This window comes from Ambystoma mexicanum, chromosome 8 (genome assembly GCF_040938575.1).
Source record: "Ambystoma mexicanum isolate Mex_15411 chromosome 8, UKY_AmexF1_1, whole genome shotgun sequence".
In the NCBI taxonomy this organism is placed as follows: domain Eukaryota; kingdom Metazoa; phylum Chordata; class Amphibia; order Caudata; family Ambystomatidae; genus Ambystoma; species Ambystoma mexicanum.
Window position 1 is genome coordinate 1617393953 of NC_090929.1, and position 1149925 is coordinate 1618543877.

Below are 1149925 nucleotides of genomic sequence, written 5' to 3' on the forward strand. Positions count from 1 at the left end.
GCATCTGCAAACCTCATGTCAGCTTTGATAAGCATAGAGTTTTGTAGCTGGCATATCTCCATCAGCATTGAAATGCTGGGCATGCGAATGCCCAATCATGATGCGCTGGAAGCAGGGGGCCTCTGTCTATCCCAAGTTGACGCTCATCAGAAACTCTCGGGGGATCCCATTGGGCCAGTCTACCACTGCAAACAGGTGATTGGGTGTTGGTCTTATAACAGCTTCGGCCAGGCTCTGCATTGCCTCAAAGTCATTTATACGTGTACCTGTGTTTTCTAATAACTTTGGCACTTGGCCACTTATCGGTTTACTTTTCTGGTAACCATGTATTACTAAGCTACCGCCCATCAACTGAAGTAAGGGAAGAACAATCTATGGCATATCAACTCACTAATTGAAGGCTAGATAAGATAGAATAATACCAAAGAACGACCACAGAGTGATCAGGATGGAAGGTTAAGACTGATAGGTCAATAACACCTGGCCTACCTAGTAAACACAGGCAGCAATGGATCACCGACAGGCAATAGGAAGGGAGCGGGTGATTGTAAAAATACAGCACCAATACCAGAGTGGGGGACAATGCACGCCTCAACCTGGTATACAAAGGTCAGGAATAACACAGCTGGGAACTCGCCACGCCATCCCCCCCTAACAATGAGATGGACAGAGAGAAAGAATATGCCTACTCCATAGGACTACAAGATACATAGAACAAGAATTATAAGGACTAAGCGACATATAACCCACTAATCCAAAAGCTCAAATTTCTGCATACTTAACTCACACAAAAATCCACACAACCACCTTCTTGCAGGGCAAACCACACGCACTTCACCACCCTGCAACAACAAACAACACATAACTCATACCAACAGCAAACAAGGACTCACATCGATCCGATATATCCACACCCAAGCTCAGGGCACAGTGAAAACCGAACTGAAGCTGCCAACAGGACATCACCTTTCTTACTTTCCTACTACCTGTTCACCTGAGTAACCCCCCCTCCCTTCTTGTTTGCAGATCTGCCTGAGCGCCTGGGGACCAATTCCGTTGGTGACGGTGCACGGGACCAATACCTTTAACATGAACATTAACATTACTAACAGTACCTGCAGTATAACCCTTATAGCATAATAACAAATGTCCAGGGCGCGCTTATTCTTTGTGGCTTACAAGGCTGCAGGTTTATTACATGCACACATCAATCAAACTATATTCAGTTCTTCTTCCTGATTGTCCACACTGCAAAATCATTACATTATTACTCCTTGGTTCAAAATATTATATTTGCAATAAAAAAACATTTCGCCTTATGCGGCGACTAGCCAACTAAATCAACATTTTCTTACTTCCCCCTCGAAGCAATCGTCTCCATATTTTTATTAGGCCCAAGCCCCCCCAACCGAAAGTCTCATCGGTCTGCCTGTCCTAGCAGGAGATCCTGGGCTGGAGGAGTGCCGTTCCTGGCGGGGAAGCTGAGCTTTGTTCCTTTATTAAAGCCCCCTCACGGCTGTGCCCCAGACGGAGGCTGACCACGGGAGCGGCGGAAACCCCTCCTGACATTAACCAAGCTCACTTCATAGTCTTCAGTCCAACTGGTTGCTTGCATATCGCCACGCCATGCCACAGAAGGGTCCAGGCCATTCTTTGGTTCCCCCATGGTGCTCCCCATCACAACGCCATCAACTTGGTAGTTAAGTCCCTAAGAAAAGATCCATGCCCTTCTCAGAAAGGTGCCCCCATCTCCTTCATAATACCCAGGTGTCTGTAAATTAATCAGCCCATGACGTATCTGCGTGAAACCCATTCCCTTGCAAAACTTCACCATCGATTTATTCTGTTATTTTGGGGATTTTTTAACTGCCTGGTGTGAATCCACTCCTTTCCATACCATTTGCTGTATTATTTCCGACCACAAAATCTCTGTCCCCAGAAGGCGGACCGCAAGCTTCTGGAAAGTTCAGATCATGTCTCTTAATAGCATACCCCTCCCTATGCTGGTTAGGTCGTTGCCCCCTAGGTGTACTATCAGGACTTGCGGTTTGCCGTGCATCTGTAACAAAGCCTTCAGATGCTCCTCCAGTTGTGCCCATTTCATACATGGTTTCCCCCACCGCTGGACCTTGAATGCTCGTGCCGTGATTTTCTCCCTCTGGTCTCTCCAATTCGCTCGGGCCCTCATCACAAACAAGTGGCCAACCACGCAAACTGATCTTCTGTTCCTCCTCTGTCCTGTGAAGGGAGGCACAATATTCAAACCTTGTTCAGCCTCACATACCTCTTATGACAATCTGACATCCAACCTCCCACTTGCTTAATCCACTCTGGACAGATGCCCACTCCTGCCGCTGACGTGGCAGCCCGATCCTAAAGGAGTGTGTGCCGAAGACCCCCTCTCAGATGCCTATTTCTCAGATTGCTAGATCCATCACCCCTTTAAACTGAAACCTGCTCAGCACTGAGCCATCCATGTGTAATAAGAGGGGAGCACCACTGATTCTGGGGGGTGTCCTCGCCAAGTACTGCCTTAATCGGCACACTGGGCAACACAGGCCGTCCTTGATGCAGTGCAGGGTTATTGACCCCCCTTTGCCCTCCTGGTCTATTTTTGATCTCCATAGTTGCAGTTGCACTGTTCCCGCTGAAACTGCTACGTCTTCCATTCCCATGAAGCCTATTCCTCCCCCTTTTTTGTTGCATGGTACCAGTTCGCTAACCCTGAGGGCCCTCAAGAATGCCAGGCCAAAGGTCGTCCCAAACATGATGGCTTCAAAGTTGTCCTTGCGCACCCTCTCCATCGCCCTGGGCATATCCTGTAGTTTCCCCAAATCTATGGAACGCCTGGCATCCTCTTTCCTTCCCATTTGTCTGGCCCATCCTTTCTTTGACATCCTCACATAATGCTCTTTCGTGGGGTCTTGCCCTCCCGCCAGCTTGTGGTAAAGTGAAATCGCAGCCAGGTGATATGATGTCCATACTCGGGACTTGTGGCTTTGCCATTGCCCATCCAATGAATGACCTTACTGGTGTAGCAGCCTGTTTCCCTGCCAGTGCTCACTTGAAGCTCACAAACGAGTCCCAGCAGGTCTTGTATCTTTTTGTTGTGCTTTGCGCTAGGGCTTTGTCGATGAGGGGGGTCAAATCTTAACAATTGCTTCCCACAGTTGCTCTTTGAATGGGCTCGTCCACTTGTTGGCTTCTGGCATTGTCTCCCTGAATTTTGGCCACTGTAAATGCTATGTTGTTCATCCCGAAGACGTTCCTGGCGCGCACCTCTGTGTTTAACCTGAGGATGCTCGCTGTTAATTCTCTGAGTAAGCGCAGCACCCTAACCCCACTTATGTGTTCTCTATGACTTGAACTACCACTTAGTTGTCTGACCATAACATCACCCTTTTGTTCCTGAACTGGTCCTCCCACAAGTGAAAGGCTACACCCCCACTGTGCCATTCCTCTGGCCACGTGCCAGCACACCATTCACTCCTCAATATTGCCCGAAAGCCATGCCTGACAGATGCATCTTATGCTGTCGGTGCTTGCCCTCGGCTCCCTCCACATGAGCATGCGGTTAAACTTGTCTAAAAACATGTCCCACATCTTTAAATCCAACTTTGTTGTGCTGCAGTCCTGCTGTCTTTGGGAGCAATATTCCTTGCAAAAACCTTCTCAGTGGGTATTACATTGCCAGTAAAATTCAGTTTTCCCTCTGGGGACTGCAGCTCTCTCAGCATAGCCTTGTTCCCCCCTCGAAAGCGGCCTATTGTCCTCTTTAAATCTGCCACCTTCTCCGGAGGCAGTCTGGTCATTCCTTCCACTGTATCTATCTCTATCCCCAGGAACGTTCACCTGCTGAGGGGACCCACAGTCTTCCCTCGTACTAGAGGCACTCCCAGCTCGTCAGCCAACTGTTCCATCAAAGCCTCGCACTCGCCTGTTCCCGCTGACCACTGAAAAGAAAGTCATCAAGATAGTGTATGACTCTCCCTTCCTGAGCCCTCTGCTTTAGTGCCCATTCGAGGATCTTGTTACATTTCTCGAACAGCACGCAAGATATCGAGCAACCCATTGGCAGGCATTTATCATAATAGTACATGCCCTCAAATTTGAAGCCCAATAAATTGTAACTGTTCTGATTCTCCAGGTGCGAAAGACAGGTGGTGGATGAGGCAGAACTACCCATGTTCATTTTTGGGAACCACCCCCAGTGGTGAAACCATTAGATTCACCATGGGAGGGGAGTGAAATGGGCCAGCTACTCTACCCAGGGCCAATTCCTTGCCAATGTTTTCTCTCACAACCTCAGGTTGTGTTCCTGCTGACTCGAGGTTATCAGCCTACATGCTCCCTTTGGGGCCTGAGTATGGTAACTTAAAGACTCTGGAAAACCCTTCCCAAATTTTCATGGCGTCTGCTATCTTGTTGTAAAAATGTAGCAATGGGAGTATTTTGTAAAATTTTATCGGGGAAGGAAGGGTCCCGAGCGTGTTGACCGTGGCCGGCTGAAGGGCGCTTGGGTGACTCTTTGGATTTTGTTCCCGGTGCCTTCTTTCTGCTCCCGCAAGAGGAAGTGCTGTGTGATCCTGTGCACTTGGTGCAGGTGTGTTTAAATCTACATACCCTACCAAATAGGCAGGACCCCTGCTCAAATTTCCAGCACGTCGCCTGCTCCCTCTGTTAAAAGCTGGACCTGTTATTCCACGAGTAGTGACCACAAAAGGAGCCCAGTCTACTGTCATTAGACCACCACCTCTCCTTCTGGCGAAAGGGATTCTCATTCTGTGTCCTGCCCCCAGACTCTTTAGCGGCCACCATGTTTTATATGAAACCTGTAAAATCTACATTGTCACAGGCCATCGCGAGCCAAATCGGCATTTTTAACCTTAACCTCTGTTGTATTTGAGCTAAGCTTCGCCGCCCTAAGTTAAATATGCGTTATGTATATACTGCTTATATGCCCAGAAAGCGCTTGTGTCGCTTGGGTATTTTTCCATTATGATGGAAGCAAGCATCTGGAACCGAGCAAGTCAGCTATCAATGGTTTCCTCCATCCTTACTCTGTCTCTCTCTTTCTTTTCTTTATCCTTTTCTGACATCTGTTTTCTGTCTAACCCAGTCTGTTCTAGCTCCAACTCTGTGAAAATATCTACAAACTCCTTTTGCCACATCCTTTCCTTAATGTGGAGTGGTAGGTGCCAAACCAGCGCCTTATCTTTGCCCCTTAATGGAGCAAACCCAGGCATGCCCCCCCCATATGCAGTGCCACTAAATTCCCCACCACGCTGAGATTGGTTGGTGGCTAGACCTGGTTGTGGTGCCAGTAGGAAACGTCCAAAAAGTCAGATAAAAAAGACTGACTGGGAGATTTGGATGAATTCCGGCCGTTCGAAAATTCAACCAACTTCCCCATTCGGTGGCAAGGGCTGCGGGGGCTGTGGGGGTGTCCCCCGCACCCTTATTCACTATATTGTGAGTGGAGGTTGCGGGGGTGTCCCCCCTGACCCACTAGCAGTCCCAGAAAAAGTAAAATAAAATAAAAAAATAAAAAAACTTAAAGGACCCTGTCGCACTGGTTCCCATTACAGAAGTCAAAGGGAACAGGCATCACAGGGACACAGCAAGTCGGCCGCACACAGCATAATTTGCCGTCGCAAGGTAAGAGGGGGGTGGGGGCTAGGACAAAGGCTGAAATGTTCAGGGACGAGAAGACCGAAAGTTATTTTTGGAAAATAACTTTCGGTCTTCTCTCCCTCGAACATTTCAGCCGTGGAATTCTAACCCCGATCCGCGGCAGTAGGCTCAGGACCTCGAACTGACCAGGTGTATTACCTGGTTGGCTAACTGGTGTGGTACTGTCCCTCGGGTTTACCTTGTTTTTAGCTGTAAGTACTGTTTTAGCTGCAAGTACTGGTGTATTGCCTTGCTGGTTATCTGGCGGGGAGATGTCACCCAAGTTTACCCTGTTATTAAATGCATTAACATTTCCACACAGTAGCTGACCATTGCTACCCCACCCCATGCCTGCAAGCATTGTGGCTGCATGCGTGATGGACTCACTGCTGCTTGGCCTAGGAGTTTCCCTCTCAGGCACTCCCGTGCTGGCTGCAGGTCCCTTTTTTCCTCCTCTGCTTTCAGTCCCTACTGTATTTGGAACAGCTTCGCTTCTTCTGTTTGCGGGTTCTGTTTGTTGCCTCATGCCATTGCTGTTAAAGTCTTTCTCCCTTTGGCCACAGGCTCCTCCACCCCCAGAGAAATCAGTTCCTCTAACGCTCGTTCCTCCTTTGACGTTGGAAATAGGAGGGGAAATTGCGCTCCGCTCCTTGAAGTCCCTGCTGTCTCGCCCTTCATTCTATGAAGCTTGCTGAGGACATGCCTTGATGCTGCTGCCCTTGCCATCTGCAGGATCCGTTCCAGTTCTTTTTTAGCCTCCTCGCCTGCTTGTGCTGGCTCTGTCCCTTGAGCATCCATCTTGTTTGAGTGCTGTTGCACTTTCCCAGTTCCTTCATTTAAACAAGGTGCTTCACTAGGCCCCCAGGTCAAAAGTACGTGAATGACGCACTGAACGCACTTGATGGAGGCAGGCACTGCTGCTATATGCTTCTAGGATATACCGATCACTAGACGAGTGGTTTACCCAGCTAGGTAACGGGCGCCCAACTAAAGCACCTCACGGCCCCCAGCCATTGCTCCCAGTGCAACTCCTGTACCAATCCGCCTCCACTCGGCCCCAGATCCACTTGCCTGGGTCACTTTCTTTGCTCGAACCTGAGTAGTTGCAAACCGGAGCCAAATATCCCCTTACAACTGCTGATGGCAGTCCTGCTCGTCAGGTCTGCGCTGGACCGAGGGAGGGGTGTGCGGTTTCAGGCACACTGTCCACCTCACAGCCCGCTCGACTGCTTCCTCCCCTTATTTTCCCTTGGGACTTGGATCACTTTGCCCGTCCTTCAGAGAACGCGCTTGGGTCCCAGTGCACAACGACTCTGCCCTCCTTGCTTCTCGACAGCCGAAAAAGCAGAAAAGATGGTCCTGCAGTGGCAGGACACCTTTATATAATTGTAGAGGGGCAGGCCCCCTATTGGCTGCCTTCTCCTCTTCCAGCTGCAGACCCCCACTCCAATTTCTGGGGCCTTAGTCATTTTTCGCTGGCTTTCACCCTTTCCTTTGTTAGACTCACGGGCCCCGGCCCAAGTTACACCTATGCCTACGCTAGGGTCGGCTCCACCTCCCGTGCTGTCACCGCCATTAACTCCTTCATGGTTGCTTGGCCTGTGCTTGTAAGGCTGTCTCTCAAGATGGTGGATTAAGCAGACAGTTCTTTTTACAGTACAAATAGCATTGTGTGAGCAAGCATTAATGAGAGCAATAATACTGGCTAAGTCTTTATAGTGAAAAGCTTTTGTGTGCTGAGAAAATTGTCCATGTCCACATTGGAAAACACTGAACTCTAGGGTCTACCACTTTATGCAGTCCCCATTGTTGGCAATGAGGAGACGCACAGTCCAATGAAGGGAAACACGGTATTATTCAACCAGGCTGGGGCATAAATTCTGAGCATTAGACCTGCATGTTTGCTAGGGTGCATGCACAAATGGAACATGCCAGAGGCAGGCAGTACACCCAGTTTTTCTTTAGGGAATTACACAGTTTGGACAACCTGCTCTTGAGGAGGCCATTGATTTTCTCGACCATCCCATTCACTTGCAGGTGGTAAATTGAGCACATTTTGTGTTTTATCCCTAACATTGACGTGACTTCTTTGAATAGTTAATTAAAGAAATTTGTTCTGCTATCTGATTGTATGACCTCACATACTGCCCTCTGGGGGAAGACCTCTCTAACTAAGAACTTTGCAGAGCACTTGGCATCAGGGTGGGCACAGGACCCTGCTTCCACCCATCGAGAAAAGGGACACACCACACATAATTAAGTATCATGCTCCGTTACACCTTTTTGCCATGTCTGCATAATCAATGTGCATCTCAAGTCAAGGACCCACAGGCTGGGGTAAAGTGCCCTGCAACGTTCTTTGAGTCATGCCGGTGCTGAACACTTGACACGTGGTACACTGGACCACCATCTTGTTAAGATATACTTGTAGGTTTGTAATGAACCAATCTTCCTGGAGATCGGCTGTAATGTGGTGTTACAAACTGTGGCCTGGAAAGTGTAGCTGTTTGAATGCTATGTATTATAATTCCACTGACATGACAACTTTCCCTGTTGTGTTGTGACTCTATAACAGATCAGTGGGCGATTGGCTACAACCGGGTTTAAGCCATAGCTATTGTTCTGCTGCTGGTGCTCTGCTTTGTAGCTCTTTCACTTGTGCTATGGGTAGCCATTGTAAGCATCTGTTTTATTTGTTTCTCCTTTACTTGTTATAATGCATTCTGTTCTCATGGGGACCGGGAGATGCGCTGCTCCTTTTGCTGTCGCATCTGCGGCTGCGTTGCCCAGTTATCTCATCAGTGTTCTGTGTGTGTGCTTGACATTTTACTATCGCCACTACAGAGGATTCTGCAAGGGCCTCAATCAATTTGTTTAGCAATTCTGCGTGTTGGTCCGGAGACCCATCAGCTCTCCTAAATCCTTTTGCTACGTGAAGTGCTTCAATCAGTGCTATGAGTTCTGCCGCTTGTGCAGAATAGTGCATGGGCAGGCATTTTTTAATCAGTGTTTCATATTCTCCTTCTTCCATTCTCACCACTGCAGCCCCTACATGTTTTTCACCTGTTTCTTGGTCAATGGATGCTGACCCATCAACTGAGAACACTTCCCCCTCCTCTAAGGCATATTCTCTGGCCTTTGGAATGTCATCCCCTCTCCCTCGTATGTTGCACAGTCATGCTCTTGCATGTCTTGGACAGTGCATGGTTCTGTAAGGAACGTGGCAGTTTTACTGTCTTGTACCTTACCACATGAATGTTGGGGCTGGACAGAATCATTTTGTACACTGATGTTGTGTGTGTGGTTAGGGTGGATTTTGATCACTCCAGTATAGCACACAGAGAATGATAAACATACAGAGTGACAGAGCACCCCCTTGACAATTGTAGAGCTTTTCTCAATAGCACAGGCTGTTGCTGCAAGGGCCTGTTTGCATACAAATTGACCTTGCATTACTGAATCAAGGGTGCCACTGTAATAGGCAAGTGGCTTGTGTCCCATTGAACTTTTCTGTGTCGATACTGCTGTCATGAGAGTGCCATTGGAGTGTGAAAATAGATATAATTCTTGATCATAGTCAGGTGTGGCTAGTACTGGCGCTGTCAAAATTAATCCTTTTAGGTCATTGAAAGTTGTCATTATTTCTGCTGTCCATGTGATATGTGTGTTTTCTCTCTGTGCTTGTTTCAGCCCTTGCAGGAGAGGCTTTGTGTATGAGGCATAATCCAGGATACATGCTGTACAGTAATTGCCGAGTCCCAGAAACCTCTGCATTTCTTTCACTATGTTTGGTTTGGCAGTGGCACATACTGTTGCCACCCTGTCAGGGATAATTAGTATTGAAGTTTTTTCTTATCCACATTGTACCCTTCTTGTGCTAGGAGCTGGAGTAGGACAATGGAATCTCTTTGGCAGCTTTCTTCATTCTCACTGCAGAACAGTAGGTTGTCTAAGTACTGGATGATCATGCTCGGACTTGAATATTGCCAAGGTCTTCGTGCAACATTCTATTGAATATGCTGGGACTTTCACAATACCCCTGGGGCAAGCAATGGTGTTCATACCTGCTCCCCCCCAGGGTAAAGGCTGTGATGTATTGTAACTCAGGGTCGAGGGGCACTGAGAAAAAGGGTTTTTTCAAATCCACCACAGTAAAGTGAGTGGCATGTTTTGGGATGCTGCACACAATGGAGGCAGGACTTGGGACAAGAGGAAACTCTTTCTGGACAATGCCGTTGAGGGGGCGAAGGTCCTGGATCATCCTCTAACTCCCCCCTGGTGCTTCCCTTATGGGGTACACAGCTGTGTTGCAGGGGGAAATGGAGGGGACAATTATACCTTGCTCTAAGAGTGCTCGCAGTGTTTTTTGAATCCCTTCCTCTGCCTGGACAGGAGGTTTTGCTTCACTCTGGGCAGTATAGCTCCTGGTTTGAGTGTTATCTTAACAGGGGTTACTACCTTTAACAATCTTACTCATGGGGGTTCGTAGTCCACAGGTGGGGCGCGACTTGCTGCATGTCTGCCTCATAAAAGTGTGGTGGTCCACTGACGACATCCATGAGGGGGCTTGATACTTTTCTGTATTATACCGTAATATCACAAGGAATACTGACTTCTAAGACAATATCCATGTCATTGTTGTTGTCCGCGAACAACTCTTCGTCAGTCAATTCACGCAATGGTATATTGGGATCAATGCACAACACTGTGCGCCACTCGCATCCATGAATGTCAGTACCAAGTATAACAATTTGTTTAGCAGACACTTGCACCCCCTCTAAGTCTAGGGACAGGATGGTACCAGTAGCAATTTCAGGTGTGGCTATGGGATGCGAGACAAAATCTGAGGGCACTCTCCATTCCTTTCTAGTCAGTTCAGGTACTGGGTTCACAGGCATCCCTCTCACCTTTATTTCATTGGTCATGGCATGGATTAACAATATTGCTGTAAGGGAACACATACCAGGGTGGAGCAGACAATCCATCTTTCAGTGAATGATTTGGTCATATTTAACTTGCTGAGCAAACCTCTTCCCAGTAGATTGATGGGGGAACTTTCATAATACAGTAGGGGTGCACACACTACCTTCCCTCCAATCTTAACATTCAAATCCTCTGTGTAAGTAACCGTCAACACAGCCCCAGAGAATCCTTGCGTATCGAGAGTTTGGCCAGATAACAGGAATTCACCTTCGCAGATGCATGAATTTTCTGCCCCGAGTCCACCCTAAAGATGAACTGCTTGGTTCCTATCTCTGCCCCTACCATCGGTTCTTCTTCTGGATTCAAGGTAGTCGATAGTACTGGACACGCAAGTGCTCTCTGTGGGTTGTCCTAGTCTGGATAGGTTTCTTTCCCTGGGCATGAAAAGGGATCCCCCTCGAGTACACAGGCCCCCTGGTATGACACTGGTGCACCGTTTGGGGCGGTGGCAAAAGAGTAATTGTTCCTCATTACTTATTGGGTGGGACGGTTAGTACTGGGGCCAGGCATCTGGGGAGGTAATTTGGGGTAGGGTAGGGGTATATCATATGCCCCATGTGGTGGCCCTTGTGGGCTTCCAGAGTGGGGGTTCCCATAGTGCTGTTGGGTGTAATAGGGTTGGTTATATTGGTAGTGTCCTCCCTGCTGCTGCAGCATTCCCACGAGAAATGCCCCCACCTCCCGCATGACCAACACTGCCCTTGTTTCACTCCTCTGGGGCCTTCTCCACCCCATCCTCCTCCCCTCTGTTCCTGGGACCCACCTCATCCTCTTGCTGGTCTTCCTTGCCACTGTGGTCCCGTGTATTGTTGGTCTCCTCACCACTGTTCTTGCCCGTTGTCTGCCCAGACTGCTGCCATTCTCTCCTGTGTGGCTACAGAGACACCCCCTTCTTTTCCCATCTGTTCTGGGGTGGTGCTGCCGCCACAGCCACTTCTTTCACTAATTTTGTTTGTAGGAGTTTTGCTTCCTCTGCTAACCTCCTTTGAATCATTTATTTTTCTCTCTGCTTGATCCTCATACAATGATGCACTATTATGTTTGGAATCTCAGGCCAACCTTTTGCCTCTATCCCAGCTATTTTATCCAGGGCCTTTTGTGCTTCTTATGGGAGTCCCCGCTTTATGATGAAATAAAATAGGGATGTTGACTGATCCCACGCGGTGCCCATCTCTGCCCTCCACATCTCTTGGTCCCAAAGAATTAACTGCATAGCATCTTCCTCATCTCCCATAGTGCATTGCATTATGAAATGTAAGTTGGGAGTATCAGGGAAGGCCCTCGCAGTGCATCCCACACCCGTGCCCGAAAATTGTTAAATGATGCCCCATCATGGGTGTCATTACTTATGGTCACTCCCGGGTACCCTGCTTTCACCCACATCGATTCTGCTTGAGCACACACTGCGGACACTAATAGGCTTTTGATATCTCTTATGGTGAGGGGCACCCCTGCCGTGTTTTTCTCAAAGGCATATATCCATTTTCCCGCACCCGCTGTAAGTGGGGGGAGGGATTTAAGGAGGTTGTTTTTATCCATTTGCGCCCATGGAACATAATGAAGCCTCCCTGCTCCTTTGAAGATTAGGGGCATCTGTAATTTTTATTTAACCTTCCCACCTTTTACTCCAGTTTCCTTCTTTCTTGCTAAGGCCTATCTAGTGAGCCTATCTCTTAACCTCCCTTCCCACATTCCTTCCACACTAGGTGTGGTTAACTGTACCTATTGGATTCCTCCCACTTCACCCTCTTCCTCATCATCAAAGTCACTCCAATACTCTTTGTCCCTTACTGACCCCACGTTCTCATATCCCAAACTATCTGTTTCCCCCTCTCTTTCTACATGCACAGCCTGTATGGGAACAGTATCCATCCTGAAGAGGAAGTCTCCCGATTTCCATTCATCTTCTGGCGGGGGAGGAGGGGTACTCAGCGGTCGTGGTCTACTTTTTGGCCCACTCACTGCATCACATGCCGCTCGTAACCGAGCCAGCTCGGTACAGGTAGAAGTCAATGCTACCCCAATGTCTCTAGCACTCATTCCCGGGTGAGTGGGGGTTATGATTAGTGGATCATACAGCGGGAGCAGTGCTGTACTCGCAGTTGCTTGAGCAGTTCCCTCGGACAAGTTGGATTTGAGTATCCCTCTGCTGGTCGTGTTAACAACGGGTACCTTTTCTTTGGTTCCCCTTCCCCTTTTTTGCTTTCTCCTACATTGCCACCACCGCCGGTTACGTTTTTGGATGCGGTTTCCCTTTTTCTGTGATGGGCGTTTCTTCAAACATCCACCACAGATCTAATATCTCCCTTCTGTTTGGCATTTGTCCTCCCTTCTACTTAGCAGTCAAATATGTGGACATATGGTCTAGTGTTCCCTTATTGAAGGACCCATCCTCTGGCCATGAGTTTGGTAGCTCCTCCCCTTTTGTCTCCATCACCTGCTGTCCATATTTTTTTATTTTGTCACTGTATAGGTGTAGGTGTGAACAGATATGGGGCATCTATCCCCATGACTTACCTCTTTTTGTAGACAGTTGATCGCAATATATTTTCCCACTGCTTTCCTCTCCCTTACCCCGCAAGATCCTGATTCATCTGGACATTTAACACTTACAATGACAGTCGATGGTTTAAATGCCAGACATGTGTTAAATACTGTCTTTCGTATGGTTAAACAAAAATGAATACAAACATTTTTAACCACAAAACAAAGACACACATAAAAAAAACATATACTTTAAAACCCCTTTGCCCTCAGAGCATTCTCATTGCTCACCTATTCACTTCTCATTGACACCACACCTACCCCTCCTGGGCCTCCTCCATACATATATATAAAGAAAACACTGAAAATAACAAGCTAAAACAATAATCTAAAATAACAACCACTACTTATTACTGAGCCCTCTAATTATACGGGGCTCCTACTTTTTTCTCTATATTTATTCTGTGCACTGGTTGGGATAGTGCAATTTGGCAGCCACCTCTGCCCCCTTTCGGGAGTAGGTTCCCGTTTATTCCTCTTTTATATTCTCCTCATTACTTAATTAAAGAAAGAAAAAATTATAATAAATGGCCATAAAAATCTCCACTTCAAATAATCAACCCGTTCATTCACTTTCAATCACTGCATGTTCCCTTCAACCACACTGCTCTATATCCACAAAACCCACAGTTTGAATTTCCTTGCAATCTATACTTGCGCGTCTGCTCGCGGTTAATCCACAACATGTCTGGGCCTCTCCCTAGGGCTGCACCCGGCTCCAATGAGCAGCAGGGTATTTGCAGAGCCAGAACCCACAAGAACCGCTTCTGCTGCGTACGCGTGTTATGGGACTGGTTACCTGTAGGTGGGCATGGCCTTTCCGGAGAGGCCCTGGATCTTGCCGCAAGTACAGGGGGTAAGGAATCACATCACAGGGGTCACCAAATGAATAGTTGTACCTCCTGAATGAACATTCCAACAAGTAAAACACCCCGCTAGGGAATAATGCAAGTAGATAGTTAAGTTGCTAATCCCATAGGAAGAGCACTTTTTGGGCGGCTTAAAACTTCGCTCCCCCTGGACGAATCCTCACCAAACTTTGCAAAAAAAGTATATGGCCCACTCTGAATTTTTGCAAAGTTTGGTGAGGTTTGGTCCAGGGGGGGCAAAGTTATAGGGGGGTCCCAAAATTTCTTTTTTCCCATAGACTGATTGGGGTAAAAACCTTTTGCACGCCTACAGTCCAAACCGCTGGACGGATTTTCACCAAATTTGCAGCAGGAGCAGCGGCTTGGTCCAGAAAGCGAGCTCATGTAAATTTGGTGGAAATCCGTCCAGCTGTTTTTTTTAAACGACGAAAAAGTAGGTCACAAATCAGTGATGCACCTCCCTGTTCGCTCCGCGGACAGGACACCGATTGGCTAATCGGCTTGCGTCATGTCCGCGGACATGGGACGTGTTCGCTGATTGGTTGGGATGAAGAGTGAGGTGCGTCGGATTGTTTCGATGCACCCGCCATCTTGGATCCATGTTTGGTGTCCGCGGACATCACGGTAAAAACAAATTAAAAAACACAACATTGCACTTGTCAAACTTATCAAATAATCTCTGGGGAGGTGAGGGGTGATGAGGATGGGAAGCAAAAGACAGGTGTTTTTTTGTCACGAAAGTCACATAGTACATTTGGAGGTGTTCCACAATATGTGCCTAAAGTACAGGCGAATGAGATTGCATTTTGGCATTCAAGGGATGGGGATGTATAATTATGGAATTGTGGACTTGTAACCATAGATTGTTGCTTCTGCAGTCTGCAACCCCAACCTTACCTTGTGGTATTACAGAGTAATACTACATTCCAAATGCCCGTTCCTCTATATTGTTTATATTGGTTGCCCAATATTTATTAATATTAAAAAGAAGCAATTTCAGGTTATTTTACACTCTTAATTAAAACGCTTGATGTTTATAAATTGATGTGTTGGTGCTACACCCAGAGCGCGGCAAATAAAGGGCTATTCATGTCTGTGTTAAAACATAATTAAAATAATAATGGAGACAGACTGGCTCCCCCTAGAGCCTGGCACCTCAAGCAGCCACCTGCAGTGCCTGATGCACGCGGATCAGAATAACAGTTCTAATGGATGCAGTGAGGCAAGTTGTTGCAAAGTAAGAATGTATTTTGACTCTGGGTGAAGGTCACCAGCTTTTAATTTTTGCTTGCGAGCTAAGGAAGCCCACGCATCGGACACACAGTATAAGGTTCAGTTGCTTTTTGACCTTGAGGGAAAGGGACCATTCTGAAAGGAATTGAATGAAATGAGGTTTGTAATAATGAAGATATGATAAGGTTATGCATTCCAAAAGTAGGCTAAGGAACATGTAAATTCAGTTTATGAAGAATTGTTGGTGCGAACGCAGTGTGCGTTACAGTCTGAGTTACGCCCAGAGAATGGAAATGGTGAATATAATGCAAGTTTGATTTTCGACGATTGTATAACTGAACGAGCATTAAGTTATTATTATCTGAACATTGTTTCTGGGTTACATTGTATTTGTTTGTTCTGTGTGGAATATTGCAATGAAACGCAAGTACAACCTTTGTGTGTAGTGGTCTTTCTAACAGCATCGAGGTGCATGTAGACCACCACTTGTTTCCCCCAGGTTCAACGCTAATATTTCATTAAAATGTCATGTATGACCATCTCGAATTGTGTACCACTTTCCACGTTGTTTTCTCTCTGTTGAGATTGTTTCATGTCTGTGCTAATCGTTAGTTTAAACTCTATGCCGAATTAATAAGTCAATAGATAAATTGTAATAAAGATCAGCTATTGAGACATATTTCTGTTATGTTTTCGAAACAGGTACATTCTGCCATTCTGCGATTGTCATAGATTCCAGATGTCAACTGATGGTTTTTTTAACGGGCAGCTGAACATAGTTGTGAACTCCTGGATCACAGGGACTCTTTTTGGGATGATCGCCAAGAGCCGATATGCCCTTACCCTGTACTAGCAATTAGGAGCAACATAACATCCTTTAAGGTGGTCTAGCCCCAAGTTGATGCAGAAGCACTGGAATTCACTGTGCGACCCAAGCGCTTTTACCGAAAACGAACACCTTGTGTATGCAAAAAGAACAATGCGTGCCTCACGATAAACATTTTGGATCGCGAGCGAAGAAACAAATTTGCAATTTGATTGATTGATCATGGCAATAGTCGGATGTTCTCGAGCATTTATTGTGAAATTAAAGTACTTTACAAATTGCACAGTGTTGTTGTTTACTTTTAAAGTACGATTTAATATTCCGAATTGTGACGAGGTGTGTTGTGAGTCGATGTGTGTTGATTTTCGGGTTCTGCATCACGTAGGTAATTATGGGCGCGTTTGGCTACGCTGACTAGGAACGTCATCGAGAAAGGTGGAGAATATCACTGGGTTTGGTGATGTGAGGCTCAGGGTCAGGGCATATGATTTAGTGATGTCAGGGCAGTTTACCTTAGGCCGATGCAGCATTGGTTAAGATTAGCACAAGATGGCCGCGCCCTCCTGCCAGATTTTGCAAGTTTATAAAAGAGGAAAAGTCAGGTAAGGTGCATTGGAAATGTTTGTGGGATAGATCCACTTATGTATAAAAATTCATGCCCGAACCCTCGGGACAATAATATTTTCTGAGCATTGCATTTGTCAAACTTATCAAATAATCTCTGGGGAGGTGAGGGGTGATGAGGATGGGATGGGATATTTCTGACCTGATTTCGAATGAGTTTACAAAGTTTGGTGGGATTTTGTGCACAGGGGCAAAATTAGAGGGGGGCGCTAAAATAATGTAAAGGCTTATAAATGAGGTGTCATTTGATGAATCTACACTTCTTTTGGCAAACTGATAATAGATCTACATATACATGTTTTTGCAAAGTTTGGTGGGATTCTGTCAAGAGGGAGCAAAATGAGTGGGGGCGGGGGTCCCAAAATAATGTAGGGGCTTATAAATGTGGTGCCATCTGGAAATGTACACAAAGGTTTGCAAAAAAGATTATAGATCTAGATATAAATGTTTTCGTAAAGTCTGAATGGATTTTATGAAGTGGGGGTAGCTTATATGACGATTGTATGTGCATTTATTTTACACTTTTGAAAAAATAAAACGTGAGTGGCTTTCCAGCAAACCTGCGTACAGCGCATTGGTAAGGATCTACAAGCATGGTTTTACAAATGTGGCAGTGTTTTATTAATTGACAAGTGTCATAATGTAGTTAAAAAAATAGCGGTATAGCTTTAGTGACTGAGGGGTAGCCTGTGGCCATGGGCAGTGGCCAGAATGTCCGGGTCATGGAATAAGGTCATGATCCGGACAATCTGGCTACTGGCCATGACCAGAAGGGACAAACAAAAGGATTAAAGTGGCCATGTCCACCTGGGACTGGTTCTGTGGTAAAGTTATTCGAAATTAGGATAGATTTGAAAGGGAAGAAATATGTGCTTGTGGTAATATGGTCATAGGGTTTTCTTTTTGCCTTCTGCAGGCTGTCATGGAAAGCGAAGAGGGGCCCTGTATGGAACCCCTGCCTTCCCTTTCCATGATGGCCATCTTGGAAAAGGATTTTCCTTCCTAAACCGGGATGCCACAGGCATCCCGGTGTAGGACGAACAATTCTCTTGTTTAGTACCACGGGTTCCCGCTTTCGGAACCTAGGATGCTAATGGCCTTCATCCCCCATTTCAGGGGCTGGAATGGGGGGATAATAGTTCAGAGACTTCGTTATCCACCCTCGCTTTGCTTGGGCTGCTGGGCCGGTATCCACCGTTCCAGTCCCTGGAATGGAGGATGAACGCCCCAATATTCCCATTAGTATAACACAAAATGCAAATGGAAATTTTGGAAAATCTTATTGAGTCTATGTACTTTACTGAGAAATATAAAGTAGATGGAGTATATGCGGTTTTTTTAGTTCTATTTTTTTAACTGGGAAAGGCGGTTCGTAAAGGAACAATTATTTTATTTTTGGATGGATTTTTTTTGGCAGGAGAGCTTAGAACGAAAGTTGGGGAGGGAAATGAGGGAAGAGGCACCAAACACTAATATGGAGGGGCAAGTGGACAAGGGAAAATGTTGCGCGTGTGTTATTTCTAAGGTTGTTCTCAGTGTTTCTCATGCTCCTTGATTACATCCCTCCTCTTGGGGAGGAGGGATGGGCTTAGCGGATGCCATTTTAAGATAAATAGCAGTTTTGCTAAAATTATGTACTGTGTACTAGATTGTTAATGGACGAGTAGGAATAGGTGTTGGAGCTGTGCAAGGGAAATTTTGAAAGTTCCTAGATCAGTAGAAAATGCAGTTCCAAAGTGTCCGCAAAGCACAGATCTTATTGTGAAGTGTGTACGGGTTCTCGGACACGTCATCATAGTGCGCACCAGCATATGGTCATGTGGCACTCTCCGGAAGGTCTGCAAAGAAGTCAGATGTTCGTAGACATTATGGTTAAGTTGCACTACTTAAAAGCTATGAAATTCAGTGAAAAAACTTTGTTAAGGGACGTTATGGTTAAGTTGCGCTACTAAAAACCTATGGAATTCAGTGAAAAAACGTTGTTAAAGGGACGTTATGGTTCCAAGTAAAACCGATAACCCAATGAAATTTGCCAGTTATGGTAAGCTAAGCAACCATAACTCGCGCCACCACCGTGCACTGCTAAGAATAACACCCATGACATCAAAGATGACATCACAGATATGATTGATGACATCACTGATGACATCACATGTGCATTTAATTTTCATAGGAAGTCCCTACAAGGGGTTGTGAATGTAATGTTGGCAAAAAAGTGGCAGGGGTCATCTGGAGATGTGTGATGAACTACATACTTGATTATGCAATGTATTGCTCCAAAGAACATTCCATTGCAGTGTTGTTTCTAGAACAGGAACCTACTCATATATAAACATAGGCATTGGCTGCAGCATACACTATAGAGATGTAATATTTCTAATTTTCCCATGTTGGATAGTAAAACGGTGAATGCTTCTTGCATACTGTGAAACATATACTAAGTGCTACTACACACAAAACATTAAGAGACCACAACGTATATAAATATGGGGCTTATACAGGGAGAGTAAAGTAAGTAAACAAGAGGCAGTATCATGAGCCACTGTGTATAACCAACATGATTAACTTTATGCATAGAAGTGATTGCTACGTTTCAGGCCTGCTTCTTCCCCTATGTAAGTGCATCATAATATGCGACTGAATTCTAAGGAAAGTACTGTAAGAACACGTGAGAATAGCAACATCTACAAATGTAATACCTTTTGAATTTTAAGTTTTTGACTGTCCGTGAATGAACTCGCCTGGCCTAGATATGTCTGTGAACAAAAAAAGAAGGGGCTAGACATGTGATGTCATCAGTGATGTCATCAATCATATCTGTGATGTCATCTTTGATGTCATGGGTGTTACTCTTAGCAGTGCACGGTGGTGGCGTGAGTTATGGTTGCTTAGCTTACCATAACTGGCGAATTTCAGGGGTTTTTCAGTTTTACTTGGAACCAAAACATCCCTTTAACAAAGTTTTTTCACTGAATTTCATAGGTTTTTAGTAGCGCAACTTAACCATAACGTCCCCTTAACAATGTTTTTTCACTGAATATGTATATATATATATATACATATTCAGTGAAAAAACGTAGTTAAAGGGCCGTTATAGTTACTTTGCACTAATAATAACCTATCCATATTATGCTTACAAGTAAAACCGAAAACCCCCAGAAATGTGCCAGTTATGGTAAGCTAAGCAACCATAACTCATGCCACCACTGTGCACTGCCACGCATAGATATTTCTTCCTACAGGGGGACGCCTGTGGCGTCCTGCTGTAGGAAGGTAGGATTTTCCTTCCTACAGCGTGAAATCCTTTTCCAAGATGGCCACTATGGAAAGAGAAGGCGGGGCTCCTTACAGAGCCCCTCTTCCCTTTCCATGGCAGCCTGCAGAACCATAGGACCATATTACCATGAGCACTTTTATTTTCCCTTTCAAACCTATTCTACCTTCGAATAACTTTACCACATAGCCGGTCCGAGGTGGACAGGGCCACTTTAACACAATGTTTCATCCCTCCCGGTCATGGCCAGCAGCCAGATTGTCCGTGTCATGACCTTATGCCATGACCCGGACATTCTGGCCACTGCCCATGGCCACAGGCTATACCTCAGCCACCAAAGTTGTATCACTGTTTTTTGTACCTACACTTGTCAAAAAATAAAACACGGGCACATTTGCAAAACCATGCTTTAATGTCCTTGCCAATGCTCTTACACGAGTTTGCTTGAAATCCGCCCATGTTTTATTTTTTCAAAAGTGTCAAAATGTATGTACATACATAACTTAGCCTCTACTTGACAAAATCCATTCAGTCTTTACACAAACATTGAAGGTTGGGTCTATAATCTTTCTCAAAACTTGTCCACATTCGTCAAACGGCACCAAACGTTAGAAAAACATTTATATCTCGATCTAAAATCTTTTTGCAAACTTTTGTGTAGATTTGTCAAATAGCACCACATTTATAAGCCTTTACATTATTTTGGGACCCCCCTCTAATTTTGCCCCCTCTTAACAAAATCCCACCAAGCTTTGCAAAACCATTTATATCTAGATCCAAAATCGTTTTCCCCAACTGTTGTGCAGATTCGTCAAACGGCACCATATTTATAAACCTTTACAATATTTTGGGACCCCCCCTCTACTTTTGCCCCCTCTTGACAGAATCCCACAAACCTTTGCAAAATCATACAGAATTAGGTCTAGAGTAAAATTACATGCAGTTTCATTGAGTGGCGCCGAAGTTATAAGCCATCCAAAAACTGCTTTTCACCAACCCTGTAATGCAGAAATGGGCACAGATGTCCTAGGACATCTGAAGTGTCCGCAAACACCACAGAACTGCACCAGGACATCTGGAGTGTTTGCAGGCTTTCAGGGATCAAAACCACCCGTTCATTGGCTTCTTATGGCCATATCCCATCCCAACTTCATCCTCTCCACCCCTCTGAGATTTTTTGAGTTTTACAAGTGCAATTTTGCGTGGTTTTTTTCGCTGCGATGTCCGTGGACACCGGCAAAAGTCAGTGAATCCAACATGGCGGGCGTTTCAGGGCAACTGACGCATTTCATGTTTTTCTCCATCCAATCAGCAGGCGTCGCCCTATTGGACGATCAGATGACAGTCCGCGGACCGAACAGGGAAATGGGTCAGCGGAGCAGAGGCAGATATCACAATTTTTTTTAACTTACGTTTAGCCCGTTTTAAAGAAAACTACTGGATGGAATAACATGAAATTTACAAAAGCACACTTTCGGGACCAAGCTGTCGCTCCTGCCGCATTTATGGTGTAAATCCGTCCAGAGGTTTGGGCTGTAGGTGTGAGGAAAATGTTTTCCCATTATGTCTATGTGGAAATAAAAATATTTTGGGACCCCCTGTAGGGTTGCACCCCTTCACGAAACTCACCAACCATGGCAGAATAATTCAGAGCTGGCCATATACTTTTTTTTGCAAAGTTTGGTGAGGATTCGTGCAGGGGGAACGAAGTTATAAGCCGCCTAAAAAGTGCTCTTCCTATGGGTTTAGCAACTTAACCATAACTACTGTGCCGCTACCGCAGGCATAGTAATATATGCTAGCAAAGAACTCTGCTGCCCGAGAGTGCTCTGCCAAAAATTACACGAGTAGCACATTAAAAAAGGCAAACACATCATCAGTGACAACATTACATAAGGTAAAAAATGACATCGCTGGTTGGTGGGAACATTGAGCTCAGCCTGCTCCATAGGGGATGCCAGGCAGTAATTGGCTATTGCTTCCCAGTTGATCTTGGTGTACGTGGGTCGGCTGGGCTCATCCTCACGGTGAAGGCCGAGTCCCTCATAAGAAACATTCTATCTAAGCTAAGCTAAACAACAGGAACTAGTAATTCATTGGAAGGGGCAAGCACCTAAACATCATATGAACCGGAGCCCTAACAGAAATCTCCCCAGGGGTTTGATCTATCGTCTACCTTCCCTGGCATCATGACACGAAAAGACATGTGTTGCTGTTGTAATGATATACAGCTGTGCAGGATTTAGGTCTGTGATGGGTGATCTGCAGTGGTCAGGATCAGAGGGCCAGAGATTTGTTGGTATGTGAAGAGGTAGGGGGTCAGGGCAAAGGAGTGTGATGGGCTATGGCCTGGTAGGGTGGGGCCCAGGGGTACACTGGCAGTTTAGTGGAGACGGATGAACAAAGTGCTGGGGCCTGGTATTGTCTCACGCTCTTTGCAGAGCGCATTCTTGGAAACGATACTAGTTATTTGAAACATTTGAGAAGACAGGGAAAGGATGGACTTCCGTGGCAACAAGACTCATGTGGAGCTGGCCTGGTGTGCTAATGACTTAGCACCTGCTCCTGTCCTCGCAATAAGGGCCCACGCACAGCATGGGTGTGGTCGCATTGGTGACATTCGCCACTGTTCTCCTTTGGGACGACTGTCCGCTGGATGGGTTTTGGGCGGACTGCGTTGTGCGCATGTGCATGGGTGTCCTATCCACACCGTCGCCACTTCTCTACTGAATAATAGTGCCCTGCACGGCGCCTACCATTTTGGGAGATGCTGGCTATTTATAGGGTATAGCAGGTGGGATGTTTATCTGTATAGCTACCTGTAGGACGTGGGTGGACACCCCAACCTAATTAATGTTTCATCGCATATGCTGCACATTGGTGATGTTACCCAGACACAGAGGAACAGATACACATGCTTGTACTTGCAGTATGCACAAACGTCCGCTCCCACACGCATTGATAGGTGGTGGACAACATGCGGACATGCAGAGCCTGCTGGCATCGTACGGAAGCCTTCATTGTCATTGTGGATAGGACGGACAGCTGCGGTGTCCATAGAACACCTACCTTTTTCTTAATTGCGGTCATCGCAACAAGGACTGTGTGCTGCTGAGTCAGAACGCCATTTCAGGAACAAAAGAATACCACCCAAACACTCAGCAACATTCTCATTATTAACGTTTACTGATACACATTCCTACAACCCATTTGCCAAGGGAAGGGGTAGCAGAAGTGGATACTTACTGTGGGGAAAAAGGGAGTTGCACAACTTGTGTGTCAGACAAGGAAGACATTGCTGTATCACCATAATGTCTCCCGTGACATGGTTTTTGAGGCGATGGCGAGCTCCGACATGGGGAAGGAGTACATATGCAGGTGTGCCAGAGCTGTTTCATTTTTTCCAAATTATTCTTTCCTTTCCTATTCCCGTATGCTGTTGTGGAAGGGTTGCCGCTTGTACTGCCTTGCTTTCCTTTGCAATATGTTCTCTTACCGAAAAGAGAATGTGTTTGGTGTACACGCAGCAATATACAGTACATAATTTACGGTTCACACTACTGTGCGTACCAATGGGGTTACTATAAAAAGTAATTGCGTCATGAGGGAAATTCTTTTCCTGCCACTCCACGGTGCTTGCCATTGCTGCGTTACAAAAAGACATGTTATACTTATGTACTATTGCATACTGCAGCACCTGTGCAGTTATTAGACAAAGTTTAGTGTCCTTACTACATTGTAGTGACGTTCTGCTCTTAGCAGTTTCCAGTCGTTACTCTGGCCATTCGTTCTTTGTTTCCCTTTGCAGTAGTGGTGCGGTAAGATTGTGGAGTGCAGGCGTAACTTCTGTTCTTGATGCATTCCCTTATGGTGTACTCTGTATGACTTTCTCCTATTTGCTTCATAAGTACACAATTTGCAAACCTACTCTATTTTCCCTTGCCATTCTTGCACATGGTGCTGTTTGTATATGTTCTTTGCGTTTGGTGATTGGTACCACTATGTAAGAGAGCAGCTGCCTTTCTTCAGCAGGTTGGATGCCACACAATCTACCCAAAAAGACGCATAGTCTGCGACTGCTGTCTGCATTCACATGCTTCCAGCAGTTTCACTATGTTGCACAGTTCTTCTTTACAACCTAAGGGTGTCCTGCTAAAAACCAATTCAATTCACTGTCAAAAAATGTTGTTAAAGGGACGTTATGGTTAAGTTGAACTAGTAAAAACCTATGCAATTCAATGGACAAACGTTGTTACAGGGACGTTATGGTTACAGGTAAAACTGAAACCCCCCAGAAATTAACCAGTTATGGTAAGCTAAGCAACCATAATTCACGCCACTACCGTACACTGCTATGACTCACACCCATGGCATCAAAATGATATCACAAATGACATCACAAATGCCACTGATGACATCACATGTCTGGCTCCTTTTTTTGCCAGTGAAAATATATATATATATATGTGCGTGTGTGTGTGTGTATGTGCGTAATTAATTCAATCTCTTCAAGGCCTAATTTGCAATAATTTTCCTTAAGCTGTTTAGTCTGTAAATGTTGACTGTACTGTGTTGTCTAGTCAAATGCCAATAAAAAAAATTCAAAACCAGAAAGGTTTAGTTCTTTTAAAGATTCTATCATTGTGGTTTTATAATTATATATTTTCAATTATTGTACACTGCTTGCAATACTTACAACTTCTGAATTTTACTTTGATCTCCATGTAGTGACAGCATTAATGGGGATAGTGGCTATTCCTTTTCCTATGAATTTAAAGAACACTTTTACTTTACACACTAGTGTTCCTTGTGATCCCCATACTCGTATCTGTGAAGATAAGATAAAGACTCACCTGGAAGCTGTGTGTTTGCAGATCTTCTTTGTTGCATGGCGCTCTGTATTTTCTCATAGGGCTTACAATTATTCCCATCAGTCTCATACCAAGGGCCTTAATCCATGTGGGCATATGCACCAGTTCACTGAGGCCAAGGATGAACACCTGTGTAATTACATGGAAACCAAACTACAGCCATTCAACATCACCTCTCCCCTCTTCTTTGTTCCAAAGAAAGGGGTGTGTGTGCGTACCTGTAAAGATTACTAAACTATAAATGCTATCACCATCAAAAACACGTACCCTCTGTCCCATATCTTATCAATAATAGAGCAAGTCAGAACAGCGACTATGAACACCAAACTGGACCTTTGGGGGGCCATGCCATCTGGTTTGGGTAAAGTCAACAGATGAATGAAAGATGCCTTTCCATACACGTTATGGTGTATACACATATACTGTCAAGCCAACTGCAGGTACCTTGGGCTAGTTGGAAGGAGGGCTGGGGCAGGTTGAAGGAATTTCTGCATCTGCCGACAGTTACTTCAGTTGCCCTTTCACCAGCAGTTTTACATCCACTCTCTCCTGAGTCCGAGACCGCCCGACTGTGCTACGTCCAGCTTTATGACAGATTTTCCAACTTCAAGGGTAACGTTGACACGCAGTCCTCTTTCCATTACAGTTGTGCATGTGGAGTTGCATAAGTGGGTGGGGAAGTAAGGTAGGGAGCAGGGTAATTATATAGACTGATATGAGAGGTGAGAGGCAGCATTTGTGTGGATGAAGGGTGACAGCAAAGGTTGAGGGCAATAGGCAGAGACCAGGTGTGATAAGGAGTGGATTGCAGAAAAGGAAGGCATGGGCGATTCTGCACGCCCCCAATTACAGTGCAAATTATAGGATAATGGAGGGCGAATGACACCACAGGCATCCTTCATGCCATGTCTCCGCACGTGGGAGGCATTTGGCAACACAGCACACCACATCAAGTATTACACTGTCAAACAGAATTGCAGCATGCTGGCTTCGATGGCTGGAAGGAATATCTTCTACCAGCAAAATAACTTGGCAGAGAAATAGCCAACATTCTAAATCTGTTCCTGTCCAATTTTCAGTTTTAGACCAGCCATAAAAAGCAAACCGTGAAAAGTGATGTGGCACTACTGCCTACATCCATTAGAATGCCCCCCACTTCTTCCCTATGACTCACAATTGGAGTAAAGCATCCTACTTCATCAATCTATTTAAGAACTTGTGTTCCCACCCCGCAAGTTGTCTTCCATTCTACAATTCCTGCTTACTCCTCCTCACCTTCAGGCATTCTCTTCTTCCATCTCTGCTAATGACTTTGCCCGTACTTCTCTAAAATTGAAACGATTTTCAAGACCCTCCTCTTCAACCACTACCTCCCTGACTCTTACTTCCACCCACCACCCACCTCGCACCTCCTCCCTATTCTCCTTCTGTCTACTTCTCCCCTTAAATTGACACATCTCGTAAGATCTGCCAACTCTTTCTGCGCCCCTGCTGATCAGTCTGCCCCGCATGTAGTCAAGGGGCTTGCACAAATCACTTGCTTCTTGACCTCCTCCCTCTTCAATCACTTGATTTCCTCAGCTCTTCCCAGCCTCCTTCAAGGCAGAAGTCCATCCTGAATAAGCCCGCTCCTGACCCCTACAACTCTACCAATTACAGACATTTGTCTCCTTCCCAGCTATTCCAAAATCCTTGAACGTCTCATTTTTGACTGAATTTTTACTTCACTGGGCACCAACAACTCGCGCAACCCTCTACAATAAGGGTTTCACAGCTGTCACTCCGGAGAATCGCCCCTAACCCATATGTATAATTTTGACCTCTGCACACCACAGCAAACTTCATTGTATACTGGGTGGCCTCCGACCTCTCCCATCAGCCTTTCACAATCTTGTAGGATGCTGACACTTCTTTTCCAACCTCCCATGATGTTGGCATCCCCCAGGTCTCTTTTGTTGGCTCACCTCCCACTTTCACCAACTGATATCATCTTTTGTGGTCTCCTAGTAACGGTCTGCAGTTGATACACAAATATTTTTCTGCTCCATTACTTTCACATCTGACCTATCTGCTCCTATAACAGTCTGCCTCTCTGCGATCCAACACTGGATGCCACCTCACTGTCTTCTGCTTAATTCTTCTAAAACGGAAGTGCTTGCCCTTCCTGCACCCATGCCCCTCTTCTACTTACCTCACCCATCTCTTTTCACTTAACTTACTCTTGAGGTCCTTAGCAACCTCATCCTTCATCACGTAATTATTTGTACTCCTTCTGTGTCAGAACAACATCAAACAACTCTACACTTCCCCCACCTACAATTCTACCCAAACCTTAATTATCACACCAGTACTCCAACACTTTGGCTACTGTACCAGCTTCCTCCATGGACTCATACTCTTGTCTTCTCCGCTCATAGTTCTCAGCTTTGCCACCAGTATTTTTGTTTTGCATTTGCAAGGCATTTATCCAACCGGTAAATTATGTTTTAAAGTGCCCACAGGGCAACAGGCAGGGAGCATCGGGGTAATTATATATAACACTGTAAGATAGAGATGGACATACTAGGCCTTGTGAGCATTCAGAACGTGCAAGTGCAGAGAGAGAGAGAGAAGGGGTGGGGGAGTAGGTGGCGTAAGTGCTAGTTGTATCAAGTGGGAAGTGCTAGGAGTGAGCAGTTGTAAGTGCATAGGTGAAGCGGACATCCACCAATAAATAGGTAAGTGCAGGCCTGTGGTGGTACAGGCCAGTGGGTACCAAAGGCAAAGCGCTGGGAGGGGTGGGATCTGTCTGCGATTGGGTTTGGGAGGCCAGGACCCAGGAGGACACATGAGAGCACTGGTCACCAATCTCAGCAGCTTTAATGTTTAGCAGAGGAGGGAGGAAGGGAAGGAGGAAGTGAAAAGGAAAGTCTTAATGAGCTTCTGGAATTTGAGTAGATCTGGCTCAAGACAAAAAGGAAGGGGCTGGCAATTCCATAGGAGGGAGCCAACTGGGGATGTAGATCGGCCACCAGCTCGCTGTTTAGTGAAGAGTTTAACACACAGAGAGTTGGTGCCGTAGGAATGTAAAAATCTGGAGGGAGAGTATTTAATGAGAGCAAGTTGCACCTAGCATGGTACCCGGCCCCAGACAGCTTTATGGTTGGTGCGGAGGGATTTGAATTTGATCTTTGCAGCAAACGGGAGCCAGTGGAGAGTTTTTAGTGCTGGAAAGATATGGCCCCTGTGTGTGAGGCCAACGATAAGTCTTGCAGCCCTATTCTGGATTAGCTGGAGGGGTCGTAGAGAGGAAGTGGGCAGATTAAGGAAGAGGTTATTGCAGTAGTCTAGCCTTGAGAGAAACAGAGCTCTAGAGACATTGAGCTTCTGGGGGAAGTGAGGAAAGGAAGAATTCCTTTCAGGAGGTGGAGTTGAAAGTGGGACTTCTTGGTAAGGTCCTGAATGTGAGGGATGAAGGAGAGAGAGGAGTCCAAGATGACTCAAAGATTTCTGGCCGTAGATGAAGGAGAAAGGGAGATCCCATGGAGGAAGGCCAGAGTGAGGGAGAGAAAGAGGGAGCAGGAGTCCCAATAGGGAGGATCTCAGTCTTGCTGACGTTGGGGCAGAAGTCATTGGAAGTGCACCAGGACTGGATGGCAGATAGACAGTCAGGAATGATAGATGAAGTGAGAAGAGGATCAGAGGGAGGTTTGAAGAAGAGTTGTGTGTCGTCTGCATATCAATGGAGGTTTGGGGAGAAGGTGGAAATGAGGTGTGCAAGTGTGGCAAGATAGTTGTTAAAGAGCCAAGGAGAAAGATTGGAGCCCTGGGGGACACCGCAAGTGGAGATAGAGTTGGGGGAGGAGCAAGAGCCCAGAATGACCTTGGACGTGCGGTCACTGAGGAAGGAGGTCATCCAGTCCAGTGCCCGCACCGAGATACCTAGGGTATCGTGGAGCCGTTTTATGAGGATGGAGTGGTTGACCATATCAAATGCAGAGGAGAGATCAAGTAGAATGAGAACAGCTGGAGGTCAGATATGGCCAAAACAAGAAGGAGCAGAGGCAGATATCACAATTTTTTTTAACTTACGTTTAGCCCGTTTTAAAGAAAACTACTGGATGGAATTACATGAAATTTACAAAAGCACACTTTCGGGACCAAGCTGTCGCTCCTGCCGCATTTATGGTGTAAATCCGTCCAGAGGTTTGGGCTGTAGGTGTGAGGAAAATGTTTTCCCATTACGTCTATGTGGAAATAAAAATATTTTGGGACCCCCTGTAGGGTTGCACCCCTTCACGAAACTCACCAACCATGGCAGAATAATTCAGAGCTGGCCATATACTTTTTTTTGCAAAGTTTGGTGAGGATTCGTGCAGGGGGAGCGAAGTTATAAGCCACCTAAAAAGTGCTCTTCCTATGGGTTTAGCAACTTAACCATAACTACTGTGCCGCTACCGCAGGCATAGTAATATATGCTAGCAAACAACTCTGCTGCCGTTGAGTGCTCTGCCAAAAATTACACGAGTAGCACATTAAAAAAGGCAAACACATCATCAGTGACAACATTACATAAGGTAAAAAATGACATCGCTGGTTGGTTGGAACATTGAGCTCAGCCTGCTCCATAGGGGATGCCAGGCAGTAATTGGCTACTGCTTCCCAGTTGATCTTGGTGTACGTGGGTCGGCTGGGCTCATCCTCATGGTGAAGGCCGAGTCCCTCATAAGAAACATTCTATCTAAGCTAAGCTAAACAACAGGAACTAGTAATTAATTGGAAGGGGCAAGCACCTGAACATCATATGAATGGGAGCCCTAACAGAAATCTCCCCAGGGGTTTGATCTATCGTCTACCTTCCCTGGCATCATGACACGAAAAGACATGTGTTGCTGTTGTAATGATATACAGCTGTGCAGGATTTAGGTCTGTGATGGGTGATCTGCAGTAGTCAGGATCAGAGGGCCAGAGATTTGTTGGTATGTGAAGAGGTAGGGGGTCAGGGCAAAGGAGTGTGATGGGCTATGGCCTGGTAGGGTGGGGCCCAGGGGTACACTGGCAGTTTAGTGGAGACGGATGAACAAAGTGCTGGGGCCTGGTATTGTCTCACGCTCTTTGCAGAGCGCATTCTTGGAAACGATACTAGTTATTTGAAACATTTGAGAAGACAGGGAAAGGATGGACTTCCGTGGCAACAAGACTCATGTGGAGCTGGCCTGGTGTGCTAATGACTTAGCACCTGCTCCTGTCCTCGCAATAAGGGCCCACGCACAGCATGGGTGTGGTCGCATTGGTGACATTCGCCACTGTTCTCCTTTGGGACGACTGTCCGCTGGATGGGTTTTGGGCGGACTGCGTTGTGCGCATGTGCATGGGTGTCCTATCCACACCGTCGCCACTTCTCTACTGAATAATAGTGCCCTGCACGGCGCCTACCATTTTGGGAGATGCTGGCTATTTATAGGGTATAGCAGGTGGGATGTTTATCTGTATAGCTACCTGTAGGACGTGGGTGGACACCCCAACCTAAATGTTTCATCGCATATGCTGCACATTGGTGATGTTACCCAGACACAGAGGAACAGATGCACATGCTTGTACTTGCAGTATGCACAAACGTCCGCTCCCACACGCATTGATAGGTGGTGGACAACATGCGGACATGCAGAGCCTGCTGGCATCGTACGGAAGCCTTCATTGTCATTGTGGATAGGACGGACAGCTGCGGTGTCCATAGAACACCTACCTTTTTCTTAATTGCGGTCATCGCAACAAGGACTGTGTGCTGCTGAGTCAGAACGCCATTTCAGGAACAAAAGAATACCACCCAAACACTCAGCAACATTCTCATTATTAACGTTTACTGATACACATTCCTACAACCCATTTGCCAAGGGAAGGGGTAGCAGAAGTGGATACTTACTGTGGGGAAAAAGGGAGTTGCACAACTTGTGTGTCAGACAAGGAAGACATTGCTGTATCACCATAATGTCTCCCGTGACATGGTTTTTGAGGCGATGGCGAGCTCCGACATGGGGAAGGAGTACATATGCAGGTGTGCCAGAGCTGTTTCATTTTTTCCAAATTATTCTTTCCTTTCCTATTCCCGTATGCTGTTGTGGAAGGGTTGCCGCTTGTACTGCCTTGCTTTCCTTTGCAATATGTTCTCTTACCGAAAAGAGAATGTGTTTGGTGTACACGCAGCAATATACAGTACATAATTTACGGTTCACACTACTGTGCGTACCAATGGGGTTACTATAAAAAGTAATTGCGTCATGAGGGAAATTCTTTTCCTGCCACTCCACGGTGCTTGCCATTGCTGCGTTACAAAAATACATGTTATACTTATGTACTATTGCATACTGCAGCACCTGTGCAGTTATTAGACAAAGTTTAGTGTCCTTACTACATTGTAGTGACGTTCTGCTCTTAGCAGTTTCCAGTCGTTACTCTGGCCATTCGTTCTTTGTTCCCCTTTGCAGTAGTGGTGCGGTAAGATTGTTGAGTGCAGGCGTAACTTCTGTTCTTGATGCATTCCCTTATGGTGTACTCTGTATGACTTTCTCCTATTTGCTTCATAAGTACACAATTTGCAAACCTACTGTATTTTCCCTTGCCATTCTTGCACATGGTGCTGTTTGTATATGTTCTTTGCGTTTGGTGATTGGTACCACTATGTAAGAGAGCAGCTGCCTTTCTTCAGCAGGTTGGATGCAACACAATCTACCCAAAAAGACGCATAGTCTGCGACTGCTGTCTGCATTCACATGCTTCCAGCAGTTTCACTATGTTGCACAGTTCTTCTTTACAACCTAAGGGTGTCCTGCTAAAAACCAATTCAATTCACTGTCAAAAAATGTTGTTAAATGGACGTTATGGTTAAGTTGAACTAGTAAAAACCTATGCAATTCAATGGACAAACGTTGTTACAGGGACGTTATGGTTACAGGTAAAACTGAAACCCCCCAGAAATTAACCAGTTATGGTAAGCTAAGCAACCATAATTCACGCCACTACCGTACACTGCTATGACTCACACCCATGGCATCAAAATGATATCACAAATGACATCACAAATGCCACTGATGACATCACATGTCTGGCTCCTTTTTTTGCCAGTGAAAATATATATATATATGTGCGTGTGTGTGTGTGTATGTGCGTAATTAATTCAATCTCTTCAAGGCCTAATTTGCAATAATTTTCCTTAAGCTGTTTAGTCTGTAAATGTTGACTGTACTGTGTTGTCTAGTCAAATGCCAATAAAAAAAATTCAAAACCAGAAAGGTTTAGTTCTTTTAAAGATTCTATCATTGTGGTTTTATAATTATATATTTTCAATTATTGTACACTGCTTGCAATACTTACAACTTCTGAATTTTACTTTGATCTCCATGTAGTGACAGCATTAATGGGGATAGTGGCTATTCCTTTACCTATGAATTTAAAGAACACTTTTACTTTACACACTAGTGTTCCTTGTGATCCCCATACTCGTATCTGTGAAGATAAGATAAAGACTCACCTGGAAGCTGTGTGTTTGCAGATCTTCTTTGTTGCATGGCGCTCTGTATTTTCTCATAGGGCTTACAATTATTCCCATCAGTCTCATACCAAGGGCCTTAATCCATGTGGGCATATGCACCAGTTCACTGAGGCCAAGGATGAACACCTGTGTAATTACATGGAAACCAAACTACAGCCATTCAACATCACCTCTCCCCTCTTCTTTGTTCCAAAGAAAGGGGTGTGTGCGCGTACCTGTAAAGATTACTAAACTATAAATGCTATCACCATCAAAAACACGTACCCTCTGTCCCATATCTTATCAATAATAGAGCAAGTCAGAACAGCGACTATGAACACCAAACTGGACCTTTGGGGGGCCATGCCATCTGGTTTGGGTAAAGTCAACAGATGAATGAAAGATGCCTTTCCATACACGTTATGGTGTATACACATATACTGTCAAGCCAACTACAGGTACCTTGGGCTAGTTGGAAGGAGGGCTGGGGCAGGTTGAAGGAATTTCTGCATCTGCCGACAGTTACTTCAGTTGCCCTTTCACCAGCAGTTTTACATCCACTCTCTCCTGAGTCCGAGACCGCCCGACTGTGCTACGTCCAGCTTTATGACAGATTTTCCAACTTCAAGGGTAACGTTGACACGCAGTCCTCTTTCCATTACAGTTGTGCATGTGGAGTTGCATAAGTGGGTGGGGAAGTAAGGTAGGGAGCAGGGTAATTATATAGACTGATATGAGAGGTGAGAGGCAGCATTTGTGTGGATGAAGGGTGACAGCAAAGGTTGAGGGCAATAGGCAGAGACCAGGTGTGATAAGGAGTGGATTGCAGAAAAGGAAGGCATGGGCGATTCTGCACGCCCCCAATTACAGTGCAAATTATAGGATAATGGAGGGCGAATGACACCACAGGCATCCTTCATGCCATGTCTCCGCACGTGGGAGGCATTTGGCAACACAGCACACCACATCAAGTATTACACTGTCAAACAGAATTGCAGCATGCTGGCTTCGATGGCTGGAAGGCATATCTTCTACCAGCAAAATAACTTGGCAGAGAAATAGCCAACATTCTAAATCTGTTCCTGTCCAATTTTCAGTTTTAGACCAGCCATAAAAAGCAAACCGTGAAAAGTGATGTGGCACTACTGCCTACATCCATTAGAATGCCCCCCACTTCTTCCCTATGACTCACAATTGGAGTAAAGCATCCTACTTCATCAATCTATTTAAGAACTTGTGTTCCCACCCCGCAAGTTGTCTTCCATTCTACAATTCCTGCTTACTCCTCCTCACCTTCAGGCATTCTCTTCTTCCATCTCTGCTAATGACTTTGCCCGTACTTCTCTAAAAGTGAAACGATTTTCAAGACCCTCCTCTTCAACCACTACCTCCCTGACTCTTACTTCCACCCACCACCCACCTCTCACCTCCTCCCTATTCTCCTTCATGTCTACTTCTCCCCTTAAATTGACACATCTCGTAAGATCTGCCAACTCTTTCTGCGCCCCTGCTGATCAGTCTGCCCCGCATGTAGTCAAGGGGCTTGCACAAATCACTTGCTTCTTGACCTCCTCCCTCTTCAATCACTTGATTTCCTCAGCTCTTCCCAGCCTCCTTCAAGGCAGAAGTCCATCCTGAATAAGCCCGCTCCTGACCCCTACAACTCTACCAATTACAGACATTTGTCTCCTTCCCAGCTATTCCAAAATCCTTGAACGTCTCATTTTTGACTGAATTTTTACTTCACTGGGCACCAACAACTCGTGCAACCCTCTACAATAAGGGATTCACAGCTGTCACTCCGGAGAATCGCCCCTAACCCATATGTATAATTTTGACCTCTGCACACCACAGCAAACTTCATTGTATACTGGGTGGCCTCCGACCTCTCCCATCAGCCTTTCACAATCTTGTAGGATGCTGACACTTCTTTTCCAACCTCCCATGATGTTGGCGTCCCCCAGGTCTCTTTTGTTGGCTCACCTCCCACTTTCACCAACTGATATCATCTTTTGTGGTCTCCTAGTAACGGTCTGCAGTTGATACACAAATATTTTTCTGCTCCATTACTTTCACATCTGACCTATCTGCTCCTATAACAGTCTGCCTCTCTGCGATCCAACACTGGATGCCACCTCACTGTCTTCTGCTTAATTCTTCTAAAACGGAAGTGCTTGCCCTTCCTGCACCCATGCCCCTCTTCTACTTACCTCACCCATCTCTTTTCACTTAACTTACTCTTGAGGTCCTTAGCAACCTCATCCTTCATCACGTAATTATTTGTACTCCTTCTGTGTCAGAACAACATCAAACAACTCTACACTTCCCCCACCTACAATTCTACCCACACCTTAATTATCACACCAGTACTCCAACACTTTGGCTACTGTACCAGCTTCCTCCATGGACTCACACTCTTGTCTTCTCTGCTCATAGTTCTCAGCTTTGCCACCAGTATTTTTGTTTTGCATTTGCAAGGCATTTATACAACAGGTAAATTATGTTTTAAAGTGCCCACAGGGCAACAGGCAGGGAGCATCGGGGTAATTATATATAACACTGTAAGATAGAGATGGACATACCAGGCCTTGTGAGCATTCAGAACGTGCAAGTGCAGAGAGAGAGAGAGAAGGGGTGGGGGAGTAGGTGGCGTAAGTGCTAGTTGTATCAAGTGGGAAGTGCTAGGAGTGAGCAGTTGTAAGTGCATAGGTGAAGCGGACATCCACCAATAAATAGGTAAGTGCAGGCCTGTGGTGGTACAGGCCAGTGGGTACCAAAGGCAAAGCGCTGGGAGGGGTGGGATCTGTCTGCGATTGGGTTTGGGAGGCCAGGACCCAGGAGGACACATGAGAGCACTGGTCACCAATCTCAGCAGCTTTAATGTTTAGCAGAGGAGGGAGGAAGGGAAGGAGGAAGTGAAAAGGAAAGTCTTAATGAGCTTCTGGAATTTGAGTAGATCTGGCTCAAGACAAAGAGGAAGGGGCTGGCAATTCCATAGGAGGGAGCCTGCTGGGGATGTAGATCGGCCACCGGCTCGCTGTTTAGTGAAGAGTTTAACACACAGAGAGTTGGTGCCGTAGGAATGTAAAAATCTGGAGGGAGAGTATTTAATGAGAGCAAGTTGCACCTAGCATGGTACCCGGCCCCAGACAGCTTTATGGTTGGTGCGGAGGGATTTGAATTTGATCTTTGCAGCAACCGGGAGCCAGTGGAGAGTTTTTAGTGCTGGAAAGATATGGCCCCTGTGTGTGAGGCCAACGATAAGTCTTGCAGCCCTATTCTGGATTAGCTGGAGGGGTCGTAGAGAGGAAGAGGGCAGATTAAGGAAGAGGTTATTGCAGTAGTCTAGCCTTGAGAGAAACAGAGCTCTAGAGACATTGAGCTTCTGGGGGAAGTGAGGAAAGGAAGAATTCCTTTCAGGAGGTGGAGTTGAAAGTGGGACTTCTTGGCAAGGTCCTGAATGTGAGGGATGAAGGAGAGAGAGGAGTCCAAGATGACTCAAAGATTTCTGGCCGTAGATGAAGGAGAAAGGGAGATCCCATGGAGGAAGGCCAGAGTGTGGGAGAGAAAGAGGGAGCAGGAGTCCCAATAGGAAGGATCTCAGTCTTGCTGACGTTGGGGCAGAAGTCATTGGAAGTGCACCAGGACTGGATGGCAGATAGACAGTCAGGAATGATAGATGAAGTGAGAAGAGGATCAGAGGGAGGTTTGAACAAGAGTTGTGTGTCGTCTGCATATCAATGGAGGTTTGGGGAGAAGGTGGAAATGAGGTGTGCAAGTGTGGCAAGATAGTTGTTAAAGAGCCAAGGAGAAAGATTGGAGCCCTGGGGGACACCGCAAGTGGAGATAGAGGTGGGGGAGGAGCAAGAGCCCAGAATGACCTGGGACGGGCGGTCACTGAGGAAGGAGGTCATCCAGTCCAGTGCCCGCACCGAGATACCTAGGGTATCGTGGAGCCGTTTTATGAGGATGGAGTGGTTGACCATATCAAATGCAGAGGAGAGATCGAGTAGAATGAGAACAGCTGGAGAGTTGGACCCTCAACAATCTTAACCCCCTCTTCTCCTACCTCAAAACATTGCTTCCATTTAAATTGTCTCACCATGAAAAACTGGCCCCTCTTTAATTTCCTACTGCTTGGATCCAAATCCCTGCATCAGCTTGCGGCCCCTACCTTGTAAACAGTATCCACCAGTACTCTCCTTTTTGCACCCTCCACTCCATCATGTCTCCGTCCTGAGCCCCCCTCGTGCTTCCTCTCACATCTGTTTGTTTCCCCTAATCGCCCCACTCCACTACAACTCCTTTCCTCTCCATGTCCATACTGCTACTGCTTTCAATTCATCCATATCTACACTCAAACTCCACCTCCTTAATTCGAAGGAGCTCCCACTAATTACTCCCTACTTTCTCCCCCTCCCTGAATATTTAATTCCTAACTCATCTCTGCATCCTCCCTGTAAATAACAAACCACCTCTGACCGCTATCTTTTAGCTATTTCCCCAGCCCCTGGTTTCTGTACCAATTAATCCTCAGCACCCGCCAGCATAGTTAATCCCCCACTATTGGAAGGCACTTTTGCCAGCTTTTAACTTTTGTTAAGCATTTCGGGGGAAACGACACGTTACCCTCAGTAAGTAAATAAATGAATACATAGAAGACATACAAAATAAAATAAATTGAAAAATAAAATCAGTATAGTGAAATTTGGTCAAAGCACTTACTCCTGTATTTCTAACTAACCAGCAGCAGGAAAGTCAGGTTAAACTGTCAATATTTGGGGAACAGCCAGCCCTCATGCCTTATGCTGAAAGCACCCCTAATCACCAATGCGAACACCCATTCGGGTGGTCTACCCACGTTGTGCCCTGTATGTGATGCCTGCACTCTAAACCAGCCCCACTTGCACCTCCATCTCGTTCAAAAAGTGGTGCTTATGCACAATTCAAATCACACAAAAATAAAGACACATCACTGTCCTGAGGTAAAACCATTTTTTATTGATAAATAGAAGGGAAAGGGGGAACCAGAATGGAAAGGACTGACACATTTATCAAGACATGATTAGGAACATATTTGTATTTTTATTACAAAACACTGGTTGGTTAACAGGACTCGATCCATCAATGAGGTGCACGATACTAGTGCACACACTTATTTCTGAACAAGGTATCGGAGTAAAGGACCCACTTGACTGGAGCGGGGAAGCAGCTTCATTTGCTACCAAAACAGCTTGACATGGGTGGAAAATAAGAATACAGAGAAGACTGTTAAATAAATAGGTGGCATAAGAGCACCAGACAATGCTCTCTTATTCTCCCTAAATCTTCACACATTCCATGTCTACCGGGTGGAGGAGACGGGTGGTACCAGGGAAGTGCTGAATGTGGCTGTCTGCTACTACCGCATACTCGGATTGATCAGAAAGTATACATATGAAGCGACAGTCTGAAAATACCACAAGACCCATTGGGTGTGCCTATTTGCCTCCCTAATGTCGCGTTTGCAGGTCCCTCTTAGTCTTTGGTTTGTCTCATTGACGCTCAGCACCTCTTCACACTTAACATTTGTATTTCACCTGGGCATTGCCCTGGTGACTAATTCAGGGTACAGGTCAGTGTCCTGAGTTGTCTTTGTGCCTCCCAAACGCTCTCAAACACAGACAAGGCTCTGAGTTCCTGTAACTTATGCCAGCTGGTGGGCACCTGTCGGATGGGCAAGAAAGCAAGGCGAGACACTTGTGGAGCAACAACCCAACCGCCATAGAAGAAGGGCCGTCCAGGCCTGCCCTTGGTAAACCAAAGAGCGTGTCTCTAAGTCGCCTTCTGAATTCTAAATCGTTCGACTCCCAGAGTTCTCTTATGAAAATAAGATGACAGCACTTGCAAGCTTCAATCTCAGGCTCCTTTCTTCCCCATTGCTCAGTAAGTTATACTCCGTTTCATGTTTTTCTATGCTGTATTTTTTAACCCATCTCTTTAAATATGTGCTAATAATAAGAGTGCATTTTTCCCTGTACATTCTCATTAGAGGGACTCTGTAAGTAAGGGCATTCCAAATGTGAAGCCCTGGCAAAGAGATGCTCCTTTTCAGCCGAGCAGGCACAATCTCTTACTCTCTCTTTTTATCATTCTGCTGCGGCTCCCTTGGTTTGTGGGGTCCCTAGGGGTCTGCCCTCTCCCCCATTTTGTTCACCGTCTAAATTCAGTTACTTGCTAGACTCATTCAATCCCACGGCTCCTTTTGCTATTCTTATGCAGACGAAACTCAGATTGTTGTTCGGCAAGATCTTTCAAAGCCTGAGACCACTTGTTGCCTCCGGTTTTGTCTGACATCTGTGGGGAATTGGATGACAATTGGCTGAAGCTGAATGGGGAAAAGACTGAGGTGCTGTTCCTCCCTCGGCTGTTCCTTTTTGGACCCCTTATTGTTGCCCCCCACCCCCTGCTTGGACCTTTCCCGCCCCCTGCCTCTGTAGTAAAGTATCTTGGCTATAAGATCTTGGCCTCCTCGTCGGCTGAGCCTCAAATTAGTGTGGTATGCCAATCCGGCTATCACAGGCTTAAGATTCTCCAGAAAGTCCTCCCATACTTATCGGGCTGCATGCGTGCTTCTCTGGTCTTTGGAACTATGGGTTACTGCAACTCTCTTTTTAGCACAGCCACTTTACTTGATCCATCATTTGCAGGTTTTGCAGAACCTGGAGGTTAGAGTTGCTACTCATTCCTCTTTCAGGTGTTCTGCTTCTCCTCTATTGCGCTCACTTCACTGGCTCCCGGTTCTCAGCCGCATTCACTTCAAGTCGTTATGTATTGTCCATCGCGCTTTCTATGGGACCGGTGCATTACAGCTCCAATGTAAGTTCCGCACATAAATTCCTGCCCGTGTTCTCTGTCCCCAAGCTGCCCTTTTCATCGAGGTTCCCCGTTTTAGTCGTTCACGTATGGGAGGACGTGCCTTTTCAGTGGCTGCAGCCACCTTATGGAATCGGCTAGCACGTTCGCTTCGAGACTTTGAGGATCACTTCCTCTTCCGCCATTTTTAAAGAAATGCATCTGTTTTAGATTAGGGTTTTCTGTTCTGCTTGGGTTTATTGTAGTGCCAAGATGCCTTGATTGGTGGATGTTTTGCGCTTTACAATTAAGCTTAACATTACATGCTGCACCTTAGCCAGACCTGACTGATGAAGCCCAGAAAGACAGCATAATGCATTTAGGGTGGCTGTTATTTCCCTTGTTCAGAGGAGAATTGACTAGCATGTCAATGCAGGACTGTCTCATGGGTAGGAATGGACGGATAGGCAAAGTGATATTCCTCCTTTGGGCAAGGGAGGCACACTGAGCTCAGATGTGATTGTAGACCGACTGACTGGGCACCTTCTCAAAGAACAGGTTATTTGGTTTTCTTTGCTCTCAGTAAAGGGACTTGCACTTTGTTGGCAAACAAGTACATTTGCAGGAACATCGTTTATGGAAGACTATGGGCCTCATTCCGAGTATGGCAGTAAGGGATAGCGGCCACCGGTAACGAGACCGGTGGCGGTGATCCCTTACCGCCATACTCCGAGTTCCCTTTGCGCCCTCGCCCTTAACGCCTGCTTTGAGCAGGTGTTAAAGTCGAGGGCGCAAAGGGGCCTCCAAGCCAATAACGGTGACCGTAATGAACGGTCACCGTTATTTGCATCTTCCCCATTCCCATTGAGCCCTATGGGGGCTCATTTGGGAATGGGGAAGAGCCTTGGTGAATGGGAAATTACCGCCCCGCCAACCTTGGAATGGGGCGGTAATTCCGCCATCCACCAAGGCGCTGCCGTTCCGGGTACGGCGCCAACCAAGGCGTTAATAGCGCCATTGGTTAGCGCCGTACTCGGAATGAGGCCCCATGTTAAAGTTTGCATATGTGTTATGTCAAACTTCAATTACATGAATGGCTTACAAAACAGGGGACGCGTGCTTTATGAAGACACCAGGAACTTGGAGCTTAGTGGACAGCAATTAGAGCTATTGGGCTCATCATGAGTTCCCTGGTATCCTTCCGGAAATTCTGGCAGGATATCGAGGAACTACTGTACCGTCTCTGTTGCCCGAAATCTCGGCATTACCGGGATATTCTGGGTGACAGAGACGACGGTAACTCCCCATCCTATGGAGTCCAAAAGGACTCCATGGGATGGGTTTGCCGGAATTACCGGCAACGGTATTACCAGTGCCCGTAATTCAGGCAATTCTTTGCCGGTAGGAGCCTGAACATGTGTTTGCCGACCCATAATGAGCCCCTATGTGTCTGTTTCACATGTACATTTTGTTGGGCCACATATTAATTATTGAGGAGAAATTAGTTAACTTAATTAAATGGCATAAATCTCACTTAATGTTAAAGACAAAGTAGTGGGAGAAAGTACATTTATGAAGGACCAGCAAGGCCCCTCTCACAGGCCGGCCTTTACCACTGTCCCATTGCAGATAGTCCCAGCCCAGGTGCAAAGGTCGCGTGGCTCACCTTGCTTTGCTACGTCGTTTAGGAACTTCAGCAGACCTCTACGGAGGCACTGTGCCAGGGGGAAGGAGAGGGAAACCTGTATTGTCCAGCGAGCCAGAGTGAGCCACTTCCGGCCCCCTTCAGTGGCACTACCAGTGCAGACTAAAAGAAAACGTTATCACCTCAGTCTTACGCCCTTTTTCAAAAGTAACCAAAATAACTAAATACTTTTAAGAGTACATCTTGCAGCATGCACAGGGACGAGGGTACAGAGGTAATGATAGAAGTAGCCAATGAGATAACGCCCCATGTTGACGATTAATTCAACTGTTCTGTGGAGCGCAACCCTCTGCAGGAATAGATTTAGCCTCAACTGAGGAGTATTGTTTGATACCTTCCACTGGTCTCCAAAATGGCCGACTGAGGTTCCTCACCAGGAATGAGGCGTTTGCGACTGTAGGGGCTGGCAGCTAAATCCCAGTGTCTAAGATGGTGGCCGACTTGCACGCTTCAGTTTGGGAACAGCAGATGCTGCAGAGAAAGATGGAGATTGATGCACACAACAGTCCTCCAAGTGGGGGAATGAAAAGGCCACCAGGCTTATCAGGCCCACTTGGTGGTGGTCACTATAGCAGGCTACCATGGCAACACAGAAAAGGACAGGAGGGCATCATATTTTCAGTTATTCCAAATAAAAGGTATCAACCCTTCCTTTGGTGTCCTTGTAAAAGTGGGATAGCACAGCATCAAACATTTCATCGCACAACATTTATTTTACAACGCGACTTTAAAAGTTGCAAAAAAAGGACCCATAAAAATATTCGGATCCCTATTCACAATATTAAACATGATCAAATATAGCAAAGACGCATGGAGGCAGCCACACATCGATAGGGGTCGCTTCCCCTGAGATGCAGCGGGTGCCGTGGCCTGGATCCAGCACTGCCACCATTTACAAGAGCTCAGCAGAGGATGCCCACATACCGGGCATGGCTTTTCTTCCACACCACCACAAGCAGGTACATATATGTAACGCCTCCCATCTCTTCCTCAGCGCCAGCATCTTGCTGAAATGTGGGGTGATGGAAAGTGTGCTTACAGGGAGCAGATGACTGGAGAGGAGTACACCATTTCCTTATCTCCTTTCTAATTTCTGCAATTAATTTGTTAACACATTGTAAGCCATTCCAGGCAATCTGATGCCTATCCAATGCACTATGGGAAGTGTAGTCCTTCCATCAAAGGACAATAAATACATTGGGGGTCATTACAAGTGGGGCAGTAAGGGGTTAACGGCGCCGGTAAAGGTGCCGGTGCCGTCAACCCCTTACTGCCTCGTTACGAGTCTGCTTGCGGGAACCCGCTAAGGACGCCTGGTTTTACCAGGCGCCCTTAGCGGGTCCCGCGAGCAGACCAGGGTGCTAACAAGGGGCCAGTTATTAACGGGCCCCTCGTTAACGGGCCAGTTATTAACGGGCCCCTCGTTAACACCCGCCCCATTCCCATTCGAGCCCTATTGGGGCTCGAATGGGAATGTGGATGTACCGGGTCCGGGTTCCTTGAATGAGGAATTACCAGGCCCTCCTAGGTTGGAATGGCCCAGTAATTCCTCATTTAAGGAACCCGGTACCCGGTAAGGGGGTAGCCATGCCGCTATTAGCGGCATGGTTACCTCCTACCGTGTAATGACTCCCATTGTCTTCACCAAGTACTTAGTGCTTGATCAGTCATTTCATAGTGAAGTGATTTATGTCTGCTTAATGCTGGACTCCTCTCGCTTCTAAGCACTGGACTGGGGTTCGAAGCAACGTTGTACTGCACCCTCCTGTTCCCAAGGTTAGTACATGCCCCCAAGCTATCCCCCTTAAGATAAAAGGAGAACTAATATTGTATTATATTAAAAAGCAAAGCAAGGAAGTAGAATACAAACAAACTACCATTAGTGTTGATTGTTTATTGTAATACCCCCGTGCACTCCCAACCCCCATCCGCGGTAAAACGATAGAGGATGCTTTTATGCACGTACTTCTGAGTTCTGCTGCCATTAAGAACGACCAAATTCTTAAAGTTTGATTATATCTTTGATTAAATTAGTATTTGAGGATTTCCTTGATGTTAGCTCTGAGAGTCTGGTTACAGTGTTATGCAGAGCCAGCCTCTGATACCAAAAGAGTATACAGCTCCCCAGAAATATCCAACTATACAGGGTTATGTGTTAGGCGGGAGCAGAGGGCACAGTGCCCGACTAGGACATTCGATGGAGTTGGCAAATCTTGGCCAGTTAGATGACTTCTGATGGAGAGAGAGAGGGAGCACAGCCCTCCCACCTCTCCGCAGGGGCCCCTCACTGGCTCCTTACCAAACACAGGGTTCAATTCAAAGCTCTTTGGATAATTCACCAAGCCTTTCATAATGATGGAACGGGCTTCCAGAGATAAACCTCACCTTGGCTTCCACTTTCCCCACTTTTTCAGTAAGAATTGCAGGGTTGGTGGACCGTTTGCAGATCAGGGGCACTTTCTCTGGAGCTCCTTGCCACCTGGTGCCCACCAGAGCCCCAAAGTCTGTAGTTAATTCTTCAAGATGCTAAAGTCCAACCTCTTCACGGGCATGCAATTCTGACTGCAATGACAGACATGTTTGAAGAAAGGGCATTTGTGCCTAAAACAAATGGAAAAAGACTGACTTTCGCCAATGGAAAGATAGCAAATTGTCCTGAGAAATTAAGCATATCAAAGCTGCTTGCTTTAAGGAAGCAACATTCCTGCATGCCAGTGCTTGCTGGTTCTAGAGACGCAGCCTGCTCCTCACTGAGGAGGCCCAATCAGGCCGAAATATATCCAGAGACGGAACCTGCTCCTCACTGATGAGGCCCAACGAGGCCGAAACATGGCTGGAGACGCAACCTGCTCCTCACTGATGAGGCCCAACAAGGCTGAAACATGTCTGGAGACGCAACCTGCTCCTCACTGATGAGGCCCAACAAGGCTGAAACATGTCTGGGGATGCTTGTGGTCTTGTGCAGAAGAGATATGACCTAGCAGTTCGGACTGGACTGCCTCTGTTGGGGTGGGACCAAGCCTGATTTGCATATGGTCTTTCCCCTTCTGTAATAGCTTGGCAGGCAAAGAACGATGGTCTGGAGGGTTGCCCAGAGAAATGCCAGAGGTTGAGATTAATACTAAATCTTCCAGCCATCACACCTTTTGTTTTGTTTTGCTATTGCCAGTGCCCAGAAAACACCCCAGACATGTTTCCATAAATGGGCACACCGAAACCCACCATCTGACAGATTTTTTCAATCGCACCTTTATAGTCAGGAAAGCCGTAATTTCCTCACTCATATAATGACTCACCTGGAGCCAACACCTCCCACAATCATGTCAACATTTCCGTTAAACCTCGGCATGACCGGTCCTCGCAGGATGACACATAGCACATCATTCAACTCACAGGCACACCCGCCCACACACATCATCCATTTTAGAATGGAGGACGTCAGATTTCAAGTGGTTCAAGTGATCTCAAAATGGAGGACACATTTCTGGTCCTTGTCACAAACCGACAGCTCTCAGTTGGTCTTCCGCTCCCATCGACATCCCGAGCCACCTGGACCTCGGTGTCCAAAAGCTAAAACCAGAACAGTTGACAATGGACGCCGTCATGTGCATAGAAAGTGCCACCACCCTATACCCTTGTACCTTTTACACCAGTCTCCTGCATCCTAATCCAGCAGGTGAAGTCCCAACTGCACCTGACCATCACAGAACGTGCAATACTGGGTGCAGAGTTAGGATTCTGCAAGGAGCTCCTCAAAGGCCTGTGAAAGGAACTGGTTGCCTGCTTGCACAGGAAGCGTGCCCCATGTCTGTCGCGAGGAAGCTGCACTCGACCGCTGCATGGAACACCCACAACAATGCCCCCCTGATGAATCAAGGTTAAAAACTCCTTCCACCTGCAGCCCCAACTCCTTCACACTACACATCCCTCAAACCTCTCAAGCCAGCGACTGGAAGGGGGCCCTGATCACATCTCGTGCCCACAGCTTGGAATTAGGTTTTAATGGAGCAACGATTGAAGCCCTTGGGGCACAGCTCAAGGATCATTGGCCCCCTCCAACAGCAAACCTCAAAGTGCAATACCTGAGGTGTGGACATGCACCCTAGCTCTGAATGTACATTAACCTCTTAGCCGGCAAGACGCTGCTTGGGACACAGCGCTTCCCTCCACTTCCGCCTCCTGCAGCAGCAGCTAGACACCCAGATTCTCTGACAACACTAAGTATGTTGCTGTCCCAGTAGGAACTGAGCTCTGAGCAAAGTCCCAGAACAAACCTATACGCTTATCACTGATTGATATCACTTTTGATGAAAATGGGGACACTCGGTTGCAGTGGACAAAGACCTAAACTTCACTGCACTGTGGACTGTGGTAATCCCAAAATATCTTCGAAACGAGAAAACATCCCCCCGTACCCCCGTGCAGCTGACTGTGTTGTAAGAAGTGTAGGATTTGGAGCCTCCTCTGTCTCCCTTGCATTCTGTGGAGGCAGAGGGGCTCATAGGCTCAAATACATGATGTCATTCTAATTGACATGACCTGATGAATTCCAAAAGAAGGAAACATGTTGGTAGGTGCTTGGAGAAAAAACTGCAGCTTCTTTCAACAAAGGTTTGAGGAGCGCAGGGTACCCGGGTAGCCAATTAGAAATCTGCAGAGAAGGGGCACTATATGGTGGGCTTTATGTTTAGGCTGAGGCAGTGAGAACCCAGCGCTATTTCCATAATCAGTAGCATGTCTCACCAGGAACCCCGCTATTAGAGGTAAACTGGTGGCTCTCCACCCGTGGTTCATTGGCAGGAATACAATGTGCTTTTGTAGATATCTCAGAGCAGAGATGCAGCTCACCACCGGACCCCCCTACCTGTTCGTGCCCCCCAAGATAATGCAATGACCCGCTCAAAGTTTATCTCGAGTTGGTAAGGTTTCTCTGATGCACATATCCCTCAGTCCTACACAACCAGTGACAACGGTATCCAGATTTCTCCAACATATGTATTACTTTCAGCTCAGCTGGAACAGGAAAAAACAGTGGTTTTGGCCAAGGGTCACATAGAACCGGATGTTTGACGTACACAGACTTTATAATGTCAATGTTTCAACACAAGTGTGTTTATATACACAACTTTCAACACTGAAAGAACATCAAAAGGTGTCTCGGGCCCCTTAAGCGGCAAGACCTGCTGTTAATACCCCCTGTATATTTCCATAATACCCCCATGCCCCTATGTAGCATGTTAATCAAATTTCTCCCGTATGGAATTCAGTCTGTATGTATTCCAAGGACCTTTTCTGCAGCAGTACTTGGATTCTTCTCATCTCTGTACACGGTAGGGAATACCCGCGTCGGAATCAAGCACCCTATTCATTTCAACGATGAAATGTTGAGTTTGGGAACTTTAAAAAACACATTTCATGGACTCCTTCGTAGCAGTAAGATTTTCGACACATTTTTTCATTTGTATGTCCCTTAAAAAAATAAATACAGAAATGTCTAGCACTTTTTTCGCGTCTTCCATCATGAGTGCTTCTCTGTAGACAGAGAAGATGGGATCCCCAAGGTGAGAAATGGAAGCTGTAACCAGGCTGGTTGAAAGGGATGCTCTCTCAAAATCCACTTGACAGGTCCAACATTTCATCTGAGCAGGGCATATCAAGAGGGTGTTTTCTGTTTTCCTTTCCACTTCATCGGACCAGTGTTCAACCGCACATTGTGTCCACCTTTGGTCCATGGGAAAACCATCCTTTTTCAGTCTCTCAGTCCCACAGAGGTGTGCTTCCTTCTTTAACTGGTCCCTTTCCGCTCCCATTCCTGTAAGGAAATCAAAATCAGATATTGGATTAAGGCAAGGAAACAATACATCTCAATGCAGCGATTTACATGGTCATGTAATATTAGGCTATGCTAGAAGGCGCTCCACGGCAACGATTTACATGGTCATGTAATATTAGGCTATGCTAGAAGGCGCTCCACGGCAACGATTTGCATGGTCATGTAATATTAGGCTATGCTAGAAGGAGCTCCACGGCAACGATTTGCATGATCATGTAATAATAGGCTATGCTAGAAGGCGCTCCACTATAATGATTTGCATGGTCATGTAATATTAGGCTATGCTAGAAGGCGCTCCACGGCAACGATTTGCATGGTCATGTAATATTAGGCTATGCTAGAAGGAGCTCCACGGCAACGATTTGCATGATCATGTAATAATAGGCTCTGCTAGGAGGCGCTCCACTGCAATGATTTCAAGGTCTTGTAATATTAGGCTATGCTAGAAGGTGCTCCACTGCAATGATTTGGTTGGTCCTGTAATATTAGGCTATGCTAGAAGGCGCTCCACTGCAACGATTTACATGGTCATGAAATATTAGGCTATGCTAGAAGGCGCTCCACTGCAACGATTTACATGGTCATGATATATTAGGCTATGCTAGAAGGCGCTCCACTGCATCGATTTGCATGGTCCTGTAATATTAGGCTATGCTAGAAGGCGCTCCACTGCAACGATTTACATGGTCATGTAATTTTAGGCTATGCTAGAAGGCGCTCCGCTGCAACGATTTGCATGGTCATGTAATATTAGGCTATGCTAGAAGGCGCTCCACGGCAACGATTTGCATGGTCATGTAATATTAGGCTATGCTAGAAGGAGCTCCACGGCAACGATTTGCATGATCATGTAATAATAGGCTATGCTAAAAGGCGCTCCACTATAATGATTTGCATGGTCATGTAATATTAGGCTATGTAAGGAGGCGCTTCACTGTAACGATTTACATGATCATGTTATATTAGGCTCTGCTAGGAGGCGCTCCACTGCAATGATTTCAAGGTCTTGTAATATTAGGCTATGCTAGAAGGTGCTCCACTGCAATGATTTGGTTGGTCCTGTAATATTAGGCTATGCTAGAAGGCGCTCCACTGCAACGATTTACATGGTCATGAAATATTAGGCTATGCTAGAAGGCGCTCCACTGCATTGATTTGCATGGTCCTGTAATATTAGGCTATGCTAGAAAGCGCTCCACTGCAACGATTTACATGGTCATGTAATTTTAGGCTATGCTAGAAGGCGCTCCACTGCAACGATTTGCATGGTCATGTAATATTAGGCTATGCTAGAAGGCGCTCCACTGCAACGATTTACATGGTCCTGTAATATTAGGCTATGCTAGAAGGCGCTCCACTGCATTGTTTTGCATGGTCCTGCAATATTAGGCTATGCTAGAAGGCGCTGCACTGCAACAATTTACATTGTCCTGTAATATTAGACTATGCTAGAAGGCGCTCCACTGCAACTATTTACATGGCCATGTGATTTTAGGCTATGCTAGAAGGCGCTCCACTGCAACGATTTGCATGGTCATGTAATTTTAGGCTATGCTAGAAGGCGCTCCACTGCAACGATTTGCATGGTCATGTAATATTAGGCTATGCTAGGAGGCGCTCCACTGCAACGATTTACATAGCCATGTAATTTTAGGCTATGCTAGAAGGCGCTCCACTGCAGCGATTTGCATGGTCATGTAATATTAGGCTATGCTAGAAGGTGTCCACTGCAACGATTTACATGGTCATGCAATTTTAGGCTATGCTAGAAGGCGCTCCACTGCAGCGATTTGCATGGTCATGCAATATTAGGCTATGCTAGAAGGCGCTCCACTGCAACGATTTACATGGTCATGTAATTTTAGGCTATGCTAGAAGGCGCTCCACTGCAGCGATTTGCATGGTCATGTAATATTAGGCTATGCTAGAAGGCGCCCCACTGCAACGATTTACATGGCCATGTAATTTTAGGCTATGCTAGAAGGCGCTCCACTGCAGCGATTTGCATGGTCATGTAATATTAGGCTATGCTAGAAGGCACTCCACTGCAGCGATTTGCATGGTCCTGTAATATTAGGCTATGCTAGAAGGCGCTCCACTGCAACGATTTACATGGTCATGTAATTTTAGGCTATGCTAGAAGGCGCTCCATTGCAGCGATTTGCATGGTCATGTAATATTAGGCTATGCTAGAAGGTGCTCCACTGCAACGATTTACATGGTCATGTAATTTTAGGCTATGCTAGAAGACGCTCCACTGCAGCGATTTGCATGGTCCTGTAATATTAGGCTATGCTAGAAGGCGCTCCACTGCAACAATTTACATGGTCCTGTAATATTAGGCTATGCTAGAAGGCGCTCCACTGCAGCGATTTGAATGGGGATTTTGCATTAGTCTCTGCAAGAAGATGCACAGTGTGGGCCAAATTAGCGCAAATAAAATAGAGCCATTAGCTGCTTCAGAGTCAAAACTATGGGCATAGGATGAGAAGATATGAAAGAGATAGGGTGCAAGAGGGACTCTCAGCCTGTAGGTGTTATTTGGCCCACTGTCCACCCCTTACAAACCTATTGCCACGCTAAGGCCTACGTGCATTTCCTCAGCCTACCTGCACATTCCCGCCCAAAACACACGCACTGGGATCACTTCAAACTCACTCACTCACTCACTCTAATGTGTGAAATATCGCCATATTGACCCAAATATGCAGTACATACCCAGTGATTACTAGAAAACGAACACAAATAGCTGCAAGTTGCAGGTTGCAGACCCAAAGCACCAGCGATGGACTAGACGTCCACTTTACTATGTATTTTTCTCATGTTCTAACTTGCAGAGTTAATCTTCAAGTACTTAATGGGCATGTAGGGCCCAAGGAAGCAATGATGGTGACAGGCTGCAAGTGGGTTTGTGGAGTCAATGCTTTAGAGATCATAATACTTTACAGTGGCTGCCTTCTGTTTGTTTTTTGGTAGCGGGTATTTGGCTTGAGCCAACAACTTGCCCCTCCAACTGCTTGTTATTAAGTGGTCGCCAGAGCCTTTAAACCGTTTGACTTGTCAAACTGATGGACCAATTAGTGATCAGTAGGCACCAAAATCTACAAGGTGAGTAGGGGGCTAGGGTGGGATGGTGTGGCGGGAATGCATGGTGCGGAGTAGGGAGGTAGGTTGGGGCGGGGCAGAGGGAGTCAGGGGCGGCAATGCATAATGGAATGTATGCTTGTAAGTTAGAGGGTTGGAATGTATTGCGGTATTCTTGCAATGTGGAGGTGGGGCTGGGGTGGCGGCCAGGGGTAACTAGTAGGGGAATGGAGTCAGGGGAGGTGCCGCACAGGGCGTAGTATGTGGCAGAATATGGGTGGAGCAATGGGGGGGTCGGAAAGGCGGATTCGATGGGGGACCCCCACCAGAAAGGGAGGAACCCAGGAGGGTATTGGGGGACAGGCAGGGCTGGACTGGGAACCAAAAGGGGCCCTGGAAATTATTTTCAAAGTGGCCCCATATTTCGCCGAAGGAGCGAGCATAGCACGTGAGCCCAACCCTTTTATGAGGGAATTGTGAGTATCCCCCAAAAAGATGTTCGATACAATTAGTCCAAATTAGTGCATTTAAACCATGTTTAAATCATATATGGATTAACAAAAATTCATGTTTTAAATAAGTTCATGATCTTGCAAATGTCTGTCTTGGGTTGATTAAGTTATGTATGAAGAACCACTGCCCTCTTAGACAAAGACAATTTCCTGCAGAAAAGGTTTGCATTTGGGCTAATTTGCATACCCACAATGCATTTGATCCACACTCATTCCACACTCAATCGGTGTGAAGAAAAGGCAGAGGGTCATGGCTGCACCTTCTACAAATTAAAAGAAAGTTAACCATATAAAAAATAAAAGAAACAACTTGCAAAAGAAAAATTCTGAGAGGTCAATTAACTGTGACACGTTTGACTTGCTGTAATCTTGACCCGGACAGGCTAAACAGCATTAAATATTTTAAAAATGAGTTTGGAAAAAATATATGAATTGAATACTGACTTCATATCTGGTCGGCTTGAACTCTGCATTAGTATTTTGTTATTGGTTTTATATAGTTTGAAACTAGCTAGGCAGCAACAGAGTGCGGTGACAGGGAAGTTACAGGTTGTACTAGCTTGTGAATCCCACACTAGGGGGTCGGCATATAACCAGGGTATTCAGTCCCGTCCTGGAAAGGCCTCAGTATGGTGTTCCAGTAGGCCAGGTGCCGGGCGTAGCAAGAGAAGGCCTGTCTCCTGGTTTAATCTCGATTCGTGCAATGGTCTAGCATTACACCTGAGTCGCGACTCGCAAGTAGGCAATGGTTGCCTTATGTGTCATGCGGGCAGTTTTGATATGTGTCCAGGATGGTTGCGAAGTCTACTGTGTGCTTTATGCATGCTGTGAACACAGCCCATATGCCTGAGTGGTACACCCCTCCCATGTCTCATTGGTACACTGTTTGACCACTTGAGTTCACTGAATACGTCTACACTTGTCTAAGTGTTAGGGAGAATTCTCGTAAATGTGCTCATTCCCTTCATGTTAGAGACCTTCAGCAACTTTGCTGGATTTTGAGGACTTGATTTTTTTACCTAGAAAGTGTGTGAGCCTTTTTTTCCCACTCTTTCATGTGTTTTGATGTGTGTTTTACATTTGTGTTCTTTGATTATGGCGTTTTAGATAACTCCATGGGCATCATCTTTTGATGTGTGTTACACAGCACCTTCAGTGCAGTGACACAGGGATGTCTTTTAGACTTCCCAAAGGTTTAAGTACCTTCTCTGGGATAAACTACTGTTTCCCGGAGAATGTAAAGTGAAATTGACTTTACTAGTCTTTTCCAACTTCCTAGACCCAGCACACATCATCTTACAATGGAGTGCTGGAGGGGTTACATAGTACTCCCTGTGTCAAAACACTCATGTAGCAGTCAAATGCTACCCTTTCCTGTTGAAAAGGCTGGTGGCAGTGGTTTTTCCCGACCGCGAACACCGGTAGCTAAAAATCACAGGAGCCATGTTTTTCAAGATGGCGCCTTAAGCCCCTTTGTTTAAACAGGTCCCGGTCTTCTTTTTTCGCCATTTCTTTTTGGAAAGGTCCTTCTAGTGTTTGTATCTGAGCGCCAAACCAGGTTTGGTCCCTTTGTTCGTGTGACTTTGGCGGGCTTCAGGACTGAAGTCCCGCCCTTGGCGTCTGAGTTTCTGGGGTGGGCAGGAAGTGAGGGAGGTGCCCGAAACTCCCTGTGCTTAGTCTCCTAGGAGACCCAAATGCACTCTGGCATGATTGGCTGGCTGACTGTCCAGAAAGGACAGCCACCCTGCTGGGTGAGTGACAGCTATGCTGGAATGAAAGGGAGAAAACTGTTTAAAAGGCGAGTCTCGTCGACTGGAAGGCAGAGTCGACCACTGGACTGAAAGAACCGAAGACGAGCTGGAAGAGGACGGCTGCTGAAACCACTGGACCGTCGGTTTTCCCGGTGAAGCCCTGTTGCAGGTCCGAATTGCCAAACTCCATTCGACAGAGAAGCTCCTTCAAGGACGGCTTCTTCCTTTGAGTTGGTGGGACAAATCAACTAGTAATACACCTGGATACCATTCTCAAGGCTGGTTAGCTTTAACCAGGGAGAGGGACACCAGTTTGTGTTCTTGAATCTACAGCTACTCGAACTGAAGTGACTCCATTTTGTTTGCTTTCTTCAACGATCCCGTGCAGTGCAGGAGTCCCCCGACGTCCTCCCTCTTGTCCCCACGACTGAGGCTCAGGAACAGCGAGATCTGCAGGAACTGCCAGGAACCACGACTTCAGCAACATTTGTTTTCTTCATACAAAGGTACTGTGCCAACCCAATTGAGAGAACGCCACTCTCGCGGTGAAAGTTCGTGAAACTTTCCCAACTCGCAGGCCTAATCAGCCTGTGACCCCACAAATGATTCTTTTTCACCTAAACTACTTCTGAGAACTTTTACAAAGACTTTACCGTTTGATACCAGAACTGCTCTTTCCTATCCAGAACACTAGCCCATTGACGGCCTATTGACTTGAATTGAACTATTCTGGTGACCTGAAACTATTTGCACTGCCTAGAAAGTATATGTAATCTATTCAACTTACATTTGTCCTTTTTGCTCACTGCTAAGTAACTGAACTGCCATTTGGCTCCTTTTTCAGGGGAGCTCAAACTGTCTCATAAACCTAGAGTTTTGTATTGAAGTGTATTGGTATATAATATTAAGTTGTCTTCTTCTAGTGAAATGTTTTATAAATGATTGTGTAATAAATTAATAAGTGTTTTACCAAGAAACCTTGAGTATAAGTGTCTACTTGAACCACTGTGATTGAAAGTCCTCTGTGTAACTACTTGTACTGCTCACATTCACTCTTGAGATAAGCCTGGCTGCTCAGCTCACTACCAACAAACTGTGTGGTACAGACTGATACCAAAGGTTGGCCTTGCTTACACATGTAGTCCTAATTGTGTGTGGTGGTCCCAGAGGGTACTGCATGCAATTCTGTCTAACAACAAGTTTTGCATTCTATAACCGAGAGTGTTATGTTACATCTGCGTGGTACACATACTACACAGCCGTGGCTTTGCACACAGCAGTGTATATTCGAGTGGTACACATTGGACAAGACTGGAGGACCCCCACTGTGTGAGCCATACTCATGCATTGAACTAACTTATACAGCGCATAGCACGAATATGCGCTCAACAAAACCTGCACATGCATCTGTGCTCCCCAAACAGTGCATTGCTGCAGAGCATGCAGTGTGCACCACTACATTATACAGCGCATAGCATGAATGTGCGCTCAACACAACCTGCACATGCATCTGAGCTCCCCAAACAGTGCATTGCTGCAGAGTATGCAGTGTGCACCACTATATTATACAGAGCATAGCATGACTATGCGCTCAACAAAACCTGCGCATGCATCTGAGCTCCCCAAACAGTGCATTGTTGCAGAGCATGCAATGTGTACCATGTGCATACACTGACATGTGTCTTCATGTCTGAGTGAAGGAGTATGCGTGCCATTTAACACAGGCTGCATACGTGAATGGGACACTCGTTACAAGGAACCAGGCCATGTGCTGCTTGTGCTATCATGCCATGACATGCCATGAACAGGGGCCCAGCTGAAAGTTGTGATGCGTGCTTCCTGGAGTTATATGGATATGCTTTGTCATGAGACCACATCACACACCCAGCTCAATATACTGTTGCTTAGTCATGCTGAGGTTTTCTACTAAGCAGAAGGATTGGCCTATGTTAATGCAACATAACATCCCCAGTTCTAGGGACGTTGAGGTTACAATGCAAATCCTAAAAAGGATAATGATTTGTTATTTAAATGGCGCTTTCGTAGAAACCGAAGTTGGTACTCGTTTATGGACTTCAGAAAGATGAATGGCTGAGTTGACCTTGCAGGGATTTGAACCTGCGACCTGCAGATCGCACATAGATCACAGCAGCAAGCTCTCAACCCGCTGAGCTATCTTAACGGTAAAAATAACCCAGAATTCAGCAACTCGTACTCTCCAAGGGCAGTGCTTATGGCCGCGTTCATCACTTTATGTGCAGAGCCCTTGATGATGTCATTGAACAATTTGTTGATGTAATTGGAACTAATGTAAGCGCAGATATTTGACTTTCTTTTGTGATGAATTGTGGGACTTTTTTGGCTCGCATTGTAACATTCATGTCTGGCGAAATTAAGGTTTTCTGCCAATATACAGTTCAATAACCGCTTCATATACATATACACCCTTCAAGGTTTGGAAAGTAAGGATTCAAATGTGAGTCCAACCCGCAGGTAATGACTAGTCCTCCATTTACAGTATGCGCTATTTTGTACTGATCTTCACTGTTGCTTGGCACTGTTGCATACTGATTTGCAAGGTTCATTTGCACTGTTCCAGCCCTATTTGAATTATCAAACAAAATAATAAAACAATGGCTGCTGTGATTTTAAAAGTGCTGCTCTTTGTGTTTTTTACCGTCTTGTGCGGGAGGCAGTGTGCAATGCAGCTCAGTGTGATGACGAAGAGGGCCGCTTTATTGACTTTATTACCTCCTCTCCTGAACTCACCAGTAGCCAATTCAGGGGGTGGGGGGGTATACGGCAGCCAAGCTGCACTGGTGTAAAGATATACAACAACACGTGACACTTGACATAGTTTACTGTCTAGTAAAATGGAGAGGTGCGGGAAACCGGTGCGGTGCTCACATGTCTCTCGTGATGAACGACCTGATCGTTGTCAGAGCCTTGCAAGCTACAAGGGGAATGAAACACTTGGCCCATGCGGCAGAAGAGGAGACATGGGCTCTGTCAACTACGCTTACCTTGATCACGCCATAGCGAAGAAGGCCCCTCACTGCGGCCTACGCTGCCCTGGCAGTGCACACCAAACACTTCTTCGCCCAGCCCGCACTGCCAGCCTGCCCTGCACCTGACCTGTGCTGCTGCGCAATGTGTGTGCAGGGGCAGGCAGGGCATGTGCGGTTTCGGTTCCCGTGCTAAGGAGGCAGCCGAGGCCCTCATGCGCAGGCGCGCAGCCTAGCTTCCCAGCCCAACCCTGGAAAGAAAAAAATGCGCAGGCTGCGCCAGGCGCCAGCGTGGCGTCAGTGGTAGCAGCCGGCACTGCAGGCAGCCAATTCACACAAATCACCCAGGCGGATTCAGGCGCCAAAGAGGCCCTGCAGGCCAGAGGCCTACCGGGGGATGTCCCGGTGTCCCGGTGGGGCAGTCCAGCCCTGGGGACAGGTAAAGGGGAAGAAGCGGCGGTGGAGCCGGGATTGGTTTTTGGGAGGGAGCTGAGCAGTTGCATATGTAGACCACCCGGGGACAAGAAACGTGCAAATTCTCCCAGGGAATAATAGGGGGCAAGCAGTTGTGGTCGAGCAAAAGACCCGATTATATGAAACAAAATGTCAGAGAAAGAAATACCATTTTGTAAAACCTGCCCCTGGTTCAAGGAAACACATCTCACTTCCTGCCTGTACACACCCACGCTGCGGGTGTGCACGCATTAGGAGCCTGTGTGGCCATTATATCTGCTACAATAATGTTGCAAGCTCCCAGAGCACTGGGGACGTCAGACCTCGTCCACTGCCTTTGCTAATCCTACCTGCAGTTTCCTCGACCAAACACTACAGTCAAAAAGTTATTTTAGGTGTTATTGAACGGTTAATTCAAAGAACACATTTAACCTTCTGAGGCGAGCGTGGAAGCTGTACGAAAGCAGCCTTTAAAAATGCCTTTAAAATGTTTAAAATGCTAAAGAAAAAAGTTCGTTTTTGTTAAAGGAATATCTTTCTCCTGCTGTGATGAAGAATAGGACACATCTCCCCCGACCCCCCTGCCCTCCAACCGGAAATCCCCGCTGCGTCAAGCAGTGGGTGTTACTCTCTGCAAATCCTCCCAGGTGGCGGCCAATTTAAAGCATGATGGCTGTATCAGGGTTTGAATGTTGTTTTGGGTCCTGTCCAGGGCTGGTCATGGGGCCGGCTCTCGCCGGATCCGAGATCCGGCACCAGATGTGGAGCCGGATCTCGGGATCCGGCCAGAGTCAGCCGCCACAAACCCCTGCTCTGCGCTGGGAGAAAAAAAAAAGCGCAAGCAAACTGTAACTTCCTCTGGTGACCCCATGCAAGAGGTCACAAGAGGAAGTTACAGTCCTCAGCAATGTTTGTCGGATACATGGATCCGGATTATTTATTTATGCAATGTTTGTCGGATAACTGTATCCGACAAACATTTCATTAATAAATAAATATACAGGTATCCGACAAACAGTGCATACATAAATACCCCTATTAACATCACACAGGATGCAGCCACCCAACTGCTTTCGGAGGGGAGCTGCAGGCACTGTGCCAGGTGAGGTTCAAGTAAAGGAAAACGTTACTTATGGCGAACAGAAATCACTGTGTTTGTATAGTACCCAAGGGGAAGTTTTTTTTAATAAAATGAAATGCAAATTGTGCATTGTAAAGAATATTTACTCAGCAACACTGGTTAAAACTATCATCAACATAATGAAGTAACTCATCACCAGTGCCATGGAGGGGGTTTAAAGTGGAATTGATATATAGTTTGGAAAAGAAGCAGCATGAAAGTGTGCCGTTTTAAACTATTATTTTGGACATTTCCTTTGATCGGAGGTCAACTGCGAGCTCTGCCCCCATTAACCCACCTCCTCGGGCTCGGCCCCCGCCCCAAACTCCGCCCCCACCCTGGCCCTTGTGGGATCCCCCACCGATTTTTTTCCATTTCCACCACTGATCCTGTCCCCCAAACCCTGACATAAGCTAACCTATACAGAGCATGCATTGATATGATATGATAGTTTATTTATATAGCGCCTATACACAATGTGTTTCAAAGTGCTTCAAGGCAAGGAATGGAACAAGGGAAAATACGACGACATTCTTATAAGGCCAGGAACAGTAAGGATGTGAAATTAACTATCGTACTCAGCCTGACGACATTTCAGATAGTGCAAGAGCTAAGACATAGATAAGGAAGGGAGGGGGAGAGTGGGAAGGAAATGGAAACAGACAGGTAACTACCATACTAGGCCTGACGACATTTCTGGTAGAGCTGGAGAAAAACAAAAGGTGAGGGAGAGGGGTGCAGAAAGGGAGGGGAGGAACAAAACAAGCGACTATCATACTAGGCCTGACGACATTTCAGATAGTGCTGGAGGCGTGGTGGGGAGGAAAAAAACAGTAATGGCAGGGTGGAGGAAACAGACGAGGTTGCTATCATATTAGGTCCAGGGACAATTCTGATAGAGTAAGTGCATGGAAGAAAGTAAGGGGAGGAGATAGGAAAAGGGAGAAGGGAAAGGAGGAGCGAAAAGTGAGTAAGCAGTCAAAAAGAGTGGAGAAGCAAGAGTGGAGAGCGAATACAATTGCAGAAGTCATTAGTAACACATAATGTTGCAAGCCAGGATACAAGATGAAGATGGGAACAGCATGATTCAGGGCCTCCATGAGTACAAGATGCAAAGGAAGTCCAGCATGAGAGTTGAGAAAGAGTGATGCACCGTGAATGAATGAAGTCCATAAAAGTCAAATCCAGCATTGGCCACAAGATAGTGATGGTGAAGGAAGGCACCAGGTGGGCGGGGCTTGCTAAGTGGTGAAAAAGAGCAGCAGGCAGGAAGGTACCAGTTGGGCGGGGCTTAGGCCAGGTGACCTAGATCCACTTGCACCTGCTCCCCATCTGCAAAGGAAAAGAAGCTGGAGGGCTCCTTAAGTAGGGAAACAGAGCGGGAAGCAGGAAGGCACCAGGTGGGCGGAGCTTGCTAAGTGGTGAAAAAGAGCGGCAAGCAGGAAGGCACCAATTGGGCGAGGCTTGCTAAGTGGTGAAAAAGAGCGGCAGGCAGGAAGGCACCGGGTGGGCGGGGCTTAGGCCAGGTGACCTAGATCCACTTGCACCTGCTCCCCATCTGCAAAGGAAAAGAAGCTGGAGGGCTCCTTAAGTAGGGAAACAGAGCGGCAAGTAGGAAGGCACCAGGTGGGCATGGCTTGCTAAGTGGTGAAAAAGAGCAGCAAGCAGGAAGGCACCAGGTGGGCGGGGCTTGCAAGTGGTGAAAAAGAGCGGCAGGCAGGAAGGCACCAGGTGGGTGGGGCTTAGGCCAGGTGACCTAGATCCACTTGCACCTGCTCCCCATCTGCATTGAAGCAGACTGAAATGTAAACGTCCCTGTCAACAAAAGATCCCGCTTTTTATGAATGAGCATTGTTGGGCTCACCTACTCGATAGCCCATGAGCATAGGTGCTTGATTTTCTTTTCTGATCCCTTTTCTTAAAAAGCATTCTAAGACACCCCCCTTTCTCACAGAATCATCATTTTTAGTTATGACTCATAACATGGCACGTGTGAGGCACCAGTGCTTCCAAGAGTGTAGATAGAGGGTACATGGAATAGAAGTGGGAACACCCAGCCTGGGGCTGTCCTTTCACCCACCCCCTAACTGCCCATGGCCATAGTAATACCTATGGCCGCTCCCATCCATTCTCTGCCTCACCATGCCTGCAGAGGTTGGGTGGGGGCGGGGGGTCTTCCTTCAATGCGTTACTGCACGATCCTCATCAGGCCTGGTCATGTCTCTGACGCGGTGCTCATCTCGGACACCTCATCTTTCTGATTGCCAGAGCTCCACAGTGCAACCAGTCATTCCCAGTGTCAGCAAGGATCCTGAAAAGCACATCCCCCAACACGGGGGTGGGTGGGAGTATGGGACGGCCGAGTTTATCTCACCTATGAAACAGGTGTCCAGCAGTTTGGGTCCCAGCCCTTACCCTGTCTGCAACCTTTGCTTCCCCAGAAGGTCTGCAACGCTCACCAGTCCTATCCAGGATAGTCAATATTGAGGGATCATGCTAGTCGTAGTCCGCATCATCGGGTGAGCCGTAGACTGCAGAGCCCTGCCTTTCTGCTAGACGCCCCTTGGCATATGATGGAATTCTTGGGGCATCTGAGGTTGTGCATGCATACCTGCCTACATTTTCTAAAGAAAAACCCAGAGGATGACATCATCATTGCCCCACCCCTTTTCCCCAAGACTCCGCCCACCTGCACCATACCTCAATGTGATTGGCTACTATCGGTCTGTTGTAGCCAATCACATCGAGGAGTGGGCAGAGTTACTAGAAGGGCCAGAAATCCAGCAGACTCCACGCTTTACCCTGGAGACCCGGGGAAGAGCGTAAAAACCCAGAGTCTCAGGGATAAACCCGGAGACTAGGCAGGTATGTGTGCATGGCATATGACATCAGCACCTGCAAGTCTAATCCTAACATATGGTTACTATGCCAGACATATGATGGAGTAATTGGGGTCTCTGAGGGGGCATTAGACATATGATAGCCGTACTGTCACTCGCAAGGCCATAACTTACATGTGTTGACTATGCCAAACATATGATGGCATTATTGGGACAGTTGGTGCTACACTTGACCTATGCTGGCAACTGCTGGACATGTTGGGCTATGCCCTGCACATGGTGACTACACAAGGCATAGCATGGCATTATTGTGGCATTTGAGGCTACGCTTAGCATAGGATGGCAACATGGCTGTACCTTGCATATGTTATATTGATAGGTTTTTGCTACAGCCTGTCTTCGGGAATGAGGGGGGCATGTTTTGCCTCAGTCCTGTCTTACATAATGATTTTGCACACGCCAGCACGAAGCCAACCTGCGAAGCTCCCGGCATTGCACACTTCAGAAATTAACTGAAAATCCTGTTCTTCGGGAAACACCTGATCCCTGAGCACTTAATAATAATAATAATTATTATTATTATCATTATTAATATTATGGTATTTATTGAGCACAGACCTAGCTTCGAGAAGCAACGTTGCACTTTACAGAGGTATACAACAGTACAAATATGCAATGGAGTGCTTTTCAGTGGTAACAACAGAACTGATATACAGCAGGGGTAGGATACAGAGGGGGACAGAGAAGGGGTACAGCTGTACCAGGTGGCTGGGAGGAGAGGGGTGACGTAATGGCCTAGGTGTTGTGTAGGAGAGACTCCTTGAAGAGGTGGGTCTTGAGTTATTTTCCGAATTGTAGGAGCGTGGGGGCGGGTCTGATGCTGATGGACAGGAGGTTCCATAGTCTTGGGGCGTAGGCAGGGAAGGCTTGGTTTCTGGTCCATTCCTTTTTGCAGCAGCGGATTTCAAGTCTGCACATATCCTAGCTTCTGGTGGTGCGCTGTCCACCGGAGATGCTGAGTTTCTCCGAGGTAGCTGGGTGACTTGAGGGCGACTGCCTTATAGATGATGCAGCAAGACCTGAAGGTGATTTGTGCGTGTAGTGGGAGCCAGTGAAGGTCGATGAGGAGCGGGATGATGTGGTCGTATCTGCGTAGACCTTTGATGAGATGTGAGGCCACCTGTATGACACTTCTCAGGGGCACAAGGAAGGATAACGGGAGGCCTTCGAGGAGTGCATTGCCCCCATCCAGGTGGGATAGAACCAGTGCTTGAACGGTGGATCTAAAGCTGTCCGGGGGTAGGAAGGGCTTGACCTTCTGCTGGAGGGAGAGCTGATCCCAAGCTGTCTGAGTTTTTTTAGCTCCAGTATCTGCGAGCACGGACGTGTGCACTTTTTACACACTCCTATCCATCCCCAAGATGCTCAATGCCTTGACGTCTACCACTCTAAAAATGCAGTGCCTTAAGGCCATCGTCCATTGCCAGTAAGACAGCTTGGCACTTGCTTCAGATATCTACGGGCAAGATAAAGGCAAAGGCTTGCATTTTGATATGGCCAACTTAGCCATTCATCGTTTTGAAGTAGATAAATGGGATATCATTATAGTGGATAATAATAACAACTTGCATTACAACATCGAGAAGCAAGAGGCACCGAGCATGAAGTGCTTTCAAACACGTTCTATTTATAGTCTTTTCCACTGTGAGTATTTCGGTGGCATGCTACATGTATGTGAACCTGTAGTAAATGAAGTCTTGATGCAGACTATTTCATACACGTGATGACTATTTCCCACTCTTTCTAGAGGGATTGGGAAGACATTTTCGGGACATTAAGTGGCATGTTTCATTGCCACCTCATTTGTACTCTTCATCACAGGACTTAGGTAATGAGAGACCTCCCCCGACAGAGGCACCTACAGTCAACCTTTAACACGAAATGAAAAGGTCAGAGGTACACAGTTAGTACCTCATCTATTTTTTTATCAATGTATAAAGGACTGGTTAGAGCACCTGTGCCGATACACACTAAATGACTCTTCAAAAGGTTCAAAACAAAGCAGCACCTGGAGGCCCACTTTTTACAAGTACAGCAGACCTGCATAGGGTGCTGGGCTATAGATGTTGGATGAATAACTAGCAAAGCTGAACAGGGGTTTCTGCCAAGGACTGGATCAGAAAGCAAGCCTGCTGATCAAGAAACTTGCTACGATGACTCTGAATCCTTTTGACCGTTACCACCGGCCCATCACAGTGCTGATCCCGTGAAACCAACTCGGCTGTGGCAAGATAGCACAGATTTAGAAGCCCCCCAAACTGCGACTAGACTCTCAACCAGAGAAATTGAACTAAGGAGGCTCAGCCTTCGTATCCAACAACGCCTCTGACAGATCAGAACTGTCAGCAAGATAAGATACAGAGAGCCTCGTTCTGTTCTCACAGGACATGGTTGGGGGGGGGGGTTCAAGGACTGTTCCAATAATGTAGTTTGTCACTGTGGAATCGGGTCTCAACATTTACTCTCTCCACCCCTCTGACTCCTCTCAGAGTTTGCGTTCATTGTTCCAGGGAGACACATCCAAGACACATCCACATCGCGCCTTGAAACACTTGTCTATAGGCGCGTTATAAACTTTGTGGGGGGACATGACATCTAAATGAAAGTGGCCCCTGCCAAATGAGTGGGACAAAATGGTGTGCCCTAAAAGGTGGGGGGACAAACACCCCTGTCCCCCCCCCTAAAATTACGCCCATGATCTCATATCACGTGACTCCTCCCTGTTTCAGAGCACTGCTATCGAGACACCTCACTGAGCAGAGGCACAGCTAAACAGAGCTCGAGCTGCTGCCGATCAAAGGATATAAGAATGTTTTCACGGATATAATGTAAAGGAGTTTGGTTTTCAAATTAGAGGTAATTGAAACAAATATCGTATTAAATAGACACCTTTTTGTGGATCAGAAACGTTAGTATCAGCGTTGCAGCGTTTATAACACAATCCACCTTTTTTTAAATGCATAGAGCTCTTTTCACTCCGCAACGTATTTCTAGATGTGCTTCTCTATAACCTGAAACTTGTTGGTCCAGCAACTACAATGGAGCCTCCTTTAAACACATGATCTACGAATTTAATTGTGTTCCCTATTTTTGGTCTCTGGTATGACCTATATTGCACAATATATTGAAATGCTGTGCAGCTCTAACATTGGAAAATATTGTAATTCTGTCGAAGTCATCAGACCTTCCCTTTACTAATTCACCACATTTATATAATGTATTTATTGTTCTGGTGTTCCAGGTTATTACTAAACATTGGAAAGACGCACACACCCTTAACATCAATGAATAGTGGAATGTATTGTCTTCGACTCATAGAATTGAACTCTGTATTGCTAGTCGAGCTCATCAACACCACAAATTCGAATTAAAGTGGGCTCCATTCATTGAATTTCTCAATTACAACCCCCCGATTGTTGGAATTCAACACTTTGATGGCAATTCAAATGTTAAGAACTTGTACAGAATAATAACAATATTTTAGTTCTATGATTTTTACCCCCTCTCCGCAGGTTTCTGTAATGTTTTTGTCACATCTTTTTATGTTGTTTATCAGATTATTGAAGTAAGTTAATTAATTGCTGTTATTCAACGAGTTTATACTTTGTCTAACATTAGGCCTTTTATTTAACATACATTGGAAGTTCTAGGCCCGAGATTAAAACTGTGTAGAACAGTGAGATTTTGTAGGCTGTTCAAACTGGAGGTGGGCGAGACATGACATCATTTTTTCATTGAGTTTTTAAGCCTGATAGATAAAAGACAACTCTTCTTTGCTCAGAATAATGGCATGGGAGTTCAGTCTCTCTTCGGCACGAATAGAAGTTTTCAAGTATATTTTTAGCTGTGTAAACTTGGAGGACGAACAGAATGAAGCATAACTTGGTATTAGGTATGAACATTGTTCTGATTCCAGTAGGTGGAATCTGGAGCTGGGGGTTTCTTTTGTCTGATCTATGGATACACTTTTTAAACAGTATACATTGTAATAATCTGTACATTGTCCACAAGGCTTTCTGGGCCTGGGTCCAAAATACCTTCAGCTATCCCTCCGCAAATACCTCCCCTCTTGAGCTCTTCGCTCCTCTACCTCTAACTCCCTCAGGGTCAGTCGTTTTTTAAAGAAACGAGCGGGGGGTGGATATCTGTCTTCGGCTGGGGCCTCCCTCTGGAACAGCCTCCCTGCCACTCTAAAATTTGAGGAGAACCATCTCCGGGTCTGGAAGCACCTCAAGACCTTCCTCTTTGCTTCAGCCTTTGCCCCTCTTCTCCCCTGTGTACCTATCCACCCTCTGTACTCCAGGTCCAGGTACCTGCTCACCCTGCCACCCTTTCTGCACTGCCTCTGGGCCACCCCTTGCACTGGGGTCTGTTTCTGTATCCATACAGTCCCCCACTCCCCCATTTTCTTCTTTCATGCACTTATCAGACTTACCCAGCTCTGCTGCCGTAATCACAGCACTTGCCACTTATTGGCTGCACTACCCCTGTTTATTGCTCCATTATATATTTATTTGTTTGTATTATTATTTATCTGTCCCTCCTCTGCTCCGCACATTCCACTCTCCCCCTTCCATGCACATTTCCCCTTTCCCTTTCCCATGCAGTTGCACGTTCTCAATGTCACTGGGCCTAGTAAGATCGTCGTTTTGTTTCTCCCCTGTTCCCCTTCCTTGCCTTGTCGCGCTCTGAAACACTTGTGTACGAGCGCGATACAAATAAAATATCATATCATATCATACAATGAATGTTATCTTGTTTTGTACTTGTGATTGTATAAAGGTTACATTTTTAACCATAAATACTAATAAAAATAATAGACACCTTTATGTACATTGTATCAATAGGAGTGGCCCACCGAGAGATGGTTTTCATTCAATTGTCAACAAATACTTTATGTGTGCCTTCACCTGTAAATAGCCTCTCCCCTAGTCATTCCCCCTCCCCTGACGATGATCTACCATTTACCCCTTCCTCTACTTGTACAACACTCCACCGCTATCCAGCTGTGTTTGCACCATACACATCACATACATACAAACACAACCTCAGGTCATAATTTGGATGAAGAAATCCTTGTTTATTTACATAAATGAAAGATGGAATTATGGTATTATAAGGATAATACAGTATGAATGAATGAAAGGTAGGACTTCCAGGAGCACTATAAATCAGATTGTCCGAGGCGAGTATTATTAGAAACATCCTCTTGTCATTTTCTGTTTTTCCAACTGGGATTGTAGGCACCTCCGTCTGTGCATGATCCCTGGGTCTTACTGCATGCAGCCCTAATCTGGGCATATCTTTAGCAGGAAGTTTCTTTCATCTGATACTTTGTTCTTTTGTTTAGTTGGAAGCTATATTTTCATTTGTTTATGTATTCTATTTTTTATTTATCCTAGGCTTCACCAGAGAGTTCCTATTTTTGATTTTATCTACAAGGTATTATTAAGTAGAGCCTACCCATGTGGGCCTCAAGTTCCGTTCCCTCATTCAATCTTTTAGTGATTTTGCAACTCCTTGTACTGCCCCAGTGCTTGGGATTATGGCTATCTCTTCCCAAAGTGAAGCTATGAACACCCACAGAACATGGGCCGCTTGCTGATTTTCATACCATTCCATTTTAGGCAGTTATATGGGATTTTGGTTTTACTCCAATGATGTGCTCCTTTCTGTTTATTGTTTTTAATTATGGGAATATTTTTGATGTTGATAAATTGCAATACATTTCTTTGGTAACATTATCTTTAAGAACATAATAGTGATTGATATGATATCGCATTTATAATGCGCCTGTACACAAGTGTTTCTAGGCGCGACTAGACAAGGGAGGGAAGACAGAGGGAGTACAAGACAAAAAATCCTACTAGGCCTTGTGTCATTCAAATAGCGCAAGCGCAGGGAAGGGGGGAGGATGGAGAAGTGCGGACAAAGGAGAAAACCAAGAGTGCAGCCAGCGGGTGGCAAGTGTGGGTACTCATAAGTGCAGCCAGCGGGTGGCAGATAAGTGCAAGGGAGGGGACTTTAGGGTTACAGATACAGACCACAAGTGCAGGGGAATGTGTAATGTATAAAGTATTTTTTATATTGTTATTGAGGAGCCCACTAATGATGTCATACAAAATGGACAAGGAGAATAAATGTTAGTCCGCTGTCTATGTTTGGTAAATCATGATTACGCTCGTCGGGGTGAAATGCGTCAGTGCACCAGACGTTGCGATGGCTTGCTAGCTCAGTTGTAATCTTAAAACACAGGAACATTAATTCTCTGCGTTATCCACAGCAGTATGGAGTGCAGAGCTCGTTTTCATTCCTGCAACCGTAAGGGCATCTGGGCTACAAATGTGAGTTTACTTGATATTGTAGAGCACCTACTGCCAATAATATGGCCCTAAGCATTGTGGGGTGAATGGCCCTTTGGCAGACTGTAGTCTGAACAAACGTGAAAATAAAATAGTATGCCATTGCATGTGAACAGAATGTAGGCAACTATTTAATTACTAGCTGAGATGACTAGTTTAAAGACATTATAATAGCCATACAATGTAGAATGTATGGGCACAGAGTGGACCGCTATGTCAATTGTTTTTTTACTATGTTTTGACGGTTGCCTTCAAGGTACGTCATTCTTTGTTGCTTGTATAGTGCTCTATGCCACAAAAAGGCCCTCTCAAATGACTAAGTTCAGGGAGGGAATCTTTCAAGTTGAAAGCCAACAACATGAACACCAGTGTGCCCAGAGATTAGCACTGAGGGGGTTCCCTCGCCATCCAACAAGCCAAAGTGGAGAGAATGGGCATGCAACGGAAGTGAGCGTGCTCCAAAACAGACTCAACGGGTAAGACAAGTAGTGATCTGCGAAACGCATACACCTGGGACCCCTTTCCATGAAACCATTTGGGGAGGGTGGTGTATCAGAAATGAGAATTTGCTGTGCTCGCAGCTCCCTGAAAAACGAGCAATTTTTTCAATACTGCTTACCATCTCAATTTGCTGATGCGTGTGTTTGTGCAAAACGTTTAAGGACACAAGCACTGTCTTCGGTTCATGAGTGTGCCATTGTGGGCCTTGCTATGTTGAAACCAAGTTCAATAAACCAGGCAAGGATAGTACCCTCTACTTAGTCTCTTAGGTCAGCTGGCTTACCTACTTACTTAAGCCTCCTGAGCTACACCACCCCCAAGCCCAGCAGAAGCGGTGCAAGAAACATGAAATCAGATCATGCCAGCCCAGCAGGCAGAAAACAACATTGAATTCAAGGAGCAGGGGTGGATAGCTTCTATCCCCCTGGGGGGAGAGCATGTTTTCATTTGAAGTGTAGTGAAATGGTATGGTGGAAGGTGGACAGGACTGGGATAAGGACGAGGGAAGGAATGTTGGGGTAATGGACATTGTCTCACAACTCACGATTCCCACACCTCGTTCGCATGTTTTCATGTACATTTTTCCACTCAGTGATGTGAGTATTTTTTTGTGCTAAGATTTTGTCCAGTTTTATTTCTTGTTATTTTTCTCACCATGTTCTCAGTTTTATAACCTATACCTTGTGAGGTGGACACCCAAGGGAACAGGATCTTATTTTAGGCATCCATGAGGTTCAGTCTTATGTGTCGTTTATGAATCAAGGTTTTCTTGTCCGATCTAGAACCAATATAAGGCACAGGTGCAGCCACACAAACTGTTGGCGCAAACTCAATAGGTATCCCATCTGGATGATAACATTTTAATTACATCCCCGTGGGTCTTATTTGGACAATTCAAACGTAGGTAAAATGCTGCATTCTGGTGTGGGAGTCAATGTAGGGTGACCAGATTTAAACAGTATAAAACAGGGACAGGGCAACTAACATAAAAGTAGGACTAACTCTTGACAGTGGCTGTCAAGGCACTACACTTCAGTAGCGGTTGGAGGAGAAGGAGGTTTAATTGTTACTGGTGGAATAAACACATATTATAATTACTTTATCACAAACTACCACTACCTTAATTTGTAAAATGCAGCATTTCTTCTGTGTGAGATTGTGCATTCCCGCCTGCCAGCCATGAAGACCTATTACCAAAAACGGAGACCACTGCAGTTTCCAATGGAAACATATTCTTGAGAAAGGGGGGCCGAGCAGCCAATTCCAAGACAGTCCCGGCAAAACTGGGATGTCTAGTCACCCTCGCCATTGCCACCCTCACAACCTAGGAGCAGGAGCTCCACGCCCAGGCATAGCCACTGCAGGAGCAGGGGGCACCTTTCCTGCAGGCCGCTCGACCGGCGCCGAATTTCCCCACCAGCGCTCTGGCCTGAGCGCCTACACCCGCGAAATCACACCACGAGCGCCGGAGCCTCTACAAATGAAGCTACGCCGACGCATGGAGGAGGAAGCAGGCTGCCGTGCCTGAAACAGTGAGAATCGCTATCTTTGTACCTGTCCTCCACTCAGGTACATTAGGACTCACCACATTCAAAGATGGCCGCCCGCCCCTTTGTTATTAACCAAGGAGCCTAACCAGGCCCACATCAGCCACTTGCTGCAGCTGATTGGCTGCCTCCTTCCTTTAGCGCTCTGATTGGTAGCCGGCTGGCGTAGCCGGCCCACTCCATCCAAGGCTCATGACTGCAAGGCCATTTCCTGTTTCTTGCCTGTTGCTTGCCGGAGCTGCCGTCTGCCAGTCCCCCTGGCCCACACAGGCAGGCAAGCTCTACAGTGAAAGTGCAATGCGACATTGCTCGAGGCTACATGGTAAGCGACATACCAGCATTCTTTTTGGCACCCTCTTGATCCCATAGCCTAACGCCATCCCACGTGCTAACTGTACACCAGAAGGTCCGCAACGTTCAGTGCCCCTGGTGCAATGAGCGTATTAGTAGTGCACCCTGCGCACGTTCAGTTGCCCTACACACGGTCACCATTCATGTGCTCCTCCCAGAGGCACGACCACGTAGCTGTTAGCAGATGCTCTCACGTGACTCTCTATCTATGAACTTGGCCCCAACGCCCCACCTGCTCACCCCAGCGCCGCTCGCTGCACCTAACTGCATAGCTGTCTGAGTGACGTACTAATGACTTGAAAGCTAATCTAACAAATCTGATTGCTTATAATATATTTATTATTACTGCCACGGAACGATATTGCTCTGTCCTTGTATCTTGATCCATCCGGCATGCCCAGTCTGTTTCACCTAACTCCCTATCTACCTGCCAACCTGTGAGCACTAGAACTGTTCCTTAATGCCAGTGACCTGTATACTGCACTTGTGCCATATGCCCGCTTTTAGACCAAGTTGGATTGTTACTGCCTATTTGCATACTGCATCCGTGTTGCCCTGCTCTAACTTGAATTGCACGCGATTGAACTGCATTTTACCCTGTTTCCAGCGGCCACATTATTGATTTGCGCCCTGCCCTGAACTGAATTGCTTGTGATTGTCTTGCGTTTTGCCCTGCTATGAACGGCCATGTTACAGAATTGCCATATCACTGAACTGCATTATCCCCTGGTCTGATCTGCCATTTCACTGTACTGCAGTATCCCTGTGCCCTAACTGCCACACCACTGATTTGCATTATCCCCTGCTTTATTACTGCACTGCAGTACCCCCGTGATCGGATCTGCCTTGCGCTCTGAATTTAGCCATTATTGCACCTCTGAACTCCACTGACTTATAGTTGGACATTTAGACTGTCACCCTACCCTATCAGACCTGTCTATCTCCTAGATAGCATCCACACTGCTATTCCCACTCTGCTCACATAACGCCAGCGCTGACTTGCAGTAAATGCTAACTGTATTACTTATCTTCTGTGCGATGGCCACGCTTGCATCCTCGGATATTCCCACTCAGGATACCGACTCACGAGTCTCCCCCTTTCAGCTATGGACCAGTCCTCCTAATGATTCCTACATAGCAACCCATTATTCAGTCCCTTCTTGCCCAAGGTATCATCGCAGGTCAGGACTAACAACCCTTGCCTCCCGGCCTTGCCCTACCACCGAAAGAAACAACAAACTTTGCGCTAGACTCTCTAAACTATATGAGCCGCCCCGAAGACTCCTCTCTGATTCCAAATACGAATCCAAAGGTTACCATACTAGAAAACCCATCGCCCTAAACCACCTGAATGCCCCACCTCCCACCAAAGGCCCCACCATTCCCAGAACCAAGTCCAAACCAATCTCTTATACAAACATCTCGGTAAAAACGGATGAACACTCCTACAAAGGAGCTCTCCTTAATACAAGATCACTGGTCGCACATGCCCTTGATATAGCAGACCTAATCATTAAAGACAAATTAGATTTCATTGCTCTAACTGAAACCTGGCTACACAACGCAGCAGGCCTGTCTCTAATGTTGGCCATCCCAGATGGCTATACCATATCCAGGCAGGACCGGCTGGGCAACAGTGGCGGCGGCATCGCCATCATTTCCAAAGAAAGTCTAGCTCTCAGACTAGCCCCGACTCAAACCCTGCAATCATGCGAATCCCTCACTGCCAAACTCCCTATAAATAACACCCAATCCCTCACCATCCACCTGGTCTATAGACCACCTGGTCCGCTCGGGACATTCGAGGAAGTTTTGCATAGCCTAGTATCTAACAATGCGAAAACTACCTCACAACTACTGCTATTAGGTGACTTCAACCTAGTGTTTAATGATCCAGCAGACATGCATGCCTCCACCATAGCCAATACTATCTCATCACTCGGACTCTCACAAAAAGTCAACCTACCCACTCACCTGAAGGGAAGAACCCTAGACTGGGTTGCTGATGCTAACTGCTCAGCTGTCATCTCCTCTACCACACCACTACCTTGGACTGACCACTCCCTGGTCTCATTTAACCTACTGACCTCCAGACCACCCATCACAACTGTGTCACTGGCACCACCCTGCCTCACAAGAAACAGGAAAAATATAACAGAAGAAAGAATCATCCCAGCCATCCTTCCAACGCTAAACACATTGCCAGACAATCTAGATCCCAACACATTAGTTCACGAATACAACAAAATTATGTTAAATACCATGGACAAAATTGCCCCGCTCAAACTTCGCACCAGCAAGCCCAAAACCTGTTTAAATAAATGGTACACACCTGAACTTAAAGCCCTCCGCCTAAAAAAGAGAAAATGTGAATCTGCTTGGAAATTATGCCCTTCCAGTGAAAACAAAGCTATACTAGATACGATTTCTCGTCAATACAAAGCTGAAATCTGTTTAGCTAAACGGAACTCCTACAACAACCGCATTGCCAATTCCAATTCAAGCATGAAGGAGCTCTTTTCCATATTGAAGGAACTTGAGTCACCCATTGCCACACCCGACAACTGCACCAAGGACCAGACTTGGTGCACAGACATCCAACAGGCTTTAGCAATTAAAATAAACACCCTACAAAACAAAATTCGACTAAAAAAAGACTCCTTAAACCTCACCAACCCTCCCACACCTCCGCCCAATGCTTTATCAAGCAAACATACCAATTCATTCTCCTTCTCTAAAACTACCACCCTGGAGGTCGAGAAAATCATACTTTCTCTCAAACCCTCAAACTGCAAAGGCGACATCTGCCCTGCACACATAATCAAGGACGCAGCCAGAGACCTATCGCCCTTCATTTCCAAACTTATAAACGCATCCTTCTCCTCAGGTAGCATCCCCTCTAACCTAAAACAATCCTGGGTGCTCCCCCTCCTTAAAAAGCAGACGCTTGATCCTCTCATCCCCACTAACTACCGCCCTATCACCATAGTACCCTTTCTACTGAACATTTTGGACAAAGTGGCCTACGTCCAGATCCAAAAATACCTAGAACTACACAAATTACTAGGCTCCAGACAATCAGGTTTCTGCCCATTACACGGCACGGAAACAGCCCTCATTGACTTGAAGACCCAAATTGATGATCTGAGGGACAAGGGTAAGACAGCACTCCTCCTCCTACTTGACCTCTCCGCGGCATTCGACCTTGTCGACCACAAGGTCCTCTGCAGACACCTGGACTCAGCCGCTCATTTCTCCCCAGAAGCCATCAGATGGATTGAATCCTTTCTGAGCGAGAGAACAATGAGAGTCTTCTCCCCATCAGCAGCAGCAGACCCCTCTCCTATTACTTGCGGAGTCCCGCAGGGCTCATGCGTCTCCCCCACATTATACAACATCTTCACCAAACCTCTGTTCGACGATCTGGATCATCTGGGTGTCACCTACACCAACTACGCAGATCACACTCAGATTCTCCTCCCACTTTCAGGGGATCACAGTAAGGACAGAGAGCTGGTGAATAGGGTGTATCTCATCATTCAGGCATGGATGGCATCTCATGGCCTATGCCTGAATGATGACAAGACAGAGCTCATCATCCTGGGTACCCCCGCTAATATCAATAAACTAGGCCTTGAATATGCCGAATTCAACATAGACGGCAACATTATCAAAGTAACCAGGGAGGTAAAAACTACCTGGATGCCACTATGTCATTCACTAAACAGGTCAACTCACTAGCATCGACTACTGCGTATACCTGCAAATTAATAAGAGCGGGCAGACCATTCCTATCCATTGATCGCTGTATGATCCTGGCAAGAGCACTCATACTCTCCAGGCTCGATTATTGTAATGCCCTATATAGCGGTGCCAACATAGCCATTACCCATAGGCTCCAAATCCTACAAAAAAATGCCTTGAGAGCGGCCCTCGGCATTAATAAAAGAGAACACATCTCCACTACCAGACGCCAACACAAATGGCTCTACACCGACAACAAAATCAAACTAAAGTTGGCCTACCTAACCCATAAAGCCCTCAACAATGCTGGCCCTAGTTATCTGATGGATAAAGTAAAGAGAAAGTCATCCATCAGACAAACAAGAACTATCAATTCCAACTGTCTGATAATTCCCAGATTCAAACTCTCCACCATTGGAGGTAACAGCTTCCCTGTGAAAGCTGCCACATTTTGGAATTCTCTGCCACACAACCTGAGAGCCGATCAACCCTATTTGCACTTTAGAAGGAATCTCATCAGTCGTTTGAGCTCCAACCACACCCGTATTTAATTGCACATTTTACAACTCTGCATAGATACTGACACTTTCTGCTTGAGGCCTTTGTTCTCGCCACAAACAGCCCCTGTACATATCTGTATATTTCACTCCTTTGTATAGATATTGATATTGTTATGTGTGAAGATTTGTATATTCCTCATTCCTGTAATCCTTAATGGCATATCTCTATAATTTTATCTCAACTGTATATTTCTGTAACATTTCAAGCCTCACATATTCTGTCTGCCTGCGCCCTGCTGCCCCTGGGTATGGTGCGCCATATAAATAAATAAACAAACAAACAAACCCTAGTCAATGGTCATTATTGTCAGTGCTTTAAGTGGGCCGGGGTCAGCCGGGGTCGGGTCCCGGCAGTGTCCAAAAAGTGGGGCTGAGCAGGGGCCCTGCTGGGGCCCCCCGGTCCCATCATAACATTGGTGGGACACATTATCCCGCCGCGGCCGCAACGGGAGATGCGCCCACATTAAGTCAGGCATGCTGCCAGAAGTGCCAGCCAGCCACAGCGATTCTGTGACTGGCTGGCACTTCTGTCAGTCACTGTAAATTCCTCTGGTGACCCCTTGTACCAGGAGGAAGTTACTGTCCCTTTGTTTCCCCAGGTCGCTGAGGCATCTTTAACCCTCGGCGAACCTGGGGGTTCCAAAACATATTTAGAGGTTTATAAAAGATCGTTTGAAAAGTACACAATTCAAGCCATCTTTTATAAAGCTTTGCTGATGGACAAAAGATGCCTCAGACTTTGTCCGTCGGCAAAACTTTATAAAAGATCGATTGATTTGTGTATTTTTCAAGCCATCTTTTACAAACATAAAAATGTTAAAAAAAGATGGCTTGAAAAGTACGCAAACTATAAGGTATGCACACAAATATATAAATGTTATATATTTGTGTGCGTACCTTGCTATGGTTTGTGTAGTTTCTAGGCAACATCCATCCCACAAGCCACGCCCCCAAACGAGCCCCCCCCCTCGATTTCTTACCCAATTTATAGCCCTGATTATTGTGCATTTTTTCTGGAGTGCCTGAGGCTCTGATCGAATCCTGTTTTGGAATAGGCGGTTTTAAAATAAACGGAGCTATGTCACAGCAAATGGCTATCTTGCCGGGGACAGCTTTGAATCAGAGAAACACTGAACATGAGCTGTGGAAGCCTGCTTATGAGTGCACGTTTCAGCTGCCTTGCATTTTCCCTCTCTCCCCATAAAGCTAACACACCCTCCTCTCGTTCAGATGCACCAGAGCGCCCGGAGACCATGCAACTGACAGCCGTGCACAGTATACATCCCAGTAACATGACATAACATTTCTGGTATTTGAGATACCGATACTGAGCAATATTATGGTGCGCAAACATGCCAGTCACACACTGGAACTTGTGGTTCTAACCAGGGACGTCATTTAGGGGTCACCAGAGGTCGCAACTGCGACCTCTGAGGTCTCCCTTGCGACCTCTAAAAAAACAAATGTAAAACTTTTTTTTTTTGTTTTGCCCTTCAAGCTCCTGGGCTGTGGCCAGCACCATGGGACTCTTTACTTCTGGGATGGCTGCCTTTCTTGTTCAGGCCCCTTAAAAATAAATAAGAACAGGAGTGCCACAAGTCTAACAATTTAAGCACTGACCCTAAATAAGAAAGAATAGGAATACCAAATAATGTGTCTTCCTGGAATTCTAAACAATAATTGCTAGACTCAGTAAAGTTTTATTTCAGGCACACTACAGGGGGTGAGTCACTGATTTAGTCTGTTCTTAAACGCTTCAACTCAGCCTTTCATCCTTCTGAGGTCGATACATGAGTACCAACACAGGTTGTGTGATATTGGGTGTATATTTTTTCTATATAAAGCGCATAAGCATAAGTGCTATATAATAACACATCATTATCATTTGGCCTTGGACATCTGCTTGCATTCACAGTAATTTGGTAATATGGACCTATACACACTGATATTAACGATACATAAGCGATCCATTCTTGTATGAAATGTACATCACATTATAGTGATATCGTAACCTTATTTTTCGTAGTGTACAATGCTATGTGATGCCACTTCCTGTTTTGTCAATGGGTGAAAGGTCGTGTTCCATCACTACCCGCGCTATCACCTCGGGTGGGGGTCAAATGACATCACTTCCTGTGATGTCATCAGGGGGTCAAGGGTCGTGTGATGTCACTTCTACTACCCCTGGCATTTTGGTGAAATGACGTCCCTGGTTCTAACCCAGCACTGGCTACGTTAATCTGCACAACACGCATCCCTCATGCGTGCATCTAGCAAGGATTTTGAACCTGAATTAAATCCTGTCTAAACAGATTAGCAAATCATCTCTTTGCCTATTTTGAATGTTCACGGTGTTTGGATTGCTTTGAGAATATTTTGAACAACGTAGTGCCATTTCAAATATGACCACTAGATGCCGCTAGCGGATTGTAATTGGTCTCTCTCAAGCACGGGCTAAAATGGGAGATGCGCAATGGTTTTAGGAAGGCTTCCTAAAATACTAAGCACCATGGGGCAGAGTATCAAAACGTCGCCCTGCGGCAAACGAATCACCCACATGCATTTAGCACAGATTGTGCTACATAGATAATAGGAAAGGGAGAAAACAGACGTAGCACAAGCCGCATTATCTACAAATGTGTCCAGCAGGGCAAACATTAACCAGACTGTTCTTTACTATGTTTGAGGTGGAAACTGTGGCTATGCGAGTGTCCAGTGGGGCACCCCCCCTCTGACACCCGTGCAACCTTCAATCTTTAAAGGCAACATCTCCGAATAATGGAATATGTGGGTAGTGTTGGTGAGAGGGTGCCTTCCTTAGCTAAAGGCTTGACTTCTCAAAGAGGCAGAAATAATCACAGACATCAAGCAATGCTTGGATCTCTAGTTAGTGCCTTTCTTTGAAGTTAATGAAGCTTCAGGCCTCATTAACACTAAGCAACCTCGCAGGTATGCACAGTGTGGCACAGTGTGGCATTCCTGTCACTTGGCACCTCACTGACATGATCGACTGGCACTGGGCAGAGAGCTTGCTGGAGAGAGAGAGCGGCTGGGAGATAATTGCTGGAACAAAGGCCTGTATACTATAAAATGCTGTGAAAGAGCCCCAGCGCGAGCCATGACTGAGTCCCCCACCGCAGTCCCCCACAGATGGCACTGCCACCCACCATCAGGGCTAAAAAATTGGCCATTCGCAGAACAAAAAGAGCGCACTCCAATGCGCATACTGGCGTTGTCACCAACTAACACAAAGGGCTATTGTGATCTTCCATGAGTTGAGACTCTCTGAAAACGTGGTTAGCACCCCGAAACCAACCCAGCAACTCTGAGCCGGCTGAATTCAATTCTGTGCCCCAGCGCTGCATTCTTCACACATCCACACCTGCGCCGGAATGCACTATCTACGTGTACCCCAGGTGCAGAGCTTGATACCACCAAGATCTCAAAATCATTCGAGACCCCCCCGCCCCCTAGCATGCTTTGATGTCTAGAACACCCTATTTGACCCAACTGGTCCCCGTGTACTTGTCAGTCTGGAAGCTGTGAACTGTCTTGTAACCGTTACGCCCCGATACCCTCGGGTCCGGTGCGTATTATAAATAAATAATCAAACAAACAAACAAACCTTCCTCGCCAGTGCCCCCCTGATCCAAGAGGCCGCAGCGCCAAAGCTCAAGTGTGCAATCATCGCCCCATTAATGACCCCACTGCTGCTGCTCCACGAATCCTAGCAAACGATTGCCCCATCCCTGGTCTCCAGGTGCAGAAGAGATCCCTGGATCACTGGGCAGGTCTCGGATCCCTTTCAGCGACAGAAGCTCTTCAATGACTCCCAGCCCGGCTACAAACTCTGAAGGGGGGCACCACGAGGGGCCTTGACACCACTTGCCCCCTCAGGGCCCTTTCACCCAGTAGACCACAGAATGTACTTCCCCCACACAGAGGACTTCATGGCTATCAACATGGGCGTAGTTTTAATGGGCGTCTGGGCCCCCCAACCTTTGTGGCACACCACGTTGTCACCCTCCTTTGGCCGGGACACTTTTCCTTTAGATGACTGGACCCCGCCCCCGCCACATTTTCATCAAAGTAACTCCACTGGGTGTCAAAGAACATGCCCTCATATGTAGCTCTTCTTTCCTCTGCAACCAAACTCGACAGGTGAAACTGGCTCTTTCCATCCTCACTCAGAAAGATCAGCTCTGGACTGTGCCGGAGGTTGAGCTTTGGGGACCCTCCGGTTCACAATTTTGAGGCCTACACCCTCAAAAACACTCAGTTTCTGATTCAAGGCACCCCACTACATTTCAAACTAACTACAGAGACCTCCAAGCCATTGCAGACTGCCCTGTGCATGTCAAAGAAAGGGTCAAAGTGGGGTTTCTGCTAGGGGGCGCTGTTTACCCAAATCATGCATCTCTCCCCCCTTGAGTTGGCCATCAGTCCTATGACCCCCCTCCTGCTCCTGAAGCAAAACCTTTGAGACTACCAGTCACCTTTGATATAGCACTGTCATATCTACCTCGAGTTTATATGTAAGTTTATATTTTAGGGGCAATGAATAAAACAAGTAGCTGGTAAGATAGCTCAGTGGGTTAAGCTCTCACTTCTGCGATCTACGTGTTAGCTGCAGGTAGCAGGTTCAAATCCTGACAAGAGCTTTCATACATAATGTGTACCAATTTCGATTGGATAATCGTATATTTGGATAAAAGCGCTATATAAACGTATTATTATAACTAAATGCAGTAATTAGGTCGGACTCTTTCCACATGAAGCTGCTTAGGTGGTGGGGGTGTTCCCCCTTTTACTTCTCGCAGGGCTCATGTATGTGTGTGCTGTGCTCCCAGAAAGAACATTCTGCACAAGCCTCATATTTCACAAAAACAAGCATCACGCCTCATATTTGCCCTAAAATGGCCAGAGCACATCACACTAGCGCGGAAGACTCTGTTCTGGCTGCTTAGCAGGCAGCCAGAAGAGAGTGCACGACACTCTGCCTGATCCATAAAGTCTTGACTGGGCAGGCACCCGTCCCACCAAACCCACTGGCCTCCCCAAACCTGCTGGGTACCCACCGGCACAGACGCAGACACTCGGGTGGCAGATCCCCTCGCCATCATAGCTCTGCCACAATCCTGCCACTGAGAAGCAGGCCAGCTGCAGCGCTGGAGATCACAGACACCCCTCCTGCTCTGATCTCAATCTACTCTTCCCAGACCCTGAATGGGAACGCTCATCACGTTTCAGTCCTCAAATCTTACCCTCCCCATTAGGATGGCATGAGGCGTGTACACTAAATAAATAAATAAGTAAGTAAGTAAATAAATAGATAGATAGATAAATAAATAAATAAATAAATTAAATCAAATAGCACAATAGCAACAGAGGCCGATATACAGAGAGGGTGAGAGATAGGTATAGAAAGACGGGGAAATAGGCGTGCATAGAGGAAGGAAGATGAAGAGTGCGGTAAACAGGATAATAGACAGGGCATGCATCCAGAAAGAGCAATGAAAATAGAGGTGGCCAAACAGTTCGGGTTGGGCTGCCCCTTTAGGGTTGGGACCAAGCCTGATTGGCATATGGTTATCTCCCCTTTCTGTAATGGCTTGGCAGGCTGAAGAACGATGGTCTGAAGGGTTGCCCAGAGCAATGCCAGAGGTTAAGATTAATTCCAAACCTTCCAGCCATCACCGCTTTTGTTTTTATAGAGGTAGACAGACAGGTGATGACTAATAGGAAAAGAGACCGGGGTGCACACGGAATGGTAGACAGATGTAGACAGACGGTAAATAGAAATGCATACAGAAGGTTGAAGAGAAAGGCAGAGAGACAGTTGTAGACAGACAGATAAGTAGGCACGGATGCACAGAGAAAGACAGATGAAGAGAGGGGTAAAGAGACACATACAGAGAGACGGGTAAATAGGCTGAGGTGCACAGAAAAAGACAGATGAAGACAGAGGTAGAGAGACAGGTAAATCGGCAGGGATGCACAGAGAAAGACAGATGAAGAGAGGGGTAGAGACAGATGTGGATAGACAGTTAAATAGACAGGGAAGCACAGAGAAAGACAGATGCAGAGAAAGGTAGACAGACAGGAAAATAGGCAGGGATGCACAGAGAAAGACAGATGAAGAGAGAGGTAGAGAGACAGATGTAGAGAGACAGGTAAATAGACAGGGGTGCACAAAGAAAGACAGATAAAGAGAGAGGTAGAGAGACAGATACAGAGAGACGGGCACATAAGCAGGGATGCTCAAAGAAAGACAGAGGAAGACAGAGGTAGAGAGACAGTTGTAGACAGACAGGCAAATAGACAGGGGTGCACAAAGAAAGTCGAATGAAGAGAGAGGTAGAGAGACAGATGTAGAGAGACAGGTAAATAGACAGGGATGCACAGAGAAAGGAGGATGAGGAGAGAAGTAGAAAGACAGTTGTAGACAGACAGGTAAATAGGCTGGGATGCACAGAGAAAGACAGATGAAGAGAGAGGTAAAAAGACAGATTTAGAGAGACATGTAAATAAGCAGGGATGCAAAGCGAAAGACAGATGGAGAGGTAGAGAGACAGTTGTAGACAGACAGGTAAATAGGCAGGGATGCACAGCGAAAGACAGATGGAGATGTAGAGACAGATGTAGAGAGACAGGTAAATAGGCAGGGATGCACAGAGAAAGACAGATGAAGAGAGAGGTAGAGAGACAGTTGTAGACAGACAGGTAAATAGGCAGAGATGCACAGAGAAAGACAGATGGAGAGGTAGAGAGACAGTTGTAGATAGACAGGCAAATAGACAGAGATGCACAGAGAAAGACAGATGAAGAGAGGGGTAGATAGACAGATGTAGAGAGACAGGTGAATAGACAGGGGTGCACAAAGAAAGACGGATGAAGGGAGAGGTAGAGAGACAGCTGTAGACAGGCAGGTATATAGGCAGGGATGCACAGAGAAAGACAGATGAAGAGATGGTAAGGAGACAGATACAGAGAGACGGGTAAATAGGCTGGGGTGCACAGAGAAAGACAGATGAAGACAGAGGTAGAGAGACAGCTGTAGAGAGACAGGTAAATAGGCAGGGATGAACAGAGAAGGACAGATGAAGAGAGGGGTAGAGACAGATGTGGATAGACAGGTAAATAGACAGGGAAGCACAGAGAAGACAGATGCAGAGAAAAGTAGACAGACAGGAAAATAGGCAGGGATGCACAGAGAAAGACAGATGAAGAGAGAGGTAGAGAGACAGATGTAGAGAGACAGGTAACTAGACAGGGGTGCACAAAGAAAGACAGATGAAGAGAGGGGTAGAGACAGGTGTGGATAGACAGGTAAATAGACAGGGAAGCACATAGAAAGACAGATGCAGAGAAAGGTAGACAAACAGGAAAATAGGCAGGGATGCACAGAGAAAGACAGATGAAGAGAGAGGTAGAGAGACAGATGTAGAGAGACAGGTAAATAGACACGGGTGCACAAAGAAAGTCAGATGAAGAGAGGGGTAGAGACAGATGTGGATAGACAGGTAAATAGACTGGGAAGCACAGAGAAAGACAGAGGAAGAGAGGGGTAGAGACAGATGTGGATAGACAGGTAAATAGACAGGGAAGCACAGAGGAAGAGAGGGCTAGAGACAGATGTGGATAGACAGGTAAATAGAGAGGGAAGCACAGAGAAAGACAGATGCAGAGAAAGGTAGACAGACAGGAAAATAGACAGGGATGCACAGAGAAAGACAGATGAAGAGAGAGGTAGAGATACAGATGTAGAGAGACAGGTAAATAGACAGGGGTGCACAAAGAAAGACAGATGAAGAGAAAGGTAGAGAGACAGATGTAGAGAGACAGGTAAATAGACAGGGATGCACAGAGAAAGACAGATGAAGAGAGAGGTAGAGAGACAGATGTAGAGAGACAGGTAAATAGACAGGGGTGCACAGAGAAAGACAGATGAAGAGAGGGGTAGAGAGATAGATGTCGACAGACAGGTAAATAGGCAGGGATGGACAGAGGAAGAGAAAGGTAGAGAGACAGATACAGAGAGAAGGGCACATAAGCAGGGATGCTCAAAGAAAGACAGATGAAGACAGAGGTGGAGAGACAGATGTAGAGAGACAGGTAAATAGACAGGAATGCACAGAGAAAGGAGGATGAGGAGAGAAGTAGAAAGACAGTTGTAGACAGACAGGTAAATAGGCAGGGATGCACAGAGACAGACAGACGGCGAGGTAGAGAGAGAGTTATAGACAGACAGGCAAATAGACTGGGATACACAGAGAAAGAGAGAGCTAGAGAGACAAATGTAGAGAGACAGGCAAATAGACAGGGGTGCACAAAGAAAGACGAATGAAGAGAGAGGTAGAGACAGATGTAGAGAGACAGGTAAATAGACAGGAATGCACAGAGAAAGGAGATTGAGGAGAGAAGTAGAAAGACAGTTGTAGAGAGACAGGTAAATAGGCAGGGATGCACAGAGAAAGACAGATGGAGAGGTGGAGAGACAGATGTAGAGAGACAGGTAAATAGGCAGGGGTGCACAGAGAAAGACAGATGAAGAGAGAGGTAGAGAGACAGTTGTAGATAGACAGGCAAATAGACAGGGATGCACAGAGAAAGACAGAGGAAGAGAGAGCTAGAGAGACATATGCAGAGAGGCAGGTAAATAGGCCGGGATGCTCGAAGAAAGATAGATGAAGAGAGGGGTAGAGAGACAGGCAAATAGGCAGGGATGCACAGAGAAAGACAAATGGAGAGGTAGAGGGACAGTTGTAGAGAGACAGGTAAATAGGCAGAGATGCACAGAGCAGACAGATGAAGACAGAGGTAGTGAGACAGACGTAGAGATACAGGTAAATAGCCAGAGATGCACAGAGCAGACAGATGAAGACAGAGGTAGAGAGACAGCTGTAGAGAGACAGGTAAATAGGCAGAGATGCACAGAGAAAGACACATGGAGAGGTAGAGAGACAGTTGTAGAGAGACAGGTAAATAGGTAGAGATGCACAGAGCAGACAGATGAAGACAGAGGTAGTGAGACAGATGTAGAGAGACAGGTAAATAGCCAGAGATGCACAGAGCAGACAGATGAAGACAGAGATAATGAGACAGATGTAGAGAGAAAGGTAAATAGACAGGGGTGCACAGAGAAAGACACATGGAGAGGTAGAGAGACAGTTGTAGAGAGAAAGGTAAATAGACAGGGGTGCACAGAGAAAGACACATGGAGAGGTAGAGAGACAGTTGTAGAGAGACAGGTAAATAGGCAGGGGTGTACAGAGAAAGACAGAGGAAGAGAGAGGTAAAGAGACAGATACAGAGAGACGGGTAAATAGGCAGGTGTGCACAGAGAAAGACAGATGACGAGAGAGGTAGAGAGACTGTTGTAGAGACAGCGGGGACATACAGATGAAGACATATTGCAGAATTTCGTACATCATTTGAGTAATTGTTATGAATGTAAAATGAAAGGTGAAGCTGTTCCTAGCGTGTGCTGACTGTAAACCAAATACAAATGCATAAGGAGTAACACGGGGAACCACTGAGCCCTGTGGTTCAGGGGAAGCTTCGTTGGCGCGTTCCAGTGTCGCCATCGATTAAATATAGGTTTCAGTGGCGATTTAACGTTCTGGAATGTTCCTCAGAAGACCCTGCAGGGGGATGTTCCTTCCTGTAGAAGCACCTCACTGGATGTCAGTGCACATTCTGAGAGTCTCATTGGTTGATAGCCCCTTAGGTACCTGTTTGGACACAGTCCGCTTTCAAATATCCTCATTGGCTGACTTCCATTCCAGCGGTCCTATTGGACGAGAGTCACGCGCTAGCAACTTCCTTGGATGATAGTTCATGTTCCACCTATCTACCGCAGGACAGTCCTTATTTCAACATTCCCATTGGCTGACACAGGCTGCATTCTTGTAATTTCATTTGGGTCGGTTATCTGTGCTCGCGACTGGGCCTTACCTTGGCTTTCTGCATCACAGTCCCCTTTCCTGCTGCCATGATGGACATTGGACGGGTCTTTAAGGCGGTTGCCGAGTTCACGGGAGAGGAGTCGGAAAGGTGAGTAGGACTGCCGGAGCTCTTCACCTGCTGGCACACAATCACCAAAGAGGGACAGAGAACAGAAGTTTCAGATATTAGCCAATCAAAACTTCCCATGAAATAGCCATGTTGCTCTCCTTTCAGAATCCTAACCATGTGGCCTCAACAACAGGAAGAAAGAACGCCATCATCGTAAATCCTATGCTATAGTAGTACTGCACTCATGGGTTATTGCTGCACACTACTGCTGATTCAATCCGTACACACTGACGCGGAGTCGATACATGCAGACTAATGCAGCATCATTAACCCATTCACACTACCGCTGAGTGAATCAATGTACACTGATGCAGAGTCGATACATGCACACGAATGCAGAATTATCAATCTATTCCCACTACCAATGAGTGAATCAATGTACACTGATGCAGAGTCAATCAATGCACACGAATGCAGAATTATCAGTCTATTCCCACTACCAATAAGTGAATCAATGTACACTGATGCAGAGCCAATAAATGCACTAATGCAGAATTGTCAGTCTATTCACACTACCACTGAGTGAATCAATGCACGCTGATGCAGAGTCGATACATGCACACGAATGCAGAATTGTCAGTCTATTCACACTACCACTGAGTGAATCAATGCACAGGGATGCAGAGTCGATAAATGCACTAATGCAGAATTGTCAGTCTATTCACACTACCACTGAGTGAATCAATGCACACTAAAGCTGAGCCAATCAAGTCAATCAATGCACACCAATGCTAAGTCAATACATGCACACTAATGCAGAGTCATCAATCTATTCCCACTACCACTGAGTGAATCAATGCACACTATGGCTGGGACAATCAAGTCAATCAATGCACACCGATGCTAAGTCAATAAATGGACCCTAGTGCAGAATCGTCAATCTATTCACACTATGGCTGAGCCAATCAAGTCAATCAATGCACACCGATGCTAAGTCAATAAATGCACACTAATGCAGAGTCATCAATCTATTCCCACTACCACTGAGTGAATCAATGCACACTATGGCTGGGACAATCAAGTCAATCAATGCACACCGATGCTAAGTCAATAAGTGGACCCTAGTGCAGAATCGTCAATCTATTCACACTATGGCTGAGCCAATCAAGTCAATCAATGCACACTTATGCTAAGTCAATACATGCACACTAATGCAGAGTCATCAATCTATTCCCATTACCACTGAGTGAATCAATGCACACTAAAGCTGAGCCAATCAAGTCAATCAATGCACACCAATGCTAAGTCAATACATGCACACTAATGCAGAGTCATCAAACTATTCCCACTACCACTGAGTGAATCAATGCACACTATGGCTGGGACAATCAAGTCAATCAATGCACACCGATGCTAAGTCAATAAATGGACCCTAGTGCAGAATCGTCAATCTATTCACACTATGGCTGAGCCAATCAAGTCAATCAATGCACACCGATGCTTAGTCAATAAATGCACACTAATGCAGAGTCAACAATCTATTTCCACTACCACTGAGGGAATCAATGCACACTATGGCTGGGACAATCAAGTCAATCAATGCACATCGATGCTAAGTCAATAAATGGACCCTGGTGCAAAATCGTCAATCTATTCACACTATGGCTGAGCCAATCAAGTCAATCAATGCACACCGATGCTAAGTCAATAAATGCACACTAATGCAGAGTCATCAATCTATTCCTACTACCACTGAGTGAATCAATGCACACTATGGCAGGGACAATCAAGTCAATCAATGCACACCGATGCTAAGTCAATAAGTGGACCCTAGTGCAGAATCGTCAATCTATTCACACTATGGCTGAGCCAATCAAGTCAATCAATGCACACCCATGCTAAGTCAATAAATGCACACTAATGCAGAGTCATCAATCTATTTGCACTACCACTGAGTGAATCAATGCACACTATGGCTGGGACAATCAAGTCAATCAATGCACATCGATGCTAAATCAATAAATGGACCCTAGTGCAGAGTCATCAATCTATTTCCACTACCACTGAGTGAATCAATGCACACTACGGCTGAGCCAATCAAGTCAATCAATGCACACCCATGCTAAGTCAATAAATGGACCCTGGTGCAGAGCCATCAATCTATTTGCACTACCACTGAGTGAATCAATGCACACTACGGCTGAGTCAATCAAGTCAATCAATGCACATCGATGCTAAGACAAAAAATACAGCTGATTTCAATAGAGGCACACTGAGTCAATCAATTCACATGACAGTAGACTCAGTCAATGCACACTACAGCTGAGTCAATGAATGCCGAGTAATATTGGGCCAATCAATGCATCAGACATCTGGTCCAATCAATGCACATTACAGCTGATTAATCCATGCACACTGCGACTGATTCAATCGATGCACAATAATACTTAGTCAACTAATTCGGTAGTATGCAATTAACTAATGCATACTACTACTGACTCAATAAATCAATGCACACTACAGTAGATGCAATCAATGCACAATACAGAGAAGTAATTCAATGCACACTACAGATGGGCCAGTCAAGTCAATCCATACACCCCAATTCTGTGCCAATAAATGCAAACCACAGCTGAGGCAATCAATGCACACTACGGCTGACTCAATCGAGGCACACTGAGTCAATCGATTCACACGACTATAGACACAATCAATGCACACTACGGCTGAGTCAATTGACCAATGCACACTAAAGCTCAGTCAATAAATGCACAGTAATATTAAGCTAGACAATACACACCAAAGTAGATTCAAACAATGCACGTTCTAGGTGATTCAATCAAAGCATATAACAGCAGAGTCATTGAATGCACACTACAGATGAGCCAGTCATGTCAATCAATACACACCAATTCTGTGCCAATAAAGGCATACCACAGCTGAGGAAATCAATGCACACCACAGCTGATTCAATCGAAGCACACAGAGTTAATCAATACACACAACAGAAGACTCAGTCAATGAACACTGCAGCTGAATCAATGAATGCACAGTATCATTGAGCCAATCAATGCACCTAGCAGCTGATTCAATCAATGCACAAATCAGATAACGTCATCAATACACACTACAACCGATTCAACCAATGCACACTACAGTTGTTTCCATCAAAGCACAATGCAGTTGAGTCAATCAAGGAAGGATGGTCAGAAAAATGTGCCCTTTAGCGGAGCCGCCTATCATTTGAATTCTCGGAAAGCAACCCCATTCACTTGAGGCGGGCACTTTTGATGCTGATGTAATGCTCTTGAAAACATCTGTGTACCTGGGAAACATGGAATGTAAGTTGGGTTGTGTCCACTTACAGTAGGACTGGTTCCTTCCAGAGCGATGGAGTCCACTGCCGTGCCGAGGGTGACCGGGCCGGACTCAGCCTTCCGCAGGTTCTCCTTCACCTCCATCATGCTCAGCTCCAGGTCCACTCGCCGGCACTCCTTGATCTTGCTCTCCTCGTCGATCTCCCTGAGCTTCTCTTCCAGAGAGCACAGGATCTCCTTCTCTGGAAGAGAAGAACGAGGAATCCCATCACTGTGCTGGCCACATAGTGCTGGGGTCCGCTATGCATAACGGTGGCCATGCTATCTGCGACAAACAGTCATATTGCAAGCGCCGCCACCACCCACCCACCGACAAAAGCGAGATCCCACTGGGACAGGTACAGCTTCCACAAAGCTACTTAACAACTGTAACAATCAATAAACAAGAGTACGTCTAAACTCCCAACCAAGCTGCTGATCAAATGTATTGGACTTTCTGGACGACAAGAAGGACAAGAACATACTTAGGCAAGGATCTGCAGACTGCAGCTCTCCAGATGTTTTGGGCTATGACTCGCAAGACCTCACCATTGGTTATGCCCGCTAGGGCTGATGGGAGTTGTAGTGATTCCTTGGAAAAGGTGAACACTGTCCCATCCAGTGGGCTCTGGCACGGTTTTCTGTGGCACATCAGAGGTTATACATACGCACTGTAATGCGAATTGTTGTCAGCGCTGAGCCACATCTGTTTTTAGGGTGGGTAAGAAATCCATGTCGCAGTAAGAGGGAATAATGACAGACATCATGTATAGTCCCGGTGCCCAGTTCTAGTTTTTGTTCGATTGAGTACTCCTGGCATCGCTGGTGCCTTTACACATGCAAGGTTTAACACCGCCATTGCTCCCAGTGAAGCGAGCATGACAGGGCCAAGCAGGGGCTCAGGGTATAACCCCGATGCACCCTAACACCCAGAGACGGATTACATTTCTGTGTTTGTGAGACAGATTCCTAAAGGAAGACAAAACTTTGGAAAAAGGAGACTGGCAGTGCGGGCAGAGGCATCATCAGGGGGCAGGGGAGTTCAAGGTTGGAGAGGAGAGAAGGGTCAGACCAGGAGAGGGGAGTAGTTAGAGGGTCGAAGAGAGGGATGCCTGTTGAGATGGGAGCATCCAAGGTGAGCCCGGTGGAGTGGGTTTGGGCCAGAGGGAAGAATTGTGAGGGAAATGAGTCCCAGAGGCTGCAAAAGAGTACAGTGGCCAAATCCAGAGAGTCAAGCTGGATGTTAAAGTCCCAGAGAAAGAGAAGTTTGGGGGAGGAGTCAAGGAGAGAGGGGTGTCAAAAGCAGTGATGGAGCTGGCCTTGGACCGCATCTCAGTGAGCACAAGGATGTAAAGGTCAAGACTTCAAGGAGGAGAACAATGTCAGACAGCGGAGTGAGAATTGAGGGTAGCAAAGTGACGCTGGTTGCCCCCTTTAAACATTTTCAGAGGAGGGGTACAGGGGCGGGATGCCACCACCAGCGGGAAAAGGGGAAAGGGAGATGGTGGGGTGACAGGAGAGTGGGGAAGTTAAAAAGAGACAGAAGACAAGAAGCAGAAGGTTGGGCTGAGAACCCTGGGCCATGATAGTGCCATTACAATAGACATTGATGATGCACCTGGATGATGTGAGGTGTGCCAAGACCACTCCCCATCTGGTACCACCATAAATAGGTGAGGAAGCAAAAGAGGAGAGGACAGAAACCATCTGGGGAGTCTATGGGTCAGGAGAAGGAACGCCAAAGAGAAAGTCAGTGATAGTCTGTCTGGAGGAAGCATTGACATAAGTGTAGGCCATGGGTGGACCAGGGCTGGAGATCAGGAGAGCCTTCTTAAATGCCTTCCTTCCTGACTATGAGAGAGAGGGAGGATAGGTGATGTAGAAGCAGTTAGAATAGATAGGGGAAATGGAGAGCACCATGGGGATGAAAGGGGAGGGGGATCAAGTGGGTAATCAGGAGAGGAAGAGGGTCAGAAATCACAGAGCAGGACAGAACTCATCAGGGGGCCTATTAGTTATGAGATACAAAACAGTCATAGGCCCCCAGAGGGGCAAAATAGGGACTCCACATTTAAAACTCATTTAGCACCTTAAAATGCTCACATTCTAAAATCATTTGGTACAGAAAAATGCCTGAAATCAAAAATCATTTAGCACACTAACATGCCTAAATTCAAAAATCATGTGGTACAGAAAAATGCCCCAGAGCCAGAGGGTAACATAACACGGTGAGATGAGGAGCTACAAGAACTGGGAGGTATAGTGAGATTACGAAAGCTTAGATTGCAGCTGTGGGGTAGACCAAGACTTCTAGAGAGAAATTGCAGTCTAGATAGAATCCATGTGGCCGGGAAAAGGAGGAGAAAGTGGCGTCAAGTTTTGGCTTTCTGGTACATAAACGCAATGCGGGACATGGAAGATGATAGGAGGCAATGCTCACCATGTAGTCAAATGTGCCATAGTGCCCCACGAATCATCGGTGAAGAACAGCATGGAGGCAGGATAGGCGACGTGTGGACCGGCAGTTACGGCACTTTATGCCGGGCAGGCCAGACAGGGGCCTTTGGGCAGGGGGCCGGCTTTCGCCTGCCGGCTCCTGGTATGCCAAGAAAGATGCAGCAGCAGCCAATCACAATCGTGCTATTGGGGGCGTCATGGCAATGCTCAAAAGAAAAAGAGTGCGGCCATCTTCAAACAGGAAACCACAATGAAATTCAATGAACGTGGAAGAAGCGCCCATGTGCTTTTTCTATTTCCAGGCATGAAATGCAAGAATGCCCAGGATAAACCTTGCGGTCGTCTGCCAGGATGCTGCTAGTATTATAAACACATTCAGTGCGCGTTCAGCGCGTTTCAGGCCAGATGTGTTTCCTGCACGATTAACACTCAGCAGGCCTCTGAAATCAGTGATGTTGCAGTTAAGGGGAGAGTGAGGGCAGCCAGCAACCACCACCCACAATGAGAGCAGGAGGAATAGGTGACCTTTGGATGACTTTTATGTAAACAAGCACAGATATGATCATTGTACTGGTTAGGTAGAGGTTCCAGAGACCAGAATCCACATGCGTAGGTCCTCAGAGGTTGTGCTTCTAATCAAAACTAGGGAGTTTTGCACGTCACTAGGTGACACTGCACTCACTGCTATCAGACTTGTATGCAGTTCCCATCTGGAGTTGGTTCTGGAGTGCGATGAAGACCACAGCAATGCGCTGCCAGATTGCCCTTGTACCAGACATCCCAGCCTGGCCATGGTCTTTCAATGCACGCATGCTTTGATGCAGAATCCACATCACCACCTGAATAAAGGCCCCTCACAACCTCCCTCATGCCCCCACCATAATTAAATGCCTAAACCCAACCCCCCCCATATATATTTGCAAGGAAATGTGTTAACAAATTGTGAAGAAATGGCTGGATTGGGGTGAGAATGATAGGAACAATATCTGTCTCGTATTCCATTATTTGCCTGCACCATGGACCTCACATGCACTGTGTCCTCACCTCAAAGAGGGCCTACAAGAACTCAAATATGAGGGTGGATGGGGAAGTGGAGATACCGCACCATTTTCTCCACCTGGTACCCCAGCCCTCCGGCACAACCACCCAATGGTGAGACTTGCTGCCACCTCCACTGATATCCAGGAATATGAAATACTGGGGACGCCCTCCTGCTTATGCTTGAAGTTGGCATTATTGGTAGAACGCCTGGAAATGCAAGTTTCTACAATCAAAGTAAAATATTAGAGAGCAATCCAATCCTCTTTACTATTCATTGCAGGCATAATTGTGTACACTCTCAAGGCATTGCTTTCTCCCAATGGCTCATATGATGCAGGAAAATGGACGCTGGTGGATTAATTCAACCCTTAAGGTAATGCCGCTTTGGAACGTTTTCACCTGTGGCAACCGAGGCAGTCGGCACATGATCCCACTGACCCCTCCACCTGCACTGATGAAGCAAGGGCCCAGTTGATCCAATGCTGCTACTCCAGAATTCTATGAAGGCAGATTCTTTGCAAATCAGTCCTGCCCTACAACAGAAGCGTGAGAGCGAGGCCACTCCCACAAGCTCACAGAAACACATGCGGACAAGCAGGAAGCTGCATTTCAACACCTGGACGTGGCTGAAGAGCATGCAACCACCAAACACAGCCATGGAAGAAACAGGATGGGTGTTCCAGTGACAAGGTGTCTTGTGTCACCACTGAGCCGCCTGCTACTAACATGATGCTTTGACGACTGTTGAGCATCCCCACCTCATGGCCAGTGAAGGGTATTGAGTCATCCAAGTGTGGACATCTGAACCATTTTTCTAAGTTATGCTGCTCTGGCACCGTCAGTGCACCACCACGAGCCCACTAATCCCCCCACCAGACAACATGGCAGATGGTGTCACGGCCTCCAGATGAACCAGGAGACTTTGATAAGGAAAAATAAATGTTTCTGATCTCAGCCTGACAAGTGCTTATTTTAGGCACCCATGTCTCTGCATTCGCTAACACTGGGGCGTCAGTCAATGTGATGAGCCACTACCAATTTGCTGCTCTAAAGTACAAATCCATGTTGGTACCCACTAAAATTAGAATATATGCATGCAGAAGGGACATGCCCACACCTCTCCTTCAAATGTTCCGCAAAAACATTCAACCTGAGAATGTCAACAATGCAAGCAAGAAGACATCGCATGACACACCCACATTAGCTGCAACAAGGCTGAGGATCTCAAACTTATCCACCTTGCATGCAGCATTTAGAAACATCAGCTTGCTGACCTGCTTTGAGAAGTTGATAATCCCTACAAGAGCATCAGCTGTTTGAAGAGCAACCAGATGCTCTTAAACAACACAGAATCCGATTCCTCCTGTGCTCTGAAGTGGAGAACGTAATTTCGAAGTCGGAAAAGGTGGACATTAATGAGAGTTCAGGGGACAACTTGATGGGTATCACCTATTGTGGTGGACTGGAACAACCGGACCAACTGCGCATCTGTGTTGACATGCAGCTCCCAAATACCACAGTAAAGCGTGAGGGTTATTTGACACGGACACTCGACAACCTCAATACAGACTTTCAAGGAGCACGGTAATTTTCTAAATTGGACTCCCGTACTGGCTATCATCAGATTCCACTGCCTAAAAACGTGAGATATATCACTACTTATTCGAAAACCTAACGGCATGCCTAGGTACAAGCACCTTAACTTTGGCCTGTTGGCCCCAGAAGTCCTCCAGGACATGATTAGGGGAGTGATTGCCAGAATTCAAGGGACCATCAATGCATGTCAGGATTTTCCTGTCTTTGCTCAAACCCCAGCAGAGCACCAACGCTGCCTGAGGAAGGTTCTCCAACACTGCGGAGATGAAGTTCTCACCTTAAACAAGAAAAAGTGTGAGTTTGATAAAGCCAAACTCGAGTTCTTTGTAAATGATATAAAGGAGGGCATCTCGGATAATCCATGCAAGGTTGACAACATCAAATCTGCCCGGCCACCTTCACAGAACAGAATTAGAAGCCTCCTGGGCATGGTTATTTATTGTGGCTGGTTTATCCCCAATCCGGCCACCATCACTGAACCACTCAGAAGATTGAGCAGATGGTCCGAACCATGGGTGTGGGAAGAACCTCAGAAAGAAGCCTTCCAGGCCATGAAGGGCTCATCAGCCACAGAAGCGACCAACACGCTCAATTGAGGCAAGACAGAACTTATGGTTGTCGGTTCAGTAGGCACCCTGTCCAAATTGGACCCTGAGTATAAACACTTCCTGTTGGGGGACGTAGAAATCATCATTCTCCCCAAGGTTAAAATGTTAGGAGTTGCTCTAGACCAGGTTTTGGATATGAAACCGTATGCAGGTTGTACCGTTGCCTCAGCAACTTATTATATTAAACTACTAGCCCACCTGAGACCATATATCTCTCATGATAATGCAGAAGCAATTGTGCAAGCAATAATAGGCGCAAAGATTGATTATTGTTGTAGTCTTATGGCAGGAGCCAGCAAAGCTTATATCAATGGGCTTCAAGTTGTTCAAAATGGTGCTGTGAGAGTGGTTTCAGGTCTCACCGCGCTCGCCCACGTAACAGAGTCACACCGCACCCTTCATTGGCTTCCTGTGGAGGCACGTATCGCCTTCAGGTTACTGGCAATTACATTCAAGTGCTGAATGGGTACAATGCCGACCTATCTACAAGACCGTATTAAGGAAAAACCCAACTATAGAAACTTGAGATGTAGCAATCAAAATCTCTTATTTTTGCCTTGATGCAAGACTAAGAAAGTGCAGGGAGGAGCCTTCCTTAGCATAGCCCCCTAATTACAGAACCCATTACCTGCTACATTGAGAAACCACTGGTCCTTGTGTTTGTTTGAAAGAGAGCTAAAAACCTGGCTGTTTCGATAAGTAATCAATCTCTTGTCCTTTTCCTGCTCCTCTCTGCCTGGTGAGACTCTGGTCTCCCCTTTTTTGTCCGGTCTTTATGTGTTTCATGTCATGTTCCTGTCTTGTCCGCGCCCTCACACCTAAGGGTTTATGGTTGCGCATTATAAATAAACTAAAGTAAAAAAAGTAAAAGTAAAGTAAAAAGTATTTCAACCTGTTGTGAGGCATTGAATTGTTAGTCGATTGCTCGCCCCCATGGGCTGGGTGCAGTGCTGACGCAAATGTCCCTGATGGAGGAAGTCGTCCCTGTCGTACACACAAGCAGGGCGCGGTTGGCATGTCGCCATGTATGCTAAAGCAAAGTGGCCCCCTTTGAGGTCAGCCCTGCTGCAGAAGCATTCACTATGTTGTAAAAGGGACCACATTGACAAACCACCTCCCTCGGCTATGCCAGAGTTTCCAAGTTGTTGCACATTAACCAAGAAGCAGCGTTTTAGTCAACAGCACCTTTACATTCCATGGTTTGTTGTTTCCAATTTTCTACACACCAAGTATGGCCATACAAGTCCAACCATTGAACGTCCTTTTAGGCTAAAAGGTCAGGGTTGGCAAAGAAGGCTTCTGATAAAATGAGTCTGGCTCTGGCAATTCAGCCAAACTCAGTGTATTTAGAGTAAAAGTCCCAGTGCACTGCAATGGGGGCAAGCAGAATGACCAAATACAGAAATTCCACATGGGTCAAATCTGCTATTGTAAGCGGCAGTGGTGCCTTCACTTACATTTTTTGTTATATGGGTTTCCATGCCTACAATTGTGTGGGTGGGAATTAAAGGTGTTGTTCCAAAATACGGCCGGTTTTAATGTCCCAATACAACGCACAAGGCAGTTCTGTGCTTGTGTGCTGTACGTTGTCTTAAGCTTTTGGGCACCACTTTAATAACCCCAGTGCTCATTTTAGTTGTTCTGGACCTCACACACTTCAGAACGCTTTCACTGTCCAGAACATGCATGAACGAATGCATTTTACAGAAGAAGTCCCCGAAAACCGGTTACATGTGATTTTATCGAATTAAAAAAGAACAACTTTTTTAACTAAACATTTTTACTGAAAAAATACGGATTTATTTGGGGGTTTCCCCCCAAGCCTCCTGTTTCTCTACATTTATACTCCGACCCCGACAACCTCACCACCCGTTTTAAACCCTTACCCCAATCCATATACAATTTAAAAAATGCGGTATGTTTTTCAGCCAGACGTTTTAGATAAACGTTTTATTCGTTATTTTTAATTTGTTGAAATCACTGCATAACAAAAAGCCTCATCAAAATTTCAAAAAAAGATGACTAATTTTATTTTATTCCCCCCCCCCCCCCCAAAAGTACATATTTTCTGCCGCTACGGAATGCAGAAGTGTGTTATGAATATAATAACATCCAACTTCAGTTGTTCACGGCCCTCGGAACCCTTCCCTCAAAATAATCTTTAGCTGCAATTCCCTCTGAAAGCCACTTGGTGGCAGTGCCGAACCATGTACCCATGCAGGCTCAGCAGGAAAAATCGAACTTTCCTAAATATTCTGCACCAGCTCCAATTATTTAGCCAAACAGCATATGATTAGTTTACTGTGTTGGAGAGGGAACGATTTGCTAATCATGACTCGGTTGGTTTTGTTTTATTTTGTCACAAATTTGCTAAATATATGTCGAAAACAGAGTCCCCCATCAGATAGTTTAAACCTGATGAAAGTTCCTCCAATTTTGATTTCCACCCTGTTTGGAGGAAGTAACAATTATAAAGTTCCCACATTTGCTTTCAAGGTTTGTTCCTCTGGTGAAGTGAAGCACAAGCAGGAAGAGTCACAGAAGCTTCGATGGAAACGGATACATGGGTGGGGATACAATAAATGATTAGAGGGACGATATCAAAAAGAGAGCTGCTTTGCCAGGTGCCTCTTCCCTAGAGTCACCCAGCCTTTCCTGACAGCGGCGCGACCAGCGGAATAACACACCTGGGAGGGGGCGGGGAGGGTTTGCTTTTTATGGTGAAGAGAAGTTTCACCGGAGACCTCCCTGAGGTGGGGAGCGGCCTGGTATTTGGAGACATACGTCGCCATGCGGTGTGTCCTGCAGGAATGGTGCCATCACATGGAGGGCGCATTGTCACCACGGTGGGTCTCATGGGGTTGGTAGGTTTTATGGTTGTGACAGGCCGTGTAAGGGACCGGAGGACCATGGCTGCAGAGTCTACAGCCGTTTTTTTAAATTTACTTTAGAAAAATAACTATTACGATGTTTGTATACACTGCAACTAATGTATTGTTTAATAGCTCTACCAACCAGCCAATGGCATGCTCACAACATTAAACATTGCCTTGGTGCTCACAGAAGGAACAGTTTGTTGCATTTATTAAGAGTATGAATCTTTACCGGAAGGAAGGACGTTTTTAGAATCAATTGGGTGCATTGTCGGCAAAAGAATCTATTGAAAAGGGATATTTTTTAAATGTACTAACATTGTACACTGTCTCTTTTCCAAACTTTAAGATGTCTATTTCTAGTGATCATTTCAAGCATGTATTGAAGTCATAATAAGAAGACATTACATTTGTCTTACAAAGCACATTATCACAATCGAGAATAATCATATAAATGATTTTACGATGGAATATTATCATCCAAGATGAACAGTCTAGTACACTCCTTTTGTGCTCATTCAGAATTACCCTAGAGAAAAGCAAAGCGGAAAACAGAATCAATGAGGATTCTTGGCTGCTTTACTTAAAGCAAAGCAATTTGGGGCATACGAATAACGAGACCTATTTATCTATAATATACTTGAATTAGTAAGTACATAATGCTTGAGCTTGGTGATCATTTAATTTTTCACAACACTCTTCGTAACATTATAGTGTTTATAAACATGAACAATATAACACGTGAACATTTGTGGGAGGATATAACATCAGACAGACTGATCAACAATTACAAAGACATTGCCTGGATCGCTATTCAGTGCCGTCTGCTGGTGCGGGTCTTCACCCACACCAGAGGACTCAACTGCTAGAATAATTTCTCTAGAGGTTGCACAGCAGGTGAGACTGAGTACCACCTCTTGTGGGACTGCACCTGCGCCAGAGACCGGAATAAGAGCTTGGCCACGAAGCTGGGGAGCCTGCTCCTACAATGGAGACCAGCAATGAAGGATTTGTTATCAGGGCCCCATGCACATGGAGACATCCAGGCCTGCTGGTGAACCTGGTGCTGCGTTATAGATGTGCTTCCTTTTCCAGGAACCGTGCTGTGGTCAGGGACGTCATTTCACCAAAATGCCAGGGGTAACGGAAGTGACATCCCATGATCCTTGATCACAGGAAGTGATGTCATTTGACCCCACTCCGAAGTGATATCACAGGAAGTGATGGAACACGACCTTTAACCCCTTGACAAAACAGGAAGTGGCATCACATAGCATTGTTGCTAAGCACACTACGAATAATATGGTTACAATATGACTATGATGTGATATACATTTCATACAAAAATGGATTGCCATATGTATCATTAAGATCAGTGTGTATAGGCCCACATTAACAAATTACTGTGAATGTAAGCAGATGTCCATGGCCAAATGATAATGATGTGCTATTATATTGCACTTACCCTTAAGCGCTTTATATAGAAGAAATATACATACAATATCACGCAACCTGTGTTGGTACTCATTTATCGACCTCAGAAGGATGACAGGCTGAGTTGAGCTATTTAGGAACAGACTAAATCAGTGACTCACCCCGTGAAGTGTGCCTGAAATAAAGCTTTAATGAGTCTAGCAATTATTGTGTAGAATTCCAGAAAGAATAATTATCGGGTATTCCCATTCTTTCTTATTAAGGGGCACTGCTGAAAGTGTTAGACTTGTGGAACCCCTATTCTTAATTTTGTAAAAACATTTTTTTAAGAGTCCTGAACAAGAAAGCCGGCCACTCCAGAAGCAAAGAGCCACATGGGGTAGCAGGGGAGACTACAGGGGAAGCAAGGGAGGCCTCAGGGGTCGCAGTTGCATCCGCTGGCGTCCCCTAAATGATGTCCCTGTCTGGGGTGGGGAAGAACACATCAGCCGAACCGTGTCGAAGAATGATCCTGAGAGAGTACACAATCATCGATGGTGCAGAGGACGAAAGTGACGACGAGGAGTGAGTAAATATACACTTTCTGACTAACCTGACCTTTTCCATTCAAAGGCAAAAAGGTCAAAAGCATAGCCTGTGCACTTTTTTATCTTGATGGTTCTTGAGGCTGGTGAATAAAGTGGAAGCTTGAGAAGTGACAGTCAATCGTATCTGAACTGAAGCGTGCCACCCAGTTGGGGTCCACGGCCCTGAGTCTCGTTTCAGGAGATGTTTCTTCTTCCCAAACTGGGTGCCTTGCAGAATTTCAGACTAGGAAGCTCCGAGGGGGGAACACCCGAGTGCAGCGAGGGCGGTTAACGAGGGCTCCGGGCCGTTACCCCTGTTTTAGCCCTTGGCACGGGGGCTTAACGCCACATTAAGCTCTGATTATATGCAAACATAATGAAAATGACTGCAGGAATTATTGTAAGCATTCCATAACAATCAGGTGTGCAACTAATTAGTGCTCTACCGCCATACCAGCAATAATGGAGGTGGAGTTTCAAAATGTACTGCATGCCATATTTCAATAAATCCACCCCCGCCCCCTGAAACCTACATTTCAGAGGGGGGGTGCGAACCCTTCAAATGTTGGGTGAGATGCGAACTTCACAAGTGGTCAGGGAGGGGCAAACTTTTTTGTGTGGGGGCATCTAACTTCTTTATGCATTCTAATGAGACTATTCTAGTGCAGCTTCAATGTTACAAGCAGTTAATGCTCTCCTTTAAGTCTGAAAGCATCAATTTATGGACTGCTGTGAGAATAAGCGGTCTCCTGTCCCCTCTCTACCCTTCCAATCACTTCCCTGGCATGCAAGTACTAAACCCACATCAAGATTTCAATTTACTATAAAAGTATGCATTTCAATGCAGGTGCTAACAGAGAAATGCTTTATGTAAGTAATTGCTGGGCCTTTGTTAACAGCAAAACACAGGTGCTGTTTAACATCTGTGTCCTGCTCTGTCCGGCAACGGCACTGTACGTTAGAGCCAGGTCCTGTCAACATAGTCCAATATTTAAGGGGCGGCGGGTGGGTGGGAGTTCTGATGCCCAGTCAGCGCAATGGTGTTGCGCCACCTCTTGTGTTGAATCCCTTGGTTACTTATTGGTAATCTTCATTACTCATAGCCCCATTCTTCCTCGTCCCAGTACTTGTGTATGAGGAACTTTGCCACATACACAAGTACTGGGATGAGTTAGAGCGACATGGAGGTAATCCTTGGCTTAGTTACCTGTAATCTTCATTACTCTTAGTCTCACTCTTCCTCATCTCAGTACTTACCTATGAGGCAAGGAGCCTCATACTTTAGCACTGGGACAAGGAAAAGGGATGTGGAGGTAATTCTGGGCCGAGAAGCTGATTTGGGGGTTGCGACATGGTGTGGGAGGTAGAGGGGATGTGTGGGGGTGGGATGGGTAATTACCTGGCTAGACTGGCATGTAGGTGCTGACAGTCTAGCCGTTTCTTACTGCGGCATTGTATATCTTTCTGTGATAAAATAACCATGATAAGTGTTATTGCTTCGACTGGCATTTTGGTGCAACCAGTCTAGGTATGTCTAAATGTGGCCTGCAAGCTTTACTGTAATATGTTAGTGCGTATCTAGGCTGGTCTATATTGTGCAGCCAGTTGGACATGTTTTTATTGTGGCATGGAATTTTTAATAGCAATGCATTATACTAATTAAAGCATTAAGGCCTCTGTGCACTGTTGGTGACTTGCATGTATCAGATTTTTGGAATGGTGTTACCATACAAAACAATTGCAAACGCTCTGGCCTTTTAGCCAATTCTTCACAGAAAGTGTGCTGTATAATGCATTAAAACACATATTTATATCTTTCTCCTAGTGCAGTGTGCAGCACCCCTGCAGCAGCACATGCGTGCGTACTGTGCAAGCGTGGTAATCTAGTCCGACCCAGAGTGTGGCATGACCCGTGATTTGTTGCCGAATTTGGGGGGCCCTCAGCATGGCTCGCAGGGGCCCCCCCACATTTTGTACTACACCACTGTTGGCAATGAACAATTCTTTTGAGTAAGTTCGATAGATATGGGAGCAAAGATATTGGAAGAGAATTAACCAAACCAGAGCCATCGAAATTAGATTTCTTTAGCAATAGAATAACAGTAGCCGATTTAAAATCTGATAGGAAGCAACGTGAAGAGAGGGTGCCTGGAATGCCCATCCTCACCCCCATGAACACGACAGCCCAAAGAGTCAAAAGCGCACAAAGATACTCTCTATTCGGCCAGGCCCCAGAAGGACCAGTGACTGACATGCATGCAGAAAGATATTCTCTCAGAGAGCCATTCAAATCTTATCCAGCAAATGTCTTCATGAATACAGGTGCTTCAACGTTGGTTATAGACCCAAATGCCTCGATGGATGACGTTGACTAAAATGCAGAGAAACTACTGTGCTGACGTCATTAGTTACACCTCTAAATAGCCACGTTAGTCATGAAGCACACTTGCAACCATGCACAATTTTACACAGACAAACACTGATATACACAAAGAACATGCTTACACAGTTCTGTAGCTAGAGGACAGATACATATACATACTGTCAAAAGCTTTTATTATTTTTCTCATTAGCCAAATACAGAAAGGCTGAACGGAAGGCAACGAAGATATGAAGAGCAAGATTGCAGATGCTAATGGAAACTAACCCTATAGAACTACAGGATCCCATACGGAGCCTGACAGGACCAGAGAGGACTAACCTATAGGCAACATAGCACAATATAGATGTGTAGATAGATAACGTGGCTCACATGAGGCCACACGCCACAGGACGAGAGATGAGGGAAAGCAGAACCAGGCTGCACAGAACAAGAAGACCAGGGCTCACAGCCAAGGTCAGAGACACGCGGCACATTCCAAACCTAAAATGAGAAGGGGCCATCTTTAGAAAAACAGAATAAACCCTCATAAATTGCAGACCAGAAGAGCTCGATTTCATGGTCCTCAACCATGTGATGTGGTCGCACTAGACTATGGGTATTCACCCACAGTGGGAAGACACCAGTTCTCAGCACCACAGATGTGAAGTGAAACATTAACAAGTTAAGAACATTGCAACCTGGAGAGCACTCTCACAGGCAAAAGTGATACTGCTAATAGATACACTGGAAATACATAGCAATTCCCATCACCTTGAAGAGGTGCACGGAGGGCTGAGAACAGAACTGGATCCCAGGCCTGGGGAGACCAGTTCCAGCCAATCAGGGGACAGAAATCCAGGGGTGGATGGATGGCAGAGGGCAAGAGCCAATGGTAATCCTGCGACCCTGAAACAATGTCATAGATAGTTTCTTGGGAAGGGGCAGATCAGCCACCTGACATGGAAGGGCCAACCAATCAAGATCTATAGGGGCAGTCTATAGTATATACCACTTAGAACACCCAACCAAGAAATGGGATAGGTTTTTGGGGGAACGGCCCGTGTTGTGACGACACACTGCAACAAAACGGGTTTACACGAGTTTGGGAGCAGAGACTATGGAGAATTTTCAATGTCCCGTATGATTCCTGTCGGTTTTTGTAATAAACGACAGTTTAACTTGCCCTTGGCTGAGTCCTGCGTCTGTTCTGAGGGCAGGGTTGTTGGGCCCTGGGAGGTGAACGGGTTGACTCGTAGTAACCCCCAGACCGATGGCATACCAGACCTCACCAACAAACGAAATTGAGATAAATGAAATAAAATCACAAGATGTGGTAACTCACAAAAGAAAACCAAATTTAGGCAAGTGATTCACCAAGTGGCCACACATTTCTATAACATATTTTTATATGGGCGAGTCAAGGACACTGAACAAAGGTGGCCCACTGTAGAAAGGATCACCCACAAAGCCTTGACACGTCTCCCAGTCGCTGGCATTTTTGGCCACCATGGACACCATTAGGTCGCTGTATTTCGTCTTCAAAAGGACTGTGATAAGATTGTCCAGCGGCACCCATGTGCACCAAGAAGGCACTCTCTCAAAAATTAAAAACCCCTGGAAAAAAACCAAGCACGATATAGAAGGCCTCCCTATGGAAGACCTGTGGACTTTTGAGAATGCTTTTGCTGAGAGGTAAACAGTATGGAAGGAGACCCCACTTAGACCAGCAGTACCCCACTAGTCAGAACCAGATGACATCTCGGTACTGCAGAGGCACTGCTAGGGTCAGAGCCTGGGAACAAACTCTCGGCAACTTTGTTCCATCCCTGCTGGAAACAGGCAGAAATGATGGCACTCTGAGGGGCTTTGCTAAGGGCTGGGCAAGATCCCAATTATTACGGACATCATGCAAGAATATACTGTTTTAGTTTTAATGTTGTTAGCATAATTGATGGTTCAAGGGTGGAAGGTTCTGAGTTAATCATAACCACTGGTATTGCCCCGCGCTTAGTGCTGCACACATCAGTCAGCAATGTTGTTTTATGATTGACTCGTCTACTTATTACCCACCCTTATTTGAGTCAGAAGGACATACCTAGCCTCCCATGTTTTGTTTTTTGCATCTCGCACGCATACAGTGTCATGATGTTGACTTGTTGAAGGTGTGTTTACCAAAATGTATATTTACAAGACTATCTGGATTTTAAGTCAGGAGAACAGCTGGGAAGATCTTTTATAATACATCAATAACGCAGTGTTTCCTACCAGCAGTAACACTACTTCCAATATGGATATCCTGGCGGTCTTGTTTGATACTGTCTTATCCATCACATGGTTAGCATTCTGTCACGTGATGCTACTGAGACCCGGCCTCACTTTCCTTTTACTTCCTCAATTGCACAGGTTACGGCGGTAGTTCTCTCGCAGTTGGATTGCTCCACTGGAACCTACGCCTGTCTTTCTACCACAACACTGCATGATCTTCAGTGGACTCAGAACAAACAGACTGATCGAGGATAGCAGATGGGCAACGCGCTGGGCTTAGAAGAAAGACCACGCCGAGCAACAGAGGTTCGAATCCCGGATCCGCGCTTAGAAACCAAAGTCAGGTACGGTATTAGGCGCGTCAGGACAAAAAACAATTAAAATTAAATTAAATGCTGCCAGCCTCTTTTTTTTTGGGATGAAAACATGAGTTGGGCCTTGAGGTTTTGGATTCGCTGCTGCTAAAACAATGCATTGAGTTTAGATCCGCTGCCTGACCCACAATATGCATCCATGGGCAAGCGCCTCAGTACCTCACCAAAGCCCTACCACTCTACCAGCTATCCCAGCGCCTAAGGCCGGCTTCCCACAAACTGCTGGACTCCTAGCGCCCTCAATATGAACATTACAGTGGTAGGCCTAACCATCATCAAGGCTCCTCCCTCTGGAACTCCTTACCTCTGCTTCCTCATCTCAAAGCAGATGGTATGACATGTTAAACGGCTACCTGCCCCTCAGTAACCCCTGTTCCTAGACCTTCCTTTAAGCACTATTTTCTCCAACGCTATTTCCCTTCTCCTAATTTCCTTCAACATTGAACGCTCTGAAGCGATTGATTGCTAGGTGATGTTTTGTGCTAAATGAAAACCATAAATAAAAGTAAATAAATCCTTCTAATTCATGAGTTTGGACCAGATACAATGAGATACTCAGGACAATGGGCGTGCAACCTTCGGCTCAGTAGATGCTCTGAACTACGAACGCGCGTCAGCATCACACAGCATAGTCAATGGTGCAGCACCATGAGAGTTGTAGTTCAAAACACCTGACGAGCTACAGGCTGCAGACCAATGCAGAGACTTTTGAAGGTTCTATTTGTGTCTTCAAGGGGTTCTTCTCTAAAACCTGTGAAGGTGGCCAAGCGAACCTGAGAAAAAACCCACGATGAAGAGCTTCTCATTTTATCAGAGTTTATCAAAAACTCTAAATAAATCCAATAAAAAAGGAAAAAATATATGGGCCTCATTACGAGTTTGGGACCACAGAGATTTTTTGTGGATTTACCGCCGGCTGAATTACTGCATGGTAAATCCACTTATTTTTGGAGGTAACGTGCAGTATTTACCTCTAGAGCAAGGTGAAGGCGAATCCTCCACTTTTCCTCTGAAAATGGGCAGAAATACCGCCAGTGGTAAATCTGCCAACAATTATAATTTGGTGGTGCAGGAAACGCAGCGGAAACCAAATTACCACCACTCTTTTCCCCATTCCACCAACCTTGTAATGAGGCCCAATTTTCTTTGACACCTCGAAAGCCACATTGGGACCACCCGACCCCTGGAAGACTCACACTCAAAGCATCCAAAATGAATTTCAGCTTTTGGCAAGATTTGACACCCCACATGTTGTTCTTGATATGCCGGACAGATATCACTGGATACGTCTTTTCCCTGTTAGTCGTATCCACACTCTGCTTGTCACCAATTCTCATTACTGGGACTGCAGAATTGCATCTTTTCACCAGTTTTCTCCATAAGGAGATTATTGATAAGTGACCTTCAGGTACTTGCTAAAAAGAAGCAAATACATATGTTGGTGTCCGGAGCATCTCTGGTATCGGGCAGGTGAGTCTGTAGATCCCGTATATAGTCACCATTAGAATTCATAAAGGCAAATTAATTTGATACAGAAATCAAATAAAACAATTTCCACAATTTCTGCCACTTAAGATCTAATTGCTGCCCAGTTGTTACCTTTGCAGGCCGCCATGGCCTCCCTCAGCTCTCGCCGCTCCTTCCGAAGCAGGGCCAATCGCGACCGAAGCTCTTCTTTCTCCTTCTCCAGTACGTCCTTTTCCTCCGTGAGTCGCTTCACATCGAACTCCATGCGGTTCTTCCCCAGTTTATTCTCTATGGATACTGTGAAAAGTAACAGGAGAAAAACAAAAGCTTACTGAGCCCGCTCATCACATAGGGGCGTGTCCCTTAGAGGGGGCGGTGTCTTTCTCACTCTCTCTGAAAGGGAAAAGTCATAGATTTCTAAGGTTTCACCAATGAGAAGATACAGCTGATAATGCTCCCCCTTCATCAGAGAGACAATGGAGATTAAGTTTCAGTCTAGGACAGACCCTAGTAGAAATATCCCCAAACCATAATGCAAGACCAGCAAATACCCAAGGGAAGGCACGGCCAAAACTGCACATAGAAATAGGCTTGCGACAACATCAAGAGCAGGTGTGGTTTATTTAAATTCAAAAATAAAAAAAAAAGAACAAAAAAATCTGATTTACAGGGAACAGGGTACTTCTTAAAGACTACCAGCAAATAGCCAACAAGGAGACACTTTCAGGTTAACAAATAGGATACTACCCATGTGGGGACTACGTAATACAGTGGTGCCCCCAAAACGTGAGAATACTGGACATACTGTAAAGAAGACGAACTACAATGGGGGCCCCAAACTGGAGGAAACCAACATACGGTAAAGAAGCTGATCTACTTAGGGGCCACGGAAAATCTGGAAGATAAGATTTTAGATTGCAGGCCTGGGGAGGGAGGGGAAAGGGGAAGGGAGTCGGGGGCTAAAGGGGGAAAGAGGGGGGAATGTTTCTTTGTTTCCCTTGAAAATGGCAATAAAAACTACTTTAAAAAAATTAAAAAATTAAAAGTAGGATTACCAACCCAATATCAGTATGAGCTGACTCCAAAGAAAGAATTGACCAAGAGTGATGCAGAATACTCTTGGTAGTTGCCAAAATCAATATTTTCCAACTATTATTTCAAAGTGTCACTCACAGTAAATGATTACTCCAAATATGGTTGTGAATCATTCTTTCACTATAATTGTGACATGTTAGGGCCCCTGTCCTTTAATCGGAAACCACACCAGAGATTAGTGTCTCGAAGTTGGGTCATTGTTTGCACACGTGATGTCTGGGATAGGCCTCATTCCTGAATCCAGGCATGTCACTCAATGCTTCCAAGAGGGCATTGCTGGAGATGGGTTAGACTGCTGGTCCCTAAAGGTATATTACTTACCATATGATGTCCGCCCAACGCCAGCCTTAAACATAAACATTCAAGCATTACTATAGCCAATAAGCCATCGCTAATGATCGAACTCAATGTTGTCACCACATCATAGTTATTACTCGATAATTCTCTGACATGTTCCTCTGTTGCTGCCTTGATCATCCCGAGCAAGGGTCACCTGAGCCTTGATATCATCAAAGCTTGATTGATTCAATGGAGTTTACCCACACAATCCAGAATGCGTGATCCCAGGGTGGAATCACCTCCAGAATCCAGCATCCATTCTTGACCCTGGTCCAACCGGGAACCCGTAGGGCACCAGTCCTGAAGTGTGGGTCTTAAAGAACGAGGTATTCTGCATAGTTCACAGCGAATACCATCAAAAGGTCCCCACATCTTAATACATTTAATACAAATATCTGATTTTCATATAAAGCTTCATGCCAAATTCCTCCTGCTTGTAAGTCCCATCATACTTTGTGTTATTTTTAACCAAATTAATAGTACACAACATATTGATTGCAGAATGATGAAAGGCTGAGTCATTACTGCCAGGATTCCAACATGGTACTGTACGGCACATATCCAAGGCAAGCACTTACCTGTACAAGCTATCGTACTGAGAAAATTCAATGCTATATTCCAGTTTAAAAGTCCCAGAATTGCAGAGGGTTTGTATCGGAGGACAAGATTTCTCTGGGTTGGCTGGTACCTTCTGGAAAGGTCTCTCCTTGGCCACTTGAGCAATGGTGGCTCATGCAGGGGTCCACGGGCAGTTTCAGGCATGGGTGTACCAATGGAGTGGAGAAGAGGATTTTAAGTATTCTATTTGAACAATGAGCTCCTCTGTATGTATTTTGCTGGACCCCTGGAGCCAAAAAGCCTATTGTTGGAACAGAGGTCTAAACCCAACATAGCACACTCCCATAATACAGTGTACTGCAAATACAAGAGTGCCAGATCCTTGAGATCTGCAGTACACTTTTCATGGTTCGTTTTTGGGGGATGTGAAAAACCTGAGGATATCCTCACACCAATTCCCCTTGGATCCTCTTCTAAGGTGGCCAGGAAATGGCCATCGCTTTTGGATCCTGTCCCTGGGGATGGAGAAGCGAGGGAGGATCACCTAGGTGGAGGGTCCTTGGGGATTGGGAAGAGGGTATCCACAGGTGAGACATGGTACCACCCTTTCCCTTCTGAGAACCAACCTAACCCTCACCCGGCCTTTATCAGTTGTAAAACATCTTCCCTCATTTCCCCTCTTTCAACCCACTATAGTACTGGGACGAGGAAGAGGCCTTCAGAGTGTTGTAACAGTCAGGCATGTCCCAAGGCCTCCACTTATTGCGACAAGGCAGTTACAATTGGGAACTCACACCTGCAACCTGCCAAGTGTTTGCAGGTGCATAAAAAGGGAGGAGACCAGCAGCATTCAGACCAGCAGGGAATCCTATATGCGAGGAGGCAGCTGAGGTGGTTCCTGCAGGAGAGCCAGGACGCCAGCAGGCAACCTCAAGGAACTGTGGAGCCCAGGGCCAGGCAGGCCGCAAGTAGTCCACAGGTATGGGAGCCTTAATGGTCAGATGTTCGCAGCCAGAGCTGCGAACGCAGAAGAAAGAAACAAGGCAACCGTCAGCGTCCGTGGGTATAAAGCAGAGCTGCCGGTGGGAGCCGGAGAGAAATCGAAGTGGGAGCGGGCCTGCTATTGAAAGAATACATGCAGGCAGAGCCGAAATGGAAAGCACAGCTGCCCGGAGGAGATGCCAGGTGAGGGAAGAGGAAAAGCCACTTTGTTAATACTTGAAATGGAACTGCAGCACTTGGGAGTCCACCATGTTAATACTTAGACATTCTTGGGATTTAACCCAGAATCTGGGTGCTAGTCTGATGTATGTATCAGGGGGTGGAATTAGTATCAAATCAGTTGGTTTCAGTCTTCTTTCACCTGGAGGAATAGTCTTGACCCTACTGCTACAACTATCAACACCAATAGATCCTTTTGTGGCCACTGAGGGGTCTGATGCTCTGACACTTAGCTTTTAAAATTGTAGGGTCCCCCAATTTATATCAGTTGAGCCACATCCCACCTCTAACACCATGTGTGAAGACATTTTGAAGCAAAACACAGACAACAGATTCAAAGTTCAAACAGAATTGCTTTATTAACTCAAATGTCAGGATGGATGAAGGCCTAACTTTCCCTATACTAAGGTGGGATTTCTCTACCTGAAAGAAACTAAGGAAAGTAAAAAGCAATAGTGTCTAAAATAAAGTTAAGAGTTTCTTCCAGCTCCTATCTTACTTTTCAGTTCCCCTTCCCTACGTTCAAGAAAGTTCCACGAAAGTCTCAGGATTGCCTTTTCCAAATTCATGATAGTTCAACAAATCCTTGGGGTTCCCTCCCCCATATTCAAGACAGTTCCACAAAGCCTCAGGGTTCCCCTCCCCAAGTTCAAGACAGTTCCACAAAACCTCAGGATTCCCTTTCCCAAGTTCAAAAAAGCCACCCTATACGTATTCTCAATCTTTCAATGTTCAAAAACTGCTCCAAATCAACTTTAAACTCTGTTTTTTTTTTAACAGTTCAATCAGATTTCTTTTTCTTACTTCACTTAATCAACTTTTTTGGTTTTCACTTCTTTGGTTTCTAGGGGCAGTTGTCAGACCACACAGTCCACCCATTGAAGGTCACACAATCAGGCACCCTAGGTTTTCTAGCCCACACAGGTTCTTCTATATCTGTACCTGTGTGAAGGTTCACACTCACTTGGCTTCCCCTTGTCAGCCTCTTTGCTTTGCCACAGAGTGTCACATATCCTTCTCCATTCTTTCGTCCTGCCACACTGTATTTATGCAGTGGTTTTGTTGGCTTCACCACCTTGCTTTCGTGCTGTCTCGCAATCTTCCATACTTGCTTTCTTCTGTGTTTTAAACAGCTTATACTTTGCTTTCAAATATGCGTTCACATACACTTGGCATCAGGTCATAACTTTGCCAAAAGCTTTCCTTTAGTTTGGTATTCAATATCTGTGATCTTTTACTTTGCTGCCTGCAGGTTATACTATCCTTAACTGACTCTCAATCCATGGCTTTCGGTTTGCTTTATCATGCGCCTGCTTTTTCATTCATTCGGCATTAATTTTGCTTGTCCCACAGCCCCCAGGTGCGCACCCCAGCTCGAGTGGCTTTGGAGAACCCAGTTACTTTTTGCATCAGGTATATTGTGACTGGGAACTGGAGTGCATGCCTCGCCTTCGTCACTTTTTCACATGTTTACAAGTTCTATCTGACTGGAGGGTCATAAGAAAGGGAGACCTTTTTTCTTTTTGAAACATGGACTCCTATATAGCAAAGACACAATTTCAGAGGGCTTGGTGAAAACACAGTTGGTGGTCGCTAAACGTCACAAACAGATGGTATTAGAGATAGCCCATTCACATCTGACGGGGAGCTATTTCAGATAGTCCAAAACTCAGGAACAAATAACTAATACATTTTACTGGTCCGGGATCCATGCTGACATTAAAAATGTCATTCAGGCTTGCGAAATCTGCCAGAAGACTAGCACTGATATACCACCACCAGTTACCTTTAATCCACTACCAATAATTGAAATTCCATTCTCCCAGATTGGGATGGACACTGTTAGAGCCATTGAAACATCCAACTGGGAAATAAATCAATTCTGGTCATTGTATACTATGCTACATGATATCCCAAGGCCTTCCCCCCGAGAGCCAACACAACAAATTCTGAAACACCTACTCCCTTTCTTTTCCCAAGTAGGGTTCCCAAAGGAAATAATAACTGACCAGGGCTCTACTTTAATGAGTAGGCTTATGGGGGAAGTGAAACAACTGTTGAATATCGACACACTAAGAACATCAGTGTATCATCCCCAGACAGATGGCCTTGTAGAAAGATTTAATACAACCCTAAAAATGATACTGCAAATGTCAGTGGAACAGGATGGTAGGGACTGGGATCAAATGAATAAGTATAAGTTGACTTTCTTGAACTTGGTGAAGGGAACACTGAGGTTTTGTGGAACTGTCTTGAACTTGGGGAAGCAAACCTAAGGTTTTGTGTAACTGTCTTGAACTTGGGGATGGTGGTCAGGGGCAACGTGCTTGTCTTGGAAGCAAGACAACATGGAGCAACACAGGTTCAATCCCTGGTTCCGCACTTAGAACCCCCTGGGTATTAAGCACGTTATAAATAACCAATCATATCATATAATAACTCCAAGGATTTGTGGAACTATCCTGAACTTAGGAAAAGCAATCCCAAGATGTTTGTGGATATTTTTTGAACTTAGGAAAGGGGAGCTGAAAAGTACGCTAGGAGCTATAAGAACTCATAACTTTAGTTTGGACACTATTTCTTTTATTGCTGACATCCCTACCCATTGTTTTGCTTTAGTTGTGAGGGCACATATAGGTTTTGGTCACAGATGAAATTTTAAATTGAACTTTCTGACTCAGGCTTTCCCTGGTTTCTTTCAGGTAGGGATATCCCACCTTTGGTATAGGGCAAGTTAGGCTTTCAGCCCTCCTGATATTTGAGTTAATTAAGCAATTCTGTTTGAACTTTTAATCTGTTGTCTGTGTCTTGCTTCATGATGCCTTCACATGTGATGTAGGACTTCTCTCTCTGGCTTTGTCATGTGATCATTAATAGGGTTCACGACTGAGTAACACCACAGCAGGGGTGCCATCAATTTCTGAAGGCCTGGCACTGCAGAAACACCCTATAACGCTCCACCGGCTAAGGTTCTAGAACAGGGATCTGCAAAGTTTGGCTTTCCAAATGTTTTGGGCTACAACTCCCAAACCGTCCTAACACGCATAGTTAACAGTGAGGGATAATGTGGAGTCGCAGTCCGAAACATCTTGTAAGTCGCAGGTTCCAGTCCCGTTTCTAGCTTTTGGGATGCAGGATGTGCTGCCCAAATGTCTTTACATAGCTGATTTTTCCAAGTTAAGTTAAAGGGTATTGGTTAATTAGAAATAAGTACATTTGGTGCATCAGGGAGAAGCATTTCACACAATTAATCAAACCCATTAGTCCCATCAGAAAATACATTAGTCATGTTTTTGCGAAAGGGGTGGATAAAACAGAGCCCAGCTCCAGGCCCAGCTTAAACCTTTACAACATGGGAGTAAACACCCAATAAGCATTCCTATTTTTCTTGAGACCTCCATGTGATTTTAAAGGAGTGATCTTACAGGTAGGAGGTGATCCAGTGAAGAGCAGATTCGCAAAACCCAAGGTCCTGTTGAGTAAGGAGAAGCGAGGAGTGGACAACAGTGATGTAAGTGGCAGAGAGGTCCAATAGGATGACTATGGAAGATAGTTTGGAGTCGTGTGCGTATAAGAGAGAAACTCGGGGATGTGCATGAGTGCAGTTTCGGTGGAGTTCTAACTATGTAAGTCAGAGTGAAATGGATCACCAAAGCCATTATCCTCAAAGTACTTAGTGATCCATAAAAGACAAAACACTGAAGTACCTTCAAATAATTGGGTAGGAGGGGAATTTTGCAATGGTCGGTTGAGATGGTTAGGTCAGCAGAGTGTTTTTTCAAAAAGGGTAGAATAGTTGCAGACTTAAAGGAGGTGGGGAGAGAGTCCAGCGGAGAGAGAGAGAGGTTAAGGAGTTCAGACAGATAAGGGTAGGTTCCTGCTAAAGGCCTCATTACGCGTTTTGTGGTACAGTAAAAAAGCGTTGGTATTTCCATTGTAGCATTTTTTAGGTGGTAACAAAATTACCGCTGTTCTTTCCACAATGCCGAAAATAGAGTTTGGAGGAGAAGTGGAGGATTTACCTGCAGGATCGTGCTGGAGGTAAATCCTCCACTTTTCCTACAAAAATCAGGGGAATTACTGCTCATGGAAATTCAACCAAAATCCTCATGGCGTGCTATGGACTCCAAAAATGGGAATTTACACAACGCAACTGCCACTTGTAATCCTGTGGTAACCCCACGAGAGCAAGTGGCAGGAATAGTAAACAATATGATTTTGGCAGAATTATCACTGAATAACCGCCACTTTCGTAATGAGGCCCTAAGGCTTTGATCATTTAAGGAGTCGAAAGGAGTACAAGATGGGGGGGGGGGGGGGGCACTGTGAAGGATGGTGCTAATTTGGCAGGAGAGGTAGGGGAGAAGTAGTCGCGAGTAGAATGGGAACGGGGAGAGGTAGTGGACAGAAGGATGGTGGGGGAGGGAGAGAGAGCAAGGCTGTGGGTATCACACATTTTGGAGATTTGAGAGGAAAAGTAGTGAGCAGAAGACATTAGCAGAGAGGGAGGAGGCAATGAATATTGTTTTGGGAGGTGTGAGCAAAACTTGGAGGATACATGAAAGTTTGCAGAGGTGGTTTCAAAGGGGGGAAATTAGGTTTGTGAAGTAGAAGGATTTGGCAGAGTCCAGTGCAGAGTTGACTGCAGCAAGGGATTTTTGTAGACTAGCAATAGGGTGGTGTCTGTGATCCGCATCAACATTGACCTTGACCTTGCTTTCTCTGACTTTCACTATGCACTTTGTTTTCAGGAAAGCATTGCAAACTAAGCTCTCTAACTAGACTGTTTGCTATGTAGTTCCCTTGTAACCTTGGAACATACCCATTTCTTTGTTTGTTGGTTGAAACCTACCTTGTAAATGCTGTGTATCTGTATCCAAGTGAGCCTTCTGTAACAGAGCCATGATGCCAAAGTGCCGCTGCGTGCTTTATCAATGCAAATAAATGAATACATCGTAGGTCATGGTGCATTTTTGGTTTGAGGGTCTGGATCTCAGAGGTGATCCTGGAATGGGACCAGGAAGATGTGAACATGTGTGCAGGACAGTGTTGGTCAAAGCAAGTCATAAGTGCATAGTGAAAGTCAGAGAATGCAAAGGTCAATGGAAGAAGCATGAATAGGGGAGAGAGACAGAGAGTTCCGTGAAGAGGGGAGAAGTGTAGATGGTAGAAAGACCCAGATGTTAAAGTTGATGATGAATTGCTGAGGGGGTGAGGGGTCAATGGAGAGGTCAGAGGCAAAGAGAGAAGTTGAGAGAAAGACATGGTAAAGAGAGTTTCCAGCAGGGTGGTCAACAAGGAAGGAATTATGTGCAATGTACCTGGCTGTGGAGGGCTTGGGAAGGTTAAAATCCCCCAGCATAACAATAGAGATGTCGGTTAGGAAGTGACTGAAGGAGAAGCTTCAGCTCAGGGAAAAGTAATGAGAGGACCAGGGGGTCACAAGAGAGAGCCAGAACAGTGAAAGAAGTAGGAGGGATGATTTGAATAATGGCATATCAAAAGACCAGTCAAAAGCTGATGTCAGAGGGAGGTTGAGGTGCAGTGTTGAGGGCATTGTTGATATGGAATCCAAAACACCACCACCCTTCTGAACAAGTCCTGTGAGTGGGATATGGTAGAAAGTCCATTTGGAGAGCTGCTAGTGTAGCAGCGTCATGAGGGGAGATAAATGTTCTGTCATAGCAAGAAAAGTTGAGGGTGATAAGAGTCGAAATGGTCAGTGATGAAGGGAGACTTGTTAAGGAGCAAATTTGCATACCAGAGACCACATGAAAGAGTTTAGGACATGGGTGGGGGACAGGAGCGGATGTCGTGCGGAAGCATGGGGGATATATGAGGTTGGAGATCCTTGGAGAACCGGACATTGGGTTTATGGGGTTGAGGTGCAAGTATGGAGGAGGGAGATGGGGAGAGGCAGATTGAGGTATACATTAGACTGAGTTGTGGCTGGAGGCTGAGAAAGGAGGAGAGGAGAAGAGCGAGAGCAGGTCTAATGGATTGAAGTCAGGGTGCACTATGGATGGTCAAAGAAATAGGCACGTGAAAACAGGGCAAGAAGGGTGCAACCGCGGAAAGGAGGGCATTTGAGTGAGTGGAAAGGGAAGTGGGAAGGCTGGCTGGGAAGGAGCAAGTATAAGTTCTGAGTTCAGCTATAGCAAGGCAGTTAAAGGGCCCAAAATAGAGATGTCCCTTGCTTCATTGAAATAATGGCGGCTCCGCAGTGAATGGAGAGTCACAGAGTTGAAGGACCCCTATCAGTGGAAGCATGAGTCAGGCTAAGGGTGAGCACAGAAAAGTCCTGGCATGAGCAGGGGCCCTGGCCACAGGCCCTTTCCAGCCCAAGTCAGGAATTGCATGGGATACTCATCACCCTTAGCTGCAGACACCCAGGCTGGGTGCCCAGAGGAGACTAAATAACAAGGGAGGCAATGTCTTACAAGATCCTCTGGGGGGCAATCAGGGTGCTCAAGATGGTTCCACTCTTCCTAGCCCACCTGCAATAATGATACCAACCAGTGAATCAGACTCACCTGTGCTTGAGAACTTGCTCTTCTCAGTCTGGTCTTTGCTGGCCTGTGACAATTGTGGGCTGGCAGCAGCTGTTGTGACAATCTTCCTCTCAGGGCTGCACTGGGGAAAGGATATGTTCTGCTGCTGGGCTTGGATTTTGACCAGGGGCCGTGATGAATACCCTTCCGGACCAGCCTTCTGTGGAGGTCTCTGTGGAAGAGAGACAGATGTGTCAAGTTTGAGCTCAACAGTCGATCATGCAGAGGGATTGCTGTTGAGAGCACACCTTCAGAAATATGTTATCTTTCTATATCTAATGTAATAACAAATATTGCATTGTTCTAGACATACAGGTCCACAACTCCCAGAAGACATTTCATTTCTGGAAGACTCTCTTACAAAGAAAATTCCAATTTCATTATATTTGCCCCAGTAGCCACATGAATCCAGTCCTTTATTCTTCATAGCCCACTCATGTTTTGTGCACCCACACATCTTTTCTGTGTATCTAGCAATCTGTATTTTCATATTTTGCATATCTGTCTCTATTATGTATTTCTAACTATAGCCACCCATCAATTATGCACATTCACCCATGAATTCTGTTTGTCCACCTAATTAATGTGTCCAACCATTCAGAATATCCACCTGTCTCTTCTGTCTGTAACCCCCTTTTGTTTTATAGCCATCTGTCCACGTCTGATGTCCATCCACCTGCTTTGTGTATCACTCTATTTTATATATCATCCAATCTATTGTGTTTATCCACCTATGTTTAAATATAATCACTTGTCGATTTTGCATATTCATTGATTTGGTTTCTATATGCATCACAGTTTTCTATTTCCACCGGTCTATTCGGTGTACTTATTTCTACTGCACATTCAGCTATTTTATGTATACACCGGTCCATTCTGTTCCTTTACCTCCTCTACATATCCATCAGTCTACTCTATAGGACATACATTACTCATAATCGTATTTCTGATGATTGTATCTGCTTAGATTGACATGCTGTTCATATAGTCCGAGATCTAGTGGAGATCGCAGAGTATTGCATCTTTTATTCGAAGATCAAAAAAAGGGACGTCGACATGGGCGTGACTAACACTATCTCTAATGTGACGTGTAGTTGTACCCAAAATCCTTCATGCTTCGAGGTCCCACCGGTTGTTTTTGTTCTGCCGTGAGGGGCCTTACAGAGGCATGAGTGAGTACAGAAGAAAGTAGATGTAAGATGTCTATGTTCCTTCTACTTCAGGAGGGGAGGAAGGGTGGGCACATTTGAATATAAGCAGATACAAACATCATAAATACGATTAGGGTGAGTAATGTATGTCTTCTGATGTTTGTGAATCTGCTTAGATCACGTTCTGTGCATAGACTAGCGAGCAGTACCCAGAGATGGTGGTGGGATATGTGAAGGAACAGTAGCAAAGAGATGTCTTAGTACCGCTTGTCCCACCGGAGAATCAGACTTAGAGTGTGTGTCCAAGCAGTAGTTTTGTGTAAAGGTGTGTACAGAACTCCAGGTTGCTGCTTTGCAAATGGAATCTAGAGGAACATTTGCAATGAATGCTATGGTAGCCCCTGTGCCCCTAATAAGGTGAGCTCTAGGCGTGAAGGGTAGATCTCTCTTGGCAAGAGAGTAACATAGTGTGATTAATTAACAATCCATTTGGAAATAGCTGATTTAGAGACAGGGTCGCCTTCTCTACCAGCTGCCACAGAGACAAAGTATTGGTTTGTCTTTCTCAGTGGTTTAGTCTTTTCAAGGTTGTAAATTACTGCCCTCCTCATATCCAGTGTGTGGAGGCTTCTTTTTGCCAAGTTAGTGGGGTTTTGGAAGAAAGTGGGAAATTTGAGTGATTGATTCAAATGCAACTTTCAGATGAATTTAGGTGCAAAACGTGCGTGTGTGCACAAAACCACCTGGCCTTTGTGAATAGTTACAAATGGGTCCGGAACTCAGAGGGCCTCCAGTTCACTAGCCCTCCTTATCGAGGTGATGGCCACTAGGAAGGCAGTCTTATAGGTAAGGGCCTCACGGCTAGCCTTGTGTCTGGGTTCGAAAGGAGCTCTCATTAATCTTGTGAGGACAATATGCAAGTCCCATCCAGGAGTTGGGTTGGAAATAGAGAGGTGAAGTCTTTTAACCCCTTCCATAAAGGCCTTAATGGCAGGAATCTTCCACCATGAAACCTTGCTCTGGGATGTGGTATATGCAGAGAGTGCGGCCAGGTGGATGTTGAGGGAATTGAAAACAAGTCCTGAGTTTAATAGGCATGTTAGGTACAGGACAATATCTTTGGGGGAGCAGTCAATGGGATTGACGTTCTTTCCATTGCACCAGATAACAAAGCATTTCCACTTATTGGAATAACAATGCCTGGTTTTGGGTTTTCGTGCTTCCCTGAGTATGTCCATACATCGCTGAGGGAGTTGGAGGTGTCCAAACTCTATGGGCCTCATTACGACTTCGGCGGTAGCCGTGCCGGTAAAACCGGCACGGCTGCCGCCGGAGTCTTTTTTTTCCCTGGCACCCGGGAATGGGCAATTACCAGGTCATTAAGGCCCGCCGGACCCGGTAATTGCCCAGTCCCAGGCACCAGTAAAAAATGCTCCCCATTCCCATTTGAGCCCAGTAGGGCTCAATCGGAATGGGGAGGCCGGATGCATCCGACATGCTTTGAATGGTGCCGGTGCATCCGACATGCTCTGCTCGTGGTTGCCGGTCTGCCCGCCAGGTCAGACCTGGCGGGCGAAAAGGCACCCGCGAGCAGAACTCATAGTTTGCCAGTACGGTAAAAACGGTACCGCCAAGCTTAACGCTACCATTGTTACTGTACCGGCAAACTTGTAAATAGGCCCTATGACTTCAGGAGCCAAACTGCTAAATTGAGTGTCTTGGGGCACGGGTTCAACGTTTCCCCCGGTCTTCCGATAGCATGTAGTACGGGTATGGCAGTTTCCTGTGGGGGGAGACTGACATCCTTATGAGATGGGAGAACCATGGCTGCCAGCCCCACAAGGATGCCACCAGGATCATTGTGACTGGTTCCTGGCGCATCTTGTTCACTATCCTTTTGAAAAGGGGAATCAGGTGAAAAGCATAGGCAAATCACCCAGAGCATGTTATCCAGAGACCGTTCCCTTTGGAGCTCTTCTGTGGGTACCTGGGGGGGTAATCTGGCATTGGGCGTTCTCCAGAATCGCAAACAGGTCGATGTCTGGAAAACCCCACTCTACTAAGATGTTGAGTAGAATGTGCTCTTGCCAGTGCCACTTGTGCTCTAAGGGCAGGTCGAAGTCTCAGCTGAGCACGCCTGTCAGAAGATTGTGTTGCCCTGGAACATGTTGTGATAGAAGGAACATGTTGTGTGTGAGTGTCCATTTCCAGATGTTTTGGGATAGCATTGATAACCCTAGAGAATGAATGCTCCCCTGTTTGTTCTGGTAGTAAATAGCTGTAGAGGAACAGCACCCGCCCCCTCACCGCCTTCATACTGGAACAGCAGGAGAAGGGCTATATGTGGGACTCCGTGTATTATGCCCATACCTCATCGAGTGTATGAGAGAGGATATGCACTCAGACAGCCGCACCGAATGTACCCGTGCACTGAAGTTGTGGAAGGATGCCGTATGGAAGGATGTCAGCATGCACCATTGGACATCATGGAGCGCTGAGTGAGATTTCATGTGGACGGAGTGATATCATAAAGAAGATATATGCTCAAACAATGTGAAAATACTGAAGAGTGACGATGTAACTGAAGTGACAAGAGAAACATCTATGAAACAATACCGTAATCATGAACGCAAAAGAAGATAAAGTAACTTGCTAACCAATAAGTGTAAATATGCAGTAATGCAAGGTAGAAAAGATACATAGGGCCTCATTACGACCCAGGCGGTAAGGGGTTAATGACGCCGTAAAAGTTGGCGGCAACGTTAACCCCTTACCGCCTAATTACGAGGTCCCTTTGCGGGTCCCCACCTTAACGGCTGGTTTTACCAGCCGTTAAGGAAGGAACCCGCAAAGAGACTGCCGAGGTAATTACGGTACCGCAATTTGCGGTACCGTAATTACCACCTTCCCCATTCCCATTGAGCCCTATGGGGGCAAAAGCCATGGGGAAGGGCCAATGGTGAATGGGGAATTACCGCCCTGCCAACCTTGGAATGGGGCGGTAATTCCGCCATCCACCATGGCACAATCGGTAAAATACTGGCGTCAACCATTGCCCTAATAACGCCATGGTTAACGCCTGGAAGCTTTCTATAGAGGAATATATAACGTGGCGAGGGCGGCCATTGTTGGAAAATGGATATTCAATTCAACTACCTCAGAAGCCGATCAGGGTTGGAAAGTCAGGAGACGCTGGAAGAACAGCTTCATGTGCAAAACAAGGAGGAGCAGATGCTGGCTTAGAATCAAGGATGCTATTTGTAAGGAATAGCTGCAAAGTACAAAAGGAGGCAGACGGATGAGTCATGGAGATGGGACATCTTTCTTTAAGATTGGAAAAGAAGAAAACATCGCAAGAGCCAAGTATTGGACAATTAAAAGTGAATAAGGCTCATACAAGATGGAGTGAGTAACTCTCTAGAGGCCAAGAGGAGCAATGACACCTGCCATCATTGAATCAAATAGCAGTAAATAAGAGGTCGAAATTGACACATTTGCGATCTCTTCACATGTGACCCAGAAGTTGAAAACAAGGGCTATTCATTAAGCCTCGAATGAAGATCGTGATGTGCTTTCACTCCTTTAAATGTCCCAGAACAGTGAGCAGGCTACAAGGTCAGCTACAGACAGAAAACAGTGGCTCATGGCTGAACTGATAAGAGATGATGGACTAATTTGGAAAGTATGGAGTAATCTGATGTGATGCAAACACCTGGGTTTCGGTTTCCTTATGTACTGCTAGCCGAGTCGAAAAGTCCAAGGTTCGATGAAGATACTGACCAAACAGTGGGTCTATAGGGCAACCTGCTATACATTGTTACAGAGAACAATCAGCTGCCATTTTGATTGCTATAATTAGTATTATACGTATGTAGAGGTATTTCTTGGGTTGTTTTACAGATAAGAGACAGCCAATGAAGTACTAACCCGTATACCTTCTATAAGTAGATATGTTCCCCTAACCCAATCCCTCCCACTGATAGGTTTTATGGTTCGCCGCGTAGGATGATGTCATAGGTGATGCATATTGGGGTAGAAGATCCCTGAGTAATAAAGTGTGTGTGTGAGTGTGCAAGCATCAGTCTGATGTCTGCCAGATGACCCCGATTTATTAATTTGAGAATAAAGTAGTACTTTGCCATGTTCCTTGAGTCTGTCCGGTTGTTTTGGTCTGAGATCTTTATTCGTAATTCCGTCTAGCACAAGAGATGCTTTCAGGTGCTAGAGCACATGGCCATGGTGTTGTCTGTAAGGTTGAGAACTATTTTCCTCTGTATGTGAGCCTGGAAGGCTTTCAGTGCTTTGAACACCACAAGCAGATACAACAGATTGATGTGATTGGACGCAACTGATGGGGGCCATAGGCCGTGCACTGTTTTTTGAAGGAGGTGCGGTCCCCACCCCAACAGAGATGCGTCCGTGGTGAGAGTGGCCTCTACTGAGGGGGTGGTGAAGGCTTTTCCCAGCAGAAGGTTTTCCTTTGACCACCACTGCAGGGACTGAACGAGGGCTGTCGAGACAACCACTAGATCGTCCCACTGGCCGCTGGCCTGACACCATTGGCTCGAGAGGCATTCCTGCATGGGGTGCATGCGCAAACGAGCGTGAGGAACTATAAAGATTCAGGACGCCATCATCCCCAGCAGTTGCATGGCCTTGCTACATAATGAGGGTTCTGGAACAGCATGTTTTGAACCGTGTCATTGGAGGGGAACAGGAGCCGATCTTCCTGTCCAAATCAGGGCCCCCAGAAACTGTTTGACTTGGCTGGGGACCAGACTTTACTTCTTCTCGTTGATGGAGAATCCAAGATTGAATAGGCGCTCTACTGTCTTCTGGGTATTTCCCAGGAATGTTCCGTACGAGTCTCCGGTAATGAGCCAGTCGTCGAGGTAAGGGTACACAGGGATGGACTGCCTGTGCAAGTGAGCCGCTGCTATTGCTAGTACCTTTGTGAACACCCTCAGGGCTGAGGCAATGCCGAAGGGAAGAACCTTGAACTGATACTGCCTGTCCTATATCCTGAACTGGAGGTACTTTCTGTGCGCTGGCAACATTGAAATATGGAAGTATGCATCTTTCATGTCCAATGTGGCCATGTAATCCCCCTGTCGCAGCAACAGGATTATTTCTTGAAGAGTTGTCATCCTGAATTTCTGAAGTTTGACATACTTGTTTGCAGGACGCAGATCTAAAACAGGGTGCATAGTTAGATCCTTTTTGGGTACAAGGAAGTATATTGAATAAACACCTTTGTTTACCTGGAGATGAGGGACGACTTCGATGGTGCCCTTTTCTAGCAGGACCTGGCCCTCGTCCAACAGGATGCGTGGATGGTCCGATGACAGTCATCTGTTTCAGGGTGGATGGTAGTGAGATGGATGGAGGAATTTTATGCTGTACCCGTCGATGACAGTCTTGAGTACCCACTGATCTGATGTGATCCCCTCCCACACGTCGGTAAAAGATTTTAGATGTCCCCCGACTGGGAAAGTGTGGGAGGGGACCTGTACCACAAAGCCACTTGGAGGCAGAGGCCAGGGAGCCTCTGGAAGCGGAATCTGTGCCTCTGCCTTTTCCCCGACTAAATCCTTGTTGAAGGGACTGAAAACAACTTGGGAAGCCCTCTCCGGAGGTCGAGTTGGATCCCCCTGAACCATATGGTCCCTGGGAAGAGCAGGAGAAGGACTGCCCGTGAAAGGGTCGGCGGGTGTTGACCTTGCCCCACGGGACGAAGGGCTTGGCCGAGATTTGATTGAACTATTTTAAAATCTCATACTCTTTCTTGGCGGTCTCCAGAGCCTCATCAACTGCTTTTCCAAAAATGTTGTCTTCCTCCACCAGCTTGTTGATCAGGGAGGCTTGGGTCTCTGGTTTAAAGCCTGAATTTTTTTGCCAGGCATGGCGTTTGAGAAGAGTCTCCTGGGCAAGGACACAGCCTGCGGTTTCGGCAGAGTCCAAGGTATTGTTAAGAATATTCTGGGTGACTTGCCATCCTTCCGCAGCCACCGCCAAAATGTGGGTGCGAGCGGGTTCTGGGACTTCTTGGAGGCCCTTTTGGACGAGACCCCACTGAACGTCACAAATAGCTTGCTAGGAGCGTGGTATTATTGGCTAGTTTGGTGGAGAAGGCGGCAGCGGTTGTGACACGCTTGCCAAGGGTGTACCGTTTCTTGCAGTCCTTGCGGGGAGGGGATTCCGACAAGGACAGTGGTACCCCAACCCTCTTCCATGTAGTAGCGATGACTAGGGAGTCTGGGATGGCATGACCCCTGAGGTACAGCGGGTCCAAAGGTGCCAGGCAGAACTTTTTCTCCACACAGGGATTAACCGCACATATGAGAAATGGTGTGAACAATGAGGGGGTCAGACGCTTTTTGAATGAGTTCAACAAAGGGATGGCTTGGCTGACCGGGGTCTTTTCCTTAAGGATATTTTCTACAAAGTCTGAATCAGGGACGGCTTCTTGTGTGGTAATTTGGAAATGGTCAGCAGCCTTCTTTAGAAGGATATTGAACATCATCTGGCCATAAATAGGCAAGTCTCTGGCATGAGGAGAAGCAGGAGCGTCCAGAAATGTGTTTACTGGGTCAGAGTCATGAGGGGATGTGGTAGGCCATGTGCCCTGGTCATCTACATGGTTCCAATCAGGATCCTGATAAGTAGGATCTTGGTTGTGTGTACAAAATGTCTTGACTAGGTTCAGCTGGGTCATGTAGAAACACATCCACTTGGGGGGCCAGATGGGACACAACCAGGGATGAGAATTGAGCACCTGGGGAGTGGAGCCTCTGTGATTTACGAGGGACAGGATAGGGTCAACATCCCTATATCATTTCAAAATATAATCGAATTGGGTCGAGAAATAATGAACTCTGCCACTCTATTTGTGTCCCTTGTACATTCAGAGGAGTCTGAAGGATCAGGAGGCGGAAAGGGACGTGCAGGAGGGACTCTGTCCTGGTGCAGTGCTTCAGAGAGAGGAGTAGAGGCCGAAGAATAGTCCTGAGATGAAGGGGAGGCTTTCTTGGGGTCTGAAACGTGCAAAACAGTTTTGGAAAGCTTCTCCCAAAGCTATTGCAGCGTTTTCGATGAGTGGACCCATATGGGTGCATCTTTCAGCGCTACCGTGTCTTTCGATGACATCGTGGCTTTCGAAGCTACTGCGGAGGCCATATATTTAGTGGGCTAGCCCGCTACAGAAGAGGATTTACAGCCATGCGTAGGCTGTGAGGGCGTGTGCGAACAGGACGTCGAACTGCGAGGTTCAGAAAGCCCCACCAAGGACTTCGACGGGCCTGCAAGCACAGAAGCCTTCCTCAACGGCTCAGCCGAGGGAAGGCTAGGGATTGTGTGCTTTGTAGAAGGTGGTGCATGTGTGTCTGTCGCCAGGATGTGGCTTCCCCATGGCACTGCCGGCGGCATGCTTGTTGGGGCTGGGGATGGATACGGGGGAGCGCAAGGGCTCCACAGTAAGGTTGACGGCCTCCAAATCAGAGATGTGACTGCCATCAGATTTCTCGTTCGAGGTGACGGCGCTGGCGGGAGAGTGACTCTCAGCCTACATAGCATAGGCCACCCAGTGTTTCGTATGCCTGTCTTTCAGGGTCTTGGGCCAAAATAGCATACAGGCTTTACAGTTACGCTCATCGTGATCATGAGGGAGACACCGATTTCATCATTGATGGGTGTCTTTTCGGGGCAATTTGCCTTTGCAAGACAAGCAAAATTTAAAAGGCGTCCTCTCCATAGCAGAGAGAAACGGCAGCCAGACCAAAGGAAAGGAGCGGGAAGGGGTGAAGAAGAGACATTCTCAAGAGAAGACAGTATGAACAGGGACCCACTCTCCGTAACATAAAGGCCGGGCCGGAAGGCCAAGGCCACAAGGAAAACAGTTGCCAAGCAGTCACTGGATGGATGGTCGGCAGACAAGATCAGCCGTCAAACAGCTGTCAAGTAGTCATCGAAGGCAAGCAAACCACCGGAGAAATAGGAAACAGCAATATAAAACGCGTATGAGCTCTGCATTATTTTCACTAGATGCCGGACTATATGCACAGCATGTGATCTAAGCAGATTCACAAACATCATTGTGAATATTATTAACATATTATTATTATTATTATTATTATTATTATTATCATCAGAGATCTTTTTTCTAGCCTCCATATTTGTATAGTTGGTCCGTACGTTCATCTCATTCATCTACTCGCGTATACTTTTATGGCGTCAGTCCTAGGCTACATCCATTTATATCCATGTTCCTTTTATAGCGTACATCCTTACTATGTATCATCTTTATAGCCATTGAGGTACCTTTCCCATATCCAAAGCAAGCTGATCTTCTTGCCATCCTGCCTGTACGTCTACTATTCAGGCCTAGGTATTGATCCTTGTTATTCCTTTTTAAGCTATCTTACATAGACATCAGTCAATTTCCCAGTATATCATTGCTGTATGTAAACTAATCCTGCGTGTGTCTGCCTGTCCAAAATTCACCTACAATGGTACAGGCGTGCCAGGATTCAAGTAATGCTGCAGTCTGCTTACCCAATACATTGAAAGTCAGAAAATGATTTCTATACATGCAAGACAACCATGTTCATCTACAAAAGCCAACACCTTTTTAATAGTTATTCATTATTTGGACATTCTGTTTAAACATCTGCCTATTCTGTATAGTGTGGTGAACCAATGAAGAAAGTGTAAATGTTTTCATTTCTATTCCCTAGTAGTTTATTTGTTTTATTACATTTTGTCAGGATGGTGTTTTGGCTCATGCACAAAGTCTCATGTACACTTTGGGACTTCATCTCCCACAATGCAGTGGCTGAGTTTTCCTTTCTTCACAGTCTTTATGGGATGCTTCTGTACTTGGACTGCGTTTTGACAGTGTTTCTCACAAAGCAGGACCCAGACCCCTCTTCTCTCTAAGTCTATCTCAGACCCTTTGGTACTTGAGGTTTACTCCCCAGATTCCAGTGACTGAGATCAACTTCTCTAAAAGTCTTCATTCAATACTTTTGGACTTGAACTACAATTCTTAGCATCCTATACCTGAGCTCTCCCCCTCTCAACTGCTGCAATCTAGAGGGCTCAGAACCCCACCAACTGTTTTGTTTTTCAGGTTCAGACTGTTACTTGGGTCCAGCCAAATTATTACGTTATTTGAAGGGTCTTCACACGCCCTTCCTGTTAGCTTTGATGTCTCAGATGAATTATCAACAGAAGTAGTGAGGTGAACTTGACTGTTGTTCTTTGCCTCTGGATGATACCCAATGTTGGTTCCAGAATGTCATTATTCCAGCTGATTTTTGAAAGACTCACACTGATATCATACTCAGACTGATATCCTTATTTCATCCATCTGGGATATCTCTTTACCGGTTTTAACCTGGGTCTCTTCTTTTCAGATGGTCAGTCATTGTTGGAAGTTGGAAAGGCCTGCGCCCAGGACAACAGGATCAGGTGACAGGGCATTACCGGTCCACATCGTTGGAAGTTCTGGCCTTCTACCACTACGATCACGCACAATGCTGGCTATACATTCTCTCAGACCCATGCACACAAGGGATTCTCCCCAGGGACCCTTTACCAAAGCCCTACGGTTCCACCAGTTCTGGTATATGACGGTGTTTATTCTGAAGCCTGTATCCACCGGAGCTTCTTGTCTTCTATTTTGAAGGGATCAGGTTGTTCCTTTATCAAGCTTCTTTCATCGGCCTCATGAGGCTCCACCAAATCGGCCATACATATGAAGCCAGTCTGTGCACAACGCTGACTAATCTTGTGCTCTAACTTGATCCCTACATGAAATAATAGCAATCGTAGTAATGTGTCCTGGTAGGTTGAACAATACCAGGTGTCTTGCTATTCTGGGCATCAATGGCAGCTTTCCATGAGGAGAATGTGCATAGTTTCTTTGGTTCTTTTGTGAGGACATCCTATGGTGATAGGTCCCAGCTCTGCACTTGCCAAAACACCTCACTGGTTTCGACTGGGGAATACTGGCGTTGGTCTTTCTTCCCTGGGCAGAGAGTCTGCCATTTTCACAGTCCTTCGTTTCGCTTTTCTGGATCCCATAATTGACTTCTTTCCCAGTAATGCTTCCGACAGTCCTGTTTTTTTGGATAGAGATGTTTATGCCTGATCTGTGGGGTCACAGAAACAGGGATGGTGTTCTTCCTGGTATACCATCAAAATCTCCACTGCTTCTTCTAGAGTCAGGCAATGATGTCATCTTATCCACTTCTGAATATCTCGGGTTTTATGGAATTGCTCCGTAAAGATCCACTGCTAGGTCTGGACTCTATAGAAGAATAGCTAGTGAGTCGCCTTATGCGGACCAACCCTCAGGGCTCCGAATCTTTGCCTGTACGTCTCTTGGTCAAACCCCAACTGCTCCTGCGAGTGCTTCTTGATGTGTGGAGCTTACCACGTACGATTTGCAGCTTTCTATGCAGCTGAACATCTACCATTAGCGAACGGAGGAAAACACAGGGGTAACACGCTGGTCTTGGAAGCAAGACCACACAGAGCAACAGAGGTTCAAATCCCGGATCCACGCGTAGAAACCGAACTCAGGTACGGTTTTAGGCACGTTATAAAAAAACTATTAAATAAATGAATACCGGAGAAATATACTGTACCTGTTATTTCTTCTGGCCTGTATTCTACAAAGGTGCCCCTCTAAAGGTTTCTGAGAAATATATTGAGGTCGTCTCCTGGGTGAGAGTCTTGCAGCACTGAGGATGGGTTATTTGGATGAACTGTGGCTAAGGCAAAGAGATCTAGCTACCGGGATATAGCATCTTGATGTTGTCTTTCAGCTGTCAAATGCAGTTCCCTTTCTGACTATAGTGCTTCTCTGAAGGCTTGAATCCATGCTTCCTTTTGAGCCTGACTGGTAAAGATTTGGTGAAGCTGCAATGCACATACGCCGGGGTCTTCAAAGCCACACTGATGTTCAATCATTTGTTTCTTAAAAACAAATGTAAAGGGAGGCCAACCCTTAAGATGGTCTTCCTTGAAGGAGCCATCTTCACACATGCTTCACCTTTACTCCTCATCACTGGGTAGAATACATCTTGAGGTCCTGAGGAGCCCATTTACATAATGAACCACTGAAACATGTTTACAGAAACTGATGTCATTTCTATTTACGAGATTTTTATTAAGTCATTTTGTTTACATGTTATCAGGATGGCCCTCAGTTCATGGAGAAAATGCTTTGATGTCACTCAGAATATAGTGGACAGGCACAATAATCAATCTTTATTGTGTACGGTTTAACAGCAAACCTCTATAAATACAACACTTGTATGAAAACATCACCCAATATCAAATAAAGAACGCAGTGATGTAATACAATTTCCGCAGTTCAACACAATTCATCCTAGTTTTACAATTTTCTACTTTCTTTAAATATGTGTCCCCCTTTCATGAAATAATTAGTGTCCTCTGAATAAAACATTAAAAATAATATAAATATGACATAAAAAGGGAAAAACCCCATTCTCCTAACACAACCTACATTTCTTTAAAAATCTGACAGCAATTCTTAGCGAAACTTCCCCCCAGCGTGTTGAGCCACAGATTTTCCGTGTCAATCCAGTCGCATCAGTGTACACATTTCCCTAATATCGCTATTCTCTCTGATCGGAGGCCTGGGCAAAATAACGCAAGAAGTACCTGAATTTTACTTAACTCATAGGCCCTCATTACGACCCTGGCGGAAAGCGACTGACCGGACCGCCACAGCGTAAATAGCGTTTCCGCCATTGCACGAAGGAGCAAAGTGCGGCCCATTCCGACCCATCGGGCACGAGCACCACGCCATGGCGGAAGTGCAAAGTCCGCGATGGCGGAAATGACCCCAAAACGGCCCACACCACCGCCGTACGGCGCCCTAGGTGCAATACCGCCACCCATCTCAGCGGACACCGCAGTGAGCGCCAACCGGAAAGTACGGTGACCGTAAATATACGGAAACGGAAGTAAAAACATGGGCCCGGAACGGGAAACATCCCGCCGTACACCTATAAAACCACAAAATCCACACAACCACTAAAAACACTACCCTGAGACACACCCCAACCCGTCATCCACCCTAGCGAAACCGAGAAAAATGGGAAAAGTAGCGAAGAAAGCGTGCGACCGCAAGCGGCAGGTCCACTTCTCCCGTGAGGAACTCACCGTGCTAACAGAGACCCTCCAGGAGAATGCTGCCGTCGTCTTCTCCACGCAAATGACCAGGACGGCACTTGCGAACAAGAAGGCCATATGGGCTCTGGTGGCACAGCGGGTAAGTGCGGTGGGGACCGCACCCCGCAACCCACAGCAATGCAGAAAGCGATGGGACGACCTGCGGATACGCGTCCGTAGCATACTGTCTGCCAACCGCAACATTGCCACAGCCACCGGGGGAGGTCCTGAATCACCCATCAAGTTGACCCCCTGGGAAGAAATCTGTGCCTCCACCATTGGAATGGAGACCATAGAGGGAGTCGGAGGGATGGAGAAAGGAGTGCAGACATCCGAAGATTCAGGTAGGTGGGCCAAATAAAACAATGCTAAATCCACAATGTCCAATCATGTGAAGTACCATCTGTCCACATAGTGCAACAGAAACACATGTCCAGGAGAACGTCCACACACATCGGCCTGATAGCGCACTTTAAAACTCACAATAAATACATAAATAATTAAAAACCCCTAAAACACGCACTACACGTGCAGCAGGCACACCCTAACTGCAGGCTGCCAAACAACTGCACCCTCACTCCACACACAAATGAAAGCACCTCCAAGGCCCCGACTCAAATCACCCTCAGGTACCACCCCAATGCATGTGATACAATGCCATTCCAATTCCCACAGACCCATTATTAACCCTCGCCCTCCTTTACTCCACCACAGGGTCCGATCCAAACGACGAGCATCAGGACACCCCTACCAGCACACCTGCAAAGAGGGCCAAGACCAACGGCCAAAGACCCTCCACCTCAGCTGCACGCATCAAGACACGGCAGCAGCACAAATCAGGTGGCAGCACAGAGGAGGGAACATCAACAGGCACCCCAGCAGCCAGCATGCCCACAACACCACCACCACAGGTCCCCCCAACGGATGCCACAGAAGGCACTGCCTCTGGTGGCAGCAGCACCATAGGTGACACCCCATTGATGGCAGCATGCTCCGACACAGAAGACGGGGATGTCGAAGTCAGATCCATCCATGACCTGTCCCAATCCCCCTGTCTGTCCCATCCCGTACAACATGAGGATACCACGCAGGGGCACCCACAAGACGACGACTGGCCATCCCCCACAAGCCCTGTGGCAAGGCAACATGAGGTCACCAGCCCCTCTGTGACACCCCCGCAAATGGCCATGGCCCAGCAGAGGCAACAGTCCCTCGACCAGTTAATCGTGCAACAGCAGCAACTGGCCACGCTCCTCAAGGACCATGCCGATGAATGTGGGGGCACTAAGGCAGACATAGAAACATCAACTGAGACACTTAGGGCAGAAATGGAGAGGAGTACAGAGACACTAAGGGCACAAATGGAGAGTAGCACCGAGAGCCTGAGAGTCCAAATGGAGGGTAGCACCGAGAGCCTGAGAGTCCAAATGGAGAGTAGCACCGAGAGCCTGAGAGTCCAAATGGAGAGAAGCACCGAGAGCCTGAGGGGGGAACTGCATGCGACGTCCAAAGACGTATGTGCCGAACTTGCCGCAGTGCGCCGTGTGCTCACTGAGCTCTCACAAACCCTTAGGGACATGCATGGACGTGAGCAGGCAGAGACATCATCCGTTGCAAGTTCCGTCCAGGGCAGCCCCCAACGTAGATCCGGCAGGAACCTGCGCTCCACAGGCAGGGGTGCCCCTGATACCCGCAGAGGGGGCTTGCAATAGCGACTGCCCACTGACAATGAGCATCTTTGGACACTGGTGTTCGGGGGGGAGGTAGGAGGGTGGAGGGGGTGTTTTGGGCTCACTTGGGTGGCGGGTCGATAGGGTGTTCAACATGATATCACATATGCCATAAACAGTGCACGATCAACCAATGAGATGTGTGGACAATTATCTTTGTGTACTAGGCCATCATAGGCGTATAGTCCATATTGTGCATGTACCAGACACACACAGTGCCACGAGTACCGTGTCCATGTATCAGCCACCAGGCGTGAGTGCCAGAAGCATGCATCAATGAGATGCTGACGAATGTCACGGCCCTCCTGTGCCTCGCAGACTCCTTGAGGTGCTGCCACATCCCCACCCTCATCATGACCATCATCAGGTGCTTGCAGTTCTGCGTCAGGGGGCATGGGCACATTTCTACGTACGCACATGTTGTGGAGCATGACACATGCCATGACCATCTTTGCAACCTTCACATGGCGGTACAGGAGTGCCCCGCCAGACCTGCTGAGGCAGCGGAAACGAGTCTTCAGTAGGCCGAATGCCTGTTCAATGACTACACGGGTACGTGAGTGGGCATGGTTGTAGTCCTCCTCATGCTGGTCCCGTGGGTTCCGGACTGGTGTGAGGAGCCATCTCTTCAGTGGATATCCAGCATCACCTGTATGTGGACGATAAACGTATGATGTGGAATGCCATTGCTACGTACGCACACCCCCCCCCCCTTCCTGCCAGGTCATTGCCGAATCACATACCCCACATTATCATGCATGTAATGAGACTCACCGAGTAGCCAGGATCTGTTCCCTGCGTGTCGCTCCATGTAGCGTGGTATTGTAGAGTTCCTCAAGACCATAGAATCATGGGTTGATCCAGGGAATCGGGCACAACAATGTGTAATGATCCTGTTGGAGTCACACACCATTTGTACATTCAGGGAATGAAATTGTTTTCGGTTGCGGTACTGGGCCTCCATGGCATGTGGGACGACCAATTCCACATGGGTGCAGTCGATGGCACCAATGCAACCCGGTATGCCGGCAAGTGCATGGAATCCCACTTTTGTGTTGGTAATTTCCTGCTCCGAGCGTGGTAGAGAGATGTAGTCGTCTGCGTGCTGCAGGAGGGCATCGAGCACTTGCAATAGTGTCCGTGAGAACAGTGGCTGAGAAATGCCATGCAACTGTCCGACTGTGTGCTGGTAGGTGCCTGTGGCCAGGAAGTGGAGTACAGACACCACCTTCAGTAGGGGTGGGATGGCGGTTGGGCTATCTATCATGCTGACAAGGTCAGCCTGTGTCATGTCCACAATGGCGGTTATGGTGTCCCGGTCCAAACGGTAGAGGGTGTGGATCTGCTCATCAGTGAGGTTGAACGGATGTGCTCGGAGGCGTGGGATTGCGGGCTGCCTGCGTGGTGGTAGTGGCTGTGCTGGCGGCCCTTGCTGGCCCTGCCTTGGCCTCCTCCTCCTCCTGCGTCCCCTCCGTGCGGCCGGTTGTAGTTGGTGTTCGTCTTCTTCTTGGAGTTGGAGTACTTGCAGTGCTATCAGGTCCCCCAGGGCCAACATCGCGAGTCCTGCCGGTAGCATTTCGGAGTGGGTGTGGTTGTGGGAGGAGACTGGGTGTGCAATTTATGTGTCTTCAGGCTGTATGGCCTCCACCTGTGGTGATTCATTCCACCTGTGCAAGCTGCTCTCCCCTTTGGCCGAGCACGTCCCGCACACAACGCTGCAATTCGAGGAATGGCATCTTGCTATTGCAATCATGTATTTGTACCCGATGGCCGTGTAACATTGGTTGATATGTACATTCGGCTATGGTCCCATTGTTTCACATACAATCTTTGCAGTCGCGAACAGACTTGTGAAGGGTCAGTGGAACGTAGTACTCGAGTAACGGTGGGCCCTCATGCATCACTGTACCGAGTTGCAACGACGGGCGGGGCGTCCCATTTGTGAGTGAAGGCAGTTGCCATTTTCACACACAGCCGCACTAGATGGATTAATTTGTGATTTCAAACGGCCACAGATGCCTTTTCGACGTGATGTTGCAAATGAGGAATTCGAAGGGCGGCGCTTTCGGTTTTCAGCTAGCGGCGAGGAGATGCCCACAGGTCTGACTGCAAATATAACGTTCTATTGTTCAATGTCCTTGAGACAGGGGCCATGGCGAGGATGCAATGATTGATATGAATAGTTTGGGATGCGCAATAGCGACGTGGGCGATGTGGCCGGACGTTCCCAAATACATGTTACTTCACAACACTGGAATTACGGCCTGGGGCACAGTGGATTTTGCAGGCTGCATAACGCACAGACTCAATGGATATTTCTAATGTTATGTGAGTAAATATTCAGGCGTTTTTATACCGGGATGTGGGAATGATGAATGGATGCATGGGCAGATGATTTGATACAGAGTTTGCCATGTACAGGGCTTCTTGGAATCTGTCCGCCTCCCCTGCGCTATGTGATGCAGGGCTGCCATAGTGGGACCATCGTCTATCTGGCCTTGTTGAGCCCTCCCTGTCTCGACGCGCCTTCAGACACTTGTGTCCATGCACGTTACCAATCCCATCTGATGGATTCTGTTTTAACAGACGCATGCACAGGTACACTCGTTTGTGATGGTGTTTGCACCTCGATATAGATGGTTATGAGTCGCAAGTGGTTTTGGGGTGGTGATGATCCTTTGGAGTGGGCTAGCATGCATATGGCTGTGGATTTAGTGTGATCATTGGAGTGAGTTGTTGGAATGTAGTTCTGATGGCCATTCTGTTCTTTTTCTTTTCTTTTGGTTGACAGGTATCTCCTCCCCTTTTGCCACTGCCATCTGTATGCCACTCCTGCAGATGGCTTTTACTCCCGACACCTGCTGCTTCGTGTTAATCAGTGGAGCAGCATTACGATCTTATGGGACGATCGCCAATGGGCCACATGCCCTTACGCAGTACTAGTGGCTCGGAGCAACATTTCGGCCTTTCAGGTGGACTAGTGCCTCCCCATTGGGACGGCCCTGCGGTTCTGTGCGCTTCCATGTTGCCTTTTCGTACGTGAATGTGGCTCTGTGTACCATGATGGAACAGGGCGTCACACAAGTAGTAGCTGGTCATTTCTTGCGGATGCAGCCCACAATGGTGAAATGTGTTTTGGAGTTCATGGCCTAATGGCTGTATGGGCTTGGTGATTTTGTTGTGCATTAAATTTCTATTCTGATATGGGCCGTGTAGCGTTCTTCTTTGCGAGTGATGTGGCATATTCCTATTTGGGGAGCGATGTTTTGTGAGGAGACCTGCATTGGGTTCCAGCTTCGGAGTTTAGTTGCGTGGTACTGTGCTGGGCGCGTTTGCCTACGTAGCCCAGTGAGGTCAGGGATGGGGGCTGCCAATATGACTGTTTGAATGTTGTCATGCTCAGGGGCGGGGGATTGGGTTTTGTGTGATAGATGCCGGTCAGCCAGGTGGACTGGTGGAATGATGTGATTTTCGGAATATTGCTGGTCACAGGTGCCTGTGTTTGCGTGCGTTTCTTGGGGGGGGACTGTGGTCATGTCCATTGGAATGGCTTCTGTATTCGTGCCATCTGTGCCCTGCAGCTCCCATTGGCCCCTCTTGTGTATCTTTTGTTCGTTGGCATGCATGGCTGACTTGTGCATTTCACTGGTTGCATTGTGACTTCATTGCACCTACGGGGAGTTGTACTTTGTGGGCAGGGAGCGGTGTACAGGCACTCAGTGGGGCCGTTTACGGTTGATTCGCGATGCCGTACTTCTCACCATGGCGGAATGGTACTTTCCGCCGTGCTTGATGGCGTTAGGTACATGTCCGCTAGGGTCGGAATTCGCGTACCCTTGCGCCATGGTGGTATTTACGGTTTGGCATGGCGCGCGCGTACTTGGTGCAATTAGCGTTGGCGTTCACTACGGTGTCGCTAATGGCTTCGTACTTTGCGGTGACGGGTCATAGTCGCACCGAGCGCTATTCGATGGCGGTATTGCATTTCCGCCATCGTTTTTCGATTTCCGCCAGGGTCGTAATGAGGGCCATAGTTTTTGAGGGTCGCTTTGGTAGGAGTACAAACTCTGTACCTTTCTCAGTGTTTACGAGACACTTAGGTACTTTAACTACAATTCACAGTTTTCAGGACACTGACTAAACAATATGCAGCGCCAGGCCTAACTTGTGTAGTCCTATTTCATGTGCCTTATTTTCATACTTCTTTTTATACCACCTCTGGTTTTCCCCTGACTTGTAATGGTTTCCCTACTGCCCAGATAACAGTCAAGCCCTCCCAGTTTGCAGAGCTCTACTCATGGTGTCTCCAGCATCCCGTACTCCTCAGGCGACACTCCCTCCTCATTTCTCTGCAGTGTTCTGAGTGCAACAGCCAGGCCCCCGAACTCCTTCAGCAACCTAGGGTCTCCGGTTCAGTCTGTGTTACCTGGGTCCAGCTAAGCCAAAGTCAGAGGACCTCCTGTGCAGAGCGCTCTCTGGGCTCTTTCTCCTCCAGGAGCTACTGCCTGTGTCACTTTCTCAAAGTCTCCACTGCTCCTCCTCTCTGCTGTCTCGTGTCCCCGTTTCATACTTCTCATGACTTCTCCCCCTTGGCAGGTAGTACCAAGGCCTGTTCTCCACCAAGGCCTGTTCTCCCTGGTCTCATTAGCCCACTAGACCTTAGCCTCTGCTCACTCCCCAGCATTCTCAGTCTCTGACCCCTAGTCACATGGGCCAGGCAGGCGAGGAACCAAAAGCTCAAGCTTCCATCTTGGATTTCACTGCCATTGTTCTCTGGGGTTGTTTGGTCAGAGGTTACTTTTCTCTGTCCCCCTGGTTTACCAAGAGTAAACGACTGTTTTTTTGCTTCCATCAGGTCTTGCACGTAACGAGTAAGTGACTTAAGGTGTATTTGTGGCGCGATATGCAGACTCTTATAGAGGTGTGTGCGCAACACAGTGTAACTGTAGATACTGTATTCACAGTATACAAATGTGCAGATCTGCGCTTCAAGTCAAAGTCCAAACTGAGCCCTTGTGGCAGCTGTGACAGCGGGCTCTCAAACACCCACCTGGAAGGGTAGGGATGCGAGGGGACCACCCACCCAACCCATGAGAGAATCCGTAGAGAACCTGGGCAGCCAGCATCGAGTCAGGAGACTACCATCTTCAGAGCGCCTGACTTCAAGATGGCCGAACCACCATTTGATGTATCTTCCTGCTTAGCTGTGACGGCTGATGTTCTTTATGGATGATAGATCTTGAAAGGAGAAAGAGCTCACGCCTGACAGAAGGGGCCGATGGAAAGGGAGAGGAGGTGGTACTGTTTAGGAAGGACCAAATGACACCGGCAGGGATACAGACCCAGCAATCAGGACCTGCCATGCCTCATTTTACCAATAAACCACAGTGTAAAGGAGGGGGAGATGCCTCTTAGATCGGCATGAGTTGTGTTGGGAGACAGGATGGCATTCTTGCAGACAGAGCAGAATGTGAAAAGAAAGGAAAGCAAGAAGATATTAGAAGAGATTTGAGAACTATAACCTAGGAGGGAAGATGCAAGAGACATTTGAAGCCAAGACAACGAAACCCAGAGCCAAATATAGATACTGGAACTGCTCGATCAGTGGAGCCGTTAAAGATGGAGGCTAGCACTATGAACCAGGCTAACTGGAGACACTTATGTCCAGAGCTCAGGAACCGGTAGCAAACTTGCTTGAACATACAAAAAACTACACGGAAGCTAGAGTCCAGACTCTGGTCGAGCAGAAAGATTGATCTACCAATGAAGGTTTGCAAGGAAGGGTGGAGACCTGTGTAGAGGCTAAACAAATTCTACCCAGGAGTACCCATATGGGAGGATCCCTACACCTTATGAGCTGTGACCACCCTGAGGGCAGAGAAGTGAATGACTTGCCTAGATAAGCACAGGAGGCCGGCGCCTCATCCTTCAGGAGGACATCGCCTCATCCTTCAGGAGAAGGCCACTGGCAGGAAACTGTCACTTCATCCTTCGGATAATGATACTGGCACAAAGCTTTCAACTAATTCTAAGGTAAGATAAGGGCACTGTTGACCAAATGTTACCATAAGCCTGAATCATGACCACTGTGGACATCCTGAAAGAATTGTTTGGGGGCACTCCTCTCTCAGGTGCACCTTACTCCCATGGACACCCCACTCCAGTGGCTGGGTTTAGTAGAACATTTTTCTGGGAACCCTGCTTAAATTTCTTGGAAAAGGGACGGACTTTAGTCCTCTAGTCTAGGAATTCCCTCTTCGATTTTATAATTTCGCCTCATAACTTGCACGGTTTGCTTTGGATATTACTCCAAATGAGTTTCCCAAGGCCCTACAGGCAACCCTCTGATCCATACTTCTTGATACATTTGTAGAAATGGTGTGAACCCCTAAACTAGGGGTCCCCATAAATAAAGAAAACACAATCCCCTGCTACTTCCATTCATATAAGGGACCAATTCGCCCTTGATGACGGGGAGCCTGCACTCATAGTTGCCACACTTGAAAGCAAAGAACGTCCCCAGACATTTGAGGGGTGGCCAATAAACTTGATGTCTTCACATTAGCTCCTCCCGGTACGTGATGGAGCTGAACATCATTAATCCAGTGCAATGTACTTAGACAAATAAAACAAAAGTCTGCATAGCGAGTTACCATAATACCTCACACACAAACTCAAACATTCCCACAACTATGCCGCTTATTTTATCATGGGTTTGAAAAGACAGGACTCCAACTCGGATGCCTGGAAAAGCATTCACTGGCCTCCAATAGCAGAGAGGATTCTATTTAAAGGTCTGGTCCATAACAGCTTCTTAGACCAATATCTTCTGCGTCTATCTGAAAAATGTACCCCATTAGCCAGCTAAGGTAATCAAGGGAGATAATAGTAGCAGTTAGATAATATAAAGAGTGGTTAGGTGATTTTCTTGTTGTTGTTTTTATTCGACTGTTTTTACACATTTTGTATTTATAAATTGTAAGAAGTGTTTTTAACTTGTGTAAGAATTGCTTCATATGGATTTTAAGTGTATGATGTGTACGGTTTATGTAAACCATATGCACACAAAAAAGTAAATAATAGGAGTTAGGGGACTGGCTGTTTGGGCGCGCAAGAACTGGGGATCTACTTCCCTCCCACCCTCTGGGCCCTTTGAGTGAGCGCTTTCCAAAATCTTTCAATCAACTTAATGTATCCATATAGAATTATTTAAAATAATAAATGCCTGAAGCCCCACCAACACCCCAACACAAGCGCCTAGTGGCAATTTCATTTGCAGAGGTGCTACTTAAATGTACCACCTTGCTCACTCCACCAATGAGAGCTGGGTTAGAAAAAGGACACATCTCTCGGCCATTAGATCATCTGTTTGGAGATTTAACTGCTCACTTAAAGATTAAAATCACTGGCACCGGGTGCATAGCGTGCCAGTAGACTCGAATCAGCCATCTCTGGGACATCGCCCTATGCTTATTGGGCCAATAGCCATGCAGAGTGACAGCTTGACGTTTCCTTCCACACTCAAGGAGAATTTGAGTTCATCAACCCTTTCATACGTTTTTTAGGTACATCAAAGCCGAGAGTATGAATACATGCATTTCATGTGTCCCAGTCTTTGCTGGCCGTGATGTAAAACATGTTTTTGTCTCATGTAATTTAAATCATTCCTTCCCACTTGCCAGTGCTCTTTATCTGGCTGGCTGACGGTGGGGGTAATCTGGAAATGTAACAAAGAACCTAGGTCCTGGTGCCTAAGGTTATTACACTCTCACAATGATCCTCGAGTTACCTCTAGAGTTTAGCTATACAAAGTATGGGGTGAATTCTAGATTAGGCCACGGTATCGTGGAAGACGTGTACGGGGCGTGATCTAGATCAGGCCACGGTATCGTGGAAGACGTGTACCGGGTGTGTACTAGAAAAGGCCCCAGTATTGTGGAAGAAGTGCACAGGGTGTGTACTAGATCAGGCCACAGTATCATGAAAGACATGTACAGGGTGTGTATTAGATCAGGCCACGGTATCATGAAAGACATGTACAGGGTGTGTATTAGATCAGGCCACGGTATCGTGGAAGAAGTGGACGGGGTGTGTTCTAGATCAGGCCATGGTATCATGAAAGACATGTACAGGGTGTGTATTAGATCAGGCCACGGTATCGTGGAAGAAGTGGACGGGATGTGTTCTAGATCAGGCCATGGGATCGTGGACGATGTCTTTGGGGCGTGTACTAGATTAGGCCACGGTATCGTGGAAGACTTGTATGAGGCGTGCTCTAGACCAGGCCAAGGTATCGTGGAAGACGTGTACGGGGCATGTTCTGGATCAGGACACTGGTATCGTGGAAGGCGTGTATGGGGCGTGTTCTAGATCAGGCCATGGTATCGTGGAAGAAGACTAGGTGGTGAGCGCAGGCAGTGGGAATCCGTGACCAGATGAGGTGGTCCTTGCTCCCTTCTTGTGTTTATCGATTACTTGACCATGACTATTTTCCAATATACCAAAAATGCCAGAGTTGTAACCGTAATCTCTCTCATAACACCATTTCCCCGCGATTCTAGCCACCAATGCCTGGCACTGCTGATGCAGTCCCCAGCCTGCTGGGTGCGGCTTCGCCGGTGTGCTCCTGCCACCCACTGTATTACTGTTTCCTTTATACTTGCTGTGATCCAGCACGCCCACCGTGCTTTAATATGGCGCCAGTAGATGGGTATGGCTTAATGCTTTCTTACTGCCAGGGGTGTTGCTAGGTCTGGAAAAGATCCGGGGCTACGCTAATGTCCGGACTGTCGGGACTCGGGGCTAGCTAGCCTTTTGGTCGTAGCCCCTGATCTTTTATCCGTGGCTTCAACCAAAAGCCCCGGGCTATAGCCCTCTCAGCCTCCCCCAGCCCCTAGCAACGCCTCTGCTTCCCGTCTACTCTAATCTTAATGTCATGATTGTATCTGTTTTGCAATGGTGCATCTCGTAGCCATCTTGCATCCGAGTAACTTGACTAACTGTAACTAGCGCCTAGATGCCTCAGGGTTTTGTGCGCTGCTGTAAATGTAATAAATAAATGTGTATACACCCTTTTTATTGCTGTTATTTATTGCGTCTTTCTAATAGCACACAGAATAGATTGAGGACCGCTTTACTAGTCTGTGTTCACAAGTAAAAGAGCAGTACAATGTTTAGTGAAGAATAATAGAAAACATAACTAACCTGGCAAATTGGGTATCAGGTAATAATGTCCCCATACACAATGTCCCCGTACATAATGTCCCCGTACATAATGTCCCCATACACAATGTCCCCATACACAATGTCCCCATACATAATGTCCCCATACATAATGTCCCCGTACACAATGTCGCCAGACATAATGTCCTCGTACATAATGTCCCCGTACATAATGTCCCCGTACATAATGTCCCCATACACAATGTCCCCATACATAATGTCGCTGGGAAAATCCATTTGCGACATTATATATGGTGACATTATGTATGGGGATGGGTTGCAGGGATGTCTCCTGCTCCTCTTGTAAAAAAAAAAAAAAGAAAACAAATTTGGGGTTGCAGGGGTGTCCCCCTCATGTTCACTGTAATAATGTCTCTGCAGAAAACAGCGACTATTTTGTCAGGAGACATTTTTACGGGGACATTATTACATGGAACCACAAATTGGAACTACCACAGTCACCGCGCACAGTCAGCCATCATATGTGTGTCCTCCATGTGACCATCACAAAACACGAAAAGCAACACCAACCTCCCGCAAGCAATCTGTGTTTTGCCAATGCTGGTAGAACATCCCACGACCTATGGTTCGTGAAACTTACTAAACTTTGAAGAGTGTAAACGACATCCAAGACAATGGGCAGAATGACTGTTTATAAGGGTGTGCCAAGGTTTGACATCGAAGACGCATGCCGCACACTGCTGGCAAAGATTCAGATAGTCTGAGGAATCTTCTGCCAGTTAACAGTTTATGGTTTTTAGGGTGCTAAGAGAGTCGTAGTCCTTGGTTGCAAGTAAAATGTAATGTTGTACAAATGACTAATGCTCTGTTTGATCTCTGGAACAAATTATTAAAACTCTATATAAAAGCATTTTAAAAATAACATTAAAAAATACATTTCTGATTTTGCCTTTAGCCAAATGCCTTTATATGTACCTATTTAAAAGCAAACAAAATCCAAGTTTTGACACATTTTTATTGAACTAACTGAAGATGGCAGGTTCATAATAAGCATTCGAAGTCCCGGAGGCGACTTCATAGGATGGTGGTCACGCAATAAAGTAGCCATGAAGAAAATCATGGACAGAGCTGGGCACATGAAATGATAGGGCATGTATAACGCTCCTGCACACAAGTGTTTCTAGGCGCGACAAGTCAAAGAGGGGGAAACAGAGGGCGGACAAAACTACGATCTAGTAGGCTCTGTGTCATTCAGATCACGCAAGTGCGAGTAAGTGGAAGGGAGAACAGCGGGGGACTGCAGGTATCTCAAAAGTGCAGCAAGCGTGTGGCTCAGTGCAGGTATATCAAAAGTGCAGCAAGTGTGTGGCTCAGTGAAGGTAACTCAAAAGTGCAGCAAGCGTGTGGCACAGTGCAGGTATCTCAAAAGTGCAGCAAGTGTGTGGCTCAGTGCAGGTATCTCAAAAGTTCAGCAAGTGTGTGGCTCAGTGCAGGTATCTCAAAAGTGCAGCAAGTGTGTGGCTCAGTGCAGGTATCTCAAAAGTGCAGCAAGCGTGTAGCTCAGTGCAGGTATCTCAAAAGTGCAGCAAGCGTGTGGATCAGTGCAGGTATCTCAAAAGTGCAGCAAGCGTGTGGCTCAGTGCAGGTATCTCAAAAGTTCAGCAAGTGTGTGGCTCAGAGCAGGTATCTCAAAAGCGCAGCAAGCGTGTGCTCAGTGCAGGTAACTACAAAAGTGCAGCCAACGGGTGGCTCATAAGTGCAGAGAGAAGGGACTGTCGGGTTACAGATACAGACCTCAAGTGCTGGGGGAGCCGGAAGGCAGTGCAAAGTGCAACTGGACATGCAGGAGCCTGGCCCCAAGTTCAGAAGGTAGCCAGGTGACCAGTGCGTGGAGCAGTCGGGACATCAGTAGGGGACATCTTTTACAGAGGAAAATAAAAGATTCTCCCACTTTCAAATCCACTGGCTGCATTAAGGGCAAAGCAAGAAATGCAGTTCTGCATGGCCCCATTATCTGCAGGGCAATGCAACTGGGAAGAAGCAGACACATTCCCAACCAATGGGAAGCAGGTCATAGCACAAGTGTAGGGAGATGGCATTTCAAGCAGGGCCATGTAATTCATCCAATGCTCATTTCATTTACCATGTGACCACAATCTGATGAAGTCTCCCGGGCTTTCCGAGCCAATGCATCCACCATTGCATCAAAATATTTTGAGTTAGTCCCATAAAAGGTATCGTAACATCGAGTTTGTTTGATTTTAAAACTAGACTAACACAGTGTCAAACCATTTCTCTGCCAATGAAACGCCAAATCCTCAAAATTGGATTTCTTGACATACGGAATCAGATAACCTTGTGTTTTGTTCAGAAACACACATTATTTATTTATTTATTAGTAACATTTATAAAGCGTGCAGCAGCCCAAAGGCATCGTGGCAGTTTGACTCAAATGAGGGCATAAACTTTCATTGCTGTTTTTTTTAAAATTTTCACGGGTTTCACTAATGAAGGTATGAAGATCAAAAGAAACATGCACTTTTAATAGTTTATATTAACTGCGTTTTGCAGGTTTATAACTTGTGTTATTATAAAAATACAAAACAAAAATAAAATCGGCCCTACAACCGGCCACACCCAAAGACTTGACAAACTGTTTGGTTTTCCGGGTGTCCAGTCAAAGTTTGGAAACATTAGTTTCCAATGTCAAAAGTTCTGACACAAAAGTGTCGAAAAAAAGGGTTTCAAATTTATTTATTTAATATTAAAGGGTTTATTTTAATTAAGTATAGGTAAATAAGTGTTTAAAAATAAAAAAATTTAAAAAAATACAAAACTTTTTTTCAACACTTTTTTGTCGGAACTTTTGCCATTCGAAACGTTGACTGTCGAAACAGTCACTAGGAACCGTTTCCCGGATGAATACAAATATGACTGTTCTGTATATCCCTGTGCTTTACCACTTCGATTTTCACCATTGTATTTCACACTATTTTACTATTTTATTTCTTTGGTTTTCCTGATTTTTTATGTGCACCTTGAGAAGACAACCAATATTCCTTTTTTGGGTTCTGGTTTGGGCATTGGTGGCGGTGGGGAACTCTCCGGGCCTATCAGCACTTTACATCAATGTGTGCATTCATCAAGGTTGCCTTGTTATTTTTTACACAGCTAAAAAATACAATGACTAAAGTATTTTTCAAAAAAATGCTCCTTATGTTGAAAACATCTTTAGTTAAAAGATCCAAACTAGTTTGTCTCTAGATTTTTGGACGATCGGGCATCCTCCGCAATTATACACTGGGACACCGGAACGTGTGCCCCAAATTCTCTCTTTGTCCAGTGCCTTTATTTGTCATACTCAACCTTGCTTCAATCTTTCGCCCAGACCTTGGGCTGCCTCATTGCCATCTCTATGCCTCCTACCTCCCCAGATCTTGCCAATCTATTTTTATTTATTTAATTTAATTTCACCCAGCCCCGAGGGTATCACAACGTCAAGTTTTGTTTGTTTGTTTATTTATTTATAGAGCGCACCAAGCCCTCGGGCATCTGGGCGCTTGACTTGCAGGTTACATAATTACATACATTTGTATGACTTTTTACAGGCTATATACATACAGTTATATAGCATACCACAGGCTTGCATATTTACATATATACAAAATATGCAATCTAACTGTATGTATATAGCCTGTAAAAAGTCATACAAATATATGTAATTATGTAACCTGCAAGTGCAGTAGAGACAGTGGAGACAGACTAATAAGTAGCAGGCGGTGGTGGTGAGCGCTAGAACACTGTTGCTTATACTTGTCAAACAACCAGGTTTTTACTTGTCTTTTTAAAGTAGTGTAGGATTGTTTATTTCTGATGGGTGCTGGTAACGAGTTCCAGAGAGACAGAGCCAGGACACAAAAACCTGGCCCCTCCTCCATCCTAATAGCACCTTCTTAGTTGGGACGTTCCCCTAACTACAATACTGGCGCCTAAAGAGACTAGTCCCACCCACTTCATTGTACGTCTGCTATTTTCTGCTCCCTCCCGGCCTGTCCATAGAGCCCTGGCATGATCTCCTTGTCATGTGTTAGTTTGGCCACCACCACCCTGGTCAATGTGGTCTCACTCCCTTGTGATTGGCTGCTTAGCAGTCTGCATCCTCCATCTCGCCTGTAGTCCCTTATTTTTCTGGACTGGCTTCCTCTGGGCCCTCATTGGTTAAGTGGGTTTAACCACCTCCTATCACCCCTTGAGCGCCTTGGCTTTCCTCTCCCTCCTAGTTCTTTATCAGTGTGGTATCACTCCCTTGTGATTGACTGCTTATCAGTCTGTATCCTCCACCTTGCCTTTAGTCCCTTATGATTCTGGCCTGGCTTCCACTGGGCCCTCATTGATTGACTGGGTTTAGCTACCTCCCCTCGTCCCTTGTGCGCCTTGGCTTTCCTCTCCCTCCTAGTTCTTTGTCAGTGTGGTCTCACTCCCTTGTGATTGGCTGCTTATCAGTCTGTATCATCCCTCTTCCCTGTAGTCCCTGATTAGTTGGGGCCAGCTTCCCCTTGACCCTCACTGACAGAGTGGGTTTAGCCACCTCCTCCCTTCCTTGTGAGACTTGGCTCCCCTTTTCCCTCCCGGCCCTTTGTAGGCTTGGTTCATGGCAATGGACTGTGATTAAACTTTGACTGAGCCAAATCCAAGAATTTGTTCCAAGATGTTTGTAGTCTATTGATGTATATTTGTAGATCGCTTCACTGTGCACTGAACACTGAACCTGGTAGTCTTGGAACACTTGCAACATGTAGCATAAGCATGCTTGGCCAATGCATACACTAAACTAACCACGCGCATACCTGATCGGCGCTTTCCTGGGGTCGTGTGCACTGCTCAGACTCTTGATGCAGAAAGACCTCTTCGCTGGCACCGTCCACATCTCTCATACTGGGAAATCTTTCAAGATTGGCAGAACCTGATGCCGAACCTGATGCCTCCTTGCCTGCAAGGGTTGTGCTGTGGGTGTGCAGGAAGGATCTCACTGGAAGAAGTTCCAGGTACAGCTCTGCCTTGTCGTCCTCCGTCAGAGTTTCTGTGCACAGCTTTTCATCAGGAATCAGATCCTTAAAAAATAGATATTGTTGTGAAGGCATCAGAGAGTAAGAGGAAAACCGCAACATGGAATATGCGCTGTGGTGTGTCCCAAAGAAACCATGATGGAATATAGCGATAACCTCTGCATCTGGGGGGGGGGGGTAAGGCAAGTAACAGTCCAACAGAGCCCAAGTAGGGCCCTCTCAGCCCCTGAATGCAGGGCTTATCATTTTTATCAACCCAAAGGCTTTCATCCGGGGTGTTAAAATAGATCATTTTTTTTGTTAAACGAAATCACTGTCTCAATGAATGCGCGTGCACAATTTCTTTTTTTTTTTAAACTACAAAGATGGCTGACAGATAAAACAGTAAATGGAGTAAGTCCCTTTACTATTTTCATTGTGTCATTCAGTAAGGAGCGTGGGATGGAGACCAATGAAAGGAAGTGCAGGGCCAATATTGCAGTGCTGGGTATAGAGTGCAGTACTCACGTTAGGGCGTACTCAGGAATTTGCCACATTCACTACTGTACTGTGTGAGGTCACAGTACAGTATGTGAATTTGGCAAATGAGGAAGGGAACACTCAGGGGGAGGCACAGATTGCTGAGAGAATGCATGCAGTAACTGGCAGATTCTGCACATGTTCCTGCCCAGCTAATTGGCCAGACTCCCTCTGCTGGGAGCAAATGTTCAATTTAGCTCTGGGACATGATTTCACAGACTTCTCTAGAAAACAGCTGATCCCTATTTCCCCAGATAAATATGGAACGTGGATCACAGTTTTGGGATATTGAGTCTGAAAGGTCATTTTTTGGGGTAAAAAACAAATAGTCTAGACTCTTGGGAAGAAAGCAGCCTTTTTAACTAGAAATTCATGTTTTGAAACAGGATCATTTCCTCACCTCAGAAAATAATCTGTGGTATTGACAGAAAGTATATGCCGTTCGATTGGAAGGATTTGACCAAACTGCCAAATCGTCCTATGAGAGGAAGTTCAGTCCAAGGATGTAATCTTAGGTTCAGATGTTGCCTCTACCGCAGGATTTAAGAATAGGGCATGAAGCTGAAGCAGGGTGGAGGCCGGGAGGGCCAAGCACTCACACTCCATTCCCACAATTTTGCCTCCTCTCTCCTGGTGCGCTAGACTATTTCCCCGCTTCCTCGATGACATCCTCCAGCTCACCGCTCGAGGGAAAGCAAGCAGGGGATGCGCCACACAGTCACTGCATGTCGAGAGTTCTCCTTGTTTGAAATGCACTCTGGCATTTTCAAAAAACAATTCTTGTTATATTCTTTTGGCACTTAGGATCCAACACGTTCACTTATAAATACTGCTCTTGTCTAGATTATCCCTGATAGGTCCCCATTCGATTCAATGTCAAGACCGCAGGTTCGGATTATGCTTTCTTTCTTTACTTCAAACTTGAGCAGCATTATAACCATTACAGTATATCAAAGTAAATTCACCCAATAAAACTACATTTCCCAAGAAATAGTATTTTTTGTAGTCCATTTTTTGATATGATAATTTGGAACATGTGACATCCTTAACCAATCCTCTCACTGCTACTCCAATATCTTTCTCTCCATTCTCTTGTCCTTTCTCTTTCTTTGCTGCTCGGGCAGCAGTTACTTTGTTTTGAAATGTGTATGAGTGAATATATCTAACTGGAAATGTTTCGTTTCAGCACATGTGCTAGACCGGAGAGTGTATTTTCATATTGCTCGGCGCAGGGCATCTAGTCGGAGCACATCCGTGTGCCCGTTAGGTAATGTCCGCGATGGGCTTCGACAGGGGTCCAGTGACACAATTAACATCACTTGATGGGGTGCTCTCACGTAGACACAGGGGCACGACGGTAATCATCCGGCGCCAGACTGCGTCATTTACGTAGAGCAACCCGCCCCCTGGTGTCAGCGAGCATGAGGAACAGAGCGCTCGAATTACACAGACATAATTACACAGACAAATTCCACCGGGCACACGCGTAATAACGAGGCACAGTGAGGGGCTGGCAACAACGTTGTTAGCTGAATTTTCAAGCAGCACATCGAAACGGCACAGCACCACCTGGTGGTTGCAATACAATGGACACGAATAGTGTCGAGAGTTACATTCACCTGGAGTACAGGCAGGGAAGCCAGCAGCTATATTGTTGGAAAGTGCTGAGCACTATAGACGGGCACAGACCCAAGTGAAACTGCAACAGATCAAGAAAACCCAGACCTACATAAGCTGATTTTGGATGGGTACAGGCCCAAGAACCCTGTAGAGACCCACCAGTGTTAAAAATGCACAGCTCCAGCAAAGACTATGAGGAGCCCCATACTAGCAGAAAGTGGACAGTGTCCAACAAGGGGCAAGCAGTACAAAGAGTACTGGGCGTAGTATTGGGAGCATTGTCCCAGGGAAGGAGCTTAGTGGAGGACCTAATCATCTCCCAAGGAATGGAGGCCCTGGAGGAGAACCCCCAGAGAGATATCAGGAGGGGCAAGGGGGGAGAAAGAAAGCATGAAAGGCCTGCAGCAGCCAAACCCTCCCAGGCACACCACGCAGAAAGAGAGGTGGCGAGAAAAGAGTGAGGTCCCGGGTGAGGAGAGGCAAGGGATATACAGATAAGGAGTCCAATTCAGAAGACTTGGACGAGTAAGTGTGGGAAGAGACGTTTGAAGAAAACTCTGAGGAGCACGATATATCATCCCGAGCCCTCCTAATAAGCATAAGGCTGCCAAGAAAAGGAAAAGGCAAAGGGAGGAGGAATAGATGGGCAAGGTATTCGACCCAGACTCTCTCATCCATCCCAGGCCTGCGGAGCGGGAGCCCTCTGCCAAGATTGGCAATTGTAACGAGAGGAGGAATCGAAATCCTCTGTCAAAAGAGGCCAGGAGAAAGCTCTAGCCAGAATGCCCCAGGCCCCAAGTGCCAGAAGGTATGGCGGAAATGCCAGAAATCAATGAAAAGATGTTGCCCTTCATGGGAGGGTATGGCAGAGACATCAAGAAGGGCATAGATGGATCCTGGCGATCATGCCAGGATAAAGTCCTCGATGTCCTAGGCCCTCAATAAAAATCTGGCAGATGACGGAAGAGGCGAAACAGCCAGAACAGAAAGTGGATCCGGAGATCCTAGCTGGATGGGCATAGAGGGCAATATGCCTACTCTGCTATGCTAACAATGTCCTAACAACAGAAATATGTAGGTGTAGCCTGGTCAAAATAGACCCCAAAATGAGTGAACTGGCCACATCAGAATCAATGTCTAACAGTTAAGGCAACCTCTTTGGGGATGCCTTCATTAAAGAGATGGCGAAGTTCGCAAATAATTACGCCGCTGTAGACAAAGCCCAAGCATCATTGAAAAGAGTGTTTGGGCATAAGGATTTTGGAAGGGCTGGCAGAGGAAGGGGCCGCTTGGCCAGCTGCTATTCATCATACAGGTCCAACTACAATAGCAGGAATGACTGGAGAAATCAGGAAGAGCACAAACCCAAACCTTTCTTTCAGTCGAGAGGAAGGGGTAGAGGCAGAGGCTGTAGAGGCAGTAACAGAGGCCAGCAGGTAAACACGGATGATGCTAATCACAGAAGTACTGATTCAACCAGCAGAGACAGGGAACCCAGGGATAGGGGGAAGGACTGCACTATTCTTAGAAAGGTGGCAAGAGTTATCAGGAGATGCATGAGTAGAACAAACGGTCCAGGGCTTCCGACTAGAATTCTGGCAAGAACCAGTACAAGCAGAGTACGGAAGATCTATAATGTTCACCAAGGAAGACAAAGCTTTGTTAGACAAAGAGATAATAGATCTAGAGAGAAAGGGTGCTATCGCACGAGTGCACGACTCATCAATCAAGGTTATAAGCAATATGTTCTTAGTAAAGGGCAAAAAGAAACAGAGACCAGTGATAAACTTGAGAGGTTTCATCATATACAGGCATTTCAAGATGGAGGGAATCCATCTCTTGAGAGACGTGTTACAAGCCAGGGATTGGCTAGCGGAGATAGACCTCAAAGATGCCTACTTAATGATCCAAATCGCAAAGGAACATCAGATGTTCCTTCAATTCTGGTGGGGAAGTCAGACGTAGGAATTCACATGCCCCCCTTTCAGCCTAACATCAGCGCCTTGTGCCTTTATGAAACTGATGAGGACAGTGGTCAGGTCACCTGAGAGAACAGGGCATCAGGTTAATAGCATATTTAGATGACTTCTGTTTGATGGTGCAGGACAAAATAAGACTGGAACAAAAAGCAGAGGTAACAATCCAACTATTGCAGAATTTAGGATTTCTAATAAATTGGGAATAATCCAGATTTGAGCCAGCCCAATCATTAGAGTTCTTGGGTTTCGTGATAGACACGCGCAGTCGCGCTCCGCCTACCAATAGCAAAGGTGAATCTGATCAAGAAAGAGATCAGCTCAATACTAGGGAGGGAAGAGATATCACTCAGAGAACTAGCCAAATTGGTAGGGAGACTAGTTTCATCCTTTCAGGCGATCTTCCCGGGGCCACTACACTACAGGGCACTGCAGCGCCTGAAAATTCAACACCTGCGAAAAGTGTTATTGTACACACAAAAAGTACCCATCTCCACTGAGGCGAGAACAGAACTATGATGGTGGTTCAGACACATGGAGGCCTGGAATGGAAGAGCAATATTTGGCTCATACCCGGACCTCATCATAGAATCAGATGTCAGCCGTTGGTGCTGGGGAACCAGTTGCAGAGTGATGAAAACCAGGGGCAGGTGGTCAGGGATGGAGCTAGAGCTCCACATCAATTCTCTAGAGCTGATGGCGGGGTCCTTCGCAGTAAGGTGTTCAACCCAGGACAAGGTGAACTGTGGCATATTACTGAAAATGGACAACATCTCTGCAGTACGCTACATGAACAGGCTGGGCGGATGACGTCCAGGATGCTAGCAGAACTAGCAAAGGATTTCTGGTACATGTGCCTACAGAACAAGATCAGCATCACAGCAGAATAACCTCCCAGGTCTGCAGAACGAGGTGGCAGACTGGAATTCGAGACACCTGAGAGATGCCAGTGACTGGCAACTAGACAGAACAGTATTTCTAACCCTTATGGAGACGAGGGGACCATGCAAGACAGACCTATTTGCATCCAGGTTGAACGCTTAACTAACTTGTTTGATCAGCTGGAGAGCAGACCCAGCAGCAGAAGCAACAGACACATTTCTACAGAAGTGGGATCCGGAGAGAGAATACGCTTTTCCCACGTTCGCAATGATTCCGGGAATGGTAGCTCAGGTCAGGAGACAACATGAAACACACATTTTAGTGACGCCAGACTGGAGAAGTCAAGGGTGGTTCATGGACCTTCTCGAATTGTCAATCGACAAACCACTGTTACTTCCCCAATTCAGAGAGTTGATTCAGAATCCAGTGGGAGTGATTCATCTGCTGAGTCAGGAAGGCAACCTGACCGCAGGCGATTTCCTGGGAGCCTGGCAGAAGTCAGGACTTTCCGGAGACGCTGAGAAATTCATTGAGGAAGTTTGGGCACTAGGTACCTGGAAGGCCTACAAGTTTTCCCGGGCACGTTGGAATGGCTGGTGTGTGGAACGACACATACATCTCACTAGAGCAAATGTAATTCAGATAGTGAATTTTCTAGTGGCCATGGCAGCCCAAGGCAAAGCATACAGAAAAGTGAACACATGTAGATCAGCCATATCTGCCGGCCATCCCAAGATAGAGAATGTGGCGGTAGGTGAACACCCCCTTGTATGCAAACTCCTCAGAGGGGTAAGACCTTTGAAACCACCATTGCCCAGATGCTCAAAGACATGGGACGTTAATACGGTCCTGAATTTGTTTAATAACTGGCTAGGTAAAGAACACCTGACAAGGAATTCATTATCAGCCAAGCTCACTACACTGCTTTGCCTCATATCTTGTAAGGGAGTGTCTGATGTGAAATCACTCGAAGTGGACCGGAGGTCTTTTAGTCCATCGGGGGTCACATTTTACGTTAACAAGAGAACTAAGACAGGTATCAGAACTGTTACCTACTCGGCTTTCCCAGACCAACCCAACCTATGTGCGGTTCGGTGCTTGAAGGCTTATGAAGAGCTGACAGGTACCCTTAGGTCGGCAGGGGTAACGCAATTGTTTATCGCATTAAGGAAACCTGTCAAAGCTGTGGCAGAGGCAAATATAGCCAGATGGGTCAAAAGGTGTATGCTAAAGGCAGGCATTGACATTGGAACTTATGGGGCTCATTCAATTACAACGGCATCAAAAGCATATAACGCAGGGGCTAGGTTAGATGACATCTTAAAAGCAGCAGACTGATCAAAAGAGTCAACGTTCAAACAAACAAACAATTTTACATTAGACCGATAGATCAGATGTCTACGTTGGTGGTGAGTCAGCTTTGAACAAGCATAATCCGGGCCTCCGGTCTTGACATAGAATACTGATTTTCCATATTAACATTATAGAAATTCAAGATTCTATTAAAGACAAAGAGGCAAAGTATTATCCCAAACAGTCAATCGTTATGTGAGGTAATTGATATTTCGATGTAATGCATATGGAATAATACTGTCATGGAAAAATGTTGTATCGTAACGATTGCTCACCCTATCGTAGCTAGCCTCTGCTTTCTTTATTTGAATACTTAACAGGAACGGAATTGAAGGCAGCGTGATCCTGAGCCAAGCAGGAGGAAGCCACACTTAAGTTTCTGCAACTACCAGTTGTGTGGCATGACTTAATATTTGAGACGGACAAAGAAAGAGGAAGGACAAGAGAAAGGAGAGAAAGATATTGGAGTAGCAGTGAGAGGATTGGTTAAGGATGTCACATGTTCCAAGTCATCATATCAAAAAATGGACTACAAAAAAGACTTTCTTGGGAAATTTAGTTTTTATTGTGTGCCTTTTTTAAATATAATGTAATGGTTATTATGCTGCTCGAGTCTGAAGTAAGGAAAGAAAGCATAATCCTTTGCCTCCGTGTCTTTAATCGAATCTTGACTTTCTTTAACTTTAGTATGGAAAATCGGTATTTTTATGTATTACCCGCAACCATGGTGGAAAACTAACTCCTTCGGTGGTCTGCTTGTTAGCAAATCCAGGCAATCGTTTGACGAGGCGTGCACGACCCTGTGGGCAGATTTCATATGGTTTCAACAGCCAAATTCGAATAGTATTTTAACTGCAAATACCTGCAATTTTCTGATAGATTGGCTTTGCAGCCCCAGGTCGTGGACACTGAAGTGGTCCTGCAATTGGGTGCTATTCCTACCCTGAGTGCAAAGGACATGACCTCCCATTAAATTATCAATTTATGGTCCCATGTGATCAATTCATGTAAACAATATTTTTCTCAGTTATACGATATGAATCTTTGCCTTTCTGAATAATTTGTATTTCATAAATTTTTTTGCGCAATCATTTCTTTTGAATAATCACTTTTTAGCTGAATTGAAATACTTTGTGTCTGTTTTTTTTTGGTCTGTTGGATTTTTTTTTTTTCCTTTTTATAAAAACACATTTGTATTTCCTGTTGGGGTGAGACACCCATCCTCCAGCTTTATAAAGGTGCTTGAAAATTGACTTATGATTTAGGGAGAGGAATGTTTTTGAGAAAGATATATTTCAAGAATTATATTTTTTTCAAGCAACATTTGAGGCATTATTGGAAAGCAATTGTCACATGTTAGACCCATTTTTATAGCACATCATACAAACTGCACATGTCTTTCCTGAATCCATGAACATGTAGCGCTATCATCGCAACTCAATGGACCGCTTTTTATCAACTATGGACTGGTGACATCAGCAGGTCTGGATTCTGCATCAACACACTTAGCTACCTCACAAGTTAAATAGGGAACAGTACATGAAAGATACTAAATCTGAGCAAAACTCAACCAAGAACAATGAAAGCTGTAGCAGCCTGTTCTATGAGGTGGAGCCCACTTGCCTAGCTATTCGGTCCTGGACTGTCCTCGTGGCTGGGACCAGACATTTGTGCAAATTGTATATTTCACCTCTGTTTAGGTACAGTAAGCTAAAACATGATTGTAAATGCTCTCCTTTCCCCGGGAGTATAACCATTGCACAGAACAGGTTATTGGGCTGCGTTTGTTCTCGGTAGAGAGGCTCACATATTTTGGCAGGAGGATGAAAGATGTTGTTCACAGCAAATAATATGTACTCTAGAAAATTGAAATCCCAATGGCACAACCAGGGTTTGTGAGGTTTACACTGTTAACATTTAACGCTCACTTTGGTGGTGAGCCTTACTCGTCTCTGGTGAATCAGTGCAAATGTGCCATGTGCAATGGAGCGAGCGTGCCTGTGTACTTACCGCCTGGTCGTTCATTTCAACGTCGTCATACAGGTCCTCCTGCTGCTTCTTAGCTCTCGGCGTGTTTTCTATGTAGGTGTTTGGCTCTGAAAATTTCCTTTGCATTAAACTATTAAAAACAGAAGAGGGAACAACAAAAGAACTGAACAAGCAGCTGTGACTTCAGATTCTGAGAGGATCCTGAAATCAACAGACTCGTCCCCAAAGCGAAACCCCTTTCAACGCCCAGCTCACCCACAAACTCCACACCAGATCATGAAAGGGAAGGCCACTAGGCAATGGATAGAGAAGTTTAGCCAATGATTCTTAACCGCTGGGAAATCCGCCCTGCAGTTTTATAGTCCCTCATTTTGCATCTTGTCTTTGCGATTAGACAGGACCAACCAGATGCAAACCCGCCTTAGATCTCCTTGTGTGGGAGCAGTCCTGCATGAACTGTGAAGCCACATTACCACTGGGCGGAACACAAGCAACCACTCTGAAATGCCTCTGAATGTTGGCGCCTCATCAGTCAATTGCAGTTTGGGGGTTGTGGACATTTTACAAAAAGGGATTTGGCTTTCAATATCCCACCCTGAAAAAAGAAACGCCTCATATTTCACCAAGAGGTAAACAAACTTCTGATTTTGCAAAACCTGTGCACATTTTCTAATATTGCCAACTCGTGAACCTTTTAACTGTTCTTTCGTAAGTCGTGGGAGGCCAAGAGTGATCATATTGGAGATCTCTTGAAATGAATCCCTGTATTTCACTTCTCACCGCCCTTGTGATCCAAAGAATGTGGGTCAATGGATAGAACAATTATAATTATGCAGACAGGTACCAACTCAATGTTCAACCTACTAGAAGGACTGCTTGGCTGCGTAAACGATGCAGGATACCCGGTCAGCATCCACGTAGTCATAGGTGAATTCCTCCGGATCTGCCTTGGAACCCGTCTCCGATAGGAGGAGACCAAGCCAATGGCCCATCTCCTCGGAGGTCTTTGCCTGAGATCCAAACAAACAAGTGAGTACATCAGAAATAAACAGTTCAAACTTGGGCATTCCAAATATTCTCACTTTCAGCAAATCCCAAATCAGCTCAAGCAGTGGAAAGGCTAGACTGCACCTCCTGCTACAGAAGAGATCCCCACTAAAGGCACATGAACAGATCCCAAACCAGCTCAAGCAGTGGAATGGTTAGATTGCACCTCCTGCTGCAGAAGAGATCCTCACTAAAGGCACATGAACAGATCCCAAACCAGCTCAAGCAGTGGAACGGGTAGACCGCACCTCCTGCTGCAGAAGAGATCCCCACTAAAGGCACATGAACAGATCCCAAACCAGCTCAAGCAGTGGAACGGGTAGACCGCACCTCCTGCTGCAGAAGAGATCCCCACTAAAGGCACATGAACAGATCCCAAACCAGCTCAAGCAGTGGAATGGTTAGATTGCACCTCCTGCTGCAGAAGAGATCCCCACTAAAGGCACATGAACAGATCCCAAACCAGCTCAAGCAGTGGAACGTGTAGAACGCACCTCCTGCTGCAGAAGAGATCACTAAAGGCACATGAGCAGATCCCAAACCAGCTACAGCAGTGGAATGGTTAGATTGCACCTCCTGCTGCAAAATAGATCCCCGCTAAAGGCACATGAACAGATCCCAAACCAGCTCAAGCAGTGGAACGGGTAGACCGCACCTCCTGCTGCAGAAGAGATCCCCACTAAAGGCACATTAACAGATCCCAAACAAGCTCAAGCAGTGGAACGGATAGACCACACCTCCTGCTGCAAATGAGATCCCCACTAAAGTCACATCCACAGATCCCAATGCACCTCACGGAGTGGAAGGCACATGAACAGATCCCAAACCAGCTCAAGCAGTGGAACGGTTAGAATGCACCTCCTGCTGCAGAAGAGAACCCCACTAAAGGCACATGAACAGATCCCAAACCAGCTCAAGCAGTGGAACGGTTAGACTGCACCCCCTGCTGCAGAAGAGATCCCCACGAAAGGCACATGAACCAGCTCAAGCAGTGGAACAGTTAGACTGCACCTCCTGCTGCGGAAGAGACCCCCACTAAAGGCACATGAACAGATCCCAATGCACCTCACGGAGTGGAAGGCACATAAACAGATCCCAAACCAGCTCAAGAAGTGGAAGAGTTAGACTGCAACTCCTGCTGCAGAAGAGAACCCCACTAAAGGCACATGAACAGATCCCAAACCAGATCAAGCAGTGGAATGGTTAGACTGCACCTCCAGCTGCAGAAGACATCCCTACTAAGGCACGTCAACAGATCACAAACCAGCTCAAGCAGTGGAACGGTTAGACTGCACCCCCTGCTGCAGAAGAGATCCGCACTAAAGGCACATGAACAGATCCCAAACCAGGTCAAGCAGTGGAACGGTTAGACTGCACCCCCTGCTGCAGAAGAGATCCCCACTAAAGGCACATGAACAGATCCCAAACCAGCTCAAGCAGTGGGACAGCTAGACTGCACCTCCTGCTGCAGAAGAGAACTCCACTAAAGGCACATGAACAGATCCCAATGCAGCTCAAAGAGTGGAAGGCACATAAACAGATCCCAAACCAGCTCTAGCAGTGGAACGGTTAGACTGCACCTCCTGCTGCAGAAGAGAACCCCACGAAAGGCACATGAACAGATCCCAAACCAGCTCAAGCAGTGGAACAGTTAGACTGCACCTCGTGCTGCAGAAGAGAACCCCACTAAAGGCCCATGAACAGATCCCAAACCAGATCAAGCAGTGGAATGGTTAGACTGCACCTCCAGCTGCAGAAGAGATCCCCACTAAAGGCACGTAAACAGATCACAAACCAGCTCAAGCAGTGGAACTGCTAGACCGCACATCCTGCTGCAGAAGAGAACCCCACTAAAGGCACATGAACAGATCCCAATGCAGCTCAAATAGTGGAACTGTTAGATTGCACGTCCTGCTGCAGAAGAGATCCCCACTAAAGGCATATGAACAGACCCAAACCAGCTCAAGCAGTGGAACTGCTAGACCGCACCTCCTACTGCAGAAGAGATCCCCACTAAAGGCATATGAACAGATCCCAAACCAGCTCAAGCAGTGGAACGGTTAGACTGCACCCCCTTCTGCAGAAGAGATCCTCACTAAAGGCACACAAACAGATCCCAAACCAGCTCAAGCAGTGGAATGGTTAGACTGCACCCCTTGCTGCAGAAGAGATCCCCACTAAAGGAACTTCAACAGATCACAAACCAGCTCAAGCTTTCGAATGGTTAGACTGCACCCCCTGCTGCAGAAGAGATCCCCACAAAAGGCACATCAAAAGATCCCAAACCAGCTCAAGCAGTGGAACGGTTAGACCACAACTCCTGCTGCAGAAGAGATCCCCACTAAAGGCACATGAACAGATCACAAACAGATCACACACAGGTGTGAGTTTTTCCATTATGTTGGGGAGATGTTGGAGGGGCGCACACTTTTCCCACCGTAGTATGTAACCTTTATGTTGCACTGCTCTTATTTTGTACAGGTTTACTTTCATGAAGGTCAGCTCATGCCTGACACCCACAAGCCTCCAATCACCCCAACACTGGGTCACAGTGGGCAGAGGAGCAGCAAAGGCTACACTGCAATCCTGGCCCAATGCAAAGAGGTTATGCCAGCCTTTACCTTTCATTCTCTTTATTTATTTCAAGCGCCAAGAAATACATAAAATGAGAACGAGAAAAATAAAGAAAGAATAGAAAACAAAGAAAAGGAAAGGGTTGGAGATGGGGCGAAATAAAGACTAGGATACAAATCAAGATAGGAATAAAGGAAAGGCTGTGATCAGCTCAGGGTCCTGAGCTAAGTCTTCAGTGCAACCTCTATGTACACATTTGCTCTTGCATCATGCCTCCCAGGAGTGTGCACTACCTAAGGGAAAGCTTTGGACTGGAGACCACCAACGCCTTGCCCTATGCACCCTCGCTGCTGCTGAGCTGGCGTTCATCGCCTTGCCCTGTGCACCCTCGCTGCGGCTGAGCTGGCGTGCATCGCCTTGCCCTGTGCACCCTCGCTGCTGCTGAGCTGGCGTGCATCGCATTGCCCTGTGCACCCTTGCTGCTGCTGAGCTGGTGTGCAATGCCTTGCCCTGTGCACCCTCACTGCTGCTGAGCTGGCATGCATCGCATTGCCCTGTGCACCCTTGCTGCTGCTGAGCTGGTGTGCAATGCCTTGCCCTGTGCACCCTCACTGCTGCTGAGCTGGCGTACAACGGCTTGCCCTGTGCACCCTCGCTCCTGCTGAGCTGGCGTGCAACGCCTTGCCCTGTGCACCCTCGCTCCTGCTGAGCTGGCGTCCAACGCCCTGCCTGGCATGCAACGCCTTGCCCTGTGCACCCTCGCTCCTGCTGAGCTGGCATGCATCGCCTTGCCCTGTGCACCCTTGCTGCTGCTGATCTGGCGTGGAACGCTTTGCCCTGTGCACCCTCGCTGCTGCTGAGTTGGCGTGCATTGGCTTGCCCTGTGCACCCTCACTGCTGCTGAGCTGGTGTGCAACACCTTGCCCTGTGCACCCTCGCTGCTGCTGAGCTGGCATGCAACGCCTTGCCCTGTGCACCCTTGCTGCTGCTGAGCTGGCGTGTAACACCTTGCCCTCTGCTCCCTCACTGCTGCTGAGCTGGCATGCATTGCCTTGCCCTGTGCACCCTAGCTGCTGCTGAGCAGGTGTGCAACACCTTGCCCTGTGCACCCTCGCTGTTACTGAGCTGGTGTGCAATGCCTTGCCTTGTGCACCCTCACTCCTGCTGAGCTGGTGTGCAATTCCTTGCCCTGTGCACCCTCGCTGCCGCTGAGCTGGCGTGCAATGGCTTGCCCTGTGCACCCTCACTCCTGCTGAGCTGGCATGCAACTCTTTGCCCTGTGCATCCTCGCTGCTGCTGAGCTGGCATGCAACGCCTTGCCCTGTGCACCCTTGCTGCTGCTGAGCTGGCGTGCAATGTCTTGCCATGTATACCCTTGCTGCTGCTGAGCTGGTGTGCAATGCCTTGCCTTGTGCACCCTCGCTGCTGCTGAGCTGGCGTGCAACGCATTGCTCTGTGCACCCTCGCTGCTGCTGAGGTGGCGTACATTGGCTTGCCCTGTGCACCCTCGCTGCTGCTGAGCTGGCGTGCAACGCCTTGCACTGTGCAACCTCGCTGCTGCTGAGCTGGCATGCAACGCCTTGCACTGTGCACCCTCGCTGCCGCTGATCTGGCATGCCACGCCTTGACCTGTGCACCCTCGCTGCTGCTGAGCGACGTGCAACGCCTTGCCCTGTGCACCCTCGCTGCTGCTGAGCTGGCGTGCAATGGCTTGCCCTGTCTGGCGTGCAACGCTTTGCCCTGTGCACCCTCGCTCCTGCTGAGCTGGTGTGCATCGCCTTGCCCTGTACACCCTTGATGCAGCTGAGCTGGTGTGCAACTGCTTGCCCTGTGCACCCTCGTTGCTGCTGAGCTGGCGTGCAACGCCTTGCCCTGTGCACCCTCTCTCCTGCTGAGCTGGCATGCAACGCCTTGCCCTGTTTGGCGTGTAACGCTCTGACCTGTGCACCCTTGCTCCTGCTGAGCTGGCGTGCATCGCCTTGCCCTGTACACCCTTGATGCTGCTGAGCTGGCGTGCAACTGCTTGCCCTGTGCACCCTCGTTGCTGCTGAGCTGGCGTGCAACGCCTTGCCCTGTGCACCCTCTCTCCTGCTGAGCTGGCATGCAACGTCTTGCCCTGTTTGGCGTGTAACGCTCTGACCTGTGCACCCTTGCTCCTGCTGAGCTGGCGTGCATCGCCTTGCCCTGTACACCCTTGATGCTGCTGAGCTGGCGTGCAACACCTTGCCCTGTGCACCCTCGCTGCTGCTGAGATGGCGTGCAACGCCTTGCCCTGTCTGGCGTGCAATGCTTTGCCCTGTGCACCCTCGCTGCTGCTGAGGTGGCGTGCATTGGCTTGCCCTGTGCACCCTCGTTGCTGCTGAGCTGGTGTGCAACGCCTTGCCCTGTGCCCCACTCGCTCCTGCTGAGCTGGCGTGCAACGCCTTGCCCTGTCTGGCATGCAACGCATTGCTCTGTGCACCCTCGCTGCAGCTGAGGTGGCATGCAACGCCTTGCCCTATGAACCCTCGTCGCTGCTGAGCTGGCGTGCAACGCCTTGCCCTATGAACCCTCGTCGCTGCTGAGCTGGCGTACTGCGCCTTGCCCTGTGCACCCTTGCTGCTGCTGAGCTGGCATGCAACGCCTTGCCCTGTGCACCCTCGCTGCTGCTGAGCTGGCGTGCAACGCCTTGCCCTATGAACCCTCGTCGCTGCTGAGCTGGCGTGCAGCGCCTTGCCCTGTGCACCCTCGCTGCTGCTGAGCTGGTGTGCAACGCCTTGCCCTGTGCACCCTCGCTGCTGCTGAGCTGGCGTGCAACGCCTTGCCCTGTGCAACCTCGCTGTTACTGAGCTGGCGTGCAATGCCTTGCCCTGTGCACCCTCGCTCCTGCTGAGCTGGCGTGCAACGCCTTGCCCTGTCTGGCATGCAACACATTACTCTGTGCACCCTCGCTGCTGCTGAGGTGGCGTGCATTGGCTTGCCCTGTGCACCCTCGCTGCTGCTGAGCTGGCGTGCAACGCCTTGCACTGTGCAACCTCGCTGCTGCTGAGCTGGCATGCAACGCCTTGCCCTGTGCACCCTCGCTGCCGCTGATCTGGCGTGACACGCCTTGTCCTGTGCACCCTCACTGCTGCTGAGCTGGCATGCAATGCCTTGCCTTTGCACCCTTGTTGCTGCTGAGCTGGCGTGCAACACCTTGCCCTTTTCACCCTCGCTGCTGCTGAGCTGGCGTGCAACGCCTTGCCCTGTGCACCTTCGCTGCTGCTGAGCTGGCGTCCAACACCTTGCCCTGTGCACCCTCGCTGCTGCTGAGCTGGCGTGCAATGCCTTGCCCTGTGCACCCTTACACCTGCTCCATATTCACCATCGTTCCTGCTGAGCTGGCATGCAACGCGTTGCCCTGTGCACCCTTGCTGTTGCTGAGCTAGCGTGCAATGCCTTGCCCTTTGCACCCTCGCTGCTGCTGAGCTGGTGTGCAACGCCTTGCCCTGTGCACCCTCGTTCCTGCTGAGCTGGCGTGCCACGCCTTGCACTGTGCACCCTCGCTCCTGCTGAGCTGGCGTGCAACGCCTCGCCCTGACTGGCGTGCAATCCTTTGCCCTGTGCACCCTCGCTCCCACTGAGCTGGTGTGCAACGCCTTGCCCTGTCTGGCATGCAACGCTTTGCCCTGTTCACCCTTGCTCCTGCTGAGCTGGGGTGCATCGCCTTGCCCTGTACACCCTTGATGCTAATGAGATGGCGTGCAACGCCTTGCCCTGTGCACCCTTGCTGGTGCTGAGCTGGCGTGCAACGCCTTGCCCTGTGCACCCTCACTCCTGCTGAGCTGGCGTGCAACGCCTTGCCCTGTGCACCCTCGCTGCTGCTGAGCTGGCATGCAACGCCTTGACCTGTACACCCTTGATGCTGCTGAGCTGGCGTGCAGCGCCTTGCCCTGTGCACCCTCGCTGCTGCTGAGCTGGCGTGCAGCACCTTGCCCTGTCTGGCGTGCAACGCTTTGCCCGGTGCACCCTCGCTGCTGCTGAAGTGGCGTGAATTGGCTTGCCCTGTGCACACTTGCTGCTGCTGAGCTGGCGTGCAACGCCTTGCCCTGTGCACCCTCGCTGCTGCTGAGCTGGTAAGCAACGCCTTGCCCTGTGCACTCTCGCTTCTTCTGACCTGGCGTGCATCGCCTTGCCCTGTGCACCCTCGCTGCTGCTGAGCTGGCGTGCATAGCCTTACCCTGTGCACCCTCGCTGCTGCTGAGCTGGCGTACAACGCCTTGCCCTGTGCAACCTCGCTGCTGCTGAGCTGGCATGCATTGCCTTGCCCTGTGCACCCTCGCTGCTGCTGAGATGGCGTGCAACGCCTTGCCCTGTCTGGCGTGCAATGCTTTGCCCTGTGCACCCTCGCTGCTGCTGAGGTGGCGTGCATTGGCTTGCCCTGTGCACCCTCGTTGCTGCTGAGCTGGTGTGCAACGCCTTGCCCTGTGCCCCACTCGCTCCTGCTGAGCTGGCGTGCAACGCCTTGCCCTGTCTGGCATGCAACGCATTGCTCTGTGCACCCTCGCTGCTGCTGAGGTGGCATGCAACGCCTTGCCCTATGAACCCTCGTCGCTGCTGAGCTGGCGTGCAACGCCTTGCCCTATGAACCCTCGTCGCTGCTGAGCTGGCGTGCTGCGCCTTGCCCTGTGCACCCTTGCTGCTGCTGAGCTGGCATGCAACGCCTTGCCCTGTGCACCCTCGCTGCTGCTGAGCTGGCGTGCAACGCCTTGCCCTATGAACCCTCGTCGCTGCTGAGCTGGCGTGCAGCGCCTTGCCCTGTGCAACCTCGCTGTTACTGAGCTGGCGTGCAATGCCTTGCCCTGTGCACCCTCGCTCCTGCTGAGCTGGCGTGCAACGCCTTGCCCTGTCTGGCATGCAACACATTACTCTGTGCACCCTCGCTGCTGCTGAGGTGGCGTGCATTGGCTTGCCCTGTGCACCCTCGCTGCTGCTGAGCTGGCGTTCAACGCCTTGCACTGTGCAACCTCGCTGCTGCTGAGCTGGCATGCAACGCCTTGCCCTGTGCACCCTCGCTGCCGCTGATCTGGCGTGACACGCCTTGTCCTGTGCACCCTCACTGCTGCTGAGCTGGCATGCAATGCCTTGCCTTTGCACCCTTGTTGCTGCTGAGCTGGCGTGCAACACCTTGCCCTTTTCACCCTCGCTGCTGCTGAGCTGGCGTGCAACGCCTTGCCCTGTGCACCTTCGCTGCTGCTGAGCTGGCGTCCAACACCTTGCCCTGTGCACCCTCGCTGCTGCTGAGCTGGCGTGCAATGCCTTGCCCTGTGCACCCTTACACCTGCTCCATATTCACCATCGTTCCTGCTGAGCTGGCATGCAACGCGTTGCCCTGTGCACCCTTGCTGTTGCTGAGCTGGTGTGCAACGCCTTGCCCTGTGCACCCTCGTTCCTGCTGAGCTGGCGTGCCACGCCTTGCACTGTGCACCCTCGCTCCTGCTGAGCTGGCGTGCAACGCCTCGCCCTGACTGGCGTGCAATCCTTTGCCCTGTGCACCCTCGCTCCCACTGAGCTGGTGTGCAACGCCTTGCCCTGTCTGGCATGCAACGCTTTGCCCTGTTCACCCTTGCTCCTGCTGAGCTGGGGTGCATCGCCTTGCCCTGTACACCCTTGATGCTAATGAGATGGCGTGCAACGCCTTGCCCTGTGCACCCTTGCTGGTGCTGAGCTGGCGTGCAACGCCTTGCCCTGTGCACCCTCACTCCTGCTGAGCTGGCGTGCAACGCCTTGCCCTGTGCACCCTCGCTGCTGCTGAGCTAGCGTGCAATGCCTTGCCCTTTGCACCCTCGCTGCTGCTGAGCTGGTGTGCAACGCCTTGCCCTGTGCACCCTCGTTCCTGCTGAGCTGGCCTGCCACGCCTTGCACTGTGCACCCTCGCTCCTGCTGAGCTGGCGTGCAACGCCTCGCCCTGACTGGCGTGCAATCCTTTGCCCTGTGCACCCTCGCTCCCACTGAGCTGGTGTGCAACGCCTTGCCCTGTCTGGCATGCAACGCTTTGCCCTGTTCACCCTTGCTCCTGCTGAGCTGGGGTGCATCGCCTTGCCCTGTACACCCTTGATGCTAATGAGATGGCGTGCAACGCCTTGCCCTGTGCACCCTTGCTGGTGCTGAGCTGGCGTGCAACGCCTTGCCCTGTGCACCCTCACTCCTGCTGAGCTGGCGTGCAACGCCTTGCCCTGTGCACCCTCGCTGCTGCTGAGCTGGCATGCAACGCCTTGACCTGTACACCCTTGATGCTGCTGAGCTGGCGTGCAGCGCCTTGCCCTGTGCACCCTCGCTGCTGCTGAGCTGGCGTGCAGCACCTTGCCCTGTCTGGCGTGCAACGCTTTGCCCGGTGCACCCTCGCTGCTGCTGAAGTGGCGTGAATTGGCTTGCCCTGTGCACACTTGCTGCTGCTGAGCTGGCGTGCAACGCCTTGCCCTGTGCACCCTCGCTGCTGCTGAGCTGGTAAGCAACGCCTTGCCCTGTGCACTCTCGCTTCTTCTGACCTGGCGTGCATCGCCTTGCCCTGTGCACCCTCGCTGCTGCTGAGCTGGCGTGCATAGCCTTACCCTGTGCACCCTCGCTGCTGCTGAGCTGGCGTACAACGCCTTGCCCTGTGCAACCTCGCTGCTGCTGAGCTGGCATGCATCGCCTTGCCCTGTGCACCCTCGCTGCTGCTGAGCTGGCATGCAACGCCTTGCCCTGTGCACCCTCGCTGCTGCTGAGCTGGCATGCATCGCGTTGCCCTGTGCACCCTCGCTGCTGCTGAGCTGGCGTGCACCGCCTTGCCTTGTGCACCCTCGCTGCTGCTGAGCTGGCGTGCATCGTGTTGCCCTGTGCACCTTCGCTGCTGCTGAGCTGGCGTCCATCTCCTTGCCTCTGCACCCTTGCTGCTCCTGAGCTGGCGTGCATCGCCTTGCCCTGTGCACCCGTGCTGCTGCTGAGCTGGCATGAAATGCCTTGCCCTGTTTTCCCCTCGCTGCTGCTGAGCTGGCGTGCATCGCCTTGCCCTGTGCACCCTCGCTGCTGCTGAGCTGGCGTGCATCACCTTGCCCTGTGCACCGTCGCTGCTGCTGAGCTGTCGTCCATCTCCTTGCCCTGTGCACCCTTGCTGCTGCTGAGCTGGCGTGCATCGCCTTGCCCAGTGCACCCTCGCTGCTGCTGAGCTGGCGTGCAATGCCTTGCCCTGTTTTCTCCCTCGCTGCTGCTGAGCTGGCATGCAACGCCTTGCCTTTGCATCATTGCTGCCGCTGAGCTGGCCTGCAACGTCTTGCCCTGTGCACCCTCGCTGCTGCTGAGCTGGTGTGCAACGCCTTGCCTTTGCACCATCGCTGCTGCTGAGCTGGTGTGCAACGCCTTGCCCTGTGCAACCTCGCTGCTGCTGAGCTGGCATGCAACGCCTTGCCCTGTGCACCCTCGCTGCCGCTGAGCTGGCGTGCAACGCCTTGCCCTGTGCACCCTCTCTCTTGCTGAGCTGGCGTGCAATGCCTTGCCCTGTCTGGCGTGCAACGCTCTGCCCTGTGCACCCATGCTCCTGCTGCGCTGACGTGCATCGCCTTGCCCTGTACACCCTTGATGCTACTGAGGTGGCGTGCATTGGCTTGCCCTGTGCACCCACGCTGCGGCTGAGCTGGCGTGCAACGCCTTGCCCTGTGCACCCTCGCTGCTGCTGAGCTGGCATGCAACGCCTTGCCCTGTGCACCCACGCTACTGCTGATCTGGCGTCCCAAGCCTTGCCCTGTGCACCCTCGCTGCTGCTGAGCTGGCATGCAATGCCTTGCCCTGTGCACCGTCGCTGCTGCTGCGCTGGCATGCAACGCCTTGCCCTGTGCACCGTCGTCGCTGCTGAGCTGGCATGCAATGCCTTGCCCTGTGCACCCTCGCTCCTGCTGAGTTGGCATGCAATACCTTGCCCTGTGCATCCTCGCTGCTGCTGAGCTGGCATGCAACGCCTTTCCCTATGCACCCTTGCTGCTGCTGAGCTGGCGTGCAACGCCTTGCCCTGTGCACCCTTGCTGTTGCTGAGCTGGTGTGCAATGCCTTGCCCTGTGCACCCTCACTCCTGCTGAGCTGGAATGCAACGCCTTGGTCTGTGCACCCTCACTGCTGCTGAGCTGGCGTGCAACGGCTTGCCCTGTGCACCCTCGCTCCTGCTAAGCTGGCGTCCAACGCCTTGACCTGTCTGGCGTGCAACACCTTGCCCTGTGCACCCTCGCTGCTGCTGAGCTGGCATGCATCGCCTTGCCCTGTGCACCCTTGCTGCTGCTGAGCTGGCATGCAACGCTTTGCCCTGTGCACCCTCGCTGCTGCTGAGCTGGCATGCATCGCCTTGCCCTGTGCACCCTTGCTGCTGCTGAGCTGGCGTGTAACGCTTTGCCCTGTGCACCCTCACTGCTGCTGAGCTGACGTGCATTGGCTTGCCCTGTGCACCCTCGCTGCTGCTGAGCTGGTGTGCAACGCCTTGCCCTGTGCACCCTCGCTGCTACTGAGCTGGAATGTAACGCCTTGCCCTCTGCACCCTTGCTGCTGCTGAGCTGGCATGCAACACCTTGCCTGTGCACCCTCGCTGCTGCTGAGCTGGCATGCAATGCCTTGCCCTGTGCACCCTCGCTGCTGCTGAGCAGGTGTGCAACGCCTTGCCCTGTGCACCCTCGCTGTTACTGAGCTGGCGTGCAATGCCTTGCCCTGTGCACCCTCACTCCTGCTGAGCTGGTGTGCAACGCCTTGCCCTGCACACCCTCGCTGCCGCTGAGCTGGCGTGCAATGGCTTGCCCTGTGCACCCTCGCTCCTGCTGAGCTGGCATGCAACTCCTTGCCCTGTGCATCCTCGCTGCTGCTGAGCTGGCATGCAACGCCTTTCCCTGTGCACCCTTGATGCTGCTGAGCTGGCGTGCAACGCCTTGCCCTGTGCACCCTTGCTGCTGCTGAGCTGGTGTGCAATGCCTTGCCCTGTGCACCCTCGCTGCTGCTGAGCTGGCGTGCAACGCCTTGCCCTGTCTGGCATGCAACGCATTGCTCTGTGCACCCTCGCTGCTGCTGAGGTGGTGTGCATTGGCTTGCCCTGTGCACCCTCACTCCTGCTGAGCTGGTGTGCAACGCCTTGCCCTGCACACCCTCGCTGCCGCTGAGCTGGCATGCAACGCCTTTCCCTGTGCACCCTTGATGCTGCTGAGCTGGCGTGCAACGCCTTGCCCTGTGCACCCTCGCTGCTGCTGAGCTGGCGTGCAACGCCTTGCCCTGTGCACCCTTGCTGCTGCTGAGCTGGTGTGCAATGCCTTGCCCTGTGCACCCTCGCTGCTGCTGAGCTGGCGTGCAACGCCTTGCCCTGTCTGGCGTGCAACGCATTGCTCTGTGCACCCTCGCTGCTGCTGAGGTGGTGTGCATTGGCTTGTCCTGTGCACCCTCGCTGCTGCTGAGCTGGCGTGCAACGCCTTGCATTGTGCAACCTCGCTGCTGCTGAGCTGGCATGTAACGCCTTGCCCTGTGCACCCTTGCTGCCGCTGATCTGGCGTGCCACGCCTTGTCCTGTGCACCCTCGCTGCTGCTGAGCTGGCGTGCAACGCCTTGCCCTGTGCACCCTCACTGCTGCTGAGCTGGCGTGCAACGCCTTGCCCTGTGCACCCTTGCTGCTGCTGAGCTGGCGTGCAATGCCTTGCCCTGTGCACCCTCACTCCTGCTGAGCTGGCGTGCAACGCCTTGCCCTGTGCACCCTCGCTGCTGCTGAGCTGGCGTGCAATGGCTTGCCCTGTCTGGCGTGCAACGCTTTGCCCTGTGCACTCTCGCTCCTGCTGAGCTGGCGTGCATCGCCTTGCCTTGTACACCCTTGATGCTGCTGAGCTGGCATGCAACGCCTTGCCCTGTGCACCCTCTCTCCTGCTGAGCTGGCGTGCAATGGCTTGCCCTGTGCCCCTTCGTTGCTGCTGAGCTGGCGTGCAACAACTTGCCCTGTGCTCCCTCGCTGCTGCTGAGCTGGCATGCAATGCCTTGCCCTGTGCACCCTCGCTGCTGCTCAGCAGGTGTGCAACGCCTTGCCCTGTGCACCCTCGCTGCTGCTGAGCTGGCATGCAATGCCTTGCCCTGTGCACCCTCGCTGCTGCTGAGCTGGCATGCAACGCCTTGCCCTGTGCACCCTCGCTGCTGCTGAGCTTGCGTGCAGTGCCTTGCCCTGTGCACCCTCGTTGCTGCTGAGCTGGCGTGCAACGCCTTGCCCTGTACACCCTCGCTGTTACTGAGCTGGCGTGCAACGCCTTGCCCTGTGCACCATCGCTGCTGCTGAGCTGGTGTTCAATGGCTTGCCCTGTCTGGCGTGCAACGCTTTGCCCTGTGCACCCTTGCTCCTGCTGAGCTGGCGTGCATCGCCTTGCCCTGTACACCCTTTATGCTGCTGAGCTGGCGTGCAACTGCTTGTCCTGTGCACCCTCGCTGCTGCTGAGCTGGCATGCAACGCCTTGCCCTGTGCACCCTCTCTCCTGCTGAGCTGGCGTGCAATGCCTTGCCCTGTCTGGCGTGCAACGCTCTGACCTGTGCACCCTTGCTCCTGCTGAGCTGGCGTGCATCACCTTGCCCTGTACACCCTTGATGCTGATGAGCTGGCGTGCAACACCTTGCCCTGTGCACCCTCGCTGCTGCTGAGCTGGCGTGCAACGCCTTGCCCTGTCTGGCATGCAACGCTTTGCCCTGTGCACCCTCGCTGCTGCTGAGGTGGCATGCATTGGCTTGCCCTGTGCACCCTCGTTGCTGTTGAGCTGGCGTGCAATTCCTTGCCCTGTACACCCTCGCTGCTGCTGAGCTGGCCTGCAACGCCTTGTCCTGTGCACCCTCGCTGCTGCTGATCTGGCGTGCCATGCCTTGCCCTGTGCACACTCGCTGCTGCTGAGCTGGCGTGCAACGCCTTGCCCTGTGCACCCTCGTCGCTGCTGAGCTGGCGTGCAGTGCCTTGCCCTGTGCACCCTCGCTGCTGCTGAGCTGGCGTGCAACGCCTTGCCCTGTGCACCCTCGCTGCTGCTGAGCTGGCGTGCAATGCCTTGCCCTGTGCACCCTCGCTGTTACTGAGCTGGTGTGCAATGCCTTGCCCTGTGCACCCTCACTCCTGCTGAGCTGGCATGCAACGCCTTGCCCTGTGCACCCTCGCTGCTGCTGAGCTGGCGTGCAATGGCTTTCCCTGTGCACCCTCGCTCCTGCTGAGCTGGCATGCAACGCCTTGCCCTGTGCATCCTCGCTGCTGTTGAGCTGGCATGCAACGCCTTGCCCTGTGCACCCTTGCTGCTGCTGAGCTGGCGTGCAACGCCTTGCCCTGTGCACCCTTGCTGCTGCTGAGCTGGTGTGCAATGCCTTGCTCTGTGCTCCCTCGCTGCTGCTGAGCTGGTGTGCAACGCCTTGCCCTGTCTGGCATGCAACGCCTTGCCCTGTTCACCCTCGCTGCTGCTGAGCCGGCGTGCATCGCCTTGCCCTGTGCACCCTTGCTGCTACTGAGCTGGCGTGCAACGCTTTGCCCTGTGCACCCTCGCTGCTGCTGAGCTGGCATGCATTGGCTTGCCCTGTGCATTCTCGCTGCTGCTGAGCTGGCGTGCAATGCCTTGCCCTGTGCACCCTCGCTGCTGCTGAGCTGGCATGCAACGCCTTGCCCTGTGCACCATTGCTGCTGCTGAGCTGGCGTGCAACATCTTGCCTGTGCACCCTCGCTGCTGCTGAGCTGGCATGCAACACCTTGCCCTGACCTCCTCGCTGCTGCTGAGCTGCCATGTAACGCCTTGCCCTGTGCACCCTCGCTGCTGCTGAGCTGGCGTGCAACGCCTTGCCCTGTCTGGCGTGCAACGCATTGCTCTGTGCACCCTCGCTGCTGCTGAGGTGGTGTGCATTGGCTTGTCCTGTGCACCCTCGCTGCTGCTGAGCTGGCGTGCAACGCCTTGCATTGTGCAACCTCGCTGCTGCTGAGCTGGCATGTAACGCCTTGCCCTGTGCACCCTTGCTGCCGCTGATCTGGCGTGCATCGCCTTGCCCAGTGCACCCTCGCTGCTGCTGAGCTGGCGTGCAATGCCTTGCCCTGTTTTCTCCCTCGCTGCTGCTGAGCTGGCATGCAATGCCTTGCCTTTGCATCATTGCTGCCGCTGAGCTGGCCTGCAACGCCTTGCCCTGTGCACCCTCGCTGCTGCTGAGCTGGTGTGCAACGCCTTGCCTTTGCACCCTCGCTGCTGCTGAGCTGGTGTGCAACGCCTTGCCCTGTGCAACCTCGCTGCTGCTGAGCTGGCATGCAACGCCTTGCCCTGTGCACCCTCGCTGCCGCTGAGCTGGCGTGCAACGCCTTGCCCTGTGCACCCTCTCTCCTGCTGAGCTGGCGTGCAATGCCTTGCCCTGTCTGGCGTGCAACGCTCTGCCCTGTGCACCCATGCTCCTGCTGCGCTGACGTGCATCGCCTTGCCCTGTACACCCTTGATGCTACTGAGGTGGCGTGCATTGGCTTGCCCTGTGCACCCACGCTGCTGCTGAGCTGGCGTGCAACGCCTTGCCCTGTGCACCCTCGCTGCTGCTGAGCTGGCATGCAACGCCTTGCCCTGTGCACCCACGCTACTGCTGATCTGGCGTCCCACGCCTTGCCCTGTGCACCCTCGCTGCTGCTGAGCTGGCATGCAATGCCTTGCCCTGTGCACCGTCGCTGCTGCTGCGCTGGCATGCAACGCCTTGCCCTGTGCACCGTCGTCGCTGCTGAGCTGGCATGCAATGCCTTGCCCTGTGCACCCTCGCTCCTGCTAAGCTGGCATGCAATACCTTGCCCTGTGCATCCTCGCTGCTGCTGAGCTGGCATGCAACGCCTTTCCCTATGCACCCTTGCTGCTGCTGAGCTGGCGTGCAACGCCTTGCCCTGTGCACCCTTACTGTTGCTGAGCTGGTGTGCAATGCCTTGCCCTGTGCACCCTCACTCCTGCTGAGCTGGAATGCAACGCCTTGCCCTGTGCACCCTCACTGCTGCTGAGCTGGCGTGCAACGGCTTGCCCTGTGCACCCTTGCTCCTGCTGAGCTGGCGTCCAACGCCTTGACCTGTCTGGCGTGCAACACCTTGCCCTGTGCACCCTCGCTGCTGCTGAGCTGGCATGCATCGCCTTGCCCTGTGCACCCTTGCTGCTGCTGAGCTGGCATGCAACGCTTTGCCCTGTGCACCCTCGCTGCTGCTGAGCTGGCATGCATCGCCTTGCCCTGTGCACCCTTGCTGCTGCTGAGCTGGCGTGTAACGCTTTGCCCTGTGCACCCTCACTGCTGCTGAGCTGACGTGCATTGGCTTGCCCTGTGCACCCTCGCTGCTGCTGAGCTGGTGTGCAACGCCTTGCCCTGTGCACCCTCGCTGCTACTGAGCTGGAATGTAACGCCTTGCCCTGTGCACCCTTGCTGCTGCTGAGCTGGCATGCAACACCTTGCCTGTTCACCCTCGCTGCTGCTGAGCTGGCATGCAATGCCTTGCCCTGTGCACCCTCGCTGTTACTGAGCTGGCATGCAATGCCTTGCCCTGTGCACCCTCACTCCTGCTGAGCTGGTGTGCAACGCCTTGCCCTGCACACCCTCGCTGCCGCTGAGCTGGCGTGCAATGGCTTGCCCTGTGCACCCTCGCTCCTGCTGAGCTGGCATGCAACTCCTTGCCCTGTGCATCCTCGCTGCTGCTGAGCTGGCATGCAACGCCTTTCCCTGTGCACCCTTGATGCTGCTGAGCTGGCGTGCAACGCCTTGCCCTGTGCACCCTTGCTGCTGCTGAGCTGGTGTGCAATGCCTTGCCCTGTGCACCCTCGCTGCTGCTGAGCTGGCGTGCAACGCCTTGCCCTGTCTGGCGTGCAACGCATTGCTCTGTGCACCCTCGCTGCTGCTGAGGTGGTGTGCATTGGCTTGCCCTATGCACCCTCACTCCTGCTGAGCTGGTGTGCAATGCCTTGCCCTGCACACCCTCGCTGCTGCTGAGCTGGCATGCAACGCCTTTCCCTGTGCACCCTTGATGCTGCTGAGCTGGCGTGCAACGCCTTGCCCTGTGCACCCTCGCTGCTGCTGAGCTGGCGTGCAACGCCTTGCCCTGTGCACCCTTGCTGCTGCTGAGCTGGTGTGCAATGCCTTGCCCTGTGCACCCTCGCTGCTGCTGAGCTGGCGTGCAACGCCTTGCCCTGTCTGGCGTGCAACGCATTGCTCTGTGCACCCTCGCTGCTGCTGAGGTGGTGTGCATTGGCTTGTCCTGTGCACCCTCGCTGCTGCTGAGCTGGCGTGCAACGCCTTGCATTGTGCAACCTCGCTGCTGCTGAGCTGGCATGTAACGCCTTGCCCTGTGCACCCTTGCTGCCGCTGATCTGGCGTGCCACGCCTTGTCCTGTGCACCCTCGCTGCTGCTGAGCTGGCGTGCAACGCCTTGCCCTGTGCACCCTCACTGCTGCTGAGCTGGCGTGCAACGCCTTGCCCTGTGCACCCTTGCTGCTGCTGAGCTGGCGTGCAATGCCTTGCCCTGTGCACCCTCACTCCTGCTGAGCTGGCGTGCAACGCCTTGCCCTGTGCACCCTCGCTGCTGCTGAGCTGGCGTGCAATGGCTTGCCCTGTCTGGCGTGCAACGCTTTGCCCTGTGCACTCTCGCTCCTGCTGAGCTGGCGTGCATCGCCTTGCCTTGTATACCCTTGATGCTGCTGAGCTTGCATGCAACGCCTTGCCCTGTGCACCCTCTCTCCTGCTGAGCTGGCGTGCAATGGCTTGCCCTGTGCCCCTTCGTTGCTGCTGAGCTGGCGTGCAACACCTTGCCCTGTGCTCCCTCGCTGCTGCTGAGCTGGCATGCAATGCCTTGCCCTGTGCACCCTCGCTGCTGCTCAGCAGGTGTGCAACGCCTTGCCCTGTGCACCCTCGCTGCTGCTGAGCTGGCATGCAATGCCTTGCCCTGTGCACCCTCGCTGCTGCTGAGCTGGCATGCAACGCCTTGCCCTGTGCACACTCGCTGCTGCTGAGCTTGCGTGCAGTGCCTTGCCCTGTGCACCCTCGTTGCTGCTGAGCTGGCGTGCAACGCCTTGCCCTGTACACCCTCGCTGTTACTGAGCTGGCGTGCAACGCCTTGCCCTGTGCACCATCGCTGCTGCTGAGCTGGTGTTCAATGGCTTGCCCTGTCTGGCGTGCAACTCTTTGCCCTGTGCACCCTTGCTCCTGCTGAGCTGGCGTGCATCGCCTTGCCCTGTACACCCTTTATGCTGCTGAGCTGGCCTGCAACTGCTTGTCCTGTGCACCCTCGGTGCTGCTGATCTGGCATGCAACGCCTTGCCCTGTGCACCCTCTCTCCTGCTGAGCTGGCGTGCAACGCCTTGCCCTGTCTGGCGTGCAACGCTCTGACCTGTGCACCCTTGCTCCTGCTGAGCTGGCGTGCATCACCTTGCCCTGTACACCCTTGATGCTGATGAGCTGGCGTGCAACACCTTGCCCTGTGCACCCTCGCTGCTGCTGAGCTGGCGTGCAACGCCTTGCCCTGTCTGGCATGCAACGCTTTGCCCTGTGCACCCTCGCTGCTGCTGAGGTGGCGTGCATTGGCTTGCCCTGTGCACCCTCGTTGCTGTTGAGCTGGCGTGCAATTCCTTGCCCTGTACACCCTCGCTGCTGCTGAGCTGGCCTGCAACGCCTTGTCCTGTGCACCCTCGCTGCTGCTGATCTGGCGTGCCATGCCTTGCCCTGTGCACACTCGCTGCTGCTGAGCTGGCGTGCAACGCCTTGCCCTGTGCACCCTCGTCGCTGCTGAGCTGGCGTGCAGTGCCTTGCCCTGTGCACCCTCGCTGCTGCTGAGCTGGCGTGCAACGCCTTGCCCTGTGCACCCTCGCTGCTGCTGAGCTGGCGTGCAATGCCTTGCCCTGTGCACCCTCGCTGTTACTGAGCTGGTGTGCAATGCCTTGCCCTGTGCACCCTCACTCCTGCTGAGCTGGCATGCAACGCCTTGCCCTGTGCACCCTCGCTGCTGCTGAGCTGGCGTGCAATGGCTTTCCCTGTGCACCCTCGCTCCTGCTGAGCTGGCATGCAACGCCTTGCCCTGTGCATCCTCGCTGCTGTTGAGCTGGCATGCAACGCCTTGCCCTGTGCACCCTTGCTGCTGCTGAGCTGGTGTGCAACGCCTTGACCTGTGCACCCTTGCTGCTGCTGAGCTGGTGTGCAATGCCTTGCTCTGTGCTCCCTCGCTGCTGCTGAGCTGGTGTGCAATGTCTTGCCCTGTCTGGCATGCAACGCCTTGCCCTGTTCACCCTCGCTGCTGCTGAGCCGGCGTGCATCGCCTTGCCCTGTGCACCCTTGCTGCTACTGAGCTGGCGTGCAACGCTTTGCCCTGTGCACCCTCGCTGCTGCTGAGCTGGCATGCATTGGCTTGCCCTGTGCATTCTCGCTGCTGCTGAGCTGGCGTGCAATGCCTTGCCCTGTGCACCCTCGCTGCTGCTGAGCTGGCATGCAACGCCTTGCCCTGTGCACCATTGCTGCTGCTGAGCTGGCGTGCAACATCTTGCCTGTGCACCCTCGCTGCTGCTGAGCTGGCATGCAACACCTTGCCCTGACCTCCTCGCTGCTGCTGAGCTGCCATGTAACGCCTTGCCCTGTGCACCCTCGCTGCTGCTGAGCTGGCGTGCAACGCCTTGCCCTGTCTGGCGTGCAGCGCATTGCTCTGTGCACCCTCGCTGCTGCTGAGGTGGTGTGCATTGGCTTGTCCTGTGCACCCTCGCTGCTGCTGAGCTGGCGTGCAACGCCTTGCATTGTGCAACCTCGCTGCTGCTGAGCTGGCATGTAACGCCTTGCCCTGTGCACCCTTGCTGCCGCTGATCTGGCGTGCCACGCCTTGTCCTGTGCACCCTCGCTGCTGCTGAGCTGGCGTGCAACGCCTTGCCCTGTGCACCCTCACTGCTGCTGAGCTGGCGTGCAACGCCTTGCCCTGTGCACCCTTGCTGCTGCTGAGCTGGCGTGCAATGCCTTGCCCTGTGCACCCTCACTCCTGCTGAGCTGGCGTGCAACGCCTTTCCCTGTGCACCCTCGCTGCTGCTGAGCTGGCGTGCAATGGCTTGCCCTGTCTGGCGTGCAACGCTTTGCCCTTTGCACTCTCGCTCCTGCTGAGCTGGCGTGCATCGCCTTGCCTTGTACACCCTTGATGCTGCTGAGCTGGCATGCAATGCCTTGCCCTGTGCACCCTCTCTCCTGCTGAGCTGGCGTGCAATGGCTTGCCCTGTGCCCCTTCGTTGCTGCTGAGCTGGCGTGCAACACCTTGCCCTGTGCTCCCTCGCTGCTGCTGAGCTGGCATGCAATGCCTTGCCCTGTGCACCCTCGCTGCTGCTCAGCAGGTGTGCAACGCCTTGCCCTGTGCACCCTCGCTGCTGCTGAGCTGGCATGCAACGCCTTGCCCTGTGCACCCTCGCTGCTGCTGAGCTGGCATGCAATGCCTTGCCCTGTGCACCCTCGCTGCTGCTGAGCTGGCATGCAACGCCTTGCCCTGTGCACCCTCGCTGCTGCTGAGCTTGCGTGCAGTGCCTTGCCCTGTGCACCCTCGCTGCTGCTGAGCTGGCGTGCAACGCCTTGCCCTGTACACCCTCGCTGTTACTGAGCTGGCGTGCAACGCCTTGCCCTGTGCACCATCGCTGCTGCTGAGCTGGTGTTCAATGGCTTGCCCTGTCTGGCGTGCAACGCTTTGCCCTGTGCACCCTCGCTCCTGCTGAGCTGGCGTGCATCGCCTTGCCCTGTACACCCTTTATGCTGCTGAGCTGGCGTGCAACTGCTTGTCCTGTGCACCCTCGCTGCTGCTGAGCTGGCGTGCAACGCCTTGCCCTGTGCACCCTCTCTCCTGCTGAGCTGGCGTGCAACGCCTTGCCCTGTCTGGCGTGCAACGCTCTGACCTGTGCACCCCTGCTCCTGCTGAGCTGGCGTGCATCACCTTGCCCTGTACACCCTTGATGCTGATGAGCTGGCGTGCAACACCTTGCCCTGTGCACCCTCGCTGCTGCTGAGCTGGCGTGCAACGCCTTGCCCTGTCTGGCATGCAACGCTTTGCCCTGTGCACCCTCGCTGCTGCTGAGGTGGCGTGCATTGGCTTGCCCTGTGCACCCTTGTTGCTGTTGAGCTGGCGTGCAATTCCTTGCCCCGTGCACCCTCGCTGCTGCTGAGCTGGCCTGCAACGCCTTGCCCTGTGCACCATCGCTGCTGCTGAGCTGGTGTTCAATGGCTTGCCCTGTCTGGCGTGCAACGCTTTGCCCTGTGCACCCTCGCTCCTGCTGAGCTGGCGTGCATCGCCTTGCCCTGTACACCCTTTATGCTGCTGAGCTGGCGTGCAACTGCTTGTCCTGTGCACCCTCGCTGCTGCTGAGCTGGCGTGCAACGCCTTGCCCTGTGCACCCTCTCTCCTGCTGAGCTGGCGTGCAACGCCTTGCCCTGTCTGGCGTGCAACGCTCTGACCTGTGCACCCCTGCTCCTGCTGAGCTGGCGTGCATCACCTTGCCCTGTACACCCTTGATGCTGATGAGCTGGCGTGCAACACCTTGCCCTGTGCACCCTCGCTGCTGCTGAGCTGGCGTGCAACGCCTTGCCCTGTCTGGCATGCAACGCTTTGCCCTGTGCACCCTCGCTGCTGCTGAGGTGGCGTGCATTGGCTTGCCCTGTGCACCCTTGTTGCTGTTGAGCTGGCGTGCAATTCCTTGCCCCGTGCACCCTCGCTGCTGCTGAGCTGGCCTGCAACGCCTTGTCCTGTGCACCCTCGCTGCTGCTGATCTGGTGTGCCATGCCTTGCCCTGTGCACACTCGCTGCTGCTGAGCTGGCGTGCAACGCCATTGCCCTGTGCACCCTCGTCGCTGCTGAGCTGGCGTGCAGTGCCTTGCCCTGTGCACCCTCGCTGCTGCTGAGCTGGCGTGCAACGCCTTGCCCTGTGCACCCTCACTCCTGCTGAGCTGGCATGCAACGCCTTGCCCTGTGCACCCTCGCTGCTGCTGAGCTGGCGTGCAATGGCTTTCCCTGTGCACCCTCGCTCCTGCTGAGCTGGCATGCAACGCCTTGCCCTGTGCATCCTCGCTGCTGTTGAGCTGGCATGCAACGCCTTGCCCTGTGCACCCTTGCTGCTGCTGAGCTGGCGTGCAACGCCTTGCCCTGTGCACCCTTGCTGCTGCTGAGCTGGTGTGCAATGCCTTGCTCTGTGCTCCCTCGCTGCTGCTGAGCTGGTGTGCAACGCCTTGCCCTGTCTGGCATGCAACGCCTTGCCCTGTTCACCCTCGCTGCTGCTGAGCCGGCGTGCATCTCCTTGCCCTGTGCACCCTTGCCGCTACTGAGCTGGCGTGCAACGCTTTGCCCTGTGCACCCTCGCTGCTGCTGAGCTGGCATGCATTGGCTTGCCCTGTGCATTCTCGCTGCTGCTGAGCTGGCGTGCAATGCCTTGCCCTGTGCACCCTCGCTGCTGGTGAGCTGGCATGCAACGCCTTGCCCTGTGCACCATTGCTGCTGCTGAGCTGGCGTGCAACATCTTGCCTGTGCACCCTCGCTGCTGCTGAGCTGGCATGCAACACCTTGCCCTGTCCTCCTCGCTGCTGCTGAGCTGGCATGTAACGCCTTGCCCTGTGCACCCTCGCTGCTGCTGAGCTGACATGCAATGCCTTGCCCTGTGCACTCTTGCTGCTGATCTGGCGTGCCACGCCTTGCCCTGTGCACCCTCGCTGCTGCTGAGCTGGCATGCAATAGCTTGCCCTGTGCACCCTCGCTGCTGCTGAGCTGGCGTGCAAGGCTTTGCTAGGCTACTTGATTGTGACTAGCCATCAGTTGGACCCAATCTTGCTTAGATTCCATGCACGCCCTGGAAGAATGACAGTTGCTGCTTCGCTACTATTGCTACTGGTCTGTCCATAGGTGAGAGCAAAGAGATCACCTGCTTGTGTCTCTTTCAGAGCTCAGGCGTGAGAATCCAGGCAGCAGCAGAAGAAGTGGAGGCACTCCAAGATATTTGATACAGTCTAGCTGGAGGCCTCCACAAGGGATGTTGTACTACCCATCAGCTAATGTGCTCAGTTCTTGGCATGGTCTAATAGAGTTATTGCATTCCAGCTTCCTCTACCAGCACCCCCAGCACCTGTGAAGAAAAGAATCTCCCTGTTCTGCTTCAACAGAGGCACAAGAACGGTGCTTGCAACCCTGCTACTACTGTAACTACAAAAAAGGATCATATTTCTTTGGCCAAACGGACAGTGGGTAACATGGTAGCGCTCCTCAGAGCTTACACGCTTAAACCACTTTGCCTATTGGTAGACTCTGGAACTGAAGTCATCTTAAAGCCATCTACTTCTGCAGTCCAGCTATGTATTTTGTACGCCTAGTTTTCTATTCAGGAAAACGCAAGGGCAGAAAATGTAATATCCTGAACTCACCAAAAAACAAGCATTGACAATGCCAACAGTTTGGGCTTTTGTGTAGGCATGGGAAAGGCACTTGCCAGGCACAACCGCTGTGGTATTAACTACCCATTGTTGGTAGCCGGTGCAAAATGGTGCGAGTACCTGAGCATCTAATATCAGTGTGTGGCAAAAATGTTGGCTTTGACAATGCTTGTTTTAAACAGGACTTCAGTGACTTTGCCAATGCTTGTTTTTAACATGACTTCAGTGAAGGACACGTAGAGTGTTTATAAATCGAGTGGCTGAAGGCAGGCCTGGTAAGCCATTTTTATCACTCCAGTAGCGTGTTTGCAACTCCAATTAAGACATAACTCTCAGAACACTGCTTTGAGCAAACACTGGCAGGCACTTTGAGCTCCCTTTAATGAATCCTTACCATCTGCTTTTGCATTAAAAGAGTTCCCATGAGGAGGTGTTTTGGCAGACAGAAGCAGGAGTGGGTGGGAATGGCCATAGAGATTAGCATGGCTATGCGCAAGCAATTGGTGGGCACATAATGGTGTCCCTCCTCATCCGTGATTCCTCCCTATCAGTACTCCAATGCAATAGTTTTGGCTAAGAGGTGGCACACGTGCCAACTAATAGGTCAAACTCAAAACAACTCATAACTCTCCTACCTCTGCCAACTGAGCTATGAAACCATCGGATCTTCTGGTCACATAAACACAGAATCTTTGAGATGCAGTTATAGCAACAAATAAACCTGTGTTCTTCTTGCATCACCCAAGTTGGGTCAACCTTGGGCAGGGTCTCAAGACATCTCACCTCAAGGCCAGAAGCCCCCTGACTCCAGAACGTTCCGCTCCAGCGGCACAGAGTAAGTTTGATTAATAATGCCAAAGGGATCCAGGATCTGCTGTCACATTGGCAGGCTAGATCCTCTTCCTTTAACCCTATTTCTGGATTAGATTTAAACCTTCATATTTAAAATGTCCCCCTCCTGGTGACTAGTGGTACTGTGGAACTGTCCCAAGTGCTGGAAGGCCACTTGTGAGCAATGAGAAATACAAGTGCTCAGCATCTCAACATCACTTCAATAACAATTATCAGAGAACTCTCTTCCCTATCACCACACTTTGCAAGTGGTCGGGTAAAAAGCTAGTGTCCTAGTGGATCTGTGATATGATATGATAGTTTATTTATATAGCGCCTATACACAATGTGTTTCAAAGCGCTTCAAGGCAAGGGAGGGAACAAGGGAAAATACAATGACATTCTTACAGGCCATGAACAGTAAGGATGTGAAATTAACTATCGTACTCGGCCTGACGACATTTCAGATAGTGCAAGAGCTAAGCCATAGATAAGGAAGGGTGGGGGAGAGTGGGAAGGAAATGGAAACAGACAGGTGACGACCGTACTAGGCCTGACGACATTTCTGGTAGAGCCGGAGAAAACAAAAGGTGAGGGAGAGGGGTGCAGAAAGGGAGGGAGGAACAAAACAGGAGACTATCGTATTAGGCCTGACAACATTTCAGATAGTGCTGGGGGGTTGGGGTGGGGGGAGTGGTTGCAGTGAAGGGCATAGGGTCTTAACACTATTTTTATTTATTTGGTGTATGTATTGAGCGTGGACCTAGCTTGAAGCCGTGTAGCAATGTATAACAATGGGCTACTAGGAATACGGGTATGCAGGCACGTTACTATGCAACTCTACAAGTGGCAGGTTTTTCAGTCTGCTGAGCAACTTTCACAAGTCACGTTACCTCCAAAGTTGCCAGTTCCTCCCCGTTCTGTAGGATCCGGAAGGAGTAGAGATGCTCCGGGCTGGGTTCCGGGAGGACTTCGCAGCCGGACAGATCCACCGGCTGAGAGAGGCTCTTGCTGCGATTCTTGTCTTGGTAGAAATGCAGCTTACCGTTCTTTAGGCAGCACCAGCGGGACTTCCACTGACTGTTGATCAGCACGTTCAGATACGCTGCGATAAGACAGGAGCACAGGTTTGGCCATTGTCTCTGGCATACAATGGTGTGGTGTTCTGTTTACACTTACAATGTGTGAACGAAACATGCAGAGCTGGGTGTTCAACATTTATGCTGCAGAAACAAGATAATTTCAGTAATAATTATATCAAATCTTCCTGTAGCACTTCAGTCCAATTTCACACCACTATAAAGTGCCACAATGATCTGTATTGTTATTACCCAGCTCACTTTATGATCCTCTGAAGAATTAAGGGGTGAGATGGCCTAGCCAGGATTTGAATCTGTGACAGCAGAATGCACACAGATCTCTGACGTGAATGCTGAACCAACTCTAATGTGATAATTCAGGGTAATCAATTTAAGAACGTCAGCGATATACTGAAACACACATTATCAATCATACATGAAAATTACCTAGAAATTGACATTATTCTCCTACAAAATGACCATAGTCCCTCGACTTTGTTCCCTATACCAAAATGATTTGTTCATATCTGAATTCAATTCTCGGGGGCCTCCTGATGAAGGTCAAAGAAGTGAACCCCTTTGCCTGAAACATGTATATGTGACAGTCCTGGATCTAGGGGCACACTAATGAGACTCCCCTCTTGGATTATACAGAAACAATCTATTTCGTAGATTTTTTGAAACTTCAATTAGACTGTATCTTCAACCAGATTTCTCCCTCCTCGAAGCATGGTGGTAATAGCGTTCATTGCTATCAAATTTAATGGTACTCAATGTATCGATCTGAAAAGGATGAAGGGTGGAGTCGGCCAAGCCGGAATGCAATCCTGGTACTTGATTGTGATATGCCATTTATAACACGTCTATACACAAGTGTTTCAAGGCGTGACAAGACAAGGTAGGGAAGACAGACAGAGGACAAGACAAATGATCGCCTTGTGTCATTCAGATCATGCAAGTGCAACAGCACGAAGTGCAGGGGGGAAGGCAGAGGGGGAAGTGCCGGGGAGAGGAAGTGAAGACAGGGCAGCAGTTGCTCTGAGTAGGTGCAGCAAGGACAGCGCGGCTCTGGGTAAGTGCAAGGAGGAAGGGGACTGTAGATGTTATAGATACAGCCCAAATGTACGTGCAGTGGAGCCTGATCATGGAGGAGCCTGGTATCCAGTGAGGCTCTGAGGGTAGCCAGACAACCAGTCAGTGCAGCAGACAGAGCCAGCAGGGAGGAAGAGAAAGAAAGCAGAGGAGAAAAGGAATGTCCTGAGCTGCTTCCGCAACTTCAGGTGGTCCGGCTAAACTTTGAACGGGGCAGGGAAACCATTCCAGAGGGAGGCACCTGCGGAGGAGCGAGATCTACACCCCACTCTCTGCCTGGAGAAGCATCTGACCCTTAGAGAGTTGGCGGTAGCTGAGCGAAGGGCTTCAGAAGGAACGTATTTAGGAAGAGAGAGCTGAATGTAATGCGGGCCCGGTCCCAGAAAGCCTTGTGGACGATGCAGAGGGTCTTGAACTTGATCCTTGCAGCAACCGGGATCCAGGGCAGAGATTTCAGGGCTGGAGAGAAACGGTCCTTGGGCTTGAGGCCAAGGATAAGTTTTGCAGTCCTGTTCTGTATGAGTTGAAGAGGGCAGGGAGTAGAGGAAGGCAGATTGAGAAAGAGGCTGTTGCAGTAGTCCAGCCTAGATAGAATCAAGGCTCTGGAGACATTGAGCCTCTGGGGGAAAGTGAGAAAAGGAAGACTACGTCTGAGGAGGTGCAGCTGGTAGTGGACCCTCTTGGCAACGTCTGTGATATGAAGAGAAAAGGAGAGAGTGGAGGCGAAGATGACACCAAGGTTTTTTGCCTCACAGAAAGGCAAAGGAAGATAGCCCAGGGAGGGGGGCCAGAGTGAGAGATGGAAAGCGGGAGCCAGGGTCCAAATGAGAAGGAGCCAGGGTGAGAGGGTAGAGCACTCGGGAACACCACACATGGAGGGAGAGGTGGTGGAGAGAAAGGATGCAAGTTGGACCTGGGAGGTATGGTCCCGAAGGAAGGAGGTCAACCACTCCAGGGCCTGATCCATGATGGCCAGGTTCTCGCAGAGTCCATTGATCAGGATGGCGTGATTGACTGTGTCAAAAGCAGAGGAAAGGAGGCTGGAGTCAAGATTAGAGAGTAGAGCTTCACGGGTGTTCAGGAGAGCAGTTTCCATGCCTCTGGCTGCTTTGTAGCCAGACTGATGGTCGTAGAGGCAACCAACAGATCTGGTGTGGACAGTAAGCTGGAAGATGGTCATAATTTCCAGGAGTTTGCCCAGGAAAGGAGTGATAGAGATTGGGCGGTAGTTAGAGGGGCAGATATGATCGTCCGAAGACTTTTTAAGGAGGGGGTGTACAAGGGAGTGCTTGAGGAGAGAGGGGAAAGATCCATTGGTGAAAGAGTGATTGCAGAAATTGGCTAAGGCTGGGGCGAGGGTGTCGATGTGGTCCTTGATGGCTCTGGAGGAGCAGGTGAGGACCTCTTTGGATGATACTTTCATAGATCAGACTTGTCTAGAAACGTCATTTGGTGTTGTCAAAGACAGAGAGGAGATAGGAGAGGGCCTGGAGGCCAGAGTGGGCAGAGAGAGGTAGAGGGAGAGGATGAGGAGAGAGAGGACAGGATGTCATGAGTTTTAGCGGTGAAGTCCACTCTGGAAGTCATGCACAGATCCATGAAGCATGCACTTGCACTTAACTTACTGAAAAATACTGAGAGAAAGACGACTACGAACATGTACTACGGCAATCGCGTGTGCATTTAGAAACATTTCAGGCAATTACATGCGCACAGTGGTTAGACAGCATGAAATGGATATATATTTGTTAAAATGCATGTTATGGTAGTTGATTAGCTCTCGTTCTGTCCGCAGCATATCTAGGCGTGAGAATCTTACCTACGTAAAAGCATTAAATAAGAACCATAGATTTGCAAAGATGTGTTGTTTTTTTTCAAAAGAAACATTAAACAGTATTTATGTATCATTAGCACCCTGCAGGGGGACGCCAGTCAATCAGGAGGATCGGAAACACAGTGTAGACTGTATGGTACAAGCCCGCTTTACGAGCTGCCTGTGCAGCCAGAGACCCTTTCCATGCTCCCCCTTCACCAGAGCACACGTGTAGTTTTGTACACGGGTGCATATGGCTTTTTCAAAGAAAACAAAAAAGAGACATCCCGCTAGTGCTGCTGTCCCCTCAGTCCGTTTTCCATGTTCGTGACGTCAAAGTCATCAACATGGAAAATGGACTGATGCTTTCAGCAGCACTGTGCAGCGTGGTCGGGACCATGCAGCAAGTGTCCTTTTTGTTTTATTTAAAACAACATTCACACATTAGCACCCATGTAGGGAGCTACACGGGTGCTAATGGTGATATGCCCCGAGGTGGAGGCCCGACCCTGTAGGTAATGACCCGGCACCCTCGTCAATGGACCCACGCTGTGCTCAGGCCCTTAACTTGGGCGGCGGCCCGTTACCTACAGGGTTGGCCCGCCACCTCGGGGCATATTGCCTCAATATTTCAGAGATAATAAAAAACAGACACATGCTAGGATGGCCCACGTAATGCGAGCGAGCACTTCTCACTGATCCAGCAATGGTGTTAGTAACAATAATAAGAATAATTATGATTGCAACGTTAGTAGAGTGCAGAGCTCACCAACAAAGTGCTCTTATCTTATTGATCATAAAACAGCACTATAATTTACTGTATAGTGATTGTCACTTTTTGTATACCAATTACTTGTTGCACTTTCAAAACGCACTAGAAGAACACTAATAGCAATCATGATAACATTAAAGCACTTGTTGTGTAAAGCCACTGCTACCACAGTGCAGGTGGTGTGAATTGACTTGCAACCAGGTGCTATCATTAGCCAGGGAAGTTCTGTGTTAACAGGTTAGCATCCTTTTGGTAATTGACCTTTTATGAAACTGCAAAAAGGCGACCTTTATGACGTCGACTTTCTGTTTCTATATCATATAGTTTAAAACTCAACTCCAAAGGTTCATCCCCTTTTAAAGTAGTATTTTAAAATAAATGAAAACATGAATACTCCTCAATGCCTGCCCTGGCAACTCCCTAACTCCTCTTTTTTCCTTACTTGTGTGTATGCTAGCAGAACATTTTTCACTTTGACGCAGCCTCACTATGTTTCCCGCCCATTTCTTTTTTTACTATTGAATTTTGGACCAGAATTCTTTTTTGCCGGTCAACCTTTTGACTGATCAATCAATCAAAAACTTTATTTCAGGGAGAAATCCCTATAAAAGCATCACAAAAATATAAAATAACATTGCAGTTTTACATATAAGAACAATATGTAATTCATTATAAATACAAGGATATGATAAAAACACATTAAAATGATATAACCAATTCTTATAAGCAAAAGGTGGTGGCAGTCCTGTTTTATGGAGCGCAGGCACTGTTAAATCTGTCCTGGAAGATCTGGGCTATTTGCGAAGGCTACTTCTGGAGAAAGGTCTTTAGACTTCCAAATTCTCTGCCGGTATATATGATCAGGTTCGAGTTGAGACTCCAATCAATGCAATCGATAACTATGTGGAAAACCATCTCCCTGTATTGTAAAAGCATAATGGACTTTCCACCTGTACCCTTTAACATCACGAATAAAATAAATATTTAAATCATTGGAAGAAGCCATGCAATGATTTACCCGCAGAAAACAGCATTGAAAAAGTGACTCTAAAGAATAACCCTCTGAAAGTGAAGGGAAAATTGCAAGTGAATGACTGGCAGGATACTACAGAGCAAAGGCACAAATATAAATTGTGCAATAATATACCTTTCGTAAATAAAGAAACTAAAAATGTGCCATTGAAATATCAAAACAAATTCCCTTTGTCCCACTACCGAGACCGTCTCCTAAACTGCAGACTGAATATTCTTCCAACAGGAGAGGTCAGACTTATGAGAAAACAGATCCATCTGAAGGATGCAGGAGCCCGCCACTGTGGTCTAGATGATTACCCGGAGACTATAAAGCACCTAGTGAAACTATGCCCCACACTAACGGAGAACCGAGGAAAGTTGCTGGGGGAGTACCACTAGACCTACTCATCATTAACAGATGAAATGTGGTGGGAGGGGATATTGACAGCAGAGAAAATTGGTATAACAATTGCAGCCATGAAACTACTAGAAGAGGAATTGATGACGAAATAAGAAGAACATCAGGACTTTGTTGGGACTGACCTCCGTATTATGATGAAATTCTCTCTTGAGTATGAGATGGAATAATGTTAAAAGGTTTACAAATACGTTAACCAATAAAACATTTCAATATAAAAAAAAAAAGATTCTTAAAAAAATAAATGAGGCTAGATAGAAACACGAGATACGGATCGATTTTAAGCAGTCTCATATTAGAGAGACTCACAAAACGATGTTGACTTTTGAACCATTGAATTTGGAAATATAAATCCCTGTCAGTATTCACAATTATGGCTGAAAGCTGCACCCAGTTATCTGCAGTACACACATGAACTTAGAGAACTGTCTCAATTTAAGAAACCACAATGAATGATGACACCCTTCCTTTTTAAAGGTCGGTGACAATGGAGCAGTATGAGTTTTAAATGGTCATGACCACCCATCCTCATCATTTCCTTTCTTGCTCCTTGGTGAAAGATGAAAGGAGAATATTCTGCCTACTATACATGTTTTCTTGATTGAGTGCAAAAAGAGAAAAAACACTGCCAATCTGTGAGAGGTTAGGGACCTACAATTACCACGCATAGTAGTGCCATAAAAACAGAGGACAAAGAAAAATAAAGTGTACAAAAGAGAAATAGAATACAAAAGAGAAACAGAGTAGAAAAATATAAAAGGTAAGAGTACAAAAATGTAGGAAAGTATAGAAAATAAACACAAAAGAAGAACACAGAAGAGTCCAAGAGCATAAAAGTGAAAAGTACAAAAGAGTGGATTCCCATGGAAAAACATAAGAGTAAATGTAGAAAAAGAGCAGAAAAGTACAAAAGTTAAAAGTACAAAAAAGCAGGAACATATAAAAAAGAAACAGTACAAAGAAGAATACAGAAGAGTCTAAGAGCATAAAAGAGAAAATTACAAAAGAAAGAAAAGTTCCAAGAACAAATGCAAAAAAGTACAAAAGAGAAAAAGTGTAGAAAAGTACAAAAGAGAAACGTACAAAAAGAGTGGGAACACCTAAAAAAAGACACAGCACAAAGTAGAACACAGAAGAGTCTAAGAGCATAAAGTACAAAAGTGAAAAAGTGAGCATGGAACCAAATACAAGAGAAAAATCACAAGAAATTATCTTTAGAAATGCAGCAGTCCTAAAAAATGACCTTAAAACAATATTCCACGGACTTCAAGATGGCCGCCGGGGAGGGAGGACGTGTGTGAGCCGAGCTCCGTCTCCCCTCCTGCGCCGCTGCGCAGCCAACGAAACATGGTACTCCCGAGGTTTTAGCACGGGTATGAGCCCTTGAAGCTCCTGCAGAGAGAATGCCCCAGAACATTGCCCCAGGAGGCGATCTCGCCGCGACGTGGGAAGCCTCCCCCGCCGTCTTCAACAGGCGAAGTACCCGCCAAGGAGAAGCGACCAGGCCGGAGGGGAGACCTGTCCCTCCCCCCGACTCCCCCTCTGCCGGAGAGACTCTCGGGGCTGCGGCGCCGTCTTCTGAGCCGGGCCCGAGAGCAGCAACAACTCCGATCACGACCGGGGGGCGTCCGGTGGAGGAGAACAGGACCGCGACAACTCCTGCTCCGAGGCAGGGGAGCGATCCCTGGCCCCCTGGGAGCGTCATCGGATTGAGCCACACCCGCGAGCCGCATAAGTGGATCCACAGCGGGCGAACCCTGCAAGCACGTCTGCTCGGGTTGCGCCCCTCCGCCGCCCCCTCTGCCGGCCCATCAGTCGGTGCCGCCGGGGAAACGGATTGAGAGCGTGGGGAGCCGCCACCCCCTCTGCCTGCTTACCAGTCTGTGCCGCCGGAGAGGCGGATTGAGAGCGAAGGGGGCGCCTCCGCCTTGGGTGCCCTGAAGCGCCCCCCAGGAAGGCTATGGGTTTCGGGGCCCGCGACCACGACGTCTCCAGACCTCCCCGTCGGGTAATCGGCAGCGCTCCAGTCCAGCATCGGAGGCCGCCTGCAGAGGAGGTGCCGCGCCCTCCAAAACAGAGGGGTAAGATCTCAGCTGCCACAGCTTGCAGGAGGGCCCCCCCGGGGGGAAAAAGAACTTGTGAAGTCCCCGGCACCGTCCCGTGGACCTCATCTGCCGGGGGAGAGCGGCGAGGGACTTGATCTGGAGGTGGGACAGATCCGAATCTAAAGATCCTGGCGAGGGGGGACCTGAAACGCCACGAGGCTGCCCTCATACAGTAGAGTATCGCACAGGCCCAGATGTCAAGGCCAAGAGGAAAGCAGGGACAGTCGAACCCCTCATCTCAGTCTCAGAAGCAAGACCAGAGCCTGGTCCACCTCTGGGGGGGTCACAAAGGGAACCCAGATAAAGCAGGAGCGCACAAAGCATCAAGTGACACCCAGGTGGAAGCAACTCCCCACGGCGAGATGGCCACGAAGGAAAATCTAAAAACGTGGTTCGGGGAGTTCCAGCTGCAATTTCTGGACTCAATTAACTCGCACCTAGACGCTATGAAGAACGAATTTAAATCGGTACTCCAGGAATTAAAAACAGTATTCGCTGGCCTGGTTGAAAGAACAGACACCCTGGAGAAAGTCGTTCAGAACATGGAGGAGGAAACGCAACAGGTGGCAGAAACGCAGGAACAACTGGTCCGTCTAACGCATAATGTGGAGAACCAGTGCGAAGACTTGGAAAATAGATCGCGACGGTCTAACATCCGGATCAAGAACATGCCAGAGACGGTCGAGGACAAAGATCTTAAATCGGCGGTGCAGCAAGTTTTCCTGGATATCCTCGACTTGCAGGAGGAAGAAGAGATACCGATCGACCGAATACACAGGGTGGGCCCGAGGTGAACAATGACACAAGGAGACCACCCGAGGGACGTGCTGGTGGCTCTCACGAGGTACGCACAAAAGGAGCAGATCCTAAGAAAGGCCAGGGCAATGGACCATATCCGAATGAATGGAGAGGAGGTACCATTCTACCAGGATATTGCTCTGTCAACTCTCCTGAAAAGAAGAAACATGGCCCCTATTACAAAGGAACTCACTTTGCGTCAAATTAAATACAAGTGGACGTTCCCTTTTGGTCTATTATTCACATGGGATGGAGTGCAAACACGAATAATCACCAGAGAGGAAGGACAGACAATACTAAATCTACAAGATCAGGATGACGACTCCCCTCAAGCAAGTGGCAGGGCCCCCTCCGCAAGGAAGAGCAGGGGGGAATAGAAAAAGGGTAAACAGAAGGATGAGGTGCCCAAGTAAAAGGAAATGAAGATCAGCAGAGGGCTTCGAAACGTGGAGCATTAACAAGATTCAGCGGAGCACAAGGAGACTCGAAAATGACAGCAGAAACTGAGAGGCCGAAGTAACAGGTGTCGGGAGGGGGGAGTGAGGACCCGGGGGACACTGAAGTCATGTGGAAGGGTTTAGGACTCCCTTCAAGGTTATCCCGGGGAGTGTTGGAGGGTATGAGGCACACGGCGACACGCCTGAGCGATTATAGAGAATCATGCCATCCTCAGGGCAGTTGGAGGAGGGAGGGGGACACGCGCCAGTTGGGGGTTGCGCAGTTCTTAGGGGGGGAAGGGCGTTGGGGACAGGGGAAGACCGTGCATAACTCAAAAGCAGAGAATGGGAGAAGCGATGAGACAGGCCTTTTAATTCACAAAACCCAATGGGGATGAAGATCTTGACACACAATGTCAGAGGCATTAACTACCCAGTTAAATGTAAAAAAGTCGAACATTCTATCAAGCAGGGCGCTTATGACATAGTAATGCTTCAGGAGACACACATTAGGGACCAGGACAAGCAGAGAGTGTGCGTCTCAAGGGATTCAAGCAAATACTCCAGGCAAACGCATGGAATAAAACAGCAGGTGTCCTTATAGCGCTCAAAGACGCATTACACGCACAGGTAAAGACCGCATGGAGAGATAAACAGGGAAGGTGCCTGATAGTCACTCTAACAATCGAAGGTACGCCCCTTACATTGGCCACAGTCTACGCCCCAAACTCAGGTCAGGAGGGCTTCCTAGGAGATATCCTGAACAAAATAGAACAGCAGGCCACAGGGGACATTCTATTGGGGGGGGACCTCAACATGGCGTGGGACCCATCCCTGGATAGATCAGGACCTAGACAACGAGATCAGGGCACCCCGTCAAAAAACTTAAAACAGACGTTCATGCACCTAGGACTGGCAGATGCATGGCGGAACGGGACCCCCACACATAAAACCTTCTCTTATTATTCACACGTTCATAACACCACTTCGAGACTAGACTATCTATGGGTTTCAGTGGGGCTCCTAGGTAGGATAAAACAGATAGAGATTGAACCCATTACACTCTCAGACCATGGCCCCCTGTGGGCCGATTTTAACTGGTCAAAACACCATCACCGGTTATGGAATGGCGCCTTCCAGAAGATATAATTAGGGATCCGGTGTTGAGCCAGACGATAAGAGAACACCCACTAGAATACTTGGCCAACAATGATCTCCCCGGAACAAACAAAGGAACCCTGTGTAATGCCCATAAGGCGGTCATGAGGGGTCATTTTATAGCGCTTAAAGCACAGAAAGAGAAAGCGCATTGTCAATGGGAGAAAGAATTAGAAGGAAAAATAGGGGCTATACAGGCGGAACTGATTCAGACACCCACCAGGAAACTTATGCGCACAATGAGACACGTTCAGGGCCAGCTGGAAACACTCAGAACGGAAAAAGCAGAAAGGGCACTACTTTACACGAAACAGTGGTATTATGTGAAAGCAAACAAAGCTGACAAGCTGCTAGCGAGACAGCTGAGAGGAAAACAGCAGGCGCAGACAATACGAGCTCTAAAAGATGAGTCAGGCCAACTTAAAACACAGACAGTAGACATAGGAAGGATACTAGGTGGATTTTACCAGAAATTGTACTCCACTGACCACCCGAATGAGGGGCAGCAAGAAGCCTTCCTAGCTGGGGTCCACCTTCCCAGATTGACAGAAGAAGACAAACAAGCCTTAGACAGGGATATCTCCATAGAAGAAGTTTATGCAGCAATACAGTCCCTCCCGAATAACAAAGCCCCGGGCCCAGATGGGTACACAGCCATATACTACAAGACATACAAGGATATCATCGCCCCGATACTAACATCCCTGTATAACACATTTGGGGAGAAGGGAAACGTGACACAAACGATGAACGAAGCAAAAGTCCTGGTCTTTCATAAAAAAGGGAAAGAGGAACAACTTCCCACCGCCTATCGCCCGATAGCATTAATTAATCTGGATGCTAAATCGTACACTAAGATTCTGGCGACTAGGCTGGGACCAATCCTCCCCAGGCTAATTCACCAGGACCAGTCAGGATTTGTTTCAAATCGTCAGACACCCGATAATATTAGAAGGGTCCTTCACCTGATCGAGAAGATAGGCATTAAACAAACCCCAGCAGCATTGGTAGCCCTAGACGCTGGGAAAGCGTTCGACCGAGTAGAATGGTCCTACCTTTTTCGGGTCCTCCAGAAAATTGGAATGGGCAAAGGCTTTGTAGACAGGATCAGGGCCAACTACAACTCCCCGTCCATAAGGATAGCGGTGAATGGTAGGATTTCGGATAGGGTAAACCTAGAAAGAGGGATGAAGCAACGGTACCCGCTTTCCCCCCTACTTTACGCCTTTTATTAGGAACCACTTTTGGCGAGAATAAGGGACTTTCAGGAGGTGAAGGGTATCGAGATGGCGGGGCTGGCTCATAAAGCAGTAGCCTACGCTGACGATATGTTGGTGGCCATAGGGGACCCAGAGACGTCCCTTCCACATCTAATGGAAATCATAGAAAGCTTTGGAGAGATATCCGGGTTGAAAATAAATAGGCAGAAATCGGAGATATTGATTCTGGCCGGGATTAGAGAAATAATTGGTAAAGCCGCCACAGATTGCCAACTGAAAATTGCCAACACGGGCATCAGATATCACTCTCTCTAGGTATCATTCTCACAGAACACATAGACAAATTATATGCCCATAACTACCCACAGATCCTTGAAAAAGTCAAAAATGACCTGCTAAAATGGAACCCACTATCGACTTCCTGGTGGGGGAGAATCACGGCAGTGAAAATGACAATTCTCCCCAAGCTAATGTATTTGTTCCAGGCGCTTCCAATAAAACCCCCCCAGGCTTTTTTCAAAACACTCCAGAAGGTGGTATCTAAATTTGTCTGGCAGAACAAAACCCCTAGAATTTCAAATGCGGTATTGATAGCACACAGAAGGGAGGGGGATGCTCAATGCCACACTTCAAGAAATACTACAAAGCGGCCCAACTCTGGGTAGTAAGGGATTGGATTTCGGAACAGGGGGAGAAAATCTGGGAGGCGCAGGATAGGGCGGTGGCAACAACTTCCACCAGGCATCTGCTTTGGATCAATAAAAGATTCCGACACCCTAACATTAACATTAGTGAGATAATGAAGACGGTAATGGGGGTATGGGACGCCGCCACGAAAAATGAAACCCTGACCAAGGATCCCGCCCCGTTCATGCCAATGTTTGGAAATCCCGAGTTCCCCCCGGGTTTGGAAAAGGGATCCTATCGCAAGTGGGAAGAAGGGGGGTGCAGGATGGTGGGAAATATGCAGCATGACCGACAGATCAGGTCCTTCGAGAATTGCAAAGCACTTCTGAACCTAACAAAAAAAGATAGATATAAATACGAACAGTTACAGCACTGGCTGAGTACCCCACGCATAAAGGAAGCATTGACCAGGGAATTGACCCCCTTCGAGAATTATATAATGACGCACACTGGCTCCCGCAGGTTTGTCTCCATCACTTATGAATTTATAAATGCACTAAAAGAACCTACTGTATGGCAATATATGAAGAAATGGGAGAAAACCCTGAGTCTCAGTCTTTCTAAAGAGAGGTGGAAATACACATGGGGTCTAATACCAAAATTGACATGAGCCGTCCAAACGAGGGAAATGTGGGTGAAGATAATGGTGCAATGTCACTATACCCCAGAGAGACTGCACTCGATGTTTGCAAACTCCCCGAACACCTGCCGGCGTGATTGTGGTGGGAAAGGTGACTGGAGACATATCTGGTGGGACTGCCCGAAGATAAGCCCATACTGGGGAGACATCAAAAGCCAAATGCACGGGATGTTCCCGGGGTCAGAACACCTGGGAGAGGAAATATGGCTGGGGGGCTTTTGGGACCCAAAAGACAAAACGTTAACCACTTCTCAGAAGAGACAATTTATGGGCCTCCTAATAGGAGCTTGGTTGGAAATCGCAAGCAACTGGAAACGCAAATCCCCACCTCTGGCTGTAGACCGGACCCGGGGGGTATGGTCTCACTTGGCACTGGAACTAATAACTTATAACATTCAAGGGGTTCATGGGAGATTCAGAAATGACTGGGGAGGGGTACTGGAACTTCTTCAGAAAGACTACAAAGAACAATGGTGCCCACATAATATAAGGCTTCTGGACTTATTTACGTGAAGGAAGAAAAGAACTTCCCAGAGAAGATATACAGGGGCTGAGCTATGCACGATCGGGGGGTGGTGGGGTGAATGCGTGGGATGTTTTCTTTTCATATGTTCCTTTTTCATTTCTTTTAATGTTGCCACTGTAAAGTTTGTCTGTTGTCTGAGAAAACAAATAAAAACACCTTTAAAAAAATAAATAAAAACAATATTCCACAGCAAAGCCTCACCAAATCTATTTCTTTCTTTGTTGTTAGTTTTTACATAATGACAATTCACACGTGAATATGACTATGGGGTGATGGGGTTGGGGTTAAAGGAAAGTCTATGCAGAGGTGTTGCAAAGCAATCAGCAGAAAATTGATTTACGGGAAAGGAGGGGTGGATTTCAGATTTCAAAATGCCTTATATATTTCCACCTGAATGGCTGCTTGCTTAACGGTGCACCATACATGCTGTTACATTAAGTTGAAATATCAAGGGAGTGACCATGCAGTTCAGTTAAAAGGGCAAGTGGGAGGCGAAAGCTTTTAAGCTGCAAGGAGTGCACTAGGTGAGAGTAATTCCCATTGTTTCCTCCCCTGGTTACTTGCAGATCCATTGCTGACAACCCCCCCCTTCCCTGTTGGTACCTCCCTGATCCCTTGCTTCTCTGCTTCCCTCACTGTGTTCTTTCCCCTATGATTGTAAAGCACTCCGTTGCTTCCCGAAGCTAAGGCCATGCTCAATAAATAACCTAATAATAATCATAATGACTGTACATGGAGGGGTGTTAATATCAGACCTAGGAACTTGATTAATCTGTATGAAAAATGAAAGCAAATGCAGATGGAGAGATGCTCAGAGCCAAACACATCCAAATCAAAGACAAATCAATGAGCAAGCAAAGGCAGACCAATAAGGTAAAAAAGCAAAGCTGCTTGAGCCAATCCTCGTTGTCCAATGGGAATTCCACTGTGAGCCTTCCATTCCATCGTCTTTGGCCCTTCTCTGTTTTTTTTAAGAAAGTGACCAACCATATGCAACCTAATCTGGGCTCTACCACTGAATGGGGAGCACTGCACAAGCTGCTTAGGGCCAGTGCCTTCTGCAAATACAAACGTGTTGGTTTTGTTGCGCCTCATCTGGGAGTCCTTAAGCAAAACGAGTTTGGTACCAACTTCTAGGTGTACCCGTTCCACTCAGGGTGACTCATTGGAAAAATGAAAAAGACGGATGGGAGTGCTTGATTTAAGGCGTTGTAACACCTGGGAAGTCCACTGTGCTATAGCAGAAAGAGGACAACCAAGGACCAGTCAGCCATGAGCTCACGACTTTGAACCCTAATGGCAACCTTTTTCATCGCACAGTGCTTGGCCCTGGAAACACAGGCAACCCTAGACATCTGGTATTAGTAGGCTCCCTCAGTGACTGCTTGAGTCTGTAGACACAGCTATATTCACACCTACGTATATGAGCACATACCCGCCCAATTAGGGTGATTCTCTGAGCAAATCAATGTCCATTCTCTGCGTCTCATGGTATGAAAATGCCCTATGATGTGCTTGCCCACTTTTTATGTTACTGCTGGGAAGATGCAAATGTCAAAACTGATTTTTTATAAAAGGAAACTGTCACAATGTCCCCTGCCTAACCTTAAATGCAGAGTTGGGGTGGATCGGGGTTAGAATCCTGTGATGGAAATGTTCGAGGGAGAAAAGACCGAAGATTATTTTCCTGATTTTTTGGTCTTTTCTCCCCTGAACATTTCCGACTTGGCTCCTGCCCCCACCCACACCCCATCCACCCCCCCACCCCATCCCCCTACTTCGCTGTGTGCTGCCGACTCGCTGTGTCCCTGCAACGCCAGTTCCCTTTCTCTTCCGTGATCGTGAACCAGAGCTGCAGGGTCCTTTCCTTTTTAACATTTTTGTACTTTTCTTTTTGTGATCGGCTGCGGGGGACAACCCCACAGCCCCCGCTCACAATATAGTGTACAATCGTGCGGGGACACCCCCCAGGGCCCCTGCAGTCCTTAGCACCAAATGGGGGATTTGGTTCAACTTTTCAGCCGTTCAGAATTTTCCAACAGCCAAAATTCGTGACCTAGATGAAGGGTCAATATGATCATGTTCAGTATTTGGCTGGGTAGGAATAACTGGGCGTCACAGTGCAAAGGTTCTTTGTGGCGTGACCTAGATGAAGTGTCAATATGATCATGTTCAGATTTGACTGGGTAGGAATAACTGGTGTTATCAGCACCACGATGCAACGTTCTTTGTGGCGTGACCTAGATGAAGGGTCAATGTGATGATTTCAGTGTTTGGCTGGGTAGGAATAACAGGTGTTTTCAGTGCCACGATGCAACGTTCTTTGTGGCGTGACCTAAATGAAGGGTCAATGTAATCATGTTCAGTGTTTGGCTGGGTAGGAATAACTGGTGGAATCAGCGCCATGATGCAACGTTCTTTGTGGCGTGACCTAGATGAAGGGTCAATGTGATGATTTCAGTGTTTGGCTGGGTAGGAATAACAGGTGTCATCAGTGCCACGATGCAATGTTGTTTGTGGCGTGACCTAGATGAAGAGTCAATATGATCATGTTCAGTGTTTGGCTGGGTAGGAATAACTGCTTTTATCAGCGCCACGATGCAACATTCTTGGTGGCGTGACCTAGGTGAAGGGTCAATGTGATCATGTTCAGTTTTTGGCTGGGTAGGAATAACTGGTGTTATCAGTGGCACAATGCAACGTTCTTTGCGGCGTGACCTAGATGAAGGGTCAATATGATCATTTTCACTGTTTGGCTGGGTAGTAATAACTGCTTTTATCAGCACCATGATGCAACAGTCTTTGTGGCGTAACCAAGATGAAGGGTCAAGATGATCATGTTCAGTGTTTGGCTGGGTAGGAATAACTGGTGTTATCAACGCCACGATGCAACATTCTTTTTGGCGTGACCTAGATGAAGGGCCAATATGATCATGTTCGGTGTTTGGCTGGGTAGTAATAACTGCTTTTATCAGCTCCACGATGCAACGTTCTTTGTGGCATGACCTAGATGAAGGGTCAATATGATTATGTTCAGTGTTTGGCTGGGTAGGAATACCTGGTGTTATCAGCGCCACAATGCAACGTTCTTTGTGGCGTGAGCTAGATGAAGGGTCAATGTGATCATGTTCAGTGTTTGGCTGGGTAGGAATAACAGGTGTTATCAGCGCCACAATGCAACGTTCTTTGTGGCGTGACCGAGATGAAGGGTCAATGTGATCATGTTCAGTGTTTGGCTGGGTAGTAATAACTGCTTTTATCAGCGCCACAATGCAACATTCTTTGTGGCGTGACCTAGATGAAGGGTCAATATGATCATGTTCAGTGTTTGGCTGGGTAGGAGTAGCTGGTGTTATCAGCGGCACAATGCAACGTTCTTTGTGGCGTGACCTAGATGAAGGGTCAATATGATCATGTTCAGTGTTTGGCTGGGTAGGAATAACTGGTGGTATCAGCGCCAGGATGCAACGTTCTTTGTGGCGTGACTTAGATGAAGGGTCAATATGTTCATGTTCAGTGTTTGGCTGGGTAGGAATAACTGGTGGAATCAGCGCCACGATGCAACGTTCTTTGTGGCGTGACCTAGATGAAGGGTCAATGTGATGATTTCATTGTTTGGCTGGTTAGGAATAACTGGTGTTAGCGCCACAATGCAACGTTCTTTGTGGCGTGACGTAGATGAAGGGCCAATATGATCATGTTCGGTGTTTGACTGCTTTTATCAGTGCCACGATTCAACGTTCTTTGTGGCGTGACCTAAATGAAGGGTCAATATGATCATGTTCAGTATTTGGCATGTGGCGTGACCTAGATGAAGGGTCAATGTTATCATGTTCAGTGTTTGGCTGGGTAGAAATAACTGGTGTTATCAGTGCCACAATGCAACTTTCTTTGTGGCGTGACCTAGGTGAAGGGCCAATGTGATCATGTTCAGTGTTTGGCTGGGTAGGAATAACTGGTGTTATCAGTGCCACAATGCAACGTTCTTTGTGGCGTGACCTAGATGAAGGGTCAATAAGATCATGTTCAGTGTTTGGCTGGGTAGGAGTAACTGGTGTTATCAGCGGCACAATGCAACTTTCTTTGTGGCGTGACCTAGATGAAGGGTCAATATGATCATGTTCAGTGTTTGGCTGGATAGGAATAACTGGTGGTATCAGCGCCACGATGCAACGTTCTTTGTGGCGTGACTTAGATGAAGGGTCAATATGATCATGTTTACTGTTTGGCTGGGTAGTAATAACTGCTTTTATCAGCACCATGATGCAACAGTCTTTGTGGCGTAACCAAGATGAAAGGTCAAGATGATCATGTTCAATGTTTGGCTGCGTAGGAATAACTGGTGTTATCAACGCCACGATGCAACATTCTTTTTGGCGTGACCTAGATGAAGGGCCAATATGATCATGTTCGGTGTTTGGCTGGGTAGTAATAACTGCTTTTATCAGTGCCACGATTCAGCGTTCTTTGTGGCGTGACCTAAATGAAGGGTCAATATGATCATGTTCAGTATTTGGCATGTGGCGTGACCTAGATGAAGGGTCAATGTTATCATGTTCAGTGTTTGGCTGGGTAGAAACAACAGGTGTTATCAGTGCCACGATGCACCGTTGTTTGTGGCGTGACCTAGATGAAGGGTCAATATGATCATGCTCAGTGTTTGGCTGGGTAGTAATAACTGCTGTTATCAGTGCCACAATGCAACGTTCTTTGTGGCGTGACCTAGGTGAAGGGCCAATGAGATCATGTTCAGTGTTTGGCTGGGTAGGAATAACTGGTGTTATCAGTGCCACAATGCAACGTTCTTTGTGGCGTGACCTAGATGAAGGGTCAATATGATCATGTTCAGTGTTTGGCTGGGTAGGAGTAACTGGTGTTATCAGCGGCACAATGCAACTTTCTTTGTGTCGTGACCTAGATGAAGGGTCAATATGATCATGTTCAGTGTTTGGCTGGATAGGAATAACTGGTGGTATCAGCGCCACGATGCAACGTTCTTTGTGGCGTGACTTAGATGAAGGGTCAATATGATCATGTTCACTGTTTGGCTGGGTAGTAATAACTGCTTTTATCAGCACCATGATGCAACAGTCTTTGTGGCGGAACCAAGATGAAGCGTCAAGATGATCATGTTCAATGTTTGGCTGCGTGAGGAATAACTGGTGTTATCAACGCCACGATGCAACGTTCTTTTTGACATGACCTAGATGAAGGGCCAATATGATCATGTTCGGTGTTTGGCTGGGTAGTAATAACTGCTTTTATCAGTGCCACGATTCAGCGTTCTTTGTGGCGTGACCTAATTGAAGGGTCAATATGATCATGTTCAGTATTTGGCATGTGGCGTGACCTAGATGAAGGGTCAATGTTATCATGTTCAGTGTTTGGCTGGGTAGAAACAACAGGTGTTATCAGTGCCACGATGCACCGTTGTTTGTGGCGTGACCTAGATGAAGGGTCAATATGATCATGCTCAGTGTTTGGCTGCGTAGTAATAACTGCTGTTATCAGTGCCACAATGCAACGTTCTTTGTGGCGTGACCTAGGTGAAGGGCCAATGTGATCATGTTCAGTGTTTGGCTGGGTAGGAATAACCGGTGTTATCAGTGCCACAATGCAACGTTCTTTGTGGCGTGACCTAGATGAAGGGTCAATATGATCATGTTCAGTGTTTGGCTGGGTAGGAGTAACTGGTGTTATCAGCGGCACAATGCAACTTTCTTTGTGTCGTGACCTAGATGAAGGGTCAATATGATCATGTTCAGTGTTTGGCTGGATAGGAATAACTGGTGGTATCAGCGCCACGATGCAATGTTCTTTGTGGCGTGACTTAGATGAAGGGTCAATATGATCATGTTCACTGTTTGGCTGGGTAGTAATAACTGCTTTTATCAGCACCATGATGCAACAGTCTTTGTGGCGTAACCAAGATGAAGGGTCAAGATGATCATGTTCAATGTTTGGCTGCGTGAGGAATAACTGGTGTTATCAACACCATGATGCAACGTTCTTTTTGACATGACCTAGATGAAGGGCCAATATGATCATGTGTTTGGCTGGGTAGTAATAACTGCTTTTATCAGTGCCACGATTCAACGTTCTTTGTGGCGTGACCTAAATGAAGGGTCAATATGATCATGTTCAGTATTTGGCTGGGTAGGAATAACTGGTGTTATCAGCGCCACGATGCAACATTCTTTGTGGCATGACCTAGATGAAGGGTCAATATGATCATGTTCAGTATTTGGCATGTGGCCTGACCTAGATGAAAAGCCAATATGATCATGTTCAGTATTTGGCTGGGCAGGAATAACTGGTGTTATCAGCGCCATGATGCAACGTTCTTTGTGGCGTGAGCTAGATGAAGGGTAAATATGATCATGTTCAGTATTCGGCTGGGTAGGAATAACTGGTGTCATCGATGCAACGTTCTTTGTGGCATGACCGAGATGAAGAGTCAATATGATCATGTTCAGTATTCAGCTGGGTAGTAATAACTGGTGTTATCAGCGGCACAATGCAACGTTCTTTGTGGCGTAACCTAGATGAAAGGTCAATATGATCATGTTCAGTGTTTGGCTGGGTAGGAATAACTGGTGGTATCGGCGCCACGATGCAACGTTCTTTGTGGCGTGATTTAGATGAAGGGTCAATATGATCATGTTCAGTGTTTGGCTGGGTAGGAATACCTGGTGTTATCAGCGCCACGATGCAACGTTCTTTGTGGCGTGACCTAGATGAAGGGTCAATGTGATCATGTTCAGTGTTTGGCTGGGTAGGAATAACTGGTGGTATCAGCCCCATGATGCAACGTTCTTTGTGGCGTGACCTAGATGAAGGGTCAATGTGATCATGCTCAGTGTTTGGCTGGGTAGGAATAACAGGTGTTATCAGTGCCACGATGCAACGTTGTTTGTGGCGTGACCTAGATGAAGGGTCAATATGATCATGTTCAGTGTTTGGCTGGGTAGTAATAACTGCTTTTATCAGCGCCACGATGCAACAGTCTTTGTGGCGTAACCAAGATGAAGGGTCAAGATGATCATGTTCAGTGTTTGGCTGGGTAGGAATAACTGGTGTTATCAACGCCACGATGCAACGTTCTTTTTGGCGTGACCTAGATGAAGGGCCAATATGATCATGTTCGGTGTTTGGCTGGGTAGTAATAACTGCTTTTATCAGTGCCACGATTCAAAGTTCTTTGTGGCGTGACCTAAATGAAGGGTCAATATGATCATGTTCAGCATTTGGCTGGGTAGGAATAACTGGTGTTATCAGCGCCACAATGCAACATTCTTTGTGGCATGACCTAGATGAAGGGTCAATATGATCATGTTCAATATTTGGCTGGGCAGGAATAACTGCTGTAATCAGCGCGACAATGCAACGTTCTTTGTGGCATGACCCAGATGAAGGACCAATATGATCATGTTCAGTGTTTGGCTGGGTAGGAATAACTGGTGTTATCAGCGCCACGATGCAACGTTCTTTGTGGCGTGACCTAGATTAAGGGCCAATATGATCATGTTCAGAATTTGGCATGTGGCCTGACCTAGATGAAAGGCCAATATGATCATGTTCAGTATTTGGCTGGGCAGGAATAACTGGTGTTCTCAGCGCCACGATGCAATGTTCTTTGTGGCGTGAAATTAATGAAGGGCCAATATGATCATGTTCACTATTTGCCTGGGTAGGAATAACTGGTGTTATCAGCGCCATGATGCAACGTTCTTTGTGGCGTGAGCTAGATGAAGGGTAAATATGATCATGTTCAGTATTCGGCTGGGTAGGAATAACTGGTGTCATCAGCGCCACAATGCAACATTCTTTGTGGCATGACCTAGATGAAGAGTCAATATGATCATGTTCAGTATTCAGCTGGGTAGGAATAACTGGTGTTATCAGCGGCACAATGCAACGTTCTTTGTGGCGTGACTTAGATGAAGGGTCAATATGATCATGTTCAGTGTTTGGCTGGGTAGGAATACCTGGTGTTATCAGCGCCACGATGCAACATTCTTTGTGGCGTGACCTAGATGAAGGGTCAATGTGATTATGTTCATTGTTTGGCTGGGTAGGAATAACTGGTGGTATCAGCGCCATGATGCAACGTTCTTTGTTGCGTGACCTAGATGAAGGGTCAATATGATCATGTTCAGTGTTTGGCTGGGTAGTAATAATTGCTTTTATCAGCGCCACGATGCAACAGTCTTTGTGGCGTAACCAAGATGAAGGGTCAAGATGATCATGTTCAGTGTTTGGCTGGGTAGGAATAACTGGTGTTATCAACGCCACGATGCAACGTTCTTTTTGGCGTGACCTAGATGAAGGGCCAATATGATCATGTTCAGTGTTTGGCTGGGTAGTAATAACTGCTTTTATCAGTGCCACGATGCAATGTTCTTTGTGGTGTGACCTAGATGAAGGGCCAATATGATTATGTTCAGTGTTTGGCTGGGTAGGAATAACTGGTGTTATCAACGCCACGATGCAACGTTCTTTTTGGCGTGACCTAGATGAAGGGCCAATATGATCATGTTCGGTGTTTGGCTGGGTAGTAATAAATGCTTTTATCGGTGCCACGATTCTGCGTTCTTTGTGGCGTGACCTAAATGAAGGGTCAATATGATCATGTTCAATATTTGGCTGGGCAGGAATAACTGGTGTAATCAGCGCCACAATGCAACGTTCTTTGTGGCATGACCCAGATGAAGGACCAATATGATCATGTTCAGTGTTTGGCTGGGTAGTAATAACTGCTTTTATCAGTGCCACGATGCAATGTTCTTTGTGGTGTGACCTAGATGAAGGGCCAATATGATTATGTTCAGTGTTTGGCTGGGTAGGAATAACTGGTGTTATCAACGCCACGATGCAACGTTCTTTTTGGCGTGACCTAGATGAAGGGCCAATATGATCATGTTCGGTGTTTGGCTGGGTAGTAATAACTGCTTTTATCAGTGCCACGATTCAACGTTCTTTGTGGCGTGACCTAAATGAATGGTCAATATGATCATGTTCAGTATTTGGCTGGGGTGGAATAACTGGTATTATCAGCGCCACGATGCAACATTCTTTGTGGCATGACCTAGATGAAGTGTCAATATGATCATGTTCAATATTTGGCTGGGCAGGAATAACTGGTGTAATCAGCGCCACAATGCATCGTCCTTTGTGGCATGACCCAGATGAAGGACCAATATGATCATGTTCAGTGCTTGGCTGGGTAGGAATAACTGCTTTTATCAGTGCCACGATGCAATGTTCTTTGTGACGTGACCTAGATGAAGGGCCAATATGATTATGTTCAGTATTTGGCTGGGCAGGAATAACTGGTGTTATCAACGCCACGATGCAACGTTCTTTGTGGCGTGACCTAGATGAAGGGCCAATATGATCATGTTCAGTATTTGGCATGTGGCGTGACCTAGATGAAGGGTCAATGTGATCATGTTCAGTGTTTGGCTGGGTAGTAATAACTGGTGTTATCAGTGCCACAATGCAAAGTTCTTTGTGGCGTGACCTAGGTAAAGGGTCAATGTGATCATGTTCAGTGTTTGGCTGGGTAGGAATAACTGGTGTTATCAGTGCCACAATGCAACATTCTTTGTGGCGTGACCTAGATGAAGGGTCAATATGATCATGTTCAGTGTTTGGTTGGGTAGGAATAACTGGTGGTATCAGCGCCACGATGCAAGGTTCTTTGTGGCGTGACTTAGATGAAGGGTCAATATGATCATGTTCAGTGTTTGGCTGGGCACTAATAACTGCTTTTATCAGTGCCACGATGCAATGTTCTTTGTGGCGCGATATAGATGAAGGGTCAATATGATCATGTTCAGTGTTTGGCTGGGTAGGAAAAACTGGTGGAATCAGCACCATGATGCAACGTTCTTTGTGGTGTGACCTAGATGAACGGTCAATGTGATCATGTTCAGTGTTTGGCTGGGTAGGAATAACTGCTTTTATCAGCACCACGATGCAACTTTCTTGGTCGCGTGACCTAGGTGAAGGGTCAATGTGATCATGTTCAGTGTTTGGCTGGGTAGTAATAACTGCTTTTATCAGCACCACGATGCAACTTTCTTGGTCACGTGACCTAGGTGAAGGGTCAATGTGATCATGTTCAGTGTTTGGCTGGGTAGGAATACCTGATGTTATCAGCGCCACGATGCAACGTTCTTTGTGGCGTGACCTAGATGAAGGGTCAATGTGATCATGTTCAGTGTTTGGCTGGGTAGGAAAAACTGGTGGAATCAGCACCATGATGCAACGTTCTTTGTGGTGTGACCTAGATGAACGGTCAATGTGATCATGTTCAGTGTTTGGCTGGGTAGGAATAACTGCTTTTATCAGCACCACGATGCAACTTTCTTGGTCGCGTGACCTAGGTGAAGGGTCAATGTGATCATGTTCAGTGTTTGGCTGGGTAGTAATAACTGCTTTTATCAGCACCACGATGCAACTTTCTTGGTCACGTGACCTAGGTGAAGGGTCAATGTGATCATGTTCAGTGTTTGGCTGGGTAGGAATAACTGCTGTTATCAGTGGCACAACGCAACGTTCTTTGTGGCGTGACCTAGATGAGGGGTCAATATGATCATGTTCACTGTTTGGCTGGGTAGTAATAACTGCTTTTATCAGCACCACGATGCAACAGTCTTTGTGGCGTAACCAAGATGAAGGGTCAAAATGATCATGTTCAATGTTTGGCTGGGTAGAAATAATTGGTGTTATCAACGCCACGATCCAACGTTCTTTTTGGCGTGACCTAGATGAAGGGCCAATATGATCATGTTCGGTGGTTGGCTGGGTAGTAATAAATGCTTTTATCGGTGCCACGATTCTGCGTTCTTTGTGGCGTGACCTAAATGAAGGGTCAATATGATCATGTTCAATATTTGGCTGGGCAGGAATAACTGGTGTAATCAGCGCCACAATGCAACGTTCTTTGTGGCATGACCCAGATGAAGGACCAATATGATCATGTTCAGTGTTTGGCTGGGTAGTAATAACTGCTTTTATCAGTGCCACGATGCAATGTTCTTTGTGGTGTGACCTAGATGAAGGGCCAATATGATTATGTTCAGTATTTGGCTCGGCAGGAATAACTGGTGTTATCAGCGCCACGATGCAACGTTCTTTGTGGTGTGATCTAGATTAAGGGCCAATATGTTCATGTTCAGTATTTGGCATGTGGCGTGACCTAGATGAAGGGCCAATATGATCATGTTCAGTATTTGGCTGGGCAGGAATAACTGGTGTTCTCAGCGCCACGATGCAACGTTCTTTGTGGCGTGAACTAAATGAAGGGCCAATATGATCATGTTCAGTATTTGCCTGGGTAGGAATAACTGGTGTTATCAGCGCCATGATGCAACGTTCTTTGTGGCGTGAGCTAGATGAAGGGTAAATATGATCATGTTCAGTATTCGGCTGGGTAGGAATAACTGGTGTCATCAGCGCCACGATGCAACGTTCTTTGTGGTGTGACCTAGATGAAGAGTCAATATGATCATGTTCAGTATTCAGCTGGGTAGTAATAACTGGTGTTTCAGCGGCACAATGCAACGTTCTTTGTGGCGTGACCTAGATGAAGGGTCAATATGATCATGTTCAGTGTTTGGCTGGGTAGGAATAACTGATGGTATCAGCGCCAGGATGCAACGTTCTTTGTGGCGTGACTTAGATGAAGGGTCAATATGATCATGTTCAGTTTTTGGCTGGGTAGGAATAGCTAGTGTTATCAGCGCCACGATGCAAGGTTCTTTGTGGCGTGACCTAGATGAAGGGTCAATGTGATCATGTTCAGTGTTTGTCTGGGTAGGAATAACTGGTGGTATCAGCGCCATGATGCAATGTTCTTTGTGGCGTGACCTAGATGAAGGGTCAATGTGATCATGTTCAGTGTTTGGCTGGGTAGGAATAACAGGTGTTATCAGTGCCACGATGCAACGTTGTTTGTGGCGTGACCTAGATGAAGGCTCAATATGATCATGTTCAGTGTTTGGCTGGGTAGTAACTGCTTTTATCAGCGGCACGATGCAATGTTCTTGGTGGCGTGACCTAGGTGAAGGGTCAATGTGATCATGTTCAGTGTTTGGCTGGGTAGGAATAACTGGTGTTATCAGTGCCACAATGCAACATTCTTTGTGGCGTGACCTAGATGAAGGGTCAATATGATCATGCTCAGTGTTTGGCTGGGTAGGAATAACTGGTGTTATCAGTGCCACGATGCAACAGTCTTTGTGGCGTGACCAATATGAAGGGTCAAGATGATCATGTTCAGTGTTTGGCTGGGTAGGAATAACTGGTGTTATCAGCGCCACAATGCAACGTTCTTTGTGGCGTGACCTAGATGAAGGGTCAATGTGATCATGTTCAGTGTTTGGCTGGGTAGGAATAACAGGTGTTATCAGTGCCACGATGCAACGTTGTTTGTGGCGTGACCTAGATGAAGGCTCAATATGATCATGTTCAGTGTTTGGCTGGGTAGTAACTGCTTTTATCAGCGGCACGATGCAATGTTCTTGGTGGCGTGACCTAGGTGAAGGGTCAATGTGATCATGTTCAGTGTTTGGCTGGGTAGTAACAACTGCTTTTATCAGTGCCACGATTTAACGTTATTTGTGGCGTGACCTAAATGAAGGGTCAATATGATCATGTTCAGTATTTGGCTGGGTAGGAATAACTGGTGTTATCAGCACCACAATGCAACATTCTTTGTGGCATGACCTAGATGAAGGGTCAATATGATCATGTTCAATATTTGGCTGGGCAGGAATAACAGGTGTTATCAGCACCACAATGCAACGTTCTTTGTGGCATGACCCAGATGAAGGGCCAATATGATCATGTTAAGTGTTTGGCTGGGTAGTAATAACTGCTTTTATCAGTGACAAGATGCAATGTTCTTTGTGCCGTGACCTAGATGAAGGGCCAATATGATTATGTTCAGTGTTTGGCTGGGTAGTAATAGCTGCTTTTATCAGCACCATGATGCAACGTTCTTTGTGGCGTGAGCTAGATGAAGGGTCAATATGATCATGTTCAGAATTTGGCATGTGGCGTGACCTAGATGAGGGGCCAATATGATCATGTTCAGTATTTGGCTGGGCAGGAATAACTGGTGTTCTCAGCGCCACGAGGCAACGTTCTTTGTGGCGTGAACTAAATGAAGGGCCAATATAATCATGTTCAGTATTTGCCTGGGTAGGAATAACTGGTGTCATCAGCGCCACGATGCAACATACTTTGTGGCATGACCTAGATGAAGGGTCAATATGATCATGTTCAGTATTCAGCTGGGTAGTAATAACTGGTGTTATCAGTGCCACGATGCAACGCTCTTTGTGGCGTGACCTAGATGAAGGGCCAATATGATCATGTTCAGTTTTCGGGGGGGCAGGAATAACTGGTGTCATAAGTGCCACAATGCAATGTTCTTCGTGGTGTGACCTAGATGAAGGGTCAATATGATCATGTTCAATATTTGGCTGGGTAGTAATAACTGGTGTTATCAGCGCCATGATGCAACAGTCTTTGTGGCGTGACCAATATGAAGGGTCAAGATGATCATGTTCAGTGTTTGGCTGGGTAGGAATAACTGGTGTTATCAGCGCCACGATGCAACGTTCTTTGTGGCGTGACCTAGATGAAGGGTCAATATGATCATGTTCAGTGTTCGGCTGGGTAGGAATAACTGGTGTCATCAGCGCCACGATACAACGTTCTTTGTGGCGTGACCTAGATGAAGGATCAATATTATCATGTTCAGTATTCGGCTGGGTTGTAATAACTGGTGTCATCAGCGCCACGATGCAACGTTCTTTGTGTCGTGACCTGGATGAAGTGTCAATATGATCATGTTCAGTATTCGGCTGGGTAGGAATAACTGGTGTCATCAGCGCCACGATGCAACGTTCTTTGTGGCGTGACCTAGATGAAGGATCAATATGATCATGTTCAGTATTTAGCTGGCTAGTAATAATTGGTGTCATCAGCGCCACGATGCAACGTTCTTTGTGTCGTGACCTGGATGAAGGGCCAATATGATTATGTTCAGTGTTTGGCTGGGTAGGAATAACTGGTGTTATCAGCGCCATGATGCAACGTTCTTTGTGGCGTGAGCTAGATGAAGGGTAAATATGATCATGTTCAGTATTCGGCTGGGTAGGAATAACTGGTGTCATCAGCGCCACGATGCAACGTTCTTTGTGGCCTGACCTAGATGAAGAGTCAATATGATCATGTTCAGTATTCAGCTGGGTAGTAATAACTGGTGTTATCAGCGGCACAATGCAACGTTCTTTGTGGCGTGACCTAGATGAAGGGTCAATATGATCATGTTCAGTGTTTGGCTGGGTAGGAATAACTAGTGGTATTAGCGCCACGATGCAACGTTCTTTGTGGCGTGACTTAGATGAAGGGTCAATATGATCATGTTCAGTGTTTGTCTGGGTAGGAATAACTGGTGGTATCAGCGCCATGATGCAATGTTCTTTGTGGCGTGACCTAGATGAAGGATCAATATTATCATATTCAGCTGGCTAGTAATAACTGCTTTTATCAGTGCCAAGATGCAATGTTCTTTGTGTCGTGACCTAGATGAAGGGCCAATATGATTATGTTCAGTGTTTGGCTGGGTAGGAATAACTGGTGGTATCAGCGCCATGATGCAACGTTCTTTGTGGCGTGACCTAGATGAAGGGTCAATGTGATCATGTTCAGTGTTTGGCTGGGTAGGAATAACTGGTGGTATCAGCGCCACAATGCAACGTTCTTTGTGGCGTGACTTAGATGAAGGGTCAATATGATCATGTTCAGTGTTTGGCTGGGTAGGAATACCTGGTGTTATCAGCGCCACGATGCAACATTCGTTGTGGCGTGACCTAGATGAAGGGTCAATGTGATCATGTTCAGTGTTTGGCTGGGTAGGAATAACTGGTGGTACCAGCGCCATGATGCAACGTTCTTTGTGGCGTGACCTAGATGAAGGGTCAATGTGATCATGTTCACTGTTTGGCTTGGTAGGAATAACAGGTGTTATCAGTGCCACGATGCAACCTTGTTTGGGGCGTAACCTAGATGAAGGGTCAATATGATCATGTTCAGTGTTTGGCTGGGTAGTAATAAGTGCTTTTATCAGCACCACGATGCAACAGTCTTTGTGGCGTGACCAAGATGAAGGGTCAAGATGATCATGTTCAGTGTTTGGCTGGGTAGGAATAACTGGTGTTATCAGCGCCACAATGCAACGTTCTTTTTGGTGTTTGGCTGGGAAGTAATAACTGCTTTTATCAGTGCCACGATTTAACATTCTTTGTGGCGTGGCCTAAATGAAGGGTCAATATGATCATGTTCAGTATTTGGCTGGGTAGGAATAACTGGTGTTATCAGCACCACAATGCAACATTCTTTGTGGCATGACCTAGATGAAGGGTCAATATGATCATGTTCAATATTTGGCTGGGCAGGAATAACTGGTGTTATCAGCACCACAATGCAACGTTCTTTGTGGCATGACCCAGATGAAGGGTCAATATGATCATGTTCAATATTTGGCTGGGCAGGAATAACTGGTGTTATCAGCACCACAATGCACCGTTGTTTGTGGCGTGACCCAGATGAAGGGCCAATATGATCATGTTCAGTGTTTGACTGGGTAGTAATAACTGCTTTTATCAGTGCCAAGATGCAATGTTCTTTGTGTCGTGACCTAGATGAAGGGCCAATATGATTATGTTCAGTGTTTGGCTGGGTAGTAATAACTGCTTTTATCAGCGCCATGATGCAACGTTCTTTGTGGCGTGAGCTAGACGAAGGGTCAATATGATCATGTTCAGTATTTGGCTCGGTAGGAATAAGTGGTGTTATCAGCGCCACGATGGAACGTTCTTTGTGGTGTGACCTAGATGAATGGCCAATATGATCATGTTCAGTATTTGGCTGGGCAGGAATAACTGGTGTTATCAGCGCCACGATGCAACGTTCTTTGTGGCGTGACCTAGATTAAGGGCCAATATGATCATGTTCAGTATTTGGCATGTGGCGTGACCTAGATGAAGGGCCAATATGATCATGTTCAGTATTTGGCTGGGTAGGAATAACTGGTGTCATCAGCGCCACGATGCAACGTACTTTGTGGCATGACCTAGATGAAGGGTCAATATGATCATGTTCAGTATTCAGCTGGGTAGTAATAACTGGTGTAATCAGTGCCACAATGCAACGTTCTTTGTGGCGTGAGCTAGATGAAGGGTCAATATGATCATGTTCAGTATTCGGCTGGGTAGGAATAACTGGTGTCATCAGCGCCACGATGCAACATACTTTGTGGCATGACCTAGATGAAGGGTTAATATGATCATGTTCAGTATTTGCCTGGGTAGGAATAACTGGTGTTATCAGCGCCATGATGCAAGGTTCTTTGTGGCGTGAGCTAGATGAAGGGTCAATATGATCATGTTCAGTATTCGGCTGGGCAGGAATAACTGGTGTCATCAGTGACACAATGCATTGTTCTTCGTTGCGTGACCTAGATGAAGGGTCAATATGATCATGTCCAATATTTGGCTGGGTAGTAATAACTGGTGGTATCAGCGCCATGATGCTACGTTCTTCATGGCGTGAGCTAGATGAAGGTTCAATATGATCATGTTCAGTATTCGGCTGGGTAGGAATAACTGGTGTCATCAGCGCCACAATACAACGTTCTTTGTGGTGTGACCTAGATGAAGGATCAATATTATCATGTTCAGTATTCGGCTGGGTTGTAATAACTGGTGTCATCCGTGCCAGGATGCAACGTTCTTTGTGTCGTGTCCTGGATGAAGGGTCAATATGATCATGTTCAGTATTCGGCTGGGTAGGAATAACTGGTGTCATCAGCGCCATGATGCAACGTTCTTTGTGTCGTGACCTGGATGAAGGGTCAATATGATCATGTTCAGTATTCGGCTGGGTAGGAATAACTGGTGTCATCAGCGCCACGATGCAACATTCTTTGTGGCGTAACCTAGATGAAGGATCAATATCATGTTCCATATTTAGCTGGCTATTAATAACTGGTGTCATCAGCGCCACGATGCAACGTTCTTTGTGGCGTGACCTAGATTAAGGGCTAATATGATAATGTTCAGTATTTGGCATGTGGCGTGACCTAGATGAAGGGCCAATATGATCATGTTCAGTATTTGGCTGGGCAGGAATAACTGGTGTTCTCAGCGCCACGATGCAACGTTCTTTGTGGCGTGAGCTAGATGAAGGGTCAATATGATCATGTTCAGTATTCGGCTGGGTAGGAATAACTGGTGTCATCAGCGCCACGATGCAACGTACTTTGTGGCATGACCTAGATGAAGGGTCAATATGATCATGTTCAGTATTCAGCTGGGTAGTAATAACTGGTGTTATCAGTGCCACGATGCAACGTTCTTTGTGGCGTGACCTAGATGAAGGGCCAATATGATCATGTTCAGTTTTCGGCTGGGCAGGAATAACTGGTGTCATAAGTGCCACAATGCAATGTTCTTCGTGGCGTGACCTGGATGAAGGGTCAATATGATCATGTTCAATATTTGGCTGGGTAGGAATAACTGGTGTCATCAGCGCCACGATGCAACGTTCTTTGTGTCGTGACCTGGATGAAGGGTCAATATGATCATGTTCAGTATTCGGCTGGGTAGGAATAACTGGTGTCATCAGCGCCACGATGCAACGGTCTTTGTGGTGTGAGCTAGATGAAGGGTCAATATGATCATGTTCAGTATTCGGCTGGGTAGGAATAACTGGTGTCATCAGCGCCACGATGCAACGTTCTTTGTGTCGTGACCTGGATGAAGGGTCAATATGATCATGTTCAGTATTCGGCTGGGTAGGAATAACTGGTGTCATCAGTGCCACGATGCAACCTTCTTTGTGGCGTGACCTAGATGAAGGGTCACTATGATCATGTTCAGTGTTATTAGTGCAGTTACAGGTGTCTTTCATGTGACATCCTTGATCTGGCATATCATACAGTGAATAGGGTTGAAAATGGCTTACTCGCTGTCTCCAAGGGGCGCTCCGGACTGTCCGTGTTAGAGGATTTCTTGCGGCCCAGGTTCATCAGGTTGCTTAGCTTCAGACCGGAGGACCCTTTTTTCTTGACTGGTGGGAAAAAGGCAAAAAGTTAAATGCACCCATTAATGCGATTTTCAGACCAACTCCTACATTTGGTGAAGTTACATTATATACAATAACAAGCTGCATAGGGGCAGAATTCTGACTCATCCACCCCGTTAAAGCCCACACCCTCCTCTCTAGGTTTCAATAAATTGAGATGATGTCACCATGGCCACATTATAGGGGAGGGTTAATGAGTTTATATGCATTATTTCCCCACTGGGTGCCTTTGCCATGCCTACACTTCACTGGCCTAAGCGTTTGTTATTTTTCTTTAAATCATAGCAGACTTTTGTTGAGGGCTTCTCATAAACTATTGGAGTGCGCCAATACTTTGAGTGAGTATTAGCTGGGCATGCGTCATGAGAGATGCTCAGCTTAGCATTTCTGGGACGTCTGCGGTTAGTGGGTGAAGGCCATTGACCTGCCATTAAGATGGTTACGGTTTATAGTGATTGGATCAAATGCCAAAGCATCGAATGCCTTAGCATCTAAACAAAGGCAACGAAAAAAAAGCATCAAATGCATTTTTTTCTCCCATTTTTTTACCCCTTAAAGCCCATTATAATTAAAATAAAACCTTTACCTGTGAAAAAAATGTATTCAAAGTTTTTTTTTAATTGATGCATTTTTTCGATATTTTGGCATTCAATGCTTTGTATTTGATGCAATGACTGGATACCGCTGGTTACAGTCGACCAAGACATTAGGACTTTGATTGGGACAGGAAACTCATCAGTGGAAGGAGGACTTACGCCACTCACCTAGGAAGGACGCGACAGGAAGTTGACGCGACTGCTGAGCTGAATGGGAAGTGCTTCATCACGTAATGTCCGAAGCGTATGGAGATAAACAACAGAATACTGCAAGAATACAAGGGCGCTACACTCGGGCCTGTAACTATGTGCCCCGGGGGCATTACCTTATGCGGCAATGGCCTGCAGTCGAGGGGCTTATTGCCATAATCATTATTAATATAAAGGTATTTATTGAGCGTGGACCAAGCTCCGGGAAGCAACTGAGAGCTTTACAAGACATACGGGGAAGTACCCGGTGAGAGAAGCAGATCGCAGGGGATCGATAGAAGGGAGCGGGGAACTCACAGCGGGGGAGGGGAAGGGTGGACAATTTGGCAGCAATGGTTCCACAAGCAAAAGGGGAGGAAACAGGGGGGGAGACAGTGATGCTGTAAACGGCCCTATTCGTCTGTCGTAATGGGGGTCATTTCATTCCAGTACAATAGTGCTCTAGTGTTATAGACATCAGACCATTGACAGCTTCACTAAGACCACCCTGCTCCTTTCACTCCAAGTAATTAAATGTTGTCACTAGCACGCTTGGCTATCAACTCCTTTTGACTTTTTGTATCCAAGTTGGGGTTTTGCCCAAAGGACGCCTTTATGTGAATGGGTGCATTTTCAGGTTGCGTCGCCTAGCAACCATGCTTGTGGTTTAGTTTGGCTCCAGTGCAGGCAGATCTCCATCTAGCATGCACAAGTAATAATGTGGACCACCGACTTATGCAATCTCCGTTCTTTACCATCTTTCACTTCTGGCATCTCCGGGGGACCGTCGGTGCTGCTCCCGCTCTCAGAGGCTGCAGAGTATCTCTCCGACAGCTCGGCCTGGAAGAAAGATACCAAGAGAATAAAAAAAAACAGCAGGTACTCAATGGAGCAAATTTGCCAGAGAACCTCGGCATAGATCGCTGGATGCCAACCGGCCTCATGTCGTTTATTGCCATGCCACATAATATCCATTGTGCAATGCTGATCATCGTTCATTGGCTGAGCATGCAGGTTGGCCAATGCTGATCATCGTTCATTGGCTGGGCATGCAGGTTGGCCAATGCTGATCATCGTTCATTGGCTGAGCATGCAGGCTGGCCAATGCTGATCATCATTCATTGGCTGAGCATGCAGGCTGGCCAACGATGATCACAGAATTACAGGGAGCGGGATGTGGTTCCCCTGCAGGCCCTGGTAGTTATGTGCAAGGGAAGCAGGAAAGATGTTTTTCCGCTCAGTGCACCAGTATCATCCCTGGTGGCATGAGGTTCAAACAACAGACGGGGAGAGCGACCTGCACAATGTCAATGCCAACCATCAAAGAAACAAAATCTACAACTTTTTCCCGGCCATGTTTCGGCAGGGTTTTATTAATGTTAACAAATGTGCAATTCGTTAGTGATCCGCACGAGCACAGATTCCACAGAATCAGCTAAATGTGGTGGGATAAGGTACACACCCCCTCCACTAATTGCTCAGAACACTGGAATGCATGTTATAGTGGAAAGGTCTTCAACCTTTGGCTCTCCAGATGTTTTGGACTACTGCACCCTTTAGCCCTACCATGCATAGTGAATGGTGAGGGACCATGGGAGTCATAGTCCAAAAAGTCCTGGGTACCACAGGTTGCAGAGCCCTATAGTCTAGCGCAAGGGTCTGCAATCTGTTGGCCTCCAGATGTTTTGGACTACAGCACCCATTAGCCCTACCCAGAACATAGCGAGGGACCATGGGAGTCATAGTCCAAAAAATCCTGGGAGGCACAGGTTGCAGAGCCCTGTAGTCTAGCACAAGGGTCTGCAACCTCTGACCTCCAGATGTTTTAGACTACAAATCCCATGATCTCTCACAATTGATTATGCTTACTAGGACTGATGGGATCTGTAGGCTGAAACATCTGAAAAATCTGAAAATCTGGAAAGCCACAGGTTGCAGACCCATGTTCTAACTTTTATTTGCAAGGCGTGTGTAGGGTGCATTTATCCTCGGCATTCAGGAATTAAATACCTTTTCAGATGGCCACCCTCCTCAGGTCTAGTGTTTACACTTTTATTTTGCATAGTGGATACCATGATTAGTTTGTCTTCCTGGGTGTTCATACTGTCACATGAACAGTGTTAGTGGAAGCTCAGGTGCTACAACCAAAAGGCTAGCTAGCCCTGAGCCTTGACAGAGAAGCCCCAGATCTTTTCCAGACCTAGCAACACCCCTGTAAAGATACTTTTTGGGTATCTTTACATGATGATCCAGCTGTGCAATAAATATGATGTGCCAAGGGATTTATACATTACGAGAATACTAAAGTGTTGAAAAAATAGGTTTTCTTATTACTGCAACAACAAATGTTACATTATACACATAGAACGTGATGCAGTGCTCTGCAATCTTAATTAAATATGAATAGACTAAAAAAAAGATAAACTGTCAAGCGCTTCGCTGAACAGCGAGCTGGTGGCCAATCTCTTTCCTCGGCTGGCTCCCTCCTATGGAACAGCCTCCCCCTTCCTCTTCGTCTTGAGCCGGATCTCCTCAAATTCTGGAAGGTCCTGAAGGCCTTCCTTTTCACCTCCTCCTTCCCTCCCTCCCATCTCTGTTAAATCCCACAGTTGATGAGATTGGTGACCAGGGCCTTTATGTGTCCACCGGGGTCCTGGCCTCCCCCACCCAATCACCTTCAGCCTCTGCCTGCTCCCAGCACTTGCGCTTTACAAATGTATAATAAATGAATAAATAAAAATAAACATAACTGAGACTTACCATTCTCTGGTTATGGGAATAAATGAGAACTTGGTGGCATTGTTAGGCATGTAGGATTGCCGAGATGGTTTGTACAGAGTCTCTGATTGTAGTTTTAAGGTCGGTGTCTCTCTCTCTCTCTCTCTCTCTCTCTCTCTCTCTCTCTCTCTCTCTCTCTCTCTCTCTCTCTCTCTCTCTCTCTCTCTCTCTCTCTCTCTCTCTCTCTCTCTCTCTCTCTCTCTCTCTCTCTCTCTCTCTCTCTCTCTCTCTCTCTCTCTCTCTCTCTCTCTCTCTCTCTCTCTCTCTCTCTCTCTCTCTCTCTCTCTCTCTCTCTCTCTCTCTCTCTCTCTCTCTCTCTCTCTCTCTCTCTCTCTCTCTCTCTCTCTCTCTCTCTCTCTCTCTCTCTCTAGGTTATGGCAAGCAGAATGATTCAGAATGATTAGCAAAACAGTCTGATGACACACGAGAACAGTGAAAGTGGACAGGTATTCAAATAGTAGTGGTTGTAGTGTAGAAAAATTGTTTCTTGTTTCCATAAGGCAAAGTTCTGACCCACTAAATGTGCTGATCTGATTCCAGTCGATTCAGGCCTATGCAGAAGAACTTGCCCCTTTTGAAGCCATCATCCTGAATGAGTCCAGCATTTGCCCATTAATGAAACACCCGCACTGGGCATCACTACTGTGCCAGACTGATGGCCCATGCTCATGTTATCACTGATGTGTAAGGTACAGCCAAGACATTTTCCGTTTAAAACCTAGAATGAAATTTTAATTTTATTTTTTTCATTTTATTTTTTATTTATCAAAAACAGTTTGATTTTAACAAAAAAAACATAGATAACTTCTCCTTACAAAGCATAAACAATCTGTTTAAAATCCTTTCTTTACACACAGTCGTTTACTGTTTGCTTTATCATTGTCCTTCTCTTATCGCTATCAGCTTAAAGGCGTGTTGCAATATTTTTACCGTGGCAATTGACCAGGCAGTTTTTTCCCCGCTTATTAGGCATGGCCACCAAGTCTCTTCCTCACGAAGAGTAGAAGGTTCCAGGAGAGTTGCAAGATAAGATTGTCTAATGCCTTGTAATACTGGACATGAGTAGGTGTCGGACTGATTCCACTGCCTCCTCGCCTTTGCACAGCCTGCAGATGTTTGTTGAGCTTATACCTGTGATGTGTAAAATCTCGTTCGTCAGCAGTAGGTTTAACCTTGCTTTTTGAAGAGCTGTCTCATCGGTCTACTTGGAAATTTTTTGTAGATTGCCCCCGGATCGTTATATTTCTTTTGTAGGGATGGTAGATCGGACTTTTGTTCTTTCCAGCCTTCTCTTGTGTTGCGATCCAATCCTGTTCCTTTAATTTTCTTTTAACTTTGAGTGGATTTGACAGCAGATCTTCGTGAGAACAGGCAATGGATTTTAGTTGCTCTTTTTTTCCTGTTGCCCATGCTGTTAACATTTTAGAGCCACCTGTTTTGACTTCGTTGGCCATCAAGTTGTACAGGATTGGTGACTCTGGAAGAAGGATTCTTCTGTACAGGGACATGCTGTTATTGTCCACCGCTGTTTTTAAGGAGATCAGCCCCAAATCTTTCCTGATTGCTGATAAGGAGGTTGATTTGGGGACCGAGAATGAAATGTACTTTTCTAAAACATAAATCGTTGTAATTATTATAGGGAAAATTGTCAAGATCCTAGTTTTTTCCCACCAAACGCCCAGTAGCACAATGCCCAGTTCCTTGTACTGCCAGTCTCTCTGCTGTTTGCTGTTGCAAGTCAGTGAGCTCCCTGCCACGAGCCTCCTCAGCAACGCCAAACGGCGTGCTGATCGAAGGGACATGCTTTCTGGAAAGATTTTCAGTGCCTTTCATCAGTACCTTGCACAGAAGTTAGGGGCTTGCCACTTGGGCAGCATTGCACTGAGCTGTTGCATTGTAAGTAGTTTTCCTGCCATTTGAAAGTGCGCTTCCTCGCAGTACAGCGGCTGCAGTGCCGTCATTCAATGGATGTCTGGCAGACCACACAAAACAGGCAGAATGTAGAACTGAAAGCAAGGCCAGAAATGCGACATAGCTTAGAGTGGAATAGCCGGCACGATTCCTATGCAGGGCTATGGGAATGCAATGTTATGTTATGTTATCCATTTTGTACCACAAGAGTACAGTGCAGCTAACGCCAAAAGGCAGCCTGGCGCTACAAGATTTTCAGAACAACTGCACTAGCACAGCACCACTCTCAGAAAAACAAGGTATTTAATTTGAATGAATGTCGAAACTGCAAATGTGCGACAGTGGAGCGCAAGGCAATAGGTTGCAGTTTGGCAGCTGCCAAAAAAAGGAGCACCCATCAATTCTGACATACCGATATCTAGGCACGGAGATAAGCAATCTGTCCCTTGAACGGAGAGGACGGCAGGCTACATGGGGGCGGAACTTGTGCTGCAAATATTCAGGCCCCAAATCATGAAAAGCCTGAATGACTAGACACATGGATTTAAAATTCACTCGCTTGGCCACTGGAAACCAATGAAGAGCATGGAGGATCGGGGAAACATGGGCCATCTGCTGCAGAAACAAATGAACACCACATACAACCCGACCATGGAGGCAGCAAACGAAAGAACTGTGTTGCTGCAAGCACAAGAAACATTAACCCCACCCAGTGGTCGAAGTGTAGGTAAAGAAGTAGTGGAACTATGTTCCCTACTGGCCTGACACCGCTCCCCACAAAACCCCACCACCACGCTCCCTCCCACACCCAGTACAAACACCCGAACACATGCACCTGCTGTTTAAGAGAATGTTCAAGTTTCAACTTCATTCTACGTTTTAATTTTAAAACTAAACCATTCCGGAACAGTTCCTTTTTAAAAATAAAAGTATAGGAACAGTAAAACTTAATTTTAAAAAGTAGAGGAGCACAGCTCCCAACCGCTCCCGGCCACTTCGACCACTGACCCCAGCCATCCCCTCTAAAAACCAAGTGATGACGTGGTTCGGGGGTTTCTTGCACATGTAAGTTTGAAAAAATGAGCCCACATTGTGAATTTTAAAGCACATTTGGCCCTATATAGGAATTGAAAAGGCGATAAACATGCAAAAACGGACACATAACTTTTGTTAAAACGGAGAGATAATGTGGATTCAAGTAGGTCACTACTCAGTTCAAGGTGGTATCTTTATTCCAATCTGCATGAATGTACATACAAAGTTAGCAGCAGTTGCTTCACTGCTCTAACAAATCATAAAAGTCATGTATTAGTTCTTTCCATTTGTGTCTGGGGTTTATAACACAGGCTCCTTACCAATAAGGAGGAGCAGCAGGCTGTGATGGCTTGGTCAGCTCTCTGCGCTCCATCACCACTCTCTCTCTTGCTCTAAGTCTCGCAAGGATACAGGCGGACCCGCATCTCGCGATACTCCCTCTCCACATACCTCCTTTTGTTAAGCAGCTTGGTTCTAGACCATCACAAAGTTAGCAAACCTTGCAGGCCTCCTCTTCTCTAGTTGAGGCCGGCTCTCATTATCCTCCTTGCCCCTTGGTATCATCTCCACTTCGACGCCACTCTCTGACTGCACAGACTTTTCATCGTGCTGCAAGCCATCTTGATTTCTCACAAAGTCTGATGGTTCATTTGACTCTTTAACAGCTTCCATCGTGTTGGCGCCTACGGGGCATTCTCGTTCCCTTGCTCTTTCTCCCTCTCCAGGCACTTATTCTCGCCTGGCATAGTCTCAGAGATCACTGGGTTTCTTCTCAAACATGGCAATTCTCTCCATATTCCACTTAGGACCATCTTGGGTGCACACGTGGTTGGTACCTCTCTGCATCACTCTAACAGGTCTACTGTACGTGGACCATATTGCTTGATCCTTCTGTGGTAATCGAATTTAGCTAGATCATCTTTGTTATTAGTCTGTCCTTTGAACTGCATTATCCTCCCTCACTTTTGACAACCATGGAGGTACCAGAGTGGATGCTGCTCTTCTCCCCCTCAGCATATGGTAAGGAAGCACACTGATGATCCCATTGGGGGTCAGGCATTGGGCAGCTATGGCTTCTTTGGCTGTCTTGAATGGGTCCATTCCTGAATTGTGGCCAGTTGTAGTGCCCCTTTGATGAATCTATTGGTTCTCTCAACCAGTCCATTGGCTTGGGGATGATAGAGTGATGCTTTGATCTATTAAATGTTGTGATCCCTCATGAACGTCTCCATTTCACGGGAGACTAATTGAACTCTGTTGCCCATAACAATTTCTTTAGGCAAGCCTCCTTGTTGGAATATTGATGTGAGCACATCTATGAATGTGGTTGTTATGATGTCAGATACAAATTCGGCTTCTACCCATTTGAACAGATAGTCTATCCAAACTACCCTGTATCGGTGTTCGGGTGACATGCTTCAAGAGGACCAATGAAATCTAAGCCCAGCTTATGACACACCCCATACGGTATCTCAGTGGGGATCAATGGTGCTGGCCTAACCATTAGACGTTTGTCGCTATTTAAGCACTTGTGACATCTCTCCATCATGACATGTATCTGTTGGTCCATGCTGGGACACCAGTAGGACTCCCTCACTCGTCTTCTTGTCATGGTTCTCCCCAGGTGCCCCGAATGAGCTCTGACCATGATTATTTTTCTCATGCCAACAGGTGGAATGACTTGATTGCCACTTACTGATAGCCAGTCCGTTTCGGATATTTCATCAGCTACCATCCAGTATGGCCTCAAACCTTCTGAGATCATCCTTTCCTTGGGCCATCCCTTCCTGACCCATTCTGTGAGTTTCTCAAATCATCCACTGATGCTACAACACATTCTTCCTTCAGGAATGTGATCGCCACCTCTCTGGTAGGCGCGACATGCAGTCAGCTTGACCATTTTTCCACCGGGCAATATGTACGATTTTGTATGTGTAGTCCCGTAACTTGGCTGCGATGCAAGTCGAGGTGTGGATGTTTTCGTGCCACCACCTGGGATCAACATATGAATCAGTGGTTTGTGGTCAGTCACGAACTGAAATAGTCTACTGCCGGGCACATGCCAACATTTGCTTTTCCATTGTGGAATATTTCTTCTCTGCAGGTGACAGCGCTTTGGATGCAAATATCATCACGTTTTCCGTATCACCCTTCTTCTGGGTAAGGATTGCCCCCAAACTATAGGCACTGGCATCAGTCGTAATGATAGTTTTCCACACCAGGTTAAAGGGGTGAAGGCACGGAGCATGTACTCTTTCCCTTTTGACTTCCTCAAGCGCTCCGTTTTGCTCTTGACGCCAGTCGTACTCAGCCCCCTTTTTTAACAGTTCTCCTAATGGCTCAGTTGTTTCTGAAAATTTGGAAAGAAACTTCACATAATATATAGCCAGCCCAAGAAGGACCTTAACTCTTCTTTGCTGTATGGAGCCGGGGCTTTGACTTTGGCTTGCAATAGATTCTTCTTGGGACTGATCCCCTCTTTTGAAATCTTACATCCTAAATACTATACTTCTTTGGCCTTGATTACACATTTGTCATATCTCAGTCTCACATCCGCTTCTTGTAACTTGGAGAGTCATTTTCTCAGCACAAGGTTGTGGGTCTCCACGTCCTCCCACGTCCTATAATAAGCATATCATCTTGAAAAGTGAAACAAAGTGACTTCCTTAGGCTGCAGGTAAGTTCCATTTAGCTTTATTCACATCTTCTTAGATTACCTCAGATAAGCTTATCAGGAACAGTTTTATGGAACAGACACTGGCACCCATCACCCAGGCAGGGGCTCTCCAACTGCATGGGCTTGGAGCCCTCACCACAAACATTCTCTCATCCACACTATAACATTCGGCATTACATCATATGGCCCTGCCTACACTTACAAGTACATCACAACACATCTCCCTTTCTTCTAGAAACACCATACACACACGCACGTCCGTACAACATGTTACCAACACACACACAAAACACACGGTGCACCTTATTTAAAGAGATGCGCAACTTTGTAAGAATAACAATGGGAGGCACCCCCCTTCTCCTCTTCAACTCTGAATCCACAACGCGGACTGCGTCCCTCCCTCTCCAGTCTGGCTGTCATTTCAAGCGGCACACCTATACCATCTCAACATGCAATCACACCCCTATCACCTCAGGCCGGTGCGGATTTGCAGTCTGGCTGTCATTTCAAGCGGCACACCTATACCATCTCAACATGCAATCATACCCCTATCACCTCAGGCCGGTGCGGATTTGCACGGCCACTCGCTTTGTACGGCACGGCCACTCGTTTTGTACGGATTCAATTCCACTTACACTGGCGGAATGCATGACCCCCCTTTCTGCCCTTGTGGGAAACTCACATATTCCCAACCTCTTAACACTGGCGGAAGGCATAACACCCCTCTATCTACCTTGGTGGGAAACTCACAATCCCCAACCACTAAGCTCTGGTGGGAGTCATGACCCCCCCATCTACCTTGGTGGAAAAAATACAATTTCCAACCACTAACTATGACAGAGGCATGACCCCCTTATCTACCATGAGTGGGAAACATACAATTCCCAAAAACTCCTACTACGGGAGGCATGACCCCCCTTTTTACGCTTGAGGATACACTCTATTCCCAACCAACAACCAACACGGAAGGCATGACAACCCTATCTCTACTCAGGTTGATGTTCCCACACAACAACTACTCTATTTGTTTCTTCCGCTCACCACGCCAGTACTACAACATGGAGCTACTTAACATTCAACCCATACATCCTTGTTAAATGTTCTTTACCCCAGATGACAACTAACATTTTCTTTTTCTTTAAAACACATTGCTAAGAGTCCGTGGTTGTGCTCAACCTCTAGAACTGCAAAGCCTCAAAAACAATTGTTATTTCTAACTCAGTTCTCAATTTGACTGTCTCTTGGTACAAAATACCACTAGTGCACACATACTTCCTCCTCATTTCCCAAACAACCCACATGTGCCACACAGCCTACATATGCTGCACACAATTCTCTATCACAACACTTTATATGAACAGTATTCAACTTTACTTCATAATACCAGAGCTATCTCTAAATACTATTTTGCGTTGCTCGTACATATGACGCACACGGGAAAACGGGCGAGGACTCTCTAATGTGTTTTACTTCAACGCTGCGTGTCCACGTCCTGTAGGCTGGAAGCCATTGACTGCACAGCATAAAGAGGGAACAGAAGACACAAAAATCAAACTGTGTAGCCTACTTCAATATATCTCAGCTCCACGTCTTACTATTACCACTTGTCCAGCCAATGAGGAATGATCAGATGTGTATCTAAACTCAACATGTCTCTATCTCCAACCTTACTATTTACCTCTCAATGAAACAAAACCAAAACCTCTGGTCAGGTGTGGCCCGATCAGATGGCCCTCCAACATTCCGTTGATCACCTCATCCGTTTTGTTCTCACGCACAATGGGATCCGCTGCACGGTTTCATGAAAATCTGTTCCTCATTTCCTCGATAACATATGCAACTTCAGACCCTCACCGGATAGTACTACTTCTTCCTGGATGCCTCATCATGACAAAGCATGGCACTTCCACACCATAAGGTCCCTTTCTTTTTAGGAAATGGAACAACGCTTCCATTGAGATGCATCGCAGACCAACGGTCCCAATGATGCACAGAACGTGACCGTTGAGCCACGTCACTACAGCAGAGAAACTGCGTTCACCAACTCCCTCAGCAAACAGGTGATGTCATCACTTGCCTGCGAGACCTCTTTGCAGACGGGGCTCCGCTGAAGCTACACCCGCTCCACTTGCCCCATAAAGTCCTTCGATCCTTTGTGACTTGTCGTGCTCAGTCCATGTGTAAACTGAAGCCGAGCCAACCCTTGAAACAGCCGGCACCGACTCTGTGGGAGTTCTTCTCACCCCTTAATCTCACCAGCTCTCACTTGTTAGAGGCTATCCCTCACTTGGATCACATATATGCACAATAGCTGTCCATCTATAAAACTGCAGTTCCGCCTTTTTTCCGGAATACTATATGGTTAACCAACTCCCCTTTATTGGCCCCGGTTAACCGCTTGATGGAGCGTAACTCCCTTTACTCCATGCCACTTCTTTGCAAACCTCCCTCTGCCTTCTTCTTCTGGGGCTAGTACAGAGCTTCTTTATCTAGGGCCGCTTTAACTTTCTCTCTGTTTCCCCTGGGTGATGGGACTTCCTTGATAATGGGGGCAGTGGTTCCTTTTCTTCTTCTCTGCTCCCCTCGCTGCAGACTGGTCACTTATAACTTCAAACTTCTTGCACCCAGGTTCCTTTTAATCCCGGAAAGACTTCCTCGTCGCCAGTGAAACAAAGTGACTTCCTTAGGCTGCAGGTAAGTTCCATTAAGCTTTATTCACATCTTCTTAGGTTACATCATTTTAGCTTATCAGGATCAGTTACAAGGAACGGACACTGGCACCCCTCACCCAGGCAGGGGCTCTTCAACTGCCCAGGCTTAGAACCCTCACCACAAACATTCTCTCATCCACACCATAACATTCCACAGTACATCACATGCTTCTACCTACACTTCCAAGTGCATCACAACAAAAGGTTCACCATGCACTGGAACGATGTTCATCCATGTGTGTCTGGGATTTATAACACATGCTTCTTCCCAATAAGGAGGAGCGTCGGGCTGCGACTGCTGAGTCCGCTCTCTGTCCATCTCCAGAGCTAACATAAGGGAAGCTCTACAACAAATTCTTTACTTTCAAAGAGTGGGGGATGAGGAGAGATGGAAGGGAGCAGATGGGGTGCACGAGAGAACGAGCAAGAGGAGGGCAACCATACAATTGCCGGAAATCGTTTGAGGTATTTGTAGGCCAGTCCATCCCTAATGGTAAGGCGGGAAGTCCAGGATCTATTTACCTGAGAGTGAACTCAGGATCCTGTCTCAGTCATCAGCGACTGGAAAGCGTCAGACTGTCAGGAGGCTCACTTTGGGAGTTGCAGGAATCCAGTGCAGGAGTTGAGCGCATGGAACTGTACCCAGAGAGGCTGGCATGGATCCTGCTCTATGGATCTGAAGATATCACGGCGGGCGCATGGTTGGAGAAGACTTCCAGGATTACGAACAGTGCTACATCAAAATGCATGCAAAGTGTCAAAGGAAACAACCCTGCGTGCTAGAAGCTTAAGCCAGAAGACAGACATACAAAAATGCCTTATAAGATTCTTATAAGTAGCATATAGGAACTTGTGAAAAACTAGAGGGATTTTGAGAAAAATAATAATAACTTTATAAAAACTTAAATGACGCCCAAATACTTATTGAATTCTTATAACATCGTATGCTATGATATGATAGGTTATTTATAATGTGCTTAATACCCAGAGGTTTCTAAGCACGGACCTGGTGATCGAACTTGAGATGCTCCATGTCGTCTTGCTTCAAGGTGAGCGCGCTGCCCCTGAGCGATCCTCCTGAGACTAGTTTGAAGTAGGATTTATGTAAGATCTTCTAAGATTCTGATCAAATTCATATAAGGAAATCAATAAGAAATTATTGTATTGGGAGACATCGCAGGTGACGTGAATCAGCAAAATTCAAGTATTAGGGAAGGTAACTGCCAGGGAGGTTATGGGTGGTGTGAATCAGCGATAGTAAAGTGTTAGGGAAGTGTTAGGGAAGGGAACTGCCAGGGAGGGTATGAGTGGCGTGAGTCAGCAAAAGCCAAGTGTTAGGGAAGGGAACTGCCAGGGAGGGTATGAGTGGCGTGAGTCAGCAAAAGCCAAGTGTTAGGGAAGGGAACTGCCAGGGAGGGTATGGGTGGCGTGAATCAGCGATAGTAAAGTGTTAGGGAAGTGTTAGGGAAGGGAACTGCCAGGGAGGGTATGAGTGGCATCATGCACGCGCTTACGTGACGACGTCATGTGATAAACATCCCGGGTCATCAATTCCTCCTCTCCTCATTTAATCTTTTACAAAGTACACAAATACTTACCTTGGAACAGCCACAACAGTTACACTATCGTGATGTCCTTTTTTAGACACTGCCTTTGGCATATCTTTTTATTTTACTCAAGTGTGACGACGAGGACGGGGCACACGCATGCGCGTGATGACGTCACGCCACAGATTACAATATAAACACCTATGGTGTTCCAAATGGCGTCAGCTTCCCTTACGGACTCCGGTCTCCATTTGGCAGCGCTGTTGGTTTCCAGGCAAGATCTTCCCTACCTATTGGATTTTCTGATATTCACAGGAGTTCGCACTGTGTAGAACCCTCTCCCTACAGAGTATTTTTTTCACTCTTCCCCATGTTATGTTCCCCTAGTCTCATTGGCTATCTGCCGAACCCATTCAAAGTCATTTGCATGGTCAAGCTCTGGCTATCTTCCAAGATCTTCCAAGCTACCTTCCTCAACCACAAAATATTGGAACCACACTATGGTTAAGACGTTAAACCATTGTCCAGGAATACTGCTTTCAGTTGTAAGTCATTTTCTATATTAGCCCCCCCCCTTTTTCTTCCTCAACATGCATAGCATACTCACTTACTAGCTTCTTATACCCACTCCTCTTTTACAGACATGATTTTGTTGTCTAAACACGTCTAGAACGGACTCCGCGATTGACCGGGATCGCAGACTTACCATCTTTTCTCTTGAAGAAATTTTATTTAAAAACACAAGGTTAGAGCTATTTCTATTATTGGTCTCTTTGTAATTGACAGTTTCTATATTTGTCTTATGATCATAGAGTTGATTTTGTGCGCAGCACCATTTATAAAGTAATTCCAAGACATTGGCTTACAGCTTTACTCTAATCCAAGAATAATGGTACTTTACCAGCTGTTAGAATGTGTTCTACTCCCTGACTTTGTACCTCTAACTATGGATATCCAGCTTAAATAAATCTTATTCAAGTAGACTATATACTAATTGAAGTGTGTTGAAATGACTATTCCACAATGTTGTTGATGGAAACATCACTCTAATGTAAATTTTGTACATATCTTTCCCTAGAACTTTTGATTTGCCCCTGATGAAGAGTGTTGTACCACTCGAAACGTGTTGGGCCTTCCACAGTTTCAACATCAAGAATAAAATTGAATTTTGGCTCTTGTGACCTAATTTGATTGAATGTTTATTTCCTTAATATTTGACTTTTTTGAACTTTATTTGATACAAAGGATCCTATTGATACAATTAGAAACATTGTCTAAATAACAAACCAATTGTTGGTCTGGTTTTCCAGATATTAGAAAGTGTGCAGGGGACGCGAGTTCCCAAATTGGGAACTAACGTTGTTTCTTGGTAGCACGTGCCACCCCAGGCCACTCCCTGGACAAGCCACTGCAGAATAGATGTCCGTAGTTAACGGGATTGGCTGGTTTACTCATGATGTTCACAGGTGCACTCATGTAGAATGACAGGACATCATCATTTTGTAAATGAGATTAATTCTTTGTTGCACATGGAAGGTCCGTGAAATGTTTGAAACCTCAGGCCTGTAACTGAGGCCTCTGGGCCGTTACCACCCGCTCCAGCCGTTGGAATGGGTGCTTAACGCCATATATTAACAGTAAGAAAATATGAGTTCCTTTATTGGGGCAGAGTCAAGGGGGGTCAGCATAACAAGGTGCAAGGAGTAAAACTGAAATAATCATAATAATAATAATAGTTTACTTTTCATAGTGCCCCATGCCAGATTTCCACCCACTTGTTAGGCAGAAACCTGTGCAGTTCCCTTGGGGAACACTGCAAAAGATTTAAGACTACAGGTATAGCAGTAAACCCACTTGGTAGCAGTCTGCACCACCCAGATTTACCTGGTAGCTGTGGCTGAGCAGTCAGACTTCCCTCAAGAAGACTTAGGCAGTATGTAAAGTATACACAATATGTACCCAGGCACAATAGCACAAGCAAACACTGACCAGAGCTTGGTTTCAAAAGTATATAGTTATTTATTTATCAAACACACATAAGTTGAAATCACTCTAGCAAGATATAGTAAAAACACTTCAAACACAGTTATAATGAAAGCAGTTTCAACCCTTACTCCTATCTAGACAACTCTAGGTTAACACCACATAATTAAAACAGAGGTGAGCGCTTAACGTTAGATGACACTCTAGTAGGTTCAAGAAAGGGGTAAAAAGAGACAGAAATGGGTTAAACACACCACTCTAAGGTCCAGAACACTTGCAATAGGCTCAAAGAAGCACAAAGTCACAGGTGAGCAAAAGTCACTAGGCAGGGCCCACTCTTAGAGTAGCCGGAGCGAAAATGTGCCCAAGATCACACTGTTATTAGGGATTCAAAGTTTTGCAAAGAGTTAGAAAGAGTTTAGAGTGGCTTAGAAAGTTTAGCCAGGGTGTTCCAGGCACTCCCAGGTTCGAAAGCCGGGGGCTAAATCTACCCCGTACAGTCGGTGGCAAGGGAAGCCAGGCGGAACACGGTACCTTAAGCGGAAAGGATCCTCCAGCGGTGGCAGTTGTTCCAGGCAGTGGCAGCAAGGCTCGACGTCGGTCAGGGGAGAAGAAGTTCTCGCTGAAGAGCAGAAGAAGAGGGTCGTTGCACTGCCCGGGAAGAAACCAGCCGCGGAGTCCTCCGGTTAAAGGGTTGTACCGACTTTCGTGGTTGGGGTAAAAGTGGTGGGGTTCCGGTTGCCGGGGTGCTTGGCACTGGCAAGGCGGCCACGAGATACCTCGAGAAGCGAAAAGAAGGTGAAAACTGGTTGTCCCCACCAGTCAAGGGAAGGAGCCACTCCGTTAAGAGTTCTCCTCGGTCGTCGGGAAAAGTGGTGAGACGGTTCAGCAGGGCTCCACCGGGTGGTGTCGTCGAAGCAGGTCGGCTCAGCTCTTCCCTCGTCGGATTCTTGGTCCTGTGGCGACTTCTGAAGTTCCAGTCCCCAAAGCCCTGCTTTTATGCAGCAAACCCCCATTCACCCAGCCTAGCTGTCACTCAAACATGCTAAGTGGTGAGCCGGCCGGCTCACCACGTGGGCCAATCAGGACGGAGTGCGACTTGAGTTACCAAGGTAACTCAGTCCAGGGTGCCTAAATCCCCCTCCACCCCTCCTAAGTACCCCAGACAGAGTGGCACCACTTTGGAGGGCTTCTGTGGAGAAGCCCGCCAAAAGTGGAACAAAGGGCTCCACTTTGGGTCAGAGTTACAGAGGCGAACGCCAACGCCATTTTAGAATCAAGTTTTGGCAAAAAGTCCCAACCGGAGTTATAAGAATAAATATATAAACCGGCGGTATGTTTAAGGCTACCGTAAATAAATAATTAAATGTGTTAGCCTAAAACAATGGGAAATCCCATAGGGAAATATTCGCGGTCGAATATAAAAAGTAGTTTCCACTGCCACCAGCCAAAACTCGATCAGGGGGGACGGAGACGTGCCCCCTCGACTAACAGACCCTGGGGCAATCGAATTGCCCCAGCCAGTACGTCCACAATATGATGGTTTGTACTGGTTCTGTTCAGGATTCAAGACTAGCAAAGTCTTTGGTGACTTTACATGCCCTGGGAGACAGTAGTCAGTCCCAGGGTATGGAGTCTATGTTGGGGAGTCCCTAGGACACCCCTGGGTCACGGCACAGAGGGTGCTGTGTAACCCACATCACAAAAATACATGAGGCCCTATGGAGTAAAAGACCCCATAGCCCATTCAACACAAGGTTTAACCAAGAAAACACACTTCAACATGTCCAAGAGTGAGGGTAAAAGAGTCTCACTCTTGGCAGGAGAAAAAAAGAAACCCCAGAAATCCAGCAAAGCTGCTGGGGGACTCACTAGGTAGGGAAATTCAGCCTAAACAGAGAATTCTCCCTAACACCACTTCTAAGAGCTGTTTAACTCAATGTATTCATACTCCATTTATCAAAATCGCAAGGATGAAGGGCTAAGTCAGCTGGGCTGGGGTTCAAACTTGCGAAGTGCAGGCTGGCCCCATGTTGGAGGCGATTGCTTAACTTGTGAACTATCGCTCCATAGAGTGTTAGGAATGAATGGTGAAGCCCTTTAAATTCTTCTGAAATCAAAAATACATTTTAAATTATGCAATGACTAGAACCAGTGCCGTGTTTAAATGTTTTTTTTTGTCATCTGGATATGAACTCGGCACTGTTCAGGAGACTGTTCAAACCTTTGTAAAACGAACACTGACTTTAACACTTACTTTCGAATTACAGTGCCGCTGTGTGTCACTGCTATACTGGTTTCCTTCCGTGCCCCCGCTGGGCTGCTGGCTGCTGATCTCCTGGATTACCTGCATGCAAAGAAAACATACATTATTTAAATAACACCTTCATCAACCCTCCCCCATCTATAATAAAAAAAAGATGCATATATGCACTAGATCACCCAAGGTGAGTTGCCCTGGGTGCAATAGCTCCATCAGAAGTAGTGTGGTTACACATGCTCCAAAATGAAGAGAAATCCCAATTAGATCAAAGCCACATGAGATACAAAAAAGGTGGACTATACCGTGATAGGATAAATGTATGAGTGCCCCCCAACTGTGCCTTGCTTCCCCTGACTTGCCCTTTAGCCTGTCCAGAATAAGTCTGTCTTAGGTTTTACCTACCTAGAATAACCTTGAGTCAGTCAAAGTGTAACACTGGGTTTTTCTTTCCCTGGTCTGTTTTAGACAGACACAAATACAGTCATGGGTTTACACCTGCCTTTAAGTTCCTTATGGCTCCTGTAAAAAGTGTATAGGTTTTACTTACCTTGAGTATAACTATGTTATCCTAAAATAAGTTAGAGTGATTGCTTCCCTTAGTCTGTGAACTGAAAAGCAACTGTAATTGAATATTACACCCCAAGGTCCAACTCCCCTTGAATAGCTGTGTTTTCCTGAATCTGAGTTATAGGTTTATACTGTTCCCAGAACCTGTGTTTCACTAGATCAGATAAGTATGTTGTCCAGTTGACATCTATGTGATTTCCTGCTGAGCATCACGGTACAACTGATAGGGTCTACTACACTGGTATTACTGAAAGTAATCTAAAAGTAACTGTTTTGGTCTTTACTTCACTAGAACGCCTGTTAGGTGTTCCAAATAAGGTTATATGCTCTGGTCTGTGTACCTTCAAGCATAGTGTGGTTTTATATTGTGGTTATATATAATGTGATAGTACTTATTTCCCCTCAAGATTTACTGATTCTACAGCCCTCTCTCCCTCCTAGGAAAAGCCTGGCTGCTCTGTCTACGCTACCATAAACTCAGGTGGTACAGCCTTATACTAAGAGTGGAGTTTTGTACTGTCTCAGTTGAATGGTTTTACTAAGCCCTTTGTTGGCAGAAAAACTGTCCTAACACACCGTCAATTGCCTGCATGGGAAAATGTCGAAAAGCTAAAAACATGTGGCATGGGAAAAAAGTGAACAGGGTTCTAGATTTCATACAACACACACATTCCAAATTATTTTTCTGGTATTGCCCCGACCGAAGGGAGAACATTGTGAGAGGAGCCTTTTACTAAGCAAATGCTGATGGACCTACATGCTCCACAGTGAAACACTGGTGGGTGTAATGAACTCCAGGATTTTGTTAGCTTAATTTAAATGTAGCCCTGTGTATGCAGTAAGGGCAAGTAGATATTTCACGAGTATTTTCAACCTAATTCAACCCCTGGGGTACCTATAATTTTTGGTTGGAGCTGAAGTGAGATGGAGAGAAACACCTGGATCCTGACTGGTGAATTCATATAGAATTGTGTGTAGGTATATCCATATTATTATTATTATACAGACAGGGTGGTCGCTGCCCTTAAGGTTCAGGTGCTTCATGTGACAATGCCTCCAAGAACCTTTAATCAACATGCTCATGTCAAACTCTAAGCAATCGTGATTAATGTCAGGTGTGTAGACTTCACCGTAAGCCTTCCCACGTGCATTAACCCTCTGAGTGCGCTTAGGACATGACGTATTTTATGCATATATTTCTGTATACACACTAAACATAAGAAATAGCCACTTTGCACAATGCATCATATTTTTGCAGTTTGAGGCCCTACAGCAAACCAATTTATTAAATTCTATTTACCCCTTGTTTGATGAGATTGACCTTCTGAGCGCCAGCCCCCGCTGCCAAGGCGCCCTACTGACTGCAAAGCTATAAAACAAATCTTTTGCCTCTGGGTCCTTGTGACCTTGAGGTATGAGGAAATCATGAATCTTAGATCCAGCCACCATTTTAAGCAATATAAAATTCTAATCTAAATCCTTGGCTGAGCTACGTAAGGACTTTAAAGGGATTCAGGCCAAGTGCGAAGATCTGGATTCTCGTTGAAGGAGGAGCAATATCTGTATAATAGGGGTGCCTGAGAGCAATGTGCAGGGGAGGATGGAGTGGTGGAAGATCTGTTGGAGAAGTTTCTAGATGCTGTCACCATATTTCACGGTTGAGCATGAACATCGGTCACTAGCCCCCAAACTCAAGCAGGGGCTCTGCCCCGACCCATCATCACTTGCATCCTGAATTATCGGGAATAGGATCCGATTCCACTGTAAGCAAGAGAGAAGGGGGAGCTCCAATATGAGGCAGACTTTTCTGTCGCTATCCAAAATGAGCGCAAGTCATTTCAAGGTGTTAAGAAACTCTTGCGGGAGAGACGTGTCCAGTAAACTCTGCTGTTTCCCGGCATGACTGCGCTTCCAATACTGGGAGCAGACATTCTACTTCATGGTGCCTGAGGATGCGGTCAGATTCATCGAGAGGAATATCCCACTTGTAGAAAGCAGACTGAGTTACAGATGTTTTACGGGATAGCTTGGATGGCCGTTGTGAAGGCTCCAACATGGCTCCCAGAGAGAAAGGATTGTCCTGGTTGGGGGATGGATTAGCATGGGACTGAGATATGCTGCTGAGGGATTCGGTGCATGGGAGTGAGCGGCTCTATGTGGCAGATGGTGCCAGCCTAGATTATGCATGACTAATCCTTAGCTGTGTAGTAGCATTTGCGTGAGCGACATGTACATCAGTCCGTGCTGCACACTGAGCTCAAAATATCTGCGATGTGTAATAGCGTAGTTGGTCTCAATTCATAAGTTTGGCAAAGTCCTTGGGTAACGAGACAGATGCTGCTCAGTTGGTATATACTTGCAAGTAATGGTGTGACACGTTCTCCTTGCACTGCCCTCTAATTGCGAGACCGCAGTTAAAGGTTTTCCTTTAGGGTTGTTAGGTTTAAGGGATACATCACATGTGTTGGGGATGTGATGAGGGAGGGGGATGGTGGCGAGGGGTGCACTTGTTAAAACATGCGTAGTTGCCTACCAGATATGTAAGAAGTAGTTTTTGCTGTGAGCACGGTTGCATGGCAGGGTGTGATCTTTGGTTGGCAATGGGCGATGACAATCAACTGAATGGGACAAGGGGTACATTTATAAGTAGGAATATCAGGGGGCTCAAAAGCCCAATGAAAGCCAGGAAGCTGTTGGCATATGTTGAGCGCCACAAGATCCAAGTGCTGATGTTGCAAGAGACGCATACCAATACAGTGATACACAAAGCCTTTGCCAAAAAGTGGGGTTTACAGCAATACTATACTGATTACTAGACAAGTTCAAGGGGGGTATTAACCTCTATCCATAGAACAGTGCAGTTTTAGCTCATATCCTCCAAATGTGACCTAACTGGGAGATTTGTAATAGTGCATGGGGTGGCTCTCCTGATGATTAATGTATATGAGCCGAATATAGATTACCTTGACTTCTTCTGCCACATCTTTACACTTTGCAACGCGATACCTGACATTCCAGTAATGTGGGGGGAGAGATGAATACTATTCTGGACACGGGGCTGGATCACTCCAGCACGACAAGCAGGGAGCTAACTGGGGCAGCTCAGGCACTACGGGAGGGCATGGCGAATAGTCAATGGGTCGATGCCTGGGAGATATATACACGGGGGCGTGCAACTACACCTTTTACCCAACACAATGTCATTACGCATCCACTATTGGGTGGTATCAGACTTCCTGCTCACTCAAGTATTGGAGTGTGAAATGCATGCACGCACATTCTTCGATCATTCGACTAATATGCTTACTGTAGTATTGGGTAAGGGAGTCTTTGGCAGACCACCATGGCGATTCAAGCCGCTGGCCTTGCTTTACTCTGCCTTTGAAGCCAATATCCGGGAACACATCCATATCTTTTTCGAGGCAAACAAAGGAATAGTGGACTCAGCTGGGATTTTGTGGGAGCTTTTCTCCAATAGTACACAGCGCTGTATGCAGCACGTCGGGGTAAGACCAAGCATGAGAACCTGTCACTCTTGGGTGGGCTCCCTACATCTCAGCTTTTGCAGGAGTTGGCACAGAGGCTAGAAGAGAAGATGGAGTTGGAGGAGATACTAGCAGCCATTGATAAGTTGCTGACTGGCAAGGCTCTGGGAAGGGATGGACTGGGCACAGAATCCTATAAACGGTATAAATCGGAAGTCAGTCCTCATATGCTCTGGCTATGGTAAGAGTCATTGAGGAGTGGGGAGCTGCCAACGGCACTAAGGGAGGCGGTCATAATGCTCCTGCTGAAACCTGGGAAGCCGGTGGAAGAGAGGGGGTCCTATCGCCCTCTCCCGTTGATCAATGAAGATACAAAAATATATGCCAGGGTCCTTGCCATGAGACTGCTGCTGTTGATGCCCTTTCTGGTGATCCGGACCAATCAGGCTTTTTCCCAGGCAGTCAGTTCCACAGTGTTGAATTTGCTGAGGCTTTTGAATATTATGCCACAAGTGAACCCAAAGGCCCAGGTGCTGGCTGTGATGCTGGACCCCAAGAAAGCGTTTGACTCGGTGTCATGGAACTTCCTGTTCGATGTGATGAGTCACTATGGCTTTGGCTCATATATGATCTCATGTCTTCATATGCTCTACACATGGCCGATGGAAAGAGCCAGAGTCAGATGCAGGACATCCCACGTGTTTCAGTTGGGCAGGGTGTTGGGGGGATTATTCATTTTTATGCTTCACCCCCTCTCCTAGTGAGAACCCCAGTGCTGTTAGCTGGACCTTTGGGCCTTTTTTCTGAAATCCTGAATGAGTGGAGTCTTCTTCCACTCATTCGTTCTTCTGGGCTCTCTCTTTTGGAACTCTATTCTTTGCATTGTACCGGTACTATGGAGTCTGTCTGCTCCATAGATCTTAAAGACATCTGTATTTTACTATTGCAGCACACAGCTCCTTATGGGCAGTGCTGCTGGGGACCCTTGGGCCCTCCTTTCAGATTATTCTCCTTATCCTAGAGTAACTACAGTTCATAAGGATAGAGAGATACTTAGTATCTCTGCTAAAACTTTACAGTGTGAGAGATTGGCACACAGAACCTTATGTGAAGTGCCAAAGGGAACCCTAGTATTCCCCCTTCTCTCTACTCCTGTGACTTTTTAGTCACATAGACAATCTCCTAGTTATGGCTGGTGGCAATGGATGTGTTCTACCAACTATTGTGTGCTTTTTCTACCGCAGGCTATGTCCATAGCCCCGGAAGTGCACAATATGGGCACCCAAGTACCAACCTGGGGCCTCCCCCTTTTTTCGCCATTACTTGTGTGGTTGTTCTTTGCTAGCCCTTCTACCATTCTGGCAGGGGTAGGCGTGTGTGTATGTTTTGCCTTTGGCGGGAACCCTTGGGTGTCCCCGTCTAGGCTCCTGAGTGTCTGGGCAGGAAGGAAGTGGGGGAGGAGTTTTCCAACCCTCTATCCTTTGTCTGCTAGAGTGCCTGAATAGAACCAACTCCCACTGGGGATCTGGCTGTCCTGACTGGACAGCCAAACGCCCCTTTCTGTAAAATGCTGACAGAGATTGAAGAGGAGTGTGTGCTGGAACTGCATAAAAGGTGAGGCTCCTGGAGTGAAAAGCAAGTCGCCCACTGAAAGCTGAAGTAACAGAAGAAGAAGACGACCAGAGACGCCTGAAGACCCTTTGCAACACTGTGAAGCGACCACTGCTGTCCTGACCTCATTTCCTGTGCAACAGAGGAACTCTGAAGAGGATGACTCCTTCCCTTTGACTGGTGGGAATAACCAGTCCCAAGATGAACTTTGATTTGAACCATCTCCTGAGGTCCTCTGAGGTTCCAGAGCTGTGGAACCCCGAAACCACGAGACCTGTGCCCATTTCAAGTATCATTGTGTAAAGACCAAATCCGTCCAAGTATTTGCGCAGACCTCAGGGACACTCCAGAGAGCCAATCCAACTTGTCCAGACCCCCTCATCAGTGTGTGGGACTGCAGGAACCGAAGAAGATTGAATGGGTGAATTGCATCCTTTGTTGGTGCTGCAGAAAATGCTCCAAAACCGCAGTGACCAAAGAAGTTGAAGAAAGCCGTGCCAGAGGTCCTCCCTCGATACTGCTGCTGAGAGAGCCTGTCGTCCTGCCTTGCGTCATCAGACCAAGAAATCCGGAGGTCGGGTCCAGTGCTGCAACATCGCGGAGCATCCACCACAAACATTTCCTTCAAACCTAAGGTACTGTGGAGGAAAAGGTATTTGCTTACCTTATTCCAGAAAGTAGCTCCAGAGCGTTGGAGTGCACGTAGAGGTGTCCAGGGCAACCCCCTCTTACCTCCGGCTCAAGCCGCTGCTTGTGTCCCTTTAGCAAGCCCTTTAACATGGTCTCCCATGTTCGTTAAGTCTTCTTGCATCTTCTTTCCTAGAGACTAGAAAGTATCCACAGGAACATTTGACTTCTGCTGCTTTTCAAGACTTTAAGTCTCTCTGAACTGCCTTTTGGCTTGGGTTGGGTTCTGGACTTGAACAGACTTGCTGAAACTGCCTCTAGAGCATGATGCTCTGCTAGGATAACACTAACCAACTGTTTTCCTTCCCAAAAATCACTATCTTATATGTGTATGCTAACTAAATGCAATTACTGTATTACTTTGTGGGGGCGCGTTTTTACCGATAGTACTGTCAAACTCCTGTAACAATTGTATGCATTTAGCAACTACTAACTAAGAAGTGACCCTTCGAAAATATTGAAAAGTATACCTGTATGTGTTGGTTTATTGTGCTATGTATTTAACAGTGACTCTTGTTTAAAAATAATAAATCTATATTTTAATATAAATGTATGTGTAAGTGTTTCTTTGATGTGCATTGCTAACTGGGTTCAGTGTACTTACGTACAGCTGACATCTTCCTCTTAAGATAAGCCTGACTGCTCTGCCACTCTACCAAGGTCTCTGAGTAGTACAGACTGATACTAAGAGTTGGGGATCTACAAACACTGGGATAGCTTACTAAAGGTTTGCCTCCAAGTGGGGCTTTAGGAAAACTCCCCTAACAGAGGGGCACGCGGCGCGGTTGGCCACTATTTCCCCTTCTCTTTGCGCCTGTTGTTGAACCATTGATGGATCTGTTGAGGCATAGGCATGGGAGGAAGAGGTTGAGGTTGGGGGTGATGCCCGACATAGTGTTGCTATATGCGGATGATGTCCTGATGTACATGAGAGCTCTGGCAATTAACTTGCCTCTGATAATGGAGGACGTACTGCTGTTCGGTGAACACGTGGGGTTGCTGGTAAATTAGGCTAAATTTGAGGTTTTCTCGCTTACAGACATCACATCCCCCATTGGGATGGGGCTGGGCCTCAAATGGGCGGGACAGCAAATTAAATATCTGGGTATAATGGTGACCAGGGACAATGGGCAACTGTACGAGAGGAATGTGGGGACATATACAGGAGTACTGCTGCCCACATTGAATCAGTGGTCGACAATGCCCATATCGCTGATGGGCAAAGTTGCACTGCTTGAAATGATAGCTCTCCTGAAATTGCTCTAATATTTCCTGAATGTCCCCATAGTTCTACACAGAGCATTCTTCTAGCGGTTGAATCCAATAGTGACTCGCTTACTTTGGGATCCGGGAGGGGTGCACATGAAGGCGGTAGATATGGACAACCTACGGTATTCCTTGGGAGAACTACAGATGCCAGATTTTGAGGCCTACTATCTGGTGGTACATGTTAGCTTTGTAACATTTTGGGGAGCGGGCGAAGACTGCCATCCCCATGCTCGTATGAAAAGAAGAGCAGTGGCCCCAATGCAGCTGCAGTGAACGCTTGTAAGTAAAGGGTATACTGATTCGTGCCCATTTGACCCACTGGCGACTACATTACGTGTGTGGTGTTGGATTCTGGGGAGGATTGGTGTGGACCAGGCTTATCGTCGGCAGGTGCGTGTGTGGCGCCTTCTCAACATCAAACGGGCATTAGATAAGGCGTTGAGTGGAGGGTGTCAGACACGGGTTGGAGCAACTGGGGGACCTGTTTTGGGATGGCCAGTTCCTTACGGGGCAGGGGGTGGGCAGGGTCCAGTAAGGCTATTGCAGTACATTCGCAAGCGGGAAGCTTTCAGGGCAAAATAGTTCCCGTTTCATGTGGAACCAAACTCACACACATGTTTAGATTTCACATATGCCTTCCAGAAGTTCAGGAGGTTTATCACTATTTTCTATAACCTGGATCAGGCAGAGTCAAATGGCCTCCCAGAGAAGGCAGAGCTGGGCCAATGGCTTGAGAATAGAGATATCTGATCCAATGTGGCATACATTGTTCATGTTGACCAAGCAGGTTTCATACAACTCCAAGTTTAGGCTTATTCGGTTCAATAGTCTGCACAAATTACACTATGCCCCACTTATGCTGAGCAAATTTAGTGGAGGGGAACCTGTGGACTGTCCTCGATGCAAATCGGAAGAGGCGGACCACCTGCACATGTTTTCGCTATGTCCAAAACTGCAGGACTTCTGGTCAGGAGTATGCGCTCTACTAACCTCAATGGTGGGAATGGAGGCTCCTCTGGACCCCTCCTGCGCCTTACTGGGTTGCTACAGTAAAATGAGGGACTTGATGAGGAAGTTCTTGCATATGCATTTCTTGCTAGTCACCAGGTCAATACTGTTAAGACAGAAACTAGGGGCACCACCCACACTGGCAAACTAGATGGTGATGCTGGCAAACTGGATTTATTTAACATTTATAAAGCGCTCACACAGCCCACAGGCATCGAGGCGCTGTTACAGGAATTGTTTGTTTTTCTTAGTTGTGTAATTGTGTTGTTTCTTTTGTCTTAGTTACGTATTTGGATGGCGGCACTGACTTGGGCAAACAATAATGAGGAGGTTTATGCTTCCCTCCAGCCAGCACATCGATGCCTCAGGGATATCGGGTTGTACTACCAGGCATCTCTGTTTAAGCAATATGATGGGGCCTGGCGGAGTTGAGATGGAGTGACGGGCAGGAGTGGGTAAGAGCTGTCATGCCTGATTAGGTACTGTAATGGCACCTGTTGAGAGGCCTGGGATAAGACCTGTTGTACTGTCACCAACTGTTGTAACTGTGTATCCAGACTTGTTCAGGATGTATGGTAGCCAGTGTTTAAATAATGTTTAATTTACAAAATCTAATAAAAATGTATCATACTTTTTTTCAATGTATGATATATAATTCCTAAATTGGGGGTTGGCATGTATAATCTATGACCCCCCCCATCACACCAAAGTCACAGGGATCCACAGCAAAAGTAATCTTTTTTGCTTTTGGTGGAAAATAGAGATTTTGAATACCTGCTGCACACTGAGTGCAGCGATTCTTTGGATACTTTTCTGCCACCAGGCTGCACAGCACATCTCTGTGCCGGCTCCGTCCGACACCTCTATGTGCCCCATGCCAGATGTGACGTCGGGGCCAGTATATATTGAGGTGCCATGCCCCGTGACCTCAGTTCCACCCTTTTCCCCTAGCACTCCGACACTGAGGGACCGTAGAATCGATGGTGTACTCATTTTCCGCCAAGAGGGGCAGGTAGGGAGGGAGGTGAGGTGGGAGGACAATCCATCAGAAAGGACATTACTGAGAGGTAAGTAATTTGTTCTTCTAATGGACTGATTCCTCCCACAGATTTCTCATCTATGATAGACTCCCAAAGCAGTACGTAATCTGGAGGAGGGAGGAAGCAAGGACACCACCTAAACCAAAAAAAACTCTGAAAGGACTGTCCTACCAAAAAGGGGAACCTGGCCTGCAAAGGAATGCAAGCAGCAATGCTTAGCGAACGTGTGCAAAGACGCCCAAGCTGCTGCCTGGCAAATGTCCAGGAGGAGGGACTCCCCTCTACAACGCAGAGGTGGCAGCCATTGCTCTGGTAGAATGATCTCCAAGACCCTCAGGCACATCCTCACCAGCCAGATCGGAGCATTCTGAGATACAGATAATGATCCACCTTAACAGGGTCTGCGTGGTGACAGCCTTGCCAGCATGAGAATCAGAGTAACCGATGAAAAGCTGGTCATCTTTCCTAGCCTCTCTAGGACGAGAGATGTAGAACTTAAGAGTCCGTACAGAGTCTAGCCAATGAAATCGTTCCACTGCCTTGGAAGGGCAAGACGCAGGAAAAACACAGGAAGATGGATCTTCGGAGACAGATGGAAATCCAAGAACACTTTTGGCAGATAGGAAGGCCTTATTTTCAAAGTCACCTTCTCTTTGGAAAAAAACCAAATAGGAACGTAAAACAGACAAAGCCTGGAATTCACTCACCCATCTCACAGAAGCGATGGCAACCAGGAAAATCACTTTATGGGTGAGCAATCGAATAGAACAGGAGTTAAGCTGCTCAAACGGAGCACCGATAAGAAACGTTAAAACTAAATGTAAATGCCATGGCGGAACCACACACTGGCAGGGAGGAAACTGGTTAAAAACCCTGTAAGAACTGCATAACAGTGTGGATTGTGAATATATGAGCCCTGTTCTGGGGACCTCTTGAACAGCGAGGTAGCTGTGAGGGGTCAGAAATGCGAGATGGACACAAAGATATCGCTTTCTCAATGTTTGCCATTTATTAAAATAAAAAGGGGTGATAAAAATGCCTATCTTTCCCTATACTAATGAGAATAGCCTTACCTAGCAAACTAAAACTAAAGAAAGATGACCTAGTGTCTAAAAAGTTTCTGACCCTCACACTAATACGTACAATAAAAGGAATGTTTGTCTGTCTTTAGTTCACCAAAACAATACAAAAGTTCAAACTTATAGTTTTTAGAAAGTACTCCTTGTGACCAGGGTTGGGCTTCTGGATCAGGTCAGGAATACCCATGGAAAAGTTCTGATTCAACAAAGTTCTGTTCAGTTCAACACAAAATGCGTTTTCCATCCACTGCGTCCTTCCACTTGGCAAAATGAACGTCTCTTTCCCAAACACTTGTTCCAAAAGAATTGGTTTCCTCCACACAACGTCTTTCTTAGGACGCAAAGCAAATATTAGTATATCAAATTATTCTTCCAATGGAATACTTTTGTCAGGATAGGACAGCAAATGCCTTTGAAGATGGAACGGTTTGACAAAATGATAAATTTACCAACGTCTTTCCACAACACCTTTTTACCATCACCACATCTCTTCAAATCAACTGTTTCTTTCCTGGTCTACTTGCCTGCCAAGACTAACTACTAGTGGTCCCTTTTTTTAGTTTACTCTCCTGCCAGGAAGATAACTCTTACTACTACAGTTGGTCTCTCCCGTTAGTGGCAATATGGGTTACAAATTCCCCAAACCGGCGTCTCAGGAAAGGAGAATTGTGCCCTTGTTTCCCTTGTACGTCTTCTGGATAGCTTCTTGGTTGTTGGAAATGTGGGTTACAGGTTTCCCCAAGCAGATGTTTCATAAATGGAGAATTGTGCCATTTTTGCATTTAATTTTTACTTCTTCTAGGTAGTCTTCTGGCTGTTAGCAATGTGGGTTACAGATTTCCCCAAATTGTTGTTTCATAAAGGGAGAATTGTGCCCGTTTTGCCTTCTTATTCTACTTGCTCAGTTTTCAAAATAGTCTGAATATTGTAAATATTCCACTCAGTGTGCCCCGGGGTTACCTTCTATGACAGGCCAACTCACCTTCTCTGCTTGGCTTCTCCGTGTTGCTCCCTGCTGCTACACTGGACCCACGGTGGATCGGTAAGTTGCTTGACAGCTTTTCCATACCTGCCACCACCTGCACGGCCTCGGTCCTGTGCCCCGCCGTCCTCGTTGGCTCTCTGCATCACCTCCAGGGAACTCATGTTGGGTCGGGAGCATGCCTTCCATACAGATGGTCTTCTCTCCCTGCTGCAGACTCTGCTTCCTGCTGCACGTACTCTGCAAAACCACACGCCTTTTCTTCCTGTGTCGGCTTCTGATGGCGTTCGCACGGTGTCCGGTCATCATTTCGAATTCAAAAGGATCGAATGCAATACATTCGAATCAAAAAGACCGAAAAAAAAGACAATGTCTTTTTTACAATGTATTTTTTTTTGGTTTTGGTATAGGTAAAATGAGTGGTTTTTGCCTAAAAAAACAGGCGTTTGGGGGACCACCCCCCCAAAAAAATAAAAAAAAAGTGCATTCAATTTTTTTTCCCGTTACTTTTGTTTCGAAAGTATTGTATTTTGAAACTTTGCATTCAAATCTTTAACCCTAAACCCGTTCGCACTCCTGATGCAGCTCCAACCACTTCAGTGTCATCCCCGATGGCTTCTGCCTCTGGTACTCCTTTCCTGCTCCTTCTTATACACAGCTGTGGTCCATTTCCAAGTTTAAAAGTCCCACGTTGCCTTGCCTTTAAACAACTAGACTGCATATTCCCGTCCATGGCATCTTTGATCCTCGTTGACTCTTGGTCCATCTTCCTCGTCCCAGTACCACAGGCATTATGGATCTTGAGGTCCATAATGAGTTTAAGTCTTTTATGTCTATTCATTCCTATTTGATTGTTGAACTGGTGGTTATCAGAGTTAGCCGATTCTATATGTGTGGAGTGTGACTTAACATTAGGGCTAAGACTTCCACCCAAGACAAAGTCATGGCGATTAGAGGATGTCACATCTGATTCAGGAACTCCCAAATTGTTCAGCATATTCTGTCTAGGTTGCTTTTCACAGATGGCTCCTTGGGCTTCCTCAATAGAAGGCCTTGCGCAATGACAGCATGCCATCAGATATTTGGGAATGACAGGACACTCATCCTCACAAGAAGATGAATACAGCGTCTCTCCCAAAGGAGCCACCACTTCCCCTTGACAGCCATGTCCTCCCAAGTGACCCTTCCTCCTAATACTAGCCCCAGGGTCAGGATCAGGTAGTGGCTGCCTTCCCCTGGCCACATGGAAAGAGATCTTAGGCTGGAGTTCAGTGATGACTCTGCAGGATTCAACACATAACCCTTTACAGTGATTTCTGCAGGCCCGCCTGGGCCAAGGATGGCAGAAAAGTCTACACATGGGATAGAAGACAGGATAAAGGATCCAGTTCCCTCTCCCGGCACCAAATTGAAAATGTACGCCACCTACAGGCATACATGCATTTCATAGCAGGCCTCCTAGCTGCAAGGTAGTAAAGCCAAGGGGAAGCCCTGTCAACTGGGAAGACCCAAAATGGGTAAGTCAAACTTGAGAACAGAGGCGGTCTGGTCTTCCCATGTACACTGTTGGCACACTAGTAATTACAGTGTGAATATTTTCAAAAAGAGGGAGGCTGCAACCAAATTGGCCTCAACAAAAAGAAAGAACCGTATCCCAGCCCTGAGTGTTCCAATCAATGGACAGGAAGAGTGCCAAATTAAGTGGATAGCACAAACCTAGCACACATGTAGAAATAATTACAAACATGTTGAGACGGAAAAGCAGTTGGCTTAGTGGCTGCTGTTTATTAACTGCGTTTGTATAACACTTCTGACAAACAAGGAGTATCCATTTCTGACTGTTTGTGAATAACATTGTAGGCTCTAAACAAGTTCAACAAAGTTGTTCTAAATGTGCAGGTGACCATACATGGTCACAGTGGGTGCGTAAAGACCAATCCAAGTCAGCGTCTGGGCAATATTTCTTGATGGTGTAAGTGGACTGCAAAAAGGGGTGCTGGTCCAAAGACGTTTCGGCAGGCAGTAGGGGCTGCCTTCTTCTGGGCCTAAGGATGTGGCTCTGAACGAGGGTCTTATGTGTAGTTTCAAGCTTGCGGGCAAGGCGCTGGCATTGTGGGCATATATATTGCCCTGGTGAGGGAAAGGCTGTCTTGTGATTTAACCCGAGGAACCTAGAGGCGTATCAGGGCATTCCTGCTAAATGAACACCTGGACACCTGAGCCTTTCTGTGTCTGGCAGCAGAAGAACAATGCTGGGCTGGAAGGCATTGAGTTGTTTAAGGCATCTCCGAGTTACGGGATGCCTGAGTCAACCGGTTTTGCAGCTCTCGTTCGATAGAAGGTGGGCTCCAGCGGTGTGGAATGGACTCCTAGCTGCAAGGAGCACATTGAGGACGTCATCCGACAAGTCCCACTCTTTTCACCTTAGCCTCTCAGTAGCCAAGCATGAATATTCAGGCTGCTGAGGTTTGTGTGGAGGATCTGCCCCTTAGATTGGGTGAGCAAGTTCACTGTCCTCGGAAGGTGCCAGGGAGGATGGACATTTCCAGCAAGTCTAGATACCATGTTCCACTCTAGAGCAGCTAGGATCAACGTGGTTCCGAACAAGCGCAACCTCCTGAGAACCAGTGGAATGACAGGGATTGGCGGGAATGCAGAAAGTAGGTTGAATGTCCACTCGACCGTCAGTGCATTCCCCAGGGCTCTCTGATGAGCACAGAGACAAGGGTTGCACACTACCCCATTTGTTGAGGTAGTGCATGGACACTGTGTTGTCCGTCAGGATCAGCACAGTCTTGCATTTCACAGAGAGGAGTAAAGGGACCAGGGCCAGCCTGATCGCCCTCAGTTCCAGCAAGTTGATGTGTTCATGAGACACAGTGAGAGAACACCATCCACTCACCATTAAGTCCGAAAGGTGAGCACCCCAACCAGTCAGAGATGCATCCGTGACCACTGTCACCTGGGGCCAAGGTTGACGAAACAACAGTCCTTTCAGAAGGTGTCTCTCACAGCCCACCACGCAAGATCTTGACCCACCTGGTCCAAGTCTTGCAAGAGGTCCAACATGTGGTCCTGAAACTGCGATCACTGATGCAATCTCATGTGCCGCCTCGCCTCTAGCACCACTAGGATGCAGGTTGCCATTAGGCCCAGAAGGCACAGGAAAGCCAAGGACGGGACTTATTCCTTGGATTGCAGAACATGGACCATCCGAAAGATGTTCACCACTCACTCCACAGCAGGAAAGTCCTGCATGGTCGAGTGTCCATGACAGCTCCGATAAATCGGAGAGTGCTTAAATGGCAAGACCTGAGACATTTTGACATTTCAGGGAAAAGCCCAGGCTGTGCAATTGTGCGCTCGTGAAAAGAGAAGCCGACGCGTGAGATTAGGGAGTTGCTGCAAGTTGCAGGTGGGATTCGAATCCAGGGACCAATGCATAAGATTTACATTTTTCGTTCTACATTTGAAAAATCACAATGCTGTGATTTATGATCAAAATATATGACCTGTTTTGAGAAAGGCTCGGAATGAGCCGAAACACGTGTCAAAATTAAAAGGGCCTCCTACGGGAGACATTTGATATGGAATTGCAGTCAGTACATTATTTCAGTGGTTCAGATCATTTTGACAATAGATGTGGCGCAGTCAGTGTGAAATTCTAAGCAACCTGTGTGCATGCACGATGCAGATGCACCGACACTAGATCTAGAAAGTGAGCTCGGACAAGCAAGTCATATAGGTAGGGAAGGACATGAACCACCACCACTAGCAGCTTGGTGAAAACTCAGAGCCGAAAAAAGTCTCAATGGCAGGACTTTGAAGTGATGTTGGCCCACCACAACCCTCAGGTACTTCCTGTGCTTTCAATGAATTGGCATGTTGAAGTAGGCATCCTAAAGGTCCAGTGATACCAACCAGTCCTGCAGATCGAGGGCCTGCAGGTTTTGGGCTAGTGTAACCATCTTGAATTCGTCCTTGCACAGGATTAAGTTCAGCAGTTGCAGACCTAGAATGGGATGAAAACCCCCATCTTTCTTTGGCACAAGAAAGTGAATTGAGTACCACCCCTTTCCAGTTTAAATGTGCTCTTCGCAAGAAGCTGATGGACCTCCTCCAGGAGGAACGGGACCAGAGACAGGGGGTTTACCAGGGGCCCATGGTCAGGGGATGCTGGAGGAATGGGAGGCAATGACCCTGTTAGACTCCCTGTACGACCCAAGCTTTCGGAAGTGGTTCTGTACACTCCGGTTAGAATAGGGAAATACTCACCCAACCGGCAATGAATGGCATAGCCCATCCTTGCAACGCGGTGGGGATGGTGGCCAATGTTTCACCACCTCTCTGGGCTCCTCTTCCACGACCACGTGGGAAGCATCTGCCCTGCATTCTTCCCAGGGTGACTACAGGGAAAGACCATATGCAAACCAGGCTTGGTCCCACCCCAAAAGGGGAAGTCCAGAAGTCCAGCCTGAACTGCTTGGCCACATCCATCCTGCACGAAACCATGAGCATCCCCAAACATGTTTTGGCCTTGTAGGGCCTCATCAGTGATGAGTAGCTTAGGCCTCTGGGCCCAGCAGGCATGGGACCCACGTCTTGGCATACCCATCGGGGTGACTACAGAAAATCAGGTGATGGCTGGAAGGTTTAGAATTTTAGAATTAATCTTCACCTCTGGCATTGCTCTGGGCAAACCTCCAGACCATCGTTCTATGCCTGCCAAGCCATTACAAAAGGGGAAAGACCATATGCAAATCAGGCTTGGTCCAACCCCAAAACGTCCAGCCCAAACACTTGGTCACATCCCTTCTGCATGAGACCACAAGCATCCCCAAACATGTTTCGGCCTCCTTGGGCCTAATCAATGTGGAGTAGCTTGGGTCACTAGGCACAGCAGGCATCGGTCCCACATTCATCCTGGGTGAGACTGACAACGGCCCTTATGGGCAAAAGCAGGAAAGGAACGTAAACCCCTGAGACGGCAGCTATGCGGAGGGCTGTTGCACTGCAAGCCCTAAGGACTTAGCAAATTCTTAGACGACTGGACCTTCTCGAGGACGTCGTCAGCCTTAGCACCAAAAAGGTTCTGTCCATCGAAAAGCATGACCAATAGCCTTCTCTGGGCATCGGCCGCAAAGCCTGATGTCCTCAGCCAAGAATGGCATCTGACCACAATGCTCATGACCATAGACCTGCTGGTTGTAGCATTTGGCACACCACCGCCTTGCCATCGGAGACCACAGACAGGAAACCGTCCCTTATTTTACCTTCTACGATGTACTCAGCCTCATTGGCTACCACCGTCCAAAGGCCGAAGGAGAATTTCGCCATGGCGCAAGAGGCATTAACGGCTTGCAACGCAAGACTTGCTGATGTTAACACCTTTTGCCCCATGCATCAGACCTCATACTCGTCCTGCCCGGTGAAACGGACGATAAGGTAGACATCTTCAGGCAAGTCATAGCAGAATGAACCACCATGCTCGCAGTGGAAGCATGGGAGGAGAGGCCAGCTCCTCCCACACTTCCAGTATGGAAGCCTCCAATGCCACATTGAAAGGCAGGTGCATTTATTTCTTGGGGCTTCATCCAGAATGTCACAAAGTTCAAACTGAACCTTTGATCCGAAAGGAGCAAACAGCACCAGAGTACTGGCCAACGTGCCATCAAGCTCTGGAACATGGCCTGGGCTTTCCTGGGATGGGAGCTTGGAAAATGGTCATCTCTGGGGAGGTGTCAGTGGCTACTGGAGACCTGCAAGTTCTCTGCTAGTCCTAGCACATCCTCACCTTCCCTGTAAAATTCCTCTGGGAAATCCTTCACCTCCCTAGAACCCGTAGGTTGTAGTACAAAGGGGATATGGTCATCCTCCTCATCATAGATGTTGTACATCTTTCACATGACGGCATCTATAGGGCGTGGGACATTTTTCCACAGCGTCCCTGATGCTGATCGGCCCCAACAACTTCGACGATGAAGTCGGAGCCGGCGTTGATGCATCTGTGCCCAAAAGCGGGGCCTGTCAGCGCAGAGGGACCTTGGTTCCTTCCTGGTCCAAGCCCGAGCTGTTGAGAGTGTGGGAATGGTACATGCCAGTCGCAAACGATAAGGTGGGACTCATCTGTGCCACAGCCGAAACTGGCAGTGCCATTGCCTGCACCACAAGCACATTGGCTAAGATGTCCAACATCTTTAAGTGGAAGCTCCCCCATTCCTCCAGTGTGGAGGATTGGGTTGGAAAAAGGTTCCTTTGCCAGTCGCTCAAGTGAATCCCGGGAGTGGTGGCTCTTCTTCTTCAAAGAGGAAGAGGAGTGTTGGTGTGAGGACTCACTCTGAGAGCAGGACCTCCTCCGATGCTTTTTCTTCTTCTACTCCTTTTCCTTGCGTGGAGCTGCCTGTTTTTCAGAGTGACGATCCATGCTGCGCGACCTTGATCGAGAGCGTGGAGCCTCGCCTTTCGTCTTGTGGATGAATTTGAAGAGTTTTTCCACCTGCTCCTGAAGGACCTTCGGGTGCAGGACTGGCACGACCTGCACTCCTGGGTGCCTCCTATGCTGACCTCACCCATGCAATAGAGACAAATACGGTGCAGATCTGAGACCAACTTCTGCCACCCACCATCTGCACACGGCTTGAAGCCCACGGCCTTAGACAGAGTAGGCATGCCGTATGTTAAACATATGTAATTTCGTCGAGCGTGTTTTCCGATTAGCGAGCAGAGTGCACCGGGCGCGTAGAAGAGTCGGTCGGAGCCAACGTGGAGCCGTGCTGCACCCCCTGGCAGAATAGCTGCGCCGGGATATAGATGAGGAATCCGTGGGAGGAAAGAACCCATTAGAAGTAGTCATGCACCAGTCGCATGGAGGCGGGTTCCCTAACAAAACAAAAATAATTTAAAACAAGAAAACAATTATCAGCACTCCTGAAGGGAAACCTAGAGTGCTATTAATCTGTCACTCCTACGTTCGGGGGCAGACAGGACCTGTAATGGCCCGGCGGCAAGTGCTTATGGGCATTTCTAGCCCTGTTCACCCCTGAAAACACTGGTGGTAGCTTTGTAGCCATATGGCTAAGACGTCACAATATCCTTTCTGCCTGACCTGCTCGCACATGAAAGTGAATAGAAGAGGAAACAAATAGACCTGATGTGGTAACGAGGTAGGAAAGGTATCGCAGACTCATTTTCTTCATGGAGTAGAATTAAATGCTTGCATAAAATACACAAATAAACATTTTAGACATGCATTTGACCCGACTCCACATTTTCCTTCATTGTAGGGCAGAGAGGGGCATGGCACGGAATGTGAGTTTTCACTGCCACCACCCCCTCTGCCATGTTAATGCAACAGCAGAATCATATTTTCATGCTGTCGTAAATTCTATGGATTCCGATCAAATCAGGAGGCTTTTTACACCAGAAAAAAACAGGCGGATTCCATAGCAATCCATTGTAAACACTGCCTGCCATGCGTAAATGGCAGGTGGCGTTGACTCTATTTGAATTGAAAATTGCAAAAATCATTGGTAATGCCAATAGGTTGGGCTTTTGTGTAGGCATGGGACAGGCACTTGCCAGTCACTGCCATAGTGGTGTTAACTGGCCATTGATGGTAGCAGATGTAAAAAGTTGCAAGTACCTGGGCATCCAATACTTATACACAAGCCAAAATGGTTGGCTTTGCCAATGCTTGTTTATAACAGGACTTCCGTGAAGACCCACATAGTGCTTATAAATCGAATGGCTGAAGGCAGATCTGCTTTAGGCATATTTATTATGCCAGTAGTGCATTTACTTCTCCAATTAGGCCATTAACTCTCAGAAGGCTGAAACATGTCTGGGGTTGCTTGTGTTTCCATGCAGAGGGGACCTGGCCAGGCAGTTTGGGCAAGCCAGGCAGTTCGGACAAGCTGGTCCCATTGGTGGCAGTACCCGACTAATTTGCATATGGCTGAACGCCTTTTGCATTGGCGCAGACAGGCTAAAAAACAGTGGTGTGGAAGGTTGCCCAGAGCAGTGCCAGTGGTTCAGATGTATTCAAAACCTTTCACCTATCCCTTATCTGGTTATAGTTTGTCTCCCTGCACTTGCAAACAGGTCATATCTGTGCAATGCTTTTCATTTGCACTGCAAAGTGCAAAACAATGCAAGCATAATTGCCTGCAGCCTTCATTTTATGTTTGGGCTTTGAGGTGGTAGAGTCACCTAAAAGCCGAAACTGTTCCTTTAGATTACAGATATGGAGAAATGGCATATGAGCAGGGGCACACAGCTTGAAGGTGTTGTTTGGTTGTCTGCCCCTTCCTGCCCAAAACACGTCTTCATGGGAACTTTTTGAGCTCACTTTATTGAACCCATACCAACACACTTTGCATTCAAAGTGCCTGCCAATGTTTTTTCAAAGCATTCTTAGCCTTGTTGGGCCTCATCAGTGAGGTGCAGTTTGGTTCCCTATGGTGCATTGAGCAAGGGACCCACGTCTGGGCATACCCTCTCTCACACAGGGAGACAAACTATAACCCAAAAAGTGATGGCTGGAAGGTTTTGAATGAATCTGAACCACTGGCATTGCTCTGGGCAACCTTGCACTCCACTATTTTTTTTAGCCCGTCTGCGTCTGTAGTGGCTTGGCAGGTGAAGACCAGTGGTCTGGAGGGTTGCCCAGAGTAATTGCCAGAGATTTAAGATTAATTCTAGACCTTCCAGCCATCACCTCTTTTGTTTTGCTTTGTGACCCCGAGTGGGATGGGTATTCCCAGACGTTGGTCCTGTGCCTGCTGCGCCTAGAGAGCCAAGCTACTCCTCACTGATGAGGCCCAATGAGGCTGAAACATGTCTGGGGATGCTTGTGATCTCGTGCAGAAGGAATGTGACCTATCAGTTTGGGCTGGACTGCCTCCTGGGGGGTGGGACCATCACCTCTTTGTTTTGCTCTGGTTGCAAGTGTAAACATTTTCATTCCCCTCCATGTAATTTATGAGGATTTAAAAAATGTGCTTCTTAGTATTTGTTTTAATTTTAATTCCATTGGTTTGGCAATTCATAGTAAACGGCACATAGACACCGGTGGCATGTAATCATTTTAAAGGTGTGGTGGTTTAATTTATAATTTAATGCAGAGGTACAGTGATTCGACTCAAAGTTGTTGTTTTTTTTAAGTTAGAAAAGAGGCATGGGGCAGATTAATATGTAAAGGCAGATTTTCTGTAGCGCCTCTATTGAGGCTAGGAGCTAGATTGAAGGACGCTGTAAAGGGCACCTGGTTTCAGGTATGCTTGTGGTCGTCCTTTACTGATTTTCTGCATTTTTCTGAAAATCAAGATTTGAAAAGTCTACCGGCTAGCATCAAGAACACATAAAAACAGTTTTCTTTAAAAAAAAACTCATGTCCATTCACTTACACACACTTGCAAAAGAAAACGATATAGTCCTCAGATTTTGTGATTTCTGCTATCACTCTGCAACACCGTGAGGTACCACTTGCGACCTCACCATCTGGGAAGCCACTGAAGTCCTCAGTCCTGCAGCTTGACAAAGGCACCAGCTCTGCAGTTACTATCTCAGAAACCAGGCAACTTTGGCTCGGCTAAACCAGACCACACCGGCCTGTCGTGCTCGGTCCTCCCATGGGCTAGTCTAGAACTTCTGGGGAACAGCGATGCTGCTGGACGGAGGCGAGTGTCTGCTGGGAAACTCTGAAATGATCTCCCAAGATGTTGCAATATGAACGCTGTAAGGCACTGGAGAGGAATGTGTTGCCTGGGAACAGCTGATTGGGTCATGGGGGGCCGGCCTCCCAGGGGTCACGAGCTGCGCTCTGTGAGCAGGCACTGTTTCACTGGGAGAGTCCAACACAGTCTACACTTCGGTTATTTCAGTATTTCTGGGGAATTCCTGCACAATATGTTCCCACACATTGTTTTATTTGCATTTAATGTTTCTGAGTTTTATTAGCATTTCTCATTGCTGGCTGGAGGGCTGAAAGTGAAGGGTTCACAGGACACTGGTTAACAAGGAGACCCTATGTTTGTGCCGGGATCAATGGGGTCCGGCTTGTCCTCCTACTGGAGCCGGGAAGGCAGCGTCTGGTTGTCATTGTAATTGGTTATTTATAACGCGCTTACAACCCAGAGGTTTCTAAGCGCGGACCCGGGGATCGAACCTGTGTTGCTGCGCGTCGTCGAGCTATCCCCTCGAGACAAAGAATCAGGGTAATACTGAAAACGGAATGGACGAAAGGTCGTCTATGAGAAAGGACCCCAGAGAAGATCCCATCCTACTCAGGCATGGTGGTGCATCTGTACGTCGCGATAAAATAAAATATAAAAACTTCAGATATAAAGTGGCAAGTTTGCTTTATTGAATTATTAATGTTTTGGAGATGTGTGGTGCATCTTTCAACCATGGTTTTCCGCCTCACAAAGCCCATCCTTTCTCATCTTCCTGCCTTGCCCCTTGAGTGCTGACATATAGTGTGCGTGCGGCTGAGCGAAGAAAGACGAATCACCACACATGGCCAAGCTTGATGGACCAAGGATACAGTAGAGCATGACACTTGGAACCGTCCGATTTAAAATCAGTGCTTTTCAGGACTAGGGGACCTCTGGCCCCTTTTGAGAAATAAAGGCCAGTAATCGCAGAGGATAAAGGTCACAACACACAATTCGCCATCGCATCACTCTCTTCTCTTGGCCCCACTTCCTTCACAAGAAGGATCGAGATTTCCTCCAAGAGGAATTGATGCCACGTCATACGCTACCGTCAATTAGCTCCTGAATGAATGGGCGGCAACTATCGAAATCACAAGATCAACACGTCCTCCCAGATGAATCGACGCCACGTCATACGCTACAGTCAATCAGCTCCTGAATGAATGGGCGGCAACTATCGAAATCACAAGATCAACACGTCCTCCAAGATGAATCGACGCCACGTCATACGCTACCGTCAATCAGCTCCTGAATTAATGGGCAGCAACTATCGAAATCACAAGATCAACACGTCCTCCAAGATGAATCGACGCCATGTCATACGCTACCGTCAATCAGCTCCTGAATGAATGGGCAGCAACTATCGAAATCACAAGATCAACACGTCCTCCAAGATGAATTTACGCCACGTCATACGCTACCGTCAATCAGCTCCTGAATGAATGGGCAGCAACTATCGAAATCACAAGATCAACACGTCCTCCAAGATGAATTGACGCCACATCATACGTTACTGTCAATCAGCAACTATCGAAATCCTGGTGAAGTACAGACCAACCTCTAGCCTTCGTATGAAGCCAAAGTGCTTGAATCATTGGTAACTCAAAACGATCTCCAGAGGGACCGCCCGAACAGGTGACTTCCTAAAGCTAGCTAAAGAAACCACCCGAATTTTGTATTTATTTATTTTATTTACTCATAACGCGCTGGAATGTAGACCGTAGGCATAGAAGTGCAGAGACAGGACAAACAACGAAAACCAAAAAAGCAGGGATTAAGCAAACCAACTCAGCAGAGGGGTTCCATAGTTAGTATTTTGAAAAAGAAGGGTCTTAAACCTGTGTTTAAAGGACGATATTGTGCTGCATATTCTCAGGTTCGGGGCAGGGCATTCTGTAGCCGAAGAGCAGCTACAGAGAAACACCCATCCCGAGCATGTGATAACTTGGCTGCAGGTACTTCCATGTGTTGTTAGATCGTAGTGCTCGCCTAACTGGCAGCCATATTAGCTGTTTTGCCAGATACATTGGACTTTTCCCATAAATACACACATGAGTGATGCATGGTGTCCTGAATAGGATCCAAAGGATGATCCAGAAAGAAGACCGCCTCACTGGGGACCAAGGTCATGCTGGGACACTTATCAAATGCTGTAAGATTATGGTATCATATTGATGTGTCATGAAGAATTGAGTTTTGCGGGCACGCACCTGGATTGGTTTCATGGCATCTATCGTGAATCTACCTACATTCCCCTCTGAGAAGCCCCACTGTAACCTGCAAGATTCTACTGTCATGAGCACATGGCCGTCATACTGACATGAACAGTTCCTAAAACCACTTATGGTCAACATGCATTGACTGTCAGTTCGTGGATAACAGTGTTCATGAACATCAGGCATAGAGGTCACATGGCAACGGCTGACCGCTCTGCCAGGTAAATAGGGCTTTTAACTCAGAGGGGCACTGCAGTTCCCTATAGACAATGCAGCAAGGGCAAAGCCCCTGTTGGACACAGAAGGTCAACGGGTGGCAGAATAAAGGCAAAGCTGCAGCCATTCCTGCATGGCCTAGGACTCCACTTCCTGGTAAACTTCCCGATCTCATTATCTTGCTGTCGATCTTGGATCCCTTAGTCAGAGGATATTTAAACACCACCGATCCTGCTGCAACACTCTTCAATCTGGAAACCAGCAGGTCGCTCCCGGGGAGGCTTCATCTCAAGAATGAGGGATGCAAAACAGTCAGTTTATCGTTACGGCATTCAAAGGGTTAAATGATTAAATTATTGTTTTCTATATACCCTTTGCATTTGTTGTTTAATCGCTCTAATTACTAAATGCCTCTAATATGTAGAAACGAAGACCTTGGTTTTTCATATAATTAACTTTAATTACAAAGGCAGAGCATAGCCTTCATTCCATTTCAAGATGGCCACAATGCGGTCCTACGCGATAACGCCATCCCGTACAAATAGGTGATGACATCATTGCATGGACTGGTAAATGGGTGGCCATTTTGAATTGCCGATCTATAGCACGGGTCGGCATTTCAAGCTCCACGGAGTAACTGAATCCCACTGAGAGCCAAAACAAGGTAAGAAATGATCCATCCAAATAACATATCGAGAATTCCAGCCTTACTGTTCTTTGTAGTGCATCCCCTGTTCTATAGACAACCAAAATTAAAATACTTCTATAATATTTCCAGGGCTACCACTAAAACATGAAGAACATGTCGACAGTCAGCCTTCACGGTAACACCAACATAACCAAAAAGACTTATTGGTAATAAGGACAAAGAAACAAAATATGCACAAGAATCTACTAAGGGTGAGGTATATTTTCATTTGGAGGGATTTATGTTATAGAGCACAACTAATTGGTCTTTCGAGTTTCAGTAATTTAAATCTCTCAATATTTACTTTTCACTCATTGCTTTTTTAAATGTCCCTTTAGATGGCAATAATCTGATAATGTGAGAAAACCTCCTGATGACCCACTGGAACCACAATGGAGAAACACGTGCAGAGGTCACACATAGATGTTGATACTAATGTGATTAAGAGACCCAAAATTTGGAACAAAACACTTTATGAATAAAACCCACCAATGTAGCAAAATGAGTCTTGAATTAAATGGTTTCAAATCACCCTCATGATTGCAAGTGTTTTTTTCAATAACTTGCACGCTGGCGCATATTGGATGACCCTTTCAAGTGACACACACTGGGAGAAGAGCCTGAGCCTGGCACCCCTTGGCTGTACTCACCACTTGTTAAGGGGAACCAGTGATTGAGACCCCACACAAGACAGCAAGGGAGATTCTGATTCTATGCGTCAATGAGATTGTGGAGTCAGATTGGCGCTCTAGGGAACCTGTGATGCATGCCGCAGTGGGAGGAAGGAAACTGGTAAGGCAGTGGAAGGAGAGTTGATGTCTGGATCCGAATGGCTGGGAAGCTGTGGTGATGCTATTATGGCCTATGTGACGCTTGCCAGGAGGGAGAACGACTGGAAACACAAGAGGATGTGGGGAAAATCCCTAGAGGTGCTTAACAGTGTTCCTGTTTAACATGTAGTGGACCAGTGATTTGTGTGATAGAGAGAGAAACTCTGTGGTCTGGCATCCTGCCCTTCCCACCTCTTCCTTTCCTCTTGCGTGGTCTTATTTCTACATCCCTACCATTACTTCTGTGTCTTGTGTTGAGGACTTTGTCATAACAACACACTTATTTGGATGCAGGTGTTACTGGGGGTTGCGTGGGAATGTGACTGTTTTTATGTTACATTTCTCTCGTTAGCTCTGTTATGTCTTGTTCTGGACAAAACTAATCAAATACGTTTTTTTTAAAATGTTGATTCTAAAACCCCACTGTCTCGATATGAGAGTAAATTAAATATAACATACTGGCATAGGGGGGTCCCAGCAACCTCCGTGGTGTAGGGGCCCCATGACCATTGTGAGCGGGCCAGGAGGGTCCTTAGGCTGACTCTTAAAAAATGGACTTAACAGATGTGAGCCTCATGCCATCCCTGGCATTGGTGCCATATAATTCCTGTGGTTTCTTTATAACCACAATCTCACCCACACTCCCAGCCCAAATAGTTCTGGAGGAGCAGGTCAGCCGGAGCACAGCACACCACACAGTTGTGATTTCCCCTCCCAGACTTCGATCTCGTAGACCTAGATAGTTATTACAAAAAAAAGTGTCTGCATGTATAACGTGCCTGTTTGAAACTATTGTTTTCCAGAGCGCGTGTACTGTGTACAAGATTTGTAATGTGTACGCATACCAGTGTGTATGCAAGATGTGTAATGTGTGCGCATGTGTGGGTATGTTTGTGTGAGTGTGTGTCTGGCTGACTGTGTCTGTGGTTGCAAGTTCCAGTGAATATGACAAGTGCATGTGTTTGACTGGGCTTTGTTGGAGAGGTGGCGGTGGGAGGGGATGAACGTTATTTACCGTGATCCTTACTGGCATAGATTTTGGACACAGACGCATGAAAGTAATTTGCAAGGACCATTACTGGCATATAATTTGGCTGTAGATTCATGAAAGCAGTTTCCAGTGACCACAACAGGCGTTGGCTTTGGCGGCAGTTTTATGAAATTAATTTACAGTGACTATATTGGCATGGATTGTGGCCACAAAGTCTTGAGTTCTTTACTGTAGTGAGCATACTGGCAAAGGTTGTGGCCCCAGCTTCAAGGAAGTAATTTGCAGTAGCTACGACTGGCATAGATTGTGGCATGAGCTTTTTGAAAGTAATTTACAGTGGCAACGTTTGCATAAATTGTGGGTGGAGCTGTATGAAAGTGACTTGTGTTGGCAATGCCGCCATATGCTGTGGGCACAGGCACCATGCAAATGTTGTAAAGTGCTCCTATGCGTTGTTGGTGCAAAGGCATCTTCTGGTCATTTTCTTGATGCTCTAGAGAATTAATTGTAAATTGTATGGCTTTTTACATCATTTTTCTCAACCATTTTGCTATAAAATGCACAATTTCAAAGCAATATTGAATTCTTTTTGGGGGGGCCCGGGGTCATCCCAAAAAGCCCACTGCTCCATGTCCGGCCTTTTCTGTACGCCCGCTTTCTGGCACTCATTTATGGGAGATGTTCATACCCATCCACTAAACATTCTCAATGGCCCCCTCTGACCTTGAACCATTCACCATGTCAGCGGCCCCTTCTCCTAGTGCAGCACTTGGCATGCCACTGCAGTAGCATGATCACCATGCGCATTGCACATGCATGGTAGCCCAGGCTGGCCTGGGGTCTGTGTCGCAGGAAGTGCTTCTTCGAGGTGCTTTGTAGGGACCCTCCACCGGGCTTGCAGGGGACCCCACATGTTGTGCCACGCCACTGATGTCACACTCTATTTCCAGTGAAAAGCGTTTGTGGATTCCTTTTTCACACAAAAGTCTGGATTTGGAGGTCTGACTGCTTGTCTTCATCAGGAAATACGAGGGCTTATCTTTAAAAAATTGGGATATTTGTACATGATTTCTGCGGGCAAGAGGTGTGCATTAAACTACCTCTATTTTCTCTGGATCAACTGCAATTAGGGAGTTCTGGGAGCGGCACTCTAAGATCCAGGATTTTGAATCAATAATGAGTCTATAAAATCTTGCACTAACTACAGAGCACATACATGTGAAGTTGCAAAGACTTTGCAAATATTCACAGAAGGACAGAGCTTATATCCTTCAGATAGATTCATTTTAGACCATTCTGCAATGTGGAAAGAGTACATTTAAAACCAGAGAGTCAAGATGGAACTAAAACCACAAGTTGTCAAGAATTTGTTTTAACTTTGCCATCTTTGTTCTTGCAGCAGGAAGAGCCGGGCACTGCCATGCAGCGGGCTTTCTAAATCACACAAGACGTGTGTGCTATTGGGAACAATGGGCAGTGATGGCACTTGAGAGACGGGACATTCTTCAAGCTTGATCCATTGCCTGCTCTTCCCACCAGCATGGATTTGCCCACCAGTTCCTTGAAGTGATCTGGCGGGGAGGACATTGTGATGGTAGACCGCCTTTGTTGGTTCTTCTTACTGTGGCAAGTTTGTGGGAGAGTGAGGGATACATCTGATCTGTAGGTCCGCTCTTGGAACCCAGATCAATGAATGCTTTGTACGCCCCAGATCTAAGGAGGACCCACAGAGACCCAACTTCATAAAAAGGGTCTTCTTTATTCTCTCTGCAGCTTTTTGACGTCTAATAACATCATCCATGTCCAAAACCCATCTGGAGACTCTTGTTTCCAGAGGGTGGGACTTCATGTGCAGGAATGCAAGAAAGGGAGAGGAAGCGACGTTTCAAGCTAGGAGCTATAATACAGGGTCCTCACGTGTCAGACGTCGTTTGCGGGTCAGAACCCCGGAGAAGAAGGGATCCCAGCTGGACACTTTTTGTACCTTAGCCGGACACAATGTTTCTTAGGAGTACACTTGAGCGCCAAGAAGGACATTAAGAGAATGTGTGACATTAAGGGAATGTGGGCCATTCAGAGAGTGTGGCACATTAAGGGAATGTGGGCCATTCAGAGAGTGTGGGACATTAAGGGAATGTGGGCCATTCAGAAAGTGTGGGACATTAAGGGAATGTGGGCTTGCAATAAAAGCATGATAATCAAGATGATTCATGTTTCCCTTTGCTCAAAACAGAGGCTGTCTCCCCAGTATGTGGAGAGGCATTTATTTATTTATTTGTGTTCATCAGTCATGTAATTGGCTTTTAATGCATCGTACAGACACCAATAATCTTACTCCAATAAAAGATAAATAGCAGAGTGTGAGCCAACACATTCCTCGTTCATAATGCAAGGTTAATATAATTCAAAATCCCAGGTGAAATAGTAAAAGATAAACCTACCTAACAAGTAATAAATCCCAGGTGAAATAGCAAAAGATAAACCTACCCAACAAGAAATAAATCCCAGGTGAAATAGCAAAAGATAAACCTACCCAACAAGTAATAAATCCCAGGTGAAATAGCAAAAGATAAACCTACCTAACAAGTAATAAATCCCAGGTGAAATAGCAAAAGATAAACCTACCTAACAAGTAATAAATCCCAGGTGAAATAGCAAAAGATAAACCTACCTAACAAGTAATACGAGTACTGTAATTCAAGCTCAAGTAATACATTTTGGATTAGATGCCAGAGCTTCATAAAGTGATGGATGAAACCAATATCATTCCCATTCATGGAAAGGTCCCATATGCCACCAGCATCATCAGCAGTAGCTGGCACGATGCAAAGAGCAGAAGTACGTCTATGCCCAATATTAGCCAGGGAGGGGCATTCAAGCAACAGCTGTTTATTACTTTCTGGACGTTGGTCACCACAAAGCCTCCACAATCTGTCCAGCCTGGGGATGTCATTCCAGGCACCGGTAACTTCCAGCGCCATTGTTTGTTTATTTATTAATTTATTTTTTTCATTTATAAAGCACGCAAAACCCAAAGGCATCGAGGTGCTGGTACAGAGACCATTTTCAGGCAGACAATTAGCAGTTACAGTTACATGCAGCCAGTAATGACCTGGATGGACCTACCGTAGGCTCCCCAGTTGGGAAAAGAGCCATGTTTTGAGAGCTCTTTGGAAGACCTAGTAGGATTATTCATCCCTCAATGCGGGTGGAAGGGACTTCCATTGTTTAGCTGCAATGGACAGGAAACTGGACCCTCCCGCTTTTATGCGTCTGAATTTGGGTTGGACAAGATAGTGGGAATATGGCGTTCTAGTGGGCCTAGATGAGTGAGCCTTGGAGGTTTTATGAGAATGGTAAGGAGGGACAGACTTGGAGATGCACCTGTGCGTAATAGGGTTTTGAAGATGATCCGTTCTCGAATCGGGAGCCCGTGCACGGCTCTTCGTGCGGCTGATATGTGTTCCAGTTTTGGCATGTTGAGGGGCGCTTGAAGAGCATTGTTTTGGATGATCTGCAGTTTCCGGGGGTACCAGCAAAGAGAACACTGCAGTAGTCCAGCCTGGCGCGGATGACTGCACGTGCAATGGTTAGACAACTGTCCGTGGATGAGAAGAGTCTCGAGGTGTTTATCAGTTTAGTCGTGCAAAATGCCGAGGAGCAGATGGCGTTCACTTGGCGCATATTGGTATTCAATTTGAATTGAATAGATTCACAAACGGAATAATTACCCAGGTAAGCCTTGATCTACTGAGGCCCTGCCTTATTTGCATGTTAATATGTATTGTACACACAGGGTGCTGTTGTTATTAGTGGAAAGATCCATAGTGGACTGTTCCTTGCTATGGTCATGTAGCATTTGTCTTGTGGCCCATTTCATTCTCCGATAAGTTTGAAGATTGTTACTGCTCGGCCTCCGTCTTCTCCGATAAGTTTGAAGATTGTTACTGCTCGGCCTCCGTCTTTCCCAAACATCAGCACACGGACGCTACCCCTCATCAGTGATTTATGAGACGTTATGGCCTGCATAGTCATGCCTTGAATAGTGTTTAATGGGGCAGGCATGCATGCATTTCCAACCGCTTACTGCGTTTTGTTTCGGAGCTGCTTTTTATCCACGCATCTTTATTTAAAATCGATATATGTGTTGTGTGTTTGGGGTAGGGTATTGGGGGGTGGTGGCTGGCAGGGTGAGGTGGTGGGGTGGGATAGCTGGGGGTTTGGTGGGGCACCCCCATTAAAAAAGAATACTGTGAAAACAGGTTCAGTGAAAACACAGAAAACATTTCAAACAGCAGTTCAAACAACGGGCAATTAATATGGCATTTAAGCAGCAAATATCAAATTCAAGGTAGATACATTCAACCAGGGTGTTTCTTGGAAGTCGCAAGAGTGTTTCCACCAGTAGTAGAAGTGTAGCATAAAAAGTAGTGGAGCTGTGACCCCAGCAGAGGGCAGAGTAGGCAGGAAGGGAGCAACCTGCAACACATTTTTCAATGGTTGCAGCCATGCTGGTTGATACCCAACTGAGTTTAAACAGGTCTCATTTTAACTGCTATTAGGTGTTAAAGTGGAGGAGTATGACAAATGTAGAGGCACTAAACAGAAACAAATACAAGTAGCGGAACACTGTTCCCAACCATTCCCGCTCACGTCGACCACTGGCTTTCAGACAACTGCACTCAAGCAGTCCTAGTTCGTTTTTACATTTCATCGTCCAGATTTCTGCCCCGTAGGTGAGAAGGCAGATTACCTTGGCGATGTAGATCTTAATAATGGACACGATTGCATAACCTCTATATCTACAGGACTTGACCGGATAGCCCCCGTGTGCTGAGTCACTTCTAGCTGGACGTTTTACGTCTACGCTTACGTCTCTGGTTCCGGAAGCACCTCAAGACCGTCCTCTTTGCTTCTGCCTTCACTCCCCCTCTCACCCGCTGATCTGTTCTCTCTTGGCATGGTGCACCTGGCCACCCTCTGTCCTCCGGTCCCAGGTTCCTGCTCACCCGGCCACCCTCCAGCACTGCCTCCGGGACACCCCTTGCACTGGGGTCTGTATCTGTACCCATAGAGTCTTCCCCTTTCCCTTCCTGCACTTATCAGACCTACCCTGTCTGCTGCCTTAAACCCAGCACTTGCCACTTGCAGGCTGCACTACCACTGTTTGTTGCCTTTATTATTTATTTATTATTAATTATCTGTTTCTCCTTTGCTCCGCACGTTCCACTTCTCCCCCCTTCCATGCACTTTTCCCCTCCCCCCTCTCCCATGCACTTGCACATTCTCAATGTCACTGGGCCTATTAAGATCGCTGTTTTGTTCTCCCCTGCTCCCCTCCCTTGCCTTGTCGCGCTCTGAAACACTTGTGTACGAGCGCGATAGAAATAAAATATCAATTCAATCAATTCAATACGCCAGTTTCACTTGTTATCTACAAGATGCCAATGTATTTATATTCCAGTACCACCTCAACTTTTTTCTTCTTGATATACCAGCAGGATTTATTTTTTTTGATTACCACACCCAGGTCGACAAACCATTCTTCATGTCTTGCCGGTATTCATTTTCAGACCATTCATGCCTGCATATTTGCTTAGTAACAGAACTGATATCTTGCAAGCCCATGGCAGTACCATCCATAATTGTGATGCCATCAGCGTGGCCAAGTCACTGCAGTTTATGGTCTCCAGGTTTTGGTGGATTGGTGGCAGGATCTACCAGGGCGTTACCTAGGTCCTTGAACAGCATAGGGACCAGAATGCCGTCCTGCTTGAGGCCAGTATTTGTGGAGATCCAGCCGGTAACAGCACCACTACTATCCAATCTGGCTTTGACCCTGGCTGGAAAATTGCAATGACACCTGAATATTACATTCTAAAAAGAACATTGGGCCCAGCGCAGTGTGAATGGAGTTCACACAAACCTTACCATCATCATTGTGTGTTCTCTGCACTGGGTTCCTCCATTTAACACGTTCAATATTAATAAATAATTAATAATAATAATAATTTGGCATTTATATAGCGCTACGAACCCTCAGGCATCTGAGCGATGCTTATTATTACCCACGGTGTGTGGTGCTATTCAGTGTGTGCATTCTGAGTCATTATTTGTATACTAACCAAATATTCTTAACTGCACTGATAAATTCCTCGGCACTCATCTCACCGTGTGGGAGGGTGCGAAGCTCGCGTCTTAATATTTGTTTTCCTAGGACTTACCTCTCTACCATAGGGGTGCCTATGTCTTTTCCGTTGTAACCCAGCCACATTCATGCTAAAGGGGACAGATGTCCATGTGATGCGCAAGACCACTTCTTCCATATATGTTTCATAATAATCAGTACAGGTAGAGTCACTATCCAGGAGAGGGTGTCTATCATACCTAGGTGAGCTTACTTCCAAAGGACAGGTGTTAGCTGGGCTAATATAGTGGTTAGCTTTCTCCAGATGGTTCGTCGTCCAAGTAATACGGTTCTGGCTCGTATTAAGGCTAATCTGACCGCTTTCTGCCCGCCTATAATCAATGTCATCCAGCATCAGATATTGGAAATGACCCCGGGTGTTCCAAGGCAGTAGAGTGAGCAAGCTGTTAGGGTCGGGGCAGGATGCGGGGTTGCAAGATCTGAGGTTGCCAATCCCATTCATTAGCCACTGACATGTCTGGCTCTAATCCAGTCCCTATTCTCTTTCCATCTAGAGAAGTCGAGACTGGAGAAGTAGAGACTGCAAAGCAATCATGTTCAAAGGTCTTCTCCGGGGTAGATAAATGGCAGCTAGGGCCTCTCATTTGGGGCTCAATCCCAACACCCTAGGATATCCGGATCGGCAGATGCCTATATCTGTCTAAATTGACTCTACTCTGGAGTAGGTGTGAGGATGGAACAGTCCTATCCTAGTCTGCCTAATTCAACATCACAGAGCAATGCGTAACCAATAGCCTGTTGAGAGCTCAAATACACGAGTGAGGTAACGTAAGCCTCACCCTCCACAATGTCCACAATAGTAATGTCCTCAGAAGTAATATATCGCGATGGTACCACATTGTGAGTAAAATGAAAAACCCTTGTGCGATTAAGATAAAACCTGAGCTCAGGCAGAACGTGCTTTGTCTTTTATCTGCAGGCCCGCCAGAAGAGTGAGAAAAAGATAGCTGTGGATTCCTTTGGGTATCCGAGTTATGCGCTTCGCTGCTCAAATAATTCAAAGAGACGTGTTTGTTGGTTGAGGTTGACATTTTTAATAACTGCTTCTTCTTTGGGTTTGGTGGAACCTGTTGGAAAAGACAGTCAATGATGCTCTTTCAGACCATGCCGGTCCGGAAACAAGGGTGCTGATAAGTTTACCGGGACCGTTGGTTCTGGACCGGCATATTACAGGTCTGCCTTCCGGAGCCGCCGTGCCTGACAGGTCAGACCCGGCCGGGCACAGCAGCCATGGTAGGCAGACCCGTCACGGCAGCACTGGCGCCGTCAGCAACGGTGCCAGTGCTTCCGTGTCCCCACTCCCATAGAGTCCTACAAAAGCCGGTCAAGTGGCACAGCGAGTAGAGCGCTCGCTTTGACATCCGTGCAGAGCCTGCTAACCCAGGTTCGAATCCCGGCAGGGCCAAACTCAGCCTTTCATCCTTCCGAGGTCGATAAAAGAGCACCACACACCGTGGGTAACAATAAGTAGCGCTTAGATACCTGAGGGTTCTTAGCACTATATAAATGCTAAATTATTATTATTATTATTATTTGACTCTATGGGAATGGGGAACAACATTTTACCGGCGCCTGACTTTTCTGGCCGCTGGGGTTGTAATCTCCAGGTGGCACCGGGAAGTCAGGTGCCAGTAAATATTTATGGGTCTGGCGGCTACCCACCGGTAGCACCGGCATGGTTACCGCTGGACCCGTAATGAGTCCCAATCTCTTCTAATATTTGTGCATCGTCCAAGTTCATTATCAAAGTACCTTGTGACGCAGTATTTTATTTTTTAATGTTGTTTCTCTGGTGGCTTATGACAATAGCTATGACTATGGTTCCATGGTCCCTTTTTTCTGGATAGATCAGCACTAATGTTCTCTCCGCACAGCGTTTATCTTTATTACATTTAGTCCAGATCTGGAGGCCTTTCTTTTTACTTTTGGGTTTCTGTGGAATCACTTCCTATAAGCCTTTCATAGTAGTTATCATAGCAGAGTGCGTAGGATTGACATGTACATTCGCAATCAGATAACAATCCTAAGTATGTTTCCTTTTCGCCTTATTTTTAGATCTAGGCATGAATATGGAGATTACAGTTAGTATATATATATATATATATATATATTTCTTTTAATTATAGTATTTATAGAGCGCGGACCTACCTTCCCGAACCCACGGAGCGCTTTACAGAGGTATACAACAATACAGATACATAACATAGCGCTTTACAGAGGTATACAGCAGTACAGATGCATAACGGAGCGCTTTACAGAGGTATACAACAATACAGATACATAACAGAGCGCTTTACAGAGGTATACAACAGTACAGATGCATAACGGAGCGCTTTACAGACGTTTACAACAGTACAGATGCATAACTGAGTGCTTTGCAGAGGTAACAACAGTACAGGTGCATAACGGAGCGCTTTACAGAGGTATACAACAGTACAGCTGCATAACTGAGCGCTTTACAGAGGTATACAACAGTACAGATGCATAACGGAGCGCTTTGCAGAGGTAACAACAGAACAGATACATAACATAGCGCTTTACAGAGGTATACAGCAGTACAGATGCATAACGGAGCGCTTTACAGAGGTATACAACAATACAGATACATAACAGAGCGCTTTACAGAGGTATACAACAGTACAGATGCATAACGGAGCGCTTTACAGAGGTATACAACAGTACAGATGCATAACGGAGCGCTTTACAGAGGTTTACAACAGTACAGATGCATAACTGAGCGCTTTGCAGAGGTAACAACAGTACAGATGCATAACGGAGCGCTTTACAGAGGTATACAACAGTACAGCTGCATAACTGAGCGCTTTACAGAGGTATACAACAGTACAGATGCATAACGGAGGGCTTTGCAGAGGTAACAACAGAACAGATTTACAGCGGGGGTGGGACACAGAAGGGCGCAGAGGAGGGGTACAGCTGTACCGGGTGGCGGGGGGGGGAGAGAGGCAGATGGCGTCTAGCGAGTTAGGTGGCGCAAAGGGCGACATGATGTCCTAGGTGTAATCTAGTGTTGCCTTGGTGCACATGGTAGCATTGTCATGCATGGATCCCGCTTCCCGATCGGAATCCAGGCATGTCGCCTTTTCGACCAGCATGATGCTCGCATGGGAGCAGCCTTCAATTATGTTTTCAGTGTGGCTATCACTGTTTCTCTCATGTCTAGTGCTCATATTAGGAACAGCGTTTAAACTGTTCCCATTAACCGTTGGGGTTACATTGGAGGTTTCACGTGCTATGCTGGTGTCTAGGCGATCAGGATTGAGCTGCTTGCTGATTAAGATAAGGAGCCCAGAATGCAATTCAGTCATACGTTAAATCGTAGCACATTCTGTAATCAAGGTCGTTAGGAGAGAAACTAAGGCATCAGATTGAGAGTTAGAAGTACCCACTTACTGCATTGAAGCGGCAGGAGTGTATGGTTCATCCTGTGATAGCAAATAAATAGACCGAGAGTCCACAACATCCTCCATGACGGTAGAATCATGTCTAGAGAGTGGATGAGTACAAGGAAGAGAGAAACATTGACAAAAAAGGATTTCAGATGGTGGTGTGCGGACAAGAAGTAGGCTGCTCTTTAAAATCTCCATCTTGAAGGGTAATGCTTGAGCCGATCTGTGTTTATCCATGAGCAGACACCTTGCATACAGAGGCAGAGCACAGAACCTGCGGAAACGGAGAACTTTGCATAGATTTGTGGACTCTTGATTGGCGAGTTTCACCGGGCACAGGTATAAGGGGAACCCCAAGATTGTGCTTCTAGTTACCATGTGGACAACGTATGAGCAAGTTGGAATGCAACGCTTTAACGTGTAGTCATAAGGCAATTCCGATCAAATTGAATTGTTCTTTGGACATTCAATTTAAAGAAGCCCATACCTAGTTTTAATTGTTTGCCATTATACCATTATCCAGACGTGAAATCTGTGTTGCTTCCATCCGTGTGGTGATACACTTGTAAAACGCCATCAGGGATGAAAGAGTGCGGACAACAATGTACTTAGTGTTTTTCCTCTCGGTGTATATAGACGACTCATGTGACTATGTAAGAGAGCTCTGCCCCTTCCCTTGTTAAATGGAGCAGTCCATTAAAAGAACATATAGATGTAGATTGCTGGTGGGTCACAGCTCAATGTTAATAGAATGGGCACCGGTACGGATACAGCTATGTATGATATTAAGTTCATAGCCTTCAGCCTATCGACGTGTATATTGACCTTTTTAGAATTGAGTCTGCATCTCGAGAGCTTCACCAGTGTTTCGTGGTCAGCATGCGCAAGGAGGCCACGGTCACAATGTGAAATACCGATCGTTTCCTGAATCTGGGCAGGAGCTTTTCAGTGTGCAGACCCTACTCACTGGCACAGACCCCAGGAGGATCTTTTATTATCCGAAAAAGGGAAATATGTACTAATGGGGGTGCAGCAGGCCTTCCAGCATCTATTGTGCTGGAAGGCCTTCGGTGCTGCACACTCTCAGCTGGGGATGTGCACCTATATGTTGCGAGTGCAACTAGGCATTGCCCCAAGATCCATTGCCCTCAGATATTGCTTAACTATATATTGTCAGAAGTTGCTGAACTTCAGCAGGGGCTGCGACTTTTCTGATGTACTGGACTGTACAACTCCCGGTTCTGGTAATGATGTGCTTAAAATCGGTAGAGAGTTGCTTCATCGCCAGCATATTTTTTGATTTGTTTTTTGACAAGCATTTTTCAATAAAAAACTAATGGAAAAATGTTAGGGGTGGACGAGGTGGTAAGGGGACATAAGGGGTAGGGGTGGAGAATAGGGAGTATATAATAGCCGAATGGCCTGGGGGAAAATCCCCCCAAATATATAAAGAAAAAAAGTTGTCCAAAAACTCTCCAAAAAAACTGGGGACGAAACATAGAACCGCTTAAATCACACATGATACGTTCAACTACAGAGAGTAAAGCCATGCGCATGGATTCGTTAATCTATCAATTATACCAGGCTGGTTCTACAATAAGGTTCTACAATAAGGCCTCCAAAAGTGCCATTTTGGTCCAGTAAATCTGGGCCCATTGCAAGCGAGAGCCCAAAATTACACCTTTTCAGAGGAAAAAAAATTTCTTGCACAGCTGTGCCGTTATGCTATTTAATCCTACCACGCACAGGGGGTCTCTGGGCCTTCAACCGCCTGTTCTGCGGTTCGACATTGGTCCAATGAAGCGCCTTTTATTACTTGTAGCACCTGGAATAAACCCAGCAACCTGTGGGAAATGAGGACAGCTGTATTTTGTATTTACACAATGGTCAGATACTTTGTTTATCATGTCCATCTGATTATCACAGTGTGGTGCACCGGAAACTGCGATTCTCGCCTCAACAGGAAATCCATAGGTATCGAACAGCGAGCTGTCAGGAATGTCTTTATTAAATTAGACCACCTGAAGTTCTGGAAGCAGCTGAAGACCCTCCTTTTCTCCTCTACCTTCTCTCTCTCGCTCCCCTGCTGACCGACCTGTCTGCTGCCCCGACTGGTTGCTTGGTTCACTCAGTGTCCCACTGGGTACCAGGCTCCTCCAGGACCAGTCTTCCTCTGCACTGCCTTCTGGCCTACCGCAGGAGCTGTAACTGTAACCTCTATAGCCCCTCTGCCACCTTGCACTTACTCAGAGCCGTGCTGCCCTGGCACTTTCCCCTCTCCTCCCCCTGCACTTCTCGTTGTCGCACTTGCACGATCCGATAGCACAAGGCCCAGTAGGATTGTTTGTCTTGTCCTCCCTTTGTCTTCCCTCACTTGTCTTGCGGCTCCTAGAAACACTTGTGTACAGGCGTGTTATAAATGCCATATCATATCATATTATATGTTTTGCTACTCCGTCTGGGATGGGGAGATTGTCCTTAGTGACACCTGTGGCAAATATTCTGGGATTAACCCCACTAACGTTTCGTTATAAGTAGCAAAAGCCTCCACATTTTTTGCCCCAATCCCCCAACCAGGTCTCCAGCTGATTGATTTTTAATTTACAATTTATTAGAAATGTGTTTTTGGCTATTCAGCCTTAAGTGTTACAGAGAATAATAACAAAACAGAACAAATGAAAAACAACTCTAGAAAAAGTCAAAAAACAAATACAAAATACAATCTATGACATTAGGAAAAATAAGAGGGTCCAGGGATTTACCTAATAGCGGTGCAATTTCATCCTAGGAGTTAGGGAAGTGAAAATTATGTACAATAAAGAAGAAGAAGAGCGACCCAAGACGGCATGGCCAGAAGAAGTAAACCCCAGCCTTGCGACCAGCTTCTGCTCTTCAGAGACAATATCAGACCACGACAATCTCCAAACGGCAACCTCTGGGGATCTATGTGATTACTGCACCCAGTTTACTGTGACTCCCGAAAATGCGAACATTTTTTTATTTCTACCCCTTTTTCATCCCATAAACATGCGAGGGGAGAGGCCCGCCCTTCATCCATTACATACTGTACTCATCCCCCCACATATATATGGGGTGAAAAAGGGGTCCAAATTAATAAAAGTCTGCATTTTCCAGGGTTTGCAGTAAACGGGACACAGAAGTTGTATAATCCCATCCACGGGATGGGCAGAAGCAGTAAACCCCAATCTTGCGACCAGCTTCTGCTCTTCTGAGACAATATCAGACCATGACGATCTCCAAAGGGGATCCAATATCAGACCATGACAATCTCCAAAGGGGATCCACAGGATGGCCACAAGCAGGAAACCCAAATCTTGCGACCAGCTTCTGCTCTTCGTAGTCAATAGCAGACCATGACGATCTCCAAAGCGGATCCAAGGGATGGCCAGAAGCAGTAAACCCCAATCTTGTGAGCAGCTTCTTCTCTTTGGAGACAATATCAGAACATGACGCTCTCCAAAGGGGATCCACGGGATGGCCAGAAGCAGTAAACCCAAATCTTGCAAGCAGCTTCTGCTCTTCGGAGGCAATATCAGACCATGACGATCTCCAAAGGGGATCCACGGGATGTCCAGAAGCAGTAAACCCTAATCTGGCAACCAGCGTCTGCTCTTCTGAGACAATATCAGACCATAACGATCTCTAAAGGGGATCCACTGGATGGGAGGAAGCAGTAAACCCCAATCTTGTGACCAGCTTCTGCTCTTCAGGGACAATATCAGAACATGACGATCTCCAAAGGGGGTCCACGGGATGGCCGGAAGCAGTAAACCCCAATCTTGCGACCAGCTTCTGCTCTTCAGGGACAATATCAGAACATGACGATCTCCAAAGGGGGTCCACGAGAGAGCCGGAAGCAGTAAACCCCAATCTTGGAACCAGCTTCTGCTCTTCGGAGACAATATCAGAACATGACGATCTCCAAAGGGGATCCACAGGATGGCCAGAAGCAGTAAACCCCAATCTTGCGACGAGCTTCTTCTCTTCAGAGACAATATCAGACCATGACGATCTCCAAAGGGGATCATGGGATGGCCAGAAGCAGTAAAGCCCAATCTGGTGACCAGATTCTGCTCTTCGAAGACAATATCAGACCATGACGATCTCCAAAAGGGATCCACGTGATGGCCAGAAGCAGTAATCCCCAATTTTGCGACCAGCTTCTGCTCTTTGGAAACAATATCAGACGATGACAATCTCCTAAGGGGATACACAGGATGTCCAGAAGCAGTAAACCCCAATCTGGTGACCAGCTTCTGCTCTTCAGAAACAATATCAGACCATAACGATCTCTAAAGGGGATCCATGGGATGGCCAGAAGCAGTAAACCCCAATCTTCCAACCAGCTTCTGCTTTTCGGAGACAATATCAGACCATAAGGATCTCCAAAGGAGATCCACAGGATGGCCAGAAGCAGTAAACCCCAATCTTGCGACCAGCTTGTGCTCTTCGGAGACAATATCAGACCATGACGATCTCCAAAGGGGATCACGGGATGGCCAGAAGCAGTAAAGCCCAATCTGGCGACCAGCTTCTGCTCTTCAAAGACAATATCAGACCATGACGATCTCCAAAGGGGATCCACGGTATGGCCAGAAGCAGTAATCCCCGATTTCGCGACAAGCTTCTGCTTTTCAGAGACAATATCATATCATAATGATCTCCAAAGTGGATCCTGCCTGGGGTAGGTTTCTTGGGCTGCACCCCATTATGATACATTCTCCATCAGCAGGCAGGCACCATTCATTTATCTGGGTTCTTCATAGAATTTGTGGGTACATCAGTCCAGGACCCACTTTTTGCGCAGCCATGAAAGCGCTTTATCCGACGCTGTCCGTAACAGCACGGCCACCCGCGTTAATGAACGCTCGCTTTGCTCGGGCCCTTATATTGGGCGGTATAACATTACCGGCAGGGTCGGCCCACTGCCTCGGTTAATATTGCTTAAATAGGAGATGCTATGCTGAACCTACACTTTTAATCATGCATTCCAAATGAGGATTGTATGTGTCATATTTTAACATTTGTGAAAGAGGAATTTGGAAGATGTTTTAGAGCTTTTTGAAATTTTTGGACTTTTTTAATGCATTCTCTATATAGGTCAGGGTATCATTTTAGATTGTTTATGGTGCATGCCTGCATTCTCTGTATAGGTCAGGGTATCATTTTATATTGTTTATGGTGCATGCCTGCATTCTCTGTATAGGTCAGGGTATCATTTTATATTGTTTAGGGTGCATGCCTGCATTCTCTATATAGGTCAGGGTATCATTTTTATATTGTTTATGGTGCATGTCTGCATTCTCTGTATAGGTCAGGGTATCATTTTATATTGTTTATGGTGCATGCCTGCATTCTCTGTATAGGTCAGGGTATCATTTTATATTGTTTATGGTGCATGCCTGCATTCTCTATATAGGTCAGGGTATCATTTTATATTGTTTATGGTGCATGCCTGCATTCTCTATATAGGTCAGGGTATCATTTTATATTGTTTATGGTGCATGCCTGCATTATCTATATAGGTCAGGGTATCATTTTATATTGTTTATGGTGCATGCCTGCATTCTCTATATAGGTCAGGGTATCATTTTATATTGTTTATGGTGCATGCCTGCATTCTCTGTATAGGGTCAGGGTATCATTTTATATTGTTTATGGTGCATGCCTGCACTCTCTATATAGGTCAGGGTATCATTTTATATTGTTTATGGTGCATGCCTGCATTCTCTATATAGGTCAGGGTATCATTTTATATTGTTTATGGTGCATGCCTGCATTCTCTGTATAGGTCAGGGTATAATTTTATATTGTTTATGGTGCATGCCTGCATTCTCTGTATAGGTCAGGGTATCATTTTATATATGGTGCATGCCTGCACTCTCTATATAGGTCAGGGTATCATTTTATATTGTTTAGGGTGCATGCCTGCATTCTCTATATAGGTCAGGGTATCATTTTTATATTGTTTATGGTGCATGTCTGCATTCTCTGTATAGGTCAGGGTATCATTTTATATTGTTTATGGTGCATGCCTGCATTCTCTGTATAGGTCAGGGTATCATTTTATATTGTTTATGGTGCATGCCTGCATTCTCTATATAGGTCAGGGTATCATTTTATATTGTTTATGGTGCATGCCTGCATTCTCTATATAGGTCAGGGTATCATTTTATATTGTTTATGGTGCATGCCTGCATTCTCTGTATAGGTCAGGGTATCATATTATATTGTTTATGGTGCATGCCTGCATTCTCTGTATAGGTCAGGGTATCATTTTATATTGTTTATGGTGCATGCCTGCATTCTCTATATAGGTCAGGGTATCATTTTATATTGTTTATGGTGCATGCCTGCATTCTCTGTATAGGTCAGGGTATCATTTTATATTGTTTATGGTGCATGCCTGCATTCTCTGTATAGGTCAGGGTATCATTTTATATTGTTTATGGTGCATGCCTGCACTCTCTATATAGGTCAGGGTATCATTTTATATTGTTTATGGTGCATGCCTGCATTCTCTATATAGGTCAGGGTATCATTTTATATTGTTTATGGTGCATGCCTGCATTCTCTATATAGGTCAGGGTATTATTTTATATTGTTTATGGTGCAAGCCTGCATTCTCTGTATAGGTCAGGGTATCATTTTATATTGTTTATGGTGCATGCCTGCATTCTCCGTATAGGTCAGGGTATCATTTTATATTGTTTATGGTGCATGCCTGCATTCTCTCTATAGGTCAGGGTATCATTTCATATTGTTTATGGTGCATGCCTGCATTCTCTGTATAGGTCAGGGTATCATTTCATACTGTTTATGGTGCATGCCTGCATTCTCTGTATAGGTCAGGGTATCATTTTATATTGTTTATGGTGCATGCCTGCATTCTCTGTATAGGTCAGGGTATCATTTTATATTGTTTATGGTGCATGCCTGCACTCTCTGTATAGGTCAGGGTATCATTTTATATTGTTTATGGTGCATGCCTGCATTCTCTGTATAGGTCAGGGTATCATTTTATATTGTTTATGGTGCATGCCTGCATTCTCTGTATAGGTCAGGGTATCATTTTATATTGTTTATGGTGCATGCCTGCATTCTCTGTATAGGTCAGGGTATCATTTTATATTGTTTATGGTGCATGCCTGCATTCTCTATATAGGTCAGGGTATCATTTTATATTGTTTATGGTGCATACCGAATAAAATGTGTTTCTCGCTCTCTAAAAAAAAATAGCTGGGTCCCATTTTGTTTCATGATATTTCGCCCTTTTTTACATTTTTTTAAAAGAAATTCCTAACTTGGGGCAATTTATTTATTTACACAAAACCAATCCACTTTTATAATAATATAAAGTGCAAGCCTTTCAGAGCGGTCCCTCCCCAGCGGATCTCCCAAGATGATCAGAACACCTTGAAGTTGGCATACCCGATACATTGCAAGAGGGTGTTTCGCATGGAAACCAGTGCGAAGCATACATGGTGTTTGAATGGGGACACGGCCGGCCGGGCGAGCACTGGAAGAGGAGGAGTGGTAAGTGGGGAGTGCGGAGGGATGGGCCGGGAGGGGGGCAAGTAGACTGGGCAGCGGTGAGGGCAGAGTGAGTGGGCTGAGGGAGAGGGGACAGTGGCAGGAGTTCCATATGTGTACCCCGGAAGAGGAGAGTGGGGGTAAGTGAGGCGGAATGGACAGGGGTTCTGTGGTGTTCCCAGAAAAGCAGCAGGAGAAAGGGGAGGTTGGCAGGGGAAAGGGAGCGAACAACCATCCTTCTCACAACTCCCTTTGCGTGAAAGCCATTACGGTGGGGGTTGAGAAAGGATAATTTTTGCAATAAATAGACATAAAGGTCACACAAGCATCAGTGGCAGTGTCTGGTTTCGGTGCCAAGGTTGTGTAGGGCATCTCAAGAGCAGCTGGGGTGCTGAGCGACTGGATCTGAAAGGAGTCTCGGGGGGTGGGGGTTGACCACAGTCCAGCCTCATCACCTGCAGCCAGGGGTGTTGCTAGGTCTGGAAAACATCCGGGGCTATGTCAATGTTGGAACTCTCAGGACTCGGGGCTAGCTAGCCTTTTGGCTGTAGAACCTGAGCTTCTATCTGGGGCTACAACCAAAATACCCCAGACTATAGCCCCCTTAGCCCCCACTAGCAATGCCTCTGCCCGAAGTTCACCGACAAGCAGCCACCTCTGTGATGTAAAGACCCTGACCACGTATGTCACAGATAAAACGTGAAAGGACATTCCATCCCCTCGTGGCCATACAGTGGCTTTAAGAAGACAGAAGTTGACACATGAACTCATCTGGTTCCCACGGCAAGCAGATTGTCCTGTTATGTTACAGTTTATTCATATCGTGCTAGAGCCCCGTGGCATACAAGCACGTTATAAAGAGTCTGAGACAATTGGACACAACTCTAGCCCCATATCACAAGACAACTTCGCTTCTGGAATTCACAGTGACGGCAGCCACAACTGGAGGTCACTCCAAGTCCTCTGTACCACACGTCCGAAGAGTCACTCCAAGTCCTCTGTACCACACGTCCGAAGAGACGCACTGTGTAAGCGCCTGGCCACTATATCCTCTCACCTACGCAAGCCAAGTTAACCAAAAATATGCCCCCCCGCCCCCCCTGTCGCCCGCCAACTGACAGCATTTAAAATACCCATTTGTAAGGTCAACATTTGGGGGAATAGTTTAAAATCCATGGCAACTTCCGTCAGAAAGATTGAGAATTGTGGCAGTCTGTTCGCCAGGACCAGCAAATATCCTGCTCCATTAAATAACAATAGACCCAACGGGGGTCCAACCTCAGTGTGCGAAGGACCCCCGGTCCTAGACTCACCTTGTACCACTGCTCGGCCTGGTCCTTGCTCTGCATCCCCAGCACGATCACGTCGGTGTTGGTCGGGGTGATCTTCAGCTTATGCTCCTTCTTCCGCACCTGCTTCTCCTTGTGGACCACGCTGCAGCCCAGCAGGTTCACGTCCAGCTGCGGAGAGTGGTCCTTGGAGCTCTTGTAGCACTGGCAGAGAAGGGGTTAAAAGAGAGCAGATCAGTTGGTTTTTCACCCCCCCACCACTTAGATCATATAGGGGGTGGGCAGGTTCCCCATGCCACTGGGGCAATAGTTTCCACCCTTAGTTTTCCTTTTGCCAACTATTGATATCCGGGGGAACTGACATTAAGGGAAACCACAACTCCTACAATACGATACTTTTTTTTAATGAAAGCCCATGACATGGATTTAATGAGCATCCTTTATTAAACGGGAGAGGGCATTTCTAAAAGGATCAGGTTTTAAGGGCTTTTCTGAGCTTCAGGAGATATTTCCTTCCTGGGACCCCACCAGAGGCCCAGAATGAAGAGCATGTCACGTGTTCTCTGGTTTGACCATCTTGAGTTTGGAGGTAACCTTGGACGTCATCCTCCAAGGACATCTAAACAACAAAGGCAACCTTAGGCTCTACATTCACTGGCAGTGTGACCAAGTGAATACAGGTGACTAGTTGGCCAGTCCTACTTCTCTAGTCCTGGTAATGTATGTAACACACTGATGCATTCTGGGAGCTGCTGCATTCTTCATTAATTTCAACCCAACAAATTGGACTATCGCACCCGGGCACCAACGATTAGTAAAATGCACGCCCAGGACTGGCAATGACCTCCACCATGAAGTCCACCCACAACCTATTTTGTTGGAAAGACCTGGATGGGCAGTGTTCCCTTTGTTGTACCATGCTGTTCTATTACTATGCCCTGAAGGAAAACATGCATTCCACGTTGCACTCTGAGGGATGCCATGCTACCATCTCTACACATGCTGTTCTTTCCACACTTTTCTCCAGGGGAGGCCTTGCCAACCATGCCATCCTTTAATACTGAATCCTGGAGGAAACAGTGCAATCCCTTCAACACTCGACTCTTGAAGAAGCCATGCCATCCTACCACTACAGCACGCTGGAGAAAACCATGCAGTCCTTTAATACTGAATTCTGGGGGAAACGGTGCAGTGCCTTCAACACTACTCTCGAAGGAACCATGCCATCCTAACACTACTGAGGTCCAGAGAAAACCATGCCATGTTAACACTACGGCACGCTGAAGAAAACCATGCCACCCTTTAATACTGAATTCTGTAGGAAACGGTGCAGTGCCTTCAACACTACTCTTGAAGAAACCATGCCATCCTACCACTACAGCACGCTGGGGAAAACCATGCCACCCTTTAATACTGAATTCTGGAGGAAACAGTGCAATACCTTCAACACTCGACTCTTGAAGAAGCCATGCCATCCTACCACTACAGCACGCTGGGGAAAACCATGCCACCCTTTAATACTGAATTCTGGAGGAAACAGTGCAATCCCTTCAACACTCAACTCTTGAAGAAACCATGCCATCCTTACACTACTGCACGCTGGGGAAAACCATGCCACCCTTTAATACTGAATTCTTTAGGAAACAGTGCAATCCCTTCAACACTCAACTCTTGAGGAAACCATGCCATCCTTACACTACTGCACGCTGGGGAAAACCATGCCACCCTTTAATACTGAATTCTTTAGGAAACAGTGCAATCCCTTCAACACTCAACTCTTGAAGAAACCATGCCATCATTACACTACTGCATGCTGGGGAAAACCATGTGATCCTTTACTACTCCATTCTAGTGGAAACTATGCAGTCCCTTCAACACTACTCTTGAAGAAACCATACCACCCTACCACTGCGGCATGCTGGAGAAAACCATGCCATTCTTTAATACGGAATTCTGTAAGAAACCGTGCAATCCCTTTAACACTTGACTCTTGAAGAAACCATGTCATCCTTACACTACTGCACCCTGGATAGAACCATGCCATCCTTTAATACTCAATTCTGGAGGAAACTATACAGTGCCTTCAACACTACTCTCGAAGGAACCATGCCATCCTAACACTACTGTGTGCCAGGGAAAACCATGCATACTTTAATACAGAATTCTGGAGGAAAATATCCAGTCCCTTCAAGGCTACTCTTAGTCTTGAAGAAACCATGCCACCCTAACACTACTGCAACTGGTACTAAACCATGCCATCCTAACTATGCTGCAACCGGTACTAAACCATGCCATCTTTACACTATTGCACGTTGGAGAAAGCCATGCCACCCTTTAATACTGAATTCTGGGGGAAACGGTGCAATCCCTTTAAACCATGCCACCCTTTAATACTGAATTCTGGGGGAAACGGTGAAATCCCTTTAACACTTGACTCTTTAGGAAACCATGCCATCCTAACACTACTGCAGTTTGGAGGTAACCATGCCATCCTTTAATACTGAATTCTGCGGGAAACCAGGCAATCATTTTAACACTCTGCTCTTTGGAGAACCATGCCATCCTACCAGTACTGCACTCTGGGGGAAATTACAACACCGTTTAACACTATCACCCAGGATACCATGCACTACGCTCTTCTCTACACATAAGAAGCAATTCTGCACCCTCTTTCTGCACTCTACTCAGCAACAAGCTATGCAATACATGCTATATACCACTCAGGCAGGAAGAATGCAATCCTTTCTTAATCTACTCAGGAAGAAATGATATCATCCTACTGATGCACTGCTCTGGAGGAAATCATGGCAACCTGTAACGCTGTATTATCGAGGAACCTGCACGTTAATCAGGAAAAGACCAATACTCACTGGGATGGAAAACATGCCATCCATTACCACTATTCTGTAGGAAACCATGGAAGCCCTTGTACACTCTACACTGGAGGAATGCATTCTACAGTGTATTCAAGAGGAAACCAGCACTCCTTTCTACGTATTACTCAGGAAAACACTGTGCAATCCTATTAATACTCCCACTGGATGAAACCATTCCATCAGTTAACAGTATCCCGGAGGAAGGCATCAAATCCCTTGCACGCTCTACTCTGCGGGAAACCTACTGTTCAAGGTGGAAACAATTCATCCTACCATCAATCTCCTCTCTGGCGGAAACCTTGGCATCCTTTAACACTTCGGTCTGGAGGAAACCATACAAGCTTTTAACACTATCCCGGAGGAAAGCATGGAATCCCTTGCACGCTCTTCTCGTGGGCAAACCTGCAGTCTATTAAAGGTGGAAACCATTCATCCTACCATCACTCCCATCTCTTGAGGAACCCTTGGCATTCTTTAACACTTCAGTCTGGAGGAAACCATACCAGCTTTCAACACTATCCCGGAGGAAAGCATGGAATCCCTTGCACGCTCTACTCTGGGGGAAACCTTCAGTCTATTAAAGGTGGAAACCATTCATCCCACTATCACTCCCATCTCTGGAGGAAACGTTAGCATATTTTAAAACTTCAGTCTGGAGGAAACCATGGCAGCCTTTAACACGGTATTGTGCAGGAAACCAGGGAATACCTCCTACACTCTACTCTTTGGGGAATCGTACAATCCTTTTTATGGTGTATTCAAGAGGCGCCCCAGCCATCCTAGCAATATTGCACTCTCAAGGAAACCATGCCATCCGTTTGCACTTCATCATGAAGGAAACAATGCAATCACATGAACACTCTACTCTGGGAGGATACTATATAATTGTTTCAACAATACTCTGAAGGAATGAAGGCCATCCTTTCCATACATAGGAGCAAACCATTAAATCCTCCCTGCACACTACTCTGGAGGAAACCATACAATCGTTTCAACACTGCTCTCTAGTAGACCATGCACTCCACTTTACACTTAAGTCCTAGGTGAACCATGCCAGCTTTTCTGTGCTACACTCTAGATTAAATCATGCCCCTCTCTAGACGACTCCCTAGTGGAAACCGTGCAATCCTTTCAACAGTCTACTCAACCACACCATCATTTTTACTCTACTCTGCAAGGAGAGAATTTGTGACTCCAGTGGTTAGGAAATGTGCTTCAATTGAAAACTGCCACCACATTTCACCTGAAACATACTTTGTGCATGCGATTTTTTGAGCTAGCCCTATGCTGTCTTGAATGTGTCAAATATAAGTAGGGTACATATCTGAGGGTGGTTATCTTGATGGGTCTTTCTGTGGTTATCTTTACTTGTCTTTCTGTGTTTATCTTTACTTGTCGTTCTGTGGTCTTTACTCTACACTAGGTGTGGACTGGGAAGCAAAAAAGGCCTTGGAAATAATGTGGTCCCCTATTACACATTTTAAGCAAGCCCACCCTTTTTCCTATGAGAAAATGTGTAAATAAAAGAGGTTACTAGAGAAAAGCTGCCGAGGGTGCAGAACCCAACTGGGAAATCTCCAGAGTTCCCTACTGGCCCTACTGGCCAATCCACCCCATATCCACTGCAGAGCTCAACCAGCGATTGGTTAGGTCCGCAGCCTGGCTCCCCGCCACTCATTCTGGCTTCCTATCGCTGCATATGACTTTATCCACTGCAGAGCTCAACCAGAGATTGGTCTGGTCCTCCAGCCCGGCTCCCCGCCCCTCATTCTGGCTTCTTATCGCTGCATATGACTTTATCCACTGCAGTGCTCAACCAGAGATTGGCCTGGTCCTCCAGCCCGGCTCCCCGTCCCTGATTCTGTCTTCCTATCGTTGCATAGGACTTTATCCACTGCAGAGCTGAACCAGAGATTTGTCTGTTCCTCAGCCTGGCTCCCCGCCCCTCATTCTGGCTTCCTATCACTGCATAGGACTTTATCCACTGCAGAGCTCAACCAGCAATTGGTCTGGTCCTCCAGCCTGGCTCCCCGCCCCTAATTCTGGCTTCCTATCGCTGCATAGGATTTTATCCACTGCAGAGCTCAACCAGAGATTGGTCTGGTCCTCCAGCCCAGCACCCCGGCCCTCATTCTGGCTTCCTATCGCTGCATAAGACTTTATCCACTGCAGAGCACAACCAGAGATTGGTCTGGTCCTCAGCCCTGCTCCCCGGCCCTCATTCTGGCTTCCTATCACTGCATAGGACTTTATCCACTGCAGAGCTCAACCAGAGATTGGTCTGGTCCTCAGCCCTGCTCCCGGGCCCTCATTCTGGCTTCCTATCACTGCATAGGACTTTATCCACTGCAGAGCTCAACCAGAGATTGGTCTGGTCCTCAGCCCTGCTCCCGGGCCCTCATTCTGGCTTCCTATCACTGCATAGGACTTTATCCACTGCAGAGCTCAACCAGAGATTGGTCTGGTCCCGCTTGCAAGAGACACTTCTTTTTCTCCATCTTTTTTGTTCCATATTAAAGAGGGGAGAGCATAGCTGTGACTAGAGGAAAGGGCCATGTATGGAACACCATTAAGCGTTTTCAAGATAGTTTAAAAAAAAAAACATTTTCTATATGTTGAAAATCAAAGTCTTCTCGTAAAATAAGCATGCAATATTGGTGACTTTGGCACATGCAAAGATTACAGTTGTTGCATAATATACGTAACGGCTAGTACAGGTAGCGGTACACATGGCCCAGTTATAAGCATCTGCTGGGCCTCAATTCCTTGTACCACAAGTCACAATGAGAACAGCCACGAATATAACTTGTGCTAGAAGAAACAAGCATCTAGACCATCCAAACAGATATGACCAGGTAGACACACCCAGTCTGTGCTACTTTCCATCTGTGGCTGCCTCAATCATCTGGCAATATAAGCTGTAGACGCGGACACTGCCTACCAGGAGTCGCGTGTCCTTAATGACGCAGAGCTGCTTAGCCCACTGCCCCAGCCACTTCTTCCTCCAGAGAAAGGCGCAGATGTGGGCTTCTTTCATCAGCTCGATGCTGGCCTCCGTGGAGGGCCACTGGTGCTGGTGGGAAGAGGTCTTGCCCTTGCTGCTCTCCTCTTCATCGTAGGACTCATACGAGCTGCTGACCGGCTCTCCGTCCTCTGGAAGCAAGAGACATCTTGATTACATCAATAGACACCCAACCCATCACTAGAAAAAGGCTGAAAGTTTTCATTAAGGGAGTTGGACGTCATTGCTGACACTGACAAAGCCTAATTCTCTGGGTAAACGTCGACCACTGCTTTGGCCGTCAATTGTGTTCTCCCTTTAACTAGATACACGGCAGCCAAGATTGCCGGGATCTGTGAAATGCAGAGGTATGGTTGGCTGGTTTCTCTTTAAATTGCCTATTGCAAAAAAAGTACCCTTATAGCAACGTAACCATTTGAGCGAGTTTTCAAGGGCACATTTTAGAGCAGAATATTCATGTGCCTTTTGAGATTAAGTCCACCCTAATCAAGCTTTGCAACTCTTCCAGCTGTCTTGTAAATTAATCGTTTGCCTTTCCACCCTAATCAAGCTTTACAACTCTCCAACTTGTCCTGTAAATTAATCGCTTGCCTTTCCACCCTAAACAAGCTTTGCAACTCTTTCCCTGTCCTATAAATTAATCACTTGCCTTTCCACCCTAAACAAGCTTTGCAACTCTTCCACCTGTCCCGTATATTAATCACTCGCCTTTCCATCCTAATCAAGCTTTACAACACTTCCACCTGTCCTGTGAATGAATCACTCGCCTTTCCATCCTAATCAAGCTTTACAACACTTCCACCTGTCCTGTGAATGAATCACTTGCCTTTCCACCCTAATCAAGCTTTGCAACTCTTCCACCTGTCCTGTAAATTAATCACTTGCCTTTCCACCCTAATCAAGCTTTGCAACACTTCCACCTGTCCTGTGAATGAATCACTTGCCTTTCCACCCTAATCAAGCTTTGCAACTTTTCCACCTGTCCTGTAAATTAATCACTTGCCTTTCCACCCTAATCAAGCTTTGCAACACTTCCACCTGTCCTGTGAATGAATCACTTGCCTTTCCACCCTAATCAAGCTTTGCAACTTTTCCACCTGTCCTGTAAATTAATCACTTACTTATTTGTGTTCCATTTTCTTTTAGTTTTGTGGCAAATATCTATTTCCCTGATGTTTCCAAATTCCCTCTCTCTAAGTATCTAAAATCCCTTACCAGTGGCGTCTAAATTCCTCCCCACTCCCCTTCGCTTCAACCTCATTCTCATTACTTAACTATTTGTTTCCAATCTCACTATCCCTAAATGTTCCACTGTATCTGAACCCTCCTCTCAGTGTGCCCTACCCCTCTTCCTTTTACCCCACCCTCCATACACCTTTTAACACTCTCACTGTTAATTCTATGTGGAGTTACATCCGCTCCCTTGTCATCTGCACAAATCCCTAGGACGGGGCAGAATCATTGGTCGGTGGGTTTGATATGCCTCGCACCCGACCTCAATCTCAAACACAAAGGTACTAGGAGTCATGTTCTTGACCCGTTTAATAGACAGCAATTTGAAGTCAGTGTAGTAATCCTTTTCACTTTAGAGTTTTCTTTCTCCCTTGTCTATGCTTATTGTGAAATCTGGCAGGATCTGCCAGCACAAGAGGACAACATTTGGACAATAAAGGCAATATGGCGTCTTCCCATCATGCTACGACCCCTGTCAAATATTTCAGGTAATACAAAGAATGATTGAAATTAGTCATTGCCACAGAACTGGGGAACCATGAACACTTTGACAGCTGGCGTGACCCAATGCTGAATTATGGAATATTAAGCATTGGTTATTATGTAGCTTCTTGCCTCAAAGCCTGGCCCCGGGCCCATTGTTGTCGCCCACTCAGCGGAAAAGGCTATAGACTGAACTGTACCACATGGGACTATTCTGAGGTCTGCAAACTAGTAATGCATTGGAAATTTGATCACTGGTTGCTTACTGGGATGGTGTAGGCTGGGGTGTGGACTGGTATTGTACTGACTGGGACTGTCAGAACGGGCGTGCGCATTATGATAGCCAAAAAGTATGTGTGCCCGGATTTTGTCACATTTGGAACGTGTACTGGGATTGCCAAACTCTGTGTACAAAATTGCCAGTGCACTGCAATAATGAAAACCTGGGCTGTCACGAAACCCTCATTGATGCATCAATGGTACAGAAAACCCATAACAATGGCCTCATTATGCTGTGGGGTTGGGAACTTGGTATTAAAACTGGGACTGTACTAGAAGTGTGAAACTGAAGTGTACTGGGAAATCTGACAACAGAGCCAGTGTACTGGGAATATCAAACCTGAAGTCTGCTACGATACTCAATTTGGAAGCCCACTGGGACTGTCAGGCTGGTAGTCTACCGGGATTGCCAAACTACTGCTCTGGGATCAGGACACATGGCGAATTCCATCTGCTGGCGTTTGGGAGCTGTTTTTATGTATTCATTTATTTAAAAAACTATTTAAAGTGCAAACAAAGCGCAATTGCATTCGGGCGCCTTGCAGAATACAAGCATAAACAAAATGAGATAATGCAACATAACAAAATATAAAATTACAAAATCTATGAAATCACAGGGCACAAAGAATTCACCACATAAGAAAACTAACACGGCAATTAACACACAGAGTTCCCGAACCAAGTCTTCACTGCTTTTCTGAATTTCAAGTAATCAGCGATCTTACGTAAATTGGGTGGAAGGGCCATTGCAGCAGGAAACTGCGGAACCTGTAAAAGACCTTTTCATAGAAAATCCCCTTCTGAATTAAGGAACTTGTAAATGAAGGGAACCGCGAATGCGCAGACCTCTAGACTCCCCAAGATCTTCAGTTCGTCAGAGAATGCCTGAAAATAAATGGCTTTAAGCCCAAGGCACACTAATTTAAAAACAATCTTCGAATCTATTGATAACCAGTGTACATTCTTTAAAATGGGAGAGATATTATCAAACTTCCTGGCACCATGAATTAAGCGGGCAGCACCATGAAAGAAACGCTTTTAATGGAGCCAAGGAAGATTGGGCAAGACCACCTAGTATAGAATTACCAAAATCAATCTGAGTTCAAACCGAAGACTGCACCAACACCCAAAAGTGCATAACTGAAAGGAAAGATTTTACAGATCTCAGGGTAATATGTGCTGTTAAAGATAAACGGGGATCCAAAGTGAACTCCAATGATTTCACGACTGGGGAAAAAACAGCAGGAGTTTTCAGAAATATTAGCATTAACAAACCAACTAGAAAACGGCGATAGACGGGGAGCGTGCTGAAAAAAACCTCAATTTTAGGGAAGTTCAGTTTGAAAAACAAGTGGCCCTCCATGCTTTGGTGTCTACTAGGCACTCACGAATGCGCACCCTATCCCTGCAAGAAGACGATCTGAGATAACGTTGTGCATCGTCAGCTTAGTAATGCATTTCTAATGCATGTTTCAATGCCAATTTAACCAATCGTTCCATGCATATATTCAGAAGACGGGGCGAAAGAACTGCCCCCCCTCCCCAGAGGAACTCCATCAGGTAGTGAAAAGAGGCCAGAGCGGGCTTGACCCATAACTATTTTTTGTCGTCTTGCATTCAAGAGTGATTGGAAGCAGTGAATAATACGCCCCTTAATGCCTGTTCGATGGAATAAGATCTGAAGGTGAATTCCATCCTCAATAGTATCGAAAGCCGCAGATAAGTCGAGCAGCACTAATACACAGGAGCCACCATCATCTAAAACTTTATATACATCATCAAGGATGTGCCGGGTGGCTGTTTCTGTGCTACAACCAATTCGAAAACCAGATTGGCATGGAGCTACCAGATTTTGGTCATTTATCCGAACATTGAATTGATCAAAGATTACTCTTTCCAAAAACTTGCCCAGAAATGGCAAAGGAGTGACTGGCCGATGGTTGGACAGACATCCAATGTCTAGATTAAGTCTTTTTTATTTAGTAAAGGAGATCCATGACCTACTGTTAGGGAATCAGGAAAGCAGCCATAACCCGAGAGACAAATTGACAAATTGAAGGATAAAAGAAAATAGAAAATTATTCTCAACTTTTGATGGCGGACATGAATCACCTCTAAAAATAAGTGACTTTTGTATTTGGCATCAAAGCATCTGGTAAAGTAGAGGAGTCCCAAGTACCCCTGGGTGTAGGAGATGACACAATATTTTAGTCCTACAATTCTCAATACAACATGTGAAAAATGGCGAATGCCTCCATGCTTGTTGCATTCATGGATACTAGCACGGCATTCGATGGAGTTGAGCGCAATTTATCATGGAATGAATTACACAAGTGGGGCATACCGGTGATTCTGCTTAATATGATACAACAATCATACATGAATAATTGTGTAAACATTTGCTTGCTGTTTAACCTTCATATCGTAGATATGCCTGTGGTCATCAACGTAATGAATAATTTCCCACCTCAGATCGGCAGGATCCATGTCACATGAGTGGGGTACGCGGACGATATTGGGATAATGGACCGCACTATGGCGGGCCTTAGGTGGTCTCTTATTGCACTACTTGCATATTCATTTACTAATCATCTAGGAATTCCTTTAAAAAAACGAAAATTATGTATTTGCCATTAAGGACATCACATAGAGTAACTATTGAGAAATAAAAGGTACCCCTGACTAGCAAGCAGGGTCCATTAAATACTTGGCTGTGCAGCTCAGCAATGGAAAAACTGATGGCAGCACTTAGGAATATATCACTGCAAAAGCAGAGGTTAGATTCTCTTTTGTCAAAGGTTTTACGAGATGTACTGGGGGTTATTCATGAGATGGATTTGTAAGGTCTCCAACGCTGGTATAGTGCCAGCAATAAGGTGTGGTCTGGAAACTTGCTTTCAAATGAAATGAGAATGGCTTAATAAATTGGAAGGTAGACTATGGCCTTCTACTCTGGTCTGGCCTCCTGGCCTTCCTGTACAACACATTCACTTAGAACTCAGCCTTGCCCCCCTGCCGACCGCGCTGGAATTAAGGCGCAGAATTTTAAATATAAAAATGTATACTTTTTATGATGACACCATTCTGGGCCTGCTTGGTATGGTCATTCGAAATACGATTTATTTATTTATTTTGTTATTTATATAGCGCACCTAACCCTGGGGCATCTGGGCGCTTTTCCTAGATAGGAAGTTACAACATTTAACAAGGTTAAGTAAGAGTTATTCATTTTTCATTTACTAATACAACCTCAGTACTACACGTGAACGCTTGCCAAGAATTTAATGACCGAAAACGATGGCCTTTTCACTGGAGGTTGGATTTCATGCTTTTAAAGGTACAACATAAACGCAGAGACCTGCGATGGGACTTGTGCAACAATATCTCCTATATTTCGGGAAAGAAATGCTTAGTATAGTTTGCTACTCAAATTTTACCCTTGCTGCAACCTCAGACATATTTAATTAGGTTCCTTTGCAGCAAATTTCAAGATCTGCTCTGTTGCTTTGATTTAATCAACTCCTGTCATTGCCGTTGAGAGGGGGTTAGGCAGGGTCTTCCTAGGAAGACGAAGACCGGCAGGTACTGCAACTCCTCCTTTCTACTAGGAAGCGCTCGCCATCTTAACACATCGTCGTGGCATATCACTAGCGTATGATACATATTTGCAGAATTTCGCTTATAACTTCGATATCTACTGATATGTTTTGGTAATACCATGTGTTTGTGGTTATAAGTTATGTGTACATATAGGACCTGATCCACAGAGTGTTTCCAATGGGATTGCACCATTATAAAATGCTTCCATGAATCAGGCCCATAGTGTAGAAAGTTATTGTATTTAACTAAAATACCACTGGAAATTAAAAAAAAAAACTATTGACAATTGGATCAAAGGAGGCCGTTTTTTCATGCAATATAGCAGCGTGCAGGCCGTTTGGTTAGGAGATAACGTGGAAAGCCAGGAAGACTGCAAAGAGAAGAGAAACAAAAACTTGAAAAAGCAAGGACCCATGGAACAACAGGGTGTTTCAGGATGAGGGCAAGCAATGTAGCAAGGATGGACTGTGGTCTGGAGAGCGCAGAGGGTTCTACTCTAATATTGGCTGCTGATGCGACTCAGTGGCGTTGTGTGGCATCAGTCACTGGGAAGTGTTGGGTGCAGGGCTGTTGTCAAGGTCATAATGGCCCAAGCTGGATCAAGCTTGCCAGTAGGAGATGCTGAGCGCCAACGCACCCGAGCTCAGAGGCCTTATTGACTGGCTATGCAGTGCTTTGAGCGCTGAAAACAAACATCGTTGGGTAAACAATATTTTTTTCCAGCCACTATACAACACTTCACCCACGTAGTCTAGGACTAGAGTTTGTTTATATAATTGCACCAGTCCTAAAACATGTTGTGGAGGGTTTTAAGGAGGGGGGGGGGAATTCCTGTGCCCAGGGCTGTGCTGTGGGTGCATAATTATAATTGCTTTTTTATAACGTAATGAGCTTAATACTGGAGCCAGTTTTTAAGCACTACACCGGAAATTCGAACCTGTTTTGCTATGTGTTGTCTTGCTTCCAAGATAACCGTGTTGCCCCTGAGCTATCCTCCCGGCCAAATATCTAGGAGCGTGGAACATTAAATGTATATTGGGGATCGGCCACCAGGGGGCACATGTATGGGATTACTTTCCGTGTAGGCTCCGCGCAAGGGTCCCAAAAAGTGGATTGAGCCCCGACCACGAGACCCCCCCCGGCCACAACCTCGACGGAAATAAGCATTGGGAGTGCTCAGGACATACTGGGAGAAAACCCGGACTGAAACTGCGCTTTTTTCGTGGAGAAACCCCCTTTGCAAGATTGGGCGTGCAAAGGAAGGGCAGGCCTGCGAGATCCTGCCGCGCCCTCCTGCGACCGCAGAGCCGTGATACGCACGGAACCAGGGAGAATTCCGCGACGCACACCGCTCCCAGGGCCCACCGACAAGTACAGGCGCACGGGTATGCACTCCCCCACCCCCGTGTGCCGGGGACCCACAGGGGGCCCGATTGGGCATCGGGTGCACCCGTGGGAGGAATGCTGTGGAGCGGGCTCAGTTTACGCGGTCGCCGCTGTCTCTTCAGGTACGAGCGCGTGCCCCGGTCACTCTAGAAGGAGACGACCGGCTCCATCCGCTCGAAACTGTCCCGGCCCTTCACGTGTGGACTCTCCTCCCGCATCCCGAGTCACAACTTGGCTGGGGGGCTGCAGAGCACCTTGACCCCGGAGAGAATGAGCAAGCCAAGGCGCCTCCGGTCCTATTAAGGGCGCTAGAAGATCTTAAACAGGCCACAAAAGAGGGTTGGGCCCCTGTCAGTCAGGGCGTGTGCCCTCCTTGGAACCCACGCATACTCCTGAACTTACAAGATTCGGAGACGGTACCCCGGCACCCAGCCGGGGGTGCGCTGCGGAGGCCTCAGACTGATATCTCACTTCCTTGGGTACTGCCCTGGAGCCTCGTGCTGTCCTACACCATGGGTATCTCCCCAGTTGGATAAAGCAGGAAGATCCGAGGGGCAATTAATTACATAAGAGGGGCTATCTGTTATCGGAGCTTTTAATAACATCCCCCCATCACGCTTCGCCACTGGAGGACAAAGCCCATATACACAAGCGTATACTTCCCAATAGACCATTCTCGGGGGGCTATCTGTGTATAGCTGTGACTCACGCACCTCGCCACTGGGGTCCCGCCACCCATGTACCTTAAGGGCAAATTGGCGAAATATAGGTTTACACCAACCCACGAATCCCTGAGGCCACCCGCCGAGTCCAAGATGTCGACTGTAGGATCTGACGCTGCTGCTACCAAGGCAGATGTTGCTGACGTGCTTACCGAGATGAGAAGCATGAGAGCAGATATAGGCAGCAAAATCGATAAAATCACACAAAGAATGGACAAAATGGACGACAGGCTGGAACAAGTCGAGCCCAACCAAACCTCTCTGAACACGTTGGAGGCACAAATGGATCACCGCATTGCAGAAATAGAACACAGGGAAGAAGAAATACGCCTAAAGGTTGGCGATCTCGAAAACAGAGAGCGCCGTAACAACATTTGTGTGTTCGGCGTGCCCGAAAAGGAAGGCGAAACCAACCTTGACCTAAAACAGACCCAACACACCATTCTTAAGCTCCTATTTAGGGATGAATTAGTGGATGAACCCAAAATTGACTGCCTCCATAGGGCTGGAGGCAGACCAGGAGGCCCGAGATCAATACTGGCTTGTTTTCACAATTACGCGGACAGAGCTAGGATCCTAGAAAAGGCCAGACACGCACCACAACTTTCCCTGGGCGAAGCGAATATCTCAATCTACCAAGATTTATCATCGCTCACGTTGGCAATGAGGAAGAAATGCTCCCCAATTACACGGATGCTGAAGGACAAAGGTATCAGGTACCGGTGGGGTTATCCGTTTCGGAAAAGGACATTGCGGACTGTATAGCGGACCTGTTAGGTCCCCAGGGAGAAGGACCCTCCCTTGCTGAATCGAAAAGAGGTGAGGGTGAGTGGCGCACTAAGGGCCCACGGCGCAGGAGAATTCAGGGATCCAGAAAATTCCGGAGAATGAACAATTCACAAGACATGGAACATTGACCCGGATTCCAGACTGTCACGTTAAGCTGCACGTGGCAAAGGTACAATGGGGTGATTGGTATGGATGAAGCTGAGTGCTCGGGCGCCGCCCGCGATAAAGTGGAGGGTTTTTGGTATGGTAGTGGGGGGAGTTCATGCACCAACAGTGCACCCGACCCCAGGGTCAGACTTTAGATCTAATTGTTTAACTTCTGTTACGCATTCGACAAACTGGGGCCTGCATGTTTAGGGGATCAGGGTGGAAATGTGGGGTAAAACGGACACTGGAACAATGCCAAAGAAGGGGGTCAGAATTAATATTTGTAAGTTGCTTTTGTGGTGTTAAGATTGCACGGTTGGGGGCTCACTGTTAAATATGTTTACATTGGGATAGGACCGCTTGTTTTGCGGTTTCCATTGGTGGTCCGAGGCCGACTGGGTAATGTCAACCTGGACGGGTCGGACGCTGAATGTTGGGGGGGGGGGAAAGGGTGGGTTGGGAAGAAGACATATGATCCATGAGAAGACGGACCTGGGGGGCTGAAGAACACAAAGTGGGACCATGAACGGTCAAAGTGCGAATTGGAAGGGTCTCTCCTTGGCTCTTCAGGACTCGCGGAGACCAGACGCACGAGAAATGAACCATGCATTGCATTATCGAGCACGACACGGACCATGATGCAGATGACATGGTCGCTTAAGCACTCACATGACGCTCAAGATGGCGTCTATACTCTCTAACGACACACTACGAATATGCACACTTAATGTGAAGGGATTAAACTCCCCCACGAAACGATCCATGGTGGCCCGAGAATTCAGGTCGTCAAACGTAGATGTTCTTTTTCTGCAGGAGACACGATATCAATGGGGGGGAGGAGATGGTGATTCCATCACATGAGGTGGGCCCTTCCTACTGGAGCTCTGGTATCTCAAAAAAAGCGAGAGTGGGGATTTTAATTCGCAGGGGCCTTCGGATGTCGGCTCTTGAGACTTGGTCAGACAAGGAAGGAAGGGCTCTCGTGGTTGTGGGAAACATTCGAGGCACAATTGTCACCCTTGCCACGCTCTACGCACCTAACCATGGGAAGAATAGGTTCCTCCACAAAATCACTGAGAAGGTTTTTAGCATGGCCAAGGGACACATAGTGCTAGGTGGAGATTTTAATACATGGATGGACAGCTCTGTGGATAGACAGACTAGGTCAGATGCACACGATCCACCCACCTCCCGAGATGAAGCTGAAATCAAATTAACCCTGGACCTATATGGCCTCACTGACAGTTGGCGCCATTTGCATCCAGCGGATAGGGGCTTCACCTTTCACTCCCTCCCTCATGACACACTCACACACATTGACTACATTTTCCTCTCCGATGCCCTCCTGCGAATACTTCGCGCCGTGAATATACACCCCACGGCATGGTCGGATCACGACATGGTTACGGTGGCCATATGCTGGAACGACCTGGCCCCTCGGAATGCTAAATGGAGACTCCTTATGGGCAGACTCGGTTTTCAAAGAAACTCTTGAAACTGAAATCGATCAATTCTTTGCCACAAATGACACGGGAGAGGTTGGGAAGACGTCCGTATGGGAAGCAGCCAAGGCCACTTGGAGGGGGGTGCTCATTAGGGAGGAGGCCCGAAAAAAAAGAATATTAGGGGGAAGCTCTCCACAGCCCAAAAGTTAGCACAGTCCTCCCCATGTGAGAGACCCAAGCATCTTGCCGAAGCTAAACAGCTCAGAGAGGAGCTGAAAATACTTATCGTGGGCAAAACAGCTCAAATCCTACAATACCTCAAACAAAAATATTATGAAAAAGGCGACAAGGCAGACGCCCTCCTGGCAGCTCTTCTTTGTACACAGAAGGCAGAGAGGTGGGTCGATCTCATTGAGAGGACTGATGGCACCCTCACAGACACGGTAGTAACATCCCCCGAAGGAATACAAGAAGCATTTGCCTTATTTTATGAAGACTTATATACATGGGACCCTCTCCCGCTCCTCCCGAGAGTATTGACACATACCTCGAAGAAGTGCAGATCCCCACGCTCACATCCGTGGAGGCCGAATCCTTAGACACACCAGTCACAGAAGAGGAAGTCACGGAAGCTATAAAACGCCTGAAGACGGGAAAGGCCCCTGGGGATGATGGTTTCACACCTGGTTTTTATAAGACATTCTCCGCACTCATTGCCCCCTTCCTTGCATCCTTGTTCAATCACATCTTTGACACAGGCCAAGCCCCTCGTCCTTCTCTCAGGCCCTGCTTGCTGTCATTCCAAAGGAGGGTAGAGACCCCAAATATTGTAGCTCCTATCGCCCCGTCTCTCTTCTCAACATTGATGCTAAGGTATATGTTAGAGTCATTGCGGCCCGGCTTGAATCACACTTACCTCGACTAATACACTCCGATCAAGTTGGCTTCGTTATTGGGAGGGTGCGGATACCATGAGGAAAACACTTCACCTAGTTCATGAGGCACAGGGAATGGGAGGGGATCCGTCTCTTCTGTCATTGGATGCCGAGAAGGCCTTTGATAGGGTGTCATGGGACTTCTTAGAAAGGGTTTTGGTCTGGAAAGGGCTCGGGCCGAAGCTCTGCCGCGCTATCAAAGCACTGTACACATCCCCCACAACGTCAGTGGCAGTGAACGGAGGCTATTCACACTGGTTTCCCTTGGAAAGGGGAACAAGGCAAGGCTGCCCACTGTCGGCAATACTATTTGTACTGTCCCTTGAGCTGCTGGCGCAGAGGTTAAGGAACGATGGTAAAGTTAAGGGAATCATAGTGGGTGATCGCGAGTATAAACTAGGCCTCTACACTGATGACACAATACTACACCTAACTGATCTGAATTATGTCCCAGCTGCGATCGATATAATCGAAGAATATGGCGAACTGGCCGGCCTGAAAATGAACACTGGAAAGTCTATCCTACTCCCAATTGATAAAAGTAGAGACTCTGAGTCGAAGCGCTTTGCCCCTCTAAGAGTAAAGGTCAGCCTCTCCACACTCCGATACCTAGGCATCAATGTTATACGCAACTTGGATTCCCTATATGAGGCTAACTTCCTCCCTCTGTCGCTTGTCCTTCAAAACGACATCCAAAGGTGGTCCAGACTCACCATCTCCTGGCTGGGCCGTCTAAACGCAATAAAAATGGTGATTCTTCCCAAAATACTTTACTTGTTCCAAATGCTCCCCATCAAAATGCCCCAAGAATACTTTATGGAAACTAGAAAGTCCCTCTTACCCTTCCTGTGGCAAAATCAAAAGCCAAGAGTCCCCAGATCTTTGCTCCAGCTTCGAAAAGACAATGCAGGGGTAGGCCTCCCGGACATAGAAACATATTATAGGGCAGCCCAGCTGCGTGTGCTTGTTCCGCATGTCAGACAGCAGTCAGAACCGCAATGGATAGCCTTGGACAATTACCATCTTCGCCCTTTCATTCTGGGTGAATGGCTATGGGTTCCGGGTCCCCAGCTACGCAATAGTGTCAAAAATCACCCCATTATTTGAACGATATGGGCAATATGGAAGCCAGGCAAGAAAATGGTGGGAGTTACAGCATGGCCCTCTCCGTTGGGACACCTCTGGTCGCCAGGGATCCGGGATGCAATCCCAGACCCATTGAGCTATGACACCTGGTATGACGCGGGATTGGAGAGGGCTGGTCAACTCTGGTGGAATGGCACCTTCATTACTATTCAGGAGCTTCAGGAGGCACTTGGCATAGGCTCGCTTTCGGTTTTCCTCTACCTTAGACTCAAGGGGGTGATGACAAGGGCGATATGGAAAGATCAGCTACAAAGAGACCTCACCCCGTTCCAGAGAATTCTCGAACCCTGTACGACCTCCAGAGGTGTAATTAGAGCAATGTACTCGGTGTTGATTGAGGTCGATATTACACCATCCCTCACACTCAAGAACAGATGGGAATCAGATATGGGCAGGCAGATTTCACAAAACTTATGGTTACAAATTTGTAGACGAACGGCAAAATCATCTATATGCTGCCAATATAAATTGCATGCCGTCAAGTTGATGTATAGATGGCAGTATGATCCGATCCGGCTGGCTAAAATGTACCAAGGGGTACACCCACACTGCTGGAGGGGCTGTGGGAAGCGAGCAGACTATTGGCATATGTGGTGGGGATGTGAGGTGGTCCAAGCTTATTGGTCAGAGGTTCTCAGCTGGATCAAGGAATTGGATGAGGATGTATGGGAGAAACAACCACTCCTGATTCTTTTTCGGCCTGGTTGAAACGGACGACACAACCTTGAAAGCACCCAAAATGATACAAGGCCTTCTTATGGCCGCAAGAGCCTGTCTCACCATGGCTTGGAAGAGACCCAAGCTCCCTAGCAAAACAGAGTGGTTGGGGGTTGCAGTGAACATATACAGAATGGACAATTTGACTGCGGCCCTGCAGGGGGATTGCACCACAGTTGAGAATGCATGGTCTGAATTTCGTGCTAAATATTTCACATAAACAGAATGTGTGCAGAGCGTTACTACACCCAGAGATAATCTATGCGATGGTTCATGTTGTCTGCTATGTCGATTTCACATGTCATTTTGTGCTCCTGTGTCCTATGTTATGTATATGAAAACAGTTCTAATGTAACATCTGGTGTCTTCTAGCCCGTCAGACGGCGACATGGGAATTGGGGGGAGGGGGGCAGGGTGTAGGCAATTGGTTTCCACGTTGCTATTGGAAATATATGTGTTCCGCAAAGACTTTATATGTTCTATACACAGTTGCTGTTTTTTGCAATAATCTTTATCTGTTTTGTTGGTGGAAAATGTTTGTATATGTATTACCAAACTGCTACCTTTTGAAAACTAATAAAACTGAAATTTGAAAAAAATAAATATTTATATAGGGACAACCTGGAGATATCCTGGTTAAACACCATTATTAATGCCCATGTCCAGAAAACTTATAATTCATGTCCTTTTACAAGGACATGAATTTCTGGTAATTTTATTGCATATTTAGTGTTCTATTATGCTCTTAGAGTGTGTCCCATACCTTCCAAAGTCCCATATTTCTTCCCTTGGGTGTGTTACCTCGAGGCTGGAGTAGAAATTCCTTTTTTTACTTCTTCTGCTAAGGAAGTAACCAGTAACCTACAAATGCACGGATGGAAATTAATGCTGGATGAGCAGCTACCACTGGGGAACAAGGCGCTAGCACATAGCCTTCTGCAAATTTAACTTCAACATAAGAAGTAAACTGATCATTTTGTCCATCATTTACGATCCCTTTATGCTTTAAATGTCATATAGATGTGTCCCGATGTTTATTTATAGATTGTCCCAAAGGTATAGGGTTAAATTCACATAGTTGTGCTTGTTCGGCATCAGTTTGCCTCGGGAGCCAGAAGTAGCTCCTGGTAGCAGTCAATATCAAGCTAACCAGGCTACAAGCAGGAGCTAAATAGCTCCAGGCTCCCCTCAAAGTTGGTTCTATGTCATTTCATCAACTGATTTTTCTTCGATGAGTTTTTTTATTGAATATTTTTCAATGAAAAATGTATCAAATTTAGCCTCCGATCCCCTTTTGTTCTCTATTCCTGCCCCCCACACCTTATATGCAGTTTCCCACCCTGTCCCCCTATATTTTGTGATGAGTTTTTCCATTGATTTTTTTTAAACCCATTGAAAAAAAGACTGTCGATGAAAGGACGTACCTCAATTTTCAAACCCTGCAAATGAGCTTTCTGATGCATAGAAATTTCTCATTTCACAGCACAATGAAATAGACTGTCATTTGTTTAATTCATTTATTCATTCATTCATTCAAGCGCTGACACCTGGCAAGCACATGTGACCCCCCTCCTGGAGGAGGTTGAGGGCTTATTTCAGCGGTAGTCTACGAAGCACAAGCTCCCTCCTAAGATGGCCGCCGCAACCAGCACCACAGACCGACTGGATTCGGCCCGCGACACTCTTGCACTCCATGCCGCCTCTATGCTCCAGGAGGCCCGCTCTGATTGGCCTGAAGCGCATGAAAAGCTCTGTGATGCAACAAGCCGGCAGGCTTTGCTGGCGTCCCCCACACAAAAGGCCCCTACCGGTCTGGGCCTGTCTGGACATGGAAGACTTGGCCGCTATCTCACCAATCACCCTACAGTCTCTCATTGTGCTGCACCTTACCTGGATCACCTCTGGCTCCAGCACCTGCCACCTTGCAAAAGGTAAGAGCAAGCCCCCAGTGGAGAGCTGTGCTCCAATTCTGCTACCAACTGACTCACTCGACTCTGATCTGTGCATCACCCCGCCACAACACAATGTCTTCTCAACACCAAAGTTAGCGCACAAGCCACCAGCCCTGCCAAGATTGCCACGGTATCTCACATGCCCACTCAAGACATTCAGTCAGATTGACTCACCTGCCCAACTGACGTGCTGCTCCATGCACCCGTCATTGCTCTGCTCTCCTTCCAAGAGGAGCAGCCAGTGGTTTACGCTACCCATCATCGAAATGGCACAGGCGCTTCAACCTTGATCACTCATAATGTTTCCCGTACGCCCAGAGCAATCCACACAGAAGGAAAGCTCCTCGTTCGGCCCGCGTGCTTTGCCGCATCTCATAATGAGATGCATCCCGAACCCAGAACCATCACACTAACGTGTGCCTCCCTCATTCCCCTGCCACTACCCTCCCAATTCCTCTCACCCACTACCTGGTCACACTACCCCCTCCAGCTCCCCAAGTATCTTGCCCACATCACCAAAGTCCCGATCGACACATCTCGCCACCTCCCAGCTGAACTCACAGGAGCACTAATTAACGCTAGATCATTACCAGCACACGCACTCGACATCCACGACCTCATCCTATCGAAGCACTTGGATATTCTAGCAATCACAGAAACCTGGCTTCACCCAACTGCTGGGCCCGCCCTATCGCTGGCTATCCCTGACAATTACACTATCTCTAGGAAAGACAGGCAACCTCTAAAGGATGCGCACTAGCAATTATTGCATAGGAAACACTACCCATCCACAAAATAAGCAACCTAGCCATACAATATGGGGAATCACTATCCATTAAACGTACCCTCTCATTCACAGCTACACTGAACCTACACCTAATTTACAGACCACCTGACCCGCTCACTCCTTTGAGAAAGACATAGTATCCCTCCTATCTGCAGAAGCCAAACCCTCATCCAGAACTGCTAATCTTGGTGACTTCAACCTCGGCTTGAACGACCCTGCAGACTCTCAAGCATTATCCCTGGCAAAGTCCCTAAGCACACTGGCCTTCACTCAGCGCATCCACAAAGCCACGGATGCCAAAGCTCGAACACTTGACTAGCTTGCCGAATGCAACAGCAATATCGAGATGCTAACCAACCATCCTTGGCCGTGGTCCAACCACAGTGTTATCTCATTTGCCATCCCTGTGCACATTCCCAGGACGCAAACCCCCTTACTGCACCCAGCCACTCTAACCAGAAAGACCCGCAACATCACCCATGCCATTACCCTTCCCCTACTGGAGCCCCTCACAACTCCCAAACCCCTTTCTCACGACCCTACAGTCTTTGTCACCCTCTACAATCACACACTCCTCCAAGCCATTGACAAAATTGGCCAACTAGCCAAACGCAAGCCCAAACCATTAGCTCACCTAAACTCCTAGGTCACAGAAGAATTGACTACTCTATGCCATTTTAAGCGAGCGGCCGAAATATCCTAGCTAAAGGCCCTGTCAGACTCCAACAGAGCCTTATTCCCATCCCTATCCAGAGCCTACAAACTAGCCATTTGTAAAGCAGAAAAGGACCACTACAACGATAGAATTGATAACTCTAAATCAAGCTCAAGAGAACTCTTCGCCATACTGCGCAAACTAGAAACACCCACTGCCCATCCAACCAACTACTGCCTCAAGGAGTATACTTTGTGCACTAGCATCCAAAATGTGCTCCTGGGCCAATTAGAGTCGCAACAAATTAAAATCCAATCTAAAAAAGACAATCTCATGATACCGGAACTGCCACTACCGCCCTCACAAGTGCCTCCATACTGCACTACTCTACCATTTGACTTGACCCTGGTATCTTTTCTAGAAGTGAAATCATCAGCTGTCCAACCAGATGCCAAGGGGACTTATGTGCAGCATCAGTCATCAAGGACTGCACCACCGAGCTAGCCCCATTGATCACAGCCATTGTAAACTCTTCCCTCGCCTCCAGCACAGTTCCTACTAACCTCACAGAGGTTTGGGTGCTCCCCCTCCTAAAAATAACAACTCTTGACCCTAGCATCCCAACTAACTATTGACCTATTACAACTGTCCCCTTTATCTTGAAAATTCTAGACAGAGTAGCATACGTGCAGATTCAAGAACATTGAGCAACCAACAACCTCCTTAGCCTGCACCAATCTGGATAGCGCCCAGGCCACGGAACTGAATCAGCCCTCCTTGATTTAAAACTACAAATAGACGACTGCATTGACAACTGCAAACTTGCCCTTCTCCTCCTTCTTGACCTCTCTGCCGCCTTCGATCTGGTGGACCACAATAACTGTGCCATTACTTGGCCTCAGCAGCTCACTTCTCACCCGAGGCGATCACCTCGATCAAATTCTTTCTATCCAACAGAACCTTGAGAGTCTTTTCACCATCAGCTGCAGCGACCCGACCCGGTCACCACAGGTGTCCCCCAAGGCTCTTGCATCTCTCTCACACTTTACAATATTTTCAATAACCCCCTTTTCGACTGCCTTGACTCCTTGGGTTCCTTGGGTATCTTCTACACTAATTATGCAAACGATACCCAAATCCTCATCCCTGTCACTGGAAACTATGATACTGATTCCAGTACCCTCATCCTATCAATACTAGACTACTTCAATGCCTTCTTTGCAGGAACTTCCACCAGTAACTTTAAACAACTCCAAGTTATCCACAGCCATGCTCTTAGAGCAGCACTGAATATCCTGAAAAAAGACCACATCTCTGCCGTCAGGAGTAACGCCCACTGGCTCCCTATCCGTGAAAGAATCCACTTCAAAAGCCTCACCATTACACACAAATGCTTAGCCAACACTGCCCTCAAATAACTCACCAAGAAATTCAAGAAAACCCAAGAAAACAGACTAACCAGGACCTCCCTATCCAACATGCTTTTAACACCCAAATTCAAACTACAAAAATCTGGAGGACGCAGCTTTCCTCTAGTTGCATATAAATATTGGAACACCCTCCCTGCACATCTTAGAGCCGCTGCCTCCTACTTGTCATTCTGCAAAAAACTAAAAACCTGGCTGTTCTCTTTAGACAACTAACTTATTTAGCACACCCCTCCAGAGCCTTTGCCAAGAAATACTAAACTACTTTCGGCAACTGAACTGTGCATTGTGGATTTGAGCATGCATTGTACTACTCCTAATGTAACCGAAGAATGCCTATGAATGCCTGTAACAGCGCCCTGATGCCTACGGGTTTGGTGCGCTAAAGCTGAATAAATAAATAAATTCATTGGTACATCGGTCTCCCAGTGGAGTTTCTCTGATGCAAGCTTGTTTCAGGGCGTTTCTGTCTGGTGTGTAAATAACTAAGGCGGGTGTCCTGTAAATATTGTGCCTTTGATACTATTTATTCTGACACTGGATTCCCCAGACCATTGTGCAAGAATCCTTTTCAGTTCCCTCTTTGAGACAAAATGTCTCTAATTTACCAAGTCTGGAGTCTAAATCACGGTAACTCGTTATTTACTGATCTCACATCAGCCCTAGTCAGAATAGTCAGTGGTGAAGGATCATGGGATTTGTAGTCAAAAACATAATTAGTAATCCTGGTTTTAACATAATTGGCTTGGTCAAGTAAACTATTGGATTCCACCACTCCACCCAAAGGATCGGTGGGCATGGGCTGCTACTCCTTCACTGGCCCAATGGGTGCCCATTCTCCCAGAAGGCTACAGGGCTCCCCTGGGTAGGGTGGTGTGCTGCAGCTAGATCGCCAGGTGACACCGTTTCTGACGGCAACACGCTCACCTTGGAAGCAAGACGACACAGAGTAACACAGGTTCGATCCCCGGGGAAACGCTTAGAAACCTCTGTAGAGGAGGTCCCAAATAAAGCCTGCACTCCAGTTGCCCATTTTGAAGTACCAGGAACGTTCACACCAACATATGTGACGTATGATGAGCAGATAAATCAGCAGAGAGCCGCAGTAGGGCTCTGCCCAGTACCTATTAAGAGAGCAACGCCTATTTAAGTACCGATACCAAGAAAACCATGGACAGTAAGATATCCATTAAGAAAACCCTACCAGCAAATGAGACGAAATGAAGATTGCCCAAGTACAGTCCCGGAAGAAACCAAAAAAGTCTTAATGGAAGATGAATGGTGACGTCACGAGGACCCAGACTGACGTACAAGTAGAAGAAATGACAACCCTTTTTCTCCATGTTCACTTTCTGTGCTCTACACGGGCGCACATGATAGTGGGCTGCACCCTACTAATTGATAAACTTCGAGATCTTTAAACCACCAGAAAGAATAATACATTACCAAGAAAAGAAGCTGTGCACTCTCTCCCCTCTTTTTTCAACCCGAGAATGACACCCATCCACGAAACCCCATGAATAAGGATATCGTGAACATAAAAGGGGAGAACAGTGTTGAAATACAAAGAAGCTTAAGCTGTAAACAGGATGAAGATATTCAACCAGCTAACACCTGTACATATGCTTGGAACCGCAAGCAAGCTAAGAAAACGATGCGGCTTGCAATTCTAAGTAGGAGAATAGTGCGGCAAGTGCCATTATCCATAATTTACCTCAAAACGAAGCACAGTATTATAAATGTAATTCCACTTTGCAAAAAAAGCAGAATCAACCCAGGTTACTAAAGGCCGAATGAGCAGAGATTCATATTCTAGCAAAATGAGAAGAGACGGCTGAATTGAAACGCAGCAGATGCAACTCGTGCCAGGAGAGCCAAGGTCATACCAATAGAAGGAACGAACAGTAGCTACATATAATTGAAACTTAAGAACAGAATATCCTGTCTCGGAAAGGTCAAGATAAGGAGGCGTAGGCAGGTGGCAAGCTGAATAAGAATCAAATGCACAAATTAAGAGAACTAGACACATTCACGGTGTGGGAAGCACGTGAACATCCGAGTGAGGAGAAGCATGAGTTCACACCTACGCTTGGCATCCGCCCAGGCAGAGATATCGGAACTTTCCTAGACAGAAGATGCAGTTTCGAGGCCAACCACAGTAACATAATTGACACATAGTTGTTGAAGTGATGATTGATTGTAACCTTAATTGGAGAAAGGCCGGGTAACTAGGGGGCACCCTGCACCTGGCTGATCATTCTGCGTGCTGCTAAGCAAAGTGGAAATGTATGCATGGGGTTGGTGCCAACCCAATCACAATGGACCAAATAATCTAGGGTCCTATAGTTAGTAGAACCAATGGGACGTCATACCTTTAGTGATGTCTACAGTAGTCATCTTTGAAGGAAGGGCTTGGAGGCCCACCTGACAGTGTTTACCCAATCCCCTCACTCTGTTACCATATACAGATATAGTACCTATATTAAAGTTACCTTTTCTTAACCAATACAATTGCATATTAACTTTTGAGTGTTATATGTCAATTATGACGAGTTTTCAGTATAGATGCTATGATTTTTATGAAGTTCATGGGAGTTGAAGCGAGAAGGACGATCGCATCACTGCTGATTTCCATGACTCCCCATTTTTTGTACTTGTCATTAAACGGACTCCCTTTGCCAAACTATTGAGTTGTCCTTATTGATTGGTGTTGGAGTAATACATCTGCACCCCCATCCATCTCAAGGGTGCAGCTATCTCCTCTTAAAGTACTTTCGGAGCAAACCTCGGCTCTATGGGCTGACAGGGGGTCTCCGGAGTGCACTTGGTAGCAGAGGATGGTTTATTGATTATCGATTATTGATTAGAATAAGACACCCATTGACTGTCGACATAAAGTAACTCTAGGTTTTCGGCAATATCACGAGTCCTTTGCCATTCAGCCGAGTAGACCGTGAAGCTCCCCGTAGACAGTGGTAGTGTACGAAAAACTGCAGACCAGGGCCTGAAGGAACCCGTGTTCCCCACGCTATCTCTTCCCATTCCTACGGGCAGCTGAGCGGGTGAAAAGCCGAAGAAGGAGGTAACAAAAGCAGTGATCCCGAGGGTCCAGAGAGGTACCATGCGACTGGTGAGGGAAAAAGATTAAATGTTTTGGCAAAAGTGCATGCCTTAGAACAAGTAAAGGGAAAAGGGAACAGAGGGAGGTGGGAAAAAACAAAATATAGTTAGAAGTAGAGAAGAATGTATGTATATAAGGGAATAATGACTCAAGAATAATGAAGTAAATAAAGGTTACTGAGGAGGACACCCGAGAAGAGAGAGGTTACCGGGGAAGACACCCGAGAAGTGAGAGGATTCACCTTATTCCTACACTTTTAATATAATCTGCTAGAAGAAACGTGTCCCAGCTAAAGGGGGAACGATTAGACTACCACAACGGTTAAAGACGTTGTGAAAGGGGTACGTTTAGACTCCATGATGGGGTAATGATTAGAGGCAGAGATACCTGTGAACAGCTGGTGTTCGTCTAGTCTGTTAAGCGTCTGTCTTACATGTTTTTTGCTGTGACGTCATACATCAAAACAATTTCCTTGAGAAAACTGATTTCAATTTTACACGATTGAATAGCTGAGATAATATCGCATATGAATTGATGTTTTTCGAGTAAATAAGAAGGTATAACATTTTGTGAAAAAATTTGGATTGGAGCTTGCAGTGTTTGGTGCTCGCTCATATTGTTGGAACTGTTTAAGCCACGCAAAAGTGTTGAAAAGTGCTATATAAGAGGAAAGGGAACAGTTTTGAGCGTGGAGGACATAACGCCATTGACACACTTGTGCAAACAATTGCCAAAACACGCTCCCAAACTGAAGAAATACAGTACAGAGTGGGTTAAAGGAACCAGCCCACAAGATGCTTATGCCATGGCCACAGGGTGGGTCCTTATTTAAAGCTGTCTTGAAACACATGACGACATATTTGCATGCCACATACACGGGCAAAAGGTTGGACAAACGCCTCGCTGTTGTAGAACTTTGGAAAATGTATGAACAGGCAAAGGAAGAGGAGCCACCAACAGATTGGATACTTAATGTATGCACAGAGAGGGGTGAGATGCCTACCGCGCCACCCACCCTATCCGAAACAAAAGGTGAAGAAAGTAAAGATGTGGGATTATACCCGCTGAGAGAGCTTAAAGCAGCCACGGGGTACAGCAATCCAGCATATGAGTCACCTACGCAAAGTAGTGACGAAAATCAAGGGAAAGATAAGGATAAGGATATTACCTCCACAGTCCCACAGGACAAGGGGAGACGCAATGACGAAAGAAGAGATCAAGCACAGACAAGCGCATCTCTTGACAAAGAGAGAGAAGGAAAGAGATGGAAGGGAAACGAAGACAGAACTGATGAGATAGCATTCGCAAAACAGAAAAATGGATGGGAGGACAAATTTTACTGAAACTTGATGGCGAAGGCATTGATGATGTGAAACAAAAGGAGAGGTTAGATGATGTACAGAGAAAAGGGAAAGAGATGAAAAAATAAGTAAGAAAGACAGACAAAGGTGAGAACAGCTATATCGCGAAGTGCAAGAAAGACAGCTCGATCGCAAACAAAACAGAAATGGAAGAAGAAAGAGTAAGAGAAGAGGCGAGGAAGCGCAGAGAATTTGATGATAACATAGAAAGTAAGCGGAGACAGAGAGCACGCAATCTTGAATATCTGGGGAGAGAGGTTAGGAAACCCGCTCCAGTAGTAGATTGGGAAGACATAGGGCAAATATGGAAGATAACTTTGACACCAGAAGCATCGTAGAAATGATCGATAGGATATGTGATGAAATGGGGTTAGAATAAACACCAGAAGGGGAGGGGGAAGATGAGCGCCTGAAAAGCACTCAGCTTTACGACCCTGAGGATGTCTCCCAAAGTAGTGGGAATAGAGACCTATCCTTGGATAGACTAAAAATAAGTAGGAACAAAGAAGACACGAGAAGTGGCACTAATTGGGGACAGACAATGTCTGACTCAGAAAGGAAGGACCGCAAAGAAAATTAGGAAGCGAGACGGAGCGAAAGACGACTCCCAAGAGAGAAAGGAATAAGATGGTCAGACACTAGCGAGTCTGCACTGAGGGCATCAGAGTCAGCCAAACAAACCGGCATGAAGAAGTATCTCACGGTCAGAGGGGAGTTTCTTCACCGCCCTACATGGACAGGGTCAGGACATTGCCAGGCAGACGGCGATGCAGGAATATTACCCCTGCAATAGACAGAAGAACAATGAGAGAAGAGAGAGAGAGCTATGCATCCCAATTTCCGTTACTCGAGAAAGGGGGAGTAAGACCACAATATATTCCATGGCCACACATGGATCGAGAACATTTGAAGAACAAGCTTCCAATGCTGACATCGGGAGCCGGAAAATGGATACACAAGTTAGAAAAAATGACAGGAGGGAACACGTTAGCTATAGGGGATATCAAAGGTCTCCTAATCGCCATACTTGGTGAGAGAGCAGACGATGTTTGGGAACGAGCAGGCTACCCTGGTGTAACCACAATTAATACCGCGCATGGCGGAGCTCCATTTAACAATTGTACAGCCTGTGGAAAGCGCTGTGAGTACTATACCCAGAAACTTCTGATATGGGAGCTATAATGACGCGAAAGATGAAGGAGTCTGAAGATCTGTTAATTTACATACAGAATTTTCAAGACGCATCGGTGCTCGAGACTCATGAATCTTGGACGAAATCTATACCTGTGTTTTACCATATATTGTGCCAAGGGCTGCAAGAGCCGATACAGAAACAACTCAAGAAATTGGTGGGTATTGAAGCCAAGCCTTGGGCTGAAATACAGTTGACCATTGCACATTATTGTAGACTGCTTCAGGAAAAGAATTGCAAAAAGGAAGCAACTCGAAAGGGTGAGGAAGCAAAACTGGTGCAGAAGAAATTGTCAAAATATGCTCTTGAAGGAGCCATGATAGCTAGCACAGCTGAAGCAAGCATGCAGCAGGTGGCTAGTCCACAGCATAATGATCAGGGCAATACAGGGTTTTACCCAGGGGAACAGGGGATTTAGGGGAAGGGGATGGCAGAGCAATCAGGGAGGTTTCCAAAATAATCAAGGAGGTTTTCAAAATATGCAAAATGGTAATCAAGATATGTCAAACGGGCAAATGATCCCACCACCGCCAGTATGTTGGTTGTGTGGAATGACAGGGCACTTAGCTCGCACATGCAGAAACCAAGGCATGATGCAGAACGGCCAAGGAACAGGAGCAGACATGGCAAATCCACCTGCAGTTTTACAGCAGGGTATTGCATAGAATCACACAGTGCAACAAGCGCCAGGGGCTCAACAAGGCGTGTAACCTCAGAGCATGGGGAATTTTCCACAAGGACAATCCCAACAGGCACCATTACAACTATCGCAGATGATGAGCACAGGGCAGACCACGAACCCTGGAATGGGAAGTAACAATGGGAAGGGGGGAAATCCACCAGCACACAGTGGGCCAAATTTGTATATGGATTAGGACAGCTCACTGGGAACCCTGATGTGTTCTAACCTATCAGTGACACAAGACTCTCACAGGGAACATAGGGTGGATGTTGTTATAGGGGATAAAGAATATTCCTTCCTAGTTGACACGGGTGCAACATGCTCGTGCATACGTGAAGGCAAGTTTTCCTTGTCTGGCGAGGCCATAAATACTCAAGAGTTTTACAGGAGCTATAAGTCGTGTTCCCTTCACAAATGCACTTCCAGTCTCCATAGGAGAATGTAAGATGAATGTGCCTTTACTATATTCACATCAGACCGCAGTAAACCTTTTGGGTAGAGATTTAATGACAAGGTTAAACATGACAATCTCGTTCATGGAGGAGGGCATCGTATGTTCAACTCCAGGAATGCACTATTCAAATGTATGCGAGATAATCAGAGCATACACCGGTCACACAGCCATGAGGGCTATACCATTAGAGCCAGAAATATTTGCATATGGTATGCGTGTGCTTATGGCAGGTTTGCCAGGCTTTGCAGACAGAATCAGGAGAACCCCTGATGAATTCCTATTCAGGCCAAGAATACCGATGCATGAGGAAAAGGGACAAGTATTTCCCTTGATGATACACACAGCTGCAGTACGAGGGAGAATGGCCTTGATTGACGTTTATGATGACGAGGGCCGACAATGGTGCGCAGTGATTGCCATTGCAGAAGGATATCGATTGACTGACGTCACCGATGACTATCTGTTTGAAGAACAAGCAGATATGGGAGAGACAATGGTGGAAGTGAGTCTCATCTTTTGGGTAAAAATTATCAAAAGAGAAGTACCACAGTGAATGATGTTGGCACGAAACTGTCCTGAATATTTTGATGACGACAGGTGCCTTGTCTCAATATGGACTACAGGACCCTATGACGTAGGCCTTTTGAAGGGGGTTGGAGAATTAAAAATTAAACTGAAACCAGGAGCAATTCTCCCAAGAGCACAACAATATCCCATGTCCAGAGAGGTAAATGAAGGGATTTTTAAGAAAATCTCGGCTATGATGGAGCAGGGCATTTTAGTGACGTCAGAGTCGTCATGCAATACTTTGGTTTATTCGATCAACAAAGGGGGGGGTCTTGGAGGCTAATCCAGGATTTACGCCAAATAAATGATATTGTTGAGGCCGAGTTCCCTTTAGTTTCTTAACCGTCTACAATTCTATGTAATATACCTATTGAGGCAAAATATTTCACAGTGATTGACTTGAAAAATGCATTTTTCTCAATCCCGTTGCACCGTGACTCACAAGATCTGACATCATTTACATTCAGACAGATGCGTCTGAAAAGCACAAGACTACCCCAGGGGTATTGTGAGTCTCCATCTATTTTCAACAGAGTCTTGCAGATGGACCTAAGCAATATTGCACTAAAAAGTTTTGTCCTGCAATACGTAGATGACATCTTAATTTGAAGCACAACAGAAGAGCAATGCAGGTACGATTCTGTTCAGCTATTGACTACACTGGCTGAGAAAGTTATAAGGTTGACAAGGAAAAGTTACAATATTGCCAACAAGAAGTGCTGTACATAGGCCAGCTGATCTCACATGAAGGAAAGAGTGACCCCAGAAAGGGCTGAAGCCATACTGAACACGGCTAAGCCACACACGATAAAACGAATGCATAGCTTACTAGGCCTAGGGCATGGGTCTTCGACTATAGCTCTTACATTAAGCCTTTACTTCAGGCCCTGAAGAAGGCCCAAGTGACGAAAGAAAATATTGAATGGTCTGAGATCATGGAGAAAGGATTTGCTGAACTCAAAAGAGCTATTTGCACAGCACCAGTTCTAGGGATCCCCAATTATGCAGAGGAATTTTACCTGTTTTCACACATGAATGGCAGCGTTATGATGGCAGTGCTCACACAGAGAACCACACTGGGGTACAAGCCCCTGGCATACTACAGTGGGAATTTGGACCCAGTAGTGAGAGGTCATTTTCCTTGCGAACAAAGTTTAGCTGCCGCAGCGTTCGCCATAGAGAAGGCTACAACCATTGTGATGGGTGTTAAGATGGATTTCTGAACTCTGTCCTGGAGGGGCAGAGGTTCAGAAGGCCAGCCTAGTTTCTTGGAACAGAGTAACCTCTGGACAAGCCAGACCAATCAGGGTAGCGATGGTGGCGGTCAAGACTAGGCCTCAAGAGGGGTGAGGGTGACTGAAAGCCCGCAATGAGCACACAAAGCAAGGACGCTTACAAATTACTCCAAGCAGGTGTTATATTAAAAATATACACACATTTATTACAAGGCCTTTGTAACATTGACCATAGTAAAGAATCACGGTAAAACTCAAGTAAACCAATACATCACAATCAAATACAATATATATACAATTACCGAAGGGTCTAAAGAGTTTGAAGCACAAAATATGCAGACCACCTAGATGGGGAGGCAAACAGGCAGTGCAAGTAATCGTTAGACCCAGTTCGCCTTCAGAGGCCACCTAACTAGAAGGAAGCCTTACGAAGAGTGGAGCCTTGTGCTCAAAAGTACCTGCACACGCTGGTGCCAACGGGCCAAGGGGAGTCTCTTCAAGGAAATCAGGCAGTTCAGAGCGGTGACCAAAGGAGGGTGAACAGATATCCGCTACTCAAGCGCGGCCTCCATTGGCGGGCAGAAGCAGAGCGCGAGTGCGAAAAAGGCGTGCTGTTTAACACACCAAGGAAAAGCTACAGGCTACTGCAGGAGGGCGACCGGTTCCTAGCGTTGCTACTCACCGGTCCCTGAGGCAGGCAGACCCGGGCTTCTCCGCGTCAGTTTCAGTGCTGGCAGGTTCAGATATGAGCAGGGGACGTCTCAGCGTCATGTATATTCCGCGGCAGCAGAGGTTAGAGTTGAGGATGTCCCAAACGCAGTGAACCCGCACAGATTGTTACCACAACAGGGCAACGAAGCGGCTGTGTGTATTTCAACCCAATGTACACTTCTCACTTCAGACCTGGGAATGCCAAGTGTACGAATCGTGTGAGAGTGTCAAGGACTTAGAATACAGCAGCAACCTGACGGCGGTGACAGAGCAGGACTCCTGGGTAGGCTGGTCAGTCCACTGGATGGCCCAGAGACGCTTCCGAAGGCTTACGTGCAGGAGATGATGAAGATGCCGAGAATAGTTGTTCCCACTATTCCAAAGGGTCGAAGTACCAGTACAGGCCTTCTCGTTCGATCAGAGGCAGAATGGTCTCACAGGGTGACAGCAGTGCAGAGGAGCAGTCCTTCAGCGAGTCACCAGCGATTCCTCGGTTCAGCCTCTTAGTTGCAGGATACTTGGCTCCTGTATCCGTCATTCGTGAGAACTCAGGAGATCGACATGGTAGTAGTGTTTCCAGCCTCCTCTTATCCAGAGTTCCCTTTGCGCCAAAACGGAGAGGACCCAATGGGAGATCTTCTCACAAAACACTCACACCATACGTGGACCTATCGCGGACCACGGTGGTCCCAGGCATTCAAGACACACTAGACTCTCTGGCACCCAGGATGTGTATTGGGACCAGACATCCCAGCCCTCATCCTGGAGGCGCACACAATGCATGCAGATGCCCGCAAAAGCATCTGTGTTTCGCGGGAAAGTACATGCCCAAATAAGGATGGCCCCGGGTCGGCTCGACCTGGGGAAGGTGAAGGGGCAAGACGGTCAACGGACATGTCAAAGAACCTCGTGGCATGGCCATTTTGGAAGCCAGGCCACCCATTTTGGCCAAACGCGAGAAGCGTGGTTAATAGGGCAAAAGGGAGTTCAAAACACAAAGAAACGATCGCTGCCACCAGTCCCGTCCGTGACATACTTGCACAGTTCGTTATAAATCCATTGAGAGTTTCTAGGGCCTGTAGAATGACTAGAGACCCAAGAGCGCGGTAATGTAAGTTACGGTGCACTCTTGTGCCATGTTGCGCCAAAGCTGCAACATGAGAAAAGAACTACGGAAAACAATGTTTCCCGGTACTGACTGTCTTAAGGGCATGTCAGTTTCCCCGTAAGAAAGGAGCGAAAGCCCAGAGGAGTGCGGCGGAAGGCTGCGCTTCTCTGGCAAAGTCGAGATGAGGGTGTAAAACAACAGCAAAATGTTTGGGGGTTGCCACATGGAAGGACAATTATCTACAAAATTAAATCTTTCCTAACAATGGGTTGCTCCATGACATTGTATGTCGAGCACTCACTATTTGCCATTCTAGAGAAACCAAAGGCACATTGACATCTCAGAGAGCTTCTGCTTATGAAGTGATCATATCAAATCCTTTGATTAAGATAGTCCGATGCAAGATAGTGAACCCAGCTATGTTCATAGCCGAGCCAGTCACTGAAGGAGAGCCAATGCATGACTGTGCAAATTATGAAGAATTCTATGATGAAATCCTCACGGTGAAAGAAAATGCCTTGGCAGAAGGAGAGATCGTCTTCATTGAAGGGTCTTCGAGGATTGATCAAAGTGATGGACAAAGATATACTGGCGTTGCTGTGGTGAAACACACAGCAAGAGGAGAATTTCAAGTACTTATTAGGGCGCGAATACCATCTCATTATTCAGTACAGGCTGCAGAATTATTGGCTTGATACTCGCCATTGAGAATCACGCAGACCAGGAAGCAACGGTGTCCAGTGACTCCGCCTATGTGACGTCAACAGTGCATGCAGGCTTAGCACGCTGGAAAAGGAGGGGCTACCTTCAAGCAGATGGCATGCCAGTGCAGTAGGCAGCCTTATTGGACAGGATGATCAAGGCACTACAGCTCCCAGTGGGCATAGCGGTCGTGAAATGCGCCGCCCACGCGAAGGGGACAGATTTTATCTCACGCAGAAATCAAGCAGCAGACATGGAAACCAAGCATATGGCATCCAAAATTGAAACGATCATGGAAGTGGAAATTATCCATGTTGACGAGCGAATAATGGTTACACGAACTGCACCTGAAATTTACAGTAGTTTGGGAAAAACATAGCTAATGGAACTCCAAAGGGAGGCGCCACAGGAAGAAAAGAACCTTTGGAAACGTCTAGGGTGTTCTTTAAACCTCTCTGACAGCTTGTGGTGACAAGACAGCACTGGTAAACCAGTAATGCCTGTAGCCCTATTAAAAATAGGGCTGGAGCAGTTACATTATCTAGCACACATGACAAAAGAGAATTTAGCAGCAACACTCGCAGAAGACTAGTTCATACCGAATTTAGCTGAGCACGTTGCATTCTTTATAGTGAACTGTATAATCTGCCAGCAATTCACAGCTGGGTACACATTAAAACTAATGAGAGTCATCATTCCAAGGCCAAATGTATGTAACGGGTACAGATAATTAATTGTTGTGGTGTGTCCATTCTCTAGACGGATTGAGGCAGGTCCATGTACACACCCATACTCTACCTGTGCGGCCATATTTTTTGTGAGAGAGGTGTTCCCCCGGTGGGGGGGTGTGTGAGGTCATGAGATCAGATAATGGCCCTCACTTTGTTTATGCAATATTTGAACAGATTAGCTTGCTGCTTGGAATAAAGCTCAAGTTCTCGTCGGCATATCATCCGCAGGGTAATGGAATCTGTGAGAAGCTCAACGGCTTGTTAAAGGAAAGGATAGCCAAGTTGAAGCTGACTCTAAGAAAGGGATGGTTGCACTGCCTTTCTTTGGCTCTGTATGCACTTCGGAACCAACCCGGTTCTGACCATTGTCTTATGCCAGACGTGATAGCCACAGGAAGAAGAATGAGAACTCCCTTGACACCCCGAGATAGAGCTAGATGTGATGCCCAGTCAACAGGAGAAATTTTAGGGTCTGAAATGCAAAACTATCTGAACTGCATGACATCTTACCTTACTGTAATTTCAGACCAGCTGCAGCGACGACGCAAAGGGTGCAGGGCAGCACGGAACACAGAAGGAGATACTACTACAGACACAGCTCAACGACTTTGTGTTCCATCCGTCTTCCCGGGAGACACCGTTCTTGTGAGGAATCATACAAGGAAAAAGTGGGACGAGCCAAGGTTTAACGGTCCCTTCACGGTGGAGGACTGTACCCCATCTGCTGCGAAACTACAAGGCAGGAGAGCTTGGATATTTCTCGGCGATATCAAACCCTACATCGGAGAAGGCTCCCTGCCTGCACATCAACGAGACGAGCGATGGGGAAGAACCACAGCACGACGAGAAAAAAGGATGCATGACCAGCCAAACAAAGACAAATAACTTTTTGCAAATTGTGGCTTAAATTGGACACTACCTCTCAGTAAAAAAGGGGGTAAGGACATAAAAAACGCACACTCTGTGCATCCTAGTTGTAGGGTGAAGAAGAAAATTGCACGCATAAGCCACAACATAGCCTGTGAACTTTGAACTTTGGACTGAGGCACACTTGAGCCTTGACGAGAAAAGAATATAACAAATTTTGACCAAGGACACTTACATTGGAAGCACCTACAATATCCCGACTCATTTCACACCGAGACCCTATTCGGAATCACTTATGGTATCCCGCAGTAGCGACATCACCAAGGATGTGGTCACCTATTTTGATCTAGTTCTAAGATCATACCCGTCATTGGTAGGGAGGCTCAGCAATGCCACTGACTTTCTTCAAGATCCTGAGAACGAAAAGACAATAAGAAGACTGCTTACTGTCATTGCCGAACTATTTCTCTTGCTTCCTGAGTACAGTGAGAAAGAACCAAATGTCCCAAACACAGATGGAAATAAATGAGCTTATCAACACATTGTTCTTTCGCATAATCGAAGATTGTCCAACTCTTGTTGGAAGAACAACAGACACACTCACGTTTCTTTGAGACCCAGCAAATACAGAATATTTAAGCCAACTTTTAAATAAAATAGTGATCCTAGTCACACTCCACGCGACCGGGCAGTGCAGACATTGTTTACCTCAAGGAGAGAACATATAATCCTGAACCTCAGCAAAACAGGATGGATGTCCCTATCACGAGAAGACAGCAGATTGGCTCACAATGTCCTCTTTCGCCTAGTCACTGACTTTCCAAAGCTAGTGGGGAGACTGATCGATGTTGACGTCCCCACATTCATCAGCGATCCAGCTAATGTTGCACAGATGGGCATGCTCTTGCATGGAATTGTGCTCCAAGTAGAACTCTCGAACCATTAGCAGAACTATCTGAGGCGATTCTAAAAGCCTTCCGCCGAGGGACAGATCGAGGAAGCAGTGTAAAGGACTTCACTTATTGCATTTGTTGTTATTTTGTCCTTAGTTCTTCATACTGATCAGCATATAATATGTCCTCAGGACTGAAGCAAATCTGCGGAGTGGACTGGGAGCTTACTTACTTTGAACATGCACAGTAAAAGGACTTACTGAAGTGTTAGTTGATTTGATTTTCCCCATAGTCTAGCAAAGCAACTGTATCCTGAGATAAGAGAAAACTCATTACCCGCAAGAGGGAGGACACTTGTGGAGCACCTGACACTCTTGAACCCAGAACTCGAAAGACAATATTGGCTAAGGGAATACAATAAAAGTGACATTTGGCGAATGATCAGGATGGGGGTCCAGAGCAGCAATCTGGTCCTACTGCAGGAGGAGAGACAACCACGCTTCTCTGGAAGTAAATGCTGCCGCCTGACATACAAGGGCATAATGTATTTATGTATCATATTCATCATTGTTTTACTGTCATTAACGATCAGAACTGTATTTCTTATTGGCGCACAAAGCGTTCCAATTCCAGTGCACCCACCTAATGATGCACGCATGAAACCCACAAAAGCACCCAAACCATACATATTCATTCCAGTCCCTAGAAGATCTGATGGTGGAGTGAATGAACTTGAAATGGATGTGATTAGCAATGATACACACACACTTGTGGTAACAAACAAAAAGAAAAGCCGAAAACAGGGTCGGCAAAGAATGAATGAAGAAAGGTTACTGACAACTACACACATGCAAACACTGAATGCACACAAAACAGGCCTAGTGTCAATGACTGCAGAATCACAAGCCAAAACAGCAGAAAAGAAGAGATTGCTTGCCACAAGAATCTCCACAACTAACATTGTGGAAAGACAAGAGGAATCGGAAAAGAAACCAACAGAAATGATAATGATAAACACCCCTGAGACAACACTGATGGAGACAAAGATAAACTCAAAGAAGATCTCACAAGCACAACTAATAGTAGATGCAGTATGTCTGTTATTAGCCAGAGAAAGGAAAAAACAAGAGGAACTGAAGAAAAAAAACCCAGAGACTGTATTGCCAAATATATATGTCCCAACACAGAGGATAAGTACCAGTTCCACAGTACAATCATATATTAGACCAATGCCAGAATGGATACGAACATTTCTAGCCCGACAGAAAAAGATGTATGAAGAGAGGGAAAGAGCTGCCAGATTCGTATCCACTCAAATGGCGCAGATGAGGAAGCCTGCACCATGGACCAGGATACCTGAGAATCCTCCAGCAAGAAAGAGCCATACAGATGCATTTAGGGATGTAGTTATAGCAAACTAGAGGAGAACACTAAGAATCAAGAGAAGCATGCATGGAGATGACAATGAACTAAATGATTACCTAGACAGCACAGCACATTTGGGAAACAACATTTGGTACCAGCATATGAAAGAAGTTGGAAGACGAAATTCAGAAGGGGAATGCTTTGATGTGCACTCTTACCATGCAGCATGGGGAAATCCAAGATCTTCGTAGCTGTAGAAATAGATTTCCAGACAACACATTGTCTGTCACATGTAGCAATGTGCAAGACCAGAGGCCAGTTCATGGGTAGTGATGCCTCATTAATATGGGCAACTGAAACAGCCTATCCCGACGAAGATGATTATGTTCAAGAAATTAAGACAAGAAACAGAGCTCATACTAGGAATCATGTGATCAGGTACGAGAAGCCTGGAGTTAAAGGAGCAAGAATATGATGGGAAGTGAACCTGAGACTAAATGTCCAAGGAAAAACTCCAGAGGAAGCTCGAAAGTGGAAGAATAGAGCCCAAATGCAGATTTGGGGAACAGTGCTTTCTCTAGATGGTTGGGAAAAAGGAGTGGTAATTTGCAGAGCCTTGGTGATCACTGGACTCTACAAAGAAAGTGTTGACATCATGCAGAATGGCCGCAAGCCATTGTGGCTGAAACTTGCAAAACTATTGACATGGGTCGAAGACACACGAGGACCCTTGCAGATAGTGCCACTAGAAAGCCCAAAATTATGCTTCAGGAATAATGGCACTAGAAAGATGAGAGAGAATAAGAACTGTGGACGAGTTTTTGACGCTCCAGGAATGGTGTATGTAACTGCAGTAATTATGGATCATTATTGGGCATGCGGATCCAAAGCATACATCAGACTGCCAAGAGACTGGGGAGGTATATGCACAATAGTGAATGTCCACGTTCCAGCATTAGTGATCCCGAAAAGTGACCTGAATATTGACAGTTTCCCGAAAGCAGATGCTCACCTAAGGAAGAAGAGATCTGTGGAACTGATAACTCGGATGAAGAGAGAGAATTACTTCTCTGCTAAATCGGAAGAAGCCTTTCATGCAATCCCATATGAACACAGGCTGTTCAGCCTCACCTCATCAGTGTTCACAACGATTTTTATGCCAAGAATCCAAGTAGGAGTAAATACTAAATGGTTGCAGAGAACCAGATGGGAGTTACTGCAGACGATCAACATGACCATAAAAGGATTTAATGCGAAGGAAGATTGATGACTCGTCAGAACAGATATGTCCTTGACATGATCACAGCCATGGATGGAGGGGTTTGTGCAAAAATTGGAGAATCATCTTGCACACTTTTACCATCTCACGATGAGGAGAATGGAACATTAACAGAGGCCATAGGTATGCTGACAAACCTGCAGAACCAGATGATCGATGAAACTGATGAAGTTGATGATGACAGCTGGTTTGGATCGCTGTTTTCATGGGTTCCACAATGGATGGCAGACACATTCAAGTTCTTGGGAGCCATGTTAGTAATGATATTGCTAGGATTTTGTGTTATCAAGATAATAATCTCGCAATGCCAGAAGACTGCGAAGAAAGCCATAGGGATGAAGATCATGATTGATGTCAAGCCAGGATGGAAGCCCAAAGACCTGACTGATGAAGAAATAAGAGACTTTGTGAAGACTAGTATTCACTCACCAGAAGGAACAAAGTTTCTCTATCCCAGGAAGCTCCGAAATTATGTCGGAAGATGGGTTTAAGTAGCCCAAATGGACAATGTCAAATCATGACATGGAATAAAGACGAACATGTAAGGACAGCAGGAAGCCTGAAAGGAGTAATAATAATATGGACTCCAAAGAGACACTTCTTCAAATCATCATGTACAGACCCCGAAGATGAAAAAGGAATGAACCCAGGCGATGGAGTGAAGATAAATGCAGAAGAATCGAGTACGTTGAATCCAAAGATGGAGGTGAAAGTGGTCGATAAATCGCCCAGAGGGGGGAGTGTAGAGGAGGTCCCAAATAAAGCCTGAACTCCAGTCGCCCATTTTGAAGTACCAGGAACGCTCACACCAAAATATGTGACGTATGATGAGCAGATAAATCAGCAGAGAGCTGCAGTAGGGCTCTGCCCAGTATCTATCAGAAGAGCAGCACCTATTGAAGTACCAATACCAAGAAAACCATGGACAGTAAGATATCCATTAAGGAAACCTTACCAGCAAATGAGACGAAATGAAGGTTGCCTAAGTACAGTCCCGGAATAAACAAAAAAGATCTTAATGGAAGACGAATGGTGGCATCACAAGGACCCGGACTGACATCCACGTAGAAGAAATGACAACCCGAGAATGACACTCAGAGACGAAATGCCATAAATAAGGATATCGTGAACCTAAAAGGGGAGAACAATGTTGAAATACAAAGAAGCTTAAGCTGTAAACAGGATGAAGATATTTAACCAGCTAACACCTGTACATATGCCTGGAACCACAAGAAAGCTAAGAAAACGATGTGGCTTGCAATGCTAAGTAGAAGAATAGTGCAACATGTGCCATTATACATAATCTACCTCAAAATGAAGCACAGTATTATAAGTGTAATTCCACTTTGCAAACTAAGCAGAATCAACCCAGGTCACTAAAGGCCGAATGAGCAGAGATTCATATTCTAGCAAAACGAGAAGAGACGGCTGAATAGAAACTCGGCAGATGCAACTCGTGCCAGGACAGCCAAGATCAGACCAATAGAAGGAACGAACAGTTGCTACATATAATTGAAACTTAAGAACAGAATATCCTGAAAGGTCAAGACAAGGAGGCGTAGGCAGGTGGCAAGCTGAATAAGAATCAAATGCACAAATTAAGAGAAACTAGACAAATTCACGGTGTGGGAAGCACGTGACCACCCGAGCGAGGAGAAGCACGGGTTCACACCTACGCCTGGAATTCGCCCAGGCAGAGATATCAGAACTTTCCCAGACAGAAGATGCAGTTTCGAGGCCAACCACAGTAACATAAATGACACATAGTTGTTGAAGTGATGATTGATTGTAACCTTAATTGGAGAAAGGCCGGGTAACTAGGGGGCACCCTGCACCTGGCTGACCATTCTGAGTGCTGCTAAGCAAAGTGGAAATTTATGCATGGGGTTGGTGCCATCCCAATCACAATGGACCAAATAATCTAGGGTACTATAATTAGTAGAACCAATGGGACGTTGTACTTTAGTGACGTCTACAGTAGTCATCTTTGAAGGAAGGGCTTAGACGCCCACCTGACAGTGTTTACCCAATCCCCTCACTCCGTTACCATATACAGATATAGTACCTATATTAAAGTTACCTTTTCCTAACCAATAGAATTGCATGTTAACTTTTGAGTGTTACACTTCAATTATGACGAGTTTTGAGTATAAATGTCATTGTTTGTATGAAGATCGTTGGAGTTGAAGCGAGAAGGAAGATCATATCACTGCTGATTTCCATGACTCCCCCGTTTTTTGTACTTGTCATTAAACAGACTCCCTTTGCAAAACCATTAAGTTGTCCTTATTGATTGGTGTTGGAGTAATAAATCTGCGCCCCCATCCATCTCAAGGGTGCAGCTATCTCGTCTTAAAGTACTTTCAGAGCAAACCTCGGCTCTATGGCCCGGCCGGGGGACTCCGGAGTACACCTCTGTCTAGTTTTGCGAGCAGTACCTCCCATTAACACCAGGCTGTATCAGGGCTAGACTAGGAAAAACTAGACCCAGGCACAATAGCACCCCACATTAGCCAATCGTAATGTGTAGCTTTTCGCAACAAAATATTATCTGGGAGCCCACTTTGGGCAATATTTGTGACAAGTGATGAATTTTAAGGAATATTGCCAGTAATAACCCAAATTCTACCAGCCGCACAGTATAGTAAAGCCCTCATTGAGGGTCTGACATTATTTTGCCCCAAATTGGGGGGATGTAGAGACCACATTTTACAACCACCTTTTGGGTAGAAGTAAAATAAAGTGCAGAATTGCAATGCAAAATTCCAGCTCATAATTATGCCATATTCCCACCATGCAGTATTCTCGAAATACCTCCTGACCCTATAGTTAAGCAGACGAAAGGTAAATATAAACATTTGTAGAATTCCAACGCAAAATTCAGACTCAATCCCGTGGCATTTACTTTTGTTACCCAGAATACCTCACGAACCTCTAAGTAAGCCGCGGGCGATAGAAAATGGCAACATTTCAAATAACACCTGTTTTATAGATAACCCCACACGTATGACACCGCCCTCCCTAAGTCCTCAAACTGCCCCACACAAGCCTGTTGCAGCAGCAGCCGTTGCCCATAAGCAGTGCAAGGGTGAGCTGCATTAATGAGGCCACTGGCCTGCAATGAATACATTAACATGCTCACTGACTGGCACGGTGACAGCATGGTTAGCTCTATTGCCAGACTATAGAAACGCTCTGCTCACTTTGGGAGTTTCCCAAATCTGGTTGCATGTGCGTATTTCTGGAGATTAAAGGGTGTGCACCGTATACTCTTTTCACAGCAGCATCGTGTAAACAGCTCCTTCCTGGAGCCCGAGCAACCTTGGGGAATTGTGGGGTTTATTTAGACTGACGCATGCGCAGTGTCCCCAAGAGAGAAGGCCGGCAGATCTTATCTGCCCCTTGGAAACCACGCGGCGTGAAATCTCGAGGCCTCGCGGTAACTTCAAATGCATTTTTCTAACTGGGAATGCTGCCGATTTCTAGACAAACACTGTTCCTGCCAATATTTAGGCCTGGTCTCACGAAAGACTGTTTTTAGAAAAACAAAAGGGATTTGGCAATGATGCCGCGTTAGCTCCCGACATTTTCCAAACCAACTTTATTTATGTACTTAAAATACAGGCTCTGTGCAGAGGTCGAAGTGCGAGGGAACTAAAGGGTACGACGTTCCCGTACTTCTCAGGGAAACCGGTCATAGTTCCCTTACTTTATGTGACCTGGAGTACCATTCCAGGACGGAAGGAAAGGCCACTTTAAAAAGAAAAACTGTTCCCCTCCTGGGGATTTGAACCTGTGCTCTGCATTAACAATCCTGAGTCAAACCACCTTATGCTACGGCAGGCAATAAAGAGGCACAGCGACTATATACACTCAGCAGTTGAATCACTGCTGTTGAGTCTTTTTTTTGGGGTGAGAACAGGCCTTATGGCCCCTGGAGATGAAAGTTCTCCCCTGCCAGTGGAGGAGCGCCAGGAGATGATTTCTCTGCTTGGTGCCCGTGCTGTAGGGTGACCAGACGTCCGGGTTTTACCATGACGGTCTGGGGAAATCACCTGACGTCCCAGGGTCCCAGGAGTTTTTTTTATTTTATAAACCCGTCCGGGGTTTCGCCTACGGTCCTTTTTTTTGTCAGGACCTGATTTCGAAATCCCGAAATCGGGTCCCGGCACAACTTTTCCTGTGCGAATGTTGGCGTGAAATGCTTTTTCATACCCCCATTTCCACCCCCCTCCTCCTGGCAACAGGCCAGAGACAAAGAAGTAGGACTAAAGTTGTATGGTTATTTACTTTAGTCCTACTTCTATTTACATGGCCCGTCCCGGGTTTGTTTTTTAAAAATCTGGTCACCCTACCTGTGCTAGAGTCCCTGCTGTCGTCTCTCTTCCGACCCCGGGCATCTTGCGAGAACTCAGTACTCCTGAGTTGCGCGAGCACACGCTACATGCTATCTCGCAAGTGCTGGCTAAACTTGTTTTTTTCAGTGGACTGTTTGCGGACGAAGCCCAGGCAGTTGAGCAGCAATCTGGGAATTGCTGCATGCACAGGGGTGCTTGTGTAGGCACATAGGCGTTTGCAGGTAATGTGAGGGGGGTATCAGTGGCTATAGTCATGGGCATATTAGTTCAGAGGTGCAAATGGTGGGTGAAGGGAAGGGGAAGCTACATAAAGTGGCATGCTGAGGGCACAGTGACACACTAATCGTGGCAATTTAAATGTATACTCTATCCCTGCGCTTTCTTTAGTCTTGCAAGAACTTTTGTAAATCACAGCTTTTGGGGGTGGAGGAAAGGAAAAGAAGGACCCAGGTAGAGAGTTTGAATTGAAAGGGGGGTTGATAACTGTGAGTATGGGGCATTGAAGGGAGCAGAATGGGTGAGGCATAGAAGGGGGTGAGGCAAAGGAACACTGTTCCACTACTTCTTTTGGTACACTTTGACCACTGACTCCATGGGATAGCACAGCCTAAAGTGTTCTGAGGCCGTGCATCCTCCTTTTCTAAATACTCAAGTGAAGCTTGAATGACAGATGTGAATTGTGAGCGTCAGGATTAGAGGTTGTGACCTCTGTGTGACCTTTACAGGTTAGAATAGTAGAAGGGCTAAATTGCCCGATGCTTAGATTGACAAAATGCGCACTATTGAGTTGGTAACATACCTTTGGGTGCAGTGCCTCATAACATGCCTTCATGTATGTCTAAAAATACAGCCCTGCAGATGTTTCAGACAACAGCTCAACTCGCATGATTCTTGACCATTGACTATGCTGGCAAGGGCTGGTGGGAGCTGTGGTGCAAAACATCTGCAGACGGGCCCGGCTGAAGAAGTATGGGGGCCCATTTCAACATGATGGTTGGGGCCCCCTGTTTAGAGCCAAAACAGTCTGAGGCACCCGTGGGATGCGCCGGTGGTGACACTCTCAGTCTAAAGTTGTACCCATGTCCCCATTTTTTGAAAACATCACCTTTCCTTGTTTTTTCGACCTCAATTTACCCCCCCTTATTTCCGAAAACAAGGACCCCGATAACGTTTGTTACTCCACCCTTATGCTTGAAAATGCAGATTGCCACCAATTTGTCTTTAAGATTCCCTTTTATTTGTAATATACAGATTGGCCTTAATAATAGGCCCAAGGCTTCCTTTCCTTTGATTACCCAACTAATGGCTCTACGCCAAAGCAAAGTCAACATGTTGGGAGACAGGTGAATATGTCATCCATATCTACTGCCTCTCGCCCAGCCCAATACCGCACAGGTGAGAAACATTACTCACTAAGGCAACCGTACCACCGTTATCCTACGCAGGTACAGCAGGAGATGAGCATGTTCTGAGCTAAAGATAGCGATAATAAACGATCTTCCTACTATCTACTCTATCTAAGATACAAGTTATCTTTCTCAATCTTCCTACTTCTACTCTCTGTCTGCTACAACTCATCCAGAACAGAACCGCAAGACCTATCCTTGGCCTCAAGGCCAGGGACCTCATCTCTCCGGCACTGAAATCCCTTCACTGACTCCCCATGGCTGCTAGGATCAGGTTTAAGACACTCTGCATAGTCTACAAAGCTTTCTGGGGCCAAGGCCACACTATCTACAATGCTCCCTTCCTAAATATTCTCCTTCTAGAGCCCTCTGCTCAGCCTCCTCCAACTCTTTGCGGGTGAGCCACTTTCACAAACAGAGATTTGGAGGTAGATCTTTACTTATCCTCTGCAGGCGCCTCCCTCTGGAACAGCCTCCCTGACTCTCTCCACCTTCAGCCGGAGCTCCTTAAGTTCCGGAAACTCCTCAAGACCTTCCTCTTCCCTCTACCCTGCTCGCCTCCTCTCTTTTTCTCTCCTGCCTCACTCCTCCTTGCCCTCCCTAACTCGGTCCAGTTTTTGCTGACTGGTCGTCTGGTTCTCCTCAGAGCCTCACAGGTCCCAGGCTCCCCGCCAGTCTTTGCATTTGCCTCTGGGCCTCCACACTATGCTCAGACTATTGCACTTCAGCATACATTCCATGAGAGGGGTAATCTCTCTGCACCTAACCCAGGGCTCTGCTTGACTGGGTGCACTTACCCCCCCTCGCCCGTCTGTACACTTGCATGATCCGAATTTACTAGGACTAGTGAGTGCTGTCTTGTCCCCCCTTTATCTCCCCTCCCTAGTTTGATTGTGCCTGAAACACTTCATGCACTTGCACAAGGAGAAATGCCGCCAGGCCTAGTACGCTAGTTCCTTTTTTGTTACATCATTCGGAAACTTCAAGACCTAAGAATGATTACTGTATTTCTTTGCTCCCTTCCTGCCTTGAAGCACTTTGAAGCACTTCACTTGTGTATAAGCGCTGTATAAATAAACAATTACAATTATATTTACAAAACTAACAATGTAACAATACATGTGCATGCATTAGACAAGAATCAAATATGCACTTAACATGAAAAAAATAAACATTAGGCCAAATATGCATTTATACATGAAAAATATTAACATAGCATCCACATGATATGAAGAATATTAACATAAGAGATGTATAAGCTGAATGCAACACAAACGATACGTGAATATAGCTCACTAACATAGAAATGCAACAGTAATGGGCAGCCATCTTTTCCAAAATGGAAACCATGACATGCGTCTACGTAAACGAAAGGCCTCAAAGCTCCATGAGAATTTAAATGCTGAAATACAGAACTATGCAGAGCTTAGACAGTAGTTCAAAGCCCAAGCCAAGGTTACCAAGAAACTAGGGAGTGTCCGAACGCTACAGAGAAGGCATGAGATAACAATTCCCAGTACGTAAGAAGTATACTCCTCAATTAATTAAGTCTAGAATAGCACAACCGATCATTGTGAGCCAGATGCGAGAGAAATAGAAGCCAAACAGACTCCATGAAGAATAACTCAAGAGTGTCTCCAGTGGTAAAAGAAACTGTAACATTCACACTACTATTAGCTAAAATACTAATAAATGCAGAGTGAAATAATTCCAAATGCGGTCTCATCACCCGTGACCCATAATTCAATAACACTGTCTATTCGTTAGCAACAAACACAGATAAGACACCTGACTCATTCCTCACACATATTCCCAGGCACGAAATGAGGGATGGTATCTTCTTCAATTGAAAGGAAAGCAGTCTGTGGACCTCTCTCGTTCTACTCCTGTCGGGCTCATGTCTTGACGACTTGTTAGTTGCCCAAGGTTGGTCCGTATAACGCCAACCAATCAAAACCATGGATGCTAGGCCGCCTATTACGTATTATGCCAACCAATAGTTTATTGGAATGATGATGTGTTTTTGCTGTTATCAATTTTAAAGGTGGTCTCAGGAGGAGTCATCAGACAAGCATTACCCAATTAGAAGTTTAACCCCTATAGAAATGTATATGTAGTCCTCCCTATTAACCAATCCCTTTACCCCATAGGTTTTGGCAGCTGATATCATGTTATGATGTCAGTTATGACCTGTTATGAACATATAAACCACTGTTTTGTGTGAGAGCTCTCAGAGTCATGAGATTTGTATGCTGTCCCTGCTTTATTTTGGATGCACTTTGTTATTTCCGTTATTGTGTCCGGTCTTATCTGGCACCAGAACTTCCGTGTAATTTTTGGGGACTTCCCAGAACATTTTAACAATCGTGAAGACGTGTGTGTGTTGAGACCGGTGAGAGGGTTTGTATTTGTATTTTATTTATTTATATAGCACAGAACCAGCCCAGAGGCTACCGGGCGCATATCTTCAACAGTGGTTACAACATTACATGGACACGGTGCAGATCATGGGAATCCCAAAACATAGTACAAAAAGGCCAGGTAAAAAACATAGTACAGGGCATAAGAATCAAGAAACAGAGCAGATAAGTCAAGCATACATGTCAAATTGGGCTATCAGCTATTCAGTAGGACATGCAGTCATCTGAGGCGGCTAGCCAATGTTTAGCTTTGAGTTTAAATAGGTTGAGTGATGATAGATTTCTAATATTGAGAGGCACAGAATTCCACAGTTTGGCTGCCAAGACTGGGAAACTAGTTCCTCCGGCTGTTTGGAGCTTGAATCTGGGGATGGATAGACTCTGGTTATGGTTGAGTGTTCGAGGGGGGGGGTATATTGCGTGAACCGCAAAGCTAGGTAGATAGGGGCTAGGTTATGAAGGCATTTGTAGGTGAGGGCAAGTGATTCTAGAGAGATCCTTTGGGCGACTGAGAGCCAATGCAGGTTCTTCCTGGTAGCCGAGATATGTGCTGATCTGGGGATGTTGAGGGCTGCTCTAATAGCGTTATTCTGAGTGATTTGGGGTTTATTGAGGTTGCATTGGTTAGTGCCTTGATACAGTACATTACAATAGTCCAGTTTGGACATAACCAGAGTCCTAACGAGGGTGATGCAATTCTGCGTAGAGAGGAATGGGTGACAAGCTGTGATGAACTTACATGTGCAGGCTGATGCAGCAGCAACTGCATTGGCTTGTCTGTGCAAAGAAAGTGAGGAATCTAGGTAAATTCCCAGGGTTTTTGTGCTTTGGATACTTTAGTAGGGTTGCCATCGATATTGAATGAGCTGAACAGGGGGTTCAACTTGTTAAGTCTTTGTTGTGTGCCTAGAATGAGGAGCTCTGTCTTGTCATCATTAAGACAGAGCTCATGTTGTGCCATCCAGGCTTGGATGACAAGGTAGATGTTGTTTAGTGATTTAGAGTCAACAGAGTAGTTGCCCGTGATGGGAATGAGTATCTGGGTGTCATCCGCGTAAATAGTGTAGGTGACACCCAAATAGTCAAGCACATCAAACAGAGGTTTAGAAAACACATTATAGAGGGTAGGTGAAATGCACGACCCTTGCGGAACCCCACAGGGGACTGGCGCTGGGTCGGCTGAGGAGGTGCGGGAGAATACTCTCATGTGTCTGTTGTCTAGGAATGATCTGATCCAGTTGGTGGCGTTGTCAGAAATATGTGCTGCAGATTTCAAATGTTGACAGAGGATTTGGTGGTTGACCAAATCGAAGGCAGCAGATGAGTCCAGAAGGAGTAGTAGTCCCAGTTTGCCATTCTCTTTTAGATCCTCTATTTGGGTTTTGAGGTCCAAAAGGGCTGTTTCAGTCCCATGTTTGGGTCTGAAGCCGGATTGTCTTGTACCCAGCAGACTGTTTGTTTCCTGATAATTCTGTATCTGTAAGTAGGCTGCCCTGTCTGGTATTTTTAGGAGAAATGGGACAGTAGTGATGGGCCTGTAGTTGGATGGAGTCTCTGGATCTAGGGTAGGTTTTTTTAGTAGGGGGATGACCCAGGCATCCGTCAAATTGTTAGGGACCACTCCCGATTGAAATGCGGAATTGATGAAGGAGGTTATGAAAGGTGCGAGGTCATGGGCTGATTCCTTAATGATCAGTGCCGGGCAAGTGTCACCTTGACAATTTGAAGGTTTTAGGGTACTGATGATTTTTTCAACCTCACTGATGGTGAGTGGTGTAAAGCTGAATGTGATATGGGAAAATGGGGTAGTCCTTTTCGGAGGCATAGACTTAGTTAGGGGAGGAGTGAAAAGGGTGTTTTGTTTGGCCTTAATTTTGGATTGCAGGGTAGCAATTTTGTTAAGCAGTGCGTTTTGGATGTTATTACACCACGTACTGTCTTTGATGCAGGAGTTGGGGACGGGTGAAGGAGATTCTAGTTCTTTAAGAATTTTAAATAGCTCCTTAGTGTTGGATTCGGCTTTCAATATACGTTGATTGTACGTCTCTTTTTTGGCTTGAAGGATAGCTTCCTTATAGTTGAGTGAGGTGATGAGAAGGGAGTCTTTATTCGCCAAGCTAGCTTACTTTTCCAGAGGGCTTCGGCCTTCCTCTTTTCCTTACGCAAAACTCTCAGCTGTGGGGTGAACCATGAGTTCAGATGAGATTGTTGTTTTGCTTTGCGCATTTTAAGTGGGGCTATAGCCTCAATGGCTTTAAGTAGGGAACGATTGTAGATGTCTACAAGGACGGTAGGGTCCTTATTCTGTAAGGCGCATTTGTTGAGGATGGGGAGAATGAGCGGAATCAGTTTATCCCTGGTAATGTCCTTTTTATTCCTAGTGGGTATGACAGGGGCTGTGGTAGGTTTGGGCTGGAGGTTGGTGGCTGGTAGATGAAACGTAATGATGTGATGGTCAGACCAGGTGCAGGCAGAGTTGGATGTGATTGTAATGTTACAGTTAAGGTCAGAAATCCAGTTGAGTGTTCTGCCCTTATAATGTCTGGGTGCGAGAATACGTTGTTGGAAGTCTAAGTTACTAAGGGTGGTGGCAACCTCGGTGGCCATATGGTCCTTGAGGTCAGAGAGGCCAAGATTGAGGTCTACTAGTAACAGCACCTGAGAGTTAGGCTTAGTATTGGCAGACAAGATGGATGTAATATCATCTGTGAATGAACCTAGTGGACCACAGGGTCTATAGATAAGGTGTATAGTAGCTGTGTTAGTAGGTGAGGGGGATAATTTCACGGATAGGGATTCTGCCGAGCTGAATTGGGAATTGGTAGTGGTTCTCATAGTGATATTACCTCTATGTATAAATGCAACCCCTCCCCCTTTGGACAGGTTGGAGTGACGGTCGTTTCTAATGATGGAGTAGCCGTTGGGTAAGGCTAAGGCGAGGAGAGGAGAGGGCCGGAGGCAGCATGTAGCCAAGTTTCAGTGATGGCTAAGAAATCGAGGTTTTGGACTATGCTGAGGTCAGCGATGTCGAGAGTGTGGGCCGTGAGGGATCTGGCATTGATGAGTTCTCCCTTAAGCGCTGTGATTGGAGTGTGAGGGGGTGGAGGTTGGGTATCGAGGGTGTATCAGGTTGTGTATGCGCAGTAAGGTCGCGCTCGGCGCAAGGTGCCCGGGGCAGTTTAGATCTCAGTCTGGTATTCCTAGATAGTAAAGTGCACGGTTGGTTAGGTGTGGGTTTTGTTGCAAAGTGCCTAATCCATAGAGCTGGGACGTCGAGGTACGGATTAGTTTGGCGGTCTGTGCAAAGGTGCATTGTGAAGGAGGGTGTGGGGAGGTGGTTGTGTGTCTTGGCAGCGCTAGTGGCGAGAGTGACGATTGAGTACACTGCACTGACCAGGTAGGTAAGCTGGAGGCAAGCAGAGTGCCACAGCCGCATGACGTGTCCTGATGGGTAGGAAGAGGTGCCAGGTGCTTAATAGCTGATGAGGTATTTGACCGGATGATCGTTCGCCAAGGGGTGTCCACCACGAGTGGCAATAAGTGGAGAGCAATGGGTAGCCCCTAGATTTGAAATCTCAGTATAAGGCAAAAATGCACATAGATAACCCAATGCAATAAGGAGCGCCTAAATTCGATATGTCAGTATGAGGCAGGAGGTAATGCAGTAGGCCCACAGTATGGCAGGTGAGCATAGGGGTAGCACAGTGGGGTTAGCAGGCAGTGGGAAGCAGAGGGACGTACATAATCACATACATTTAAGGGAAACACAAGCGGTAGAGTATTGACATTTAAGTGAGAGGAGTGAATTGCAGCACATAAGGATCACACGTGTTACAGGGCAGGAGGCAGTGGGAACAGAGGCAAATACAAGGCTATAAGTACCGGTAGTCACTGAAGGCCTGAAGTTATCATTGCCGGCATGCGCGCGGACCAGGGGTTCTGGCAAACGGCATACAGCGGCAAACAGGCAGGGAACAGGCAGCGGCCTTGTTCGTCGTGGGCCTTGCTGGAGGTGGGCCGGCTCCGCCTGCCGGCAGCCAATGGCCTTCAAGAGTGTTGCTGGGCCAATCAGAGGTGCTAGGGTGCTACCGGCAAAGCGATATGCATCGGGCCAGACAAAGAACGGCCATCTTTAAGTTTCCGGGCCTTGTGTGCCGGAATGGGGAGCAGATGCCGAAATGCTGTTTTTGCAAAAATAGAAACGCGGCTTGTTACATATAGCGGCGGCATTCACGCTTAGAGAGTGCGCTCGGGCCACTGATCATGAAAGGCATCAGGAGCGAGGGTGCGCTCACGGGGGCTGGATGCTCACCAGTATTCCTCCGTAATCCTGTGTGGTGCAGGGGGCAATGAAGCAATGCGTAACCCTCTCTCCAAAGATAACTATCCATCATATATTTTGATACAGCTAAGAATTTTAAATTGAGACAAGTTCATTTTGCAAGACTAAACATATTCATGCTATTTAACTGAAAATAAATAAGTAGTCTTTTTCCAGCACCCATTTCGTTCGGGGAATTCTCAACATGCTCAGCACTTAAAAGGAGGCATTACCCAGATAGTGGCATGCTGTTCTAGAGAAATCGCATTTTTTAGCCGTGCCAGGCCCCCCGACTTCCGGATCTCTCACCTATAATTAGGAGAATGTGTTCGTCTAACTTGAGTAATGATCTGTTCTGCCTTAGAAGGTTTAGAACACCAGGCAACCACGTGAAACGTATAAGGCGAGCAGTCTGCCCATTAGCTCTCACCCAGTATTAGAATCATGTGTTCGTCTAGCTTGAGCGACAGTCTGTTCTGCCTTTTAGCAAGTTATAGTAGGAGTGGAAACGAGAGCATGTACTGACATCAAAATGTCAACTCCTGGGAACAGAATAGACTCTTTCCTATAAAGATACTGGGAGGAATTTCATGGGAGAGTTGAATAATATAGAATAGTGGTGCAAGCATTGTACTTGTTTTGTCACTTTATTTGGCTCCCCCGTCCTTTGATGGAAAACTGCCATTATAACTCAAACTCAGTATTGTTTAGGTAACCATTTTACAGTGGTAGAGGAGTGAACTGCATATAGCAGAAATACACACAGGGCCTCATTACGGGTCAGGCGGTAACCGTGCCGGTGATACCGGCGGGTGGCCGCCAGACGCGTAATGATTTACCGGTGCCTAGCTTCCTGGTAAAACCAGGGGATTACAACCATGGTGGACCGGAAAATCAGGCGCTGACAAATTGTAAGTTTCTAGTCCCACAGGACTCTATGGAGTGGGGACCACGGAAGCACTGGCACTGTTAATAATGGTGCAGGTGCTTCCGTGAAAACTCTCAGGGCAGGTGCTGTTCCGCCCGGCAGGTCTCACCTGACGGACAGGACGGCACCTGCCCGCAGAGTTGTAGTGTGCAGGTCCGGAAACAACAGTGTCGGTAAAATAACCGGCACTGTTGTTTCCGGACCAGCATACTTGGAATCAGGCCCAATGTTTTTGTTATTATTGGCCCAGGTTAGGTCACGTAGCCAGGTTTTGATCACAGTGGGATTATGTTGTTTCCAGTTCAGTAATAGCGCACTCTTGGAAAGCAGAAACCCAATGTGCAAAAACCTACGTTTCACTTTGGACAACTTATTACAGCACCCTAGAATGCTCCTTTGTGGGTCCACAAGGACCGTAACCCCCACCATAAGTGACAACTTGGCACAAGCAAAGGTCCAATAGCCCAGCGGCGTTGGACGGGCTCATATCATATGAAAGTAATCCGCACATGGCAGTCCACACCTCCATTACTGCCGGCGTGTAGTGCAATCTCTGCAAAATGTCAAATCGGATTACTCTGAACCTTGAGTTGAACGATAATTCTTTAGTCAGTTATCATGCTCTGCACCCGGTCACTTACCATGAAAATAGGTGCTAAACGCACAGTTTTCGTTTCATATTTGAGTTTGGGACACCAGTGGGCGAAAGATCAGCTCTTCCAGAGGAGCACAAGATAAGGTTTGGTCACACTCCCTGTTCTATACAAAAACAAGGAAAATCTCACTTGAGAACCCGAGACCGCTGGGACCTCACCTTTTGTGTCAGGCCTCTGGCAGGTTTCTCACCAAAACTGGGCTCCGAAAACCACCTGCTCCAGGAGCATGATGGCCCAGATTACAGAGGCCGCAAACACACCGAGCCCACAGAGCGGATCATGGCCCTTAAAGGGACACACCCACATAACAAGGAGGACGACTGAAGCGGGCGGAAAATGTCTGGAAAAGGCACCAAGGTAGCCATCTCTGGGCATTTACAGGTGGGGCAGCTTGGAGGGGGAGGGCAGCAAAGAGGTCAGGAATCCTCTAGTTCCGCCCACCCATAAACACCAAAAACACGACGAGGGAGAAAAAATGGCACCCTCTTTTTTGAAAATCAAGGAAGCACATCTCCTAGATTTCAAGTGGAAAAAGCCCCCCTTTTTCCCGCCTTTGGGGGCAGGATACGTACCATAAACACTTGTCAGCCTCACCACCGGGTGGGGTGCATACATCACCATGGCGACAAAGATAAGGTTAATAGCTGCCGATTATTACGAGACAGCCAGACAGCAGGGACCTTAACCACTTGGTGCCCACTGAAGTTGTCTAAACCCTGATATGGAAGAACCAGTGTTAGAAGGCAATGAGGTGATAACACTTTGTATATCCCTTGGGAAGAGAAAAAGCAGCTTGTAACGCGAGTGCTGCAAAGCACACATTTTTAGCCCCAGATCGAAAATACAGACCTTAATATTTTGCTGTGTTACAAGACTGCTGAGTGTCAACATGAGGATGAGGGCAGTTGCTGCTCCCCCGCCCCCACCCCTCCGAGACTCGAGGTCCCTTTCATTTGAAAAGATTGGAAAGCCCTGCACCGTCCTCGTCAGTGGACCACTGCAAATGACTCTAAATGCTGAATTGGTTTCTGAGGTCAGCGAACTCTGAGTGGAGTATCCTTATCTTCTTATGGTTGGGGGGTACTTCACTCTGTAAAATACAGTCACTGCCATTTCTCAGAGCTCTCAAGTTTCCCGTGACCATGTCTGAAAAGGCCGTCCAGTTCTGTTTTTGCTTCGAATTCTGGGGCTTGCAGTTTTCCTGAATTTCAAATGCGAAAGAAAAAACGTACAAGTCCCATAATCCCCAAAAATAAATTAATGAAAAGGACGCCTGACCACGGGAAATCTGAGAGCTCCGCACTTCCGCACAACACCTGATTTCAAGCTATCGCTTGTTGCAAAAGATTTCCAATGGTGATCATTGTGTGAACTGAGAAGTATATGCAGAGGCAATTAATAAACCATTTGAATGTCATTTAGAAAGTAGCGGTCTGTTTTAACAATGTGTGGCAACAGAAAATACATCACCACTTAAGGTGTGCTAATTCGCCAATTACTGAGCTGTCAGGAGAGGGTTTATAGGAAAGCCATCCCTCTATCTCGTCAGCGTGACAGTAGCTATTGGTCTCAAGGTGCTGCTTTTAACACTCCATGCTTGTCCTGGCAGCAGGTATTGCAGTGGGACTTCCAAAAACATATGTAAAACACAATCAAAGACTACGCTTGATGATCACACTATCACACGCATTTGTATTGGGAAAACTATTCGTACAAACTCTCCATCACTCAGAAATTGCTGATTTATCGAGTGTGACTTTTTTCAAGGTTCAAACAAAAAGATTGGAGTGATTTTGGCTTCAAGGCGACATAAAACACACGCTTATGGGGTCCATGTTCAGACTATAGAAGTTCTTCAGAGAAACTGGTAGGTGAAAGATTAAGGACGAAATAAGAATTTTATATATATATATATATATATATATATATATATATATATATATATATATATATATATATATATATATATATATATATATATATTTGGCAGAATTCAAATAGGACTCTAGCACCCTTAGAATTCAAGTACAATTTCAATTAGGGTTGCATCTCTTAAAGTGAAATTTGCTGGTGAAAGGGTCATAGACACATGGATGACAGTCGCACAAAGAGGTTTTGTGGGAACTGAAAATCACAATGACTGGCTTGACTGATACTCATGATATGTACTGATGTTGGGGGTTGGAGGGGTGAGGAAACAAACTCACCGGCACAGCATGGGTAAGTTCACATTGGTTAAGGGTGCAGAAAATCACAGTGGGAGGCACAAGTGTGGTTGAGGTTCTAGCAAAATGACCTAAAACCACAAATATATGGGCTGTCATTCTGGAGCCTCGGATGCTAGGCACCACCCACCCAACTGGGCACTTCAGTTTCACCAAACAATCTTGCAGCGACTGCTGGATTGTTAAAAAAGCCAGGATAAAGTACAGATTGTGGAAAATTAGTGTTGGTTGATGTAAAAATACCAATGTAAATAAACAAATGAACAGCTGGGACATTTGTTCTGGTCACACACACACGATTTTTTCCCGTGGGAACAGAAAAGCAGTGTCACTGGCTTGAGCGTGATAGGGCTCAAGTCGATGGTACACGCGGGTGGACGGTGTACCCCCACTATTTTCAGGAGTCCCCCCACTTTTTTCAGAGGGCACCTTGATAAGCAAATTTTTGGTGACGCCTCATTCAATTGATATGTTAATGAGTTCCACCACTTTTTTTTAAGGACTTGATCAGTGGCGATTTACATGTGGCTTTTATAAGCAAACAGAAAAATCACGAGTGTGATGCAAGTGTGACTTTTCTGAGGGAGCAGAAAATCAGTGACTTGCTTGAGTGTGGTGTTAGTGAGAATCCTGTGCAGTGCCCTTAGGGACCACTACACACAATAAAGACTACAGGTGGCAATACAAGTTCACCTTCGGTACAAGTCTGTACTACACTGTTAAAGTGGTAGCAGTAGCAGAGCAGCCAGACGTATCTCAAAAGCAAATGAGCAGTAGTAGAGATTACACAAAGGACCACAATTACTGAGACTCAAACAAACACTGACTCAAGGTTTCAGGTAAAAAAATATAAGTACATTTATTTTAAAACCATCTGTTATAAAAACACTTCACTTCTATAGATTGGAAACCACACGTAAAATACACCACACACAACCAATTCCACTTGTGCCAGTAAAGTCAAAGTAAGTACATTAGGATTTGACAAACTGGTGTTGCGATAGTAACGCGTACCCGCGGATAGAAATGCTCACGAAGTTAAAACACACTTTGTACTTAAGAATTTAAAACAAGGGGAAAAGTGAATAAAAATCAAAGGCAATAATTTTTCAAGGCAAGGAGACTCGAGGACAAGTTCAAAGATACAGATTAAAGTCAATAGGCCTGCACCAGTGTCAATGGAGCAGATGCTCAGTTGCCGAGGATCACACGTTGAACTGTTTGAGATTCGAGATGCCAAGAGTTCATAAAGATTGTCAAATGGAAGGAAAAGTTATAAGAAGGAGGGAAGAAAGAACAAATCTTCGTGGAGGAAAAGGGTTCACCCCGATTCCGGATGGCCAGATGGAGAGAAAGATCAAGTGTGCACAGTACCTTATTCCGTTGGAGAAAAGCTGGTGCCACGGCAGTTGTTCCTGGTAGTTCCTGCAGACTCACGGTTCATGTGGCTTCTGTCGTGGGGACAAGAAGGAGGATGTCTGGAGCGATCTGCACTACCCAGAGATGAGGCCAGCAGCAGCGAAAAAGACGATTAATAAAAGGTGCGCACCTTTAAATCAGGAGAGGGCTCTTCTGATGGCTATCCGGACCACTACAGCACAGCAGTGATTTCGACCCAGGAGAGGATTCTCTGTCTGAAGAAAAGACGAGCTGGTTGATCCCACCAGGCTCAAGGGAAGAAGACTCCGGACTGGATCTTCTCTTGGTCATTGAAGGGGTAGATAGCTCAGGACTGCAGCAGGGCTTCACCGGGACTCGGGGTTGCAGCAGCCGTCTTCTTCTCCACTTCTCTTTGGTTCCTTGTAGTTCCAGAGGCGACTCTGCCTTCTAGCTCAAGAGTCCTGCCTTTTATGCCAAAATCCCCCATTCACACAGCCTGGCTGTCAATCACTCAGCAGGGGGGTTGGCCAGCCTGGACAACCACCTCAGCCAATCAATACAAAGTGCGACTTGGGTCTCCAAGGTGACCCTGTGCAGGGGGTGACTACACCCCTCCCTCACATTCAGCCCCCCTAGACACCCAGGTGCCAAAGGAGGGCTTCTGGTCAGAAGCCCGCCAAAGGCTGGCGAACAAATGAGGCAAACCTGGTTTGCCGCGCAAAGAAAGACTTAAGAAGGATGTTAACAAAAATAAATGGCAATTAAACCCAACTGGAGCCGAAATAAAAAGTATTTGGGCTAGCGGGTTTAAAGTTCGAGGCTCCTAAAATAGCCTAAAACAATACCACGTATGTAATATAATCGCAGTAGGAAAATTAGGGTAGATAGCACTGCCACCACCCAAGTCTTAATATTCAGGGAACAAAACAATGCTCCAGGAGGTGCAGATAAAAAGGGCGAAGAATTAACCCTTTCTAATACTCCATGTAAGAGGGGGTGTACTGGATCGGTGGTTAAAGGACTATGTAAAGTTAATGACAACTTTACCCTTTTCTGGGGGACAGTAGTCAGCCTCAGAAATGGAGTCGGTGGAAGTCGAAACGACAACCCTGTGTTACTGCACTGAAGGTGCTGTGTAACACACAAAAGAGGGGGGCTACTGAAGTGGTGTACTCCAGAGTCCACAATCACAAAAACAGATGAAATACACATGGCAAAACACAGGTAGGAGTGGGGGAAAAGCTCACACTCTTACCAAGTGGAAAAAATAAACCCCAGAAATCCAGCAAAGCTGCTGAGGGACTCGCTAGGTAAGGTAAATTAGCCATGGAATGAGAATTCTTCCTAACATGTAGTCCACACAGATTTCTTCCCCAGGGACTGAACATTAGTATCAGTGTGGTACACACATAACTTTTTTAATAGAGCTAAAAGAAAGAAAAATAAACAGAGTTGGATTGAGAGGAAGATAAAATGATAGTTTGACTTGACTTGAGGCTTCAGTGTTCCACACACGTGTTTTTTAGAGTGAGGAATCTGAAAATCACACTCAGTTGGAAATGGGGCATCATCAAACTTACTGGAGATCAAAGGGGGGAGAGTTAGCAGGTCTCAGAAGTGCCAGATCTACCACGAGGCATGCGCTGGTGGGCGTTTGGCACCAGGCATGGCAGCTGCCGTGTGGACGAATGTCAGAAATGTGTGCGTTACTCGGGCGCCATCAATGTTATGGCCAGCACCTTCTGCCAATTGTCACTTATCTGCAGCAGACCCTAATGTGTGCACAGGTGTTGCAGACTGCCCCCCAACACTTCACCCTGAAGTGGCACTTCTCCAGCCATGCTCAACCCTACCCAACCAATCGCAGACACTGAAACGTAACACATTGACTCACAGACAACCACAACCACAGTTCAGAGACTCGTTTTCCACGCAAACTCCCTGAAAGATCGCATTGAACGCTTCGCCATTTCGCTGACCCTCGTCGCAAAGCCTCCTCCTGCTCCGAGAGTGCGCCAACTCTACTGAAGGTAGAATCAATCATCCCTAACTCGAAGGAAACTAAAGCAGAACCTTCTCTCTCCTACTATCACTCCATCACCAATGGCTCAATCGTGGGCAAATGTATGACAGATCAGTCTCACTCCCAGTTAAAGAGAAGTCTGCCAATACCACAGTCTTCTTCATGACGGCCAACATGGCTTCCACTCTACCGGGTGAAGTGAATACATGGGAGAGAAACTTAAAAGCTCTTTGGATGACAACCTGCAGCCCTCATCCTAGCCGGACTCTCCACCGCATAAAATGTGGTCGATTGCTCTAGCCCGCTGCAACAACTGCACCACGACAGTGGTCCGAAGAACAGCCCTTCAGTGGTTCAACCAAATCCTCACACACAGGCCTTGCCAAGTTAAACCGTGGCGCTTTCTCCCCAAGGAATGCACGTCTCCCTGCGGATGTAGCCAAGGCTCTTCCACCTTACCCTGGCCCTTCAACATGCATGGTGCCCTAACTGCCCCCACAGACGACTTCAAAGTACCATTCCACCTTGGCATCCAGACTATGATAGATGAATGGGTGACAGCCATGGGTATTTACCTCAACGATTTAGTGAACAAATACAGTTCCTGTACAGAACCTTTCAATGAAAGGTTAGATCAATGTTACCAATTATTTAGTCAGGTCAAGAATCCGTTAAGACAAAAACAGCTGGAATGAAGGCAAGCATGCGCATTTGCAAGCTGCTAGCCAAACATACAGAAATCATGTGCCCCCTCGTTTCTCCCTAGGTACACTACACAACATTTTTAATCACCACAGGTCAATTGGCACACGCCGATAGCTAGTGGTCAGTGCAAAGGTCGAGACTTGTTTTACTCCAATTTATAAAAGAATGGAGAGTGCAGTAAACACCGTGAATCACGCCTCTTGATCAAAACATCTGTGGAAATCAATATTCTGATTTTTCTTTATTAAGGAAATAGTAGTTTCTTCAAACAAATATTTATTGACAAGCAGTCTCATAAAATACATTTGTTGGTAACACTCAACAACATTCAAAGCGACAGAGATTGGCCAGAGGTGACTTGCACCTTTCAGTGATGATGCGGGTCGGGCACCACCTCTCGTTCGTCAGGTCCAATGTCCTTATACAGCCATATTCATGGATTAATCAGAAAAGATGGACTAATATGAGGATGATTAATAGGTTTGCATCCCAGAGAGGCGACACCGCGCGGAGATCCATTGAATAACAAGTGGCAGTTAACCCAGTTATTATCTTTACTTAAACTATAGGAGAAGATCGACTACAAGCAAACACGTAATTGAAGTGTTTGTGTTAAGACATGCCCCATGAGAAAGGTACCAGCAGTGCCGAAACACGTGTAATGGAAGGGCCCCTCCCATGAGAGTTTGAATACAGGAGAGTGTTAAAATTAAAAACTTTTTTTTCACAAACCTTGATTGTGGCGCAATTTAATGTAGAGGACACCAATATTAATTACAATTTGGAGGTGTGTTCTTGACCTCCGTTCCTCACAGTTGTGACAGCACCCTAAATGGGGATTATTTGACCAGGTCGCACAGCATAAGAAATTGATGTAACAACCCCCTCAACAAATTCAACTAATATGAGGGTGGGTTCACTGGGCGAGTCAGAAACCAGCATAGAAGTAGATGTCATGTGGGCTGGTATTTGAATTGCTGCCCTGGCATAACACCACTTGCATTTACAACTTGTCCAAAGGTGGGAAGGAGATATATCACTGGGCAGAAAGGTGAGGTGAGGCTAGAATAATGAAAGGTGCCCATCATACCAACCAAGTCTCAAGAATGGTGAATTCGTCTCTTACGCCTGAAAAGCTGGTCCAAGGTCAGATCTGCATATTACCGGTTGTGCCAGCTTGCCAACATGGCAATTACTTAATTTATCCTTCATTTATCATCTTTGCTGTGCAAGAAGGTAGTGGCCTCGCTTGGCTTTGTGCAAGAAGGTAGTGGCCTCGCGTGGCTGTCTATTTTGCCCATGGTCCAGGTTTTGATCCAACTTGGGGCATTAAATAGTCAACCTGAAGACACCAACAGACTCAGGCGAATGATTCATGGATGGATGTTGTTTATCAGCCTCTGCTCAAACGGTCACACAGCAGATCATTGCCTTGGCTGCACTGTGCACCAACTTCTTACTTTCTCTTGGCTGCCCATCTTGGACACTCCATGTCCCCCTGACCTATCAAGCCTGGAATCCCGGTGTTATGTTTGCAGCAGGGCTCCCTTTCTTGCCGTCCATACAAATGGTGATCAAGGAAGCCAACTTCCAGTTACCCGTTGTGAGAACGTGCCACAGTGGAGACTGGGTGACAGGACTGTGGTGCTCTTGGTGGCTAGGGGCATCCATCCGCCCCATGATGCATGCCCCCCTGTACGCCCCCCAGGGGATGTATGGAGAATCTTCCAGGTTGCCGAGTCCATCATAAGGACATTGCGTGTTGCCCCAACAATCCTTGGCCAGAATAAGGAGGATGACAAACCCAGCCTCCCCAGAGATGTGTCGGGACATGGTCTTGAGAGCCAGTGTCCTTGAAAGACACAGGCTTGAACGCATAGGTCATCAGGGGGCCAGAGGTAAAGGAACATGCTTATTCAGGCGCCTCTACATATCATGCAATGACCCCTTTGCAGAGCACGGATACCAATACTTTGAAGACGAGTGAGACAGCAGAGGGCAGACTCACAAGGATGGGGGTCTGCAGGGTAAATAGAAGTAAGGCAGAGAAATGGTTTCCAAAGAGGCACAAGTTAGTAAACATGACTCACACAAATGGTTGTGCACCCGACCGGCAGCAGTTATGGGGCCCCACTTTAAGCAGAAAATCCATTCCTTGCCCAATGGAGGAGGCTAAGAAAAACAGTTTTACTAAACTGTGGGAGTAGCCATGTCATGCCCCGCCAGACACGGACATTCACCTGTGAAATTGTAGTTACTTGGCGGAAGCCCCACCTACATTGCACGTTCCCCTGTTTCAGACACATGAAGACCCTCTAACAACTAGTTGTCCTGCAGTTCGTTCCGTCGGGGGGTGAGCCAGAGGAGTGCGGGAGCTAGGAGTACAGAGTGTAGGTGATGGATAGAGCATGGTGTTGTGCTGAGAATGAGAAGTGCAGAGAGAAGAGTGCAGTAGGAGAAGAGGAGCTTTAAGGAAGAGGAAGGGCGAGAGAGTGAAGAGTGGAGGAGGCAGAGGAGAGAAGGAGTGTTAGGGAAGAGGAAGGAGCATTGGTGAATGAGCGTGAAAGAGGAGGAGGCAGAGGTTGGAGAGTTAAGATCAGAGGAGGAGGAGACACGATTGGAGGAGCAGGGGGAGAGTGAATTAATATGAGAGGTGAAGAAGGAGACGAGGGGTTTGATGCAGAAGGACAGTAGTAATAGATAAGGAGGAGAAGAGTCTGGAGAAGAGGGAAAAGAGTGTAGGATGATAAGAGTCTGATGGAGGCAGAAAAGAGACAGAAGGAGGCAGAGCAGAGTCTGTCGGAGGCAGGAAAGAGTCTGTCGGAGAACAGGAGTCTGAAGGAGGTAGAGAAGAGTCAGAAGGAGGCGGAAACGAGTCTGAAGGAGGAGAAGAGTCTGGAGGAGGGGAGGAACAGTCTGAAGGAGGAGAAGAGTCTGAAAGAGGCAGAAAAGAGTTTGAAGGAGAAGAGTCTGATGGAGGCAGAAAAGAGTCAGAAGGAGGCAGAGAAGAGTCTGGAGGAGGTGGGAAAGAGTGAGAAGGAGGCAGAGAAGAGTCTGTCGGAGGCAGGAAAGAGTCTGTCGGAGAACAGGAGTCTGAAGGAGGCAGAGAAGAGTCAGAAGGAGGCAAAGAAGAGTCTGGAGGAGGTGGGAAAGAGTCAGAAGGAGGCAGAGAACAGTCTGTCGGAGGCAGGAAAGAGTCTGTCGGAGAACAGGAGTCTGAAGGAGGCAGAGAAGAGTCAGAAGGAGGCGGAAACGAGTCTGAAGGAGGAGAAGAGTCTGGAGGAGGGGGAAACAGTTTGAAGGAGGAGAAGAGGCTGAAGGAGGCAGAGAAGAGTTTGAAGGAGGGGAAGAGTCTGGAGGAGGGGGAAACAGTCTGAAGGAGGAGAAGAGGCTGAAGGAGGCAGAGAAGAGTTTGAAGGAGGAGAAGAGTCTGGAGGAGGCAGAAAAGAGTTTGAAGGAGGGGAAGAGTCTGGAGGAGGCAGAAAAGAGTCCGAAGGAGGCAAAGCGTCTTGAATAGGTGGGAAAGAGTCTGAAGGAGGAGAAGAGTCTGCAGAAGGCAGAGAAGAGACTGCAAGACGGGGAAAGAAAGTTAAGGGAGGAGGGAAAGAAGGAGAGAAGGAACTCTTCATAGGAAGGAGGGGGGAGAGGGAGAGTGAAAACATCAGACAGGAAGAAAAGAGGAAAGACCAAGAGCAAAAGACCCAGGGATAGAGGAGGAGGAGCCTAGAACATGCCAGAAAGAGGACAAGGAGTTGAGTGAGGATGTGAAGAACAGGAAGGAGGGTGAGGGCATAGATAAGTGGGAGGTTCCCAAGAAAGGAGTGGTAAGGAAACAGGCTGCCCAAGACCCAAGATCTAAGAGAAGCTCCTTAGTTGTGGTGGAGCAGCACCATATACCACCACAAGGGGGCAAGCTCAGAGTGTCCAATGACTTCTCATGCTGGCACTTGCACCAGCTAGTACACTCCAGCAGTGTTACAAGTGCACCGAACGACGTAGTGGTAGTGTGGTCTCGGCATGGGAGAGGGTAGGCAGCAGCATAGTGCAACGTGTGACAAGGTCGCGGCCGGGGCATTCCAATAGTTTAAGGGCCTGATTCATGGAATATTTTGCACAGTGCAAAGTGACTTTGCACTGCCAACAAACACCCAGATTCATAGAACAGTGCAAAGTGTCTTTTTGCTTTTCACGTCAAAAAGACACTTTGCACTGTTTCATGAATCAGGGTGTTTGTTGGCAGTGCAAAGTCACTTTGTACCAGTGAAAAGTACTTTGCAAAGTGCAAAATATTCCATGAAAAAGGCACAAAGTAACTAGTAACTAAGGCTCCTATTACAACTTTACACTTGCTCAGGGATACGAATGGACAAATCCTCTGTATAGACTGGTGAATATGGTGGTAAAAAGTAGAGGCATGGTAAACCGGTCAAAATAAAAGTAGTGGAACACCGCTCCCGACTGTTCCCGCTGACTTCGATCACTGCACTCCAGACACTTATCGCACTCCCCTTCTACGCCTTTCCACGTGCTCATTCTCATGAGAACCCCTTATTCCCTGTATCTATCCCGTTTCCTCCTTCTCTGCTGATGCACCGCCATTAGTGCTTTCCTTCAACCCTTCTAGGCACACCAACAAACTGCTCGCTCGCTCACTTCCAAATTAGATTCCCCCCCTCTCAAAATCTCCAGATGAAAAGAAAATGACCAATGATCCATAAAGAATATTATGGGACCTATGGAGGAACGAAAGGGGCACCTCATGAGTAAGGAATAAAATGAAGAGCAAAAAAGAGGTGAAATTAAAAAAGACTCACGGAATTAAAACCCCACAATAAAATACTAAAATATATCCTCAAATGCCCTCTCAAGCACTCTAGCACACTTTCCTATGCATCTCAGTTGCGGATTCCCTCAATGCTCCCAACAGCTTTCAAAAACCCTCAAAGGAACAGAGAGAACGTGAGTCGTGCCATAGACCAAGGGGTCAAGGGAGAAGATCCAGATAGACTTGTAGCAAGCTTGATTGAGTCCAGGGGTTGGAGCAAGCAAGGAACCGTGCAAGGGTACAGCTCTCTAAGCCAGGGCAGGTCTTTGGAGAACTAAATGAGGGAGGAGAATGTTCAGTTCAAACAGCTCCAAAGTGATGCAGGATCATGATGTGGTCCTCAGTTCAAGCCTCCCAAGTGATCGACAGTTCAAAGTCCAGATTTCTTGTTTCTGCAGATATTAGATGCAGTCCCTCGCAGTTTCTCCAGGATACCCGGATCAGGCTGGAGAAGTTGCTTTCAAGCGTTGGCTCTCTTGATCATTGGTGGTGGTTGGGCTTACAGGTGAGAATTGGTTTTTCCCCAGTCTGTTCTTCGCTTATTAACTGGTTGCAGCCAATGCACTTGCTGACCGGCCAGGGGCAATTCTTATGAACTAACATCAATGGGTGTCATGGGTTCCTACTGCCACCGTCACAGGGTCGCTTGATTCAAATCTCTACCTCTCCAGACACCTCTCCATTCCCCACTCAACTCCGTACTCCCGCACCATGGGTTTGTTGCTGCCCCTTTTATATTTCGGCTCCAATGAAGATTGGCAAAGTGCAGACCCTATCTTGCACACTTGTTTCCAGTCGGTGTATTGTGTTTCCATGTCCACCTCAGACACTTCCCTGGTTCAGGTGGATGGTACGTCTGCTGGGCACAAGGTATCGCATCGCCTGGTTCAGTGATTCCAGAACCCCTTTCCTTGGTACTTAGGGAATTCTCCCATGGCAAAGCTTGTGCGAGTCCTCGCCATGGTGCAATCGTTAGTGGTTTGCTTGGCTTAAAGTTTTCAATCAACGTTCCTGACTCCGTGTTACACCGAGACTTGGATTATCAGCTTTTCGGATGATTTGTGGCTCGCCTGCTTGGTGGTTTCAGGACTTTGGCTCTCACTAACCTATACCTCCCTTCATTCCTCTTTCTCTCACTGTTTCACACCAGCAAATAGTAGTTATCTTCAATGGTGAGTTTGCCAATCCCACCAGAATCAGGACTATGGCTCACGACTAGCACATCATTTCTGGGAGTCTTTCTTCTTTCGTTTTTGGAGCCGAAGGCGGCTGACCCTCCTAGTATCTGGGAACAAGATGCTAAGGCTCTACAGTCAGGGTCAGACTGGGGCAAAATATTGTCCCTGGCACTAATGAAAAAGTGGCCTACAGTTGCAAATGGCAATTCATTCTTTTTGTGACAGGCTGTTTTGAGTAGTACCCACTGGGCTGTTTTTGATGAAATGTGATGTAAACTGTGCATTTTTAAGAATATTAATTCAGTAACGCTGGTCAAAAGTACGAGCTGCATGGTGAAGTAACTTATGAAAGTGGCCCACATGGCCCATAAATGTGGCCCTCTTTGACTCTGTTTTTGGTTCGGGCATTGCCCTGTTGCCCTATAGGCCAGCCAGAATCTGTCTACAGTGTGCCAGCCCTCTTCTCTCTTCTCTCTAGGCTGCACCGCATCTCTGGCCCCACTGGTCTGGACTCCTGCCTCTGCCCCTAGCCAACCTTTGGACATTTTAGCTTAGACAATGCTAGTTCTCTGCATTAACCTCTCTATTGATCTTCTTCTGTCTGACCCTCCATCTCTCACCCTTCTCTTCCTCTGATGAAATTTGCCTTCCTTACTTCTCTGCTCTCCTCCAACCGTCTTCAGCTTCACTTCCTCCGTCCCTCCCCCAAAGCCTTCCTCTCCCTCAGGCTTCCCTTTTCTTTCTCAGCCCTTTCCCTGCACCTCCTTTATTCCTCCTTCTTCTTGATTTGCTCCAGATACCTCTCCATTCCCACTCTACTTCACACTCTCCACCATGGGCTTGTTACTGCCCCTTTTATACTTCAGCTCCAATAAAGATTGGGCGTGTGCAGACCACATCTTGTACACTTGTTTCCAGTTAGTGTATTTGCTCTGGGATTGGCTGGTGGCCATTAGATCCCTCCCCAGCACCAGCGTTCCTTCTGATGTGCATATTGCTTGTGTCAGCGTGCAGCTCTGTGGCCTGATTCTTTCAAAAGTGGCACCACCATTTTGGAATCCGGTGGCCCTTTCAACGGAGCCCCCCAGATTCCACCATGATGTTCTCATTTTGGTGCAGTAGTCCCTCATTTCCCAGGGGTCACTGCTCTTCTCTCTCCAAGGCCTCCCCCCATATATCCTGTGCAGTGCGGTGCACAGGGTAAGATCACGATGTCCACTGGGTAACCTACAGAGCCCGTTCATGGGAATTCTCTCCATTCTCTTCTTAGATCTATCTTAGATTCTGGATCTGTCTCGCAGATTGCAGCTTTGATTTCCTCTTTATCTCTCTCCCTCTGGGTTGTCTGTCGCAGTGTGGGTGGCTCTGGTACGAAGTTCAGTGATGGGTTAGGGATCCCGGAGCATCGTCCATATACTGCCCATTGGGTCGGCATCACAGAGTAAGTGCCTCTCCCGATTCCTCGGTAGTAACTTTGTGACTTCCACACATCATTAGAATTCCTAGATCTTCGAGCATTTCTCAGAGTTTCATGGGATATGATTGGCAAACCCAGCTCTCTCTCTGGGATTTCAAAATTCCCATTGGTGCCTAAAACTACAGTGGATTTTGTACTTTAACTCAAATTTCAAGCAGGCATTTGATGTACCAAATTCTTACCCAGACTCTCAAAAGTTTATATTCAGTCTTGAGGTAGCGTGTGGGACAATTTTTAGAAGTTGTACATGCACAAGTGAGAATGTATGATAGAAAAAGTCAGATAAAAATACTTAATTTATTGCAAAAACGTAATTAAAAGAATGGATTCATTCTGTTTTAGTATGGTCAATACATAAATGTTGAAACCCACACTAGAGATGGAGGAGCTGGTTCAGGCCAGGCGGCTGGCTCCAGCTTGACGTTAGCTTTCGCCACTAGCTGGCCAAAAAACGGGTCGAGTCCAACCACTTTACACAAATTCCTAGGGAAAAATGCTTTTTAAATATTGGCCAATTGTCGGCAAGCAGTGTCTGCCTGACTTTTGCACACCTCACACAACTCTGCATTGACTGGGCCCAGGGTGGGTTGAGAAAGTGTACCTATGACAGACAGGTCAGCAGGTCCTGCCTTTTACCCTCCACTCTCCCACTACGTTGAAATGCTGGGACAAGGTGGCACCTTCATCGCCCAATGAACATCTAAAGACCCTACCAAACATTGCTGGCAGCGTTGCCCAACACATCCCTCTTAGAGCCAACCCGGACCTCTGGCTTTATTGATTAATTTGCAGTTGCGCCAACCTCTATCCCTTAGTCCCTCAGCCCATCCACAAACGCATGTGTTAATTCTTTATTTTATTTGTGTTACAGTTTATTTATAAACTTCTGACACAGTTAACAAGTGTTTAAAACAAAACATAAACTTCATCACAATCAATTCATTAAAATTCCACAACTAATTGTCTCACTATCTTTGATATTTTTGACTCAAAAACATATCATCACTTAATCATTTTAAATACATATATTGTCAAAGATTAGGGTAAATAAAATCTTCTTAAAACTCACATATTCCTTAAAACAAGCAAAGTATCAAAATCGGAAAGGTTAAAAAGTCAATTAACAATCTGGCCCAAACAATATATCTAGAAATCCTTTACTAGAAATTAAGACTGCAGCTGTTGGATCACAAATTAGAGTATGCCAAATTTTCTCTCCTCCCTCGATTCTAAAGATTAATCTAAACTTCCTGATAATGTCATTTCAACAATCTAGTAAATATGGACATTCAACTTTCAAGTGATACAATGTTTCGACCTGCTTCCACCAGAAGCAGCAAGTTCTTTCTTCTGTGGAATACTAATTCTAGCCCCCAAAGTTTTGTTCGAAGAATATAAATTTAATTTAATGTGTAGCCACGCTCATCTGCATTGCTTTGAAGGGTATTTTTTTCAAGATTCTGGGCATAGAATTATAAGATTTAATATCATACATGAAATGACTGTAAATGGTATATTACAATAATTTTGCTCTATTCTCCACCCTGTCGCATTCAGGTGCATTGGTTCTTTTACATTTAACAATTGCTCTTCGAATATCGTCAAGATCAAAATCAGGAATATTCCATTCGGAATTATTCTCTATTTTTTCATCATATACTACACATGTATTAGCCATGGAACTTGAATATAGTTTTGCACAAAATTCCATCCAGTCCCCTGCCGCAATCGGATTTCACTGCAAAGATCTTTGTGTAGTGTCAGTCCAAAAGTATGAGCTGTTATTTTGGTTCAAGGCACATATCATATTTTCTGCATCTGTTTGATATTTTAAATGTCTGTTAGCTGTCATCCAATTAGAATGTTTCTGTTGTAATTTTCGCAACAAGTTGGCTCCCAATATTCCCATTTTCTTGAGTACCTTTGCCTGGCACCTATATATTTTTTTCCTCTCATAGATCTCTTGGTCGAAGACATGTGTAGGATAATTAGCCTTTATTTGGTTATCGAGCCATTTCATAGGACACAGCCCCTCCAAAGTATTTTCAACATAGGCAACAAATCCTCACGATGTTCGAGCATTTCGTCCAAGTTCTGTTAAAGGTCTTGCCATTTCTTCATTAAATCATGTTGCAATTCAAGGCCTCCAAATTACTACATTGTTCCTCTCTATTATTTACAAGTTAACAATTGGATTTGGGACTGTTAACCACTCTTGAGTTTCAAATCATAAAGAAAGGAGTAGTGGTCTATGATCACTATTTCCTAGAGCCGAGACTACCAGATCCTCACATAAAGTGAAAATCTCCTTAGAGACGAATATATAATCCAGTGTTGAAACTGAAGGGTTATCCACCCGAGTATAATTAGGAAACATGAACACTCTTACCATTTAGTAATTCAGGTCCCAAAATGTCATGAAATCTCTTATCAGAATTCCCCTTTCTTGGATACCGTGAGTTCCTATTTCTCAATCCCTGTAATGTGCTACATTAAGGCAAACACTGTTAAAATCTCCCATAACAATACAACATTGATTTTCATGTATGTTGTTATCCATGATGTCTGATAATGTAGATAGAAAGACTTGTAGGTCTACAGTACTAGAGTTAAAATACACATTCACAATTAAACATTAATTCAAAGTATTGGCCACAGTATTTAGTTTATCACACAATATATCTTGCAAAACTGTCAGCATTTTTATCATGGAAAGATTATAATCATTGCAAAGTGCACAAGTTAACCCTCCAAAGGGTCTACCCCTTGCTCTTCTCCTTACTAATTCATAGCATAAGGTATACCCTTCAAGGATAGGGTCATCCATAATCCATGTTTCTTGTAGTGCAATAAAGTCACAATCAGTCCAGAGATCATAAGGAGAAGTTAAATGTGAAAAGCCTCTCATATTCCAAGAGGCCAATTTGAAATTTTTAGCTCAATTATTGACAGGCATTGTACCCTTTTTGGTACAGAGAGAACTCAAAATACGAGTCCAATCATAATTTACCCTTCTTGTGATTTCGTCCAGGTACTAATGGCATCTTATAGTTGTACCTGACTACAGTACCCTGTTCCTTTCTCTTAGTTTTATTTCCCTCGTGGGATGAGGTTCTTGGCCAAGTAAACTGTATCAGATTCAGCAGAATGGGTAGTCAATATGCTCATGTTAATGAGGTTATCCTTCGGTGCTGGGGTTTTTAAATACTTAGTTATTACTCCCTGTCCTTTTTGAGGCGTATGCCTGATACTATTTCCTTTTGTTTTCTTTTTTTTAACTTGGTTCAGAACTCAAATCAACCATACACCTGCTCTCTTTACAAATTTCCACACCCACGTTTTCTTCCAACTCTTCATCTAATAATTCATTTTATTTATTCAAATTACATAGGAATTTGTGTGAGCCTTTAGGACCTTTCTTAATCACATTTTTTGTTCTTTTTGTTGTGGTTGTTGTGTGTTCGACCTTCCACAATTTCTTACATTGAAAGTGCTTAATTTTCCAAAGGTTTTTCATTTTCAGTTGCAGCAGTATTTTCCCTCTCGAGTTGGCACCAGTCGTTAGTAGCGGAGTCTTATTCAACGAACTGGGTTGCTAAAGTAGCTTGAGTTCAACGGGCCATATCGTCAGCATTCCATTCTTTTAGAACTACGTCTTTGGCCAGACTAGAAGCGGCCATGATGAAACCTTATAAAATGACGTTTTTGAGGTGAGATCTTTCTAAGTCCACCTTACTTCTCGTAAATTCATATTGCAGGGTGTTGTGGCCTTTATCCGTGGTGTCCAGAATCCGTGTCAATAAACGGAAGGAAAATACATTGACCACTTCTTCATCGTTTATTGCATTTACTTGTGTGTTCTGATCATGTAATTCAAACCCAGGTGGAGCATTTCCCTCTTGGCCCATAGTTTGTGTAGAGATGTTATTATTTATTTTTTGTTGTTTAGGGACCCCAGTATAATCTTTTCTTACTCTAAAGTCTTTCAGGGATGGTTCACCCAGAAAGAATGTCAGAGTCTGGTGGAGACATACACTCTCTCTTTTATCCCAATTATATGATTGTGCCAACTCAGGTTCCGGTGAGAGGCGCACTCGCTTTGCTAGTTCTTGGGATCCAGTTGGCGCTAGTAGAGACACATCCAATATGAGGTATTAATGTGGGCAGTTTTCCAAGTCTTCTGGATCTACATGATCCAAAGAGCAAGAATATTCTGGGTCATTAAGCATTCCTATTAGGTTCATATCAGGGGTATAGAGAATAGGGCATAATGCTTTGACTTGTATCGGTGTTTGTGGCACAGTGGTTGGTACATTTTCTATAGGCTTACCCGTCTCTCGATCCGTACTCTTAATGACCTTTAGGTTTGCACCCATAATTCTGCTCAGAGCATCTTGTTGTTGGACATAGGTCTCAGATTGTTTCCTACCTACTACCACCTGGGCAAAGGAGAATGTTGGGGTATGATTACTCAACGGTTTTACAAAGGTAGCGGGCGCCCCTCTCTCGCAAGAACAGACATGATAACCTGTTCAGTGGTTATTAACCACTTGAGAGTTCGCAGCCACTGCTTTTACTCACTGTGCCTTTCACAGATGGGAAATATCCATTTGCATATCAGTCTTTGTCCTGCCCAGGGGCAGTCCAGCATCGAAATACAATGGCAATTCCAATCTGAACGAGAGTACCACCAGCAACCCCATACATGTGTTTCACCCTTGTTGGGGATCATCAGTGAGGTGAAGCTGATGCCTCTCTAAGCACAGTGAGAGGGAGACCACGTCTGGTTGCCCCCAGGAGACCTAGGGTTACCAATCTCAGGTTCCTTAAAAAATAGTTTTACAAAGGTAGCGGGCGCCCCTCTCTCGCAAGAACAACAGATAACTCAACGCTTTCATCATCACACGTGTTTCATCCAAATTGATAATATCATTGACTTGCTCCCGTTGGTCCATCGTGTCTCCTACTGCACCTATCAGAGTGTCTTTATTCATATTATCAATCGGCCCCTTGGTCATAAATACCGCTCTTCTGCTCGGCATATTAGTACACAAAGTGTATGCCATACAGTAGATTAGTCCACAACAGGGTCTAAGTCACAGTTCTCTCTGCTGTTTTATGCGGTATAGGTATAGAGGTGATGATAAGCTCATAGAGTCCCAATGTTGTGTGCACAAGGGAATTCTGCTTACCCGATGGTCGCTATGTACTTCTATTTGTAGAGCCAGCTGCCAAAATGCCTCACACCAAACACACTGCCCACAGACCACGCACGCTCTGCGTCGGGTCAGTGGTTTTAAGTGTATAAACCTCCTTGATAGTACGCAGAGAAAACAGACTTCTCAATGGGCTGAGTAGAAAGATCGAAAGAGAGACTCCAAATTCTGCAGTCAGTGCGTTAATTCCAAATTAAGTTGAATAGCGTTACAGCAGTTCTCCGCCAGCACCACTAGTACCAACCACACTGCCTGCAAACGGATGTCTAGTTGATTTCTGGTCTTCAGGAAGTCCACCTGGGAGGAACCCAATGACTTTAAGTGTCTTACTTTGCTATTTTGTAACTGGAATTCGATATACAAATTCTGGGAGCGGATCCGCCCCTCTGGTTGCCAAGGCCGGTCCTGTTTGACGATCAGAAGAAAAGCCTACTCTTGAAAGTGGAAGGAATGCAAGCCAGCGTTCCATGGCCCTCAGCCAATGCTGGCAGCTCCATTCCTCTCTCGCAACCCCACTAAACCACCCGCCTCCATTCTCCGCCGCCGGGGAAACTCCAGCGAAAGCTGGCATAGAAGCGATGCCAGCATCCCATAAAAGAGGGATGATCAATTGTGAAGTTTACAGGCTGTTACATTCTGGTACTTGTAACCAGTCACATGGTCTAGTCACAGGGTTTGGACTTACTGTACAAGCAGTATAGGGACGCAAAATGATGGGGGCCACTGCAAGGGGGTACAGTAAGATCTCCCACCCCAAATTCATAGCCGTTTGTTACATCCAAATAAAACAATGAAAAAAAACGATTTCTCTCATTAAGATATGAATTGTGAATACACTGGGCTCTCTGAGGCTGGCTGTATGGTTCGTCACCTGATCACAAAGGTGCACCGCCCCACCTCGTGGACTGTGGGGGTTATAGCTAAGCCCCTGTATACAAGCAGTAGCTTTGCTTACAATATGGCATGCATATATTTTATTTTTGCATTTTATAATATGGTGAACCACTTCAGCAGGGCAGCGGGGCTTCCTAGGCCGCCCTCCCACCCCCAATAAAAAACAAGTGAAAAGGAGGTTCAGGTAAGATAGTGCCGGGAACAGAGAACTATGAGACATCGTTCATAAGTTAAATTGACGATACAGGAACTAAATCATAAAACTATAATCAGAGCTTTCCCACCTCAACAAATTGTGTGATCCTAGGCAAATCCGTTTGTCTGGGAGTGCTTTGCTTCCCTTATCTGTTAAAATGAAAGGGTGCTTAGAAACAGGCTTACCACTAATGTGGATCATTACCCAATACATGAATGCTAGCGTTGCACGAATAAATTGCCGAAGCGGATCAGCCACAGCTGCGCCCAACGCGGGACACATGCAACCATGAGCCCAGTGCAAGGCGCCTAACTCTGCCAGAGGAGTGTTGGTGCAGTTCTACCAGCTCCAGCTGGACTCACTGCAGGGCACACATGTTCCGTATTACAATGAAAACGTTTGCATCTGTTTGTACACCCCCTCCTTAGCTGACTGGAGATCTGTCCTAGCACTGAGGCAGCTCCTTAGAGCAAAATAGCCACAAAATGGGAGCTGAGGGGGCTTCAACTAAAGCCTGACTTTGTTCTCCTGGACAGAGTCTTTCTTGGTCTTGGCAAGCAATGTTTCTTGCGTATAGTTAAGGTGAAACCAATGAACCATTGACTATTTTATTGCGGTAAATACAATTCCATACAACAAATGCAATATATTTCATAAACATACATAAAACAGTGAGGATAAAAAAAAGCAAAGGGCCTCTTCAAGAGTTGGGCGGTATCCTGGTGGTAATTGCGCTGGGATACCACCCTTTGCAATTAGCGTTACCGCATCTTGGTCAGACCACGAGTTACAGTGACGTTGTTAGTCCCGATTTATGAGGTCATAGGATCCGATGGGGAATTTCGGCACTAATACCGCTGGCGGTAATAGCACCAAAAATGAGCAGCAAGCTGGAGATTTACCAGCAGTAATGCGGCGGTAATAGCGTTACTGCTGCATTTTTGCCACTCCGGCCAACCCCTGATGAGGCCCAAAGAGAGCATTGTTAAATAACACAGTTATAATGACATATGCGTCTTCCTAATTTTTAATGCTTGGCCAATGCAGGAAAGAAAAGCCCATCCGATGAAACAAGAGTTAACACTTAAAAATAAAACAATGAAAAGCAAAAAGCTGGTCGGCATTGTGAAAAACCAGAACCTCTAAAAATCATTAAAACAATTATTTTCCTAACAAGCAAATACGATGGACAAAAAAATATCAAATGAAAATCTTCAATTGGAGCAGAGCAAAGCGAACCCAAGCAAGAGATTGCACTCGATCACAAACGGTTCCATGTGATAATGTCGCCTGGAAAAAGTTGCCAGGTAGGCAACTTATTTTTCCTGACCCCTAAAATACTTTCCCAAAACATTCTAGGAGGGGTATCATTTTATATTGTGAACCCCCGTCGTACAACATTCGTGGAAAGTGTTTGATTTTAATGAGGGTGCATTTTTGTGGAATGCCGTCACCTGGTGGCTATTTCCTGGGCGCCTTTATCGCTGGACACCTCACAAACACCTCTCTTACTCTTCCAAGGAATAGACGGAACTGTCCAAGAAGCTTTCTTTAGCCGCCCTAAAAGCTACAGTCTGAGTGGTTAACAAATAAAAATAAAAAATCGTTTACAATTCTTTAGAAACCCAAATAAAGCTTCTAGGGCAGGGGGCTGCAACCTTTGCCTCTCCAGATGTTTTGGACTATGACCCCCATCAACCATATCAGAACTGTCAATGGTGAGAGATCATGGGAGTCGTAGTTCATGTTGCAGTGCCTTGCTGTAGGAGGGATCTGTCACTGATGCCAATCCTAAGCTACATTCTACTCACTTATTGCTTGGTCTTTCTCCAGGCTTTGCTCTTTATGTGGCTGGTCCCTGCAATTGCTTGCAGCCAAGCACCGCAAAGCTCTCATGCTGGACACACGGGCACACTAGAATGCAACTCTCTGTCCAATGGCAATAGGGCAACTCTACGTTAAACACTACCCAGTAACGCCACGTCCCATTGCTGCCTGAGCAACGCCAGATCCTGAGTTTGCCCAGGCAACATGAGGTCTCAATGATGCCCAGGCAACGTGAGATCCAGATACAGCCCGGGCAACACCAGGGCGATGCAGCCTAGCAATGCCACGAGTCGATAGTGCCTGGGTAAACCAGGTCTCAAAGCGTCCCGGGAAACGTCAGGTTCGAACGCTGCCCAGGAAACTTCAGGTCCCAATGCCGTCTGAGCAACTTCAGGTCCCAATGCCTTTTGGGCAACTTTAGGTCCCAATGCTGTCTGGGCAACTTCAGGTCCCAATGCTACCTGTGCAAATCTATGCCAGTTTATACTTGGGGAAATTCAGGTACCAATCCTGGCAGCTCAAAACCTGGTCCAAAGCCCAAACAGGTAAAACGAGATTTGAATGGCTCCCTGCCACGCGGGATCCAGTTATGCTTGGGCAACGTCATGTTCAATTACACGCTGGCAACTGCTGATTCCAATAGTACCGTAACCAGTGCAGGGCTCCAGCAAAAAATCTCTGTTCCAGATCCAGGGGGCCGAGCATTCGTGCAGAGTCTTCTTGTTGTAGTGCTGGCTGCTCTCATTGCACAACCCATTCCTCAAAGTACTGGAGCCTGCATACAGAAACTGCCAAAGCAAGTTTAGTAGCTGTTCAATCTGGCATATATGTCCTGCATTTTACAGACATCTCTTTATTAGGGTGAAGATTGTGACCAATCAAAACAGATAAGTCCATTATTTGTTTAACAGGTTTTCTTAATGAATTACTATAAGACATGTTTAAAATTAAAAATTGTGGACATTATGTTGTTCCCATAATGCTCTTTGCTTTTATGCAAATTTCCAGGATTGGGTTTTATATAGATACTGTTATGCGCAACCTGCCGGAGGAAACACTCCCTCCTTGCCAAATACCTGTCTCTCCTAAGAAGTGAGGGTTCCCCCAATAAATGTTTTCCATTTCCAGCACTGACTGTAACAACACCAAGCAGCACTGCTGCTAGTGGAGCTCAAGATTCCAATGGCTGTCTCCCAGGCAACTCGAAAAAGTCCACTGCTGGCAGAAAATCTCCAGGGTCCAATGCCACTCGGGTAACTCCACGTGGCACTGCTGTCAAAGCATGCCAAGTTTCCAAGGATTGGTCCAATGCTACCAGGGCATCCCAAATCCAAGGGTATCATCATATGCCCCCATAATGATGGAAAAGCCATCTAGGCCTTAGGAGGTAAACTTTCATTGCTAGCTTTCCCAATCGCTTCCATATTTAATATCTTTTCTCCAATGACTGCGGGGGACTAGGAACCAAAAGTGACCCTGGAAGTATTCTCCAAAGTGGACCCATATTGCAGTGTGCGACCGAATTTAGCAAGCAAGCACCGAATTTAGCAAGCACCGGATTTAGCAAGCAAGCATCGGATTTAGCAAGCAAGCCGAACCGGGATCTAGGTGATTTCAGCGCTGAAAACAAACACTTCTGGGTAAACAATATTTGTTTTCACCCCATAAACACCTGTACCAACATATTTTAGGACTGGTGCAAGTATATATACAAATGCCAGTCGGAGACTCTGTGGGGAAAGTGTTGGATAGGGGCAGAAAGAAAACATCGTTTAGGTAACCATGCTTGCTTTCTTTGCGAAATCACTGTGTTTGAAGAGTTGTTCGCTCAAGAAATTTTTTAAAGATGGGTCAAAACTGTATTTTAAAGAATGTTTGCGTCTATATAGTCATTAAGAGAAGTTTAACATAAAATGAATCTCGCAGTGCATTTGTTAACAGCGAGTAACAGCATACTGGAAGCCTGATAGAAAATTCCTTGCTTGAAAAAGAAGCGGGGATGAGGAGAAATGGGAGGAAAGGGGTGGTGGTAACTGTGAGCGAGAGTAAGAGGAGCAGAAAACCTGGGTACCCACACAAGAGGCCTGTGCCGCAGAAGTCCGTTGTGAACTCTAGAGTTCCCTATGGGCCAGGCCACCAGGCAACTGGAACGACTACAGTACGTCAGCGGTGCTATTCTCTAAATAGCCATTAGATGGCAGTGTTACACCACTAAAACGAATGATAGAACAAATAATAATAGTATGTATAATATGTTCCGTTTTAGTGCAGAGTGCACTGAGAACTAAAAAGATTCCGGGGATTTCAATGTCGATATTAATGAACTCAATGACTCATTGTATTGCCCTCACAGCAATGAAAAGTACGAACAGATCTTCTGAGCGAGGGCTCCGCCTTCCTTCCTATTTAAAGCACTCCTAGAAGATGGGAGCCCACCCCAACTGTGTGCCATGCAGGACAATGGCCGGCGTGGAGCCGTTTCCCAGAATCCCCACTAAATCAAGCAGCCTTGGCAGGCCTGGGCGTCAGGAACGGGCAGCACAACTTTCCTGCCAGACAATGCAGCATGGAGCATGAGGACGCCGTGGTACTAGGCCGATGGCTCTGAACCCAGCCTGGCACATAAGTATAGCCAGGGCCAGAACTGGAAAGGAGAATGGCCGCAGCGGTGGTGGCCGGGCTAGCGGTGCAGGGATAAGCGGCAGTATGTAGAAAGAGAGAGAGGACTTGAAACGTGCGCACATCACGTGATAAACGAACCTGTCAATCAATCGGTATAATATGTTGAGCACAAAAAAAAAGTCCATGATTGTAGTTGCTTCTTTTTAACCAGCAGGGCTTTAAGTGGGGTAAGAAATCGAGAGGGGGCCCTCATTTGGGTGTGTGGCTTCTGGGAGGGGCGTGGCCTAAAAAGCACGCAAATCGTAAGGTCTGCACACAAATATATCTACATGTTATATATCTGTGTGTGTACCTCACTATGGTTTGTGTACTATGCAGGCCATCTTTTCTAAACATAGAAATATGTTACATATTTCTATGTTTAGAAAAGATGGCCTGCAAAGTACACAAACCATAGCAAGGTACGCACACAGATATATAACATGTATATATATTTGTGTGCGTACCTTACGGTTTGCCTAGTTTTCAGGCCATGTTTTCGGGTTTATAAAAGATGGCTTTGAAAGTACACAATTCAAGCCATCTTTTATAAAGCTTTGACGACGGGTCCGTCGGCAAAGCTTTATAAAAGATGGCTTGAATTGTGTACTTTTCAAGCCATCTTTTATAAACCTCGAGGAGGAATCCCCAGGTTCGCCGAGGGTTAAAGACGCCTCGGCGACCTGGGGAAACAAAGGGACAGTAACTGCCTCTGGTGACCCCTCTCGCAAGTGGTCACCAAAGGCAGTTACGATGACTGACGGAAGTGGCAGCCAGGCACAGCATCGCTGCAGTTGGCTGCCACTTCTGTCAGCTAGCCTGACTTCATGGCAGGCGCATCTCCCGTCGCGGCTGCGGCCGCGACGGGATAATGCATCCCGCCAATGTTGCGTGCGGTGGGACTGGGGGCCCCGGCTCAGCCCCACTTTTTGGAGGCTGCCGGGGCCCGGCCACGGCAGGCCCCGGCCCACTTAAAGCACTGTTAACCAGGTTATGTTATTTTGAAGGTACTTATATAGCGCACCGTCACCAATGGAATTGGTCCCCAGGCGCTCCATCCCTAAAATTATCTGCACGGAACAGAATGTGTGCCCAAAGAAATCTCATTTGAGTTTCACAGTTTACTTCCAGGTTTAAGATTGTATTTTACAGGGTGGGGTGAAGAATTATCGCTTGTTTGCAATGTATTGTAATTCTTATGGATAGAATTCTACAATATTTGTGTAAGATGGTACATTTAATAAACTAGTTTAAAAAAAAAAACGGAAAGAAACCCAGTTATAAATAAATGAATGATCCAGCTACCTGCTCATAATCACTGTTTCACACTTTAAACACCCCCCCACTTCTAATCACTCTACATTTGCACCATTTAAGGAGCATACCATGGATCCTAACCACTAGCCATTAGCCACTTTCTATTGTGTTTACGGCAGGGGTGTTGCTAGGTCTGGAGGAGATCCAGGACTACGCTAAAGTCGGGACTGTCGGGACTCGGGGCTAGATAGCCTTTTGGTTGTAGACCCTGCGCTTCTATCCTGTGCTATAACCAAATACCGAGAGTTCTAGCTCCATCAGTCCCACCTGTCGCCCAGCAACGCCTCTGGTTTACGGCAGTCTAACATTAATTGCAATGTAATGGACTGAAATTTACCTGGGCTTTTCCCCGGATCCGACATAGCACATGAACTTTCAAGAGTTAAGGTAAAAAGAGGCACAAAATAAATTGTGTGAAAAGGCTGCCTGTGTGTAGTCATTGCTTGAAATGGGTATGCTGCTTGTTGAGGTTGCACAAAAAACAAGCATTTTTATGTGTCAAACCAGAAGACAGAATTGAAATGAATTCGACATTTTAAAAAAGAGTTAAGATTGTGACACGGTTAAATTGTCTTCATTAAAAGTTAGATGTGCGTCTCTAAAGGAAGCACTGACGTTGCCTTTAAGATACAAATGTCGTCAATAAGGCTCTTACCACCAAATATTCATCCTTAGGGGGGCTCGTCACAGACACGGGTACTCCCAATGCTCGATTTCTTGCTGGATACGGTTTCTGCCGCCGTCCATCGATAATTAAGAGCTTCCCATTTAAATTAAGCTACGGCAGGAACTTGACTAACAGCAAAGGGTATCCATGGCGATAGCTTTATAAATATGTTACTCAGAAACCTGCACCGTTATTCCTGCACCAATCCCAGTAGAGCCACTACATGTTATACCATGTGATGCTTGGGAAATTCTAAACCTTCCAGCCATCAACTCTACTAAAGTCATCCCGAGTGGGAAGGGTATGCCCAGACGTGGGTCCCGTGCCTGCTGGGCCTACAGACCCAAGCTACTCCTCACTGAGGAGGCCCAACAAGGCTGAAACATGTTTGGGGATGCTTGTGGTCTCATGCAGAAGGGATGTGGCTTAGCAGTTCGGGCTGGACTGCCCATTTTGGGTTGGGACCAAGCCTGATATGCATATGGTCTTTCCCTTTCTGTAATGGCCTGGCAGGCGAAGAACGATGGTCAGGAGGGTTGCCCAGAGCAATGCCAGAGGTTGAGATTCATTCTAAACCTTCCGGCCATCACCTCTTTTATTATGTTTGGAAAAGAAGCAAAAAGGTGATGGAAGAGACAAAGTGTATAACACCCCAAGCAATATCTACTTCCCCCTGATCCTTGTACATCGTGCAGTCACATCATCTTGTTCCCATGCGGAGGTTTGTGGCCAGTGCCCCTGCCCAGCAGCTTTCTTTTCTATGCTGTGGATTGGACTGGCTTCTTTCACTAAACATTAAGGGTTCAATCTTTTTCTGGAGTAAATGTACCCAGGCATCTCATGGATCTTGGGGCCACATTCCTGCACCATATATGGAAACTGTGCAGTTCAATTGCACATCTCAATGGACCATTTCAAAAGGGGGTTCCCAGGTAGGCCCCTCCACTGAATTGTGATGCTTTATAGAGACAAAGCTACCCAAGGAATCGTTTGCCAAAGGCCTTAATACATGATTTTAATGGGGAATGGAACCTGTCAATTATCATGAACCTTGTCCTGTCTCCTCCTTTTCGGTGCTGTTTCTTTTGAACCAAAGGGAGCCTCGCGTTACCAAAAAGTACTTTGCTCTTAAAGAGTGGACCACTTGAAGGAAGCGCGTACCATTTACGGAGGGGTCGTATGGCTCCGCCTCTTCATAGTAGCCCTCCACCGACTCGCATCTGGTTTGCGAGAGCGTCAGCTTATCTTGAATCTGCCAAAAGGAGAAAAGTACAGAAATATCAGAAGGGAGTAAAACAGGGCCTGTCACATTTATCTGTCCACCAACTAACACCAAGAAAGTATCACTAGCTAGCAAATTCCCTCCAAAGTGTGATGTTATTAATTGCCCGCTTTGCTTCCATTCTGAACTTTTTAATGGATTGTCTTTACATTTGTCTACCTACATAACATTTACTGGAGTTTATTTGCATGTTAAAGGCGGCCATCTTGAATTTTACAGACAGATCATGCAAATGGCAGCCGCACGTGGCATAAAACCCAATCACATAACACAATATCCTGAAATATCATTTGCTCCGTCAACATTCTTGCCGGTGACCTGGTCATGCTTTTATATGTGGGCATTTCCTCTCTGCTGCCCCCTCTGGTTTCCCCCAAACTCTGCCATCTTTAAATCCTGGTCTTCTTGGTACGTGTGCATCACGTACCGCTTTCTATATCCACTGCTGAGCGTCTCCTTTGTCAGTGACGTGGGCCGCAGTGCTAATAGCTTGCGTAGGGCACAACATGGTGTGTTTGAACCATTACCTCCACGTCCCTCTTCCCAGTACTTACCTTTGAGACCTCGCTTTCCCCAACAGGGGTAAGTTGAGTACGGGAGGCAGCAGGCCCATGCAGAGGCGGGGCACTGGAGTGCAACAGGTCACTGACCCCGGGGCAGGCATTGGCCTGTGTCCGGGCTGTAAGGCAAGTGGGAGAGGCGGTGGACCTACATGGAGGTCTGTCATGGCCTCCTACCTGTGGTGCAGGAATCCGGCCGGGGACGGCATCCTTGGTTGCATGAATACATCACCTCCGGTGTGCTCGGAGGAAGCCGCCATCTTTGGAGAAGGCACGGGAGGCGAGACAGAGTGGCGCATGTGCACGTCTCTGTGTATGAATAGGACGCGGCAGAACGGTGCATTGACCTGGGTCTCGGGCTGCCGCATTTAGTGAGGAGCATCACTAGGGGAGGATTGGGAAGAAGAAGGAAAAGTGCAAACATGTGGAAGATTCGGAGTCCGAGTTCTCAGAATACACACAAATAGGAACGGAGGATAAGAAGAACAGCTTGCAGGTGAAATATTCATTGTCCCAAAAGGAGAATAAGAGCATTATCAAGGAGGTGGTTAAAGTGGATGAAGGCAAGAAAAAGAATAAGAAAACAGACAGGGCATCTCCTCATCTTCCTCTTCATCCTCCGTCGTGGATAGTCCCTCATCTTCTGAACCTGGGGATGAGGTGATCCCCAGAGGTAAACGCCTGGATAGAGAGGATGTGGCGGTCCCAGAACATCAAAAGATCCCAAGATTCCGGCATATAAGCACCCCCCCAATGACGGGCCTTCCGGTCATATCGGACATCAAGCGTGGGATCTTGAAACCATGTAAAGAGAAGGAGCGTATTGTAATGCATTGGTCTAGTTGGAACCTTAACCCTCCAGCCCCCAAGAGACTTTCCTGCCCGTCACTGTTGAAGTGGGTGATGTCCCGCCCAGTCCAGTGAGCAGGTTGGCCATGGCTGAAGAAGAAGCAGCTCAAACAGAAAGACAAACACAGCCCAGAGGACATCCTACACAGGTGCCAGCCGGCGTTAAGGGCAACTGTGTATGGTTAATATACAGCTAAAACTGTACTGGCAGGTTTCACGAAGCTGTGCATGGCCATTGGAGAGGTGACAGACTGCGCTACAGTCTTATGAGACCTTCAGAAGTAGGTGGAACTCCTCTCTGATCTGTCCTTTGATGGAGTGGTGATGGGGGCAGGCATTTCGGTCATTCATCATTCATTTAAGAGATTGGCATCCGGAGGGCCTGCAGAGGGTCCAGAGCCCTTACAATTCCCTGTGAAGGAAATAAGCTGTCTGGTGAGTGTTTAGAGGTCAAGTAACAGCTTTTGAGGTGAAAAGCACACAGACAAACAAAGGAAGGAGAATGGAACCTCAGCTAGAAACACAGCCCGACCGGGCCCAAGAGTCATACTCAGTCATCTGGACGCAAGACCAGGGCGTCTCACAAAGTCCAGGGGTTTCAGCATAGACAGGGAAGGCTAAAGTCTCTCCCTAAAAACCAGAAACCCTGACAACTACAGAAGGTTGGTGGGAAGGGCCCATGATGCGGCTTGGGAAATTAACAGAGGAATGTGGGTAAGAGGCGGCGTTATACCCCTGTGTAAGGAGGGGTGGGGTCAGAGAGAAAGACTGGAAAACAATTATTGTTGCATAGGTGGGGCCTCAAAGATAGGTACCGTGACGAGGACAAGTGGGACTAGGAGTAATAAAGATGACCAGCAAGCAATTCAGCCATACACTCTGAACTTGAAGCTATTTCAGGAGGCGACTTCCTGATATATTTAAAAGGACAGTTTCCATTTAAACATACTACACTCCTGCTGAGACTCAATTGTACAGAAGTGTCAACTTGATGGCAAGTGTAGGCACACTAGCAGGATTTTAAACTACGGCAGATGATAGCAAAACGGAGGCGTTATAGGCATTAATACTGTATGTTTTGGATTATAGCATAATACTTGTTCCCTGCACAGTCCCATACAGAATATAAGGGGAAAAAAAGAAAATAGTCTTGCGCTTCGAGATTCACACTGTATTCATTTTCAATCAATGAGTCTGCTGAAAATGGCTCCATACTCTTGTTGTAAATTCATCAATGTTTGATAAAAACCGATAAAAACTGCATGCCATTGTTTTGATTATTTATGAAATATAGGCAAATATAGTCAATTCAATTCAAATTAATTTCAGTTATTTTTTTGTTGTGTGCTTGTTAGCCGCTTATACAGCAAGTAAAATACTGTATCAAAGAGCCCAAATGGATACAAGAATTCCATAATTTTACCCTTAATCATTTTAAAATGAAAATTTTAAGTTAATGTCTATTCCAATGTTCCTCTTATTTCTTCTACATCTCACTTTTGGTTTGTACAGTTACTTTCAATATCCTCAGTCATAGCTTTCATTAATGCATCGTTGGTGACTTACCAAAGTCCAATTTTTGGTTGGTCCATCTGTTTAAATATTCCTATTTTTTATATCCAATTTTGTATTCGTCCATCTATTTCAGAGATCCTCAGTTGGCGTGCAATTGCACACACTGACTGGAGAGAGAAACTCTTATTCTAAAACAGGTAAACGGGCTCCCAGGAAATATATGTGGATCAACCAATTCAATGCAGAATAATAGAGACAAGTTCTTCAATACACATATTCTGCAAGTACTTATCGACAATCATGGCACAGCAAATGGGCTTATTCAATATACGTATTCTGACAGTACCTATCGACAATCATGAGTCATTAAAGGCACAGCAAATGGTACTATTCAATATACTTATTCTGCAAGTACTTATCGACAATCATGAGTAATTCAAGGGACAGCAAATCGTCCTATTCAATATACGTATTCTGGAAGTACTTATCGACAATCATGAGTCATTAAAGGCACAGCAAATGGTCCTATCAAATTTACATATCCTGCAAGTAGTTATCAACAATCATGAGTCAATAAAGGCACAGCAAATGGTACTATTCAATAAACTTATTCTGCAAGGACTTATCGACAATCATGAGTCATTCAAGTCACAGCAAATGGTCCTATTCAATACACGTATTCTGGAAGTACTTATCGACAATCATGGGTCATTCAAGGCACAGCAAATAGTACTATTCAATACACGTATTCCGTGAGTACTTATGAACAATCATGAGTCATTCAAGTCACAGCAAATGGTCTTATTCAATATACATATTCTGCAAGTACTTATCAACAATCATGAGTCATTAAAGGCACAGCAAATGGTCCTATCAAATTTACATATTCTGGAAGTAGTTATCAACAATCATGTGTCATTAAAGGCACAGCACATGGTCCTATCAAATTTACATATTCTGCAAGTAGTTATCAACAATCATGAGTCATTAAAGGTACATCAAATGGTCCTATTCAATATACGTATTCTGCGAGTACTTGTCAACAATCTTGAGTCATTAAAGGCACAGCAAATAGTACTATTCAATACAATACTATTCAATACACGTATTCTGTGAGTACTTATGAACAATCATGAGTCATTCAAGTCACAGCAAATGGTCTTATTCAATATACATATTCTGCAAGTACTTATCAACAATCATGAGTCATTCAAGTCACAGCAAATGGTCCTATTCAATATACATATTCTGCAAGTACTTATCAACAATCATGAGTCATTAAAGACACAGCAAATGGTCCTATTCAATATAAATATTCTGCAAGTACTTATGAACAATCATGAGTCATTCAAGGTACAGCAAATGGTCCTATTCAATATACATATTCTTCAAGTACTTTTCAACAATCATGAGTGATTGAAGTCATAACAAATCATATAATATAAGATATGTACTTTGCTGAGATTCATCAGCTATATATACATCTAATCTAAATCCGCCTGATGAGCCATCTGGTGTAACACGTGTTCAGGAGATTTGAAATAGATGTACTAATTTAAATTGGATAAAAGGAAAGATGTAAAATAACAACAGTATGAACGCAATGTCTGACTCTCGTAAACGGAGAAGTAGAAAGACCACAAAAGAGAACCAATTATCCAAGAGGCAGCTGTTTTCACCCCAACAGTACACAGGCAGGGGAGGGAAAGTGTGAGAAGGGAGGGAGGGAAGGTGGGGCTCTAGGACTGAGATTAGGAAGCGGACTCAAGAGTATTGATTACTACCTGTAAGTAGTAATCAATACTAATCAATACAGTAAATCTCGGCATTACCCCTCTGTCCCTCTTTCTCACCCCATTCTTTCATCAATGATGGGCTAACAAGCTGTATTGCCCTAATATCAGTCAAATATATCAAGCCAAATAAAACACGCTATGCATAGAGAGTGAATATTTGATCAAGCTGAGTAAATGTGTCAGTAATTTACACAATAGATGAGCAGATGTACAAGAGGATACAGGTAAATGCACGCTACTGTAGATCGCTTTTAATGCGCCGGGGGTATACTTATCACTCCGCGTAAACAGACCTGGTTCAGCGACCATGGATTCCAGGAGGAAGAAGAACCCAGGAATTAAGATATGCCGAAGACATTCTCGACCAAATGGCTCTCCCTCGGAAGAGCTCCAAATGGCGCTGTAATGAATCACTCTTTAAGGATCCAATCTTCCGGGAACAACTGGAGGAAGATATCACCCATTACTTCGAACAAAACAATACGGGTGACATCTCCACAAACATAGTTTGGGAGGCAGGCAAGGCCACCTGGAGAGGAGTTCTCATCAGGGAGGGAGCGGCAAAGAAAAGAGAACGCCAACTCATAGAAAGTAGACTTAGAAATGAAATCACCCAACTAGATCGCATGGCCCAATATGCGCCTTCCGATAGATTACATCAGATTGAACAAGCCACTGCCAAAAGAGAAGAACTACGGCAACTGGAAACAGGGAACATTGTGCACAAACTCCAATGCCTGAAACAAAAACACTATGAACATGGAAATAAGGCCGGGGCTCTACTCGCAGCAAGATTCCGCGGCCAACGCCGCGAGCGGTGGGTGCCTACTATATACAACGATGAAACATCCCACGACCATCGCCCCCCTAATATCCCCAAAACCTTCGCCAATTTTTATGAGAAACTATACACCTCGCAGGCTGCACTGCACGCAGAAGCGATCACAGACTATTTGTCCAAAGTATCCATGCCGTCCCTCCCGTTCGAAATCGCACAAGCCATGAACACCCCCATTACTGCGGAAGAAGTAGAGGACGCAATTAAAAGACTCCAAGCCGGGAAGGCTCCCGGGAATGATGGGTACACAGCAGGATTCTACAAGACTTTTCAGAACGCCCTACTCCCATTCATGGCTGACCTCTTCAACAACATTCTTCTCTCCGGTGTGGCCCCTGAATCCTTCTCAGAAGCACTGATAACCGTCATCCCCAAAGAAGGAAAGGACCTTAAGCACTGTGCCTCATATCGACCGATATCTCTTTTGAATATTGATGCCAAAATTTACACAAGGATTCTCACCGCACGCCTAGAAGCACACATGCCCTCGATAATCCACAATGACCAAGTTGGCTTTATCCTTGGTAGACAAGGTGCAGACTCCACACGCAAGACCCGCCACCTAATACACGAGACCAAAACATCACCGGATATGCCAGCATTGTTATTGATTGATGCCGAGAAGGTGTTTGATAGAGTCGAATGGCACTTCCTAGAGGCCACGCTGAAGCAAATAGGCCTGGGCCCCACCCTTCGACGAGCAATCAAAGCTGTCTACACAACCCCGAAAGCCTCTGTAATGGTGAACTTGCAGTTTTCTCGCTGGTTCCCGCTCACTAGAGGAACGAGACAAGTGAAGTGGGAAAATGGAAAAACAGGCTCCCATCTTCCCCCTCTCGCGCCTGGCCTAAAGGTTCACGGCCCAAGCACCCGCCACGAGAAGAGTTTGCCCATCTACCAGACGACCAGATACCCTGGTACAGGAACATAAGGATGTGTCCATCTGCCTGCCCAGCAGCCCGCCCTGCCCATGCCGATGCCTGCGGCATGGATAACTAGACTAAAACCTATAAGTCGTTAGAGATGCCATGACGACCTAGCTAACGGATAGCACACCTGTGCCAATATACACACTGGACACTCCCGCACCAATCTACACGAAGAATATACTCAGTGCTATGACGTAGGCGACAGACATACTCACGGACGTGCATCTTTATTATTTTCCACATAGGCTCTCAAAATGCAGAAACGCAAGACGCACCATGAACTCATCTAAAGAGCTTGCTTACGCTTCTTCTAAACCTAGGTGCCATAATGAGAATTATAACGAAGACACGATACTGGTCATAAGACAATATGAGACTATAACCTAAAGCGCCTGTGCACCAAACGGTTCCACCTATACACCAGGCCTAAGTAGGCCGCAAGCAAGAGCTCCCGTGGACGTTAACAGAACAAGAGTCAGGTTGCTGATCCTGCAGAATGAGCCTGGCGAAAGCAGACAGCCAAGGTCGTAATGTTGCAAACCCACATTCCAAAAGAAGACCATCAAGGGCACGATGTTGCAACCTCGCACGCCGTGCACCAACATTAAAGTCGCACCTGCAAATTAAACCAGGCACACAGTGGAAAAACAATATTAATTGTGCAGAATTCTGCCTCAAACACGGTCCCACCTCACGTGACCAAGCCGAACCTGACAAGATGCAAAGCCCAGGAGGAAGGAGGCGTCTGGATCCCTCGTTACAAGACACGGGCAGATACACTTGAAAGGATCAATGGACATCTGCGACAGTGGGAGTAGTCGGCCGTCCAGCTCATGAATAAGTCTTCACATTGTCTGCATGTACCCATAGTGAAACATTGTTGCAAATTGCAGGTACACCGAGAGCTGGGAACAGCGATGGTCCCAGGCTGGGAAGCTCACGGGCGCACCAATCAGAACATGGGGCTCTTATCACTGACGCCATTAACATTAACCAATCATTAGGAGTCTTCATGTAACAATTCTCATGTATCTAATTGTAGGGACAACCCAGATATATCACCTGACTAACCCTTGTCCACTCATATTATTCTCTATACGTATGCTATACTAACCCTACCACTCGAGCAACCAATTAAGAGTGGCGATAGGTTTTTTTGTTAACTTTCTAAAGTGACGCAAGTAGCGCGTCATACTACAGTAAAAAGGGCCTGCGAGCCCCACGATTGTGTGTGTGTCAGGTCAGATGCGTATGATCCTTGACCCATCCCTGCCGTTTGTGTTTAATAAACAGCAGAGTCACCTTGCTTCTTGTGTGTGTCTCATACTCTATCTCTTTTGGGATATACGGGAGGAGTTGGGGCCTCCCTGCCCGGAGGTCTGCGGACGGCCCGGCCGACCCCGGCAGAATTTCCCCCCGACAAGTTGGAGGCACTGCTGAGATCTGTTTAAGATCGGCATTTTTATTTTTTACTTTTTCCAAGCACTCAAGTTGCGAGGAGGCCCGGCGGCGTGGCCCCCTCTGCCGTCGCCCCCTTCTGAGGACTACAGGACCATCGCGGAACTGCGAGAAGACCGGACAGCGCAATCCGGATATTGGCCCTCGGGAGCCGGTTGAGAAGTATCCCGCCCGCGGTTGGCGAGTGTCCAGACGTGGTCCAGACGAGGGGAGGTGACAAGCCGCTCGGAGGGGTGCGCGCAGTCGAGCGGCCCCGCATCAAGAGAACTTGGTGAGCATGCCATGCACAACAAACAATGTGAAATTGTGAGGGAGGGGGGAGGAATTAAATACGGGAGGCGGGAGGTGTTGCACAGGTGAACGGCGAAGGTTTGAGAATTTAGTGTTAGAAATAGAATGAATGGTAGTTGAACAAGCGTGAGAGCAGTTGGCTACGCCACGCGAGAGAAGGGGGCGGAGCACGAAAACATCACATGCGTCCGCTCGTAGACACTGATTGGCCTAGGTCGCGACTACGTGTAAGGGTGTGTGTGTGTGTGGTTTCCTACGATTTGGCATTTATTGATCAATGAGTAGATGTGGATCCCTATTGTTCGAGCAAGACACTCGATAGGTAGATGACGTTTCCCTGAAGCGGTAGCTAGTTAGTTGCCCAATACGGAAGATAATTGGCTGGTTAAGCCCTCCTGTCGAGGGGCGTATCACACGCGAGGCGACGCAGCGTGCGCAGTCCGATTATATTATTGATTTGATTACCTTGTTCCAGGAGTGACAGGAAGACAGCTGTGCGGTTAACGGGGGTAGATTGCAGGTGTAATTTGGATTTAAAGAATATATGAAGAACTTACCAGTAGCTCTAAGAGATCGGTGACGTCACCAGTAGGGTTTTCATAGGATATCGCAAGCACGAGGCATCTCCGTTTTGAGAGTGGTGGGGAAGAGAACTGTGGTAAGGGAGTGGAAACGGAGATAAACGGTAAACGAGTTGATCGAGGAAAGGCGAAACGGGGAACGTGACTGCGCACGGAGAACGCCGGCCACGGCAAGTGTAGAAGGGGGAGGAGCACGTGAAAACAGGACGACTGTATAAGAACGTAATAAGGGGTACGCAGCCGCAGGGGGCTACGTACGCCTCAGCCGCAGGGGGCCGTAAGGGTGTTGTATAAAGGAAGAAAGGCAGAGGAAAATCTACAAATGTAACATACTATATTTTTATCATTTTCCTTAAGCGGACTATCATAAGTCCCCAAACTTACGGGGCCAGGTAACGATATAAGGCTGTATATTGTAAACTACTAGTGGGATAAACTGATAGCAGATTAGGGAAGGGTAGCAAGTGGAGCGCTACTATGTCATACGGAACAGGATCGGGAGGGTGGGGGAACACCCTCACCACGCCACTACAATACATATGCACAACACTGCCACCCCATAGGGAGAAACTGATTAAGTATAGCATAGAATGGACCCAGGGGACGGATAACAAAATGCTAACACCGTGGCCGTCTAACGGTAGCTTTGATCCATATGCCCAACATTCACTATTAAATCATCTGCACAATACATATAAAGGGAAGAAGTTGGCAAACCACGTGGAGGTGTTTAACTTATGGAGGATGTTCCAGGGGTCCCGACCAGGACCAAATGGAATATTCACTATGGGGGAAATACCAGAAGAAACAGAGATTAAGGAGGAAGGAGAGGATGGGAAACACGGGAATGAGGACCCAAAGAACACGGGAAACAGAGGTGAGGGAGGAGAAAAGAATAATAAAGCAGATGAAATAAAAAAGGAACCGAGCAATGATATACCCCTAGCAACGGGAGTAAAAACAGAGAGAGGGGGGTTGTACCCTTTAAGAGAATTGGGAGAAATAGAAAGAGGACAGTTAAGGGCGGCTGAGGGATACTCGAACCCGGCATACAGCCCTCCACCATATGTGGCTTATAGGAAAATGCCAGCAGGGGAGGGGAGGACTGGAGAAGATCAGACTGTGGAAATAGGAAATGATGAATGGGTAGCTGCACAGATATTATTAAAATTACGAGGTTCATTAACAGGAGAAGAGACGGAGGTAGTAAAGAAAACAGATGAGGATAATGCCAGAGAGCGTGAATTGAGGGGGGAAGAGCTGTTAAGACAAAAAGAAGAGATTTTGGAGGAACGATTAGCAAAATTAAGGGATGAACAGAATGAATTGATCAAGCAGCTTGAGAGGGAGGAGAGAGAGAGCGAGGAAAAGGAAAGAAGGTAAGAACGAATTGGAAAAAATAAGGGAACGAACTGAGGAGCAAAGGAGAGAAGCTGACAGGGTAAAAGCAGCAGCAGAAAGGGTATCAAGAGTAGTACTGCGGGAAAAGAAAAGGGAAGAAGAAGAAAAAGAAAAAGAAATGGCAATATGGAGGAGGAGGTTACTATCAGAATCAACTAAGAAATACGAAGAAGGGAGGGTGATGGAGAGTATAGTAGAAAAAGAAAGGGCGAAATGGGAAAGGAAGAAAGAGGATGAAAGAATATTAGAACAGATGAGAAGTGAAGTGATGGAGGAATTGAAAAGGAAAAGGGAGGAAAATAGTAAGGAAATGGAGGAAAGGTATGAAGGAGAAAGAGGAGATAGGGGAAGGGAGAGTGGAGCATGGGGGGATGTATATGATGACACAGAAGTAGCAACAACATCAGCACAAAGGGGAGCGGTTGATAAAGGAGAAAGAGGAGAACTGGACCTAATACATTTACAAACAGTAACGAACAAGGGGAAAAAGACCGAGTGGGGGGTGCCGTTTATGACTAGCTTTTGTAGTGAGGAAGAGGGAGCGGAAAATGAAGGAAGAAACAGTGAAAGGGAAAGCTTAGATAAACTATACATCATCCGGACCAACCTAGACTCACCATGGATCAGTAGGAGAAAGGATGAGATGGAGAGAAGTGAGGAGGGAAAGCAAGGAATAGAGGAAAGACAGGCACATGAGGCCGCAACATCCCCATCCCCATCCCCATCACGCCCATCACGCCCTCCCCTATCGCACCCTACATGCTCAACCACCTCATGTTCGTTACACAAAATAAAACTAGCTCCCTTCACCGACGAACTGACACCCTATACATGGCGGCTTAGGGACCTCCCTAGTCGCAGGCAGGAAAGAGGTATACACATGCCCACATGAAAAACAGAGAAAGATGGAAGAAGGGGAAAAGATGGAGAAGAAAGAGGTATGAGCAGGGGAAATACAAACGAAAGTGAAAATGTGGAAAAAAGGGAAGAGGAGGAAGGGTGTGAGGACTCAATATTATGGAACACAAAGGGTGAAACGAAACATAATTTAATGCCACTTTTGGAGAGAGGTGGGGTTAGACCACAGTATGTTCCTTGGAAGCATACCGATAAAGAAAATATAAAATGTAGGCTCCCATCATTAAGTGGAGGTGCGGGTAAATGGATATATAAAATGGAAAAACACACCGCAGGACAGAAGCTGGCAGTAGGAGATGTAAAGGGCCTTTTAATATCAATATTAGGGGATAGAGCGGATGACATCTGGAAGAGAGCGGGATTTCATGGGGTAACAATAACAAATACATCGCACGATGGGGCCCCGTTCGCAAACTGCAGACATGCACTATGGCAGGCACTGAGGGTACAGTATCCAGACACATCAGATATAGGAGCAATTACATCCCGCAAGATGCGTGAGAACGAAGATCCTGTTGATTATATCCAGGAAATCCAAGAGAAGTGGCGCATGGAAACTAGAGAACAATGGGATAAAACACCAGCAATATTTTACCATATACTGGTACAAGGGCTCCCAGAAGGAGTTCAGAAACAACTAAAGAAAGTAGTGGGAATGGAAGCAAAACCATGGCCCGAAATACAACTGACTATAGTGCATCATTGTAGGACATGGCAAGGAAAAATGAAACAAAAGGAAGAGGACAGGAAAACGGAAGAGGCTAAATTAGTACAGAAAAAGCTTACTAAATACACAATGGAAGGGGCACTAATAACTACACCTACAACAATGACCCAAAGCCCCACACAAGTAGTGGCTGCACAAGATTCCTCCCAAATACCACTTTCACAGACTACAACACAACAGGTGCCACCACTCCAACCATACACGCCCCACGTGGGAGGAGGATACCCAATGCCAGGAGCTGGGTATTATAATTATAACAGGGGGAGAGGAGGAATTATGAGAGGGAGAGGGTACGGATATGGCACCCAACTGCAGGTGGGAGGACTTAGAAATTCCTACCCCACAGGGCAACCAGTATACCAGGACAAAACAGGGAGCTTTCCATGGCAGAATAGGGAACCACCGGTGTGTTGGAGCTGTGGACTATTGGGGCACATGTCACGCACGTGTAGAGTTAGACCAGGAACACCATCATGGAGTGATCAGGGACAATCAAGGCCCTCACAGGTACAGCAGGGCATACCACAATAGCAAATGTTGCAACAAGGAAATGAACAACAACAACAATTAACACAACAACAGCCCCAAACACTGCCACAACAACAGGTAGCGATGACACAACAACCACAAATACCACAAACACAACTGGGTAGGGTGACGGTTTTGGGACACAACCCTTATACCGGAAATGGCCAGTCGTTGTACCCCCAATAGGACAGCCCACAGACGGCCTTGGTGTGTCCCATCCTGTCAGTAACACCTAATAGTGCGGAGGAACCACGCATAGAGGTAACGATAGGTGACAAAAAATTATCATTCCTTGTTGACACCGGGGCGACCCGGTCTTGCATAAGGGAAGGTAAATTTAAGATGTCAGGCGAGACCATGAACACCCAAGGATTCTCTGGGGCTAGAGGGTTGGTTCCCTTTACTGATAACATTCCCTTATCTATTGGAGATTACGATCTGTCAGTTCCACTTTTATATTATAGTGCCTCACCAGTAAATATACTGGGGAGAGATATAATGAACAGGTTGAATATGACGATCTCCTTTACTGAGGACGGCATAATTTGCTCTACTCCGGGGATTAACATGCTCACGGCACGACAGATTATGCAAGCATACTGTGGACAGACAGCGATTAGGGCGGAGCCAGTAGATGGTGAACTCTTCCAGTATGGAACGGACATGGCAATTGCATGGATGCCAGGGATAGAAGGGAAAATATGGAGAAGGCCAGCAGCCTATCTGTTCAGACCAGAAACACCTGTTAATGAACCAGAAGGGAAGGTGGTTTCAATGGATATTGAGAGCATTATTGCAACAGCTGATTATATTGCTGTACATGCCCAAGACAGAGAAGGAAGAGCATGGAGGGCAGTGATAGCATTAGCAGAAGGATGTAGGCTCACCCAGGCGTCAGATGAGGAGCTGTTTTCAGATGAAAAGGAGGAAGGTGAAATGGTGTTTATGATGAGTGTGGAAATATGGCTAAGAGTGGCCTACAAACAAGTAGCACAGAAAATTGCAATGGCACTTGAGGCACCCGCATGCACCCCGGTCCCTTTCTTTAAGGATGATATGTCAAAAGTACCCAAATCATTGTGGACAACTGGCCCCTATGACGTGGGCTGCATAAAAAGTATAGGGGGAGTAAACATAAAATTGAAAAAAGGTGCAATACTCCCCAGAGTAAAACAGTACCCACTATCAAAAGAGGCAGATGAGGGCATATATGAAACCATAACGGCCCTTATAAATAATGGTATATTGGTCCCCTCAGAATCACCATGTAATACGGCTGTGTACCCAGTGCGCAAGGCTAAAGGGGGGTCTTGGCGCTTTATACAGGATCTCAGGCCCTTGAACAACATAGTAGAAGCGGAATATCCCGTAGCTGCAAACCCAGCCACAATCTTGTGTGGCATTCCAGCAGAAGCATCACGATTTACAGTGATCGACCTTAAAAATGCTTTTTTCTCAATAAGATTACACCCAGACTCACAAGATCTGACGAGCTTCACTTACAGAAACACTAAGTGGAAACACACCAGATTGCCACAAGGGTATTGTGAATCACCTTCAATTTTCAATAGAGTGATACAGATGGATTTGGGAAACAAAGTAGAAAGCACGGTGTTGCAGTATGTGGATGACATAATAATTTGCAGTAAAAACGGAAAAACATGCAGAGAGGACTCCTTAAAGGTGTTGACAATATTGGCTGACAAAGGTTACAAGGTAGACATGGAAAAGATACAGTACTGTCAAGAACGGGTACTTTACATTGGTCAGCTTATATCCCAACATGGAAGAAAGATCGCACCACAAAGAGCACAAGCTATTTCGACCACTCCAATGCCACAAACTGTAAGGGAACTGCAGCAGTTCCTGGGGCTCTGCAACTACTGTAGAGCTTGGGTATTTGATTACAGTTCGTACATAGGACCCCTGCTTGAGGCGTTACGGGAAGCTAATAAAGGGGAGAAAAAACTGGGGTGGACGATGGAAATGAAAGAAGCTTTTGATGAATTAAAAGATGCGATATCAACTGCTCCGGTACTGGCATCCCCAGACTATGAGCGGCAATTTTTTATATTTTCACATTGCGACTCAGCAGTAATGAAAGCAGTGTTGGCTCAAAAAACAAGCATGGGCTACAAACCAGTAGCATTTTACAGTGGCCACTTAGATCCTGTAATGTTAGGCCACTTCCCCTGCGAACAAGGTCTCGCCGCAGCTGCTTTTGCGGTGGAAAAAGCATCAGCAATCACCATGGGGTGCCCGACTACACTATTTGTGGAACATGCACTTTTTGCGATATTAAATAAACCTAAATCCACCCTAACCACGCAAAGAGCATCAGGTTATGAGATCATTCTATCCAGAGCCGAACTATCAATTGTTAGATACAGCACGGTCAACCCTGCAAGGTTCCTAGCAGAAGTAATTGAGGAGGGAGATTATGCCCATGACTGTACACAAATAACTGAAATGTACTCATGTACTAGAAAAGTTGAGGAAAACGCACTAGAGGGGGGGGAGCTGTTATTTACTGATGGGTCATCAACTATCGATCAGAGGGATGGTGTGAGGAGAACTGTGGCTGCGGTGGTAAAAATGATGGAGGTACCGGTGTGTGTGGCAATGAAATGTGGACAATTACCACAGCATTACTCCGCTCAAGCAGCTGAACTGGTCGCACTGATCTTGGCGTTGAAGGAAAGCTTTGACAAACGGGTGACCATATATTCCGACAGCGCATATGTTACATCCACTGTCCACTCAGGGCTGTCGAAATGGAGAAGAAGAGGGTTTAGGAGAGCTGATGGCACTCCAGTGCAACATGCCCTCTTATTGGCTGAACTAATTGAAGTAATTAATGACCCCCAAGAATTAGCTTTAGTGAAATGCACCGCACACACCAATGGTGAGGACCACGTCTCGAAGGGAAACACAGCAGCGGACGCACATGCGAAGTATGCTGCATACTTTGGTGAGATATGGAACCCCCCAGAGTCACAGAGAGGGAGAGGGAGGGGAATGGCTAAGGAGATGTTGATAAGAGAAGGGTACACCCATCTCCCAGCCACACAGATTATGGAGTTACAAGCGGCTGCACCAATGGCCGAAAAAGAAATATGGGTAAAAAGAGGGTGTACAATGTCACCAACCGATGCACTATGGCGCCAGGGTGGCACTGGAAAGGTTGTAATACCATTGGCACTTTTGAACACTGCCCTGAACCAACTACATCATCCAGCCCACACAGGAAAGGAAGTAATTGCAGCACGAATTAGGGAAGACTGGTTCTGCCCCGAGTTAAATTCGCATGTGTCAAATTTTATCAGTAATTGTCTCACATGTCAACAGTTTACGGCCGGCCACACTCTAAAGGTGATAAGATGTACTATACCCCGGCCAGAGGGACCTTTCCGGCATCTCCATATTGACTATGTTGATATGATCAATATATGTCAAGGAAATAGGTATATGATTGTAGTAGTATGCCCATTTTCTAGGTGGATTGAGGCAGGGCCTTGTTCACACCCAGATGCATTTAGAGCAGCCAAATTCCTAGTGAGGGAGGTCTTCCCCAGGTGGGGAGTGTGCGAGGTGTTAAGGTCAGACAATGGCCCACATTTCGCAAACGAGATGTTCAGCACATTACATCACTGCTGAACATTCAACATAAATTTGCATGTGCATACCACCCACAGGCCAACGGTGTATGTGAACGCCTGAATGGCCTATTAAAGGAGGCAATTGCAAAGATACAGCAAACAACAAAGAGGAGTTGGTTATATTGTCTTCCATTAGCCTTATTTGAGCTAAGGAATAGGCCAGGGTCCGACCACCACCTCACTCCCCATGAGGTGGTTACCGGACGTCAAATGCGCCTTCCCCTAACGCCAACGTCAAGAGCATTTACCGACCACGAAAGCACAGCAAGTGTTCTTGGTGATGAAATGTACCAATATGTGTCTTCTTTGATTACTAGTGTAGTGTTTGTGTCTCAACAGCTCGAGCGCACACGGGGCGGGTCTGATAGAAGCCAACAAGAAGACGCGGATAAAGAACTGGAAAAGGAAGGACTGTGTAAGATTGCTAAAGGTGACCACGTACTACTTCGCAACTTCAATAGGAAGTGGAACAGCCCACGCTTTACTGGCCCCCATCTGGTAGAGGAGGTATCAACAAGAGCAGTAAAGCTACAGGACAAGCGTGCCTGGAACCACCTACACGACGTAAAGATCTACAAACTACAGACCCGCCCCAGCGCCACCGACAGGTCCATTGAGAGAACAGCAACGACATCGACAACGGAGGAAGAAAGTTCTACCACAGCCAGCAGCCCAAGTATTCCCATACCTTGTCACTCCCCAGACTCCCCAGAGACAATAACTGAAGAAGAAAGGGGTGATCCCCATACAGCCCACCCCATGATCACACGCTCAAAGAGTAAAAGCCACGCCCACCAGTTGAGCCCAAAACCCCCCCCCCATTACAGTAGTAACTGAACTGAAGGACATTGCCTTACACAAGTACACATGTAAACACGTGAATGCTCTCTTTTCTTTTCTCTCGCACATGCAGGAACCGCGTATTATTGTACTGCTAAGAAAGTAGATAACTAACAAATTCACTGCCCAGGAGTAGATGGTACCCTCAGACGATAATTACCCAGAAGAATTGTCACACCAATTTGTATATGAAATAAAAAGGCCAACGTACCTGAAAAGGAAAAGGGTACGTGTCTACTACACAGCGTTCCTTTTGGCCATAGAATACTCGATGCCCCACCTCCACCCATACTTGCCTGCCCTAAGAGATAGATCGCTTAGATTAGCGTGGGAACAGCTCTTCGCCTGGGCACTGAATGATTATTTGATAGGGAGAGCTTAAAAAACAACAACTAACATTTAATAACCAGCATATTGAGAATTTTCAGGCGGGCAACTCTAACGTCGCAAGAATACGCTGCCGGACTGCAGCAAGGTAAGAGCAAAATGCCGGTGAAATTAGCATATGTAATAAAAGTAATAGGGATTTTGGTAATCACCGGGTTCGTAGCTGCCTCTGTATGGCAGTACAGCTGTGCTATCAATATTATTGCTGTACCCAAACCTAACACACCCCCATCCCCAGCTGCAACAGGTGTTACGTCAGGTGATATTAGTAAAATTGCGCACAAGCAAAATAGAGTTCAACGCAGCACATACTCAGATAATAAAGGTATTGACAATTACATACAAGATTCAGCACACGTCTCAAACAACATATGGTATCAACACATGACCCGCATTGGTAAGCAGACAACAGAAGACAGCTGCTACGTTTGCTCATTAATACCATACGCCATGAGCGCTTCTCGAACATTTGTTGCCACAGAAATAGACGAAAAAACAGCACGATGCATAATATACTTGGCACTGTTCCAAACGAAAGGAAGATTTCAAGGGACAGTGGTGCATATGACGTGGAAAACACGAGACTCATACCCATACGAAAACAACTTCCTTATTTGAGTTACCACAAGAGCAGTTTACATGCTGAAGCATTCAGATACATAACAAGTGGTCCTGCAAAAGGAGAAACAAAGAAAGTAACACTGCAGTATTTATCATGTGATTGGTACGCCACTGAAGTTCCTGGTAAACTAGGATGCTGGGAGAGGCCACTGGTGACGATAACGGGGAAAGTGTACTTGGACAACAAATGGGAGATAGGAGTGGTTGGCAGCAACATGGTAACAAAAGAAACTATTTCAACTATCGATGCACACAACCACAGATGTTGGACGACTTGGATCAAATACGTGCCTATGCTCACATGGATAGAAACGGATGAAGACCCGATAACAATACTGCCGCTGACTGCGCCTAAAGTATGCTACCAACATAAAGGAGAGGTGGACGTAGGATACAACACCAATTGTGGAAGCGTGATGGAGTTACCTGAGGGGGGAGCAGGAACAGCAGTGATAATGGACCATTACTGGGCCTGTGGAGAAAAGGCATATCACACACTGCCCCCTCTGTGGAATGGTGTATGCACGATGGTGCACGTCAATGTACCATCACTAGTGGTACCCCAGAAGCATGTGAATGTGGCGAACTTTCCCAAAATGGATGAAGGGGACAAGAGAAATAAGAGATCTGCACCACCTCAGGAGGAGCCAGGGAACAGGACCAGCGGCAATGATACTGTCCTAAATAGACGGAAAAGACAAGGAGAACCTCTGACAGGAAATTACCTATGGGGAAGGTCGGAAACGGCACTCACTTCAATCCCGCCAGAACACAGACTATTCAGCAGAGCAGCAATGTTCTTCTCCTCAATAATCCATCCGGGACTACAGGCTTACGCAAACGCAAAATGGCTCCAGATAACTAGATGGGAATTTATGATGACCATCAATTCTACAGTAAACGGATTCAACGCGATAAAAGAGGAGCTGCGAGCAATAAGGATGGTAGCACTGCAGAACAGATATGTATTGGACCTCCTCACTGCCATGGAAGGAGGAGTTTGCGCAAAGATAGGACAATCATGCTGCACATTCATTCCTGCCAACGATGCTGACAACGGTACACTGACAGAAGCAGTTTCACAATTGGCCCAGTTGCACTCCAAAATGGTGGATGAAAGTAAAGGTGTGAAAAAGGATGAGAGCTGGTTTTCGCTATTATGGTTATGGATGCCATCTTGGCTGTCAGATGGACTGAAAATTATAGTTGGTTGTATTATTTTGGCTGGAGCTACACTGATCATAATAAGATTTTGGAAAGCCCGGAAGGCACGCACCACTGACGAGTTGCTTGAAATGGTCGGTATGCATCCACTGATGCCAGCAGATGACGGCCAACACACAGGCATAATCATACAAGAGAGAGAGAAATTGCGCAACCAGATCATCACCAACCACCTGGACCCACCATCGGTGAAGGTCGAGAACTCAAGAAACCCCAGGAGTTACATAGGGAAATGGGTATACTGTACTCCTGGAGGAACCTGTGAATATATGTATTGGTCATTTGAAGATCATGTTAACCATTATGGACATTTAGGAGGAATAACTAAAATATGGAGAGTAAGAGGAGATAACGAAAAGGATATGTTTGTGGTCGACAAGTCGACCAGAGGGGGGACTGAAGTGGGAAAATGGAAAAACAGGCTCCCATCTTCCCCCTCTCGCGCCTGGCCTAAAGGTTCACGGCCCAAGCACCCGCCACGAGAAGAGTTTGCCCATCTACCAGACGACCAGATACCCTGGTACAGGAACATAAGGATGTGTCCATCTGCCTGCCCAGCAGCCCGCCCTGCCCATGCCGATGTCTGCGGCATGGATCAACTAGACAAAAACCTATAAGTCGTTAGAGATGCCATGACGACCTAGCTAACGGATAGCACACCTGTGCCAATATACACACTGGACACTCCCGCACCAATCTACACGAAGAATATACTCAGTGCTATGACGTAGGCGACAGACATACTCACGGACGTGCATCTTTATTATTTTCCACATAGGCTCTCAAAATGCAGAAACGCAAGACGCACCATGAACTCATCTAAAGAGCTTGCTTACGCTTCTTCTAAACCTAGGTGCCATAATGAGAATTATAACGAAGACACGATACTGGTCATAAGACAATATGAGACTATAACCTAAAGCGCCTGTGCACCAAACGGTTCCACCTATACACCAGGCCTAAGTAGGCCGCAAGCAAGAGCTCCCGTGGACGTTAACAGAACAAGAGTCAGGTTGCTGATCCTGCAGAATGAGCCTGGCGAAAGCAGACAGCCAAGGTCGTAATGTTGCAAACCTACATTCCAAAAGCAGACCATCAAGGGCACGATGTTGCAACCTCGCACGCCGTGCACCAACATTAAAGTCGCACCTGCAAATTAAACCAGGCACACAGTGGAAAAACAATATTAATTGTGCAGAATTCTGCCTCAAACACGGTCCCACCTCACGTGACCAAGCCGAACCTGACAAGATGCCAAGCCCAGGAGGAAGGAGGCGTCTGGATCCCTCGTTACAAGACACAGGCAGATACACTTGAAAGGATCAATGGACATCTGCGACAGTGGGAGTAGTCGGCCGTCCAGCTCATGAATAAGTCTTCACATTGTCTGCATGTACCCATAGTGAAACATTGTTGCAAATTGCAGGTACACCGAGAGCTGGGAACAGCGATGGTCCCAGGCTGGGAAGCTCACGGGCGCACCAATCAGAACATGGGGCTCTTATCACTGACGCCATTAACATTAACCAATCATTAGGAGTCTTCATGTAACAATTCTCATGTATCTAATTGTAGGGACAACCCAGATATATCACCTGACTAACCCTTGTCCACTCATATTATTCTCTATACGTATGCTATACTAACCCTACCACTCGAGCAACCAATTAAGAGTGGCGATAGGTTTTTTTGTTAACTTTCTAAAGTGACGCAAGTAGCGCGTCATACTACAGTAAAAAGGGCCTGCGAGCCCCACGATTGTGTGTGTGTCAGGTCAGACGCGTATGATCCTTGACCCATCCCTGCCGTTTGTGTTTAATAAACAGCAGAGTCACCTTGCTTCTTGTGTGTGTCTCATACTCTATCTCTTTTGGGATATACGGGAGGAGTTGGGGCCTCCCTGCCCGGAGGTCTGCGGACGGCCCGGCCGACCCCGGCAGAATTTCCCCCCGACACAAGGTTGCCCCCTTTCGGCGATACTTTTCGCGCTGTCCCTGGAACCACTCGCCTGAGCTCTCCGAGCGGACACTGCTGTGGAAGGAATCCGAGTAAATGGTAGAGATTACAAACTGGCCATGTACGCAGACGACATCCTGCTCCATGTACTAAACGCTGTCATCAATCCCACGGGCGATCCTCCTCATAGAAGAATACGGAATACTCTATGGCTTTAAAATCAATAGAACCAAATCCATCATCTTTCCACTCCACAAACCCTCCCCAGAGCAACAAATAGAGCTCGAACACCTTGTCCTGACCATGGAGGACTCTAGACTGCGCTACCTAGGGATTAACATAACAAGAAACCTGGCACAGCTCTACGAGACAAACTTCCCTCAACTTCTCAACGCCCTCAAAGCTGATCTCTTAAAATGGAAGCCACTTACAATTTCCTGGATGGGACGCCTAAACGCGATCAAGATGGTGACCCTCCCACCCATTCCTATACCCATTCCAGGTCCTCCCCATCACAATCCCAGAACACTTTTTTAGACAGGTCAAGAAAGCCATACTGGAATTCTTCTGGGATGGAAAGAAACCCAGAATACCGTACGATATCCTGATACTTCCGAAGGAACTGGGAGGAGTTGGCCTTCTAGATATAGAAAAATACTATCAGGCAATTCAACTGAGAATCCTGGTCCCACACCTACGGGATAGAAAGGACCTTCAATGGGTCCAGCTAGACAATGATAACCTGGTCCACGTAACCCTCGCACAGTGGTTATGGGTCCCTAGATCGAAGCTCACAAGACGAATGCGTGACCACCCGATATTGGGTACTACGTGGAACATCTGGAGGAAAGGGAAAGGCATGACGGGCGTCACAACATGGCCCTCCCCCCTGAGCCACCTCTGGTCTCCAGGGATCCGCGAGAAAATCCCCAAACACGCCAGGTATCAAACCTAGTTTGATGGCAGATTAGAGATAGTTGACCAACTGTGGAGAAAAGAGAAATTTATATCAATCTCGGAATTAGCGGATGCCCTCCAAATTCACCCGATTCCGATATTCCTATACGTACGATTGAAAGGGGTGTTATCGAGAGAAGAATCGAAGGCCACCACACGCAGAGAACTGACACCCTTCGAAACAATCCTTGACACAACCAACACGACCAAGGGGTTAATATCCCACATGTACAAGGCCTTAATCACCAAAGACCAATCTCCAAGCCTCTGCCTCAAAGGAAAATGGGAAAAAGATTTCGACAGAGAATTCGACTAGCAGGCCTGGGACAGAATCTGTGAAACGCCAGCCAAAGTATCAATTGCCACCCAATACAAACTGCATGCCGTGAAACTACTCCACCGGTGGCAGTATGATCCGCACAGACTGTCTAAAATGTTTCAAACCTCCAGCCCAAGATGCTGGTGACATTGCGGTATGGATGCTGACTATTGGCACATGTGGTGGAAGTGCCCTAAAGTGCGCATTTATTGGCAAGAGGTCCTGGGATGGATTAAGCAACTAGATGGCATAGAAAGAGAACCATCCCCCCTCCTGATGCTGTTTGGTCTTGAAGAAGGAGCTGGTGCTGGTGAAAGGACTAGTGTCCCCCCTGCTACTGGCAGCTACAGCAGGCCTAGTTATCAAATGGAAATCCCCACGATTGCCAAATGAGAAGGACTGGCTCAAAATTGCCATGAATATTTACACAATGGAGAAAATAATGGCGGCCCTCCATGGCAAGGCCGCGAGACACGAGGAAACCTGGAGCGACTTCACAAGCCATTATATTTCAGGACCGGCCACAGACTCATCACCTAGTCATTGAAAGCTTCGACTACCTGGTCCTACCAAAGGCTGAAAACCGAAAACCACATTGCCTAATACCCGTGCCTGCACAAACCTAGCCTGTAACACATGACAACAACAACGACCATTGATAAACGTCACATCGTCCGTTTTAGTGCACTGCAACAATCACAGCGCCTTGGAAGTGCTACGAGCAAAGACAAGGGGAGGGAGGGAGGGAATGGGAGTTACACTGTTCACCCGTCAGAAGGGTATGTGTATTTCATTGTATTAAGCTGTTCAAATGTTGCTCGGGCGGGATGCATTATTCTTATGAAGTAACGATGTATGCTCAACTATGCATCTATGCATCTACCCCCTGGTTCACTTATGCTGTTAAAAATCAATAAAATTGAATTTGAAAAAAAAAAGATATGCCGAAGAAATAGAGGACTTAATCTAGCGAGTTAGGATGGACGTGAACACCGTTCCCACCACTTGTCAAGGCCCAAAGTCTACAAACAAGGAATGAGATTCAAATATTCCTGAGAATGGTAAAGAGAGCCAAGGTAGAGATGAATCCCTCTGTGAGCATCCAACTGGTGTGGATGAAAATCAGCCACTGCCTCCACTTGCAGGGTAGAAAGCAGCAAAATGTCTTCATGGAAGTGAACATCAACAGCTTACGATGGAACAATGGAAGAGCAAAGAACCAAACCCTTAGGTCAAAACTCCTCCATGCCGGTGCTATTCGTATGCTGATGATACGCAAGTCATTGTTCGTATCGATCTTCAACAAGATGCTGCGTCTTGGCTGCGGAATTGCCCGAAGGCGGTGGGAGGGTGGATGAGTGACAATTGGCTTAGGCTGAAAGGGGACAAGACAGAGGTCTTGGTGGTTGGTCCTCCTTCCGCTGCCTCTCTGTGGACCTCTCATTTCTGGCTTCCCTCTCTTGGTTCACTTCCACTCCCTGTTCTGGTGGTGAAGGATCTCAGTGTTAAACTGTGTGCCTCGCTGTAATTGGATGCACAGGTGGCAGCTGGCTGCCAGTCGGGACATTTTAGATTAAGGATTTTATGTAAAGTCCTTCCTTTTATTCCTGCTCAGCTCTACGCCCTCGTGGTCGCCTCTCTTGTTTTGAGCAGTGCCGATTGTTGCAACTCACTCTTTTTAGCACAACCGCAGCACTTGTTGCGACGGCTAAAAGTTCTACAAATACCACAGCACGAGTTGTGACTCGTGGTCTGTTTGCTTCCCACATTTCTCCAGTGCCGCGTCAGCTTGGCTGGCTCCCTATTGGGAAACAAGTACAGTTCAAGTCCCTGTGCCAGGTACACAGGGCCTCCTGTGCGTGGTCGGCGGAGTGCCTTCAACAGAAATGTCAGCCATATCTTCTCAGTCGCGCTCCACGATCTCAGAACAGTGCGGTTATTTCTGTTCCTAGGATTCCACTCTCTTGTGTTGGCGGCCACCAAGCTATGGAACTCACTGCCCCGTTGGTTGTGGGTTATGGAGAACCACCTCTCATTTTGGTGAGCGTCAAACACGTTTCTCTTTTAGGCGATGGTCGCTGCTGGTTGATATTCTGCTGGTTCTTTTAGCGCCAAGATGGCTACGGGTGAACGCGCGCTTAGTAAATATTTTTAGCATAAAATGTCAGTGGAGCAAGAATCCGCCATCTCAGGAGCGATGGATGGAGAGAGAGAGAGAGAGAGAGAGAGAAAGAGAGAGAGAGAAAGAGAGAGAGAGAGAGAGAGAGAGAGAGAGAGAGGTGAAGTAAAGGTGGTCTTGGGGATAACTGCAGGAGTCAAGGAAACCAGGATTTCTTGTGTAAATGTGTCGCCATCAGGATCACAACTGAGCACACCCCTTGTTGTGAAGTACCACGCTGGGAAGGAGAGGAAAAGATGACAAACAGAAGAGATTGATGCCAGCGGTAAAATAGGGAATCCGTGCCCACAGACAGGAGGGCCTTCGTCTGAAACAGGAAGATAGAAGGGAGAGCATGCATCCTCAGTTCAAACAAGTCTAGACCGGGCCAAGCAGCTTCAGTTCTGAGAGACAGAGCCTTTTACAGAGGAAGGGAAAATCCTGCTCAGATCTACTCACAAACCGAGACCTGTCTCGTGTCCATCCCTCGGCTGCCTGGGTCTGAAACCTGGAACTGCAGCTCTTCAAGGAGATCCCTGCATCTGGTTGCCTCTTTGGCTGCCCCTCTGGGATAGATCTGGTACTTGGATTACTTTACTGGATAACCATGGCTTGCCTAAGGACTTTAAACTGACACTTACCTGACATGAAATAGTTCCTGGGTCCCACAAGGGCCTTGGGCGCTTCTCACCAAAGATTGGGTGTTTGGCACTTACCTGTGATTCATTAGTGAATTAAATGTACAAAATCACTGCACTCATCACCATTTGCAGTGGATAAGAAGGTGCTCCTGTAACCACTTGTGATTAACATTTTTCCTTTCTATTCTAGGGGTGACTTATGACCTGTGCAGGCCCAGGATTGTTAGACTTATTTTATGTGGTATTATTTTGAATTGTTGAACACCTGGGCTCCCTCTATGCCACACTAAATGTTTATGATTTACCCAAAAAGTGTATCCACTCTTACTATGTGTTGGAAGTTGTGGGTAATAATGGGTGCATTCATGTTCTGGTAACTGGATTCTATTAATGACTATCTGCCTCTTCACAGGTTCGGCGGAGCGGTGCAAATGCGGCAGTAATGCTATTACCATCGCATTACTGCTCCACCAAATCCTGAGTTTGGGCGGAAAGTTGGAGATTTACCTCCAGCTTTGAGGTAAATCTCCAGCTTTTCGCCCATTTTCAGCGCTATTACCGCCGGCGCTATTACCGCTATCGGTAATAGCGCCGAAAAGCCCCATAGAGGCCTATGGACTCAAAATAAATGGCCATTAATAGCACCACCGCAACTCGGGATCCAGCGCAAATAGCACTAGACCAAGTTGTGGTAACGCTAATAGTGTTGGGCGGTATACTGGCGCATTTACTGCCGGGATACCGCCGAACTCGTGAAGATGCCCTATGTAATGAATGTTATTGATGTCTGGAAATCCTTTTCCTTCCTTAATAGGTGAGGATTGTCACCAGGTGCAGGCCTTGCATTTAGCTTGAGGAGTGGGAAGGGTCTCTATTAATGCCCTGCACTGCTTTTACATTGCACTGCTTTTAAATTGCACTGCTTTTACACTGCACTGCTTCCACGTTGCACTGCTTTCACGTTGCACTGCTTTTACACTGCACTGCTTTCACACTGCACTGCTTTCACATTGCACTGCTTTTACTGCGTCCTGTCTTCTACTCCAAAGTGAGATTTATAGCTGCTTAATGTGTGCTTCTATCATACAGATTGTATATTTTTCACTATACCCATGTAATGTAATTCTTTAGGTTCTGTTGGGAGCAACTGTGCCCTCAGCCACCAGCCTTCCGCATTCCACTGAGTGAAGCCAAGACTGCTCTGCCACTGCTGCCCCATAGAGGGATTCTGGTCTGTGTTGTGGTTGGCACCCTGTCTTACCCTTAGATGAGATGGCTGCACACCCCTCTCCCTAACAATAGGTTTTTGTTTTCCTACACATAACTAAATATATTCCACATACCCAAGATACACCTTCCGCATCTGCCGAACAGCTGGCTGCAAAGTGCCTAAAGTGCAACCATGAATATAGGCTATGCCATGGGGGTCTATGATGATGCAAACCAAAGTGGCAGAGCTTACGAATATGGCGAGTCAGCTTCTTCGATCTATGTGAATCCCGAAAACCCTCATTTATTTATTTTCCTTTGTTTGCACTTTTCCCCACAACTACATTTGAAGGGAGACCTTCCGCCCAAAGCACCTCACACGGCCTCATTCCCAATTAATACCCCTACCCCACTCTCCATCCATATTTGTGCGAAAAAGTGCAACAATTCGACAAAAAAACCCTCAATTTTCAGGTTCGCAGGAAAGAGGTCCGATATCTTTCTCCTATCCTAACTTGTTCACGTGCTTTTTTGATCAAAACACACTAAAGGGACATTGCATTGCATTGTGACACAAACACTGAGGATACTTTTCTGCACTTGAATTGTAACAGCGGCTTACAGAAGCACCATTGCAATGAGTTGTAGCACAAGGTACACTTTCGGACGTAGTGCAAAGCCTTTGCTCTCCCTCCTACTTCTTCTGCCTGCTGTCCGATGTATTTTGTCACAGGAGGGAAACCACTTCACAAGCAGATCCCCCTTAAACATCTGTGCAATCCCATCCTCCCACAGAAGGCTCGGTATTCCCTGCAGCACAGTTTTATTCAATGCCGCTTTGGACCAAGAAATGGCAACAAGGTCTGAATCTGGCAGAATGGCACGTCACGCTATGCAGTAATGCCAGGACACTATGGCCCCGATTCACAGAACATTTTCCTATATCATTGCCCCATTATAAAACACTTCCATGAATCAGGCCCTTTATATCCTGTGCCCAAGCATTGGAAAGCCCCTCTTCCCACGCAGGCACACACTGCTACAGGCAACCCAAGATATAACAGTGGCCCTGGATTCAGGGTGAGGAGCTGTTTGGGGAATGATGGCTTTGCCCTTGATGAGTGAAGGAGCTGGTGACATAAATAAGCTTGGGAGATCTTTCTCAAAAGTGGTCCACAGGCTCCCATGAATCGCCTAGTGAGATTTAGGCACGTTCATGGGTTCCTCTGGATTCTTCTATCGTGTGCTCCATCTCCTTTAACAGCCATGCATCTTAAGGGGCAGGTTCAGGACTATTCTTGTAAAAAAATAAAAATACCTTAAAAGACTTCACGAAGAGAGAGTAAGGTTAGGGCAAAGGCAGGGTGGGAGGTTAGCAAAAGGAAATGGAGTTACCCAACACATTAAACTCTCTAGTAAAACATCTCAATAGATTAATGCACCTACCACAGAGATCTGTGTGTAACCTGCAAGTCCCAGGTTTGATTCTGGGAAAGAACTCAACCTTACCTTCTTCAGAACTGGACGAAATCAGTAAAGTTCGAGTGGGGCATTGTAAGATTGCATGTCAGTCCAGTAGCAGTAGCAACATGCCAGGCATGTCTGGGTCTGCTTGTCATCATTCAGAGGTTGGCCCATTGAGTGGTGTTGAGGTTTATAATGTTATGACAGGGAATTCATAAGAGAAATAGACCTTTGATTGAAAAGGCTACAGGGCTGAGTCAGTCATGCATTAGGGATGCATGGAGTTTCTTCCTGTTGAGTTTGGGAGAGTTCATGCTTGCAGGGCACTGACTTGAGAAAGGGCAGTAGGTTGGTGGCAGAGTCAGTAATTCCTCTGACATATTTTGAAGGAATACTACTTAGCCAAGTAGGATTGTAATTGTATGAGCTCTGTACCAAAGGGCAAATACATAGCATACCTACAGTAAGACACCCACATGGGTTGCACTTGTGCAAGACCCTGGCTTCAAGAAGACAAATACCGTGATGCTCCATCTACTGGGGTTTTTTGGTAATTTATATAGGACATTGTTAACAGAACTTGTAGAGCGCAACAGCCACCCAAAGGCATCAGGGTGCTAAAGACCAGAGTTAACACCAAAGAAAGCAGACCAAGGAAAATTTAGAACAGGAAAGTCTTCAACGCGAGACGGAAGGACAAATGATTGTCAGTTCCATGAAGAGCAAAGGGGGGAGAGGTCCAGGCCTTTGCAGCAGCCACCGAAAAGCACCGTCCAACAACACAAGAGTCACCTATGAGGGGAACTTGAATGATTAATGAAGATTGAGAGCAGAGTCAATGACGTTCCTGGTCTGCTCTAAACTCCACACCTACAGCAGTGGTAAGGATATGCTTTATACTGTTGAAGATTTGCACACCTTTTATTTAGGTTATTCATAACACTTGTGATATCCTGGTAGTCTGTACATCATACACTAGTCTACATTATTTATTTGTTGTTGTATCCTTTAGATTTGGTTTTTGTCTCTCCACTAAAGACTCTATGCTCATTCCGCTCCACCCTACCCTCAGTACCCCATGCACTGCACCCAAGGTACAACCTGAGCATGTTAACTGCCCCTCCCCACAGGACAAACCGGGCCAAACTTGAGCTTGTGTCTTCAGGGCACTGGTCATGCAAACAGAAGCGCTTTTCAATGTACCCACGAGACATGGACTGTGGTCCTGACTCTGTGTGCCAGATGATAAATATAGTCAACTCTGCCCATCATACCCACAATCACTTCATAGATGGCCTCAAGAATACGCTGCTTCCTCAATGGGCGTAATGGCCCCCCTCTCCAACCTAGGGATAGGTGATTCCACCCTTACCCTGGCATCCCCCAAGACCCTAGACTGGTTCTAGTGATCGGTAGCCCCTGCTGTCTAAATATCTGTCTGTCTTCTTGTGATGCCCGAAGGCCAATGACTCACCCGCATGGCCTCCCTCAGGCAGCCACCAAGGGTTCCTATCCAGGATTTCCCCATGAGGTGATTAAGGGTTGGGCCTTCATACACCCTGCTCTACACCCTCCCTCTTCCTTCTACACCCTGCTCTTCCCCCTCCCTCTTCCTTCTTTGCTCTTTCTTTCCTCTCGCTCAGTGTCTCTGTCTCTCCCATTCTACTCCAACTCTATTCCCCTTCTCCCCTCTGCTCCATCCACTGTCTCACCTCTAGCCCTTGGTCTATCTCTTCAGTCTCTCCGATGTTCTCTCTTCACAATCTACCACCACCCTCAATCTTACCCACTCCTATTTCCTCTCTCCTTTCTCACACTAATACTACTACTCTCGCTCCTCCACTCCATTACTAACTCTCTCCTCTCTATTCTGCTACTACTATCCACTCTCCACTCTGCTGCTACTCCTCCCTCCCAACACCGCTACTCTCTCCTCCCCACTCAACTACTAATCTCCCCTCTCCACCCCACTCTGACTACTACTCTCCCTCCTCCACTACTAACACTCCCCTCTCCACTCTGCTACTTCTCTCCTCTCTCCACCCCACTCTGACTACTACTCTCCCTCCTTCACTACTAACACTCCCCTCTCCACTCTGCTACTTCTCTCCTCTCTCCACTTTACTACTACTCTCCCCTCTCCACTCTTACTCCTACCACTCCACCCCATGCAACTACTCTCCCCTTCTGTGTGCCACTACTACTCTCCCTCTCCACTCTTCTACTAAACCCCCCTCTCCACTCCACTACTTCTCTCCTCTATCCCCTTCACTAGTACTCTCCCCTCTCCCCATCCACTCTTCATTCTGCTACTAAACTCCACTCTACTACTTATCTCCTCTCTCCACTTCTCTACTTCTCTCTACTCTCCACTCTGCTACTACTCTCCACTGTGTTACAACTCTCCTCTCTCCACTCTGCTACTAAACTCCCCTCTCCACTCTACTACTACTCTCCACTCTACTACTTCTCTCCTCTCTCCACTTCTCTACTTCTCTCCACTCTCCACTCTGCTACTACTCTCGACTCTGCTACAACTCTCCCCTCTCCACTCTGCTACTAAACTCCCCTCTCCACTCTACTACTTCTCTCCCCTCTCCACTTCTCTATTACTCTCCACTCTGCTACTACTCTCCCCTTTCCACTTTGCTACTACTCTCCCCTCTCCACTCTGCTACTAAACTTCTGCTACTTCTCTCCTCTCTCCACTTCTCTACTTCTCTCCACTCTCCACTCTGCTACTACTCTCGACTCTGCTACATCTCTCCCCTCTCCACTCTGCTACTAAACTCCCCTCTCCATTCTGCTACTACTCTCCACTATACTACTTCTCTCCTCTCTCCACTTCTCTATTACTCTCCACTCTGCTACTACTCTCCCCTCTCCACTCTGCTACTACTCTCCTCTTTTCACTTCACTACTACTCTCCCCTCTACTACTACTCTCCTCCTTTCACTTCACTACTACTCTCCCCTCTAGTACTACTCTTCTCTTTTCACTTCACTACTACTCTCCCCTCTCCACTCTACTACTACTCTCCTCTTTTCACTTCACTACTACTCTCCCCTCTCCACTCTACTACTACTCTCCTCTTTTCACTTCACTACTACTCTCCCCTCTCAATTCTGCTTACAGGGATCGAAATTAAGAATGGATAAACAGGAGGTAAAAGCATCTTCTGGGTGTCCGGCAGGGACCAGGAACTACCACTGGGGAACCAGGAGCTAGTACATAGCGTCCCCAAAATCTAACTTCCACATAAGATTCAAACATATCACATTGTCCATTATTTATGACCCACTTTCCTTCAAATGTTGTATATGTTTGTCCTAATAATTGTCCCAAATGCACACAGTTAAATCCACATAGATGTGTGTGTTCAGCATCAGTTGGCCTGAGGAGCCAAAAGCATCTACTGGTAGCTGTTGGTGTCAAGCTGACCAGGCTCTTCTGGGCTACAAGCAGGAGCTAAATAGCTGCCAGCTCCCCTCAACTTTGAACTATGGGCTTATATTTTCCCCTCTCCACTATTCTACAACCCTCCCCTCTCGACTCTAATACTATTCTCCCTTCTCCACTTTACTCCTCCTGTCCATTCTCCACTCCACTACTCTGCCATCTGCACTGCACTATTACTCTCCCATATCTACTCCGCTACTACTCTCCACTCTACTATTCTCCCCTCCACTACTACTCTCCCCTCTCCTTTCACTCTCTGTCACCCTTTTATCCACTCCCTATCTTCCCACTACCACTCTCCCTCACACTACTTGTATGTACATTCACCACCGAGTAGGGATGTAACGGTATAACGGTATACCGTTAAAGATACCGTGAACCACTTAATTGAACAATAATAACCGTCACATTGTTTACACCGGTATACCGTTCATACCGTTAAGTGGGCTTTTCAATCTGATTTGGAAAGGCTGCAGTAAGCAAGTGCTGCGCAGTCTTGGTCTTGCACTGTTGGATGTGCCGTCTGCCAAGTAGTTTCAGTTGGAGCAGTTTTTAATGCCATTCCATAAACCACACGTACCTGACATAAAATAAATATGTTAGCAATAGGAAGAATAAATACAGTGCCAAGAACGAAAAGGGTTTACTTTGGGATGGCGGTTTTGGGGTTTATATATTTATAATGGATAAAGTTTGCTAAACATATGACAATGGTGGATTACCCTGGTTCCATCATTGAATTTACATATAATAAGTCACACTGCTAAATTCACTCAGCTCTGTGGGTATTCCCTGCAGCCATACCAAAGGGTAACATGTCTGTGATTACTGAACACCTTTTGGCCCGCAAGTAAACTAAAGGCTGTAACGTAGAGAGAGAGAGAGAGAGAGAGAGAAGGAGAGAGAGAGAGAGAGAGAGAGAGCGAGTGTGTGTGTGTGTATGCGCACAAGCGTATACTACCATCAGCCTCCATTGATCTGTGGCATGCAGGTTATCAAGATGGCAACATGTTCATCTTCACCAGTAGCCAGTGGGGGAGCTAAAAGCCTAAATGACCACTTAAGAAAAGCTATTCAGTTTGCTTTGCCAGTCGCAGCAGGGCTCCCCCCCTCCTCCTCTCCACACGCGTGTTTGGTGGAAGCAAGGGGTGGCATTTCAGTGGAAAGTATGTTGAAAAGCCCAATTCTGGCTCTGGGTGCCTGATTTTGTTTGTGATGATAAATCTGACAATTTATGACCTTTTAGAAAATATTTGTTAAGATTAATTAACATCACCTGCTATACCGCGATAACCATGATATACCGTCATTTGGCAAGAAGGTTATCATACCGTCATAAAACTAATACCGTGACACCCCTACCACCGAGTACCACTTTCTCTCACCAACCAGTACCTCGTCTTAGAATTCGCCTCCACACCGCCCTTCCTCCTTCTAGTTCCTTGGTCCACCAAATCCTCCTGCTTTGATCCCATCAGAACAGCCCGCCCCTTCCTGTTCCTGGTTTTATCCTCCGCCTCCTTTTATTGTTCTTCTCCCACTTGGTCCCAATATTCCCCACCAAGGAGGGTTCACAGACTGAGAGGCTAAGCCCGGACCACTTTCTCTTCCCGGGTTCTCTGGCTTTTGTCAATGGCGGCCTGCGCCGAACATTGCCCAAGTTCATGTCATTTATTTATTTAATTTATCTCTGAAGCGCTAGAGACGAGGGCCCTGAGGCTTAAAGCACTGCAACATAACAAATAACAAAAACAAGAAATACAAGAAATAACAGGAGAGGACCGAAGGACCAGAGTGAATCAAACATCCCGCGGGATTACTCGAAAAGGACAGTTTTCAGCTTTCGTTTGAAAATGGGGAGGCTGGGGCAAAGCCGGAGGTCATGTGGAAGGGCATTCCACAAGTGAGGAGTAGAAAATGGGAAACAGCCGCTCTGTACCAGCACCAATTTGGCCATAGGCACCCAAAATAGCCCTGAGTTGTTTGACCTCGGGCAACGTTGTCCGAGAGCCATTTCAACTACGCTGCCAGGTAAGATGGGCTCTGGCCAAAGAGGTAGGAGTGTGCGGCGATGCAGAGGGTGTGATACTGGATTCTCTTGGTGATGGGCAGCCAATGCAGTTCTCTCCGGGCAGATGACACATGATCCATTTTGCATAGTCCCATTACCGCCTTAGTGCATTATTCTGCACTACTTGCAGCCGGTTGAGTTCACCTTTGCCCACACCTAACAGACTGCCAGCACAGTAATCCAGTCACCTACCAATGATAGCCCTGGCTACTGTGGCACAGCTTGTTATTTCTAGGTAGGGCCTGATTTGTGTCAGGAGTTTGATGTAACAGGAGGCATTGGACACCAGACAGCCAATGCAGTGTTTCATGGACAGCTCTTGGTCGAAGGTAACTCCTAATGTTTTTACTTTTTTCAAGGTGGGGAGGAGACAGTCTACAATTTGGACATGTGCACATACCTGGTCTAAGAGGCACAGTTTAGGGCCTGTGCCCAGAATCATAATCTCGGTTTTGGAGTTATTCAGGGCTAATCCATTCATTGCCATCCAGCGATGAATTAGATTGTAAGTAGCGTTGAAGACTATAGTGGCTTTTGTAAAGTCGCTGGAAATCGAGAACAGACACTGGGTATCATCAGCATAGTTGGCGTAGCAGGTTCCCTCTGCGTCCAAGAGATCAAACAGGGTAAGCATACATAAATTAAACAGAGTAGGGGAGAGACAAGATCCCTGCAGCACCCCACATTTGGGAATGGAACCCTCTGATGTGCAATCTCCATGGAAGACCTTGGTTGAACGTTCTGAGCTGCTCCATGGTAAGCGGTCCACTCTAATCAGTGTCCATGTTCGTGTAATGGTGCTTGTGTTCTGCATTGAGTCACTGCCGCGTCTCATAACGGTTCACTCTCTCTCCGCTGCCGGTGTAAATATGCTGGCATGAGGCATCTCTCTGGAGATTGCACTGTCCTACTTTGTCATGGGTGATGGACCAGGAGGGCTGGTACTTGCAGTTTTCTGCAAGTACATGATAGAGAATGGCCAGCATTTTCATACAGCCGTATGGGGTGATCAAGAGTGTTAGCGATCAAACATGCAAACAGGGACTGCGACTCTGCCTTCTGGGGTAGGAATGGCTCTTGTTTCCACCGTGCTAGGCCCCCCACCCTAGGCTGAGAGGGGCCCCCATCCCTTCTTGTCAGGGTCAGATTAATGACCCTGTCACACACCTTTGCCATTTCTTACAATTTCTCGCACAGACCTAATTCCCTGAGGATACCGGCACAAGAAAACAACATTGGCCTGTTTTGGGCCATCTCGATGTTCAACTTGAAAAGAGTAGGGCTGCAAGGCCAAGAACCACGTTAATACACAGGGGTTGGTGTCCTTGTTCCTCTCCATCCACACCAAGGGAGCATGGCCAGTGACAAGTCTGAACTGGCGTCCGGTGTGTTAACACTTCAGGCTTTGGATGGCTCACTTGTTCGCCAGACACTCTAATTCTACCACCGGGTACTTTATTTCATGTGGAAAGAGTATTTGACTAAACCAGTTGAAGAAGCATCTGTCTGTGGAATGAATTCATTTGTGAAGTCGGGCTTGACCAAGATTGGCCTTTTGGATAGAGCATCCTTGAGACTTTCGAAAGCTCGCTCAGCTTGAGGGTCCCATTGGATGACATTAGGATGGGATTTGATCAACTTGTTGGATAATGGCGCTGCCTGGTCTGAAAAATTTGGTATGGCCTCTGGTAGTAACCGATAAGCCCCAGAATGCCCAGATGTCTTTCTTCATTATAGATTTTGGCGACTTGGGCACTGCTTCCACATTTTCTTGCTGCGGTATGCCAACGAGGGCTCAAGAAATACTCTGAGCCTTAGAAACAGTTCAAAGGTTTTTATTTGATCTTCCGGAGACTAAGGCCATCCAAGGCTATCCATGCTCTCGTCTAGAAAGCACCAATCCTCCATAGCCCAGACATCCCTTTTCCCCGGGTGAGAATATACAGAATATTGACCCCTACTACAGGGGCTGCTCCTCCATAATCTGTGACAGGGGGTCATATGAAGGAGCCCAAGTCAGCCCAGTGAAATCCTGAGCGCACCCTCAGCTCCACAAAGCAACCGAGGCAGCAATCCTGGGTCGGTTGTGTTACGGGTAGGCTTCCTCTTGGGTGAAGAAACCGAGCTGGGCATGGCAAATGAGGCATGCAAGATTGTGGGGTTTTGTTTCCCCAGCCCTGCATGGCCCAACTGCCCCCTGGAAATGCTCCTGTGTCTCCCGTGGATCAAGCGGGACTGGGCGTCCGTCCCTACCGCTCGACTCACTCTCTGGCACCTGGAATCAGGGGGAGCTCTTTGATTGACACGTCTACATCTTCCCTGCCTGGAGAGTGGGCTGGGCCGGACTTCCGGAGCAACAGAGGAGTGATTGGGAGCCTGGAGCCCAGTCAACAAACAAGTAAGCATATTATTTATGAAAAAATAAATGTGTGTATGTTTGCACAAGTGCATGTATTGTGTATTCTGAGTGCTGTATGTATGTGCGTGAGGGAGTATGTGGGTCGAGTGAGGGCGGCCTGATGAGCGCGAAAGTGAATGAAATCTTTTGAACATTTGCGAGTGAATGAAAAAAGATGATTGAATGCATGTGAGGGGCTGTACGGATGCGTGCCTGCTTGCGTGAATGTGTGCGTGCGATGCTCAAGTCCTAAAAAAAGTTAAGTGGGGGGCCTTTGATGTACGCAATGGATCCTAAAGTGAAATATGAACATTTCTTTCAATGTGTCCTCCCCAAATGAAGAAATGAAGAAAGTGAACACGACAAATAAGGATTTGCCAATAGAACCGATTGTCCCAAAACAATGCTGGCTATGTATAAAAGGTGTGCACCTTTTTTGTCTAAGAATGGTTGCCCTGTATTGCAGAATATCTATGTAAGTCATTTTACAGCTTCATACTGAGCCCTGGCACTGTTAAAGTGGGAGCAGATATTTTATTTTTAGTTACTTGAAAACACAGTGGGGGAACGGCGTCCTTGACTTGTGCCTTGCAACAATGGGTCTCATTACAAGTAATACAGGCAGGCTACCTCCAAACTTGCGAAAAAATCCGGCACCCTCGAATGGGCAATTACCGGGGTATTCCGGCCCTGCGGGACCCAGTAATTGCCCTTTCACAGGTGTCGGAATCGGGTGATTCCCATCCCCATTTGAGCCCCATAGGGCTCAATGGGAATGGGGATGCCTGTAGCACTGGCACTGTCCATGTCGCGGGTGCCTTTCATTCCAGCACGTCAGACCTGGCTGAATGAAAGGCACCAGCGAGCACAACTGGGAGTTTGCCTGTCCGGATGCAACGTTACTGGCAAGCTTACCGGTACCGTTGTATCCGGACCGGCAAACTCGAAATGAGGCCTAATTGTCTTACTATGGCATGGCATTTCAAACTGCCATACAAAGCCGACGTGATGAGTTTTCTTTCGAATGAGGAGGGGGTAAAATTTGGTAGCCGACACAGACATGCTTTAGGGCTCTGGCATGGCATTTTATACTGGCTTTAAGGGCAAAGCCAACATGAATGTTTTTGCATATAAAGGGCATTTGGCAGCCACAAAGGACAGGTTTCCTTACAGCGGCATGGCATTTTATATAGTGCCATGTGATTTCATTGAGATTTGGTTGAATTCAAATCCATCAAATTTTATTTTTATTTTAAGCCATTTGGGTGCAAATATATGCGAGGGAGACCCCCCCACCTTAATTAATACCTTACCCACTGACGTTTGCAGGCAAATTCAGCCCAGAAAAATGTGATGGATTTGTATTCGACCAAATCTCCTGCGATGAAACCTCCCATCCCATTTCATACTGGCGTTAAGGACCAAGCAAAAGCCTTCATGTAGAGTGATCTTGCATATGCGGGTGTGAGTAAACTTATGTGTGGCCAGCAAAGATATGCCTTCTTGATATGGCATGGCATTTTATACTGGTGTTAAGGGTAAAGACAAAATGTAGAGTTTCTTTACATATGGCGAGTGCACTTGTGTAGTCACTGAAGAAATGTTTATTACTAATGCATGTCATTATATTCTGGTGTTAAGGGCAAAGACTTCTTGTAGTGTATGCTTACATATGGAGGGTCATGGGGGCATTTGTGTAGCCACCAAAAGACATGTTTTATTAATAATGCATGGCATTGTAAATTGGCATTAAGTGCAAAGCCAGCATGATGTGTGTGTTCATACACATGGGGGGAAATGGGGGGGCATTTTGCAGTTACCAAAAACATATTGGCCCTCATTACGAGTTCGGCGGTAACCATGCCGCTATTGGCGACATGGCTGCCGCCGAAATCGCGTCGCGGTCTGGGTCCTCGGAATGAGGATTTACCGGGCCATTCCGAGTTCGGAAGGCCCGATAATTCCTCCCTCCGAGGACCGGGACACGGTCCTTCCCCATTCCCATTTCAGCCCCCATAGGGCTGAATGGGAATGGGAGAGGGAGCAAACAATGGGCCATTACAAGATGGCCCGTTGTTTGCTCCCTCTCCCTTCGCGGGACCCGGTAAGCACACCTGGTTTTCGTAATGCGGCGGTACAGAGTGAACAACGCCGGCACCTTTTACGGCGCCGTTCACTCCGTACCGCCAGGGTCATAATGAGGCCCATTGTCTTACTGTGGCATGGCATTTTATACTGGGGTTAAGGGCAAAGCCAACATCGTGAGTGTTCTTAAATATAGGAGGGATGGTGCCGCATTTGAACGCCAGCAAAGACATGTTTGCTTACTGTGGTGTGGCATTCTATACTGGGGTTAAGGGCAAAGCCAACATTGTGAGTGTTCTTAAATATAGGAGGGATGGTGCAGCATTTGAACACCAGCAAAGACATGTTTGATTTCTGTGGCATGGCATTTTTTCCTGGCGATGTTCCGCAACAACTGAAGAACAGTTTGCCATATAGTCAATCCATGAGACGCAGAAAAATAATCTCTGATGCCGAAACTTTAAATAAGGAATGTGAAATACAGTGAGATCGCTTTCAATCGAGAGGCTATCCACATAATGTTGCTCAACAAAGTCTGCTGGAAGCCTCAATCAAGACAAACTAGGAACTACTGACTCCTAGACCTTAAAAGGACTCGGGGCCCCGTTTTTGCACACTATGGAAAATTCCAGACAGAGGAGGTCATTACGAGGTTGGAGGTAAGGGAAAAACGATGCCGGTAATGGATTACCGGCATTGTTTACCGCTATGGGCTATTCTGACCAACCAGACCGATATTTTGCGGCACAGTAAAGTACGATGCAGTAAATAGCGGCTTTGGGTCGCGCGCGACACGCCATGCCGATATTAGCAGCATGGCGTAAACCAGAGCTGATCACAAGTAATGCGCACACGTAAATAACGGCCTCCTTAAGCCCGTAAAGTACCTTACCGGCATGGAGTACATACAGGCATCTCAGAGAAGGTGTTCAGAACCCTGAGCAGTGGTTCTCAGAGGCACAGGTGCACACAGTCAGCACAGGTGTTCAGGTAGGCAGTGGAGCCTGCCACAGCAGAAAAGGATCACACCCACACACCACACCCCCTCCCACACCAAGATGATACCAATAGTGGCAGCATCACTGAAGCAGGAGGCCCTGCTTGCAAGGCCTCAACTACAATAAAAACACCAACACCACCAGACCCCACCACAGATGAGACACAGGAGTAGGAGGGTGAGACAGGCCCAGCATGCACCACCAGTGCAGCCACCATTACCACCCCGGCAGCCCCCAACCCCACACATCAGGTTCAGTCCCTCAACCTAACTCCTGAGCAGATCCACACCCTGTACCAGCTTGACTGTGACACCATCACCACCATAGCCGACCTGAGAGATGACGACACAGGGAGCATCATAGAAATACGCACCGCCATCCCCCCTCAACTGAAGGTGGTGTCAGTGCTCCACTTACATGCCAGAGGCACCTACCAGCACACAGTGCGGCACATGCATGGCATATCACAACCGTTCATTTCACGGACACTGAACCAAGTGCTGGATCACCTCCTCAAGCACACAAGGGACTACATATCCCTGAACCATGGACTACCCAGGAGATATACGATACAAAAGTTGCCTCCCATGCACTGGCAGGCATGCCAAATTGCATAGGTGCCCTTGACTGCACCCACGTGGAGTTGGCGGTCCCGCATGGCATGGAGGTGGCGCATCGCAACCACAAGCAATACCACTCCACCAACGTGCAGACGGTATGCAACGCAAGCAAGATCATCACCCATGGGTGGGGCCGACATCCAGGATCAACTCATGACTCAATGGTCCTGCTGAACTCCACGCCACCTCACTACATGGAGCGACATGCAGGACGACGTGCCTGGCTGCTTGGTGAGTTGCCGGACTGTGCCATGAGGTGGGTGCCTGCATACTCAAACCAGGTGGAAATGTCGATGCCAGTGCACAATGTGCACCCCACCAAACGCTGTAACGGCACATGACTACAGAATGCTGCATAGATGAAGTAAGGCCCACACCTAACACTACATGACCAACATGTGACAAGGCCCTCACACACCGTAAGGGCATGTAGGAAAACACACTGCATATGCACTATGTGGCTGTCTCCAGCATATCACCACACCGGAGATTCATCCCTGGGAGTGGATTGAACTGAGGCCAGCAGGGATACCACACTGCATCACCAGTTCGGCACACCCATAGGAGTGCTGGAAGTCACCATAGTACGGATCAGTGCAGTATGATGAATATGCTACTGACTACAGCCAACACACCCAACTACGGAATCTCACAGTACACAGCACTTCAAGGATCTTACCCCAACACTGCTGCATGCATAAACGATGCTTGTTCCACAAGATGTGCGTGCCATAGTCCATCTCGAGGATGCTACCCTCTACATCATTCCATTGCACAGAACACATAGCGGGGCCAGGAATGGGGTCAATGCATTCATGGACATGTGCGTATGGGCGGAAATGACCTGCTGCCATGTAAGACTAGTTCAGTTGTCCACCATGAAAGTCCAAACACTTACCTTCATTCCCTACACATACAGGTGATGGTGGCTGTCCCTTCATGCCGTGGCTCAGGACCCCTGTCAGAAACCCACTGAACAGGCCCGAGGAGGCCTATAATATTGCCCATACCCGTGCACGTGTGGTGATGAAGCAGGCACTTGGCCTGATGAAGGCACAAATAAGTCGCCTCACCCGGTCGGGTGGGGCACCCATCTACTGCAATGAGAAGGTGTCCAAGCCCCCAATGTCATTTGTAATGCTGCACAATATGTGCATCCCTTGGAACGTGCCCCTGTCCTCTGACATGGGAGTGCTACCACCAGATGATGATGAAGGGTAGGAGGAGGAGGAAGGGGAAGGACAGCATCATGGTGCTGATGCACAGGAGGGACATGCCGTGTGGCAAACATTGATTGGACATTAAAACCGAAACACAAGTCAGCAGAGGGTGTCATGACATGTGGACATAGGGCACTGGGTGTGGGGATACATGTACACTATGCACTGTCAGATTTCAGAATACACCTGCTCAATGATGAATGTCCACACAGGTTTACCTTTGCAACACAAACGGTGTATTGGAATTGTACGTGCATAAGTGTATAACAAACCCTCCACCACCCCACCCCCTACCCCTCTCCCCCCAAACTCCCCAACACACCCTCACCCCCCTCCCCCCAAACTCCCCAACACTCCCTCCCCCCAAACTCCCCAACACACCCTCACCCCCTCCCCCCAACACCCCAACAGTAGTCCCATGGTGTCCATCCAGGCCACATGTGGCAGGTATGCAAGTCACTCCACGCTCTCGGGGTCCGTGGTAGCCATGTCTCGGCGGCGCTGGGAATGTAGTGAACGACGCAGTGGGCTCGTCCGGGTTGTGTGACTGGTGGAGGGGGTGTCCTCCTGCTGAACTGGCTGAGAAGGACGCGCAGCCTCAAGGGCATCAGCAATGCATCCGAGGACTTCGCATAGGCGGTTTGTGCTGTCCGTCACCACCTGCCACATTGCCCTTAGTTCCTCCCGCCACTCCTCCCTGCCCTGTCGATTGTCTTGCATCACCTCTGTGATGAGGGCAGTGAGCTGTGCTGCACACTGTGCATCAGCTGATGGGGTGTCATCCCTGCAGGGGATTGGGCTTCCATGCCCTGACAGGGCTTCAGCTGGGGACTGGGCACAGGATTTGCCTGCTCCTGTGCTTCTCTACGGGCACATCGGCCAGGTGTGCCCAGCTCCCCTGAGTCGCTGCATGACATCGGTGGGTAGTTGCTGGGCTCTGGGGTGTGGACGATTGGGTATGAGTCCTCCTCTGCCGCACCACAGATGGACAAGGGGCTGTCCACGGTTTCCAGGGGCGCTGTGGCTGCCACCTCCCCAGCGATGCTGGACCTCGCGGACTTTGGAGTGGACAACGTACCTGCCGCCAATACAGGCAGGGGTGGGGTTGGTGCACCCTCCATGGGCCTTGCAGGTGTAGGTGTGTCCTTCCTGGCTGGGATGCGGCGGACCCTGCCTTTGCCACTGGAGGCAGAGGGACAGCTGGTCTCTCAGTCCTCGCTGTCATGCTCACTGCCTGTGGGGGTAGAAGAGAGGGACGGCATGAGCGATGATTTGAGACGGAATTTACATTTGTGGCTGTATTCTCATATTCAGTCATTTGGGGTTTATGGGCATTTGTGTATGCAACAGCACTACATTCTATTTATGGGAGTGATATGTATGCAGGTATCGGTGTCACTCATCCTGGCCAGGTACAGTCTGACTCGCACACTGGGCACACCAGCTGCACAGTGTGCATCATGGGATGTGCCCGTTCGTGCACCATGTGTGATGTGCGTTATGCCCTTGCACTTGGAACTTGCTTGGGTCGCAGTTGGTTCGGCATGATTTTAATGGGGGGAGGGCACCATGCCGTGATTCCTTGTGTGGGCCTTGGGAGTGTATATCATGGAATTGGCATTGGCAGTGTTGACTTTGGCCACTCACCTCTATCAGCGGATGAAGGTGCCACACACTCCATGTTGCTGACGCCTTCTATTGATTCCTGTCCGATCAGGCCGGCACACGTCTCCTCCCATGGCATAAGTTCCATCGTGGAACTTGGGCCCCCTCCAGTCTCCTGGGCTGGTCTGCAGTTGGCAGAGAGGATGCTCCTCACCCTGAGCCGCAGGTCGTCCCACCTCTTGTGGCAGTCCTTGGGCTTGCGGGGAGTGGTGTCGACTGCGCTGACCCTCTGGGCCACTAGTGCCCAGATGTTCTTTTTCCAGAGCACCGGCTCTCTGCGCATGTCCCCGCTGAACACGATGTCAGCGTGCTCCTCAAGGGCGTCAACCATGACCTGCAATTCATCCGGGCTGAATCGCTGCTTGCGGAGCCGGTCTGCTGTCTTCTTAGTTGCTTTTGGCATTCCTCCAGATTCTGATGGCCTTTTCCAGGGTTCAAAATGCTCCCAAGGGTGCTGCCTGTTGAGGATGGCAATGGACTGTGTTTTTAAAGATGGCCGCCGTGCTCCTTCCCGTTCCTGTGCGATGACGATATTTCCGGTTCCGGTATTTAACGGTGCCCGTAATTTACAGCCACCGTTATTTACGGACATCGCTGTTTCCACTTTGTTCTATGGCGGTATTGTTAAGTACGGTGCGCTTCATGCCAGTAAGGTCTTTTTTGGGCCCTTATGCGGCATGGCGCTATGTACTTTACCTGCATGGCGCAAAGCTCATGCCCGCGAAGTCGTAATAGGCCGCAATTAGCGGTCTGTTACCAAATCGGACATGTTGTTTGCTCCATGCCGGTAAAGCCCGGCACTTACCTCCAACCTCGCAATGACCCCCAGAGTCATCATATTTTTATAATCATCAAAAGAACCTGGAAGATAATACAACTAGATCCTCAACTAGCACGGCTATTTCCCAAACCACCTGTTATAGCCTACAAGTGAGGTAGGAACTTTTGCGCCTAGTTAGTCAAAGCAGATAGGTTCCATCATGAAAAACAGACACTTCTTCGTAAGTCCAAATCTGACACATATCCGCACCTCAGTTGCCATAACTAACAACATAATCAAACGAGACGCCATAAGACACCCTCAATCAGGACGCAAGATAACATTGCATGACTTTAACTTGCGATGTAGCAAATGTTACCTACGGCCTATACTGCCAATGTGGCTGCTAATTTATAGACCAGACATCACATAAAGTAAAAGAACGCCGGACAGAACATAAATCCGGTCAAGGCATGACGAGAGAGGTCGTTCAGGTAGTTAAAATCATAGTCCTAGCCATTGTAGTGCCTGTCCTGGAGGGAGAAATGGAGAAAAAATGGTTACAGCTCCCTGCACGCGGTTTGTCTATGTTGCGCGTGTAGTGTTACCACCAACAGCCTACAGGGTGGTGAGAGGGCAACCAGTAGACTAGTCAATGAGTGCGGGAGGGGGATTAGATCTCGCAGTCAAAAACCAAGGAACCTTGGTGAAAACGCACAGACCTCACAGTACTGCGCTACTGTTAAAAGGTGCCAGCCCAAATGCTGGCTACCCACACCCTGTACAGTGCTCCACTGCTCTCAAGCTAGGTCCACGCTTTAAGCAATAAAGATAATAAAGTAAGCAACTTGAGACCATATGAGACTCGGAATTAAAACTAATTTGAACCCCACCTAAGATCTTTGTACTTACTATAGTCTTTTACACTACAGAAGAGTAGCATAAACAGCATACCATATCCCCAGGAAAAACTGCATATGTGAGATACAGAAGGAAAGCTACGATCATAATTGAAACATTGTATCAGAAAATGACTGAGTATTGCTTTGTAACATTCCAGACATTTATCACTATTGTTTGAATCCATTGTCTGTGTTTATTTTGTCAGACCGTGGCATTCCAAAAGAAAACAGTGCAGATATTCCTTGATGGACCACCATCATATTTGTAATTTCTCATGCCCTTTGAGCATATAATGTATTCACTAGGATACCACAAGTAACAGCATTTTGATAAAAGCAACGTCAATAGAGAATGTTTTTACATACAGGTACTGACTGATAATGATGGGCAAGGCAAACATACATGCATTTTTACTTATACATTTTTTCAGCCAGCATGGGCATGTATGAGCACAGCCACCATGACATTTCTTTTTGGTATAATACCCTATATCGGGCAAGACATCATGAAAGTGCTTTGGAAAATAACTTGGCATCTATTGGATGTTTTCATGCCTTATCCCTGAAAACTGGTTGTAAACTGTGTGGCTTTTAACAAAATTGCTCACAAGAAGTGTGCTGCTGTAAAAGGCAAAATTTGAACCCATTATTTAACAAAACCTCATGCCGGAGAGCCCATGTTGATTGGTTTAGGTTAACTCCGTACTCTTGGTCCCTCATGCATGTTTATAGGAGATTTTAGACCAGTCCAATGAAATAATTCACCACCCGCAAGCTGCCCTACTGACTAGATTCTGACTTGTACTAGAGGTGAAAACCTAAAGGCAAAATGCCTTCTCTGTCTAATCTCCTTCGGGGACTTTCTCCACTGACTGTGCACTATCCAATGGTTAGTAATCTATAAAGGGATATTGGATTGTGCCTGCTGGACACACAGCATGATTTAACTTCCTTCCTATTACGCCCTGTACTCCTCTCCCACTCAGTTCTTGATGCTTCTCTCTTATTACTCTCCTCCCTTCTACTGGGCCCGCCTTCTCTATTCCTTGCGCCTTCCTTTCCGTCACTCTTATGTCTCGAAAACTCCTTCCAAGTCTTGCTTCCACCCTCTGCTCTTAGTAGTTCCTCAGCATCTCTACTACTTCCATGTCCTCCTCCACACCTACTACTCCTTGTTCCACAAATACTGCTTCCTCATCTGTGGGGTGTATTCAAAGGCCCCAAACCAACGGAACTGAAGGGCAATGTGAAAAAGGCTTACTTGTCATTACCAAATGAAAAGCAGCATTTTAATTCAAAAAGGCAGAAGAAATTCAAAGGTCCCTTTCACATGAAAAACTGGATTTTTAAACACTGACACCAAAATGGCTTTGCATGTGTGTTTGCAAGTTAAAGCAAGATGTTCCCCTGCCAACATGAAGATGTCAGGGAAAAGACATGGTGTTTGTTGACAAAATGTAATGTATAATATGCTTCACATGCAAAATACCAGAAAACATTTGAAAAGAAAAGCCCACTTTGTTGCCATGAAAAGTACCTGTAGGCCAGAGGCAGACTATGTGGGTGTCTTTCTGCAAGGGAAATCCAGAGAAGGTTAAAACAAAAATGTAATCCGAGTGCAGATTGCAAAAGCACATCACACTACGGGCTGTAAAACACAGCAATTTATTCACTGAAACTGTCACCTACCAAAAGGGGGTGCACTGTGACAATTCAGACCCACTTTTCAGCAGAAAAACGAACAACAAGTAATTAAAAGTGTGTTTTGTTAATGACTGAAAGAAACAGCCTTGGACTTCCAGCATAAAAGCAAAGTGTACTGTGATCAGTGAAACACACTGTGCGTCAAAGAATAAAGGCTGATGTTAGGAAATTCAGTATGTGAGTTAATTGCAGCAAGGACAATGGGCAAAATTCACAAGTGGAATCCCCCACTGCCAGCCTGGTTTGTGCATCCCAACTGTTTGCAACTACAATAAAAGGTACCCTGCCTGAAAGGTGTTGAAAGGTTGGGCTCTGGGCAGGACTATCGACCCTGGCTGGTGCATGACAGGAATGTAGGGGGGCGGTGTGAAAACAGGGCCTACAATCAAGGGAAGCTGAAACTTTGAAAGAAATACAATAGAAGCTTTTCAGATCAGAAAGATGGTCTTCTTCAGATAAGAGGACAGGCCTCGTGACATCAGAGGGCTAGCCTAGCTCATTATCTGCAGTGGATGATCTCCGTGTAGCAAATGCAACCCCCATTTATGATCTGAAGGAAACAACTTCAAACAACAAAGAGACTAATAAAAAACCATTGTCACAGGCTGGCCGAGAGAGACAAACAGCCTGAAGGACGAAGAGCTCCCAATTGCTGAACATACAGATTAACAATTAATTTAAAAGGACTATTAAAACTTAGTCCTTTTTCCAGCAACTACAAGTCGTGTTGTGTCATTTTATAGATAATATCCAGGCAAATTTGTTGAAATAAATCATCTATCTGCAACTAAATGGGGTTTCTGGCTGATCTGAAAATGTCCCGAATTTAAGAGTTGGCTAACTGGTGGAGGGTAAAAGTAGTAATGTGGGTAGTAAATTGTGTGTTCATAATTGTTATGCGTTTTGTATAAACGGCGGAAAATTGCCACATGAACGTGCAACATGATGCGGAAATGGCTGTTTTATTAAATTTCCCATGAGTAGCTTAAGCTAAATATATGTATGTTATGGCACTTACTATTGAAATTAGGAAGTTCTGCTACAAAACTAAGTTTTGCCCAAAAACAGACATAGAAACAAAAGGGGATTTCAAAGGGAAGTTGCCATTTGTCTGTTCCAGACTCTTAAGCCAATCCTGAGAGAGGGGCTGGAGTTGGGAGGACAGAGAAGGGTAACTGTCCAATTCTGGGTATGAGAACTCTTGCAGGGAGCTGGCCAAGATTGTAAAGGTAATGGTGTCATCACTGCTATGTAAAGTGGATGCATTATGAGGAAATTAAAGAGCTCCTAAAATTACCATCATGAAAGGAGCTGCTAAAACTGACCATGTGACAGCTGCAAGGAAACATGAAAGGAGACTGCATCTGGGTGGAGCTGTCCATTATTAGGGAGGCCTAATAGCTGACTGGACCTATGGTGAGAAGTTGGGGGCCATACTTGAGAGTGTAGTAACCAGACCCCTGCCCTATCTTTTCCAGAGGGTCCTGATATGCTGCTGGCTTTCCTGAACTTTAAACAGAGGCTTTCAATGTAAGTAGAATTGAGCCAATTGAAACCAAGGTTGGGGGACTCTGCATGCCTTAAAACCTTTCCCTTTTTAGTATGGGGTGGGGGGCAAAACTGTGTAGATCCTTAGCCTATTTAACAAAAAATATTAATTTAATTAATTCCCCTTGGCAGAATCCCACCGGGTGATTTATTTTTTATTTGAAATTAACAAACCTCATTCCCAGTGTGCGCTGAAACTGTAATTTATTTGGGTAATCTTTCAGTTCAGCTTCCCCAACACAGGACTTTAAGTGGAGGGTGGTTTGAAATCCCAAATTCCTAAATCATCACAATTTTTCTGTCTCACTTCTCCAATGCAGACAAAAGTAGGGGTGGGGGTCTTAAAACCCCACTGCTAAATCACCCTGTGTTTATTTACTGCTAGACTTTTAAGGGTGCAGGAAAACCAATATTGTACAGCATTGCAAATGTACGATCCCACGAAGTCTCTGAAAGGGGCCAGAACGTGGTCCATTAATCTCTGGAAGATAGCTGAAGTACCGTGCAGATCTGAAGGGAGTACAATGAAGTGAAAGAGACCTTCTGGAGTGGGGAAAGCTGTCTTCCTTTCCGCATGTTCATTGAGGGGTACTTGCCAATATCACTTGGATAGGTCCAAGGTTGAGATAAACTTTCCACCAGCTAATCAATCCTGGGCATTGGATTCTCATTGTATTTTGATATCTCATTAAGCCATCAGAATTCAATGCAGGTGTTATCTGGATTCGGCACAAGGACAACAGGCGAGGATCACTCGCTATGGCACCTCTAGATGATGCATAGTTTCATCATCTTCTTTAGTTCTTTTAATGATTTTCGTTCGGGCCTCTGGTAGCTAATAGAATGTTAGCCAGCTCACTGAGCCTGGGGGTGTCAGTATCGTGTGCACTATTCCTTTGACTTTGCTGGTTTGGCAGAGAACACATTTGATTATCACCTTAGCAATCTGGCTAGTTCTAGGTGACTGGCAGTGGGGATACCAGGTGGTATGGTGACCCTATGGTCTTGGATTGGTAAGAGAGTGTCTCGGGTGTTATTGACATAGAGAGAGAGTCATGAGACTTGGGTTCCTGTTTTCTATGAACGCCTTCAACCTGTTTATGATATATAGTTGTGTGAGAGCTTCCGCCTATTGGCTAGTTGGACTTCATATGTGCAGATTGAGATGAAGTCAGTGATATCATAAGGCATGTGCCACCTGGCCAATAGTTTGTTCTGCATGGTGGGTAGCAAGACCACCACTTTCTCTTATGCCTGGAAGGTGCAAAGCTTTGCAACCTTCTCATACGCGCTTTCTTGTCTTGCCCGAGTTGCTTGGAGATGGGTCTTGACGAGACTCTGTACCTTCTCCATGTATGCTTAGGTCTATTGGCTGACTGGCCCCTCCCACTCCTCACTTGTGATGTCCAGGGCGTCATGGGGCTTCCGACCGTAGACCAGCTCAATGGGGGTGAACCTTATAGATGATTGAGGTGTCATGCCAATGGCAAACAGAGCTCAATATTAATTTATTGCAATCCATTTACACATCCTTCATTGACATTTTGAAACACCCTCTTGGTTATTTATTGAAATAATGATGAAAGCAAACATCAAAGCCTTGATCACAGGATCAATATTGTAAAATATGAATGTAAAACGTGCATGCTTAATGCATGTAGACTAAATCCCTGAAGAAGCCCAGTGTGAGCAAAACACGTAGGTTAGTGAAAGAAGGTTTGAATGATTCAAATAATCACATTGTTTCAAACTATGCATTAAGGGAAAGATTTTGAATAATATGAAGTAATATAACATCATTAAGAAGAGACGCTGACATTAATGTTGTTATTAAATCGTTTATTACTGTTTAGGGCTGGCGTGGCAAATGTCTCAGTTTCATTTAATTAATGTATAATCGACGTTGGTCACCAAAGAGTAAGAGGCGTGTAATGAGATAGCGCAGCATCGTGTGTCATTCTCATATAGTTAATTTGGAAAATCAAGGTACGGTGCAGAGTACCTTAAAATTACCCTATATTCCTAGAAGCTTTATAAAGGGAAAATCCAGGACTACAAGACCCAGACTGCTAAGTTAAAACCAGGAGTGGACTAGCATCTCTCGCATGGAATGGGGCATGTTGCTATGTTATGTATGTGCTCGATAACACTTGACCTGGTCCTCCTATCTGTAGACCTTGTGAACTTATCATTGAAGCTGTTATTTTGAAGGTGAAATCGCAAATCGTGCTAGTACTAATATCACAATGATAACCTATTAAAGGCCAAAAAAACAGCGCATAAGGCACACAAAATCCTATCGGCAGATGGACCGGAGCGCTATCTGGGGAGGAGTGATAAGCACTCCCTAAGATTATAGTTCAAGTGCATTTGATGTAACATGTCATCCTGGCCATCAGTTTTGGGACCCAGAGTAGGCTTGGGTGAATGCACCTACCCATCCATATTTTTTCTTTTCTTCTCGTTTCCCCTTTCCTGATATCGGGTGAAAACGCTGCTTTATTACACTCTTGAAAGAGGGGCTCCTCTCGATGTGGGCCGGCGCGCTTTCATTTGCTCCCATGTCAGGTTCCTTTAGTTCAACCCATACATTAACAGTGAGCTAAGTAGGATTATGGATTATGGACCTTGGTCGATTTGTGCTTCTGATTTTCTTTTTACACTCTAATTTTAGCAATTTTTTTTAGAAGTAGAAGTATCCCTGTATTTACTGATTCATGTATAGAATTGTACTATAACCTCTTGTATGGCTTTCTTTCTGAAAAAAACATTCAATTATTGTCACTGACATTGACATTTGAGGGTAAATGACCAGTGAGCAACACTGTGTCAGAGACTTAACGTGGCTCAGGCAAGTACCTCAAGCGAGGTACCAGGGCTCGCAGAGTACCAAAATGACACTTTACTTGGGACAGCATGAATGCTGGCACCAGCCCAACGTGAGTGTTACACACACACACACACTACTACAGACCTGTCCCTACTTTGCTGGGTGTTAGTCGTCCTGCACAGCCCGGAACATCAGCGGCAGGCAGGGGAAGCTTCACATCTGCTAACAGCACAACTCCCGGAAGTGGATACGAAACATCAACAGCGCTAAAGCAAAACAAGCCTTTGAGGGGGCTCTCAGAGCTGGAAAACCCCTGGAACTGCAGCCAAATTCCTTCCCCACGCCCACCTCAATCACCAGAGAGAGCTGGCAAGCAAGTCGAATCCCAGGCCCCCGGGGAGCAGCTCTATCCGCGAAATGGAGGGGGAACAAAGAGGCAACGAGCTGCTGTTTAAAGGCCACAGGCCTTTGAAAGCCTGATCTGGCAGGGCCACAAGAGCAGAGGAGTGGGCTGCGAGCCAGACCGGCCAACTCCAAATTCTGAAGAACTAGAACTGGCTTGTGGGAATGGAGGCGCATAAAGACTCACCCCTCGTGGCTCAGGCTGCAGAAAAGGGACTTTAATGTGGGACAAATATCAGTTTAATCCCAACACTTGCCCTAAAATCGCAAAGAAGTACATCATGGTATCTGGTCATTGCATCTAATCCCATTCCATCAACAATTTTCCATCTAAAAAATGTCCATCAAATGCATATTTTTGGGAGGCAAAGGGTTAATTTTTGTTTTGGTGCATTATAAAGGGTAAAAAACTGGGGGTTGTGGGGGACCCCCCCCAAAGAAAATGCATTAGATGCACATTTTTTAGATGCATTTCTTTAAGATGAAATGGTATGTCGATGGTCGGAATTCGATGCAATGACTAAGAACCGTACATCATTAGACTAAGCCGATCTCAAACGACTAGACCATGTCAAGCCTCCCTCACTGCCAAGTCATTCACCAATCATCTACTGTACATGGGTGGCCTTCAGGCCCCTGTGCCGAGCCCATGCATGTAGCCTTCTTTCCCCTCATTGTCTACTCATAGACCTGCAGGACCCAAGGAGCTGTCCCCTCAATCCCTAGTCCACCCCGCACTCTGGGAGCAGGGGGTGCCTGCCAACCTCACTATTTCAGCGCCGCTTACACCCTATTCCTTTCCTCCACCCAGGAAGGACCCGTCTCAGGTGGTGCCATTGCTGGCCAACTTCGCGATCCAAGGCCTGTGGAAGAAACCTCTAACTGCAACGACTCCGCACTTACTTAACCCAGGCAGCAACATCTACATGGCCACGTGGGTAGCTCCCCCATAAGCCTTTCTCAAGAAATCCATGCCCCACTAGAGCAGAACCCTTATATGTACTTCTGTTATATATGTGTGTATTGTAATATGTTGAATAGAGATGTTGTCTTTCAGAATTGTTGTTTATATTCATCCTACACCTGGGTGAGCATGAACCTGGCGTGTTGTTAAGGCTGTTCACATGTTTCTGCTTAATGTGAATGTTCCAATGGTCTAGATTCCAAGCAATGTACATATATCAGAGCTCTGGCAGGGTGCATCAGACTGCTGAGACTGGCGTACAGGAAGGAGGGCTTCTAAGAAGATATTTCTTAATAAAGAACCTGTTGACTAAGTACTTTGTCCTGGCATTTCTACCTCAAAAAATCTGTCGAGGAGCTGGTTGAGGAGGCTCTTCTGTCCTGGCAGGGAAGCACTGCTGTCCGTGTCTTCTGGCTCCCGTGATTGCGCTCCGTGAAGGAGTGTCCAGGGCGGATGCCCGCGCTGTGGCTGCAGAGAGCATGGGCCCCTGCAGGCATGGTTTTCACAGAAGCACCGGCACCATTAGACCCGGGACGGTGCTTCCATGTCCCCATTCACGTGGAGTCCTGGAATGGGGACTTACAGTTCCAGCCACCTGACATCCCGGGCCACCGGGAATGTCCCGTGGCACCAGGGTATCAGGAGGCGGAAACGGTGTTACGAGGTCGGCGGTAACCACAGGTAGCACCGGCAGGTTACCGCCGACCTCGTAATGAGGTCCATTATCTATTACTCATAAGTGCCTCTCAAACTATGCCCACCAGTGCCTGTCACAGAAAATTGTAAAAGCCCACTATACGAAACCGACCAGATCATCCTACGCTCACAGGCTCACCATGCCCTAATTTAAACTGGCGGAAGCAGGTGGCTCAAGTTTCCCGGCCATGTGGACCTGCCGTGAACTCCTTAAAACTTGGCTCTTTGTGTAGGTGATGTCCCTTTTTCTCTTTCCTCACGACAAGTTGCCAGCACAAGTGCCTAATTGAAACACTTGTGTATAGGTGCGTTACAAATGCCATATCATAGACAACATGTAATGCAACAGCGCCTTCATGCCTTTGGGTTTAGTGCACTTAATAAATGGAGAAATAAATAAATAAATGGACAGCTTAAACTGGAGCACATCAATGCATTTCTGTTGCGGACCGATATAGTGATGTTTTTCCATTCGAAGGCCCGGAGGTACCCAGACAACGTTTCGAAATGCGCCCCGCACAACTTCAGCTGGCATTACCCATAGCTGTGCATTCCTGCCCACTTTGCTTTTACATGTTCTGCATGTTGAACCACTCTTGCCTCACCTTTCTTGCACTGGCTCCTTCCTCCTTTGCCATCTCAGGCTGGCCTGATCAGACAGGGGAATGCCCTGCAGTATCTTAAGTGGCAACCTGCTCCCTGTTTCGCTTACTCTCTAGCGCTTACTCAGGGCGTCCTACCTTTTATTTGTCTCCTGGCGTGTTCCCATTGTGTCCTGTCACCTTTTCTTCTGCGTATGGGAACATTCTGTCCTTTATTCCCAAAGACCAATATTCCATCCTGCCCCACATCTTCCGGCCGCCGCCTACTGCCTTCTCAGACATCACCATCTCCCACAATCTCCTCCTCCTGCTACAGTGCCTTGTAGTCCTGAGGTCCTCGTGCCTCTACCCGGTGAACTACCTTCCGGGATAAGCGACCATCCCTGTTCTCTCCCCTGGCACTCCACGGCTCCTTCTATGTTCCTGTGCTTTGGGGAAGAGATTTAAAAGGGCAGCGGGTTCACTAGGACCAGAACAGCCTGGCAGATCCACGTCAGAACTAACTGGAGTGCATTGACAGGGTGGTGTGTAGAACTCAAGTAGCACGGCTGCTCTGGGTCCTAATGGGCCAAATTAACAAAGTTACACAGGGTCGCTACTAGTCTGGAAACGGAAGGGTTCTGTGAGCCAGGGTTTGGTTGGGTCGACCCAGATGGGTCACGGCTGAGGTGCACCAATGGATGTGTCTGTGCCTTGGTCTAGGAGAGCATGGAGGCTGTGAGTCACGGCTGAGGTGCATCAATGGAGCTGTATCTGTGGTGTATGGAGGCTGTTGGTCACGGCTGAGGTGCACCAATGTAGCTGTGTCTGTGCTGTGGTCTAGGAGAGCATGGAGGCTGTGGGTTGCGGCTGAGGTGCACCAGTCGAGCTGTGCCTGTGCTGTGGGCTATGGAGGCTGTGGGTCACGGCTGAGGTGTATTAATGGAGCTGTGTCTGCGCCTTGGTCTAGGAGAGCATGTAGGCTGTGGGTCAAAGATCAGGTGCTTCAATGGAGCTGTGTATGTGCTCTGGCCTATGGAGGGTGTGGCTCAGTGCTGAGGCGCATCAATGGAGCTGCGCCTGTGGTATATGAAGGGTGTGGGTCAGTGCTGAGGTGCATCAATGGAGCTGTGCATGTGGTGTATGGGGTGTGGGTCAGTTGCTGAGGTGCTTTGCTGGAGTTGCCTTTTATTCCACAGTTGGACAGCATTAATTAGCATGGTTTGAACATAAGATGCATGGATGCAGCTGCACTGTATCTCCGGGCTGCGATAGCCTCTGCTTATACATTATGATTAAGGGGCGTTGCCCAACCTGGCTGAGGCCTGTGCTGGACGGCATGGGAGGCTTCACAGAACAGGTGTATCTGTAGAGCGCTTGTTCACTCGTGTAGGGGTATTTTGGCGCTATGGACAGAGAGATGTTTATTGTTTCACAACTTAAGGTTAACCTCAGAAGGATGAAGGGTTGCACCTGCGACCACCAGGCCAAGCACGGATCACTGTGGTGAAAGCTTTGGCGACTGAGCCACACACTCGTCTTGGTCAACATTAAAGTGCACTGCCTGAGTCCTGATGTGGAAAATGGAGGTACGGGGTGCAGACTGAGTGAAGTATCCCTAGCCTGAGAAGGCAGATGGGCTGCACGGCCGGATAAGGGGGGCCTGTGGGAGAGACCACCATAGAACAGGTCACTCCATGTCCACCTGACCCTGAAGATCCTTCCCACCAAGCCGTCCCAGCCCTGCCCATGACCAGAACACATAACTGGGTTTTGTTGAGGTGGCAAAGGAATGCAGAGGGGCAGGGGGCGTCTGTGGCACTCCTGCTAGTCTTCAGTACCACTCTTTGTTTCACTGAATAGCCAGCACTCAGACCCCATATGCTCTGGCCAGCTGTGCTGCAGCAGGCAGCTGTGCCACCTACAGGCACGTCACACTGGAGCGTGCAAAGGGAGAGGCGCCTGCTCTCCCAAACACCACAGGCTACATACATGATGAACCTATTCCCCGTCCCGGCCCTGGCCTCCCATCCCACATGCACCCCCATGAATGGCACACAGACCGTCCTGGGAGTGCTAATGCACAGCACAGGAACCACACTAAGCCTTTGTGATGTGTTGGCTGGAGGCAAGACACCACTCTGTCGGCCATGACATCCCGTGGACCACCTTTAGAGACTGTATTCAACCAGCGACTGAAAGCTCGCTCGATCACCTGAAGGCTGGGGTCTGAAACCATTGGCTCGCCAGATGTTTTGGAACTGCAACTCCCATTAGTCTTAGCCAGGGCAGTCAATGGCGAGCGATCATGAGTCACAGAGTCCAAAACATCTGGCAAGCTGCAGAGAAAAGACCCCTTAAGGGCTGCTAGACCACTTCACCACATCACTGATGAAATCTGCAATTTCACAAGGGCTCCATACACTTAACAGATCTTTGCAAGAGATCTGCGAGGTCTCGGGAGGATAGCTCAGGGGCAAAGTGCTCGCCTTGGAAGCAAGACGACGCAGAGCAACACAGGTTTGATCCCCGGGTCCGCGCTTACAAAAACCTCTGGGTATTAAGCGGGTTATAAATAACCTATCATATCATAACCTATCATATCATATCAGAACCTATCATATCCTATGCAGGCATTGCCCAGCACCCTCATATCCCATACTCTTGAATACAGTATCTGTGCCAGTACTGTCTTCAGATTCCAGTTCAAAGCTGAAGCAATTCAATAGGACACACCACCAGGGGGCATACCAACAAGGGGCGGGATGCTAGCGGACGTGCCACCAATGGACGTGATACCAGCAGATGTGCCACCAGGGCACCTACCACCAGAGGACGTGATGCTAGCGGACGTGCCACCAGTGGACCTGATACCAGGGCACCTGCCACCAGTGGACGTGATACCAGCAGACGTGCCACCAGCAGACCTGCCACTAGGGCACCTGATACCAGGGGACGTGATGCTAGCGGACGTGCCACCAGTGGACGTGATACCAGCAGACGTGCCACCAGGGCACCTGCCATCAGGGGACGTGATGCTAGCGGACGTGCCACCAGTGGACCTGATACCAGGGCACCTGCCACCAGTGGACGTGATACCAGCGGACGTGCCACCAGCAGACCTGCCACCATACCAGGGGATGTGATGCTAGCGAACGTGCCTCCAGGGGACCTGATACCAGTGGATGTGCCACCAGCAGAAGTGCCACCAGGGCACCTGCCACCAGGGGACGTGCCACCACTACCAGATGTAGGAAATTGAGGTTCCGGGTACAGATTGAGGAGAGCAACACTGACAGAGCCAGTTGTGCTCATCTGAAGACTAGACAGATGGGAACACATCACCCCAGGTCTCCAAACACTCCACTGGCTCCCAGTGAAACACAAACCCTCTGCTTGCTCCAGTGCCTTTCATGGCAATGGCCCACAATCCACCTAGAGGAAATTCACCCACTACACATCTGTTCCGATCCAGCAACGCTGCCTTAGAAGCAGCCCCATGCTTCATCCAGAAACCTCAAGGAGGATCCCTGGTTTCATCTCTGGCAATCTATTAAACATCAGCACTTGACCCAGCACAGAGGAATGCTGCCTGGCCTACAGGAAATCTCTCAAACCCGCCTTAGCACAGAAAGGCGCCTTCCAAAGACCAGACCAATCAGATCCATACAAAGTACTGGCCAACACTGATTGGAACCCATAGACCCACCGATGTGGCAGAAGTAGTGCTTGGTGTCTGGGGGCGGGGAGGCAGGTGAATCCTGAGGGACAGCTGCATTTTAAATAATTCAAGGTCACTGGCAATGCCAGCAACTTCACCCCCACACTGAGACACTGTTCAAAGGCCCAGAGGACTGGCCACAAGGCGGCATCTTTGGGACACGGCTGTTGGGTGGACGAAGACCCTTGATGCAGGGCCCAAAGCCCCACAAACATAAATCACTGGATACACACCCCACAAAGGGGGGGATTACTCCTGGTGAGATCTCGCATGGTGGTGCCCCCCAAACTCTACTGGATCATCCCAGACCAGGGATCTGTGGAACCATTAACGCTAGGGGACTACATCGCCATCCTACAATCAACGGTCTCTGGGGAGATACCACTCATACGGTGGTGCTCGCAGCGAGGGGTCGGTGACCAGCGTCGGGAGCTACGGCCCTCTGCACGTCACTACAAAAGATTGACGCCCGACAGCCAACCACAACTTGGTCCCCACGACAACCCCCTGAGGGGCATCAACACGATCCACCCGGGCCTTAAGCCTCACACAAATTACTGACCCGGCCATGGGCAAGGACAAGGCCAAGAGGAAAACCCTGCAGAGCAAAATGGACCCCTACAGAGTGGAGGCCCCCTCTCGCCAGGAGATATAAAACCTGGCGGAGGCGGGAAGCAGATAGGAGACTCAGGACCCCCAACTCTCTCTGAACGACTTAATGAAGGCAATTGGGGACTCGAGAACATTGTTGGAACTCAAAATAGGCGGAGTCTCCACGGAAGTATCTCTCCTACGTCAAGATCTCCGCAACCTGTCGTCCAGGGTCAGAGAAGCGGAACAAAGAGTGTCAGACACAGAAGATAACGTTCGCCAGTTGGAACAACAACTTGCCATAATTGCTCAGAAAGTCACCCAACTTGAATAACGCTCCAAAGACAGCGAGGGCAGGGCACATCGCAATAACCTTAGGGTCCTTGGGATCCCAGAGAAAGAGGAAGGCCCCAGTGTCAAACTTTTTCTAGAAGACTGGCTGACTCATATCTTAGCCCCCAAAAAACTGTCGAAATTCTTCTCTGTTGAGAGAGCACATTGGGTACTCACCGGGCGACCCACTCCAGGAGCCCCGCCCAGAACAATTATTGCACGTCTCCTCAACTATCGCGACAGGGATGCTATCCTGCAGATGGCATGGGCCTCCGGCCCAATCACATACAACGGCTACAGAATGGGGTTCTACCCGGACTATACCAAAGAGGTCCAAAAGGCCCGCCAATCGTTTGACTCTGTCAAGAAGAAACTTCAATCCTTGTCAATCAATACGCTCTCTTCTTCCCGGCGATGCTCAAGGTCCACCACGAGGGCACGACCGACCTATTCTACAACCCCAAAGAAGCATGGGAATGGCTCGAAACACAGATCCTCAATGGGCCCGCGGCCCGACGCTCGCCCTCCGGACCGTCCGCACGAAAACCCGGGCCTGGGCAACGCTCGCCACCCCTCACTCAGGAGGACCCGGTAACCGAATCGCCACAGTGCCCCACCATAAATACCACAGAGAACGGATGAGGTCTGGGCATCACAGAATCGAACTCGCTATGTGACAACATGGAAACTACACTCCTGCAGCCGCCGCCGTCCTGGCACCGCAGTCTCAAGACCAGTCCAGGTGACCCCGCAGATGTTACTACCCTAGTTCGGGTCATCCCGAGGAAGTTTTCTAAGTTATAAGTTCAATGTTTGGGCGACAGGTGCTCCCAGTTGGGGGGGGGGGGGAGTACAGACTGGGGGGAGTTTTAAGGATATAATTAAACAGATTCACAGGATGAGAAGGCAATACATCAACATATGCTGGCAGAAGAACCAAACACGGTCTACGAGCGGGGCCAAGGACACCCGAACACTCAGGCATCGACCGCAACACAGAAGTACGGGACAAGAAGACGCGACACTGACAAATGCTGGCAAGGAAATCAAGCACCGTCCACGGGCAAGACCGTTGACGCACCTATCATCCTGTTTGCACACACAATACTACGAGAAGACCCCCGGACGTCTCCCCCGGGAAAAACGTCACTTCACATCTCCGGAAAATATGCAGCCGCCACTGATCCTCCCAGAGGCCCCAACAAGAAATACTCGCAGATAGAATGAACTCCAACAAAGTAACCATGCTGTCCTGGAATGTCAACGGCCTCGGATCCAGCATAAAGCGAAGACTGGTGCTCCAGTACCTTAACCGATACTCGCCGGACATCGCTCTCTTGAATGAAACTCATTCGAAAGGCACGAGCACCAACTTTTTCAGGAGATCCAACTACTCGCACACCTACCATGCCGGATTCACGAAAGGTGCCAGGGGCACGATGATACTCGTCCATAAGCGTGTCCCCCTGCAGGTCAGTAAGGTCAAAACTGACCCCCGGGGGCGGTATGGGATACATTACTCACCGTAATCGTATTTCTGATGCTTGTATCTGCTTAGATTCACATGCTGTGCATAGGCCGACATCTAGTGGAAGCTGCGGAGTATTACAGTTTGTTTTTCGAAAGTCGAAAATGGGCGTCGACACAGGCGTGCCAGTAATACTATCCCTAGTGTGACGTCCACTGTACCCAAGATCCCTCACGCGTGTAGGATCCTCAGATTGTATTTTTTCTGACATGAGGAAGCATGAGGAGTAGCGTGAGTACAGATAATCCAAGCAGATAGACAGAAAAGGTAAGACTACAAGCAATCATGCGCCTTCTCTCGGAGGGGAGGAAGGGTGGGTCGCATGTGAATCTAAGCAGATACAAGCATCAGAAATACGATTACGGTGAGTAATGTATCCCTTCTGAGGCTTGTGGAATCTGCTTAGATCACATGCTGTGCATAGATTAGCGAGCAGTACCAGAAGAAGGAGGTGGGATGTGAGAAGGGTCATGAGCAAACAGGTGTCTTAGAACCGCTTGTCCCACTTGTGTATCTGTCTTGGAATGAGTGTCAATGCAGTAATGCTGAGTAAAAGTGTGAATAGAGCTCCAAGTAGCCGCTTTGCAAATGGTGTCGAGGGGAACATTTGCAATGAAAGCCAGAGTGGCACCAATGCCTCTAGTAGAGTGGGCCCTTGGCGTAAAAGGCAGAGTCTTGTCAGAAAGAGAGTAACACAGCTGTATACAGTTGATAATCCACTTCGAGATAGCGCCCTTAGAGACGCGATCCCCCTCTCTGCCTGTAGCTACGGAGACAAACAGTTGATCTGTTTTCCTTAGCGGTCTGGTTTTATTTACATAGTATAGGACCGCCCTACGCACATCTAGGGTGTGTAGTTTCACCTCAGCCGAGCTTTGCGGGTTCTGGAAGAAAGCCGGAAGCTCGATGGACTGGTTTACATGGAACTTGGATATGAATTTAGGTGAGAACCTAGGGTGTGTGCGTAAAACCAGTTTGTCCTTGTGGATAGTAAAGAAAGGATCCTGCACTGACAGAGCCTGAATTTCACTGACCCTTCTTATGGAGGTAATGGCTACTAAGAAGGCCGTTTTATAAGTCAGGTGTTTGAGACTACTTTTATGCATGGGTTCGAATGGGGGTCCCATGAGCTTAGCTAGCACCACGTTGAGGTCCCATCCTGGCGGTGGGTTCGAAATAGGAGGGTGAAGTCTCTTTACTCCTTCCATGAAGGCTTTAACCACTGGTACTTTCCACCACGAGACCTTGTTATGGGATGTGGTGTAAGCCGAGAGGGCTGCCAGGTGTACTTTCAGCGAGTTAAAAACCAACCCTGCATCCAGCAGGTGGAGCATGTATGTCACAACGTTGGAAGGAGTGCAATCAACCGGGTTGATTTGTTTATTCTGGCACCAGATAACGAATCTTTTCCACTTATCAAAGTAACAGTGCCTTGTATTTGGTTTCCTGGACTCCTTTAGAATGTCCATACACCTCTGTGGTAATTTGAGATGTCCAAACTCTATGACTTCAGGAGCCATGCTGCTAGGTTCATAGAGTTGGGTTCCTGATGCACTGTTTGACCCTGTTGCTGGGACAGTAGGTTGTACCAGGCTGGGAGTCTGATGGGTTCGCACACCGCCATCCTGCGTAGGTGTGGAAACCATGGTTGTCTCGCCCACATGGGAGCAACTAGGATGAGCGTCATAGATTCCTTGTTCATCTTGTACACCACCTTCCTGATGAGAGGAGTTGGTGGAAAAGCGTACGCAAACATCCCTGACCAGTTCATCCACAGGGCATTCCCTTGGGAGTCCGGCTGGGGGAACCTGGATGCAAATCCTGGGCATTGTTTGTTTTCGCTTGTGGCGAATAGGTCTATAGTGGGGAAACCCCACTGAGAGAAGAGATCTTCTACTACGTCTCTGTGAAGGACCCATTCGTGTTCTTCTGGGAGGGAGTTTCTGCTTAGAGCATCCGCTAGGGAATTGAGCTCCCCTGGAACATGTTGCGATGACAGGAAGATGTTCCGTCTGAGTGCCCATATCCATATTTTCTGGGCAAGCTTGGACAGATTTGGCGAACGAGTCCCCCCTTGCTTGTTCAGATAGAACATGGCTGTCGTGCTGTCCGTCCTGATCTGCACCGACAAGTTCAGTAGATGGGGCTCGAACGCCCTTAGCGCTCGGAATACTGCCAGAAGCTCTAGCAGATTGATGTGGTTCTTGGCTACTGAGTGAGACCAGAGACCCTGAGCTGTGTGGTGGAGATGGTGAGCTCCCCACCCAGTCAGGCATGCATCTGTAGTCACCACGGCTTGTACTTCGGGATCGTAAAAGGGTTTCCCCTTTGCGAGATTCTCTCTTGTCCACCAGTGTAGGCTCTGTACGAGTGTTGGCGAAACGACCACTAGATCGTCCCAATGACCACTTGCCTGAGACCACTGTTTCGCCAACCATTCCTGCATGGGACGCATGCGCAGACGCGCGTGGGGGACCAGGTAAATGCATGACGCCATCATGCCCAGTAACCGCATAGCTTTGCGTACTGTTATCTGTTGACCTGACTGATAATGCGGAATTTGCAGAAGTATATTCCGAATTCTCTCTTCCGAAGGGAAGGTCAATCCTTTCTGAGTATCTAGGATAGCTCCTAGAAACTGTTTTGAGGTGCTTGGCACCAGACTTGACTTTTTCTCGTTGATGGAGAAGCCTAATTCGTGGAGGAGGTCGATAGTCCTCTGAATGTTTGACCTGCAAATTCCTGGGGTTTCCCCCGTTATGAGCCAGTCGTCCAGATAAGGGTACACCGGGATTGCTTCTCTGCGTAGGTGTGCAGCCGCCACCGCCAGTACCTTGGTGAATACCCTTGGTGCTGAAGCTATCCCGAAGGGCAGTACCTTGAATTGGTAGTGGCGACTGTCCACCTTGAAGCGCAAGTACTTTTTGTGCGCTGGGAGCATGGAAATATGAAAATAAGCATCTTTCATATCCAAGGTTGCCATGTAATCCCCCTTTTTTAGGAGGGGGATTACCTCTTGTAGCGTGGTCATACGGAATTTTTGGGGCTTGACATATTTGTTGGCAGGCCGTAAGTCCAATACTGGGCGCATTGTCAAATCTTTCTTTGGCACAAGGAAGTAAGTTGAATAGATACCCTTGTTTACCTGGTGTCCTGGGACGAGTTCTATCGCGTCCTTTTCTAGCAGAATGGCGATCTCCTCGAGAAGGATCCTTTGATGCTCTAGGGAGTGCACTCTTTGTCGTGGAGGATGATTCCGGGGACGCTGCAGTAGTTCTATACAATATCCTGCGGATACTGTTGACAGCACCCATCTGTCTGAGGTGATCCCTTCCCAAGCCTGGGTGAAGGTGGAAATGCGTCCCCCTACTGGGGTTGCGTGGCAAGGGACCCTGAACTGAGCGTCACTGTTTTGGTGGAGGCGTGCCCCCGCCCTTGTTGGGGCTGCCTCTGCCTCTTCCACGACCTCTCTTGTTACCCCTGCCGTAACTCTGGGTAGACTGCTGGTTGTTATTCCATTGTGTACCTTGTCCCTGGGCATAGTTGCCTCTTTGTGAATTTTGGCCGCGTGGGCGACGAAAATTATTGTTCCCCCTCTGGTTAGGGGGTTTGTTGGTAAGCTGGCCAAGGGATTTGAGAGTCTCATATTCATCTTTGGCATTTTTAAGTGCGTCTTCGACCGCTTTCCCAAACAATAGGTCGGGTTCCACTGGCTTGTCTATTAAAGAAGCCTGGGTTTCTGTCTTGAATCCCGACTGCCGTAACCACGCATGTCTCTTGATAACAGTACCTTCTGCTATCAATCTCCCTGCGTTGTCAGCGGCGTCGAAAGTTGCTTTTAAAATGCAACCAGACACGGCTCTCCCCTCTGCCGAGATCCGAGCCAGCTGGCCCTTTAACGGTTCTGGAGCAGAGGCAATGAGCGCCGCGACTTCTTCCCATTGATGGCAATTGTAACTAGCCAACAGGGTGGTGGAATTCGCAATCCTTGCTTGGTAGGCGGACGTTGAGGCTACCTTTCTGCCAAACCCGTAAAGTTTTTTGCTCTCCTTGTCGGGAGGAGCTTCTGATGAAGATAAGGGCGTGCCAGCCCTCTTTCTAGTGTTGGTCACCACTAGGGAATCTGGTTTAAGATGTCCCTTTATATACAGAGGGTCAGACTGGGCTGCCCGGAAAATCTTTTCAATTCTGGGGTTGACAGCTCTGGTGAGGTTAGGATTCACCAGGGAAGGATCTATTCTTCGTTGGATGGATTTGAGGATAGGGATGGTCTGAGCGACCGGTCTTCTCTCTCCTACAAACTCCTCCGCGAAGTCCCTTTCGTCCTGTACACCGTGGGTGTCGATGTGGAAGTGTTCCGCTGCTCGAGCGAGAACCTCGTTAAGGAGGGGCTGGTTATCAACTGGAGAGTCAGTAACTGGGGCTTCGCTTTGTACTGGGGAATCTACTCTGTAAATTTCCTGCTCATCTTCTCCCTCCTCCAGGTCCTCATCCTCTGCATAGTAATCTGTCCCGGTTTGTTCTTCCATAAATGCAAACTCCTGGTCCTCTTCAGGGAAAACTTGTCCCTGATAACTGGGGAGTGGAGTAGAATATGGAGTGGAGTAAGGCTGAACCTTGAAGGGTTCAGGTCTTTCGACCCGGGGCTCTTTACTTAGCGGGATAGGATCGGAGGAGCCTGAGGGTGTGGCCCCTTGAGGGTTATATGAAAGAAAGTGTTCTGGGTTCTTATCATAAAAATCAGCCAAGGAAGACATCCTAGACATAACCCTGTCTATGTCTTCACTGGACCATTCCCTGGAACAGGGTATTACTTTAGCAGGTGATTTATTTTCAAGGGTAGACTTGTGTTTGCTTGTCTGCTTAGGCTTTACAGGGGTGGAAGGCTGTGCTTTCCGCTGTTTCCCCCCTTCTCCGTGCGTGGAAAAATGTTTTCCCTGTCCCTTGGGGGCCCCAGAGACTTTCGACGCCTGGCGTCGAGGGTCTGGAGAGGTATCTGTGTGCTTCGGGCGTGGGGCCTCACTGATGTTAACCGCGGTCTCGGTATCTTGGAGCGCGGCCTGGGGGTGGAAGTCGTCTTCGTCTCCCGACGATCGAACTTCCGTTAGTGTGTGTAGCGAGGCACTCTTGGCAAGAGTGGATGATTGCCTTGCGTCGTGAGGCGATCTCGATCGAGAGCGCCCAGAGGACACCGAGTCGGACCGTTCTTTTTGTGCCTCTTTCCGGGAAGTCGACGTCGTCGAGGTCCGGTTGGTCTTAGTGTGTTTAGTGTGTGTTAGGTGTGTAGCGCTTGCGTCGCCGGGGGTCTTCCCCATAGCCGCCTTGCCGGACGACCTTCCGAGGTCGGGGACCTGCGCTCGTCGGCTGTCTTTCGACGCCGTAATGCCCTCGCCGTCCGAAAGTACGGCGTCGCTGCCATCGCTGAAGGCGCCCTCCGCTGCCATGGCCTCCTGCCTGGCGTGGTGGGCCCAACGCTTTGTCGAACGGTCCTTAAGTGTCTTAGGTTTAAACCTACTACACGCTCTGCAGTTCGCTTCGGGGTGATCCCTCGGCAAGCAGAGATTGCACGTGGCGTGCCTGTCGACCCAAGGGTATTTGCGATTGCACTTGGGGCAGAATTGAAAAGGGGTACCCTCCATACGCACCTTAAGGCAGCGGGCTGCTAAGTGTAGGAATATATATAAATGTAACTATATATCAAGAGTGAAGAGTATGTACCACCCCCCACTCTCCCTACTTGTAAGGGCCGAGGCCAGCGGCCTACTAGGCCCGGGCCGAGGCCAGCGGCCTACCGAGGCCCAGATCCGTCGTGCAGCAGTCGACGGTCGATGACTTCTCCAGCCGTCGTCGAGGTTGAGGGTCGACGTTGGGGTGGGGAAGGGAATGAATAAGAATTAAAATTATAATAACAGCAAAAGTATGGCTAAGGCCAGGGAACTCCGCAAGATGCTTCCGACCAGTATGGCGGAAAAAAACAATCTGAGGATCCTACACGCGTGAGGGATCTTGGGTACAGTGGACGTCACACTAGGGATAGTATTACTGGCACGCCTGTGTCGACGCCCATTTTCGACTTTCGAAAAACAAACTGTAATACTCCGCAGCTTCCACTAGATGTCGGCCTATGCACAGCATGTGATCTAAGCAGATTCCACAAGCCTCAGAAATAATGATATTAGCCGACATCTGGGGCGAGAAATGGGGCCTTGCAGCAATCTATGCCCCCCCCCACGCTTACAAAAGAACTGTTCGCCGAGCTGCAGAGCTTACTCCTGGAAGAAGAGGCCGATACGTGGGTGATTGGTGGGGACTTCAACGAGGTGATGGATACTGTAGTCGATAGATCTCATAGGAGAGACCTGCCTCCACGTCACTTGCCGTGTTCGCTGAAGCCCTGGGACTGGTGGACACATGGTGCTCACTCCATAATGAAGAGGATGGCTTTTCTTTCTTCTCTGGGGTCCACAAGTCGCTCCAGGATTGATTACGCCTTCATCCCCCGCAGCATAAATCATAGACTCCTTGACGCCGAATTCCTCGCAAGGGTAATCTCGGACCACTCCCCGCTCCTCCTAACTATGAAGAATCCCAACCGATGTCCGGATCGTAACTGGCACCTAAACACATACCACCTCCATCTCCCAGAAATTGCGCAGGAGCTGGAAATAAAGAGAGCAGAACATTTCGAGATCAACGAAGGCTCGGTGGACTGTCCTATCTCGATCTGGGAGGCGTACAAGACCGTCCTCTGGGGGGAAGCTATCTTTCCACCCACCAACAACAACAGGTTCTGAGGATTAAAGAAGCAGAAGCACGAGTCTCGGAGTGGGAACGACGAGTCCTAGAACGCAACGGCACAGGATACCCTCAGCAACCTGTCTCTAGATAACGCACAAACTGCCTATCAACTAGTCCGGAGCCAAATTTATGAACGAGGCGACAAAGCAAATAAGACCCTGGCCTGGTTGGAGAGACGCGAACATAGCAGGGGGCATGTACGTGCCATTAAATCTACGGATGGAACATTGTTGACCGAAGACTCTGATATTGTTGAAGCATTCGACGCCTACTACAGGAATCTTTATACCCCACCCACCGAGAGCTCGCCATACGAACCTTCACGCTACCTCGACTGGATTGAGATCCCGAAACTCTCACAGCACCAATCAGACCTCCTGAATGCTGAAATCACCGACACCGAAGTGCAGGAGGCGCTTGCACAGCTCCAACCCGGGAAAACTCCGGGTCCCAATGGGTTCCCCACAGAGACATGGAAAAGCCTTGGTGGTACACTATCTACCCATATGCACTGTATGTTCCTACGTAGCAAAGAACTAGGAGCTCTCCCCCCGGACCTCAGGAAGGCATGCATAATAGTCATACATAAACCTGGGAAAACTCTGGAGGAATGTGCCTCCTATCGCCCTATCTCCCTGATTAACGGCGAAGCCAAGGTCCTCACCAAAACACTTGCTAACAGATTATTGCAGACCAATGTGGATTTATGCCCCACAAATCCACTCGCATGAACCTACGCAGAATCCAACTGGCGCTGAGCAGAGCTAAAGAAATACCAGCCCCACTAGCCCTCCTGGCGGTGGACATTGAAAAAGCATTCGACTCTGTAGGGTGGGATGCACTGTGGGCGATCATGGTCCGGATGAACCTGGGGCAAACATTTATATCATGGGTCAAACTCCTCTATGCATCCCCGGAGGCCACAGAGAGGGTGAACGGCAGGTCCTCTAAATCATTTCCCTTGGGTCGAGGTACAAGGCAGGGATGCCAGTTGTCCCCACTTCTTTTCATTCTGGCGATAGAACCACTCGCAATTGAACTCAGAACTAATACCAACTGGACTGGTTTTGCTTGGCCGGGAGGAGGAGAGGACCACCTATCACTCTATGCGGATGACCTCCTCATTTACCTCAGTAATCCGAGCACTTCATGCCCGGCTGTCTCCCTCATCCTTAGGGGGTATCAGCGGTTTCTGGGCCTGAAGGTGAATGACGCCAAAACCATTTACTTCCAGATCCAGGGTGGTGAGTCTGCGATCCCAGAGACCTGCCCATACCATGTCTCTATTAGAGAATTCAAATACCTGGGCATACGGCTAAACCCGACACTTGAAAGGTTCCGCCAACTTTACTTACAACTAATAATTGAGCGATTCAACAGAGATACCTCCCACTGGCAATCACTCCCCCTATCGCTAATGGGTAGAGCCGCTTTATTTAAGATGATGGCCCTCCCCAGAATGCTGTATGTTCTCCAAAATGCACCATTTACTATCCCCTGAGAAACCTTTGCAATTATTGACAGAAACCTCTGCATGCTGCTATGGGGTGAGAAACAATCCAGAATTGCTCTCGATACGCTCCAGAGATTAGTATGGGAGGGAGGCATCGGTTTACCCTGCATACGCACCTATTACCTTGCGACACAGATTGGGGTAGTAAATGACTGGATGCACGCAGACCCCACACTACCACACATTCCTATTGAACTAGAGATCATGGCCCCGTTAACCCCGCTGCAGACCCTGTACGCCACCCACAACCAACTCCCGACACTGCCCAAAATGACCCACCATATCCGTCGGGCCTCACACAAACTAGTCGTCTGGAAGGGAAAACCGACACTATCCCAACCCATATGGCACAACGCGCTCCTCCCGGAAATAGTGAAAATGGGCTCTTTTGGTCTCTGGCTAGCACACACACTAGCACATGTGATACAAGGGGGCCACCTTCTGGACTTTGAGACCATGCAAGAGCAATTTGACCTGGCACCCATGGACCAGTTTCGACATGCGCAGCTTGCCCACGCCATTCACACCCAATTCCCTGATACGACAAACATACCCCCCTGCTCTCCCATCGAGACCAATATGCTCCCACAACGCATCCCTTCTAAAGTTACCTCCACTCTTTACCAGGCCCTTAACTCCTTCGGGGCCACGCAGCTAGATGGGCTCAAAGCAAAGTGGGAAAGAGATGTAGGCCAACTGGAACCAGAAGACTGGGTAGAGGCGTTAATGTCCCCTAGAGAAATCGGTATAGAATCGAAACTGAGACTAATACAATTGAGAATCCTTCATCGCTCATATCACTCACGTACCGCAATGGCCAGATGGGGGGGGGGTAGAGGACGAAACATGCATTAGATGCAACACTGAACCTGCTACCTTTTACCATATGATATGGAACTGCCGGGTGGTACAGACCTTCTGTATTGACATGATCTCTACTGCCCTGGCGACGCCAATCCCTAGAGACCCCAAAATGGTACTCTTAGTACTCTTAGGCATCTGGGGGGGAAGTAGAACTGTCTACATATGGGAAAATGTTTCTGACACTTGCGCTGGGGGCAGGCAAAAGACTTATTGCCGCTAAATGGGGCTCTGCCGATCCACTGTGCCTGAACCGTTGGAGTAACGAATTGGACAGATGCGCAGCCTCAGAACGCCGGATCTATAACGCGCGGGGATGCCCCCGCAAATTCAAAAAAATATGGAGCAAATGGCTGGATGCTCATTGAAATCCGCTAGTGGAAGTCGATCAGTGCCACTATTAACATTGGTGACATGCCTTGTTTCACAAATGTCTCGCGGTCCGCTTTTGATACTGCCATATTGCCTGCATCTGTTATATGCTTATGATTCTTGTTTCATGTTTGATTTTACGATTGTTATGTTTAAAACTTAATAAACAGAGTTATAAAAAAAAATGATCCTAGTAACTGACATTTCCCCCAAAAATATAACAATGAGGTTGCATACAGATAACACACAGAAATGTAAAACTCAACTTGACACAAAATGAACATGTGTGTGAGGACTGATTTCTAGCTAGGGTTGATGTATTGTCAGGTTTTGGCGTTGTCCAGTGAATCCTTTTTTCTGGACTCATATTAAGTCTGAGTGGCCCTGTATTTATAAACCAGTAATAGCTATCTTATTAAATGTGGTTGTATGCAATGTGAAAAGCTCGCTGTGCGTTAGGCACATGAAATGTACATTTAAATTTAAATTTGTATGTTTTAAAAAAATATAACGGAGATGATTGCCCAAAGAAAACCTTACAGACAGCTCACCAATCCCTGTCCATGTGGGGTGTACATGTGGGGTGTACAGGACTTCGGTTAGGTGGCTTGAAAACATTGAGTTAGAGTTGAAGGGATGGCTCCCATTGCTGTGGTTTGGTGTGGCAAGTGTGATGTGGAGACTGAGCGGAGTTGCAGTGCTGGCTGTGCTGTAGTTAATGAAATGTGCAAGCGATGAAGTTGATATTCCATTGGGAATAATCTTTTCGATTTGATGTAATTACCCCAGTTCCTTATTGTGGAAGCGTATTGTCCCTTCAATATATATTCCGCGCGATATCAGACTGGATACATACTATATCAGACTGGATACATACTGTTTTGGCCTACCCTTCAAATTCTAAACAGGGCCCCTCAAGAGCTTCCCTTACAACCACTCTATCCCCAAACTAACATTCCCACATTTCAGTCTACTTTCAGCTCCACGCTACATACACAGACCCTCTCCGTGTACACCACACGCAGGCATGCACACACACACTGCAGTTTTAGGTTTACTAGCATCATCAACAATACATAACCGCTGCAAAGCTGCTCAGAGCGCATTGCACAGCCCACAATTTCCCTAGCAATATCGCATATCCCCTCCTGCTAGCAGACCGGTACCTCTCCCGGTGTCCCAGCACTGGCAGTTAATAGATCCTGGGTTCCCCCTCATGATAAAACATGCACCCAAGTGTCTCCGCTAAGCACCACTGAGAACCATACAGAGGCACAGGACTCGGGTATTATTACATTTTAGTACCCGACAAGGGACAATGAGCTTGTAGCAGGCAAGCTCATTGGCCCTCGCTGAGTCGTTACCAGCCCCACAGTGATTTACCTGCTGCCGATGCGTGCCGCATCCCGCGAAGTTCCTTTGTTTTCTCTGACTGGTCACCATGGAAAGGGAGAAGGGACTGTACATTTCTATGGTGGCCATTTTCTTTGTTTAATTTTTTTCTACCTTTTTCCTGGCTGCTGTTGTATACACATGTATAAAGTGCCAAGGGTATGACACATGCATAGTGTATCACAGTTTCTAACATGTATATAGTCATGTTCAGTGTATATAGTTTGTGCATATATATGTCCTACAATCTGGCTCTGTTCGTAGCCTGGAACCATCAATAGCAGGCATTCCCTAATGGAGCACAGCACTGGTTATGGATTCCAATAGAATGTTAAGATTTGAGTTGTTGGGCAGTTGAGTACTGGCTGTAAAGGTCTGGGGCTGCTGCAACGTTACAAGAAATAAAGAAACGTGCGCAACGTACCTTGCCTGATGTCGTAATACGGGCGACGAGGATCAGCAGCAGCCCCAGCCTGTCCCGTTCAGCCTTCGTATCATAGAGCACCAGGGAGAGAGGCCATAGAGTTGTGAGGGACCGAGTGAAGATCTGGGCATTGCAGTGCGGCGAGGGACATTATGGAGGAGGCAGGAGCAACCTCGCTCATCCAAGCCTCCAGGTTAGTGAGCCCCGAGCGCTCCCGGCACAGAGCGTGCAGGGGGAAGAGGGGAACAAATGAGGCAAAAAGTGCTGCCCAGTAACAACGTGTTCTCCCGATGCGAGCAAAGTCTAACAGGATTTCCTGGCAGCCATGTTGAGGTCAGGCGAAGCCGCAGACAAGACATAGGACTATAGCAACACAGACATTAATAGGTCAGGCACCATGCCTGCATAATGATCCCTGAGATGCTTAGCTGAAAGACAAATGTGTAACGAAAGAAAAATGTGTAACCAAACTGTAAACACTGTAAAATGAACATTTGAGTGCTTTAGACAAGAATTTGGCTGGCTCCTACCCCTACCTTTGACAAACTTCCCGTAGAACAATTCACCAACACAATGAACATCCCAGGTCCCGCGCTATTTGTGACCCGCATAGGAGAGCCCAATGTGAAATGGGGAGACTGGAAAGAGGGGTTTATGAGGTATCTACAAGGAGTTTATGGAAGCAATTTTGCTGCGGATCGGAAGGATTCTCTGTTGTATCACTGTTTGGGACAATAGGGCCAAGCGATATTTAAGAACTTGCCAGACTTTCAGAGGCAGGAGGCAGCAGGACTGTCTGTATTTGAAGAGCGTCTGCTAAAATTGGAAAACATTTAATTTTTAAAGAAAACAAATTTCTAGCGAGATACCACTTCGCCATAAGGGATCAAAAAAGTGGGGAGTCAATTGAAGAGTTTGTCACTGTTCTTCGTGGACTGGCCATCAAGTGCGATTATAGTCATTGCAGAGACAAACATATTAGAGACCAGCTGATGATTAGATGCACTGATCATAAGATAAGGGAAGCGCTGTGGAGAGAGGGAGCCAGTGGTGAAGACTTCTCACTGTAAAGGGCCATTGAAGTTGCAAATATGGTGGAACAAACGGAAAAGTGCATCAAAGCATTGGAGTTTGAGCCTGGAGGTACTGTACCCAACAGTACAAGTTCAGTTGATCAAGTCAAAGCGTGCAAGAAGCCAGGACACAAAGAGGAGAACAACATGGTAAACAGGAAAAGAACAGATGTCAAAGGAAGGGAAGGGAATACATTCTGGAAGAGGTGTTATAGATGTGGAAATCCTGATCACATCGCCAGTGATAAGCCGTGCTTTGCGCACCATGTGGTGTGCAGGGACTGTGGGAGGAAAGGTCATGTGTTGCGCTGCTGTAAACACTGGAATAAGCTTGGAAGCATCAAGATGGTTCAGGATAGTGTGGCCTTTCACAAGGATGACAGAAGCAGTGTAGAAGTGGAAGATTGTGTAGTGAATGCTGTTGATGCAGCGCCCAAGAGGACAAAGCCCATGCAGAGATAATGGTGAATGCAGTGCCCCTGAGGTTCTAATTGACAGTGGTGCAGACTATACCCTGGTGAACATTGAGGCATGGAGGGAAAAATTAAACTCTTGTGTTTTACAGGAAGCAAGCGTATCGGTGCATGCACATGGAATGTGCCCATTGATATTGTGGGGGAATTCAGGGCACAGTTGAGATACGGGGACAGCAGTGCTCAAGGCATGGTTTCAGTGACCACCAGAGGAGCTAACTTGTTATCCTGGGATGTCCAAGCAGATCTTGTCCTAAGACTTGACTCTGAACATCCCTCTCAGGTGGTGGCCATACCCAAGGGACCAGGTGAAGTGGAGTCTGTGCAAATAAAGGAGAAAGACACAGTGAAGATGTTCCCAGAGGTTTTTGCAGAGAAGATGGGATGCTTAAAGGGGTTCATCCATCTAATCAGGCTAAAAGCAGGACCTGTACTTGTAAGGTTGAGGGCTCGCACCATACCGCTTGCCTTGAGGATGGATGTGGAGAATGAATTGAAACGCATGGTGCGAGAAGGACTTATTGAGGAAACAGATACGGCTGAATGGATAAACCCCATTGTGGCTGTACGCAAGCCAAATGGGAGCCTGAGACTATGCATCGATCTGAGGGGGCTTAACAAGAATGTGGTGCCAGACAGATTTCCTCTGCCCAAAATTGATGACTTGTTGGTGAAAGTGGGAGGAGCCACGATTTTTTCAACACTTGACTTGAAAGCAGTTTATCACCAGGTTAGGCTGCATGCGGACTCCATGGATCTCACAGCATTCATAACTCAGTTTAACCTGTATCGCTGCAAAATAATGCTTTTTGGGTTAGTGTCAGCCTCTTGTGTGTTCCAAAGGGTTATTAATAAGTTACTTACAGATCTTGCAGGTACCTGTTGTTACCAGGATGACATTTTGTTCTGGGGCAAGAATGTGGAGAGCATGACATGCAGTTGAAAGAGGTGTTAAAAAAAGTGGCGGAGGCAGGTTTAACAATATCCATTGACTAATTTAAGTTCAGGATGAAAAAAGTGCAATACTTGGGGCAAGAATTTTCTCTGGAAGGTGTGAAACCAAAGTATGCCACCATTGAGGCGATAAAAAGGATGAAGGCGCCAAAGGATAGAAGGAACTATTAGTTGAATTCTATGGGACGTTCATAAAAAATGTGGCTGAGCAAACAAAGACCATGGCGTTGCTGGTGAAGAAAGGTGCGAGATTTGAGTGGTGTGCGGGGTGTGAGAACAAATTTGTTAACCTAAGCAATTGTTTGGTGAATGGGCCCATTTTGAAGGGGTTTGAGGATACGTGGAGGTATTGTTGTATAAGGATACGAGCGAAAATGGTCTTGGATGTGTTTTAATGCAAAGAAAGGGTGACGCGTTGCACACAGTAGCTTCTGCATCACACATCTTGAAAGAGGCTGAGAGGCATTATTCCATGGTGGAGAGAGAAGCAATGGCTTGCGTATGGGGAATTGAAAAGTTCTGCCAATTTGTATGGGGTAGGAAGTTTGTGGTAGTGACGGATCATAAGCCATTGGTTCGGATTTTCACCAGGAAGGGATTCGATGGAGTGCCTAGGAGGATCATCAGGTGTATCTCCTCATTGCAAGGGCTTAACAGAGTTCTTAATACATAGGACTTAATAGCTTCCACAGAAAGGGAGAAGGGACTACGTGCAGTCCCTTTGCTCTGTTCCATGGCGGCCATTTTCACTCTGGCATGTAACTATGGCCCCCGGGCATTACCTGGCCATGTAATGTCCCCCGGCCCGTTTAATATTGAACATTTTGAATTAGAATGCAAAGGAAAAAGAAAATATGTACTGGGTGGCTTTATCACACGTGACATAGGAGGACAACGTGAGCAGTCTGTAGATTGACAGATCATTGTGCACAATATAAATGATGGCGTGTGCAGCAACCTGATAACCCACATGATCTAACTACGCTTCGTGCAAGGGGCGAGCGGAGCATCACGTGCTGTTGGTGCCTTTGTATTCTGGTTCTTGCAGTTTTTTTCACTGTTAGGAACATAATGCCTGCTACTTAGACTCTTGCCCCATGTGGCAGCGTCTTCGAGTTGTGAGTCCAGCAGCCGAGAACCTCCTGCCCGCTCTTTTTTTTTGACACTTTTTTCTTGGTACAATGAGCTGGTGGGGAGTCTGCCGAGTGCAGCAGTGCCCCGCTGCTTTCTGCATGGTGGGAGCTGGTGCTTATTCCTCCTTTCGTGTGACTTGGGCTCTGGCCGACCTGATTACAAAGCCTCTTGTGGACACAGACGCTGCCCCGGAAAGAGAACTGCTGATGTCAATATCCGAGGGTCGAGCACATGACATGCAGACCGGATGCTGGCTGAAAGTGCCCATGCGAGACCAGCAGGCATTGTGGGGCTGGCGGTGCCAGCATGCAGCAGGCATCCGCAGTGGCCGCTTCCACGTTTCACTTGGCGTGGGACGGGAACATTACCTGCCACGGGGCTAAGAAACATTGGCCCATCAGACCATATATAGCATACATTTCAGGAACAAAAAAAATAACCCTGTGCTAAATGGAGATCAAGGATATACCCGAGGTGTGTCTGGTAGGAGTGACATGTCTGGCCCAGACAATTACTCCTGTGGGGCGGGCAATCTGCTGAGTGCATCTACACCTGGGTCTCCAGGGAACACTGCCTGGTGCAACAACATCCAGCAGACATCTTTTTTACAAACGAGGGACGCATAGAAGCACTTTTGCAGACACCTCAACGAATTCAGGTTCTAGGTGCCAGACCGCAACACGATCAGTAGCTCATGCGGCCTAACCCGAAAATAAACGAACATTCAAGAGTGAGACGCTCAGGGTTATGTCAAAATCAAGGAGGTGAATTTAAAAATGAAATGCCAACAAACTGTGATGGAGAAAGTCAAAATGGTGTCAGCTACCTTAACTAAGGAAAAATCTAGGATCACTTTTAGTTGAACAATCGTAAACAATATTGGTTTAAAAAAGAAAACAACGCTAATGGCGAGGCTTGGCTTGCGGGAGGTTGAGGGGACTTACTGGAGAGGGAGAAGAGAGGGAGTATTTAAAAACCGGTGCCGAGTTCTAGGGAAGGATGGTAAGAGTCGATGAGAGTGTGTAGGGTGAGCTGGTAAATAAGCGATTGCCCATTTCAAAAATACTATTTAAAAAGATATTTTACAGTGAAAGTGATGTACAGGTTCAGGACGAATGGGACGCACTGAGCACAACGTTTCCCCCACCTCTAAATAGTGGAAAGACTGCACACAAGAATGCACTCTTCCGTAACATCACTGTTTAACAAATATCTGTAATTGATCTGACTCCCGATCTCTGATGCAACACTACTACCTTATTTTGTATGATTCACTTCCTAAGATGTAATGTAACCACCTTATTCTGTATGACTAGTTCTATATGTGATGTAATTACGATACTGTTTTCCACTGAGTGCTAACAATGTATTTTAGCGCCGTGATACCTCTGGGTTTGGGAGCTAACAACAACTACAATAAATAAACAAATTAGCCAAAAAACAAACATTGCATTTTCTTTTTATTAGGAAGATCCATTGTTTTGAATTCCCTATTCTGTCATGTTGTACATGGTTCAGGTTCTAGTTATTTTAGTGATGAATCTATGTTAATATTTCTTACTGTGGTTTCAACACATAGATCTGGGAGTCCCAAGATTCGAGGGGTCTGCGCCTTTTCTGGGCATCACATGGAGCATTGGTCTAAGCACAATGAGTACCTCACTATGAGATCTGCTCCATCAGTAAAGATATGCAATATTGAGCCCACCACAATCCTTTCACCTGTATCACCCATCATCGGTTTGTGTCCTTTTTGTGTTTAACCAGTGCGGTACATTTTACGGATCAGGGTTGGAATACTGTGATGGAAATGTTCGAGGGAGAAAAGACCAAAGATTATTTTTCCGAAATAAACTTCGGTCTTTTCTACCCTGAACATTTTTGAATTGACCCCCGTCCACACCCACACCCCCACCCCGGCCCCGTACTTACCTTGCAGCGGCACACTTCGCTGTGTGCCGCCGACTCGCTGTGTCCTTGCGATGCCTGTTCCCTTAAACTTCCGTGCGGTACATTTTACAACTAGCACCTGCAGTGAACGTCACTTGAATGATGGCTGTTTTCACTGGGAATATCTCATTTTTAACCAAACTTAAAAGCTGGAGGTGCAATAATTATTCTGGCTGAAACTATGGAAGTGATGGCGACCTGTGAAAAAGATGATGTCCTGCAAGTGAAGGGATGCACGATGAATGGTGAACGCATTCGATTCATTATTTTAAAGAGGTGATGGCTGGAAGGTTTAGAATTAATCTTAACCACTGGCGTTGCTCTGGGCAACCCTCCAGACCATCGTTCTTCAGCCTGCCAAGCCATTACAGAAAGGGTAAAGACCATATGCAAATCAGGCTTGGTCCCACCCCAAAAGGGCGAGTCCAGCCCAAACTGCTAGGTCACATCCATTCTGCACTAGACCACAAGCATCCCCAAACATGTTTAGGCTCATTGGGCCTCATCAGTGAGGAGTAGCTTGGCTCTCTAGGCCCAGGACACAGGACCCATGTCTGGGCACACCCCGATGCCACCTTCCAAGCCCTGTGGCCAATTGGGTAAATCCATTGTGGGAGGGGCTTTTTCAGGCATTCTGAAGGGATTTTCATGAAAATGCATGGAAAAACGATGCATTGCCCTTTCCCTTTTTGGAACGGGAAAATCAGAAAGCGGTGGCATGCCAAAGGGCCATTATTGAATGACCTTTCTGTACAGCTGTTTCCAACAGGACAGCAGCCGCCTGAGCCACTGCCTGAGCCGCCGCCCGCTACCGACCCACCTGCATTCTTTACATTGTGAAATTTCTCAAATTCAGAAAATGCCTAGCATGCAGTCATATATATACTAAAAGGGGCAACTCAATTTGACCACACGTGTTATTTTTTATCACTCTAGAGGCGGTATGCGTATAATGAGTGCTGGGCTCATGGTTTACCGACAGCTGCTTGGAATAACCTCACAATTTGTAATTTGTCAGAGAGAAATTGTCTGCTTAAAGATATGAGTCTGGAGTGGTGGGCTGTGGCTGAAGCAAGCACATTGATATGTCTGGTAATGGAAAGCTCAGCATCCAGGTGCATGCCCAGTGTTTTAACATGTTTTTGCTCCAGAATGTTGGAGCCATCAATGCAGAAAGTGGAGAAGGTATTCTCAAGGTTTTGTAATAGGAAGGGTGAGCCAACGATGAGCAGCTCTGTTTTCTCATCGTTGAGGTTGTGGGAGGCCATCCAATTTTGAATAATGCGGTATGCTCTGTTGAAGTTTGCTGAGTTGCAGGTGCGGTTGCCGGAGATGGGAATGAGGATTTGTGTGTCGACTGCAAAGTTACTGTAGATGATTCTGAGGGAGTCAAGCAGATCGAAGAGGGGCTTGGTATAGGTGTTGTAGAGGGTGGGGGAAAGGCATGATCCATGTGGGACGCCCAGAGACACTAAGATGGGCTCAGCACCCGTGTCACCAATGAAGACCCTAGAGGTACGGTTACTGAGGAAGGATTTGGTCCAGGTTGTGGCCTCAGCCGAGAAGTGGATGTGGGTACTGAGGTGCTGCCAGAGGGTGTCATGGTCAACCAGGTGAAATGTTGCAGATAGGTCCAAGAGGAGAAAAATAGCTTTATTTACAGAGTCACTGATGTAATCTATATGGATCTTTAGGTCGAGTAGTGCTTTTTCAGTACTGTGTTTTGGTTTGAAACCAGATTGTCTGGTGCCTAGCAGGTGATGCTGTTCTAGGTAGGTTTGTACTTGGGAGCAAGCTATCTGGTCTAGAATTTTAAGTAAAAAAGGCACTGTGAAGATGGGGGGGTAGTTAGTGGGGATGGAAAGGTCGAGTGAAGGTTTCTTTAGAAGTGGTGTGATCCATGCAGATTTTATACTGGAGGGAACTTTGCTCTACATGAATGCAGCAATGACAACGTCTGTGACAATAGATACCAGCGTGGGTGTGCAGAGTTCGACTAAGTGTGCTGAACAAAAGTCACCCTTATAGTTGGATGTTTTGAGGGTGAGTATGGTTTCTAGAACTTTCTCTTGTGTGACAGCTGCAAATGAAAAGGGGGGGCAAAGTGGGTTTGCCTGCAATTGGTCATTCAGGGATCATGAGTGTGGGGGCTTTGGATGCAAGAGCAGCTTTTTGGTCTTGATTTTTCCTCGTAATAATTCAATTTTCTCACTGGGAGTGACTTGAATGTTGGAGCACCATGTTCTGTCAGCCAATGTTGGGGCTGTTATAGGTGTGGGCTATTCTAACTCTCTAAGCATGGGATGGTAAAGAGTTCTTTGGCGTTGGATCCAGCCTGGGTGATCCTGGTCTCATAGGAGTTGGCTTTGAGGGTAATGACTGCTGTTTGTAGGATTTAGCTGCCTTAGTGAGGTTTTTGTGGTTTCAAGGGGAGGGGTGTCTTCTGTGGAGATGCTCTTTGCAGGGCAGCTAGGTCCTCAGAGAACCAGATAGTGGTTGGTTTATGTGGCTTGGGTATTTTTGCTTTAAGTGGAGCGTGCTGATCCATAGTGCGCAGGAGGCTCGGATGATAGCAATTCGCTAAGTAGTATGGCGCTAGTCAAAGGGTAGGCCGTAAGCAAGGTGGTGAGAGTAGGCTTGATGGTATCATGTGTCAGCTTACTAGTGTTGCAGACTAGAATTGGTTTACTGAGTGGGAGTCTAAACTCTATGAGGGAGTGATGTGTCCACGGAACTGAGCTGATTGAGGTGATGGATATAGAGGAATTTGTAATAAGGATTCAATCCAATGTTCGTCATTTGACGTGGGTGGGGGTTTAGACTCGTTGGGAGAAATTCATAACGCTAAGATCTAGCATTAGGGCAGAGGTTTTAGTGTCAGTTGAGTCGTTGAATCCGAGGTTGAGGTCCCCCACGAGGATGCATTTGGTTGTGGGTTTTATGAGCAAGATCTTCAAGAGTGGAATATCTAGGTCAGGTTTACTAGGGAAATTGGGCTGGTGGTATATCAGTAGCCAGTTGAAGGTGGTTTTTGGGTCCGTAGCAAGTGCATGGCTAAGGAGAGCTTAGGTTCTCAGACACTATGGAACTAGGATTCTGTAATAGCCAGGCCATCCAAGTCTTGGTTGATAATAGTGTCATACATTTCGATGTGCTCCTATGGAGCGTGCGTTTATTAAATCGCAGTTTAGTTGAGGTAGTGTTTTGGCTGGTGGTCTGAGGGTTACGTCCTCAGAAGAGCCGTTTGTTCAGTTCATAAAACTTTATTTCAGGACAAAAGCCACAAAAGTACACATAAAAGCAACATATACTAAGATTTCCCCCCTGCACTTACAATACAATCAGAGAGAGAATAAAACAAAAAGGATAAGAATAATCAGGATAAAATCCAAACTGCTTAAGAAATTAATACAACTAATATGCCTCAACAGTGAGAAAACCAAACTCCTGCTAATTGGGGCCCCTTCCACCCTGGGTAAACTAGATGAACAATACCACTCCTTTACAGTTGATAACATCCCTATCACTGTCTCCAAAGTCATTAAGACGCTGGGCGTATACATTGAACCTGACCTATCCATGAATAGACAGGTTAACGCAATTGCCTCCTCCTCAGCGTACCACTCTAAACTCCTCAATGCAGCCAGACCCATTATTTCCTAACCAAACTGCCTCACCATTGCTAGGGCAATAATTGAGTCAAGACTGGATCACTGCAATGCCCTGCTTGTAGGCACCTCCCCAAAAAATCTAGCCAAACTTCAACTGGCACAGAAAAATGCCCTCAGGGCTGCAACTGGCATCTCAAGACGTGACCACATTTCCGAGGTCAGGAGAAAGGTCCACTGGCTCCCCGCTAAGGAGAGAATTACCTTCAAAACACTTGCCCTGGCGCACAAGTGCCTGCACGGTGGTGCTCCACCTTACCTAGCTCAAAGAATCAGCCTCCACACTCCTTCCAGGCCCCCCAGAGTGGCCTATACTAACAGAATCATTGTACCCCTCACCCGCACAGTGCGAGCTGGCAGTACAAGCATCCCCAACATGGCAGCCACTTATTGGAACTCCCTTCCCCCTTGCATTATGGGGATTGATTCCCATGCGACTTTCAGGAAGGCCCTCAAAACTAGACTCTTTGTCTAACAATGTACTGCCCCATGTGTTGTGTAACCTGTATTGAAAATGTTCACTGCTATTTTACCTAATCATGATAATGTGCACTGTAAACTGCAACTAGCTTCTGTATCAAGTATTTCTGCTAGGGCCGCATTCATGTAACCCTGAATCAAGCCTTCTCATAGCGCCTCGATGCCTGAGGGCTGTAGTGCGCTCTACAAATACAAAAATAAAATAAAATAAAATCCACTATTACATTAGATAAAACATGAACCTTGAAAATCCTTGGAGGTACTTCTCCTAGGTGATACATATAACAATGTGGGGCGAGGAGAGTAAATCTCACAGTCTCGCCCACATCAACTAGCTTCAGAAACCCCTCCAATCAACCCCAAACTCTTCCTTCTTAATAGCCGGGCACTGTGTATAAACTGTGCAGTTTCAAAGATTATAAACAAGTCAGCACATTGGCTCAAAAACCTTCGGCCACTGCTGTCTGGCAAATCCCCACCTCTCTCAAAATCGGACTTATATATTTCTTTCTTAACTTAATAGATCCAACGCAAGTCAGCAAGAAATGTGTGCCGTTTGTGTCCTTGGTAGGTAGGGTGAGTGGGATGGGGGTTGGATGGGGCGGGAGCTGAGTGTGCCACATCTGAGCTCTCCTGATATGGGGGTAGAGAGAGTGGGCAGCAGAGTAGGTAGCAGCAGCGTTCTGGTTCTTACATTATAAAGTCTATGAGCTCCCATGCAGGGATAGGTTCAGGACTTTGTGAGTAAGGCATTGTGCTTCCTTCGAGGAGTGGCCAAATATGGGCTAGCTGGAGAGGGGTTGGGCTGGCTGCTTGTGGTGCCTGGGGTTAACCTAGTTATGGAGAGGTAGACCCTGGCGAAGTATGTGTGATCTTCAAGCCCTGGTGGCTTAGAAGAGGTGTTGGCCGAATGGGCATAGTCGCTGGGGGTGCATGGAACAGGTGGGATGCTCCTCTTGGTGAGGCAGGTGGTGGAGTCAGCCAAGTTCATTGTGTGCGGTGTTAGTTTCTCTCACAGCAGTGTGCAGAGTGCTGCAATGCTGACTGAGGGGCCTTTCCAGGTGCCTGATAACGTTTGTTCTAGGAGGGTTATGCTGGGTTTCGGCAGTGTTGTAGGCTCATCCAGTGAGACCGTGATGTTTTGCAGTTAATTCAAAACTGTGGATCCAATATGCCATTTGTGGACGCCAGCACACCCTGGACAACAAATTGTGCCCAGGATTTTCAGAGTGACCACCACTCTTGTTTCCAGAGCAGTGTATTCCTAACACTGCCCCACCAGCCTCCATCATGCAACGCGGAGGGAAACTGTGTAGAAGCTTTACCGCCACATCGTTCTTTTGACGATACTACACGGACAGAGTTACCCTTCACCCCCATCCTGAAGAAGGCCACGCCAACAACTAGCTCCCATCAACCGCTACAGTTGGCCGAAACACTACAGTGTCGATCTGTGACACAACGCCTTGTCCTACCTTTCTGTTTACACATGTTGTTGTGTGTTATGTTTTACGATACCCATGGACCATCAGCAGTCCTGGGCAGCACTCACTCTTGTTTGTATTGAAATGTAGAATTGTCCTTTAGAGATTGTGCACTAATGTGAGGCAAATACCCTCAATATTTAAGAGGTTGGTACGCAGCAGTACCCCCAACTGTTAAAACAAAAACATCTGTCCATTCACTGTTTCCTTGTGAATAAGCAAAACCTTAGTATTTTGCTACTATTTTGAGATTAAATAAATTAATCCATAATCCATAATATTGCTGTTTTGATCTCCCATCCTGATTTTTCTTTTATTACTAATTACCCTCCTGGGCATATCAGGACATAGCCAGGCGCCCTTTATTATTATATATTTTGATTGGGATCATGAGAGCAGGTGGTGCCTTCAACTGGCTTGCCAATTTTGGAGATGGTAAGGGCTGGGGAGGTTTGTTGCCCTTTTTGATACTGACATTGGAAGTTGTCTTGGTTAAGAATGTGTGAGGTGAGCTCTTAGGCCTTAAGTGTTTGGCACATGCAGTGTTTGTGTTAGCTGAATTGTTCGGTGCATGCAGGAATGGTATGACCATTGGTGCTTCAGATGGACTGATTGCTGCAGTGCGCTGAGGGGCCAGCACGTTGAAACAAACATGATGATTTCCAGCCTCTTCCTGGCCAGCCACCAGTGGCCGTGTCTACTGGATCATTCACACCCTTTGGTGTAGCCATGTAGGGCCTTATTACGTGTTTGGCGGTATTCCGGTGGTAAATCCAAAATAATAATTTAGCGGAAATACCTCCACTTTTTTCCTGTACCGCCAAACTTGTAGTGAGGCCCTATATTCCTTTTCTTGCCTACTATATGAACATAACTTTGATGATAATCACCTTGGGGCCTGGCCCGTACTGGCCTGTAAGTACCTGCCACACATGCCAGTATGGCCTGCCCAAGGAAATCCTCATTACCACCCAGGGGCAATGTCTGGGGTGCTAAAGGTTTCTTTAGGGAAAAAAAGTTTTCTTTGATGGAAAGATGAACTCGTGGGGCACATTCCTCTTGCTAGCCGTGCCTGGAGAATCAAGATGCGCTTTGCTGATGAGGTCCAATAAGGCTGAAGCCTCCCTTGTCTCGGGAGGATAGCTCAGGGGCAACATGCTCACCTTGGAAGCAAGACAACACGGAGCAACACAGGATCGATCCCCGGGACCACGCTTAGAAACCTTTGGGTATTAAGCATGTCATAAATAACCCATCATATCATGTCTGAAGGTTGCTTGTGTACCCAGGCAGCGGGATTTGGTCTAGCAGATCTGTCTAGACGGCTACCTTTGGGGGCACAATGAAGGCCGGTATGCATGCATGGGTGTTTGCCTTCTGCAATGACTCAAAAGGTTTAAACACGATGGCATAGAAGCTGCACCAAGGAATGCCCCGTGATTATGAGTAATTCAAATATTTACATCTATCACTATTTGTATTTCATTGTAAAAGGTTTCTGGCAAAGAAACCATTTATATATAGTCTTTGAACATAGGGTCCCCTGAGAAAAGCTCTGAGATCTTTTCACCTAAGAGTCCTTATTAGTGAGATATGACACCTCAGTAGCAACTGTGGAAACAACGGGGGACCCAATATTACCCTTATCCATGGTTTGCAATTCAAGTCTTACATAGCTGTCTCAGTGCCATGTGCTTGTCTAAAGCCTGATTGATGTGTGCCCAAGATGTTATTTTTAACAAGATATTCTTGAACCTGAAGGTATGCGGCTCGATCAAGAATCTTCAATAAAAAAGCTACATTAGTAATGGGCCCGTGGTTAGTGCCAATGTTAGGCTTTTTTTAGTAGGGGAGTGGTCCATGCCTGTTTTATGAGGTCTGGCACATGGCCTTCGAAGAAGAAGCTGTTGATAAACTTTGTGATAATCGGAATCAAAGATGGAGCACAAGCTTGGACCACAATCGCTGGACAATCATCACCTTTATAGGTGGTTGGTTTACGCTGTGCAACAATGCCAGTCATCTCCACTTCCGATGCAGGTCTGAACACAAATAGTCTCAACATATGGTCAGGCATAGTAGCTGGAGATGCAGCAGATTCCTGTAGTCTTCCTGGAGGTCTGGCATTAGCAGCCCCCTTAAGTTTGTTTTTAATGTTTTCCCTAATATTCTGCACCATTGCTTTCTGAGCAAACATACACCGTACACCAGCTTCTGATCATCTTGCCCCACTTAAGCCTTCCAAACCTGGTTCATGTTTGTCAGAACTATGGTTTAATTGATCATCTTTGGGATCTTCATCTCCAACGGCGACATGCAGAGCAGAAATGGCTGTGTTCTTACTGTCCTGTGGCAAAGTTGGGTCTGCGCCAAATCTCTTCTTCTTACCACAAAGCTATCCGTGAAGCTAAGTCTACCTATTTTACACACCAGTTTGAAGTTTCTCTTAATTATCCTAGAGAACCTTTTAGACTGGTGCGCTCCTTGTCCTTCCCCTCTTCGGAGGCTATGCCATCCTTTCAGTCCCTCTGTGACTCCCTGTCGGTATATGTCATGGACACATTTCTGAATATTCAGGCTGGAGTTTGCGCTTCGGGGTTACAGACCGCTGAGTCACTCAGCCTGGTCCATACAGCCAACCTTTCTTATTCATGGTCCTCGTTCCCTGTCTTTACACCACAGGATATTATTAGGGCTACTGCTAAGCTTAAACCCTCTTCTCCTACTGATCCTTTCCCACTTTCTTTGCGGAAAAGAAAAGTCTGCCCTTAATTGCCCTGTTAGTTACACAGGCGGTTAATCTTTCCTTTAGCTCTGGGTTTATCCCTGCTATTCTGAAGTACACTTTGAAGGAAACTTGAGGAAACCCTCTTTGGATTCCTCTGTTTCGTCCAACTTCTGCCCCATTTCCTTACTACCTTTTTTGATGAAGTTGCTGGAATCTCTAGTGGTTCCTCGTCTTAGTTATTTTTTGGGGGACTCTTCCTTCTTTGACCCTTCCAGTCCGGTTTTCGACCTGGTCAGAGTAGAGGGAGTGCTGGTCTCGTTTGTTGACGATCTGATGTGCCTGCAGGACCAAGACAGCGTGGGAGCGTTGATTTTAATCGACATCTCCACCACCTTGGACGCTATTGATCATGTCATCCTGCTGGTGTGTCTTGCTGATGCTGGCCTCTCTGGAGCCATTTCATCCTGGTTTAGTTCCTTTCTATCTAACCGGGCCCAATCCCTCTCTCTTCCACCTTTTCGCTCTGCCCCAACTTCTCCGACTTGTGGAGTCCCTCAAGGGTCTGCCATTTCACCAGTCTTGTTTAACTTCTACATTTAGCCTCTGACCAAGCTCATCCTCTCCCACACCTTCCTATGCTACTCCTACATAGATAACACACAAATCATTGTGTGCCTTGACCTCTCTTGGCTGACACTGCGTCTAAGCTTAGAGCTTGCTTGGCGGACGTGGATGCATAGATGGGCAATAATTGCCTCAAGCAGAATGTTGATAAGACCGAAGTGTTAGTGGTGGGTACTCCTACGGGTATGTATCTCTGGACTCCTCTATTCTGGCCTTGCTCTCTTGGTCCTTTTCCTACCCCTGTACTGGCTGTGAAGGACCTGGGGGTAAAAATCTCGGCCTCTCTTTCTACCAATTATCAGATTTGTGCCAAAGCATCTATTTCCAGTTGACGATTCTGCGCAAGATCCTTCCTTTTATTCCAGCCCAGTTTAGGGATCGGGTGGTTGCTTCCCTTGCCTTGTCTTCACTCGATTATTGTTATTCTCTCTATTTGGCCAAGCCTACCTATCCGATTCGGCGTCTTCAGGTTCTGCAGAATTATGCAGCTAGAGGGGCTACTGGGTCGCTCGCATATTACCCCTGTATCGCGTGACCTGCACTGGCTCCCTGTGGTTAAACACATTCAATTTAAATTATTGTGCTTGTTCATTGTGCTTTTATGGTATTGGCCCAGTATATCTGCAATAAAATGTTGTCCCTATTCCTCCTCGGGCTCTTCACTTCGCCGATGCCTGTTTGGTTCCTCGTGTTAAATATTCTTGTATTGGAGGTCGAGCGTTTTCCATTGGAGCTGCTAAACTCTGAAATTTCCTTTCTCTGATAATTCGGACTACTGAGAACTACCTGTCATTTAGGCGATTGATGAAGTCTTACCTTATTTTGTTTGCGAGAGGAAGCATTGTGTGACTGATTCTAGTTATTTTTCTAATAACCTGCTTGTGTTAGGCCAGCTGAATCAGAAATTCTAGTTTTTGTGCTTTTAACTAGATTTTAACTTTTTTTTCAATTAGGATCTTCTGTGCTCTGTTTAAGTTATACTCAGTCACTTAAAAATAAAATATTGTGCTTTTAACTGGATTTGAATTGTATTTTAACACGTTCTCTTAGGAGGTCTGGTTTAGCTTCTATTCCTTACCACCGCCGTTCTTCCTGTGGTCCATTGCTCAGGGACTCATTACTTGATCCTTTGAGACACGCAAGTCACTACAGCACCCAGTGGTACTGTAGTTCTGTGTTGCGCACATAATGGCTGACCGGCGCATCAGCGCCGGCGCGTGATGCGAGCCCGGTCTGTGATGATCAGTGGGGCTCGGGGGTGCCCGTTGCATGCAGGAGTTCGTTCATCCAGGACTCTGTACGTTGTTTTAATACTGTGCACACACACACAATATGAATACTGATGCAAGTAGGTATTTTGATGTGCTTGTAGCGCGCGGAGCAGCACGCAGGGCTGCTATAGTTAAATGCTACCTTGAGGAATCACCTTCCCTTGATGGGAACAGGTGACACAGGGAGTGCCCAATTCAGGATAGCCAGCATATATTCTCAAGAGGTTGGAATTATGGGCAAGACTGCTATGGCTCTAAACATTATGCAGAATATTCCAGAAACGGTCAATATTAATGTGAGAAAAACAGATGCATCTAGTGGGGAACAGCATATGGATGGTACAACCCCACACTAAATACAGCAACACAAAGTATGGATGGGGGTGTGAAGCAAGTCGCCCAAGAAGTACAAGCTATGAATATATGAAGAGATAAAGGGACCTGTGGTAAATTAAAAAAAAACAATTGTCAGCAGAAAATAGTGCTTCTAAATACCTGGTCTCTTCTTAATCATGCCTTGGATGTGGCCATATACATTACTAACCAGGACGTTGATATTTGTGCTATTACCGAAACGTGGTGTTTTGACACAGCAGAACCCACTCTTGTGCTGGCTGTCCCTCACGGCAACAGCATTCAGCGCCAGGACTGACAGGAGGGTAAAGGAGGGGGAGTTGCCTTCATTTTCAAAACATATCTTGATGTATGGGAAATGGAAACATTGGGTGTGGTGGGGTGTGAAATGACAATACTAAAAATCAGGACAGATGCTGAAACTGCCTTCAATCTGGTTCTAGTCTGTAGACCCCCGTCTACCATGCCTGAGTTTGCTAATCAACGGTGTAATATCCTGCTACCGCTTCTCAAACCCAACACCAAAGCGTTTGTCCTAGGAGACTTTAATTACGGGTTGGGTAAAGAGAATAACTCTCAGGCTAGGTTTCTTGAAGAATCACTAGCAAATCTGGGCTTTGAGCAACTTATTAAATCCCCTACACACAAGGAAATATATGAGATTGGGTGGCCATGCATGAGGCTATCACAACTGATGTGAAGGTATCCCGTTGTCCGTGGTTGGATCATTACTTCGTTCACTTTACTATAGTGTGTGTAAAACAATTCAAGATAAAGGAGGTGAAAAAGTTTCCATAGTGTCCAGGAATGTGAAGATATTGACGAAGAGGCTTTGAACTGTGGCTCTTGCCATTGGGGGAGCAGGTCAAGAATCTTACATAGGCAGAAGATATTATGAAAGCTTATCAACATACCAATGAAGAAGCAACCAATAGAATAACCCCTTTGAAGATGAAGCAGGTCGTTTAAAGAATGGGCAATTCTTGGTTTCCCACAGATCTCCAAAAACTTAAATCGTTAAAAAACTAGTGCTTTTATACCTGGAATATTATTCAAGATAGGGCGGCACATAAACAAGCTTCCAAAACATTTTAAAAAGCTGTAATTGCAGCAAATAAATATCTTTTGATGTCAGGATTGACAAAGCTCATTCAGAATCAAAAGAATTATTTAAGATTTGGAGAGAATTAGAACATCCATGTTCCAATAAAGCCGACACTATCGTGAAAGATGTGGTCTGGTGCACTTCCATTCAGAAAGCCATGTTAGGTAAATTGAAGGGTATCAACAGCCATAACATACAGATTAGCCAGATGTCCAGCAAAGCAGCCATCTTGATATCAGATGTAGATGTTTGTACATCCAAGAGACTACCTAATCAATTCAATTTCGAACCTATGTGAGAAGCAGCACTCGCCTTAATCAATGAAAAGCTCAAACCTACTAATTGTAAAGGGGATGCTTGTCCTCCCATGGTTATTAAGGCGTGTTCCACTACCTTGAAAGGTATTTTCTGCACCTTTGGTAATGCTTCATTTAGGAAGACCTTTGTTCCGATAAATCTGAAAAAAGCATGGATTACCCCACTGCTAAAAAAGCCAGGTTAATGTCCAGAGACACCAACTAACTACCGGCCAATCGAAAACACTCTGTTTTTTCTAAGAATCTTAGACCTGGTTGCCTATGAGCATCTGATGGACCCTGGGATCCTTAACAAATGGCATTCTGGGTTCAGTCAGGGGCGTGGGACAGAAACGGCCCTGCTCGACCTGAAGTCCAAACTGCTTCAGACCATGGACAGAGGGCAAACTGCTGTACTCATGCTCCTTGATTTATCCACGGCTTTTGGCCTGATGGACCACAGGCTGCTGGCCAACCGTCTAAAGGATGTGACAGGGTTCTCGGACAATGCCGCCCTCTGGATTAGCTCTTTTTTTATCAACTGAACTGCTGGTGACGGGTATGCAGTAAAGAGGCAGTGGCTGAACCGTCCCTCCTGGACTAAGGGGTGCCACAAGGGGCTTGTTTGTCCCCCTCCCTTTATAATATTTTCACGGTTCCCTTCTTCGACCTCCTGGAAGAAAATAAGATTGGCTTCACGAGCTATGCAGATGACACACAGTGTGTCATCCCACTGTCTGGCTATTACCGAGAGGATGAAGAGTGTTAACAGAATATACAATCTTATTCAAACCTGGATAGTAAGTGACTGCCTTTCTCTAAATAAAGAGAAGACTGTACTGATGATGATAGGCACGGAGGCCAAATACGGAATATGGGCAAGGAATGTACCCATTTTATAGTAGCAGGCTCTGACATCAAAACTAAAAGATAAAGTGAAGACGTTGGGAGTCCATTTGGACAAGAACTTGAATATGCGGCCCCATGTGGCCAGCCTAGTCTCGTCTACTGCCTATCACATTAAACTGTTAGCGCAGATTCGTCCCTACATTTCCCAAACTAGTTGTGAGACATTAGCCAGGGCTATCACAGCTTCAGATTGCAAATTATGCAAAACAGCGCTGTTAGAGTGATTATGGGCCACAGGAGAAGGGTCCATATGCCAGAACACCCAAAAAAGTGCATTCTCTGTCAAGTTTTTCGTTAAAAAATATTCAATATATGTTCATTCTTTATAAAATCATTTGGTATAAATACATGTAACCACTGTCAACAACTTCCCTCAATAGGGCTTCTTGTAGCCCAGCACCAGTGAATTCCCAGTGTGGGAACACTGATTATGCCGCCCGTTCAGATTTCAGGCGGAGCAAAACAGATGGATCTTCCATCGTTCTTAAACTGGTTGATAGTCCACAACAAGGGCTAGAATTGACAGCCTATGTCCATCTTGAGAGCTCGTCCTTGTTTTTAGGAGGTGGGGCTCCTTCAAAGACATTTGAAAACGGAAGTGATGAAAGGAAAAGAAGTTAGTTTGCACGAGAACGAAGGAAGTGGTTGACATTCAGATGCTTGGCTCTGGGTCCTCCTTGGAAAGCATGCCTGCATGATTGTGCCCCATCTAGCTGGCATAGAACATTGGTAACGAATGGTACAAACCTTAGCATGCCCACAAGAAATTCCATGCCCCAAGACAGCAGACAGCAAGGCCTGGCACGAGAAGCAGCTGCGCCCCGATCGAGGGCAAGAGATTTACATCCTGCGTGGTTCAGTGGGAAAACCTGGCGCAACAAGCACCTTTACCTGTATCGAGGGAGAGATTTCATTGACGCACTTGACAGGAAGGCCCATAGAAAAATACTGAAACATGCCCTCTCTCCCACGATGCAGGTAAGGTTCCATATATATATATATATATTTATTCTACTCCATAAGGATAAGGAGATACCTAGAATACAATACAACACCTAAAAAGGAACTTGTGGTCTAGTCGCTAAAGCAAAATAAAGAACGTGTGTTGAAGGCAGCACAGTTCCTTAAAGGAGGAGTGTGCAGTAAGTAGCACCTTGGAGCGTACTTCATGCGCAGAATGGAATTATCATAGTAGATGACATTGGACTCAAATAAACGGACAGACTCCAAACATATGGCAAGGTCAGCTCTGATAAAGTAGGGAAATCGGGTGGCCATGCAAAATTCAGCTCACTCTCATCTAAGTTTTGATTACACAAAGATATTATACTTCAATGTATGTCAGCTACGACATCATCCTACCTGGCAAACAGTAAAACCTTTCGAGAGGAGGGATTGGTTAAGGGAACATATATATTTATTTTAATTATTGTATTTATTGTTCACTTGTTGGGCGCATGGACAGCAAGTAAATTCTATTTCAATGCACCCACAGGGCATCAGGGAGGGAACGTGGGAATGAAACACATTAAAATACACAACAATATTAAATACAGTGGAGGGAAAAAAGGACAAACCTACTATGCATTGTGAGTATTCAGAACATGCAAGTGTAGCAAGGAAGAGGGCAGTGGGGGTAGGTGCTGGGGTGTCCATCCATGCTCGTGGGTGAGCCACAGATGAAGTGCATGGAATGGTAAGTGCTACACAACCTGGAGACGCGTTGGGTGGAAAATGTGAACCTGCCGGGCGGAGGGTGAGCTGAGGCAAGTGCTAAAGGTAGACAGAAGCTGGGGCGATTGGGCGAGGGAGGACAAGGGCCCAGTGGATGCATAAGGGCCCCAGACAACAATCACAGCAACTGTGATTAGCAGAGGAGAGAAGAAGAGAAGGAGGACGTAAAGAGGAAATTCTCGAGGAACTTCCAGAATTTAAGACAGTCCTGTTTATGGCGAAGAGGGAGGGGGAGGCTGTTCCATAGGAGGGAGCCAGCTGAGGAAAGTGATCGACCTACTGCCCTCTCTTTATCAAAACACTTTACACATGAAGAGTTGGTACTAGAAGAACGCAGAGATCTAGAGGGAGAGTATTTAGTAAGAGAGAGTTGAAGATAGTGTGGTCCCCGGCCCCAGACAGCCTTGTGGATGATGCAGAGGAATTATGAAATTCATCTCTGCAGCAACTGGGAGCCAGTGAAGACTTTTTAGAGCCGTAGAGATGTGGTCCCTGGGCTTAAGGCCAATGGTCTTGCTGCCCTATTCTGGTTTAGCTGAAAGGGCCGCAGAGTGGAAGAAGGTAGATTCAGGAGGCTATTGCAATAGTCAAGCTGACCGAGAACCAGGGCTTGGGTAACATTGAGGTTCTGGGGGAAAGTGAGAAAAGGGAGCATTCCTTTGAGAAGGAAGTGCTGACAGTGGGACTTCTGGAATATGTCTTGAATGTGAGGGAGGAAGGAGAAAGAGGAGTCGAAGATGACTCCAAGGTTTCTGGCTTCAGAAGAAGGAGCAGGGGGAGAGCCCATGAAGGAAGGCCAGAGTGAAGGGAAGAAGGAGGGAGCAGGGGTCCCAATGAGAAGGATCTCAATTTTACTGGCATTAAGGCAGAGATTGTTGGAAGTGCACCAGGACTGGATGGCAGATAGGCAGTCAGGGATGATGGGAGCTGCAAGAGGGTCAGCAGGAAGTTTGAAAACGAGTTGTCTGTCATCTGCATAACACTGGATATTGGGGTAGAAGGAGGAGATGAGGAGTGCCAGCTGAGCCAGGTAGATGTTAAAGAGCCAAGGGGAGAGGATAGAACCCTCGGGGACACCACAGGTGGAGCAGGAAGTAGGAGAGGAGGAGGTGCCCAGTATGACTTGGGAAAAGTGTTCAGATAGGAAGGAGGTCAGGCAGTCCAGTGCTCATTCCAGCGATACCAAGGCTATCATGAAACCTTTGTATGAGGATGGAATGGTTGACCATGTCCAAGGCAGAGGAGAGATCGAGTAGGTTGAGGACAGCTAGGGAGTTGAAATGCAGAGATGCGAGCAGTTCTTCTCGAGTGTTCAGAAGAGCAGTTTCCATACCTCTAGTATAAGTGTTAATAACATGTGTGGCAGCCCCTTATCTAGTAGGCATGCCTCAATCTAGCTCTAAATATGTAGAACACTGATTATGAAAAATAATAATAGTGGATTGGCTAGTGTAACACTGTATAGCATAGAGCTATATAGCCACTCATGATTGCTTGGCATACTCTCCCAACCTTGGACATTCGGCTCGTTAGCAGCATTGAAAAGAAGGAAACCCAGGTGCAGAGAACAACATCAGACCACTGCCCACATTGATCAATTAGCCTACCATCTCTCGTCAGTTAGACCATGAACCAAGGCTTCACCTTTATAGTTGGCCTTGCTGACTGTTTTCTTCTCTGGGACTTTCAAGGGAGTGTAGGTACATCGCTACCTTCATCTGGGGCCTAATGAATAGACCTTGTTTTCGAGTCTTGCATCACGTGTCAGCAGACCACCAATTTGTCCATTTTGCCCGCTATTTACTGCTATTTGATTTAATAATGCTGGGTGCTATTACTCCTCTTGGCCTCTAGAGACTTGATTGCTCCGTCCTGCTTGTGCCTTCTTCACTTTTAATTGTCCAATATGTTTTGCTTCTGCTTAATCTAAGCAAAATGTACCCTTCATTCATAGTTTATCCATGTTGACTCCCTTTGTACCTTCCAATTATTTCTTGATTTATCATTGTTAGTCTCAGCCAAACAGATTTTATTTGTTTCTTGCATGAAGCTGTTTTTGGCAGCATTTCTGATCTACAGTCCTGGTTTGTGACTGAGGTAGTTTTGACACAATCCGACGTCTATCTTTCAATCATGGCCCCTTTCCTGACGTTATAGTTTCTACTGCAGCAAGCTTCTATGTGACTCATCCACCTTGCGTTCCTGCGTATATACATTTACTAATCGTCTGGTTACTTATCCTTTTTGTGTATATGGCTTGCTTGTACATATGTTTACTTTGTTTCTTCAGTTACATCTTCATTCTTAAAGTATTTTCATATTGTTTCAGTATGTCATCATCTCTTCTCCTTATGACATAACTATACCCTGGTCTGACTTCATTTACAGCTCTTGTCCGTCCGGTGTATGCCAACATCCCTCCACCACTTCAGTGCGAGGGTACAGTCAATATGGTTGAGTGCATAGCGTCTCTCATATCTTCGATACGGTATTGGGCTAATACTTGGTGTCATACACACTATCTTCTTGCTATTCTTCCAGTATGACAGAGGTGCGGGGCGGGCACTAGAGATGAGGTCAGCTGCTTCGCTACAGGCGATTTTATCCACCAATGAGCATACTCCCATGGGACAGGCAGACAACTCATGATGCGTTGGCGCAACAGGCACTGCTCCCTTATGACCTGACACCAGCACTCTAGTATCTAAGTGATCAGGAGGAGGAAAGATATAGAAGCCATAGGATCACAGGAAGAGAAACACCTGCAAATGATCTAAACATTATCTGTAGGGCCCAAAGTACGAGACATAATATATGAACTACCTGAAGATGAAATAAACATGTTCAAAGACCTTAAAAGGAAATTAAATGAGTACTTTGCAGCTCATGCCGACATTGATTATGAACGACGTGCTTCACACCACAAAATAGCACAAGGGAAAAAAACATGGACGATTGTATAATGAGTCTGAGAATGAGAGTTAAACAATGGATTACATCGCTACTAAAAAGAGGGAGAATTAAAATCACAAATAATTGCAGGATGCGAATATTTTTGGAAGAAGCTCCTACGAACAACCAAGTCTATAAAAAAATATTGACGATGGCAGGCACTGGCATAACAATTGGAAAACATGGCATTGTTGCATCAAGTCTCATCAACTCATCAGCTGGCCGACTCTGCTACAGGTGTGGATATGAGTTTCCCCATAAGGGTCGATACCCAGCCATAGGACGATCATGCAGGGTGTGAAGGAAAGAAAATTGCTTCAAGGCAGTATGCCGGGTGTTCACATTCACCATATCCACATCACAACGTAAGGGGAGCCCCCCTCAAAGAGAACACGTCACGCCGTCCCACAGAGAAGAGAGAGGTGGAGGACGATCACCAGAAAGGTTTCTTTACCGCAACTCCGGCAGACAGTAGACACCGGTGTGCTCTCTCTTGGTGCCGCTCAGGCAGAATGGGGTTTTAATCGAATTGATACACACTTATCTGATGCTCTTTTGTATCAAATGGCAACAATTGAAACAATGTTTCTATGTAAAGCCGTGCAGCGCTCGTATTCTGCTCACAAAGTAACAGATAAACAAACCTCGCCTTTAGTAGGTGCAGCAATGCACTCTACATTGTGCAGCCCTACAGCAAGTTCGTAAAGCAGATACATCCTAACTGAATTGTGAAGAGTTTTGTTTACCGATGCTAGTGCACAGGGTTGGAAGCACGCTTTCCAAAATGGCGCTGGGCCAACAATTTCCAATAAGCATCACAGGTTAATGTGGCCTGGCCTCTGTGGGAAGGCAACGGGAAGACCAGTAGAAAGAGGGCAAGAGGCAAGAGCACAGCTCACCCACAAGCCTCCTGGACAGCGGGATGAGTTGTGCTTACCTACACTCTGCTCGCTTTAAGGGTGTGCTATATGACTCAGGGCCTTATTACAGGTAGGGTGGCAATGCTAAAAACAAGTTACCACCTAGTTACAGGTTGGGGTCGCATGAAAGATCTACAGCATGGGGTATATAGAAAGGAGGGCATGGGTATTTTAAAAATAGACTGTATTTACAGTTACTACTAGAGCTGTAAGGAGGACCTTAGCATTCATTTGATATTCGCACCCAGGGAAGAGCACTCAGACAATTGGGTGCATTGAAGCGTGGGCGAGAATGGGCAGTGTACACCCTGCATTTTACCAGTCAACCAAAGCCCTTCCCCGGGTGCTGCCAATTCTTTTCAGCACTTTCGCTCTATGCCTGCCTGCCCTTCCCCCGCCTGTCCCCGCCCACCCCTCATCCATCCCCCACTTACCTGCAGCGCTCCATCGGGGGTCGGCTTCTTCCTGTCTGCAGCAGGCGGCCACGTGGTAATAGAAAAGGCACGTTGTCACTTTTCTATTTACTATGTCAGGGCCATCTGTTTTTTCTTTCAGTCTCCCATTAAAAAAGAAGAAAAACAGTTAAACTATTTGCACCCCCCCCCCCCATGAAACCCCCGGGTGTAAATAGCTATCACCCCTTTGTCGGGACTCAGGAGGCGTACCAGACCGAAAATGTCCCCGATTCCACGGCGAGGCCCTCTCTTTGCTCAGCATGCCTAGGATCGGGCTGGTAGTCCGTTACCATCCTGGGTCGTCCCCGAAGTGGGGGTGATTGCAATATAGAGGATCTGAATACATAATACTGTAAATTACCGTTTCCTTGTGCTTGCGATATACACCCCCCCCCCCCCCAACACTCTGGTGATGCATGATATATGGGAAGGATGTTCCATAATCACAGAGGTTGGCAGGAAAAGTTGTGTGTGCCCCACTTTATACAGTTCACCCTGGGGATAAGGAACAGACTGTCACCAGCAGAGTAAAGGCAGCAGAAAGAGTAGTATTTAGCATATTTTTCAGACAGAAAAAAGGCATTGTTTGGCAATGAGCCTTAGAATATGAGATTGATTTAAATGGACTATGTTTGGCTACCGGGAGCCAGTGCAGCTGCTTGAGTGCAGGCGATGCTTGGGCTACTGGAGGCGGTTTCAACTGAAGTTTGGCGGCATAATTATCACTGCCCTGAGGTTGGATTGTTTCTGTTGAGCCAGCCAGGCTAAGGAGCAGAGCTTTATTCTTGAGATATAAAAGCATTAATAATCAACCCTCTGGGCTGTCTCTTTCCAAACGATTCTCTGCAATTAGGCACTGCCAGGCCCTGGAACCCCAGATTCCCAGAGCACGGCCAAAGGCTGCATTCAGTACATTTTATAGCCAGAAAAATGGCATTCATTGGTGATAAGCCTTATGTTATGACTTTATTTCGTTTAGAAAGTGCTGAAGGCCCAAAAGCATTACAGTGTTATAACGAAGTATTGTAATAAAAGTTTATAATTGATCAAAAAGCCCTTTTTAACGGTTCTACGTTTATTTTTTTAAAGTCTACACTTTGGTTGTGCAATTATGAATTCGACAGGTTTTTTTATTTAAATGGCGTGTTCCCGTCCATGGCCCCCTTGCCCACATCACAATCCGCTCACCCCACCACTCACCCTCTATCCCCATATACACCTACACATGTGATTGGCTGCTTTCGACCAAACGTGCATGATCAAAGTGTAGTGTTACAAAAGAAAGTCTCTTTAAACACGTAATACCTCCTTAGGCAACAAGCCCAGAGTTGCGGGGGCATTACCTGACGTGGTAATGCCCCCGCGGCGAGGGGCTTTTTGCCATTAGTACACATTACGCACATTAGACCGGAGTACTTTTTGGTTGCGAGACGCGTTGGGTTTCGCAGCCGTAAAAAAAATAATAATGGGTGCCACGGACTGGGAAATGTAGTCTGTTCTCCCTTTCCGTGATGGCCATAGTAAACAAAGAAAATGGCCACCATGAAACGGGAGAAGGGACTACACGTAGTCCCTTCTCCCTTTCCATGGCGGCCATTGAAGTAAATAAAAAAAAAGGTAAACAAAAAAAATGGCCACCATGCGAGCATATGGAAGAAGGTATCCATTAAGACAACCATATCGAATGCACCCTCGATTTGATGACAGCATACAGGAGGAACTCCCTAAAGGAATATGAGAAAGATGAACCGATGACATCATAAGAAAGTGAGCATGACGTCCAGAGATGCTGAATGAAGATGATGTATGGATCCTAGAGGACAAATGACGAAGTAAAGATTCGAGTGAACTATCAAAGTGTAAAAGAAAAAGTTGTTAACATAGTGCTGCACAAAACAGAAGTTTATTGAATGTGCAGATGCTGAAACGCAAGATAGATTAAGCCATCGTACAGGCAAGCTATAAGTAGCGAGTAGAATGCAGGCGAAGCCGCCATTGTACGGAAACTGGACATTGGTATCATGAAATAGTAAGCCAAAGAATCATTGAGAATAAACGAAAAGCTGTAACGCAGTAGAATTGCAGACTAGTGGAGCTGCGTGGAGAGGCTGTCTGGCCTGAAGTCAAGAACTGAGAAGTCGAGGTCAGCTATCTACGCTGAAGAACGAGTGTGCGCAGGATGAATCCTCTCACAATAAGGTGCAAGAAAGAACACAAAGGATTCTAAGTTGTAAGTCATTTAAAGCATTTAAAAGCTTGCAGAATGAACAAAATCGTGGTCTCTTATCACGCAGGTGCTAAGAGGTGAGGGGTTTGGGGAGCGGGTAAGGGAGCACTGGCTACCCAGGTTGCACAGAATGCGGGATTGTACCATAAAATACTGCTTGCGTGCCGTGCATCCTCAGTGGCCAGCAGCACCCCCTCCCACCTTGTGGGAGAGCTGGAAGAGGGGCAGAGTGCCCTTTAGTGTAAAATAATCTTAGAAGGCCCTTTTCACAGCTGCATTTACCGGAGGTAGGGTGAGTAGCGCCTATTGAATACGACCCGTAGGTTCGCTCCGTTCACGGAAGGTCCGAGGCATGTCAGTGAAGGTGGCCAAGTGAAAGGCCCAAGAGGTGGCATAATAGAGCCTCCGCCATCTTTCCATTGAGGCAAAGCCAGTTTTGTTGCACCCATTGTTGGTCTCAACCCAGCACTGTGTGACGGGCTGACAAAAATCTGATAATCCGCCATATTGCAGTGGGTTTGGGCTTCATCTGAGCACACATGATAATCGGCATCCATGATATGGGCAGGTGTCAGCATCACTACATGGAAGTGGATGGGGCATAAGGTCGCATCTTGTGCAGCTTTGCAGGTGATATCATTGGTTGCGGATAGAATGGAGCCTAACGTGACTTGATGGGTGAAACGATGTGTGAAAAATGAGAGGGAGGAGGCTGGCTTGACAGTCAGCTGGCTCATTTATCTTCGAATGATAACACAGTTGGTAGATTTGTCAAATGATACACATTATAGATTCGACAGATTATACATATGTATTGAAATTTCCTAATTAGGTCTATACCTCCATGTTATCGCTTCTCATGGTAGTTATAATGAACACTTGCATTTTCCCCAAACTTGCTGGCTTCTCCACGCCATGGAGGGTTAAAGCTCATCCCAATATAGAGATTTCTTTGCTTTGGGAATCACAGTTTCTCCCACTCAATTGTCATTCATTGCTAAAAAGTAAACCGAAGCACACTTCCCTCCATGAGTGTAGTGACCTTTGAACCTTGCGGAAAGATTTCAACTTTAAGAAAACCAAGACTTACAATTTTTGGTGGCGGTAGATCAGGAAGGCTCTTCTGAGGCGGAGACGCATGCTGCCCCAATTCCCCATTGGTCAATGAGCTTGCAACCAGGAGATCCACAACTGCAAAGAAAGGAGTGCACAAGTCATAGGAGTGTGAGCATTTGTGTGGGACACTTGAGCATTGAACAAAGACTTGGCTTTCCAAGGTCTACAACAACCAAGTTAAATAACAGTGACAGCATTCTCCATACATTACTGGCAAAGTAACATTCGCAGGAGACAAACTTACTTTTATAAATGGAGGACAAACAACTTAAAGTTTATAAAACATGTTCCAAGCCAGCCAATCACTTGAACATAACATAACATAACATAACATAACATAACATAACATAACATAACAGGGGTATTTGTAGAGTGGACGTTCACCCCCAGAGGAGCATCTTGGCACTATTGACATATCACAGATGTTCATTGTTACCCAACGTAATGGTACTCATAGATCATAGAACTACTCACAACAACCACTGCTGTTCTGATGAACACACCACTTTTAAGGCAAGACTTTTAGTTATACTCTGGCACACCTTTGATAAGTTCGAAGAACAGGGTGTGTAGCTAGCACATGAACTATTTTTTTTTTAAGACACAGCATTGCAATACCGGCTAACCATGTTTTTGGCCACCATTTGTTCTTGTTTTTATATAGTGCATTCGAGGCTATGACAGATATCCAAATATCGAACAGCAGAGTAGTAAATCGATAAATCATGTATAAGGTACAAGGCAGACACACATAATGTGGTGAAGTGAGCAGACCTTAGAGCTAGCGGGCGATCCAGCTGTGATCCATGTGATCCACCTGTGATCCATGCGATCCACCTGTGATCCACCTGTGATGTAAGTCACAGTAACAGGTACAGTCACGAGTCACACTAACAGTCTCAATTATAAACAACCAAGATGTTCTCCATGTCGGTGAAAGCACATTTCTACCTTATCCACATTGAGGACCAACCATTTGAGGTTTTTGAACCACCCTACAAGCCGGCCATTCCCCAATCAGTCCCACAGAGGATGGCCGCTGCTGGACCAACCAGAAGACCAGCTGATAGAGACAGGGCTCTTCTGAACTCCTCTGCTAATAGGCTGGCACCTGGTTGCAAAGAATAAAGAGAAGGGTCTTAAAAAAAAAAGCCACAATGTATCTTTATAAGACACATCACTAGCACAGCTGGGAATTATGAAGATTATTTTTTCAGCAGATTCTTTTTAATGTGTTGCTTCAGTGTAAGTTGTGCTTGTTCCTCCTTCTCCTCTTGTGTCTTGTATTGTCCTATCTGTTTTGTTCTTCTTTTGTGTCCCTGTAGTCCTTTTAGGTTTATTTATTTATTTATTCATTTATATAGCGCGCCAAACCCTCAGGTATCTTGGTGCATTATACTTCTCAGATATTGCTTCAATTAATTCTGATGTTCGAGTTTTGCAAAGGAACATTTAGTGCATTTCTGCAATTATTGTAACCTTGATACGCAGGTGTGCCTTTTAATTGTTAACTTACATTTTTATCTTGGATCATTGGTTAGCAAGTCTTATAATGGTTAAATGTTGATTATCATATTCTGAATTTATCCATTACTAAGCTTGATACAAAGATTAAATCAAGTTTTATACAGTGCAGACTGAGGCCTTGACAGCTCTGAAACAGACATGTAACGTGGCCAAAAATCCTTCTTTCTACACTCCTGACATATGGTCCAAGGTGACAGATCCATACAAACTCAAGTCATCACAAACATCCCCTTTCCCTTTTACAACACCCCCTGCCATTGCGTGTTGCTCTTGTACCCGCTTTACCATCCTCTTACTTTCTCCCTACTCCTTTTCCTCCACAGACTAAGGTCTGTATACCCCAGGTGGGGGCAAAATATGCCCACTACCAGGCAAGCCGGGCTCTCTGAGATGCCTACGAAGGTGATCTGACAGAGTATAAGAGCAGATTAGCATAGCCTAACATAATGCACAATATGGAAGTAATGAGGGTATGCATTAGGGTGCAAGTCGTGGACTCAGCCAGTGGTCTACCCCGGGTTGCAAGGCATAGTTACAGTCATAGTGAGTAATTACAAGAACAGGCCATTCATAGCAACAATATTCCCAGCACTGGAATCGGGAGTAAAAAGAGGACTCACATTTGGTGGGGGGACAGCAAGTGTGGATCTCTGGGCTATAAAGGTGTAGCCTGTAGGAGAGAGAGAACTAGAAGTTACATTGAGGAGAATGAGGAGGAGAAGGTTGAGGAGATGCAGAAGAACGAAGAGGAGGAGGAGAAGCACAAGGAAGATGAGGTGAGGAGGAGGATGAGGAGATGCAGAAGAACGAAGAGAAGGAGGAGAAGGACAAGGAAGATGAGGTGAGGAGGAGCAGGAGGAGGATGAGGAGATGCAGAAGAACAAAGAGGAGGAGGAGAACAAGGAAGATGAGGCGAGGAGGAGTAGGAGGAGAATGAGGAGATGCAGAAGAACAAAGAGGAGGAGGAGAAGGACAAGGAAGATGAGGCGAGGAGGAGGAGGAGAAGGAGAAGGATGAGGAGATGCAGAAGAACAAAGAGGAGGAGGAGAACAAGGAAGATGAGGCTAGGAGGAGGAGGAGGATGAGGAGATTCAGAAGAACGAAGTGGAGGAGGAGAAGGACAAGGAAGATGAGGCGAGGAGGATGAGAAGATGCAGAAGAACAAAGAGGAGGAGGAGAACAAGGAAGATGAGGCGAGGAGGAGGAGGAGCATGAGGAGATGCAGAAGAACGAGGAGGAGGAGAAGGACAAGGAAGATGAGGTGAGGAGGAGCAGGAGGAGGATGAGGAGATGCAGAAGAACAAAGAGGAGGAGAAGGACAAGGAAGATGAGGCGAGGAGGGGGAGAAGGAGCAGGAGAGTAGGTGCACATGTTAGGGGGAGGATAGCTGATCATAGGCACGTCTTGATAGGAGGAGCCTGTGGAACAACCAAGGGCAAAAGCCGCGAAGTGTCACCACACTACCGCTGGATCTCTGGATAATTTGGCTGGGTGTACTGAAGCCTCTGCTGAACATGAACAAATGTGGCGTAGGCATATGGTTAGACAGTGTCCATGATATTGGTGAGTCTTGATATGAGGGCCGATCTAAGGCAACACGTGGTGCATATGCTATCATTTGATCTGATTGGCTGGCTTGTTTGTGAAGTTACAAGGGAGCATCTAAGGAGAGGGATGGATGTGACATACAGAAAGGACGAAAACAAAAACACATTGCTAAGTCTTAATGGCAGGGTGGCTTAGAGCCTCAAGGATTTGCTCGAATGTCAGCATTTTCCTGAGTCACAATCACCCATATGTCCTTACAATACATGTGAATATTGCTACATTTCAGCGCTAAATTTGTCTTTTCAACTGTGTAATTGATCTGGAAGGTGCTATGGAACCCTGTCTGCATTAGGAGGCACTGTGATGCAGCTTATCGTTTCAGGGCCTCTCCTCATTAGCACAGGCCACACTCGGCCATTTACATGGTGTCCTTCACTCCAAAGCAATGTCTGGATGTTTCAGGGTCTCAGGATAAGCGTGATGCAAAACTGCTAATCGTTTATAAAGTACTCAAGCCTAATGCTATACACGGCCATGTGGCAGTGCTGTTCTAACGGTCCAGTGGCATCAGAGTAAGTCAGGAGTAAGTTATAGTTACTCATAATAACTTCTTACTGAACTGCATACCCCTTTCTAGGCGTTAGCCAAGGATAAGTCAGTTACTCGTTTTTAAATCGGCCTACACGTTCTTTTCCATTGTACGCAATAGAGATCGTGCTCTCTGGGATGAAAATGTGGCCCGTGCTTTATAGTGGTGCGGTGGAGCCCTAGCGCCCATGCTGTATAGCGGTGCGGTGGAGCCCTAGGGCCCATGCTATGTAGAAGTGAGGTGGAGCTCTAGCGCCCATGCTAAAGAGCAATGCGGTGGAGCCCTAGCGCCCATGCTATATAGCAGTGCAGTGGAGCCCTAGTGCCCATGCTATATAGCAGTGCTGTGGAGCCCTAGCACCCAAGCTATATAGCAGTGCAGTGGAGCCCTAGTGCCCATGCTATACAGCAGTGCAGTGGAGCCCTAGCGCCCATGGTATATAGCAGTGCGGTGTAGTCCTAGCGGCCATGCTATATAGCAGTGCGGTGGAGCCTTAGCGCCCATTCTATATAGCAGTGCGGTGGAGCCCTAGAAACATGCTATATAGCAGTGTGGTGGAGCCCATGCTATACAGCAGTGCGGTGCAGCCCTAGTGCCCATGCTATATAGCAGTGCGGTGGAGCCCTAGCGTCCATGCTATATAGCAGAACCCTAGCGCCCCCGCTATATAGCAGCACGGTGGAGCCCTAGCGCCCATGCCATATAGCAGCACGGTGGAGCCCTAGTGCCCATGCTATACAGCAGCACAGTGGAGACCTAACGCCCCTGCTATTTAGCAGTGTGGTGCAGCCCTAGCGTCCATGCTATATAGCAGTGCGGTGGAGCCCTAGCGCCCCTGCTAAATAGCAGTGTGGTGCAGCCCTAGCGTCCATGCTATATAGTAGTGCGGTGGAGCCCTAGTGCCCATGCACTATAGCAGTGCAGTGGAGCCCTAGCGCCCCTGCTAAATAGCAGTGTGGTGCAGCCCTAGCGTCCATGCTATAGAGCAGTGCGGTGGAGCCCTAGTGCCCCTGCTATATGGCATTGCGGTGGAGCCATAGCTCCCATGCTGTATAGCAGTGCGGTGGAGCCCTAGCACCCATGCTGTATAGCTGTTCGGTGGAGCCCTAGCGCCCATGCTATATAGCAGAGCGGTAGAGCCCTCGCGCCCACGCTATATAGCAGTGTGGTGGAACCCTAGCGCCCCTGCTAAATAGCAGTGCGGTGCAGCCCTGGCGCCCATGCTATATAGCAGTGCGGTGGAGCCCTAGTGCCCCTGCTATATGGCAGTGCGGTGGAGCCCTAGCGCCCATGCTTTATAGTAGTGCGGCAGAGCCCTAGCACCTATGCTACATAGCAGTGTGGTGGAGCCCTAGTGCCCATGCTATATTGCTGTTTGGTGAAGCCTTAGCGCCCCTGCTATTTTCAAGTGCGGTGGAGCCCTAGCTCCCCTGCTGTATAGCAGTGCGGTGGAGCCCTAGCGCCCATGCTATATAGCCAATCGGTGGAGCGCTAGCGCCCATGCTGTATAGCACTGTGGTGGAGCCCTTGCGCCCATGCTATATAGCAGTGTGGTGCAGCCCTAGCATCCATGATATATAGAAGTGCGGTAGAGCCCTAGCGTCCCTGCTATATAGCAGCACGGTGGAGCCCTAGCACCCATGCCATATAGCAGCGCGGTGCAACCCTAGCGCCCATGCTCTATAGTTGCGCAGTGGAGCCCTAGCACCCATGCTAAACAGCAGTGCAGTGGAGCCCGAGCGCCCCTGCTATAAAGCAGTGCGGTGGAGACCTAGCGCCCATGCTATAAAGCAGTACAGTGGAACCCTAGCTCCCTTGCTAAATAGCAGTGCGGTGCAGCCCTGGCGCCCATGCTATATAGCAGTGCGGTGGAGCCCTAGCGGCCCTGCTATATAGCAGTGCGGTGGAGCCGTAGCTCCCATGCTGTATAGCAGTGCAGTGGAGCCCTAGCGTCCATACTATATAGCTGTTCAGTGGAGCCCTAGCGCCCATGCTGTATAGCAGTGCGGTGGAGCCCTAGCGCCCATGCTATATAGCAGTGTGGTGGAGCCCTAGCGCCCATGCTATATAGCAGTAGCCCAGCGCCCATGCTATATAGAGATGGGATGGATCCCTAGTGCCCATGCTATATAGCAGTGTGGTGGAGCCCTAGCGCCCAATGCTATATGGCAGTGCAGCAGATCCTTAGCACCCATGCTATATAGTAGTGCAGCGGAGCCCTAGCGCCCATGCTATATAGCAGTGTGGTGGAGCCCTAGCGCCCATGCTATATTGCAGTTTGTTTTGTTTGTTTGTTTGTTTATTTGATAATGCTCTCCAAGCCCTTGGGCAGCTGGGCGCAACAATACAAGTAGACTCAAAAACTTAGTTACAGTGCCTAACAAAGACTATTACAAAACAGATGTAACTTACAACAAATGATACAAGTGATACAGTACATATAGGATCAAGATGGGTAAGCGTAGAAGAATACCGTCTTAACATATGTATAGCATGATCAGCTAGATAAGGGTGAATATCGTTACATATCATTGTTGTGCAGCCATTTTAGAGCGTTACATCTAAATCTAGTGTAGGGTAATGGGCGTCTGAGGTCAGGTGGGAGTATGTTCCATGATTGTGCAGCTCTAACAGGGAAGCTAGATCCACCCGCTGTGGTAAGTTTGAATCTCGGGACTTCAAGTAAGAAGGTGTTGGCAGATCTCGTCAGTCGGTTTGAGGGTCTCCAGTTGATTCTTTCAGCTAGGTAGGGGGGTGCTTGATTGTTGAGGCATTTGGATGTGAGAGAAATAGTTTTAAGGAGGATTCTGTCCTTTATCTTTAGCCAGTGGGCCTCAGTCTGGTGTTTGGAGATATGCTCTCTACGTGGGATATTCAAAGCTGCTCTTAGGGCATTATTTTGTAATCTCTGGAGTTTGTCAATGACCGATTTATTTACACCTGAGTATAGGGCGTTGCAATGGTCCAGTCTGGACATGACAAGGGCATTGGCCAAGGTGAGGCAGCTGGCACTGGACAGGAATGGTCTGGCAGCACGGATGAGTTTACACGTGTAAGTGGTTGCAGAGGCGAGGGAGTTCACTTGCTTTTTAAGGGTGAGAGCTGAGTCGAGGTAAAAACCTAGAGTTTTAACCTCTCGCATAACCTTAATAGTATTATTGTCGATGTTAAATGAGGCATAGTCCGGGGTGAGTTTAGTTAGGTTAAGGTCTGATCCGAGGAGCAGGATTTCAGTTTTATCATCGTTCAGGCAGAGGCCATGGGTGGCCATCCAAGCCTGAATGAGGATGTATATTTTATTCACCATAACCAGGTCCACTTCATAGTTGCCCGAAAGGGGTATGAGGATCTGGGTGTCATCTGCATAATTTGTGTAGGTGACACCCAGTCTGTCCAACTTGTCGAACAATGGCTTGGTGAAAATGTTGTACATGGTGGGTGAGACGCAGGAGCCCTGTGGGACTCAACATGTAATTTGGATGGGATCGGCACAGGTAGAGGTGGAAAAGACTCTCATGGTCCGGTTGGCTAGAAAGGATTGGACCCATGCTATAGCTTCCCCTGTGAAATTGGCAGCGAGCTTGAGGTGGTTGCATAAAACTGCATGATCCACCAAATCAAAAGCAGCTGACAAGTCCAGTAGGAGTAGCAGCGCTGTTTTCTCACTATCCTTGAATTCCTCAATTTTAGTTTTAAGATCTATCAAGGCTGTTTTGGTGCCATGGAGAGGGCGGAAGCCCGATTGGCGCGAGCCTAGTAGATGGTTAGCTTCTAAGTACTCTTGAATTTGGAGATAGGCTACTCTATCAATGATTTTTAGTAGGAAAGGTACAGTGGTGATAGGCCTATAATTAGTTGGGATGGATGGATCAAGGGTTTGTTTCTTAAGAAGGGGGAGGACCCGGATTCTTTTAGGTTAGCTGGCACTGTGTTGGATTTGAAAGAGGAGTTAATGGGCTTCGAGATAAACGGGGCTAAATCTCTGGCTGCGTCCTTTATTATTTGAGCTGGGCAACTGTCGCCCTTACAGTTGGGAGGCTTCAGTGAGAGGATAACCTTTTCAGTGTCGATGATGGAGATAGGTTTGAAGCTAAAAGGGGGGATGGTATTAGGTTCAGTCACTAGAGGTGCTTGTTGATCAGTAGGAGAGAGGGCGTCCTTTTTATTAGTTATTTTAAGCTGGACGGTGGAAGTTTTATTCGATAGGGCGTTCTGTATGTTAGTGCACCATATCTTGTCCTTGGGGACCGTGTCAGTTGGTTGGATGGGGGATTCCATTTCCCGGAGGATGGCAAAAAGTTCCTTGGTATTAGATTTGGCATTAGTAATTCTGTCATTGAATACATTTTTTTTTGTGTTGATAATTTCTGTCTTGTAATATTTGGTGAATTGGGTTAAGTTAACTTTGTTGTCGTCAGTAGGCGAATTACGCCAGATAGTTGGAGTTTTCATTTCTGCTTTCTTAGGTCCTTAAATTGGGGTGTGAACCAAGCATTAAGGTGGGCTTCTTGTTTAGCTTTGCGTAGTTTGGGTGGTGCAATAGTATCTAGTGCATGAGACATAGCTTTATTAAAAGGTGTCTACTAGGGTGTCTGGGTCAGTATTGTTCTCCAGGCCATTGATAGTAGGCAGGAGGAGGGGGATGAGTTTTTCTGTAGTAATGTCATTTTTACTTCTGGTGGGGAGTGGTGGTATCATTTTGATAATTTTAGAGCTGAGGAGGTCAAGTGTGGCAGTGAAATTTATTAGATAGTGGTCGGTCCGTGGTTGAGGGATGATGTCAGTAATGACTATGTTGCAGTTAAGTTCAGATACCCAGTCAAGGGATCGACCTTTAACATGTGTGGGGGTGAGGACTTTTTGGGTAAGGCCGTGGTCGTTTAGGATAGCTGTTATAGAGAGGGCATTTTTATTATCTGGCTCATTGAAGCCAATGTTAAAGTCGCCCAGCAACAGCGTTTGCGAGTGATTTTGGGTATTGTTAGCTATGAGGGTGGTAAGGTCATCTTCGAAGGTTCCCAAGGGACCTGGGGGCCTATAGATCAAGTGAATAGTTAGCGTGCGGTTATTAGAGAGTTGCAATTTTGCTGAGAGTACTTCGCAGGAAGCACAGGGAGGTGAGGTGGTGAGTCTGATAGGCTAAGTAGTTTAAGCGGTGATGGCTAGGCCACCGCCTTTAGCATTGGGTCCATCTACTCTGTGGATCTGGTAACTGTCAGGTAGAGCTAGCATCAGGGAGGGTCCTGCTGCCTCGTGGAGCCAAGTTTCTGTTACGACAAGGAGGTCGATGCTACTGTTGTTTAGGATGTCAGCAATTTCAGTTGCATGGGCTACCCTGGATCTGGCGTTGATAAAGGATCCAGTAAGTGAGATAGTATTCTTAGGAATAGGATAGCTTGCAGATTTATCTGTGTGCTTGTTTCGACTCGGGTGTTTCTTTTTATGAAATTGAGTGGGGGTCGGAGTTGAGGGTTTCGTGGCTTGAGTTTGCTTATCCAAGTGCGTCTGTATAGTTGGGGATCTAACAGTATTGTTTGCGCTATTTCTTTTGGGTTCATAAATGCAAGGTAGTTTTGCCCTATGTCTCAGGTTTCTGTCTGTGGGGGGGCTAGTGCTGTAGGTAGCAAAGGCCATGATTGTAGTTAGGAGGGGCAGGGAGGTCAGGTTTCTACACATGGTAGTTAGAGTAGTTAAATGGTTCAAGTTACTTCCCTTACTTCGCTAGGATGTCTGGCTAGGGTGTCGCAATATAGATTGCGGGTGGCTAGTTATAGCCAGGGGTTCATCTAGTGATATGGATCATGATATTCAAGAATCACAATATGAACTAAAATGCATGACTTAGAGTAGTTATCAATGTGCAAGGCAGGCGACCCAAGCGTCTTAAATAGGTAACAGGATGCAGTGGCAAGCTACCAAGGGGTCTCGGATAGGTCACAGGGTGCAGTGGTAGGCGACCAAAAGCGTCTCGGATAGGTCACAGGGTGCAATGGTAGGTGACCAAAAGGGTCTCAAAAAGGTCACAGGGTGCAATGGTAGGTGACCAAAAGGGTCTCAAAAAGGTCACAGGGTACTGTTGTAGCAATGCAACAGTCTAGGTAGTACTGTGTGAATGAGTGGGCACATTCAAAGCAGAGGTACAAAAGGCAAAGCAGATACCAGGCTTGCAGCAATGCAACATACATGGGGCACCAATCAGTAGTGAGGCACAGCAGGTTAGGTTATGCAAGTACACTACACTTACATCAAGTAAGGAGCAGTGCAGAGTACACAAGGCACCATTCAAAAATGTGGCACGTCAAACAGGCATTGCACCTCGAGCATTATCAGGCAGAAGAGCGATGTAGCATACATGTGGAGCAGATCAGAATATGTGCGCAGCAGGTTTGGATAATGCAGGAGGTAGGCAGTCTAACTCAAGAATCGCGCACATTAGTCTGAAGCAGGCGCAATAAGGGAGCATAGCAGGTGAAGCATAGGCAGTATGGCAGGTGTTAAACAGGGGTGCTGCAGGTGAGCATGTTTGTAGCAAACTGGGGGCGAGCACTACCGACGGTAAGGAGAGTGCTGTATCTCAGAGTCAATAAAGTACATTAAAGGTGGTGCAGGTAGCGTGGATTACCTTCCATTGCAGGTGGTCAAGCACTGCTGGTTGAGTTAGCCGGAGGGGCACTAGAGGCAAGATGAATTGCAGAAGTTTTTGGGCATAAGGACGTCGCCTGGCTGCATGGCTGCGCTCGGTCAGCTCAGTCAGGGGGATGGCCTTCTCTCTGGGCCTTACCTCAGTGGCCGGCTCTCCCCTGCCGGTGTTTGGAGGCACGATGTGTTGCCAGTCAGCACCAATCCGGAGGCAGGATGCAGGGTGCAGGTCAGGCAGGCATTCAGGACAAGGTCAGGCGCGGGGGGACCAAAGCGCAGCGCCCATCTTTAAATTACGGCGACCATCTTTAAATTGCCTGACAAACAAATTTCGAGTGGAATGCAAACACATGGGCAATATGTGCTTGAGGCTGCAGGTAAGTAAGGTGAGCAGCCTTTGTAGAGTATAGCAGACAGGTGCTCTTCAATAAAAGCGATTTTAGAGCGGGGTGGAGCCCTAGCTCCCATGTTATATAGCTGTTTGGTGGAGCCCTAGCGCCCGTGCTGTATAGCAGTGCAGTGGAGCCCTAGCGCCCATGCTATATAGCAGTGTGGTGGAGCCCTAGTGCCCATGCTATATAGCAGTGGGGTGGAGCCCTAGCGCCCATGCTATATAGCAGTGTGGTGGAGCCCTAGCGCCCATCTTATATAGCTGTGCTGCGGATCCCTAGTGCCCATGCTATAGAGTAGTGCGGCGGAGCCCTAGCGCCCATGCTATATAGCAGTGCAGCGGAGCCCTAGCGCACATGCTATATAGCAGTGCGAAGGAGCCCTAGCGCCCATGCTATATAGCAGTGCGGTGGAGCCCTAGCGCCCCTGCTATATAGCAGTGTGGCGGAGCCCTAGCGCCAATGCTATATAGCAGAGCGGCGGAGCCCTAGCGCCCCTGCTATATAGCAGTGCGGCGGAGCCCTAGCGCCCCTGCTATATAGCAGTGCGGTGGAGCACTAGCACCCATGCTATATAGCAGTGCGGCAGAGCCCTATCGCCCATGCTATATAGCAGTGCGGTGGAGCCAGAGCGCCCCTGCTATATAGCAGTGTGGCGGAGCTCTAGCGCCCATGCTATATAGCAGTGCGATGGAGCCCTAGCGCCCATGCTATATAGAATTGTGGTGCAGCCCTAGTGCCCATGCTATATAGCAGTGGGGTGGAGCCCTAGCGCCCATGCTGTATAGCAGTATGGTGGAACTCTAGCGCCCATGCTGTATAGCAGCGCGGTGGAGCCCTAGCGCCCATGCTATATAGTAGTGTGGCGGAGCCCTAGCGCCCCTGTTATATAGCAGTGCGGTGGAGCCCTAGCGCCCTTGCTAAATAGTAGTGCGGCAAAGCCCTAGCGCCCATGCTATATAGCAGTGCGGTGGATCCCTAGTGCCAATGCTATATAGCAGTGCTGTGGAGCCCTAGCACCCATGCTATATAGCAGTGCACTGGATCCCTAGTGCCAATGCTATATAGCAGTGTGGTGGAACCCATGCTATATAGCTTTGTGGTGGTGCCCTAGCGCCCATGCTATATAGCAGTGTGGTGGAGTGCCTATGCTATATAGCAGTGTGGTGGAGCCCGAGCGCCCATGTTATATAGCAGTGTGCTGAAGCCCTAGCCCCAATGTTATATAGCAGTGTGGTGGCGCCCTAGCGCCCATGCTATATAGCAGTGTGGTGGAGCCCTAGCGCCCATGCTATATAGCAGTGTGGTAGAGTGCCTATGCTATATAGCAGTGTGGTGGAGCCCTAGCGCCCATGCTATATAGCAGTGTGGTAGAGTGCCTATGCAATATAGCAGTGTGGTGGAGCCCGAGCGCCCATGTTATATAGCAGTGTGCTGAAGCCCTAGCCCCAATGTTATATAGCAGTGTGGTGGCGCCCTAGCGCCCATGCTATATAGCAGTGTGGTGGAGTGTCTATGCTATATAGCAGTGTGGTGGAGCCCTAGCGCCCATGCTATATAGCAGTGTGGTAGAGTGCCTATGCTATATAGCAGTGTGGTGGAGCCCTAGCGCCCATGCTATATAGCAGTGTGGTAGAGTGCCTATGCTATATAGCAGTGTGGTGGAGCCCTAGCGCCCATGTTATATAGCAGTGTGGTGGCACCCATGCTATATAGCAGTGCGGTGCAGTCCTAGCATTTAGTGCCAGATAAGATGATTGTCATCCTCTCTTAACTGTTGGTCACACAAAGACCCTGCACGGACTTCAGCTTTACCGTTGCCCACACATTGCTATTTTCACCCTATACAGGACGGGGCCCTTCCGGAAGTACGGTTTGCCTCCACCACTTCTGCCGCGAGTCTGGTTCATTGGTCCACTAGCCTGTCCATCACTATGTATAAAGGTTCCTACTGGGCTTGCTCTGCTTCGGCTCTTACACAGGCCTCAGGTCCCAAGAGAATCCTCCCTTTGAAAAATGCAGCATCGTGTGCTGTGTTTATTCACTTCAGGAATGCACATGTTTCCATCTCATCTCCCCACCCCAGCCCCCCCCCCCAGTGTATACACCATTAATCACATCTCCAGACTAGACATTAAACTCTTCATGCACCAATTCAAGCCCAAATGGCTGTGCTACGAGATCCCCCCCAAGCACTACACCCCATTATAATAGTTTTAACATACTTCTCCTGTCTACTGTTAATCCCCACAGACTCTGACAAACATTCTCCATCTGGACCCCATTGATGTATTGTGATGTTTCTCTAAGGGTCACTATTCTGAAAGATCAGAGGAGGATACAGAGGGACAGCAGCAGCATGTATGAGAAGAGAATACACCATGTTGGTATTCTCAGCCTCCACACTCATCCGTCAGGGTAACCGTGGCTTCCTGGGGTTCCTCTTGCAGACAGACAGATTTCTGAAGCAGTTATTTCCTCTGCCCGTGGCTGGATTTAGCTGGTGACATATTAATTCCTTCTGTGCAGAAAACACTTTCATCATTCACCAAATGAACTTCGCCGCTGGCGCGGAGGCAAGGCAATGATTGGGTGCCACCAGCATGCGGCACCAAATTGCCATTAAAATTAGCAGGCGTGTTCCCACTGTCAGGGTGTGGGTGGGTGGCGTGTGGGCAGCAGTCTACAACCTGCGGCTCTCCAGATGTTCTGGACTACGACTGCCATGATTCTCTGATGATTGAATGTGTAGACTACGGCGGATGGGAGTTGTAGCCTAAAACACCTGGAGGGCCAAAAGGTTGCAGACCCCTGATCTGGGGTATACAACAGGGTAAAACAAAACTCTCCCAAAGTACACAAGGTGTTAAAGACAGAGATAACAGTGTAACTCCACCTGTACACAAGACCCTGCATTTTACTTTAGATCTGTACATAATTAATCCCAAACACAACGATGATTTGCTGGTCTGGAGGGCAGACGCTATCACACTTCACAAGCAAGGGATTCATTCAATTGTGACGGGTTGCTTTTCTTTCTTCCCAGTGATGACTGGACACACTGAGCAATATCCACTTAGCTGGCAGTGCCCAGGGATGAATATATGATCCATCCATTGCAATGTGCATGAAATAGCTCCACTATCAAAACAAGCACTGACAATGCCAAGAGTCTGAGCTTTTGTGCAGGCATGGGGGAAGACCCTTGCCAGACACAGCCATAGTGGCATTAGCTACCCATTGTTGGTAGCAGGTGCAAAATGGTGCAAGTACCTGGGCATCTAATAGCAGTGCCTGGCAAACGATTAAAACGTACGCACAAGGCCAAAATGTTGGCTTTGCAAATGCTTGTTTCAAACAGGACTTGAGTAGCTTTGCCAATGCTTGTTTTTGACAGGACATCAGTGAAAGACAAGCAGAGTGCTTATAAATAGAGTGGCTGAAAGCAAGCCCGGTTGACATTTTTATTGCACCAGTAGCGTGTTTACAGCTCCAATTAAGTCATTGGGCCTCATTACGAGTTTGGGGGTAGCCATGCCCTTAAAAAGGGCATGGCTACCCCGAAACTTGGGTCTGGCTCCAGGTCCTGCAAAAGTGGATTTACCGGGTCTTTCCGACCTTGGAGGGCCCGGTAATTCCCTTTTGCGGGACCCGGAGCCGGTACATCCCCATTCCCATCTGAGCCCCCACAGGGTAGCAGTGGCATCGTTCATAACGGTACCGTTGCTACCATCCTGGTCTCCTCGTGGGTGCCGCTCTGCATGCCTGTGGCAGTAAGGCAACAACGGCGCCGGTAGTGCTACCGGCGCTGTTGTTACCATACCGCCACATTACAAGTTCTGCTTGCGGGTGCCCCTCTGCACGCCTGGTCAGACGCGGCACCGGTAGCGAGTTTGACGGTAGCCGTACCCTTATTAAGGTCACGGCTACCGCCAAACTCGCAATGAGGCCCATTAACTCTCAGAAGACTGCTGTGAAGAAACACTGGCAGCCACTTTGAATACAAGGCCTGATGGTAAGGCTTGATTAAAGCAGCTCGAAGAGTTCCCATGAGGAGGGTTTTTGGGTGGTCAGAGGCAAGAATGGGTGGGAATGGCCATAGGGATTATTATGGCCATGAGGGGGCACATACCTAACAACACCTACAGACTCTGGAGGGGGTCAGTACAACCCTGGCGGTAGCCGTGCCTGTTAAGAGGCACGGCTGCTGCCGGAATTCATTTTTTCCCAGCGCCCAGAAATGGGCAATTACCGGGTCATTACGGCCTTGCCGGACCCGCTATTTGCCCATTCGTGGGCGCCAGAAAAAATTCTTCCCCATAGGGCTCAATGGGAATGGGGAAGCCGGATGCACAGGCACCGTTATGAACGGTGCCTGTGCATCCGACATGCTGTGCTCGCGGGTGCCACTACGGCCGCCAGGCCAGTCCTGGTGGCCGCAATGGCACCTGCGAGCAGAACTCGTAGTTTGCCGGTCCGGGAACTACGGTACCGGCTTGCTTACATGTACCGTAGTTACCGTAGTTCCCGGACCGGGAAGCTTATAATGAGGCCCTTTGTGTCCCTCCGCATATGTCATTCCTATCTGTACTCCAGTGCAATAGTTTAGGCTTATCTGTGTCACAAGTGACACGTAATAGCCCAAGCTAAACATGTGGTTGGTTCTTAAAACAGGTCCAATATGACAGTGCAGCATTGCCCTTGTTATGGGAGAGAACGATGATATGAGTAGGGTCAGAGAGGACTTCTCACAGTGCCTGCTAAGGTCCCCATCTATGCCCCTGGGAGCATAATGATGGAGAAATGCCAGCAAGAAGAATACACCAAGACAGCCCCACGACACACTCTGAAATGCCTGAAAAATACACCAAGACAGCCCCACCGACACATTCTGAAATGCCTGAAGAATACACCAAGACAGCCTCACCTACACCAAGACAGCCCCGCCGACACACTCTGAAATGCCTGAAGAATACACCAAGACAGCCCCACCGACACACTCTGAAATGCCTGAAGAATACACCAAGACAGCCCCACCTACATCAAGACAGCCCCACCTACACACTCTGAAATGCCTGAAGAATACACCAAGACAGCCCCACCTACACCAAGACAGCCCCACCGACACACTCTGAAATGCCTGAAGAATACACCAAGACAGCCCCACCGACACACTCTGAAATGCCTGAAGAATACACCAAGACAGCCCCACCGACACATTCTGAAATGCCTGAAGAATACACCAAGACAGCCTCACCTACACCAAGACAGCCCCACCGACACACTCTGAAATGTCTGAAGAATACACCAAGACAGCCCCACCGACACATTCTGAAATGCCTGAAGAATACACCAAGACAGCCTCACCTACACCAAGACAGCCCCACCGACACACTCTGAAATGCCTGAAGAATACACCAAGACAGCCCCACCTACACCAAGACAGCCCCACCGACACACTCTGAAATGCCTGAAGAATACACCAAGACAGCCCCACCGACACACTCTGAAATGCCTGAAGAATACACCAAGACAGCCCCACCGACACATTCTGAAATGCCTGAAGAATACACCAAGACAGCCTCACCTACACCAAGACAGCCCCACCGACACACTCTGAAATGTCTGAAGAATACACCAAGACAGCCCCACCGACACACTCTGAAATGTCTGAAGAATACACCAAGACAGCCCCACCGACACACTCTGAAATGTCTGAAGAATACACCAAGACAGCCCCACCTACACCAAGACAGCCCCACCTACACCAAGACAGCCCCACCGACACACTCTGAAATGCCTGAAGAATACACCAAGACAGCCCCACCGACACAGTCTGAAATGCCTGAAGAATACACCAAGACAGCCCCACCGACACACTCTGAAATGCCTGAAGAATACACCAAGACAGCCCCACCGACACACTCTGAAATGTCTGAAGAATACACCAAGACAGCCCCACCTACACCAAGACAGCCCCACCTACACCAAGACAACCCCACCGACACACTCTGAAATGTCTGAAGAATACACCAAGACAGCCCCACCGACACACTCTGAAATGTCAGAAGAATACACCATGACGTCTGGGCAAAGATTTGGACCGACTGTCTCCCTTGGACTCTTTTATTACAGATCATTCATTGCAGGGAAGGTGCGATCATTTCCCCCCAAAAATATTTTAACAAATCATGTAATGGTCAATATGAATTTCATATTTTCATACATCTGTACGGTGAAAAGGAAGTCTCATGAAACCTCAGTCTCCTTACGTCACACAGAACGTTCAAGTTTATTTCTTTGAATTGTTTTAGAGGATGTATAAAGTGTTTCTATAACTGTATTTTAATTAGGGATTACAAAATGATTAAAATGATTCATTTATCACATACCACTCTATTGCACTACGAGTAAAGAGACTAGTCTGGTGGGTATATATGGTGCACCACTTTTTAACCCTGAAAATGTCCTGATGTTTAAACTTCTATGTGTGCCATGTGCCAGATCTTAGGGTGGACCACACTGTACCTTTCTGGATCTTTTAACCTGTCAAGAGTAGAACATTAGAGTCCTCCAAAGCTGTTACTATGCGTGTTCCTAGTAAGTCAGGGCTAACTCTGAGTTACTTGGAGTAACTTCCTTGTGCATCAAATACCCCCTCCGGTAGAAGTCAAAGGCAAGTCAGTTACTCATAGTAATTTCTCTGTGAATCAAGCTCTCCCCCTGCACTAAATGAAAAGCGTGCCAGAGCAACTCGGGGTAACTTACTTGGGAATTTGTCCCTGGATGTGTAAATGAGGAAGGATAGCTCCGGATACAAGACAACGCGCGCAACACAGGCTCGTAAACCCAATCCCGTGCTTAGAAACCACTCGCTGGTATTAAGCAAGCTATAAATGAACAATAAAATGAATGTAAAAATAAATCAAAATTATTAAGCCTTACACACCCAAAAGGTGGTTCAGTAAAAGAATCACTGACGAGAGTCAGCTTGCGCATTGTGCAAAGCAATATCAAAAGCAGCAAATCAACATAGTGCATGATCCACACCTCTATTAAATAATGCAACTGTGCTAATGTAAAATGAAATTCTCGCTCGTATCCTAATACATCTTTTGGACGACAAATTGACCCAAAGAAGTTTAGGGTAAAAAAGGGAATTTCAGATAATTGTTCAAGATGTAGAGCTGCATCTAATGACCCCCATTGAACAATGTCAGCACAAGCAACAGTAGTTAATTTAGCCATTTGGGAAATTGGGATGCCACTCTGACCCAGGAGGCCATGCATGCATTCTTCATATACCACAAGACCACTTGACTCATAGGGCGCTGCAAAAGCTGGGAGTTAGAGGTTCCAAAGGGAGAATCCATTCAACAGTGGTGCCCACATGGTGCACGTCTAGACTCCAGAGACTGAAGGAGGACTCTTGAATAGTGGACCGTGGACCTGGTCACAATTTTCTCCCTTAACTTTTTCTCCCATGCCCCCATCATGGCTGGTGCAGGGGATTTCAACCACCAACAGGAAAACTAGATGCTCAAAGAGTGTCCTCAGTGCCTGAGGACAGCACCAAACCACATTGTACTCCTCCCACAAACATGGCCACGCTCATGACCTGTACTTCATATAAAGTCCAGACGTTCAACGAGATTGATTGGAACGTCCACTCGCTTATGATACTCATAGTGTTATGTTGTTATGTCATAACATTTATATAGCGCCAAAGCACTAAGGCATCTAGGCGCTCACTCACAAGCAGAAAGAGGACACGTTGGTACACTTCTGGCCCACTTGCTACCAACTATTGACCCGGTCACAGATCGTCATATGAAGCGGGCCCTTGCCTGTCCCATTAAGGGCCACATGCAATGTGAAAAACAAGACATGGTGCACGCTCAACAACACCAAGGCTGGTATACTCTTGAGCACTGTTCTTTCCGGGGCACTGCCAAAAACAAAGAGGTGATGGCTGGAAGGTTTAGACTGAATCTTAACCACTGGCATTGCTCGGGGCAACCCTCCCGACCATCGTTCTTCGCCTGCCAAGCCATTACAGAAGGGGAAAGACCATATGCAAATCAGGCTTGGCCCCACCCCATAAGGGGCAGTCCAGCCCGAACTGCTAGGTCACATCCCTTCTGCACGAGGCCACAAGCATCCCCAAACATGTTTCGCCCTTGTTGGGGCTCATCAGTGAGGAGTAGCTTGGGTCTCTAGGCCCAGCAGGCACGGGACCCACGTCTGGGCATACTCGTCCCACTCGGGGTGACAAAGCAAAAACTAAGAGGTGATGGCTGGAAGGTTTAGACTGAATCTTAACCACTGGCATTGCTCGGAGAAACCCTCCCGACCATCGTTCTTCGCCTGCCAAGCCATTACAGAAGGGGAAAGACCATATGCAAATCAGGCTTGGCCCCACCCCATAAGGGGCAGTCCAGCCCGAACTGCTAGGTCACATCCCTTCTGCACGAGACCACAAGCATCCCCAAACATGTTTCGCCCTTGTTGGGGCTCATCAGTGAGGAGTAGCTTGGGTCTCTAGGCCCAGCAGGCACGGGACCCACGTCTGGGCATACCCATCCCACTCGAGGTGACATAGCAAAAACAAAGAGGTGATGGCTGGAAGGTTTAGACTGAATCTTAACCACTGGCATTGCTCGGGGCAACCCTCCCGACCATCGTTCTTCGCCTGCCAAGCCATTACAGAAGGGGAAAGACCATATGCAAATCAGGCTGGGTCGTCTGACAGGGCACTGTCATGAGACTCACAAGGAATCGACAGAAACACCCTACACACTAGAGGTCTATAATGACTTGGGTACCAGCAAAGCCATTCACAAGTGTTCTAGACACAACAAAAGATCCACTCAACTCAACAGGATGACTCCTTATCCAAGAACAGCCAGTGGTGAATGTATAGGCCAGAGCCATGCTCCGGCGCAATATTCAGCCCTTCTTTATAACCCAAATGTCTTATCCGTGAACGGAGGAGAGCACAGGGGCAACATGCTGGTCTTGGAAGCAAGACCATGCAGAAGAACAATAGAGGATCAAATCCCGAATCCGCGCTTAGAAACCAGGCTTAGTTATGGTATTCGGTGCGGTATAAAAATCCAATAAAATGTAAAAATTAAGAATATCCATAGCTTTGCCACAATGTTCTTAGACCTACCTCCACCAGTCATTCATCCTGCAGTGGCCCCAGGCTTCCTTACCTGCACCCATTGACAAAGCTTGCTTCCTCCTTCAGTCATGTCACAGTGGCACAGGTGACAAGAGCTTCAACCACCAACATCTCCATCTATGCCCTTGATCAGGGTTGTCCAACTCCAGGCCTCGAGGGCTGGGATCCTGACAGGTTTTCAGGGTATCCCTCATTAATTTCATGAGGAAAAATGTGCATCCATTTAGAATCATTGTTGTCAAATTTATCTCATGAATATGAATGAGGGTATCCTGAGAACCCGACATGGATCCAGCCCTCGAGGCCTCGAGTTGGACAACCCTGCCCTAGATAGATAGCCCGCAGGGCTCTGATGAAATGCCACTTCTCCCTAGCCTTGCCATCACTGACCTGTCCATCAGATTGAGCTAACAGTGCTACGTGCCCACTGGACCATAGTCATTCATAGTCAATGAAATGAAGAAATCACCTGTCCCACTGGCTACAAAAACTTCAATCTCATTCTTGTTGCTACTAAAATCAGACAACTTGTCCACACACATACTCACAAGCACCCTCCTTAAGCCCCAACAACCACACTACTATCATCGACATAAGGGTTAAAGAGCAAACATCCTCTCCTGCAGGATTGCTGTAAAAATGCTGGCCAGAAAGGGGCTCTGCATTATTTCACATTCTGAAGAGGAAAATATGGCTTACGGGAGACCCCAGTACTTTCCTGGTCCCAGTGGCCCTCCCTGGAATCACACGCGTTGGTCCTCAATAATCAACTAGAAATGGTTCCTGTGAAATCGATGACTGCCTCCTTGGATTGCACTTTTTCCAGATCCTGACATTATCTCCAGGGGTGGCTTGTCCATATTGGGAGACAGGGAGTCCACTCAGCCATTTTGAACAAGCCACCAAGTCAGCCCAGTGAAAACACTGAGCACTCCCTCAGCTGCAACAAGCCGGTGAGAGAACGCTCCTGGGCTAGCTTGAACTGTCAAAGGGAAATACGGCTTGCCTTTCACAGTTCATAATCCAATGTGCCATGCAATGCCAGGGGGGTTTTGCTTCCCTAAGCTTGCATGGCCCGGGATGCAGGCTGGGGTTCTAACGCTCTGACTGTGCAGGAGGGTTCTTCTGCACCTCCCAGCACATTCAGAGCTGCGGGGGCATACTCTATGGGTGCCCTGGCTCCTGTGCGCATGTGCAGGAACCAGGAAGCGCTCCCTGCGACCTGGTTCATGTTCATGTTACGTGCGCACTGTAGACCCATTGCGGAACCTGGAGGAGAGGATTACAGACAGAGGCTGCAGCTAAGAAAAAAAGATAAGTGAATGTGTTCGTGGTTGCAGGTTTGATGAATGAGTGTATGTTTAGGTGCACGCATGAATGAGTTGGTGCGCGTGTGAATGAGAGCGAAAATGTGTATGGTTGCGCTAGTGAATGTGTATGACGGTGAAGTGAAGTGAAAAATGCACCCCCTTGACCAAATCAGAGGCCCGCTCACCAGCACGGTCAGCAGGCATCAGATTTGGAGGTGTAGAGGGTGCTCCCAATCAGAGGCCCGCTCAGAAGCATGGTGAGCACTGCTCACCGTGCTTCTGGGAGGGCCTTTGATTTGGGGATAAATCAGAGGTAAGGGGGCTTCTAATTTAAGGACACCCCAGTACCTCTGAAACAAAGGCTCGCTCACTCTGGTGAGCAGGCCTCTGATTTGAGGATCAGGGGAAAGGGGGTCATTTTTACTGGGCATAAATGTTAAAGCAAACATGAAATCATGCTTGCTTTACGCATGATGTCCAGTAAAATAAAGTCATGCCAGAGGCCTAAAGTGTAACCGAACTGGCAGCAGCAATAGAGCCGAGTCTTTCCATGCAACAACACTTATCGTGTTTGCATGATAAGTGTTGTTCCATGACTAAACTGGACTGCATTGCTGCAGCTAGTCTGGTTACGTGTTCGGCTTCTGGCATGGCATTTTTATGGTTCAAGCAAACATGATAAGAGTTATCTGGCTACAAGAGCCAATGTTGCAATAACCAATCTGGTTTTGTTTTTTACTTCTGGCATGGCATTTTTTACTGGGCATCAACTTTAAAGCAAACAATTTTTGCTTGTCATGTTTGCCTTAACCTTGATGCCCAGTTAAAATGTCCATGGCAGTCAGAAAACGTAACCAGAGTGTCTGCAGCAATGTAAGCCAGTCTAGCCACATAACAACACGGGTAGACTGGCATTATAGTGTAGCCAGGCTAACCATTTTTTACTGTTTTATGAATTTGTTTAGTGGCCAATTTTTTTATAACGGAAGCATGATGAGTGTTATAACATGGCTAGACTGGCATTTTGGTGCAGTTAGTCTAGCCATTTCTTACTGAGATGGCATGAGATCTTTTATTAGGCATTTGTGACATATTCCTAGTAAAAAATGTCATGCCACCGTAAGAAGTGACTAGACTGACTGCACCAAAATGCAAGACTATCCACGTAATTACACTGATCATGATGCTTGCTTTATCACAGATTATCTGTGATAAAGCAAGCCTGATAATTGTTATTATGATGAGAAATCAGACATAACATAATCTTCTCAGGAAATTAATTTATCTGAGGCAGACAAGAATTATGAGTAGACTCAAAGTTGGTTGCATTATAGAGCTGCAGATTGCCGAGATAGGAAGTAGCTGCTGGCGGACGTGACGGCCTAGTAAGAGAGGACCTTCAATAAGGGAGAAGGTGAGTAATACGTGTTGCAAAGAGTAGAGAGAGAGAGAGGGTGGAGACTTCTGGAACTGGAGAAATAGTAGAAATCGGGTCAAGTGATGAATCCGAGAGATGAGGTGGAGGCGATGGAATTTGAAGAAAGTAATAGGAGTCAAGAAAAGAAGTAGAAGCATGAGTAGAAGGGAGATGGAGGTTAACGTTAAAGAATGGCGGGGGAATTGGAAGGGAGAACAGAGGAAAGAAGGACATCAAGATATTCACAGGAAGAGTAGGATACCAGAGGGCAAACATTACAAGACAAGTAAGGGGATGGGGTTTACTAAATGAGGAATAATGATATTCAACAGACAGGAAAACAGGGAAGACCCATAGGGGTAGGGAGAAGAGACCAATGAGACTCCCAGATAATACTAGTTCCATCCCGCTCCCCAGAAGACAAGGAGTGTGGGTAAAAGAGGAACTAGGGGAAGGATGATAACCCTTGCAGAGTTTAAAGAAGAAAGCCATGTCTACTTGAGACTCAAAAACTGCAAATAAAGGCAGAAAAGGAGGTCGAGAATGGAACAGGTTTTATTGCACATGGAGCCGCATTCCATAGGGCCATGCAAAAAGTAGGGACAAGACAAGAAGAAATAGGAGGATAGGTCAGATTAGACATGTCACAAAAAGAAGTGAAGCTGACTGAGTGTGATTAATTGGATCCTGCCTCGCAGGAGTACAAGGGTGAGCAGGGACAAAATAGCTCGCTCAGCCCTCACACTTCTACTAACCAAGACACAATGCAATCATAAAGGTAAAATAGGGATAGTTAAGAGATATATCTCCTTCACCTTTTGTGGTGACGCAGGCCGGTGATCGTGGGGCTCCTGGCAGCAAACTTTGGGTAGGGTCAAATGCAGGTGCTCGGTGCAGTCGAATAGTGGCAGTTCAAGTCTTGCAGGTCAGGGTGGTCCCAAAAATGCTTCAAAGTTGGCCTGACTGAGTCAATGAGTGACGCTTCTGTGGGTCGAGGCGGCGGGCGGTAGTCGTGAAGTGGCGATCAAGTTAGGCATTGAGTGCAAGCAAAGAAGCAGTGATTCTCGGGCTAGCTGGGCCGAGTCGTGTGGTAACTTTCCGCCCGTGCAGCATCAGTGAGTGACCCTCCAGAGATTTGGTTCCGTTTCCGGCATTGAGCAGATGGCTTTGGGCCTGGCAGTTGACGGGCTCTGCTAGGATGCAGTTCTGTCTCGGGCTGATGGAGATGCTGTGGAATTGTTTGGCTGGTTGGAGGAATGCAGATACCAGCACCCTTCCTCTCATTCGGGATGTGGGAACAGTTAGCGACCAGTTAGTTCAGTGCAGGTGAACAAGTAGCTTTGGCTGGTCTGGCCCTCTGGGTTGCTGTGAGGCCTTTGCAAAGGGCTCGAGGACAGGGTATTCCACTTCGGGGTCTGCTCTTCTGGCACAGAAGATCCATTGCAGATTGGTTGGTCGGCTCCTGGTCCACAGCACTAGTCACTCCTGATAATCCGTCTGAGTGGTTACGAGACAGATCTTCCTTCTGTCTTGGACAGCTCCATCTTCAACTCCAGCATAGTGCTTTGGCCAGAAAAGAAATCCAGGTGAGAGTACCTAGAATGTATTTTTGGCCTTAAAGGATCCTCGAAGAACTGAAGGTATTCTGTTGAAGGGGTCTGAGACGACTCCTTTTAAGGGCGTACATCCTCAGGTGATTGGTCTAAAGCTTGCCTGTTTTAGGGGACCAGTCCCTGCTCCTGGCGGGAGTGGACTTTGGCATCTTGATCTTGCACCCAAAGTTCTTTGCTCCAGGAGAAGCGGAGGAGACAGGAAAGGGAAAGAGAGACACAGAGAAACAAGATGGCGGAATTCTTCTTCCATTGTCCAGAGCACTCCTGCCTATCCTGTGATACTGTTGATGCAGCCTGATGGCGAGTTACCTTAGTGATTTGGGTGTATGTTATTGTGGGTCCGCACTCCCGCCTATCCTACTCCTGACCCTTTTACCTCCTACTGACAACAAAAGACCTTTAGACATGCAGCACTCTGTTGGTTACCGGCCCTCACAAAGAGAATGAAAGAGGCTGGGTCGTCTGGGTTTCTGTCCTGCCGGGTGGCAATATTGTATGGGCATGTGTTACCCTAACACACATTCCCTCACAGCAGAGCTGACTCGCAGGAGCTGACACATGTGCAATATCAACTGGTTTGTGGTGGCCAGGATCATACGTATCCCCATGCACTATGCCTAATGTCAGGCATAGCTTATTCTTAGACATTACCCTTCCACCAGCATGGGGTTCTGGTGATCGTTGTAGTTTGGGTACAGGGGCATATCTTAAATGCTGCCGCTGTGCTGCAGGGACTTTTCTGTCACTGCAGCAGTCTAGTGGGCATCTTCTGAACTTTGAACCTGCTCTGCGCAATGAGCAGACCGCGTGTTGCAGATCAGGCTACTGGTGCTGCAGGGCACAAGTGCACTATGCTTTTGGCATTGAGTTGTTACAAAGAGGGATCTGGGAAATAAATGACCCCTTTGGAGAAGGAATCACCTGCATCATTTTAGGTACTAAAAATAAAAAAAGCCAGGGATTTGCACCCTTGCCAGATGGCAATTCCTCACACTGAGCAATGGGGTGTACAGGGGAGTGGGATAGGCCCAGTCATTGTCAGTGAGTAGAGGAGGGATAAGACATCAAGAACCAAAATAAACTATAACTGCTTCATAGGATTCCAGCAAGCACCAGGGGATCAGTGCTTCACAGGATCACACGAAACACCAGGGGATCGGTGCTTCACAGGATCACACGAAACACCAGGGGATCACTGCTTCACAGGATCACAGCAAGTACCAGAGGATCAGTGCTTCACAGGATCACATACAACACCAGGGGATCAGTGCTTCACAGTATCAAACGAAACACCAGGTGATCACTGCTTCACAGGATCACAGTCAACACCAGAAGATCGCTGCTTGACAGGATCACTGCAAGTGCCAGAGGATCAGTCCATGATAGGATCATAGCCAGCACCAGAGGATCATGGCTTCACTGGATCACAGCCAGCACCAGCGGATTGCTGTTTCACAGGATCACAGCAAGTGCCAGTGGATCGCTGCTTCACAGGATCACAGCCAGCTCCAGAGGATCGCTGCTTCACAGGATCACAGCAAGCGCTAGAGGATCACAGCTTCACAGGATCAAAGTCAGCACCAGAGGATCTCTGCTTCACAGGATCATAGTCAGTACCAGAGGATTGCTCCTTCACAAGGTCACAGCAAGTGCCAGAGGATCGCTGCTTCACAGGATCACAGCAAGCGCTAGAGGATCACAGCTTCACAGGATCACAGGCAGCACCAGAGGATCTCTGCTTCACAGGATCACAGCAAGTCCTAGAGGATCACAGCTTCACAGGATCACAGTCAGTACCAGAGGATTGCTCAATCGCAAGGTCACAGCAAGTGTCAGAGGATCACTGCTTCATAGAATGACAGCCAGCACCATAGGATCGCTAATTCACTGGACCACCGCCTCATAGTGCCTGTGCCATACACTGCTCCAGAGGATCACAGAGTATTTAAAAGGATCGCAAACTTCACAGGAGAGTTACATTACCTTTAAGTATTAAAATGCACCAGTGTGTTATGTCCCCTCTTCCTGCATAAATGGAATGTCTTAGAATGTTGCTGTGTGCTTTCCAAGTGTGCACACAGGGGCAGGTACATCGAGCAAAGAAAGGCAGGTCATGCTCTGTGTTATATCTCCGATTTCTCCTTTCTCTCCTACAATGTTCCTCCCATTACCCACACGCAAGTGTTATACCTACGGCGAAATAAAAATACCTGTGTGTCCAGGCAGCTTCCCAGCCTTCTGTGACTGGAACTTTGTTATAACTAATGGCGATGAGATCTGAAATGGACCCAATCAATGCTAAAGGGGGCAAGAGGGGCTCCATGAGCACCTGACAGCAAACATCTGGGAAGCAGTGCAGTCTTCTCACATGCAGCACCAAGGCCTGACCTGGACCCTAGCATCTAGGACAGAAGCAACTAGTGTTCTACACTACATGACATCTGTGCAGAAGGAGGCGCGCGGCATTCCCTGCTAGAGGTGCCAGTGTCAGTCAGCAGTAGGACAGAACCAACTGGTGTTCTACACTACATGACATCTGTGCAGAAGGAGGCGCGCGGCATTCCCTGCTAGAGGTGCCAGTGTCAGTCAGCAGTAGGACAGAACCAACTGATGTTCTACACTACATGACATCTGTGCAGAAGGCGGCGCGTGGCATTTCCTGCTAGAGGTGCCAGTGTCAGTCAGCAGTAGGACAGAACCAACTAGTGTTCTACACTACATGACATCTGTGCAGATGGCGGCGCGCGGCATTCCCTGCTAGAGGTGCCAGTGTCAGTCAGCAGTAGGACAGAATCAACTAGTGTTCTACACTACAAGACATCTGTGCAGAAGGTGGCGCGCGGCATTCCCTGCTAGAGGTGCCAGTGTCAGTCAACAGCGGAATGTTTACCCGGGCCTCGCATGTGGTCCCACACTGATCGTGAGGTGTGATTGTGGATCCACCCCACCAGCAGTGGTCAAGAGCATTTCCCCTTCAGTTCCAGCTCATGCTAGTGGTAAGCCTGCAACACTGCACCTGTTCCCCTGCTCTTTCTGTGACCAGGGTGGTCTGTGGTGTTTGCAAGGGTCCGGCATGCACCCCTTCCTTCCCCGAAGTAACTAGCGTAAGGCTTTCAGATCCAACATGGTCCCTTCTCGAGCCCCCCTCACGCACTCTAAGCAGAGGAGGCGTATCCCAGAATCTCTCTATAGGAAGAGGAGGCTTATCCCATCATCTCTGTCTAGGATGAGGATGTGTATCCCAGCATCTCTAAGCAGAGGATGCTTATCCCAGCATCTCTCTCTAGGATGAGGATGTGTATCCTAGCATCTCTAAGCAGAGGATGCTTATCCCAGCATCTCTCTCTAGGATGAGGATGTGTATCCCAGCATCTCTAAGCAGAGGATGCTTATCCCATCATCTCTCTCTAGGATGAGGATGTGTATCCCAGCATCTCTAAGCAGAGGATGCTTATCCCAGCATCTCTCTCTAGGATGAGGATGTGTATCCCAGCATCTCTAAGCAGAGGATGCTTATCCCAGCATCTCTCTCTAGGATGAGGATGTGTATCCCAGCATCTCTAAGCAGAGGATGCTTATCCCAGTATCTCTTTCTAGAAAGAGGATGTGTATCCTAGCTAGAATCTCTAAGCAGAGGATGGTTATCCCAAGATCTTTCTCTCTAGGAAGAGGATGCCTATCCCAGCATCTGTAAGCAGAGGATGCAAATCCCAACATCTCCCTTCAAGCAGAGGATGCTTGCCTCATCATCTCTCTCTAGGAAGAGGATATGTATCCCAGCATCTCTCTCTCTAGGAAGAGGATGCTTCCCCAGTAACTCTCTCTAAGCAGAGGATGCTTATCCCAACATCTCTCTGGGATGAGGATGCGAAGCCTAGCATCTCTAAGCAGAGGATGCTTATCCCAGCATCTAACTCTAAGCCTCTAAACAGAGGATGCTTATCCCAGCATCTCTCTCTAAGCCTCTAAGCAGAGGATGCTTATCCCAGTATCTCTCTCTAGAAAGAGGATGCAAATTCCAGCATCTCTCTATAAGCAGAGGATGCTTACACCAGCATCTTTCTTTAGGATGAGGATGATGCATACCCTAGCATCCCTATGCAGAGGATGCTTATCCCAACATCTCTCTCTCTAGAAAGAGGATGCTAATCCCAGCATCTCCCTCCAAGCAGAGGATGCTTGCCCAGGGGAGTTGCTAGGTCTGGAAAAGACCCGGGGCTACTCTGATGTCGGAACTGTTGGGACTGGGGACTAGCTAGTCTTTTGGCTGTAGCTCCTGAGATTCTAGCCGGGGCTACAACCAAAAGATCAGGGGCTATAGCCCCCTTACCCCCCCCTAGCAATGTCCCTGTGCTTGTCCCATCATCTTCTCTAGGAAGAAGATGTTTATCCCAGCATCTTTCTCTAAGCAGAGGATGCTTATCCCAACATCTCCTTCTCTCTAGAAAGAGGATTCTAATCCCAGCATCTCCCACCAAGCAGAGGATGCTTGCCCCATCATCTCTCTCTAGGAAGAGGATGTGTAAACCAGCATCTCTCTCTAGGAACAGGATGCTTCCCCAGTAACTCTCTCGAAGAGGATGCATATCCCAGCATCTCTCTCTAGGATGAGGATGTGTATCCCAGCATCTCTAAGCAGAGGATGCATATCCCAGCATCTCTCTCTAAACCTCTAAGCAGAGGATGCTTATCCCAGTATCTCTCTCTAGAAAGAGGATGTGTATCCTAGCATCTCTAAGCAGAGGATGGTTATCCCAGGATCTTTCTCTCTAGGAAGAGGATGCCCATCCCAGCATCTCTCCATTAGTCGAGGATGCTTATCCCAGGACATCTCTCTAAGCAGAGGATGCTTATCCCAGGATCATTCTCTCTAGGAAGAGCATGCCTATCCCAACATCTCTCTCTAGGAAGAGGAGGCATATCCCAGCATCTATTTTTCTCTCTCTAGAAAGAAGATGCTGATCCGAGCATGTCTCTAGGAAGAGTATGCTTCCCCAGTAACTCTCTCTAAGAAGAGGATGTTTATCCCAGCATCAATCTATAGGAAGAGCATGTTCATCTCAGCATCTCTCTCTAGGGTGAGGATGCGTATCCCTGCATCTCGATGCAGAGAATGCATATCCCAGCATATCTCTCTAAGCATAGGATGCTTATCCCAGCATCTCTAAGCAGAGGATGCTTATCCCAGCATCTCTCTCTAGAAAGAGGATGCGTATCCTAGCATCTCTAAGCAGAGGATGGTCATCCCAGGATCTTTCTCTCTAGGAAGAGGATGCCTATCCCAGCATATCTCTCTAAGCAGAGGATGCTTATCCCAGCATCTCTCTCTAAGCAGAGGATGCTTATCCCAACATCTCTCTCTAGAAAGAGGATGCTAATCCCAACATCTCCCTCCAAGCAGAGGATGCTTGCCCCATCACCTTCTCTAGGAAGTGGATGTTTATCCCATCATCTCTCTCTAGGAAGCAGATGTTTATCCCAGCATCTTTCTCTAAGCAAAGGATGCTTATCCCAACATCTCCCTCTCTCTAGAAAGAGGATGCTAATCCCAGCATCTCCCTCCAAGCAGAGGATGCTTGCCCCATCATCTCTCATTAGGAAGAGGATGCGTATTCCAGCATCTCTCTCTAGGAAGAGGATGCTTCCCCGGTAACTCTCTCGGAGAGGATGCATATCCCAGCATCTCTCTCTAGGATGAGGATGTGTATCCTAGCATCTCTAAGCAGAGGATGGTTATCCCAGGATATTTTTCTCTAGGAAGAGGATGCCCATCCCAGCATCTCTCTATTAGTCGAGGATGCTTATCCCAGCATCTATCTTTCTCTCTCTAGAAAGAAGATGCTGATCCCAGCATATCTCTAGGAAGAGTATGCTTCCCCAGTAACTCTCCCTAGGAAGAGGATGTTTATCTCAGCATCAATCTATAGGAAGAGCATGTTCATCTCAGCATCTCTCTCTAGGATGAGGATGCGTATCCCAGCATCTCTATGCAGAGGATGCATATCCCAGCATCTCTCTCTAGGATGAGGATGTGTATCCCAGCATCTCTAAGCAGAGGATGCTTATACCAACATCTCTCTCTAGAAAGAGGATGTGTATCCTAGCATCTCTAAGCAGAGGAAGGTCATCCCAGGATCTTTCTCTCTAGGAGAGGATGCCCATCCCAGCATCTCTCTATAAGCCGAGGATGCCTCTCCCAAGACATCTCTCTAAGCAGAGGATGCTTATCCCAGCATCTCTCTCTAGGATGAGGATGATGCATACCCTAGCATCCCTATACAGAGGATGTTTATCCCAGCATCTCTGTCTAAGCAGAGGATGCTTATCCCACCATCTCTCTCTAGGAAGAGGAGGCATATCCCAGCATCTCTCTTTCTCTCTCTACAAAGAGGTTGCTTATCCCAGCATGTCTCTAGGAAGAGTATGCTTCCCCAGTAACTCTCTCTAAGCAGAGGATGCTTATCTCAGCATCTCTCTCTAAGCAGAGGATGCTTATCCCAGCATCTCTCCCTAAGCAGAGAATGCCTATCCCAGCATCTCTCTCTCTCTAGGAAGAGGATGTTTATCCCAGCATCAATCTATAGGAAGAGCATGTTCATCTCAGCATCTCTCTCTAGGATGAGGATGCGTATCCCAGCATCTCTGTGCAGAGAATGCATATCCCAGCATATCTCTCTAAGCAGAGGATGCTTATCCTAGCATTTCTCTCTAAGCAGAGAAAGCTTATCTCAGCATCTCTTTCTCTAGGTAGAGGATGTTTATTCCATCATCCCCCTCTAGGAAGCAGATGTGTATCTCAAGCATCTTTCTCTAGGATGAGGATGCGTATCCCAGCATATCTCTCTAAACAGAGGATGCTTATCTCAGCATCTCTCTCTAAGCAGAGGATGCTTATCCCAGCAACTCTCCCTAAGCAGAGAATGCCTATCCCAGCATCTCTCTCTCTCTAGGAAGAGGATGTTTATCCCAGCATCAATCTATAGGAAGAGCATGTTTATCTCAGCATCTCTCTCTAGGATAAGGATGCGTATCCCAGCATCTCTGTGCAGAGAATGCATATCCCAGCATATCTCTCTAAGCAGAGGATACTTATCCCAGCATCTCTCTCTAGGATGAGGATGCATACCCTAGCATCTTTAAGCAGACGATGTTTATCCAGAATCTCCTTCCAAGCAGAGGACGCTTACCCATCATCTCTCTCTAGGAAGAGGAGGCTTATCTCGACACCTCCTCTCTGTCTCCAGGAAGAGGATGCTTATCCCATCTCTCTCTCTACGAAGACGATGCTTCCCCAGTAACTCTCTCTAAGGAGAGGATACGTATCCCAGCATCTCTCTCTAGGAAGAGGATGTGTATCCCAGCATCTCTAAGCAGAGGATGCTTATCCCAGCATCTCTCTCTAGGATGAGGATGTGTATCCCAGCATCTCTCTCTAGGATGAGGATGCATATCCCAGCATCTCTCTCTAGGAAGAGGATGTGTATCCCAGCATCTCTCTCTAGGATGAGGATGTGTATCCCAGCATCTCTCTCTAGGATGAGGATGTGTATCCCAGCATCTCTCTCTAGGAAGAGGATGCTTCCCCAGTAACTCTCTCGAAGAGGATGCATATCCCAGCATCTCTCTCTAGGATGAGGATGTGTATCCCAGCATCTCTAAGCAGAGGATGCATATCCCAGCATCTCTCTCTAAATCTCTAAGCAGAGGATGCTTATCCCAGCATCTCTCTCTAAACCTCTAAGCAGAGGATGCTTATCCCAGTATCTCCCTCTAGAAAGAGGATGTGTATCCTAGCATCTCTAAGCAGAGGATGGTTATCCCAGGATCTTTCTCTCTAGGAAAAGGATGCCCATCCCAGCATCTCTCTATTAGTCGAGGATGCTTATCCCAGGACATCTCTCTAAGCAGAGGATGCTTATCCCAGGATCATTCTCTCTAGGAAGAGCATGCCTATCCCAACATCTCTCTCTAGGAAGAGGAGGCATATCCCAGCATCTATTTTTCTCTCTCTAGAAAGAAGATGCTGATCCGAGCATGTCTCTAAGAAGAGTATGCTTCCCCAGTAACTCTCTCTAGGAAGAGGATGTTTATCCCAGCATCAATCTATAGGAAGAGCATGTTCATCTCAGCATCTCTCTCTAGGGTGAGGATGCGTATCCCTGCATCTCGATGCAGAGAATGCATATCCCAGCATATCTCTCTAAGCAGAGGATGCTTATCCCAGCATCTCTCTCTAGGATGAGGATGTGTATCCCAGCATCTCTAAGCAGAGGATGCTTATCCCAGCATCTCTCTCTAGAAAGAGGATGCGTATCCTAGCATCTCTAAGCAGAGGATGGTCATTCCAGGATCTTTCTCTCTAGGAGAGGATGCCCATCCCAGCATCTCTCTATAAGCCGAGGATGCCTATCTCAAGACATCTCTCTAAGCAGAGGATGCTTATCCCAGGATCATTCTCTCTAGGAAGAGGATGCCTATCCCAGCATATCTCTCTAAGCAGAGGATGCTTATCCCAGCATCTCTCTCTAAGCAGAGGATGCTTATCCCAACATCTCTCTCTAGAAAGAGGATGCTAATCCCAACATCTCCCTCCAAGCAGAGGATGCTTGCCCCATCATCTTCTCTAGGAAGTGGATGTTTATCCCATCATCTCTCTCTAGGAAGCAGATGTTTATCCCAGCATCTTTCTCCAAGCAGAGGATGCTTATCCCAACATCTCCCTCTCTCTAGAAAGAGGATGCTAATCCCAGCATCTCCCTCCAAGCAGAGGATGCTTGCCCCATCATCTCTCATTAGGAAGAGGATGCGTATCCCAGCATCTCTCTCTAGGATGAGGATGTGTATCCTAGCATCTCTAAGCAGAGGATGGTTATCCCAGGATCTTTCTCTCTAGGAAGAGGATGCCCATCCCAGCATCTCTCTATTAGTCGAGGATGCTTATCCCAGCATCTATCTTTCTCTCTCTAGAAAGAAGATGCTGATCCCAGCATATCTCTAGGAAGAGTATGCTTCCCCAGTAACTCTCTCTAGGAAGAGGGTGTTTATCTCAGCATCTCTATGCAGAGAATGCATATCCCAGCATATCTCTCTAAGCAGAGGATGCGTATCCCAGCATCTGTAAGCAGGGGATGCATATCCCAGCATCTCTCTCTAGGATGAGGATGTGTATCCCAGCATCTCTAAGCAGAGGATGCTTATCCCAACATCTCTCTCTAAACCTTTAAGCAGAGGATGCTTATCCCAGCATCTCTCTCTAGAAAGAGGATGTGTATCCCAGCATCTCTAAGCAGAGGATGCTTATCCCAACATCTCTCTCTAGAAAGAGGATGTGTATCCTAGCATCTCTAAGCAGAGGAAGGTCATTCCAGGATCTTTCTCTCTAGGAGAGGATGCCCATCCCAGCATCTCTCTATAAGCCGAGGATGCCTCTCCCAAGACATCTCTCTAAGCAGAGGATGCTTATCCCAGCATCTCTCTCTAGGATGAGGATGATGCATACCCTAGCATCCCTATACAGAGGATGCTTATCCCAGCATCTCTGTCTAAGCAGAGGATGCTTATCCCACCATCTCTCTCTAGGAAGAGGAGGCATATCCCAGCATCACTCTTTCTCTCTCTACAAAGAGGATGCTTATCCCAGCATGTCTCTAGGAAGAGTATGCTTCCCCAGTAACTCTCTCTAAGCAGAGGATGCTTATCTCAGCATCTCTCTCTAAGCAGAGGATGCTTATCCCAGCATCCTTCCCTAAGCAGAGAATGCCTATCCCAGCATCTCTCTCTCTCTAGGAAGAGGATGTTTATCCCAGCATCAATCTATAGGAAGAGCATGTTCATCTCAGCATCTCTCTCTAGGATGAGGATGCGTATCCCAGCATCTCTGTGCAGAGGATGTTTATCCCAGCATATCTCTCTAAGCAGAGGATGCTTATCCCAGCATTTCTCTATAAGCAGAGAAAGCTTATCTCAGCATCTCTTTCTCTAGGTAGAGGATGTTTATTCCATCATCCCCCTCTAGGAAGCAGATGTGTATCTCAAGCATCTTTCTCTAGGATGAGGATGTGTATCGCAACATATCTCTCTAAACAGAGGATGCTTATCTCAGCATCTCTCTCTAAGCAGAGGATGCTTATCCCAGCATCTCTCCCTAAGCAGAGAATGCCTATCCCAGCATCTCTCTCTCTCTAGGAAGAGGATGTTTATCCCAGCATCAATCTATAGGAAGAGCATGTTTATCTCAGCATCTCTCTCTAGGATAAGGATGCGTATCCCAGCATCTCTAAGCAGAGGATGCTTATCCCAGCATCTCTGTGCAGAGAATGCATATCCCAGCATATCTCTCTAAGCAGAGGATGCTTATCCCAGCATTTCTCTATAAGCAGAGAAAACTTATCTCAGCATCTCTTTCTCTAGGTAGAGGATGTTTATTCCATCATCCCCCTCTAGGAAGCAGATGTGTATCTCAAGCATTTTTCTCTAGGATGAGGATGCGTATCCCAGCATATCTCTCTAAACAGAGGATGCTTATCCCAGCATCTCTCTCTAGGATGAGGATGCATACCCTAGCATCTTTAAGCAGACGATGTTTATCCAGAATCTCCTTCCAAGCAGAGGAAGCTTACCCATCATCTCTCTCTAGGAAGAGGAGGCTTATCTCGGCATCTCCTCTCTGTCTCCAGGAAGAGGATGCTTATCCCATCTCTCTCTCTCTCTACGAAGACGATGCTTCCCCAGTAACTCTCTCTAAGGAGAGGATACGTATCCCAGCATCTCTCTCTAGGAAGAGGATGTGTATCCCAGCATCTCTAAGCAGAGGATGCTTATCCCAGCATCTCTCTCTAGGAAGAGGATGTGTATCCCAGCATCTCTAAGCAGAGGATGCTTATCCCAGCATCTCTCTCTAGGAAGAGGATGTGTATCCCAGCATCTCTAAGCAGAGGATGCTTATCCCAGCATCTCTCTCTAGGATGAGGATGTGTATCCCAGCATCTCTCTCTAGGAAGAGGATGCTTCCCCAGTAACTCTCCCTAAGCAGAGGATGCTGATCCCAGCATCTCTCTAGGATGAGGATGTGTATCCCAACATCTCTCTCTAAGAAGAGGATGCTGATCCCATCATCTTTCTCTAATCAGTGGATGCTGATCCCAGCATCTCTCTCTAATCAGTGGATGCTGATCCCATCATCTCTCTCTAATCAGTGGATGCTGATCCCAGCATCTCTCTCTAAGCAGAGGATGCTAATCCCATCATCTCTCTCTAATCAGTGGATGCTGATCCCAGCATCTCTCTCTAATCAGTGGATGCTGATCCCATCATCTTTCTCTAATCAGTGGATGCTGATCCTAGCATCTCTCTCTAATCAGTGGATGCTGATCCATCATCTTTCTCTAATCAGTGGATGCTGATCCTAGCATCTCTCTCTAATCAGTGGATGCTGATCCCAGCATGTATGTTTGACATTTGCTAGTAATACGGGTTACTAGACATCCCATTTGTGTGGAGACAGTCCCGGTTTAAAAAAGAAAATGTCCCTTTGTCCCCACACGCTTCTGCAAGAAAGTCTAATGACCCAGTTTTGAGAAAAGAAACTGAAGCAAGGCCATTATCAGGAAACATTATTAGGAGGTTACAGCTGCCGGGAAAGTCTGGTGCCAGACAGTGCAATGGTTCAAACACCATAAAATGAGATCAGAGATAAAAGGCAGTGTTTTGAAATCATGGGGCAAAGGGAGCTGGAGGGGGAAGAGTGGAAGAAATTTAATACAATTATGATGAAGAATGGGTGAATAGGAAGGGGCAGAACAGGCTAAGAAATGGGCACGCACCCATTGCCCCGGTTTTCATCTATACCATGTTTATTTACAGTGGACTGTTTGGTCGGGGCAATTTCACCTCTCCACGTAAACGTGGTTTTACTTATAATGGGGGCGTCTCACCATATCCCTTTCAAGGCTACCCCTCCCACCTCCCCCCCGCTTGTCTCGGCCCTGAATACCCATCCCACATCTTTCCATATATTTGAATGTATTACTTCCACAATCGAACAGTCCACTATAAAATGTGTCTGTCTGAAACCTCTGCAGATCCATTGCCTCGTCAGGGCCCATATCAGACTCGATCATCATTTGAGCGGCCGAGCATTCTGCTTCCCTGAACATCTTTAAACCTTTTCATGGCTCTTAAAATAGTTTTAACTCAACCAAAATGCAAGGGAATCAAGCTAAACATACTCCAAATTTCACCAAAATTAAGAGAACTATAATTTACTTGTTTTCCTGAGGAGTCAGCCATTTTGGCTCATCATGACTTAGCCCAGGTGGCCTTTGTCTATGTCTATTATTGTGTTGACTTTGCAAAAGCTGAACAGGTTTATGGTTTGGAAAATATGGTCACCCTATGTCAGGGGTCTGCAAACTTTGGTTCTTCAGAAGCTCTGGACTACGACTCCCAGGATGCCTCACCATTGAACATGCTGGCAAGGGCTAACGGGAGTTGTAGTCCTAAACATCGGTCAAGCCAGAAGTTGCTAACCCCCTGACCTGGCTAAATAAAAATGTTCAATCTTGTGATCAGAGGTTTTGAGATGTCAGTCTTCTTCGCATTGAATCCACGTTGTTAAGCAAATGCCCCCTACAACACTACAAGAGTGGAATGTTCTCTCAGTGACTACTGTGTAACACACATTCTCCGTGGCCAGACTGCAAGCGCACAGCTTGCTCTCACTGTCTGCGCTCAAAGATCCAAATTCCTTCTTGGTACCTCCCCGGGGGTCACAGTATCATGAAACCCTTATCAACATGGTGCTCAGTAAACCCCTTGGATCATTGTTCCCTTCATCTGTGATTCAAAAACAAGAGTACACTGACAATCCCAGTGCTATACAAGGCCATCTTTAGGTATTTTAGGGACTAGGGTGCAAATACCTTTGTCCCCCACATTACCCCCTCACTCCACCGAAACCAAAAACATTAAGGGTACCAAGAATTTCTGGTCATGACCCAACCACCTTTTCAGTGCAATCACATCCCATAGCTGATGGGCCCGTACTCTACCTACTGATGAAACACGTGTAGAGGACCCAGGAGTAAAGGATCTATGTTTTCTATAAACACAAATTTGTACAAAGATGAATAACATTTTAAATATATTTTAAATCACTTTTTACTAAAAAATCAAATGACTTCTTTCTTGGATTCCAACCCACTTTGGCGTGATCTCAGCTGTCCATATCCTACCATTTCTCTCACATCCCATAGCTTGCTATGCTCCCCCATTAGCTATGGAATTAAGGATGGGTGCTCCCGTCACGTCTCCTTAAGCCACTCAATTAGATTAACAAACAAGTGTTATTATCGATAGCAACATTATCAGTCCATGGTGAGGAGGCTTGTGCTCTGTCATAGGTGCAGGACACATTTTGCAACAGCTGCCACAATGGGGGTATACATACTAGTGCAGATGCAGGACAGAGCTCAGTAGTCAAAAGAAATAGGTACACATTCCCTAGTACAGGCACTTAACCCAGCATAGAAGCCTCAGAGAATGTACGTGAGCTGAAGCATGGACATAGGAGACAGACTGGTGGCAACCAGGAAGGTACACATACCACAGCATAGGTGGAAGATATGGCTGTGGGGTGGCCTGGTGAGTTGTGGCCCTTGGTGGCAGAGGTAAGGGGGATTTCATTGTGAACTGTGTGAGAGGAGTTTGGGGGTTAGACCTGTGGGCAAAGCGATCGATCAGGGATTTTGGCCCCTGCCGTGACCAATGCATGACAAATGCATGCCAAATGCCTTGCCCTGCCCTTGACGGGCAAATGTCCCAGCAGGCCACTGACCACAGCACTTGAGCAAGTTAGAGTGAGGTTTGAGACATCTCAGAGATAACCAACTTACTAAGGAGGGTGAAATGGGTGACTGCGTTTCAAGCTTCCCTTCTCTACTGAACCTTACGCTCTTGAGCCCTTAAGCATTAGCAGTTATGGTAATGTCTGAGTTTCCACACCACCCTTTTCCCTCATTGGCCAACTCGCAGATGCTTGTTTTGCCCCTTATGGGGTAGAATGTATCTATTTGAGAAACAGAGAGAGCGAGAAAGAGAGATAGAAAGAGAGAGAGAGGGGTTGCACTGGGAGCCAGAGCAATTGGATCTTTCTGCAAGGCGCTGGGGATAGGAGTGCAGGGCTGCAGGTTGTTTTGCTTTGTAAGGCCTACTTCAGCCTTCCCCTGACCAACAAACTCCCTCTCTTATCACCATACACTACACCCACAAACCCCCCACAGATGGCCACCACCGGCCAAGCTGTTATCACCACAATACTAACCGAGCAAGACTCCTCTTTAGCCCTATAACACTCTCCCACACCAGCAACCGTCCAGACATGAAGCGCTGCAGTCTACCAGCTCGTGGGCACTTCCCTATGGATAACGCACTCCCAGGTTTCTCCTCCAAACTCATAGAAAGCAGATTGGCACAAAGGTACCGGGTACTTCCAACCTGCACCCGTCAAGCCCACAGGTTTGGCATGTGCCTTTCCACTGTCCCATTAATGAACACACCCCCTTTTTTTCTTACAAAGCCATGCACAGCGATGCCGCTAATAGTGGCAGACAGGCGCTATACAAGAGCACTTACATTAAATTGCAATTTACTAGGAAGGTGCGTGTGTCTAAAAATAGACTGACATTATAAGGCCATAGTTTTCAAGTGATGTTACCATGAGTGAGGAAGTCATAAATCATGATGTTGTGCATTCTATCAATGGCCACTATTATAATATACGAAGCAAAGGTATAGCCACAGTAACACTGTCAGTGGTTTCAACCCAGCACTCCACCTAAATCAATGCCTAGCGTGTGATGCCCAGCTGGAACCCTTAATTATATATTTTTATGTCTAAAGTTCTTTTATTTCTGAACGATGTACCCCTATATCACGCCCCTCTCTTTGAATCCCCCCTGGTCTCACTGAACCAAGAAGTAGGTTGTTTTGCAAAGTTAAAATATTTATTTGATGGATTTGAACAAGATATATATCACACTTTTATGAATTTGAACAATATCTAGATATCACACTATTAATATTTATACAAGGATCAGCATTGGGAGATATTACAATCAAAAATCTCCTTAATCAATAGGAGTATGGATGAGAAGAATAATGTAGCATGGAATAAAACGTTGCGTGGGTTCAATGAAATGCAATGATAGGGAATTAATGCAGCACAGAAATAATACTTTGGTGTGTTCAATCAAAGGCAATGTAATCACTCTTTCCCTCTGATACTACTCAATCCCCCTAATATGCAATATAGAGATGGAAGGAGCGAAAACAGGTTTGAGGAATCAACACTCTACAAATGCAGTTCAATCCCAATTCCCCCCCCCTCCCCGCCCCCATCAAGCAGAGAGAAACAGGAATGATTTCAAACAGGTCAAATGCTTTTGAATGTGGTTTTGTAATGAATGGGAAAAACACTAAACATGGATTTAATTCTCTAAATTGGATTCAAAACTAGTGGAAGCCGCTTTGGATAGCTTCAGGTAGACACTAGCAATGATGGTTGGATAACTAGCAGATAGGAAACTGAATTCAAGCGGTTGAATGCAAGAAATAGCTATTTTACATGTGTTGAAATTGAGCCAAATGCAGAATCGCAGCAAACTTTTCAGCCCGCGAGAAACGCGATTACAGAAAAACTACAAGGAGTTGGATTGCGGTTTTAGATTCGTTTGAAAGCTGAGGATGTTAGCTTCAATCTGCATTTAAATCGTTTCTAGCATGTACGGTTCAAAAGTTACAGAGATTTTAGTAAAGGGCGATTTTTCTCAAAAAGAGTCAAGATTTTCAAATGAAAGATGCGCTTTTGAATTACAAACAAGAGTTTTCTTTACACTAAGGGAGGCTATGAAGATGCAAGATACCCAACAGACAGCCACCAGAACAGCTGCGCCTCCGCTCTGACTTTTGCCCGCCAAGACACTTGTCTTTCTTCAGCAATATATTAGCGCAAAGATGATATTATCACTACAATTAACAAAGGACTATATGGATGAGGGAAAGATTCAGAAAAACAAGAAAGAGATTCTACAATTCTACAATGCAGTATGGATATGCTAAAATGGTTTGGATAGGATTACTTAAAGATAGGAGATTGGCTATGGACAATTCTATTCTATAGATACTCACAACTATGGTTTTGGAATAGGCCCGTCAGGATCTTGTCAAAGGTTTTGGACTGGAATTCTGCTAGCCCACCAGACAGGATTCAGGCACCCGGTTGGGCACTCAGCATGGCACTCTGGTCTCTGCATGGCACTTTGGACTGGATGTGACGGGTTGGTTCTGGGTTACAGTTCTGCTCTACTGGTTTGGATCTCTGGGTTCTGGCAAGTTTTCTTGGCAAGAAGCAGAAAACAGCACAGCCAGGCTGTTCAATTTTTGATGTGCCCCTTGGAAGTCTGGGGGTTAAAATCAGGTTGCAATATTTTTAAAGCCAAGCTGAGAAGGGTTCTTTGGGATTGGGCCTTCTGCTTTTAGAGTTCTGGAGTCTTGGATCTGGGTTGTCCTGCAGAGCACTTCGCCAGTAAATCAGTTGATGGGTGAATGTGTGTCCCTCTAAGTCCTAAACAGTCCCTATTTATATATTTCCCAAAGGGGTGGGTAGGCTGATTATACTAAGCCCACCCTCTTGGAATCTGATTGGTCAAAGTATTTCCTCTCTCCTGATTTGAGAACGAAATCAAGTGTCATAGTGATGCTGCAATTTACAATCCAGGGAAAAACCTCCCCTTTGAAAACCTATTTTTCATATAAAGCATTTCTACAATATCATCAACTTGCTAATAATACATATCCACATCACATATTTAATAAAGCACGTCTCCGTCCGAGTCCCATCTTCTTGAGAGTTTTTGTTGAAAACTGACAGTTTTTCGTGCTTTTGGTTGGTTACCCAGTGTCAGATCTGTACACATTTTTCCACATACATGCGCAAGACATCTGGGCATAATCATGTAAACTTTCATATTCCTAGCATTATCACAATTTCTTCGATATCAACATCATAGTAGTCCGGTCTCTGAATATCGCACAGGGTTTAGAATAGTTTTCAATTGTGAGCGGCATTTTTATATTAACCTATAAAACACAGATTTTTCCAAATTGTTCACAGTTTTCTATGAGTCTTTTTCCAAAAAGATATTTCCTTGAAATTTCAGATACACATATGAGTCTAGCTCTGCCTCCAAGGTTTGGCTGGGCCAGAGCAACCTGAGCCTCTCTTCCTTTGCAGTTGGTTTCTATTGACGCCCAAATTTGCATTTCCTTTCAGTCAAGGGAGCCCTTTGTCCCTACTCAGAGCAACAGGCCAAAATCTCCTCCCACTTACCTTTACAACTCAATGCCAGTTCCTGAGCAGAGAGCAGGAGGAAAATTCCTTTGTTTGGGGAGAAGCTGTGGAATGTCTTTGAAGTCCAGTGTAGCTGCCATTAGTTCACTTTAAAACACTGTTTAAAAATGGGCTTTTCTAAAATACAATTTACATTTTCTACAAATATCCACACAAATCTCTTCATTTCAGTCTTTTTAAAACATAGAAATTGAATTGTAGCAACCCATATTGCTTTTGATGGCAAGTCTCTTCTTTTCTACAATTTGATTTAAGACACAAGATTTAAACTGACAGTATAACTAATGAGAGCTTCTGACACAGGCGAGAGGCGGTACTGCGCCCATTTCTGACATTTTTCCCATGCAACCACCTTTTGAATGTGGATTTTTTTATGATGAAAGGTGTTTCTCTGACGTTTGTGCTTATGGGGTTCCTTAAATAAGGTGATGGTGAACATCCCACAAGGATGTTGGATCTTCTCTGCTGTTTGAGAATCATTATTTTGCAAATTTAACAGCCAATGAAAAACAGATTTAAGGCACTTCTGGGTTTTCCTTGGGATGTAGCACTGCCTTTTCAAGCAGTTCTATTTTACTCTGTGGGCAGCCCCATGCCAGGTTTTGGCAGTGTGGTCTCCTGTTTTACCACTGACATAGGCAAAATGGATTGGCGGCCTATTTTTCAGGTTCCCCTGAGCACTTCTCAGCGATTTTTAGCACGCATAAGGCTTTCCGGCGGCCATTCTGTTTTTGATGAAAGCAGCGCACAGTGATGTTGCAGGGCATAGACTAGTGGGTCAGAACATCCCACAACACAGTGAGTGAAGCTTGTTTGAAGAGTGCACCGAGAACAACATCCCTTGTAGGGTTGCTAATTTTTTAATATTTAGTAAAAGGACATTTTTACAGGTTAGAAAGAAAGAGATTAAATGAGTTGCACAAGATGACACACTTTGGTTAAATGGTGAAGCTGGGATTTGAGCTCAGTTTGCAGTTTCGGGAGTCGACCACATTGTTTTACAGTCTCGTCACTGAGCAAGTTACTCATGTTTGCGAATGCTTGACTTTCATAAACAAAAGCAATACCCTGTTTTGTAGACCTGACTTGGAAAGTACACACATTACATGGTAGCCTTACATGAAAATATTTTGTTTAAGTATACATGTTACACATAACAAATTATTCTTCTGTAGCTTTATTTTCTCCTTCATCAAGGTAAGTATACAAGTACCAGAAAGCTAATTAGTGTGACCTAAAGAAAATGAATGTGCGTTTACCATTGTTTTTAAAGCTTTAAATACCCAACACCCAACAAAAATTGTGATACAGTCACCTTCATATAGTCATTTTTTGACGGAGTTGCAAATTGTTGTTCATCAGGTGTAGAAGAGAATTTGAAATTGTAAAAAGAGCAAACCCTATGGACCAGATTTTCAAAAAGCTGAGCAAATGAAAGGCGTGCAGAGAATGCCCTTGTTTCATTTGCTCTGCTTTCCAAAATGCTCAGGTCCCCTTACCCCCAAAGGTGACCTGAGCATTTCAGGAGGGGCTGTACAACAGCACAAAGATGCGTTCTCCAGCCCCCTTGCAACCACTGGTGGCAGGTGCGCACTCACTACACTAATGTACTTATATATTTATTTTTCCATTTATAAAGCGCACTAAGCCCTGGGGCATCAAGGCGCTGTTACATTGCAGGTTACAAGCAAGACTTGTCTGGTAGTGTGGGGGTGGTCCCCAGGTCCAGGTTTACGCAAAGAGCCAGCTTTTTAAGGCTTTCCGGAAGGCCCAATAAGATTGTTCAGCTCACAGGTTGGGCAGTAGCATGGTGCAGTCATTGGCTGCCATAGTTGGGAAGCTCGACCCGCCGGCTTTAACCTGTTTACATTTCGTCTGGACGAGCCGGTGGGCATAGGCCGATAGCTGGTGTGGCTGATTGGACTTTCATGATTTTCTGTGTGAGGTAAGGGGGAGCAGAGTTGGAGAGGCATCTGTGAGTGATCGACAAAGGTTGGAACATGATCCGATCTTGTATCGGGAGCCAGTGAACATTTCTTCATGCAGTGGAGGTGTGTTCCAGTTGGGGGATGCTGAGTGCTGGTCACTCGAATGACAGGCTCACAGCTACCATGTGGTGGCTGGGAGTGCATTTCGCGGAGACAGGCCGTTAAAGGGCTGGTCTCAGTGAAATGCTGAGAAAAAAAAGCATTTCCATCACTGTTTGGGGTGTGGAAATGGAAGTGTGACAGCCACGGATGAAACCATAGGTGCTACGCTTTAACACTTAAACAAAATCATGACAAGGTAAAAAATGACGCTGCCTTGTTTCAAAGCATTTAAAAGTGCATCCCGTTTGTGAATTTGTGATGCACCTTTAAATGCCATGAAATGCCCCCTTATTTGCACAAATGCGCAAAGGGGGAAAGAAGGACCTGTGAACTAGTGCATCCAAGATGCGCTCGTTCAGATGCCCTTTGTGAATTGGGCTGCTCTTTTTTTGGCACAAGTGAGGAGTTGCAGTAGCGCATCTCCTCACTTGCCACAAAAAAGGTTTTACGATCTGTGCCTTTATGTCAAATAAGAAGGCCAGGTAAGCTTGCCAGAGACTTGACATGTGGTCGTCTCTCTCGTATGTAGGACCCATCTTAAATGGCCTACAGGAAAGGTCAGCTAATGAGCCGAACAATGCCGCTAGAATGTGAGAAGGCTCACCTTTTCACAGGAGTCAGCACAGTGAGACCAGATGATTGGTGCAGGAGCACAGTGACGCCTGTTGGCAAAGGCGCCCTATGAGCCTCCACTCTTTGGATCCACAGCTCTCAATGTGGCCGCCTAATCACAAGCCATCTTTGGATGAACCGATGGTATGTTGTCTCGGGAGGATAGCTCAGGGGCAACACTCTAGGCTTGAAGTCAAGACAAAATGTAACAACACAGGTTCAATCCCTGGGTCCGCACTTAGATGCCCTTGGGCATTAAGGGCGTTATAAATTACCAATTACATATGCTACTTATTATAACCACAATTCCAGGCTTTTGCTTAGCATTGTAGCTATGGAGACTTGAATTTACAGCATATGATGAGGGTCTCTGGTTACACTTCACACTCTTATAAAAATTGAAACAGCTGCCGAGCGACCAAGCCATTTAATAGTAGACACCTTCAGAACTTTAGATCGCTGTGCTCTAAAACACATTTTAAAAGAGATTGGGGCAAGCTGGCTTTTTAACAGATAATTTACCCTGTTCAGAACTGTAAGGTTTAGTTAATAATGTAGCGGTCTGCAACCCTCAGTTCTCCAGATGGTTTACATTACAAATCCCATCAGTCCTATCCACTATAGTCAATGATGGGGGATCATGGGAGTTGTAGTCCAAACGTTTTGGGAGCCTGAGGTTGCAGTCCCCTGCGCTGTTGTTTCAGGGATGGTGGCCACAGGTCTGATGCAAAGATACCTGATGGAGCTTTGCAATCTAAAATTGCGTGTGTTTTATCTGAATTTTATTTATTCACAGTTAACTTTAAATATGTTTATGGGAGCTTGGGAAGGACCCCTTTTTCACACAAGTTTTGCCCTTTGTGTAAAACATCCATTCAAGCGTTTGCTCATGCTTTGCTTATTGAAATTATTGCTATACACAGAAGTTAAATTTAAAACCTATGTGTTTGCAATTCCGAGTAACACGTGCAGTAAAGATAGTCTGCTTCCGGGTGAAAGAGGTGCTTTATTGGGAATGTGTTTAATGACTGAGGAATTTTTTCTCCATAATTGATTTGAACTGTAGAACTGCGCATGGTTTTAAAAACTAGTATAAACAAAGGATGAAATACAGTTAAACATAAGTAGCATTTTCTGGTGTAGGTCCAGTAGGTATTACTGCCACCAAGGTTAAAATACTCAAGTTTATCCGCAGGTCTTTGCCACGAATGCTAAACACACTGAGCTATTTGCTGAACCATTGTGACACTGAACACACGTTCCAACTTGGGTATCGCATGTGATCAATATATTGTGCTAAAGGTACGCACACACTGCGTACCCTACTGCGAATACAGAACGCAATTGGGATTAATTGATCAGATTTGGCCAGACGGCAGGCTGAAGAGAGTCAGCAGCACAGGCACGATATAATGGCATATGCTATATATGTTTATAACTAATGTACCCCATCTTCTTTTCAAATGACAGCCTCGCAGGGGCGTGTGCGTGTCCCTTTTCTCCTCCCGTACAGATTTCTCTGCACGCGCTTCCTCCAAAGGGACAACACAGATTCAGAAATGAACTTTCTCTCAATTTCGTGCCAATCCTAGGACCCCGTTTGATCCCTAATGTAAATGCCAGACTGTGTCAGCGCACTTCCTGACACATTGACAAACACACACATGTCAATGATTAATGGGTTGCTGTATTTTGGACCAGGTTTGTTTACAGACCATCAAACCTCTGCTCGACTCGCTCATTCTTTGCATATTTCTGCAGTCTCATAGTTTTCACTGCACTGCAGGGTGAACATTTTGAAGTAAGGGCTCAGCACAAATCAGTGCATGAATGTGTTCAGTGCCAACCCATTCCAGAAGGTCACGGTTCTGGCCCGCTGTCAGGATATCCCAAAACCTGTCTAGTCACAAGACCGCACCGCATGTACTAGAACTGCAGCGCGACTGAGTCACATGATTGGGGTGCCTAGGAAAACCTGGGGACCCGGTGGAAAACCATCTGTTAAGCGATGGCAACCTGGATGTGGTGGACGGTGAATTCCCCCTGGGTCTCTCCTCTCTTCCTGACGGTTCTATGTTCTTTCATCGATGGCTATTTTTTCGATGTGTTTTTTAACAAAGATTTTCCACGGAAAAAACCTATCGAAAAATGTCTTTTTATTATGGGGGGTTCCCCCCAAGCCACCCCTCCCTTATTGATTTTTCAAACTATTTCAAACCCCTAACTCTTTATATGCCCTTTTTGCTAAAAAACCCGTCGAAAAAATAGCCGTCCCGTCGATGAAAGAATGGTATATGCTTCCTGACCTCTGCACAGGGGTGTTGCTAGGTCTGGAAAAGATATGTGGCAACGCTCATGTTGGGACTGTCGTGACTCGGGGCTAGCTAGCCTTTTGGTTGTAGCCCCTGAGCTACTACCCGGGCCTGCAGCCTAAAGACCTGAGGCTATAGCCCCCTCCAGCCCTCTCCTAGCGACGCCTCTGCCTCCACATGAGAGTTAAACAATGACCCCCAGAAACAGTTAGAAAAGTCTCTACGCAAACACATGTGCACGGCACGCGATACAGAACATGAACTACAGCGCACCCCAAGTGTGGGGGAATCATCAATGTGGCACAGGCACCAGTACGCGCAGGTTTACAGAGCAGGGAGGCAACACGCGGCCTGCTACGGAAAGGTTTAGGAATCAGGCAGTTGCCATGACATGTTCCAAGATGGTGGCTTGAATTTGTATGTGCTGAGCCCACGATCCATGAGCCGAAAAAGGATCACACCCTAGAATTCTCACTGGAGTTGGGGCCAGGCAACCAATCAAGAAGCCCTGGTAATCAGTCTACACAGGTGCACACACACAACTAAATGCCAGCAAACCTATAAAAGAGAGCCTGGTGTCAGGACTTGTCCCGTGAGATCTAGAAGCCCGGGAAGAGCGCACGAAGCAGCTAAAGCGGGAGACGTCGAGCCAACAGTCAGGGCAACGGTCGTGCCCCAGCGCTCCTCCTGAGGTGGGACCCTACACTCCCACTGAGCAGCCTGACACCCTGGTACCACATGCTTCATCTGTAGAGTGTAATTCCATGGCTATACGATGAGGCCTCGTGGGAGCTCTTGTAAATAGGTTAAGACTCTTAGGTAGAAAGTGTCATCACGTCAGTGCAGTGAAGCCAACTGCACTGACTCACCAAGGACTCAACTGTGAGTATGTCAATTGCTCTGCATGTTACAAGGTGCTGATAATAAACACCTTACAATCATTCCGGCCTCCTGTGTTGATTGGGCCACCACATAATTGGCGATGAGGACCAGTGACAAACTCTAGCAGCAACCATGCAAGGTGCCACGCCGCCTCCGGCTTTCCTCCAGTCCTCGGGCCGACCTACTATTCACTGGCAACAGTGGGAGCCGTTATTCACCACTTACTTGGAGGCTTTGGTTGGTACCGACTATTTGGCTGCCAGGAAGAAAGCCATGCTACTCAACGCAATAGGTGTTGAAGGCCAATGCATCTCCGCGTGCCTGAAGGCGCAGCCCACTGCAGGCAATGGGGATGACATGTATAAAGAAGCGGTTCGTCGCATCATAAAGCGTTTCTCCAACAAAGGAAACCTGATCCTACACAGGCTTAAATTCTATACTAGGAAGCTAGAAAGCAGTGAGCCAGTTGATGACTAGATTATCCGTATGAGAGAGCTGGCAGCCCTGTGCGGATTTGGGGACAATGTGGAGCAAGTCATATGTGACATGTTGATGGTACATATCAATTCCAGCAATGTTTAGGACAAATGTATCCAGGAGAAGGATCTAGACTTGGACAAGGCAATTCAGATAGGAAGAGCCGAGGAAGAGACATCGACCAGACGCAAGCGAATGGGCGGATCCGAACCAGCCCCTGAAATGGTGGCCATCCAATGGAAGGGACGCAGGGATAGGCAATTTCGAGACTCGACCAAGGACAGAGGGCCCAATTGGAGAGAGCCTCAGTAATGCTACATGTGTGCCAGCACCAAGCACACAGCCAATGACAAGGATTGCCCGCAAGGAACAGGGAGTGATCCAAATGTAAGAGATTCAGTCACGTTGCATGCACGTGGAGAGAAAATAAAGTTGCGTTCACCGAGGGCGACAGATGTGCAAATGACGAGGATGATGCAGAAGACCGATCCGCAGTAATCATGGTAAACTCGACTCGCGCCAGAAGAGAGAAACCTCACTGAATCGTGAAAATAGATGGCAATGAAACCCGAGTAATGGCCGACCCAGGGTCAGGTCTAACAATTCTTCCCATACAAACCTGCACAAACATGGTGGGGCATTGGTAGAGATCAGAAGCACCAGGCACAAGCCCACAGTCTTCGGCGGGGTCACAGTGGACCTCTTGGGGTACATCAAAGCAAAACTTCAATTCAAGCACAGACACAGCATGCCAAAAGTTTGTTTCTCGACCAAAGGACGATCAGCATAAATTGAGTATTCAGTTGGACCCCAGGACCGACGACCAAGTGCTGTTGGTCTCCTCCGGAGGAGCGTTGGACCTACAAAATTACTTTCCCATGCTGTTCTCTGAAGTACCAGGGAAGATAAAGAACTATGTCCACAAGATTTGGCTGAAGCCGCATGCCGTCCCAGTGAAGCAGAAAGACAGGCCTGTTGCCAGCAACGACAAGGTCGGTATTAGAGTCTCAACTCTGCGAAATGGTCGAGGAGGGCACGACTGAGACATTTGAATCTTCAGAATGGCTAAGTCCTGTTGTCCTCATCAAAAAGATATCGTAAAATGACTGAACAAAAAAATAAATAACTGAAGAGTGTGCATAGACCTGCACAGCCTCAATTTGCAAGTAGTGACAGACAGTTTTCCCTTGCCAAGCATTATTGAATACTGATGATGAAAGAAGCGAAAATCTTTTCCAAGCTAGACATGCGCAACACTTACCATCAGATAGACCTGCAAACACTTTGCGTCCCCTTACAGTCTTCATCACGCAGTTCGGCACATACCAATATACCTGCATGCCCTTTCGGTTGTCGTCAGCCGCATCGGCGTTCCAGAGAATGATGAACTCCCTGCTCCACAGCATCGACACTGTGTCCTATTTCCATGATGATATCCTGGTGTATCCCAAAGGCATGACGAGCCTTGATCGGATACTGAGACAAGTCCTCAACATGCTCCAAGATGCAGGAGTTTGCCTGCACTATGAAAAATGTGTATTTGGAGCGAGTGAAGTAGAGTACCTGGGCTACTAGGTCTCGAAGGAAGGGGTGAGCTCTAAAAAAGACCTCCAACAAGCTATTGTTGATGCCCCTGTACCGACCTCAAAGGATTAGCTTTGCTCGGTCCTGGCACTTGCAGAGTACGATGCAAAATGTGTACATAGATTCTCTGAGACGATGTCCCCGCTGAGGGGGCTTCTAAGGAAAAGGACAGAATACACAATGGACGCAAAACAAGTGGCTGCATTCAACGAGGTCAAGAGGAGAATTCTGCATGCCCTATGTTTGAAATCTTTCAACCCTGAATGGGAGACCTATGTGACAACGGACGCCAGCGCCTACGGGCTAGGTGCCACCCTCACTTAAAGAAGAGGAGACACAGAAAACATAGTCACCTTTGCGTCTAAGCACTGTCCGATTCGTAAAGAAATTACTCCACGGTTGAGAAAGAGATGCTCACATGTGCCTGGGCCATGGAGTAATTCAGGTCATATGTCTGGGGCACCAAGTTCCGACTGGTCACCAACCACAAGCCCTTAGTGCACATGCTGAGTTCCGGAGGGACGAAGACTCCACTGCCACGACTGGCAAGTATCGCAGCAAAACTACAAGAATACACTTATGAAATCACTCACATCGCTGGCTGGAAGAACGCCCAAGCAGACTGCATGTCCAGACTACTCAATCACAAAATCCCAGGCACAGCGTTCCTTGAAGATGAGTGCATAGTGGCATCCTTTGGGGACATAAGAAACAGGGAATTCATGGAAATAAGTGAATCCCATTGGCAGGAAGAAATGAGGCAGGGCGATTCCCTGAGCAGAGTAGCGGAATGGGCCTGCACTGGTTGGCCCAGTGAGAGAGCAGTCCTGGAAGACCTACGGCCGTATTGGAAGGTCAATGAGGAAATTGTAGGGATGGACGGCCTAGTGATGAGAGGGGATCAGGTAATTCCCCCCAGAGGTATGCGTAACATCCTGTTATGTAGAGCCAAAACCGGTTACCTGGGCAGCAACATGACACGACGCAGAGTGCGGGTTGCCTATTGGTGGCCTAGCATGGATCAAGAAGTAAGGACAATGATTGAGAGGTGCCACGAATGTGCCAACAATGACAAAAGATTAAAAGTAAGACAAGCACCCATGATCCCCACAGAAATTCCCTCGGGGTGTGGCACAAAATAGGGCTGGACTTCATAGGCCCGCTGGAGGGCATGTCAAGTGACAAAAAGTATGGAGTGATCATGGTGGACTCTCTGTCCAAGTAGGTGGAGGTAGAATTCATACCGGACGTCCCCACAGCCACAGTCATCGACATACTCAATGCAGTCTTTCAAAGAGAGGGGTTGCCCAAAGAAATTGTGATGGACAACACTGTCCAGTTAGTCTCGAGAGACATGGAAAGTTTTCTCAAGAAGCACAATATTCAGCAATTGAGAGCAAGCCTTTAACACTGCCAAGCAAATGGGCTGGTGGAAAGAGCAAACCGGTTCATCAAAGGAGCCCTACCGCTAGCGAGTGCCGCAGGGATGAATGCCTATAGGACAGTCAAAGTGACAGCGGCGGCACACCGACTGACCCCCTATGCCATTACGGGCGTCTCACCATTCCAAATGTTAAGAGGGAAAAGGGCTGCATCCACGTTGGTACCCCTGTGGCTACACAAAGTTAGGCAGGACGACGACATTGACATGAGTGAAATAGTGTGGAGAATACAGAAGAGCAACGACGTCATGAAAGCCCAGAGTGACGCACGCAGAGCCGTACATCGCACTGAAGTCAATAAAGGGGATCTGGTAAAAATACGACTGCCCCAAAAGGACACCACTACTGGCTCCAAGTATAGCCAGGCCATCAAAGTTACCCCAAAAGGCACAAATGACATGCATACCAGCGACTGGAAGAGGTGGAATCTAGAAAGGGTGGCCATGTACAAGAAGAAAACACTGGCAACCCGCACCTCTATGGGAGTAGGAGATGCCAATGAATCATGGGAATCAACCGACGGTCTGCAGCAGCAAGTGTCAGAAGAGAGGGAAGAAGAGAACAAAATGTATAAGTGTCATGATGAGCCCTGCACCCTCAGTGAGAGAGAAACACGAAAAAGCAACCCCAACCACCCAAAGCTCAGGAGAAACAACAGGCATGAACACCCCCAAAGCAGCGATTGGCCAGAATCGACCCAATGAGAAAAGAGAAGACCAACCAAATACACAGATTTCGGAATGGAATAGAACAAAGCTGTTCTAACGAAAGGAGGTGTGTGGGGACTCGTCCTGCGAGATCTCGAAGCCACGTGATCTCACGAGATTACTCGCGGGAAGCGCATACAACACAGCTAAAGCGGGAGATGCAGAGCGGACTTCCAGGGCAATGGTCATACGCCAGCGCTCCTCTTGAGGTGGGGCCCTACACCCCCACTGAGCAACCGGACACTCTGGTGCTGCATACGTCATATCTAGAGTGTAATTCCACGGCCATATGATGAGGCCTCGTGGGAGCTCTTGTAAATAGGTTAAGACTCTTAGGTAGAACGTGTCACATCATTGCCGTGAAGCCAACTGCACTGACTCACCAAGGACTCAACTGTGAGTATGTCAAGTGCTCTGCATATTACATGGTGCTGAAAATAAACACCTTGCAATCATTCCAGCATCCTGTGTATCCTGTGTTTATTGGGCCCGCCCACCACCCTAGGTTCCGGCAGCTGTTTGCGAGTCAAATAGAAACAGCTAGAGTGAACAGTGAGGGGAACGAGTGTGAGGTGGGAGAAAGGAGGTTGGAGGGAAGGCAGTGGAGAGAGGAGTAGGAGGAACAGTGGAGGCTGGAGGAGAGTGTGGATGGAAGATGGAGAGATGAGATTGGAGGTGTGGAGAGAGGAGCAAGAGGATCATGTGAGGCAGGGAGAGGCCATGGAAGGCAGGGAGAGGAATGGAGATGCAGGGGAGGTGGTAAATACTGGAGGGAGATTTGACAATTCTAGGCTCTGATTCTGGGGCGATACACACAAGAGGGGCACCGCTGGACATTTTCCTGTTTTAGCAACACTTGGTCTGCTAGGCATACACCTACCTTCTGTCAGTTTATCATTGAACTCCCTATTTGTCCCCTTGGGTTTTTGTGCTCTTTCAATCAGCTATCTCTTATACTTTTAATGCACAATTGGGTGAAGCACATTTCATTTCTTCTAAATATCTTGAAGCTCATGCTGCACTGTCCACGGGGAGATTCAGTTTCATTACTCCACTCATTTCTTGGATTGGCGAAGGTGTCTCTTCAAACTTCTTCAAATATAGGAGTAACGCCATAGGTAAATCCTCTCTGTCAGTGGTTACTCAGCAGCACGTTCTAAATAATAATCCTTTTTTATCTTGATGGTTCCTATTCCTATGTAAGGACACCCATGCAGCTTTTTTCTGCAAGATTTGTTGAACTGACACTTCCAGTTCACTTATATATGCTCTTAACAGCTCCATCCCTCCCCTTTTCTTCCTAGGGGCTGAATAAAGGAACCTACTCTCTCCTGATGAAGGTGGTATACCTGCTTTCTCTACCACCGAAACGCTGATTGTGCCACTGTACCAGTTTGGGGACTATTCCTCATCCCCAACACTAGATCCGGTGGCCCACCACACATATAACAATTTATTTATGTGGATGACGCCAATGGGCTCCATCTCTTTATAAATTGAGTGATTCAATTATGTTCTGTCTACAAATGCCTTGAGCCATAGAATTACCTTAAAATGTTCTTTTCCCCGGGAACACCTTGTTGTTATAATACTTAGTGTACCCTAACATGAACGGTATCTAGGGATTGGGAAGAACGGGTCTTCCCAGCCTCTGGACCTTGGACAGCTACTAGGCCATGTGTGTCCTGCTCAAGGCAATGGGAACGATCATGAAGGTACTGTGTGTGCCCAACAAGTTGCCCTCTTTGATCGCCTAGGCCGTGAGACAGAACATTCAGCTTTGAACCTGTGTAGTAATTGTATCTTTCCACCTTGGTTCGATGAGAACAGCTTTCCCCCCATCTGCCTCCAATGAATAGGCACTGTCCTATTCTTCCCTATCACGTGTGCGTGCACCACAAAATGGAGCCCTCCTGCCTGTAATTATGAGGATTTTAGAATGTATTCCTTGCAGGTGCCTTATTGCCTTGGCAAAGTGGGTAATGTCCATGTCTGCTTGTCCTTCGCAACGGTGTACAACGTGTCTGTACTGTAAATTCTGTCTGTCTGTCTGTCGGCCTTTAGCTGAATCAGGCTGTCAGCCTCTCCTCGTATTTGGAGTTCGTCTTGCCTTCCCCATTCACTTCAGTTTACCTATGGCTTCCATCTTTTTATGATGGCCATACATGTTAATCGTATTAAGCATGAGCAAGCTGGTTGTAGGTATTCTTGACGTCTTTCTGTTTCCGCAAATGATATATATGTGTGTGTGTGAGAGTCCTCTATCTATGTGAGTCACAAGCATGTGTTTTGTGTCTATCTGCGTTAAACTAAAATGTCTTTGTAGCTTCATGCATGGATGCCTATATACTTAATGTCTAATGCATCTAAGTCGTGGTGTCAGTGGTGACATCATCAGATTTCGAGGTTATTATCAGTCGACTTGTTCGATCGATGACAACTGTATCACCTCCATATCGTCCGTGGGGTATGGTTTCAATGGCTGTCTGAGCGAATAGTGACATCTGCGATACATCACTGATGGCGAGGAAGGCCCCAGGAGTCATATGCATCCCTCATTTTACTGCCTTCAGGTTGTGAGTCGGGTGGGGGTCATGAGGGCCACACCTGCGTCTCCCTCATCAGCATGGTGAGCAAAAGCAACAGAGCAGGCTCACCAGAAGACACCTGCCCACCAGACGTGTACAAGACTACCCTCTCCCAGAAAATACCTTTAGAATATTTACTCAACCTCTTTAATTGCTCACTAGCAACAGAAACTGTGCCACAAGCCTTCAAATCTTCATACATCAAGCCACTCCTTAAAGACCCACCGGTAAACACAGAAGACCTAACCAACTACCGACTAATCTCAGACATCCCATACCTGGCGAAGCTACTAGAAAGATACGTCTATGAACACATCTTGGAACATGTAGAAAACAATCAGATACTCGACTAGGCACAACTATGCTTCAGATCCATGAGAGGAACGGAAACAGCATTACTATCGATATAGGACAATCTAAAAACCAACGCAGACTCCAATGTCGAACCATCACTAATATTACTCGATCTATCAGCAACCTTTGACACAGCCCACTAGGAAACACTGAATCAACACAGCTTTCCTCTGGCTAACATCCTTCATGACAGAATGAATGGAAATGACTTAGATAACACCATTCGAATCAACACATCCCAAAACAACATGTGGAGTCCCACAAGCCTCATTACTCTCACCACTACTTTTCAACATCTACAAGACCCCCTGATTAACCTCATAAAAAATGATGGCCTCACCTTCTACAACTATGCAGACTACACGGAAATCACCTACAAAATCAATGCCAGTGAAGAACAATATTTAACCCTACGCAACTGTCTCACAGAAATAAACCATTGGATGACTACCAACAGCCTTAATCTCAACCTGGACAAAACAGAAATCATGATCGTGCCCAATGACCCATCAAACCACCACTACAGTCCATGGCCTACCGAACTGGGAAACCCACTGGAACCATCCAAAGTCGTAAAAGGTCTCGGAATATTAATGGACAAGGAACTAACACTAGAAGCACAAATCAACGCAGCAGTTAATAAATGCTTCTTCCACCTGCACACAATCAAGAAGATACTCAGCTTCTCCAGCTTCCCAGACAGAAAACTCGCCGTCCTCTCTCTTGTCTTGTCCAGAATAGACTACACCAATAGAATGTATCTCAGAATGACAGCACAGACTTATGAAAAAACAACAACGAATACAGAATGCAGCAGCAAGACTCCTCAGACTCACTAAGAGAGAACACATTACACCAGCACTGAGAATACTGCATTGGCTAAAGGTCAAAAAAGAAATGTTCTTCAAAACACTCTACATAAGACACAGATCAATCCCCGGTCCATGAGCAGGGAAAAATCTCAATCTACAAACCAAAACGAACATTGAGGTCCAGCAACAACCTCCGCCTCGAACCGAAACAATACTCAAAGCGTAAATTCGGGGGACTAGCATTCCCCTGCATAGCGGTGCGGCTTTGGAACTCGCTCCTAAAGGAAATACAAACAACAGAAGATCACCGAAAATTCAGAAAACTGTTAAAAACATAGCTCTTTAACTCACCAAGCTAAAGAAGAAACATCATCAATGGAAAACCGCCAACGCAACACAATCCTGATCCCCAAAACAGGGCCACCCAAAGAACTAGAGCATCCAACCGCAAAACACCTTAGAATAAAATTAATCCAACGGATCAACCTAGCCTGCCGAAAAGGACTCCAGCGGCTGCTGAAAAACCCTACTAAAACACTATAATACTCTGCATACCCACCCTCCAAACAAAACGGACACATACCACAGTCACAAACCAAAACACCGGAAACTAAAAACACCCTACAGACATTGCACAACACCCAACAGGACACTAACCCAAAAACGCCACCTTCCAACCACATACAACCATGCACCAAACACCACACAACGTCGACCACCTAAAAACAAACCAGCACACAGTGACTGTTTTTTCCAAACTATAGCTACCAACAGCACATCAAAGATCTCTTGCACTTTCCCCTCTGAATCCCACTAACTAACCCTTCCCATCCCTCTTCCTTTTAAGATCCACTAGAGCACTTGGAGACCATGAAAATGGCATCAGTGTATGGTATACATCACAATAACATAACACAGATCACTGGACTGAAGAGTAAGTGGCTGTTTTTCAGCCGACACTGCATATGCCGCTGAATTTTACTTAGTGTTGGGAATCTTCTACTCCACCGCAGCTTTGCATTCTCTGACACAGAAGACACTAAAAAAGGGAGCCTCATAATGCAGGGCAGGGGGCTGCAAACTCTCTAGATATTTTGAACTACAACTCCCATGATTCATCACCATTGAATATGTTGGAGAGGGCTGTTGGCGGTTGTAGGGGGATCTCACATATAGCGAAGCGAAGAAAAGCTGAGCATTGTCACACTGGAAAACATCCTGTGAGGTTAAAAGGGCTGCCAAAGCCAGCAGGTCGGGATATAGTATAGTGAAGTGATTGTGTTTTGAGCATTGAGATGCAAAGATTGTGTATGTGACGAGCAAAAATGTCATTGTATTCAGGAAGGGAAATATATACTTGTCTGGTGAAAAGGGAAGTGAACTTTTTGGGGATGAGAGGCGTGTTGAAATGTCTGTCCAGTCAGCCGCTATTATAGCCTTTTTAATAGGGTCTGTCCAACAAGGTGTTGTTATTTTCCTTCACTGTATAGTGTGGTGCCACACTCTATGACTGGGAACCATGGAACTGTCCAGGGGCGTTGCTAAGGGGGGGCTAAGGGGGCTATAGCCCCTGATCTTGTGGTTGTAGCCCCGGATAGAATCTCAGGAGCTACAGCCAAAAGGCAGGCTAACCCCCAGTCCCAACAGTTCTGACATCAGCGTAGCCCTGGGTCTTTTCCAGACCTAGCAACTCCCCTGGAACTGTCTCTACCACAGCTTCACAACAATGCCACGAATGGCGGAACTTGTCTTCTGCACACAACCCACGCCTGCTTGCCTCTCTTTTCTCCTGATATGATCTTATAGTATTCCAGGAAATAATCCTCCAATACATTCACGCCACTACTTTGGTTTTCATCTTAGTCAGTGGTTTGCTTTCTCGGCGCTGCAGAAGTGTTGATTGTGCAGAGATGTTAACTCCGCCTCATTCTTTTGTCAGGTAGAAAACAGTGACGCAGTGATTTTTTCTTCAACCGGCAGGTAAACGTCTGTCAATTTCACTGTGATTAGTGCACTAGTGTCTACCGGGCCTTGGGTAACTCCAGGCCTTCTTCTGTGTACCTGGTGGCACGTGGCCACCGAGAACGATTGTGGCGGCCTGCTTACCTCCCAAATGCCCTCTCAGCACCCCTGAGGCTACAGGCCTACCGAGGTCTCCAAAGGTCTTCACTTCCCTGTTAGGTCAACCACCCTCCTGCCTTAACACTCACATCCAGAGCCCGTGGCGCCCTTTCTATCAGCTATCTTTCAGCCTTGGGAACCGCGGTGGCACACATGGATGTGGCCCCTCCTACTGGTAATGTTGGTGGCCATCTTGAGTGGGGCCTTTTAACCAAATGTTCAAATGACTTCTTGGGCAGCCATCTTTGAGGGAAATCTATAGGCGCCATTTGCACTGTTCCCTTGTTCCACAACAGAGCGGCTCTCTATCTTTGCTGATGCCTTTCTATTGGACCTGTGGAGTTTTTTGACTTGCGGAACATACCTTTGGCATTGATTTTGGACCTAGCACTTGACTTATTTTAACATTGTTTATGTTTGACCCAGATTGCCTGGTGGATCTCTTTCGAACTACCCCTTGGATTTATTCCTTCGGCTCTTAAGCTCTTGCACAGACCAATTAACTCTTCCGTATAACATTGGGATTTGCAAACAAGAGAATGTGGTCTCCTGAAGCCTAAGCCCCCAATGGCACAGAGACCCTATAAACTCGGGAAGCAGCACTGCGCCTGCGCGTCATTGCTATGTGGTCTTTGATCTTTTTGTTGTAGTTTTAAATTATATATTTGCAAACATTTACAGAAAATAATCAGAAAAAAGTAACATCACCATAATACTGTATCACAAACCCCGGGAATGCACCTTGGAAAAATGCACATACAGCTTACAGGTCTAATTCATTGACTCTATCCCAAATCTTCTCATAAATTTGATATGCGGTCTTTGTACTATCACTGCATTTGCATGCTATCCGTACACAGTCTTTTGCCTGTGCTTTATTAATCGCAGGCAAAAAAGACCAGAGACTACTGAGCCCCGCCCCATACCACGCATGGATGTGTGCAGGGGATGACAGGCTTGGAAGAGGGACATCGTGGGGTGGAGAGCAGGCAAGTGTGTGTATATGTTGCTGTGCATGTGTCTGTGTGTGTACATATTTTTTCATTTTTTTATTTAGGCATCCAGTTAATTACAAGCTTTTTGCCAATCACGTCTTATCCCAAACCTCCTCCACCTCTATATCGTATACTTCTGACAGTCTTTTAAAAACCGTTTCCAAGTACGATGCCAGTGCATTCAAACAACTGCCATTTCCACCCAAGTATAAAGCTTCCCACCATGCCTCGGCGTCCACTTCAGATTCCGGAAATAGGCGATTGTACAGATGTACAGTTCTTAAACCACGTAGATCTAGACAGAATAGGGTCAAGTGCTGTAAGGACTCCACTTCTCCATCACATAATCTACACTTGGTGCTGGCAGAGCCTATTCCATATCTACATAGTGTGGTTCTGTTATGTAGAATATTAAGTCGAAATCTCAAAGTAAATCCCGATGTTTGTGATTTGGGAATTTCGACAGGTAAAGTGGTGTCACAATGAGGGAGGCCGTCAAAGTTTTTGAAAGATAATGGATCTTTGAATTTGATCTAATTGTTTCCATAATTCTCCAGTCGCCCGCCCATAACATCCTATATACATAGGCTGGATTCCGGCAGAGGGTTTCAAATGTGACACTTACTTCTGATAACAACGTATGACAAGATTTGGCCCACAAGTCCAAAGTCCAATTTGTGTAGGTATCCTTTTTTGGTAGCAACACATTGAATTGGATCGGGCAATCCTGCAATCGTGTTTTACTGAAGAGTAATAGAGATTTCCATTTTACTCTTAAGTAGAGAGATAGGAGACTAATCTTGTGGTGGATGATGGTGATGGGAACTGCATTCGGCAGATGTGAAATGGATCACTAGGATTTTCCTTCTAGCCAGTCCCACGTCTTCCACGGTAGTCCAAGACATGCCTCAGCTGCATATGTGATTACTGGGCCTACCTTTTGGTTGTAAAATTGGACAATTGGAACCAATGAAAATGTCCCATATTTTTGACAGATTATCTTGGCCTGGGCAGGTGTTTCAATTTGCTCTTCAAGTGATCTTTCCAAGGGCATTCAATCGCACTTGAACTAATCATTGCTCCTAGAAATGTAATCGCTGGTACCGCATGCAGACGATGTTCCTTTATATACTATCACAATGACTTTGTTTTTCTAGAGCTTTTCCTTTTCGGAAAACTAGAATTTGTGGTTTTTTGGAGTTAATCCCTAACTCATTTTGGCCTACGTATAGTTGGATAACGTCTAGTTTTATTCTGTAAACCTTTAGGTGTTCTGTCCAACACAACCAAATCGTCAGCATGAAGTAGCCACCCCAGCATTTGGCCATTTATTTTAGGTGAGCACGACGGGGTAGGGTTGATGATATGACTCACATCGGAAATGAAAATGTTAAATAGAAAATCCCTAAAGGGATATCCTTGTTTTAGCCTACTGAGAGTATGGATAGTTTCTGTCATAAGGCCGTCTTGATTTAATCGGACTTGCATTGATGTTCCTGAATAAAGATCTCTGGTTGCGTTTACCAAGTCTGGGGGGCATTCTGCCTCGTACATTTTCTTCCATAAGCGTTCTCTGACAATACTGTCAAAAGCACTTTCAAGGTCAATGCAATCTCCTCTAAGGGATGCATTTTCATCAGGCTCATCAATAGCAAGTTGAGTTTGCACCCAATGCCTTGACAAAGCCTGTTTGTCTGCAGACTAATGCTCCAGTTGTAATCGCCCAGTCATTCAATCATTTTTACAAAACCGAAGCAAAGATTTTTCCTAAGGATGATTGGGCAATAATTTACCGGTTTCAACCGGTCGCCCTTCTTGAAGATGGGCACCATTATGCTCTTTTCCCATTAGGCAGGGATCTGGCCATTCTGAATGGTCCACTTCAAGAAGATGTAACAAAATCTGGACCATGCTTCTGGTTCTGCCTTTAGGATTTCATTGGCGAGTCCATCTGGACCTGGACCTGGAACTCGCAATTTACTTGTTTTCTTTATGATCATTAAGTTGATTAACGTTAATGTTCCAGGCAGCCCTCTTTATTGGAGGTATTTCATGTCTTTTATAGTTGTTATTGATCTGCAAAGTGAGACACCCAGGCATTTTCTGGCACTGGATTCATAAGAAACAGGTATGTTGGAATATTGCCTCCATGTCGTAATTGCCACGCATTCCTTGTGTTTTTCGAGCCCGTTGCTCTCAGCATTGTTTCCCCATCTCTCTGGAACAATAAGGCTTTATGAGCTGCTATCCAACTGCAGTATTTTTGCTTTCTCTTTTTGATCAGCTGCGTTCTCACAAGCATAGGAGAACTCTGCAGTTCTCACTTCATTCAGCAGTAAGCATTTTTGCTTGTAAACTATATTGTCAAAGCAATGTTTTGCTTTAAAGAGAGGCCTCAAGTTTCTTTGTTGATGTTCTTTAAAGATGGACAGTACTCGTTTATAGTCTACATCTGTGTTATCATGTGATTGTCATAGCAACAAGTTGCCAATGAGTCCCGTGGCTTTAGCCTCACCCGATTTCTACCAGGTTCCAATTCTATACATGGTACCATATCTGTGGCACAACTTTACTAGGCATGCTGCAAGTTAGGATCAGAGGTTCGTGATTGCTAGCTGTCGTAAGTATCACTCGAAAGGAAGTGGTTCAACTTAGCATATTAGATGATACAAAGAAATAGTCTCACGTTGAACTCATGGATCCATTTTTCCAGGTCTTTGCTCCTTGCAGGTCCCCTGTAGATTGCCATTTAGCCTATGAATCTGTCTTGCTACAGTCTCTTCGTTCCATTTTTGATATCATGATTTTTTGACGTTCTTATTGAACAGTGCAGATTTTTTTCATATGCTTATAGTTTCAAGCAATCCAAATTCAAGTCCCCGTATGGAATCAGCAAGGGTTCTGGCAATGTTGCATAGATGTCATCTATCTGGATCATCACGATATCCACAAAGTCCACAGATTCAGAACACTTTGGGCCCAGTATAGGTTAAATACAGCCAAATATTCACCACTAGACCTCGTTGCTTGCTCATTTAGATTGATAATCAGAATCGGGATAAAGGGATTTGGCTGAATTTCCCTTACAATTTCCAATTTTAAACTGTTACAAAAATGGATAGTCCCGAAGTCGGTCTACCAGCCATACTTTTGCTGCTTTATTGTGATGGTTAGTGAAACCCTCCAGAAAAGGGACTTCCGACAACCAGGTTTCCTGTAAGCAGGTTTCCTGTAAGCATGCGAGACCCAAATTGAACAATTGAGTGGGTAGTCCTTGTAAGAGATTAGAAAAGCCTCAGGTATTCCATGATCCAATTTCCAAAAACCGTTTCCTTCTGACTTTATGTCCTTAAGGTTGTGGTCAGGGCTCTTGGCAGCCAGTTCCATGAATAATTATTATCACTGTTCAGAAAGGTGGCAATGTCTTTTTGGCTGGCATTGCTTGCGTTGGTGAACGCATTGTTTCCTTTGATGGTAATTTTAAATGAATTTAAGTCATTTGTTCGATGCATTTCCCTGTCATTGCATATGGAGGATTCCATCAGCGTCGCCAAAGTTGCTTATGATTTTTTCTTGATGTTTGTGAAGGTCTTATTCTCCTGCAAGCTTGTCAACGATAGGCGTCTGTAGTCGCTTCTGAGATATCTCATGTCTTGGTGTTTTACATCAAAGCCAAGCGGGCGTAACTGGGCATGTGTGTCTAAAACGGGTGACGGCAGCACTGCAGTTGCCATGTGGAGGGATACTGTCATTTTCATCTTCATTTATAAAGGCTACGATTTTGAGGTCGCTGGGATGGATTACTCATAGCTTAGGTATATGGTGAAAGAGGCGCATACTCTTATTGCGATTTAAAATGAGAACATTGTCTGCTTTCTAGACCCTTTCAAGCAATACTTGAAAGGCTCTTGGGTTATTAGAGACCACTCCTCTTTCTATATCTCGTATGACTTTTGTTTTCCTATGCTGTTGAGAGATATTATTCCCATGATCCATATTCTTAGTTCGGTTGGCGATTAACTTTTGATCAGTTGTGATAACAAGGCATCAGAGTTTATAATTTTGGGCAGATGGTCTGTGATTTTTGTCCGTCTCTCTTCTAAGGTTAAATATGGGGAGTTTGTTTCTTGTCCGGCTAACTATTGGCCAAACTCCATCACTCCTTTTCTGGGAAAACCTCTGGAAAAGATGGCCATCTCGCAGCTTAACCTTCACTCTGACTCTGTTGGTTTTCTCCATGAACATCAGTCTGGCTTTAGAGCAGCCAGAAGCACAGAAACTGCTCTGCTGAACATCCATGAAGATTTGCTCTCCAACCTTGACTCTAACATCCCCTCTTTCCTCATCCTACTCAATCGCTCCTCTGCCTTCCACATGGTCAACCATACAATTCTGCTCAACAATCTTCAAGACAACCTTGGTATCACCGATCATGCTCTGGCCTAGCTGACCTCTTTCCTCTCTGATCGATCCTCCAAGTTCCAACTTGGGTCCTTGCTTTCATCTATCTCCCTTTCTACCTGTGGCGTTCCCCAGGGGTCTAACCTCTCACCCTGGCTTTTCAACAAATACTGGGCAACTCTCGCCCACCGCAGTGCCATTTTCTGCTCCAATTTCCAGTGCTATGCGGATGAGACTCAACTCATTTTCAGGCTTCCCTCGGCCACCTCTTCTCCTTCTCTCAGTTCTGACTGCCTATCTGCCATTCAGGATTGGTGAGCCGCCAATGATCTCTGCCTGAATGCCAGCAAGACGGAGATCCTCCTCATCAGCACACCTTCACCCTCCTTTCCTATCACTCTTTGGCCAGCATCAATCAGACCTCCTCCTACCCCACCTGCGAGGCTATAAACCTCAGGGTCATCTTTGACTCCACGCTTTCCTTCTCTGCCCACATCTCTGATGTCTGCAAAAAATCAAACTTCCTACGGCACCTCCTCAGAGGTACTCTGCCTTTTCTCTCCTTCCCCCAGAAGCTAACTGTCTCTCGAGCCCTGGTTCTCTCTAGGTTGGACTATTGCAACAGCCTCTTTCTAAACCTACCTGCTTTTACTCTCTGCCCTGTGCATCTTATCCAGAACAGGACTGCAAGTCTTGTCCTTGACCTCAAGCCCTGGGATCGTATCACTCCAGCCCTGAAATCTCTCCATTGGCTCCTAACTTCAAGACCCTTTGCATTGTCCACAAGTCTTCTGCGCCTGGGCCCAAAATACCTTCAGCTCTCCCTCCGTAAATACCTTCCCCCCTGAGCTCTTTGCTCCTCCACCTCTAACTCCATCAGGGTCAGTTGTTTCTCTAAGAAACGAGCTGGTGGTAGATCTGGGGTCTCCCCCTCGAACAGCCTCCTTGACACTCATAAACTGTCTCGGGCATCATGCACCTGGTTACCCTCTGACCTTCGGGCTCAGGTACCTGCTCACCCTGCCACCCACCCGCACTGCCTCCTGGCAATCCCTTGCACTGGGGTTTGTAGGTTTGTATCTGTAACCCTTCAGCCCCACCCGCCCCTGGTTTTCTGCACTTATCTGGCACGGCCGGTCTGTTGCCTCATACCTAGCACTTACCACCTTCTGGCTGCATTTCTACTGCTGTTGCTCTTGTTATTTATTTTATTTTATTCTATTATTATTTTTCTCCTTGCTCTGCACTTTCCTCCTCTCTCCCCCTCCCTTGCACTTTTCCCCTTCTTCCTCTCCCATGCACTTGCCCATTCTCCCTTGATCCCCTCCCTTTCCTTGTGCGCTCTGAAACACTTGTGTACGAGCGCGCTACAAATAAAACATCAATTTTAATTTCAATTTCAATTCCAATTGAGTGTCTATATGGCATTCATTTCGAGGGTTCCTTGTGTGTGTACATATGTGTTTGTTGGAGGGTGTGGGAGTACAATGTTTGTGGAGGGAAGCGAGGGGCCAGAGGGAGGAAAAGCAAGGCTCACTGGGTGGAACCGCCCAAGGAAAAGAAAATCCCGTCAGCGTGGGTGAAGGTGTGGGCAAGGGGCAGTTGGCTTGAGTGGCTCCAGGAGGGTTTCGCGTTGTTAGAACTGCCCCAAAATGGACACGTTCTCACCGGTTTAAGGCCACTCCAAATCGCCCTAATAAAAGAGCTCTTTCTTGGATGCAGCCTTCGACAGGCGAGTTTTAAGACTTGTTCTTGGGCTACTGACCTACAATCTTTGTTGTATCACTTTCTAGAGTCTTCCCCAGCACCTCCTGGAATCCTGCGGACTCGCACTGAGGGGCCTCCTACTACTCTCTGGGCTCCAGGTCAGGCTCCAGGGTTCCTGCATGATGGGTGCCTGGGGGTTCTTGATGATTTCTGCTATAGCCCCCTGGGTTCTCTGATCACCTTTCTCCAGATCCAGGCCTGACTGTTCTGCAAACTACAGCGCCCGTTTCATTTCACATGTACACAGGTGCTGTTCTGAGAAAATATTAGATGAATCTGGGTAGTGATTGGTGTTTGGGGTTCTGCCCCCCCCGCCTCTTTTCAAAATAGGCCTACCTCTTGATTGTGCTGTGCAATGCGGGGTTTCAAGAGCCTACGGGCAGGAGTATCCATTTCCCCGGAGACCCAGATGAATTCTGGCCTCATACAATCCTGCAGTCGTCATTGGTCCCAACTGGAGTCCAAAATGTCAGGAGCGGGACAGCTGACAACATGCGCTGGAGGCAATCCATGCAATGCTTAACAAGGCGGGGTCAATGTGGACCGTCTCCATAACGCAAGACGTCAACAAATGAGTAGGCCAGACGGGAACCTCAAACGCCTTCTCCTGCGCGTATTCGCTGATGAAGTCCTGCTACCAACATTGTCACAGGTTATATACAGCTGCCATGATGCGCCATACACAGCGGATACGGGTAAGAAAGGACGTGACACATTTCTGAACAGCGCCTCAATGAGTTCTTCATAATATCTTGGCTAGAATTCCAAAGGAATCCTCTCCTACTTAGGACCAGGATTCAGAAAGTCATTATCAACAAGAGAGCATTGTTCCTCCCTCCAACGTTTTACCAACAAAAACATGACTGTTGATAGACATGCAGCGAGCCTTGACTCAGTAAATTGGAATTTTCTGTGGTCTAAACTCAAGCATTTGGAAGGACCCCACAGCTGTTGCTGCACATCCAAGAACACAAATCAGGAATGTGTTCCCTTTTGTACGGGTGGACAAATATAAGTGAACACAGAAAGTAAAGCTAGAAAGAGGACTCAGACCGGATTGAGATTTGCCCGCAGCTTGTACAGCCTGGTTTCCATTACCTCGTTAAGTAAACCAGTTCACATTACTTCAGCGGTTATTTGCTGAGATGACACATTCTGCGCAGGACTCTTGAATTCATTAACTTCCTGCCCAATAACTGGTCAAATCAGGTTATTAGAGTTTTAAGGAGACTCAAAACATTTCTGACTGTGGGAGGGACACCGCTCAAACCTACTTCGATATTGCTACGACTTCAAATGGTAAATGGTTGCAGCATTTGGGTCATGATGAACCAAAGATCAAAGTAGGTATGATATTCAATGCAGGTTTTTCACATCACGGATGTCAGCACCCATTTAGTTTCGCCAGCTGGCCTGTCCCCAACACAGAGCATGCGCAGATCACCACTTCCCTAGATTGTTGCTCTTAGAGAAACATTTTGAACAACAGTAGAAGGATATTTTGCAGAACAGGCAGACTTCCAATAAAGGACATATCTCACTTTAGTCCATGATATAGGAGGAAAGTGTGTATTGTTGCTTAATGTGATCAGTGTTGCATGTATCGGGATAATGAAACTTAAGTTGGAACTCGCCTAGTTGAGCACTGAGCTGCCTGACACAATGGATCTTTCCCTATCCTGGGAAAAAATGAGGCCGGAAACATGAGCCTAACCTAGGATACATGTCTCACCTTAGTAGAGAGATTGTAAATTGGGCTCATAAATAATTAATAAACAATGCATACGCAGACACTGATAAGAGGCGCCATGCGTACCACAGGAGAAGTTTATGGCAGTCTAAGATTCAATTTTCAGAAACTTCAATACTCAACAAGGTGATCGAACTTGTACTTTCAGAAGGGAAGGGGGAGATACTCTACTATAAAGGTTTTATGAAAATAATAGAATAATGTTAACAGACAAGTGAGCATGGGTTTAGCTGAATAATAGGAGAGAGAGGCTATATTTGGAATGACAGTCTGTGGTAGGTTCGGAGGAACTCCCCACACTCCATTTGGAAGGTAGCGAGGTAGAGGATGGGGCTGTCCCGGTCACTCCTGGATGTGGGCCTGGGGGCACTCAATCCATACGCTGGGCACATATCCATGCACTCTCCTGCTTCTGCTACAGGGGATCACATTGCCAGTCAGCTCACATACCGGGGAGAGGAGGCAGGCTTGCACAGAATTGCGTAACTGTGGCAGGCATTTCAGAGAGACATGGTAGCTTGACTGCAAGAAACACCCTGCGCACACTGCCACCTGCAAACTCAATTTCCCAGAATGCAACACGAGGGAGCCGACCAACACAAGGACTGAAATATAGAAGCAAGCCACTGAGCACTTGCTGACCCTATACTCCAGCACCCATACTGCAGGAAATGCGACACCTAACGGCAGAGGTACCTTGAACCCCGGAATGATTGTACGCACAAATTACAGCAAACCACCACAGAGCCGCTGAGAAGCAGCAAGGGATCTCCAAACGGACATCACATACCACATATTCCCTAGAATCCCCCCGCCCCCATTCAGGCTAGCAGGGAGAAAGTCTGTCACATGTTCGGCAGTATTCGGGCCAATCGGTGAGGAGATGGTTGGAGGGGGTGAAGTCAACAGTGAGACTTGCCAATCCCAGAGAGAGAGACCAAGGAGCCTAGGAGAGAACCAATCACAGTCTACTGCATCAGAGCCCCATGTGTACAAAAGGGGCTGGACAATTTCAGTCTGGTTCTTGGACTCGGAGGAAGCAGATGTGACTGCTGATGCTCCTTTGATACAAGGAGAGGCTTTTGGAGGGGATACTCCTGGAAGCACTGATGCCTGGCGGAAAAATGGACCAGCCTGGAGAGGCAAAGGGCTGCTGAGCTCTGGAAATCCTGGAGGAGGAAGGCTGATCAGATGGGCACAACAACCCCTCTGAACTCCTTCGAGGCCTAGGGGAGAGAAAGTCTGGTATGGATGCTGAACCCAAAGCCTAGGAAAGAAGCCCACTGGAAGTCTTTTAACCCAAGGCCTATGTTAAAGGCCTGATGTGAATGCTGTTACCTGAGCCAGAGGTGAGGCCTATTCTGAAACATGTTATTATCCAAGGCTTAGTTTAGAGGGCTGTGTTGAATGCTGGGGACTAAGAAAGAGGCCTGCTTTGAATCCAGGTCCAGGAGGGACTACCATGAATCCTGAAAGCAAGGTCCCAGAGGGATCGTTATGGATCCTGAAGCCAATGTCCAGGAGGGATCGTCATGGATCCTGAAGCCACGGTCCAGAGGGATCATCATGGATCTTGAAGCCAAGGTCCAGGAGGGATTATCAGAGATCCTGAAGCCAAGGTCCAGGAAGGATCTGTTGTGGATCCTGAAGCCGAGGACCATAAGGGATCTGTCATGAATACTGAAATCAAAGGTTGGGGCTTGGGTCAACCCTGAGGAAACCACAGGACAAGTATTTTTGCTGTAGTATGTTAGTTACAGTCTTTGAAGAGTAGGATTGAGAAGTGTTTGCTTTGGGCCAGTCCTTGGAACTCTATGTTATTAGCTTAGGGTAGCCCAGAGGCCAAGGAGTTAAAAAGGTTAGGTTTGAAGACTTTTCTGTTGGCCACATCATTTGGACATTTATTTATTAATAGTTGGGCACCCATGGAGGTCTGAGGACTTTTTAGAAAAGGTTTGGTTCTTTATATTTGATCACAAGTGGACCATTGGGAACACTGTGGGATCACCATTTATTTTACCCCATTCTAACACAGTTCTGTTCAGAAATCCCCTCAATTTAAATATACGGACCTGTAGAGGGAGAAGACCCTTTTTACTCTTGTCCTGAAGAAGCACACAGTGTGAAAGTCGAGACGGCCCTAGTGTTTTGATATCTAGGATGTTTTAGGATTACATTGGAATTGGGTTCTTGGATCAACACACCCAAGTATAATAGGACTTTGCATTAGAGCAGCATTTTGTAACATTGTAACATTTTTCTTTGCTATGCAAAGGACATGTGACCACTAATGAAACTTGTAAGTTACATGTATCATCAGCCTGTTGAGTGTCAAGATGCAAAGTAAGTTAGTGATAAATTGTATTGTTGACAGGTGGGATACAACTTCACACTTGCCAGCAGCACACAAACTATACGTCCATACTATACCACACACCATGAATTCAAGGAACTGTTCATTTTTGTTCAATAAGGCACACCATACTGGTGCAGAAACAAATCTCTGGGCAAATAAACATCCACAATGATGTCAACAATGCATCTGTTGACATCAAACTGAAAACACACGTATTTGGGGGATTGTTGGTAATTAATTTCTTTGCCAGATACTGTAGTTGCTTGTGTGCACTGGAGAGGTGGTAGAGAGTAAGGCCTGTGAACGGTCAATGCTCCCCACTTTCCACACATATTTGGAGGCCATGGCAAGTGGCTACCAACATTCTCCCTACTTCCTTCACGTTGAAGAGCAAAGAGTGGATGAACTCTGCAACAAGTGTTAGGCACGTGCCAATTCAATTCAAGATTGCCAAATCGCTGAGGTGGAGTTTGTGATGGGGTGTTGTTCTAATACCCCTATTGGAATAGAACTCTGACTAGCAGACCAAATGTCAAAGTTTCAAGGGTCTTTATTGAACAACAACAACAACACTAATGCATTAGGTAGAACTGAAGCAGTGATGTGAGAAGCACAAACAACAGAAGCAAACTAGGATTTCTGCAGAACCTTAATCTATCAGCCCCTCCCACCCTTTGCTCTCATAAACTACTGATCCAAAAGTCACACAGGCTTTTGGGGTTTAAATGCCCCGGGACCTCTTTGATGGCTCATGGAGTTGGATACTTGGCTTCCATCAAACTTGTCCGGATGTTGCTCTTTTCCTAATGTGCAATTGGCACCACCAGACGTGGGCCTCCTGGACGTGGTCCAGGTGCCAGACTCTTTTGAATCAGGGCCAAGATGACGGTGGGCCCGGGGGTTATGAGGCTCACTCCTGTGGGTGTTGGTTGAAGCTCCTGTCACAGTTTGCCTCAGTATTTAGGCGTTAACCAATTGGATACCTTCCAACTCCTTGACTTGGGCACCTTCTCCTCCTGAGCTACCCCTTCTTTTTTATCTGGAGTCTATCCATTCCCCTCCTCCGGGTTCTAGTTGTCGTTTATCTGCCTCAATGTCCTGCCTCGTTCTGCTACTCTCCAGCTCCACTCCACCCATCACTCTTCCCCCCTCCCATTGTCACCACTACCTGTCCTTCTCCCCTTTCATTTTCTTGCTACTGCCTCTTAGATGTTCTCGATGCCTTCCTCCACAACCGGTGGTTTACACCTTCTCCATTTGTCACTCCACACCTCTTAGTCTTCTCCTCCCCATTCCCTATAGGTATTTACTCCTCTCTACAGCTCCTCAACCCTCCTTCGCCTCTATTCCACACCTCAGCCTTCACCATAACCTTCTCCATCTCTGACGCCTCCTTGTTGCACTGCCCGGGACTATCACACTCTCTTCTCCTTATCACAAAGCAGAGTGCGATCAACTGGATGCAGACACATGGAGCAATAGTAAAACACGGTTTAATTAGGGTTTGTTAAAGGGTTGGCCAACTAAAATGCAGTGTAAAAGTTCAAACAACAGGATGAATTCTTCTCTAATTCCGCAGTTCCATTTTCCAATGTAAATCTGCAATCCTGGTTCTGTTCGCAGAACAGACTTTGAAGTCAGAGTTGATCATAGCCCTGGGGTTTTGTTTGACACAATTCCCTTTTGAATCTTTGCTTGTTAGACTATGCATATATGATTGTTAAACTTATTATTTGGGAGGCCTAGGACCTGGGCCTCTGGGCCCCATGAGAGCTGGCACATAAAGGGTAGAAGATGGGCTGGGGAGTAGTTGGCCAAACCCCCAGAGCCTCCACCAAGCGATTTGAATTCAAACCTGTCCTGGGCTTTCCTTCAACTTCTTGCCTCAAGGACTTGGCACTGCTCCCAAAACCCCATGTCTTCACTTTGCTCCTCAATAGGTCAAAAGGGGGTCTTGTACTTAGGGACATTTCTACTGTACCTCCAGCCCTCTGAAACCTCTCCTTCCTTCTGGGCCTCCTCGCTGCCCAGCCACATGCTCGTACCTGCAACCCTGTGAAGGTCGCGTATCTAGAACAGACTCCAGCATCTCCTGTTCCTCCACACCTTCTGGCAGAACCAGCTTTCTCTTGCCTTTACAACCTCCATCCTTTCCACCTGCCTAACCCATGTGCTCTCCAGCTTCCTCTGTGAGGGTTCTCCTAATCCCTCTTGGTTCTACCTCTTGGATCTACGTGATCCGACCGCGGCTGTTTTGCCCGCGGCCGGAAAGTTCGCATGAGAAAGGTGCGAACCACCAAAAGTTTGCACCTTTCTCATGCGAACACACGTACATACCCACACCCCCACCCATGACATGTTCCAATAGTCTTTATATTCGAAATGTTTTAGGTCCAAAAATGAGCATAACGAGGTTCTGGGATTCAGCCCATGTAAAGGTGAAAGCCATTTTTGGACCTAAAACATTTCGAATATAAAGACTATTGGAACAATTGGTATTCTAAGAACATAGATTTTCAGGGTCTGCATAGGGATGGAAGATATTACTAAATGACATAGAGAGGCCTTGATAACGACCAAGGGTCGAAACACGTGTCGGCTGTTCTTTACCTTGGAAGATATATTAAATTATATTGAATTGACGAGCATTGTGTAACTTGAAGACTTTTTTGAACCTATCCTGAGGAATTTTAGTAACAGTGATAATAGGTTTCATAAAAAACTTATTGGTGTGAGCGCGAGTTATCCTCCCGAACTCTGATAAACTTTGTGGGAAGTTTGAGGGAGTGATATCACTTGCTGCCGACCCCATCTTTCTTATATATATATTTTTTTGAAGTACGAGAGTGGAAAATAGCGCACGCAATTTGATAGCGATCCCACTACATTTGGTATTTCACTATACAACACAGTATAGTGAGCGGGGTGTTGCAGGGGACACCCATGCAGACGCCCCATAGTACAATGCCCTTCCCCTTATCTTCTGAGGATCGCGTCTGAAACACCACTCTGATGTTCTTCTTAACCACTGCCCTCACACACCTTCCTCCATCTCTGCTACCCTATGACCTCTAGTAATACTCCACCCATAATAGTCTCCCCTCCTTCCTACTTTCTAACCCTCCTTCCAGCATCCTCTGTGTTCTTCTCAGCCACCTCTCTCCTCCTCCTCTCTACAACCTTTTCTCTCCTCACCTCAGCATTCACTGTCTCCTTCCACTGCCTCCGTTCAGCCACCTCCCACCTCCAACTCTCTCTTCTCCATTCTCATCAGCTCCAACCGCATGAGCTGCTTGCTCATCTTATAGGAGCCAGGCATCTCCCATTGTGCCTCCTAGACTGGGTATGTGAACAGCTGTGTGTGTCTGGTGTGTCTACACTGCAATCGGTGCAGTGGTTCTCCAGCACTTCGTTCTGCTGCTACTAAAGCAACTCCACCACGATGCATGACACCGTGTCATGGATCGAGTTGGCTTCAGGGCCAGCCACCAGCTTGCCTCTCCCATCCAGATATCGAGTGCCACTGCGATGAACACCCCTACACCCCTTCTCCTGAAACAACAGCGTCCCCCCGGCTTTCCTTCCCTGATGCTAGTGTGATCACAAAGTCCCTGGTTTGTAAAAACGCCTCATATGTCCTGCAGTATTTGATGCTTAGAACTCCACAAAGGGAGAGGGTCATAATACAAAAGAGCACTGGGACAGTGTCTTCTTCTATAGACCTGAATCCTCCTTAAAGAAGACTTCAGATAGAGTACAGGTGACAGTCCCCTGACTCAGTCCTGGGGTAAGTTAGGGATGCCTGGGGGATAAGGCATATACCCCATCTGGGCCCGGTTTCACACAGGTGGTGGTGGTGGTGCCGCACGGCACCCCATAACCAGCCGATCCATCACTGCAAGCACAGGCAGGGGGTCTTTGTCACAGCTTCGATCTCCCACACCTTCCCAGAACTCCGGACCCCTTATAATGCAGCAGGTGTTCCCGTTAGCGTGATACATGCCGCATGCATTTTAGCTGGGCTTCTGTGGTAAGTGAGTGTGTAGTCGTGGGTTAGGATTCCTCTTGGTCTGTGTGGACTTGTCACAGGAGGGCTGGTTTCACAGGGTCTTCGCCGTGATGGGCCGCGGGTAGCAGAAGGGCTGGGCTTCTGTGGTAAGTGAGTGTGTAGTCGTGGGTTAGGATTCCTCTTGGTCTGTGTGGACTTGTCACAGGAGGGCTGGTTTCACAGGGTCTTCGCCGTGATGGGCCGCGGGTAGCAGAAGGGCTGGGCTTCTGTGGTAAGTGAGTGTGTAGTCGTGGGTTAGGATTCCTCTTGGTCTGTGTGGACTTGTCACAGGAGGGCTGGTTTCACAGGGTCTTCGCCGTGATGGGCCGCGGGTAGCAGAAGGGCTGGGCTTCTGTGGTAAGTGAGCCCTTTGAGTGAGTAACTCTCTGCCTGATTCCACGCGGTGCTGTGTGGCCCCACGGTCAGCTGTTTCACTATGTGGCGCGGGAACCTACGGTTCTCTTCGGCACTCTTGGAGGCGCCGCTACAGCCCTGCACGAGCAACACCATTAGGGGGTGCCTTGTGGGCCATGGCGGGGGCCTTTTATGTCACTATGGCTTCTGGGGGGACAAGGGGAGGGGTGGCATGGCAGCGGAAGGTCAGGGTCCTCTTTACCTGCATCTGGTGCGGGCTGCGGGTATATAGGGGCAGAGAGCACCCTTTTGTAGCCTCTTTCCCACCGACACCCGCGCTTCAGGAGGATATAGACCACCCTCCCAACCCCCTTTTGATTGCAGGGTTATAGTTAGCTTCAAACTGGGTTATTGATCATGTACAACTATGTTATGAAGATCAGAGTGTGTGAATATACTGGGTGTTTATTTGAGTGTTGCATTTTCTTGGAGCTTTTGACAGGGACCTACACAATGGATTATGAAAATGTTCGGACCATGACCAAAATGGTGAACTACGATGAGGTATGATTTTGTTACCCGGGTTGTGAGTTGAGGGGACCACTCACGTCCAATAGGGCAAACCGGCATGGACGGTCGGGGTGGCCCCTCGGGTTGCCCACCAGGTGGAAATGTAGCCCAGGCTTGGGCATTGGAATGTCCGCTGGACATTGGATTCTACAAGTAACCCTGGCTCAGCTCAGACAGCTAATAGGCACGACCAGCAGATGGACGGTCAGCAGGGCTGCCAGGGTCAAGGTCATGGTAACCGATTATGGTTGATGTAAAAGAAACGTGGGCTCCCCGTCAGGATCTGCAAGAATGTTGCGTAGTGAAATGCGGCCTGTTTACTGCCAAACTGATGACGTATATTTTATATAATACAGTCTGTGCTTTATGAAGACATGGACACCCTTACTGTGGTTCACACCACTCTGTTGCTGCGTGCATTCTTGTTCCCTTGTTCTGGGTGAGTATTTGCGTTCCTGCACTGGACAGTCCTCTGCGAGTTCCCACAGGCCAGGCTTGAGGGCAGCGGCATTGGAAAGCACGCTGAATTCTTGCTGCATCCTTGCACCGCGTTCTGGCAGGGGAGGACTGGGAACTAAAAGAGGCCCTGGAAATAATGACTGGGGACCAAAAGAGGCCTTGGAAATAATGTTCAAAGTGGCCCCATATGACACATTTTCAACAAGCCCAATGCTTTTCCTATGAGAACATTTGGAAATACCACACAAAAGAGGCCCAGGGTGCAGAGGCCCACTGGGAAATCTCCAGAGTTCCCTATAGGCCAGTCCACCCCTGGTTGCATTATCGGATTCTTGCAGGGCCCTGCTGCAACGGTCGCATGAGTGAGTGCTTGCAAGTCTGTCTCCTCTTTGCCCACACGCTTTTTTCTTTCTATTAAAGCCATTCTCGCTCTGAGATAACATGTCAGGTGGCCTTTTAAGGAGGTCTGGCCTTGTATTCCAGACAGCTGGTAAGTGACCCTATTACCTGTACTGTGGATCGGCTTATTCATGGCAAGTTAGGTTGGAGGAGGATGTATGAGGTGGGGTCTTAAGTTACACGCCTCTTCTGGTTCTGGCCTCTGTAGGTTTCCCTTTCTCTCTTGCTGAGTACTAATTCACCGTTCCGCTCCCCTGCTCCTTGGGATACTAATGACCTCTGGAGCTGGGGCCCTGGGAGACCTAAGGATTTTTAGGCAGTCAGCCTCTATGGTGCTGGGGCTACAGACATTATTCGATATTCATTGTTGGGCAGGCTTCATTACAAGGCTGGTGCTGGACTGGGCTGCCTGGGGTATCTGTACCACCTCTGGGGCTTGCATCACAGACCAGGTTGAGCGCTTTGAAACACTTGCCTGTGTCTAGGCGCTTTATAAATAAATGATACCATACCATACCAGGTGGAGGCAGTGACCCATAGGGTCACTCCTCTGCCATCACCCAGTCTGCAGCATGGGACTTGGTCTTCCTCCTAAAGGGAGGCGTAATGAGAAAACTTTAACCCAATTTACAATGCCTAGATGTGAAAGGCTTGTAACACTAGCAGTTTGTGTTATACCATCGTGGATTCTTAGTGATCTTTATTGTGCTGCAAACAAGCTGCAACAAAACAAATGGATACAACACTAGCCTGTTGGAGCAGCACTTTAAAGTGCAAGCGCTCACGCAGGGATCACAATTCCTGGGAGCTATTTAGCTCCTGGAGGCGCTGCCACGGGCCTACATGAGCGGCGCCTTTAGGGGCTGCCTCATGGGCCATGGCGGACCCCTTTGCTGCTGTGACAAACATCTGGAGGGACAATGGGAAGGGGTGCTGCAGCGTCGCAAGGGGAGGGCTGTCCTTACCTGTGCATCCGGTGGGCTGGCTCATAAGAGGTGCTGAGCTTGTGGCTCCACCCTCTTTCCCACCGTCCGTGCCCTAGAAGAAGGAATCGTACAAAAATATCGCCCTCATTTGTGCGCCCCCACAGTCACTGCGACTTTGGGGGAGCACAAAATACTGACTCCCATTACTGTGCCCAAGCAGAGCAGGAGTTGCGGGGGTGTCCCCTGCTCTCCCTGGGCGCAGTAACGCGAGTCGGGGATTGCGGGGGTTTCCCCCGCTTACCATTGTGGTAACAAGAAAATTAAAATTAAAATAAGGAAAAGCACAGTGCAGCGTCAGCTCTGACCCACGTTAGTGGGAGGAACTGACGCTGCAGGGATAGCAGGGTGTAGGCGGCACACACACCAGTGTGCCACCGTAAAGGTAAGTGCGGTAGGGTGGTGGGGGGTCAGGAACGGAAATGCGAGCCGGGGGTTGCAGGCAAACTGATCTATCTGATCACTGCGCTGCGCCGTAATTGGCGTCGACATTTTCGTCGGCACAGTTACGGGCGGTGCAGTGATCACATAGATTACAGAAGATTATTGCCCACCCTCCCACCCCTTATGGTGGCAGTGTTTTTGCTATGAACGGGGGTATCCATCATTTTACAAGCGTGTTCTGAGTGTAATTATACTGTGTTTTATTGGTGTGTCACATTTTTGGTGCTGTTGACGGAGACCTACATAATGTATTAACGAAATGTTAGGACCATAATCAAAATGTTGAACTTAATGAAGTGATTTTGCTACCCGGGTTGTGGGTTGAGGGGTCCATTTGCTTCCAAAACGGGTGGGGACGGTGGCTGTGGCCTCTCGGTTGCCCATTGTGTGGAAATATAGCCCAGGCTTGGGCGTTGGACTGTCCGGCTGGCAATTGGATTTCTAACCCTGGAACAGCTCAGATAGCTAGTAGCCCAAATTGGCAGGTAGCGGGTCGGCTGGGCTGCTTGGGCCAAGGTCATGGTAACCGATTATGGTTGATGTAAAACACCTGGGCCCCTGTCATGATCTCTGAGAATGTTTCTGTAATAACGTGCGGCCTGTTTACCTCCAAATGAAGTAGTACCTCTTGTATAATTCAATGTCAGTTTCTTGAATACATGGGCATTCCGAGTGCCCCTCTATGCATGTAGCCCAGAAGAGCCTGGTTAGCTTGACACCAACAGCTGCCAGGAGCGCCTTTTGTCTCCTCATATACCTATGTGACATTAACTATGTGTTCTTGAATGTGTATAAAGGAGTATTAGGACCACTGGAAGATAATTAACGCAGAATGGGTCATACAAAGTGGAGAGCATGTTATGGTTCGCACTACATGCGAACGTCTGAGCTGCCTTTTCCTTCCTGCTCACTGAATCTTTATTTTAATCTGTGAAAATCTTCCTGCATAACAAATGACTTGCGGAAATATTAAACATTTCCCTTTTCCAAATAAGTTATGCAAACAATACCTGGTAAAACAATTGCACATTTATAACGAGAATGGTCGAAAAAAATACAAAAAATTCGACCAGCTGGATCCTTACCAGTTTGTGTGATTTCAATGAAAACCCTACAATACAAAAAAACAAGTTTTGGCAAAGCCAACTGTTGTGACTTACGTGTAGACATAGGTTAGGAATTTGTCAGGCACTGTTGTTATGACACTACCTGGTGATAAGATTGCAGCAGCTGGAAACAGTGTGAGCACCTGGCCAATGATGGCAATGTCTGGCAAAAATCCATCTCATACCTATACACAAGCCAAAACTGTTGTCTTTGCCAAGGTAGCTTAACAGGACTTCAGTGCAAGGAACAGATGTAAGGACACACCTATTAGTTATAAATCAAGAGGCTGAAAGTGCACTTGATTGACACATTATTATTCCATCAAGAGTTCCTTTATAGCTGCACTTAAACCATTAACTCTTAGAGATACACTGCAGGCCCTATTCAGTGCAACGTTATGATAATGCATGACAGTCCTAGCTCAAAGACATCCTAGGAGGGTGTATTTTGGGTGTAGAAAGGCAGGTATTGGGGGCGGCATAAAGATTAGCATGGCCTTTACGGTCAATGGGGTAAAAAGCTAAACACGCCGTGTGTCCCTCCTCACATCCCATCTCCAACATGTCTGTATTCAAATGCAAGAGTTTGGGCTTATAGGTGGGGCCAACGCGCCACATAATAGCCAAAACAAAGAAAGGCAAGGAGAGTTCTGTTCCAGGGAGCGGCTTGTTCGGCCGCCTTCCAGACACACTTCCCTGGGGACAGAAGCAAGAGGCGAAGGAGCACAAAAGCGGCTCAGCGATGGTGGAGCAACACACAGAGCCACAATGGTGACAGGTGCTGCAGCAGTGAAACGTCACACACCACTGCCCTCGTGGCTGTGGTAAAATGTGTCTGTGAGAACTGAACATGTAGTTATACTAGGGGCAACTTCTCTCCACCCCAAAGAGCAGGAGCTCAGGGCTGCCCGGCGCTCACCGTGCCGGCACCGGCTCCCCATGTCCACGGCAGCCCTTTCTACTGCAATGAAGGCAATCTGAACATGGCGGTGATGTTATGCTCCACTCGGGTGTGTAGGTGCGAGGGTCGAGAAGGGGTTTGTGGGACAGACACAGCGCCATTTTGCAAAGAGCAATTGGAGCGAAGTAGCCCGCAAAGGGGACAAAGGATCGCAGAAATGTTTACTGCAGGATTCCCTGAGCACTGCATGTTGGCGCTCATTGGCTCCCATCACCAGCAGATAGTACACGGACAGGTGTCCAATAGGGTCAAACCAGCGATGACCACCTTAACATCCATTCCATCATTATCATTGAGTAACAGTGCTTTCAATAGGACGCTTCGTTCCCCATTCCTTCTGCTTCTAAGCTATGTAATAATGATATATGATATTTTATTTGTGCAACGCCCAAACACACATTTTTCAGAGGGCGACGAGGCACGGCAGGGGCACAGGGGAGGAACAAAACAACGATCTTACTAGGCCCAGTGACATTGAGAACGTGCAAGTGCAGGGGGGAGGCAAGGGAGGAAAGTGCAAGGGGCAGGGGAGGAGTGGGAAGTGCTGAACACGTGATCAAAGCAACTACCGGTAGTGCAGCCAGAAGGTGGCAAGTGCAAGACTAAGGCGCAGACAATGGGTGTATGATAAGTGCAGGAGAGGGAGTGTAGGGTTGCTGCTACAGGGGTTGCCAGGGAGGCAGTGCAGATGTGCGCCTGGGTGGGAGGGATCTGGGCCCGAGATCAGAGGGTAGCCAGGTGCCTGGTGGCAAAACAGACAGATTAGCAGGGGAGAGGAAGAGAGAGCAGGGGAGAGGAAGGGAGAGCAGGGGAGAGGAAGAGAGAGCAGGGGAGAGGAAGGGAGAGCAGGGGAGAGGAAGGGAGAGCAGGGGAGAGGAAGAGAGAGCAGGGGAGTGGAAGGGAGAGCAGGGGAGAGGAAGGGAGAGAAGGGGAGAGGAAAGGAGAGCAGGGAAGAGGAAGAGAGCAGGGGAGAGGAAGGGAGAGCAGGGGAGAGGAAAGGCAAGCAGGGAAGAGGAAGAGAGCAGGGGAGAGGAAGGGAGAGCAGGGGAGAGGAAAGGAGAGCAGGGGAGAGGAAGAGAGCAGGGGAGAGGAAGGGAGAGCAGGGGAGAGGAAGGGAGAGCAGGGGAGAGGAAGAGAGGGCAGGGGAGTGGAAGGGAGAGCAGGGGAGAGGAAGGGAGAGCAGGGGAGAGGAAAGGAGAGCAGGGGAGAGGAAGGGAGAGCAGGGGAGAGGAAGGGAGAGCAGGGGAGAGGAAGGGAGAGCAGGGGAGAGGACGATAGAGCAGGGGAGAGGAAGGGAGAGGAGGGGAGAGGAAGGGAGAGCAGGGGAGAGGAAGGGAGAGCAGGGGAGAGGAAGAGAGCAGGGGAGAGGAAGGGAGAGTAGGGGAGAGGAAGAGAGAGCAGGGGAGAGGAAGGGAGAGCAGGGGAGAGGAAGGGAGAGCAGGGGAGAGGAAGAGAGAGCAGGGGAGTGGAAGGGAGAGCAGGGGAGAGGAAGGGAGAGCAGGGGAGAGGAAAGGAGAGCAGGGAAGAGGAAGAGAGCAGGGGAGAGGAAGGGAGAGCATGGGAGAGGAAAGGCAAGCAGGGAAGAGGAAGAGAGCAGGGTAGAGGAAGGGAGAGCAGGGGAGAGGAAAGGAGAGCAGGGGAGAGGAAGAGAGCAGGGGAGAGGAAGGGAGAGCAGGGGAGAGGAAGAGAGGGCAGGGGAGTGGAAGGGAGAGCAGGGGAGAGGAAGGGAGAGCAGGGGAGAGGAAGGGAGAGCAGGGGAGAGGAAGGGAGAGCAGGGGAGAGGACGATAGAGCAGGGGAGAGGAAGGGAGAGGAGGGGAGAGGAAGGGAGAGCAGGGGAGAGGAAGGGAGAGCAGGGGAGAGGAAGGGAGAGCAGGGGAGAGGACGATAGAGCAGGGGAGAGGAAGGGAGAGGAGGTGAGAGGAAGGGAGAGCAGGGGAGTTGAAGGGAGAGCAGGGGAGAGGAAGGGAGAGCGGGGGAGAGGAAGCTAGCAATAGGTAATCGATGTTATTGCCCAGTTTGATGGTACCCAATTCATCAACCACAACTGACTCATAATGCATCAAAATTATGAGTCAGCTCTATTGGGATTCAAACCTATAGACGGTTTAAGCAGTTGCGCCATTTTAGAAATGTGGGTTCCCCACCCCAAAGTCTTTGTATTGTTATGAGATTATAAAGGGAAGTGCATGAAAATAGACACGCCTTACTGGTCAAAGAAAATATATGAGCAACTAGGGAAAGGTTTGGGGTAGGAAGAAATAACCTTCAAGTACATGAGTGTGAAGTGTAGCAAAAAACCTATTAAAAGAAAGATGGGAAAACCAAAACAAAACCAATGGCATCTAAAATGATGACTTACCTGGTTCCTCCAGTTGCAAACAGAGGGATTGGACAAAGCCACACATCGTGCATCCGGCTACTCAATCAGCAAGTGAACTGAAACCACGCCACTGCCCCTTTCACTTATTCGGCTCCAGTGGGGTTGGGGGAAAAGCCCTTCAGTAGAGGGTGGTCTGCCTTAAGCAACCAATCCTGGCTGACTTTAGATGCTGGTCTTAAAATAACAAATGCAATGCCTACTTTACAAAGAAACTGACACAAACATGTCTCATTGCTGGCTGAGGTCTCCCGGAATCAAAAGAGGGAGGGTATTTTATGACTCGAAGCATCGAACCTCAAAGCAAGGCAGGCATGGTCCAAGATCTTCATTGCTGGCTGAGGTCTCACGGAACCATAAAAGGAGAGTATTTTATGACTCGAAGCATCGAACCTCAAAGCAAGGCAGGCATGGTCCAAGACCTACGTCGCTGGCTGAGGTCTCCCAGAACCTTAAGAGAAAGGGTATTTTATGACTCGAAGCATTGAACCTCAAATCAAGGCAGGCATGGTCCAAGACCTTCTCAGGATCCACCAAAACAATTCAGAACTTTCTAGCATTGGATCATGATACAGAATCCTCACCGCGTGTCTTCAGAGTCTATCTCAATACCTTCCGCTTATGGAAAGAGCTGAACATAGTTCATATTCTCACACCTTTCCCTTCCTTCCCACGCCAATAATGTTCTTCCTTCTGACACTACAATGCCTTTATGCTCAGAAGCCCTCTGTACATTTTTGTGAATTTCGTTCCAACTTCTTGCAGGTTCTAAAGCACTTTGATACCCCTCGGAGTCTAGCTCAGGGGTCTGCAATCTGACTATGACTCGCATGATCCCTCACCATCGACAATAATGGCTGTGGCTGAGGGGAGTTGCTCTGGATAGCCAAAGGTTGCTGATCCCTGGTCTAGCTGATGCCACGAACAACAAACGAACAAGAAAAAAGCCCAGATTCTGTGCTGCAACAGAACCTCCTCTCAGCTTTCGAACACGTAGACGTCTGGGTCTCCAATTTTGGATCCTCCGGTTTAATGTGTTCCTGGTGTGGGTCATTTTGTCTAAACCCAGGAGGATCTCTGGCATCTTAATTTGTTTTTACTGTAACTCAAATATAATGCTTAGCCACCTGTCGGACACTTGTGATTGTATTTTGTATGATTTTTAGCCAACCCTGCTCCTCAATTTTGGGAATTGCCATACGGGAGAATGCCGGATAATCTTGAAAGAATGATACTGTATTTATGTCTGTAGCGGATATTTCAAAGTTGAAAAATACCCAAAAAAGTGGGCCCAGTCAAAGATTTTGTAATAATTATGTTAGGAACTAGCCCTAGTCATGATCAGGTCAAACCTCTTGAATTTCGAAGGCTGCTGGAGGAAAGCCAGTGTGTATTATTTCTGCAGTAAAACATGTTTTCCATGTGGGCGGCACTGTGAGAGGAGCTGAGGCAGAAGAAACAGTGTCAGTGTCAAGTCAAACTACAAGCAGGTGTTGCTTTTGCTCTCAGCAAGGACACATATGAACTTTCCATGTGCAGTTGTTGACGGCTAGCTCAGACCAAATACAAGGCTTTCAAAAAAGTCATTAGTTCATGTCAGCCCTTGTTTAGGCAAACTGACAAACGGAACACCTGCGTGTAATTAGCCTTGGCACTGACACTTTTTATTTTGCAGCGTATAGATGAAGTGCTGGTAGGACAATCGGAATCAGGTGTACTTTATAAAGTAAAATAGTTTCCAGAAAAGGTGCCACATTACAGAATGTGTGTGCAGCACTCTGGATAGTGCACAAGTTATCTAGTACATGAACTTGTGCAGGTGCAGCCTCAAACAGTGCTGCTGTGCTCATTTTAGTGCATGCACTGAAGAGGTTCTGTGCTCTGCAGAGACCAACACAAGCCTTATGTGGCTACAGGACTGTTGTGGGCGCACGACCTTAAATAGATGGAGAAGCACTGGATATGAAAAGCTGTTTTGTGTAATAAGTCACACACACTGAATAGATGGATAGTTCACCTTTTCTTTTGAGGATCTTTTTTATAATCTGTGCTACTTGTGTTACACTTGTAATGTGTAAAGAGAAAAAGGAGGCCTGTGTTTATAAAGCGCACACCCCAAATGAGATTGTATGTTGGTGTAATCCTACCCTATAAAGATTTATTAAAATAATTATCTAAGGATTTCTGTGCATTGGGGACTGGGCATTCACACATCCCAATAGGCACATGCATTCGCCTTTTCTAAAATTCTGGAAGGATACCATATTTGGGGCGAGGAAAACAATTTGGAGGGACAGATGTCCAGACATTTTATTCCCACAACCAAATCTTGCGGCTGTCTGAATAAGCACGCGTGGTTCATGATTGCACACATTTTAATCGTATGGAGGGAAAACACCCCCTTACCCGCACTTTTGGACACCTGCTGTCTGCACTTACCCTTGCACCTGCCACCTGCTGGCCGCACTTCTTGTTATTGTTTTGATCCCATGTAGAGCACTGCTCCCTCCCCTTAACCCTGGCACTTTCCCCCCTCTCCCATCCCCTGCACTTGGGCAATATCAATGTCACTTGGCCTAGCAAGATCGTTGTGTCTGTCCTTCCTCTGTTTCCCCTTCCTTGCCTCGTTGCACCTTGAAACAAATGTGTATAGGCGCATTACAAATGCCATATCATATCATAGTCTGATTTACGGAGCGGTCTTTCTAAATCAAACTGTCATGTCCCTGTCGCACACAAATGCGCGTGGGGCTGACAGGCGCAGGCAGAAGAGGGAAGACGTGGGAGCGAGGTGAGTGTATTTACGGTGTGTGTGTGTGTGTATGTGTGTGTGTGTGTGTGCGCGTATGCATGCGTGTCTATGCGGGAGAGGAGGGGACATGTTGTGGTGGGAAATTGAGGGGGCGAGATGGTAATTGTCTGTTTGTGAGAACATGGAGAGGAGGAGGGATGTGTTGGGCTGGGAAGAGGGTGGGGGTGATAAAAGGGGAATTCCGAGGGTAAACCCCCCCTGATTTTCAATAAATCCAGAAGGAGAGAGTGGGGGCAGGGTCACTTTTGCCTGAGGTTGGGGCAGGGGGTGATCAGAATCTCATATTTCTGCAGTTTAAAGGCCTCACAAAATCTGCCGAAATAAATCAGTCTTTTGTTGTTCAGCCTTTAAAATGTGGAAATACCACATAGAACCATTTTAATCTGAGGATGAGAGTTGTGAAAAATGAAATGAGCCCAAGCCCACTGAGCATTATGTATCTAGTGATAAGCGCATACAACCTTTTTATCACAAACCTATTTGTGAAACTAATGACCTGTAGCCATTCTTATGTTCCGGGAATGTTCCTGGAATGTATGTAAAGCATCCAGGAACCATTTGCCTCCTTGCACTTTCTCATGCAGGTAGCTCAAACGAGCACAGTGGAAGCCTACTGGATTTAGCGTCTTGGAAAAATAATCTTTCACAAAATAATACATGTGTTTTTCTAGGTTTTGATAACCTGTTTTGTTCTGTAAAACAGGTGTAACATTTTTATTTTGACTATGATATATACCGAAAGTGATCATAAGAAATAAACACTGTAACATTTCAATACGTCAGTTTACAATGTCAGTACAATTAAATAATGTAGCCTTATAATCAGAGAAGAGGTCATCATCATGGCATTTTAAACGATGGTAAACAACAACTTGGGAATTCAAGGAAACAACTTTAGTTGCAGGGATGTTAAGATGAGCAATACATTGTAAAAAAATGAAATTAATTGAAAAAAACTTTAGTTGCAGGGATGTTAAGGTGAGAATTTAGCACAACAAAACCCCTGAATTTCAGCTAAAGCCACCTTAGCTTCGTGGCCCCTTTTGCAGAAGCCTATGATCACAATGCATCCCTAATGACATTACTGGTGACATCTGCTCACCAGGGGCCAGAGTAGAACTCCTGCACACGGACACAGTTTTCTTCCAGTTTATGGTTGGTTCTTCAATCGCAGACCCTGTCCTTGGACAGCTGGTGCTGCCTCTATGCTGGACTCTATGCTTTTCTCCATGACACCGCTGTGCCCTGTTTCTGCCCCTGCTGTGGGACTCATTCTGGCCTCTATTGACTCCTCACTCCCTTTAATCTTGCCCTGGGTGGTGGGATACGACTCTTGGGGGCAGTGGGTCTCCTCCATCTCTCCCCCTTTCATACTTATAATTCAGATATCATCTTTTATGAAACTACTGCAAATGAAAGCTTCACAAGTATTGCTATGATGGATGAGTAGCTGCTGACTATTTCTCCCAATGTCCTCATTGTTATGAACTATTCTAAAATGCTAAAATCACATATGTAGAAATGTAACGGTAGCCTAAATATCTGCAAGTGCCTAGGGTGATCATATGTCTGCTGCCTTCAGTTAAATAGTCATTGTTGTCATGTATGATGTTATTAGTGATGGCACCAGTAAAGCCATACATGATGGAATTAGTGATATAACCACAATATGACCGCAATGATGACATCACAGTCTACATTCCGGATGACATCCCTTTTGTCATCACTAATTACATCATCTATGACATCACTGATGACATCCCTGAATAGATTACAACACTAACCAGCCATGTGCAGTGGCAACGCCGTTTGGCCACACCCACTGCATATTTTAACACAATAAGGTGCCACTGTAAGCTGTGATGCCATCATTGTGGTCATAGGCTGCGCAACAGGGGGCACACAGTTGAGGTGGCTTTGGCTGAATTTCAGGAGTTTTGTTGCGTTAGGTTCTCACCTTAATATATAAATAGCTACTCTGTCTTCATAAGGAAAGCTTTTTAATTGTAAACTTAGCTGAACTGGAATAGATTTAGTATAAGATTGCTTTAAGTAAACTTTTATAATAATCTTTTTTCAAGCTGTGGTCCATGTTTTAGCTTTCCCTTTGTTGTGTACAATTAGGGGGGCTGTCTTATTGAAAGAAATCTTGCTGGGAAGTTGCATTGCTGTTTCTTGAACGCATAGCATGTTTTCAGTTGTTTCCATAATTGTTTAAGCCAGACTATTGAGAGTACAGTCAATACCAGCAGTTATTGACTGCATTCTGAACATTCAGATTGGCTGAGAGGAGGCCAGTAATGACTTTCACGTGGTAATTTCCTGTATTTAAACACATGTCTTTTTTTTCTGAGAATAAATGCAATTTTGCCTCTCAAAATGTCCTTCCTTCCTGGAAAGTGTCACGCTCAGATAAAAACGAATGATCTATTCCTCCTCTGTGCACCAGGCAATGTTTAGTTATGAGTGCTGGCTGCTGATTGGTTGGCAGTATTGCTTAACCTGTGAATATTGCATTGTGTGAACCTACACTGCTTATGATCTAAAAACTGAAAATGGCCAATGCACTTCTGCAGCCTTGTCCTCTTGCCCCTTACATGTTCTGTGAGAACCGCAGCAATCCTTGCAGACTCTATCCTCGCCCCTCCCGCCTCATCTTGTATGGACAATGCACCCTTAGTGTGTTGGCACATTTCCTTAAGACACACAGGGAAGTCATTTGGGGGTCGCCAGAGGTCGTAACTGCGACCTCTGCGGTCTCCCTTGCGACCTCTAAAAAAACAAACAATGCGGCTCTTTTGGGGTGGCTGGCTTTCTTGTTCATGCCCCTTAAAAAAAGAAGACAAATAAGAACAGGAGTGCCACAAGTCTAACACTTTCAGCACTGACCCTAAATAAGAAATAATAGGAATGCCAAATAATGTGTCTTTGTGGAATTCTATACAATAATTGCTAGACTCACTAAAGGTTTATTTCAGACACACTTCAGGGGTTGAGTCACTGATTTAGTCTGTTCCTAAACGCCTCAACTCAGCCTTTCATCCTTCTGAGGTCGATACATGAGTACCAACACAGGTTGGGTGATATTGGGTGTATATTTTTTCTATATAAAGCGCTTAAGCGTAAGTGCTATATAATAACACATCATTATTATTTTGTCATGGACGTCTGCTTGCATTCACAGTAATTTGGTAATATGGGCCTATACACACTGATCTTAACGATACATATGGCGATCCATTCTTGTATGAAATGTACATCACATTATAGTGATATCGTAACCATATTTTTTGTATTGTGCAATGCTATGTGATGCCACTTCCTGTTTTGTCAACGGGTGAAATGTTGTGTTCCATCGCTTCCCACAATATCACTTCAGGGTAGGGTCAAATGACATCACTTCCTGTCATGTCATCAGGGGTCAAGGGTCATGTGATGTCACTTCCGCTACCCCTGGAATTTTGGTGAAATGACATCCCTGGACAAACACAATGACAACATACTTCGCCCAATACCATGCCGGTCCCCATCTCAGGGTTTGCCTCAGTCATTGATGCTCCTATTCTACTTTAAACTTTAAAAAACCACAACACTCATTGCTTCTTCAAGACATCTGTTTTTCTCCAGTCATGTTGCTGTCACCAACGGCTGGGGTGGTTCTAGCAAGCACACCTGGCGATGCAATGCATCTCAAACCCACAGAGAGCCACAGAGATAGAGACGCAGGGATATGGAGGCAGATTGGCACATGATACCCTGTCTAAAGCTAGTGTTAGGAGTTATTTCCCAACTTCCTGGCCCTCAATAAATCAGTTTCAGAAGGGTGAAAGGCTGAGTCCTGCGTGCCTGCACTGGAGTCTGCGATCTGTGGGTTGTGCAAGCTGTGTCGTGGCAGCTTTACTTCTGAGGCTTCAGTCTTTCGAGTGGTAGCAGCCTGACCGGTGAAGAGAAAATGACTTGTCCAGGTTTAGCAGTGACTGCATGCATGACTCCTTGATAGGCTCTGACGTAGGGGGTAGATACAGGGGTGGACTGGCCTATAGTGGACTCTGGAAATGCCCCAGTAGGCCTCTGCACCCTTGGCCTCTTTTGTGTAGTATTTCCACATTTTCTCATGGGAAAAGGGTTGGCCTTGTTGAAAAAGTGTGATATGGGGCCACTTGGAAAATTATTTCCAGTCCATCTGTGGGTAGATAGCTGATCGATCCGATCCCCAGTAACAAGGGCGATGACATTTTCACCATCAGACATGACATGCCCTGGTCATTCTCAGATGTCATCATAGGATTGCAGATCTAGATAGAGGGTAAGATAGCTCAGCGGGTTGAGCGCTCGCTGCTGAGATCTGAGCGTGAACTGCAGATCGCAGGTTCAAATCCCGGCAAGGCCAACTCAGCCTTTCATCCTTCTGGGGGTGATAAATGAGTACCATTTTCGGTTTGGTGATATTGTATGTAAATATGTGCTCTGTAAAGCGCTTTGGATTAAGGCGCTATATAAATAAACACATCATTATCATCTACAGTGGCAGTATTCCTGCGGCATGCTGCACGATACCGCAGAGTAGCTAATCGACGATCTGGAAGGGACGAGGAGCAAATAGCATTCGGAGCACCCCAACACTCCATCGTAAATGTGTACAGGTGTGAGTATCTGGCTAGAGCCTTAGTCTACTCCCAGTCCCAGCAATTATGGCTCATGGGTCTCTCCTCGTCAGTTGTCGCTCCTTCTGCTGTCCATTAGCTCTGGCTTGATTTCTGATACTGGGAAGACCAGATTCCCTTTCCAGACTATTCCACTGCTTGAGCCAAAATAAAACAATCACAGTGTCATGGAGCTCAGCATGGACCTGTTGGAAGCCCTTGTCGTCGACACTGGGCACTCAGCCAGCGCAGTGTGCAGCCACTTTGAGTGGTGTACAGGCTGAAGTACCAAATATTTTTTTTTTTTTTTTTTTTTATTATATTTGATTCAACTGTTTTCACAGTTTTAACAAATATGTATTGGGAAACGTGGCCTTCTACAGTGTCCACTGATCAGCCAAGGGTTTCAAATTGGGCCCAAGGAACATGCACTCTCGACGAGTCTACGTGTCCCCTCTGCCAAGTCCTAGAGAGACAACATCAGATCCAAACATAGATAAGCATTGGCAATGCCAACAGTCTGGGCTTGTCTGTAATCATGGGAAAGGCACTTGCCAGACACTGCCAAAGTGGTATTAACGGGCCATTGATGAGAGCCGGTGCAAAATGGTGCAAGTATCTGGGCATCTAATAGCAGTGCCTGGCAAATGACTAATTCTCATACACTAGCCAAAACTGTTTCAGAGCCCAGCCTCCCGCTACAGCACATCCTTACACTTGCCCGATCCTTCAGAGCCCGGCCTCCCGCTACAGCACATCCTTACACTTGCCCGATCCTTCAGAGCCTGGCCTCCCGCTACAGCGATCCTTACACTTGCCCGATCCTTCAGAGCCCGGCCTCCCGCTACAGCATATCCTTACACTTGCCCGATCCTTCAGAGCCCGGCCTCCCGCTACAGCACATCCTTACACTTGCCCGATCCTTCAGAGCCCGGCCTCCTGTTACATACACTTGCTCGATCCTTCGGAGCCCGGTGTTAGGCAAAATCCTGTGCAGTGCCCTTAGGGACCACTACACACAATTAAGACTACAGTTGGCAATACAAGTTTACCTTTGGTACAAGCCTGTACTACTATGTCAGAGTGGTAGCAGTGGCAGAGCAGCCAGGCTTATCTCAAGAGTATATGAGCAGTAGCAGAGATTACATAAAGGGACCACAATTACTGTGACTCAAGCAAACACTGATTCAAGGTTTCAGGTAGAAAAAAGTAAGTACATTTATTTTTAAACTTTAAACAAAACCACGCGTTAAATATACTACAACTAACCAATTCACTTTGTACAGTATGTCTCAAGGTAAGTACCCTCTGTTTGAATGAACCGGTGTTATGAACAAAACACGATACCGCGGATATGGTTGCGATCACCTTTTGACAGTTCGGTCTACTAAATAAACGCGTATCCGTGACATGAAATGCTACCGGGCAAAAACACACTTAGCACCTGAGATACCCAGAGGGAGTTGGAGGCAAAAATCACAGGCAACATTTTGGTTAGGCAGACAGAATCGAGAAACACTCGGAAACAGGAGTTCAAAAGTCAAAGGGCCGGAGCCAGGTTCGAGTGACTCAGGACTGCAGCAGGGCTTCACCAGGACGGGGTTGTTGCAGCAGCCGTCGTTCTCTCTGCTTCTCTTCGGTTGCTTGTAGTTCCAGTGGCGACTCTGACTTCTAGCCCAAGAGACCTGCCTTTTATGCGCAAAACCCCCATTCACACAGCCTGGCTGTCCATCACGGAGCAGGGGGGTTGTCCAGCCGGGACAACCACCTCAGCCAATCATGGCAAAGTGCGACTTGGGTTTCCTAGGATACCCTGTGCAGGGGGTGACTACACCCCTTCCCCACATTCAGTCTACCTAGACACCCAGGCGCCAAGAGGAGGGCTTCTCTGCAGAAGCCCGCCAAAAGACGTTGAACAAAGAAGGCAAACCTAGTTTGCCGCGCAAAGTAAAACACAAGAAGGAGTTTAACAAAAAGAAATGGCGAATAAACCCAACCTGAGCCAAAAGAAAGACGATTTGGACAAGCGGGTTTATGCTTAAGGCTGCTAAAATAGCCAAAAGCATCTAATTATCTAATATAATCGCGGTAGAAAAGTTAGGGCAGATACCACTGCCACCAGCCAAGTCTAAATGTTAAAAGAGAGAAACAATGCTCAGGGAGGTACCGACAGAAAAGGGGTACAGATTAGCCATTTCCAGTACTCCATGTAAGATGGGGTGTACTGGGTCTGTGGCAAAAGTGACTAGGTAAAGTAAATGGCAACTTTACCTTTCTCTGGGGGACAGTAGTCAGCTGCAGCGAAATGGAGTCAGACGGAAGTCTTAAAGACAACCCTGGGTTACTACACTGAAGGTGCTGTGTAACCCATACAAGAACAGGGGCACCTGGAATGGTGTGCTCCAGTGCCCAAGATCACACAATGAGTAAAAACACATAGGCCAAAACACATTTAAGAGTGGAAAAAGGATGTACACTCTTACCAGGTGGAAAAAATAAACTCCAGAAATCCAGCAAAGCTGCTGGGGGACTCACTAGGTGAGGGAATTTAGCCCTAGAAGGAGCATTCTCCCTAACACCCGGCCTCCCGCTACAGCACATCCTTACACTTGCCCGACCCTTCAGAACCTGGCCTCCCGCTACAGCACATCCTTAAAACTTGCCCGATCCTTCAGAGCCCGGCCTCCTGCTACAGCACATCCTTGCACTTGCCGGATCCTTCAGAGCCCGGCCTCCCGCTACAGCATATCCTTACACTTACCCGATCCTTCAGAGCCCGGCCTCCTGCTACAGCGATCCTTACACTTGCGCGATCCTTCAGAGCCCGGCCTCCCGCTACAGCACATCCTTACACTTGCCCGATCCTTCAGAGCCCGGCCTCCCGCTACAGCACATCCTTACACTTGCCGGATCCTTCAGAGCCCGGCCTCCCGCTACAGCACATCCTTACACTTGTCGGATCCTTCAGAGCCCGGCCTCCCGCTACAGCACAACCTTACACTTGCCGGATCCTTCAGAGCCCGGCCTCCCGCTACAGCACATCCTTACACTTGCCGGATCCTTCAGAGCCCGGCCTCCCGCTACAGCACATTTGATGAAACCTTGCAATTATGATCTTAAACGATTTGTCATGTATCTTTGCTTTGACATCCTCCCCTGTAATGATTATGTTGGGGTGTGGCCCGGCATTGCGTATGAGGACAGAAAGTGCTGGTATTGCCAAGTGTGAAATAGAAACAGCGAGGCCCATACTCCTGGCTTTCCCCATTTTGTTACCCTATTATCTAAAGGAATATAGGAACCTGGTTAGACACCCTTGTATTTTATTTATTTTTTATTTATTGGATATTTGTAAGGCACCTGTACAACAAGTGGTGTTTGCGCCCAGATACCTTTGGGTTAGGTGCGCTATATAAATGCATAAATAAATGAACAAATAAATAAATAAGGTACTGCTTTAGATAAATGTTGGGCTTCCGTATATGCTGCAGAATCTTTAGTCAGGTTGGTTGGTTTTTATATAAAGGGGTACAAATGTGACATACACCTGCTGTTTGCTTTCTTCCTTTTGCTATATGGGTATGTTTCGTGCAAACGGTTTTAACCGTAAGCACATATTAAATAAATAAATTAAAAAAAAAGAACAATGACGGCTTTTATAGGGTGTTCGGTGAAAGCAGAAGGATGCGTACAATGGGAAATGGACCTGCTTTTCAGCCTATTATCTTAAAAAAAACACCTTTATCAATGTAAGACTCTGACTGCCCTTTTTGTGCAGTCCTCCTCAATGTTCCACCTCCCAAGCCTGTATCTAGGTGGCCCCTATCATGATGAAAACAGCTGCAATTTACATAGCCCTTCGCTCCTCCACCTCCAACTCCATCAGGGTCAGTTGCTTCTCCAAGCAACGTGTTGGTGGTAAATCTCTTTCTTCGGCTGGGGCCTCCCTCCGGAACAGCCTGTCTGCCTCTCTGAAACTTGAGGAGAGCCATCTATGGTTCCGGAAGCACCTCAAGACCTTCTTCTTTGCTTCTCCCTTCTCTCTTCCTCTCCCCTGCTGATTTCCTCTCTTGGGTGGATAGCTCAGGTACAAAGTCCTCGCCTTGGAAGCAAGACAACACGGAGCAACACAGGCTGATCCCCGGGTCCGCGCTTAAAAACCTCTGGTTATTAAGTGCGTTATAAATAACCTATAATATTATATCATACTGCACTGGTCACCTTGCTACCCTCTGATTCAGGGCCAGGTCCCTGGCAGCCCAGTTGCACACCTGCACTGCCCCCCCGGAACCCATTGCACTTGGGTCTGTATCTGTAACACTACAGTCTCCCTATCTGCACTTTTGGACACCTGCTGTCTGCACTTAACCTTGCACCTGCGACCTGCTGGCCGCACTTCTTGGTATTGTTTTGATCCCATGGACAGCACTGCCCCTCCCCTTTTTGCAGGCACTTTTCTCCTCCCCACTCCCCTGCACTTGCAGGAACGTTCTCAATGTCACTTGGCCTAGTAAGATCGTTGTCTCTGTCCTCCCTTTGTTCCCCTTCCTTGCCTTGTCGCGCCTTGAAACACTTATGAATAGGCGCGTTACAAATGTCATATGTTTCCGCAGCATGTGGGGTGGGCAAATGGGGAGGAGAACATTCAGGAAGTCCCTGGCAGCCCAGTTGCACACCTGCACTGCCCCCCGGAACCCCTTGCACTTGGGTCTGTATCTGTAACACTACAGTCTCCCTATCTGCACTTTTGGACACCTGCTGGCTGCACTTAACCTTGCACCTGAGACCTGCTGGCCGCACTTCTTGTTATTGTTTTGATCCCATGGACAGCACTGCCCCTCCCCTTTCTGCAGGCACTTTTCTCCTCCCCACTCCCCTGCACTTGCAGGAACGTTCTCAATGTCACTTGGCCTAGTAAGATCGTTGTCTCTGTCCTCCCTTTGTTCCCCTTCCTTGCCTTGTCGCGCCTTGAAACACTTGTGAATAGGCGCGTTACAAATGTCATATCATATGTTTCCGCAGCATGTGGGGTGGGCAAATGGGGAGGAGAGCATTCAGGAAGTGGGGCAAGAGAAGTTCCCATTCCCGCCAAATCCAAGATCTGGGGTAAGAAGGGGGCGGCCATGCCGCGCGGTCTGTGGTTTCTTTCCAGGTCTGATGACCCCGCTTCCACCCTCAGACAGGATTTCCTGTGTTTCTACTTTGCTTTAGGGTCATAGGAGCTATACTGTCAGGGTCAGGAGCTATACTGTGTCCACATTGTCCGGCTCCGCTATCAGGCCTTGTGCAAAAGTGGTCAGTGTCCGAGCACAATCATGACCCCATTTCCGTCTGGGTTGCATTTCATTTTGGAAGTAAATTCAACCTTCAAAGGTTTCCTATTCGCTCAATATAATCTTTCTATTGGCGGAGACTGATCAAGAAACAGTCACCAGCACACACTGTTTCCATTTTAGAGGTTTAATCAGTACCAGCATCAGGGCCTGGAAATCACCATTTAAGTGCTAGCTGGCGAAGTAATGTTTGGCACAAGGGTGTTTTGTCTCACATTGTCTAAAATGGATCTCACAGCAGCTAAGTCTTACTAAGTCAGTTATCCAGTCGCCCAGATCGGAAAAAGATCCTAAACACAGGTTTTAGTGTGTGATGCCTGTCTTAACACCCTTTTACCTGATCAGAGAGATTTTCAGAATGTTTGCACGAGGTGTGGAGGCAAAGAACGGATTCCATTTACGTGCCACGTATTCTGGCTGCGCCTGCAAAAACCTGTGGTTCACAGCGATCGTGTCATTCTCACGGGGTTGTTAAACCAATGGATTCCTATGGAATCCGCCTGTTCTTAGCACCTGCTAAAAGCAGGCGGATTCCGTGAGAATCCATGGTTAATGCGTCCTGCAATTTTTAATTCAAGGAAGCCTTTACACCTTTTTTCCGAGTTGCAGTGCAAAAACACGAAATAACTTGTTCACATGAATCCCCCAGGTGTAACCCCTTTTTTGCATCACGACTTGGAAATGAAGAAAGGGACACGGCGGGGATCGTATTGTCCCAACACTCAGATGAAGCCGCCCTCTCCTTGCACTTTATGATTTATTTCAGAACGAGGCCCAGTAACCTTTGGTCATCTAGCTGACCCCCGTTCCACGGGTCTACCAGCTGTCGTGGGGTATAGGTCGGCGTTCAATAACTCTCTGACCTCACACACCCTGAAATACTCACGTTATGGAGTTTGCTCTCTGCATTCTCAGGCCCCTCCCTCTTTGTGCATGAAGTTCATATGGGCACTTTAGACTATGGCTTGTGACTTTTCTCTTATTCTATTCTGATGTGAATGCTATCCCATTACCACTTCCAATCAGCTTGAAGTGTTCTGAAATTAGCGCAAGGTGTCATTTAACTCTTTACAAAAACTTCAAAGATGTTATGCTATGCATACTTATTAAGCGCACATTCACGGAAGACATCTTGGTGCTGGAGAGGGGAGAGGAACAGAGGAAAACTGCAACAGTATCAAAACAGAAATGTTTTAAGCGCCTTCCTGAAGGCAAGTTGATTTTTCAGATGACGCGGCAGATCATTCCAACGACGGGGGGCTGCAATCGAAAAGGCCCGCCCACCACAAAGTGAGCGGCGAAAGGTAGGAACAACCAGCAAGCCAGTGGAGGCCGACCGCAGAGACTGTGATGAATCATAGCCTAAGATCTTGGAACACAGATATTCCGGCCCCTGAAACTGGAGGGCACGATGAACCAGGCACAGGGTTTTGAAAACAATGCATTGGCCAACTGGTAACCAGTGAAGGGTTCACAGCACCGGAGATATGTGGGCACCATAAGGGGAGCTGGTGGCAACCCGATCCGCCATGTTCTGTAGCCGTTGCAGCCGCTGAATAAGACCCTTCGGCTGAGATAGATAAAGGGAGTTACAATAATCTAAGCGGCTAAGCACAACTGCAGCCTCCACCGGCAGGTGGAGATGAGCAGGGACAAAAGGAAGAACCTTCCTGAGAATACGCAGGTGATGGTGACCTGCTTTGCATACAGCAGCAACCTGGGGCTCCATGGAAAGAGTGGCTGAGATTATTACCCCCAGGTTTCTAACCTTATCGGCAGGGGTCGGGAGGGGACCCAACGAGGAAGGCCAAAAGGAAGCCACCCGAAGTGAAGGATCAGGGGGGGGATCCCACCACCAGCCCCTCAGTCTTATCCCCATTCAGCTTCAGCCAGTTGTGGTTCATCCAATCTCCGACGGCTGTCAGACATCCCCTCATACACGACAACATCTCAGCCTGATTGATATCCAGACAGATCAGGATCTGGGTGTCATCGGCATAAGAGTAACATCTGTCGCCGAAGGAGCGCTTGAGACACACAAGAGGCCAGATGTAAATGTTGAAGAGAATGGGCAACAGAGCAGAACCTTCAGGGACACCACAGAGAAGAGAGAAAACAGAGGAAAGAAATGGAGGAAGGGAAAGAGTCTGAGTTCTGTCGGCCAGGAAGGAGGCAAACCAAGCGTGAACCTAGCCAGAGATGCCGACTTGGGCCAGGCGGTCAATCAGGATGGAGTGATCGACAGTGTCAAAAGCCACTGACAGATCTAATAAAATCAGGGCACCCACCCCCCCTTTGTCAACCAGCCTGGCCATATCATGCAGGACCGAGACCAGAACACTCGTAGTTGCCCTATCCAGCCTGAGACCAGATTGGGCAGGGTCGGAAAGCCCAGTAGACTTCATAAAGGAAGATAGCAGAGGAGAAACTGGTGACTCAAGGAGTTTCATAAGAAACGGCAGAGGAGAAATTGGCTGATAGAGGACACCAAGGGATTAAATGATGTTTTTTTTAGCAGTGGGATGACAGTGGCAGCTTTAAGTTCTGAAGGAATAGAACTAGTTTGGCAGGAATTATTCAATGCCATTGTGATCTCAGCCAACAGGTCAAAAGAAATATCTTTCATGATAGATAGAGGAATAGCATCACAGGGAGACCCCGACTTGATGCGCGAGATAGCAGATTGGACATCTGATTGGGTAAATACGGACCATCCCTCGGAGCATGGTTGGTCTATGTAGGTAGACGGGGTAGGGATAGTATTAGGGTCAGCCAAAGGACAAGAGGCCGCATTGGCGTTTAGCATTAGAGTTTTGGCAATATTGGCGCGAATCGTGTCAATCTTTGCAATGAATGAACCAGCAACTCATTGCATAGATCCTGGGTGGGGGGAATAGAAGGGGAGAGTGTTGCAGTGGATCCGAGAGATCTCACTACAGAAAAGAGTGATTTAGGTTGACAGATGGAGATCTCAATTTTGTGAGCGTAAAAAGCTTTCTTTGCCGCCAAAATGGCTGCAAAGTAGGTCGTGGCACAAAATTTGTAACATACGTTTAAGCTCGGATCATACATCCGCCACCATTTACGTTTATATACAGATATAGAAGCATTGGGTCAGTGGCTTTAGCGCTTGATCGCACTTTCTCTACGGTCGAGGGAATGCGTTTGTGAAAAATCAGGCTCTCCGGCTCCCCTGAGCCATGCTGGTCTTCTAGAGTTAGTGGACTGTCGGAATGTTATAGAGGAGTGACCCTGTGCTGCCTTTTCGACCTCAGTGTTGGCAAAACACGGTGAGCTTGCCATGTGGACAACCTCCACCTCGAATGCACTCAACCCACTACATCACCAATGCACTCAACCCTCTACATCACCAGTGTAAGCAATCTTCTCCACATTTATGCTTTCAAGTGAGATGTGTAAAGTTCCCCCCAGAGGCACTCCCTTCCTTGATTCTTCAATTCAGCAAAATTACCAACAATCAATCAGGTGTGGGAAATTATCTCCCGAGGCTAATTCAACTTTCACCAGTCAATAAACCCACTTTGGTCACTCCCTTGTCATTTCAAACAAGCGCTCCATTCAGCTTATACCATGTCATTTCTCTCAGTAGACCATCCTAAAACATCAACACACATTTGAATGTTCCATCTAATTGGTTCCTTTTTCTGGCTGGGCATTCCATACCCAAGGTAAACAAACGAATACCTTCATTGCTAGTTAAACCCTTACCTACTGAATGACATACAAGTAAAATAGTAGTATTTTCTCATTCTTTTTGCTGCAGTTTACCAAATAGTGCATGTGAATATTCCACCAACTACTTTCCTGTTTTAAGCAAAACCATTATTTTTATGCCATGCCACACCAAATAATAGAATGTAATGTATAAAATGGAGGCCATGTTGCTCTTAATTACAAATCAGCAATGCGGCTTGGTGTTCTGGTGACCGTAATAGACCAATTGACTCAGGGTGCCACCATTATATATGTATGTATGCATGGTGTTTATAATTTATAAAGGCCAAACCTAGATAGGAAGCAACTGAGCGCGGTATAAAGAGGTGCATTACATACAATGAGGGCCGTAGAGGGGCTGCCGGCCTGATGGGCTTGTGCAGGCCTACCTATCCGGTGCACCGTTCATTGCATCAGAGCCGGGTAATGGCAATATAGCCCTGTAACTCCATGATTTCCCTACATGCAGTTCGTCCTTACTGCTCCTACCTGTCTGGTAAATCTGAGAGAACAGCTTGGGAAAGCCAGCAACAGCAGCATGGACAGGCCTCACATAACCTCTTCACTGAGAGTATGTCTCTTACCTCGGTTTGGTTTCTCTTGTGCCAGCTCTGGCCGCTTGTTGACATCCACCTTGTTCATATAGATGTACTCTTCATCACCACCTGCGTAGAGGACAGGAGAGAAGACTTTTACTATAAAGCTGAGGTTAGGGGGGTAGTGCGGGTCCAGAGTGTCCATCTCCTCAGTGAGACTGTCAGACACATATCTGGTGCCCATTATGAATTCAGAGGGCCACATGTACCCATCAATCTCATTACAGATTGGCATCAGCCCATCGACTTGTCCAGAAAGGAGAGAGCGAGTGGAAACATGTGTCGATACAATTGCTAACTTTAAGGCTGCCAATCTCCCGAGCCATTATAACAGGAGACCAATATCAGAGCTAGAAGTCAGTCAGTCATGATAGCTGTATTCAGCCAAACAAGCAATGAAAGAAGTGTGCAAACATTAGTAAGTACAAAGATCAGCAAGCTGAACAATCTCAATGTACCAAACGATCAAATCCCAATCACATATTCAAATACTGCCGTATGCCCAGGCAATCCTACATATTGACCTACCCCATTTCCATTCCATTGATGGACAGCAACAGCCCAGGCTCTGTTCTTTTATTTATGTTTTTAGTTGTGTTTTAGTGCATAAGAACTTTTCACAAATAGAAAGGATAAAACTTTACACCAGTAATAAAATTGAAAGTAAACAAACACAAAAAGATTACAATTGGCAACAAAGTAAAAACGCAATCTTTAGCTACCATTGACAAATATAAAAAAAAACACAAGTATAAATTGCCCAAGGATATTACTTTTAGTTTGATTATTACCATACTTGGCCAAATATATTTCAAAGAGCAATTTTCTTCCAGTATGTAGAGCGACAACAAGACCTTCATAATTCAAAATTCATAACATATGACGACTATACTACATCCTGCTAATCATGGTATCTATCTACTTGGGCCATTCTTCAATTTTGAGTTGTTTTATAAATTTAGCTATCGCAACCTGAACCATAGGTAATTTAGAATGGTATAACCTATCCCACACATATTGTGATGTTAAAATGATACATTGTTCAAAAAGAGATTTGAAAAGCAAATGTTGCTTGATCAATAGGGTATTGCATTCTGTGAGTAGGTGGCACAAAGCCTCATCACATGCTGGTATATTGCAGAATCGACAACAAGACTCATCTTTTTTTATTAGGCGATGCTGTGCCATTACTTGTTTTGTCTTAACAACATCGAATCGAAATCGCAGATATATCTGTCTGAGATCAGGCGCTGGAAATTTCAATAGATACTGCTAGGGTGTTTTAAATGCCTCATCTATTTTCACAATTTCTGTACAGATATTATGTTGCTTGCATTGTTCATTGGTTCAAATCCATCAATGCGCCACAATTTCGTCTTCGCTTTATTAGGATCAGAGATGAGCAACTCTGCGGTGATATCTGCCATATCCATTACATTAATTGCACATCTCCGCCACTTACAAGGGAATGCATGGTCTGAAGCTAGCATATATTCAGCAAGTACACAAATTAGATGATCACCAACAGAAGCCATCATTAATTTCCTATGTAGACCTAACAACTTCCAACAATACAATACGTGTAGTGATAAAAGCCCCAAATGGTGTCTTATAGCAAACATAGGTATACATTGTGGTAAATATAAGATATTTTTCCAAAATCTGCTCTCAAGGCGCAACCAAAACTGTTGTGTCTTTAGGCTCTTAGTGTCAGATCCATAGAGAATAATTGCAGTCACCTTCTGCGAATAGAAGGTTATTAAAGATGCATAAGAGAATTTACAATACTTATGTTTAAGGAGTAAAGCTTGTGATGTTAGTGACCGCATTTTTGTGTGGAGATCCTGATTATAGATATTTTCCGAGCTGTGATCACTTATATTTATATCTAGGTATTTATACTGCTGTACTACATCAAGCTCATTACCATAGAGATTTCATTTATACGCACTTTTGCGTGAAGATTTTGCTACTCTGTTAATTAATACCTTTGTTTTAGAGATGTTAATTTCAAGATAATTTTGATTAGCATAGCTTTCCAATTCTTTTAAAAGCCTCTGTAGGCCATTTGGGGTTTTAGATAATAGTAACAGCTCATCTGCATAAAATAACCAGGCTATTGAATTCCGGCCTAGTCATGGGGGATATGTACTTACGGTGGAGAAAGATTTACCCATGTCAAAGATGAGCACATTTAATATTATTGATGCAAGCACACACCCCTGTTTCAGCCCACGTTCAGTTTGTATCATTGACGACAACTTGCCAACAGATATTAGCCGAACATTTATCGATGTATCTGTGTGAAGTTGTTTTATTAAGTTCAGTAAGTTGGATGGACATCCCGCTATTTCCAATTTATGAAACAAAAGGGGCCTACTGACAGTGGCGAACGCCGATTTAAAGTCAACAACAGCCATATATATTGGCTGCTTCGATTTGTCAATTTGATGTTGTATTGCCGAGACCGTTAAAAGATTAATCAAGGTTTCCATCTCAGGAATAAAACCTGTCTGGTAAAATCAAAGAGGTTACTTCGATTAATCCAAGATGTAAAATCTCTCAGTATTAGCCTGGAAAACAGCTTCCCTGGCTCGTATCGAGCAGAGCTATTGGGCGATAGCTTTCTGGGTTTTGTCGTACTCCTTTTTAAAAATGGGTACTATTACCAAAGTCCTCCAACTAGCAGGAACGCGTTGCATTCGCATTAACTCCTGAAATATTAAGAATAGTATATCAGCCCAGTGATCAGGGTTATCTTTAAAATGACTATTGGATAGACCCGGGCCAGCAGCTCTGGACGGGGATAACCTAGCAATGAACATTTTGATGTCATCTACGCCAAATTCTAATGGGGAAACAAAGAAGGAGTGAATTGATTGTATTGCATAAGTGAATTTTCTTTAGAATAAAGTTGTGTATAATGTTTGACCCAAGTGGCTTCAGGGACAGCATTGATCTGAAGAGAAGCTTGAGAAGTAGATGAATTGAGCAAATGCCATATTGTACCTGTGCTTCTAGAGGCAACTGGGCGAAGCATTTCACCATCATGTTGGTACAATATGGATCTTCTAGAGGCTATCCAATTCTTATATTGGGACTTCAGGATCTTAATTTTTCGAAATCTATATTTATCAGTAGCTGGTAGTATTTGTATTGCTTGCTGCAACTGAAGTTTCTTCATTTTGATCTCTAAATCAAAATTATACTTATGTTTAAACATAGCTTTCTTCGATGTATTGGATATCTCCTGTAATAAATATAAGCTCGAAGTGTAGGCTTTCTGATGAAAAGAATTAGACTTAGCCTTGTCATTATGAATTTGTAAAGCTAACTGTAGATCCTGCAGTCGTCTATGATTACAAATAAGTCAATTGCGACCATTACTCACTAGGACCTCCCCGTTGTAGTATTGCAAAATGTTCTCAATGCCTTGAATAGGCCAGGACCAAGTGACCAACAGTTGTCCATGGTCACTTTCACTTTGACTCTGAATCAAAAACCTGCTAATCTGTGTAAATAATTTAGAGTCTGTGTAAACATAGTCAATAATAGATTGTTGTAAGTCACAGTGCCATGTGGGTGCCATGTGGGTTTAGCCAGAAAGTCTCCCTCAATGGCTCCATTGAGCATAAGCATTTGCCGATCAAGCATTAAGCTGATCCATCTTTGGGCTCTAGTTGAGTGGGTTTTCTTAGAATCGCATACACTATGTAGATTTAAATCACCTGCGATGATAGTGGCAGTGACATGTTCATCCATTGCAATAAGATCAAACATTGTGATCATATCAGAAAATAAGTCTTCATCAGTCATACTTAGATGGTTCCAATACAGATTGATTACAGCAATGCAATGATGTTGAAGTTTTATTTTTACCAACTGTGCATACTTGCTAGGCATAGTCCACTCACTTGAAATTAAACCCTTGGAATTTCTGGTGGCCACAAGTAAACCGGCAATAGGTCTACCTTTAGATTAAGTAATAGCCGGGTTAATAAGGATGGTATGATCTTCCCAGACTGGGGTCTTAGACAGCCAGGTTTCTTGCAATATTATAATGCCAAAGTCACTAAGCTTATTAAAATGATCACTAAACAAATGTGAGTGGCCACGAGTATTTCACGATATTAATTTCAGGGTTGTGCTTTGCGATTCCACTACTGGTCAACAATCAGAGAAAGTTCATGTGTGAGATGGTGAGTAAGAATGGATAGATTGTTTTGCGATTGCTGCATTGTTACATCCATATACGTTCCAGACGAGCCCACCTTTGTTACACTGCTAAGAGAGGAGTTTTTATAAGACATTGCATTGGCTGAACTGTGTTATATTGTTCAAAGGATTCATAGTTAAGCGTAAAGCCCAGATCAAATATCAATGATCTTGTTTGCCAAATAAAATTCAATATAGCTCCCGATCGAATCCATATCCTCTCACTAGTCAGATCTATATCATGTAAGAATTCAGCTCGGTCTGTATCAGTGGTAGATATATCTTCTAATGCAGGGATCTCTGCAAGGATATTCAGGATTGAGGCTCGGTTCAGATTGTATTTTTCAGCTTTGTCAGATCAACAACTTATAATCATGGTATGATGATGCAATTGATTAGAAGAATTATGGTGTCGACCCATTTTGTAGAGGTATCAAGGTTAGATTGTGGACCTATAGTCAAATTTCCTTGGAGAATTTTAGATGAACCATTAGTAGCATTAACATGTGCTTGAGAAGACATTTCAGTTGACCATGTTATGAGAGAGCGCTGTATTATTTTTTCAATATCTGCTATTCTTGAGTCAAGTGTTTGCAAATTTTCATCCGAAGATTAACAGGCATGCTGTAATTGCACACACGGAGTCCCAAGGCCCTGTTTCAAGTTCTTCTGGTCAAGTGCCCGATGGTCTTGAGTTTCAAGAGCTCCTATTAGTTTGTCTAATGGTTCATAGGCCGTAGATTGACTCTTGCCCAATTTTAAAGGAGTTTCAGCTTTTTATTTTGAATAGATAATTGTTTGTATTTTGTAGTAATTACTTTACTAGCAATTGAGTTTTGCTTACTAGGCCTCATAAGATTTTTTATAAATTGCTTTGACCCAGTAGAAGTTGAAATATTCGGCATTTTGATATTTTAGTTTTTTTTTTAGCTGAGCGGGAGGCTTTAGCTAGATCGATTGAGCAATTGGCGCCTTCACAAATATATCAAAGTCAACTGTCGATTTCACTTTATCAGAACTTTGTGGCAATGATGTTTTCAAATGACCTATGGGATCATTTACACTCTCAATTATTAATAGGACTCATTCAGATGTAATGGTCTTTCAGAACAATAATTTTCCCTAACGGGCATTATGAGACTTGAGTGAGCAGAGGTTTGTGTCACTACATTGACATGCACTTTGTCAAGGTCATCTGTGCCCAATTATTTTAATATCAAATGAGGCTTGATGGTATGTGATGATTTTAACTCTGAAAGTAAATGTTTTGTTTCTCGTTGATGAATGAGAATTTGATTTAACAGCATTGATTGTGTAGCCTGTTTTTGTTCCAAAACATCATAAGGTTTGTTCATTGTAGTCAGAGCCAAATTCATGGCTATCAGGCTGTTGTAAAGCATGGAATTATTGATAGAAGAGTTAAGCTGAGCTATATCATTCCCTGATTGTTTGTTGGGAGTATCATCAGAAAAAACTATTGAAAGAGGGGACGAATTGGCTGAAGCAGTAGGAAACATAATCAGGGACTGTGAGAGAGGAATAGGCTCATATGCTGCCCATGTAGTCTCACTATGCTCTGCATTTTTGGTCAAGTCACCCTTGTGTGACAGCTGTTTGGAGGAATCTTCATCAATTTCAACTATTAAGCCAGGAATATTCGGTAGATTATGTCGAATATTAGAGGAATTTGAGTCTCCTGTCGTTGAGCTGGTATAGGTAAAAACATCCTGCTGCCGACAAGACTGCACAATCTTATGTCCTTGCACCAATTTAGTTAAATTGGACAATTGAAGTTGTGCAGATCCAGTGGATCATAAAACGGAGTTCCGTACTGCTCAATGTCTGGAGTCAGGGTCATGCAGTTGCCATTATAAGTTGTTGCCGTCAAACATGACATTGTACGATCGCTCACATCTATTATAGAGGGTTCACCTAGCCTCTCAGCAACACCTATAGAGACTTGTGTCGACTCTATGTTAATAATTCCAGAAGCGGTGTCATTTTTCGTATGCTCAGTGGAATAAAAGGTGCGTATATCAGCCGAAGCGGAGTACCACCTTTCTTTTGTTCTGAGCAATGTGTCCTTAACAGGCAGGGAAGACTGTTTGCTCTTGCACGGTGTGCGTTTTAAACGTTCTATTAATTTCAAGGTTTCCAGCTTGCATGGCATACTTGTTTTTAGCGTGAAAAGCTTAATGCTTGTGATTTTACGCATATAAGTTACCAGGTCAACTATTAGTCTAAATAACAGATATGTTTACAAGTATCAAGTACAAATCTCATAAAAGTGAAATTCACAAATATTAGTGAGGGTACCTTCCTGCCCCGACCAGGTCAGAACAGCCTCAGAACAGCCCTTTCAAACAGGGCTTACTACACAGGCACACGCACAATGCGCGGGCTCTGTTGCTAATGTAGGTTTGTGGGTAATGTCGGCGGGGGCTTCATCACTCTTAAAAAAATAAAAGAATAAGGAACACCAGTTCCTTTAAAAAATAAACCTGTAGCAAAAAAAAATACAAAAAAAACCTAGTATAAGAAATGAAAGTAACTGGCAAAGTCCAAAGTGAACCCAAGCATTACCGCGTCCTGTGGCGTTTTGTTTTATTTTTTCTCCAACATTACGTTCCGAATGCAAATTCAAATGGAGCCACATTCCAGCCACAGAACAGCCCTTGCAAACAGGGCTTACTACACATGCGCGCGCACAAGGTGCACTGTTGCTAATGTAGGTTTGTGGGTAATGTGGGCGGGGGCTTCATCACACTTAAAAAATAAAAGAATAACGAACACCAGTTCCTTTAAAAAATAAACTGTGGCGTTTTGTTTTCTTTTTTCTCCAACGTTATGTTCCGAATCCAAATTCAAATGGAACCACAGTCCAGCCACAGTCAAGCCTCAGAACAGCCCTTGCAAACAGGGCTTACTACACATGCTCCTTTTTCTGGGGCGGATGCAAAACCATCGATTGGGTGAAGTCAATATCAAGACCACTTTTTTTACAACTGTCATTGAACGCAGTAAGTTTTAAAAACATTCCACTGGGGTTATAACCATCATCAAGAAGCGGTAAGGGAATCCTACCACTATGCAGCCGCAGGACATCTGTCATGGGGGACCAGGAAACAGCCCTGTAGAACCCCTTTATGCACTTGGAGAAAGGGGTGTGAGTCACCTGCTAGGTTCCAGCAAATGGCTGCTTTATTAGTAGTGTCGAGAGTAGAAGCAGCTTTAGGAGGTTGACCTGCTATAGCTGAATTTGTAAAAGCATCTAGGGTTCCACACGCTGAACGCCATCAAATACTGCCTTTGATCGACAAAAAGGACATATAGGTAAACTTTTCTCACTATCAGATATTTTTACTGCAGTAAATAAAAAGCCTTAACGTTCTGGTCCACAGGGCTCAGACCATGCTGGAAGGTGGCGGATGACATTGTTTTCCTCGACCCGGTAAACCAAGCCGCTGTGCAAGACTCTGGCATACATTTGACCTGCTGAATCAAGAAGCAATAGAAGTTGGGAAATTTACGGGTCCTCATGCCCCCCATTTTAATATATGGGTAGATCTTCGTTTTAGGTTGAAAATGAAAAGGAACCCAAATATCCAATTCTGCCTTAAATGTGTCTGCTGGAACTTTGTCAGGTCTCGGTACCTGACCAATGATCTTAACGCGTGCCTGACCAATGATCGCAACACGTACCTGACCAATGATCGCAATGCGTACCCGACCAATGATCGCAATGCGTACCTCCTCCATTGAGAATTTTAATTCTTGGGAAGTCGCTAGATCACCCACCCGTCTATCACTATTAGCCGTACTCATATGGTGACTCATTTCTGGTTGCAGCGTTTGGATAGGTTTATACAATGCCTCATCGTTTATGCTGTCATGAGGATATCGCCAGGTCCCACAGTCCCCGTCCTAAACAGCTTCAAACACGTAATCGTGTGTATTTCTTTTGCAGCCTCCAAGAGAGAGCTCAATTTACCCTCTACGAAGATCTTTTTATTGAGATTACTCCTACTAACCCCCTCAACGTTCTTGACACACTTCAAGAGTTCCTTCTTCACATCACAAAACATTTTATCGAACCATTTAACATTCACATTAGAGGACCATTATCCACTTTTGAGAATTGGATAATATCTAAACACGATTCCCGGGGCTTGTCACCTGACGGTACTGCAAGTTATTAACGGCAGAGCAGAGGGAACCTTTGCAGTTATGGGCCCAATGGAGCAGAGAAATAGCCATAAGCCAGTTGCTGCCAACTGGCGCCCCCTTTGGCGCACTCCTGAGGGGTGAAAACCCCAAGCGTTTAAGTACATTTTCAAATGATACGATAAGATATGTCATCAACAATAGATCACAAGTGTCTCTACCTAAGTAACACAATGTTTAACAGTTGTATACATGTGTCCGTGTGTGCTATAACTGAGAACAGAACAACATGCACAAATCCATATTTCATAGAAACAAATATAACAAAGTGTAGTTCTGGAGGCTCACTGCCATCCAATAATGTATATCAAAACAAGACAATGTAGAAGGCAAAATATTAAAAGTATAATATGTTCCTTCACAAATGATAGTTTAAACAGAGCAAATGGTTATGTTGCACATCCATGTACAGATCTGTGTTTCCAAGACACTAGTACATGAATAATTCAATCACATATGTATGTATGTATCTCCTAATACACTCCAATGATGAGACAAAATTGCCAACGCGTTTCGGATAACAACAAAAATCCTTCTTCATGGCCTTGGGGTACTTAGCTTCCTAGGTGTGATACAACATATTTCGGCAATGCATCTACAAGACAATGAAAAACAATATATGTCAGTGTAGGGCTCACTATGGTGCTATAAACTTGAAAAGAGGGGCTAGCTCAAGTCAACACTGACCTCATTGCCATCTCATAGTAACTCGCCAGACATCACTCTGGATCTGCAGGTACAGGAAAATACCAGGTAAGCTGCTAGAGTTGTGTATCATACTAACATCAGTTAAACTCAGGAGGTGAAGAGAAGCGAATCAACACTTACCCGACACATGGTCGGAGGTGAGGGAAAAGTTCTGTCTGCAGGGATGGTTGAATTAAGTACAATGTGGGAGCGAAAACAAACGTTTAAGTGTGGGGTCTAAACCGAATCCACAGCTCTCCAATAAAGGTGTCAACATCACCAGTCAATGTGTCCAAAAACCACACGGTATTAAAGACAATACCAATGGGGAACCGCGGCTTAATGTGCGCTGCCAACACCAAGCGAGGATCTGCTCACCTGGTACGTAGATACAGTGCAGTGCAGAAGACAGGGTCCGGATCGCTGCTTTATCGGACCCCGTACTGTTTATGGCGTCGCCTAGGGATGCCCGCACATGCACGATACGTTACTAGGCGAACGTCGGCCATCTTGTGTGGGCAATGTGGGGTTGTGTTGTCAAGGCAACACGAATCCCTAAGCCCCGTGGTAACTAATAACCGAATTGTGTTGCGTGGTTGTAGAACCTGACAGATTGTGTGATAGGATATATTTAGAAAGCGGACGGTCTGGATGATGTAGTAAAGGGGTTGCGCTCAGCCTGATTCAAAGAAGGGGGAGGAGCAACGTGCCTGGAACAGCGTCCAGTCGGGTGCCGCGAGAACCCCTAACCATAATGATACATTAGTGAGTAAATCAATACATTTGAGTCCCTAGGGAGATGGCAATGGGGTCAGCGACTTAATGCATCAGAGCAGGGTACCTGCCTCGTAGGCAATTCAATATAATGGCAGTAGGTTCCAAGGGCTGAAAATTTAATCAAACATTTGAAGATTCTACCGTGCGAGTAGATAAGGGTACTGATTGTCAGTACAGTCGGATTGGTACCCATAACAATATCATCCATAATCCTAGTCGCTAAACAGCCAAACAAAGAATTGGTGGTATACCTCACATCGTTTGCATGGAATAGACATTACATCATCCCGTTACACAAAGCACATTAAAACCATCTCTGTGTTCATACCTCTAGGTTGAATGGAATCTAGTAAGTCTATCCATAATACCTCTCTCTGTAGCATTGCCACTGATGGTTTCAGGTTACATGTCCGAATGTTGGACCTACATTGCTGACACTATCCCCCCACGCAAATACTGGCAGAAATGTACCCGGATTTAAAGGCCATCTGTCGGAGGTGCGGGCTAGGGATTGCTGCCGTATGCCCCATGTGGTGGGTGTGTGGTGTGGTTAAGACTTTCTGGAAGGAGGTCCTGTCATGGGTCCAGAGTTAGATGGAATCTCCTGGCGTCTCTCGCCAATGCTACTATTATTTGGGGTTGGTTAGGATGAAGAGGAGAGGAATGCACTAGGACACATGTTGTGCAATTTACTGGTGACGACAAGAAGCTGCGTGGCTAGACAGTGGAAGAGAGCAACAACACCCACAAGACTGGAGTTGGTGAGCAAGACAAGGGAGATATACACAATGGAGAGTCTCACCCAAATGCAGAATTAAAGCAAACAGAACATAGAGGAACTATGGCTGCCCTACTTGGAGAAAGGATGACTCGGGAGGATAGCCCAGGGGCCATAGGCTCGTCTTGGAAGCAAGACGATGCTGAGCAACACAGGTTCGATGCCTGGGTCTGCGCGTAGAAACCTCTGGGTGTTAAGTGCGTTATAAATAACCCATTACAAATATAGGACATCTGGCAAGACGCTGCAAAAATGAGTTTGCCTTCTTTTGATATAACATTATACGTTTTTTTTCTTTGCTTTTTGCGTTCTAGTGGAGGGTGTGGGAGAGAAGGCATGGGGTAAGGGCAGAAAGGAGAGCTGGTTGCATTAACTGAGCAGCCCCTTTGTTTTTGTTAATATGAAAAACTGTCATAAAAATCTGAATTACCCGAAAAAAGTATACATTTCATTTAAGAAAAAGAAGCACATGAGATATTTAACACAAAATCTTGCCAATGAAGAGAGGTAAGCAGTGACTCTGCTAGAGATTGCACTCGACCTTAAGCTCATGTGTGTAGTGGGGCATGCAGAGAGATCCACAAACTCAATGAGGAGTGGCCCTGAGCAGCCCCTGAGGACACAGAGAGGTGCCTACACCCTGGCTGGTGTTGTGGTGCGTGCACCGGGGATCTGGTGAGGGTTGGACTGAAAGGGTTCAACTCAGTGAGTGCGCAGAGACAAGATAGGGTCAACCTTTCTCTTTATTCTCGTCTCCCCGTTTCCCCACTAGACTCCTCCTCTTCCTCCCTCTCACCCGTGCCTTTCTGCTCCCTCCTTCTTAAAGGTGTATTGCTCCCTTGCCACGCACAGCACCATCCCCCCCACCCCCACGAATCTTGTTGTTTCCTTATTTCTTCTACCAGTCTCTGTGACTTCTTGATAGTTCTTCATGGTCTCGCATTTGCAGGGGATTCCTCATTTCCTTCCAGAGCTGCTCCAGTGGCGTGGTCAGTTTCTTCTTCACTTGGTCTCTCTGGGCTCTGACCCTTTCCTAAGCTTCCTCCTTCCAGGAAGCCGTCTTCCTCTGCAGGTTGTTTAGTCGTTTGACGAGCAGCGCATTTCGCATGACCTCTCCTTCGTTCATTTCCCTTTGTATTTGTTATTTGGAGTAGTTTGATTGTGCATCTTAAGTCTGTTTTCTTCTGTTACTTTTGCCTGACTAACGCTTCTTCTCCAAATACAACTCCCTTGTCCTTTGCCTTTCTCTTCATGCCCGTCCATTCTTTTGTCTGGCGTTTCTCTTCCGCATCTGTTTCTGCAACTCTGTATGTCTTCGTCTTCTTCGCATGCATAGTTCTCCGATTGTATCAATCATGTCCTTATTTACACTTAATCACCAGCTCTATGGGCGTCTTCCCTGTAGCCTCATGTGGTGTGTTGCCGATAGAGGTGCAACATCTGGGACAATGCCTGCCGCATTGATTTCTTCTCCAGGATTTCTTGTTGTCTTGTTCGTTTGATGGATGCCATAAACCTCTCTGCCATCCCATTTGCCTGTGGCCACAACAGTGTGCTCTATTGGTGTCGATTTCCCATGTGTGCTGCAAATCTGGTGAACTGGAGGCCATTAAAAGGTGGTCCGTTGTCCGTTTTTATGATGTTAGGGATGCCCCATTCACTGAACATTTAATCTATTATTTCCACTACGTTGGAGAATACGGTTGTCTGTGCGGCCTTCACTATGGAAAAACCTGGAATACTCATCTATTGCCACCATTAGGTACCCCCTTCTAGCAGTGGTCCCTAAATATCAAAACACTACCCAATGCCATCTGACATCGGTGTGATTGTTAGTGAGAGTGGTGTTGCTTGTGCAGAAGTGCTTGGGCAAGCTACGCAGTGTTGTTCTGCGTCTTCCACTATGGCGTCCATGTATGTGGACTTTGGCCATTCTGTTTAGGTCTTTTATATCGGCTCATCTGTGTTGTTTTTTAGGTTTTTGTAATTTTTCCTTTTGGTTCCTTTAGTTAGCTGCATAACTAGACTGATAGTCAGGATTTCCTTTGATTCTTTTCACAAATGCTTACATCATCAGAGCAGGGGAAAGAGTGTTTTCAGAGGTGTACCGTATGTAGCATTCAGGGTCGCTTTCAAGGTGGTTGTCCATCCGCCAATTGGGGGCCTTCGTACGTAATCAGCTGTATTCAGGTCAACCCCGGTTTGTGGACGAACTCATGGTCGTGCTCCTATAGTCAGATGCCCAATCTTTCCATTTCCAGGGCCTTTTGGGTTTCCAAATATGGATGCCAGCGCTTGGTGGTCTGTGATGAGTGTAAATCTGTGGCCGGCTATAAAATGGTGGTCGTGTTTGCAGGCCCAAACAGCCGCCAGGCTTTCCTTTTCAGTCTGGGAGTATGCTGCTTCAATGTTAGAAAGGGTTCTGCTAGCATAGGCCACTATGTCTTTGGCGGCAACTGATTTTGTCTCACTTTGGATCAGGTTGGCCCCTTGGCCTACGTGGCTGGCGTCCACCATGATCAACGTATGCAAGGCCAGATTTAAATATGCTGGGTGCTGCGCTGCCGATAGAGCCTCCTCTGTGTTTTCGATTGCTGTTTGGCACTCACCATTCCACTGGAACGGGAAGTCTTTCTTCAGTAGTCGTCGGATTGGCTATGTCATTGTGGAGTAGTTTGGTAGATAACGCCACAGTAGCCTGTCATGCCCAGGAAGGATCTGACTTTGACAACTTGTGTTGGCAGGGACAGCGTGGTAATAGCGAGTACTTTTTCAGGATCGGGGGTCATCCCTTGCTCAGAAAAGATATGTCTGTCGAACTTTAGGTTTGTCCTGTTTATATCACACGTGCTTTCAATTGAATTCAATCCTGCTTTTTGAAGGGCCCTGCAGACTTCCACTAATGCTTGTCATGCTTCTTCTGGGATGTGCTGAACATGGGGATGTCGACGCTATAATTAAAGGCAGAGGTGAATGGTAGGAGTCGACCCCTGAATGTTTCTTGGAATATCTCCGTAAAGGAGGAGATTCCAAAATTCAACCTCTAATTATTATAATTGTTCTTTTATAACACGCTTAGTACTGGAGATCAGTTTCTAAGCGTGAGACCGGGATTTAAACCTGTGTTGCTGTGCGTTGTCTTCCTTCCAAGAAAAACGTGTGTTACGCTCACCTGGATTCCACAGGGGCGTCGAACGAAGCTGGACTGCTGCGGTCTCCACCAGTGTGACTCGTAGCGAAGTGATGATCGACTGCACGTGCCCACTCAGTTTCGTCTGCCTGGCCCGCAGGAATATTTTCCTAAAAGCAGGAAAGGGGATTGGCCACCCGTGGTAGAGAGGTTACACTAACACTATTTTCCCTAAAAACTTCCAGTATTCCCCTTCGTAAAGTCTCACCTTATTGTTTGGAAGGATGAACTCTCCATCCTGCGTGGAGTGCAGGGGCGCGTAGAAGTTCAGTTACTTCACTGATCCGAAGGTATTTGGCAGAGTTTCAGACAACAATGACTCCGAGGTAAGTAGTGTGTAAACCAAATGTATAGTTCTTTTAGAGTTCAAATGTCTGTTAATTCACTCTTGCTCCTTTCATACCTTTTACCTTGCAGCGTTATCCAAGGAGTGAGTTCGCCTCGATGGATGAAGGTAGCGCTTAGGTAAGAGTCAGTTTGTACCAAGCACTGTCTAGCTAGTAATATTGTTCCAAATGTAATTAACCAATAGTTCTCTATCTTCTTTGCAGGTGCGGTGCCGAAAATGTCTCACGTAGGATGGTGACCAGCGCTGCCTCGAGCGGTAAAATTCCGAGTAAGCATCTTGCGTTAAGTAAAAGAATATCTTTGGCGGAACACGCTCACCTTTTGTTTGTTCTCGTCTTTTCAGATGCGGACTTTTCGGGCGGAGATTCAATGGGTGCTGCGCCGGGTCGTGGAGATGCTCTGAAGACAGGTGTGTATGGCGCGGCGCTGCAGCTGGCAATGCGACGCGGTTTATTTTAATGTCTTTTTCCTTTATCCACAGGTACCGCTGCTCCAGGAAAAGATGATGACCAAATGGAAAACTCCTTGTTCTAACCTTCTCTTCTTCTTTCCTTTTCTCTAGGATCGGCTCCGGACACAAGACGGGTGTGGCTGTAGACTCGATGCTGGACTGCAGACTCGGTGAGAGTTACGCTGCTAAGATGCAGAATAACGCGAAGCGTGTGCTGCTCTTCGGGCGTGGTTTAAATTGCATCAAAAAAGTAGTTCCCAGGTAAGAAGTTCCAGTACCACACCCAAGCAGCAAACTAGTTCCTAAAGGAAAGTAGTCCCTTCATAGCCTCATGATGGCCTGTACATGAGTTCTTTGCAGGATGACCTGCATAGTTTAAAGTTGGCAATATGAGCCTGGCGCCTACAGTGCCAGGACTGAACCCATATAGCCCCTGGGCGGGGTTTTGAGAATTCCTGTGTCTTCTTGGGTGCCTGTTCCCTGGACAGATGGACCTGTTCCGGATGTCTGGGGGCAGGCATTGTGACACGTGTTGCCCCATTTCTATCCACCCTGATATATCGGAATAGGCCTTCGTGGGTAGAAAATGTAGTAATGGGCCTTGAGGTGGGGTGGAGGACGAACTTGTGGTATTCTATCCAAATCAAGTAAGGCGAATTTGACCGCTTTGTTAAGTCTTACGATCATATCTTGGATAGGGATGCGCATGCCTAGCGGCGACAACCACAGGGTTGAGACCCCTGCCCTTTTGATGATGCCATCTTAGGGAAGGAGCTGTATTTCTTTTGATACCTTGTTTTGGAGATGGAAACCCACTCTTCTGGGATGCTGTGGCACTGGTCTGATTGCTTAGTCTATCTGTAGTTGAATCACCGTGTCCTTTAGGTTTCCCAGCCCACGTAACAGTTCTGGAAACGTTTCACATAAATGGCTCTTGGCGATTGGGCCCATGGCTATGGTGTGGATTGTTTCTAGCATCACGGGTGGCAGTGCACAACTTCCGAGCCGTCATAGTGTATGTCGATGAGTGAAAGAGTTTGAGCTGTTTTGTGGCTTAGTAGATATTGTCCGGTAAGTAGGCTTTGGGGGACATGTAGGGTGTTGAGATCATGCTCTCTTTGTGTTGGAGCTGGCATGTGAGCTGTCCTGACGAGGGTAACGGATGGGTTGCACCCCATTGGTATATCTCCACTGTGGACTTCATGAGAGGATATGCTTCTCGGATGAGTGTGTAATCACTCTCACTCATGAAATGTACAGTTGCCCTTGGTGCAGTGCCATCTTCTAGCTCCTCACTTATAAGGCAGGACTTGCTGGCTTTCTTGATCATGAATTCGGACATCCTCCAGTGCGCTCGTCATCCTCCTCGGTTTGGCTGGTGAGAGCTTCTGTCTGGGAGGTGGGCATGTTCTGCAACGTGGGAGGAGCAATACATTGTGGGAACTGCACTCTTCTGCATACTGGCCCTCTGTGTGGGAATGCCAGTCCGCACAGGTAGCATATGCGTGGCATCTGGGTCCTGTTCGTTGCTGGTTATTATGGTGTAGTGGGTTGAGGATGTGTCAGAGGTCAAATATTGTGAACAGCGGCGACCGTTTCTCCTTTTTTGGTGCTTCTATGGCGGCCTCCTCGATGTCCACCCTCTCATAGACGTCTGCCATGTTTATTATTTCTTCGAGGGGTAGTGTTTTGGAACACTGAGGACATACATCCTTCTATTATCCTCAAGCAGATGGCTTCATCGGAGAAGTTCGCAAATTGACAGTATGTAATTTTCATTTGTAAGTGGATGACAAACTTGTTCCCCACCTCGTTTAGTAGATGATGACACTGGTTGAAAGAGGTTGGGTTGTACTATTAGACACTGGTTGAAAGAGGTTGGGTTGTACCATTAGCCTCCTGTTGAGGGCGCCCATGGTCATGTCATAGGATGTTCTTTATTGCCCCGGGATTGTTTTGAGAATTATCTTGATCTCCTTTCCAGACAAGTTTGTTAACATGTCTAACAGGGGATCTGTCTTCCTCAACTGCCTTGATGAAGTCTAAGAATTCCTCTAGCCATTATTCCCATCTCAGGCCTCTGTCCTGTTGGGGTTGTAGCTGGAAGGCTCGCGACCGTCTGAGAAATTATGCACTGGACTCACTTGGGCAAGCACTTGGGCAGCCTGTTCCTTCTCAATGATGTGATGCTGCAGGTGGCGGCGTGGACTGCAGTTTTTGGTGAAGGCTACTCACTGTTGTTGTTGCTGTGATCCTTGCGTCTTGCTTCTTTGTTGGGAAGAGTTGCATGGTCGTGTTCTGGTGGGTGGTGGGTGAAATGGATGCTCTTGTGGTGCCAAGCAATGCAGTCCGGTGGCGGAGGCCGTGTGGTGTATTGCCTGGCAACGTGGTCCGGTGGCGGAAGCCATGTGTCGGATTGTCCAGCCAAGGACTCTATGGTGCAGATCCAGAGCCTGGAGTTATGGAGGAGGCTGCTTGCTGGACTGGGATAAAGGGTTGCAAATGTGCCGGCAACAGATTTAGTTGGGGCCATCGGGCCATGGAGAATCAAACAAGATCGTCGGTTTGTTCAGGCGGAAGGCAAGGCTGGTGGCAACTATCAGAAGAGGACTCTAGGCTGTGGAGGAGCGGAGGAGGCAGCTCGCTAGCTCATAGAGGGCCATTGCAGGAGACTGCAGGGAGGCTGGTGGTGGATGTCGGGAGGAAACTGCCGGTTCTTTGAGGAGCGGATAAAAGAGCAGGCGGTGGATGGAATACATAGGAGCGGAGCAGGCGGGACGCCCCGGTGACGGAGGCCAGGAGGAGGCCATCAGGCGCTGTACGGGCAGATAAGGCAGCAGAAGCTGGCAGAGGATGGACGAACTTTGGCGCGGGATTACCCCGGACTCGCTGTCGAGTGGGCTGGGGCATTGGAAAGTCTTCTCCTTTCCAGTTGTTGTGTTTCATCCCCAGGGATCTGGCACCAGTTGGACTGAAAGGGTTCACCTCAATGAATACACAGTGACATGACAAGGTCAACCTTTCTCTTTGTTCCCTTCTCTGCGTCTCCCCATTTCCCCTCTATACACCTTCTCTTCCTCCCTCTCGCCTGTGCCTTTCTGCTCCCTCTTCTTAAAGCTCTATATCTCCCTTCCCATACACAAAGCTGGTAAGGTTGGGATGACTGGAAGTAAAGATTGGTTTAACATGGATTCATATTCTGGCTGTCTCTTGCTTTATTTATTTATTTATTTATTTATTTATTTATATGTTTGTAATGCGTCGAAAGCCCGCAGGCATCAGGGCGAAGAGAGACAGATTCATGTTAAGCTGTAATTCGAGAAGATAGTAGGGAGCATTATTTAAAGCGATGGGTCTTAAGGTTTTTTCTGAAAGTGAGCGAATTTGGCTCTACTCTCAGTGAGACTGGGAGGTTGTTCCACTGCTGAGCAGCACGAATCAGAAAGGATTTCCCAGCACAAGTCGTTCGGAATGCCTGGGGTATCTGTAACTTGCCTTGTGTTTGGGATCTTAGAGCCCTGTTAGGGGTGTATCGGGTAAATTTGGCTCTAGGATAGGATGGAGCCACTCCATATAAGCACCTGTGAACCAGGGTCATAGATTTAAAAAGGATTCTATCCTCTACTCTGAGCCAGTGGAGGGATCTTCTGGCCTCTGTCACATGGCTTCTTCTATTGAACTTTTTTATGATCCGGACTGCGTTATTATCCATTATCTGGCATTTGTTTATGCACTTCTTGGATGCTCCCAGGAGCAATGAGTTGCCGTAGTCAAGACGAGCCAGTATAATGGCCTTGGCAATTGTGGCCGTATTTTCTTCTGTTAGTAGAGGGAGTATGGCTCTCAGTAGCCTGATATAATATGCGTTATTTTTATGGAGATAGTTGGTTTGGGATTCAGATCCCAGGGACGCCTCCAGCATCATCCCAAGTGTTTTCACATGGGCGACCACCTTGATACTTGAGACTTTGATAGTGAATTCTTCAAACTCTTTACCTAGTTTTCCCCTTGCTTGACTGGACCCGAAAATCATGAGTTCGTTTTCTTTTACTATTCAAACACATCCAGTTGTCTTCCATCCATCTATCTATCAGGCTGTATACTGTTGTAATCTTTTCCTTGTCTATTTGATAGTCTCCTTCCAATTCTATCACCAGTTGTGTATCATCGGCGTAGTTGGTAAAGTGAACACCAATGGATTCTAACAATACACATAGATATTTCATGAAAAGATTGAAGAGGAGAGGAGAGATGCTGGCTCCCTGCGGTACACCTGCACTTATGGGAGAGGAAGTGGAGAACTTCTCTTCCCAATGAATTCTGCCTACACGGTCTGAGAGAAAAGATGTTAGCCATGCCAAGGCTGCCTTAGAGCACCCCGCTGTTTTCTCCAAGACTTGCTGTAAAAGTGTGTGGTCGACGAGATCGAAGGCCGCACTTAAATCTGAAAGCATTAAGATCCCTGTTTTGCCCTTATCTGTTATGGAAAGCATACGTGTTTGGAGATCTAGCATGGCGGTTTCCGTGCTGTGAGCTGCACGAAAACCTGACTGTTGCTCATGCAGAATGTTGTTGGCTTCCACATGTGCCTGTGATTGTCCTGTGGCAATTTTGTCCATGATTTTCAATACAAAGTTGGTATTAGTAATAGGGCTCATGTTAGTAGGATCTTTAGGATCCAAACCTGTTTTTTTTAACAACGGTGTGATGGTCACCTTTTTTATAGCTGTAGGGATCTTGCCATCGTGGAAAGATGCGTTAATTATCTTGGTTAACACTGAAGCGAAAAGCTCTTTGTTTTCTACAATGATTTTGGGGGTGATTAGATTTTTCGCGCAAGAAGATGGTTTCATTTTAGCCAGCACTTTCACCATCTCGGCCTCTGAGATTAGTTGGAAATTAAAAATTTCCAATTCATTCGGCTGCGAGTTAGCTGCCGAAGGAAGAGATTCTTTAACAGTTTCTCTGGCCAGGATGATGGCTTCTCTAGCTTTTTGGGTTTTATTTTCGAAGGCGTTTTTAACATTTTCACAGTCTTCCTCAGTGGGAGTGTAAGGGGAGGACATGGATTTAAGTTTCTCATATGATTTGAGGATATCAAAGAGTTTGCTGGCTGCATTTGGTGCGGCCTCAATCTGCTTGTTAAAATATTCCGCTTTCGCAGTTGTGATGCAGTGTCTATACTTGACATTCGCCTGATTCCATTGCTCCTTGGAATCAGGGGAAAGATCTTTTTGCCAGATTCTTTCTAGTCATCGTTTTTCAATCTTAAGATCCCAGAGTGTACTAGTGAACCAACTTTGGTGGTTACTGGTTTTTCTAACCGTTTTGGATTTAAGGGGGGCGTACTGATTTAACATCTCTGAAATGTGGTTAGCACAGATTTGTAGCAGTTGCTCACAAGTGTCCCCGGTTTGGAAGCGTTCACCAATTTGGCGGAGACAGGGTTCTAACTGTTCTTGGCCAATACCTTTAAAGTTTCTGCTCATAGTATTAATGTGAGGGCTATGTTTGTGGCTGGGTGTGGCTGGTACACAGATCTCAAGAAGAACTTCAAAATGGTCTGACCATATACACGGCTGGGTAGATATATTCTGGGTAGCAAGATTATGGGTTACAACCCAATCTAGATGATTGCCCTTCATGGTAGTGGGTTCGTTGTTCTGGACTACAAAGTCGATATTTTTAAAAGACTTTTCAAGACTGATGGCTTCTTTGTCTAAGGGGTTTTGGTAACATCTGTTAAGGTCGCCGACTAGGATTGAGGCGGAATTTGTGGATTTCAGAGAATTTAGCTGCTGAGTGATCTCGCAACTAAAGTCTGATACCAGCAAGGGGGGTCTGTATAATACAATAAATTTAATGCACACTCTAGGGGATGGGGAGTATTTGAGGTGTAAGGTTTCGCATCCAGTGTAATCTATTGAGGCTTTAAAGAGACTAAGTGATTCTCTTGCAATTATGGCTACTCCACCTCCCACCCCTTTTTCCCTGTTCTGGTGGTATAAAGTATATCCCTCTGGCACTGCTTTAGTGCACACAGGTCCAATTGGGTCTTTAAGCCATGTTTCTGTTAGAAATAACATGTCTAACTTTTCTTCTGTTATGAGATCATAAATGTTCTCAGAGTGTTTGGTAAGGGACCGGGTATTTAATAAACTGACTTTGAGAGTCCCCGGGTTCAGCTGTTTGGAATATATTTGCTCAGTGACATTGTTTTTATTTTCCTTTTCCTTGGTGTTGACTTGAGTTATGGGGGCTTCGGATTGTGGTGACTGTGTGTTTATGTTACTATCCCCTGACTCCTCTCTCGTTGCAAATGTCATGCTTATTTTGCCAATACAACAGTGCCCAGGTAGTCCCTCTAAGCAGACTGATGGCTCGTGGGATCCTGGCGCACTCACCTAGGTATAGAGTGTAGCTGGTGATGTCTGTAAATGGATTACTGCTGGCCAGGCGATGTGTCTTATGGGGACGACTATGCGGGGAAGCTGTGTACAGTCGCGGACTGGCGCAGACTGGCTCCTTCTCGTCCATGCCGGCGCGTTCGCCCCGGGTTTCTACAGAAAATGCTTTTCCGGACTACAATCCTGATGGGGATTGTAGTTCGGTGCAGCTGAGGGCGTGTACTAGTCTTCACGCTGCTTTTGAACGGCAAATGGAAAGCCTAAGTGTCACAGGACTTCAGTAGCGCAGATCACGCTAGTTTAACAATGCTAACAATTCTAGTTTTAGAAGATTTTCTTAACGGCGCAATTAAAACGGAATTAAAATAAAATACTTTGAGAGTTTCTAAAAATAATTTGAAAAATCTACGTAATAACGGACTAACTGGAAAACAGCACACAAACAAATTACTATCTCTTTCAGTTTTATGTGAAAGTATGAACTGCAATCTACCACTTTTATATATTTTCAAAGTTGTATTTCTATCCCTAGGGAAGACAAATTCAGTTTGAAATTCCCTTAGCTCCACCCCTTAAAAAAGCCTGCATACTATAGGCTGGCACCAGTACAAGTTTCTCATAGTGTCTCGACAAGCTGCCCTTGATTTGAACCAACAACCCTGTCCAACATCTGGGTTTGCATTTTGGACATGGGCCCAGCAGCCCTCTCAACATCTGGTTTTTCATACAGGAAATGGACCGATGTCTCATATCCAACATCTGGGTTCGCATGCAGGAAATGGACCGATCTCTCATATCCAACATCTGGATTTGCATATAGGGCGTGGACCCAGCAGCCCTGTCCATCTTCTGCATTTGCATATTGGACATGGATCAGCAATGGTGTCCAACATCTGTCTTTGAATATAGAGCATCCCTGTCCAACATCTGAATTTGCATATTGGACATGGACCAGCAGTGGCGTCCAACATCTGGATTTCAATATGGCGCATCCCTGGCCAACATCTGGATCTGTAATGGTGGGGGCACAGATTGAAGATGCTGCGACAGGGTGCATAAAGTAATCTTTGTTATTTGAATTCATGATTACTTCAGTCTAGTTTGGAAACCCTGATACCCAGAAAGCATGCAAAACCAGTTTTATGTGAAAGTATGAACTGCAATCTACCACTTTTATATATTTTCAAAGTTGTATTTCTATCCCTAGGGAAGACAAATTCAGTTTGAAATCCTCTTAGCTCCACCCCTTAAAAAAGCCTGCATACTATATGCTGGCTCCAATCATTCCAGGGGGTAAACTCTAATTCATTTAGAGCACCTCACACCATGGGTAATAATAAGCAGCGCTCAGAGGCCTGAGGGTTCGTACCGCTATATAAATGCAAATTATTATTATTATTATTTATGATTCTCGAATTCAAGTGTCCACGGAAAATGTTCGGACATGTAACTAACAGCAGTTCTGAGAAGTTTTGAATCTCTTCCCCATATGATACGTTTCAAATCTCTTCCCCATATGAGAAGTTTTGAATCTCCTCCCAATATGGGAGGTTTTGAGTCTCTTCACCATATGAGAATTTTTGAGTCTCTTCCCAATATAAGAAATTTTGAATCTCTTCCTAGTACGAAGATCCTGTGAGTTATTGTGGCTGTGCCATGTGCTGTGAATGGGTCTAAAAGGAAATTCTTAGACTTGGAGGACAATGGCCTCTTTAAGACCTCATCCTTCACAGGTCCCCCTAGGACAGTGGTCTTCTAACTTTTTATGCCAAGGCCCCCCTGAGCAAACAAATTGTTCGGGGACCCCCCTGCCGCCCCTCTGTGTTGATGTTTTTTTTTATAGCGATAGCTGCGAAATGTGTGATGTCGATACACAAGCACACTGGATTGTTTTGTATATGAGACTCTGACGAGCATGCCAATCAAAGAAGTTGCCTCACATTGTAAATCCACTAGGCCAGTGGGCTTCAAAAATGTTTAGCCCAGGCACCCCTGAGCAAAATTTGGGCACGCCGGGCCCCCCAGAAAACTACAAATGGACAGTATGTATTGCGCACCGTCACTGCACACTACTCCCAGTATAGTCCCTGGGCTCCCCCACCTGCTCCCATCACAGTGGCTGGGATCCCTCATCCCACTCCTAACCAGTCCCTGGGCTCTCCCCACACCATCACACACCCTGGGCTCTCCCCACCCTGCTCCCACCACTATCCCATGGTTCCTGCCCATCCTGCTCCCACCACAGTCCCTGGGCTCCCCCATCCTGTTCCCAACACAGTCCGAGAGCCAGTGGCGGCTGGTGAATTTTTTAAGTGGAGGAGCATAACTATTTCCCCCAAAAATGCCATAGCGACCGAGCGCAGTGAGGGATTCCGAACCAATCAAGAGGGGTTCGGGGGGTTTCCCACCATTAATTTTTTTTATAAAATAATGGGTTAAAATGGTGCATTGAAGAGCATTCTTTAAAAGAAAATTGATAAATATCCAAACAGTTTGTAATTGCTGCAGGGGGGGCTCAGGGGACAGGCATGACATGTTTTACTGGACATCTATGATAGATGTCCAGCAAAAAATATACCATCCCTGTCCCCTGGGCCCCACTAGGCCATGATTCAATAAAATAAATTAACATAAACATACCTTCTGCATTGGCCTGTATGTGGGTGCTGAAACGCCCTGTTCCAGCCTGCTCTGTCCGTATGTGTGAGGAGGCGCAGGAGCTCTCCCTCGCACATACAGACATGCAGTGCCCCAGCCAGTGTTTCCAATGAGCTATGCAATGCTGGCAAAGCAAAACGCCCCAGCCTTGCATTGCTCAGTGAGCATGTGCAGCTGGGGAATGAACTGAACTGTCGAAGGGAAATAGGGTTTCCCCTTTGACAGGTCAGCCAGCCCAGGAGCACTCCCTCAGCTGGAAAAAGCAGCTGAGGGAGTGCTCATTGTTTCACTGGGCTGGCTCCTTAGCTCCTCCATAATGGGTGAGGGGGCCACTGGGTGGGCATCCCCTCGTCATTATGGATGAGCCGCCAGGTTCAGACTGGCCTACTGGCCTGTTCCCCTTGCCTTTGCCTGGTCACGCTCTGAAACACCTGGGTACGAACGCAATACAAATAAAATATCATATCATAGCATATCATAACATAGGGCAATGCCTGTACCAAAAATACTAAATGCTAGTGTGAGCCAGTCAAAATGGGCCACCTTTTTGGCCAATGTGGGCCAGTTTGATGAGTTACTTCCCTATGCAGCTAGTAATTTTGACTATTGTTGCTGAATACATATTCTATATTTATCACAATGCACTTACATTTTAACACAAAGCACCCCCTTGGGTACTATTCAAACAGTCTGTTAATGAATATCCATTTGCAACTGCTGGCCACTTTTTCACTTGTGCCTGAGACAGTGTCATGCTTCAGCCCGACCATGTGAGCCGCCCCTGCCCATTTCTTCCAATCTTTTTTTACATTTCATGCTGGGCTCTCGCGGCCCTCCAGGGATGCGGCCGCGACCCCCCACAGGGCCGCGCTCCACAGTTTGAATACCGCTGCCCTAGGGCATTGATCTCAGCATAATACATGTTTTGCTACAAGACAGACACCAGTAGCTCTCTATATGGAATCCTGCAGGGGTTGCTATGTTAAAACCATACAGGTCATGGCTCCCATTGGCGCACTGGATGTACTCATTTGCATATGAATGTGCTCCTTTTCCTACCGTCAACAAGTAGTCAACGAGGAGGTGCAGTTGGAATAGCCCCAGTAGTTTTGAAGTGCTGCTTCGCGCTGCACGTGGATCTCTGGCTGGAGGGGCCGAGGGAGACTGGAAGTGTTGGAGACCCACTTGGGAATCCCGGTGTCCGGGTCTCTTTCGTGCATGCCAGGATTCAGTCTGTCGGATGTAAGATGGAAGGTAGAAATGGAGATATTGTGGTATGGAGTCTATTTCCCAACAGACCTGCTGGCAATAGGGATGAATTTATTCAGAATGGAAAGGCTGTGGTGTTGGATCGTAACAGGCCCCGCCTTCCCTTGGAGCAATCCAACAGTCCTAATGACTTAGAGTGTGGATGAGAGTTGGAACGCCTTCTTTGCGCACCAAGAACTGGGGCGTTGCCAGGTCCTTGCCCGAGTCTTCTCATTCAACACCAATGGATCCGAAAATTATATTGATATACCCTATCGCCCCCACGTGCAAAGTCTGTCATGAAGAACCGTGTTCGTGCGTGAGCCTAGCACCCCTGGGTCAAATACAACCATCTTGTTGAAAATGTCTTGTCAGCAGGTAAAAGATGCGTTATCCGAATCCTCTTTGCAGGGGTTGAAGACATCCCATGTTCGGCACCGGTCACCAGATCAGCTACAAGTCTGCCATGACCACCGATGGTAGAATGCCTCGGATACAGGCCAAGCACTGTGGTGTATTGCTAGCCCTTTAACAGGCAGAGCAATCATGCAGATCAGGGGTCTGCAACCTGAGCCTCACCTTCATGTTTTGAACTATGACCCCATGGTTCCTCACCATTCTCATTTTTGGCTAGGGCTAATTGAAGTTGTAGCCCAAAACATCTTCAAAACTAAAGGTTGCAGACATCTGAGAATGTCTCAGTTCAGTCAATATCCACCTCATAGTAAATATAGGGTTTGCACTAAAATGGCTCTAGAGAGGAGGTGCTGGCCGGTAGCCAGACATGGCAGAGTAGAGAAATTAAGCTTCCCATCTTCTAGAACATGGGGGAATAGATGCACGAGGTCACTAGTTATTTTCCTGCTGTTTGGCAGATCTTGAAGTAATTGTGTTGCAGAGGTGCTTCTGGGATTTCCAGAAAGACAACGACGAGGGGATTTTAGGAACTTTCTAGCGATGGTAAAAGCTGGAAGCAGTGCATTTCTTAAAGTGGAGGCTAGTGGTGGGCACGCCAGCAGCCTCCACCCGAGAAGTTCAGACTTACATTTGGACCAGAAGAGGTTTAGCGTGTGAACCAAAACCTCAAATTATTGATATTTAGATTTTATTTGTCTCGCGCTCATACACAAGTGTTTCAGAGCGCGAAGAGGCAAGGGAGGGGAACAAGGGAGAACAAAAACAACGATCGTACTAGGCCTAGTGACATTGAGTACATAGAAATAAGTAAAGAAAACAAAACATGAATAAATAAATAAATAAATAAATAAATAACAAAAGGCAACACACAGTAGTAGTGCAGCCAGCAAGTGGAAAGTGCTAGGAATAAGGTAACAGACTGGGTGTGCCTGATTAAGTGCAGAAAAAGAAAAAAAAGGGACAGGGGGACAGTAGGGTTACAGTTACAGACACCAATGCAAGGGATTGCACGGAGGCAGTGTAGGTGAATGGCAAGGTGAGCAGGTACCTGGGCCCGAAAGACAAACCAGGTGCACAATGCCGAGACAGAACAGATGAGCAGGGGAGAGTAGGAGAGAAGGCAGAAGCAAAGAGGAAGATCTTGAGGTGCTTCCGGAACCGGAGGTGGTTCTCCTCAAGTTTTAGAGTGGCAGGCCAGCTGTTCCAGAGAGAGGACCCTGCCAAAGTCACAGATCTACCCGCAGCTCGTTTCTTAGAAAACCGGCTGACTCTGAGGGAGTTAGAGCTGGAGGAGTGAAGGGCTCAAAAGGGAAGGTATTTACAGAGGGACAGCTGATGGTATTTTGGACCCAGGCCCCAGAAAGCCTTGTGGACAATGCAGAGGGTTTTGAATTTAATCCTTGCAGCCACTGGGAGCCAGTGAAGAGATTTCAGGGCTGGAGAGATACGATCCCAGGGCTTGAGTCCAAGGACAAGTCTCGCAATCCTGTTCTGGGTATGTTGCAATGGGCGGAGAGTTGAAGCAGGTAGATTTAGTAAGAGGCTGTTGCAATAGTCCAACCTTGAGAGAACCAGAGCTTGGGAGACAGTGAGCTTCTGGGGGAAGGAGAGGAAAGGCAGAGTACCTCTGAGGAGGTGCAGTAGGAAGTTTGACTTTTTTGAGACATCAGAGATGTGGGCAGAGAAGGAAAGCGTGGAATCAAAGATTACCCCAACGTTCTTGGCCTCACAGGTGGGGGTAGGAGGAGGGCCAAAGGAGGCTGGCCAGAGAGTGAGGGGAAAGGAGGGTGAAGATGTGCCGATGAGAAGGATCTCAGTCTTGCTGGCATTCAGGAAGAGAACATTGGCGGCACACCAATCCTGAATGGCAGATAGGCAGTCGGAGATGAGAGAAGAAGAGAAGGTGGCTGAGGGAAGCATGAAAATGAGTTGAGTGTCATCAGCATAACACTGGAAATTTTCACAGGAAATGGCAATGCGGTGGGCGAGAGTTGCTAGTTATTGGTTAAAGAGCCAGGGTGAGAGTTTGGACCCCTGGGGAACACTGCAGGTAGAGAGGGAGAAAGAGGAAATGGAAGGACCTACATTGCACCTGGCAGGGTCAATCAGAGAGGAAAGAGGTCAGCCAGAACCTGAACGGTGATGCCCAGGTTGTCACAGAGACGGTGGAGCAGGATGGTATGGGCAGAAGAGAGATCGAGTAGGATGAGGATAGAGAGAATGTTAGAGTCAAAATTGGAGAGCAAATAGTCAAGGATATTCAGGAGAGCAGTTTCCATGCTTCTGGCAGCTGTAAAACCAACTGATGGTTGTGGAAAGTGCCAACAGAATCAGAGTGGAGGTTAAGCTGAGAGATGGCCAGCTTTTCCAGGAGTTTGCCCAGAAAAGAAGCAATGGAAATTGGGTGATAGTTAGCCTGGCAAGAAGTATCAGCTGTGGGTTTCTTGAGAAGAGGATGCACAAGAGAGTGCTTCAGAGGGGAGGGGAAGGTTCCTGAGGCAAAGGAGAGGTTGCAGAAATCGGCCAGGACAGGAACAAGGATGTCAATGTGGTCCTTTATAGTTTTAGAAGAACAGGGATGAACCTGTTTATACAAGACCTTGATAGATCGGACTTGTCTAGCGACCTCTTCATCGGAGGAGAGAGGAAAGGAGGAGAAAAAGGGTGGGGGGTAGCTGAAGGAGGGTCAGAGTTTTCAGAGGAAGGGAGAAGTGGGGAGGGTGGACAGGATGTCCTGGGTTTTTGAGATGAATTAGTCAGAGGCAAGGGGCGTGAAAAGGGCCTGGGAGTTGATAGGAGGGGTAGAGACTGCAGCAGGGTTGGCCAGCTCCTTGAAGAGTTTAAAGAGTTCAGCCAAGTTGTTAGATGCCGCAGAGACACAAGCTTGGATGTGGGTTCTCTTCATTTGACTTCCCTAGATTGGCATTGCCCCTTATGAATGAGTAGAAGGCCTAAAATGTTCAGGAGACAATTGATGGCATTGGGTTTAAAGGGCAAGACGCAGGGTGGGCATTAGGACATAGGTAATGACTCTGGTTGTACATGTCATAGACTGGCTTGGTACCTCGCTTGTCGTCACTGAGAACAGGCCACCTTAATGGTTTGAACCCAGTGAACAATGATTCGTTTCTTGCAGTAAGACCTGCAATTTACCAAAGTGAATAATAAGAGATGGCTATATAGGATAGTTTAGTGTGACACTTATAGCCTTTTCTATAGGGTGTGAGTAGGATTAGCAGTGCAGTAAGAAAGTTCTAGGATGGCCCATAAGAATAGGAAAGAAGAAATTCGCAAAGAGGAATATTTCTAACATTAGAAATATTATTTAAGATACAATTTCAGCACATGGCTCAGCCCCATGAAACTTAAGAGGATGTTCATACTGGGGAGAGATGCAAAGCTCATCACCACTGCTATGGATTACATTTCAGAATATTTTCTGTGCAGATCTAAATTCTTAATCATATATGCGTGTATATTGTTCTTTCTGTCATAGCAGAATGTGTACATTTGGTGCTGTGACCAAATTACAATACATTAGACCCTGAGGTCTGCAGCTACACGTAGCACGTCAAAAGTGTTTACATTGAGTGGATAATATTGATAATATTTCTAAAATATGTATGGAAAATTTGTATTATTCATTAACCTGGTTGAAAATCTCATGCATATCTCCTAGTGATTATTGGATTTCTAGAACCATCACAATGTCTCCCACTGAATAAGCTACAGGTTTCTAAATAAAAGTCTTGCAACATAGAACTGGCCAGATAGCTCAGTGAGTCAGTGTTGCTGTGATCTCTCCACCTACATATCCCAGGTTCCAAACTCGAACCTGTATCCTTCTAATACATTGAGGGTCATTAACTCAGAGAATGGTAACAGCTGATATTCACAGCAATAAAAACTGCAAGAACTGCTGAAGCAATCACTAGTTAAAACAAGCATTGGCAATGCAAATAGATTTGGCTTTTGTGTAGACATGGTATACACATTTTTCAGGCACTGTTACAACAGTACTGAATGCCCATTTATGATAGCAGCTAGAAGATGGTGCAAGTGACCAGCAAATTCCTATCTGCTACCAATACACATGCCTGGCTTTGACAATTCTTGTTTTTAACAGCACTTTAGTGAAGGACAGAGATGCTGCTTGCAAATGAAGTGTCTGAAGGCACTGATTTATTACACCAGTAGTGCATTTACAGCCCCACTTAACCCAATATATCTCAGAAGATTTACACTGGCAGGTACTTTCAGCACAAAGTTTGATGTTAGTGCTTGACAAAGCAAGCTCAAAGAAATCACAGGAGCATGTGTTTTGGGCAGCGAGGGCAAGATGTGGGTGGGAATGGCCATAAGGATTAGCATGTCCATACAATGCCAATGAGTGGGTACATATCCAAATAACACCTACAAGCTTTGTGTCCTTTCTTATATGCCATCTCCATCCTAGTTGTACCACAATGCAATAGTTTTGGCTTATAGGGGGCACAGCACCTTTTTGCCCAAACTATAAACGGTATTATCATTATGTTTGACAGTCCTGGAATGAAAGGGGCAAGGGGGAGAGAATGATGAGAGATCGATCAAGGGAAAGACTGAAGTGAGTGGCCAAAAGAAAGTGGCCTGAGTAAGAAGGTTGTTATGTTATGTTATGTTATTTTGCATTTATATAGCGCCTTGTATACCATTGGTATGGTCTGAAGGCGCTGGTAGGTTGAACGCCCTTGGGAACCGAAGTTCAGATCAGTAGAGAGAGTATAGAGAGTCAAAGGTGCGTGTGAGCACCGGGTATGTGTGCAGCTGGTGCGGTATTCGTGTAATAGCTGCTTCTTAACGGTAGGTGTGGTGGTTGAGGGATCAGAAGTATGTGTTCGTTCTGGCAGGATTTATCCAGACCGAATGTGGCTGCGTTAGGCCTGAGGAAAACGCCTGGCTGGGTTGTGTAACCAGCAGTGTTTACTTAGAATGATGGGTACTATGCAGCGGATGTTGGTATGAGAACAGTTATACCGAATGGTGTCATAGTATCTCTGTGTTCTAGTTGAATGGTGGTGTAAAGGGGAGAGTAAGCATGGTGGTGTGATATGATGGGTTGTGTGTTCTATCAACCGTTCACTGCATTTCAAACCATACTATATACGCATTCAGCAGCTCTACGTACTCGTCCATTCTACATAATCATCAATACTGCATCCAATCTGCACTCGTTCGTTCTACGTACTCATCCGCTCTATGCAGCTCATCCGCTCTATGCAACACGTCCGTTCGACTCTAGGCACTCGTTCGCTCTAGGCACTCGTTCGCTCTTTAGGCACTTGTCCATTTTATGCCATCACACGCCTAATGCATTCATCTGTTTTGTTCATTCACCCGCTCTATGCACTCCGGCCCTCTACGCACTCCGGCCCTCTATGCACTCCGCCCCTCTATGCACTCCGCCCCTTTACGCACTCCGCCCCTACGCACTCGACCCCTCTACGCACTCGACCCCTCTACGCACTCGACCCTTCTACACACTCGACTCTTCTACGCACTCGATCCTTCTACGCACTCGACCCTTCTACGCACTCGACCCTTCTACGCACTCGACCCTTCTACGCACTCGACCTCTCAAGTCCCTCATCCCTTTTACGCACCTCTTTTTTCATATGCATTCATTGGCTCGTATGTACTCGTCTGCTCTATATATTTGTCGGTCCTATCCACTAGTCTGTTCTATGCACTCCTACACTCTCCACATTCTTCATGTCATGCCTTCTTTCCCTCAGGCTGTTGCAGAGGAGGGGGAATTTGGGAAAAGCCCTTGACCCCCCCACCTTTGTTTCCTCTGATTCTGCCTCGGGGAATGGTCAGATTGTCAGACACCTGCCCCTTGTAGGAGTGTTGATTGGACTGGGTGTACGCCTTGGGCGTGGCCTTCGCAAGAATAAAGATTTAGCGGTTTGTGAGCTATTCTATTTATCTAATTCTTCATCCGTAGTGGAGTGGAAGAGTTCACTACCCTCGAATGAAAGGTCCAATATGCGTTCCTGGACGTCCGGGTTAAACTTGGTAGCCCGGAGCCAGGCCATTCTTCTCATGTGCGTGGCAATGCCGATGACCCGGATAGAGGTATCAACATGGGCCACAGCAGACTCAATGATGTCCTGCGCTACCAGCCTGGCTTCTCCCAATCCCGCTTTGAAGCAAGCCTGGCTCTGTGCCGGAAGTTCCGTGAGGAAGTCTTCAATTTCCCGCCAGAGCTTTTGGTTAATGGATGCAAGCATGGCATCGGCCTGACACAGGTGCAGGGAGGCAAAGAAGGAGCAGCAAGGAAGGGAGGCAGAGGAACAAGCCAGTGATGGCCAAACATATAATAGCAGAGAAGAAGACGTTTTTAAGGAGGACTAAGGGGTAATACAGGCGCTGCTATGGGTGAACTGCAGGATTACACCAGGGGTCACGCTAGCCACGTGGATCCCCAGAAGACCACCACTTGTATGTGTGTTGGGACCCCCGGGCACTTCCTGGTGCGAGAGCAGCCTGTGGTCATCCTGATCTTCAGAGTCTTTCTTCCCTTTCTATGACATAGGGATCCAGGTTTAGTCGCCCCTTAAGGTTGCACTAGGCTGATTGACAATGACTCCAGAAAAATGGCATGCGACATGGAGCCCGAGAAGTCCCTTCATTCTTTTGTCTGTGTTTATTGGATAAGAGCAGCAGCTGCAAGAGCCCTGATTTCTTTCCTGCAGTGTGACCCTGGTTTGTGCCCAGGACGCCTCGAGCCCTGAAGCAGGTGCCAATGACAGTGAAGAGAGACTAGCTATGGGCAGCCGTGGACGTATTGTTCTTCTGTCTGCGGAAAGAAAGATGCCTGGATTGAGCGAGAGTCCTGTAGATTATCATTGTGCTGCTGGTTTGACAAATGGAACATTCGCAGAATTGATTGTCAAAGAACATGTGAAAATCGCAGAGAACCTAGGAGCAGTTTATTAAAAAGCCTGAGAACTGTGAAAAAACAGAGGGTGTTTCACTGCCTAGACCCCGGGGATCCCTTACTCAGGTGGCCAGGGAATGGCCATCGCCTTTGGATCCAGACCCTGGGGGTGGACAAGTGCGGGAGGATCACCTGGGTGAGGGGTCCTCTGGGAATGTGGAGGAATGCCCAATGGTGAGACATATATCCCCCTTTCCAATTACACCTGTCCCATCCTATTTTATAGGAGTTTCCACCTTCCCAGATCTCCCCTTTTCTTCACAAACACTGAGCCGAGGAAGATGAGGTCTGAGACTGAATAGAGTACCATCCATGCAATACATTGGACATTTCCCACTAATAAGATCAGGCAGGGTCAAGCACTTGATCTTAATTATATACACCTAGTACCTATTATCTCTCCCCACTTGGTTAAAAGGTGGAACACAGACACACTCCGCGCAAGGCGGTGCACAAGAAGGAGCAGTTCTTCCAGGACGACGGTGAGCCCGGTGGAGCAGAGTGACAGGCCAAGGGATGGAACCGAGATACGGAGAAACCTTGGACACCCCAGCGAGAGATCGTTACCTCCGAAGGGCCTTGAAGGTTGCACAAGGAAGCCCAGCCAGACAGAAGACACATACCTCCTTTGTATTTTAAAGATACCAGCCAACCTCCCGAGTGAACGGCAGAGTTGGGGAGGTGCAGCAGCAGTTGTAGTATCCGCCTTGACTTCAGGATGAAAGCAGCGAAAGACGAAAATGAATTAACACAGCCAGTGAGTTGATGAAAGCAATGAAAGTCTGGTCTGTGTTAAATGAAACTTGATGGCAACAGTATCTGACAAATGCAGGTTGCACGTGTACTGATAAGACGAGAGAAAGCAAAGCATTCTAAAGTACTGTAAATTAAATATACAAAGTAACAGAGTAGTCTGGTGAAAGAAGATTGCCCAATTGAAAGTCTCTGTGAAATGTCTGATGCTGTAGAAGCGGCCGGAAGAGAACGAAACTGAGATGAAAGATTTGAACTGTTGTTAGCTTTGATCCCGGCAGTGGGAAACCTGGATGTGAGAGATATCCTTGAACTTTGTACTGTGCTTGAAAACTACATTTTCCAAGAGGCCTTGGTGTAGGAGAGAAAAAGTGACGTTTGAGGAAAGACGGTCGAAGCAGTCAGGCGGAGGTAAGAGCAAACGCCTCGCAGTTTCAAAGGTCTTCAACAGCGGAAGGAAAGTGAAAGGAGGCTTGAGCCCCACAGAGGGAAGCCTATGAAAGTGTGATTGTAGCTTGGGGAAGGGAACCCAACAATTTGTGATTGAAAGGCTTGAGCTTGGAGGAGGGAAACCTGTACTGAACTGAGGTAACCAGAAGGAAACACACTTTTGCTGAACTGTATTAGAAGCTAAAAGGTGACCTGGGCTGGAGTGAGAGAAAGCCGAGAGGTCCAGCGGGTAAACAAGTGACTTTTTGGAAAGGCCAAGTGGGCCCTGGTCCACGGAAGAAACTTCATCCTTGTGTCTGAAGCCAGAGTGTGTCACAAGGTGCAAGTGTGCCACCCCATGCTACAAAACATGGGGAAGGGAGTTTACTGACATTTCTTTTGAACACTGATTTTCCTTTTTGCATTACACATTCCCTTTACACATTTATTGTATTAGAAAGAGGGCAGGCATTAGGTTTTTTTAGTATAGGCCATTTTATTTTGACTAAGGACAGACTAGGACTGTATTTTCTTTTTGTTTGATAGTCGATAATATTCCCATCTTAGTCATAGGGCAAGATACAAGGTTTCCAACCCCTTTTAAACCATCAATAACGGTTTTGAAACGTGCAGCTCTTGTGTCAGTGTCTACTTGTGATACCATGCCTCCCTCGCAGAACGCAGACAGGTAAATGTGGGGTGACCTAAAATGCCATCTCCGGGAGCTGGGAAACAAAAGTTGGACCGTGACAATTGCACTCACCAGAAATCAATAAAGACGGTCTCACCGATAACCTTCCTCCCTTATCCCAAAGCAAAAGAATTTGCGCAGAGTTTGGAATTTGGAATGATTTAATAGGTCTGTTGCAAATCCATTGAGCAATGTCAATGCCCTCCCAGGGGGAGCTTAGGGCATGATCCTCTGTTGCTGTGGTGAACCCACTAATCCACTCGAGCAGATTGAGGCCTTTACAGCATTTACGCCTTTACAGCTGAGCAGTAGCAAGAGCAGAATGTCTAGCCCCTGACACACAGTAAAAGCTGGCATGCCCAGTTATGGAGCTGTGGACTACCACTGGCGTGCGACACGGGTGAGGGTCTTCCTGGAATCCTGATGGGTTCCTCGGATCACTGTGCAGAGGGTTACCTTGTGTTGAGGGTTAATAACTGTGCAGGAGCTGAATTCCTGGCTCATCTGGCACACAGTAAAAGCTGGCATGCACAGGTATGGGGCTGTGGACTACTCCTAGAGTGATACATGAGTGATGGTCTTCCTGGAATCCCGAAGAGTGCCTGGGATCACTGTGGGGAGGGTTGCCTTGTGTTGAGGTTTAATAACTGTGCAGTAGCAGGAGCCGAATTCCTGGCTCATCTGGCACACAGTAAAAGCTGGCATGCACATGTGGACCATCTACGAAGGTGGGTTATGGTTTAAGTGGTGCAGCGAGTGAATAGGATCAGTGTGGTGGGGAGCACACAGCATAAGTGTCCTCAGTGAGCAGAAGCACCAATTCACTTCAGGAAAGGGGGGGTCATCAATATAAAATGTTAGTCCCCTTGGGGGGGTGAACACTGCTGAACTGGTTGCAATGCAGTCCCAGTATTGCCATGTAGATGTTTTGAAGGTAGGGGTGGGCGTACCCAGCGTCACATGTTGATTTTGGACAAATAACATATTGTCTTTTTTGATATCTGTAAAAGGCAGATAAGCTATCTATGTGCCTATTTGGAGGTACATTGCTGGGTTGCACGTCTAGGTGCATCCTGGAGATTCAGCATTGGGCAGAAACAGTGGTACCTCTTTAAAGAGGAAAGGATTGGAGAAAAGAGAAGAAGAAAGCTGTATTGGGAACCATGGTCTTTCACCCTACCAGTGCCTGCACAGGAACCTTGGTTGGCAGGGAACCCTCGCGAGAGGTCTGTGTACTTATGAATGAAGACCATGATCTAATCAAGAGCTCCAAGTTGCCCACTCCCATACACCGGAAAGCATGACTAGAGTTGAGGAATCCATGCGACGTGCAAAGCCTCTGACCATCACAGGCAAAGAGTCCAGTCACGCCACAGAAGTGGCCAGCATCTGGAGAAGCATCATTGAAGAAGGGTGTCCTATTCCCTACAATCTGAGGTACCTGGACCAGAGCGGTCGAACAAAGACACATTAAGGTATTGGATCACAAAGGGGAGCAGAAAAATGATCTGTGATACTCATTGCTCGTTCAGGAAAAGCCTGCTCTATTCTACGGATAACACAACTGTGACTGATTACAATGTCTTCATGGGTGGGAAAGTGTCATACGTAAGTAATAAGCCCGGAGCAGGGGCTTGAGGTAATGTCCCAGGGCCCATAGTTACAGGCCCTCTCACCTTAACGCAGGACCCCAGAACATTACCTAAAGTGGTAATGCCCCCCTGCAAGAGGCTTATTGCTATTAGTACTCCGGCCCCTAAAACTGGATTACCAATAGTCTTTTTTGCAGTTGTGTGACGCCGTCACCGTTTCAAAACTGAAACAAAAAGAAAACAAAATTGCTACCATGGAATGGGGAGAAAGGTCTACGCGTGTACATGTAGTCCCTTCTCCCTTTCCATGGTGGCCATTGAAAAAAGAAAAAAAAGAAAAACAATGAAAATGGCCACCATAGAATGGGGCAAAGGCACTACACATAGTGCTTTCTCCCTTTCCATGCCCGCCGGTGAAGAGAGGCAAGGAACTCTGTAGGAAGCAGTGCTCTCATCAGAGCACAGCAGGTAAGTCATTATCAGCCGAGTAATGACCGGGCGAGGGCCAAGCAGACAGTTTGTAACAATCTGATTGCTCCTCACCGGGTACTAATAATCAATTACGCCTCTAGTCATTGCGATGTCTTAAAACCTCACTGTATCCAATAGGGAGGAACTATGTCCTCTCATGGCTTAAGGGTTCATGAAGAGTCACTTTCTGGTTTGACGGCACCAGCATTAAGAAGGTCGACCCCAATTCCATTACTTTGGAGATGGCACCAGATTTTGACCCTTTCACTACAGGAAATACCAACAATGGTGAGCGTGCCTCCAGAATTTTTCATGACGAGTGGTTTTAGAAATCTCAGTAAATAATACTTCTCGTCTTAAACACTATCTTCTAATCATAGAAACACAAAATGTAATATCCCATAAGGGTCTCCAGCTCCATCGACTTTGCACTTTTACATTCCTTATCTGATCACATAGATTCTATCCCCAGCTACCATCCAACCTCCTTACAAATGCATTTACCTTCTTTGAGTCTACCCCTTCTGCATGGAGGTGCAATGGTGAGTTGGAGGAACTCCTCATCCTTTTCTATGAGGCGGCTAAGCCACAACGGACTGGGTTGGTCCTACCACTATCTGATGTGCCTCACACAGGGTGGATGGTGCAGGTTTCCATGGGCTTGACTTGACCTCCGATAAGCAGCATTCCCATCTCCCCTTTCAGGATGTCACTACCAAGTAACAGGTCAGAAGACTAAGGGCCTCACCACGAGTCGGGTGGTATCCCGGTGGTAAATCCGCGGGGATACCGGCCAATGCAATTAGCATTAATACAACTTGGTCTGGCTAAGAGCTGGGGTTGAATGCTCTGAATTTCTCACAAACTCGGGATTGGGCAGAGCGGTAATAGTGTTACTGCTGTATTTTTACAGCTCCGCCCAACTCTTGATGAGGCCCTCGCCCCAATATTTCCTGGGAGGATTAGACTGCAACTATGGAGCAGAAGTGAATTATAACAGTTCAGTAAATCACACCAGGAAGGGAAATAATATCCAGACATTTAAGTAACTTTAATTGCAGGGGAAAAACAAACCACCAACTATCAACCAACATAGGCCACATAGGATAGGCGAACCATGAGCATTCTGTGAATGCCGGATGCAGTGGAGAGACAAACTGCAAAGAGGAGGATTCCTACCGTTGCCTCTGACGTGAAGGCACAGCTCTTACTGATATCAATTGTGTAGCAAAGTGGAGTCTCACATATTAGGAGAAAGCATACAGCCGTGCAACACCGCAGAGCCACTAAACTAGTCATGGAATGTTTCTTGAAAATCTGGCCCATACTGAAAGCCTCAAAGTGGGCCCTGTGGCCAGACACCAACCAATTGAATCCTGCCCATGCCCAACTCCTGAAGTGAGCCACTCAGGGAAGGACCCAATCCCAGGCTGGCTCACAAAGAGACTGAGCAGCCCAGGGAAGGAACCAATTCCAGGCTGGCTCACAAAGAGACTGAGCAGCCCATGAGTAGAAAAGAAGCTGGAGAGAGACACAGAACAGCGAAGGCTGGTAGGAAATAGCCATGTCTTGGGAGGATAGCTCAGGGGCAACATGCACGCCTTGGAAGCAAGACGACCCAGAGCTCCTCACGCTCGATCCCCGGGTCCGCGCTTAGAAACCACTGGGTATTAAGCATGTTATAAATAACCTATCATATTATTATTTTCATATTATACTACTTACTGCAGCCTGGATACACAGGGAGGCTGCTATCGGGGAGAAGATAGGGTGCCTCCCGTCCAGTGGATGCTCTGCCAGATACACACCACAGACCGACCCACAAAGACTAGTGCTACCTGAAGGCTGGAACACAGAAGCAAGTTCCTTCCAAATGGATTGCCACACACAGGAGGGCCTCCAGACTCTGCACTTCCTGATGAACCCTCAGAATAACGCCTGGCAGGAGAGTGCTACCTCTGAGAATTGAATATCAGAGGTCATAGAGAGCCCTAAGAGAGTTGAACTGAAAGCCAGAGCCAAAGAAGAGACCAAGGAACTGTGAGAGGGAGGTTATTTAGAGAGATGAGAAAGTGTGCGCTATAAACCAGAGGCCGGAAGAAGACCGGAAAAGGATGACATGTTGAGGGAAGAAGAGCCTGTGAAGAGGCCTAGGACAAGCTGTGTTGACAAGGGACCTGGAAGAGGCCAGCGCCATCATGATTCTTCCCTGGAGGGACTTCAAATGAAGCCTCTGCTATATGTTTGATTTGAGCAAAGGGCTGGACTTTAAAAGCTTAGGTTATGAACACTTTTGTTGGCCAAATATGTGGAACACTTCTTTTGTAGACTCAGGTTAGGCAGGAGGCTAAAGAACTTCTCAATAGTTGGTTTGAACTTTCTGTTGGCCATCACCTTTGATTTCTAGTTTCGGGCATCCCTGGAGGGACAGAGACTTGTAAGTTCAGGCATATAACTGTTGTCTGAAAGAAGCCACCAGCTGGAGGTGCAGGAAATAACGAGAGCCCCCCACTTCGTGTTACCCCATCCTTGACACTGTTTTGCACAAGAATTCCTATTATTTCTACATTTATTCATTTATTTTTTCATTTATAAAGCGTGCTAAACCCGGAGGCATTGAGGCGCTGCTACGGTACCCGTTACACACAAGATGAGGTAAAAGAGTCACAACAGAGGATAAACACAATCCCATCGCAGTTATGCACACAGCCAAGCTTCCAGTGATCTCTTGAAGGGCCAGTACAACTGTTCAGCTCTCAAAGCAGGTGGGAGTGAGTGCCACTGCTTTGTGGCAAAGGTGGGAAAGCTTGCACCGCCAACTTTTGTCCGTTTGAATTTCGGCTGTACCAGTCCATTAGTATATGCTGATCTAAGGAGCCTGTCGGATTGAGCTCCGGTGATTTTCTGAGACAAGCAGGGAGGAGCTGAATTGGAGAGGCATGAATGTGTAATAGACAAGGGGGGGTCTTTACGAGGTAGGAGTTAACCATGCCGCTAGGCCGGGTAATTCCTTATTCAAGGAACCCATCCCCATTCCCATTTGAGCCCTCATAGGGCTCAAATGGGAATGGGGAGGATGCTAACAACGGGCCCGTTATTAACAGGCCCGTTGTTAGCATCCTGGTCTGCTCGCGCGACCCACTAAGGACGCCTGGTTTTACTAGTCGTTCTTAGCGGGTTCCCGTGAGCAGACTCGTAATAGGGCGGTAAGGGGTTGACGGCTCCGGCACCTTTACCAGCGACGTTAACCCCTTACCGCCAACGTCGTAATGACCGCCAAGGTCTTGAATTCGAATAATTATTGAATCGGAAGCCAGTGAGCATCTTTTCTTGCGGCCGAGATGTGCTCACATTTTGGAATTTTGAGTGCAGCTTCGATGGCGTTATTCTGGATCACCTGCATCTTCTGGATGCTGTGCAATGAGGTGCCAGCAAACAAGGCGATACAGTAGTCTAGTCTTGACCCGAGGATAGCTTGCGCAATGGTTCCTGAGTTCCTTTAGGTATTTATTCAACCAAAGACTGTATGTTGCTTTAACCTACCAGAAGCCATGGAAGGTATACATATGGCACACATTATTGCTCAGCTTCCCACCAAGGTTGGATGGAGAAAATTAAAAGGGGATGGATAGAAATGCTTGGGCTGACACGTCTTACTCACTCCGTAATCAAACCATTCCATCACTTTTAGGTGTGTCCGTGCCATTACACAAGGATGAGAACAATCTGTAAAGTGTTCTTGGCAGTCCCGCCATTGCTTGCTGGGCCTCCTCCCCACTGCCTGGGAACACAGGGCATTGGCCCAATCCCTTCCATCCATCGCTCCTGAGTTCTTGAGTGGGGGGTGGTGTGCCCAGATTAGGGTCTTGAACCTGCTGTACCAAGGGACTCACTTATGGGGCGAAACAAGGCTGCAAGGCTTCAGGAGATGGTTGTGGTCATATGCAGGGGAGACGTCGCATGTCAGCTCGGGCGAGACTGCTGTTTCATGAGATAGGGTCAAGACTCACTTGCAGTTAGGTGGTCCTCTTCTGCAGTAGCACAGAGGAGCTAAAACATGAGGGAATTGCTGAGAAGCATTGGGTCAAGCATTGCTATTGGCCATCTTTTCCTTTTCTAGCGTTTCGCATTGGAATCACTACGACCAACTTTCTAGCTTGTTAAAATTTGGCAAACAAAAAAGCAACTGAAAGGGAAACAGGAAGGATGTTGCAACTTGAACTGGTGCTGTACCAACAGCATCACCCCGGGAACACTAGTTCCGGGTCGACTAAGGGGCACACACCTTTGACAGCCCCCTAGGCAAAAATCTAAAGAAAAAGGCCACAAGGAGACTTGTGTTAAGATGCAAGGGACAGGGAGCCCAGACACACTCAACGTGTTCAGATGTTAGGTTGGTGCTATTTCATAAAAGTTGAAAGCCGGAATATGATGGACTAAAAGGGTCAGCAGAGTCTGTGGAAGTTCATCTCTTTTCAGTTCACAAACAAGATTTCTCCGGAAGAATTACTCAAGCTCTATGGTGAGGCTCCTGCCACTGAAATGATATGATATGGCATTTATAGCGCGCCTATACACAATTGTTTCAAGGCGCGAAGAGGCAAGGGAGGGTGAACAGAGGGAGGACAGAGACAACTATCTTACTAGGCCAGGTGACATTGAGATTGCGCAAGTGCAGGGGAGGGGGGAGGGGAAAAGTGCCAGACAAAAGTGGAGGGTCAGTGCTGTACATGGGATCAAAACAATAACAAGAAGTGCAGCCAGCAGGTGGCAGGTGCAAGGGTAAGTGCAGACAGCAGGTGTCCAAAAGTGCAGGTAGGTGGACTGTAGGGTTACAGATAAAGACCCAAGTGCAAATATCACTTATGTAAGTGGTACTCATTTAAGCAATGTCAGAGGAATTAACGGCTGCTTCGTGTATGCTTCTTTTGAGACTGACTCTACCCCAGCTCCAAAAGCCTTTGCAGAGGCAAATGCCTGCCCTACTCATCTGGGCAACTTCAGACGGATGAGTGTCTGCATCAAGCATGCTTGACTTGTGTGCAAGATGCCTGATTAGAGGTCAACACTTGACTGCCATGAATCTTTCCTACAATAATACTGCCCGTCATCATGGGGCATTGCTGAGAAGCTGCGGAGGGATACATGGCTGCATCGTTCACATGTGAATAACTGTTCCAGGACCATTAGACTTCTAGATGTGTATGTCTGCAGCGCACTGCCCTTATTGCAATGTCACGCATGTCGCTGTAACGCATTTCAACATCCTCCGAAGGATGAAAACAATACTGAGCATGGCATGGCAGACATGTCAGTGACTCCACCCCAGACCTAGAGGTGCACATCTGTCATGTACTCTTGTCATTACCCAAGCAACAAGTCAAATGAACCCAATAAGTGCTTCATCATGGGTTAAGTATTATACACAGCTGCAAGGGGAAATTTACATCGACCCAAAGCGGAAATCAATGACAAACAAAAATGAGGCAGTAATAGATATCAGTATTGAGGAAATAGAAAACATCCGCAAAAAATTGAAAGACTCGAGAGCCCCAGGGCCCGACGGGCTCACGAATGTAATACTGAAAAGCAACATAGGTGAATGGGCCAAATTCCTTCAACTTCTATTCAACTACATATTAACAACAGAAAAAATCCCGGATTCCTGGCGAAAGGCAGTAGTGGTACCCATTTTCAAAAAGGGTCTCAGAACATCAGCAGACAACTACAAACCGATTGCATTACTGGACGTGGTGGGGAAGGTCTTTGCGTCCACACTATTGAAAGCATTAAACCACTGGGTACAGCAAAGTGGACGTTGTGATCCTTGGCAATCGGGTTTTGTGAAGGGGAGAGGCACAGCACTCAACATTTTCCTGATTAACTTATTGAAAGCCAGAACACAAAAAAACAAAAACCAAGGAATCTACATCGCGTTTGTAGACTTGTCGAAAGCTTTCGACACCATAAAAAGAGCCAAACTATGGAAGAAAATGGAAAACTGGGAATGTCCTCAGTCACTGGTGGAGAACATCAAGGACTTGTACACGGACACAAGCATCAGAGTCAGACTGGATACAGCGGGTACACTAACAGACGAAATTCAGATAAAAATGGGCTTAAAGCAAGGATGCCCGCTGGCAACGGAACTGTACAACCTGTGCACGTCAGATCTGGAAGATTCATTTGAGTCCACCCGCTGCTTTCCACCAAAAATAGCAGGAACGCCGATTGGGAGACTGCTTTACGCAGACGATATCGTCCTGATGGACCAAACCCAAATCGGCTTGCAAAGACAGCTTACATCATTACAGTCGTATGTGGACTCAAATGACCTGGTTATAAACCCAGAAAAATCAAGAATTCTGAAGTTAGGCCCAGGAGGTAATAAAGCCAGATGGAAAAAACTAGGATGGTCTCTGAGAAACAAAACAATCCTGGAAGTCGAAGCATTCACGTACTTAGGAGTCTGTATAGACAACACGAAGAACAATACGCCAAGAATAGCTGGGCTAAAAAGAAAAGCAACCAATCTAGCTGCCCAAGGGAGAATTCTGCGTAAAAGGTACTGCAGATTTACCTTATCACCTCTAATAGCCTTTTATAGGATGAAAGTGGTGCCAATACTAACATATGGGGTAGAATCAACAATCCCCTTACAAGCTCAAACATGGTCAATCCTGGAGGGTCTGTTTTGGAGGAAAGCTTTACAGCTGCCTAAATCAGCCCCAATACAGCAGATAAGAAGAGAGCTGGCTCTGACATCACTCAAAACAATAGTGGTATGGAAAACACTAAGTTTCTATCGGAAATGTCTTGAGGAAAACACTACGGGTGGATTTGGGGTGTTGAAAAAAGCCCTAAAAGATCAATCCGAAGTAATCCTAACAGACTGGCAAAAGTCATGTCGAGGGATCCTAGTGAACCTCAGCGAGACAGAGGATGACTTATGGATTAACCCAGACAAAACTAAAAAGAAACTATACATGGCAGATTGGATCGAAACCCAAGAAGATAACTGTAAATATAAAGGTTACGAAGACTTCTGGGCCCAGCCACGAAAACTGAATCAGATCCCGAGCTATTTGACTTTATTCCCCAATTGGTACTTCCAAGACCTTTTCCTGAGATTCAGATTGAACATTTTACCAACGGGAGAAATATTACAAAGAAGAAAAAGGCTGGACATCGCGGAAAGCTGCAGAATGTGCGAAAAAAAAGGAGAGATAGAATCTCTGAAACACCTCATACTACAGTGTACCGGTTTAAGGAAAGAGCGAGAGCAGTGCTTGGGGGACATCCTTAGAAGCTACGCGACAAGGAATGTCGATGAGTGGTGGAGGACTCTTGTAGAAGGAGAAAAAATGAAAACGACATTAGCACTCATAAAATTAGTGATTTTAATCCTTAAGAAACCAGAGGAGATCAACAACATAACCCAGGACTAATAAGATGCTACCAAGCACTGCTACTAAGATACTGTATACCAAACGAAGAATCATGATGAAAGAACGGACATGCTCAGGTTAAAGGTTTCAAATAAGGAAACCACACCATCTGTTTAAATAAAATAAAAAATAAAATAAAAACATTACCCAATGTAATGGTTTATTTTGATCCATTTCCGGAGGATGAAAGACTGATTCGTTCTTATCCCGATTTAAAACTGTATCCTGCAGGATGCACACAAATCTTTAGCGTAGGTGCTTTAACCTACTGAGATGCAGGACTGCATATTTTAACGGGATGTCTTATGTGAATAACACGCAGATACCCGGCTGCAGCCTTTTCCCAGCCCCACCCCTTCCGGTGGCCTTTCCTGCCTGTCATGCTTTCCTTCCAGTGTGTTTGACTGTGAATCTCGACCCCTCTCGAACTCCCCCAGGTCACACATGGATCTGGAATGAGGCCTGGGCAGGTTCAGGCTGTAAGAAAGTTTTGCAGAGACTTGCAAATGAACCCTGATCTCACTTGCAGGTTTGCAGAGGCGTGGGAAACACTTTTTAAAAGGTTTACACAGGCTTAGTTCAAGCCACAAATGCACTGGTGTCTTGTTGTAGCCTACAACATGTTTTCCTGACTAGCCTGGGCATCAAAGATTCCAAATTAGCCATGCTTCGCATTTCCTTAACCCCTTCAGAGCACGCCACGAAAAATCCCACAGTTTCAGATAGAGGAGTGGGCATGAGGGTTAGGTAAAATAGGACAGCTTTCCTATGGCTGTTCTGAAATGCATTTAGCCGAGTTCCTTTATGATATGATATGATAAGGCATTTATAACGCGCCTATACACAAGTGTTTCAAGGCGCGACGAGGCAAGGAAGGGGAACCAGAGGGAAGACAGAGACAACCATCCTACTAGGCCAGGTGACATTGAGATCGTGCAAGTGCAAGGGGGTGGGGGAGGGGAAAAGTGCTAGGGGGAGGGGCAGTGCTGTACATAGGATAACAGTAAAATAAGACAATAAAAAAAGTGTGACAGGCTGGTGGCAAGGGCAAGGGTAAGTGCAGACATCAGGTGTCAAGGGCTGGTAGGGGCTGTAGGGATAAAGAAACAGTCCAAAAAGTGCAAGAGTTGCCAGGGGGGCAGTGCGGGTGTGCAAATGGCAGTGAGGGATCCTGGGCCAAAGATCAGAGGGTAGCCAGGTAACCAGTGCAGTTTCAGATTCAGCCAAGAGATCAGCAGGGGAGAGGAGGAGGGAAAGCAGAAGCAAAGGGGAAGGTCTTGAGGTGCTTCCCGGAACCGGAGATGGTTCTCCTCAAGTTTCAGAGAGGCAGGGAGGCTGTTCCAGAGGGAGGCCCCAGCAGAACTAAGGGATCTACCACCAACCACAAAGAGTCATGTACCTCTGTCCCTGCTCTTGCAGTCTGCTTCATCTGCCTGTCCCTTTGAGGCCCCTGCTGAGTCTCTGCCTACATTCTCCTGCGATAGATGGGCACAGGTGTGGACACTAGTTGGGAGGATGAGGACGGCACCCCTCATCGGGCACAGACTCACCCCATCGCGCACGTCCCTGCTCTCTCTGTCAGTGGTGGTGTCCCCAGCACATTCGTTCTCCTTTTCAGGACAGTGTCCCTCATACAGAGGCTGTTTTGTGATCTTTGAGAAAAGGGTTAGGTTTATGTTACAAAGTTCTGATCTTCTGTGCGTCCTCAGTGGAGACGAAGATATGGACACGTGTTATTTGGGGGAGGAACGTGCGCTTTACAATTAATCCACTTCTCCAGAGTATTGTAAGGTAAGTGGTCTTGTATAGCGCCTCTGTGCCACTGTTGGTGGGCTCGCGGTGTTTGGCTCTTTAAGAGAAAAGGACCTTGGGGTTCATTAGTGGGAAAACCAGATGCAACAACGGTAATGTTGGTGGGGGCTTGTTGGAAGTACCGGTTCCTGTGCTTTCTATGGGTTCAGCGGAAGAAATCTGAGAGGATGCTATCCATAGAGCAGAGCCAGAGATTTAACAGATTACAGTGCTGTGCGTCTTATTACCCGCTGATGTGGGAGAGCGCGACAGGGCTAAAGAGGAGAACTCAGTCATGGTATGATATTCCATTAATAACGCGCCTGTACACAAGTGGCTGAGTTGATGCTGATGTGCTAATGGACCGGCCTGTGGTGGCCTTTTGTGGGGGGGTTAGTGAGTGTGTGTCGTGTAAGGTGGTAGGTGATCTTAGAGGGGAGTCGGTTAGTCGGGGAAGGCGGAAGTAGGCCTTGCAGGGCAAAATAATCTGCAGCCCTGCACTCCTAGCCCTGGCCATTTGCAGACAGGCTCCATTTTCGCTACAATGCCACCACTCTCTCTCGGTCTCGGTTTCTGTCTCAAATAGATACATTTGACCCCATACGGAACAAAGCAAGCCTCTGCAAGTTGGGATGAGGGAAGGGGCTACACCCCCTGCTCCTCGGTCAATCACAAATACCCTTTTTTAAGTTGTGTTCAATGCCAGCGTTATAATCAGCAGAACTGGGCAATATAAAGAGCTATATCAAAAAAGTCGCAGTACCGGATGTATCGTATGCCTACCTGCCACACTCTCCCTCTCCTCCCTACTCCTATGGATGCCTATTCCTCTGCCTTACTCTATCCCTTTGCCTCACCCACTCCCCCCTACTATTTCCTGCCACTCAGTCACTGCTTCGACCTCCCCCTCTCTCCCGTTCCCTCCCATACGCTCTGCTCCCCTCTTTCTGCCCTCTGAGCCTCTATCTCTGCCTCTCACTGCTTTTGCCTCTATCTCCCTCTCGGCCCATCTGCATCTCTCTGCTTGTCTGTGTCTTCCACTCTGCCTCCGTCTCTGGCCCTTTCCCTCGCTCTCTCTGGCTCTCTGCCTCACTCTCTCTGGCTCTGCCTCACTCTCTCTGGCTCTCTGCTTCGTTCTCTCTGGCTCACTGCCTCGGTCTATCTGACTCTCTGCCTGGTCTCTCTGCCTCTGTCTCTGGCTATATGGCCCTTTCCCTCGATCTCTCTGGCTCTATGACCCTTTCCCTTGCTCTCTCTGGCTTTGCCTCACTCTCTCTTGCTCTCTGCTTCGCTCTCTCTTGCTCTCTGCCTCGGTCTCCCAGACTCTCTGCCTCGGTCTCTCAGACTATCTGGCTCTGTCTGTGAATATATGACCCTTTCCCTCGATCTCTTTGGCTCTCTGTCTTGCTCTCTCTGGCTTTGGCTCACTCTCTCTGGCTCTCTGCTTCACTCTCTCTGGCTCTCTGCCTCGGTCTCTCTGACTCTCTGCCTGGTCTCTCTGGCTCTGTCTCTGGCTCTATGACCCTTTCCCTTGCTCTCTATGGCACTCTGCCTCACTCTCTCTGGCTTTGCCCCGCTCTCTCTGGCTTACTGCCTCAGTCTCTCTGACTGGTCTCTCTGAGTCTCTGGCTCTATGGCCCTCTCTGCCTCACTCTCTCTGGCTTTGCCTCGCTCTCTCTGGCTCTCTGCCTGGTCTCTCTGGCTCTGGCTCTATGGCCCTTTCCCTCACTCTCTGGCACTCTGCCTCGCACTCTCTGGCTTTGCCCCATTCTCTCTGGCTCTCTACATTGCTCTCTCTGACTCTCTGCCTGGTCTCTGGCTCTGTCTCTGGCTATATGGCCCTTTCCCTCGCTCTCTTTGGCCCTCTGCCTAGCTCTCTCTGGCTTTGCCTCGCTCTCTCTGGCTCTTTGCTTCACTCTCTCTGGCTCTCTGACTCTCTGCCTGGTCTCTCTGGCTCTCTCTCTGGCTATATGGCCCTTTCTCACTCGCTCTCTCTGACTCTCTGCCTAGCTCTCTCTGACTCTCTGTTTGGTCTCTCTGGCTCTGTCTCTATGGCCCTTTCCCTCACTCTCTCTGGCTCTCTGCCAGGTCTCTCTTGCTCTCTGGCTCTGTCTATATGGCCCTTTCCCTCGCTCTCTCTGGCTCTCTGCTTCACTCTCTCTGGCTCTCTGCCCCAGTCTCTCTGACGCTCTGCCTCACTCTCTCTGACTTTCTGTCTGGCCTCTCTGGCTCTATGGCCCTTTCCCTCGCTCTCTCTGGCTCTCTGCCTAGCTCGCTCTGACTCTCTGTCTGGTCTCTCTGGCTCTCTGGCGCTGTCTCAATGGCCCTTTCCCTCGCTCTCTCTGGCTCTCTGCCTAGCTCTCTCTGACTCTCTGTCTGGTCTCTCTGGCTCTGTCTCTATGGCCCTTTCCCTCGCTCTCTCAGGCTCTATGGCCCTTTCCCTCGCTCTCTCTGGCTCTCTGCCTCACTCTCTCTGGCTTTGCCTTTCTCTCTGGCTCTCTGCTTCGCTCTCTCTGCGTTCTGCCTCGGTCTCTCTGCCTGGTCTCTCTGGCTCTCTGGCTCTGTCTCTATGGCCCTTTCCCTCGCTCTCTCCGACTCTCTCCCTAGCTCTCTCTGACTCTCCGTCTGGTCTCTCTGGCTCGGTCTCTATGGCCCTTTCCTTCACTCTCTCTGGCTCTCTACCTGGTCTCTCTAGCTCTCACACGCTCCCTGTCTCCCCCCTCTCTGCCTCTGTCTCTTTGCTGGCGACATTCACGTTCTCAGGTGCATGTTTGCTACACCCACCCCAACCAGAGAAAAGGCACAGGCCTCTTGAAGTGGGTGTGGAGGGGGTTGTTTTTTTATGATTTAAAATTAGAATGTGGATATCAGTGATACAGACCGCGCTTGAGGTGGGGACCAGCCTTTTTTGGAGACATACTTTGTTATGTATGTTCAAAATCAATGCAAAGCAAAGTCAGCAGTACAGACTTCTATTTACTGTTATTCCTTCCTACTTCAGTGCGTTGCTACATGCCAAGAAGTATCAGCACAGTCACTGCAAACTAATCCCCAGTCACGCTTCATTTCTCGAAGTGTTTTTTGTAAATATTGTTGTGTAAGACATTTTTTGTGATTTAAATATTGTAAATGTATTTGTTTGGTTTAGCTGACTCCAGCGGCCTTTAATTTTGAACACTGAATAAGAATTTTCTAAAATAAATAAGTGACCATAGTTTATTTGGTATTCACTCTCTTCCTATCTGTATGTGCAAGAAGCGGCAAACAGCGGTATAATGAGACGGCGAGAGCCCGCCAGTGGGCTCTTAGACTAAAGAAAGGATAACCATTCTCGCACAGATCGATATCCAGCCTCTTCCACATTTGAGTTTGGCCCCCCGTTAAGAAAAAACCAGTGGAAGTACCCAACAGATTGACTGTACAACAAGAAGGTCACAATCACGCGCAAGGGGCATTGCCCACATGAGGTGGGATGAGGGAGGTAAGGAGCGGTTCTGCAGACGGTGCTCGGTTCTCATGGACATTGCAAGGGACCCGAGGCCAGGTAACAAGATCTATAACTGCATTTGCTATTTTCTATGTTTATTGATGACTATTATTGTTGTGCATGCTCTAACGAATGTGTGATTCACAGCACTACAAACCAATCAGTGCCCAGCATGCAAAATTAAACATTGTCTTGGTGCTCACAGAAGAAACTGAGCAATGGTTCTAATCTGGGCGTGACCCTTTCTAAGAAGGAAGTACATGCTCTGCTATTTAATGATATTAACATTCAAAATGTAAAATGTTTATTTCTAATCATCACTTCCAGGATATGTTGCAGTCCTAATAATAAGGTTGCACTTCTGAGCAAAGCACATTCTCAACACCTAGAATAATCAATCTACATCATTTATTTTCTGTTGGAATATGATTCTAAAATGGATGGTCTTGTGATCTTTCGAAATACCCCTGTGAAAGTAAATGACACTAATAGCACCAGTGTGGATTCCTTGCTGTGTCGCTTAAAATCAAAAAGCATGTTGGAACAATAAAAATGCATGAAAATCCTTATATTTGACACATTTGTCTGTGATGAACGGGTTTCATGTTTGACCCACTAAGAATAAAATCCACATTGGGCTGGGTGCACATTTCACTTTTCACGGCAACCAAATTATAATTCGGGCAGCCTCCAGATTTGTAAGCAATGATAAAAGGGCTTCGGCATCTGCCAGTCTGTTGGGATCTGAGGGCCATCCTAATTATAGCTTTCTCTTCCTGCACCATTTTAGAAGAGGAGGGGCTGAGAGGGGACGCCATATACAGACAGCCTTAGAGAAGAAGAGGTATATAGGATGAAAATTCACATTTGCATCACAGCAATTGCCCCCTTTCTCTGTTCTGTTCCTCGCCTCTTATACAAAGCAACTCATACAGATGGAGCATGTAGCATAATCCACTAATTTAGGAGCATATCCTAGCATACACCAAACAGTCCAGAGGTGGAAGATGATATACTTTAGTCTGCTTGCAGCAAGTCACATGCAAGGGCTTTAAGTGAACTGGAGCTAACCAGGGCCCATCCGAGCAAGTCTTAAAATGTTGCCTTTGAGCCAAGGCTATACCGGGTCTTCTGAACTGACGTCCATGACCTGATGTCCTACGGTGCAAAAGGAAGCAAAAAGATAAGTTAGTGCATGCAATCCGCCCGTGCATCGGGAGACGTACCACCGAAGAATAGATTCCTTATGTAAATCCGGGCCATTGCTCTCCTAGGGTAAGAATTGGGACCATGGTAGATCATGCAGTTAAAGAGAAGCCCTGCAGGATATCATGGTCTCGGGAGGATAGCTCAGGGGCAACGTGCTCACCTTGGAAGCAAGACGACACAGAGCAACACCGGGTTTGATCCCCGGGTCCGTGCTTAGAAACTTCTGGGTATTAAGTGCTTTATAAATAACATATCATATCATTTCAGGGCCCGGGAAGGTGGGAAATCACTTCCCTGCTTCGCTTATATAAAAAAGGAGCTTTTCAACATGGGCAGAGGGGATTACTGGCTGGCATAGGAAGGCATGGATGCCAATTCAAAGCAGCTTATAAAAAATGCTTCCCTCGACAAAGTAAAAACAGAGGTGCTGAGGTCAATTGAACAGTGGAAGCAGCTTAGTCATTACTGGGATGCCAGGCAACAATATGAGACTTATTTATATGAAATGCGTCTCAAGCCAGTGAGAGGCTGAGCTCTCTCTGTGAAGCTTCTCATGGGCCTTCTCCGGTTTGCACCATTGTGCCTCAAATAGAATAGTAGAGTCAGTGAGATTTGTCCCGTGTGCCGGACTTCGACCGAAAGCATCACCCACTTTATGTGGTTCTGCCCTAGTTACATGGACCGCAGAAAAGGTTATTTAAAACCCATGTTTCAAGTGAGATCCATTAGAAAAGGGTTGTTCAACTCCAGGCCTCGAGAGCCGAATCCATGCCAGGTTTTCAGGATACCCCTCATTAATATTCATGAGATGAATTAACATACAACGATTCTACATGTATGCACATTTTTCCTCATTAACATTAATGAGGGATATTCTGAAAACCTGTCAGGATTCTGGCCCTTAAAGCCCAGAGTTGGACAACCCTGCATTAGGACAACTATGCAAGCATTCATTCTATGACCCTCTTCGAAAGGCAGTTTGGCTGTCCATTCTGTCTCCAATTATTTGCTTATAGCATGGAGAAGAAGGGGCGACCAAGCTTGTACAACGAGAGTGGCAAGTCTTGCGTAGGCCAGACGCACAAGGGAGGCACGCCAGGGAAGTGGCCTAGATATGGCTCGCTTCCGGAACTTACCGGCAAGCAGACCAAAGCATGCCAGATCCGGCACGCTAGTATTTCATATCCTGGCTACAGAATTGTATGCACTTTGTTATGCTACCATGCCCTCATTCTTCAGGTTTGTAGAATTGGAAGAAAAGCACTTCATATCTAAAATGGTGGCACTGTACAAACGTCCTACCTCGGAGGACTACCTCATATCTGCCTCATGAAACTAATTGAATGAGAAGGTATTTTCCCTGTGGACCATATATTGCCAATACCGATGTTTATAGTGTTAGTTTTATAGTTTGGATGTAATAAGATGATCTTTTTGAACTGATATTTTATTGTGCGTTATTTCTGCCTTACGCGAAATAAAGCTTATGAACGAACGATAAGTGACAACACTGGTCTCCCCCAGTAGATGTCGCTATCATCCATGTTTGCCATCACGTCATCAGTTACAAAGATTTACCACAGCAAGATAAGGAGCAGGTGGTGGCTGGGGGGTTTGGGATATGTGCTGTCTGGTGCCCGGGCCACGTCTGTCAGTTGGGACCTGGACGAATAAGAGAAAATGTGGTGGCGGCAGGGGTCTTAGCAGCCCTCCCACTTATCACAGGAGCGACATTCAGAACCCTGTCGCCAGCACTCACACACCCCGGGAATGACACAGCATCAACACATTGGCCAATTTCCAGGCCATAGGGGATTTCCAAGCCGTACCAGCTCGTATGGCCCAGTCATTGGCAAATGGGGGAGTGCCACGTCACTCCCCCTCCAGGATATAATGATATTATTAAACACTTTTTAAAATCGATGTTCTGCCTTCTTTCTCCAAGTACAAAATCTCAAGCGCGTTGTTAAGCCAGTTCTTTAACTACATGAGATGACATCTTTTAAAGGTTCCTTAGCTACTTCCGGTTTTAATGCATCGCCAGACACTTTGAAGGTGCTGCCCCCAATTATCGCTATGCAGCACTTTAAATGCCCCCTCGATGTCTTATCCCATAAAACACCATTTCGGCATCCAGTTCTGTCAGATATTGGAGTTGAGGAACGAGAGGTGAAGTCCTTGTCCGCGAGTACTCTCTGCGGTCAAGCAGGGTAAGAGTTCAAGTCTCTTGGGCACACATTCAATGACTTAAGCCAGGGTTGTGCATCTCCTGGCCTCGAGGACCGGGAACATGCTGGATTTTCAGGCAACCCATCATTAATATTTATGAGCTACATTTGCATACAATGATCCTAAATGTATGCAAATGTGTCATCATGAATATTAATGAGGGATATCCAGAAACCCCATCAGGATTCCGGCCCTCCAGGCTTGGAGATGGGCAACCCTGGCTTAAGCACTAGTCCACTTGCCTCGTATCAGTGTCGTGTAATGTAGTAATTAAACCTCCACCAGTAGCGGGCACCAAATCTCTAGGAGCGACCCTAGACTCACCGCTGCTTGAGCTGAGGCACAGCTGTAGGATCTCGGAGAGAAGGCACTTCTTCAGTATGGCGGTGCTGCTCAAGCTCTCCTTCTCCAGGATGTTTAGGAAGTCCTCCAGTTCCGTCAGCAGCTGCTCCAAAGCTGAAAAGAAGCGGGAGACAAGTCAAAATGTCAAAATGGCGGCCATTAGAAACACTGCATTGGAAACGGCAGAACTCAAATTCAGCATCTTTGGACCGGGCCGGCATTTGTGCGATTCCATAAAGCATTATCAGTGGTAGTTACTAGCATCTGAAGAACCTCGAGGAGTTGTTTACTTACTAGGAATCGACTACAGCGCTAAGCCCTCCAGTTCCTAAAAATTCTTTTTGTTCATCTACAGTGATGTGTCCCCTCCTAAAATCTGGATTACAGACTCAAAAAAGCAAGGGATCATGGGTTTATGTTTCAGTTTGCACGCCACTCATTTGCAAATGACCGGCCCTCTAGTCATTCATCTTTATATATAAAGATGAATGTATGTACGCATGTGCGTATGAGTTTCCGGCTGTACAAATCCACACCGTTAAACCAACGTCTACCAAATTTTGCTTGGATTCCTCATTTGTCTGGGGCAAGATTGTAGTCTATGTTTGGATGCAAACAATTCACTCCATAGACACCCTCATTTACTGATGCTCACCCCAATTCACTACAGTAGGTAATAGAAGAAGACAGCATTTTGAAAAGTGTCCGAAGCAAAATGTTTGAAGTGTTGGTTATTCCTTTGAACTTTATTACTACTGTATGAACTTTATTACTACTGTATACACTTCGAAAATGTTTATTGAAGTATTTTTAAAGGGGATTAAAAAAAGTTTTTAAAAGTTTTTATCATGCCACTCCAAATATGGGAAATTTGAAGGTTACAGTTTTGCTTAAGTTCAATCAATCAATCTTTCTTGGACATTCTCTCAAATGTGTTGAAGCCATTGAGTAACTAAAACATGTCGCACAAAAAACGAACATCGCTTGGGAAAGCTCTTTCTGTTGCAAAGCGAAAATCAATATCAAGAGCTTCTGAAACATGACAACAAACAGCAGCACATCCTGCCGACCAGAGGACAAGAGCAACATCCTCCAGGGCACATGAGACACCACTCGATCAGGACACGGGCAACGCCGGGTACCCCAGCTAGTACACAATATTTATAGGAGATGCAGCACAAGCCTGTTCTACATTTTCAACCCCACTTCAGTATCCACAATTCTGTTTCTCTAACCAAATTAACAAAATTAGCATCAGAGGGGTCACTTTGAGAGGCACAGACATTGGGCAATTCCAAGAAGGATTTTAGTATGCAGCTCTTTCTCCCTGCTAACGACCTCAATACAGGTTTGGCTGTATGTAAGAAGGAATTACCATTACGTGGTAATTTAGCACCTAATTTAGAGTTGGTGTTATTCCTTATCATTAAGTCACATAGGGATATACAGGCAGAATTACCACCTGTGGAAATTCCTCATGGACTATTACCACCGCTTGTCTTAGCGATATCACCTCAATGTGGAACCAGGCTTTTTTCAAATATATGGTTTGCTTAGCCCATAATCAGGCGGGGGCGGTAAAACATGTTATTGCAAAATACTGCCCACCCATAAACACACAACAACTCAAAATGAGGAAATTGGGAAAACAGAGGCAACCTTTCAATGATCGTCCAGCAGCACTTGCTTTTACCTCCTGTGTTGACTTGGACAATTTACATTTCTAAAATCGCTTATGAGGTACCAATATTCTGCTAAAATATTTCACATTTAAAAAAACAGTTTGGTTGAAATGGAAACGAAATATGGAGTAATTTAAGAATAAAGAAAGGACACTCATTTAAAACATCAAATAAATTAGAGGGCCTCCAAAAATTCAATCATATTGAAATGTCTGCTGACGCGCCAAGCATCCACCAACACATTGCCCCAATTCTACAAAAAAAAGGGGACAGGATTTCTGGGAAATAACTGGATAGACACAGTTTAGACCATGGGTCTGCAACTTCTGGCTCTCCAGATGTTTTGGACTACATCTCCCACCAAACCTAGCCAGGATAATCAATATTTAGAGATCATGGGAGTTGTAGTCCAACACATCTAGAGAGCAGCAGGTTGCAGACCCCTGGTTTAGACCAAGCTTCCACTCATCCCACAACACTAGCTCACAATACACTTGTGTACAGGCGCGCTATAAATGACTGATCATATCATACAGCACTGCAAAACCTACCTAATAATTAGCGTGAGTGCAGCAGTGCCGCACGCTAAGGTATATTTTGTATTGTGAGCGAGTATTTTTATGTTTGAGAACTATTAATTTTGCACTGGGTGTTTGTAGCAGCCCAATCTTTGGTAAGACCTTTGTTGGGACCGTGGCACGTGCGTGGTGCGGGGATAATGTCACACCTGTCCTTCCCAAGGTGGTCAGCTTCCCACAGTCTCGGTCAATGAAATGCTTGAAGAGATAATGAGCGTTACTCATCGCTCGCAGCAGGTGTGGGAGGGATGTCACTGCATGATGCAGGCGACCTTTTCAGGATGTTGCAGCTAATTATACTGTGGTAAACATACGCACCCAGCACCGCAGGGCAGAATTTAGCAAGTCCTGGATGTGAGAGAATTTTTTGTGTCAAGAAATACACATTCTTTCCGAAATGGTAGTTATCCTAGAGATGGTCTCACTCCAGCCAAACAATCAAAGTTTACAACTAAGCCTTGGCCCACCCAATGAAATTGAGCTGGTACTTTTAGCCACATTTCTCAGAATGCAACATAGAAAAACAAGCCCATTCCCAGGGTGATCTTAGGGAAACCCTTAAACAAAGGAAATGGGAATGGTCTAACTTGAGAGAATGAATGCACATAGGAATGGAAAGAAAGAAAATACTCTGATAGTTATCCCTCAACCGACTTGCCTACAAGAGGGTTGACTAGAATCAACCACAAAGGCAGGCAGGCTTAGAGGCATGGATCTCCTCTACCTTGGAGCATGAGGCCAGGTTCAGAAGCAAACAAAGTGGATCCCAATGCAGTCAGGATCTCCGGTACTACCACGAGAAGCAAGCAAGGCGGGTCAGACTGCAGTCAGGATCTATGGTACTACCACGAGAAGCACACAAGGCGGGTCAGACTGCAGTCAGGATCTATGGTACTACCACGAGAAGCAAGCAAGGCGGGTCAGACTGCAGTCAGGATCTCCGGTACTACCACGAGAAGCAAGCAAGGCAGGTCAGACTGCAGTCAGGATCTATGGTACTACCACGAGAAGCACGCAAGGCGGATCAGACTGCAGTCAGGATCTCCGGTACTACCACGAAAAGCAAGCAAGGCGGGTCAGATTGCAGTCAGGATCTCCGGTACTACCACGAGAAGCAAGCAAGGCGGGTCAGACTGCAGTCAGGATCTATGGTACTACCACGAGAAGCACGCAAGGCGGATCAGACTGCAGTCAGGATCTATGGTACTACCACGAGAAGCAAGCAAGGCGGGTCAGACTGCAGTCAGGATCTATGGTACTACCACGAGAAGCAAGCAAGGCGGGTCAGACTAAAGTCAGGATCTCCGGTACTACCACGAGAAGCAAGCAAGGCGGGTCAGACTGCAGTCAGGATCTATGGTACTACCACGAGAAGCACGCAAGGCGGATCAGACTGCAGTCAGGATCTATGGTACTACCACGAGAAGCAAGCAAGGCGGGTCAGAGTGCAGTCAGGATCTATGGTACTACCACGAGAAGCAAGCAAGGCGGGTCAGACTGCAGTCAGGATCTCCGGTACTACCACGAGAAGCAAGCAAGGCGGGTCAGACTGCAGTCAGGATCTCCGGTACTACCACGAGAAGCAAGCAAGGCGGGTCAGACTGCAGTCAGGATCTCCGGTACTACCACGAGAAGCAAGCAAGGCGGGTCAGACTGCAGTCAGGATCTATGGTACTACCACGAGAAGCACGCAAGGCAGATCAGACTGCAGTCAGGATCTATGGTACTACCACGAGAAGCAAGCAAGGCGGGTCAGACTGCAGTCAGGATCTATGGTACTACCACGAGAAGCAAGCAAGGCGGGTCAGACTGCAGTCAGGATCTCAGGTACTACCACGAGAAGCAAGCAAGGCGGGTCAGACTGCAGTCAGGATCTCCGGTACTACCACGAGAAGCAAGCAAGGCGGGTCAGACTGCAGTCAGGATCTATGGTACTACCACGAGAAGCAAGCAAGGCGGGTCAGACTGCAGTCAGGATCTCCGGTACTACCACGAGAAGCAAGCAAGGCGGGTCAGACTGCAGTCAGGATCTCCGGTACTACCACGAGAAGCAAGCAAGGCGGGTCAGACTGCAGTCAGGATCTCCGGTACTACCACGAGAAGCAAGCAAGGCGGGTCAGACTGCAGTCAGGATCTATGGTACTACCACGAGAAGCAAGCAAGGCGGGTCAGACTGCAGTCAGGATCTCCGGTACTACCACGAGAAGCAAGCAAGGCGGGTCAGACTGCAGTCAGGATCTATGGTACTACCACGAGAAGCAAGCAAGGCGGGTCAGACTGCAGTCAGGATCTCCGGTACTACCACGAGAAGCAAGCAAGGCGGATCAGACTGCAGTCAGGATCTCCGGTACTACCACGAGAAGCAAGCAACGCGGGTCAGACTGCAGTCAGGATCTATGGTAGTACCATGAGAAGCACGCAAGGCGGGTCAGACTGCAGTCAGGATCCATGGTACTACCATGAGAAGCACAGAAGGCGGGTCAGACTGCAGTCAGGATCTATGGTACTACCACGAGAAGCACAGAAGGTGGGTCAGACTGCAGTCAGGATCTCCGGTACTACCACGAGAACCAAGCAAGGCGGGTCAGACTGCAGTCAGGATCTCCGGTACTACCACGAGAAGCAAGCAAGGCGGGTCAGACTGCAGTCAGGATCTCCGGTACTACCACAAGAAGCAAGCAAGGCGGGTCAGACTGCAGTCAGGATCTCCGGTACTACCACGAGAATCAAGCAAGGCGGGTAAGACTGCAGTCAGGATCTCCGGTACTACCACGAGAAGCAAGCAAGGCAGGTCAGACTTCAGCCAGGATCTATGGTACTACCACGAAAAGCACGCAAGGTGGATCAGACTTCAGCCAGGATCTATGGTACTACCACGAAAAGCACGCAAGGTGGATCAGACTTCAGCCAGGATCTATGGTACTACCACGAAAAGCACACAAGGCAGATCAGACTGAAGTCAGGATCTATGGAACTACCATGTGCAGCACGCAAGGCAGATCAGACTGCAGTCAGGATATATAGTACCATCACAGGAAGCTGCAAAATACCAGAGTTGCCCACTTCCAAGAGCCAATTGTTAATGTTTTTACACCCAGCTAGAGTGCATGATGCCAAGACTTCTCAGATTTGCAGGTGGCACAGAGGAGTAGGTTTGCCAAGCATTGGGTGAGATTCAAAGCTGGCAAGATCCCCTACATTTGTGGTTCTGGTGTGTCAGGACAAACTGGCATGAAGGTGAAAACAAACCAAGACTGCATTCTGATTTTTCTGCATTCCATTGCTGTTCCAGGCTGGTGAAGTCGGAGGTTAAGCAGTGGGATGGCAAGCTTGGACTCTACATCATGGTGGGCACATAGAGAGATGGGACTGTGGGGGCCATTTGGTAAATTGGGTTGGGTGTATTGTTCAAGGCTGTTCAGCACTGGCTTCTACGGGCAAATGTGGTTGGGGAGCACGGTCATTTCAGGATGGTTCAGGCTGACAAGCTCGGTGAGTGAGAGAAATATTGTGGTCACACAATTTGGACTTTCAGATAGACCCAACTCATTAGGAGATTGTGGGTGGTGAAGCTCCCATAGGTAAGGGCAAACGTTGGGACAGGAGGATCTGCTGGAAAGTGGTGTTGGATAACCCCACACAAGTAGTATAACGGCATACTCTATTAAAATTTCTTTCCTTTCTGGGTTCCTGTTCTAAGACTAAAATATCCTTCCAACCAATACTGACTTTCCCTAGGGTACTATTTCCCTACGGAATGCTGGGGGGGCACCTAGTAGGGTAAAAAGATATATAAAAGAGCTGACCATAACCACCAACTTCAAGCACTGTTAAAACATCCAGAAACAAAAAGTAAGAGACTGAATTACTGAGCACAGAATAGTGTAATGGTTACTGTTTAATACTCCATTCCCATCTGCTCTTAACCTAACCACGAGAATCAAGCAAGGCGGGTAAGACTGCAGTCAGGATCTCCGGTACTACCACGAGAAGCAAGCAAGGCAGGTCAGACTGCAGTCAGGATCTCCGGTACTACCACGAGAAGCAAGCAAGGCGGGTCAGACTGCAGTCAGGATCTATGGTACTAAAATGAGAAGCAAGCAAGGCGGATCAGACTGCAGTCAGGATCTATGGTACTACCACGAGAAGCACAGAAGGCGGGTCAGACTGCAGTCAGGATCTCCGGTACTACCACGAGAAACAAGCAAGGTGGGTCAGACTGCAGTCAGGATCTATGGTACTACCATGAGAAGCACGCAAGGCGGGTCAGACTGCAGTCAGGATCTATGGTACTACCATGAGAAGCAAGCAAGGCGGGTCAGACTGCAGTCAGGATCTCCGGTACTACCACGAGAAGCAAGCAAGGCGGGTCAGACTGCAGTCAGGATCTCCGGTACTACCACGAGAAGCAAGCAAGGCGGGTCAGACTGCAGTCAGGATCTATGGTACTACCATGAGAAGCAAGCAAGGCGGATCAGACTGCAGTCAGGATCTCCGGTACTACCACGAGAAGCAAGCAAGGCGGGTCAGACTGCAGTCAGGATCTATGGTACTACCACAAGAAGCAAGCAATGCAGGTCAGACTGCAGTCAGGATCTATGGTACTACCACAAGAAGCAAGCAAGGCGGATCAGACTGCAGTCAGGATCTCCGGTACTACCACGAGAAGCAAGCAAGGCGGGTCAGACTGCAGTTAGGATCTCCGGTACTACCGCGAGAAGCACGCAAGGCGGATCAGACTTCAGCCAGGATCTATGGTACTACCACGAGAAGCACGCAAGGCGGATCAGACTGCAGTCAGGATCTATGTTACTACCATGAGAAGCAAGCAAGGCGGGTCAGACTGCAGTCAGGATCTCCGGTACTACCACGAGAAGCAAGCAAGGCGGGTCAGACTGCAGTCAGGATCTATGGTACTACCACGAGAAGCACGCAACGCGGGCCAGACTGTAGTCAGGTTCTCCGGTACTACCACGAGAAGCAAGCAAGGCGGGTCAGACTGCAGTCAGGATCTATGGTACTACCACGAGAAGCAAGCAAGGGGGGTCAGACTGCAGTCAGGATCTATGGTACTACCACGAGAAGCACAGAAGGCGGGTCAGACTGCAGTCAGGATCTATGGTACTACCACGAGAAGCACAGAAGGCGGGTCAGACTGCAGTCAGGATCTATGGTACTACCACGAGAAGCACGCAAGGCGGGTCAGACTGCAGTCAGGTTCTCCGGTACTACCACGAGAAGCAAGCAAGGCGGGTCAGACTGCAGTCAGGATCTATGGTACTACCACGAGAAGCACGCAAGGCGGATCAGACTGCAGTCAGGATCTCCGGTACTACCACGAGAAGCAAGCAAGGCGGGTCAGACTGCAGTCAGGATCTCCGGTACTACCACGAGAAGCAAGCAAGGCGGGTCAGACTGCAGTCAGGATCTATGGTACTACCACGAGAAGCAAGCAAGGCGGGTCAGACTGCAGTCAGGATCTATGGTACTACCACGAGAAGCACGCAAGGCGGGTCAGACTGCAGTCAGGATCTATGGTACTACCACGAAAAGCACGCAAGGCGGATCAGACTGCAGTCAGGGTCTATGGTACTACCACGAAAAGCATGCAAGGTGGATCAGACTGCAGTCAGGATCTATGGTACTACCACGAGAAGCACAGAAGGCGGATCAGACTTCAGCCAGGATCTATGGTACTACCACGAAAAGCACGCAAGGTGGATCAGACTTCAGCCAGGATCTATGGTACTACCACGAAAAGCACGCAAGGTGGATCAGACTTCAGCCAGGATCTATGGTACTACCACGAAAAGCACACAAGGCAGATCAGACTGAAGTCAGGATCTATGGAACTACCATGTGCAGCACGCAAGGCAGATCAGACTGCAGTCAGGATATATAGTACCATCACAGGAAGCTGCAAAATACCAGAGTTGCCCACTTCCAAGAGCCAATTGTTAATGTTTTTACACCCAGCTAGAGTGCATGATGCCAAGACTTCTCAGATTTGCAGGTGGCACAGAGGAGTAGGTTTGCCAAGCATTGGGTGAGATTCAAAGCTGGCAAGATCCCCTACATTTGTGGTTCTGGTGTGTCAGGACAAACTGGCATGAAGGTGAAAACAAACCAAGACTGCATTCTGATTTTTCTGCATTCCATTGCTGTTCCAGGCTGGTGAAGTCGGAGGTTAAGCAGTGGGATGGCAAGCTTGGACTCTACATCATGGTGGGCACATAGCGAGATGGGACTGTGGGGGCCATTTGGTAAATTGGGTTGGGTGTATTGTTCAAGGCTGTTCAGCACTGGCTTCTACGGGCAAATGTGGTTGGGGAGCACGGTCATTTCAGGATGGTTCAGGCTGACAAGCTCGGTGAGTGAGAGAAATATTGTAGTCACACAATTTGGACTTTCAGATAGACCCTTCCAACTCATTAGGAGATTGTGGGTGGTGAAGCTTCCATAGGTAAGGGCAAACGTTGGGACAGGAGGATCTGCTGGAAAGTGGTGTTGGATAACCCCACACAAGTAGTATAACGGCATACTCTATTAAAATTTCTTTCCTTTCTGGGTTCCTGTTCTAAGACTAAAATATCCTTCCAACCAATACTGACTTTCCCTAGGGTACTATTTCCCTACGGAATGCTGGGGGGGCACCTAGTAGGGTAAAAAGATATATAAAAGAGCTGACCATAACCACCAACTTCAAGCACTGTTAAAACATCCAGAAACAAAAAGTAAGAGACTGAATTACTGAGCACAGAATAGTGTAATGGTTACTGTTTAATACTCCATTCCCATCTGCTCTTAACCTAACCATTTTTAAAAAGCCATTCAAATGGAATGGGCACCCAGTTAACCTTCAAGTATCCCTTGGAAAGGGGTCAACCGGTTTCGGTGGGATTTGCAATTTCTTATAACGCTTTCTTCAGGACGATGCACAACTAATCTGTGCCTTTTGGCAAGCCAATGGTCGAATCTGTTTGGATTCAGGCCTCCACGTTCTACCGCTTCCTTTATTCGTCATTGGATATCTTTAGGTTTGTTTTGTTGTCACCATTATGGTATGTTTTGCAGCGGCCGCTGAATTGTGTCTACTTAGTAAATGTTCTTGCTCTCACAGCGACGTGACCGCATCAGACAGTGGAAGTCTATTCTTGATGATCTCTAGAAAGCAGACAAAGCATGGTGTACAGCCTGTCATGTAAACCTGCAATCCATCGAGGGAGTTGGTGAAATAATGCCTGCTTCCCATTTTGCGGCCTCCCTGAAACAGCTCAGGATTGATCATGTAGGCATATTTCTATCGAGGGCACTCATGAGATGGCTACTTCAAAAATAGTTCCTCTCTGTTCATTTTCACCCTAGAAGGCTAGGGCCAGGATTACTACATGGTGAGTGATCTCTTTTTGGAAGGATGTAACTTTTCAAAAAGCAAAGAAATTAGTAAGGAAGCTTCTTTGCTACCAAGAAGTGATGGCCTGCGGTTAAGGGATCTGCATTAACTTTTGCCGGAGCCCGTCACTGAAACCCTGCTCGGCCTGGCTTCACTCCACAGACACCCGACATCTGCATCATGTGCATGTATCCCAGATCAAGGGGAATTATATAACTCTCTCATTCTTTTTCTTTTTTTGGCACCTCTCATGAATCCTCCTGCAGCTGACAAGCATTGGGGGAGGTAAGGCACCTAAGGGAGGTGAAGAAGATTGAAAAATAAAACAAACTGGGAGCAAGTGGGAAGTTAAAACGTCTCTGCACTTGGCTGCCATGACTGACACCGCCCAGGTGGAATAAGGGACTGAGGTGAGGTTCCGGACGGCAGGACTTTAAGGGGCGTTCCCACGTCCAAGGCCGTGCCCCAGGCGCTGGACTAAATTTAAAGGGGAAGCTCATTTTTCACTGCCAAAGGTTCTGGCACCGTCGCCATGTTGGGGGACACCCACAAGGATGGAGGAAAAGGGATGGGACTCATGAGTAGCAGGGTAACACTTCTTGCTGGCGGCCCCCCTTACACCTCTCCCAATATCACTGATTGGAGGAGATGCAGGTTTTGTTGGCACTGAAACCAATTTGACTGTAAATCCAGGCGTCCTTAGCGGGTCCCACGAGCAGACCAGGATGCTAACAATGGGCCCATCATTAAAGGCCCGTTGTTAGCACCCTCCCCATTCCCATTGAGCCCTATTAGGGCTCAATGGGAATAGGGCTCAATGGGAATGGGGATGTACCTTTAAAGGCCCGTTGTTAGAACCCTCCCCATTGAGCCCTATTGGAGCTCAATGGGAATGGGGATGTACCGGGTCTGGGTTCCCTGAATGGGGAAATACCAGGACCGCCAAGGTCGGAATGGCCCGGTATTTCCTCATTCAGGGAACCCGGACCCGGTACCCGGTATGGGGGTAGCCATGCCGCTAAAAGTGGCATGGCTACCTCCATTGTCGTAATGAGGCCCTTAGTCTTAGTCTCATCGCCCTGGTCCACCACATTGCACTAGGATACCTATGCAGATATTATGGACAGGTTCTGACTGGTCTGACATCAATCATTATGCCAGCGTACTGATGGAAGTTTCAGGCTCTGCCGATTGTGTTGATCCAGTCCCACTCATTGAGTCTCCTTTTGTTTGGGTTGAGTTATAGCATAACTTGTCTTTCGAGATGTCATACTTTTTGCAGACAAGGTCACACTCTATTTCTCAGTTTTGTAAGGCAACCCGAGATACTTTAAGTAGCAATTGGTTTAACAGCCACCAGATTGACCCCTCCTTAGCACAACACATTTTTTAGAGCAGTGAGAGGTTTTTCCGATAAAGATGAGATGTTATGGAGCTCAACCCTGACTCATAACGAATAACTGCCACCGAAACATCATTTGGTAGGTGCAAGATGTTGCTCCAAAACAGCCCTCCAGTGCATCACAATCCACCAGGGGTGGGAGGCTCCAATTCTCACCCTCGTAGGTTATCGATGGCACAACCTTTGCCCTATAAAATTCTAGGACCGGAGTCATTGAAAAATTGCCAAATTTCCAGTTTACTGCACAGGCTTGAGTTGCAAGCTTGAGCATCTTGGAGCGTAGTTAGCTTTGAAGCTCCATTTTCTCTTGAAGTTCAAGTAGCAAACATTTGAAACCTTCACTAGAGGCAAACCACTAATATTCCATTGGAAGATAGTGTATTTTTGCTTAATTACTGGTTTAAATGGCAGTATTTGTGATTTTATTACGTTGAAACTTAAGTGATTTAATTCTGCATTTTCAGCCAGGGCGTCAAGCTTGCCCTGCAAACCGATTGGCGTATAATCAAAAAGGACAAGGTCATCAGCTTAAAGGAAGTCATCCAGACAAATTAGGGCTGAGTTCGGGGAAGATTTCAGCAAGATCCGATAGGAAAAGGCTGAACAGTAGAGGGGCCAGTACGCAGCCCTGTTTCAGGCCACACCTAGTGAAAATGAGTGATGGCAGCTTGCTGTGTGCATTCAACTGCACTCTAATAGAAGTGTCAGAGTGGAGGGCCATCAAGATCTCTAATAAGTGTGCAGGGTCTCCCCATTGTCTAAGCTTCGTCCACAAACGAGTTCGATCAATACTAAAGAATGCCATGGCGAAGTCGATAAACATCATGTAGACTGGTTTCGACCTTGCCATCGCCTCGTTCTTTAGTAAGCCCAAAATGAACATGTTTGCCTTTGTTCCTGTGCCTTTCCTGAACATTGTTTGGCGCGCATCCTATCTACCCGCACCCGTCTTTTCCCTCTACCCTCCTGCAAGGAGGATGTCCCCTTTTCCACCGTGCGACCACGTCTTCTACCATCATTGCCAGCAGTAGCGGTCGCCGAGAACATGCTAAGATGTCCACCGTGTTTTCAGCCCTTCCTGGAGCTGCCCACATTGCCTGGCTGCACCTTCCAAGAACTCACAGACTGATTGGCTGCTGCCCCCAGGAAATGCAGAGGCCCGGCTGAGCTGTGCGGCGAATGCGGGACCTCGCATTAAAAGGGCTGCGTTTCAGGGCAAAGTTTAAACCCTGTCTTTTCTCTGTCCTTGCCCGGGAGTTGCCTGAGGTGCCGACTGCCTGCTCATTCCTAGGGTACTCGTATTAGTACATCAAGTAAGATGCATGCATTCAAAGTTGTTGGCCCATTTCTTATCTTCTTCTAGGCCTTGGCTGCTTACCGTCTCCTTTCTGTGAGAGCAAATAGCCTACCTTTACTTTCTCATTTTCATATGACTAAGACTTCTTATGACTCTTGTTCGACATTCACCAAACTGCATGCAGTCCTTATTCAGCCCGGAACAACTCTAGCACACTGTGCTGCCGATCGGAACAATGCCTTCCATTTCTATGAACTGCACCGCCATGGATCTCTTATGACTAACCTGGCATTTTTAATGATTCAGTATATTCCCTTTATTCACTGTTGTGTTTGCCCCTGTAACCCCAATGGCTTTTCGCTATGCCGCCGATGCAGCTCTCAGATCCGATAATTGCACGTAACGCACCATGTTATGTGTCGAGCTCGATACCGTTATCACTTTCGCACCCATAGTCAGCAGCTGTTGCGTGTCGTCTGTTCGCCGTTATGCTCACTGGCTCAGGGTATGCTATGAGCATGCCCTGCTATTCAGCAGTCCCCCCACTCTAATGATTTTATAACGCGACATCTCGACTGTGGAGCCCACCCTCATATCTTCGTCTTGATCGTCTTGCATTGTCCCTTACACTCTGTATCCCACCATCTGCTGGCTCTGGCTTAACGTTATACTGCTGCATGTTAGCTACCACTCTATATATCAAGAGATGTACCCTACCCCAATGTATCCAATGTATACTTTTCTCCTTAGCACCCCACCCCAAGCGGAAACATCCATTTATATTTACCCTCATCGACCATTATCTCACTCTGGTTTTATCTTTGTTCCCACATGTATCGGATACACACATATATATATATATATATATATAAATATATCTTCTGTACTTACTATGCTCCCATATGTACCTGATGTAGTTCCCTCAACATGAGGCAAGCTTTCCCAAGTATATATTCTCAGTATCTATTATGTCCCTATATGTACCTGATGTAGTTCCCCGCAACATGAGGCAAGCTTTCCCAAGTATATATTCTAAGTACCTATTATGTCCCTTTATGTACCTGATGTAGTTCCCTCAACATGAGGCAAGCTTTCCCAAGTATATATTCTAAGTACCTATTATGTCCCTTTATGTACCTGATGTAGTTCCCTCAACATGAGGCAAGCTTTCCCAAGTATATATTCTAAGTACCTATTATGTCCCTTTATGTACCTGATGTAGTTCCCTCATCATGAGGCAAGCTTTCCCAAGTATATATTCTCAGTACCTATTATGTCCCTATAACTACCTGATGTAGTTCCCCGCAACATGAGGCAAGCTTTCCCAAGTATATATTCTCAGTATCTATTATGTCCCTATAACTACCTGATGTAGTTCCCCGCAACATGAGGCAAGCTTTCCCAAGTATATATTCTCAGTACCTATTATGTCCCTATAACTACCTGATGTAGTTCCCCCAACATGAGGCAAGCTTTCCCAAGTATATATTCTCAGTACCTATTATGTCCCTATAACTACCTGATGTAGTTCCCCGCAACATGAGGCAAGCTTTCCCAAGTATATATTCTCAGTACCTATTATGTCCCTATATGTACCTGATGTAGTTCCCCCAACATGAGGCAAGCTTTCCCAAGTATATATTCTCAGTATCTATTATGCTCCCATATGTACCTGATGTAGTTCCCCGCAACATGAGGCAAGCTTTCCCAAGTATATATTCTAAGTACCTATTATGTCCCTTTATGTACCTGATGTAGTTCCCTCAACATGAGGCAAGCTTTCCCAAGTATATATTCTAAGTACCTATTATGTCCCTTTATGTACCTGATGTAGTTCCCTCAACATGAGGCAAGCTTTCCCAAGTATATATTCTCAGTATCTATTATGCTCCCATATGTACCTGATGTAGTTCCCCGCAACATGAGGCAAGCTTTCCCAAGTATATATTCTAAGTACCTATTATGTCCCTTTATGTACCTGATGTAGTTCCCTCAACATGAGGCAAGCTTTCCCAAGTATATATTCTAAGTACCTATTATGTCCCTTTATGTACCTGATGTAGTTCCCTCAACATGAGGCAAGCTTTCCCAAGTATATATTCTAAGTACCTATTATGTCCCTTTATGTACCTGATGTAGTTCCCTCATCATGAGGCAAGCTTTCCCAAGTATATATTCTCAGTACCTATTATGTCCCTATAACTACCTGATGTAGTTCCCCGCAACATGAGGCAAGCTTTCCCAAGTATATATTCTCAGTATCTATTATGTCCCTATAACTACCTGATGTAGTTCCCCGCAACATGAGGCAAGCTTTCCCAAGTATATATTCTCAGTACCTATTATGTCCCTATAACTACCTGATGTAGTTCCCCCAACATGAGGCAAGCTTTCCCAAGTATATATTCTCAGTACCTATTATGTCCCTATAACTACCTGATGTAGTTCCCCGCAACATGAGGCAAGCTTTCCCAAGTATATATTCTCAGTACCTATTATGTCCCTTTATGTACCTGATGTAGTTCCCCGCAACATGAGGCAAGCTTTCCCAAGTATATATTCTCAGTATCTATTATGCTCCCATATGTACCTGATGTAGTTCCCTCAACATGAGGCAAGCTTTCCCAAGTATATATTCTCAGTACCTATTATGTCCCTTTATGTACCTGATGTAGTTCCCCCAACATGAGGCAAGCTTTCCCAAGTATATATTCTCAGTACCTATTATGTCCCTATATGTACCTGATGTAGTTCCCCCAACATGAGTCAAGCTTTCCCAAGTATATATTCTCAGTATCTATTATGTCCCTATATGTACCTGATGTAGTTCCCTCAACATGAGGCAAGCTTTCCCAAGTATATATTCTCAGTATCTATTATGTCCCTATAACTACCTGATGTAGTTCCCCCAACATGAGGCAAGCTTTCCCAAGTATATATTCTCAGTATCTATTATGTCCCTATAACTACCTGATGTAGTTCCCCGCAACATGAGGCAAGCTTTCCCAAGTATATATTCTCAGTACCTATTATGTCCCTATAACTACCTGATGTAGTTCCCCCAACATGAGGCAAGCTTTCCCAAGTATATATTCTCAGTACCTATTATGTCCCTATAACTACCTGATGTAGTTCCCCGCAACATGAGGCAAGCTTTCCCAAGTATATATTCTCAGTACCTATTATGTCCCTATATGTACCTGATGTAGTTCCCCCAACATGAGGCAAGCTTTCCCAAGTATACATTTTCTGTATTTAGTATGTCATCATATGTACTTGCCTTCATGTATGTATTCTCCGGGCACTACCCATACTTAAATGTTGCCCGTGTCTGTATTTGCAGTGCACTTACTGTAACTATGTTCTTAAGTTAAAGCGCCTTGATGCCTGAGGGCTTTGCACGCTATATAAATAAAAAAATTTAAAAAAACAACCGGCACTCAGTCTGTTAGTTCTTTCAACACTATGGACGTATAGATGTTTTCTGGGATATCAAGTAACGCTACGGGTCTGTAGTGAGACTAGCCAGCGTTGCCTCTTTTAAAGATTGGAACAATAATGGACTGAGTCCATGTTTTTGGCCTAGTTGCTGGTGATGTAATTTTTCTGAAAAATATGTGCCCAAAGATCGGGGTCAAGTTTTAGGACTGCATTTTCCAGGCCATCTGGCCCCAGGGCTCGCGAGTTCTTACTGCGAGAAATAAGAGCGTTTATTTGGCTCTCAGAGAATGCTAAGTGCCACGATTCTCTAGGAGGTTCCAAACATTGGCTTTCCCCCCAAGCATCACCCTTATATACTCTCATAAAGTGATCAATTCATCCTTGCTCTCCAATAGGATTAATTAAAGAGTAAGACAATGCTGTCACTGAGTTGTTAATTACTCGCCAAAAGGAAGATGCATGTTTTGAAATAACCAGTTGCAAGATCTCTTGAGCGTCATTCAGTATTGCTTCATACTAATAAAAGCGAAGCAATTGTTTGTATTTGCGCCTGAGAGATTTTCTCTGGGTATTCTCTGATGAAGGGCAACGTTTAAGAGCCGGCCTCAATTATCTTTCCCTTGCGTGGACGATGGGGTCAAAGGCATGTTTTCTTAGAATCATGCATCTATGTCCAAGTCGAGGCATAGCTTTAGGGACCTGGTCTAGGATGTCTTCATAAGGGGTGATTAGCAGGGCTTGCTCTAGTTGGTCAGGTGGGAACAGGCGGTGGAGTGTACCTTGGAACTTCTCTATACTCACTGCATTCCAGCGGATTCTATTCCTGCCCACTGTGGCCTCGACTTCTTGGTCTTACAAGTGACCGCACTCTCCTCGTTTTGCCACCTTTAACTCCAAGGAGAAAGGCTGATGAGCACTAAGATTAAAGTCCTTGTGGCATGTGTTATGTAGATATGGATTCTATGGATGATATGTGTATACACACCCACCTACATGTATGTTTGTTTTTGCTTCTGTTGTAATTTTATGGAAAAATGATAAAGTGGAGAAAAAAAAACCTCATGCTGGTTGGTTGCATCTTTAAGCACAAACCTAGAAAGAATCTATTCTTCATTTCAATTTGATTGACAAATGTATTCATCAGAATTGTACATTTTTTATGTAGAGTCCTACATCTTTGCGAATATGGTATGTTCTATTTCTGAATGGTTATAACCAATTCAGAAACTACAAACATGGTGCACAGTGAATGGGGAGTGTTCAGAAGGATTTAAAGTCTTCGTGAACCCAGAATTTCCTCCATCTAGGGAGAGTTTGCTGTCTGTTGCACGTCAGAAAGTATGGTTTGAACATACAGTAACAGGTCAGTTAAAAGACTGCAGACGTTTAGAACTTTGAACATAGATTTCAAAAGATTTTATATTTCTTTAGATTGCTTAAAGGCGTGTAAATGTAAGCCCACCTAATCAAGATTTTGAAATACTTGAAAAGGGTTGAGTTAAAATTAAGTCAATGTACAGGACCCCATCAGATAACAGCAAGTAATGAAGCCTGTCTCAAACATAAAATATCAGAATTAGTAGAGCAGAAAAAGGTTTTTATAAAAACGTTTTTCTTTGCCAAGATTTTCAGAATATAAATATTTTTTTCAGAAAACGTAAGGATACTCTAAGCACACCATTTAGTGGGCTTGTGTCACTCTGTAGGTCAGAGTGCATCTGAGTGAGATGCTTAGCATAGGGCAAGGATTCCGGGGCAATGCGCAGGAGTGAGATGCTTAGCATAGTGCACGTATTCCGGGGCCATGCACAGGAGTGAGATGCTTAGCATAGTGCACGTATTCCGGGGCCATGCACAGGAGTGAGATGCTTAGCATAGTGCAAGGATTCCGGGGCCATGCACAGGAGTGAGATGCTTAGCATAGTGCAAGGATTCCGGGGCCATGCACAGGAGTGAGATGCTTAGCAACGTGCAAGGATTCCGGGGCCATGCACAGGAGTGAGATGCTTAGCACAGTGCAAGGATTCCGGGGCCATGCACAGGAGTGAGATGCTTAGCATATTGCAAGGATTCCGGGGCCATGCACAGGAGTGAGATGTTTAGCATAGTGCAAGGATTCCGGGGCAATGCACAAGCTGCCCCCACAGACCTGCAATGCAATAGAACAGACCCAGGCATCTTTATTTAGAAGAGGTACAACGTCTTCATAAGCAGTGATACGATTATTCTTTAAAAAATACATTAATACGAAAAAACAAAAGCAAATACTAAACTACAGTACTGATTAAAAAAAAAAAAAAAATATATATATATATATATATATATATATATATATATATATATATATATATATATATATATATATATATAATACAGATGCTTCCAAGGCTTGATTGTCTCATTACTAGAAATACAGAAAACATATGAAGCACTCACCAGTAAAGTGTTTATGGTCATTTAATGTAGTCTGAGCAGTGTTTTCCTTAATGACACGCGCTCAATGCCCTGATACACAGAGATGGTGGGAAGCTTATACGAGCCGGCCTCAATCCCAGACTTGTACGAATCGACAAAGCCGCTTTCTTCCTAAGGATGTCCTCGCTGGGCAGAGCCACGAGAGATGCCCGAGGTCCTGCTGGTTTATCCATCACAGAATCCTTTCTCATCTAAATTCCAAAATACACCCCATTACTAAATACAGTTGCCTGGGGATTAACTAGAGCAGAATGCCCCATTACCGTGCCAATGGGATAGCAATACAGTGACTTTTGCAGACTCGGGAAGTTGGCCAGGTCAGGTGCTGGGCACGGAAGGGACGGGGAGGTCCTGGCATAAGGGTTAACGGGCAGTGCCACCAGAGCATCACACCCTCCTTCCACTCGTGGAGCGAAACAAAGCTTGCCCTGTGCCGCAAGGATGGGACATCGCCGTGATTACAAATGCCCTCATAAGGTGCCAAGACACGTTCAATTTCCTTTGGGGAAATCTCGCGGGACTGCTCTTTAATGTCCCCCGGCATCCCTCCGTCAAGTCAGCCGCTTCTCCTTTTTTCTCCCAGAGAAAAATAAGCCATTTGTTTAATCTGAAAACTGAGCAAGCATTGTGCGCCTGTTTTCCAGCCGCCCTTCTGTTAAAGTTCACAGTTCCGGCATGGAAGCAGAGGGGAACTCAATGGGACAGTTGTTGAAACTTCTAAAGTGGCCTGCTCAGAGCTTTCAGTGGTCAGCTTTAAAGTGGAAGCCAGACCTGTCAATCATAGGAGTGAGGGGAGCAGAAGCACGAAGCGCACCCAGATTTAGAAGGTAAAAATCACATGGGTCTATTGATTCTGGGGTCATTTCAATTCTGCACAGGGTGGTCCATTTCAGTAGGGGCTGAGGCCTGGTCATCCCCCCTTAGTTTTCAATGCTCATATTACATTCAAGACAAGCTGCTCCACCTGAAAGTTTGAAATTGACAAATCACTAGCAAATCAGGCGGAGAAAAGGCCTTCCTCTTCAGCAAATGCATCATCAGAAAGCAATGGCTCCTTAGACTCGACTTTATTGGTCGCTACCGGCCTCTGGTCCTAATTTACAGTCACTACCAGTCAATTTCACTGACTCGCCGGTCATGGTCAATATATATATAATATTTGTCATCTACGATGCGATCTTCATTGTCCATCTACAGAAACCTACTCTGCTACCCACCGTTCCCTCCTCACCCTCCCCACTTAGACATTCCATGCCCCCCCTGCATGGACACATGCCGCCCCTTCCAACCCTGCACCCTGTTCCCATTCCTTTATCCACTCGCAAAAAGATGCTCTGCCCACTTAAACCACCTCCAACCCGATCTACTCTTCTCGTCTACCGGGTCACCCAGACACATCCTACCTTCGGGTCGTGGAACGCCCACTCACTCTGCAACATGACCTCGTTATTCATGGTTTACTTTGATCTGGACCCCCTCAATGTCTCGGTCACAGGAATCATTGAGGCAGGGATCACCCCTCATGGCACTGGCATGCAGGCAGCTCCGCACACTGAATTCCCTACTTTCTCTGAGTTTATCCTTAGGTGGTGAAGACTGGCAGAGGTGGAGGGGGGGGGTGCCTCATATTCACCACGACCTGCTAATCTCCTCCGCTTCCCCAGAGGCGTAGCCAGGACTGTCGTGAAAGTGCGGCCTGAAGCTAATGCAGTTGGGCCCACCGAAGTGACATTAACATCTGTACATGCCCACACAGCGCTGCTGAGTGGGTATTGGTGGGCCTTACCCGCTGAGGCCCTACCCTGTCTATGCCTCTGTGCTTCCCGGCTCTGCCTTTCCCCCTTCTTCCTTCAAGCACATTGCTGTTCAACTCTTGTGCAACAACCTCACCAACTATTCTCCTCATCTAAAACCCACTGATTCTCTGAAGGCCTTCTTCACAGGCCATTGGCCTCCCCCTCGTGCCTCACTCCACGAGGCCCTCATCATTCTCATGGGTGACTTCAAACTCCCAAACTTCTCCAGTATCCAACTTCTTGAGATTGCCTCATCCTCTCTCACCGCTCCCTGATTATTCTCCAGGACCAACCCACAGAGCCATGGTGGCAACAGCCTTGACTTGAGCTTGTTCCGCAAGTCTACTTTCACTTGAATCGGTCCCTCTCCTCCAGCCGTCTACCATCCATCGGTTCTGTCTGTGTCCTCCACCCTGTCTCCCAACCACTAAATGCAAATTCAAACCTATCACCCCCTATCTAACTGAAGCGTTATCTTCAATCCTCGTCCTCTCACTGCCCCATGACATCTCTATTAAGAAAGACTTTGTGCACTTGAAATCTGTATGCAACTCTCCATTTGAGCAGCATTATCCATTTTTCTCTTTCACCCAATCTTCTCCCTTCCCGCATCCTTGGATCACCTTCCTCATCCATGAGTGGAGAAGACAATTCAGCATAATATTTGATGTTCATGTAAATTCTGCACTCCTTGCCTCAAGTAAATCCTTGGCAAAGTCCTGCTACTATATCATCATTATGTCTTCTCTGAGCTCCCACCCCAGGAACCATTACTCTACCCTCCAGGCACTGCCCACCCCTCTCCCAACACTCCCACCACACTCTCTATCCCAGTAAATGACTTTGCCTCCAATTGCCTCTTTAAAATCTACAACATAAATGGGCCTCATTAGGAGTATGGCGGTAAGGCAACAACGGTGCCGGTATCACTACCGGAACCGTTGCTACCGTACCGCCATACTAAGAGTTCTGCTCGCGGGTGCCCTTGCAGCCACCTGGTCAGACCAGGTGGCCGTACCGGCACCCGTGAGCAGTACTTGATGGTAGCAACAGTACCGTTATGAACGGTACCGCTGCTACCATCCTCCTCATTCCCATTGAGCCCTATGGGGGCTCGAATGGGGACGTACCGGCACCTGTGCAATGGCAATTACTGGGTCCGCCGAGGTCAGAGTGAACCAATGATTCCCCTTTCGTGGGTGCCGGAGTAGGAGCCGGATGCGAGTTTGGGGGTAGCCTTGCCGGTAAAGCCGGCAAGGCTACCTGCAACCTTGTAATGAGGCCCAATGACTTCCTTTTCACCCCTCCATCTACTATTTAACCCATAGCTCCATCAATTTCTCTGTACGATCATTCTCTCCCACTACCCCTACCAAGATGTCTCCCATTCGCTGGTCCACCAATCTCTCTGAACTCAGTTGCCCTACAGACAATTGGGGCACTCGCATTTCGAGCCTTCTTCTGCTTCTTTCCTCCCAGGACATATCCTTTCTTGCTACCAAGTAGTGATGTTTCGACACATCCTTAAATATAAACCCTACTGATATCGATAAACCTGTAAACGATGGGCTTGTCACTCTCCTTACTCACTACTCCAAAGTCCAAGAGCATTTAGTGCTTCACCATATATCACTATCTTGGGAGGATAGCTCAGGGGCAACATGCTCGCCTTGGACGCAAGACGACATGGAGCAACACAGGTTCGGTTCCCGGGTAACGCGCTTAGAAACCTCTGGGTATTAAGCGCGTTATAAATAACCTATCATATGACTACACATCTCGAGAGCAATGGACTCTGCCATTCTCTGCATCTGGATTCCGCAGCCGGCACTCAAAGAATCTCCACTCATGTGTTTATCTTACTCAGCAAGCTGCTCTTGGAGGTCCTCCTCCGCAATCTGTCTTCTTCCTACGAAAATGTGGATCATACATCTCCCTTTCTCACCCTCTCCAAGATGAGCATCCATGACTCTGCCCTGGACTGGATCTCGCCCTACCGATCTGAGCTGTCCTGTCTCTGACAACACCACACCCACCACCCATGAGGGATTCCCCAGGAGCCTACTCATGCCACACTGTTCATCTCCCCTCTCTGCAAACTAATTGCTCCGTATGGGTCCTCCTACCCCAAATGCAAAAATAGGGTAATGGGGGGTCACAGGGTGGAAAAGCAGTGCCTAATGTGCAGCTCTTCTAGAATGCAAGTAATCTAGCACTTTTATGGGATTTCATTAGAGATTTGGTCGAAAGCAAAACCATCAACTTCTTTTTCTTTTAATCAATTTGGTCGTCTATATTTGGGGGGGAGACCCCTCCCACACCCCTCCACCTAATTATTACGCTTACCCACCCCCCACCAAATTTTCGGCCAAATTCGGTAAAATAAAATGTGATGGTTTTTCATTCGACCAAATCTCCTGCGATAGAATCTTCCCATCCCAATCTAGCTCTAGCGTGCACACATTCATCACTGGAATCCCTCAGAAGAGCCATATTGGGAAAACCCTGCACTTTATAAGAATAGGCGTTTTAGAAAGGAGAAGTCTGGCAGGGAAACAAAAGCTGTCATTCTTAATCAGGTGTGCCATCTGAAGCAGTCTCTATATAGTAGAGGATTATGGCCTCTCCGCATTGGGTGAGCCTTTTCAGCAGATTGGCCTTGAGACACTGGGCCTCATTACGAGGCTTGCACTCCCGTAATGAAGGGTGCCGGTACGGCACCGGCAACGTTCATTATGGGATGCGCAATTACAAGGTTCCCTTGCGGGACCCGGAACAGACGTCTGGTAAAACCAGATGTCTTTTCCGGGGCCCCGCGAGGGGATCAAGGAGCTAATAACGGGCCCGTTATTAGCTCTATCCCCATTCCCCTTGAGCCCCATCGGGGCTCAATGGGAATGGGGATCGGTTCCTTCAAGGAGGAATTACCGGGTCCTTCAAGGAGGAATTACCGGGTTCTCCAATGTTGGAATGACCCCGTTATTCCTCATTGAAGGAAACCGGTGCTGGAACACGGTATGGAGGCAACCATGCTCCATACTCCATACTCATAATGAGGCCCACTATCAAGCTGGAGCTCGGAGCATCGGGTCCCCGCATCGTGCACCACACATATTCATGGCTACATGCCCGATTCCACACACCTGGTACCAGTGCTCTTACCAGCACTGGCTTTAGGTTGCGTGGCATCCACACGGTTCTCCAGGCACTGCCACCAGAGCCGGAAGGTGACACCAAAGGATGCTGGCTAACGGGTATGAGTACCGCCATGTTTGTGGGAACACCGCACCATGGTTGACGACTGTCAGCATGTGCACTGTTGCAAGTCACTTTTATTGCCAGGGCAATAAGTGCAACAGAACTCAACCGGATTCACCTGCTGGTATACAATACCACCTCAGCCACCTGGTCTTTGTGTTGCAACGATACCACGCCCATTGCTTTGGTTCCTGCACTTTCCTTCTGTGTTCTCTTTTGCTTTGCTCCCGTTTCCATAGTCCCCAGATTGCCCTTCTCCACAGGGCTGGTGCAGCTTTCTGCCCACACCTCTTGCCTCAGTATTGCTTGCCCCGGTCCCGCGCTTCACCCTTGTGCTCATGGTGTATTTATATCCTGTCTTATCTGTTCTCCAGCCTGTAGTCCTTCTCCCCTCCCCCTTCCTCTCCTTTGACCTTTAACCAAGAATTAACGTTGCACAACTGCGCATTAATGGCCTACAAAATAGATTCTTACGTATTGTCTAGTGTAAAGCATTATTTGGTTGTTAGAACCAAGAAACAATGTCTATTGAGACGTGGAGTCCATTAATAATCATGTTTTTAATTAATAGGAATATAGATTTATTATGAAAGCTTAATATTGAGAACACAATCAGCACGTGTTTCGACCACTGGGCTCTTTCTCAAGGCAAAATGGTTTGATCCAAATATGGATAAGGTTTGGAGTACATCAAACTGGGTAAATGGTCATTTTTATTCAGTTCCTGTCATGCAGCTATCTGTTTCAATGAGACAATGGGCCTCATTACAAGTATGGCGGTAAGGCAACAACAGCGCCGATATCGCTACCGGCACCATTGCTACCGTACCTCCATACTAGGAGTTCTGCTCACTGGTGCCCTTACAGCCACCAGGTCTGACCTGGTGGCCATACCAGCACCCGCGAGCAGAACATGATGGTAGCATCGGTACTGTTATTAACCCTATGGGACTCAAATGGGAATGGGGATGTACCGGGCCCAGCACCAGCAAAAGGGCAATTACCAGGTCCGGCTGGGCCAGAATAGCCAGGTAATTGCCCATTCGCGGGTGACGGACTTGGATGCAAGTTTGGAGGTAGCCTTGCTGGTAAAACCGGAAAGGCTACCTCCAACCTCGTAATGAGGCCCAATGTGTAGCCCTTAATTGAATATATAAGTTGCTTGAATAGCTTCGAAGACTGTTTCAAGGTACAGATCCTGATTTTAAATTCTGAATTTATTTTGAAGTAAAGTGCGATACTCAATGAGCCTGCAGGACCCCAGTTTGCCGAACATGGCTGGGGTGAGTACATCCTGAATTGAACAATGGACACAACATTGGGATCAACATTAGTCCTGAGTATCACACTTTACTTGTTGAAGCAACCTGAGAAATCTAAAATAAATTAAAAATGAAAGATCAGAATCTGTAACCAGTAACAGTCTTTGAATCTATTCAAGCAATATATATATATATATATATATATATATATATATATATATATATATATATATATATATACACACATATATATATATGTATATATTGAAATACCTTGCCTTGGTTGGGGTGGCGAGGCTGCGGGATCCTGCTCTTTCCACCCTCTGAGAAGTACAAGCTGGTGGGGGGGGGGGGGGGTAGTGGCCCGTCCAAGCCTGTACCTAGTGGTTAGCCACCCCACACATGCCAAGGTGGTGAGTTCTTGGAGCTGACATTTAGTGGGGTGGTACCCCATCAGTATACAATGGTGTAGCAGAGTATGAGCAAGGTGATCCTTGCACAGCTGGGTGGCATGCCATCATGATGTGGCATTTATAGTACAGTGGGACACTATGGGCAAGAAGAGCATGTCCATACAATCGTGTGAGTGTCTACGGGATTATGTGTATGGAATGGAGCAACCCGTTGTGTGCAAATGCATTATATGCAATAGAGTTTGAAAGGAACCTATGTGCGTGCATTCCATTGTGTGGCACAGCATGGGCAAGGGGCAACAATGTGCAATGACTGGTGTGGAACACCATGATCCCCAGAGTGAACATTCCCCCTACCGAATCCGCAATCCTGCCAGATAATAAGTTGGCCCTCCCGTGACCTACCGTCCTGGTCTATGCACGCTATAATACTGAAGGTTGTACTTAGTTTCCAGTTCTGTCTTTGCTCGTATTCCAAGCGTCCTCCTTTGAAGCTAACACAGTCCTTTATAACATTCCATTGCTAGGTTTTCCCACACCACTCCTGCTTGAAGGGTGGTCCAATTCACAGAAAAGTCCAACAATGCTTCCTAGAAGAATTTCCAGTCATTATGATTGAATCAGAGGTTTCAGCCCTTTGACTTTTTTGGCAATGCATGTTCCACCCTTCCTTTCAACATCCACAGCCTTCTGCTGCACCTGACCTCACTCTTGTCACACTGGCTCATTGAGTGACGGTGGTGCCAAACAGATAGCAGTGGCCTGGCCCGGCAACAATGACGACGCAAGGTCACTTTCAAATTTCTCCAACATACACAGAGGAAGTCTGAAAATCCCCAGCCCAGGTATAGGAGGCAACCCCAGTGCTCTTATTTGTTGTCTTCTGCAACTTGCATTCCAATATTCTGAAAGGAAATGCAAAAAATGTAAACACCAGCAATGCAATTAAAAAACATCAAGATTGCATGAGCTACTCACACCAGACACGGGTCAACCTGAAGCTCTATTGCTTCTCGTAGCTAGGTCAGCGCTCAATAAATTCCATAATAATAATAATAATAATAATCTCTGATTCTAGTGAAAAATGAAAAGCAATGACAACCTGATACTCACTCAGCCTCATTCCTCCTTTGAAAGCCTTGTCTGCAAGCTTGGCGTCTCTCTTACTCTCTCTGTCACCCATGCCACTATCTACAAGCCCCCAGACCCTGTCCCTCTCTTCCTCTCGCAATGGGCTGACTTTCCCTCTTCTCTTCTTATTTCTTCCTCTAGACTCCTCCTCCTTGGTGACTTCGAAATCCACCTCGACTCGACTGTCCCTACCTCCACACTCTTCCGTGACCTCTGCACAGCTCTCTCCCTCACTATTCTCCCTTCCAACCCTACCCACTCTGCCAGACACACTCTTGATGCCTTTATCCCCGTTGATCTTCTCTAACCCGCTCACTACCCCTCTCTTCTGGTCGAATCACACCCTCGTCTCTTCTCATTTGAGGCCTTTCGGAGCCCTGACCAAGCCCACCCCCCAGCACTGGCAGCCTCCTTCGCGGTCATCTGACCGATGAAATGAGTGTCAGTTGCTGCATTTGCCTCCACCTTCACCCTCCTTCTCCCCTATCGACACTCCTACAGACTCTGTCCTTGTCAATCTTCACCTTGCTATTACGAAGACTCTTGACATTCTTGCCCCTGTCTTGAGGATCCGCCTGAAACCTGCCTCCAAGCATTACAGCTAGTACGACCCCGATCTAGCTGCTCCGAAACACAAGTGCAGACTTCAGTGGCAGACTTCAGGCTCATCCGCAGACAAACTGGCCTGTCGCCTGGTCCAAAGGCAATACTGTCTCTCTATTCGCTCCACGAAGAGGGCCCACATCCAGGACTGTATCTCTAGAGCCACTAACAACACGGCTGAACTCTTCAAAATCTGCAAGGAACTAGCCAATCCATCTGCAGTCTCCATCTCACCTCCTCCTACTCAGACCCTCTGTACTGCACTGGCCACCCATTTCACCTCCAAAACTCAGGATTTTCTGACTGCTCCCTCTCATTCCCCCTCCTCTACTCCTCTCCCTGTTCCACTGCCTACCTTGGTTCCCCCCACCCACTCCCTCCTCCTTCTCACCTATCGCAGTGGATGAGGTCTCTAGAGTAGTCCGCTCCAAGAAAGTCTCTTCCAAACAAGTGTCTCCATGTTCTTCCAGAACCTTTAAGGGCAACATCTTCTCCCTCGCACAGGCTCTTGCTGATTTCTGCAACCACTCCTTAGCTTCTGGCTCTTTCCCTTCCTCTCTCAAGCACTCCCTTGTGCACCCCCTCCTAAAAAAGTCTTCTACTGACCCTTCGTGTCAACCAACTCCCACCATATATCTACTACACCCTTCCTTGCGAAACTCCTGGAGAAGTTGGTGTCCCCCCAACTGACCAAACTCACTGAGCTTGTTCGTTATTCACATGGCCATCAATCTGGATTCCGAGCATCCAGAGGCACAGAAACTGCTCTCCTGAGCACCTGTGAAGAACGGGTCACAAATCTTCACAAATCTGCTCACAAATCTTGATTCTAACGCTCTTGCTGTTCTCATTCTCCTTGACGTTTCTTCCGCCTTTGACATGCTATACTCATAAAGCGGCTCCAGGATAACCTTGGTATCTTAGACCGGGCACTAGGTTTGTTGACCTCCTTCCTCACTGACCGCCCCTCCTAGGTGTTACTGGGCTCCTTCTGCTCCACCACGACCCTCTCTACATGTGGTGTTCCCCATGGCTCTATCCTCACGCCTTGGCTTTTCAATATCTACCTTGCACCACTTGCTGACCTGACCCTGCCTTCTCTCCCCACTTCCAGTGCTACGCAGATGACACACAACTCTTCTTCAAGCTCCCCTCCTCAATCACCTCCTCCTCCTCCTCCTCCTCCTCCTCCTCTTCCTCCTCTATCACCCCGAACTGCCTGTCTGCTATCCACTCCTGGAACTCCTTCAATGGTGTCCGTCTTAATGCCAATAATCCAGAGATTCTCCCTATGGGGACTCCTGTTCCCTGTTTCCCTCCTGCACTCTGGTCGCCCTCTATGGGCTCTCCTCCTTCCACTGAAGCCAGAAACCTTTGGGTCATCTTCAACCCCTCGCTCCTTCATTCCTCACATCTTGGACCTCGCCAAGGAGGCCCACTTTCAAGTTCACCTCCTTAGAGACATTCTCCCTTTCCTCCCCTTCCAACTCAATGGGCCTCATTACAACCCTGCTGGTCCAGAAACAAGGGTGCTGGTAAGTTTACCGGCACCCTTGTTTCTGGACTGCATATTACAGGTCTGCCTGCGGGAGCCGCTGTACCCACCAGGTCTGACCCTGCCGGGCATAGCGGCCACAGTAGGCAGACTGGTCACAGAAGCACTGGCACCGTTAGCAGCGGTGCCGGTGCTTCCGTGTCCCCACTCCTGGGAATGGGGACTTACATATTACCGGCGCATGACTTTCCAGGCTGCCGGGGTTGTAATTTTCCAGTGGCACTGGGAAGCCAGACGCAGGTAAATATTTACGGGTCCGCCGGCAAACCACCGGTAACACCAGCATGGTTACCGCCAGACCCGTAATGAGGCCCAATGTCTCTAGAGCTCTGGTCCTTTCTAGGCTGGACTACTGCAACAACCTCTTTCTCAACCTACCACTTTCTTCCTTCCGCCCTCTTCAACTAATCCTGAGTAGGGCTGCAAGACATATCCTTGCCCTCAAGCCCCGGGACCATAACTCTCCAGCCATAGAATCTCTCCACTGGCTCCTGATCTTTGCAAGGATTAAATTCAAGACCCTTTACATCATCCATAAGGCTGTCTGGGGCCTGTGACCACACTACCTGCAACTCTCTCTCACCAAATACTCTCCATCAAGATCCCTTCAATCTTCTTGCTCCAATTCTCTGCTGGTCAAAAGCTGCTCCAAGCAGAGAGCTGGGGGCAGATCTCTCTCCTCGGCTGAATCCCTCCTATGGAACAGTCGCACTCTCTCTCTCCCTCTTGAACCTGTTTACCACAAGTTCCGTAAACAATTCAAGACCTTTCTCTTTTCCTCCATCTCCCCTCTCTCCCCCCTGTGCTAACCATCCCCACAGCCACTGAGATTGGCAGCCTGGTCCCTCAAGAGTTCATTAGGGTCTGCAACTGGGCCACTCTCACCGACCTCGGTCCTGGGCCCAGCCACTCTCCACCTGCACTGCCTCCCTGGCAACCTCTGCACTGCGGGACTGTCTCTGTATCCCTACAGCCCCCCCCTCCCAGCACTTGTCTGCACTTACTTTGCACTTGCCACCAGCTGGCCCTATTTATTTATTTATTTTATTCTACTTACTTGTACTGCACTTCCCCCCCTCCCCTTGCACTTTTCCCTTCCCCCTACCCCTGCACTTGCGCGATCTGAATGACACCTGGCCTAGTAGGATCGCTGTCTGTCTTCCCCTTGCTTCCCCCGTCCCTGCCTCGTCGCGCCTTGAAACACTTGTGTATAGGCGCGTTAGAAATGCCATATCATATCATATATCATATCATATCAGGGTCCTGGCCATCTACCCAATCATCTCCAGCATCAACCCCCCTCTACACTGCCCTCTGGCCCACACCTGCCAGTTGGGTGGTCTGTCTCAGCCCTGCACTTACCTGATGGGTGTCCGACCTCCCTCTTTGGCTTGTGATGTCTCCACCAATGCACTTACATGTTGCCACCCCAACAGGCACCTGTGGCACCTTCCCCCTGGGGGACCGTTTTAGCACTTACCTCCCTCTCTCCAACGTCCTACCCCCTTCTCTTTCTCTGCATCTGCACGTTCCAAATATCACAAGGCCTAGTAAGACCGCAGTTTGGTTTTTATTTATTCATTGCCTTTTCCACTGTTTATTTGTTCTCTTGCTCCCTTCCCTTTTGCCTTGTGGCGCTTTGAAACACTGAATTTTTGTATTTGTACTTTATTTTTATTTATATAGCGCCTTAATCCAAAGCACTGTACAGATTTACAAACAGACGGTACAAAATAATGGTCAATGGTACAGGTCAAACATCAAATTCTAGTAGTGAGCGATCAGGGACAGTGAAGGAGATGAGTTTTCAAAGAAGTACGAAAAAGAGAGTAAACAGAAATAGACTGAAGAGAGAAAGGGAGAACGTTCCATTGAAGAGGGGCAAGAAGCTGAAAAGAATGGAAACGGGAATGGGCACAGGGAGGACGGGGAACAACTAACCTAAAAAGACAAGAAGAGCAAAGAGAGGGAGTGTAGCAAGACAGAAGTGCTGCAAGATAGTCTGGGGCTAGCCCATAGAGAGATTTAGAGAGTAAGCAAAGAAAATTAAATTTAAGTTGAGAGTGAAAAGGTAACCAACCAAGAGTAGCCAGTGATGCTGGAATAGAGTCACGGTAGGAAAGAAGGCAGAGACGACGAACAGAAGAATGACAGAATGATTTTAAAGGAGCAAGACGAGAACAAGGGAGATGGAAAAACGTGACAGAACAGTAAAAAAGTCTAGAGAAGATAAGAGAAGCGATAAGAAGTTTAGTAGCATGGAAATTGAGAGAAGACCGAACTTTGCAAATATTATAGAGATGAAAGCGACAGGAACGAGAGGTGAGAGAAATGTGCTGAGTAAAAGAGAGATTAGAGTCCAGGTAGAGAGCAGGATTCCGTGCAGTTGGAGAAATAGAAAGAGTAGAGGGAGGAAACGAAATAGAGGCTGGAGGAGGGAGGGAGAAGAGTATTAGCAGGGAAGGATAAGACCTCCTTCTTCCCAGCATTAAGAGTGAGGAAATGAGATGCCATCCAAGCTTTAATGGCAGAAAGACAAGTCGCAAGATTATGCTGAATTTTCGGAATGAAGGAAGAAAAGGATAGAAAATGTTGAGTGTCATCAGCGTAGAAGTGATGAGAAAAACCAAAAGAAGAAATAATAGGGGCAAGTAGTGAAGCGTATAGCGAAAATAGAAAGGACCCAGGACAGAGCCTTGGGGAACACCATCTTGTTTTATAAGCGCCATATAAATAACCAATACATAAAATACAAACCTTAAAACCCCAGAAATGGCGGAAGAGGTCACTTATCTCTCTGAAATTAATTTAATACCCATGTTGAGGGTGGGCCATTATTTATAATATTGCATTGTTATTAGTGACACAGCTGAGACGGGGTGCGCTGAGGGCCCGATTCACAAAGCATTCCCTTTGTGCATGCAAAGCCACACTTTGCAGGATGCAGAAAGGGGGTGCATTGTGAATCACAAGCAATCCCAATATGACGACTTTACAGTTTTAGCGTCCCCCATCAGCAAGCACCAAACTAACTTTCACATGGGAAGTTGAAAAGTTTAAGCACTTAAGTTACACATTTTTCACTGAAAGTGGTGTCAAACAGCAGGGGAAGTGAAACACTCGAGCATGACGTGTTATGTCACTGATATTCATACTGTGCACCACTGACGTGCATGGGGTGCTCCAGCGGTTCTGAAAGAGAGGCGGATGGACTTGGAAAAAAGTATTGCAGGGCATTTCACAGTGACAGGCCTTAAAGAGACAGTGGGCCTCATTACGAGTTTGGAGGTAGCCATGCCCTTAGTAAGGGCATGGCTACCACCAAATTTGGGTCCGGGTCCCACAAAAGGGGACTTACCGGGCCATTCCGACCTTGGAGGGCCCGGTAATTCCCATTCGCGGGACCCGGAACGTCCCCATTCCCATTTGAGCCCCCATAGGACTCAATGAGAATGGGGAAGATGGTAGCAGAGGTAGCGTTAATAACGGTACTGCTGCTACCATCCTAGACTGCTCGCGGGTGCCGCTCTGCATGCCTGGTCTGACCAGGCGTCCAGAACGGCACCCGCGAGCTCACTCGGAATGTTGCGGCGAGGTAACAACGACGCCGGTAGCACTACCAGTTACTGCAACACTCCTAATGAGGCCCAGTCACTCTGAAATATTAACTAAATGAAAACACATTTCGGAGTTCAACTGTAAGTAGGACGTCAGCTGTTCATACCATTGCTGTCACACTTTAAAAAAGCACGGCAGGATCAGCATTGATCCCGTCATGCAGTGCGCATCATCCTGCACCGGTTGCAAACAGGCGCAGGGGAAATCTTTGCTTTCTGAACATTTTCACGTGCATGCGGTTTCTGAACAACTCTGATTTGCACAAATGCACAGAGGTCGGAACAAAAGTGCATTTGAATTTGTGCATCAATTTTAATCCCATAGGAATCCATTTTTTCTGGATAGGAGCATCTTTTTTTGGGGGCGTGCATCTCATCAGGTGCGCCAAAAGAGTTTTGAGAATTTGGGCCAATGTGTTTATTCACTTTGCCTGCCAGTGAAGTGCAAAACCTGTAAAATGTGCTAAACAGAATTCATGGCCTTGTGTTTGAGCAAGGAGGACTTCCAGTATTCATATAGTTCCTGTATTTTAAGGTGTACGTTCAGATATGTCACGCTGAGACAGAATGCGGAAACCGGAAATCACCATGCAGCCAAGTTGCACATTATTTTCAACATTGCATATACAAGCAGCAGTCAGATGAGCTAATCAAGTGTTTATATTAGCAAAAACACAAGCACCTTGAGTAAAGACAACATATGCTGCATTACGCTTCAGCAGTGAATGTAGCACCATTTTAATGTTTACGTTTAAACCATTTGCATATAGAGAAATGTGCTAGCCATTCATGTTCTATTGAGCAATCATTGATCAATACTTGCAATGAAATCCTGCCCAAAATGTCAACGATTCTCGTTGACATAAGTCCCCAAGTATAGGGAAAGCAGTTGACGGGTTAATGGTAAGTGTTAAATAAGAGATCATGGCACTTGAGCGACCACTTCTCTTGTTTACATAATACGCCCTTGGGGATTAGATGGAAGCCTGTAAAGCTCTAATGATTTCATTTGTTTACATACTACGCCCATTCTGCAGTATAGGTAACAGCAGCTGGCTGCCAGCGTGGATAACACACTGTAGCACTCCAGACAATATTACATAAGGCCTGGTTCAACCCTATTCAGTCCACTTTGTAATGGGTGAGCTCACACAGAAATTCTGAACTTCTGGCTAGCAAATAAAGACCTGGAGGAGCCGACAAGAGCGCTGGGTGGGGAGCAGATGGGGTGACATGCATTGCAGATTTTTCATCTACACATCTGTTCTAAATGATTGCCAACTTCCTTTTTCCAAAGTTTAAATTGTATTTTTTTTTCCATTCATTTCTGAAGCTCAAATTAGACTTTTTTAATATCATTTTTCACATTTTTCAGGTTCCCATTGGCTTGAAAGGAAGATTGTCCATGCTATTAATGTCATGCTAGCTCTCGATAGGCCACTGGCATTTGGGGTACACTGAGCTGAGTTGGGGTACAAGATTGGGTACGTCACATTTCATAACTTGTAGTCTCCCTTGTACTTCTTCTGCTAGGATATGTGACCCCAAAATACATTAGTGGGTAGGCGAGGTATCCAACAGCTCGAATACAGCAGCTTTGACTGTATTTTTATTCATGGTTCCAGGCTGCATTTAGGTCAGTGTCCTTAGTAGCCATATGATTTAAATAGGGCTTCAGCCCTTCCATTTAATGGCTTTGCAGTGGCTGAAATGACATTTTAGGACTAGCCACATTAATGGAAGTAAACCCTTAGTTTTACTGTGCCATATTTTCAATGCTTACACACATTGTTGATTGGCTGCAGACTTTCAATCACTAGGATGCCAGGCTATATTGAAGCTCATTGTTGACGACTTATTAATCACTTTTTAATTGTTTATTGTTTGAGTACAATATTGTTAGTGCTCATATATTATTTCCACAAGACATTTACATATTTGCATGCCTATTGTGTTCCTATTTTAGGAGCATACATAGGCGCTCTATTCAAGTATAAATGCTAGTTGTTTTAGTGAGAAACCTGTCAGGACACTTTGATGAAATATAATGTTAATTGTTTACAAACGGTAGTAAGAATGTGCTCCTAAATGTTTAGGGTGCAAGACCACACGTTTGCCAACTAATAGTAAACAAGACAGGAGCTCAGAGATAGAAGGTTCTCTTTCCATAAAGCACAGAGATCTAACTCTCTCTGGAACCTTCCATCAGCCAGAGTATTATTATAACCCACCCCCCGCCCCAAGTGTCATTCTAGCGCGCAGTAATTGCACCAAAACAGCCTCATTGAGTCCAATGGACCCAAGAGGGAAACCGGATTTCCTGTTATCGGCCAACCCATGATCCGGCGCTAATAGCGCTGGACCAATTGGCGCTAACGCAAGTAATGTTGGGTGGTATCCTGGTGGTATTACCGCTGGGATACCGCCCAACTCATGATCAGGCCCAAGGACAACTACCAGAAACACATACATAGGCACAAATTGCAGGGATGAGTGCAGTCCTGTGATGGGTGCCTTTTGCAATGTGAGAACGTGTTAGCGGAGGATGGGGGTGAGGATAAATGGGCAATGAGGATAATACAAGCGGACAGGGAGGAGTCCTGTATGTGAAAGGGTAGTCAATATATACAAGGGGTTAATCAATATGCAGACTTCTGAGGTGGGAATGGCGAGGTTTGGGGAGGGGGCTGTGTGCTGGGTTAGCCCTGGAGACCCTTCCATGGAGAGGGAATGGAGCTTGAGGGTGATGGTGATGCTTTTGATTTCTGGGGGTGGGGCGTTCCACTGGTGGACAACCAACACAATTATCAACACTTCAGGGTTTGAACAGCAAACATCTACAATTTATAGTAGTCAGCTCCAGAAGAACACATTTCTACCTAACTTCTAGCTCTGAAGGTTCAGGGCCTTCACACCGCGTGTAATCTGCAGGCAACCTGTACATCGTTGCGGACCTGACTTGGAGGGCCATCCTTCCAAAATGGACGCAACGACCAGAATAGACTGGGTTTCGAACACCTACTACTTGAACACCCATCACTACAGTTTATGGTGTGTGCTATATATATATATTGTTATCCAGCACTAGCCCTACCCAGAAGATCACACAGTGGCTTACAATTCTCAAAAGGGTGGAGGTGAAAAAAAAGTGTGAAAGTTTTCAGGACAGGATAGGGTCATAGGGATAGACACAGGGTGGCAGGGGAGCTGGTCTGGCTGGATTAGGTGTGGGTTAAGAGGTATTTTGTAGGATTTTTTGGAAAGTGATGGTGGGTAGGGTCCAGATGTGGCGTGGTAGGGCCATCCAGGCTCTGCGTGCTCACTGGGTGAATGCTGGTTCTTGCTGATGTGGCGTCGTAGGGCCATCAAGGCTCTGCGTGCTCACTGGGTGAATGCTGGTTCTTGCAGATGTGGCGTGGTAGGGCCATCCAGGCTCTGCGTGCTCACTGGGTGAATGCTGGTTCTTGCAGATGTGGCGTGGTAGGACCATCCAGGCTCTGCGTGCTCACTGGGTGAATGCTGGTTCTTGCAGATGTGGCGTGGTAGGGCCATCCAGGCTCTGCGTGCTCACTGGGTGAATGCTGGTTCTTGCAGATGTGGCGCGGTAGGGCCATCCAGGCTCTGCGTGCTCACTGGGTGAATGCTGGTTCTTGCAGATGTGGCGCGGTAGGGCCCTCCAGGCTCTGCGTGCTCACTGGGTGAATGCTGGTTCGCGGTAGGTCCATCCACGCTCTGCGTGCTCACTGGGTGAATGTTGGTTCTTGCAGATGTGGCGCGGTAGGGCCATCCAGGCTCTGCGTGCTCACTGGGTGAAAGCTGGTTCTTGCAGATGTGGCGTGGTAGGGCCATCCAGGCTCTGCGTGCTCACTGGGTGAATGCTGGTTCTTGCAGATGTGGCGCGGTAGGGCCATCCAGGCTCTGCGTGCTCACTGGGTGAATGCTGGTTCTTGCAGATGTGGCGCGGTAGGTCCATCCAGGCTCTGCGTGCTCACTGGGTGAATGTTGGTTCTTGCAGATGTGGCGCGGTAGGGCCATCCAGGCTCTGCGTGCTCACTGGGTGAATGCTGGTTCTTGCAGATGTGGCGTGGTAGGGCCATCCAGGCTCTGCGGTTCTTGTGTGCAGGTTAGTGGAACCCAGAGGAGAGTTTGGATGGCTTGCCTGACGCTTGTATGGGGTGTTGGGTTTATGTTTGCTGTGATGGTATGGTGGGGTGTGGCGGTGGATGGCTTTACCATACAGCATTCTTTAAACGCAATTCTCGGGGAATTGGGAGACAGTGGAGCTGGGGAGATGTGTGAGTGTTTGGGTAGGACGTCTTGAGAGAGCTGGCCGTCTCTTATCCCACTTTCCTGCAGAAGTGGTTGCGGTTCCAGGGAACCCAGGGCGTACTCCTCCGCTCGCCCCGCCCACATGCAGGTTCCTGCAGCCCTGCTGCAAATATTCCGGCCATGCCGACAGCTCTGCGCGCACTCTTTCCATCTCAAGTCGAGTTTTACGCCTGAAGATCTTCCCCTGCATTTCAAGTGCTGTGGAGGGATTTAATAAAAAACAGGAGGAAAATAATCCATCCGAGATAACAAGGGCCCTTTTCTGCCAAAAGTGTCCCAGGAAAATAAAGGCTGCCAAATGTTTGTTTCCAGCGCTGGGAAAGAAGGATGGGAACGAGCGGCAGCGTCCCTCGCATTCCAGGGCAGAGCAGCCCTGGAGCGGGGACAAGGGAGGGCAGCTGCACGCCGCCGACTCCCAGGCCCTTTTCCTAGGAGTTCAGCTTACTCGTCTGCCCGCTGCCATAGCTGCCGAGCGGCCTCTTGTCATGCGTGGCACCTTGAGCCAGCCCTGGCTGCTACAATGCCTGGACCTTCGGGGGAATAATGCTTAGGTTATGCTATGTTACTTGATATGTGTATAGCGCCTCCTGGATTTGGCTATGGCCTCGGAGTGCTGTAGGTGGAATGGCCCTTCAGCACACGGTAGTCTGAACAGATATGAGAAAAGGAGCATCACTTTGTAAGTGAATTAAAGCAACTGTTCAATAATTAGCAGAGATGACTAGTTAAGGGACTAACATACTACAAGTACCAGCATTCAGTGCTGTTGGTTAATAACCCAGCTCTGGATTATGGTTTTATGTTCATTTTAATTTATAGAGTGTACACTGCAAGCTCAACTTTCTCTTGGAACATGATGGGCAGCTTTGGCAAAAGGGTTACGAAGCTCACCGGTGCCACCAAGCACAGAGTCGGTGCCGCACTGATTAGAATTTGGCGAGTGGAACAAGTTTTACAGGGTTCTAAATAACTACACGCATGTAGCTGATGGAACAATCATTTAATATGGCCGATTATTAGGTCGGGGAAGTGGGTGTGATGAAGCAGGTTGCCAGTGAAGGCGGCAGCAATGGGGTTGCATCAAAATAGGTTTGCCGGAAGCTCTCTATTTCATGGACCTCGCATTGAGGGTCAGGGAGAGCCAAATGCTTGGGCCGAATACAACAATTCGTTGTTACTTGTCTTCATATCGAAACATTTTATCAAGTATGCACTCCTGACGAAACTTTTATAATGAAAAATATAACGATTTTTTTGTATTTATTTGTTTTAATTTTGTAAAAATAAAATTGTGGGGTTCCTCCCAAACCCCCGTTTCCCACCTCTAATAACTGCTGAACCCCTCATTGTACTTTGCCGAAACCATCATCTTGCCCAGAATAATTTGTCTCACACGTTGTTAGTCAAGTGTTGGCAATAAAAGGCCATAGGTTTTTATTGTACAGATATGGTTATGCCAATAACAATAATCAGATAGCATAAGATAATACACAATACTTTTGGGCACCGGGTCTTGGGGTTACCCCCTCTGGCCCGTGCTCGCCTTCTTATGTCCCACAACTTGTTGTGGACACCGTACAGTGCCCTGTACTTCTTTTCCTTTGTTCTTCTCCCGTTCTTGTAGGGTGGGAGGGTTTTGTGGTAAAGAAGCAAAGGTTTGCAAGGCACTGAGTCAACAGTGCACCTCCTGTGTGTTTGGGTCCCCGTTCAGGGTCCACAAACTAATTGTGTTTTCTCAGAGCAGCCACTCTGTATTTATAAGACCCAGGGGAGCCCTGGGTCTTTGATATGTATAGTAGTGGGGGCTGTTACGTGACAGCCCCCGACCGGATAGCAGACTGTCTGGCCCCCCTGGGGGGGGGGGCAGGTCTTTGAACCTGATCCCTGCCTGCCTGTTGGTTTCCTTAGGTGCTTAGCACCTAGATGCATGAAGGAAGGGTGAGGTGATTGCTCACACCTTACCCTTCCTCAGCATTGTGCTGGTCAGACTGTGTGTCTCTTCGACTAGGGGGGTGGGGGGAGGAGAGGAGCAGAGGAGGGGGAGCGGTTGTGCTGTCCCTCTCCAGGCCTGCTGATGGTAACAGCAGTTACCCTGCCTCGCTTTATGAGGCACTTCATTATTGCCCAAAACCCACCCCAACCGTTTCCCCACAACATTTTACCCTTTACCTCACCCCTGAGTGCTTTCTTCATAAAATGTTTCATTATACAAGATTCTACATATGATCATTCTTTATAACATTTTCGTTACAAAGACTGCATACCCAATTCGTCTACTGCACGACAAAATTCAGGCAAATGGCACCAGGGGTCCACCAAAAGATTGGCATTGGTGCAGACCAGCGACCTGATGGTAGTGTATTTGTAGATTTTAAGTTTCAGGGAGGGTAGAGCCAGTGTGTTGCTGCTTTAGCTAGACAGGACCTCCAGCGGTATTCCCTCAAAAAATGAATACGAAAATAATGAGGCCGAAAACACAGAGTTTTTGTAGTCACATTTTTCGACTTTTTCCCCCAATAAATAGGGAGTGGGGTAAGGGAATGGATTAAGGTAGGGGGAATGTGGGGTTTTGTGGGCGGTCTCCCCGCATTAAAAAAAAAAATTGCAAGAAAAGGTAAAGGTATTTCAGAAATTTGAATACAAAAAAACTCTGCGTTTTCAGCCTTGTTATTTTGCATTCGGTATTTCAACGTAGAACCTCTCTGGCTCCTACCAGGAGCTAGCGCGGGCTCCTCAGATGGCCAGCGACCGATTTGTATTTTCTTGCTTGAAGTGCTTGTGGGACGGTATTTGGCTTGGGAAGTGGGAGGTGTGGGCGGGAACCACCTCAGTACTTGAAGGTTCAGTATTTGAAATAACAGTATAAGGCGCCACCACCCAGAAACCTGAAAATTCACTCCTTCTGGAAAAATGGAATACACTGCTACTCTGATGAAAAAATCCTCAGATCTGGAGACGCCAGGTTGGAGTAATCACTACTGCATTATGGACATACAGAAATGACCAATTAATACATAGTACTAATACAACCTTATTCTTTTAGTAGTCTTTTTAAGGGTGCTTCTGTTCTTTACAGAAGAAGCAGCGGAGACCCCAGCCAATGCATATCGGACGAGAGGTCCATCCGCAGGGCTGTTCCTACAAAAATATAGAATACATATAATGTACTACAGCAATGTATACAGACCATCATGGAATAATATTTACATTTGAGTGTATACATGTGCATGCCTTTCCTACCTTGGGCACCAAAGACCAAGGGGTGACTGTCTTGGTGATGAAGGTGGTGAGCTTTATGAGCAGATTGATTGATATTGATTGATATTTTATTTCTATCGCGCTCGTACACAAGTGTTTCAGAGCGTGACAAGGCAAGGGAGGGGAACAGGGGAGAACAAAACGGCGATCTTACTAGGCCCAGTGACATTGAGAACGCGCAAGTGCATGGGAGAGGGGGGAGGGGAAAAGTGCATGGAAGGGGGGAGAGGTGGAAAGTGCGAAGCAGAGGAGAAACAGATAAATAACAATAAATAAATAATAAAGGCAACAAACAGTGGTAATGCAGCCAGCAATTTGCAAGTGCTAGGTTTAAGGCAGCAGACAGGGTAGGTCCGATAAGTGCAGGAAGAAAAAGGGGGGGCTGTATGGGTACATATACAGACCCCAGTGCAAGGGGTGGCCCGGAGGCAGTGCGGGAGGGTGACAGGATGAGCAGGTACCTAGGCCCAAAAGACAGAGGGTGGCCAGGTGCACAGTGCCAAGAGAGAACAGATCAGCAGGGGAGAGGGGGAGCGAAGGCAGAAGAAAAGAGGAAGGTCTTGAGGTGCTTCCGAAACCGGAGATGGTTCTCCTCAAGTTTTAGAGTGGCAGGGAGGCTGTTCCAGAGGGAGGCCCCAGCCGAAGACAGAGATCTGCCCCCAGCTTGTGTTGGGAGGGGGACAGCCCCCCCACCTTGGCGCTTTAAAGTAAGGCGAGATGCATTCAAGGCACTGTAATGAAGGGGGGGGGAGGAGTGAAAGGGGCGCTTTCCCATCCAACAGCACCCCATGCTAACATAATCAATTATAGCATATTTATATGGTGCGGCTCAAGGTGCGGGCGGCATCGCTATTTTGCGTAGATAGTAATATCCATAGGTAGAAGCAAAGGCGTGCGCGGTAAGCATGGTAAAGGGGGCATTGCATGCACTAGGCCCAAATCCACGAGGCAGCACAGCCATTGTGACCTTATGTCATTGTAGGCAGCTTTTTTCCTGTGCCGGTGGAAAGCCGTATCTCAGTTAGACAGGTCCCTGCCCCACCACAATAGCCACCATTTTGTTCTGTGGAGAGTCGCACAGGCACAGTTATGTTCTGCAAAATTGGAATATACTGGAATTGGAACAAGTGACGAGTCACAGGGAGGGATCCACAATGGCGGATGGCTCTGTCATCTCTGTAAAGCTGACCCCTGCACCATTAGGCACACCTGAGCCAATTATAAGAGGAAGCCAATCGCCGAACAGTAGGAGCCTGAGTAATGACAGTATCCAACCCTTACCGAAAGCGCAACTTAGGGGATGGGGGTTACACAATATAAAAGCAATTGGCCTCAGATGGCGAGGACCTGGGCTGCTGTAGTGCAGCGCGAGCAGAGTTTGTTGAGCAGGAGCAAGGAGGTGGCTTGAGAGTTGACGGATCAGAGGCAGAGGAGAAGGGGACTGGAGGAGAGATAAGACCAGGAGGGGTAAATGGGAAAATTAGGTTATTTTAAGACCAGAGGAAGTTGGTGGGGGGAGAATTGTGGAAGAGGGTTCTTTGGAGGAGTTTGGAGGAAGGAAGAGATCCAGACTCAGCAATAACAGAAGAGATTGCAGAATCTGAGGAGGGAGTACTGACATCAGAGGAGGAGGATAGGGGAGTGAAGAGATCCAGACTCAGCAATAACAGAAGAGATTGCAGACACTGAGGAGGGAGTAGTGACATCAGAGGAGGAGGATGGAGGAGGGAAGAGATCCAGACTCAGCAATAACAGTAGTGATTGCAGAATCTGAGGAGGGAGTAGTAACATCAGAGGAGGAGGATGGAGGAGGGAAGAGATCCAGACTCAGCAATAGCAGAAGGGATTGCAGAATTTGAGGAGGGAGTAGTGACATCACAGGAGAAGGATGGAGGAGGGAAAAGATCCAGACTCAGCAATAACAGAATGGATTTCAGAATCCGAGGAGGGAGTATTGAGATTAGAGGGGGAGGATGGAGGAGGGAAGAGATCCAGACTCAGCAATAGCAGAAGGGATTTGCAGAATTTGAGGAGGGAGTAGTGACATCACAGGAGAAGGGTGGAGGGGGGAAGAGAGCCAGACTCAGCAATAACAGTAGTGATTGCAGAATCAGAGGAGGGAGTAGTGACATCAGAGGAGGAGGATGGAGGAGGAAAGAGATCCAGAGTCAGCAATAGCAGAAGGGATTGCAGAATTTGAGGAGGGAGTAGTGACATCACAGGAGAAGGATGGAGGAGGAAAAAGATCCAAACTCAGCAATAACAGAAGGGATTTCAGAATCCTATGAGGGAGTATTGAGATCAGAGTGGGAAGATGGAGGAGGGAAGAGATCCAGACTCAGCAATAACAGAAGGTATTGCAGAAAGGAGTAGGGACATCAGAGGAGGGGAAACAACAGAGGAAGAGTAGCTTTATCATTAGGAGTGGGAGGAAGGTTTGGATTGTCCAGAGTTGGGGGACAGTGGTATGGGAGGAGGGGTGTGGTGTTGGGCCACAGACTTGTTACAGGGAATACTGACCAGGGTGAGTAGGGCACCATATCCCTCGGGTGGCCGGGGCGGGGGAGTGAGTAGGGCACCACATATTCCCGGGAGGGGAATGGAGCAGGGCTCTATATTCCTGCGGCATGGAAGAGGGCTGAGCCGGACACTATATTCCTGGTGGTGAGCAGGGCACCATATGCCTTCGTGAAATTGGAGGTGGAAGGGGGACGTTGAGGAGGTGGTGGCTGAATAGCAGGAGGAGGTCAGAAGGGAAATGACCAGTGGGTTGCGAAGCTCCAAAAGAGGTGAAAAAAGCAGGGAGGCACCCGGATTGGGGAAGAGGTCAGGATGCACCTGAAGGGGTGAGGAAGGCCTGGGTCGGCCGAAGTAGAACAGGTTGACTAGATCTGTCCTCACTTATCGACCCAGCCTGCTGCTCGTCGAGACTTGGGCCTGTCCAACCAATCGAAGAGACCATCAGAATAACAGAAGCAGGATGCAGGTCCACTAAGTCAAGGTTTTTTTTGTCAAACCACTCCAGTCCTGGTGAGAAGCAGGGTGTAGGGTCCCCAAAAACCGACGGCAGGATTATCCATTCCTGTAAGAATCTTTGGGCATTTACTGTGGACCGTGGGACCCTGGGAAGAGTACACATTTTATTTGACTCCCTTTTGCTATTTTGCCCAAAATGTGTTCACTTCCCGTGATTAAAACACACTGGGCCTCATCACGAGTGGGCGGTAAATCCACTGGGATACCGCCCAATGCAAATAGCATTATCGCAACTCAGTCTGGCGCTATTAGCGCTGGATCCCGAGTTGTGGTGGAGCAGTAAATCCTCATTTATCCTGGGCCCATTGGACCGAATGGAGCATTTTCGGCACAATTACTGCAGCGCTAAATTCGGCGTTAAATGGGCGGAAAGTCCGCAGATTTATCTCCAGCTCTGAGCAACTATGAGTTGGGCGGAGCGGTAATGTGGCGGTAATAGTGTTACCACCGCAAATTTTGCTTGTCCACAGCATGCTATTCTCTCCCACATGGGTATCAAGAGGGGCTTCACAGCTTCCCCTTTTCCTACTGGGATTGTCAAATACGGAATGTACCACGATTGGACAAACTTGAAATGTCAAACTGGAGTTTGCTGGTTGTGACGAAATGATTACTGCTTTGCCGTACAATGATAACCAGTGGATAAAACTCAAATTCAGTCCACACTACTATAAAACATGCAATAAACCCAAACAAAGGTGAAACAGGCACAGCCCGACAGGTATAGCTCCTTGGCTTCTTGTGGTAACCTGGGCAGATGGCAGGCTGTACCCTTCAGGAGGGATGTGAGCTAGCAAAGAAGCAGTCCACCCAATAGTACTCTGTTAGCAAAATAAAAGAAATGTCCAACAAAGGCTTTATAAAAACAGGAGACTTTATTGAAACAAAGAATTCAACCACATTAATCAAAAACATTATAACCCACCCCTGTAATACAAGACATAGAATATGCAGACTTTGTAGTGGAAGGGGATACTCTCAGTCTTCACTAAGGGGAGCACAGGCAATATCTGAGGCAGTAAAGTCAAATTCACTGATGATGTCTTTTAAAAAAAAAGAGAGAGTGAGGGTCTTACTAATCAGTGTCGCCTGTTTAGACAGGCCAGATGAACAGGGCCACTTCAAAAAACGGTTAGGCCTTTTCCTCGGGCTTGATAGCATCAACGGTGACATCTAGGAGCTTGGCAATGGGTCGAGTCGGTATTGAGACATTTTAAGTCAGTTGGTCCCAATGGATCACAGGCTCCTAGACAGTGGAGTCAGCTTGAGATGGTCCAGTGATGCGGTGTAGTCCTGTAGGAGTGATTGGGTTTGGTGAAGAACAGGGAGGTGATGGATTGAGTTAGTGTCTCAAATTGGTTGAGTCGGTTTCAAGTGGTCCAGTGACGTGATGCAGTTCTTCAGTGGTGATTGGTTCTTCATTGACAATCAGTGTAGATAAGTGATGGGTCAATTGATTTGATCTTGATCTGAGATATTTATATGGCGTCCTGGGCGAACTAAATCGTATCTAGGTGCAGATGGTAAACACTATAAACACTATAAAGATAGAACAGAGGGGAAGGCTCAAATATAATGGATGCCTACAATGAGCAGAACCCGATAATACTCCCACCTGTCAATCACTTGAACTTTTAGGTGTTTAAGGCTTTTTACAAAATTGAATAAGAGATTTTAAATCCCATAATCTGTGCCTGTAGACTGACAATCTTTGATTGCCCCTAAAAACACAGAGAGATGATGGTACTACCAGCAACAATTTATCACGTGACCAAAGCTGGCATGTGCGTTGATATCTGCAAATTGTATTCGACAGGTATGATGGAGCAAGGTTGTTTAATTTGAAGATTAAACAGAGAACCTTAAAGTTGATTCTGTCATTTATGTTAAGCCAATGCAGAGGTCCGTTTCACAGCAGATTGTAAAGTCGCGAGTATCAAAGGCAGCTTTATGTGCTGGCTCGGAAAACATATTGAGGTGTTCAAACCCACTCAAAAATGGATTGAAGGGGGCAAACACTGCCCAGATCTAGCTCTGGAAATCTTGTTGCTGGGGGAAGCAGCCCAGGGTCACCGGTGGCAAGGTGGATCCTTTGTTGTGTACTTCGCAGCCAGGAAGATTTCTACAGAGCACTTGTAGGGTCGGTCACCTCCAGTGAGCAGGATCCCAGCTACCAGTGGTCTCAGATTGCAGTAGGCCTTGTCCAGCCGGCAAGTGACCCCATATGTTCCTGTGTGATGGTTTGGGGAAAAGACTTGCACCCTTTCTGACGCGTCATTGTCTTTCCCTATATGGAAGAGGACACAGTTCAAGGTGGAAGTCGTCTTCTCTATCCAAAGAGGATTCAATAGGGGGTGGCCCCCTTAAGCAGTCTGTCCTCTACATTGGATTGGTCCCATGCTAGCCTTCTGCAAGGGGTTCAATCAGTTTTTCAGTTTCTTTTGCCAGGTGATGTCATACCCAGATTGCTTTGTCTGCAGGAAGTAGGGAGGGTGAAGAGGAAGCGTAGGAACGTTGGGAGAATCCAAGATGGTGAGGCCCTTCTGCGGACTGGTGCTTCTCTCCTGACTCCTCTACCTCCGCTCTCTCGACTACATCAAAGAGTTTCTGTTAATTAAAATCCTGGTGTCCTGGGGGATGGGCTTCCCGTTCAAGCAGCCATGGGTGGACATGTGCAGTAACAGCCTGCAGCAATTGACAAGGTACTCACTTCGCTCAGGCGTGCCTAGGGTCGGTCTGGTGGGCCATTATCGGCCATGTCCGCCCCCTGAGGTGGGGGTGATTGCCATAGGATTTGATGGTGACCAGGCCATGAAGGTGTCACATAAGAAGGAGAGATCGATGAGCATGTTAAGCGCTATATGTAACCTGCAGTCAAAGGTCTGAATCCCACCTGGGCTGACTTAGCCCTTCAGCTTTCAGATGTCAATAAATGCGAGTATAATCAAATAGAGGATGAACAACACCCATTATTAAAGGCCTTAGTAGTGGGAAAATTCAGGCAGAAAGATCTATGTAAACATGATTATAATTACTATGCTGCGTTATGGACCACGTAGGCATCAGATCAAGGACCCATGCGTGTAGTGCCACTAATATATATGACTTCTGGACCACTTGTGTGTGTTGTCCTTTTTATGACTTTCCTGGTTATGTGCTTTAAAATTCACTATTTAGACCCATTTGTATCCAAATGTTCTTGGGAGATAACTTCTCCAACACACATGGCAACATTATCCATTCCATTCGGGAGATGCTAGTCAAATCCTGGTATTAACTATGCAGTCTGGGAGTTGGAGTCCTGGATTTAAAAGGCAGACCCCCAGGACTACAAGTCCCAGAATGCACCAGGAGTGGACTAGCATCTCCCGAATAGAATGGATAATGATGCCATGTTTGTTGGGGTCGGGGGGGGGGGGTTCTCCCCAAGAACATTTGGATACAAATGGGGCCAAATAGTTTAATCCTAAAGCACTTGTGTCCTTGTAGTGTACGGGTCAGGAATAAAATAGTGGAACTTTACAACAAATTCTTTAATTTAAAGGAATGTGGGGATGCGGATGGATAGAAAGAAGGTGGTTAGGTGCATGGGAGAGAGGGTAAGAGGAGCATACAATCAGGGTACCCACACAAAAGAGGCCCACCATGCAAAGGCCCGCTGGGAACATACGATTGCTGTGCCCTTGGCCTAACTGACAGGTTCTCTGCATGTACACTCACTGGTGAACCCAGCCAGCCATTTGCGTTGGTGTAAACAGGGAATCCCACTCCTGATCAAAGGCATTCCCGCAGGCACGTGGAGACAAACTATTCCATGGAGTAAATCCAATTTACATATGCATTTGGCAAACCATTTCAAGTGGGTAAACACAGTCTTGGGAGGATAGCTCAGGGGCAACGTGCTAACCTTGGAAGCAAGACGACACGAAGCAGCAAGGGTTTGATCCCTGGGTCCACGCTTAGAAACCTCTGGGTATTAAGCGCGTTATAAATAACCTATCATATCATATCACAAGTAATGCATCCGCCTCCTCCCTATCAAAGCGAGACTCGCCCCTTCACTTCTACCTTTCTGGAAAGAGCGCAAGTCTCTCCTCTTCAAGGAATGGCTCCTCCCAAACACTTGAGGCACATAAACAGTTGGAATCATCTGGTACATAACCAGTTGGGATCATTTTGTCCCAGGCACATAACCAGTTGGAATCATCTGGTACATAACTAGTTGGGATCATTTTGTCCCAATATACCTTTCCAGAACAGACATCTAAACATTAGGAATCAGCCCACCCAGATAGATAGTTCTAAGACCACTGGAAAGACCCAGGAATTTGTTTCCACGCAAATATTCATAAAGAGTACAAGTTGTTGATTAGCATAGATATGTGCCAGATTATTTGCACATTCTAAACATTTTTTTGCTTTTTTCTTGTTATATGTTCAATTTTAGAATTTCTCTCTACAACACTATGTTTAAGTTGTATTATTGTCTTATCGCAAACATTATGATTTGTTTTTGTTCATGATCAAAGATAAAATGGTTTGCACAAATTTGTAAGTGCGTGTGTTCAATACAACTTATCTATATTTATTTTTTTCACAGCCCTCGTGTGTATGTGGGTTTTCCTTCTGGACATTTTCTTTGGGTTAATCTTTCCAAGATATATTCTATTAGTAAAACCAGCTAAGGTTCCTTGACTTTACAAATTGGCCACACTTTATTCAATGACAAATAATCAAGATGAACCTTTCTTAGTAGCAGTACTACTTCCTTTGTACCACCACACACCAGCCACCCCTCACCTAACGTGCGACTACGTGACCTGCACTCCATTGTTTCCTCTCCTGGTTGCTTGTATATCCCTTGCTGCCGAACTGTGCGGCCTTCCCCGTTGTGCTCTCCCACGCTCGCGCAGGTACGTCTGCGCTCAATACATACCCGAATAGTAATGCTAATCTGGCCATTCTCTCATAAGCAGCACAACTAGGTGCACGAGATGGGCACGGCCAAGTCATTTCATTGCAGGGCATCGCCAAGTCAGATGCACCCCGAAAACTCTTCCCTAGCTGGATCATACTACCAGGTGTTCACAACATGTGACTCTTTAGATGGTTTGGACCGCATCTCCCATGATCCCTCACCATTGACTAGATCAGCTTGGATTGATGGGAGTTGTAGTACAAACATCAGGAGAACCAGTGTCTGAAAACCCTTGTCCTGCACCAAAGAGTGACCAATATGGAAGGCCCCATCCTGTGCGGTCATTGGTTGGCTCCCCAAAACCTGGATTCGGGGCCCTTTATTGAGAAAGGCCGATCATTTGGAAGCTTTTGTAATTGCCTTCTCTTGATGAACTCTACCTCCCCCACCCTGAGCTATCCATTATTGTTTACCAAGGTACATTTCTTGACCCCATAACTCGAGCATTAGACCTCGGACCATATCCATATAAAAACACAGCTGAGATCAGCGGCAAAAATCCACCTCTACAGCTGTCCTGCATTGCACCCTAAAACCCCTGGCAATAGTGTGGCCCCTGGAAACAGCACTGCTCATAGGCAGGCACAAAGCATCATGGGATTCGCGTCCCAACTTATTCAGATTTAGGAAAGTATATTCGGGGACGGAAGAGGATGAAACAGGGGGTCCTCTTTCAGGAGCTTCATGCCCATGCTTGGTTCATCTGCACCTCTGTGCCACTGCCATTGATATTCCTGTCTTGGCTGCTCCTGGCACTGTGCCCAGCAGCCCAGACCATCACTGGCTCCCATGGTAGTCCAAGGCTGGACACGCCTTCCTCCTACACTGCAGGCCTCATTGCAAGTTGGGTGGTGCGGCTCATAACGGTGGTAATGCGGCAATAACTCCATTACTGTCGGAATTCTGCACCGCCCAACTATGGTTATGGCGGTGTGGTGAAGGTAAAATCTCCAGCAAAATGCTGTAGGTAATCCTGCCACTCTACTGTCAAAAAATGGCCATTTTGGAATTACCAGCAGAATTACCGCAGGTGGTAATACTGCCAAAATCCCCATGGAGTCACTACCATCCCACCACTTGTAATGCAGCGGTAATTCCGCCATACCAAGTAGCAGTAATGGTAAAACGGTGTGGTGTTCTATTGACGGATTTACCGCTGGAATACCACCATAATGAGGACGTATGTCCTATACAGTTCACTGAAGATTGGAAAGCCAGTTCTTTGAACCCAATAGCCTTACTCTTACTCCCAAAGAGGTTTACAGACAAACTGCAACATGAACTCTGAATCCACATCATGCATGCAGCCAATAACACACTCACACACACCTAATCAGGACCAGTACACCCAGTTGTAGAAATGCCAATGGACTGCATTGATTGGGCAGGGCCTTAATAAACAAGCAGAGCATGCCAGGGCCCTTTAATATCCTTAACAAAAGCAACTCATCAAAGCAGATGTTTATTGCCCATCCAGAACAATCAAAAGGCTGGGTTCACACCCTAAAATTCAGAGCACTCCAGGAATCTCAATAAAAAGCAACAGCCTTGGGGCTCAACACCTGTGGAGTAACACCCCCGCCGATATGCAAACACCAGCAAAGCCAAGAACAGCTCCCATGAACTCAGTACTCTCAAATGTGGTTTGTACATGTCTCCCGCCGGCCAATGGGAGAAACCAAAGACACGGGGGAGGAGCAGAGGAAGACACAGAGAGCAAGTCTTCTTCCTTCTGCTTCTCATGGACTCTGTATTATAATTAAACGCAGAGAGGCTTGTTCAATAGCGCTGTGACGCCAATGAGAGGAGTAAAAGCCTTGCGTAACGTCACGGCTCCTTTTCAAACATTTGTATGGCAGAGAGGAGGGCGGAACGCAACTTGCATTTCCACCACCTCCATTCCTCACGCATTTGCGCCAGCATGCAATTTCATGCCGGTGCAAACGCTGGAGATCCCTCTGGTGTCCGCCAGTTTCATGCACCAGCTGCATGCAAGCATGTCACACGGGGTTTCATTGTAATTATGAGTGCTGCTTACCCTGCCAGGAGCCTTTACTCACTTTTCACTGTGGAGTGTAAATGTGAAGGGCAAAAGGTGGCATACACGCGTGTTCGCCGCCTTCTGGTATGTAAACATAACGTTTCCCCGGTGCCAAATTACAATTTTGCGCAAAATGAGCTCCAGAGTGTTAGTGAACACCTGCATACCCGAATGTCATGCATGGCGAACCCCCATCCGGGTTTAGGAACAAAGATCCACGGAGGGGAGGCATGAGAACAGTAAGATAGCTCGGTAAGTTGAGAAATGGATGAAAAGCCTCAGGACAAGTAGGCTGGTTCTAATTGCAGTGGTGGAGGCTCATCCGTGCAGGTCATTAAAGCAAGTGCTAATAGTATGACATGTTGAGGCAGTGGTGGGCAATGCAGTGGTGCTGTGTGGGTATCATTAGTAGTGAATGATAGAGTTGTGATCAATACTCTATACTTAAGGTTGCATTACACTTAACATAGGAAAAAGATGCCATTCCTTCTTCCCTGACTTGGGCTCTGTCCATGAATGCATTGAACTGACTGGCCGGATCTTGCACTCATGCCAGATCTGGTGAAGTTTCATTACCGTTTGCCTGCCTCAAATCGTGCTGTTTGCAGTGCGATTTTCACAATACCTGGCAACACACACTTTCAGGGCGTGTGTCTAAAAAGTGCAGACTCTCAAAGTGGGAAAAAACCACAGAACTGGTTATCATGCCATGTTCTTTCTAGAGAGGGGCGCCTGCTGCCTTTTCTGTATTTTGTAGCATGTCTAGAAATTGTCTGTTTCGATGTCTGAGATTTTTGGCGCCCACCTAGGCATTATCCTGAAGTTGTGTGCACCAAATCAACTTTGAAGAGAAGAAAAGCAGATCAGCCAAACTTGAGATATTCACTTTCTAAGGAAAAAAAAGCATCTACATATTCATACATGCGCAGTAGGATCGGGGGATAAAGCAAAAAGAAGCACACATGATAATCCACTGCACCCAACCCTCAGCACAGCTGTTTCCCATGAGCAGTGTGACTGGAGGGACACAAGAAAAGGTAAAATATATCATGCAATGCTCAAAAACATCACCCGCCCAAGGTGCACCTATTCACTGATGTGCGGTGGACAGGTGGGGACACAAGAAAAAGAAGATTGTAGTGTGGAATGTACAGAAGATCATGTCTCTACCACAACATACACAAGCACACACGTGCACACACACACACATGCATGCCTCCCTAGCACCTCCCACACACAGACACGCATGCACACACACACATGCATGCCTCCCTAACCCCCCCGCCACACACACACACAGGTGCACACACGCGTGCCTCCCTAGCCCCCCCACAAACACACACACAGACATGCATGCACACACACAAACACGCATGCCTCCCTAGCACCTCCCACACACACACACAGACACGCATGCACACACACACATGCATGCCTTCCTAACCCCCCGCCCCACACACACACACACAGGTGCACACACGCGTGCCTTCCTAGCCCCCCCACACACACACACAGACATGCATGCACACACACAAACACGCATGCCTGCCTAGCCTCCCCACACACACACAGACACGGGTTCACAAACACACGCATGCCTCCCTAGCCCCCGCACACACAAACACAAACATGCATGCACACACCCACACACGCATGCCTCCCTAGCTCCCCCCACACACACAAACACGCATGCATACACACACACACACGCATGCCTCCCTATGCCCCCCACACACAGACACGCATTCACACACACACACGCGTGCCTCCCTAGCCCCCACCACACACACACACATACACACACTCGTCCCAGTATCACATCAAATGCCAAACTCCTTCCTCTCTGTTCTATAAACCACATGTTCATAGATCAGTATTATGTATTCCTCAAATGCAAACAAAACAACTTGCGGAAAAACTTTGACAAAATATGCATGTCGTAAAACCTTGCCAATCCAAACAAATAACTCACATACAAAATCACACAGTACTCCCTTAAAAAACCAAGAAATCTGTGGGAATTGTTTACGGTTTCTTCCTATAAAAAGTAAAAGTTTACAAACATTGTGAATGGCAACATTAAGTTTTGACCTATGAATTAAACACTAAAATAAAATGAGCATGTAAAGTATGACTTTTGGATGAAAAATTGCACCTGATGAGTGCAATAATGCACCACCAAACAGAGGCTTTTGCCTCTGGGATAGACAGCTGTCAGAGACACCTGAGAGGGGACACAACGCAGGGTGACACCCCTTGAGGCACTCAACAAGCTGTGTGGTCTAAAGTGAGTGTGGGACATTGAGTAGCGGCACAAGGGCACAGACATGGCAGTAATGTCTCTAAACCCACCAGTTGCGTGCCCTCTTGAGGCAGGTTCTGAGGTTCACTACTACTGCACACCAACTTCTTCCTTTGTGTAGATAATACGTGCAGGTGTATGCAGGCCCAGAGACACTGGAAGAGGGGTCTCCCGTGAATGATGAAGAGAACAAAAGGACCAGAGACAGCGAACCAAAGAGACAGGAATGAAATGTGGAGGCCCCTTAAAGCCCTCGGGTCTGTGACAGGACCCATCTGCCCCGAGGGAGAGAACCCATGCTAGGGTTTGCGAGTCAAACATCATACAAGCGTAGAGACACCCTCCTGCTGTTTCTGAGGATTTACGTTGATTTATCCCAACCTTGCAAATAGCCCCAATAAACCCTTGTTGAGGTGAGGTAGAACTTATGGTGGGTGCCTTCTGTTGCCTCGCACTCATCGGCGCAACCTCCCTTTGGCTATTTGCACATTACCACCCTCCAACTCTGTACAGAACTATCTTCTTTTTCTGTGATGCTTCATATGACACTGGCCCTCATTACGACCCTGGCGGAGTGGGTTTACGCCAGCGGTATTCGTGGAGGACCCGTTCCCCCTACTACGAGTTCCCGTAGCGCCATGGAGCCTTTCTCCGCCTGGTTTTACCGGGCGGAGAAATCCATGGCGCTAAGGGACCTTGTTGTTAATTACGCCACCGTACTTTACGGTGGCGTAATTAACGCCTTCCCCACTCCCATTATACCCTATGGGGCAAGAATGGGAATGGGGAAGGGTAAAATGGGGATTGGGGATTTACCGCTCCGCCAAGGTCGGCATGGGGCGGAAAATCCGCCAACCCCCATGGCGCTATCGGCAGCTTTCCGCCGTGCTCCGAGGTGCATTTAGCACCGCGATTTCCGCCAGGGTCGTAATGAGGGCCACTGTCTTGATAGGCCAAGTACAGGCGGATGCATCAACGAGAAGAAGCATCCGTGCACCCCTGGAAATGTGCCCGGGTCTGGGATGGGACCTAGCCTCCTGAGAGTGACCCTCCACGCCCCGGATGGTGAAGAGAATAGCTTTAATGTTATTTCATCACAATAGGCGGATAGACAAAGTTATCCAGTAATCCTGAGTAGAAGGGAAGTAGCCTGGGAAAGATTGAATGTGGCGACCCCAAGCGACTGGGTGGCAGTCAAATATTGGAATAGATCCACCCTCCTAACTGGAAGCTGAGTTTGCACTCATCCCCAAATATTCATACTTAACCTGTGACATGGTCCATTACTTTGTTGAACGCTGGGTGGAGTTTCGAAGCAGCAGAAGAACCTAAGAGCCTAAGAGGATCTGGAGGAAGCCTTGGTGCTGTGTCTTCTCATGACACATTGGATGGGTAACCTCTGTTACTGGATGCAGGTACTGCACCTCCAGACACCATAGACATTGTCTGCACCTTCTCCAGCTGACCAGCCATCCCCATGCTTACCTGCGGCACTTCCTGGTTAAAACTTGAGCAATCACTGATAAACCAGAGACCACTTCTACCAGTGATAGACTTTTCAAACGTACAAATACCTGTGTACGCAATAGGGCTCCCTCTTTTACATTGGGGGTTGCTGCAGCAACAGGACTGCACCCACGCAATCAATCAGAGCCAGACACCGCACCCATTCATTCCAATTATGGAGTAAACTCTGGTTGAATGGATGTGGGCCTGACAGTAGCCTCAGCATCTGGAGAACAGGATTAGGAATCCGCAGTAACCGTTAGACTTCCAATATTTGTGGCAACCATAAATGGAAGGGTCACAAACTAAGAACTCTGAAACACTCTCTCTATTAACGTTTATTTACCTGTAATGCACAGCAAAGGCAGTTGCCTTCACAGAAGAAAAAAAGCCAATTATCAAAAAACCTCTTGGTCTGGGCAATCCGTTATTGAATGATTTATGTGTGCTACACTGCAGCTTAACCCTCAAATTGTCATCTCATGTGTTGACTTTCACTGCTCAGCCTCCTCAAGCAATAGGTTAATATTAACTAGTTAATCATTTATAACACGGTTCATACCAGAGACCAGTCTCTAAGTGCAGGACGGGGATTCCAAGGCAAATGCGTTTCCCCTGAGCTTTCCTCCCAGCCCTGCATTCTTCAGTGGATATGATATCGTTGTAGCTCTTCAGCATGGGATTAGCAACCTGTGGCTCTTCAGAGGTTTTGGACTACGATTCCCATGATCCCTCACCATTGACTAAGCTGGCCAGCGGAGATAAGAGTTGTAACCCAAAGCATCTCTTAAACCAAATGTTGCTGACAGCTGCTCTACAGGGCCACATTGTACCTGAAGACCCACCAAAGCCTGGATTCTCATACAGTCTTTGGAAACCAATCGAAACAACTATTCAGCTTTAAAAACAAGGTTGCCCAAGAAGAAAAGAACACTCTTGATTTTGATTGCACCAATGATCTCTGATCACTATAAGCCATTTTTTCTTCTTTCAGCACCATGCAAAGTTAATTTAATTTCCAGCTTGATTGGCCTAAATGCAGAAATCCCATGCAGCAAGAGGTGGGAGCAACCACACTAGAGGTAGGATCTGCAAAATCCATGCTGATTCTGCGACCTTCCTGGTGTCGAGTTTATAATTGAGCTATAATTATAATGTATTCTTTTTGTCATAAAATGAATAATGTGATTAAGTGTCTATGGGTGGAGGTTTAACTTATTAAATGTTTTGACATTCTTGGATGCCGCGATTGTCGTATAATTGCATTCATTGCAATGGAGCATCCTCATCCCTTGAAGATAGCACCAACCAGTCCAAAAGCTCCTAAACTATCCCTGTCACTACAATAAACAATAATAAAGTTCTGGTTCTGATCATGACCCAGGAGAATGACTCCCTTCTCCTGGTTGAAGATAGCACCGACCAGTCCAAAAGCTCCTAAACTATCCCTGTCACTACAATAAACAATAACAAAGTTCTGGTTCTGATCGTGACCCAGGAGAATGACTCCCTTCTCTTGGTTGAAGATAGCACCGACCAGTCCAAAAGCTCCTAAACTATCCCTGTCACTACAATAAACAATAACAAAGTTCAGGTTCTGATCGTGACCCAGGAGAATGACTCCCTTCTCCTGGTTGAAGATAGCACCGACCAGTCCAAAAGCTCCTAAACTATCCCTGTCAGTACAATAAACGATAATAAAGTTCAGGTTCTGATCGTGACCCAGGAGAATGACTCCCTTCTCCTGGTTGAAGATAGCACCGACCAGTCCAAAAGCTCCTAAACTATCCCTGTCAGTACAATAAACGATAATAAAGTTCAGGTTCTGATCGTGACCCAGGAGAATGACTCCCTTCTCCTGGTTGAAGATAGCACTGATGTCGACAGTGGCTTGCTACTATTAGCTGGTCCGATAGCACAGCGAGTAGAGCGCTCGCTTTGACATCTGTGCAGAACCTGCTAACGCAGATTCAAATCCTGGCAGGGCCAAGCTCAGCCTTTCATCCTTCTGAGGTCGGTAAATGAGCACCACACACCGTGGGTAAGAATAAGCAGCGCTCAGGTACCTGAGGGTTCATAGCGCTATATAAATGCTACATTATTATTATTACCTTGAGACGATGTATGGCCTCTCTATGGAAGGACACATCTCAACAATCCTCCCTCATCATTGAGCATGAAATAGGATTAGTTCAGATTGGGATTGTCTTCATTTCATGTCGCAACCCGAACTCAGAACGATGATGGACTGAGCCTTTTGTTTGCTTGATATTTGCACCATGTTCATGTTTACAGAAGGCGTCTGCTATTTCTACAGTTTTTAAGCTTATAGATGCAGCATCAGCATGACCTATGAAGAGCCAATCGAGGCCCAAGTTGGCAAATTCCTATTTGACACAACAGAGCTAAGGGATGTGTAAGCCAACATTAGGATACAACAGGTCATGAATGATTCAGTGGTTAAGGTTACGGTTACTCTTTTTCAACAAGCACACCCACAGCTGCAAAGGTGTGAGTTTAATTAGATCCATCGGATATCATAAACCAGACTCAAGATGCAGGCTTATTCTTGATTTAACTAGGGTGATCCGGGACCTGGGTGGTCATTCCGGGTATCGTGGTAGCCATGGAGCAGTTAGCTCCATGGCTGCCTCCCATACCGGTACCGACTCTGGTCTCGTTCAATGGGGACTTACCGGTCCATTCTGACCCTGGATGGATCGGTAAGTCCCCATTGAACAAGCCATTCCCCATTCCCATTTGAGCCCCCATAGGGCTCAATGGGAATGGCGAGGGCGCAAATAATGGGCTCGCGAATGGCAAGCCCGTTATTTGCGCCCTGGTTCCCTAACAGGACCTGTAAGGGACGTGTGGTCCGACCACACGTCCCTTACGGGTCCCGTTAGGGGACCTCAGAATCGGGCGGTAGGGGATTACTGGCATCGGTCTCCTTACCAGTGCCCGGTATCCCCTATACCGCCCGACTCGGAATGAGGCCCAAGGTTTCAAACCTCTGCACCATAACAATCAGCCCGAGTGGTTTTGTGCGATAGATGAAAAGCATTGGGTTCAGGGTGATTCCACCCATGTTCCTCCCACATCTCAGTAGGGCACTATTCACTTCATCTTGTTGTATTTTATTTATTTTATTACATTTGTTACTCGCCCAGACCCTTGGGCATCACGGCGAGGTTACAGACAGCTTGGTAATGCACATATTACATCGGCAAAAAAGTAGCAAACAATACACAAATAAAACAGAGGCCAGGTATTCATAACACAAGCATATATACATGGTAAGATATATTTACATCGCATTGACATGGCTCTGTTATTGTTATAGATTAAATAGTCAGGTTTTCAGCAATTTTTTTAACCCCTTGAGGGTTGTCTCATTTTTGTTGGAGAGCGGCAGAGTGTTCCAGTGTTTAGTGGCTAAATGCTGAAAACTGGCGCCTCCTGCTCTAGTCTTTTTGAAATTGGGTATTGTGAGCAGTAAGTGGTTATTAGATCTTAGGGATCTGGTACTTGTTTTTTTGTTATTACGTGGTTTAAGTAGATGGGGGCATTTTCATGCATTTGAAGGTGGTGCAAAGTGTTTTGAATAAGATCCTGGCTTTGATGGGGAGCCAATGGTGCTCTCTTCTGATTTTGGAGATGTGATCAGATTTTCTTATTCTGAGGGCAGCCCCAAGGGCTTTATTTTGTATCATCTGCAGTTTATTGAGGTTGGTGGCCAAAGTTCCTAGGAATAGAATGTTGCAATAGTCGAGTCTAGATAAGATCAGGGCCCTTGCTAGAGTGATACAATTGGAGGGGGGAAGGAATTGACAGCTGAGTGAGATGAGCTTTGAAGTGTAGGATATGGAAGATGAGAGTGTGCTGATTTGTTTGGTCAAGGAGAGGTTTAAATCTAGATAGACTCCTAATGTTTTTACATGTTTGAGTACTGGGATGATGGTGCTCTCTGTGTTGATGGTGGCATAGTCTGGCTGAAGGGCGTTTATTTTGGCTTGTGAGCCCACAATGAGGATCTCTGTCTTGTCGTCATTAAAACAGATGCTGTTTAAAGCCATCCAGTTTTGAATTACGGAATAGATTTTATATATGGTAGATGTGTCTTGTATGTAATCCCCTGTGAGTGTGATGAGAATCTGGGTGTCATCTGCAAAGGTGGTGTAGATGACACCCATATCATGCAATGCGGAGAAGAGGAGCTTTGTGTAAGCGTTGTAGAGAGTGGGAGATTGGCAGGATCCTTGTGGGACACCTATGGGGACTGATATGGGGTCTGCAGCTTCTTTGCCTATGGACACTCTAGAAGTTCGTTCTGCTAAAAAGGATTTGATCCATGTGGTGGCATCCTTGGAGAAATTGAAATATTTAGCTAGGGTGGTGCAGAGTTTGTTGTGGTCTACAAGGTTGAACGCTGCAGATAGGTCCAATAAGAGAAGGATACAAAGCTTTCCTGAATCTCTGATAGAGTCCATTTGGATTTTGAGATCCAATAGCACTGTTTCCGTGCTATGGTTAGGGCGGAAGCCAGATTGTCTGGTGCCAAGGAGTTGGTTCTTTTCCAAATGTGCTTGGACCTGATTGTAAGCTATTTTGTCAAGGATTTTTAATAGGAAAGGGACCGTTGTTATTGGTCTATAGTTTGTGGGCACAGTGGGGTCAAGGTTGGGCTTTTTTAGCAGTGGGGTAACCCAAGCTTCCTTGATGCTAGCTGGCACTGAGTTTTTGTCAAAGGAGGCATTTATGAATTTCGTTATGATGGATGTCAGTTCATGGGCGCATGATTTGACTACTTTAGCCGGGATGGAGTCTCCCTTGCAATTGGATGCTTTAAGCCTGGATATGGTATTGAGCACTAGTTCTTGTGAGACTGGTGTGGACTGGAAAACTGGTTTAGTGTTGCCATTGGTGGTTGGTGGGTGAGTGTCAGTGGAATGTTTGTCTGCTAGGAGTTGTTTTTGAGTTTGGATTTTGTTTTGAAGGAGGTTGATCTTGGCAGCAAGAGCGTCTTGGACGGTGGTGGAACATTCTTTGCTGGAGTTGGTACAGTTAGTAATTTGTATTGGATTTTCCAGTTCTTTTAGAATTGTGAAAGGTTCTTTAGAATCGGATGCGCCATTGCTGATCTGAGTGTTAAAGGCATTTGCTTTATGTGTGATGATGGCTTTTTTGTACGTTCAGTTAGCTTCTTGGTAGGGTATTTCAGATTCAGATGATGGATGTTTTGTAGAAATGTGTTCAAGGCACGTTTGGTTCTCTTGAGAGCGACCAGTTCCTCATTGAACCAAAAACATGATAATTTTTCTGAGCGCTTGGTTTTAGTAATGCGTGGGGCTAAAACATTAATAGTTGATGTGAGGCAGTTGTGGTAAGCGTCTGCTCGTGAATTGGGGTTGTCATCGGGATGGAAAGTGTGTCTAGTGCTTTGGAGAGCAGTGGTTCTAGGGTTTCTGGATTGACCGAGGTTTCTGGTTTCATAGGAGTTAGCGACTTTAGAGTTGATAGAGAGGGGTGAAAAGGAGTGGATGGTGAACATGATATTAACGGGGGTTATAGAGTCAATGGAGATATCCGAGTTTAGTGAGAGGATCCAATCAAGGGTTCTTCCTTTGGTATGGGTAGGGGAGTTCACAAGCTGGGAAAAGCTCATGTCCTTCATGGCGGAGTGTAGAGCTTCCACTTTCTGATCATGGCTATCGTTGAACCCCAAGTTCAAATCTCCCAAGAGGATACATTTGGTGGTGGGTTTAATGAGGGGCGCTAGAAGTAGTGGGATGTCTGTCTCCAGCTGATTGTTGGAATTGGGGGCTCTGTAGATGACTACTACATTGATGGTTGTTTTTCCATTTATGGGGAGTTTGGCTAACAGAAGTTCGTAGCCTTTAAGGTTTTGGCTTGACTGTTAATATATGGGCCCCGATTTAGATCACTAGAGGCATTAATCTCAGGGTAACAGAATTGCTTAACCCACTTCAATTTGCCTCCAGCTGTCATTGAGTGCAAGCTTCAATATAAGAAGCCATGAGCATTAAAATTGAATCATCACCGTTCAGGCAGAGATCGAGAGTCGAGAGTGGCCATTTTGTCCACATATTAATGAGTGCCTGTGAAGCTAGTGGAGTGCAAGCTCGTAAAAACAACATCTGCATATGCTAGAGGACAGATATTCTGACCAGCTATATTAAGTGTGTCTGCAGTGATCTGCTTAAACTCGCTGAGCAAGGAATTAACCAACTTTAAATAGAAGTTGGATCAATGCACACCACTGCCTTACCCATCTAGTTGACAGGAATGTGGGCATCAAATTACCAAACTGGTCGAATCAAACTCTGACGGAAAGATCCTGATGCATTTCCACCTGGAACGCTAGGCATCCCCATCCCCTTCCTCAATATGGGCACACCAATTGCTTTCTTCTAGCCCCTTCACAAGGAACACGCTACAAAAATTGAATTAACGATTTTGGTGACCAGCGGGACCCAAACTAAGTGATTGTATCTAAGCAGATCTAGGGAAATCAAGTCAGTCCAGGAGCTTTCCCAGGTGACACCAGAAACTACGCTGTCCATTCAAATGTATTCAGCAGGGTCCGAATGGTCCTGGAGCCAGTTACTGTCTGCTGCTATAGGGGCAGATGAAATAAGCTCATAGGGCATTTACTGAAATTGAAGACTATATAAGGAAACACAATTGTTAACCCATATGTTTGGAAAGATATTGTTACAGTGAATTGCAGGTGGTGTCTGAGATCATGAGAACCAATTCTCCAATATTCAATCTTGTGTTTGCTTCGCAAAGCTTGCTCGAGGATTTTCCAAGTTTACTTTCAAGGACTTTTTACCCTCAACAATCACCATTTTATTCCTGCTCCAGCATCGTGCCACAACATTTCTCCTCCTGAACCGGTTATTTAGTGCTTTTTAAAGAACGCCACTGAGGAGCCTGCAGTCCAGATAGATGCTGGTACACATTATGCAGACGATGCCTGACCGTAAGATGTTACCTAGCCATCGGCGTAATGTTATCATAGACCTGAAGAATACATTCCATGGAAAATTAACTCATTAGGGCATACTCTATGTCCAAGTGGGCAACAGGGATGATCTTATTCGACCTTTCTTCATGATTTAAGCGTTCCCATTTCAGGAACTTCAAAGCAGAACAGAGTTAAGCATTGTTTGCCCGTGGGCCCCCCTGTAGTGCAGCTGAGAAAGCCCTCAGTGGCAGAACTAGAGGGTCATTATCGACGTCGCTGTGGATAAGCGAGAAGAAAGCGATCACAAGGTGCTAATCTTCTACCCGGAGCAAAGAATAACCAAATATAGAATTTGACTAGTGTTGGTTAAATTGTCCCTGCGACTTGCTTATAAAAACAATTCTATATAGTCCAGTGACCCCATTTGCCCAATAAAGAAAGAATAGGAATGAAGCTGCATAACCTACACTTCCTTCTTTCTCTCAAGGGGTATCCCTTCAATTCTGTAAAAAGAAGTACCAAGTGCCTTTTTATAGGAAATGACTCTGGATTCCAAGATCAAGTCAGTCACAGATTCTTTTCAATCATCAGTGTTCAGATCTCTTGACCGGGATGAAGATTCTAAGATTGTAAACCCATGCCCCACTTTAATCATTGTCTAGTGCGTTGTGCTTTTTTTTCCTTTTTTGTAAGGTGCTTGGCAGGTTTCACCATCTTCAACCTCCATCTCACCAACAGTCTTGTATTAGGTCTCCTATTTCTTCAGGTCTTAAGGGGAATGGCTTGTACCTCCTAATACCAGCTCTTCTAACTCATCCACACCACTCCTAATGCCAGCTCTTCTAACTCATCCACGCCACTCCTAATACCAGCTCTTCTAACTCATCCACGCCACTCCTAATACCAGCTCTTCTAACTCATCCACGCCAACCAATTAAAAATGCTGCTGCAAGCCCGGCCACCAGGAAACCTTATTGTCATATTATACCTGCTCTTTGCGCACTTTATTGTTTGTCCGCTGTTGAAAAGGATCACATGTAACCCACCCCTTGTCCGATACACATATTTTTAAATGTGTGCATGGATGCTTTACCTGAAGACACTCATACTACATGTTCTCTGTATGTTCCTCATCCTTTAGACCTCTAAGGGTGCGTGGATTGAAGAAGACTAGATCCCGTGGATGTGCAGGCCATCGCCCGAGTTCTCTTCCACTGGCATTCTGCGTCATTGATGACCTTCTCACATCAAGCATCCTAGAACTTCACTCTCCATGCTTTTTCTCTGGTCCTATTAGTTGTATGGCTTTGACAGGGTAAAACCAAATCACCAGGAGACTACTTGTGTGGTGAAAATTAGCCCCAGGAGATCTTTTAGCATAATAGTTAGTAACAAAACCTATTTAAACTGTTTGAATTCCATCTAAACTTCTCAGAAGGCATCAGATCTATGGCAGATGGCTCCCGCCCAGTTGTAAAGGGAGGGCACTTGATTTTGGTTTCACATGGACAGTTCTAATTCTCAAGTCAAATAAGGAAGTCTTGCAAATTGTGGTTGAATGTTTGCTCATTGCATCTGATGTACAGCGGACAAACATGTTGAGAGCCACGTTCAATGATATATTAGTAAAAATAGCATCGCTAACTTGGACACCATATATTTTTATAGACGAACCTGCATACATAAGCGGGTTGGGTAACGCTAATTTACTTGATGTAGTAATCCAAACATCTCCGTCAATATTTGAGGCCTCCAAAAAGATAAGATGGACATAAGTCCATCTTATCTTTTGAAGGCCTCAAATATTGACGGAGATGTTCGGGTTACTACATTCACACTAGAATGCATCAGAGAATTTATTAACCAGGAGGAAGGAGGAGAAATATCAAAATACTTGAAAAAGTAGACACAGACATTAATGAGTGTCTTGTACAAAGAAGGAGATCTAGAAATGATGCATGGCGGTCGCGGCTTGGGCCGGGTAAGACGTGTTGCGTATTATTCCCAGACTCAGGAGCTGAGTCTATGTTTGGGGATTGCATTAAGTCATTCTTAATGAGCATTTTCTAAAACTCTAGGACGGGAACAAAAAAAGTAGGAGGAGTACCGGGTAAGACGGGCAAAGGTAGAGTTTGTGTTGGCTGCAAGAAACCATTTAAGACCTTTAGTAATGCAATCAGCCAGCTACACACATGACAGCACAGATGCTTCAAGAAAACTCCAGGACATTGGGCTCCCTCAAGATGGAGTGAGCAAGAGCATGCTGTCTCCCTGGAATAGCATCCCTCCCAGCACCACAGTGGAAGCATGCAGGGAATTCCTTCAACAGCCAGGTGCAATGTGGTGTGTGTGGATCAGGTGGTTTGATGTCAGAGGTTCTGGTGTGGTGTCAGAGGTTCTGGTGTGATGGCAGAGTCTCTGGCCTTTGTTGGAATGTGGGTCCCAGTGGGTTGGCAGAAGGAAGCTGGCTGAATGGGTGTGGGGGATCCAGTATCCGTTACCGTATGTCGCGTCTTCGTGTGCCACCTTTCCTGCCTACTACATGAACCCTGAGTGTGTGGCAATCAATGGACAGTAAAGCAGAGGCATAACTTATCTGCTGGGAGCTCCGCTTCCATCATTCAAGAATACAGTTTACATCAACTTAAAACTACTTCACCTTTGGGACCCCTGCCTTTAGCAAATGGGAACTGCTACGGGAACAGCCGGTGGTCAGTCCCACCCAAGATTACCCAAGGACCCCCAACACATCCTCCAGGAGGAGCCACGGCAGTGCCAAGAACTCACAGCAACTCTGCTTTCCCCTTGAGAAACCTAAAGCTGAAACAAATGACTGCCAGGAGCTCAAACAAAGGCGAACACTGGACGCACGATTGCCACAGACATGGCGAGTACAGCAGAAAGCAAGCAGGGTCTCAAAGCCCATGGTGCCAACGTCTGCACGTTTGCCAATGTGGTGTGCCAGACTGTATCCAAACAAGTGTCCAGTTGGCGAAAACAGGTCAGACAAGGAAAGAACTAGAAAAGACAGCAACAGCTTCACTCAAAGGGACCAAAGAATGCCAGCTGCCAAACATTCTTCCCAGCAAGAACATAACAAAATACTTGATGGGGGCATACCAAGGGATGTCATTTCACCAAAATGCCAGTGGTAGCAGAAGTGACATCACATGACCCTGGACCTCTGACATCACAGGAAGTGATGTCATTTGACCCCACCCCAAAGTGATATCATGGAAAGCGATAGAACATGACCTTTCACTCCTTTAGTGAGTCTAGCAATTATTGTATAGAATTCCTGAAAGACACATTATGTGTTCCTATTCTTTCTTATTTCGGGTCACTGTTCAAAGTGTTGCACTTGTGGAACCCCCTATTTTTTTTTAAGAGGCCTCAGCATAAATTCCAGCCAATTTAAAATGTTTTTAGGGGTAGCAAGGGAGACAAAAGGGGTTGCAAGGGAAACCTCAGAGGTCGCAATTGCGACCCCCAAATGACGTCCCTGGGCAAACCTGAGTGGAACATTTTAAATAGAGCCCGAAGAACACCTGAGTTTAAAATTAATTTAAAATTAGGAGAATATTTGTTGTACTACAAACTAGATTCGCCAGAGTCATCACCATTAAGAACACCTAAAATGAACTGGACAAGAATAGACCAATCTCTCTTATACTAGGCGGGGTTCCCTCTTCCCTCATGTCTCCCACAGAGTCCAACGTCCTACCCCCTCCCAGACACACTCACCCCTGTCACCTTCCTGTGTTTTGCCCATTTCGAAATTTCAAACGAAATACGTTTTTCGAAATCAAGCGAGATAAGGTCAGTTTTGTAAGGCTCTTTTCTTAAAAAACACACACTCGTTATAACTCAAATGGGCGCGCGCATACCAGGACACGATGCACAGCACTCGCTGCCGCTTGCAGGTCACTTCTAAGAAGAACACACCTGTCTCTGTGACTATGGGCCTCATTCCGAGTATGGCGGTAAGGGATAGCGGCCACCGCTAACGAGAGCGGTGGCGGTAATCCCTTACCGCCATACTCCGAGTTCCCTTAGCGCCATGGTGCTTTTAACACCTGCTTTTAGCAGGCGTTAAATACCATGGCGCTAAGGGACCTTGATGTTAATTACGCCACCGTAATTTACGGTGGCGTAATTGACGCCTTCCCCACTCCCATTATGCCCTATGGGGCAAGAATGGGAATGGGGAAGGGTAAATGGGGATTGGGGAATTACCGCCCCGCCAACCTTGGAATGGGGCGGTAATTCCGCCAACCACCAAGGCGCTGCCGGTCCGGGTACGGCGTCAACCAAGGCGTTAATAGCGCCATTGGTTAGCGCCGTACTCGGAATGAGGCCCTATGTCACCAGACTTCCATTCCCTCTCACAGGCGGTGGAACACCACAACACTTCTCTATAAGCAAGCATTGGCAATGCCAACCATTTGGGCTTTTGTGTAGGCATGGAAAGGCACTTGCCAGGCACTGCTGTAGTGGAATAACCGGCCAATGATGGTAACAGGTGCACAATGGGCATCTAATAGCAGTGCCTGGCAAATGCCAAATCCCTATACACAAGCCAAATTGTTGCCTTAGCCAATCCTTGCTTTTTTAACAGGACTTCCGTGAAGGATACACATAAGCATATTGCTTATAAATCGAGCGGCTGAAGGCAGACCTGGTTAAGACATACTTATTGCAACAGTAGCAGGTTTTCAGCACCAATTAAGTCATTACCTCTCAGAAGACTGCTTTGTAAAAACACTGGCAGGCACTTCAAGTGCAACGTTTGATGGTAAGGCAGGAATAAAGAGAGCTCAAAGAGTTCCCATGGGTAGGCGTTTTGTGTGGGGAGGGGCAGGAACTGGGTGGGAATGGCCATAGTGATTACCATGGCCAGGGGCAGTCAATGGGTGGGTAAATAACCAAAGAACACCTTCAAGCTTTGTGTCCCTCCTCATATGCCATTGCTCCCTATCTATACCCCAATGCAATAGATGAACAAGTTACTTTCTTACCTGGTAACGTTCTTTCGATGGGAGGGTCCGACGACGTATTCCATATCTATGACATGTAATCACCACAGCTGTGCTGCTTCGGAAACTTTTTCGGCGTCTGCGTCCTGCGTCGATGACGTCGATGCGCCGCCGTCGAGGACCTCCTCCGACGTCCGACGTCATCCGATGTGATAAGTAGGACGCACGACGCCAGTAGCCTCAGTTGTAGTTTTTTCCCCCAGAACGTGTGACATTAGTCAACTGCCAGTCCGACACAAAGCCTTGCGGAACGTAAGCTGCAATCGCAACAGAAATTCTGCAGCGGGGAAGGCAGGGTGGGAGCGATATGGAATACGTCGTCGGACCCTCCCATCGAAAGAACGTTACCAGGTAAGAAAGTAACTTGTTCTTCGAGGGGATTGGGTCCTCCGACGTATTCCATATCTATGACAGACTCCCAAAGCAGTACCAAATCAAGGAGGAGGGAAAGAATTTAGAAACAAAATTTAGAATAGCCAATCAAATAGCAGAGCAAAGGACCGCCTTGCCAAAGGCCAGATCCTGCCCTCTGATGGAATCGAGGGAATAATGCCGTACAAATGTATGTACTGAAGCCCAGGTGGCAGCATCACAGATGTTGCGAATAGGAACACCCCTCTGCAGGGCAGTAGATGCAGCCACGCCCCTGGTAGAATGGGCCCGCAAGCCAGCCGGTGGGTCCTTACCCGCCAAGCGGTAACACTCCGAGATGGCCAAAATAATCCAGCGTGACAAAGTCTGTTTCGTCACAGCTTGCCCCAAGCGCTTACCAGCGTAACCAATAAAGAGTTGATCGTCCACTCTGACCCGGGACATGCGAGAAACATAAAAGCTCAAAGCTCTCCTAGGATCAAGCCTATGGAGCCTCTCCTCTTCCTTACCAGGATGCGGAGGAGGATAGAATGCCGGAAGAACAATCTTCTGGGCCAAATGAAATTCCGTCACTACCTTTGGAAGAAAAGAAGGACGAACTCGAAGGACAACCCTGTCCTTGTGAAATACAGTGAAGGGTGGCTTAACAGAAAGTGCCTGTAACTCACTCACTCTGCGAGCGGAAGTAACCGCAACTAAAAACGCAGTTTTCAAAGTCAACAGCCTCAAAGGGCAAGAATGTAAAGGCTCAAACGGAGCACCCATAAGAAACCTAAGAACAAGGTTTAAATCCCAACCGGGCACCAGGAAAGGCGACGGAGGGAACACATTAGTGAGCCCTTTCAGAAACTGTGAAATTAAAGGGATTTTAAAGTAAGAACATTCTTCAGATGAGCGCTTAAAGATGGACAGCGCCGCCAGGTAACCTTTAATGGTACCCACTTGCAAGCCCCTGTGGGCCAAAGAAAGCAAAAAGGACAGAACCATGGGGATGTCACATGCAAAAGGATCCACATTCTGAACTCTGCACCAGTCGCAGAACTTACGCCAACGGCAACGGTACAGAGACTTAGTTGCGGGCCTTCGGGCCGAAAGCAACACCTCCATCACGTCTTCAGGGAGGTCCCAATCCTTATACCTCAACCTTTCAGAAGCCAAGCGTGAAGGTTGAGGGATCCGACCTCTGGATGGAGAACCTGACCCCCCTCCCGTGAGAGCAGATCGTCTCGGTAGGGAAGACGACGTGGAGGGCAGATGGACAAGTCGAGAAGGTCCGGGTACCACGTCCTCCGAGCCCACGCCGGAGCAATGAGGATCATCCGGGAACCGAACTTCCGCAACCTCCGCAGCACTTGCGGGATGACGGGGACTGGAGGAAACGCGTACAGCAGCGGGAATGACCACTCCACCACAAACGCGTCGCCTAAGGCTCGGAGGAAATTCCCGCGAGCAAAACCTCTCGCACTTCCGGTTGACACTGGAGGCGAAGAGATCCACTTGAGGGGTCCCCCAAAGGGCGAAGATCTCCAGGAGAATCTCCTGAGCCAACTCCCACTCGTGAGAGATCGCGCTCTGCCTGCTCAGAGCGTCCGCCGTCACGTTTTCGTCTCCGGCCAGATGAACTGCCGAGATCGAAACTTCCTGCCGGATGGCCCAGAACTCGAGCTGCATCGCCTCCCTGCACAGAGGAAGTGACCCTGCCCCCCCCTTTTTGTTGAGGTAGTGCATGGCCACAGTGTTGTCCGTCATGATCAGGACATCCTTTCCTCGCACAGTCGGCAGAAAAGCCTTCAGGGCTAGCCTGACGGCCCTCAGCTCCAACAGACTGATATGGAGTCTGGACTCCGACGGAGACCAACGACCGCTGACTGTCAGCCCGTTGGCATGAGCTCCCCATCCCGTGAGGGATGCATCCGTCACGATCGTCACCTCCGGCCAGGGTAGCCAAAATGGAGCCCCCTTCATCAAGTTGCCTTCGACGGCCCACCACAGAAGGTCCCGGGCGACCGAGGGCGGCACCTGAACCGGGTCCGACATCCTGCCGGAGGACTGCGACCATTGCGTCTTGAGTGCCCACTGCAAAGATCTCATCCGCAGGCGAGCCTCTGGCACCAGAAGAATGCAGGATGCCATGAGGCCGAGCAACCTCAAGAACTCGAACGCCGGGAGCGTCTGGGCATGCTGAAACTTGTGCACCATCTGCTGAATGTGAAGAGCCCTCACCTGGGGAGGAAAACACTGCCCCAGGGAAGTGTCGAGCACTGCTCCGATGTACTGGAGCCTCTGTGTTGGCGTCAAATGGGACTTCTTTAAATTGAGGGAGAAGCCCAGCCTGTGAAGGGAGTGGCAGGCGACGGACAGATGATCCAGGACTTGCTCGGGAGAGCTCCCCCTGATCAACCAATCGTCCAGGTAGGGGTAGACGTGAATCCCCCCTTGCCTGAGATGCGCTGCCACCACCACCATGAGCTTGGTGAAAACCCTCGGGGCGGAGGTCAAACCGAACGGCAGGACCCGAAACTGAAAGTGCGAGTCGCCAACCGCGAACCTCAGGTACTTCTTGTGCTTGGGATGGATCGGCACATGGAAGTAAGCATCCTTGAGGTCGAGTGACACCAACCAGTCCTGAAGCTGAAGGGCCTGGAGGACTTGAGAGAGAGTAACCATCTTGAACTTGTCCTTCCTGAGGAGTTTGTTCAAACCGCGCAAGTCCATGATGGGTCTCAATCCCCCGTCTTTCTTCGAAATCAAAAAATAAGGGGAATACCATCCCTTGTTCCTCTCCGCTACAGGCACCAGTTCTATGGCGCCTTTCTCCAGCAGGGCTTGAATTTCCTGCGCAAGGAGCGGATCCGGACACTTCAAAGAGAGGTTCCCCGGTGGATTGTCGCGAGGCCTGTGCCGAAAGGGAAGACAGTAGCCGTGGGTTATGATCTCCAGAACCCACACATCTGAAGTAAAGGCACGCCACTCTACAAGATGCTGCGCCAGCCTTCCCCCAACCGGCGAACCATGGTACATGGCCTCATGACTGAGTAGGAGCGGCTGCGGCGTTACCTGAGGGCAAAGAGGCAACTGCCCGAGCGGCCTTGGCACCACGGGTACCTTGTCGTCCACCTCTGGTACCCCTGCGTTGGCCCCTTTGACTGCCAGCTCCTCTCGCTTTACCAAAGGACGAGTAATAGCGAAAGGAGCCACCCCTCCACTGCTGTCCCCTAGGACGAAAAAGCAGAGGTTGGCGAACTGCAGCGCCCAACGACTTCGCTGCAGCTTTTGAGGTCTGCAACCTCTCAAGGCTCTCGTCAGCCTTGCTGCCAAAAAGATGTTCACCATCAAAGGGCATGTTGAGGAGCCGGGACTGCACATCAGGAGCAAACCCCGACTTCCGCAACCACGCAAACCTGCGTATCACGGTGCTCGCCGCCATGGACCTACTGACGCATTCAGCTAAGTCCAAACCCGACTGAACGGACTCACACATGGCATCCTTACCATCCTGGACCATAGCAAGGAAACCATCCCGTTCGTCCCCTTCGGGAATATGTTCAGCCGCTAACGCAACACAGTTCCACAGAGTGTGCGTGAAACGCGACAAGGCACAAACGGAGTTGGCCGCCTGAAGCGCCATACCACCAGAAGAAAACACCTTCTTCGCCCAGCCATCAAAACGTTTGTCGTCCCTATCAGGAGGGATGGTAGGGTACGACGCCTGCTTTGCCGGGGCCCGTGGCCGCCTGCACCACCAAACTTTCCGGAGTGGGGTGCCTGGTCAAGTAGCAGGGGTCGCCACTGGCTGGACGGTATTTTCGCGACAAGGATCTGCCCACTGCCGGGAGACTCTCCGGAGCAGACCAAGCCGCCGCCACCCTACGCTGTAAAGCCATATGGAACGGCAGTACCGGGTCAGTTGGGGGACCAACATCAAGGATGTCCGTCAGATCATCCTGCACAAACTCCCCTGGGGGAGCAGACCATCCCAGATACTCAGACACCCTAGCCATAAGGCGCCGGTATGAGGAATCGGCATGGGAGCCAGGCTCAGGCCGACCAAATTCCACCTCCGGAGAGGTGTCCAGTCCACTGGCATCATGCAGCGACTGCCTCAAATCGTCAAATTGACTATGGCCCGAGACAATGTCATCCGGCACCTGACTAGGAACCAGGCCATCCGAATCCTCATCCGCCTCTGAAATATAATCCAAGTGGTGGAAAGGCACCCGAGAGTGCCTGCTCTTAACCAGAGCCTTCCTAGGGGGAACACCCGAGACACGGGGCACCTCCGACACGAAAGGCGTCGATGGCGTCGAGCGAATCGGCGCCGACGTCGAGAAAACCGGCAACGGCGCCGAGAGGATCGGCGTCGACGTCGAGGAAATCGGCGTCGACGTCAGATGCAGCGCCTCCAGTATCGGCGGCGTCGACACAGCCCTCGAAGCCGGAGCCCCGAGCGTGTCCCTCGACGACCTGACCGTCGACGGCTTCGACGACTTCCTCGGAGCCGGAGCCTCGAGAAAGCCTGTTGACGCCCTCGACGCCTCAGACGTCGATGTCTTCCTCGAAGACATCACAGGTGCACACGGTCTCGATCGCGTCGAGGACCGGGACCTGGAACGGGTACGGCGAGAACGAGCCCCCTTGTCCGAACGGGACCTCTCCCGTGACTCGCGCCGACCACTCTTGCGAGCGGTGGCTCTCGACCTCTCACGGCCGACCCAACTCGGGGGCGCGGACGGTTGAGTACCCTGCGACTCAAGAATCGCCAACATCTTCTTCCCGAAGGAAGCCCATTCCTCCGGCGTCGCACGGCTGGTGGGGTAACCGACGTGCCGGGCAGAGTCCTCTGAAGAGGACCTGGAAGGCGACCGGTGTCGGCGCTTCCGAGAATGCCTCGAAGAGGCTGAGGAGTGGCGAGACCGACTCCTAGAAGAAGACCGACGAGACTTCCGACGATGACGCGGAGAGTCACCCCTCGAATCATCCGTCGAAAGCCCCGCCGACTTCGACTTCCGGGGCTTGGACACCCGACCTACCGACAATTTCTTCTTACGTTCGCGTAAGGCCTTGGACGTGAGCGACAGGCAGTCGACACAGTCATCCGTGTCGTGGGCCTCCCCGAGGCACCAGAGGCAGGCATCGTGCGAGTCAGTCACCGATATCTTGGACCCACACTCCCCGCACTTCTTGAAGCCCGGACGCGGGGTTGAAGACGAAGCGGAAGACATCATCGAAGGAATATTCACAAACGAACAGGTTCGAAGAACCAGAAAGAACAGAACTCCAATGAGTCGAGGCTAGAACCGAGAAACACGAAGCAACACGTTCGCGGAAAAAACGGAACTGAGGCTACTGGCGTCGTGCGTCCTACTTATCACATCGGATGACGTCGGACGTCGGAGGAGGTCCTCGACGGCGGCGCATCGACGTCATCGACGCAGGACGCAGACGCCGAAAAAGTTTCCGAAGCAGCACAGCTGTGGTGATTACATGTCATAGATATGGAATACGTCGGAGGACCCAATCCCCTCGAAGTGGCTTATAGGTGGCACTGCCACCTCACAGCCCAAACTAATCAGATGTCTGTTTCGGCTGCACTGATCTGAACATCTAGGACTTCACCCTCCCATCAGACTTCACAGTCCCTTGGCGCCATTCTTTGCCCCCTCCCATCCGAACGCCCCATCCCCATTGGCCCCTCCCCACAGCCGGTTCAAGCACTCACCCCCTCCTGTATATCCTCCTTCCACTCTTCAATATTAACCCTATGGGTGCTACTACTTCTACTTGGCGCAGGCCCACTGTAGCCTGGGTCCCTACTTTCTACACCCGCCCTTCATCGATCGATCTCTGATCCTGTGCTATACCGCTTGTTGCTATGCCGCTTGTTGCCAACTTTCTTCCTGTAGTTTCCACTATTACTCTGTAAAGTGCTCCTTTGGTTTCCAAAGCTAGGTTTTTAATCAATGAATATCCAAGTAAACAAATAAGTAAATAAATACATACATACATACATGCATAAGGGGCACGTTTGTTCCTGAACACCAGCAAGCATAATTCATGTTGGAGTCTTCCTCAAAACTGCATGCAGGTTTTTCTGGCTCAGTATTTAAACAATAAACACAAAGTAATGATCCTTTCAAAGAGAAGGCAATCTCAAAACATGTTTGGCTCTGTTACCAAGTAGACACTGATTAAAGGTGACAAGAATGCATCGCCAGAACAATAAATACAGCATGGATTGGGGTTGGGTGAGCAATATTATAGCATTGGTTATTTATAATGCGCTTAATACCCAGAGGACCCTGTGTTGCTCCGCGTCGTCTTGCTTCCAAAGCAAGCGTGTTGCCCCTGAGCTATCCTCCCGAGCATGGGCTCCAGCTCAGAGGTCACACGAGGAAGTCTGGCAAATGCACGGAGCAACCTGACGGCAGAAGTGACGGAAACAAAAGTAGCAAGTGAATTTCAAAAGACCTGAGGCAGGATAAGGGAGTAATGTCTCTGCATGCAGGGGAAAGCCGGAGACCACGAAAGGTCAGTGTCCAATGTTTCAGTTAACTTTCTCATAGAGGAAATCATAAAATGTCTAGCGTAGGAATCTGGAAGTCCTTACACTTTTAGGGAAGTCAAAATACTTCCATGGACATGCTTCTAAAGTCAACAGTAGCTGCCTCTTCTTACATTCTCCCATAAATGATGCACGTAAGATAGCATGACATGTTAAGCACTCTCCTCTGTCATCTCTATTCAACCTGCAAGACAGACTCAAATCTGGGCTTTGGCCACTCAATCCGTCATCTGATGTCGATAAATTGAGCATTGTTAAGTTGGGTAGTAATAACACTTATTAGTACCTGACGAGGGGTGGGGTGGTGGCCTCGCCGCCAATGAGGAGAGTTAGAACAGGGTCTTTACCACACAGGGAAGACCTCTCTCTGAGCCTCCTTTGATTGTGAGCCTGCCATCTCGCCGGGAACAAAGGTAAGTGCACTCCCCCGTCCCCTGCCCCTTTCCCCAGCCCCCTTTTCCACACACCCGCTCCCCTCCGTATTCCAACCCCACTTACGTGCGCTGGTCTGTCCCTCGCTGGCACCGAGAACAGTACTGTTGCTGGCGCATCTCCGCTGCGTGAATAGCTGCCATGGAAAGGGAGAAGGGAATACGTGTAGTCCTTTCTCCATGTTTACTGGTGGCCATTTTCTTTGTTTACTTTTTTCTAAGCACTTTGTAATGGACACCATGGAAAGGGAGAAGGGACTACATGTAGTCCCTTCTCTCTGATCCATGGTGGACATGTTTTTGCTTTGTTTTTTCTCGAGTTGAGAAACAGCTTTCACAACTAAAAAAAAAATGACTATTAATTACCCTGGTACAATGTGCTGGGGTACTATTAACAATAGAACCCTGAGAGGGTGGCATTACCAGTCTTGTAAAGGACGCCCTGGGGCATTACCAGACCGGCAATGCCCCCTCCCCCCCTCGGGTTCTATTGCTCAACAATCCCGTATTGTCAAGTGAGATTCTGTGTGCAGTGTAAATTTGGTAATTTTGGGAATGAAAGAAACTTAGCTATCAAACGGAAACACTGTACATGGGGGCATGTGGTAGGCGGAGCAGTCCCATTGCTGAATGCCTCCAATAGTTAATATTCTTGCAGAAATATGTTATCCTTGGGCGATAATCCTGATAGTTCTGGCTGTCCTATCACTTCTAAAACCCAAAATGATTGGGTTTGTCCAATAGATAACATAATTATCAAAGAGGGTTGTTGGATGTTTTGTGGTTGAAATCAAGCTCTATTTATTTTGAAATCAGACCTCAACAGGTGTTTCACCACTTCCTAGTGGCTCAGCAAGAGGATTGGATTATTAGTATTGCCAAATGTAATGGTAGTTACTTTATTGACCACTTAAGGGTTTCGTGGGTGAGGAACCTGTAATTCTTTTGCGTTACCTACAGCGAGATATTCTACTTGAAGCCATGTCGAACCCTAACGGCCATCACCGGGACAGTACAAACGCTGGCCCGAGTCTCTAGGTCAGACGAATACCTACCAGTGTAGGTCCTCAGTCTTTCTGGGTCACCTTCAGATCCTTGTTACCACTAACAGCCGTCATATCTCACCACCCCTGCTCTAAATTCATAAAGGTGAAAGCCAGTGGCAGGCATTCATCTGGAAGGAGGAGAAGCTCCTCCAGACCTTAGCCTTCAAGCCAGGAACAGAATGTACATTACTGCCTTAAACAATGGGCATAGACAAGGTCCTTTGTTTAAAACAGTAATGTGAGCTGGGAGTGCTCATTGGGTAGGCCCTTAGCCAATAAGTGTAGTGCAAATGTGCCAAAGTGATAGGGGTGGACCAAGACAGGCTTTAAATGGTGATGTGCGGAAATGCATCGCATGGAGTTCCAGAGCATGGACTAAAACTCGTCCAGATCACCAGATGTAAAAAGCACAGCCGCCAGCCAATTGGAGGACTGGGCCATTATCAGTGACCCTGATGTGCAACCTTCCCCGGGATTTCCTGGAGCACTCCTCTTTGATTGGCACCGCAATACTAAGATGGAAACATGTAGGCACAAGACAGTAGTTATCTCACAGGGAAGGACAGTGAAGCATGAGGGAAAGCTTAGACTGTGGGCAGGACCTGGCTACCATGGAGGTCCTTGAATGGGAAATGCTCCTTTGTGGCACTGGCCACCCAGAACCCATAGACAAAAGACTCCCCCCACCGCGCTCCTCAATTCGGTGTAAGCGAAAGTGGACGAGAGAATGAGGGGTTTCCACCCCTCGGTCACCAGAAACACACAGGTGTTGGTGGTGCACCATCTGAGTGCCAGACAGGGGTGTGCCAATTGAGAAAGGGAGTGGCTAGTGCCCCAACTGCTCATAAGGTCCCAGGAGGATAGCACAGGGGCAACGCATGTTTGTTTGTTTGTTTTATTATTTATAATGCGCGCGCGTACCTGGGGGTATCAGGGCGCAGCCTTTACAAGAATTTTCGAAGCTTAGTTACAGTACAAAGCATATGCATGCTACAAGAATAGAATACAACAATGTTATGTACAAAACAGTAGTGGGCTAACAAAGCCAGCAGTTTGTTATATACAGGTAAGCAGGAAGGCACATATGGTTACAGTTTGTGCAGGTAGCGCTGGGCACTTCATGGTGTTAGTGGGTCTCCAGTTTCAGCCAGGAGACTACCAGGGAGCGGAAGTTCTGATAGGGCATGTGTACTCTAAGGTTTGTAGGCAGGGAATTCCATAACTTGGCAGATTTTACCGCAAAGCTGTTGCCCCCTATGGTGCACAATGACCACGCAGAGCAACAGAGGTTCGAATCCCAGATCTGCGCTTAGAAACCGAACTCTGGTACGGTATTAGGCGCATTATAAAAAAACAATGAAATAAATAAAATAAATAAGCTACTTGGTATCCAACTCTTTCTTTACAGGAGTCCCAGGAGTGGTCAACAAACACAAGAAGACGTGAACGGATGATTCCATGTACGGCTCCAGAAGACGTTATCAGTACTGCGGGGCAAGCCGGTGTACCAAATTCTGTCTCCAGGGCCACTAATAGTAAGTCCTCTGGCCTGGGCAGGTTGCCACTGATCAGCAGCTGCAAACTAGAGGCTAGCTGGGTGGCACTGAGCAGCTGGAAGAACCAGCTTCATTAGTCATCATGCAGAGGCTGACCCGGCTCCATAACAGCCCGCCTCAGTGTCCGTGAGTGGTGGGTGACAATCTGTAACCTATTTAGAACGTATTGTTCATATAACACTGCATAAATCAGCACATGACCTTTTTCACCCAAGTCACCTGGGATGCCCGATTGCTTAGATGCACAGGGGGTAGGTCACCAGCTGGGAATACTGTGAGATATGGTCAAGGCTAGTAGACATTGCAGGCTGTCTCCAGCCCTACTGGCAGGTTGGATCCCTCAAGGACCGTCCATTAGATAAAGGAAGGCCTGTCTTGCTTATGCCTCTTACACAGGAGCGAGAGGAGGATGACTGCCCGCTTCTACACAAACTGGTCAATATGGATCTGTACGGATTAGACCAGGATCTCAGTTGCGTCCAGTGCGGCAGCTGAGATCAATTCTCTGGTTTCATGGATCAGCACTTGACAACTTAATCCCAAGAGCTCATGTCCTCTTGCGCTTCTGCACTCCTCAAGATCAAACTACATTTCCACAGAACATTAGGGAGAAGACGCAAGGCAAGTGTGTTGAGCTGAAATGCTAACTACCGAGGTGGCTGCTGGGAGTAGAGGAGAGAGTGTAAGCAGCTGCCCTTTTTCTAAAGAAACACACTTTTATTACACAAATGATCTGATGAACAAGTAGATGCATCAATTAGCCCAAGATCACAGTTCTGGTCAAGTGCGGAAGCGGTATTAGAGCATTCGACTCTGAGCAATTTAACACTTAAAGCTGACCTCCTCTCGCATCTTGCCCCTAAAATACAAGATCAACTCTTCAAATAATTTAATGGACATCAATGTAAGGGACTTCCGTGTAAGTACTTGGAAGTACTGTTGACTGCCACGGAGCTTTGCTGATCTGGTTCGTCATTTCACTGCGGTTGGTTTTCTTCATTGAAGTTACTCAAACAACGTGCAGTTACGAGCGGAGGACGTCTTTAATTGGAACACCTATTGTGCCTGACGTATGGAAACAAACAGAGGTGATTGTTGCGTGTATGCTGGGTTCAGCGTGTATGCTGTCTACGTGAATATTGGCGCTCCAATCAGTTTCTGAAATATTGTTTTTTTTCGCCCCGTTTGCCTCCATAAAACCCCAGGAGCCTGTGCACTCGCGTGCGCACCGTGTAAGTACTTGGAAGTACTGTTGTCTGTTCACGGTGCGCAGCGAGCAGCGGGCTGCAGGAATCAGGGACGATTGATAGTTAGCTTGTTTGTTGAGCATGTGGTGAAAGCACTGATCAGGTATCTAGAATGGTGAATGGGTTATGGAGTGGACGTAAGATCCACGATTCAAATGCTGAGATGAGAAATGTTTCTGAAATTAACCACACTATTGTTGAAAATTCTAGTTTACTAGTAAACAATGAAATTAATTTCTCTAATGATGTGGAGATATCTACATGTGTTGAAATGCAAGGTGAATCTAGTAGGCAACGGTCACTACAGGAAGGAGCTTGTGTAAACGAGCTTATCCTTCCAAACATGTCACGTCAACCCACTGTGAATCCTGATCCTTCAATTGTACCTGAGACTTATAATCTCAAAGATATGAATCAGGATGAAGGTACTGTGGTTGGGCATGGTTGCGTTGAAGTGCCGGCTATTGGAGAATTGCTAATGCAGATGGGTATTAGTACAACTAAACCAAGATTCTCTGATGCATCTATAATTGCCCCTGCGATAGAGGCACTACTAGACAAAAGGATGCGATTTTCTAGAGGGCCTTCAACTCCGGTGAAAGTAAGCAGATATTGTATGGAAGGCACTGCTCCTCGTAATCTGATATCTAGTCAAGCTCAGGTACATGCATACTTTGATGAGCACCCCAAATTAGATGAGTCCACTAGTGGGTTCAAAAATGTTGAGACTAGCTCGCCTTCAGAAATTAGAAAAAGCATCGATTTTGTTGGTGTTCATATGGGGACTGAAGCTGAGATCTCTAATGTTCCTGCTGAACAACGGGCGTGTCTCTATGAATTACAGGGCGAAGTGGAACGCAATTTATTGGAGACTTCTGCTCTTGGAGTGGATTTCCCGGTTTTGACTAGAATCTTAAACCTTTTAGATAAAGGTCATGAACAAACGCACTCGCAAATTATTTATTCGCAGAGTTTGTTAATGGAGGTCATGGCCAAAGTGAATAGGACAGAAGGTCTTTTATTCACCTGTGACGCTTTGGCTGCTCTATCAGTAGGAAAACAAAACATGCTTACCCAAATGATCGACAAAGACACGCAAACTCGAGTGGACTCTAGATTGGGGCCAAATACAATACCAACTTTTGCTGCTGTTACTGCTATTAATGATAAAAAAGAAGAAGCTAATCCATCATCGAAGCAAATAGATCAGTTGATAATGATGGCATCAGCAAATGCTGTAGCAATCCAACAGATCGTGGTAGGGACAACTAAGAATACCTCCAATGTGCAACTGGCTGGAGAGAGCCAGCCTATTGCACATGAAAAGGTTGATCCAGCCCCACACTTGATTGGTGGATGTATTGAAGAACATCCAGATAGCCCTTCTGCACTAACTAATTTAATTGATCTTGAAGAGGAGTCGCAGAAAACTCATAATTTAATGGGATTACAGAAGGGAGAAAAAGAGGAGGATCAGGTCTATGAACCGGTATTATCCAGAAAACAAAAAAAGACTTTTGGTAAGAGCGGCCAAACGTAAGGTACAACAAGCAAAAAAATTAAAATTGATTAAAAAAAAAACAAAATAATAGATGGCAAAGAGTCATTTAAAGTTGAGGCAAAAAATACGTCAATTGAGGAGGAGAAGATTGATCTCCAGCAACTTAATCAAGAGTCCAGAACTCTACTGAACGTTGATGCTAGTCATGACTCTGTAGGTAAGCGTAAAGTGTTGGAGAAACAATCTACTGTGAAAGAAAATAGAGAATCAATGAATGATGAGATTTTAGGAGTTGGCAAACAAAAACAATCTGACTTGTTACATTTTTTTCCAGCCTTATATATAAAAAAGGCATCGAATAAAATTAAAGTAGCTGGTCCTGTCAAATTACAGAATAACACCGTATGCAGTAAACTAAAACAAGTTAGACCTAATAATAAGGTCCAAAAACCACAAACGAATCAGGAGTGTGATCCAACCAAAACAACTTCCCCTCAGCGAATTCCATCTAATAGTACGGGAAAAGGACCCGTAAGGCTCTTGCCTAATGATGATGGTATGTGGGTTGAATCACAAGAGATCAATCATTGTAAAAATGACACAAATATGGCAGGGATAGATCTATTACAGAGCCTCATGTCTGTATCCAGGAAGTTCATTCAAGTGTATATGAGTCTATGCCGAAGAAGGAGCTAATGATTTTAACCCCTGACATGCCATCTATTATGGGCTGGGAATCTAAGTCTTTAACCACTGTAAAAATGAGTCTGAATCGTTCGGCTATGCTCAAGGCTTTCCAGGCCATCCCTGCCCTGCGTACTATCAGAAGCGATGATATTGATTGGGTAAGACTATCACATAATAACCCGACGCGAATGATGCGCTGACCTTTGTGACGTGGAACTCTTGGGGTAGCTCCAACCTGAGGGCATGGACTTCATCACTTGATGATGTAATGCGGCCAGGGATATGCTTGATACAAGAAACCATGGCAGTAAGTGCAATGGACTTAGATGGATTTTATATTCATCAGCAGCCTTCTGTCAGGGGTATCTTGGGTCGGCCCTCAGTGGGGCTTGCTATCTTAATTGATAAAAATTTACGATTGGAGTCCTCTGTGAAGTGGGCTAATGATTCATTGTTGGTGGTTGAAATCAATCATAAAGATGTGCTATATCAAGGTCTTCTTGTAATCAATCTTTATTGGAATCCGGTTAAGTGCTCTTTTGTAAAAATTACTAAACAACTGGACCTTATTTTGGAACAGACTTTATCAGATAACCCAAGTTTAAATGTTATTATTGGGGGTGATTTTAATTCCACTTGTGTAGTGTTAGACAATGACAGCAAACATTGTCAGTATGACCAGAATAAGAAATCTACAGTGAATGGCAAAAAGTGGTCAGAATATTTCCTGACTTGGGATATCCAAATGGTTCTGTTTAAAGTAGGAACTTCTAACTATACTTGGGTTAGAAGCTTATGGACCTCTCCGATTGATTACATTTTTGCCTCTTCTAAGTTGATACAGTCCATCGACCCAATAACGATTACTAATCTAGCTCTGGGAGATCATTTTGCTTTGAAATCACAACTCAGAGGTAATATTGGTAGCCTTGAAATAGATCTGATACTTTCTACTATAGAATTTGATCGAAATCGGTTTTCTGTTAAGTGGACTTCAAAGAGATGTACAAAAGTCATAGTGAATATAGTGAATATGCAAGATGACCATTTACTTATACTGGGGGCGAATCTGGGAGGACAGACTTGTGTGTTTGCTGAGATACAGAACTCAACAAGAATTGCTGCACATGTTGCGCATATCATGTGTACTATAAAAACCAGTAGTCTCCCAAATCATCGACATCTCTATAATCAGAAGGTGGTTAATTTATGTAAAGAGAACGGTACAAGCTTAAACAACTTGGCTTTGGTGTATTTAATGAAAATGAGTATCATGACTTGAAAGCACATATTGTTTTGACATATAAAAGACAAATAAAAATTATGAGATATGAGTTGATTAATAGTGATAACCAAAATCTCTTAGCGTTATTATTAAAGAACAAAACTAGACAGGTATGGGGTACCTTGCATACCTTGATTGGCAATTCAGAAATCATTGAAGAACCATCTATTGCCGCTACTACATGGGTCAATTATATTAAATCTAAGTTTGCTATTCCACAAGGTTTTTTATTCCCCTCCTATATGAATTGGACAGAACCTATTGCTGATGTCTGTGTTTGGACCATTGAGGAAATACGTATGGCTATTGTTAAATCAAATGGCTCAAGAGCATCTGGGCCTGACGGTATTCCACCATGCTTAATCAAACTCAATCCAGAACTGTGGGCCTTGATTTTTAAAATCAAATTTGATGCCATTGATTATTTAGGAAGAATCCCTAATTCCTGGTGCTCCGCCATTATTATACCGGTTTACAAGAAGGGTCTTAAGAATGAGCCAGCTAATTTTAGGCCCATAGCACTTATGGACTCTGCTGCAAAGATTTTTACTGGATTATTATTACAATCCATCCACCAACATATTACTGCTCATAATCTTTTGCCTAAATATCAGATAGGATTCCGCCGTACACTAGTGGCACACTGCCTGCTGCCTAAGTGGAATGCCAACTCCTGCATTCAGGAACGAGGTGTTGGTGCAACAGTAGTGACTTCCTGAGGGTGACCAGTAACACATGTACTGCCATTTGCACACAGTACAATAGCACAGTAGTAGGAGGCCACCCAAGACCCCGCCCGGACATTTCAGGTCACATCTGTATGTGTGTTTATTGGCACCATGTTATTTCGACAAATAAAATGTGCAGAGATCTCTAAGAGATTAGGGAGCGGGGAGTTCAATGGGTGGGGAACAGTTTGCAGGGGGGGCAAGAATGTGGCAGGTTTTGAGTGGGACTCCTTCATCGAGTATGAAATATAGGTCAATGTCCATCTTGAACTAGTAAACATGGGTAGGACTTTTGATTTCAGGTGGTGGAACGGCAATGGTTTGGTGTGAGGAGGGAGCAGAAGTGGAAATGACAGGATGTGCAGTGTTGGCGAGGGATGGAGAGATTGAGGAGGGTTCAAGGAGGGGAGTAGTGGGAGATAGAAGCAGCCAATTGGGGGAAGAGACCAGCCCATGGACAGATTGAAAGACCAATCTAAAGCAATTGGAAATAAACTGGTTGTGATGCAGGCAGCATGTTGGTGGTGGTGGGCAGGAGCGGGTGGTAAGCAGGGTATATTATGAAGAGGGTGAGTGGCAAAGATGAGAACTTTGTTAAGTGGGGGAAAGGAGCAGCAAGGACAGCCCAAGAGGATGCTTCAGCAGTAGATGAACTGGCTGAAGGCAAGAGTGGAGACGAGAGTTTTAGCGGCGTGGTAGGTGACGCGTTGGGGCAGAGCATTCAGATGTTTCACAGGTTGATCCGTGCAGCGGTGGAGGTAGAGGTGATGAATGGTGGCACTTCAGATCACTGTGGAAGAGAAACCAAAGTTTGCAAGCCTTGAAGGAGGGCCTTAGGAGGTTTGGGGGAAAAGATATTGGTGAGGACAGGGGTTTTGCATCAAAAATCCAAGTGCTGTTCCCTGATAGATGGCGTAAGGCGGTCAGAGGCCTTAGAAGTGAGGCCCGGGGTTAAAGATGAAAAGCATAAGAGGATTTGAGTGTCATCACTAAAGAGGTGGTAGGAGAACCCACAGAGGGAGAATAACATCACTAGGAATGAGGTAGTGAAGAGAAGTGGGTGCAGGTCAGAGTCCCGGGGAACACCCACTGGGAGAGCCTCGGGATCAGAGTTATCAGTATTCCAGGAGATGGAAAAGGAAGGACCAAAGAGGTAGTAGGCAAACCATGCATGTGCATTATCTCAGGCCGCAAGAGTAGGGATGGTCAGATGGAGGAAGGAGTGGCCCATCCCCTGTGCCGGAAGTAGCAAAGAGATCAAGGAAGAGGAGGAAAGACGCAAGTAATGAGAAGAGCTAGCGAAGTTGGAGGCGTGGGTTAGGGCTGTGACACCCAGACTGAAGAGGGTCCCAGAGGCCATCAGCTTCCTGAGAACTAGTGATCGTACCTAAAACCACTTGGTCCAGGATTTTGGAGTAGTGGAGGAGGGTAAAGACAGGTCGATAGTTGACTTGACTGCTTGGTCTGCAGAGGGATTACTGAGGATGAGGGAAGAGAGGTTGCCTTAAAGCCAGGAAAAATCCTGTTTGAGGGGAAGAGGTTAAAGAGGCATTAAAGATAGGAGCAGGTTATTGATTCACTAAAGCCACGTCTAATGAGCAGCTAAAAACCTGCCATCTGCTCTCTTGCAGTAGATAGAAGTCATGGGCGCTCCACTGCATCTTCCTAAAACAAGCACAGACACCATTTTGGCAAAAACAATGCAATTCCATCCAAGAAAGACAGGATTGCTACCGCCGCAAGCAAAACCCAGAGGAACGCGTTGGGTAAACACTCCAGAGGTGGTATTAATCCTACCAGGCGATCTTGAATTGTTTTCACTCCAGGAAAATGTTGTCATGAGCAAGTTAAGACTCCTCCGGGCGCTTTGCTCTAGGAAAAAAAGTCTCCATCCATGACTCACAGATCTTCCCATCCTAGCAACCCAAGTTTGTGGGATTGTGTCGACTCTGCAAATTTGTCAAGTAAATGCCTAATAGAGCTGTTTTCAATTTTAGTTCCCTGGCAGGTTTATCAGTGGTGAGGTCACGATCAGACATTGTGGCTGGTGGTTTAGCCCACAATTGTGCTGCTCTTTCATTGCGGAGCAGTTTAGTGGTATTTCGCGCAGCCGCACGTTACCCCTTCAGAAGGTGGAAATGAGATGGCGAGGTCAGGTTCTCGGCATAAGGGCTCCGACAGCAGAAACAAGGAGGCAGGGGGAACAGGGAGTGATCTTGATGTGGGCGCTGTATGGGGCACTGGACTTGAGCCCTTTGATTAAGTCTTCACTCTTTCACTAGTTGCGCAATGTGATCCTTGGCAAATCCAATCATCCTGCAAGCAACTGGCAATCATTGCAAGGGCTTCATTGCTTCTAAATGTTTTTCTTTCTTGTGAATACATTAAAATATACCAAGGAGTTTTAGTTGTTGAGCACACAGGATAGGCACAAACGAAAAACAATATTGTTCATGACCTTTGAACCATAGTCGTTTTGGCAGATTTATTATTTCTATATCCAAGGTGGTCTGGTTTCCATGGTATTATTGCTCAGTTTGTTTCTTGGGTCTGGCTGAGGAGAGATTTAGCTCTCTGGCATATTGCATGTCTCACTAAGAACACCAAATGGAAAGTGCTTATCCAATTGTTCCAAAAGTCTGATCCTATCATGCCAGCTCTTTCCACCCTCCATTGGCTTCCAGCTACCCAAAGCATCAAGCTCAAAACACTCTGCATGGCACACAAAGGATTCAGAAATGGGAGGGAGGGCACTTTCTTCAGCCCCAAACTCCTGTGTGATGGCCCGCAGAACGGAGGTTTCTAAGTGGGCAATCTTCTCTTCATCCCTCACTTCCTCCGGTCACCTTCTGCCGGGCGTGACTTCTCCGTCCTCACTCCCCAGCTGTGGAACCACCTCCTTCTTTGGATCCTCCATGTCCTGGACCGGGTTCCTCCCCATTTTACCGAGACACCAAAAGACCACTAGGTGGAAACGCCACACTTTCTAAAAAACTTGATTAGGATTAGGGTTTCCTGTTTCCGGTGTTCATGTTTTTTCAATTCTGGTGGGGTTTTTCCAGTGTTTTCAAAATTTGCCAAAATGTGTGTTCATCCGCGCTTACCCATTGTTTCGATTCAAGAAAATCACAGCTGACTGTATTTTTCCAGTGTATACAAAAGTATATATTCTATCGCAGCAAGAACAGAATGGCCATTTATGCTGACGCAAGCCCTTGTTTTCTGCTTGATCTCATGGATTTGTGGTCTGAAATGCATAATGGAAATGAAAACCACACACACAAATGCAAAAAATTGAATGAGGACCTGGTGGGGTCCAGTTGCCTGACATAGGGCAAGATAAGAGCTCAAATGAATGTTGTAGTGAACCCTACAACAGGCACTTCCCAAACTTAAAATGCATGATGGTGTCCAGGAGAGGAAACAGAAGGCACAGGGGGCAGAGGCGGGTCTATCTGTATATTAATGTTCAAAGCTTCCCGCGCACAAAGAACTGAGCAACCTTATTTTAAAAAACAAAAACATGATTGGGGAACTAAGCTTCTATTCACTCAAAGTACCAGGAACCCCTTGGTAAGAATATGACGTGTGCATATTTAGCAAGTGGCCAGTTGCATAGATTCTGGAGCCATAGGAAAAGAGCCGAATATTTAAATTGATGGGAATTAGGGATCCATATCACAGACATAACTCTGCTATTCTTTAGCAGAACTGAGGTTACAGAACCTGAAATATTCCGCACAAAGGACAGAAGTAGTTCTGCTGTTGGGAGCCCTCCGGCAGTAAGACGCGCTTCTCGCCTGGAAGAGAGAAGTTGCTATGGTTCCTGGTGGCACCAGCGTAAGTTCCGTCACCACGACACACACTCTTGATGTTACTGCACAGATCTGCCTTATTTGACCAGTCCTGTGAGTTATAGAAAACAGCAAAGAGTAGGGAATGACACTTTGTACAGAGTATGCCATGGGCGAGTTACTCCTCCCATCAGGAACGTAAGCTTCAGAGCACTGCAATAGCCCTGTCTGTACCTTCCATCCACAAAACTCCAGAGAAATCTTCATCAATACTCTGCTGCGATTTTAGCTGCTCTATAACATCAAGGATAGAGTTCCAAGGCAGACCTGCTTTTGTTGGGAATTTTGGCTGTTCCATACCTTCAAAGACTGATTCTGGGGTCAGCCCTGCCTTTGCCTGGGATTTTAGCTGCTCTATACCCTCAAGGATTGAGATCTGGGGCAGCTCTTTCTTTGCCAGGGATTTTAGCTGCTCTATAACTTCAAGGATTGAGATCTGGGGCAGCCTTTCCTTTGCCAGGGATTTTAGCTGCTCCATAGCTTCAAGGATTGAGATCTGGGGCAGCCCTTCCTTTGCCAGGGATTTTAGCTGCTCTATAACTTCAAGGATTCAGATCTGTGGCAGCCCTTCCTTTGCCAGGGATTTTAGCTGCTCTAAACCTTCAAGGATCGAGATCTGAGGCAGCCCTGCATTTGCCAGGGACGTTACCTGCTTCAGGTCTATACCTTCAAGGATTGAGATCTGATGGCAGCCCTTCCTTTGCCAGGGATTTTAGCTGCTCCATAGCTTCAAGGATTGAGATCTGGGGCAGCCCTTCCTTTGCCAGGGGTTTTAGCTGCTCTATAACTTCAAGGATTGAGATCTGAGGCAGCCCTGCATTTGCCAGTGATGTTACCTGCTTCAGGTCTATACCTTCAAGGATTGAGATCTGGGGCAGCCTTTCCTTTGCTAGGGATTTTAGCTGCTCCATAGCTTCAAGGATTGAGATCTGGGGCAGCCCCTTTGCCAGGAATTGTAGCTGCTCTATAACTTCAAGGATTGAGATCTGAGGCAGCCCTGCATTTGCCAGGGATGTTACCTGCTTCAGGTCTATACCTTCAAGGATTGAGATCTGGGGCAGTCTTTCCTTTGCCAGGGATTTTAGCTGCTCCATAGCTTCAAGGATTGAGATCTGGGGCAGCCCTTCCTTTGGCAGGGATTTTAGCTGCCCCATAGCTTCAAGGATTGAGATCTGGGGGCAGCCCTTCCTTTGCCAGGGGTTTTAGCTGTTCCATAGCTTCAAGGATTGAGATCTGGGGCAGCCCTTCCTTTGCCAGAGATTTTAGCTGCTCTATACCTTCAAGGCTTGAGATTGGGGGCAGCCCTTCCTTTGCTAGGGATTTTAGCTGCTCTATACCTTCAAGATTTGAGATTGGGGGCAGCCCTTCCTTTGGCAGGGATTTTAGCTGCTCTATACCTTCACGGCATGAGCTTTGGGGGCATCCCTTCCTTTGTCAGGAGCTTTACCTGCTCCAGAGCTTCAAGGATTGAGCTTTGGTTGTAGCCCCGCCTTTGCCAGCTTGAAGACCATAATGCTGCTGCTTATAAACTGGGCGTTTGGCTTCTGTAAGGGGGTGCTGACTTATATTTTACTTGGATAGGGTGGATAGCTTCGACAGGCTACGAAACTATGTACATGAGCGTGTGTGATTTACTGGGCAATGCCATGGAGCGGTGCCTTTCATTAATAGTGTCGTATGGACGCATAGTGACTGAGAGACGTGTTGACAGTGGCAGATGGTTACAAATATACATGTTTCAGGAATCACAATTAGGGGTATTTACATATGTTACAAGATTCCCATTCACAGTATTTACATCCATGTACAGTTGAAAGGGCAGGGTGGTGGGGGAGGGGGTACACATACCACCAGGAAGCTTGGGTAATGGCCCATGGGGTGCATTTACAGGGTTAGTCTTGGAGCAAGACAGAATGGGGATGGAAGTGATGTCAGGGGGTAGGGAGTTTCCGTGCTGGGTCGCAAGTAGGGTGAAGGAGTGCAAGCAAGACGTATCACAGGAAGGATGGGGACAAAGGTTCTGGGGGGTTACATTTTATAGTGGGAGAGGGTGGGGCATATGAGATACAGTTAGACAGGCAAGGTTCAGCCATGGATTGATTAGTAGAAAAAGTAAATTTCCACATGAGGTCAATGTGCAGAGAAGGAGTCCCATTAGGAGGCTGGAGAAATCTTGTAGCCTGCTGAGGACAAGGGTGGAGAGAAGAGGTCAGAAAGGGGCCGATTCAGCAGCCCTTGAGAAGGTTAAATCTGGATCGCTGCCAGAGCGACCCCACAGGTTTTGAGCCACGCAGCATGAGGTGCATCTGTGAATGGGGAGGGGTAGACAAAAGGGTGTAAGTGATGAGGCACTAGAAGACAGGAGGTACAGTGCCTCAATATGAGGCAGTAAGCATCATGCAGCATGTCGCAATCAAATGGAATATAGCAGTCCGGCAGCCCGTTATGTGGGAAGACAATCCTGTGCTAAAGGAGGGGACGCAAGAAAAGATTGATGTCTCATTAGCAAAGAGATCGAAAGGAGGAGAATGGGCTAAAGGAGGAGAGGGGCTGAAGGAGGAGATGGCCTTGCTAACAGATGGCTTACAGAGAATCAACAGGAGAGGACCAAGGACAGACCTCACTGATACAGGTGCCAACAGAAGAAGTTCCCATATCCCAGGATCAGAATACAGCTGTGTCGTGCATCTCATGTTTTAAGACAAGTCCACTATAACCCTCCCACTGGCACACACATGCGGCAGAGCCGGCCCCTTCTACCTATAAAAGTCTGCATTAACCTCCCACCAAGGTCCGGAATTAGCTGGGTTTCAATTGGAAGTGCCCTTCTGGCTGGAGCATGTCCCCTTGATCCATGCTTATGCCTTTGACTGATGGAGACCCAATGCAGTAGTTAATACCAATTAACTATGAGACACGTTTTAAGTATAATGTGTCTATCTGGTCAAATTAAGCAAAGCCATTAATGGATACACTGTATTATAGTTCTCGTGACAGTGTATATTTAGTTGAGTCAGTGCCCATTGTTTCCGGCTGATTAAAAAAGTATTGAGCTATTTGGGTATGGTAGATATGGCAAGGTGGAAAATATGGCTGAGCTCCCCAATTCTTTGAGGGTCCTGGTCTACCCAAAGAGTCAAGTGGAGGCACAGCAGTGCAGGCAGAGCACTTCATAAGAAATCCGCACCTGATTAGTCGTTAGAGACTTTTGGGGATATAAAGGATGAGTGGGGATAACCCATCTTTAGGGGCTCATTCCCAGTTTGGCAGTGCCGTAAAAAAGTGTTGTTAATTTCATTACCGCCACTTTTTGGGGCAGTAAGGTAATAATCTCAATTTTTTCCACACCGTCAAATTACACATTTTGGCAGAATTGTCACTGGCAGAATTACTGAGTGTTAATTCAGTCCATTTTTGGAAGAAAAGTTGAGGATGTAAACGCACGGGAGCAAGTGGCGGTAAAAGTATCGGATTTTGGTAATAATTCAGTGACATTACCACAGAATTACCACAAAACTCGGAATGAGCCCCTTACTCTTTTGCAACAGGTAGCACCATCTCCTAAAATTGGACTGTGCCCTTTTTTCTACTAGTCTAGGAACAGAAGGTGTCTCCATGGGGTGTCTGGGGCCGACCGCCTTAGAAAACCTCTCAGTGTTTGTCATCTACATACATCCTTGTGGAAAGTGCAAATTAAAGCTTTTAGGGGATTTTATGCCACTTTCCGTAAATGTCGATGCAAAAGGTATTTGCAGCATTGCTGCTCCCTTACTAGGGTTTAGTTCCAGTTCGCATCGCATGACGATTTCTGTATCACCATCACCACCGCCAGGTGCCCTCTATCCCCATTCTGCTTGATCCCCCTCCCTTCTGGGGTTGCTTGTGTTTCTGTGCAGAGGGGTCCTGGCCTAGCAGTTCTGGCAGGGCTGATCACATTGGTGGCAATCCCTGACTGATTTTTCATATGGCTGGACCACTTTTGCAATGGTGCAGACAGGCTAAAAAACGGTGGCGTGGAAGGTTGCCCAGAGCAGTGCCAGTGGTTCAGATTAATTCAACATCTTGCACCCATCACTTTTCTGGCGCCCTCCCTTCTGTGACACAATTGATCACCCCTCCCTCCTCCACACGTTCTCACATCTTGGCAATGAGTCCTCACATGACGGCTAGGAGTCTCTTTCGTCACCCTCTCCCAATACAGGTCTGCCCTTGGTCCCCTGCTCTTCACACTCTAAACCTATCTCTGCTAATACTTCTTCTCCATTGGCTTTTTATAGCAACTATGTTCAGATGGCACTCACATCTTCCCCTGCGTCCCCTTCACCCTGGAGCGGTCATCTCACCTCCGTAACTGCCTGTCTGCAATTTGTCATTGGATGATCCTGCTTTGCCAGATGCTCTATACGTCTAAAACAGAAGTATTCTTTCTCTTGTCCCCCAATGGCAAGTCCCTTATCACCGTTCATTTGTCATTTCCCCTGACCTCCCTCCTTTGCACAAGCTTACAAAATGGTGCTTCTCTTTGAAAGTGATGTGAAACTACCTTACCTCTTCACCTCTACTGGTCCAGATCCCAGGTTTAACCTCCAGAACATCTGTAAAGCCTGTCCCCATCTCACCTTTCACTCTACTACAACACTCATCACTGCCCTGGTTGACAGCAGGATTACTGCTCCGGCATCCTCTAAAGACTCCCTACTTCACGCTGTTCTCTCTGGTGCCTCTCAACAAGGTATGGAACTTTGCCACCTGTTCCGTCTATAACCTTCCACGATCCTCGCCCGTGTCTGTGCACCTCCTTCACGCAGGGCGACCATCCATGGGAAACCATTGACTGCTGAAATATCTGCTGGTGTTTACATCCACCCAAGGGCTGTCTCTCTCTCTCTCCTACCGGTAATACCTCCATCACCCTTTGCACTCTCAAGCTCTCTTCATTCTACACCTCTCCTGTCCGCCCTGTGCTGCTTCGTGCTGTGCTTCCATCACCCTCCTAGCTCCCCTTCACTTTGTAGGATACCGAGAAGTGATCACAAAAGATGGATTGCAGTCTTTGGCTGTATTTAAGGATTGGATGAAACAGGATTAGTGTGGACAAGTACCTAAAGAGCCCAGGGTCTACAACTTAGGAAAAGTGCAAATGTAAGAAAAACATAAAAGTGCTGTTTGGTAGGTGTTGTCCTCACAATGGGAGATTACATTTGTGGCCTCAACACAAATATCAAAACCTTATTCTAATGGGTCTCTGTCTTTCTGGGGATGCCTTATCTAATCCACAGAAAAAGTCCAATGATGGCCAACAAAAAGCCTCAATTTAAGCTTATCAAGTATCTTAGCCTGCAGACTAACTCTTCTAAATGTCCATCCTAATCTATAACAAAATGAGTAAGTGGTTCTTCTAGCATAAAATGGTCCTGGTAGTGCGTCCAGTACCCAATATCCAGGGGTTTCCTAGCTTCAGCTTTCTGCAACTCAGTTGTGGTGTTCTCCACACTATAGCTCAGGAAAGCTGCCCCCCCCCCTTTGCGGGTAATGTAAAGTGCCAACTACTGGGCTAGAAGAGTATGTTCTCCTTCCTGCCACAGGGCTTGATTCATCCGGACTGCTCCGGGGCTTTAATGTTCACGTGGTCCTTTGCCCTTTTCACCAGCTCTCTTCACTTAATCAATTCAATTAACAAAAAGATGATAGTACTTGTTAAAGCACAGTGTGGGTATATTTCTCCCCCACCCATGGGTAATTTACTACTGTGTTGATGGGTAGACAAGTATTTCCTCCCCCTCTGGTGGGGTATTTGTCAGGCAGTCAATTTCATCCTCTTGACCTCTTGGTCGTGTCTGGTCCTTTCCTTCTCTCCTTTTGGGTTTTCTGGTTGCTAGCCTAGGCTTCAGGTTCTCCAGTACTCTACCAAGGAGTGTGTAGATTATTGGGTGAGTCCAGCAACCAATCTCATCCTCAAGCTTGCTTCTGAATGGACTAAGTTTTTATCTCACACTCTGCCCAAGTCTCTCGATACACCCATAGCCTTCCTCCGAGTAGTGGTCTCTTCTGCTGTCAAGGGAGCAAGCAAAGACAGGCCTATCTCCCCGCCCAACCATGGGGTTTGGGGGTAGAGAGAGCATTATCTCCCTACCTACCCTCTGGTCTTCCGTGATGTCCTTGTGCCCTCTTCCTACCCCTCTGGTCTCCAGTTGGTTTGTGCTTTCTGCTGACTTCCCTCTTCTAACTGTCCTACTCTCTCCACTCTACCCCTGTCCCCACACTGTATCCTTAGCACTTACAATATTCAGATATATTGCCTAACCTGTCTGTTAGCTGCTTGTTTGTTCCCCCTTTTTTTGTTCTCTCATACTTCACCCCCTCCAGCACTATCTGAAATGTCATCAGGCCTAGTACGATAGTCGCATGTTTTGTTCTTCTCCTTCTCCCTTTACCCCAATCCCCTATCCTTCCTCCTCTTCTTAAATTCCGGCACTGCTTCAATTGTCGTCGGGCATAGTAATGTAGCTGCTTGTCTGTCTCATTCTCCTGCCCACCCCTTCTCGCCTCCCGATTGTTGTCATTTGCTCTTATTCTATCACTTATGTCTCCTGACCTATTTGATAGCAGCCCGTTTGTCTCCTCTGTTTTCTCCTCCCGCTCCCCCTCCAGCACCATCTGAAATGTCGCCAGGCTGATTATGATAGTTAATTTTTCACATTCTGAATGTTTCAAGGACTTGTGAGAATGTCACTGTATTTTCCCATGTTCCCTCCCTGCCTCGAAGCCCTTTGAAACACATTGTGTATAGGCACTATATAAATAATCAATCAATCAATCACTCATCTGAGGGTACTTGTCTGGCAACCCATCTTACCCTCCCGCTAGGGCCTTGTTTTGTTCTCTATTTCTCTCCCCATGGTTGATTTTGGAAACCCCCAGGCTTCAAGCTTTCCAGTTCACTCCATGGAGTCTATAGTGATATGAGGGTTGGCTCCATGCAGCCAATCTCACCCTTAGCAGTCCGCGTCATGATGCAGCCCAAGTGTTATCTCACAGTCTTCCCAGTGTCTCTCTACAGGGTCTCCAGACATCCTCCACCTTCCTCAGGCAGTGGTCTCCTTCCCATTAATGGAGCTTGGAAGACATGGCTTCTTCCTCTAGATCCCTGCCATCTAATGATTTTTCCCCAGATCCATGAATCGGTGGGACGTTTTGGAATCTCTCTTGGGATTGGTTGTTTGGTGATCAGTTTTATGACCTCAGCTTGGTCCGTCCTGCCAGGTTTTGTACATTCATTTAAAAGGTATTACAGGTTTCAGGTGATTGGTTACTTTGAAATGTGGCCCCTTGCCTTCCCCACCAGGGCCTAGTAGCAGTGTGAAACGCTTTATAGGTGACCTACATGGTCTTCGCCATTTATGAATCACGGAATTGCATGTTTTAGGCTCTGTGGTGTTCCGTGGTCACTAGAAGACCACAGGAGAGCGAGTCTGGCTTTTCCTGCCAACTGCGATTTAAGCAAGTGGCTTGTTCGTTGCGGTTTTCCCTTTTGCTGATGGGTGGCCCCTCCTAGTCGGTGTTCCGGCTCTGCAGACTGCTTCCTGCAATGCTGAGGCCTGCTGGGAACCACAGTCTTCTCTGGAAGACTAGAAGTCTCCGTTTTCTATGCCTCCTCCTGGGTCCTGGGGATGATGTGGTGTTTGTATTAGTGTGAGAGGGTAAAAAGACAAGGGTCTCAAACTCCATCCTGCCCCTGCTGGGCACTTCGGGCAGTGGCCAGGGTGTCCCAGGCGCTCTTGCCCCACCCACAAAAGGAAGGGAAGCTGCTCCAACTCACCAACCGCCTTGGGGGCCGATAAAAAAAAAAAGAGTGTGAAAATACGACATTCCCCCCTCTCGTTTCCAGCACCACCATTCTGAAGCGGGTGGATGGATTGGAGGGGGAGATGACATGGGGGGATAGCTCAGGGTCAACAAGCTCGCCTTGGAAACAAGACAACATGGAGCAACACAGGTTCGATCCCCGGGTCTGCGCTTAGATACCGCCAGGTATTAAGCGCGTTATAAATAAATAATCATAATCGTAATCATGCTTTCCAGCAACAAAAGATGCTAAAATCTCTCGGTTTGGGGGGAAACTTGTGCTCCGGTGGCATTGCGAGCATTTCTTTAAAGACTGCCACTTTTCTGATTTAAGAAGGTTGTCTTAAACTTTCATTAAACTAGAAAAGTGGTGCTGCAGTCTAAGAAATGCTATAGTTATAATGGGGGGAAAGTGTGCAGTGGAGTTTAAAGGCACCTCAAAGGTGTCGTGTTTCAAAACCTTTTTTTGTTGTGCTAAACCAGTGCTGCTGGGAAGAGAATCCCCTCCATATGGCTGCCCTATATTCCTGAGGGTTGCAGGGGCTGTTGTCAAGCTATAAATAAGGGACTTGCAAAAGCTGAGGCTTTCATGTCCCTGCACTACATTATTTCATTATCAGAATATGATGTTTGTAAGGAAAGTGTTCCTTCTTCATGGAAGAACACTTTCCTACGTTTGCACACACCTCATAATCGGCCCCCATCCCTACAGAAATGAAGGACATTTCAAGAGTGACTCTTCAAGAGCCCCCTCAGGAATCACTTTCTCAGCCAGGAGGGAGGCCCAGACCGCTCCCTGTAAGCACTGTGACCACTGGATCACAGATCAGTAAATACTGCAAGTCTTTCTTGTGCTATTATTGCCATGTTTCCAGCTCCTGCCCCATCTCCACAGCCAGTTTATGACTTTGCAGTAAAGTTCTGTAGAGCACCCATTAGTGGAACTGCTTCGACAGCCAAAATACCCTGCAGAGCACTTAATTTTTTTAAAAAGTAAGTCTACAATAAAGCGCAACGAGACATCACATGTTGGCTGCAGTTGTAATGACGCAACACAACACAGTTTCTTAAAACTGTACCGTGTTGTGCAGCCGTAGGGTCCCCACCCCCTTCTGGAGGCAGATGAGTGCTGATAAGCCGCCCCTGTATCTCTCTTTCTCCAGACAGGAAGTCGTTCCACTCTCAGAGGCCAAGAATGCCAACTATGTCTGCTTCGCCCCACGCTAATGATTGGGGAGGAAGGCAAGCAAAACCACCGTGGCCGCTTTCACTGCTGCGAGCAAGGCCCATCAAGGAAGAGGCCCTGGATGAGGGGCGGGTGGGGTGGGCAGGGGAGGCTGGAGCCTTCAGATAGGATTAAGAGAGAGACTCAACTGGCAGCCAGAGGAACTCCCTGTCCTGGGCGCCTGCTTCCCAAGGTGGGGCCCGTCCACAATCAAGGCTTTCCCCATCACTGGCGGCACCACCATCGAGCACAAAGCGGATGGAGTGGGACGAGTAATCAAAAGAGCAAAGCGCAGGAAGGGAAACCGATTGCAATTCCTCGAGTGAAAGCAGGAAAACAAAGAGACTCTTGATGAAAAAAGCCATGACATGCTTGCTCTTAGACCTAGAGTTCTTCACAGCAGAAGTGGGAATCTGCCAGTGGGGAAAGTGTGTCAGAAAGGCCACTGGAAAAGGACCTGTGTCATGTTGTGCGCATCTCATCATTTGCGCCAACAAAAGGAGCAGCCCAGTCCACGCAGAGCAGGTGAATGTGCGCATCTTAGATGCGTACATTATGGCACCCCTTTTCGCCCCTTTCTGCATTGGCGCAAATCAGGGTGGATTCGGGGGGGGGGTGGGGTTCTGTGCATTTAAAAGTGCATCCCAAATTCACAAAAAGAATGCACTTTTAAATATGCAGAAATTATGGTCACCGCCTGCATCTGTTGGGAACAACATGATTTTTTTTTATTTGGGCTGTTAGGTGCGCCACCTATAAGCAGACACTATTGCATTGGAGCACAGGCAGGGGGGCAATGACATGTGAGGAGGGACACCCAGCCTGTGGGTGTTGTTTGGTTATTTGCCACCCACTGATGGCCCATGGCCATGCTAATCCCTATGGCCATTCCTAATCCCTATGGCCATTCCCATCCACTACCTGCCCCTCCCCGCTCTGATCACTTCCTCCTGGGATCTCTTTGAGCATCAAACTGTAGCCTGCCATTGTTATTTCTAATCAGTCTTCTGAGACTTAATGGCTTAATTGCATCTGTAAATGGCTCATGGAGTACTGAAAATGTCTTAACCAAGTGTGCTTTCAGCCGTTTGATTTATATTGCTTCCATTAACTGAAATTCTGTTAAAAACAAGCACTGACAAAGCAAACAGTTTTGGCTTAAGGTATTAGATAAGCATTTTCCAGGTATTGTATTTATTTAATTGGTTATTCATAATGCACTTAATATCCAAAGGTTTCTAAGCACGGACCTGGAAATTGAACCTGTGTTACTCCACGTCGTTTTGCTTCCAAGGTGAGCGCGTTGCCCCTGAGCTATCCTCCCGGCTACCCTGAGACACTGATATCATATGCCCAAGTAATCGCTCCATGTTCTGGCTATTGCGATTTTATGGCCAGGTAGTAGTGCCATTATATCAGAGCCTATTAAATGACTATCCCATGCCCACCTAAAAGCCCAAACAGATGGCTTTGCCAATGCTTGTCTTTAAGCCTGGCAGCCGCTGTCTAGACCACACTGTCACACTTGCATATCTATCCCCCAAACAGGGATGGAAATCTTTTTTTCCCTAACATTTAGGCCCATCTCTGTGAAATGCGCCCCCAGAAAGCACGTGGTCTCTGGAAGCTCCCGCCAAAAAATGCACGCGAGGGGCCTAGACAGCGCATCTTTATGACACCGGGGGCCGCCTTTGAGAATAATGTGACCTGCGCATTTCTAAAACTAGCTCAAATGAACTATGCGCTACTTTTTGAAACTCTGCCCCAGTCGGTTTGGCATCAAGAAAACGTGCAATTTTAAAAAAGTGTCGAAGTTACAACCGGAATCAAAAGCACCCTAAGCAGACATATAGAAGTGCACATTCAAAACAGGGCTGGAGACCAAGAATTATAAAAACAACTGCAGATATTTCTGTAGTAGGAGTTTTTTTTCCCCACCAAAAAGCACCAAATAGACACTGCCGGGAGCTTGAAGCACAGTTATCTGACAGCCCAAATTGCATTGCGCAACGTGTAGCACCCTTCCTACACGCGCATTATTATAGCACAGGTAATACAGATACATTGTAGCGCTTGCTGCAGTGCCCCCGTCTCGTAGCACTATTAATAACAGCTTGTTGTATACATTACAATGGTGCACATATTATCAATCTCAAGATTTGTAGCGCCCGCCTTACATATGTTGAACTTTTTGGCTATATCAAAGCAAATGTGAGGAGAACCAAAACAATGTCCACTTTTCTAATCTGGGCCATGTTCAAACTGATGGAAAGCCATGGCTCAGCTGTAGATGTGAAAAGAAACGTAGCGGAGTGAGGGGGGGGGGGGAGAAGAGAGAGGGAAAGGGACTGAGGAACAGAGCGAGGAGGGGCTTGGGGGGGACGGGAGGGGGGGGCTTCCAGGCATGACAGAGTGTACGTGGAAGAGAAGAGGAAGGACAGGACATTGTTGCTGTGAATCCGAAGGCTTGTAATAACAGGGACCCGCAGTGTTTCTACAGGGCCTCTTTGTCTAAAAATAACTCGGATGAGAAAATGACCTGCGTTATTTTAAAGTCCCCCAGAGACGGCATGAGGCCTTTCCGCGGTTTCAGGGCTGACCCCCACGAGCTGAGCAGACATTCCCCAGCTCTCGGGACAGGGCTGGTGTGGGCTGTGACTCGACACCTGTCAGCGCGAGGACAGGCCTGTTCTTACCTGTGCACAAGAGGCAGAAAGGGAGGTGGGAGAAGGAATTTCTCAGTCTCATGCTCAAAACATTAAGGGCCCTTTCATGGAATAGTATGCAGAGATCCCGCAAAGCCTGCGCGCCGAGAACGTCTGTGCCCCCCTGCGCGCAGATGTTTTTCTGCACGCTCTCCGTATTCATGGAATTGTTTGCGCTAAGTAACCGTATATGCAAGTCGTTGCCGGAATATCCCCGACACGCCCCCACGCAAAGCAAAACAGCCAACAACAGCTACCATTGGGTGCTCCCCGTGCACGGATACATGCACCCTTAATTTACAGTGTGCGTTGGGTCCCCCACAAGCAGGCCTACATCTTGGGGACCCTGCACAGGGTCCCCTGTAACTGTTGCTGGCACCCCGACAACATGCTTATGAATTATCGTAACTTGGGTAAAACTCAGAAAATCTGTGTGCGAACGCCTGTAGACCGTTTCTGCACCCCACTATGCTGCATAGGGGCACTCCTGAGTTAGTTCGGAACCCCGGCTGCGTACACACACCCCTATATCCAAGACCCGATTTTATCTCTGCGCAGTGATTCCCATACGTAAGTGTCTGTACGCCTGCCTTCGGGGCTTTCCGTGGCCATTTCCCTGCCGGGAGGTTGCACGGTTGGATCCATGAATATGTATCGTTAATGCATAATAGTGGGCGTGCAATGGACTGCCCGCGGTCCCTCCCTCGTAGCGGCCACTTTTTCCCTTATTCTTCCTCATTTTAGATCCTGCCACTTATCTGCCCTCTGTGCAAGCCACGCCCAAGCTCTGCGTGGTGTCTGGCGCAAGGCACTCGGCCACTCGCAGAGACGTGCAGAGCCTGCGCGAAGTTTTAGCAAGGCACAAAAAAGCACTGCGCAGTCGATTCCATGAATCGACAAACTGAATTTTGCATGCAGTTTTGCATGCAAAATCCCTGTTTACCGTGCAAATAATTCCATGAAGTAGGCCCTTAAGGATTAAGCGCCTGTATGATACGACTTTCAGGCAGGCCCAGTACTCAAAGTGAATTTGAGACTGTCTGGACGTTTCCAGGCCCTTCTATCAGGTCCCAAGACATAGCGGCTAGAAGGCCCCATGTAATGTCAGCCAACAGCGCTTTGCATGATGGGACTTGTATGTCCCTATTCATAAGAGTAAATGATGAATCCACAACTTCCTTTGTACAATGCCTAATGATCTACTTTTTCTGCCTTGTAACGCCATCCATACCGTTCAATTCACGTTCATCTCAACGCTATTAATTATGCAATATTGAGCAATGGCATTCGTCAGCAGCTGGAATCTGGGACGTCCTTAGCGGCAGCAGTGCCCGAGCAGCAAAACACACATTTTTCAACAGGCGCTGATGCGAAAGCATCACCGCCCTATTGTTATTAAATGTGCTCCGCTCAGGAGAGCGGGGCACATTTATTTCAATAGGGCGCCTGCCGCGTCTTCTGCCAGCACGCCAGATCGTGGGAGCCCTTGAAAGACTCCCTAGAGCTTGTGTGATAGCAAGTGCTTTGATTTATTTTAAGTCAGTTGGGCTTGTTTGCATCTTTAAAAGTGAATTGTTAGTCTCAGAAGTGTTATCTTGCATACTAATCTCCGCTCTGCATCCTTGACTACCCTTGTGGCTCCTTGTGCTCGCTGTGCTTCCTCTCGCTTCGCCCTTTCCCTCTTCTTGCTCCACTTGCATGGAATTCTCTTTCCCCGGACATACGAGAAACACTCCAGACAGATTTGTTCAAAACCAAACTAAAAGCCTAGCTCCTTGCCTCCAAGTTACCCTCTTAACCTACCTCTCATCTGCCTGCTAGCTAACATGTTTCCCTTGCCTCTGTCTCTCACTTCCTCTGCCTCCACTCTAGCACTTCACCCATCATGGCCACATGCCGAGTACAGCTAACCATATGGCCTACCTGGACTTAAAAAAACACTATGTTCATTATCCTTAATCTATTTATGTCTACTTATATATCATCACCAGTGACTGTTTCATTTACTCCCCTCCACAACCTGGTCAGAATGTCCCTCAAACTCACCCAATTATAAGAAGCTCACCACTTCCAATCAAATCTGAGGTCTTATCTATTGTATGTTCTTTTGTGATCAAAAGAGCATTGTTCATTCTATATATAAATATAAATAAATAAATACATATTAGGTGAAAGGTCAAACCTGGTATTGCGGCTGCGGTGCAAGGACCATCAGCCGATGTCTTTTCTGTTTGTTAAGGATCATTTAGGGCTTAATGGAAAAGGATAGAGATGGGTTAAGAATGCCGATACTCACAAGACCATGTGCCAAATGGTCACCCACATGAGTGACTGCGTGATGCCGTTTACTTTCAGACTCAGAGGAGGTAGTTTGCCTGGGCAGTGGACAAGTTATTATATTCATAATGCGCCCTCAAAATTTGGCGCAAGCAGAGCTCTGGGGCCGTATCTATCACACTATTATTAGAAAGAAATGTTATTGCACTTACGTTAGTGACCTGGCTACCATCTGCACTCGGGCCCAGGTCCCTGCCCGTCCAGCTGCACCCCTGCAGTGTATCCTGGAACCCCCTGCACTTGTGGCCTGTATCTGTAACCCTACAGTCCCCTTTCCTGCACTTACTAGACACCTGTTGTCTGCACTTCTAACACTCGCACTTGCCACTGGCTGGCTGCATAATTTGTTGTGTTGATTTCTTGTCCTGCACTTGTCCATCCCCACTTGCATTCTCCCCTCCCCCTCTCCCCTGCACTTGCGCAATCTCAATGTCACTTGGCCTCGTAGGATCGTTGTGTTTTGTCCTCCATCTGTTTCCCCTGCCTTGCCACGTCTTGAAACACTTGCTTATAGGCGCGTTATAAATGCCATATCATACATAATATCATATCATACTATGCCTTGAAAAAGCACCAGATGCTCAAACCTATGTTGGCACTTGGATCAAAATTGGCACTGGATTATAGGATCAAAGATTCTGAATTTGCAAAGAAAATAAAATGAAGGAAAAGAAGCTTATGAGAATCATTACTGGGTTGTGAACAACAACAAATTCCTTGAGGTCAGTGCCGGAGCGACCGTCCAGCAGCAAGAGAGATTTGGAACTACAAGAGAGACTACATGGTACAATCTATGAGCAACGCATGAACGTGTGACAGTCTAAAAATCCCGGGACAGTGCATCAGTGCACACATCCGTGCTGGAGCAGCAGTTTGGCAGTTTGGAAACTTGGTTGGTATATATAAATGGGTAATCCCTATTTTTTGTTAACGGGGGGTCAAAACTGTAAGAAGGGATTTTCTATGGAGAAAAAGTTTGTGAAAAAACAGATCGACTACCCCTCTCTTTAAGTCCTGTATGGGTCACAGGTGAAGATGAAGGTTAACCTGTACAATTTGTTAGTAAGGTTATCGCCTTTTTGGGAAGAATTGCAAAAAAATGCTGCTAGGTACAAAAAATTCTATCTTTTTAATAGTCACAAGAATACCTAAAAACGTTACAAGCTTAACAAAACATAGCAAACTTAATACATTTTCAATTAAAACATTCAGTCATCATTCATCTATTCTAACAGGGGAATACTACAACTTAAACAGCTTTGTGCATAACAGTGAGTCAAAATATGCATTAGTGACAGGGGAAAAAACATTAGGTTTTCCCTTTAGCAGTCGACATATGTTTCGGCCCTTTGTAGTGTACCACCTCTGTCAACAGTGATCACTAAGGTAAATGTTGGGCCATCTTCAGGACAAATGGTTACTTTGTGGTAGATTATTCTTGTTCCCCATTAGGCACACTAGCACATCTATGGTCCATAGACTGAAGTTAGGACTATTGAGACTGGTCAGACTCTCGGATGTGGCCGGGTATTGCCATCTCTGGTCTTGGTTCAGATTAGCAACTTCTGTGGCTTTGTTTTCAAGGTTGGTCTTTGTATTTCTGTATTTCACTTGGTACCATTCATTGGCAGGGCATGTACCGTTATTCTGGTGGTTATAGTGCTGCCTTGATCTGTGTTGTTTATGTCCGAGTGAAAGCTGGAAGTCTGCAAGAGCGGCAAGAGCTCGTTCTGCAGAGTAATGGTGTGTTTTTGAATCGATTCAAAAACACACCATTACTCTGCAGAACGAGCTCTTGCCGCTCTTGCAGACTTCCAGCTTTCACTCGGACATAAACAACACAGATCAAGGCAGCACTATAACCACCAGAATAACGGTACATGCCCTGCCAATGAATGGTACCAAGTGAAATACAGAAATACAAAGACCAACCTTGAAAACAAAGCCACAGAAGTTGCTAATCTGAACCAAGACCAGAGATGGCAATACCCGGCCACATCCGAGAGTCTGACCAGTCTCAATAGTCCTAACTTCAGTCTATGGACCATAGATGTGCTAGTGTGCCTAATGGGGAACAAGAATAATCTACCACAAAGTAACCATTTGTCCTGAAGATGGCCCAACATTTACCTTAGTGATCACTGTTGACAGAGGTGGTACACTACAAAGGGCCGAAACATATGTCGACTGCTAAAGGGAAAACCTAATGTTTTTTCCCCTGTCACTAATGCATATTTTGACTCACTGTTATGCACAAAGCTGTTTAAGTTGTAGTATTCCCCTGTTAGAATAGATGAATGATGACTGAATGTTTTAATTGAAAATGTATTAAGTTTGCTATGTTTTGTTAAGCTTGTAACGTTTTTAGGTATTCTTGTGACTATTAAAAAGATAGAATTTTTTGTACCTAGCAGCATTTTTTTGCAATTCTTCCCAAAAAGGCGATAACCTTACTAACAAATTGTACAGGTTAACCTTCATCTTCACCTGTGACCCATACAGGACTTAAAGAGAGGGGTAGTCGATCTGTTTTTTCACAAACTTTTTCTCCAGTTTGGAAACTTGGCCAATCACCATAGCCCCACACTGCATAGACAGCCTTACGTTCAAAGCGGCTCAAACCTTCCAGCGGCGATTGATACTGGGCAGCGTTGTGGCGTCTGTGGCATGGCGACTAGCTAAAGCTCGGCACTTGCTTCAGTCAATGGGTGATCAATGAAGGCCACAGTGCTTTGGGGCTTGATGTTTCTAACATGCTCATCTGAGGGCCTGACTGGGTGGGACAGGACATATGTGTCGCTGTTTTAAGGTAGGCCATCTTGTTTTATCTTACCCATTGGCAGGAGTCCAACATATTGTCTCCCCGCTTGCTCCGTTTGCCTGCCTCAATCGAGCAACACAAATGCACCCCAGAGAGCATGCCGGGCCCACTCTGAAGAGAATCCTCCACTGTGTAGAAAAGATGGCCTCACGCGCTAGGCAGTCGAGGCAGGTAGCATTGTTTGGCCAATCACCCATGGGGTGGGGGCATTCCAAATATCAGAAGCGCCTACCCCATCTTCTCTGTCTGGGCAGCTGGATGTGTGTATGTTGGCAGGATACAGAGAGTCAAGGAGTATGTACTCTGCCCAAAGTGATCTGGGTCTCCTGCCCGTCAAGCATGACCATTACCAGAACAGAATCCTGAAGCCAGCCACCACCGGTATTGCCCAATTTCATTGAATGCACTTGACCGAATGGTAGTTTTCACCGAATTCGGCCAGTACCATTTGATCGATTAAATTCGATCAAATTGCGTAATCAATAATTAACACAGGGGAGCAGGGATTGAAGCGGTGTCCCCCGCCTCCTGAGGATTGGAAGAGGGGATGAAAAAAAAAGAAAAATAAGAGAAAAGGGGACCCAGCGGCGTCTGATGCAACCCGCGTTAGAGGGACGGAACTGATGACGCGGGGCCCCGAGAGGCAGAAGACATCCTAATGGTAAGTGGGGGGAGGGTGGGGATGTATTGGTGTGAGTGGGGAGTCAAGATTTTGCTGGATTTGGCCGCTGCAAAATTGTATAAGCGGCGAAATTGACCATGCAGTGACATTTACAGCTTTTTGATTGGTTGTCAATGAGCAACACCAGATCTTTTTTTTGACTTATACTCTGAATCATTGCACTATTTACTTTTTTGCATGTGAATTCTTGTGGGGTTAATGCATGAAAAAGCTCACCTCCCCCTCCACCTCATGAAACCACTACTGCATGCGTTTACCCATTTTCCAATGGGCATATTTTTTGTTTTGGCTCAGAGTGGGTGCTTTAGAACCAAACAGATGGAGCCAAGCATATGGTTATAAATACTTGCAATGTGGCGTGCAGCTGACAGTCCAGCAGATGGGTGGAGCTGGACGAGTACTGGGTCACTGCATGCCTTTTGATGTGGCGGGGCTGCACTGGCCAAGATGGCCGCATCCCGGGGCTCTCTTCCTGGAATCTGGGAGGAGGTCTGCACCGTCAAACGAGTTCCCTGCAGCAAAGCTAAACGCATGGCCCTGCTAGTGCTTATTTACATTATAGTCAATAAACAGCTAATGATTTGCTGTCAGCAACACAGCTCAGCAAGTTAAGGCCTGGCCTCTGACATATGTGTTCAGTCTGCAGGACACAGGCTTGAATCCCAACAGGGTCGGCTCAGGCCTTCATCTTTCTAAGCTTGATAAATCGAGTTCCATTTAATTTGCTAACAACCCCTATTTTGTACAGCGTTTAGAAATGGGAGGGATCTGGCAGGAAGCGCTCTATAAACATGTCATTTCATTATTACTCCTCCCATTCCCCTGTAATCCTTTTAATCCTCCATTCTAACAATTTAATCCGAAATGACGCTATTGAACACGTCTACATAAATTGAGAAAATCTGGGGTAAATTTCTTCAGCTGTACTAGACTTGGTGTTATAATGGTGTAAATAGGATGTGGGGAGGTGACTGGGTGATGTTGATAAGTTTATTTGGGGGTTATCTTTGGCATTGTACAAAGTTATTTTGTAATAGTTTTAATAATTTTGGGAAGCTTAATGTCTTATGAAGTGTATTTGGCTATATGTGATTTTATGGTTTTGTTATACAATTTAAAATAAAAGTAAAAAAAATAAAAAAATAAAATAAAAAAAAAGAACACGTCTACAGTTGGAATTAAAACAAAAAAGATTGCTAAACTGTTTGCAAATTTGCTGTACAACAGGGCTTGAAAATGACGGGAGCTGGGCGCTATTTAGCTCCTGGTTGTAGCCCAGGAGAGCCTGGTTAGCTTTGTACTGACAGCTACCAAGAGCTACGTTCCAAATTATGCCAAACAAACACAGCTATGTGAAGTTAACCCTGTGCATTTGGGAGAATCTATAAACATTAGGACACATCTATGCGACATTTCAAGCATAAGGAGTCATAAATAATGGACACAATGATATGTTTGCATCTTACATGGAAGTTAGATTTGGTGGAACGCTGTGCATAGCTCCTTGTTGCCCAGTGTGAGCTCCTGGTCACTGGTTAATGCTGGACACCCAGGAGCTGCTTTTAACTTCTGCTTATCCAATCTTAATTTCCAGCCCTGCTACAATTTTCTTTTACAAATGAATGTAAAAAAGACCTTTGTGCGGCACTAATAGAATCCCTGCCTATAGCATTCAGCATAATGTGATCTGTAAATCCCGTTTTTCTCACCATTTCAGAAGTTCCAAATAGGTCAGTACAATATGACTGCTTTCGCCTTAGTCTATGCGTGAATCCACTCATTATCTTATGTACAGAATATATGTCTGCACTTTGGGGGCTACATATTTTTAACCTTACTGCATAACCCCATGCCAACCATTTGAGGCATGGCCCAGGCAAGAGGCCCGTGAGTGGCAAGGTAAATGGGGTGTTCAGGGGACCACCACAGCGGGATGCGAGGGGATGAGTTTCTCAAGAGAGGAGAGTCCTTCCAAAGTGTGAACGAGAAGTACCTCCAGAGCGGGATCCCTGCAGAGGAACCCTTCGCAGATAGGCAGCACGGAGATCATATAAAAGGCAGTGGGACACCGCGCGACTTGCAGAACACGAATGCCCGTGACGGAGTAGAGAGTGGTCCCTGAAGGCTGGTATGCTCTTGGATGAGTGGCAGCAGGGAGATCATATAAACAGCAGTGGGACACTGGGCGACTTGCAGAACACGAATGCCCGTGACGGAGCAGAGAGTGGTCCCTGAAGACTGGTATGCTCTTGGGTGGGTGGCAGCAGGGAGATCATATAAACGGCAGTGGGACACTGGGAGACTTGCAGAACACGAATGCCCGTGACGGAGAAGAGAGTGGTCCCTGAAGACTGGTATGCTCTTGGATGGGTGGCAGCAGGGAGATCATATAAAAGGCAGTGGGACACTGCGCGACTTGTAGAACACGAATGCCCGTGACGGAGCAGAGAGTGGTCCCTGAAGACTGGTATGCTCTTGGATGGGTGGCAGCAGGGAGATCATATAAAAGGCAGTGGGACACTGCGCGACTTGTAGAACACGAATGCCCGTGACGGAGCAGAGAGTGGTCCCTGAAGGCTGGTATGCTCTTGGATGGGTGGCAGCAGGGAGATCATATAAAAGGCAGTGGGACACTGGGTGACTTGCAGAACACGAATGCCCGTGACGGAGTAGAGAGTGGTCTCTGAAGGCTGGTATGCTCTTGGATGGGTGGCTGCAGGGAGATCATACAAACGGCAGTGGGACACTGGGCTACTTGCAGAACACGAATGCCCGTGACAGAGTAGAGAGTGGTCTCTGAAGGCTGGTATGCTCTTGGATGGGTGGCTGCAGGGAGATCATATAAACGGCAGTGGGACACTGGGCGACTTGCAGAACACGAATGCCCGTGACGGAGTAGAGAGTGGTCTCTGAAGGCTGGTATGCTCTTGGATGGATGGCAGAAGGGAGATCATATAAACGGCAGTGGGACACTGGGTGACTTGCAGAACACGAATGCCCGTGACGGAGTAGAGAGTGGTCCCTGAAGACAGGTGTGCTCTTGGATGGGTGGCAGCAGGGAGATCATATAAAAGGCAGTGGGGCACTGACCGACTTTCAGAACACGAATGCCTGTGATGGAGTAGAGAGTGGTCCCTGAAGACTGGTATGCTCTTGGATGGGTGGCAGCAGGGAGATCATATAAAAGGCAGTGGGGCACTGACCGACTTTCAGAACACGAATGCCTGTGATGGAGTAGAGAGTGGTCCCTGAAGGCTGGTATGCTCTTGGATGGGTGGCAGCAGGGAGATCATATAAAAGGCAGAGGGGCACTGGGCGACTTGCAGAACACGAATGCCCATGGAGAAGAGAGTGGTCCCTGAAGACTGGTATTATCTTGGATGGGTGTCCCAGTCACTGGCATGGAGCCACCAGTGATAGTTGAAGCAGAGATAAAAGAAACAGCGACCAATTAATATTTGATGAGCTTCAAGGGGCAGGTTCTCAAATATAAGAGAAGGTGGGGTGCCTGCCAGCAGGGAGACATGTATTCATGCCGACACCCAGCCCCTCCAGCAGGCAGCCGAGTCTCGGACATGCAGATCATAATAGCGTGTCGTACGCCATATTGCAGAGGGATGGGAGAAGTCGCATACAGCAGGAAGGACTTGAATTTACCTTTGCCAACCCACAGCTGAATGAATGGCATGAGCATAGACGACCCATATGTTGCAGAGGTATCCCTAAGCCATGCCTATCCAGGGAAGGTGGGCCTCAAGAGACAGGTTTACCATCTGGTTCTTTACCCGTGCAGGGAGGTCCCTGACCTTTGTGGTAGAGGATCACAAAAAGGCAAACTAGCACATGTTGTATGAATGATCAGGACCTGATTGTGCTCTGCCAACCCCCTGCCCCCCATTTCACCCCCCAGATACAATGCTAAACCGAGATATCTACAAAGGAAGACAATGGGCCTCATTACGATACTGGCGGTAGCCGTGCCGGTAAAACAGGCTCGGCTGCCGCCGGTACAATCTTTTTTCCGGCGCCCGCGAGTGGGCAATTACCGGGTCATTATGGCCTTGCCGGACCCGGTTATTGCCCATTCATGGGCGCCGGAAAAAAATGCTCCCCATTTCTATTTGAGCACCATAGGGCTCAATCGGAATGGGGAGGTCTGATGCACCGGCACCATTTGTGAATGGTGCCGGTGCATCCGACCTGCTCTGCTTGTGGGTGCCGGTACACCCGCCAGGTCAGACCTGGCAGGCGGGAAGAACTTATAATGAGGCCCAATGGCCAGTTAGAATGGTAATCTCCAATAAGTTGGCTGGGGTGAAGGAGGGAAAGGGAAAAAAGATGTGGGGGTCATCAGTAAAGAGGTGATAGTGAAAGCCAAATAAGGAGATATATCTACCTACGGCAGAGCTATGAAGGGGAAGGGCAGAGGTCCAAGGACTGGTCCTTGGTGGACTCGACAGGGGTGGGGACAGAGGTTTGCCAATACCAAGATATTTCAAAGAACTTAAAGAACTTATGCCCATGATATTGGTTTGTTCGACCTGACACCCATAGTCCTTCAAAGGGCATTAACAGCGACCAATGAATATTTTGCGGCACTGGACCTGCAGTTAAATGTTAATAAATCCAAATTTCTGGGGCTAAATTAAGGCAAGAACAATAAGCCAATATTTAAGTGGGCCATAGCAAAAGAAAGTCTGGAAACACTCCATTCTTTTAAATATTTAGGGGTCAAAATTAATTCAAGGAGATCGAAACAAAACGATTATGATCGGATGATGAAAAAAACTAAATTGAACATCTCTGAAACTTTGGCATTTGACAGGAAGTTTGGTAGATTTTCAGCAATCCCAATGATCAAATATTACCATCAAAAAATGATTCCACGTCTTTCGTATGGAGTGGAATCGGGCTTACTCTCGGATTGCTGGACCAGAATGGAGTCTTTCATATGAAAAAGATGACTTCCTATTCCTCTGCGATGCTCATATCAGTGATCAGACACGAGGTGGGCCTAATTTCACTACAAGCACAGGAGGACCGGAAGTGTTTGCAACTGTTAAGATCGCATCTACTCTCTCCTGCGAACAGTATACTGGCGGAATTACGATCAGTGCTTTTCTGTAACTCCTCGTGAGTTTTAACAGAGTGGTTCAACTCAGGTATACAATTGTTAGTTAATTACGACCTGAATCTTGATAAATTGTGTACATTGACAAAAAGAAAATTATGTTTGAGCTTGACTGGGTAAAGAATAGAGAATTAGCTTTGGGCTATCATTTGTTTTATAATTTAAAATATGAAACTAGAGCATTCAATGATATGCCGTTCTTTCTGAAAAAGCACCCATCAAGGAAACATTGTGGTGACATGCTACGGTTTAAACTGAATGTAATTTCAACTAGGGAAGTCAGTGGCTCAAGACAGGGTATCGAGCGTTCATTGAGGGTATGTAGGCATTGTTTTCAACACAGCGAAACAAGTCGACATCTTTTCCTAGAATGCTTTGTCTTCTCTGAAATTCAGTGTAAACTTTGTCTCTGCTTTGTCCCTGACACAGCTCTAATTAATACCAAGTGGTTTTTTGGAACGATATTGTATAGCCACACATTATTATTTCTGGAAGTTGCTTTGAATGAAATTATAGAAAATACTGGATGATTTGAAATATCTTCTTTTAAATATCTGATTTTTTTATGATTTGTTATTATGAATTGAACTTTTTAAGAAGTGTAAATTGATGTTTTTGTGTATTTTAAATGCTTTTAAAGGTTTTAGAAATGTATTGTCTATGAATCATCAATGGAATTTCTGTTGGCTAGGCATCGCGTCAGGGTCTGGGGTTTACACCAGTGTCGTAGGTCACAGCACATGTTTGTTTTGAGGGTCTGGATCTCAGAGGTGATCCAGGACTGAGCATGGGCTTGGGAAGGTGTGAATGTCCAAGATCGTGTTGGTTAAAGGGGGTCATAAGTACACAATGATTGTAAGAAAAAGCATGAAGAATGGAAGAGGTATTAACAGGGGAGAGGTCGTCACATCATCCAGCTAAGAGGCAAAAGAGCCTTGATTACGTTTCCATTTCCTCTTAGTCATTGAAGTGGGGAGATGAGAAGTAGAGAGCGGAGGCACCAAGACGTTAGTGTGAACAATGGAGTGATTTAGAGGAGAGAAGCCTATGGAGCAGTCAGGGGAGGAGAGAGAAGTAGAGAGAAAGTCATGGTCAAGGGTTCCCATCAGAGTGGGTCATCCGTTCATTGAGGGAGTTGAGGGGGTAGTCAGATAGGAGGGAATTAGGTATGAGGGAGGCTGAGGAGGGCTCGCGAATAATAAAGTTCCCCACCATGACAATGGGGATGACAGTGAGCAGTGTGTCAAGAAGGAGGTCAGGTAAGGGAAGGAGTTAGGAGTCTCGGAATCATTCCAATAATGCAAACACCTAAGGTCGCCTGGTACAAAAAAAGCGCCTTTGGGCCTTAAAACAATTCCCACCCCCATCACTGTGACTAAGGGAAGCAGGAGTTTCAGGGGTGTCTTAGTCATAGCAGTGGGGGTCAGGGGTTGCAGGGGTGTCCCCCGCTCATCTTAGTCATAGCAGTGGGGGTCAGGGGTTGCAGGGGTGTCCCCCGGTTCCTTTAAATGGAGAGCAGGGGACAAGAAAGATTACAGAAAAAAGGGACCCTACGGCGCCAACGCCGACCCACATAAGTGGGTGGGAACTGATGTCGCAGGGATCGAGGGAAATCGGCTGCACATTTCTGTGTGTGCCGCCGTTAAGTGGTCAGGGGGGAGTGGGTTAAGGTGATGCAGGCCACAGTGGTCTATCTAATCACTGCACCGTAATGGTCGTTGTCATTTTGTCGGTGGAATTACAGGCAATGGGAGGAGTAGAAGAATCCATACTCAAAGGAGGAGGGGATGATGTCTGAGGGTGACAGGAAGCAGTGGCGGGGGTCAATAATGATCGGGAGCCCCACTCCACTGCCCACCAGGTCAGTGAGAGTGGGAGAAGGTAGCAGAGTTAGTGTGGAGAGCTGCTCCTATGGCAGAGCCATGATGGGGGATCCAGGTGTCTTTGATAGCAAGATGTGAACATTGTGGGTGATAAGAGTCAATGTGGTCAGTAATGTATTGTATGTTAACAAGGATCTTACACCTTTGTCAATCATTTGAGTCCCAACACAGGTGCGGAACTCCTAAATGTCAAGGCATTTGGATAGTGAGACCCCATAGCAGGGATAATTCCCAAAAAGTGGAGAGTCCTTCCAAATTGAGGTTGAGGAGTCTCTTCACAGAAGGATGCAGTTTGGTTATATCCCTCCTGGATTAAAAGGAAGGAAATTACCCCAACGGTGGGGCACCGGGTCCAGCGGCAACCCACCGGTAGCACCGGCAAGGTTACCGCCAGACCCGTAATGAGGCCCAGTGACCAGTTGGACATTCTACCAGTTTTAGGTTGGAATCAGGTTCATTTGAATCATGGTATCCACAGAGCCAAAACTCATGGAACAATATTCTATTTTCATAACTGAAACAATCCTGTGATAATTCTGTCCTTTAAAGATTTCAGAAAAACATGTCCCACTTCTGCTTTTTCTATCATTGTCAGCCCTATTACTTTCTGCCTCAGCCTCACAGTCTAAAATTATACAATTTTCTGATGCCTATTAGCAGGGATGCACTTGGTCCCCAAAGTGGTCCTAGACATTTTATATAAGGAAGTACCATTTTACACTGAGCAAGTGAACGAAGCGAGCAAGTCCAACCTATCCTAGGAGGGTTTGGGGTACGGGGTTTCCCCAATATAGAACATTTAGACAAAATGGGCTAAAATAATGAACTAGAACGTCAATTTGTCCATAAGTAGGGATTAAAAAGTAGTATTACATTACAAAATGACCTCTCAAACTCGAATAAATGCAGACTCTGCAAAAACCAAGCTCAGATTGAAACAATAAGACTTCTACTGTTGCCGTGCCCAGAAGAAACACAATCAACCAGAAGAACATACTTAACACATCTATGTTCTCCACTCCTTTTGTGCAAGGGAGACACCTGTTGGTCCCATCTCATAAACAGAGAAAAAACCTCATGGATAATAGCAACAACAAAAATCCTTTTGAACTCACTGGGAGAAATCGAACAAAGCAACAACCCTATACAAAAGAGTACTTGAAGATTCTCTCCCACATACACAGAGAAACCATCAACTTGAAACATACTCTTCTGTTTTCTTCCTTTCTGCATTTCTTTTACTCCGAGACATAAAGATTGATAAACTACTCCTTGTAAAAATCATTAAGTGATTCAAACAAGTAATACATTTTTTTTTTTACAAAAAACGATTATATAACATATGTTTGTAAAGAATGAGGAAAAACAAACAGAAGCAATAACAAATTATTTGATACAACGGAATGAACGAGGGGATAAATGGGGCAAGATGGCTGCAAAGAGGGTAAGATGGGGCAGGAAAACAGGCAGCATCTTTCTTCGTTTACCGATGTATCTCGAACGTTTCCCAGAGACCTCTTCGCAATGCTGAAAGCTGCAGTGGACAGCTAAGTGCATTTATGATTACTAGTTTTTTTAGAAAAAGCATTTACGGGTATTGCTTATTGAAGGAAGCGGAAGGTAGATTCGAGGTGTCTGCTAGTCCCTACCTTCATGGTGACCCCAGAGAGACTCAATCTGCGGTAAACTCCAACGTTCTAGTAGCTGACAAGCGAGATGATGGTGATGGGCTTGACTAAGCATGACATCATTGTGAAGTATTCAGTCCCTGAGAGAAAGTGAAGAAAGACTCACAGTGAAATAGAATGTGTTTTGAGACAAGCAGCATCTGTATGGCCCGCTGGGCTTGTGAAGGTGTCTTCAACTTCTCCTGGAAGGGGGGCGGGGAAAGTCAGAAGTCTTCCTGCTGCAGGGAAAGAGCGACGGGTTTCAGGTCCTGTATCTATGAGTAAGCAGGGACCCCACTTTTGGTCTTGGCGTCTTAGGGGTCACTATCCCATTAGTGTGCCCTTGATCATTGGTCCCACCAAGATTTTGGCCCTTTAGGGCAAGTAAACATATTCCCTCTGTGTACTGCGGCTTCCCAACTAGGATGTTTAGTAACTATGCATCCTTCTGTCAGTACAGGCCAAGTTATCGCATTTACCAGGTCAAATCCAGACCAAAGTAATGCATTCCCCATTCCCCCGATGCCTAGGAATATTCCATCCCCAATCAGGGAGGCCTACCACGACACGCAGTAGCATGCAATCCTTATTTCTGCAATTCTGAGCTTGCGTGTCGAGCTTCTGCTCTGTGTAACAAAGGGAAGGGCCAGGAGATAACTTATTGGTCTTTAGATACTCATTGTAGGTGTGTTTGCATTTGCCTCTGCTAGTGCCACACACAGTCCCTGTAGAACAGGGTCTTGGCAGCTACCCGACAACACCCCCTTTACCCCCAATACAAGGATTCATCACTGTCACACCAACTCTTATCCCCAGGAACAAGACTGTGCGACTACTACACTGCCATGTACTGCACTGTTTCCGAACGCAGGGATCGACTACCCCGAATGGGCGGAACACAACAGAGGGGCGCTCTGGCAAAACAGGTTTTGTCACCCTGTCCGCAGAATCAGGGGCTTCCCCACAACACTCACGCTTTAACGAGCAGGCTTCAGAAGACTGCGGCACTGTGAGTCTTCTGTAAGCAGTCTGCTTGATGAAGCATGGGTTGCTTGTGAAAGTGTATGACAACTCTGCTTCAGAACAGAATACTCCCAGCAAAAAAGAGTTATCACATGCACGAGCAACCAACGTTACAACAAACAAACACTTTCTGCATGGGCAACTGCATACAGAAACAGCCAAAGCCTCCCATAGTGTGGCTGTCCAGACTGGTATATATGTCCTGCGATGTAGAGACACTTTTTTCTTAGGGTGAGTAGTGTAACCAATTAAAACTGTAGAAGTCAACTTCCATTATTCTCTCAAAAGGGTTTCTTAATGAATCACAATAAGACATGTTTCAAATAAAAAAATTCTGGACATACTTATGTTCCCATAATGCTCTTTGCTTTTATGCAAATAGCCAGGACTGGGTTCTATGAAGTGATACTATATTGCGTGACCTGGCCTGGAAACCTCGGCTCCACCCCTCCAAGAATGAGAGGGTCCCCCCCCCCCATACATTTTCCCAATTCCAACACTAATCATATGTTGATATATGTTTGACTTCCAAGAAAGCTAGTTTCATGTATCCTTTATTGAGGACAACTTGTATTATGTTTAGAGGTTGTCTTATTCACATGCTAAATAGCAGCAGTTATCAAGGAATAACTACCTAAGCAATATGTTCATGTTGTCCTTAGGGGATGGGTCTTGCATGTCTACTTACACTAAATAAACTTGCTGTGTAGATTGAATTTGCCAAGTACATTGTATTAAGCCACACAGTTATGCTCCATGCCGGCACTGGGCGCTCCACCAGTTCGCTCTTGAGCATGCCCCTGTCGCCGGGGCGGCTGAAACAGACCAACTACCTTACAAAATGCAGACCAGCCACTGGAAAACTCCCTTGATTGCATGTAGGGAGTTGCATGGTCGCCAGCCACCTTCTTCTGTACCCCCCTAGGGGAGTCATGTGATGCCAGCTGGTAGATCGGGAGAGATTGTTAGCACCACCAAGCTTCCGTATCCCGTCTGCACTAGGGTGGCAGAGTTTGCACCTGCGCCGTACTGCAAAGCATCCACAAAAGGAAGGCCCCCTGCGCCGACGCCCACTGGGACATCTTCACACATCATTCATTGGAGGCCAGTCCAACACTACCTTCCAGGAGTGTTTCTATTTTTAGTAGGATAGACACATTTCCAAAGTTTGCAAACATTTCTTTTCATGATCCACACATGATATTCTGACCTAACAAGAGAATCAGTGGATCGAAAACCTTGGCCAACACAGTCTTACTTATTGTTTCATCTGCCAGGAGTTTCCGCGTCCTTGGGAGTATAATGGCCTTTTCATAAATGGCAGAACAAAAAAGAATCAAGGCTGTATTCTTCAAAGAGCATGTCAGCTGCAAATCAGAGAAACCCAGTGGGACCCTCCTACTCCACCCATATCCCCTCACCCATGGCCTTTGGTCTGATACCCTCATCAGCCTCTATTGCATACCAGCTAGGCTTGAGTTGTGAAACCCACCCCACCCCCAGCACAGCTTGAGCTGTGGAACCCCTCTCCCCCCAGCAGCTAGTCTTGAGCTGTGAAAACCCCCAGCTAGTCGTGAGCTGTAGCAACCCCTCTGCTAGGCTTGAGCTGTGGAACACCTCTCTCAAAAAATAGAGCCAATACAGTTGGCACGACATTTGCTGCTTAGGTAATACAGAATCGAGAAAACAGGCTTTTCCCCAAACAGGAAAAAGGTCTGGGAGTCGCCCTACTGGGAATAAACACAGACACATAATCTGTTCTATGGGAAGGTGCCCGCTTGGTCGGGTCTGCAACCACATTTTAGCTCACTGTACCTTTCACAGAAGAGAAATATTCATTTGCATAACAGTCTGGTCCCACCCACATAGGCAGTTAGTCAGAACTCATCAGTGAGGAGAAGCTGTGCCTCTCTTAGCACCGTGAGCAAGGGGTCCACGTCTGCATTACCCTGGGCAACTTAGGGTGTAACCCCAATTTCCTAAAAATTCACAAAAAAAAGGTCTGAGAGTCGTTCTACCGAGAAGCGAACACAGTCAAATAACGTGTTCTATGGGAAGGTGCCCACTCAGGAGGGTCTACAGGTGCCCGCTCAGGAGGGTCTACAACCAGTTTCTAGCTCCCTGTACCTTTCACGGAGGAGAAATATCGATTGGCATATCAGTCTGGTCCCACCCACTTAGGCAGTCCAGCACCGAAATGCTAGGCAATTCTCCTCTGAACAAGAGTACCAACAGCAATCCGTAATATCTAAAAACATTTACACCAGGGTATACATTGATCAAACTGTTGTTGTGCTTTGTTTTCTGGGCAACATAAAATGAAAGCTATTTACTACATCTCTTGCTATGTTATGTAGAAAGCATAGTAAACAGGTGTTTTCTTCATTTTTGCCTTAGTGAAAACACTATACTAAAATATTCAAAAATTCAGATTGGGGCAAAACTAGTTTACTCCATTGCCTATAATACGCCGGGCAAAACTGGCACTAAACTTATTTGATCCATGTTTTGCATTAGGGCAACACTTAGATAATCTTGCCTCTGGTAACCAGGCAATAAAGAAGCGGAAATGCAATGGATGGAGATGCTCAAACCAACGCCTTTCAATCATTAGAAATCCCCCTGTTCACAATGCCAGGCCATTGTTTTTATAATGTCCTTGGCATTACATGAGAGTGTAATCCACGTGCATATCTGCTCTGACCCTGCCCCAAAGGCCACCACCTACTGCACAGGAAGACAAGTCACCTTGGGCCCGTTTCTGCCTTGTTGGACTTCATTAGTGAGGCAGAGCGTGTGGTTGGATCCAAGTCTCCAGAGACCACTTGCACTTGCTGAGCAGCAATGCTGGCTGTCCCACAAATAGAGATGGCCCGCCTACAGGCCATGCAGAACAGGGCAGCATGGCTCACGAAGGGCCTGATGGAATGTGATCCGGACTCTGGAGACCTGGCATTTGCTCCTGAGCCAATCCTGCATGGACCCTCCTGAGCCAATCCTGCATGGACCTCAGAGTGCCAGGCATCCCAAGAAGAGCAGCATTGAACTATGCCCCAAATACATCGCAAACCACTTCACCAAATATCCATGTGCCCACGATCCAGCACAACTAACAGGCTGCCCCTTCTATGTACGCGTTCTACGTACAGCGTCAAACGCGTAATTAAGAAAGGTTGGTAGTAAGAGTAGAAAATCAGGTCGACTTGCATCTTTTTACTCAATGTCCTTGACAAAGACTACCTAGAAGGGGACCTGTGCACAGTACCCAGGGTATTTCTGAACTGCTCACATCAACACAGCAGCAAACCTATGAGGCCCGGCCAATGAAAGTGGTTCATTGTCTGAATCCCGGTAACATGGCATAACATGACAATGGAAGTGGTGCATGGTGTGAATCCCAGTAACCCAGCATAATATGACACAAAAAGTGGTGCATGGTCTGAATCCCAATAACACGGCAACGGAAGTGGTGCATGGTCTGAATCCCAGTAACATGGCAAAGGGAGTAGCGCATGGTCTGAATCCCAATAACACGGCAGCGGAAGTGGTGCATGGTCTGAATCCCAGTAACATGGCAAAGGGAGTGGCGCATGGTCGGAATCCCAGTTACATGGCATAACATGACAATGGAAGTGGTGCATGGTGTGAATCCCAGTAACCCAGCATACTATGACACCAAAAGTGGTGCATGGTCTGAATCCCAGTAACACGACAATGGACGTGGGGCATGATCTGAATCCCAGTAACCCAGCATAACATGGCAATGGAAGTGGTGCATGGTCTAAATTTCGGGAACACAGAATAATATGAGAATGGAAGTGGTGCATGGTCTGAATCCCAGTAAAATGACAATGGAAGTGGTGCATGGTATGAATTCCAGAAACCCAGCAGAAAATGGCAATGGAAGTGGTGCATGGTCTGAATCCCAGTAACACAGCATAGCATGACAATGGAAGTGGTGCATGGTCTGAAATCCAGTAACAGAGCAATGGAAGTGGTGCATGTTTTGAATCCAAGTAACATAGCATAACTTGGCATTGGAAGGGGTGCATGGTCTGAATCCCAGTAACACAGCATAACATGACAATGGAAGTGGTGCACGCTCTGAAACCCAGTAACAGAGCAATGGAAGTGGTGCATGTCTTGAATCCAAGTAACATGGCATAACTTGGCAATGGAAGGGGTGCATGGTCTGATTCCAAGTGACACAGCATAACATGGCAATCGAAGTGGTTCATGGTTTCCCAGTAAAACGGCATAACATGGGAGTGGTGCATGGTCTGAATCCCAGTAACACAGCAATGGGAGTGGTGCATGCTCTGAATCCCAGTAACATGGCAATGGAAGTGGTGCATGGCCTGAATCCCAGTAAGATGGCATAACATGATAAAGGACGTCGTGCATGGTCTAAATCCAATTAATACGGCATAACATGACAATGGAAGTGGTGCATGGTCTGAATCCCAGTAACACAGAATAACATGTCAATGGAACTGGTGCATGTCTGAATGCCAGTAACATGGCATACCATGGCACTGGAAGTGGTGTATCGTCTGAATCCCAGTAACATGGCAGAACATGATCATGGAAGTTGTGCATGGTCTGAATCCCAGTATCAAGGCAATGGAAGTGGTGCAAGTTCCGAAGCCCAGAAGCACGACATAGCATGTCAATGGAACTGGTGCATGATGTGAATCCCAATACAATGGCATAACATGGCAATGGAAGTGGTGCATGGTCCGAATCCCAGGAAACCAGCATAACATGACAATGGAAGTGGTGCATGGTCTGATCCCACTAACACAGCATAACATGGCAATGGAGCTGGTGCATGGTCTGACTCCCAGTAACATGATAACATGACAATGGAAGAGGTGCATGGTCCGAATCCCAGTTACACAGCATAACATGGCAATGACAGTGGTGCATGGTCTGAATCCCAGTAACACAGCATAACACGGCAATGGAGCTGGTGCATGGTCTGACTCCCAGTAACATGATAACATGACAATGGTAGTGGTGCATGGTCCGAATTCCAGTAACACAGAATAACATAGCAATGGAGGGGGTGCATGGTCTGAATCCCAGTAACACAGCATAACATGGAAATGGAAGTGGTGCATGGTCTGAATCCCAGTAACACAGCATAACATGGCAATGGAAGTGGCATGGCAATGGAAGTTTTGCATGGTCTGAATCCCAGTAACACAGAATAACATGGCAAAGGAAGGGGTGCATGGTCTGAATCCCAGTAACACAGCATAATATGACAATGGAAGTGGTGCATGGTCCGAATCCCAGTAACACAGAATAACATAGCAATGGAGGGGGTGCATGGTCTGAATCCCAGTAACACAGCATAACATGGCAATGGAAGTGGTGCATGGTCTGAATCCCAGTAACACGGCATAATATAGCAATGGAGCTGGTGCATGGTCTGACTCCCAGTAACACAGCAATGGAAGTGGTGCATGGTCTGAATCCCAGTAATACGGCATAACATGACAATAGAAGTGGTGCATTGTCCGCATCCCAGTAACAAAGAATAACATGGCAATTGAAGGGGTGCATGATCTGAATCTCAGGAACACAGAATAACATGGCAATGGAAGGGGTGCATGGTCTGAATCCCAGTAACACAGCATAACATGGCAATGGAAGGGGTGCATGGTCTGAATCCCAGTAACACAGCATAACATGGCAATGGAAGTGGCATGGCAATGGAAGGGGTGCATGGTCTAAATCCAATTAACACGGCATAACATGACAATAGAATTGTTGCATGGTCTGAATCCCAGTAACATGGCATAACATGGCAATGGGACCGGCGCATGGTCTGAATTCCGGTGATACAGCAAACATGACATTGTAAGTGGTGCATGGTCTGAATCCCAGTAACACAGAATGACATGTCAATGGAACTGGTGCATGTCTGAATGCCAGTAACATGGCACTGGAAGTGGTGTATCGTCTGAATCCCAGTAACATGGCAGAGCATGATCGTGGAAGTCGTGCATGGTCTGAATCCCAATAACATGGCATAACATGGCAATGCGAGTGGTGCATGGTCTGAATCCCAGTAACACGGCATAACATGGCAATGGGAGTGGTGCATGGTCTGAATCCCAGTAACATAGAATAACATGGCAATGGAAGGGGTGCATGGTCTGAATCCCAGTTAAACGGCATAACATGGCAATGAAAGTGGTGCATGGTCTGAATCCCAGTAACACAGCATAGCATGGCAATGGAGCTGGTGCATTGTCTGACTCCCAGTAACATGATAACATGACAATGGAAGTGGTGCATGGTCCGAATCCAAGTAACACAGAATAACATAGCAATGGAAGGGGTGCATGGTCTGAATCCCAGTAACACAGCATAACATGGCAATGGAAGTGATGCATGGTCTGAATCCCAGTAACACGGCATAACATGGCAATGGAACTGGTGCATGGTCTGACTCCCAGTAACACAGCAATGGAAGTGGTGCATGGTCTGAATCCCAGGAACACGGCATAACATGACAATGGAAGTGGTGCATGTTCTGAATCTCAGGAACACAGAATAACATGGCAATTGAAGGGGTGCATGATCTGAATCTCAGGAACACAGAATAACAAGGCAATGGAAGTGGTGCATGGTACGAATCCCAGGAAACCAGCATAACATGACAATGGAAGTGGTGCATGGTCTCATCCCACTAACACAGCATAACATGGCAATGGAGCTGGTGCATGGTCTGACTCCCAGTAACATGATAACATGACAATGGAAGTGGTGCATGGTCTGAATCCCAGTAACACGGCATAACATGGCAATGGAACTGGTGCATGGTCTGAATCCCAGGAACACAGCATGACATGGCAATGGGAGTGGTGCATGGTCTGAATCCCAGTAACACGGCATAACATGGCAATGCGAGTGGTGCATGGTCTGAATCCCAGTAACACAGCATAACATGGCAATGGGAGTGGTGCATGGTCTGAATCCCAGTAACACAGAATAACATGGCAATGGAAGGGGTGCATGGTCTGAATCCCAGTTACACAGCATAACATGGCAATGACTATGGTGCATGGTCTGAATCCCAGTAACACAGCATAACATGGCAATGGAGCTGGTGCATGGTCTGACTCCCAGTAACATGATAACATGACAATGGAAGTGGTGCATGGTCCGAATCCCAGTAACACAGAATAACATAGCAATGGAGGAGGTGCATGGTCTGAATCCCAGTAACACAGCATAACATGGAAATGGAAGTGGCGCATGGTCTGAATCCCAGTAACACAGCATAACATGGCAATGGAAGTGGCATGGCAATGGAAGTGGTGCATGGTCTGAATCCCAGTAACACAGAATAACATGGCAATGGAAGGGGTGCATGGTGTGAATCCCAGTAACACAGAATAACATGGCAATGGAAGGGGTGCATGGTTTGAATCCCAGTAACACAGCATAATATGACAATGGAAGTGGTGCATGGTCCGAATCCCAGTAACACAGAATAACATAGCAATGGAGGGGGTGCATGGTCTGAATCCCAGTAACACAGAATAACATGGCAATTGAAGTGGTGCATGGTCTGAATCCCAGTAACACGGCATAATATAGCAATGGAGCTGGTGCATGGTCTGAATCCCAGTAACACAGCAATGGAAGTGGTGCATGGTCTGAATCCCAGTAATACGGCATAACATGACAATGGAAGTGGTGCATGGTCCGCATCCCAGTAACAAAGAATAACATGGCAATTGAAGGGGTGCATGGTCTGAATCTCAGGAACACAGAATAACATGGCAATGGAAGGGGTGCATGGCCTGAATCCCAGTAACACAGCATACTATGACAATGGAAGTGGTGCATGATCTGAATCCCAGTAACACAGAATAACATGGCAATGGAAGGGGTGCATGGTCTAAATCCAATTAACACGGCATAACATGACAATGGAAGTGGTGCATGGTCTGAATCCCAGTAACATGGCACAACATGGCAATGGGACCGGTGCATGGTCTGAATTCCGGTGATACAGCAAACATGACAATGTAAGTGGTGCATGGTCTGAATCCCAGTAACACAGAATAACATGTCAATGGAACTGGTGCATGTCTGAATGCCAGTAACATGGCATAACATGGCACTGGAAGTGGTGTATCGTCTGAATCCCAGTAACATGGCAGAGCATGATCATGGAAGTCGTGCATGGTCTGAATCCCAATATCAAGGCAATGGAAGTGGTGCAAGTTCCGAAGCCCAGTAGCAAAACATAGCATGTCAATGGAACTGGTCCATGGTGTGAACCCAGTAAAATGGCATAACATGGCAATGGAGCTGGTGCATGGTCTGACTCCCAGAAACCCAGCATAACATGACAATGGAAGTGGTGCATGGTCTGATCCCAATAACACAGCATAACATTGCAATGGAGCTGGTGCATGGTCTGACTCCCAGTAACATGATAACATGACAATGGAAGCGGTGCATGGTCCGAATCCCAGTAACACAGAATAACAAAGCAATGGAAGGGGTGCATGGTCTGAATCCCAGTAACACGGCATAACATGGCAATGGAACGGGTGCATGGTCTGGATCCCAGTAACATGGCATAACATGGCAATGCGAGTGGTGCATGGTCTGAATCCCAGTAACACAGAATAACATGGCAATGGAAGGGGTGCATGGTCTGAATCCCAGTTACACAGCATAACATGGCAATGAAAGTGGTGCATGGTCTGAATCCCAGTAACACAGCATAACATTGCAATGGAGCTGGTGCATGGTCTGACTCCCAGTAACATGATAACATGACAATGGAAGTGGTGCATGGTCCGAATCCAAGTAACACAGAATAACATAGCAATGGAAGGGGTGCATGGTCTGAATCCCAGTAACCCAGCATAACATGACAATGGAAGTGGTGCATGGTCTGATCCCAATAACACAGCATAACATTGCAATGGAGCTGGTGCATGGTCTGACTCCCAGTAACATGATAACATGACAATGGAAGTGGTGCATGGTCCGAATCCAAGTAACACAGAATAACATAGCAATGGAAGGGGTGCATGGTCTGAATCCCAGTAACACAGCATAACATGGCAATGGAAGTGGTGCATGGTCTGAATCCCAGTAACACGGCATAACATGGCAATGGAACTGGTGCATGGTCTGACTCCCAGTAACACAGCAATGGAAGTGGTGCATGGTCTGAATCCCAGGAACACGGCATAACATGACAATGGAAGTGGTGCATGGTCCACATCCCAGTAACAAAGAATAACATGGCAATTGAAGGGGTGCATGATCTGAATCTCAGGAACACAGAATAACATGGCAATGGAAGGGGCACATGGTCTGAATCCCAGTAACACAGCATAACATGGCAATGGAAGGGGTGCATGGTCTGAATCCCAGTAACACAGCATAATATGACAATGGAAGTGGGGCATGGTCCTAATACCAGTAAAACAGAATAACATGGCAATGGAAGGGGTGCACGGTCTGAATCCCAGTAACACAGAATAACATGGCAATGGAAGGGGTGCATGGTCTGAATCCCAGTAACACAGCATAATATGACAATGGAAGTGGGGCATGGTCCGAATACCAGTAACACAGAATAACATGGCAATGGGAGGGGTGCATGGTCTGAATCCCAGTAACACAGAATAACATGGCAATGGAAGGGGTGCATGGTCTGAATCCCAGTAACACAGCATAATATGACAATGGAAGTGGGGCATGGTCCGAATACCAGTAAAACAGAATAACATGGCAATGGAAGTGGTGCATGGTCTGAATCCCAGTAACACAGCATAACTTGACAATGGAAGTGGTGCATGGTCTGAATCCTAGTTACACGGCATGACATGGCAATGGAAGGGGTGCATTGTCTGTAACATGACAATGTTAAATATTCTTCATGTTCATGAATTCAGTTCCCTACACAGGTGACAGCATTATCTGCACCTCCACTCCCTGAGTTCCCTACACAGGTGACAGCAGTTATCTGCACCTCCACTCCCTGAGTTCCCCACACAGGTGTCAGCAGTTATCTGCACCTCCACTCCCTGAGTTCCCTACACAGGTGACAGCAGTTATCTGCACCTCCACTCCCTGAGTTCCCTACACAGGTGACAGCAGTTATCTGCACCTCCACTCCCCGAGTTCCCTACACAGGTGACAGCAGTTATCTGCACCTCCACTCCCCGAGTTCCCTACACAGGTGACAGCAGTTATCTGCACCTCCACTCCCCGAGTTCCCTACACAGGTGACAGCAGTTATCTACACCTCCACTCCCCGAGTTCCCTACACAGGTGACAGCATTATCTACACCTCCACTCCCTGTTAATGCACTTGTTTTTAAATAGCTCAAAGTGTGTGTATTTTCCAGATGGAAATGTGACTCTTTAGCAGCGCTTAACGCCTGAACAAGAGCTCTTGCATCCGGTTTCCTGTTCACTGCCTACATCCTAATCCCACTCCCCGTTCCCATACGGCTCTTGGCCACCCTATCAGACCCCGGTGTACTCAGAAGTATCTTGTACATAATGTGGGCATCATACAACTCCAAATGAATAAAAACGAACCGCGTGCCCTATCCTGCTATTTGTATTCACTCCCATCACATGGAAATGACATTTCGCCTGTTACCACTCAGACAGCGCAAAGGCAAGACACGACATCTCAACATTTACGCACTAAGGGCCACTGAACAGGTTCTAACTGGGAAACATGTATTTAAGTCTGATAAAGGGGTCGTGGAATCAGGAATATCTCTGCGGTACGCGCTCAACATACTGAGCTACCTTGCAAGCTCAAAAGCAGGCGCGTTGGGTGACCTGTTTTAACAATGGCTTAATATGCTGATAAGAGAAGCCTACCCAGGTTCAGATTTCCCTTCTGCAAACTGTACTCCTGTTTGGAAATATCAGTATTCAGGGGTCGCAGTGAGTTGACACATCTGGTTTCCAGAAGTCCCTCTTGCACAGCTGGCTTGAGACGATTTCTTTTCCAGCACTGAATGCAATGTGTGTTGAAGCTGCCAAAAAAGAGGGTTGGAAAACCAAGCGCCGCTTGTTCAGAGAACAAGGAGAAGGAAAACGGCAAGCAGAGGGGTGCCAGGGTCTGGGCAATGCCAGGGTCCAAGCTGAGGGGTGCCACGTCCGGGCAATGCAAGGGTTCGAGCAGACGGGTGCCAAGGTACAGGCAGAGGGGCGCCAAGTCTGGACAGATGGGCACCATGGTCTGTGCAATGCCAGGGTCCGAACAGCGGGGCAGCAAGGTCCTGGCAATGTAAGCACCAGGCAGAGGGGCGACAAGGTACAAGCAGGGGGTTGCCAAGGTCCAAGCAGATGGGGGACCAAGGTCCATGCAGGTGGAGCCACATGGTCTGAACAATGCCCACGTCTGGACACAGGGGTGCCAAGTTCTGAGCGGAGGAGCGCAAAGATCTGAGCAATGCCAGGGTCTAGTCAGATGGGTGCCTAGGTGCAGGCAATGCCGAGGTCCAAGCAGAAGGGCGACAAGGTCCAAGCATTGGGATGCCAATGTCTCAGCAGAGGAGTGCCTACATCCGAGAAAAGGGGCACCAAAATCTGAGCAATGCCACGGTGTTGGGCACCGAGGTCCAGTCAGAGGGATGGCAAGGTGCGGACAGGGGGGGCGCCAAGGTCCTGTCACTACAAAAGGGCGAGGGGCGTTCATTTTCTGGCACTCTCATGCCTTCTGTGAAGATTAAGAGGGTGGTAAACTTTGCCCACTTGCTCATGATTGTCATTGTTCTGCCAACCTGTAGCCAGATGCCCATTACCCACTGCACCAGAGGTCGAAGCTGCTGGAACCAGTTCCGGCACTTTCCCTTTCTAGTTTCGGCTCCCAGGAGTGCCTATGGCGCCGTTAGTTAGCTTGCAAACGCAATGATACGTGGACTGGGTGGTCATTTCTAGACCAAGCGCCTGAACGCATGCAAATGGTTCTTAGATTGTCATTGCTTTACTGGTGTCAGCCATCTATCTGCCGAAGACTGGAACACACCGATGCATGGCATGGCCCGTGAACAATTGTCCACATGGCTACAAACAATGATTTCGAGGTTACGCGCAGGTCATCAAAACCACACTGAAGAAAGTACGTGTCACAGATGGCACACTCGCCAGCTACCACCATGGAACATATCACACAGCTGACTGGGAGGTACAGGAAGAGGGAATCCATCATTGCCACACAGTCAAAGGGTCCCTCCAGAAACTACTCAGCCTTAACACGTGGTCATGTAATTAGGTTTCAGGGGCACAGCTCTTAAATGGGTACATTCCTTCCAGACTGCTGGCTGGAGATCACCAAGTAAGAATCGACCCTTTTCAATCTCAGTTTTCACCCGTAACCTGTGGAGTACCACAGGGTTCAACACTCTCGCCCGCTCTACCTAAAATCTATACCTAACCATTAATGGAAATAATACACCAATATGGGCTACCTTTTCCAACTATGCTGACCATACATAGACCTTGATCAGACAAATAATTCCCAACTCTCACAAGCTAATACATGCCTACTGGCCATCAAGGAAAGGATGGACACACATTCCTTGAAGATGAATTCTGATAAAACAGACATACATTTTCCTTCTGGCCGGAAAGTTTAGGCAAATGTCCAGAGCCCAAACAAGAGGTGAGGAACTTGGGTATCATCCTTGATGATTCCCTCAGCTTTAAAACTCCCATTACATTGGAAAAAAAAAAATCTTGCTTCTTTCTGATCAACAATCTAAGACCAATTCTACTATTCCTCTCCTTTCCCCAGCAAGTAACTGTCATAAACCCCTTAGTGCTAGCTTGATTAAAATGTAATAACAGCTGAGTGGCAACAAGCTCGTCTTGGAAGCAAGATAAAGCAGAGCAACACAGGAAGACAAAGCAGAGCAGCACAGGTTCGATCCCCGGCTCCGCGCTTAGTGTTATAAATAACCAATTATAATAATTATATCTGGGACTTCCAGAAAACCTTCTTCAATGTCTCCAAAGAATTCAGAATGCAGCGGCCAAAACTCAATTGAAGTTGAAAAAATAAGACCATATTTCTTCGGCCCTAAGAAACTTATTTTGGCATCCGCTGAGGAAACGCATAATCTTTAAAAGCATGTCTATTGCTTTCAAAAGTCTTTACTGGCCATCGTTTATCCCCTTCTCCAACAACTTCAAATGCCATACTTCTGCTCGACCTATTAGAAGTCAGACACATGTTTTAACTCCCCTGCCACACAGAAAGGAAAGGAAAGGTGGTTTTTCCTTTGCAGTCCAGGCGATAAAGACCTGGGACTCTTTACCCTCCTCCTTATGTAACTGAACGAATCTGCTAACCTTCAAGACAAATTTCAAAACTTTCCTTTTCAATCAGAATTAATGCGGACACCCAATCTGTGATCTACCCCTTAATATAACACATACAGTGTAGCATGAACAGAACATAAAAAAACACCATCTTAACCTGCCACCCACCACCCCCAAACCCCTACCTCAATCGCACAACACGTGTTTTTGAAATGCCAAAAGTCGATGAAAATTCCTACGGCAAGATCTACACCTTTAAAGTGTAGACGTATAAAGCACTGGCGTTTGAAGCACAGCCAACGCTAAGCACACAGAGTTCTGATAGATAATGGAACTGGGACATTAGCAGCTTATCTGATTTTCCCAGGATCACACAGTGTGGTCGAGTGAAAAATGTGGATTTAGATCTGAGCATGTTTGTTATATGCTTTATATCTGCCAGGATGCTGAACTAGGAGATTTAAATGTGAATGCTACATAAATAAAGGTGCATTAAGTGTACACCAAAATGCAACATATGGAACTGTTCCGATTCCAACACGAACCAGCTACGATTCTATTATATGCATAGTATTAAGGTCCTGTCCTCATATACTGGAGATCAGCCAGTGTCTAAAACCTTACCATTTTGTCAGATGAGAAAATGTGTGCGAGGAGTGTGAGAGATTTGCCCAAGTTTACACAATGTGGTCAAGCATGGGAGTCAGGTTTCAAACCTAAGACACTAGAGACCAGCTACACCGGGTTAGTCACTAGAACACATCACCTTCCTAGACGCAGGGGCCTGCTGGCCTACAGAGAAAACAGTACATTTCCCAACAGCCAACTATGCCTGAAAGCGCTGGCGTGCTGAGGCTGAAACAGTCACCTATCCCTGAATGACCAGTACTATCTGCCTTTCCATAGTCAAAGACAGTGGAATGTTTGAGGACATTCTATTTGTTTAAGTTACATGTGTTTTATATGTGCGTGTTTTTTTTTAATTCGTTATTTATATTTCCAGATAAAAATACACAAAATACAAGTCAAAAACAAAAACAAGAAAGGATATCTGATCAAAAACATAGGTCAAAAAAATCTACAACTCAAGTCAAAAAATATATACACATATCAATTTTCGACCCCGACCCCCACAGCAAAACAATTATAAGACTCATGAAATTAGTAGAAATACCAACATTTCCCCCAGACTTTACAAAAATCTACGACTTTCTCAATCTCCTGTAGGTTGTCCTTTCCATGTCCGCAAGTTGATACATTTCATCAATCTAGTCATCAGTTAACAGTGTAACCCGAGACTTCCATCCACGCAGAATCAATTTCTTACTTAATATAGCCCCCCTGAGAAGCCATTTCTTCTGAGATGTCGTCAGTTCTTCAGTCAATTCATCACAACCAAGTATCATTGTCTTGAAGTCATGTGTTTTAGTAGCCGCTTGCACCCGTTTGTTACTCCCTCGTCTCCTTTTCTCTCACCCCTTCTCCTCCATTCTTCTGCATACCACAGTTTTGGTTCACCCCGGGTGGGATGCTTCCCTTTCAGATGAGCTTTGGTGCTGCAAGAACACTGGTAATACGCATGGTGCAAACACCTTTTCATCAATGTTATATTATTAAGATTTCTACCATTCACCGCCGCCATGTGCATGGTTTAGCACCTCTGTGATACAGTGGGTGGGTTTGGTGATTTGGGAGGAGTGGGGAAAGGCAAGATTGCAGTGCTTTGTGTCGAGGATGAAGATCGTAAATAACCGTGGCTCTGCATGCTTGTAAGCTTCCTAGGCGTGAGGTGAAAGAGGCTTTGGGGACTTTGGGCCTCATTACGAGTTTGGAGGTAGCCATGGTGCTATTTGAGGCATGACTTGGGTCCGATCCGGGTTCCTTGAATGAGGAATTACTGGCCCATTCCAACCTTGGAGGACCCGGTAATTCCTCATTCAATTTACCCATCCCCATTCCCATTTGAGCACCCATAGGGCTCAATGGGATTGGGGAGGGAGCTAACAACAGGCCCGTTGTTAGCTCCCTGGTCCCCTTGCGGGACCCGCAAAGTACGTCTGGTCTGACCAGACATCCAGAGCGGGTCCCGCGAGGGAACCTCGTAATATGGCGGAATGGGTTTAACGGCACCGGCACCATTACAGGCGCCGTTAAACACATTCCGCCAGGGTCATAATGAGGCCCTTTGGGTCCAGAAAGATGGCCCTGTGTGTATAGTGTGGGCGTGTGTTAGCTAGGAGTTGAGTACATTAGTTGCAGTTAGAAGTATAACCAGGGCCGGCCTTAGGGGCGGCAGTGCCCTAGGCAGCAAAAACAAATTTGGAAGACACCTATGTGCCCCATGTCATGCGGGAAGAGTTTGGTGGAGGCGCAACATTTTTCAACAGGTGCCGATGTCAAACTGGATATTAAATTATGCCTCCTATTGTAACGATTGTATGTATATTGACCTACGCCAAGTTGCTTAAAACTGTACGCGAATAACTCTCTACGGCAAGGTCTTGACCTTAGAAATTGATGTAGACCGCCATCTTGAATCAAACCGCCATTTTAGGTTCTCTTGCTGTGTAAAAGTCACCCTGTACATCAAAATGGTGGACGATGCCATTCCGAACAGAATCTGGTCGACATGACCTCCGTACAGCTAATGTATAACTTGCCTACAGGCCACTTGTTAGAGTCGTGAACTGAGACCTTGTCCTTCTGTTGACCTGCATGTAAAAGGATTACCTGTATCAACGGAACTGATCTATGCACATACTGATTAATAAATTAGAGTTGACCTGGCAGAGACCCTAGACCAGTAATCCATTCATGGAATGGTTAACCCGCGAAGGGGTTGGACAACAGGCTGGAGAAATGTATAAAAGCCTGAATGTCCAAATGTACAGTCTCTCACTGAATACATCGAACCCCGTTGAAGTTCGTTGTGTTGAACTGAGGGCCGATAGCTATCCGATCTATCATTGACTTTGTCATTGCTTGACCTTAAAATAAAGCACTTTGTATGTTCCTTTGTAACCGGTGTTTGGTGGGTTTCCTTTGGGTTTCCCAGCCTCATATTACTTTCCTCTTTTCACAGTTGGCGCCCGAATAGGGACCCTCAAGATTGATGCCGGACCATTGAAGGTTGACGCATGCTATCGGACCGGGATCGGACGGTGTGATACTATGGGACCGACTGAACGAGACGCGACACCTCTACAGCGCTGCACGATCCGATCCTTGGACGATAGCCGTGCGGTCTGAGACGGCATCTTGACGAGGGTCCACTTTTGAGGCCGGCAGATTTGCCGAAATCACCAAACACAAGGTAAAATTCGTTAGGTAAGTTCTTTGATACCGTACAGTCCTCCTTAGGTTTGTTCAGGTGAGTCGTGACCCGACTCTTAATTTAACCCTGACAATTTGAATTTGGTGCATTGTATCTGCAGACACAATTATTGACTAGGTAACACCAAGTGGGGGTCGCCGACATTTACTATGTATTGTAAACATGCCATTGGAAGTGTGGTATTTAATGATATTTGGCACAGACAAGCCAGACATGCCTCCGAACTTCAGTGGCCAATCGATGGTAGTTTTGAGATCCCTCGTATTGAATACTTAGAGTCGGTCTTGTTAAAGAAAAAGGCCAGACCCGCAGCATTTGATGTTCTGCAGAATTGGAAAAAAGAAGCGTTACAGCAGCTTAAGAGTAGGGAAAAACATGCGCGCCGTCATAAAACGAACGCTGAAAAGGCGTTGTTATATGATCAGGACAAACAGTCTGAGTCAGTTAGGAATATGGATAGGGCTTTCTCACTCGGTATTCAGAAAATCTATCCTTCTAAAAACCTTCATGTTTCTGATGAGTTTCTCGACAAATTGTTAAACGAGCGAAGGTCTGGTGCCTCTGCACCACCTCCGTATGATCCTCTTCCTGTTGCTTTGCCTCTTCCTGCTGTTATTCCTGCTCTCCCTGCTCAACCTGTTGTTCCTATTCTTCCGGCTGTTGTTCCTCCGCCTGCTCTACTACCTCTTCCCATTGCACCGGTAATAACACCTCCATTGAATCTACCTGCACCTCCACTCCCGAGTGGTTCTGTATCAACTATAGTTGATTGGGGTGCGGGGTCGAAGGTTGTTACTCGTAATACTGTCCCTACAGATAAAAAGCGGGATTTGTTTGCATGGGCTAAGCATTGTATGGAGAGAGATGATCGAGCTAATGTTTTTGCCACACTGTCTAATATGGATAATTTTCCTGAGAAAAATGTTTTTATTGAAGGTTTAGGGATTCATTTATGCGTAATGTGGGGTAAATTAAATAATGTGGATCTCCCACAAGGGCTGAGGGATCTGAATACTTTAGCACTATCAAGAGTTACTGTGGAGAAAGTAAATGAGCATGTCGAAAGGTTATTTGAGTATAGAAGAGATTTGGAGACGTTACGGAATGAGGATGACGAAGAAGAGAGTATGTATGTACAGAAACGATTTCTTCCGTGTCGTAAATGGGCATCTGAGGAAGCACAAATTTGTACAAGAGATGCGATTAGATGGATTTCGGATTTATCGATAACTCCGGTTGAGGTATATGACACATACAGTCAATATACGCTAGAAATGCAGAGGAAGGTGATTCAGGTAATGGTAAAGTACCTGCAGGATGAATGTGTGAGGAAGAAGGTTAGTTGTCCCACAGAGTTACTGGGTATTTATAAGAGAGCTTTTTCACTTGACACTTCTTCGACTGCTTTAGCGCTCGACTTAGCTCTGTTGCTTAGTAAGCGTTCGGAGTTGCCTATATCTCAGTTGCCTATGAGAGAGGTACCTTCCGACATTTGTCCCAAAAGTTTAGATTGCCGCTAATGCTGCAGCAGGTATAGCTGCTGTGGACATGCCTGCACATTATGTATCGCAGTTTGTTCACGTCCCGTTTTCACGACAGGAAGTGAACACTATTAGGCAATCTATTCCCGACATTAGGAAAAATCCGACAGGATTCTGTAAAGAGATAGAGTCCGTCTTGCAGTCCTCCGTGTTCACCCTAGGCGATATTGACTTGTTATTCCCTGTACTCCTGCCCGTAGATTTGTGGAAGCAGATTAGAACAATAGATGATGCACCTGGGTTGGGAGATACGTGGGCTAATATAACTAGGCTTGACTGGGAAAGGCCAGCTGGTGAGAGACCGTCTCAGGTGATACTCACTTTGCCTGACAGAATCATTGCGAAATTAAAAACTATAATTCCCGAAAAAAGAATTATTTGGGACAAGCTTACGGCCTGTGTCCAAGGAAAATCTGAGGGTGCCACCGAGTTCTTTAATCGCTTCAAACAAGTATTCTCGGACTTCAGTGGACAGGATTTAGGCACAGAATCTGGGAAAAGGTTATTTGTAGACAAATTCGTGCGTGGATTGCTGCCTGACATCCAGTCACAGATTATGTCTTCCGAGAGTGCTTGGCAGGCGAAATCCCAATCAGAAGTACTGCACATGGCTCAGTACTACGAGAACCGTGTCAATAATGAAAAAGATAGAGTAGAAAAAAGAAAAGGAGACTTAAAGACTAAAGTATTGTTACAACAATTTGTTAGAGGCCCCAGAGGGGGTAGTTCGCAGATTAGAGGTCAGTATGCTCCACAAGGGAATGTGCCCTTGGGTCCTGTGAACATTAACCAATGTGCCTATTGTCGCCAAGAGGGTCATTGGCGTGCACAATGCCCCGTCCTTCGACAGAGGTCGAATAACACATTTGGGAGTATGGGTAGACGACCCAGAGGTCGCCCCGGGGTGGGGGGCCCTGGTAGAGGTCAGTTTTCACAGGATCCTCAACAACCTTTTTCACAGGACAATCAGACTTTGAGTGTGGATACTAGAAACATATTTGATCACCCTTCTGCTGCTTACCTCTCTGAGGAGCTTCCTTCCGATGATATTCTGTTTCGTTAGGATGGCCCGAAACAGGGTTTGGAACCTACGCCTATTCACGTTAGTCAGAAAGGTCCCTACGTTGAAATGGTAGTGGGAAATAGGAAATATTAGTTCTTGATAGACACTGGAGCACAGAAGTGCTCCATTGATCATTCACGGGTTCCAAACATTCCACTGTCAGGGCAAACCAATGTCTCCGTAGGGTTTTCTGGCACACCAGTCATTTGTCCGGTTTCTTCGCCGGTACCTATTTCTTTGGGTCCCTTTACAGACCACTGTCCATTTCTTTTGACTTCGAATTGTGGAGAGAATTTGTTGGGGTTGAATCTGTTGAAGGAATTAAATGTGGTAATTCATTGTTCATCTGATGGAGTGCGTTTGACGATTTCACCACAGCGGTTTTCTGTTTCACAATTTTTGACTAGACCTTTGCCACCAGAATTCAGTAATGTCCCAGAGTGTTTGTGGGCGGCTGACGACAATGATGTCGGTGTTCTACAGATTGAACCTGTTAAAATAGTCTTGAAACATGGTATTAAGCTGCCACGTATCCCGCAGTATAAGATCTCGGTTGAAGGTGAGCAAGCTTTGAAGAGCATTGTTTCCGATTTTGTGCATGGTGGGGTGATTGGGGAGATTACAGGAAGTTTGTGCAATAGTCCGATCTTACCTGTGTACAAAAAAGGCGATAATGCTATTCCGTTTCGTTTTATAATTGATTTGCGTGCCATCAATAGAGTTGTCACTCCACAATTTCCAATTGTGCCTGATGTGACGACGATATTAACTATGATTCCAGCTACGGCTACTTACTCCAGTGTTGTGGACCTGAAGAATGCTTTCTTCAGTATTCCTATACACAAGGACAGTAGATATTTGTTCGCGTTCACCTTAGGGGGACGCTCGTTCACATTTACTCGTGCACCTCAAGGTTACACCGAGAGTCCTAGCATTTATAGTAGGGCCTTGAAAGAACAGCTTGATACTCTTGAATTACCTCCTACTTGTACGCTTTCAGTACGTTGACGACTTGCTTTTAGCAGCAGATTCTGTGAGCTCTTGTAAAGAGGGCACTGTATTGTTGCTCATCCATCTAGCTAAGCATGGTCACAAAGCTTCGCTTAAAAAGTTTCAATATTGTTGCCAGGAGGTCGCCTATTTAGGCTACCTCCTGTCAAAGGAGGGTAGAAGATTGACACCTGAAAGAATAAAACACATTTCTGGCATGTCTGTCCCAAGTACACAGAAGGAAGTCAGAGCCTTAATAGGTATGGCTTATTACTGTAGGTTATGGATCCCGAACTTTTCACTAGTGATAAAACCGATGTTGGCTTTGACAAAAAAGGGCATTTCTTCGCCATTGCCATGGAAATCGGAACATCAACAATCATTTGAGCTTCTCAAGACTGCATTATGCTCTGCACCGGATTTGGGTACACCAAATTATAACAAGGCCTTTGTGTTGTTTGTGCATGAATGTGATGGATGTGCTGTGGCTGTATTAACGCAGGAACATGGAGGGAAGAATAGGCGGTGCGGTTACTACTCTTCTGCCCTTGATCCTGTTGCATGCGCTTTGCCAAGATGTTTGCGAGCTGTCGCTGCTGCTGCCGCGTCTGTAAAACAGAGTGAGGGAATGGTCCTAGGCCATGATCTAACCCTGATGGTGCCTCACTCTGTAGATGTTCTATTGAACAAAACTCAAACGCAACACGTCACTTCCGCATGATTGACGAGATATGAATTGATTTTGTTTGCTCCCCACATACAAATTAGGAGGTGTTGTGTTCTTAATCCGGCTGAACTCCTACCTTTCCCGCAAAATACTGTTTGCGGTGATGATGAGTCACATGACTGCCTGTATACTACTGAACAAGAAACAAAGGGCAGAATTGATCTTAAGGACACTCCTTTGGATAATGCGCAAGGGGAGCTATTTTGTGATGGCTCCTGTTTCAAACTTCCGGATGGTACATCCACAGCTGCTTATGCAGTCACTACATTAAGCACGGTTGTCGAGACCAAGCGAATTATACATAACTCTGCGCAGGCCGCAGAGATTATAGCATTAACCCGAGCTTGTGAGCTTTCCGAAGGGATAACGGTGAATATATATACTGATAGTTAGTATGCTTTTGGGGTGGCTCACAACTTTGGGAGACTTTGGTCAGAGAGAGGGTTTCTAACTTCACATGGGACCAAGATTCAGCATGGCCCCCTGATAGTACAATTGCTCTCGGCGCTCGTGCTCCCTAGTCAGTTAGCGATCATGAAATGCGCAGCGCATCGCAAGATCACAGACGATGTAGGAAAAGGGAATGCTTTCGCTGATCAGATAGCCAGACAAACTGCCACAGATCGTCGCACAGAAATGTATGCTCTAAGAGGAACTAGGGATGTCTATGTAATGGACGCGAATATTGGGTCTGTGCGGGATATCCAAGCTGATGCCACAATGGAAGAATCTAAGAAATGGGCTGAAGGGTTGGAGAAATTAGATGATGACGGTGTTGGGTGGACACAGTTGAAGGGAAATGGTTACTTCCTAATGCCTACATAGTCATGATGGTTACTATGGCACACGGTCCCACAACTGTGTGTGCTCAACAGATTACGAAAATGTTAGAGAAAGTCTGGGTAAATGATAAGATTTCGAAAATTGCTCAGCATTATGTCCAAAATTGCATGATTTGCCTACAGCACAATGTGGGGAAGATGACGGTAACTCCAAGGGGTAGCTTTGGGCCTCCTTCTGTCCCGTTTGAAGTGATTCCTTTTGATTTTATTGAGATGGAGCAGTGCAATAGCTTAAAATATGTCCTTGTGGTCATTTGTGCCTTTGGTAAATGGGTTGAGGCTTTCCTTGTCAAAGATGCTACAGCCATGACCACTGCGAAAATTATGATAAAGGAGTAGTTACCGCGGTTTGGGTTGCCAAGAGTCATTTGGTCGGACAATGGTCCACATTTTGTTGCTGCTGTAATTTTACAGATATGTACGGCACTACATATTGATAAGCGATTTCATTCGGCTAGACATCCTCAAGGTGCCCGGGTTGGTAGAGAGACATAACGGTATCCTAAAGAACAAACTTGCTAAGACGTGTGCCGGTACCAAACTAAAATGGCCGGATGCCTTACCGATCGTGTTACTAGCCATGCGCACTACCCCTCAAACTAAGCCTGGGCTCTCTCCATTTGAGGTGGTGATGGGGAGGCCTGCCAATATTTGGGGTCTTCCGAAACCTAAAGCACTGAGAAATGTTGAGAATGTATTGCTTTCAGACTACTGTAACCAGTTGACTAAAAATCTGTATTTCATTTATCATCAGGTACGATCAGCTTTACCTGTACGCTACGAGGGCCCAGGACACAACATCCGGCCTGGAAGCTGGGTCCTGGTGAGAGCATACGAGCGGTCCTCTTGCCTCGCGCCTCGCTGGCAGGGACCATTCCAGGTCTTGTTGGTCACCCAAACGGCAGTGCGGGTGGCTGGAAAGAAGAACTGGATACATGCGACGCATGTCAAGAAACTTCCTCACCCGACGCTGCACGTTACAGAAGAAACAGAAACCCTCACTAGCGCTGCAATCGATGATCCTGAAGCAGCAAATAGCACTGTGAGTGAGTCGGAGAATCTCTCTGAGCCCGTGGGGCTTGGGGAACCGTCCATTTTGTCTCCATACTCTTTGGAAAAGTCATTTCCGGAAACCATTGCTCCTAATTCTGCAACTTCCGTTGCCTCTGATATGGTGCTTCCCTGAGGAAGTGACGTTACCTTATTTCCGGATCAAACAGTACCGGGAACCATCAGATATAATCTTTGGCGGAGAAAATAGACCTGCGGCACGGTTCGACTGTGCATTCAAAAAAAGGAAAGGATCATCAAGGGCTTTCTTTTGCCCAAATTTGAGAAAGGGGGTTCTGTCGGCTAGGGTTGGGGAAGGACTAAGAAGCCGCGCGACCGGGGGGTCGCCAGCAACGAACATTGGGGTTTCCATCCGAAGACTACGATGCCTGCCACCGCCACTGCCCGTATTGAACTTGTAAATAAGGGGGTGACTAACTTGAACAATGAAGAATGTGCCTGGGCCCCGAAAATGTATTGCTGTGTTTTGATGATAATAATTGGGGTTTTTATAGTAACTGCTTTAGGATTCTGGTACGTCGAGGAGATTTATCCTCTCGAGCCTCTTTTGCCAACTAAAATTGTACCTATTGTTTTTACTCCTTTTGTAAATTTGCATACTCTGTCACCTAGGGACTCTCAGCATAGACAGAAGTATCACAATAATACTATGATGCTGATTATGAATTCGACACATGCCATTTTTAACAAAACCAATTGTTGGGTCTGCTCACATTTACCGCAACATGGGGATAAGGGGCTAGGTTGGTATATTCATCCCTTACCTTTGACGACTGCTTGTTATGCCTCTCTTAGAGCACTGTTCTTTGGCCGATGGAATGATAGCCTCTCAGGGAATTTTGATGGAACTAATTTGAACAATTTTGAAAAATGTGTTCTGACTCCCCTGGGATGCTCGCTTTTCGCAAATAGGAGCAAACTCAACGTTGCTTCAATTAAGCCTTCTGATAGACTATCTCGTCCTTTCCAATCTTTGGTTTCCTTTAAAATGGCTCCGATAGGCAATAAGGATGCCGTGCCTCCTTCTTACTCTGTTAACCATAGCCCTGATTCAGTTTCTTTCTGCTTACAGAGGAATGGTACCCGGTCAATGGGAGATTTTAAAGGCTGTGCCAACGTTGCAAATTTGACTGGGGAAGACAGACCTTTGTATGTGGGCGAACCTGTCTATTTCGTTTGCGGTAATGTAGCATTTCCATGGTTGCCCAGGGATTGGCAGGGAACCTGTTATTTAGGAATCCTGTTACCTGGGGTATTCATAGCAAGCACTTTGGAAGTTTCAAAGGCTCGTCCACGGCGGGACGAGAATAGTCATACCCCGCACAAGTGATGGGAGATATAGCAAAATCAGTTGTGCCATTTTGGGGGCAGATAGCAAATTCCGAAGACATCAGGAGACTAGCGAGAGTACTGGAGAGAACCATCAACCGGACCACAGATATACTCTATAACATGACATTAGAGCAGAAAGCGATAAGATTAGTAGCATTCCAGAACCGGATGGCATTAGATGTCATTCTGGCTGAACGTGGTGGAGTATGTAAATTAGTGGGGTCCGCTTGCTGTGTTTTCGTACCAGACTCCTCCCCAACCATTTTCAAAGCAATTCAGAATCTGCACGTCCTTAGCTCAGAAGTGCATGTTCCCGAGGGGAACTGGAATCTTAGTGCTTGGTTTTGGGATTTCTTGCGATCTTGGGGTTGGAAGGTACTTTCAGTTTTGTTGATCATTTTGGGAGTTCTGCTATTCCTTTGTTGTTGTATCCAATGTCTGCCTAGTATATGTTCGATGCTAGGGAGATGTTGTGCTCAGGCGATAGGTATGATAGGACAAAAAGTATGTGCCCCGGATAAAACTTCCAAGGAGTATGTGTTAAAAGAGATCTTAGTGAATGACCTGATGGCCATAGATATCTCTGACAGCGATTCAGGGTGTATGGACGATGACGTATGAAGTTACTTGCAAGGAGACCAGAAGTAGTCTTAGCACTTGGCGTAGGCCAAAAGGAGGGTTTGTCAAACTGGATATTAAATTATGCCTCCTATTGTAACAATTGTATGTATCTTGACCTACACCAAGTTGCTTAAAACTGTACGCGAATAACTCTCTACAGCAAGGTCTTGACCTTAGAAATTGATGCAGGCCGCCATCTTGAATCGAACTGCCATTTTAGGTTCTCTTGCTGTGTAAAAGTCACCCTGTACATCAAAATGGTGGACGATGCCATTCCGAACAGAATCTGGTCGACATGACCTCCGTACAGCTAATGTATAACTTGCCTACAGGCCACTTGTTAGGGTCGTGAACTGAGACCTTGTCCTTCTGTTGACCTGCATGTAAATGGATTACCTGTATCAACGGAACTGATCTATGCACATACTGATTAATAAATTAGAGTTGACCTGGCAGAGACCCTAGACCAGTAATCCATTCATGGAATGGTTAACCCGCGAAGGGGTTGGAGAACAGGCTGGAGAAATGTATAAAAGCCTGAATGTCCCAATGTACAGTCTCTCACTGAATACATCGAACCCCGTTGAAGTTCGTTGTGTTGAACTGAGGGTCGATAGCTATCCGATCTATCATTGACTTTGTCATTGCTTGACCTTAAAATAAAGCACTTTGTATGTTCCTTTGTAACCGGTGTTTGGTGTGTTTCCTTTGGGTTTCCCGGCCTCATATTACATTCCTCTTTTCACACCGAGAGAGCAGGGCACATTTAATTTTCATAGGGCGCCTGCCGCGCCTTCCCCCACCATGCTAGCTCGGGGGAGAACTTGAAAGACTCCCCGGAGTTGGCGTGGCAGGGGGCTAATGGCGGCAATGAGGACCAAGGCCAAGAAACCTGCGGTGGTGGTTGTACACCCTTAGTCTAGTTCAAAGTCTAGAAAAAATTCCATTTAAGTATTGCTACCTTGTTCCATTATTAATTAATCCGTTATAAATAACATTACTGACTGATGCGTCGTGAAAAAAACAGCTGTGTTTTTATTTCAATAAAGACTCCACTAGGAAGCCTTTGCCGAAGAATTCTATAAACACCAATGCATATTGGACACATTTTCCATCATCAGGACAAATAGCTATACAAAGTGTTAATTTAATCAATTAATCATTCACCAAGATCACATAAATATACACAAGAAATAAAAATGACTGAACCAGGTCATTGTCAAAGTCGTCAAGACCTGAAGTAAGTCATTCACGTAAAGCACCCAGCAACAAAGGTGCGGGTGACATGTCCGTAACCACCATCACCATAAGTACACCATAATGTTAAATTCCATAGTTCTCCCAGTTCAAAACAGGACATCGTTATTAGAAAAAGCTAATTCCATCACATTATTTTATAATCAACAATCGTGTCACAAAAGTATGGATGTATATAGGAATAAGGATGATAAAACCATAAACAAAAAATCAATGAGAAAAAAACAGTAAAGAAAAAAGGGAAAAAAGAGAAGAGAAAAAGGAACGTTAGGATCTTAGAAGATGTTGCTAAATCCTCTTAAATTACCCCATATAAATCATTATATTTAGCTCTGTCTTTTTTGTTGTGTCTATCAGAGTGAATCACCTCTCCAAACCGTGCCTTTCCCATGCAAACTATCACCATGTCCCTGATTAAACCCGGTTGCCAAAAATTGCACCTTCTGTGTAACAAATAGCTTGGAGAACTTAAAAACAGTACCTGGCTTAGCTGAAAGAAACTATCACCATATCACTGATTAGACTGTGTTGCCAACAATTGCACCTTCTGTGTGACAATTAGCTTAGAGAACCTAGAAACAGTACCTGGCTTAGCTGGCTTAGCTGGTAACAGGAGAGGCGCACATCCAAGTAACCCACTTCTAAATCTTCATAATCGCAAAAAAGACGTGTTCCAGAAAGCGTGACTCAAAGTAGCTCAAACAACTCTAAACAAAAACACAGAAACACACCAAAAAGCCGGTCGAGTACGTTTGTGATGTTTGAAGTCTGGGGAGAGGGTCTTTTACAAAAGCTATATGAAAGTGGCTGGTTTGCATTTGTGAGTCGGGAGTAATCTGGAGAGGATTTGAGGGTTAGGCAAAATGTGGGCAGTATTCTTCTGTTTTCTGTAGTGCTTTCAAATTATTGATCATGCTGTCAACTGCATAATGGTGAGAGGTGCTTGGCTTTAGTAGTTGAAGGTGAAGATGTCCTGTGTTGAGTTTCAGATATTCCGGGAGACTGGGAAGGCACAGTCCTAGGTTAGTTCCATGTCATTTCATCGCAGGATGTTTTTTCACTGGGTTTTTTACAGCAAATTTTTTATCGAAAAACCCATCGAATTTTTTTGTTCATTTACTTTTGGGGGGGTCCCCTCCAACCCCCCATTCCCTTTCAGTTTATATCTATTACCAAAAACCCACATCCCATATATATAATTTTTTAAGCCCCCCCCAAAAAATGAGATGGTTTTATTAATAACAAATCTGCAGTAAAAAACCCAGCAAAAAATGTCCCGCGATGAAAGGACATTGATCCCTAGAGTTTTGGTGGTGCCTTGATGTGATGTCATTAACATAAAATAACATCAGTACCTCATGCAGAAGATGGGCTGTATCAACAGAACGATTGTATTGCTGGATCGAGTACACAAAGCAACCATGGATCAGACATGATGTGTTTTTATTCATTATTTCACTTATTTTTAATAAGGATATTGTGCCATTTAGCTCAATTTTTTTCAGGTAAGGGAATTGGGATGTAAGTGAAGAGGTTGGCCCTGGTTCGCAACATGTGTACCAGAAGAGAGAAGCCAGCAGTACAACCAAAGTCACTTGAAACAACAATTACCAATTTTTCAGAAGATCACACCACCTTCCAAACAGAATTGCTAGCCCATAGAGATAGTAAGAAGGTTTTCCTAACATACTGGAACCTCTTAGGCTGGTAGGGCTGGCGAAGAGTCAGTGGCAAGCAGAGGCTTGCTGGCATATGGGGACAAGATGGCAATTACCCAACATGTTTGTACCCCCGAAAGAAGCTGAGGGGCAGGGCTGGCACCCTCCTTACTTACACCGCTCTTCCAACAGACAGGAGTACATGAGGTAGACAATGTACCTGCTCTTCATACATAAAACACACATGAAGCAGTCAGTTTTATTTGGTGTGCGGTGCCAGTAGTACAAGTAAAAGAATCCTCTACAGCAAAACAAAGGAAAGGTGCTCTTTCTGTTGTTAACCAGTTATGAAGCTCCACAGGTTATTACTTTCATGAATTCATACTTTTTCAAGTCTTTTTATATGTGCAATTTAGTCCACATAGCGCTACAATGTGAAACAGGATAAACAACAAAAACATTCATGACAATAATATAAAACTAAAAGAAATAACCAGTCTGTACAACATTAATATACAAAGAACAATATAAAACACATTGCGTATCCATTGTGTACTTATTCTCACACAAATCTCTCTTAGTTTGGTTATACACGTTTTTATTATTTAACCAGTGTCCTACAAAACTCTATTAATAGAGTGTGTTATTCTAAATTAGCCCAGAAAAGTCCCATACAACTCTCCTCTTGTTTCAGTATGTACTCTCCCCCCAATCCTGCCTAGCTCCTGGAAAAATGACACAAGCCCATGCACATTTGAAGGCAATGTTTGCCAAATGGCAAGGGTACTAGGCAAACAATCTCAACTACACATGGTGCAATTACCGGGACATCTCACTGCCGTGATTTGGGAAATTATAAAATGGTGTGAGCACCGGCTCATAAGATGCCAATACCTAGAACTTGATGTACCGGGGAGACTGATGGCAATCAATGGCAAATGGCATTTGCATCGAAGCACAAGATTTGAATGACTGGCACATGGTGTACCTGGGCATATAATGTCAACACCTGGCAATACCTACCAAATGGAGCCAGAGGCGTGGTGGCAGACTGCAAAGTCTGCAAAATGGTATTCCTTTAAAGTTGCTTGACATATGATGGCAATACCTAGTTAATGCTGGTAAGACATATGCAACGATGTGTGTTCTTGAGCAAATAATGGCAATTACTGGCAAATGCCGGTAGTACTTGGGCATATTATGCCACTACTGTATCTGTTAACGCAGAACCCATTTTGTCTCATATGAAAGCCACAACTATTGGCTTTGTCAGTGTTTAATTAAAGCCTACTTCCTTTGTACAATTGCACCCTTGGCTCTTTGAAGCCAATTAAATCACTTCAGTCGCTGCTGAGCTGAGCAGGGAAAGAGTTGACGCGGCACATGCAACTAGATGACGCTACTGGAGCTTGCCTTCTTGTGTTTTTATTATTATTATTATTATTAATATTATTGAATTAACTGTGCGTGCACTTAGCTTTGAGAAGCAACGGAGCACTTTACAGAGGTATACAACAATACAGATGCATAACAGAGTGCTTTTCAGAGGTAGCAACAGAACAGATATACAGCGGGGTGTAGGATACCGAGGGGCACAGAGGAGGGGTACAGCTGTACCGGGTGGTGGGGAGGAGATGGGCGGGTGGTATCTAGCGAGTCAGGTGGCGCAAGGGGTGACTTGATGGCCTAGGTGTTGAGAAGCAGAAACTCCTTGAAGAGGTGGGTCTTGAGTTCTTATTTTAATTGTAGGAGCGTGGGGGTGAGTCTGATGCTGACGGGGAGATGGTTCCATAGTCTTGGGACGTAAGCAGAGAAGGCTTGTTTTCTGGTCCTTTCCTTTCTGCAGCAGCGAATTTCAAGTGGTTTGCAATGCTGCAGGGTTTACTGACCTGATATGTGTTATGGGTCAGTCCCATAAATAAAGTTCAGGCATGGGGTGGAGTTTAAGGCACTCCATTTAATATTCAGGCCATTCATAAGCAGGCATTTTAACTGCAACATATCTGATGCTAATGGACGTAGGGCGGGAGCTACAGGACTCAGCTTCTGGCTTGTTTGTGTGTCCTCTGCTCTCCCTATGGCCATCTCCCCTCACGCATCCCCTGCTCAGAGTGTATTATGCAGCGCGTGAGTTAGACCACTCCTATAGGTCAGCTCGATAATGCGTCTGGTTACACAAGCGATGTTGGTAATGCAGGAGGATGAGAAGCCGTCCATTCTTAGGGACAAGCCTACAATGGTCCTGAGAGCAGACCAGAAAGAGGAGAAACTGCTGTAGAGTGGGGAGTAGAGAGGCTAAGTAGAGTGCTCTCTGGTGGATGCTGAGAAGGGCATAACTGACCCTCCTCAGGAGAGAGAGAGGTGGGGGCAGAGGGCTGCTGCCTCAGCACTGGATCCATAGACCCACGCTGCTCCCTAACATCTAGGTCAACACAACCTCCGCAGGTTGCATAGAAATCTCTTGCTGCCAATTGCCTGGGGTCCACCACCGCTGTCGTTAGCTCACCGCACGATTGCATCTCTGCTTCCCTTGCCGCATACTTCCCCTTATGATTTGTAAAGCGCTCCCTTGCTTCCTAAAGTTCGGTCCCGCGTTCAATATATACCCTAATAAAAACAAAAGAAGACACTAAGCCTAAGAGTCCCAAGAAAGACAACCCACAGCCAGCCTCACTGTATCATTGGTGATAGGAAAAGTAGACCTTCCACAGATGTGGTTCGTGGTGATGTGGCAGTGAAGACAGGAGGACAGAAGGTACCGGAAGGAAATAAAGAACATACAGTAAATAGTGAAGCTGGCCAAGCTACTCCAGGTTTGACCTGCATCGCTTGCCCAGTCCAGTGATCATCTTCGATTTGAATTGAGGGCGATTGGAGGATGACAATGAGGTGTTATTGGTGATGTTCGGGAAAGTGTCACGGGGTAGTGAGTGTACAAGAGGAGCAGTGCACAATGAGTTTCCTTCACAATTTGATGGGGAAGGCTTGGAAAGTATATAAATAAACCTGCATCCAGTGACCACCAGGAGGTGGTGAAGGAAGCAACATGATGCTAGCCTCTCTGTTGTGTCTGTTTGGAAAGGCCTTGAGGGTCCAACCCCGGGTTGATTGGTTGCTTGGCAGTGGCCTCCTCTGAGAGGCACTTCTGGAGTCGATAGCCCTCAAGCAGTTCCTGGAGATTCCTTTGCGGGAAGGAGTGAGGCCTTGGGGAAAGGACCAATGAACAGATAACAGGAGTCAGGCCTTCAAGCTGGCTGAAGGATTTTCCGAATGCATTTGTGGGATCAAAGCAATCAAGGATAGAGGTCTCCTACCTCTCATTACAATTGGCATCATGAAACCACCCACAGTGAAGGACATTACATAAATAACAGTGACTACAGTCATTGAATATGTTACATATAACATAGTTGACTTTTGTTAGTTGCAAGTCCTGTGTCAAGTAGTTACGATTGGTTACAGTCAGCCAATGAGTCAGGAGCGGGCGGGTTTGGATACAAAGGATACCTACTGGATGGGGTACATACAAGAGTCCATAGGTGACAACTGTAGGCTACCTGTGAGACCGCCACCTTGAGGTAAGGGAGGTCTGGGTGAACATCCAGGATTTGAGGCCTTTGCAGAATGACCATAGTGATGTGTCAGTTCTGACAGCTACAGGCATGGAATTCCACAGTTTGGCGGCAAACACTGAGAAGCTGGAGCCTCCTACTTTTTGTCGTCTGAACCTAGGGATGGGACAAGACTGGCATCGTAGGAGGAGCGGATAGGTCTATTGCGCTGGTTTTTGAGACTTGATTTCTCAGGTAGGGCGGAGCGCTATTGGAGAGGCATTTGTGTGTAAGTGAAAGGGTTTTGAAATGATCCGATCTCGTACCTGGAGCCAGTGGATGTTGCGTCTGGTTGACGAGATGTGCTGATGTTTAGGGATTTTGAGTGCTGCTCTAATAACCTTGTTTTGCACAATTTGTAATTTGTTGACGTTTCTGGCATTAGACCCTGCAAAGAGGGCGTTTCAGTAATCGATCCTTAACAGCGTAAGTGCTCTGGCCAGGGTGATGCAGTTGTCTGTGAATAGAAACTGTCTGCTGGCTCTGATCAATTTGGAGGTGTAGGCTGCTGCGGAGACTAGCGCGTTGACTTGCTTAGTTAGGTTAAGTGAGGAGTCGATGTAGACGCCCAAGGTTTCGACCTCCTTGGCTACAGTTATGATGTTGCCGTCAATGTTGAACGATTTGTAACAGTGGGGTAGATTATTCAGTTTGGATTGGCTGCCGATGATGAGTAGTTCTGTTTTCTCATCGTTGAGACATAGCTCATTTTGTGCCATCCAAGCTTGGATGGTGAGGTAGATTCTGTTTAGCAGGTTAGAATCAGTGTCATAAGTAACAGTGATTGATAAGAGTATTTGGGTATCGTCAGTGTAATTCGTGTACATGACACCCAGTTTGTCTAGGCGGTCAAATAGAGGCTTGGTAAATACATTGTACAATGTGGGCGAAATACATGAGCCATGTCTTACTGTGACAATCCTCACAGTATGTACCGCTGTGGTAAGGTTTCCATTTTCATGACTCCTAGTATATTAGCAGTTTAATAATAATCCCAGCAGGTCCCAATGTTGCACATTCTCCCAGTACATTATCCCAGTATGCTAGTACAGATGCACAGTGCACACGTCTAGCATAGTCCCATTTTACTAGTGCACCATTCTAGTACACTCCCACCTTTCCGTTGCACAGTACCATTTGACTCCCCCTCGCCTTATCACAAAGAAGCTCATGACCCTCATGGTTTGGGAATTGCTTCTCTCCAACACCTGGTCCACATGCCCCTGCACTCCTCCCCCTACCTGAGACTGGACAATCTGCTTCTGCCCGTTTACTCCCCTGGTTGCTTGTAGATCACTTGCAGCCAAATCACTCACCCACCCTTCCCCTGTTAGCTCCCTGCTTCCTTCTGTTCCCTTGCAATCAGCTTTACTGGCCCTGTACTGCCCCCTAGGACTTGCAAAGGTCCATGCTCAATAAATACCATCATGATGATGATAGTAATAATACTCCTGGCTTACTGGGAAATAATCCCAGGAGAATTCCCAGTTCATTTAGCAAATCACTATCCCAGTGTATTCCTACATGTGCAACCACGGTATACACCTCTTTGCAAATTTCCAGTACACTTCCAATGTGACAAACCTAGTATATACATAGTTTAACAATTGAACTATATAACAATGATGCCATTTGTACAAAAGAGACTACAATTCGAATGTGTAAAATGGCTGCATCACCATCTTAGAGCAGGCTGTAACTTCACAAAGTGTACTTAAAAACGTGAGAAAGTTAGTTTTTGGGTAATATTGCATTAAGCGTACCCATAGCAAGAAGCCTTCTGTCCTAACACAGTGGACGGAAGTCCTGTTACACTGTCTAGCCAGCAAAGTCCCTTCAAAAAGCAGGCGCCAATGGCATACCGAGCTCAAAAATACCCAGTTACTTTTGAAAAAAGTCTAATTGCAACTCTTCTAGTTGCAGTCTGGAGACTCGAATACTGTTTACAAGAGAGAGAGAGAAATAGATTGGAAAAGAGAGCAAAATTGAGGGAGCGAGCGTGGAAGAGAGAAAGCGATAGAGGGAGAGAAAGGGAAACTAAGAACACAATAAGCAGAAATAAAAAGACAGAGGGAAAGAAAGGGAGAAGGAAAATGAAAGAGTGGAAAAACATGTCTCCATTATAGTCCAAGTGCCTACATGCATTAGGGTGAGGTCAGGCAGTGGTGGTCTGTGTTTTTACTGGACAGATATCAGCCATCTTAGAGAAAGTCTGAACCACTCCAGGCTTCATTGTCTAACAAACTAACAACATGCCCTGTTGTCAAACCAGCCCTGAAAAGCACTCCCTTCTACAGAAGTAATTGGTTTTACCATATTTAACGCATGTTAGTAGAATTCAACATTTTGTTATACTAAGGCCTCCAATTCAGTATTGTTTCCTGACCCCTCCCCCCACCCCCCACAAGTTGTAACTGCTTACATGCTCTATTAAAAGCAGCCACAGTAATCCCTTTTTAAAGATTCTCATGGCCTCCCAGATATCCATTGGGCTCCTCTTTGGGGGTAAAGGGAGTAGCCCCACAGTATGAAGACCACTTGTCTACTTTTACTGAAAGACTTTGGTCGTAATACATTTGAGAGGAGTTACCCTTGCATAGACTAAAAAAGGATGTATAGGCGTCAGAAAACATTTAGGGCCTGGTTCTGAAGTGCATGCAAACATAGGAAAGTGTTCTTCCATGAAGGAGGAACACTTTCCTTAAAAGCACCACATTCTGTCAAAGTAAAAATGTGGCAGCCTGGCATCAAAGCCTGACTTTTGCATGTGCCTGTTCTATAGCTGGACAACAGCCCTCGCAACCATTAGTAATGTAGGGCAGGCGCTGCGACAGATTTTCCAAATGCCCTGGTTTTGCAGGTCAAAAAAGGTCTACATTTTCCCTTTATAAAAATAGCATTTGCTAGACTGCAGCACCACCTTATTAGTTTACTGGAAGCTTAGGGACACTTTCATAAATTGGAAAAGTGGCAGGCTTTTAAGCAATGCTTACGGTCAACATGTTTGTATCAAAAGAATAGATTTTACCAGCTCTTGATGCTGGAAAGCACGACATCTTCCCCCGCATCCCCAATTCTTCCACCCACCTCAGAATGGTGGTGCTGGAAACTGGATGGGAGAATGTCTGCTTTCTTCACTACTTTTATAGGCCCCCGAGTGATCAGAGGCCATCACCACCCTCATTGTAGAGTCTACGAAAGTAACTGTATATAGTTACGACTATTTTAGTCTACCTAAATGAAAATGTTTTAGCAACACTAATAACTTTGCCCCTTTTACTGGTACTTGAAAACTTTGAACTCATTTTAAGTAAGGGTTACAGCACTGCCACTTAAGCGGGCAACTGCATATTGTACAGAAATAAAAACATATGATGACACAATTGATACATTTGGCATTAGGAGGGAAAAGACGAGCAGAAACAATATCCCTTATTCTGAGCTCAGCAGAGTAATATCCCTAGTGTGATTCTTAGTGCAGGAGACAGAGCGTTCCAAATTTCTGAAGATGCACTAGAGCAGGCGCAACCTCCCGTTGTTGGATGAAACGCTATTGACACACCAATGTGCATCTCTCTTCAGGACTTACTTATTTTATTTATTTAGATTTGTAAAGAGCACTTGCAGCCCAAAGGCATCGAGGCACACGGTTCTGCATGTTTTTCTTTTGAAGTAATTAATGGTCCTGTAGATAAAGTGGTGCGTTACCATGCCCGCTGGGCCTAGAGATCCAAGCTACTCCTCACTGATGAGGCCCAACAAGGCTGAAACATGTTTGGGGATGCTTGTGGTCTCGTGCAGAAGGGATGTGACCTAGCAGTTCAGACTGGACTGCCCCTTTTGGGGTGGGACCAAGCCTGATTTGCATATGGTCTTTCCCCTTCTGTAATGGCTTGGCAGGTGAAGAACGATGGTCTGGAGGGTTGCCCTGAGCAATGCCAGAGGTTAAGATTAATGCTAAGCCTTCCAGCCATCACCTCTTGTGTATTGCTGCAGTCCCCCCCGAGATGCTCAGGCGTGGGTCCTGTGCCTGCTGGACTTGAGACCCAGCGTACTCCTCACTGATGAGGCCCAACAAGGCTGAAACATGTCTGGGGATGCTGGTGGTCACATGCAGAAGGGATGTGACCTAGCAGTTTGGGCTGGACTGCCCCTTTTCGGTGGGACCAAGCTTGATTTGCATATGGTCGTTCCTTTTTTGTAATGGCTTGGCAGGTGAAGAACAATGGTGTGGAGGGTTTCCCAGAGCGTTGTCAGAGGTTAAGATACATTTTAAACCTTCTAGCCATCACCCCTTTATTTTGCATTAACCTGCATACATGGTCCAAGTAGTCCTTCACACAGAAAACTGGCAGCCGATACAGATCATGAGAAGTCACATGAACATGCTCAAGCATCAAGACACGGCTCAGACGTGCTGGAGCAGTCGTCTGCATTAATTGAGATTTCTGCGTTACACTTTTCTGTACTTAAGGCGTGTGAACTCAAGACAAGGATTATTGATTCCACACCTATAGATGACATGAGGGGTGGAAACCTGACTGTCTAGAGATTCTTTTAAAATCCCTATGTTCAACCATTGTGGCAATTTATGTATTGTCTTGGGAGGATAACTCAGGGGCAACGTGCTCGCCTTGGAAGCAAGACAATACAGAGCAACACAGGTTCAATCCTCGGGTCTGCGCTTGGAAACCTCTGGGTATTAAGCGTGTTATAAATAACGTATCATATCATGTCATTCGTATGGCGGTGGCGGATAAGCGGCCACACATCTTTTATAAAGTGCAGCTTGTGATATCTCTGACCCAAACTCAAGCACGTCCAGAACCCCTCATAAGTATTTCCATCTTGTCTGGATTGAGCTGTAGCGAGTATGGAGCGACTTCTGCCAAACATATTCCAAAGTGGTCTCCAGCCTGCCTGGGAATGCGACAGACTGGTGTTTCACCTGCATACTGGTCAGATCAAGCTCTAAACGATCTGCGACTGCACGGAGGAGGCCTGGCACATCCCTTGAATATCAGAGAGAGAATGGATCCCAGAGCCACTCCATGAGGAATAGGACTGACCAGCAAGACATTGGACCCCAGATCATCTGTTTGGCCCAGCCCTGTAGGACAGAGGAGATCCACTGAAGAAAGGTTCATCCAATTGATGCAACCAATGGCCAACAAACCCACCTGCTCTTCATCATCAATGGCGTCAAAGGCCGCGAAATGTTCCGACATGACCGAAACTGAAATACAGCTGCTGTCTGTGGCCAGGAACACGTCTTACCATTGAGGCAATAGACGAACGTCAATGCAAAAAGGACAAGCATACTCGTCCTTGGCACTTAAGGGGTTAAGGGTGTGTGGCCTCCGGGATCTTCAGTGGTGCTAGGACTAGCCGTGTCTAAAGTGATGTGTTGATGATTCCAGTGAGCCAGAGGGCCACTGTTCCAGGGCACTTCCAATGGCGATCCAATGGACAGGGATCCATATGGCAGGTGCTCCAGATCAGATGTTTTGCTTACGGAATGAGTTTGGCAGTGGAGACAGAGCTACCCCTATCCTCAGCAAGGGTTATCATGGGAATTCCACTTAGACTTTTGGATAACATCAGCCCAATCTTATCCACAAAGTGTCCACTGAGTGTCCACTGCCGCACTCCTCAGTCAGGGCCATTGCAATGGTCTTTCCGTTATCCAGGTAGTGAGCCACTGTGAAACTTTCTGGAGGATTGTTATTCACCAGGGGGCTGCAACGTTTGGCTCTCCAGATGTTTTGGACTACAACTCCCATCAGCCCTAGCCAGTATGTGATTGGTAAGAGATTATGGGAGCTGTATTCCAAAACATCTCGAAAGCCACCAGTTGCAGAACCATGTTCTACACCAAACATTAAACAAAACAAAAAAAGTCTACACCCAGCTGTGCATTTTTAAGGCAGTCTCGCAAGGGCTCATTAAGAGGGAAAAAGTGTAAAGATTAAGTCCCTAAACTTCTTGTTTAAACTCCCTTAGTAAGAACTGATCTGCCCTAGAGCCAAAATAATACAATTAGAGACAACAATCATGATTTATATGCTGGAGCTTGCTCCAACTTAAAATCCTTTCTTGCTTTGCTGAACATCTGTGAACCATTTGTTTTTTAAAAGAAAAGTTTAAAGATGTATTGATAGGCTCTTGAAGGTTTGAAATCCCAAATATATATCCAAACCCTGGAAATTGGAGGAGGACTGAATGTTTGTGAAAGTCCACCATCATCGGAGGTCCATGGAAACCCTTCTACTGATTTTTGTGTTAATGTCAAAGGGTATTTATACCGCACACTGTGACCACCGGAGTGGTCCTCCGGCGTTCTGGCAGATCAGAAAGGTAGGGAGGTGGGGTCCATTAGTAGGGGGTAGCGGGATAAAGGTAGAGCGCGATTTGTGATGTCCTGTTGGCAGCTTTAGTTATGCATCTGTGGGCTCCCATGTGCTGTTGTGCAAGACTATGTGGTTTGTTTTGTTGTAGCAGTGTAGTGAAGTGCTTGCGGTTTGCTGTGCAAGAGAGTGGTTGTGTTTGTTTAGGGTTTGATTGGTGTGTGCAGAGAAGTTGAGGCTTTAGCAGATGGGTTAGTGGGGTTAACTCGTTGTTTCAGACATCTGTGTTCGGCGTCGTTTGGCCTCACTGTCTGCTGGAGCGTTCCTCTGTGGTGCTGGAGCGTTCCTCTGTGGTACATTCGCCTGGTTCTGCACGAGCCGGTGGCCTCTCTCTGTGGCTGTTTAGTGGTCTGTGGGCAGGAGGGAGGAGAGGGCCTCCCCACCCACGGTTGAGGTTGCTACGATTGTGTGTTGCTCTTTGGTGTGTATTGCAAATGCCACACACCAGGTAAGGGCAGTGCATGCACCACTGTGGTGGAATATGCATTTGAATTTCACTGCAGGGGTCATGGATCGGGATTCAGGGAAGGGATGTACGATCAAAGGGCATAGAGACAGCGCTGGCCATTGGGCCGCATCTCGGATCAGCCCTAAAAACGTCTCCACAAAACATCGGTGCCCATTACTGTAAACATTCCATGTTTGCTCCTGAGACCAGGACTCGAACTAGGATCAGCAGAACCAAAGTCATGTGACTTAACCACTAGACTACAGGAGCTGAGGTATAAACTCGTGTGAATGCTCCTGTCAGGATTGTACTCTGCAGCAAATACTGAAGGACAGCATTGTCCATTTACGGTTTACTTGCAACATTACAGGAAACTCCTCTTTTCTTTAATAATGTATTAATGATTCCCCTGAAATGTAAAAGTGTATTTATTGGGGGGGGGGGGGGAGTGCCAAGAAAAATCGTGTGAGTTCTCCCACACCTTAACTTGCAACTCCCCCCACTCCCGCATGCGCCTGCGCAGTTAATAACGTCCCTTTCCAGCAGTGCATAGAGATAGACAGACTTCCATATGAACACACTGGCCTCGCGTGGCAATACGTGATTTGTGGCCTCTGCAATCTGAATGGATGTTCAGATTGGAGCACTCTGGCCCCTAAGAAAGTCCTGCAGGCCCTGCCCTGTGAACAGGGCCACCGTGCAGGGCGCAGCGCCGTCAGCCAGTGAAGCAACAGGCTTTGCACCTAGGCTTGACTTGAGCTCAGAGGCCATGGTCACAAACATAGCCCAGCGGGCCCATTGGGCATGGACACTGCATCTGCTGCCTAGCAGCGGTCTAGTCCCTAGAGTCAGTGCCCACAGTCCATGGCTGACGGTCGTTCCCTGCAGGTACTGTGCCCCCGAGGCTCTAATGTCACGGGCATGGACCAAGGGCACATCCTGTGAGCACTGCAGCAAGTGAATGTTTATCAGCCCAAAGCCGAAAAGACTCACTCGAAAAAAGTGAAGACACTTTTTTTTATAAATGTCTTATCCAAGTACAGATAGTAACTCACTTTAATAAAAAAGCTACAAAGTTCCAAAACAGAAACTGATTGAAAGGGACGTTATGGTTATTACTGAAAACCTCTCGAATTTGATATGCCCTGAACATGACCTCACATAGGACAGTCCAGATGACATCATCAATATTTTAAGAAATGGGTACTCTGGGCATAATGGGCGTGAAGAATGGACAACACGGCTCAGGTTCTTGGTGTAGAACCACGTAGGCATGACCACAGACCTGCCCTTTGGGTTATTTGAATGATGGTGTTGTCTTTGAGGGCGCAATGTGGGTGGCCAGATCCCGGTGCAGTACCACGTAGGCATGACCACAGACCTGCTCTTTGGGTTAATTGAATGATGGTGTTATCTTTGAGGGCGCAATATGGGTGGCCAGATCTCGGCGCAGTATCACGTAGGCATGACCACAGACCTGCCCTTTGGGTTAATTGAATGATGGTGTTGTCTTTGAGGGTGCAATGTGGGTGGCCAGATCTCGGTGCAGTACCACGTAGGCATGACAACAGACCTGCCCTTTGGGTTAATTGAATGATGGTGTTGTCTTTGAAGGTGCAATGTGGTGGCCAGACCTCGGTGCAGTACCACGTAGGCATGACCACAGACCTGCCCTTTGGGTTATTTGAATGATGGTGTTGTCTTTGAGGGTGCAATGTGGTGGCCAGACCTTGTGCAGAGTACCCACCGGTGTAGGGCGACAGGTCGTGCCCGGTGCACTGATGTAAGGAAACGACCACAGGTCACAGGTGCAGGCCATGCATTGTGGATACTGTGGGTAAAGGGCATTGCAATTGGGACATGATCACAGTGATGGCCTTGTACACAGTGCCAATGGAATATGGCCTGAGAGAGTGTATTGATAACGTCCTTGGCGATGTTATATATGATGTCATCTGTGATGTCATGAGCAGTTCACGTCCGAGTGAAGGGGGGCATGGGAACGTAGATAACCATGACTAGAGGGTTTCAGAGGTTTTAGGATTTCAAAATGGTAAATTTGTAACTATAATGTACCATCGACTGCCTCTTTTCTCCATACACCATAGTTCTGTACAAGCCCTGTGGCACATTGTTCTGTGGAGAACGCCTCGATGCAACAACATGTCCTGCTTAGAGTGAGACAGGATTGTGTATTAATGGCTATTCTGAGACGATTGTTCCGTCCTGCGCCGCACCTCATAAATGGCCCTCTTGGGGGGAGTTATTTGGGATTCTGAGGTCTGGAGTAAGTCACTTTGAAAGTGTTTTCTTCTGGTCCATTATAAAAATCAATTCCGCCTAGTGCCAATCACTGGCCAGCAAGCCCGCCGTTCTGACCCCAGCGGACCCTTATCGGAGTCATTTCATGTTGAGAAGCAGGCAGAGGGCGGGCAGTGCGCATGCTCGTCATGCAGTCATTTCATGTTGAGAAGCAGGCAGAGAGGGCGGGCAGCGGGCATGCTCGTCATGCACTCATTTCATGTTGAGAAGCAGGCAGAGAGGGCGGGCAGCGGGCATTCTCGTCATGCACTCATTTCATGTTGAGAAGCAGGCAGAGAGGGCGGGCAGCTGGGCGGGCATGCTCGTCATGCAGTCATTTCATGTTGAGAAGCAGGCAGAGAGGGCAGGCAGCGGGCATGCTCGTCATGCACTCATTTCATGTTGAGAAGCAGGCAGAGAGGGCGGGCAGCGGGCATTCTCGTCATGCACTCATTTCATGTTGAGAAGCAGGCAGAGAGGGCGGGCAGCTGGGCGGGCATGCTCGTCATGCACTCATTTCATGTTGAGAAGCAGGCAGAGAGGGCGGGCAGTGGGCCAGCTTGTCATGCAGTCATTTCATGTTGAGAAGCAGGCAGAGAGGGCGGGGGGCGGGCAGCGGGCATGCTTGTCATGCAGTCATTTCATGTTGAGAAGCAGGCAGAGAGGGCGGGCAGCGGGCATGCTTGTCATGCAGTCATTTCATGTTGAGAAGCAGGCAGAGAGGGCGGGCAGCGGGCATGCTTGTCATGCAGTCATTTCATGTTGAGAAGCAGGCAGAGAGGGCGCGCAGCGGGCATGTTCGTCATGCAGTCATTTCATGTTGAGAAGCAGGCAGAGAGGGCGGGCAGCGGGGCGGGCATGCTCGTCATGCAGTCATTTCATGTTGAGAAGCAGGCAGAGAGGGCGGGCAGCGGGCATGTTCGTCATTCAGTCATTTCATGTTGAGAAGCAGGCAGAGAGGGCGGGCAGCGGGCATGCTCGTCATGCACTCATTTCATGTTGAGAAGCAGGCAGAGAGGGCGGGCAGCGGGCATGCTTGTCATGCAGTCATTTCATGTTGAGAAGCAGGCAGAGAGGGCGGGCAGCGGGCATGCTCGTCATGCAGTCATTTCATGTTGAGAAGCAGGCAGAGAGGGCGCGCAGCGGGCATGCTCGTCATGCAGTCATTTCATGTTGAGAAGCAGGCAGAGAGGGCGGGCAGCGGGCAGTCATTTCATGTTGAGAAGCAGGCTGAGAGGGCGGGCAGTGCGCATGCTCATTGATGGCCCTCGATGGCATTTTCATAGGACTTTGGAATTCATGCGAATCCCCTTCCCATTTGTTTTTGATAACCCCTGTTGCCCATGGACACCTTTCTGTGGAATAACAGGCGGGCTTTTATCTTTCACATCCAGACCCTTACATTGACTGCTTTCGGGTGACCATCTGCATCTTCCATAGCGTTTCCCATAGGATGGAGTTCCATGGGCAGGGGACTGAGGGCCAGCATCTCCCGTAGGATGGAGTTCCATGGGCAGGGGACTGAGGGCCAGCATCTCCTGTAGGATGGAGTTCCATGGGGAGGGGACTGAGGGCCAGCATCTCCCGTAGGATGGAGTTCCATGGGCAGGGGACTGAGGGCCAGCATCTCCCGTAGGATGGAGTTCCATGGGCAGGGGACTGAGGGCCAGCATCTCCCGTAGGATGGAGTTCCATGGGCAGGGGACTGATGGCCAGCATCTCCCGTAGGATGGAGTTCCATGGGCAGGGGACTGATGGCCAGCATCTCCCATAGGATGGAGTTCCATGGGCAGGGGCCTGAGGGCCAGCATCTCCCATAGGATGGAGTTCCATGGGCAGGGGACTGAGGGCCAGCATCTCCCATAGGATGGAGATTCATGTACAGGGACTAAGGGCCCGCATCTCCAATAGGATGGAGTTCCATGGGCAGGGGACTAAGGGCCCGCATCTCCAATAGGATGGAAATCCATGGGCAGGGGACTGAGGGCCAGCATCTCCCATAGTATGGAGTTCCATGTGCAGGGGACTGAGGGCCAGCATCTCCCATAGGATGGAGTTCCATGGGCAGGGGACTGAGTGCCAGAATCTCCCATAGGATGGAGTTCCATGTGCAGGGGACTGAGGGCCAGCATCTCCCATAGGATGGAGATTCATGTGCAGGGGACTGAGGGCCAGCATATCCAACAGGATGAGTTCCATGGACAGGGGACTGAGGGCCAGCATCTCCCATAGGATGGAGTTCCATGGGCAGGGGACTGCGTGCCAGCATCTCCCATAGTATGGAGTTCCATGTACAGGGGATTGAGGGCCAGCATCTCCCATAGGATGAGTTCCATGGACAGGGGACTGAGGGCCAGCATCTCCCATAGGATTGAGTTCCATGGGCAGGGGACTGCGGGCCAGCATCTCCCATAGGATGGAGTTCCATGTACAGGGGACTGAGGGCCAGCATCTCCCATAGGATGGAGTTCCATGGGCAGGGGACTGAGGGCCAGCATCTCCCATAGGATGGAGATTCATGTACAGGGGACTAAGGGCCCGCATCTCCCATAGGATGGAGTTCCATGTACAGGGGACTGAGGGCCAGCATCTCCCATAGGATGGAGTTCCATGGGCAGGGGACTGAGGGGCAGCATCTCCCATAGCATGGACATTCATGTGCAGGGGACTGAGGGTCAGAATCTCCCAATGGATGGAGTTTCATGGACAGGGGACCAAGGGCCAGCATCTCCCATAGGATGGAGATTCATGTGCAGGGGACCGAGGGCCAGCATCACCCATAGGATGGAGTTCCATGGGCAGGGGACTGAGGGCCAGCATCTCCCATAGGATGGAGATTCATGTACAGGGGACTAAGGGCCCGCATCTCCCATAGGATGGAGTTCCATGTACAGGGGACTGAGGGCCAGCATCTCCCATAGGATGGAGTTCCATGGGCAGGGGACTGAGGGGCAGCATCTCCCATAGCATGGACATTCATGTGCAGGGGACTGAGGGTCAGAATCTCCCAATGGATGGAGTTTCATGGACAGGGGACCAAGGGCCAGCATCTCCCATAGGATGGAGATTCATGTGCAGGGGACCGAGGGCCAGCATCACCCATAGGATGGAGTTCCATGGGCAGGGGACTGAGGGCCAGCATCTCCCATAGGAAGGAAATTCATGTACAGGGGACTAAGGGCCAGCATCTCCCACAGGATGGAGATTCATGTGCAGGGAACTGAGGGTCAGAATCTCCCATAGGATGGAGTTGCATGGGAGGGGACTGAGGGCCAGCATCTCCCATAGGATGGAGATTCATGTGCAGGGGACTGAGGGCCAGCATCTCCCACAGGATGGACATGCACGTATCATGGACTAATGCCACGATCCCCCGTCAGATGGAGATTAAAAGTATGGAAGACTAAGACCGCGGGTGATTGCGAATTCCTAGGAAAGCAGCACTCTCCCAGGGGAGCCTCACATTCCCTTACATTCCCAAGCAAGCAAGAGTTTATTGGGTGGCTGCAACATCCTGGGTGAGCTGCACATTACTGGCTAGATGCATATTCCCAGGTAGATGCATATTCCCAGGAGAGCCACACTTTTCGGGGTGATTGTGCATTCCCAGGACAGCTGCACATTCCCAGTGGAACCTCACATTCCCAGGCAAGCAACAGTTTGTTGGGTGGCTGCAACATCCTGGGTGAGCTGCACATTACTGGCTAGATGCATATTCCCAGGAGAGCCACACTTTTCTGGGTGATTGCGCATTCCCAGGACAGCTGCACACTCCCAGGGGAGCCTCACATTCCCAGGCAGGCGTTCCTTTATTTGTTGAATGCAACATCCTGGGTGTGCTGCACAATACTGGTTAGAGGCACATTCTCTAAGGTGCTGAACACATTTCAGTGACTTCACATTCCCATAATAGCTGCACATTCTCGGGGAGCTTATATGTAATATTGGGAATGAGAACATTCCCGGAAAAGTTGCACATTCCCAGGGGAGCTTTACATTCTCATGTCAGCAGCATTGTCAGTGGAGCTGCAGGTTCTCGGGGCTAGGATGTGGGCGCAGAAGGGGGTGCACATGCCAAGGAAGCTGCATAACACGTGGAGGTTGCACATCTACAGACTAACTGCAGATACGCAGCTCTACATTCCCAAGTGAGCTATATTCCAATGAGAGGCCGAGCAGAACCAGAGAAGCTGTATTTTAGCAGCAGGGGAGCTAAACATTCCCATTAAAGCACCATTCTCAGTGGAGCTGTCCATTCCCAGGGGAGCTACACATTCCCATTAAAGCACCATTCTCAGTGAAGCTGTCCATTCCCAGGGGAGCTAAACATTCCCATTCTCAGTGAAGCTGTCCATTCCCAGGGGAGCTAAACATTCCCATTAAAGCACCATTCTCAGTGGAGCTGTCCATTCCCAGGGGAGCTACACATTCCCACTAAAGCACCATTCTCAGTGGAGCTGTCCATTCCCAGGGGAGCTACACATTCCCATTAAAGCACCATTCTCAGTGGAGCTGTCCATTCCCAGGGGAGCTACACATTCCCATTCTCAGTGAAGCTGTCCATTCCCAGGGCAGCTAAACATTCCCATTAAAGCACCATTCTCAGTGGAGCTGTCCATTGTCGGGGAAGCTGCAAGTTTCCACGGGAGCTGCATAATATTGGGAGGTCGCACACTCCCGGAAGAGTTGTATATTAGCAGAGGACCTTTATATTCCCAAGGGAGCTTTACAATCCCAAGAATTGTGCATAATGTTGGGAGCTTGCACATTCCCAGAATAGCTGTAATTAGTAGGGGACCTTTATATTCCCAAGGGAGCTTTACAATCCCAAGAATGCTGCATAATGTTGGGAGCTTGCACATTCCCAGAATAGCTGTAATTAGTAGAGGACCTTTATATTCCCAAGAGAGCTTTACAATCCCAAGAATGCTGCATAATGTTGGGAGGTTGCACATAATTAGCAAGTGCGCTACATCATAATGGGTGCGTACACTCTATTAGCAGGACAGCGTTACAGTCCCATGGAAGTGGCATTCCCAGTGGAGCTGCACATTCCCAGGGGAGCTGTACATTTCCAAGATAAATACATAATAGTGGGAGGGTGCACATTCGAGGAATAGCTGCACATTACCAGGTGAGCTTCACGCTCCCATGGGGGAGGCATTCTCAGGCGAGCTGCACATTCCTATGGGAGCTGCATAATATTGGGAGGATGCATATTCCCATTACAGCTGCACATTCTCAGGAGAGCTGCACATTCTCAGGGGAGCTGCACATTTCTACAGAGCTTTATAATATTAGGAGACTGCATATTCCCATTACAGCTGTGCATTCTCAGGGGAGCTGCACATTCTCAGGGGAGCTGCACAATCCCAAGGGAGCTTCATAATATTAGACGATTGTATTTTCCCATTACAGCTCCACATTCTAAGGGGAGTTGCACATTCCTAAGGAAGATGCATAATATTGGGAGATTACAAATTCCCATCACAGCTACATATACTAAGGGGAGCTGCACATTCTCAGGTGAGTTGCACATTCAAAGGGTCAATGCACAGTCCTAAAGAACCTGCATAAAATTGGGAGATTTCATTTTCCCATTACAGCTGCACATTCTCTGGGGAGCTGCACAATCTCAGGTGAGCTGCACATTGTAAGGGGAGCTGCATATTCCTAAAGGAGCTGCATAATATTGGGAGATTGCATATTCCCATGACAGCTGCACATTCCCAAGACAGCTTTGCATTCTCAAGGGAACTGTACATAATCAGTGGAACTGGACATTCCTAAGGGGACTGCATGATATTGGGTAGTTGTACATTCCCAGGGGTGCTCCTCTATCCGCGGGTTGCTTGCATTCTTGGTGGAACTAAACATTCCTAAGGGGGCTGCATGATATTGGGAGTTTGTACTGTAGAGGTGGTCTATACCCCCCCTCCCTCGTATATGACAGGCAGGTAAATATGGTAGTCAGGGCCTATGCTCTGCCCCCCCTGTCTAACATTGTACAAATCAGAATTATTGTCTGTTTAGGTATTTAAGCTGCCCTTATTCAAGGCAAAGTACATTGAAAATAAAGAAAACTGGACACACTTATTCAAGGCAACATAAACGTATAAGTATGTTGGCATTACACACAAACATTAAAGACAGAATATAGATGTCTGATGTATAGGTTAGCAAAAGATAGCCATTGCATTACAAAATAGATGTAAACACCGGCTTTCAGCGAAATTCACACGTGCTGAGAACACAGAAATGAAGCATCAGATTGGATTTTAGAGATGCATTCCCTTGTAAGTTTGGAAGATGACATTTTCAGAAGACAAAGAAAGATGAACATTTTTAGCAAAAATGGGGACGATTTCTTGAAGTTTACTAGTTTTTCGTTGATATTTTGATTTATAATATGGAGTTGTATATAAGTTCGGGAATTTCGTAAAGTAATTTTATGCTTTAATATATCTTACTATTAGTTTTTGTTGTTACTTGCTTTATTTGTATTTCTGTATAAATAAATAAATGAAGCGCTGTGTGCAGAAATGATAGTGCATTGGAACAGAAGCCAGTATGAGTTGATTCAGCAGTTTAAGTGGCGGGAATACATCATTTGTGTCCAATGGGAAAGTAGTGATGCAGTGACCTCTAAATAAATGGGTCTATCAAAGCCTACCAAATATAATATAAGGTGCAGATTTGCATAAAAGTGTTGTGTAATGCTGAGAAATCTATAAATGCAGGATGAAGGCAAAAATGTACCGAGAGAGTGTGTGTTTGATTATTAAAGACACATTTTACTTCCAGCTGGCTGTCTTGCCTTTCTGTCTCGCACAGGTGTGTGTGTGTACCCATGGATCTGGCTGGACGGGGTTATGGCTGAGAGAAGAACCCCCATCTATTCAGTGCATTCCCAGGGGTGCTTGCATTCTTAGGGGGCACTTACACTGCATGCCTCCACATCATATGTTCAATTTTTGGAAGTGAGCCCTCCACCTCACCTCCCCCAGCCCTGTGTTTGTCTCTTCATCCAGACAACCACCCGACATCGTAGGCCCCGATGAAGGCAGCCTCCACTGCCCGTCGAAACATCCTTGGATCAGCACCGACCTTGCAGTCCACTCTACACCATCAGGAAATTATTTTCCGACATTGACCTTGGATTGGTCTCTACACACCAACTACGACCATATATTGGTCACTTGCACAGCCAGAACATAAATCCTTTTGAACTGTCCCAAGCCTAGAATGTAATGCACAGATGTCAGGAATGCATGTTCTCCTCATTTGACTACATTAGGCTCCAACTTTGTGGGTTGTTGATTTGATTTCATTATGATTTTTGCATGATACTGGTTTCGAAGAATTTGTTTGTGATGATCATGTTTTTGCAACACAGTTGTTTTGTATTAGATATATATGCATTTCTGCATTAGATATATATGCATTTCTGCATTAGATATATATGCCTTTCTGCATTAGATATATATGCCTTTCTGCATTAGATATATATGCATTTCTGCATTAGATATATATGCCTTTCTGCATTAGATATATATGCATTTCTGCATTAGATATATATGCATTTCTGCATTAGATATATATGCCTTTCTGCATTAGATATATATGCATTTCTGCATTAGATATATATGCATTTCAGTGTCAATCTTTGTTCGAAAGTGCAATTTAGATTGTGACTTATGTATATTTGCTATATTCATGATTGCATTAATTATGTTTGGTTAGAAATGTCTCACAAACATAATCAATAAATAACAGCTACTATGTCAAACGTTTTTCTTTGTTCCTACATGGGCCCTTGCTCTGTGCCTTCCACTTAATATGCACCCCTTTGTCAATTGATTTTGAATACCCAGGGCTGTGACAGGGTTACCCGCTCTCCTTTCTGAGGCTAACTTCACTAATGCCCCACCCCCCTGCTTTAAAAGAAATCCACACTGAAACCACAAGTGTGCATTAAAATATGTATGGGAAGGCCAGCCCCCACTTGTTCACCTGCATTCTTAGGGGAGCTGCACATTCCCGGGGTGCTTCACATTCTAGATGTTCCGGCGAGCTGCCCCAGTAATATTTCTATCCATTGCAAGGTGCGCTTTTCCTCCTCATTCCCCCCTCCTCCCCCGACCCCACACTGCTTGCTTCTATCAGAAATACGGGGCAAGCAATCCAGCCCTGCTGGCTCCTTCTGTCTGTTGCAAGGATTAGATGGCGATTATGATGAGACCGTTACAAACCAGGCCATAATTATCACATAATGCACATAGAATAGGCCACAACCCCCTAACAATTATCTAGTTGTGACATCACAATTTGTCCCGATGACCTTCATCAGACTGCTAACTTTCTAACTTCGAGTGTCATTTTTATATATCATTTACAACACCTTATCTTCCATAGTGTCAGCAAGGAAGTTAGCCCCAGTTCACAATGGATAGCCTCGATGGGTATGGATTTGGCAACTCTCAACACTGGTTTCCAAATCTTCCCCTGTAATTTCCCTAGATTCCGTGTGTATTTAGATGCCACCGTCTCCAGACACCCGGTACAATACAGGATTTATATATTTCTAACAGGCCTTCAACCGAGTATCCCCCCTTAGCATATATAAAGGTTTTCATTACATTCCATTTCTGTAAAACCCTTTTTGCTAATATATCCACATAATAATCTCTAGAGGGATTATTCTTGACTGGCATCCCTATGTAACGGTATGTATCCACCACTATATCATGCGTTTCAATCTTCCATCTGTATTTAGGTTTTTTCTTCTTCCTTCCCTTGCCCCAGAATATAAGTATCTTGGTTTTCCCCCCATTTATACTTAAGTTGTTTTCTTTGGCATATTGGTTAAGTTCATTGAGCAACCTCTGTAGCCCAATCTGGGTTTTATCTTTGATAATCGTATCATCTGCATATGTCATCCAGCAGATGGTTGTATCTCCAATCTTGGGGAGGGGAGTTATTGATGTTATCGAAACATTCTCCCATATCTGATACATACAAGTTATATAAAGTGCAAGAGGTGACACACCCCTGTTTAAGGCCTATGTTAGTATATATAGGAGGAGATCTTTCCATTCCTTTGTTTACACACATGACTACTGTTTTTTCTCTATACATTTCCTTTAGAAAATGTAGTACAATGGGGCACAATTTCCATGTATTTAATTTGTCCCACGGTCCCCCCCTGTCCACACAGTCGAATGCTCTAGAGAAATCTATAAAGCAGGTATTTAATTTAGTCTTCTGTCTCATAGCTTCAGCAACCACAAAGTTTAATGTTATCATATTATCAATGGTGCTGTACCCTGCTCTAAACCCTGTTTGTAAAGGCAAGATGTGTTTATTATTCCTGCTCCATGCATTAATGATTTGAAGTAGGAGAGAGCAAAACATTTTGCAACTCGAATATGCCATAGCCAGTAATCTATAATTTTTTGGGCAAGTTATTCCCCCTTTTTTATATACTGGTATGAAATAGCCTCTCTCCAGTTGTCGGGTATCTTCCCACTTTTCCAAATCCAAGCATTTAATTCTAGTAGAATGTCGGCCCATTTTATTTTTCAGGATTGCGTTTTAGCACTATATTAGCCAGCTTGTCTGGTTCGGGTGCCCTCGAAGATTTCATGTTTTTAATAATCTTTAAAACATCTGCAAATCCAAAGGGGAAGATAATTTCATCGGCAGACCATTTTATCTCTATTATCAATGTGCCTTTTCCTTCCTCATAATAAAGAGTTGATATATACTCTCGCCAATCTTCTAAGGGGATAACATTCACATCTGCATTCTCCTCTTCTACCATAAACTGTCGATACAGATACCAAACCTTTTTAGCATCATGGGTCCTACAAAGTTTAAATACAATTTTCCCGTTTACATTGTGTAGGTTATTCTTATAAACCCGAAGCCCGTTTTTGAATTTCATGTGTATCCTCGAAACACCTGGGATACGCTCTTTCTCATTCAGATTTCGATCTTTTTTAATTCCTTTAATTTCTCCCTTTGCCTCCTTCTTTTTGCTTTCTATCTGGCAATCATAATGATTTCTATGTTTTTCCCCATCTTTTTCTTAATGGAGATTCTGCTTTCCATCATCTGTATCAATCCCGGGAGGTCCCCAATGACATTATTTCCATTTATAGCCAGTTCTTGCTCACTAATAGGTAAGATATTGGACACTTTATCAAACTTGACTAGATTAGATTCAGTCCAACATATCCTGTTTCCCCTCACATTACTTTGAATTTTTAAAGAATCTCCATTATTACTTCTTCTCTTACGAGGACAATTTAGAGTACATTTTAATATTTGGTAGTCACTGTGGGTGGTTGGCACATGTTCGAATCCTTTTGTCAATTTTCTCAGCCCAGTACCAGGGCGATCCAGATGTGGACCCCTTGCTCACTGTTCTTAGAGAGGCACAGCTTCACCTCACTGATGAAGCCCAACAAGGCTGAAACAAGTGTATGGGGTTGCTGTTGGTACTCTTGTTCAGAGGAGAATTGCCTAGCATTTTGGTGCTGGACTGCCCCTGGGCAGGACAAAGACTGATATGCGGGGACATTTCTTCTCTGTGAAAGGGACAGTGAGCTAAAGACTTGGTAGAGTCTCTCCCAGGGGTTATTCACCCAAGAACAGGTCATTGGGCTGTGTTTGTGCTGGTAGAGAGATTCCCAGACCCCCCTTTGTCCTTCAATAGCTGGTTCCAGATATTGAAGATCCCACCTATATAATATATTGAGCCAAGTGATCCCATTTGTAATTTGCTGGTAATGATTAATATGAGAACTAAGATATCCCAAGTCACCTGAAAGTGGTAACGCATAATCACCACACAATACCTCCCACTCTTCTAATATAGCCTTTGGCCCATCGCAGTAGGAGTTAAAATCCCCCAGTATCATCATGTTTGCTTATGGGGCTTCGATGTACCAACCCTCTATGGTGTCCGTAATAATCTTCAAATCTGCACTAAATTATCTCCTCGCGGGCGAGAATGGACATTTATCAGCAGAAATTCCTCCCCAGTCACTATATCTCCTATAATTACACACAGGACATAGTCTGATTCACCATAGTTGGCATATTTCCTTGCTCTTAGGGTGTTTTTAACCCCCACACATATTCCCCCTTTAGGTCTTCCTCTAGTACCCATGATCACAGTTTTGGTCAAAATGTGATACCCATCAATTGATATAGATCCTTGGACCCATGTTTCCTGTAGGGCAAACATTTCACTACTCTTTAACATAGCCATGCAGTCTTTGTGTAATAATGACCGAAAACCCCTACTATTCCAGGAAATTACAGTTATACCGGAAAATTCCTCCTTATCTCAAAATGCTAATAGATCATTTTCATCTGGAATCCATTTCACCATTTCTGATCTGCCCCCTGTCTCATTTCAGACCGCTTAAATTGTCTCAAATTATTACAATTTACCTCATGAATGTCACCAATGACATTACATGCTATTATTTCAAAGTTTGTGTTCCATAGTTCCTTTTGATGGTCTTTGATCAACTCAACAATCACTGCTGTACCGAATTGGATTATCGACCAGTTCTCCCAACCTCAGGTAAAATGACCCTATCTATATCAGTGGTTGTAATACACTGCAATTTAGGAACTGAATGGAGACAAGTAACCAACCTCGATTTAAAAAAAGGGGCTATCTTCATGAGGGACCTTCTCTATTATTTTAATACTCTTACCACTACTAATCCGACTGTTATCTCGTGATTCCTTAAATTCTCGACTTTCATTTACTTTATCATTGAGGTTCCTACTCATCGCCAATCTCTCCATTTCTACTTTATGTTTCTCCTTTTCTCTTGGATTAAGATCCGTCCCTTCCACATTGATCGTTACATTCAGAAAGCTTATTCCTACCGTTGTATCTCCTGGCTGCTCTATGTTTTCTATGTTGACTACTTCCGGGGTTGCCTCAGGATCACCGCTCATAGGTAACCCCACTATAGATCGATCCTTCACTATATCTTCATTATTTCCTCTAATCTCAACCTTTCCCGTCAGCCATTCTTTTAGACACCCCTCTTATTCTTTTTTTCTTTTACCTCCTTGGAGCAGCTCATACCTATTAGCAACCTCAATACATTCCATATCATTAGCCGAGGTCTCTGAGTTTCCCTGGTCTACATTTATTTACCTTTTTGTAGTTTCTTTTACAGTGGGTATGTCTTTTCTGTCCCTGGGAATGTATAATTTAAACTTCCCCCTTCACCTCTAAGATTCTACTACTTTCTCGATCAACTGCCATGGTATGTGAGTTCAACAACTCCCCCCCTCTTTGCTAATCTCCATCTGTTCATTATTAACCAACATACACAATTCACTTAACTCGTCTCATATAACTCCCTGTATGCTGACATTTATTCCAGTTGACCATTTTGGTTTAAAGCCCTCAAATGGCAGGTTTCTTCCTCTTACACTTTCGTACATAGTAGCCACCAACTCTTTTAAGGATAATTTCTCATTCATCACTTTGTTACTAATGCCCAATAAAATATCAACCGTCGTAGTCAGAGCAATCATTGTCCCATTTATACTTAAGGTATTATCAATTTCTATTTGAGAATCACACCAAGAGCCATTTGCGTCTTCATTGGTCGATAAGTTCTCTTGTGCCAGTTTTTCTAAATCAGGAGTCATAGATAAATTGGTCCCTATTATATTATTCATATCCTACACATTCTCCATGATTTTACTTATCAATAGGGTATGTTCTACCTTAACTACTCCCATAGAATGCCATTGAAAATCATGCTGCATGTTAGATAATACCGCATTTTCACTTGCTTGCTGTTCAGTTCCAGAAGGTAGGCCCATAAAGTTTCGCCTAAAATCCTTGCAGAGATTCAGCAAAGAATTGTTATCCACAGTAAAGCTGGCTTCTGATTGATGAGCTGATCCCACTATAGGCTATCTTTACCCGTTTTCTTGCTTAATAGATAGTACAAGATTTTGGATTGTTCTAGCCTATTAGAGTCGGTTTCACCTTTATTTAATGTTTCCCCCGTGGCTTTTTTGGTTGCAACCTTACTGGGAGTAAAACCTTTGTTGCTTTTATTCTTTTTGCCTTTGTAAGATCTAAGTTTCATGGCCATCTTTAAATTCCTAAACTATGGCAAGTAGTTGTGTTACTTCAAAAGAGCCATGATCACCCAGGAAATCGGAGCGACACTCGTGACAACACTCTATGATTTAAATTCACAAGCTGTCCTTCCCTTAGCAAACTGCAGGAATATCCGGAAGGCTCACAGTCTCAGAGGAAATCACGTTGTGTTCCACTCTAACTGAAGTGGTTCCCGTGTGACTATCCTTATATTATTTACACCAAATTCGATTGCAATATTAGAACGCAATAGTAACAACAGTCATTATGCAACAGCAATATAGAAAAAAGTTTTGTTGTACCTAACTTCTTAAATGAAAATAAGAAATCAATCCCATGGCCACAGCCTACTCCACCGAAGCCGCAGAACAGCAGAACAGCAACTTGCAAGCGGCTTCCAAAAACGCACGCGCTTCTGGAATATGTAGGACTTCTGGGAGTCTTCTTGTGCTGGTTTCATACCAGTTAATAGTCCTTTAAGATCCTTTTGGAAGTGTTTATATCCACGTCGGGCAGCACAACGCAGCACGACCAGCCCGACCAGCGAGAACAGCGACTTGCAAGTGGCTTCTGGAAAATGTAGGACTTCTGGGAAATAGGTGGGCGTGGCTTCAGATGATCCAATCTAACTCAGTTAATAGTCCTTTAAAATTCTTTTGGAAGTGTTTATATCCAAGTCGGTCAGCACAACGCAGCATGGCCAGCACGACCAGCGAGAACAGCGACTTGCAAGCGGCTTCCAAAAGCGCACCCAATAATAATAATCTTGATAATGTATGTTCTCGATGCTGATGATAAAAAATAACTATTTTCCTAATAAGGATGAAGAAACTATCCTACAAAATCAGGGACCAAAGAAAATACTGTGCCCTGTTCCTCCCTCAGCATGTGCAACAAAGGCAGGGAGAGAGCCTCTACACATAAACAGTTATTTCTGTTTAAATGTGCAATTACCAGGACAGGATAGCATTTGATGTTATTGCTTTGTAATCCAATTCTGTGTTTGTTACAAAGAGCTTGTGCACATTTCATAACGGTTTGGTTTCCAACTCTGTGCGTTGTTGCCGACAGATCCCTGAAACGGACACGTAAAAAATGCGGGGGGACCAGCCACTGATAATAAACATGGCTCAAATAACTTGTTATATTGGATGTTTGTCTCACGGGACTTTCTACAATCATTTTTTAGCTCACTGCACCCTTCACAGAGGACAAATATCCGTTTGCATATCAGTCTTTGTCCCGCGCACAAGGGCATTCCAGCACCAAAATGCTACACAATTCTCCTCGGAGCAAGAGTACGATCAGCAACCCCAGACACGTGTTTCGGCCTAGTCGGGCTTCATCAGTGCGGTGAAGCTGGGCCTCTCTAAGCACAGTAAGCAAGATGTCCGCGTCTAGATGACCATTAGTAACAGAGCAAACCTCTCTTAGAACAAACATGGCTCAAATAACTTGTTTTACTGATGGATGGAGAGAAGGTGTTCCAAAGGTGAATGGCTAAAACAGAGAAGGCACAGCCTTCTAATCTGCTCTTGTGATGAGGAGTGTGAAGACAAAAAGAGTGAGGATCAGAGGGACTGGGCACAGCATGGCCTTAATTCAAGCATGAGTCAAGGTGGGAGGTCCTTGTTGATGGAAATCCAGGAGGAACTTTAAATGGATTTTCGTGACAGAATAGAGAGGCAAAATCTAGGCAAATATGCTTAATTTTGCAAAGTTTCTGGAGCAGACAGGAGCCTTTGTGTGCAGTCTGCTGATGGAAGACTGGGGGCAGATGTAGAGACTGTTTCCATGGTCACACAACAAAGAGACAAAGGCAGCAACCACAGTGACATCGTATTGTTGTTCACATAAAGTCTTAATCTTGGTGGATGGGGTGAGAAGTGAACTTGGATAAGCAGGCCTGTAGGTGGAGGGGCAGAGGTTGGTTTGATTGCTGGGAATGAGAACGTCTGCGAGGTTTCCAAGGAGTGTGAGTCAGATGTGTTAGATTAGGAGTGAATAGCGGAAGGAGAAAAAGATGGCCCCAGAGGGATACCTCTATAGACCAATGTGAATTGGAGAATGTAAAACATTTGACTTAAGTCAGATGAAGGAATGTGATGACATGGAGGGTTTCAAGAAACACCCCTTAAAGGACTCAACAGGAGGGTTAGAGTTCAGAGCATGACATGGGGGAGGGTGGTGGAGATCAGTTGGGCTTATAGGAAGTCAAAGCAGCGCAAGGCAAGGCGTCACCCCGTAGATGATCTAAGGCATGTAATGAGGGAAAGAATAGGGTATACAACATGATTTGCAAGCCTTATTGTATGACACACTGCAAAGACAGACATGCTTACAGGTTAAGGGGCAGATTTCCCTGAAATGGGACTGGCTGTTCCCTAATACTCCTGGCTTTCGAGACCTGCCCAAACTGCTCCACCTCTGGCACACAGTGCTAATGATATCCTCCAGTTTACAGATACAGTGGATCCCTCGACTCCCATAAATATCTTCCCCCCCCCCCACGTCCCCTGCCTTATTACTTGCTATGGAGATAGTCTGGCTGGAAATGGGTTTACTCTTCCAATAGCGCATTGAATCATTTAGGCCAAAATGATCGATAAAAAATGTCCAAATGCGTGATTTGGCTGATTTTCAGCCGTTAGAAAATTTTCGAACGGTGAAATGTTCGACCAGATCATGCATTCGGTGCTGGGGGCTGTGTCCCCCACACCCTTGCTCACTATATTGTGAGCGGGGATTGCAGAGGTGTCCGCCGCAGCCGTCCCGAAAAGAAAAAAAAAAAAGAAAAAGAAAGACCCGGCAGCGCCAGTTCCCGATCACGGAAATGAAAGGGAACAGGCGTTGCAGGGACACAAGGTAAGTAGGGAGTGTGGGGGTGTGGTGTAGGGGTGTGGGTGGGGGCAGGCACCAAGTTGTAAATGTTCAGGGGAGAAAAGACCGAAGATTATTTTGGAAAACTAATCTTCTGTCTTTTCTCCCTCGAACATTTGGATTGCGGGCTTTCAACCCCGATCCCATTGACTATCCTTAGATAAAGAGCTTTCTGCAAATCAGGATATAGGCCTATGAAGTATAGCGCTAAGAAGGGGGTACAGTATGATTGAAGAGCACACTGGCAGAAGTGTACAATACATTGCAGGTACCAGCAGGGAACAGCTATCGTTCATCCCTTTGTTACTTGAAATGCGGCCCAGTTCATGTGCCAGTGTGCGGCACATATTAGAAGGATCAGGTAACAAGCCTTACGCCTAAAGATGATTTACATCAACAGAGTTCAATTATGCAATGGGGGTAACATTGTTACACAAGATCATCAGATCAGAATATGGTCGAATTGGTTTCCAAATGCTCTCCAGATGTTTTTGACTACAACTCCCACCATTTATGAAGAATAGAATTTTCAAGTCACCTTCTAGCGCACCTAAAGTTAACGCTAACTACAGGTTAAATGATGTTCCAAAAATCATGTTTGTTGTATCATGAGGCTTTTTTATTCCAAAAATGATCCTCCACAAATTGTTCTTAAATAGTAGTGCCCTCTACACGTGTTTCACCAAATCTTTTGGCTCATCAGGAGGGATTTATAACAGAAAATTCAATTCAAATTCATTGATTAGATATAAACATGCCTAATGATTAAAGATTTGCATTCATCTAGAGAGCTTGGTCCATGTTTAGGTTCCAAATTAGTTTGAAATTGGAGTGGTCTTGGTAACATGTGTGTCTGGGGTTTCCCCTGTGCTGTTTTACCCCAATAGGAGTTTCTTTAAAGTCTTTCGATTGAGACTTGAGAGCTTCTGAAAATCGTCTTCTTTCCTTGTTTCTGACACCATCTCCCACCATCCCCAGCCAGCAAAGTGAATGGTGAGAGACCATGGGAGTCGAAGTACAGAACATCTTGAGAACCAAAGGTTGCAGACTCCGTAGCATTAAGGTTGTAATGCTTAATTGACACCTATGTGTAATCATTTCACACACACAGACCTACAGAGAGAACAGTGCATGAGAACAGCCGAGCAGGTGTGCTATCGGGCTGCAGGACTGAGCTGATTGCAGTCGCAGGACAGAGGGAGGTGGTGTAATGCTCACCTGACTCCCACGGAGGCGCTGGCCTGGTTTGCGCTGCTGTGACCTCTTCTAAGGTGATGCGCAGGGTTCAGAAGACTGACTATACCGGGCCCCCAAATCTGGCTTGTCTGGCTCGCAGAAGTATCCTTCTGTAGGCGAAAATAGGGGATTAACTGTCTGCGGGGTAATGCAATCGGCCTCCCACTTTCCCCTCTCACCCTCCTCGAAACCCTTCTGTGATTCCTCGTAGCTTCTCACCTTAGGGTCTGAAAGGACGAGCTCTCCATCCTGCTTCTGATGCAGGGGCGCGTTGGTATCCAGTTACTTCACTGGATTTTCGGATTGGTGAGAACCAAACTTGCTTGGCTTCCAGGTAAGTTTTTTTGATAAGAGGCTCCCCTTATGTCCATGCATTAATGTACCAATGCTAGTGTCTTTTTCCCCATAGGGGCCGGGGTACGGAACGCCGGGGAACAGGCACCAACCCGAGATGAGAGGTGAAATCCTTGTAGAAATCAGGTAAGTCTTTAATGAGCTTTTTTTGGTAATGTCTTTTCATTCGCTCATTAACGCTGATGTCTCTTTTTCCCCTTGGGGCCGGGGTCCGGAAATGCCAGGATGTGGCGTGGACCCGAAATGGAGAGGGAATGAATCAACAGGTAAGTCTTAACATGGAGATTTAGCTTTCCTTATTCCCTTCTCTCTCTCACCTTTTGTTCTGGTCTTTTTCTCCCTAGGCGCTGGGGCGTGACTGCGAATCCGGATGATCGCTGCTGAACATGGAGGCACCCTGTAAAGGTGAGTGGAATGCGGTGCTGCAGCGATCGACGCGATGAGCTTTTAAATAAAAGTCTTCCTTTTCAGGATTGTCGGCGAGATGTCTCCGGGATGCGGTTTTAGCAGGTAAGGACTTTTCCTTCTTCTGTTCTCTTCTTCTCTTCCTTTGCAGGTGATCCAGGATGCTGGCAGGCGTGGCAGAAGTCAGGATGCAGGAGCAGACACGGTGAGCGTCCAGCTGCTAAATGCTAAACAACGCGAAGCACGTGTGGCTGTTCGGGTGGGGTTTAAATAGCCTTGGAAGAAGTTCCAGGTATGTATCCTTCCTCCAATCAGGTATGTATCCTTCCCCGACCACGCCCGGATGGTAAATTAGTCCCACAGGTAAAGTAGTTCCTTTCAGGCCTCAAGGAGGCCAGGATCCTGCAGCATGGTCTGCATCAGGTAAGTGCACCCAAGCACTCCCATAATGAGCCTGGCACCTATGGCGCCAGGACTGATGTCTTTTATGAGCCTGGCGCCATAGGCGCCAGGACACTGTCCAAAGGGCCCCTATATGGGGTTGCTGTGTCCTTCCTTGGGGACTGGATGTCCGCTTTCGGGGACGCAGGGCTTGAACCGGCTCCCCGGGAGCGGGCATCATGACAGGTGGAGCCTCGACGCAACAATATCTTCAGCCGGGGCACAGCTGCAGATCCACCAACAAATCCATTCATGTTAATTGTGTTGGCTTCTTGTGAGGTGCTGGTCATGGGCAACCAAGAGCAAAAGGCGATGGGAAGGGAATCCGATCTTTCGGTGGATCAGGGATATTTCTTACTGGTTGTTGTACCCAATCTGTCTTTGATGCAGTAAAAAAAAAAGGTTTAAAAAATGCAGTAAAATGTAGTTAGGCTGTAAATCGAACAAAGTTGGGAATATCAAATATGCAAAGCTCCAAAGTCGGCTTCACCAAAAGCTCATCCATCAGTCGTGTCCAGAGTATTTCCAGAAGAGAAGGGTCTTCAGACTTTACGGAAGTGAAGGAGATTCTCCAATTTCTGGGGGTGACCAGCTTGCCCAGGCTTCTGCCTCCCAGCTTTCTTTTCCTGAAAGCTGAGACAGCTAGCGCCTTGGAGCCTGAGGACCTCAAGAGTCTCTCTAGCTGTCACCCTGCAGTCTATTGATCCAGTAAGCTTTGTGGATGAGCCACAGGGCTGTACACATCCTGACTGAAAGCCAATGCAAGGACAGAAGGACGGGGCTGGTTCCTTGGTTAAAGGCTCAGAATCAGCCCGGCTGCTTTTTCTGGGGCACCTGTAGTTGAGGTCATTTGGGGAGCGGGTAAGAGATGAAACTATTACTTTGGTCCAGGCAGACTGCCATGGTATATGTTACCTGAACTCCTTATGACATGGTGAAGAGTGTGAGGACTCACCCCGGGACGTGCACCTGGAAATGAGATTTACAGGTGAGCCCATGATTCTGGGGTGCTAAGGACAGTAGGCCAATTAAGATTACTGAGATGTATTTTTTGCTGAGCAAACTGGTGGTGGGTGCTCCAAGGAAGGAAGGGTGGCCAGGTGAAGGCAGAGCAGAAGGAAAGAGGTTGCTGAAAGGGATGGTCTCCATCTTGAGGGAATTCAGGCACAGGTTGCTGTATATCACCCAGTCCTGAATCTGGGGTGGGCATTCCGTACTTTGAGGTGCCGAGCTGCAGATCCCTAAAGGCAATCTGAGTAGGTTTGAACATGGCGAAGCATCAGGAGATGAGGTCAGCCAAGGGTTTCGGGCAGGCACTGAAGAGACTGAGGGAAAATATGGACCCTTGAGGAATGTTGAGGTTTGAGAGGAATAGGCCTGAACTGAACTTCCCTGTCTGACAAGAAAGAAGAGATCAGGCGCACAGCAGAACCAGAGATGCCAACAGAGGTCTCCAAGCAGTGAAGGAGGGTTGTATGGTTAACAGTGTCAAATGCTGCCGAGAGCTGCCAGAGCCCGCTTGGAGCTCTTTAAGTTACAGCAGATTTTCTAAAGAAAGTCAGCTTTTATAAACGTGCCAGGTTTCTGTCTCTCCTCGGTAGCCAGGGTAGCTTGACTCCCCAGCGGGACAGCAAAGCAATTTTAAATGGTGTGCAGTTTCCGCAATGTGCATTATTTTACAACGCACAGAAAAAAAGACTCAGACGACCGCCAACTAACCCGACCAAAAACTCTGTAATACTCTGCATACCCACCCCCCAACACTGAAGAAACCAGACACATCCTTCGCCACAAATACCAAAAACACCCAAAACTACAGCCAATCTACCAACTCTCCACAACACCCAGGACGCACATAGACCACCAATATACAACCACCCGCCAAACACCACACACCGCCAATGAATTCAAACAAATCAGCACACAGTGGCTGGTTATTCCCAACTGAAGCTACCAACAGCACATCAAAGCTCTCTTGCGCTTTTCCCTTTCAATCCCACTAACTAACCCCTCCCACACCTCTTCCTTTTCAGGTCCGCCTGGAGACCATGAAAATGGCAGCGGTGCACAGTACAATTCTCAAAAACAAAACATACCATAACATAACATAGCATAATATGTGTGTGTGTAGACGTTTACATAATGCGATCGCATCCGCGCATACCATAGAGAAGTTAAGAAAAATGGTCTACAGAGTTTCAGAAACTAACATTTATAAATCACATTTTCCTGGGCAATAGGCCAACAAGAGACTTGCTGAGTATCCCGATGAAATAGAAGGGTAACATTTTAAGGATTTTTATTGTAATGTATATTAATAGATAGGCAGTTGTATCTTTTTAGGACTATTAGATCAATTATGTGAAGATGTGTTAATGGGGTCTGTTAAAAACTGTTAAAAGTTTAAAATTAACTGTGGCAGAATAAATAAAAAAAAAAATTTAAAAATCACATTTGAACACTTCCTTGAAAAATTCTGAAAAGCTTCCAGGGTACATTTTTAAAACACCTCCACCCCAACCCCAACCCCAACCCTACATTGAACATTCCAGAAATTTCATGGAGGGCTTCATATTTTTTCAAAACCCTTTAATTGCTTTTTGAACAGCTTTTAACACGGGGACCTAAGATAACTTTGGGGATATACTCAGCTGAAACCGTAATAGGGTACTCTGAACACTTTCTCTCGCTGTGCCCTTATCTGCCAAAATAGAATTTGGTAGCACATAGAAGCAGACAAAAGCACTATATTAAAAAAAGAGGTGTAGGTTGACGGTTACTGTTAGGTGTGACCCTCCCATGTGTATTGCCCCTTTAAGGGGATGTGTCCCTCCCACGTGTGTTGCCCCTTTAAGACGGGCGATGACTGCGTCATGGCCCAAGATGAATAAAGGGAGCCCCTGCAGGCACGTGAAACAGAACGGCTGCGGACTCCATGAGAGGTTGGTCTGAGTCCGTGTCTCACTTATTGATGTAGGCGGTAGGCCTACCCGTGGAGGCACAGGCCTGCAGGTCCTGTTGCCATGGGACCCCTTTGCCAGGACGGTGGCCTAGGTCCGCATGGTCAGGAGCCTGGCAGGCTGTGCCCCCACCCCGATGGCGCTGGTGTCCCATAGGGCCCCGGGGCCTGCCGGATGGACATGACAGGCCCCAAACTCCCACAGGCGCTGGGCCTGTTTGGTGCTGTGAGGAAGTAGCACCCAGGGGCGTCTGCCAGATGGACCTGGCAGGCGACCCCCAACAATGGCGACGAGGAGAGGGGCCCTGCGTGCCCCGAAGGAGATATGGTGCGGGCCCCTCTCCACCTGGGCCCGCAAAGGAGGTAGGCTGGCGAGCTGCCTGCCAGTCCCCTGCCGGAGGCGGATCAACTCGGCAGCTGCGCTGCGAGAAGGAAAGGTTGTGCCCCGGGGAAGATGTGGCTGCCCCCGTGTGGAGGTAGCGTGTCTTCATCTACTGGGGGCCGCCGAACAGCTGAGGCGGCCCCGACTCGTGGGCGGCGTCGGCCGCATGAAGAGGAGCAGCAGGAAAACAAAGGATGGCAGGCCCGACTCCAACGGGGCCCGCGAAGGAGTGACGGTTGCCGGCCGCTGCCCCACCCATGTGGGGGAGGTGAGATCTGCGGCGCCGGCCGCGTGCGTGCCCCCCCCCCACCTGAGGGGAGAAAGCTGTCCCCGCGGGGAGCAGAAGTGCCCGCGGCGTCGGCCGCGATGGGGAGGCGCTGCCCCTCCCCCATCTGGGATCGGGAGAGGTGCGGCTCCCAAGAGGAAAGGAGCAGCATCCGCCGCAATGGGTGGATGTGCCCTGCATGCTTCAGCCCTGGCCGCGGCCCACAGCAAGAAGAACAGGTGTCGGAGCCTGCGATGGGGAGGAGGTGCGCCCCCCCAAAAAAAAAGATGATAAGTGACATCCACCGCGGAGGGGGAGGAGCAGCAATGTTCGAAAAAAAAGTGCAAAAGGGAACTTTTGCCAGCGGTAGCCCATCCAGAATCCGGGCCTGCCGCGGCGAAGAAAAAGAAAAAAAAAAGTGGGGACGGAGCGCCTGATGTGGCAGGGCTGCGGCCCCTGTGCCTGGACGATGGTGGCACACGCCCGCAGTAAGGTGGGCTGTGCATGCTCCCGCTCGGGGTGCCGACATTTCCCATTCCCGCGTGTGTCTGCCCCGAGGGGAGAGGGGCACCGGCAGTGCTGCTGCTCCATTCTCTTGCACCACAGTGCAAGGTATCTGTGTTTCGCTGCAGGGGAAGGGAGGGTCAGAGATTCTCCCATCTGCGCCTGGATGCTGCCACCCGAGAGAGAGTGGAGAGTGTCATTTCCCACTGGTTCACCCCTAAGAAGGAGAGGACCCGCCAGCATGGGGAAACAAAAGGGGAGGGCCCAGTCACTCCTCCATGATAAAAGAATAAAGCGGCCCCAGGCGGCCGCTGGAGCACGACTTTGATCCCGGACCTACGGCAAGGGAAGGAAGCTCCGGGGCCCCTAGCGTCAAATACATATAAAACAGAAACATCCTGCTCTCCTTGTGCGTGGATACACACTGACACACTCCCCGCATCTGCAATCTTCACCACGATGAACCCATCTTCACCACGATGAACCCTGAGTAATTATGTTAGCATGAAGGAGATGCCGTCTTCATCTAAAGCCTTAAATGTGGCATGTCTTCCAGTGTAGTTGTTTAACTCCTACCAATACAGGGTGTAGCGTTGTCTTTTGCGCTGGTGGGCAGGACTCCCAACCAAAGCCACGTTAAATCCAATACGTGTTGAAGAGTAAATACGGTCTTGTCATTTTCTTTGTTCTACACCATACATCGAACATCACCAACCTTCTAACTTTGTAAGTTTTGTGGCACGCCACTGTGGTGTGGGCGGTCATACCGTGAGAACATTCTGTGCCCCTCCACAGTAGGTAAAGGCTGCACATATTGGTTTAAAATTTTTTTTTTTAAAAAAGTACATTTGGTATTTCTGAAGTTGGAGTGCAGCAACAATGCCTGAAGACAGGTAGGGTGATGCAAAATCCTCCCTGGGGAAGAGGATGACGTCAATTGGCCAGGGACGTTTGTCGACCAAGGCGAAGCATCCATCCAGTGGGATGCTACAGTCAGGAGCCTGAGAGGATGAAAGCACCCCGGGGAGGGCACCAGACCGCTTGGGGTGTCTGCGGCTGCGCCTCCGCAGGGCCGGAGCGACATGTATATGTGCGCGTGCTCCCCGCCGGAGTAACTCAAGATAACAGCTGCTGGCCCTGCGAGACCAAGGGCCACTCAAGGAGCGACAACAATTTGCTCTACCCACCAGCATGGCGAAAGGGCCCTCAGCATGATCCGGGACAGATGGTGAGGGCCAAGAGGTGCTTCCACCTGGAGCAGCAACTGGACCGGGCTGCCATGATCATCGGCCGACAGGTGGTGAACTCGAAGCACAGTGCCCAGTCCAGAGAGGCAGTGAGGAGAGACCTAGCCCTACTCTGTGCCCTGCAGCGGTGACCTCAAGAATGTGCGCCGTTCTGCAGTGCTGCTGCAGTGCCCTGGTGAGAGCAGATCGACCAACTGCCAGAGCCCCAGCACGATTATAAGCCTCGGCTGTGACTGTTACTAGGGTCGAGCACCCAAACAAAGAAGGGCAATGGCGGCATCCCTGCCTGTGTCTGTCATGGTGGCAGCAAGAATCAGAGTCCCAGCGAGGTCCCCGAATGCCTGGAGGTGATAGAGACATCAACGGTAGACAAGAAGTGCTCCAGCGGCCAGTCCCAAGGCGCAACCCGTGGGGAGTGCACAGGACAGCAAGCGGAGCTACGGCACCAGCACCCACAGGGACCACAACACCTCGACAATAGGACGTTCACCCTCATGTTCATCGAGGCTCCACTCCGAGAAACCGGGTATCGCGGTGCACCTGCTCTGTCGGTCCCAACGCACACCTTTGACGCCAATCCAGCCCAGCGGTGGCAGCCGTGCAAACACTGGTACACCGCTACAACAGTCAGAAGGGAAGGCCAACCAGCATAGAAGTGACTATCTCCCGAAACGGCGCCAGCGAATCACGAGCCACCCTGCCTACCATGTCAGTGGCCCTGGCTGCTTGCCTCTAATCACACCCTGCATGCGATGCCATCGAAGGACCAAGCTAAACAGCGCTTGGGGGAGATACCTGCCGGACCCCCTGGGGTCCGCCGACAGTTTGTGTCTGACCAATCAACCGGGCGGCCCAGGGCCACAACACCAAGAATCGGTACATCGATCAAGAGATGGGTTGCAGCTCATCATGAGTGCTTGTGTGCCCTCCTGTACTCCTGGATGAAAGAGATGAGCCAGATCGGGAGAACATCACAGACGAGGGGGGTGAGTGATGTCCTGTCACCCCATACGCCATCAACAGCACATGGAGCAGCCGGGATGCCCTGCAAACGGCATATCGCTGCTCTGATCTGAACATCAAGGGACTATGCCGATGTGGCCCCTGGTACCAGCCAGGTGCGGCTTTGCCGGCTGTGAACTGCACCATCAATGGACCTGGACTCGGGAGATGACTCCTGAACGGACGCTGAGGGAAGGTGAACTGGTCTCCTGATCTCCTGCAATTGCTTAAAGAGGACTCAGTAATCCGTTGTGTTTTGATGCTGTGAACCTGCATAGTAACTACATGCTTTAAGTGGCCTCAGTAGAGAATAATACGGTGGGGCTGTGATCCCGCAGCCGTGAGGTGTGCATGGAGTGCCAGCCGCCCACCATGGTGTTGTTTGCGTAGGTGCTATCCCGAACCCCAGGTTAATAAAGGGGTTTGTCAAACGGTGTTGGAACTACCTATGTTCCTCCAGTAGCTCACCGGCCACGACTGGCACATATTGAGTGTGTGTAGAAATGGGTTAGTAGATGTTGTGTCTGTAACTGTTGACACATGCGTTGGTGGCATAACCTATTGATGGGCTACCCCACCAATCCTAAGTGATAATTAGGTTGCTGTTCTGTAACGGGTGGGATGCATGTGTGTTTCAGCAACGTTTGTTTGTTTGTTATGAAAAAGGAGGAGTGTTAGGTGTGACCCTCCCATGTGTATTGCCCCTTTAAGGGGATGTGTCCCTCCCATGTGTGTTGTGTTGTAATGTGTCTTACAAGCTGAGTGGGTGACATCACTACTGAATGGAATCTAGTGATGTCAGTGTGAGAGGAGTGTTGGTGTGTGGGGGTTCTATGCTTGGCAGTTGGAGTTATGCTGACTTGGAAAGGACATGCCAATGTTTTGTTCCTGGCTTTGAACTACAATAAATCTACTTAATAACTTACCTGCTGGCTCGGGTGTCCATCAGCTTCCAAGTTATTACACTGGCGACGAGGATGGGATCCTGTCGAGGAGGGGACAGTCCAGAAACAGGAAAACATTGCCCACCAGTGAATTCATGTCCATGTGCCAAGTTGACAGCAAGTTGGAGCCCACGGTGTTTTAATTGGGCTGTCTAAGATTCTTCAGCAGGCCGGGTGGTGCTGAAGGTGGAGCCGGGTCGGCACTCAGGTCCGGGTGCAGTGCTGTTTGGCTCTGTTGCTCCAGAAGCTGCCTTGCCCAGTGACCGGGTGGTGCTGGGAGGTGTTGTGAGCAGCTGTTCGGCACACGGGTCGGTGTGCAGTGATCTGAGGAGTGTCTGCCGTCAGGACCAAGCTGCCGGGTGGAGCTTGTGGTAGGCAGATCCTCAACTGTGCCTTGGAAAACCAGCCGGCACACTGGTCGGTGTGCGGTGTTTTTGGCACAGCTGCTGGGGTTGCAGAGTATCCTGTCTCAGCAGGCTGGGTGAGCCTCAGCGCAACAGTCCCGGGAGTGTGGCAGTAAGCAGTGTTTTGTCCGGGCAAGCGCCAACAGGAGCGGCGCTGGTCTAGTGTATCAGCGTGGGGGACCTGGTGGTATTGTGTTTTCTGCTGAACACTTGGACAGTGCGTGTCCTGATGATTACGGGGCGCATAGTAACACCCTGCCAGGCCGTGTTAAGGTGAGGAGAGAAGGTCCCGTCTGTGCCAGTGTCCCGTAAGGACAGCAGTTTCCCCCCTGCGTACCTGCAGTTCATTGTGCAGCAGTGAGAACACGGTGTGCCTGTACGCTGACTGCGGCATCTTTGTCGGCTCTGCTGAGGAGCGGCGCATTAGGAGGTGGTCGTCGCCACTTGACTCTCAGGCAGAGGTCTGCATTGGTGAGGTGCTGAAGGAGAGCGGTGCCGAGGGCCGACATGCACTTAACCGCTGAATTTCAATCGAGCGTTTGCCCGGGTGAGCATGGTGGTCCACTCTGTGTTTCAAGGAGGAGCGTGACGGGGAAGCGGTGCCCCGGCGTTGCGGACTTCATGGAACCCGCGGCTATCGTTGGGCTGCGCAGATGTTGCCGCAGCTGCAGCTCAAGCCTAATGATGACGTTGCCTTTCTCTGAGCATGCGTCCCAGCACCAGGAGCTGGAACGCGGTTGTGTCACTCACTGGAGGGCCGAACGGCGTTCAGGAGTGACGTCGGCCTGGTCAGGGCGTGCGTTCCAGTGTGTTGGGCTGGAACGCAAGGAAGTGCTTTGTTTGCGTTGCTCATACGGAGCTCTGGACTACTGTTCCTTACTTTCACATGTTGCCGGAAGGAATTTGGAGCATGGTAACGATGTGGATTTGGGTGTCCTGATGGAAAGGGTGTTAGTGGACACCCAAAGGGACTTCATGTGGAGTGGTGAACTCGTTTTGGGAAGTCGCAGTGACGTGGACTGTTTACACTGCTGTTTTATCAGGTTGGGCGCGAGACAAGATTCGTCTGCAGCCTGCGACCTGAGTCGTGCTGCGTGGGTTTTGGAGGTGTTAGATCTTATGTCGCAGCGGTTTGTTTTGATGCAGAGGATGTTCCTGTGTTTGGGGAACCTGTTTTAATATTACCGGTTGTGTGGTGTGTGCGTGTGCATGGGCCCGTGTGAGTGAGTGAGTGCGCGCGCTGAGAGTTGTGTATGGGTGATTGCTTTGTGTTGTATTGAGAAATTGCAATGCTGGTGCTAATGGGTTGTTGTTGAGTGTGTTCCTGCATTATTTTGCATTAAATTGCATATTGTTTTCTCATTCAATTTTTCTTTGCAGGTGGAACTGTTCAATACTTAACATGTTTTCTTGCAGGTTGGATTTCCATTTTTGGGTTACGGACTCGTGGGTGGGGGCACTTGCGGGTTGAATTGCTTCTTTGAGAGCAGCATTGTTTATCTTGTGCTGTGAGTATTTTTGATGCACTTACAGTTATCTTTTACCAATAATTAACTGAAATTATGCATTTTACACAGCATTTTTGTATTTGAACATGTGTGCAATGTTTTGCATGTATGCCACCCATCCTGTGTTGGGGGTTTGCATATGGTGCGTGAGGTGAACATTGCGGTGTGCAGGAGTGGAAGTGTTTGGTTATGGTGGCGTTCTGCTGTGAAGCAGTAGGTGGGGACTGGTGTCCTCAGTGGTGATGAGGCTGGACCTGGGGTCCATGGTGAGTGGCGGGTGTGCTGCGTTGGTGCAGTTTGGCTGGACCTGGGGTCCATTAAGTGAAGTGTGCTGCGTTTTGCGTTCGCAGGAGGCTGGACCTGGGGTCCATGGTATGTGGTAGGTGTGCTGCGGCTGGCAGTAGGCTGGACCTGGGGTCCAAGGTGTGTAGTAGGTGTGCTGCGGCTGGCAGTAGGCTGGACCTGGGGTTCTATGGTTTGTAGTAGGTGTGCTGCTGGTGGCAGTAGGCTGGGCCCGGGGTCCAAGGTATATGGAGTGGTGTGCTGCGGGTGGCAGTAAGCTGGACCAAGGGTCCTTGGTGGTTAGTGTGTGTTTGGGGCGTGTCTGGTTCAGGTGGTTGGTCCTGGCTGTGTTCCGCATTCTTGCGGGATGGTTCTCTATGGTTCAGGGTTTGTGGTGTTGTGGTACCCTTAGGGGTGCTGTGGTGAACTGTTTCGTTGTTGTGCTTGTTGTTGCTCTGTGAGCTGTGTGGTGTGGGCCCGGGGGTGGCAGCCCTGGTGTCAATTTGCCCAACGTGATGGCACAGTGTTAGTATCCTGGGGGTGCCATGTAGGTTTTATTGGGTTCTTATTTCTTTGGTGGAGCACTTTCCTGTTTCCTTGATCTTCCTTGGAGTGTCGGGGTTTTGGTGTTCTCTGGGGGCAGTTTCTTGTCGCCAGTGGTGTTACTAGTTGGTGCATTACGTGCTGGCCACACGTACATGTAGGGGTTTTTGTCTGGTGATGGTTTTGATGTGATCATTCTCTGTTCCAACAAAGTAAAGGAGGGAGAAGTGTTGTAATGTGTCTTACAAGCTGAGTGGGTGACATCACTACTGAATGGAATCTAGTGATGTCAGTGTGAGAGGAGTGTTGGTGTGTGGGGGTTCTATGCTTGGCAGTTGGAGTTATGCTGACTTGGAAAGGACATGCCAATGTTTTGTTCCTGGCTTTGAACTACAATAAATCTACTTAATAACTTACCTGCTGGCTCGGGTGTCCATCAGCTTCCAAGTTATTACATGTTGCCCCTTTATTAAAGTTAGTATTGTCCAAAGAGATACTATTGTTATGTAGGACTGGTGGTTGAGAATTACTGGCTTCCATTCCTGATTTATCCCCAGCGATAGTTGGCTTGGTTTGAATTTTCCCGAACATAGCTGGAATAGTTCCTTTGATCGGTCTGCCCTCCACCTCTGTGGGATTACTATTCTTATTAGCTTTCTGAGAAGGAAGGTCCTTAGGTCCCTCTTGGCCCTTACGCAGGTTGTAGCGAGTTTTGTTCTGCCTGGTTTTGGCCATGGGTTTTGATGGTTTTGGTCACCTTTCTCCTGATAAGAGGTGTTAGCTGGGAAAATAGGTACAATCGTATGAAAACTGTCACACTTCAGTTGTGTCAGGTTCCTCAATATGTATGAGCAAAAGTATACTGGGACACTGTTTTATAGGTTTAACAATAAGGATGGCTCACCTTCGCAAGTTCCAGACTGTAAATAGCGCCACAGCGCCGAACAGTCGCAAAACAGTCAGCGCCCTTCACCCCTGTCGGGCTTAACGCCGCAAGGGTGGCAGCCTGGGTCTTTTGGCTGCTCCCGAAGTCACGTGATGGATCACGTGCCGTGCGTGGCTCCGCCTCCTCCAGGAAGCGTATGGCACGGCAGACAGCGGCAAGAGTCGAGGAGCCCCTTTATGACTCCGTCATGGCCCAAGATGAATAAAGGGAGCCCCTGCAGGCACGTGAAACAGAACGGCTGCAGACTCCATGAGAGGTTGGTCTGAGTCCGTGTCTCACTTATTGATGTAGGCGGTAGGCCTACCCGTGGAGGCACAGGCCTGCAGGTCCTGTTGCCATGGGACCCCTTTGCCAGGACGGTGGCCTAGGTCCGCATGGTCAGGAGGCTGGCAGGCTGTGCCCCCACCCCGATGGCGCTGGTGTCCCATAGCGCCCCGGGGCCTGCCGGATGGGCATGACAGGCCCCAAACTCCCACAGGCGCTGGGCCTGTTTGGTGCTGTGAGGAAGCAGCACCCAGGGGCGCCTGCCGGATGGACCTGGCAGGCGACCCCCAACAGTTACGAGCGCTGGTCTCCTCACTGAAGCCTGTCTTTCTTGCTCGTTCAGCGCGCTCAGCTGTTGCAGGGTGAGCTGGGGGCCACGGGGACATCTGGAATGTTTTAGAGTTGACCACAGTCAAGGTTTCCAGTCCTTCCAGCCCCACGCTTGGCAGGCTGAGGTGACCTCATTTTCGTACCAAAGGCCCAGTCATCTGTAATGGGTTTTATTTGGAGCCGGCAAGAAACATTTCAACACCCCCCACCCCCTTAAAATAAAATGTTTTGTGAAAAAGCCAGCAACAATGTCTACTACTCAACATCTGCGATACTTGGTGGAATTGTGTACGGCCGCAGTCATTATGGATAGCTCTGCCCTCCTGCAGTGGGCCTGGGTTGGGCTCGAACCGACTTCTGGCGCATACAGATGGCGCGTGGTGGGTACCCTGCAAATTGTAAAAAAACAAGGGCCTACGCAGGCTATTCAAAAAAGAGCAATTGCTGACTTCAGATCCAGCCAGTTTCCAGAAAGCGATTTTTTTCTCCCATGCTGTCATCCGCCTGCTGTTTCGAGCGAACTTTGACCTCTAATCTATGGCTGCGCAACAATAGACTCTAGTTTTTTGGTTCTTAGAGGCCCTGTGAGGTCAAGCTTGGCCGCCCGCCCACAGAAATAAGTGATGCATAAATCCAAGAAGGTCTAGAACAGCCCGTCGCGTTGCAACCCGATCTTCAAATCTAGAAGCCAAGTGCTTAGGTTTCAGGTCTATACACTTCAAGCTGATGATGGCCGGAAATCAACCATGTCTAAAGTGACACAGGAAGTAGTGGAAGTGTAATATACTAATGTTCCACTGGGTGGCGCCAGTCCAAAAACTAGCCCCCCTAACACCTACATTTCTGGACAAATTCTGGCAAGGCTGCATTTTGGTGGGTTGTCTGACTGGGAGAAATGGCAGAAGGGAACGAGTTGGTAGGTATGGGGTGCTTTCAATACTAACCACCAGCTTGATGTCAACGGGAGGATAGCTTAAGGGCAACATGCTCGCCTTGGAAGCAAGACGATGCGGAGGAGCCCCAGGTCCACGCTAAGAAACCTTTGGGTATTAAGCGCGTTATAAATAACCAATTAGAATTGCAACGAGACGTGGCTTCCTCGATTGTGGCCCGGGCTCTTGTATCGCTTTGTTTATGCTGCCCACTCATCTTCCTCAACAATATATTTGCCTTTTCAGCCGCAGCGCTCTTTAATTTGGCAACATTCTCAAACAAGGCGTTTTGAATCTCGATGCACCAATCCTTATCTTTTAAGAAAGGATCCGCGAGGGGTAAGGTTAGAAGCAGCGCTATTAATCCGATCAGCATAGTGTTCCTTTTTTGTTTGTACGATAGCCTTCCTATATTGCTCGAGGTCTCGCTATAAGCATTCTTGTTAAAGGCCAGAGGAGATTTCTGCCATGACAGGCAGGCTTTGTTCATTTTAGCTCTCAATTCTCTGAGGTCCTGAGTAGACCAGGAGTGACTGTTCCCTGAGTGGCTTTACCAGTTCTAACTGGGGCTAGACTTTCTAGTGCTGAGGATAAACTCTGATGGGACGAGTCTGAAAGGGCTGGCGAGCGGCCTTTCAATTTCCTTGCCCTGGATCTATGGAATAAGCTGCCTGCACAGCTGCGATCAGAGACCTCTCTGGACCTCTTCAAGGAAAGGCTCAACACAGTCTATTTTACATAAGACGTTTCCATAGGGCCAATTGTTTTAGCTCTATCTGATGTTATGCTATCTTGCCCTCTGCCTTCTTCATTGTGATTTTATTACTTGTGCCGTTGCTTTGGCTTCTTTTTATCTGTCTCTTATCTGTGTTTTAGTCTCGTTATCCCGGGATGTTATCATGTGCTTGGTTCTCTAATGTGAGGTTATGCTGGTTGTTACAGCGTCCGTTTACCTGTGGGACGTAGGCGCTGTATACAATGTTTAAATAAATAAAATACAAGAGTGAGGTAACTTGGAATTAACGTCTGGCTCAATGTCTCCACCCATGTCCAAGGTTACCCCAGGGGGACCTGAGAAAACCGGTTCTGATGACACACTAATCTCTATAGCAAACTAAACACTGCACTCAGTGTCCAAGGTTATCCCTGGGAGACCTGGGAAAACCGGTTCTGATGGTACTGTGGTGTCTATAACAAACTAAATGCACTCAGTGTCCAGTGATACCCCCCCATGGAGACCTGGGACAACCAGTTCTGATGGTACAATAGTCTCTATAGGAGACTACACACTGCACTCAGTCTCCAAGGTTACCTTAGGGGAGCCTGGCAAACCGGGTTCTGAGGGTACACTGGTTTCTGTAGCAAAATAAACACTGCACTCATTGTCCAAGGTTACCTTAGGTGAACCTGGAAAACCCGGTTCTGATGGTACACTGGTCTCTATAGCAAACTACACACTGCACTCAGTGTCCAAGGTTACCTTAGAGGAACCTGGAAAACCCGGTTCTGATGGTACACTGGTCTCTATAGCAAACTACACAGTGCACTCAGTGTCCAAGGTTACCTTAGGTGAACCTGGAAAACCCGGTTCTGATGGTACACTGGTCTCTATAGCAAACTACACACTGCACTCAGTGTCCAGGGTTACCCCAGAGAGACCTGGCAAACCCGGTTCTGAGGGTACACTGGTCTCTGTAGCAACCTACACACTGTACTCAGTGTCCAAGGTTACCCCAAGGAGACCTGGGAAACACGGTTCTGATGGTACACTGGTCTCTGTAGCAAACTACACACGTCACGCAGTGTCTGTTCTTTCAGTGGTTTAACATAGCAGTGTGCTTATTCTCGTCGTCTCTCGCAACATCTGTTATACTTTTTGGGATATTTGCAATATACAATGGGCATCCTGTTGTTTGTAATGGCACTGTGTCTGTTCCAACCTCCCCAGAAGCAGACAGCACTTCTTAAGCATTCACTGGGTTTTTCTTTCCAACACCCTGGGACAGGGTCGGACTGGGGCAAGAAATAGGCCCGGTCACCCAAAAAAAAGTGGCCCACCCCTCGCCTCAAAAAAGTGGCCCACCCCTCGCCTCACGTACCTTGACCTCTGATGACATCACCGGATGTGATGTCATTTGACGCCGCCCCAAAGTGACATCCTGGGAAGCGATGAAACACAACCTTTCACCCCTTGACAAAACAGATAATGGCATCAAATAGCATTGTTCCTAAGTACACTAAATTACTCTGAATCCAAGCAGACGTCCAAGGCCAAATGATAATACGTTATTGTATAGCACTTACGCTTAAGCTCTTTTTTATAGAACAAATATGCACACAATATCACCCAACCTGTGGTGGTACTCATTTATCGACCTAAGAAGGATGAAAGGCTTTTAGAAAAGAAAAAAAAAAAATTGAAAGAAATATATATATTTTTTCAATTTATTTTTCTTCCAAACCGGCCCAGGCATGGCCAGAAACCAACCCCCGCGCCCCAGGGACGATTTTGGCCCGGCCACGGGCCGAAAGGCTGAGGGGTCAATCCGACCCTGCCCTAGGATGCTGGTCCCCTCCCATTACAACAGCCAAGACATGCTCCTAGTATGAACCCCAGCCTCACAGATGCCTCCACCCATGCCAGGTCCCCTAGTCCACGAATGTGTGTTGAGTCCAAATTGATACATAACAGCGCCACCCAGTTGTGAGTTTGCAAATCACATTCTCTGTGCACCCTTTGTCAAACTAGAAATTATATCGTGCCTCCTATTGCTATGAATATATGTATATTGGCCTACGCCAAGCTGCTAACAAGCTGCTTATAAACTACATGTGAATAAACTCGCATTGCAAGGTCCTGACCTTAGAAACCATGTAAACTGTCATTTTGGGTCAAGCCGCCATTTTAGGTTTTCTTGCTCTATAAAGTCACCATGTGAGCTAAAATGGTAGCCTATGTTATTCAGAACAGAACTCGATTGTGATGACCTCTGTACAGCTAATGTATAACTTGCCTGCAGGCCACTTGTTAGGGTCATGAGCTGAGACCTTGTCCTTCTGCTGAGCTGTGTGCAATGAATTACCTGTATCACCGAAACTGATCTATAATTGAATGAGAACACCTGCTTAACTATATTGTATAAATTAAGTCCCGCATTGTAATGTTAGGCCTAGAGCATACATTATTAACATTTCTTCTTGTTAATGTATAAACCTAAGATGAACTAGATTTGACCTGGCAAGGGACTGTAGAGCAGTAACTTATTTATGGAATGGTTAACCCAAAGGAGGGCTGAACAGCAAGCTTGAAATGTATAAAAGCCTGACTGTTTCAATGAATTTTTGCACTCACTGAGCACACCGAACCACGCCGGAGTTCGCTGTGTTGTACTGAGGGTCGATAGCTATCTGAATTTTGTTCTGTTTTTTGTAACTGGATTCAGTATAAAATAAAGTACTTTGTATGTTCCTTTGTAACCTGTGTTTGGTGTGTTTCCTTTTTGGTTACCCTGCCTCACATTATTTCCTTGTTTTCACAGTTGGCACCCGGAATAGGGACCCTCAAGATTGATGCCGGATTATTGAAGGTTGACGCACACTATCGGACCGGGATCGGACGGTGTGACATAATGGGCCGACTGAACGAGACGCGACACCTCAACAGCGCTGCACGATCCGTTCCCTGGACGATAGCCGTGTGGACTGAGACGGCATCTTGACGAGGGTCAATTTTTTGAGGCGGGCAGATTTGCCGAAATCACCATACACAAGGTAAAAATCGTTAGGTAAGTCCTTTGTAAACTGATCGGTCCTCCTTAGGTTTGGTCAGGTGAGTCGTTACCCGACTCTTAATTCAACCCTGACAATTTGAATTTGGCGCATTGTATCTGCAGACACAATTATTGACCAGGTAACACTGAGTATTTGAGAAATGCCTGGGAAATTGTCTAGCTGCTTTAGGGCATTATTCCGCAGCGATAGACAATCTTTGGAATTTAGCCGTCCGGCACCGCAGGAGGGGTCACCGGCATGTACTATGTACTATAAGCATGGCATTGGAAGTGTAGTATTTAATAAAATTTGGCACAGACATGCCTCCGAACTTCAGTGGCCAGTCAATGGTAGTTTTGAGATCCCTCGTATTGAATATTTAGAGTCAGTCTTGTTAAAAAAGAAGGCCAGACCTGCAGCATTTGATGTTTTGCAAAATTGGAAAAGAGAAGCGTTGCAGCAGCTTAAAAGTAGGGAAAAACATGTGCCCGTCATAAAACAAATGCTGAAAAGGCGTTGTTATATGATTAGGACAAACAGTCTGAGTCGGTTAGGAATATGGAAAGGGCTTTCTCACTCTGTATTCAGAAAATCTATCCTTCTAAAGATTTTCATGTTTCTGATGAGTTTATCGACAAATTGTTAAATGAACGAAGGCCTGGTGCCTCTGCACCACCTCCGTATGTTCCTCTTCCTCCTGCTGTACCTCTTCCTGCTGTTATTCCTACTCTTCCTGCTCAACCTGTTGTTCTTATTCCTCCGGTTGTTGTTCCTTCACCTGCTCCTCTGCCTCTTCCCATTGCACCAGTAATAGTACCTCCATTGAATTTGCCTGCACCCTCACTCCCAAGTAGTTCTGTACCGCTTGTAGTTGATCAGGGTGCAGGGTCGAGGATTGTTACTCGTAATACTGTTCCTACAGAAAAGAAACAGGATTTGTTTGCATGGGCTAAGCATTGTATGGAGAGAGATGATCGAGCTAATGTTCTTGCCACACTTTCTAATATGGATAATTTTCCTGAGAAAAATGTTTTCATTGAAGGTTTAGGGATTCATTTATGTGTAATGTGGGGTAAATTAAATAATGCAGACCTCCCACAAGGGTTGAGGGACCTGAATACTTTAGCCTTTTCAAGAGACACTGTGGAGAAGGTACATGAGCATGTTGAGAGGATATTTGAGTATAGAAAGGAGTTGGAAAGGTTACGGAATGAGGATGACGAAGAAGAAAGTATGTATGTACAGAAACGATTTCTTCTGTGTCGTAAATCGACATCTGAGGAGGCGCGAATTTGTACAAAAGATGCGATTAGATGGATTTCAGACATATCGATAACTCCAGTTGAGGTATATAACACATACAGTCAATTTACGCTAGAAATGCAGAGGAAAGTGATACAGGTAATGGTAGAGTACCTGCAGGATGAATGTTTAAAGAGAAAGGTTAGTTGTCCCACAGAGTTATTGAGCATTTATAAGAGAGCTTTTTCACTTGACACTTCAACTGCTTTAGCCCTCGACTTAGCTCTGTTGCTTAGTAAGCGTTCGGAGTTGCCTACATCTCAGTTGCCTCTGAGAGAGGTTCCTCCGACATTTGTCCCAAAGGTTGAGATTCCTGCTAATGCTGCAGCAGGTACAGCTGCTGTGGACATTCCTGCACATTATGTATCGCAGTTTGTTCACGTCCCGTTTTCACGACAGGAAGTGAATACTATTAGACAAACTATTCCTGACATTAGGAAAAATCCGACAGGGTTCTATAAAGAGATAGAGTCCGTTTTGCAGTCCTCAGTGTTTACCCTAGGCGACATTGATTTTCTATTCCCTGTACTCCTGCCTGTAGATTTGTGGAAACAAGTTAGAACTATAGACGATGTACCAGGGTTGGGAGATACATGGGCTAACATAGTTAGGCTTGATGGGGAAAGGCCAGCTGGTGAGAGACCACCTCAGGTGATACTAACTTTGCCTGACAGAATCATTGCAAAACTGAAAACTATAATCCCCGAAAAGAGAATTATTTGGGACAAGCTTACGGCCTGTGTCCAAGGAAAATCTGAGGGTGCTACCGAGTTCTTTAATCGGTTCGAACAGGTATTCTCGGATTTCAGTGGACAAGACTTAGGCACAGAGTCTGGGAAAAGATTATTTGTGGACAAATTTGTACGTGGATTGCTGCCTGACATCCAGTCACAAATTATGTCTTCTGAGAGCGCTTGGCAGGTGAAATCCCAATCAGAAGTACTGCACATGGCTCAGTACTACGAGAACCGTGTCAATAATGAAAAAGATAGAGTCGAGAAGAGAAAAGGTGATTTGAAGACTAAAGTATTGTTACAGCAAATTGTTAGAGGCCCCAGAGGGGGTAGTTCGCAGATTAGAGGTCAGTATGTTCCACAAGGGAATGTGCCCTTGGGTCCTGTGAATATTAACCAGTGTGCCTATTGTCGTCAGGAGGGTCATTTGCGTGCACAATGCCCCGTCCTTCGACAGAGGTCGAATAACACATTTGGAAATATGGGTAGACGATCCAGAGGTCACCCGGGTGTAGGGGGCCCTGGTAGAGGCCAGTTTTCGCAGGATCCCCAACAACCTTTTTCACAGGATAATCAGACTTCGAGTGTGGATACTAGAAACATATTTGATCATCCTTCTGCTGCATATCTATCTGAAGAGCTTCCTTTTGATGATAATTTTGTTTCGTTAGGATTGCCCGAAGCAGGGTTTGCAACCTACACCTACTCCCGTTAATCAGAAAGGTCCCTACGTTGAAATGGTAGTGGGAAATAGGAAACATCAATTTTTGATAGACACTGGAGCACAGAAGTGCTCCATTGATCATTCTCGGGTTCCAAACATTCCACTGTCAGGGCAAACCAATGTTTCTGTAGGGTTTTCTGGCACACCAGTTGTTTGTCCGGTTTCTTCACCGGTACCTATTTCTTTGGGTCCCTTTACGGACCACTGTCCATTTCTCTTGACTTCGAATTGTGGAGAGAATTTGCTGGGGTTGAATCTGTTGAAGGAATTAAATGCGGTAATTCATTGTTCTTCTGATGGAGTGCGTTTGACGATTTCACCAAAGCAATGTTCTGTTTCGCAATTCTTGACTAGACCTTTGCCGCCAGAATTCAGTAATGTACCAGAGTGTTTGTGGGCAGTTGATGACAATGATGTCGGTGTTTTGCAGATTGAGCCTGTTAAAATAGTTTTGAAACATGGAATTAAGCTGCCCCGTATTCCACAGTATAAGATCTCAGTTGAAGGCGGGCGAGCGAGCTTTGAAGAGCATTGTTTCCGATTTTGTGCATCGTGGGGTGATTGAGGAGATTGCAGGAAGTTTGTGCAATAGTCCGATTTTACCCGTGTACAAAAAAGGTGATAATGCAATTCCATTTCGTTTTATAATTGATTTACGTGCCATTAATAAAGTCGTCGCTCCGCAATTTCCAATTGTGCCTGATGTGACGACAATATTAACCATGATTCCAGCTGCGGCTACTCACGTCAGTGTTATGGACCTAAAGAATGCTTTCTTCAGTATTCCTATACATGAGGATAGTAGATACTTGTTCGCGTTCACCTTAGGGGGACGCTCATTCACATTTACTCGTGCACCTCAAGGTTATACTGAGAGTCCTAGTATTTATAGTAGGGCTTTGAAAGAGCAGCTTGATACCCTTGGATTGTCCCCTACTTGTACGTTACTTCAATATGTTGATGATTTGCTTTTAGCTGCTGACTCTGAGAGCTCTTGTAAAGAGGGCACTGTGTTGTTGCTCATCCATCTAGCTAAGCATGGTCACAAAGCTTCGCTCAAAAAGTTTCAATATTGTTGCCAGGAGGTCGCCTATTTCGGCTATCTCCTGTCAAAGGAGGGAAGAAGATTGACACCTGAAAGAATAAAACACATTTCTGGCATGTCTGTCCCAAATACACAAAAGGAAGTTAGAGCCTTGATAGGTATGGCTTCTTACTGTAGGTTATGGATCCCAAACTTCTCACTAGTGATAAAAACCGATGTTGGCCTTGACGAAGAAGGGTATTTCTTCGCCATTGCCATGGAATACGGAGCATCAACATTCATTCGAGTTGCTCAAGACTGCATTATGTTCGGCGCCAGTTTTGGGCACACCGAACTATGAGAAGGCCTTTGTGTTGTTTGTGCATGAATGTGATGGATGTGCTTTGGCTGTATTAACGCAGGAACATGGAGGGAAGAATAGGCCATGCGGTTACTACTCTTCCGCCCTTGATCCTGTTGCATGCGCTTTGCCTAGATGTTTGCGCGCTGTCGCTGCTGCTGCTGCGTCTGTAAAACAGAGTGAGGGAATGGTCCTAGGCCATGATTTAACCCTGATGGTGCCTCACTCTGTAGATATTCTATTGAACAAAACCCAAACGCAACACCTCACTTCCGCACGACTGACAAGATATGAATTAATCCTGTTTGCTCCCCACATTCAAATTAGGAGGTGCTGCATTCTTAATCCGGCTGAACTCCTACCTTTCCCGCAAAATACTGTTTGCGGTGACGAAGAGTCACATGACTGCCTGTATACTACTGAACAAGATACAAAAGGCAGAGTTGATTTGAGGGCCACTCCTTTGGATAACCCACAAGGGGAGCTGTTTTGTGATGGCTCCTGCTTCAAACTACTGGATGGTACATCCACAGCTGCTTATGCAGTCACTACATTGAGTACGGTTGTGGAGACCAAGAGAATTACGCATAACTCTGCGCAGGCCGCAGAGATTATAGCATTGACTCGAGCTTGTGAGCTTTCCGAAGGGCTAACAGTAAACATATATACTGATAGCCAGTATGCCTTTGGGGTGGCTCACAACTTTGGGAGACTTTGGTCAGAGAGAGGGTTTTTAACTTCGCATGGCACAAAGATCCAACATGGCTCCCTGATAGTACAATTGCTTTCAGCGCTTGCGCTCCCTAGTCAGTTAGCAATCATTAAGTGTGCAGCACATCGCAAGATTATAGATGATGTAGGGAAAGGGAATGCTTTCGCTGATCAAATAGCTAGACAAACTGCCTCTGATCTCTTCACGGAGATGTATGTTTCAAGGGAGACTGTAGATGCCTATGCAATGGATGAGGGTGTTGGGTCTGTACGGGATATCCAAGCCGATGCCACATTAGAAGAATCCAAGAGGTGGGCTGAGGGCTTGGGGAAACTCGATGATGATGGGTGTTGGGTGGACATGGTTGAAGGGAAATGGTTGCTTCCTAATGCCTATATAGTAATGATGGTTACCATGGCACACGGTCCCACACATGTGTGCGCTCAACAGATCACGAGAATGTTAGAGAAAGCCTGGGTAAATGATAAGATTTCAAAAATTGCCCAGCATTATGTCCAAAATTGCATGATTTGCCTACAACACAATGTGGGAAAGGGGACAGCAACTCCAAGAGGTAGCTTTGGGCCTCCTTCTGTCCCGTTTGAAGTGATTCACTTTGACTTTATTGAAATGGAGCGATGTAACAATCTAAAATATGTCCTTGTGGTCATTTGCGCCTTTAGTAAGTGGGTCGAGGCTTTCCCTGTTAAAGACGCTACAGCCATGACCACTGCAAAGACCATGTTAAAGGAATTCCTCCCACGGTTCGGTTTGCCGAGAGTTATCTGGTTGGATAATGGTCCGCATTTTATCGCTGCTGTAATTCTACAGATATGTACGGCATTGCAAATTGACAAACGATTCCATTCGGCCAGACATGCTCAGAGCGCCGGATTAGTGGAAAGACACATTGGTATCATAAAAAACAAGCTCGCTAAGACGTGTGCCGGCACCAAACTAAAATGGCCGGACGCCTTACCGATCGTGTTACTTTCAATGCAGACAACCCCTCAAACTAAGACTGGGCTCTCTCCCTTTGAGGTGGTAATGGGGAGACCTGCTAATATTTGGGGTTTGCCTAAAAGCTGCGCATTGCGCAATGTAGAAAATGTACTTCTCTCCGACTATTGTAACCAATTGACTAAAAACCTGTTTTCAATTTATCACCAGGTGCGAGAGGCATTGCCGGTGAGGTACGAGGGCCCCGGTCACAGTCTTCGACCAGGGGATTGGATCCTCGTTAAATCCTTCGATAGAGCGTCTTGCCTCGCACCACGTTGGAGGGGCCCCTACCAGGTGCTCCTGGTCACTGAGACTGCGGTGCGGGTAGGAGGACGTCGCCACTGGATCCACGGCAGCCACACCAAACGGATCCCACACCCAGTGCCATACGATACAGAAGACGCAGAACCCCTTTCCTACATTGAAACCAACGTACCCGAAACGGCAGACGGTGGAGAGAGAGTATCGGAGGCCGTTCCGGAAGTTGTAAGGCCCGACAAAACGGCCATCTTGCCTCCTTGCTCTCCCACTGCATTGTTTGTGGATCATCCATCTTCTGATCCAACTTCCGTTCACTCGCCACCTCCTGTGGGAAGTGACGACATTCTGTCTGCTGATTCTTTTGCACCGGAAACTGTGAAGTATAATCTCAGCCCAAGGAGATAGGTTTGCAAAACGGCTCTTGCTGTACAATTGAAAGAATTTGAGGGCTTGCCTTTTTTTGGCCCAATTGCATAAAGGGTTCTGCTGGCTAAGGGTTGTGGGAAAAGACATTAAGAAGACGCGCGACCGGAGTCGCCAGCAAACGAACAATTGGTGTTTCTCGATTGAAGACGACAATGCCCGCATCCGCTACCGTTCGTACTGAACTTTTGGACAAAAATGTGACTAGGAGAGACAATGAGCAGATATGTATGGGGGCCCCGAAAACGTTTTGTTGTCTACTGGTGATAATCACGGGACTTTTAGTAACTGTTGGTTGTGGGTTTTGGTATTTGGAGAGAATGTACCCTTTGAATGATTTCCTACCTGTTGAAAATATAACTGTTGTTCCCACTCCTTCTGTGCAACTACATACCTTGTCACCTAGAGATCTTTTGCATAGACGGAATTATCAAAATAACACTCTACTTCTAATTATGAATGCTACCCATGCAATCTTTAACAGAACCAATTCTTGGATCTGCTTGCATTTACCGCATCATGGGGATAAGGGGCTAGGTTGGTATATTCACCCTTTACCTTTGACAACTGCTTGTTATGCTTCACTTAGAGCACTGTTCTTTGGCCGATGGAACGATAGCATCTCGCGGAACTTTGATGGCACTAATTTGAATAGTTTTGAGAAACGTGTTCTGACTCCCCTGGGATGCTCGCTTTTCGCAAATAGGAGTAAGCTCAATATTGCTTCTATTAGGCCTTCTGATAGACTGTCTCGTCTTTTCCAATCTTTGATTTCCTTTAAAATGGCTCCGATAGGCAATAAGGATGTCGTGCCTCCTTCTTATACTGTTAACCATAGCCCCGATTCAGTTTCTTTCTGCATACAGAGGAATAGCACCCGGTCAATGGGAGATTTTAAAGGTTGTGCCAACGTTGCAAATTTGACTGGGGAAAACAGACCTTTGTATGTAGGCGAACCTATCTATTTTGTTTGCGGTAATGTAGCATTTCCATGGTTGCCCAGGGATTGGCAGGGATCTTGTTATCTAGGAATCCTGTTACCTGGGGTGTTTATAGCAAGTACTGTAGAGGTTTCGAAGGCTCGTCCACGGCGGGACGAGAATGGCGACACTCCAGCACAGGTTTTAGGAGATGTAGCAAAATAATTCCTTCCATTCTTTGGGCAGATAGCGAATTCCGAGGATATCAGGAAACTAGCGAGAGTACTGGAGAGAACCATCAACCGGACCACAGATATACTCTATAATATGACTTTAGAGCAGAAAGCCATCAGATTGGTAGCGCTTCAGAACCGGATGGCATTAGATGTCATTCTGGCTGAACTTGGTGGAGTATGTAAACTAGTGGGGTCCGCTTGCTGTGTTTTCGTACCGGATTCCTCCTCAACTATTTTTAAGGCAATACAGAATCTGCACATTCTTAGTTCAGAAGTGCATGTTCCCGAGGGAAATTGGGATCTTAGCGCTTGGTTCTGGGACTTCTTGCGGTCTTGGGGTTGGAAAGTGCTTTCAGTCTTGCTGATTATTTTGGGAATTCTGCTATTTCTTTGTTGTTGTATCCAATGTCTACCAAGTATATGTTCAATGCTAGGGGGATGTTGCGCTCAGGCGATAGGTACAATAGGACATAAAGTGTATGCCCCAGATAAAACCTCTAAGGAGTATGTACTGAAAGAGATCTTAGTAAAAGATCTAATGGCGATAGATATTTCTGACAGCTATTCAGGGTGTATGGACGATGACACATGGAGTTATTTGCAGGGAGATCAGAAGTAGTTTAGCACTTGGCATAGGCCAAAAGGAGGGTTTGTCAAACTAGAAATTATATCGTGCCTCCTATTGCTATGAATATATGTATATTGGCCTACACCAAGCTGCTAACAAGCTGCTTATAAACTAATAAACTACATGTGAATAAACTCGCATTGCAAGGTCCTGACCTTAGAAACCATGTAAACTGTCATTTTGGGTCAAGCCGCCATTTTAGGTTTTCTTGCTCTATAAAGTCACCATGTGAGCTAAAATGGTAGCCTATGTTATTCAGAACAGAACTCGATTGTCATGACCTCTGTACAGCTAATGTATAACTTGCCTGCAGGCCACTTGTTAGGGTCATGAGCTGAGACCTTGTCCTTCTGCTGACCTGTGTGCAATGAATTACCTGTATCACCGAAACTGATCTATAATTGAATGAGAACACCTGCTTAACTATATTGTATAAATTAAGTCCCGCATTGTAATGTTAGGCCTAGAGCATACATTATTACCATTTCTTCTTGTTAATGTATAAACCTAAGATGAACTAGATTTGACCTGGCAAGGGACCCTAGAGCAGTAACTTATTTATGGAATGGTTAACCCAAAGGAGGGCTGAACAGCAGGCTTGAAATGTATAAAAGCCTGACTGTTTCAATGAATTTTTGCACTCGCTGAGCACACCGAACCACGCCGGAGTTCGCTGTGTTGTACTGAGGGTCGATAGCTATCTGAATTTTGTTCTGTTCTTTTGTAACTGGATTCAGTATAAAATAAAGTACTTTGTATGTTCCTTTGTAACCTGTGTTTGGTGTGTTTCCTTTTTGGTTACCCTGCCTCATATTATTTCCTTGTTTTCACACCTTGCCGAGCCCTGTTACCCTAGTCTAAATGTACCTTGACCCTGTCTTATGTGTGGTGGATGTCCCTAACCGTCGGCATCCCTAGATCAGGGGTCTGCAACCTTTGGCTCTCCAGATATTTAGGACTACAGCTCCCATCAGCCTTAGCCAGACAAAGCCATTGGTTAAGGGACATGGGAGTGGAGTTTAAAACATCCGACGAGCCACATGTTGCAGACCCCCACCCTAGATGATGCCCCTCTAGTTCCTTTAGGCACAGGTTCACCTCCATGTGCTCTGTGCTAGGCTTCTGACACTATCATTGTTTTGCTGGGGCTCAGCGGGGAAGGTTGGGAGGGGGGCAGGCGGGGGCTCAGCGGGGAAGATTGGGAGGGGGGCAGGCGGGGGCAGTGCCATGAACAGCTGCTGTGTTTCCTGAAGTCATTTTGCACTTGAGCTCCTGTGTGTAATGATATGATAGTTTATTTATATAGCGCCTATACAAAATGTGTTTCAAAGCGCTTCAAGGCAAGGGAGGGAACAAGAGAAATACAATGACTTTCTTAACGGCCAGGAACAGTAAGGATGTGACATTAATTCTCGTACTCGACCAGGCGACATTTCAGATAGTGCAAGAGCTAAGACACAGATAGGAAGGAAATGGAACCAGACAGGCGACTAGCGTACTAGGCCCGACGACATTTCTGGTAGAGCCGGAGATTACAAGAGATGTGGGAGAGGGCTTGCATTCATGTCCTGGATTTGATGTAGCACACACCTAGCTGTGAGGGAACAGAGCGCTTTACACACTGGGATACTGTGATGAGGCACTATAACATGAATACAATTAGGACAGACAATTAAGGGTGTGCTTGGAAGGTCATGGAGAGGAGGTGCAGAATTAGAGGTTAGGGGGGGCGGAACCAGTTCTGCAGTTCACCATTTAGCTAGACTGTTTGCACAGCAAGCAATCTGTTGCTTTCACTATTCTTTGTGACACACACTTGGACGATTTGGCCATCAGTAACCACACCGCTGCCCTCGTTTAGGGACCCTCACTGCGCTCGGGCCCTTAAGTTGAGCAGCGCGCCATTGCCTAGAGGGTCGGCCGCCACCTCGGGGCATATCGCCTCAACCGAGGATCATGCTCACTGCCGGTCTGCAATGATATCACTGCTCGGGAGGTCGGATGTGGGGTGAAACTTGAATGTCTCCATGGCATCAGCTTTGGGTTTTCTTCACACTGGGGGCCCATGAGCCAGTTCAGGGCCTAACACAGCTGGTATGCAAGTCTCCTGGAGACCCAGAGCATCAGGGACTTCAGGAGTTCATATGATAGGGGGGAAACATTTTTGTAGTTGTTTTTGCAATTTTATTAGCCCTTAGAAGCGTAAGAAAGCGGTCATGAAGCACTATATGAATATCATTTTGCGGCAGAGTGTTCCGCGACTCTACGTGTGTTTGCTGTATCTATGTGTATCTATATGAAAGTTGCTTTGTGGTCCAGACGCCCCTCAGTGGACCATCCCATCACATTCCGGGACTTGTAGTCCTGGCCAAGTTAAAAGCAGGAGTGGACTAGATTGGAATAGATAATGTTGGCACCGCTGCCTTCTGAGACCATAGCAACGTGGCGACAGATTGTCCATCTGGGGGCCAGACTATGACAGAAAGCAGAGGGAGGCGGACTTTGCGTGCAAGCCAAGCGGGCAGATTCTGCGTATCGCCACGAGCACTTGGTTGCCTGGCCAGGCGTCACGCTGCGGAACAGGCGGGCCGCATTGTCATCCCCGCAATGACATTCGCCTTTTCCTGAGAAACTGCGCTTTCCAGAGGCAGTTACTTGAACAGATAATCAGTGGAAAATGGCAATAAAAAGAACGTTGCCAGCTCCTGGCGCTGCTTTGTCGGGAGGAGACGCAGCCTGGACCATATCTGAGGCTTATCACTAGGGCGGCGCTTCAAATCCTTGGGCGCGGCGCGCCACTTGAGCGCCAACCACTTGCAGATGTTTTTAGGGAGGTGCAGCGAGACAGTGACTCGAGGAAAAACACCCTGGCCGTCACATAACTATTTTGTGACATAGCTAAAGAGATGGGGTCGGTTGCCCCCTTCACTTGTGTCAAAACAGATGTGCCCCTTCAGGTAGGCATCATGATGGGCACATCAGTGGCATGCACATCGAGATGGCCTTTATACAGGGGATGGAGATGTCACACATTTCAGACGTGTTTACATGCATGCAAGTGAACATTATCTACCATCGCCTATTTGCAACAGGTTCAGGGGTTTGAGCAATGTATAGAAGAGCCCTGTATGATCCTCCTGTGAATTTGTTTGCGATCCACTGAGCAGCGATATGAACAACTGGTGTAGTACTTATATTCCTTGGCCTCTCTGCTGCGTACAACACAGTGGCACGATCCTCCTTGGCCTCTCTGCGGCGTACAACACAGTGGCACAATCCTCCTCGGCCTCTCTGCAGCGTAGAACACAGTGGCACGATCCTCCTCGGCCTCTCTGCAGCGTAGAACACAGTGGCGCGATCCTCCTCGGCCTCTCTACGGCGTACAACACAGTGGTACGACCCTCCTCGGCCTCTCTACGGCATACAACACAGTGGCACGACCCTCCTCGGCCTCTCTGCAGCGTAGAACACAGTGGCACGATCCTCCTCGGCCTCTCTGCAGCGTAGAACACAGTGGCACGATCCTCCTCTGCCTCTCCCCAGCGTACAACACAGTGGCACGACCCTTCTCCACCTCTCTGCAGCATAGAACACAGTGGCACGATCCTCCTCGGCCTCTCTGCGGCGTACAACACAGTGGCGCGACCCTCCTCGGCCTCTCTGCGGCGTACAACACAGTGGCGCGATCCTCCTCGGCCTCTCTACGGAGTACAACACAGTGGCACGACCCTCCTCGGCCTCTCTGCAGCATAGAACACAGTGGCACGATCCTCCTCGGCCTCTCTGCGGCGTACAAAACAGTGGCACAATCCTCCTCTGCCTCTACGCAGCGTGCAACACAGTCAACTAACAGATCATCCAGTTCTGTTTGCAGCAGCCCCTGGAACAGTGCTAAGTTGGATCACCTCCTTTCTGAGAAACCGTGCGTCCGGGATATGAATCGGCTCTTCCACATCACAATCGAAACTATCGAATTGCAAAGTTCCACCTGGGAAAGCATTGCCAAGGCTGGCTGTTCAAGGCCCACCTTCTCCCACTGGCCTCAGAGCTAGAATCTATTGGCCTGACCTTCCACCCCTACAAGCATGACTCGGGTCCCGCTCCACCACCATAAGAATGGATAAGCAAAGCTAAACCTGAAAAAGGGTCTTGCAATTAAAGTTGTCCCGAGCTGGATGATTGCAAGTACCCTGAGCCTGAGGACCCCTTTCTGAATATGAGTGTTTCCCATATTGACCCTAGAGCGCCTCCCTGGCTGTTCATCTCAATGAACAACATGAGAAACCACGGTATCACTTGACAGCGAGACATCCTTCGGACGTCAAATTGATGCCCTGACATGCAACAACCACCGGTATATCGTGAGAAAAATTCTTCCACTTTCAGTCCTCCAACATAAGATCTAAAAATCCAAGTGATACAGCCTCTGGTTGTTTCCAAATGACTGACACTGTAATCCAAGAAAAAGATCCTGAAACTCCAAACCCCTCGAAACAGAGTTGCCTGCCCTATCATGGGTGGAACTCAATCAATTTCACCATGCTTTAATGGCTTCAAAGACCTGCCACTGGCTTCCGGTGCAAGAGGAAATCAATTTCATGATACTCTGTGTTACCTGTAAAGACTTCATGAGGCAGGGCCCTAAACATCGGATGTATAGACGCAACAGATTAGCAACCTCTAGTCACAGTTATGGAACCTCCTGCTAAAAGCCACCTGCCAGACAGAATAAACAGGAGAAATGATGTTCTCTACCAATAAATAAATAAATAACATTAAAATAAATAAAATATCAAGGGACCTGGACTATGAAACCCCTGTGCCGCAGCACTGATACTGGAGCCGGCCTATGACAAATTCAAAAAGGTGCTCTCTCTCTATTGGTTTCCATGGTGATGAATGTCACGGTTTGATGGTGGCCTTATCGGCACAGATGGCCATAGGATTACGGTGCAGAGTTGAAGCAATGGAACTGTAGGCACGCGATGATTGCATGAGCAGTTTTAGAGAACTGCGCATCTGTTGGTCGCTTGAACAATGATGACCAAAGTAGTGATATGATTGGACAGAGTGTGTGAGTAGAAGGGAGAGGGGAATGTACAGTGTTGGTGCAGACTGAAATCTGCAGGAATGATTGCCAGGATTTAAGGGGTGTCTCAGGGGTAGAACCCTGCCTTACAATGACCTATCTTGGGGGCCGTATCTTAGGGAGCCCAGATGCCATGGTTTTGGGGGTGCAGTCCTAGGTTTTTACACGATGGCCCCATGTCTGGTCAAGCTCCTTCACAACATTCCCTCTATTTAGAAACAGGTTGAAGCCTCATCTTCGCGGTCTCCTGATAAAGGGTGAGTGCAGGCGGAGTTACAGCTGAAGGGAAGGACTTGTGTGAGGGAGAGACTGAGCAGGTAAGGATCACTAATGGCCTCCAGAAGACAAACACACGGCTCAGGGAAACACTGAGCAGGTAAGGATCACTAATGGCCGCCAAAAGAGAAACACATGGCTCAGGGAGAGACTGAGCAGGTATGGATCACTAATGGCCGCCAAAAGACAAACACACGGCTCAGGGAGAGACTGAGCAAGTAAGGATCACTAATGGCCGCCAGAAGACAAACACACGGCTCAGGGAGAGACTGAGCAAGTAAGGATCACTAATGGCCGCCAGAAGACAAACACACGGCTCAGGGAGAGACTGAGCAAGTAAGGATCACTAATGGCCGCCAGAAGACAAACACACGGCTCAGGGAGAGACTGAGCAGGTAAGGATCACCAATGGCCGCCAGAAGACCACACAGCTCAGACAAAGAGAAACAGATGACGGCGTGACTGGAGGAGACAGAAGGGAGGAAAGACGATCAATGGAGGGAGGATCCAATAGAAAGCAGACAAGAGGAACGGGGGGGGGGCAAAGGCACAGAAGTGATAGCAAATGTATATGCATCCAAAGACCCAACATTGTCCCCAAGGTGTCAGCACAGTGCACCCAATCACTCCACATGAAAATACACCACATCCCAGCGCTCCTGAAATGGTTGCAAGCTTTTAAACAAACAAAAAAAATATTAATGCTTCTGGCTAACACAATAAGCCTGTTTCATACATGTATAACTGTAAATAGTACAAATACATAAAAAGTACCTTGCATATAAAGAATCATCATTATTAAAAAACAAAACATCAAGCAATTCATATGGTAGTAATTGATGCATTTAAAAGCATTGTTTGGTAATATCATCATTCAGCTCATTGTCAATTGATACAAGTTCCAAATGACATTAGAGTAAGATTAATAAAAGCTTCGTTGGAAGCAGTAATGTACCAGCAGACCTATTCGATGCATTTCCAGTCATGCCAGTCATGCCACCCTTTAGCCTGCCGGAGCTCTTTGAGCTGGCTCTATCAGGCAGAAACACCACAGTGTGAGCCGATGTTATTTAGACGCAACCTTCCAAAAGTGAATGGCTTTGCTACAGCTGTACAGGCAGTACATGGTGTAGTATGAAGTGACCAAGTGTGATGCCAGTAACTTGATTTATGTTTCATATGTATGTCTTTGCATCCGTTCGTTGCACTGAAATCGTGTTAAAAATACGCAATGGCAAAGGCAACAGTGTTTGCTAGTGTATAGATATGTACAATAGGCATTTTATTGCCTTTGCTATTATATGCTCAGGTAGCCAAGCCATTCTTCCAGCTGTTGCCATTTCATGGCCAGTGAGTGCCAATATGACAAAGCTTAACAAATGAGTATCCCACTTCTAGACAAAATGGAAAACTATTGGCTTTGTCAATGCTGATTATTCGGGTAGGCTTATGTGTGTCTCTGTCGCCAAGGCATCTTCTGTGACCCGAGACAATATCGAGAACAGCACCGAAAACCTGTTCACACGGCATCCTAGCCGGCGGGCAGCTTACACTGCCCACAGCTCATTGAACAAGTACAGATGGCCACACTGACTGCTTGCCAAGCCAGAACTGCAGCGGACCATCATCTCTACTTGGATGGTGTGTGGGGAGAGCTAAGGCCTTAATCACCTGGTCTACCGTGGGCTCATTGAATTCTCCTGCAGACCCCAATGTGCAAGGCCAGCCAGAATGGGGAAAGAGTGTCCCACAGACTCTTCTATTTTTACACTTTTCAAAAGCTGGTCGTGGTACCACCAGTACTAATGTCAGAAGATGGACAAAGAATGTGCACTGTCTGCTATGGTATGCTATTGTTTATTTGTAAAGCACCTATACTCAAGCAAGTGTTTCAAAGCGCTCAAGGAGGGAGGGAACAAGGGGAAAAAACAACAGTTGTTCCGAGCCCTTCAATTTCTGAATGATATAGACGATTTTCAAGGCATTGTGCATTCAGATCGTGCAAGTGCGCAGATAGGTGCAGGAGAGGGGGGGCAGTGCAGGGTGTGGGGGAGGGGACCAAGTGCGCCCAGTCAGTCAGAAGCTGGGGTAAGTGCTGAGAGCTCAACTCTCATAGGTCACTGACCAGGTGCAGTAACGATGAGGCAAGTGCAAGGCCCGGAGGGAAGTGCGAGAGGACTGGCGAGGGTGCCAGGGACCTGTGAGACTCTGAGGTACACCAGACGGCCAGGTCTGATAAACTTCTTTGCAGTGGTGCAGTCCCGCACTTTGGTTGTCGTTCTCCGATATTTGGTTCTCTGTTTCCATCCCGGCTTTCAAAGGTCTCTTTAGTTCAGTCTTCCAAATGGCTTGTCAAGTTCTCTCGCAAATGGCAAACCTCTGTATTTTCCTCAATCTCACGCACATGCTCTTTCAAAGTTTCCACTTTGACTTTAAAGCATTGATCATGACAAATGCCAAGAAGCACTCATGTTCCACTTCATCCCAAGAATGCATGCATTTTGGGATAAGTCGCGAGCAGAGGCGTGGGCAGGTGCTTTGCTTGTGTGTTACCTGGCAGTTCATGTTCACGTGTTGTGTCGGACATTTTAAATTCCAACAGATACACCATGGGCAGCACCGTACTGCATGATGCAGTGTACAAGCTGAGCCACACTGTGGCTTCATCAAAAAAGCTGCCATAAATAAGAAATGTGTCCAGCATTTGCCACTGTGCACATGTTAACGGGGCACTACCTGGTTGCCAGCTCTGGCTACTGCAGTCACCCGCCCAGGCAGTTGCAACTCCGTTGCACCGATGCTTCAGAATAGGGTTGAGTTCGATTGAGAGCAAGTATGGTGGTTTGCAGCTGGTCGTAAGGGAGATGGAGGCACAATTGCAGCATTCCTTGCATATTGGAGGGAGCAGATATTTTGGGCCTCACTTTGCATCTAGTGGCAGGCACTGGCTTATGAAGCGGGTCACCTCAAGATGGAGGACATCTGAAAAGCAGGACACGTGCATTGTGTTGCCCATTTCCAAGACAGCTACGATGTTGCACCCGATGCTAGCTACCGCAAAGTCTGCTTCTTAACCCTGGGGAGGGAGCCAATGTGTCACAACCTTATTTTCTTTCTCCCAGAGATTAACTGTCCCATGGAACCCGCTGTCAACCTCTTCCATGGACAAGGTGACCTGCTGGCAAATGGTATTGGGTGAGCGCATTCCTGTGCATTGGTGATCAGGGGCATGGGGAAGGTGATCAATGGTCTGGCCAGCACACCTGTGTCTTGAGCATTGGTCCACATACCCAGTGTTAGATGGACTTTCTTACCCTCATAGTGCACCAGGGCCACTCCCACTGCTTCCATAACATGTTCATAGAGGTGTTGCACTAAAACACACGTGAAGTTGTGCTGATGTGCAATGTACCAGCAGGGCGGCGCAGGGGGTGGTGGGAGGGATCAATGAGGCCAATGAGCTGCCTGAAGCCACGTTTTTCTACTTATTAAATCTATTCTCAACATTACGGAGATCTTTTGTCTTTTGTGTTATTCTGTAACATGCCTTAATGCATCAACGATGGTGGGCCGGTGCATTGATCGGGGAACTAAGTTGTCACGGTGCTGGGAGATTTGCAGGCATTGCTTGCGTTCCAACTGGGCTTGTGAAAATCCATAAATGATATGTTAAGTTATTTATAATGCGCTCAATACCGAAAGGTTTCTAAGTGCAGACCCGGGTATCAAACCTGTGGTGCTCCGTGTCGTCTTGCTTCCAAGGCGAGCACGTTGCCCCCGAGTTATCCTCCCGAGACAATCCGCAAGATCCTCTGGTATAAGGCTGTGGGATGCCGGTGCAAAAGTAGCCAACGTCTAGAGTTGAGGGTTTGGGAGCCTGCACTGTTTCCATTACCTTTTGCCAAGCATTTGGATGAGGCAATCTCAAGTGGTCCCACAGTGATTGGATGCCTGAATTGGTACCGGCTTTCCCTGCAAGAGTATTTGTTGTGCTTACATGTCAGGTGGTAAGATATGCTTGTTGAATTTCCACTGTAAAATAACTCCACACTCCTGATATGCTGTGGTGCTGTGGGAGGGCTGAATACAGTCCTCTCCTTATTCTGGGGGTCTGTTCAGGATACTTTGCAGTGGATGCTGGTTGTGTGTGGAGTTGACTGAAGAGCTGGTGCTGTGATGGACTCCAAACTTGTACTACCACTAGCGTGTGTTTATATGGGCTATTTTCTGATAAAGACTGTCCATTAGTGCCTGGGAATGTCAGAAGCTTGCTTTCTGCATACAATGTTTGTGTTTGGCAGTTACATGTTAATGTTAAAGGATATTTGTACCGCGCACTATCACCACCGGAGTGGTCCACTGGCGCTGTGGCGGCTCTGAAAATGGAAGGGGGATGGGTTAGTTGGAAAAAGCGGGAAAAGGTGTGAGAGCAGTGATGTGTCGTTGACAACCTCAACACGGTTAACACTGTTTGCTGGGCTTGGTGTGTTTTTCTGTCGGTAGCTGTCGTGTGTTGTTGTGCGAGTCTATGTGTGGTTTGTTTTGTTGTTGCGGTGTAGTGAAGTTTGTGCGGTTTGTTGTGCTATGGGGTTGTGGCTGTGTTTGGTGAGAGTTTGAGAGGTGTATGTAGAAGGGTGAGGTTGTTAGTGGGTTGGTTATTGATATCGCTGTCTGGAAGCGAGGTGTTAAATTTCCACGTTCTTTCTAGGTGTGGTGCGTGGACATCTTTGCATTTATGTCTGGATCTGGCATTCAGCAATAATCACAATCCCTTCCATTTATGAGGGCCACCATTAATCGCAACTGGGTCTAGATTTGGCCCCTGCCCACCTTCGAAGCCTGTCTGTATTTGAGGCAAGCAAGTGTTCGCGATAACATTCAAATCTGGCTTTGATAGCATTCCCAATGCACTCCAGACGCGGCATCGGCTAGCAACTGCTACTCCATCCCGATGTGGCGATGGTCGGCAATCACAATCCCATCCAGCTGCACACGCATGTGTTTGGCAATGCCTGCACCCTCTTGTTCTGTCTGTTGGTCTCCCTTTCCATCACTGGTATCATCAACATTGTCATCTGCACTTGCACGCTCTGAATGCTCACAAGGCCTAGTGGACCGCTTCTCCCTTTTAATATTGTACATGCCTTTCTTTGCCATGCTCCCTCCCCATTGCCCTGTGGGCGCTTTGATACACAATTTACTTGCTGTATAAGCACCTTAAATGCACACTAACTAAAAATAAATAAATAAAATCTGTTGCCGTGGAAATCAGAGTTGGGGAATTTTCAGGCATCACCTCTGCTTCCTCATTGATGGATTGCTCTTTGTTGAAGCACTGATCTCACCTCTGCTTCCTCATTGACGGATTGCTCTTTGTTGAAGCACTGATCTCACCTCTGCTTCCTCATTGATGGATTGCTCTTTGTTGAAGCACTGATCTCACCTCTTTTTCCTCATTGATGGATTGCTCTTTGTTGAAGCACTGATCTCACCTCTGCTTCCTCATTGATGGATTGCTCTTTGTTGAAGCACTGATCTCACCTCTTCTTCCTCTTGTGCCACAGTTGGGAGGGATTCGACTTCCTCGTCCTCCTCATCTTCAACTCCACCATTTGGAGCCAGACAAAAAGGCACTACATGGATAATTCCATTTCTTCCTGGTGCACCAGATTCACTAGTGAGGGATACCCCTGTTATTTGCAGAGGCAGAGATCTGCTGCTACCGAAGGCCAGCGTGGCCGATGCAGAGTCCCACATACTTCCTGAGCTTCTCCAATGCGTATAGCCACTGCTGCAGCAGGTGACTCTCTCCCAGATGCATTCCTCCCCTGAATCGTGCCCCTTGCCGTACCACATTTAGGTACTTTGGCAGATTCCGACATTTTAATTAACTTCATCACTGCCCTTCAATAAATGCACGTGCAGTACTCCATGCATTTGTTTTTTCTTATGCCTGCAAAATACATGCATTGTTATCTGTGCTTTCCCCTTCTCCCCGACCTACAAAAGACAAGCGCGAATAACACTGTTGACCTTCTGCTCTGCCTAAAAAATGCACATGGGGTTCTCAGTGCTTTGGCCTTCTCCTTCACCTACCTAATACCCATAGGCTTCAGAGTGCTTGGGACTTGCTTTTCACCTACTAAATACACCTGGCGTCCCAGTTCTTTGGTCTTCTCCTTCACCCACTAAATACTCGTGGGATCCTAAATGCACTGGTCTTCAGGGTCACTTACTAAATACAGCTGGGGTTTTCAGTGTTTTGGACTTCTCCTTCACCTACTAAATACAATTGGGGTTCTCAATACCTTGGTCTTCTACATCACCCACTAAATACTTGTGGGATTCTAAGTGCTTTGGTCTTCACAGTCACTTACTAAATACAGCTGGGGTTCTCAGTGCTTTGGTCTTCTCCTTCATCCACTAAATACTTGTGGGGTTCTAAGTGCTTTGGTCTCCACCATCATTTACTAAATACATCTGGGGTTCTCAGTGATTTGGCCTTCTCTTTCACCTACTAAATACACCTGGGGTGGTCAGTTCTTTGGTCTTCTCCTTCACCCACTAAATACTTGTGGGGTTCTCAGTGATTTGGCCTTCTCCTTCACCTACTAAATACACCTGGGGTTCTCAGTGCTTTGGTCTTCTCCTTCACCCACTAAATACTTGTGGGGTTCTAAGTGCTTTGGTCTTCACCATCATTTACTAAATACATCTGGGGTTCTCAGTGATTTGGCCTTCTCCTTCACCTACTAAATACACCTGGGGTGGTCAGTTCTTTGGTCTTCTCATTCACCTACTAAAGGCACATGGGCTTCTCAGTGATTGGGACTTCCCTTTCACCTACTAAATAAACCTGGGGTTCTCAGTGCTTTGGCCTTCTCTTTCACCCACTAAATACTCCTGAGGTTCTAAGTGCTTTGGCCTTCTCTTTCACCCACTAAATACTCCTGAGGTTCTAAGTGCTTTGGCCTTCTCTTTCACCCACTAAATACTCCTGAGGTTCTAAGTGCTTTGGTCTTCACTGTCACTTACTAAATACAGCTGGGGTTTTCAGTGCCATAGTCTTCTCCTCCCCCTATGAAATACACCTGAGGTTCTCAGTGCTTTGTCTTGTTCACCTACTATATACACCTGTGGTTCACAGTACTTTGGTCTTCTCATTCACCCACTAAATACTCCTGGGGTTGTCAGTGCTTTGTCTTCATCACGTACTAAATACACCTGCAGTTCTCAGTATTTTGGTGTTCTCGTTCACCTACTAAATACACGTAGGGTTCTCAGTGCTTTGGTCTTCTCCTTCACCCACTAAATACAGCTGGGGCTCACAGTGCTTTGGTTGTCTCCATCTACTTAATGTATTTACATTTTCATTGCTTCAGCCTTCTCTGTCTACTAAATGCATATCGTTTTCCAGGTGCTTTGGCCTTCTCCTCAACCAACTAAATGTGCCAGGGTTTTGTGATTGGCCTTCTCCTACGCCTACAAAATACACTTAGGATGTACTGCCCCTCGCCCCACAATGCACACGTACAAAGCATGCACCCTTAAACTCTCCAAAAATAATTGCGACCCAATGTTCTAACCTACCCTAACTCTACCCACACCCTTTTATCAATTTAATTCTACTCTAGCCTTCACTATCCCAGCTTTAAATCCTTTCCCCAATAAGCCTGAGTTGCTCCTGCTTCTTCAACACCATCGATTGTACGAATGTGCTACTCGCATAACTTTATGCAGACGTGAGATTAAACCCAGTAGAACCTCATAGAGCCTCATTACAAACCCATACAGTTTGACCTGATTGAATCCTTGGAAATTCTATAGAGGGAGTTTTGCACAAACCGTCCAGCCCATGCTTAGCTGGGAGCCAGGGCCGTCCTTAGCGGCAGCAGCACCCTGGGCAAATTGGCGCCTCCCCTCCCTGCATACCCCTGGTCAACAGAGCGGGGAGGGGGAGCAGGATGCGTCGCATTTTATTTCTACCGCCCCGCTCTGGCGTCTTGCAGGGAGTTAATCACTGGAATAGGGCACTCATGAGCATGAGCGCCTTATTCCAATTAAAACAGCCTCACTCCCGCATCAGAGCGGGGAGGTAATCCCCTGATTAGGTAATCACCCTATTGCTATTAAATGCGCCCGCCGCTGCAGGCGCATTTAATAACAAAAAGCCACCTGCCGCGCCTTCTCCCACTACGCCAGCACGGGGGAGCCCTTGAAAGACTCCCCCGAGCTGGCACGGCATGAGGTTAATGGCACCCTGCGCGGCATGGCGCCCCGGGCGATTGCCCGGCCTGGCCTGCTCTAAGACCAGCCCTGTGGGGAGCTCCTATATTCTGCCACATTATGAATAAACAGGATGGTTTTATTCCTTTTCTCGACTGTATTTTGAGATCTAAAAGGGCATTAAATAATTGGGATGTGGCATTTCCCCCCGAAAATGTAGGCCTTTCCCAACTAGTGGGAAAATGCTGAGCAAATCCTGCCATAGGTTTGGCATAAGCGCCAGTAAAGGACTGAACTTCACATTCCTGTGTGAGAAGCATGAAAAGACGACTGAACAACAACACCGAGGCAACCTCAGGGCAGTTCCTTCAAAGCAGATCTGTAAACACCAAGTTTCTGGAACTATACAAAAGAACATCAATAAATAACTCATTTAATGAAATCAGGGAACCTGGTTACGGGGCAAAAGGAAACAGAGGGGAAATGTGTAGTCAGGGCGAAAGACCAATGTTAGGTTATGGAGACTTTTCTCAGACTTCTCCCCCACAGGTACTGTTAGCTTATTGCATTGCACAGGTCCAGGAAACGCCCAGACATCCATAACGGTTCTCGCCTGCACCTATAGCAGCCATTATGTCACCAGGATACCAAGGCAGTGAGCGCCACCAAACCCAAGGATACACTGGAAGTGCCCTGCCCAGGATATTCTGATGGAGGAGAATTCCACAGCATGCGCCATAATACACCATATATGGCAAGATGCCACGTTCCATTCCGGAGATGCTAGTCTGGTCCTGGTTTTAAATTTGCATTCTGGGACTTGCAGTCCTGGATGCCCCCATTTTAGCCCAAGGACTACAAGTCACAGAATGCACAGTTAAAATTAGGCCCAGACTAAAATCTCCGAATGGAATTGGGTATGTTCGCACGTGTGACGCACCAGTCAACACCCAAGGATTGCAGTCACGAGGTAAAATGTGTGCCATCATCCACAGCAGCTATGTGAGAAGAGGACGAAATCCTCAGAGCACGTGCTGTAATACACGCCTACATCTTTCTGGTCACAAAACCAAGTCATACACCAGTGGACGCACAAGGATAGAAGCCCTGAGGTGGAAAGAAACCAAAAGGTAGATGGAGTTCCACCATCCAATGTGACTCGAGAGAGGATGACATCCCGGGACAAAGCATGTGCCATCACCAACTCCTAGATCTGCCTGGTTACGATAAAACCAACATGTCCATCATCCTGCACCGGTGATCCACAAGGATAGAAGCCCTGAGGTGGGCTGCGATCCACAACACACCGCCCGGAGAGGAGGAAATCTGCAGGTAGAGCAGGGCCCACCACCGGCATGCACCGCAATCCACCTGTGGCTCTGTGTGGAAAGAAACCACAAGGTAGGTGGCGTTCCACCATCCACAGTGACTCTAGGGAGAGGAGGAAATCTGCAGGTAGAGCAGGGCCCACCACCAGCATGCTCCGCAATCCACCAGTGTCTTCGCGTGGAAAGAAACCAAAAGAAAGATGGAGTTCCACCATCCAGTGTGACTCTAGGGAGAGGATGACATCCCTGGACAAAGCATGTGCCATCTCCGACTCCTAGATCTGCTCGGTTACGATAAAACCAACATGTCCATCATCCTGCACCGGTGACCCACAAGGATAGAAGCCCTGAGGTGGGCTGCGATCCACAACACACCGCCAGGAGAGGAGGAAACCTGTAGGTAGAGCAGGGCCCACCACCGACATGCTCTGCAAGTCACCTGTGGCTACGCGTGGAAAGAAACCAGAAGGTAGGTGGAGTTCCACCATCCACAGTGACTCTAGGGAGAGGATGACATCCCTGGACAGAGAATGTGCCATAAACGACTGCTAGATCTGCTCGGTTACGATAAAGCCAACACGTACATCATCCTGCACCGGCTGACCCACAAGGCAGCAATGGAAACCCCAAGTAAAATATTATCTCAAATCTACTCCCGATGTCGCGAAGAGAGCATGATTCGACCAAGTTCCTTCTCCACCCCTGACTCTGCACGGAGAGAACCAAACACATACGTGTAATAATTGACATGATCACCCTGCGGCCAGTGAACCATGTGGACATCAGGGATATGTTGGCCAACACGTGCAGGTGCCTGTCCTGGATGACTCTCTGCAAGGGCTAGATACCTTCAAGGCGGTAAGCATTAAGGTATCTTGGGTATTCTTGTGTTTTATTTGCAATATGCGCAGCATGGGCCGTGGATCCTCTTGGGAGAGTTGCAAGATCACTGAAACCAGGCATCCGTGTGTTGCTATCTGGATCCTTGGAATCCGATTGAAAATGGCAACAGTAATCTTCTTCAAGCCAATCTTCTTCCATGGCCTGGTGTGCCACACCCTCATTCCTACTGTCCCAACCTTTCTAGCTTGGTGCTTTGGTTTAAGGCTTGAGGTTTGTGTTGCCCATGTCTGCCCATGTCTGCTGCCTTCATTCTCATTTTACATCTGTGCTGCACAAGGCCTCATGTTTCCATAAGGTCTGGGAGAAGTACAGTACCCCTAGAGGATGCGGGGCCAAGCTCGTCAGTACCCCGGGCTGACGCAGGTCCGAGCTGGTCAGTCATTAGGGGGGAGCTACAGCTTCTTGGGACCCTGTGACTCCAATAGTTGGTACCTTCGCAGAGTTCAAGACCATCCCTTCAGCAAGTGAAGGGTCCAGATCAGTCCATGATTTGAAAGAGAGGGCCTCAATACAAGTTTGGCAGTGCAGTGGTGGTAATTCCATTACTGCCACTTTTCCTGCACTGCCAAACTACAAGTTTGCCGGTGGGTGGCCTGATTTACCTCCAGCCAAGAGCTGGAGGTAAGTTAGGCCCCCCACTGGCAAAAACAGCCGGTAATAACGGCAGCCTCCCCATGGAGCCCTATATACTCCATGGAAGGGGTTCAACATAGCCTTGCCGGCACTGGGTAATTCCAGCAGATCAGGTGCTGTTAACCGTATTACCGTTTGGTGGTATCCCCCCAGATTTAACGGCGGGATGACAACCAACCTCTATCGAGGTCCAAAGACCTACAGGTTCAAAAATAATATTCCAAAATCATGGAATTTCTCAGGTTATTAAAATGACAACTACAGATTATATATACAGATTTTCGCGCCTTGAAACACTTGTGTATAGGCGCGCTATAAATGCCATGAAGCAAAACCACTCAGTTTAGAAAGGAGGCCTCAGACAATCAATTCTAAAAATGGCTCCTTTGGAAAGAAATCAGTTGCTCACTACGCAGCAATACATAAAGGGACATCTTTTGTAGAAGTCTATTGTAGGTAATCACCTGGGACGACAATAGGGGAGAGCTCACGTAGACAGAACATGTTTCTGTTGAGTGGTGATTTACTCTATGTGACAAAGTCCCCTGCAAGTGGCAAGTGGATTAGGATCAGCCGGGGGAGCCCAAGCACTACATGAATCGATCCACCCTGATCTCCAGTAGGAGATCAGGGTGGATCTCCCTGAACCTTGCTCACCAGCCCAGGGTCCACGGAGGCCCCAGTGGAGGTGACCGCTTATGTATAACAAAAGAGCATCCGGGGCACTGGAGCTAACCAATCAGGTTGCTCGGATCGTGGCCTGAATTGCACGATCCAAGTCTCAATTCCAAGCCACCCGATGGCCGTCCGCTCCTGCCGCACCCCCCTCCCCCAGCCATCTTCCCCTCTCCCTCCCTTCCCTTCGGGTATCTGGTCGCCTCGCACGCTGCTTACCTGATTTCTTTCGGCGATGGCTGCGCAACCGCCACAGCCGCCACAGCCACCATGGAAATGGAAGAGAGGTTCTGCATGGAGCACCGCCTTCCAGATCCATGTTGGCAATCTTAAGGAAGTATTTTCTTTCAATACACGGGACGCTGCAAGGCATCTGTAGAGATATCCCCCCTTTCAATGCTGGGCGCTTGCTTCGTTCTCCTTCTTCTGTCGCTCCACAGTTTCATGCGTGACTTGTTTCTTGTGATACGCCATACCACTTCTGACATGTCTACCTCTTCATCTATTCTTATTTTTGACAGCCAAGGCGGGATGAGCGTTGATGCCGCACTCCTGAAATTTATTATACTACAGCATCCCGTTCATTGAAACAAAATACATTGTGCTTAGAGTTTTAAATCTGGAAACCCGGGGTGCTGGTGGTAATGGCCTGGGGCCCGAGGTATTGGCCCGAATGCAGAGTACGATGCTAGGCAGGGACCGCTTTACATTCTGCAGCCAGTAGGTAACTTGTGAACCACCTCTTGCTTCACCACCTTTCAAGAGAACAGGCAGCACGTGGGTGGCACCGAGGGAAGGATTATGCCAGAGATGGAGGGAGTGCTTTTGTGGGATACCCCCATTACTGCGCAGCCAAACACTGCGAAGCCAAAAATATCACATGTTTTATACCGCATATATGTGGGGTGGGGGGTGGTTTAGGGTAATAATAAATGTGGGGGAGTGTGGGAGAGGCTACGGGGGTCTCCCCCCACATATATATGAGGCAAAATGGGTTTAAAGAAAAATAAGTCGACATTTTCGGCAGTGCAGTGTTTGAGTCGCAGTAATCACATATCCCTTTTTTATTCAGACCGTTTCCCGATTAAATATGCATTATTATTATTATTATTATTAGATATTTTTAGCGCTGACCTAGCTTCAGGAAGCAATGGGGTACTTTGCAAGTCCTAGGGGAAGTATATTTGGGGGAAGCAGAGATAAAAGGGAGCGTGGAGATAGAAATGGGGGAGGGAGTGGGTGGCAACAGGCACAAAGGGATCTCCAAGAAAGAAGGGGAGGAAACACAGAGCACACGACCCACTCGAAGGACTTCAATAACCTTCAGAGACCATCTAACTGCCTGTCTGCTATCCACGCCTGGATGCCCAGCAGACAATGGGCCTCATTACACGGATGGCGGTGAACCATGGCGCTATTAGCGCCATGGTTCATGCCGGTAAAATACCGGCACCGCCTTGGTCGAAAGGGGAATTACTGCCCTATTCCAAGGTTGGCGGGGCGGTAATTCCCCCTTCCATCATTGCCCTTCCCCATTCCCATTTTTGGCCCATAGGGCTCAATGGGAATGGGGAAGGCGCTAATTACGGTACCGCAAATTGCGGTACCGTAATTAGCTCCCTGGTCCCTTTGCGGGTTGGTTTTTTAACGCCTGCAAAAAGCAGGCTTTAAATTCCCCAACCCGCAAAGGGACCTCGTAGTAAGGTGGTAAGGATTTACCGGTACCGGTAAAATACCGGTAACGGTAAACCCTTACCGCCATCCGCGTAATGAGGCCCAATGTTTGCTAAACCCGAGTACAAAAGAAACCCTTTAATGCAGGCCCATCACAACAACTATTCTTCCTGCTTTGTGGCCCAGCGTCTGGGGCCGATCCCTACGCCAGCTACTAAGGTAAGATGTCTAGGAGTGATCCTTGATTGAGATGTATCTTTCAAACAGCAGATCCCAACAGTCATCTCAAGCCTGCCTTTACTCACTGAATCTAGCCTGCAAGCTGGAACTAGGGTTAGAGAGGAACCGAGAGAGCAACTGGTCCATAGCATTCTCATGGCAAAGCTGGACTTCTGCATCAGTCCAAATCTGGGCTTGCCCATAAAAGGAGATGGCTCGCCGCCAAGCTATTGAAAATAGAGCAGCCGCCTAAACTTTGGTTTGGAAAAAAAGGTTATGCTGTATCCAGGGAACTAAAGTCACTGCACTGGTTAATTATCCAGGAGTGGATTGAGTTCAAAGCTCTATGCATCATTGGGAGAGGGATCTGGAAGACAAGCACGAACTACATCTTCAAATGCTTCAATGGACTCTAACCGGCAAGAGCCCTATATTCTAGTTCAGCGGGTACACCGGCCTTCGGACCCCGCTTCTAGTGTTCGAGATAAGCTGGGATATCAATTGCATCTTCTGGGCCCTCGCGATGGAAGGTCTAACCGCATCGCCTGACTTTCATTCAAAACAAGTCTTACAACTATACCCCCCGCGCCCCGGGGCATCAAACCATTGTCACCTATTAAGTTCATCTGGCAATAATTTTCTTGGATGTCTGTATCTTTTGTTTAAGATTCTTAACTCAAGGTGGGAAATGCTGTATTCCTCTCAGCCCTGTCATATCCTTTGACTGCCCCACCGCCATGTCCATTGTTTCTCCCAGTTCCCTTCCACGAAGTAACTTGTGGTACATGCAGTGCATTAAAAGAAACTGAAATAAATTAATACATTAATAAATTAATACATAAACACATAAAGTAGCTCGGGGCTATATACAAAAGCGTGGTAAAAGCCAGGAACCTGCAAGTAGAGCAGCTCGGGCTATATCCAAGAGCAAGGTAGAAGCCAGGCACCTGCAAGTAGAGCAGCTCAGGGCTATATCCAAGACAGCTAGACACTTGCAAGTAGAGCAGCTCGGGGCTATATCCAAGAGCATGGTAGAAGCCAGGCACCTGCAAGTAGAGCAGCTCGGGGCTATATCCAAGACAGCTAGACACGTGCAAGTAGAGCAGCTCGGCGCTATATCCAAGAGCATGGTAGAAGCCAGGTACCTGCAAGTAGAGCAGCTCGGGGCTATATCCAAGAGCATGGTAAAAGCCAGGCACCTGCAAGTAGAGCAGCTTGGGGCTATATCAAAGAGCATTGTACAAGCCAGGCACCTGCAAGTAGAGCAGCTCGGGGCTATATCAAAGAGGATTGTACAAGTCAGGCACCTGCAAGTAGAGCAGCTCGGGGCTATATCCAAGACAGCCAGGCACTTGCAAGTAGAGCAGCTCGGGGCTATATCCAAGAGCATGGTAGAAGCCAGGCACCTGCAAGTAGAGCAGCTCGGGGCTATATCCAAGAGCATGGTAGAAGCCATGTACCTGCAAGTAGAGCAGCTCGGGGCTATATCCAAGACAGCTAGACACGTGCAAGTAGAGCAGCTCGGGGCTATATCCAAAAGCATGGTACAAGCCAGGTACCTGCAAGTAGAGCAGCTCGGGGCTATATCCAAGAGCATGGTAGAAGCCAGGCACCTGCAAGTAGAGCAGCTCGGGGCTATATCCAAGACAGCCAGGCACTTGCAAGTAGAGCAGCTCGGGGCTATATCCAAAAGCATGGTACAAGCCAGGTACCTGCAAGTAGAGCAGCTCGGGGCTATATCCAAGAGCATGGTAGAAGCCAGGCACCTGCAAGTAGAGCAGCTCGGGGCTATATCCAAGACAGCCAGGCACTTGCAAGTAGAGCAGCTCGGGGCTATATCCAAAAGCATGGTACGAGCCAGGTACCTGCAAGTAGAGCAGCTCGGGGCTATATCCAAGAGCATGGTAAAAGCCAGGCACCTGCAAGTAGAGCAGCTCGGGGCTATATCCAAGAGCATGGTAGAAGCCAGGCACCTGCAAGTAGAGCAGCTCGGGGCTATATCCAAGAGCATGTTGCAAGTCTTTGCACCTGTGCAGAGAGAAGACAGGAGCCTATAGTTGGCTGAAGCCCAGGAAGAAGACTCCAGGCTGGTGGGCGAGAATAACTTCAGTCTGAAAAGCACATAAGCAGGGGGTAAGAGTGAGACATTCCTACTGCTAGTAGGTTTGGGTATCCCCTAAGGTAAGTAGCAGAATTGTACAGTCTTGTAGTTAGGCGAGTGCTGTGTCTAAAACCAAGTAGCCTCGGAAGGCGAGCCGCTGCTGGAGGTTTCCAATATCCAAGCCCAGAAGCACCCTAAGGAGAAGACTAAAAGTGTGCTGGTACTCTATAAACACCCTCCATCCGCGGGACTAAAGGCAGCCAGCACAGGCTAGATCCCAGGAACTGTTTTTTGTGGACAAGAGAAGTGGGCTTGGACTAGGACATAAGGTGCTCTTAGAATAGACCCTCAAACTTGCTTTGTGGCCCCTCCACCCTGACACCATTAGACCAAGGGTTGTCCTTCTTGTGTGCTAGTTATGGCCCCATATATCACGCAAGAGTTCATCCATAAGTGGGGTTGGACTAGGACATTAGGTGCTCTTAGATTAGACCCTCAAACTTGCTTTGTGGCACCTCCACCCTGCAACCGTTAGACCAAGGGTTGTCCTTCCTGAGTGCTAGTTACGGCCCTGTATATTAAGCAGTTGTTCATCCAGAAGTGGGCTTGGACAAGGACATAAGGTGCTCTTAGAATAGACCCTCAAACTTGCTTTGTGGCCCCTCCACCCTGACACCGTTAGACCAAGTTGTCCTTCTTGTGTGCTAGTTATGGCCCCATATATCACGCATGAGTTCATCCATAAGTGGGGTTGGACTAGGACATTAGGTGCTCTTAGATTAGACCCTCAAATTTGCTTTGTGGCACCTCCACCCTTACACCGTTAGACCAAGGGTTGTCCTTCTTGTGTATTGGTTACGGCCCCGTATATCACGGAGGAGTTCATCCAGAAGTGGGCTTGGACTAGGACATTAGGTGCTCTTAGGTTACACCCTCAAACTTGCTTTGTGGCACCTCCACCTTGACACAGCTAGACCAAGGGTTGTCCTTCTTGTGTGCTAGTTACGGCCCCGTATATCACGCAGGAGTTCTTCCAGAAGTGGGGTTGGACTAGGACATTAGGTGCTCTTAGGATACACCCTCAAACTTGCTTTGTGGCACCTCCACCCTGACACCGTTAGATCAAGGGTTGTCCTTCTTGTGCGCTAGTTACGGCCCCGTATATCACAAAGGAGTTCATCCAGAAGTGGGCTTGAACTGGGACATTAGGTGCTCTTACGTTACACCCTCAAACTTGCTTTGTGGCTCCTCCACACTGACACCATTAGAGCAAGGGTTGTCCTTCTTGTGTGCTAGTTATGGCCCCATATGTCATGCATGAGTTCATCCAGAAGTGGGGTTGGACTAGGACATTAGGTGCTCTTAGATTAGACCCTCAAACTTGCTTTGTGGCACCTCCACCCTTACACCATTAGACCAAGGGTTGTCCTGCTTGTATGCTGGTTACGGCATTTTATATCATGAAGGAGTGCATCCAGAAGTGGGCTTGGACTAGGACATTAGGTGCTCTTAGGTTACACCCTCAAACTTGCTTTGTGGCACCTCCACCCTGACACCGTTAGATCAAGGGTTGTCCTTCTTATGTGCTAGTTACGGCCCCGTATATCACGCAGGAGTTCATCCAGAAGTGGGCTTGGACTAGGACATTAGGTGCTTTTAGGATACACCCTCAAACTTGCTTTGTGGCACCTCCACCCTGACACCGTTAGATCAAGGGTTGTCCTTCTTGTGCGCTAGTTACGGCCCCGTATATCACAAAGGAGTTCATCCAGAAGTGGGCTTGAACTAGGACATTAGGTGCTCTTAGGATACACCCTCAAACTTGCTTTGTGGCACCACCACCCTGACACCGTTAGACCAACGGTCGTCCTTCTTGTGTGCTAGTTACGGCCCCGTGTATCACGCAGGAGTGCATCCAAGCCACATCCTCGAAGACCAAGCTCATGGAGGATTAACCGTAAGAGGCCTCTGGGAACCTTTCCAAGGAGGACCAAGTAAGGTAGACTTTGAAAGCCATCCCCATCACTACTGGGGCCTCCATCCCCCACATATTCAAGGTTTGCATGCTGTAGCCAAGTTGTCCATCCTTTAAATTATAACTCCACTTTCCTCCCCACCCGATGGCCATCATCCAACCCTTCCTGTGCTCAAAAGAAAAGGTTTTGAACTTATTTTTAGTGAACGCAGCGTTCTGTTCTGTTCCACCCGCAGAGTCACATCTATCATGGAAACATCTACTTTCAGATTTTCATTTTGGAGAAGGGTGAAATTACTTTTATTTCCGCTTTCCTCAGATCTCAGAGGGGAAGATGAGGTTAACTTGACCGGCTCCTTTTAGTCAGATTTATTTATTTATTGTAACTCGCATCACGCCCTAGCAGCAGACTCATTGCGCACAAAAAACAGAACACTAAAGATGCCACTCTTCCATTGATGCCACAGCAATTCTCCAGTGATGCCCCTGCCCACCCCATCACCCAGAGCAAACAAGGGGGCCATGGTGAAGATGGATGCGATTAAGGATGCGTGCAGGTAAATGCCATCGCCAGATATGGCAGGCCCAGCAACCCGGGTGGTTTTTCCCCCATCTTCGCCCAACAGCGGATGGGTCACAAAAACACCTGAAATGAGGAGAAGGGCGATTCCTGTGCTCCATTTGGCCTAAAGGCCCAATTTTTGAACATCTATAAAATGGTGGGCTTAACAATATGTCCCCACCCCCATCAATTCTGTAAACCGTGTGATTAGAGCCGTGGAGCATTTGCTTGGAGAAGTATGTGTTATTGTTTTTAAAGCAGCCATTTTGAGGAAGGTGCAGTGGTCTGGGAAGGAGCCCTGATTGATAGTCAGTCTCAGTATCCTCCGGACTGGATGGAGTTGCAGACTTCGCGAGGGGAGAATGGAATCCGGGTACAAGATCCACAGTCCAGCGATGAGTCGCGGAAAGAATGGAACCCAGGTAGAGCATGACCTGTAATGCAATCATAACTCTGGGAGGAGACAACAAAAAAAACTCCAGGGTAGAGCGTGTGCCATAGTCAACTCGTGACTCCCCAAAAAAGCATGTCCTATAGCGCCCTCCAAGCAGACCATGTCCTACAGTCCACCCCAATACAATGACACTGCAAGGTACATATCTATGCCTCCCAGAAGAAATGGATCCCAGGTAAAGCACATCCTATAGCACCCTCAAGGGGGAGCATGCACTATGGCCCACCCTGAGACAATGACACACCCATGCACAGATTGTTGTCTACTCCACCTATGACTTAAAGAAGAAATGGAACCCAGTTAGAGCACATCCCATAGACCACCCTGAGCCAATGGCTCTGCTAGGTAGCGCATGTTCCATTGTCCTCCTATGATCCAAGGAGGCCCTGACCCCTGGCTAGAGCATGTCCTATAGCACACTCCGGGTGGAGCACATCCTACTGACCACCCTCAGCCAATGGCTCTGCTAGGTAGCACATGTTCCATTGTCCTCCTATGATCCAAGGAGGACCTGACCCCTGGCTAGAGCATGTCCTATAGCACACTCCGGGTAGAGCACATCCTATAGACGACCCTGAGCCAATGGCTCTGCTAGGTAGCGCATGTTCCATTGTCCTCCTATGATCCAAGGAGGCCCTGACCCCTGGCTAGAGCATGTCCTATAGCACACTCCGGGTGGAGCACATCCTACTGACCACCCTCAGCCAATGGCTCTGCTAGGTAGCACATGTTTCATTGTCCTCCTATGATCCAAGGAGGACCTGACCCCTGGCTAGAGCATGTCCTATAGCACACTCCGGGTAGAGCACATCCTATAGACGACCCTGAGCCAATGGCTCTGCTAGGTAGCGCATGTTCCATTGTCCTCCTATGATCCAAGGAGGACCTGACCCCTGGCTAGAGAATGTCCTATAGCACACTCAGGGTAGAGCACATCCTATAGACCATCCCTAAGTCAGAGGCACTCGTTGATAGAGCATAACCAGTGCTGGACTGGCCTACCGGGAGACCGGGACTTTCCCCGGTAGGCCACGGGCGCATAGGGCCTCTTTTCTTGGTTGGGGGAAGGATACATACATTTAAATGGGGACGAACAACGAACATTATGATCATCTCTGATCCAGTCCAGCCTGAGCCAGCCTTGGTGGTTTGCTCGTCATAGCTCTTTGCTGGATGCTGCTTTTCTGTCCTTGCTGGCCATGGCTTGCACCTGCGCCTTTACGGGGCGGCACTTCACAAACCGCACGTGCCCTAGCATCCATGGGACTGTGCTCGCATGCGCAAGTGCAGCCCGGGCCGACTTCGGTGCTCCGTTGAGGACTGCAGCCTGACAAAACTGGAGGCAGGCATATGGTAAGTGTAATTCTCACATATTAAGATGATTGCAGAGTAACAGACATTTTAATTGTGAATGGCGCTTCTATTGTCCACTCTCGAGCTGTCACGAGAGGGGCAATTCTGCGGTCCTGGCATCATCACATTAGCAACGTGCGCCTGCAGAGCGGTGCATTAGGTGGTGTCAATGCCCGGGCAGATGGGCGGGCTGGCTGGCGGAGCACACTGTGCAAACAAGGCCTCGCTGACAATTCACACACCAAGCTCTTTCTTTTCCCCTGTCCTGGCTGTCGGAATAGAGCGCTTGGGCGTAATATCTGCAAATCAGCAAACCTTTATCATGGGTGGTGGTGAAGGGATTTCATTTGAAGTCTTGAAACTGCAAATCGTATTCCTGACTGCAGGTTCACAAAGAGCAGATTTGTAGCAATCTGGAGCTGAGAGCGGGGCTGCACAGGCACTAGTGACAGGTTATTTAGGCAAAGAGGTTAATGAGGACATGCGCAGGAGAACCCAATTCCTATTATTTCCAGGATGGTTGCCTGGGGGAGAGCGGTAACAGGGAAAGTATCGTATGATCCCAGTCAGATCTCGGTGGCAAGGTCCTTGTTTATTAGCATTATTGTGCCTGTTAAAGAGACACACTATTGACAGGAGTTTAATCCATTTCTCCCCCGTTGCCTGCACCCTCCAGTGAGTATGGGCAGCATAGGACGAATAGCCCAGACTTCTTCACTATCCGCTTTTGCTCCCTGCCTTGTTTCCTTTAACTAACACGAGCCTGCCAGTGGAACTCATGTCTTGCGCAATTCCGCGTGGTTACAAACTACAGCCACATTTCCAGCATATATTGAGAGAGACATTTTAACTGCTAAAGAAGGAATTGCTTGCCTGCAATCGGCTCTCACTGACATTTTGCACCTCGGTCTGCAATCACTCGCTTGTTGTAGATTTGACTGAATTGAATTCTCTTCCTTATTTTACCACCACCATCTCTACTCATCCTGTATTATACATTAATGTGCGATGCCCCGACTGCCTTGCTGTACATCTATTTACACTCACTGCCTTCGTATATACCCCAATTTAAACTCACTACCTTATTGTACCTTATCACCCCATCCTGAAGACTACAAATACCAGAATGCAATTCCACAAAATGATTTTTAAAAAATGGCTTTAAGGCTGTGTTTCAAGATTTAATCATAACAAAAGATAATGTGAAATGCTAACCTTTTGCATCTTTTAACAAAGGCATGCTTCATATGATGTGAGTGAAATGTGACATTCTCCCCCCCAATTCTTTTTTTTATTGAACTCACAAAATGTGGGCATATGAATACTATTGAGATAGTGCACAACTCTTTTTGTCAAAATATTTTAATTGTCTTCAAAGAAGACCGATTTGGGTGGCATCCAATTTTTCTGTATGTGCTTTCAGAATAAAATTCCCCTTTTCAACGCCTTGTACAAAACAAAAGTTCTTAAATGGGCCATTACTTTAAACAAAGAGGTGATAAGCCCCAACTGTGAGACCCCATGGGTCTGATGGGCTGGTCAGGAGGTGGGTGGGAGGTATTTGTCTCTAGAAGCACATCACATGGGGTTGGGATCTGACAGCACGGCCTTGCTAAAACCGGCACAATGAAAAGCCTTGTGGCTGAAAGCAACCCAGCCTTTATTACTCCTTATACTCACGGCAGCAGGTAGCTGTGTGTCCCCACAAGCGCGGGCCCAGGGCGACTACACAGACTCCCCATCCATCGGCCTGGCACTGAGGGCCGGTACTAGGATTTACAGGATTTTGGGAGGCAAAAGATGTACAGGCTCCCTTTATTTGCATACAAAGTCAAATCAGTGACATCACAGAAGATGACATCACAGAATGAGACTTTAATACTCAAGGTGATCATGCAAAGTTATGTTAAAAGAAGTTGTTAGAAGTAAGGCGACTGTCATGATCTCTGCTTCCAAAAGGTCAGGGTTTTCCCAACTCCCTTGGAAGCAGATCCATAACCCAGGTTCCGAGTGCCAACCAGTCCCAATTGGGACCTTTTGGACCCAGTCCTGGCGCCAGTGGCACCAGGCTCATAAATATGCCCAGTCCCAGCGCTGGAAGCGCCGGGCTCATAATGCTTGGGTGGACTTACCTTCAGCAGACCATGCTGCTTACTTGCCTGCCAGTTGAGCCTCTGATCCTCTTCTGTTTGGAACTACTTTTCCTGTTGGGTGGGGCTGGAGCCACTCCCTAGATTCAGAACACTGGAACTCTTCTGGAAGGCAGGAACTCTTTTCTTACCAGGAACTCTTTTCTTACTTAGGCGTGGCTGTGGAAGGAGACACCTAAGCACTACAGGAGGCTATTTAAACCACACCCGGTGGATGAATCTTGCTTTGCGTTATTCTGCAACCTCTGCAGCAGAACGCTCATCGTGTCTTCTGCATCCGGTCCTGGGCCTAAGGAAAAAGGCTTACCACCCTGAATCCAGTCTTCAGCAACACCTATAAAGACAAGAAAGAACAGGTTAGCATTCCGGCATCTGAAAGGCAAAGGCTTACCATCCTGAATCCAGTCTTCAGCAACACCTATAAAGACAAGAAAGAACAGGTTAGCATTCCGGCATCTGAAAGGCAAAGGCTTACCTACTCTTCGTACGCTCCGGAGGCCTTCGGCGCTGCATCCCGCATCTGAAAGACAAAACAAGGTGCGTTTAAAGACATTGGGGAACTTTAATACTCACGTGCCATTACTCCTTTCCACATCTAATCCAGTGGGTATTCCGGCACCCTGCAGCCGCTCCGAACTCGTACCTGCAAAATAAAAAGACAGTTAGAGCGCATAGTGAAGCAGGCAACAAGCGCTTACTTACGTGCTTCCAGGCGCTTCTATTCATCACACGGGCTCCATCTTCAACTCACTTCAGCCCGTCATCCGCCATCGCCGGAACCCTGCAAAACAAGAGACATCATTACTAAAGACTTTAAAGACATTTGAATGACTCGAAACTTACCGTTCGTGCAGTAAACGACGGACAGCAGTCCTCTGAAGTCAAGAGGCCTGCGCTACCTATCCAGTGAAGAAACTGGTTACAGCACCCTGCCCCGAGGCAGATGGAGAGCTCGGCATTCACTTACCTAAGGTGAGAGCGTTAACCTTTGGGGGTCTACAGGAGAGGAGAAGAGGAAAGAGATAGGGACACCCCAATAACCCCAGTTCATTAACCCCATATTTTCTATCTGCAGACATCTTACTCTACACGTCAGGCATACAGTGCACAGAGGTCCAGCCCAAAGAGCCAACCGGGTGCTACACATCACCTTTGAAGATACGGTAGTCGCCCAGTCAAGACCGGCGTCTCTGCGAGAATCAGGTGAGCGTTACAGAACGCAAAGCCTACCGCAAAACTCTCGCCCAGGCGCTATGGAAACCTCGGATACTGACCCCCTAGCCCGGTTACTTGGGGAACTAAGGGCAGAAGTGCATGCAGCTCGTCAGGAAACGAATGCTCTAAGAAGGGAACTAATTATTTCCAAGGAGAGAACAGACAATCTTGCTAGACAAGTGCTACAGTCACAAGCCGGACAGACCCCGTTACCCGCATCAGGGGCAAATCTTCCTTCAACATCCTCTATGAATCCAGTGCAGATCAACCTACCTGGGAATGTACCTCTGGCTCCGCCCGAACGATTTTCTGGTGACCCAAAGAGGTTTGCAGTATTTATCAATCAGTGCCGGTTGCACTTCTTATGCCGGCCAGCAGCCTTTCCAACTGATCAAGCAAAAGTAGCTTTTGTACTTTCGTACCTTAGTGGCAATGCGGCAGACTGGTCGATCCCTCTAGTTAATCAAGATGATCCGGTTCTCCATGATTTTCAAGCCTTTCAGCTTAGTATGGAAAAACTGTTCGCAAGACATTCACAGGGGCAGGCCTTGGACAATGAGCTTCTTTCGTTGCGACAGGGTAATCAAGACCTTTTGGCTTATATTGCATCTTTCAATAGACTAATAGTGGAAACTCAATGGCCTGAGGACAAAAGGATTACGCTGTTTTATAGAGGTCTACGTGGAGAGCTCAAAGACGTTTTAGCCCAAGTAGTGAATCCCCCACAAGACTGTTCGGATTATATAGACTTGGTCGTTCAAATAGATCACAGGCTGCAGAACAGGAAGGCCGATCGTTCCAAGTTTGATGCTCGAGTATTTTCCAAACCGCCAACTCCTTCCAAAGGAGTAGACTCCGGGGAACCCATGCAAATAGGGGGTCTGAAAGGTCCTCTAACACAAAGGGAGCGGGAAAGGAGGAAACAGTTGCAATTATGCCTATATTGCGGAAACTCAGGGCACTTTCTTCGAGACTGTCCGGTGAAACCTGCCAAGAAGGCAGTAGGAGCTGCAGTTACCAAAGTTACAAACTCTGAGCAGGGAAACGACCTCGCCCGACAAGAATAGAGGTCCTCTTGCCGAGCGTGAAAACCAGTTCCGTGACCTCGCATTTCGTGATACCTATGGTCCTCATTAGCCCTGATAATCCGGATCGATTACATGCAATTGAAGCTTACGTCGACAGCGGTGCCATCGGCAATTATGTGGATCATGAAATGGTTTTGAGGATGAATCTAACTCTTTGTCCCAAGGCTGTAAAGGACGTCATTACTACAGTGGATGGTACGGAGATAGCCTCCGGGCCAGTAACGCATACCACTCAAGAGGTGACGCTAGTAAGTCAAGATGGACACCATGAGAAGATCGTGTTCGATGTGATCAAGGCCCCTCAGTTTCAGATTATTCTAGGAATACCTTGGTTAGAGAAACACAATCCTCTGATCGATTGGCGAGCAAGAACTGTCCAGTTTCCAGAATGTGTCTCTACTTGTCACCCTCCACCTGGTGTTGCACTGGCCGCAATTTCTTCTGAGACTCCCCAGTTACCTCCCGAATACCTAGAATACCAAGATGTTTTCCGGAAGGATCAGGCTAACTCTCTACCTCCTCATAGGTCTTATGACTGCCAGATAGACCTGATACCTGGATCTACTCCTCCTTGTAGTAGAATTTATGCCCTCACCGAGCCTGAGAACCTTCACCTTCGACAATACCTGGATCAATACCTGGCAAATGGGTTTATTCGTCCTTCCAAGTCCCCTGCTTCTTCAGCTTTGTTCTTCGTTCCAAAAAAGGAAGGAGACCTTAGAACTTGTATCGATTATCGCTCCCTGAACCAGATCACCGTTAAGAATAGATATCCGTTACCTTTGATCCCTGAACTCCTGGACCAAGTCAGAAAAGCATGCATATATACAAAGCTGGATCTTAGAGGAGCTTACCACTTGGTACGAGTAAAAGAGGGCGATGAATGGAAGACGGCCTTCCGCACCAAGTATGGGCTATTTGAATATCAGGTCATGCCCTTCGGACTTTGCAATGCCCCGGCCGCCTTTCAATATTTTATGAACGATGTCCTCAGAGAGCTCATAGATGTATGTGTTGTTGTTTACATTGACGACATCCTCGTTTATTCTTCATCGGAATCTGAACATCGGAAACACGTGAAAATGGTCCTCGAAAGATTGCGTCAACACAAACTTTTCGCTAAGTTGGAAAAATGTGTTTTCAACGTGACTGAAGTTGAATTCTTGGGATTCATATTATCACCTGGCGGAGTGCGTATGGATTCAAAGAAGGTCGATGCAGTTCTCAAATGGCCATCACCGTCCTCCGTAAAAGGTGTGCAAAGCATGTTAGGCTTCGCTAACTTTTACCGCAGGTTTATCCCCGAATTCTCTCGAATAGTCCAGCCCATCACTGCCTTGTTAAAGAAAAACAAACGTTTTGAATGGTCTACCGAGGCGGAACAAGCTTTCCAGGATTTGAAGACTAAATTTATCTCTGCACCAATCTTAAAACACCCTCGCCCCGAACTCCCCTACATCGTGGAAACTGATGCTTCAAGCCTTGCCATGGGGGCAGTTCTATCACAAAAGGACCCGGTAACCAATCAGTTGCATCCCGTGGCATTTTGGTCCCGCAAATTCTCGCCTCCTGAAATCAATTACACGATTACTGACAAGGAACTTCTGGCTATCAAGTCTGCCTTTAAGGCTTGGCGGCATTATCTGCTGGGGGCCCGACACACTGTTACTGTGATTACGGATCACCGAAACCTGCAATATTTGAAGACCGCAAAAGCCCAATCCTCTAGACAACTCCGTTGGGCATTATTCTTTGCCGAGTTTGACTTCATAATTACCTATCGACCTGGTACAAAGAACGGTAAAGCCGATGCCCTTTCTCGGATGGGAGTGGAAGAACACTTGGTCAACCCTAAACCTGTACCAATCATTCCCGAACAAAGAATTCTGGGTGTAATCGCCACAGAATCCATAGAGGAAGTTAAGGATAAAGCCAAGCAACTTGTAACTCCAGCAGACATACAGAATTGGCATCTGCAGGGAAAGGACTTTGCAGTAAAGGACAACTTATTGTATTTCCAAGAACGATTATACCTACCCAGCACAGATTTACAGAAAAAAGTAATCTCTTGTTATCACGACTCTTTAATGGAAGGTCATCCCGGTATAGCCAAGACCTCAGAAAAGATCAAGCGCTACTTCTGGTGGCCGTCTTGGAAAAAAGATATCAGAGACTTTATAATGTCCTGTGGAGTATGCGCCCAAAACAAGAGTCAAAAGGAAAGACCAGCAGGCCTCTTACGCCCTATTGACATCCCACCTCGCCCTTGGCATACGCTTTCTATGGACTTCATCACCGATCTACCTCCATGCTCCGGATACAATACGATTCTAGTAATCGTGGACTTATTCTCCAAGATGGCGCATTTCATTCCGCTCAAAGGCTTGCCAACAGCAGCAACTCTGGCCCGAGAATTTCTCGAAAACATCGTCCGACTGCACGGTTTTCCTTCGGTTCTAATTTCGGATCGAGGTAGTCAATTTATTTCTCATTTTTGGCGAAGTTGCTGTCGGTCGGCTCAAATTGATGTGAGACTATCGACCAGTCACCACCCTCAGACCGACGGACAAACCGAGAGGACCAATCAAACTCTGGAACAGTATTTACGCTGCATGCTGCAACAAACTGAAAAAACTTGGAAAGATATCCTTTGGATAGCCGAGTATGCCTACAATAACTCTGTCCATTCGGGAACTGGGAAAACCCCGTTTTTTCTTTTGTACGGCAGTCACCCTCGAACCTCGGAGTTGGATCCCCTCCAAGATCTTGAAACACCAGCAGTAGACTACCTGCATTCTACAATCACCCAAGCCTTTAAGGAAGCTGTTTCTCACCTTCAAAGGGCTAAAGAACAATACAAGAAAGGAGCAGATCAACATCGGAAGGAAGCCCCTCACTATCAAGTAGGGGATCAAGTCTGGTTATCCACCAAATATCTATCTCTAAAAGGGCCACGCACATTCAACCCAAGATACCTTGGTCCCTATTCCATCACTACCATAGTAAACCCAGTAGCGGTCAAGTTGGACTTGCCCCCGCACATGAAGATACATCCGGTCTTCCACGTCTCTCTATTAAAACCCATGCAACCTCAAACCCGACTAACCAAATCTCCAAAACCTATCCTAGTGGATGGAGAACTCGAGTTTGAAGTCAAAAGCATTCTGGACTCCAAGATCTCCAAATCTAAACTATTCTACCTAATTGACTGGAAAGGCTACGGCCCCCAAGAGAGATCCTGGGAACCTGCTGAATATGTCCACGCTCCTCGCCTAATCAAAAGATTTCACCGAACATTTCCTGACAAGCCAAAACCCCCGGAGAAGCCCCGTTTGGGAGGGGCCTTGAGGGGGGGTACTGTCATGATCTCTGCTTCCAAAAGGTCAGGGTTTTCCCAACTCCCTTGGAAGCAGATCCATAACCCAGGTTCCGAGTGCCAACCAGTCCCAATTGGGACCTTTTGGACCCAGTCCTGGCGCCAGTGGCACCAGGCTCATAAATATGCCCAGTCCCAGCGCTGGAAGCGCCGGGCTCATAATGCTTGGGTGGACTTACCTTCAGCAGACCATGCTGCTTACTTGCCTGCCAGTTGAGCCTCTGATCCTCTTCTGTTTGGAACTACTTTTCCTGTTGGGTGGGGCTGGAGCCACTCCCTAGATTCAGAACACTGGAACTCTTCTGGAAGGCAGGAACTCTTTTCTTACCAGGAACTCTTTTCTTACTTAGGCGTGGCTGTGGAAGGAGACACCTAAGCACTACAGGAGGCTATTTAAACCACACCCGGTGGATGAATCTTGCTTTGCGTTATTCTGCAACCTCTGCAGCAGAACGCTCATCGTGTCTTCTGCATCCGGTCCTGGGCCTAAGGAAAAAGGCTTACCATCCTGAATCCAGTCTTCAGCAACACCTATAAAGACAAGAAAGAACAGGTTAGCATTCCGGCATCTGAAAGGCAAAGGCTTACCATCCTGAATCCAGTCTTCAGCAACACCTATAAAGACAAGAAAGAACAGGTTAGCATTCCGGCATCTGAAAGGCAAAGGCTTACCTACTCTTCGTACGCTCCGGAGGCCTTCGGCGCTGCATCCCGCATCTGAAAGACAAAACAAGGTGCGTTTAAAGACATTGGGGAACTTTAATACTCACGTGCCATTACTCCTTTCCACATCTAATCCAGTGGGTATTCCGGCACCCTGCAGCCGCTCCGAACTCGTACCTGCAAAATAAAAAGACAGTTAGAGCGCATAGTGAAGCAGGCAACAAGCGCTTACTTACGTGCTTCCAGGCGCTTCTATTCATCACACGGGCTCCATCTTCAACTCACTTCAGCCCATCATCCGCCATCGCCGGAACCCTGCAAAACAAGAGACATCATTACTAAAGACTTTAAAGACATTTGAATGACTCGAAACTTACCGTTCGTGCAGTAAACGACGGACAGCAGTCCTCTGAAGTCAAGAGGCCTGCGCTACCTATCCAGTGAAGAAACTGGTTACAGCACCCTGCCCCGAGGCAGATGGAGAGCTCGGCATTCACTTACCTAAGGTGAGAGCGTTAACCTTTGGGGGTCTACAGGAGAGGAGAAGAGGAAAGAGATAGGGACACCCCAATAACCCCAGTTCATTAACCCCATATTTTCTATCTGCAGACATCTTACTCTACACGTCAGGCATACAGTGCACAGAGGTCCAGCCCAAAGAGCCAACCGGGTGCTACACATCACCTTTGAAGATACGGTAGTCGCCCAGTCAAGACCGGCGCCTCTGCGAGAATCAGGTGAGCGTTACAGCGACAGACCAAGACACTGTGATGTCCAGGATATGATTGGCCGCTGTTATTTTTACATATGTGGCAATATCATGAATAAGGCTTCTTTGGGGGGGCGTGGCCAACGCTGATGGCGTAAAGACGTGACTGTGTGGAGCTCCCGTCCCGATCCTGGCCTAGATCCTTTATTCGACCCTTATTCCTGGCCCGATTGTGTGCCAAAACTTATACCCAAGTGGGGGAAGTGATTCTGACCCCGTTCGGCGCTGGAACGAGAAGAATCGGAACCAGCGTCCCCGAAAACGCAACCTCGGAACTGACGCCCCCGAGCGAAACAAGATGGCGGACGACAGCGAGGCCTGACGGAGGGGCGGACCGAGCGGGCTGCGAGGCGAAGGGAAGAGGTTCCATCGGGCTTCGCCTCCCCTGTCCCTACGCAAGTGGCGGAAAGTCCCCAGCAAAGTCATCGTCCGAAAGACCGGACACCCTCGCTTTTCCCTGCTCCTCGGGACTCGTCCTGCCGCTGGATGCCACCGAGCACATGAGGAGACCACCACACTGCCAAGGGGAGCGGACGGAGTCACATCCATCGCCCCGGGACCACTGCGGAGGGGACACGAGATGTGCATAGCCCACTGACGCGATCTGCTGACCGCGAGGAGCTCTGTGCGAAGGAGCGGCGGAGACCTAAACAGGGGCCCTCCTCCTCTCCCCCCGAACGGACGGCCCGAGGACTGAGGAGTGAACAGTTTACCCACCAACGCACCGGTAAGCCTGCAGACCCTATCCTAGCGCTTGGGAGCCGGAACTCGCCTGTACCATAGACGACGGGGCCCAGCGAGGCCACGGCCCGGAGTGTCGGGAAATCGCTGAGTGCCCTGTCGCACTGCCGGGGGAACACCCTGCATCGTGTCGCCAAGGAACACCGCTGCTCTTCACTGAAATACGCCGTCCTGTGGGGCCGACGGAGGGCTCATCCCTGTTACCACACTACCAGGTGGGACAAATGTCTACTTCGCGCAACAAGAACAGGGGTGCCACAATCATGGACTCATTCTCAGGGGCTAAACCCAAACAGCCCAACCAACATGAGATCCCCACGCAGACTGAAACCCCAACAACTGCTACCGACCCCAGCAACGCCCAAGTGCTCCAAGCTATCGCAGCACTCCAAACGTGCATGGAGACCAGGATAGACGAACTCAAGGTGGACATGCAGCTAATCCGCCAAGACGCCCGCAACATGGCAGAAAGAATAAACAAAGTGGAAATAAACCTCCGGGACACCACGGACACTGCCAAGGACTTAAAGCAGAAAGTCATCACACTTGAGAGGCAAGTGGCTCATCTTGAAGCGAGATCCGAAGAAGCAGAGGGTAGAGCCCGCCGCAATAACATCAGAGTCCTGGGCGTTCCGGAGGGGATGGAAGGCGCTGACCCCACAGAATTTATCGAGTCCCTACTAATGCAGGAAGTCGGAGCTGGCAAACTCACACAGGGCTTCTCCATCGAGAGAGCCCACCGCGCCCTACAAAAGCGGCCCCCTCCGGGATCACACCCTCGCCCAATGATTGCCAAGGTCTTGAACTTTCGTGACAGGGAAACAATCCTCAAATTCTCGAGGGATGGAGGTGACATCAGACGCGATGGCTCCAAGATTGTAATCTATCCCGATTATACCCCGCAAGTCCAGCGAGCCAGGAACTCGTTCATACCTATCAAAGCCCAACTGCGGAAGTTCGACCTTAAATACATGCTACTGTACCCCTCGCGCCTCAAGATTCTACACAAAGGTAAAGCCGTCTACATGGAGACCCCGGCGGCAGCCACTATGTGGATGGAACATAATAACCTGGCCGAGGGAGAGGACCACGTTTCGACACCCAACGGCTAAACCCAAACAGATCCGATACAACAATGATTGATTAGTTCTCTCAAGGACGGGAGTTCCGCGGACCACCCCACAGACATCGGCGCAACCCACCCCACCCCAAGCATGGCTGGCCCAAGGCCAACACCACAACCGCACCACATGACCTGGACAGGCCGATGGGTAGCGGATGCCCCCGAGCGTTGTCCTCCCAGAACAGCTGCTGGGAGCAACACACAGTTTACTTTTTTGTTCAATCCACCTGTTCGAGTGGAAGTTAAATTCGTTTATAAGTCTCCGATTAACACGTCAACGCAACAATCAAGGCCAACAGGAAGAAAGCAGAGCATAGACCCTGGGGGCGACCACTCGGCACACAGAGCTGGCTCAAGGAGGGTGGAGCCAGCGCCCTGGCCACATTGCCATCATCATGCCCACACGCCTTAAAATCGCCACCTGGAATGTGAGGGGCTTAGGTACCTACTTACGCCGGAACAGAATAAAATCCTATCTACACAGAAAGAAGATAGGGTTGGTCCTATTACAAGAAACACATCTAACCAAGGAAGCCATGGCAGCACTCCAATCATACTGGGGTGGACAAGGGTTTGGGTCCACATACTCCAAATTCGCCAGAGGGGTGTTCACCTGGATCAGCCCTCACATCCCCTTCCAGCTCACCAAAATCGAACAGGATCCCGATGGAAGGTATGTCATAATTCTGGGCCACATTGAACAAACAGAGATCTGCATAGTCAACTCATACCTCCCCAACAACAACATCCCTGCGCACCTCACCAAGTTAAGCACAAAGATTGCGCCCTATAGAGATGCATTCCTTATCTGGGGAGGCGACTTTAACTGCATCAGTGACCCTGCACTCGACAGGTCGACCCCCCCCTTGGCTGGCCCATCAACTGCCACCACCGCCCTGAACACCATGCTGAACCGCCTAGACCTGGTCGACATCTGGCGGGAACAGCACCCCAAGGATCGTGGCTATTCCTTCCACTCCTCACCGCATAATCTTTACACCAGAATCGACTACCTCTTCATTGGCAGAGAGAGCTTCCCCCAGATCGACTCTTCCAACTACCTGGGCCGCACCATCTCTGACCACTCTCCCCTTGTAATTGAATGGAACATCACTGGACCCAGATCCCCCATACCCACATGGAGGATGCCCACTGAGGCACTTAAAGACCCCGAGTTCAGGGAAAGCCTTAGAGAAACCATAGAGAACTACATCAATGAGAATAAAGGCAGTGTAGCCCACCTAAGCACGGTCTGGGATGCTCTCAAAGTGGTTGTAAGGGGAGAGGTCATAGCAAAGGCCGGAGGCATGAGGAAACGCCTAAGAACTGAACTCGAATCACTAGAAGCTGAAATAGAACAGCTAGAATCCAACACCCTGGACCTCCAACCACAGGAAGTCAAGCTGGCCAGCTCTAGGGCCGCCTGCAAGGAAGCCTGGGACAGATTGGCCAAATTTGATTATATCACCAGAACCAACAGAACGCACGCCCATGCCGACAAACCTGGCAGACTACTCGCCTGGCTGTGTAAGAAAGAACACCCTAAGTTCCCGACCACTGCCCTAAGAGATGCCGATGGCACGCTACAAAGGTCCCAACAGGGAATTAACGACACCCTTAGGCTGTTCTACACCCAGCTGTACTCCCACGCTGAAGAGGTACCCCCCGAGGACATCTCAAACACCCTGGACGAAATTGGCTTGCCCCTTCTCCCCCTGCCACACAGGGAGGCTCTAGATGCTGACATCGATATAGAGGACATAAAAGACGCCATTAAGTCACTGGCCACCTGCAGGGCACCGGGCAGTGACGGGCTGCCCGCTGAATTTTACAAAGCCTATGAGCCGGAACTGTCCACGCTGCTACACGAGGTATTCCAAGAAGCCTACGAGTCGGGCACCCTGCCCGAGAGCATGCGAGAGACTTTATTGGTTCCGCTCCTCAAGCCTGGTAAGCCTGCGGATGACTGTGACTCCTATCGCCCTCTCGCTATGCTCAATTACGATGTTAAAATTCTCACAACCATATTGGCCAAGCGGCTGTCCAGGGTGATCGGAGAAGTGGTGCACCCCGACCAGAGTGGCTTTGTGCCGGGCCGCAACACCACTGCCAACCTACGCAGATTACAACACATATTGTCACATCCCTCTCACACTGGGCAAGCCCACACATTACTTTCTTTAGACGCCATCAAGGCATTCGATTCAATTTTCTGGGAATGGCTGATTGCGGTACTCAGGGAGTTTGGCTTCGGAGAACGATTCATTCGCTGGATCATAATTCTCTACACCAAGCCGCGAGCACGGGTGAAGACTGGTCGACTCATATCCACGGCATGGGATATACAAAGGGGCACACGGCAGGGCTGTCCGCTCTCCCCCATGCTATACATAATAGGGCTTGAACCCATTGCCATTTTTTTCAGGAAACAATTCTTTGATGCTGGTATCAGGATTGATGGGGTGGACCATATAATTTCCCTGTACGCGGATGATGTTCTCCTCTACGTGAGGGATCCGCAGCTGAATGTCCCAACTATGCTGGAGGTCCTTGACAACTTTGCCAAGGTGTCAGGCATACACTTTAGCAAACGCAAGTCCTGTCTGTTTCCGCTGGGCGCCCTCAGGGACACACATGTTGATGACCTCCCCTCACTGGGTATAGGATGGTGCCCCACTACGTTCCGCTATCTAGGCATTAATATTTACCACACGCCTGAACTCATGCACGCCAACAACACGGTAGCGGCACTTCCCCCCTTGCGCAAGTCAATCGGGTTTTGGGCTCGCCTCCCCCTATCCATGATGGGCAGGGCTTCCATCATTAAGATGATCGTCCTCCCCAGATTTCTCTATGGCTTCCAAAACATTTCGTATTACATTAGGGCTCCCTTCTTCCGTCTCTTAGGGAAGATACTTACAGACTTCCTGTGGGGAACTAGTAGGCACAAATTTGCATTATCCACCCTGACCCTCCCTTGCGAGCAGGGAGGCATCCGGCTCCCTGATCTGGAGCGTTACTATCTGGCTGCTCAACTAAGCTTTGTGGCTAAATGGCTAGCCGATGATGTTACCCCTGAAACACTGCTCTTACAGCACTCGACGGCCCCAATCCGATTAAATGAACTCATTTGGGCCCCTCAACGTCTTGTGGGGGGGATACCCTTCTTAGCTACCCTGGGTCGTCAGGTATGGCAAAGGGTTAAAAGTCTTCTCCGCCTACAGCACAGTTACAATCCAGACACACCGCTCTTAGCTGACCTATGCCAGAACTCAGTAGACCTTGCCTCTATTCGACACTGGGAAAGGCTGGGAGTATACACGTGGGGGGACCTATACAGTGAGGGCACTTTCCGGGACTTCTCCTCCTTGCAGCTCGATGATGGCGTCCCAGCCGGTCAATTCCTTTGGTACGCAAGGATCCGCAATTTGGCTAGAACTAAATGGGACACGTGGCCTGAGGAGCCCGAATCCGACACCTTCATAACGCACCTATACAGCCTGGGAGACGGGTGGAGGCCTGTGTCCCGCATATATAGCCACCTAATTGACAGGCCTAACCCCCGCAGCAAGGACCTCAAAACCAGGTGGGAGAGTGATTTGGGCCACGAACTGTCCGAAGCTGAATGGAATAGAGCATTAGCGTTCCCCAATGCGGTATCCAGAAACTCTAGATTTAAATTAATTCAACTCAACATGCTATATCGATCATACTTGACACCGCTTAGAATAGCCAAAATATATAACCTACCCCAGCATAACTGCCCATGGTGTGGTAGAGATGAAGCCAATCTATTACACATGTTCTGGGGATGTGTCCAGGTCCGGAGACTCTGGGCGAGAGTTGAACTCCTCTGCAGCGAGGCAGGCATGACCAGATATGAATGGACTCCGTCAGAGTGCCTCCTCGGAACGTACCCCAGACTGGCCAAGTTCAAACACTCAGTCAGACTAATGGATCTGGTATGCATTCTGGTCAAAAGGACCATTGCCATGGCTTGGAAGCGACCCAGAGGCCCACAATACCAGGCATGGCACAACGAACTTGAGCGCTGGATAGGGGCGGAAACTTCAGCTTGGGAGAATGGTCTTACCACTTCCCCCGAAGACACGAGCTTGGGACTTGCTGCCTGGAAAACACTCACCTGGGCCTTACTTAACCCCCCCAATGACGATAAACCCCCCTGAACAATCAGCCCCCTGTTGACTCACAATACCTGAAACGGAACACTGGCACAGTATCCAACCTGTGCTCTCCTGCGGCCAGACCCCCCCCTTTTTGTTGCTTATATCATTGACATTATGGAGACTCGTTAATGTTGTTATTGTTTTGTTATTTCTGTTTAATTGTTTCTTCACAAAAGATCTATTTTGATGTATTCCAAATTACTACCACTGTGATTGTTTGGATCAGTGACGCAACTGTTTTATAACATAAACCCCAATAAAGAAACTCGAAAATAAATGAATAAGGCTTCTTTGGCGTAGTGAAAAGTGTGAGCAGAATCAGTTCTAGGCTCTTTTAATTTTGATAAACTCCAGGGCCTGATTTACAAAATCACACTTTTGTGTGCAATCCCATTGGAAAATGCTTTGTAAATAAGCAGTCTCTTGATTCAGGCACTTGAACCAGGGTTGGGATGGCCTCTAGCGAACTCAGGAGATTTTCTGGTAGGCCTCTGCACCCTGGGCCTCTTTCCAAATGTTTTCATAGGAACATGGTTGGGCTTGCTAAAAGTGTGTAATATGGGGCCACTTTGAACATTATTTCCAGGGCCTCTGTTGGTTCCCAGTCCAGCCCTGAGCATAACCTATGACCCCAGGAAGAAATGCGACCCAGTTAGAGTGTGTCCTATACAACCCACAGGATAGAGCACATCCTGCAGTCCACCCAGAGACAAAGTCACTCCTAGGGACCGATTGTTCTGTGCCATAGTTCACTCCAGACTCCGACGTGACAATAGAACCTCCGGAGAGAACATGTCTTATAGTCCACCAATTCAAGGAAGAAATTGAACCCAGGGAGACCATGTCCTAAAGGGCACACAGGACAGTAAGGAGACCTTTAAACCATCAGTACTATAGTCCACCTCGAGACAATGGCACTCCTAGGTAGAGCGTGTTCAAGAGGCCATCTATGACGCAAGGGGGGGGGGGGGCTAGAATCTCCAGAAGGGTCTTGTAATGTAGTCCCCCTTCTACTCAAGGAGGGAATTAGCCTACAGGTAGAGCATGTGCCACAGTCAATAGCAGACGGAGTGGCAAATGGATCCCTTAGACCTATCCATGTTCCACGGTCAACTCATGACTCAAGGGGGGACTAGAACCCCCAGAGTGAAGCATGTCGTATAGCTCGTATATAGCTCAAGGAGGGTATTATCCCGCAGGTAGAGCCTGTGCCATATTCCACAGAAGACGGAGGGGAAAATGGATCCCTTAGACCTATCCATGTTCCACGGTCAACCCATGACTCAAGGGGGGACTAGAACCCCCAGAGGGAAGCATGTCCTTTAGCCCGCCTATAGCTCAAGGGGGGTATTATCCCACTGGTAGAGCCTGTGCCACAGTCCACAGCAGATGGAGGGGAACATGGATCCTTTAGACCTATCCATGTTCCACAGTCAACTCATGACTCAAGGGGGGACTAGAACCCCAAGAGGGAAGCATGTCCTATAGCTAGCCTATAGCTCAAGGAGGGAATGAGCCCACAGGTAGAGCATGTGCCACAGTCCACAGCAGACAGAGAGGCAAATGGATCCCTTAGACCTATCAATATTCCACTGTCAACTCATGACTCAAGGGGGGACTAGAACCCCCAGAGGGAAGCAGGTCCTATAGCCAGCCTATAGCTCAAGGAGGGAATTAGCCCACAGGTAGAGCATGTGCTACTGTTCACAGCAGATGCAGGGGCAAATGGATCTCTTAGACCTATCCATGTTCCCCGGTCAACACATGACTCAAGGGGGACTAGAACCCCCAGAGGGAAGCATGTCATATAGCCTGCCTATAGCTCAAGGGGGTATTATCCCACAGGTAGAGCATGTGCCACACTACACAGCAGAAGCAGGGGCAAATGGATCCCTCAGACCTATCCACGTTCCCCGGTCAACACATGACTCAAGGCGGGACTAGAACCCCCAGAGGGAAGCATGTCCTATAGTCCACCTATGGCTCAAGGAGGGAATTAGCACACAGGTAGCTCCCCACAATCCACAGCAGATGGAGGGACAAATGGATCCCTCAAACCTGCCCGTGTTCCCCAGTCAACTTATGATTAAAGGGAGACTACACCCCCCAAAGGGAAGCGTGTCCTAAAGGCCACCTATAAAACAAAGAGGGAATTAGCCCAGAAGGATAGCCAGAGTTCACAGCAGAGTGAGGGGAGAATGGAAACCTCAGACCTGCCCATGCTCCACAGTCTACTCATGATTATTCAAGGGGGCTAGAACCACAGCAGACTTGGGGTGAATGGAACACTCAGACTGCCCATGTTCCCAAGTCTGCTCGTGATGTATTAAGGGGGTCTAGAACCACAGCAGACTGAGGGGTGAATGAAGCCCTCAGACTGCCCATGTTGCCCAGTCTACCCATGAATATTAAAGGGGGTCTAGAACCACAGCAGACTGAGGGGTGAATGAAGCCCTCAGACTGCCCATGTTGCCCAGTCTACCCATGATTATTAAAGGGGGACTAGAACCACAGCAGAGTGAGGGGTGAATGGAACCCTCAGACCTGTCCATGATCCACAGTCTACTCACAATGATTCAAGGGGGGCTAGAACCACAGCAGACTGAGGGGTGAATGGAACCCTCAGACCTGCCCATGCTCCACAGTCTACTCACGATGATTCAAGGGGGGCTAGAACCACAGCAGACTGAGGGGTGAATGGCTCTCTCAGACCTGCCCATGCTCCACAGTCTACTTATGATGATTTAAGGGGGCTTGAACCACAGTAGAGTGAGGGGTGAATGGAACCCTCAGACTGCCCGTGTTTCACAATCACCTCATGAGGATTCAAGGGGGGCTAAAACCACAGTAGACTGAGAGGTGAATGGAACCCTCAGACTGACCATGATCCCCAGTCTACTTATGATGATCCAAAGAGGGCTAGAACGACAGCAGAGTGGGGGTGAATGAAGCCCTCAGACTGCCCATGTTGCCCAGTCTACCCATGATTATTAAAGGGGGACTAGAACCACAGCAGAGTGAGGGGTGAATGAAGCCCTCAGACTGCCCATGTTGCCCAGTCTACCCATGATTATTAAAGGGGGACTAGAACCACAGCAGAGTGAGGGGTGAATGGAACCCTCAGACCTGTCCATGCTCCACAGTCTACTCACGATGATTCAAGGGGGGACTAGACCCACAGCAGAGTGAGGGGTGAATGGAACCCTCAGACCTGCCCAGGATAGAAAAAAGGAGACGAATAGCAGAGAGGTAGAACAAAAATAACATTTGTTGAATATTCCCTCTTGCCTAATGCCTTGATTGCAGAAACTGACCACACCAGTAAGTCAGTAAATTCCGACAGTTGCCACAGGCCTGGGTAGTCATCTCTTGCTCTATGCGGTATGTAAGGTGTGCCAAACTAATTTACCTGAATAGTTTGCGAAAGTCGTAGAATTACCCCTCGGATTACACTTAATTCTTCTCTTGCACCGCCTCACAGGTCCCCATTGAGAATCCTGCCATGCTCAGCGTGGCTATAAATCGGCCCGCTTTGGGGGGCTATAACTTTTTATGTGGGTCTTGGATGATGCCGGACACATTGGTAATCTTTCCAGCCACTTCCCCGCAACAGGCTGAGAAACGCCCCAACAAAAGTGAACTGACGCTTAATGAAGCACCCCCTTGACTTCCCCGAAGCCCTATTTGCAAGAAAGGGGAGACCTACCAAGCCCACGGGACACGCTATGCAATTTCCTATTGTGTCTTTCACCAACATGACATCCTGCCTGCCTCCTCCCAAAATCCTACAATATCATACGCAGGCAGGACCATGGAACACACCCTTGTCATTTAGGTTCGTTTCCCCACCTCCTTTGGCTCCTGTCTGTGTATGAACCTGACAGTAAGGTTTTGCAGCTTGTAGTGGGATCAAAATCTACACAGACTCCTCTCTGCTGGAATAGCTTTACATGTTTCCATGTCCCACTCTGCGAGGCAGCATGTGCGTCCTTGGGATGTCTTCAGGATTCCAGGGGGAAATCATGTCCCCCACCCAGTCTGTAGACGTATCACCAGTACCTTGCAATGCTTTGCTTCATTTAGCATAGGCCATTGCAGACAAGCAATAGCTAACCAGCCAGATACGCCAGAGTTCACCTCCAAGTCAGAGCCACTAAGCAATGCATTGTGGGTATGCAAATGAGCTGACATGCAGCATTTTTAGTCCATATAAGTTGCTTCATTTATCGATTAGCTTTGCAATCAGTGCACAGTAACAATACAATTTCAGACAAGCCATACACTAATTATATAATTTAAAAACAGAACACATGATAAACATGTAATTGCACTCAATGGCACGGACAGTTTAATTATAATACTGCCACGAGAACAGCTCACCTTGGAAACAGGGCATGCTATGCTTCATTGGTTCAAGATCCTGTTTGGGCCTTGGAGGCCGATATCTTGAGTAAGTACCACGAGTGGGTAAACATAGCGACACCAATATTTCAGTGTTTAGAAGCTGGAGGAACCCAGCAGGAAGCACTCTGGGATACAGCAATCATCTTGATCTGCCATCAGATTGTATTTAGTACCCCATCACCCCCAGATGAAGCTCATCCCGGGCCATAGTGTTTCCTGTTCTAATGTAATATGTGCCGCTATGAAATTCTTTCAAACTCATAAAGCCACGCTCTAGGCCAAAGGTGAGAGCAAAACTGCACATTCCTAGAATCTAATCTGGACTCGGGCCGGATCCAGCACTTACAGACCACTTTGTGCGTAGGTAAGTACTCTGCACACCGTGTTTAATGCCCACGTAGTGGGGGTAACCCAACCCCTCCCCAGCAAGGCACTTGAGTCAAACGGCTCAAAGTTTCCGGTTCGTGTTAATGTTTTTTTTGGGGTTTGTGTAATAGCACACACTTCAAAGTGAATTGCCTCTTGGCGCTGGCAAGAGTTGAACAGGGTGACGGAGGGCCAAGTGGTACAGAACAGGCAGGAAAGGTGAATGAGGAAAAATCTCAAGCAAAAGGGGGGAAGAGAGTGAGAGAAGGTAGAGAGATCGCAACCAATTAGGGGACTGCAACCATAGTCTGACACCTGAGACAAGGACCCTGGAATCTTTATCATATCCAGTCACTAGAAGTGATCCATTAAAAGGAATAAAGGCAATTGAAAAGACATGCCTCGTTACCGGGTCAACGGTAAAACCCGCCAGTAGATGGCGGGCTACAGCCAACCCCCTAACACAGTTTCCGCCGCCTGATATCCCAGTCACATTGGGATATTATGAGCGGCGGTGAAACGGTAAATCCCCAGTCCTGTGACTTCACACAAATGGGGTCACTTAAGCACCGGCACCGTTGTTAACGGTGTCGGTGCTTCAGTGAAAACACTGCCGGTAAGGGCCTGACCTCCCGGCAGGTCAGGCCTGCTGGGAGTACTGTGCCCTTAAGCCCTACACTTTCCAAACTGATCACTCTTTCCATCTTCCTCAGTCCATCAGTCCATCAATCACTCCACTGCTCATCAAGTTCTACCTCTTCTTGTACTCACCCCTGTGATGAATCAACTTCCGGGGGACCATTGTTCCAAGGATGAATATCGGTTTCTAAACCATCAATCAACCCCACACCTCTAGTACACCAGAAGGGATCTGAACAGATTGGAATAAAAGTGAATTATAAGACCTCCTTTTCCAATTTTGGTAACGTGGACCGAACGGCAGGCTTATCTCCGCAAAGTCGTATATCGTTGGTTAGTTGGAAAATACAAATATCACCCAATGATAAAAGGGACTGTCCAGTCAAGGTTGTATAAAAATATCTACTTTATTATTACTACAACAGACAGTCCAAGTAACACAGAATAAAAACAGTTGTCCGGTTCAAAACTCATACATACATATGTGTATGAATAGAGGACAGAGCTGTACTTCATCTGGATGAGGTTGTCTCTGGGCCAACATAGCCACTCTGCCACATTTCCACAGTACAGCCATCCGCACACTACATACACCCATTACAAAAGAAACAGTAACATTATGGAGGACAGTGTTGGTACTGTGGAAATGTGGCAGAGTCTCTAGGTTGGCCCACAGAGAACCTCATCTGATGAAGTACTAATTCTTCTCTATATTAATGTATGCCAAAGCAAGAAATAGCCAGACTGACTACACCAAAATATATAGTCACGTAATAACACATATCATGCTTGCTTTATCACAGATGTCCAATAAAAAAAATTGCGTGCCGAAGTAAGAAATAGCTTGACTGTTAATACTCCATCTACTGCCCCCCTTTCCCTGTTCTGTCCATGCGGTTGTCACCATCAATGTCGAAACAAGACATATCACTTTGGGCCTCAAGACACTGAATACAGACTACCTCAGGTCCGATGGAATTGCTGACTGTCATTTCGCTCACTCCATCATTGTCACACCTGACATTATTCTCTCACCCATAATCCAATGGATGCAATGTGAGCTGCAGACCCTGCATCATGGGGCACTATGCTATGCTTGCCTCTGAGGCCAAAGGCTTCCAGTCCTTCCTCAGAGAACTGGTTGGATAGCTCACTGGTTTAATGCACCTGCTGGCACATGTATGTACGCTGGACATCGCAGGCATAACAGCACCAGGAAAGGTTGTCATTAAAACGAGCACAATTGAGTTATGTGTCATGTTGCGTGACATTTATAACATTTTGCATGGCCTCTGTCTTGACACTGATGGGCGCCCACAGTCATGGCAGCCGGGCGGGTGTGTGTCGGTTGCGGTTACTCGACAGGAGTAACCCGAAGAGGGTTTGGCTCGCTCATCATTCCCACACCTTATTTGGTGACAGTCATTTCTATGCCAGTTGTGGATTTTTTGAGAACTGGAGAGCGAGGAGGTCCCCCACCTGGGGCTGCACCTGCTACCTGACCCAACACCTGTGTGAAAGCGGGTCTGTTGGTCTAGGCAGCTGAGCAGTCAGGGGGGCTTGATGATAGGGGGCTTGCGGTGTGCTAAAAGGACAGATAGTTGCGAGGGTAACATTGTTCGTGTTTGAGGGTGGGGCCAAACTCGTTGATCAGATCGGACCTTGAGGTAAGCTGTGAGAGATGGGAACAGTGCTGAGGGGGGCCTGATATCTGTAGGGTGAGCACATGTGCACAGCTGCCAGGGGTGCTATATGTTGTTGAGTGAAGAGAGTCTTGTCGATGTGTGTCTGATGCTGGTGTCCAGTCTTTCCATCGAAAAAGTTTCCAACGAAAATGTCCCATTGAAAGTTTTGCAACAATTTATTTTCCATCGAATGTATGTGTGTGTGGGATAAAGGTTTAATTTTGTTTGGGGTGGGTTTTTAAAGGTAACTCCCCCCCAACAAAAAAAAAATACTAAAAATGGATTCAATGGAAAAAAATGAGTTACAAATTGAGCAATCACAGTTTGGATACATCCATCACAGCAGCCAAACCGGGGTGGTCCTGCCAGTCATCTCCGCTTTGGCCCCCATACACTTCCTATGCATAACGGAGAGAAGTAGTGCTGAATCGACTTGAAGCCCCTCCTCGCAAAGAGATGGACTTGTCGGTGCCTTTCCATTGGCTGTGTTACCAAAGAGTAGAAGCTGGATTGGTTGGTGTGTGACACCTCTGTCGTGCTACCGATTGGCTGAGGCCACCGCGCGGACAGAAGCTGAGCTGCCCTCAGATTGTCCGGGAAGCAGTAAATACGAGGAGTGGGTTTGGGGGAGTTTAGTTGGACCGCTGGTATCGGCGGTGGCACCACAGATTCCAATTGCTTTGGGGGTGTGCGCGGCACTTCCAGGCCAGGATCGGGCTTGCAACCACCGGTCTTGGAGCCGACATGGCTAGGTAAGATCGGTGCGGGCCTCCCTGCTTCCCAAATCTAATGAACCGGTCCCCACCCTGATGGCCGGGTGTCTGCACCATCTGCAGACGCTCATGGATCCAGCGGACATGGGTCAGAATGCTGTAGCTTGTCAATGACTCTGTGCAGGCAGGGCAGGGTGGACCTGTCCCCGGGGGCGGGAGAGCCTGCATGGTTCAATGTGTCAGAGATTGTTTCTCTAACATTAAATATTACATATCGCTTGATCCCTATTTCCGCTATCTGGTTTCCTCCTTGAGGTATGGGAACTCCACAGGTTTGCACTCGTCCCCTGACTTTGCCACACCCTCACTCTGCATGTGATGTGCGCATCTTACCCAAAATGATGCCGTAACTACGTCACGTCCCTTACCTGGGAGTAAGGTGCGGTAGGACTGTTACATAGTCTCTGTACTGGACAGCACACCTGATCTTCTACATTGTTCTCAGCTAGTTGCTTCCATCATGTGAGCACGCCCCTTTGCTTAGTCCAGTGTTCTGTGCTCCTTTTTGGTCTTGACGCACAGTATGTCCCATGCTGAGTCATTCCAAGAACATCCTTCTGTGGGCCTTTGGTCTGAGCAGTACCCTGCTTCTTGGTAATTGTGGTCTTGTTTCTTGGTACACAAGGATATTCCTTCAACATTCTACTTCTTTCCTCCAACCATTGCTATGGTGCTGCCATGGCGCTCCCTTTAGCTATCTCTCCATTCGGTGCTGCGCCCCATAGACTACAGTTGAGTCCTACGATAAATCTGGTCCAATTGCACACCTCCACCGTTTCCTTCTCATGCCTTCCTGAGCCTCTTCTTTATTCTCTGCCATCATCCCAACTATCCGCCCGACTTGGCTCCTCCCTCCCCCTGCTGCATCTTCTATCATACTCCCCCTCTCCGACAGTCAAAGCACTTCAGTGCCATAACCTATGGCAGGAGGCACTATACAAATGCAACATAACATATAACTTAACACCACATAACATAATATAGCATGAATGTTCTCTTCGGTGCACTAAAGTGGGACTGAGTGTCTTGGTCCACGTGTGGCAGTCAGTCACCAGGTGACTAATATGGAATTCAGATCATTGAACGGCTTTTTGTTTTAATAAATCTTCCCTTTCCAGTGATCTTCCTTTTGATTTGAATCAACATATGTTGGGTTCACTCTCATCGAGGATCCACAGCGTGGTCAGCCATTCTGCCTCTAATCAAAATACGCTCACTTGCAACATTGTAAAATTCAATTGATTATGTGCCACCACTTTTTAAGCCCACTCGCTACCCCCTGTCAGTTTTTCAGCCCAACAACCAGCAGCAAGCGACTGTGTGGCTAAAGTGGCAAACAGGTAGCTCTCCAGCTGCTGCTTATATACAATTCCTCGATCCAGAGCAAGTCTTTGGCTGTCCAGTCCAAAACCTTTTCTTTGTCTTATATAACCTCAGAAAGTCTTACCTAGCACTATAGGATGAATGTTCACAGTTTAGAGTGGCAGTATAGCTACTTGCTAGCAGTACATCCAAATGAGTAGGAGCAGCAAAGTATGAAATATGAATGCCCAAAATCATGACACGGCAAGTGCATTCATATGATATAGTTATGGGACGTCTAAACTTTTCATTGACACTATTAGATGAATGTTCACACTTTGGAGTGGCAGTATAGCTACATTTTAGCAGTACATCCAAATGAGTATGAGCAGTATAGTATGCAATATTAATGCTCGAAAGCGCGATGCAGCACATGCGTTCATATGATATAGCGATGTGACGTCTAAACTTGCCATGGGCTTTAGCCCCAGATCTTTTACAAACCTAGCAACTCCTCTGCTTGCAGCGCCACCTAATAGCCAAAACGAAAAATGGATGTTGTAGCCACATGCACGTTTCATGATAGGATCCAAGGAACCGAGTACATGTCCCCATTTACAGAACAGAAACCAAGCTCCTCGCTTTGGTCATATGTGCAGACATGAAGCCAACGCGACCATCAAAGGTACTTCCTATGTCTGTCTGCTCGCATTTTCTAGCTAATATTTGTGCTAAAAAACAGGTGGAGGAACTCCTGTGCTTCGCCTGATTGATGCCGTGCGTGATAATGGTGCGTGTGGCCGGCTCTGTGGCTCAGTGGACTAAGGCATCCACTACAGGGACCTGTGTTTGACCTCATGGTCACAGGTTCGAATCCTAACAGGTCCACTCAGCTCTTCATCCTTCCGAGGTCGATAAAATGAGTACCATTATGTTAGTTAATAATAAACATCTGTTATTAGCTCCAAGATGCCCCTTTGGGGTTGAATGTGTGCTTTACAAATATGCCTCTGATGTTATGTGTGGGGCTCAGGTTAGGGGCTTCCACCATACACCCTGGAAAACATAAATAAAAGAGAGAAAGCATGCCCGAGTCCTGCAGCTACACGCTAATCACTTAATAGTTTTTGAAGATAAGATTAAATTAGTATTATCATTATTAGGGTATTTATTGAGTGCAGACCTAGCTTCAGCAAGCAACAGAGCGCTTCACACTCATAGGGCGGAAGAACACAGTGAGGGAAGCAGAGAAAAAGGAGCTGTGGGCTAACCAGGGAGGGTCGGGGGCAAGCAATTAGCAGCAAGGGATCTGCAAGCAGCCAGGGGAGCAGACAGTGGGCAGCAGATGACTGGGTGTCACGTAGGGTGGGGAGTGCAGGGTGTGTGGACCTATGTGTTAGGGAGGAGCCATTCCTTGAAGAGGAGGGTCTTGAGCTATTTGCTGGATGTACTTGGGTGAGAATTAAGGCCAAAAAGTCTTATTACTCATACATTTTATATATTCCATTGCCCATATTTTTTAGAGATATCAACATTTGTTTCGCCTTCAGAGCTTCCTCAGGGCCTAACATGGGAGGCTTAATATTATTCAATGTAACGTGCTAAAAAGAGCGTGAATAATTATACCATCACATTAAAAGAAACGTGTCAAAACATTGCATTTAAGACAAAATATATCTGAATGAAATACACATACATTCCAACAGACAAAATGCTGAGCCTTAACCCCTTAAGTGCCAGGCTATTATGAAAGTCTATGCAAAAAGGACGAGCATACTCGTCCTTGGCACTTATCAAAAGACGAAAACAAGTCAAGGAAATTAAGCAATGAGAAAAGGGGAGAGAGAAAAAAGGGAAATTCAGTATCAAACTGATCGATTTCTGCAAGCACAGTCCTGAATTCAACTGTGTTTTAATAATGCAGTTGAACTCCGTACTGATTATTTCTCGTGCTTTATATTAGCGGTAGCTTACTTCTAAGCAGTAACTGTTGTAGATCTGGAATATGAGGCATGATAATAACACAGTGATGCATGGCGTTACACTGGAATACACCAATCAGAATAAGAATGCACTGCACCAGCCCACCAATCAGAATTTGCTCAAAACACTTCACTTCCTTCAAAATGTTGCTTTTCCAAAACTTGAAAACCCCTTGAAACATAAAATATATTCCCAAAGAGCACTACACCAATGTAAGTGCCTAGCCCCAAGACATCCACTTGAGACTCATCTGGCCCCTCCAATCAGAGTCTGAACCCCCCACAAAACGCTTGGTAGCCCACAGACACGGGGATGATGTCTGTACCTTTCAACCTTTTCAGTGAAATGGGCCCTGACCCTCGGAGGGTCCCTCGCACAGCTTCCCCATATGGTGGTAGTCTCAGGACACTGGAAATATTTCTTTGAATCAGGACATTAAATGGGTGCTCTGCCACATGCATGTTGCAGGCTGTCTTTGCTAGCTCACTTAGGCCAGCACCTTAATTCAGGACATTAAATGTGTGTTTTTGACACCTGCACATTATAGGCTACCTTTGCTGGGGCCCTCAGGCCGTCACCTCCCTCCGTCCTCTTGCAGCATCCAGTTGCATCGTTATCACCTTGTTGCTTTTACTCAAGTGTCATCTACATTAGTCCCTTGGTGACACAGAGTGGTTAAAAGCTCTTCAGTGGACATTTTGTGTTTCAGCTCCCCGCTGGCTGCCTGTCCTGTGATAATATGCAGCTATTAACATCATCACTGCATTCCTTTGTCTCCTTTATAATTTAAGCACCCCGCAGGTGCCTCAAAACTGTAGCCCAAGGGGCTGCAAACGTCATGTTGAAATGGGCTCCCACCAGCCCTAACACGTCTTCAGCCAACCCTGTCTACAAGGATATGTGTGCTTTATGGATGCTCATCACAGTACGATGTGAAGGAAAGCAATGTGGCCAGGAGCGCAGTATGCGAGGGGGGGGAGCCAGGATCAGAACTCTTGTGGAGCAGTGTTTAGCTTCATGACCATGGAACTAGATCTTCTGTAAGGTGCAACATTTCAAGAGGCTGATGGCAATTCTGAAACTCTTCTGTCTTGACTCCTTACCCAAAGTGTTTTCTGAACACAGTTCAATAGGGAATTGGGAGAACTCACATTTACCCAATTTAATGAGCTGGTAGGCAAAGGAGAAATGTCGGTAGAGGTGGCAGCCGCCCCTTAATGCACCCTATTCACAGGTTCGTCTCTGTAGTCCGTAAAAGCTGCCCACGGTGGTCCTGGGAAGAAAGGTTAGTCTGTAGATATGAGGAGATTATGGACCTGGCAAAGGGGAAACAGCCAGGTAGCCAGTGTTAGGAAACATTTCCCCTAGGTGCAATTTACCCTCCATTTGTGAACCCCCCCAAACTTTTAGCTTTTGTGTGGCTTACCTAACGTGACTTTTTCCAGTGGAGCACAGCCTGCAGCGGCGCTCCCCTGAGCTTTTGCACACTTGTTACAGGGAAACTGACACGTCCTTCAGGCTGTCAGTGCTGGGAAACTATGTTTCCCTTAGTCTTCGACTATGTTGCCATTTCTTGGTAACCTTTATCTATGTTCCAAGTACCTTAAAGTACAGTGCATAGAGGCCCTAGTCCCCCTAAGGATTTTCTGGTGTTTGTACAAGTGTGCCTATGACGAACTGGTGGCAGCAGTTTAATTTTAAAGTATTTTTTACTTTGTTTTTATAGACCATACCGCGTTAACCTCATTTGGCCCAAGACTGTGGCCAGTGCTGAAAATGGCCGTTCCACAAAGTCTTTTGCTCTGTCCTTTGGCCACTTTGTCCCTTTGGCTTCCCCAGGTCCAGAGACCCGGGTATTCCTTATTTGGGCATGCAGCCTCCCGCAAAAAACGCATCTTTTGCAGGCTCCTGCATGTCACGTGTGCTAGTGCCCAGGGATAGGGTTCGGACTGTTTGGTCCCAATCCACTCTTCTGGTGCCAGTATATCCCGTAGGCCTGAATGACTGGAACCGCCATGGGCCCACACCTGGCGTGCATGCAAGAGAGCAGATCTTCCATTGGCTATCTGAGATTTGAGCACAAACTGAATCTTGGATAAGAGTAGTGGCTATGCATCCATTCCAAGTCGATCAACTGAAGTTCACACCGAACTCCAGAAGGAGCCAAGTATTCTGAACAAAAGAGCAGACTCAAGGAACCGCTGGTGACGTGCTAGGAAGGTTTGGCACCCTGACCCCACTGTTGTCTCGTCAGACCCCTGCTTTTTCATTGTACCAAGAAGGCCTGCAAGGGTGCTTCGCCCCTTTGGACTAGTGGGAACAACTCCTCTCGGCATCTCCTACTTACCCTCGCAAAGAGCCCCTTTGGAAGTTTTGCTGGGCCATCCAGTGAACTGTCCAGCTCGAACCCAGGGTATCGCACAGGAATGCTGCTGTCCTGAGTTGAGACTTGAGACTTTGATATGATATGATAGGTTATTTACAATGCGCTTAATACCCAGAGGTTTCTAAGCACGGACCTGGGGATCGAACCTGTGTTGCTCTGCGTCGTCTTGCTTCCAAGGTAAGCACGTTGGCCCCGAGCTATCCTCCCGAGACTTTGAAAATCACTAACGTGTAGTCCTTGGCCCTCTCCTACAAAAAACGTTGTCCTAGCTCCTCTGGGTCACAATTTATGAGAGAGCGCCATGCCGCAAGCCTTTGCGGTCCCTGTTTTGCCCCACTGTGGTGACCGTTGCTGAGATTGCCTGCAGTTCTGCCCTACCGTATCCTGAGACGTGCTGCACTGGAACTATCCTTCTCCTTTCTTCGAGAGCTTAGTAAAGGCTACTGTCCCTCCACAGATGATCATCCCATTATGCAGCTGTTGAGAGCCAGTGTCCTGAAACTGCAGGGTTAACACCTACGAGCGAAGTGGGCAAAATTGCCAAAGTTTGGTCCGGACTGTTTCGAGGGTCGGTGAGTACTTTCATAAACTTACCGGTGGCCCCCTGGCACATCCATCCTCGTTTACGCACGATAATCCCTCAAAAGATACTCACCTTGGCTGGGATAGCCTGCGCTCCCCAACTATTCCTGAACTCTAAAAGTCACTCTATCCGCAAGGGTAGACCCTCTTCTAGGAACAGGAACTTATTCTTCATCACCTCAAGCCCCTTCCTGAGCCGCTACAGCCCCCTGAAGAGAACCCGCCTTTTGTTTTACGCACAACTGCACATTGTTAATGCACAACTGTACTTTGACGGCTAGGCTCTTCACTTCATAGGGCTGGATCACATAAATTAGGGATTGTTGATGAAGGACTGCCGAATCTGATACAAGTGTTGAACTGACCCCTTTCTGTTGCAGGTTGTGGTTCTGTTCCCCCCTATTCTCAGCTTTTGGCTAATCACAATATTGTATATATGTTACATAGTGAATAAGTGTGTGTGGTAATTGTTTTCTTGATAACTGTGGTTCAATCTTGTTTTTGTTATAAAGGCCTATAATAAATGTTTTTTTGATAGACATCGGTCTACGAGTAATCTGTGGAGTTTTACTGTGTGTGCTCATTGTGGGCTTCCGATCACTCTCACCCCTCCTGGAACTTAGTCTTGACCACCTGCCAAGCTACAGTAGATTGGTCTGGTTTGCCCAGAAGGTTCCCCTGTTCCACTAAACTAGGGTGGCCTCCTAAACCTCTGTCCACCAGGTCAGAGTTTAGAAATCATCTTAACAGCCGCCAAGGGGCGCATAGGGTAAAGCAATGAGTGATGAACACGGCCGGTAGATGGCACACTGGCACGCGGCCCTACAGATGAGCGGCTCCCTAAAACAAGCAAATGCTCCCAACAAAAATAATAGGGAATGGAAATACTTCCAACAATACCTTGACAGTTACGGGTATTGGATGGGTGGAACCAGCGAGTGGCGCTACGTGAAGGAGAGCCAGTATCACTGCGTGATCTGAAGAGGCACTTTAAGCTAAATAAAATATGCATCTTTTAAGGTTTAAAGAAGTATTGAGTAGAAAAAATATCTGTTTTAGTATGAAAAAAAAAATACCGACATCGACAATGAGATTACTATGTTTACTCCTTAAAAATGTATGTTACTCCCTCCTTCAAAAGGCGCCGGGTCACAGTTTTTTTTGGTGCTGCTATTTTTTTTGGTTGGGGGCAAGTAAGAGCAAAGGGAAACTGTGCGCTGTACCACCCGACTTCTTTCACTGCTCTTATTTGGCATAGGTGCATTTTTGCAGGGGGTGATTTCATTGTAGAAACACACAAGCAGCCCCTGCATCACGAGGTGCAGGGGATCTCACACTGCAGACTTGCCCCCAGCCCTGAAACAAAGCCTATGGCAGCCTTTGCCTTCCTTTCAATCAATTGGCCTCATAAATCTGCCGCCACCTTTGTTTCCGGACCGGCTGATTCCGAGTCCTGCAGGCGGGAGGCGTCACTCCCGCCAGGTCTGAGCTGGCGGAAGTAATACCACCCGCCTGCAGGCGGACATGGAAACACCGGCTCTGTCATAGACGGAACCAGTGTTTCCATGGTCCCCAACCCCATGGAGTCCTATGCGACTCCATGGGAATGGGGCTTCACAGAATTCCGCCTCCAGAATTACTGGGTCACCGGGGTTATAAAGCCCTGGTGATTCCGGCAATCACGGTGGCGGAATGGAATAACCGTTCCTGATGGAGCCTTGTCTGTTTTTCCGGCACCGCTACTGCCGGACTCGTAATGAGGCCCAAAGTGTTCTTCCTCTTTAGGTCTAGAAGAAAGAAAAATGAAAAAAGGAGAGACGGGCAGAGAGGAGAGGAAGAGAAACAGAGAGTAGGGGCAAAGGAAAGAAAGGGGGGAAACTATGCAAAGAAGAGCGAAAGGAAGATGGAACGAGAAGAGGCAGGCCCTGGCTGGGGGCCCTGGCTGGGGGCCCTGGCTGGGGGCCCTGGACTAAGCATGGGATACGGGCAGTGTGAAATGTCAAAAATGAGACTGTTTTGACAATTATCACCCATTCTCACCGCCTTCACCAACGCTTCTGTAATTATAAGCAAAACAAATGCATGTGTAGTGCAAAATTAGAACTGTCTAAAATGATGTACGAGCAAAAATAAAACGTGATCCGCAATTGCCCTTATCCATAGAAAAGGTATGTGCTGTAATAGGCAGCATCACTGCCGTGCTTTGCTTCCAGTCTATTCCAGGGTATGATAGAAGCTTATTTGGGAGGGAAGGGGCAGTAAGGGCGTCCAGCCAGCCCCAAGCCCATTGGTCTCCCTTTAGCATTCCACTCAGGGCTGTGCCTACAGGGCATGTGGGCAGAACCTCCATGATGTGAGATGCTGAGCTTGAGAAGTGGGGGTCAGAAGCATGCATATCCACAGGGCACCAGACAGCCAAGTCAGTGGCTGGGAGGCCCCCCAATAGAGAGCTGTTCCCTTAAGGATGCGGGGTGCCATGGCGCCTTTGTGGTGGGAACGCCCTCTGGGACTGAAGTGCAGGTATGGGAAGATTCTCAGTAAAAGGCTTAAAGTGTTTATGTGCATTTGGACAAGATTAGAAATTAGGTGGGCTGGCTAGACTCCTGTTAGCAACCCAAGAGGTCAGGCATGCGGACGGGTACTGAGGGAGGTCCCGACAGAGCGCTAGTGCAGGAGAAACGATGTGCACCCAGCTTGACCGAAATTTGTCCTAGGCTGTCACTGTATTCTAGTGGCAGAGGTGTTGAGTCAAAGCTGGTGTAAGGGTGAATCTGTTACGTGTCCAGCTAGACCAAATTTGTCGCAATCGTAGCGCATCTAAGGTGTGTGGATAGATAGCGGTGCCAAAGTGGTGCATTTACAGTTGGGGCTTATCTTTAATCTCGTTGTGTGATCCGGTCGTCTGTGTGAAGAAGACAAGCTACCATCATATGCTAATTCGAGGCACTATAGTCAGGCTACCCTAAGCGCAAATAGACCGGCTATCTCATACCATTTTCTAAGCGTGGAAGCCAGGCGGCCATAGGATCTAGAGTCATAGGATCTTCAAGCGCAGTAGACAGGCTACCCTTATTGTCTTCCTCTGTATCTTCTGTGTTCCATAATAGGCTAATGTTGGCCTCTTCTAGTGCAGTATCAAGAATACCTGCATATACCATTATGAGATTCAGTGGTTAACTTACAGATCTTCTAATTGCAAAGTATAGACTACCATCATATATCTTCTAGTGCAATGGACGGGATACACATTGTAAGGTGCCACCAAAGTGTCCAGTCCCAGATCTATCTGGGTGCAGCACCTAGCTCACCCCACAATTCGTCTAACCTTCACAGATCTTCTAAGTCAAAAACCTGTGCTAACCAATCCCAATCTCTTTCAGAAGTCTTCACATGTTTGAATGCGTTCATTGACTTTGAAGTAGTTGGTGCTAAGGTCATCACTAGATTGTAACAGGGCATGCTGGCTCGATACATCTTGTAATTGTAATAGACAGATTCATCAGTAGGAAGTCTTATGTCCCTCTAGGGCTTTGGTAAGAACATTTATTTTTCTATTCAAGTTAATTTATTGAGTACAATCTACAACTTTTGTATACCCTCAGCACAAGGGATTGCACAAACCTGTATTTAGAGCTAAGCTACAACAAATATACAATGTTTACAAAGACAAACTGGCACAACACAAAACAATCTAACATTAGTATAAAATTCAATGAATGGACTCAAATACTATCTGAATCTCAAACATTTTGGGCCTCATTTAGTCAGAGTTTGGTGGCGTGGGAATAGGAAATGGCTGTAATTCCATTATCGACAAATTTTCCACACTGCCAAATTATGGTTTTGGCAGAATTACCACCGGCGGAAGTGTCCAGTGGTCATTCTAACGAATGGAGTCCTATGGACTACCTAAATGGGGACTAATGCTATCCTTCCACGACTTTTAGTGGTAAACCCGCAGGAACAAGTGGTGGTAATGGTAATCTATTTTGGCAGATTTATTGCTGAAATACCGCCAAACTCTTAATGAGGCCCTTTATACATGTGCATAGTTCACATGTATCTATGGTAGTCCAACACGCTTCTGTCATATATTAGTTTATCAACATTTATCAAGGAATATATTCATTTGTGTGCATGAATTGTCTGTTATGTTCAATAATATATTACTGTTCTCTCTACAGAAAATTGTAAAATGCCACAAATTGACTCCATTTCCTGTCCTTTCTTGTTCTAGTCTGTTTTGGTCTGGTTTATACACATAGAACCCCTGGCTGCATTATACTCAGGCAACTGTGGCAGAAAGATCATAATGCCAGCCTTGCCAAGAGATCCTGTATGCATTATGCTACACGAGCAGGTTGTGAGACAGTGCAACCCAACCATTACCTTGTTTTCAGCTTTTTGCTATGTTCCTTCAGTCCATCAACACAAATCTCGCACATCACTGCTGTCCTCTTTCTTCTTACAGCACAATCTTTATTTCCAATTCTGGTTTCCATCATTGTACATCACCTTACTGTAGGAGATTACATTCTGCCAATGCATCAGTCAACATTTCGGAAGATGAGTCCTGCGTTCACTCCTCTCTACCACAAAGTGAACAACTACATTTCTTAGGAAGCCACCGTTCTTCCGGTACAACAAAAACACAATCACAGTGCACTGTAGAAACACAAGGCGTGTGTCTTGGTGAAGTTTTATTCTTAGCAGCAAAGCCCGACACGTGTTTCGACCTCCCAGTCTTCTTCATGGGCTGAAATGGCTTCATTGATATACAGTTCAAAAAACTAAAATCATCGCAAGATAATTACAGAGTACCCAACCATTGGTAGACCCCAGAGGTCATTGGCGGAATCCCACATTGCACAGATGGGACAAACAATCAATTGCACAGCTGTGCCTAAGCATGTCATACATTTATGTATTGTATCTTTTCTAACATTCAATTGATGTAAATGTATTAGGCCCATACATTGGGGTAAAAAACACAGGGAAATTCATAACAACATATCAATCATAACCACATTCATTTTAGAACAGAGAAGAAAATGAGAAACAAAACAGAACAAAAAATAAGAAAATGTGTTTTAGAAGTTGCCACACTACCATCTACTGCTGTCTCAATTAGCTCAATGCCACATTGCATAACACAAAACACCTGGGCACCACATGCAGCACATCTTCCCCCATGATTTACTGCACAGGTGTAGGTTATTGTACCGCTGACAACATCCTAGTGTACAAGACCACCAGGAGGAATATTAAACAGGGACACCCATGATTACAGAGTACTTGCTACATGGGTACCCCAAGTCGAAACTGTAGTACTAGTACGTTTAAGTGAACCCAGAACGCTAGACTGGGAGGTGAGCAGCCGATAACATGCATCACCTACCTTGAAACAGAACTTTAATACTAACACTCCCCAGGGGGAACGGACCTAAATGAAGAAACACAACGCTTAATTCTCACATTACATAAACAAAGTGAAATCCAATTTCCAAAGGCGAGTGCCGTGCAGCGCTACCAATCGTGTGCAGTGTGCTTTTCATACCTGATCTCACAGACGTATAATCACCGTCAGGGCGGAAGCTACTATTTAATGGTGCAGCCAAACAACAAAAAAAGACAAGGACCATAGTCCATAAACACACCGAAGCTTAGGATACCGCTTGTCATCAACTTACTGAAGCCAGACTGAAACAATAGCGGCCTCTTACCTCTATTGAGCTCGTGCTAGTAAGTTGGAGCCACTCATAACCACCGAAGAGTGGACCATATAGTCCGCGACCAGAGCCCGTAGCCGCCATCTTGGAAAGGGAAATCTACTAACTACTCATAAGAACAAGCTTGACTGAGCGAGTCAGGTATTCAAAAGCAACAGCCTGAACCAATTTACTACACACATCGATGATCATGATGTGTTATTTATATAGCACCTTAATCCAAAGCACATGTTTACATACAATTTCTCACCCGACCGAAATTGGTACTCATTTATCGATCTTGGAAGGATGAAAGTCTGAGTTGGACTTGCCGGTATTCGAACCTATGACCTGCAGATCACGCTCAGATCACATCAGCAAGGCTACACCCACTGAGCTATCTTACCGGCTACGATCTGCACAAGTGAGAGCTGCACTCAGAACCCGGTACATTATATTGCCAAAGTAACCGCTTGTCTGATTCAAACCAACAAATAAACATGCATCAGTGGTTCAAACTAGATGAACTTGCTCTATTATACCAGGATGTTAATTATGTCAACAATTATGCATGAGTAAGGAGATAGACACACGTGGCACACATGTTCCCCATGGTAAAAACAAACATTGCAAGTAACAAAGGCGATTTTGGCTATAATAGCGGTGCATGGCATGAGAGAACAGCATCAGTCAATGCAGACCATTACAAAAACACGGCAAACTTTAACCCAACATGGACCGTCCTATATTTGCAAATGAGCCGGGATTCTAGTTGCCTCAAATGCAATTGATGATTCCCACCTCTTTGTGACAATTTGACTTGCAATCGGCCTGCAAAACGTATCGCCTCCTTATTATCCAATTGGTGAGTGAGCTGCCAAAGGACAGCAAGCAGAAATTTTGATTTCTGGCTTGAGATAGAACTGAGGTGTTCTCTAATACGAACTCTCAATGGCCGTATTGTGCTACCAATGTAGTATGTATTACAAACACATTTAATGCAGTAAATAAGATATTTAGTATTGCAGATCTTGTTACCAAACTGAACACAATCAGTTTCCCATGCATGTATACGCACGGAACAATGTCCACATTTATGCAATCCACCAATACGTGTCTAGGACAACCAGTCCCGGCTCATAGTTTCCTCTTGCCTGTATGAGGGACACAAAATGTTCCTCAACGTCGGTGCTTTACTATATGTGATGCTCAATTTGGGAGCTGCATAGTGCACCGAATCACGATCTAACTATATCAAGTGCCAATGTCCGTTCAAAATGTGATACAATTTGTAGCTGTCTGCACTGAATCGAGTTATCAGTCTCAATGTATTGCCACTCATTGGCACTTCCTTGGGCTTAGGAATTAACAATTGGGCTCTATCCATTGTAGTAACTTGACTCTGTGCCTGTTCAAGTAAAAACAAAGGATACCCCCTGGACAAAACTCTGGCCTGGATATTTTTGCATTCTGGCTTGAAGTCTTCACTATGACTACAATTCCTTTTGGCTCTAATATACCCCCCTTTCGGGATAAGTGTAACCACTGTTTTTCGAATGACAAGTCTTAGCCTGTAGAACAGAGTTGACTGCTGTTGTTTTTCTGTAGGGTTTATTGATATACCCTGTCATAACTCATCGTCGATGTATCAACGCCACAGATATATGTATTTCAAGAAAGTTGTATTGGAAAACACATAGGACTCTTCGAACTGATGCATACAAATATTGGCGAGAGACGAAGCAAAGCTCGCCCCCATCGCAATACCAATTTCTTGTTTATAGTAAACATATTAAACAGAAACACATTGTGTTTCAAAGCAACATTTCACAGGTCTTGTATCATCAATATGTGGTCATGGTAAAATGCTGATTTTTGTCTGAATATGTAGTTTACATTTGCTATGGCCAAACATGTTTGATAGACGTATATAAAGACTTTACATCCAGAGTGACCAGTTGTGATGCAAACCAATTGTGAGTGTGTTAAATAGTTGGAGCACATGCATGGTATCTCGGAGATATGTGGGTGTGCTTCTAACTTCAGGTAACAAGATGTCATTGATGTGCTGTGACATAGTTTCTGTCACCCACCCCTTGCCACTCATGAAAGGTCTGCCCTCTGGGATTGACTGGTAGGGTTTACGAATTTTGGGAAGAAAGTACATTGTAGGTAGAGCAGGATGTTCAACCGTCATACATTGCTTTTCTGCATCTGTCAACATAGCTTTTCTATACCATTTCAACATTCATTATATTGAACTAGTAACAAAGGATTTAGTGGTATTGGACCCAAGAGTCGAATAACAGCCTGGACCCTTTAGATGGTTGCAGGCCATTTGCATATAATCTGGTTTGTCCAATATCACAACATTACCATCTTTGTCTGCCTCTTTAATAATCAAGGTCTTGTTCATAAGTTGTTGCAGAGCCTTGGATTCTGACTGAGTAAGATGAATACTGCAGGTTGATGGACCTTGTTCTTCTAAAATATGTATGTCCCTAGTTACTGCTGTGTGAAATGTGTCAATGACGCTGTCACCTGTAATATGAGGCGTGAACCTGGATTTAGGTGTGAACCCTTTCATGTGCATCGACGGCTGATGTATATTACATACTTGAAGTCATTCTTCAACTGATGTTTCCTGAGCATCTGCCCTGCCTTCTAGGGACGTTAACACTTGGATAGTCGAGAGTATTTGCATAGTAATATCCGAAGGAGAAATACATGGGTCTGATGGCAAATATTGTTTAACTTTTGTGGCAAACATTTCTTCAATTATAATTTCCGGACAAATTTAAACAAACCTATCTGTATATCCGTATAATTGTTGTGTGACGAAGCGGCAGATGATAGACCTCTGTTCAAAACCGACATCTCCAAAGGCTTTAGCTGCTAAGTAGACACATTATAAACTAAACTGATTGATCTGTCTCTGTTGCCATGCACGAGTCACTCGTCTTTCTGGCGGCTGGTTATCGTTGCCGTTTCCTAGGCTTGCCAGCCCTCTTGCCCCTAAATCTATGCCCAGGGTTAAAATATTGATAACAACGTGGTCTTGGAATCTGCCGGTTTGGTACTGGTTCGTCGGATGCCTTTTATGAAGCGCTGTATTTGATCCAAAAAACTATGCAGATGGCGTCTGGAGGCCTGTGTCCACTCCTGAGGTCACACAGGACGGGGAAACCCCAGAGGCCTGCCAGTATGCACGTCAGGGTCACTTTCGATGTGTGAGATAACAGGGGATGAGGCAAATGTTGGGTACTCTGTAATAATTTCACAATGATTTTATTTTTTGAACTGTATATCAATGAAGCTGTTTCAGCACATGAAAAAGACTGGGGGCGGAAACACGTGTCGGGCTTTGCTGCTAAGAATAAAACTTCACCAAGACACACGCCTTGTGTTTCTACAGTGCAGTGTGATTGTGTTTTTGCTGTCTTCATTTTTATGCAACCTCTAAGGCAAAGGGTTCTTTTCCACACCATCACCCGCTGCTTGAGTTTGTGCAGCCTATTAGTTATTTCATGGTTAGAATTCTTCTTAGACGTGCACAGTTGGCACTGCTCTAAACACTGGCCCAAACTGTTCTTTGTCCTTCCCGTACAAGAACAATCTGAACTGGACTTAGATTAGGGGGGCTAATAAAGTCGACAGTACCTGCCTGTACTGCAGGGTCATCCAACACCACGCCTCAAGGATCGGAATCCTAATGGGTTTTCAGGAGATCCCTCATTAACATTCATGAGAACAAATTTGCATACAATTAGAATAATGTTATGCAAATTATCTCATGAATATTAATGAGGGGTATCCTGAAAATAAAACATGTTTCCAGCCCTTGAGGCCTGGAGTTGGACAACCTGGCATGATGCATGTTCCTATGATCCTTTCCACACCCATTGGACAACATTTACTTTTGGTCTATTGAGTTGGCAGTCACCACGTACATAAGAAAATACTATGTGTGCATGGCACTTTTTTCTTGCATTTGTAGAGGGATATCGATCTCCTTGCAGCTGAAATCATCCATGACTTATGGGGGCATAGCTCAAAAATTGAACAAAAACAATCAAGGCAATTAGATCAAAAGACACTCTGGAGATCGATCGATGGAAAAATAATACATGTTTATTACACACTATTAACAGAGAAGCCAACAGCGCAAGAATAATTATCTTGTTTGGGAGCTGCTATGCTGCTTCTCACGCTGATTCCGACATAAATGTCAGTAGAATGACCAGTGGACGATCTCTGCGTTATCTCAATTCGTGTTACGTTAAGGTGTTCTAAAACGAAAGCTACACTGGGCCCGATTCATGGAATTATGTGCGTGGGAAATATGGAACTTGCGTGCCAAATTACATTCAAAATCAAATACTTAGGACTTTACTAGGACTTGCGTGAAGTTCACGCAGGCTCGACATGTTTCTGCGAGACATCGAGCGCCTCGCATGAGCGTGGGTGTGGCTTGCGCAGAGGGCTGAGAAGGGGGCAGAACACAGGAAATGAGGAAGAATATGAGAAAAGGTTTGTGTTACAAGAGACAGCCCGCAGGCACTCCCTCGCATGCCCACAATTGTGCCAAAAGACATACATTCTTTAAACCTCCAGCTCAGCCTATCGGCAAAGAAATGGCCACGCAAATCCCTCAATCTCTACACCACCCGAAGGCAGGCGTAAAGACACTTCTGCATAGGAATCGCAGCACAAAGATGAGTTTGCATGTCGGATTTAGTGGTACGGGTATGCAACCAGTGTTCAGATCCAACTTAAGGGTGCACATACGCAGTGTAGCGGGGTGCAGGAGCGGTTTATGGGTGTTCGCATGCAGATTTTCCGAGTTTAACCCGAGTTACGAAGTATCAGACTCATGTTGTCGGGGTGCCGGCAACAGTTATGGGGGACCCTGTGCAGGGTCCCCGAGATGCATGCCTGCTTGTGGGGGACCCCACGCACTGTTGGACGGGTGCATGTATTCGCGCTCAGGGGAGAACGCAACGGTAGCTGTTCTGGCTGTTTGTGCTTTGCGTCGTGGCGTGTCGGGGCGTTCTTGGCACGAGATGGGAATTCGGTTACTTTGTGCAGTAAATTCTATGAATACGAGTGGCACGTATTTTTCATTCTTTATGCGCATGCTCGCGCACTGTCGTTCTCGGTGCGCAGCAATTGCAGGAGAAATGCGCACTTTTCCATGAATCGGGCCCGCTCTCTCTATAAAGTAATGGGCTAAGTGCAACTATTTGGTTGCTTGTTTTCCAAATAATGAAACAAAAATTCTTAACTAAGTGTACTTCAGCCACTTGAATTTAAACAGTACAGCACGCCAGCCTTGAGTTTTCTTTTGTAAAGTAAAGCCAAGACCAGTAGCAACATATATTTTGTGTCTTGAAAGACTGAAATTGTAATATAGAATAGGTGTAATGTTAATATTATTTGAATAGGCGGAACGTGTCTGCCTATTGCCAAGCCAAATTTAATTACCCAACTGAATGGTTTCTAGTTCATTATCATCGGATGGATGAAAGGCGGAGTCAGCCCAGCTAAAACAGGATCTTCAGACCTACGCTTTTGGGAAGGCCATCAACCCACTGAGATATCTTTCTGACTGCAATGTAGGCTGCCTGGGATGTAGGTGCATGGACGGTAAGAAAAGCACCACAGAGCCCTAGTTGTGGCGCCAAAAACAATTAAAGTAAGTCGCACAGATAAAAACCCAGTGGTTAACTATATCCTAAAATATGCTGTTGCGTAACAGGCAGGCAGTCACAACAAATTAGCAGCGTAAACAGGCGTTCCCAAATAAAATGAAATGAAAATAAAGATTGTAATTAGTAAATCAGGAAGTCGCAGCAATGTCAAGGGGACCGGCATCATTGTAACACAACAAAACAAATGCTTAACGTTCCATCGTGGCTCCGCCCATCCATAGACCGCAAATGTGCTGCAAGATTTCTAAAAGGAAGCTAAAGCTTTGTACGATTCTGGATTTTTCCCAGTACCAGGTCCTTAATTTAATTAGTCTGGTATATCATCCTGTCCCTGCTCGATGGATATGAAATCATTGCCTCCACCTCAGCCTCGGGGCCCTCTACATTTCTGTTTCCCCTGTTCCCTCCACGGTCTGCTATGCTTAGGGCTCTAGGTGAGATTTTGGACGAGGCACCATTTTACTCCTCATTTTTGGAAATGTTGAGGAAAATCATATTTAGGGACTGAAAAGATCATTCCCAATCCCAGGTGAATATTTTTTTAGGTGAGGAAACATATATTTCAATTCTGAAAACAAGTATCTTTTTGTATTCCATACTTTTTGCACCCCATATTTTTATGCAAATGAAAAAGGTACATGCTTACCTTAAAGAGCCTCTTCAGATCAGGGCGTAATAGGATTAGAGCGCTTTCCTATGGCCCTGATCAGCGGATTCCACAGATCCAAAGAGATCCGTGGAGAAACGTCGATGGTCCCAGCGAAGTAGGCTTCCATCTGTACGTTAATCAATATTTTTTGGGTGGGTGGTATATTTATTTTTTAGTGAATATTTCCCTTTTTTTATTTGAGTAAAAATGGCTGATGCGCAGCCTTACCGGTAGGGCTGGCTAGGCGAGTGGACCGGTCTATGCCTGCAGATCCAACCATCCTTCATTTTGTTACCTACACTGGTGGAGCTGGGGGCCCCCCATCGTAATATAGCCTAAGGGGCGGGGGCCCTCGGACTCCAAAAAGAAATAGTTTATTTTTGAAGTCACTCTGCCTTCATAAAGAACTTGTTTTCGTTACAGGAAATCATTTCTTTATGAAGGCAGAGGGACTTCAAAAAGAAAATATTTATTTTTGAAGTCATAGTGCTCTCCCCACCCCATGACACAGAGGTGTCCAGCTCCTCTGCGATGACAGGAACACGCGTTCCTCTGCAGGGAGCTGAAGGCCTTGTTCCCTGGACCAAGAATTTAAAAGGTAATAAAATGTATTTTGTGTAAATGTGTGTGCGTGCATGTGTGCAATGTGTGTGAGTGAGTGCATGATGTATGGGTGGCTGTCTTTCATGAGACTATATTGAAAAATTTGAAAAGCTATCGTACAAGACTCCAAGATACAGACATTTGAATAAGAACAAAATGACAATCATTAGGAATTTATACCAAGATGAAAGTATTGTAATCCGTCCAGCTGATGAAGATGGAGCCCTAGTAATCATGAACACCACTGATTACCAGGAAGAATGCAATAGACAACTGAATGATACAAGAACATACAACATCCTGGCAGAAAATCCCACAAAAGAAATCAAAAAGACATTGAAACCCTTCTAGCAATGGCAGAAGATAATGATTGGATTACCGACAAAACAAGGATGTTCTTGACTACAAATAATCCAAAAGAACAACATTTCTACTTGTTACCCAAAATTCACAAGGCTCTACAAAAAACATCCGGATGATCAATTGTTGCAGCAACCAGTGGGATCCTACAACCCATGGCCATTTACATCGATAAGATCTTACAACTGATTATTCAGAAATGTGTGTCTTACATTAAGGATGCTACCCATTTTCCGAATAGACTTCATGGCATTGAAATTAACCATAGTGACATTCTGGTAACTATAGATGTATGTAGTCTGTATACTTCAATACCACATGACCTGGAGCAACAAGCAGTAGAGTGGATACTGCTCAAAGAGGAAGATATTGGATCCTCTAAAGAATGGATAATGATCATTTGGAATTCATTGCAGAAAATTCCTACTTTGAATTTGAAGGCAGATTTTATCTGCAAACAAGCGGAACAGCTATGGAAACCCCATGGCCCCTGCTTATGTCAATGCGTTTATGCTAAAATTTGAAGAAGACCATATTCTACATCACCCGGTGTGGCACAAGTACATCCGACACTGGGGTAGATTTAGTGATGATATATTTCTCATAGGGAATGATACTGCTGAAACACTTGTAAACTTCCTTGCATATTTAAATTTGATCGATGAAAGGATACAATTTAGATAAGAAATTGTCAATCCAGGGTTAGATTTTCTAGATGTCCAGATCTCACCTAAAGCACCAGGATTCAAAACTAACATCGACCACAAATCTACTGACAGGAATAACCTTTTACACAGAATTAGCTTTCATCTACCATCAACACTCAAAAGCCTTCCATACAGCCAACTCTTAAGAGTGAAGCACATTATCAACACCACAAGGGAATGGGAAATGGAATCAGAAAAAATGATAAGTTCCAAGCCAGAGGATACCATGAAGTGGAACTGACAGAAGCCAAAACTAAAGTTAATCTTAAGGACCGAGAAACTCTTCTAACACCAAGAACACAGAACACAGATTGTGAGGACCCACTTGTATTTGTAAGCAAATATAGTATTCAGTCGACTAAAATCATCAAAAGATAAATATTGAAGCATTGGCCATTACTTAATTGTGATAGCACATTACAGAACCTCTTCAATACAAAACCTGTGTTTACATTCAAAAGGAGTCATAATTTGAAGGATTTATGTGTTAAAACGCAACCCAACAGAAGCATGAAACAGAAACCCAGTCATCCTGGCACCTACCCATGTCTTTCATGCAATAGTTGTAAAAATGTAATTAAAGGAGATACTATCACCCACTCAAGAGCGGGAGAGAAAGTGAAACTTAAAGAGTATGCGAGTTGCGAGACCCAGAATGTGATATATGCGATTAAATGCCCATGTGAATTGACATACGTTGGACAAATCAGCGGCAAAGCATGCATTGGATGGAACAAGCACAAGTCGAACATCAGGATGAATAACCAGCACTCAACCGTAGCAAGACACTTCAATCAGCACAAACACTGTCTTACGCAAATCAGATTTCAGATACTGGAAGTCGTTGATACTAAAGATCTAAGAATGAACTTAACCAAGAGAGTCAAGGAAAGAGAAGCCTTCTGGATTGACAGACTGGACACAGTCTTTCCATGTGGCCTAAATGAAGAACTGGACCTAGACAGTTTCTTGTGATCACAAACATGGGCCTGCACCTATACCCACAAAATTATCTGAATACGCTTTGCATGGCAAGACTGTATGAATAATGTAGTTTTGTGCCACTACTGCAAAGCCTTTATGACCTTACCGCCGATCAATGACATAGACAACAGTAATATCAACACTAGGGGTAAGATCAGCATTTATGGCTGAAGGACTCACAAGATCATGAAACTCCCACGTGTCTGCACAACAACAACTCCAACACATGCAGAACAACACTAACTTGTAACAATATTAGAATAGCAGCCGGTATATTGCAACTAACAGTTTACTTTATGTGTTGGCAAGTGTATTCACAGATGACACAACAGACATCCCTTTGTCGTTATGTAGTGTGTTGTGAGCATAATAGTAGATGTATTGGTAAAAGGGACCAACTATGTACTTTTCAGTCCATAACCTAAAACGTGTTATGAACATTGAAGTGGTAGTCAGAGACGTCTTTATGGGAGGGCAAAAGGGGCACTTGCCCAGGGCCCCCACCTTGGAGGGGGCCCCCACAAGGCTGCCTGATTTAAAGTAAGATGCCAATGTTCACCAGACTTAAATAGCACACACCAGGAAATTTTATGGCATGCTGCTGAGGCACTAAACCTATTGTCTGTCTGTTTTGATAAGTACATTCTGCCTTGATCAATTACTCATGTAATGCTTTCTATGTTCACTGTGGAATACAGGCACAACTTCTGTAGCATTCTTTCCTTCTTGTGGGAATTATGATGTTCATGTGCAATAGCCAAAGTTGAAATCCATATTGATAAATTGAGTGCCACAATGGTTCAGACGTTAGCTCAGTGTGTTTAGCACGCATTGCAGAGATGTGTGTTCATATGAAAGATTAGAAGAGCACATTCCAGCAAGGCTGGCTGAACCTTTCCTATGTCTGAAGTTTATAAACCTACCTGCATATGTACTTGGTTTTGCAACATAAGAGGGGCTATTATCAGCAATGCCCCTGCACCAGATAGGGGTTGCTATAAAAACTAACATGTCTTTCGTATGGTGATGATCTAGAAATTGGTTTGTTCAGATGGGGCGTTCTAAAACCTAGGCAATCCCCTCCAAAGATAAGCATAAACTACTAGTCCAAAAAGTGGACGAAAGACTGTGGGACCAGGCTTGTATCCAGGCTTTGCCAGCAGATGATACCGTGATCCTGGTCAAATCATATAATATCTCTTGCATTACTGTGGCGTCTTCTGTGAGGTTTGCTTTCTTACATGCTGGTGGCATCGTTTAGCTCATTACTTGATCTTTCTCTTATGTAGGCCATTTGAGTGGAAGGGGTGGTAATCAGGAGAGAGTGGACCAGATGTTGTAGGCATTGGGCAAGCATATTTTAAGGCCTGTTTGTTTGACACAAACAACGTTTAGCTTTTTGTATAAAAGTCAAAGGTTTTTCTGCACGTTTATGAATGACAATTTCACAAGCCATTGTTTTGGAAGTATTTAAAGCTTAAACGTACGAAAGACATACCTAGATTAAATCTGTTATATCACATCGATTGGTATGCAGGTACTTATATACTTCCCTTGATGATGGAGAGAATGTAGCTAGAATCATTCCCATTTTTGCGTAACACCCTTCTGTAATATTTTGGTTTTAAAAATTGTCAGGTTTGGAAATGTGATTTATGTACTTTGCAAGTCAGTTTTATAAAATGAGATTGTTTTAGTACATGGTAAGAGCTGGAAAAAAAGTGTTCAAATGCAGAAATTGCAGGGTTGGCACAAATCCCAGCTTCACCCTGTAAAGCAATATGTTTATCATGGGCATCTCATTTAATCTTGTATTGCCTAACCTCTTTGTTGCCAGTCCCTAAACCTTTCAAAATTGTCAGCCCCTCAGTGCGATTTCCTTATCAGGGTATGATCTTCATAAAAGCCTCACTCATGGTTTTATTGGCTATAGGCTTGATTCCACTATAATAGTGAGCATTGATATACTGCACACCACGGGCACTTGTTCCCCTGAGCTCTAATGGCAACGCTATTTGAAAACCATGTCCCACTTCTAATTTCAGTCTTTCTGGATAAAGACACCTTCCTGGTAGCTGCTAATCTGCACCCACTATCCATGCTATGGTATGTGTAGCTTTCTCCTGCCATACAATTGGTCTACTCTATCCATGCTTGAGCACTTTTGCATTCTCTGAGTCAGCTAATGTGTGCTCTCTGCCTATTCTGGCTTACATGTACCTTTTACATACAGTACTGCATTAATACTACAGGCATTACCTGTACTTCATTGCCTTACTGCATACCTTCCCGGATGATATTAATAAAAAGTATCCTGTTTCTATACTAGAAGAGAACTAACCTCATTATAGATTGCTAATGTTGGCATTCAAATGCTACTTGTTTATCAATCTGATCAGAGCAAGAACGAAGAGGGTAAGGGGATTTAAAGGGAGTAAACATGCTTATTTTGAATGCTGTGAGGCGGCATGTCTACCTATGGGTTTTGCTCACGGTGGGGGCGGGGGTGCCACCAGATATACTTGATCACACTAATTCCTTTGGTTTGATTGAGGGGGGCCCCTAAAATGTCCATGCCCAGGGCCCCAAAAAAGCTTAAAATGGCCCTGGCGGTAGTCGTATGAACATGTGTCTCGGTTCCAAGTATGATCTGTTATTGCTAACCACTAGACATGCATCTAGGTATCTTGTTACTTGACTTGGTATTGTTATTTGTTCCGCTTACATTTGTTTTCCAATTATGCAGTTCCAACTTTCAGACATCAGCACCCTGATGGTGACCATATAGCATGCATGCTTTAAAAAAGGATATATATATATATATATATTAATATATTACATGGACGCGGTAGCGTCCATGTAGTTATGGTTAAGTTGGTGTTTCCATAGGAAGAGCATTTTTTGGGCGGCTTATAACTTCGCTCCCTCTGGACGAATCCTCACCAAACCAACGTCCCTTTAACAAAGTTTTTTTACTGAATTTGATAGGTTTTTAGTAGCACAACTTAACCATAACGTCCCTTTTAACAACGTTTTTTCACTGAATTTCATAGGTTTTTGGTAGCGCAACTTAACCATAACGTCCCTTTTAACAAAGTTTTTTCACTGAATATATATATATATATATATATATATATAAATCAATGTTGACATATGGCATACGTTGGCAGTATATAACTCAATAGTATGGCAAAGACAACGGACATAATGCAAGATTCCACACCATAAACCTTATAAACCACAGTTCCCACGGTCCGCTCTACAAGCAATAGTAGCTGCGTTAGCACACAGACGTCATCCCGCGGTTGCGCGATGATGTGGACTACTATAACCTTGCTGGTGGTCCAGGCATCACTGCTCTCATGGCAACACCAGCATTTGCCAACACAGAGACGCGCCGGGACCACTTGCGAGGAAGCCTACCCATGCAACGGAACTTGAACACACTGAGTACGCATTTAGATAACATCTGTACACACTGATTGAACACGTTTCACTTGTTCGTGGCAATACCATCACGGGAGTGTATATTTTTCCGCCAGGTTCCTCTCTTCCTGAACATTGTGCAGATCTTCTGCAACATCCCTCTGTCCATCGCAAGTATTTATCACCGAACATTAAGGCAAGCCAGCTATTATCATAATGCTTAACATTACCCTACTGCGCACTGTGCATTTTTTACACGCATTAGGACATCACTATGCTCAGACGTTTTAGGCATTTTTTTCAATATCGTACCCACTATAGGGACCAGGGATACGGATACAACTCCAAATGAACCAGCAATTTGGCCCTAGAACCGTTCAATTCAGGTCAGGACCATTGGATTAGAGTGAAGGTAATCTCCTTTTCACATCAAGTAGAGATGACAAGTATCTACACATATGACTTCATGGTCATACACAGAACCATGGTATGCTGTCTCACACATAGAATTATGGCATGTTCTGTCTTTAATAGGAAATGTGTACCGATGCATTTATATAGTGCAGTGTGAAAACATATCAAAGAGAGACGAACACTGCAGTTCACTCGCTATTCTGTTTTTGGCAGGTATGTTCTATAAATGCCAGAGGATATTTCTATTCACGGTTGATGTTCTGTGGAAAATGTTGTTATGAGAGTTTGTCTCTACAAGATTGTATCTGTTATTTCTTTTAAAGCCTGTCATGAAGAAGGACCTCGAGTCCGAAATACATCTGCCAGGCCTTCAGCAAACAACCCTTTGAGTAAATAAAACAGAAATATTTCTGATCGCAGACAACTAGAAGATTTTCGCGTTTTATTTCTACAAACAAAGATCACAATTGCAACTATCTTTTGAAGTAGTATTCACTACATATCAGGCGTCTTGAAGCTCAGTGATACTTTCACAGAGCATATTTCCCCTTATTAGTGGCTAGACTGGCATTTTGGTGCCGCCTCTCTAGTCATTTCTTACTGTGGCTTGACTTTTTTTTTTTTTACTAGGTCTCTCTGATAAAGCAGTCCAGAGAAGTGTAATTACCTGGCTAGAATGGCATTTGGGTGCAGCCAGTCTAGCCATTTCCTAATGTGGCAATGCATATTCTTCTGGGCATCTGTGATACAATAACCATGATACTTGTTATTGCTTTGAATGGCATTTTGGTGCAACCAGTCTAGGTATGTCTTAATGTGGCATGGTATGTTTTACAATAATATTATTTATTTATGTATTCCAGTATGGTTTAAACAACATTAAACCTTTTGCAAGATTGCATAAAACAATCAGAGCAAATGCAAAGACAATCTCGAAATTTCAGAGCAAGAAACAATTCATTACATTACATCAGTGCAGTTTCAACATTTCTTTAAAACTATTTCTAAAAACCTGATCACAGCAATGCACAAATCTGTTCTTTCAGAATGTAAAATATAGTATCAGAAATAATCTGGTGCTTGACACACTCCCAATTTCACAAAATTTGAGAAAAATTGAATTTGAAGCAGCATTAAATGAGAGCATTCAATTATCAGATGTCTGACAGATTTCATATCGCCCTGACACAGTCTGCAAACTCATCTCGGGACGAGGCTTCCCAGTTCTAGCACCAATAATTTCATTTGTTAAGTACAAATTTAAATGCAGTCTTAAAAACTGTTTTCTAAAACGAAGAGACAGATGCCTGATTAAGTAAGAAGGTAAGCTGCCCAGAGCTCCCATATAAAAAAATCAAATGACCAAAGGTTTTGAGAACTGATAAACTTCTGCGGTTCTCGGCCCAGTCAGTCTCAATCAGTTTACGCTTTCTTTTTTTCTATGCAAACATTTCTGCAGTAATATGATTTTTTTTTAACTGACGTTTTTGCAGGCATCATCCCATTAAATTAAACCCCTACAGCCTCTCAAGTCAATTTGCTCACGAATAACCTGAAATAATGAATTACTAGGCGGCCCCAATGACTTACCGTAAAGCTGTATAGGATGAACGCAACCCAAACAGCAAGTGAAGGAAGACCCAGCTCATGTCGTATAGCATGGATCGAAATTCCCTGTGGCATATGTTTATTACGTGGCTAGACTGGTCTACATCGTGCAGCCAGTTGGACATGTTTTCATTGTGGCATGGCATTTTTAATAGCAAAGCATTACATTGATTAAAGAATGAATGTTCCTGTGCACTGTTAGTGACCTGCATGTATAGGATGTTTGGATTCATATCACCTTACAAAAGAATTGCAAACGCTCTTTTTATCAAATTTTTCTCTGAAAGTTTGCTGTGTAATGCATTAAAACACACATTTATATCTTTCTCCTAGTGCAGTGTGCGGCGTACCACTGCAGCAGCATAATCATTGTGTGTATTGCGCAAGCTTAGTAGTCTAGGACTGCCCAGAGTGTGGCGCGACCCGTGATTTGTTGCCGAGCTTGGAGGGGGGGCAGGGGGAAAAGGGAGGTCCTCAGCATGGCTCACAGTGGGGCCCCCAAATGTTGTGCTACGCCACTGGTCACACAGCTTTGTCATATTAACCTCGGGCTTCTGAAGCAAGCAGATTTTTGCAAGTAGCGCTGTACAAAAAGTCTAAATGAATTAATCAATAGAGGCGCTACCGTGATATGTGACAGTTTGATGCCTACATAATACAACGTGCTACCAAAACGTTTTTGGAGGGGACCCACATCCAAAGGAGCCTTAAACACAGCAGTGGGCGGCACTTCCTAACCAGGCGCTACATTCCCATGTGCAGTGTTGGCGTCCCTCATTCAGTGCTAAGGGTAGCAATTGGGACTCCATCATCCATCTTAACGGTCTGTATAATCACCAGGGATGCCTCCCAGCTCTCCAGCCCAATTAGCAGCGGTGATCAGCAACTATTGTATCAGAGGTGTGGCGCAAACATGTTCCTACCCTGCCTTGATCGGAAAGACCCGAGCCTTACTCCTAAAGCGTAGACAGACTTACTCATCGTCAACAGTATGGAGCAGAAATTAACTGTTAGGTCTTAACGCAAAGACAGGCCGCATACTAGCGTCCAAACTGAAGTAAGTGCTCACGTCAGACCACCTACAATTCAAGATCGTGTTTGTTCTGAAACTAAACTACTCCCCGTCTGCAGACAATGTTACAACATAGTACTCAAGTCCCAGCTCAGCAGAACTACTTAAAATCCACCAACAGTGTGATTTTGGCTTATGTTCTGATACACCTATTGTCTGCTTTGGAAAAATTAACCATCAGTGAGCTAGGTGTAGTACAACGCAATCATCTAATTCCCCGCCAGGCAGTTGCAGGTTGTACAGAACAATTCAGTCCATATTTTCATATTGACGGCCATACTGATAATCACCATGTTTATAAGGGTGTGCGTGCATATCTGGCAGGAAAGAGATCTGAAGCTCCGGATTATACAAATGATTGGCCCAAGGTCACACAATTTCGTTAACATGAGTGATTAGGGATATCTGAAATCCCCAATCAGTAAATTAGACAACAAACACATGTTCCATGTATTCACCAATTATCCGATTCACGTTGAAAATATTTAGGGGCTTTAATTGTTCAAAATGTTTCAAGCCACACTAAAGCAGGCCAGCAATTTCTTCTGTTGTCTTTTCTGGTTGCCATCCCAGACTAGAACCAAAAGGCTCCTTCAGCCTTCTGGGGTCTTCACGTTCTGTCTCCAGTTACTTAGTACCACCAAACGAGTGCGTATCTTCTGCCTGCACAGGGGTTTGCTGAAAGACATCCGGATGAATGGCTGAGACTAGCTGGCCCCACGTGACCCCAGGTGATTGGCCATCACTTATTATGTGGTCCCTGCTCTGCTCATGAATATAGGTTTAGACAGACTGGCAATTCAAAATGGCGGCCCAGCAGCAGGGATATTAATAGGCATAAAAGAAATGCTCACCATCTGCCCACAAAGAGTCTAAGGAGCCGGCTTTGCTTCTTTGCTTTCCCAGATGCTAAAGGAGATTCCAGAGCTCTCAAGTTTCTCAATTCCATGTGCTAGAAAGACATGCAGTTTTATTTCTTTTTCTTGGAATCCCGAGGCTTGCATTTTTGTCTTTTTCAAAGGAACATTAGGACTGCAAATCTCAGCATGCCAAGAGAAAACGGATTGGATGACTTTCGCACACATGTATTTGGGATACTTGAGAGCTCCGATATTCCTCCCCTGCCAGAATTACCCAGATCACTCAGAGCAATGTACCCAGATCACTCACTCCCTGTACAAAGTTGTGCTTCTAGAATACATAATTCAGATCCAAAAGTTTCCCCAGTCTCTCCCACCATCCATAAGCTTGAACAGTTTCCATATCTTGCAGGGCTTCGAAAGGTTCCTGTGGTTGTAGACATAGACCTTGGCCAACTGGTGTCCGAGTACCAGGGGTTCCATAGTCAGCATTCCTTCAGACTACATGTCCAAGAGGCTTTAAGCGGTTTATAGAGCTCAAAAGTCTAAACCAGCAGAGAGGCCAGAAGATATTCCACCATGGCCAGATCTAGGCCCCTGCCAGAAGGGAAGGCACAATTGGCCAGGAGATGTTCAACCATGGCCAGATCTGGGGATTTGCCAGAAGAGAAGGCACAATTAGCCAGGAGATGTTCAACCATGGCCAGATCTAGTCCCTTGTCAGAAGAGAATGCACAATTGGCCAGGAGAGGTTCACACAAGCCCAGACCTAGATCTCTGCCAGAAGAGAAGGCTCAATTGGCCAAGAGATGTTCAACCATGGCCAGATCTAGGTCCTTGCCAGAAGAGAAGGCACAATTGGCCAGGCGATTTTCACCCATGGCCAGATCTAGGCCCTTGCCAGAAGAGAAGGCACAATTGGCCAGAAGAGGTTCACCCATGGCCAGATCGAGGCCCTTGCCAGAGAAAGGCAAGACCCTGGATACTTAGAAAAAGGGTAAAGCACTGTGACATTAATAAATATACCACAGAAGGAGCCCCCCCCGGTAATAGCGGGCTGTGAATCTGCAGATTTTCGCAATAAATTGTTACAGAAGATGAGGTCACTAGACGAAATCATGACATTAGCTAGAGATGAGATGGCCATCAACATGCAAGTTGAATCCATGGGAAAAATAACAACCTCTCAGATGACGCCAGCATCAATATGCCAAATACAAGCAACAGAAACTCCTGAACAAGGAACAGCTCAAGTGCTATAGATGCAGATATAGCATTCCACATGTAGGGGCGTGCCCTGCCATAGGTCATATGTGTGATGTATGTGGTTGGGAAAATCACTTTCAGTCCATGTGCAAAAATGTTAAATATGGTCAGTGAAATAGTGATATGAGAATATCGTGGAGGACCTTGGAGGCATCTCATCCCACAAAATGAATGTCACCAGTTCCCAGGAAAGGAGAATCTCTGGAGCAACCCAGAAAAACAACAGGCAGATGCCAAGAATATCGACGAACATCCACACCAGATGAATACAAAAAAAGGTCAACGCATCAGAAAATACGCTACATAGAGGTATCCCTTAGGCGTCAAGAAGACTCAGAATTCTCCTCATGCAGAGACAGGGAGAGAGGATGCGTCCACGCAATAGGAAACAGAACAGCGACTGAATTCAGACCTACGTTGCTGCTACAGTTGAACGGTGGTGCAATAGAATTCCTCATAGATACAGGAGTCACTGTTAATGTGATGAATGAAGAGACATATGACAGCCTGAAATATGCTTCAAAACTGCGATTCCCCCGACATTGACATAAATCCTTATGGATTGACGACACGCCTCCCATGTAGGGGAATGTTTGAGACAGCATGTTCATATAAGGACAACGCAGAAAAACGGACCCTAACGTAATACAAAGGAGATGTACCAGGAGGAAGCATCCTTAGCTTCAAATCCGCTATGAAAATGGGACTTGTACACATCATGTACCAACTTATGTCCGCATATACCTCAAGTGCCAAAGACATGGTTGTTAAGCTATTTCCCACACTAGTTAGAGGATTAGGGAAGTAGAAGGATAGCATTTTAAAAAAGACATCAAACCTGGAGCGCAACATTATCGTGACATTCCACTGAACATTCGGTCACAGGTGGAGGATGAAGTGCAGTCCCTACTAAAACAGGACATCATTGAACACATCAAAGAGCCCACACCATGGGTTTCTCCCATTGTGGCAGTGGCCAAGAAAGTGAACAGTGGAAAACTGTGTTTATGTGTGCACATGCGTACCCCAAATCAAGCCACTGATAGAGACACCTGTCGCCAAGAATGACAGACATGAGGCACTTGCTGCATGGCACGACAGTGTTATCAAAGCTTGACTTAAACAAGGGATATCACCAGTTAGAACTAGACCCGAGTCTCGCTACATTACCACATTCACGGCACACCTGGGCTTATTTAGATATAAAAGACTCTGCTTGGGGGTCTCTTCAGCGGCAGAGATTTTTCAAAATGAGATACATCAAGTCATCCTACACATTCCTTAGGGCATAAATTACAGTGACAATATTTTGATATTTGGGGCTACTTAACAAAGTCACGATGACACATTACTGAAAATGAAGACATATGCTGATGGTCGCGAGGGGCCGGAGAGTTGGTGATTCAAGTAGGTGATTGCGTGTTGGCACGCCAAAATCAGTCGTATCTGGACTTGCTGGCTTTTAGTCCCAGGCCGTTAACCGTGACAGAAGTGAAAACGGCCTAAGGTATCTGCTGAAGGTCAGGGTCGGTCCATTACCAGGAATTCGTCATTCTTCAGGAAACTCGTGAAGGATACTCTGTTTCCTAACAAAGAATCAGATTTCTCAAGTGCACAAGAAAGCTGGTATGAATACAAGGATGGAGACGTGGACACTACAGACAGCAGCTGTAGTGGGGCAGAAGAAGTGGCAATCCATTGACGCCCACCCAAGAGAGTGATCAGGAAACCTTCCAGATGGATCGAAGAAATTGAATAATGTAGCATGTGTTGACTTATGTCTGGGGGAGACGTAGTGTTCTAGTGTGAGTTTCTTCTGTCCTGTTTCTCTGTCCTTGATTTGGACAGGAAATATGTGACAGGCTAGGGAGGGGGCAGTAGAAAGATGTAGTTACGGTGATCCCTGTTGCGAGCCTCCTTTATTGGCTGAATGACTGCAGCATATGCCCCTCGCGGGACATACCAGCTGCAAAATAATGCCCCAGACCCAGAGATTAAGATTAGTCCGGCTGCCTGCTCCCCACTGCCTGTAGACGGGTTTCACCAGGTGGAGGAACTCCTCCTTGGAACCACTCTACCTTCTGAGACTTGGGGGCGGGTATAATCAGATGTGTAGGTTTTGGGAGGGTTTTGGGCGGGTGAGCGCCCATTGAAGTCTATTGATGGGTATGGAGGGGCATGGGGACCTTCCTTGAGTTTGAAGTGATTACACAGTGGGTGACCACTGCTAAATAAAGGCGAGTTGAGAGGTAGGTCTACAGGTCTGAACCATGCCTCTCATTTGTCTGGGCCAGCCTTGGCTATGCAAATAACCCTCATTTACATGGACTGCATTTAAATAAATTAGGAGTGGATACCATGAAAGCATGTCATGGATTTAGCTCTTTGGGAGTGGCCTTCAAGGCCCTGCTCTAAGCTGAGCCTTCGCTCTGCTAATTGGGTCATTTGCCCCCATCGTTTGAAGGTGACCTTCAACCGAGTTAACATTATAGCACATGTAAAGTAATTAAGTATCAGAGAAGGAGAGATCAGGGAGGTGTTTATCAGTGGCTTAAGTGGAGCTCAGTCGCACTGTCCTCTCTACTAGTAATTTACCTCTTTAAAATCCATCTTCCCTCCCCATATCTACCTATGGCTTCAGCCAAGGAGTTATCGCTGGCATTCTGGAGTGGCTACCCAGGGCTGCCGCTAAAGGAGAGGACTCTGTGGTGATGCCCCCTGAAAGGCTGGGAGCCATGACTACGTAATTACGTGCTGCTAATGAAACGAGCCCCCGCCAGCACGTGTGGCAGCAGACCCTGCCATGAGCGACACCGGAAGAGTCTTCAGATAATCCAGAACAAGGACCTGCGGATATCGTCCGGAGCTCCAATCTTTACAAGGATAGCAGACCTTCACAGAGACCTGGACATCGAGATGTTGGATAAACATCTAGCGAAGCTGAGTAAGAACTTCTGCCAAGGACTGGATCAGAACCTGAACCCTCTGATCAGAAGACTCACTGCCACCACTGCAAACCCCTTCGACCGCTACCCGCGGCCCATCACGGCAAAGACCCTGTGAAACTAACCCTGCTTTGACAAGTCCACACAGACCAAGAAGAATCCTAACCCATAACTGCAGACTCAACCCGAGAGGATGGAGTAATGAGGCTCAAGCCTCGGTATCCAATAACCACCGCTGATGGATAAAATCTATCAAGAAGAGGAAGACGACGAGAGGACATGCAGAACAGCGGCAGACTCTGTGTCCGACTTAGTTCTTGTATGCATCGCTGTGTGCGCACGGTCTGAGTGTCTGATCCGTGTGACCACAGATCCCTGGACTGTGCCTGGGTGAGCCCTGGCAGCCTACCAAGCTCGTTTGATCACGGCACTGTTGTCCCTATGTGGTGTGCCTGCAGCACGGATCGGGCATCCCGTGTGCCACGAGACAGCTCCATAACACTGGCAACGAGGGCCCGCTCTCGCACCTGAGGCGCAGGGTGCAGTTCGCTCAGTGTCTGTCTTCCCACAGATCTTCCCACATTGGCATAAACCTAAAGTGCCACCCGAGGACCCTCTCTGGAATTCCCTGGCAGGAGCTGGTCATAATGAAGTCAGTTGACTGGAAAGCAAGCATGGCTCCAAGAAACATTTAAAATCCACAATTCTTCATCCAGTTGTAAACAACCAAATAACACATGTAAAACCGCACTCAGCTGGGGTGCAATTACCACACATGTTAGTTGTGAAATGTACAAGAGTCTCGGCACGTTTGCGACCTAATCTCACTCTTCAGACATTTCTAAGCCCCTAATGCTGTCTGTGCCTTAAAATGTTACAGACGGTCATCATTAAATGGAGCCCAACAGCAAAACAGCGCTGTGTTCCCAAAGGGAGGTGGTCTGAAGACTGGGGTGGGCTAGAGTCTTCAGGCCGTTGATGGGGGCGGGGCCATTGTTGCGGTTACCAGGGTGGTTTGACCATGCAGTACTCCAATGGGGAGAGTAGAGGGGTGTCTGACCATGCAGTGTTCTGATGGGGTGTGGAGGGGATCTGACAATGCAGTTCTCAGAAAGGGGGTCTGACCATGCAGTGCTCCAGTGGGGGGGGACATCACCATTCAGTACTCTGATGGGGGTAGACTATGCAGTGCTTCAACGGGGTGTTCCAATGGGGGACATCATGCAGTTTGCTGATGCGGGGGTGGTTTGACCATGCAGTACTCCTCTGTGCGTAGACCATGCAGTGTTCTCATAGGGTTGAGGGGGTGACTGGCCAAGCAGTGCTAAAATGTGGGGGTCTCTTCATGCCATGCGCCTATCGGGGAAGGTCATGCAGTGTTCCGATGGGGGACTCTGTCCGTGTTGTGGTCCGTTGGGGTTATATCATGCGGGGAGGTCCGCCATGCAGTGTTCCGATGGGGGACTCTGTCCGTGTTGTGGTCCATTGGGGTTAGACCATGTGGGGCGGTGAGGTGCTCGGATCAGGATAAAACATGCAGTCTTCCGATGGGGGTCACAGACCATGCTGTGCTCTAATGGCGTAAAACCATGCATTGAGGTCAGGCATGCAGCATTCCTTTCACATACGGGGTCGGTATGACCATGCAGGGCTTCAATGGGAGTGGTCTGAAAGTGGGACAGGAAAAACACGTGAATGGGAACGGGCGGATGTGAAAAGGAAGGGAGGTGTACACATGTATAGCTACAAGTACAGTTTCGGAGAGAATAGAGTACAGGTGATAAAGGTAAGCTGTATTGGTCTAAAGAAGATAGCGTACAGGTTATACAATTAAGGTGTGTTGATCTAGAGAGGATAGCGTACAGGTGATGAAAGTAAGGTGTATTGGTCTAAGGAAGATAGTGTACAGGTTATACAATTAAGGTGCATTGGTCTAAAGAGAAGCTCAGCTTAAATGTGTGGACAGGTTAGAAAGCAGTGGGGGTAAGTCGTCAATACTATCCCTGCCCTACAATTAAGGTGTATTGATTGAGAGAGGATAGAGCACAGGTGATCAAAATAAGGCGTATTGATGTAATGAGTGGCGAGTATAGGTGATACAATAAAGGTGTATTCATCTACAGAGGAGAGAGCACAGGAACATGGAGAAAAAATCGTTAATGTGGACATAAAAACACAAATGTGGAAATGAGAAAGGACAGGTGTGAAGAGGAAAAGAACAGATGTAAGACGGAAGGAATAAAGCTATAAAGAGTAAAACATAGAAACGCTCAAAGAAATAAGAGTCCAGATGAAGAAAAACAAGGAAAGTATAGACATGAAGAAAAATCAGAGATGGGAAAGAGAATCAGTACAGATTTTTAAATAGAAATGAGTAAAGCGGTAAAAGTACAGATAGCGGTAAGAGTACAGATAATGGAAAAGACGGCAGCAGGTGTGAAACGAGAAAGCACATCTGTGCAGAGTAAAAAGAACAAACAATAAAAAACAAAACAAATGTGGAGCAGAAAGAATAGAAATATGGCAAGAAAATCACAGAGCTTCGACTTCTCATTTGCACAATTGCACTCAAACACATCAGCACAGTCACAGAAACCGAAAGATAAGCACACACACACTCCAGCTTCCTTTGAAAACACAAATAAATATGATAGGTCGCTCTTACACCCTCTCTATCACCAGATCCCAAGTGGAATCCCCTCGCAGTTCTGCTTCCATGAACTGAAACATGCAGCCGACTTTGCAAGAAAGAGCATATTGACAACAAAACAGAAGCCAAGTGCCCTCATCGTCTTTTGCTCAGCATTGTCCAAGTGCAGACCCCAGACGTGCAAATGCCACCAAGACCCTGCCCATAGCTTCTTGGTGTGTCTGGCAGAGGCTGGCTGGCAAATCATGGTGGTCTGCCGTTTACATGTGGGTTAGGGCAATGGAAAAGGGTGAGTGACAGGAAATGTGTGACAAAGCATTGAAAAGGGGTGTGAGGTAAGTGAAGGGGAATGAGACAAGGGTTAAGGGATGGAGCAAAGGTGTCTGAAAGTTAATTATCAGGAAGGAGAGGTGAAGGGGCATTGAGGATGTGCTGCAAGGGAAGGGCACTGGATGGTGGTGGGTAAGGAAAATAGGGTCAATGGGACAGAGGCAGAAATCTGAAAAGGCAGGTTCACAGATTGTGTGACTGTTGCCGAGATCTGCGCACCCGGCCTGCATGCTACTGCGCCTGACTGTGGGACTGGCTGATGGAGTGATGCATTCTATGTTATCAACATATGTGTCCATTAAGAATTCTCTCATATTTTGCAGGTTACTTTATCATGTGACTTGGTGCTTGGAAAGCCAGATTTAATGAACACTAAACTAGTTTAGCCATTGAATCACAACTTTGCAGAAAGTGTGTTGTTGGTTCTAATATGGAAGATGGAATAGGAGATGAAGGCTCCTCTTCTGTCGATATTGGAAATGTTGGAATCAGGAAGCCAGGTCTCAAATCCCTGCTTTCCACACTTCACACATTAGGTGATCCTGAGCAAATTCCTTTTAATCACAGTGCCTTATCTTAATTAACAATCTATAGGGGTAAATTTCATACATTTGAGTTTATAATGTATAGTGTTACTCCATAAATCATTATAATATTAACCATTTATGTAATGCATGCTGGTCGGGAAGATGGATGCCAAATGAGAGTTCCATGTTGTGGGGTTGGGAAGAGAGGTTGCCAGGTATGGGTTTGTGTTGCAGGTGGGGAGGCTGTAAACCAGGTATGGGGCTTTCTGCCGTGACAGCATATGTTTGGCTCTTAGAGCAAAGTGAACCCCTCTCACTCGGTTCTTCCTCATTCGACCAATGAATTCTCGAGTTTCCTCCTTCGACCAATGAATTCTCGAGTTTCCTCATTCGACCAATGAATTCTCGAGTTTCCTCCTTCGACCAATGAATTCTCGAGCTTCCTCATCTCTTTACCATTGGTCTAAAACTAAAGATGGGATGGGATGAGATAGGAGAAGATGTAGCTTGCTAACAAATTGCAAACTATGACACACGCAAAACTCGGCTCAAATACCAGCAAATTATAGTATCCGGTAAAGTTTGTTAATTATGTTTGGTATGTGGGGGAGGTTCCTTGGGGCCTCTGAGAAACTACAAATATAACTGAAAGTACATTGCATTAAAGGAAACAAATGTAAACAACATGTACTATGAATACTTGAAAATATGTGGGTGGGGAAGAGATTGGCATTGAGTTTAGTTGTTCAGGAATTTGGGGCCTCTGCATTGTCGGCTTGTGCCGCTGCACTATGGACCAGAAAATTGTACTCGTCCCCCAGGGCAAAGGTTGTCAGTCCTCCCCTCGTAATGGGTGTGAACAAACTGTCCAGCACCAGCAGGAAAGTAGTGACTAACAAATCACCAACATCCAGAAGAAAATAAAACCACAATTCTGGCCACCACACAACACATGTAGGAACTCTCTGTGCCATCTGAAAGAGCATGGATGTCTGTCACGTGTAAACACCCTCCCCATGACACAACAGCCGCCAATGTCCAAAGAAGCCTTTCAATCACAAATGCATTTCTGTCTCTGACATGGAAGAAATCCCCACATTGAAACAACAAGACCGTATGCACAAAATCAGACGCCAAACAACAGCGTTTCACTATTGACTCCAAATCAACCCCAAATGCAAAACAACGACACAGCTCCTGCCACTTAAATGCTCCGTTGGCACACATGCACATGTCCCGCACCCATGAGATGTGAGATTTGGAAAGAGTTCCTGCATATGTAGGTGAGTGTTTGCGCATGCGTGTGCAAAATAGTTTAAATGAGTGTGTGCACACTAGGGATTGAGTCTGCTGTTGCACATCTGTCTGGAAGGGATTGACTCTGTCACTCTGCATGTGTGTGTGTGTTGGTTTGTGTGTGTTTTGGGGAGTTGATGGTGTGCAGGAAGGTCTTTGGTATCTGGAGATCCAGGACCCTGATCAGTGACCTTGGTCTGTAATTGATGCATCAGCCCACTTTACAATGGGGGCTGTACCTTGATATATAGATTTTTGATACTTTGAGCCAGTGCTGGCAAAATAGCTAGGTTGATCTCCATTTTTGTTAAAGAAATAAAACAATACTTTAAAAGTAGATGCAAAGGACTTCTTTTGAATTGTAGTTGCATAATCAAAATGATGTTGCCAGCCACTATACACCAGGTGCAAATCACTTTATAGCCAACCCTCCACAAACCAAATTTGCAATTTGATAAGACCTGCAAACTAGAACAGTCCTTTCAATTATAAAAAATCATCTTTGCAATTAACTATTTAGCCTTGGATTTTCTTGGAAATTAACTATTTAGCCTTGGATTTATCTTGGGGATCAGAGGTTTACCCCGCTGAGTTTTTAATTTGCATCAAAGAGAAATTGATCATCCTTTTAATTTGTGTTTCGGTGGAATAAGACCGCAGTCCTCGTAACCTTCGGATTCAATGAAAGATTGTGCATTATTGATAGCATAGGAAAGGCCTGAATCAGTGGGTTCTTAAGTGGGAATAGGAGGAAATGCTGGAACGGCCAGCATGCACTTGCACTGCTAGAGCGGCATTCCTGGTATTACAGGCAAAGGTAACATGACTGTGTTCTAACTGGGGATAATGTCTATATTGGCATAGTCATGCGTTCTTACGGGGGCATGTCTGGAGTTAGAGACTAAGCCAACACAAGTGGTTCTCATAAAGGAATGCTGACATTTTAGCACAGCCAGCGTAAACTTGCCCGTTTACAGTGGCAACACTGTCATATATTGTGGGCACCATCACCAAAACAATGTGTAAAGTGAGTAGGATTATAGTTTTCATGTCCCCCTCCTCAATGTAAGACTACAATTACCAGCATGCGGTGAAATGTGAGCCTTGTGTTTCATAGGCTAGGGGCTGTGAGATTGTCTGGGCTGTGTATTGGGATAGGAGCAATGCCTGGTGTGGGTGTGAAGGGCTCTTTGTGGATAATGGGGTGAGTGGTGCTGGTGCCACATCAGGATTGGGAGGGATTTAGGGTTATATATGAAGATTAGGATGCCCCGGGTGTCTGTTGCGGGGATGGGGCGTGCCAGGGTGCTGGATATGGGAATTGGGTGATCCTGGGTGTCTGGCTTGCATTTATGGCATGGGTGGAATGTGGGATCTTATTGGCGATGAGGAACACCTTCAAACATATGCTGAAGGCCGAAGTCACTACTGTGGAAAGTCTTGGGGTTCTGAAATTAACAGACAGGCCGCTCATGCTAAAGCCATGGATTTAAGGGCAGCGGTTACATCGCATAAATGGACTGGAACACCTTTTGTATGTAAATAATCATCCATTACTGTCTGACACAAGACCTTCAGAAATGGACAAATGAGAAGCGCCAGGATGGGGCATCAGATGTGAAGCTAAGCAAACTGCACTTGACTCCGCGTATGGTCTCAGGAGGATAGCTCAGTGGCAACGCGCTCCCCTTACAAGCAAGATGACGGATGGAACAACACAGGTTCGATCCCCAAGCCCGCGCTTAGAAAACTCTGGGTATTAAGCGCCTTATAAATAACCAATTACATTACATATCTCTATTTGCCAGGGCAGTAGTGAGGTCTACTTAAATAATTAAAATAATGCATCTCTCTCACTTTCAGATGCAAAGTGCTCTCCCAGAGATTAACCTGAGTACTCATGGGCTGTGCATTGGGGTGGAGGAAGAGTCAGGGATAAAGCGACACAGCCTACAACAACTGCCACATTTCTGGGGCTTTGCTGTATTAAACTGGAATCTTAATACATAATGAAAGTATTTTCACTGACTTCAAGGGTTTTGTTGCATTGAACTGTTTCAACCTCGCTGTCTCTTAACTAACGTTTTTTTTGAAGAGAGAGTACATGTGAAGACAAGGAGGCGGGTGTAACTCACGTGTATACGTGGGGGAAAGAGAGAACTCATAGGTAGAGCCCAGCCGGAGGGTCAGGATTAACTGAGAGCCAGTAAAATGCCCACACCCCCTGGCGTCCTGCCTCCTTCCCCCAAAGACCCATAATCATTAAGAACTGAAAGAGAAGACTTATACATATAACAAGTGACAGATATTATTTTATGCAAAACGTGTGATAGAAATAAAGGTATAAAAATATTATGTGTGTCTAGAAGGCGATGAGGGTGAGTCCTGCAGATTAATGTTCCCACGACAACAGGAGCATTATTGCTGCATTTAAAATGCGCTCTTTGCAGAACTTAGCAAATGTGCATTGCACTTGTGTGCAAGCCTGATTCCCAATGGCATTCCGACATTTGCATGGCTCCCTTCCTCAGGCTGAGCACCTGCCATGCATTTGGCGCGGTAACCCTTTGGGTAGAAAGGTACAGCTGCAAGAGAACTACTCCTTGGACACTTGTATTCACCCAGCAGGACACAGGTGGGCTTGAATCTTGGTAGGGCCGGTTAGGCAGGAGATTTCATTTTCCGTCATTTTTTTTCCACCTTCCATCTATTTTTTGCTGGCGAGGCGGTGGGGCTCGACCTTTGATTTTGCCAAGCACTGGCTTGAAACACGGATCAAGCCAGCCACTTGGCCCTTGCAGGCCAGCCCTTGCTGTGCTTGCAGAGCTGTGGGAAGGTTTCACCTCAGACATGGGGGAAAGCCTGTACATTGCAAGTTCAATTCCCCTATCGTACCATTATATTGGGCATTGAAACAGAAAAGATACTGTAACAGGAGCATCTGGCATAAAACAGTATGAGAAAAGCAGTTTTTGCCATTGTGTAGTGCTGTAGATAAGTGTTATTGTTACCCAATTTAACACACTCCATTTTATCATCCTAGTATGTATAAAAGGCTGCAGGGATTAAATGTCTTCCCTACAGGGTGAACACAGACCAGGCTTACTGGCAAATTGTGCGGGAAGTAGCCGATCCCGGCAGCCTACCAGCCGAGTCTGGGCATATCAAAGGGTGTGATTATTAATTGTCATGATGCATCCAACCTCAAGTTGAATAACAAAGGTCGAGTGATTTGGGCATGTGTGGGGTATGGCAGGTAATGTGTTAACCATAACAAAATGCAGGTAAGGAGAAGGGCCTGAAGAAGTAGCCAGTGCCATCTTGAAGGCTTGCAGACCGAAACATGTGTCAGCATATTAAAAAAAGTATTCTTACAGTAAGGGCACCTGTTGTTACAGCACTTAGAATCTGGAGGATTCTGGCAGGAAATGCTCATTAAATAAAAAATAAAGTAAACCAGCTGTAATACGACTCAAATTAGAAGTTTCCTTTTTTGTGTCTCCAGCAGTGCATGTGCTCACACCCGCCACTCAAACAGCCATTCTCTATCCCGGAAATCCTGTTTCTAAATGAACCCTATGGGCTCTAAATATCTGTCTAGTGTTTCTATGGTAAACCCTGATAACGCAATAGCAGACATCCTCACTACTCATATAATCACTCTTTATAAGGATGAAGGGTCAAGCCATCCCTTTCAGGCTTCTCACCATTGACCTTCTGGTAATATCCATAGCTCTGCAGTGGGCACTCAACTCACTGAGCTATAATAAACTCGTGCACTAGGTACCACTCTGAGTGTCTCATCTTTTCCTGATGTTCTCATGGTTTGTGGAAGTTCATTCATGCCCAGCTATTTTGTTGCATTTATCGCCCAAGTACATCTTGCAGACATGAACCCAACAAACTGAAGTTTCAACCAGCCTTTTTGGAGAACTGCTGTGCCAGTCTGCCTTTTAAAAAAATGTAATCGACTTTTTCCATAGAGAAAATGTAACATAAGTTTACTTTGCTTTTAAACATTCACATGCTTTTCTGATAGAGGGACAGGTCAGTCAATAAGGGGACTTTCCTAAAATCATACAATTTGGTAAAGTTGGGATTAGAAAATCAGATCACCAGGTTCCATTAGCAGCAATTTAATTACCGGACCAGGCCTTCTCAGGTCTGAAACTCCCCCAGACACAGTTTAGTCAGGCATTCCACGGGGCATGCCAACCACAACACTCTGCCCACTTATGCACTATAAGTAAAGGATTTTTAGGAGAAGATTCACTTTTTTACTTTTCTTTGACTTCTCTGCCACATCTGATAAGGTGTGCCAGAGATCTTTGAAGACCACTTGAGATATATAGTACCATTAACACAGCAATTATAGACAGACATGTGGAATCTAACCTAAAACAACACCAACGATTACTGAAGCCCAAGGAGCAACAAAAAGGCATTGCTCCTGGGCATCAAAGGGTACACACTAAAGACTATGCCCACTTGAGCAACCCCACTGCTACTTTGGTCCCATTACATTGTTCCTTTATCCCATAAAGCAAGAAAATTGAGAATAGTTTTAGGGACATGATCCCGGACGAGCCCCCCTTCTTGATGCCGTCAGTGTATACACAGAGCGGTGATGGTTAATGCACTTAAATGTAGTTGGATTAAAGTGCCTGTGGTGCATGCACATGTGTGGGCTTCGTAGCTCTATTTGGTGAATCATGGTTTTGAGGAACACCTGCCACAATAAGGCAACACCCTGTAGAATGCCAAAAGCAATCATTGAAATACACTCTATGCTTTTTCCACATAGACTCACTTCAGCTACGAAACAATTAAAAACCTCAGACAGTCCTTACCAGATTGTTGAAGCCAACAAGAGGAGCTACTGGCAACCTGCCATGATAAAGATGCCCTCTTTGGGTTGCGAGCCAGAACAATTTTAAGGCTACACCAATTGTATTCAAGTGTGGTCTCTTAGAGAAGCTATGCAACTCCAGGAGAGTTGCACGTCTGCTTCACGCCCTCATGAACAGCTTGCCAGAAGAACGAGTACATGCAAACAAACTCATGGCACACACTTGCCAGGGGAGTGAGATTTTAGGGAGTGGACGCAAAAACAAATACACCACTGGGTTTGTGGCTCAGGGGGCTGATGCCTCCATTGCAGGGATTGAAGTTTGACCTCATGGTCATAGGTTCGAATCTCAGCAGGTCCTCACAGCCCTTCATCCTTCTGAGGTCGATACAATGCCAACCATTTAGTCGCCCAACCACATCTCTTACCCGAGGATGAGCATGCGCTCTAGAAATATGTTGGCTATGTCAGATCGAGTTGAAAAAGTGCAAATCTTACCAAATTCTGTGATACAAGGTAGCCTGGTCTCTTCGCAGAAGAGATTTTAAAAATGGCACAGTGTCCACTTCTCATTACATTTCATTCTCTCAATGTAAGCAGTAGTTTAAGACGAAGATTTGCAAGGTTTTACCATAGAACTAATGTATGTTCAGCGGCCTATAACTGTCCCGAGTCAGGAAAGCTACTCAGTCTGTGTCTTGGGTTCTTGCTCAGGGGCCTAAACATAGACGTAGGATCTCTGGCATTCCTGTCCTGGAGTGCTTAGAGCAAACAGAACCATGATGGCTATGTTAGACAAGCATTGGCAAAGCCAACCATTTGGGCTTTTTTTTTGTAGGTACGGCATATCCATTTCCGGGGACTGCCATAATGGTACTTCTTGGCCTTAAGATGGTAAAAAGCTGGAAAATGGTTTCAGTATGTGGGAATATTATGGAAGTGCCTAGCAAACACCTATGCCGGCTTTGCCAATGCTTGTTTTCAACAGGAATTCAGTTCAAAGAAGAGATGCACGGACACATATGTTGCTCATTAATCAAGTCCCTGAACATACGTGGGCTAAAACAGGCGTATCACCCCAGGAGCTGATTTACAGCAACCATTAATCCATTACCTCCCAACAGACTTCTTAGGAGTACCAGTCACATCCACGGCTAACGGAGAGATCCCAACGGTGTGTGTTATGGGAGGGGCAGGTGGGAATGGCCTGAGAGACTAGCATGTCCATAGGCAGTCTATGGGTGGCAAAAAAGTCCCTTGTGACCCTTCCTCAAGGCCGTCTCAATATCTGCACTTCCCATGCCAATAGTTTTCAGCTCACAGGCAACACTTAAAGCACCACTTATTAGCCAAAACTAAAATAAAGTGCACATGTATATAGAATCCTCCAGAATAGAGTGCAGGGGACCAGCCCATTGAAAGAAGTTAGTCTAGAACCAGAACCAGGCTATTGTTACTTGCCAGAAATCCTCATGACTCTGATCCCTCCTTCATCCCAGTCTGCACTTTACACAAGAAATTGTCATGTAGAGTAAGGACTGGGATGAAGGAGGGGTGATGATGTAATGTGTGTGTCATTCCATTACTTACTGGGGCTCTGGCTGTCTCTCTCCGTAGAACACAGTCACCTCTTCCATGCTTTGCTCGCTGTATAGAGCCCTCCGAGCAGGTGTGCTGACCCTCCCCTCTTACGGACATGCCTGGCCCCCTCAAGCTATAGTGTGGTTCCATTGCTTTTTATTAAGTCCTTTCAACAACTTTGCATATGAAAAGTTGGACTAGGTAGGCCCATGTCATTTTTTATTTCAATAGTGTTGTTTTTGCAGAGTGGATGTACTACCAAGAAGAGGCAAGCTGCCATACTATGGGTAGTTAAAAAAGACTCAGCGCCAGGTTTATGGAAAGTGTAGAGGGACTACTGCCTAGGTGTGCAAGGTTGCACCTCTGAAAGCAGTGGAGGAAAAGGTCTTCTTACTGAAGGTAGGAACTTGAGGGACGGTACCTTCATGGATGTCATCAGGGGTCGCCAGGGATTGTAACTGCTGGACCTGAGGTCTCTCTGGCTACCCCTCTGGTCTCCCTTGCTACCCCTAAAAAAACGTTTTTTTTGTTTGTTTTTTTTAATTGAGGCTCATGGGCTGTGGCCAGCAGCATGTTGCTCTTTGTTTCTGGAGTGGCTGGTTTTCTGATAGCTACAGCTGGTAAGATAGCTCAGTGGGTGGAGCGCTGGCTGCTGCAATGTGTGTGTGATCTGCAGGTTGTCGGTTCGACTCCCAGCAAGGTGAACTCAGCCTTTCATCCTGCTGAGGTTGATAAATGAGTACAAACACAGGTTATATTGTGTGTATAGTTGTTCTATATGAAGGGCTTAAGCGTAAGTGCTATATAATAACACATCATTATCGTTTGGCCTTGGACGTCTGCTTGCAAATACAGTCATATGGTAATATGAGCACATATGCACTTACATTAACGATACATATAGTGTTCCATTCTTGTATGACATGTATAAAACTCTACAGTGATATCATAATCATATGTTTCGTGGTGTACTTAGAAACAATGCCATGTGATGCCACTTCCTAATTTGTCGAGGGGTGAAAGGTCGCGTTCCAACGCTTCCCGTGATGTCAGTTCAGGGTGGGGTCAAATGACATCACTGATGTCATCAGCAGTCAATTATCGTGTGATGTCCCTTCCGCTACCCCTGGCATTTTGGTGAAATGGCTTCCCTGGGTACCTATGCACTGAAGAGAATAATGGAGTGCATTGCCATGAAAGACAAGAGCAGAGGGAGACCCCTGACCCTATGTGCAGGGCTTGAAATTAAGCTATTTAGTTCCTGCTTGAAGCTGGGGAGAGCAGGTTAGCTTAATTGATACCAACCGCTTCCAGCAGCCGGTTTTTGCTCCCTAGGCCAGCAAGTGTCATTCAAATATGCCCGTGTGATATTAACTCTGTGTTTGGGAATGCCAGACACGTCTACATACGCGTAACACATACCGGACCCTGTATTGTGGATACAAAGTCGCATCTCACGTGGAAGGGAGATCTGTGGCACAAGAGCTTCCAGTTCCCTCAATGTAGCTCCTCTTCACTCAGTCATTCCCGGCAGGTACCCAGGCGCTGCTTTTCGCTCCAGCTCAACTATTTATTTGGATCTCTGTAATTGAGACCGGGCCAAGGCACTACTAGAAAGGGGTAGTAGGTACCCACGCATGGAGGGTGCCTTCTTAGTCTCACATTTTAGGGGGTGGGGGATTACAGGCCTAACAAACTTAGTCCTAAAAATTGAGAAGAGTGTTTGTAAACACTCCGGTTCTTTCTAGCCTCTGGGAGCAGCAACACAAGGCACCACCCCCTTCACCCAGACCTATCCCTAGCTGTCAGCATCTCCCAATGACATGCCTAGGGCATGACAGCGCATGTGTCAGTGCAGGGGGGCGGCGGGTGGCCATAAACCACAGCACTTAACAGGATGACTAAATTACAGACTAGCCTGCCCTTGAAACTCCTTAATCACACAGAAATGATGACTCGAACAGGAGATGTCAACAGCCACTCGCTGGGATTTCATCAGCGAGGGCGCGAGCCCCAGACACTCGTGCACTCCTCCAGCCTGTGTCTCAGGAGTCCAAACACGAGAAACTAATGTCATGGAAGCGGCCTTTTAAACGGCACCAGTTACCGTAGTGGCCCCCCATGGCTGCAGCTGGTCCACAGAACATCCCCCTCCACTCAGAAGCCACACAGCGGGCCTGAAAGGCACCCACCACCACAGAATGGGTGCGAATGAAGCACTGTTTGCAAGGTTCGGATACTAACATTTCCGACAACAACAGAAATCTGATGCACAGGAGGCCCCTCCCAGAACCCACTGATACCCCCGCATGCCAGGCTTCTGCCAGAGTTCTGCACCAGGTCATCCAGCCCCAATATTCTCACATTTCAGAACAGTGTCAATTCCTCGTGCATTTCCCAATGTTGTGTGTCACACGTGACAGACCCTGTATATTTTGCATAGCACTACCCCCCCCCCCCTTAGTTCAGCGTTTTGGGAACGTGCATATGGCCACTCCCCCATTTCGGGACATCAAGCAGTGGTCCTATTTTCTGAATCCTCCCATTCTTGCAGCCCATCCTCCACACACGCCTTCATGTCCCAATTCCCATATTTCTGCTTTCCAGCTGCCAATGTTTCTGAATATTTCCGGACTCCCTAAACCCCCCAGGCATCATCTCTAGACTTCCATTCCTGCATGGGAAGAGTTCCTTCAAAGTGCTGCATCCCTTGAACAGCTGAGTTTCATCACATCAGGGATGACAGCTCTTTCTTCAGTTTGGTCAATTCCTTTTACGTTTTCAGATAATCGACTTCCACGTGTAAGCACAACAACCACGTGTCCTACTTCAACAGATCACAAACACAGATAATAGATTGTGTACCTATTGGGACCCCTTCAAAACGCTCTGTCCATGAGTATGTTTGATATACTCCCAATTAAAGTAACTATCTAATCTGGAGTAAGTTACTCCACATTCATGAAAGGATTTACATGTGTTCTTTTGGCGTATTTGTTGAGGTATGATATGAATAGTTACATCGCTTACTCCTTCGCAGCTTACTCCAAGGCTAGCAAAAGTGGGAATTTGCATGGTGCCTGTTGGAGAGATGTGAGTCTGCCAAGAGGGCTGAGGCACTACCCTGGCATATAAGTGTAACTGTACATGCATTAAAAACTCTAAAGTTGGACAAGTTTGTGAATGACTTTAAGTTCCACTTGGATGTTTCAAATGAATGTCCTGGATTTAAAGTCTGGAAATAAATGAAAGTTTAAGTATTTGGAGGTCATTATTGGTTTGCTGGTTTTAGCTGGTAATTCCAGTGGGAAACCGGCAAACGGACCAACCGTTACCAGCGCCTGAAATCCTGGTATTACCAGGATATTCCAGGTGCCGTCAACGGCAGGAAATCCCCATTCCATGGAGTCCTGGAGGGAATTGCTGGTATTACCGGCACCGGTAAAACCGGTGCCGGTAGTTCCAGCAGTTTTTTGCCGGTGGGGGTCCGATTGGCTGGAGGTAAATCAGGTAACCCCCGCTGGCAAACCTGTAGTCTGGGAGTGCGGTAAAAGTGCCGGTAACAGAATTACCGTCACTTCTACCAGCACTTTTCCCACATCGCCAAACTTCTAATGGCTCATTGACAAAACGTTTTTAAACCTTTTTTTTAAAAATCTTGATATTTCCTGTCAGTCCTGGAGCACGCTACACTATGTCAGAAAATCATGTGAGGGTGTGAAGGGGCCTTTTTTGGGAATCCAGTTAAATGTACACTTATTTTAACAGTAGCATATTACACTTCATTTCTTTGTTAATAGTTTGCAAATGTAAATTAGGCTCAACCCTAGGAGCAACTTAGCCACATGTTACTGTTGAGAAAAATAGGATTGTTTGTGTATCTGCGCTGTCAGCTATATCTCAAATGTCAGGGGGGGCACCTACCGGTCCCCAGATGTTTTTGACTTGGTCTCCCAGGGTTCCTCACCATTGACTATGCTAGCTAGGGCTGATGGTAGCTTTGGATTTAGAATCTAAATTACATTTAGAATCATTATATGCAAATATGTCTCATGAATATTAATGAGGGGTATCCTGAAAACCCGGCATGGATCCAGCCCTCGAGAGGGACAAGCATGCAATGGACCACGACAGAGCCCTCCGCTTCCGATGCACATCTCTAGGCAAATTGATTTTGACACACAGTCATGTGTCCTCTTAGGGTTAATGTAACCACCATTCCCCCATCCCCCCAAGGATTTCTTTAAACACTGTTCTATAATGCCTCATTGGCAGCGATAGGTTAGTGGCAGAGCCATGATGGCAGGGGGAGTAGCCACCCCTCCACCCCCTAGCTCACCCCTGGTGCCCAGTGCGCCCCTCAGCCACCACCCTGGCACCACAAGCTGCCTCCACTGCTGCTATATTTGCTGGGTGGGTATGAGTGTTCTGCAACATTCCAATAGCATTCAAAGTCCCATGGAATGGAAGAGCTTGATAGAAAGGAACTCTCTGATTGGGCACTTTTGTAGTGTTAACCTTCCAATCTGAGCAGCCCTTGCATAGTACACTCTGCCTGCTGCCCACGAGAACCAGATGCCCAGGGCCCAAGTTGCTCTATGCCACTTTTTCCTTCTCATTGTCCGCTGTTGCACCATCTGAGACCATGGGTGCCAGCTTCCTAAGTGCCACAGCTGGCACCGCCATTCTACTCGTTCTCTCAGAGCTAGCATTGTACTGGTGGCTGCTGCATCCCCGAGTTGCCCAATCACCCAACTTTGCCAATGGTCTGATGCCCAGGGGCCAGGAGACACAGGAATTCTGCCTGATACATCCTTTCTGACGGAAGAATGAGTATGGACAAAAATAGTGGGTGCTTTCAGCATTCAGTGGAAACATTGTTCAAAAGACTCACCATCATTTTATGAATGATTGGAACTAGAGGGAACTACCCAGATAAGAAATATGAGTTGTGGAGCCTTCCTGAGGGTCCTCGGTGCAGTGCTATACACAAGCAAGCACAGTGCTGCTGTGTGCGCGCGTGGTAGAGCGCTGCTCCCGCTGAACACTGGGGCCTGTTGCAGCTTCCACAGAGGACAATGGGCGCCTGTGCTCCGGCCCATTGTGGCACTGTCTGGGTCCAGTGAAGAGAGGCTCTCAGGCACATGAATACTTCATTCTACTGCCATGCAGGGCACTCTGGGGGTTCATTAAAGCCCATCACAGTCCAAGGCTGGTGCAGGATGGCGGGTGGAAGGTCATCGCTCCTTGGGGCGAAGAGAAGTAAAAAGGGGCAGCTGGGGGTGGCCCTTCTGCCATCAAGTGCTCTGGGGGTCTGTGACAGTGAAGCGTGCTCTTTGAAGAGCAGTGCCCTCAAGTTAAATGGTTCCTATGAAGAAGTGATTCATGGTAGAATGAGCTGATCACACAAAGATTAGCAGTAGTAGGTCTGACATACTCCTGACTTACTCCTGGATAGAGCCTGTCTGATTCGAAAAGAAGTTACAAGGAGTAAATGTTTTCTCCTGGAGAGAAACTGTTTGATTCACAAACTTAAACAGAGAATCCTGACTTACTCATAGGGAGAAACTGTCTGACTCACAAACTCAAACAGAGAATCCTGACTTACCCCTGGAGAGGAACTGCCTGACTCACAAACTTAATAAGAATAACTGACTTACATGTGGACAAATAGCTGTCTTACTTTAACATAGCTGTGAATCTTCCCCTAAGTGTTCACTTCATGTTAATAGGTATTCGGCTAAAGTTCTATTTCTGAAAAGGAAGATATATAAACATGTTCATGAATAGGTATTTTACTGATTGTACTCACACGCTACCTTGTTGATAACTTTTACTTGTCTAGATTAAATACTTTTATTGCATAATTCATGCTTGTATAAATAGTAGTGAACAGCGGGAAAATGCATATGTGGTTGTTTATTTCATTTACCACATATTTTTGGAAACTTAGTGATGAATCATCAACAATTTTGCTCCTGTTATGGACGATTAAGGCGAGGGCCAATCAGAAAGAGCCATTCTGATTGGCCCTCGCCGAGTCGTTACCAGGCCAGGAATCCCTTTGTCGGGATTCCACGGCCTTTGTCCCCGGCGGGGGGCGTGGCAGCCCCTTAGCCAATGAGGATGCTCGAAGCGGGACCATCCATGCTCCGAGCCTCCCCAAGGCTGAGAGGCTACCTTCGCCCCCCGCCGGGGACAGAGGTAAGGCTTTTTTTTCCCTTCCCTCCCTCCTCCCACCTCCCTGCCCTCCCCACCCCACTTACCTTCTATGCCTATGCCTCCACACGGCTGGAGACTTCCATCGTCCCCCGCCGGGGACCCAGGTCCATTTCCCCTCCCTTCCGCCCTCCCAACCCCACTTACCTTTTTTTTTTTCCGGGAGGGGACGTGCTGGAAACGCTTCTGTTTCCAGCACGTCCACTCATGATGGCCATCATGGAAAGGGAAAACGCACTCCGTTTTCCCTTTCCATGTCGGCCATTTTCTTTTCTTCCCGAAACGCTGCAGTGTTTTGGGAAAAAAATAAAGCTTTTAGTGGCCCGGTCACGCGTTTTATGCGGGCCGGGGCACTAATAGCTATATGCCCCTCACGGCGGGGGCATTATCGACTCGGGTAATGCTCCGGGGCCTTAGTTAAGGCCCTTGCTTCGCTCTGGGCCTATAACTATGGGCCCTGGGGCATTACCTGAGTCGGTAATGCCCCCGCCACTCGGGGCATATTGCTTAAATATTAAGCCAGATATTCCGTACTGGACCGAAATCTAAAGTACTCTACTACACTCAATCCTTAACAGGCAAGCACTTTCATCAAAACTAAGAATGTTCTGATTAGTACAACAGTGTGCGACTAACAGGAACCAATAATATTTTCAGGGTCACATGGCAGAGACCACGGAAAAAAGGCTACCTCTTTCCTGCCCAATTGTATGCCTGATTTCTGTCCTGGGTGTCATTCAGGGGTTGCCAGAGGTTTCATTGTGACCACTATGGCTTTCAAGGGACCCTAGAGCTCTATAGACTCTAAGCTTTCAGATCCTCCATTATGCAAGTCGGTAGCACCCGTGGGTGCAGGGCTCCTGGCAGGGACGTCATTTCACAAGAATGCCTGGGGTACCGAAAGTGGCATCATATGACCCGTGGACTCGGATGACATCACAGGAAGTTATGTCATTTGACAGCACCCCCAAGTGACATCACACAACCTTTCACCCATTGTTGCATCACATAGCATTGCTCCTTAGTACACTAAGAACAATATGGCTACGATATCACTGTAATATGATATACATTTCATACAAGAATGGATCACCATAAGCAGCGTTAATATCAATGTGTATAGGCCTATATTACCAAATTACTGTGAATGCAAGCAGACGTCCAACAGAACAACCTGGACTATTGTCCATCACTCTGGCTAAACTGTAAACAGAGCATCTCAAAGAGGCCTAAACCCCAAAGCGCAGATATCTAGTGTCTGCCAAGTGTCTGGCCACAGACTGGAAACAGCAACTGACCAACACAAGTCCAACCAGAAAAACGATGGTCTGGAGGGTTGCCCAGAGCTATGCCAGTGCTTATGAAGGATTTGAAACCTTCCAGCAATCACCTTTCTGTTTTGCTTATTTGGTAAGCAACCCACAGTTTCTTTCTGTTAGATGGGAGATAGAGGGGAAGGATGTGTTGCCGGTCACAGTACTTGCAGGGTTTTTTAGTTTACAATGTGAACAGCAGCTCCATGACATCACTCCTAGAAAAGCCTGCTGGGCGTAGAGACCCAGGCTACTCCTTGCTAATGACACGCCGAATGAGGCTGGAACATGTCTGGGAATGCTTGTGGTCTCGTGCAGAATGGATGTGTCCTAGCAATTCCGTCTGGACAGCCGCTTTTATGGTGAAACCAAGCATGATTTGCGTATGGTCGTTCCCCTTCTGTAGTGGCTTGGCAGGCTGAAAAACTGAAAAACGATGGTCTGGAGGGTTGCCCAGAGCTATGCCAGTGCTTATGAAGGATTTGAAACCTTCCAGCCATCACCTTTCCGTTTTGCTTATTTGGTAAGTAACCCACAATTTATTTTTGTTAGATGGGAGATAGAGGCCAAGGATGTGTTGCAGGTCACAGTAATTGCAGGTTTTTCCATTTTAAAATGTAAACAGTAACAGTAGCTCCACGACATCAGCCCTAGAAAAAGACCCATTTTACGACTTTCTTTGGTCCTTCATATCTTGCTTAATGCCAGCCTTCCCCAGCTTCGAAGTACTGGAACAGGAACGGAACCCATGTTGCACTGCATCCTCTTGTTCCCAGAGCAAGTGTATTGCCCCTGAGCTATCCTTCCAAATATATCATTTTCTTTGCTTAAGGAAGCATCAGATGGTTTACTCAAAGGCGGAGGGCAACTTCATGTAAATTAATGCTCTCACCTTGCATCTATCTACAGTGTGCCTGTGATGCAGGTCTGGCAGATCTGGGACAGGTCACACAGTGCCCAGGCAGGATTGGTAGCAGAGGCCACTGGGGAACAGCCCTCTCATCACAGGCCCAGTGGCTCACTGGATGTGCAAAGCCGACAACGTGAAACACTGAGATTTGCGTTCATGCTGTGCTGTCACTGAGTACTGCAGACTGCTCTTACCCATTCCCAGCTAGCTAGACCTATCCCCCATACCCTTCCTGTTGCTACAGTACTGGATATGAACTGGACAGACAGCCCCGCCTCTGAAACCAACCATTCAGGCATTCTTCACCAATGGACTGCCAACCTTTTAGTGATGGCAGCTTCGTGGTTTTTCCTGCATCCCTGTTATTTCTCAAGCGAATGAGATCTCGATTCCGGGAAAAAAAAGCTGTGGCACATTTAGCTGCATTTCCAACCGCCTTTTTCAGGCGCAACACAGATATCTGATCTTGGCACTGCCTCTTTGTCCAGTGGCACAGGGGTTCGCAAGGACAGGTCTGTGGGCAACAGAGAGGGGAGTCAGGGATAGCAGCTGCTACCCCTCGTGATGCCCAAATGATGCCCCTGGCTACTGGCCCCTTTGTAGACCAACCTTTTACAGTGTAAAAGAACCAGCATGGAACTAACCACCAGGCATTTAGTGAGGCAATACTTCCATGTTGTTCCTTCGCTGATGTTTTTCTCTGCACTATTTTTCCTCGATGGAGGTTTTACTTCGCTCCTTTCTCCCCTTTATAATTTTTCATTTTATCTTCATTTCTAATTTTTTGGTTTATTTGGTGTGGTGCAGCGTGCAGCTACAAAGTAACTTTTCGCACCACAGTGTGAAAGATAGTTCAAAAATACATAGAGGTCGATATTTAGGAACATTATTTAAAATCGAAAGAAAATTATCCATACGACTTTCATACTTATAAGCTTCTCTAGTACTTAAAAGCAGATAATGTAATACTTCCTTATTGCCCCCTCACTAAAATTAATTGATCATAACTACATACCAGCTTAACGAAGTCCATGTCCTATATATATATATATATATATATATATATATATATATATATATATATATATATATATATATATATATATACACACACACTTGATTCAATTGGAATTCAGTGCCATTATTTCGTCCGAGCACTTCACAATTACTATAATTAAGGCTGGCTGATAGCCCACTAAGCTTCTACCCCAAAAGGACAATGGTGCCAAGGAAGTCACAATGATGTACAAATTGACCCGGATGAGCATTCTGCTTACTGTTCAATGCCGGACATGCCAGGATGAGTTGGCGTATCGTTTCATACTGACTTTTATCTCGGCAAATTTGGCAATGTCGCGCTTCACACAGTTGGGTTCGGTTGGGTGATATTGTTTGTAAATATGTGCTCTGTAAAGCGCTTTGGATTAAGGCGCTATATATATATATATAACACATCATTATCATTCACGAGCAGCTCTTGTCCATGCTCCCATTGCCGCCATGCATGGAAGTTGGTTAAAGCGTAGGGGCATACATTGTCTCCCGATCACAGGACAGGGCAACTTGAGCAGGTATGGCTGTAATCATACCACTCCAGCCCTCTGCTTAGAAGTCTTCAACCTGTGTACGTTTTTACAGTAATTCCAAATGTTGGCCTTGCCCACCATTTGCATATTTAAGAAGGGTATATCCATTTCCCAGTTAATGCGCCACGCCATTTCCTCTAGAAAATCAACACACCTGTCCCTAAATCTAGTCAGCACATTACTGTTTTCTTCGATCGATTCCCTTCCCAGTAGTTTGAAAATTCATACAATGTCGGACATACCGATATTCCAAGTGCACAGCTGCTAATGTTAAGCATGGATCGAAGTGAAACGATCCTTAACGCCAATCTAAGTTCACGTACTTGCCCAATATCCACCTCAGTATGGTCCCCGCGGGCCATATCCATCTCAGAATGGTCCCCCGGCCAGCCATAACCATCTCAGCATGGTCCTCGCCAGCCAAATCCATCTCAGTATGGTCCCCGCCAGCCATATCTGTCTCAGTATGGTCCCCGCCAGCCATATCCATCTCAGTATGGTTCACGCCAGTCATATCCACCTCAGTATGGACCCCGTCAGCCATATCCGCCTCAGTATGGACCCCGGCAGCCATATCCGCCTCAGTATGGTCCCCGGCAGCCATATCCGCCTCAGTATGGTCCCTGCCAGCCATATCCATCTCAGTATGGTTCACGCCAGCCATATCCGCCTCAGTATGGACCCCGGCAGCCATATCCGCCTCAGTATGGACCCCGGAAGCCATATCTGCCTCAGTATGGACCCCGGAAGCCATATCTGCCTCAGTATGGTCCCCGGCAGCCATATCCACCTCAGTATGGTCCCCGGCAGCCATATCCGCCTCAGTATGGACCCCGGCAGCCATATCCATCTCAGTATGGACCCCGGCAGCCATATCCATCTCAGTATGGTCCTCGCCAGCCATATCCGTCTCACTATGGTCCCCTTCAGCCATATCCGTCTCAGTATGGTCCCCGCCAGCCATATCTGTCTCAGTATGATCCCCAGCAGCCATATCCATCTCAGTACGGTCCCCGCCAGCCATATCCTTCTCGCTATGGTCCCCTTCAGCCATATCCGTCTCACTATGGTCCCCTTCAGCCATATCTGTCTCAGTATGGTCCCCATCAGCCATATCCGTCTCAGTATGGTCCCCGCCAGCCATATCCTTCTCACTATGGCCCCCTTCAGCCATATCCGTCTCACTATGGTCCCCTTCAGCCATATCCGTCTCAGTATGGTCCCCGCCAGCCATATGTGTCTCAGTATGGTCCCCAGCAGCCATATCCATTTCAGTACGGTCCCCACCAGCCATATCCGTCTCAGTATGGACCCCGCCAGCCATATCCGTCTCAGTATGGTCCCCGTCAGCCATATCTGTCTCAGTATGGTCCCCACCAGCCATATCTGTCTCGGTATGGTCCCCACCAGCCATATCCGTCTCAGTATGGTCCCCGCCAGCCATATCCTACTAAGTATGGTCCCTGTCAGCCATATCTGTCTCAGTATGGTCCCCACCAGCGTTATCCGTCTCAGTATGGTCCCCACCAGCCATATCCGTCTCAGTATGGTCCCCGCCAGCCATATCCGTCTCAGTATGGTCCCCGCCAGCCATATCCGTCTCAGTATGGTCCCCGCCAGCCATATCCATCTCAGTATGGTCCCCGCCAGCCATATCCTTCTAAGTATTGTCCCTGTCAGCTGTTGGAACCAAGCCTCCTGGATTCCCTCACTCAAGGCCACACATTAGTGCTGGCACTAACCCTTTTATCTTTCTTTAATGTCTGGGTTACCTCTTCATAATCCAACTTGTTCTTTCTACTTCCTCTACACAGTTCTTTTTCAGTTTTTGTTTTAGACTTGTTTTGGTGCTCCTTTTAAACTTGCACATCGAGAAAGGTGCACTGATAAAACTGTACTGCAAAAAAGACATCACCGACAGACATCACTGACAGACTCATAGTTGGGTCCAGGGAGTGGTCTAGGGTAGCACATGCTACTGCTGGTGTCTGATTGGCCACCCCAGGTGCCACCCCATTATCCTAAACTATGATCATTGTGTGTGTGTGCGCGCTCTTACTTCATGCCACCCCTGCATAAGTCAGTGCCCCACTTGGGGCACCACATTCAAAGGTATCTGTACACAACACTGCCGAGTGTAGCTGAGGTCAACAGGGGTTGCAACTGCAACCCCTGTGTCCTCCAACCCCACTACTATCATTCTTCATGTTTATTATTAGTGTTACACTTATTGTGAGATTTGTGTTATCTCGTTTCGTGATTGTATGGCTTCATGCAATGCCACTTCATGTTGCCATTATGAGGAAGGGGCAGGGAGGGTGTGATGGTCCATCTACTACCCGTATGATGTTGGCAAGATAATGCCAGTGATTTCAGAAGGCATGCATCAGGTCACACACACAGCATACTCTGATGTTTCCAGACTAGACCAGTAGCATAGAAAGAGTCAGCTGCTGGCCATAAGGCCAACCCACCTGCCTTGCAATCCTGGAAGAGGGAGTCTGCTAAAATGCAACCCGGTATACTCAATACTTGCCTTTGCAAGATTCACAATCTAGTGAATACTCTTCAGAGCATCAATCGCTCGATTCTGGGTCGAGAAGGACTGTCCTATGGAGGCAACATTTGGATAGATTCCTCTGACATAAAACAAAGGTTCTTTAAAACGAACCTCATACATGTTTTCCCCAGATCGCTACCTACGCTCCCACGGGCATTGAGGCGCTGTTACAGGAATTGTTTGTTAGTTGCGTAATTGTTTTTTTTTTGTTGGTCTTAGCTGCGTATTTATAACGCGCTTAAATACCCAGAGGTGTCTAAGCGCAGACCCGGGGATTGTACCTGTGTTGCTTCGTCTTGCTTCCAGGGCAAACGTTGCCGCTGAGCTATCCTCCCGGGACCCATCATTGACTGCCCGGATTTGGGTGTTATCTGGATCCAAAGTTCTATGGCCATGACGTGTATGGGTGGGTGTTGCAGCCAATGACGAGCCAGGTGGAACACGCATGCCTTCCATGATAACTCATTATAGACTACGACAGGCAAGACCCACTATCTGGATGGAAGGTACTTAATGGAATGCACCAGTCTTGCTTCCCCACATTCTCATACCCCCACCAGCCAATCAGGCACTCAAGATCACCTTTGCAGAACTGCCCAGCCATCCACCTTGGGGTATAGACAATTTGAGGGGGTATTTGTACCCATTCCGAATGGACTTCATGAAATGGATCACTCTTGCTTCCCCAAACTCTTCTACCCTTACCAGCCAATCAGATCACCTTTCCATGACTTACTAGCCATCCACCCTGCTGAGTATCCAAGATCTGTGGCAGGGCACTCATTTTTCAAATCTCTGCACTCTGCAATGTACACCATGTCCATCATAGACTCATAGACTCAAAAATGCTGCCCCATGATATATGATATTTTATTTATATTGCACCCATACACGTGTTTCAGAGCACGACGAGGCAAGGGAGGGGTACAAGGGAGGACAAAAAAAACAATCTTACTAGGCCCCGAGACATTGAGAACACGCAATTGCAGGGGTGAGGTAAAGGGGAAAGTGCTGAACAAGTGACCAAGATTGCGTTTTCAACTCGACCCGCTTGCTTGCAATGAAAATACAGAGTAAATGACTGTTCCCCTAACTTCAAGTGGGGTAGAGGGCTCATGTCGTCACTGTCGCCCCAGATCTCCCCTAGGCCAGGAGTAACTTCCCATACAGATCAGAAACAGACTCAGGCAATGTATCTGCAAGAATGACAGGTTACCTTCCATGAAAAGGGCCCCAGGAAGGGCATAGTGACCCTGTGTACTTACTCTAAGGGTCAGGGAACCATTTAGTTGCGTTGCTTCTTTTTATAATTTATTTTTTATTGTGCTTGAATTTTGCATAGAAAACTTTTACATATTTACTCTAAGTTACAAAAAAAAAAATGTAAATATACATGGTGGAAAGTACTTCAACTGGTCCAATATATAAGCCATCGCTTGTGCATAATCTAGTCTCATTTATGCATTAGGTAAATCTTACTACAAAACAATGAAATGAACAGCCTTTAAAAACCTCAGCAATGAAAGCGGCGGAAGTAATTAATTCCCAGATATGATAAGTGGCCAGAAGACCTGGATATTTACCAGGCCAATATCATCGACGAACTTTCTAAATACACGGATATCTTAGGAGTTTTAAACCAGGAAAGTTGATGCCAAGGTGGACCAAGTCCCCCAAAGCACCCAATTCATTGCAAAATTTGCAAGAATTTCTAAAGATGAGCCCCTTACTTCGCATCGAGTTTATTTCACCCGTTGGCGGCGCATTCGTTCTTAATCTCAAATCATGTGCACGCCAATATACAAAAGGGGTATGATAATCAGGGATATTGGACTTGTACCTCGGTTCCGTAAGTCCCATGGTAAATGCTTATATAGTTTGTATTTAATTATCTAACCCCTAGTATCTGCCCAATCCTTCCTAAAAAGCCTCTTTTTGGCCTCTGCGGGGTTCTCAATCAGTAATGACGTTGTAATCAAACTGGTCTCCAAGATGTTTTCAACTTTCAATCTAAAATTATCCATTGCTAGTTCTTCTTGTCCCCTTCTTATAGAGGCTTAGAGCTTCATTGCTTCCCACAAACTATAGGTAGGGCCTCGGTGATTAACACCTGGTTCTGTTTCAACAGTGGAAGGTGTGCCCTGTACCCAAAGGCCCATTCAAGCGCATGGACGCTGCTATCTCCGCTTTCCTAAGAAAATGGAAGAAGTCCTGCCACTTAGAAGTTAGACATACTGTAGATCACGGAGGCAATAGTTCTTATAGACATACTGTAGATCACGGAGGCAATAGTTCTTCATTAACGTGGCTGGACTGAGTCCGTCTTTCTGTCCCTGGTTGCTCAGGGGAGACATCAGCCATGCCCCCCATTTTCTCCCAGGAATGTTGGAAAGTGTCAGGATTCAAAAGGCAGGTACCATCCACCCCTAGAACCTGGAACATGGTGTGGGGTGGCCTACCGGGCCGGCCTTTGCGAAGGTAGCGCCCTGGGTGAAACAAGTGTTGGCGCCGTGCTACACCCTCAAGCAGGTAAGAAAAATCTGAACACCCATAAACATCTATCAACACTTTGTACCAATATGACAAGCCAGGACCTACTTGTCAACAGGACCCATTCTAATCTGTAGGAGCTCATCCAGTCCTGTTTTTTTCGTTGCAGTCTGTGACTTGTGCCCCGAAAATGGGAAAAATGGAACTACAAATCCCACAATGCAAAGAAAAAAAAACAAGACTGGACAAGCACCTACAGATTGGAATAGGTCATGTTGGCAAGTATGCCAGGGTTTGCCAGCACGGTCCTCCCTATGCTGTATTTCATACAAATAAACCTGCAAGTATCAACTTAAAGGCTAAAAGTAAGAAACATGCATTAAAGCTGGAACAGAACGGTAAATACATTCACAAAGTACAAAAGGTAAAACGGAATATGTTATCAAAATGAATTTGCAAGGAGAATGGAAAGCGTGCTTCTGACCATATGTGTGTTCTGTGTTTAATGAACAAGATATGAATGGTGCATATCGCATAAACTATTTTTGGTACGATGCAATAAAGGGGTACATACTCATGTTCTTCCATTGTTGGAGGTTCCCTGATATTTAAATAAAGTACATGTGGGAAACTGGGTCCAGTGGAAGCCAACTGAGAAATCCCACCTTTGCTGCAATTAGCCACCATTGTCTTGCGCTTTTCATGTGAAGGCCTGGGTGCCCTGCTCTATATCCCACTGGACTAGTTTCAAATCACAGATGAGTCTCTGTATATCTGTGGAATTTCTATCAAGAAGGGTGTAGGGATTAATCTATTTTATCAGGTGAATTGTATTAGTGAAACCCATATGTTACACCTGGATCCAGTAGAAGCCATTTCTTTGCTTGCTGTAAGCAGTGAAACATCCAATTGCCATCACAATACCACTTGGGATTGCCTGCTCATGCTGCAACCAGACGTTGCTGCCGCACATTTTCTACTTAAAGATAGGGTATCCTGGTGTCTAACCCACTTGATATTTCCCAAATAGTTTCTACTGGATCCAGTTGCTGCCATACAGGTTTTTGTGCCTTTCCTGAACTGCTATGGAGATGGTTTTAGTGGGGATTTTTGTCAATCCTTGTGCACCGCACCAGCCTCCCTATTCTTGTGCGCACATGTGAAGAAAGTCCTATGCACGTGCCACTCTTTCCAGCTCTACAGGTTCAAAATTATTATCCTGTGCCTACAACAATTTGACACAAATATGAACTGTCACAAAATATTTTCACATCAAGCAAACTTACTGAGCCTCCCCAAATACTTTGTAATGCATGGGTGGACATGGCAGACATAACTTTCATTGTTTCACATGTGCAATGCAACATATATGCCATATATTTTTTTATATCGTTCAGAGACCAACCCCCTAAGAAATCGCCCCACTCACCAAACATATGTACTCTGTAGAAATAGTTTAATTAATATATAGGTTTATTTATATGTTCAGCGAGGGCGGCACAACTGATTGCATGCCCTCTGATATACAAACCCATCCCACAATTCTGGGCAATTAACAGACAGGGTGTTTCTCAAAATACGAAAAAGTATTTAAAATAAAAGGGTCAAATTTAACCAAAAGGTAGTCTTCGGCTTTACTGAAAGGAAATCACTACAAGGTTATGTAGTAAATAACACATCAATAATACAGGAGGCCCCATAAGCAACACGTTTCACACCATCCTGGTGCTTAGTAAAAAAACAGTAGAACATATATACATTTAGAGTCCTTTCTTGATTTTTGGAAAACTAGACTGCAGCTGGTAATGTGATCACATGGGCTAAAAGTAACCGCCATGCTGGATGTGACCAGAGCACTGTAATGGCATGAAAACCGGTGTCTTGAGACATCAACACAAATGGCTCTCCACATCCAATAAAATACTTCTAAAAACACTCTCTCTGACACACAAAGCCTTGAACAACGCGGCCCCCAGTTACCTTATAGACAAACTTCAGAGAAGAACTTCTCTCAGACCCACTAGAACGGGGAACACTAACTGCCTAAATATCCCCAAATACAAACTTACTACCATCGGGGGCAACAGCTTCACTGTTAAGGCAGCCAGAAGCTGGAACTCACTGCCCCAGGAGTTGAGAGCTGACCAACCATATCCACTTTTCAGGAAAAACTTAATAAAGCATATCACTGCCACCAATCCTTAGCTCCCCATCACCCTCTCCCTGAGGACACTATCCTGCAATCAAGAAACAGTATATCTTGCGATACTCTTTCTTTATGTAAATTCTGCAGCCCATGCATTTGTAACCATATAAGTTTTATATCCTAGTGCTTGCACCCTTGCTCCAGCCCTATTTTTCATATTGTATATATCCTGTCTGTAACCTGTGTATACGTAATCATGTAAGCCTTGCATTTCCTTGTCATTGCGCCCTTTTACTTACGAGTCTGGTGCGCTTAACAAATGAATAAACAAACAAACAAACAAACAAAAGTTCAAACTAACTGACAGGTTTATAGTATGCAAGTGGATTTTCCCACTACACTGGAGATCCAGGAACACAGCACTCGTGATGAAATCCTTGAATTGTTGCTTGAGGCTGTAAAGCCTTAGGCCTACTAAATATCCTGGCAGGGTAGCTCATTGGCAACGCCTTGGAAGCAAGACAACACAAAGCAACACAGGTTTGATCCCCAGGTCCGTGCTTAGAAACTTCTGGGTATTTAAGTGCGTTATAAATACGCAACTAATAATAATTGCATAACTAAAAACAAACAATTCCTGTAACAGCGCCTCGATGCCCGCAGGCTGTGCGAGTGCTTTAAAAATGAAATAAATCCAGTAGTATGCGGTAAACACTTTCTGTCACATGTGCGCATTTTTCTACATGTCCTTGGCATCAATGAGGCAATAGTTGAAGAAATATTGAATGTATATGTGTGCCAGTATGAAATCACGGCTTTTTGCACTTTCATGGAATCACAGTTCTCTTCATTTCTTCATCACTGATAAGCCAGTCACTAAATTCAATTAAAAGGCCTTGGAAATGGTTGCAGCTTGAAATGCACGTTTATACTGTTTGAAAATGTTCTTGGTTGCATGCGTTTAATTACACCTCGCGTTTTCCAGGGGCACAGCACTGCGCAAAGTGTGCAGTCCAATAGGAACTTCTTGTTTTATTGATTTTTATGTTTTACCTTTGAGTGTTATTTGTATTCATCCCCTTTCAGAAAAGCTTTTCGCAGTTCCCTTTATTTGAGGTCACTATCCGAGCTACACTTTCTCTGACAGCTTTATCATTTGTTTGACTTAAAACAGTGACTCAAAGTGAAACTGGCAACATGACTCGTTTCAGAATTCCAAGAGACACCAGACTGGATAGCTATTGCATGTCAAGGGGAAACTTGTGAGCTTTGCACACCGGGAACAGAGATTTGAGAAGCGGGATGACACAATATATCTCTCCAGATTGCAATAAAGGTTAATAATTGCTCAAACTGAAAAGAAAAGGAGGTCGGTCACTCATGCAAATGCCTGCCGCCAGGATGTATGGCTGCACACAGTTTGTTGAAACGATTTAGTGCGATTCTGCTTCTCAGTTTGAGGGTCATGGTGTGGGAATGCCCAGCAGGAAAGCCCTGCATAGGGCTGTCAGCATTAAAAAGAAACCTCAGCTTATTCATCGGAGGGGGCGGAAGGATGAGCAGCTCCAGGCAGTTCCAAGGAGATGGGCTAAAATATAATGAAGGGGGGGGTATTACCTGCTCCATGTGCCCCTTTTAGACTCGGCACCAAGGGTTTATGCCCAGGTTGCCTGGGCCCACGACAGGCATTGGGAGTAGGGCACTGGTTTTCAAGAGCCACAGAGCAGGATTAGGAATGGGTGTGTGGGATCCCCCGCAGGCAGGCCTGCATCTCGGGGACCCTCCGCGGGGTCCACCCTAACTGTTACCGGCACCCCAATAACGTGTACAATTTATTGTAACTCGGGTAAAACTCAAAAAATCTGTGTGGAAACCCCCTAAATCGCACCTGCACCTCGGTACACTGTGTACGAGCACCCCTAAATTAAATCGGAACCCCGACTGCGTGCACACACCCCTAAATCCGACACACGATCTTACCTCTGCACAGTGATTCCTATGCGCAAGTATCTGTACTCCTGCCTTCGGGTGTTGGATAGTATGAGGGCTTTGCGTGGCCATTTCCCTGCCGGGAGGTTGCACAGTCAGGTCCCTGAATACGTATTGTTCCGCGGTCCGTCCCTCATACTGCCCACTTTTTTCGCATGTTCTGTGTTCGCCCCCTTCCTTGCCCTCTGAGCAAGTCACGCCCATGCTCTGTGTGGTGTCTTGCGCAAGGCACTCGGCCACTCACAGGGGTATGCCGGGCTGCCACAAAATCCACGCAAGTCCAAGTAAAATCTTGCGCATTCAATCCCATGGATCGACGAACGGATTAAGCATGCAGTTTGGCGTGAAAGTTCTCTATTTTCCATGCAAATAATTTTATGAATCGGGCCCTAACACTCCCTCAAAGCATAACGTTCTTAAATGAAACTTTACGGCGTGGAGTCAGGGGATGGAAAGGTGGTTCAGGGAGTGCAACCCCTCAGACAGACAACCAGAGTAAGGCTCAGAGACTGCAAGACATTATCTGTGCCACCTCGTGCCCCAACCAGATAAGCGATGCAGTTTCCCCTAACTGTATGTCATGGTGCTGCACCCATGCAACCAATTCTCGCAGTGGGAGATCATCAGGCAGAGGGGGCAGAGCATCATGGCATGCACTATAATGCATAATGGGGTGCGCCTGACTCACCCAGGCAGTGCCAACCACTTCCAGTGGCCAGTGGGATCCCAAGTGTTGCGATAGTGGTGGCGGGCAGGAAGCATTGCACATTGTCTGGGTGCCTGCAGGCCAGCGCAGGCCACTGCATGCAACCTCCACCCTGTGTCCTCTCGAGCCCACATCACCAATTCCACAGCCATTCACAGCAAGGTACCCTTTGGGTGAGCTAGCCTATTAAAGCAGCTGGAGACCGACCAGCATAAACCTGGAGATCCAAAAGAAAACATGTTCATTGGTCTACGCCTTGTGTTTTCCAAAACTGAAGTTATTCCAGATGGGGTAGGGAACTGACATCTCAAGGCCAACAAAGAGTTGTCAGGGGTGAGAGCATAATAATGTCTTCCTCCATGTTGCAAGCTTCTTCAATTAGCACGGAGCGAGGGATTGGTTGCCCACAGCTGTCACCGATTGCATAAGCTACCCCGCGAAAGCAGCATGGCCTCTGCACGCGAGCTTTTGGAATGTGGGGGAGCGAGCCTGTTTACTCTGGACAAGTCTGAGAAAATCATAGTCACTGCCTTCCATTCTGCAGCCGCAGCAGTTCTGTGGTGTGGTGTGGGTTGGTCCATCTGCAATCCGGCATTCCCAGATCATTGGGATCTTTCTAGACTTCCTCCCCAGAGACTCGGATATCCCCCACCCCCTCTGCACTTGACCCTTCACCTTCCTCCCTCACCCCATCCCTCCATTCCTGACTTTTACATGCAAGCCAAGGCTTCGGCTAAAGGGACGGAAAGCGAACCAAGAAAGGTCCAGAATTAGGAGCCAGGAAATGGAAGGCTTGCTAGATTGCAGACTGCTTAAAATATCACTTCCAGCTGTGGCGCCTTAGCAGTATTCTTGAACATGCCTCCCTCCAGCGTCTGCCGAAATCATTCACGCCCCTCCCACTGCGCAGGTTGGGACCTTTACAAATCGGACATGACAGACTGAAGGCAGAAGAAGGCTTTTGCCTGCCAATTTACCTATCTATCGACTTCTTTTCTTGTCATGGAGGTTATTTATATCGAAAGTATTAAACACTGAAGTAAAAAAACGGAAATTGCTCGATACACGAGGCTCTGAGGTTGAACCCTAGCTACTGGAATTCCAAGCCCAGCCTTCTGGGACAGTCGCCTTTGCCAGGAACGGCGTCTGGGCCTTTCAGTCTTTTCAAATGAAAGGGGCATCCAGCAACTGCCCCCATATTGCCAGTCAGCAGTCTAATAACACAGCAATATATTCCTTGATATATCACTTACGTTCTGGGGCTTACAGTGCACGCTTTGCAGCGCTCGCCTTATAAGCTGCATTGGCTGGAGCCCGTCTGATCGTCACTTCCATTGGGGGAAACAGAAGTGTTATCACTGCGTTGCCTTGCAACGCTGGTTCCTCCACGTCCAACCACCTGTTTACAAAGAGGAATTCATTGCTATTCAGCGGGAATGCAGTGTTTCAGCTCCCTGCTGGCTCGCTGTCTTGTATTGGCGGCTATTAACCTTATCTTTATCTCCATTATAACTAATGTATCCATCTGAGGGGTGTTCCGCTCCAGGCAAGGGGAGGACCACGAAGAATAATGCTGAAATGGGCCCCACACATTTTCAGCCGGGCCCGTCCTTTGTTTTCATGGCCGCTAATGGGCTGCGTCTCAGAACTTGTGTGGATCGCCCACATGGCATTGCACGCTCTCTGGCACCAAGGAGGACCCTGCATTTCCCTTATTTTGAGAGACCACACGCCCCACCCAAACTTGCAAAGTCACCCTGAAAATAAGACTCTCCCAGATGGACGTTTGGAAGCCGATGTACAGATGTGGGTGAAAACTGCGCTAGGGACACAACGTTCCTGCGAGCATCTGCTAATCACAAAGGCAACCAGGGTCGGACTGGGACAAGAAATAGGCCCGGTCACCCAAAGAAAAGTGGCCCACCCCTCGCCTTACGACCCTTGACCTCTGATGACATCACTGGAAGTGATGTCATTTGACCCCACCGTAAAGTGACATCCCGGGAAGCGATGAAACACGACCTTTCACCCCTTGACAAAACAGGAAGTGGCATCACATAGCATTGTTCCTAAGTGCACTACGAAAAATATGGTTATGATTTCACTAATGTGATATACATTTCATACAAGAATGGATCACCCACCATATGTATCATTAATATCTGTGTGTATAGATCCATATTGTCAAATTACTGTGAATCCAAGCAGATGTATAATGCCAAATGGTATGTTATTGTATAGCACTTACGCTTAAGCTCTTTTTTATAGAACAAATATGCACACAATATCACCCAACCTGTGTTGGTACTCATTTATCGACCTAAGAAGGATGAAAGGCTTTTTTCCCCCAAACTGGCCCAGGCATGGCTAGAAACCGGCCCCCACTCCCCAGGGCAAATCCGACGCGGCAGGCAACACAAATTTCACCCATAAATGGAGCATACTCGTAACCAAAAAGTGCACTAGGGTCTGGAATGAAAAAGTGACGCAGGTAAGCAAAAAGTTCAGAAAGCTTTTCATTAAACATTTGCTTCTGAAAACTGGCGTCAAATTTTGTTGAAAAGAAAGTTAAAAAAGTGGCTCCTGTTCCGGCAGATTTTCCCACCTCCCACTCCCAGATTTGACTTGTGCATGTTTGGAACCGGGCCAAAGTGCTACTGCAGGAACAGTTGCTTTTTCGTTTGTGAATCAGACTGCACCACACTGCAACCCACATTTGAACTGCCTAGCAATGACCACTTTGGAAGACACACCTATTTTGCATATGCAAATTGGGTGCGTCTGGGCATACACCCGTCCCGAACATTAATTTAGCTTAAGGCAGAGATTCATGGAATTTTTTTGCACTTTTATCGTGACTTTGCACTGCCGACACAAACCCTGTTTGCAGTGCAAAATCAGTGCAAATCTCATTTTGTACTGCAAAAATGACTTTGCACAGTTCCATGAATCAGGACTTGAACCATGCAAAAAGTGCTTGGTCACAACTGGCCTTTTAGCAATTTTGTGAGGTGCAATTTTCACATTTTCTGGCCGCAAATACTTATTGCAGGCAGAACATTATTTTGCAAATTGTGGCCAAAGTCTTAAGAATCGTCTTCTCCCAAAACCTAACTCCAGGTTTATAGAAGGCCAAAGTCACCCTGAGCATAAAATAGTCTCCCACGCAGAAATCAAATCTATGTGAAATGTCCAGACTCTGTGGGCCCGAAGTGACTTTGCACTGGAGAAAAGTCACTTTGCACTGCCAACAGATACCCTGATTCAAAGAGCTGTGGATCATAAGGGCCTGTTTCATAGATTTTTTTTGCGCGGTGCACTGCCAACAGAGACCGTGATTCAAAAAGCGTTGCAAAGTGTATTTTTGCAGTGCAAAGTGACTTTGCAGTGGTGCAAAAGGGGAGCAAAGTCACTTTGCACTACAAAAGTACTATGCACTGTGAATTAGGCCAACTAGCGTGGTGCAAAGTGACTTTGCACTGGTGCAAAAGTGGTGCAAAAGCACTGCGCTGCAAAAGTACTCTTTGCACTGTGAATCAGACCAATTTAGCATGGTGCAAAGAGTATTTTTGCAGTGCAAAGTGATTTTGCTCTGCAAAAGTACACTTTGCATCGCTCTGTGAATCAGGGTGTTGGCAGCGCAAAGTCACTTTGTATCGCGCTAAAAGTTCCATGAATCAGGCCCTAAAAGTCTCCCCAGGTCCTGATGTAATGACTGCTACGGCGGTACACCCCAAAAGGATAAGAGCAATATTAAAATAATTACTTAAAACATGTTTTTTAAACAGTGGGCCATGGTGGGCTTGTGTGCCCAGTTGATGCAATGTGGGAAAAAAATTTCAGCTGTGGCGATGAGACAGGGCCATTTCCAGATCCACTGCAGGGATGGTGCAGGTGTGCCATGTGAGGGCGACGTGAGGAGCTGGAATCTGGTGTGCTGCAACGAGAGGCATCAGGTACAGGTGGGGTCCGGATCCCCAGGGGCAATGTGCACAGTTGAGAACCTGCGGAGGGGACAGCGGCCATCAGGATGAAACGTTGGCCTTTACTGGTAGTTTCGGCCTCTGTTTTCAGCCACCTGATTGGTCAGCTTTTATCCTCCGGTTACTAATGTAACTCTTATCAAACAGGAGATGATCATGAAAAGTATTAGGGCAGGATGTGCTCCAGCTCCCTTCTCTCGTGGATCACTGGATGGAGCGGTAGTGCGGTTGGGGGAGGGCAGTGGCGCCACCAGGAATCAAATTTAGGAGAGGTACAGAGGGGGCGACTATGAAAGGTAATGTGTGACATCACAAGCACTCCTGCGGAGAGGCGTTTGTGCACACCAACTACCCACACCCAACTGCAGCTCCCCTCCCATCAGAATGCAGGCAGGAAACCATTCAGTGACTAATGTCCTATCATTAGCAGTTTAATGTGCTACATTCTGAAGGGAGGGGCTGCAAGCTGCTCTACACACTATGGAAGTCGCTGTGCAGAAGCCAGGCCGCAACACCTGAGAAGTGGCTCGTGCTCATGTTCATACCGATGCCCGAATGCATACCAAGATCACTGCTCGCTTTGAGACAAAAGGAGAGTATTTTCTGTGTGATATGCAGACATTTGCCTCAGTGAGTATCACAAAAACACCACTAACCGAGAACACGGTCACTGCTCGCCTTAGGTAGGGGGGAGACAAGGGAGGCCCAGGATTTCAGAGGGGCAGCCCGGGGCCCCCCGTGCCTCCCTAGTGATGCAACTGGCCTGTAGGGGGAAAAGCTTTGGCAGCTTTTGGGGTGGGGCGGCACTGTGGTGGGAATGGTGGCTTAAAAGGCTGGCCATTGCAGGAGAGTGTATCACCTCCTTCCTCCCGTCAATCCCAGCTGAAGGACGCGCCCACTGGATGGGTTTTTCCCATCCACCCATCCAGTTCGAGGTCACAGTTGGGGCAGACTGGACGGATATTACCCCTAGGGGTGGCACCAGTATCTGGCAGGACACTTGTGATATAGCGCGGAATAGCCATTTTGAGTTTACTGCACCCCTGGATCCCCAGTGCAACAGGTGGAGTGCATCAGATCCGATATTTGATCCCCGCTGAAGGTCTTGCAATAGACTAGAGGTCAAACATGTTGGGAGTCGAAGTTGTTACCTCAGGGGATACAAAGTGCAAATCAGAGGTAACTGTTGGGGTTTCCTCTTTGGTAAATTGTAAAATACTGTTCCATACGGATTGATTTAAGCAGCACAGCCATTAAAGTGCGAATTTCGATCATGATACTCGGTGACTGGTGCGTGTGTTTATTCAGTAATTGTGCATAATTTGGCCATCAACACCTTTTTGATGATAAATATGTCGTTTTTTTAACGAAACGTGTTTCCATGCCACTGATGAAATTTGCAGGAATTATATTTTTGTGTCATTTGTCCAAGTAAAAGATCAAATGAACCATTCAACGTGACAGAGTCAAGTGCCAGGAACTCAGGATAATCACCTGAGATGAGGCTTTGTGAAGCGGGATGTGTTTAGTAATGCGTCACATGGGTACAACGCCCCAACCCCACTCACCAAACCAATTGCACATCAATGCGTCTATTGAATCCTCAGAAATCTGGATTACTGCACCAATCTCCTCCTGGGCCTCTATGGCTAGTCCTTGCAACGGCTCCACAAAGCTTTAACCCTCAGCACTGCTCTTCTCAACCCTCTCCCTCCCCCTTCATCTCTTGTCCATACAGATGCCAGACAGACTGGCCCACGGCGCACCATGTCGTTTCCGGTTCAAGGACCGCATTCAATTATTCAAATTCTTCCAATACCATCGTTTGGAGACCATTTTCCACCCACTGGTGTAGCCGGGTTCCTTGTAGCCCACATGGTTTGGGGGAGGGCCGCCGCACCATGTTCTAGGTGGACCTGACAAGCTTCAGAAATAAACCTAATTTCTGAAGTCAGAGCTCATGCGCTCCGACTTCAGAAATACATTGTGTTGCAGGATGGAAGCGCTCCCTGCTTCCTGGTTCCGCATGCATTGGTGCAGGCTGGAGCATGGGAGATGGAGGCAGAGAGGAGTCTCTCGCGGAAGACAGATTCGGGAAACAGCAGGTCAGAAAAACATATTTTTTTAAGTGTGTTGTGCGGAAGGGCACAGTGTTGCATTTTTATGATGTATGTTTGTGTGTATGCGTGCATACATGCAAGGGTGTTTTGTAATGTGTGTGAATAAGTGAGTGTATGATGTATTGCTGGACGTGTGAATGAACAAGTTAATGGTGTGAGCAAATGAGCGTGTGAATGGGTTTGTGCTGGGCCAGCCACCGATGAGCTGATTTTGGTGGGTGGCAGTTGAGTGGCGGGGGAGTGGTAGGGGTGCAGTTAATGGGCATCTATGAATGATAAAACAAGCACATTATGGGCCTGATTCATGGAATAATCTGCGCAGGAAATAGGGAACCGCACGCAAATCCACTTTTGACGATTCATGGAACCGACTGCATGGAATTTTCTTGGGATTTGCTTGGAGTTCGCTCGGGCTTGGAATGTCTGTGCGAGCTGTCGATTGCCTTGCACAAGACACCACGCAGAGCATGGGCGTGGCCTGCGCAGAGGGCTGGGAAGGGGGGCTGAACTCAGAAAATAGTAAAGAACATGTGAAAAAGTGGCCATTACGAGGGACAGCCTGTGTGCAGTCCCTCGCACGCCCACAGTTGCACCAAACAACACGTATTCATGGAAACACCCATGCAGCCTCTAGGCATAGTAACGGCCACCCAAATCCCTCTATTACTATGTCACCCTAAGGCATGCATAAGTATACTTGCGCATAGGATTTGCAGTGCAGAGGTGTGTTTGCATGTTGGATTTAGGGGTGCATGTACGCAACCGGGGTTCTGATCTAACTTAGGGGTGCGCATAAGCAGTGCAGCGCGGTGCAGGAACTGTTTACGGGGTTCACACACAGACTTTCCAAGTTTAGACAGAGTTATGATTTTTCGTACGCATGTTGTCGGAGTGCCGGCAACAGTTACCGGGGACTGGAGGAGGGGAGGGTGGAGGAGGTCGAGGTGAGGGGTCAGAACCAGCCAGGGGAGCAAAGTCGAGAGGTAGGGTCCATCAGAACCAGTCGCTAGAGGGGAGGGTGGCGGAGATGGGGGAGTCAGAATCAGCCAGGGGAGAAGGGTAGAGAGCTGGAGTCACCCAGAACCAGGAACTGGAGGAGAGGTGTGTGGAGGAGGTAGGGGGAGTCAGAACCAGCCAGGGGAGGAGGGCAGAGAGGTAGAGTCGCCCAGAAGCAGGCCCTGGAGGAGGTGAGGTTGGAGGAGGTGGGGGGAAAGGGGAGTCAGATGCAGCCAGGGGAGAAGAGTAGAGAGGTGGGGTCCCCCAGCACCAGTCACTGGAGGAGGGGAGGGTGGAGGTTGCAGGCCTGCCTGCGAGGGACCCCACGCACTATTTGAGTGGTGCGTGTATTCACGCCCGCAGAGCACACAAAGGTAGCTGATCTGGCTGTTTATGCTTTGTGCGTGGGCGTGTCGGGGGCGTTCCGGGTGCATCTTGCGAATACAGTTACTTTGCGCAGTGTATTCCATGAATTTTTTATTCTGCTTGCTGGCTCACGCAGTGTCCTACTCGGCACACGCCCCTTGCAGGATTTCTGAGCACATTTCCATGAATCAGGCCCTTTGTGTTATTATGTGGCTAGACTTGCGTTAGTCTTGACATTTCTTACAGTGGCATAACAGTTTTTACTGGGTATTAATAATAAAAACAGCATGATAAGTGTTATTACATGGCTGGACAGGCCTTTTGGTGCATATTACATGGCTATACTGGCATTTTGGTGCAGCCTTTGGTTGGTTGGGCTCCTTGCTACACTCAGTTGCAGTGGCATATATGTGGGAAATGTTTATACACTTCCAATAAAAAAATTAATCAGCCACCACTGGGTGAGAGGCTCATGGCTAAATGGGTGCGTGTAAGGCCCAGGCAATTGGCATTGGGCATGGGCGTTTTCCTACATGTTTTACTGTTACTTTTGGGAAAAGCCAACTTGATGAATGCTATTACATGGATGACGATGTTGGGTGGGGGGGATTTAGAGTACAACGGGGCAGGCAGACTGGACATTATTTTTCTGTGGCATGGAATGTTTCACTCACATAAGGGGCAAGGCCACCATGATGTGTGTTCTTATATGGGCAGGGTGCGGTCACTTGTGCAGTCAGCAAGTAACTGTTTTCTTACTGTGGCATTGCATGTTTTACTGGTGTTAAGGGCAAAGTCAACCCGATGAATGTGCTTACATGGTGGTGGGAGGCATGTGTGCAGTCAAAAAAGGAAATTATTTCATACTGTAGCTTTGCATGTTTTACTGGCGTTGTGCAAAGTCAACATGAAGAGTATTCTTATTTTATTTTTTTGTTTTTTTATTAGTTTATTACAAACCTTTAACACATTTCCAAACATTCTCTTTCTACATACCCCTCGTCAGCCAGTCAGAAACATTTGTTATCCATGTTCCTTTCCCCATGTGACTGGCTCTTCTTTCCTTGAATAACATCGCATCAAATTTGCAGTAAAAAGTTCATTAAAAATCTTCACCACTGCGAACACTAGCGACTGACTTTCTCCCATTAGGATCTTCAGCCACCATTCATCCAGTGTTACTGTGGGAGCCGCCCCAATAATGGATCCCAAATAGAAGGTATAGCGTACTGTTAGTCCTACACAAGAGGTTATCAAATGTTTCAACATTTCAGATTTCCCTGGTATTAGGCAGAACCTGCATGTAACTGCGCTCTTAGCCATTTGTTTCCATGCCACCATTACCTCATTAGTGGAACGCAGATTTAAACGCATTGCGCAAAATTCCCTCTTATTGCCGGGCACTGAAACTTCCTCACATATTTGGGGACCACTTTTAATGCTTTACACCCCACTGCGTAGACCTTCATCAGAGATAACTGATTTCTTTTCTCCTGTTGTTAGAGTTTCTTTTTCACTATCGCAGGATTGGCTATCAGGAGAGCCGTAGAGGAGTTTCATTCTGTCAAACAGATCACACATTTCTCCTTCCAAGAGATTAAGGGGCCAGTGGTTATCGCCAAGGCATTGTGACGCAGGATAGTCCACTGGGGGGCAGTATGCGCCATTAGGGTTTTCCCAAAACAGGGTAAAGGACTTCAGAAGCGATATAGAGTAGAGGGACAGAAGACCCAATTCAAATCTCATACAGGCCATTGGCAGGATTCTCAGAACCCGAAGAACTTGCTTCCAAAAAGTGCTCTCCATGATTTCCCACAGTTGCCATGCTAAATTGCGCCCCGACTCCTCTCCATATGAGAGAATATGGATAACTTTCGGAGATTCTAATAAGTAGTCACGGAAATCATAGAAAACTCTCAAAACCGTCGATGTAAAATCATTCCCTGAGCAGATAGATTTTTAACATTTGATCTTAGCAGGTTGGCTGAGGGGGATTCCGCCAAGCTCTGGTTTACACACACTGCAAGATGGATCATAGAGTCAATGCATTCTAGAGGTTCTTGATCTAATCGCCACTTGAAATTTTGATTTCGGTTCCTTGTTTTGTTATTTACCACCATGATTTCTGACTTTTTGAGATTGACTCTTTCAAATTCTGATTTGATTGAGTTTTATCAAACAGGGTAAATATTCCACATATAAGGTACACCTTTCGTCTTATCATAGTCCAGAGTCCAGATTGAGCAGTAGCGGGACAGTTATCTCTCTATGCCTAGGTTACCCAGGCACACACAACATGCAGAGCATGCATTACAGTATGGGGCATGTAAACTTGAAGGGCCTCTAAGCGCCTTTGTAGTCCTACAGGGGTTCAATCTATCAGGAGCAGATCATCCACATATACGATCCATGGTATTGGCATCCCATTGATCATGGGTGGGAATCCTCTTACCACATTTTGGGCTGTCCCCATATTCGAAATATACAGATAGGTGCCAATGAACATCCCCGTTTTCGACCCTTATCAATCCCAATTGATTCAGACAGAAACCCCTGTTGATTCAAGCAGACTTGCATCTTGGTTCCTGTATATAGCTCTTTCATTGCCTCTATTAAGTCCACAGGACAATTCCAGTCCCTTGGCTTGGCCAATAGGTGTTTCCTGTTGGCACTGTCAAAAGCCTTTGCCAGATCCACAAAGGCAATATACAGTTTCGTCATTTCTCAAATGGTCTGGAGCTTGAGCAGGTTCAACAGGAAAAGGTTCAAGGAGGTCCCCATCCCCTTAACAAATCCTATTTGATGGGGATCTTGGTGGCTTGAATAGCTAGCCCATTTTGAAAGAAGCTTTAGTATGATCAAGGCAAATATTTTCCCCAGGGTGTCAAGCAAGGCTATTGGGCAGTTATTATTGGGGTCAGTTCTAAGACCCTTTTAAAAGATGGGTATAATTACAGCCTTTTTCCATGAGGTGGGCACTCATTTTCTCTCACAATTTGCTGATATAGCGAATCGGTAAATGCTGTCCACTCTCTGGGTGCTTGTTTTACTACATGGTTAGAAAGGCCATCAGAGCCCGGTCGCCCTGGAGGTACTCAATTTCAAAATTAGATCTAGAATTTCCTGTTTGTCCAGGTCCCAAGCCCAGGGGGCTAATGTTATAGACGGTTGTTCCAAGGCATAGATCGTTTGTATCGAGAAGAGAGATCCAAAATGGTCAAGCCATTGTTGTTCATCAACCATTATGGTCTGTGATGTTCCCTGCACGGTGCCCACCTTGTTAATCCACTCCCAAGTTAGCCTAGAATTCTTCTTACTAAGAACTTCATGCATGTTCTCCCCTTCAACGTGCATACGTTCTGCTCTGAAGCTACGTAGCCAGTTCTTATATTGTTGCTTGTCTTTTTTTGTTTGTTCTGGATTCGACGAGCCAAGGGAGTGTGATTTATAGCTTTCATATCTGCTCTACATTTCTTGCGTTCTTGCACCAGCTTTGCGTTAAACCTATGTTTCCTAACAAATTCTGGCTTGCCCATATTGTTATCAATTTGTTGGTATTTGGCCGGTAAAGGCACATAGTTTAGGTCTGCATCATTTAACTCTCGAATTTAAAATCATTGTCATCTCTAAGACAGCCTGGGGTTTCAAACAGAGCCTTGTGAGACCTGCACCTCTAAGAATGTTGCCTCCACCTTTCCTTTAGAATTAGAATGGACACACCCAACGAAGTTTCAGGAGTGAGTGATTCCTGGATTCTATGTCCAAAACTACCAACGATTTGACTCCTCTCTGGACATTACTGTCTACGGTGGCCTTAGCTAAGCCTCCTCTCCACGTACATTTAGCTGGGATGTCAACTTCTGTGTAATTCTCAAGCTCTCATTTCTTGGCGCCAAACGTTAGCTCTTAACCTTCTGATGCTATGTGAGTTGCCCAGTGATTGGTCGGGAGGTGCTTCTATGAGCACACATCTGATGTTCAAGTCCCCACAGAGTATAATAAATGGGTCCTCCATCTCTACCCTGCCTGGTCAATCCCCTCCATCACCCCACCCAATAATTGGTCATTTCCCACTTTGCCCGGATTCCACTACACATTAATGAGTACAACAACTGTTGACAAAGGTGAATCTGCATACATACATTGCACTATCAGTATTCGGGTCCAAGGATTGGGGGTGCTGTGTTTCAGGACTGACATTCCGTAGCCTATTTTAATAAGGGTCAATAAGCCCGAAAATGGTCTACCACTACAACCCTTTACTGCGGAATTTAAAAATGGAATATAGCCATTGCACGTTGGGGACTCTCGCAACCACGTTTCTTGAAGGCATATAATGTCATATATGGACCAATCCGTACTATCTTTGTTGAGGAGTTGAGTAAATTCCCTAGTGTTCCAAGAGCCCATCTGAAGTATGGGCCTTGTCTCTGGATCCTTGCGCTAATTGTCTTTCAAGGAGGCTGGAGCTGTCTGGATCCATGTCCAATCTTCATCGTTTGATGTTTCTGGATTGTGGTGATTGTCATATTTCACTGTCCTGTCTTCTTTCGTCGCCCTAGAAAAGGTGATTTTCAGGAGAGTAGCCTATCTGATCAAATTCCCGTCTGTGATCGTTTCAGTTTCACCCACTTGAGTGGCAACTCCTCTGGATGCTTTCTGCCCCTTTAAACGTTCCAATTTTGTTTTTTTGTTTGCCCCTTTACATCTCTTTGTTTATATATTGTTTATTATGTTCACACAGGGGCCCTTCACAGTTTAACTCTCGTGTTAGCTCGAATCCCAGAGACGAAAACATTGAAGCCGCCTCCCACAAGGTTTTTTGATTATCTCCGATCTTACCTGCAACAGCACCCATTCAATTTGTGGTTCTTTAACATATTCCACTACAGAGATGTCATCTGAAGTTATTAAACTTAATGTGAGTATATGCTGCAGTAGGATCATTACATTTTGCCTGTTCAATATCTGGTCATCATTTACTTGGTACCGCTGCTCTAAAGATAGGTTTATGGTCTCTGGCTTACGTTTTTTTCCTTTGGTGGCTTCTTTTTTGTTTCCAATTTTTTTGGCCAGCACTGCTTGAAACGCTGGGGGGGCCCATGTGTAACAGTTTTTTTTTCCACCATCAGCCTTTTTTGGGCCAGTGTTAGGAACTTCACTTCCCGTGGTAGGGCGGTGCCAATCTCCAATTGCTCAAAAGCCAAAAGTGACTCTTGTTTGTTCTTTGGGAGGGTATCCTCTAGTTTCCGGGCATCTGCCATTTCCTGACTCTTTCAAGGGCCTCATTGGTCGATTTGATTGAGTAAACTCAGAATTCCAGAGAGGAAGTCGATTTGTTACCATCATTCTCAGAACTCAAGGACCTCGCCTCTCTCAGAGGGCAGATTCTGGTTGGGATAATCGGCCCTCTTTCTTCTGAGGAGGGCTCTACTCTCCATGCACTGTCAAAGTTCCCTGGTGTAATCACCAAGTTGGGTGGTTCTTGGAGGGACTTCAGGTTGCGTACAAAGGTTCTAGAGGCATTAGATTTGTACTTCCTAGTTGAAGGAAGATGTTTAGATTTTTTTGTTGAATAGGAGGATTTAAGTGTGTTGTCTTCTGCTTTTTCCCAAATATGGAGAATACTGGCTCTGGGTTGATGGAATTGCTATGGTTTGGCCCTGCGTCGTCAACTACAGCTGTTTCTGGGGGGCTTCCTGTTGGGAAACCTCTGTGACGCTATTCCGAGATGGTAATAAATAAGTTGCACTGTTAGCATCTGAATAGCCTGTCACTATAAGGGGGTCCTTATTTTTCCCTTCGGGGTTGTGGATGGATATTGCGGTCCTCCACATTATTGTGACTCGGTCAGGGCCCACATTGTAGTTTATATTTTTCTGGGATGATAGTCCCTGAGGTTTGGGCTGAATTTTTTGTTTTTTACCTGCATATGTTTTAGGGGAATTTTGTCACGATTGCCATTATGTATAAGCTCCCGATTGCATCCCGAGTCATTGATTACTCTGATCCATTTTTGGGAATCAAGAATATCCTCCCTCATTGCAGTTTTGTCTGCTTGATCAGCTCTTGTTATATTGCATAGTCTATTTTGCCATTTGTTCGATTGCTCTGCTTCGTAATTAAGTCTAGTTTGAACTGTAGTCGTAAATGCCTCCAGTATATCAATTTTAAATGGACCATCGCTAGGAGGGTCACTTGATCTATGAAATCCTCATTGATTGATTCGTACAATTTGATGAATGGAGCCAAAGAGATTGTCAATGCTGACATAATCATGGATTGAATTTGAGGCATCCAAGCTACCCCTCCTTGCGGCTCTTGAGCCTGGATGTCTAGAGGGAAAACCGAGTCATTGCGGCTGGATCCCAGCGATTCATATATAGAGTTTGCTGGAATTAAGGGCACAGAGCCCCTTCCCCTCCACCTCGCCAGGACTCCCAAATAGAGTTATTTCTCCCTCCCGAACATCCTCCCCCCTTTGGAGCAGGGGCCGTAAAGGCTGTTGTACCTTGTCTCCCTTGAGTAATGGGAGAAGCTAGCTCTGTTAACAGGTTTGAAACCTGTGAAGAATGGTTGATCAATTTCCAGTTGGCTTGGTTGTTTAGGGAGGCTTGAATACATGCAATGTCATGTGGTAACCTTAAAGCCAGCCTGGAGATAGGCATAGCGTTGGGTGTTTCATCATCAATAACTTTATCCGGCCAAACGGACATCATAGTGCATACTATCAGTACAAATCTAAAATAAGACATTCAACAACAAAGAAAAGGAAAAAAGATCAGGAGACGGAAGCAACACCCTCCGTGAGTGCCCCAGTACATATCTCAAACCGAGTTTCAGTGCTCCCACCCCCATAGTCCATTTAGGTCCCAAAACATCGGGCCCCAGAGCAGTGAGATTTGCCCCACAGAGAGGGTCCTTGCTTCTAAAGTCATCATAGTAGACAGCAGGACCAGGAGTATTGGATGTGCTCACTGTGATACCACTTTTTCTGGACACCCCCTGCCCATTACAAGTTCTCAGAACCTCCCTTGCCATGTAATCATCCCCAAATACCATTTTGGTAGAGCCTAACAACATTTAATTGGGCAATCTGATGCATTCCACCATGGCGTCCCTTGTCACAAATACACAGCCCCCACGTGGTGTAGCCAGTGGAGGCATTTATTCTTTAGGGCATCCATCCATTGGTTCTCTTCTGTCAAAGGGCAGTTTTGGTACCCTGTGGGAAAACACAGTGGTTCTTCTCAGACCTTCGAGGGCATTATGTCTGGATAGAGGCCCCCCAGAGCCCTGATTGTGTGTGTTAACTGCCCTCCCAGGGGGATGCTTGGTGCCCAGGATCGTTGGGGCACGGATATTTGAGGGATGGGACACCTTGGGTAAGGGCAAAGGCCCCGGAATATGGACCTTTCTGCTGTCTTGGAGCGTTGGGAGCAGAGGCACAAAGATTCAGGACACCGGCAGAAGAGGGGAGACGGAGACATCGGGGTTGTGGGCTGGTGACCGCAGTTGGAACCAAGTCCCCAGATCCATCCCCAAGTGGTTCGACTTCAGCCATACAAACCCCCAAACTCTTACTTCACCCCTGGCCTCTGTCATGCCGTTAAACAGAGCCACTAGTAGTGTTTTGATATTGGCCAGTTCAGAGAGAGCACAATCACAGCAACAGCCCGGAATGACAGTTTGATCCTTAGGTGACGAGACTGGAGGGGACCGATTCCCTTGAATAGATGACTTGGGGGGCCCGAGAAGGGTTAGGCGTAGAAAATAGCTGCCCCCACAGGGTGCAGCTGAAGTGGCCTCACTCCAAGTACTGCAAGGAGGGCTCAATGAATGCTTTCCCTCACAGGAACTTTCATGACCCAGGCCCATTGGGTCTGCTGGCAGGCAGGTAGAGAGAGGCGGAGGATGAAAAGGCTCTGTAGCCAGGGGCAATCGTAGATCTGCAGACAAGCATGTGATGCCAGAGCTTATGGACAGCTCAGGAGAAGGTGAAGTTTGAGGCGCCGACTGAGTCAACGGTGGAGCCAATGGCTCAGAGGCCCCAATGAGCTTTGCAATCCTTTCACAACCATTGCCCAGGGTATCAAGGAAATTAGCAGTGGAAATGCAATCAAAACCACCTCCGGGGGCCAAAAGGTTGGTATTGGGCACAGCTTCCACCGGTGTAAATGCAGTCATGGAGTTCGGTGCACGGGGCTCCTCCTGGGAGAGATGGTTGTGGGTACTCATATGTTCAAGGTCTGGTCCCCCCTTTGCTCCCACCATGACTTGAGTTAGGGCAATAGTCGCTGGGGCCAATGCCCTACCTTTACAGGTTTACAGTTTTGCCCCGGCCCCCTTCTTCGACCGGCTTTGAATTTGCAGTCTGCTTTGGGAACGGGGGGGGGGGCTTGCAGGTTGGATATGAAGACAGACTTAGAAAGGGGAGGGGGAGAGGGAAAGTGCCTCCACATCCAGCCATTCCTGCCACACTGCACAGCACAGCCTATTAAAGTCTCTAGTGAGGGAGTTGATGCTTTTCTCACCTTTGGCAACATCTGGGTCCAATGGATCTCTATGGAGGATCCCCTCGGCAGCAGTGTGTTCCACTATGACGGTGCACAAACACCCTGGCGGCAGCAAACACCAGTGCCCTTACCTTCCACAGGCCTACACCCTTGCGGGTGAAGCCCGTACCATTATGTCCATTTGGGGGCCGAGCCAAAGTCCGGAAAAAAAAGGGAGAACAGACTCCCAGCAGGTCCCCTGTGCAGCAGGCACCCGAGCCCTTACCTCCCGCAGGCTTTCGTCCATACACTTCTCCAAGAGTTTTTGCAGTGGGGAGTTCATAGATGCTTGGGAGACCTTGCCAGAGAGGGAGGGGGACTCGATTGCCACCTTCCCAGCTAACTTCGAGCTGTCGAATTGTTCCCGAGTGTCTTGCCCAGCCCCGGATGGATTAATCGGGGGCTCTGATCCCAACTGCAACACATGAGATGCATTTGTGGATTGATTGCACACTCTCGCTAGATCCACTGGCGTTTCGTAACTGGGTCTTTTGTACTTGAACTTTCCATAGTAGTAGCCCCTTTGACTTTCTGAGGAGTCAGAGGAAGGACACCCCCCTGCTCCCCATCCACTCTCAACATCTCCTCGTCTGTTATATCTAATCGTGAAGACAACGACCTCTTAATTAGTGCCAAGGATAATGTCTCGTTAAGTTCCATGGTAGGGGTAGGGGACTGGGGGAAGCCTCACCTCACTTTCTGAATCTGAGGTTATGGATGTGGCTTGTTCCTGGATGTCGGAGCAGTCGCCTCACCTTGGATCTGCGTCTGGCTTTGCGTTCGGGCTCTGGGTCTATCATATCCAGTTCTTGGAGCCAACGGGCAGAGCAATATCGTCGGAGGTCGCCACAAACTGCAGCACCAGCACGCCAACTCTCTGCCACTAACTGCAGACTCTGAAGAGTATTCTTACATGGTGGTGTGGGGGTTGGGCAAGCATTGGTGCAGCAGCAAGAACATGTTTTCTTCTTGTGGCCGGAGATTTGTACTGACATTAAGGGCACAACCAAAAAAGAGAATGTTCGTACATGGGGGATACTGGTGGTTCCCTTAGAATGTCACGCTCACCAGCCTCCCTCCCTCAAATACAGTAAACTCTTTGATATCCTGCACCAAATTAGGAAGCACAGCCCATTATCTGACAACTCCTATTGCCAGCTATAAAATGGGTCCAGTTAAAAAAGAAAATGTTGGCTAACAAATTTTCCATGCCGGATAATCAACTGGATGGTAAAAAGGTGGCAAACGGAGTAAAAAAGGCCACAAAGCTTTGCTATCCAGATTCTTTACTCTGTTATCCGGTAGCCTGATAGCTGGGGAGCTGGCATTTGGTTATCTAGCATTTTACCTATGCATCACCTTTGGTGTCCCCCTGATGCCACTCTGTTATCCGTAGCCTGATAGCTGGGGAGCTGGCATTTGGTTATCTAGCATTTTACCTATGCATCACCTTTGGTGTCCCCCTGATGCCACTCTGTTGTCCGGTAGCCTGATAGTTGGGGAGCTGGCATTTGGTTATCTAGCATTTTACCTATGCATCACCTTTGGTGTCCCCCTGATGCCACTCTGTTATCCGGTAGCCTGATAGCTGGGGAGCTGGCATTTGGTTATCTAGCATTTTACCTATGCATCACCTTTGGTGTCCCCCTGATGCCACTCTGTTATCCGGTAGCCTGATAGCTGGGGAGCTGGCATTTGGTTATCTAGCATTTTACCTATGCATCACCTTTGGTGTCCCCCTGATGCCACTCTGTTATCCGGTAGCCTGATAGCTGGGGAGCTGGCATTTGGTTATCTAGCATTTTACCTATGCATCACCTTTGGTGTCCCCCTGATGCCACTCTGTTATCCGGTAGCCTGATAGCTGGGGAGCTGGCATTTGGTTATCTAGCATTTTACCTATGCATCACCTTTGGTGTCCCCCTGATGCCACTCTGTTATCCGGTAGCCTGATAGCTGGGGAGCTGGCATTTGGTTATCTAGCATTTTACCTATGCATCACCTTTGGCGTCCCCCTGATGCCACTCTGTTATCCGGTAGCCTGATAGCTGGGGAGCTGGCATTTGGTTATCTAGCATTTTACCTATGCATCACCTTTGGTGTCCCCCTGATGCCACTCTGTTGTCCGGTAGCCTGATAGCTGGGGAGCTGGCATTTGGTTATCTAGCATTTTACCTATGCATCATCTTTGGTGTCCCCCTGATGCCACTCTGTTATCCGGTAGCCTGATAGCTGGGGAGCTGGCATTTGGTTATCTAGCATTTTACCTATGCATCACCTTTGGTGTCCCCCTGATGCCACTCTGTTATCCGGTAGCCTGATAGCTGGGGAGCTGGCATTTGGTTATCTAGCATTTTACCTATGCATCACCTTTGGTGTCCCCCTGATGCCACTCTGTTGTCCGGTAGCCTGATAGCTGGGGAGCTGGCATTTGGTTATCTAGCATTTTACCTATGCATCATCTTTGGTTTCCCCCTGATGCCACTCTGTTATCCGGTAGCCTGATAGCTGGGGAGCTGGCATTTGGTTATCTAGCATTTTACCTATGCATCACCTTTGGTGTCCCCCTGATGCCACTCTGTTATCCGGTAGCCTGATAGCTGGGGAGCTGGCATTTGGTTATCTAGCATTTTATCTATGCATCACCTTTGGTGTCCCCCTGATGCCACTCTGTTATCCGGTAGCCTGATAGCTGGGGAGCTGGCATTTGGTTATCTAGCATTTTACCTATGCATCACCTTTGGTGTCCCCCTGATGCCACTCTGTTATCCGGTAGCCTGATAGCTGGGGAGCTGGCATTTGGTTATCTAGCATTTTACCTATGCATCACCTTTGGTGTCCCCCTGATGCCACTCTGTTATCCGGTAGCCTGATAGCTGGGGAGCTGGCATTTGGTTATCTAGCATTTTACCTATGCATCACCTTTGGCGTCCCCCTGATGCCACTCTGTTATCCGGTAGCCTGATAGCTGGGGAGCTGGCATTTGGTTATCTAGCATTTTACCTATGCATCACCTTTGGCGTCCCCCTGATGCCACTCTGTTATCCGGTAGCCTGATAGCTGGGGAGCTGGCATTTGGTTATCTAGCATTTTACCTATGCATCACCTTTGGCGTCCCCCTGCCTGATGCCACTCTGTTATCCGGTAGCCTGATAGCTGGGGAGCTGGCATTTGGTTATCTAGCATTTTACCTATGCATCACCTTTGGTGTCCCCCTGATGCCACTCTGTTATCCGGTAGCCTGATAGCTGGGGAGCTGGCATTTGGTTATCTAGCATTTTACCTATGCATCACCTTTGGTGTCCCCCTGATGCCACTCTGTTATCCGGTAGCCTGATAGCTGGGGAGCTGGCATTTGGTTATCTAGCATTTTACCTATGCATCACCTTTGGTGTCCCCCTGATGCCACTCTGTTATCCGGTAGCCTGATAGCTGGGGAGCTGGCATTTGGTTATCTAGCATTTTACCTATGCATCACCTTTGGTGTCCCCCTGATGCCACTCTGTTATCCGGTAGCCTGATAGTTGGGGAGCTGGCATTTGGTTATCTAGCATTTTACCTATGCATCACCTTTGGTGTCCCCCTGATGCCACTCTGTTATCCGGTAGCCTTATAGCTGGGGAGCTGGCATTTGGTTATCTAGCATTTTACCTATGCATCACCTTTGGTGTCCCCCTGATGCCACTCTGTTATCCGGTAGCCTGATAGCTGGGGAGCTGGCATTTGGTTATCTAGCATTTTATCTATGCATCACCTTTGGTGTCCCCCTGATGCCACTCTGTTATCCGGTAGCCTGATAGCTGGGGAGCTGGCATTTGGTTATCTAGCATTTTACCTATGCATCACCTTTGGTGTCCCCCTGATGCCACTCTGTTATCCGGTAGCCTGATAGCTGGGGAGCTGGCATTTGGTTATCTAGCATTTTACCTATGCATCACCTTTGGTGTCCCCCTGATGCCACTCTGTTATCCGGTAGCCTGATAGCTGGGGAGCTGGCATTTGGTTATCTAGCATTTTACCTATGCATCACCTTTGGTGTCCCCCTGATGCCACTCTGTTATTCGGTAGCCTGATAGCTGGGGAGCTGGCATTTGGTTATCTAGCATTTTACCTATGCATCACCTTTGGTGTCCCCCTGATGCCACTCTGTTATCCGGTAGCCTGATAGCTGGGGAGCTGGCATTTGGTTATCTAGCATTTTACCTATGCATCACCTTTGGTGTCCCCCTGATGCCACTCTGTTATTCGGTAGCCTGATAGCTGGGGAGCTGGCATTTGGTTATCTAGCATTTTACCTATGCATCACCTTTGGTGTCCCCCTGATGCCACAGAAGTAGGTTTTTACTCTACTGTGTTTACCTTCTCTTTTACTGGATAGTGTTTGTGTAATGTTTGATTTAAACTCTGTATAGCATTTACGTTTGGGATACCTTGGCGGGGTCACAATGCATCACGTTTTGGACAAGGCTAGGTTCTGTAAGCCCGCTATGGTGGTGATGGGCGCAGTATAAATATAACTTAACATGACATAGTCAGCAAGTAAATCCCACTAAACAAATCCAATCGCACTTCCCAACATTGAACAAACTAACACCTGCCTAAAAATGGATATATGTGTTCATGCGCCCACCACGTGGACCACCAAAGCAGCACAGTGGTGGCACAACCGCCAATTCATTCCTCGGCAGTGCTCCCCGATACCTAATGCCCATAAACTGAGCCATGGGAGTGGTGAAGGGATGGGCACGCACTCATGCAGGTCCAAGCCCTAATCAACCATGGAACTGTGCAAAGTGTATTTTTGCAGTACAAAATGACTTTGAGCTGCAATAATGTACTTTGCTCAGTTCCCTGAATCAGGGTTTGTGGCGGCAGTGCAAAGTCACTTTTCAGCAGTGCAAAGTCACTTCGAACTGTGCAAATAATTCCATGAATCGGACCCACAAAGTTTTATTGCAGCGCACATGCTCAGTCCATCTTTCTTCCCAGGCGAGTCAATGTGATGAAATGACTACTGCTCTGGAGTACAGGAGTGAAAGGAGCCATAATTATGCATTGTAATTCCCATTACGTCAGCTACCACACCTCGCCACCTTAGTCACATGTGAGCCTTTGCCTCTTCGTCAGAATCCTCCCAAGATTTTTCCACAGCTCCTATCTCCGACTGGGAGGAAGCCCTATGCCCCTCCCCTTCAGGCGGCCTACAAGGGCTTCTCCCCCTATGTGACTTCCTGTTTCTCAGCTTTCTCGTCGAAAGCGCGTGCATGCAGATGGGCGTACCGAGGCGCAGGATGGGGAAACACGGCGAGCAGGGGAGCCGACTTATCAATTTCCCGGGGCGGGGGGCCCAAATACAGGAAGTGACATCACTGGCAGTTATATGACCGCAAATTTGCATGTAGTCGCCCACCTGGTGCAACAGCGCGTGGGGGGGGGGGGGTGGCGCGCGCACGCAGAACAGTGGAAACATTGGCTAGCATGCACTGCATATACTAAAGTCAAGTAAGGAGGAGATTTAAGACATTGAGTTGCATTCCAGTAAGACATCACTGCCCCTACTCCACCCCTCTATAATCGTCCAGGTTGTAGTAGCCCTCCCTCAAAAGGCAGAGCAACACAACTAGGATGCGAGAATGAAAGGCTTGCTAAACAGAATTTACAGCTGCAAGGTGGAGTACCACCGGCACCACCAAAAAAAAGTTCCCAATTCAAGGGAAACGAGAAGTAAAGACGTTTCCGGATTAAAAACTACCAATATATAATGCAATCAAGTGTGGTTTCAGGCTTGGGGGGGGAAAAGTGTTAACTGCTTTTAACATTGTAGTTTACCAGAAATTCTGGTAAAGTAGTGTACAATGTTAAAAAGCAGCTACCCAGGCTCACCCTGCACCCAAGTGATGTTTGGGACTGATGGAAGCACTCGCGTCTAAATGTTATAGCCATGGTTGTCTCCATGTTTTAAAAACTCCCACTTCCCTGGTTTTCAACATTCATTTGAAACACCCCTTATTCAAATAATTAAGGCGTCAGTAAAAAAAAAGTACTCCCCACTTTTGCTTAATAACGTCTTACACCTTCCAAGAAACGAGGATACACCTAATTTGTCAGGGACTGCTATTAGAGGCCCTGGCAGGGCCGGTGCTATCACTGGGCAAGGTTAGGCGCTTGCCTATATGTTGGAAATGTTAGAGCTGCAAAATGCTTTTTTTAACACCCCCACACTACTGCCTTGCCTGGTGATAGCACCGGTCCTGTTGTTAGTTACTGTCTGCAGTAAGGCTGGCTGCAGCAGCAGACCAGGTGGCACAGTGAAGGTTGGGACTTGGGGCCGGGTCACAATGGGTGAATGGGCGTGGTGGCAGCACTGGCACCTGTGCAATGTGCATTAGCACGCCACCTAGCACCACAAGTGCCCCCTTGACCGATCCGATCGTCAACTCAATGGTATGAATGCTGCAGTGCAGTGCGACGACCACGACGCAGGAGTCAGGACAGGTGAGGAGGACCCCTGGACTGAGGTGCTGTGCTGACTAAACTGCCAACCAAGTAAGTAGATGTACCAGTGTGCAAACCCACGTTAAACGTGCTTACTTACTTGCAGAACGCACATGTTGAAAAACTGCATTGAAGCGCTATGTGGCGGCTCAAGAATGGGTTCCACAACAAAGCCAGTGCCTGCGAGATAACTCAGCAAGATTGGGGGTGGGGGACTGGGGTGTGGTTGCTGAAGATGGCAGTGTGTCGGTGACGAGCAGCGGCGCCGCCAGTGAGATGAGGCCCAGTGCCAGGCTCAGCGCAGTCACCCGTCCCCGGGGCTCCATGGCTGGGGGCGCAGGGCATCAGGGGCTGAGAGCGGAACTCCTGTGGGGGGCAGTGGCCAGCATGGAGCCTATGGCCCCCCCTGCAGACTGCAGTCCTCAATTAGTGTGGGTGGCTCTACCGCCTGCTTCCCAGGAGCGAGTGCTCCAGGGCTGCCTAAACCACAGTACTTCCATATGTGGCTCAAAGGCTCTGTCAACCTGTGGTAACATAATATTGCCTGAGCTTTACAAAATGTCATGTCATGTCATGAGGGTCCGTCTGAAGTCTCCCAAAAAGTGCAACTCTTGGTACGACTCCGATCTGGCAGCCCTGAAACGCAAGTGTAGGGCAGCTGAGCGGAAATGGAATTTGTCGGGTGAGCGCTCTGACAAACTGGCCTGCCGCCTCCTTCAAAGGTGATATCGACTCTGCATCCGCACCAAGACCTTCCACACTGAATCTTTTGGGTACTTCCACGACCATCAGTCTGTTTTAGAGTATCCAGAGGCACGGAAACTGCTCTTCTGAACACATGTGAAGAACTGCTCTCAATCTTGACACTAACACTCCCTCTGTCCTCATTTTCCTTGACCTCTCCTCTGCCATTGACACAGCCGGCGGCGAGCAACCGTTCCTTGGGGATGGTGTGGCGGGTGCTGCTGATGTCCATTGGTGTCTGCAGCAGGGCCCTCGGTACTAGTAGTGTCATACCTGTCTACATTCCAATAAGTCACCACAGGGCCACGCCCACACATTTGCAAGGCCACGCCCACACATTCGCAAGGCCACGCCCCCACACTTTCACAAGGGGTAGTGATGTGGAAGTTTCTGTTGCGGCACAAAGGGCTAAAGTGTAACTTTAACTTTTAAATGGGACTGGACATATCAATAAATGTTGTATTTTCATCACAAATAGGAATGCACAATTAAACGAGGCCCTGAGAGAGCTGTATGGTCTTGCCTTCCCATAGAATATTCTGATTTATGGGGGTTTGCAGCCCCGCTGTCTGGGCTTTTCCTGTGGTACAAAGTTGCGCAAAGTTCTCTATCCTCCTCCCCCCGTGGCCACCCCACCCACGCAGGAGGATGGAAGCAGTGCCGCGAGTCCACAGCGCATGCCCGGGCAGCTGAGCCGCAGGGGGTGCAGGAGGAGGGATGGCGCGAGAAGACGCAAGGAGATGCTGGAAAACCAGGAGACTCCACACTCTTCCCTGGAGACCCAGAGAAGACTGTAAGAGCCCAGTCTCTGGGCTAAACCCAGAGGTTAGGCAGGTATGAGAAGTGGAGGGAGCACAAGCGTGGAGTACGCCACTGTGCTGATGCGCCGCTCAAGGACGCAGGGACGCTAGCAGCATTGGCGAGTGTGCACAGGGACAGGTGTGAAGACTGAATGGTGTTTCAATCATCTGAGTGTAACAAGAAGTCACTGTACCTTGATTTCACATGTTTGGGGTTTTGTTGGCGATACCATAATTGGAAAGTGTTCCTGTAAACCCAGTATTAGCATAATTGACTAATTGACCTAAAAACATTTGACCTAAAACATTTGATCGAATTGTTTTGACCTTTTTTCCAGTCAAATTTAATTAAATATATATGCTATCTATAGACAAATACAAGGCACGGCCATGGGGTCATGCATGGCACCAACCTAAGCAAATCTGTATATGGGATGGTGGGAAACGACAGTGGCATGGAGTGAGGAGATGGAAGAATTCACCAAACACATAGTGATGTGGTATCGTTTCATTGATGATTTGTTTCTAATATGGGACGGTACTGAAAATGATTTAGAAAAATACATCTCTATTTTGAATTGCAACCCATATAATCTGGAATTGACTAGTACTGTCAGCAGAAAAGAATTGGTCTTCTTAGATGTGTTGTTTAAAATAGAAGAAAACATGATAAAATCTACACTCTATAGAAAGGAAACTAGTTCCAACTCTACCTTTCATGCCAACAGTCATCATCCCACATCACTTAAAAAATCCATACCATATGGAGAATTCTTGAGAGCCAAACGTGTCTGTAGTCAGGAGAAAGATTTCCAGGAAGAAGCCAAAAATATCGGCAAAAGGTTCGTAAGCAGAGGATACTCTAAAAATACAGTGACAGAATGCTTTGAAAAAGCAGACAAACTTTCTAGAAGTATTCTGTTCGAACCCAAAATTAAACCTAAAGATGAGAAAATCAGGTTCATAACAGGCTTCAACCAACAAGCCCAACAAATAAGAGTCATAATGCAAAAACATTGGAACATTCTGACCACCGATAGAGATCTGTGTAGAGTCTTAGAGATAAGACCGAGTGCTACTTTCCGCAGAGCCCCCACACTAAAAACATCTTGGCGCCAAGTATGGTAGTGACTAAGAATGAATCGTCAAGTTGGCTCTTAGGAGAGAACAAAATGGGTTTCAGAAAATGGTGTAAATGTAAAATGTGTAATTTTGTATCTAAGAGACCATTTATTGGTGCTGATGGCAAACAATGGAAACACAAACATAGAATAACATGTCAAACGAAGTTCGTTGTGTATGCCATTACCTGTAGTTGTGGCCTGAATTATATAGGATCCACAATAGGCCCGCTCAAACTGCGCATCTTGCAACATTATAGGGCTATAAAAAATGGAGATCAAACCTATCCACTGGCAACACATTTTGCTGAACAACACAGCAATAATGTAAAAGAAATGAGTTTCCAGGGACTAGCCCATATACCACAACATAAAAGACTTGGCAATAGAGAACTCAAGTTACGTCAACTAGAAGCCAAGCTCATATGCAAATATGATACTCTGAAACCCAATGGTCTAAATATAGACTCAGAGATGTATGTGTTCCTATATGAATGAGGAATTAAACATTGATATCCAGGTGCTAATCTATATTAACCAACACACCTTGATATGTCCATCCATTCTGCATATATGATTATCACAAGTTTACAAACTATTGTCTATAGTTATGATACCGATCTAGGTAGACCCTCCCTCTTATTGGCTGTGTGTATTATATGAATCAACACACTTCGATATTCATTTAAATTTATGGATATCTGGATGTTTTACAGCCATACTTTTGCACTGAATAGGAACTCAGGTTTCAGCTTTTGTCTTATATTGTATTTTAATGCATTAGTCACTTTGTTTGATATGGTGACCTTTCACCAATCGTCATATTGTTTTAATTTGTCATTGAGAATCAGACTGTCTATACCACAGATGCTCGCCCCGTGTAGTGAACACCATTGTTGTTTTCATATGGCCATACATTGGTATTGCCATGTTGCATTTATAGTGTGCATATATAGGGGACCTTCACTTGAAGGCTTATTTTACTATACGGAAGCGGGCATTGTGGTTTCAGGGCAGTAGCAGCACACATTAGTTTTAGGGCATTTTATGCCACTAGCGGGAAGAGAGCAGCACCGTGAAGACATTTTTTCTATCACGGTGCAGCATTAAATTAAATAGGCGCACTAGCGCTTTTACTTGTGGTCACTTCTTTTAACATTGTAAAGCAAGTGAAGGTGAAGGGCTATTATGGCTTATCGTCAGCTGGTTAAACACCCAGTATAGTAATGGGGAATTAGGCAACTCACAAATGTGGGCAACTATGTATTTACACACTGAACAATGGCGGATTTGTTGCAATCAGAACCATAGAGTTCTAAACAATTAACTGTTAAGGTTTTTTTTTCATGTTATGTAACTGTCAACATTTTTTACGTTATGTAAGCTGCACTGCTGTGCAGACCCAATCACCTTCAGTGCAAAGGTATAAAAACACAAGGAAACAAACGTTTGGAATCATACTAGCCTGAGGAAGCTCGCGAGTCGAGCGGAATGCGTGGCGTTTTCCACCCGCTGTGGGTGAGTGCTGCATGACACCTGGTCTGCTTAGGTATTGTTATGTATGCTTTTTATACTATGTTCACTCTTTTTGGATAAATAAAATGAAATTTTGAACACAATTTGAAGTCTTGTGTGCTTGGGCATTTTTTGGTAGGTGTTTGTGGGAGAGCTTTCTCCTCCACAGCACCTTTACCCTTCTGTTTAACATATATTGAGTGTAGCCTGCTCTAGCCCGGTAGCACCAGCTCAGTAATGAGGCAGAGCGCAATTTGTTGGCTAATCATCTGCTTTACTAATATATATATATATATATATATATATATATATATATATATATATATATATATATATATATATATATATATATATATATATATATATTCGGGGGAGGGTAAGGGCAGAGCATAGGTTGGGGGGAAGTCGGGGTGGTTGCAGGGGTCTACCCCCGCATTTTAGACTGAAAAACGGGTAAAATAAATTCAATTAAATGTGATTAAGTCAACTGTTTGAGGTCATATAGACCCATACCGTAAGTCCCACTACAAAGCTTCTTGCTCCAGGTCTCTTCCTCCAAAGAGGCGCAGAACATGTGTGTAGCAATCCTGACTGCTCTAGAGAAAGCCAGGACAGGGGCAGGGCTCATCACGCGAGGGTGGGAGAGAAAGAAAGAAGCTTCCCGCCCTCAAGGCTTCCAAAAACCATAGCAGACCTGAGGGCTCTGATGAATGAAGCCTTGCGGATCAGCGTGATGCAGGCCAGCCTCCACCTGGAGTACAGAATAACATGGATCCAGGATCAAAAGGACTGCATATTTATAAAAAGGCCCTGTCAGCTCTTCTACACCACGTATGGGAAATATTGGACTTCACCCAAAGGAGGAAAATAGGGCAGTGCAGCAATCCTGCCAGAACATGTGGTGGTGGATGAATCCTGGCCGCAGAAGTGGTGGATCCTCGGGATGCCACAGACTGGAAGGCAGAGGAGGCCTTAAGAAAGGCGTACTCAGGATCTAACTTGGCATTACAGACTGGCATCTAGCAGGTCTGCACAGCTGAGACACTGCTGAAAGACCCCCTCAAGATGCATGGGATGGAAGAAAAAAGATCCTGCTCCATATCGAGCACTGTTATACATAGCTTGAATCCTGGGCACTATCGAACACTGTTACATATAGCTTGAATCATGGGCACTGTTACACATAGCTTGAATCATGGGCGCTATCGAGCACTGTTACACATAGCTTGAATCATGGGCACTGTTACACATAGGTTGAATCATGGGCGCTGTCGAGCACTGTTATACATAGCTTGAATCATTGGCACTATTGAGTACTGTTATACATTGCTTGAATCATGGGCACTGTTATACATAGCTTGAATCATGGGCCCTATCGAGCACTGTTATACATAGCTTGAATCATGGGCACTGTTATACATAGCTTGAATCATGGGCCCTATCGAGCACTGTTATACATAGCTTGAATCATGGGCGCTATCGAGCACTGGTATGCATAGCTTGAATCATGGGCACTATTGAGCACTGTTATACATAGCTTGAATCATGGGCGCTATCGAGCACTGGTATGCATAGCTTGAATCATGGGCACTATTGAGCACTGCTATACATAGCTTGAATCATGGGCGGTGTTATATAAAGCTTGAATCATGGGCACTATTATACATAGCTTGAATCATGGACCTTATCTAGCACTGTTATATAAAGCTTGAATCATGGGCACTATTATACATAGCTTGAATCATGGGCAGTGTTATATATAGCTTGAATTATGGGCCTTAACTAGCACTGTTATATAAAGCTTGAATCATGGGCACTATTATACATAGCTTGAATCATGGACATTATCTAGCACTGTTATATAAAGCTTGAATCATGGGCACTATTATACACAGCTTGAATCATGGGCACTGTTATACATAGCTTGAATCATGGGCACTATTGATCACTGTTATTCATAGTTTGAATCATGGGCACTGTTATACATAGCTTGAATCATGGGCCCTATCGAGCACTGTTATACACAGTTTGATTCATGGGCACTATCAAGCACTGTTATACATAACTTGAATCATGGATGCTATTGAGCACTGTTATACATAGCTTGAATCATGGGCACTATCGAGCACTGTTATACATAGCTTGAATCATGGGCACTATCGAGCACTGTTACACATAGCTTGAATCATGGATGCTATTGAGCACTGTTATACATAGCTTGAATCATGGGCACTATCGAGCACTGTTATGCATAGCTTGAATCATGGGCACTATCGAGCACTGTTACACATAGCTTGAATCATGGATGCTATCGAGCACTGTTATACATAGCTTGAATCATTGAATCATGGGGTTATCGAGCACTGTTATACATAGCTTGAATCATGGGCACTATCGAGCACTGTTACACATAGCTTGAATCATGGATGCTATCGAGCACTGTTATACATAGCTTGAATCATTGAATCATGGGGTTATCGAGCACTGTTATACATAGCTTGAATCATGGGCACTATTGAGCACTGTTACACATAGCTTGAATCATGGCTGCTATTGAGCACTGTTATACATAGCTTGAATCATGGGCACTATCGAGCACTGTTATACATAGCTTGAATCATGGGCACTATCGAGCACTGTTACACATAGCTTGAATCATGGATGCTACTGAGCACTGTTACACATAGCTTGAATCATGGGCACTATCGAGCACTGTTATGCATAGCTTGAATCATGGGCACTATCGAGCACTGTTACACATAGCTTGAATCATGGATGCTATCGAGCACTGTTATACATAGCTTGAATCATGGGCACTATCAAGCATTGTTATACATGGCTTGAATCATGGGCACTATCGAGCACTGTTACACATAGCTTGAATCATGGATGCTATCGAGCACTGTTATACATAGCTTGAATCATGGGCACTTTCAAACACTGTTATACATAGCTTGAATCATGGGCACTATTGAGCACTGTTATACATAGCTTGAATCATGGGCACTATCGAGCACTGTTATACATTGCTTGAATCATGGGCACTGTTATACATAGCTTGAATCATGGGCACTATCGAGCACTGTTATACATAGCTTGAATCATGGGCACTATCGAGCACTGTTATACATAGCTTGAATCATGGGCACTATCGAGCACTGTTATACATAGCTTGAATCATGGGCGCCCACTGTTCAGGGTTGCTGATGGTTGTTGGAATGGATTGAATTGCATCAGGCTGTATCAGGAATGTACACCTTACTCTGCAGCTGCCATGTTGCCAAATCACATTGCAGCCTCAGGTGTGTCAAGAGTACACATGTCTTCTAGACGTTCTTATAATGGAGCATTGGAAAGTGTTTAGCAGAGCTCAAAAATCAAAAAACACTCAGGGTGGTCCACCCTCGCAGATGGCATTATTTCACAGAGTATCATCAAGTTTGGAAATAACACCAATTAGGTGATAAGAGACGATTCAATTTGGTTTGGCACCGCATTAGAGGTCTGTATTGCTGTATGAGAGTCAACTGCAGAGGGCTCTGTTTTCTGGTAGGTGGGCGCTGTTCAAGTGGTTCCAAGGCAGAGGCCTCTAAGAGAAAAGGTAACCTAGCAGAAAAGAGAGGCTGATGGCATGGGCTGTAACATTATTAGTGAATGTGCATGGGGAAAAAGAGGATTATCACGTGGGGCTTCCTGGGACAGCTCGTCAATGTCCCCTTGCCCAGTGCCCGAGTGTGTAAACATCACAAAGGGAAGCTTGAAACGCAGCTTTTTCACAGGTGGTTAGAGCCTGCATTCCAAGCTTGCTGATTGGCTAGAGAGCTGGAAACAGTGAGAATAATATAAGAGAAGCATGAAATTCAGGCTGCTACTGGGCGTTCGATGAAAGTACCATCACCGCCGGTACACATAAACAAACGTACTGCTTTCAAGTTGAACATCCAATCTCCAACATGCCCCACCTTACCTCTCTCAAAGAATCTCGAGAGCTCCAGCGTCCAGACCCACCAGGGCCCCTACCAACACTGCATCACCCAGCACATCGTCAGGCAAACAAAACCAGGAGGCGCCAGCTACCCCCACATCGCAGCAAAGCAATGGAGCGCCCGGCCAACCACCCTGAGAGCAGAGTCAGCCCATTGGGTGTTCAGGAAATCTCTAAAAACATGGTGGTTTGCATAACTGCTCCTGTCCACAGGTCCTGCACTGTAACCGACCTGCTGCCTATCAACTGTATCGTTTCCTGCCTTGCTGATGTAACTGGTACCTGTAACAGCGACTAGATGCCCTGGGGTTGCTATGCGCTTTATAAATGCAAACTAAATGTAATAAATACATACTTAGACAGGTGGTCTTGAGTGTGTTGCAAGGGAAGTCTGGCGGTGCAAAAAGTATACATTCTCCTACTGAAATTGTATATAACTTTTGAACATGTTGCTGACGGCACAGAACTGTTCTTCAGACTTGGAAAGATCTGCTGCTTAGCGTTGCAAGAATAGAGGGCACTTTTAACACTATAAAAATGTGGATGTCGGACAATTGCTTGGGGCTCGACCCTCATAAAACAGAACTCTTACTTGTGGCGCTGGATTTTCCAACACCACCCTATCAGGCCGCTGCATACCCATTCATCAGAAGGTCAAAACTCTGGGTATTACATTCGACTCCAAAGCCCCCGACACCCCCGCCCCCCCAGGGTCCCTCAGATCAGCTCAATAGTTTGTACCACCAGTTAGCATCCTATGCTACTGAGCCAGCTTCCTCCCTTACTTTTGTAAGAGGATTCAATTCAACACTACAGCTAAGTCAATACCTAGTCTGGGATATTGAATGGAAACCCTTATTGATATATCTTTATATCCAGTTCATGCGTTCTGGATGACTACCCCTATATAACACCCCTCTCTTAGAATCCCCCTGACCCCACTGAGCCAAGAAGTAGGTTTGTTTTGCAAATTTAAAAGATTTATTTGAAAAAAATTAAACAATGTATAGATATATCACACTTTGATAATAAATTAATAATTGGATATCACACTTAATCTGATATGTAATCAATAATGGATAGTCTGGCACTAGCACACTTCTTTATAATCAATGATGAGTGGTTATAGGATGGATAAGATAGCAACAATACTTTATGGTTTCAAATGGATGCAAGGTGGAATGAAAATGCAGTACAGAAAATACTCAATATGATTTCAACAAAACAATGTAATCACTTTTCTCTGGCAATTCCCTCCCCCCTTTTATGCAATGCAAGGAAATGGAAGGAAAGCACACAGTTCTCAGAAATGCAATCAAATGTAATTCAGTTCACCCCAGCAAGCTTGGACTACAGAAGTTGGAAACACAGGCCCAAAATGCTTTTATATGTGCTGGCAATGAAGTGAAAAATATGCTAAATGCTTTTAATTCCCTCTAGGAGGTTCAGGGTGAGTGAAATATACTTGGGATGAGTTCAGGCTCACTTTAGCAAAGATCTAGGAGTAACTAGCAGGTTAAACGAATTTCTGGCAAATGGAAGGCAAGCAGCAGCAGATTTTTACACGTGAAGAAATTTGCAAGGACTATCACTTTCGTTTTGGGGTCCTAGGACAGCCTAGGATCTCAGCTTCCAGATGAAAGTTACTGCAAGTCTCTAGCACAAACGGTCGCGGAGATATGAGCGATTAAATAAAGGTCGTTTTTCAGATTTGAAATTTTAAAGTTCAAAAAGACAAGTGCAGCTTGCAACTAGAAAATGAAAGGTGACAGCTAGGAGGCAGTTCTACTTAGATTAAAATAGATTGAATTATATTATTTTAACTAAGAGATTGGTTCTGCACAGTTTGCTAGGTACTCACACTATATTCTTGAATTAAATGGGCCTCGCCACGGATCTGGTCAGGTTTTAGACTGGACTCTGGTCTCTGCACTTCACAGTGATCTGGGTCAGCTCTCTCTCTCTCTGGATTCTGGAGATTGATGGATTTGAAGTCTGGATCTTTCTGCACAGCTTTCTCTAGAGATTGATGGAGGTAAAGTATGGATTTTCCCGGCAGAGCTTCCAGCTGCAAATGGATTTGAAGGTCCCTATCTGTCCTGCCTGTCTGCTTTTATGTGTTTTGAAAATGGGTGTGTGTGCAGCATCACTAGGCTCTACCCCTCTCCACTTGTCATTGGCCACTTCATCCTCTTCCCCTTGATTGGGGGAATGAAATGAAGTGTCATCATGATGAGGTCTGTTTATGGTACAGAGAACCCACCCCTGTCAAATTACACACAATCTATATTTTGACCCAAAAGACATATTTGCACAGGTACACATTTGTTTAAAATTACATGCACCCTTCACATATCACAGGAGGTATACCCTGTCCAAATCTGCTCTTCCTGGGGGCTTGCATTCAGAAATGGCACATATTTCACTTTTTAACTGATTTTGCAATATCGGACATTAACCCAAATTTACACACATGTGCGCAAGGAGTATGGACATTAGTTGATGAAGTGTCAGATTTTTCACATGCACACATTTTGAGTAATATCCTCTTTTCCGCTAAAACCCCCCTGAACATACCACCGGGTCCTAACACGTCTTAAAATGTGGGCAGAAAAATCACAAGAATTATGGTATCATTTAAATAATTTTCACAAGTCCGTACTATGAGTTATTCATCTTTTTAGAGTTATGTTCTGGCCCCAAAGGGGTGTGGTTTCCCCCCAGCACAAGGTTGAATTTCTGGTTTTTCCAGTTCTGCCAAGCCAGCTTGCTCTCACAGGCAGTGCCCCTCCCCTGTCCTTCCAGGAGGAAGCTCCATTTACGACTCCCGCCAATAAAACATTTGCCTGAGTCAGGACAGGGCTTTGTTCAGAGCTCCTGTATTCTGTGGTGGCTCCCCTTAATTCAATTATCAGAGAGATGGCATATCCTTAGTGTGGCCAGCAAAAGGCAGATAGGCCTGGGAACACAGCTGTGACTCAAGTCTCATCTCCTGTCGGGGGTAGCTGGTGGGCAGAATTCAGTTCCTTAAGCCAGGTTTCAGATAAAATGTCACTTTTTGTTACCCAGTTTAAGTCAAGACAATGTTTACATATGCAGCTAGAATGCTGATTCTAAGTTTAAAACTATGACATTTAAACAATTGCAGCCTACGTGACACTCAAAAGTAGGTCACTCATTTCTTTTAAACATTTAGATTTTTAGTGTCTTTCAGTCCAAATTTACTTAAACTGCTGAAATCCACAGCTCAGCCAGTCTTGTTATAAACCTTCAAGTCACTTCAGAATATAACTTTACATTGGATCCACCTCTCAGTAAGTCTTTCTTTGGCATGTTTTGGGTTCATTTATTCAGTTTTACACAAAAAAAGTAAAATATGGTGTTGTTTTAAAACACCGGCTTTTTGATAGTGGTGAGTACTGGTACTGCACCCCTTTTTGGGATTTAAGAAAATGAATTCCCAACAGGTATGGGTTTGCTTTTGGCAATCAGCATTGCCATTCCCAATGGTTTCAGACTACTGTGTGGGTAGTCCAATGGTGGTTTTAGGCAGTGCCCTTCTGTGCCCATAACATCGGCAAAAATGAGTGGCAGCCTATTCTTCATGCATTTCCCTGTGCATTTTCTGGGAAGCTCTGTCCATCATGATGTTTTCCATGTCAGTACTGCACAGTTTTGAGGTAGGGCTTGGATGCATGGATAAAAACATCCCACACTTTCAGAATGCCATTGTGCTGTGCTTGTCGGAGCCATCATTGGTTCGCGACTGGACTACTGCAATGCCCTATACGCAGGGTCCACAATGTGTGCGGTGAAATCCCTTCCAGTGTTACAAAGCACTGTTGTTGGCATCATTTTAATGCTCCACGTCATCTAGGCTTCAAAGCCTACCATGTAAAGTGCCCATAGCATATCAAGAACCACAATCAGCAATACACTCTCACGCAGTCTCTCTGAGTTTTGATATGATATAGAATTTGTAACGCGCCTATACACAAGTGTTTCAAGGCACGACGAAGCAAGGAAGGGGGAACAGAGGGAGGACAGAGACAACGATCTTACGAGGCCAGGTGACATTGAGATTGCACAAGGGAAGGGGGAGGAGGAGGGGAAAAGTGCCAGGGGAAAGAGGAGGGGGCAGTGCTGTACATGGAATCAAAACAATAACAAGAAATGCGACCAGCAGATGGCAGGTGCAAGGGTAGGTGCAGACAGCAGGTGTCCAAAAGTGCAGGTAGGGGGGACTGTAGTGTTACAGATACAGACCCAAGTGCAAGGGTTGCCGGGAGACAGTGAGGGTGTGCAACTGGGCGGGCAGGGACCTGGGCCCGAAATCAGAGGGCAGAAAGGTGACCAGTGCAGTATCAGACAGGAAATCAGCAGGGGAGAGCAAGAGAGAAGACAGAAGCAAAGAGGAAGGTCTTGAGGTGCTTCCGGAACCGGAGAGGATTCTCTTCGAGTTTCAGAGAGGCAGGGACACTGTTCCAGATTACCCGGTACACGCGGACATTTGGTCTGGGCTGGGATTGGTTTATCCATGCCAATAAGCATTGGTTACTGCTTTATGTTCAGGGCATGACCAACCAGCAACCCTTCAGGCAAATGATTAAAACTGTATAGTTTGAATTACCCATCATAGATTCTGTTTCAACCAGACACCGCGCTTAGATGCCTACGGGCTGTAGTGCCTCAAATAAACCAAACTAAACATTGCGCACCAATTCTGGAGGCAGAGAATGAGCCCTGCCGAGAGGTACCTGAGCAGAGGTTAGCCAAGCGCAGCCCTTGGTGCAGAGTTACGCCACAGTCACACCCATTCAGAAATAGAAGCGCGCCCACACTAATACCTGAAACACATCCACACAAGCAGTGCCATAGCACAGGCCTCAAACACCTGCACACAACACAGCCTCTAAAACAGACATACTTAAAGACCAGTTCTGGGACACCTAAGTAGGGGAAGAGGAAATGCCCGGTAGATCGGGGCAATGGGGGCAACGGGTCCGGCTGTCCTGAATTCCCTTTGGATTGACAAATTCCGTGAATTAGGAGTCCCATTTTTAAAAAAAAATATTTATTTAGCTGATCTTCCTCAACTTAAAAAAGAGATTTTTTTTCCTTAGATCTTACAATGTTAAAAAGATGATTTACAACATCATGAAATAAATAAATCAGCAATTGAATTCGATAGAAAAACCAAACCAATAAAAGTAAGCACATTAAAATCAACTAAAAGAAAAAAAAGAACACATATGAATTACACAATTAGTTACAACTCATCAGTAGTTATTCTCACTTACAATTTAACTTAATATGCCTACGCAAATTGTTATTCAACTTAGCAATACTGAAAAGGGAAAAAACAATATAAAAGTTAATCATCCTCGACAACCAATACATCATCATGTAATTTCAGCTCATTCAGAAATCTAATTGAGTTAATTCTTAATGAAGTGTTTATACCATCAAATATTAGCCGTCAGAATATATCGCAGGTCATTTGTATGTAGTTTGTCAAACATGATTTCAGATATAGAGTTCTTTTATTTCTAAAAAGTCCAGGTTCCAGCAATGTCAAGACAGCGGGAGTCTACCTGGACGCTAGTCTGTCTCTTTCAGGCAGGTCAACAAGATCTCCTCCTCTGCAGCCCACGCCTCCAAACTAATCAATGCGTGCAGACCCTTCCGGACCTCCGAAAGCTCCGTCACCATTTCTGGAGCACTCATAGGTTCGAGGCTGGATTACTGCAATGGCTTATTTGCAGGAACCTTGTCACGCAACATCAACAAACAGCAAATTGTTCTGAATACTGCCCTCAGAGCTGTCGATCCAGAAAAACAGACACCCCTCGATCATAGAGAAATGTACTATGTTGGCCGAAGACCAACCGTCTCATTCTCTTAGTGTTAGTAATTACATAATCATAAGCTTGACCAAAGTGCTCCCATTTTAAGGTGACTGAAATCGCCATCTTGTTTTCTCTAACGTTTGCTTATTGCTTTCTGTTCTAAATGCTTTGCTGACATGATATTCTGCTTTACCAGTGTGCAATGCAAGGCCAAGGGAAATATGCTGAAACAGAACGTAGCAACCCTGATAGAAATACCCGGTCTCCTCCCACACGCTATCCTTGAAAGAGGGCAGCGAGGCATCCTAATCAGCCCACATGTGCCAGTGTGTCTCGGAAACACAGTGCAAATACTCGGAACAAACATTAAATTGCTTGAATTATGTTCTTCTTTGCAGCCCCTCTTCTCGAGCCCTGTAGAGTCCTGGAGAGCGAGTTGACCCCCAGGACCCAAATAGAAGCTAGGAGATAGGAAGGCCTGGAATGTGTCCTTCCCTCCCCCCACATGCAGCTTGCTAGCGAGTACAGAAGCATTCTGTTCTTTTCAACAAAGACTTATGTCTGCAGCCTTACATAATTGCAAACTGTTGCTAAAACAAATGTTTGAGGTGTCATACTCGTCACAATTGTCAATCATCGTGCTCAGTTCAAAGGAGATGTGCAAGGGGCGGTTTTTGAAGTGACACTACTGATTGCAAGATGTTAGTTTTGTATATATGTAACTGATGTTTGTGTCTCGCGCTCTTGCATCTCCCGAGGTCTGTTAAGACACACGTCGTGGGGCGTGAGACCAGTTGGCCGATTTACTTTGCAATAAACCCTAGCTTTTGGGAATACAACCTTGTGTCTGGCGTATCAGTTTGTTTGTGGTGACTGTGCCTTGTTTCCACATTCGAGGGTCCCTCAGGGGCTCCTTCAAGATGGTGCCCGAATAGGGATCCTTCCCCACTTGTTCCATCGTGTACGTTGCAAAATAAGGAAGGCGGTAAGAACGGCGAGGACGGGAACGATCGAGCCGGGATCAAGAGGTGTTCGGTGCGTCCCTGCGTAAACGATGAGACTCCTTTCTGCAGATCTGCATACAGCTGATCCCTGATCGACGTGCCCGGCCAGTGAACAAGGAGGCGAGGGTCCCGAAACGAGGCAGAGCCGAGATACGCAGACACGACATCATTGGTTGCGTCAGTATATGGACTAATTGTGTCTTGAAAAGACAATTTGACTAATCAGGTGAGTCGTGGCCCGATTCGTAAGTAATCCTGATATTGGTTGAGAGTTGATTTTGCAAAATCAAACACCCAGAGTAAGTTTGATTAACCAAGGGTAAGGTTAAAACATGCCTAGGCTATTGCGGCGGACAATCTTTGGAAACTGGCCAGGTTGCACCTCCGGGGGGAACGCCGGTTTATGATATGTATGTGAAGTATGGTGTGGGAGCGATAATGTTTTGTGAAATTTGGCATAAGCAAACGAGAAAGCAGGAAGATCTTCAGTGGCCGAGGAATGGGAGTTTTGAGATGGACCGAATAGATAACCTGGAAAAGGTTTTGATAAGTAAAAAAACACACCCGCAGCACTCGATATCCTTAGAGATTGGAGGAGGGAAACGATGGTCCAATTTAAAAATAGAGAGAAACATGCGTGCAGGCATAAATCAAAATCAGAAAAGGAGGAGGAGGAGTAGAGTAATAGCTTGAGGAAAGCAAATAGACGTGACCAGTTAAATATTGAGAAAATATATCCACAAAAGAGAGTTACACTCATCAGACAAATTGATAAATAACATATTAACTGAAATGAAACAAGGCCCGAGAATAGAAACTAAAAAGACTACGACAGTAGCTGCTGCTCAGCCCCTCCCAACCCCAGCACAGCCACAGGCTGCATCAGTAACCGCTCTGCCCACTAGTCAGCCCGCCCCGAGTGTTTCGCAATTACCACAGCCCCAACAGAGATCTCTCGCTCTCACTGCCCCCTCCACATCTCCCGCTCAGGAGGGTGTCTCTGTCCCGACTGCTACCCCAATAAGTGAACTTGAACAAAGTGAATGTGTGAGAGTGACCCGCAGCGCGATCAGCAAGGAGAGAAAGCGAGAGTTGCAAGAGCAGGCGGAAATGTATATAGACGAGAATGATGAGGCAGCCAAGCCAGCGTCGATTTATGATTTCAGGAGAAGCAATGAAAGACGGGTATTGTTGAAATGCATGGGGGAATATTTGTCGACACAATGGAAAAAGTTAATTGGGAAGTTGCCGCCACAACGATTGTTAGATTTCAATGCATTAGCCCGTTGTAGAGAGAGAGAGATGAAGAAATAAAAGAGCATGTGGACCGACTTTTTGAACTTAAGAATGAACTTGATGAAGAATATTCTGAAGTACTTGCCACACCGGGGTATAGGAGGAAGGATATTGAGAGGGGAAGGAAAGAAACGGTACCCAATAGACAGCAGCGATTCTTGTCACCAGCAGGACAGACTGGGGCTGGGCTAAAAGTATGCATATGAGAAGCACTAAAATGGATGGCAGATCCCAGTATTCCGGCAAGGGAGATAAATGAGATATGTAATGAATACCCCTTGCCGATGAGAATAGAAGCGTTACGAACAATGGCTGAGGTGCTACTCCAGCAAGTATCAGGACACAACAGGGGAAGGGGAAATGTACAGAGCAGGAGTAATTTGAACATGCATGGAGGGCCCTTGGGATTAAATCAATGTGCATATTGCAGAGAGGAAGGACACTGGCGAGTGCAATGTCCACACTTATAAAATAGAGATGGGTACGGTCAGAGAAGACAGCACAGAGGGCACCCAGGAACAAATGGCCACAACAGAAACCATATGCAGCAGCACCAGAATAGTCAAGGGAATGGAGCACAGAATCAAGGCCAGGCTCTGAATCAAACTACTTTTACCAGAATCAAAATCATCAAAATGGAAATAGAGGAAGAGGCGGGAACATTTTTGATACTCAAACGGGTGACTACACTTCGGATGATGTGTTGTTACCCCAATAGGACAGCCCAAGACAGGGGTCGGAACAAGTATCTATTCCCGTGAATCAGAAAGGACCATACGTAGAAATGAAAGTTAGGGATGAAGAGCATAGAATCCTCGTAGATACAGGGGCACAAAAGTGCTCGATAGACCATCACTTAGTTCCAGAGATACCACTGTCAGGGCATAAAAATATTTCAGTAGGGTTCGCAGGCACCCCAGTAATTAATCCAGTGTCCCAACCAGTAGCCGTAACATTAGACCCATTCACTGAGTACTGTCCATTCCTGTTAACAGAGAATTGTGGGGAGAATCTTTTGGGATTAAATTTATTGAAACAATTGAGTGCAGTTATTCACTGTACACCAGATGGAGTGTTTTTACCTATTGCACCACAGAATGTACCAGTGTCAGAATTTTTGTCCAAACCTTCGCTAGGAGAATTGAGTGACGTGCCAACTTGTATATGGGCAATAGATGATAATGATGTGGGATGCTTGAAGATAGAGCCAGTGAAGATTACATTGAAAGAGGGAGTAACGTTGCCACATATTCCACAGTATAAAATTTCAGCAGACGGAGAGAAAGGATTGAAAAGTATTGTTTCTAATTTGGTAAAATTGGGAGTGATTGAAGAAATTACAGGCAGCATATGTAACAGCCCCATTCTTCCGGTGTATAAGAAAGGAGGAAATGAGGTACCATATCGTTCCATAATTGATTTGCGCACACTAAACAAGGTGGTAGATCCCTAATTCCCATTGGTTCCGGATGTTACCACAATTTTGACAATGATCCCAGCTTCCGCAAAGTATTTTTGTGTTATTGATTTGAAAAATGCTTTCTTCAGTATTCCAGTACACAAAGAAAGTAGATATCTGTTTGCTTTCACACTAGGAGGGCGATCGTTTACTTTCACGCGCATTCCTCAAGGCTACACAGAAAGCCCTAGCACCTATAGCAGAGCATTAAAAGGACAACTAGATATGCTAGAGCTACCAACAGGTTGTGTATTGCTACAATATATAGACGATCTGTTAATCGCAGCAGACACAGAGGAGATTTGTAAAGAAAGTACCATTTTACTATTAACACACTTAGCAGTGCATGGCCACAAAAACAGCTTAAAAAAGTTTCAGTATTGTCGAAAGGAAGTGGCTTATTTGGTTTACTTACTTTCGAAAGAAGGGAGAAGACTAACGCCGGAGAGAATAGAGAGCATTTCTGGTATGCCTATTCCAAAAACACAAAAAGAAGTCAGAGCTATAATAGGCATGGCTTCTTATTGTCTTAAATGGATAGTGAATTTTGCCTTAATTGTGAAGCCGGTGGTGGAGTTGACAAAGAAATATGTTGTGATGCCCTTGCAGTGGAATGAAGAATGTCAGAGAGCATTTGACTTGCTAAAAACTGCATTGTGTTCTGCTCCAGTTTAGGGGACACCAAATTATGAAAAGATTTTAAAATTGTTTCTGCATGAGAACGACGGCTGCGCGTTGGCAGTTCTAACACAGGAACAAGGTGGAAGAAACAGGCCATGCGGCTATTTTTCTTCTGCGCTGGACCCTGTAGCGCGCACTACCACGATGTTTGCGAGCTGTTGCAGTTGCTGCTGCATCAGTGAAACGAACAGAAGGGATGGTATTGGGGCACACCTTAATTTTGATGGTGCCACATGCCATGGACGTTCTATTAAATAGGACACAGACACAACACCTCACCTCTGCTAGATTGACTAGATATGAAATTATGTTGTTTGCACCCCACATCCAAATTATGAGGTGTAGCGCTTTGAATCCAGCAGAATTAATGCCAATTCCCGGGGAAAACCTTGGTGGAAATGAATCACCCCCCCCCCATGATTGTTTAATGGTTACTGAGGAAGAAACAAAAGGGAGAAATGATTTAAGTGATACCCCAGTAAAAGAACCAGATGGCGAACTGTTTTGTGACGGTTCCTGCTTTAAATTACCTGACGGCACTTCAACTGCTGCATATGCTATCACCACATTAAAGAGTATTGTGCAGAGCAAAATAATCCCTTACAACTCTGCACAAGCGGCAGAAATAATAGAATTAACCAGAGCTTGTGAGATAGCTAAGAATCTGAGCGTGAATATATATACTGACAGTCAGTACGCCTTTGGCGTGGTTCATAACTTTGGCCGACTCTGGGCTGAGAGAGGTTTCCTAACATCACATGGGGCTAGAATCCAACATGGCCCTTTGATTGTACGATTGCTGTCTGCACTCACGTGTCCAAAGCACCTAGCAATAATGAAATGCGAGGCGCATAAAAAAGGTAACATGTAAAGTGGGAGAGGGAAACGGGTTTGCAGACAGAATTGCGAAACAAACGGCCAATGATATGAGTACAAAGATGTTGACAGCACAGTCTGAAGAGGCGCCCAGCATGATAGAGAATGGAATTGCTACTGTCAAAGAGATGCAGGCGGAAGCCACTGTTGATGAGATCCAAGGGTGGGCTGAGGGCTCTGCAGAATTAGATCTGGAGGGTTGTTGGGTGGACAAGAAGAGCGGGAATTGGATGTTGCCAAATGCCTATGTATTTACATAGGCAATGGTCACAATGGCTCACAGCCCCACTCATATCTGTGCAAAGAAAATAATTCAACATCTAGCCACAGTTTGGGAAAATCCACTCATAAAAAAAGAATGCCGAGAGGTTAGTACACAATTGTATCACGTGCCTACAACACAATGTGGGGAAGGCAACGGTGACTCTAAAAAGCAGTTTTGGCCCTTCCTCTATGCCATTTGAAGTAATCCATTTTGATTTCATAGAAATGGAGAGATGCCATAACTTGAAGTATGTCCTAGTGGTTATATGTGCATTCAGCAAATGAGTGGAAGCATATCCATTGAAAGACTGCACTGCTATGAGCACGGCAAAACTAATGTTAAAGGAATATTTCTCCCATTTTGGCCTGCCCCGTGTCATATGGTCAGATAATGGTCCGCATTTTGTAGGTGCAGTAGTACTACAGATTTGTGCAGGTCTCCAGATCGATAAGCGATTCCATTGTTCGAACATCCAATGTCGGCCGGTCTTATTGAACGCCACAATGGAATCCTGAAATCTAAGATTAGCAAGATATGTGCAGGAAGCAAGTTAAATTGGGTAGATGCGTTACCAATAGCACTATTATGCATGAGAACATCTGTGCAGGCGAGAACTGGGCTCTCCCCATATGAGATAGTCATGGGGAGACCGGCGAATGTTTGGTGTGCACCTCAGCCGAAGAAACTGAACGAAGTTGAATACCCGGTGCTCAGCATTTATTGTATCTCTTGATTCAAAAATTGCATTTGATTCATTAGCAGGTGCAGGAGGCGCTACCGATCAGATATACTGGCCCGGGACACGCACTGGAGCCAGGTGCCTGGGTGCTGCTTAAAAATGTTGAATGAAAAACATTGTTGGCACCCTGGTGGTGTGGTCCCTATTTGATACTCCTGACAACGCAGACGGCCATTCGTGTGGATGGGCGTAAAGCGTAGATCCACGCCACCCATGCAAAAAAGTGCCGTGACCATCTGAAAAACTGACTGATCGAGGCGACCAGAAAGAAACAGCGGTTCCAGAAACGAAAGAAACAATTGCCAGTTCTTTGCCACAGAAACTGCCTGATTCCGAAACAAAGCCTGATGAGATTGCCATAAAAGAGGAAGGGCAAAAAATGCCCCCACGTTGTCCAGCAGATTCTGCATCACTGCTGGCCGACACCAAGCGAATACCTCTGTGGCGCCCACCATCCTCTGTTGCGCCACAGCCTGCATAGTCCATCATCATCTGTCATTGCGCCACAGGCTGACTCCAAGCTTGAGTCCGGAAGTGCACCCGCATTATTCGTTGATCACACGGTACCAGGAGCAAGGCGGTACAATCTACGAAGTCGGAAAAAGGAGTGATCAAATCTTTGTTTCATCAATCTTTCGTTGTCTCTGTTTCCTATTCTCGAATGAAGTAGGAACCGGAGGCCTAGAGGAGAGCAACGTGAGGGTTGTGCAAGTCAGACAGCCCAAAAGCGAGACTCCTCAGTGCTAACATCAAATCCATGTGTCCTGAACCCGAGCGGACAAGCGGGGCGCAAATGGTACAGAAGGCAATTGATAACTGCTCTGAAGTTCTTTAAGCAGTATACTAACGCATAAGAGATCTTGCCACGACAAGAATCGCTGAGGAAGAAGGACCGTGAGAGACAATGCCAGAACTCAATATTTCATAAAGCACGGATGATAACACCAAAAGCTATGCCCAAACCAATGCCACAAGATAGACTGTCTCCACCAGAAAAGTCATCTGATCGTATTTCGCATAAGATCAGAAGGAAATAAAGATGCAGTGTCTCCCTCTTACACAGTAAACTACAGCCCACGTTCTGTTCCTTTTTGTTTAAAAAAGAAGGGCTCCTATTTTGTAGGGACATTCACTAGATGTATAAATACAGCGATTATTAATAGGGAAGTAGAGCCAGTGTATGTAGGTGACCTGGTGTATTTCATATGTGGAGATAAAGCGTATCTTTGGTTACCTAGAAACTGGGGAGGTACATGCTATTTAGAACTACTGTCCCCAGGAGTGTTTTTCTTAGAAACAACAGACATAGCCAAACTATCTAGACCTAGGCCACGAAGAAGTAATGAAGACGGATTAATAGCAGTAGATGTAGCAAAATCATTGATACTATTTTTGGCCCAAGCAATAAACTCCTATAATATTAGATGATTATCCAGAATCTTAGAAAAACAAAAAACAGTAAACGGAACAACAGATATATTATACAACATGACGTTAGAGGAGAAAGGGGTTAGATTGATGACACTGCAAAACAGAATGGCTCTTGATGTAATCCTGGTTGATTGTGGTGGTGTTTTCAAAATCGTGGGATCAGCGTGCTGTGTATTTGTAATCGACTCCTCTCCCACGATTTTCGAGGTGATAAGAAAATTACATGTATTAAGTTCTGAACTCCATACCCAAGACGGGGTTTGGGATATAAGTTCCTAGTTCTGGGAATTATTATATTCATGGGGATGGAAACTATTTGCGCTTCTGATAGCAGTACTAGGGATATTCATGACATGTTGTTGCATACACTGCCTACCTGTGATATGCACCGAAATAAGTGAAAGATGTGTACAGATGATAGAGAAAAAGAGCACTAGTAGATCAAGTATCCTTGGTAGAGAGGAGACAAATTCATGTCCATTGACATAGGTGACAATGAGGAGGAAACTAAAAATATGCAAGATTCAGAGCCTGATTCAGAATCAGAATCTGAAACAGATACGTGGCCGGAAGAGGATGCAAAGAACGGATGAGACGTCTGGCATACGGCCAAAAGAAGGGTTTGTCAATCCAGAAAAAGAGACACCCCTCGATCATGGGGAAATGTACTATGTTGGCCGAAGACCAACCGCCTCATGCTCTTAGTGTTAGTAATACATAATCATAAGCTTGACCAAAGTGCATCCATTTTAAGGTGACTGAAATCGCCATCTTGTTTTCTTTAACGTTTGCTTATTGCTTTCTGTTCTAAATGCTTTGCTGACATGATATTCTGCTTTACCAGTGTGCAATGCAAGGCCAAGGGAAATATGCTGAAACAGAACGTAGCAACCCTGATAGAAATACCCGGTCTCCTCCCGCGCGCTATCCTTGAAAGAGGGCAGCGAGACATCCTAATCAGCCCACAGGTGCCAGCGTGTCTTGGAAACACAGTGGAAATACTCGGAACGAACATTAAATTGCTTGAATTATGTTCTTCTTTGCGGCCCCTCTTCTCGAGCCCTGTGGAGTCCAGGAGAGCGAGTTGACAACCAGGACCCAAATAGAAACTAGGAGATAGGAAGGCCTGGAATGTGGCTCTCCCCCCCACATGCAGCTTGCTAGCGAGAACAGAAGCATTCTGTTCTTTTCAACAAAGACTTATGTCTGCAGCCTTACAGAATTGCAAACTGAGGTGCCATACTCATCACGATTGTCCATCATTGTGCTCATTTCAAAGGAGATGTGCAAAGGGCGGTTTTTGATGTGACACTACTGATCGTAAGATGTTAGTTTTGTATATATGTAACTAATGTTTGTGTCTCGCGCTCTTGCATCTCCCGAGGTCTGTTAGACACACGTCGCGGGGCGTGAGACCAGTTGGCCAACTGAGACTATTTACTTTGCAATAAACCCTAGCTTTTGGGAATACAACCTTGTGTCTGGCCTATCAGTTTGTGTGGTGACTGTGCCTTGTTTCCACATTTGAGGGTCCCTCAGGAGCCCTTTCAGAGCAGCTCTCAACATCCCAAAGCACAAGCATATCTCAGCAGCAAGAAGAAGCGCACACTGGCTACTTATCCGTGAGTGCATAACGTTTATATCCTTAGCCATCACGCACAATTTCCTTTCTAATTAATCGCCACGGTAGCACTCACAAAAATTCTCCAAGACTCATTCCACCAGCCCCATCCGCTCTGCATATTCTCCCCAATTGACTATCCCAAGACTCAGAAGCAAGAGATCTGGGGGGGGCAGCTTCCAGGTAATTGCCTCTAAGAACTGGAACGCTTTACCCTTGCAATTGAGATCTGAACATTCATATTGGACCTTCAGGAAACATCTCAAGACTTTACTCTTCTCCACGAACTTGCTGTTTCTCTGTGCCAAGAAAAAATCTTAAGTTCCCCTGACATGTACTAAATGCCTTCACTGTGAGCCAACTGTTTCCCCCAAGCTCCCTTGACATGTATTCAACTTCTTGTCTTTACAACATGTAACTAGCGCCTTGATGCCTCCAGCTTTAGTGCGCTTAACAAATGAAAAAAAGAAAATAGAAATATTGGAATCTGCCGACGACCCTGTACCCTAAGTTTCCAATGTGTGCATATTAGTGGCACATAGGTCAAATGTGTCGAGAGACAGACACAGAGGGAGAGAGAGGAAGACAGGGATTACAGTGGCAATGTTAGAAAGGGAAATGGGACTTGTCTGCAACAGACTATTGATAAAGCATGAGGACTGCACCAGGTGGCAGAACCATTTCCAGGTGTTTTTAAGACTTTGCATGCATTGTGATGGCGTCTGGGGCTTTGTTGCAAGCCTTGCTTGATATGGTCGGCTATTTCCTGACCATGGAGGTAGCTGGCTGCTCCCTGCAATGACCCGCTCAAACTCTATATTGCAGCACAAGGTATGCATAACAACTAAGCCACACACACTTGGCAACTAAACACCCCGAACAACAGACATCAAACATGCAAACACTACATCTCTACAACTTACTTACAAACCACACCCTCAGGCCAATGTCTAGTAGTGCCGCCGCACACAAGGCTCCCCTTCCGACACCAAGGCCTCAATGCTCTTGAGACAGACCAGCACTCGGAGCTCAGGGTACTCCCCGTCTGCAGCATCAACACAACAGTGGGGCTGTCTTGCATTTGCCCCACTCCTCCAAGTAACCTCACCCATCTGCCTCTCTTCCAAATCCGCCAGGGCACATGAAGACCAGGAAAATGGCAAGCAGAGCAGTGGGGCAAGGATCCCAGGCACTATTACAGACCTTCAACAAGCATTGGCAATGCCAACAGCTTGGGCGTTTGCGTAGGAATGCAAAAGGCACTTGCCAGGCACTGCCATGGTGGTATCAACTGGACATTGATGGTAGCAGGTGCAAAATGGGACGAGTACCATCTCATGGGCATCTATTAGCAATGGCTGGCAAATGCCTTATACTTATCCTCAAGCAAAAACTGTTGGCTTTACCAATGCTTGTTTTCAACAGGACTTCAGTGAAGGACACAGGGTGCTTATAAATTAAGTGGCCGAAGACAGACCTGGTGAAGACATTTTTTATTACACCAGTTGCGGGTTTACAGCACCTTAATGAACTCTCAGAAGACTGATTTGAAAAAAACGCTGGCGGGCACTTAATGCAAAATCTGATTGTAAGGCTTGATTAAAGCGAGCTCAAAGAGTTCCCATGAGGAGCTGTTTTGGGCTGGGAGGAGCAGGAACTGGGTGGGAATGGCCATAGGGATTAGCATGGCCATGGGCAAGAAAACAACCAAACACCACCCACAAGCTGTGTGTCCCTCCTCAAATGCCATTTCTCCCTATCTGTACTCTAATGCAATAGCTTTGGCTTATAGGTGTCGCAAGCGCCACTATAATGGTGATTATTTCAACGACTCCCTTTACGAACAGCCCTTCCTAACTGACTTAAAGCCAAACCAACAACAAAAAAAACCTGTTTAAAGCGCGTCCAGTAAAAAGGCACTGATAGTGGGTTATATGCTTCGAGCATTGATTTGGGCTTTGGTGGGGGGGTCACTAAATCAGTTGCACTTTCGTTCCCCCCTCATGTCAACGTGCAGCGGATTCCTGGCATCTTAATGCTTCCGGGTTTGGGTCACACCTGGGTGGGATATGTTGGGGGTCCTTCCATGACCCTGATGGCGATGCCCGTGAGCCCCCAAACCCACGGACTGAGCCGTAGACATCTGTTCAGTTTGAGCTCCCCGGTCACACTGTCGCGGCCAGGAATGCCCCCGTTATTTATAATGCACGGGGCGGCGTGCAACGTCACGCCGCCGCGTGCGCTTCCCTTAAGGGGGCAGCACCACAGGATAGACTGTAACTTGCCCAGGGCCACAAACAAATACCCCCAGCAAACGCAAAAGAGTTTCTGGCTGGCTGCCCCGCTTTCACTGTCACTCTCTCAGCATGTCCCTCGTCATCCTTCTGTCTCGGTCTACCCCTCCATGTCACTCTGTTTGTCCCTCGCCCTTCCGGGGTTCTCTCGCACTGTCCCTTTCTGTCGCTACCCTTCTATGACTCTGATTCTGTCTCTCTCTGTCACTCTTTCTCTCTGTAACTGTCACTCTTTCAATCCTACCTTTCTTCCTCCCTCACTCTGACCCCTAGCTCCCTTCTCTTAGTACACGTCTCTCGCCCTTTCCATTTCTGTGCTTCTCTGTCTGTCCTCTCTTTCTCACCCTCTGTCTCCATCTACCCATCTATTTCTCCCTCGGCCCACCCCTCTCTCTGTCCACATCTCTCTATCCTCTCTCTCTCGCTGTCAGTCTCACGCTGTCTCCTTCCCCTCTCTCTCGCTGTTAATCTCACGCTGTCTCTTTTCCTCTCTGTATCTCTCTGTCCGCCTGCCCCTCTCGCCCTCTCCTCTCTCTCTCTGTCACTCCGTTCCTTTCTCTGTGCCACTATCTGTCTGCCCATCCCTCCCTCCCTCTCCGCCCCCCTCTGTGCCCCCCCCCCCCCGCCACTTCGCCCCTCCTCCGCACGGGTTACGAGGAGCCGATCCCAAACTCCTCCCCACCTCCGTGGGAATGAAAGTAAGCGGCAGTTTTCTCCACCCACCCCGCTCTTAGGGGGGTCCACTCTCACATCCGCTGTAGGGTTTCTGCTGCTTGTCATTTCTCGCGTCCCCCCTCACCCCCTGCTGCTCGATTCTCTCCACATTGAAATAATTGATCAAAATACAGCTATTTATTATTCATCGGAGAATGGGGGAGGGGTAGAGACTGGGATTCGTAGAGCACACAATCAATACAGCTTCACAATTCCGATTCATTCATCCATGCATTCGCTTCTATAAAGAAGAGGGCGCGCGAAGCAGCGGGCAGAGCCGGGGGACGACAGGCAGAGTGGGCGCGTTAGATCTCACGTGTGTGTAGCGCCTGGTCGTGTCACTGTAGTGTGTCCAGTTCACGGCGCCTGCCCTAAATATTTAGGGGAGGGTGAGTTTGTGCCCCGTCTGAAGTCGGGGTGCGAAGGGGCGATGTTGCACTGGGGTCCACTTAGTGCTGAAACAAGTCACTGCGGGGGTCGGGGCGGGGGCTAAACACATATTTCGTATCTTCGCTCTCTCCCTACTCCAGGGTACGTCCTGCGGAGCAAGAAGAACGGGGGGGGGGGTGACATGTGCAGCCCCTCAACGCCCGCTTGATCGCAGCTCCACCGGTGCCACCGGGGAGGGAGAGATGTCACTGATGCCCCCCACCTCACCTTTAGAAGCAGTGCCCAAGAACGTGTGGTCCAAGGTCCCCCCCAGTCAACCCTTGCTGGCGGGGTGTGCCACACTCTATTGGCACCGCCCACTAAGCGGGCACCGTGTCTTTCCAGCCCATTCGGGCATGGTGCCTGCCCTGCACTCTGTGGGCACCTTACGCTCTATCCTCTGGGCGTGGCGCCCTTGCCACCATCCTGTGAGGAACCCACCTGTCGAATCACTTGGCAACATGTTGGCACAGTACGGATTGCGGACACTTCCCACACGTATCTGAGCACGAATGAATGGGTGGATGAGGGAGGCAATGAATGAAGAAACCCTATAGCGCAGCAGCACGTGGCCCCTCACCCCAAGCTGAGCCATCGGAGCCAGGGCGTGATTTCTAGCAGCAACGCAATGCCGCCAATGAAATAAGGGACCGCCCCCATGGAGGTTTCACTTTATACATGCCAACATGTATTGCAGCATGTGCTGTGTTGCAGGCTGTGTTGCAGCCTGTGCTGTGTTTCAGCATGCACTGTGTTGCAGCATGTGCTGTGTGGCAGCACGTACTGTGTTGCAGCCTGTGCTGTGTTTAAGCATGCACTGTGTTGCAGCATGTGCTGTAGGCTGTGTTGCAGGATGTACTGTGTTGCAGCATGTGCTGTGTTGCAGACTGTGTTGCAGGATGTACTGTGTTGCAGCATGTGCTGTGTTTAAGCATGCGCTGTGTTGCAGCATGTGCTGTGTTGCAGGCTGTGTTGCAGCCTGTGCTGTGTTTCAGCATGCACTGTGTTGCAGCATGTGCTGTGTTGTAGCATGTAGTGCAGCATGTACTGTATTGCAGAATGTGTGGTCGTGGAAGTTGAACAGCTCTAAACACAGCCACTCCGAGTGGTACCCCACAAAAGCTGAACGTTTGAACTTTATTCATTTATCATAAACACCCGCATTCCGGCACCCGCTCGTTTTAGATAACAATCACTGATAGGGAGTGAGAAGGCGAAATCGCTGTCCCGACCGTGCCCTCCCCGCGGGCAACACTGACTGCACCGATCGTTGGGCCCCGGCCCTACCTTTAAACTTGTCCATCTGAGTCAGGAAGGGGTGCTGGCTGGGGGCCTCCATGTCCCGGGCTCCTGGGTGGGTCCCTGGGGGTGGGTGGGGGACGGGGGTGCTCCGTTAGCGGTGCAGCTGTGCGGCTCCGGCTCCTGTTCCCAGTGTGTGAATGTCAATGCTCGCTTGTCTCGAGTCCCTCCCTCGGCCCCTCCCCGTGATCTCACGCTGCAACTGGAACTCAATTAAGCCTATTCAACGCGACATCCCGTCCCCGCTTGCTGAGGTAGCTCAGTGGGTTAGTGCGCAAGCTCGCCATAGCTTTTGCCCGTGTGTTTTTAAATACCCACTTGGCTGCTTGAATCGCAAGGGGCTACTTCGGAGCAGATTGCCACCGGCACGGCTTTAACATCGCGACATAGCTCGAGAGGTAATGTGCCGCAGCTGAGCAGAGAGCGGCACTGCGGCATGGCTGCATTTCTGTTTTATCTGTTTTATCTGCCTCTGTAGCACAACGAAACCTGTTCGGAGCGCCTTCCAAACCCATTCCGAAGCGGATAGGACAACCCAGCCCGTCAATGCGCCTACTGCAACCAGCATGTGAGTTTACACGACTACCTGATCCAGGAGAACTCGCTTTCAACACCGTGTGACCTTCCTTGTTACCTGAGCACGCGCTGCCTACGACTTTCTTCTACCGTGTACCGAAGAAAGTACTCGTCGTTCCCGCTCCTCTCTCCGCTCGTCTCCTTCTTCCCAAAGTTTTGCAGGGTGGGTTGGGTGGCAAAACGTTTCCTTCTCCCTTGCCCAGGTCCCAAGACGCTTACCCGAACGAGGTGAGCGTCTTGCCTGGTTTGTTTTCCCCTTGTCCTTTGGCCTTACTTATACCCCCTCTGTCCTTTGTTATTCTCATGGGGGCTGGGCCCTCCCCAGCCCCCTGCAGGTTGCCCCTCACACCTTTCCCATTGTTGGGGGCTGTTGCGTGGCAACGCTGGGGCAGTGGCGCCAACTGGCTGCCCCTCCCCATGTTTCTTTGCGCCATCTCGTCCCCACCCCCCGCCTAACCCACCAGGCCCTCTATCGGGCCGTACTTCGCACGGCCCGGGTCCTGTGCATAGGCTGTGTAGTGTGGGCTTCTCCTTGCTCTTGTTTCCTACCTCCTATACTATGGAATGACTTACAGACAGGTTTGTTGTGGAAAAATGATTGGCCCTAGGCATTTATTTTCTACAGAAAATAACACAAACAAGAATCATGATAACAACATGTGTATGTGCTTTTGGGCACACTGTGTCCAGGGTTAGAGATGCCGGCCTTCTCCCTGGTCAGTCTCGGTTACCCTCGGGCATCTGTTCCTGGACACGTGCCGCCACACCTGAGTGGGCGTTGCCTCCGCCGCTCAGGTTCCCCCCAAAAGTACCCCTGTCTACATCCCCTCTCCTCTAATGCCCTGAAATTATTGTCTGATAAACCCCTCCTCCCCCATCCCTTTGTTGGACAGGTGTACCCCGTCATGATGTGACCTCTCTGGGTTATTTTGGAAAAAACCCAGCCTTATAAAATGGAAGCCTGTGCTCCTGCCATATTTTACCACTGCCTTGTTCAGTTTCTTCCTCACTGTTTCCATGGCCTGCTTCCGCTGTGCCCCATCCTATGTTTTATGTGGTACCATCATTGACATGAAAATCTCTGTTTTCCCCAGCCTGAGATGCCTTTAGATCCCCTGTTAACATTCCCTCTTGCCAGGCCATCCCCTGCTACAGTATTCCGGGCTACTGGCTCCCAACTACTAAATGAAGCCAAGGCAAGACTGCCCCACCAGCAAGCCCAGGAAGCAGGCCACACGCAAGCAGCTGCCCCAGGGACTCGTGGCTGCACGGAAGGACTGCCAGGGGTCGGGTGGTGTGAAAGCAGGGACTTGTCACCCGGGTTACTCGGTCCTAGTAGCCGGCTTCCGTTTCACAAACCGGCGCGAGAAGGACAATTAAGATAGCTCGGTGAGTTTCTATCTGCTGCCAGAGCCTGAATGTGACCCAGAAGCCATTATTACTTTCCGTGTGCACTATGTCCTCGTGTTACTGTCCACTATTGCTATAGTTTTTCTGGTGAGAATAAGAGGTGGGTCTCGAGACACTGACGGGGCTTGGGAAAATGATGGGCCTCGGGCAAGGGATGGGCCAAGGAACTGAGATGGTGATGTTGTAGAAGTGGGCCTTTAAACAGTGATGCAACTTGGGGCATGTATTGGCCTTGGGATGGGCCCTTGAGCTGGAATGGGGATTAGTGTACTGTTCGGCATCCGAGCAGGGATGGGCAGTGGGTCCAGGATGCACCTCAGAGCAGGGATGGGCAGTGGGGCAGGATGTACCTATGGGCAGTGGAGCCAGGATGCACATCGGAGCAGGGATGGGCAGTGGGGCCAGGATGCACATCGGAGCAGGGATGGGCAGTGGGGCCAGGATGCACCTATGGGCAGTGGATCCAGGATGCACAAATCGGATCAGGGATGGGCAGTGGGACCAGGATGTACCTCGGAGCAGGGATGGGCAGTGGGGCCAGGATGCACCACTGAGCAGGGATTGGCAGTGGGGCCAGGATGCACCTAGGGGCAGTGGAGCCAGGATGCACATCGGAGCAGGGATGGGCAGTGGGACCAGGATGCAACTCGGAGCAGGGATGGGCAGTGGGTCCAGGATGCACCTCAGAGCAGGGATGGGCAGTGGGTCCAGGATGCACCTCAGAGCAGGGATGGACCGTGGGGCCAGGATGCACCTCGGAGGAGGGATGGGCAGTGGAACCAGGATGCACCTCAGAGCAGAGATGGGCAGTGGGGCCAGGGTGGGTAGTGGGATGAGGAGGCACCTCAGAGCAAGGATGGGCAGTGGGACGAGGAGGCACCTCAGAGCAAGGATGGGCAGTTGGACCAGGATGCACCTCGGAGCAGGGATGGGCAGTGGGGCCAGGATGCACATCAGAGCAGGGATGGGCAGTGGGGCCAGGATGCACCTAGGAGCAGGGATGGGCAGTGGGGCAAGGATGCACCTCGGAGCAGGGATGGGTAGTGGGGCAAGGATGCACCTCGGAGCAGGGATGGGCAGTGGGGCCAGGATGCACCTATGGGCAGTGGAGCCAGGACGCACATCGGAGCAGGGATGGGCAGTGGGGCCAGGATGCACATCGGAGCAGGGATGGGCAGTGGGACCAGGATGTACTTCGGAGCAGGGATGGGCAGTGGGGCCAGGGTGCACCACTGAGCAGGGATGGGCAGTGGGGCCAGGATGCACCTAGGGGCAGTGGAGCCAGGATGCACATCGGAGCAGGGATGGGCAGTGGGACCAGGATGGACTTCGAAGCAGGGATGGGCAGTGGGGCCAGGATGCACCACCGAGCAGGGATGGGCAGTGGGTCCAGGATGCACCTATGGGCAGTGGAGCCAGGATGCACATCGGAGCAGGGATGGGCAGTGGGACCAGGATGCAACTCGGAGCAGGGATGGGCAGTTGGGCGAGGATACACCTTGGAGCAGGGATGGGCAGTGGGGTCAGGATGCACCTCAGAGCAGTGATGGGCAGTGGGGCCAGGATGGGCCGTGGGACAAGGAGGCACCTCAGAGCAAGGATGGGCAGTGGGACGAGGAGGCACCTCAGAGCAAGGATGGGCAGTGGGACCAAGATGCACCTCGGAGCAGGGATAGGCAGTGGGGCCAGGATCCACATCAGAGCAGGGATGGGCAGTGGGCCCAGGATGCACCTAGGAGCAGGGATTGTTAAACCATATTCGCATAAATACCACCTGATTATGAACATTGGCCTAAGACATTCAAATTTGTGTTAAAACCTATGAATAACTCGATTTAGATAGAATTGACTTCATAACCATCTTGAAAACATCTGCCATTTGGATCCCAACTGCTGCCTGTTCAGAAATGATTAACCATGTTTTCAGCTGCCAGTGAGCAGAATGATATTTGAGCCTATGTCAACACTAGGACTGCCAAAAGCAGAAATGTTTGTCCTGTGCAAAGAGACCTTGTAGTCACAATGAACTCCCATTCAAAGTGTAATCTGTGCCTACAGACTCATCCTCTTTCAAACAATGACACACAAAGCAAAGCAACTACAGTCGTGTGTTTTAGAAGAAATCCTTTATGCATCTCTTGGAAAAGGACTTATCCTGAAGCTCAAGAAACAAGGAAAGATCTACACAGCTGAATACAACAAAGTTTTCCAGTATTGTATCTTTAAGGAACCTTGGAGCCACAGTGAACCTTTGTGTTGTCTGAATCAATAGCTTCAGCCATATAAAAAAAAACATCAGAACTAAATGGCAGACAAACTAAAACCATGTACCTTTGAAATAAACTACTGAATTCATTTCTTGAAACTGGGTTCAACTTGAGCTGGAGAACCAACATCGCCATTGAATCTCCAAGGATAGGAAAACATGTCAAAAGTGTAAACTAATATTGTTATATTTGTCATGTGAACTGGGCACAAACCCACATTTGTAACTTATTAGTTTGGAGAAGGGCTGGGCAATGACCAGGACTGTGTATAAATACTGCATGCTTTGTGATGACCAGTACTCTCACCTCTCACTGTGTCTGCTGGTACACATTGTGAGGCACTTGGGAGCCAGATAGCTATCTGCTTTGATATTTGTATCTGTAAAGAATAAAGTTAAAACTTTGCCTTCGTGACTGGCGGATTCAATTTTTGGTGGTACTAAGCCTCGATATTCCTTGCTGATCTATCAGATGGTGCCCGAATAGGGACCTTTAAGATTGATGTCACCTCGCTAATCAAGGACGCGGCTACCGGACCGGGATTGGAGCATGAGAAAGGGGCCCCTTTTTGTATGAGACGCGTCACCTCGACAGTACTGCACTGTCACGATGCCTGCCCCCGGAAAGCCAGACCATGCCCAGTAACCCCGGAAGCAGGCATCATGCCACTTGAAGCATGCCCAAAAACCCCAGTTAGGGGCTCTTTGGCTACAGTCCTGGCACCATGGGCGCCAGGCTCATTACAGAAATCTTACCTGTTGCAAACCATGCTGCATACCTACCTGATGCAGACCATGCTTCATGAAGACACAAGCCAAATGAGGCTTAAAGGGACTACTTTACCTCAGGGACTCCTTTCCTCTCGGGTGGGGCTGTGGAAGAATACTTACCTGGGACTTCTTCCAAGGCTATTTAAGCCACACCTGGGCAGCCACACGTGCTTCGCGTTATTCTGCTTGCTGCAGCGTAACGCTCACCGTGTCTTCAGCAGCTCCAGTCTTCAGCCACGCCCGCTTCAGCCCTGGAACACCTGGAACAAGAAAAGGAGAAGGAGAAGAGGTCAGAACAAAACCCTTACCTGAATCCTTGATCCAGCACATCGTCGATCTGGAAGAGAGAAGCCTTCTCAGGTGCATTGCCATACACCTCGCAGAGCCGCGCTGAACTCACCAACCGGGGCTGCATTCCTTTACTCCATCGCGAATCCAGCATCTCCTGGCCATTCTTCAACACCGGGGGGAGACAAGAACAGATAGGTGAGCAAGGGCAATACAAACCACCCCCAAAGACTTACCTGATTTACCACAGAAGGGGGTACTCACCTCATCTCGGGTCAGCGTAGTCAATTCTGCATCACTGCCGCACCCCGGCCAATAAGGGGAAAACAAGGACAATACAAATCACCCCAAAAACTTACCTGATTACCACAGTGGGGTACTCCCCTCATCTTGGGTCGGCACAGTCAATTCTGCATCACCGCCGCACCCCGGCCCCTAAGGGGAAAAAACAAGGACAATACAACCTAACCCCAAAGACTTACCTGATTTACCACAGGGGGGTACTCACCTCATTTAGGTTTGGCGCAGTTAATTCTGCATCATCGCTGTACCCCGTCCCCAAAGGGGAGAACCACAATAGACTTACCAGGATCTTACCAATTGCCACTTGGAACTCTTCTGGTGGTTAAAATCCGCAATCTGCAAGGAATCTGGCAGAGTGAAGATCAGACTTTTGAACTCTTACAAACAATTGAACTTAGAGTCAATACTGGAACTCACCAATTCCTCCACGCCAGTGAAGTAACTGGTCGTCAACGCGCCCCTGCGCTCGACGCAGGATGGAGAGCTCATCTTTCCAAATTTTCAGGTGAGATTAAGAGGGAACTTCAGGAGTGTTCTGTGGGCAGACAAGGGGAGTGGGAAGGCGGGTTAATGCTCAGATTACGGGAGGTTAATTCCCTTTCTCCATTGCAGAAAGATATTCGTACGAGTCCATCAAACGAAGCTAAGTGGGTCTGTCCAGTCTGTCATCTCGGCTCTACGTGTTACTCTGGTGGAAGCAACAGCGGGCCAGTCCAGATCGACGCCCCCGTGGGAATCAGGTGAGCGTAACAGAACGCGAAAACTACCCACAAATACCCACCTGGGCGTCATGGAGACCTCGGAAACCGATCAGTGGGCCCAATTATTAGGGGAACTAAGGGCCGAAGTGCATTCCGCCCCCAGAAAACCAATGCCCTGAGGAGGGAATTGATAGTATCAAAAGAACGAACTGATGATTTGGCCAGACAGCTATTACAAAGCCAGGCTGGACAAACACCTCTACCTGGACTCGGGGCTAGCCCAGCTCCGGTGCCACAGAGTAACCCGGTGAAGATAAACCTTCCTGGAGCCGTTCCCTTGGCTCCGCCTGAACTCTTTGCTGGAGACCCTAAAAGGTTTGCTAAATTCATGAATCAATGTCGCTTACACTTTTTATGTAGACCTGGAGCTTTTTCAAACGATCAAGCCAAGGTAGCTTTTGTACTGTCATCTCAGCGGCAGTGCAGCGGACTGGTCCATTCCGCTAGTAAATCAGGATGACCTGATTCTTCGAGATTTCCAAGGTTTTCGAACTAGCATGGAAAGACTGTTCGCCCGACATTCCCAAGGAAAGGCTTTGGATAACGAACTTTTATCCTTACGGCAAGGTAATCAGGATCTTTTATCTTACATTGCAACTTTCAATAGATTAGTTGTGGAAACCGAATGGCCTGAAGCCAAGCGAATTACATTATTCCATCGAGGGCTTCGGGGAGAACTCAAGGATGTTTTAGCCCAAGTCTTGAACCCGCCTTTAGACTGTGCTGAATATATAGATTTTGTGGTCCAGTTAGATCACAGACTTCAAACCAGAAAGGCTGATCGAACCAAGTTTGAAAACAAGGTCTTGGTTAAAACCTACATACCCTCGAAGGGGGTAGATGCCTCAGAACCCGTGCAAATCGGGGGGGTTAGAGGACCCTTAACCCAGAAGGAAAGGGAAAGAAGACGACAACAGCAATTATGTCTATATTGCGGAGCTACTGGTCATTTCCTTCGGAACTGCCCTGTAAAACCACCCAAGAAAACTATAGTAGCAGCAGACGAAAACCACTTGAAACCTGACTCGGGAAACGATCACGCCCGGCAAGCGTAGAGGTCAGCTTGCCGAGCTTAAAGAAGGACACTCTGACCTCGCATTTCACCATACCCATGGTCCTTATAGATCCAGAGCAGCCATCACGCATGCACGCGGTAAAGGCGTACGTAGATAGTGGAGCCATAGGAAACTATTTGGACTACGGATTGGCTTCCAGGATGAATCTACCTCTCACCCGAAAGACCACTACTGATGTCGTCACCACTGTTGATGGAACTGAAATTGCCTCTGGGCCCGTAACCCATTCCACTGCAGAGATGACTTTGCTGGGTCAGGATGGACACCGAGAGGTTATGGTGTTTGATTTAATCAAGGCTCCACAGTTTCAACTGATACTGGGAATCCCTTGGTTGGAAAAACACAATCCCTGTATTGATCGGCGAGAGAAGAGACTAACCTTCCCAGAATGTGCTAACACCTGTTACCCAAAGAGAACTCTAAATTCAGTACTGGCCCCAATAATCCCAGCTGCCATACAATTACCTGCTGAATACCAAGACTTTCAGGATGTCTTCCAAAAGGAGCAGGCAAACACCTTACCACCGCACAGATCGTATGATTGTCAAATAGATCTGATACCAGGAGCACAACCACCTTGCAGCAGAATCTATGCCCTCACAGAACCTAAAATCTCCACTTGCGCCAGTACCTAGACCAATATCTTGCTAATGGCTTCATCCGCCCGTCCAAGTCCCCTGCATCTTCCGCTTTGTTCTTCGTGCCAAAAAAGGAAGGCGACCTTAGAACATGCATTGACTACCGCGTGCTGAATCAGATAACTATCAAGAATCGGTACCCATTACCTTTGATCCCTGAACTACTAGACCAGGTAAAGAACGCTTGTATATACACAAAACTAGACCTTCGGGGGGCATATCATCTGGTACGCGTCAAAGAGGGTGACGAATGGAAGACTGCTTTTCGCACCAAGTACGGATTATTTGAGTACCAGGTGATGCCTTTCGGACTGTGTAACGCACCAGCAGCCTTCCAGTTCTTCATGAACGATGTCTTCTGAGAGCTTATCGATGTTTGTGTAGTCGTTTACATCGACAATATCTTGGTATTCTCCCTATCAGAATCCGATCATGTAAAGCACGTCCGAGCAGTCCTAGAAAAGTTACGCCAGTATAAGTTATACGCTAAACTGGAAAAGTGCATCTTTCACACTATGGAAGTAGAGTTTCTTGGATTTATTCTGACCCCGAAAGGAATCCGGATGGATACACGGAAGGTGGACGCAATTCTTAATTGGCCTTCGCCAAGCTTAGTCAAAGGAGTTCAAAGCATGCTTGGCTTTGCCAATTTCTACCGCAGGTTTATCCCGGACTTCTCACACATTGTACATCCCATTACAACACTATTGCGAAAGAATAAACGCTTTACATGGACAGAAGAAGCCGAGAACGCCTTCCAAGAGTTAAAAAAGAAATTCACGTCCGCTCCTGTATTGCGACACCCGCGCCCAGAGCTTCCCTACATAGTGGAAACAGATGCATCCAGTTCAGCTATGGGAGCAGTGCTCTCCCAAAAAGATCACAAAACTAACCAGCTGCACCCAGTGGCGTTTTGATCAAGAAAGTTTTCGGCTCCCGAATTAAATTATGCTATAACCGACAAGGAACTGTTGGCCATCAAGTCCGCCTTCAAGGCTTGGCGGCACTATCTGCTGGGCGCCAGGCATACCATTACGGTCATCACTGATCACCGCAACTTACAATACCTAAAGGTAGCCAAGGCCCAATCTTCACGCCAACTCCGTTGGACATTGTTCTTCGCCGAGTTTGATTTTGTAATAACCTATCGACCAGGTTGTAAAAATGGAAAAGCTGACGCCCTGTCCTGAATAGGAATGGGAGAAACAGAAAGAGCTTTAGAACCTGTACCCATAATTCCTGAACAGAGAATCCTTGGTCTGACATCCATCCACTCTCTGGAGGACATTCAAGAAAAGGTCCATCAACTCTTTGATTCTGATGCCCTACAGGGCTGGGCAAGGAAAGGCCCAGAGTATTCTGTCACCAACAATCTACCTTATTACCAAGGCCGGCTATTTTTGCCACTAGAGGAACTACAGAAACTTGTCATTTCTCATTACCACGACACCTTGATGGAAGGACATCCTGGCATTGCTAAAACTGAAGCCAAAATCAAGAAACAGTTTTGGTGGCCCACCTGGCGAAAAGATGTCAAGTTGTTTGTCAGGTCTTGTGGCATTTGCGCTCAAAATAAAGGGGAAAAGAAAAAACCCGCTGGATTATTACAACCGTTAGACATACCACCTATTCCTTGGCATACCTTGTCATTAAACTTTATCACGGATTTACCCCGGTGCAAAGGTTATAACACTATTCTAGTTATTGTAGATCTTTTTTCTAAAATGGCCCATTTCATTCCTTTAAAAGGAATACCTTCAGCTTCAATCCTGGCCAAGGAGTTCCTTGGAAATGTTGTCTGTCTACATGGCTTTCCTTCCGTGTTAATTTCAGATCGGGGAAGTCAGTTTATTTCACATTTTTGGAGGAAGTGCTGCCAGCTGGCACAAATTGATGTTTGGCTTTCAACCAGCCACCATCCCCAGACTGACGGTCAAACAGAGAGAACCAACCAGACTCTTGAGCAATACCTACGTTGTATGCTACATCAATCTGAGGAGGATTGGAAAGACATTCTTTGGATCGCCGAGTATGCATACAATAATTCTGTACACTCAGGAACTAAACAAAGCCCTTTTTTTTACCATATATGGTCACCATCCTCGAACCTCAGACTTAGATTCTCCCCAGCATTTAGAGATGGCTGCGGTGGACCATCTCCACGCTGTTATCACACAAGCCTTTAAAGAGGCGACTGCACATTTACAAAACGCTAAGGATAAATACAAGAAGGATCCTGATCAACACAGGAGTGAAGCACCGCAATACCAAGTAGGGGACCAAGTATGGTTAGCCACCAAGTACTTACCACTCAAGGGAACACGGACTTTTAACCCCAGGTACTTGGGACCTTATTCTATTAAGGCTATTATTAACCCAGTGGCCGTCAAGTTGGACCTGCCTGGGCATATGCGTGTTCATCCTGTTTTTCACATGTCTCTTTTGAAGCCTGTGCAACCAGGAACTAGACTAACCACCCCACCTGAACCTATCCTCATAGACGGGAAACCCGAATTCGAAGTCAAGAATATTTTGGACTCTAAAAGGGTGAGATCAAAACTCTTCTATCTCATTGATTGGAAAGGTTATGGTCCATAAGAAAGATCTTGGGGCCCTAGTGACCATGTGCATGCACCTCAATTAGTGAAAAGGTTCCACCAAGAATTTCCAGACAAACCAAGGCCGAGAGGGAGAACAGCTTTAGGAGGGGCCTTGAGGGGGAGTGCTGTCACGATGCCTGCCCCCGGAAATCCAGACCAGGCCCAGCAACCCCGGAAGCAGGCATCATGCCACTTGAAGCATGCCCAAAAACCCCAGTTAGGGGCTCTTTGGCTACAGTCCTGGCGCTTGTGGCGCCAGGCTCATTACAGAAATCTTACCTGTTGCAGACCATGCTGCATACCTACCTGATGCAGACCATGCTGCACGAAGCCACAAGCCAAATGAGGCTTAAAGGGACTACTTTACCTCAGGGACTCCTTTCCTCTCGGGTGGGGTTGTTCCAAGGCTATTTAAGCCACACCCGGACAGCCACACGTTCTTCGCGTTATTCTGCTTGCTGCAGCGTAACGCTCACCGTGTCTTCAGCAGCTCCAGTGTTCAGCCACGCCCGCTTCAGCCCTGGAACACCTGGAACAAGAAAAGGAGAAGGAGAAGAGATCAGAACAAAACCCTTACCTGAATCCTTGATCCAGCACATCGTCGATCTGGAAGAGAGAAGCCTTCTCAGGTGCATTGCCACACATCTCGCAGAGCAGCGCTGAACTCACCAACCGGGGCTGCATTCCTTTACTCCATCGCGAATCCAGCATCTCCAGGCCATTCTTAAACACCTGGGGGAGACAAGAACAGATAGGTGAGCAAGGGCAATAAAACCACCCCCAAAGACTTACCTGATTTACCACAGAAGGGGGTACTCACCTCATCTCGGGTCGGCGTAGTCAATTCTGCATCACTGCCGCACCCCGGCCCATAAGGGGAAAACAAGGACAATACAAATCACCCCAAAGACTTACCTGATTACCACAGTGGGGTACTCGCCTCATCTCGGGTCGGCACAGTCAATTCTGCATCACCGCCGCACCCCGGCCCCTAAGAGGAAAAAACAAGGACAATACAACCTAACCCCAAAGACTTACCTGATTTACCACAGGGGGGTACTCACCTCATTTCGGTTTGGCGCAGTTAATTCTGCATCATCGCTGTACCCCGGCCCCTAAGGGGAGAACCACAATAGACTTACCAGGATCTTACCAATTGCCACTTGGAACTCTTCTGGTGGTTAAAATCCGCAATCTGCAAGGAATCTGGCAGAGTGAAGATCAGACTTTTGAACTCTTACGAACAATTGGACTTAGAGTCAATACTGGAACTCACCAATTCCTCCACGCCAGTGAAGTAACTGGTCGTCTACGCGCCCCTGCGCTCGACGCAGGATGGAGAGCTCATCTTTCCAAATCTTCAGGTGAGATTAAGAGGGAACTTCAGGAGTGTTCTGTGGGCAGACAAAGGGAGTGGGAAGGCGGGTTAACGCTCAGATTACGGGAGGTTAATTCCCTTTCTCCATTGCAGAAAGATATTCGTACGAGTCCATCAAACGAAGCTAAGTGGGTCTGTCCAGTCTGTCATCTCGGCTCTATGTGTTACTCTGGTGGAAGCAACAGCGGGCCAGTCTAGATCGACGCCCCCGTGGGAATCAGGTGAGCGTAACATGCACGATCTAATCCCTGAACGGTGAGCAAGCAGTTCGAGAGGACATCTTGACGAGGATCCCCATATCGAGGCGGGTATTTTTGCCGAAATCGCCAGCCACGTCGATCCTTTGTAATCCGATCGGACCTCCTTAGTATTTTGAAATCAGGTGAGTCGTGCCCCGATTCCTAAAAATCCTGATATTGGTTGCAGTTTTGCACTTGCAAGTACAAACGACGCCACGTAACACCAGTGATCTGACATGCTTGGGAAATTATATGCCTGTTTCAAGGGTTTATTCCGCAGAGAAAGACAATCTTTGGAACAAGGCCGACCGGCACCACCTGTTGGTTCGCTGGCGTGTACTATGTGCTGTAAGTACGTTCTAGATAGTATTGTATTTAACAATATTTGGCATGGACAAACTGGACATACTTTTGAATTTCAGTGGCCAGTTCATGGTAGTTTTGAAATTGCCGGTATAGAGTACTTGTTTATATTGTTGAAGAAAAAGGCAAGGCCTGCAGCATTTGATGTAATTAAGGATTGGAGAAAGGAAGCTATGCAGCAATTTAAGAGTAGAGAGAAACACGCACGTTGACATAAGTCTATTACTGAAAAAGCATTATTGTATGATCAACAGAAACAGTCGGAATCTATTAGAAGTATGGATAGGGCTTTTGAACTTGAAGTAAAGAAAATGTATCTGTCTAAGGATTTTCATACCTCAGACGAGCTAATCAATAAGTTATTGAATGAGCGTAGGACTGTTGCCACTGCACCACCTCCTTATGTGACTCTCCCTGTTGTTTTACCTCTTCCCACTGTTGAACCTCCTCTCGTTGTTGTTCCTTTTCCTACTGTTGTTGCTCCTCCTCCAGTTGTTGCTCCTCTTCCTGTTGTTGTTTCTCCTTCTGCATCCTCGCCCCTACAGACAGTTGTGTTCCCTTAATTCCGTCTTTACCGCCAATGGTAGTGTCTCCACTGCCGATTAAACAAGATTTATCTGAACTTTCTTTTCCAAGTGGTTCTGCTCCACCTGTAGTGATTGAAGGAGTGAGTGTTGATTCAAGAATAGTAACTCGCAGCACAGTATCCAAAGCTAGAAATAGAGAATTGTATGCATGGGCTAAGAAATATATAGACGATGGTGAAGAATCTGCTTTTTTAGTTGTGATTTCTGTCCAAGAAAGTATTTCTGAACAGGCTATTTTGATAGATGGGGTGGGAACGCAGTTAACTGATATTTGGAGTGATTTGACGGACATGAATGTCCCACAGGGGTTGAGGGATTTGAATGCCCTTACCCATTCAAGGGGCACTGCAGAGAAAGTACATGAGCATGTTGAGAAGGTTTTTGAGTTTAAAAGGGTGCGAGATCGGTTACAGAATGATGAATTAGATGGTAAAAGATTGGAAGCCTCGTATGTGCAGAAACAATTTCTTTCTTCATTGACACCAATGAGTGAAGAAATGCGCATTTGCACAAGGGACGCTCTTCGATGGATTTCGGATGTTTCAATTTCTCCCATTGAAGTGTATGACACGTTTAGTCCGTATGCTTCGGCAATGCAAAGGAAAGTGTTTTAGGTGATGGTAGAGTATCTGCAAGATGAGTTTATGAAGAGAAAGGTTTGTTGTCTCACAGATTTGATGGTCATTTATAAGATAGCATTTTCGCCTGAAACTGCTTTGACTACTTTGTCACTCGATTTAGCTTTGTTGCTTGATAAGCGTTCAGAATTGCCCACTTTACAATTGTCAATGAGGGAGGTTCCACTGACATTTGTTCCCAAAGTAGAAATTCCGGCTGATGCCGTAGCAGGCACACCAGCCACTGCTATTGAAGCACACTATGTCTCACAGTTTGTGCATGTCCAATTTTCTAGACAGGAAGTGAATACCATTAGACAAACAATTCCAGATATCAGGAAAAATCCAACAGGATTTCATAAAGAAATTGAATCTGTCTTATATTTGTCAGTTATCACGTTGGGTGATATAGATTTGTTGTTCCCTGTGATCATACCTGCTGATTTATGGAAACAGTGTGCACTAGGACCCCAAATCGGCCCATAAAGCTGGGGGTTGCCCAATAGCACTTTAAGATGAGTAGCAGCACCCGTGAGATGGATGGGGATGCAGATTAATACTCTAGCATTATATCAACAATGACAACTCAATGGTTTGGCAAAGGGAGTCCGTTTAATGACAAGCAGCAATCGCTCGATCTTCCTTCTCGCTTCAACAACTCCAAAGAACTTCATAAAAAGCACATCTTTTATACTAAAAACTCGTCATCACTGATGTGTAACGCTTAAAATGTTGCATGCAATTCCACTGGTTATGGGAAGGTAATTTTAATATAGGTACTAAATCTGTATATGGTATGGAGTGAGAGGATGGACAAACACTGTTAGGTGGAGCATCTAAGCCCTACCTTCAAAATGGCTACTCTAGACGTCACTAAAAGTACAATGTCTCATTGGTTCTACTAAGTATAGGACCCTAGATTACCTGGTGCACTATGATTGGGTTGGCAACAACCCCACTTATACTTTTCCACTAGCTTAGCAGCGTGTAGAATAGCCGGCCAGGTGCAGGGAGCTCGTCTTCACCCACAGCCTTCCTCCAATTATTGCTACAATCAATCATCACATCAGTGGTCATGTGTCAATTATTTCTTTGTGGTTGGCCTTGAGACTGCATCTCTGTCTGGAAAAGTTCAGATATCTGTGAATGGTACAAAGCCACGGGTAGGTGTGAACGTTTCATCCTTCTCACTCGACTGGTCACGTGATTCAGACACCGTGAAATCATCTTATTCTTCATGTAATTCGTGTATTTGATTTAGTTTTGCAGCCATCTGCCTTCTGCGGCTTATCTTGACATTTCAGAGCAGGATACTCTGTACTTTGCTTCATTAATTGTATCCACTGTGGGTCTATTTCAGCCGATATGACCTTGGCTTCTTGGCATGATTTGCATGCGTCTGAGTTTCTTTCTGTCTTTAGTTTTCGTTTTGCCTGCTGAGGGGCTCTTCTCCTGAGACCTTTAGTAACCTTTGGTTGATTCTGCTCTTGTGGATAGTGGAAGTATATTTCTATAAAGTGCTCCTTTTGAGGTAGATATGTATAGTTGGCGCTTGCCGCAATCTATCTCACTACTAAGCATAAGCAAGCCTCACAATTATTTGCTTCTTGCGGTTCCAAGCATATGTACACGTGTAGACTAACTGAATATCTTCATTGTGCTCATGGCATAGGATTCTGACATTTTGACATTGTTATTTCACTTTTAGATTCATGATGTCCCTTATCCATGGTGTTTCGTCTCTTTTCATCATTTGCAGGCCATAATATCTTCCATGTGTAAGTCAGTCCGGGTTTTTGTGACGTCACCATTCGTCCTCCTTCAGTATCTTTTTAGCTTCGTCAGGGACTGTGCTCTGACACTCTTCATTTTGTTTCATTTGTCCATATGGCTTCCTCAATGGATACCTTTCTGTCCAGGTTTTCTTAGGCGTTGGTACTTCAACAGGTGCTGTTCTTTTGATAGGTACTGGACAGAGCCCCACTGAGGCTCTCTGCTGGTTTATTGGCTCATCATACATCACATATTTCGGCGTGAATATTCCTGGTACTTCAAAATGGATGGTTGGAGTGCGGGTCGTGCTTGGGACCTCCTCTACACTCCCCGCTCTGGGCAAATCATCGACCATTTTCACTTCTGCGTTTGTATCCCTTTTTACTTCATCCTCTGGAACCACTTTCACTTCCTCCTCTGGATCAATACATAGAGGTTTGAAGAATACATCTTTGGGGTCCATATCTTTACGACTCCATTCAAGCTTCCTGCTGTTCTCACGTGTTCATCTTTGTTCCATGTCATTAGTTGACATTGTCCATTTGGGCTACAATAGATCAATTTTCCCACATTATTTCTATGTTTCCTTGGATATCAAAACTTTGTTCCTTCTGGTGCATAAATGCTGGCCTTTACAAAGTCCCTTATTTCTTCATCAGTCAGGTCCTTGGGTTTCCATCCTGGTTCGACATCAATCATGATCTTCATCCCTTTGGCCTTTTTCGCGGTTTTCTGGCACTGAGAGAGTATTATCTTGATAACACAGAATCCAAGCAGTATTATCACTAGCAGGGCTCCTAGGAATTTGAATGCATCTGCCATCCATTGTGGAACCCATGAGAATAGTGATCCAAACCAATTGTCATCATCCACTTCATCTGTTTCATCAATCATTTGATTATGTAACTTCGTCAGCACACTTATGGCCTCTGTTAAGGTTCAGTTTTCTTCATCGTGAGAAGGTATAAATGTGCAGCATGATTCTCCAATTTTTGCACAAACACCTCCATCCATAGCTGTGATCATGTCAAGGACATATCTATTCTGGAGGGTCCTTAGTCGGATTGCCCTTAACTCTTCTTTGATTGCGTTGAATCCTTTTATGGTCGTGTTGATGGTTTGCAGCAACTCCCATCTGCTTATCTGCAACCATTTAGTATTTGCTCCAACCTGAACTTGTGGCATAAACATTGTCATGAACACTGATGAGGTTAGGCTGAACAGTCTGTGTTCATACGGTATTGCATGAAAAGCTTCTTCTGATTTAGCCGAAAAGTAATTCTCTCTTCATTCGATTCATCAGTTCCACAGATCTCCTCTTCCTCAGGTGAGCATCTGCTTTCGGGAAGCTGTCAATATTCAGTTCACTTTTTGGAATCACCAATGCTGGAACATGGACATTCACTATTGTGCATATACCTCCCCAGTTTCTTGGCAGCCTGATATATGCTTTGGATCCACATGCCCAATAATGATCCATGATCACTGCAGTACCATGTACCATTCCTGGAGCATCAAAAACTCATCCACGGTTTTGATTCTCCCCCATTTTCCTGGTACCATTATTCCTGAAGCAGAATTTTGGGCTTTCCAATGACACTATCTGCAAGGGTCCTCCCCTGTCCTCAACCCATGTCAGTAGTTTAGCAAGTTTTGGCCATAATGGCTTGCATCCATTTTGCACTATGTTAATGGTGGGCTCGTAGTGACCGAAGACCACCCATGCTCTGCCGATCACCACTCCTTTCTCCCTTCTGTCTGGTGAAAGCACTGTTCCCCAAATTTGAATTTGGCCTCTGTTCTTCCACATCCGAGCTTCTTCTGGAGTTTTTCCTTGGATGTTTAGCTTTTTATTTGCCTCTCTTCTCATCTCTGCTCCTTTAACTCCAGGTTTCTCATATCTGATCACAATGTGCTTTGTTTTTCCATTGTTCCTTGTCTTTATGTCCTGGACATAATCATCTTCATTTGGATCAGTTGCCCATTTCAGTAAGGCATCACTTCCCATGAACTGGCCTCCGGTCTTGCACATTGCTACGTGTGATAGTCTGCCGTCTGCACATCTATTTCAACAGCAACAAAGATCTTTGATTTCCCCTTGCTGTAAGGTAGCAGTGCACAGACACAGCATTCATCCTTTGAATTTCATCTTCCAACTTCTTTCAGATGTTGGTACGAGATGTTTTTCCCTAGTGTGCTGTGCTGTCCAGGTAGTCGTTTAGTTCATTATCATCTCAGTGTATGCTTCTTTTGATTCTCAAGGTTTTTATGTAGTTTGCTATAACCACGTCCTTGAACACATTTGTATGGCTTCTTCTTGCTGGAGGATTCTGAGGTATCTCAATCCATGGTTCAGGTCTCTTCATATGTACCAATTGGGTAGAAGACAGTATGGCAATTCTTTCCTTGACCTCTTGTCTTTTCCTAGCTCTGGCTATGAACGGCCATAATGATTCTGCTATCACCTGTGCAGGTGAGATTTCAGCTGGGCTTGCACTTGACTGTCTCAGTGTTGGACCAGGGGTGCTTATCAATGCTGTCTCTGTTGGTTTTTTATCCAACTCCTTATGTTTCTTTAAAAGTTCAGCTTTGTCCATTTGTCTTTTCACTTTGCTTGTACTAGAGCTTCTTATCTTTGGTTGTCAAACCTTCTCCCATTCTTTGGCTTGTGGTTCTGCAGTTATTGACACTAGACTTGCTTTATGTGCACTCATCGTTTGTATGCGTGTGGTTGTCAGTAACCTTTTTTAATTCTTACTCTGCCGACCCTGTCTCAGCTTTTCAACTTGCTTGTCGCTGCATGTGTGTCATTGCTAATCACATCCATTTCAAGTTCACTCACTCCTTTGTCAGACCTTCTAGGAACTGGAATCACTATAAAGGGTCTGGGTGCTTTTGTGGGTGTAATGCGTAAATCATTAGGTAGGTGCACTGGAATCGAAACACTTTGTGCATTTATGAAAAATGCAGTTCGAATCGTCAGTGACAATAAAATAGTGATGAATACAATGCATAGATACATTATACCTCTTTAGGTTTATCGGCATAACTTAGCTCTGGAACAATAAGAGTGTCTCTCATCCTGAGGGAAGATGATGCTGCTGTTTTGATTTCCCATCTCTATCATCTAAGGAAAGAAGATTAACGTTTAATACATTCTGTGCAACAATATCTCTGGATTCTCCTGTCTCTGCGTGTTGGTTGCAGGTACTGGAACAATTGTCCTCCTTTGTCTGGACACTGGATTGTGTATTGTCTCTGGATACAGTTCTCTTTTCTGTATACGAAAAATGTCAATTAAGACCATAAGTTCAGCAAGTCCTTTTTTACTGTACGTACGTGTTCAAAATACACAAGTTCCCAGTCTATTCCTCTTATCTGTTTCACTCTGGAAGACATGTCATGTCCTTGACTGTAAAAACAAGAGTGAAGTCTCTGGCAACAGTTTCTTGATCTGTCCCTCAGCAGAAAGTCTTACAGTCTCCTCCGTAAATTGTGATAATGATTAGAAAGTTCAACTTGCATCACAGTACCATGCAGGAGCATGCTCATCTGTGTAGAACTTGCTGGTTCTCTGATGAAAGTGAGGACGTCAACACTGGCGGGCCTCGCCACAAGTTCTGGAAAATCCTCAATTAGGCGAAAGAAGACATTGCTCGCCAATCTGCTATCTTCTGGTGACCGACATTTGTCTTGCCCTTGCTGTAAAAGGAACTGTTCGGCACTTACTGTGAGCAGCTTCTGTGATCTGGATGAGTGTGAAGAGCAACATGAATTATGATTCCATTCAGGATTACACTCAAACATTCTGTGTTTGCTGGATCTCAAAGAAATGTGAAGACATCAGTGTGTCTCCTGACAAGATCTGGGCAGTCTTCAATTAAACGAAAGAATAGCACGCTGACAAGCCTATTCACTTCTTCTTCTGCTTGGAGTAACTGCTCGGCGATCACAATGAGCAGCCTCCTTATTGTCTTTTCGTTTTCAGGGTCTTGAAGAAATTCAGTGATGCTAGTGAGCCTTCCCACTAGTGATAGGTACGATCTCAAGACTAAGTCAAAGTAATTCAGAACGTCTTTAGTGAAGTCACTACTGTGGGACACCATAAGTGAGTCCAAACAATGCTCCTGTTTGGAACAAGTCTGGATACTGCATTTTCTTCCAATTTGTATGTCCTCGATCAAAATTTGGCATATCCTTTTCTTATCGTGGCTTCAGTGTGCCTGAGTCCAAAGTTCAAAGGTAACAATAACCTGTGTTGTAGCTTATGTATGCAATTCCCTTCTTCACCTTGCAACTAGGATGCACAGAGTGTCCATTTTCTGTGTCCCTATCCCCTTTTTTGCACAGAGGAAATGTCCAAAATGAAGCCACAACCTTGCACAAAAGTTCTTTGCCTTTTCTTTGCTGGTCATGCGTCCTTCTGCATCGTCATGGATCTCGTCTGCACGTGCTATGGTTCTTCCCCGTCGTCTGTAGTCTCTACGCGTTGGGGTGTGGGTAGGGGGCCTTCTCTGATGTTGTGTTTGAAGTCACCCAGAAAGATCCAAGCTCTTCTTCCTTGTAGCTTGGCTGCAGAGGGAGCGACGTCTTCCACTGTAAATGGTCCATTGAACCTAGGCTCGTCCCACTTCTTTCTCGTGTGATTCTTCACCAGAACCATGTCTCCAGGGAAGATTGGTGGTACACATCAACTCTGAATTGGATTTGCTGTAGTATCTCCTTCTGTGTTCTCGTGCTGCCTTCACCCTTTTTGTCGTCGCTGCAGCTGTCCTGAAATTACAGTTAGACAAGATGTCATACAATTCAAGTACTTTTGCAGTTCTGATCGGAAAATCTCCCCTTTTGGCTGAGCATCACATATAGCTCTATCTCGGGGTGTCAATGGAGTGTGCATCCTTCTGCCTGTTGCTATTTTGTGCGGCGTAAAATGATGGTCAGAACCAGGCTGGTTTCTGAGTGCATACAGTGCCAATGGAAGGCAGTGCAGCCATCCCTTCTTTAGAGTAAGCTTCAACTTGGCTATCCTTTCCTTTAACAAGCCGTTGAGCTGCTCACATATACCATTTCCTTGTGGATGATACGCCAATGAGAACTTGTGCTTTCTACCAAGCAGCAAGCTGATCTGCTCAAATACTGAAGTGAGGACCATTATCTGACCTCATGACATCACATACTCCCCACCTGGTAAATACCTCTCTCACCAGAAATTTGGCCGCACAGTTGAGTTTGGGTGTGTACAGCAACCTGCTTCTGTCCATCTACAGAATGGACACACCACAACAATAGATACCTGTACCCATTACATACTTGAATCATATCGACATAATTGACATGCAAGTGCTGAAAAGGTCAATTGGGCCTTGGGATGATTCCTCTAATTACTCTTAGTGTATGCTCAGCTGTGAACTGTTGTCCTATTATACAGTTCACCATCAAAAATGCAACATATTCTGCTAAGTTTGGTATTAACCAGTCTTCAGTGATCGTTGCTGCTGGATTCTCTTTTGACATGTGCACTGGACAGTGCAATTGTTCCAATGCTAACTTTAACAGGGCTAGAGGCATCACTGGATTTCCAATGCTGTCCTGTCACCACAAGCTTTTGGAGTGGTTTAGAGAAAACCCTTGCCGCTTCCAGTGGTTCTTTTCCTCCTGTGGTGCTTCCCCTTGGAGTTCCATTAACTGGGTTTGCCCCATGTTACTATAACCCTCAGGTTCACTTCGTTAACCAATAATTCTTTCATGTACATCAGTTATTTCCACATTCATCATGGTTTCGCCCTTGGTTACCATATGCTTGGCTTCCATGTCTGCTGCTTGATTTCCTCGTAAGATCAAATCTGTCCCCTTCGTGTGGGCACCGTATTTCATGACCGCTATGCCCACTGGGAGCTGTATTGCCTTAATGAGCCTATCCAATAAGGGTGCGTGCTGTACTGGCGTGCTGTCCACTTGGAGGTAGCCCCTCCTTTTCCAGCGTGCTGGGCCTGTGTGCACTGTTGATGTCACATAGGTGGAGTCGCTGCATACTGTCACTTCCGGGTCTGCGTGATTCTCGATAGAGAGTGTCAACGCCAATAATTCTGCAGCTTGCACTGAATAATGACATGGTAATCTTGCACTAATGAGTACTCAACATTCTCCATTTGCCGTGTGCTTCATCACAGCAGTTGCTGTATATCTATGTCCATCCTTTTGATCGATTTTCGAGGAACAGGCAACAAAGACAATTTTCCCTTCTGCCAATGCATTTTCTTTCACTCTGGGAATCTCATCGTAAAATTCTTCATAGTTCAGGCAGTCATGGATTGGCTCTCGGTCAGTAACTGGCTCTGCTATGAACATAGCTGGGTTCACTATCTTACATCAAATTATCTTAATCGATGGATTAGATATGATCACTTCATAAACAGAAGCTCTCTGAGATGTCAATGTGCCTTTCGGTTTTTCTAGAATGGTAAATAATGCGTGCTCGACATACAAAATCATTGAGCATCCCATTACAGTGTTTGTAGCCGTCCTTATGGCAAAAGCTGCAGCAGCTAAACTTTGTTCGCAAGCGAAGTGACCTCTCATCACTGGGTCCAAATTCCCACTGTAGTACGCCAGGGGCTTGTACCCCAACGTGGTTCTTTGTGTGAGTACTGCTGTCATAACACTGCCATTTGAGCTGGGGAGAAATCCACTGATGCCCTGATTTGGCGGACCCTTAAATCGGCGGTAACAGCGCTACCGCCGGATTTAAGGGTTACCGCCAAACTCGTGATGAGCCCCAAAATCTTAGCTAAACAATCGCGTAATCTTTGTGCTAATTCCTCCCAAAAATGTTCTTGTTCTATGACAACAGAGAAAAGAAAAAAAAACAACAAGACAGAGTAGACAGACTCCGGTGGGCTACACAAATCTCCTGCCCCTATTATTATTCTGACATGGAATGTAAGCCCACCCCTTTCAGATTGCTTCTTTCATTGATTCTGGTTTTCTACTACGCCCTATTTTTTCAGGACTTTGAATGCAGGCTTCTTCTAACCGCTATATTAAAGCGTAGGTATTTGGGCGTATCCTCCCTCTGCTCTGGTATCCTCCTGGTATCCTCTCTCTCGCTCGGGTATCCTCCCTGTATCCCCTATGTATTGCTCGGTCACCCTCGAGTTGTTATTTCCTTCCCCTCATATATATATATATATATGTGTGTGTATATATATATATATATATATATATACATATATATATATATATATATACATTCTACTCTACCTCTGACTTTATTTTTGTCCCACCCCCTCCGTTACCTTCCCTTACTTGTTCTAAGGCATGCAACATTTTGCCAAAGCGGTTAGTTTTTTTTTTTCACTCACTGTTCGCATGTTTTCCTCACTGGATCCTCGGGATCACCACCTTCGTCACCGCCTCTCCTGCTTTTCGCTCGATAGGCTGCTCGTAGAAGTGGGAAGGGGTTTGTGGGTGAAAACACAGGTTCCTTCAGACCTCAACCTGCAGAAGCTCCCCATAGCCACTGTCTACAGGGAGCTTCTCTGTGTACTTAGCCGGATGGCAAAGGATTTGTGATATTGCCGAGGACCTACATTTACTTTATGTTGACGGTAATTGGGTGTCTTATCTATGTTGACGGTAAATGGTTGTCTTATCTAATCGATAATCGATAAACCGTTCTCTCTCTGCTAACAAGTGTGCACTAGGACCCTAACTGGCCCATAAAGCTGGGGGTTGCTCAATAGCACTTTAAGATGAGTAGCAGCACCCGTGAGATGGATGGGGATGCAGATTAATACTGTAGCATCAAATCAATATTGACAACTCAATGGTTTGGCAAAGGGGGTCCGTTCAATGACAAGTACAAAAAACGGGGAGGTCATGAATATCAGCAATCACTCGATCTTCCTTCTTGCTTCAACAACTCCAACGAAATTCATAAAAAGCACATCTTTTATACTAAAAACTAGTCATCACTGATGTATAATGCTTAAAATGTTGCATGCAATTCTACTGGTTATGGGAAGGTAACTTTAATATAGGTACTATATCTTTATATGGTAACGGAGTGAGAGGATTGGACAAATACTGTCAGGTGGGGAATCTAAACCCTACATTCAAAATGGCTATTGTAGACGTCACTAAAAGTATGACGTCTCATTGGTTCTATTAACTATAGGACCCTAGATTACTTGGTCCACTATGATTGGGTTGGCAACAACCCCACTCATACTTTTCCACTAGTTTAACAGCATGCAGCATAGCCGGCCAGGTGCCAGGGAGCTTGTCTGCACACCCAGCCTTGATCCAATTATTGCTACAATCAATCATCACCTCAGTTGTCATGTATCAATTATTTCTTTGTGGTTGGCCTCGAGACTGCATCTCTGTCTGGAAAAGTTCAGATATCGGTGCATGGCACAAGGCCACACGTAGGTGTGAAAGTTTCATCCCTTCTAGCTTGGCTGGTCACGTGATTCAGACACTGTGAAATTGTGTTATTCTTCATGTAATTCGTGTATTTGATTTAGTTTTCCAACCATTTGCCTTCTGGGGCTTATCTTGACCTTTCAGAATAGGATACTCTGTTCTTTGCTTCATTAATTGTATCCATTGTTAATCTATTTCAGCCGATACGACCTTGGCTCTTGGCACGATTTTTCTGCGTCTGAGTTTCTTTCTGTCTTTAGTTTTCGATTTGCCTGCTGAGGGTCTCTTCTCCCGAGACCTTTAGTAACCTTTGGTTGATTCTGCTCTTGTGGATAGTGGAAGTATACTTATATAAAGTGCTCCTTTTGAGGTAGATATGTGTAGGTGGTGCTTGCTGCAATCTATCTTACTACTAAGCATAAGCAAGCCTCACAATTCTTTGCTTCTTGTGGTTCCATGCATAGGTACACGTGTAAACTAACTTAATATCTTCATTGTGCCCATGGCCTAAGATTCTGACATTTTGACATCGTATTTCACTTTTAGGTTCATGATGTCCCTTATCCATGGTGTTTCATCTCTTTACATCATTCGCAGGTCATCATATCTTCCATATGTGAGTCAGTCCGTGCTCTTGTGACGTCACCATTCGTCCTCCTTCAGTATCTTTTTCGCTTCTTCAGGGACTGTGTTCTGACACTTTCATTTTGTTTCATTTGTCGATATGGCTTCCTCAATGGGTACCTTACTGTCCAGGTTTTCTTAGGTGTCGGTACTTCAACAGGTGCTGTTCTTTTGATAGGTACTGGACAGAGACCCACTGCGCTCTCTGCTGGTTTATTTGCTCATCATACGTCACATATTTCGGCATGAATGTTCCTGATACTTCAAAATGGACAGTTGGAGTGCGGGTCGTGCTTGGGACCTCGTCTACAACAGATTAGAACTGTAGATGATCAGGCAGGGCCGGGTGGCACATGGTTTAACTTGGTACGGATAGATGGAGAAGGGAATGCTGGTGAGAAACTGCAACAGGTGATATTGACACTGCCAGACAGCATTGTAACTAAATTGAAAATGTTGGTTCCAGAAAGAAGAAAAGTTTGGGACAAGCTTACAGCTTGCATCCAGGGGAAATCTGAGGGTGCTACCAAATTTTTTTATCGATTCAAACAAGTTTTTTCAGATTTTAGCGGTCAGGACTTGAGTACTGAGTCAGGAAAAAGGCTGTTTGTAGACAAATTTGTGCGTGGATTGTTGCATGATATCCAATCACAAATTATGACTTCTGAAAGAGCCTGGCAAGCTAAATCGCAGTCTGAAGTATTGCACGTGGCTCAGTATTATGAAAATAGAGTCAATACTGAAAAAGAGAGGATAGAAAAGAATAAGGGGGACTTAAAAACAAATAGTATTTGTTGCAGCAAATAGTAAAAGGAACTAGAGATGGGAATACACAGTTTAGAGGTCAGTTTACACCGCAGAGTAATGCGCAAATAGGTCCTGTAAAGATGAACCAATGTGCTTATTCTAGACAAGAAGGTCATTGGCGAGCACAATGCCCGATCCTTCAGCAGCATTTTGAATAACACATATGGTACCATGGGTAGACAACCCAGAGGCCGCCCTAGGATATGGGGTCCTGGTAGAAGTCAGTTCACTCAGAATCAACAGTCATTTTCGCAGGATAGTCAGTAGCATAGTGTTAATAATGGGAACATTTTTGATAATCCTTCGACTGTTTATTTTTCTGTGGATCTTGCATTCGATGATGTACTGTTCCGTTAGGACAGCCTGAAGCAGAGACTGGAACCAGTACCTGTTCTCATCAATCAGAAGGGCCCTACGTTGAAATGGAGGTGGGGAATAGGAAGCATCTATTTTTATAGATACAGGAACACTGAAGTGTTCTGTTGATCATTCGTGGGTTCCAGATATTCAACTGTCAGGGCAGAATAACATTTCTGTAGGGTTCTCTGGTACGCCAGTGGTTAGTCCAGTCTCTCAGCCGGTACCAATTTCACTGGGGCCATTCAATGATTCATGTCCATATCTTTTGACAATGAATTGTGGTGAAAATTTGTTGGGGTTGAATCTGTTCAAAGAATTGAATGCTGTAATTTACTGTTCTCAGGATGGAGTGCATCTAATGATTTCACCTCAATGACCTTCTGTTTCACAATTCTTGACTAGGCCTTTACCGACTGAATTGGATAAGGTACCGGCATGTGTATGGGCTGTAGATGATAATGACGTTGGTATTTTAAAAATTGAGCCTGTTCAAATTGTGTTGAAACCGGGTGTTAAATTACCACGCATTCCACAGTATAAGATTTCAGTTGACGGTGAAAAAGCTTTGAAGATTATAGTTTCTCATTTTGTACATCTAGGAGTGATTGAGGAAATTGCAGGAAGTTTGTGTAATAGTCCGATTCTACTGGTGAATAAGAGAGGGGATAATGCAATTCCTTTCTGTTTTATTATTGATTTGCGCGCTATTAATAAAATTGTTGCTCCACAATTTCTGATTGTGCCTGATGTGACTACAATATTGACAATGAGTCCAGCTTCAGATACTCATTTTAGTGTAGTAGATTTAAATAATGCTTTCTTTAGTATTCCAATTCATGTTGACAGTAGATATTTATTCACGTTCACCCTAGGGGGATGCTCGTTTATATTTACTCGTGTGCCACAAGGGCACAGTGAGAGTCCAAGCATTTATAGTAGAACGTTGAAGGAACAGTTTGATACACTTGAGTTGCCTTCACCTGTACGTTGTTGCAGTATGTTGACAATATTCTTTTAGCTGCAGATTCTAAAGTTGCTTGCACGGAGGGCACCGTGTTGTTGCTTATTTTTTTTAATTTGAATTCAATTGCATTGCAATTTTTACACAAGGATGAACATACATGAAAATCCATATACACTATTGGATTTTCATACTCCAATTGGATCATTATTCTGAAAGTTTCCATCCTTTAAATGTATTGCTTTCTTGATTTATGGGTTCTTAGGGAAAATAGCAATAGTCGTGGATATACTTTCCGGATGAATCTGACTATTACAATCACCCATGACGGACGTAGAAATGCCACTCATCAACACAAATCATCGTTGTTCTTCATCCAATGTTTGCAAGGAATGGAAAAGAGGTGTTAAGAACTGCTGGTGCTCAGCAATCAAGCCTGAGTAATTAATCATCACATGATGAATTGCTTCTTTCTCCGTCTCGATCTTACAGAATTGTCAGCCAAGTGATCGGTTCAGGCCTCTTATGGTCAGGATTTCATTGGTTTGGATTAGGTTGAGATGGGCTCTCATGAAGGTTTCCCTGTAACGGCGATATGGAAATTTAAGGAGGTAAGGCTGCAAGTAATCTCTCTTCAATGCATAATGCTTTGTCTCTTTGACCATTTTAGAAGCGTTTGCCTTCTCCAAAGTTCGAATCCAGTCAGTGCGGAGAAACTTTTCTTTCACACGCGGTGGATTTATGATGAGATCTTCCTCCGAGCAACACAGGTCTGCCAAAGTTGTCTTAAGATGGGTAACCCAATGGGACAAACGTGCCGACGGTTTGTTCATGATTTCTCTATTGATTAGGACCAACACCTTTGGACCATTTGGTATAATTAATTTTCGGTACAGAGAAAGCCTTTTCAGTCTACTGCTACTTGAATCGATGATAATGATAGTTCTCTACGCAGCACGTCGATTTGGATTGAGTCTGGAAGATTTAGTGTTTTTTTCCAGATGATCAATTCTAGGCACCCCCAGGTCTCTACCAGGATACCCAGGATACCGTCAGTAACGTATGTTAGAGATGGAATGATCTTCCCCTTATAGTACGTTATAGCAGCCACCAGCGAAAAATGGACAAATTTAACATCCATGATTTTTACTTGGCTAGCCAGTTATTTAGCTTTGGCTTGTAGGTCTTCAAGAAATGGGGTCTCAACCGGGCCATTGTTAGTGATGGTTCCCAGATATTTAAATAGCTCAATTTATTCGATCTGGGTAGAGTCCATATACCAAGTGTAGGGCTCGGTCTTCTGAGTTCCTCGTTTGAATCGCATTACCTTGGTCTTTGCTTGGTTTATTTCGAGATGGTTCAGGACGGTGTATCTGTGCAGACTGTCCAGCTGTCTTTGCAAGCCAATTTTTGTTTGGTCAATTAATATAAGGTTGTCCGCATAAACTAGGTGAGTCACTTTCTCACCTCCAATTGTAGGTGGAAAGGATCACAACGTTGGCTCAAAATGGTGGATATCCGAGATGAAGAAGTTATATATGGCCGGAGCCAGAGGGCATCTCTGCTTAACTCCTCGGTGTGCTGGGATTTGGGATGACAAAAGCCCTGCTTGGTTCAGCCGAACTTGGATTTTAGTGTCCATGTGGCACGCTTTTAAGGGGCCCATTATTTCCCATTATTTCTTCTGGGCATCCTAGAACTTCCAGCTTGGTTGGTCGCCAAGTTGGCGATCGACTCTGTCGAATGCTTGGACAAGGTACACAAATGCTATAAAGAGCTGGTCTTTGCTGGAGTGTATCTTTTCCTTCAATATGCTTAAAAGTATAATGTTTGCTGAAGTACCCACAGTTTTGACGAATCCAGTCTGGAATGGGTCTGTCGCATTGATGTTTACCGTCCAAGCCAAAAGTTTTTCCAGGAGGAAGGTTCCAAAGATTTTTCCTATCACGTCCAGCAACGCTATCTGTCTGAAGTTCTTTGGATCAGACCTGTCCCCTTTATTGTAAATTGGGACTATTACTGCTAGCTTCCATGAAACTGGGATTATCCTTCCTTTTGAGATGTCATTAAAAATGGCTTGGATGAAAAGCGACCATTCCTGTGGATGTTCTCTTATAATGGCGTTTGTCAGGCCATCCGGGCCAGGTGCCTTTGATCTGTTGAGTTTTTTAATTTTTTCCATTATGTCAGATGCTTCATAGTCCCAGTCCCATGAAAGACCAGCTTCATTTGATTTCCTAGGTTCACGAGGCTGATTTAGGTCAGTGAAGAGGGAGGCGAATTGGGTTATCCAGGACCACTCGTTCACGTTGTTTGTGTTACCTCATGATGTCTGTTCAGGAGCTTTTTATCAGTCACCAAAATTCTTGATTTGTTTTTTTTCCGCTAATAGTTCTTAACATTTGCTCAGTGTCTTGCTGCAATCGCATGTTTTTGTGTTTTATTATCCAAGATTTATACTCTTTGATAGCTCTTGCCGCTTTGTTTTTAAAGTCAGAGTTGGTTGATTTTGCAACCTGTCGTTTGATACGCATCATTGATCTTTTTTTCTTGTGTACGATGGGGTCAAATAAAAGGCGTTGTGTAATGGTGTTGCTGATATTTGAAGAGCTGCTGTTGAATGGAAGGAGCAGTGGTCTGTAGTCAATAGATGTATGAGGTTCTTTGCCTGGATTTCTCGCTTTGAAGTATGCTTTTGTGGCTGCTGTTATATCTTCAGGTTTGAGACGCAGTCTGTTGCCAGCGTTGTTTGTCTCTACGCCCGCCGTCATTGTAGTGTGCCAGCTGGTATTTACCTGGGGTAGCATTAGCTCGAAGATGTTATGGTCATTGTTAATGGTCCTTCTGACACTAATACAGGAGAGTAATTGAAAAAGATCAGAAGTGACAAAGATGTGATCCAAGTCAGCGGATTGAGAGTCTCTTTCCCATTTAGGAATTTTTGTTTGATCAGAACCCACTTTTTTTTAACTTGCTGAAGACCTCTGTCCTTCATGAATCTTGACCATTTTAGGCCTCTTAAAGCAGCCATGTTGTTTTCCTTTTGGAGTTTTGTGCTCTGAATTAAGGGTTCAAGAACTATATTTAGATCTCCACAAATTATAATGGAATCGATCCCATTTTTTGCCAAGGCGTTGTCAAGTAATAAGGTAACCAGGTCAATGAATTTGGCGTCTGAAATCGCTGACGGATTCCATTAACATGTTGCTAATAGCAAATTTCCGCAACTTTTGATCTTGCTGACGTCACAATTCGTTGACTATTTGATGATGGTTTCCAAGCAAAAGAGGTCTAAGTGGATGATTTTGGTAACAGACAGGCCCACTCCAGTTCGAACGACTATCAAAAGACCTGAATAGGGGTGACCCTTTTCACCCTTTGCTGCCTGTGCTGCAATTACGTCATAGCCATTTATATGCGGCCGGTTAGTTAGCCAAGTCTCTTGTAGGCACAATATATCGTAATCCCCCAGGTTTACATCACTTGCGGCCGTTAGGTGATGAAAACCTCTGCTGTTCCAGCATGCCAGCCTCAATGGTTTCGTTTTAATTGTTGGGCGCAGCGAGGAGGTTCCAAGTTCCGAGATGATCTGGTCTGGGCTTCCTGAGAGGTCAATTGCCACGTGCTGGATGGCTATGCTTTCATTTTACAGAGTGCGGCTTGAATCCATGACCAGTCTTCGACTAAGGGTTCGTTAGTCTCCTTCTCCATGGGCTGCCTATTGATTATTCATCTAGCAGAACATGGGCATAAGGCTTCTTTAAAAAAGTTTCAATATTGTCGACCAGAGGTCGCCTATTAAGGCCATCTCCTGTCAAAGGAGGGGAGAAGACTGACACCTGAACGGATACAAAGCATCTCTAGCATGTCTGTCCCAAATACACAGAAAGAGGTCAGAGCCTTGATCGGCATGGCTTTATACTGTAGACAGTGGATTCCTAACTTTTCATTAATGATAAAACCAATGTTGGCATTGACAAAGAAGGGCATTTCTTTGCCTTTACCGTGGAACATTGATTGCCAGAAAGCTTTTGATCTGCTCAAGGCTGTTATGTTCAGCACCAGTTTTGGGCACACAAAATTACGACAAGGCCTTTATTTTATATGTACTTGAATGTGATAGATGCGCTTTGGCTGTGTTAACGCAGGAGCATGGAGGGAAGAATAGAATGTGCAGTTATTTTTCCTCCATGCTTGACCCTGTTTCATGCGCTTTGCCGAGATGTTTGAGAGCTGTTGATGCTGCCACTGCATCTGTAAAACAAAGTGAGGGTATGGTTCTGGGTCACTCCTTAACCGCGATGGTACCTCACTCTGTAGACATTCTATTAAACTGAACGCAGACACGTCTCACATCAGCACAATTAACAAGATACAAGCTGATTCTATTTGCACCCCATATCCAAATTAAGAGATGTTCATTAAATCTGGCAGAACTATTGCCTCTTCTGCAAGAAATTGCTTGCAGTGACGAGATGTCACACGACTGCCTCTGTACCACAGAACAAGAGACTAAAGGCAGAATTGAGTTATATGATACACCATTAAAAGATCCACAAGGGGAGCTGTTTTGCGATGGCTCCTGCTTCAAACTTCCAGATGGTACACCAACTGCTGCTTACGGAATCACTACATTAAGCACTATTGTGGAAACCAAAAGAATTCTGCATAACTCTGCACAGGCCGCAGAGATTATTGTATTGACTCGAGCTTGTGAACTTTCCAAAGGGCTTAGAGTGAATATATTTACGGACAGCCAGTATGCCTTTGGGGTGGTTTACAACTTCGGTTGATTATGGGCAGAGAGAGTTTTCTTGACCTTGCATGGAACTAAGATACAACATGGCACCTTGATAGTTCGGCTACTCTCAGCACTTGAGCTTCCTACACAGTTAGCAATAATGAAGTGTGCTGCACACCAAAAAATAACAGACAATGGGCCTCATTACACGGTAGGGCGCCATGGTTCATGCCGGTAAAATACCGGCACTGCCTTGGTGGAAAGGGGAATTACCGCCCCATTCCAAGGTTGGAGGGGCAGTAATTCCCCCTTCCAACATTGTTCTTCCCCATTCCCATTTTTGCCCCATAGGGCATAATGGGAATGGGGAAGGCGCTAATTACGGCACCGCAAATTGCGGTACCGTAATTAGCTCCCTGGGTCCCTTTGAGGGTTGGTTTTTAACGCCTGCAAAAAGCAGGGGTTAAAATCCCCAACCCGCAAAGTGACCTCGTAGTAAGGCGGTAAGGGTTTACCGGTACCGGTAAAATACCGGTACCGGTAAACCCTTACCACCTACCGTGTAATGAGGCCCAAAGTGGGAAAAGGAAACGCTTTTGCTGACAGAATAGCCAAACTGCCATTGACTTACATTCTAAAATGTATGTACTGGACCCTACAAAAGGGGTCACTAACATTTGTGTGACAGATGAAGGGATTGGTTGCATAAAAGAAATTCAGGTTGACCCTTCTCTAGATGAAATCAAACAGTGGGCTAAGGGTCCAGCAAGTTTAGATGATGAGGGTTGTTGGGTAGATACTAAGTATCAAAAATGGATGTTGCCCAATGCTTATGTCACCGGTATGGTTACGATGGCTCATGGTAGCAATTTGAAATGGCCAGCTGATTTACCGATAGCTCTATTCTCCATGTGGATGACTGCACAGTCTAGGACAGGGCTCTCTCCCTATGATATGATCATAGGGAGACCAGCCAATATTTTGAATATACCCAAACCCAAGCAGCTAAAAGATGTAGAGCATTTGCTCCTTTCTGAGTACTGTGACCAGTTAACTCAAAACTTGTATTTGATTTATCAACAGGTGCAAGAAGCCCTCCCAGTAAAATACAAGGGTCCAGGTCATCGACTCCGACCTGGCAACTGGGTGCTCGTTAAATAGTTTGAAAGAGCCTCATGTCTCGCACCTCACTGGAGAGGACCGTACCAAGTCCTCCTTGCCACACAGACCGCTGTACGAGTGGAAGGGAAATGACACTGGATCCACGCAACGCACTTCAAGAAGATACCTTTTCCTCTGCCCTACGACAAAGGGGAAGAGAAGGAAATGTATCACTCTGATGCTCACCACAAGCCTGTTTTGTCTACGGAAATCCTTCCTGGCCGGTGGGGCCTGGGGAGACTGCTGTTTTGCCTTCAAATTCTTCTTTGAATATTTCTTCACCGTTGAGCAATCTTGCTTCCGCTTCATCACTTACTTCAGGAAGCAACAACACTCTGTTCGCAGATCACACCGTACCTGGAGTCTTGAGGCACGATCTGCGTCCGAGACACCAGATTTACAGCACAGCATCAGCTGTGCCCATAAGGAATCATCGTTGAGCCGGTCCCTTGTCACTCTTTTGCTGAAAAATAAATAAGAGGCAGGGACTGTCAAAGTCACCTTCAAGCAAGATAGGCCACGTGGTCAGGAGCCACCGACGGATGAACTAAAAGAGCCAAATGGAAAGGCTTCTAAACAGACTCTGAGAAACAATGTATCTTCCTAAATCCACTCGTGTGGAGCAAGCTATTGGTCTTGTGGCTGACAAAGCATCTGCTCATCAGAGATCATGGTTCTTGAGGACCCACTGTTTTTTAATTACAGTACTGGTTTGTTTAGTAATTATTTGCGCTTGGGTTCTCGTACCTGGAAAGAGTGCATCCGCTTGAGACATTGTTACCTACTGAAATTATCTTACTGTGTCTCCACCTTTCGTGCATCTGCACACTCTACCTCCTTGAGACTCCCAACATAGACAGGGGTATCATAATAATACTCTTCTAATGATCATGAATGCAACCCATGTGATTCTGAACAGAACAAATTGCTGAGTGTGTTCACACTTCCCACAACACGGGGAGAAGGGGTTGGGCTGGTATATTCATCCTCTTCCTTTAACTACTGCATGCTATGCCTCGCTCAGGGCATTATTCTTTGGTCGTTGGAATGATAGTATTTTTGGGAAATTCGATGGGACTACTCTAAATGAATTTGAAAAACAAGTCCTAACACCTTTGGGATGTTCTGTCTTTGCAAACAGAAGCAATCTCAATGTTGCTTCTATTAGGCCTTCTGATACACTCTCTATACCTTTTCAGTCATTGATTTCCTTCAAGATGGCTCTCGTAGGCAACCGGGATGCCATGCCTCCTTCCTAAACTATTAATCATAGCCCCAACTCTGTTTCTTTCTGTATACAAAAGGAAGGTTCTCAGCCAATGGGTACATTTGAGGGTTGTACTTACATTGCCAATCTAACCAGTGAGGACAGACCTTTGTATGTAGGAGACCCCATTTACTTTGTTTGTGGCAGTGAAGCTTATCCGTGGTTACCTAGAGATTGGCAGGGTTATTTGGGTATCTTGTTACCAGGGGTATATGTGGCTACCACCTCTGAAGTTTCTAGATCTCATCCAAGGACGGATGAGAATGGTGATACTCCTTCACAAGTCATGGGGGATGTAGCAAAATCCTTTGTGTCATTTCGGAGACAGATAATTAACTCTGAGGATATTAGAAGACTAGCAAGGGTACTGGAAAAAAACATCAATAGGACCACCAATATATTGTAGAACATGATGCTAGAGCAAAAGTCAATTAGGTTAGTAGTCCTTCAAAATAGAATTCTGTTAGACATCATTCTAGCTGAGCATGGTGGGTATGCAAAATGGTGGGATCTGCATGCTGTGTTTTTGTGCCAGACTCCCCCCTACCTATGTTCTACCATATTCAAGGCAATACAAAATCTGCATACCTTGAGTACTGAAGTACATGTCCCCGAGGGGAAACTTGAATCTTAGTGCTTGGTTCTGGGACTTGTTACGATCATGGGGTTGGAAGATCTTTGCAGTCTTAATGGTGATTCTCGGTATTCTTCTGTTCTGTTGTTGTTGTGTACAATGTCTCCCTGTCAAATGTTCCATGATAGAGGATGTTGTGCACAAGGACTAGGTACACTAGGACCTAGGATACAAGTGCCTGAGAAAACAACTAATACCTTAGTAATGCAGGATATTACCATCAAAGAGATGATGGAAATTGATGGTTTTTGAGGAATGTGATTCAGATGTACAGACATTTATTCATGGTTCTTGAATAATACGAATGTTTGAGTAAATTCTCTTGGCTTAGGCCACAAGGAGGGTTTCTTAAACCATATTCGCATACATTCCGCCTGATTATGAAAATTGGCCCAAGACATTCGCATTTGTAGTAATACCTATGATTACCTCGATTTAGATAGAATTGACTTCGCCACCATCTTGAAAACATCCTCCATTTTAATCCAAACTCCTGCTGCCTCTTCAGAAATGATTAACCATGTTTTCAGCTGCCAGTGAGCAGAATGATCTTTGAGCCTATGTCAACACTAGGACTGCCAAAAGCAGAAATTTTTGTCCTGTGCAAAGAGACCTTGTAGTCAAAATGAACTCCCGTTAAAAGTGTTATCTGTGCCTACAGACTCATCCGCTTTCAAACAACGACACACAAAGCAAAGCAACTACAGCCGTGTGTTTTGGAAGAAATCCTTTATGCATCTCCTGGAAGAGGACTTATCCTAAAGCTCAAGAAGCAAGGAAAGACCTACACAGCTGAATACAACAAAGTTTGCCAGGATTGTATCTTTAAGGAACCTTGGAGCTACAGTGAACCTCAGTTCAAGTGTTGTCTGCATCAATAGCTTCAACAATATACAAACATCAGAACTGAATGGCAGACAAACTAAAACCATGTGCCTTTGCAATAAACTATTGAATTTGTTTCTTGAAACTGGGCTTAACTTGAGCTGGAGAACCAACATCGTCATTGAATCTCCAAAGATAGGACAACATGTCAAAAGTGTAAAATAATATTGTTGTATTTGTCATGTGAACTGTATCTGCTGGTACACACTGAGAGGCGCTTGGGAGCCAGATAACTATCTGCTTTGATATTTTTATCTGTACAGAATAAAGTTATATTCATAACTTTGCCTTCGTGACTGGCGGATTCAATTTTTGGTGGTACTAAGCCTCGATATTCCTTGCTGATCTATTAGGATGGGCAATAGGGCCAGGATGCACCTCGGAGTAGGGTTGGGCAGTGGGGCCAGGATGCACATCGGGGCATGGATGGGCAGTGGAGACAGGATGCACCTCGGAGCAGGGAAGTCTCTTTCGCCAGCAATAAGCCTCACACCCGGAACTGGTCTCAGATCAGGAATGGGTTCAATGGGCCTCAAGTCAGGGATGGGCTTGAATCAGGGATGGGCCGCAGTCTAGGGATTCATCTCTGAACAGGAACAGGCACTGGGGCAGGGATGCATTTCAGCGCAGGGATTCATCTCCAGGCAGGGATGGATTTCAGTGCGGGAGGGCCCCAGTATTTTAAGTGGCATGAAAAATCGAGCAGGGCTCCTATGGGGGAAGGGGTTGTGGCCTGGAAGGGGATTGGCACAGAATTTAAGACTCGACTTGAATGCCATCTGTTAGGCCACGCCCCCTGTCGGCCAAACCACCATAAGTGCCCCAGTTTGATTTTGCAAAAGGATGCCTTCAGGTAAGGTAAGTGCTGCTTAATTAGGGCGCCGAGCCCTTACCGGTTACTCATTTGCATCGATCATCACCTTCTCACCTGCGGTGTGCGGGTGATGATCATCACATCAAAGGGGTGCCACACCGTGGGTAATAATAAGCTGCTCTCAGATACCTGAGGGTTCGTAGCGCTATATAAATGCCAAATTATTATTATTATTATTATCATCAACAATACAGAAAGTAAAGGTGAGGCTTTTTACAGACATGGTGGGCTGGGGTTACCAAGGGACTTCAAGAAGCCCCGGCAGGACCCTGTCTCAGACACAATTTTCAGAGACTGTCGGGACTCTGCCCCAGCTAGCCCGGCATAGGCCCACCAGCCTAGTATAGGCCCGGCCGACTTAAAGCCCTGAATGGCCCCCCAGACCACCCACGGCCCATCACAGCGAAGACCCTGTGAAACCACCCCTACTGTGGCAAGTCCACACAGACCATGAAGAATCCTAACCCACAACTACACACTCAACCCGAGAAGATGGAGTAATGAGGCTCAAGCCTCGGTATCCAATAATCACTGCTGACGGATAAAATCTATCAGCAAAACGAAGAAAGAAAGCTGCACCCAGACCATTAATGGGTCTTAGGTGCAGAGCTGCTTGTAAGTCTGACGTGAAGAGTGGGGGATGGTCCTGGCGTGAGGAATGGACCTAAGACACATAATTGCTAAGATTACCCTTGGCAGGGAAGAGAAGTGAAACAGTGTATTTTGTTGTTGTTTTATAAAGCACCTCAGGCAGACAAGTTCGGTCAGAGCACTCTAATGTTAGGACACATCATCTCGCAAGCCCAGCATGGCACTTTTATTCTTCATTAAATGCTTCAGTGAATTCACATGTGAAATATTTGCTGCACTTTGGTGATGTATGTCTATGAGTCCCCCACCCCCGGGTAGTCATATTGAACATATGCTCCTGCAGTCTTTGGCTATAAACTCACAGTGGCCACACTCCGTGTCCAAAAAAGTAAGCAGTGTTGCTCAATTGCCATAAATATTTCCCATATATTGTGTTACTGGGTTTGATTCTGAGCTCTGCTGCCATTTGCATGGTCTCCAGGGGCCAGACTACAGAAACTTTGCACGAGTGGAAGTGCAATTTTGCACAGTATTAGCACTAGGGCAAAGTTTTCCCTAGTGCAACAACCTTTGAGCCATATCAGAAAACCTTTGCACTATTACAAGTGCAATTCTGCATGGTATTAGCACCAGGGCAAAGTTTTCCCTAGTGCAGAAACCTTTGAGCCATATTAGAAAACCTTTGCACTATTACAAGTGCAATTCTGCACGGTATTAGCACTAGGGCAACATTTTCCCTAGTGCAAAAACCTTAGAGCCATATAAGAAAACCTTTGAACCATATTAGAAAATCTTTGCACTATTACAAGTGCAATTGTGCATGGTATTAGCACTAGGGCAAAGTTTTCCCTGGAACAAAATTCTCTTCTTTCAAAGCATCTTTGCACCAGGGCTAAATTTGCCCTAGTGCGAATACAAAATGGCATTAGCACTAGAGTAAACTTTGCTTTGGTGCAAAAATGCATTGAAAGTATAAGGGCTTGATTCACAAACTGTTTTTCAATGGGTTTGTGCCATTGTAAATCAGGCCCTGTGTTTTTTGCATTAGGGCATTTTTGCCCTAGTGCCAATACCATTTAAAAACTGCACTTGCCGCGGTGCAACATTTTTCTAATGTGGCCCCAATGATGTTGCACCGCTGCAAAGTCTCTGCAGCCTGGCCCCGGGGGCTCTGGTGGATCTGAAATAACAGTGAAAGGGGTCAGAGTTAGGTTAGTTGGGAGAGTTGGAAAAACCAAGACAGCTTTGCTGTTGCGTTGATGCGTGCAGACCACACGTACCCTGAGCTCTGCGTGGAGCTCTTTTTCTAGGTGTTCTGTGTTGAGACCTTAGAGACATTTGTGCCTAGAGTGGATCCTCTTGTGTCCTTGGTGCCAACATGCATTGGCTGGGATTCTAATATGCAAGATGGTGTAGAGGGGTTTAGATTTTCTATTTGATGTCTCTAGGTAGGGATGTTAAATTGCCATACGTAAGAGGAACGTCATGCATGCTGTGTTTGAGCATAGAAGTTGAGAATGTTAGTGCATGGAGATTAGTGGAGGGTCCGGTGGTGCATTCAGATTCTCCAGCCTATGTGTCTGCGGCGACGTCTCGCTAGTGGTGTGCTTCGGGTAGGTGATTTTGAGGAGGCACCCTGAAGCATCCTGGTGCCAACAGAGGGCTGTGGCAGTAGATACTGAGCAGCAAGTGGTCCTCGATGGAAGGCGGGGAACACTGGCATTTACACATATACATTACCACGTTGGCACCATTTACTCTGCAGTTATAGTGAAGTTGGTCTCAGAGGAAAATCAGATCTTGAGAGGCCTCTAAACCTTCCAGCCGCTCATCCACAATTGACCAATGTGCATGGAACTTTACTAATAATTCTTTTTCAAGTATTTTTGGGGTAATTTTCTTGGTATGTCATGACGCACAGGAACTGTGATGGGAAAGATCCCAAACGTTTGCTGTTTAAATTCTCAAAGGAAATTGTTTCTGTTAGCGAGCAAAACATCTCAGTAGACTAATTGATTCATTCATTCATTTTGTCATTTATTTAGCGCCTTTCAGCATAATAATGGTCCCAAAGCGCTGTTGTTTGAATGCCCTCGGCAGTACCAAAGTCCAAGTATGGAAAAATTGTGAGGTGTTATTATGCCTGTGTGCGTTTCGGCCATTAAAGTCATGAGAAGGTGGCCAAGGCCCTGGTAGTCACCCATGTCAGAATGTAAAGTAAATAGGTGGAAAAGGTGGTACACTATAAACTACACCAGGGGTTGTGTTTAAGTGGATAGAAATTATGTGAGTAGCTACAGTTTGAATTTTTTGCCGTGAAAGGTAGCTTCATACCTATGGCAAACTTAGACAAATAGTAGACATCTGGGTCAACCTGAAATACTTTTTTGGTTTGATTGAAATCCACCCACTGTTTTCTGCAACCCCCACTTCCCCAAATTGCAACAAAACAATACCAATATGTTTTCGTGTGCATCTGCAGACAGCTTGTGGACCCAAACCCAAATCTCATTACAAGAAGGTGATTAGTGGGTGCCAGAATCAGGATGCAGAGTTTTGGCAGTCATCTTGGATTTACATACCTGAGAAGTGCTCTGTTCAACTCTGCACAACAAATTTGAAGGTGCAGAAAGCCATTATGTATTGTATGCCTTACCACAGGAGGGGAAGGGCATGTCCTAAGTGTGTGTAGGGGAGAGGGGTAGGTGAGGGAGGATGGTATACTCTTTAAAACAAAACAAACATTGGAAGATCATGACGCCAAGGCATGCAGGTACTGGAAAGGGATGGGTGGTCTACCACAGGACATGGTTGAAGGGCTGCTTCCTGCAAACAGTGCCTGCAGAGTACGGCTGTAGGCCAAAGGCCTTTGGGTACAGCTGGCAATGGTAATGCATTCTGCATATGACTTGTGGGCACTGCAGGTATGGTATGTGTATTGCAACACATACACTGTCTGTAGGGCTTGGTTGCAGGGTAAACCCTTTGTGTTATTCCCCTACAGCAACGTGACCATATTGATGAAGTCACTGCTGTGGGGACGGCCACTTAATTACCTTAATCCAAGCGGGCGCACCACCTGAGGTACGAGTGCACGTTTTGGACGTAAAGCAAGTTTATTGTACAATTATCTGGGAAGAAGTTAGATGGTGCTAAAGAACCAAACTAACACAACTCTCAACAAACCACACCCGTTGAGATCCTATATACAATTTTGCAATAGTTAAAACACTCCCAGATACTTAATTAATTCCTCCCCCCACATGTGATTGGACAAAAACCTCTTCAAAGAGAACCAATTTTTCTCCAATTCCTACATTCACATTGGCAGCTGTTATCTTAACTACCATCTTCAGCTAATGTGTAGAACACATCTCCTTTTAGCATTTGTCAGTGGTAGGTCATGACATCAGTGAGTTAAACATTTGTATGCAAACATAATTCATTACTAGTAATAACTGGCCGAAGCCCTTTTCACCATAACTTTTAATTGCACCTGGTTCGCATAAATATTTCAAGCGATATGAAGAAGGCCTGGTGACCAGGTTCTCTTGAAATTAGCAATAACTATCTCATTCCCCATGTCACTGGTTTCATTGGAACATTCTAATCTAAATAACTGTCATTTCGTCACACACAGCACATCTGGAAATACAATTGAAACTCCTGAGTTTCAATTACTTTAGCCTTGGGCTTTGACTCACCCCATGTTTTACTGCTGGCCAAAAACAAATAGCGAAACCCCTCTGTCAAGCTCCCATGCATTCTGGAGATTACATCTGCAATACTTATCAGACCATGAACCTCATGGCCAGCTCCTTAAGCTGATATGACCGAGAAGGTTGAAGTTACTTATTTACGCATCCTCCTGCCTCTGAAATCCCACAGAATCAGTTTCTCAAAAGCCCTGACTGACGTGTTTTAATCCATTTGTAAAAAGCCCACTATATTTATATTCAAATATTCCCTATGCATTTGTATTAGCGTGCATGCATGTTTAATAACTGTCATATTTTCTTCACAATGGGTTCTCTATGACCAGCCCTCTTCCTTGGATGCACATTAAAAACCTTCCTCGTCTCTCAGTTTCCACGTACTTCAGAGCACCCCATGTGTGCATTGTGTTTATGTTTCATTTGGTGATTTTAACATTTTATCTTTCTTTGCCTGTGCAAGCTAATATGTATCATTTCTAAACAAAAAGTAACACTACAGTAACATATCCCATTCATGATAAAATCCACTGGATACATATGAAGTTGCAAAATCACGCTCAGTTTGCCGTAGTCAGAGTCATCAATATGGCATGCGCATCATGCTTGTTGGGACCGTTCCTGACCACCACAACATTACCAATGTCATCTGTTATGTCATGTGTTAGGTACAGATTTGGGGTAGTATCCTTAGAGTGCACTACAACAATCTCAGCCTCCTGCAAATAGGACCCAACCTCTGGTATAAGTCTGAACTACACAGGTTGGTAGTGTGGCTGAGCAGCCAGGCTTATCTTAAGAGGGGTCAATGTGAGCTGTAGAGTGGTTACACAAAGATTCACAGTGACAAGTATTCAAACAAACACTTAAACTCAATTATTTATTTACCGTCAGTTGTTTAAGCCTTCTTTAGAGGGGAGAAATATAATAGCAACACACAAATACCTTCAAAATACACAGTCTTAGTTCCTAAATCATCAAGCACCCATTTGGAATGCCACCCAGACACTTCCTACACTCTCAGGTGATATAAATAGTTAGGACACTGTGGACATTGATATGTTACTGTTAGCATTTAGAATAGCACTGAGATGTGTTAAAGAAAAAGGTTATTAAGAACAAGCAAGACATCACAAATATTCTTAAGCAGGCAAATACTTTTTAACCCTACTCAGTGTCAGAGCAGAGAAGAGTCTTTCAGTGAAACAGGCTAGGCCAACGCCAAAAGGCAAAAGTCTATGTAGCTGAAGCACGTCTTGTAGGTAAGTGAAAAAATCTTTGCACAATGCTTTAGAAGTCTTTAGTGAAGAAGAAGAATCAATGTAGGGCCACAAGCTGTTAGGCTTGTGAAGAGTATAAGCTAATCTACAACAAGAGGTAAGTTCTCTTAGACTTTACAGTACCTTTAGTTAGAAGAAAATGCAGCAGATGACTTCTGTTCCTGTGCAGATCTTGGTGTTCCTGGGCCTCAGTCGTGGGGAAAAGAGGGAGGACTTCTGGGTACTCCTGCACTGCAATGGGACAGTTAACGACAGCAACCGGCAATCTACTAACTAGTGGCAATTCAGTGTTTCAGCTCCTCGAGTCTACCACAAACAGCACCACCACGGTTCCTGGCTGTTGAGATGGGCTTTCCTTGGGTCTGGGGTCCAGCACTCAGTTGAGGTGGCTCAGGCTCGATCAGTCCTGCTTCCTGGGAGTCCGGAGGATCTTCCTTGAGCTCTTGGCCAACTTAGAAGCAACACACACAAACTGGTGTTCCTCTCCCTAGTGTTTTAGTTTCCAGCAGCTACTCAGTGGAAATTCAACCAGCTCTGAGAAGGATGTCCAGGTGGCATACTTTGGAGTTGATTGGTCGTACCAACTCAAAGGGAGAAGTCATCCTTGCGGGGGATTCTCTTTCGATACGAACTTGGAAATTCATCACAGCGACAGGGCTTCACCGGGAAAACCAATGGTCCAGGAGTTGCAGCAGGTGTCCTCTATAAGTTCTTCTTCAGATTCCTTTGTCCAGTCATCGACTCTGCCTTCCAAGCCAAAAAGTCTCGCTTTTTATACAGGTTTCTCCCATTCATTCCAGTCTGGCTGTCAATCACCCAGTAGGGTGGCTGTCCTTGCCGGAGAGCCAGCTGGCCAATCACCTAGCAATGCAGTCCTGTCTCCTAGGAGACTAAGCACAGGGAGTTCCAGGCACCTCCCTCACTTCCTGCCCCCACCAGACAACCTGGAGCCACTGGCAGGCTTCACTCGTGAATCCCACCAAAGACAAAACGAACAAAGGGACCAAACCTTGTTTGGCGCGCAGAGTAAATCTCAAGAAGGACCTTTCCACAAAGAAATGGCGAAAAAAGAAGACCAGGGCCATTTTGACAGAAATGGTACCCAAATGTGCTTTACTGTAGCTGCAAACGCAGCCCGCGGTAAAGACACACCACAGTAGTAAAAAGTAAACCACTGCCACCAGCCATTCATCTAGGACAGGGTAACAAAAAATGGTTACATGAGAATCTAGACAAAGGGGATACTATGTAACACCTCCAGCACCGTTTTGTAAGATAGTGTGTGCTGGGTCTAGAAATTTTAAAATGTAAGTAAAGTCAATTTCACTTTATTGCTCTTGGAAACAGTAGTTATCCAGGAGAAAGGTAGTTAAACCTTTGGGGAAATCTGGAAGACTTCCCTGTGGCACTACACTGAAGGTGCTGTGTGCTACAATGTAAAAAGATGCCTATGAAGTTTGTCATACTGCAAAAACCAAAAGAAAGACAGAGTTAAAATCACATTAATACATGAGAGAGTGGGAAAAAAGGGTCTCACTCTCACCCGGTAAAAATGAAAAGGTCCTAGATTCCAGCAAAACAGCTGAGGGTCTCTAAGGTAGAGAGGAATTAGCACATTTCTGAGAATTCTCGCTAACATCATGTGTGAGATCAACAGCAGTTCATGACAAGAATTAGAGTTAAGGTTATGCTGTTATTATTAACTAGTGAAATTAATGTTTTTATTTTGTTTTGTACTGCAGCCATAACTTCTCTCCAACCGTTTTTTTTTCTCTAGGAATAAACAGTTACATTAGAATTTTAATAAAAAATATTTTGTTAATAAATGTACTGCCACACATTTCTCACTGCAGCTGAAAGATCTATTCACAGGTTATTGCCACAATGCAGCTTCCTTGTGAAAAGAACAGCCCGGCATAAACCATATTTGAAGGTGACCCAAGTATAACTATCCTTTTTAAAGGAACTGAGAGGTCCCATGAGTCAGATGTGTGACAGCGCCTACTGAGCAATGGCCCCTCCCCCACACTGAACAAAGAACATAAAGTGCATTAGATTGCATGCTGGGGACCACCTACATGCACACGTACATGCTATGGGTCCCCTGCATGTCATTTTCACACTCTGAAAGTGGAGAGTTCAGCTTTACTCTCCGCCTTGGGAGAAATATCACTCTGACTGTAATTACGCTTTGCAGGTAGCTTAATGTTGTGGATTCCAAGGGAATCGGCCTGACATATGCCAGTTGTAAAAGCAAGACATATTCCACAGGAATCCATTGGTTTTACGCAAGCATGAAAATCCCAAGCAGGGGTAAAACAGACAGAGGAGGAAAGCACACTGGAGGGCCCATCTCTGCTTATTTACCCCCTCTTAAGCGGCTGTTAAACGAACTGGAGTGTAAAAGGAAAGCATGAAGGCATTTTACGCCTTCCAATTATGCTGCAGTTTAATTTATTGCAAATGACCCGGTAAAAGTTGCCATTCCAGTTCAAATTACCACTCGGACACTCTTTTTTGGCATTGCATAAAATATGCCACAGATGGGGTTAACGCTTATGCCACTGTGAACTTGATCGTACAATTTTTGTCTTTCCAAAGAGGAAATGCAGTACCACCTGGCAATCCCAACTAATGCATAAAAGAAGGGTGTATATGCCTTGTTTTTACACAGCTCGATTAAGGAGCAGGCCAGTGATCGAAGGGGGCGCTAGAGGGACAGCTGCATAGTGTGCCGCCTCGCCTCTCCTGAGGGAGGCAGAAGGGGGCGTTCACATGAAAAAGTACGGTATGGTAGATATGAGCCCAACTAGAAAGGGAGCTGGTGGCCCTTTAATCAAGGCCTCTAGGCCTCAAGATGAAAGGAGTGGGCGCACAAGGATAATGGGCATGGTCAGGGAAAGAGAGAGCCACAGAGGGAAAACATTTTTTGATTGCGCTTGCAGGATGTTTAACTGGGGCTCGTGAAGTTGGGGTAAAAAGTGCTGATTTGCCCATGAATGTTCTGCATGTGGTGGAGGACACCCAGCGGCAAAATGTTACAGGTCAGAGGGCAGCCCTATTCACCCTTGGAAAGAGGAATAAAGGGAAGTTCAGCTGAATTTTAAATTTTAAATAATATGGAGCTTACACTGACGACCTGCGTGTCAGCGCAGGAGGAACTGATGTACTGTTCATTGTCCTTGGTGTTTAGTGATTTGTGACACATTTGGTTGTATTGACATGTGAAGTGGTATGCTTTATGGGGCATTGGTATGTGGTTCCGGCTGATAATTACACCCCAGCAACAGTGACATGGAGCCCTCTCTGTCGCTGCATTAGAAAACAATTTAGAAGGAGATTAAGCATTAAGAAAGGTGGGGTGCGAGTGGTTTCCTTGGTAAGAATGACTTACTGTTTTGGGGGCATTGGGTAAAGCGGGGGAGCAATCCCCAAAGTGCCGCAGAGTTATGGGGCGGTCCTAGCCAGGGAGGAGTTTTGATGCTGCAGTTTCGGTCGTGAGCGGGACCTCATGGCCGCGGTCGAGCCATGTTCGGGGATAGACGGGCACTGACTCCCTTACGGACAGTTGAACTGTAAGAAAATATATAGCATTTTACCAAAATGTAAAGGCATACTTTTTATTGCAAAATGCAGTGGCATTTTGTTGCCAGTAGTAATATGGCACATACATATATTTTTGTGTTGCCAGTATAACATGTGAATATGTTGTTGGTGGCATGCTAGGTACACTAAATCCGGTAGGAAAAAGTTTAAAAAGGACATCCTGGTCTCCAACCCAGGCCTCCCTATCGCTGACACCTACACGAGCGCCTGCTCCAAGGAAACTCTCACTGACATTCTCTTTTTCGTGCCTTCACCTGACCTATGGACCCTTCACATGGTCACTGTGCTCTCTCCTTTCTCCACCTCTCCCATTAATGGTGGCACCCGTTGGGATGTCCTCTTGGCCCCTTTCCACTCCTCCAAAGCCATCATTAATGTCTATGCTAACGGGACCGTCTTGGTCCAAGGCCCTCAGGCCAACCTTCACCTCTTTGATAGACGCTTCCCTTGCCTCATCAACTTCCTCTCCGCTCCCGCTGTCCCCCCTCCTCTGTCCTCGGCTACCTTGCCTCTCCCCTCCCTCCCTGCCCCTTCTCTTGCTCCCTCTTCAACTCCTTCTCTAACACCTCCGCAGGGCGTACCTCTGATCTGTACCCCTCCCCGGAAGTTTTTCAAGGGTGGCAACCTTCTCCACATTGCCACTCTAAACTCTCGCTCTGCCATCAAGCACTCCTCTGATATCTGTCGCCTTCTTGATGAACTGGACCTCGACGTCCTCGGTCTCACTGAGACTTGGTTCACTGCCAGCTCTGCCACCAGCTTCGACACACTCCTACCTGACGGCTACAAGATCCTCTCCGTGCCCAGGCCCAACCGTTCAGGGGGTGGTGTTGCCCTTATCTTCCCTGAGTGGATTCATGCCACTGTCACTCCTACGCAGACCTACTCCTCTTTTGAATGTCTTGTCTGCCGACTTTCTCTCTCTCCTAGCCATTCCCTTACCGTGGCTACTATCTATCGGCCACCTGGTCAAATTTCCTCCTTCCTCTCTGAGTGGGCTGACCTCTCCTCCTCACTCCTGTCCTCAACCACCCAACTCCTCTTTCTCGGTGACTTCAACATCCACCTCAATGCCTCCTGTCCCCCCACTGGTCTCTTCCGCGAACTCTGCAACTCTCTCTCACTCTCTATTCTCCCGTCTGGGCCTACTCACTCTGCAGGGCACACTCTTGATGCTCTGATCTCTTCTGACCTTCCCCTCTCCCTCCCTCTCTCCACTCCTCTCTCTTGGAGCGATCACTTTCTCCTATCCTCCCACCTCTCCCTCCCTACCCCACAGGCAAAGCCACCCTCTTCACTGCCACCCACCTTCTCGGTCATCCGACCCATGAAGCGCGTGTCAGTTGAGGCTTTCGCTGCTACCTTCTCGCCCCCTTCTCCCCCCTTGGCTGACTCCCACCCTGACACAGCCCTCTCCATGCTCTATTCCTCTATATCTGATACTCTCGATATCCTTGCCCCCGTCATGAGAATCCGCCTGAAGCCCAAAGCCAAATGTAACTCCTGGTATGACTCGGATCTCGTCTCCCTAAAACGCAAGTGCAGGGTGGCAGAGAGGAAATGGCGTGCTTCATGCTCATCCTCTGACAAACTGGCCTGCCGCCTGCTCCAAAGGCAATACCGGCTCTCCGTTCTCACCAAGAAGAGAGCCCTTATCCAAGCCCGCATCTCTGAGGCATCAAACAACTCGGCCAAACTCTTTAAAATCTGCAAGGAGCTGGCCAACCCTGCTGCAGTCTCTACCTCTCCTGTCCCCTCCCAGGCCCTCTGCACTGCACTGGCCTCGCACTTCATCTCAAAAACTCAGGACATCCTGTCCTCGCTCTCCTCCTCTCTCCTCCCTCCCTCTCTTCCCGGCTCTTCCTCTTGCTCTCTTGCAGCCACCCCTCCGCCCTCCTTCTCTGCTTTTCCACCTTTTTCTGCTGATGAGGTTTCCAGACAAGTCCGATCTATGAAAGCCTCGTCTAAACAGGTTCACCCCTGTTCCTCCAAAACCATCAAGGACCACATCGACTCCCTGGCTCCTGCCCTAGCTGACTTTTGCAACCACTCTTTCGCCTCTGGAGTCTTCCCATCCCCCCTCAAGCACTCCCTTGTGCACCCCCTCCTCAAGAAACCCTCTTCCGACCCCTCCTGCCCGGCCAACTATCGCCCAATCTCCATTACTCCCTTCCTGGGCAAGCTCCTGGAGAAACTGGCCATCTCCCAGCTTAACCTCCATGCTGAATATGTTGGTAATCTTCATGACCATCAATCCGGCTTCAGAGCGGCCAGAAGCACGGAAACTGCTCTCCTGAACATCCGTGAGGACCTGCTCCTGAACCTCGATTCCAACACTCCCTGTGTTCTCATTCTGCTCGATCTCTCCTCTGCCTTTGACACTGTCAACCATGCCATCCTGCTCAACCGTCTCCGTGATAACCTGGGTATCACTGGTCAGGCTCTGGCATGGCTGACCTCTTTCCTTTCCGGTCGACCCTCCCAGGTCCAAATGGGCTCCTTCCTCTCTGACATCTTTTACTCCACCTGTGGTGTCCCCCAGGGATCCAACCTCTCTCCCTGGCTTTTCAACCAGTATCTGGCACTCCTTGCCCACCGCATCGCCGCTCTCTGCCCCCACTTTCAGTGCTATGCGGACGATACCCAGCTCATTTTCAGGCTACCCTCGGCCTCCTCCTCTCCTTCCCTCATCTCCGACTGTCTGTCTGCTATCCAGGAATGGTGTGCCGCCAATGACCTCTGCCTTAACGCCAGTAAGACTGAGATTCTACTCATCGGCACACCCACTCCCTCCTTTCCTGCAGCTCTCTGGCCAGCCTCCCTTGGCCCCCTTCCTGCCCCTACCTGCAAAGCTAAAAACCTCGGGGTCATCTTCGACTCCACACTCTCCTTCTCTCCTCATATATCTGACGTTTCTAAGAAGTCACACTACCAGCTGCACCTTCTCAGAGGTATTCTTCCCTTCCTCTCCTTCCCCCAGAAGCTCACTGTCTCCCGAGCCCTGGTTCTCTCAAGGCTGGACTACTGTAACAGCCTCTATCTTAATCTGCCTGCCTCCACTCTCCGCCCTCTGCAACTTATCCAGAACAGAACTGCGAGACTTGTCCTTGGCCTCAAGCCCAGGGACCGTATCTCTCCAGGACTGAAATCTCTTCACTGGCTCCCAGTGGCTGCGAGGATTAAGTTCAAAACCCTCTGCATTGTCCACAAGGCCTTCTGGGGCCTGGGGCCTAAATACCTTCAACTCTCTCTTCCTAAATATCTGCCTTCACGAGCCCTTCGCTCATCCGTCTCCAACTCCCTCATGGTCAGCCGCTTCTCGAAGCAACGAGCTGGGGGTAGATCTCTCTCCGCAGCAGGGGCCTCCCTCTGGAACAGCCTTCCTGCCTCCCTGAAACTTGAGGAGAACCATCTCCGGTTCCGGAAGCACCTCAAAACCTTCCTCTTCGCTTCTGCCTTCTCTCTCCCTCTCCCTTGCTAAACCTGCTAAACTCCCCACTGAAGTCTGCACTAAACCTGCATCTGGGCCACTCTGTGACCTCGGTCCAGGGCCCAGCCACTCTCCACTTGCACTGCCTCCCTGGCTCCTCCTGCACTGTGGGACTGTCACTGCATCCCTACAGCCCCCTTCCCAGCACTTGCTCTGCACTTACCTCGCACTTGCCACCAGCTGGCCCTTTTATTTATTATTTATTATTTATTATTTTATTACGCTACTTACCTTGTACTGCACTTTCCCCCCCCACCTCCTCCCCCTGCACTTTCTCCTTTTCCCCTTACCTCTGCACTTGCACGATCTGAATGACACCTGGCCTAGTAGGATCGTTTGTCTGTCTTCCCCTTGTTTCCCTCCCTCCCTGCCTCGTCGCGCCTTGAAACACTTGTGTATAGGCGCGTTACAAATACCATATCATATCATATCATATCATATCATATCATATCATACAAAACTCATAACACAGCAAAGCCCAATGTGAAACTGCAGAGAATGAAGTTCACCATTTTTTTTTTCTGTGATGCCTTATATATGAGACTACATTAATCATATAACTGACTAATTGAATTAACAATACTAAACACTAGTTCTAACTTCCTTAAAATGATATTGTAGTCTCATGTGCAAAATGAGGTGGAAATACATATTTTGGTGCACACTGGCATTTTTTTTCTTCTCTTCCTTTTTCTTCTGTGTTAACTTGTGGAGAGCAGAGCAAAAGTATGCACAGCAGGAAATCAATTGAAACAGTCGCTCAGAGAGCAAGGATTTCATTGTTCTAAAAATTAAGGGTGGCACAGAAAACATGCTTTGACCTGATTGGAAGAGAGTGTCTACAGACATGCCACGTAAATAAAGTAGGAAGGCTCTGAGTTTTGCTTATGGTAAAACTTGTGGAGAGAAGTTAGAGGGGACTTGGTGTCATGCCAGCGCCATGGGCGCATACATTTACGATCAATATGGACCTTATTTCCCATTTGCGAGACTTTGGTGCTTTTCTATTTTTTCCAACAAACTACACTTACCACAATGCACTTGGCTATAACCATCTTTACCTGGCCATTCCTATTCGCCATCTTCGGAACTACAATCCCCAGAAGCCCTAGGGATCTCCTCTGCTTCCACCAGCTCAGGAACAGAGAGGGAGGTGGCCGATTGTCTACAGGTGTGCTTAGCCAGGTGCGACCAATTAGCCTGCCTCTGTGCTGGGCTGGGCGGTATAAAAGCTGCTGCCTGCAGGAGCTCAGTCTCTTGCATTAGGAGTCTTTCCGGCACCTTGTTGCTTTGAGCTACGGATCTTGTATGCGGTTCCTCCTTACTACGGCTTTGGATCCAGTGCCCTGCCGGGCTCTCTACATTGCAGCCGATCACGCTCTGCTGCCTTCCAGCCTCCGCCCTTGCCCTGCCGGGCTCTCTACATTGCAGCCGATCACGCTCTGCTGCCTTCCAGCCTCCGCCCTTGCCCTGCCAGGCTCTCTACATTGCAGCCGATCACGCTCTGCTGCCTTCCAGCCTCTGCCCTTGCCTTGCCGGGCTCTCCACATTGCAGCTGATCACGCTCTGCTGCTTTCCAGCCACAGCCCTTGTCCTCTGGGCTCCCTGCTCTGCAGCCTGCCTCACTCCGGCTGCCTACAGCCCTTGTCCTCTGGGCTCCCTGCTCTGCAGCCTGCCCCACTCCGGCTGCCTACAGCCCTTGTCCTCTGGGCTCCCTGCTCTGCAGCCTGCCTCACTCCGGCTGCCTACAGCCCTTGTCCTCTGGGCTTCCTACCTTGCAGCTGATCACGCTCCGCTGCTTACTACCTACCTTTTTCCGCTGGGTTCTCAGCCTAGCAGCCCTCTACAGTCCTCTGCAACCTTCTATGGTCAGCGGCCCTGCCCCTCAGGGCTCACTCCTTGCTGCCCGGCCCTTCTGGGTTCCTTGCCGTGCAGCCTGCTTTACTCCGCTGCCCTAAGCCTTTTCCCTCTGGGCTCTCTACCTTACAGCCCTGCTCCTGTGGGCCTGCTCATTGCTTTCCTGCTCCTCTGAGCTCTCAACCTTGTTACTTACTGTCTTCTGCTATCCAATCCTGTTTCATGACTTTCCCTTCATTTCCTTCTGCTAGTTTGCTATCAACTTCCTTTTCCTGGATTTGTCTGTAAGTATCTCCTCTTGTGTTGTTTGTAGACCCTTTTTTACAGAGCTTGTCTGTTGGTTCCCATCATTCAACCTCTGCCCCTTCCCTTGTCTCGTTTCTACATTACAGACACCCATAGCTGTTGTTCCAAGCCATGAGCAAACAGTGTGGGGCTCTGTTATAGCAAACTGTGCAGAAGGCTAGAGTTTTTCCTAAGGTTCGTGGAATACTCTTTTGCTATATCTGCATACACCCCTAGAGGGAATCCTTTCTGTTGTACCTTATTCCTTGCTACACTTGACTACTCTTCATTCTCATTACTTTCAGCTGTGTGTGTACTATTCTGTCCAACTTACTTCGGCACAACCACCCGAAACCCTTCCTGGGTGTCCTGTGCCTCTCTTTTCAGGGTGCCATCTCGTGACACTTGGCTGTGGAGACAGAAGGAGTTCCAGAAGGAGTTCCGAGGGGTATAGAGTGCTGGCTGAGAAAATTATCTCGCTGTGGTCCCCACACACAACACAAGATTTACAGAAGCATTCCGTGCTGACTGGGCCTGTCTTTGCGAATGGAGCAAGGTCGCGTGGGGGATTTCAAAGAAACATTTTTGGGTAAGATGTACAAATGAAGATACTTTGAAATGCCACATGAATGGCTGAGCTTTAGAACAGCGTAGAAAGGCAGGGAAGTCACTGCTTGCATTTTTTCGCCATGTTCAGAACGGGGGAAAATTAACCCATGCTTCAAAAGGCTTGTTTGTTCTGTTTCTCTTTCTTTTTGTATTTCAGATGATGATGCAATGTATCCATGGTAAGATTTGTTAATACGTAAATAAGGTTCCAAATAATAAGTATCCATGAAAACAAATGGATTTAGTGTCCTTTTTGCATTTGTGAATTTATGTATATAAATATACAGGGGAGATTCATTTTGTTCAGTAGTGCATTTGTCAATCTACCACTGCAGATAAAACAAACCAAAAGAAGCTAATAATATTCAGTGATAAAGCAGGTTCGTGTGGGTGTGTGTGTGTGTCTTCATTACATGATGATGGGAGGTAATCTGAGATAATATATAGATTACTGGACGTCCATGAGCCAGTAATACTTTATGACATAGACCACTGGATGTCAATAAACCAGTGATACCGGCCACAACCTATAGGTTGTGCTCTAAATACAATTGTTGGGTTTCTATCAAATGCATAGGTGCAAGGCTCTCTATAGAACATTGGGAGGTACTCTAATAGAAAGGAAGGTTTTGTTTTCTGATGGGGTTATAATATAAGGAAGAAAACCATGCTCATCACTAAATACAGCAAAACAACATATCACAAAATTACCCAATATAAGATAACAAGGTATGGTCACCAAAATAATATGAGGCCATACCTAATCTAAATGCAAGGCTAAATTACCACCAAACTACCGCTCATATTTTGAAAGTAAGAAAATACCGCCAAACCCCACATTTACCCCAATCAGACAAAATATCCTACATATTATGGTGCGTTGGCCGGGAACGTGGCTGTAGAGCACCTACTGGGCATGGCAAGTGTGTCTCAGACTACCATACGTGCATTAAAGGCAACCCATTTTATGAGAGCCATGTGACACTAGAAGTGAATTTCAGAATGTCTCAAATGGAGGCCACATTTCCAGAGTTAGTGCAATATCTGGAGGCCGCATATATGGTGAAGTGCAGAAAGAACCGTTAGACAGCATTTTTGCAGAAGGTAGCATAATCCAGGTCTGTCTTTTGAGATTATTAAATGCTGCTGATAAACATGCAGAGAAAGATTGTCTGATACGGCTATGTGGCAAGACATGGTTTATTTTAAATAGGTCTCTGCGAATGCAATAAAATGATGCCATGCTCATTAGCAGGTTAAAAATGGAACTAGATGGAGCTAGTGAACAAGAGGAAAATTTAAAAGCAGAGCTAGATGTATGTCAAAAGGACATGTAGTCAAAATGTAAAGATCTCGACATTCAATTGTCCCAAAGAAAGAAACAGTTTGAGGATAGTGAACAAGAATTAAAACACTTGAAAGGGTTGGTAGATCATATTAGACAAGATAAAGATGAAGTTGTTTTGGAAATGCAGATTTTACAAAAAGAGCATTTTGAGAAAGAAAGTGATCTTCAAAATGCTGAACAGGAGATGGTTAAAATGTTTCAAGAAAGAGACAAGCGAGACAAAGAATTTAATGAATGCCAAATGCAAATGAGCGACATGCAAGATGTGATTAATAAGATGGGTGATGAAAACAATTACTTGCGAAAAGAGGAAGATAGGCTCCTTAAAAAGTGATTTGGAACAGCAAATATGCAATTCCAGGTCCCAGGACAAACAACAGGGCACCACATTCAATGGAGTTGAGGTGAATTCTGTTTCTACATGGAGAGATAGCGCCCCAGTGGCTGGGCCGGTGACTGGAATAGGTTGCAGCGCCCTTGGGGAATTTGAAACATCCATTGAGGGCCTCCACCAATCCCATACGCCTGAAACAAGGGCTGAATCACAAAGTAGTGCAATTCCATGCATAGCAACGAGTAGCCCTATTAAAATAATTAAATCAATCAACGCTCTGATCAAACCATTTAAAAAAGGAGGGGAGTGCTGTATAGAGGACTACTTAGAAGCAGTGCATGATATATTTAAAGCCATCCAGATACCTAAGGAACAATCCAGACAATGCTTTCACTTAACTCTGGACGCTCCCACAGCCAGGATCATTAGGGGATTAAATGAACAGCAGAACATGACATGGGCAGAGTTTGAAAAAGAGATTAGACGTCATTTTCTCCATTCCAGTCATTAAAGGAGGCAAAGAAAGTTGCTTACACGATTACAGCTGGGCCTAATACGCCTCCTCGCCAATTTTTGGAAGACTTAAAAAGAGCTTTTTCTCGCTTTGATGTATCTTTTGACCCCAATTCCAATGAGTTTAAAGCTGCCTACTTCTATGGGCTACAGAAAGATATCATATCACGGTTAGTCCGTGAATTTGACCGTGACAAGTCCCTTGAATGGATTGTGCACCAAAGTACAAAACTATATGAGGTGCTATATTGTCAGGGTAGAGAGAGTGATAAAATGAAGGACACTAGACCAAAATCTAAAGAATCCTCAGCAACAGTGATGGAGATCAGACCAGCCAAAATGTCCCTTGAGTCTGCTCAAAGTCCAGATAAAAATAATTTGACACCAGAACAAAGGGGTAATCAACAGAGATTGTCATTCCCTGCACCAATGTTTCAATCACATGATCCTAGTAATAGGGAGAGCATCCAGGGGCACCCTCCACCAGGCCCCCACGCATGTCCCCCAGCCAACATGTCATCACAATCTAGATGCCTGGCCCTTATGGTCAGCCTCCAAATGCCAAACACCCACCCGAGTATTGCATCCACCCACTAAGAAATGGCAATAACATGCTAGAACCCCAATTGCAAGTTTGGAAATGAACACATGTCCCTCACATACACCCAATGGGTGTCAGTGAATGTTAAAACCTATATCATGATATGCATGAAACCAATGAGATGATACTACACATTGAAGTTTGAAGAAAAATATGTATTAAAAGCAACATAAATTGAATCAAAAATCAACAAACAAAAATGGGAATTAAAAAAAAAAAAACAGCATGTCCGTGAAATAATGCAAAACCATAAATCATAATCCAAAGGAAAGGTGTCCAAAGTCACAGTCCACAAAAGTAAATCCGATGGAAAAATAAAATCGAAAACCATTGCTCCATGGGTAAATCATAAAAAAAGATGACAATCCAACAGTCAACTATATACAGATAAACAATCCAGGGTCCATGATCCCAACAGAAGAAATGAAACCTATCTAATAACACTACCTAATAAAAAAAAACTATATACAAAAATGTGGCCCATTGTCCAAAAGGTCCAAAAAAATGCAAAACCAAAGGAAACCTAACACTAACTACAGAACTATTTACAAGGGCAGCGGGCTAGTCCGACGGCTCACTTCGGGATGTTCCGGGCCAGGGCATCATCAAACTCCTGCTCAATGTCCCGGAGGCGGTCTTCCTCCATGGCCCCGAGGGTCCGCAGGGCCGTCGACATGTTCACCTCCAACTCCCTGCAGATTGCCTCGAGGCACTCGGCCCACCTCAGGGCCCTCCGCATGGAGTTCTCCGCCCTGACCATCGTGAGCCGTGCCTCTTCCGCCCGCTGCCGCTCCGCATCTATGGCGTGGCCCAACCGCTGCCACACAGAAGACACTTCCCATCCTGGGTCCTCCTGCCCTCCGGCTGATGCCTGCCCCTCCGATGTTGAAGGCTCCGAGCCATCATGGCTCCCACCACGTTGCTGCTGCTGCTGTGCCTCTGCCCGTGCACTGCCTCCTGCTGCCTGCACATCCTCCGCTGGCTGGGGTGCAGTCGTTGATGTGGCCACCCCTGTTGGACGTCCGACTCCCGACTGTGGCAGGGATGCCTCCTCCACCAGCCTGGCCGCACCGTCAGAGGCAGCTCCACAGGGCACCCAGGTGACTAATGGGTGGGAAGATGGCACGGAGGACGACTGGCGCATAGGGGGTTCAGTTGAGGAGGGGGTCGGAGCAAGCCCCATCAAACGGAGGAATCCGGCCTGGGTGACCTGTCCCAGTAGGCCGACGCGGTCAACGAGCCATTCAAGATGACGTGCAGTCTCCTCATGAAAAGACTGCAAGTCACCTTGCATGGCCCGTTGACGCAACGCCACACCAGTCAGGACAGGCTCAACCCGGACCCGGATAGCCACGTCCGCAGTCAGAGGAAGACCAGTTGTTGTGAGCTCATCCCCTGCCTGAAAACGGGTCTGGACGTAGGCATCCCTGCTGGTGCAAGATGATGCAGTGACAGGATCAGGGACAGGAGTGCACACAGGCACCTCTGCGGCGGCCTGTGCTGCCTCCTGTCCCTGGTCCTGCACTGCACCACTAGCACCAGTGGAATCCCCACCTCCAGATCCCATCTCTGTTGCTTGCACGGCCTCCTCCTCCACCAAACCCCCCACCAACCTGGATGACCCTGTGCCATCTTTCCCCGTTGGGCCCTGTGGGGTCCCAGCTGCCCCATCTGTTGCCGAGGAGTCCAACTCCAACCTCCGCCTTTTGGACCTCCCCCCGGCAGCTGCGGCCTGGGACGCGGCACCGGACTCCTCACACTCCAACGAGATCACAACCTGGGAGGGGAGCCGGGCCTTGCGTCTCCGGCTGGCGGTGCGATCCCCACCGCTGTGCTCCACAGCACCTTCTCCGCCCTCTTCATCAGTTGACGCTGCAGACAGGGAGAAATAAAACACAGGCATCAGGGCACTGTACAATGGACACATACACACATGACAGTTGTACATGAGTGGCATTGGCAAACCTCAGCCATGGCATCACAATCGCCAACACACATGTCATTTCAACTTGCACACATGAGCCATACCACAGTCATTTCGCAACTGCCAGCACCATCCATACACATACAACAGCATGAGCAGGCAAAAGTGAGCCAAACATCACATGCAACTCAGGGAGTGCACTACACATGCACGCACACCACCACACTTGCATGCATGTGTACACCTCTGCCAACTGTCGCAGTGTTCAGATGGGCATCCATGTCACATCTGCCAATCAGGCTTCCACATCCTGCTGTCACATGCATCCATGTTGCATCAATGTTGCACCCTTGTCAAATACACACACATGCACATGTACACAGTGCTGATACATGCAGCTGAAAACAACATACATGCGTGACATCACAAACATGCCTACTTACATACACATTCATCCAAACATGTGTGCCCACACAACTGTATTTGGCATGCAAGCCTACACACACAAGCACCATCCATGTCTCACACATGACAGCCCTCGCATGTGTTAGCCTCACGGCCCTGTACACCCCCACCCATACTGGGCCCCATACAAACAGATGTGCAACCTGCACACTACTGGCACATCAGCACACGCACAGCTTACAATCATGATGCATGTACACTTACCGCCCGACTCCAGATGGGTCTGCCTCTCAAGGACCTGGACGTGGAGCGCTGGGGATATGCGTTCCAGGACCCTCATCTGATTTTACGACAAGTGGCCCCGGCGCCCCTTAGCATCCGCTGCCTTCAAGAGGCGCCGGGCCTTGTTGAGGGTCCTGGCCCTGAAGTCCTCCCAGCGCATCTTGACATGTTGGAAGTCGCGGACTGCCACCCCCTCCGCGTTGATGGCAGTCACGATGTCCGTCCAGATCCGAGTCCGTCCTTCCTTGTCGGCGCGGGAACTTCCGAAGAGGGCATCATACTGCCCCAGGACTTGCTCCACCAGGACACCAACTTCGGTGGCAGTGAAGCTGGTGCCCCTCTGCCTCTCTGGCCGGGGGTTGTCAGTGGTGCCAGATGTTGCAGTGCCCAACATGACAACCCCAGAGGCAGGAGTGGGTGGGCAACTGGGTCCTGGGGCTGGGCTGTGGAGCGATGGAATCCCAGTCGGGAGTCTTTGGTTCCAGCAGGGGTGGTCACAGCAACAGCACCCCTGGCTGATGTGCAGGCAGCAAATGGCAGGGCACATGGGCAGCAGGCAGTCAGGCAGCAGCAGATGGCAGGTGGGAGCGTGCTCGGGACTCTGGGGGGCAGTAAATCGGCTTTCTGGGCAGAAGCGTGGTCTTCCGTGTGCTTACGCGTGGCCAGCTTGATACGGAGTGATTTGGCGCGTGAAATTCCTGGGCGTCTGCGTGTAATTCGAGGAAAGGCCCTTAGCGCGTAAGCGCGTGAGCACACGTACGTTAGTTCATTGGCCCAAAGGCCCCCATGTGCATCTATGACGTCACGCGCATGGCCGTAGAGAATGGCGCGTGTAAAAAAAAGATACACCTCCGAGTGTCAAAGCGTGTAATTGGTGGAAATGGCCTCATCGCGTATGCGCGTCTGTGACGTGTGTATAAAAGGTACGTGTAGAACGCCATTTCCTTGTACGTGCTTTTCGTGGAGAGCGAGTGGGTGAAATCTGTACTTCTTGTCGGTTCACACGCGATTTACTTCACGGCGTTTCAAGTTCGTACTCCCTGTTACCTCTGACAGCTTTTTCTCTTTTCCTCTTTTTCCTGGGCCTTTTTCCTCAAACAGCGTTCCCTTCTACTGTTGTCCTGTCTCCTCAGACAGCGTACAATTCTTCTTTTGGCGGGGGTGTTGTCAACGCGCACACACGCATATTTTTCACGCTTTTGTTCCTGGCAGACGGTGAGTCGCGCACGTATTTAACATCTGTGCTTGCCCCGTGTGTCGCATACCCCTTCAGAGGTCATTCTAGGCTGCGTGTGATACGCATACGTTCATTCTTGTGTTTCTGGGTGCCACAGCGTAGTGCAGGTTTATTTTTCCACACGCGTGGTCTAGGAGGGGTTGCGTGCACCTTACTTCCCTTTTTTGGGGTGCCTGTGCGTTGCGTGACCCGTCATCTTTCCCCAGGGGTGACATACAGCCTTGCTAGAGCACTAGGGTACGATTACCATCTGGTACCCAACCCCTTTGACCCCCAATTGCCCAGGACAATAGTTCACAGCGACTCCCATACGCACAATAACATCAGTGCCATGGCTGGGAGGCGAACAAGCCGTAAGGGTGGCAAAGGTGGCCGAGCCCCAAGTGGTGGCCATGGTGGATCCGGTAGGGAACGTGGCCATGACTTGCAGGGTGCCCGTAGCCCCCCATGTGTGGAGGAGCAGTCAGGGACACCCATGCCCCCCCCCTGGTTGAGGGTAACGTGGCTGACACCATCCATGCTCAGCCCTTGTTGGACCAGCCCACTGTGGAACCAGACCTGGCACAGGGTGACTCCATGGCTGACTTCCAGGTCGCAGGTCTAGGCCACGTGCACCGGTGCACGTTGTTGTCATCAGGCCACGTGGATCAGGGGCAGCTAGGTCATCTGCTGCCTGGCGTAGGCAGGCTGGGGAGGCTGCTGGGGCAGTCGCGGCTTCATCCACCCCACCTCTCACACACCCAGCTAGGACAGTGTCGGTCCAAGTCCATCCTGTTGACATTCCCCCTGACACCATCACACTTGAGCTACTGCCTGCACCAACTCCCATGCTGAGTGTGCAATCCCGCACTCCTAGTACAGAGTCCATCGGGGCTCCTGCCCCTAGTGTCCAGAGCAGCGTAGGACACTCAGGATCCCCACCACCTTCCAAGCGGAAGAAGAAGAGTGCTCGTCCAGTAGAGGCTGATGCCCCAGACACGGCTACACAGTCCGGCCCGTCAAGGAAGCCCAGCTTCAATGAGGCCGAACTGAATGCACTTGTAGAGTATGTGTCCGCACATGACCGCAAAATGGTGATTGTTGCAGGATCCAAAGCCACACCTGCACAACGTCTGGCACACTGGCAGACCATCGCGGACATCATAAGTGCCCTTGGAATCGTGAGGCGCACAGCTAATGAATGCTACAAGCGCTGGAATGACGTGAAGCGCAGGGCAAAGAATAAGCTGGCCTCAAGTCATGCCGCTACTCTAGTGACTGGAGGTGGGTCTCCAGCAGAGGACATAGGACTCACTCCACATGAGCATGTTGCTGGGACCTACGTCACGGAGGAACAGATCCAAGGCGTGGGAGAACTGGCAGATTACGAGGCATTGTCCGGTGAGTGCACATGCATGTGTGTGTCATCCATGTGCATGGTGTGTGTGTGAGGGCTTCTGTTTGGGTGCCAGGTGAGGGTGTGTGTGCCTGAGTGGTTTGGGTCACCCATGTGCCTCATCCAATACATTCTGCGCACCAGCATTTGGGTATAGCAGTATCCCTTCTGCTAACATTATACGTCTAGCCCAACACCACGCCAGTTGCCCTTGAAGTGTCATCTTGCCACAACATTGTTGCTTATTTTTCTCTGTTTATTCAGGCAGATTGTTTGCATACCACCACTTTTACTAGGCATTTCTCAGTCCTATTGTCACATGTCTGACATGGCTATGGTACAGTGGACTGGCTTTGTTTCCTGGATATGATTTGTTTAGACATGTCCCTGTGCTATAGGACCATTTTGGACTGGCAGCTCCAGGTTAAACATTTGAACCATTTCAATGAAAAAATCAATTTCATGAGCAAACTAGACTGAATGAACAATTGGTGCCCTCTTCTCCCTCTTCACTTTATGGCTAGGGTACATGCCATCTGTGTGATGGCATGTGTATTTGACCTGCCAATCACAGGCCAATGTGTGATGCCACTGCTAGGCAGCATGCAGCAAATGTGTTCATCTTCCATCTTGGTGTCATCAATGTGTGCCATCTGCATCCCCTTCACACGCAGTGACGGTGCATGCATGGGAGGGTTTTAGTCATGTGGGACATGTGTCAATCAAGTACTGTTTCTGTAGCTTCTCAGCCCTAATTGTGTGCCATAGTGCTAATGCCTGTTTCCATTTGTTTTCTTTTATGTCTTTGCAGGGGATGACACACTTGATACTGCTGGGGTTGTGGAGATGGTGCAGACCCAGGAGAGGTCTCAGGCCCGACCGACCACCAGTGAGGGACGTGGTGTGGTGGTGGGTGAGAACCCACAACTGCTGCAGGTCGTGCTCTCAAGGGGTGTCTCTGGCTGCACCTCCCCCGAGCTGTATTCAGGTGTCGATTCAGATGATGAGACCTATGTGCCGTCGCAGGTGAGTGTTCCTGGGAGGGATTCTGTTCTGTCCAACCCACCTGCACCAGGGTTAGAACCCTCAATGGGGATGTCAGTGTTGGCAGGCACGCCTTTGGTGGTTACGGATGCAGGGTCACACTCCGCAACATCTGGTCCTGTTCCTGGGCCAGCAGATCCGAGGGGGAATGCAGTCCTGCAGCCTCAGGCAGTGCCGGCACAGCAAGGCGCCGTTCGCCTTGCCCCAGACAGGTGTGGTGCCCGCCGACGTGGTGGCCGTACGCCACCTGGCAATACCGCATGGGAGCAATCCATATACGGTATGGCAACTCAACAGGCAGCATCATCAGAGATTATGGCTCAGGCCATGGATAGGGTGGCCACTTCCATTGTCCCCCCGAAAGGCTGATGGAGCGACTACAGCAGGCAACAGACTCCATCTGCCAGTCACACAGGGAGGACATGTTGGCGTCCGACAGGGACAGGCGGGCAGCACTGGCGACTCTGCGGGAAGCCATTTCCATAGAGTCCCAGGGCCACAGGGAAGCCCTGAGGGTGGAACTCCTTCACCTCAGGACGACTCTTGTTGAGCTTGAGGCTTCAACAAACAGAAGGACAGAACAGCAGCTGGAGCGTCTCACACGTACGCTCTCAGCTGAGATGCAGGCAACTAGGGCGGAGGTCCGGGCATCCCGTGAGTTGTTGCATGGGGACCTACGCACAATTATCCTCCTGAACGAGACCTTCCACACCCGCATGCTTGCTGCCATGGAGGACGAGACTAGGGCTTTGAGTGGGCATCCTCCCATAGTGCCACCACCTCCTGATGCAGCTACAGAGGGTGAGGAGAGCGACAGCAGTGATTCTCTCACAATAAGGTAGCCGTGCAGGCCATGAGCTCATGGAGGTGTTTTTTTTTCGCAAGATCCACACAGGTGGGTTTTGGTGTGCACCCTGTCCTCGGACCTCCTGGGTGGTCTCCCCCACCCCCCGGGCCCATTAATGGACATTTTTAATATATTTGTTTTAATTTTTGTTTTTTGGACAGTGTGTTGCCTTGTGTGGCTCCCGTGGCTATACGCTGTATTGTGGCTGGGCACATGCAGGCTTGTCATGAATTTGGGTCAGATGCTTGGGTTTGTGTGACACACACCCCTCCTGCTTCCCGTTTCCATGGGCTTGCAAAGGGTGTGCCCAAGTGACATTGACGTACATGGTGTCGTTGGACTCCCATTTGATGTGTGGGCAGTCTGTAGTCATTACTGTGTATACATTCATAGTACATATTGTTGTTGTATTGTACACTGCATGGTGTATTGATATGTGCCTCTGCATCCATCTCATCCTCCTAATTTGCAGGTCCATTTCTCATGTCTTCACAAGGCGGTCTACCTTGGAACTGGAGTCCATGTTGTAAGCAGTGCACCTACACTCTTGCGTGGCGCTAACACTGTATACTTGGAAGTGTTCGAAGTGCTGGCATTATCAGGTAGTGAGGCTACCAATTTTTTAAGTCTGTAATGTAATGTTTAAGGTAGGTTGAAGGTTATGTAGGTGATTGGTATTCTTGGTAAGTATTTGGTAATGTGTGTTGTAGGTCCTGCATTACTGTGAACATTTCATGTGTGGCCAGTTTCCGTTGGGGACACTGTAGTTGGTGACACTTGGGGCATGTTGTGGGGATTAATTTGTTTGCTCTCACATTGCATGACATGCCATGGTGTGTTGTGTGTCCGTGCCGGGGAGGGGTTGGGTGACATGGCACTGTTCTCATGTAGTATTTTGCAAGTGGGTATTCATTTCTGCTGCATGGAAGTGTGTCTTTTAATGACACTGCATTGGTGGTGTTTGTGTAGGTAGGGATGCACACATTCTGACACTTCCACATGAACAATCTCAGGCTGCTATGGTTCTGACAGTTGACTGTCCCTTTGTTTGTCCTAATTGTCAGGTCGAGTCATCATTGCTTATCAGATGGTATGTGCCAGGGCTGTGTGCACTCCACAGGGGTGTGATTTCTATGTGAAGTAATTAGCCACCATCTGCGTACGGGCTGCCTCACCCCGTGCCCTTTCCCCTCCCATGCGCAGCGGGCGTGCATGTGGTTGGGGATGTCGGGGCACCACCATGTCCACAGCCAGGCCCCAGCGTGTTGCAACATTGTGCAGGACACATGCTGCCACTATGATCCTGCACACTACTGGGGGCGCATATAACAGCTGCCCGCCAGAACGGTCAAGGGAGCGAAAGCGTGACTTGAGCACTCCGAATGTGCGCTCCACTATGCCCCGGGTTGCAATATGGGCTGTGTTGTATCTTACCTCAGGAGGCGTGATGGGGTTCCGAATTGGCGTCATCATGTGGGTGCTCAGAGGGTAGGCACTGTCTCCTGGTGAGGAGGTGATGGGTATCATTAGTGGGGTAGTGACATAACTCTGCATCTGACATGCATGCATGTGCAGTGGCATTCATACTCACGAAGCAGCCATGTATCGCCATGCCGCCCAGCTTCTAGGTCCCGGCTTAGGGTAGACATTCGTTAAATGAAGCTGTCGTGGGTGGACCCTGGATAGTTGGCATATACTGAGGTGATGATTCCCTTGGCATTACATACTACCTGCACTTTGATGGAATGCCAGTGCTTGCGGTTCCTATAGATGTGCTCAGATGCCCTGGGGGGACTTAGTGCCACATGGGTGCAGTCAATGGCACCTAGCACTTTGGGGAATTGTGCCACACCGTAGAAATCCAGGGCGGCAGCCTGCCTTTCTGCAGGTGTCCTGGGCAGGTATATGTGCCTGCGGACTGATAGGCATGCAGTGATGATGTTCAAGACCTGGTGTAGGCAGCGTGACTGCGTGGCTGGTGACACACCACCCACTATGGCACTTGTCTGCTGAAATGATTCAGTGGCCAAGAAGTGCAGTACATTAAGGACCTTCTCCAGGGGGCTGAGTGCTTGGGAGCACAGGGTGGGTGATGTGAGGTCATCCTCCCACTCACTGACCAGGTCCAGTATTATGTGTGGTGGAAACCTGTACCTCCCATACACCTGCTCATCAGGCATCCCAAAAAGGGTGGTTCTGAGAGTGAAAATCCGGGCCCTCACTATCCTCCTCCTCCTCCTTTGGTAGCCCACGGCCACTGCTGCTAGGAACGGTATATTCATCCTGGCGTCTGAGCTTGTTTGTTGTTTGCACGCACTTTTATGCTGCGCGGGTCGACGTACGCCTGCTTCATGCTGGCGTACGTGTTTCAGGATTGGCCCATTTATTTTTTTGCGCGTTGTAGGCGACCGTGTGAATCTTCCCGCCCACCCCAGGAATACACGTAACACGCTCTCCCAGGCCCAGTCGCGAGTAAATATTCCCGCCCACCCCTGGAATACACGTACCCCACTCTCACAGGCCCAGTCGCGTGTGGAACTTCACGCGCACACCGAAATACACGTACCCTGCAAAATCGCGTGTGAAACTTCACACGCACCCCGAAATACACGTACCCAGGGCAATCGCGTGTGGAACTTCCCGGGAACCCCGTAATACACGTAGCCTGCTGGTATCGCGTGTGGAAGTTCACGCGGACCCATAATACACGTACCCTGATGGTATCGCATGTGAGACTACCCGCGCACCCCAGGAATACACGTACCCAGGCAAATCGCACGGCTGGGGGGTGGGGGTGCTGGGATACATGAGTTGGACATGAGTGGGGGCCTGGTGGAGGGTGCCCTGCACTGCTGGGGGGTGGGGGTGATGGGAGACATAAGTTGGACATGAGTGGGGGCCTGGTGGAGGGTGCCCTGCAGTGCTGGGGGGTGGGGGTGATGGGAGGCATGAGTGGGGGCCTGGTGGAGGGTGCCCCTGGAAGCTGGGGGGTGGGGGTGGTGGGAGACATGTGTGGGGGCCTGGTGGAGGGTGCCCCTGACTGGTGGGGGATGGGGGTGATGGGAGACATGAGTGGGGGCCTGGTGGGGGGTGCCCCTGGATGCTGGGGGGTGGGGGTGCTGGGAGACATGAGTGGGGGCCTGGTGGAGGGTGCCCCTGACTGGTGGGGGGTGGGGGTGCAGGGAGACATGTGCGGGGGACTGGTGGAGGGTGCCCTGGATGCTGGGGGGTGGGGGTGCAGGGGGACATGAGTGGGGGCCTGGTGGAGGGTGCCCCTGGATGCTGGGGGGTGGGGGTGCAGGGGGACATGAATGGGGGCCTGGTGGTGGGTGCCCCTGGATGCTGGTGGGTGGGGGTGCAGGGGGACATGAGTGTGGGCCTGGTGGAGGGTGCCCTGCACTGCTTGGGGGTGGGGGTGATGGGAGACATGAGTTGGACATGAGTGGGGGCCTGGTGGAGGGTGCCCTGCACTGCTAGGGGGTGGGGGTGATGGGAGACATGAGTGGGGGCCTGGTGGAGGGTGCCCCTGGATGCTGGGGGGTGGGGTGCTGGGAGACATGAGTTGGACATGAGTGGGGGCCTGGTGGAGGGTGCCCTGCACTGCTGGGGGGTGGGGGTGCTGGGAGACATGAGTTGGACATGAGTGGGGGCCTGGTGGAGGGTGCCCTGCACTGCTGGGCGGTGGGGGTGCTGGGAGACATGCGTTGGACATGAGTGGGGGCCTGGTGGAGGGTGCCCTGCACTGCTGGGGGGTGGGGGTGCAGGGAGATATGAGTGGGGGTCTGGTGGAGGGTGCCTCACAATGCTGGGGGGTGGGGGTGCTGGGAGACATGAGTGGGGGCCTGGTGGAGGGTGCCCCTGACTGGTGGGGGGTGGGGCTGCTGGGAGACATGAGTGGGGGGCTGGTGGAGGGTGCCCCTGACAGGTGGGGGCTGGGGGTGCAGGGAGACATGAGTGGGGGCCTGGTGGAGGGTGCCCCACAGTGCTGGGGGGTGGGGGTGCTGGGAGACATGTGTTGGTGATCAGTAGTTCAAGGTGACATGTGGGTTGGCTGGGGGGCATGGCCATGGTAGATGGGTTGCCTGTGGGACATGAGCAGGGGTGCAGGGTAGTCCCCTGTGGTGTGGGCTGCCTGCAGGGGCCGTGGAGGGTGTAGAGGGAACACCTGGGAGGACCCACATGGCCAAATCACGTGTAGCATTCCCCGGCATCACCGAAATACACGTACCCTGCTGAAATCGCGTGTGAATCTTCCTGCGCACCTCGGAATACACGTACCCTGCTGAAATCGCGTGTGGGACTTCCCGAGCACCCCGAAGTACATGTACCCAGGGCAATCGCGTGTGGAACTTCCCACGCACCCGAAGTACACGTACCCAGGCCAATTGCGTGTGGAACTTCCCGTGCATCCCGAAACACATATACCCAGGCCAATCGCGTGTGGAACTTCCCGCGCACCCCGAAGTACATGTACCCAGGCCAATCGCGTGTGGAACCTCCCGCGCATCCCGAAACACACGTACCCAGGATAATCGCGTGTGGAACTTCCCGCGCACCCCGAAGTACACGTACCCTGGCCAATCGCGTGTGGAGGGCCACTGTATGGACCATTCATCATGGCTGTATATGGGTGCTTTTTGTTAGCGCACATTTTGGCGCACATTTATTTCAGGCGCAGGGACACTACCGCCTGCTTTCTTGTGGTGTACTTGTTTGGCCCTGGGCGCGTCTTTCACCGTGCGCTGGTTTGCCCTATTCGATTCCATGAATACGGGTTGTAGGCGAGCGTGTGGGCGTTCGGCACGCTTGCCTCCTGTACTTCCCCCGTGACGCCCATATTTTCATGCGTTGTTCGCCATTCCGAGTGTTAAGCCCCGTGTTCCGCCTACTTTTGTGATGTGTGCCGCGCTATGTGCGATTTCGCAGTGGCCGTGGCGCACGCTGTTGGATGACCTGTGCGCCGGCCTACGCGGCGCACTTTTTCAGCACACATCCAATGTTTTTCTCGCGCACGGACTTCCATGAATCGATGTGCGCTGGTTTCCCTGTGATTTTCGCACTTACACTGCGATTTTCGCACTTTTACTGCGATTCGCACGTTTTGGCACCTCTGCGCGGGAATTTTCGGCGCACATTAATTCCATGAATCGACACCTTAGTTGGAGGATTATAGTGTGAACTCTGATGATTCCTGGATGGAAGGGCGAACAGTGGCCACACCCCAAAGGACCTCTGAATATGGGGAGATGAGTGAGATTTCTCAAATGGAAATGGGCAAAAAGGAGGGGAAAATGTCCTTTCATTTACCAATGTGCTTAGCCAAAAGTGAAAAAGGTCAGAGAAAAGTGAATCATGAAATTAGTAAGAATTTACACTTTTTGTGTGTGTTCGAGGAAGTTGAAGACAGATACTATGCTGCCATTACTGTGGAAGAGAAGTGGAATACGCTTGCAATGATTGACACAGGCGCACAGGCCACAATTATGTCCAAAGAGTTGGTAAAAAGTATCAATGAAGGGAGATCTCCACAGAATCAGATCACAGTGAGGCAAAGTGAAGGCCCAGTGCATAACTTTAACGGTGAGGAGGTGCCTATCATGGGTTTTACAACCATCTGAGGTTGACATAAAGATAGGAAAACATAGAATGAAACAGGAGGTGTTGATCACATCTATTTTTGAAACTCCATTCCTAATGGGAACAGATTTCCTGAAAAGACTGTCTCCTCTCATAGATGTGGTAAATGGGGTACTGTGGTCTTTAACCAAAAAACCATTAAGACCTAAGAAAATAAAATCCCAAAACAACAATATAAATGATTGCCACGCTGTTGCTAAAACAAATGATGTAGTGGAGGTATAGCTAGAGAATAGCTGTGTGCCTAGTGTCACTGTCATTTTGATGTGTCAGGATAAAATGAAAAATGAAAAAGAAAAACAATCTGTGCAGATTTATTTGGATCCCAGGAAGAAATGGCAAACTGAAATTGATGAAGACACATTGCGCTTCTATTTAAAAGAGAAGAAATGCAAACAGAATACTATTCCTAAAACAGACACAGAAAAACACATTACCACCCTTGCTGAAATACACATGGAAGACTAGCAGCCATGGATTCACATTGGTATAAATGACCATTCTAGAGTGATAAAAGCTACTTTGGCGCTTGAACAGGAAAGGAGCTTTATTAATGAGAAATTACTGCAGAAAATAATGGAGAGGGAGAAGATCCCAAAATTTAGAATTAAAAACCAATATGTCTCTGGTTTGGGCAATCCAGATTTTGAAAACCGAATTGCAGGAAGATGCATGCTAAAGATTAATATTGGACAGAGAACCATCTACCACAATGTGTGGATAGTGAGTGGAACACAAAATGATTTTTACATGGGCAATGATATCATGCACAGAATGTGTATGGTATTAGATTTCCTTAACCAAAAAATATGGTCCCAGCTAGGGGGGGGGGGTCTGCGCCCGAATTTGAAGACAAGGGAAAGGCTTATCATTGTGCACAAATGGTCCCATATGAAATTGAATTACAGGTGAGGAAGGATATTACTATTCCTGCATTCACCAAGGAGGCTACTATAACACTAAAGTGCAAGAGTGGGCAGCAAATGAAAGATTCTGATGCATTTGTGTGCTTGAATGAATCCATTAAACAGCAAGGCCTGAATTATGAATACACCCCATTGATAGATATTGGAGAAGGATTTGTTCATTTAGAAGAGAATTGTTCATTAGGAATGGCCATACAAAAATCACATTATACCGCAGATTTCAATAACATGGTGATTAGAAATATTCCTGAGAGATATGTAGATGCACGGGGTATGTTGATAGAATATATGGATTCTCAACCCAAAGGGATCTTTAAAATTCAATATGTGTCCCCTTATGATTCAAATGAGACAGTATGCTGTCACCAAGAAAATTGTATAGTGTATGACGTAAATGAAAATTAAATAGAAAATCAGCACATTGAAGTGGAGGCTAATATGCCAAAATATTTAAAAGTGGCAGCTTTAAAGAGAGACACAGCCACACAGTTGGAAGAAAGCACAGAGATTCCTCCACTGAAGAATTTCCCAGAATTTTAAAAAATCGTGGAGCAGCAGATTTTGTTGGCAGATGCATGTGATAGCGATGAGGATAAAAATGAATTGAGGAAAATATTTATGGAATTTAAAGATGTTTTTGCCAAAGATGCATATGATTGCAGCCTAACTAATTTACATGTTGCCACATTACCGGAAGGATGTGGTAGAAATCCAGTATTTGTGCGCCAATATAGATTACCACTGGCATGTTTAGAGTCATTGGCAGAGATAATTAAAAACTTGGAGTCTCTGGGAATTATCAGGCCCATTCACATCACCTCCAACACTTCTATTTTGGGTGTGTTAAAGCCTAATGGTCAATGGCGTCTGTGTGCAGACTTAAGAGAGTTAAATAAAAGAGTGCCAGTGTCCAGATGGCCATTTCCATTCATTGATCAAGGCCTTGATCAGGTGCCTAGCTCAAAGGTATTTACTACCTTAAATCTCACATCTGGATATTGGTGTGTGACATTGGCAGAGGATATTCAGAATGTATTCTCATTTTCATTTGATAAAATGCAATACGCATGGGCTAGAACACCATTTGGGTATGTCAATAGTGGGAGCGAATTTGGCATATTTTTGAGAAAGGCTATGCCTGATGCAGCAGAAAGAGGAACTATAGTTTATGTGGATGAAGTCCTGATAAAAAATGAAAACTTAAAAAGCCATTTTGATGAAATTAGACATGTACTTGGCCAATCGCAAAAGGCAGGTGCCAAAGTATCTTTACAGAAAGCACAATGGTGCAAGAAAAAGCTGAATTATCTAGGCCATGAAGTAACTGAACATGGACTAAATCCACAAAAGAAAAAGGTGAGGCTATACAGAAATTGAAAGATCCTAGAAATGTGAAAAGTTAAACATTTTTATTAGGAATGACGGGATATAACAGGAAACGTATTGAAAATAATGCTGAAATTACTCCAACATTAACTAAACTATTGAAGCTGAATACACCCTGGAAATGGGAAAAGGAGCAATCTGAGGCAGTTGCTAAATTAAAGGAATGTCTCATAAAGGCACCATGTTTAGCGTATCCCATACAAAACAGAGATTTCTTTATAGAAATAGGTTTCACTGAGCATTGTATGTCAGCAGTGTTATCTCAAAAACATGATTTGAACCACAAAAACATTGTTTATGCAAGTAAAGCATTTCCTCAAGTTGAAATTAAATTCAGTGAATGTGAAAAGGCCCTTTTGACCACTGTGTGGGCGTTGCAGCATTTCCGCCCCATTGTTCAAGGAGAAAAGGTAATCATTGAGACAAATCATCAACCATTGCAGATTTTACAGAGTAAAAGGATTAGGTCAGGCAATTTAGCACAGTCCAGAATTACTTCATGGACATTGGCATTACAAGGATTTCCTGTAGAAGTGAGTTATGGCCAAAATAAAAAGAGCCAAGTTGTTCAAGGTTTAGCAGATTTACATGACTGTGCAGCTGAATGTGTATCAGATGAAGTAGAGGTGGAATCTAGTTTGCAGGAGTTTGAGCAATCAGCACACAAAGCTTTTGATGAAAAGACATGCAAGAGGTTACCAACTGTACATGTTGACGGTTGTGCTTTTCACATTGAAAATGACAGTAATAAACAGTTGGTATCAGGAATAGGAAATGTCTGGTTGAAATGTGAAGGGATTCCTAGTATACGGATGAGAATTGGAGCTAGGAGTAGTCAGGTAGCAGAATTGGCAGCCATTTATAAAGCAGTTACTACTGCAGTTGATAATAAATTCAGTGAAATTGTCCTGGTGACTGATTCTGATTATGCACGAAATAGCTTTGTGGAATATTTGCCTAGCTGGAAAGCAAGAGGCTTGCTTACATATAACAAAAAGCCCTTCAAGCATGGAAAAATGATTCAGGCTATGGACAAATTAGTGTCAGAAAATGATTTGACAATATATTGGAGGAAAATTCGTGGACACTTAAAAACTCCAGGAGAAGATATGGAAGGAAATAATAAAGCAGATCATTTAGCCAAAATTGGGGCTGTGATGGGAGAGTTGCTACCCATTGAACACTTAATTGGTGAAATACAAATAGATGCAGTTACACACTCTAAGGATCCAAAAGAAGTAGAACAACCAGTAGTGCAATGGAGTTCTGATACACCAGATCAAGATCTGATTAAGGCAAAAAAAGATGATCCAATTTTGGGAATCTATTATAATCATTTAATGGACCCCGAACAAAATCCTTTAACTGAGAATGATTGTACAGGAAAAGAAGAGTTGAGGGTATTGTTAAAGAATAAAAAAGGAATTAGACTACAGGATGGACTCATGATCAGGGAATCCATAACAGGACAAATACAGTGGGTGGTACCCCTTTCATTCAGAGGGCTAATGCTACACCATGCACATGATGCAATAACTGCAGGACACAGAAGTTCACAAACAACTTTAGAGATACTGAAAGATTATGCTTACTGGCCACATATGTCCCAAGATGTGGAGGGTGCCTAGGGGGTGCCTAGTATGTGCCCAATTTAAACCCGCTTCACCAATGCATAGAGCTCCACTGATAAAAAGAGGCTTAACCCTTCCATGGTCAGATTTGCTAATAGACTATATGGGGCCTGTAAAAACATCGAGTAGGGGGAACCGTTATATTTTGAGCGTGGTTTGTTTGATGTCAAAATGGATAGAGTGTATTCCTGCACCAGATTGTAGTGCGCAAACCGCAGCTACACTACTGGTTAATCATATATTTCAAGATTTGGGTTACCACAAAGAATAGAATCAGATAGAGGAAGTCATTTTACAAGCTCTTTAATGAGTAAAGTATGGCAGATACTGGGGGTGAAAAGAAAACTGCATATTGCATACCGACCCGCCTCTTCTGGGAATGTTGAACGTTGCAACAGATCTGTTGTGGAGATATTAAAGAAATTTGTAGCAGAGGCAGGTTCCAGCTGGGATTTACGATTACCTCTGGTTTTGATAGCAATCAGATAGACTCCTGCCAAAGCAAAAGGTATCAGCCCTCATGAGGTGTTAACATGAAAGAAAATGGTACTGCCACAACATTTATTATACAGGACACATGAACAGGCACTTGTAAGCGCATCTACAGTTCACGAATATGTGGAAGAACTGAGGAAGCATTTACAACATGCATTTGCATTTGTGTAGCGAAATTTGGAAAGGGCTGCTGACAGTGCAAAATTATATTCTGATTGAAAGGCATCTGTGAAAGAGTATAATGTAGGGGATCAGGTATATAAATTTAATTTTGGAAAAGGTAAACATAAAAATTCTACATTTCTGGCGGCCTGGCAAGGGCCTTTTCAAATTGTGGATAAGGTGTCTCCAGTAGTCTACAAAATATTGAAGACAGAGGGTGAAACGGTAACAGAGCAATTTGTTCATGTTAATCAAATTAAGCCCTGTCATGAAGTAAAGAGGCTTGAGCAAGTAGAAACAGCTTAAGTGCCCTGAAGACATGGAAGGGAAGACGCAGTGGATGTTTTCATAGTATCCCACATTATAGAAATAATAAAATAGTTGTAGAGATTAGAGAAATAAAGTTAGATGAAAATACCATACATGGTAAACATTGACAAAAAGGGGCTGAAGCAGATTGAATTATTATGGTACAATGTTGAAATACATTTTAATGTATAATGGTGTTTTGTGTATATGTTTGTTTTCTTTAACATGTGCTTAGTTTCAGAAAGAAGCGGAATGTTTTGGACTATTTTTCTCTATGGTATAAAGGGTGAAATTGGTATTGTGCTATGTACTTAATCTGTCTCTTTTCTATTTGATTTAGAACGACTAATATATCTTTTGAGGTCGGAGGTCACAGGACCGAAGGACACGAGAGATGACGGAGTCCTGGAGTCCACGGGATGAAGCTCGAACAAAGCCTACGGACCGAAGTATGGAGGTGAAGACAAAATAACCGGGACGCTCAAAGAGATGACTTCTCTGGAAAAGAATACAAGGGTGCCAAAATGGATTTCACTGGAGGAACCAGATGATGAAAAGTTGATGATCGAGATGTCTCAGAGGTGCGATCATAAAGATAGTGAACATCATTAATGGGACAGTGATGAATTGAACTTATTGAATTGAATCGAATTGAATTGAGCTTCTGCAGCTTTGTGAATGAATAAGATTATCCTATGTGACTGGAATTATGGGGGATGGAGTCCCACAACTTTATTGTTTTATTTAATTATTTTAATTAATTATGCTAATTCTTTATTTATTTATTTTATTTTATTATTTTGATTGTAACTTAAAATATTGATTTCACAATTAAACAAAGACATTTGAATACACATGGACACTTCAGTTAAAAAGAAACATGTACAATATTTTATGAACTGAGTTGAAATGAATTTTACTTTTATTATGATTGAGCAGTGATGTATTATGAAACATTTCAATGTTCATTTTATTGAGTTGCTATGATTGAAAGAAAAAAGGATAACAATTTGGGTTTCCTCCAATTATGGATTTGGGTAGCCATAATTGTCGGAAAAAGAGTGAATATGTAAGAAAATATATAGGGACCGATTCATGGAACAAAAGTGTGCCGAAAATCCCAGCGCAAGCAGGCACAGGGAGGCGCAAGCGTGAGAAAGCAAGCGCATGTGCACGCGTGCGATTCAGGGAAGGCGCTGCGCTACTTTCCCACTGGTTGTGCGCCAAATCCGTGTATGGCGCACGCTGGCGCACACGTCTCCAAACAGCGTGTGCTAAGAGCACAGCGAAAGCGCACATAGCGCAGCGCACACAACAAAAGTAGGCGGAACAGGGGACGTAACACGCGGAATGGGGAATAACGCGTGAAAAAGAAGGTGTAACTGGGGAAGTACTGCTGGGAAGTACACGGAACGCCCACACGCACGCAAACCACACGTATTAATGGTATCGAATAGGGCAAACCCGCGCACGCGCAAAGACACGCACAGGCCTAAACACGTCCGCCACACGAAGGCAGGCGGTAGCGTCCCTGTGCATTACAAAAGTGTGCACAAATAAAAAGCACGTATATACTGAGTGGGGTACGTGTATTACTGGGGTTCGCGGGAAGTTTTACACGTGAAAGGGCCCTGTGCGAGTGGGGTATGTGTATTACTGGGGTTCGCGGTAAGTTTTACATGAGAAAGGGCCCTGTGCGAGTGGGATACGTGTATTACTGGGGTTCGCGGGTAGTTTCACACACGATTGGCCCTGTGCGAGTGGGGTACATGTATTACTGGGGTTCGCGGGAAGTTTTACACGCGAAAGGGCCCTGTGCGAATGGGGTACGTTTATTCCTGTGGTTCGCGGGAAGTTTCACACGCGAAAGGGCCCTGTGCGAGTGGCGTACGTGTATTCCTGGGGTTTGCGGGAAGTTTCACACGCGATTGGCCCTGTGCGAGTGGGGTACCACTCACCTTCTGCCTTGTGTGTAGAAGAACGCATAGCCAACACCCACCTGCTGTGAAGTAATAGCGAGTGAACCCCAATGGCTGGAAAACACATGCCCGCATCCCACGAAAAGCACGTACAGAGCAATGGAAAGCCACGTGGGATCTTCAACCCGTGCCAGGGCAACGCCCGTCCGCGATACGTCACAGACGCGCTTACGCACTAAGGGCCTTTGGTCCAATGAAATCGCGTACGTGTGCTGACGGGCTTACGCGCTAAGGGCCTTTCCTCGGATTTCACACTGACATGCACTTTTTTCACGTGCCAATTCACTCCGTATCAAGCTGGCCATGCGTACACACACGGAAGACCACGCTCCTGCCCTGAAGGCCATTTTCCTGCCCCCCAGATCCCCGAGCACGTTCCCACCTGCCATCTGCTGCTGCCTGACTGCCTGCTGCCCACGTGCCCTGCTATTTGGTGCCTGCACGTCAGCCAGGGTTCCAGTTGCTGTGTCCACCCCTGCTGGAACAGACTCCCGACTGGGATACCATCGCTCCACAGCCCAGTCCCTGGACCCAGTTGCCCACCCACGCCTGCCTCGGGGTCGCCATGTCGGGGCAAACACCATCTGAGACCACTGGCGACCCCCAGCCAGAGAGACAGAGGGCCACCAGCTTCAGTGTGAAGGAAGTTGGTGTCCTGGTGGAGCATGTCCTGGGGCATTATGATGCCCTCTTCGGAACATCACGCGCCAACAAGGAAGGACGGGAGAGGATCTGGGACAACATAGTGGTTGCCATCATCGCGGAGGGGGTGGCAACCTGCGACATCAAGCACGTCAAGAAGCGCTGGGAGGACTTCAGGTCCAGGACCCTCCACAAGGCCTGGCGCCTCGCGGAAGAGAACCGGGTCAGATGAGGGTCCTGGAACACGTATACCCAGCGCTCCACGTCCAGATCCTTCAGAGGAAGACCAAGCATTGGTGTGCGAGACAGGGCATGTTGCAGTGTGCTGGTAGTCTGATACTTGCCTGTATGTGTGACATGGGCCATGTATGGATGTGTGTGTGCAGGGACATCATGGTCATGCATTTGAGACCAGTAATGTGCGAACCACATGGTTGGTGCATGAGTTCCAATGCTACATGGGGAGCTGTATGGCAAATGCACACATGAAAGCATGCCAGTGTCTGTTCTTGCACATGGTGTGGGTGTGAGGGATGGATGCTGCTGTCATGTACATGTATGGTGCACATGTGTGTGTGTCTGAGAAGTGGTCTGTGACTTCGATACGCCATGGATTCATGACACATGTCCGTGATGATGTGTAGATTCACTCATGCAGTGCGGTCACCACTGTATGCACTGTGTCTATCCACTGTGTCTGTGGTGTACAAGGCATGATGCATGACCCTCCGGTGATGTGTGTGCATGGGAATCAGTGTGAGCCAGTATGCATGTGAGTTTGAAGGCAACATTTTGATTAATAGAGGCCCTTGTACATGGATGCTGATGTTGATTGCAGGCGCCATGCCTGTTCATGCATGTGTGTTGCATGCATTCACCCATGTGCTGTGGAGGGACAGGATGGAAGTGACGTTAGACACTGCCACTCATGTGTTATTGCTTCCTGTCTAGGGGAATATTGTACTGTACCCTGATGCTTGTGTTCTATGTCTCCCTGTACGCAGCGTCAAGTGAAGAAGAGGGCGGAGACGGTGCTGTGGAGCCCAGCGGCGGGGATGCCTCCACTGGGCGGCGACGCAAGTTCCAGCCACCATCCCAGGACTTGCCATCATCCGGGAGCGAGGGGGCTGGTGCCGTGTCTGCCACTACGGCTGTGGCGGAAAGGCCGGGTGAGCCCCCATAGGGGCTTGCAATGGCGGAAGACGGTACGGAGACATCCAAGTTGGTGGTCTCCACAGAGGAGGAGGAGCCCGCTACTGAGCTGCACATGGGGACCTGGTGGGGATAGTACCACTGGTGCAAGTGGTGCAGTCCAGAACCAAGGTCAGGAGGCAGCACAGGTCACCACGGAGGGGCCTGTGTATGTCCCTGTCCTGGACCCTGTGACTCCACCACCATGCACCAGCAGGAAGGACCCGTCCCAGGCCCGTCCGCAGGTGGGGGAGAGCGCCATGTCATCTGCCTCTCCACTACCTGCAGACGAGGGGTCCCATGAACGTATGGGCTCCGTCCTGATTGGTGTCATGTTGCGCACGTGTGACATTTGTGATGGCGTGCGTTCTTCCTGGGCAGAGACCGCACGCCATCACGAAGAGCAGCGTTGCGACGTGGCACTGTTGGGATGGGCCCTGGTTGGTGGGTTCCTACATGTGACGCGCACTCTGGCGGACCTCTCCTCCTCTGTGGAGACTATGCGCCAGTCGTTCTCCCTGCCGTCTTCCGGCCCAGATTCCACCAGGGCCCCCTGTGGACCTGGCCTGTCCAACACAGATCCCATCCCTGCCACAGTCGAGAGTCGGCGGTCCAGCAGGGGTGGACACCACAACTGGAGACCAGCTGATGGAGGATGTGCAGGCATCATCGGACAGGGCACATGGACAGCAGCAGCAGCAGCAGGAGCAGGCTCTAGGTGGGAGCAATGATGGCTCGGGGCCATCGACATCAGGGGGGCAGGCATCGGCCAAAGGGCAGGAGAACCCTGGAATGGATGTGTCTTCCGTGTGGCTGTGGTTGGGCCAGTGCATAGATGCGGAGCGGCGGCGGGCGGTAGAGGCGCGGCTCGCCATGGTCAGGGCAGAGTTCTCCATGCATCGGGCGTTGAGGCGGACAGAGTGCCTCGAGGTGACTCGCAGGGAGTTGGAACAGGCCATGAGTGCCTCCCTGCAAAACCTTGGTGCCAGGGCAGAGGCCCGCCTTCGGGACATCGACATGGAGTTCGACACCACGGAGTGAGCCGCAGGACTTGCCCGCCACCATTGTATATAGTTAGATAGTGTTAGGTTTCCTTTCCTTTGCTTTTTTATTTTGGTTGCGCTTGGACAATGCACCACATTTTTGTATATAGTTTTTTATTAAGTAGTATTTTTGGTAGGTTTCATTTCATCAGTTGGGTTCATTGATCCTGGATTGTTCATTTGTACATAGTTCACCATTGGATTATTCTCATTTTTTTTATTTTCACCATGGAGCAATGGATTTCACTTTCTTTTTTCCCTTGGATTTGCTTTGTTGGACTGTGACTTTGGACACCATTTCTTTTGGATTTCTTTGGATTATGATTTCTTGTTTTTTATTATTTTACGGACATGCAGCATTTCTTTAATTATTCCCATTGTTGTGTGTTTTCTTTTAATTACATTCATTTTGTGTTTAATACATTTTTTTCTTCATACTTCGATGTGTGGTATTATCTCATTGGTTTCATGCATGTCATGATATGGGTTTTCACATTCACTTGCACCCATTGTGTGTGTGTGAGACGGACATGTGTTCAGTAACATACTTGCCTTTGGGGTTGTATCATGTAATTGCCTTTTCTATGTGCTATGTGGGTGGATGCAATACTTGGTTGGGTCTTTGGGGGGCTGGGGAGGCTGGCCATAAGGGCCATGATTGAGGATCGTCATGACGTGGGGGCAGGGGGACATGAGTGGGACATGAGTGGGGGCCTGCTGGCAGGTGCCCTGCACTGCTGAGGGGTGGGGGCATAGGGGGATATGAGCGGGGGCCTGCCCCAGTAATACACGTACCCCACTCGCACAGGGCCAATCACGTGTGAAACTTCCCGTGAACCCCAGTAATACACGTGCCCCACTTGCACAGGGCCTATCGCGTGTGAAACTTCCCGTGAACCCCAATAATATACGTTCCCCGTTTGCCGTGCTGGTACAGGGTTAGCGCAGCCCTTTTTCGCTGGATTGGGGATTTTGATGGCTTTTCCCTGCGCGATGGGCGTTCTTGGGGGCATAACTGGCGCTGCTGCAGGGATGCTGTGCCACTGTGCGCCACGGCTGGTTTTGGTACCTAAAATCCATGAATACGCTGTGCGCGGAAATGGATTTTAGCGCACGCGGCTGGCGCAGAGATTCGCACGTGCACACTGTGCGCCAGCCGCATGCGCCTCTTGTGCGCTAAATTCCATGAATTACCCCCATAGTGTTTTACCAAAATGTAAAGGTATACTTTTTATTGCAAAATGCAGTGGCATTTTGTTGCCAGTAGTAATATGGCACATACATATATTTTTGTGTTGCCAGCATAACATGTGAATATGTTGTTGGTGGCATGCAAGGTACAGAATTCATAACACAGCAAAGCCCAATGTGAAACTGCAGAGAATGAAGTGCATCATTTTTTTTTCTGTGATGCCTTATATATGAGACTACATTAATCGTATAAGTGACTAATTGAATTAACATTACTAAACACTAATTCTAACTTAACATTATAATGTAGTCTCATGTGCAAAATGAGGTGAAAATACATATTTTGGTCACACTGCTGTAATACAGTTTAAATGCTCACTGGCATTTTTTTTTCTTCTCTTCTTTTTCTTCTGTGTTAACTTGTGGAGAGCAGAGAGAAAGTATGCACAGCGGGAAATAAATTGAAACAGTTGCTCAGAGAACAAGGATTTATTTGTTCCAAAAATTAAGGTTGGCGCAGAAAACATGCTTTGACCTGATTGGAAGAAAATGTGTGCAGACATGCCACGTAAATAAAGTCGGAAGGCTCTCAGTTTTGCTAATGGTACAACTTGCGGAGAGGAGTTAGTGGGGACTTGGCTGTGAAGACAGAAGGAGTTCCAGAAGGAGTTCCGAGGGGTACAGAGTGCTGGCTGAGGAAATGATCACGCTGTGCTCCCCACACACACACACAAGATTTACAGAAGCATTCCGTGCTGACTGGGCCTGTCTTTGTGAGTGGAGCAAGGTCGCGTGGGGGACTTCAAAGAAACATTTTTGATAAAATGTACAAGTGAGGACACTGTGAAATGCCACATGAATGGCTGAGCTTTAGAACAGCGTAAAAGGCAGGGAAGTCACTGCATGTATTTTTTCGCCATGTTCAGAATGGGGGAAAAATAACCCATGCTTTAAAAGGCTTGTTTGTTCTGTTTTTATTTCTTTTTGTATTTCAGATGATGATGCAATATATCCATGGTAAGATTTATTAATATGTAAATAAGGTTCCAAATAATAAGTATCCATGAAAACAAATGGCTTTAGTGTCATTTTTGCATCTGTGAATTTATGTATATAAATATACAGGGGAGATTCATTTTGTTCAGTGGTGCATTTGTCAATTTACCACTGCAGATAAAACAACAAACCAAAAGAAGCTAATAATATTCAGTGATAAAGCAGGTTTATGTGGATGTGCGTGTCTTCATTGCATGATGATGGGAGGTAATCGGAGATAATATATAGATTACTGGACGTCCATGAGCCAGTAATACTTTATGACATAGACCACTGGATGTAAATAAGCCAGTGATACTGGCCACAACCTATAGGTGGCGCTCTAACCCTGTTGGTTTTCTATCAAGTGCATAGGTCCAAGGCTTTCTATAGACCATTGGGAGGTACTCTAATAGAAAGGAATGTTTTGTTTTATGATGGGGCTATAATATAAGGAAGAAAACCATGCTCATCACTAAATACCGCAAAACAATATCACTAAATTACCCAATATAAGCTAACAAGGTATAGTCACCAAAATAATATGAGGCCAAACACAATCTAAATGCAGGGCTAAATTACCACCAAACTACCGCTCATATTTTGATGGTAAGAAAATACCGCCAAACCCCAAATTTACCCCAATCAGACAAAATATCCTACAAGACTCCTCGTCAACTGAATGCACTGGTCCTGGATTTATTACTGCCTGGCAGTTGCTAACCAGAGGCATAAGTCCATTACATTGCAAACCAGAAGTGACAAGTGTTATCCAAGAAGGAGGCAGAAGTCTGTTACCTTGCAAACCGGAAGTGAAAAGAGTCACCTAAGGACAATAAATCTTGTTGCAAGCCCATGAAATCCAAAAGGGCCACCTTAAAAGGTCCTTTAGAACATTGCGTTGCTTAGGAGGCTGTGACCACTCCCGCTTTATTTTCTTGACTCCAATAAATGTGAGTTTGTGTTTCCAAAAATATTCATTGTGTTTGTGGTAATTTTGAATAGGAAAGTAATCATTGCATCTATGTTTGGGTTATGGGGTGTAGCAAAGTAGGGTTGGGCCTGCAAAGGGGCTGGCCAGCCCCCAAAGGGGGCACTAGAGGGACAGCCTGCATAGCAGGCTGCCCCTCGGGCCACCTACCTGGGGGCACACAACTCTTCACCTCTCCCGAGGGAGGGATAAGAGGGCGTTCTCCTGGGGTCAGCCCTATCCAGCCCCATGCTCAGGGAGTATTCATAAAGCTGGTTGCTGCAGGCCTAACCCACTTTTTTTTGCAGCCCCCGCATGAAGTCCTCCCCACCCTCTCCCTTGTTTTATGCACCTATCAGCTGTTTGGACCTGGGTAGACAAGGTTGGGCCTGGAGGAGCACTCTAAGGTTAGGTCCCACCTGATGGCTAGATAAAGGGGATGGTTGAGAAACTGAGTTAATTTTGTGATGTGTTAACAAGTGTTTCTGTTCATGGATTGTGTAATTGTGTGCTAACATTTCTTTTGCGGTCGCAGGTGAAGTTACAAAGTGGTTACAATTGCTTCTGTTCATAAATTGTGTAATTTTGTTGCTAACTTTTCTTTTTCTATTGCAGGCAAAGTTACGGGACGGTCCTAGCCGGGGAGGAGTTTTGACACTGCAGTTTCAGCCACGTGTGGGACCCGATGGCCACACTTGAGCCATGTTGAGGATTTTGATGGGCAGTGACTCCCTTACAGTCAGCTAAGATTCCTCATCAACTGAATGTACTGGCCCCGGGTTAATTACTGCCTGGCAGTTGCTAACCAGAGACAGAAGTCTGCTACTTTGCAAACCAGAAGTGACAAGTGTACTCGAGAAAGAGGCAGAAGGCCGCTACCATGCAAACCAGAAGTGACAAGTGTCATCCGAGAAAGAGGCTGAAGTCTGCTACCTGGCAAACCGGAAGTGACAAGTGTCACCCGAGAAAGAGGCGGAAGTCCGCTACCTGGCAAACCGGAAGTGACAAGTGTCACCCAAGGACAATAAATCTTGTTGCAATCCCAGGAAATCCAAAAGGGCCACCTTAAAAGGTGCTTTAGGACATTGCATTGCTTAGGAGGCTGGGACCGCCCCCCGATTTGTTTGCTTGACTCCAATAAATTTGATCTTGTGTTTCCAAAAATATTCATTGTGTCTGTGGTTATTTTGACTCGGAAAGTAATCATGGCATCTATGTCTGGGATATGGAGGGGGCAAAGTATGGGTTGGCCCTGCTATGCTTCGCAGTATCACATCCATTTCCTGATCTGCGCAATAGCCACTAATCCAGATCGGAAAAGCGTGGAGAGTAAAACCAACTTTTACAAGTCCCCCAACCACCCTACCATTACGGTCCAGCGGCATAAAGCCCAGGCAAGGTCTAACAACTATGGAACATAATAAAACTGCCCCAATGACCCCCTGCTGCCCATTGAACTCAGGACCCCATGACACCCCAAGACGCTTAACACTCTCTGCCTCCAGGACTTGCTGACATTCGTTTCCTCCAGAAACCCCTACCCCCAGGGCCCCCTGTTGCCTCTTTACTCCAGTATACCCTGGCATGAGTTGTCCCTGGGTTCCCATAACACCCCTTGATCGCAGGACCACATAACACCTCCTGTCCGCATGAACGACCCTCTAACATTAGTTCCCTCCAGGACCCATGACACCCCCTGCCCTCAGGATCCCTGACATCCCTTGACCCCAGGATCCCATGACACTCACTGCCCTCAGGCCCCACGATACCTCTTACCCCCACAACCCCCTGACAGCCCCTGCTCCAGGACCCTTGCCCCCCTGACCCAGAACCCCCAGAAATGAATTGACCCAGAACCCCCTTTCACCCCTTGACCCCAGGACCTCATGGCACCTTTTGACCGCAGGACCCACTGATATTAGTTGTCCCAGGACCCCTGACACCCCCTGACCTGATGACCCCCTGACATTAGTTGCCCCCAGAACCCCAAATACCCCTTGCCCCAGGCCCCATGACAACCCTTGACCCCAGGACCCCCTTACATTAGTTTCCCCTGAGATCTCCTGAAACCCCTTGACTCCAGGACACACTGAAATTAGTTGCCCCCAGAACTCCATGACATCCCTTCATCTAAGGAGCCCCTAACACCTCCTGTCCCCAGGACCCCCTGACACTCCCTGCCCCCGGATCCCTGACACCCCTTGATCCAAGGACCATTTGACATCTCTGCCCCAGGATACCCTGACACCCACTGCCCTTAGGACCCCCTAAATCACACCCAAACCCCAGGACCCCCTGACAGCCCCTGCTCCCAGAACCCCCAAAACCCCTTGGGCGGCGGAACCCCATGGCACCCCTTGACCCCAAGACCCCTGACACCTCTTGACCTCAGGACCCCCTGACATTATTACCCCTAGGATCCCCTGACACCCACTGCCCCCTGATACCCCTTTACACCATGACCCCTGACATTATCTGCCCCCAGGATCCCCTGACAACCCTTGACCCGAGGACCCCTTGACATTAGTTGCCCCCAGAAACCCTGACACATCTTAACCCCATGATCCCATGACACCCCTTGATCCCAAGACCCCCAGACATTCTGACACCCCTTGACCCCTACCATTAGTTTCCCACAAATCCCTGCACACACCCGGCCCTCTGCTCCTGGCACCACCATCCATGCACTGCCACCTAGAACATCCCTTGCTTGCTTCAGAGTCGCCACATCACATCCTATGTCGATCCCCAAACCCCAGCCCATTGGGCAATTCATTGCTCCCGAGTCAGCTACCACTTGACAACTCCCTGCCTGATCACCATGCCACCTCCTCAGCCCAAGAACACCGAGAACACACAAAGACCACGCCTCAGCAATGTTACCTAAATTCACTGAGAAGGAGGTGAAGGTCTTGGTGGAGGGTCTCACATAGGAGGCTGACTGCCTTGTGGATCCTGCACGTCTAAAGATCCCACTACGCCAGTGCAACAACTTCTTGTTAAATGTCAGTGCCGTAGCATCAACACCCCACAGAGTGGGCCAGATCCAGAAGTGGTGGCCGGACCCCAAGATGCGTGTCCACAAATTGATTGCAAAACACTGCAGTGAGTCCCTGGCCACAAGAGGAGAATCACCACCAACACCCGTGAACCAGCGGCCATGGGAGGATCAGTCACTGGCTATGATCTATGTCAACTGCATGCAAGGGCTATATTCATGCAACACCTCTTGGGTGAATTGTGTGAGTCTGATATCAATTGATGGCCCATAATGACCACACATGTCCACAAGACCCCTACCCCCCTCCCTGTGACCATCAACAGGGATTTCTGGCGCAACTACATATGCACTCCCAAGACATCTCCGTGTTGGTACCTGTGCCCACATACGCCAGTTCCCATCTACACACAAGGAGATCGTGACCATAGAGAACATTACGCTCACGTTTGAAGGTGATTGTTTGCTCCTTGTAATTGTGGCTTGTAGTGGGGTTTAGATGCCTTGTTGGGATGATTGTTGCCTGCTGCATGCATGGCCAATTTTACTCTGACAATTTGCACCAGCTCTGAGAAGATGCATTGTTTTGGAGTAAATGTTGGAGTAACAACCAGTGCAATGTTTCAGTATCAATGTTTCTGAAGCACTCCCCCGCCCCAAGCCTCCACATGCATCTGCTTGTGTTATTACTGCCTTTGCAACTGGGGCCTTGCCTGGTTGCAGGGTTTGAGAGGTATGCCTAGAACCTAATCTGCTATCAAGATGACAAGTGCAGGCCAGGAAAGATCAGAGCAGCTGCTTCAGTTCTCCCGGAGGTGAATGGCAAGGCATGGATGCTGCTTATATGATTAGCAGTTGGGAGTGGGCATATTGCCTTCACACTATCGGGCCTTCCTTACACATTTTTGTCAGCAGCATTGCCATTAGTGTAATTTCAAAGCATACATTTTATGTGTAAATGCATGGCGTAATTTATACAATGTAAATTGCGCCATGGATTTACACATAAAATATAGGCCTTGAAATGACAGTAATGGGAATGCTGCTGACACTAATTTTTAAGGAAGGCCCGATAGAGTGAAGGCCAAGGGCCTACATTTTATGTGTAAATCCATGGCGCAATTTACATTGCCTAAATTACTCATGGTTTTTACACTTTGCCCATCTGGTGTCATGCCTGTGTATGCTGGTGTAAAGTTAGAGGACAGTTGTGTACAGGGCCAGCATGTGGTAGTGTGTAAATTCATGGCGTACACGGTTCATGCCTTGGATTTACGCCAGGAGTTTATTTGCCAGGGACTTCAAAAATGAGCTCCTGGGAATTGTTGTTGTAACCTACTGCAAAAGCTGGCGATGGCACACCAAAGCTGCATAAGGACCGGATGTTTTGGCCCATTGACTTGATCTGCTTGAGTTTGGACCAAAATGGGGCAAAATACGTTCGAGCTATTTCGGCTCCACGGCCTATCCACAGACTCAACCGATAAGACTCCAGAAATGGGATTGGCTGAAGCCAGGTTGAGCAATGTGTGTCTGGTCGACACCTTGGATTTAGATGGTGTGCTCAGAAAGGTACTTACATGGGCATAATGTGGCATGTGGGGGCATGTCGATCCAGGGGAAGATAAGAGCCTGTCTACGCAGGATGGGATAGGGCTGTACAAGAAAATAAAAATGGCAAAATGTGGCAATACGGTCATAAATGATGCAATGCATATGTACAGGTGAGGGCAGGGAGGGCCTATCACATGTTTGCATCCCATGACAAACAAAGGGACACAGTAGCGTAAACAAGGCAATTTTGTAAGGTTTGTAACTTTGGTTCCTGTAGACAGTATTGAATGAACAATTTGGAGATGCATATAAGCCCTACTGTAAATATTTGTAGGGCATTTGGTGATGTTTTGTAGGTAGGGAGTCACATATATAGAGGGGTTTCTAAACAATGTTTCCTTTGAACTTCGCTCCGTGGATGGAACTACAGGAGATTTTCCAAAAACAGGCTCATCTCACTCTCATTATTGTGGGAATGTTTCATGAAGTTCCACCTCTGGTGGGACAAACTATTGGGGTTCAAAATAAAACATTTCTTATTCAATTTCCCATAGGTGTAACATAGCATATTTTACCATGAAATAATACATGGACAGCATGTCCTGTCGTTCTTGACGTCAGGCATTGTGAACTACATTGCAACAACGTGCACTTCCTCGTCTGTCTCCTGCACTTTCCTGCATTTTCATCTGCAATGAATGACTGGTATAATCTAAGGTAAACACACATTTTGATAATTGACACTGCAGTATGTTATTTACTCAACCAAGAATACTACACTACAGGACATGATTCTGGCCCTGTGTGCAAACATTGAAACATGTTCTAGGTATGGCCATTTAATAGCCTTAGAAATTGTCTTATGCCTAGATCTAGGGCAAAGTTAAGCCTTCTGCTAAATACATTTGTAATTAGTTCACCTGTTCACAATAGCTTAAAGCATGGATAGGAGTTTGTCATGTACAGTTGCAGTTCACAGGATGATGAAACTTTGAATATTTTCATTTTGCACCTCCCTCTTCACCTTCCCCAGCCTCTTCAGCATCCTGTTTTAATATAACAGGTTTCTTGTGGACCAGAGCAGGGTTCAGGATCCCCACACTCTGTGATCTTTGGACCTAAACTGTGCCCACAAACTTAGAACATGCCCAGAGGGACCAGCTATTCCCTTAGAATGATATTAAAGAAATGTTGACTCATGCCGGTTACCAGTCTTTTACAGATCAAAAGTCTGCCCATTCCTTTTCCTAGGTTGGCCAACTCAAGGGCCGGATCCATGCTGGGTTTTCAAATACCCCTCATTAATATTCAGTAGCTACATTTCTATACAATGATTCTAAATGGATGCAAATCTTTCCTCATGAATATTAATGAAGGATATCCTGAAATCCCGTCAAGATTCTGGCCCTCGAGGCCCAGAGTTGGACAACCCGGCATGAATTTCTACCTTTCTTACCTCCTATGTGCCCAAAACACTTCTTTACACACCCAATCATTGGCATTGGCCCTTCTGCCAACTGGCTAGGCAACCTCACATTTTCAGTTTTCAAACTTTATTTTGCGAAAAGGCACACCTGAGCACATCTTGGAGTCCCTCACATATCCACGCACTGACTAACTCTAGTGGCACCTAGAACTCTACTGAAATTTGACATCACAGGAACTGCTCGGCTCAACTATCATTTAAAAAAAAAATATTTGTGTCTGATCAATCAGCAATGATTACTCCACAATTCCCAATAACACAATCAAATTACCCATCCTCAATTTCCAATGTTTCCCAGCATTTCTACATTTAGTGCACAGAATCCAATCTGGTTTCACCATGGCCAGGTTGCACAATATACTACTTTTTCCGACAGGTTTTTGCAATTTAAGACCACTACAGTAGTAATAGGCATGGTATAAGTGATTCATACCAACACAATATTTCTCCTTCCGCACAGTCCTTCTCCTGCATCTTAGTTCTCCTCCTTCACCCTACCCCTTCAGGGTCATCATTGTCCCTCCTTGTTTGTCACAAACCTTCTTCACAGTTCTTATCCTTTGAGGCAGTCCTCTGTCAGTCCTTTTCATTCAGCTGTCCTTCTCCTTTTTTCTGGTAATACTCCTTCATTTTAGGTCTCCTCCTTCTTCTTAGCCCTTCAGCTTAATTATAGTCCCTAGCCATTTATCACAGAACTTCTTCGCAGTCCTCGTCCTTTATCAATGTTCTTTTCCATTGAGACAGTTCTTCATCATTCTTTCTCCTTTGTTCTGGCCCTTCTCCTTCATCTTAGATCTGCCCCTTCTTCCTTGCCCATCACCTTTATCATAGTCCCTATTTTTTTTCACACACCTTCTTCACAGTCCTCGTCCTTTGTCATTGTCCTTCTCCGTTGAGACAGTTCATCATCAATCCTCATTTGTCTGTCCTTCTCCTTTGTTCTGGTCCTTCTCCTTCCTCTTATGTCTCCTCCTTCATCCTAGCCCTTCAGCTTAATCATAGTCCCCAGTCGTTTGTCACAGACCCTCTTCACAGTCCTCGTCCTTTATCAATGTTCTTCTCCATTGAGACATCCCTTCATCAGTCCTTCTCAGTCGGCTGTCCTTCTGCTTAAAATTAGTCATTCTCCTTAATCCTAACCCTTAACCTTAATCATAGGCCCCTCCGTTTGTCACACACCTTCATCACGGTCCTCATCAAAGTCATTCTTCTTTATTACACTCGTTCTCCTTCACCACAGTGCTTCTCCTTCATCAGTCTGTCTTCACAGTCTTTCTCCATTGCTAGAGTCCTTCTCCTTTGTGACAGTTCTTTGTCAGAATTCTTCACCTTCATGACATATTCATCTCCCCATCAAAGTCCTTCTTTTAATTTCATAGTTCTTCTCATTCATCACAGTCCTTCTCCTCTGTCACAGTGTTTATCATTTGTAATAGTCCTTCATCCTAATCAGAATGTCTCAGGCACCCTCTCTCTCTGCAACAGACTGGACCCCCCCTGTATCACTTGATCTGGCTTTTCTTCTTTTCCATAAATCCTTCTTTGACTCTTTTTATGTTTCATTTTCTTTCTTGATTGTATCGTTTCCTCTCTCATTGTTTTCTTCTTCCTCTCACAGGGGAGTGCAGTTGTAATGTCCTACCTGGATTCCAGGCTTTCGGGGATGTTGCAGAACGAGGACAAGGTGTCCTGACAGATGCCTGTGCCCGTCCACCCTCACTGAAAACCCTATTACGCTGATATTGATCATGGGCCAAGTGGGTATCCGTTGAGGATTTGTAGAGGAGCCAACATAAATATACGCAGGAGATCCCACCCCCCGACCTCCCCTGTATTGGAGACATGAGATGGTGCCCTGGCTAACACCAGCTTTTGTATCAATACCGCATTGAGTATTTGGAAGATGGTAGCCAGTAAGACAACCTTATCGAATGTACCCTCGAGGTGATGACACCAAGGAATATGAGAAAGAGCTAAGAAAATGGACTGTTGACGTCAGACGAAAGTGTGCACAGAGTCCTGAAATACTGAATTAAGATAATGTCTGAATCCTAGAGGAGAAATAACGAAGTAAAGACTCAAGTGAAGTTTATAAGTGTAAAAGAACAAGATTGCATGTCAGAAAGTGTAGCAGAAATAAGAAGTATAATGTATGTACATACCCTAAATGCAAGATTGATCAAGTCATTGGGCGTCATTATGACTCCGGCGGCAGCCATGCCGCCAGAGTAATTATTTTACCAGCACCCGGCAATGGGAAATTACAGCCCCGGTAATTCCCCATTGCCGGGTGCCAGTAAAAATGTCTTCCCATTACCATTTGAGTCCCAATAGACTTAAATGGGAACGGGGAGGACGCATGCACCGGCACCTTTCACGAATGGTGCCGGTGCATCCGTCAAGGTCTTGCAGACTCGTAGTTTGCCGGTCCGGTAACAACGGTGCCGCCAGCTTACCTGCACCGTTGTTACTGGACCGGCAAACTTGTAATGAGGCCCATTGTATAGGCTAGCAACAAGTAGTGAATAGAGTGCAGGTGGAGCCGCCATTGTACAGAAAATTGACATTGGTATCATGAAATAAGTAAGCCAAAGAACCATGTAGAGAAAATGAAAGGCTGTGTCGGAGTAGAATAACAGGTTGTTGGAGCTGCGTTGAGAGGGTCTCTGGCCTGATGTCAAGAACCGAGAAGTCGTGGTCAGCTATCTACGCTGACGAGGAACATGTGTGCGGAGGATGAATCCTCTCACGTTAAGGTGCAATAAAGAACACAGAGGATGCCAAGTCTTAATTCATTAAAACATTTCAAAGCTTGCAGAATGAACAGAATAGTGGTCTCTTGTCACGTGAGTCACGGATAAAAATAGGACTTGAACTTAGAGAGCCAGACACGATAGCGAGTGCCTTCACTCCTGTTGCATTCTTAGGACAAGAATGCTCTGTAAGGCCAAGTACAAAGAGAATTTCATGGCAGAAGGCATGGGAGATGCTGAGCTAATTGGGTGGTAGGGCAGCTTTGTGTTCTATATACTCGCACCTGGGTCTTGGCTTATGGGCTGCTAATTGAATCAAATGTTCCAGATATGGCACACGTGTGCCAAACCAATTGTATTAGTCAGTATAACGAAGGACCTTGTAGCTTGAGAAACCAATGAAACACTGTTTAACTGATTTTTCTTAAATGACACATATGAAGAGGGAGGCATAAATTGTCCACCTGATATCTGACAGCCAATAATAAACCTAGCTCCTATATGATTGTATATCTAGATGTGTCCATTAACCAATCCCAACACTTGATAGGTTGTTCACTATTACCATGTAGTATGATGTCATTCTGACGCATAAAGAAGTATATACAATTGTATTTTTTGGGGAAATTGAGGAGAATGAGCATACGTCCATTGATGTTCGTTGTAAACTCCATGTTTTAAATAATTTCTAAAACAGCAACTTGCCATCTTCTTGAGTTTGTCCGGTTATTCGGACTCAGAATTATTCTGGTGTAAACCCATCCAGTAACAGATGCACGTTTCCAAGGGCCATATGCTCATGTGGTAGCAGAGGATAGTTTCAATCTAAACTAGTTTCCCTTCTGAGTTTCGGACAATCGGGCATCCTCTGCCATTAGCTGGAAGATCGTGGAGTTTCCAGTGGAGAGCGGCTGATAGAAATAAACATGCAAGAAAAACCGAAACAGTGGACAGGTCCCTCTTTGAAGAAATCCCTGCTCGGTTTCCACAAGTGCTCATTGGACAGAAGGCAAAGGGGTCGGTTTGGAGGAGAAGTCAATACTGAAGGCTTTCAGTCGATTAAACTGATGTAAGTAGACTAAGGAAAATGGCAATATAAAGGGGTGTGATTGTAATATTTTATGAAAATAAGAAGGTAACAGGAATTTTATGTGGATAAAGGAAAGATCGACGAAGATGTCTCAAATTCCATTTGACATATTAAGAGAGAGGACACACACGGTCAGGACTGTGGAAGGTGATGTCTTAAACTCTGTACAGGTAATATAATTGGAGGCATAGAAAGAATACCTCTTACTATCAATGTTATAGGGAAAGGAGAAGGTGATCACAGGGTTTTGTTAATGTGCACTGTGTTATTATATTGATTATTATTTGATGTGTGATATTTTGAAAAGTGATAATTTGTGAAATTTGGAATTGAAGTTGTTTTTAAATTAAGTGTAGTAAACGATTGGCACCAGTCGGGAAGACAGATAGGTTGTTGAGACACAAGAGGATTTAGCAGCGATTGATGGTGCTTGCTCATATTTACCGTTTTTGAGGGTAAAGGTGTCGAGCAATAAGCCTAGAGATAAGTAGAGATTTATTAAATATAAAAAGGTAACGACCTGGTAAGTATCAACAGTTAATTGTGACTTGTCATTATGGAGGATACTTCTCTTATGTACCTTTGTAAAACAGTAACACGACATGCGCCCAAGCTCAAACAGTACAGTGCAGTGCGGAATGGGTAAAAGGCACTGCAGATAAGATGTTCATGCTGTGGCCACAAGGGGATCATTGTCAAAGGCACTATTACAACACATGACCACATAGGTGCACACTGTATACACAGGAAAGAAATTAGAGAAAAGACTGGCAGTTTTATAACTCTCAAAAATGTACTAAGAGGAGAAAGAGGACTCGCCACCGATGGAATGGATGCTTAATCAGCAATCAGCATAAAGGGGAGGCTATCAAGCCCTCTGCTCCTCGTACTCTGCCTGAAACTAAGAATGTAGATGTAGAAGAGACAGGATTTTATCCTTTGAAATAATTAAAAGCAGTGGCATGGTGTAGGGATTGTGGGATGGCAGGGCATATTGTGCATGCATGTAGAAGAAACATGCAGCAAAATGGAGAAAACTCACGAGGGCGGCATGTCATCCACTGCCATATAACACACAAACACAAGAGGGCTGTTCCCAGGACCACACATCCTATCAGACACAGGTACCACAAGCACAGCAGGTACAACAGCAGGGGCCAGTGCAAATGCATCCACTACAAGGGCAATCGCAACAAACAACTATGCAGACACAACAAAATGCAAATGCAGGGCAAACACTAGCACCTAGGATAGGAGGTGTCACTGTGGCAGGAGGGAACCTTTTTACAGGGATGAATTTGGACCCCCAATAGGACAGCTCATAGGGTGGCTTGATGTGTTCAGTACTATCAGTGACACCAGACCCCCAAGAGGAACCAATGGTCGATGTGACAATAGGAGGCAAATCTTTTTCTATTCTTGTAGACACTGGGACGACTCGCTCTTGTATAAGAGAGGGAAAGTACACAATGTCAGGTATTGCCATGAATGCTCAAGGGTTCTCTGGAGTTATGAATTTAGTTCCTTTTACTGATAAATTACCTGTTACTATTGGGGAATGTGACATGTTTGTCCCCTTGTTATATTTGCAGTAAACGCCAGTTAACATCCTGAGTAGAGATTTGATGATGAAACTTAACATGTCGATTTCATTTACGGATCAAGGAATAGTGTGCTCCACTCCAGGAATACATTATTTACACGTAGGAGAGTTTATACTGCCATTTACATGACAAGTGGCTCTACAAGGAGTTCCAGTAGATCCGGAAGTTTTCATGTATGGTGTCCTGTTCCGAGTCCACCTCCCCTTTCTCCTCACCTGACTCCTCCGATGTACGTACACAAGGATCTGTCTCAAACTTGCCTGGCTTCTCCTTAGTCCTTGGAACCCTGCTTTTCTGTGTTCTGGCCTTCTTTTCGTGAAGATAAGGTCTGGCCCCTCCGGAGGCTACCGTAACAGAAGAGTGGACCTATCACTGGGGAACCCCAGGGGGCCAGCCTCAGTTCGAGGGAAAAAGCCCAAAGGCGGAAAAAACCCTAGTCCATAGATGGGTTCGGAAGGTAGGTCCTTTAGATGGTCCTGAACTATAATTTGCAGTTCCAAGATGTCAGGGGTGATGACGTAGATAGTGTGTATGAAGGCAGGAATCAAAGAGGCAAAAAAGCAAGGTACGGAGTAAAGGGGTAGCTGACCCTGAGATAAGGGTAGAAAAGGAAAGTATCGAAAAGGGAAAAGGGAAACAGTAATTAGAAAGGGCTACTGTACCAAAGTCTCAAGTAGTCTGAAGCAGCGCTAACCCCCTGCGGCGAAACGGAAAGGAACAACTCGCCAGAAGGTATTACGCCGAGAAGGTAGACAAAGGTAGAAAAGTAACAAAGGCTTGAGAAACGCCGCGGCGACCAGCACAGCGCTTCCGTGTTTGTAAAAGAAAGAAATACCAGTCAGAAGGGTTGAAGGAACAGCCGATAGCAAGTCCAGTAAGAAAGCTCCTGTTTCCGGACGCGGAAACACAGTGCGAGAAGCACCCTCGCGGTCGGAGTCCCAGGTTGAAGTAAGGTAAGTGGAAGTTAGAGCAAAGAAAGAAATAGCGAAGCGGAAGGGTACCGCAACAGATGTAACAGCTGCACTCGTGGGTGCAGAGAAAAACTGTAGCGAATACGGAGATAATAGAAAGGTAAGGGATAGGGATAAAGGGAAGGAACCAGGGGAAATGAGGACTAGGAGGTATACACAGGAAGGCGATAATCCAAAGTCGGAGCGTTGAGAGAGAGTGAAATAACAGATACAAAGCGCCGAAAAGTGGGCGGAGCCGGATTATATAAGCTCAGCGTCATGATGGGCGCCATGTTGGGTGAGGACTAGACCGATCACCGGCGGAACCGCCAGCGATACCAATGTTTCCAATCTTGGGTCCTGACAGTATACCCCTTTCCTCTCGGGGTACCCCCCGGCTTGCCCGGGTGAAGGCGATGAAACTTTCTCAAGAGCCTAGGGGCATGAACATGGCTTACTGGTTCCCAAGACCTCTCTTCCAGAGGATAGCCTTTCCAGTGAACCAGGTATTGGAGCCGACCTCTGTGGTATCTGGAGTCCACTAGGTATGCCACTTCGTATTCTTCTGGAATGGAACGTACCTGGGCTCGACTCTTGCGGATGGGTCTAAGGAACGGGTCTACCTTGTACGTGAAACACCGGGTGAACCCTTTTGAGATAGTCAGGAAGTTTGAGTCGGAAGGCAACCGGGTTGACCTGTTGGAGAATGGAAAATGGACCAAGATAACGGGGAGAGAATTTTCCGGAATGAACCCATCTAGGAAGAAATCTAGTAGATAACCAGACTAGTTGTCCTGGTCCCCATGTAGGATTGGAAGCTCTGCTCCTATCTGCCCATCTCTTCTGTGATTGTTGACTGAGTTGGTGTGCTTTCTTGGCGAGACTATGAACTTCCTGAAGTTCCTGTATCACGCCGTCCAGAGATGGGATCTTAGTGGCTAGAGAGCCAAACCCTGGTAGGTGTTTGGGATGGAATCCATAAGTGCACAAAAAAGGACTCATTTGGATAGTGGTATGCAGGGTATTATTATAGGCAAACTCTGCTTGGGAAAGGAAACAATGCCATCTCTCTTGTTGTGTGCTGCAGAAACACCTTAAGTACTGTTCCAGGTTTGCGTTTAACCTTTCGGTCTGTCCGTTACTCTGGGGGTGGTATCCCGAAGAAAGAGCTCTGTTGATGCCCAGGGCCTGACAAAGCAAAGCCCAGAATTTGGACGTAAACTGAGGTCCCCGGTCAGATACAATGGTCTGGGGTAGACCGTGTAGACGAACTATATCTCGAAGGAAGATATCAGCTGTCTCCGAAGCAGAAGGGATTTGTTTAAAAGCTGAAAAATGGGCCAGTTTGCTGAATGAATCTATTGTGACCATAATCAATGTCATACCCTCAGAAGGGGGAAGATCGACGATGAAATCTGTGGAGATATGTTCCCATGGTCGTGACGGTAAGGTATGTTGTTGTAGGAGTCCGAGCGGTTTACCGGTTCGGTATTTGTTAGAGGCACAGATTGAGCAGGAGGTAACATACTGATATACATCAGTCTTTAATTTTGGCCACCAAAAGCCTCTTTGCAAGAGTTCATAGGTCTTTCTGATGCCCGGGTGACCCGACAAGGGGGTATCATGGCACCATGAAAGGACGAGCTTCTGGAGATCCTTGGTGGGAATGAAAAGGGCGTGATCATGATAGTACAGTCCATCCTTGCCTTGAATGACTGTGGCGGGTAGACTTGCACCGGACTGATAATGAGGTATCAGATCTCGGAAAAAAGAGACTATGGAAGCTAGGACCTTGAGATTTGGGAAAATGTGGTCATGTTCATTGTAGGTTCCTGCACTGTCCCCGATACTTCTTGATAAGGCATCTGCCTTCTTGTTTTCTGTGCCCGGAATATAGGTTATTATGAAGTCGAACTGTAGGAAGAAATATGCCCACCGGGCATGTCGGGCATTGGTGCACTCCATTTGTTGTAGAACACGGAGATTGCTATGGTCAGTTCTGATTACGAAGGGATGGGTTGCGCCTTGTAAGAGATGTCGCCATTCTTGGCAGGCTAACTTGATGGCTAAGAGTTCTCTCTCTAAGACGGAGTAGTTCCGTTCACTACTGGTGAGGGTCTTCGAGAAATACGCCACTGGGTGTTCATAGTCATCAGCTGCCTTCTGTAATAGGATGGCACCTACTGCTCCTATCGGAGCATCCGTCTCCAGGATGTATGGTATGGTCTGATCCGGCTGTATCAAACTGGGAGCGGAGGAGAAACGTTCCTTCAGAGTCTGAATAGCTCTTCTTTGTTCATCTCCCAAAGCAAACTTGACTCCTTTCTTGAGCAGGGATGTGAGAGGAAGCACTAGGTTGGAGAAGGTTGGTATAAATCTTCTATAAAAGTTGGCTAATCCTAAGAAGCTTTGTAGCTCTTTGATAGTGCTGGATTCTCTCCACTCCATGATAGCCTTAGCCTTTGCTCGGTCCATCTCTATGCCTTCACCTGACAAAACGAATCCTAGGTAGGATACGGAAGTGGTCTCGAACTTGCATTTTTCTGGTTTAACCAAAAGCTGGTGTTCAAGAAGACGTTGGAGTACCTTTCTCACCAATGACCTGTGTTCGTTTAGCGACCGAGAGTATACCAGGATATCGTCCAGATACACCACCACCGAGACAAACAACATGTCTGCGAACACCTTATCCATATATCTCTGAAAGACAGCGGGGGCGTTGACCAGGCCGAATGGCATCACCCGGTATTCGAATAATCCGAAAGGAGTGTGAAACGCGGTCTTCCACTCGTCGCCTCTTCTTATCCTTAGGAGATGGTAGGCGCCTCTTAGATCCAGTTTGGTAAAATATACGGCTCCTTGCACCGCCTCCAAGATGTCTCGGATTAATGGCATAGGATACCTGTCTCTGATCGTCACCTTGTTAAGCCCTCTTTAGTCAATACATGGACGCAGTTCGGAGCTGTCCTTCTTTGGTATAAAGAATAAGGAGGCTCCACAGGCTGATCTCGACTCTTGAATGAGCCCATTCTGGAGATTAGAGTCCAGATATTCTCGTAGGACCTTCCTTTCTGGGAGTGACAAAGGGTACATCCGCCCGAAAGGAATCACTGCTTCAGGTACTAGGTCAATGCCGCAATCTTCTGGTCTGTGAGGGGGAAGATCACGAGGTTGGATGTCTATGAATACCTCAGAGAATTTGTGATATCGAGGTGGAACTGAGGCGATGATTGTCGAACTCTGTGTAGGAAGTGGTTCCGTTTGAGGATGAGTGGAGGAAACCATGTTGCCCATACAAGTTGATTTACAAAAGAGTGAGTCGAAGCTCACCTTATTAGCCTTCCAGTCAATGTGGGGATTGTGTTTCCTTAGCCATGGAATACCGATGACCAGAGGGAAATGGGCTGCTCTGATCTGATCAAAGACCAGATATTCCGAGTGATGGCTCATCTCCATTCTTAGTGGTATTGTTTCTGTGGTGATAGGACCGGATGACAAGGGTCGACCGTCTACACCCTCTACCGGAATGGGAGTTATCTTACGTTTGGTAGCTATGTGATGTTCTATAGCCCAGTAGCATCCATGAAGTTACCTGCAGCACCACAGTCCAGCATAGCAAGTACCTCAATGGAACTCGAAAGAGATAACCATAACGTGACTTGGAAAACCATCAGGTTGTTTTCCTCAGGGTTGTTCATGGTTCTTGAGTGGTTGCAAGGGTACTTGGCACTTCCCCCGAGACTTCCCTTGCTGTAGCTCGGGGGTTGAAGTTTTCCTTCCTCCGGGGTGGCACTTCAGGACAGTTTCTCAATAAGTGTTTGGCGGAACCACAATACATACATAACCCGGTCTCTCTTCTTCGTTTACGCTCTCCCGGTGTAAGGGGTCCCCTGGTAGTTCCGACTTGCATAGTTCTTCAGAAGGGGCGTTGGTCCGGGTTGCTGGAGAAGGGTTCGGTAGACTGAGAGACTGAGGATTGTTCCTGAATCGTCTTCTTTCTTGTCGTCTTTCTGTTAATCGGAATTCAATCTGTAATGCTAAGGTCATCAGTTCCTGACAAGATACTGGTCGGGCTACACGAGCTAACTCGTCCTTGAGCTCGTCATGGAGTCCTCTCCGAAATATAGTTTGTTGAGCTGAATCGGGCCAGTCTGCCTTAGCTGCTAGTCTCTGAAAACGGGCGATGTAAGTCTGGACGTCTGTGTTCCCTTGTTCGACATCCAGGATAGCTTCTAAGGAGGAGTATAATACCTCTGGTCTGTCGAATCGTTCCTTGAAGCCCTCTATAAAACGATCATAATCAATCAAAGAAGGGTCGTTTCTGGCAACAAGAGGAGTGGCCCAAGCCAGAGCATTTCCTGTGAGGTTGGCAATGATGAATCCAACCCTAGATCTTGCCGATTCATAGGCATGGGTCCGGAAGGCAAAATACACACCACAGGCATCCAGGAATTCCTTCATTCCTCCCGGGTAACCGTTGTACTTGCCAAAGGAAAGGGGCATCGCAGGTAGATCTCCACGGTCGTCTCTATGTAGGACTACCTGCTGTCGGAGTGCTATGTTCTCTGTCCTCAAAGCTTGGACTTCAACTGTGAGGTTCTGCATTGCCGCCACCAGCTCTTGATATTGTTCCAAGGAAGCCAGGTTAGGGTTCAGGCGTTGTATTCTGTCCTGTTCCGAGTCCACCTCCCCTTTCTCCTCACCTGACTCCTCCGATGTACGTACACAAGGATCGGTCTCAAACTTGCCTGGCTTCTCCTTAGTCCTTGGAACCCTGCTTTTCTGTGTTCTGGCCTTCTTTTCGTGAAGATAAGGTCTGGCCCTTCCGGAGGCCACCGTGACAGAAGAGTGGACCTATCACTGGGGAACCCCAGGGGGCCAGTCTCAGTTCTAGGGAAAAAGCCCGAAGGCGGAAAAAACCTTAGTCCATAGATGGGTTCGGAAGGTAGGTCCTTTAGATGGTCCTGAACTATAATTTGCAGTTCCAAGATGTCAGGGGTGATGACGTAGATAGTGTGTATGAAGGCAGGAATCAAAGAGGCAAAAAAGCAAGGTACGGAGTAAAGGGGTAGCTGACCCTGAGATAAGGGTAGAAAAGGAAAGTATCAAAAAGGGAAAAGGGAAACAGTAATTAGAAAGGGCTACTGTACCAAAGTCTCAAGTAGTCTGAAGCAGCGCTAACCCCCTGCGGCGAAACAGAAAGGAACAACTCGCCAGAAGGTATTACGCCGAGAAGGTAGACAAAGGTAGAAAAGTAACAAAGGCTTGAGAAACGCCGCGGCGACCAGCACAGCGCTTCCGTGTTTGTAAAAGAAAGAAATACCAGTCAGAAGGGTTGAAGGAACAGCCGATAGCAAGTCCAGTAAGAAAGCTCCTGTTTCCGGACGCGGAAACACAGTGCGAGAAGCACCCTCGCGGTCGGAGTCCCAGGTTGAAGTAAGGTAAGTGGAAGTTAGAGCAAAGAAAGAAATAGCGAAGCGGAAGGGTACCGCAACAGATGTAACAGCTGCACTTGTGGGCGCAGAGAAAAACTGTAGCGAATACGGAGATAATAGAAAGGTAAGGAATAGGGATAAAGGGAAGGAACCAGGGGAAATGAGGACTAGGAGGTATACACAGGAAGGCGATAATCCAAAGTCGGAGCGTTGAGAGAGAGTGAAATAACAGATACAACGTGCCGAAAAGTGGGCGGAGCCGGATTATATAAGCTCAGCGTCATGATGGGCGCCATGTTGGGTGAGGACTAGACCGATCACCGGCGGAACCGCCAGCGATACCAATGTTTCCAATCTTGGGTCCTGACATATGGGGTGAGCCATTTTATTAACATGGCTACCTGGATTAGTGGGGACAATTGTGAGGATACCTGATGAATTCTTATTTAGACCACAAGTACCAATGGATGAGGAAGAAGGGCAGGTTATTCCCATAGAATTGGAAGCAGCTATAGTACGAGGGGAAATAGCAATGCTTGAAGGAGTAGATGATGAAGGCAGAGTATCCGATAAATAACATCGACAGGAGGGTTGTTCAGATTTATCCAGCACTTGCGCCCTCTTAATCAGATTGTAGAAGCAGAATTTCGATTAGTTCCAAACCCTGCGACAATATTGTGTAGCATACCAGTTGAAGCTAAATATTTCACGGTCCCGTTGCACAAAGACTCACAAGACCTTATTTCCTTTTTGTTCAGACAAAAAATACTAAAACATACTCGTTTGCCTCAGGGGTACTCTGAGTCCCTGACAATTTTGAATAGGGTCCTACAGATGGATTTAGGAAATATTGAACTCAAAAGTGCGGTAATTCAGTACGTAGATGACATATTAATCTGTAGTAAAACAGAGGATGAATGTAGGCAGGATTCTGTTCAGTTAATGACTGTATTGGCAGACAAGGGATACAAAGTAGGTACGGAGAAATTACAGTATTGTCAGGAAAAGGTGTTGTACATAGGCCAGATAAATTCACATGAAGGAAAGAGAGTAACATCTGAGAGAGCTGAGGTTATCATGAAAATGCCAAAGCCAAATACAGTGAGGCAAATGAAGCAATTTCTGGGCCTGTGCAATTATTGTAGGGCCTGGGTATTCAACTACAGAACATACACCACTTTTGCAAGAACTTAAGGAAGCACAAGTTGGTAAGGAAAAGATAGAATGAACTGAAGAAATGAAGGAAGGATTTGAAGAATTAAAAAGAGCAATTTGTACAGCTCCAGTTTTGAGAATTCTCACTTATAGTGAGATGTAAAATAGTGAACCCAGCCACGTTTGTAGCTGAACCTATAGAAGAAGGTGATCATGTACATGATTGCACTAAATATGTTGAATATGTTGAATTGTATGCTTTAACGGTAGGGGAGATTCTTTTTATTGATGGTTCATCAAAAATCAATCAAATTAGTGGGGAGTGGCATTCAGGATTTGCATTTGTAAGATACAGATTAAATGGTGAATTTGAGGTAGTGGCGAGTGCAAGACTACCATGCAATTTTTCAGCAAAGGCTGCCGAATTGGGAGCACATTACTGCGCTCGAGAAACACAAAGATAAGGAAGTGATGGTGTACAGTGACTCTGCCTATGTAATGTCAACTGTACACGCAGGGCTGTCACATTGGATAGGGAGTGGTTATCTCCACGCAGACGGCACTCCAGTGCAAAATGCATCTATATTGGACAGGCTCATTAAGGCACCAAAACTCCCAGTGGCCATAGAGGTCATAAAATGCGCAGCCCATACTAAACAAGCATACTTTATTTCTCGCTGAAACAAAGCTGCACATTCAGAAGGCATAGAGTTGCGTTTTCTCTGAAATTTAGAGTTTCAAAATCGAAAATATTAAAGAAGTATTAAATAGAAGCATGTTAGTACGAGAGGGGTTTAATATGCTGTCAATTACGCAACTAATAGAGATATAGGACAGAGCCCCACAAGAAAAGCAGGAGCTATGGAGATGTAGGGGGTGTTATTTATCCCCCACGGAAGCACTATGGAGATTGGAAAGCACTGGAAAGCCACTGATGCCAGCGGGATTATTAAAAATCACACTTGTGCAGCGGCATTACCCCGCGCATATAACTTGAGAAAGTCTTGCTGCCACTGTTGCAGAAGACTAGTTTGTTTCCAATCTATTGGAACACGTTGCACAGTTATTTGTGAATGGCATCGTGTGTCAGAGGTTCACATCTGGGCATACACTAAGAACAATCAGAGGGGTAATACCGCATCCAAATGGGCCATTTCAGCATTTGCATATCAACTACGTTCATATGCGGCAGACATGTAATGGATATTGATATCTATTAGTGGTTATGTGTCCCTTTTCTCCTTGGATTGAAGACAGTCCTTGTACACATCCTGATGCCACATGCACAGCAATGTTTTTAATGTGCAAGGGTTTTCTGAGATGGAGTGTGTGCGAAGTATGGATGTCCGAGTTATTTGAACAAATAGGACTTCTATTGAGTATAAAGCATACATTGTCTTCTGCTTATCACCCACAAGCAAACGGTATATGTGAGAGGCTCAATGGCCTCCTCAAGGAAAGAATAGGAAAGATAAGATTAACTGTGAAAAAGGGATAGCTATATTGCCTACCCCTAGCCTTGTATGCCCTTTGAAATCAGCCAGGTTCAGATCATGCTAGGTTCAGATCATCATCTTACTCCCCATGAATTAGTAACAAGGTGACACATGAGGATGCACCTCACACCCCCATCTAGAGTTTGAAGTGATGCCCAGAGTGTAGCGCAGACTCTAGGTGATGAGATGCACGATTATTTGACATTTGTGACTACCAGTGTTTCTTTGATTTCAGGTCAAATCAAGCATCAGAGGGAGGGGTTGAAGAACACAGAAGAGGATGGCCCAGTAACTGATCCAAGTGAATTATTGCCACCACCAAAGTTGCATGTTGGAGATCAAGTGCTTATCAAACATTTTACATGAAGATGGCATGTGCCAACGTTTAATGGACCATATCAAATAGAGGAAGCTTCCCCTACTGCAGTTAGACTGTATGGAAGAAGTGCGTAGTTACATTTGGTTGACTTCAAAATCTATAAAGGCGAGACCCTCCCTCCAATAGGCGCTGACTGGGAAACAAGACTAAAAGAAGAATTGCCAAATGTGCAGACTCGATCAATGACCAAGAAGAAGGACGATGAAGCAGCGTGTGATTAGAGAATATTTCTTTTGGACTGGAAATCAGTTGACACTCCTTCACATATTAGCAGGAAGTGCATGGATTTTCAGAGAATTCCAGAGCTTAAACATACTTTTTAGAGATTCTTTGGAAAAGTAAAAATTATAGTGTCACTATGCCCAAGCGCCAATTCCTTATTAAAAATTGGAAGATAGATCAATACCCAGATTCATTTTTGGGAAGATAGTTTTTTAAGAATAACACATGACACCAGTTGATAGTGACACACATAGGTTTGTGGTTGCAGTTTTTATGTTTATACTTCAGTCATACCCTACTCTTGTTAGGAGAGATGTTGATATTCTGACTTTTCTTCATGATCCGAACAGCCCAGTTTTAAGATGGCTTTTGATTGCTATAATTCAGCAGATTTTGCAACTACGAATGTGATTTGCCCACAAATAATAAAAATTATTCAGGAAGAAGAAAATGCAGTTGCAGAAAGACTAACAAATCAACAAGAAATGGTGTGGCACACAAAATGCTTTTATAGACTCTTATGTATGATATACATATGCATGTGCTTTCTTTTCTTCATTTTGTATCTTACATTCCAAATTCTTTATCATTCTGATAGTTCAATTGAAAACATGACACATGTGATTTTTCCCAGTATAAGTACACACAATGATAATTTATTTGACCTATTTGGGCATGTCAAACGACATAAGAGGGATGCAGGAGAAGATAACCAGGGGATAAATACCTATCTTGATAATTTGGCTCACTTGGGGAATAATATGTGGTACCAACATATGAGAAAGTTGGGGAAGAGAGCATCTGAACAGAGCTGTTATGTCTGCTCTCTCATCCCCTATGCCATGAGTACAGTAAGAACATTCATTTTGAAAGAGATGCTGGCAAAGTGCCTCAGCCATCTAGCAGCATTTATTACCAGAAGACAGTTCCAAGGGAGATGGGAAACCCTGCGATGGTGATCAAGACAGACATTTCCATTCCTGGATGGACAGATAAGATGCTTGTGTATTCTTCTGTGGGACAAGAGAAAGTAATAATTGAAGAAATTAAGAGGATGAATTGCTCTGACAAAACTAAAAGGCTGGAATGCCTGGATAATGGGAGTGCTCACAGCTGTTGGTCTATGTGTGATTGATTATGACCAAAAGATGGGAAGATGGGATGCTGTCCTATGCAGCTCATCTACTAAGGAAGGAACCAGTGCACGAGGTGCAACAAAAGAACGATGAGTACCTAAAGTCATGGGCTAAGAATTCTACACTGCTGACATGGGTAGATGATGAATCAGGACCAGTGGCTTTAGTACCATTTACTAATGCGACTATGTGCTTTTGAAGCAAAGGTAAAGTCAGAGTTGGAGAGAATAAAGGGTGCAAGAACATAATTGATATCCCAGGAATGAGGAGAGGGACTGCTGTCCTAATGAATCGATATTGGGCTGTGGATCCAGAGCATATATGAAGTTGCCCAGGAACTGGGGAGGAGTGTGTTCCCTTGTACTCATACATGTTCCAGCCTTGGTGATTCCCCAGAGTGATTTGAATATCAAGGGATGGCCAAAAGTGAATGAGCACCTGAGAAAACGAAGGTAATTTGAACTCCAGCGGACAAAAAGAGAGAATTATTTCTCAGCTAAGTCAAAAGAAGCATACAATGAGATTTCACATGAGCATAAGTTGTTCAGCAAGACTGCTATGATAAGGACATCTGTATATATGCTTGAACTCCAAACAGTAGTGAAAGCCAAATGGTTACAAATCACCAGATGGGAGCTGTAACAGACAATCAATGCCACTATAAAAGGATTTCAAGGAAGAGTTGAGGGCCATAAGGTTAATAACCCTCCAGAGCAAGCATGCCCTCGATATGATTACAGCAATGCAACGGGGTGTCTACGCCAAGGTCAGGCCTTCTTGCTGTACTTTCACACCATCCCATGATGGTGAAAACAGGACTTTGATGGATGCTATAACTATGTTGACAGAACTGCATACGAAAATGGAGGAGGAGACAGAGGCTATTGGAGATGACGAGTGGTTCTCATTTCTGTTTGCATGAATTCCCGACTGGATGGCAAATGTGTTCAAGTTCCTTGGAGCAATATTGGTGATGATAATGTTCGGATTCTGTTTTATAAGGATAATAATTGGCAAATGACTAAAAAAGCAAAGAAAGCAGTAGGAATGAAGATCATGATTGATGTGAAGGATGAAACAGAAGACAACTCACACACTGAAAGTACCATTAGAAACCACATAAAAGCATCTATTGTGGCACCTGAAGGAACGAAATTCCTGTACCCAAAAGATCATAAGAATTATGTGGGACATTGGGTCCTCAGTACCCCAATGGGAGAAGGTAATTATATGACCTGGAGTGTGGATGAACACATCAAAAATGCAGGCACCCTGAGGGGGCTGCCAAAGATATGGATACCGAAGAAACCCATTGTTGAGAGAAGATTCAAAGAAGCAGAAAAACTTGAGGAGGTGGTCGAGGACTCGACCAGAGGGGGGAATGTAGAGGAACAGACATACATATCCGCAGGAGATCCCACCCCCTACCTTCCCTGTATTGGAGACATGAGACAGTGCACTGTCTCACACCAGCTATTGTACCAATACTGCAGCGAGTATTTGGAAGACGGTATACATTAAGACAGCCATATCGAACGTACCCTTGAGGTGATGACAGCCTGCGGGAGGAGATCCCTGAAAAAATATGAGAAAGAGCTAAGTAAATGGGCTGATGACATCATGAGAAAATGTGCACAAAGTCCTGAAAAACTGAATGAAGATAATGTATGAATCCTAGAGGAGAAATAACGAGGCAAAGACTCATTTGAATCTTAAAAGTGTAAAAGAAGAAGATTACATGTCAGAAAGGGGTGCAGAAATCAGAAGTATACTGAATGTACATATGCTGAAACGCAAGATAGATCAAGTCATCGTATAGGCTAGCTACAAGTAGTGAATAGATTGCAGGCGGAGCTGCCATTGTACAGAAACTGGACATTGAAATCATGAAATAAGTAAGCCAAAGAACCATGGAGAGAAAATGAAAGGCTGTGTCGCAGTAGAATAACAGGTTGTTGGGGCTGTGTTGAGAGGCTGCCTGGCCTGCAGTCAAGAACCAAGAAATCGAGGTCAGCTATCTATGCTGAAGAGAAACATGTGTGCAGAGGATGAATGCTCTCACGTTAAGGTGCTAGACAGAATACAGAAGATGCCAAGTCTTAATTCATTACAACATTTAAAAGCTTGCAGAATAAACAGAATCGTGGTCTCTTGTCATGTGAGTCAAGGCTGAAAATAGGCCTTGAACTTGGAGTTCCAGACACAATAGCGAGTGCTCTCACTCCCGTTGCATTCTTAGGACAAGAATACTCTGCAAGGCCAAGTACAAAGAGAATTTCATGGCAGACGGCAGGGGTGATGAAAGATGCTGGGCTAATTGGGTGGTAGGGCAGCTTCATGTCCTATCTACTTGCACCTGGGTCTTGGCTTATGGGCTGATAATTGAATCAAATGCTCCAAACATGACACGTGTGCCAAACCAATTGTATTTGTCCATATAACAAAGGATCTTATAGCTTAAGAAACCAATGAAACACTGTTTAACTGATTTTTCTTAAATGACATGTATGAAGAGGTAGGCATACGCTGTCCACCTGATATCTGACCGCCAATAACAAATCTAGCTCCTATATGATTGTATATCTAGATGTGTCCCATAACCAATCCCAACCTTTGATAGGTGTTTCACTATTTCCAAGTAGTATGATGTCATTCTGTTGCATAAATAAGTATATAATTGTATTTATTGTGGAAATCGCAGAGAATGAGCGTCTGTCTGTTGATGTTCGTTGTAAACTCCCTGTTTTAGATCATTTCTAATAAAACAGCAACTTGCCATCTTCTTGAGTTTGTCTGGTTATTTGGACTCAGAATTATTCTGTTGTAATCCCATCCAGTAACAGATGCACGTTTCCACGGGCCATATGCTCAGATCGAAGGTTTCTTCGTGTTGCCTCGGGTGTATTGTGTGGTAACCTCTCTGGGAATGTGTCTACCTTCACTCCTTCTGTGGGTGTATCTGTGGATGTACTAACATATATTGTGACACCTGCTCTCTGTGCTCTCCCCTCGCTTCTTCCACCAAGCCCCTCCCATGCTACATAAAGAACCTGTGTGAGTATGAAAGATTGCCAGAGGAGAGCTGATCCACACCACCTGGGTCTTGTCCAGCAGTGACTGATGAGTTCCCAGGCAAATGAGCTGCGGTGGTTGACTTCACTCTACAATCTGTAACATATGATTAGCACAACAGTGGCTGAAGATTCGCCCTGTCGTGATCTTCCTGTTCTTGGCCTCTTGCTCTGACCTTGAAGTGTCTGATTCCAGTCACAAATAAGAAAACTCCTTGTTGGGTGGGCCACAATGTCCAAATCTTGATCTCCTTTTTCCTTTCTTTAGGCTCGCAGAGTTCCCGTTCTCTTAGCGCTGCACTGAACTTCAGCAGGTAAGTAACACTCTTGGCAGGGTCCAAAGGTCTTTTTCCACAACAGCCACAAAACTGACCTTTTCTATTATCTGTACTTGCAGCCCGGGACGCTTGAAACTAAGGGGGTCCTACTGCTCACTTGACCTCCCTGTGGGCTTTCTCCACACTAGCCCAGATGTCCCTAATTACCAGAATATCCAAGATGTATTCTAATGCAAGGTAATCCCAATTGTCTACCTCTTCTCTATTTTGTGAGGGAAACCTGAAGGCTGTGGCCTATTCTATCCATCTCCCTCTGGCACTTTTATAAGGGATATTTCTGTTTTAGTGCCCAATGTCAAAAAAGTTTCCTTCTTTTTCTCTCTCTCTCTCTCTCCCTCTCTCTCTCTCTCTCTCTCTCTCTCTGTCTTTCTCACGTCCATTTGGGCTCTTCCTACTTTCCCCATCCATTTTCTGTCTCTAGCTCCACTCCTACCCTCTCCTCTACTTGCCTTTGCTCCCCTCCCCAATCTCCTCTCCTCTCCTCTCTCTACCTCTCTCTCGCTCTGTCTGTCTATGCTCCCCTCTCTCCTTCTGTTCGGTCATATCCCTCTTTCTAATTTGAATCCCCTATCTGAGCGCCTGTGTCCGGATCTTGTTGTGCTCTCTCAGCCTTTCTCTCCTATCGTCCTACTGCCTTTTTTACTCTGCTCTCACTACTACTCCCATTGCCACCTTGCACTCTCTCACTATGCTATGTACTCTCTCTATCTTTTACACTCACTCCCTCTCAGAATCCCTCTCTATTGCTCTCCCTATCTCTCTCTCCCTCACCTTCCACACTCTCCCACTACACTACACTACACTCAACAGGTACCCCGCCCTCTCACACACACACAATGGAATTCCTGCACTGTCTCAGTAGATGGCCACAATTTCGTCATCACTCCACTCCACCGTTCCCCCTACACCTGACCCCAGCCAAACACCTTCCAATGTACTCTGTTCTGCCTGGCTGTTTACAGCCCAATCTACCCCATCCCAACACTCCTCCCAGCGCTCAATGATCTCCCTGGTCATATGCTCACTTGGCAAGTCTCTGACTAAGCTATCCCTTTGGGTGTTGGGACTTTCTCTGTAAGGCTTAAAGAAGGCTTTTTACCCCACCCCCTTTTCAGTCTCCATTAATGGGATGGCAGCCACAAGCTCAGGCTTCTTGTTTTCCTTGTAGTTTGCTCCACGAGCTGTTGAGTTTTATTCCCAACTGGGTTAATGGGGGATTTCTGTGTCTCCACTGCTCCCCTGCAGTCCCTTCACACTCTCAGTTCATTTTCGGTTGGCCTGCCATTTCCCTGTGGTCCGTCTGGGGTGGGTGGTTTTTCTGTTGGGTGTCTCATCTCTTTTTGGCAGAACAAATACCACTCCATTCCATGCCTGGTAGTTATTCCATTCCTCTGGTACCAGTCCGGGCTTCCTTGGTTGTGGCCAGGTGCATTCTGGGAGGTGCAGTCCCAAAAAAGACAACAGATAACTCTCGCATGAATTGATGCTGACAGGCATTGTGGAAGAGACAGTGGTACTAGCAGTCATACAGAATGCACACTTCTGGGGGGTAGGGACTGGGTCCCCAACTCAATCATTCTGCATCTGGAGTAGGACCGGCTGTGGTATACACCCTGGTAGGCTGTCTAAACCAGGTCTCGATGGGTCCCTGGTCCCCCTGATAGACTCTTGATTCTCACCCTGTCACATAGTTCAGTACTTGCCCCCTAGATTATTGTTTCAATTGAAAATGACCCGTTTTTTTTGGTTTTGTGCTTTTTTCCCTGGTCTATGTCCCACGTTGTTGACACCTTCATATTCTGGCTCATCACTTGCTCTCATCTTTTCGTTTTTATACAGGCACCCTGTGATGAATCTCTTCCGGGGCACCAGTAATCCAGGGATGAATATCAGTTTCCAAACCATCAATCAACCCCACACCTCTAGTACACCAGGGGAATCCGAACAGATTGTAATACAAGTAAATTATAAGACATCCTTGTCCAATTTTGGTAATGTGGATGGAACAGCAGGCTTATCTCTGCAAGGTCGTGAATCATTGGTTAGTTGCAACACAGCGAAAATTTCATTATTCCCCAATGATAAAAGGGACTGTCCAGTCAATGTTGTATACACATATCTACTTTATTATTATTACAACAGACAATTCTAGCACACTACAAAATACAACCCACCCTGTAAAGAAACACGGAGGACAGACAGTTTCACGAAGGAAAGGATACTGACATGAGGTTAGTCAGTAAAGCAATCAGTCTTAACTGTTCAAGGTTATTTGGTTTCAGCACCAAGAGAGCAAGGGGGACGTAAATGTCACTTGGGGCCTTCGGAGAAGGACCGGGGGACAGAACAACAATGTGCCTGGTGCTTGAGATAATCTTGATGCTCAACAGCATCAAGTCAGTTCTTGGGGGCTTTGCAGCTCCTGCGACAGAGTTTGAGACGGGAGACAGCTGCGGGTATCAGGTGGCAGGAACTTCGGCAAGCGTGGCTGGATGGATAGCTGCAGGCTGGCCTGCACTGTGGCTCAAGGTCAAGAATCGCTGTCTCTGTGCTGGTTGATGGATCTAGAATGCTGGTTGAGGCAATTTAGACAGCTTTAGTGACTGCAGCGTGACAACAGTCAGTGGTGCAGCTCGTAGTGGTTCGAGGGCTCGACTGCTTCGAAAAAATCCTTAAAAGAGGGACGCTGGTTGATTCTTGATGTGGCACTCCTCCTAGCTTCTTCGCAGGACTCGTGTTGTCCTTTAAGGCGGACGGCCCAAAGCTGAGGAGAGTGTTTGCAGGAAGCGGCCTTGTCCTTTTTTCAGAGACTCTCTGGCACGTCCCACCTAGGAATCTTGCTGGCAGAACCTAGCAGGGCACGCTGTGTGCTGGCTGAGTACCGGCTGTCGAGCTGCTGGACGGGTCCTCCGAGTCCAGTATCTCCCTCTGTTCCCTGGGAGATGTTTAGGGGAGGGATCTCGCTTCCCTCTTGGAAATCCTGGCCTTCCTTCACTGGCAGAAGATGTAAGGCAGACTGTACCTTCACCCAGGGTCCAAATGAGTCCTTCTTACTCCTTTCAAAGTCGTCATATTATCTGCTAAGTGAGGGGCTCAGTCCTCTCTTAAAGCCAAATGAGCCCCAGTGATTGGTTCAGGCTAAGCCTACCTTAATGAACCAAGCCTGAGTCTCCACCAACAATCTTCTGTTATGCGTGAGGTCATAACCAGAGTGCTTTACAACAGGAAAGGTAAGGGGTGACAACATGTACTACTAAGTCCCATCCATCTTCTTCTCTGTTGTGGATCTGTTGTGGATCAAAGTGCCTCACTGGCTAATTGAGCCCTCTGTGACTCTTGATCAAAGCACAAGTCCCCAGTTTGTGGCGAGAACAGACTTCTGTCTCTATCAAATCACATACTTCTTTCCTCTGAAAGGGGGTGCCCCAGCAGGGGTTGCCTACTGTAAGTCATTGTCCCAGATATGCCATTCACTGCCCTTCATACAGAGTGGAGGGAGCTAGCTTCATGTTGACACATTGCATATCAAAGAGGTGTTTGTGTCCTGCCCCCTTCTGTCAGTTCTGCGCTCCGGCCTATTGTTTCAATTAACTCTCATCAGTATGCACAGCCACCAGCAGAACCTTAGACAATAGAGAGGGTAGATCCATGGGGCCTTTAATATTTTAATTAGGCTAGCTATGGCCGGAGGAAGGTGTTGCCTTCCCCCTTCCTGAGATGCTCTGATATACCTGTGGCTGTCACATTCCAGCTAAAAGTGACAGGGAGGACTGCGCCTGTAGGCTGTTGCGCAGTGAGCAGAGGAAAATGTGTGCAGATTAGCCCCACAAATTTTCTGAGGTTGATCTCCCATCATTCATTTTAATTAGAAAGTTTCAAAAAAGCCCAGTCGAGCTCACACTCCCTCTGCGGATGGTCGAATTCCTCACACACCCTTCCAAGCAATGCCTCCGACATCTGTATATGTGTTTTTGTTAGTAATTTCTGATCGACATTGTGATCCCTGTTCTTCAAATGAATACAAAATAAGACGATTACAATAGGCTGGAACACAAATGCAGCAAACACAGGGGTTCTCATACTCCTATCAGAGTACGTAAAATGGGTTGCCCACAGCTGCTAGAAAAACTCTTTCCCATTAAGTAAATACTTTCAGAGAGTCATTCAACCTCTCCAGCCAGACCCAAAACTTCAGCACCAGAAGCGAAGCCTCTCTCTTTAAGGAAACAACGTGAAACTCTTCATAATCCTTGATGAGCGAGAAATACATGTTTCTCCTCGGTAGAGGTGCCAGAGGAATAATTTCCCACTGTGACTCTTACTAAGCAAGGCTTCAGAAGTCCTGCAGTTTAAATCTTGCGTTTGAACAATGAGAGAGTGATTTACATGGAACGGGCACAGAAATAAACTCATATCGTTCTCTCTGTGTCACAGGGATAACAAATGTACAAATTCCCCTTGAAAAAGAAATATTAAATGTATTGAAAACCCCCCATATGCTTACCAAGAGATTGTTCTGATTCCAGAGTCATACTCTAGGTAACAGAGTCAAGCAAGCAATGATGGGAGGGGAGGGAGGCTCCACACCTGCCTGCAGCCCTTTCAGGATTCAAGATGGCGTCAAGCCTTTATGCAAACGCTGAAATCGAAGGCGAAAACTTGGGTCATTAAGAGGACACCAGATCAAGGACAATATGGAATTGTGTAAGAGACCATACTGAAAGAAGTGAATTCATACGTTTTCCTTTCATGGCTCAACAGTAACCCCCTCGCCCGTAAAGGACTCAGGGGGAGGATCCCGCTGCATCCTGCTTTTTTTGGGCTACATTTAATTCATACCCATTTCACTTTCAATTATTGCAATACACTGGTCTGCATCGTGTTATTCCCTGTATACAAATTACATGTTTACGTTTATGACTAAAACTTGACTTGTCTTCTGTTCCCCAGCCAGCAAACTCTTGGGGTCCCTGTAAAGGGACATTACTACAGTGGATGCCAGGGGACTGGCTTAGTCAAGTGTGAATGTGCTGCAACAGTGAAGGGGGATGCAAGTGGGACCCAATTACTGTCAGGTGTGAATGGCTGGGGTAGCAGAGTGGAATAAGGGGCGGCCATCTTGAACAGCACACCCCAACTGCACAAGGGGGTGGATTGGAGGTTTATCAAGAAGTGTACTGTACAGTTGATTGGTCTGGTTTGTTTTGTGTGTTGTATGTAGAATTGCGAATGTGTCCCATGCCTTCAATATGTACTAGAAAACAGGAGGAGATAAGTACTGTAGTCGAAATAAATAATAAATCACGGTCAATAAACAATGCACACATTCACTGGCGTGTATTTTCAGTGTTTATAGTCTACTCTCCAAGGTCTGTGTAAGCCAAAGCGTGGCGGATAAATCTAAACCAACACACTAAATACTTAATAAATACCAAAGGTGTACAATTAACCGTTTACTGAACATGTTAAAAGTAACATAAGTGGAGCCAATCAAACCCTCCCCAAATCTATCATAGGTGCACCAAGCAAGCGTCAACCGCTGGCATCCATGGCTGCCGCCGAGAGTGACCAGCATCAGAACACACATTTATTACATTTTTTTATTTGTAACGCGCATCAAGGCCTGTAGGCATAAGAGCGCAAGGACACACATGTAAGAGAAAAACAGAATAGGACGAGAAGGCAGGGCAAGTGTGGGCGGAGCAATCTAGCAGAAAAGGAGTGTCTAAAGTACCTGTTTGAATTTCAGGAAGCTCCATGTGCTTGAAAGAATGCCTATGTCACACTCTGCTCCCATACACATCGTGCCTGTGGCCAGGGCCAGCACAGAAAGGCGCCATCTACTGGTGAAATGATAAAGAGTGCCTCAGTATCCAAGATACATTGGGGACAAACCAGCATCAAGATCTGTAGAGGGTGTGATCTGACTAAATAGAGACATGTGCAGATGGCACTGACAGGTACTGGAGATTAAGAGGTTTGCGGACCTGGGCTCAGATACTGGCGAGGGGCCACACCCTAGAACCACTACAGTAGTGAGAGTGAAGCCAGCCGGGCCTTTATCCCGGACTCTGGTTTTAGATGCTAGGCAACTAGTCCAAAATAAAGAAGTCTTGTTAATTCTTGAAAACCCAGTTAGGGGAGAGTGACTCTGGCCTGTAAATTCCCATAGGGAGAGAATAACTAACAGTCTCATCCACAGAGAACCCCCAAGGGAAAGAGGGTAAACTGTAAGGTATTACCCAAATTGTTCGTTTACAATTGTTCGAATGAACAATTGACTGAATTTAAAGGGTCACAATTGACCTTTTCACAATTGAACGTATATATATATATAAATATATATATATATATATATCTGTTTGGTAATATATATTTATATATATATAGGGGTTTTGGGGGGTTTGGCGTTAGGTGGGGGGTTGTGGGGGGTTTCCCCCCACATATATGTTACAATTGACCTTCACAATTCGGTCAATTGTGAAAAGGTCAATTGTAATTCGAACAGTTGTAAAACGAACAATTCGTATACAACCAACTGTAAGGCTTGCCCAGAGGACATCTCCTCATCCTACCAGCAAGGACTAAGACACAGAGAAAGACCACACCAAGAATCAGGACAAAATGTCAGGACAAAAGCAAAAAGGGCAAAGTTGAAAGAAATACCCTGATATGGACGAGCCATTTAAGGGACATCTATAACATGAACATGCAGCATTTTAGTATTAGCAGCAAGCAGGTAAAAAAGAGAATTAGGACCCGGCGCATGTTTTTTCGCTCAAAACAATTTGCGAGTCTTACCAGATGGTAATCCTGCTCACGTGCTTGTGCATCTCTTGCGCCAGTCGTCGTCTTCTTTTTTTTAATTCAGGCCACCATGGAAAGGGACAAGGGACCACGCATAGTCCCTTCTCCCTTTTCTATGGTAGCCATTTTTCTGTTTACTTTTTTTCTTCAATGTAAGTGATTGGCTGCCATGGAAAAGGAGAAGGGACTCGTAGTCCCTTCTGCCCTTCCATGGCGGCCACTTTCTATATTTACTATGGCCGTCACGGAAAGAGAAAACAGACTATGTTTTCTGTCAGCGGCAGGCATTTTTTTGTAACTTTTAAAAACTTTTTTTTTCCAGCTGCAAAACACAACGCGTCTCGCAGTCGGGAAAAAAAACCCATTAGTAACGCGGTCTAACGGGCCAGGGTACTAATGACAATAAGCCCCTCAACAGTGGGCCATTACTGCCTACGGTAATGACCTGAGGGCCACGCTCGGGCATGTAACTGTGGGCCCCAGGGACATTAGCTTAGGCGGTAATGGCCCGCCATCTCAGGGCTTATTGCCACAATAACAAATAGAACATTTATTTGATGCTACACATTAACACATTAACAATTGCTCTGATTTGCAAGGGTTGGTAATTGCTTAAAACATGCATTTTCTAACATGCTGTAAAAATCATTGTGCCACATTGCTTAAGCCCAGACATTAGAAAATGGCTTAGCCACAGAACGGTCAAACTGTGACCTTTTATATTGAAGAACAGTTGTAGTTCTGGTCCTGGGTGCATTGTGGCCATGGCCCTGAAAAGAATCATTGACAGATGCCTGTTCCATTCCCACAAAAGTGCCAAAACTGTGGGCTTTACCATTACTTGCTTCTTGAGATTTTAAAGCATGCATGCCCATGACATGTTGGCTTTGTGTGTAGATACAGATGTCACCAGAATGCTGAAAAGGCAGTTACTTTGTTTTCAATTAAATCTCTCATTTCCAATTAAGCGTACAGCTTTGCAAAGAAGTTTATAACTCAATGGGCCTCATTACGAGTTGGCCAGTAAAAAAAACAAATGCCGGTGCAACCGTGTCCGTGTAGCACTGCTGCCGGAATCAACGGTTGATTCCGAGTCAGTGTGCATGCGCATACCGGCATGCTGATAACGGCTGCACCGGCATGCCAGTAAGGCCCTCCAAACCCCCGATAGCAGCACCATCAATGCCGCAGACACTGGCACTGGCATCCTAGATGCCGTAAGCACCAGTACCGTTGATACCGGTACCGGAAGTGCCGGTACTGGAAGCAACGTCATCGTGCCGGAACGGGAAATGCTCCGGTGGCCATCTTTAAAAACACAATCCATTGCAATCCTCTGCCTACAGCTCCTGGATTGGCGAACTGTGGGCTGTGTCAGAAAGGCGATGGCATAGGCAACCCGAAAAGGCACAACATGCTCGCCGACACATTGGTTGAGCACGCAGATGTTGTGTTCTGCACAGACCTGCGCCGTGCGGCACAAATCCGCAAAAAAACATCTGGGAGGAGGTGGCACAAAAAGTCTTTGTGGTGGGGAAAACCCTACGCACCGTAAGAGACTGCAGGAAACACTGGGACGATCTGCGGCTGCGTGCCCACAACATCATCTCAGCAAATCGCAGCCAGGCACAGGTCACAGATGGCGGAGCATCATCCCCTATAAAGCTGGCGCTTTGGGAGGAAACATGCAGCTCCATCATAAACATGGAGGCCATCAAGGCGGTTGGGCATTCTGAGATGGGAGTCCCTTCATCGGCCAATGACGGTGAGTGACCCTTAGCGTAATACAAAAGTTACCACACACCTAATACCCCAAGTACAACGGTGGAGTCCAAATGGCAAAGTAGATGAGAGCAAACACATGGCCCATCACCTCCCACCTAAAGTCAGCCCCTACAAAACCGCAAAATCCCTGCCAAGAAAACACACAACATACCCCACTGATACAAACCCCATGAGTCCACAATTGCAAACACAAGCACCATCTGCATGCACACACACACACATATACATCACCGTACAGATGCAGGCCTGACAATTGTGCCATCCCATTGCATGGTGCACACATCACCACTGCCGATTTCAAACTTGACCCACATCCAAACAACACATGGCACACAGCCCCTGAGTCATGGCTACAGCACACAAGGCACAATACACCTGTAGGCCACCCAACAGACACCATGCACATCATGGCTGCACCAGAAGGATGCCCAAACACTGCACCCCCCCAACTCCTCTAAGCACCATGGCTGCCCCTCCAACATGTACATGAGAATGTACAGGAGTCTAAATGTACTAGCATCGATGTATGAAGCGTGTACATTCACCCATGACTGATGCCCTGGCTCTCTGTCCCCCACAGGCACGGGATCAGACAGCGAGGCCAAACAAACCGCGACACTGGAATTGACACCAGCATGACTGACCCGAGGGAGCGATGATGCCTCCTGGCCTTCGACATCAAGGGCTGGCCAGAAGCGAAACACTGCTCCCAAGCCACAGCCCCCAGCCAACAGGGCGTACAGGCTGGAGAACCAGACAAGCAGTCATCTCCAACACCTAGGCAGGAGCCCCAGCAAGAAGACACTGCTGCCATCAAGGCACCCATGGCAAAAGGCACCCCTGCCACAAAGGTCACCAAAAAAAACTCCTGACCCACAGCAAACAACTCAGGTGGATGAGGAGGGATCCCCAGTGGCCAGTGATGTGGAGGGGCCACACTCAACTGCCACCAGTAACCTCGGGGAGGTGGCACAATCTGTGCATCATAGCGTGGAAGAGGAGGAGGAAGAACTGGAGGAGGCAGTCACAGCAGGCTATTGCATGTCTGAGGAAATGCCAAACAACCCAACCATTCTGCCTACCGCACATTTCTCCTCCGAATATGGCTCAGGTGGACAGAGCTCTGTGGAGGACATGCCCATAGTTGAACTCAGCCCTGACACAAGATACACACCACCACTCGTGCAACAACCAGCTGCACAATCCATCCGGGACCTAGAGTGCCGGCTGTCCCATAGAGAGGAGCGGCAGCAGGCCATGTATGACATGGTCAAGCAGTATGTTGCTGATGGGGAAGCCACACACTGGGCCATGCAAGTGAACTCCAGGACAGTAAGCCTTGCTGTCTACTGCATGGCCCGGCGGGTGCGTGAAGGTATGGCAGCCATGACACAGGCTGTCACCCAGTTGTTTGCCACCATGGCCCAACAACATGATGCAGAGGCCGACCCACAACCCCCACTTTCGACCAGCACAACCCCAGTGAGTTCTAACCAGGCAAGCCCGGTGCGGAGGTCACTGCGCAGTATGCACCACACAGACGAACAACCCCCTCCACCTAAAAAGGGGGCGTCAGTAGCCTGACACAAATGGACATGTCAGGAGGGAGTCCAGTTGGACTTGAAGTGGGTGCCGGGGGGTGTTGTGTGGGGGTTTTGGGGGACAATGGCTGGGGGGTCTGGGGTGGGGGTGTGGGTGTGTGGGGGTGTTGGGGGTGGGTGTGTGGGGCATGGGTGTATGGTGGAGTTGGGGGGTTGGGGGGTGGGCGACATGGTTTGTGGCGGTGTTGGGGGGGTAGTTTGTTGTATATTGAAGGGTAGAGGTCCACATTAGTTCCTGTTCAGTGTACATAGTTTTCATTTAATTAATACACCTTGGCCCTCATCACGAGTTTGGCGGTAGCCATGGAGCTGTTAGCTCCATGGCTGCCACCAAACCGGACTCATTTACCGGGTTCCTGCAATGAGGAATAACCCGGTTATTCCAACATTGGAGGACCTGGTCATTCCTCCTTGCAGGAACCATTCCCCATTCCCATTTGAGCCCCCATAGGGCTCATTGGGAATGGGGATGGAGGTAACAACGGGCAGATTACAACTGGCCCCTTGTTACCTCCTTCTTCCCCTTGCGGGACCCGAAAAGCACGCCTGGTTTTACCAGGCGTGCGATCCGGGTCCCACGATGGTAAGCTTGTAATCAGCCCTGTCGGAATGAAGGGGGCCAGTCCCGTACCGGCCCCCTTCATTCTGATACCGCAGGGGTCGTAATGAGGCCCAAGTGTGCATAAGAAAAACACATGACTGGACATTGCTTTTTGAGGGTGTGTCAATTTATTTCTTAACAGTGCCCAGTGGCCACTGTCCCCATTCCCAGTGCCTTGGGTTACCCAGTCCATCAAAAGTATTGTGCAATCAAAGTTTGGCGTACAACACGTTTTAATTCACATTATGCCGTGGTCGATATGCAGCATCCTCACCATCATCCTCCTCATCTTCTGGTGGAATCAGGTTCGTGTCAGGGGGCAGGGGTACATTGCGCCGGATGCACATGTTGTGCAGCATGGCACATGCCAACAATATCTTGCCCACCTTCTCAGGCTTGTATATGAGTGCCCCACCCGACCTGCTGAGGCAGCTAAAACGGGCCTTCAAACATGCCAAAAGTCTGCCCAATCGTGACACGAGTGTGTGCATGTGCACGGTTGTAGTCCTCTTTGTTGCTGTTGACTGGTCGCCTGATCGGGGTCAGGAGCCACAGCTCCAGGGGATGCCCAGCATCACCTGCACAGGAGCAATGGAAATTGTATTGTGAACATTGCTGTCATTCCGTGTGTGCACTGCCTGTAGAGTGTTCATGGTCACATGCCACAGATTCATCATGACTGCACTTGACATTTCCTTATAGTGAGACCCACTTAAGTGTACTTAGGGATGATCCATGCTTGGGGGGTATGTGTGCCGTTCACGTTTGAGGAACCTTTCCATCTGGTACAGCAGTCACACAAATGAGTTGAGAATGACCATGATGTGCTGACATCTGATGGGTGTGTTGCATTTGAAATATGTACTATACATGTGGAGTGCATCATGACACATTTGCCTGATGTGCTTCATGATACGCAGTGGTTTGCTATTCATGTTTACGACTACTTGATGTCACCATGTACTTGTCCATCACTGCCTTCCCCCATATGACCATGGCACAATGGCAACGGTGGTATGGTCCGCCAGTGACGGCAAACATTTCTGTGATGGGGCTGGGTGTGTACAGGCATGGTGGAGCAGAGGTACTGTGGATGGGTCCTGCACCACTCGCTCATATGTTAGTGGTGGTAACTGATTAGTAATTACATTACTTTCCTTTCTTGCACCATTGCAATTGGAAGTGTCCCTTGAGGTGTCTGGGCCGGTAAACTGGTCTGTGGTGTACCTGTGGGGTAGGTGCAGTGGCAGAGATTTCCATGTGTAGCAGTTGGATATGCCCCAGGCATGGTTGAATGCCCTGTGATGGACTTTGCTCTGCTCATGTATTTTATGCATTGTGCCTGCAGGGTGGTGCATCGTGATACCCATGGTTCATGTGTGATGGTGTTCCAGGTGCATGAGCTGGGGTGGCAGATGTGTATGTTGCTTATATTAACGCACAGCTCTGTAGGCATGCCACAACTTTATCCATTGGCTATGTCCAACATTCTGTCGAGGTGATTGGGGTCACAATTTTGCCACCCAGGTCGCTGAGTTCCCCTGCCCCCAAAAAACACCCCTCATATCCAAGCCAGCAGACAGGTTGCCTATGTGTGGTCCCCCCCAGGCAACACCCCTCATACCTCAGCCAGCAGACAGGTTGCCTATGATTGTGCCCCCCCCAGGCAACACCCCTCATACCCCAGCCAGCAGACAGGTTGCCTATGCTTTTTGTCCTCCCCCCAGGTAACACCCCTCATTGCCCTGTGATTGGACATACCCAGCAGCCAGGTACGTTGTGCAGCGGGGAAGCATGCAGTTGCGCAGCACCATGGCATCATGTGTGTATCCTGGGAATCTTGCACAGCAATGCGTAATTCTTTTGCTTGCATCGCACACCATCTGGACATTCAGGGAATGGTAGAGCTTCCTGTTGTGGTACACTACCTCCTCAGCATTCCGGACTACCAGCTCCACATGGGTGCAGTCGATGGCACTGATTATGTTTGGCATGCCTGCCACTGCATAGAATGCTATTTTGGCAGCATTCTCCTCCTCCACAGTCTGTGGTGAATTAATGTGGTCCCTTCCAGGTTTCAGGAGGGCATCTAGCACCTGGTTGAGCACACGGGAGAAACATGGTTGTGAGATGCCATGCAGCTGCCCCACTGTGTGCTGGTAAGTGCCTGTGGCAAGGAAGTGCAGCACAGGCACTACCTTCAGCAAGGGGGGGGATGCCTGTCTGGATGTTGATGAGGCTTACCAGGTCGTCTTGGATGAGGTCCACTATTGTGCATATGGTGTCCCTGTCCAGGCGGTACAGGGTGTGGATCAGTGCAGGGGCTTGGTCAAATGGACTAGCCCTTAGGCGAGCAATTGGTGGCCGCATGCGGGCAACAACTGCCTGTACTGGTGGTATGTGCTGGCCCTGTCTGACCCTCCTTCTCCTCTGCTGCATTCCCTGGTTTTATGCCTGCTGGAGTAGTAGCAGTGCAGGCATGTCCTTCAGCCCCTGCTAATGGTAGCATTTTGTGTTTGGAAGGGATGTGGTGTGTCGGTGTGCTCCTTTTGTGCTTGGCCTGACTCCATTGCCTCCACCTGTGCTGATTGTGTGCACCTGAAGCAGGTTTCAACACAGGAGCTTGCTATTAACGGCTGCAGGTGTTAGCAGCATCACGGTAACCATTTTTACCGACATCTGGATTCGGGTAAGTGCATGTCCGTGTACCTCGTAATGTGCTCTTCTTTGCGGCATGCTGGTGTTACTGGCACGGCTGCCGCGTGCCCGTGCTCATTCCGGGAAGCTGCTACACGGTCACAACGGGTCCCTGCAGATGCCGGTAGCACCGGCATCATGGGTCGTAATGCACTGGTCCGGTAGACAATGCCAGTATTCACGTACCGGTATTGTTATTACCGGACCAATAACCTTGTAATGAGGCCCAATGTATGCGAGAGGGAGGGGAGTCAATGGGAGTGGGTGTGGTGCTGATGTCATTTTCTTTCTGGCAAGACAGCAACTCATATGCTCCAATCGCGCTGTCCGCGCAGAGGGACTGTCTGCAGAGATTATAGCGCTTTTGATCAGGGTTTTTAGCTAGTTTGAAAAGCACATTTTGTTACATAAGGAAATAAGTAGTGTTGCCCAAGTTGAACTATTTTACTTGTATTCCAACAATTGGTTTAATTGAATTCATCAGGCGTGTTGCTAAGTCTGGAAAAGATCCAGGGCTACGTTAATGTCCGGACTGTTGGGACTTGGGCTAGCTAGCCTTTTGGTTGTAGCCCCTGAGCTTCTAACCAGGGCTAGAGACCTGGGGCTATAGCCGCCCCAGCCCCTCCCAGGGACGCCTTTGGACTTGATGCTATTAAACGATCAGCTTCAATGAAGCTTCTGGTGTCTGTCAGGTGAGGGTGTAGTAGGCTTTTTTTCTGTGAAATGATCAAGATAATTATTATACCACCCTATTCAAAATATATCTTCAAAACATGAACACTGCGACACCGGCTGCCCAGCAATTTCATTGCTGAAATAATGAGGTGCAGAATTTACATCCCCATATTTTTAAGCACGTAGATCAAACCATTGATTATGCTGAAACAAGAGTCAACAGTCGATCACTCCTGACGAAGAGTGGCACTATTGGTTTAAAGTTGTACCCATGCTCGTCCCCATTTCTATAAACCTTGTTTTCAACATTCATTTTAAACATTCCTTATTCCCGAAATCAAGGTCTGTAAACAATTACAACACCCTGATGCTTGAACATGTCTTACCTGCACAAGCTAGGAAATCTCTGTGCATTGCCCTACTTGTCTTCACATCACAGAATTGTTATACACAAGCATCTTGTGAATAAAATGTGCAAGTGTGCATGCATTACACTGTTTCAGGATTGCATGATGCAGCCATTCACTGTGGGGAATAGGCAGAATGAGGGGCTTTGGAATGCTAATAGCCCCTTCCCAGTGAGCTGTGACTTGACAGTGAAACGGGCCATTCGCACCCTTCATTTCACACGTGTGTCTGCCCCAACCCAGTAATAAAAGATAAGACATCAATGAAACAGACGTGGGGAATGGCCTGGAGCCTGTGAATCTTAGCTATGGCTTTACCATGCCAGAACCAGGCACTGGAAGAGGGGAGGGTGGAGGAGGTAAGGGCAGTGAGAACCAGCCAGTGGAAGAGGGCAGACAGGTGGGGTCCCCCAGAACCAGGCACTGGAGGAGGAGAGGGTTGAGGAGGTGGGGGGGAGGGTTAGAACCAGTCGAGAGGTGGACTCCCCAGAACCAGGCACTGGAGCAGGGCATGGTGGAGGAGGTGAGGGAGTCAGAACCAGCTAGGGGAGGAGGGTAGAGAGGTAGAGTCCCCCAGACACAGGCACTGGAGGATGGAAGGGTGGAGAAGGTGGGGGAGTGAGAACCAGCTAGGGGAAGAGTGTAGAGAGGTGGAGTCCCACAAAACCAGGCACTGTAGGTGGGGTGGGTGAAGGGGGTGGGGGAATCTGAACCAGCCAGGTGGGGAGTGGATACCCCCAGAACCAGGCACTGAAGAATGGGTGGGTGGAGGAGGTAGGGGGGGTCAGAACCACCCTGGAGATGAGGGTATAAAGGTGGAGCCCCCCAGAAACAGGCAGTGCAGGAGGGAAGGGTGGAGTAGGTGGGGTGAGTGAGAACCAGCCAGGGGAGGAGGGTAGAGAGGTGGTGTCCCACAAAACCAGGCTCTGTAGGAGGGTCAGGTAAAGGAGGTGGGGGAGTCAGAACCAGCCAGGGGAGGAGGGTAGAGAGGTGGAGCCCCCCAAACCAGGCAACTAAGGAGGGGAAGATGGAGGAGGTGGAGGGGTCAGAAACAGCCAGGTGGGGAGTGTAGAGAGGTGGATACCCCCAGAACCAGGCACTAGAGGAGGGGAGGGTGGAGGAGGTAGGGGGCGTCAGATTCAGTCAGGGGAGGAGGGTAGAGAGGTGGAGCCCCCCAAAACCAGGAACTGGAGGTGCGGAGGGTGGAGGAGTTGGGGGGAGTCTGAATCAGCCAGGTGAGAAGGGGCGAAAGGTGGAATCCCCCAGAACCATGATCTGGAGGCGGGATGGGGGAGGAGGTGTGGAAAGTCAGAACCAACCAGGGGAGGAGGGTAGAGTGGTGGAGTCCCCCAGAACCAGTCACCAGAAGAGGGGAGGGAGGAGCAATTATGGGGAGTGAGAACCAGCCAGAGGAGGAGGGTAGAGTCGTGGAGTCCCCCAGAACGAGGCACTGGAGGAGGGGAGGATGGAGGAGGTAGGGTGAGTCAGAACCAGCTAGGGGAGGAGGGTAGAGAGTTTTTTTTTCAATAGAGACACAAAAAACTGGAGATGGAGATGGTGGAAGAGGTGTGGGGAGTCAGAACAAGCCAGGGGAGGAGGGTAGAGTGGTGGAGTCCCCCAGAACCAGGCACTGTAGGAGGTGAGGGTGGAGGAGGTGGGGGGGGGGTGAGTCAGATCCAGCTAGAGGAGCAGAGTAGAGATTTGGGGTCCCCCAGAACCAGTCACTGCAGGAAGGGAGGGTGGAAGACGTGGGGGGAGCCAGAACCAGACAGGGGAGAAGGTGAGAGAGATGGAGTCCCCCAGAACCAGGCACTGGAGGAGAGGAGGGTGGAGGAGGTGAGGGGAGTCAGAACTCGCCAGGGGAGGAGGGTAGGGATGTGGAGCCCCCCAGAACAAGGCAAAGGAGGAGAGGAGGGAGGAGAAGGTAGTGGGAGTCAGAACCAGCAGCGGAGGAGGGAAGAGAGGTAGAGTCCCCCAGAACAAGGCCCGTAGGAGGGTGGAGGAGGTGGTGGGAGTCAGAACCAGCCAGGGGAGGATGGTAGAGAGGTGGAGTCCCCCATAACCAGGCACTGTAGGAGGTGAGAGTGGAGGAGGTGGGGGGAGTGGGAGTCAGATCATCCAGCCAGGGGAGCAGAGTGGAGATTTGGGGTCCCCCAGAACCAGTCACTGCAGGAGGGTAGGTGGAGGAGGTAGGGGTGTCAGAACCAGCCATGGGAGCAGAAAGGAGATGTGGGTTCCCCCAGAACCAATCACTGGTGGAGGAGAGGGTGCAGGAGGTGGGGGGAGTCAGAATCAGCCAGGGGGGAAGGGTAGAGAGGTGGAGTTCCCCAGAATCAGGCACTGGAGGAGGGGAGGGTGGAGGAGGTAGGGCTGTCAAAATCAGCCAGGGAGGAGAGTAGAGAGGTGGAACCCCCCAGAACCAGGCACTGGAGGTGGGCAGGGTGGGGGAGGTTGGGGGAGTGAGAACCAGCCAGAGGAGGAGGGTAGAGTCGTAGAGTCACCCAGAACCAGGCACCAAGCACTGGAGGGGGGGGTGGAGGAGGTAGGGGGAGTCAATGCCAGTGAGGGGAGGAAGGTAGAGAGGTAGGGTCCCCCAGAACAGGGCGATGTAGCAGGTGTGGGTGGAGGAGGTGGTGGGAGTCAGGACCAGCCAATGGAGGAGGGTAGAAAGATGAAGTCCCCCAGAACCAGGCACTGTAGGAGGTGAGGGTGGAGGAGGTGGGGGGAGGGGGAGTCAGATCCAGCCAGGGGAGGAGGGTAGGGATGTGGAGCCCCCCAGAACAAGGCAAAGGAGGAGAGGAGGGAGGAGAAGGTAGTGGGAGTCAGAACCAGCAGCGGAGGAGGGAAGAGAGGTAGAGTCCCCCAGAACAAGGCACCGTAGGAGGGTGGAGGAGGTGGTGGGAGTCAGAACCAGCCAGGGGAGGATGGTAGAGAGGTGGAGTCCCCCATAACCAGGCACTGTAGGAGGTGAGAGTGGAGGAGGTGGGGGGAGTGGGAGTCAGATCATCCAGCCAGGGGAGCAGAGTGGAGATTTGGGTTCCCCCAGAACCAGTCACTGCAGGAGGGTAGGTGGAGGAGGTAGGGGTGTCAGAACCAGCCATGGGAGCAGAAAGGAGATGTGGGTTCCCCCAGAACTAGTCGCTGGTGGAGGAGAGGGTGCAGGAGGTGGGGGGAGTCAGAATCAGCCAGGGGGGAAGGGTAGAGAGGTGGAGTTCCCCAGAATCAGGCACTGGAGGAGGGGAGGGTGGAGGAGGTAGGGCTGTCAAAATCAGCCAGGGAGGAGAGTAGAGAGGTGGAACCCCCCAGAACCAGGCACTGGAGGTGGGCAGGGTGGGGGAGGTTGGGGGAGTGAGAACCAGCCAGAGGAGGAGGGTAGAGTCGTAGAGTCACCCAGAACCAGGCACCAAGCACTGGAGGGGGGGGTGGAGGAGGTAGGGGGAGTCAATGCCAGTGAGGGGAGGAAGGTAGAGAGGTAGGGTCCCCCAGAACAGGGCGATGTAGCAGGTGTGGGTGGAGGAGGTGGTGGGAGTCAGGACCAGCCAATGGAGGAGGGTAGAAAGATGAAGTCCCCCAGAACCAGGCACTGTAGGAGGTGAGGGTGGAGGAGGTGGGGGGAGGGGGAGTCAGATCCAGCCAGGGGAGCAGAGCACAGATTTGGGGTCCCCCAGAAACAGTCATTGCAGGAGCGGAGGGTGGAAGAGGTGGGGGGAGTCAGATCCAGCCAGGGGAGGAGGGTAGAGAGGTGTAGCCCCCCAGAACAAGGGACTGGAGATGGGGCAGATAGAGGAGGTGGGGGAGTCAGAAACAGCCAGGGGAGAAGGGTAGATATGCGGAGTCCCCCAGAACCAGGCACTGGTGGAGAGGAGGGTGGAGGAGGTGGGGGGAATCAGAACCCGCCAGGGAAGGAGGGCAGAGAGGTGGAGCCGCCCAGAACAAAGCACTGGAGGAGAGGAGGGAGGAGGGGGTAGGGGGAGTCAGAATCAGCAGGGGAGGAGGGTAGAGAGGTGGAGACCCCAGAACCAGGCACTGTAGGAGGAGCGGGTGAAGGAGGTGGGGGAATCAGAACCAGCCAGATGGGGAGTGGATACCCCCAGAACCAGGCACTGAAGGAGGGGAGGGTGCAGGAGCTAGGGGTGGGTCAGAACCTCCCAGGGGAGGAGGGTAGACAGTTGGAGTCCCCCAGAAACAGGCGCTGGATGAGGGAAGGGTGGAGCAGGTGGGGTGAGTAAGAACCGGCCAGGGGAGGAGGGTAGAGAGGTGGAGTCCCACAAAACCAGGCACTGTAGGAGGGTCAGGTTAAGGAGGTGGGGGAGTCAGAACCAGCCTGGGAAGGTGGGCAGGGAGGTGGAGCCCCCCAAACCAGGCAACTAAGGAGGGAAGGTGGAGGAGCTGAGGGAGGTCAGAAACACCCAGGTGGGGAGTGTAGAGAGGTGGATACCTTCAGAACCAGGCACTGGAGCAGGGCATGGTGGAGGAGGTGGGGGAGTCAGAACCAGCTAGGGGAGGAGGGTAGATAAGTAGAGTCCCCCAGACACAGGCACTGGAGGATGGAAGGGTGGAGTAGGTGGGGGAGTGAGAACCAGCTAGGAGAAGAGGGTAGAGAGGTGGAGTCCCACAAAACCAGGCACTGTAGGTGGGGTGGGTGAAGGGGGTGGGGGAATCTGAACCAGCCAGGTGGGGAGTGGATACCCCCAGAACCAGGCACTGAAGAATGGGCGGGTGGAGGGGGTAGGGGGGGTCAGAACCTGCCAGAGGAGGAGTGTAGAGAGGTAGAGTCCCCAGAACCAGGCACTGGAGGAGCGGAGGGTGGAAGAGGTAGGGGGAGTCAGAACCAGCCAGGTGAGGAGGGTAGAGAGGTGGAGCCCCCCAGAACCAGGATACTAAGGAGGGTATGGTAAGGGGTCAGAAACAGCCAGGTGGAGAGTGTAGAGAGGTGGATACCCCCAGAACCAGGCACTGAAGCAGGGCATGGTGGAGGAGGTGAGGGAGTCAGAATCAGCCAGGGGAGAAGGTGAGAGAGGTGGAGTCCCCCAGAACCAGGCACTCGTTGAGAGGTGGGTGGAGGAGGTGGGGGGGTCAGAACAATCCAGATGGGGAGTGGCTACCCCCAGAACCCGGCACTGGAGGAGGGGAGGGTGGAGGAGGTGGGGTGAGTGAGAACCAGCAAGGGGAGGAGGGTAGAGAGGTGGAGCCCCCCAAACCAGGCAACCAGGGGAAGGTGGAGGAGGTGGTGGAGGTCAGAAACAGCCAGGTGGGGAGTGTAGAGAGGTGGATACCCTCAGAACCAGGCATTGGAGGTGGGGAGGGTGGAGGAGGTGGGGGGAGTCTGAATCAGCCAGGGGAGGAGGGTCGAAAGGTGGAATCCCCCAGAAACAGGATCTGGAGGCGGGGATGGGGGAGGAGGTGTGGGAAGTCAGGACCAACCAAGGGAGGAAGGAAAAGAGGTGGAGTTCCCCAGAACCAGGCACTGGAGGTGGGGATAGTGGAGGAGGTGGGGGGGGGTCAGAACCAGCCAGGGGAGGAGGGTAGAGTGGTGGAGTCCCCCAGAACCAGTCACCGGAAGAGGGGAGGGAGGAGCAGGTATGGGGAGGGAGAACCAGCCAGAGGAGGAGAGGAGGAGGGGTAGAGTCGTGGAGTCCCCAGAACCAGGCACAGGAGGATGGGAGGGTGGAGGAGGTAGGGGGAGTCAGAACCAGCTAGGGGAGGAGGGTAGAGAGGTAGGGTCCCCCAGAACAAGGCGATGGAGCAGGGGTGAGAGGAGGAGGTGGGGGCCAGAAACGGCCAGGAGAGGAGGGTAGAGAGCTGAAGTCGCCCAGAACCAGGCACTTTAGGAGGTGAGGGTGGAGGAGGTGGGTGGGAGGGTGAGTCAGATCCAGCTAGGGGAGCAGAGTAGAGATTTGGGGTCCTCCAGAACCAGTCACTGCAGGAGGGGATGGTGGAAGAGGTGGGGGGAGTCAGAACCAGACACGGGAGAAGGTGAGAGAGGTAGAGTCCCCCAGAACCAGGCACTGGGGGAGAGGAGGGTGGAGTCAGAACCAGCCAGGGGAGGAGGGTAGAGAGGTGGAGCCCCCAGAACAAGGCACTGGAGGAGGGGCAGATAGAGGAGGTGGGGGAGTCAGAACCAGCCAGGTGAGGAGTGTAGAGAGGTGAAGTCCCCCACAACCAGGCACCGGAGGAGGGGAGGGTGGAGGAGGTAGGAGGAGTCAGAATCAGCCAGGGGAGGAGGGTAGAGAGGTGGTGCCCCCCAGAACAAGGCACTGTAGAGAGGGCAGATAGAGGCGGTAGGAGGAGTCAGAATCAGCCATGGGAGGAGGGTAGAGAGGCGGAGCCCCCCAGAACAAGGCACTGGAGGAGGGGCAGATAGAGGAGGTGCGGGAGTCAGAACCAGCCCGGTGAGGAGTGTAGAGTCTTGGAGACCCCCAGAACCAGGCACTGTAGGAGGGGAGGGTGGAAGAGGTGGGGGGAGTCAGAACCAGACAGGGGAGAAGGTGAGAGAGGGGGAATCCCCCAGAACCAGGCACTGTAGGAGAGGAGGGTGGAGGAGGTGGGGGAGTCAGAACCAGCCAGGGGAGGAGGGTAGAGAGATGGAGTCCCCAGAACCAGGCACTGGAGGAGGGGTGGGGTGGATGAGGTTGGGGGAGTCAAAACCATCCAGGGGAGGAGGCGAGAGAGGTCAAGTCCTCCAGAACCAGGCACTGGAGGTGGGGATGGTGGAGGAGGTGGGGGAGTCAGAACCAGCCAGGGGAGGAGGGTAGAGTGGTGGAGTCCCCCAGAACTAGTCACCGGAGGAGGGGAGGGAGGAGCAGGTATGGGGAGGGAGAAGCAGCCAGAGGAGGAGGGTAGAGTCGTGGAGTCCCCCAGAACAAGGCACTGTAGGAGGGGAGGGTGGAGGAGGTAGGGGAGTCAGAACCAGCTAGGGGAGGAAGGTAGAGAGGTAGGGTTCCTCAGAACAAGGCGATGGAGTAGGGGTGGGAGGAGGAGGTGGGGGTCAGAAACGGCCAGCAGAGGAGGGTAGAGAGGTGAAGTCCCCCAGAACCAGGCACTGTAGGAGGTGAGGGGTGAGGAGGTGAGGGGAGGTTGAGTCATATCCAGCTAGGGGAGCAGAGTAGAGATTTGGGGTCCCCCAGAACCAGTCACTGCAGGAGGGGAGGGTGGAAGAGGTAGGGGAGCCAGAACCAAACAGGGGAGATGATGAGAGAGGTAGAGTCCCCAAGAACCAGGCACTGGGGGAGAGGAGGGGGGAGTCAGAACCAGTCAGGGGAGGAGGGTAGAGAGGTAGGGTCCCCCAGAACAAGGCGATGGAGCAGGGGTGAGAGGAGGAGCTGGGGGCCAGAAACGGCCAGGAGAGGAGGGTAGAGAGCTGAAGTCGCCCAGAACCAGGCACTTTAGGAGGTGAGGGTGGAGGAGGTGGGTGGGAGGGTGAGTCAGATCCAGCTAGGGGAGCAGAGTAGAGATTTGGGGTCCTCCAGAACCAGTCACTGCAGGAGGGGATGGTGGAAGAGGTGGGGGGAGTCAGAACCAGACACGGGAGAAGGTGAGAGAGGTAGAGTCCCCCAGAACCAGGCACTGGGGGAGAGGAGGGTGGAGTCAGAACCAGCCAGGGGAGGAGGGTAGAGAGGTGGAGCCCCCAGAACAAGGCACTGGAGGAGGGGCAGATAGAGGAGGTGGGGGAGTCAGAACCAGCCAGGTGAGGAGTGTAGAGAGGTGAAGTCCCCCACAACCAGGCACCGGAGGAGGGGAGGGTGGAGGAGGTAGGAGGAGTCAGAATCAGCCAGGGGAGGAGGGTAGAGAGGTGGTGCCCCCCAGAACAAGGCACTGTAGAGAGGGCAGATAGAGGCGGTAGGAGGAGTCAGAATCAGCCATGGGAGGAGGGTAGAGAGGCGGAGCCCCCCAGAACAAGGCACTGGAGGAGGGGCAGATAGAGGAGGTGCGGGAGTCAGAACCAGCCCGGTGAGGAGTGTAGAGTCTTGGAGACCCCCAGAACCAGGCACTGTAGGAGGGGAGGGTGGAAGAGGTGGGGGGAGTCAGAACCATACAGGGGAGAAGGTGAGAGAGGGGGAATCCCCCAGAACCAGGCACTGTAGGAGAGGAGGGTGGAGGAGGTGGGGGAGTCAGAACCAGCCAGGGGAGGAGGGTAGAGAGATGGAGTCCCCAGAACCAGGCACTGGAGGAGGGGTGGGGTGGATGAGGTTGGGGGAGTCAAAACCATCCAGGGGAGGAGGCGAGAGAGGTCAAGTCCTCCAGAACCAGGCACTGGAGGTGGGGATGGTGGAGGAGGTGGGGGAGTCAGAACCAGCCAGGGGAGGAGGGTAGAGTGGTGGAGTCCCCCAGAACTAGTCACCGGAGGAGGGGAGGGAGGAGCAGGTATGGGGAGGGAGAAGCAGCCAGAGGAGGAGGGTAGAGTTGTGGAGTCCCCCAGAACAAGGCACTGTAGGAGGGGAGGGTGGAGGAGGTAGGGGAGTCAGAACCAGCTAGGGGAGGAAGGTAGAGAGGTAGGGTTCCTCAGAACAAGGCGATGGAGTAGGGGTGGGAGGAGGAGGTGGGGGTCAGAAACGGCCAGCAGAGGAGGGTAGAGAGGTGAAGTCCCCCAGAACCAGGCACTGTAGGAGGTGAGGGGTGAGGAGGTGAGGGGAGGTTGAGTCATATCCAGCTAGGGGAGCAGAGTAGAGATTTGGGGTCCCCCAGAACCAGTCACTGCAGGAGGGGAGGGTGGAAGAGGTAGGGGAGCCAGAACCAAACAGGGGAGATGGTGAGAGAGGTAGAGTCCCCAAGAACCAGGCACTGGGGGAGAGGAGGGTGGAGTCAGAACCAGTCAGGGGAGGAGGGTAGAGAGGTGGGGCCCCCCAGAACAAGGCACTGGAGGAGGGGAGGGTGGAGGATGTAGGAGGCGTCAGAATCAGCCATGGGAGGAGGGTAGAGAGGTGGAGCCCCAGAACAATGCATTGGAGGAGGGGAGGGTAGAGGTGGTGAGAGGAGTCAATATCAGCCAGGGGAGGAGGGTACAGAGATGGAGTCCCCAGAACGAGGCACTGGAGGAGGGGTGGGGTGGATGAGGTTGGGGGAGTCAAAACCATCCAGTGGAGGAGGCGAGAGAGGTGAAGTCCCCCAGAACCAGGCACTAGAGGCAGTGGAGGCGGAGGAGGTGGGGGAGTCATATCCATCCAGCGAGCAGAATAGTGAGGTGGGGTCCCCCAGAACCAGTCACTGGAGGAGGGGAGGGTGGAGGAGGTGGGGGGAGTTACAAACAGCAAGGGGAGAATGGTGGAGAGGTGGAGTCACCCAGACCCAGGCACTGGAGGAGAGGAGGGCGGAGGAGGTGGGGGGAGTCAGAACTCGCCAGGGGAGGAGGGTGGGAGGTGGAGCCCCCAGAAAAAGGCACTTAAGGAGAGGAGGGAGGAGAAGGTAGGGGGAGTCAGAACCAGCAGCAGAGGAGGGTAGAGAGGTAGAGCCCCCCAGAACCAGGCACTTTAGGAGAGGAGGGAGGAGGAGGTAGGGGGAGTCAGAAGCAGCAGCAGAAGATGGTAGAGAGGTGGAGTCCCCCAGAACCAGGCACTGTAGGAGGGGCTGGTGGAGGAGATGGGGAGTCAGAACCAGCCATGTAGGCAGTGTAGAGAGGTGGAGTTCCCCAGAATCAGGCACTGGAGGAAGGGAGGGTGGAGGAGGTAGGGCTGTCAACATCTATGATGAGATTCCCAGAGTAAAAGAAAATGCCTTGGAAGAAGGAGAAATCATCTTTGTTGACGGTTCTTCGGGAATCAATCAAAATTGTGGGCACACAGCAAATGGAGAATTTTGAGTACTCATTAATGCATGATTACCATCATATTAATCAGCACTAGCTGCAGGATTTTTGTTGTTGATACTCGCGATCGAGAATCACGCAGACCAGGAAGTAACGATGTACAGTGACTCCGCCTATGTGACATCGACAGTACACGCAGGCCTAGCACGATGGAAAAGGAGGAGCTACCTCTGAGCGGACGGCACGCCAGGGCAGCATGCAGCCTTATTGGGCACATTAAGGCACTACAATTCCCAGTGGGCATAGCGGTCGTGAAATGCGCCACCCACACGAAAGGAACAGATTTTATTTCACAAGAAAATCAGGCAGCAGACACGGAAGTCAAACGTGTAGCGATCAAAGAAGAAATAATGATGAATGTGGAAATAACTGATGTGCATGAGAGAATGATTGTTGCACGAAGTGAACCTGAAAGTTATAGTACTGTGGGGCAAACCCAGTTAATGGAGCTCCAAGGGGAGGCACCACAAGAAGAGAAATCCCTTTGGAAGCGGCGAGGGTGTTCTTTAAACCCCTCCGAGAGCTTGTGGTGACAAGACAACACTGGTAAACCGGTGATACCTATAGCCTTATTGAAAATAGTTCTGGAACAATTACACTATGCAGTGCATAGGACAAAAGAGAATCTAGCAGCGACGATTGCTGAAGACTGGTTTATACTGAACTTGTAAGAACACTTTGCATTTTTTATGGTGAACTGCATAATCTGCCAACAGTTCATGGCTGGGCATACACTAAGAGTAATTAGAGGAGTCACCCCAAGGCCTAATGGACCCTTTCAGCACTTGCATGTCGATTATATCGATAGATATGATTCAAGTATGTAACGGGTACAGGTATCTAATTGTTGTGGTGTGTCCATTCTCTAGATGGATGGAAGTAGGTCCATGAACACACCCAGACTCTTCTTGTGCAGCCAAATTCTTGTTGAGGGAGTTATTTCCCAGATGGAGAGTATGTGAGGTCATGAGGTCAGACAATGGACCTCACTTTGTTAATGCAGTATTTGAACAGATTAGCTTGTTGCTTGGTATAAAGCACATGTTTTACTTGGGGTATCATCCCCAAGGAAATGGGATATGCGAGGATATGGGAAATGGGATATGCAAGAAGCTCAACGGCTTGTTAAAGGAAAGGAAAGCCAAGTTGAAGCTTACTCTAAAGAAGGGATGGCTACACTGCTTTCCACTGACACTGTATGTGCTCAGAAACCAGCCTGGTTGTGACCACCATCTCAAGCTGCATGAAATCGGGACAGGCAGAAGGATGCACACGCCATTGACACCCCGAGATAGAGCTAGATGTGAAAAAGAGGATGAGGACATACACACGGACACTCTGTACATTCTAGTTGCAAGGTGAAGAAGACAATTACACGTATAAGCCACAACATAGTCTGTTGACTTTGAACTTTGGACTGAGGCACACTGAAGCCTTGATAAGAAAAAGGATATGCCAAATTTTGATCGAGGACACATAAATTGGAAGAAAATACAGGATCCAGACTCTTTTAACACAGAAGCCTTATTTGGACTCACTTATGGTGTTCCACAGTAGTGCCATCACTAAAGACGTCTTAATCTGTTTTGAGTTAGTATTGAGATCGTACCCGTTGTTGCTGGGAAGGCTCACTAACATCACCAAATTTCTTCAAGACAATAAGGAGGCTGCTCACTGTGATTGCCGAGCAGTTACTTCTGCTTCTGGAATACAGGGGGGACAAGACAAATGTCCCTGTCACCAGAAGATAGCAGTTGGCAAGCAACGTCTTCTTTCACCTAAATGAGGATTTTCCAGAGCTTGTGGGGAGAACAGCCAGTGTTGACATCCTCACATTCATCAGAGACCCAGTAAACCATATGCAGATGAGCATGCTCCTGCATGGTATTGTAATGCAGGTTGAACTTTCTAATCATCATCAGAATTTCCGGAGAAGATTGTAAACTTTCCGACGAGGGACAGATTGTGAAATTGTTGCCAGAAACGTCACTCTTGTTTATGCTGACAAGGACACGACATGTCACCTTGAGTGAAACAGATAAGAGGCATTGACTGGGAGCTTGTTTATTTTGAATGCGCACACTTGCTGAACTTATTACCTTATTTTGATATTTTCGTATATGGAAAAGAGAACTGTTTCCAGAGACACGAGACAATCTATTATTGAGGCAAAGAAGGACAATCGTTCCAGTTTCTTTGACCTGCAAGCAGATACAAGCGGAATCCAGATATAATATTACCTATAATGTATTAAAGTGTTAGTTGTCTTTACTTAGATGATCAAGATGGGCAACCAAACTAGTAATCTTGTCATCCCCCAGGAGGAGAGGTGCTTGGACTGTCCCGGAACTAAGTGTTGTAGGTTAACCTATAGAAGAATCATGTACCTATGGTTTGTATTCATCATTGTTTTACTGTCACTGACGATTCCAACTGCATTTTTTATTGGTGCACAAAGTGTTCCGATTCCAGTGCACCCACCTAATGATGCACACATTAAACCCACAAAGGCACCCAGCCCTTATATAGTCATTCCAGTCCCTAGAAGGTCTGATAGTGGAATGATTGAACTTGAAATGGATGTGATGAGCAATAATACACACACACATGTGGTAACAAACAAATTGAAAAGCCGGAGACAGGGTCAGCAGAGTAAGCATACGAAAAGGTTAATGAAAGACACACACACATAAATGATGAGTGCACATATACCAGGTCTAGTGTCAATAACTGCAGAACCACGATCCAAAGAATGGGAGAAGTTCGGACAACCTACGATGAGAAGCTCCACGCCAAGTGAAGTGAAAAAGGCAAATGGAGACAGATAAACTCTCAAAGAGACAAGAGTAGTTTGAGAACAAACCAACAGATACAACATTGATAAGCACACCTGCTCCAGCAATGAAGGGGGCAAGTGCAAGTCCAGCAATACAGCCACATGCTGGAAAAATAGCAGAGTCTATATGGACATTCATAACCAGAGCAAAAAAGATGCAAGAGGACAAGGACAGAATTACCAGACTTTCTCCGACTCAAATGGTACAGATGAAAATGCCTGGACCATGGATGGAGATACCTGAGAATCCTCCAGCAAGAAGAATCTATATGGATGCTATTAAGGATGTGATGATAACAAACTACATGACAACCTTGAGAATCAGAAGAAGCACACAAGAAGACAACAACCAACTAAACGACTACCTGGACAGCACAGCACACTTGGGAAATAACATCTGGTACCAACATATGAAAGAGGTTGGAAGACAAACTTCAGAAGAAGAATGCTTCGTTTGTGCACTCTTAGCAAGCAGCATGGGGAAGTCGAAGATCTTCGTAGCTGTGGAAATTGATGTCCAGACAGCCCACTGTCTATCACACATAGCAATTTGCAAGACCAGAGGCCATTTCATGGGAAGTGATGCTTCACTGAAATGGGCAACTGAAGCAACTGATCCAAGTGAAAATGATTATGTCCAGGACATAAAGACAAGAAAAATGGAAAAACAAAGAACATCGTGATTAGATATGAGAAGCCTGGAGTTAAAGGAGCAGAGATCAAAATGGAAACAAACCAAAGACTGAATGTTCAAGGAAAAACTCCAGAAGAAGCTTGAAGTTGGATGAACAGAGGCAAAATGCAAATCTGGGGAACAATGCTTTCACCAGACGGATGGGAGAAAGGAGTAGTGATCTGCAGAGCATCGATGGTCATCGGTCATTACCAGGCTACCATTGACATGGTACAGAATGGATGCAAGCTATTATGGCCAAGACTTGCTAAACTATTGATATGGGTCGAAGACAGAGGAGGACCCTTGCAGATAGTGCCATTGTAGAGTCCAAACTTCTGCTTCAGGAATAATGGCACAAGGAAGATGGGAGAAAATCAGAACTGTGGATGAGTTTTTGACGCTCCAGGAATGATACATGGAACAGCAGTAATCATGATTCATTACTGGGTGTGGGGTTCCAAATATCAGACTGCCGAAGAATTGGGGAGGTATATGCACACTGGTGAATGTCCACGTTCTAGCGTTGGTGATTCCAAAAAGTGATCTGAATATCGACAGTTTCCCGAAAGCAGATGCTCACCTAAGAAAGAAGAGATCTGTTGAACTGAGGAACCGAATGAAGAGAGAGAATTACTTTTCTGCCAAATCAGTAGAAGCTTTTCATGCAATCCTGTATGAACACAGGCTGTTCAGCCTCACCTCATCAGTGTTCACAACAATTCTGATGCCAAAAGTTCATGTTGGAGCAAATACTAAATGGTTACAGATAACCAGATGGGAGTTACTGCAGACAATCAACACGACCATAAAAGGATTCAATACAATTAAGGAAGAGTTAAGGGCGATTCAACTAATGACTCTCCAGAACAGAGGTGTCCTTGACATGATCCCAGCTATGGATGGAGGTGTTTGTGCAAACATTGGAGAATCATGTCGCACATGCATACCTTCGAACGATGATGAGAATGGAACTTTAACAGAAGCAATAGGTATGCTGAAAAAACAACAGAATCAAATGATTGATGAAACTGACGAAGTTGATGACGACAGCTGGTTTGGATCACTATTTTCATGGGTTCCACAATGGATGGCAGATGCATTCAAATTCCTAAGAGCCTGCTAGTGATGATATTGCTTGGATTCTGTGTTATCATGATAATAATATCTCAGTGCCAGAAAACTGCAAAAAAGGCCATAAGGATGAAGATCATGATTGATGTTGAGTCAGAATGGAAGCCTAAGGACCTGACTGATGAAGAAATAAGAGACTTTGTGAGAGCCAGCATTTATGCACCAGAAGGAACAAAGTTTCGATATCCAAGGTAACATAGAAATTATGTGGGAAAATGGATCCATTGTAGTATAAGTGGACAATGTCAACTAATGACTTGGAAATAAGATGAGCACGTAAGAACAACAGGAATCTTGAAGGGAGTCATAAAGATTTGTACCCCAAAGAGATATTTCTTCAGTCCTCTATGTGTGGAACCAGAGGATGAAGTAAAAGTGGATAAAAAGGTGGATACAAAGGAATAAGTGAAAGTGGTGGATGAATCGCCCAGAGGGGGAGTGTAGAGGAGGTGCAAAGCTAAGTTCACACTCCAACTGCAAATTTTGAAGTACCAGGAACGTTCCATCCGAAATATGTGCCTTATGGTGAGCAAATAAACCAGCAGAGAGCCGCAGTTGGGCTCTGTCCAGTACATATCAGAATAACAGCACCTGTTGAAGTATCGACACCTAAGAAAACCTGGACTGTAAGGTATCCACTGAGAAAACCCTATCGACAAGTGAGACAGAATGACGATTGTAAGAATACATTACCTGAAGAAGCTAAAAAGATACTGAAGGAAGATGAATGGTCACGTCATAAGAACCCAGACTGACTCACATATAGAAGATATGATGACCTGAGAATGATGAAAAGAGACGGAATACCATGCGTAAGTGACATCCTGAGCCTAAAGTGAAATAATTGATGTCAAGATGTCAGAAATTATGCCATATGCCGATGAAGATATTCAATTAGTTTAAACATGTACATACGCAAAGTAACCACAAGAAGCACAGAAATTGTGAGGCTAGCTTATGCTTAGTTGCAAGATAGATTGCGGCAAGCACCACTTATACATATCTTCCTCAAAGGAGCACTTTATATAAGTATACTTCCACTATGCACAAGATCAGAATCAACCAAAGGTTACTAAAGGTCTCAAGAGGAGAGCTTTGCAGCAAACAAATCGAGAATTAAAGACAGCGAGAAACTCAGACAAAGATAATCGTGCCAAGAAGCCAAGGTCGTATCGGCTGAAATAGACTAATAGTGGATAAAATGAATGAGAAGAAGAACAGAGTATCCTGTGCAGAAAGGTCAAAATAAGCCACAGATGGCAGATGACTGGCAGAATTAAATCAAATACACGAAATTGCAATAAGAATAAAGTGATTTCACGGTGTCGGAATCACGTGACCAGACCAGCAGGCAGGGATGAAACTTTCACACCTACGCATGGATCTTTGCCATGCACAGACGCCTTAACTTTCCGAGATCCCCATTGTTTGTACTTGTCATTAAACTGACTCCCTTTGCCAAACTATTGAGTTGTCATTATTGATTTGATGCAAGAGTATTAATCTGCATTCCCATCCATCTCAGGGGTGCTGCTGCTCATCGTAAAGTGCTGGTTGGGAAACCCCAAGTCCTATGGGTCGGCTGCGGTCCCTACTGCACACATGCAAACAAACATCCTGAACAGCATGCCAGGGAGGTGGGAAAGATAGACACATTACAACAAAGCATTAATTGTGGCACAATGAACTCAAGGTCCACTTTATGTGCCATGGTCAAACATTTCTACACCATACTCAAGCATTTAGGCACACGGATTTTGTCCGTTAACCAAGGAGACCCAGATGGAAGGTCTTATAATGATCGTAACAGAGACAATGGCAGAAACAAATATGCTATAATTGCAACATGCGAAAAGCACATTACATAGTTCAAAATGAATGCCTATTCTACTTTAATTGCTTTTTGGAATTTTTTGTCTGCATTGTGAATTTGAGGTGTTTAAGAACAGACTAAATCAGAGATTCACCACCTGAAGTGTTCCTGAAATAAACCTTTAATGAGTGTAGCAATTATTGGATAGAATTCCAGAAAGACAAATTATTTGTTATTCCTATTCTTTCTGATTTAGGGTCACTGCTCAAAGTGTTACATTTGTGGAAACCTCCTGTTTTTTTTAAGAGCCATGTACAAGAAAGCCATGAGAAAAAGTGGCTTTAGAGGCAGCAAGGGAGACCACCTGGGTAGTAATGGAGACTTTAGGTGTCACAGTTGCGACCCCTGGCAACCCACAAATGACGCCCCTGACTGGAGGAGGGGAGATTGGAGGGAGTGGGAGCAATCAGAACTAGCCAGTGGAAAAGGGTAGAGAGGTAGAGTGCCCAAAACCAGACACTGGAGGAGGTGGGTGGAGGGGCAGGACTCAGGCCCGGCCGTTGGAGAGTGTTAGTGCAGAACAAGTTGGGAACCCAGCAACAACTAGGGAGGCGGCCGTAGGAAGGGGTGGGGTTGCAAGAGGAAGTAGAGATGGCAGAACCCTGAACCAGCTGGCGGAGATGGAAGCAAGTCAGGGAGGACCAGCATACCTGTTACAGTAGGTATCTACAAAGTGCCATCTTGTCAGGCGTCTCCTGGTAAAGGTTAACTGAGTGGGGGGTTGGTGCGAGACTTGAAAATATCCCTCCCCCTTTTGGTCAAACAAATAAAGATTTTCCCCAGTATTGTAGTGTTTTAACAGCTTGTGGGTCTGGGTGGGATCAGGAATTTTTGGAATTTACTTTCTTGCAATAACATTGTAATTGTCTGAGGGCCTCATTACGACTTTGGAGGTAGCCATGAGCACCATGGCTGCCTCCAAAATAGTGTCCGGGTCCGAGTTCCCTGAATGGGGAATTACCAGGCCATTCCGAGTTCGGAGGGCCCGGTAATTCCTCCTTCAGGGAACCCGGGCCTGGTCCTTCCCCATTCCCATTCGAGCCCCCTTACGGCTCAATGAGAATGGGGAGGGAGCTAACAACGGGCCCGTCAATTACGGGCCCATTGTTAGCTTCCTGGTTCCCTCAAGGAACCCGCTATGGATGTCTGGAAAAACCAGACATCCAGAGCGGGTCCCGCGAGGGGACCTCGTAATAGTGCAGAGTGGGTTTAACGGCGCCGGCACCATTACCGGCGCCGTTAAACCCATTCTGCACTACTCATAATGAGGCCCAGACAGTTCTAAATATAAAACAGCTGTGTGTATAGTTGCTGTTTTATGATTCCCACAAAATGGAAACTCTCAATATTTTGGCAAGCGTTTTCCTTTTTCAGAAGCTGTTTCATCAATATCAACATGTTTTGTGCAAAGAACTTATTTTTTCACAATCAACGATAGCGCCGGTAGGACTGTTTCAGGAGCTCTAGTAATCATTCAAACTGCTTCTTGACCTTTCCAGTGTGTAGTGTAGTGCGAACCCCACCATGTCTACAGTTCGGAAGTAGAAACCTATGAACAGCCATCCCCCATTTTGCACAGTGATGTTTGAGGACACACAAGGTATTGTAGGGATGAGGTAGTGTGCTGTGCTGAATCTCGAAAGGGTCCCTCACATATCCTTGTGTAGACTCGCATTTAGAAGACAGATCTGCTTAGCAGAGGGAATCCTTCTGCTTCCTCTTCTGGTCTCACCACAACAGACATATCTCTCATGCACAAAGTCCTCAACTTCGCAACCCTAACTTTCTACAACATACCCTGAACATTCCTTACTTCTACCGACCAACAACATACTGGGTGGCTCTCCATGCACAACCGCTTTCTTTTCAAGTTCCTTCTCCTAGTCTACAAAGCTATCAATGGTCTCGCTGCTCAGTACCTGTCTGATTGTATCTCAGTTTACTCAACACCTCATTCCCTCCCATCCCCCTTTGCACTCAACCTCACTGCCTCATACCCTCCCTGTGCCTCCTCTCGCTTCCACACGTTCTCTATACTTGCCCGTACGACTGGAACCCACTGCCCATAACGATCACAGCCAGCTGAACTGTGGATCTCTGTAAAACTAGGATTAAACTTCCCTTACTTGCCAAAGCGGGAATTCCCCTCTGCCCTCTCCCCCATCCTGCCTATCGGACCCCACCACTGCTCCCAGGGATGCTTAGTAATGTAATTTTGGATATTTGTATAGCACTCCTCTTTAGTTGGAAGCCGTTGACAGTTTGGAGCATGCATACCGTGATGCCATACAGGACATGTTTGTACATGAGGATGAATAAAATGCCAAGTATGTGAGAAATGTACCTATTGAATATGAGGGATTTAAACTCTATTTCTTGATCTTCTTAACACAATCCGATGAATTCCATTTATTTGCGATCTGAGTGTAATGTTTGGTGTTTGCATTCTGAGGCTGAATTTCCTACTTATATCACGAAGCCTGTAACATGCATGATAAGTGCCTGCGTAGCAGGATGCTGTAAGCTGTGCCTGAGAAGGACTGTCTTTGGCTAGGACCATTTTGTTCCATTGTATGTTCCAGAAATGACGATCATACTTACACTACAACTCATACAATGTTGCGATCAGTCACTTGCGGCCACAGATCAACACAATTGGGATTTTGTGTGGCTATATCTTCTCATGTCCTACATGGAGAATTATTTCACACTGGCTACGAACTATGCAGCATTTGCTGTATCTGCACTTTACCAAAGTACTGGATATTTGCAGAATGACATCTACTACAAGGGCCTGATTACAGGTTTAGCAGTAATGGTCAAATATCCTGTGCTCTAGCACCTTGAAGCATCTATTGTGCTAGATGGAATTACCAATAAAGATCTCAGACCAAATAACCGGACAGACTCAAAGAATATGGCAAAGTACTACTTTATTCTCAATTTATTAAACTGGGTAACTTTGGCAGACATCAGACTGATGCTTGCACACTCACAAACAAACTTGATTACACAGAGCTCTTATACTCCAACATGCGTCTTACTATCACATCAGACTAAGTGGCAAACTGTAAAACCTGTTGACGGAGGGATTGGCTAGGGGAACAGACCTACTCATGGAATACATATAGGTTAGTACTTCATTGGCTGCCCGTCATCTATAGGACATTCCTTGAACTACCTCTTAATATGTACGAAACTGATTGTAGCGGACAAAATGGCAGCAGATTGGTCTATGCAACATTGTATAGCAGGTTGCCCCATAGACCCACTGATTGGTTGGCATTCCCACCCAACCTTGGACTTTTGGTTTGGCTAGCAGCACGTAAGGAAACCGGAACCCAGGTGCTTGAATCACCTCAGATTACTCCCCACTTTCCCCATCATCTCTCATCAGTCCGGCCATGAGCCAAAGGTTCCTGTCTGTAGTTCACCTTGTAGTGTTCTCTCTGTTCTGGGACATTCAAGGGAGTATGAGCACACCACTATTTTAATCCACAGCTTAATGAATAGGCCTTGTTTTCGACTTCTGTAGCACATGCAAGGAGACAGCAAATGTGTTCATTTCAACCTCCTATCTACTGCTATTTCATTCAATTATGCTGGGTGTCATTGCTCCTCTGACCTCCAGAGACCTACTCACTTCATCTTGTAGTAGCCTCATCCATTGTTAATTGTCCAATACTTGGCTCTCGTAAATGTTTTCTTCTTCTTTAATCTAAGAGAAATATGGCTCACGCTCATGGCTTATCCGTCTGCCTCCCTTTGTGCTTCGCAGTTATTCCTTGAAATAGCATCCTTGATCCCAGGCCAACATAGATTTCCCTTCATTTGCAAACAAAGCATCTCCTGACTCTGCAGCACTGGTCTCTCTCTGCGGTAGCTGGAATGATTCTTTGCACAAGCCAGCGTCCATTTTCCAATTATGGCCTTCCAAACCACGTTATATTTTCCTCTATAGCAAGCTTTTCTATGTCTCATCTACCTTGCGCTACTGCATGTTTACACTTATTGGTCCGCAAATTACTTGATAATCTTTTGCATACATGATTACTTTATCATTTTGTGCATGTTTCTCTTGTTGCTTCAGTTACATCGTTACTCTTACGTAATCTCATATCGTTTCAGTATGTCCTCATATATCTTCTTCATGACATCACTCTGCCCTCATCAGATGTCACTCAGCACTACATGATGTCCAATGGTGCATGCTGACATCCTTCCACTCTTTCAGTGAAAGGGTATATTTGATTTTGTTGTCTGAGTGGATATCGTCTCTCGTACACTTGTTGCGGTATAGTCATAACACAGGGGGTCCCACTTACAGCTCTTCTGCTGTTCCAGTATGACGCAGTGAGGGGGCAGGAGTTAGGGTATATGCGTCAACCAGCTCCTCTACAATCCGATAGTTGAGAATACTGGGGCCTGATTATGAGTTTGGGGGCAATGGTAAAACACATCTCTGCCGAATTCAGAGTTTCCATTTCAAAACTCTTTTTTCAGCCTGCATCTGCATATAGGTAATTGGGAATGGGGAATAAAATGGGGATTAACAGAAACGTCAGCATGACTTTGAATTATGCAGAAGTTTCCCAGCACCCGGTAATTACTGCTTGCGGTAACAGTAAATCAGGTCATGGATGTTTCACCCATGAAACATACCCACTGCGCCTGCATTTGTCTGACGGTACTAATCGCTACACAAATCCATCTCCACATGCAGTAATTGGCACAAACAGTAATTACCATATGTGGTAATACCAAATCCTCATTGAGTCCTATGGGACTAAAAAAAGGAGAATAACTTAAGGGTCCTCATGAATCAGGCCTATGATTACCACATGCGGTAGCAGTATTACTATTTATCGGTATTTCCTGAGAAAATGTGTAATCAGGGCCCAGGTGTTTTCAGATTATGAGGGATGGATATGATATTTTTGTATAATAATAAAGAGCAATATGTCCAATCTCTTTAAAACATGCAAAGAAACCCTGACTTCAAGTCCTACTGTGCAAAGAAGGACTTGTGTTACAGCCCTCAACTTCCAAGCGCTATAGAGTGCTTTAGTGGCATGGATGTTCATTTCTCCAATCATTCATTTATCATCCCTTCCTCGGCTTCTCTTTGCCATTCCCAAAATGCCTTCTCCTCCCCTTTCGACCATCCAGCCACCTTCCTAGGTCTTCTTTCGTTGTAATTTTTTCCTCATGTTTTGTCCCGGATTCTTGCATCGCCCTGATCATTCTGTAGTATTGTGCCCCTATTGATGTTGGCTGACCTTGACCTTGCCCTGTGAAGGTCATGCAAACAAGGCTTCTGCAATGAGCCCGAGTCAGGAACAGAAACAAGAGTGGTGATAGCGTGCAGTAGAAACGTCCCATTCATCCAACACTCAATCACCAATGCACCCATCCACCACGCACTATCCTACTCGCTTATATATCCATCAACACTCAGCCTCCCACTCACGCTTTCACTAACCTGTTCATCCATGCATCCAACATCACCCGCGTACTCTCATTCACAAATCCATCCATCTTTCCACCACTCACCAACACTCCACCCCATACTCTTGCTCACGCTCTCCCTGTCTATGAACCGATCCATCCATCACCTTCTGATTCACTCTCACTCACAATCAGTCCATCCATGTGCTCTTCCGTCCTCACACGCGAAGGCATCAATGCTCCACCTGGCACTCATACTCTTGCACTCTCGCTCACCACTCTATCCAGGAGTTCACCCACCCACCCATCCCTCTCAGCACACCAGGTCCAGCAGCTCTGAGGAATGCATTTACAGCTCCTGCCACTCACCAATCCACTCATCCACCACTCACTCACCAATCCATCCACCCCTTCACCTCTCACCTATCTGTGTACCCAGCCATCAAACACACAGCCCCTCATGCACCCTCACTCACAATCCATCCCTCACTCCCTGTCTCTCTCCCTCACCAATCACTCCATCAACCCCTTCATCCATCCTACCCCCCCCCCAGCACACCATGTGCAGCAGCTCTGAGGAATGCATTTACAGCTCCTGCCACTCACCAATCCACTCATCCACCACTCACTCACCAATCCATCCACCCCTTCACCTCTCACCTATCTGTGTAAACAGCCATCAAACACACAGCCCCTCATGCACCCTCACTCACAATCCATCCCTCACTCCCTGTCTCTCTCCCTCACCAATCACTCCATCAACCCCTTCATCCATCCTACCCCCCCCCCCAGCACACCATGTGCAGCAGCTCTGAGGAATGCATTTACAGCTCCTGCCACTCACCAATCCACTCATCCACCACTCACTCACCAATCCAGCCACCCCTTCACCTCTCACCTATCTGTGTAAACAGCCATCAAACACACAGCCCCTCATGCACCCTCACTCACAATCCATCCCTCACTCCCTGTCTCTCTCCCTCACCAATCACTCCATCAACCCCTTCATCCATCCTACCCCCCCCCCCCAGCACACCATGTGCAGCAGCTCTGAGGAATGCATTTACAGCTCCTGCCACTCACCAATCCACTCATCCACCACTCACTCACCAATCCATCCACCCCTTCACCTCTCACCTATCTGTGTACCCAGCCATCAAACACGCAGCCCCTCATGCACCCTCACTCACAATCCATCCCTCACTCCCTGTCTCTCTCCCTCACCAATCACTCCATCAACCCCTTCATCCATCCTACCCCCCCCCCCCAGCACACCATGTGCAGCAGCTCTGAGGAATGCATTTACAGCTCCTGCCACTCACCAATCCACTCATCCACCACTCACTCACCAATCCAGCCACCCCTTCACCTCTCACCTATCTGTGTAAACAGCCATCAAACACACAGCCCCTCATGCACCCTCACTCACAATCCATCCCTCACTCCCTGTCTCTCTCCCTCACCAATCACTCCATCAACCCCTTCATCCATCCTACCCCCCCCCCCCCCCAGCACACCATGTGCAGCAGCTCTGAGGAATGCATTTACAGCTCCTGCCACTCACCAATCCACTCATCCACCACTCACTCACCAATCCATCCACCCCTTCACCTCTCACCTATCTGTGTACCCAGCCATCAAACACGCAGCCCCTCATGCACCCTCACTCACAATCCATCCCTCACTCCCTGTCTCTCTCCCTCACCAATCACTCCATCAACCCCTTCATCCATCCTACCCCCCCCCCCCAGCACACCATGTGCAGCAGCTCTGAGGAATGCATTTACAGCTCCTGCCACTCACCAATCCACTCATCCACCACTCACTCACCAATCCATCCACCCCTTCACCTCTCACCTATCTGTGTACCCAGCCATCAAACACACAGCCCCTCATGCACCCTCACTCACAATCCATCCCTCACTCCCTGTCTCTCTCCCTCACCAATCACTCCATCAACCCCTTCATCCATCCTACCCCCCCCCCCCAGCACACCATGTGCAGCAGCTCTGAGGAATGCATTTACAGCTCCTGCCACTCACCAATCCACTCATCCACCACTCACTCACCAATCCATCCACCCCTTCACCTCTCACCTATCTGTGTACCCAGCCATCAAACACACAGCCCCTCATGCACCCTCACTCACAATCCATCCCTCACTCCCTGTCTCTCTCCCTCACCAATCACTCCATCAACCCCTTCATCCATCCTACCCCCCCCCCAGCACACCATGTGCAGCAGCTCTGAGGAATGCATTTACAGCTCCTGCCACTCACCAATCCACTCATCCACCACTCACTCACCAATCCATCCACCCCTTCACCTCTCACCTATCTGTGTACCCAGCCATCAAACACACAGCCCCGCATGCACCCTCACTCACAATCCATCCCTCACTCCCTGTCTCTCTCCCTCACCAATCACTCCATCAACCCCTTCATCCATCCTAGCCCCCCCCCAGCACACCATGTGCAGCAGCTCTGAGGAATGCATTTACAGCTCCTGCCACTCACCAATCCACTCATCCACCACTCACTCACCAATCCATCCACCCCTTCACCTCTCACCTATCTGTGTACCCAGCCATCAAACACGCAGCCCCTCATGCACCCTCACTCACAATCCATCCCTCACTCCCTGTCTCTCTCCCTCACCAATCACTCCATCAACCCCTTCATCCATCCTAGCCCCCCCCCAGCACACCATGTGCAGCAGCTCTGAGGAATGCATTTACAGCTCCTGCCACTCACCAATCCACTCATCCACCACTCACTCACCAATCCATCCACCCCTTCACCTCTCACCTATCTGTGTACCCAGCCATCAAACACACAGCCCCTCATGCACCCTCACTCACAATCCATCCCTCACTCCCTGTCTCTCTCCCTCACCAATCACTCCATCAACCCCTTCATCCATCCTAGCCCCCCCCCCCAGCACACCATGTGCAGCAGCTCTGAGGAATGCATTTACAGCTCCTGCCACTCACCAATCCACTCATCCACCACTCACTCACCAATCCATCCACCCCTTCACCTCTCACCTATCTGTGTACCCAGCCATCAAACACACAGCCCCTCATGCACCCTCACTCACAATCCATCCCTCACTCCCTGTCTCTCTCCCTCACCAATCACTCCATCAACCCCTTCATCCATCCTAGCCCCCCCCCCCCAGCACACCATGTGCAGCAGCTCTGAGGAATGCATTTACAGCTCCTGCCACTCACCAATCCACTCATGCACCCTCACTCACAATCCATCCCTCACTCCCTGTCTCTCTCCCTCACCAATCACTCCATCAACCCCTTCATCCATCCTAGCCCCCCCCCCAGCACACCATGTGCAGCAGCTCTGAGGAATGCATTTACAGCTCCTGCCACTCACCAATCCACTCATCCACCACTCACTCACCAATCCAGCCACCCCTTCACCTCTCACCTATCTGTGTAAACAGCCATCAAACACACAGCCCCTCATGCACCCTCACTCACAATCCATCCCTCACTCCCTGTCTCTCTCCCTCACCAATCACTCCATCAACCCCTTCATCCATCCTAGCCCCCCCCCCCAGCACACCATGTGCAGCAGCTCTGAGGAATGCATTTACAGCTCCTGCCACTCACCAATCCACTCATCCACCACTCACTCACCAATCCATCCACCCCTTCACCTCTCACCTATCTGTGTACCCAGCCATCAAACACACAGCCCCGCATGCACCCTCACTCACAATCCATCCCTCACTCCCTGTCTCTCTCCCTCACCAATCACTCCATCAACCCCTTCATCCATCCTAGCCCCCCCCCCAGCACACCATGTGCAGCAGCTCTGAGGAATGCATTTACAGCTCCTGCCACTCACCAATCCACTCATCCACCACTCACTCACCAATCCATCCACCCCTTCACCTCTCACCTATCTGTGTACCCAGCCATCAAACACGCAGCCCCTCATGCACCCTCACTCACAATCCATCCCTCACTCCCTGTCTCTCTCCCTCACCAATCACTCCATCAACCCCTTCATCCATCCTAGCCCCCCCCCCAGCACACCATGTGCAGCAGCTCTGAGGAATGCATTTACAGCTCCTGCCACTCACCAATCCACTCATCCACCACTCACTCACCAATCCATCCACCCCTTCACCTCTCACCTATCTGTGTACCCAGCCATCAAACACACAGCCCCTCATGCACCCTCACTCACAATCCATCCCTCACTCCCTGTCTCTCTCCCTCACCAATCACTCCATCAACCCCTTCATCCATCCTAGCCCCCCCCCAGCACACCATGTGCAGCAGCTCTGAGGAATGCATTTACAGCTCCTGCCACTCACCAATCCACTCATCCACCACTCACTCACCAATCCATCCACCCCTTCACCTCTCACCTATCTGTGTACCCAGCCATCAAACACACAGCCCCTCATGCACCCTCACTCACAATCCATCCCTCACTCCCTGTCTCTCTCCCTCACCAATCACTCCATCAACCCCTTCATCCATCCTAGCCCCCCCCCCCAGCACACCATGTGCAGCAGCTCTGAGGAATGCATTTACAGCTCCTGCCACTCACTAATCCACTCATCCACCACTCACTCACCAATCCATCCACCCCTTCACCTCTCACCTATCTGTGTACCCAGCCATCAAACACACAGCCCCTCATGCACCCTCACTCACAATCCATCCCTCACTCCCTGTCTCTCTCCCTCACCAATCACTCCATCAACCCCTTCATCCATCCTAGCCCCCCCCCCAGCACACCATGTGCAGCAGCTCTGAGGAATGCATTTACAGCTCCTGCCACTCACCAATCCACTCATGCACCCTCACTCACAATCCATCCCTCACTCCCTGTCTCTCTCCCTCACCAATCACTCCATCAACCCCTTCATCCATCCTAGCCCCCCCCCCAGCACACCATGTGCAGCAGCTCTGAGGAATGCATTTACAGCTCCTGCCACTCACCAATCCACTCATGCACCCTCACTCACAATCCATCCCTCACTCCCTGTCTCTCTCCCTCACCAATCACTCCATCAACCCCTTCATCCATCCTAGCCCCCCCCCAGCACACCATGTGCAGCAGCTCTGAGGAATGCATTTCTATCTCATGAGATGCCTCCTTACAAGCAACACCCTCTGCCCATTGGCCATAAGGACTGTTGTGATTTCCCCCTTGAATCCAATGGCTGGATCCAATGGCTGGATCCAATGGCTGAATCCAATGGCTGGATCCAATGGCTGAATCCAATGGCTGGATCCAATGGCTGGATCCAATGGCTGAATCCAATGGCTGGATCCAATGGCTGGATCCAATGGCTGGCAACCATTCCACATCCGCGGAATGAAGAGAGTTTTTCGCCATAACATAAGGCTCCCAACAGTAAACAGACACACAGGTGCCTACAAATCAGCTCCTGTGCATCATTTAGACAACACAAAATACATGCATGGGAATCTGTGCATGCCTTGTGAATCTGGGCCCTCAGACCCTGATTCACAGAGTCTTTTCCAATGGAATATCACTATTGTAAAATGCTTCTGTGAATGAGGCCCTCAATATATGCCTTAGAAAACAGAATGGTCACTGAATGGTCACTGTATGCTTTTGCAGCTGTATGATGAATGGCTAGGAAAGCTGGAATCACCAACAATTTCCAGTATTACATTTGTTTATTTATTTATTTATACATTTATACATTTGTAAAGCGCGCAAAGCCCAATGGCAACTAGGCGTCTGACTAAACACGTTACTCATAACAATTGAGACCGACTCTTCACTTAGTCATAAAAAGATGACTATATGGTGAATATGAAGTACTATTAATAACTTGTTTGTAGATCTTTTTTTATTTTTTAAGTTTAAGTCAACGCATCAGAGTATAACAGTGGCCCTGCTGTTGTCGTATGGTAGACATGTGTCTTCACCCAGCTCCTCTGGCAGAGGGTGATCCACCCCTTCAGTTATGGCCCTTAGAAAAGTTACCAATTTAGTGAGCATCTGTGATCCACTGAAGGACGCCGCTGCCACGCTGGTCCAGGGCTGTAGAAAGCAGAAGCAACAGCAAGGGTTTCCACTGTGTCTGGAAGCCGCCACCTAATGCATGCGGTTGTTCCGTGTGTTGTCGGTCGAAAGAGGAACTACTGTGTGTCTCACGAAACTCTGCTTAACTTTAGCTTGAAAAAGACAAAAGTCGGGTGGTCACGAAGGAAGTCAAGCCATTAAGCCTTTCACCTTAATTGTAATGTATTCAAATGAATGACTGGTAAGGAGTGTGTGAGAGTACAGCCTTTGTACGGTACTTGATAACGACATTTAACCTGTTCCTAAGCCTTCACAGTGTCGGCAGATAAGGGAACTGAAGCACAGGAAACCCAAGTACTTTCCCCAGGAATCAGCTGACACGGTGCGGTCAATTGAGGAAGAGGCACTCGGATGCTGGCCTCCCTGATCTAGGGTTGGCGCAATGCCACTGGACAACATCTCTTCCCACAATGTGTTTATCGGTGGAGCAGCACAAAAGAATGTCTGTCATAGAGCCTCATTACAAGTGTGCCTGTCCAGAAAAAATGCTGATAATACCGGGATATCAGGTGTCGTAGATGGAAAGGGCAGTTTGGCAATATCGATTACCGAGGGCCATAACGTACTAGGCATCTTTGCACTAAAGTGAGTAGATCCGAGGGCTGCACATTGTTTTGTAGTCAGAGTCACACCTCTAGTCACAAGGGGCACATGCCCTCAATGTCCAACTGGACATTTCCAGTGAGAATATTGGGTAGTGGGCATTGCATGGCCAGACTGTTGATTCTGCTCTGTGCAACAGGGCAGCCCAGGCAAACATTTGTGAACGATTTTCTTATAAGGATCTCATAAGAACTGTGTGAGATCAGTGAAAAGTCCAGGAAATTCGTCCTGTCTTCCAAAGGTGGAGCAACAACCCTTTGAGACTAGGGAGGTGAGCCTGCTGAACACCCTATAGGAGATAGGGAAAGCGCGATCCCATCGGGGGTGATCCCCACTCCTTATAGGACAGGACATAATATTTTTTTTAAATCTATTCTGCAATCATATCTTTATGGGTTATGCTCGAATTGCCCAAGACAGTCCTATGAAAGTTCATGCAGATGTAGCTGGTGTGTTTTTTGATGCTTTACTTTCTCCAATGTGGCATGAAGGCTCCAGCCAATGGAGTGCTGCATTCCCTTGCATGGTAATTAGGCAATGTTGTATTGTTTGCCTGGTCTGGAGCTTCTCTAGTTTTTCTGTTTTTCTGTTATTTTGTCTAGTCTGCGCCCTAATGCCCAAGGGTCCAAGGCTGCACATTACAAATATTTTAAAGTTAAAGTAAAGTTAAAGGGAGGAACAAAAGGGGCACACAAGCCCAAAACGGGGCAGCAGAGCAGGAGAGAGAGTCGAAGACGTGTGTCATATGCAATCCTTTCCTATTATTTGATGTGGGAAGGCAGCTCACAAGCCAGGAAATATAGTCAATCTGACAGCATGTCTTTTCCACTTGAAACTGCTAAGGTTTTGCCTCCTTGCTGGTGCTAAAGCGCTATATGTCTGAGCCAAAACTAATGGTATTGAGTATGGAGAGGAGTGCTGGCCTTCCTCGTGCCGCAGGCCTTCCAGATGTGCAAGTTTGCGTTCCAGCTGCCGAGTGGGTAGGTGTCTTCTCATATCTCCCTACTGGAGGCTGAGGAGAGTCCAGTGTCCTCTGACAAATCAGTCGACATTGTGTCATTTCTCAGCCTAATTCACCCTCTCCACAGACTGGGATCTGCATACGTTAGTCAGAACGGGTTCCGGCTGCTACACCCCGTAGCCCGGGGAGGCTGGTATCCTGGAGCTAGACATGGTCACTTCCTCAGCAGACATACACAAGTCGACACGGTATAGTCAAGTGGTCCACCAGGGCTTCCAGGAGAACATAAAGAACTTCCAGCGTGTGCACCTGAAGGAGTGGGTCAAAAAGAGCTCAGTTAGACAAAATGGTTCCACCCGGCAGATGACATTGTATGCAAAGGATAGCTGCTACCAGCCTAGCCAGATGACTGACAGGGAGGATACTTCCACTCTGGGACACCATAGGGCACTTCCGGGCTACCCATGACTTAGGATTCCTACAGACTCTTAAGACGGAGCAGAGAAAATGCAGACCCACTCTCCCACAGGGTCTGGCATGGAGGATAAGGTGAGTCAAAGACCGAAGAATACAGCAAGAAGCAAAGGGGGGCACCAGATAATACAAAAAGAGAATGTCCCACCTAAGGCTCCCTACTGCTGGAACTCCCTGCACCCTGATTGCAAGAACCTCACCCTGATTCCAGGATTCAAATCTGCATCTCATCTACCTTTCATGGTCACCTGCTCTAGCCTGTCACATCATCCACCCCCTTGCCTCCTGCCCCTTGGCCATCTGGACATCATACTATTGACTGCTTTAGGGCAGTTCTGGTATGTACACATTGTATGTAATGCCACTCTATTCCTCTGTATTGGCCCATTTCGGTCCTCCCCAGAACTACAGTCCACTACAGAAACTCTCAAATAAACACCTGATCACGAGTCTGCTGTGACCTCTGTTGTGACCTGATTGAAACAACATGGATCCTATCAATTAATAAAATATCAAATACAAAAATAAAACTCAGATGAACATGTTATTTTCAGGAAAGGGAAGAGTTTAGGAAAACTTACAAAGAAATTAAACAGGCCCCATGCCAGTAAACCACGTGTCTGTGCTGTTCAAGGGGGAGAAGATAAGACATTTCACACGTTTCCAGGTTTCTAATGCTCCAGCAAAGCCAGAGCTGAAGAGTAATTAGAGCGTAAGTTGTTGCAGTAGGCAAGGACATGGCCCATGCCTGCCATCAAACTTAACACAGAGGCGACGATTTTTCAGATATATTATGGTATTTTAGCAGCACTTGAAACCTATTTTGTAACTGTTGACCTCCCGCCTGGTGATGTCATCGAAGCACACACCCTATTGGTGGATGGGCTCAGACCCTTTTTTATGTCTACTTCTGGATCTAACCGCACCTGTGTTGTAAAGAACAGCGTTTGGTGTCATAGAGAGTCCTTTGAATGCCTTGTCTGCAGGCTTGCTCTCTTTCCTGGCCACTCTCTCACTGTGGCTACTATCTACCGCCCAAGCTGAGGCAATGAGAAGTGCAAAGGACATTCCTCAGGTGGTCCAGGGACCCTCGAGCTGTGCGAGCAAGTTATAAGAAAATGATGAAACAGAGGAAGGATGATTTTCTCAGTCAGACTATCAGCAATAAAGAAATGAACATTTTCCGGAAACTCATAGGGACAGGAAGTACTGACAGCCAAACACAAATTGCTCGCAATGTTCCAGAAATTGACATGATATTATATGATGGTTCTTCATAACGTGCTTAATACCCAGAGGTTTCTCAGTGCGGACCCGGGGATCGAACCTGTGTTGCACGTTGCCCCTGTGCTATCCTTCCGAGACATTCCCATTTTATGAAACTTTACTCTGAGACGAGGACATTCCCGACCTTGCACTGCAGAGTTCACATAGCACCTGGTGCATGGAATATCCCTATTAGTTTCATCTTGGAGGAAGCATATTCAGCCCTAAACAGCCAGAAAGCTGACAAAGCACCAGGATCCAATAAATTCCCGGTGGAGTTTTATAATCCCTGAACCAGCGATCATGGAGCATTATCTCACCAGGCTCTTGAATGCAGCTTTGCTAACTAACTCTGTTTCCCCAACATGGGAAAAAGCTGACGTTCTCCCTCTATATAATAAAGAGAGGGAGGATCCGGGGAACTACCGACCTATCTCCCTTTTGGATGCTAGGGGTAAGATCTCTGCAAAACCTTGGAGGCCTCGATTGATGAGTCAAATAAAATCCACCATCCACAGGCCGGATGACAGGCCGGTGTGAGCGCTATTGATCATTGTCTAAGATTGAAAATACTCTGTGATAAGTACATAGTGCAAAGAGAAATAACATTGTTTGTAATTTCCATCGCCATGCAGACATCGTACCACATGTAAATTCCTTTGTAAACAGACAAGTTCATATATGCAACTTACGCCGTGATACCTCTGGATTTGGGCGTGTACGAAATGCTATAAATAAATAAAGAAAGAAAGAAAAATGGTACAAAGAGCCTTGTTGTGGAAAAGTCTTTCTAGGATAGAGATTCCCATTGCCCTATTAAGGGTAATCAAAAGCCTATATACTAATAACAAAGCTGTCATAAGGTGGAGCACAGATGGTCGAGTCTCTAATAATCTTCTGATACAGATGGGGGGTGCGCCAGCGGTGCGTTCTTGCACCACAATCTTTTTGCCTTTTTATCAATGGCATCATTCAAATACGAGTCCATTTCCAAGGTGATGCAGCTGCACTAGCCAGCCATAAATGCCCTGTTCTATTCTTTGCAGACGACGAAGCACTTATATTGCAAACCCCATCCGGCTCGAAGCTGCAGCTACAGGCATGTGAGGAATTCTGCATGGAGAATGGGCTGACTGTACATTTGCTGAAGAGTAATACCATGGTGTTCAGGCCATGGAACAGTGAGGGAACGCTTACGTTGGATTTGAAGTTGAATGAGGAAGTGGTCGAGCAGGTCACAGAATATGATTATCTGGGCCTTGGGTTCACCGAAAATTACAAGTGGTCAGCACAAGTTTCTAAATCGGTGGTTACTCTGGCCTGATATGGTGGAACCATCGGAAAATGTGAATTTAATTTTGGGAACGGCTGTAAAAGCGGCTTTGGAAGCTTACATCTGGCAGGCGAGACAGGTTGCCCTCTATGGGGCAGAACTGCGGGGTGAATACATTGTAACCATCTCATGGTAGCGGTAAATACATTTATGAAAGTTATTCTAGGTCTGCCCCATAATGCCTGTGACATAGCAGTTTTCCCTGAGGTGGACCTTGGGAGAATGGATTCTATACGCAGGTTAAAGCCTCTCGTTTATGAGGTCCGGCTATGGTCAGCCCCTGAACTAGCAAAGTACCGGCTGGCTCTGCAAGGTATACTATCCCAAGATGGCGGCCGTTTGCTACCCTGTCCCGCTCATATCAAGCAGTCACTTGACATGGTAGGTTGTGGGGAACCCTGGAATGAGCGTGTCATACAGATTCTAGCAGCGTATTAGTAATGTCCTCTCTGCAAGAGAGGACAGCAAGATACTGGAATCTGTGGCTAGTACAGACAGCTTTAGGAGTTACTGGGCAGTTAAACAATCCCTGTGCTACGAAAGGTACCCTGACTTAGTATTAATGTACCAAGCTGGAGGGCACCACGCTAGGTTGAGAAAATTGATCAATGAAGTAATCTAATTTGAATTTTAATGTAATACTGACCTGTAGTCAGTAGACTAGGTAAAGAGCACGGCAGAGCACACGTCCCGGGCTCGTGGACGTGAAGTAACTTAATAAAGGTCACCGGGGAACACCCCTGATCCTGCGCACTCAAGGAGCGGGTCACTAAGGACGTGCATTGAACTGTATTCAATACATTCTTTTAATAATAATCAGAACATTCTTTCAAGTTAATACAAGCAGAGCATTTTCTCAAGAAATAATATACCAGTCTTAGACAAAGTGAAATAAATGTGTGGTAAGAGGGGAACACATTCAAATGTGATGTCAATGCATTTCGGAATAAATGTCCGTCATCAGGGCTGTATCCACATCATATGACAAAGAAATAGGAACAAAAATAAAATGAAAGGACTTATAGTATAAACACAACCAATAATGGTCTGAATACAGACTCAACATTATGTGGATACTCCAACATGATCTATCCTGAGGTACCATAGTCCCACTGACACCCACTGGATTATAAAGTGCCAATGCAAATAAAAATGATGGGTCAAACCACGTGTGACAACCGTGGAATAAACTGTAACCCAAATGATGTGTCAAGAACATCATGTATAATATAGAGCAAATTAACTAGAAAACCAGGTTATGGAGATTAAAAGAGCATACCCACAAATTGGGTCTGGAAAATGTGTGTGGAGTTTCCGACTCTAGGGCCAAAGGCCACTGTGGACAGGCTGTAAAAAAAAGCGGAAAGAAACCAAGTGCCATATATTGCAAAAGATAAACCATACAACATCAACTTTACCCGTAAACAATGGTTAAATGTACTCTTGGAGCGTGTATACCAGTGAAAACAGCAGGCGGAGACTAGCCTTGCCTGCTGCAAGGTATATGCAAGGTATATGCTGAGACCTGCGGGCATGTGGCGCGTTGTATAAGAATTCAAATAAATAAATAAATAAATGCGGCTGGAAACCAGCTACTGCTGATCGTAATGGTTTAAGCCTGCGAATCCGGGTGCACCTCACATTGTGGTTACGTCATCATGCAGTGACGTCACTGCGTATGCCGTTACTCTACGCAGACAGACCAAAAAAATACCCAATGCGGTAGCGGTTGATTGCAATGTCATTGTGTACATGCTTTTCCCGTAAAATATCGCTTTTAATGTAATATTTACACCAAAAATAATGTGAATCCTGATCTTGCCGGTAAAACATCAACGAAACACACGTAAGTTATTCTGTGTGCCCAAAGAGAGAAACAAATGTAAATAGCCATCTATATATGATGTACCATATTGTCTTGCAATGGGACTATGAACCTAATAAAAGACTGTGGCCCTCATACCGAGGTTGGTGCATGGCGCTATTAGCGCCATGACTAGCAAGAATACAGGTACCGCCACCGACGTGGCGGTATGGGGATTTACCGGTCCATTCTGAGGTTTGCGGGACCGGTAAATCCCCATTTTAAAAGCCAATCCCCATTCCAATTTGAGCCCCCATAGGGCTCAATGGGAAGGGGGAAGGCGGCAATAACGGTACCGCAAATTGCTAAAAGCAGGCGTTAAGGGAAGGACCCGCAAAGGGACCTCGGAATAGGGCGCAAAAGGATTACTGGCACCGGTGTCATTACCGGTGCCCGGTATCCCTTTGCGCCCGGGTCGTAATGACCCCCTGTGTCTAACTAAATGTGAGAAATATATACGGAATGGAAAGACAGTTTGTCTGGACACTCGGCCGAAAGAAAACCTCAGATTTTGATGAAAAAGCAGTAATGTAAAGATATTATCTGCAATGTAAAAAGTTAAATGCAGAAACTGCACAAAATAAAACTAGGCTAGCAAGACCTGTATAGACAACATTTCGTTAGAGTAAAGTTGCAGGGCTGCTTCCATAAGTGTGTTGAAAATCAGAGAGAAAAAAACAAGTACCCATATGTAAGCAAAATTGAACAGGTTTTAAACAGCTGTAAACAAAACAAAAAGTAATGGAACTGGTGAATGACCTTCTATTCATATGCTAATCTTGACAAGTGATAACTTGTAATAAACAAAATGCCTATAGGTAGCACCCAAGGTTGCAGTCCTGAAAAATAAATACTGTCCTCATGAATAGCACCACACTGATAATATCACAGTGTGCTTGTAGATAGCACCAAAGAACGCAGCCTTGGAAGGCAATATTGTCCTCATAGATAACAGAAAAAGTTGCAGTTCTCATTCAGCCCACCTGGGGCTAGAGCATCCAAATGGTCTATCCAGAATGTTTCTCTTCTGTCAAGTGCAATCTTCAAGTTACCATGAGGTCTTGTGGTTGCTGCTACAATTTGAAACCAAATCTGTGAGATCTGGTACTTCTGTTCCAAGAAATGACGCGCCACAGCTATATTCATGTTTTTTGTATGGATGTTTAATCTGTGTTCATTCTAGCATAGCTTCGCTGGTGTGCTGCTCTGGCCAACATAGTATATCCCACAGGGACAATGAATGGTATAAATAATGTTTGCAGTATCACATTTGCCATAATGAAGAAGTTTAATTTGTTCTCCTGTACAAGGATGTGTGATAACATTTCCCTTTGTGCCAAAATTACAATTGATACACTATAAACACGGGAAGGAACCCACCTGCTTGCTGCACAGCATTTTCTTATTACCAATATCTGTCTTCACTGTTATGTTATCCATTTTGTACCACAAGGGTACAGCGCAACTAACGCCAGAGGGTAACTTGGTGCTACAAGATTTCCAGAGAAGCTACCTTAGCCCAACACCAACTCTCAAAAAAGCAGATTTTTCAGTGACCATCGAAACTGCAGATGCACCACAGTTGACCGCAGCGCAATAGGCAAGGCATTCCACAGCTTGGCAGCTGCCACTGAAAAGGATCGGCCACCAATTTGGATGTACCGTAATCTGAGCAAAGAGATAAGAAATCTGTCTCCAGAGCGGCAGGGAAAATACGGGCGGAACCTATGCTGCAAATATTCCGGTGCCACCTCATGAAATGCCTGATGAACTAGGCACATAGATTTGAAGTGCACCCATTTAGCCTCTGGTAGCCAATGAAGGGCACAGAGAACCGGTGAGATGTGATCCCTAAATGGGGTATTGGTCACCAACCGTGCTGCAGCATTTTGCAAAATCTGCATGCATTGAAGCAAAAAAGCAGGTTGTGTCGGATACAGAGTTGCAGTAATCGATCCGACTAAGGACCACGGCTGCAACAACCGAGGCACGAAGGTGCTGGGGGGTGAACTGCAAAACCCTTCTAAGAATCTTCAGCTGAAAGTGGCCGGCTTGACAGACTGATCTGATCTGGGTAGCCATAGACAGAGCACAGACAATTTGCCACCCAAGGTTTCAGACAGCTGGAACGGGGACAGGGAGAGGTCCAATAAAAGAAGGCCAAAAAGATAGAGTCCAAAAAGAAGCTGGAGAAGCAGAACCAACCACCATGACCTCAGATTTACCTCCATTCAATTTGAGCCAGTTGCTACTCATCCGTCTTCCCACGGCCTCCATCACTAACTGATCTCTAAGGTTAGGTCCTCGATAACGTGAAAACAGGGGAGTATCTCTAAAAAGATGTTTAACCCTATCATTGCTTGTCAAAATCTCCCACCTTTTTAAAATGCCTCTCTTCATTTGTTGGCTTTGTGTTGACAATTTAGACCAAACAATTGCTTGATTTGTTATGTGTTTGGGGTCTCGCCTCTATCTCTTGGCATCTGTTTTGCACCATATGAATTGCTGCATCTATTTCTGCAGGATGGTGACCCCTCGCATTAAATGTGTGTGCCATCTGGTGCATAGCTGTCGGACACCTGTTGCATAGCTGGCAGACATCTGTTACATAGCTGTCGGACATTCTTCATCAGTGCTTACAATTGACTAAACTCTAAGAAGTTGGCTGAATAGAAGATGTTTAGCTTAACTAGGAGGGTGAAAGTTTAACCGATGAAGACGTTTATTTCTGTCAGTAGGTTTACCACAAACATCTTTGGTTTCAAAGCCTGAGGTTGTGGGAGTGACTTCCACGTCCATTAAATGTATGGTAGGGCTACCTATTCCTGCTGTGCCTTGACTTAGTACGCCCTAAGTTTTCCTGGTCCTTATATCTGCAGCTCAGTATGGGCATACTACCGTTGGCAGAACTGGGATGGTGAAGTCTCTGATAAGTGCCCGTTTTGTAAGGATAATACTGAGAATGGGATGCACTTCCTACTTGTGTGCCCTGGCTTTATCAACAGTAGGAAACGGTGTTTGAAGCCATCTTTTTTGGGCAAGAGCAGCTAGAACAGTTTCACAAGCCTCTGTTCTTTGCTGTAATAAGTTGATCTTGCAGCCCACTCGGTTGCTCATTATCTAATGTAGGCTTGGAGAAGACGGTTACGTTTGACCCCTTAGAGGAACACACTTTGTGTACCTGCACTGTGCGCTCTATATGCTATGCAGTTTATGCTGGATTTCTAGTATGTTTTTATTGCCAATATATTTTTGCCTTTAAAAATTGAGCTTCTTTGCTGTTTTAAATTTGCTCGCACTTCCATGAGGAAGCAAGGAATGTATTGGTAATAAATATATGCATAGATCTCACCCCCAGAGAGGTGGGACATGTATGAGCTTATGGTGGCATTATTTCATGTTTTTTTTAATGTATTTTTATTGGCTTTTAAATAAAACAACATTACCCCTCCTTCCCTCTCAACTCGCCCCCCACCACCCTCTGGCAAAGGCATTGATCTCGATTCTTTATACATCTCTGGCTGGCTCTGGGATTACATTCAGTTACATAATGTCCAATATTCTCAAATTGTGTGGGCACCACTGGTGTACAAAGTCCACTTTAAGAAAACCATTGCCCAGTCTTATTGTAATGTACATATTTTCGCATGCAAGTGATATGTCATCCATTTCATTGCCATAAAACCCCACAGTTTAAACAACCAATCCCTTGTCGTTGGCAGCCGTTTCTGTTTCCAACATGTGTCTATGACCAACCATGCTGCTATTGTCATTAACATGAAGGCTTTACTATGCACCCTAGAGGGTAGGTGGACCCCCAGATCGAATAGGCCACACATCCATTCCCTTGGTGTCAGAACTGCATCTAGGGCTTGCATTGTCTTTATCTGGGCTGTGACCTCCTCCCAGAATGTCCCCATGGCCAGGCACTCCCACCAAATATGTCTCCTGTCCCATCTCATGCCACATCCCCTCCAGCACTTCTCCGATATTGCCGAGTATATTTTATGCAGCCTTTCCGGAGTATCGTGCCACTGGACCATTATTTTATACCATGCCTCTCTGATCTGGATCGACCTTGTCAACTTAGGGATATTCACCAATAGATGTTCCCAATGTTCTCTTGGAATAACTATCCCCAGTGTCCTTTCCCATTTATGCATAAATCCCCATGTTTGACACGAGTCCTCTTTCATCAAAATCGAATATAGTTTTGACACCAGATGTCTATTTCCTGTGTGTGTGGTAATACATTTTTTAACACAGGGAGTTCTCTTCCTGCAGCTACCTGACCCCCTAAACTGGCTATCCAATGTCGCATTGGATAGTATTTCATTCTATCCATTTCAAGGAGCCCCATATACTGTTTGCATTCCATAAAAGTGTGAATATCTGACCCCTGCATCATATCCCGCAGCTTTGTACACCCCACTTTCTGCCATTGTCTGAACCTTCCCTGTATAGTCCCTGGTTGAAATTGAGGGTTCCCCAATAGCGCAGTGAATGGGGATGGGCACGTTGATAGGTAACCCTTTTCAAGGAGGCGATCCCATATATAACATACCACTGCTAAAACCTGGCTAATCCATGCGTTCTGGGGTCTGTCTTGTCTTTGTAGCTGAAGGACTCCATCCAGTGGGCACCCCGCCACCGCCCTATCCATCCTAGCCCAGGGTTTTGAAAAATTGCCAGTAAACCATTCCCGCAGTTCTCTCACCTGTGCGGCCTCGTAGTATTGCATACAATTCTGAAGTGCCACCCTGACACCCTTTGTCTCTGGGAGCCATTAAGGTGCTTAGGGTTTTATTTCCCCATAAAAATCTCGAGACCATTTTATTCAATGTCGTAAAGAAAGAGCGCGGGACAGGTATCGGGAGAGCCTAAAATTAATAAAGTACCATTGGGAGTGTTACCATCTTTATGGTGGTCACCCTTCCCAGCCATGAAATACGAAATGGGGTCCATTTCCCAAGCTCTTCTTTCACCTGTTGGAGCACTCTCGGATAGTTGTTATCATACATCTGCGATATCGCATCAGTTATGTTAACCCCTAGATATCTAAATCTTCTACTCGTCACCACAAATGGAGAATACAGAGGCAGAGCTTCCCTCTATGTCTGCGAAAGGCCCCAAACCAACAGCTCCAATTTTCCCATATTTACTTCGAGACCCACCACTAGTTCTATTTCTGCAATTCCAACAGTAGTGCCGGTATTGACATCTCAGGGTGTGTCAATGTTATCAACATGTCATCCGCGAAGGCGGCTATCTTATGCTCCTCCTCTCCAAAAGGGATGCCCCGCATCGCCGACATCTGTCGAAGTTTGACCAAGAACAGCTATAAATATATTGCAGAAAGCAGTGGTGACAAATGGCATCCCTGCCTAGTACCCCATCCTATTTCTATATTACGGGAACGTTGTTCATTAATCGACAGGCGTATCATGGGAGTCTTATAGTTAGCTTTTATCATTTGTATGAACTTAGCCCCCATCCCCATACGCTCCATAGTGCTAAACAAAAAAGGCCACTTCACCCGATCAAATGCCTTTTCACTGTATAGTGACACCAACACCAATGGGATCTGTTTTGTATTAGCCTTTTCTATCAGATGAATAACTCTCTTTGTGTTATCCCAAGTCTGCCTCCCCATAATGAACCCCAATTGTTCTGTATCGATTAAGCTTGGGAGAAGAGGTGCCAATCTAACCGGCAACACTCCTGTGTACACTTTCGCGTCAAGGGGTTGATATGACCCACATTTAGTTAAGTCCTTGGCCACTTCCTGAACACCACCACTTTCCCCTCTGTCATGGTCATTGTTACCCCCCTTTAGCCACTATCACGTTAAATAACCCGGTCAGCCTTGAAGACAATTTCCTAACATACTTTTTTATAAAAATGTAGCTGGGAATCCATCCAACCCCGGCACCTTGTTCAGGGATAATGCCTTAATAACTGTCTCTGCCTCCTCCTCCCTTATGTCACCTTCCAGTCCTTCTGTGTCCTTGGGTGTTATCTTCTCCATTGATATGTATGAGAATTATGGCTCTACCACCCGAGGATCCGGGTGCTGAGAGGTATATAGTGTTTCAAAAAATTTAGCAAAAATCTCTGTTATGGCCTCTGACTCCGTAACAATCGAACCATCGGGCTGCGCAATATGAAGGACCATCCTGTCACCTCTGATACTTTCAGCTGCCAAGCCAACAGCTTATATGCCTTATTGGCCTGCATATAATACCTCTGCTTGGTCACAAAGATCTCTCTGCCCTACGCGATTGCAGCAACTCCAATTGGCTCCATATTTCCCTTGTCCTTTTATGCAGTTCCTTCATTCTATGCTTAACTATTGCATATTGGGTGTCCCTCAATTGAGCCTCCAAGTCCTTTTCCATTGCCACTCGCTCTTTTTCCTGCTGAGTACGTAACACAATGAGCTCCCCTCGCATTACAGCCTTTAAGGCATCCCAGGTCCCCTCCAGTGAGGCATCTTGGTTATCATTAGCAGAGAAGTACCATCTATTTTGTCTCCAATCACCTCTGCTGCCACCTCTTCATTTAGCAATTCCACCGGGAACGTCCAAGTCCACAGCCCACTGCATGGCCCCTTATCCATGATCGTTACCAGTAATGGGTCGTGATCAGACAACGATATTCTTGACAAGGATTGATAAATATGCGAAGAACAAGTATCGCCCCTCTCGTCTCCCCTCCTAGTCCGCCAGGCATCTCGTAAGGTCAGATTATCAAAGTTTTCTTTCAATGCCCGTGACGGGGGTGCTGATCTTCTCCCTGCTCCTGCACTCCTATCTTTGGTGGGATCCCATGGCAAGTTAAAATCTCCCGTGAGTAAAATCTCCCCTACTGCAAAGCACTCATGTTTTGCTGCCACCTCCCGCAGAAAAATATCCTGCCCTGAATTGGGTGCACATACCATTGCCATAGTAATCGAACGATGTTCCAGCTGCACTATTACAAGGAGATACCCCCTCTCCCCATCCGCTTGGATCCGTACAGCCTTGGCCCTCAACGTATCTTTAAGTCCTATCTAGACCCCTGAGGTTTTCCCTATCGCATTGGCTTGATACATCTGGGAACATTGCCGCCCTTTCATAGCAGACTTGTCAGCTTTCTTTATATGTGTTTCCTGTAACATAATAACTTCCGCCTTTTCCCTTCTCAGTAGGGCTTCCACATTTTTGCACTTCCGAGGGGTATTTAGACCCCTCACCTTATATGACAAAACTTTGAATGTAAGACATTATACAAGCATCTATCGCCATCTGTATTAATCCCTAAACCCCAACTAGTTTCACCTCTCACCTGCCTTTGCCTACTTCCACCTCCAACTTCCCCAACCATCCCATGACCAGGCCAAAGATCCTATGATACCCTTGAGACCGTCCCCAAAAGCTTTGGCCCAAGGAAATACCTGAGGTAAGCCCCATTGGTAAGTATCCTAACACCTCCCACTGATTCCAAAACAGTACTCAACAGCCCTCTGCTCCGGTCTAGATAAGGGTATTCACCCCCTTATTATTCACACACCACTCCTCCTTCACTGAACTTTGTCACTTTCCATCTAGGAGACGCCTCCCACCGCCATCTCCACTCCCCCCTTGCCCTCTTCCTGGATGACCTTTCAGTTTTGCCCCACTACCTCCCATCCTCCCCTGCACCTTAGACCAGTTCCACTGTCTCTGCCCTCGCAGAGAGGAGGGCCTTGATCGTCTCTCTCTGTGGCCTTCTTCTTCCTCCAAGTTCAACAGTAATAGGCCCTCTGCACATGTTGTAATACAGTGCTGTTCCCCTCCAGACTAAAAAGCAATCCAAACAGAAATGTCCACTTACATTAAATGTGTTTTGCAATAGGAACCAGCGTCACCTCGCCCATGTCTTTCCATATTTGCAATGTTACTATGGCCAGGTCATGAAACAACTGTATCTGTACCCCATTCACTGTGACATTTCCTTTGGTTCTTGTTGCTCGCAAAATATTCTCTTTCAAGCCATATGAGCTGAGGGCGACCAGTACATCTCTTGGTCTTACTCCCGGCTCCTTTCTCCTCAGCCCCACTCTATGCACCCAGTCAATCCCAATATCTTTTGGTTGTGTGTCCATGAAAGAATTCCTAAATCATTGTTGGATAGTGCATTTTAGTCCAGTATTGTTTCGCTCAGACATTTCAAATGTATATTTGACAGGCGTGACCGATCCTCCAGGTCCTCTGTCTGCAATTCCAAATTGTGGGAAACCCTAGCCAGTTGATCTGACAGTTCACTCCTTTGACGTACCTCCTCTGATATCTCCACCAGTCCTGCTCAGTCATATGCGGTCAGCTCGCTGCATCCAACAGTGCTCCAATTGCCCTTCTTGAACCCCTGGGGGTTGCCTCCTCCTGGCCTGAGTGCCCTTGCCTTTCGATTCTGCGATCTGGGTGTCACCTCCCCACCAATCTGTGTGCCACGTCCATTTGTGTCTGGAGGCAGCGACCATTCTGTCAGTGTGCCTCTTTCCCTCTTTCCGCTTTCCTTTACTTATGTGTTGCTTAGATAATATGTACTCCAATCTCTCTGTACACTCTTTCCACACCGGTGCTCCACTCGTGATTCCATTGATTACATCTCCCACACTATCCGGTTGCCTTCCTGCCACTCTTGGAGACACGACTGTGCTCTTGAATGTGCGTCTGCTCCAAAATCCCTGACCTCCTTATCGCTTCACCCACTGGGGCAGAGCTTTCCTCCAGTCGTGGTCACAGCTGTAAACTACACGCCCTTTATGGCTCTGTATGTTACCTTCCGGCACCCAGGCCTCTAACCTGTCATCTCTGCCTCCTCTGCTCATTATCCCGCTACCAGACTCCCACGGGGAGTGCTTACAATCCACTCTATGAATCTGTTATATCCCTGCGTTATTGTCCTCCTTCGCAGAGATTACCTTGCAGTGTTGTCTTCACACGCCACCGGAGTCACTGATTCTGCAGTGCTGCTCCCCTGTACTGCCCTGGGGGCCACTTGTCTTGCTGCAGCACCTCCAGCTCCTATGCCTCTAAGGTTCTCAACTTCCCTTGCCGGCCCGTCGCTATATAGACTCCTGTGTCTCTGCCTGCAGGCAGGCCTGTTCCTATTCAAGGGGGCAGGGGCACTCCCAGTTTTCAACATGGTTCTCCACCACGTTCCTTCCTCTCTTTCGGGTGCTTTTTCGTTGCCCGTCCGCCACCGTTGCACAGTAGCGCTGCCTGCTTCTCTTGGCCCAGAGCGGAGCAGAGGACAGCATATCCTCACTCACCGGTGGCCATCTTGGAATCCCTTAGTTTATGGGTTTAACCTAATTTGTGAAGAATCTAAATGTATATTCATATGTGTGTATAGTTTAGCGTCTATGTGTAGTGTCTATGTGTAGGTGTACAGATATAGTTTATTTTTTATTTTTTTTTTATTACTTGTGTACAATCAACTTGTTATTTTTACAAGGACGAATTGAACATGAAGGCTACTTCTTGACGATGAAGGTTCTATGTCTGGCGTCCTGTTAATTTCCAAATTGTTTGCACTTATATATTGCACCAGATTTGTCAATTGACCTTGTAATCCAATCTTCGTCTGATCTAATAAAATTAGGTCATCAGCATACAATAGGCGAGACATATTGGTGTTTCCCATTTTTGGCGGAAATGCTCGTACTGAGGATTCTGAGTCCTTAAAGTCGCCTAGGAAGCTGATGAAGAGAGCCGGGGCTAAAGGACAACCCTGTTTGACCCCACGCTCTATAGGAATCTCCTCTGACAGCAATCCTTGGTTGTTGAGTCTCACCCGAAGTTTGGTAGCTGTGTGGAGTGTCATAATTGGATCCAGTATTTCGTTTGGGCACTTCCATTTGTGTAGTTTGGACCAGAGCAGACTCCTGTCCACTCTATTAAAAGCCTGTGAAAGATCTATGAAGGCCAAAAACACCGGCGTTGAGCCCTGCTTGACTTTTGCCTTGATTAAATTTAACAACAGGATGGTTACAGATGTTCCACCATTTTTTAAGAAGCCCATCTAGAGTGGATCATTTACTGGAGATGCCTTGAACCCTGACTGGAAATGTTTGAGCAGTAGCGTTGCAAAAATGTTTCCAATGATATCCAACAGGGCTATTGACCTGTAGTTCTTTGGCTCTTCCCTGTTGCCACGTTTAAACAGAGGCACTATTATTGAATGAGTCCATGAGGTCGGGATTGCTCTGAGTGATTCACAGTGTTGGAATAAAATGCTTATGAATCTTGACCAGCCTCTGGGTGTTGTTTGAGATCAATCTTGCTGAGGCCATCAGGGCCAGGAGCTCTTGAGGATTTTAGATGTTTGATAACGTCGAGGATATCCTCTTCGTCTGATAGATTGACCCAGGGGCCACCAATCTTCTGAGTTGGCGTTTCAGGCAGATCCAAAGGTGGAGCGAACAGCCCTTTGAAATAGTTGGTCCAATTTTCCTCCGTGACTGAGTTTGCTAGTTCTTTTTCCTGAGTCTTGGTTGTGTTCTTAATGAGAGCCCAGAAGTCGCTGGATTTCTTAGTGCTTAATGTTCTTAGCATCTTCTCTGCATCATTTTGGTACATTAAACGTCTGCGGCTGTGGAGCCATGATTTGTAGCTGTTAACTTCGGTTATACAATCTTGCCTAGCCATGTCAGATTTCTCAGTTTTAACTCTTCTTTTTGCTTTCCTCAATGTTTTTCTTCTTTCCACTAGTGCTCGGTCAAACTCATGATTGTGCTTTCTGCCTGGTCCCTTGTTTTTCTTAGGGTCTGTCCTAAATTTTAGTAGGAACGGAAGATAGTCTGTGCGTTCTGATTCCTTTGTTTTGTTTGCTACAGTTTTTTCAAATTTGCCTGTAATTTCCTTGATGTTTGCAGCAGTTAGGCGAAGTCTGGTTCGTTGGTTATTTGCTTCTAGCAATGGCAGAAACAGTTTGCCCCCAGAGTGCATTGACGACCAAGTTATTGCAAGTAGATTGTGATCACTTTCTACTGTCTGAATGGTTTTGAATGAATCAATCAGGGATAGCAGGCTGTTGGAGGCAAAGATATTGTCAAGTGTTGCCCTGGAGTTATCTCGTTCCCACGTTCGGATGATATTTTCCCAAGGTCTCAGCCATGCCACGTTGTGTAGATTTTGTGAGTTCATCGTGGCCATCCATGCGATACCTCTATCATGTGACGACAGTTATAAATAAATATGCATGTGAATAATAAAGTAGGGGAGTAGAAATGGTTAAAAGTTTAGATAAAGGAGGGGGAGGATAGGGAAGTGTTGTGCTGTACCCTGTAATGAGAGGGAAGGGAAAAGAGGCAGCCTGCCAAAGTGCCAACCAGTGGGGTTTTCTCCTGGCCTCCTTCCACAGTAGGTGGTGCCAGGCAGGCTTCTGTTACATCAATTCCACCTGAAACCTTATCAGGGAGGGTGGGCTAACAGGGCATCTCCCTCAGAAAGAAATAACACCAGGGGAACAGGAAAGAAGGTTTCAGAGTGAGGAACGTTAATATAGTTATGATGTTGTGTTTTTATAAATAAAAAGGGGTCCCCTTTGGGATCCCTTAAAAATCCACCTTCATGTCTGTGTTCCATTTGAAGGAACTAGGTAACAACTCAGGGTGTAGTGTGAGAAACCTGTGGTCGTCCTCACTTCCTTCCCCCCAACTACCTCTAATCAGGTGGCCAGGAAAAGGTCATCACTTTTGGATGGGGTGGATATGCGAGGGAAGATCACCTGGGTGGAGAAAATTTGGAGAGTGAAGGGAGGATGTGCTTAGGCAAGGCATGGTATTCCCCATTACCTTTTCATGATGAACCTTCTGTCCCTGAAGCTTTTATAGGGTCCTGTCAACTGACCCCCTTTTTTTCCTTTCAGAGTGACCAGTCGAAACAACACCCTTGTTATAAAAGGTCCCTTGAAAGACCTCCCTCTTTATAGTCCCGGTAGGACTCCTTCAAACTACTTCTGTTGATTCCAAAACACCACAGACCTCTACCAAACCAGAAACGGAACTAGGAGGGATACCCCATATTATCCAGAATCTTCCCCTTCCACACACAAACATGTCCCACTATCATATGCCTGAGATGAGGAAAATGTCTCCCTGGAGTCTGACATGTCTAGTTAATTGGTCTAATGTGGGCCAGGAAAACTGTTCGAAGCTGCAGCCTGTTAAAAGGCTACAGATGCTTAAAAGGAGGCACAAACAGTAAAGAAGGGGGAACCTGCCTGTAGAGAATATGGTAGCTGCGAGGCGAGGAGCATGCTGGAGCAGCACCAGTAGGGAGGGCACTGTGGGTTGCCAGGGAGAGAATCAGGTGCCGCAACCCGAGCGGGCTGTGAGAGGACCAGAGATGCAGCACTTACCTGAGCCGCATGTTCCCAGGGGAACACAGAAACCTCCCTACTGCTGTGGGACGCTGAAAGAACGTTTCCCGGCTGAGAGCACTGCTCGCTGGGGCTCCCGACGAGTACCCGGGAGGAAAGAGAAGGGCGGCGAACCGCAAGAAGAACCCAGCTAAGCAGAGCAGCCGCCGGTGAGTGTAAGACAGGAAAACTCAGACCGGGGCACTTTGGGGCGGGACTTGGAACTGCTGATGATTAAGACAAACTCCTAGAGACCCCCTGCTTCAAATATGCTAGAGCAGGAGGGAGTAGCTTTCAAGTCCTCGCCCCTAAACATTGAAACACACTCCCTACCTACATTAAAAAGGAAGATTAATTCCCCAAATTCAAAAAAAGACTAAAAATGTGGCTCTTTAACAATTTCTAGCCATCCTGTAGACATACCTACATCGTCAGATCTCATCAGCCTCCCAATTTTTCAGATACTACTCATTCTTGGGAGCGAGATCGCTCTATATGTACATACTTCCCTCTTTACTGCTTATCATATCTAATCAGCAACTCTCTCTGTGTAACTATATCCAACTTCCCTCTTGTATTAATGTTTCAAATACCTATGCAAATGTAACTATGTATATTCTTATGCCAATGTAACCACGCCGTGATACTCCAGGGTCTGGGGGTGTAATAAATAAATAAACAAATAAACAAACAAATAAACAAACAAATAAATAAATAAATAAATAAATAAATAGGAAACAAACATAAAAACTTAAGAGTAGGGTTTGGAACCCGAATGAAAGCACAATGAATATAAGCAAGTTATCAAGTATTTGGGAAATACAACAGCAAATATTAAATATTGAGCTAAGGCGGAGATATGAAAATTATTTGAAATTAACGCATGAGTAAAAAGCAAATGATGCGCTATTGTGAAAGTAATAAAACTTGCTAAGAAGCATTGATGAACATTTTCAGACAAAGTGAAAGCCTGTAAAAAAAACTTATGAACGAAGTGAAAAACAAGGGTGAAAGACAAGCTGTTGAAAGTGGATGCAAGTTGTGGCAAAGCCAAAAAGACTGCCAAAGAGAAACCACTGCACATGTTAACTACTGAAACTGGCACTAGGTGCAAAACCTATGTTAATCAAGGGCAGCTCGGAACATCACAAAGTGCCTAGGGTTATCAGTTGCATGACCTGTAATGGGTGGACCGTGTGGTCCGACAACTGTGCCTACACGGAGTACCCCGATTTGGGAAGGAGCCAAGAGAAACCAGAGACAAAGGCTGTGTGATACAAGTGCTGAAGTGAAATAAAACATCTGTTCCAACTGTTAGATAGTCAAGATGATTATACGATGAAGTTGGAAGTGTTGTTAAAAATGAAGAGACATGAACTGTGTTAAACTTGGGGAAGAGGGCCCTGAGGTACTCTGGAACTTTGTTGAACTTGGGGAAAGGAACCTGAGCCATCCTTGAACTGTGTTGAACTTGGTGAAGGGAATCCCAAGTCTGTTTTTTGGAACTATTTGAAGTTGCGGACGGGGACGCTGAAACAACCCGAGGTGGAATAAGCTCTGACCTTTTTTTAACACTGTTTCTTTTGGTGCTGACATCCCTACACATTTTATATCTTTAGTTCTGAGGGCAAGTATGGGTTTTGGACACAGACAGACTTTTAAGTTGAACTTACTGACACAGACTACCCTTACTTTCTTTAGGTAGGGAAATCCCACATTAGTATAGGGAAAGTTAGGCCTTAATCCATCCCGACATATAAAAATAAACTCCTTTTCTTAAGAAAGCGAATCTGTGTTCTGTGTCTTGCTTCATGATGCCTTCACAGTAGTCAGGTGTGGACTGGGAACCAAAAGAGGCCCTGGAAAAAAAGTTCAAAGTGGCCCCATATTACATATTTTCAGCAAGCCCAACCATTTTTCTATTGGAACATTTGGAAATAAAATAGGTAACCACACGAAAAAGGTCCAGGGTGCAGAGGCCTACCAGGAAATCTCAAGAGTTCCCTGCATGCCAGTCCACCCAGGTGTGGGGGGGCAGTCCTCTCCGGTTTTAACATTAGTGTTATTTGCAGGTTACATATCCTGAACAGCTGGTTGGTGAGGATGGGTGCTTCCAGTGGGATCTGTCCGTGGCCTGGAGTTACGGATGTGCACCCCAGAGAATGCAGGGGATCCGATACATGTACACAAAGGCTGGAAAATATGTTGCGCACAGTCACTGTTAACTCTGTGGGATTACCAAACAGAATCTCTGGGGGAGGTGTTTGCAGTCAGAGCATGGCTATAGGTGGTCACATACTGCTCGGCTGGGTTTGAAGGTGCCGATGCATGTTAAGAATTGATTCAACAGCAGTCAAACTGAAACAGTAACAATACACCATTGGTTACTTTACAGGAAGTACAATAACAAGAAGTAGACAATAGCACCATACTTTGGACCACCAACCCAGGATGCGCGCAACCATGACCAATTACTGGAACACAGGTCAACAAGAGTAACATGAAAGAGGATGTGGGAATGATGGGTTCTTTCCTTTGTCTACTTATTGCCTTTGAAACAATCCCAGACTGACACAGGCAACTAATAATTAGCACTGTAGGAGGTGGAAAACAGATGGAAACTATGCTCAAAGTATTCTCAATGAATGAATAGGTGATTATGACACAGCTGAGCTAAATTGCTCAAGAGCAAAACTTGACAATCAGTAGAATGTGTCCTTTGGGAAACTATTGTTAAGGGACGGGAAGCACCAACATATAGAGATCTAACTGGAACATAGTGAACACTGTGGCTAAGTCCCCTGCCTGACCATGTGGGTGGATAAGGGGATCTCCAAGAGGCCCGAGTGCCGCCAAAAGCAACTTGATGCTGGTTCCGGCGGTGTCGTTGGGTTGGCCATCTGGCTACCCAAACAATGCCACGTGCGGAGGGCAGTTGTTTGTCACTGTGTTACTGTAGATGCCCCTACCCCCATAAGAGAATCAAGAAGTTGTACTCCCACAGCGCTGGCAGCGTTGCACACTTGACTGTCCTCATGCTGGTACAGAACCCACTCTTAAATCTACCCAAGGAGAGGGGGCTAGTCCAGGAAATAACAGGGGCAGTGAGCCTGTCCTCTCACAAAAGGTATCCAAACACATACAGTTGAGAACAGGTAGGCTGGGTGAGTCCATCCTGAGTGCTAGCCCAGAGAATGGCCATCAGAGAGAGGACCCCCCAACAGGAGGGCCTAGTCAGCCTCACGTCCCACCTCAGAGCTGGAAGGATTCCTCAGGAGAGGGACCCACCAGGCCAGCAACCTCAAGTGAAAGATCAAATTAGGAACTCCAAGAGTGTGGATGTGGTTCTTACAGATGTGGTCCAGCAGACACTAGAGACCCACCGGGCCTTAAATCAGGCCTTAAAAGAGCTGAGTTCCTTTAACCCACAGAGAGGCTGGAAGGCAGGGCCAGGCTGTGGCAGGCAGAAGTGGACCACTCAACGGGAGGGACAAGCCAATCACAAGTCACACACCAGGGCGGGCAATAAGTCATCCTCAGCCTATTCCCATGCCAGCTATCACATGTGAGTCCCCTTACAACAGAGAGAGGCCGGAAAGCAGGGCCAGAGCCCTATTAGATACCAAGAGCTCAGTCCGTTCTTAGTGGAGTTAGGAGAACAAGCTAATTCGGCGTGGGGTGGAGAGGTGAGCAAAAGAAGCTGGAGAAGAAGCAGGAAAATAAGTGGGAGAAGGAGAAAGAGCTGGGACTGAAGGCTGGAGAAGAGCTCCTGGATCCAGTGGTGAGCAGGAGACAGGAGTCTGGAAGAGAGGCCAGGAAGGCAGGAGAAAGGAGGAGGAAACTGGATGCTACAACTAAGGCCCAGGAGAGAGGGGAAAGACAAGAAGTTGGAGAGTTAAGTTAAACATCTGGCTGTAAGAAGAACGAATCTGGGGGTGGGGGAAAAGCAGTGATAGAAGTGTACCAAATAATTAGTGGAACAGTGACTCTGGCAGGGGACATAGTAGGTAGGAAGGGAGCACCGCGGAACACGTTTTTCAAGGGTTGCAGTAATGCTGGTTGGCAGCCAATTGAGATTAAACAGATTTCAGTTTACCTGTAACTGATATACGGTGGTAAAATGGAGCAGTGTGCTTTAACTTCACAAATAACAGTTCCAAAATGGGGAAAATGGTTGCAAAAAGTAGTGGAGCTGTTAACAGTAAAAAAATAATGTAGTGGAACAGCGCTCCCGACCGTTCCTGCACACTTTGACCACTGGGGAAAAGAAGGCTTAGAAGGTGGAAGTAATACTAAATACCTAGAGGACCATGACCTGTATGTAGCAGGTGCCGAAAAGTGCTACTAAAGAATTAGAGAACCTTGACTATTGCATACAAGATGCCCAAAGGGGTGAAATGTTGCAGTGATAGTAAAGAACTATCCCAACGTTACATACTAGGTGCCCACAGCGGTAAAGGAGGGCCACAGAGGCTGAAAACGATTGGAAATAGATTACTGCAAAATACTGGTGAGAGGTATATGAGAAAAGAACAGGCTATACAAAAAAGAGAAGCAGGGATGTGGATTAGTTGTTGAAATAGGTGGAGATGAAGGGGGAGGTGATAGAAATAAAGAGCAATGTAGTGAGACTCCTAGTGATACCCTGTGCAGGGATTAGGTCAGTCTACCATCCTCCTGTAGCTCCACTCCTCGCTGGAAGGGCTGCCACTCACAGCCCCACCTATAGAATATGACAAAAAGGCTCAAATCTGCAGAGTGAAGGAGGGACTAACTGTGGGAATGTGGGAATTTGGTTATGGTAACCTTTAAAATCGAAGTCTGAGATGCAAGGAGAGGAGTTCCGAGAAATGTGGGGAAAGGGTTTGGCAACCCTTCAGAAACCCGAAATGAGAAGGACTAAAATAAGGGTCTGCTAGACCTTAAACTCAGAGACTGTGCATGCACAGTATATCGGATTGATTTGCTTGTAGAGGCCCAGCCCTGGACATTTGGAAGCCTGCTTCTTGCCTGAACCTTCTGTGGTGAGTCCGATGGTGTCATCACTCCTTTCCCAGTGGTGGTTTCCACCCATGTGGCCAGGGGATGGCAGCCATTACCTGATCCTCACCCTGGGGGGTGGCTATATGAGGGAGGACCACATGGGGGGCTAATCCACAGGGGAATGTCATGACATCATCGGACGAGACATGATATCCCTCTTTTCCTTTTGAGGGTGCCCCTTTCATTCCCCCTGCCATAATGGCATACTGTTATAGCTCTCCTCATTCCCTCTTCAAAATTACTGAAGATACTTCTTCAAATTCTACACACAAATCATCAAATTTGCCATTTAAAACTACTGAGAACACTTTCCCAGACTCTGCCTACAAGTTATCACAAACTGACTTCCCTTCTTCTAAGGATAGAAGTACCGCCACGAGGAAGCTGAACCGAGTTATGAAGATCAGTGAAGACCCAGAATGTAAGTCGCGCTCTTATAGTTGTGAGCATATATTGGCTGGTGGGACATTTAAACAGCAAAGTCGCTGACAGGGAAGGCTTCTTACCTGAACCTCCCAACAGGTTTCCAGGCTAAGAGGACCCACATCCCGCTTCCCGCCAGGACCACCTTGTATGACAAAAGGTTTGCAGGCTTAGCGGGCCCACACCATGCTTCTGGTCTTCTGGCAGTCTCTCTTTGCAGGGTCGGGTGGACTAGACATGGGTGAGCTGCAGGCTGCATAGAAAAGGGAGGAGAGGCCTAGCTGACCTATTCCGCTCTGTCTTCACTGGCCAATCTTTACAACTTCAGGCACCTCCTTCACCCATCTGAGAACCTCAAGACTTCTTCCCTCTTTCTCTCTGCCACTCTTGGTTCCCCCTTCCCTCCTCACCCCTTATGGGCACTAACTTTATGCTTTGGTCAATTTTCCTTTGTGCCTCCTCAAGCTGTGCAACCACCAGCTCCCCCCAGGCATATGGTGCCCCTATCAGTCCAAGGGATATGGTGTTCTGTTCACCAAGATATATGGTGCCCTGCTCCCCCCCAGGGATATGGTGCCCTGCTCAGCCATGTATTTGGTACCTTGAACACCCCCAATGGATATGGTGCCCTGTCCACTACCAGGGATATAGTGACCTGCTCACCCCCAGGGATATGGCACCCTGCTCACCTCCAGGAATTAGGTACACTGCTCCCCCAGGGATATGGTGCCCTCCTTACCCAAAGGGATATGGTGTCCTGCTCACCGCCAGGGATATGGTGCTCTGCTGCCCTTCAGGAATATGGTGCTCTGTTCACCTCCAGGGATATGGTTCCCTGCTCACCCTGGGATATGAAGCCCTGCTCATCACCAATGGATATGACACCCTAATCACCCCTAGGGATATGGTGCCCTGCTCAACTCCAATAGATATGGTGCTCTGCTAACCCCCAGGGATCTGGTGCCCTTCTCAACCCCAGGGATATGGTGTTCTGCTAACCCAGGGATATGGTGCCCTGATCACAGAGGGATATGGTGTCCTGTTCACCCTCAGGGATATGGTGCCCTGCTCACTCAGGGATATGGTGCCCTGCTCACCCAGGTATATGTTGCCCTGCTCATCCCCAGGGGAAGGGGGCCCTGCTCACCCCCACTGATATGGTGCCCTGCTTGCTCATGATTGGATATGGTGCCCTGCTCACCCCCACGGATATAGTGCCCTCCTCAACTCCAGGAATATAGTGCCCTGCTCACCACCAGGGATATAGTATTCTGCTCACCCAGGGGTATGGTGCCCTTTTCACCCCCAGGGATATGGTGCCCTGCTCACACCAATGAATATGGTCCCCTCCTCACTCCAGGGATATGGTGCCCCGCTAACCCCCAAGAAAAAGATGTTCTGCTCACCTCCAGTTATATGGTGTCCTGCTCACGCCCACGGATATGGTGCCTTGCTTATCTCCAGGGATATGGTGATATGCTCACCCCTGGTGATATGGTGCCCTGCCAACCCCCAGAACTATGGTGTTTTGCTCACCCCCAAGGATATGGTGCCCTGCTCATCCTCAGGGATCTGGTGTCCTGCTCACATCTAGGAATATGGTGTTCTGCTCACCCCTAGGGATATGGTGCCCTGATCACCCAGGGATATGATGCCATGTTCACCCTGAGGGAAATGTTGCCCTGCTCACCCCCAGGTGTAGGGTGCCCTGCTCATCCCCAGGGATCTGGTGTTCTGCTCACCCAGGGATATGGTGCACTGCTCACCTCCCAATGGATATTGCACCCTTCCCACCCCCAGGGATATGGCGCCCTGCTCACATCTAGGAATATGGTGTTCTGCTCACCCCCTGGGATATGGTGCCCTGCTCACTCGAAGTGATATGGTGCCCTGCTCACCTCCAGGGATTTGGTGCCCTGCTCACCCGGGACAGTTTTCCTTGTACAAGATTCGGTATTCTCCTCCTCATATGCCCCTACTGGCTTTATCTGCCACCTTCCCACAAATCCATATAATCCAAACCTTCCTCCCACTCCTGGATATGACATTCCTTCTCGTTGGCTATTTCCCCTCTGCACTCCTCCTCTGACGTCACTACTTCATCCTCACTTTTTACAATCCCCCCACATTGTTATTATCTGGAACACACCCTCCACGAGCTTCCTTCAATAAACCCTCGGCCACAATGTTACCTCCACCAACCTCCTCTGATCTGACTACCACCTCCTTTGCCTTCTTCTCCCCCTCTGGTGTTTTCTCTCCTTCACTCCACTTCTCCGGGTACCCCTGCTCTTCTCCACTCACCAGCTACCTCCTTGCTCCTGCTCCAAGTACCGTCCTCCTGCTTTTCAAACTCTGTCCTTTCTCTACTCCAGCAGCCCCCAAAACTGAGCTGTGTGCTTTGTTTATAATGTCTATGCTCGTCCCCTAGTTTGGCTTCCAGGTTGATGACGTGCACCTGTGGCCTGTCTGGAGGGCTAGTCCGTGCGTGGTTGAGGCCACCTCATGTCTCCTGCGGGTGGGTTTAATGGAACAGGGGCTATAAGAGACCGAGTAACCATTTTGGACCTCCCTCTGCTGCCCTGCCTCTCCCTGCCATTTTGATGTATGCTGTCACCTCTGCATGTGAGGTAAGCGCCCCCATGTCGTCACTTCTGGTGGTTTGATCCTCATCTAATGTTCTCTTGAGCTGTTATGGGCCCGTAGCTGTGTCTCACAGGTTATTCTGGCATCATCGGATCCTCTGGAGAAAGAAGGAGCAGGTAGTTTCATCTTTCTTCCTGTGTCATTAAGAAGGGGAGGGTTTGTATTCTCCTCTGTTATGGACGGGAAGGAAGGTGGTTTGCGCTCTGTTATCTTCTCTGAGGTTTAAAGCCCACCTGTGCTTATTCTGTACGCACAGGTGGGCTCAGCACGACAGGATTGCTTCTCATGTATGAATCATGTGTAAGACCAAAGATTATGTATGGCCTCGAATCCTTATTCTGCCTCACTATAAATTGGTTGCAAAAACTGGAGGGGAAATGATGGCGATGGGTGCTTGTCTTGCATCAATGTTTGCCCATTCAATGAGTTCTGCCATTGCGCACACATCTTGATATCAAAAGAGGAACTCTTTACATTAAGGCAATTCAAAACCCAGTAAGTCCCTTGCTGAGTATATTGGTCAATGCAATTAAGATGGGCAAAACAGAGCTCCGAAAGATTTTACTAGCATACATTTCCAATTTATTTATGAAATTGACTAGTTCCTGGACTGGGCACAGGTTCAAACTGTGCTGGTTAAATCTTTAGAATATACATCCTGCTTGTGGAATTGGCAAAACGATTAGGAATGTGTACATCTTAAGTGAGCTCGGTCTTGTTACAACTCTTTTATGATTTCCAGAATTAAACCTCAAACGCATGTGCTTAAATATCCATCATCCAAGCACCGCAGAATATGTGTCATGATGAGAATGTCTCTTTATTGTAGCCCTCACTAACATATGGCTTAGACTTGATGAACTACTAAATAATGAATTACGGATATTAGGAGGTCTAGAGACCTTCCAGTTGTTGTAGGGTATTTTATTCTGACAAATAACCTGAACCAATCATTTAGGTCAATTTGGCACTTTGCATTTGATACTAATTCAGCATCTGGGAGGCTTTCACTTAATATTTTAGTATGAAAGGAAGTGTATAAAATATATGAGCATAAATATTTTATATAGATGAATTGTATGATGTTCCTTTTTTAGTAAGTCTCAAATGTTTATTGTGATTCATTCATAATGTATTGCTAATCTGTGTGAAGAATTAATGTCATCAATTGTAATACACTGTAATAATAAAAATAATAATATGATAATTCTCCTTGGATCCTTGGAGGATAAAAGTAAACAAAATGAGTGATGTCTGGAATTTTTTACATTTTGAATTCATCTTAATCTCTGGCATTTCTGTGGGGAACCCTCCAGGCCATCGCTCTTCAGCCTGCGCAGCCATTACATGTCTCCTTGGAGAATGGGACTTTGGTTTTTGGAGGAGAGTATATGGTGGGGAGAGTATTTGGTGGGGAGAGTATTTGGTGGGGACAGTATTTATGCATGGTAATACAAGGCTGTGTACTGATACTACAGCGAAAGAACACATAGATGCTACAGCAACGAAGGCCGGAGCCAGATCACCTTGACTGCCGAAGCCCTGCCAAACGTAGCTGCTCTGGTTTATAAACGTATTCGCTAGAATGGAACACTGTCTGGAACCATCGTTTTTTAAAAAGGTATTTGCTATAACTGCATGCACAACAGGGAAAAAACATGATAACAGTGGCAATGCCGGAAGCTGAAATTGAACTGGGATTGTGTGGCCGCGGGTATCCCAGACATGTGTCCTCTCCACTGGCCCACAAACTTAATAGGATTGCTGGCTGCCTGAATGCCTAAGTGCTTAAAAGTACAAGGCTGAAACATGTCTGCGGTTGCCTGTGTTTCCATGCAGAGGGGACCTGACCTAGCAGTTCGAGCTGAGCTGCTCCCATTGGTGGTAGTACCAGACTATTTTGCATATAGCTGGACCTCTTTTGTAATGGCACAGATAGGCTAAAAAATGGTGGTGTGAACAGTTGCCCAGAGCAGTGCAAATGGTTTAGATGAATTCTAAAACTTCCACTCATCACGTGTTTGTTTATAGTTTGTTTCCATATGTGAAAGAGGGTATGCCCAGACGTGCGTCCCTTGCTCGCTGCGCCACAGGGAACCAAGCTGCACCTCACTGATGAAGCCCAACAAGACCAAAACATGTCTGGGGTGGCTAGTGTTTCCCTGTATACGAGACCAGGCTTAGCAGTTCGGCAGTGCTGCTCCCATTGGTGGAAGTGACTGATTTGCATATGGCTGGGCCCCCTTTGCATTGGCGCAGACGGGCTAAAACACAGTGGTGTGGAAGGTTGCCCAGAGCAGTGCCAGTGGTTCAAAACCTTCCACCCATCGCATGTTGGTTATATGAACGTACTTCTATGTCACGTGCTGCAAGGGCTCAGGGTTTCAAAGCACTGTATATTGAACCCATTCATGTGTGTTCTATGCTTATCCTAATAGGTTACAGGACTTGAGAGCACAAGCAAATCAAACACAGTGGCATGACGTAATATGTGTGGGACTGGAACATGGACCTGAAATAAATCAAGGCATGAATAAAAACAAATAATACATACATACTAATACATCCTGGAAGCATTCACTGGCGACCTGTGCTTATACTCTATCAGGTTCCAGGAGTTGGGGGCACCCCCACCCCCTCAGAAAAAAAGATTTCAATTAAGCACACGTTGAAATACTCTTTGACAGGACTTTATCAATGTGGGACTGGCACATGTAGGCAAAATGAAGCATGGAATACATACAGTCAATACATTAAAAACTGAAGAACAATGAATAATTAAACATATAATGCTGAGTGGTGTTCAGCGTTTGGGACATAATAACTTTGGTAGAGCAGATGGAAACCTGGCATCCGGTTGATTGAGGGGCTCGCCAGGGTTGCTGCGGGTTTCAACAGGCTTGGACCTTGGTTCCATAATGATAGTGATCAATCTGGACGGACTAGCCCTCCACACAGGCCACAAGTGCACTCCATCAAACTGGAAGCCAAGCTAGGGGACGAGCAAAGACATTATAAACAAATCACACATCTCAGTTTGTGGGCTGCTGGAGTACAGCGAGCAAAACAAAAGAGGTGATGGCTGGAAGGTTTAGAATTCATCTTAACCTCTGGCATTGCTCTGGGCAACCCTCCAGACCATCGTTCTTCGCCTGCCAAGCCATTACAGAAGGGGAAAGACCATATGCAAATCAGGCTTGGTCCCACCCCCCAGGAGGCAATCCAGACCGAACTGCTTTGTAACATCCCTTCTGCACAAGACTACAAACATCCCCAGACATGTTTCTGTCTTGTTGGACCTCAGTGAGAAGTCGCTTGGATCTCTAGGCCCAGCAGGCACAAGACCCATGTCTGGGCATCCCCGTCCCACTTGGGGTAACTAAAGCAAACCAAAAGAGGTGATCGCTGTAAGGTTTAGAATTAATCATAACCTCTCTGGCACTCTGCTGGAGTAGAGCAAGGACATAGTTTGATGAGCAGGAGGAAGGATCTTGGAGCAGGAGCAAGGAGGTAGCTGGTGAGTGGAGCAGAGCAGGGGTACCCGGGAAGTGGAGTGAAGGAGAGAAAACACCGGAAGGGGAGAAGAAGGCAAAGGAGGTGGTAGTCAGATCAGAGGAGGTTGGTGGAGGTAAAATTGTGATGAATAGCGATTGATAGTGGGTACACCGGGCAGGTGATACGTTTTGCGTCCACCAACATAAAAGACAGTGACAGAGGTAGTGTCCTGTTTTGGGGGTTTAGGGGACAACTTAAAAGGGCATGCTGAGTGATAACAAAAATCTTGGGAGTATTTACAAACATCAGCTTGATGTTTTCATTGGGTATTCTCATTTACGGGGGTCCCATATTCCCATCTACCACTATATACCCGAGGGACATCTTAATATGCCACTTTTTTCTGCATAACAGTAATCTGTACTCGAAGTAGCATAACATATCGGCAGCCATATTTTGGGGGAGTATACCAAAAAAAAGAAAAAATACTTTCGAATACCAAAATACCAAATTTCAAAAACCCCATTATACTCTTTATACATATATGGACTGTGTGGATTAAGTGAATATGAAGGCTGAAAGGGTATGGGGGCGTTCTGCAGGGGGTCTCCCCCACATGCATATGGTGTAAAAAGGGTTACCAAACAAAAAAGAAAATTTGGTAATGATCACATAGATCCATATCTTGCAGGCCTTCTCGTACAGTAATTGGAGGTTTTCTAACATTCTAAAGGCAGGACTACAAGTACCATAATGCAATGTGAAAAGTGGCTAAAATCCAAAACTGGGTGATTATTTTACACCTGACATGGGAAGCTTGAGATTTTTAAAAACCTCTCTGAGATATTATGTTTATGAGATGTAAAGGCACATCCCTGAAGAATCTGTGTGATAGTCACCTGCTTTTGGTCATTGTTTAACACAAAATTGGAAATGGTTGCTTTAACTGATGTGAAGGAAATAAACAGTGCCACCACAAAGGAAAATGTATCTTTTATTAATTTAAAAAGAAAATGTCATGGTAGCCAGTATTCAAAGAGTTTAAATAAGAGGTTTAATGTTTGATTTAATTTACTTTTCAGGAAGCAGATTAAAACCCGGTCTGATGCTTAGAAATGAATATATCTCATTTTCAGTGCTAATCAACAATCAATAGAAGAAGCTGCAACTGATCAGATAACAGTGTCTCTCCCACACTTCCTTCATTACGATTGAAGTGAGTGCTGAGTGTGTGTTTGATTTAGTCACCCCGTGTGGGACGGGTATGCCCAGACGTGGGTCCAGTACCTGCTGAGCCTAGAGACCCAAGTCACTCCACACTGATGATGCTGAAAAGGCCGAAACATGTTTGGGGATGCTTGTGGTATCGTGCAGAAGCGATGTGACCTAGCAGTTCAGGCTGGACTGCCCCTCTTGGGGTGGGACAAAGCATGATTTGCATATGGTCTTTCCCCTTCTGTAATGTCTTTGCAGGCTGAAGAACGATGGTCTGGGGGGTTTCCCAGAGCAATGCAAAAGGTTAAGATTAATTCTAAAGCTTCCACCATCACCTCTTTGTGTTGGTGTGCTGAGTGCTGCAACCTGTATTAAAAACACAATACCGTAGAAGTGCCCGAATCCAATGTTTTCGAGGAAGAATATAAAGAAGTGACCGAAGTGTTTTAATTTTTATACCGAAAAAAAAACCTTACAAATAACATATATATGGGCGTGGGGTAAGGGATATTAATAAAGGTAGGGGGAAAGAGTGGTAGCTGCATGGGGCCTCCCCCGCAAATAAAAAAAATGTGGTCCCTTCACTCTTTCGAAAACATGGATTCGGTCAAATCACCTACATCCTTAAAAAAGCACTATTTAAATTAAAGAATCTGTGTGAAAAAGAATAATTGTTCCCAGCATTGGGGGGTCTATGGGAGTGTGCTCTACACATCTGATAATGACACTGCCTTGTGCTACCCTACTTTGCTTTTATCAACATTCTGGGAGCCATCCCAAGCCCATGTCTTGCATTGGCCCTGGTTACTGAACGCCTGTGTGCCAGGAAAGACCTCTACAACACACGCTCCTCCTCCTCCAAAGTGCGCAAGAAAGATGAACATGCACAGAACAGAATCACATCCACAAAGATCAAGAACCTTGCCACCTGCCAAAAGCAGATACTGGCCAAATCCGGGCAGGGAGTGGGTGGTCGTCAGAGAGGGGTCTAGGAACCCTGCGTATGACTGAAAAGCCCAGTCTCCAAAGAAGAACCTTAAAGCCCTGCCTGCCTGTGCCATTGACCTGAAGGTAGGAGGGTCATCTGACACCCCTTGTCCCACAGAGGAAAGCATCTTTGGAGGACCAATGGCTGCTGAAGTTTTCAGAAGAGGGATGGTCAGTACACCAAGGTCAAGAGAGGAGAAGAAAAGAGCATTTCCTCAGGAGCCAATCAAGGTCCTTCCCAAGAAAGTTCCAATGACAAGAGATAGAAACAAGGAAAGTTGTTACACCATGTTCTTGGTTTCCTAAATAACCAAGGGATTCTGTCTCTAAAGAATGCAATAGTTGAGATGGAGTCTCTCCAAAGAATCATTCCCCTCTTTTCTCTAGGGTAATGTCTATGTTCATAGCATTGAATCCCCACTGCTGTCTTCGGTGAGAGGTTTCATTGTTTTGTCGTCGGAAGCGACCACTTGCCAATTCAAGGTCTTTACAGTCGGGCTCTGTGCGGCACTCAGATATCACATGAAAGGTGTGGTGTTGCGTCCTTATCTCGATTGCTGGCTGTAGCAAGCCACAACATTCAAGCAACCAGAAGACAGTGTCTTGTCGGTCAACATGTGCCTTGTTAACGGAGCATCCAGGGGAGCAAGGCCTTCGTGTATGCATTCCCTTCTATTCCCCTTATCCCCAAGACACTCCGCGAGATCAGGAAGTGACGTTCAACTGTTCTGACAGCAGCTTCTTACTGGATCAGGAGAAACTGGTTCCCCCATTGTTATAGATGCCCCCGCCCCCACTGATTCGAAAGGGACTGGATCCAGTCAGGATGGAAATAGGCTGGGATTGGGTGGCTTGGGAAGAACTGATCTGAAAAGCACCCTCTAAGTAAGGATCCAGTGCCTTCCGAAGATTCTGCTGACCTTCTAGGCACTGGGGGTTCTTTGTTGCATGCTGTAAAGGAAAATGGCTCCCAAATTGCAGTGCCACTGCAGTGACACAGTTCCGCTGGGACAGGATGACACCAGGGCTTTCCAGTTCCAATAGAGGGGCATGGAGGCTGCTGTGCCCCTTATCATCAGGCTCCTCAAAAGCTTCTGTCTTACTTACCTTGTAGTGCTATCTCACTCACTCACTCACTCACTCACCCCGGACCTTCTGACAGTGTGCAAGAGCCTTCAAGTCACACCTTTTGAGCCCCTGGAAGATAAGGCTCTAAAATACCTCATCATGACGACCATGTTCCTTGTGGCCATCATACCAGCCGGAGAAATGGAGAATTGGGAGCCCTAATTTGTAATCCCTCCATGTTTGGGGTTTCCCCCTGCAGCTATCACCCTGAGCTGTGACTCAAACTTTGGACCCAAGGTGAATTCCTCATTCCATGTGCCTCAGGAAATGATCACCTGTTCTGTTCGGACCTCTGCCCCCCAGAAAGATAGGGAAAGCCCATGTTTTACTGGATGAGAGGCATGTCCTCCTTACTTCCTTGAGCAGAACAGGTCAAGGGATACAATCTAAAAGCCTATTCATCTCGTGTTGCTTATCCAGCCAGCTCCACAGGCATTGACTTAATCCATCAGTTGATGGATAAAAGACACGGTTACATTGGCATACCCACTGGGCAGGTAACAGCGCCCTCTGGGTTTCGTGGTGGCTCAACTTGATCCATGACATCATGGGCTAAAGGGCATTTATTCAAGATATGTCAAGGGCACCACCAGTCAGCATTCCACTAATTTACCAGTGGGGTATTAAATACATGAGATTGGGTTTGCATCATTATATGGTCCGGCTTCCATTTTGGGGATTGTTTGGTGGAGCGATAAGTATATTTGATACGTTAATAAAAATAAGAACTGGGATGAGATAGGGAAACGTATGGGGTAATACTATGATTACTTACAGTGATCTTCATTACTCCTAGACCTCCTCTTCCTCGTCCAAGTACTTACACCCAACTTTTTCTGCAAGGGGTTATATAGCTTCTACCTCTAGGAGAATACGAGCAGGGGGGTTGTAGGTAAGTGACATCCTTTTCATGCAAAGATGAGAATGGGTGTATTATGAAAAAGCTGATGGGATAGTGGATCGTCTTCAAGAAAATAAGTACTGGTACGAGGAAGATTTAAGGTCGGATTAATTAGGATTAACGTTAAGGAATCTCTCCCTCTTTCACTTTGCTCCTCCTCATCCCTTTGTATTTTTCAGACTAATCTCAAACGTTATCTTCTTTCGCCTATTCAAATCCTCTGTTTCTTTGGTGATGTAAATGTGTATTCACTTGTCTCAGTTTGATTGCACGGTTTATTCTTTTGCTTTTTTATTGCTCAGCGCCTTTGGCGAAACGCGCTTTATACATTTAACAAATACAATGCAAATTCCTCACATGAATAGCCACTTCAGTGCACACTAGCACCATTAACACATTTCCCTTGCACGGAAAATGTGAGAATAATGTATATCTGTGTTGAGATCGTGTCTGACAAGTCCTGTGCTTGGAATGTCAGTGGAGGGTTGTGTGGCCTGTCATATCTTGTGCATGTTTGTCGTGTGGAATTGTGGGGAAGTGAACTACGTAGATTGTATTTATTAAAATAAAACAACTGAGCACTTTTTTATTTAGTGCACTTGATTCAAGATGATATGCTACGTTTGTAAGCTAAAGCAAGTAAGCAGGGACTTAAATGAGTTTGTAACCAGCAGTGAATAGTTTCATGATCTCTTCTAGTTTTATCTGTATAATTGAAAGGTTCCTGTCACTTTGAAAGCGCGTTGCTAAAATGTAGGCACCATAGCAGGCGGGGCTTGGCGACTTGTGCTTTGTTTTCCATAGCGGGTGTGGGACGGCAGAACACACCCTCGTTGCTATTTCACAGCATCCAATCATTCAGCAACCATTCCAACTTTTCCGCGATGTGTTTGGAAAGTGGCCAATAAAAGCAGATTCTGATTACGGGACACACAGTCCCAGAAGGTCTACCCGCTTTATACAAAATGGCCAAAGGAGACACCTCCTCGAGCAGGCATCCCAGAGACCTGAGTGCAGTCAATTGGCCTGCAGGTGCAAGTGCAAAGCATTTGTAACACTCACCAGTATTCAGGGGTGGGGCCTGTCCCCCTGAGCATCACGAGATTGGAGAGTGTCCAATCCGGGACATTACACCTGGATGCATTTGATTTGATTTTCTGTATCTATTCACCGCAGACTCATCTTTGAGAAGCAGCAAAGCGTTGTACATCAGTGGGAGTTACTGGCTTATATCCGACTAGTGCACACGGGCAAAGTGTAGGTTTTCATTCACACAGTAGGACCACTATAGATCCTAAGCCTACTGCTCCCTCTAGGGGTGACAACAACCAAAGCTATGGGAATTGGACCACTCTGGACATCAGCTCCCTCTAGCAGAGCATTCTGTGCGTTCGGGCAGCCTCTACTGCGCATGACGGCATCAGACAAACATACATCAGGCCTTTTATCATTGTTAGATGCTTATAAGGTGAACAGATGTCGACACGCTTCATTACCGCCACACCACTTAGTTTAGCAGGGAATAGTAACCACGTATAGTTAGTGGGACCGTGTTGAAGGTGGCTTTGGAGTGGGGTTACATGACCTGTAAGGCCAGAGAAAGATCAGAATTAAAGGGCTACCAGGATGCTTTACAGGGAAGGCTGGATTAATGTCCAAGAGAACCAGTCAGTAAAGGGGAAACCCAAGCAGACTGAGCTTAAGGTTGTGCATAGACACATCCGTCTGTTCATTGACTCAATGCATTGGATAAATGTAACCAGGGAGGGGTTGGAGGAATTAAAGACCCTGACACTGATCTCACTATCAAATTAGCCATTATAATTTCAGGAATGTGCTTCAGAAAGCCCGATTTACACTTATGTAAAAACAATTCAAATACTCTAGGACGGTTCTCCTTCTTCAAAGTCATGCATGTAAACATGTTAACAGGTGTTGCTTTTTACGCTGTCACTTGACCGCTCAGTGAGTCATTTCTACTCTGTGATTATGGTGAAATGGCGCGGTGGCAGGGAACTCACGTGCTTTCATGGAAAAGAGGGAAGTGCAAGTGGGAGATGCAATAGTCCATTTCTCCTAATAGACATATTGGGGAGGAGGTTATAAATATGCATTGGACCTTTAAGTATTATATTGAAGCATGGCTTACTTACCTAGGAACAAAATATCTTCATGATTTGCAAAATATTGGGCAGATACTTAGTAGATGAGGTTCTACGGCATGGTTATTCATTTGTAGCTCTCCATGTGTTACCCATGACCTCCACCACTGACTATGCTTACTAGGGTTGATGGGTGTTGAAATCTAAGCTATCTGCAGGGATGCCCAATGAGTGAGCATGTTCTAGAGGATGGAGACATGTCAGATGGACATGACATTTAGAGCTTTTACCGGATGAGGTTGGATTCAGCTACACATCTTGCTTGCACATCCAGACCACCTGGGCTTCAGTGGCAGAATTGTGATGCCTTTCTTTAAAATGAATTACAATAACTGTGATTGCTATGAAATGTCTGACAAGTGCACTAGGAATGGATGTTATCGCAGCCATACGGACACATTCAAGGTAGGACTCACTGATGAAAAAGTCCAGAGCAAATTGTATACAACTAGCCGTCTCTCACTCTCTGTCTCACACTTTGTCTCTGTCTCTATGTGGTGAGAGTCACTTTTGTCAGGTGTGCGATTGCCAGAGACACCCCAGCCTTTGCTGATAGCCAGACATAAACACAAATATAGCTTGGGGGAGGCGTAGGCTGTGTTTTTTCACCAAAGAAAATATTAAAAAATACAAAAAGGGTATTATTTAATTGGACTAATATTGCAGGCTGTCTCTTTCTAAGATTGTAAAATGATCATTTATATTAATAATTTCCACTATATATTGTAGTCATACAATTATTTCCACTTGACCTCCAAAGCAAAACACACTATCAATACCTAGAATAATCCTATACATTATTTTATGATAAGTTATCATTCCAAGGTGGACAGAGTCTACATTCCTAGTGTACTCCTTTTTAATACCCTAAGACATCCAACCTTTTGTGCACAATTAGCAAAATGTACTTATCAAATAAAATGGTGAACAACATCCATTTTTCAACTGAATATATTGACGCTCAGTTGGCAGGCAAAGGATTGCAAAACAAATTAGAAATGCAATAAGCTTAAAACTGCTTATAGAACATTTTAATTTGCTGTACTTACTAGTTATTTAGACCACAAGCAATTCTAGTAAACGAAATGTGCAAGGCCTTTAACTTTATTTGACATTAAGTGGTTGTTTACAGGAAATGTTGAGGAAATAGGGTGGTCAGTAGTACATTTTTAGAAACATTGGACCAGTCAAGTTGTTAAACAAGACTAAATAAACATTACCAGGGGTTTCAGGTTTTCGAGCAAAATATTTTCAAGAAATGTTATGCTAATGTTGGACATTCAAATTGGTCGCAAATGGAGCACTGATGTTCAGGTGTACTTTGGGATTCTGCCCAGGGGGTTTATGGGATCGGCAGTGGTAAATGGTGCATTCCTAATCATACAACATCAGCAATTCTGTTCCACAGTCATTGATTACTCTATTGTGGGTTGTTTTTTCTTCAGGAATGTTATGAAATTTTACATTTCTGAATAAACAAAGAGTGAACACTATCCTCTTGAGCTAATATTCGATGGCCAGGGTAGACACCACGAAGAAGATATCCAACGGCGAGAGGGGCTGTTTGGCAATGCCTAGCTCCACAAGGAGGCATTGGAAATACTTACTAATTCACAGGAAATTAAGATATTCTCTTAAAACGTTTGAACAGTTCATAAGCCACAAAAGAATGTGTCACGTTTGAGTCTTTTGTTGAAACTATCAGCGAAAGAGCTATTGGCAAACAACATCCCCAAGCTCAGAAGGTCCAGGTTATAGAAAGGAATGCCTCCTCATGGTCCGATGCAGAATTTAGAATCTCGAATAGAAATTTGAGCCACGATTTAATGAGTGGTATGTACATGGCTGGTCCATTTTATACTTTCAAAATGGCATGTAAAAATTGCCAAAAGACACACAAAAAAGAATTTGAGAAACAATGGGAGCTTTTTTGAAGGACACCAAATTGTTTTATGTTTAATGCAGTTGTCCAGACAGGCATTATGCCAGCTATTGAACACATGGGCCTCATTACGCGGTAGGAGGTAGCCATGGTGCTAATAGCACCATGGCTACCCCCTTACCGCATTCCGGGTCTGGGTTCCCAAAATAGGGACTTACCGAGTCATTCCAACCTTGGAGGACCCGGTAAGTCCCCATTCCGGGAACCATTCCCCATTCCCATTCGAGCCCCCATAGGGCTCAATGGGAATAGGGATGGAGCTAATAACGGTACTGCAATTTGCGGTACCGTTATTAGCTCTGAAGTCCCTTAACGGGTCCCATCCATAATGCCTGGTATAACCAGGCGTTGAGGAAGGGACCCGCTAAGGGACCTCGGAATAGGGTGGTAAGGGATTACCGGCACCAGTGACCTTACCGGTGCCGGTAATCCCTTACCACCTACCGCGTAATGAGGCCCATAGTCCTTGGACCCCGCTCCCTCCCACAGTTATATACTGATTTCCTCATTGGACATTGCCAGTAAGATAGTCTCCAAATGATTGTTCCTCAGACTGGAGGAGTGGACTCCAGGTAACAATACCTTAAAGCCCTTTCAAACCGGTTTCAGGGGAGGGCTTAGTACAGTGGACCACTGCTTCACTCCGAGCACCATCATAGAGAAATACAGTAAGGTTAAAGGAGGGAGATTATTTTTGGCTTTTTTTCAGAATTGGAGAAAGCATTTGATTTGACTGATCGAAACATAGTGTGGCGTAATTTACATTGTATTGGGGTCCCTAATGGTTTGTCAAATCTTATGCAACTGTGATACGCAGATATCTCAGCGTCTGCCCGATATACAAGATCAGGGAATTATACATTGTTTTCCTCCACCAAAAAAGATGAAAAGCAGGGATGCAATTTGCCCAGATGTATTCCTTTCAGCCATTTATTCTCGTGCTCCTCTTAGGAAAGTTAATCATATCTCTGTGAAGGGTACATTTTATCGCATGCTTCATAATGCTGAAGATAGACCTATGTTAGACTTCACCTCAGCAAGTCTCCAACAGGGCCTGCTAAACATAAAATTACTATTTTGGAAAATATAGTTTGAAATTAAATAGCATAAAAACAAAAATAATGGTGTTCAGGAAAAGGATGAAACATTGTAACTAGTTTTGAAATGAAAGTAGAGGTGAGGAGATGGTCTCATTTTTTCAAAGAGCAGTGTTTGGGTCAATCATTTTAAGAAGACAGCTGAAAGGACATCACTAAGAATTATAGGGCTTTTTACATTTTCATTTCAAGTTTGGGGCATTCTGATTGGACAAGTGCCTGAAGGTATAAAAGGCAAAGGGCTGTTACATGGCTTGTATGGCACCGAAATCTAGTGTAGCTTAAACCGTCATGTTCTGGAGGGGTTGCAGAATAAATTAATGTGCCAAATAGGAGGTCTCCGTGCAGATATACCTGGTAGCGCTTAATGAGGGGTGTTCAGTGTGAAGGTGTCTGGCAAGTTAAAATGTTTTACTTATTTTTTAAAAGCACATCTGGGATTTTCTGCCAATCATAAAGTGAATTTCAGTGTAAGTGCGATTATAGCAACCCCTGGTAGAGAACAATACTTGTGGTATGGCGGTAGTAAGGCACTGTACATTTGGACATGGGGTGGGATATAACTAAATATGGCACATTAAGTCAACTAGAAATAGCTCTTAAAGCAAGAGCTTCTCCGATGGGGAGAGAGGCAAGTGTCCAAAATGCACACAGACTGCTCTCTTTGACATTATATGCAGACTTACGTACACATATAAGATGGCAAGGAGACATCTGTGAAATAAGATCCCAGAATGCAGGCGGCTGATGCTAATGGTACATTTAAATGTAGCCACTCCTGCAGTACGAAGCACAAAGTGTGCCTGCAAAATAGGAGCCAATCAAGATTTGGTTCATTTTCTGTTAATTTGTCGTTGCTCTGTTTTGTGAAAGCGTGGGCATGCATGGGAGCTATGTTTTATATTAGTAATTGAAATTATCATGGTTTTATATAGAGCTTGTTTGAATATGTTAAAGCTGCTTTTTTATTTTGGGCTTGTTTGTGAATTTGATTAAATATGATACATGTTTTTAAATGTTGCTAACTTAATGGAGAAATACGATTAAATAAATATTGATTTAGTAATAACGGTCATTACATGGTAGGCTTTAAAGGGCACTTCACTGGGGCTTTGAAGGTTACCTCCTAAGAATTATTATTCCATGTAATGGCAAATAGAGCATTTTAAAGCTCCTAGGGCCTTTTACATTGGGGAAAAATGGTTAGGAATAAACATAATACTTTAATCAAGGATTTGGAGCCTCTTTCCTCTGCCCAAAAGTTACTTGCTCAAGACTTAGTGGTAAACATTGGTAAAAACTTTGAACATTTGATGACCACTTCATAGAGGGGTGTGTGGTGGTGTTAACGAAGTATTTGTATTAATGAAATGGCTTGTTCATTTAAACATATTAACAGGACTTGAATTGGATTTAAATATAGGGCAAATTAATCATGAAAAATGCGGCATGCATTTCCCTTATCTGTCCGTTATCCATGTGCCAGATGGGCAGAGTATCAAACAATGAGGATTTTCCCACTAGGAGACTATGTGATCATAAATCTAGGCGACACTAAAATTAATATTTTCGATAAGTATAATGCATGGTGGCATCAAACACAAACCTCATTTGTACAAAAAGCAGTGCATGGTAATTATTCAAATAAAGGAAATTTGGGTTTACAAAAGAACCGAATATGACCATTTTCTCCAGGACACAAACATGGTTCGATTATTTTGCTCATTAATACATTTGTCAGCTGGGCAAAGTATCTGAAGATGACAAAGATAACAGGGTTGTAACGATGACACTGCTATAATAGGTAAGAGCATTTACCAAAAAATAATGTGCATTTTGGCAACAAATTCGAATCATATATACTATTCAGATAACACAGTGAGTTAAGCGCTTTCTCTGATATATTTGCACAGGTTCGTATCCCGGCAGGGCCAACTCAGCCTTTCACCCTTCTGAGGTCAATAAATGGAGTACCACTCTGTGGGATAATAATGTCTTCTGTTATTTCAGTGCTCTGAGACCTACGGGCGTGTAGTGCTATATAATAAATACCTTATTGTTGTAAACCAGCTGGAACTACAGCAGGCTCATTGGCCACCATTCTTGCACAGTCCAGGACTCTGTCCTGACTATACTGCTACTGAGCTCTAATTCCTTCAGCACCTCCTTCTAGACCTCCACACCATGGCTCAAAGTAACTGGCGAGCAACAATTTAGGGAGCATGAGCAACATATTGCTCCAGAGCTACACGTTGGGTATCATTACCCTAAGAGAAAGAAAAAGGGGACAAAGAGCAGCAATCAGGACTCCTGGCTGCTTTGCATGAATGAAAGAGCATTTTAAACAGTTTTTACATATACAATATATATATATATATACTGTTTTGGATAGTCCAGGACTTAAATATGAGGATAGAATGGCACTTGTCACTAGAGAAGCTGCCTTTTTCTATAGACATCCCTAGAGAATTAAATATTTAGGATGTGAATTTAAATCTGCTGCACCTGATCCCCTGCCCACACATTTCCACGGGAATGCCATGCATTGCTTTCCCAAATGGAATTGGATTGTAGTAGCTTGTTTTGGTTTTCATGCCTGGTTTGTTGTAGAATGAACATATTCTCTGCGTGTGAAACGCATCTTTTCCCCTTTGTCAGATGGCTG

The 1149925-nt window shown here is 46.9% G+C and overlaps 1 protein-coding gene across 3 annotated transcripts; it reads right to left on the reverse strand.

Annotated features, from left to right (window-relative positions):
• Positions 1–37382: 37382 nt before the first annotated feature.
• Positions 37383–959044, reverse strand: AFAP1L2 (actin filament associated protein 1 like 2). Of its 3 annotated transcripts, none has more exons than XM_069611872.1 (19): positions 958896–959044; positions 600297–600428; positions 547479–547559; positions 449767–449867; positions 351503–351593; positions 275610–275821; positions 269817–269996; positions 224947–225036; positions 208803–208887; positions 207143–207247; positions 176232–176443; positions 151384–151529; positions 150541–150649; positions 141962–142225; positions 112829–113018; positions 103215–103379; positions 86049–86242; positions 82624–82749; positions 37383–46755 (listed from the first exon to the last, which is right to left on the reverse strand). In XM_069611872.1, exons 1-19 carry the CDS (start codon positions 958945–958947, stop codon positions 46729–46731), a joined length of 2562 nt encoding a protein of 853 aa, XP_069467973.1. In that variant the 5' UTR covers positions 958948–959044; the 3' UTR covers positions 37383–46728. The 3 variants fall into 3 exon arrangements, with proteins under 3 accessions (XP_069467973.1, XP_069467972.1, XP_069467974.1); XM_069611871.1 differs by having other exon boundaries at positions 82624–82752; XM_069611873.1 differs by lacking the exon at positions 958896–959044 and adding an exon at positions 618544–618724 and having other exon boundaries at positions 82624–82752.
• Positions 959045–1149925: the final 190881 nt, after the last annotated feature.

Coding starts and splice junctions, on each gene's coding strand:
- AFAP1L2 (XM_069611871.1), bottom strand. CDS start 958,947: ATGGAGGCCCCCAGCCAGCACCCCTTCCTGACTCAGATGGACAAGTTT. Junction 600,429..958,895: donor TCAGATGGACAAGTTTAAAG/GTAGGGCCGGGG, acceptor GCTTCTTTTCAG/CTTTGGAGCAGCTGCTGACG. Junction 113,019..141,961: donor CCCAGGAAAGCGCCGATCAG/GTATGCGCGTGG, acceptor TCTCTTCCACAG/AGACCTCCACAGAAGGCTGG.